The sequence below is a fragment of the Lissotriton vulgaris genome, chromosome 1_1 (assembly GCF_964263255.1).
Source record: "Lissotriton vulgaris chromosome 1_1, aLisVul1.2, whole genome shotgun sequence".
NCBI classification, from domain to species: Eukaryota; Metazoa; Chordata; class Amphibia; order Caudata; family Salamandridae; genus Lissotriton; species Lissotriton vulgaris.
In genome coordinates this window covers 569,960,535-570,943,623 of record NC_141685.1, presented here as the reverse complement: position 1 = coordinate 570,943,623, position 983,089 = coordinate 569,960,535, and the positions used below count along the sequence as shown (strand labels likewise).

Below are 983,089 nucleotides of genomic sequence, written 5' to 3'. Positions count from 1 at the left end.
TATATACCCATAGGTCTCCCCGGGGGTTCTACCTCACTGTATTACTTTGTCGGAGTTAGGATGACGTCGAGAATGAACTTTGTACATAGATGTTATACAGAAGATGTTAGCCCTGCTGTGCTTCCAAGAATCCTCATGCATAATGTATGAGGTTTTTACCAGGGAAAATCCAGAGTACTGAATGCAGTGCCGTATCTACGTAAAAGGTCAGTCCCTAAGAACCGTTATCTATGTAATTTAGGGAAGAATATAGGTGAAGCATTACGATGTAACCTGAGCCTATATTAAGGTACCTATATGGACTAGAACAAAAGGTCCTCCACATGTTTTGGCTTGAACCTCTGTTCTAATATGCCTCAATGGACTTTAAAATAATTCAACAGACATAGCTATTATTACACTATATTTTTTGTTCTTTCCTCATGCTATTGGTCTCCGATAACCACGCTTTAATGTTGTATTTTGGGTCATCCTCGTGTATAACCCTTGAGGTTACATAGAACTATGTCACTATGTTCTGGCTAGGAGGCGTATTAGACTTCTAACCATGTTATAGCTGGCTAAAAGAGGTAATTCACCGCTGGTAACACCCGCCCCTTTGTGTTACTCACTTTATAATAATGAAACTGGTGTTTGCAGTTGTTTTAATTTAGGAAATGCTTAGCCACAAGAGGGTGGGTAATGTACCAACTATACTAAGTTGGGGGCTGCATAGTGTGGGTGGGAGGGATTATTTTAGCAAGCTTATAGTTAATATGAGAAATGTACAAATTTCCCAGAGCTGGCTGGCGGTGCAGTTGGGGTGGTGGGTGAATATTGCGCCATAAGCGAATGTATGGCTTCTAACTAAGCAACACATGATACTCATAACAGAGTCAGATTTTAAAATATAAGGGGCTTTCATGATTTTAGGAAACTAGGCACCAGGTGGATGTTGCATTAATACAGAAAACAAATAGAACTCCCAATAGCAGCATGCTTACCAGCAGACGATTCCAAGGCCATTATTGTGCTGCGGGTTCACCTCAAATGCCAGAGGGGTCCTCACGTGGGTAAACACAAGGTCTGGCATTACCATGGAAGAATTAGACACAAACCCGAATGGTAGATTTGCTTTTTCCAGGTGCCACATGGAAGGATTGAATGCAAATCTAGCCAACGTTTATGGCCGAAACCATGGCAACCCGCTTTTTTACCAGACATTATCCTCCCGACCGTTTAAAGGATCTGACCTGCCACAAATATGGGGAGGCGATTTGAATTGTGTCCCATCCCAGGACCGCTCTAATGGAAACCCTAGATGACCCTCAGCTGTTGCTAGGGAAATAGTGGACATTATTGAGCAACTCGGTCTGCTAGATGTTTGGCGCATGCGATCACCTAACCCTGCAGTGTTCACCCACTATTCTGCCCCTCATGACATTCACACCAGAATTGACTACTTGTTGATCCCCAGGTCACTTTTTCTCGAGTGGTTGCTAGTGATCTGCTTCTCTGCACGTGCTCTGACCACTTCCCTGTGCTTTTGGACATTGGACTACCTCCTAAGAAGAGCGCACCTTTACAAGGAGATTTCCTCCATTTTCCCTATTAGACACAGTCTTTAATGCAGTGTTCGCCTCCTCAATTGAAGAGTTTTTCAGTGATCACATTTGCTTAGTGAACCACTTTTCTACAGTTTGGGAGATGTTCAAGGTGTTAGAGGGGTCGCCATTTCAAAGTACGCTGGAGTACTCCGGTTTCTAAGAGATGGTTGTCGACCCTTGAGAGGGGGCTGGTTCATATGGAGCGGACTCCTCAACAAGGGGTGACATACAAGTACTTGAGGACTTTAAAAAGGCTCTCTAAGAATATCAGGAAGTCGCAGATAGTGAAGTGAATAGCTAGAACGTATGGTGAGGGTGAACGTCCCAGCTCAGTTCTCGCTGCACTGCAGCACCACACAAGGGAGACTAACTCGATAGTGGAGATACGTGACGAGGCTGACAGCTTGTTACATGAGACTTCACTGATTGCTGATAGATTTAGCAGATATTCCACAGAGCTGTATAGCTCCAGGTTGGTCCCAAACAAAGCTGCCATGAAGGACTACTTGGAGCATATCCAAATGACATGGCTCACCAACGCTCACAGGGAGCACCTTATGACCCCTCTCGACCCTAACGAGATTCGCAGTGCACTTAATGTTATGCAGGATGGCAGCGCTCCTAGCACAGATGGGCTTCTGGTGACCTTCTACAAAGTATTTAAGGAGTTACTCATACCACATTTAGTCACTGTTCAAAGAGATGGTTGAAGCAGATGTCATGCCTCCCTCCATGAGAGAGGCTCTGATAGTTACTCAGCTGAAGCCGGGGAAGCCTCCAAATGAATGCTCTTCCTACAGACCCTTGTCCCTTCTGAATGTGGACACAAAAATTTTTGCAAAAATTTTAGCTAACCGACTAGCCCTGTTAGTTCCATTGCTAGTGGGACCTGGAGCATTTTTTTTTTTAAACAAATTTTATTGACAGATCGCAAACATATTGCAGAGCTCTGGATCCCCGAGGTATCTGCCAGTCAAATGTGTACAGGTATAACATCACAATCCACCTTGTCTTTTTCCAGAGGTAACAAGGGAACATAATCAATGCAATAAACAGCCCCCCCCCCCCAAACGCCCCTCCCCCGATCCCTCTCTCCCACCCCCCCCCTCCCCCCCCCCCCACCCGCACGGTTACAAACTTTTCGGCAATCAGTACGCACACATCCATCAACACAGCGCCCTCATATGTCCCGTACAGGGTCCTGTTCGGACGGAGGATCAAGCCATAGTCCCCTGAAGTCGGCCCACCGCTTCCAAATTTTGTAGTGCTTACATGGGCATCCCCAGAACCGGGAGCATTTTGGGTGTGTGTGTGGGGGGGGTGCAAATGCAATAGGTCTCACATTTGCAAGAGATTAAGCTATTGGCATTGTAAATGACAATGCCATTTATTTATATGTTTTAAAAACAAAAATAATGTCATTTGCAATGCCAATAGCTCTAACTTTAACAAAGACTAGACCATTGCATTGTAAATGCCTGTTCTCAAAGTATCCAGAGCAAATGGTTTCCGGTTGCCTCTCAGAAAGGAGAGCTCCCTATTCATACTTCATCAAGGGACTTTGTCCTCTGTTACATCTACTTGGATCCCCACACTCCTACAATGCAGGCCATGTCTGCACATTTTATGAGAGATTCAAGAGGAAACTGCTGGGTGTCACATGACTGTCACATAATTGGCAGTCGAATTGAATTGGCTTTGATGCGTTTTGAGGCTGAAAGGGCTTAATTAATACATAGTTTGACTAGGGGGTCCGGGATTGTGGTCCCGCTGTCCCCTTGTGTAATAAAAGAATACTTCAAGGTCCACTGTTGACCACGTCCGCTATCTAGAGGCGGTATCAGGGAGCGGGAGGCTTAAAATGTAGTCCTGCCTCCCGCTCATGCTCCAATTCTATTGGGAATGAAGAATCAGGTACAGTCCCTGCTCTCCTATTGTTTATAGGAGAGTCACAAGGGCTAGGGAACTGTAGTTCCACCTCCTGTTTGGAATATAGCTATTTATGAAGGCATGCTGCAGGGACTGGGGTTTCTAGTTTTGTATATTTTAGGAAACCTTCAACCTGGAGTGTCTAAATTAAGTGCTCAAATGTGCTGAAGGAGTGAAACCTCTTTGTGAGGTTGGTGCAGTGAAGACTATAAACAGGATTTAGGATCCTGAAGGTCATTTTAATTTGCACTTGCTAGCCCTTAGACAAAGAGCTCTGCTTACAAACTGCTTTGAGCCCACCCACTCACACTAAGTGAAGTGGGTGAGGATCCGATGATGAAGCATGCCACTGGTGGTACTTGTAGGTGAGGATCCAACTAATATATCCATGCGATGACAGGGACGCACTAATTTACCTGGGTGCAGATCCCCCACCATCTCCAGATATATTAAGAACAGTCAACTGAGCTCTAAGACTTTAAAAGTTCATCACAAGACAGGCTAACCCTCTCTTGTATAATTTTTTTGAATGTATTCAGGGAGGCTGAGGGCTGCCCCTATCTAGCTTCTCTCTCCCTCGTGGTTATCTACTTACTAAGCTCTGATGGTCTTCACTGTTTATGGAAATTAATGTAAATGTTAGCTTCTTACTCACAACCCATGTCGACTAGAAAAGGTCCATAGTGTAGTGTCCTGTGAGTTGGAGATGACGGAACCCTTTTGGTTCCTGACAGACTCCATAGAACGCTGACATAAGTGTGTGGGTGATAGAATTCATGATGTAGAATGTTCAGTTAAGGGTTTAATGTTGAGGAATGAAGACATGTAATACAAAGCTCCGTGTGTGGCATGATCATGTGCATGTACCTGGGCGGTAATTATTCTACAACTGGCAATGAGATAGGGGCTTACGTAAACCCAGCAACCCAAAGAACCAAGAGTGCTCTCCTGGAGAGTTTGCTGTGGTCCAGCAAACTGCTTGTGAGGGCCACGTGTGCCTCAATTGAAGTGAAAATAGACAGTTGGCATATGTGGAGTCAAAGCACCGCTCCAACCAGTGCAAGGCCTGTGAAGAAAATGAAGGCCTTACAGAAAGTTCATTTATCCTCAGCTAGAAGTTTTCTAGTAAAGTCGAGACAAGCGATACCGTGCCACAGCCAAACACAGAGCTGTCATTCATAGAGTACAACAACATTAAAGGCTGTGACAACCATGTACAGAGAAGCGCTAAAGTCAGCAATATCAGAGTGCAAGAAAGCGCTAAAAGAGGAAACATTACTGACGCAAAGAAATGCTAAAGGCAGTAGAAATCAGATACAATGCATACAGGTGAGAAGGGTGAACAACCTGTGCAAGAAACAAAGCTGCTACTCACCACCAAAGAAGAAGACCCCACCTCCCAGCCAGAGAGCGGGTATGACGTCCCAAATGTTAGCACGTGGCTAGTGCTTGACAATGATGCTAGTCTGATGGGGCAGCAGACACTGCCGGAGCCAGATCTGCTCCTGACAGCAGAAAGTTCCACAGGTTATTATGCTGCTGCTTTCCTAAAACCACTGTCTCCCTCAGTACCGCCAAAAATAAGAATACTGGCCACAGATAGACTACCTGGATCAAAAATGTCAATGATTCAGTAATGCGCTGACAGAAGTAAATGACAAAAAAGAAAATTAAATACCTGAAGAATTTGGCGGGTGAAGGAGTAAAAGAAGTGATAAAGAAAATATCACTCCGTGGTGAAGTGACCTACAGTCGAATCAAAGAGGTACTCAACACCAAGCTCAATTCAATGCCAAATATCAACTATGAAAGGTACATTTTCAACCACAAAAGGCAGAAAGCTAGTGAAACAATGGATGAGTTTGTAAAAAAAAGACTTGAATCGCTCATCAAGCATTGCAAGTTCAAAGAGTTCAATGATAAAGAGGTCATGCTTCTCAGAGTAATAGGTGGTGGTCTCGACGACAAATGCTGAATGAGACACTCGGCTTGGAGTGAGTACTCATGGCTGCCAGAGCGGAAGAAAGGGCTTACATACAAGCAGCTAACATAGAGGCCGGAACAGCCCAAAATGAATCAGTGCTCAGTGTAAAAAGTAAGTTGAAGCACAAAGGGAAAAGGCCATAAAGTAGTACCTCCAAAGAAAAATAAGCTATGTTTCTGTTACGTTTTGGGCGGGATGCGGCGCAGAAGATATGGGCAAGAGTCGTGCTCGTGGTAACTGAGGTTTTATTGAAGCAAAGAGTTGGTCTGTACAGCTCTTTCGGTTCGGGTATCTCCGTGGGGACCTGCTTCTGCTCCTTCTACGATGGTGGACTTTCTCCTTCTTCCGGGTCCCTTCCGGTCCTCTGGATGGAGCTTCTTCCTCCTCGGAGTCCGTCCCGGCGTGCGGAGTAGCTCTCCAGCAATCCCCAAAGAGAAGAGAGGGAAAGTATCAGGTGTCTGTCCAATAAACAATCCGTACAGGGTAGGGAGTGAGGGAATCACCGGTGCTCTACTTATACTGTGCTCTAACATGAGAGGGGGGATACGTGCACAGGAAGGGTACCGGGGATGTTAGACGTCCCGTGGAGTTGTACCTAGTGTACGCTGACCTCCCACCCAGCCCCGTAACCGGTCACGCACCTGAATGAGCCACGCACCTCCCCTGGGTGAGTGGCTGGGCGGCTCACGGGAACGGTGGCCTCCTGGCTTAACTCCGTCCGTTGCAGGTGCCGAGTCTGCCTCGATCCGGTCTCTCGTTTCCTCTCCTCGAGTAGGGTCTGACGTCAGACGCCGAGCTCCTTCTCCCGCACTCCTAGTCCAGCTCTCGGATTCTCCGATGGCGTGTCCCGCTCTCTCCTCCTGAAGGTCAATCCTCACGTCCTCCGCTTCCTCCTCTCGTCGATCCGTACTCCGCGCACTCTCTCCTTCCGACCTCCAGGTGAACAAGCACACCTGTGATCCGGCGGGTTCTCCTTTTGATGGACAGGTCGGATAGGTTGGCTCCTCCCACTCGGCGTCCTCTCCTGAATTAAAGGGCCAGTCCAGGGTGTCCGCCTCGTTCAAGCTTGCCCCCGGGTCCTGCGATGCAGAGAGAGAGAGAGGGGGGGAGGGAACAAGTGTTAGGTCGAGCCTCCCCTCGGTCGGGCTTCTGGCTCGAGGGAGACCGGCACCTGAAGACTGTGAAGCCTGTGTGCCATCCGATGCCCTTCTGTACACCCCGTTACAGTTTCCGATCTGGATTTTCCTTTCCACATGAAGGTAAATGTCCTGCCATAGGAAAGATATGCAAAGGCTGCAGGAAAAAGAACCATTTTGTGATGGTTTCCAAAGCGAGGGGAAAGATGTGACAAGTTGCAAAAAACAAGTCAAATTCCTTGTCTAAAAGTATGTCATTGTCAAGCGACAGTGAGTAAGATGGGTCTGCGATGTCAATGTTGACTGCAGGATGACATGCACGTGTAGGATTAGCTCCTTGCAAGGAAGAATGCCGGTCAAAGCTAGATCGACAAGTGAAAGTGCGAAATTCATTTGGATACTGTCCCAAAATCACACTGAAAGTGAATTGTTGCTCCATACCTTTTTATTATAGACCGTGACGTAGGGAGAAAGATTATTCAAGCAGAAAAGTACAGTTAACTGACTCCAGTGCCCAGTTTGACCCTGTCAAAAACTAAAGTGTATACGTGGGCTGCTTTGACCCAACTGCAAAGTCCAGGTTTATTCATGGCCACTGTGAACCATAAAAAACAAAAGTATAAGCGCCAATTCATGTCCTGCAGGGCACTTCATCAAGTGCCTGTATTTTCAGTACTTCTGCTGACATGTGGCTGATTTCTGTTAATAACAATTTCAATGCCTATTATGAGAAAGTGAAACAGTTTCCATCCTTGTTTCAATGCCTGGGAAGACTAAATAAATGGGACATCCATCTTGTTGCTCAACGACATTATTGAATTGCATTTCATTGACAAGAGGCTGTTGAAAAAGAACTTGATACACTATTAAAGCACAACATCATTGATCTATCCAATGGTCCGTCGCCATGGGTATCACCCTTAGCGGTAGTGCTGAAAAAAATAGTGGAGGAGCTGTGCAAATCTGCAATGATATGCACCAAGAAAACAAGGTGATTGAAAGAGAACGATATCCACATTCGCACATTGCTGACATGATTACGCAGCTGAATGGAGCTATAGTCTTTTTACACCTTGATATGAACTAAGGGTGTTACCAGCTCAAACTGGAATAGAGCTGCAGGTAGATTACTACCTTTTCGACTCACTGTGGTTTATTTAGATATAAAAGACTACGTTTCGTAATATCATCAGCTGCAGAGCTCTTTCAGGATGTCATTTTTTGCATAATTTAGCCAGTCATAAATGCTTTCAATTACAGTGATGACCTACTAGTTTTGGGCCACCTGAAAGAAACAGTTAAAGCTCTTACACAAACAAGTGTGTTGTATGCTTGCCGATGCAGGTCTCACTTTAAATGTGGCAAAGTGTGAGTTTCATAAAACCAAATTTACGTTTGTTGATCATCTCTTTTCTGATGGCGGAATGACTCTGCATCCAAATAAAGTACAAGCCTTGTCATGCACTTCTCCGCTACAAGATGTAATTAGGCAGCGATCTTTCCTTGGTATGGTCAGTTCAAGGTATATATGTGACTTTGCCACCCTTAAGTGCCCCATTGAGAGACTTAACAAAACAAAATGTTCCTTTTCGAAGGTCATGTGAAGGTGAACAAAGCTTTAAGAAAATCAAGCACACTGAGAACACCACTGAAATGGCATACTTTGATCCGAAATTGCAAATGGAGATTGTTGTTGATTCAAGCCCAGTGGGGTTGGGTGCCATCCGTGCCCAGCATACTGAATTTCCCAATATCCCAAGACACATTGTGACTTATGGTAGCCAGAGTTTGTCATTCATGGAACGTGCCTATTCACAACCTGAAAAAGAAAACCTCCATGTGGTGTGGGCTCATGAGCATTATGTGTTCCAGTATGGAAAGCATTTCACGGTTGTCACAGACCACCAAGCATTACTCACCATTTTTAGCAAACCTGAAGCCAAGATGGCCGCCTCGCACCGAAAGGTAGGGGTCGAGACTGCAGAAGCTTGATTATACAATTGTGCATCACCCAGGAAAAGATCAAAACTCTGCTTATAACTTTCCATGTGCACCAATACCGTGCCAAGGCACCACTCCTAAAGTAACTGATGCTTATGTTAACTTCATTGTAAAATCAAGTATCCCTGCTGCCATATCAGTGGAACAAATCATTGCTGCCACAGAACTGACAAAGATTTGCTAATATTCGAAGACATTATTACTATCAATCTTGGAGAAAACCTATTCGACCACTTCATAATGACCTTTAATACCAGAAACTAAAAAATGTACAGGAAGAACTTTCATTTACTCCAGAATGAATTACGGGCATGTCATGTGTGCTACTGTTGGTCATCCAAAACAAGTTGACATTTATGCACATTGCTACATTTGCAATATTTGTTAAAAAGATTCCTTGGAAATACCATATTTGTATAGTTAAATTGCCTTTAAATATGAAAGCCTAGCCTAACTCGTCTACCGAACAATTTTCAAAAGAACTGTGTAGGCCGCTGTGCCCGCTGCCGTGGACTATGGGGCTCTCAGAGTCAGCCCTAACCCTTCTCTAGGTTGGGGGTCTCCTTGGAGTCCCCGTCCAGCAGCAGGCAGCGCCAACGCCTTCTCCCAGCCTCTGTATCCGGACGTCACGTGACCCGGCGGCCGCAAAGCAACTCTTTGCGACACGGTGACCGAGGAGCTGCGCGACAGCCGCGACGCCGAGCTGGGCAAAGCTCCGGACCGAGGCTGGCTGAGGGGCCGCAGCGCCGCGAGGGCAGGCTGTTTTGGAGCCGAGACGCACACACCCTGGGGAGCCCGCTCCATGAGCCGCTAGCGCTGGGCAGCCGCAGCGATCGGCGGCAAATGGCGTCCAACATGGAGAGGGAGATTGTACTCACCAATATCCAGGTGAGAGAGGCCGGGACCCAGTGCTGCCCCACCGCCTTCCCACTCAAGTGACCCCGAAACTCCACTGTGCCCCTGGGTTGGGGAAGCATGTTTAGAGTCTGGTAAGCAAGCAGGGAGCTGCTGCAGGTCAGTTCTCGCAGCCCACCATGCTATGCTCTAAGTGGCCCTACCTGACACAGGCAGACACAAGGGCATCCCTCCTGCAGATACAGCTTTCCTCGTAATCTGGGCCATTTAATTGCCAGTGCTTTCCCCAGGTTAAATACTCTCGCACTGGTCGCAGTGATGTCAAATTGTTCTTCGTCTGGTATTAGCAGTTAATTCAGAGAGTCGCTTTTATCTCCCAAGCCCATCATAACAACGGGACTAAAACTGCCAGAATGAAAAGTGAAAAACAATGTGTTTTGCACTCCTGACGAGAGGCAGGCACTTGAAGAAATGTATAACTCCCCCCCCCCCCCCCCCCCCCCCCCCCCGTCGTCTGTTCCACCAGAAAATATCAACCCTGCCAGTCATCTATTTTAGAGGAGGGAACATCGCGCCCCAAATCTGCTTCGTCCCTTCACCGTCACTGCTCACAAGCGTAGGAAAATTGACTCGAACAGGCTCACTAAAGGGCTCACTGTGAAATTCTAGCTTGTGCTTATAAAGTAGAATTTACGTCATACTTAATCACTATTATCCCGGTATCTGCTCCATTGACCTCCAGTGCCTCGTGTGACACCAGTGCCATAGGAGGTAACTCTTACATGACAGCATATGGGAATACTATTTAGAGGTATGTTTAGAAGCAAAGGTTGTTTATATTCCCACCTTGTTTCGTTGGAGTCAGGAATATTAAAAGAAAAGGGAAGTAGAATGATGTACACAAACCTATACAAGATAAATGCCGTAGAACCCAACACCCCTAAGTTGGCAGAGGAGAGTGCAAGTATGACTATTAGTTTTTTAACACGCATATAATTTCCACGATTGTTCCTAGAAGTTCTCAGCTATGTGTAATCATGGTCCTCGCCACGCCCACCGGAGTAAAAGTGCCACTGTCAGATATTTGATGTGATCATAGTCCCCTCCCGCTCGTTACTATCATCTGCTTCAGTAGATACAGCATATGTCCTGCAGGCATCGGACATCACTTGTTCGAGACATGTCACTCATATAGCACATCACATCTTTATGGTGGATACCGTGCCCCAGTTTAGACCAATCCTTTCGGTTCTCTAAGGCTCGTCGAGAAGCTGGTTGTAGGCACCCGATCCCTGTTAGCCCGGTGTAAACCGTCCTTAATTGAAGTCGTGTCGTATATCTACAGTCCAACACTCTGAGTCACTATGCGCACGCACTTTCTGTTACTAAACGTAAGGGTGAATGCAGCAACCAAACATTTCTTTTGAAGTGTAAGTGACCTCCCCCCCCCTCCCCCCTTCCTTAGTTGTTGGCAAAGTGCATAAAAGTGCCTTGAAACCTTGTTTCGGTACCTCTGTGCTAGCCATACCATAATACAGAAAACTCCCCTCTCTTAACAGAAGTCTCCCCTCTCTTAACAGAACTCTCCCCTCTCTTAACAGACCTCTAAGCCTAGTTTATTTTTCTGTGATCATCGGCATAGAAAACGCGTCTTGTTTGTTCGGTCAGCAATGTATTAAGCTTTAATGTTATGGAATGTCATGCATTATCAGTATGTCGACAGATTATTCCTTTCGACAGTATGTGTGTTGGCTTAGACACCTCCGTGCTCTATCTGATGTCCTTTCTAAACCTGCATGTGCAGTTGCCCTGGTAGACGCTCTAACAATTATGGGGTTTTGAATGGCACGAATGACTTTTCATTGAACGACTTGGTGTGAAGGGATTCTTTATTTTGATGATTATTGCTTCTGTTTTTCCACGCTGCAATCATATGTAATTTGCATTTCAAATCACTCATTGGTTCCTTCTTAAGTATTGTTTCGGTGATAAGTTCTCTGAAAGCTAGACGTTATAAAACATATTTAGTAGGTATTATGTCAATTGTTGTTAGCCTCACGTGGGAACATGTTTCCGGGTTGGTTGTTCTGTTCTCTCAAATGTTAAGAGCACAGTGATTAATTCTCGTGAAGCAAAGGCACTGCTTCCGTGCGGTTTCGTATTTTTAATACCGATTGGATAAATGTACGTTTAGAATTTGTTTCCTGCTTGGAATAACGCATATATCGTTTTGTGCATGATCATGTGTTTTGCTATATAGGCTTACTGTTCCTTTCATTTTTACTTTGCCGATTTGAGTTGGGAATATTTTAGTGGAATCTATCACTGTCATTGTTTAAAGTTATGTGGGTTGGTGACTACTGTACAGTGCAAACAAATCTCATTACACATTTAAGACCCAGCCTCTCACCTTGACACACAAATTGACCATGACAATTTTGAATGTTCTCATAACAATGACTGTCTGAACCTGTTCCGACCGTAAACACACTTGGTGAGTGCCATAAAGCAGGTGTAATCTGCTGCAATCCTTTAATCTTTAGACCTTTTTGTAGAGCACTTTAAATCCTCGGCCTGGAGTGAGTCCTGTTGGTTTGTGAGTTTTTTTCAGGGGAAGGAAGAATATCTTTTGTTTTTAATTTAGTCACATTTGTGAGGAAAAGCAGGCAAAGGTTTCTGGCCTGGTGTACATTTAGGTATAGTTGCTAATGTGGAAAGGTATCCACGTGCTAAATTCGAAACGACTAAACATTAAAAAATAGAGGTCTTGTTTAAAGGTAATTTGTTTCTACCGAAGTCAAACTCCACGTGTACAGCTAAAGACATGTCTCACCCTTTAAAGCGTCCCATGTGTGCAAAGATATGTTTTGTTTTTAAAATTGAGCACCTTAGTGGTTTTTAGGCCAGTCCTCTTCTTTAATTGGTATGTTTAAGTGCCATTCACATTTTGCTCAAAACCCTATACCCCTCAACAAGAGCCTAAAGCATTGGGCAATGAGTTTGTCCACTTCTGCCATTGGCTCTTTTCTTACTTACTCAGTAACCGTTTATTCCTGATCACATGTCTGTCCGCCTAGAAAGAAGTGTACTAAAGTGACAGATCTACTATGCCACTACTTTACTAGTGTTTTTTTCTTTCCATTGTTTACCCTTCTTTTTAGGCTTTGCCTTCAGATAGCTTTTTATTTGTGCAATAAACAAACTGGAAGAAAGCAAGGGGGTCTCACTCTCGCCCTGGACTAATGGAGTGACAGAGAGCGAGTCCCCAATCCTCCTGTCCATAGGGTCCAAAAGGGATAAGATCTGGGGTACCAGTACTAATCCCTGATACCCAGGAGTTATTGCAATATTGTTTAATCATCTGACTACTGAGCCAGTATGTCGAACTTATATACCTTTGCAAATATACCCCAAACTAAAAATTATATTCCCAAAAGTTAAGCTTCACGATTCCCTCCCTGCTTTGATCCAGCATTCGCACCCTTCGTATTGAGTCCAACCACTCCCTCCTCGAGGTGGGGTGCTGAGATACCCACTTAATGCAAATTTCGCGTCTGGCCAATAGTATCAACACAAACAGCAGATTCCTCCATTTACAACTCAGATTGGCCCTTACCCCCTCCTCATTCACAGCCCCAAACATGATTAGACTTATGCTTACCTCCAGATTCGTGCCCAAAACTGTTGAGAGGACCTCACTTACGTCATGCCAGGTCACCTGGAGGTTAGAGCAATGGCAAAACGTGCAAGCCAACTGCCTCTTCATCCCCACACTTAGGACAGCTCCTGACCATCTGCTTATTCATTCTTTTAAGCTTTTTCGGTGACCAATATGCCTTGTGTATTGTAAATAAATGATTTTTCCTGAGTTGGACGGCACTGACAACATACCACGGAGTAGACTTTGATACTTGCCAGAGATTTTGCACATCCCCCGATGGCAGATCTTTCCTCCAGATCTCTGTGTGGAGAGTAACCTCCTCTTCCCCAGCAAATATGAACAACCAGTACCAGTCTGAGACCTCCTTTTTCTGTGATGGGCTCTTTAAAAACTTTGCTTCAAGTTCACTGTTTCCCACCTCTTCCTTCTCCAAAGATTTTACCCAACTAGCCAGTTGGTAGTAATTGAATCTGAAAATACCACCATTTGCCATCAATGACAATTGTTCCCAGTCTACTAAGGTCTTTCCATCAAGTAATGGCCACATCTCGTTATTTGCTCTTCTGTTAATGGGCTTGAAAGTTCATCATTCAAGCATTCGGGGGTACTTGGGGATGCCCATATTGGAGCGTAGCTGCTGTAATACGGGCTTCCTACGGTTCTCTTGATTTGAGACCAGTTTACATGCTGCTAGTAGTATCTTCAACATCACTTAAAAAAAAAATTTAGTGAGCCCAAATTTATACAAAAATCCACCCCCCTCTTGCTGTGTCATGGCTTGTAGATACAGAGTGTACATTTGATGTTCTTGAAGCAAAGTTCTCATTATTTTAAACTGGAATGCTTTACAGTATTGAAGCAAGTCTGGACTAGCAATTCTTCCCTGTTGTTTCCCCCATCGGAGTTTTCTCCAGGCAATTCTGGTTGCCCTGGAAGCCCAAATGAAACTACTCAAAACTCCTTGTTTGTCTAACCAAACTTTCTTAAATTCTAAGGGTATTGAAGCAAACAAAAAAGTACATTTTGGTAATATAGACCTTTTCAAGATGGTTGATCTTCGCAAAAATGAAACTGGGAGCCCTGCCCAAGATTTTAGTAATTTCTTGGTCTCATTTGCTGCCTTCTTAAAATTTACGGGTGCAACATCCCTTAGTTTCATTGATACCATAATACCCAGATATCTTATTTCCTTTACCAGTGGGTTTTTACTCTGGTAGTTCCACTTCATAGTGTCCGTTTTCTGCCAATTTACTTGGTAGCCTGAAACCTCCCCAAACGTATCCAAGATGTCAGAAATTATTGGAAGTAAAAGTGACATGTTTGTTGTGTATACCATCAGGTCGTCCGCATACAGAGCTACCCTCTCCTCCCAGCCTTGAAATTCAAATGGCAGGATCAGTTGACTAGCCCTGATTTTGCTGGCAAGAGGTTTAATATACAGATCAAATAGAAGGGGGTAGATAGGGCAGCCCTGCCTTGTACATCTTGAGAGAGCTATCTTCTCCGTGAGTTGCTATATCTATTGCCCCAAGCAGCTCATGTGTTAACTCATGGATCTGTCTGCCCTTGATGAATCCTTTCTGATCCGGGTGTATCAATTTGTTCACTACCCCTCCTAATCTCCTGACCAGAATCTGCATGAAGATCTTATAATCGCTATTCAACAATTATATAGGTCTACAGGATTCACAGCACCTTGGATCCTTCCCTGCTTTTTGCAGAGGCAAATAGTTGCTTCCTCCTAGGATTTCGGTATGGCAGACCGGGCATTATTTGCTAAAGATTCCATCTTATCCTTCAGGTCTTTCTCACTCTCCTTTAGTGCCTGAATTTCACTCAGATTCTCCTCCACTTCTTTATCTAGATCTGTGAATGAGACTTCTACTACTGCCACCCAGTTCATCAGGGCGTTAATTTTTTCCTCCAGGCCTCGCATGACTCCTGGATCTTACCCTGATTGTATTCGGAGATGGCAAACTTCGCTCTCATCTCCGAAATTATGTATTCCGGCAGCTTTTCCACCCCAGAGAGTGGTAGTTTCTTTAGGATTTTGCGGCACAGCCAGAGCCCCAATACTATCAATGGGTTCGCTCTTGCTCTGAGCGTATTCTTGTCCCCCTTGTGGTTCGGAGCTCAGAGCCACCTCATGACCCCTCATTGCTAGCACTTGCAATTTGTTGCTCAGGGCAATACCTTCCCCTGCTATTCTCTCACCTTCATCCTCCATTAACATATCAGGGTTCTTTTCTGGGGTGGTGGCTTCGCTTGCAGCAGAGTCTAACAATGGCAATCTGGCTTGAACTTTGAAAAAAGATCTTAATGAGGGGGTCATTTTGAGTTTTGGGCCCGTGCCCCTTTTCCTAGATAACAGATAGTGTTGGGGCAGGGTGTTTAGATTGCCTCCGCTTCTGGCTCCGAGAGATGCAAACTGGTACATTGGGTTTTTATTTGGGGTAGGAGATGAAAGTATACCTAAGTTCCTAGTTCTTAAACCGTAACTTATCCCCTGCTTCGTGGTTGAATTCCGCAGCTGTAAGTCTGGCAAGTTTTTCCCTTTTGCCTGATCCTCCGGTGTCCTCCCCCTTCCTTTCCTTTATCTAAAGTATCAGGAGCTCGTACACATTTCCTGCTCCCCCAGGCATTTACCGGTGTCATGCGCACTTCTCCCCCAGTCCATTGCCTCTCCTGGGGCGGGAAAGATTCTCCAGCCCCATCTCCGGTTGCCTTCTCTTTCTGATGCTGGTTTAGCCCTGCTCCAGTAAAGCTTACGGCTCCCCGGAAGCAAATCCTGCCCGCGGCCCTCCTGCTGCTCTTCGAGCTTGCTGCTGCCTCCGCCCACAGCAGTGATCCTTCCAGGCTCCGACAGCCTGCAATGCTCCTTCACTGCCGTAGCATCTCCCGGGCTCCCCACATGAACGCCGTAGAGGAAGAGACATGAAGGCCAGTGATAATTTCTTAATTAAACACCTCCTCAAGCCATCCGCACACTTTCATTGCGCAATTTAGGTGGAGTCACTTTATGGAGTCTGTCTCTGCATCGCTGGACGGCCAAAGATGCTGACCGGACCTTGCTAGCCGGCCAACATTTTCTCCCCCTTCAGATAGCTTTTTACCGTCTATTGTCCAAAGAACTCTTGTGTCCCATACCAAAGCTTAATGGGCTTTGGGCCCACCTATTACTTACTATTGGTTGACTTTCTTGTCTCTCTCTCATTTTCTTGTTTCTTTTTCAGCTGCTTCCCTTCCTTTTCTCGCGTTTGCCCCTTCCCTGGAACATAGCCGCTTTCCCATACTTTTTGTTGGATGACTTGTACCTTCCAGTGCTAACATTGAGTGAACTACTTTTTATTTTGCTTTCAACACCTTAAGAATGAATTTGTTACCTGTGCTGTTTCCTCCTGCAAACTCCCACCCCTGCACTCCATCTTGCCATGTCGCCCCTCCACCACATCTCATCAAATGCTTTCCTCAATTTGTCTTTACTTTTTTACATTTCCTTGTTTGTTGCTACCCTACCCACTCCCTGTTGTCCCTCCCTCAACATTTACTTCTCCCCACATCCTCCCCCCGCCTTCTTTTCCATTGTTCGCCCTCTGCCCACACACCAATAATGGTACTTTAAATCTCTCCCCCCCCCCCCCCCCCCCCCCATTTTATTTGCTTTGGAACCATTCCTGATGGATAAAATGGCTGCCGCAACTTGCTGATTAAGCTGCGTCCAGCCAATCGCAGCATTTACAAGATTCAGCATTTTGCATTGGACCTGCTTTAATCTTTTCATAAAAACACAAATATGGGCTGGTTCATAAGTAGGCAGTAGAACCCCCCCCCGACCTAAAAGGAAGAAGTAGGGAACCTCTGCTAAATCTTTTCTAGGTGTGTAATGTGCTACAATGGTTTTTTGTATATAGTATTGATGCTGAGTGGAGGGCGACCTGATGCCTGTTTTTCCCTCCAAGACTCCTCTTTGTTAAATAATAAAAATACCATCCAAGCCAACCTGGAATGAATAAAAGCCAACTCATGACACGTTTCTCCCCATCACCATATCTCTTCAGAGAGGTTCAGCTTTATCTAGACACAAGGGAGCACCCAGTATAACTCTAAACATTACCCTTTCAGGGTTCGGGTTTACGTGGAGAGCAGCTCCTTTATAGAGCACCCTACAACACCAGTGACACATAAATTATGCAAAAAAGAAGCAGAGAACAAATGGTGAAAGACTTTGTCCTTTTCTAGCTCGGTGTGAATGTCGCTGCTAATCCTCTGCTTAAGATCGTTGCTAGAAAAACAGACATTTTAGATGAGCAAATTCAGAGTGTCGCTAGTGTTGTATGGTGCTCTATACAGGAGCTGCTCTTCACCTAAACTTAGAAACTGCCCAGAGAGCTCTCCTTCTTTTTCGCATAATTTATGCGTCACTCTAACCCTGAAAGGGTTTTGTTTTAATGTGTGGATATATATTCATGCCTCACAAGGTGAGACCTAATGAGTTTGCTAACTCTAGTTTCATTTGCAATTGGCTATGCTTCGATATGCAGTAAGTCTCAAAATCTGCGTACTGGATACCATAGTTTAGAGTACACCACTTTAGAAAGTAAAAATTCTACACCCACATGTTTTCTTCCACTTTTAGAGTAGATTTAAATACTGCTTTTGGATTGCAAACTTCCCAAGGATCAAAACAGAAAATCTACGGCAGTCATAGATTTATTTGTAGGAGTAGACTGTTGGCGAGTGTTTACTTGTGAATTTGCCACTAAGACGAACATCCACCGCAGTAAGTTGGGCAGAATTGTTCATTGACAAATGTATCTTTTTTTCCTTCTACTTGGATGATATTTTCCCTATGATGAACTCCTTCCCTCACACCCCATGCACTTTTGGCATGTTCCATTCAGAAATACAGTTAATCTCCAACTTTTGTAGTACTAACTTTGCAGATGTTTCTATTGTGGGAATGGATATGCAGAACGTTTAATACTCTCAAACTTACATACACTCAGCCCCCACTCTCCTCGACCACTCCTTACTGACAGATTGTCCAGCATTATAAGTGCGTTTAATGATTTAAAAAAAAACTTATCCTGATTTTGTGAATCAAAATGTTGAATTTAGAATCATTCTTTTTCTACACCTAAGTTACACTTGCCAAAAACCTATATGGTTTGGGTTTTGGATAATATTAGAACGGCCAAAACGGATAGCTGAGATTTATTTTTTCAAAAAATGTTATGTCCAACACTTGGAGCACCGTACCGATGTTGTATGGCTGTGTCTATAACCTCGTTTTGTAATTGTAGGAAAGTCTGAATGTGAAGCACACATCAAATTTGACCAGCCCACATGAGCCTGCCGTGATCATAAGACTGACCTCCCTAAATGACCGCTGAAGCGCCTGAGATCGAGGTATTGTTTTAAAGTGAACGACAGGCGTGCGAGCTCCCTTTGGCCGATGAGTCTGCTGCTATAAGAAGCCCTTAAAGCCCTTAAGCAGGGAAGGGTCTTTGTGAATGACAGGCGTGTGAACTTTACCATCAGCTCGGACTACAGTAAACAAATCCATGTTGCCTCAGCAACACTCCCTTTGTCATTTGCAGAAAAGCAATTGTTTTTGAGGCCGGGTGCTGTTTTACAGCAGTGTCATAACATTAATGCTCTGGGTGTGGTATTGATTAACGATTGCTTTTCGTTTTGGCCTGCCTGTGCCCCTCGACCGACCTTTTATTTCAAATGGAAAACACTTCTGAACATTGATCCTTGTGCCTAATGATAGGGTCTTTGCATTGCGCACATGGCCCCGAGGCAGCAGGAGGGGTAGAACGCATCGACCTAAGCAGGCCTTGGCCACCCACAACAAGTCGATATTGGTGTAGCATGAGATCGGACATTCGTGCCGCGGAATAAGGAGCAGGTCCCAATTGTGTTAAGGTCTTTATTTAATGTCTTGCATTGTGTCAACATGCAGACCTCTCAACAATGCACCACACTCAACATAGATGGATGCAAAGCAGTGAGAGAATTTAGAAAACGGCTGTAACAGAACACAGTAAATCGGAACTGGAGGGGCTGAGCACTATGTTAGAGGCATGCCTCGCATGCAATGATACAACAAAAAGCCTGCAAAGCTCATCAAGGCTGTCCAGGGCAACTTGTCTTTGTGCAGCACGACACCCCCTGGCCCCACGTACACATGGCAGTTTTAGGCCTTTTGTCATCACATTAGAGATTGGAGGGCATCAGGCTGGAGGGATGTACTATATTCCCTTTAAGGCCATTAGTTGCATATTGCACCGCCCCTGGTGGGACTTCATTTTCCCTCCAGCTTAAATCAATAGCTAGCTCTTCACTAGCACACAGATCTCAAAATTCCACACATCGTCACATTCTTAGAGTATTCACACTCCACATTATACAGCACTTCCACACAACAAATGCATGCATACAAAGCAAAACACTACAGCCACTCGTTGGCTGTGATCTTATTTTACTCCCTGTCTCCACTGCCTTGTTATCCCTTTCCAATAGGTGGGTATGTGGGAAACCCTAAAACTTAATTTTTAAGCTTTCTGCTGACTTATGAATACTAGGCTCTTCTGCAACCAGAGCTTATTTACCATAAAATTATACAAAACTGCAGTGTGAACCTCCCAGAAGACAAACACTAGTTCACTTTCCCTTCTTAGTCCATTATGCGAGCTCCTCCCCCAAACCATTTCATCCTTGTGGTGCTCATTCTGTATTCATCCCATAAAACTAATAACCTTTTTTAGCTTGACTATCTAGTACTCCGTTATGGTCTATTCCTTGTCGATGTCCAAACCACGGAAAATTCTGCTATATTTTTTTTCTTTCCTGACGCTTTGAACGCATCTGCACTCACACCTTTGATACTTCCTCTTTTTCATATCCTTAATCATTGTCAAAGTAACTTTTGTTTCGGAGTGTGCCCCTGGTAAAGTGCTTGAGATACAGTGAGACTCCACACAATTGGCAAGAGCTAGTCTTATATAGGCCATTCTGAAAACTGATTTTGTGAAGGAGAGAAGGCTGGGGCATCATCAGCTATTTTGTGAAGTGTACAATGAATATTACATGCTTGGTCACTGGTGGTACATCAGAAACACTAGATTTGCTAATATAGCTGCAGTCCTCGTATGCTGCATATACCGGTCGGGTTCGCTAAATCTGATTCAATCCATCATGGGGATTTCCAGTTCTGTGAAGAAGCGTACTGCTAGTGTGTATTGCATGCTTCTTAATGTGTGTTTCTCCAGATTCACAGTTAGGGCTAATCTGCTGAATGTGCTGATGAAACATTGGTTTAATGACTGGCAATCCCAAAAGCTGCAGACTTTTGTTGGGGTTGGTAGCTATTTACTAAAAACAGTAGTAGCTTGGTTGTGTTTATTTTTCGTGGTTTCACTTTGCTATATTTGGCCTTTTACAGTTTTGTTCACGGCTCGAATCTGACGATGATGAGTAGTTATAGACAGTGCATAATGTGTAAAAGTGTAAGCACTAGTCCCATATCTTTGCTTAGCTGCTGCTATCAAATGTCTGTTGGGGTGCGGTATACCAATGCTGCCTAGTTTTTTATTCCACCATATGCCTCTATCATTCACCACCAGACACACTTTGCTACTTTATCTTTTTCATATCTGCTTTTTTATCACTGTTTTTCTGTCTCTCTCTTCCTCCTCCTTTCCCTCATTTGTGTGTGTTTTTTTTCTCTCACTTGATCTGGGTCAAAGGCTGATGAGGACAAGTATGTGCTGGTCCCCAAAAATGACTGCAGGTGGACCCACCTACAACTATTTTCTCAAATTAGCACTAGTTATAGAATTAAATTGCAATCTATAATATGGTTGTTTGGCCTCGTAGGTTATTTAGTGGTGTTCCTTTACCGATAGTTCTATTTCCAGCTCATTCTAGTTCAATCTTTGACCTTCTCTCTTAGGTTTTTGTCTGTGAAGTATGACCTACCCTAGAAGACCCCCAGGAGCATGTTGTTGCCCACTGCTATACAGTGGGTAGAAGCTTACTCCGTACTCTAAATTCCATACACTTCTCTGTTTTGCAAGTGCTAAACTAGGGTATTCATTTTACTGAAGCATAGATTTATCGCTTAGACCGTAGCTGTATGAAAGTGTCACTTAGAAAAGGCATGTTTGGTGGTAAAAGGGAGGAAGTGCAATTCAAAGAACGGCAGACGCATTGAAGTGTGTTAGAGAAACTTGATTGAGGATTGTGACTTGAAATTACTTTTATCAGACTTCCATAGTAACTTGTTACTGTGGCATCATTCCCTCAAAAGAATAAGATATAAAAGCAGTGAGAAAGCAGACAAAACAGACATTGTTGTCAGTTACATGCTTTAGAGAGCAGTTAAAATGATTGAGGCACAGAATATTGTGCGAAAAAAAGATATTTATTTTTTACAGTGGCTACTTTCATGTACATGAATACATTTGAATCATTGTGGATGTCTGAAGTTAGTTTCATGCGGCTAAGGTTTTGTATTTGCTACTGGCAAACCTTCATAATCAAAGTAATCATTGTGAATATGAATCAGCTGTTTGAATACCTGCTGTCTCATAATAGACACTTGTAAGCGTCGGCTGCATGTTTTGAAATACTTCTCACTGGCAAATATGGCCTACATCATATGTCCAAACATACTGAGAATTGTTAAGAGGTGTGGCGCCGCGGCTGGGGCGACTGATGCCGGACGCTGGGGATCACGGTTCGATCCCCTGCTCCGGCGGCAGTGGTCTGCCCAGCACCATGCGGCTCTGGGCAATAGCTCGCTTAATCTTCCCAACGGCCCCCAGCACCGGGATACCCCAATTGGGTAAGTCGTGCGTTATACAAGTACTGGATATACATTTTTTGTCAAAGGTGTATTTTATTGGAAAAAAACCCAGAAAGAATCTTGCGACAATCTCACACAACATCCCTCGCAGGGGGTTAATCAAGGCAGGCAGGAGGATCTTAAAGGTATGGGCAAACCAACCATCGAGACCACCAGGGCTCTTAAGTTAAACAGCCACAGTAGGTGCAGTCCAGGCCTGGTGGGCCACCAGTCAATAGCGACACAGACCTCGGCCATGCGTTCCATGCTTAACAATCTCCACAGTCTAGCATACCACAAAGAGATCGCTGGGGCCTCCTTCTTCTTCCATGCCGCCGCCAGGGTGGTCTTGGCCGCCCCAATGCACAACCAAAGGATTTTCTTATCTGCCCGGGTCTGATGTTCCAGCAGTGGATCTCGGAGGCCCAATAACACGTGTGCCATTGAGTCTGCTACGGGGTATCCCAGGATGTCTTTAATGTGGGAAAGGATTTCCTCCCAGTAGGGGCGGATAGCGGGGCAGTCCCACCAGATGTGGCGAAAGTCACCTAACAGGCCACAGCCCTTTCAACACCTGTCGGAAGTGCCAGGATATACGCGATGTGGTACCAGTCCATCATTGTTTTTAAGATGAGCCTCACGAAGTTCAATGGAGTGATTGTGTTTCGCCAAGTCTCCACAATAGTGACCACTCTACGTCTGATATCCCGCGGTCCAGCAATTCTTCCCAGAGGCCCATGTATCTCGGTCTGGGGGAAACCGCCGTGGACAAGAGGTGACGGTAGAGAAAGGAGATGACTCCCCGCATGCCAGTGGCCCGGTAATGAAGGCCTCAAAGGGGGTAAGAGCTCTAGTGGCTGCGTCGCGAACAGCAGGGGAGAGCGCCCAGTGTAGCAGCTGGGCATGATGGTACCGCTCCGCTGGTAGGACCTCATAGTCCCGTCTGCAGTTGTCAAATGTGAGCGTAGCATCTCCATGGAACAAGTGGGTAAGGGCGAAACAGCCCCTCTCCTCCAATCATCAAAGGGCCCCTCACATAAAGCAGGTGAGAAGGCAGGATTGAAATGAATGGGCGTAAAGGGGGAGGGGAACGTTGTCCACCTCTCGTTCCCGGCGACCGAGTCCCATACCTTCAGGGTGGTGCCAGTGGGAGTGCTGATATACGCATTCTTAGGTCTGTCTCCCTTGGGCTTCCATGCTAGATCCCATATCGATCTTCCCGCCACACTCCTGTCCATATGCAGCCAGTGTTTCTCTGACAGAGGCTGAGACCACTCCACCAGTACCCTGAGCTGCGCTGCTTTATAATAGAGAAGCATATCTGGAAGGCCAACCCCTCCCTCCTCCCGCGGACGCCTAAGAGCGGTAAAGGAAAAGCGAGCCCGCCCTCCTTGCCAAATAAAGCGGAGCATAAGGGTTTTAACACAGCGAAAGAAGTCAGTATCTACGACGATGGGCAGCGTCTGGAATAAATGCAGCAGCTTGGGGAGGAGTGTCATTTTAATCGCGTGTATCCTCCCCAGCCACGAGATGTACAAGGTCAGCCATCGTCTCGGATCTGAACGGATACGTGCCAGCAGGGGGGGGAAATTGGCGGCGTACAATTTCCCCACTGTGGGGCTAAGGTGGACCCCTAGGTACAGAAGGGAAGAAAGAGTCCACGGCAAGGGAGACAGCGGGCGAAGGCGGTCCACCTCCGCTAGGGAGAGCGTGAGGTTTAAAATAAAGGACTTGTCGTAGTTGACTTTAAAGCCCGCCACCGTCTCGAAACGCACCAGTTCGGTCTGAACGTGGGGGAGGGAGTGCGCGGGGTCTGAGAGGGATAGTAGGACGTCATCTGAAAATAAAGAGATTTTATGTTGCTCGCCCATGAAAGGCAGTCCCCGGATGTCTGGGTGTTCCCGCACCGCTATCGCCAGTGGCTCTATACTCCGGGCAAAGAGCAGGGGAGAATGTGGGCACCCCTGCCTCGTGCCACGGGAGTGGGAAAAGAAGGTCGACTGGTGACGGTTGACTGAGACCCTGGAACGGGGGCAGCTATAGTTCGCTCTCACCATGGACAAGAACCTGGACGAGAAGCCAAAAGCTGTTAGGGTCTGGAACAAAAATCTCCAGTCCACCCGATCAAAGGCTTTTTCCGCATCTAGTCCCGCCAGGACCGCAGGGATACGGAAGAGATTAGCCTTTTCAATAAGGTGGACCACTCGGCGGGTGTTATCGTGGGTCTGGCGCCCCTTAATGAATCCAGATTGGTCGGGGTGGATGAGAGCGGGCATGAGGTCCTGTAACCGGGCCGCCAATATAGACGAATACAACTTGGCGTCTAAATTCAGCAGGGCTATAGGCCTATATGAGGCACACTTGGTGGGGTCCTTCCCTGGCTTGGGGATGACCGATATAACAGCCTCCGCCATGGAGCCCGTGGTCGTACCAGACTCCGCCATGGCGTTAAAGAGGAGCACCAGATAGTCACAACCCCGCAGCAAAGGTCCGATAAAAGAGAGCTGTGTAGCCGTCCGCCCCGGGTGCCTTGTTGGGTTTCAGAGTCTTAATTGCCGTCAGAACCTCCTCCCTAGTGAAGGGGGCCGCAAGCAACTCATTCCACTCGGGAGAGACGCGAGGGAGCGGAAGTGCATTTAGATATTCACGCTGGGCCTCAGGGTCCAAAGCGTCCCCCGAGTATAGTGCTGCATAGAACTCCCCAAAGAGTTCCGCCTTGTCCTCGTCGCAGAGCTTCAGTTCTCCACCGGGGTCTTGAATACCGCCGATATACTCCTTCTCCCATTTGTCCCTCAGCTGGCGCGCGAGGTGCTTCCCAATGTTGTTCTCTGCGAGTAAGAGATACGGCGCAATTTCAGGAGAGTGAATTCCGCTCGGTTACTATAATGGGTCCTGAGTTTACCCCGGACCGCAGTCAATGAGCGGAGCGTTTGTCTGGTGGGGTTCTGTTGTTCTGTTTATGGGTCTGCTCCAACCTGGCCAACTCCTCCCGCCGCAGCCTATTAAGAGCCATGTTGAGGGCCAAGCAACTACCCCTGATCGATGCCTTAAAGGCATCCCAAGTGACAAAGATCGAGGTGTCCTGTACAGGGTTAAGGTCAAAAAAGTCACGGATCGCTGTCCGCAGTGCCTTACAGGAGGGGTCGTCTCTGACTAAGGAGGCTGGGAAATACCACTTGCGGGTTCCCGCACTGTCCGGGGCCCAATGAAAACAGAGGGCCAGTAGGCTATGATCGGAGACTGAAAGGGGGAAGATCGTAGCTCCACATAGGGATCCCCGAAGGGACTGGCTTAGGAACCCATAATCCAGACGGGAATAAGTATGGTGGACATGGGAATAGTAGGTGTAGTCCCGTGCAAGGGGATGAAGGGCGCGCCACCCGTCAATCATTCCCAGGTCTGTAAAGCGCCTATGCGTCTCAGCCGAAAAGACCCCAGCATCAGCCCTCTGATGGCGAGAGCAGTCCAGATCACGATTCCATACTAGGTTAAAATCCCCCAGCACAAAAAATGCCCCCTCAACAAAGTCCTCCACTGTAGTCAGTAGATCCCGGAGGAACCTATTCTGTCCTGTATTGGGAGCATACAGTAATAGAAAGGTACATAGTTTGCTGCGGAGCATAACCTTGACCAAGATCCATCTACCTTCTTTATCGCTCTTAACCCCCAGTGGTTGAAATCGACTGCTGAACGGAACATAAGGGCCACCCCCCTGTGCTTAGTAAGGGCAGAGGACCTATATATAAGCGGGTATTGTCTATGCTTGAGGCGGGTTTCGTCCTTCCTCGCCAAATGTCTCCCGGAGACCCACCACATCTAAGCTATGGTCTACAATGTATTTTCACACTTTTTGCAGTTTTTGAGGGGAGTTCAACCCCTTCACATTCCATGTAGCCACAGTGACCGGCATCACAGATAAGTTCTCGCAGTCAGCTTAGCGTCCCACCTCCCCATGCCCGATACATACCACTTCAGCCAGCACCCCTGGTTCCCCAACACTCCCAGCCCTCCCTCAGCCCCCGCCCTCGGACCCCCCACGCTCCGGGATCTTCGCCCGCCCTCCTCAGTGCGCCACCTCTCACTCAACCCCTCGACTCCAACATCCCATCCAGGCCCTAGAATAGTATGCCCACTTTCCAGGAGAATAGCGAACTCTCCCAGTACAGATTGCAAGAACAGTAATACACCTCTACACACAATCACACTACCACCAACTCCCCCTCCCCCCCCCCACCAACCCCCCTCCAAACTCCTTCCCCCCTTCCCCCTCCTCAGGACTGGAGAGCCTCAACAGGAGTGCCTCCCCTACCCTTAACTGCAAAGGCCCCGAGGGGGCAAAAGAAAAAAAGAAAAAGAATCAAGAAACAGAGAACCACCATAGGGGTGGACGTAAAGATCCCTGGAGAGCGGCGGATGAGATACCAGTCAGTGTCCCACTCGTTCTCCGGACCGGGTCGTCTTCCCCCAAAGTACATAGTTACCCACGGTACCAGAGTGGAGGGGGGGGTCCCTCCGACGCCTATCAGCCTTCTCTTCTCGATCATGCTGCCCCTGAACTGTCATGTGATTGCGTCTCCGTTGCGCTCACCATGGAGGCCACCGCTCCGTCTCTCTCCTGCTGGCTGGCTGAGGGATCCGGCCTATTCTGTGTCACCGGGCGCCCCACTCTCTGCCAGGAGGGAGAGCGCCGTCGTCGTCGCGTCGGTGATTGTCCAGTCCTCGGAGGGGGCAGCGTCGTCCAAGCCCAGAAGCTCCCTGGCCCCCTGCAGAGAACGAACCTGGACCAGCCTATTCTGCCACCGGAAGATGAGGCGAAAGGGGTGGCCCCAGGAGTACGCCACATTTTGATCCCTCAGAAAGGATGTCACCGGCTTGAAGTTGCATCTCTTTTGTAGCGTTGATGCAGCCAAATCTTGGAAGAGCTGGGGGCGATGTTCTCTAAACTGCAAATCAGTGATCCCTCTCGCCTTTCGAAGGATACGCCCTTTAAGCTGAAAATCGTGAATGCAGACCCGAATGTCCGGAGGTGGGGCCCCCATGCCTCTCGGCAGCCCAACCCTATGTACCCTGTCCATTCTGACCTCATGAAGGTCTTCCTCATCCAGGATCTGCAGAAAGAGCGCTTCTACATAGCCACTCAAGTCCCCTGCCTCTCCGCCCCAGGGCACCGCGCGTGTGCGAATGTTATTTCGGCGCGAACGGTTCTCCAGGTCCTCTGCATGCGTCTGGAGATCCATGTTTTGCTTCGTCAGCCTGATCACATCCTGTTGGAGCTGATGCACATCCCCCGCCAGCCCCAGGTCGTATTCCTCCAGCGTCGCAACCCTCTCGCCAATGCCAACTACATCTCTCCTCACCTCTCTGAGATCGGAAGCGAGCTGGGAACGAAGCTCCGAGATGTCCTCTTTGATCACGGTAAGAAGTTCCAGCATGAAGGCTTTGGTGGCCAGTGCTTCATCGTCCCGCAGCCGGGGAGACGAGCTAGTGCTAGGGGTCGCTGTCGCCTGCGTCCCCTTTAGAGGCCCCTCTTTGCCGAGCTTGTCCTTGCGATTCCTTTGAGCCATCAAGACCTGCCTAGAGGCCGTTGCTAGACTACAGCAACAGGGGGCGAGCACTCCGGAACGTCTCCTCCCGATTCAGGCAATCTCTCCTCTACTTCGCCAGAAGCGCCGCTGCGGGTACGAGGCCCCAGCGTTGATTCTCCACTTCCACCGAGCGGCGCCCACAGTGCACCTCTCCCTGTCGCCATCAGCACAAGGTCACTCCCAACAGGCCGCCCTGGTCCGTCCCGGGTGAGGATGCAGCCCTCAAGTCTTGCTCCCAGGCACGGACCCCAGGCCTCTCCAGCCGTAGATCTGTGTGCCCTGCTCCACCTCAAGCGATCTCAAGAGTGCATCGCTGCCTCTTCAGGGCCTATCCGGTCGTCCGGGCCCACACGCTTGCGTGGCGGCATTCAGAAAGTCCAGGGCCCACCGCCAGAAGCCCGCCACCGAGGGCTGGTACAGTCGAGGATCACCGGCGGCTCATGACCAGGCCCAGGGAAGCCACCAGCAAAGTCCCGCAGTCCCCGGAGCAGGGATAGAGGCAGGCACTACTCCCCACCTCCGCCATGGCTCGGAACAGGCGCACTCCAGGAGGCCGGCTTGCCCTGGGCGTGGCCGGTTCTAGGCCTCTGATCCTCCGACTCGCGTGCGGCAGGTGCCCCGCCCGGCCACCAGGCTCACCTCGCTCCCGGGCTGCCTCTCGATGGGGTCTCAGTCAGCTCCTCCGTCGGCGAGCACCACTACAGCTGTGCAGCCGGATGTCACCTCTCCGGCAGCGCCGCACGCAAGTCCCCGGCTCCCACTGCCCAGCCACGCCACAGGCCTCAGTACCGTCGGGGGGGGGGGGGGGGGTTCACTCCTCCACCATCGGAGCCGCGGAGAGCTCCGGATCCTCACCGGTGACTCCGGAGGCGCCGCGTCAGAACTCGGACAGTCAGCAGGGTCCAGGGAAAGCGCTGGACAAGGCTAAGATAATCACGGCGGTGGAGGGACAGAAAGCACGTCCTACTCTGTCGCCATCTTGGACACGCCCCCCCTGGATATACATTTTAACATAACCATTGAAACTTGTGCATGTGCCTCATTCTGTTTTTACCATTGCGTGAAACTATCTGTTCACAGTTGTATATTTTGGTTGTATTATATTGTAATTGCATTTATATATACTACCCCTGGCGAGGCGTCGCAGTGATTTTTCAGCGAGTAGCACTCTACTCTGGAACCCTTAAAGGATTAGTGGTGAATTAGTACAGTGAAATATGAAAGAAATTTGAGTAGTGGATAGGTTAGTCATTTATTTGGATTGTGAAGGATAGTAGAGAGAAATAAGGTTTGCATTTATATTGTATTGTGACATTTGAGTGGTGGATATGTTAGTCAGTTATTTGGATTTAAAAAGGATAGTGGATGGAAAGAAGAGGGAAGAATTGAAATTTTTGTGTGCTCATAGCATTAGGAGGATGCTTTGGATGAGTAATAGGAAGGTGAAGGAGGAAGAGTCGGAGGGGAAGGGTTTAGAAAGGCTTGTTTGAGAGATCTGAATAGTAAAAGAGCTACGAGATGATGCAAGGAGGGGTAGAGTAGGGAAGAGTGTAGAGAGGGTTATTTTGTGGACCGTAGTAGTGGTATGGGGTTTGGGATGAATGAGAGAGTGAAGGTAGAGGATATATTGATAGAGGTATAAGATGAGAAATAGGGTAGTGCATGGGAAAGAGAAGTAGATGAGGTTTGAGATGAGTCAGAGTTGAGGTAGACGTTATATTGAGTGGTATAGTGTGAGGAATAGGGTAGTGCATTATATATTCTGAATTAGAAGAAAAGTAATATATAGATTTTGTTTTGTAATTCAATAGTGAAGCAATTGTAGATAGTTATGATAAAGATTTACTTATTTATGGAGTCACTTAAATACATGTGAAAAACATGGAACAATGCAACTATCAGTAATATGTACAGTTGTTAAGCAGAACTAACACCTATCTATATTTTTTAAAAACAAATGATTGCAAGGACAGTTATTCAAACCAGGAAGTGGGCAGGTTTTGTCCATAAAAGTCTAGAAACAACTTGGTGATGGGCCAACTTATCTGGAAAACAGAGCTCAAACAAAGAAGAAATGTTTTTGAACTTGCATCAATCCCTTTCATCAGTGTCAAGAACAGTGAAGAATTAAGGATATTGGATCTTTGCTGTCAAACCGCCCAGTTATTTGAAAGCATTATCTATGTACCAATAAAGCCCTATCTGGGAGCAAAGCATGTCCTTTGGCAAGTAACCGCTTTTATCACTGCTCTCAAAGAGTTTCTTACTTAGCTACCTTGAGATTAAGGTTCCAAAATATGTGCATGCTTATTCATCAATTGAGGGCAATTCAGAGGATTCAAATAATTAAAGTTTAAAGGTTGATATCCTAATTTTTCCCTACATTCCAGGATCGTAGTCTCTCCAAATACTTTGACTAGATAGTCTTAAATTAAACGTCAGTAGAAATTTCAAATCAGAGATAGCCCTTTTCAGGTAGGGGAGGGGTTAAGTGGACCCTGAACTTTTCAAAAAATCACTAAAACCGGTTGGCCTAATTTTTCAGGGGAGCTTGCAGACTGTAGTCAGGCTCAACTTCTTAAGATACTTAACTAGTTCTTCTGCAGCAAATTGCATTCTTGAGGGGTATTGCATTGTTATACACCACTTTTATTCAGCACCAAGATTTCCTGATTAGCAAGGTAGGTTAAATAAATGACTAAGATTGAAATTTGTACCATCATTACAGTAGAGTTTATGCTGATTCCTGCAGTTCTTTGGTGAGTGTTTTTTTTTTGGAGACCAGCTTTGCTTGAGCAGTAGAATCCCCATGCTGATATCCTTTGAGTCCATTTTTGCTTAGCTTGTTTAGTTGAGTTTCGCTGCTTGCTATTCAAAGGAACATTCCTTTCCCCATATGTTAAATAGTTTAGTAGAATTTTATTTGCTTGGAGTCGTTTTTCAAAAGTGAAATGTACTATTGTGCTGCTGCTGAAGAATTTGGACTATAGTGAAAGTTCTAGACATCTGCAACTTTGTCAGATACAGCGGTGCTGTGTAGCGCCTTACCTGTGACAGATACTGCATGTGTGTAACCCATTTGACATTCATGTAAGAATCCTTTTACCATTAATGAATTACAAAAGTTAGCACTGTTCTGTTCAGTGACTTGTTTACTATTTTTGTATTAAGTATTACATGCTTAGTTACACTGGACTGCATTAGTGGACTACACCTTGCAATGCTTAGTAAGACAAAACTCATTATTATTAGATTAGTCAAGCATATGCTTTGATATTCTTCTCATTCAGAGGGATATAGTCCTTGTTTAGGTATACTGGATTAAATCCAAAAGTCTCCGAATATCATTCCTTGGCCCTTTTATTCAAGACTGTCTGATCTCCGTTAACTGGAAACTTTGATCAGCTGGCCAAAAACACATTTTGTTTGGTGAATGTGCTGCAGTGAGGGTTTAGCCAGTGCAATTTGATTTGTTGCTTGAATTATGTGAATAAGCAAATACTTCTCTGGTTTACAGTCTTGTGCATGGACATTACTGCCTCCCACGCAGCCCTTTTCATACATCATGTTCAAGAAATGTAACTCATTTTGACCACTCTATAAATTGTTTATTGAATTTTTGTAGATACGGTGTAGGTGTCTGTAATGAAGTGTCTCGTGTGTGTGTGTGTGTGTGTGTGCAAATCTCAAACTGTGTTTTAGAATGAATCCAGGAGTTGTCGAAAAGAAACGATTTCCCAAAGGTATGCAGAACAAAAAACAATATTCTGAACAATTGTGTTTAGGGATCGGGGGAAGGAGTAGGCAAAGGAATTGATGATTCGGAAATGACTAGATAGTGAGATTAAACTATTGCTTCTTAAGTAGACTGTTACAGGCAAAACAGTGGAACTGATGGTTGATTTTCGTGGTTTTGTGCGTAATAGTGTCTAAGGACAAGTTATGATCCAGAAAGAAGTTGCACAAACCCACCAATTTCTGTAGGAGTTAAACAGGTCAGACTTGATACAGTGATTTTAAAGGGATACTAAGTAACAACATGAACTGTTCCAAACTTGATTTTGGTATTAGATAACATCTCTACTACCTAATTCCTACCTCGATGGAAGTGGCATGGAATCTGGATGTTGTCTTTGTCTCTCTCACTTAACCCACACACACAGGCGATGAGTAGATTTGTCAATTTCCTCCTATGTGCTTTTATTATGATGAGCACCACAAATTACTAATGCAGGCAGTAGTGATTTGCGGTTACAATACTGTATAGCTACGCATTTAAGCCGTGCAAAAACCTGTGCAAAAACTGAAACTAGTATTTTGTAAAATAGTTTTTGGCTTCTTCCAGTAGCATGAAACATGATTGGGTGCAGGGCAAACTTCCGAATGCTTAGGCTGCAGTTATCTACAGGCAAGAAAATCTGTCAAGGCCTCTCCAACCCCACACTCTGCCAGTGCGCCATGTTAACTCTGTCAGTATGGTGTTAAGTTCATGAAAGAAGGACTGGTTTAGAATGGTTGGTATATATTTGAAAAGAGGTCCAGCATATGTGGGTTGAGCACCATTTTCTGAAAGTGTCTCTCTACATAACATTGATATAAGCAGTTATTTTTCCAGAAGTGAACAGATACCCTAGCAGATGCTAAAGCCTTGTTCAGATTGGCAGCTATTATTATTATTTTTTTTTTAAACCTTTATTTTAATTTTGCAGTAGTACATTTGTGGGCCTACAACCACAGGGGCCGGCCGTCACTAAAACGAAACCGAAACATGTTAGTTCACAAATACACAGCTCTTCAGCCGACAGCCCGGGGGCCCGGCAGCGATTCAGCATACTGTTCGTGCGAGTCATTGGATAGTACACAGGATGAGGTCAAGGTTTCACATTTTAAATATATATAAATAAACAAAAAAGAAAAACCAAAACTAACGAGGCAAAAGAGATTATGTGGTGGGTGTCTGTCCCAGGGGGGAGAGCCTTGTCAAGAAACAATATATACAAATAATAGATGAAAAAGTGGGAAGGGGGGGCCGGGAGCAAGTGATCATAGTGTGAGCAAGAATCTATAAGTACAAGGAATGCTCGGTTATGGGGACTGCGACATTTCCGGAGTACCTATAAAAGGAGGAGTACAAATCTCCCCTCGGTATAAGTTCCATTGATTCCATATTCTCCCCCACTTCCTAGGTCTGCCACGTGCAACGTACACTGTTTTTTCCCTAAACATGCACCAGTCCATGTTTTTTTCCCAAGCTGAAATCGTAGGCGCTCTTTGGGACCCCCACAGTTGTGCTATGTCCCTTTTAGCTACCATATTACCAAGGGTAGCCCATTGAGTCTGTGCCACATTATAATCATTCGGTTCCCATACATTCAGTAGACCGCTTCGGGCTTCAGGCAACAACAAAACTCTTGTAACTTCTTCCATGACAGCAGGCACACGGTTCCAGAACACAACCACCTCCGTGCATTCCCATATGATATGGAGGAAGGTACCCATCAAACCACACCCACGCTTACACAACCCATCCACAGAATAACCCATATGCAGCAGCCGGGGACCCGTTATATAGATACGATGTAGAATCTTTAATTGCACCAGCCGGAGATGGGCCGGAATCGCGACCTCTTTAGGAGAAGATACCGCAGCTTGCCAATCCTCATCATCCAACTCCAGTCCATCACCGGTCCAAGCCTCCCGAAGCCGTAAAAGTAAATCCGTTCGATCGTTAATCAGTTTTTTATATATTAGAGAAATAGCGCTATCCGGAACATGTCCGTCGAGCACTCTATCTTCGAGGGGAGAAGATTCCGGATCACGGTCCCGGCCGGGAAAACCGAACCAAGTGCGTGACGGATCTGCATATAGCGGAAATGCTCCCTATCACGAAGTGCATATTCCGATTGCAGCTCCTGAAAAGTTTTAATCCTATCCTTGACCCAAAGATCCCCGACCCTACTGATACCAATGAGGTCCCACTTCTCAAAGCCCTTCGTTGTCCATAAGCTACCTAATTTTTCAGTTACGTAAAGCGGGGTCGCCCGGGTCAATCTGTCCAGCCACCCCATCGCTCCGTTCGCGCTACACCACACCCGCACAGCAATTCCAGTAGGTCCCAGTAGCTTCCTGCCTGTCGATTTAGAGTATAACGCCCTGTTGAAGGTTCCTCCCGGTAACTGCCATTTATCCATTTCAAAGGCGGGATTTGGCATAGGGCCGTACATAGCATGATTAATTGCACTCAATTGAGATGCCCAATAATAGCGTTTGATGTCCGGTAACGCGATGCCCCCATCGTACCAGGGCAGTGTCAATTTCGCTAGTGCAATACGAGGACGCTCGCCCCATACCAACTGCCTCTGCAGGCTCTCTATCTCATGAAAATAACTAGCTGGTACGAGATCGAGAGTATTTTGGAGGGCATATAAAAATCGAGGTAGGGACATCATCTTAAAAAGAGCAGCCCTCCTGACAGGGGAAAGTGGCAGGCCACGCCAGGCCGCTACGTCGAGTCTAAGCCGAAGAAGCGGAGGGAGCAGGTTACGTTCATATCAAACCACAGGGTCTAGTGATATGAAAATCCCCAAATATTTAAAACCGATCTGCGATATCTGTATCGGGCAGAAACGCGGCAAGAGGGGTATATCTCCAGTGAGAGCATAAACACTAGATTTAGCCCAATTAATCACGAGACCGGAGTTCCTTCCGAACGACCTAAGCACATCAAACAGCACTCCCAAGGACTTCCGAGGGGAAGTTAGGGGTCCACCTAATACCCTTAAGCGATGGTTCCCACCGCAACCAAGCGGTTCCAAAGCGATCCAAAGGGGTTCCAAAGCGATCGCGAAGAGCAAAGGAGACAATGGGCACCCTTCTCGCGTACCCCTCTTGAGAACAAAGGACTCCGAGACCCTGCCGTTAACCACCACCTGGGCCAGCGGTTCCTCATAAAGGAGTTTAACCCAGCCGATAAACCCTGGGCCAAAACCGAACTTCGCAAGAGCAACCCACAAATATGGCCATTCCACAGTGTCAAAAGCCATCGTGGCATCCAAGGAGACCAAGATGGCCGGCTCACGCAACGTCTCTGCTCTCGCCAGGACGCCATGAAGACGACGCAGGTTAAGCGCGGTATTGCGGTGAGGAATAAACCCGGACTGATCCGGGTGTATCAAGTCGCCAGTCACCATTTATTAGCCGATTTGCCTGTAGCTTTGCCAAGATTTTGAGTTCAGCTTTTAAAAGTGATATTGGTCTGTAAGACCCACATATGTCCCGGGGTTTCCCTGCTTTATGGACCACGACAATGGATGCAAGTCTCTGGTAATGGGGAAGGGACCCGACATCTCGCGACTCCAGAAACATCTCATGGAGATACGGCACCATTTTATCCGGACACAACTTGTACAGCTCAATGGGGATACCATCTGGGCCCTTAGCTTTTCCAGAGTGGATGGAGCGGATAGCGAGCGCTATTTCATCGTTGGAAAATTCCGCCTCCATAAGCTCTGTCAGAATCAGACAAGCAAGGCAGTGCGATATCTCTAAGCAACAAATGCGAGTCCTCCTCCGGTCCGTCTGAGACTGGCGCATACACCTGTTGGAAATGATGTGCGAAACCCTCCACTATCTCCACAGGGTCCACAACTCGCACTCTGTCAGCTCTCTCTATCACAGGCACAACACGATTCAATCTTTCCTTTTTATCCAACCAGGCAATCAGCTTTCCCGCTTTATCTCCGATGTCATATAGCCGTCCTTGCTGCTCACGACTCATAGCCTTGGCCGCATCGGTCACCAAAGCTCTCTAATAAAACTGTTTGAGGCTTAGTGTGTAGCTTATCATGCGTGGCACCAGACTCCAACTCTCTCTCCAATTCAGTGATTTCAGCCTCTAGCCGTACTACCTCCTCATTCTTTCTTTTCTTTGCACAAGCAATCAACGACAGGGCTTGACCACGGATTACCATCTTGAAGGCTTCCCATAGTGAAATGGAGGAGGATACCGAACCCACATTTTCGGTGAAATAATGATCAATAGATTTAACCACGCCAGCCCGGGTTTTAGGATTACGAAGATGCCAGGAATTAATCGGGGCCACTCGACCCTCTGCTCCCAGCTGAATATCAATGGAGAGCCACAGTGGGGAGTGGTCCGAAATACCCCTGGCTAGGTGTCTGACCTCCCTCACCGAGGTAGCCTGCACTGCCGGCACAAGGACATAATCAAGCCTAGCAAGGCTCCCGTGTGCACCAGAGTGAAAAGTGTATTGTGCCTGTCCAGGGTGCATCAGTCTCCAACAATCTACCAGACCCAATGTCTCCAGGAAGTTACCCAGCCAAGATTGCGATCTCGCAAGATCCCTAGTTAGGTTGCGGTCCTCCCTACCACAGACAATAGAGTTGAAGTCTCCACCCACAACTAAAATACCCTCTGGGAGCCCCAGTACCACTCTCCCCAAATCAGCAAATGTCATAGTTTGTAGGCCTGGTGGAACATACACAGAGAGTATGGAAATCGTCTTCCCCTCCCATCTGCCCGTGATAGCAGCATATCGTCCCCTATCGTCTAGGATAATATCATCTAATTCCAAGGAGAGGGAACTCCTGATTAGAACACCCGCCCCCCTCGATCCAGTAGTGAATCCCAAGTGTGCGACTAAACGATAACCTCGCCGATTCATTGCGTGGCATGTGTTCCCTATCAAGTGTGTCTCCTGCAGCAACACTACATCAGGGGAAAGAAGTTTCAAAAACTGTAGTACTACCCCCCATTTTATCCTGTCCCCCAAACCGTTGACATTCCAACTTAGTACCCTCAACCCCCTACCCCCATCCCAAGAATGAAGGCAGACTCCCTCCCACAGCGAACCAGACACCAAAATCAAAATGTACAGTGATACATTGCCTCTAAACAAAATAAAACGAAGTCCCCCCCTCCACCCCCAAAAAAGATCCCCTGAACAAACCCCCCCACCCTGCACCCTTGCGTTAGACTAAGTAGCCACCCCAACTTGCAGTGTGCCTGTCGCCCTAACATGAAACTAATCTACAAGAAGAAGAAAAACCCCAGAAGGAGGGAGAGTCCAGTCTCCCCTACCACCTCTGGGTATATACGATTGTATGTATAAACACAAAAAGTCATCAAACCACTGCTGCGAAGTCTGTATACTGCACGTGCCGGTCATCACTCCTTACTCCTGTTCCAGCGGGCCAACTCCTGCGCCACCCGAGTGCTCCGGGCGGTCTCGATGTGTCGGCAGAGTGTCGAGCCAGTCACTAATTACCTCAGGTCGATCAAAGAAGATCGTCCGGTCATTGTGTTCGACGCGTAGTCGAGCAGGAAAGAGCATAGCATACTTCAATCCCATGATCTCAATCCCCGTTTCACCCCCAGGAATCCCATCCTCTGCTTCTCTACAGATTGAGTGAAGTCAGGGTAGAAACCAATTGTCACATTCTCAAATTTCGTGGGGCCGTTGGCTTCCGACGCCTGCAGGATAGCGTCTCTGTCCCTAAAATTGAAGATCCTAGCTATTATGGGCCGTGGTGGCGCGCCAGGTTTGTTTCCCGCCCGGAACTCTCTGGGCACGTTCAACCGCAAAAAAGTTACTGAGGTCCTTGGGGGCCAGATGATTTAATATCAGGTCCTCCACGAGGAGATCTGTAGTCAACTCGGTGGACTTCTCCGGAACTCCGATGATACAAACGTTGTTGCGCCTTGCTCGACTTTCAAAGTGTTCCAGCCGGCGGGCAAACAGATCGTTAGAGGATCGAAGGTTGCGAACCTCTGTTTGGAGATCGGACATGTCGGTCGTGAGGCTGGGGTTTGATATCCAAAGACTTGACCCATTCATTGGTCTTCGCCAGGTCAGACCTGATCAGGTTAACATAGATAGCCACCGTGTCAAGCTTTAGAGCCAATGTCTCATATTACTGGCCCATGGACGTCTTCATGCTCGCAATGGCACCCATGACGTCTCGCAAAGTCAACTCCTCCGTCACTGAGGAGCCATCTCCGGTCTCGTCCGAGGTTTTACTGCCACCACTGGGGGATCCTTTAGGACGGATGTATCGATCCATAATATTTGATTGAATGGCGCCCCCTCGGTGCGTGACTTTGGTCGTCCGTTTCTTGCTTTCTGGCTTGCTCGCCATGTTGAGCGATTCGCCCCGGAGGGGCCTTTGAGACCTGGTATGAATGGCTCCTCACAAGTCGGTCTTGGGAGAGTCTAGATATGAGACGCATAGGGCAAGCGTACAGCCCGAAGTTAGACTATGGGCCACCGAAAGCAGATGGTGGCTGGTGAGGTAGACCAGATCCAAAAACGAAGCCGAAAGTACTTCAAGGACACAAGTCAACTTCCACTGGCTGTTGTTGTTCAATTACCACCTGGGTATCTCGGGGACTCTAGTCCCAGGCTGCTCCTCGGTGTAGGCCGTCAATTTTCGGAGAGGAATAAGTCCGGTTCCCGGCATCCAAATCGATTCCTGAAAAGAGCTTTTATGTCAGCAGGGTCATGTCCTTTAATAACCCGTCGTCTGAATCTGGATTAGTGACCGGATATATGCGGGAGGCGTCGAGGGTCTCGGGAGCCCTGTGCTCACGCGACCATCTTGGGTGCGCGCTAAGCTCCTCCAGATTGGCAGCTATTGTGTCAGTAGGTTGTGGATGTATTCTGATCCCTAAGTATTTAAAGTTGGTTTCTCGAGGGTTCTTTCTTGTGTGTCTGCCTGGCTGATAACCTTTTCATCTTCATTTGTCAATGGCTAAAGACAGGACTTCGTTCTAGTTGCCCTTATCGACAAGCCTTCCCTAATATCGTATATACGAATGTCATTGGTTCAATAAGATGACTTGTGAATGTCCCATCATTGTGCCCAGTCCCCTCCTACCACCATCACTTCTCATGTGGTGGACCTGTGGCTCCATGGTCAGGAACATTAATAGCGAAGGCAGGTGACACTCTGATATGTCTCCCCTCCTCACTGTCTATGGCTCCAATATGTCTTTCCCTGCTACTTGGGCCGTTGGGTTACTATTCAGTAGCTGGATCCTTGCTTGGATCCTTTACCTGAAGCCCATAGCTTCAAGGATTTTGAAAAGATTGCTACAGCTGGGCATATGGGATGCTTTCGTTAGGTCTCTGGATACTACCTCTCTTTTTGGTGTGTTTGGGTGCTATGCTATGCATTACTTGGAAGAGTCTGCAGATGTTATGTGAGGTGCTTCTCCTTGGAGGAATCCCTTTTTGATTTGGGTGGATTAGGGATAGGAGCACCTTTTGCTATACAACTTTGTCACTTTTCTAACATCTTGCGGTCCGGATTGATCATCAACTGTGATTGAGAACACATACTATTTAGGGGATCTTGTTTGGTAGAACTGTGATGATTTTGTCACGCCTTTTTGGAGGGAGAGTGCTTCTTTGTGGCTGATGTGTACATGTTGAGTAGGTGTTTCAAATGTTGTGTTGGTATGTTTTGTAAAACTCCAGTGGCCTGTTGCTACCAGGAGTTTTGCTGGTCGCTAGTAGCTGCATTGCTTTATATTTTTTCCAGCGAAATTAAGTTTTCAATATCTGCTTTGTGTTCCGGTGCCAATTGTTGCACATTGGGTGTGAATTATGTATGTATCCAAGTATAGAATATGTGCCTTTGTGGTCTGGATCAATGGCTTTTGTTTGTGCATTTGAGAAGTAAACCATCCAATATAGCTGTATTTTTTAAACAAGCATTTGCAATGCAATAGGTCTCGCATTAGGAAAGTTTGAGCTATTGGTCTTGTAAATGACAGTTTTTTATTTGTGTTGGTTTTGATAATTGCTAAATTAATAGCTTTGTCATTTACAATGCCAATAGTTATAACTTTCGCAAACGTGACACCTATAACCTGGGGTTGCACGGAGTGATGCTGTGGTGGTGCTGTGGTGAGTCTGAGTGATGCTGTGGTGAGTCTGAGTGATGCTGTGGTGAGTCTGAGTGATGCTGTGGTGAGTGAGTGATGCTGTGGTGGTGAGTGAGTGATGCTGTGGTGAGTGAGTGATGCTGTGGTGAGTGATGCTGTGGTGAGTGAGTGGCCACTATAGGTGTGGCAGGGTATACTCAGACATGAGTCCCTTTCTCACTGCACCATCAGGATTCAAGCAAGCCGGGCCGAAGAAGGCTGAAATGCCAGAAACCGGTCCCCGGTAGCTTGTCTCCTTTCTGGTGAAGAATTGGCTTGGTAGTTTAGTCTGCCCTGTTCCCATGATGCACTGGGCCAGGGACAGACTGATTTGCATATAGCCAGGTTCTGAGCTGGGATGGTGCAGTGAGATAAATAACGGTGATGGATCAAGCCCTGATCTTTGGACTGGGTAAGAGTGGTCTGCTTAATTCAGACACTCTGTTCATCACCACCCCCTTTTCTGAATCGTTTTTGGCCACTATAGGTGTGGCAGGGTATACTCAGACATGAGTCCCTTTCTCACTGCACCATCAGGATTCAAGCAAGCCGGGGCCGAAGAAGGCTGAAATGCCAGAAACCGGTCCCCGGTAGCTTGTCTCCTTTCTGGTGAAGAATTGGCTTGGTAGTTTAGTCTGCCCTGTTCCCATGATGCACTGGGCCAGGGACAGACTGATTTGCATATAGCCAGGTTCTGAGCTGGGATGGTGCAGTGAGATAAATAACGGTGATGGATCAAGCCCTGATCTTTGGACTGGGTAAGAGTGGTCTGCTTAATTCAGACACTCTGTTCATCACCACCCCCTTTTCTGAATCGTGGTGAGTGAGTGATGCTGTGGTGGTGCTGCTGAGTGTTGCTGTGGTGGTGCTGAGTGATGCAAGGGGGCTGGATGCGTCCTTAATAATTCCAGTAAGGTGAGGGGTAGGGAACTGGGCGACTCCCCCTCCAGATGCGCAGACTTGAAACACACATTAAGTGAAGTGCAAACAGCAGCCTGTTCGGCTGTGCAGGGCCCCAGCCAGTGATGGGGGGAGGGTGCAGAGTGAGTACATAGCAGCAGCTCCTCCCCTGGAAGCAGTGCGCAGTCACCTACATCACCACCTTATTATAGCTGTAAGCCGTAGTCCATCGCAACCGACTGCAGCGCCTGTGGATAGTATTGTGAGGGGAGAGGGGGTGGTGAGGGAACTGAACTCAGCAGTGGGCTCTTCCTATGTTGGCAGAAGCGCTCAACCTTATAAAAATGAAGGGCTGAGTAGGCCATGGTTTGGCACTCCGCATGGGGTAGTAGTGTACTATAATACACCGCACACGTACTGGCTCCGGACCACTACTGCTTCACTCTGTGAGGATGGCCGGACTGCGAAAGCGCTCAACCTTATAAAAAAAATCAAGGGCTAAGTAGGCCCTGTTTTGGGACGCCCCACGGACTAGTAGTGTACTATAATACACCACCCACATACTGGCTCCGGACCACTTCTGCTAATTAATAGAGTAACAATTATTGGGCTGAATAGGCCCTGTTTTCGGACGCACCACGGACCAGTAGGGTAGTATAATACACCGCCCACGTCCTGGCTCCGGATCACTACTGCTGCAGTATGTGAGAAACCCCAGACTGTTGAAACACTTCGAATGGTAGAAATTGCTGGGTTGGTAGAAACATATGTTAAAATACGCCTAACGCCTACCGTGCTCTGTTCGCCCTGTGTGCCAGTGAAAGACGTTTAGTACAGTAGGCGCAAATTTGAAACATGAAAGCACACCATTAAGGCACCATGCACTGCACTTTAATGGTATGTGTCCTGAAAATTCCCCTTTTAATTTACGTAAACCGCACCACGGCCAGGAAGAAATAACTATGTAACAAAAAATTCAAATGTACATAATGTAGAACATTAACTTACACTTCGAGGTGTGTGGTGCTTTTGAATGGTGGTAGGCTGCATAAAAACATACAACAAATTCTCCGGTTCCTAACATAACAAGCTCTTGTAATTGCTGTGGGGAGGGGGGAGGAAAAATGCGAGACACGGCCTGGCGGCTGTGAAAAGTGTGAAGCAGGGGGCGGGGGAGCGGATCCCTTTGAAGCTCTCGGAGGCAGGAGCAAATGGTAATAAAAAGCCTGTGAGGGAAAAGCGCGTGCTTGTGCTCATGTTACTCCCTGTGGCAGTTATTTCTGTGCCCCTGTTTGTACCGGTTGTATTATTACTCTTATTCCAATAAATCCCTCTTACAATACTTCACGGCATAGGATTAATCATTGCTGTGGCTTTGGGATTACTTGAGCTGCCTGCATTGTGCTTTGGGGAAGGGAGATTTGCCGACCCTTAAAATCAAAGTGTGGTCTTCTTAGAAATCTTGTGAGCAAGGCAATTTAATGTCTCATGGCAATAAGATTCGGTGCGTCTCTTCACGCATCCCGGTGTGGTGATCTGTTGCAGGGGTCCCAATATGCTCGGAAACACTGAATAGGAACTGTTTCAGGGAGCACTCTAAACTAAAATACATTAACAAGGAGAAATGAATGGACTATGGAAGATGTTTTTCTTCTTTGTAGTTCTTAAAATGCCCCATGGGTGATAAGGCCGTACAAGTCAATTGGTCGCTATGAAAATGCATCTGTTTCACCACTCTTTTGAAACGTCTATTGCTAAGGTACTGGAAAGGCAGGCAGGGATGTTAAGCATCGTGGTCGTGCGGGGTTGTGTAGGGTGGGAGGGCGATATGCAACCCGACCCGTGTCCAGACAACGATTGTAAATACGGAAAGCAAGGGGGCTGGATGCGTCCTTGATGATTCCAATAAGGTGAGGGGTAGGGAACTGGGCGACTCCCCCTCCAGATGCGCAGACTTGAAACACACATTAAGTGCAGTGCAAACAGCAGCCTGTACGGCTGTGCAGGGCCCCAGCCAGTGCTAGGGGGTGGGGGGGTGCAGAGTGAGTACTTTGCACACTGCTTCCAGGGGAGGAGCTGCTGCTGTCACCTACATCACCACCTTATTATAGCTGTATGCTGATGTCCAGTATTTGCTGTCCATCGCAACCGACTGCAGCGTCTCTGGATAGTATTGTGAATGGGGGGGGCGGTGAGGGAACTGAACTCAGCACTGGGCTCTTCCTATGTTCCTAGGTTGGCAGAAGCGCTCCACCTTATAAATATGAAGGGCTGAGTAGGCCCTGGTTTGGCACACCGCACGGGGTAGTAGTGTACTATAATACACCGCACACGTACTGGCTCCGGACAACTACTGCTTCACTCTGTGAGGATGGCTGGACTACGAAAGCGCTCAACCTTCTAAAAAAACCGAAGGGCTAAGTAGGCTCTGTTTTGGGACGCCCCACGGACTAGTAGTGTACTATAATACACCACCCACATACTGGCTCCGGACCACTTCTGCTAATTAATAGAGTAACAATTATTTGACCAAATATTAACAAGCGACCACCAGTGCTGAAGTCTGTGTTCCATTATTTTGCACTCCAGTTGTTCTGGCGCTCTTTCACTTTAAGAATGTCATGTGTTTAAAGCAAATTTTAAACAAAGACCCCGTATCAGGAAGAAGAGGAGGGTGCCCCGAACCAATGGGAATGACTGACTGTGCTCCTAATCCAAGGGGAGGGGACATGTAGGGCAGGCCCGCCGTCTTCTCATTGCTGTGACTGCTGCAATGCCGGGGGAGGCCTGCGCCGCGTGTAACTTCCATTTTTCCGCTTGTTAAATGTCAGCGTGCCATCACTCCATTCATTTTTCAGCAGCTTTGGGTAAAGTAAACGTGCTGATGAAATGGCTTGTATCCTGCCTACCTATGCACATGAGTGAGGAAGGGAGGATCTGGCGTGTGCCTTGCTGCTCTCCACCACCAGTGACCTTGCAGCGGTACATGGCCGCCGTGCAGTGCACCCCAGATGCATAGGTCTTTGAGTCTCAACAGCTTGTTGAGGAATGCCCCGGTCTCCCGCAGACAGAGCAGCCCACATCTGCAAGTAGCTAACGGAAAGTTACCGGTTGGCTCCATGTCACAAAGGGCACTGCTACAGTCCAGGGATTTAGTTTCACGCCCTACTGCACCTTGGGAGTGGTAGTCCGGTTTCACTTTAGATAATCTGGTCGAATAAAAACACTTGAAAACGATTGACTTGTAAAAGAAAAGTAATGGCATTTAGCCCTTCAGATCAGTAGGGCTCTGTTTTTTCTATAAAAAAGAAGTTTGGGATAAAGTCTAGTGACAAAAATCAAAGCTGCAGGCAAAGCAAACATGTGACGACGACAACAAAATGACACGCTCTGTGGTGGGGGAGAGGGAGGGGCAGGGCTTGTTGTGAGAGTTGCGACAACAAAGGAAAGGCAGAAGCAGGCAGGAAAGGCAGATGGACGCGTGTGCACGTGCACTCAAGCCCCTAGGGAACCACCAGGACTCGTTTCCAGAGTTTACTGAAGTCCCAAGGATGTCATGTTTAGTGACATCCTTCAGTAAAATAAAACAAGGAGGCCTTCAGTTTGGGCACTGCTGCCTTGGGGGACTCTACTGGTCAGGGATCAAAGGCCGAACGAGGGATGGAGATGACTGAAAGGGCAGATCGCAGTATACACAGATGTCTCCTTTCACTGCAGCTGACATGAAACATCCACACTCTTTTTGTTCAATACATCAAAAGGCAGACACACACGGAGCAGGAAAAATAGCAGGCAGCACTGTGGAAAGGTGGAGAGAAGGGTGTTGCAAGAAGGCAAACGAGGATAGATCATTGAGTGACTGAGGTAAAGGGAAAGATAGAGAAACCTAGAGAAATGATTGCCAAAGAGGGAAACCGGTACGGGCTACATTCAGCATGATTTAAAGATTAAATACCTTTTGCCTTGAAGCACGGCCTCGCGGCCGTGAACAATAAAAAAGATGCGCAGAGAGAGGCAAAGCAGTTCTACATTACTGACTTTCAAGGTTGTATTTCATCGCGTTTAAAAACAAAGAACAAGTCGGATGGGGTGGGGGGCGAGGGAGAAGGGGAGTGAGCGAGTGGGAGGGAAGCGCTGGCTCTCGGTATTGCTTGGGCGGGGGTCGCATTCCTTTGAAGTGTGAAGCAGGCAGGCAGCTCGGGAAGCAAATGGAAAGCGCGTGCACGGACGCACATGCACTCGGCAAAATCTGCCTGGTTTAGCTTTCTGGTTTCACCCAAATTGGTCTCTGTGAGACCTAAAAAGCATTGTGCTTGCTCAGCTCAATCTGAGACATGCTCCCTTGTAGTATTAGGGAAAAGCATAACAATCTGCTGTCAACCGTTTCTGCAGTTATAGTGGAAATCTGATAGGCCAGGTAAAACCCGGTTGTATATTTGGTCCATGTCATCTTATGAGTCTATCGTCAGAGTTTTGATTGGGTCAATGGACTGACCTACGGTTGCTGAGTTCTCATGCAAAAAAATACTGTTGTCCCTTCGACCATGATCCTTTACATATTCACAAAAATAATTTATCCTACTCCTATAATCCGGGGTAAAAAGCATGCTGAATCTTCACCCACACTAGGTAGCATGCTTCATCATATGATTCACTCGTCACCTGGTTCGGATGTCAGAGTTGAGCTTGTCTGAGGTTTTTTAGGACAGTATAAATGCCTCCACATCCTACACTGCCAGAGGTGGATTATCCATTTAGATTGTCTTGGGAAATGCTGTTTAAAATTGTGTGATGGTAGAACACAAAATGTTCATTAGCACCTCCTAACCCAAGGTTAAATACACAAGTGGTTGTTTGAACTCCTAGTTTCCTAAAGTGCTGATATGTTTCTGCCTTATGGTTTTGCTAGACATTCATCAGGGTACAGACCTTGTATTGTAATGGTGATCCCTAACTCTTTGTAATCTATAGGGTTAAAGGAGAATGTGATCAGATGAAAAAATCATGTAACTGATAAGCAGATTTTCAAACAAGTTTTCTTTTCTGGCTTGTCACTTTACTTAGGCTCCAGGCAGTTTGAATATCTACATGGAATTAAAGTAATGATGGAGACAAGCAGAGTGTCTTGCAGTTAGTGGACTTTTCCAGATAATATCCAATATGGCTTGGTTCTGAGATTGGTTTCCAATCAGAGGTTGGCGTCACATGAGAATGGAGGTGGTTGTCTTCCTTGACGTCAGCCCATTTACAGATGCCAGGAGACGAGCATTTCTCAGTTTCTGGAAATAGTTTGTTGCCTTGGGCGTCCAGGCCAGCATGTTCTATCCATACAAAGTGAAAGTGGCTGTTTGGACTAAAACGTTGATATTTGGATAGATCTAAAGAGCCACACGTTCTTGGATTCTATTTTGAAGAGAGAGGTGTCTGCAGCCTTATATTGCTTTAGTGTCTGTCGCTTCCTCCCGTCTTGCTATTTTGTTCTCTTATTGTGTAAAAGTCTTGGGGTGTTATGGCTAAGTATTTTGGCTTCTGAGCTCAGTTGGTTTAGCGCTATAAAACTTTTGAAAATGTGAAAAGTTCCGTTGCTTATATATCTACAGTCCCACTGCGGTTAATCCCCCTCGACCTCTCAATTGGTACTGCCAGTGTTGTATTGCTGTTTTGCGGCCACCTGGCTTTTGTCATTTTTAGGTCGAAGATTCGAGACTGCTTGTATATACTTTAGTATATACTTATTTGTGTATGTACTTTGTGGACTCTGGAGATCAGCCCTAGGACTTGTATGCTTCCGCTTAGGGACTTTTGTTTCTGTTGAACTGCCTCTATTTAACGGTATTGATTAAAAACGACCAGTAGAGATCAGTTAAATACCAGAATTGCTTTTTGTTGAGGGGCTTTATTTTTTACATTTTTTTGGCAACTGCCTCTATTTAACTTTCTTGACAGAAACGACCAGCAGAGGTCAGTAAAATACCAGAATTGCTTTCTGTTGAGGGGCTTTATTTTTTAAAATTTTCTGGCAACTGCCTCTATTTAACTTTCTTGATAGAAACGACCAGCAGAGGTCAGTAAAATACCAGAATCACTTCAGCATGCTCTAAATTCCAGTCCATAGAAATAGTTTTCCACGAGCACCCGTAGACCATGTTTTTCAAATCTTGTATTTTAAGTGATTTGACCACCGAAGGCCCTGATTTTATATTCAAAACAGACCTTTGGACTATACCATTTCGCACTGAAAGGCAATATTTCCCTCCATGTGTTCCCATACGTCGCGTGTCAAGCAATTTGGTGCTTACTTTCCCTCCATGTTAAAGAACAGTAGATGTTTCAGCACCCAGACTAATGTGCTACATAGCTAAATACATATATGGTCCCAAAGGCAAGACCAATTGCATTGCAAATGCTTGTTTAATTATATATTAACCTAAGCTGGCATGCTATAGCGATTGGCTGCTTCTTTCTTTCTGTGTTATAGCTGAGCAAAATATATCCGTTTACAAAAAACTATTATCCACTCTGTAAATTTTGAAAGCTTCTGAAAGAAACTAACAAGCATGTACAATGCAATGGTCTCGGCAGCATTAACCGCTTCAGCGGCGTGAATTTTCGCGCTGTGCTGAAGATTCCAAAATGGGCGTGGTCGTGACGGAACGGTTCCGTCACCAGCACAGCCCAACCGATGCTCGTGACGGAACCGTTCCGTCACAAGCATCGAAGGGGTTAAAGGTAGAGCTATTGGCATTGCTCATGATTTTTTTTATTTCTTTTTCTTTTTTAAATCCTATATAGATGGCATTGTCATTTACATTGCAAATAGCTTAATCGCTTGCATATGCGAGACCTATTGTATTAGCACCCACACACAGAGTAAGTAGTAGAGTGAGTAGTTGATAGTGAGTAGGATAGAGTTATTAGTAAAGAGAGTATTAGAGAGCGAGTAGTAAAAAGTGAAAGAGTGAGTATAATATAGTGAGAGGTGTGACTGGATGTGTTCTGGTCACTTCAACAGCACTCTTTTCCACACAGATGCCTGCATATGTTCAGTGTTTGCCATTTTATTTAGAGAAATGCAGGGGGCTCAAAATGTTTTCTTTGAAGCAGGTAAATAAAGATTCTCTCTCCCCTGACTGGGGGATTCCCCCATAATCTGTACAGTGCAGCCCTTGTCAAAATGGTAATTATTCATGGAAAACTGCCTACTTCTCGTGTCCTCTGAAATAAATTCTGGAACAAAGGTCAGAATAAAGCAAGGAGGAAAACGTCACTTGTACTTAAAAGCGAATTCCCAACGAACAGTCCACTATGAAAACCTTCTCATTGGAATTACTTGAGCTGCATCATCTCCTGAACCTGATTCCAAAGTCACCGAAACTTCAAGGAACGTAGTTTCTAGATCTAATAACTGGCATAACAGCTTGGTGGGTTAAGTACATGCTTTAGACACAGCCTATTACCTCTCTAAGGTGGATAATACCTGGCTTTAAGTGGGATGAAAGAAGTGAGAGGTTTCTAAAAGTGGCAAACACCTACATAATTAAGTGCAGTGCTTAAAGATAAACTACATATCTGTGATTTCCAGTGTGCCACCTGACCGGTATTTAAAAATGACTGAGGCCTGTGGAAGGGGGCAGTGGTCGTCAACGTCTGTCACTCCTGTTATGATCACAATTAGACATGTACTCCCTTTTTCTCCCCACATCTCGCCCATCAACAGATCTTACATCTCATTCCACTCTCTCCTTCCTGAATGTACCTCCCATCGTCTTCACTTCCCCCACTCAAACACACAACGCACCCACTCACCTGCAAGCACTGCATTTTCGTTCACTTCCGCATTGTCAATATTTCAACAGTGGCTCTTCACCCACATTTCCACAGAATCACAGTAACTAGAATACTTGACCATAGCTACGTGCGCTCTGCAGAGCGGCCAAGGATTGGATGGCCTGAAATTTGAACACTTTTATGACCCACGCACAAGCAGTGAGAAATGTGCACTGCCTTCATCCTCAACTCCAAAGCTAACAGTGTCAATGTTACAAATACCTGGAGGTGATTCAGTTCATCACTTTAAGTGTACCCTATACTGTACGAGAGTAATCTGCTGCGTGAAACAAATACAAAATCACAGCATCGTGGAAACAGCTAACACTCTTTGGAAATGCAAGATCAAGCAGAACGAGGAACAGGGGGGTGGGGGGGCAGACGAGCGGGATGATGGATAGGGGGTAGGGGGGCTGAAAAACGAGCACAACGAGGAACAGGGGGGTGGGGGGCCAGACAAGCGAGCGGGACGAGGGACAGGGGGTGGGGGGACGAAAAACGAGTACAACGAGGAACAGAGGGGTGGGGGGACAGACAAGCGAGCAGAACGAGTAACAGGGGGTTGGGGGGCAGACAAGCGAGCGGGACGAGGGACAGGGGGTGGGGGGATGAAAAACTAGCACAACGAGGAACTGGGGGGTGGGGGGCAGACAAGCGAGCGGGACGAGGGACAGGAGGGGTGGGGGGGCAGACAAGCGAGCGGGACAAGGGCAACAGGGAGGGGGGTGGGGGGGATGAAAAACAAGCAGAACAAGGAACATGGGGTGGGGGGCAGACAAGCTGCGGGACGAGGGACAGGGGGGTGGGGGGACAAAAAACGAGCACAGCGAGGAATAGGGCGTGGGAGGCAGACAAGCTAGCGGGACGAGGGACAGGGGGGTGGGGGGGATGAAAAACGAGCACAACGAGGAACAGGGGGGCAGACAAGCGAGCGGGATGAGGGACAGGGGGTGGGGGGCAGACAAGCGAGCGGGACAAGGGCAACAGGGGGATGGGGGGACAAAAAACTAGCAGAACGAGGAACAGGGGGGTGGGGGGGGGGCAGAAAAGCGAGTGGGACGAGCGACAGGGTGTTAGGGGGGGGACGAAAACGAGCACAACACAGCCCAGTAAATGAGATTTTACATGCTGCTCTGATTTATCTGCCCCAGATTTGATTTAAAAAAAGTTGTTTATGACTGCATATAGAAACAGCATGGCATAAACCACATATTTAGATTTGCTGACAGAGCTATACATTTTACTACTACTTTTAAAGGACGAGAGAGACATTATAACTCATTTAGGACTCTCTGATGTGCCACTGCTTCTCCCTTCACTCCACAACGGTAATGAATAATAAATGACCTCTGGCGCCCCAGACTGGATTTCTAGGAGTGTGTGATCACTGTAGACCAATGTGAATAATGCTTACAGTATAGTATCCGTTGTTCAAGGCAGGTTCATCCAATTTCATATTAGTTTCCCCTGCTTAAAAAACATTCCCCAGCTGCAGTAATCAACAAGTGAATGCAGTTTCTATTACGAGGGACAGGGGGGTGGGGGGGGAAACGAGCACAACAAGGAACAGGCGGTGAGGGCAGATAAGCGAGCAGGACGAGGGACAGGGGGGTGGGGGGCAGACAAGCGAGCAGGACGAGGGACAGGGGTTGGGGGGATGAAAAACGAGCACAACGAGGAACAGGGGGGTGGGGGGGGGCAGACAAGCGAGCAGAACGAGGAACAGGGGGGTGGGGGGGCAGACAAGCGAGCAGAACGAGGAACAGGGGGGTGGGGGGCAGATAAGCGATCAGGACTGGGACAGGGGGGTGGGGAGCAGACAAGCGAGCGGGACGAGGGACAGGGGGGTGGGGAGCAGACAAGCGAGCGGGACGAGGGACAGGGGGGTGGGGGGCAGACAAGCGAGCGGGACGAGGGACAGGGGGGTGGAGGGCAGACAACAGAGCGGGACGAGGGACAGGGGGGTGGGGGGCAGACAACAGAGCGGGACGAGGGACAGGGGGGTGGGGGGCAGACAACCGAGCGGGACAAGGGCAACAGGGGGGTGGGGGGCAGACAACCGAGCGGGACAAGGGCAACAGGGGGGTGGGGGGACGAAAAACGAGCAGAAGAGGAACAGGGGGGGAATAAGACAAGATGGCTTACCTGCCCCAAAAGAAAGAAGAGAAAGAAAACTTAGCTGGGGCGGAAGACTCAGCGACTTTTTCTGGTGGCGGTCGGGGGGAAATGCCAGAACAAAAGCGCTGCCATTTTCGCGATTTTGGGGGCGTGTATTTGGCAGTTGAGTGACGGATGACGTCGCGGCTTAAAAACTGCAAAAAACACGTCCCCGAATCGCAATAAGACGGGCTTGAACCGAGTGACGACCCTCTTCTCCAATGGCTGGCCAGCATGTACGAGGCCAGCCAATGGAGAAGAGGGGCGGGTTCAAGCCCCCATACTGCCAAAACATAAAATCTCAGACTCCGCCCACTGCGTGGGACGCTAGTCCGAGACCTAAAAAGAGTTAGAGAGAGAGACACACATGCCTGCACTTCATTGTGGAACTGGTCCATACTTTAATATGGCCAATCAAATCCAAGTTGAAGATGGACCGTAAGCCGTTTGTATCTTGTCAGCTGGAAGTGGAACAATTTTTACATTTAGATGAGTAAGTTTGGACATTTCATCATACTTTTTTTTCAGTTTGTGATTGTGTAGGCACCCAGAAAGAAAAATGTGAAGTATATGATTTTGTCTCCTTTGTCACTTATTCGTTCAAAGATATAGTTCACCATGATTTGGAATGTGGAAAATGGTCTTTTCAAACGCTTTAAACAGTATTTTATAACAAGGGTGGCCAACTGTGAAAAACCTTTGTCGATGTGCAGCCCTTTCAAATGTTAAAGGTGAACTTTCAGTTAAGCAAGGAATTGTCAGTGAAAGCTGCAGTCATAAACAAAGTAACATTTTGATAATGTGAATAGAACCTTGTTAATCCATTTTTGTGCACTTAACTTGAAAGTGGGTGGACAAAAATCTTTGCAAATTATTCCAAGAAAATTACCAAGTGATTTGAGGGAGAAAACATGGATGTGGAATTCCTACTCCCGATGTCTAGGACATATTGTTTGGGGTCAAGGGCAACAAGTTTCAATGTGTATTTTGTCCCTGGGACAAGTAGGCCCAACCCCCTCCAGCACAAACAGTTTGGCTGCCAGTTTGTAGTACCACATTATGGATCCGGGAAGGACACTGTCTGCTGTTATGGTAATATTTTTATCAATATGTTAATGCTGTTCAAACTTGTGTTTATGGTTCATTAATTGAAAGTCTTTATTATTAGGGCGAGCGCTCTAAGTAAATGTTGTAAGCTTTGACTGCACTACTGACAATGGTTCCAGTATAAAAATGTGTACATACTTTTTCAAAGTTTAGCAATATGAGGCTATGTATAATGCTCCCAGAATGCTCTCTGATTTGATGCAATTTTTTGCAGGAGCTTCAAAGCAAGATTGACGATTTTTTGCTTTCAAAATAAAATGTTTATAAAAAAAAAGAAAGCAAGAAATCAAACCTTTCGCTAAACCACTGTAACATTTTAGGTACCATTTCTTTGTAGCATCATTTAGTAACGTGTTGTTGCATGCTAGTATTTCCCAAAAATATTCATAATGGAAAATCGGTGTAACCAGTTTCAATTAGATTATGGGAAAAACAAATAAACAAGCATTGGCAAAAGTAGTAGGTCATTTTAGTTTTGTCAATTTGTGATTTGTTGTGGCATGATTTTTGTAAAACCTTATTGGTATGGGAGCTGCCGGGCCCTCACCATTATAACAAACATTGGCAAGAGCAAAAGTTGTTTTTGGTCTCAAAAAGCACACACTACTACAGTAGTTACTGGCACTGAAAAAAACTACTTTGTGCACTGATATGCTCCTTGTGAAAGAGCAGAATGCGGTCACTCGCAGTGAAGCCAGACGATACAGAGAGAGGGAGACAAATTTAATAAATTCAAAAGGTCACGGTCAAAGCGAGACCAAATTAGGGGCCCAATTATTAGTCTCAAAAGTGCACCCACGGTATATGTCCTTGCATTAAGTGCAGCTATACGGCTTTCGTGAATTCCTAAGAATTTACAGAAGTAGGACTAGTAATAGTACTCTTAGAAATATTTGTGAACTGCATTTTAGCATGAGCAAATTTGCATGTGTAGATTTGCTTTCAAAAATCGAAGTGTTTGCAAGTTTACCTACCCACCAACCACTTTTTTCCCATCACTGGAAGAAGGTTTATGTCTGCCATTGTCAGGAGTAAACTGATAACACTTCTCAGTATGGGAACAGATTAGAAAAGAATTGTTGAAAGCCCTTAAAAAATGCAAGTTAGTAGGTTTACGCTGACTCAAAAGGGCATTCTAACCCTGGAACTATTGAACTATGAACTACCTTCAGCCCCATTATGTAGATCTGCGTAAACGTGGCAACATAAGGCGATTGCAATTATTCAAACAATAATATGGTATGAGCCCTGGCATAATCTGAGAGGCTATATCAGAGCTCTTATATAATGAGATTGCTGCCATAATTTGTCGCCTCACTACATCCATCTGTTTTCTAGGAGTTCATTGAAGCTGCATTTGCCTGAGACTTCAGGACTATTTGGATCAGAGTAATTTCGTTTCTTCCACCCAACCTAAGTTTAAGGCAAGTTTATGGCAAACCACAGAACTGAAATTGCATTTGCTTTAGTTTGGGAAGATCGATTAGCTATAGTGGATTGGCGGTAAGGACAGCAATCCTGGCCTTCATAGACTTGACCCTGCCGCATTCAAAAAAGTTGATAGTCCCTTTTTGGGAACCTTTAAGCAGATCCCATTTTGAGTTATTAATATGCTACCTAATTTCAATCATTAGAGTAACCCCTTGTTTAAGGCTTAACCCTAATCGGTGTTGTAGAAGAATCTATACTTTTCCCCATTCTCGACAATACCAGGATCCATTCATTTGTTTGGATCCAGGATTCAGCTTTCCTTATCAGTGGTTGTGTGTGATACCAAACCTTTGCATGTGCCATAGGTCTCAAAGAGTTTGGTAAAAGCCTCCTAATTACTTTGGTCAGATTAAAGATTGGATGCTCAAGCAATGGTTTTGACTCAATGTGTCCAAACGTTGGAAATAATGTAACATTTGTTAGCTACATTTTTCGAGCGGACCTCTGATAACCCTATTCAGAGTTTAAAAAAATTGAATTCTGCTGAATGTCAAAATATCTTTATTTCTTAATAACAAGGGCAATCCATTCACCAATGGGAATCTGGATACATAGTTGTTTAGAAAGCAGTGTTTAAAAGTCTCATTAAAACAATAGCAAGCTTCAGTAGTGTAGTCGCTGAGGCAACAAATGCACTGTCATAGAATATGACTAAAACAGTTGTATTCCCTGGAAACTGTTTAATAAAACATATATTTAAACAATTACCAAAATCTCAATTTCTCAGAAATAGATGTAGTGTGTCCCTAGTGAGAAGAAAGAACCACGAAGAAAAAACTGTGAAAAACAAGGAATGAATAGCAATTGCTTAATTTGTAGTAGCAGGCAAGCAAATGCCTGTGTTAGGGCTGAATCTGACCTTTTTAATATCGGTATCTCATCAGGGTGCACCCCTATGCTATTGGTTTATACTTAATCCCTGCCCAAAGTCCACTGTCAACATTTGTGACCCGAGACCCTTTGAGGTGCCCCTTTAGTCTCCCATCATTAAGAGACCCTGATATTGAGGTGTCAAAACACTATTGACAAGTATAGAAAAAAACCATTTTTGTTGGAATTCCGCTTTGCGAACCACTGTTTTTTGCATAGCAAAAATATAATTGACGTGAAGTTGCCAACATAACAAAAATTTACTTTTTTGAAACTGTTACTGATATGGAACGTTCTCCCTTTGTCAGTGAAAAGGGTACTGTGTTCAGAGCTTTAATTCATTGATCTGCTACTGACCGTTACCTGCAGGCTTCCTAGTGAAGGTATGTGACCACCTACAGTCGGTCCAGATCCTAGTGCTTGGTGGCCTTAGGAAAAGAGATTGCAAATTAGTCTTTCTGGGAAACTCCTATGCAATACTTGTAGATCTGTACACTGAAAATGACTGGCCCTTCCCCGTTTACTGTAGACCCTTTATTGAATAAAGAGGTAACAATTTATTGCTTTTGATTTAAGAAGGTGGTAACCTAAAGCCCCATCAAGAGTAAGGACCAACACTATTCTAGGACCAGATCTTCCTCTGCTTTGCTAGTTGAAAAACAGCTTTCACCATTCTCAAATATAGCATGGATGCAAGAGTTAGTCTCTTCATCTACACACATCTGACAAGTTTACACTTTAGAACTAATTGAAAGCACAGTAATCAGTTTTATGGGCTTTTTCATTTAGCAATTTAAATGTTTCAGCCACCTACCCCTAATCTAGCCTTGGAGTGGAACATCTTACCCTGGTCTCTTACAGTACTTCTTATTTTTGTTGTTCGGGAACCTGGGAGACCCTTCCTTTATAAATCTTAAGGCATTATCTTTGGTACTATGATCAGCAAGTCCAAAATTAAATTGATTAATTGTGTTTATTTACTAGACCAGTTAAAAAGGCCTATGCAAAGACAGTAGATGTGATATTTGTTTGGCATGCCGATTTTACAAACGTCAAAGCTATTGTAGAAAAACGCACACCTCAACATGTGAAAAATGAATGCTACAGGAAAAAAAGGAAATCTGTATTTTCTGTAGCCTGAAATTTTCTGATGCTTCATCAGCATGCTCTTCCCAGAGTTGCTGGGCCCCTTGCTTGTTGAATGTCAATGTGTATATTGGTATTCACAGATGAATGCTGATGAGGCTCTCTTGTTGGGCACAGTAAAATGTTGCAGTCAGTGAATTTTAGATTAGAATATGTATTTGTCTGACAGGTCGCTTGAAACCATACATAGTATTTAAGAAGCATTCAGCAGGCTTTCTCAAGTTGTATAGTTCTATGTAAAATCAATACCAGGGTGTTCATGATTTAACTGTACACATACCCTAATAGAACACTGTAACATGTTTAAGTGCAATATAAACAGACAAAGACAGGCCGTAAGGATTTGAAGGTTGCACTACCCCCAATATATACACAAGAGTCAAAGCAAAATCTTATTTGCCAAAATTGCCCACCTCTTAGGTCCACTGCCTGAGTACCTCAATTTTACAAGAAAAGAAAGAACAGAGAGGCAACAAACAATCAAGTACGGTACATCAAAAGACTTTTTTAAGAGAAATATTCGTAAGCGTTCACAAGAGTAGTAGTCCTTCATTGATGTTCTTCAGATATTTTTATTGTCATCTTCATAAAGTATCTTGAGAAATACAGCCAACGCGTTTCGCCCAAATCGGGCTTCCTCAGGGCTGTAAGTATAACCATACAGTAATATATACATTCATAATTAAAACACATTACATTAAGAAATCACAGTAGTACTGAGGAAATCTGCTAACACAAATTTCCTATATATACATGCGGCCCAGTTCACTTCATATTTGAAAATATACATGGAAGGACCAAAAAAACAACCAAACCTCATGCTCAAAACTAGAAGGGAGAAATATAACACAACGCATAAAAAGTAATATTCCATAGCTATGTGCCTAAGACATTTCTACCACCCTCAGTATTTTTTAATGGGATCATACAAAGCAATCAAACATATGTATACATATTCAAAACATCAGCAAAATTAACCAAGCCGCCATGAGAGAAAAAAGCACATAGCTAACACCAGGTTCATTTTATATTCATAAGACTAAATAAAGATAAAGGAAAAATGAAAAAAGAAGAAAAAGTTGAAAGAAGCCTACCCCTTTAAACATAGGAAACAAAAAGGAAGAAACTGATGAGAGAGCGAGAAGAATGGAAACAAAATGAGAAGCGGAGAACGTAACACCATTGAGACAACCTAAAGAAAAACGCCAGAAATTTCAATGCAAAACGGTGCATCTTAAAAAAGCACTGGTGCTGCAGTAAACGTAACCTGTGATTATTTTTAAAACCGGTGGCCGGCTATAGACCCACATATAAAAGCATACATATCTCGAACATAAACCCACGCAAACAAATCACAACTCCCCAGATTAATTATAAATGGCGAAAACACGAAGGTAAGGCACTCTTTGGAAGGTGCAAGATGATCTCTGGTTCTGAGTTTCAAACTGTAAATACAACATAGAGCACTTATTTATGCAAACAGGCTACAACACGTAAGCCAGCCAACACCATACCATTTTTAAAAGGAATTATGTACCTGTCTGCAGGTTATAGTATCCCAGAGCTTACTAATCTCAGTCACTACGAACGGCAGTTTGATTAGAGCATTCTTGGATAGTTGTTTTGTACAAGGGTTAGTGCTGGTGCTTTGTTTCTGTTGTAGGTACGGGTCCAACCTGTCTGCTTTGTCCATGTAATGATTTGCCAGTTTGTGAAATCTTGAGTAACAGGATGAGTTCCTTCTAGGCAATTTGGTTTTCGAAATTCATTGAGTATTTTATAGAATTCTTTATTTGCACATTTAGCATTTTGAATTCTGTCTGAATAGTACCTTTTCTTAGCTTTTTTGATAGCCGATTTATATAATCTGTTAATTTTTTGTAGGTGAATTTTTTTTAGGTGAAGTTTGTCTTGTTTGGCGTTTTGTTTTGAGCCAGGTACGTTGCAGCTTTCTAATTTGTTGTTTTATGTCTTTTATTTCTATGTTTCTCCAAGGCGATTTTTTCCTTTTGTTCTGTTGTGTGGTTTTGAGTGGTATCAGGATGTCAAAAGCTTCCTGTAGACACTCATATAGATTCTGCACAGAATTTATGGTTTCCAGATTTATACTGGATGTTAGTTGTGTTTCCAAGTGTTCCAAATTGAGTTTGTTCCTCGGCCGATAGGTGGATGGATGTAAGGTAGTTTTAGGTAAATCGCTTAGTGTTGTTTTATGTTGGAAAGCAAGCAAGTGGTGGTCTGACCATGTGACTGGAGTTATAGTTTGAAAGGTAACTAGTTCAGTATTAGCAAAAATGACATCTAGGATATGTCCAGCGATGTGCGTCGGATTGGGGACAATCTGATGCAGGTTCAATGCGTCTAGGCCAGTGATTATTGTTTTTGGATGGGTCATATTGGTTTTATCAAACCAAATGTTAAGGTCACCCACAATGCACAGGTTGGAGTGCATTGTTATCAGGTTTGGAACTGTGTCTAGAAGTGCGTCTGGGAATGTTGCCTTGCTAGGTGGAGGTCTGTAAAGGAGCAGGAAGTTACAGGTGGAAGACTGTGTAGGATTGCATCTTGTTAGAAGAGCCTCACAATTCTTTAAGGAGATGTTGTCAACTTTAGTGATATGTATTGTTTGCCTGAATACAACAGCTAGACCACCTCCTTTTTTGGCTATACGATTTTGGGTGATTATTTGATAGCCTAGAGGAATGGCTTCATGCAGGACTGGAGCCATATCCTCCCCCCAACCATGATTCGGTTATGAATAGTATGTGTGGTTTTGCATCGGTGAGAAGGTCGTAGATGTGATGCTTGTTTTTAGAGAGGGATCGAGCATTTATTAGTAGACAGTGTAGATAGTGGCCTTTGGTGATAGTGGGACTTTGTTTTGTAGAATAGTGACCAGTATTGTGTGGGTGTGTAGCAGGTGTGTTTTTAGTGCTGGTATTAGCTGTATTAGGATAGCAATCGTGTAGCTGTTCTGTATCGTGTTCCTCATCCAGCATGCTAAGAAGCATTTGATGGGTCTGCATGTGTATGTGTTGGAGATGGTGTTTGAGAGTGAGTTGGAGTGCTGTGTTGCTTTTGTGTTGTAACATTGTTGTGCGGTAGACTTGGGGAAGCAAAGTTGTGAGGTGTGGCATGTTGCTTATATTTTTTGCGTGTGTTAAAGGCGGAAGGTGTATGAGTCAGGGTGGGTGTTGTAGCATGTGGGTCATGTCGTAATGTTCTAAATTGTCCAATGGATGAGAGGCGAAGAGAGGAGAAGAGAGGTGCTGTATTGCTGTATCTGTGTTAGGTGTGGTGGAAGAGTGAAAACTTGGCATTGGAGTTTGTTCCTTTGTGTGCTTTGAAAGGTGGGTATATGTATGTATTTTGTGATGGTGAGTATTATGAGGTGTTGCGGTCTGAAGATCTTGTTGTGCTGGTGTGTGATATATGTTTTGCTTTTGAGGTGTGGTGAAAAGGGGTGCTGATGTATATGTTTCATGCACCTGATTTGGTTGTGTAGTATGGTTTGTGAGAGGAGGTTGTGACATAGAGGGGGTGGGGATGTGTTTATGTGTAAAGTGTATGTTGTTTGTCTCCCGCTCCACTCCTCAAGTACAGCGAGACGGAGCCTTCCACCGGCCGATTTCTGTTAAGAGTTGTTTCGCGCCGTGTGTATCTCAAGAATCGGGATCTCATCCCTTCCGCCTTCACTAAGCTTGTCAAAATGCTTGTTACTGTTCATGCCAAAAGGTGAAACACCAGCTGTTATGCCGCGCTCACATTTATTCCAATACCCTTCTATTTCCTATCACAGACCATCTGATCTGTCTGTTGGTACAGCTGTCGACCAGCCAAGCCTATCCTCCTCCCTGTCCGTCGGTACTCCAGACGTCCTTCTGGGCTGTCTGTGGGAGGTACCTGGCGGACAGGAGGAGGTCTTTTAGGCGAAATCCCGGATTGGCTGACACTGTGATGTCATATCAGCGTGCCTCCCGAGGTCTGGAGGGAAATGTAGTATATTGGCGTATTTTCGCCGATCCCACTTCGCATATGTAGGTTGTAAGTCTGATCAAAAAACACTCATCTGAATGTCTCATAATTCAGCTCATGCCTCAAATTGAATCCGTTTTCTATCCAGTGTTTCATTCTATAAGATAAAGCCCCCAGCGCTCATCTCGCACTACAGAAGGTACTACAAAACCCCTGGGAAACTAGGGAAATGTAGTCGTACCCACCCTCTTTATGTGGTGTTAGCAATCTTGTCTAACAAAACTCTCCTCTAGGACCCACCTATAATATGCTCATGGCAAGGAGCGGATGTAAAAGGGGAGTCTATATAGAATGTGCGTTATGGATATAGATGCACCCCGCTTTAAAGGCGCATTATGCTTAAGACTCGGATGAGTTAAAAGCGCTTAAAGAAAATTACGCTCTGTAGATGACTTCATTGAACTCAGAAGTGAATACAATCAAAGCTAGCCAATCCGCCCCATTTGGAGAAAGATGTTAGAGAGAAGTGTACCGACATAGCTGTTTCGCTTAGTTGGTCTATTGTCTTTTATCCTCTATTCTCAGAGGCTCTCGTGAATTGTCTGAATCATGTATTCCCTGCTTTCTCTCAAAAGAACACCTGGTGCCACAGGTACTTAGATGCGTTATGCACTGAATCTAGGTATGTTACAGCGACATCCAAGGGATCTCCTCGTTCAAACCCAGTTTGTCAGTCTGTAATTTGTAGACCCATCTCTGCTCACGTCTAAAGAGGAAGCCACTGACATCTATGACGTGTGTTGGTATCAATGGCTGTTCTAAGACAGTCCACCTTAATTCCAAAGGACTGTGTTTAGTCTCTAAAAAATGACTCGTCAACCTCGTCGCTTGCTTCGAGCATCTAATCGAGCTCTTATGCTCCGAGATGCGTATTTTAACCTTTCAAGTGGTCATCCCTACATATCGTTTTTTACACAGACAACTGATCAGATATATCAAATTACTGCTATTACAATTTGTAAATCTGCGTTGTTCCCAGGGTCGGTCTGTGCCAATGTCTATGGTTAGGGACTGCACTGTCTGAGGACAGGCTGCACAGTTGCCACAGGGATGGTGGCCCGTGGCTGCCGGCATATCCCATAAGGTGCCTATTGCTCTTGGAAGCTCACCTTTGGGTCGGGTATGTACCAATCTGTCCTTGAGGTTTGGGCCTCTTTTGAACACAAATAGTGGGGCAGGTAAGGTGTCAGCTCCTGTATTGAGGATTTTCCAATGCTTCCTCACTATTTTTTTAATCTGATTTGATTCCGTGCAGAATGTTTGTACACATGTAATACGATCTTGTTTAGGTTTGGGCGGCAAGATCTCCAGTAGGCTATCTCTGTTATTATTTGAAGCTCTTTTTTTGGACTTCCGAACCAAATGCCTAGGATAGTTCTTCAGTGAGAGGTCTACTTCAAGGCTTTTTGCATGGTGTTCAAAGGCCTGTTTGGTTGAGCAATTTCGTTGAATCCGAAGGAATTGCCCATAGGGCAGGTTATCCCGGAGTGCTTTGGGATGACAGCTGTTGTAGCTCAGAAGAGAGTTCTTTGCCAGTGGTTTACGGTACAGCTCTGATTCTAAACCAGTGGAGGTAGAAGTGATTAAGAGGTCAAGGAATGCCAGATGTGATCTGCTGTGTTCCATAGTGAATTTTAAGTACTGATTTCTTCCATTAAGCCAGGCGTGGAAATTCTGTAGTTCCTCCTCCGTACCCCTCCAAATTACCAAGACATCATCGATGTAACGCTTCCACAGGCGTAAGCTGGCTGTGAAAGGGTTTGTTTCTGGAAAGATGTGGTCTTGCTCAAATCTGTGCACGTAAAGATTCGCCAGACTAGGGGCAAAAATACTGCCCATGCTGGTCCCGCTGATCTGTAAGTAGAGAGATTCTTCAAACTGAAAGAAATTCTCAGTCATAGCCAGATTCGCCAGAGTCATAATCACTCTGACTGGAGTGATGGTGTTGAGATCCTTCGCAGTCAGAAGGGCCTCCACTACCTCTAAGGTCTCTAGTTGAGGTATTGAGGTGGGCATCTATGGTGAGGGAGATGCCCACCTACCTGAAGGACACCAAAGATGTTCTAAGACTTCTACCTGAGATAGATTATGACAACAACCAAGACATTCTGGTGTCGTTTGATGTAGAGAGCGGACGGGCGCAGACAGGCTTGCCTTAGGCGGTCCTTCGGCAGGCCTTCGGCGCGCCAGCGGCGCGCCCGTGGCGCACCCGCGGCGCGGCCAGTGTGACATGTGGGCTTTGTAGTCCCCAACCGTGACGCCTCTGGTAAGGCTCCGCCCCGTCAATAAGATGGTGGAAGATCAGGGGACTCGTTTCAACACAAGCCCTCCGCTCGAACGGGAAACCCGGCGTTGGATCGGGCTGTGTCGGAGAGGCACCAGCAATGGGGGGAAGCTAAGCTAAGAGGAGATGAGGTAATAGTCAGGCGGGTTTAGCAGGGCATGCAGAGCGAGGAAAGGAAGTTCGAACTAGAGCCTGTAAGTTAAAAGCCCAGACGGTGGGAGCAGCTGAGCGGGTGAAGAATCCCAGGCTTAAGCTCCACGCAGGTGAGAGAACAAGCTCAATTTAAAAACACAACAAGGTTAAAAGACCCAGACCGCACCGCTAGGCGGAATATCCAAGTAGCGCCTACTCGCGCTAAAACGCCAATTAAATGCGGTGTGTGGATACAGGTCAATCACTCGCTCAGCGCCTGAAGTCTGCGCACGTCTGCACTCTAAACCACTCTAGTCTGCATCACTTCACACCACTCTCTGCCACTGCACTCAATGCCACTCTACTCTGCGCTACACTGCACTCTACTAAGCACCACTCGATTGTACACCACTGCATTCTACGACGCTGGATTGTATGATGCTGGTCTCTATGCCACTGCACTGTACACCATTATACTCCAAGCTAATGCTCTCTACACTAGTCCACTCTATGCCATTCTACACCACCACACCCTGCAACACTACACTGCATTCTATGCGAATGCACTTTGGACCACTCTACTCTTCATAACTTTACTCTACGCCACTGCATCCTGAGGCACTCCACGTTACTGAAGTCTATGCCACTCTAATTTTTGCACTACGTTATTCCATGCCAATGAGCTCTACGCCACTCTACTCTGCATCACTCTACTCTACGACTCTGTGTCACTCCACTCTACGTCACCGCACTTTACAGCATGATATTCTACTGTGTTGCACACTGCGCCACTACACTCTGGGCCACTGCACTCTGCTTTGCAAACCTCGAATCTATACCACTGTTTTCCACTACGTTGCATTGTACGTAGCTGCGCTCTGTGCCACTGCGCACCACTGCGCTCTGTGCCACTGCGCACCACTGCGCTCTGCCACTGCGCCACCGCGCTCTGCACCACTGCACTCTGTGCCACTCTGCGCCACTCTGCACCACTGCTCTCTGCGCCACTCTGCACCACTGCTCTCTGCGCCACTCTGCACCACTGCTCTCTGCGCTACTCGGCACCACTCTAGTCCACACTACTCTACACCATTCAGCTCCACTCTAGTCTGCTCTTTTCTACACCACTCTTTTCTACATCACTGCACTCTATGCCACTGCACTCTACTATTCAACTCTAATCCACACCACTGAATTCTACGACGCTGCATTGTTCGTTGCTGCACTCTACGCCACTATACACTGCAGCATTGTACACCAATTCACTCTAAACCAGTCCACTCTACTTCACTCCTCTGTACGCTACTCTATGCCACTTCAAAACACTCCACTCTGCCACTCAGTGTCACAATTGGATTACGGAAACTCCCTGTACATTGGCCTCTCAGAAAAGCTGCTTGCCAAATTGCAGGTGATTATGAATGATGCCACAAGACTGATCTTTAGACTTCCTAGGAAGGCCCACATAACCTCCCCCCCCCCCCCCCCCCCCACCTTCCTATGACAACTGCACTGGTTTCTGGTCAGGCAGAGAACCAGGTTCAATGGCCTTTGCATCACGCATAAAGCCATTTATAGACGGGCCTCAACCTACATCAAAGACCGTCTGGTAAGCTACATGCCCAGCAGGTCTCGCCGCTCCTCTGATGCAGGCTTGCTGGCCTGTCTTTGTTTTAGCACTTTAGGTAGAGCCTTCTCAACCCTAATTCCTCAACTATGGAATAAGCTACTGGCAAATCTTCCTAAGGAACCTGCCTCCTCCCATTTAAGAAGAAGCTAAAAACACTCCTCTTTGTGGAAGCCTGGGGCACATCTTAAACAATCATAACCATACCACGTACCACGGTAGAGCTCCTTCTCATAGCGTTTGGAGACCTGGTGGTAATAGTGCGCTTTAGAAGTCCCAATTACAATTACTCTACACTACAGTGCTCTTCTCTATTCCACAAAACTCCATGCCACTGTCCTCTATGCTGCTAACTTTTACCAATGCTGAACAGCAGCCATGCTCGTTTACAACATGGCTACAACACATTGGCAAAGCCAATAGCTCTTGCATATGGGAGACCTATTGGCTTTGCTAATGCTTGTTTTTAATTTTGGCTTGCAATCAAACCCATTTTAAAAGAACAGAGATTGGGTTTAAAAAGTTGTGCAACAGTTTAGTAAAACACTTTAAGCAAAGAAGTGTGCATTTTATTTTTAAAGCAAAATAAAGACATTCATGCTTTTGCATATAATAAGGTAGAATTCCCCATGCGATATTCTAACCCATTACACATAGATCATTTCAGTGAGCCCCTGAGGGTTGAATTAGGTGGGACTTTCAACGACTTGGTCTGCAATTTTCTATTTTTAACGCGCCCAGTGTATAATACAGCGTAGGTCAATTCAGTTGGCATGGAATCTGCTGTCTGAACCACTGGGTATTTCAATGATGCCATACAGACATTGGGATGCAATAGCTTGGTGTTCCCCTTATCTCTAAATTCACGTGCATCCATCAAAAAAAATAGGACACTAATCCGAACCTCGTTTCTGGGAAGTGTCCCAGAATGATTCGGAAGGTGGACTGAGCCCTACTTAGGGACACAGCTCTGTGTTTTTCTGGACTTCTTTTCATTGCTCACTCTGCTTAATGCAGTGTTAAACATGGAAAAAATACCAGGCTATTACTTGACTTTAGACCTCAGTAGGTCTTACCGTGGCTGCCCTTCCTCCATGCCTTGCTGTTGCCGGGTATGGTTTATTTGGACATACTCGAACATCTGTTAACGCAGGTAGCCTTTGTGTCCAATCACTCTCTGTATCAAGCAATCCAAAAGATAACGCCAGAAAGAACAATGCTTCGGTGGGTCTAAACAAACAAGCAAGGAAGAATGGTGTCTCCAACTTGCTTCAGCAGTCCCTCGAGCTGTTAAGATTTGTTCATTTTATTTGTATTGTTTCTACAGCTTGGGCGGGGCCTCAAGATGGCTGGGACGCTGTACAAAAATGTTATTACAGTTAATTGTTCATTCACCAGGCAGTTGTATATAGCAAAATAGCAAGAGTAAAGCAGCATCAGAAGGATTGTCGTTTATTTTCAGCGCAGGGGCAAGAAGTGACAGTACATTTTACGTGAAACCTAAAGGATTAAGGCCATAGTTAAACAATAGGACAGACGGAATTAGGCCAGGAGGCACCTATGTGGCGCACAGCGGATCTCTAGTAACTCTGATACAACCACAGTTAATAGATGGCTGGAAACGGGACCCACATTCTAATGGATAATGGGAAATTCAGGCAGCCCACAACCTGAGATGTACACGCAGGGCGCTCCCTGCAGTACAGTCAGGATTACTCTGTCTATGGTTGTTTGCATTCCCCTCTTCTCCACTCCATCCCAGGGATGAGGGGTCCTTAGCTAAAGTCCAATCACTGGGTCTGCGAGCTGGGCACGGCTCCCCACCTCCGAGTCCCAGTGGCTTCAGAAGCTGTGTCTGGAAATAGCTCCTCTATTAATAGCTTGCTGCTTTGTCTGACGGGATCGAGGTAGGGCTGCTTGGTTCCCCTCCCTCTTGCAGTCATCCATTTTCCAGTGCTTTTACACATCTCTTCAACGCTACTCATGTTTTCGGTGCAGTTGGAGGAGGGAGGGGTGGCAATAACTTGCTGACAGTTCTGGGATTGTTTGCTTCAACTCCTGTGAAATTCGTCGGTGTTCGGTTATGGCACACTCAGAGCATATGCAGCTGGTATTTAACTATAGTCTCTTGATGGTTGGGTGTAGTGGCATCTCCGGTTTGTTTCATTCTTCTTTTTATTTAAGTTTATTGTTGACTTTCACAATCACACAAGCGTACAAAAAATGAATCGCATTACTACCACAATTGGTATATATCATAATACAGTCATCGAGCACATTACCTTTAATCTTAAAGATATTGTGCTTGGAATTTTCCTTCAAGGTTTATATATTGAGATTCTAAAGACACGCTCATATTTCAGGCCGTGTTGGACACCCAAACAATACATGTTGACTGGTTAAAATTTCGATTTTGCAGCTTTGGCAAGTACTTTAATTTAATGTTATGACATTTCCAGCCAATGCCCCGTCATCTACAACTAAAAGGTGACCCAGGTTTGAGCCTGACATTATTCCTTTCCTCAAAACCCGGAAGAAACTGAAATACAATGTATTTACTAACATTTTTAAAAAAAATCAGTTGATGCTATTGGAGGGTGGTGGCTGCTAGCATCAGCTGGCAAATTATCTGTATGGAAACATTTTTTTTTTTTTTTGTAAAAAGATCGATACACAGCCAGAAGCCTACAACCCGGAGGCCGGCTGCGGTAGCATAAAGGCATATTATAAAAGTGATGTTACACAGCCTTGAGGCCGACAACAAACTGTCCGGCGGCGTATTGTACATAAATTAGGTCTTGTTTTTTTTATATATTTTGTTGGTGTATTAAAACATACACAAAGAGGAACAATACATAACCCCAACAATGAGGCCTTCACATTTCAGTAGTCAATACCGGAAAATTCAAAGCAAATACCTTATCATATCTATACAGAACACCTCACTAGTTACCCTCCCACAGTGTTTTAAACCTCGGCACTCAGAGTTACAAAAAACCAACCTCTTCAGTCCGTATCACTCTCCAGCGTGTTCACATATGCTGTGAGGTATAACCAGAAGTCTTTTGGCCTAGAGCGTAATGGGAGGTCCTCTTCATATGTTAGGAGTTTGTCCCTACAGCTGGACATGTCCTGCAGCCATCTGGTTGTGGTGGGTACCTGGGTGCTTTGCCAGCACTGTGATATTTGTCGTTTGGCCAGTAATAATGCAACCGCACAAAATTTACGTTTAGTCGATTTAAGTTGCGGTACAATGCCAATAAGCAAATGCGGATCGTGCAGTCTATGGTAACCCCTATCATGGCAGAAATTTTTGTGGTGACTTCCTCCCAGTACTCATGGATTTTGGGGCACCGCCAGGACAAATGTACAAAGTCGGCTCCCTCCATACCGCATCTCGTACACCTACTATCATCTTGCATGCCGTACCTGCACATGCGTGCCGGGGTGTAGTATGCCTGGTAAAGAAATTTATAATGTATGATTCTAAGATTACCATTAGGGGTAAGAATATGTTTTAGTGCGCATGTCTGTTGCCATTCCTTTTCTGTCAAAGAGTTCTCCAAAACCGAGTCCCATCTGGATTTGGACTTCTCTGTAGAGTGCGGTATCTCGGCTTGTGCGGTGGTGTACAATCGTGAGACCAAATGTGATAGATCTTGGGTAGTAATAATGAGTTGTAATGTGTCTAGGCTGTCCGGCTCATTAGGGAAAGTAGGGTACAGCTCCATCATGGCCCTCTTCAACCTATAGTGCGTGAAACAAAACATCTGTGATTTGTTCTGAATATATGTGAGATCTGCGTTGTCTATAAATCTGCCGTCCCTAAACAGATCCCCCATTTGTTCAATGCCTACCTGTTGTAATAATGACATGCCCACTTTCTCGCACGTGACTGACAATGCAGAGTGATCATGTAGGGGCATATTCTGTGCATAAAAAGGGGTCTTATGTGCCAGCCGACCAAGGTCGCGCCATGCCCTAATTGTAATGTCAATTGTGTTGATGTCATGATCGTGCAGTGGCGGTCCTTTGTATGAGAGGATGGCAGAGAGAGGTACAGGTTTCGCGTCACCTTCTTCAATCGCTGTGTGAGTGAGGTATTGCCCTAGATGATACCAATAGGCAGCGTATTGAGCCTGTGCACACAGATAGTACAGTTTAAAATCCGGCACCCCGAACCCTCCTCTGGGATATGGGAGTGTCAGCGTTTGGAGGTCAATGCGCGCTTGTTTGCCCGCCCATATGAGCTGTAGTACTAACGATTTGATGCGACGGAATACTTCACAAGGAGGGGTGATTGGGATGTTGTTAAAGAGGTACAGAAGTTTAGGCAGTACATTCATCTTTACAATCGCGATGCGATCTGCTAAGGACAGCGTTAGTTGTATCCAACGTTTAACTTTATCTTCCAGCTTGGAAATCGTGGAGCCATAATTCGTGCGGATCACTATTTCGGGATCTTTATGATATAATACTCCCAAGTATCTTATCGGGTCTGTCTGCCATTCCAATGGGTACTCTGTGTTTAGAGGTGTTGTCGTGTCCGTAAGGGGTATAATGTAGGACTTTGACCAATTTATAGTTCACCCGGAGTGACCACCAAATTTTATGTATTCTCTCAGTAGCTGATTAATTTGCACGGCGGGGTCACGAACGTAGAGAACCATATCATCCGCGTACAGTGATATGTGTAATTGTCTGGAGGGAAACTGTAGGGCAGATGATTTGTAGCTCTGGCGGATTACGCAGGCCAGAGGTTCTAACGCTAGGGCGAAAAGAAGGGGGGAAAGTGGGCAACCTTGTCTGGTACATGGTTCTATTGCAAAGCTGTCAGATAAGTACCCATTCACTCGGACCCTGGCACACTGCTTTGTGTAGATTAAGGAAACCCATTGGACAAATCTCTTGGGGAAGCCCATACGGTGTAGGACTGCAATCAGGTAGCTCCACTCAATAGAATCAAACGCCTTGGCGGCATCCAATAGTACCGCCACAGCCTTCGTGTTGGGTTGAAGATAGTGGGACAAGGCGAACAATGTCCGGGTATTGTGGGACGTGGAACTTGTTGGGACAAACCCTGCTTGGTCAGGTAGCACCAAGTTGGTCATCAATGGTGTCAGTCTCACCGCCATGATTTTCGCTAGTATTTTAGAATCGACATTTATTAGCGAGAGTGGTCTATAGGAGTCACATAGGGCGGGGTCTTTAGAGGGCTTTAAGAGAGCTATTATTACCGCTTCTCGGTGCTTTGGGGGGAGTTCACCCTGGTCAAACGCGGCTCCGTACATTCCCGCCAAATGAGGGGCCAGTATATCTACATAGTGTTGTAAAATTCGTTTGTGTACCCATCCGGGCCCGGCGCCTTGCCATTCAATAGTGATTTAATCACATCTGTGACTTCCTCCACTGTGATGGGTGCCGCCAAATATTCCCTTTGACTATCCGACAGCCATGCTATCGCCACCTCCCTGAAGTAGCTGTTAATGTAGTCTGTAGATGCTATTGGTTGTGATTTGTATAGCGCACTATAGGAGTCTACAAAGCTGTGTAGTATGTCCGTGGCTTGTGTCTGCATTGTGCCATCCCCCGATTTGATGCATAGAATCGCTGTATGGCTTCTACCTTCGCAAATTTTGGCAGCTAGCACTCCACCCAGTCTGCCACTTTCCCCATACGATCTAGCGGAATGTTTTTTGTCCAGGTATTTTATTTCATCCTCAACCAGAGTTTGGTGTTTCGTGTGCAATTCACGTAGTGCACCCAGTATAGAGATATCATGTTTAACCTCGTAAGCCCTCTCCATGTCCCTCATACGTGTTTCGCAATGTTTAATTTGTTGGCGTAAGTCGCGAAGTATACCTACTGTAGTGCTCATGCAAACACCGCGTATCGTGGCCTTAAAGGCTTCCCACAACAGACATGGATCATCCACCGTGGGTTCGTTGATTTGGAAGTAGTCTTTGATCGCTGTGTGGACGGTGTCTGCGTAAAGTATATCTGTAAGAGCACGTGAGTTGAATCTCCATTGAAAGGGAGGTGGAGCGTAAATGTGGTACGGTGAGTTTGAGCAGTACCGGGTTGTGGTCTGACAGTGTCCTGGGGAGGACGTGCACATCCTGTGTCCAATGTATGATATTATTTGTGCCTAACCAGTAGTCCAAACACGACCAACTGTTATGACAAGCGGAGACGTGTGTAGCACCTGGTATGGTAGGGTATTTGTGTCTCCATATGTCCGTTAGGGACAAGTCCGTCCGCATATGTAGGAGTTTGGTTCTGGCTTGTTTGTGTGGTTCAAGGGACTGCGCGGAGCGGTCTTTGTCATCCGCCAGTGTCACATTCCAGTCGCCCCCGCACACAATCTGAGTATCTGTGAACTGCTGTAAGTGCCCCTACAGTTCCTGGTAGAGGTCTGGGGCATCTACATTTGGGCCATATATATTAAGAAATGTTAGTCTTTGACCACGCAGGGTGCCTGACATAATAACATATCTGCCATTCGGGTCCTGTATTACCTGCTGAGTTTTTAAATTCAACCCTTTACGTACCAACGTCATCACCCCCCTGGAATAAGAGGAATACGTGGCAGAATGAACAGATTCAGCCCATTTTTTACCTATGGATTGGTATGGATTGGTGTGTATTCGGTGCAATGTGTGTCTCCTGCAAGAGCGCGATATCTATATGGCATCTGGTCAGGTATGCAAATACCCTCCGAATTTTCTTAGGTTGCGTCAGGCTACGCACGTTCCATGTGAGGAGGTTTATGTGCGCATTACGTGTGTTATCTTCCCTCTGGGTCATCTGGGAGGCAGAGGTATCCATATTTGCTGAGTTGTGTAATCATGTCTGGGGTCTGCCGGTATGTGCATATATTCAGCTGTGTGTAACCATGTGATCATTTGTTCCATTACATGCAACGGATTGACTTTCTCTGAGTGATTCGGTCTCAAAACATTAACATACCCCCGGCCCACCCTCCCCCCACCCACTCCAGCAACCCAATCATGCCGAAGCCATTCACCCTCCCCGATTAACCCCGACAACAGTTCGGGTCTTGACAACAAGAACATCTCTATAAAACTTGTGTGGGGAACACCCTCTTGGAGGTCCGCCGGGGGCACAACACTCCATCCAACTAAATGGATGTGGACGGCATCAGTAGCGTTAGTTAAATTAGGCGTGTCATAAGTTCATGCCCCAGATCCACCCCCACCCTGGGCTTGCTTAAGCTTGGCCGTCAAGTAGGTGTCAGATCATATTAATACAACACTTTGTTACCTGCGTATAATAGCAAACATGGGCATCATAGCCAACCAGCCGCAGTTGACTTGAAAGACAGTCTCACGTTCAACGCCAAATGCGAGCCATAGTGCCCTAACACACATCTCGACCTGCGCAACCTGTTGCTCGCCTTTTAAAATAACTGGCAATACAATGTTCTACCAAAGACATAAAGGTGCATGCGCGTTAGGTGGCGAACACTTATCCTCACGCGGTAGCCCTGTAACAGTCTAAATATTGGCACACCATGTTCATCAAATGAGGACACGTAGGGTTCAGTGCACCAGCCTTGGTGCAGGTCACTGCAACAGCACGGGTCTTGAATAAGAGAAAAAGAACAGATAGGGGGGCACTCATCGCATATGGTTTGCAGCCCATTAAGGTAGTGCTGTAGCTAATATATTTGCGTCCATGAGTTGGTGCAATTAGTTCAGCCTGCATATCCTGGTACGAGCTTTAAATCCCCATGAAGTATCAGTGCATCCATTCTTATGGATGCGTTGCAGAGTATAACTGACCCACTGGTGTGACACTCATGTTAGCCCCATTATCTTGGCGCTATTCCCAACAAGACATCCCCGGCGATGCCTGCATCGTGGCTCCGATTTGGCCCATGTATCTCACTGCTTAGGAACCATTGTTGAAACAGGGTGCAAATGAGCTTAGGAAGCAAAGAGCAACAGCAAGTCTGGTACACACAGGTGCTAGGTCTAAAAAATGGACAGTGTGAGTAAGCATCACTGTTCGGTAGTGTCTCATCCAACATGGGTACAGATAGGCGCCCGTAGGGCGCTACAGCTCATCATACTCGCATATATCCTTGTGTAAGCACCGCTCCGGTGTGTTCAATCCGAGTCCAAGTGCTGATCCTCTTGTGCGTTGGACTTGTTTTGTTTAATTATTTTTTTCACAAACTCCTGCGCAGCTTTAGGAGACGCCAGTAGCACAGCCTTGCCCTCCCACATCACTCGTAGCCTGGCCGGGTATAGCATTGAGTAATTCATTTGTAGATCCTGGAGCTTGGATTTCACCGCCGTGAATTCCCTTCGTGCTTGCTGCACAGCAACAGTGTGGTCCGGGTAAAATTCGAGTTTGTTGCCTTGGTGAGTTATAGGCCCCTTCTCACGTGCAAGTCTCAAAATGGTGTCCCTGTCGCGATAGTTCAGAATCCTTGTCACAATAGGGCGCGGTGACGCTCCTGGCGGTGGACGGGGGCGCTAGTGATCTGTGTGCTCTCTCCACTACAAAAATCTGCGATAGCGCGTCATCACCAAATATGTCCTTGCACAAATTTTTGACATAGTGCTCCATACACCCGGTGTTGGTCGACTCCGGCAGGCCCGTAATGCGTATATTATTGCGCCTGGAGCGGGATTCCAATTCCTACTCCTTTGCCTTTATCACCTCCAATACCCGCTCCATATTCGTACATTTGGTTGTGGTAGCATGTGATTCGTCCTCGACTGCTGAGATTCGTGTCTCCGCCGTCTCCAGCCTCTCTCCATGCTTTTCATGCTTGGCCGCCATGCCATCCATCCTGCATGTTAAGTTGTCCAGTTTACCATTGATGTCCTGCAAGTTAGCCTGGTTGGCTAGCAATATCTTCTCCATATTACTCCCGGAAGATGGTTCCCCCGGTGATCCACTCACTGCCAGGCCAGGCATTGCTTCAGTGGTCTTGGGTGTCTTTTTAGTTTCAACGGATATCTTCTGTTGTTGCTTTTCGGGCCTTACCATTGTCTAGGATGGTGGGGTGAACAGCGCCTCGTCCCGAGGTGTGGACCTTGTTCGTCTGTTGCCGCCGCCGTTTTGGCGCTCTGTACAGCGTGCGCGCCCGGGAATGGAGGCAGTCACCCGGTGCAGTTTCATCGCACTGATAGATGTCGGCAAGAGGCCGAGATCGTTCCGTGTCCAAGGGTGTGCGTCCGATGGAACGTCGGCAGCAACCAATGTGGAGCACAGGAGTACGTGTGCCTGGAATAGCTTCCAGCGGAGAACCACTCACATCATCCGCAGCGCACCGTGCGTGATCTAACTCAGGAGGATGCGATGTAAAGTTTGAGGCTCTGTAGCGTTATTGGGGGCCCAGCTATGTCCGTTATTGACGCGATATCATGGGTCACAGCGGTGCTTTTGCGGCAGCACGTCGCTGCACTAAGCCAAGCATCTGAGAGCAGGGCTCCTCCGAGAGTTGTGGTAGTGGCGAGGTATATTTCCCTAGACGCCGGCGTCAGCCCGGTTAACGGCCAGGACGCTGGGCGCCGCCATTTTGTCCATCGCAAGTCTCCATCAAGCAATCATACGGTAAAGCTTCCATAGAGTGCACAAGCATTAGTCCAGATCACACGTTGTCTTGAAAGTACCTATGATTCCCTGGGTCCGCTCACAGCGCTGGTCAGAACAACGCAGGTGGTGCGTTCACTCCGCCGGTAGCTCCGGATATGTGAAGAGGAGCGCAGTGGCCGCCATCTTGGACGCCTCGAGACCTCAGAGCTGTTTTTGTCATTTTCTCTCGCTGTTGCTGGAACTCAATCCTCAATTTTTAGGTCATCGTGATCCCGGTGTGTTCATACATCAGGGACGACGTTTGGACAGCAGTTTTGTGGGCATTGGGGCGACCTTAGGGCAGCAAGTTGTTAGCCGTCCGGCGGAGCTGCTATCTCACCCAGCCATTCCGCTGTGCGCCCCCTAGCACCTCCCCATCTGTATTGAAACATTGCATCCATTCGCAACCTTAGGTGTGTGGGTTTGGTTTCTTTTTGATCGGGATCTTTTGAATCTTTATCACGGAAGGACTCCTACAGCTACTGCCTTCCCAAGTGGTTTTTGCACAGTAGTACAAAGTCCTACATAATGTCCGTAGCTGATGTCTTATGATCTTTCCTAGCAGTGCTAAAAAGGGGTACAACATGTAGCTCGAGAGCTAAAAATTCCACGTTCACAAAGACATTCAGAAGGACATGATTAGTACTATTTCCCTGCTGGACTCAGGTCTGATTCAATTGTATGGACTCCCTTATTGTTGAGATTTTCAAACCCAATATAGCTCTCCATAGCAAAATTGAATCTACTGTTTTAAAAAATAATAAATTTTGAAGCAGTTTAGTAAATCACAAGTCTGTTTTTTAATTGCATGCTTTCTTGAGCTGAAAGGGAAGTGGAGAAGTGTGGCTCAGTGGTTAGAGCGGCAGACCCCGATGCAGAGGTCTGGCCCGGGACCAGGGTTCAATTGCCGCCTCGGTGGGTCTTGGGCTCAATTTCCTCGGACCTGATAATTCTCACCTCCGTGCCTATTCTAATCATGGGTCCCACTCTGCAACTCTGGGCAATAGCTTGCTTAATCTCCACAACAGCCCCAACAGCGCTGGGATGCCTGGCTTCACCTTGGGGGTGCCCAGGAGTGGACATTTCACAGGGAAAAGCCAAGAAGGGTTCCACAGCGGTAGGCGCTTTACAAGTACAAATTAATTTCATTTCATATCCCCCACAACTTCCTTTTTTTCAAACTTCTTTTTATTGAGAATGTGCAACAAACCGAGACACAATACAGTGTGTAGTTAAGTTCCCCCCCATGCTACAGGCTACACAGTGTCTTAATGCTCAGGAGTATCAACATTATATCAAATGCCACTCTCCGTCCCATCCGTCTACACAGTATTTTCATAACGTTTATAACTTCCTCCCCCTGCCACCCTCCCTATGGTGGAGAAGCCCTGTCTATCGCTTTAGATGACTTTGCGCCATGAGTAAGTTGGGTGGTGGTGCAGATGCCTCATCGAAAGAATATAGTTACGAGAGGAGCTGTTAGGAGAAGCTCGTAGACTAGCCTACAAGAACTCTAAATCTGGAACAGATGCAGGTCTCATCGTGGGTGGGCACACCACCAGCGGTAGGCCTTTTGTACTCCTCCCACTGCACCCCATCTGTATTCAAAGTTCTTGTAGTTTTCTCTAAAGATGCATGCCATCCTTTCCATGGTGAGTATTTTCCACAGACGAGAGTGCCATTCTGCCATGACTGGTGCTGCTTTCTTCTTTCAGGAGGCTGCAATAGCCTTTTTAGCCACCTCCAGGCATGCCCACATGATCGCTTATGTGCTCTAGTTTGGGGCTCCAAAGCCGGATCCCTAAGGCCAGGAAGCACAGTGTCTGCCGAAGTCAGGATGGGGTATCCCAACGTCTCTTATTTGGGCCTGTATCTCTTCCTAGAACGGTATAATGATTGGGCAGTCCCACCAAATGTGACACAAGTCTCCTAGTAAAGCACAACCCCTCCAGCACAGGTCCGAAGTCTGTGAAAAAATCTAAGTTTCGTGGGGAAAGGGTACCTGTCGAAAATTGTCTTACAGTGGGCTTCCCTTAGTTCTAGTGAATGATTATTCTTGGCGATATCAGACACCAGATCTTTCCATTCTCTCTGCCACCTCCCTCCCCAAAGTGTTCCCAAAAAGTGTTCATATGTGAGAATGGCATGGTTATGGAAAAGATCTGAAAGTATGAGGCATCCCCCCTCCCTTCAAACGTCAAATGGGTTTGTCCTCAGAGCTGGGGTATTCAGGATTAAAGTCTATTGGCGTATATGGGGAGGGGAATGTCGTCCCTCCTGTACCCTTAGTGACTTCGTCCAATACTTTGAGGGTAGTCTGTGCGGGTGAGCTCAAGTAAGCATTGAGCGGTCTGTCTTTCTTAGGCTTCCAGAGGACATCCCAAATCATTCTTCCCCCTATCGCCCGATCCATGTGGAGCCAGTGCTTGTCTGACTCCCTCATGGACCACTCCGCCACCACCCTCAATTGTGCTACCTTGTATTATAGGCCAAAGTCCTACTGCACCACTCCCCCCTTGTTTCTTGGTCGTCTTAACACATGAAACGGCAGGCGAGCTCTGCCATTTTGCCATACATAGCAAGTGATGAGTGAACGCAGCCCCAGATGGAAGTCTCTCTCCAAGTCAATCGGGAGTGCCTGGAACACATAAAGGAGTTTGGGCAGGACTGTCATTTTGATTGTGTGTATACGTCTCAGCCTCAAAATTAATAGTGATTTCCACCGCTCGAGATCTTGTTGGATCTGGAGGATCGTTCGCCTTAAATAGTCCCTCCTAAATGCAGCGTAATCTGGATCCCTAGTCACGTGAGTTTATGTTTAGCTCATAGAAACATAGAATCCCCTTGTATGAGAGTCTTCTCCCTCCGACAGCCAAGTCAAGTTTAGTAAGGAAGACTTGGCCAGGTTTACTCGGAAACTCATCACCTTTTCAAATTCCTTCAGCTCATCCCAAGGGCCCGTAGAGAGGAACGGGGAGAGGAGAGTCATCAGAACTTCATCTGCGAAAAGCGACAACTTGTGGTCCTCACCCACAAATCTGATCCCCTTGATTTTTGGAGTTACCCGAATCCAAGCCGCCAGGGGCTCAGTACTCAGGGTGAGCAGCAGGGGAGACAATGGACACTCTTGTTGCGTTCCCCGGCCTAGGGAGAATGACATAGAGATTGCCCCATTAACCTTTATTCTCAAGCAAGGGTTTGTGTAATTGGCTCTAATCCTATTGATAAAAGGATCCCCAAATCCAAAGCCTTTCAGTGTAAGAAAGAGAACGGACCAGTCCACCCTGTCAAAGGCTTTATCCGCATCTAGCCCCACCAAGAGTGCTGGCTTCTTGCATTTGGAAACCTTTTCAATAAGATGTAACGTCCTCTGAATATTGTCATGAGTTTGCCTCCCCTTTATGAAACCCGATTGGTCGGGTGGATTATATCTGGCATCAGGTTCTCCAATCTTGCCGCCAAGATTGCGGAGTATAATTTGGCATCTAGATTCAAGAATGCAATTGGCCTATAGGAGGCACATTGCTGTGGGTTCTTCCCTGCCTTCAGAATCACCGTAATCACGGCCTCCGCTATTGAGGGAGACACCTTCTGGCCCTTCGCTATCTCACTGAAAAGTGAGGTCCGGTGGGGAACAATCTCTGGAGCGTATGTTCTGTAAAAGTGGGCTGTTATCACGTCAGGCCCTGGGGATTTATGCAGTTTTAATGTCTTGAGCGAATCCAGATAGCTGAGCTAGGCTTTAGAGTCTACAGGATTTGCCCGGTAGTTACTTCTAGAAGTCCCTAAAGATGTTTGCTTTGTAAGAGTCTGAATATTCTACCCCCCCTTCTCCCTGTACATTCCTCCTAGATATTCCCTTTTTTCCCGGACCTGCTGAGCCAAATGTATTTCCACTTTGTTCCCATGAGCATACGTGCTACGGCTCATTCTCAGGAGAGTAAATTCCGCTCTATTAGTGTAAATTGCGTTCAGGTTCCTCTTTAAAGTGCTGAACTGGCGCTGTAAAATCCGGATGGGCATTTTTATGTGTTCTGTTTCTATTCGAACAAGCTCTGCCCGTTCCGCTGCTCTTCGTTTTTTCAGTGCAGCAATGAGTTGGATGCATTTGCCCCACAATACCGCCTCAAAGGCGTCCCAATTGGTCAGTGGCGAGGTTGCGAGCAGCTCATTCAATTGGAAAAATTCCTTAATTGCCGAGAGTAGTTTGTCTCGGAGCAATCTGTCCCGTGTTATAGAAATGGGGAAGAACCATCTCAGCGGACCGTGAGCAATGCCTCCCCAATTTAGGCACACTGAGACTGGGCTGTGGTCTGAAAGTGTAATAGGGTGATTCTTTGCATCCTGGAGGATCCCCAGTAGCCCCTGGTTGACGAATATATAATCTAATTTGGAGTACGTTTGATGGAGGTGTGAAAAATAAGTGTAATCCCTTGTGTCAGGGTTGAGGGTCCGCCATGCATCATTGAGGCCCAGCGATTGAAACGTGTTTTAGGGGTTTGGAGAAACTTCCCCCGGTTGATCTGTGGGGGTGTGTGCTGTCCTCTTCAGGGTGCCATGTAAGATTGAAGTCCCCCATGAGCATATCTGACCTTCCACAAAGCCCCCCAGCATATCAAGCAGAGAGGTCTCAAACGCATCTTGGTCTGTATTAAGTGTATAGACCGAAACAAAAGTAGCCAGCCCCCCCTCTCAGCTTCCTTATCACCCTCACTACCTGTCCCTCTCTGTCCCTCTCTGTCCCTCTTTACACCCTCTGGTTGAAAATTGGTGTTGTGAGACAATAACGCTACCCCATTATGTGTGGTGCAGGCAGAGGATCTATATATAAGGGAGCAATTTTTGTGCTGTAGCCTGTGTCCCTCCGATCTCTTTAAATGTTTTTCCTGGAGCACCACCACATCAAATTGATGATCAACCAGAAATGTGTATATTTTGTGGCGCTTGAGTGGGGAGTTCAGGTCCTTTGCGTTCCATAAGGTTACAATGATCATTCCTCCATATTAAGCATATCCCCCCTCAGGTTACAGCACAACTAGTTTGCCCACCTTCTCCTCCCTCATTCTGCCCTCCGGGTTCTCTATCCCCACCCCACAGTCTGCCCTTACATAGTTGCAAAGTTGTGTTATAAGCTGATTGCTTCCCTTGCTTCCCCTCCATCCCCCCCCCCCTGTGTATAACTCGCCCACCTTGAAACTATAAAAACATGCAACATAAAAAACACCAGGACTGCAGGCCCATGGGTCCCCCACAGTGGTGGCTCGATCCTTGGCAAAGGCCCGCTGCCTGGCTGCCTATTACTGCAAATAAACATAGCATTCCCATTTGTTAAGTTCGGTATGGCTGTGGTCTTTTGCTACCTGTAGAGCCCTTGGGATCAGAGCCTTTCTCCTCCTCGGACGTTGCTACTTTCCATTTCAATCTGTGACTTCAATTTCATTTGTTCACCAGGCTTCCAACGTCTTTCCAAATGATCCATACTGGAACTGGAGCCTGTCTCCCTCTCAAACTATGTTTTGGTTTGACGGCCCTTGGATACCACCTTAGTGCGCACTGACCCTTTCCCTTTCGCAAGTACAGAAGTATGCTGCTCCTCCGGGACTGGTAGACCTAGAACTTCTAGTCCCTTCCGTAGCTCTGTGATATGCAGAGTCTTGTTGTGAAGTTTGAAGGCCAGCCCAAACGGATACTTCAATCAATATTTGATGTTGTTGGATTGTAACTTTTCTGTAAGCATTCTGAAGCTTTGCCTACATTGGAGGGTAGATTGCACCAAGTCCTGGAACAATACGCAGGAGAAGCCTTGGAAAGATATTGAATCCTTTTTCTGTGCAGCCTGTAAGATGGCTTCCTTAGCTTTGAATGAGTGGAGCTTGACCTGGATGTCACAGGTGCATCTTCTCTCTCCGGGTACTGAGGGTCCCACACAATGACCCCTCTGTATTTAACATTTTCAGTTGACGTGGCCCTGGAACCTCTGTGAAGAAACCCTCCACAAAGGCTTCTAGATCTGGACCCTCTGCTCCCTCCTCCAGGTCTCTAATTCCGATATTGTCTCTCCTCAACCAGTTTTAAGTCTTTGTTTTTAAGGAGGACCAGCTGCAGTTGTTTGTCAAGCTCCTGCATTCTATCTTGGGTGTCAGCCATTCGCTTGTCCAGGTCTTGTGTTTGGCCTTCCACCTCTGTTACTCTTGTTCCTATGGAATCCATGTCATGTTGGAGGGAGGTCATACGTTCCTTCATGTCCTCTTGAAGTTTATTCATTTAGGCTTGCAAGTTGCTCTTTATAATCTCTGCGCAGTTCGGCCTTGAATTCCCTCAGATATGCCATCAGGTCTTTAGTGAACGACATGTCTAGCTTGGTATTCCTCCGATACTGAGGTTGCTTTTTCTCCGTGGGTGCACAAAAATGTGAAACTTTAGGTACAGCTTTTTTTGGTGGCATAGATGCGTCCCTAACTCCTGCGTGAACTCTGTTTCTCCAGGCCCGCCAGTGACTCCAGATCCTCTGTTGCACCCTTTAATTCCCTTCCGAGAGGGTTATTGACTTAGGACCTTAAGAGATCGATTGGATCCAGCCAGGAGGTCACCCCCCCCCTCCCCCACCCCCCCTAACTAGATGGGATCAGTATCAGTGGTTGCCATTTAAGGGTCCGGCGCGATGTGTTGCTCAGGCCATTTGTTGTTGGAGGCAAACCAACCGCCTGGGTTGTCTCTGGGCGTCTCAGTCTCCCTGGTGGTCCAGGGGGCAGCTCACTGTCTGAAATGGGCCGTTACTATCCCTCCTGTAGCTACAGCATTATGGTCGCCATGTTGGAGTCAGTCGTGGCCGGGAATCAGCAGTCATCCCTTGATGGAGTCACCCTTTTGATTACATTGGAAGGTCCTGTCCGTCTCCGAAATTCAGTATGGGACGTCCAATTTCCTTGTGGTCCCCACACTCACCGCCATTGTGCTGTTTCTCATCTTTCAAAATAACGGGAGAGGTCTTTTCAAGATCCCCGGCCCCTCCAGGAGTTGCCAGTTATGGGTATCGAGCTGGGCCTTCCCTCACTGTTGCCCGCGGGTTGCACCTTGCCTCAGACCTCCACTCCGACCTGGCTCACGTCTCCAGAGCGGTGACCAGAGTCCTGCTGCACAATCTTGCCCAGCACGGCTGCTCCTGGGTCTCTGCTCTGTATGTCCGTTTCTTTGCCCAGGTATGTGCTCATTCTGCGCGCCTGTGTGGGACTATCATTTCCGGATCTCGCTGCCGCTTGTCTTGGCTACATCTGAGCTCTCGTTCCGGTAGTGACAGCTACATGGCGTTGGAGCTGATACAGATCACGTCCGATCAGCCATCTTGCTTAGCCACCCACAACTTCCTTTTGAATCAGTTTAAGAAATTTATTTTAGTGCAACCAAATTTTTGTGTGCTTTGAGCCTATCCGTTATTCTTTTTTTTAGTTTGACATTTATCCTGCAATTACAGTGAACTGGGCCAGAGATTGTAGCTCTCAGCTACTCGCAACTAATCCGATAGGTTAGTGATGGTAACGTGATGATTTTGGTTTTTTTGAGGGGCCTCAACACTGGACTGGCTGGCAATGCATTTGTTTGTATTTTTGGGGGGTGAATTGGACTCAGAGATATTTCGTATGCTCATGCCACTTCATTTAGTGGACTCCAGAGACATGAGTATTGGAATGTTAAATCTTAACCTGTTGCGTGCTTCTGTCGGCTAACGGCCGTTGCGAGCACTACGCCAGTGCAATTGAACTTTCGCACCGCAGCGGATTTTGCGACGCGCTTAAGTGGTTAAATGACTGACCGCTGGTCTGTCTCAATGTATCACATAGATGAGATCATTGGATCAGTTCTGGTGCTTTCAGGCGGATCCACATTGCGCCAAGGAGTGTCAGAGACTGCTGTTCCTCCCTGACTACCTCTCTTACTTTGCCCTTCACCTTTCGCGACACCCGCTGCGCGGGTGCCGCTCAGCTGTTTCACGGGCCGGTCCCCCGCTGGTGTGAGCGGCTCTGCAGTCGGCAGAGAGCACACGCACTCCCAGCAAAGGACAGGCCGGGTGAGTGACCACAACTGCCAGCAACGCGTTGAGCCTACCGGGGGACTGCGAGGTCCAGCAGCCTCTGCTGTCCACAGCTGGTGCCTCTTCCCCCGGCGGCCACGCCCCCAGCCTCCAGCACATTAAATCGCTGTTTTACCGGCTCTGTTGGGTGCTTTCAGGCGGATCCACATTGCGCCAAGGAGTGTCAGAGACTGCTGTTCCTCCCTGACTACCTCTCTTACTTTGCCCTTCACCTTTCGCGACACCCGCTGCGCGCGTGCCGCTCAGCTGTTTCACGGGCCGGTCCCCCGCTGGTGTGAGCGGCTCTGCAGTCGGCAGAGAGCACACCTGCTCCCAGCAAAGGACAGGCCGGGTGAGTGACCACAACTGGCAGCAATGCGTTGGGCCTACCGGGGGACTGCGAGGTCCAGCAGCCTCTGCTGTCCACAGCTGGTGCCTCTTCCCCCGGCGGCCACGCCCCCAGCCTCCTCGTATATCCTGTCTCGGGCATTCCCGCATCGCGGGACGCAGGCCGGGGCGAAGACCGGGCAAAGAGCGGGCCGTTTGAGGCCGTTCGAGTACGGGAGAGTCCGGTCCGGGCCCTGTCTCTTGCCTGCCATACCGAGGTGACTGAAACATTACCAATATGACCACAAGGGAAACTAGGAGTAAAACATCTTCCCTGGCGGCGGCGGGAGTTGTCAAAGGCCCTATCGACACCTACTTTGCCAAAGCGGGATCTCTCCTGATTGAAGAAATTGAGGTCCTCGAGCGAAGAATCTCCCAAGAAATAGACTGGGTAAGGAGATCTTCAATGGGCCCGATGGCTCAAGCTAGAACACCTGAAGATAGATCGGGTTTACCTACTAGTAACAGCACTGACCAGGTAACCCGCTCACTATCTAATTCCACAACTAATAACCCAGAGTTTACCATCGAGGCTCCGAGCGATCTTGAGGATATGAGCCTTATGGCTCTACCTAATTCCCAAACCATCCAACCGCTCCCAACAGAGAACACAGATGCAGCTAAAGTCACAGAACCTAATAAAGATAGAAATAGGGGGACTAGAGAGGGGGCCATACCAAAAAAAAGGAAGCAGGGTACACCAAACATAGATGATGACAAGATCAAAGCACCCACACCAAAAAAACCTAGAGGTAAAGGGGGAAAGGGGGCCACCTCTGCACCAATGCTAGAAAGATCAGCAATGCTAACCTCCCCCAGCACTGTCAACCAAACCACACTACCACAGTCCACTAACAATGTGCAACTAGATATTACCTCTGATGACATTACACTAGAGGATATAGGCACTCTCCTTAGGTCCTTGCTAAGTCCCCTCGAGGCTAGACTGATCAAAATTGAAGCAAGATTAGTCACCATCGAAAAGGCCACAGTGCAATTGGCCGATTCTAGGAAAATTGATAACAATGGGACAAAGATAGCGAAAGAGGGGTTGTGTCCTAAACCCCCTAGGGGCAATGGACCCCCCACAGTAATAAACAATAAGCCCCCCCTTACAAACCCCAAACCAACTCAATCCATATCTAACAATACTTTGCAACCACCTGAGGCCAACAAGGCCCCTATCCCAACATCACAAACTGTGACTGCCACTCCAAAAATAAACTCGGCAGTAAAAGATAAGGCCTTGCCACCGACTAACACCAAAGGTAATCCACCACAGACTAGAGAGAAACTGAACCCCAAAGCCTATAAATCTCCCTCCTGAGGTAGCACCTTACACCCTTGTTCTGGCAGGGGTACCGGAATTAAACCACTCCACTTTCGAATCTATGACTTCATTGAAGAACAAAGTCCTTAATTGGCTCTCGGAAAACAGACCACTTCCGAGAGGAACAACTAGTGACATTTCTATGGCTAGGAGGGTACCGTGGGTGGGCTACACAGAGAAATCAATCGGAGGAGACTGTATTCTGGTCACTTTTAGAGACCCGAACACTGCCGCGTACATCTGTACTTGGGCTCCCGATGAGGACTCTGGTACCGTCGTTCAACCACTCCCTCTTTCATTCTTCTACCCCTCCAATCTCTACAACACAGAGGACTACAGATGGGGGTATCACCAAGAGCTGTTGGAGGGTAGGGAAAACTGTTACAGGGAGAGATTGGACCACCAGCAACACAGGGGAAGACCATTAGAACAGTTTTCTTCATACTGGAACGAGGCTGGCTGGGAAACTGTCCCGAGAAGGAGTGATGTAAATAATTAATTTACTCTCTTAATTTCTATGCAGGTAAGTACTTAATCAATAATAACTCAATCGAAATGAAGGAAAACAGAGTCCGTGGTGTAAGAGTTTCTAAGGGTTTTATTCCTCATAAAGGAATCAGGATATCATGTTCTGACCACCACACAGGATGTCAGAAGGGATAGATGAGCGCGCCGTCGTTTATTGACAATACATAGCTTATATACTTGATTTACATCATAATGTTCAATGTAAGAGGCGTAACAGCTGAGAGAAGACAAGATAACAGTATACACGTGGTGCTAGTACATCATCAAGAGGCGTAAACTAGGCGTGTGTGCTAGAAACGTCACTGATAGGTGACGCAAGTGGGTGGCACCAAGGGGTGGTGCTAACAGAATGTTGCAATGTCAGCGGAAATCGGAAGCTTGGATGCGCGCGCAGCTGCATGACGTGTGATAGACGGGGTGCAGGGGACTTGACATTTACACTGGCGGAAAGAGACAGAAGTCTGGCATGTCAGATCAACTTGTGCTTCTATCATATCCGATATCTGATGTTTAGGAACTAAGCTATCTGGGCAGAAAGGTCTCTAGAGCAGAAGCTATTCTATACTTGCTGTGAGTGCGTGTATAAGCGCCTGAGTGTCTGTATGAGAAGCGTGGGGGCATGGGGCCTTCCATGGAAGCATGGCAACAGAGGCTATGAATTACTTGCATAAAGACAGGTCGGCCCTTTAGCCCTGTAGCTGAGGAAGGATGTTTACTGAAGCTAGCAGGCCGGAATGTATCTTCGGGGAGGAAAACAGATAACTCGAAGGTTATAGTCAATCTTGGCAGGCAGCAGGCTGAGCTGAGCACGGAGGGCCGCGCTAGAAGTAAGTCAGAGTTCACGGGTACGGGGGCTGCTTGGGCAGAGGCCCTCGCAGTCAGAAGCCAGAAAAGAGGCTCGGTGGCAGAGATTCAGGGCCTACTTTCAGCCAGGCTGAAAAACGTAGGAGTACACTTCAAAAAGACGTTGGCATAGCATACTTAGGAACGGACCATCAAACCCATTCATGGTGGGTCTGAAAGAGGACAAGTTAACGTTGGACGCAAATGTATTTGCGTCTTCATAGCTGGTACAGGAGGGAAGTTACATGCACTTTTAACTCGTACATGGAGTCGGTGGGGTACTCGCTAGGGAACACAACATGACCATAAAATTTATATTACCTCATTCCCTCCTTGTTCCCTACGGACCCTTCATGATATATCGATCCTCATAAATCGATCAGTTTGTTCTTGTAACATTATATGTTCGTCTTTCTTTCTTTGACTGTTTGAGAGGCAACTGGAATGCTCAATGCAGGATGTGGCACACAGTCCACATATCGCTGGCCCACACTGCAGGCACAGGCAACAACTGAATACTATAACAAGGCCAATGCCTAGGAACGATAAGATCTTCCATCCCCAAGCTGTCAACGTAGTCCAGAACCAACCGGACCAAGTCCAGGTGCCTGGATTCTGATGTATCTGATTTGCAATTTTATGTAAACGGGTGATAGCTTGATAGACAGATGGTGCGTTTTGTGGAATGAAAACACAGCAACTTGACCCGATGACCTTACAAGCTCCACCTCTATCTGCCAAGATGACGTCAATCACAAGACGATTTTGAAGGACAACAGTCCGTATAGCAGACTGCTCCTCTGTTAAGTTACCTAGAGCGGAGGCAGTTTCGTTCACTACTGCTTCGAGTGTTCTCGTTAATCTGCGTATTAATTTACTGTTTTGGACAGGTCCTAGGAAGAAAAAGAATCCTTTATTGAAATCAGTGTACTGTTCCCATGCCGTTTCTGTGTAGTCGACAAGGGGAATATCTCTTTTGGGTCTATTCGGTGCTAGATTCGTATTTCTATGGTAATCAGGAGGAGCTAGGAAAACAGGTGGCAGAAGGAAGGCAATGTAACAGGTACCATCCCAATCTGGAGGCAAACGTATGTATGCGGTATGACCACAAACAAAGTAGGAATGACTGATAGCTTTAAAGGACGATTTACCATGGTCACTGAACTCGACCACAGTAGTGCATTTACTATGACCTACGTGTACTGAACCTTTCTTGCTAACACATAATTCACCTGTGACTGGTAGTACTAACATATGGGGCAGAACTGGAGCAGTTTCAGATTCAACAGTGAGGATCATAAGGCTGATTGTGTAATTACCTAATCCATATACTTCATTTTCTAGATCAGTTCCTATTCGAGTGGGAAGTCCCTCTTTATCCGGATAACAGACGTTGAGCAGGACTAAGTTCAAGTTTCCCCAAACCCAGCCCCCATCGAAAACAGCAATATCAGGATCTAAAGAATTAATTATTTTAAACCATGCTCCACAGGAGCCATTGTGAGTGAATGGGTACGGAAAGAGAGGCAGAGCTCCCTTGTAATTCTGGTAGGGAGGGAGTCGGCCACATATCCAACAGTCTGTAGCATTATTTGTCTGATGGGAATGGTGTAACATACTAATGAATGTATTGTTGCGCAGCGCAAGTCTGTAAGAGAGTTCATGTGCAGGAAGTTCACTAAAAGTGTGTTCAGCAGAGACATTGTAAGCAGATTGTTCACGCCTGAAAATAGGCCAGTACATAGGAAGCAGAATGCTGGCAATAATAATTAGAATACTCAGAATAAACATGATTATTAGTGTCACTATGCAGTGACTACGAAGTGATTTGCAATATGTTCTTCTCTTTTCCTCTCTCTCTCTAACTCGATCTAGGGGATACATGTCAGAAACTATTTAACCGATTCACCTAAGGGAGGACTTAAACAATTAAACTGTCTGACTTGCTAGATCGAAGCTTCATTCGGTAAAGTTCTTGAGGAGTCTTTTCTCTTTTAGGCACAGTAACGTCTTGTGCTTCAACACAGTCTTTGGTGGGGGTGGACGAGTCAGAGTCCTGTTTCAGTCCGTTTTTTAGTTCATTGCATAGTTTGATGTGACTCGTGTGGACCCACCCCTTTCTCCCCTCGATTTTCACGGCGGTCCTAGTGGTAAGCAGAACGGTCTTTGGAGACTTCCAGCGGGGCTCCAGCGGACTTTTCCGGTCGAAATTCCGGACGACTACCAGGTCACCTGGGCGGACCTCATGCGCCTTTACATCGGTGTTGTCAGGGAAGGCTGCGGCAACCTGTGAACGACATGATTGGAGTGCAGACATCAAGGAGGCAAGGTAATCTGTCAACATGTTACAATCAATATCAGTGATCTTTTTCGGAACGGGCGTCCCCCACATATTCGGTGGTCTGCCAAAGACCACTTCGTACGGGGATAGCCCTGATCTCGAGTGGGCGACCATCCTCATGTAGAATAGTGCCACGGGCAGGGCGACTATCCAGTCGACCCCTTTTTCCTGACAGATCTTGGCAAGACGGATTTTTAGTGTCTGATTATGCCTTTCTACAAGGCCAGCTGCTTCGGGATGTCGGACACAGTGGAACCTCCACTGATATCCTAGCAAGAGGGAAACTTGTCTCATCAGCTCGGACGAGAACGGCTGTCCGTTGTCTGAATACACGACACGGGGCAAACCGTACCGTGGGAAGAATTCACGAACCAACTGTCTGGCAGTGGTCGGAGCAGTGTAGTCTGGGACTGGGTATGCTTCGGTCCAGCGGGACAGAGCACAAACAATTACAAGGACGTACTTAAATCCTCTACAGCTATTCATCTGGATATAATCCATCGGGAGGACTTCAAAAGGGTGATCGGGAGGATGAAATCCACCTTGCTCAACAGGGACGCTTTTACCTGGATTGAACTGACAACAGATCATGCAAGTACGCACTTTCTGTTTTGCTGCTGCTCGTAAGTGTTTGTTGTACCAGAGATTCTGTAAACTGTCTAACATGGCTTTCTCTCCAAGATGGGCAGGACTATGTGCTGTATTTATCATGACTTGAACCATTGAGTCGGGGAGAAACCATATAGATTTTCCCTTCGTCACCCAACCTTGATCTGTCTGAATCCCTCCTAGTTCAGTCCATTTCTTTATCTCCTCTGGAGTAGCATGTGTCTGGATATCAATTACATCTAGGGCGGGATCTCTAACTGCCATACACTGGGTCTGGACTATTGTCTTTGTCACATCAGTAGTCTGGGTGTAAGTAAATGCTGTATGTTTTGCTGTCTGGTCTGCCAGGTCGTTACCCTGGGAAACAGAATCTGTGACTTTAGTATGTGCCTTACACTTCATGACTGATATGCCCGAGGGCAAATGTATTGCTTCTAACAGTGCTTGAATGAGGGGGCCATGTTGTATCTTGGCCCCATGGGAAGTCAGAAAACCTCGTTCTTGCCAGAGGACTCCGAAGTCGTGTACAACTCCGAAGGCATAGCGGGAATCTGTGTATATGTTAACATTTCTGTTCTTGGCTAGAATACAGGCTCGAGTCAGAGCGATGAGCTCTGCTGCTTGAGCAGACAGGGTGTCAATACGATGTGTTTCTTTAATTTCAGTTTCAGTGGTCACGGCGTACGCGGCCACTAATTCTCCTGTACTTGTTCTCATGCATGAACCGTCCACATAAAGTGTCAGGTCTGGATTTGTCAATGGGACATCTGTTAAGTCTCGTCTAGGCTTAGTTACTGCATTAATTATTTCTATACAATCATGCGGAGCTGGATCTGTCATAACTGTAGGTAACAGTGTTGCGGGGTTCAGGATGCTGCAACGTCTGATTTCTATGTGTGGCTGGAATAGTGTTAATTCATAACCTGTCAGTCGTGCTATAGTTAAGTGTTGAGTCTGGGTTCTGTTTAACAAAACCTCTACAGAATGTGGTACTTGAACTGTTAACTGATGACCTAAAACAATTGAATCACTTTGTCTTATTGCTAACGCTGTTGCTGCTACTGACTTTAAGCACGCAGGGAGTGCTTGAGCTACTGAATCCAATGTACTAGAAAAATAAGCACAAGGCTTATGTGAACCTGCTTGGTCTTGAGTGAGGACAGATAACGCTGTGCCATCACGTTCTGTAACAAAAAGTGTAAACGGTTTGCTGTAACATGGTGTCGCTAAAACTGGTGCTTGGCATAAAACTTTCTTTAATTCTTCAAAAGCTTGTGTGTGTTCCTGAGTCCAAGGGAGGACAGTCGAAGTCGCTGCCTCCTGTGTCGTTAACTGGATGAGTGGTTTAGCTAGAAATGCATACTGGGGAATCCATTGTCTGCAGTACGAGGTGAGGCCTATGAAGGCCCGCACTTCCTTTTGTGTCTTGGGTTGCGGCATGTTCACAATTAACTGAATGCGATCGGGAGTGAGCTGTCTCCCCACTTTGGACAGCAAGTGACCCAAGTACACAACTTGCTGAACACAGAATTGTAGCTTCGAAGGAGACACCTTGTGTCCCTTGTCGGCCAGGAAATGTAAAACTGTCAGTGATGCTTTTTCACATTCGGGCTCACTTCGTGCGGTGATCAGCAGATCATCGACGTATTGTAGTAAAGCGGTGTTAACTGGCATTTGAATACAATCTAGTTGTCTTTTCAGTGCTTGACTATAGATGCTGGGGCTTTCTGTGAATCCTTGAGGTGCGCGCGAAAATTTGAAACTGCGTCCATTTAAACAGAATCCGAAGAGATATTGGCTCTCTGGATCAATAGGCACGCTGAAGAAGGCGTTCTTGAGATCAATTACAGTAAAGAACGTTGCTTCTGAATCAATAGCAGTCAAGAGAGATGATATATCGGGGACCACAGGATACTGTGGGATAATGCATTTATTCAATTCTCGAAGATCAATCACCAGCCGATATACTGGCGGTGCATTGGGATCAGTACGTTTAAGAATCGGAATGATGGGTGAGTTACAGATATTGGAGTCGGTCTCGACGACCACTCCTTGGGCAATGAGCTCTTCAATGATTTTCAGTAAAGCCGCTACAGCATCGGGTGGTAACTTGTATTGTCTGATTCTGGGTAATACAACACCTGCCTTGAGGGTAACGCGGTATGGTGTAATGTGCATACATCCTACATCAGTTGGGCCTTTTGCCCACAAGTAATCAGGTACATTTTTCAATCTGACGTCAAACTCACGAAGGACGTAATGACCCTTGAAATCCCGCAGAAAGAGTCTAACTCCCTCCGGGGAGCAGCATATTATAGCCCCTAGAGCCTTCAGTGTTTTAATTCCTAACAGATTTTCCGGACATGATTTTGTTAGTAACAGGTCTGTAACGCGTGATAATGGACCCACAGCCAGGGGAACTGGTTCTGAGACTTCATTTACAATAGGTTGTCCTGAAAAACCAAGGGAAACATTTTGTGAGCCTGAGAGGGGTGCCCCTGGAACTTCGTCATGACTTATTGTAGTGCGACTTGCCCCTGTGTCAATTAAAAACTTTCTATCTTTCCCCAATACTTGACTGTGTACATAAGGACCTTCTTGATCTACAGGAATCTCGATAAGAGGCAAGCCACCTTCCCTCTCTAGGCTGTTTCATGTATATCGGGAATATTCGGGGTAAGCAGACTGGGCATACTGGTACATCTGTTGTGAGACTTGCTGAGTTGCAGCAATGGGCTGTGGCTGTGGTACTGCTACGGTCTGTGCTGTCTGTGCGGATGCATGCATGGGCTGTGTATTCTGTGTAGACTGATGCTGGTTATGGTCTTGTCTAGGCGGATGCGGTCTCTCTTTAGTTTTACCTGTCGCTATGTTATGTTTCAGAACTGCACATTCGTGTACGTAGTGACCTGGCTGCTTGCAATAATTGCATGTCCCTTTAACAGGAGCTGCAGTGTGACTTGTCTGGGTCGTACCTTTTCTGTGACTGTCGGATGGAACCGTCTGGGCTACTAACATTTTCATTTTCGTGTCTTTCATACGTTTCTGTTCCTGATCTTGTTCTTCCCTAATTCTATTCTGGTGATATTGTAACATTTGTAACATCTGGGATGGCGTATTTGCTTGCCATGTACTCTCGACTTTATACACTCTATTTTTAACTAACGGTAGGGAATTCTCGACTAACTTTGATACAAAAAGATGTGGGTACGACTCGCTACTTGGCTGGAGGCCACTATTGATAATAAAACATTTCTCGAATCTTGAATAAAAGTCGCTAGTATCTTCATCATGTTTCTGTTTACAGGACGAGATTGCATCCCAATCCTCCTTTCTAGTTGTCAATAATCTGGGCAGGACCTGTACTATTAAACCTGGTAATGCTTTAGTTTTGTCCCCAAGGCCTAACCCTGGAACCCGTTTCTTTTCTTCATCCTCTATTTCTGCCCAGGCAATCTTTGCGTCTCCCACCTCCCAGTCCTTTTCCTTTAATTTCTCGAATATACCCGTAGGCAATAATACTTTCAACATTTTCATGATATCATCATATGTGTAGTCCCCCATCAGTAACATGTCTTTGAGCTCTCTATGAAAACCTGCAGGGTCTTTATCATGGCACGGTACTAATTTCTTCATTTCTAACAGTTCTAATTTAGTTAGAGGCGTGTGTACATACACGCGTTTCAAAATTTTATCCTCACCCATAACAGGGTGCACTTCTCGCAAGGGGTTCTGACTTTCAATACCACCCCCGCACTGCATATGGTACATTTTCCTTTCTGGAGGTGGGGCGGGAACATATTCAGGACTTACAAAGGTGTCATATCTGCGTCGTTGTTCTAGAATTATTTGAACTAATTTAGTGCTTAGGCCTCTCCATCTATCCATCAGTAGTGCTTCTAGTGTCTCATGTAAGGGACCTGGATCGGAATAATGTTTTCTGTACTTAATGAGAAGGTGCTGAATCATATATATACCTGCTAATTTCTGTTCGTCGGGGGAGAGGTTCAGAAATGTCTGTGCTACGGTGTCATCATTATATATGTCTGCATTTTCGGCCCATGATACCGCTGATCGGGCTAATTCTTGTTCATCCATAGAATTGAGTACATGGTACCCAACTCGATCTCGAAGCCGTTTATCAGTTTCCTGGAACTGATGTTCAGCAGAATTCGGATTCGTTAAGGCAGAGAAGAAAACTCTCTTGCTTTCTGGACGGATACCCTTCCTAAGATAAGTTCCCTTACCTACATATGCTATAGTGCTTGTAGTCGGTTCTAGTTCTTCAGATTCTTCTTCCTCCTCGGAGGGAGCCTTTTCTTTCTCTTTCTCGTGTACTGCTATCACTGCTTTCTTAATCTTTTTATACATGGCCTCTATGCAATTTTGTCTGTCATGTTTTCCATCGGCTATATTTTGACCCCACTTGTTCAATGCATCCAATTCACTCTGCTCTGTTCCGGGCCTGTCTCGTTCTCTTATTAGACAATTTATGAAAAATCGTAGTATCAGTGCTTGCATGGTAACTTTCTGTTTCTCCAGGGCATCCTTAATACTGTCGGGGTCCTTTCCCGTTTGAACGAACTCATATATTCTATCTAGGTGCTCCTTCATTCCTGCATAACATAACAAACTATCAGTAGCAGATCTTAACCGTAAAGACGCTAATATCATTAAGTCGTCCTGTCCAGGTTCTGGATCATATCTACAAACTGACATATTTTCTTTTAGTGCATCAAGACGGGATGAATTAGAAGAACGGGGGGATCTGTGCGTAAAAGGACTCTGCATACCTCTGAGATTTAATCTGTGAGTCGGTGGCGGGGTCTGGAGACCCGCGGTCGCACCTCCTGAAGCGGAAACTTGGGCATTATCTCTGTGTGTAGTCAGTATCTGAATTTGTCTTTTAGTAGGATCTGATTGAAGTGGTTTCGGCAGATCAGTTTTAGGTGAGGGAAGTGGCGGAGCTGGCGGAACGGGACTAGTCTTTTTCGGTGTCGGCTGAGAGTGATCTTGGGGGGCAGTACCACCCCCGGCCCTGTCAGTAGGCAGGGCACGAACAGGCAGATTGGTGTAAGCTGGCGCTACATCTTCGAGATATGAATTTAGGAATATGTCTTTAGTAGTCTTATGCATTACTTTAGTTGGAACTAATGGTGACGGCAAATTTTTCGGTATTTCTGAAATGGCGTCAGGGGTACCATCGGCCAAAAGATACATGTTGTTCACTTTGCCATTTAGGATACGATCTATTTGTTCTACTTTTACTCGAATTCCCTCAGTAACTAATTCGTTTTCTTGGGCCTTTTCTGATTCTTTAAGCCTGTCTTCTCTACGGAGTGCTCTATCAGCACGCTTACGTGATTCCTTACGCCAAAATTCTATGGCGTCTTTCTGAGATTGTCTAGCTTTCTTTTTCCGTAATATTTCTTCTACCTTTATGATGCACTCGGCATCCCATGTTCCGTTAACTGGCCATCGGTATCTTTCCTCTAGGTGCTTGGTATAATCTGTCCATAACTCTAGATACAAGATGGCGTCTATGCCATGCTTATTATACATGAAATTACCTGGAGTGTCCCTAGGGGGGATTGGAATCTCTTCCTCTAACATCCCTTTCCTAGTTCCTATCAGCTTTAATTTGTTAAAAAACGGCATTGTGCCTACTTGATACTGAAATGCTTGATCCTTAATACTTAATTTCGCCTGTAACTATTTAAACAAAAAACACAATAATACACAAGAACAATCACATTCATACCACGACATTAATCACATGAAACATTTAAAGACATAGCTAACTTCCCCCTACTCTGAATGTACCGCTCAACGATACAGATACACTGCTGTAACAGTGCAGAAATTCGGAATACTTTATATACTGCTAAACAGTACAGATACACTGCCTAAAAACAGTGCAGACCGGACTTGCGTACCCAAACCCGTCTAGATACGACCCAGCAATGGTACTCACCGGGAAGCACGGAAAACAGAAGGCCTCGGAAAACTCGACTGGACTCGACTCGGAACTTCGGAAAACTTCGGAAAACTTCGGAAAACTTCGGAAAACTTCGGAAAACTGGTGGGCCTCTTCACACCTCGGACCTTGCTTCCTTCGGCTGGGCTCTGGTCGGGATCCTCCGCACTCCTCACCGCCTCGTCTGGGCACTGATCGCAGTCTTCGTCACCTCCGTGTGTCAGAGGGGGATGCAGGAAATCCTGCCAGTACACGTGTTGTCCGTCTAACTGATGGCAGGGGACACGGATTGCAACGCACCTTCCGGCGCGTGAGGTGGGGGAGGGGTCCCTATTCGGGCGCCAAAATGATGTAAATAATTAATTTACTCTCTTAATTTCTATGCAGGTAAGTACTTAATCAATAATAACTCAATCGAAATGAAGGAAAACAGAGTCCGTGGTGTAAGAGTTTCTAAGGGTTTTATTCCTCATAAAGGAATCAGGATATCATGTTCTGACCACCACACAGGATGTCAGAAGGGATAGATGAGCGCGCCGTCGTTTATTGACAATACATAGCTTATATACTTGATTTACATCATAATGTTCAATGTAAGAGGCGTAACAGCTGAGAGAAGACAAGATAACAGTATACACGTGGTGCTAGTACATCATCAAGAGGCGTAAACTAGGCGTGTGTGCTAGAAACGTCACTGATAGGTGACGCAAGTGGGTGGCACCAAGGGGTGGTGCTAACAGAATGTTGCAATGTCAGCGGAAATCGGAAGCTTGGATGCGCGCGCAGCTGCATGACGTGTGATAGACGGGGTGCAGGGGACTTGACATTTACACTGGCGGAAAGAGACAGAAGTCTGGCATGTCAGATCAACTTGTGCTTCTATCATATCCGATATCTGATGTTTAGGAACTAAGCTATCTGGGCAGAAAGGTCTCTAGAGCAGAAGCTATTCTATACTTGCTGTGAGTGCGTGTATAAGCGCCTGAGTGTCTGTATGAGAAGCGTGGGGGCATGGGGCCTTCCATGGAAGCATGGCAACAGAGGCTATGAATTACTTGCATAAAGACAGGTCGGCCCTTTAGCCCTGTAGCTGAGGAAGGATGTTTACTGAAGCTAGCAGGCCGGAATGTATCTTCGGGGAGGAAAACAGATAACTCGAAGGTTATAGTCAATCTTGGCAGGCAGCAGGCTGAGCTGAGCACGGAGGGCCGCGCTAGAAGTAAGTCAGAGTTCACGGGTACGGGGGCTGCTTGGGCAGAGGCCCTCGCAGTCAGAAGCCAGAAAAGAGGCTCGGTGGCAGAGATTCAGGGCCTACTTTCAGCCAGGCTGAAAAACGTAGGAGTACACTTCAAAAAGACGTTGGCATAGCATACTTAGGAACGGACCATCAAACCCATTCATGGTGGGTCTGAAAGAGGACAAGTTAACGTTGGACGCAAATGTATTTGCGTCTTCATAGCTGGTACAGGAGGGAAGTTACATGCACTTTTAACTCGTACATGGAGTCGGTGGGGTACTCGCTAGGGAACACAACATGACCATAAAATTTATATTACCTCAGGAGGGGGGGGGGGTGGTGCCCACATGAGAGGAATCCCTGGGCCTTACAGAATACACTACCCTGCCTATCTCGCTACGCACAACAGATATAGTAGCCTAGAAATAGTGGACTGACAGGAGGTTGAGGAGCGGAATGCTCTAATGGCAGTTCCCACGAACGAGAGTAGGATACCTCCCGATTCACCCAGTACAGTTGATCTCAGTCAAGTTCGCGGTACGACGAATCTAATTACACCCACTGTCAATAAGCCTACGGGCATGAATCATCCCCCTAAAATCCAACAGGCGCCCATTGAGCTTACCTCCAATAACTCCGCCATTCCTGGTCAAGCAACTACTGCTCTAGCACAAATAATAGTGACCTCTTGGAATGTGGCAGGCCTTGCTAGTAAAATTGACTGCACAGAGTGGGGCTCATATATTAGCTCTAAAAACATACTTCTCTTTCAAGAGACCTGGGCGCGTGAGGAAATATCCTTCCCGGGCTTTGCCTCCTTCTTTAAAGCTGCCAAATGGGGGGGGGGAAGGGGCAGGCCATCAGGGGGGCTCACGGCATGGGTAGCTACGGACCTAGGATGTCAGGCCTCTTATCTAGAAACCGCCTCGGACGACCTATTGGCTGTTCTACTTGAGTGGCCTGACTCCACAAAGCTGCTAGTTATCAATATCTACTCAAGGCCAGTACCAATGCACAAAGAATCAGGTACTATAGATGAGCTAGCAGGGCTTTTAGAAGACATCCCATGTGAACTCGCATGCCTGGTAGGAGGGGATTTTAACTGTCACTACGAACCCCTGCCTGGACTGCGTGATGGTCCCTCCCATGAGGAAGACTCATGCTGGTTCATCCCAGAGACGGTGGCACCACCTCCGAGGGCTTGGACTCCCCTGGCCCTGCAGATAACTGCCCTTACCCTCAATCTAGGCCTAAGGGCCTGCAATGGCCGTTGTAAATCAGATATACCCAGCCTTTATACCTACAACAAAACTGGCAGTGAATCTAGACTGGACTACATAATGATTAAACTATTTATGTGGCCAGCAATAGTCGACTTCCAAGTCACTGAAAGAATGGACAGTGACCATAACGCACTGGAATTGACTCTTTCCCTGCCCGGGGGTGAGGTTACACCCCATGGATCAGGCAAAGACAAGGAGGGCCTCCTACTAGAAAACAATCGGAGGAAAGTCAGGTGGGAGAATCTGGCTAACAGTCTAGACAGGATACCCCGGTTATATGGACGGATCATCCCCTTCTTGGAGATTGCCTTCCAGGTAGGGAATGAGGTCCAAGACAATGCTAGCAGAGATAAGCTTGCACAAACACATGCCAACATGATTAATTCCTTAGAAGAGGACTTATTCTCTTCCTCAGGGAAAAGGAAAGGTCCCACGCCCAAGATGTCTTGGTACAACGCCACCTGCAGGGAAGCTAAAACCCTCTTGCTACACGCCATAAAAGAACGCCTTAGCAGAGAAGAAATCCGTGCCAGGAGAAAAGCGTATAAAACTCTCCTGGAGAACGCCCGGGCTGAATGGGACCATGACTATTGGGAAAATCTCACCAGAGCACTAACAACAAGAGATTCCCGCAAATTTTGGCGTATAGTCGCGAATGGCACGGAGGACCTATCCTCCGCAATAGAGCCCAATATATCCCCTCTGGTGTGGCACAGTCATTTTGAAGCCTTGTATGCGGAGGGTGGGGGGGATCAAAACACTGATATAATAACATACACATCCAGCGCCACTGGAGCTCCCTTTAATGAAAAAGAAGTGAGGGATGCCATAAAAGGTTTAGCTGCAGGGAAAGCCCCGGGACTAGACGGGGTGCCAGGGGACTTGTTCAAACAAGAACGTGGGATATGGGCACCTTACCTCACACTGATATTCAATGCCATCTTGGGGGGAATGGAGGTGCCCGATACTTGGAGGGGAGCTGAGGTGGTTCCAATTTATAAAAAGGGATCCCCTCTGCTTCCCTCGAACTATCGACCTATTAGTCTCATCGACATATCCCAGAAACTCTTTGGTAGACTGATCTTGAATCGTCTACAGGCCTGGATAGAAGAGATGGACATCCTGTCCCCCTACCAGGCAGGTTTCAGGCAGGGTGTCTCGACCATAGACCAAATCTTCAGGTTAAACCTACTCTACTGGAGAACAGCTGTAATCGAGGGCGGCACTCTATATACCATCTTTGTAGACTTACGTGCCGCCTTCGATTTGGTACCCAGAGCAAGGCTGTGGAGGGTCATGGAAGAGCTAAACGTCCCCGGAGATATTTTGGCAATCCTGATGAGACTCCATTGCAACAACTATGCCCGCGTAAGGTGTGGCAAAGGTGGCAAGCTAACCGAAAGGTTCCCCGTTCGCAGAGGGGTGAGACAGGGCTGCGTGCTCGCACCGACCCTGTTTTGCCTCTTTGTGAACGGGGTTGTTGCCCACCTAAACAGGATTGCCAACACCGATGCCCCAAAGTTGACAGGCAGCAGGGTGCCTGCAATTATGTTTGCAGATGACACCCTGCTGCTGTCTAAATCCCCTATGGGAATACAACGCATCTTAGATGGCTTTCTGGAGTTTTGCTCCGAACGTGGATTGGAGATCAACCCACAAAAAACTAAATTTATGATCTTAAATCCAAACCCCTATAATCGAGACCCTCCCAGGCTAGGCACTGTCCAATTAGAACGTGTGCATAATATTGAATACTTGGGGATTACTCTAAACGAACATCTAACTTGGACGACTCACCAGACCAAAGTGACCATCAAACTGGCTCAGTTGGCGGGTGGCACGATGCGTCTGGCGAATAAATCTTCCTATCGCCCACTAACCCCAATTATGCATTTTTACAAAACCCAGGCCCGGGCGGGTGTCACATATGGGGGTGAATTGTGGGGGCATTCCAAACTTCCAAAACTACAGCTAATTGAAAATAAATTCCTGAGACAGGTTGTCGCTCTACCTCAGAGCACCCCCCTACTCCCCCTCAGACTAGACCTGGGAATTCGATCTATAACAGAAGAGCTGGGACTCAAACCGCTAACTTTTTGGAGGCGCCTGTGGTGTAGCCCAGACCTTACAAGCTACAGAGAGGAATTACAGGAATTTCTAGAGCTAAGGAACGCCAAACGAATTCCGTGGATGATTTATGTCAGGGCAATGCTTGAGGAGATGGGTTTCCCGGAACTATGGAGGGATCCCCTAAACTTTTGTGTAAAGACTCCAAAGAAAGTACTCGTGAGAGCATATTATGAATTGATGTTGACAAAAGCTATAGATGCTTATTGTTAAGCAAAGATTGTCCCCACCTGTTCGCGTGGGTTATTCAGAGGAGGGTCCGCCAGGGGTAGGTAAAGGCAGCCCTTTGTATATTTACATTTTCAGGGAGACTTTTCCTAGTTTCTTCTCACTGTTCGAACAAGCCATGTTTTAGTGTTTATAGGAAACCCCGTTAGTTTAAAAATCCAACAGACAGGCATAAAAAAAGAAGTATCAGGAAATCTTCTTTTTTCTTTTATTTGGTTAATTAATTTGTTAAACGAATAAAGAAAATTCGGTTAGTGGCTTGCATTATAAATAGTTATTTGAATACAACGCTGTGCACATTTTAATTTACTTGTTTTTTCTTTCGATTTCATAACGCTCCTAAATTCAAGCAGTTTCTTTTGTTTAAGAAATCAAGTGTAATTGTTACAACTCTTGATGAACTGGGTTTTATTTTGTGAATCTTTTAGTTCTGCTTGGAACTGATGCACCTTATTTGATAAAATGTTCTGCGTGAGTATTTATCCAAATGTATTTACTTTTGGTCGGTTTGATATTAATAGAAGAAAGTTATTTGGTGGGCGGGGTATTTTTCTGTGTAGTGAATCGCTTTTGCACATTATCTCTCAAGGCCAGGCCTGTTTCTTGTAACATTAAGCCGCCGACGTTTTCTTCTTTTATGGTGCTATTTTTAGCAACCTGTTTAAGTTTGGGCAACACCAACTCCTGTGGCTTTTTTTCGTGTATGACTTTTACGTGTGTGTGTGTGTGGATCAGGAGCCGACTTGTTCAGCAGCCCCACCCCTGGCAGTGCACGTCTCATCCACACGTTTTACCAGCTTTCCCTGAATGCAAATTGTACCTCATGCGAAATTTGTTTTTCACTACTCAACCCAATGCGATGCATTTCTGGCAAAATATTCCCCAGGCGCTTAACGCATTACTGACTGGCTTGCAACGGTGATGTATCCGTGCCCCCTGCATACAACCAGCACGTGTGTGAGCCTGGCCCTGTCAGCGCTCATAGATGTTCACACCTGCACCCAGTAACTTAGGCAGATGTGACCTCACCCCTTCATCCGGTATGACACGCACCCATTAAGCTGGGCAGGACGCTTTGCAATAGAACTTTTTTTATTCTAATATTTCTGTTATTGCTACTGTGCCCTGCGCCTAGGCAGCTGCATGCACAATCTAACACTCCCCCCCCCCCCCCCCCCACCTCCAATTGGCACAGTCCTCTCACACCCCCAAGTGGCAATTTCCTGTTTGGCTGGGGAAAGGAAAGAGCAGTCGAGCTTCCAGTGATGGCTGACGTGCTCGCACACTCACGGATGGAGTAGAGTAGTGTGCACTTGACTGCAGCATTTCCGGCGTCTGCTTCTCCTGTACTGCTTATGCAAGGTATGTATTGTGCTCAAAGATGCATGAGTGGGTTTACAAGACATGGCATAGATGTTATGTCTGCGCTTGCCCTTGCTGGTGTACCTCTGTAATATTTTCCGGACTGTTGATGCTGGATTGTCTTTCTTTTGCTTGTTTGTTTTTACCTTTGATGGTTTTTGTACAAGTGCAGAATGAGGTGTTGTCCTTCCAACTCTAACATAATTAGTCCTGCCTCTCCCTCCGTTGCTAGTTTGTTTTTCTTGTGCTTGACTTTCTTTTTAGCTTCTGATCGTCTCCCCCTTGTCCTTGCGTTTTTCACTATGAAATAGTATCACATTGTGTATATAATAATCTCTTGAAAAAGGCTTGTTATCGCCAAGTGATACCAGCCTGAACGGGTACAGACGGATCCTTCAATAGGAAATTTCACTTGAAATACAGTTTCCAGTCTCGGGTTTATCAAAGGTCCTACCTTGTCCATGGGACTTGAGGAAAAGATCACGTGCAAATTAAACAGTAGAGGTTGGGTACTCTGGCCAGAAACCTAGAGCAGACTAATTCATTCATTTATAGTTAAACTGAAAGTGCTGCACCTAGAAGCCATATATAGCATTGGGAAGGAGGGGAAAAGCAAGAGGGAGTTAGATCGATTGGCAAGGGGCCTAACAATAGTTTGATGTTTTCCTTAGGAAGGACTTTTGCAAAATTGAGACATCATGTACTGTCCATTGATTTAGTTGACGAAACCTTAGAGAAGTACACTGTTTGCACCCATCCATAATCTTGTAAGGGTTGTGAATAGATTACTGAATGCCAGAGGGCTTTACTAAAGAAGCATGGGGCATGAGCTTCCTTAAATAAGTCAATTTCGCTTTATATATGCGGAAGCAATGAATACCTTTCTGTAATCCATTGACGAGAGTGATGCTCTCTTAAAATGTCTAAAGAGATCCTTGGGACTTGTCACAGGAACAGTTCCTCTCATGTGTTGTCGTCTAGTTCTTGTTGTTCTATGGAGCACTTGGTGTTTATATTCATTTTGGTTCCTTCACTGGCATCCCAGGACAGCACATTTGATGCCACAATTTTTTTTTTGGGGGGGGTGGGCGTGACTTTGATTTTCTTGTACCTTTGCGGTCTACTGTAGTTGAAGACTTGACTGCTTTACTTCCATTTATCAACACCATGCCACACATTCTAAGTAAGTGAAGTGGCTCTCAGAAAGATTTAAAGAAATGGGCACCACATTTTTATTAGAATATTTTCCTGAATTAGCAGGCAATTGTTGCATATGCAAAATATACAACGTTTTCTATATATTTCTATAATGGCTTTTATGGGTACAGGTGGTCAATACTCTTGCAATGGGATGCGACTTACAAATAATGCCATTTTTGGATTCCATATCCCACTTCTGTTTTTAGGTCAAGCGACCTATCTCAATGCGCATGCGCATTGAGAGCGGGAGCTCGATATAAAGGGGCTTAAATAAGCTTTACCTAGACTGGCGATTTGATGCTGTGCCCGTGCGCTTTTAGGTTAATGCGCAAGCATTGACCTAAAATGCTCGTGCACATCATCAAATCGCCAGTCAATCGCCAGCAGCACTCCTCCCCTGCTGCTTCACACCCTCGTGCCGCTCCACCCCCTCCCCTGCCCGCCGTGTCGCATTTCTCCTCCCCCCTTCCCACAGCAATGCCCTTCGCCGGCCGTACTTTCACTTTGACGCCCGCAGGCCGTCTCTCGTGTTTCTCCAAGAACATCCACATTATATCAGAGACTAGGCATCTTACTTCCTTTTGAGTTTGTTATTTTCTCTAGAAATAGTGACATTTCTAGGGTTCTGTCTTTTTGGAAAACATCTTTTCTGCTTTCTTGCTTGTATGGTGAATCATTTCACTGCTGGTAACTGAGAATCGAAAGACAGCCGGCATCTGACTGCACATTATAGAAGGATTTCCAGTTTGACATTGGTGCACGTTCAGGATCAAGCTCTGCCTCTCTGTGTTCTAAAGGTTTATCCAGGTCACAGCTCCCCCTTCACACTCGTGGAGCCCAAACATACCTCAATCTCACTCAATGTTCGTCTGCTCTACTCCTCACTTAGGGGTACAGAGGCTGTTATGCTACATGGCTATCAGACGTGACACGGGTTTGGAGCTACATTTCGGCGTCGCTCAGTCATTACCAGTTAAACCACAGAGGCAGAATAAGGCAGAACGTGTAAATGTAACAACGTTCTGTGACAAAGTCTAGAAAACACAGAAGCCACAATTCAGCAAACCTCCCACGTGGACTCAGAAGGGTCGCAGAGTGGGACCGTCCTGTCTCACAGACCAATGGCAGAGAGGCAGATCAAATTCCACATTTAGATAGCTGTCTTGCAAATACTGACAAGTAGCTTATAAATCTGTTTATTACTGGACTACATCTGAATTGCCAGGTGGTGTTTATTCTAGCATTCATGGATTTTGTAATTCAGATGAGTTATGACTTTAAATTGCTGTACAACTACGGGGAATGTATGTTGTTTTTATTTATTTTCTTTAAAAAAATTAAATTAAGCATTGACAAAGTCAACATGTCTGTCTTTCACAAACTTGTGTGATTTTTTTAATTGCAAGTTTAACCCACAAGATAAAGAGGAAATAAGAAAACATGCAGCCACCTAACCACAACCACCACATGCTTACAATAAAAACACATTTAAAAACTTGTCTACATCTGAATTGCCAGGTGGTGTTTATTCTAGCATTCGTGGATTTTGTAATTCAGATGAGTTATGACTTTAAATTGCTGTACAACTACGGGGAATGTATGTTAATTTAATTTTTTTAAAGAAAATAAATAAAAACAAGTATTGACAAAGTCAACATGTCTGTCTTTCACAAACTTGTGTGATTTTTTTAATTGCACGTTTAACCCACAAGATAAAGAGGAAATAAGAAAACATGCAGCCACCTAACCACAACCACCACATGCTTACAATAAAAACACATTTAAAAACTAACTGCTGTGGCCCTTTTAATAGTGATTTTCTTTAAAATAACAAGTCTCTCAGGTGCGCCATGCATTTTAAAATCCTTATTTGTGAAGGCGAGAAGAACAAATCACTGCTTGATCAAGCACTCAAACTGTGGGCAGGTACAATGTGACATTGTTACTTATATACTTTATAATAGCAAAGTTCAGAAGAAGGTGAAAAATAAATCACCATATAGCTTGGCACCCAAAGTGCAGGTGAAAATAAATTCTTGTATTTAAAGTTAATATAAAAAAACTAACTACAACACACTTTGAGCCAGATGTGTCGGTGAAGACAAATTAATTGCTTTAAGTGGATGTGAACAATGTGCACACGCGTTATGCAATAACTCAAAGTGATGGGAGTAACTGGTTAGAATGGACTGACCCATGTTGTAGGTGGAACCAAAATGTCTCTCTCTCCCTCTCTCCCTCGCCTCTCTCTCCCCTCCGTCCTTCGCTCTCGTCCTCCCCCTCTCTTCTTCCCCTCCCTCTCTCCCTCTACCCTCTCTCCTTTTCCCTCTCTCCCTTTCCCTCACTTCCCTCTCACTCTCCCTTTCCCACTCTTCCCTCTCCTCTCTCCCCGTCTCCGTCTCTCTCCACCTCTCTCTCTCCTCTCTCCTCTCTCCCCCTCTCTCTCCTCTCTCCATCTCTTTACCCTCTCCCTCTCCCTGCTCTCCCTGCTCTCCTTTTTCTCCCTCTCCCCATCTCCCCCTCTGCCTGCTCTCCTCTCGCTCTCCCTCCCCTCTCTCTCCCCTCCGTCCTTCGCTCTCTTCCTCCTCCTCTCTTCTCCCCCTCCCTCTCTCCCTCTACCCTCTCTCCTTTTCCCTCTCTCCCTTTCCCTCACTTACCTCTCTCCCTTTCCCTCTCTTCCCTCTCCTCTCTCTCTGTCTCTCTCTCCCCCTCTCTCTCTCCTCTCTCCCCTTCTCTCTCTCCTCTCTCCCCTTCTCTCTCTCCTCTCTCCCCCTCTCTCTCTCCTCTCTCCCCCTCTCCTCTCTCCATCTCTTTACCCTCTCCCTCTCCCTGCTCTCCTTTTTTTCCCTCTCCCCATCTCCCACTCAGCTCTACCTCAGCACTACCACAGCACCACCACAGCACCACTCTGCACCACCACAGCACCACTCTGCACCACCACAGCACCACTCTGCACCACCACAGCACCACTCTGCACCACCACAGCACCACTCTGCACCACCACTGCACCACCTCAGGGCAACCACAGCATCACTCAGCGCAACCACAGCATCACTCAGCGCAACCACAGCATCACTCAGCGCAACCACAGCATCACTCAGCGCAACCACAGCATCACTCAGCGCAACCACAGCATCACTCAGCGCAACCACAGCATCACTCAGCGCAACCACAGCATCACTCAGCGCAACCACAGCATCACTCAGCGCAACCACAGCATCACTCAGCGCAACCACAGCATCACTCAGCGCAACCACAGCATCACTCAGCGCAACCACAGCATCACTCAGCGCAACCACAGCATCACTCAGCGCAACCACAGCATCACTCAGCGCAACCACAGCATCACTCAGCGCAACCACAGCATCACTCAGCGCAACCACAGCATCACTCAGCGCAACCACAGCATCACTCAGCGCAACCACAGCATCACTCAGCGCAACCACAGCATCACTCAGCGCAACCACAGCATCACTCAGCGCAACCACAGCATCACTCAGCGCAACCACAGCATCACTCAGCGCAACCACAGCATCACTCCGCATCACCACAGCATCACAGGTTCAAATATGTTCTCTCAATGTTTCAAGCTTTATTACAAATGTCAAAAAAGATGTTAATATTTCACTTCTGTTCTTGGATTTTCTTCACAATAAAATACACTGAACATAATCTTCACTAAAGTTATTTACAAAAGTTTAAGCTATTGCCATTATAAATTACAATCACTTTTATTTAAGTAATAATTATTTAAAAAAGTTAAAAGCCATTGTTATTTGTAATATCAATACATCTAAGTCACGTAAATACAAAACATGTTGCATTACAAATGCTATAGGTGTCACATTTGCGAAAGTTATAACTATTGGCATTTAAATGACAAAGCTATTTAGATATTTTAAAAACAACACATAAATAAAAAAAAAGTTATTTATAAGACCAATAGCTCAAACTTTCCTAATGCGAGACCTATTGCATTTCCAATGCTTGTTTAACCTTCCTGTCTTATGGTTTTTTTTCTAAATGGCCACATCATTTTTATTGAACTTAATATGAATCAACATAAGTGCAAAATGAAAACTAACGCAAGGGAAATAGACTGTCATAATAAACACAATGTAAACCCAAGTCATGTCATATGAATAGTTGCCTAAATAAAGCCATATTGACTTCTACTGTATCATGACGTGTTAATTATCTATAATTTTGTATGGATATTCTCTCCCCCCAATATGTAAGCTTTTTTCGTTAGCACACTATACTTTAAAAACTTCTTTCTGATTCCACGTTGTATTATTAATCAACTTCAAAATCTGATCCCTTTGCCTTCATCAGTCCTATGATTATAAATGCCATGTTTTGAGATCTAAAGTGATTTCTGATCTACGAATGGTAGGATTATCCACTTTTGACAGACCCAGGTATCCTCTTTTGGACTCAGCAGTAGAATAGATCAAGAGCTCTCCATCTAGGTGGGCACATGAACAATCAATGGGAGGCTCTCATGGATGTAAGCCACTAAGGGACCCTACACTAAATCAGATTTCCTGGAATACTTGTTTTATGTACGTTTTTCCATTGCCAGCAACATGCCAGCAGGTTTGTGAGTAACGGATGGTGGGTCCTACTGTTAACAGTGAACTTGTCAAGTCTTATTTGTATTGTGGGGCAGGAGCAGAGGGAATGCTCCTATACTCCTATCTTACCCATCTCATATTTTGAGTGCTGGTGTCTTGGTGTTGCAATAGGGCAGTAAGACAAGAGGGGAGCCCGGCACGGGTGAAATCGCTGATGCCAAAAAGTCAGCATACCCGTCTGAAAAACATCTCCTAGCAAGATTAGTATGCTATTCTGGAGTCTCTATGGAACCTTTTAATGATTTGGGAAGACCTGCGAAAATGTTCTAACAGCCTAATTATCTTGAGCTTAAAAAAAAGTAAGGCAACATTTAAAACCGCAATATAAGTTTGTATACAAGGTTGTTTTCATTTCCGCAAATTATTGCGTCTATAGAAAAGTAAAATATAATAAACATTGACAGCTGATTAGTTTTGTTTGTGTGTGTCAGATAAACTCTAGCATAAAAGGAGTACTTCAAAAGTATGATATCGCTTTTGCACAATTTGATTGTGAATTTATGAAAATATGTAAAAGGTAAAGCTCAGTTTATGCATATGAAGCTGTACTCTTGAAATGCAGTTTCAGTTCAAGAAATAAGAACTACCTAGACGTTTGCTATTTATACATTGAAATTCTGTTTGCACATCATTCTTATTTTTCTGTACACAATATTGCTACATATGTTGCATATTAGTGGAGTAGTCTGACTCCTCCAATTAAGACCTTGTAAAATTTCCTATAGGATCTGAAAATTTCCTAAAAGTGGGTTTTGTGTGTAGCACTTACACACTTAATGGTTTAACACCGACTCCTATTACAGAAGCACAATGAGAAATCATTAAGATTTTCATTGTAATTGGAAGAATGTACAGCTGAGTTGGCCTTATATAGATTCAGGTAGTTGCTTCACATTGTTTTATCTATCTTATTGGCTTGTAGGATATTCACCATCAACTTTGGTAGTACAGGAATGTTTGTTAAATACTGGTTATTATTTTTTGCTGCTCTGAGAAAAATAACAAATCCTATACCATACTTTTTCTAATTACACTGTTGTAGTTTAATACACTCTTGAGTTGTCAAGCAAATTGACCGTTCCCATTAAGTAATGATTGGAATGACCATTATGTAATATTAATAAATTGCCTTTTCAGTACTGTTATTTATGTTTACGCATGATATAATTCAAGATCTTTGAGTAGAATAGTTTTGCTAATAGGATCCGAGCTCATAGATTGCTAGTAGTGCTTTTTTAGAACTTTGATTACTGCTTTTTATTTTTAGGTCTCGCGACCTATCAATGCGCGCAAGCGCATTGAGCGGAGCGAGAATTCATGTCGGCAAAATCGTCTTCAAACCAAGGGCTTTCAGCCCCGCGGTTTTCTTGCAGTTCACGTGAGCAAACATGCACACGCATTCACGGCCTGGGCTTCTCCTCCCCTAATTATTCATGGCCGGCCGCAGGCCGGCCGTACTTTCAGTTTCCCGCTTCTCCTCCCCTAATCATTCATGGCCGGCTGCAGGCCGGCCGCTCACAGCACATCAAAGGGCTTCGCCCAGCATGCGCTCTGCGGCTTCTCCTCCCCTATGCCCCCAGGCTGTGTTCCCTCCCCTGCTACCCCATCCTCACTCATACCTCGCACCCCCTCCTCCTTCAGGTCCCCACCATTTGCTTTTGCTTTAAACTTCCCTTTCATAACCCTTTACGAATAATGAAAATTATAGTTCTTTTGCACCTGGTGACTTTCACTTTTGCAACGAAACCGAACGGCAGAATTCATATTGATTGGCAGCCGTGAACCTGCACAACTCACAGCATGCACGATTAATGTGGTAAAGTAATAAACGTGAAAAACAAAGCACACGGGATTCTGGACACAGCTCGTGTGACAAGGCTCCGACCTCGAGCACCATCAGAGTTAGGAATATTAAATGATCACCTGCCAGCGGCCTCACTTCATGTGTAAAGCTTATCACTGCTCCCTTCTCACTGCTCCCTTCTCACTGCTCCCTTCTCACTGTTCACCTCTCACTGTTCACCTCTCACTGTTCACCTCTCACTGTTCACCTCTCACTGTTCACCTCTCACTGTTCACCTCTCACTGTTCACCTCTCACTGTTCACCTCTCACTGTTCACCTCTCACTGTTCACCTCTCACTGTTCACCTCTCACTGTTCACCTCTCACTGTTTACCTCTCACTGTTCACCTCTCACTGTTCACCTCTCACTGTTCACCTCACTGCTCACCTCTCACTGCTCACCTATCACTGCTCACCTCTCACTGCTCATGTGTAACACCTCTCACTGCTCACCTCACTGCTCACGTGCAACACCTCTCACTGCTCACCTCACTGCTCACGTGCAACACCTCTCACTGCTCACGTGCAACACCTCCCACTGCTCTCGTGCAACACCTCCCACTGGTCACGTGCAACACCTCCCACTGGTCATGTGCAACACCTCCCACTGGTCACGTGCCACACCTCTCACTGCTCACGTGCCACACCTCTCACTGCTCATGTTCCACACCTCTCACTGCTCACGTGCCACACCTCTCACTGCTCACGTGCCACACCTCTCACTGCTCTCGTGCCACACCTCTCACTGCTCTCGTGCCACACCTCTCACTGCTCTCGTGCCACACCTCTCACTGCTCACGTGCCACACCTCTCACTGCTCACGTGCCACACCTCTCACTGCTCACGTGCCACACCTCTCACTGCTCACGTGCCACACCTCTCACTGCTCACGTGCCACACCTCTCACTGCTCACGTGCAACACCTCTCACATGCAAGTAGTTCTCACTCAAAACCAGTGGCACAAATGTGGGAAGCAGCAACAAAACAAGCACTGGCGTTGCCAATAGGTCTCGCAGTAGGAACGTTGGAGCTATTACAATTGCAAATAACAATGCCTTTTATTTTTGTTTTCATTTTAAAAACATAAAGGGCTTTGTCATTTACAAAACCAATAGCTCCAACTTTCCTACTGCGAGACCTATTGGCAACGCCAGTGCTTGTTCTTGTTTTGGGATTTCTCTCTACAGTTTTCCAAAACCTTTGAAGTCCTGACTCTCGGGTCTGGGTTAATGGAATGGAAGGCCAATTTGTTTTTTTATATTGATTTTGCTTATTTCCTGGCAATCTAGTACCTCTGCTTTACACCTTCTAGAAATCATGCACTGGCCCACTTGTAATGCACACTCTTTTAAATGCTGTTAACTTTTTGATTGAGTTCTGGGGCAGGGAAAGTCTGTATTTATAAAAAAAAAGAAAAAGAAACCTGCACTTACAAGAGCTAAGCTCCATGCTAGTCTATGGGAAGTAGTGAGGTAAAACCTTTAACCGCTTATTCGATGTAGAATACTCAGTTCATAAATAAAAATAAAATGTAAATTGATACTTGTATAGCGCACTACTCACCCGCAAGGGTCTCAAGGCGCTTGTACGAATACCGCTGTGGAACCCATCCTGGCTTTCCCTGTGAGGCGTCCACTCCTGGGCACCCCCAAGGTGGAGTCCAGGCATCCTTAGCGTTGTGGGGGCCGTTGTGGAGATTAAGCAAGCTATTGCCCAGAGTTGCAGAGTGGGACTCCATGATTGGAATAGGCACCGAGGCGAGAATTATCAGGTCCGTGGAATTTTGAGCCCAAGACCCGCCGAGGCGGGGAATTGAACCCTGGTCCCGGGCTAGACCTCTGTATCAGGGTCTGCCGCTCTAATCATTGAGCCACACTTCTCCACAGTTTAAAAATGTTAGTCACTTTTAATGCTAAACGTAGGCTCAGAATTAATTTACGTAGTGCTGAATGATAATACAATTGCCTGCTTTACTCTTCTCGTAGAGTAAGTGAAGTATATAGATGAGGGGATCATTAGTCTGTCTGCGGGTCCATTGCCTTTTGTATTTATTGTTATACCAAACAGGACGGTACTATTTTAGTGGTTGAGGATGGCACTAAACAAATACGTGTAATTGGCAGACTAAAGACCTTGTTAAATGCCACAAAGACAAAATGCGAAGTCAAACAAATCTTAAATTAAGTTCACCAGTGCTGTGGTTCATAGAGTTGGAGCACTTGACTGCATCTGGTTTGGAGGTCTATGCAGCATCCCTCCCTGTAGAGAGAGATTTTAAATTAGATGTATTCTTTTGAATGATTTTAAGTAAATGTTAAGTTTGAATTTCAGTGAAATGTGCTGGTGCTTCAGTAAGTGCTTCTCATTTTGCAAAAAAGACAAATTTGGTTTATTACTAAAATGAAGATATTTTTTCTTGAGGGAGCATTTTCCATTCAAAGAAGTATTTCTTTTTCTCCCACCACTTAGGCAGGAAAAAGAAGAAAAAAAAGAAGAAAGCAAGGAAAATGGAGCAAAGGGCCCAAAAGAAAAGGGAATTATTTGGAATGGTGGATAGGCAAAAGAATGGATGATTAGAAATGTTAAGAGTAAACATGGAGCAGAGTTTTCTGAAAATTAATAAAAAAAATATATACAAAGGAGGTGGAACAGTGAAGAGGTGTGTAAAGATAGGGTGTAGAAGAGACTTGGAAGAATGGAGACAGGCGCGAAGTATGAGGCAATTTCTAAGCCAAGGGATCCTAGTTAATGTCACATTTTCAGGATATCCACCAAAGGCAACTGTAACTACAGTTGCTATTTGTAAATCATTTATACAGTGGACCTGCCTTGGATATTACCTATTTAAATAAGTAACATAAGATGGAGTTCAGGAGCGGAATGTAAAAGTAATTTACTAATTTAAGAAATAACTAAAGAAGCTTATAAGTTCATCTTTGCCACTGTGTCTGAGGTTATGTGGTACAACCAAACTAAACTACAGAGCTCAATTAAATATTCTATTTGCCCCTTATGGCTTTTATGCGTCTCATTAAAAATAAATGTAGCTGGTATGTCAGTGTTACGTTTGCCATCAAAAAAATAACAATGCCTTGGGAGAGATAAATGTGCTAAACAGTAAAGAGAAACCTAGTTTAACTCTTCCTGTAGATGTGAATCTTCTAAACAACTACCATACATTTCCAATATCCATAGTTCATGAACAAACAATATGTGTACAACTATTCATGAGTCAAGTCTTTGTCCTGTATTTATTCCATACGTTCTATGCAAAAAGTCATCTTTTTTTATATTTTCAAAATGAGTATACACAAATACATTACCACACATATAAATACACATATTTACATTTATACATACAACACAAAAACAAGTGTAATTGTACTTTCTTGCTCTCTTAGCCCTTATTATATCAATAGGGATGCACCTCACAACTATTAAACATTATGCATTCCCTTCCTTGTTGGGTCACCATTTTGGAGCCACCTCAAGGTTTTGTAAATTCAAACACCTTTATTTTAGGTACTACCAATATATTCTGTTTTATATTTTGATTTTATATGGTGTGTCAAAATGTCTGTCAACCCGTTTCAGCCACTCTACTTGTTGGCCTCATCAGCACTAGGGCAGTCGAGTGCATTATTTTCAATACCACCTATGAAATCAAGGAATACCTTATTTAACTCTACGTTTCAAAGGAAACTTTTCTGTACAAATATATACATCGGAACAGGCACATTCAATGTAGATACATTTTGTATACTATGTCAATCGGTTCCTGGAGTGGCGCGGAAAACTAAAATCTAAATACACCCAAACCAAAATGTAGGTGCCACCTTGTATGTGCGAAAAAACAAGGGCCCCCTGATATGGATAAAGTTCCTGGGTCAGGGTAAACAATGTATGTAAAGAAACGCACCCAGGCAAACAATATGACTACTGGCACAAGTTAGATGGCATACAGAACAAAATTAATAGTACACAACCGAATTAGCATATAAAGTACATTTTTATAAATTTCATAAAATACGTCATGAATGAAATACCAGCTCCTTTGTCGCTGCTTTTAACAATGGATTTATAATTTTTCACGTTGTTTAGAGATGTGTGTTCTTCTTTGGAGATGTTGTATCTCGGTTTGGGTACAAACCGCAGAGCTTGTTCCAATTTGGTGAGAACAACTTTTTCAAATTTTGCCATCTCAGGACCTATTTGGTCCAACGAGGGAGTAAATGTAGATGGTAGGGCTACAATGTTATTTGTTCTAGTATCTTGATCTATATCATCTTTATTCATAAAAAACTTCTGTAGTCTAATTTTTCTAAAGAAAGAATGTATGTCCTGATGTAGTTCAAATAAATTTACATTTGAGTGGGGAACAAATGTTAATCCTTTCGTTAATAAAGACACATCTGATGCTTCTAACTTGTGATTTGAAAGATTAAAAATGGGTATTACATCCATTGTCTTTGATATTGTTTGTTGCGTGTCTCTAAGTAATGTTGAGGTTCCGTGGGGTACTGGTGAGTCTGGTAGTGGCCTCTCGATTGGGGTTGAAATCTCACTCTTTGTCGTCCCCGTTTCGCACCGCGATAGCCTAAAAAAGGCTGGCGTATGTTTCTACGTCCATTATGTGGATTATACGGACCTTCCACATGATAATTAGAGTCACTGTCCGAATCGGGGTCTGAAGAATCTGAGAAGGTATTTATCTTTTGTGGGTTGTAGTTAGTTTCCCCTTGATGGTAATCTGTTTTATAAAAATTGTCTCCAAGATATGGGTATGTTCGCTCCACAGTATAGAATCTGTTGTCCTTTGTGAATTTCTCTTGTTTCCTTTTGCGGTATATCATAAAAATTGAACATATTACTGGCCTCTAGAAAATCGGCAAACTGTATTTAGCGTTATTAACTGTTTAGCATAAAGACAAAATTTTAAAATTATTTATTTATTTACAGCATCATGATGGTAAAGTCCTGAGGAAGACACCTTCAACGTGTCGAAACGCGTAGACAGGAAACCATCCCTCACCTATATCATAATTCTTATAAAATCAATGTATATGTGATAATTAACTTATCTTTTTATCAAATCTTATCAGTATGTCAATGATTTCATTCATGACTTCTTTTATGAAATTTATTAAAATGTACTTTATATGCTAATTCGGTTGTGTACTATTAATTTTGTTCTGTATGCCATCTAACTTGTGCCAGTAGTCATATTGTTTGCCTGGGTGCGTTTCTTTATATACACGGTGCCACCTTATATCCCATGATGTGATGTATCTAAAAACTATTTAAAATAGAGCCAATGTCCAAGAAAAACCTTATGTCCCAATCATATATGCAAGTTTGTAGTCCAACATATAGTCCGAATATTCAAGCCGTATAAACCCAAGTAAGTGTAATGTTGAAGCTCACCAGTCCTGAAAATTTCAACTCGACACCCGGGAGCCTATAAACAGAGAAACCTCTCATGAATCTCTGTAAAAGCGTTTGGCAGCTTAGCTCACAACTGACTATAAAGCCTGGAAATTACACAGTCGCTCGAATGTCTTACGTGCGCCTTACGCAAATGTTCTCCACACCAGTATACTTTGCTCCTAATAATTCTCTACAAGTAATGATTCTCTGACAGGTCGTCTCCTTTGAGTGAGCGTCCCCTCTGTAACCAAGAAAGGCCGTTAAGCTTTCAGTCTGACACGTTGCTTAGAGAAGAACTCATAATCGCTCTAGATAAACACCCGGTGGAAACTAACGGGAGTCTACCTTAATGTGGGAATATCTCCTCCTCGCAATGCCGATCCATCAACGGTGTCGCTTTCCGGACGCGATGCTATTACGTGACCCGAAAGGCAGACCTTTATGAAGAACATGCAAAACTAACGCGGTGCTTCCCACTTGGAAACAAGGGAGCTAGAAAGTGGACTATCTCTAAGTACTATCGTTTTTCAAGGCCGACATGGTTTGAAATGGGAAATCATCCCAAATTCAAATAGAAATGCAAATAAAAAAATCGAGTTGGATGCCAAAGAAACAAAGCATCCCAATATAGTCTGTAGTGCCTAAGTCTAAAATGCAGACTAAAACGAGTAGGCAAACCATATACCTACCGTCTTCTACAATTATATCTTCCAAATAGTGCACTACTAATTAAAAGCCAGAAAGAAACGAATAAATCAAAAAATAAATAAAAAACAGACAAAAAATGTGTATAGACCCAACACCAAAATTAACGCCGCCAATCCTTACAGTCTTCAATAACAATGTTACACCGAAGTTCGTTAATAGACGCACATGTGTGAATGCAAGTTACACAAAATGGATGCGGTATGCATAACAATATTTTCTTACATGAGAAAATAGTATTCGACACAAAGAATTATTGCGACAGTGCCCAAATTTCATCTTTATCGTTAAGACCCACTGTGGCCGTTTGATATTTAGCAATCAATCTTGCTTCCAGTCTGTTAAGTTTAGTCTGGACATCCACTCCACCTGTATTGCCAATAACACACAATACCGACCACTGGAAGTCGTTTTCTTAATGGTTCTGACTTCGAAATTGTTGTACTAAAGGAGCCACTTGTACATTACATTTGATCCTGGATTTGTGTTGAAGAATCCTCTTTTTTATAGGTTGTCGTCTGACCTATATAGAATTTATTACATGCACATTTAATGCAATATAGCTCATTTTTAGAGTTACAGTTGGAGAATCCCTTTTGGTAGTGTCTCTGTCCATCGATGTCTACATATTTAGAGTCCTCTGTGAGTGCACGCTACACAGTTTTGACAGCGAAAATGTCCTGTTACAGGACGTAAAATAAATAGACCTCTAAGCTCTTTTTTGGCAAATCTGATTCCCTCGCTGCTCTAACCAACTGTTGACGAATATTTTTACCCTTTCTAAATGCGAACAGTGGTTTGGAGATTTCTAATCGTTCGATAAGTTTCCAGTTGTTTTGCACAATTTTCTTCACTCAATTTGCTCTGGGATCATATGTAAGGACACATGTCAATGGCGTATTTTTATCACCTTCTCGTGGGCTCAATAAAGTTTCTCTTGGTGTATACCAAGCTCTCTTTAGTGCCACCTTCACTAATTTCTTCATTTCTGATGTTTAACCAATTATGGAAGTCAATGAGTTCATGTTCTTGTCCTTCCCAAATCATAAAAATGTCGTCTATATAGCGACACCAAAAAACACTCGGTTTTTAAAGGGGTTGGTGTCGCTACAGGGCTCGACAAATCTGAAAAATGGTACTAGTTCTGCAGGTCTAGTACTTTAAAAAAACTCCTCGACCTAACAGTAACCTACTTGACCTCCGTCTCTGAAAGCGGAGCAAATGTGACAAGATAACAAGATTTAAAGGCCTCTTTATTGCTGATTTGCTTTGCTCTGTTTTCAAAGACAGAGGACAAAAGTTAGTATGTTTTCCTTCTCGCCAGAAAGGGCGAGTAGGTCCTAAAAATAGCTCAACCTCATAAAATTTACCTCACAAATGCGAGTGGTCGAGTGGATTTGTCGAGCCCTGCCCTATATATCCATTTATTTTCTAATTCAGCCATGACAAGATTGGCAATTTCCGGAGAGAAACTACACCCCATCGCTACACCTGATATTTGTAGATACAGGGAATCTTTACATTTAAAAAAAAATTTTTTCAGGCACAGGGTGGCTAAGGCTGTTTTAAGTTCCGTGGGAACTTGATGTAGGTGTTCTCTTTGGTCTAGTGTATATCGCAACACTGCCACCGCCTCATCTTGAGGTATAACTGTGTACAAAGATTTGATATCAAAAGATAACAATTATTTTTCGGTATTGTACGGTAAACCTTCCACTTTTGATATCAAGTCTATAGTGTCCCTAACGTATGATCTAGTTTCTTTATTTATTTATTTATAAAATTTCTAGAGCGCACAAATACCTTCCGGTGTCTCGGCGCTAGAGTTCGTTAAGATTGCAGAGAGCTCCTACATAACTTACTGGTTGAAAAGCCACGTTTTAATGTGCTTCCGAAATATAAGTAGGGAAGAGCTTGATCTAATATTAAGAGGGAGCTCCGTGGGGGTCTTCTTTCACCATAGGCAGTAAGAAATTAATATACTTTGCAAGTGGCTCCAGAATGGAGCCGCATGCCGATACTATGGGCCTACCCGGTGGACTTATCATACATTTGTGTACCTTGGGTAACACATAGATATTGGGTATTTTGTTTGGTCGCTATTCAAAAAAACTAACTCTTTTTTTCAAAGCCATCCCTCATCCTGTCCTTCATTAGTGATCTCTAGGATCTTAAATTTCAATTCAGGGGTGGGGTTAGATTCTAAGGGTCTGTAGTGTACGGGATTCCCCAACTGACAAATTACTTCCTGGTCATATTTCTCAGTGTCCCACAGTACAATTCCTCCCCCTTTGTCCGGGGGTTTTACTGGTATAGCCGCATTTTATGACACATCCTTTAAAGCTTTCATTTCATATTTGTTACAATTAGTGTTAAAGAAGATCTTCTTCTTTTGTAACATATCTAATTCTCGTAGCACCTGATCTTCAAATAACAAGACTTCCGCTTGTAACAATACACTGTCGGGATGAATTTAGATTTGTTACGTAATCCACTTACATTGACCTCTTCTACCTTATCTTTCTTTAAGAAGGCCTGTAATCTCACCTTCCTTAACAACTTTAACACTTCAGTTTTGGTGTCTACGGGATTCCGTAACATCGTAGGTACAAACGAGAGTCCTTTGTACAGAACCGATAACTCGACTTCTGTTGGGCAATATTTCGATAAATTATATATCGGTGTGGTTTCAACATTCTCAGTAACCCCATCATTCATTGGAATCCGCATCTGTAAGTTTTCTACCGAGTACAGAAGGGTTCTGAATCTTGGTTCTGGTATTGTTCTGTTGTTTGATATGTAGTGTGGTATTGGCCTTGTTGTGGAAATTGACCTGGTTGGGGGTTGTAACCTCTCTATCCTGTGCCGCCTCCTCTGCCTCGATACCTGCCTCTGCTGTAAAAAGGAGGTTGGGATCTTGGGTACTGGGGGTAAGGATTATAACCGCTATATGAGCCCTGATCCGAGTCTGAGGAAGTGTCGGAAAAAGTGATTAATTTGTTACGTGATCTTCCTCTGTATTGTTAATCGAGTGCACTTGGGTTATTGTTCTGATAGAAATCTTCCTTCAAGTAAGGATAGATTTCTTCTAACTTGAAGTTTTTTATGTCCCTTGCCACCTTTAAAGTGCACACCACGAATCAGAAAACCACAAAGTCAGCAATTTTTTTTTCAGTGTTACGTTTGCCAGCACAACATTTATTGAAACATTGGTTTGTTCTGTATGTCAGATTCCTTGTCTGCCTATTTGACTGTATGACCGATTCCAGGAACCTGTTCATAGGTAAAAGTAGCAAGATCCCCCAGCTGTCAAGATCAGAATGCCTTTTTAGGTCTTGCCTCGGCAGCGTGAATGCGCTGCATAGGAAAGGGGCCTCTAGCCATCGGTAGAGCTTTCCAGTCAAAAACATTGCTTCCAATGGCAACGTGTGCACGTCTGGCTATTCACTCACGGGAGCAAGCTGCTGGCGCCAAATGTTATCAATTATTGGGGCGCCAGCCCTTCGCTCCCGCGAGGGAATCACGCCGCCCCCCTCCTCTCTCCCCCCTGATGCCATCGAAGGCGGCCCACGAAAACATCAATTGCAAGATGAGATCCAAACATAGTGAAACACGCAGGTCTAGTAAAAAACAATGTATCTAACACGACCACCACCGACGTGTCCGCCTGAAAAATGCATAGGTTACTTCAAATCACCAGTAGCATAAGAGCCCCTCTGTTCTCCCTGCCATTCAGGGCTTGCTGTACAGCAGCGCTTTTTCCCCACCTCAGAAGTGGTGCTGTTTCTTTTCTAACCCTGCTCCCAGCTGACATTTAGGGGTGGATATGCATTTGTTCCAACACACGCGTTTCCGTGCAGTGGTTGGATGAATGATGATTTAGAATGAAGGCGGAAGTACCGTGGGGGTCTACTAAGTGCACTGTGCATGCGACACAGATGCTCATCCAATCCCTGAACACAGAAGGAGGGGCTCTTTCAGTGGAGTTCCTCCGGTACACAGAAGAGAAAGGTGTTTTTCAGTGTACCCAATCGCACCTTTCTATGTGCTCAGAACACTGTCTTCCCTTCTGGTAACTAAGACCTACCGGCGTAGTGGTTCCCTACAGTGTGTGACACGTTCATCCGGCAGTAGCACCTTACCTCAAGGAAGTGTAATTCTAGGACCTGCAGTTTCATATGCAACTTTGCGATTGGACTTAAAACCCCAGTATGCAAATTGTGACGTGGGGCCACTTGTGTCTGTTTCTTTTAGACTTTTTTATTTTTACAGCAATTACAGTTGGGTTGTGTCATGTTGCTGACTGCATCAGGTTTTGTTTTTCTCTTAACTCATTCCTATTGCAGGTCATGTTGTTTTAAGATATCATCGATGGAATGGGCCTACAAGTCCCATCATGCACCTGGCGGAAAGACTAGGATGAACTGATAACCAAAATCGTGTTGTTGGATCAGAGGAGAAATAGAGCTTGGGTTTGTGGCATCACTGCAGCGTGGTTAACAAGATTTGTGTGCAGGATGTTTTATAGTAATCTGTGGCATATCTGGGTACTGGCTCCCTGTCACCAGGTCTATTTTTAATCCCAAAACATTAAGCATACTAGCATTTTCACTCTCCCACTATAAAGATGGCTTAGTGGTATTGGATTAAATCAAAGCTGGGTGAAAGTAACCCCGTCGGGGTACGCCACCTCCCACTTGATACCTACCCTTAGTGCAGCAGGAGTTGCTATATTTGACTCCCTACCTTGGGGAGGGGGGGGGAGAGAATGTAATGGTGTGCATCACGGACCACACAGCTTTCCTGAGATGTGCTCATGATAATTTGCGGAATCCCAAAAGCACAGAGGCACAGCAAATAATTTTCCGAGACTCTTTAGGAGCTTGTAAGTGAAAGCAACAAAAAAAGCATTGGTTGAAACCAAACGTAGCTTTTATCTTTCATTTCAGTAAATCAAATCCTGGTCTTCAGCCAGCTACAGCAAGCATGCTGAGACTTGCAGTTTCACCTTTTCTGCTATAAGTAAGTACCTGCATACTAGTCCCGGTACGCTTAGTGCTAGAGACTGAAAAAGTAGGGTCGCTAATAGTTGACAGCAATTCATTAGTGAACCAAGGCACAAGATGACCCAAACTGTCTAAGGGCGAGGTTTGGAGTAAGGATAGTTAAATATTTGCTCCAAAGAATACATATATTTTTTTATAAAAAACGTTTTTTGTGTAATAAAATAGCATATTCAACAGGTTGCTGCCCTTGTGCTAATTCCTGTGTATCACCTATTATGTGATTTATCTCTTGTATGTAGGTTGTCTACACAAGCATGGATCCCTCTTGCATTCTCTTTTTAAGACTCATTTTACATGATACATGCTTGACTGTTGATACAGAGCATATACCACTTTTAAGAGGATTTGCATGCTCCACTGTGAGGTTTGTTCGGTTGAGGGCTATAGAGCGCACCACGGATGCCCGTTGGCGTCTCATCTGACACTGTCACGTTCGTGGGGGGTGGGAGGGTAGTAGTATTATGCCACTCTGTCAGAAGGGGGCAGTGCTTTATTGTGATCTGGTGGCATCTGCACACTTTTTATTCTCCCTCAAATACTTCTTATTCACGCCTGCCCTTTTGTGAGTTTTTAAAAATCACTGTTTTAGCAAAGTTTTCAGCTTATTAGTACCACTTTCAAATTCAAATACAAAAATAAGTTCTGAAAAGTAACCAGTGAACTAGAACCAATTTTATTTGGATAAAATCTGCAAATTATACAGATATGAGGATTATGTGACAAATGCAGCAGATCCATACCTAGGCGAAAAATGCAGCAGCTGCAGAATCTCATAATTCCAGTGGTTCTGCTCATAATCAAGCTCGTTTTGGGGTCGCAGAGCTACAGATAAAGGTATGGCCAAGCTTGTGACGTTACAGTCCTGCCTGAACCCCTGATCACAGAGCACACTGCAGTGACATCACAAGCCCCACCGACTGACCGCACATTATTCTATTATGACATCACAGATCTTACCTACTAACAGCACACTGCATTGACATCACATGCCCACCTCCTGACACCTCTTGGCGTTTTTATCACAAGCTCCATTCTCTGACAACTCTTCACACTGTAATGTTATCTCACATAAAACATTGTAAAACAGCCCTTTCTTCATAGAGCATTTTATCCAAAGGCTTCGATATATTATTTGTTTTGGGGTAAGATGGGGCAAAAGCAATGGAAACTCCCCCCTTCAGAGGATATGTTCCGCTAGGGTAGCAGTAGTGCAAGGTTTCTTAATCTCAGGTCACATACAAATCAGGCAGCAGGAAAGCAAGCTTTGCTCTCTTACAGTAACAAAGCAAGCTTCACTTTCCCTCATAGCCAATAGGTCTCGCTTTTGGGACCTTATAAGTGTTTAGCCATGCAACAGTTGATGTTGTTGCACCAAGTGTATTGTGCTGCATTACTGAATACTTATAAGGTCCCAAAAGCGAGACCTATTGGCTATGCCAGTGCTTGTTGTAAGTGGCAAGGGCCGTGGACCCATTCCATTTTTGAACGCCAGTTTTCTACATTCCCTTATTTCATGCAGCCTGTCCCAAATCAAAATAATATCTATGATGGTGCCAATAAATAGTGAGGATAGACATGTGAACAAAGTACATAACAGACTAAACTTAGGTATTTGTCCAAAATGTCTGTAAAGACGTTGTACAGACTGGGAAGCTGCCTTTTTGAGCCTTGGTTTGGAGGAATACCACAGATGCAAGCCTTCTAGTGACACAGTAGCTGCTACATAGGTTTCTGGTGGCTACCTGTATGCATTACCTATATTGACTGAACCCGGAATTGAATCTAAGGTGCGCACCATGGATCTTCGGGAACACTTAAGAAGGCAGACCGACATTGAGGACTGTTGGACCGAGAAGGTGTCCATTGGTGATTTGGAGCTTGTAAAGGGGGGCACGAATGTCTAGATGACAACCTACTGTATTGTGAGATCTGATGTGCGAGTGTTATTTTAACACTCCAAAAGTTTCTGAGCAGAGTAACCCGAAATTGTTTATGATAAAGGGTCTATGATGCCTTTGAGGTCTGGGTAACCTAAGCTCACTGTTGTCTTTGTGCTGTCCTCGCTGCTTTGTCCTTTGCTGTGGCTCGAGCTGCTAGAATTTTGAAGACTGACTCATATGATGACGGTGCTCTTTCTAACCTGTGAAGATGCCGCTGCCGGGCTCTGTATGTTGCTTAAATAAAATAAAAACAATTCCCTCAGTGTAGAGTTTTAACACTGGTGGCAAGGCACGTGTGTAGCCAGGGAACCCCACCTGCAATAAATGTCAGATTTCCTATCTGATCCCTTTGAAGTTCGATTGCACCGACTGCTTTCTCCCGCTGCAGGTCCCTTCATGAGCCGTGCACTGTAGGTGTGGGTGACCCGTGTCCTAACGACACCCATCTGCTTGCTTTGCAGGCTGGTAATTAGGCCGCGTTGGGCGTCTGCACTTTAATTGAAGGTATACTAGATGCATGTAGTGGAAGTTGAAACGTCTCTGCACTCTGCTGTCACGACACCTTCAGCCTATTGAATCAAGATGTGGTACTTGCCCAATTTTTCTTTCAAGAACCATTTTATGGTGGTACAACATCCCACCCCCAGGTAGAAAGTTTGTGTTCACTTGGACTGGTCACTGATATGCACCCACCTTACGTGAGTAATCGACTACATTTTCAGTAGTCCTTTCCTGAATGTACTGTGCATCCCGGGGATGCGCGCACTTTAAAATTATTGGATTTAGAGGTGAAGCGCACACCTCCTTTAAAGCTACTGTGCGTTAGGAGAGGTGCACACCTGATTGACTTACTCTATCTACGTTTCACCTTCTTAGTGAGCAAGCCTGGGCAGAGTGTGTATTTTTTATAGCTCTAACTGCTAATGCACATAGTGATAGCATTATGTACAGGTGCCTCGGGGGGCAGGGGGCAAATACTACCAGCCAGGGCTGGCCCTAGCACTGGTCAAACACAGTGCACGTCTTTTTTGGCAACCCCCCCCCCCCCTTCCTCCTTCTCCATGTATTTCCTCACTACCACTCACCAACCATGCACATCATCTCTCTATAGCACTTTTCTGACAAACATTTAATTTTTTCTATAGCACTATCTATAGTTTACTCGCACTGTTCTGTGATCTGCATGGTACATGTTCTTTGTATTAGGCAGATTAACCCTCTGCGCTGTGGGGGTTGGCAGGAGTGCCCATGTGAGTGCACGGTTAGTGATGCAACAGTGTGAGAGTAGGGTAAGAGGAGTGACTGCAGGGTGAGTGAGGTGACCATATGAATTTGGGTGCAGCTGTAAGTGCAGAGTGGGACGAAAGAATGAATGCATGGTTATTGAGGGGCTTGTTTGAGTGATATTGCAGATTCAGCAATGAAGGATACAGGTGAATGAAGTGTCACATGAGTGCAGGGTGTGTAGTGTGCTTGTTTGACTGCAGGTTGAGGTAAAGGGTGAACAGCGCAAGTGCAATGTGAGAGCAGAGTGATCACTGAGTGCAGAGTGAGTGGGTGAATGGCGTGAGTGCATGGTGATCACTGTGAGCAGGGTAAGCGTAAAAGTGAAGGGCGAGAATGAGGAGTGAGTTGTCTAAATGCAAGTATATTCCTAGAGTTGTCTAAATGCAGGTATACTCCTAGACGTGGGTCTCTTTCGCAATTTGCCACTGGATTCAAGCTAGCCTGGCTGATTACGGCTGTTATACAGAAACCGGTCCCAGGATGCTTGTTTCCGGTCCAGTGAAGACATGGCTTGGCAGTTCGGGCTGGACTGTTCCCATGAGGCACAGGGCCAAGACTTATTTGCATATGGCTGTGTCTGAACTGGGGTGGCAAAGTGAGCTAAAGAACGATGATGGATTTAACCCAGATCTGTGACTGGGGATCAGTGTTTGCAATGTTCAGCACTCCGTCCATCTCCTATTGTTTGCTTTGTTTGCTCTAAGATGGCAGGGTATGCCCGGACGTGGGTCCCTTGCTCACTTTCCCACTGGATTCAAGCTAGCATGGCTGATTACGGCTGTTAGCCAGAAACCGGTCCCAGGATCCTTGTTTCCGGTCTAGTGAAGACATGACTTGGCAGTTCAGGCTGGACTGTTCCCATGAGGCACAGGGTCAAGACTGATTTGCATATGGCTGTGTCTGAACTTGGGTGGCAACGTGAGCTAAAGAATGATGATGGATTCAACCCAGATCTGTGACTGGGGGTGAGTGTTTGCAATGTTCAGCACTCCGTCCATCATTCCTTGTGTTTGCTTTGTTTATATTTAATGCCAGTTACGCTTCTCCCCCCCCTCCCCCCCCTTAAAGAGCCCATGGCGCTTTCTGCTAATCACACATTAATGAACTGGCGCACCCTCGCGCCTTTGAGTGTGAGGGAGTTCTAGGACCCCCACAACATGGCTGCAGAGACAAAAGGAAGGAGCTTTTAGCTTCCTCCCTTGCCACGAGGGAGCGCGAGACCTCGGACACGTACATGGCCCGTCTACGGGACGTCGTGAAGAGGCTCCGCCGAACACCGAACTGTGAATAATGGCCTTGTGTCTTCAACAGACCCCTGCAAAAACAGTCTTTCCATCAGTAGGATGGAGGTCTGTGAGATATATATATATATATCATGTATCATGTTTTGAAACTCACATGAAGAGGTTGTAACTCTGAGGGCAGAGATATAGATATATATATATATATATATATATATATATATATATATATATATATATCGACACCAAACCAAACTTTCCATCAAAATAAGGAGCTGACTCCGTGAATCATAATCCAAACGATATTTAATGGCTCATTTGCTGCATAGACGCGTTTCGGCGGCTTGCCCCCGCCTTGTTCACTACATCTGCATTGACATTTTGTTATACTTTAAATACACATGAATGTTACATGGTTGCTCAGGTGTTGGATGTGTTACAAGTTTCAATTGGCCCAGGGTTGTTATGGTTACATGTTTGACCCTCATGTGTGGACATAGAAAAGTTTCATGACTTGCATATGTTACATCCTATCAGTCTTTCACCTATGTTTATGCAACTTGGTAACGCTCAATTGAACCACATTGCAAAGCGGTCCCATGCATTCATTGTTACATGTGTTAACCTCACACTTGTATAATTCATGAATTTGAGAACACTTTAAAATAAATTACATAAATAAATAAAACGTGCGTCCACACTATTTTCAAGTCTTGTACACTCGTGTATTGTCTGCCATTAGTTAAATGATAACTGCTGGTTGCGCTAGCGGCCAGTAGTGGTGATGCTAGAAACATCCCTCCGTGACCAACAGTGTGAGGACATGCTTGTAGGACTAATGCGAGGAGTACAGATCCAGGTAGATTATGTGGCTCCCTAACGCATGTGCCATAATTCTGATAGTATACGCTTTTTTTTTTATATTCTTATAAAGCGCCAGACTAGACTCCCGAAGGGGTATCTCTGCGCTATTGCTGTGCCACGAGATTGTGCAGGTTACGAGAGCATGATAGTTAAGGAGTGCCGAAACTGAAGGTAATTTATTTATCGGGATATAGGTAAGTCTTTAAATTCTTCCGGAAACACAGATGACTGGAGATTGATCTGAGTTCTGGGGGCAAAGAATTCCAGAGTATTGGGCCGGCATAAGCTAATGCACGGCCACCTTGTCTGGTTTTTTTTATTCTTGGTGTCTGTAAGAGCTGCTGATGAGTAGAGCGCAAAGAACGCCCCGGGATGTAGGGCTGAAAGATCTTTGTCATGTACTTCGGGCCCTCTCCTATCCTGCTCTTATGGATTGTGCATAGAGTCTTAAATTGGACTCGCTTCCTCACTGGAAGCCAGTGGAGTCTCTTCAGCAGGTGGTTTGAAGGAGTCCTAGCTGGAACATTCAGGACAATCCTTGCTGCTGTGTTTTGGATTACTTGCAATTTACTGAGCTGCTCCTCGTTTGCTCCGAGGAGCAGCCCATTGCAGTAATCCACCCTGCTGATAACCAGAGCCTGCACGAGCGTTTTTCTATGATGGTCTGGTATATAGGGGAAGACTCGTCTCAGCATCCCGATAGCCCGGAAACAGGTACCAGCCACCTGATTGACATGTCCCTTGAAGGTAAGTTGCTGGTCAAAAAGTACTCCCAGGTTCCTGACGGAACTCTTGGGGGTGGGGACAGGGCCAAGCTCCGCGGGCCACCAGTCAGATGACCAATATGTCGCTGCTTGCCCGAAACACATTACCTCCGTTTTCCCCACGTTAAACTGCAGACAGTTAGTTGACATCCAGTCTGCAATGGCTCTCATGCCATCTGCAAAAGTTTTTTTTATTGCAGCTGTGAGAGTTTTAAACGGGAAAAGGAGTTGGGTGTCGTCAGCGTACGACACCGGGGTGAACCCGAAAGATCTAGCCAAGTTGGCTAGGGGTGCCACATACACGTTGAAGAGTGTAGAACTAAGGCATGAGCCTTGTGGCACTCCCTTATTGAGCTCCCTTAGTGTGGATTTGTGGGAGCCCAGCCTAACTTCTTGGACACGACCAGTCAGAAAGCTCTTCATCCAGGTCAGAGCCTCTCCCTCCACACCCACCTCACCTAGGCGGTCAAGGAGCACCGTGTGAGACACCGTATCGAAAGCGGCGGAAAGATCCAACAGCACCAGAATCAGGGAGCTGCCCTCATCCAGTGCCATTCTGATGTTGTTGGTCACTGTCTGAAGGGCTGATTCTGTGCTGTGGTTAGGCCTGAAACCAGATTGTGAGTGGTCCAGGCCTTCCGTCGCTTCCAGATGTTGAGAAAGAAAGGTGTTCACATGTCTCTCTGTAACCTTACCCAGGTGAGGCAGGAGGGAGATCGGTCGTAAATTGGAGAGGTCAGTCCAAGGAGAGGATGCCTTTTTTCTGATCGGGTTCACCACTGCCCTTTTCCAATCTGCAGGGACCTGGCCTTTAGTTAGGGAGATGTTAATCACATCCAACATGTGCGGACCCAAAATAGGGATCATGGGGCCGACCCTTTTGGTTGGAATAAGGTCATTAGGCGACCCGGATTTAATGTGGCTGCAGAGTGAGAGGAGCTCTGTGTTAGTGATCGGTGGAAAGGATGAAAGGGTGGATTTGTTACCAGATACAGATATTTGAGGATAAGGGTGGCCAGTGTTGGAGGATTTTATAGCAGCATTGGCAACCACTATTTTTTCGTAGATGTTATTTATTTTATCCTCAAAGTATCTCGAGACTTCATCACATAGGTCTTGTGAAAATTCCTCTGAGCTGTCACAGGCAGTCGGCTTAATGAAATTCTGCAGGATGTTGAAAAGCTCCTTAGAGCAGTTGCCGGCCTGTGCAATCTGCTGTGTTAGGTGTTGCTTCCTGGCTTGCTTTATATTTTTGTAGTACTTAGATTGAGTATCTTGGAAGGCTACTCTACTGCTCTCGGTCTTCCCTTTCCTCCAAGCTTTCTCAGCCCGTCTACAATTCTGCTTAGCTACCCTCAACTCATGGGTATACCAGCTGTCTTGCTTGGACACTGGGTATTGTTTGTGCTTTTTTAATGGGGCTATAAAGTCAATAGCTTGCTTGATTGAGACATTAAGCTTAGTTAAGGCCATATCAGCAGTGTCGTTTGCTGAGATTTCTGGATTAATCCAGAATTCCTGGATTTTATTGGCCGTGACTTTGTGCCACTCTCGTCGCCAGGTAGGGGGAAGAGGTACACTCTTAACCTTTTTTATAGGGGTAGCCAAAAAGAATTCAAGCATGGAATGATCTGTCCATGCTATTTCTTTTGCCGGGAAACAACTAACTTTAGCACAGTTACAGAAAAGCAGATCTAGCGTGTGTCCACCTTTGTGGGTGGGTCCATGATTCTGTAGCTGCAGACCTAAGTTAGCAAGGTCTGTAATCAGGGCAGTGGCATCACAGTGTGTGGGTAGATCAACATGTGTATTGAAATCTCCCAGAAGAAGAAAGTCTTCTTTGGATTTGATATGAGGGGCCAGAATTTCTTGAAGCAGAAGAGCAAAATTTGTGTTAGTGCCTGGGGGTCGGTATACCAAAGCACCTTTCCAGGTAATATGGTTGGTGAGAGTGAATTTAAAAATCATTATTTCTAACAGGGGGAGCATGTGCTGCTCACTTATAGTGACTTTTATACAATCCTTATGTATTATAGCAAGACCGCCTCCGGTTTTTATTTCTCGGTCTAGATGTTTAATTTTATACCCAGCAGGGATCCCCATGGCAATGGCAGTGACTGTATGTGGCTTTAGCCATGTTTCGACCAAGAAGCAGATGTCTGGTTGCATAGAGTAGATTAGATCCCATACTTGATGTTGATGCTTAGGTAATGACCGTACATTAAGGAGGAAACTCCTAAGACCCGAAGGAGGAGATTTTGGAACTGTGGGGGGATTTTTTAATTTAAAAGGAGGCAGTTCGGTTTGGCATCTGCTGCCACTGCGTTTCTGAGTGCCCTTGAACGATTTCTAAGCAGTGGAAAAGTGGAGTTGACATTTCAAGATGACCTCTAGGTTATAGGCGAGGACTGGCAAGAACATAAGGACAGGAGCCAAGAGTTGTTGTGTCTGCTACATAACATTTGTCTGTGGTTGAGTGTTGTGTGTTCTGGAACTGAGACGGCTAGAATATCTGGGACGTATTAATAGTGCTCAGGCATCAGTAACAGGTTAGGATTGGTGAGAGCAATTGATGATGCCCCGGCTCCCAAGACTTGGTCATGTCCTTTGTCGGTCATGTGAATTTTGCTAAACGTTGCCTCTGTGGCAGAACCATTGATTGGCCTGTTTAAGAAGACAACACATTTTGTGTAGAGGGTGTTGGAACGTGCATTTTTGCTAATTAAAGCTGATTTACTTAGTGCTCATCTTTTGCAACAGTTTTTTCGAAGATTAGAGTTCATTAGAGTTGATGAGTGAACATGGACTGGGTGCGGTAGTTGTACAAAACAGTAGGAATGGCAAACATACTGAGGCATTTGCGTCTCAAGCTTTTAGTAACACAGAGAATCAGTACCTTGTGATTAAAAAAATAATGCTTGCATGCTGATGGGCAGTGCAAAAGTTAAGGAGGTAGCTAGGGGCACCCATTCCACTCAGAACGGATCATAAACCATTACGCAACAAGTTAGGTAAGCCTTGTGTATGACTGCAAAGGATGACCAATCAGACTTTATAGTATTTAGATTATTACGGCCACAATTACAGCACCTGAACCTGTCCCAAAAAGCATCTGCTAACATAGCAAGAATTTGATTGAAAACTCAACAGCCCATACCCGAAGTATGAGACCTCCCATTCACCAAAGACTTCTTCACCATGTGGGACATAAGCTGAATGTAAGGCATGCTTCTGCTATTTATAAACAATAATGGAAGGTCCCTAAAATGCCTGAACAGTGCCCATCAAGCAAATCTCAGGCGGTGCCCTACAAGTAGAGAAAGAAAAGGGACTGAAGTTTAAGGCACACCTCCAGAAAAGCAACCACAAATAATTTCAGTTCGAAGCTCTTCTAACTTTGCAAAATGAGTCAACAAACTCCCCATGACCCCCAGTAAATTTAAAGATTCACCTCCTGTGAGTAGTTCTTAAAGCACAACTCCCACAGAAATGATAGAAGGCCAGAGTCACATTACCTCACCTAGCTTTGAAAAAAGGTTAATAAGATGTTTATTTCATTTGAAAATAAGCATACGAAGTAAAATTAAATGTCCTGCAAGCTAGATGGGCGCTATCCAGAATATAAGCCAAAGGTTGACCAAGTAGCAGGGTCAGTCAGTGATTAGACTTGTCACAACTGATCTGCAAGGCAAAATCAGACACATCGATCATCAGTTTGACCTCTGACTTGTAGAAAATAAGACGGGCCCCAGATATGAGAAAATACAAAAAGCTAGATAGCTGACTTAATATATCTGAAGGATGAGCATAACATGCCAACACACTGCGAGACCCCGCATGGGTTATTGTTGTGATATACAAGCTTAAATAAAAGCATTTACACGTAGTTGTCGGAAATCCCAGAGCTGGCTGAAAATGCGCCAATGCTCGGTTTGCCATGCCATCAGAGCGACAGTAGCCCTCTTGTAAAACATTCAGCAAAAACTTTGAATCTACAAGGACGTTTGCAACACTTGGACACCATGTGTCACTGCAGTAAAACATTGTATTCTGTTGCCTTACACTTCGACATATCGGCAGTATTTCTTGAAATAAAAACCGAAAGCAGATGCCGTGGTCGTGGTTTGAAGGAAGTAAATATTGAAGGAAGTAAATATTGAAAATGCTGAGGTATTTTTTCTCTGTTCCTCCTTATTTGCAGGCTGTTAGCTAAAGTTGATTGTTTAAGAATTTTTTTTGTTTTGTTCTTAAACTAAATCCGGGTGGATGTGTGCTGAGGTGCTTAAAATCTGTCCAAGTGTGAGTTGTTGTATTTACCGGATGGATCGTTGCTCAATCGAGGACTTGGGTCTGAACAGTGAATAGCAGCATAAATCTAATTGTCATTGATTCTGTAAGTGTTTTTGGACGAAACCTGTGAGGCTTTGAAGATGGTCTTCCCTTCTCCTCGTAATGTTACTTGCTTGTTTCCCTTATTCTTATTGTGCGAAGCGTGTGGGAAGATGTCGTTAGCGAGGTTTGCTGTGCCGCATCCGACTATTTGGAATGTTTACCTTATGCGCTTAGATTAGGCTGAAAAATGTAGGTTCATCATTAGATAGTTGTTTATTAGCCCGTTTGAGGGATTTGTGCATTTGTGAATGACTTCTACTTGATACGTTTCTGGACTGGGCCAAACTACATTCGTCCAAAAATGAGTCCCATTTATAATGGATTTGCTTATTTGAAAATGGGTTCAGATACTCTGGTGAGTCCAGCAGCCTGTTCACACTTTTGTTTAATCAGCCTCTGTGAACTAAACTGCATCTAGAAACGACTAGGCTCATGTCACGAGGACACAAAAAAACCTGAGCATTGACCAGGAAAAGCTAGCTCCTTCTCTCGTCCCGTCTATAACTCCTCCATTTGAAGTCCCCTAGGCAGTGCTGCAGCTGTGTCTGTTCCCAGCGGTAATTCCCCATCATAGTCCTCTAGTCAGTGCTGCGTCTCTGTTCCCAGTGGTAATGCCTCATACTTGGTTCTCTAGCCAGTTCTTCTAACGGCTTCAATGGTCCCAGTGGTAATTTCTCATTCTTAGTCCTCTAGACTGCTGCAGCTGCTTTTCTTGTCCCAGCGGTAATTATTCATTCATGGAGAAGTGTGGCTCAATGATTAGAGCGGCAGACCCTGATGCAGAGGTCTAGCCTGGGACCAGGGTTCCCCGCCTTGGTGGGTCTTGGGCTCAAAATTCCACGGACCTGATAATTCTCGGTGCCTATTCCAATCATGGAGTCCCACTCTGCAACTCTGGGCAATAGCTTGCTTAATCTCCACAACGCTAAGGATGCCTGGCCTCCACCTTGGGGGTGCCCAGGAGTGGACGCCTCACAGGGAAAGCCAGGATGGGTTCCACAGCGGTATTCGTACAAGCGCCTTGAGACCCTTGCGGTGAGTAGTGTGCTATACAAGTATCAATTTACAATTCTAAGTCCTCTAGACAGTGCTGCAGCTGTGTCTCTGATCCAGTGGTAACTACTCATTCTTAGTCCTCTAGTCCGTGCTGCTTGCTGCTTCTCTTGTCGCACTACCCGGATGCCCTCGTTCACAGACGCACGTATCGTGTGCGCTCCTCCTTTGTTTCAGGCACAGTTTCGAAGACCAGGACGCTACTCTCCCTGTAACCCCTCACCCCTCTCCTGATAGTCTAGCAGCTCCCTGGCGTTCATCGCCTCCAGTTCACACACGGACGGGGTTAGGTGTCCACCGCTCCGTGCCTTACCGATCTCGCCACTTCTGTAGCCCTACAGCCCTGATGAGTTACAACTCCTTCACAGTGTGACGAAACGCATGTCGGCTGGCTACTATCTTACTGTACTGACCACCATGTAACTTATAAAAAAACTTTATTCACACGAACCTCGATATCCTACGTTCTTTTTTGAAGCAACTACTTTCTCTCAGTAGAATCTTTAGTCCTCACACCCGGACTATATACCACACGTGCGTGTGCACAGGATCTGTTCTTCCATTTGGTCTAGGCCTCCCTACACCATTTCAGAGGTGTTTTTCCCGTAGGGTTTGTGTTCCGCTGTCCTGCTTTGCAACGCATGCCTACTGCACACCTATCTCAGTCACAAGATCACACTGCTCAGAGCGCCACTACTTCCTACTCTCCCAACGCAAACCCAGTCTCTCACCAAAACTACTCATTCTTAGTCCTCTAGTTCGTACTGATTGCTGCTTCTCTTGTCGCATCGGTAATTCCTCATTCACAGTCTTCTACTCAGTGCTGCTGCTGTTTTTGAGGTCTCGACTATTCTATTCCGCAAGGAATAAATAGACGAGAGTATTGTGGGCCAAATAAGCTCTGAAACCATCGCGGATTTCGCACAGTTCATGTGAACACAATCATGCGCATTCTCGCGACGGGCATTTTTTTTACGAGCTTACAAGAGCTTCCATTGCCTCTTCAATTTGTGCATGTTACATTCAGCTGCTCTGTCCTCCCACCCTCTCCCTGTAAGCCTGCACCATTTGCTTATCACACCCCCTCCAACCCTGAATCCGAAAACAAGAGATTCAGATTTCAAGGTTTCCCAATAGCACATAGCACGGAGATAGCAATCAATTGGGTAGAAGTAGTAAATGAAAAAAATACATATACAAAGAGAGCAGTGAGGTTGGCCAGGTGGTGAATGCATTGGAGAAAACAAAAAAAGAGAACGTAACTAGGAGCTGCCCTGTATGGGACCAAGCTCTGGGGGCACAACGATATTTCTGCTTTGCTACTTAGTGAGAACCACTTCCTAAGTCAGCTATTGGAGCTACCAAATAGCACACCACTACTATCACTTAGACTTTGAAAATAACAATTCAATTCCCCCAATTCAAGTCCGTAATGTAGAAACCAAATGTCTGGCATATGCTGACGATATAGCTATTATCACTGGTGACCCCAATAAAGCCATTAAGTGGATAGAACGAGAAGCCCATGCTTTTGGCAAAGTCTCAGGTTATAAACAAAATCGTAGTAAAACCCAGATCATCATAAATAATAAAATTACGATGCAAGATCCACGTATAATTAATAAAGCAATTTATCTAGCGTGAGTATAGACGCTAATATCGCAAACATGGTTGACGATAATCTTAACCCTCTCATAAGTCGCACCAAGAAGGAACTACTGCCCCTACATAATTTACAGCTCACTATTGGGGAGAGAGTTAATGTCGTCAAAATGTTATTTTTCCCGAAGTTTCTCTATTTTTTTCGCACAATAAACCTAGAATTCTCCCTAACAATTTTTAAAAATATAGATAATTTGTTTTCACGTTTTATATGGGGATATCACAAGCCACGAAGAGCACTCAGGTGGATCACTTTACCTAGAGATCGGGGGGGATGGGCACTGCCGAACTTTAAACTGTATTATTGGGCAACAGTGTTGAGATACAGTGCATACCTTTTAAAAGAAGACACCGACGTCCATAATATTCCCACTCCGCCAGAACTTATTCTCGGAGATGGCTGTGCAGGTTGCTTATGGCCCCACTCAAACGATGATTACTTTAAAAAGGTAAAATTCAAGACTTTTTCTAGCGCTGTTAAAGTATGGCGGAATGTTAAACTGGTTGTTTAGGCCGGTACTCTTTTTATACACCTATAATACAGAATTTGGATCTCCCGGAAATATTTCAAGATTTAGTATCGAATAGATGGGCCGAATTAGGGATAAAACAACTGGGGTGCCTTTTTTCTGTGAATGATATAAAGTCGTTTGAGGAACTAAAAATCGAGTTCAAACTATCTAATAGAGATTTCTTCAAATACCTCCAAGTGCGGGATTTTATTTTAAAGAAAGGGGGAGGTCACATTAAATTTCAATCGTGGCAAACTATGGACAAATTATTATCCATAAAACCCCCTAAAATTGGCGAGATATATGAAGGGCTTAATTTACTTTTGCCAGACGACATGGAGAAACATACGGAGGCATGACAAAGTAGACTTGGCATCTCTCCACGAACCTCCTTGGAAGCCTTGGAGATGTCAATATCAACCCTAATGTCCATGAAACTCCAAGCACAATTTTATAAAATATTTTTTTCACTTTATTATACCCCAGACAAATTGGCAAAATGGGGGAACGGAAACGGGACACTCTGTCCGAGGTGTTCCCTTCCATCAGCAGATTTAACTCACATGTTTGGTACATGTCCTATATTGGGGAATACTATATCGACAATCTCTGACTTTTTCCAACCCCGCACATTGCCGTATTAACATATTAACCGAAGAAATTCTATTAGGTACGTCCAACATACCCCGACCACATTCAATGCACGGGCTCATCTTCGTAGCTATGGCTGTTCTCAGACTGTGCATCTCGTCAGCCTGTATAGATCCATTAGCACCATCATTTGTAGAATGGAGAACTAGGCTGTTTGCAATCTGCAACCTGGAAGTGGCGATTTATAGAAACAAAGGGAGGACAAAGCGGAATAAGGGCATGATGATCTGGGCACCTCTGTTAGACTGGATGCAAGAGGAATGAAATGTTTGAATCGCTTAGGTTTTATATTCACTGTCTCTTTTCCTTTCTTAGTATGTTAGCTTTATGTTCACTGAACAAATGTATATATTTTTCTTCATATGTTATTATCAATAAAATGTAAGATTTTGTTACCTGTTCTGCGGGGGTGGGGGGGTAATGTTGTTTATAAAATGTAAATGCAAATAATTGTTAAAAAAAAAAAATAGACTTGACGTGGGAGTAAGGTCTGTCACTGAGGGGGTGGGAATTACTTTTTCAGAGACTGATCTGCGCCACGCCAGACCTTTTTCCTATTGAGATGGCCTTAAAGAAGTGTTAGAGATCCCAGGGACAGGAATCATACCTTGGACAAAATATTTCAAAGATACTTTGACCAAGGTATGGTGTGTGGAACTGTAGACAGATCGGTGGCTGCACTGACGGTTAGTAAATCACTGTTAAAGAGGAGGTACTGGCAATACAAATTGGATCAACTGCTGGTAAACTTCTCATACGACACCCTGACAAACTCTTTCCTTATGATCAAGGTAGACTACAGCTTGGAACAGTTTTTATATGAAATAGAGCCTCCTCTGGCCCGAAAGTTGTACATGCAGTTTAGAAACCGCACCCTATCAATAGCCTCTTTTACTGGCTTATGGACAAGTAAACAGAGCCCTATTAACTATACCCGCCCTAGCTATGGGCTAGATAATGAGTCGGAAGTGCATGTTATGTTCTTTTACCCAGCTTAAAAGCAGGAAAAAGTGGAATATTCCAGTTTGTCTGTTTTTGGTGCCGGGATTATCAAATTGCTTTTCAAGTTTTAGAAACCGAGGTTAGACAAAGTCTGGTTTTTGCTGTATCCTACTTTTTATTTGCAATATCGAGGATTAGGCAAAAGATGTGCCTCTAAATGTTTGCCTATTTGAACTAATGCGCTTATTATCTATAACCACTTTTAGCCAGTCATATTTATACTGTATTTATTTGCTTTAATATTTTATGGCAGGGGTCTTCAACCAGTAGCTCGTGAACAACTGTAGCTCCAGCTACCTCTGAGTAGCTCACCTGTGTGCAGCCCAGTTTAACCCCGTTGGTGCGCATGACGGTCCTGGCCGTCATGCGTCATGATGGGCATGTGCAGTTGACGGCTAACCGTCCAAATCCCACCCACTATTTAAATCGCCTGCACAGGGCGAAAATGTGCACAGCGACGAATGGGTTAATAAATTGGGAAGCTTTTGCTGGTTGAATCAATATACATATAAATAATTGAGATTATACAACACTAATAATATTAGCTCTCAATGCGTTTCATTAAAGCTCTCAGTACAGAAAAGGTTGGAGACCCCTGTTTTATGGTGTTTAATTCATGACGTCATGTAATTTTATCTGTTTCACTTTCATGGCATACAGCCGATATAAAGATAATAAAATAAAGAAAGTAATGAAAAATGGAATGTAGACATCAAAGGAAATGCAAATTATTTTCAGACTGAGAATAAAACTTAATGCTACTTATGCGTAAATACTAACCACTTTGCTTTGAAAGCATTACATATTTTGTCATTAGCTAAGTGTAGAAATTGTAATGGATTACGGCACTTTGGTTGACAATGTAGGTCAGTGAGCAATGGGCATCACTATAGTCTATTAATTGAGTGCAAGGAGATAGGAACATTTGTTGCAGTTCTCCTTCTACACTAATTTCTAAAGTAAATGTGGTAACATTATTCTTGTTTTTCCTAAGCTAAGAGCAGTGTTTGAGTGTGTAAGCCTGTCGCTACATAAACTACATAAAATGCTGATGATTCTGGCGCAGCTCCTAGATTGGCAAACTGCTCAAGGACAATAACTGGCATGTTTCTAACCAACCGTATGTTTCTGATGTGGACTGTTTACAGTATTAAGACCGAAAAGTTTCTAAGCAAAATGAATTCAGCGAGGCTAGAGCTGGTCCCCTGATTCAAACTTGGGTACCACGGAGATTTCCTGAATGGGCTGTAGTGTTAAAACGCGCAGCAACACATCCATCAAACAAAGTTTCACCATGAAAGCAGGATAAATTCTCTTCCCGTTGGTGGAAAGAGTTGTCTGGATAGTATCGGTTGTCAACATTTTAAAACAAGCATTTGCAATGCAATAGGTCTCGCATTAGGAAAGTTTGAGCTGTTGGTATTGTAAATGAAAAATTTTATATTTATCTGTTGGTTTTGAAAATAGCGAAATTAATAGCTTTGTCATTTACAATGCCAATATTTTTAACTTTCGCAAATGTGACACCTATAGCATTTGTAATGTAATATGTGTTGTATTTACGTGACTTAGATGTATTGATATTACTAATAACAATGTAGCATAATTATGTGGCAATGAGTGGTATTGTGTGGAGTGTGTTGCATTCAGTAGAGTGTAATTATGTGGCGTGTAATTATGTGGCACTGAGTGGTATTTGGAGTGTATGTTGCATTGAGTGTAGTGTAATTATGTGGCACTGAGTGCGCTCAATGCAACATACACTCCAATAACCAGTCTAATTATTTAGCATATAATTATGTGACACTGAGTGGTATTGTCTGGAGTGTATTTTGTATTCAGTAGAGTCTAAATATGTGGCATGTAATTATGTGGCACTGAGTGGTATTGTTTGGAGTGTATGTTGCATTGAGTGCAGTGTAGTTATGAAGCATAATTATGTGGCACTGAGTGGCACTGAGTGGTATTGTGTGGAGTGTGTTGCATTCAGTAGAGTGTAATTATGTGGCGTGTAATTATGTGGCACTGAGTGGTATTTGGAGTGTATTTTGCATTGAGTGCAATGTAATTATGTGGCATGAAATTATGTGGCACTGAGTGGTATTTGGAGTGTATGTTGCATTGAGTGTATGCAGTGTAATTATGTGGCACTGAGTGGTATTCGGAGTGTATGTTGCATTGAGTGCAATGTAGTTATGAAGCATAATTATGTGGAACTGAGTGGTATTGTGTGGAGTGTGTTGCATTCAGTAGAGTGTAATTATGTGGCGTGTAATTATGTGACAGTGGTATTTGGAGTGTATGTTGCGTTGAGTGCAGTGTAATTATGTGGCGTGTAATTATGTGGCACTGATTAGTATTTGGAGTGTATGTTGCATTGAGTGCAGTGTAATTATGTGGCTTGTAATGTGGCACAGAGTGGTATTTGGAGTGTACGTTGCATTGAAATTATGTGGCGTGTAATTATGTGGCACTGAGTGGTATTTGGAGTGTATGTTGCGTTGAGCGCAGTGTAATTATGTAGCATATAATTATGTGGAGTGTATGTTGCATTTAGTAGAGTGTAATTGTGTGGCGTGCAATTATGTGGCACTGAGTGGTATTGTTTGGAGTGCATGTTGCATTGAGTGCAGTGTAATTATGTGGCTTGTAATGTGGCACAGAGTGGTATTTGGAGTGTACGTTGCATTGAAATTATGTGGCGTTTAATTATGTGGCACTGAGTGGTATTTGGAGTGTATGTTGCATTGAGCGCAGTGTAATTATGTAGCATATAATTATGTGGAGTGTATGTTGTATTTAGTAGAGTGTAATTGTGTGGCATGCAATTATGTGGCACTGAGTGGTATTGTTTGGAGTGCATGTTGCATTGAGTGCAGTGTAATTATGTAGCATATAATTGTGGCACTGAGTGGTATTGTGTGGAGTGTGTGTTGCATTCATTGCATTGGTGTTTACAAACTCCTCTCACTGTGCAGCCAGAAAAAGTAAAGTAAAGTGAATTATGTGACAGTCTAGCAGGGGTACAGAGACTGTGAAAGGCCGTAGGCTGCTATTTTTGTAACACACCACAAAATGTAAATAACTGTAAATGAACTGTACACATTCAGCAGTTATGACAGCAACTATGAAGCACATGTTTTGTAAATCTGAAGTGTGATTAAAACAAAGATTTTAATAGGATCAAACCAAACAAATCAAGTTAACTTTTTTGGAGATGTTCAATAATAGTTATTTACTGACACTCAATAGCCACATATTACCATTTGTATGAAATATAGTTTTATCAGTAAAACTGTATGTATGTAGATGACAGGGCGTTACCACACAATGCATTAATGAAGTTTTGCCTTCCTCATGTCCATTAAAGCTTGGTAGGTCGTGAAAGTTTATCATGAAAAAAATTAGTCGTAGTTCTAAAAAGTTTGGGAAGCACCAGCCTTGAGTATTACTATGAATGGACAGGGCTTTCTGGTACTTCGCACCGGCAGTTCTAAAAAGCAGGTGCTGAGACTGGTCCCTATCGGGCTCTCCATTTATGCCTTCACCCTCAGGGTGAAAAAAAATCTGAACTTTGGAGCAGTGCCTGCCACCCTGCACTGCCTGTGATGTGACTTCGAAGAGACTTGTTATAGTACTGTCAGTCTCATTATTTCAGAACTGAAGCATTTTCGATATTATCATGGTGTCATCATATATCACAGTACTACCGTATATAACTTGGCATCACCATATATCACCGTATATCAAGCAGTGCCACCGTATATCACGTGTCACCGTATACAACATATTGTCACCATATAGCACAGAGTATATAACTTGGTGTCACCTTATATCACTGTATACCACACAGTGGCACCGTGTATCACACAGCGCCACCGTATATCACTTCCCATGGTGCTACCGTATATCACATGGTGTCATCACTAAACTCTCGGCCATCTGGTGAAACCAGGGTGGGCTGCCAGCCCTGACAGAGTAGGTGTTCCCGCCCGTGTAAGGAGGCGCCGTGCTGTGTTGTGATCCATTGCACGCTTTGCAGCCACTCCTAAGCGTGGCAGGTGCCCCGGGGGCGTGCGTCTGTGCTGAAGGAAGGGAAGGTGCGCAAGGCCACGAGCCCAGATGCAGAAAAATTCCTAGGACGTCTAGGTATATCAGTGTACATATAAGTCGGACCAGTTATCAAGAGAGAACAATGGAGGGGATTAGACAGACTTATATAAAAAGTATATTTTTATTAGGTATATTTAAAAATCATATTGGGAATGACCAAAGGTCAAACAATATGATGGATATGTAAAAATATCCTTGACAACATTACATGCAATAATCATAAAAGATTAACATAAAATTCATAATACACAAAAAATAAAGCAATATATTGACAAAAATATACAGGTAATCATGAAGGTAAAACAAGCATAAGAACTCGACGCGCGTTTCGGCTGGGGACCGCCTTCTTCAGGAGACACAATTTAATTCCTGAAACACAGTTATAAAAGAATATCTCTGTTATATACGCATACATAGAATTTGTAAAGACAACATTAACATTCATTATTTCTAACATCTTTAAAACCTCATTCCTAACTTAAAAGCTGACCATGACTATTGTTATGTACACTGAAGGCCTTTGATAAGCCGCATAATGTTTGACAATTGTACAGTATCTGACTTAACTTGGAATCACACCCCATGGTCTACGTGAGTACCATTTTACATTGTAGAGGAATACAATTAGACTCCTATTTAGGGACTGAAGTAGAATCACTTCTAAATTCATAAGATTCAAACTCAATCTTAGAAGCTGTTAGCACACAAAATGTATTCAAAGGAATGCTTCAGTTACAGATTATCTGTTAGGAAAACTGTTCATTAAAAGAATATCCTACCGGGCTTTTGGCATAAGTGCTCAATTAACACGGGTATACTCACAACGGTAGAACTCTATCCATGCAGCAACACCCATCCAAGGGGAATCTTCATGCAACAATGATGTGTTTACTCAATAGTTATTGATAGAGGGATTCCTATTGATAGAGTTCCATATTAGTAACGGAAGGACATAGCGATTTATTCATCTATATACAAACACATTGGCTCAACATTTTGCTCTTAACATGTGGATGGCGCTGCAGAGGTTATAATTACGGAAGGATGGAATATAAAATATACATATTCCTGCAGGATGTAACCTTTATATGACTATGTCTAAAGGTATTAGGCATGCTACATATGTATGGTAACATTCAGGCCCTCAGGGATCTCAGGTGCTTGAGGATTTCCAGATATAGTCTACTGACTTTTAAGTAAATGAACACAATGGGAGACCGATACGAAAGGGATATAGTATACCAAAGGACTAAGAATTAGTATTGCCAACCTTGTACCTTATACTTCCACATGCGATGTGTGAATATTCTAGATGGAGTTTTATTCTCAGTAAAGGCATACGATGACCATATAGATGATATCTCATATCAGTGGAGACGGAAAATACACTATGGATAAGAATGCAAAAAGAATAAGCTTAATCATCATGAGTTATGTCCATTGTCATAGCTTGGATCTTAAAGTAATATTTCTCTTGAAGGACGGTAAATATAGTAATTACCTTCATCAAGATGATACATAGGCTGGTAGAGTTGATACTTGAAGCAAAGTAGCTAATGATGGCACCTTTGCTCTTCTAATAACTGATAAAATGGGCTCTGAAATGAGGAAAACGTCAAATTATCTAAAGATAGTCTCACTATTAGTTGCATATTGAGACAATTTAACAAGTCCGGGCTGTTTAGATATACTAGCTTGCCTCAAACAATCCCTACTAGAGATTACCTTAATATTAAATGAAGCGGCGCTCTTCCGGTAAGTCGACTCGAAAAAGTGCCTTGTGGTGTAGATTTAAAAAGTAAGCTCTGAAAAAATGAAATCAGAGTGCCCAGTTAGTTAGATTTAATTAAAGTTACAGAGTTGCAAAGTTGCAACACATCAAACCGCCTGTTGCGATCTAAGCGTGCTCCCGACTTATACTATAGTGAGGGTCTTACCGAAAATCGAGTAGTTGCTCACGGACAGCAAGATGTAGCTGCTCCGTGTTCCGACGTGTGGGGGCTCGCCTCCTCAAAGATACAACGTAACCTACGTTTGTACCCTTCCGTATTTAAAGGGACTATCCAACACGGGAAAAAAGACGTAGTGATGACGGTAATATGGTCGAAGTAGGACTAAAGTCATACAAGCCGATCCCGTTTCAAAATGGCGCTCATAAGTGCGCAAACAAAGTAAAATAACAGGGGACTCTCCGCCTATTATGTTGTAAGTATCGCAAGTGATGTATCCATCATCACGTATATTAACATCCCATTCTGCTTCGGGAATTAGAGCTGCTTCGAAAGAAATATATATATATTTTTTAAAAAAATAAACAGTAGCCGAAGCATATGCTGTTCAATGAGACCTACATGGATGCTAAGTTGTGGCCCCAAATAAAAGGGCACGTAAATACATTGCGGAGATGGTAAAATGCGCTATACATATTACATAAAGGGTAACACGCGGTGTAATAAAAATTAATATCAGTTATCCAAGAAAATATATATCTATAGATGCAACTAATATAACCTTAATTGAAGCTATTGGGTATACGGACGGACAGCTAGGTAACTGCAAGGCCACGAGCCCTCCACTCCCCTGCGTCGTCTCACGCACAGCACCACAAGATGGAAATGAGTACGAGTTCGGCAGGCCTGCTACCCATGCAACACTAGTGCTTTTGCACGATTCTACTGATACAAATGTGGCTTTCCCACTAGTGAAATGACCATGCGAGAGCAAGTTAGAAATAATCATCGCCACAACATTAGGATATAATGATAGTAGTGATACTTTTTAAAAGCCCCTCGCCCCAAGATATAGAAGGGCTTATTGGGAGGAGGGCGGCGGGCGGAAAGGGGTTGGAAACCTTACCGATTGGGTTGTGGGACGGAACTGACAGCTATGTGTCTGACTTTACCCCAGCCCTGCAGGACTTTCAAGATTTCCCAATAAAGTACAGCCCAGCTACCTGTCCCCTGGCACTAAGCACAGTTTACTGCAGCATACATTAAACAACAACACAGCAAGCATCGATTTACATTTTTCGAATCACTTTAAGCATAGTCAACAACATAAACAAACAGCAGTTACTTGGCACGTAAAAAACAACGACCGTACTTCCACTACACGTGCAGAGCTTTTCTCTTTGCTCAAGTAATAACGCTGTAACGCCCAAATGACACCAAGTACGAAAACTTGTCACAATCATAATTTGTGCTCCTCCCTGTCTCATATGTTCTCTTTGCAGATAAATGAGCACACATTCAGAGCTTCGATGTTTAAGTTTTTGGCTTGAATTAAATAAGAAACGCGTGTTCACCGTCAATCAAAGCCTCACTTTTTACCACGTAAAAAAACAAGCAAACTCACCGCCGCAGCCCGGCTTCAACAGGAAGCCAGGCAACCTTTGTTGGGACGGGGGCGGGGCCGGACACGCGACCGGAGCTTTCCAGGAGGCAGGCTGCAGTGGCTGGCGCATGGCTCCGGTGCAGAGAGAGGAGAGCCCTGCGTGCAGCCGACGTCTGCCCCGGGAAGCCAAGGAGCGGAGTGCCGGTGTCCCTGTGCCCGTTGACGTCGGAGTGAGCAGCCCGGAGCGGGACGAGTAGAAGTCCGGGTGAGTGGGGCTCCGTGCTTGTGTGTCTGTGTGTATGCAGGGGGGTGGGGTTGGTGGGCGGCAGCGTGTGTATGTGTGTGTGTGTGTGTGTGTGTGTGTGTGTGTGTGTGCGCGCGCCTGTGTATTGTGTGCGTGCATGCAGAGGGGTGGGGGCTGGCTGTGTCTGTGTGTGAGCAGGGGCTTTGCACCGCGCATGCGCAGCTATCAGACGCTCGCTTCCGAGGTGAAATCCGACCTCGTCAAAGCGCGCGTCTGGTACCTGTCCACTCTCCTAAATACGGGCAGCATAAGTTGTCGAGCTGATGCATTCATGCTTCGCATGAATGCCACTTCAGCTCGACCTTAAAAATATCAGTTGTTGGTGACAATCATTTTGACAAGTTTTTCCATACAAGATGGCAAAAATGACCCATTATTAGTCCAGGTGCGCTCATACCATGTTTAAAAAAAAATATTTTTTAAAGAACTGGATCATCACAAATTGCCTCTGAGATGGTGAACGATCTCCAAAGTCAGAATCACAATTGCTCAAGGATCCTCTCTTGATTCTTTTCACAGCATCATGACGACCATGGGAAAGGACGTAACCTACCTAAAGCAGACGTGATCCCAGCAGGAACTTTAGTACAGCTATTGATCACAGTATGTGCGCTTTGTAATCATTTTGTCGCTATGTTAGCACTACTGTTACACTTTTGAGAAGTGCTTTCGTGGGAAATCGGTTTGGAGATTTGCCCTGCAATTATCCGTTGCCATGGACATTGGATTATTTTGGCTCAGCTATGGTGTTTTCTTAGTCCACTTTAATCGTTTCTTCTTTCAGCATACACACAGGTTTTACTTCTGGGCATGGGCTGTCTGGTACTTCCTGAAAAATGAAATATTAAACCTCAGTCATTTTCACATTTCTTTTTATTCTACCTGAATGATTTGGCTAAGGGTATCCTACTTTTGAATTTGTTTCCAACATTCTTTTATATTGTTAACGATAAGTGCTTGTGCACTTTTTACTAAGTTATGTCTTTTGTGACGTTTCTTTTGTATTTAATGTGTATGCCTCTTTTATATTTATGCTTTATCTACAGTCAGGCTGTTTATGCTCTTCGCAGCGTTGCAGGGACAGTCTAACCAGCTCTGTTGAAGTTTAATTCACTCCCTGCCTGTGGAGGGGTCTAATGAAGACCATTCTGCTGCTGTTAATTTTAGGTAATTTTCCAGTTTGGGCCGAGTACTTATTATGATAGAAGTCTCTAAATCGGTTTATGGAGGCGTTTCTTTTTAAAGTGTTCTAAATGTCTTAAACTTGTTATCAGTGAAATACAGTTTACTTTGAAAGAATAAAGCAGTTTCTAGAGGTTAATGGAGTGATGCAGAAGTTCGTGAATCTCGATCTGCCTCGAAGCAACCAGGCTAGTTTAAAGCTCATTTTTAGCAGCTGCAAGTGGGGAGTGCTAGATGACTATTACATGACATAACTTCACGTAAAAGCTAGGACAAAACCTATTGGATTGTTGCAGAGATGTTTATTGATCTCCAAGAAGTCCTGGATGCTTTGATGGAATTGTCCTTTGTGGCGACCATATTGCCAAAGTGCTAATAACTAACAAGAGAAAAGAAAGTGTCGAGTGTTTTTATTCAAACAAAGATAAGCGTTGAGGTTCGTGGAGAATGAACAAAATTGCTTTGGTTTTCATCAACTTTGACATCAAAGTGTGTTATTGCTCAATGTCTTTCCAGCTTATCATAATAAAAAAGGTTTTTCAGTGCTATAGCACCCTTCTGTTTTTACTAGATATTTTTATTTCACCAACCAGACCCTTGAATGATGTCTTTGCTTCATATGCATTTTCCAAAGGACCACCTTCTACATTATAAAGGAGAACACGTGGTTGCTGTTTTTCATTTGCAAGTACACTTGTTGCACTTGCAAAAGTTAAGCCCATTGAACAACTCAAAGTCTCAGTCTAAAATCGAAAGTCTTTTATTCTACCTTTCTCTCTGCCTGGTTTCCACCGTGATTTGCAATACCATTATTTTAATATCAGCTATGCTGTGTGTGACTGTCCATCGCACACCCGCCACTCATCTAGTACACTGCCAAACTTGACATCGAAGGGGGGGGGGCCTATGGGGGGATAAAAAAAAAGAAATTGAGCTGGCAGGTGCAAACTGCACATTTCATGCGTAGTATCATTTTGATTAAAACTTTTTCCGCAATCAATATCCTTTCCTTGAAAGCAGGTTTTGCTGTTTTTTATTTGGCTAATGAGGGTATGTTCAAAAGCTAACGGGGATTTCCTGACACTACCCCACATCGATCCTGACTCCTCGAAGTTGACTCACCATGTTTACTGTTAGTTCTGCACTAAAGATGCTTCGAGAACTTTCAGAACTGGCTAGTACCTCACCAGATTCTGGACGTCAGATAGATGCAGCACAGACATTTTTACGAAGAAATGTGTCCATAACAGAATACACTTGTCGGTGTTGCTTATCTCTGCTGGTTTGAACATTGCATTTTCTGTTCCTAGCTTTTAGACCCTTTATGGGAGGACGGGATGAGCGTTAAGTAGTGAGTGGGGGAGGGGGCTACATTCTGAACAAGTACTGAGAACTGATTGCTCTGTTGTGTACCCCTCTCCCCCCTCAAAGTTCTTTTATGAAATTACCCCCACACCCCGGAGTACACCGAAGACTCTTATTGGAAAGGCAACCATTTTTCAACGTTAGAGTTCCGTTTCCTAAAGGTGTATAACCTTTATCTGTTCAGACTCCACCTTCAGCTTTTTAGATTGCACCCCGCTTTGCTATTTAAGGATGTGTAATTTTAAATTGTAAGTCGCGCATCACACACACACACATCCCAGCCACTGCGCATTTTCCACAAATTTATTGTTTTGAACATCCCTTTTTAGTTGGACCTTCCTTCGTGGCTCGCTGAGTGTTGTCCAGTCCATTTCACGCCTGAAGACAATGCAAAGTTCTTATTAAGATTAACTCCTTCCTGGACTTGAAGTTAAGGTAGAGGTTCAGTTAGTCAAAACTTCAAGTAGTTTACCTTTTCGGAGATATCCTTTCTTTTCAATCCATTAACTGGATCCAACTCTGTTTTTGGTGCAAGCCCACCTTGCACCAAAAACAGATAGTGCTACCGGGCCACTCTAAGTACCAATACTTCTAAATGTGACAAAAAGCACTCCTAAATGTTTGAGGCAGGTGTCTTTTCAATTTCTTTATTTAGAATGAACTCACTTCCATGAAACAGCAATGCAGATTTCAGGTTACATTTTGTTAGGATTTTTTTCATTGATTGTGTGCTGGACTTCTAGTTCTGCATTTGTTATGGGCTGCACTAGTATATTCTGTAAATGCGTCCCAATCTTTTCAGAACAAAGGAACGCAGGAAGAGATAGGAATTGAATTTGCCTTTGCTGTTAGTGTGATCATCTTTATTCTACTGTCCTTTTAGGTTTCACTTGTAAGAGATATCATACACTTTTCATTCATTCAAAAGTCTTTATTTCGATTGAATTTTTTACAATCATAAAAAGTGCATAGTAAAAAAACGTTACATCGGAACTTGTAAAAAACAGATTGTCACATACACATTTCTGACAAATGGGTTAAAAACGTTTCGATTTAGGAAAAGACAAATTGATATCTATTAGATGAAAATTACACAGTTAACTCAGGTAGTTGTAAACGGATTTTCAAGCATGCTTTTAAAAAACAGGCTATAGATTTAGCAACAAATTGAGTTTCTAAAAACTGTAAAGCCAAAAGCGCAGGCCTACATCTTCTCAGGCCCATTTGCCGGAGGAGAGGAATGATCCAACGTTTGCGTGGGGTCTCATAGTAGCTACAAAACAATGTTACATGTAGGGTTGACTGATGAGCAATTCCATCACAGGGACATCTAATCAATTCGTGCGACCAGTTTGAAACCCCGGGAAAAGAAACGAGACGAAAGAAGGTGTCAAAACGAAATCTAGTTAAGACAAACTTTTCGTGATTTGACAGAAAGAAAGACAAATATAACTGAATGCCAGGTGAGGTTTGTATCATCAGAAGGTGAGTGTTTGTACGTTTTCCTATCTCTGAGCATAAGCGTAGATCTCTAAGATGATTTACACATAAGTTCTTCAAGGCCTTCCTGGATATATCAGAAAGTGAAGAGGGATTGTTGGACAGGCCTCGTGGAGGGGCCGCTCCCTCCCCGCATATTAAGGCCCGAGCACCGGCCCTCCCGGTGTCCCCAGAAGAACCACCCCGGCAACCCACAGAAGCAACCCGCAACCCGTCCCCAACGGGACGCCTGCTCCCGAACACCTCGACATCGGCTGGCCCGGGCCTCCCTCAGCAGCATTGCAAGCCGCCATCTTGGACACTGCACCACGAGGCCGCGTGGCCCCAGCTCGACCCCAACCCTGGGCCTGGCCAGGCCCCGACATCGAGGCACCACCATCCACCCAGGAGGTGAAGAGACCACTTGGCGGGTCAATGGGAGAAAGGAGTGTCGATGGCTCTCCCCCGCCAGGTGCCGATCGCCCCCGGTCTCCCCGGGCGCTGGCTCCACTCCCCTGCTGGGTGTCTGGACTCCCTCATCCCGGACCTCCCGACCTCCCAGCGCGAGGGTCCGGACATCAAAGGAGGCCAGACCTATAACTGGGGCAGCTCCAGAGCAGGAAGGCAGTTGTATCCTGGAGTCGAGAGACACCTTGAAGAACTCATCCTTGACGGACTGCTGGCGCTGCCGCAGCCCTGCCTTGTGAACTACCTCCGAAGCCTGCTGGTGCTGCCGCGGCCCTCTGCAACCTACACCTTCATCGGGACCTGCTGGCGCTGCCGCGGCCCATCCTTGTGAACCATCGCTCTTGCCTGCTGGCGCTGCCGCGGCCCTCTCCAACCTACACCTTCGTCGGGACCTGCTGGCGCTGCCGCGGCCCATCCTTGTGAACCATCGCTCTTGCCTGCTGGCGCTGCCGCGGCCCTCCTCACCGAGACTTATCATCCTAGCCTGCTGGCGCTGCCGCGGCCCGACTTTCCAGACCTCCGAGCTCGAGGATTGTGAGCTCCCCTCCTGCCACACCTGTACCGGACCGGTACCAAGACTGTCCCGCTACCCTTTCCCCTACAAAGACTAGAATTGAGAGGACCCTCGTGTCCCGACCTCACTGTATCGCTGATAACCTTGCTTCAAGAATCGTATATAAAGAGTGTTGACCTCATCCTTGTGTGGTGTCCATCTGTGGGGGGGGAAGTTACTAGTCTGTACGATCGCTGGAGACGGCCCTCACTGGAGGCCTCGGCCGACCCTCCGGGTCTCCGTCTAACAGTGATCAGTAAAAAATATTAAACAATTTAGATCTTTCAGAGAGTTAAAAACATACAATAACCATGGAATCTTTTTCCAATGAGCCAAAGATAAGCAATCCGTTATTAAAGACTGTGTAAGGTGGCATTGCTCTTTGGTCCAAATACAGTGCCATAAAAGGATCGGCTGGTATCTGATGGTATCCGATAGATAATCCAAGCCGAGCTCGATATGACAACCGTAGATTGGGGCGCTTTGAGGGAGCGCGAGAATGTATTTTAAAAACCCATTTTGAATTTTTTTGGAGCTCGTCAGAAGGAACGTAGCCCCAAACTCCCGCACCATAAGTTGCTACGCTGTGGCATTTAGCGTGGTAAATTTTGAGCAGCTCGGCGGGAGCGGGTTTGCCCAGTTTTCTCGAGAAAGAAGTCAGCGCAGCAGTTGTTCGCTGGAATAACAACTTTTTACTCACTATGGTGGGTTTCCAGGTTATTCGGTCATCAATGAGAATACCCAGGTAAGGATATTCCCTAGCATAATCTAGTCTAACATTTTCTACAAAAAGAGGTTTTGGTTTCTTCACTTTCGGACCGATATGCATCACGAAAGTCTTGCTCTTATTAACTTTTAATCCCAAGGAGAGCATAAACTGGCAGTACTTGTCCAGTTGTAATTAAAGCTGTTTTAATGTTCTCGCTAGGATGACGGAGTCATCGGCGTACAATAGGGCTAGGATAGGCCGAGTGTTTATGCATGGAAGGTCCTGGCTACCTTCCAGCAATGCCTGTTCTAACCCGTTAGTGTAGATATTAAATAAAAACGGGGCGAGGACGCACACCTGTCTAACACCTTTTGTTACGCTAAATGACTGAGATAGTTCACCGTTTATACCGACGCCAATGCATGCGTGAGGTACGGTACAAAGTTCTCGGAGGAATTTTAGGAGGGGTGGATCAACCCCCAGGTCCCTCAAAATTTCCCACAATTTGGAGTGTATCACGCAATCAAATGCGGCACTGAGGTCAACGTAAACTAAATACAAATTGCCTCCTTTTGACCCTGCGTACTTGCCCTAAGAGAGTCCGGTTGAGGGCCTGTTCTACGGTGCCCAATCCCTCTTGGAACCCATACTGGAGATCGGTTAGGATGTTCTTCTCCGAGGCCCAATACTGGAGGCGCTCCAGGATTAATCGCCCGGCAACCTTCCCCAGTGAGTCCAAGAGGGAAATGGGCCTGTAGCAGGCTGGGTTATCTTGTTCACCCTTTTTAAAAATTGGTAGTGGTACTGATGAGGACCAGGATTCTATTAGGCCAGCCTGTAAGACTGCAAACATAACCTGTGTGACTATTGGGGACCAAAGATCGAGCTTACTCACAAAAATATCAAGTGGTACTCCGTCGGGGCCAGGCGCTTTACCTGTCTTTGAAGAGGTTAGTGCAGTTGTGACCTCTTTAGGATCGAAGAAGAGGTCGATTGGATAAAAATTATCCTCAGTGGGGGCTTCTTCGTGGGACTGTGCGTTTGAGGCTTCAGCGGAGGAATCACCAAATATTAGCGAATAGTGAGCCACCCATTTGTCAGCTGGCACCGCCACGTCTAAGTGACGGACGGCTGAGGGATCTAATAGAAAGGGGGACTTCACTGTCCGCCAGAACAGCGAGCAGTCTTTACTCCTTGTGCTCTCATGTAATTGGGCCCATAAGTTTTTCTTTATTTCTCGTTTCTGGCTTTGTTGGGCCAGTTTATACTTCTTTCTGAGCACAGCTATTTCTGCTACATCTCTGTCTTGTTTATGCAATGCTCTTTTTAACGCAGAGAGAGCTTTCCGGCAGGGGGCGTCGAACCACCCCAGCGAATCCTTATCATGAGATTTATGGTGTCTGGTTAACTCGTGTCGGATAGCTTTTAATATTTCCGAAAAGCTGGAAAGGATCAGCTGGGGTGACGAGGTCTCCGTTAAACAGGTATTTATAAAAGGGAGGGTTTTTTGAATTACCTTCCTAGTAACGTCTACGGGGTTTATTTTAGACCATTTTACGGTGAAGCCGTTTTGTTTGGCTAGGGCCTGTGATTGCTGGTTTAACAAACTAGTCCTGTGGTGAGGTTGTGATGCAGAGTTAAGTATAATGCTAATGCTGTTCGGATAGTGATCGCTGGAAATATCTGTGCCTGTTATGAAGGACTTCAGGTGACCTTTCAAAATTTGTGAGCACAAAATATAGTCAATAGTGCTGGAGAAGCCTCTGCCATGAAAGGTCGGCTTAAAGTCAACGGGGGGATTCACTACTTCGTTGGCATACTCAAGTTCCAGTGAGAAAAGACATTCATTTAGAATATTACCAGTACTGGTATGAGTAAAATGCGTCATAGGAGAATCGCATTCGTCTTGAAGGCCACATATACCTTTCTTATACTTATTGCACAAAGGAATGTTAAAATCGCTCCCCCACACAACATAACATAGCAACTGGGAATGCTTTGCCCGCTGGTCATGAATAAATAAAGAAATTTCAGTCAAAGTCGTTACACAATCAGCAGGTGAAAGGTTATTGTACATGTTGATAACATAGTAGATAGAACTTTTTTCGAAGACTTACCTTAAAATGTGGAAAATGGGAGACATAAGGGATACATTTACAGACAATGGCGATATTTTGGTTGAGAGATAAACAACTAAACCTCCCTTTGACCTCCCGTGCCTAGTCGCACTAGCAGGGACATGGAATATTTTGTAGCCCTGAATGTGGACAGGGTCAATGGCCCAAGTTTCCTGCAGGCAAAGTATGTGGTGAACGTTAATCGCATCAAGCCACGACTGAAGGTCTACCTTGGAGCGGAGACCCGCTACATTCCAGTAAAGAACAGAAAGCTCCCAACTTGAAGATATCATACACAAGAAGGGGCTTCCCTCCCATACTTTGCTTAACATTTGTTGGCTTCATTGTCACACGTATTTTCTGCCTTCTAATTGGCCAGCTATACTGCCTCTTTCAACTGGAGCATGGATCAAGTACTGATTGCTTCAGCTTGATTGCTGTCCTTACTCTGATTGTGCACTACCTTTATTTTTCCTTCATCCCTATCAAGCCTCTTGCAATTTGTAGTTTTACTATGCTAGATGCACTTCATAAAAGCCATTTTCTCATTTGTAATGGATGTTTATTATGACAGCAGATTTTATCTGTTTTTTTTTTACCACAGATGTGTTCTGCCTCAAATGTCCTTTCACTGAGACATGGACATCGGTGCATTTGTTTTTTATGTATTGGGATTTTTTGCCAAATGTAACTTTATTTTCTTTCTTTTTCACCCATGCAGAGACCTAAGAAGCAAAGCCAATAGGTCTCCTCTTTCAGACTATTGACTCTACCATTGCCTTTGGTTTGCCAACTTTGGCAATGATTTGTAGCCATGTGTTCTATCACTGTGGCTGCCTTGCAGCATGGCTAAAATAATATTAAAACCAGCATTGACCAAGCCAGTAGGTCGCACCTCTGCAAAAGCTATTGGCTTTGCCAATGTGTTTAAGCCATGTTGTACACCAATGTGGCTGCTGTTCAGCATGACTAAAAGTCAGTGGTATAAAGTGGAGTGTCATGTAGTGCAGTGGTTAAAGTAGAGTGACGTAAAGTGCAGTGGTTAGAGTAGAGTGCTGCAGAGGAGACTGATGTAGATTGGTACAGAGTAGAGTGGTGTAGACTTCAGTGGTTCGGAGTAGAGGGGCATAGTGTGGAGAGGTGTAGCATAGATTAATTACTGTGACGCGGAGTAGAATGGCATAGATTGTTTCAGAGGGGATTAGTGCACGGTAGAGCGGAGTGGAGCAGCGCAGAGTGCAGTGGTGCAGATTACATTATAGTGGATTGGTGTAGAGGGGAGTGGTATAGAGAAAAGTGCAGTGTTTTGGAGTGGCATGGAGTTGTTCAGAGTCGATTTGCCTAGATTGGTGTAGAGTGCAGTGGTGTAAAATCCACATTTGTAAAGCGCACAATCACCCGCAAGGGTCTCTAGGCGCTGGGGGCCGTCGGGAAGATTAAGCAAGCTATTGCCCAGAGTCACATGGTGCTGGGCTAATCTGCTGCCGGTGCCGGGGACCGAACCATGATCCCCAGATTCCGGAGTCAGTCGCCCTATATTATCTCTTTATAGACACCATGTCTTGTAATACAAATATTATCTCTTTATAGACACCATGCCTATAAAGAGATAACATTTGTATTATAATAAAATAATCACTTGTAAACCTGAGTATTATTGTTATCTTTATACTTAAGATCCTCTTAATGGACAAGCTGAGGTGAATAAACAAGATAAGGATTATTCCACTCCAGGATCAAGACTGGCACGGCAAATTGAAAATGCTTTAAGAGTAAGACAATTTGACCACTAGTAGCTATGACCCTGTATGATTTTTTTTTTTAAATCCTCATGTACTATTTACTAATGTTTTGCCACATATGCTTTTCTAGATTTATGAAGTTTTTAACCATAGTCCTGAAGAAGGTGTTCTACCCAACTAAGCACCGAAACGCGTCGACAACACTGGCTTTTTATATGTTTTTATATTGTAATGTTTGGAAGAAAGAGAATATGTATGTATTTCTATGATTAGAAAATGTTTATGTGAAATTTGAATCATTTGATATAAAAACCTTTTTCTTCCTTTTTTTAATAAATGTGATATTTTGATACAATCTATGGTTTGTTGGCATATGTGTTACTGAGGAGATTTAAGTTTGTTCATAATAGGTGTCTTGCTCTACTGGTCTGATTTATTGAATAATGATAATGAAATAACCACAGAAAGGAACCCCCCTTTTTTTGCTATACCTTCTCCCAGTCCTTTCTGGGTTTATTAGGGAAAACTCTTTTGTTTTTCGTTAAAATATGTTTCCGCCACACTTCAGAATTACCTATGTGCTTAATTTCCACCCTTATAATTCTGATATATTCTGAAATATCTGCACAGTTCATTTGCAGCCATTTAAATTTTGTTATGGGCTAGAAAAAAATAACATAGTTCAGCCTTCCTCCAGCACACTTCACGTAGCTAGCATGATTGTCCTAAATCCTTGAAGTCAGAGAAAGAAAAGTAAGCACTAAACTCCCTGAAAGACGGAGTCTGACTTTTGACCTCTGTCTTTAAATGCACCAAAAATGTGACCTGGTATTAACAAGATTTAAAGGCCTGTTTACAGAAATCGAGAATAGATGGAAAATAAAGTAAATAGGATATGCTCCACAGGATGGACGAACTCAAGCTGGATACCCTAAAACAAATAAAGCCAACAAGTGTGTTACACACCACAAAGCCAACAGTAATGAATGGGTGGAATGCATTTCCAGGAAAGCTTTCCGATTGCCCCCAATATGTATATAGCAAACCAGACATCTTTGCTGTTTGGTAAGCTTTGACCGAAAAAGCTCTTTGATGCACACAGCACTAATGCACTTTATATTTTTTTAAAGTGTATTAACCATGACTGCGTCATAGCGCTTTAAACAAACAGTTTTAGCTTTTCTGAGGCTTCAACCATGGCTACAAAACGCTGCTAAGGCCAATAGCTGTCAAAGGCAAGACTTATTGACTTCCTGAATGCTTGTTGCAAAATACTCACCCATTCCGTTCCATTACCAGTTACTATTACCACCATATCATGATGGAGAACTCTAGTTGTACAGAGGTGTGGGAGGAAGACAAGGCAGGGAGCGCCGTTGCGTTCCCCGTGAAGATGGCCCGTGCGTGGCTGGAAGGAGGGGGACCGCCGCTGTACTCCCCCCTGAGGCCTCGCTGGGCCAGCAGTAGTCTCCGGGTCCCCCCGCCGGAGCGGGGAGACCAGAAGAGGAGAGCCAGCTCCCACGGCAGCCCGCGAGGGTGCTAGGCGGGCGGGGAGCTGGCGGGAGCCACTGGGGGTGGGCTCCTTGGATGGTTCTCCACCGAGCCTGCAACAAGAGGCCCGGGTGGGACTGGGCTCCTGAAAATAGGCAAGAGCGGCCGGGGTGGGCTCCCCGAGCTGCGGACAATCACCTGGGGTTCCGGGTGGGACCGGGACCCACACTGGTAAGAGGAAATGGCCGGAGGCCCACATCGCGGCTCTCCCTGAAGCAGCGGGAGAGCCGCTGCTATAATATTCACAGAAAGAAGCCTGAAGTGCCCCATAATGCCTTTCAAGGCATGGGGAAATCCATTGTTTTTGGTGCTCAGTGGTGTAAATGAGGCTTGTGTTTAAAAAGTACACCTTTCAGTGAACGATTAAGATTATAAAAATCCTCTAAATTGCCTTAGAACAAAACTTTTAAGTTTGATTTTTGGACTTTGGACTAAACCGTTTTTAATACCTTGTTTTGATTTTTCCAAATTGTTCGAAGTCTGTTGTGCCTAGTTTTTGTGACCCAAAACTAGGGAACCATGGAGCTGGACCTGGCTAAACTGTCCCAGTTTAAGATAGCTGATCTTGGGGAACAGGGTAGGCTTAGGGGGCTGCATGCTTCCAAGAAGATGAAGGCAGGGTTGCATGAGTCCCTAAAGGCCTGGTCCAGGGTAGCTGAGAAGAACCCAGGGGGGTAGGAGGATGTCCTTCCCTCCCCCACCCCCCCACCTCACCCAAGATAGGGGTGAGGATGAGACCTCTTCCATTGTGACTAGTGTTATCCAGGCGAATCAAGGTGGTGGTGGGAGTGGGGAAGGGTCCCTTACTCCGGAACCACTACCGTCCCTTGCAGAGAGATAGCTTCAGGCTCAATTAGCTTTGATAGCTTTAAAGCAAAGGAAACTGGACGTGGCTGAGAAGAGATGGGAAAGGTAGGAGGAAAAAAGGAATGGTGGCAGCGAAAGTGAAGAGGATGCTGAGTTGTCCAGGGGTGGTAGATTTGAACCTAAACTTCCCAAGGGCATAGTACCCAAGTACACTGAGGGGGATGACATTGACAGGTGGCTGGCAGCTTTTGAGAGGGTCCTTAAAATGAGTAGAGTCCACTCTAGGTATTGGGGTGCACTCCTGTGGGAGTTGATCTCAGTAGCTGGGAGGGATAGGCTCCAGACCCTGAAGGGAGAGGATGGGTTTCCATTCAGCACCAGTGGTGTGATCAGAAGAAAAGAGGACAGGTCCCTTCCCAAGGTAAAGCCCAGGGAAATGAAGGTCAAAAACCTAAGGAGTCCTCCAGAAACCCACAAAAACCTGCACAAGGAGGGGGGCCCGAGCCAACCCAAATTCAAAGGGGGGGGTTTCAGGGAAAGCCTGAAAGGTTCTTTGATCCCTCAAAGGTGGGTAAGTGCTTTGACTGTAACCAGCCAGGGCATAAGCAGGGAGATGCTGTCTGCACCAAGAAGCCCCCCCCTCCCTTAAGGAGCCAATCCACAGGGATTGCCAGGTGGTGGAAGCAACCTTAGTGTCCCTGGGAGGGGTGAATATTGCCACCCTTGCTGTCCTACCTCCAAACATGGAAAAGTACATGCAGAGGCCTAAAGTAAATGGGACTGAGGTTGAGGCTATCGGAGACACTGGGGCTAGTGTAACTATGGTCCTGGATGAACTGGTGCCTCCAGAGAGGTTGTTACCTGGTGAGTTTCACCAGGTGACATATGCAGACAGCACTATCAAACTATATCCTATGGCTGTGGTGGATTTGGAATGGGGAGGTGTGACAGGCCCTATGACTGTAGCTGTGTCAAAGGTGCTCCCAGTCCAGTGTTTACTGGGCAATGATCTTGAATCCTCTGTGTGGTCAGAGGTGGAGAGATGACTCCATATGAAAATATTGGAGCTCCCTGATTCGGTATGTGCTGTGACTAGGTCACAGACTAGCCAGAAGGGAGGGGCTGGAAACTTAAACCCTGGAAAAAGGGCCAAGCATCCAAGGACAAGGGCACTGAGCTTGGTGAGCCAGCCCAGGGAACTCCAGAGGTGCAGGAAGAATCCCTGACAGAGCTGTCAGATTTGGCAGAACTGACAGGAGCAGATGGACCCTCCAGAGAAGAGTTCAGTCAGGGACAGCATGACTGTCCCACTCTTGAGAGCTTGAGGCAGATTGCTTTTATACAAGAGGAGGGGGATGACAGTGGGTTTCACAAACTCCACTGGGCAGATGGACTACTTTATACTGAGGCCAGAAACCTCAAGGAGGGAGCCACCAGGAGGTTGGTGGTGCCCCAGAAGTACCGAGAGTTCATCCTGACTTTTGGTCATGATATCCCCTTGGCAGGACATTTGGGACAGACAAAGACATGGAACCGGTTGGTGAACCAATTCTGCTGGCCCCTTATGTCTTAAAAGGTAAAGGAGTTTTGCAGCTCCGGTGTCACCTGTCAGGCCAGTGACAAGGCAGGGGCAAACAAAGGCTCCCCTAATACCACTGCCAGTGTTTGGGGTTCCTTTTGAAAGGGTGGGGATGACCATGCCACTAGATACCCTGAAGCCATACCTCTTAGAACCATTGACGCTCCTGCGGTGGCTAGAGCACTGCTTGGTGTGCTCACCAGAGTGTGTTTTCCAAAAGAGGTGGTGTCCGATAGGGGCACGAACTTCCTGTCCAGCTATCTGACTGCTATGTGGGATGAGTGTTGTGAACTACAAGTTCACCACCCCCTATTACCCGCAAGCAAATGGTCTTGTTGAGAGATTCAACAAAACCCTGAAGGGCATGATAAATGGGTTGTCAGAGAAACTCAGGAGGAGATGGGGTGTTATTCTCCCATGCTTAATGTTTGCCTACAGGGAGGTGCCACAGAAAGGGGTTGGTTTCAGTCCCCTTGAGTTGTTGTTTGGACACCCTGTGAGGGGACATTAAGCCTGCTGAGAGAGTCTTTAGAGAAGCCTCTTAAATAAACAAAGGACAATGTGCTTGACTATGTGCTAGGCCTGAGATATAGAATGGCAGAGTACATGTACAAGGCAAACAGGAAACTGAAGGCCAGCCAGGAGATCATGAAGCACTGATATGATCAAAAGGATACTATGGCTGAGTATACTCCAGGACAATTGGTGTGGGTGTTGGAGCCTGTGGCTCCCAGGGCCCCCCATGACAAGTGGAGTGGCCCCTATCCAATCTTAGAGAAGAAGAGTGACGTTACCTATTTGGTGGACCTTGGCACCCCCAGGAACCCTCATATGGTCCAGCATGTGAATAGATTGAAACCCCACCATGACAGGGCAGACATGACAATGTTACTGGTCACTGATGAGTGTGGAGAAGGAAACTGAGCCTGTGCCCGACCTCCTCTCTACTAATGTGCAAGATGGGTCAGTGGAGGGAGTGGTACTCTTTCCCAAGTTGACAGATTAGCAGCACTGAGACTGTAAGCAAGTGCTGGAGCAGTTTGCTGGCCTGTTCTCTTTGACCCCAGGCATCACTGAGTGGTGTGTGCACCACATTGACACTGGTGACAGTCTACTTGCCAAACATAATCTGTACAGGTTGTCTGACTAGGTCAGAGCCAGCATTAAATCTGATGGTGCTAAGATGCTGGACCAGGGGGTAATTGAACCATCTGAGAGTCCATGGGCCAATCCTGTGGTGCTGTTACCTAAACCTAATCCTTAGGGGGGACCCAATGAGTTAAGATTCTGTGTGGACTACAGAGGATTGAATGCAGTCACAAAGAGTGACGCTTACCCTATTCCTAGAGCTGGTGAGCTCATTGGTAGGTTGGTAGGTTAGGGGCTGCTGAGTACCTGAGTACTAGTGATTTGACTTCAGGTTACTGGCAGATTTCCCTCACTGATGGAGCAAAGGAGAGGTCAGCATTCTCCACAGCAGAGGGACATTATCAGTTCAAGGTAATGCCCTTTGGATTAAAGAATGCACCTGCCACCTATCAAAGGTTGGTGAACAGGGTCTTGTCTATATTGGATCAGTTCAGTGCAGATTACCTGGATCATATAGCTGTTTACAGTTCTACCTGGGGGGATCACTTAAACCACCTAAAAGAAGTGTTTCAGGCCATGCAGCAAGCAGGCCTGACTATTAAGGCAAGCAAGTGCCAAATAGGGCAGAGTTCTGTGGTGTACCTGGGCCACCTGGTAGGTGGGGTTCATGTACAGCCTCTCCAAGCTAAAATCCAAACTGTTTTGGATTGGACAGCTCCTGTTACCCAGACTCTGGTCAGGGCCTTCCTTGGACTGACAGGGTACTATAGAAGCTTTGTTCAAAATTATAGGACCATTGTGGGGCCCCTAACAGAACGGATTTCTAAAGCTGCTATGTGTTCATCACCAGTGTTACTGGCCCTTGACTACACAAAATAGTTTGTAGTTCAGACAGATGCTTCAGAGTGAGGGATTAGGGCAGTGTTTTCACAGCTAAATGAAGAGGGCCTTGATCAGCCAGTTGCCTTTATTAGCAGGAGGCTTCTTCCGAGAGAGCAGAGGTGGAGTGCCAGTGAGGGGGAGGCTTTTGCTGTTGTGTGGCCCCTGAAAAAGTTGAGTCCATATTTGTTTGGGACTCACTTCCGTGTTCCTACTGACCACAGGTGGCTCATGCAGATGAGAGGGGAGAATCCCAAGCTGTTAATGTGGTCCATTACCCTAGAGGGAATGGACTTTACAGTGGGACACAGACCTGGTGTTGCCCATGCAAATGCAGATGGACCTTCCAGGTGTTTCCACTTTGCTGATGGGGACTGCCAGGGTGTAGGTTAGTAACCCATCACCTTTCGTTATGTTACGTTGCAAAATCATCTTGTGCCCTGGGCGCCCCCCAACGTTTTGCTGACTGATGCTGGTGGTAATTGATTTTGACTGACCCTGGCTCTGTATAACCAGGCCCAGGGCCAGTGCTAAGCTGAAAGAAACACATTAGAATACAGTTAAAACACCTACCATACACTAGGGTACACTATGGTATGGTGTGGTACCCCTGTAATTGGCATGACCTACCCCATAAACTCCTAGTATATATGAGGGCAGGGGATTGAAACTGCCTAGAAGTCCCCAGTACCTTGGGCATGGCAGTTTAGAGGTCAGCGGCTTTTTCTGCACTTGCATGTGTGCACCGCTGAAGCCTGAGGTCCGTTTAAAAACAGTCCTGGGTGCCACGACTGCTTTTAAAAAGTAAATTGTGCCCAAAACTCGACTTTGGTGCTAAGGACACGTAAACATGGAAAACCTACCATGTTTTGGCATATTAGGGACCCCCAGGGTCTCTCTTAGGTATCCCAGAGGTGGGGGGTCAATTATCTATAAGGGACAACCTTATAAAATGTGTTTTTATATGCCTCGGTAAAGTGAAATTTTGCATTTCATTTCCCACATTGTGGTAAAGTGCTGCTCAAATCCGACTTTAATGCCAGGGAGCACAGTAAAAGGAGAATCTGCAATATTTCTACAGACTCAGAACCCTAGGCTCTCCCCTAGTTGCACATGGGGTGGGGTTTCTGTAGATATAAGGCAAGTACTTATAAAATATGTTTTTTATAAGTCCTGGTGCTGGACAAATAGCCCCAGTCATTTTTCTCATTGCAAATCCATTGTTACATACGATAACATGGTAGGAAGTTATTGATGAATAATTATTGATAGGAGAGGACTAGACTGCCCATTCAAAGACTTCCCTGAATGGTGGTAGTAAATCCAACAATATCATATTGTTGAATTTCTCCTAAAGTGTACATACAAGAAGTTATAAGACTTTCTTGTTTATAAGTCCAAATTCAGCCTGCCAGTGGTCTGCCCTGATTGGTCAGTGTTAAGTGGTTTAGCCAGGCTGCTTTGAATAGGTGATAAAGAGCCCCTGGGTTACCAGCCCTACTCGAAGGGCAGTGTGCTGGTCCATAAGAATGCCAGGCTAGGGGGTGGAGACGTAAACCATGCTCTTCAAAGGCAGAGGGGAGGCCTGGGTGTCAGTTACACTTTTAACCCAGAGTCAGGGCTAGGCTTAAGGAAGGTATTTGCAGATGGTAGTGGAAGAGTCTAGGGTAAAAAGCAGTCCCTGAGGGTGTGTTTAGCAAGGACTGGACTCTCTGCTGGAAAATCAGCCATTGTGAATTTGGAAGATTGGATGCACTCTGGGACAAAATAATACCACACTCTACAGGATGTGGTCATCGCCTTGAGGAGTTACCCTGCTCTCATTGGTCAGGAGTGACCTGCTGCTTAACCCAGAGAATTTTGAATAAGTATCTGAGAGGGGCAGAGCCCTCCAGATCTGCTGCTTGAAACGTATTGAAGCAAGAAGTGCCCCGCTGAGAAGATTTTGCTGTATATAGAATTCTAAGGCCTGACCTCTGAAGACTGCACCATCTGACACTACAGCCCTGTGGATTATCATGCGGGAAAAGAACTAGAGTGGACTCCCTGAAAGCTACAGGTTAAAAGAGCTCAACTGGAACATCACCAACTAAATATACACCATGGAGACCCATCAGTGGATTTGTAGGGGTTTTGTACCAGTGGATTGTGGGAACTGAAATCCTCAACTTTCAAGGACCATCTTGGAGCTTCCAGGCCTGTGGAGTGAGTTTGAGACACTTTGGGACCCCTTGAGAAACTTCAGGAAGAAGTTTGGTGAACTTTGGAACAACTTTGGAAAAAAAGCTCCATAGAGGGACCGAGTCAACCTGGCCAGCCAGGCCGCCTGCCTTTAACCGCAAGTCGACCAAGCTAACCAGGTTCGTCCCACTAAAAGCTCCATAGCTCCAACTTCTAGAGATTGATCGCGACTAGAGGAAATCTGAAGCCAGCGAACCCTCACCCGATCTGGCTACATGAGGAGCATCGAGAGACCCCACGAGAAAAAGCTCCAGAAAAGTTTCTAAGTCTGCTCGTAGAAAAGGTGACCGGGAGCAACAGCGAGAGCCAAGCCGCCTCCCTTCCATCGCGTGGCGGCCTGGATTCCTGGGTTGTCCCACTGAAGCAATCCTGAAATATTTTTTAAGTTTGCTGAAGCGAAGTTGACCGAGAACTCATCACAAATCAAGCCGGTGAACCCTCACCGCATCTGGACAGGCTGGGAGCTTCGAGGGGCCTCTGGAAGAAAAGCTCCAGAAAAGTTTCTAAGTGTAAAGGTAGAAATTGAGACCGGGACCTGCTACGTGCTGTAGCCGCTCAGGGCTCCATCGCACCCAGCCTGAAACTTTGACTTTGCCTCGGTCTATCACGAGCAGGTATCACAATATGGTGCTATAATGTTCTAAGTGCTATATTTTATCAACTCTTTTTTTTATTATTTTATTTTTATTGGGAATATAAGTGCAGTTACAGTTAAAAAAAAAACAAAAACATTGTTCATATAAAATCCGGAGGAAAAGCAGCAATTCTTACAATGTACACTAACAGACAAAACATCACACAACTAGACAAAACAATGAATAAATTATGTGGCAATAAATATATACACATGTTATCCAATAAGGCTAAAACAATTTCGATATAATTACATCCTGTTATTAATTTCATCATCCTTCTACACTAATCAATCAAAAACTAAAAGCAGAATCTAAAAGACATTTTCACATTTCGGCTTTTTACATTTGTGATTTCCTCCAATCTGTGATTGGGGCCCAAAGTCTTCTTCCAAAGTCCCGAGTTCTAGTTCCTTTCAGTTCATAGAGTGCTGACTCAATATTGTGAATTCCCTGCAGTCTAGTAAGCCACATTTGAAAGGAGGGGGCCACGCTATCCTTCCAGCCGGCTGAGATCAGTAATCTAAGCACCGCCACGGATATAAAGATAAGAGCTTCCCCCTCTTTCCCAAGTTTTAGTTCAGAATCCGTGCCTAAAATCATTAGGGTAGGGGATAGGATGATCTTATGTCCTAGCAGCCCCTCCCAGAATTTTTCGATCTCTTTTTTAACTGGAATTAGAAGATTGCAGTTACAAAACATGTGGAGTAGGTCTGCTTGTCTGTTCCCACATCTTGGACATGTATCGTCCGCCCTAACTCCCCAAGAGAAAAGCTTTACCGGTGTGTAATAAAGATTAAACACCGTCTTGTAGTGTTGGGCCCTTAAATTTGTAGCTCTGAAGATCTTCTTATTCAGAAATAGGGCTTTGTCAACATCTACATCAGGATTCCCCAATTTACTTGCCCAGGCTACCTCGGTCTTATCAACATCATCTTTAACCTCTGATATTAAAAGATTATATACAATATTAATTTTGCTGCGCCCTCTGGTAAGCGTTTCCATTAAGGGGCAGACGTCTGGAGGTAGCAAGTTAGGTCTCTGAGCCTTCATTATGCGAGTTATTTGTGTATAAACAAACCAGTGTGTATCTGGAATACCATATCTGCTTTGTATATCACCAAAGCTTATTACTCCCTCTCCGTCCATCAATTGCCGCAGAGTTTTAATGCCCAGCTCTCTCCATACTTCAAGAGTTCTATTGGCATCAATTGCGGAAAAAAGGCTGGACTTATAAATATGTATGTATGAGTTATTTTTTGGGATATTACAATGTTTTCTGCAAGCCGTCCAAACTCACAAAGCGCCATCTACAATCTTAAGTCTAGTCTTCTTAAAGAAATTACGGTTTGTTTCACATACCATTAACCCATGGGCCTTTCTGCCTAACAGTAATTCAAATATGGACGGAGGGGAGCACTCTACTCCTCCCCTTGGGTCATTATCATTAGGCTCTACCTGAAAAAGCACTGACATTTGTGTCAACAGGCACGTCCAGTGATAGATCCTTAAATTAGGGAGAGCTAAGCCTCCCATATCTTTGGGGAGAGACAGCAAGTTGGTGGATAGTCTTCTCTTTCCAAATTGCCAGATAAACTTAATAAAAGTTGACTCCAGATTTGCGATAATTTTTTCCTCCAGAAACAAAGGAATAGCTCGAAATAGGTACAGAATCTTAGGGAACATTGTCATTTTGACTGCGTTTACCCTCCCAATCAGGGACAAATGTATCCCGTCCCACCTTTTTAGCTCAGATTTAATAGATTTAATAAGTGGGGTATAATTTTCCTCCACGATTTTCTCAACTGACGCGTTGATTGTCACCCCCAGATAAACTGCTGCTTCTACAAATCTGGAATCAGCCTTCACAATCTTTTTCGTACAAATAATCTGGGTCTTGGATTCATTTAATAAATATCCTGACCTAGCGCCAAATTTTTTTGTTAAGTCGGACAAAACCTCTATTGCCTGCTGTGGCACTGGAGAAAACACCGCAATATCGTCCGCATACGCTAAAACTTTATTTTCATGCCCATTAAACATTACCGGTCTTAACCTCGTGCTTCCTAATATAGCCTGTATTAACGGATCGATATATAGGGAAAAAAGGATCGGAGAGCACGGACATCCCTGACGGGTTCCCCTCTTTATAGGAAACAAATTCGATTTCTCCCCCATAACGGTCACACTGGCAACTGGATCTAGATACATCGCCTTTAGTGCCTTAATGATTTTCTGTCCGAACCCTCTACCGACTAAAATATCCCATAAGTAACTCCACACCACCCGGTCAAATGCCTTTTCTGCATCGAGCAGGATCATGGCCATCTCTCCCCCCCGTAGCAGCATGAGCATCAAACAGGGCTATAGCTCTGCTAGTATTGTCCGTCGTGCCACGACCCGGGACAAACCCATGCTGCCAGGGGGAAACTAGACCACCTATGACCCTGCCCAACCTCCTAGCCCATATCTTCGAATAGAGTTTGGTATCCGAATTAATTAGTGAGATAGGTCTGTAAGATCCCGGATTCTCGGTAGGTTTTCCTTTCTTATGGAAAATTATAATATTCGTCTCTTTCCATGAATCCGGGGTTTGACCTGTGTAAACTATCCCATTAAAAAGATCTACCAGTAAAATGATAATTTCAGCTTCAATACTTTTGTAGACCTCTAAGGGAATGCCGTCGGGTCCTGCTGCCTTCCCCGAGGCCAGCTCATGCAAAGCAGCTTTAACCTCCGATTGAGTAATATCTTTATCTAACTCTTCTTGTAAGCCCTTTTCTAGGATCGGGCCTTGGTCTTCAATACCATCTTGTTGCTCATAGTCTCCACTCTCATCATCATAGAGCTTTTGATAGAAACCTCTGAAGACATGTAAAATATCCCCGGTTTCAGAATATTCAATATCGTTATCCACAATCTTTGAGATAGCATTTTTAGACCTCTCTTGTCTTAAGCGGAGAGCAAGAGCTCTACCACCATGTTCGCCTGTCTCGTAGCGATTGACCCTAGTTGCTTTATACTCCCCTGCTGCTTTTTGTGTGATCACTTTCTTTAATTCTGCTTTAATAGCGGTCAGAGTATTGTAGCAATGACTTCCATCGCCACCAGAAGCTATTACTTTAACATGTTCCCCTTCGATCTCTAATAGTCTCTCAATTATTTTGGATTCTTCTACTCTATCGTCTTTTTTCAATTTAGCTGAGAAGCTAATAGTCTCACCTCTTAAAGCTGCTTTAAAAGATTCCCAAACTATATTTCGGGAGGCACTAAATCTGTTGGCATCAAAGAATGCTTCGGACCACTGCTTTAAGTGGGCTACAAACCTAGAGTCCGTCAATAATCTTTCAAACGTCCACGTGGACTTTGCTCTTCTGAGCCCATTCATTTTATACTGAATAATCAGAGGATTATGATCAGACAACACCATTGGTAAACTAGTAATGGTGACTCTATTAATTTCTGATAAGGAGATAAATATATAGTCCAATTTAGAGTGTTTCTGGGCTGGGTTCGAAAAGTATGTAAAACCAGAATTCAATGGGTTTTTAGTGCCCCAAACATCAACTAGTGCCAATGATCTCATCACTGCTTTAATCGCCCTAAACACTCTAGGTTTTCGACCTCCATATTTTGAATTATCATGCCAATTGGCCGAAATATTAAGATCACCACAGACTATTAACGGTCCTGGCCATCCTGCTAACTCTATCTCCAGGAAGTCAAAAATCTCCGGGTCATCACCATTCGAACCGTAAATTGAACATAATGTAAGACCCATCTCTAGTTCCATGATAACCCACCTCCCATGACTATCAACCTTCGTTCTTTTGGCCTTGCCTAGCGATTTCCTAACCAGTACAGCAACCCCCCTAATCATTGTAGTTTGTGACGAACATGCAACCAACTCGAAACCGTTTAAAAACATAAGATTCCTCTTCGCCCAAGGGAGATGGGTCTCCTGGAGGCAGAGTATATCAATCTTATTAAATTTGACAAAACGAGCCAGTCTTTGCCTCTTTCTCCAATCGTTTAGACCTCCCACATTTAATGTACAATTATTACAGTTTGCCATCATATATTTTGCATTGACTACCATGTAGGCCCAGTTGCTTCATATTTATAGTTATCTGCTTTTCTCTTCCGGATATTCTCAACAACAAAACAGTAGTGCATTTTATATTCCCTTTTTTGATTTTTTGCCTGCTACACCTACCCCTCCACCTACCCCGGCCCGCTCATCCCACCCCCCTACGACCCAACCCAACCCCCTCCACCCCCCACCCCCCAAGCTATATTTTATCAACTCTTTGAAAATTCATATCTCCGGTTCCCTACATTGAATTTTTGTCATTTTGGTGTCTTTTTAAAGATAAAAATGTCCTATTTTTATAAATTGGAGTTGGATTTTATTATGTGTTGTCTTAATTATTTACTGAAATGCTTTACATACCTGTCTTTGAAGTTAAGCCTGTCTGCTCGCAGCCACGTTACCAAGGGTTGAGCATAGGAATAATTTTCTAAGACCTATGCTGGGTCCTACCACGTGTTCGTGGCCTTATTGCCAGTGGCAGGCCTTCATTTGCCCCTACCAATAACCCACTTTTCAACAATGAACCATTAGTAATGCCTAATGCACGAATGAACACATGAACAAGTCAGAGCTTCAAAATATTTAAAGCGACCTGCCATCATCAGATTTTCCCAGCTGGTGTTTGAATGAGTGAGATCGCGATTCGAGTTACCTGCGTTACTAAGAAAGTCTTTTCTTTTTCTTCCTAAAGAAGTACTCTGCAGCCAAGAGGAGAACTGGCCGTTGATATTTAAATACAGATTTACCTCATCAGTGCGTTAGGTTTTTGCTTCTAACTTGCTGGTGTCAGCTGTTCATGATTTCAAAAGGCAAAATGCTCGAAGGTTGAGCAGTGTGGTATTTGCTCCTGTATTTCCCGTAATCCAGGCTACTGGGCATAGCTCCTTGATGAGCAGGAAGGGCTGCAGTCACTCCAGAAGCATGTAATGGAATTCCTCTCTCAAATAGTCTATATTTGTTTAGCAGAGGGAGTGAATTAGGAAAATATCAAGTGCCAATACTTTCTAAAAGCTCCTGTGTTACTGTGTTCAGCTTTGTGTACAGTTATTTGTTGCCGCACACGTGTAAGGTATCTAAGGGAATTATTCATACGATTTTTTTGTGAGGTGACGGGAACATCGCAAAAGTTCTGTTTTTGCTCCATATGCTTTCAACACATCCGGTACGGTCCATTCCACATTAAAGTTATCCACAAATGGGTCTTTTTCCCCCCTTGTCTTATGCTTTTTTGAAGCATTTTCCACTTCCCTACATTTGTAACCAGATTACATTAGTGTGGTTTAACCAAGTACAGACCTGCAGTTGTTCAAAACTGTCACATGTATTAAATGAAAAAATAAAATCTAAACCAAAATGAAGAATGAAATTTGAATTAAGACTGCATTTAAACTTAAATGTGTATACATTACACTTTTAGTAGGGATACTCATCCTGAAAATGTATATGAGCCGGGAGGAGAGGAAGGAGAAGTGGAGAATTGTTTTTTAGAATCATATAAAATGCTACTTACAGCTATAATTTGAAGCAGCACTCCAAGTAGCATACAACTAGTTGTTTTCTTAAAATAAAAATAATTATATATATATATATATATATATATATAGATATATATATATATATATATATATCAAAAAGCAATCCCAACCCGTCAGTGGATGACAGGCAACATCAGGGTGCAGACCTCACTACGCCTCAGCAAACAGCCAAAACGAAGCTCACAAAGGATCCAACTCGAGTGAGTAGCAGGAATAAACGTTTATTAGAAAAATGACGCGTTTCGCTCCACTGGGGAGCTTGTTCACATATAAGCACTCAACAAAAAAATAGGGGTATATATACATAACACTGGGAGGGGCTTGATTGGGGGAACACGCCCAAAAGAAGGAAAATGAAGAAACAGTGCAAAAAATAAAGAATGTTTTTTCACATATGCAGAAACATGCACCTTATATTGGGTTTTCAGGTTATAAATTAGCCATGGCAATTGTGAACAAATTTATATACAGTGTGTTGGGTAAACATACTACAATGATTCCATAATGAAGGCTGCTAAAATATAAGCATAGGCCAAAGGCAAATAGATTTCAAAAAGACTGGCTGGAAAATAAATTGTAATCAAGGAAGCACAGAAACAAGCAAAATTGCAAGTATAGTGGCATAGTGCCAAAGTCTATATAATGTGATTTCCAACACCGAGAAAAGGAAATTTATACAAGCCAGCAGCGTAATAAAAAATCTAAGGCGCCAGCAACTCAAGACATAGTGTCTGAATACCGCAACAACGCCACTGTTGCTAAACAAAAAACTGCCATATTAACAGAAAAAAACAGAAATGGTACAAGTCATGTACTGCATAAACAGTGCAAAGCATAAAATAACTGTGTATAGAGAAAAGATAATAGATTTGAAGGTGAAAAAAATAATAAAAGACACAGAAGCCCAACCGGAAATGTGTAATAAAAAGAAATCCAGACAGAAGCAAAAGAAAAAGAAAAGTAGTAGCAAATGAGGCGAGATAAAGAAAATAGTGAGTTTTAAAGTGACATTGATGCCTAGTCAGAACAATTACATAAGGTGACTATGAAACGGCATCTAAACAAATGAGTAGCTTTGACCAATAAGTGGCGCATTGACCGAACAAGAGAAAATGAAAGAAACAAGGTAATAACAGTTATAGAAAGAGATCGACAGAGACCAAGAACAAAATAATCCACAGTACAGATATTTAGAGGAAACTTTTCAAATCTTCACTCAGATTAAGCCCATTCGGGGCCTTAGTATCAAGGGACATAATGAGTTGAGATTCACGCTGCCTTAGTAGTTTCTCACGGTCCCCACCGCGACTGGGTTGAGGTACTGAGCAGAGGACCGTGTATTGCAAGTCCTTCAGCTTTTTATCATGGACTGCTTCAAAATGCCTTGCCACAGGGTAATTACTATCACTGTTAACGATGGCTCTGATATGCTGAAGTATTCTTTGGTGAACAGGCAGCTTGGTGCTGCCTATATACTCCAGATTGCATGTACATCTGAGCTTGTAGACAACAAACTCCGATCTACATGTCAAATATTCCCTGATTGGAATGGGTATATCGCTAAATGCAGTGACATATTCAGTGGTGTTGGTGGCAAAGTTGCAGGCACGACAGGAAAACCCATTTTGTTGATCTTAGTGAGTTTGGGTGGATTCTCAGGTGCTGTTCTATCAAGAGCATCACGCATGGATGGCGCACGTCTGAATGTAATTGTGGGTGTTTCAGGTAACATGGGAAATATATATATATGTATATGTATATGTATATATATATGTGTGTGTACATATATATATGTGTTTACCAAGTCCGCTCTGGCGTGCTGCCTGCGGCCCCGAGGGAGGTGGCACCAATGCCGGCCGAGCACGCCGGTAATCGTGATTCCAAAAGTTCCAAGTAACAGTGCTCTCAGACCACAAACAACACAACTCCAACTGCAACTCCGAAGGTGTTTATTCACCTAGCAGTTGGAGTCGCGTTGTTTGTGGTCTGAGAGCACTGTTACTTGGAACTTTTGGAATATATATATGTGTATATATATGTGTGTGTATATATATATATATATATATATATGTGTGTGTATATATATATATATATATATATATATATATATGTGTGTGGAAACAGTCCCTCTCACAGAAAGGACTCAGAGGCCGAAGGGGTTTTCAGAGAAGCCAGCTCGCTTTATTTCATCTTTAGGCAGTGGCAGCGGGCGAATGCATTTCGGCGTAGTCAGCCTTCTTCAGCGCCCAGCACTGAACACACCTGATAGTCCACCTGTTAAAAATGCCTCCCAGCACTCGCTGCTCCTCCCCCTAATGGTGTCGTCACACCCACAGTAGTTCAGTGTTAATGAGTAAACTACAGCTCCCAGAAGGCACTGTACTGTCCAGCCTGGGCGGGTGGTGTGGAGGAGTGAGGCAGAACGGTAGGTCCGCGCTGGTGCAGTTAGGCTGTGTGTTCCATCCAGACGAACAGCCACGGCCGACTTCCTTGGTCCCCTTACACTGCAACAACCAGCCTCATGGAACAACAGACAGGGCAGGGGCTGTCAATGCAGACTTTGCTCCAAGCAGGTAGAATACCTTAATCTCCCCATATTGTTCCGTGGTGACTGGCGGTCTTGAGGAAATGTCGATCCCTCGACGCCTAACAGCTGCAAGCAGTCTGGTGCCAGAATTTTTTCCTCGACCTTTTGGTGTTGCAGAGCCTTATGTTCTGTGTCCCTGGCAGGCGCAGCAATTGCTTGTGGAAACAGTCCCTCTCACAGAAAGAAGGACTCAGAGGCCTTATATATTCGGTAAGCACAGACGTCCAAATTCAAATCAGAATCTTGAAAGACGAGGCAGGACCCATGGATAGTGCAGATTTTCAATTTATTGCGAGACCCAACACCAGTCCGACATATATATATATATATATATATATATATATATATATATATATATATATATATATATATATATGTGTGTGTGTGTGTGTATATATGTATATATATATATATATCTATCTATCTCCAGTGAAATCCTTCCGAAAAAAGATCAGAGGCCACAAGGGGAGTTCAGTGCAGGAAACCCATTTATTTCAATCATCCCAGCAGCGGCAGATGCATTTCGGCACAATCTCCTTCTTCAGTGCCCTGCCCTGTGCTTTGCTGACATGGCTTGGCAGTTCGGGCTGGACTGTTCCCATGAAGCACAGGGTCAGACTGATTTGCATATAGCCATGTCTGAATTGGGGTGGCAGAGTGGACTAAAGAACGGTGGTGGATTAAACCCAGATCTTTTGACTGGGTGTGAGTGTTTGGTTGATTCAGATGCTCCGTCCATCACCACCCCCTTTTGTACCGGATAGACCCGGAGGCATCAGAGCACTTTACATGAGGATCAGTGAGATACAAGTTACAAATTGCATCAGTTACAAGAGCATATTAAAACATGGGAAAAGAAACACAGTGAAACACAGCAAACACATGTTTTACTAACTAGAGCATAGAATAAAGACAACACATAGAAAATAATGTTACCCGCCCACACACTTGCTGACCTGACTGTCATCTGAGTTAACACTCATCAGTATTGAATACAAATCATTAACACGGGGCTGCCTGTACAATAGACATTCTAACAGCGGTATTCGAGCTAAACTAGTAAGCTGCAAAACAACCGGTTTAATTGTCTCCCTGATTTGTACATACTTAAAGAATGTCCTAGGATCTACACCATATTGTTCCTGGAGTTCTCCAAATGACATAATCCTGTTCAAGATAAAAATATCCCCATGATTAATAATTTCAGCCTGTTCCCAGGTTCTACCTATTTTTTCGTAGAATGGAGCCGGGAATATTGATGATCGCCATAGCAATACATATCTCTGGACCTTTGGGATTTTCAAGATCTTACCGGCCTTACACCAAGCATTCCAGGCTGCTCTTTGGGGCTTGAAGCATGTTCTCTTATAATAGCTACCCTCCAGCTGCCTCAATATAATTCCTGGTGCTGCGTCACCTATGGCTAACTCCTAAATGGAAGGGGAGGTTTCCCTATCCTGACCTCCCAACATTGCTTCCGACCATATTTTAGGTTTCAATAAAATGGTCATTTGCTGCAACGTTATAGGCCAATAATAATATAATACATTAGGAACTGCCAATCCCCCACGATTTTGTGGTAGTGTCATTAATTTGTCGTCTCCTAATCTTATAGGGAACATGGTCATCTTTAAGGGGTTACCTTTACCTATTATAGACAAATGCATATTATCCATTCTTTTTAAATCCTCACCTATCTTCTGATCGGATAAACTTCAGAATCAGGATGTTGATCTGTGTAGGTCTTTAAAGCTGTCTAAAATGATATTTCTATCTGCTAATCTCAAAGCCCAACACTTTAAAACCGTATTCAGATTATATTTTACGCCAGCAAAATTGTTCGCTTGTGGGAAAAGGGAAAACAACTATTGCCCAAGATGTGGACAGGGTCCTGCAGATATGGTTCACATGTTTTCTGATTACAGCAAATTGCATGTTTTGAAGCAGTGGATTGAAACTTTCTTGTATCAAATCACAGAGCTGGCAGTCCCATTAACTCCAACGATGATATTATTTGGCTTTGATGAGAGCTTACAGCTGGAACGGACTCGAGTATATTTGTTTCATGGTAACAGCAATTTTCCGTATAATGATTGCCTCAAAATGGAAAGATGTAGGCCCTCCGACATATCAGGAGTGGTATCCTAGACTTTTTCATTTGTACAACTTGGAGATGGCGTTGTATAAATATAAAGGTAGCAGAGCGAAGAAAAGGGGTTGTCAAGTATGGGGGCCTTTGATGGAGTAAGTGGGGAAATGGGAATATTGAATTAATTTATCTGGCTGAAAGGTGTTTACTTCTACGACTCAGTTTCGTTCATCTCCTTTTCTTTAAAATAGTCCCTACCTCTTTTAATATATATATTTTTGCTATCTCTCTGTTACTTTGTTCCTTTTCTTTTTGCCTCCCTGATCTTTGAAGAAGTAGATAGGGTAAATTAATAGGAAGTTAATTGTGGTCGGAATAATTTATATATGTATAATGTATAGATGGTAAAATGATGAATTGTATTTGGTCATTATGTTTTGATTTCTGGATAAATTGAAAGTACTGCTTTTCTGAATTACACGGTCGCATGAGTAAATAGAGCATAGGATTACAGAGACACATGTCCTTTGGGGTATATCAGGTAAGGGGGAAAGAAAAAGGGATAAGGAATGCTGCTCTGGTCAGGCAGACCAGCGAGGGGAGAGCAACTGGGATGGGTGGCAGCCACAGGATCAAGGAGGGAGGAGGGCAGGAGATCGCCAATCACAATCTGGTCTTCTATGTTCAAAGGTTCAGGGGTGAGATTGGCTCCGTTGTCGGCAGATTATCGGTAATTCGTCGGAAGGCGGGGAGGAGGGAGACACAGTGGAGAGACAAGGAGAACTGTCTAATGTCCAGCTTGGTAGGTGACGGCCAAGGGGTGAACCAGAGCCGATCTCTTCCATAGCTGTCTGGGCAGCTCCACCGGGCATCAGCTACGTTGCTCGGTCTCATACATAGATATGTGTTTGTATTGTTTCATTTATAGATTCTTTTGATGAGATGAGGCTTTCTTTTTTTGTCTGTAATTTTGCAACTCACTTGGCGCTTAGGAGTTTGTGTAAAATTTCAAACCTTGTGCTTCCTTCCAATGCTACCTGTGATTAGCGCTATTGGATCGCCTTGTGTGCTTCTGGTTGCCAGAGCAGGGTGCTTCGAATTGTCATTTTTGTGCCAGTGAGTCTTCCAAGCAGAGCAGCGCTAATCCTTCAATCCATGACTCGGCCTCAGCCTGAGTCAGGTAAAAAAAATGATCGAGTAGAGGGGGCCGCACTCTGCCAGACAAATGGGCAACAGTAGCCTTCCCTCGGGACTGCGCCATTGAGAGGCGCAATCAGCGGGAGGATCGTCGGCAGGGCACGGCAGCAGCCAGAGAGACCAGATAAGGCTGCTGGCTGCAAGGTGCAGACCCAAGGTCCAGAGATTGGGCTGCAGCTCCAACAGCGGGAGCCCAACACGGCCAGGCACACGCTAGTTAGAAGCCTCCCTGAGGAAATCCAGGCATCGCCATTTTGGGGCGCACTCAGCAGGAGGCTCATAGTCGGCGGCAAAGAGGCAACCAAGAGGACCTGAGTGAGCAGCGGGCTGCGCGGTGGCGAGGCGCAGACCAATATCGAAGATCCATCCGCAGCTCAAAGGGGGGGGGGGGAGAAAGTCCCACACAGCCAGACCACGTCTGTCGATAGACTAACAGGGGAGCCAGGGATTCGCCATTTTAGGCACAGTCAGTGACGCCATTGAGGAAGGCGACGGAGCGAGGTGCGCTTACCCCAGGGAGGATCAGTTCAGCAGGAGAGCAGCGGGTTTAGTGGCGCAAACCGCACTGATTCGTCAGAGGCAGATGAGGCGCTGCACGCCAAGCACACACCTAGAGCTCGGTCCTGGAGGTGGTCAGCGCGGGATGTGTGTCGAGGCACGTCAGTCTCCCGGCAATCGTCAAGCAGGTGAACAAAGCATGGACTCGTCTCATGTTATATAGACCCCAGCAAATATAAGGTTGAATTTTTTTTGTGTAATTGTTTTATTTTTATTTTCTTAAAGTATTTCTGCGGGCTGCTGTACTTCCTGCAACCTCCCACAATATTTAGGAAAATGCTGGTGTTGTGCTTGGCCATTAGGACACCACCATTTATGCTAATATATTTATTTTAGCCCACAAAGGGCATTATGGGGTGCTCTTTGCAGAGCTGTGAATTATAAATGAGCGGCTCTGGATGCTCATTTATTCTTCTTTATCCTCTCCCAGTCTCTATTTTTTTAGGTCGAGCCTGGGCAGCCCCGCCCACTCTCCACCCATATTTGTCATTGGCTTGTGTCATTGTCCTTCATAAATGCCGGCTTCTGATTCATTAATAGGCTTGTTAATCTCTCTTTTGTAACTCCTTGTCTTCATTTGTAACCTCCTATAAGGACGGGCTCTTTTACTTCGGTTGTTACACGGTACGTCCTATTTAGTCTGTGATCACTATTTTCTTTAATGAGTTTCTCTTACTGCAGGCATGACATGCTTTCTTGCAACATTCAGCTCGCCATTCGCGCTTTCATGGGGGCACTTTTGCAAAACAAACAAAAAAAGCATTTGTTTGTCTACTTGACTGCACTTTCACTTTAATAGCGGCTGCAGACCTTTCTTTAGACACAGCTCATTTAAAGAAAGGGGCGTGGCCCCTATTAATGTGAAAGCGAAGCATGGGGCGCTTGTATACAACGATCATTTGCAATACAATAGGTCTCGCATTTGAAAAACTTTGACCAATTGGTATTGTAATTGATGATGCCTTTTATTATTACAGTTGTTTTTTTTAAACACATCTGTTGGACTTGGGCCTTCTGGCAGGTTCACCCCTAAACTTTTTGCTTTTATATGTGACCTGGTGTTAGTTGTTTTTGGCTTCTGCGCACTTTAACACTGTGTCCCAGTGTAAAGTGCGTGCGCAATCTGAGTGCGTGTGGTGAGATTGGCCTGCCCTCCCATAGGAATGCATGGGGAATATGTGTTCATGGTAGTTCCAGATGTGTGGGGAGTGCAGGGCCGAGTTTGGTATGTGTGAACTCGTGAGATTAAATGCTGTGCGATGGTGTGCGCAGATTTAATGTGTCTAGTGTAGAAGTGCCACTTCTAGAAGTTGGCATGTCTGTGTAGTAAATGTGAATTGACTGTCTGTCTTGTGATTGGCTGGAGCTGGCTGGTGTGCCTGGCTCCAGGAGTCAGGATGGGCTTGCCCCGGTGGTGAATGGAGAGATCTGCATGTTGATGGGAGGGAGGAGTACACCTGGGACCTGACTAGGGCTGGGACTTCCCTCCACAATGCTGGCTCCGCCCCCTGTGGTGCGTCAGATGTCCCTAGCCTGTCCTGTGAATGGGGAGAGGGGCTGAGCACAACAAATTGCTCTCCCCCTACCTTGCAGCCTAAGACAAAGGAAAAATGTGTATAAAAAGGGGCTGTGACCACTTGTAAAGTTGTTCTCTCTGTGGATCCTATCTTGAGGGGGGCCTACTGCTGCTGTGTGCCAGGAGGTACCGCCACTGGGGACTGCCTCCCTGCCTGGAGGGCCCTGTGAGCTGGCCCCTGGGCCCAGCCTTTGCCCCCTTTGACAGTTCACCCCGAAACCTTCCAGGAAGAAACTGGGGTGCATGAAAAATTGTTGGGTTTTTTTGGGTGTTTTGGGGGGGGGGGGAAGGGAAAGTTTCTTGATGATTCGTCAAACAGTTCCAAAGTTATTAGCAAACAAAATAATGCTTTTCCAATGGAAATGTTGTTATAACTACCAAGTAACAACTGCCACTGGCTCAATAAAAAATCACTCACACTCACACACACACACACACACACACACTCACACACACACACTCACACGCTCATTCTCTCTCACACATACCTTTACACCCAGCCTTTCTAACCCATTGGTCAATTGTTGTATCATTTACATTTTCTTTCTACTGGAGCATAGGGCAGTGGATCAGCCCATTTCAGCCATTGGTTAACTTTACTGAGAGGCACCACATTATGCTTTTTCACATGGAGCACCTGTGTACAAAGTAGTCTTTAGTTGTTGCAATGTGGAATTACTGTGGCATTTGGCATTGTGCTTTTTAGGTTTAAAGTATTTTATTGAAGCAGGGTGGGGTAGGACACAAAGGGGCAAGGAACAAGTAAACCACAGGAACCGCACAGCAATGCGCATTGTACAGCAAGTACAGTAATGCAATTACAATTCCGTAAGAGGCCCCATCCGACTCGGGAGCATAGCTTTCCCAACTGTGGTCACATACAAACAACGAGGGGGGGGGGGGGGAGAAAGGGAGGGAGGGACGGGATGGGGGGGAGGAAAGAAAATCAGGGGGGGGGGGAACCAAGAAAGAACAGGAGAAAAAAGGAAAAGAAAAAAAAAAGGGGGGGGGGGAGGGGAAGAGGGGAAGGGGAAAAAGGGGGGGGGGTGAAGGGAGGGGAAGCAACCCCGCTCCAAGAACCTACCCAACCAAACAGAACCCCCAACTACCGAACCCTGACCCACCCCCTGTACTGTGCCAATATCTACAGTCTCCGCTACATGCAACTCTCCGAAAATCCCCGCTACACAGTACCGACCCCACCCAATCAAGCAGGCGGATCCGGTGGCGGTGTCAGCCTTAACAACCTAAGGTATCTAGGGCAGGTGATCTCCCGAAACTCGGAACATAACAGGCTGTGAAAGGGCTCCCACAGTTCCTCAAAAGTATCAGTATCCCCCAGGGCTACTAAGGACATCTTCTCCATTCCAAGGACATGCCATAATCTGTGCAGCCAACCAACTATAGAGGGAAGTGTGGTAGTGCGCCAGTGTATGAGAATGTTCTGCACCGCTGACCCCAGCGCAATTGCGATCTGTCTGCCTCTCTTAGATCTAAGGGGATACATCAGCCCATTCGGCAACTTGCAGAACATAGGCCGGGAATCTAGGCAGTTCTATCCCAAAGCATTTGTCTACCTCGCCCAAAACCTCTTCCCAGTAAGGAGCCAGCAGGGGACATTCCCATAGTATGTGCGTTAGTGTACCAGTATTGCCACAGTTGCCCCAGCACGTCCCTGGTATTGCCCTGTCCATCTCGTGCAGTTTCTCCGGAGTACGGTACCAGTAGGTCGAGATTTTAGTGAAGGTCTCCGTAAGACCCATGTGGTAGGCCGAGTGACGTGCGCGGAAGGAGATGTGTTCCCATTCTTTATGGCTCAACACGCGCCCGAGCTCACGCTCCCAACGTTCCCGACCGGGGTTGTGAATATGAAAGGAGGGGGGCTGCAGCATTTTATACAGGTCTGAGATCAGTTTAGCGTCCGACGTGCGAGTAATTAACCAACGCTCATACGCTGTGATTTCCCGGTGTGCCGCGTCGCGCACTTGGGGTTGTAATGCCCAGTGGCGCGCCTGCATGTATCGCATGCGCTCCGTTTCCGGGAGGCCATAATCCCTCCTCAGGTCCGGGAAGGGGACAACCCCCTCAGGGCAATACAAGTGATACAGAGTGCAGCAGCGGGCCACCCTCCATCGCTCATAAGCGCCCCGCTCCATCCCGGGGCCGAAGTCCGGGTTGCCAATGAGCGGCGTAAAGGGAGAGGGGAAGGTGGTAAGCTCGCACCTGGCAGCCACCGAGTCCCACGTCCGGAGCGGGACCCGCGTTACCAGAGACGCATAGAGATTGGGGGGTCGATGGGCCCGCTTCAAGAATGGTACTTCCTGCAGCGTCCTTCCCGCCACCGCCTGGTCCTGGAACAGCCAGTGCTTATCAGACTCCCACCGGCTCCATTCCACTAGATAGCGGAGCTGAGCGGCCTGGAAATATTTCCGCAAGTCCGGTATCCCCAGCCCCCCGGATTCCGGTGACAGCATAGCGATGCTTCTCTTGATCCTCGGCCTGCGGCCCTGCCACACGAACCGCGCGATGGCAGCCTGTGTCTCCGCAAGCCACCCCGCGGGGGGCTGGAGCGGCAACGCTCTGAAGAGGTACAGCACCTGAGGCAGGAGAGTCATCTTCACCGCGGCTACCCTACCCAGCAACGACAGCGTGCCCTTATCCCACCGGCCCAATTCCTCCCTGATTTTCGCGCCCAGCGCCTCGTAATTGGCCGTGACCATCTCCGGGAGGGAGGGCGCCAATAGGATCCCCAAGTACGGGATCCGGTCCCTGGACCAGCTCAGAGGGTAAAGCCTCTGTAGTTCCGCTCTAGTGGCGTTAGTAAGCGAAATGTCAAGGGCGGCCGACTTCCCCAGGTTCACCTTGAAGCCCGCCACGTCGGCGAATAAGTTCAGTTCCTCTACACAGGCCGGCAGTGATCTCCGCGGGTCATCCAGCGTCAGAATGACATCATCCGCGTACAGGCTGATCGCATGATGGAATTCACCCATCTTGACACCGACAATGTCGGGGTTCTGCCTGACCCTCTGAGCAAAGGGCTCCATGTACAGGGCAAAGAGCAGAGGGGAGAGAGGGCACCCCTGTCTCGTACCCCGCTCAATGGGGAAGGGTCGTGAGCTGCCGCCGTTCACCCGGACTACCGCAGAGGGGAACCGGTAACAATTGAAGATCAGATGACGGAACTTCTCCCCAATCCCGAATTTGCTCAGGACCTTCTCTAGGTAGGGCCAGTGCACCCTGTCGAAAGCCTTCTCCGCGTCTATGGACAGGAGCATCCTCTCCCCAGGGATCCTGGAAGCCTTCTCGAGGATGTGCGTCACCCTCTTTGTGTTATCTACTGTTTGCCTACCGGGCACGAAGCCCGCTTGGTCCGAGTCAACCATGCCCGGGAGGTGCAACGCCAGGCGTGCGGCTAATATACTGGTGAACACTTTCAAATCTGTGTTCAGTAGCGAAATGGGACGGTAGGACCCACAGGCGGTCCTGTCCTTACCCGGCTTCGGAATCACGGAAACCGTGGCCTGGAGAAATTCGGAGGGGATGGCTCCCGGTTCTGCGAAGGAGTTAAAAAGGCGGGTCAGTAGAGGCGCCAGCTCCTGACAGAAGGTTTTATAGAACAGCGGGATAAAGCCATCCGGACCCGGGGCCTTGCCCAATTTAAGCCGGGATATCGCCGTGATCACCTCCTCGATACGGATGTCACGCTCCAGATACTGAGCCTGCTCCTGAGACAACAACGGGAGCGGGACCGAGTCCAGATAGGCCATCTCAGCCCGGGCCGAGGGGGCCTCCCCGGTGTAGAGGTCAGCATAAAAGCTGCGAAAGACGTCTGCTATTTGCTCATCAGCCGTGACCCTACCACCGGTCGGGTCCTCCAGTTCCTTCACACGGTGCTGCTGGTGTTGCACCCTAAGTTTATTAGCCAGGAGCCGCCCACACCGATCGCCCCCTGTATAATATTTGTGTTTCAGGCGAAGCATCGCATACTCCGCCCGGTCCGTGTCAAGGGCCGCCAGGAGTTTCCGTGCCGCCTTCAGCTGCCTCCACACCCTGGGGGCCCCTGTCCTGTGATGAACCTGCTCCAGCTCCCTCACCTGCTGGGTGAGCTCATCTCTCTTGAGCTGTCGGTCCCTATTCTCGGCCGAGGAAATCGCTATAAATTCGCCTCGGAGCACCGCCTTCAGGGCTGCCCACTGTGTCGCACGAGAAGTATCCCCAGTATCATTTATGGTCTGAAAATCCAAAATGGCCGCCCGGATCTGGTCCACCACCGACCGCCTGTGCAAAAGCGTGTCCCGGAGCCGCCAGACCCCCCTTGGCCGAACCACCGGGGGCAGAGTGAAAGCGCCCTCCACCGGGGCGTGGTCAGAAAGAGAGAGGACCCCCATGTCCACACTCGAAGCCAAAGGGAGCATTGGGCCCGACACAAGGAGATGATCTAATCGCGCATAAGATCTATGGGCATGTGAGAAGTAAGAGTATGCGCGGGTGGTGGGGTGGAGGTGGCGCCACATGTCATGCAGATCCAGCTCCTCAAGTCGAGCTCGAATCGAGCCCGAAAGCTCACCCAACTGGTGGCGCCGCTGCACAGACCTGTCCATCGCCGCATCGAAAACCAAGTTCAAATCACCCCCCAGCACTATGTGCCTATCAGAGGTGGATGCTACGTCCTCCAAAGCCCTGTGTAAGAATTGGTCCTGGTGATCATTGGGGCAGTAGATGGTGCCAACAGTCAGTGCTAAACCCCCCATCCTGATCCTGTACACTAGAAGTCTCCCTTTCTGTTCTGCTACCTTGCACAAGACCTCTCCCCTGAACCCCCTAGAAAACAAGATCGCCACCCCTGCCGTCTTGGAGGCGCTAGAGGAGAACAGCTGCGTGGGGAACTTAGGGGTACGCATCCTCGAGCAGTCCTTAGCCAGCAAATGGGTCTCCTGCAACAGACAGATATCCGCTTGTGAGTTTTCTAACAAGGATAACACTGCCCGCCTCTTAACCGGATTATTCAGCCCTTTCACATTGAGAGTAAGCACCTTAAGAGCCATCAAGGAGGGGGATCAATGGAGCACATGTCAAGAGGCAAAGCCCCGCAGGCAGACACAGAAGGCACCACTTGAGGCCTCAAAACAGAGCAACTTTGAACCGTCCACTGGCACAGTACAGTCCCCGAACCCCAACACCCCACAACTAGAAAAACCCCCCTTGTCCCAACACAACCAAATCCACACCACCCCCCGCAACTGGCCCCCCTTCTAGTCCCCAAAATCAAAACATCTGCCCGCCTGTCCCAACCCCAGTCCCTGCTACTCAAACTTTTCAAAAAAGACATTGTCCCAGTCCGGCCCGTAACGGGCAGGGCCGTGGTAAATCAGTCTAGTGGACGTCGAGCCACCTACTCCAGCACTCGCCATTCCTCCCAGCCCACCCCCCGGATCCCCGCACCTGCAAGAGGAATAAGCTAAAGTAGACTCCCCCCTGAGTGAGTTCAGGCCGTCAGGGCCACTTCGCCGTTCGCCGCCACTCTGGAGGCCTCCTGGATGGCGGCCGCCATGTCCGCCCTGATCACGGGCGAGCCCGGACGCTCTGACGGAGGAGAGGTCCCCCCTCCAGCTTGCTGCCATCCGTCACGAGTGCTTCGCCTCCGCCGCGGAGCCGGGGTATCTGTATCCGATGCTGTGAGGCCCAACACCGCGCAGACATCCTGGAGGGACCGAAGCTGATGCAAAACACCGTTCCATGGGAATATCAGACGGAAGGGGTGCCCCCAAGAGTACTGTGTTCCTTGTTCCCGGAGAAAGTCAGTGGCGATCTTGAATGATTTCCTCTTCTGCAGCGTGACTGTAGATAAGTCCTGAAACAGGGTCACAGGGTGGTCCCGGAATCGGAAAGATTGCTGCCCTCGTGCTTCTCGGAGGATTCGCTCCTTCAAGGGAAAGTCCGGGAGGAAGGCCAGAATGTCCGGGGCGGGCGCCGTAGCTCTGCGGGGGCGGCCCACCCGATGTGCTCGGTCTATGCGGATCCGAAAGTCCTCCGACTCTCCCAGGATCGCACGAAAGAGGGCCACCAGATAAGCAGTCACGTCTTCACCCTCCTCACCGGACGGCACACCGCGGACCCGTATGTTGTTCCGCCTGGACCGATTTTCAAGGTCCTCGGCGTGGGCCTGTAGCTCAATCTGTTGCTCCCGCAGTCGCAGGACCTCCTGCTGCAGATGGGTGATCTCTTCATCCCTGGAGTGACCCGCTTCCTCCACTGTGTTCACACGTTCCCCCAGGGAGTCCATCTCTCTCCTTACTTCGCGGACCTCCCCGGCCACCTCACGTTTGAGCGTTTGAAAGTCCTCCCGAAGGGAGCTAAAGAGCGATTCGAGAAATGATCTCGTCACCGGGGGTTCTCCGCCATCTGCACCCCTGGTCGGGGCCGGGGAGGTCGTGGCGGGTTGGGTTCCACCGCTGCGTAGGGCGCCGCGTCCCAGCATGTCCGGCAAGGTTCGGTCGCCCCGTCGTTGTCCTCTAGCGTTCGACATTGCAGCTGAGTAGAGGACGTTGAGGGCAAAGAAAGCAGCTATATGCCAGCCGGGGGCAGCGCTACATAAAGAGCACCAGGAAGGCCGAGTTGCCCGGCCGGAGACCACAAAATGGCCGCTCTGTGATGTCGAGGGGCCAACGCCCAATATGGAGAACCCCTCTCCGTCTCTGATCCGGGACCCAAAATCCGGCCAGTGGGCAAAGTCACGGTGCGATGGTCGCCGGGGGCCGTAGCCTCAGGGGGAGATCTGCCCCGGGAGCCCCGTTCCGCTGCTCCGCTCAGACAACCGGCCGGAGCGGCCTCTCCCTGCGGGCCTCTTCAATCCACGGGCTGGCGTAGTGAGGCGATGTCGACTCCGCCTCCGCTCTTCACCTCCGCTCTGCTCCGTTCCGCACAACCGCCGTCGGACAACTCCGGCCCGTTCGCGAAGCCGCTGCTGACTCCCACTCCGACAGTTCATGCACCGCTGCGGGCTTCACACACAGGCGGCTGGGCGCTCCGTCACGCTCCGAGGGTCGGGAGACTCGCGGCTTCCAACTCGCACACAGGCCATTCAGCGGGCCCCGACCCGAGCTTCACCGGTCAGGATCTCACCCCCGACGGCGCAAACCGGGCTCAGCAGTCGCTCCACACCTCCACCGTGGGCACCAGGCTCAGTCGCCGCGTGATCCGGGGGGGAATCAGCGGTTACAAGCGGTGCAGGGATTCAGGGGTCCGGGAGCTCTCGGCAAGTGCGACCTCTCAGCCCGCCATCTTGGCCACGCCCCCCGCATTGTGCTTTTTGAGACCAAAAACACATTTGTTTTTAGAAGTTTCTTTTTAAATCGGTGCAGACCCAGCAGCTCCTCCAACAATAAAAGTTTACAGAAACAACTTTGACAAATTTGAAAGGTTGACATGTATGCCAGACATAAACTTTGCCATTGCTTGTTTGAATATTGGGCACACTGAAGGTCCTTGATCCCGGTTTCTGAATTACCTGTGAACTGACTGTCCATATCTCAAATTTGATTGGCAGGTCAGCTCAATTTGAGACCTTCAAAATCCAGTTTCAATAATAATTTCTTTAAAATTACTGTATGAATTTATATCAACCCAAGCAACGGCATGTGAGTAAAGTTTTAATGTAATGCCAAGTTTTATGTAATTAATTTCAGATGATGTTTGGATCTCTGCTAAATTTTGTTGTTTTTCTGTGAGCTGGCTTCTTTAAATTCTGTTTTACTTTGGTGTGCTGGTGGACACGACTTGGTAGCAATCTTGTGAGTCCATTGCTGAGGGTCATCATTTTCCATATTTATAACTCCGACCAACAGACATGTAGTGATGCCCCCAAAAGGGAGACTATCTGACAATCTTTATCATCTATTTAAAAAAGTGTTTCAACGCTAGTTAGGAGTTGATTCCAAGTGTAAGTGCTGTCAAGGTGCTCTTGAGTTAGTATTGTATTCTTCCCATTGAAACAGGAAAATGTGCTCATATTCATGCGTGTGTGCTGCCTACTTTTGCCTTATTCTCAGTCAGCATGTAGTTCTTAAAACCAAAAGAATGACAACAGAACTCTGTGGCTGCAACACTACTCCTGAAACAGCAAGGTCGTCAGTGGTGTCCTAAAAGGCAGATGTTCCACATTGCCTCCTATTGTGTCCTAGAGCATGTGGTTGGGAGCCTTCACGCTGTTCAGTGGTATGAAAAACTTGTTATTGAAGAATCTTAAGAGTCCTTCCAACATTGTAAGGCACAAATTGTGGGTGCATTTCCATGACCAGAACAAAGGTTTTAAATTTTGTCATCCGTAGCAATTGGCAGCAATTGTAATTTGTTTATTAGAACATACCCCTGCCACAGAAGGGGTAATAGTGTATTTCTCCCCCCCTTTGGGCAGATTGGAGGCTTGTCCCAATTCAGGAGGTAAAATAAAGTGGACTGAGTGTTGTTCTCTGGCACTGGCTACACCCGCCTCGAAATAGGACAAACCGCATCAGTCAGCACCACCCCAGCATCAGTCAGCACCACCCCAGCATCACTCTGGGACACCCCAGCATCACTCTGGGACACCCCAGCATCACTCTGGGACACCACAGCATCACTCTGGGACACCACAGCATCACTCTGGGACACCACAGCATCACTCTGGGACACCACAGCATCACTCTGGGACACCACAGCATCACTCTGGGACACACAGCATCACTCTGGGACACCACAGCATCACTCTGGGACACCACAGCATCACTCTGCACCACCACAGCATCACTCTGCACCACCACAGCATCAATCAGGGACCCAACCATATCACTCAGCACCACCCCTGCATCAGTCAGCACCACCCCTGCATCACTCAGGGACACCACAGCATCACTCAGGGACACCACAGCATCACTCAGCACCACCACAGCATTGCTGTATGCTACCACAGCATCTCTCTGCTGTGCCACAGTATCAATCAGCATCACCACAGCATTAGTCACAACCACCGTGGGGTCACACAAGGCCAACAGAGCATCACTCAACTACACCACAGCATATCTCGGGTCCAGCACACCATCACTAAACTACACCACAGCATCACTCGGTGCTTCTTACACGTTTTAATTACAATTTCTCAGCATGCTGCACATCAGCCACACTTCTCTACTCCACAGCTTACAAACATTGGCAAAGTCAATAGCTCTACCTAAACTCTTATAAGGTCCCCCAATGCATAGCTGATAGGTCTCGCCTTTAGGACATTATAAGTGTTTAGTTATCCATCACAATATCCTTAATTAAATACCATCAAGTGTTTCATAGCTAAACACTTATAAGTTCCTGAGTATATCACGCAAGCAGTTGGCTAATCTGTATTATGAAAAAAATCTATCGGCCCGCCTATCCAATGCTCAATTAGGAATCTTGTCTAACGCATTCATAATTACGAAAGATTATTATAAATTCGAAACTATCTTGAATGATATTTGCCCTCCTGGTTATAGGAAGCTTTATCTCCAATGGAGGTATGGCTCTTTACCAATCAGAGCCCTCACAAATAAATGGTCCCCAAATACCCCTAAAAACTGCCTTGGCTGCTCGGAAGAAATAGAAAATGAATTGCATGTTATTTTTTTCTGCACTGGATACCAGATCCCAAGGAAAAAGTGGATAGTTCCAATTTTTAAGAATTTGGGGATTAGACAATGCTCCGATTCTTTTCGGATATTAAAAACTGATCTTTCTCCGTTAATCGTCTTTGCAGTAACAAAATTCTTAGCAGCAATGTGGATTAAGAGACTAAATTTTCTGAATGTCTAGTACAGCGGGAGAAGGCACATTTATGTATCCAGTTTTTAGAGAAGTCTTGAGTAATGCCTGGCCTTTTTTGACGATCTTGTTTTTAATTGTTATTATGGATTTTTATACTGTATAGCAATGTTATTATCCAAAGTAGATGCACTGATTGTTTTTAACTCATTGAATTGAAGTCTGTTAAAGCATATTGTGATTGTAATGTGACTCTTTTATGACATTGTCGAAATAAAGATGACAAAGTAAAGTAATAAGGTCCTAAAAGCGAGATCTGTTGGCTATGCCAATGCTTGTTTGAGGGCGGGGCATGGCTATGCTCATGGTGGGCAGCTCTCACCCATCTACATTAACAACAACAAAATTACCTTGTGGCTAGTGGGTGGGGTGTGGGGGGAAATTGGTGGTATACACCCACATCAGCCTCCTCCTCCCCTAGGAGGGCACAGAGACTGGTGCTGCTTTTTGGTGATGGTGGGGGCATGATCATGACCATAGTGGGCAGACCCCCATCCCTGTGCATTTTCATTTTTTCCTAAACTTTCCCTGAGGTTCTAGTGGGCTTTCTGCCCCCCCTCGCCTCCCTCTGGGGAGTGCGGTTTGGTGTAATCACCCCCCATCGGCCCACCCAGGCGAGGGGTGGGGGGGGCAGAAAGACTGATTTGGCAGTTTGGGTGTGGGAATGGCTATCGTAGGGGAAGATTTGGGGGTAATTTCTGCCATTCGCCCCCAGGAGGGGTAGAAAGCATGACATTTTGGAGTAGTGGGGGAGCACAAGCCTTTGTCTTAGGGGCCACTCCCCTTTTTCCCTGGTGTCTAGTGGTTAGATCTCTGATTGGGGATAGGGGGCATAAGATGTACCACTTAGCACTGATGCAGAGACAGTAAAACAAGCCAATAGGCTGGTTTTACTTATTTATTTATGTGTTTGCGAAGTTTCATACTGCGCTGGCTAGACCCGGGGGTATCAGAGCGCATTACATAAGGATCTTAAGGATCAGCGAGTTACAGGTTACATAGCCAAGTATTGACATAGGAAAAGATACATGAGATTACACAATAATATGAGTTATTAGCTCGTACACACGTCTTCAGGGGAGTGAAAGTTAGTGGGGGAATGGTAAACAGGGGTAAGGAATGCTTTCCTGTAATGACATCTGCGCTCCCTGCATGCTGATAGTCATTGCAGCAAATAAAAAAAACACACTTAAGCTGTTCGAAATCTCTTTCCGAACAGCGGGAGTTTAAAATATAATAGCCCAATAAATTAATCCCACTGGTCGAGGGGCCTTTACATGCCTCCCCATTGTTGGCTAGTGGCTGACGGACGCACTGGGGGGCACTGGGGAGGTAATGAGACGGCAATGGGATACCCGGTCCGAAAGGGTGAAGATGCTGCTCTTACAAGCGCCAAAAATAAAAACAAGCATTTACAATGCAGCGGTCTCGCCTTTGCTAAAGTTAGAGCTATTGGCATTGTAAATGACAAAATTGTTATTTATGTGTTGGTTTTGAAAACAGATAAATAAATGGCATTGTCATTTACAATGCCAATAGCTCATAGTGCAGGCCACAGTGGCCCACATACACCCAAGGACTGTGCCGGCCGGGGAACATCGGCACCACAGGGCGGCGGCAACCTTACCCCATGGCCAGCGTTGACAATGCGCTGAATGCTGGCACCGTGTGACCCCAAAACCTTCAGAAACGTCACAGCTCTAAAAAGGGATGCAGATCACGAGCAACAGGGTGCATGGACTGGTGTGGTTTACATAGTGCCAAGACGCCGCCTTTCAGATACTTCAGGGCACTTCGAGAGTGTGGCGTAGCGTGTCCTATAAGCCTCATAAAATTCTCCCAAGCATTGTAAAAGAAAATGAAGGCCTGGCCGACTTTTTTTTAATGGTACCTGATGTCACATATTCCCAAAGTCTGTCTCGGCCACCAGACCTGTCACTAGGCAAGGCACAGAGGGTAGACAGAGGCATGACACTTGGGGGTGGCACTGGGAGGAGACAGAGGGATGAGACCGGGGATGGCACTGGGGGAGAGAGGGGGGGGGGGATACCGGGGGTGTCACTGGGGGGAGACAGAGGGGTGAGACTGGGGTGTCATTGGGGGGGAGACAGAGGGGTGAGACCGGGGTTGGCACTGGGGAGAGAGGGGGGTGAGACCTGCGGGTGGCACTGGGGGAGACAGAGGGGTCAATCAATCAATCATTCAGGAGTTTGTTAAAGCCCAACTACTCACCCTTAAGGGTCTCAAGGCTCTAGGGGTGGGGGGTGGGTGCAGGTTCCATTCCATCAAGGAGGGGGGTCTGTCGTAGAGCCAGGTTTTGAGGTTTCTTGCGAAGATGGGGAGCGATGTTGTCTGTCTGAGGTGGAGCGGAAGGGCGTTCCATGCTTTGGCCGCGAGGAAGGAGAAGGAGCGGCCTCCCGATCTGGTCTTTCTGGTGCAGGGGACCTTGGCGTAGGAGAGCTGGGCTGATCGTAGGGTCCTTTGGGGTGCGTGGAATTTGAGCCGGCTGTTCAGGTATGCTGGTCCTGTGCCGTGGAGGGCTTTGTGTGCGTGGGTGAGCATTTTAAGGGTGATTCTCGCCCTGACGGTGAGCCAGTGGAGTGTGTGCACGTGCTTGGAGATGTGGTAGTGTTTTTGCAGGTTGAGGACCAATCTTGCGGCGATATTCTGGATGTTCTGTAGCTTGCGGATGAGATTTATTCCGGCGTGGAGTGTGTTGGCGTAGTCGAGTCTGCTGGTGACCAGGGCGTGAGTGACTGTCTTTTGGTGTTCGAGGGGTATCTATTTAAAGGTGTTACGAATTAGGCGGAAGGTGTGGAAGTAGGAAGATGAGACAGAGTTGATCTGGCGGTCCATTTTGAGCTCGGAGTCCAGGATGATTCCCAGGTTGCGTGCGTGGTCTGTGGGGGTTGGCGGGTTTCCGAGGGTGGTGGGCAACCAGGTGTCGCTCCAGGCGTCGGGGTTTGGGCCCATGATGAGTACTTCTGTTTTGTTGGTGTTTAGTTGTAGGCAGCTGTTTTTCATCCATTTGGTGACAGCTTCCATGCCTTCTCGATAGTTGCATCTGGCGGTGTTGGGCTCGTTGGATAGGGAGAGGATGAGCTGGGTGTCGTCTGCGTATGACACGATGTTGAGTCCGTAGGTTCTGACGATGGGGGCAAGTGGAGCCATGTAGATGTTGAAGAGCGTCGGGCTGAGGGAGGAGCCCTGGGGGACTCCGCAGGTGGTAGGTGTGGGGTCTGAGAGGAAAGGGGGGAGTCTGACCCGTTGCGTCCTGCCGGAGAGGAAGGAGCAGATCCAGTCGAGGGCCTTGTCCTGGATTCCTGCGTCGAAGAGTCTGCGTATTAGGGTGCGGTGGGAGACTGTGTTGAACGCCGCTGATAGGTCTAGGAGGATGAGGGCTACTGTTTCTCCTATGTCCAGTAGGGTGCGGATGTCGTCTGTTGCGGCGAGGAGGGCGGTTTCCGTACTGTGGTTTTTTCTGAAGCCGGATTGGGAGGAGTCGAGGATGTTGTGTTCTGCAATGAATGTGGCGAGTTGGCTGTTGATGGCTTTCTCAATGACTTTCGCTGGGAAAGAGAGCAGGGAGATGGGTCTGTAGTTTTTGAGGTCGGTGGGGTCCGCTGAGGGTTTCTTCAGGAGGGGGTTGACCTCGGCGTGTTTCCAGTCGTCTGGGAACGAGGCGGTCGCCAGGGAGCGGTTGATGGTGTGGCAGAGCATAGGTGCGATGGTGTCAGCGGCTCTGTTGAAGATGTGGTGGGGGCAGGGGTCCGTGGGGGCCCCTGAGTGGATTGACTTCATTGTCTTCAGTGTGTCTTTGGTGGTGAGGGCTGTCCAGTCATCAATCGCTGGTTTCCGGGTGTCGGGGGTGGTTGGTGAGGGTTCAGTGTGTTGGTTGTATTCGTCGAAGTTATCGTAGATGCTCTTGATTTTGTACAGGGGTGAGACCGAGGGTGGCAATGAGTGGAGACAGAGGGGTGAGACCCTGGAATGACAGTGAGGGGTGACAGGGCCTTAGGCAGAAGACACGGCGCGCTAGGAGCCAGGCCCGAAGGAGACCTCCCACCCTCCCCCGAAGGTGCCTGAATCACCTTCTCTTGACAGTGCCTGCACCACTACCCCTCCACCCCAACGGTGCCTGCACCACCTTCATCTGTGTTGCCTGCACCCCTTCCCCCCTCTGACGGTGCTTGTACCCTCTCACCCAGACTGGTGAGGAACCCCCTCACCCGGACTGTGCCTGCACCCCCCTCTCCATGACGGTGCCAACACCCCCCCTTTCCCTTGACGGTGCAAGCAGCCCCTCCCGGTAATGTTTATCTGGATTGTCTACTCTACAGAAACATTTCTTCCCGATAAACTGCAGGACATTCTGAGTTTTCTGATACAGGTTTAGTCCTCACACAGCAGAGTTATCGCTCAGGTTACAGAGTTCGAACCGGCTCGGGCGCCGGAAACAGTTATTAAATAGGTGACACCGGCCGCATCTCAACAGAGAGACCCATCACATTACACAGTGTGTGTAAGCGAGGCCTCGGACTAGCAGAGCTATCCCTCAGGTTACACAGGTCGAACACCCCCGGGCTCCAGTCCGCAGCAGAACTTTAGTTGAGTCCACAGACCTCCGATTACAGAGGCCTTAAAGGGCCAGAGCTCGCCCAGGGAGCATTCTTTCAGGGGGCACAAAGGCCACTGGGGCCGTGATGGGGATGCATACATGTTTACACAGCGTCTCGACCGCAACTCTAAATCTTATAGATTTATAAGAAACAGGAGTTACTATTATGCAATTCATTGACTAATAAACGAGGAAAGGCCAAGTCACCTGTGCGGCCTGGCACTAACCCACTGAGCACTGTTAGTGGGGTCAAGACCAGTGGTCTGATGGCCGTGCACCGGTCTGGGGTCCAATCAAGAACCAGTTTTGCTGGGTTACCTGCATTGGAAGCTGTGATGAGCAAACTACACTCAGATCTCCCAAGCATGCACTTTAACCCGCTGAGCTAATTTACAGGGATTGGGCTCTGTACATGCAGACTGAAGCCAGATCTATGGAGCGGGTGTAGCATCACCAAGAGGTGCTTATTATACTAGCGTCTTTGCAGAGAGCACACTACCTCAATGAGCTACGCTATGGGCATAGAAATCCGCTACAGGTCTGCACAAGGCGCTGACCCTACCAAGCGTTCAGACCAGCTTAAGCAGAAAAAAATATATTTTATTTAAAATAGTCCACTAGTACCTCAACACTCCGTCAGCATGCCGCCATCACCGTTCTATCCATAGAAGTGCATTATTTTATTAAAAAACAGCTAAATACAATTAAGGGCACCTGTGTTCATGGCGACAGAAGGAACAGCGGTGGAGGTGGTATTAGCACCAAGGTGGAGAATACTAAAATGAAAGGGGGAGGGGGCAACTGAAGGATTCCGATGCATTGCATGAGTAGGCACCACTGGATTCATGGGGCGCGCCCCCCCCCCCGTTCATTGGGATCTGCGCCGATGGTGGGGTGACCTGACACACAGAGCTGGCCTGGCGCTTTTTGAAAAACAAACAAGGGCACGGCCGGAAGCTGTCACAACCAGGAAAGGGAACGTGTGGGTGGCGTTGCTTTGCAGAAGTAGCGTCCGAGGAGGGTGTCAGAGTGAAATGACAGGGACGATGGTCCTGGACATCCCCTATGTAGGGAGCACAGCAAGCATGGAAGTGTCGGCCTACGAAGTCTGCAGACATGCATAGAGGTCAATTTGCACGCAGTGATGTGCGCCTCCCGTGTTTTGTAGATGTGCATACAAAGAATCCTATGAGTCCTATAGGTCACACTGTGCACGCACAGTGCATTGGCGAGACTGACTGCTCCAATATTCTGCGGGAGAAAGTACTGAACCATCGTTCCATTTAAACTGATGATTCTTTTGTTATAACTCAGTAGCATTCGTGTTCGACCTAGGGAGGATGAAAGACTAGCTGGGCCCTTAGGGGTTAGAAATAGTGACCAAGCGGCCAGGGACATTTCCATAGTGGATTGCATTAACTCACTGAGCCATCGGACCCTCTCATCAGCCATTTGTTGCTCAGAAAGGGAATCTGTGCGCGCGGCGGCTGTGGGAATTGATTACGGTCTGATCACAGCCTCCGCGCGCAGGGGCTCTAGAGCAATGCTCGCTCTCTCTCTGATATTTACTTGATGTGGAAATCGCTGGACAGACGGAGCTGCTTCGAAAGCCTGCTGCACACCCAAGTGTCAGATCAACAAACCACGCTCGGAAAAGCGGTTGTTTTCGCCGCCAACTGCGGCGTCACCTTTCTAATGGCGATTGCGCGGAGGGAGGCGGGCGATTACACGAAATAAGAAACTCGGAGAACTGCTAACCAGCTCCCCGTGGGTGGAACAACGCACAGGCAGCTGCGGACGTCAGGAGTTAGGAGGAAGCAGCGAGAGCCCGGAGGAGAGTCCAGGAGCCCACAGAAGGGGTTTCACAACCTAAGATATGGGAAAATGCTGAGTTGCTGCAGGCAGAAGTGCTGGAAAGCAGTGACCTATATGGGGGTATACATGAATCTTGAGCTGAAGGCAGAGGTGAGGGAAAGGCATCCGTGCAAGAAGCCAGCTGTATACAAGCATTTACAAGTGGAGCCGGGGCCGGAGACATGGACAGCAGGAGGGGGGCGGGGGGCGGGAACGGGCACACGGACAGCGGGAGGGGGGGCGGGAACGGGCACACGGACAGCGGGAGGGGGGGCGAGAACGGGCACACGGACAGCGGGAGGGGAGGGGAGCACTCACCAGGACTACTTCTGGCGGCGGTCGGCCTGGAGGAATGACCCAAAAAAACCTAATAAAAATTAAAAATAAACCACCGCCCACCACCGCAATGACGTTCGCAAAGGGGGGAGTGACGCATCTCTGTTCCAATGGCTAGCCTCCATTTATGGAGCTAGCCAATCGAACAGAGAGGCGGGACAAAGCCCCAGACTGCTTCTCAAAAGTTTTCGCCTGCGCAAACGTTGCTGCGCAGTGGACGCCAGGCGAAACCTAAAAATAACTTTAAGAGTTTTGGATGATCTTGAAATTGTCACACAGTCAGGTAGATCAGCTTTCAAATAAAGAATTGGCTTTCTAGTGAATGTGACTTGCATGTAAAAATCAATATCTTCATTACAAGTAGCTATTGCTTTAGCTTACTGTCTGCTATGGCACACAACAGACCACCATTTGTTTACCTCTGTCATTGCACACACCTACGTTTCTGGTTCTGATAGGATGGTTATTTGCGAATGAAAACGTAACCTGTGCAGGCATAGCTAAGGGTAGCTAAGGGTAGAATTTCGTTGCCTCAAACAATACTGTTGAACCTTCCTTGCTCTCCGATTGCGAACAAACGGTTTTGTTGTTTGTTTCTATGGGATGTCAGGATTGAATATCTGAAAGTGGTAATTGTGGTGTGCTCAGGAAAATCTCTGCTGGTAGGTAGAGCTAATGTTACAATGGATTCAGGGTGCATCTTCATAACAATCCTTCAAGGGCGCTCTATTTTGCTTTAAACAGCCTTGTTAGATAGGCGTTGCCTCATATTTCAAAATGACAATTTAAATATTTGAATGAATGAGAATTAAAAAGAAACCTACAATTCAACATCCATTTACACAGTATGTTCTTTTCTTTGCAGGGGGATGGCCATGAACATTTTAGTATTGGTTGCAAACTAGATACGTCGGACACAATGGTGCAACCAAAGTTGGACGAGATTAAGGACCAAATTAAACGGGAAATAAGGAAAGAGCTTAAAATCAAAGAAGGAGCTGAAAATCTAAGGAAGGTCACGACAGACAAAAAGAACTTGGCATATGTGGACAATATTTTGAAAAAATCGAACAAAAAGTTGGAAGAATTGCATCATAAATTACAGGAATTAAATGCACACATTCTTGTCGATGATCCAGATGATGTGCCAGGTACAGTACCAAATTTGTCACGCTTCAAACGAGAGCACATAGTAGTAAATGCACAGAATGTATTAAACTCAGTCTTGGGGGAAACAGTTTTTTGTTCTGAAAAACAACTTGGGCCACATTAGGCATACCGGGGTCGGAAAAAAGTGTGATCCACGCTTTCTGATTCTGGAGAGTTTTTTTGCAGGTTCTCAAGAGGCGAAGTTAGAGAGGCAGGGAAGATAGTCCCAAGACCTGCTTTTCCAAATGTTATATCTTAAAGGAATGGATTAGAAAAGGCTAGCGAAGAACTCACTGGACTGATCAACATCAAGCTTGGCACGATGGCAGAGGCCACTATTGTCTATTTATTATTGTCCTTTAACTGAAGTGTCAAAAGTGAAAAAGGGAGCTCGAAATATGTAAAGATATATGGGTGCAAATATTCTTAGTCTATTGATATCTGTGCACTTTTGATTTGAAATTGCATCACTTTATTTTATTCTGCACATTAAGAGGACTTGGGCTTTAAAAAAAATGCCCTAACAGAAAATAAAGATGTAGGAAAAAGGTTATTTTAGAAATTTGAGGCGGATACTCACATCAAGATGGTGAAGATTTACAATAAGTGGTGATCAGAACATGTACAAAACAGTATCTCAGCAGATGGTACATTTAGGCGATAATTACATTTAAGTAGGCAGTAACTCTCTGCATCTAGTCAAAGAAGGGGATTTTACTGCGGTACTGCTTGATTTGGATATTCTCAAACAAGAGCGTGGGTATTCTGTCAAGATTTGAGTTCTCCTGGAGAATGGTATAGGCTAGCCCTGAGATACAAAAGAAGTGCATTTCAGTGATTAAGTCGGAGCATTGGCATGTGTAAATGCAAGATTGCTCAATGAATAATATTAACTACTTCTGTTAATGCACACCATATTTTAGATCATCTTAATTTGTGGTGTGTTCAGTTTCAATCCTTTAGGGCATGCTGCAATGTTGCAGACTTGGTCAAACAGAGGTTTAGTAACTGAGAAGTTGGAATCGAGAGGATTATTGGCATTCCTTGCGTGTTTTGTATTTAGAATTGTGTGAAATTCAAAGTGGGCTCTATCTACCGACAGCCCAGACTGTCTACAGTGAAGGGAGGCGTGCTGCTAAAAGGAGAGAAAATCTTTGACAAACTTGAAACAATTAGTCTAATTGCCAAAGTTTAAGTAGGAGTGTACCAGTTGTCCAATGTGCGCATGGCTAGGGATTGATATACTTTTCAGCATTAAAAGGCCGTGTGTGTGTGTGTGTGTGAGTGTGTCTGTCGGTCTTTAGTAGCGAATGTATGGCTGCTGTAACTATGGTGTTTAAAGCAGTACAGGTGCCTGTGTGAGTCACCCAGCACTCCAATATTTCTAGTATTAGGGGTTGTTGAGAGGATAATGGCGAAATTACCTTAGCATAGTTGATAGAGAGGGGTTGTAGGTCACAATATGTAATTGATTTTGGTGATGGGGCAGTTGAATGTGAGAGAATGTAATGGCATTGTGTGCATGATGGCTGTAATGCATTGGGGCACATGAGCGAGAAAATGCTGTGACAGACAAGTGAAGGAAAATAAAGATTTGGGTATGGTATGAAAAGCCAAAGCTTGAAAAGAAATCCCTCTGTGAGGTGGGGTAGAAACCGAAAAGAATAAAGGTTCTAAAGGGATCCATGGGGAACTGCTATTAGGGTTGGGTGAGGGATATGAGCAATCTGTTAGCAGAAAATGAGCAGCTTAAGTAGGACAATATTCATCCATTTATGGCTGTGCTAGCAATTCCAGTAGAAGCAATGGAATTTATCAGAAGTGCTCAACTGTATCAAAAGTAGCGGACGGGTCCATTAGAGTTAATATTGAGGATTGGTAATTGCTTTGCATTGAGCTGAAGATGTTGGGTGAATGTAATAGAACAGTCTGTTGAGCACTAGAAAGCTAGACCGTAAACGATCCAAGACATCAATTGCTGTGAACAACTGATCGTTTTGCTTTGGTGCTCTGAGAATTTTGCAGACCTGGTTGTAACAAATTTTTCCATCAGGCAACCTAGACTCACAACACCTCTCTGGAGAGCTCAGGTGATTCACCCGTTCAAAGAAAATATTTGTCACTGGGAAAATGGCTGTATTTTATCACAAAGTCTGCAAACTTGACTTCTGCTCTGTGGGCAATATGCAGACCCATAAGAAGGTTTCTGATGAGCAAGAAATCAGAAAAACCCTGGTAAAAACCTTGTGCTCTGGTGCAAGGATACTTACTAGGCACTTGATGTGGCCGAACGCTATGCCCAATTTGCACTGGTGGTTTTGGAAACCGGCACAGAATGTACCACGTTTTTTGTCTGGTACTTGCTAGGAATGCCCACATCTCTAACCCACGAGAGGGGGGTAGCAGCCTGGGCATGTCTGAATAGTAGTGGGCTAGGATAGGCCTTTGGCAGGCTGTACCCAGTTAGCACAAGTTAAAGTTGTAGTGGGTAGCTGACACTGAAGAAACGTGTGAGTGACTGATGGAAATGCTGCGTTGTTTCAGAGAGCTGTAGCAAGTTCAGAGCAAGGATACAGATCACAGTTTTCATCTCAAACCAAACCCTGCAACATGGAGTCCGCTAGACATACCAAAGACTTTGATATCTCCCAGTAAGCTCGGGGGCAAAGACAGGCGGGGCAGGGTTTAACAAAGGCCACCCCATGCCTAGTTCATGCTCTGCCACAGGCATTTCCCTGGAGTTTCTGCTGACCAATTGGACTGCACACATGGTGTTGTTGCCAGTAACCAGAATGAAAGTTAGGCCAGTACCACGGGTCCACTCGTTAAATGCTCTGACAAGTCACATGGAAGAGCGCTCTATTTAAACACACAAAAGCCAAACCGAAATCTTTATTAACTGTACTTAAAGTCGTTGAATGTAAAATTGTCGCAAAGTATCTGAGAATTCTGCTTCTTGTTGGGTAGAGCAGGTGGTGTGAGAGGAGGGCAGGCTGGGTGAATGAGAATGAAATGACATTAATATTCCTATAACGCTAACCTGAACTCTGCACTTAACTTCTCATGCACTGAGTGCAGATTTGCTTATTTTCTGCTGTCAGTATCAGTTAGTGTTTCTAGATACTGGGTCTGTGTTCACCTATAGAAAATGTCTTTAATGATCTGTTCAAAATGTTACAGAAATAACATGTATCCTCCTAAGCTTCCTCTTGGAATGTTGGGGCGGAGTGGTCAAGGGAGAATCTAAAGCAGACCTTAAAAATCTGATCACATTGCTGACTGGTGGGGCATCAGTAAATGCGCCACCTCATGGCAGTTCATAGGGGTAATAGGAAATGCCAACAACATAAGCCAAATATTAGGTAATTTATCCAAGCACGATTGAACTTTTAGTGGTGGTTTTTGGTGGATATTGAACATATTGTTTTTATATCTTGGATGCTACTATACCTGTTTTTTTTTAGCTAATAGGGAGTCAGGCATTTGTGATTGCTTCTTCAAATAGCAGGCTTTCTGATTCTATGGAATTGGAGGCCATGTAGAGTCCCAACGCACCAAGCGCAGTATAGCAAAATGCTTCGAACCAAAAATCTCGAAGAAGCTGTTGCAAAAAGGGTCTGGGGCATGTAATTAATTTTGTTTTTAAAAGGGAAAAGAAATTAAAGCACAATTGCACTTTCAGTCGTTGAGGGGCTTTGATGTGAATTGTATATATTTAATATTGCTTTTACATTTTTGATGCTGCTATTACATTTATTTATAACTCTTGGCTTGATAGCCAAAACAGGATTTGATGTCTTGAGTATGCTGGCGATGTATTGAAGCTTTTTTGATTTTTAGTGAAAGGAATGAAAAATTTCCTAGCTATCGTTACGGAAAGTTTCAATTCTATTAAGGACTCGGAGGCGAGGATTAGGCTTTATTTTTCTTTACTTTAATGACAGCAGCCATTTTAAAGTCACCAAAACAAACAACTATTCCCATGAAACATCTAGAATATCACAAGAAAACGATAGTGTCCATGGATAGAATGTCCCTTTCTCTTTGCACCAATCACAGGGCCCCGAGGTGATGGCAGTCCTCTTTCGCTGCCCAATCTCCCTCTATTGTCGCAGTAGGCCAGCCAGTCCAGAGACTTCACGAATCTTGTTAACCAGAATCGCCTGAAACGCAAAACAGAATATAACCGACAGTCGTGGTTAAGGTTTAGCCTGCAAAGAAAAACCGCAGAGCAAAATGTACAGTAACATCAGGTGATATCATAATCATAAAACCATGCTAATAACATCAGTACGTGGGCAGGAAGGCATTAAAGAGACTTTGTACCCTGGGTGGGATAATCCTCGCCTCAGAGTCCTTAATAGAATTGAAACTTTTTCCTTTACGTAGCTAGGAAATTTTTCATGCTATGTCAGGACCGGAGGCGAGGATTATGCACGTTTGAAGCTTGCTCACCACCAAGTGAGCCATGTCAATAACTGGCTTAAAATAAAACTGCTTAAAAGTAGAGTCTGAAGACCAATCCGCTGCATTCAGAATGCCTTCCAGATGAGCTCCCAAGGTAAATGCTTTAGAGGCTATCGCTCCTCTGGCCGAGTGAGCACAGAAGACTCGAAGACTCGAAGGTTCATTCCGGCTTCTTGCATGACCCACCTTACCCATCGGGCAATGGTGGGGTAAGAAACCGCCTTATGGGGTTTTTTAAGCGCAATGGGCAATTGCTTCTCCCCCGGAGGACGGAACTCCTCTGACATTAACTCATATGCTTTAAGGCAAGCAACCACACATAGCTTCGGGGAGTCCGGGAACGCCGGATAAGAAATGGATCTTGTTCCAGACTTTGTTCGCCTGCGAATCGTAAAAGTTACCCCCGTGGGGGAAAAAATTCTAATATAAAGCGCTCTGACATCTGAAACCCCTTCTGCATGAGATAAGGCAGAGAAGCATTGCCAACTTCGCTGATGGTTCTTTCCTAGAGAGCAACCTATTCGGCTGCCAAGACAGAAACCGATTTAACACCTGGTTAACATCCCAAAGCTGCGAATAACGAGGTTCAGGCGGAAGCGAGAGACCGATGCCTCGAAGGAGACGACAGACCAAGGGATGTTCGCCCACCAGGGAACCGTCACCATGGTATGACCCGCCTAAATGGCAGAACGGAACGTTTTGATAGTCTTATAAGCCAAGCCCTCCTCCACCAGAGGATAAAAAATTCAGAATAAAGGTCACATCCGTTGCCACGGGATTGAGACTGTCGCACGCACCAACGATCCCACCTTCTCCAGGTGGAGCAGTAGCCCTTGACGGTGCTGTCGGCCCAAGCCTTTGACATGAACTCTTCAGCTGCTGCCGAAAGGTATGGGACCGCCCAGCGTACCCTGTAATCCTCCATGTCTTGAGGGCGAGAGAGCCCTGCTCTATCAATGGGTGAGGGACTCCGTCAGGGTTGAGAAGAAGAGTCGGAAACTGGGGCTGTGGGATTGGAAAATATCAAAGTTCTAGAAGAACAGGAAACCACACTTGAGACCTCCATATTGGAGAAATGAGAAGCACGTCTGCATTCTGGCGTCGCACCTGGGCTGAGACCCTCGTTATCATGGCAAACAGGGGAAAGGCATAGCCCTACTTGTCCCGCCAATTCTGAAGAAATGCTTCGGTCTGCGCTGCCATGGGATCTGGTCTCCAACTGAAGAACCTGGGCAGCTGGTGATTCAAGCGAGAGGTAAAGAGGTCCACTGAAAACGGACCCCTGAGAGACTGGAGATCTGCGAAAAACCCCGGGTGCAATCTCCAAAGACTGCCGTCATGGAGATGGCGAGACTGAAAGTCCGCTATCTGATTGTCCTGACCCAGAAGGTATTCCGCAGTCACGGACACATGATGGTCCACACAATACTTCCATAAGTTTGCCTCCATGTCCGAGAGAGCCCTCGAGCGTGTGCCCCCAAGATGGTTGATGTTCTGGACGGCTGATATGTTGTCCATCTTGAGCAGAACACAAGATCAAACCGAGTCCTTGGGCTAACATTAAATCGTAAACGACCTGCTAATAGTTCCAGACAGTTGATATGCAACTGTTGTTCCAGAGGAGACCACCCACCCCATGTTGTGAACTCGCCACATCGCACACCCCAGCCTGATCAGCTGGCGTCTGACTCAATAACGATATCTGGCTCGGAACCGAAAATCGCCCGTCCATTCCAGGCTTCCATGTTGGAAAGCCACCATTGTATCTCCTCCCTGGCTTCCGCAGAGAGGTACACTTTCTGAGAGTAGGAGAACCCTTTTCGAAGGTGCTGGGCCTTAAGGCATTGCAAGGCCCTGTAATGAAATGGGCCTGCAAAAATAGCTTGAATGGACGCCAACAGAAGACCTACGATGCGGGCTATCTGTCTAAGGGAGAGCTGGTGCTGGGTGAGAGCTCTCCTCCGTTTGTGATGAATTTTTGTCATCTTCCGGGAAGAAAGGCTGAGAGTAGCAGCGATGGAGTCAATGGAAAACCCCAGGAAAACCACTTTCTGGGATAGAACGAGCATGGATTTCGCCTTGTTCATCACAAACCCAGGCTTTGGAGCAGATTGACTGCTGTGCGAAGCTGTTGAGACAGAGCTGTGAAACTTTGCGCCATGAGAAAAATGTCTTCCAAATAAACGGAGTCGCGTCCCGCACGCACGCAGACATTCGATCACCGCACGCAGTACCTTGGTGAAGCACCAAGGAGCGGAGGATAGACCGGAAGGGAGTGTGGTGAATTCGTACATTTTGTCTCGCCAAAGAAACTGCATGAACCTCCGATGTGGGGGAAGAATTGGGATGGTCAGATATGCGTCTTTTAGGTCTAGACGCACCATCCAGTCATTTGGTCTGAGAAGGGCGCAAAGAAGATGGATTCCCTCCATATTGAACTGGCGGTAAACCAGCCACTCTTTGAACTCGTGCAAATTGATGACGGGCCTTTGGCCCCCATCCGCCTTGTCCACCACAAAAAGATTGCTGATGAAGCCCAGAGCAGAGGAAGTGGTTTGTACGACTGCCCCATTGTGCAAAAGAGACTGGACCTTCTGGTCGACCAAAGCGTCGTCCACTGTCGAGAACCCCAGCAGGTGCGGCGGAGCAGGCTGGTAGGGCTCCCCGAGAAACTCTATATGAAAACCTTGGACAGTTTGGAGTACCCATGCGTTGCCTGTGACAAGTCAAAGCCTGGAAAAAATGCGCCAGCCGGCCCCCTATTTTTAGTTGGAAAGAAGGGAGAACATTCACTGGAAGAACTGGAGGTGCCGCCACCTCTACCACCACAGTTCCTTCCTCGCCGTCCCCTGGTAGGGTAGAAGTTGCCAAATCTGGTCTGATACTGGTAAGCTGCTTGGTTGGAGCCTCTTCTCTGGCGGTTCGGACCGCCGGACGTGCGGCCCCTGCCTCGACCGGCCCCCCGGAAAACCCGCGGGCGAAAGACCTCCCGTGTAGAAGTTTGCGCCCTGTACAAGGATGTGAATGTATTCACGAAGCGTCCCAGTTCCTTCATAAAGGGCTCGCCAAAAAGGCCTCCTTGGGAAATGGGCCCGCCTGGGAATCCGCCAGATCCCCAAACTTGGGATCCACCTTTATCAAGAGGGATCTTCGGCGTTCGTTCGATCTGGTGCAGTTGACATTCCCCAGAAATACCACTACGCGCTGAGCCCAAGATGAGGTCGTCCGGAGAGGTCAGAGCTCCAGATGATTTGGCGTCATCAGCCATATCGAGGATTTCCGTTAAGGGCCCAAGAATGTCAAGAAGCTTTTCTTGGCAAGCCCGCCAAGACCTATCTATTTTCTTTTTGGCGTCCTTTACAAATTTTTGTAAAAACGTCGCCATGCGAGGGTCAATTTCAGGGGTTGCTACCACCTTACCTCTAAAGACGTGAGGACACTCCGCCCTAAGACAGTTACGCACTGAGGCCTCTAACGGCCGGCGGATGCGGCTGGCGACGTACTAGCAGACCTTGTCACAGGGCGTCCAGTCTGCGGATCTAGGGTGCAAAATGTCGTCTGGATCTTGCATATCTGCGTAGAGATTCTGCTCATCTGTGCCAGGAACAGGAGTGGCAGGACCTGGCTGTGAAGGACTCCAGGGACATGAAGGACCGGCTTCCTCGTCGTCCCTTTGAGCAGAGTACCCAGGGGTATTGTCATAGGGGGGGCTTGCTAGCTAGGAAAGTCCACCTGAGATGAGCAAAGCCCTCGATGTCAGCCCCCGTGTCCTTGGCACGAGTAGGTTGAGTATCAGCTGCGGCATCGCTGGTAGGGAGAGAGGATCGAATGTCCTGAGCTGCCCTGGCCAATTTATCACAGGCTAGCTCGATTTTGCGGGAAAGGCGGTCTTCTAAGGGGGCCATCGCCTGCTGCACCACTTTATATATGGAGGAAACTACTGCGTCGTAGAAATCCTCATCCCACTGCAATGCTGCGAGTGGGTCTTCCACCCACTGGTCATCCAGGTAAGTTTCATCCTGATGAGACTCCATGAGGAGACTAGAAAAACACTTTCTAGGTAAGTGGGAAGTGATAGTCTGAGGTGAACCCCGCAATATGGGAGGCTGGGTGTCAGCCGACTTTTCAACAAGCAGAGCTCGCGTTCGGGAGCCAAGCCTTGGGACCCAACAGCCCTGGTGCAATAATGAAAAAGGCAGCCTGACAATAAATGGGCACCAGCAGGACACAGCCTGCAATACAGACTCCGAGGAGCGTTGAAGTAGGCCTAAAAAATGACTGACCACCGAGGCTGGGCGCACACATGAGCTCGCAGCCTCACATATAACTTGTACTGACCTTTGTCTAAGGCATTCAGGGTCGTTCAAGAAACCAGCTGCCTAATGGCAGAAACAGACTGCAAGTGGTGTAGTGGCAGGCAGAGGCTCGCTCGCTGCAGTGCGTTTCGAGATTCAAATGCACGGAATCTCAGGAACGCACTCAGCGAGGAGGACGCACACAAGCACCCTCTAGCGGTGAAAACAACGCACCGCGAGCCGCATCAAATGCACAGCCTCTAGGGAGGAACACTCCCACGGCTGGAAACGAGTCAGCCGAGTAGCAGCTGACTGGCGCCTCACAAATGCCCGGAAAAGCACACAACAGCAGTATGCGGCGAACCGCTAAACAATGAACAGGAATACAATAAAAATAGACGGCGCGTGACGGTTAGCTGCTGGCGCGCACCGTATTTACCCCAGCAGAGTGCGAAGGCACGAGAACATCGCCTGAGGGGGGAAAAAGCAGGAAAACCCCTTGAAACAGGCAAAATGAAACCAAATCAATACGAAACTGAGTATATAGGCAATGTAGAACAAATTATTTCAACAAGCAATGCTATATTAATAAATCACCAGAGAAAAGAGAACATGACTTATCTGGCTGCAAGCAGGAACGAAAGAGGGAGATTGGGCAGTGAAAGAGGACTACCATCACCTCAGGGCCCTGGGATTGGTGCAGAGAGCATGGGACATTCTATCCATGGACACACTATCGTTTTCTTGTGATATTCCCGATGTTTCATGGGAATAGTTGTTTGTTTTGGTGACTGTTTATAGGCTTGTTAGTCCCTACTTATTATGGTCATATCGTCATTTGTACCCTCCCATGGCTACTGGCCCCTTTACTTCGAGTGTTGCACTCTACTCACGTGTTATTTAGAGTGTGAGCACCATTTACTTTTATGAGGTTCTCCTACTGCCTTCTCGCCCCCTGCCCGCACTCCTGTTGTCTGTGCCTTCCTGCCCCTCCGCACTCCCTTTGTCCGTGCCTTTCCCCATCCCCCTCCCTATTGCAATGCAAAAGTCTCGCGTAAATGTGAGTCCTATTGCATTGCAAATGCTGGTTTTAATAAGAATCTTGACTCCAACTCATTAAAAATGTTGGATATCATAAAAGAAGCTTTCAAGAGGATATGTTTCTGTGTCCAACGTGATTGGTGGAGGTGGTTAGAAACTGAATACGTTTCTTTGATTGAAAATTGTTCTGGCCCTTCTATTTTTACTTATCCATCGGTGACAAATTAATTTTTTTGCGAAGTCACAAATGTGCCAAGTTACTGTACTGTAACCTTGACTGGACAAAGGATTTGTAAAACATTTTTTTAAGTTAAGGAGGTGAATGGCAAATGAGTCTCAAGGTTCTAATCACCTGAAAATTGTATTTAGTGGCTCTGGTGATCTCTTTATCAAGATTTAACTCTGAGTGAGTCAAGTATCACTCCTAAATCTCGCACTGATTTACAGGCTGAGGGTATTCTCCATTTGAGAAGGCCATAGTGAGGCATTAAATAGATGACATTTGTTAAAGGCAGAAAGGATTTCAGATTTTGTTGGGTTCAGTTTAAGGAAGTGGTCCATTCAGGGAAATATAGAATTTATGGTGGCTGGTAACTAAATAGACATTTGTGTAATCATCATTATTCTGATCACGGGTTGTATGACATCAGTGTAAATACATGCCTGCCTTGAAATTGACTAACAAAATGTCATTGTTGGATATAGAATTTGGATGGCAAGAGAAGGGGAATGTATAAACTGGACTCCTGCATATCTCCCCAATGTAGATCCATATGAGAGGATGAAAAGTAGCCCTGATGGAATTTCTATTCCTGTTAGAGATAATGGATTATATCCATTAACCCCTTCCGTGCTCACGTCGGCCAACAAGCACTACCTACTGGGTGCTGCGCACAACTGTTGGCCGACGCAGCCCCACCCACTCCGTCGAACCCCACCGCAGCGGAATTGCCGCTGCGGTAAACGGGTTAAAATACCTTATCCTTTGTGTGGACGTTAGGACGTAGAAGCTGATTGTTGTGGTCAGTTATATCAATGCTGCACCAAGTACATTAGTATCGTTACCCTTAAACCCCTGCTATCCCCAAACATTCCTAGGCTCATGGGATGACAGATTTGTTTTTAAAGCCAGGTCTAAAGTTTTCTTGTGTAGAAGCCTACATTTTTTGTTTTCTTACTTAAGATTTGAGTTGTGCATTCACTACTTCTTTACTTTGCAATTAATGGAAGCAAGATGCAAGAGAGCGAGATGTCTAAAGTTAGCTGGGTCATCCACATTAAGGCTGCATTTATTTATTAGAATGGACGTGACCAAAGGCTTTGCTGTCTGCCTCGTACTTTCTAGGCTCAGGATAAGGGGTAGTGGGTACAGAGTGTATCAAAAGGTCTAATTCCATTGGCCTATTGTTTATGGCCCGCAAGAGTTGTCTGCCAGAACGTGGCTTTCACTAGGTTGTACCCAAAACAAAGAGAGATGCAGGAAGTGGCTCATGCGTGACTGATAGAGGGCATGGCCAGAGTCTTCTGGCCAGAGCCATATGCACTCCTGTGGCAGGGAGACTTGCTGCTGGACATGGCCAAAACCCATGCCCTGTTCTCAGATCCCACTGGGCACAGCTAAAGCCTTTTGACATGCATAACAGGTTCTGTGGCCAGGCACATGGGTGCGACTAAAACTGTACCCTGTGCTCGGCTAAAGCCTGTGTATTGGGCAGAGATGAGCAAGTGCACCGAGTACCGGGTGTGGCCTGAGTCCAAAATAACATGCTTGTGCTTGCGTTAGATGGATTTAAAATTGCAACAAGAATATTTCAGAAATACAGTGACGAAAAGCAACTTTCATAGGTGCGGTAGCTTCAGTGATGTATTAAAGTGTGTTTAGGGAAATGTATGTGCGATTGTGTATATTTGTCTGTCTCTGTATATAGATAGAACTCAAAATAACCTGCAGAAAATCGAGGTATTCTTCTGGCTCAAAACGTACAACACACTTGAATTTCAGCAGTTACGGTTTGTTGGGCAAACCATACCTTCTGACATCCCCTTGCACCGTGCATGACATTGTTGACATAACTTTCGAAATTACTGATTTCTCTGCTCGTCCATTTTGTGTCATGAGTTAGTGCAGGTAATTGTGTTTTTATGTTTAAGTATTTTGTTTATTTTATTTTTTTAAGATTTTTTTTCTGCTTCTATATATATATATTTTTTGCAACTTCTTTCTTCTGAACCAATCATGGTTTTTTGTGTTGTGATTTATTTTTTGGGCAACTACCACATTGTTTATTGTGTTTTAGTTTGTGTCTTGTGAAGTGTACAATTAAGTTTAAGTACAGTTTTTTGTGGCATGATAATTTAGTCAACCCTTTGTGTGCTTTCTGTTTCGCTTTTGATGATGATGATGATCATGATTTTACCCTGTTGTTTTTTTTGTGTGTTGAATCTGCAACTTTTGTTTGCTACTATCAGCCTGTTTCTCAGTGAAATTCTTTACCAGCCCCAGCTGCACTTAACCTTTGGCTACCCGTTGTGTTGTGTGAGGGCAGGGCACTACCCTCCCAACTTGGCACAAAACTCCACTGCACATAGCATCAGCCATGCAAAGTCGGCTTGTGGGTAAGGCTTGAATTGTGACCAAACCCTGTGTCTACCACCCTACAGACCACCAACTACTGCTGCGTACAGCCTTTAACCTGTGGCCAGGCGTGCACCATAACCATCTGCCCGAGGTTAACCCCTGTTATGGACATTCAGTTAACTAGAACTCGTCACCTGAAGTAACTGTGCCCCACACCCTCGCAAATCCAAGTTTTGTCATCAATGATGTAATTTCACGTGTTGTTGTGATATTATCAATAGTTCCTAGAACATTTCATGAGTGATGTAATATGTGAGGGCATAAGCATTGTATGACGAGGGTGCGACTTAATCACTTTAGGTACAGAGTTCTAGTTATGTGAGAGATATAACTGGTGAATTTCAGTGGTTTTGTTTGTTTAAAGTGATATGTTCTGACTGACATTTTCATCTAATTATAACTGCATTAACCTTTGTTTTTTCAGTGAATATCTACTTATTTTAAATGCAAAGTAAGATATTACGATATCTAACTACAGTATCACTTTAACCTTTTTTCAGTGAATTTCTAGTTTAAAAAAAAAAAACCATAGTAATATTACGATACATTAAGCCAACCCCAGACCACATATGGCCTTCACAGTTTTCTTTTGCTCACTCCGTTGGGAGCAATTCTGTGTTTCCCTACCCGCGAGAAGGCATGCAGGGAAACATTTGTGCTCACTATTGGTGAGGGAACGTAACAGTTCCTGTTTTACGGAGCACACTGTGCAAGCCCTGGACACTGGGATGGATCCCTGGAGCCAGACAATGTCTTGGAGAGGGACGCTGTTTGGCCCCCACCCTTTTTAGATATTGACTCATGGGAATGAGGTCGCCCGGGCCTCAGAGGCCAAAGGAGGAGTGCGACGCTCCCTCTCCCCTTTAATTAAATATCCTGCCTGGGGGATGGGTTCCCATGGCCTTAATGAGGACTTGCCACCTCCCCTAATAAACAGATTGTGCTACCCACCACCCCAGAGATTGTTTTTTTATCACCAGAATCTGCACTTTTTAAAATTAACAGATTTGCGTAGCCACTGCAAATTTGTGGTAAAATATAAATTATAAATTTTTCAAGGACTGGAACTCCGTCCCCAAGTCTTAAGATGGCTATTTCAACATTTTTGTTCACAACCAGTTGGACTCAATTAAGTTTTCGAGCTTTACTTTCTCAGAAACTACTGAACTGGTTTACAACAAATCACAAAAAGCATTCTTTCTAGATCAAGATCTAGCTTTCTGCCAAATTTGATGTAATTCTGTTAATCAGTTTTTGTGGTATCGCAGGCCAATTTTCCTATGGAAAAATTAATGGGGAAAGCATAGTTTGCAAACTCCCCCCCCATTCCACCTCCCTTGACCCTTTTTTTCTCAGCCCCCTGAAATTTTCTATGAAGGAGCAGAGATGCATAGGTAAACCACAAAATGCTTTTCCTATGGAAACACAGACCTACCTATAACTACCCGGTGGTGACCGCCACTGGGCTATGTGTGTAGGTGAAATGTTTAGTAGCAATGTAATGTTCTAAACTCTAAAAAACAGACATTTACTAGTTATAGTTTTCTGAAGTAACTATAACCGGCGCCCCCACCATGCACAGTTTTTTCATCAATAATTTAATTGCAAATGCTGTAGTGATATTATCAATGATATCATAGTTGACATAAGTAATAAAATATGCGGGGGTAAATAGCAGTGCATGGCGAGGACACAAGTTACACTTTTTCAGGATCCTCCATGGGCTCACAGCAAAATAAAAAAAACATCTTGTCCCCACCACCCTTGCAAAGTAAGAGCCAGTGCTTGCTTATACTTCTGAGCGTCATGGACCTAGGGAGAGAAGTTTTCAAAGAGCCACCTGCAGGTCAATGACACCCAGGGTACAAAAGAAATATGAAGACTCTCCAAGGGCACTAACACTTTCTTTAATAGCCATCCGAGCGCACTTATTTGATTGATGGTGGGGGGCACCCCAGGATTGGCTGGAGTACCCTAATATTGCCCTACGAACGCAGAGGATTCAGATTTCCAGATCTCTACCTTTACTATCTAGTAGCGCTATTACATTTTACCCATCACTGGTACCATCTTGACGCACGGCTCCAATTCCTTAAACCTGGGAGCTCGCAGATTCACCCCTATCTGCTAGAAACACTTCTACCACATGGGCTACCCAGAAATGTCTTGGATATTCAAACGATTGCAGCACCCGGCTGGGCATGGATAAAACTTGAATGATATCTTGGTTTCGAACACCTTTATTCACCACACTTTCCTAAATTGAATAATCCATGGTTATCCGTCACAACTGAAACACTCACCAAAAAAACACTTCTTACCTGCTGCATACAAAAAATTAGAGAAATGTTTAATGAGACTGGGTTACACCTCTGTCTCATCTCTCCTTGAGGGATGCAATGTCATGCAGATGGATACATTCATCCTACATAGGATGCTCCGAGCTGCGTTCCCCACTGCTCCCCTTGAACCGCCAGAGTTTCCCCTACTGTCACAGGTAATCACGACCCATAATGGCACCCATCTGGTATCTATACTTTACCATGCAGCATCCAGGATGAAGTCAATCACTGACAGGGGTTCGAGGGGCGGCCTGGGAAAGAAACTTGGGCTTCCCTTTGCCTGACCAAATGTGGTTGTACTGTTGTGAGCAGACCAAATTAGTTTCAAATAACGACCGGCACAAATTATTACATTTTAAGTAATTGCATCATTCATATTCCACCCCACATCTTCTATCCAAATTCGATCCCACCAAATCCCATAACTGTCCTAGATGCACCTCAGACATACAGATTTTTAACATTCAGCCGGGAATTGTGAGCATATACTGGCATATTGGGAGGAGGTATTCCACATCCCATCACAGATGATAGAAATAGAGCTAGACCCTTCTCCACCTACAGCCCTTTTACCAACGGGAATTTGGCGGTATGCTGAAATTGTGTTACTACTAGCTACGCGGCGGATATCTTGCATTGGTGAGCATCATCCCACCCTACAGTCAAACGCTGGATGCAGGACCTGGTTAACTGTGACAATGCCAGTGACATATATGCCTCGCTCCAACCCCCTTCATCCACACCTAAAAACATCTGGCAGCCCCTAAGAAGGTACTTACAGATGTTTCCACTTGAGAGCAGAAACCATTCCCCCAGTTTGACACCAATGACGTAACCGGATGATCATCCAAATTCACTATGATTACGTACCCATTAACAAATAGACGTGACAACACAGACATGGGTTACCTTTACCCTGCCCATGCAAATGACAAGCATGCTGTCATTATTTAGTTTAATACATTACAGTACGGCCATCTTGTATCCCACATTGTATATTAAGAAGATGCCGGTGATGAACTGTGTAGCAAATTACAGGCATATATTAGTCAAAAGCTTTGTGATTTAAGTGCTGCTCTGTTCCCTTTTTAGGTCTTGTGACCTACAATGCGCGCAAGCGCATTGAGGGAGCGAGAATTCAAGTGCTCAAAATCCTGGTGAAACCACAGGCTTTTTGCTGCGGTTTTCATTAAGTTCATGTGGCCACAGGCACGCGCTTTTGGGCCATAAACTTGCATTTCTCCTCCCCCTCCCCAGCCAGCTTCCCCCAGGCCGTAGCAGCACTCCTCCCACACCTTTGAAGTGAAGCTTAGCTTCACTTCAAAGGCCCCTGCTGCTTCACACCGTGTCGCATTTCTCCTCCCCCTTCTCTGCCTTCCCTCCGTCTTGTTATATAGTTCCACCTCAGTTTTGTTTTCCCACAGAACTGTAAAGAATTGCTGTTCATATTAACCAAGTTAAATGTACTCGCTTTTCCGACCTAGGAATAATGAAAGTTCAAGTGAGCCCTGCTACGCTGGAACCTGCAAAGGGCAAGACAAGTGCAGGCAAAGCCCTTAACTCATTGAACGATTTTACCTCAGTGTTCGCTCGAGGTCATGGGGATCGATCAATGTTTCATTGGAAAGAACAGCTTGTTATTCATTCCACCGGTCATATTAATGTTACTGCGTCAGTGCGCATTTAAAAAAAAAAAAAGTTTGCACTTCACGTTCCCGAGCGTTCCTTCTCACTATGAACCTTTTTCTTTCCGGTTCAGATCCCTGCAGGGCCTGCTCTGGTCTGACGTTTCACTGTTCGATGGATCATGCATTGGTTTGGGATCAGTACGACCCGCTAAACGCCCGAGGTTCCTTTTATATGTATTATAGTAGCATGTTTATGCAGATTGTGCGGGTGCCTAGAAACAATATATACATCAAAGTTTCAGGCAGCTGCGAGGGGTTATCTTTTGAGAATTGTGCGTATCGTTTGCCGGAATTTCAAGTGTCGCTGGCTGGATAATTTTGTCGAGCATGCTCTCCATCTAAACTGGGGGCCTCCCACAGCCCCAGCATTTCTGTTTTGCATTTGTGCATGATTTACACGTCACTCAGTGCTTTTGAGTGTTCAAGTTACTTGGCTGATAATAACTGATTGTGTCACTCACAGTTTTCGTGATAACCCATGGAAGTGCCGATTCAGCAAAGCTGCAGGTTATATTTAAAGACGTGTTTTTCTTACGCTGAGGGGTCGCTGTCCTGCAGGAACCGCCTCCAAATCCCAGCTGTACAGACTCCGTATTTTGTTGCTGTTTTCTCTTCTGTTGCTATTCTTTTTGTCCTACACACGCCTCCTTTCCCCTTTTCCATGCTAAACGTTCTCTTTTTGTCGGGTCTATGCGAACGTCCCCCCTTGGTTGACCATTTGCATTGGTCAACATGCCCTGTTGCTGAGAAACGTGGGGCCTAGTTCACACCTTCTTTACCTTGCACAGCTGCACTTATTAGAATTGTTTACCTCATTTCGAAACCAAAGAACGTGGGTGAATATGCGCGGGTCACCACTGAGTGCAGTGCTGGAAAAGAAACCAGCATTGTCAAAGCCAATTGCGCGCACCTATCCATGATGGATTCGCTTTGTCATTTTTTTTCTTATGATGTATGATATGACCTGTTATTGTATAATATGGTGTGGTATGGTATGGGTTATTATTGTATGGTGTGCCCAGAAAAAGCACCAAAGCACACCTATACATGGTTACTTTTATCCTCTGTGTATCTGTAACAACAGGCATCAAATGATATAGAATCGTTGGCAGATTTCCAAATAATATTCCACAGTGATTAGTAAATCAGGTCACTCCATTTCTATTCCTTCCATAGAAAAAGAAGACAGCAGCAGATGTGCATTTCGTCCTCCTGGACATTCTCAAGGCTGCAAAATTACATATACAAAGCAAATTGTAACATATCAATACGTTTGTTACAAAGAAGTTAAAAACTGTGCCTCAATCCCAAACATTGAAAGAGTGCACAAGATCAACTAAATGTTGATACAATTAAAAAAGAAAAAAGAAAGTCGAGACACACACCTCTGGTGATATATAGTGCCCTCCAAAATGCCCATGCAAGTAACACCACGTTTGCAAAGTGATGAGAAGAAGGTATGATTAGAAATCCGATGCATCCTCCGTGCATACAAATATAAAATTCATAAAAGGGGAATTGGTATTTGAGTGCAGGCTGTGTCATTTCACCCATTGGTTCAAGGGAAATGGTATTGCCATGTAGGTGTACAACACATACATATGTGCCTCACCTATTTTCTAGAATTCAAGGGCAGTCCTTTCTGAACTGTATCTTGAAATAGGTAATTTCCAAACAGAAGACTTCCTGTCTGCCTCTCTCGATTCTATATATAACAAGCACTGGCGTTGCCAATAGGTCTTGCAGTAGGAAAGTTGGAGCTATTGGTTTTGTAAATGACAAAGCCCTTTATGTTTTTAAAACGAAACCAAAAATAAAAGGCATTGTTATTTGCATATGTAATAGGTCCAACTTTCCTACTGCGAGACCTATTGGCAACGCCAGTGCTTGTTTTTCAGTGAGACCGTTTCTATCTTATTCACTCCTGTATATAACATGTTTTATTCCTGTGCATAGTCTACGTGCCAGTTGCTGTGAACCATACGCCCAAGTAGTTGTGTTGAACTATATCCTATCTTTAACTGTCCTATGTTCCAGTATTGCGTGGGCTTGTTTTTTGATTTTCGAAAAATCATCACTTTGGTTTTAACTGCATTTGCATGTAGTTTGTTGTCTAGGTTATGTTTATACAGTTTATCCAAGGTGTGATGCATGCAGATTTTAGTGTGATCAATGATAACCAAATCGTCCACATACTCTCAAATTCAAAACACTCACGATAACCCACGGAGCCCTCTACGGTTTGGGCCCAAAATACCTACAGAAACGACTAGCTTTCTACTCGCCTGGGAGACAACTACACTCTTCCAGCCTGCAGCTGATGCCGACTCCCAGGTTCTCCCGCCATCGGTTGGGCGGGAACTCCTTTTTACGCCGCGCCAGTCTGCCGTGGAACAAGTTACCCTTGGCACTGCGTAACACGCAAGATCCCTTGGTGTTTAAGAAGAAACTAAAAAAAAATCCTTTTCTAGTGTCTTGCTTTACAGCATTGTCTCTGTCAGTCTTCTTTCTGGATGCAAGCGCCGAGACACTCATGAGTAGCTGAGCGCTATATAAGTTCAAATAACATAACATAACATAACATACTGAAAAAGTTGAATCACGTGAATACCAAGTCTCTGTGCAAACCCATTGGCTGTCATTAGTCAACTCCCCATATCGTCAGTAGAGAGGTTACGTAGAGTCCGGGCCAAGATGCAGCCCTGTAACTTTCTCGCTGATTCCTAACTTAACTTGTACTCCGTTGTCTGAGTACAAAGAGTTTATTGCTTTGAGTAAAGATTGTGAGGTACTCCAACTCTTATGCTTTGACCATCGTAGATTGTGAATCTACTCTACCAAAAGCTGCAGAATAGGCCACACAGCAGGCAAACAGCAGGAGGGCAGCATTAAGCAATCTATCTTGTGTGATAAGGCTATAACGTTGTCCAAAGTGGAAGATTTTCTCTAAATCCTGTCTGGTAAAATGGTATTAGTTTTTCCTATTTAGCCCGTTCCTCAAGTTCAACTAGTAGTATCTTGGTGCAGGCTTTTCCTTCCTCGGCCAGCAGAGCAATCAGACAATAGTTGGCTGGATCAGTGTTGTCACCTTTCTTACATACTGGATGGAGAATGGACCCTCTCCATGATTCTGGTACCACTGATTAAGTATAAAGTGGAGTTACCACTTAGTCCAAAACTCAAAACCTGGGAGACCATTTGACCCTGGTACTCTATCTTCTCTCATTGAATGCAAAGCCTTTTTTTCACTTCAGCCTTGGTAATAGTTGTTTTGTCCACTGTTATTTTACTTAATGTTTTCTTATTGAGTGTCTTGCATCATGTTATCTGCATGCAGGCCCGGCACATAATCCACTGCGCCTCTGTAACCTCACTTATTTAAATGGTTTATTTATCATATTGACATAGCCCCAAAACCTTACCTAGTTATTTTGCCTCAACAAAGAGAAGAGATGCGTTTATTGTGCCTCTATGTGTTCTGTTTTTTTCTGCCCAAAGCATGGTTCGGTATTGTTTACTTGTTTAGCACTAATTCCAACCTTTCGATCTTTCTGTGTTTAAGTCTCCTTGATGCTGCCCTCGTGGCTTTTTAGGTCTCGCCTGTCGATGCGCATGCGCATCGAGCAAGGCGAGAGTATTGCGACTTATCCACTCTTTATCCACACTGCATGGAATCGTGGCGATTCCTTGCAGTGCCCGTGACTTTTAAGGTCAATGCGCATGCGCATTGAGCTTATGCGCATGCGCATTGACCTTAAAAGCGCGTGCACGTCCGTCTTTGTTTACCCGCTCCGCCCCCTCCCCTTCCCGCCGTGTCGCATTTCTCCTCCCCCCTCCCCTCTCTTCCCTCCAGCTTGTTTTTTGTTTATTTGACCCGCTCCGCCCCCTCCCCTTCCCGCCGTGTCGCATTTCTCCTCCCCCCCTCCCCTCTCTTCCCTCCGGCTTCTTTTTTCTTAACCTCCGAGTAGCGACTTTTTTTACCTCATATTTTGGATAAACAAATCATGTGAGTTACTGGCAGAGGATTGCTTCTAGAAAAAATTTATCTCGTTTTCCCGATTATGACAAGTTTTCAAAGTCATCATCGGCGTAGAGGGCCCACTTTCCTTCGTTGCATAATGGCCCACAACACTGTTGCTAAACCACTATCTGTCTTGTCTCACCTCCGAGTAGCGACTTTTTTTACCTCATATTTTGGATAAACAAATCATGTGAGTTACTGGCAGAGGATTGCTTCTAGAAAAAATGTATCTCGTTTTCCCGATTATGACAAGTTTTCAAAGTCATCATCGGCGTAGAGGGTCCACTTTCCTTCGTTGCATAATGGCCCACAACACTGTTGCTAAACCACTATCTGTCTTGTCTCACTCAGTCACCATTCCACAACGTTACTTACTAGCTTCCTTTCTTCTGACTACACCATATCATTCCTCGCACTAATGCCGCCAACTCATTATTTTACGTCCCCAAAGCCTCTTTCATTCCCGCTACACTATACATCAATTAGATGGACACCTTTTGCACTAACAGTCCCAGATGTACCACACATAGGACTCTGCAGAGAACCCCATACTTTGATTTTCAATAGCTACATGTATAACATCTCATGAACCATTTACCAATGCTGGTCAGCACACCCAGGCGTTCCCACCGATCTATACCTGACATTCCCCCAGCTCTGCGTCCGTCCATGGCTCCCTGTATCTTCTTTCCCCGCCGCTCTTTCCGCCACGATTCGAATCTGTTGATGTACACGCAATTCGCGCAACCAAACCTACTGTTAATGTTGCATGAGGCGAACGACAGTCTATGCAACCAACAAAACGCCGAGTTCGCACTACGACCTCTGCCGAACCAGATTTTAACCAATCAGAGATGTAATAGGACATGCCGGTTTGGAACAGTTTTTTTGTAAAGCTTGGTTGATAAAACAGGTTGTCACGGAAACGGCTTCTCTCGGTATTCCAATGGTTTGTTTATGAGGTGGGTATAACCACGTGACACGCACAATGTATTTGTGCAATGAGCATCCAGAGGTTTTATGATTGACGCTTCACCTGCCGCCTGCGATTGGAGACCGCTGAAGGGGAGGATCGTTGTGCTAGACTTCTTTGCAGTTGGGTTGGCGGGCTGAAGGGAGCGTCTGCCGTTGCCATGAGGATTGCGGTGTTAGCAGTTACAGTCTCAGAAAAAAACTTGTGAACATGCGCTTTGTTTTTAAACTCGTAAACCGTAGCCCCCACCCCCATTTCCCTGTTAAATGAGATCAACCCACCCCGTATTTGTCTCCAAAACGCCTTGCACCCTCACTCACCCTCACCCTCACTCACCCTCACCCTCACTCACCCTCAACCCCTCACCCTCACTCACCCTCACCCTCACTCACCCTCACTCACCCTCACCATCACTCACCCTCACCCTCACCCTCTTTCACCCTCACCCTCACTCACCCTCAACCCCTCACCCTCACTCACTCACCCTCACTCACCCTCACTCACTCACCCTCAACCCCTCACCCTCACTCACCCTCACTCACCCTAAACCCCTCCCCCTCACTCACCCTCAACCCCTCACCCTCACTCACCCTCACTCACCCTCAACCCCTCACCCTCACTCACCCTCACTCACCCTCAACCCCTCACCCTCACTCACCCTCACTCACCCTCACTCACTCACTCACCCTCAACCCCTCACCCTCACTCACCCTCAACCCCTCACCCTCACTCACCCTCAAACCCTCACTCATCCTCAATCCCTCACCCTCACTCACCCTCAACCCCTCACCCTCACTCACCCTCAATCCCTCACCCTCACTCACCCTCAACCCCTCACCCTCACTCACCCTCAACCCCTCAGCATCACCCTCACTCACCCTCACTCACCCTCAACCCCTCACCTACCCTCACCCTCAACCCCTCACCCTCACCCTCACTCACCCTCAACCCCTCACTCACCCTCAACCCCTCACCCTCACTCATCCTCAATCCCTCACCCTCACTCACCCTCAACCCCTCACCCTCACTCACCCTCAATCCCTCACCCTCACTCACCCTCAACCCCTCACCCTCACTCACCCTCAACCCCTCAGCATCACCCTCACTCACCCTCACTCACCCTCAACCCCTCACCTACCCTCACCCTCAACCCCTCACCCTCACCCTCACTCACCCTCAACACCTCACTCGCCCTCACCCTCACTCACCCTCAACCCCTCACCCTCACTCACCCTCACTCACCCACCCTCACTCTCACTCACCCTCAACCCCTCACCCTCACTCACCCTCACTCACCCTCAACCCCTCACCCTCACCCACCCTCAACCCCTCACCCTAACTCACCCTCACCCTCACCCTCACCCTCACTCACCCTCACTCACCCTCACTCACCCTCACTCACCCTCACTCACCCTCACTCACCCTCACTCACCCTCACTCACCCTCACTCACCCTCACTCACCCTCACTCACCCTCACTCACCCTCACTCACCCTCACTCACCCTCACTCACCCTCACTCACCCTCACTCACCCTCACTCACCCTCACTCACCCTCACTCACCCTCACTCTCACTCACTCTCCCTCACCCTCACTCACTCTCCCTCACCCTCACTCACCCTCACTCACTCACTCACCCTCACTCACTCACTCACCCTCACTCACTCACCCTCACTCACCCTCACTCACCCTCACTCACCCTCACTCACCCTCACTCACCCTCACCCACCTTCACCCTCACTCACCCTCAACCCCTCACCCTCACACAGTGCAATAGGTCTCGGAGCATTTGAGTTAGAGCTTTTAGATTTGTTTATGGCTTTTTTATTTGTAATTCTTTAGCATTGGCTACAGGAAACAAAAATGCTAAATATTTACAAAAAAAACCCATAAACAATTCTAAAAGCACTAACTCTAATGCTGCGAGACCTATTGCATTTCCAATGCTTGTTTGCATCTTTTTACTCTTATGGTATACCAAGGATTTGTTTTTTTCTATTAAATCTGTTTGTGTTTCGACTTCCTTTATGCTCTAATTTTGAACACTTGTGTAGTGAGGATATTATGTTGGACCATGTTCCTGGGAATTGGTGTTCTTTAGTTGTGTTAATCCTGTTCCATGTGTAAATTGGGTTGAATACAATACTGGATGCATTTGAGTTTTAATAATGATGTCTTCGTTTTCTATCGTTTGCTTCCAAGCATTTAACCTCTGTTTGTTTTCAAAGGCATTTTTTTTACCAGAAAAGAAAATATTTTCTGATATTGCTGTTTAAGCTTTATTATTACTTTATATTTAGATTGCCCAAAAACTCCAGATACTCCACATAGTGACACTGGATCGTCTACGAACAAAGGGCGGTTGATGGCATTGAAAAAACAGTTGGATATAGAGTTGAAGGTCAAACAGGGAGCCGAGAACATGATTCAGACATATTCCAATGGACCCTCAAAGGTAAGACTTGACTGATGTGTTGAAATACGTATTTTCTAGTTTGTGTTATCAACATATTAATAGTTGTGTGTTTATGTCGTCATTTAGTAAATGAAATGGGCAGTAGAAATTGTTTATAATTTCCATAAAGGAAAAAAGCACTTTTCATAATCAGATAACAAAATCACGTATGGGAGTGGTGGATATGAATCCTTTCATACAGCAAAGAATGTTTGACAAAGAAAAATAAAGTGTGAATACAATAGGACAAAGTATTGGGATTGGTGTTTACTGGGAAACAGCAAATCGAGCACTATTCTGTAACAAGCATTTACAATGCAATGGTTCTCGGCATTATTAAAGGTAGAGCTAGTGGCATTGCTCATGACATTTTTTTTTTTTTAAATCCTAAATAAATGGCATTGTCGTTTACATTGCCAAAAGCTTAATCGCTCGCATATGTGAGACCTATTGCATTTGCACCCACACACAGAGAAAGTAGTAGAGTAGTATAGTGAGTAGGAGAGAGGGATTAGTAAAGAGAGTATTAGAGGGCGAATAGTAAAAATTGAAAGTGAGTATTAAAGAGTGAGAGAGAGTAGTAAAGAGTCTGAGAGCCACACACATTTACATGCACAGCCACACCCTTACATATACAAAGTGTATTTTTAGTTTCAGTAGTAAAGAGTGAGTAGTAGAGAGTGACTAATTATGAGTGAGTAATGTTGAGTAGTAGAGAGTGTAGCAGTGTGTAGTACAGTATTACAGTACTATACATTACATGCTATTTAGTACAGTGAGTAGTAGCGAGTAGTTGATAGTGAGTATTACAGTTAGTAGACAGTGGTAAGGAGTTGTAGAGTAAGTAGTTGAGCAAGTAGTGATAATATTTGAGAGTGAGTGTTATTGTGAGTACTGTAGAGTAGTTTATGTGTGTATTAAAGTGAGTAGGGAGTATTAGAGAGTTGTAGAGTAAGTAGTAGAGTAGTACAGTGAGTAGTTGATATTGAGTAGTACAGTGAGTATAGAGTATTAGATATTTGTAGAGTAAGTAGTAGAGTGAGTAGTGAGAATATTAGAGAGTTAGTAGTAAAGAGTGAGTAGTAGTGTGTAGTAAATTGTGTGTAGTAGGCTGTCTTGTGTAGAGTATTAGAGTGAGTACCGTAGAGCATTTTCTTTTATTACTAAATCTATTAGGGAGTATTTGAGAGTTGAAGAGTAAGTAGTAGAGTATTAGATAGTTAGCGCCTCACACACACAGCGCCCCCCATACACACACAGAGCGCCCCCCACACACACACACACAGCGCCCCACACACACACACACACACACACACAACCCCCCCACATACATACATACATACAAACACACACACACACATACACACACATACACATACACATACACACACACACACGGAACGAGGAACAGGGGGTGGGGGGGGTCAGAAAAGCGAGCGGAACGAGGAACAGGGGGTGGGGGGGTCAGAAAAGCGAGCGTAACAAGGAACAGGGGGGTGGGGGGTCAGAAAAGCGAGCGGAACGAGGAACAGGGGGATGGGGGGGTCAGAAAAGGGAGCGGAGCGAGGAACAGGAGGGGCAGCTTCACGGGGACACACCCAGAGTCTAGACATGCCCTCACCTTTCGTCGCCAGTCCCCCAGCATCCTGAGCTCATCCACTTCCCAGCACCATCCTGTGACTGTCTGCCCCACTACAGAACCCAAAGACTATGTGCACCTCTTTCCCGGCAGCATCCTAAGTCTGTACAACCTTCTGTCATTTTAGCCCGAGCCCATCATTCCAGCATCCTGGGCTCATGCAGCCCCAGAAACACCCTGAATCTTGACCCTCCACAACCTGTGTACCACCCGAACTAGCACCCCCCAACAGCCCAAGCTCCGCTACTCCCCCGGCATATTCTCCCTGGACAGCCTTACACAAACATGCGTTTGACCCCCTACCCTTCCCACTAGTTTATTTATTTACGCAGTTTTATATAGTGCCGACATTACCAGTTGGTGTTAAGGCGCTTACAACATTAGCAGCGCCTTACAAACGAATATCAAGTTACACCAGCACTATAGAAAGAGTGAAAAGATGTGATCATGTATGAAGTTACATAAAGTATAAATCAAAGTCATGGGTAAGCAGCAATTTAAGGCCAAATCTGAACTTACTCCAGCACGGAATCCACATCACACGGGTCACAGGGGAGGGCGTGGAGTAATGAAGCAACTAGTACAGAGAAAGAGGGAGCGAGAGGAGGGATCTGGATCGAGAGGAAAGCCCGACAGGCAGTAAAAACGTGAACAGAAACGAGCTGAGCGGTACTGAAGGGATACTGAGCATGTAAACCTCCTGCCAGCAGCCAGTGAGTGCATGTGGGGTGGCATCCACCGCAGCATCCTGTGGCTGTACATTCCACCCCAGCCATCACCGCTAGTGTGCACCCCGCATTATCCCGACCGTGCACACCCTGCACCCCGGACCACTCCAGCACCCTAAGACTACCCCCCCCCCCTCACCCCCCTCTCTTGTCAGCCTACAGGACCCACTTGTCCAAACACCCCAACTGCTATAACAGGCCTGTCTTCCCCCCCAGAACCACCGCGAGCTGGACACCCTCCAGTACCATGGGCCTGACAACCCACACAGCACCCGAGCTGGACACCTCACCAGCCTGATATCTCTCTCAGCACCCAAGGGCCTCCCCGCACCCTGGCTGGACACACTCCAGTTCCGCGAGTGTAGTAGACCCGCTCTAGCGGCAAGCATCTTTAGCCTGGACACTTATCGCAAACACCCAAGTGTCCCCTGCATGGACTGCCCACCATCATTTCAAACTGGGCACGTGGCTGCAGCACCCAGGGCAGCCTCCTCGGCACAGGCACCATCTCAGCCCCCTCCATCGCCCTGAGCCTCAGTGACTGGACACCCAGGGCCGGCCTTCCAGCTCAGCCCCCTCCATCGCCCTGAGCCTCCGTGCCTGGACACCCAGGGCCAGCCTTAGCGCTGGAGGTGCCCGGTGTGACAACCATGCGCCCCACACTCCATGACCTCACTACCACCGGGCACAAGTGTCCCTCACATCTCCAATCATAAGATATTGGTAAATACAGCGCTCCTTCCATAGGTCAGTGCCCTGTGCGGCCGCACCACCCTAAAGCTGGCCCCATGAACACCGAACCAGCCCTCTAAATCAGCCCTCCACCACTACAACCAGCATGGACCACCCTCCAGCACCCCGAGCAGCCTCCCCATCCTCTCCCAAATAGCAGCCCCCTTGGAATCCACACCATATGCATCAGAGCTAATGAATAAAGCAAACAAACAATAAACCTAAACCAACCTCTTCGCCCGTCAGTGATTACAGAGAGCAACGTTTTAGCGCCGGGACACCCCCGCTGGGGGTAGCCGCGCGCTCTACAAAATTTGTAAATAAAATAAATAAATAAACGTGTAGCTTCGGCGTAGGGAACTCAACCTGCAGCATTCAATGCAGCCTGCAGGACTCCCGGCTCCACGTCTCAGTGACGTTAAGATGAGCCAGACAAAGGGACAACAGGCAGCCTCGGTGAGAACAGGGCAGCCCAGGTGCGCCTCTGCCCCCTGCGGCGCTGCATGATAGAGCAGAACTGGTCTTATGCAAAATGTCGGCTCCCCATCAGGATCGGCTTCCCCGTGCACACACTGCGGATGTTGCAGCACAGTGATATTCACGGGAGCGACTGCTTGAGCTCCCGTCAAAGACCACAGTGCAGCGCATGCGCCCGCCCCACAGGAGAACGCAGGCTACTGAGTGCCAAAGATCCCTTTGCAGCGGGTGCAGGACATGGGTTGCGCGTGGCCGTGCGACGGTGCACAGGAGGGGGTTCTGTTGTCTGGACGTGGGCTGGGCGAGAGGGTTAGTATAAAGCATGAACGCCGGAAAGATCAACGTAGGAGAAACGAGATGAAGGGAAAGACACAGTACAAACGGTGAAGGGTGAGCTAAAACGAGACTGCTAAAAAAGAAAAGCAGCAAAAGACGAGATTGATATAAAGACAACTGCCAAAATAGAAGGAGTAGATCTTTTACAAGGAAAGAGCATATGCAAAACGTAGCCGGCAAACCCAACTGAGTCAGAAAGGAGGAGAGGACAAGCTGAGGATCAACGGCCGGGTAACAGCGTGGTGGGCGCGCACGAGACACAGCGTGAGCGTGCACATCAGCTGAAGATCGCCGGAGAAGACACCGAGTCTGCCTGCTGCCGTGACTGACCTGCTGCGGAGGGAAAGAGCCCGGTGTGTGGGGGTAGAGGGAGGGAGGGTGTGTGTGTGTCTTTGTGTGTGTGTGTGTGTGTCTTTGTGTGTGTCTTTGTGTGTGTGTGTGTGTGTGTGTGTGTCTTTGTGTGTGTCTTTGTGTGTGTGTGTGTGTCTTTGTGTGTGTGTTTGTGTCTCTGTATGTGTGCTGCCTTCGGCCGGCCTGCGTAAGCGCGTTCACAGACCCTGGTAGGCTCGTGCACCGCTCTATCTCCCTTGAGAGCGAACTCTGCGACAATAGAAAACCGGCAATAGAGTGAAAATCCTAACACTGGAGGATTGGAAATGAGTAGGAACATGTGAAAAGAAATCCCCATTAGAAATTAAACCACTTATAGGATACATCGGTAACAGGAACACAGCAGGTTATAGTGCAGGAAAAATATGGTATTTCAATGTCAGCACAGTGTTTTAACCCTTTCGCTGCGGCGGCTATTCCGCCGCAGCGCTAACAGGGCGGGGTGGCTGCATTCTGGTGACAGAACCGCTCCGTCACCAGCCGCGGTCGAGCTGTGCTTGTGACGGAGCTGTTCCGTTATGGCCCGCCCCGCTCATTAGAACACGCCGCGCAGGCGCGAAATCAGCGCCGAACAGGCGTGGCGGCCGTGCCATGACGGAACCGCTCCATCATCAGCACAGCGCCACCGCAGCTGATGACGGAGCGGTTCCGTCATCAGCAGGGGAGGGGTTAAAATGGCCATTACATTAGACATTTGCAATGCTGTTTCTTAGTGTAATTTCCGAATACCTCGGAGTACAAACTTGCTCAGTCTCCCAATACACAGAGTGCTAATAAATGAAGGTCATTTGAGGAGGATTGTATGACCATTAGGGCAAGATTGGGTACTAAGGGAACCTGTCAGGAGTATGAGGTCCTCTGCATCAAACACCTTAAGTGCATACAAAAGCTTTCCAATAATTGTAGCGTTACAAAATGAGTTTCAGCTTTTCAATAGGATGGGACACATCCAGTTGAGTAAAATTAGTAGTGCTAACGTAAAGCTGAAAACTAAGTAGAGCCTGTCAGTGGGGTTATTAATTTGGGAGTATACAGTACCTCTGTCAGCACAGTAAACCAAATGGAGTTAGGTCTAAATACAGTTCGAAGAGGATCTCTCCTCAACCCTTGGTTCTATAGCATGCAGTCCCCAAAGAAGTGTGTGTTCAGTTCAAACAGTAACTGCAAGTTCAAAGTAAAGAACACAACACAAAATTCTGAAACTGATTTATAAAAATAGGAAACAATAATGAGCAAAAAGACACTAAGATCACCAACATAGGCTAAGTGGAACCAGAAATACGTTTTTTGAAGCTTTAAGGCCAAAAATGCCTAGAAAGCAGTCGAGAACTATGGAAAACAAATCTGTTTGTTATGGGCCAAGACCTAACTGCAATTTCATGCCGACCACGACAGATCAGAGGTTGGATACATCAAGCTGTTTGTCCCAGTCAAAGTTTTCACCTACAGATAATCCTCTAACTACTGGAAAAATTGTGGAGTCTTGCAGTCCCTTGCTACTCAGTGGAGTGGCTTCCATGTCCCTCTCCAGCTAGGTCTCCTGGAGTGTCTGGTCCCCTTTATTCAGCTGTGCCCTCTTGGTGTCAAAAGTTTTTCTGCTTTTTTATTTCTTGAATAAGGTTAACAGGAGGCCAACCACTTGGAGAGCGGTTCTGTCCCTGGGTGCCTGCAGAATCAGGGGTCCTTGAGTCCTCATGTGAGTTCTTCCAACATGAGCCGGGAGTCAGAAGTCTTTATTCTTCCATGGAGTCTTCCCAAAACATTTTTGAGGAGATGTTGGTGGAGGTGCTAAATTCTTCCTGTTCACTAGCCAGTAATGGAGGAATATAACAACCCAATCCCAACAGTGTTGTTGTAAGCCCCCCCCCCCGCCCCCACTTCCTTTGAAGCACTTCCTCTATACCTTACTGTATAATTTCCCAAGAACCCATAATTCAAATGACGGGACCTAACTGCCACCATGCAGGCCTGACTTAAGCCATCCTCTGGGTGTGATGGGTTTGAAGGTCAGACAAGCTTTTTTGGCCAACGTCTGAATGAGTGGTATTTTTCCTTTTACCAGATGCTAGTGCCAGATTTTGACTTGTTTAACTTGAGGTAATTCTTTAGAGATGATTCCTTAACATCTGTTAGTCAGTAACTAGGAGGCATTGTCGATGATGCAGGAATCACGAACACTGGGGTTCTAAAGTTTGAATGTGTTAACGGCATAATTGTAGCTGCTGAGACTAAAGATGGGTGTAGGATCTTGTAGTAAGATAATTACTCTTTAAAGGCAGGGGTCAGTGGTTGATCCTTGAGGAACTCCAACCTTCCAGAGAAAAGGTGCAAAGAAGAAAAGGGAAATAAATATTTTGAGGGATCTGCTAGAGAGAAAGGAAGCAGAGCACTGAAGGATAATGCCTTTTATTTTCATAGTATTGGTTCTTCTGAGTAAAAACGGATGATGTACTGTATCAAAAAGGGCAGAGAGATCCAACAGCAGATGAACTCGTACTCCTCTCAATCCACCACAGTCTTGATGTCGTTCCATGTTGCAATCAATGTAGCTTAAAGGGAAGATTGTTTTCCTGTATGACGGTTGGTAATTGTAGGGAGGCATAGACACATACAGTGAACTATTCGTTTTCCACCTGCTTTTCTTTCCCAAGGGTTTCGACGTACGTAGGCAGTTTTAAGTTCAGGAGTAACATAATACCAGGGTGTGTGTGATGTTAGCCCTGGACGGGATGACTGATGGAAGTCTGTTTCAAGTTTTACTGTCATTTAGTGTAGAAACAGTCTCCAAGCAGTAATATATTCTGCAAGAACAGCTTATTTCTTATTTGGCAGATACCGGCAACGATACACAGGATCATGTCATAACTGTTCGGATTTCTTTGGCCCCATTTGTTTTATCAGTTGAACATTTGGAATATGGCTAAATTATAGGAACTTGGAAGGTTTCTGCCACCCTCAGTTCGGAACAAGATACATTTTAACAGCTGAATGGTTACTGAATAAAGTTACTCAGCCATCTGATCGTTGTGGTTTATTTTACATAGATTTTAGCAAAGTGAACATTTTTCGGCTTCTGTGGCTATAATCTAATTTGTATATCAAGGTTTCGTTTTATTTGTCAATATCACATGATATATGGATATATCGCTGGCTGATCACAGCACTTTTGAGATGGGCTGAAATTGCTAAATTTGATTTTTGAATAGTAGTGTTAATGTTACCCTCACTTTAAAAAAAAAATGTATGAACAGAATAATAGCGTTCACAGAGATGTTCCTGTAAAGTATACTCAATCCATAAGGAATCGACACGGATTCCAGAAACTTCATTCAGTGAATAGCCGATTGAAGGAAATCTACCCCGATTGTTGGACGCAGGCTATGCTCTTGAGGAAAACATGTTTTTCTTGAGCCTGGCAGAGAAGCTGCTCAGCAAGAGAGCTGGTCTCGTCCTCGGAAAGGGCGAGGGATATTACTCACTATTTCCTTGCAAGAAAAAATGGGTGGAAGGCTTTGCCCTGGATTTCCATGACCTGTAGCATTCCTTTCCCTGCAGAAGGTTCAACTTATTTCAGTCCTGGTCTTGCTTGGGAAGAGCTAATAACTGCACCTGCTGGACTCGTACTATTAGGCTTGGCTCCTTGTGAACTCAAAATCACACCGGTGCCTTCAACAAGTTCTTCTGGAGTATCTGTTCCTTGGTACTCGCAAAGCCGTCTTTCCACTGTAAAGAGTATCTGCCATCTGACAGATAATGCTTTTTTTCCTGTGAAGGCTGGCTTTCAAGAATCTGGATGTGTTCCCGACAGGGACATCAGTTTCACCAGTAACGTTCCAGTTGTCAATCCCCTAATAGATGTTGATTCCCCTCATCTTTTCTGTGGGTGGACACCCAGTGCACCTCCCCTTTCGTTTTTTAAAAACTGTATTAATCCACCTCTGCCATGTGGGGGAGTTTACCCACCCTTCACCCCTTTCTTGTCCTGGCTTCGTCCATATTTTACATGACAAATTGCTAATCAATATCAGCTTGTATGGTCGCTCCTGTTTCCCCTCGCTGTGTCCATGTTGATATGTAAATCAAACATATAAACATGGGCAGAGCAGTGAATGATTCCCTTAACAGTGAAAGGGCGGGTGGCTTCTGCAGACTGGTAGGTGGGCTGCCATGAACCGACATTGACACTGCAGCCCCCCAACTCATCTGTGCAACATGGTTCCTATTGTGCGCCCTGACCCGGTACATTTTTCAATTTTTGTTGTTTGGATAGGCATATTTGTTCCTGCTTCTCATGCTGCTCTGCTGCATCCCTCCCAAGGCAGTGGCTCTGGCTGCTGCCCTCTTGTGGTGAAATTCACTTAGGCCATAATTCCCTCGGAGATTCAGTACAATCTTGGATTGTAAATTTAGAGCATTGTCCCTAATAATGCATCTGAACTGACCATTATTAGACATGTCATTTTTCCTGTAATTGTTTTAAATAGGAGTATTTTCCATACATTGTTTTTATAATGCAATATTTTTGATGAAGCATTTTAGTAATCGTGATCTATTCTTTATTTTAATAGGATCGGAAGCTTCTGGCCACAGCTCAGCAAATGCTTCAAGACAGCAAAACAAAGATCGAAGTTATAAGAATGCAAATTCTGCAGGCGGTCCAGACAAATGAAATGGCGTACGATAATGGTGATCAAACTTGTACATTTAAAACTAAATATGTGCTAATGAAAGTGCTTGATTCTGCGGGATGTTTTATACTTTAATTGCTTAGTAACTAAACTAATCCGAGAGTACTTATTAAAACGGCAGGCTTAGCAAATCGATCCATAAGTATGGCTTGCTATCAGTGTATGGCATTGAAGGAAAAATTACAAGCCCTATTGATTGCAGACAAGCTGCATATAGGGAGCGGAACCTGCTGCACATAATCTGCATTTCAAAATGTTATCAATAAAAACAAATCTTTTCCACTGTATGTATGTTGCTACTCAGCCATCCGAATGGTGAGTCATAAAAGTTTAATGCAATACATACAAATAGGGCAGAACAAAAACTTATGTAAATATGCTGTAGATCAGGGGCCTCCAATCTTTTTGTGTCATAAGAGCTACTGCGGTTCAATGACAATCGTCCCAAGCTAGTGAGCATATCGGACACAATTACGTTGCTGGCAACCCAGTGCAAGATTACCAGCAGTAAACAGCTTGGTGCACCAGGCAGGTTTGCCAGCAGTAATGTTATCCAGCACTGGCAAAGCCAATAGGTCTAGCTTATGCAAGAGCTATTGACAAAACCAGTAAGTGTTATCAATGTTGTACATCAGAGTGGCTGCTGTTCAGCTTGGCTAAAAGTTAGTAGGGTAAAGCATAGTGGATTGGTTGTGTCGTAAAGTAGAGTAGAGTGGAGTGTTATGGAGTGATCGACTGTAGAGTGGAGTTGCATAGTGAGGAGTGGAGTGTCATGGAGTAGCATACAGTGCTGCGGAGAGAGTAGAGTGTCATAAAGTGGAAGGGTGAGGAATTGAGTGGCGTTAAGTGGAGCACAGTGTCAGAGTTGAGTGGAGTGAGACAGTGTTGTGGAGTGGTGTACAGTGGAGTGGCATAGAGGGTGTTAAGTAGAGTGGCGTAGAGCAGAGCAGATTGGCATGGAGTGGAGTAGTGTGTCGTAGAGTGGAGTAAACTGGCTTAGAGGGAGTTGCTTAGAACATCATAGAGTGGAGTAGTGTCGCAGAATGGCATAGAGTGGAGTAGAGTGCTGTAGAGTGAAGTGGCAGAAAGTGTAGTAGAGTTTCAGTGGAGCATAGTTTAATGGAGTAGACCATCATTGAGTGGAGTATCATGGATTGTCATCGAATGGAGTGTAGTAGAGTGACCTAGAGTTAAGTGGTCCAATGTATACTGGTGCAGAGTAGATTTGCGTAGAGTGCATTTGTTTTGAGTAAAGTGGTGTAGAGTGCAGTGATGTAGAGTAGTGTTGAGTTCAGTGGCATAGGTAAGAGCAGCGCAAAGTATATGTATGTATGTATGTATGTATAGCACATTTGTACAGAGCAACTGTCACCCAGAGGGTATGCTGGCGCTTTAAATCTACTAAACCAGATACACAATCACACCGTTACACTGTTCTAGGGAAGAGGTATATTACAGGGGTTTAGAGTGCAATGGCATAGTGAAGTGCTGGACAGTGGCATAGAGTATAGTGGCACAGAGTCGAGGGGTGCAGGCTAGAGTGCAGAGGTGTAAAGTGCAGTGGCGTTGAGTGTAGTGATAGAGTGCCGTGATGTAGAACATAGTAGATTGGCGTAGAGGGGATCGGTGTAGAGTACTGTGCAGTCTCATGCAGTGGAGTAATGTAGAGTAGAGTTGGTGCAGCATCGTAGAGGGTCACAGAGAGCAGTGACGCTGAGTAGAATGGGATGGTGTAGAGTGCAGTGACGTAGCGTGTTGTGGAATTGATCTAATGTTGCAGAATATAGTGTCGTAAAGTGCAGTGATGCAAAGTAGTTGACATAGGTGCAGTGCGGTGTGTTGGTTTTGACTAAAGTGGTGTAGAGGTCATTTGCATTGTGTGCAGAGGTTTAGAGTACAGTCGCATAGCGTAGACTACAGTGGCGTAGAGTGTAGTGCAGTGGCGTAGAGTGGAGTTCAGTAGCGTAGAGTGATTTGGTGTAGGGTGGCATACAATGCAGTGACGTAAAGCAGATTGGTTTTGAGTCAAGTCGTATGGAGTGCAGTGGTATAGAGTGCAGCAGTATAACATTGAGTGGCATAGAGGGGAATAGAGTGCAGTTGGCTGTAGTAGAGTGAAGTGGCCTAGAGTGCAGTGGTGCAGAGTGGATTGGCGTAGAGTACTGTGGCATATGGTAGAGTGATGTAGAGTGGCGTAAAGTACAGTGGCTAAGAGACCAGTGCTGCAGAGTAGAATTACTTGGAGTGAAGTGGCATAGAGTGGAGTGGTGTAGAATGCAGTATAGTGGCGTCAAGTGTAGTGGAGTAGAGTGATGCAGAGTGCAGTTAAATAGAGTGTAGTGGTGCGGAGTAGAATAGTGATGTACAGTGTAGTGACATAGAGTACAATGGTGTAGAGTGACAGCGTGCAGTGGCATGGAGTAGAATGTTGTAGAGTATAGTGGCGTAAATTGCAATGGTGCAACATAGTTGGCATAGGTACTGTGGTTTTGAGAAAAGTGGTGTAGAGTTAATTTTGCGTAGAGTGGCGTGGCACTGAGGGGCATAGAGTGAAGTGGTGCAGGCTAGAGTATAGTGGTGCAGGGTAGAGTGCAGTTGCATACAGTGGAACAGCGTTGATTGCAGTGGTGTAGAATGGAGTGGCGCAGGCTGGAGTTGTGACATAAAGTGCAGTGGCGTTGAGTGCAATGTTGTGGAGTGGCATAGACTGGTGTAGAGTGCTTTAGCAAAGAGTGCAGTGTAGCATAGTAGTGGTATAGAGTGGAGTTGCGCAGGGCAGAGTAGAGTGGCATAGAGTGCAGTGGCAGTAGATTGTTTCAGAGTAGGGTGAATTTGTGCTGGGTAGAGTGGAGTCATATAGAGGAGTGGCATAAAGTGCATTGATGTAGAGTGTAGTGTTGCGGAGTGGCGCAAAGTAGAGAGGCTTGGAGTACAGTGGTGCAGGCTAGAATAGAGTGGCGCAGAGTGTAGTGAAGTAGATAATAATGACGCAGAGTAGATTGGTGTAGAATGCATTAGTTTTGAGTAATTCAGTGGAGTACATTGGCATAGGGTGGAGCAGCGCGGAGTGGTGAAGAGTGCAGCGGTGCATAGTAGTGTGGGTTAGAGTGCATTTGCGTGGAGTGGTGTAGAGTATAGAGGTGTTGAGGGGTGCAGAGAAGAGTGCAGTGACGCAGTGTGGAGTAGCAAAGTGTGGAATGATGCAGAGTAGAGTGCAGTGGCGGTGAGTGATACAAAGTAGAGCGGGGTAACGTAGAGTATGCATGGTACGGTAACGTACTGCCATTACAGACAACCCAACTTAAATTGAAATGACCATTACATTTTCACTCTCAATCATTTTTTTTGTATGTCCACAAGATGTCTTTAGTAAAACAGGCTGATGCGCTGTCTGGTAGGCTGCGACCTAAAAACGGCTTAATCAATGTGGAATGCCTCTACTTGGCTAATACATGAAATAAATCGCTGCAGTACCCCCTGGCAACAAGATAATATTAGTAATATGTCTCTACATCATCACTTAAACATCGGCTTTAAATATATTTTGAAAATTCAACATTTATTTCTGCAAACATCTGCTTATGAGGTCTGAAAATACATGCATTTATGTGTCCAATATAGGCTTTTCTATCTTGGTACACATCTTTAATTCAACAAAGCCGAACTTTCTTAGTAGTGCGTGATTCACATAGGAGTTACTTGCAGGTAGCCATGGAGCTACCAGTAGCTCACAAGCTGCTCATTGGATAAGCCTGCCCTAGATATATTCCTAATTAACAAACTGTCGTTGAGCCAGATCACTGAGTTTTCTGGAGGCTGCTGCATCGAACCTCCCACCATCACACCCCCTTGAGTCGAAAAGAACACATTGTGGGCCAGTTAACAAGAGGCACGCAGCAAACCAATCTGAAGTACTACAGCAGCTAGGTCTCATCCTATTGGCTCCACCTGCTCCCACCCTCCTTTTAGCTGATTAGCAAGGTACCACATGAAATTATTGATTTTATATCCCATCTACTGATTCAGATCTCTGTATACATATGTATAGATCCGTTCTATTTAACCAAAAGCTTTGACCCGAAACTGCAGAATGAACAGGTGATATTTTAAGAATGTGCATGACATTTTTTCGTGTCATACATGAATGGGTCACTATGCACCTTTCCTAGAAGAGCCTCATTGTATACCATTTGATATTTCAGCTGCTTCACATTGCACTTCTTTTCTGACACGAGGGCTCGGGGTCCTTAAGCAGTGGAGACGGACAGGGTGTTTGACACACCTTGAGATGGTGAACTTCCATTTTGGTCATAGCTTACTGGATGAAGAAATTTCGTTCTAAAATGTGTTGTGGACCAAATTTTTGTGCTTCAGTTGATCTGGACCTAGAGTACAAGTTGCAAAAATCTGTGACTGGCGCCTCTACATGTTGTTGAGGACCTTGTTTGAGATACAAAACAATATGAGTGCTGAGGAATCCCACACTTTGCATATCTTTGAGAGCCTGTTCTCTCTACAGGCTTTGTAGTCTCATTGGTGTTGCGGGGAATGAGATTTTGATATCAATTTATGATCAATTTAATAACTTATCTCATTCGTCAATTTTGGACCGCTAGTATCTGTCATTGAGTAAAAGACAACCCCCACATAGGTTTAGACAACCCCATAAACTGACGCCACTCGGAAGAACCACTTACAACTGATAAAGTTTGAAAGTTTTATATAAAAGTCAAATTTATATGTCGATACAATCTTCTCAGAATCAAAGTATACAAAAAATTACAAAATCAATTCCAATATCATCAATTTAAAGCTTCGTTATGAAGTGGTTCCCTTACGTCATCTACAGAAAGAGAAAAGTATCAAGTTAAATCTGTCCCTACTCTATACTAAGTGACATCCCTACTTCGCAAGTTTCTAACCTAAAAAAAAGGTGTCAGCAGTTTGACTTCCAAAGAAGATCAAACTCTCTTAGCCTCTAAAGGTAACTTAAATTTAAGAAGCAGTACCCTCTCTGCCTACCCATCCGCTCTTCTAAGGGTCCTCGGCCTACTGCTCTCTTACGCTCTGATCTTTCTCAGCGCATCTGCTCAAGTCATCTATGCTTCGCCCTTCTCTCTCTGAGCTCCCCCTGAGCTATTCGCTATCTTATCCCCGGGGTGCTGTCCCTAAAATACACAATCACAGTGTAGGTGGAACGCCCCTTGACGCCCACCACGGACTTTCCCCGATAATGTCAGCTTCTGGCTTCTTCCATTGCTTCATCTCTTTCGTCGTCCGTTAAGTTGACCTTTCTTCTTTAGATGTCATCTTCATCTTCTTATTGGTGACTTCAACTGACATTTTCAGATCTCAAGTCATATGAACTTAAACAAGACGTTAACTTACAACTGCTATTCTTTGACCTTCTAGGTCCTGTGAATGGTCATTCAAAAACAAGTCTCAAATTCTAAGCACTTCTTATCACGTTCAGGTCATAAACCTCGTCCAGCGTTGTCACCTTAAATCTAACAAGTGCTAGACTTCTTGGCTCTCATGTTCACATCAAGCTATTTACGACTCCTGTAAGCCCACTAAATTATATACAGCGGACTACACTCCTGCGAACCCTTGGTCAGTCAGGTTAAAATCACAAATGACCTAAACCTTTCTAACATTCTTAAAAAGCCTTCTACACAGTGTAACCTTTAACACACATTTATATATTCGTATTTAACAAATCCTTTACATAGAATATAAGTGAATGCATCATCATAGAATACAAACTACATAGAGTATAACTTTAAATTCTCATTCGCTATATCGTGTTATACATTCTACGCATTTCTTCACGTTACATTTCTCCGTTTCTCCGTTCAAAGTTACACACGTACATGGATTCTACTTTGCACGTTCTACATTTCGTAAGCATTTCTACATCATCTCTATATTAGCCTACTACATATCGGGCCTTCTAAATCTAATACATGTTCTAAAGTGTATACAGTTACATTTCCTATATTACTTTGAATTATATCGGTTATCTATATGCTATAAGCGTCAACTTCACGTTACGATATACATTTCATTCCTACGTTATATGATGTGCTCGTAAATATGGCCTATACATAATTTCTATTCAAATTTGCGCTCTCTCAGTCCCCCCTTTGATGACTTCTAGGAGTCATCACTAAATGCAATTTGAATAACTTCTCTAAACAGAACTAGTTACAATATTCCCTCTTTTCATCGTTTCGAGAGCTCTTAAGCTTTTGTACTGTTGATCTTGTAAAGCAGCTAATCTCCTTTCTTGCTCTCTCATTGTTCGTTGTAACCGGTTCGATCTATACCATTTATACAACTTTACTAAACCTAACAATGTGATTATACAAATTAATACTATCAATACAGGTTTTATTATGTACCATACTATGCTTTTCCCAAGGTTGGCAAACCAACTCCCAACCTTTCCTACTCCATGACCAACTTTTTCCCAAACATTTATTTTTGATAAATCTTCGATCTCTTGATGAATCTGTGTAATGTTCCGTATGACTTTCTCAAGTGGTTTTGAATTATCAGGAATATAAGTACAACATTCCTGAACCTTCAAAGCCTTACAAACTCCGCCTTCTTTTGCTAGCAGTACATCTAAAGCAAGTCGGTTCTGAAGAACCATTGCTCTAATCGACTGCATCTCACCTTCTACCAACATTAATGACCTTGCAGTACTTGCAGATAATCTATCTACAACTGTAGCCAGTCTCCTGATTTTAACATCGTTAAGTATCAAACCTAACATAGGAAACATCGCTCCAAATACATCTCCTACTACTTCTGCATCTCCTACTTCCCTTTTCGCTCTCCTCGAAGCCTTTCCTTCTATTATCGCTACATCCTTTGCATGATATATTTTGGGGAAGACAATTGCCAAGTAACACGAACCATACCAATTGTCAGGTAGTTTTACATAGGCATTTCTTCCACATACAAAATACACATTCGGAATCACTTGCATCCCTTTCATGAAATCTTTCGTATAGTACTCTAAACGAAAAGCATGTTCACAATTCACTTCACCTACAAATACACTCTCATAATATGTCTTGCTTCGAGTTAAACATAACTTCCCTTTCTGCGTTCTATCCAATGCTATTGGACCATTGCTACCTTTCTTTTTATGTGCCTTCTCTTCTTCGGTCCAATCCGTTTTCCATTGTCCTGACATTTTTAGAATCTTCTGTCTTCTGTATCTATCATCTACTTGTCCTATGAACTTTTTCTCAACCTCTGACACTTTGCAAGTTAGGTTATTTCTGCGTGCATATGATGTATCTAGTGTATCCCATGGAAGAAAGAATTTGGCTAATCTATCCTCCTTTTTGTAATAGTCCCACTTATTCATTTGCTTATAATTCGGAACTTCAGGCAGTACCGAATCATAATTTGAAAAGTAGTCCTCAAATCCTTCCCTACCATAAAATATACTAAGCAGTAAACTACATGTTATCCCATAAGTCAATGGGAGATGATGATATCTAATGCCTTCGTCTACAGAAGCCGGCAATTGCATACAAAGGTAGCAATCTTTGGCCTCCATGGCATCGATATATTCATATAACAGTTTAGCATATGCATTTGACCTAAAGTTTCCCTGTGACTCGTCCACATGCAACCTACGAGCTTCATCTGCTAGTAACGTCTTTTCACGTATAACATTGCTCTCTTCCTTCCCCACAAGAGCAGGTCTCAAAGTCGTTACAGGCTTTACATCTGCTATTTCTTTATCGGTTTCATGTCCTATTATATATGATATTGTCACTACTATAATTATAAGAAAAATTACTACTGCTATTAGTGTACCTATTATACATCTAGCTTTTCGGTTTGGGTTGCCGTTCTCCATGTTATCAAAACAGCGTAGCTCCTTCTTTTGCGAAAAAGTTTTTCTTTCCAGTCTTTGTTTGCTTTATTTGCTTTCTCAGTCTATAAAAGTGCTTTTTATCAACAAAGTCTCTTTTTCGCAACAATGTCTTTTCTTCTTTAGCAACAGACAACCCTAACCCTTCTCCGTCCTCTAAATGTAATCCCTAATTTTATTCTTCTTTCCACTCAGCGCTAGGTTATCTTCTTCTTTATAGCTTATATACAAAAGTCTTTATGCATCAACAATTATTCTCGCACCTGCAGCTTTCACAACAATTTCTAATAATTCAAAACAAATGACTTTTTCTTCTTCTTCCGGAATTTGATGACCAAATGTTGGAAATTGTAATCTATTTAGCACTAGATCTTGAATTTGACTCAAATATGGGGGTATGGGAAGTGTGAAAGTCAATAATCCCTCAGTTTCGAGTCCAGGCGTCAACATCCATATCTCCACTGCCACAAATGGATCTTGATCGATTACTTTCACTTTCTTCACTCTCCCAGATTTCTGTCCCCAAGACATCTGCTAGATAAGTCCACTCTGGGGTGGCGTACCTTCTGCAGGGCACACGTACCCTTCTCGATCTCCTTGGACTTTCAGTTCCTGAGTCTGTAGTTTCTTCCTCCTGGTCTGATTCTTCTGCAATCGGAACAAGAGTTCTTTGTTGATTTTTTTTTAAGCTTGGCCTTTTCCTTCTCTCCGGCCAACTAGCTTTGTCACTTCTTGTCCTTCCGCTCCTTGTTCTTGGACTGGTCTCTTGGTCACTTTCTGCTTGTTCAGTATCTGATTCGATCTCCCAATTACTCTCTTCTCCTGAGGCGTTTTCGGTCTCACTGGTATCCTGACCTTCGTCGACCTGTACCGTCTCAGTCTCAGCCTCTTCGCTCACCTCCACAGCTTGTCTTTCTCCCTCTATGGCCTCTCCGCTTTCCGCTGGATTCTCATCCGAGAGAGGAGCTGTTTCTTCTAGAGGTGTTGGCACTCTTCGGGTGTGTGAGGCATGTATCCAGTTTGGCAGACCTCCACACTTTACTGCAGTATTCGTCACAAGTATGACTTGAAACGGTCCTCTCCAGCGCACGTCTAAGCAGTTCTTCCTAACATGCTTCTTCACCAGGACCCAGTCTCCCGGACTCAGGTCATGGCACAAATCCTGTGCTGATGGAACCTCTGCAGCCTGGACCTGGAGGGACACAGAATTAACGGCATCAGATAGTCCCTTACAGTAGTCCAAGATCAAATCGTCTGTGATGTTCACTAAAGCTGCAGTCGGAACCGATGGCAATCTCATAGCTCTCCCCATTAGCACTTCATGTGGAGAGAGACCTGTTTTTCTGTCTGGTGTGCTACGTATGCTCATAAGAACCACTGGAAGTGCGTCTGGCCAACTCAGGGATGTTGCTGAACAAACTTTGGCAAGTCTGGACTTTATCGTGCTGTTGATCTGCTCTACAATCCCTGAAGCTTCTGGTCGATAGCTGCAATGAAGTTTCTGATCGATACTCAAAGCTGAGCATAACATCTTCACTATTTCGCTGTTAAAATGAGTTCCTCTGTCCGATTCAAAGAGGATGGCACCCCAAACCTCGGTATTAACTCTCTAAGTAACAATTTTGCTACTGTAAGTGTATCGCACCTACGTGTAGGGTAAGCCTCAACCCATCTAGAAAATATGCAAACAATCACTAAAACGTATCTGAGTCTGTTGCATTTAGTCATTTCTATGAAATCAAGCTGCATCCTATTGAAAGGCCCCCCAGACCTCCCAATGTGACTCAGTGTAACTGGTGTTCTCTTGCCCACATTTAGTTGCTGACAGATCGTACATCTCTGACACACTGCTTCTGCCGCTACTCTAAACTTGGGATTAAACCACGTTTGTCTGAATACTCTCACCATAGCATCTCTACCTATGTGTGCTGATCCATGCAATTTCCTTGCCATTGGACTAACAAGTTCATTTGGTAAAACTGCTCTCCCATCTGCAGATATCCAGAAATTCATTTCACTTCTAGAACAACCAGCTGTTTCCCAACTCTTTTTCTCATCATCTGGTGCATTCTCCTGTATACATCTCAATTCATCCCACGTATCTACAGTATCTAGCAACATTGTCAATTCAGTTCTTTCTTGGATTCCCCCCACTTTTACATCAGTGTGAGAATATCCCTGTTCTGCGCAGTAACGCGCTACTTCATCCGCATAGCGGTTTCCTAGTGAAACAAAGTCAATGTTCTTCGTATGCGCAGCGCATTTAACCACTGCAATAGCTGTTGGGCCTTGCAATGCCTCTAACAAAAGTCTCACGAATTCTCCATTCCTAATGGGAGAACCCGAGGAGGTCATGTAACCTCTTTGAGACCATAACTGCCCGTAATCGTGAACTACCCCGAAACCATACTGGCTATCGGTGTATATGGTGACTCGAAGTTTGTCGCCCGCTAAGCAAGCACGAGTCAAAGCAACAATTTCAGCTACCTGAGCGGAGTGTACTCCTTCCAGGCAAGCGGCTTCTATTACTCTCGTAATTGTGCAAACTGCATAAGCTGCTCTCAGCTGACCGACATTGTCTCTTACACATGAACCATCAACAAAGAAAATTTCATCTGGGTCAGTCAATGGCTCATCCACAATATCGGGTCTCGGTTTGGTGCATAGTTCAGTCACATCAAGGCAGTCATGATCTGTACAATTTTCATCATCTATCGCATTTGGAAGTGGCATCAAAGTTGCAGGATTCAAGACGGAGCATCTTTTCAGGGTCACATTCTCGGCAGCCAGTATGACTTGCTCGTAGCGTGTGAGCCTGCTATTTGTCAGATGCTGAGTCTTAGTCCTGGTCATTAACAATTCTACAGAATGTGGTACATACACCTCTAACTGATGACCCATGACTACGCTTTCAGATCGTTCAATGCTGACACCCGTTGCAGCTACGGATTTGAGACATCCGGGCAACGCTGCGGCTACTGGATCTAATGTAGCCGAGAAATACGCCACTGGTCTACGCGCATCTCCGTGGATCTGAGCTAAAACTGCTAAAGCGCATCCCTCTCTTTCGCAGCAGTAAAGCAAAAATGGTTTTGTGTAATCAGGCATTCCTAAGGTCGGGGCACGACATAAGTCCTCCCTCAGCTGCAAAAACGCCATCAAACAATCTTTGTCCCATGGTACCGGATCACTTACTCCTTTATGCGTCAGTTGCAACAAAGGTTTTGCCTTCAGTGAGAAGTTGGCTATCCACTGCCGACAATAACCGACCATGCCTAGAAACATCCTGACTTCTCTTTGTGTTGTAGGCGCGTTCATTTTCATGATCGCCTCTATTCTGTCTGGAGACACCTTCCGCTTTCCCTTTTCAATTCTATGGCCCAAGTATTGCACCTCAGTCATACAATATTGCAATTTACTTGGAGACACCTTGTGTCCGTTCTCGGCCAAGTGATTTAACAAGGTTATGGTGTCTTCTCTGCAAGCTTCCTCAGTTTCTGACGCAACTAGGAGGTCGTCTATGTACTGGACTAGAACCGAATTCTTAGGCAGTACTAGACTTTCAAGATTTCGTTTTAATAACTGGTTAAAGATCGATGGGCTTTCTGTATACCCCTGAGGGATACGACACCATGTTAAGACGCGATCTTCCAGCTTAAAAGCGAAAAGATACTGGCTCTCTTCATCTAAAGGTATCGAAAAGAAAGCCTGGCACAAATCTATCACTGTAAACCATTCAGCTTGGAACGGTATCTGAAATAATATCACTGATGGATTCGGTACCACTGGACAACATGAGACAACAATATTATTAATCTTCCGAAGATCCTGCACTATTCGGTATTTTCCACTAGGCTTCTGCAAACCCATAATCGGGGAGTTACATGGACTTCCCACGATCTCCTTCAGTATTCCCTGTTTAATCATGTATTCGATCACAGGCTTTATTCCTGCAATCGTCTCCGGGGTCAACTTGTATTGTGGGGTTCTTGGATACTCCGCATTGGGTCTTACCAAAATTTTTACTGGTTCTACTCCTTTGATCAGTCCTATTTCTTCCCCAGTAAAATCCCACACCTCAGCTGACACTTTCTCTCTCAAATCCTGTGGAAGTTCCTCCACTGTTAAAGTAGGATATAGTTCCACGCACTCTTGCGAGTTTACAATTTTAAAATCGGCATCCTCATCATTTGTCTGCACTTCTACTCCTTCAGGTGTACAATGTATTGTGCAATTCAGTTTGCACAATAGATCTCTTCCTAACAAACACACAGGGCTAGAATCACAGATCACAAACTGATGTTCGTCACTGTAATTCCCTATTTTTACTGACACTGGTTCGGTCAGAGGATTAGTCATCCTCTTATTTGCGACTCCTACCACCTGAATCGTCTCTCCCGATATTGGCAGACCTGGGACTACCGCTGATCTCAACGTGGATCGAGTAGCACCCGTATCTACCAAAAAGGTTGTAGGACATCCAGCTACTTCAGCCTCTACGTATGGTCCTCTCTGATCTACTTCCAGGGCTGCTCCTAGAGTACAGTCTTCCTCCCTATTCACACGTTGCCCTGTAAGAGGATCAACGTAGTAGCATTCTTCTCCTCCTACAAACAATGGCATTTGTCTATAGGTTTTCCCTCCGTTTGCAATGCGAGGTGGTTGAGGAAACGGGGCTCGAGGAGTCTGAGTCCCCCCTTTGATAAACTTTCCCTTCGGGACTGCAGCTCCCTTAACCACGTTATTCTGTACCTCTTCCTCCTCTTGTTCTAATTCCCCTGTCTCGACATTATAGGGACACTCGCGTCTCCAATGTCCCACTTCGTTACACTGATGACACCTCGTTGTCCTTTTCAGTGTCGCGATATCCATTCTCGGTCTCGGTCTTTCTTCCTCATCTCTGCTCTGATTATTCTGTTTCTTTGCTTGCGTTCCTATTCCCTGTTGCCGTTGTCCACCCTTTCCAGCTGCTTGCATTTGTACCAGCATTAACTTTTCCTTGAGTTTCTTTGCCTTCGAATCTATTTCATCGCTACAATACCTTGCATACCTCAGAATTTCGTCTAAAGGTTTATTCTGCCAACAGATCAAATGCTGTTGTATCATTAGGCTTATGTCTGGTCTCAATCCTAAAACAAACTTCGACACAAACTGTCCTATGTCCTTAGGATCCATTACGTCTAACCCACTATATTGTTTAAATGCTTTCAATAACCTCTCATAGAACTCGTGAACTGTCTCTTTGGGTTCCTGAGTTGTTCGATCTATCTTAACCCAGTCTATATCTTGCACTGGCACTTTCTCTTTTAGCCATGTTATTACTCTTTCATATTTCTCCATGACTCTATCAGATGGACCATTTGTCTGGGTATCTCTCGGAGGCTCACAAGTAGGCCATTCAACATTTAGCTTGCATGGCGTCCACAAATCTCCGGGTACTACGATATCGAACAATGTGTTCAAATCGATCCACAGCACCTTAGAGATCTTCACGAACCTCTCTACCTGCTTGTACCACTCAACGGGATTTTCTCTAAGCTTTGGGAAGGAATTGGTAAATGCCGCCAAATCCCCCCTACTCCAAGGTACATGAACGTAGTTTCCGTTCGCGATTTCTCGCAAAGGGAAAGCTTCCATTCGCATTAGGTCTGTATCTTGGGACTTCGCAATTGTACTTCTTCTAACAGATCCCCTTTTAGACCATTTTTCCTCCCATCTATCCAGATCTCTCCATATTCTAATACACATGACTAGTTCCCGTATGTGTACTCTTAGTCCAATCGTTCTACGTTCATCTAAATCTAGGTCTGTGCAATTTAGCCTATGATTGGGTTGTAAAGCTTTAGTTCGTGACAGGTCTATCATGTATCTATTTGCCAAATTAGATAAATTTTCATGAGCTGACCTCGCTTTCCGAGTAATATCCTTGGCTAAGAACAATATTTCATCTGGTGCGTACAATTCTAACCTCTCTATTGCCACTGTACCATCAATGATTTCATCTAGGTCTGACTTTAAGCTCATTACGTCAATCCGTCTGGCTTTTATTTCAGCTCTCAGTATGTCAGTCCTAGGTGGTTCGCTCATACCCCTCTCACCTCCACTATGCGTCCTACGCCTAAACACAGGTGAGTTATGAGGAGTTTTCTTTCCATCCCTTTGTTCCCACCTCTCTAGATCCCAAGCCTTTCCATCTTCCCGTGGGGTGTGGTGGAACATTACTCCATCCCCCATCCCTACGTTCCGTCTTTTTGGCTCGGTTTCTCCAGATCTGAGATAGGATCCACCGTTCTGTTCAAAATCACTGTAACTCTCTTGCTGTCTGGTGTCGCTCAATAAACGATAAGGTCCTTCATGGCTCCCCATGCTCCCGCGATCTCGATCCTGATCACCAGAAGTATGGCGAGACGTTTCGCGACTCCCTATATTCTCATGACTTCGCTCGCGTTCACCGGATGCATGGCGAGACCCTTCACGACTCTCCATGTTCCCGTGATTCCAATGTTGCACTGTTTCACCCGGGGTATGGTGAGTGCATCTGAAAGTATTTCGATACTCCTGCGTCCTTCGTTCTCCTTCACTAAAGGTGACGCGAGGCACTTCGCCACACCCTGTACTCCTATCTTCGCACATTTGCCTATTGTCGTTGATTGTAGGACAATTATTTCCTCTACTTTCCTGACTCCCTCTCTCCCACTCCGGGCTGCTTTCGCCAGCTCCACAATGAGAGAGGATCCGGTTATCCTGGTCTCTCCACTCTGCTCCTGTTTCTAAACTTTTATTCCGAGCCTCTTCGGCAGTATCCCATTCTTTCAGGTATTCTCTTAATTCTTTATGGGTTTTCGGTTTTGGTCCCCTTAAGTCCATTGGCCCTCTTTGCCGCTCTTGTTCTACCCAGGGACCTGTTGCTGCATCTAATGGAGTACTCCGATTCCTCGGTGCTAATATCTGCCTCTGAGGATTCATCATGGTATTCCTATTCTCCATCTCTGCTCTTTCCCTGTCCCATCGTGCCTGTTCCTCCTGCTGGACCCCTTCTGGGTTGTAGATTGACACGATAGGGCCTATGGTAACAGGTACCTGTAAAGCATCTGGCATTTGATAGGACCTTGCATATTGTGTCTCTGGCATTTTCTGGACCACGAATCTTCCCACTACTCTCTGTTCGGAACTAGATTGAGGCATTTCCTCCTCTTTCCTGGCATCCCACTCTGTTACTGGGATCGATTTATATTCCCCCCATCTAGCTCCGTCCTCTTGTGGTAATATAGGACTTGCAGCCCCTCCGCTGTACGGAGGTGGTCTATCCGTTAATAGCCTCTCTATCAGGTCCTCTTCTGTCTCGCTTTCCTCTTCGTCTTCTAGAGGTTTCCTTTCTCCCGTGGCTTCTATCATAGTGAACAGTTTGTCTGCTTCGATCTTTTGTACCCTCCATTTCTTAGCTTCATCGTCCCATTTAGCATCCTGCACTGCTTTTACCGATCTTCTCACTCTTTCTTGACGCCTCTTTACGCTCTTTTCGTGTGCTGTTCTAAACCATACACTAAGTGCTTCGAACTGTGTTGGCCTCGGTAGAGGTCTTGTTGCAAGCATTACCGCTTTTAGTTCATTTAACACATCTAGCTTAAACGTTCCGAATCTCGGAAACGTCAGTTCCTTACTCCCTTCAGTTAGCTTATTCCACTCGGAGATCCATAGTATCGAGTGTAAGCCTACATTCACTGCCATATAATAAGCTGGTGTGCCTTCCGGTGGAGCTTCTTCTCCGGCATATAAATTTCTTCTATTTCTCTTAAAGAGTGCTCTTAAACTCTTAAAACACTTCATTTTCGCCAATCTACAATTTTCCCTTTACTCCTCCTTGTTTACGTCCCGATGACAACCACCAACCAATCCCTACGCGGCTCTCGCTAATCGGCCTATCTCAGTGCGACTCTTCCGCTGACGTCTGACAAACTAACCAATCTCAGCGCGGTTCTATGCTGACGTCACTCGTTTCCTCTTGCAGCAATTCTCCTCGATCTTCAACTCGTCTCACGATTTCACATGCGTTTTCATTCATACACTGAAAAATGACTACTTCCGTCCAAGCGATCACTTTTCTCTGACTGTACGGCCACAGTCTAACTGTAATTGTCACCTCAACTGACGAAACGTCTTCCCTCTTACGGTCAGACGATCGCCTCAACTGATAGGTTACTTACACACAGTAAACGTACGACCAGCGTCCGTTACTCATTCACTCACTCTTACGCTCCCCCTATCATCGGTCTGTCGGGAAATCAATGGTACCTCATGACCCCCTTTCAATGGTAGACAAATTACTCTGGGTGTTCGATACACCCGAACCACTTAAGACCTTCTCTGGAGCTTAAGATTTCATCCGGTTGCGCGCGCTCACAACCTTCCCTCAATCACACTACAGGCATTCAACTCCGCTTGACATTACAACACAGGAACAACATAAAACACCGCAATCTTACAACGCATGACCCTTATACTCACTCTCGACCGACTCTGCTGCTTTTCTCTCGTCGCACCGTCAGCACCGTCTTCGGCTGCAATTCTTCTTCTGGTCGTCGATGACTAGGGACCTTGGGGTAAACTAAACCTGGCCTAGGTCGTCTTCCTCAAGAAGATAACCATCATTACTCTGCTACCAACTGCGGGGAATGAGATTTTGATATCAATTTATGATCAATTTAATAACTTATCTCATTCGTCAATTTTGGACCGCTAGTATCTGTCATTGAGTAAAAGACAACCCCCACATAGGTTTAGACAAACCCCATAAACTGACGCCACTCGGAAGAACCACTTACAACTGATAAAGTTTGAAAGTTTTATATAAGTCAAATTTATATGTCGATACAATCTTCTCAGAATCAAAGTATACAAAAAATTACAAAATCAATTCCAATATCATCAATTTAAAGCTTCGTTATGAAGTGGTTCCCTTACGTCATCTACAGAAAGAGAAAAGTATCAAGTTAAATCTGTCCCTACTCTATACTAAGTGACATCCCTACTTCGCAAGTTTCTAACCTAAAAAAAAGGTGTCAGCAGTTTGACTTCCAAAGAAGATCAAACTCTCTTAGCCTCTAAAGGTAACTTAAATTTAAGAAGCAGTACCCTCTCTGCCTACCCATCCGCTCTTCTAAGGGTCCTCGGCCTACTGCTCTCTTACGCTCTGATCTTTCTCAGCGCATCTGCTCAAGTCATCTATGCTTCGCCCTTCTCTCTCTGAGCTCCCCCTGAGCTATTCGCTATCTTATCCCCGGGGTGCTGTCCCTAAAATACACAATCACAGTGTAGGTGGAACGCCCCTTGACGCCCACCACGGACTTTCCCCGATAATATCAGCCTCTGGCTTCTTCCATTGCTTCATCTCTTTCGTCGTCCGTTAAGTTGACCTTTCTTCTTTAGATGTCATCTTCATCTTCTTATTGGTGACTTCAACTGACATTTTCAGATCTCAAGTCATATGAACTTAAACAAGACGTTAACTTACAACTGCTATTCTTTGACCTTCTAGGTCCTGTGAATGGTCATTCAAAAACAAGTCTCAAATTCTAAGCACTTCTTATCACGTTCAGGTCATAAACCTCGTCCAGCGTTGTCACCTTAAATCTAACAAGTGCTAGACTTCTTGGCTCTCATGTTCACATCAAGCTATTTACGACTCCTGTAAGCCCACTAAATTATATACAGCGGACTACACTCCTGCGAACCCTTGGTCAGTCAGGTTAAAATCACAAATGACCTAAACCTTTCTAACATTCTTAAAAAGCCTTCTACACAGTGTAACCTTTAACACACATTTATATATTCGTATTTAACAAATCCTTTACATAGAATATAAGTGAATGCATCATCATAGAATACAAACTACATAGAGTATAACTTTAAATTCTCATTCGCTATATCGTGTTATACATTCTACGCATTTCTTCACGTTACATTTCTCCGTTTCTCCGTTCAAAGTTACACACGTACATGGATTCTACTTTGCACGTTCTACATTTCGTAAGCATTTCTACATCATCTCTATATTAGCCTACTACATATCGGGCCTTCTAAATCTAATACATGTTCTAAAGTGTATACAGTTACATTTCCTATATTACTTTGAATTATATCGGTTATCTATATGCTATAAGCGTCAACTTCACGTTACGATATACATTTCATTCCTACGTTATATGATGTGCTCGTAAATATGGCCTATACATAATTTCTATTCAAATTTGTGCTCTCTCAGTGTCTAGCCTAATTGTTTAGGTCTTGCGCTGCATAAGAGACCTTTAGCTGTTTGCAGCTCTTTTTCAAAGCACATACTCGTGCTTGTGGCGGCATAGCTTGCGGGAGTGCGCAACGGCATGCTACAAGCACGAGTATGTACTTTGAAAAAGAGCAGACTGCTCTCCCCAGCGCTCGCGCACCACTCGCGGGTGCACCCACCGCCTCTCTCTCCTGCTGCAGAGTACAAACAACTTGCTCATAGTGTCAATCAAGTTACCTGCCTTTCCCACGCCACATCACGGCACCCAATGAAACAACCGTTCGTTCCCTTAGCCCGCCTACCCATCAGCCAACAGCGTCTGCTGAAAGACTACGCCTGGTGACCTTCAACCGCAGAGTCAAGGCGTCACTCATTTTCAGGATGGGACTTGCAAGTCTGAGGAGCTTCTCGTGAGTTTTCATATTTGACTGACAATTGTGGGCGGAAGTGATGCTTTACTTTGCCCCTGATATGGGCCTTGCCTCTCATACTGTTAAATCGGTGAAATACTGTTGAAACGCGCAGGGTCACAGTGTAAAGTGCAGTTTACGACAATCTGTTTACATTGCTTCAAGGGGCATGGTTCTAGTTTGCGCTCTCTACCCTATATGCAGGGCTACGGCTCACGCAGGATTCGTCAAAAGACCAATAGAATAACCTTTAATGTAGGTGACATGAAGTTGGTGTAATTTGCAGCAGCATCCCTCAGGGCCAACACAGCATCCCTCAGGGCCAACACAGCATCCCTCAGGGCCAACACAGCATCCCTCAGGGCCAACACAGCATCCCTCAGGGCCAACACAGCATCCCTCAGGGCCAACACAGCATCCCTCAGGGCCAACACAGCATCCCTCAGGGCCAACACAGCATCCCTCAGGGCCAACACAGCATCCCTCAGGGCCAACACTGCATCCCTCAGGGCCAACACTGCATCCCTCAGGGCCAACACTGCATCCCTCAGGGCCAACACTGCATCCCTCAGGGCCAACACTGCATCCCTCAGGGCCAACACTGCATCCCTCAGGGCCAACACTGCATCCCTCAGGGCCAACACTGCACAGCATCCCTCAGGGCCAACACAGCATCCCTCAGGGCCAACACAGCATCCCTCAGGGCCAACACAGCATCCCTCAGGGCCAACACTGCATCCCTCAGGGCCAACACTGCATCCCTCAGGGCCAACACTGCATCCCTCAGGGCCAACACTGCATCCCTCAGGGCCAACACTGCATCCCTCAGGGCCAACACTGCATCCCTCAGGGCCAACACTGCATCCCTCAGGGCCAACACTGCATCCCTCAGGGCCAACACTGCATCCCTCAGGGCCAACACTGCATCCCTCAGGGCCAACGCAGCATCACTCAGGGCCAACGCAGCATCACTCAGGGCCAACGCAGCATCACTCAGGGTCAACACAGCATCACTCGGGGCCAACACAGCATCACTCGGGGCCAACACAGCATCACTCAGCTACCACCACAGCATCACTCAGCCACCACCACAGCATCACTCAGCCACCACCACAGCATCACTCAGCCACCACCACAGCATCACTCAGCCACCACCACAGCATCACTCAGCCACCACCACAGCATCACTCGGCCACCAACACAGCATCACTCGGCCACCACCACAGCATCACTCGGCCACCACCACAGCATCACTCGGCCACCACCACAGCATCACTCGGCCACCACCACAGCATCACTCGGCCACCACCACAGCATCACTCGGCCACCACCACAGCATCACTCGGCCACCACCACAGCATCACTCACTACCACAGCATCGCTCGGCGCCACCACCACAGCATCGCTCGGCGCCACCACCACAGCATCACTCGACGCCACCACCACAGCATCACTCGGCGCCACCACCACAGCATCACTCGGCGCCACCACCACAGCATCACTCGGCGCCACCACCACAGCATCACTCGGCGCCACCACCACAGCATCACTCGGCGCCACCACCACAGCATCACTCGGCGCCACCACCACAGCATCACTCGGCGCCACCACCTCAGCATCACTCGGCGCCACCACCTCAGCATCACTCAGCACCACCTCACATGCTCTCGGAATCTGGCATCCGTTGATTCTCCCCTAGCGTCTGGCCGCTGCTAGTGTTATAGTACAGGTACTAGTTCCCAACCTTCACCCTCCGATTGTTTATGCCCCCTCAAAAAAAGCTTTAACAACCAACCATTGGAATAGGCAGAAACAAGTTGCCAGCATTGCAGGAATAAAAGAAAACAGAGGACATTTTTTATTGTAAATGCTTTTTTTAATATGGTCGTTCAGTTGTACATAATGTCTTCTTAGTCATATATAAGGTAAAAAAAATGCTTCTGACACTTTTTTATTATAACTTTTCAGAATGCTGCACAGCAGCCACACTTCTCTACAGCACAGCTTAAACACATTGGCAAAGTCAATGGCTCTGGCTAAACACTTGTAAGGCCCCAAAGGCGAGACCTATTGGCTATGCCAATGCTTGTTTTATCAGTAGCCGATCGTATACAAGCCAACGCACTCAGCTTTTTTTTCTAATTCTCAGTAATGTAATGGCTCCTTTGTCCAAAGTAAATGAAATGTCATGGGCCTGCTAGAATCAGCACTTAGTTGTGACCTTTTAAGAATCACTGTGCGTTCTGGTGTGAGTTATTATGGGCCTCATTCAGAGAGCCCCAGCGCTAAAGGGAGGTAATTCTGCTGCCAGTAAAATATGATACTGCAGGTATAATTATATTGCCCCCCTATTAAGTAGCACACGGTTTGAAATGGGAGAATGGAACTGTAAAATTACACATTTCCTCCTGTTGGGACTTTTGTAGATTGGTGACCACAGAAACTTCACCAGAATTCAGTGTAGGGGGAAAAAAATTGCTGGGTGTGAAACTTGCACACCTATGGTATTGCTGATTCAAGTGCAAACTCCCATTGATGCCTAATCTCTATTCCTGGAGCACTTGGAATGTGGCCCTGTGTGCTTGAGTTTAATAAACATCCCTATGATAGTTGGGACCAGACACGATCTGGTTTTCATTGAAGCAGACCAGTGGAGGTAGTTAATGTGCTTGGTAGAACTGCACTTCTGCGTGCTAAATAGCTTCAACTTTCTAACACTTGTTTAGTTACACTAAAATTATTGGAAGTCAATTATTGTTAGTTTCTGTATGTTACAAGAAATTATTAAATATTTATCTTCATATACATCAATAGTGGTATTCCTTTATTTTCAGCAAAGCCAGTGATAAGCCCGCTTGAACTTCGGATGGAAGAATTACTACATCATTTTAGGATAGAGTTTGCAGTAGCAGAAGGTGCCAAGAATGTGATGAAATTGCTTGGTTCTGGGAGAGTCACAGACCGAAAAGCACTTTCTGAGGTATTATATACCTGATGTTCCATTTCATTGTCAAAACTGCAGGTGGGCCGTTTTCATTTTAAATGCATATTTTCTTTACATTCATATAGGCTCAAGCAAGATTTAATGAATCAAGCCAGAAATTAGACCTTTTGAAATATTCTTTGGAACAGCGATTGAACGAACTACCTAAGAACCATCCGAAAAGCAGTATTATCATAGAGGAATTATCACTGGTTACCTCACCACCATTAAGTCCTCGTCAAAGTATGATATCTACGCAAAACCAGTACAGCACTTTATCAAAACCAGCAGCTTTGACGGGTAGGTATTAGTTTAAATCGTTTTTCTAAAACTCCATCTTGATTGCATGGAAAGGGAAAGCTTTATTTAATCAAACGCTTGTTTTTGAGCATAAAAGGAATTGTGTTCTTGAATTAAAGCATTGCCCCTGATTGACAAAATGTTGTACATTTTCTCCTATAGAATTGCTTTGGGGTTCTGGTGGCCCAAATAGTTTGGACATCAAATAATCTTCATGAGTTATTTACTTACAAGAAACCATGACTCAAAACTCTTCGATTGTTGTAATCATGAAGCCTAAAGAGACCTTGTATTTCCCAAAGAGGGTCAACGGTTTGAACTTGCCTAAGATCAATTAGCATTCAGGTGCTCCAGCTTACAAGGCTTACTCTTGGTATCTGATGAGTGCTGTTTCCTGGTAATTTATATGTAATGTATGTCGGCTAAGTTAAGTACATAGTATTTATATGAAATTTCGCAAATACTTTCATTGTTCTAGTCATGAAGAAAGAGCAACCACATATTCTCCCAAGAAAGTACAGTTTCATCAAGTCCAAGATCAATCGGCATTTGAGAGCTCCAAAGTCATGTCTTATCTTTGAAATCAGATCCCTACATTTATGGGGAGTATAGTTTTGGCAATGATTCTTAGTTTGGCTCATTCTTTTTCAGACTATCTCTTTAAAAAGGTCAGTCCAAACAATTGCGAAATCAATGTCCTGAATCCTTTTACTTCATTTAATAGCCACGTTTTCCTCCTTTTACTTAATTAAATAGCCCCGTTTTTCTCAAGTTAAAGGAAGCATTGGTGGCACTGCAACCTTAGAACTTCGTAAAAATATTGTGTCGAAAATAATGCCAAGAAGTTTTCAATCAGGATTTTTAGATTGACGCACATTGGCCAATTCACATGCTAAAGTGCTTGATCACTATGCTAGCACTGACTACACCCTTTTATTGTCTATTGTTTAATACTATTCATTGATTTAAAGAGTTTGTGTTACTTTCCACTTTGTAGTTTGCACCTTTTCCGTTATATTGAACGTACGTGATTGATTTTCTACACTAGGTGTACACACACATATACGTACACACAGGGGTTTAAGTGTTTAGGTGGAAGAAAAAAACGGGGGGAGGCGTCTGAAAGGGACGTGGCCTATGTAATTAAGGGTGTGACTTAATCATGTAAACTGCATTTCTGTAATTCCCAAAGTGTTACCCAATCGGTTTTTGGTGCCTTCCTGAGCTTTGTTATGCATCCAGAAATGTAACTCAAGTGGGATGCACCTAAAACCAGCCACAACTATTGGCTTTGTCAATGATTGTTAGCTGTTTGAGATAAATGAGTAAGATTAATGTTTGCTATAAATAGATATTGCTGAAAATGTTTTAATTCAGAAATGATGATTGTGAATGAACATTACTGAGGCCTGTGGAAGGGGTAGTGATCTACAGTGTTTCAACCACTCCCGTTATGGTCACTCAGACGTGTGCACTTTTTCTCTCCACATATCATCGAAGTACATATCTTAAACCTCATCTCTGTCCTCTTCAGCATCCTATTTTTGCTCTCTCTTGAGCCCCTTTCCACATCTTCAAATCACCACAGCATCACTCAAGGCTTACACACCATCACTCACAGCCACCACAGTATCACTCAGGGCCACCACAGTATCACTCAGGGCCACCACAGCATCACTCAGGGCCACCACAGCATTACTCAGGGCCACCACAGCATTACTCAGGGCCACCACAGCATCGCTCAGGGCCACCACAGCATCGCTCGGGGCCACCACAGCATCGCTCGGGGCCACCACAGCATCGCTCGGGGCCACCACAGCATCGCTCGGGGCCACCACAGCATCGCTCGGGCCCACCGCAGCATCACTCGGGTCCACCGCAGCATCACTCGGGTCCACCGCAGCATCACTCGGGTCCACCGCAGCATCACTCGGGTCCACCGCAGCATCACTCGGGTCCACCGCAGCATCACTCGGGTCCACCACAGCATCACTCGGGGCCACCACAGCATCACTCGGGGCCACCACAGCATCACTCGGGGCCACCACTGCATCACTCGGGGCCACCACTGCATCACTCGGGGCCACCACTGCATCACTCGGGGCCACCACAGCATCACTCGGGGCCACCACAGCATCACTCGGGGCCACCACAGCATCACTCGGGGCCACCACAGCATCACTCGGGGCCACCACAGCATCACTCGGGGCCACCACCGCATCACTCGGGGCCACCACAGAATCACTCGGGGCCACCACCGCATCACTCGGGGCCACCACCGCATCACTCGGGGCCACCACCGCATCACTCGGGGCCACCACCGCATCACTCGGGGCCACCACCGCATCACTCGGGGCCACCACCGCATCACTCGGGGCCACCACCGCATCACTCGGGGCCACCACCGCATCACTCGGGGCCACCACCGCATCACTCGGGGCCACCACCGCATCACTCGGGGCCACCACCGCATCACTCGGGGCCACCACCGCATCACTCGGGGCCACCACCGCATCACTCGGGGCCACCACCGCATCACTCGGGGCCACCACCGCATCACTCGGGGCCACCACCGCATCACTCGGAGCCACCACCGCATCACTCGGAGCCACCACCGCATCACTCGGGGCCACCACCGCATCACTCGGGACCACCACCGCATCACTCGGGGCCACCACCGCATCACTCGGGACCACCACCGCATCACTCGGGACCACCACATCACTGGGCACTAACACAGCATCACTCTTCGCCACCACAGCATCACCCAGCACCACAACATCACCCAGTGTAACCACAGCAACACCACAGCAGCATCACTCAGCAGCACCACAGCAGCATCACTCAGCAGCACCACAGCAGCACCACAGCAGCATCACTCAGCAGCACCACAGCAGCATCACTCAGCAGCACCACAGCAGCATCACTCAGCAAAACCACAGCAGCATCACTCAGCAAAACCACAGCAGCATCACTCAGCAAAACCACAGCAGCATCACTCTGCGTCACCACAGCTTCACTTTATCTATGGCATTGGCTGATTTTAGTGATTTTGATCGATCAGCTGCAGGGAGTGGTTATGATGTAATGCAGGTGTTATGTATTTTTATTAAAAAACATTAATATTAACACCAAGCCTAAATATGACTTTTAGAAATTGGTCAGCTCTTTTCCACACACTCGTGCATGTGGCAGCATCCACCTTGCGGGAGTGAGCAGCAGCGCGTGCAGGGACCATCTGTTTGTAATTAGAGACACGTGCGCTTGTTTACATACACCTGTTCGCCTTGCCGGCTCGACATCCTTACGCTTTCACTTTTGTTCGCGGCCGCGCTTGTTTTTGTTTGTTTCCCTTTCCGACTGACTCACTCTCACTGACTGACTCACTCTCACTGACTGACTCACTCTCACTGACTGACTGACTCACTCTCACTGACTGACTGACTCACTCTCACTGACTGACTGACTCACTCTCACTGACTGACTGACTCACTCTCACTGACTGACTGACTCACTCTCACTGACTGACTGACTCACTCTCACTGACTGACTGACTCGCTCTCACTGACTGACTGACTCACTCTCACTGACTGACTGACTCTCACTGACTGACTGACTGACTCACTCTCACTGACTGACTGACTCACTCTCACTGACTGACCGACTCACTCTCACTGACTGACCGACTCTCACTGACTGACTGACTCTCACTGACTGACTGACTCACTCACTCACTGACTCTCACTGACTGACTGACTCACTCTCACTGACTGACTCACTCTCACTGACTGACTGACTCACTCTCACTCACTGACTGACTGACTCTCACTGACTGACTGACTCTGACTCACACTGACTGACTCACACTGACTGACTCACACTGACTGACTCACACTGACTGACTCACACTGACTGACTCACACTGACTGACTCACACTGACTGACTGACTGACTCACACTGACTGACTGACTCACACTGATTGACTGACTCACACTGATTGACTGACTTACACTGACTGACTGACTCACTCTCACTGACTGACTGACTCACTCTCACTGACTGACTGACTGACTCACTCTCACTGACTAACTGACTGACTCACTCTCACTGACTGACTGACTGACTCACTCTCACTGACTGACTGACTCACTCTCACTGACTGACTGACTGACTCACTCTCACTGACTGACTGACTCACTCTCACTGACTGACTGACTCACTCTCACTGACTGACCGACTCACTCTCACTGACTGACCGACTCACTCTCACTGACTGACCGACTCACTCTCACTGACTGACCGACTCACTCTCACTGACTGACCGACTCACTCTCACTGACTGACCGACTCACTCTCACTGACTGACCGACTCACTCTCACTGACTGACCGACTCACTCTCACTGACTGACCGACTCACTCTCACTGACTGACCGACTCACTCTCACTGACTGACCGACTCACTCTCACTGACTGACCGACTCACTCTCACTGACTGACTGACTCACTCTCACTGACTGACTGACTCACTCTCACTGACTGACTGACTCACTCTCACTGACTGACTGACTCACTCTCACTGACTGACTGACTCACTCTCACTGACTGACTGACTCTCACTGACTGACTGACTGACTCACTCTCACTGACTAACTGACTGACTCACTCTCACTGACTGACTGACTGACTCACTCTCACTGACTGACTGACTCACTCTCACTGACTGACTGACTCACTCTCACTGACTGACTGACTCACTCTCACTGACTGACTGACTCACTCTCACTGACTGACCGACTCACTCTCACTGACTGACTGACTCACTCTCACTGACCGACTCTCTCCCTCTCACTGACTGACTCTCTCCCTCTCACTGACTGACTGACTCACTCTCACTGACTGACTCACTCTCACTGACTGACTCACTCTCACTGACTGACTCACTCTCACTGACTGACTCCCTCTCACTGACTGACTCCCTCTCACTGACTGACTGACTCCCTCTCACTGACTGACTGACTCACTCTCACTGACTGACTGACTCACTCTCACTGACTGACTGACTCACTCTCACTGACTGACTGACTCACTCTCACTGACTGACTCACTCTCACTGACTGACTCACTCTCACTGACTGACTCACTCTCACTGACTGACTCACTCTCACTGACTGACTGACTCACTCTCACTGACTGACTGACTCACTCTCACTGACTCACTCTCACTGACTGACTGACTCACTCTCACTGACTGACTGACTCACTCTCACTGACTGACTGACTCACTCTCACTGACTGACTGACTCACTCTCACTGACTGACTGACTCGCTCTCACTGACTGACTGACTCACTCTCACTGACTGACTGACTCTCACTGACTGACTGACTGACTCACTCTCACTGACTGACTGACTGACTCACTCTCACTGACTGACTGACTGACTCACACTGACTGACTGACTCACACTGACTGACTGACTCACACTGACTGACTGACTCACACTGACTGACTGACTCACACTGACTGACTGACTCACACTGACTGACTGACTCACTCTCACTGACTGACTCACACTGACTGACTGACTCACACTGACTGACTGACTCACTCTCACTGACTGACTCACTCTCACTGACTGACTCACTCTCACTGACTGACTCACTCTCACTGACTGACGCACTCTCACTGAGTGACCGACTCTCACTGACTGACTGACTCACTCTCACTGACTGACTGACTCACTCTCACTGACTGACTGACTCACTCTCACTGACTGACTGACTCACTCTCACTGACTGACCGACTCTCACTGACTGACTGACTGACTCTCACTGACTGACTGACTCACTCACTCACTGACTCTCACTGACTGACTGACTCACTCTCACTGACTGACGCACTCTCACTGACTGACTCACTCTCACTGACTGACTGACTGACTCACTCTCACTGACTGACTGACTCACTCTCACTGAGTGACTGACTCTCACTGACTGACTGACTCACTCACACTGACTGACTGACTCACTCTCACTGAGTGACTGACTCTCACTGACTGACTGACTCACTCACACTGACTGACTGACTGACTCACTCTCACTGACTGACTGACTCACTCTCACTGACTGACTGACTCACTCTCACTGACTGACTGACTCTCTCTCACTGACTGACTGACTCTCACTGACTGACTGACTGACTCACTCTCACTGACTGACTGACTCACTCTCACTGACTGACTGACTGACTCACTCTCACTGACTGACTGACTCACTCTCACTGACTGACTGACTGACTCACTCTCACTGACTGACTGACTCACTCTCACTGAGTGACTGACTCTCACTGACTGACTGACTCACTCACACTGACTGACTGACTCACTCTCACTGACTGACTGACTCACTCTCACTGACTGACTGACTCACTCTCACTGACTGACTGACTCACTCTCACTGACTGACTGACTCACTCTCACTGACTGACTGACTCACTCTCACTGACTGACTGACTCACTCTCACTGACTGACTGACTCACTCTCACTGACTGACCGACTCACTCTCACTGACTGACCGACTCTCACTGACTGACTGACTCTCACTGACTGACTGACTCACTCACTCACTGACTCTCACTGACTGACTGACTCACTCTCACTGACTGACGCACTCTCACTGAGTGACTGACTGACTCACACTGACTGACTGACTCACACTGACTGACTGACTCACTCTCACTGACTGACTCACACTGACTGACTGACTCACACTGACTGACTGACTCACTCTCACTGACTGACTCACTCTCACTGACTGACTCACTCTCACTGACTGACTCACTCTCACTGACTGACGCACTCTCACTGAGTGACCGACTCTCACTGACTGACTGACTCACTCTCACTGACTGACTGACTCACTCTCACTGACTGACTGACTCACTCTCACTGACTGACTGACTCACTCTCACTGACTGACCGACTCTCACTGACTGACTGACTGACTCTCACTGACTGACTGACTCACTCACTCACTGACTCTCACTGACTGACTGACTCACTCTCACTGACTGACGCACTCTCACTGACTGACTCACTCTCACTGACTGACTGACTGACTCACTCTCACTGACTGACTGACTCACTCTCACTGAGTGACTGACTCTCACTGACTGACTGACTCACTCACACTGACTGACTGACTCACTCTCACTGAGTGACTGACTCTCACTGACTGACTGACTCACTCACACTGACTGACTGACTGACTCACTCTCACTGACTGACTGACTCACTCTCACTGACTGACTGACTCACTCTCACTGACTGACTGACTCTCTCTCACTGACTGACTGACTCTCACTGACTGACTGACTGACTCACTCTCACTGACTGACTGACTCACTCTCACTGACTGACTGACTGACTCACTCTCACTGACTGACTGACTCACTCTCACTGACTGACTGACTGACTCACTCTCACTGACTGACTGACTCACTCTCACTGAGTGACTGACTCTCACTGACTGACTGACTCACTCACACTGACTGACTGACTCACTCTCACTGACTGACTGACTCACTCTCACTGACTGACTGACTCACTCTCACTGACTGACTGACTCACTCTCACTGACTGACTGACTCACTCTCACTGACTGACTGACTCACTCTCACTGACTGACTGACTCACTCTCACTGACTGACTGACTCACTCTCACTGACTGACCGACTCACTCTCACTGACTGACCGACTCTCACTGACTGACTGACTCTCACTGACTGACTGACTCACTCACTCACTGACTCTCACTGACTGACTGACTCACTCTCACTGACTGACGCACTCTCACTGAGTGACTGACTGACTCACACTGACTGACTGACTCACACTGACTGACTGACTCACACTGATTGACTGACTCACACTGATTGACTGACTCACACTGATTGACTGACTCACTCTCACTGACTGACTGACTCACTCTCACTGACTGACTGACTCACTCTCACTGACTGACTCACTCTCACTGACTGACTGACTGACTCACTCTCACTGACTGACTGACTCACTCTCACTGACTGACTGACTCACTCTCACTGACTGACTGACTCACTCTCACTGACTCACTCTCACTGACTGACTGACTCACTCTCACTGACTGACTCACTCACTCTCACTGACTGACTGACTGACTCACTCTCACTGACTGACTCACTCACTCTCACTGACTGACTCACTCACTCTCACTGACTGACCGACTCACTCTCACTGACTGACCGACTCACTCTCACTGACTGACCGACTCACTCTCACTGACTGACCGATTCACTCTCACTGACTGACCGACTCACTCTCACTGACTGACCGACTCACTCTCACTGACTGACTGACTCACACTGACTGACTGACTCACACTGACTGACTGACTCACACTGACTGACTCTCACTGACTGACTCTCACTGACTGACTGACTGACTCACTCTCACTGACTGACTGACTCACTCTCACTGACTGACTGACTCACTCTCACTGACTGACTGACTCACTCTCACTGACTGACTGACTCACTCTCACTGACTGACTGACTCACTCTCACTGACTGACTGACTCACTCTCACTGACTGACTGACTCACTCTCACTGACTGACTGACTCACTCTCACTGACTGACTGACTGACTCACTCTCACTGACTGACCGACTCTCACTGACTGACTGACTGACTCTCACTGACTGACTGACTCACTCACTGACTCTCACTGACTGACTGACTCACTCTCACTGACTGACGCACTCTCACTGACTGACTCACTCTCACTGACTGACTCACTCTCACTGACTGACTCACTCTCACTGACTGACTCACTCTCACTGACTGACTCACTCTCACTGACTGACTCCCTCTCACTGACTGACTCCCTCTCACTGACTGACTCCCTCTCACTGACTGACTGACTCACTCTCACTGACTGACTCACTCTCACTGACTGACTCACTCTCACTGACTGACTGACTCACTCTCACTGACTGACTGACTCACACTGACTGACTCACACTGACTGACTCACACTGACTGACTCACACTGACTGACTGACTCACACTGACTGACTGACTCACACTGATTGACTGACTCACACTGATTGACTGACTCACACTGATTGACTGACTCACTCTCACTGACTGACTGACTCACTCTCACTGACTGACTCACTCACTCTCACTGACTGACCGACTCACTCTCACTGACTGACCGACTCACTCTCACTGACTGACCGACTCACTCTCACTGACTGACCGACTCACTCTCACTGACTGACCGACTCACTCTCACTGACTGACTGACTCACACTGACTGACTGACTCACACTGACTGACTGACTCACACTGACTGACTCTCACTGACTGACTCTCACTGACTGACTCTCACTGACTGACTGACTCACACTGACTGACTCACACTGACTGACTCACACTGACTGACTCACACTGACTGACTGACTCACACTGATTGACTGACTCACACTGATTGACTGACTCACACTGATTGACTGACTCACACTGATTGACTGACTCACTCTCACTGACTGACTCACTCACTCTCACTGACTGACTGACTCACTCTCACTGACTGACTGACTCACTCTCACTGACTGACTGACTCACTCTCACTGACTGACTCACTCTCACTGACTGACTGACTCACTCTCACTGACTGACTGACTCACTCTCACTGACTGACTGACTCACTCTCACTGACTGACTGACTCACTCTCACTGACTGACTGACTCACTCTCACTGACTGACTGACTCACTCTCACTGACTGACTGACTCACTCTCACTGACTGACTGACTCACTCTCACTGACTGACTGACTCACTCTCACTGACTGACTGACTGACTCACTCTCACTGACTGACCGACTCTCACTGACTGACTGACTGACTCTCACTGACTGACTGACTCACTCACTGACTCTCACTGACTGACTGACTCACTCTCACTGACTGACGCACTCTCACTGACTGACTCACTCTCACTGACTGACTCACTCTCACTGACTGACTCACTCTCACTGACTGACTCACTCTCACTGACTGACTCACTCTCACTGACTGACTCCCTCTCACTGACTGACTCCCTCTCACTGACTGACTCCCTCTCACTGACTGACTGACTCACTCTCACTGACTGACTCACTCTCACTGACTGACTCACTCTCACTGACTGACTGACTCACTCTCACTGACTGACTCACTCTCACTGACTGACTCACTCTCACTGAGTGACCGACTCTCACTGACTGACTGACTCACTCTCACTGACTGACTCACTCTCACTGACTGACTGACTCACTCTCACTGACTGACTGACTCACTCTCACTGACTGACTGACTCACTCTCACTGACTGACTGACTCACTCTCACTGACTGACTGACTCACTCTCACTGACTGACCGACTCTCACTGACTGACTGACTGACTCTCACTGACTGACTGACTCACTCACTCACTGACTCTCACTGACTGACTGACTCACTCTCACTGACTGACGCACTCTCACTGACTGACTCACTCTCACTGACTGACTCACTCTCACTGACTGACTCACTCTCACTGACTGACTCCCTCTCACTGACTGACTCACTCTCACTGACTGACTCCCTCTCACTGACTGACTGACTCACTCTCACTGACTGACTCACTCTCACTGACTGACTCACTCTCACTGACTGACTCACTCTCACTGACTGACGCACTCTCACTGAGTGACTGACTCTCACTGACTGACTGACTCACTCACTCACTGACTCTCACTGACTGACTGACTCACTCTCACTGACTGACGCACTCTCACTGAGTGACTGACTGACTGACTCACTCTCACTGACTGACTGACTCACTCACACTGACTGACTGACTCTCACTGACTGACTCTCACTGACTGACTCTCACTGACTGACTCACACTGACTGACTCACACTGACTGACTCACACTGACTGACTCACACTGACTGACTCACACTGACTGACTCACACTGACTGACTCACACTGACTGACTCACACTGACTGACTGACTCTGACTGACTGACTCACACTGACTGACTGACTCACACTGACTGACTGACTCACACTGACTGACTGACTCACACTGACTGACTGACTCACACTGACTGACTGACTCACACTGACTGACTGACTCACACTCACTGACTGACTGACTGACTCACTCTCACTGACTGACTGACTCACTCTCACTGACTGACTGACTCACTCTCACTGACTGACTGACTCACTCACTCTCACTGACTGACTTGACTCACTCACTCTCACTGACTGACTGACTCACTCACTCTCACTGACTGACTGACTCACTCACTCTCACTGACTGACTGACTCACTCACTCTCACTGACTGACTGACTCACTCACTCTCACTGACTGACTGACTCACTCACTCTCACTGACTGACTGACTCACTCTCACTGACTGACTGACTCACTCTCACTGACTGACTGACTCACTCTCACTGACTGACTGACTCACTCTCACTGACTGACTCACTCTCACTGACTGACTGACTCACTCTCACTGACTGACTCACTCTCACTGACTGACTGACTCACTCTCACTGACTGACTGACTCACTCTCACTGACTGACTGACTCACTCTCACTGACTGACCGACTCACTCTCACTGACTGACCGACTCACTCTCACTGACTGACCGACTCACTCTCACTGACTGACCGACTCACTCTCACTGACTGACCGACTCACTCTCACTGACTGACTGACTCACTCTCACTGACCGACTCTCTCCCTCTCACTGACTGACTCTCTCCCTCTCACTGACTGACTGACTCACTCTCACTGACTGACTCACTCTCACTGACTGACTCACTCTCACTGACTGACTCACTCTCACTGACTGACTCACTCTCACTGACTGACTCACTCTCACTGACTGACTCCCTCTCACTGACTGACTCACTCTCACTGACTGACTGACTGACTGACTCACTCTCACTGACTGACTGACTGACTGACTCACTCTCACTGACTGACTGACTCACTCTCACTGACTGACTGACTCACTCTCACTGACTGACTGACTCACTCTCACTGACTGACTGACTCACTCTCACTGACTGACTGACTCACTCTCACTGACTGACTGACTCACTCTCACTGACTGACTGACTCACACTGACTGACTGACTCACACTAACTGACTCACACTGACTGACTGACTCACACTGACTGACTCACACTGACTGACTGACTCACTCTCACTGACTGACTCACTCTCACTGACTGACTGACTCACTCTCACTGACTGACTGACTCACACTGACTGACTCACACTGACTGACTGACTCACTCTCACTGACTGACTGACTCACACTGACTGACTCACACTGACTGACTGACTCACTCTCACTGACTGACTGACTCACTCTCACTGACTGACTGACTCACTCTCACTGACTGACTCACACTGACTGACTGACTCACACTGACTGACTGACTCACACTAACTGACTCACACTGACTGACTGACTCACTCTCACTGACTGACTCACTCTCACTGACTGACTGACTCACTCTCACTGACTGACTGACTCACTCTCACTGACTGACTGACTCACTCTCACTGACTGACTGACTCACTCTCACTGACTGACTCTCTCCCTCTCACTGACTGACTGACTCACTCTGACTGACTGACTCACTCTCACTGACTGACTCACTCTCACTGACTGACTCACTCTCACTGACTGACTCACTCTCACTGACTGACTCACTCTCACTGACTGACTCACTCTCACTGACTGACTCACTCTCACTGACTGACTCACTCTTACTGACTGACTCACTCTCACTGACTGACTGACTGACTCACTCTCACTGACTGACTGACTGACTCACTCTCACTGACTGACTGACTCACTCTCACTGACTGACTGACTCACTCTCACTGACTGACTGACTGACTCTCACTGACTGACTGACTCACTCTCACTGACTGACTGACTCACTCTCACTGACTGACTGACTCACTCTCACTGACTGACTGACTCACTCTCACTGACTGACTCACTCTCACTGACTGACTCACTCTCACTGACTGACTGACTGACTCACACTGACTGACTGACTCACACTGACTGACTGACTCACACTGACTGACTGACTCACACTGACTGACTGACTCACACTGACTGACTGACTCACACTGACTGACTCACACTGACTGACTGACTCACTCTCACTGACTGACTGACTCACTCTCACTGACTGACTCACTCTCACTGACTGACTCACTCTCACTGACTGACTCACTCTCACTGACTGACTCACTCTCACTGACTGACTCACTCTCACTGACTGACTCACTCTCACTGACTGACTCACTCTCACTGACTGACTCACTCTCACTGACTGACTCACTCTCACTGACTGACTCACTCTCACTGACTGACTCACTCTCACTGACTGACTCACTCTCACTGACTGACTGACTCACTCTCACTGACTGACTCACTCTCACTGACTGACTCACTCTCACTGACTGACTCACTCTCACTGACTGACTCACTCTCACTGACTGACCGACTCACTCTCACTGACTGACCGACTCACTCTCACTGACTGACCGACTCTCACTGACTGACTGACTCACACTGACTGACTCACACTGACTGACTGACTCACACTGACTGACTGACTCACTCTCACTGACTGACTCACTCTCACTGACTGACTCACTCTCACTGACTGACTCACTCTCACTGACTGACTCACTCTCACTGACTGACTCACTCTCACTGACTGACTCACTCTCACTGACTGACTCACTCTCACTGACTGACTGACTCACTCTCACTGACTGACTCACTCTCACTGACTGACTCACTCTCACTGACTGACTCACTCTCACTGACTGACTGACTCACTCTCACTGACTGACTGACTCACTCTCACTGACTGACTGACTCACTCTCACTGACTGACTGACTCACTCTCACTGACTGACTGACTCACTCTCACTGACTGACTGACTCACTCTCACTGACTGACTGACTCACTCTCACTGACTGACTGACTCACTCTCACTGACTGACTGACTCACTCTCACTGACTGACTGACTCTCTCTCACTGACTGACTGACTCTCACTGACTGACTGACTCACTCTCACTGACTGACTGACTGACTCACTCTCACTGACTGACTGACTGACTGACTCACTCTCACTGACTGACTGACTGACTGACTCACTCTCACTGACTGACTGACTGACTCACTCTCACTGACTGACTGACTCACTCTCACTGACTGACTGACTCACTCTCACTGACTGACTGACTCTCTCTCACTGACTGACTGACTCTCACTGACTGACTGACTGACTCACTCTCACTGACTGACTGACTGACTCACTCTCACTGACTGACTGACTGACTCACTCTCACTGACTGACTGACTGACTCACTCTCACTGACTGACTGACTGACTCACTCTCACTGACTGACTGACTGACTCACTCTCACTGACTGACTGACTCACTCTCACTGACTGACTGACTCACTCTCACTGACTGACTGACTCACTCTCACTGACTGACTGACTCACTCTCACTGACTGACTGACTCACTCTCACTGACTGACCGACTCACTCTCACTGACTGACCGACTCACTCTCACTGACTGACCGACTCACTCTCACTGACTGACCGACTCTCACTGACTGACTGACTCTCACTGACTGACTCACTCACTCACTGACTCTCACTGACTGACTCACTCTCACTGACTGACGCACTCTCACTGAGTGACTGACTGACTGACTCTCACTGACTGACTGACTGACTGACTCACTCTCACTGACTGACTGACTCACTCACACTGACTGACTGACTCACACTGACTGACTGACTCACACTGACTGACTCACACTGACTGACTGACTCACACTGACTGACTCTCACTGACTGACTCTCACTGACTGACTGACTCACTCTCACTGACTGACCGACTCACTCTCACTGACTGACCGACTCACTCTCACTGACTGACCGACTCACTCTCACTGACTGACCGACTCACTCTCACTGACTGACCGCCTCACTCTCACTGACTGACCGCCTCACTCTCACTGACTGACTCACTCTCACTGACTGACCGACTCACTCTCACTGACTGACTGACTCACTCTCACTGACCGACTCTCTCCCTCTCACTGACTGACTCTCTCCCTCTCACTGACTGACTCACTCTCACTGACTGACTCACTCTCACTGACTGACTCACTCTCACTGACTGACTCACTCTCACTGACTGACTGACTCACTCTCACTGACTGACTCACTCTCACTGACTGACTCACTCTCACTGACTGACTCACTCTCACTGACTCACTCTCACTGACTGACTCCCTCTCACTGACTGACTGACTCACTCTCACTGACTGACTCACTCTCACTGACTGACTCACTCTCACTGACTGACTCACTCTCACTGACTGACTCACTCTCACTGACTGACTCACTCTCACTGACTGACTCACTCTCACTGACTGACTCACTCTCACTGACTGACTCACTCACTCTCACTGACTGACTCACTCACTCTCACTGACTGACTGACTCACTCTCACTGACTGACTGACTCACTCTCACTGACTGACTGACTGACTGACTCACTCTCACTGACTGACTGACTCACTCTCACTGACTGACTGACTCACTCTCACTGACTGACTGACTCACTCTCACTGACTGACTGACTCACTCTCACTGACTGACTGACTGACTCACTCTCACTGACTGACTGACTCACTCTCACTGACTGACTGACTGACTCTCACTGACTGACTGACTCACTCTCACTGACTGACTGACTGACTGACTCACTCTCACTGACTGACTGACTCACTCTCACTGACTGACTGACTCACTCTCACTGACTGACTGACTCACTCTCACTGACTGACTGACTCACTCTCACTGACTGACTGACTCACTCTCACTGACTGACCGACTCACTCTCACTGACTGACCGACTCACTCTCACTGACTGACTCTCACTGACTGACTGACTCTCACTGACTGACTGACTCACTCTCACTGACTGACTCACTCTCACTGACTGACTGACTCACTCTCACTGACTGACTGACTCACACTGACTGACTCACACTGACTGACTGACTCACTCTCACTGACTGACTGACTCACACTGACTGACTCACACTGACTGACTGACTCACTCTCACTGACTGACTGACTCACTCTCACTGACTGACTGACTCACTCTCACTGACTGACTCACACTGACTGACTGACTCACACTGACTGACTGACTCACACTAACTGACTCACACTGACTGACTGACTCACTCTCACTGACTGACTCACTCTCACTGACTGACTGACTCACTCTCACTGACTGACTGACTCACTCTCACTGACTGACTGACTCACTCTCACTGACTGACTGACTCACTCTCACTGACTGACTCTCTCCCTCTCACTGACTGACTGACTCACTCTGACTGACTGACTCACTCTCACTGACTGACTCACTCTCACTGACTGACTCACTCTCACTGACTGACTCACTCTCACTGACTGACTCACTCTCACTGACTGACTCACTCTCACTGACTGACTCACTCTCACTGACTGACTCACTCTTACTGACTGACTCACTCTCACTGACTGACTGACTGACTCACTCTCACTGACTGACTGACTGACTCACTCTCACTGACTGACTGACTCACTCTCACTGACTGACTGACTCACTCTCACTGACTGACTGACTGACTCTCACTGACTGACTGACTCACTCTCACTGACTGACTGACTCACTCTCACTGACTGACTGACTCACTCTCACTGACTGACTGACTCACTCTCACTGACTGACTCACTCTCACTGACTGACTCACTCTCACTGACTGACTGACTGACTCACACTGACTGACTGACTCACACTGACTGACTGACTCACACTGACTGACTGACTCACACTGACTGACTGACTCACACTGACTGACTCACACTGACTGACTGACTCACACTGACTGACTGACTCACTCTCACTGACTGACTCACTCTCACTGACTGACTCACTCTCACTGACTGACTCACTCTCACTGACTGACTCACTCTCACTGACTGACTCACTCTCACTGACTGACTCACTCTCACTGACTGACTCACTCTCACTGACTGACTGACTCACTCTCACTGACTGACTGACTCACTCTCACTGACTGACTGACTCACTCTCACTGACTGACTGACTCACTCTCACTGACTGACTGACTCACTCTCACTGACTGACTGACTCACTCTCACTGACTGACTGACTCACTCTCACTGACTGACTGACTCACTCTCACTGACTGACTGACTCTCTCTCACTGACTGACTGACTCTCACTGACTGACTGACTCACTCTCACTGACTGACTGACTGACTCACTCTCACTGACTGACTGACTGACTGACTCACTCTCACTGACTGACTGACTGACTGACTCACTCTCACTGACTGACTGACTGACTCACTCTCACTGACTGACTGACTCACTCTCACTGACTGACTGACTCACTCTCACTGACTGACTGACTCTCTCTCACTGACTGACTGACTCTCACTGACTGACTGACTGACTCACTCTCACTGACTGACTGACTGACTCACTCTCACTGACTGACTGACTGACTCACTCTCACTGACTGACTGACTGACTCACTCTCACTGACTGACTGACTGACTCACTCTCACTGACTGACTGACTGACTCACTCTCACTGACTGACTGACTCACTCTCACTGACTGACTGACTCACTCTCACTGACTGACTGACTCACTCTCACTGACTGACTGACTCACTCTCACTGACTGACTGACTCACTCTCACTGACTGACCGACTCACTCTCACTGACTGACCGACTCACTCTCACTGACTGACCGACTCACTCTCACTGACTGACCGACTCTCACTGACTGACTGACTCTCACTGACTGACTCACTCACTCACTGACTCTCACTGACTGACTCACTCTCACTGACTGACGCACTCTCACTGAGTGACTGACTGACTGACTCACTCTCACTGACTGACTGACTCACTCTCACTGACTGACTGACTCACTCACACTGACTGACTCACACTGACTGACTCTCACTGACTGACTCTCTCTCACTGACTGACTGACTCACTCACTCTCACTGACTCTCACTGACTGACTGACTCACTCACTCTCACTGACTGACTGACTCACTCACTCTCACTGACTCTCACTGACTGACTGACTCACTCTCACTGACTGGCTCACTCTCACTGAGTGACTGACTCACTCTCACTGAGTGACTGACTGACTCACTCTCACTGACTGACTGACTCACTCACACTGACTGACTCACACTGACTGACTGACTCTCACTGACTGACTGACTCACTCACTCTCACTGACTCTCACTGACTGACTGACTCACTCACTCTCACTGACTCTCACTGACTGACTGACTCACTCACTCTCACTGACTCTCACTGACTGACTGACTCACTCACTCTCACTGACTCTCACTGACTGACTGACTCACTCACTCTCACTGACTCTCACTGACTGACTGACTCACTCTCACTGACTGACTCACTCTCACTGACTGACTCACTCTCACTGACTGACTCACTCTCACTGAGTGACTGACTCACTCTCACTGACTGACTGACTGACTGACTGACTCACACTGACTGACTGACTCACACTGACTGACTGACTCACACTGACTGACTGACTCACACTGACTGACTGACTCACACTGACTGACTGACTCACACTGACTGACTGACTCACACTGACTGACTGACTCACACTGGCTGACTCACACTGACTGACTCACACTGACTGACTCACACTGACTGACTCACACTGACTGACTGACTCACACTGACTGACTGACTCACACTGACTGACTGACTGACTCACACTGACTGACTGACTCACACTGACTGACTGACTCACACTGACTGACTGACTCACACTGACTGACTGACTCACACTGACTGACTGACTCTGACTGACTGACTGACTCACACTGACTGACTCACACTGACTGACTCACACTGACTGACTCACACTGACTGACTCACACTGACTGACTCACACTGACTGACTCACACTGACTGACTCACACTGACTGACTCACACTGACTGACTCACACTGACTGACTCACACTGACTGACTCACACTGACTGACTCACACTGACTGACTCTGACTCACACTGACTGACTCACACTGACTGACTCTGACTCACACTGACTGACTCACACTGACTGACTCTGACTCACACTGACTGACTCACACTGACTGACTCACACTGACTGACTCACACTGACTGACTCACACTGACTGACTCACACTGACTGACTCACACTGACTGACTCACACTGACTGACTCACACTGACTGACTCACACTGACTGACTCACACTGACTGACTCACACTGACTGACTCACACTGACTGACTCACACTGACTGACTCACACTGACTGACTCACACTGACTGACTCACACTGACTGACTCTGACTCACACTGACTGACTCACACTGACTGACTCTGACTCACACTGACTGACTCACACTGACTGACTCTGACTCACACTGACTGACTCACACTGACTGACTCTGACTCACACTGACTGACTCACACTGACTGACTGACTCACACTGACTGACTGACTCACACTGACTGACTGACTGACTCACACTGACTGACTGACTCACACTGACTGACTCACACTGACTGACTCACACTGACTGACTCACACTGACTGACTCTGACTCACACTGACTGACTCTGACTCACACTGACTGACTCACGCTGACTGACTCCCGCTGACTGACTCACGCTGACTGACTCACCCTGACTGACTCACCCTGACTGACTCACCCTGACTGACTCACCCTGACTGACTCACCCTGACTGACTCACCCTGACTGACTCACCCTGACTGACTCACCCTGACTGACTCACCCTGACTGACTCACCCTGACTGACTCACCCTGACTGACTCACCCTGACTGACTCACTCTGACTGACTCACCCTGACTGACTCACCCTGACTGACTCACCCTGACTGACTGACTCACCCTGACTGACTGACTCACACTGACTGACTCACACTGACTGACTGACTCACACTGACTGACTGACTCACACTGACTGACTCACCCTGACTGACTCACCCTGACTGACTCACCCTGACTGACTCACCCTGACTGACTCACCCTGACTGACTCACCCTGACTGACTCACACTGACTGACTCACACTGACTGACTCACACTGACTGACTCACACTGACTGACTCACACTGACTGACTCACACTGACTGACTCACACTGACTGACTCACACTGACTGACTCACACTGACTGACTCACACTGACTGACTCACACTGACTGACTCACACTGACTGACTCACACTGACTGACTCACACTGACTGACTCACACTGACTGACTCTGACTCACCCTGACTGACTCACCCTGACTGACTCACCCTGACTGACTCACCCTGACTGACTCACCCTGACTGACTCACCCTGACTGACTCACCCTGACTGACTCACCCTGACTGACTCACCCTGACTGACTCTGACTCACCCTGACTGACTCACCCTGACTGACTCACCCTGACTGACTCACCCTGACTGACTCACCCTGACTGACTCACCCTGACTGACTCACACTGACTGACTCACACTGACTCACACTCTCCCTCTCACTGACTGACTCTCTCCCTCTCACTGACTGACTCTCTCCCTCTCACTGACTGACTCTCTCCCTCTCACTGACTGACTCTCTCCCTCTCACTGACTGACTCTCTCCCTCTCACTGACTGACTCTCTCCCTCTCACTGACTGACTCTCTCTCCCTCTGACTGACCCTCACACTGACTCAAGTCAAATAGCTTTATTCGACAGTTTTGTCAAAAAAGCTCAACATAGATAATAAAACATACAATTTAAAATCTATAAATATCCAACTCTTAAAAACAATTTAAGAAAATATTAAACATTGGAAAACTGCCGCGTGAAGTAAATCTAAAAGTTGTTATTCAAATGTACAATTCCGTAAAATTCACCATTAGCCCCAAGCATTTCATAACTCCATTTCATTATAAGGAATGCAGGGTGACATTAAGGGAATAGATCATTTGGGTAATCCTAGGAAAGCACCCTAGCACAAATAGACCAGGCCCAACCCAAAAACTTGGCCACTGCAATTGCCGTTCGTAGCGACGGGTCCGTAGTAAGGACTCTCAGCGCCTCTTCATGCCTACTAAAGCCTAATGGCTTGCAAATTGGTATTACCCACGTGGCACGAGGTTTCTTATATAATGGGTTAAAAAAACAACAGATGACTAACCGTTTCTTGTTTATCAATGTACTTTGGACATACGTTCTCAGTGAACCCTGCCCATTTGCTGGTAAATGTTCTGACAGGTAGAGTACCAGCCCTCAGCTGGAAATACAACTTCCTGTCAAATGGTTTCTCAATGACATCCCAGTACTGTTCTAATGCAGGCCTTGTCTTGAATTCTAAAAACCGTCCTGTCAAATGCTTTACTGAGCCACTAGAGCATACTGTTACCATTACCATATCCCAGTTTATTTCCTTCAAGGTCTTCTTTGACGGAAAAGGAGCATTAAGGGGATCGGCCCATAATTCACTCAGACCTAGGTTCACCAACAACGACCTGATCTCTCTCAACCATTTAACCTTATGAAAACTATCAGTATCCATTACATCTTTGAGATCCTTCGCATAATGTGCAAGTTCTGCCGTACACCAGTCTTCGCCAATATAAAAGGGGGCGGAGTTTCCCCAAATCCATTACTGCTTTCCTACCCAGGTCTAGCAGCAATGGGCGCATTGGTGTACTTTTCGGTACACTGGTAACCTTTCGAAGAAAGGAATTTTCAGCTGCAGATAGGGTAGATAAATTTGTAAACCCCCAGAGCTCAGCTCCGTAAAGAGCGGAGCTTAGCACTTTCATGCCATAGATCTCCATCAATAGGCTGATCGGCTTGGAGAAAGAAGATCTAAATTTAGCTGCAAGGACCCCAGCCTGCTGTTTATGCTTTAATGTGGCCACATCAATATGTTTAGACCACCCCATATCTGCCTGTAGCGTGACTCCTAGGTAAGTAAATGCATCAACTTTCTCGAGGGTAGCATTATTCATATGTACCTTACCCCGAAATGATCTATGCTCATTAAAAGACATGAACTTTGTTTTTTTCGTATTACTTAAAAGGCCCCGGATGGAGCAAAAATCCTCAAACCTACTTAAGGCTTTTTGCAGACCACTGGGAGTTTTGGAGACGATTAAAGTATCGTCCGCGAACATGAGGATAGGTATATGTTCCGCCAGCATCGGGGCATCTGAGGGGACCGCAGAGAGGAAATCGGCCACCCCGTTAACGAAGAGTGAAAACAGGGTCAGAACAACTGTTTTCCAATAGATGTTAATGAAACGGAAGATCTGATCGATGGTACTTGTAATAGGTCGAAACCCACCTGCAGATTTGCTCATCTTCCATCCATGACTGCATTTTTTGCAAAATCAGTCTTCCCATGATCTTTTGAATGGAGTCTATAAGACTAATTGGCCTGTAATTTCCTGCTACGGATTTATCCCCCTTCTTAAATACTGGAATTATCTCCACCCCTTTCCAGGAAGCCGGGATTGGGGTACCGCAGGCAATTGCGTTTGCTAAATGTCTAATATACAATCGCCAGGAAGGTTTATGACTTAAAAAAACGTCCGCAGGAATACTCTCCGTTCCAGGGGCACGGCCCGGTGTAATAGAATCTAATGCCCTATCCATATCCACTAGTGTGAATATCCCACTAGTAAAAAAAGAATGGGCATAAAGGTCAGTGTCCTGTTCGTCCTCCAGGGAAGCATACTGGGGTTCAAAATATTCAACCCATAAATGATGGATAACATTGTTCTGCGGAGGATCTGGACACCCCCTCCACCCCCTATCCCCCTTATACATGTCCCAGAATACTTTAGAATTTCGGGACACACATGCTTCCTTAAGCTCCTGCCATCTTGCCTGGTCCCAGAGTCTTTTGGCTTCTTTAACTGCTTTCCTATATGAATCCCGCGCCGACCTCACTCTTACAGGGTCCCCAGCCTCTAGAGTGTCCCCAATGCCCTCCGAGAAAGGCTACATTTATCATTAAACCACCCTTCCACTTTCTTGTGCCTGTCTTTCTCAATATTAGCAGGTTTGCAGAAGAATAGTTTTGCAGCGTGAATCTTTCTGGATTCACTATGCTGTGCAATATTCCGCGGTCTTGTGGTTGGGTCCGGAATCGTAGTCTTTTCTGTTTTTTTGGGGGGTTTTTCGTAGCCCAGGTGGGCGTTGACGTCCCACCTTTTGGTATATTTCCGCTTCCTGCGGAAGTACCCACTCTTGGGCGCCATCTTCAGATTCTTTTTTCCATGGTTGGGTCTGGATCGTTCCCGAGAGGGCTCCAGACATTTTTGGAGAAAAAGACGAAAAAACGCAGTTTTTTGAACGAAAAACATTGGAGAAGACTTCAGGAGACTACATCATCGAGAAGATCGACGAAAGAGGGAGGAGAGTTCCAGAACTTCGATTTTCCATTGAGGAATACGAGCGCAGGGGCCCCCTGAACGCATGAGATGTACAAGACTCCTTTCAAGTTCTGCGCGAATTGCCACCACAAGTACGCACAGAAGGACCAGCACCCGGTTTGCAACCTCTGCCTACCGGTAGACCACGAGAGCAGCGACTGCTCCGCCTTTACGCCGAAAACTCTTCGAGTTCGAGCGAGACAGAGAGTAGCCAACATCACGATGCAGGGCAAGGGCCAGCCTCCATCCCTTCGGGACCTGGGTCTATCTTGAGACGAAGACAACAACGCCGCCGACTAAAACGACGGCTACACGGTCGTAGAGACTGATATTACGAAGACTCCAAAGAAGGTAGGAGACTCTACGGCCCCTAAAGCCCCGAGAGACCAAGAGTCTCGAAAGATCAAGGGAAAATCCTCAAAAGCGCCAGCGCCGAAAGCTTCAGCACCCGCACATGAACCCAGGCCCAGCGGATCCTCGGAGATGGAGTCCCCGGCGCCGAGAGCTGAAGAACAGGTAAAGCCATCGAAAAACGTCTCCGAAAAGGAACGTTCGACACCGAGGGAGACTGACCCAAAAAAGGCCTTAGCGCCGACGCCGAAGATAAGCTCGGCGCCGAAACCTTCGCCGAAAATTTGTTCTGCACCGAAGAGATCGGCCGACCCATTAGACGCAGATCTGGCTGCCGAAATGGAGAAGGAGGCATCTCGAAGTTGAAATGGAAAACATCCTGCAACGAAAAAAGGATTTCGACGCCAGGATGAATGACTACATCATCCCGACCAAGCCCAAGCCACAGGTGCATGAGGTGGTCGAAGAGGATGAAGTCGAGGAACAGTCGGGGAATGTCGAAACATTCGACGAACCGGACGAAGACGAGGCCTTTGACTACTATGAGGAGGACGACGACCGCAGGAGGCTCCTGGGTTCGGCGAACTCAGAAAGCCAGGAGATCGACTGGCAGGATGTCGACACAGAGTCCCGAAGAAAGCGTAGACACTTATCCTTCGAGGCCTTCGCCGCCAGATGACATTGGCGTGTACAACAGTCATCAGGAATGCAGCGGCTGTCTTCAAGGTGAAACTCGACGAAGTGCAGCAGAAGGCTGACTTTCTCCTCGAGACATTGCTCCCCATACAGACCAAGAGCCAGTACCTGCCAATGCTAGAAAGTGTCATGGCACAAGGCAAAGAAGCTTTCAGGGAGCCGGCTACTTGCAAGGCAGTCACCCCAAGGACTGAAAAGAAGTACAAACATTCATCCAAGGACCCAGCCTATATCCAGGGCACGGTCTCAGCAGACTCAATCATTGCTGCCACAGCAAGGAAGAGGGCTAATGTGTCTACTACCTCAGGACCACCTCCAGACAAGGAGAGCAAGAGGATGGACGTGGTAGGGAGAAGAATTGAAAGGAATGCTGCGATGCACTGGCGAATGGCTAATTCCAACGCACTACTAAACAGACATCAGTACCAAATCATGGAGGAACTGGGCAAGTTAATGAAAAACATGCCTCAGGAATTCAGAGAGAGAGCTGAAAACCTAGTCGAAGAGGGGAAGAATGTGGCAAACTCTTGCATCAAGATAGCTCTGGACGGAGTGGACACCTCCAGTAGGCTCATGATGATGGGCATCACTGAAAGAAGACAAGTCTGGCTCAGGGTGTCAGGCTTAAAGCCAGAGGTACAACACAGCATACTTAACACCCCGTTCAACGGACAGACCTTGTTCGGGGCCCCAGTAGACGAAAAGCTCAGCCAACTAAAGAAGGACAATGAAACAGCAAGGTCCATGGGGGCATTGCAGTTCAGAGGGACAAAAAGGGGCATCCCATCATGAAGGCCCAACGGCAGGGGTGGGAACCAGCCAGGAACATCGCACCAGGCGTTCCAACAATCCCACCAGATGGAGACCCAAACACAGCAAGGCCAGCAAAAGCAGTCCTGTCAATACCAGCAGAGGGGCCAGTCCTTTCGCGGGAGAGGCAATGGACGGGGCCAGAATAGGAGGGGAGGTCAACAACCCCCCACCAAGTGACTTGGTCAGGCAACATGTGCCCACCCAAATAAGAACTCCCAGGGTGAGGCACGAGAACAGCTCGCAGGGGTCAGGCACACTAAGTACCTGCGGGCATGTGAGACCAGTGGGAGGAAGACTAAAACATTACTTCCAGGAGAGGAAGAAAATAACTTCAGACAAATGGGTTCTAAACATCATGCAGTTCGGATACTGCATAGAACTGGAAAAGACACCAACAAGCAGAAAGCCAAAGAGAAAGCAACTAGCAAAGAAAGAGCTGCAGCTACTCCAAAAGGAAGTGGGAGAGCTCCTGCAAAAACAAGCCATAGAACCAGTACCTTACAGAGAAAGGAACAGAGGGGTGTATTCTACGTACTTCCTGGTGCCAAAGGTAGACAAAACAATGAGACCTATCCTGGACCTAAGGTTCTTAAACAAATTCATAAGAACGCAAAAGTTCAAAATGACATCCCTGTAAGAGGTGCTCCCTAAATTGCAAAAAGGAGACTTCATGGTCACCTAAAGGATGCCTACCTGCACATACCAATGAACAGAAGTCACAAACATCTGCTCAGATTCGCCATAGGGGATCACCACTATCAGTTCACAACCCTAGCGTTCGGACTAAAGTCGGCGCCAAGGGTCTTCACAAAGTGCCTAGCAACAGTCGCAGCACCCCTAAGAAGGGAGGGAATACACGTATACCCTTACCTGGACGACTGGCTAATAAAAGCAAGGTCATACCAGATATGCAAGGAGCATGCACAGAGAGTGACAAGAACACTGATGGACCTGGGATTCTCCATACACTGGGGGAAATCCTCAATGGAACCAGAACAAATAAAGATCTTCCTGGGAGCTCAGATCGACACCGTACAGACCGGGGTGTTCCCAAGCGAGAGGAGATCAGTTGCACTGGTGAAGGAGACGAAACTCTACCAGAGTGGGCAAGCTCGGACAGTGAGAACAGCGAGCAAGATCATGGGCATGATGGCATCATCCATTTACCTAGTGCCAAATGTGCGGCTGCACATGAGACCCTTGCAGGAGTGGTTACAAGGGCAATGGTCACAAGCAACAGGGCGTTGGGAGGATCTAGTGGTTGTAACACACACAGTGCAGAAAGAAATGGCGTGGTGGAACATGGAGAACCTGACCAGGGGAAAGCCTCTAACGCCGCCAACGGTGACCATCACCACAGATGCATCCCAGAAGGGATGGGGAGCTCACATGGAGAAACTCAGTGAGGGGTCTGTGGACAGCAGCAGATGCGATAAAGCACCTCAATTTCCTGGAGTTGAAGACAGTTTTCCTTGCTATAAAAGCCTTTCAGACAAAACTGTACTGTACAACCAGAGGGTGTTGATCCAGACGGACAACACTACAGCGATGTTCTACATCAACAAGCAGGGTGGAACACAATCGGCCACGCTCTCGAAGCTGGCGCAGGAGATATGGACTTGGGCCATCCCTCTCAACATAGACCTGCTAGCCATTCATCTGCCAGGAAAGGACAATGTAGAAGCAGATTGGCTCAGCAGACAGACATCGGCAACCCACGAATGGGAGCTCAATGCACAGGCTGTTTGACAGGTGGGGGACACCGTCGGTAGACCTTATTTGCAACACGCCAAAATGCCGAAGCTTCGCATCCAGGCGGCCCGGGGAGGGTTCCCTGGGGAATGCCCTATGGCTGAGGACATTTGCTTACGCCATTCCTCCGATACCACTGATTCGCAAGGACCTCAGCAAGTGCAGAGCGAGCAACATGACACTGATACTGGTCGCACCACAGTGGGCCAAAGCAGACATGGTATTCGCAGATCATGGAGATGGCACAGAGCGCACCCCACAGATTCGGAAGGAGAAAAGACCTGCTCACCATGCAAAACGGGCAGGTGCTACACCCAGAGCCAGAGAGCCTGAGCCTGGTAGCGTGGCTCCTGAGGACATAGAATTTGTGCATCTGAAACTACCAGAGAGCACCCTGAGGGTACTTCGGGAGGCACGGAGGCCCAGCACGCGAAAGTGCTATGTATCAAAATGGAAGAGATTCACTCTATGGTGCAGGAGAGAGAAGCTGCACAACAAGATGCAAAGAGACTCAACAGTGCTTAGATACCTCGCGCACCTACTAGACAAGAAACTAAGCTCATCCTCCTTGAGAGTTCACTTAGCAGCAATAGTCGCTTACACAAGAGGGAGATGTGTAAGAGTTTCTTCACCTCACAAGTGGTTAAAAGATTCCTAGAAGGAGCAAAGAGGATTGCGCCTCCAAAGAGGGTGCCACCACCTGCATGGAACCTTAACCTTGTACTAACAGAACTGATGAAACATCCTTTCGAACCAATTCACAAAGCATCCCTAGAGAGGCTAACAATGAAAACAGCTTTCCTGGTAGCAATCAACTCGCTGCACAGGGTAAGCGAACTGCAGGCATTAACGTTACAGGAACCCTACATCCAAATTCACAATGATAGGGTGGTAATGAGAACAGACCCACACTTCATGCCGAAGGTGGTGTCAGGGTTCCACATGAATCAAACTATACAAATACCAGGTTTCTTCCAGAAACCAACAACAGGTGCTGAACAAGCTCTTCACACCCTAGACGCCAGAAGGGCTGTCATGCACTACATTGAAAGGACAAAGGATCACAGGAAAACAAAGCAATTCTTTATTTCCTACGCAAAGAGATTCATGGGGAAACCAGTAACTAAAGGAACAATTTTGAGATGGATCGCACAGACGATACAATTCTGCCACAAACAGGCAGGGGAAGAACTGGCAGGGGGGACACAGGCCCACTCTACCAGGAAAAAGGGAGCTACAATATTTCCTGGCCAACACACCCATTCAGGACATATGCCTGGCGGCAACATGGGCTTCAGTGCACACGTTCACGAAGCACTACTGCGTGGATATACAGATGAACAAGGAAGCACAAGTCGGACAAAAGGTGCTTCAACACATATTAAATAACCAACGCTCATCTTCCACCCAACTGCCACAAAAATGAGAAACCGCTACTAAGTCTATGCACAGTATAGTGAATCCAGAAAGATTCACGCTGCAAAACGAATAGTTTCTTACCTGTCGGTGTAGTTTTGCAGCTTGAAGATCTTTCTGGATTCACTAGCGAACCCACCCTCCTCCGCCAGAAAGATCATGCTGCAGAGGAAGGGGGTTGAAAACATGGACAACTACTTGAACAAACAAACCTTGAATGTTAAAGCGGTGAATGACTTACTAGAACATTGCCATTACTTCGGTATCAGAACAAACACGAGAAAAAAGAATCCGAAGATGGCGCCCAAGAGTGGGTGCTTCCGCAGGAAGCGTGCCGACGTCACTGGAAATACACCAAAAGGTAGGAAGTCGACGCCATCCTGGGCTACGAAAAAAAAAAAAAGAAAAGACTACGATTCCGGACCCAACCACAAGACCGCGGAATAATGCACAGCATAGTGAATCCAGAAAGATCTCCAAGCTGCAAAACTACACCGACAGGTAAGAAACTATTCGTTTTAGCCGATCGAAGAGCGTAGTGTGCATCTCCGTAACCTGGGACAGCAAGGTCTGGCTTCCCTCACCAGTTCCCCACATTTCCAATACCCTGTCTACCTCCTTGTTCATGGCTAATAATATTTCTGGAAGTTCAGAAACGTTTCTTCATTTCAGATGTCGCATGTCATTAGTTAGTGCCAGCTACCTACCCCCTGGCCCTACCCTAGTAGGTAAGGCTTCTCCAAACAGCCCAGTCAATGTAACAATAAGTGGGTCATGATCACTTTAAGTGTCGGCCCCCCGCTTATCAGACAATGTTCGCCCATTTAGGGCTCTCGGCTGCTGGCCTACACACATCCCCTTCATTTGGATGGCCGCCTCTGACCATTTCTTAATTGGCTCAATCTCCAGGGTAGGTATGCCCCATTTTGCGGCTTCATCTTCCGTGAGGCACTCATCCTCAAGCCCTAGTGGTTCGAACGTAGTGTTAAAATCCCCCACGACTATCGTACCAGTGTTCCTCTGCATACCATCCAACAACTCCTCCAGGTCCGTTACAACCTCCGAACGTCTCCCATCAATAAGGCCTCTTGCATAGACGTTAAAAATACACAAGGTAGGACCCTGCTCTGGGATGATTTTTATCCCAAGGATATCCATTTTATTATTGGGTATTTGGGATAATTTGCACCGCAGTGTCTGCCGTACCCAAACCATTAAACCCCCCCATTGCTCGGCCCTTTGCTTGTTTTACCGCAGGAACGTGAAAAGTAAGATACCCTAGTCGAAACACGGGCTCTACTGCCCAAGTCTCTTGAAGGAGACCTATATCATGGGCTTCCATGAAGACTGACCATTCGGGAAGTACTAGCTTGGAGCCCAGCCCTGCGATGTTCCAGGATAGTAGTGTCACACTACTAACCCTATGAACCCTATAAATACCACGATCCACTACCGCGGAACAGTCATCCTTGGCAGGGGATGGATCAGAACTCAGTCAGCCCCGAAGTCGGTAACAATCCATTAGCCCCAATTCCACCAGGGGATCTTGAACTACCATCAACAGGGGCTGTGTTCACTATAATCCAGCCTGGCGGGGTATTGATTAAACCAGAAACAGCGTCAACCAGATCGCCCAAATGTTGACCAAAGTGAAGGGGGTTAACAACTTTCTGAACACATACTGGGATTTGGTGACTAGGAGTGATTTGATGTCAGTCACACTCCTCTAGGCCAGATAGAGCATCATACCTATTCCCTGTACAGACACCAAAACCACCCCCAGGCCTTTGGACAGACCCACTCCTTCCTACCTGGGCATTCAAGGGACCTAGGGAAGTGACTGGATAGAAATAGGTTAGCGGGAATGGTTTGATAAGGCAGTCCATACCATAATAATCCCAGCTACAAATGTGCTCAACAACTCTAGTATCCCTGAAATTAATGATCATACTATCCCCCTTTATAATTTTACATCTTGACCCAACCCAATCCACCCTTCTTGCAAATAGGATTTCAGCCGATACCCTAGGGGGTAGAGACGGATTTGTGTTGAGCCAATGAATACACTTATTTTTCAAGTCTGGATAATCCTCTTGTTGGCCTGGTCTTAGTGAAGGAACCCCCGTCAAGATACACACATATGAAGCAGAGGTCGGGGGAAGGTCTATACATGGAAGACAGTCTAGCGATGGGTCATCGGACACCCTTTTACTACAGCCTGGGTGTTGGGTCCCCAAATTAGATCCACCCACCCCTGATCCTTTACCACCCGGTAGCCGCACTCCATTGATACCATCCCAACTGGTCTGAGGGGTTGAATCATTAGCAGTAATGGCGGTGTTACTTCTCGGTACCGCGACCTGCGTTGACTGCATTGGAGGGTTAGAATTTGGGATAACCTCAAACTCCCACAGTCCCATGTCCACACCTTGTACTAACCACAGACCCACCAATGTCTTTGGCCTTAGCCCCTGCAGCTTCAAGGGTTGTAAGTCTCTTTTCGATAGAGTCCAGTCTGTTATAGATTGGAATGCAAGACCTATAAAAAAGCTGCTCAAGTTTGTCCCACATTTCCTGTGGCCAATCCAATGGAGTGTCCATCCTGGGTGGCATCACTGGGTCCGTCACAGCTGCCATTGGGGACAGAACCTCAGTACTATTATTTAAAGATGTGGATATAACTCCAGGAGTTTCAACTAGAGCATTTGTCTTCTTAATTTTAGCTTTTCTTCCCTTATGGACTGCACCCCCGCGCTTCCTTTTGGTCACCGGTGTTGGTTGTACAGATTTTACACCTCGCGTGGGACGGGCCCTTACAGTACTCTCCATGGGGTCAAGCAAATTACTGCGTTCTGTGGAGCTAGTTCGTACATCCTGCATATTACCTTGGGTGGGGCATAATGGACAGACTCACCATGGGCTGCATGTATGAGAACATAGTGGGTACCGTGGTTCTCCCCAGCACCTTCACTTAAGAGCGTCAGAGCCTGGAATAGTAATCTGAGACACCACCCTAGCCAGCGGTCCTATTGAGGACCTTTTATTTAAAGCAGGATCCAGTGACAGCCTTTTCTCTGTACGATCGATTTCACGGGCTACAATTGATGAAGCCCGTACGATGAATTGGTCCAACGTTCCCATAATAGTACCAGTCGGGGCCATTTTCCCTCCCTTCACAGCCTTTGAAGACATGTTCTGGCAATAGGTATAATGTTACTACAGAGAATGATCCAATGAAGAAACCCTCAGGCAGCAGACAGCCGAAGTTCAGGTAGCGAAACCGTAGAGAGGCCCCAGTAGCGGATATAAACTAACCTTGGCAAGTCGATGGAAGGGAGTGGCCCCGTTCCGTCCTCGAGCCGTTCACGAACGGGCACAAACAGGCCCGCCCTTGACCCAGGCTTCTCCCGGGATGCTCCCGCGCAGCGGAAGTAGACGAGTGTTATATAGCGTTGGTGTTTGAGGCGGTGACAAGCCCCGGTACAGGTGTGGGCCCCCGCTGTAGTCCGATAATATCCAGAGTAATTCAAGTGAGCCCAAGCAACAAATAGCACTCCTGGACGCTGCGGCACCCGCGAAGTGGGTGCGGCGAGGTTTTTTACGAGCGCCGGTGCTGGAGGCGGTGACAACCCCGATACAGGTGTGGGCAGCCCAGATCCTTCTGGGACTTTGAGTCCAGCAATCAAGATGAGGCTTCTTGTGGAGAAACAACCAGCCCTCAGTGTCCTCTTCAGTATCAGGCTATCTCCACTCTGCCCCCGCTGAAGTCCAATAATATCCAGAGTAATTCAAGTGAGCCCAAGCAACAAACAGCACTCCTGGACGCTGCGGCCTCACTCTCACTGACTATCACTCTCACTGAATCTCACTCTCACGGACTGACTCTCACTGACTTACTCTCTCACTGACTGACCTTCACCCTCCTGTTATTATGCCCCTCATAACAAAAAAAACATAAAAAGCAACCATTGGGACAGGTAGATGGAAGTTACCAGAATTAAAAGGACAAAGCAAACTCGACAATATTTATTATTAATACTTTTTTAATATGGTCGTTCAGTTGTACATAATGCTTTCTTGGTCATATATAAGTTAACAAAAATGCTTTTGACACTTCTTTACTATAACTTTTCAGCATGCTGCAGACTTCTGTACAGCACTGTTTAAAGACTTAGGCAAAGTCAATATCTATACCTAAATACTTATAAGGTCTCAAAGGCGAGACCTATTGGCTATGCCAATGCTTGTTTCTGATACCCATGTCCCTCTCTTGGAATACTTAATATCTATCTAGTTAAAAGAAAGACACAATCTGTATGCACGCCCATCCATAAATAATTGATTCTCCGTTCTATTCACTGGCGAGGTTTAGTGTTGATATAGCAATAGCGATAAACACGGGAGGCAAGACTACAAGGTAAAGGTCGAATTATTATTTTAACCCTCCCATGCTCGTGACGGAATCGTTCCGTCACGAGCCTCGGGTGGGCTGTGCTGGTGACGGAACGGTTCGCTGCTACAGACTGACCTTTTTGCCGGGGCATTCATTCGAATGCTAAATGGAATAACTTGCTAAACAGCATTACACGTTTCCCCCGTTACTGTTTTCTTTTTATTAGGTGTGTGTGTGGTCCTCCTCTGTTGGAAGTCCTTGTTTTTTTGCAAGGAATATTTATTTTCATAACTTGATATAACTACCTGGACACAGATAGGTAGGCACCTGTTTCAATGAAAATCTGTGTAACTTTGTGACGTAATTTTCAGTGGTCTATAATCATAGAGAGGGAATTTTATTTGTAAACCACACAATGCATGTCAATGTTTGACTGTTATTTAGGACTTTGTATTTTCTCTATTGCTATTTGTGTGTGAAATAGATCATGCTGTAAATCAATGACATTTTTCAAGTCTGCTCCCACACATCAATGATAGGGGATAAAAAAGCCCGAGGCAGTTGACAAGCTGTCCATAAGCTAGTAACTGCCTGTTCCGTTTGTTGTACTTGGACCACTTTTTGCGGACAGGTAGAACAACGAATACTGCTTAGAGGATGGTTCCTAAAGGCTAGGGCGGTCGACCTTGAAAATGGGTAACCGGGTTCGAGTCTTCAGGGATGCTCAACAGCCTGTGATTCTGGGCAAATCACTTTAATCTCCCCGTGCCTAACACAATATTTATGTGTCCGTCTGTAATGCAACTGGTGCTCATATAAAGCACTCTGATACCTTTGAGTCTAGTGCGCTTTATATAAAACTCATCCCTCCCTCCCTATTGCTCTGGTTTGCCTTCTGAGCAAATTCGAACTTTTTTTAGAGAATGGCTTTGCTCTTTCTGCCAATTAATCAGCATTACATTTTTAGGCCTGACGTTAGGCAAGACCTTTTGATTTTAGTAAAATATGTATAATACACTTATTTATAGGCGCTTTCAACTTCCTCTCTTCATCCAGTGCTTTGTTGTTTTCATTAACATTTTGCTTTTACCCACTGCAGCATATTACCTGGAGCAGTGGGTCAGCCTGCATAAGCCACTGTTAACTTCACTTTGAGTGACTACATTTTGCTCTCTCACAAGGAGCACATCCACATACTATCTATTTCCATCAGTGCCAGTGTTTTTTTTTTACTTTATAATTACTTTAGTGTTGTCTGAGTTTAAAGCCTGATGTAATAGGACGCTTCTGATTCTCATTCCCTTATTAGCGATTCTCATCTCTTGCCAATACTGTTGTAAATTCCTTTTGGAGTGTTTTGCTTTTCTGACTACAGCTTTTTCACAGCATACCAGAACAGATTGTGTCCATTTGAAACTGATTTGTACTAAGTTATTTTCTCTCTATTTGTTTCTCTTGCTTGTCTTTCCAAATGTCTTTCCTGCCTACCATTCTTCTTTCTTTCCTTCTTTTTCCTCCTTTCTTGCCTTCTTGCCTTCTTTCATTCTTTTTTCTTTAATTCTTTCTTTTTCTTTCCCTTTCTAACTTTCATTCTTTTTTGCCTTCATAATTTATTTTTTACCTATTTCCATTTTCTTTCTTTTTCTGTTTGTTTTTCTCTCTCCTCTCTCCTTTCTTAACTTGTTTCCTTTTCTTTATCTCCGATTCTCTCTTGCCTTCTTTAATTCTTGCATTTTCATTCCTTATTTTCTACGCTTTCTTTCTTTACTTGTCTTCTTTCCTTTTCTATATTTCCTTTTTCTTTCTATCAGTCTTTTTTCTTTCTTTCTTACCGTCCTTCCTTCTTAATTAAAGACAAGAGGCTTGCTGCCAGTGGCGGATTGACTTTTTTAGATCTGTGTTTGCGAAGACCTTTTGATTTTACTAAAAGTATGTGTATAACATTGTTCCTTGTAGGGGTTTCAGCCAGACTTAATTCATTACTCTATTGTTGGTGTCATTGAGCTTTTCTCTTTCACCCAATCCAGCGTGCACTAAGGGACAATGTATCAGTCCACTTCAGCCAATGGCTGACTTCATTACAAGTTATGGGATGATCCCAAAATGTATTTTTAATAAAATATATAAATAAATATTTTATTTGAGGGCCGAGCATATTTCAAAACAAAGTTTTGCAAAAAACCATGACAAAACAAGAATTGCAAGAAGGCTGGCGGCAAAAGCCAGACCGATTGCCTTTGCCAGTGGTTGTTCTTGTTTTGCAACCAGCAATATTTTCCCTTGTGCCTAATCTCAGTTTACATGCAGATTTTTATGGCATTCCAGTATTGTTGCTTGGTGCCAGTTTTCCCAACAATGTGTACTGTGTGTATACAGTGATAATTTATATAATACACTTGCCGAATTATGGATAATGATTTTTTTCAGGTTTCCTCTTGCCCAGCACAATTTGTTTGACAAATGAATACATGTAATGAATGACACCCTTTCCTACACAGTCCCTGACAAAGTTGTACTGAATGGTTCTCGTTCATAATTTTTTTTTGTATATTTTATGATTGGATTGTAGTGTAATTAGGCACAAGTGTGGAAAAAGCTTGTTGTTTGAATAACCAAATGTAACTAAGTGAATGTTCATTTAATTTGTATGGTCTTTTGCTGGCTGCTCTTGTCGCTCTACCAAGCAGAGGAGTATGTGCTGGGGTGCTCCCTCTTAAACTTTGTTTGGATTTTACATGGTTGCACTATGTTAAATACAATACCCAAACATATTGGAGAGGAACGCTTGTTGTTATGCCTATAACTGAGATGTTATTTACTCTTGTGTACATTACAAATTATTCCAGGCACAAATCTAACTTTAGCATAGCGAAGGCTTTGTGATTCGCATTCTCGGTGAACTTGCTAGCTTGATAATTTGTCCATTCAGTGAAGTTTTCACAGTGGAGAAATATTGAAGGAAATTTCAAATAACCCAATTGGGTATTTCTAACAAGTCCACAATGCGTGGCACTTTATGTTAGGATGTTATTTTGTTTATTAAGTTGCTGAAACTGATCTTTAAAAAGCACATTTGTATGGCGATCCTGTGCTGGCCATTTTCACAATTTTCTGATGTAGTTTAGAAAGCTTAGTAGAAGAGAATTCAAATTTGCTACGAAAAAAAAAAAAATTTCAAGACTATGTATAACTTTGGTCCTTCACTGAGAGCTTTGAATTGAGATTGCTCTTTGTCCTCAGGTGCGGAGTTCAGCCTAAGAGACCGAGCTGTAAGTTTAGACTTGTTGAAATGTTCTGTCCTCACCCCATATTCTAAATGATATGCCTGCTGCATTCTTTGTTTTATTGCGTTTGTTCATTTTTATTTCTGTAAAAGTAAATTATATTTTGTTTTTGTGCAACGTATCAAGTTCATGACTGACCGAAAGCTCCATTATTTATTTTTTATTGTGCACTATACTAAGTGTTAATGAAAATAAACTCTCTCTGGTTGATGTTTTGGTCAAATAATTTCTATACCCCATTCCTTTACATCATGTTTTCACAGGTACTCTGGAAGTTAGGCTTATGGGCTGTCGAGATATTCTGGATAATGTTCCTGGTCGATCAAAAGCCACCTCCGCTACTCTTCCCGGTTTGAGTCCAAGTGAATCTAGATCATCATTCATGAGTCGAACTAACAAGAATAAAAGTGGAAGCAGTCGAAACCTCATGAAGGCCGATGATATTTCAAGTTCAGTAATTTCAGTTAATTTTTTGAGCAATAATCCGCTGCCTTTCCTGGCTGTGCATTATTGTCATTTGATTTCTATTATAAAGTAAAAAAAAATGTTCAGCAAAATATGGGGTGGCAATTGTGAAAGGCTGGACCATCTAGCTTGTTCGAGAACAGAAATTATGAAGTGTGAGGTTTTAAATCTTTAAAAATTGAGTTCCTGAAAGAAAATTTTAAATGTTAATAAGGAATTGATGTTACTGAGGAGTGGTTTGTGCTGTACTTGTGTGTGAGGTAGGAATTTGCGACCTTATAGGATTCAGCACAGTTAATGTAACCTTGTGATCTATACTACAAGACATTACAATTATGCATAGAGAGATTTCAAATACCCTTGTACTTCTGACAACATAACTCATTCATGTAGAGTTAATGGGACAGAAATACTTTACATCAGTAGATTTGCTCAAAACCAATCCCGTGTTAAAATAACTATTTCTACTGACTCAAAGTGTTTGCTGTCACAGGGTTAAACACTAGCATTTTGTTTTCTAAATCCTCTTATGCCTTTAAGCTGAGCTGTTATATTTTCCTTACAGATGAGGTCTGTGCTGTGTTGAAACTCGACAACACTGTTGTTGGTCAGACAAACTGGAAGCCTATTTCTAACCAGTCATGGGATCAAAAGTTTACACTGGAGCTGGACAGGGTGAGAAGAATATGTGGCACTGAATCATTTTCATTATCGGACATTTTTAAAATATTACATTTCTTGTTTCTTAAAAGTGCATCAATTTTACATATTTACATGGCAAGGAAAGCCTCACCAGTAGTTTAACTTCGTTTTCTCATTTATAACGCATTTGTACTCTTAAATCAAAGTACTTGCTGCTCTGTAGTGCCTGGAGTTATTGAAATGTAATGCTGAAAGGGGATTTTTTAGAGTTTTGAAATGCTCAGCTGATTCTGCACCTGTGACCTAGTAGTAAAACATTCAGGGGTGCGTCCATTTTATATCAATAGGTCCAGCATGCCTATATTTAGAACGATTTGACTATCCTGTTTTAGATCTTATGCATACCTCTCTATTCTATTGGCTATTACACAGCTTGAAATAGGAGTTGAAAAGAAAGAACAGTAAAAATGTCTGTGCCTTTGGCTAAAGAAATCTTCACAAGTCCGTTTCATCTTAATTTATGGCTTTGTAGAAATTAAATAAAGGTTTTAGATAAGGTTACAAATGGGAACAAACTCCAAGCAGCTAATATTGTGGTTCTTAGCATGGAATAACTTGCCTCTGACAGTGTTCTTGTCTTTTCTCTTTATGCACATGGATGAATGGCCCATGGCATATTTGTTCTTAATGAGGTGGCCATGGAACCGTGTACATCCAAGATCAGAAGTGGAAAGCATAGGGACAATTTATTCACTCATTCAGGGTTGTATTAGCATGGGCTGTCAACCACAGCAATTGTGATGTAGGTATTGAAAGGTGACTCAATCTAGGAATAAATCATAAATGTTGTGCTGGGTGTGGGACTGAACCACAACAGTCAAACACAGCTAGAGCAGGCTTCCAAACACGAGTCTGCATTGGCACCCGAAGAAATCCTTGCATACATACCTATGCAGACTACTGCTTCCAACACCTTCTGACCAATTACCTTCATTGCCAGCCCCTGCTGCTACTCCCTTGAATGTTTAAAACCTACATAGCCTAATGTGTAACCTTAGGAAAACCGCATGCTATTCTGACTGCTGTAGTTGAAATGTAGACTCATTCCTCCACCAGATTGCTCGGGTCACTGCTCACGTTTTCTGTAGCAACTGTTGGGTTTGTGTTTTTGCACCAAATCTAGTGGCTTCGTAAAATTCTTGTATTCATATTTTACACCCACTTTGGCACCAAATCCTACACTGCCTACATATTTTCAAATACTGCTGTGTCGCCATGTGTGAAACCATACATACAGCATTCTTTTATCAGAGTCTTTGAAATAAATATTCCTCTGCACTTGTAGCCATTCTCTGTCTAGGTACTGATGTCCTATACCAACTGTCCGAGACACAATTGAATAAACTCAGTGACTATAATATTGCTATGGTGAACTTGGTTTTTTGTCTAAATGTATTTTCTTCTGTTCTTGTTTGGAAAATAGGGTCACCTTGTCATTCATCAAGGTCCAGAATTAAGATAAAGCATTAAAAAAATATCTGTTTGCTTGAGCAGCAAGTCCTCCTCTGCAAATTCAATTGGTGAAGATAATTAAAATTTACTGAGGTGCTCTTGCTCCAATTCAAAACCAATTAATCTAAATTATTCAAGAAGAAATATACTTATGGAATTAAAGTGGCCTAAGTATCAAATTAGAAACTTAGAATTGGACATTGAACAGAATTCAAGGGTTAGTTCTTGTCTTGTACTACCGAAACAAATGAGTTAATATACATTTGTAAACAGTGAATGGTTTGTATGTTTTTCCATTTCAAACTGAAGTTCATTTTGAAGCTGTGAGTTAGTTAATCTGAAGGGGAAAAGTAATTGGATAAATTAACTGAGACAGGTCGTCCACATGTGTCAGATCAACTGTGATTGTGTTGATGGTCTGTCTTTAAGCAGCAGAATAGACGTTTTTATAAATGAGGCAACTAAGTGTAAGCCATCAAGGCTGTTGTAGGAGTAATAGTTTTCTATTTGGGGCATCAAATCCAGAGTCTACTCTGAGTGTCATCCATTCTGGGGCAGGGATGGTTTTTTCTATAGAAATATTTGGGCATAAGACATTAAACAGTCATTCTGAAAGTTGCATCACTGAGAGCTTTCAGAGGAGCAAAGTGTGTCCTGTGACCGACGGCCTGCTTGTATATCAGTTTAAAATGGCACAAAACAAGTATTTAAAAAGAGTTTATCAAATGCATCATGATATGCACGATTCTGGGTGTCTTCCAAGAGGATTGTATCAATTGGGGAAATTCTGATCTCCAGCCTGGACAAAGTGTTTCCTCAATCATAGAGGGCAATGCCATCAGCCAAATGGGGGACCACCTATTAGAAGGCATAGAACTTATGAGGCTTTTGAGACTTCTGGCATCCTGCAAAGAGACTATTCCCCATGCCATACTCCGGGTGTGCTCTCTCTTCCTTTTCAAATAAATAAATAAATTAGTTGTAGGATTTTGTATTGTTGAATGAACCTGCCTCTGCCTCGCTAACTTGGACCCAGCCTAGTGGTGGTGGGAGCATCCTACTACCTTTTCAGGTTGAGCCTTCTTCACCCTGCCCAATCCACCATATGCAAACTTCAGAGGATCTGTTGTGTGCATACTTAAGGGATCTGTACATTAGTGGCTTATGGGATCGATTGATTCATCTCTCAGCTTAAATATCTTGTAGCTGAAACCAACCGTGCTGGCACTGAAAGCCTTCTTGGCAAAGATGAGATTCAAAGTAGCGATGATAAACATTGACAATGTGTTACTGCTTTTTACATGAGAAAACAAGGAGGACCCCAACCAGCATCACTCTTTATTCTATTTTCTAATTCTGATTGACCATAGCAGCTTCTCCCTGAGCAGAGCCCTTTTGTGCATCCAGCCCTAACCAACCTCAACATATCATTCCTTATGAGTTACATGTTGTTCACTGTGACTCTTCCACAGATACACTGGATGTCCTGGTGGTTGCAAAAAAAATTGAGATTCTGCTTTTGGCCTGTGCCAAAGGCATGGATTCCCTCACTATATCAATAGATGTCATGACCTTAGTTGGACATTTGGCGGCCTTTCAGAACAGTGCTAGAGAGTGTCTTTACACGTCGAATGAGGCCATAAAAATTGGTCACGTCTGCCCCGGTTGGCTGATATTTTCCAATGACCCTTGGGACCGGAACCTGGTATTAGAGAGGCTGATGCCCAATCATTTTGAACCACTGGCCTTTGTGACATGAAAATGCTTTACCAGAAGACTTTCATCTTAATTACCATAACCTCGCCCAAGTGGGTAATTAAGCTGTAAATGCTTCATATTTCAGGAGCATTCAGCATAGTCCACCGTACGTGGTGCTTCCGAGGACTCACCCCATCTTTGCTTCAAAGGGTGTGTCAGAAATATTTTTGAATGAGACTGCACTTGCAACAGTCCTTCCATAGCCACATGCATTGTTGGCTGAAGATATACTACACAACTTGGATATGAGGCACAATTAGGTTGAAGGTTTCTTAGTTTTTTACCGAGCACCTGCTCATACTGCCTTACTCGTGTGCTTGAAACATATTCTCCCTGAGCAATGCAAAAGTAAGTGTTTTTTTACTAGTTCAAAGTTTCCCCACTTAGTCATTGCTTCCTCCCGCTCTAATTCGTGGTTGCAATGGAGTATATCCACACATTGAGAATTAGAAAGAGCTAGAATGTTAAAATAAAATAGTTACATTTATGGTGACTTATTGTTAGTCCTTAGGTTCTTTCCCATTATCAATATCCCCCCACCAACCCATACCCCAATGGCTAGAAAAACACAGACTCTTTTAGAAAGCCTTTCATCCATCGGACGTCAATAAAATAAGTACCATTGAGTTGGGTAACGATAAACATCTGTTATTCAGCGCCAAGATGCCTACACTTCGCAAATGCGTGTTATGTTGAAAGTGGGCAATAATACATGTGTGTGATTCATTATGCATCTCTCTCATGGGGAAGTTTTTGCAACAATCTAGTACCTCAGCCTGGAGGTAGGGATACTTAAATGTGAATAATGGAAAAGAGCCTATTGATTAAGGGGCTGAATACTTGGTCTCTGCATTTTTTACCTTAACTCTGTCACCCTACCCAACCTCTTAAGTTGCTGCTTCCCGAACTGGTATCCCTGTGGGCAGAAGCCGAAATTTGTGGATGGAACTAAGAAAATCCTCTTTGTTCCTGCGTCCCTTGTCATTCTGGTGGGGCCCAGCAGCTCTTACCAGTCCTATCGGAATTACAGGGAAGTAACGAGCCCTAGGAGTGACCGAACTACCGTAAATCTTGCTTTATCCATTTACTGCCCGAGTGTGACAAAGTTTAATGAACACCTCAAACTATATTTTTTCCATCTAATGCGCTTCCTGTTCGTGGCTGAAATGTGAATCGTGTTGTGCCTATTCTTTCGGAAATGCAAATCTTGTTTAGTTGCATTTTTTGTGGGATTCCAAAATTCTGAGAAACTCGACAAAAGGGTCTTAGGGCCAGATGCATCAAGCATCCATTTTGCGATTCCTTATTAGCGAAAAATAAGGAATCGCTAATAAGGAATAGCAAAATGGAATGCATCAAGCAAACACTACAAAAATAGCGATTCCTTAGAATTCCTTAATTGCGACTCGCAAATTGCGAGTCGCAATTAACGAATACCTCCCCATTCATTCCTATGGGCCTAGAGGCCCATAGGAATGAATGGGAAGACAATCTCAATTTGCGAATCGCAATTAGCGATTCGCAAATTGAGATTGCGAGTTCAATGGTGCAGGGGTGTCCAAAGGACACCCTGTTGCACCCCTGAATTTGATCTGTGCACATATGTTGCGCACACACATGCCCTTAGGGCATGTGTGTGCGCAACATGAAACTTTGAAAAATGCACAAAAGTGCATTTTTCAAAGTTTTTGAAAATTACCATGAAGTTGTACTTTGTGGTAATTTGCGTGCCCTATTAGCGAATTCGCTATTTTTGATACTTTCATGCATTGCATTTAAGGAATCTCAATTTGAGATTCCTTAAATGCAAACAATCGCAGTTTAGCGAATTCTCTATTTGCGATTTTTGCATTTGGGATGATGCATCCCAAATGCAAAAATACCGGTCGCAAAGGGGCAGATTCTGAGAATCTGCCCCTTTGCGACCGGTTTTTAGCTTGATGCATCTGGCCCCTAGTGGAGACGTCCGTCAGATTAAATCGCAGTTAATTTCTTGAGGTGGTTTGTGAAGTTGCTAGAAATTATTCAATAAACCTTAGTGCTGTTTCAGATGCTTCAAAAACCCCTAGGAAAAGTGTTTTATAAAATTAAGGTTTTGGTTTACTATCGGCATGAGCGTTCACTAGACAATTGTCACAAATTTCTGGTCAGCAAGAGTTAGGGCACTACTAAAGTTAAAACTACTGCTGCCCCGCAACCCTCCCCCCCCCCCCCCCCCCTCCATATTTCTTCTTTTTATTGCACAATGTATTGTTGTGGTTCACTATTGCATTTCATCTGCATTAAAATCCTATTATACAATTTTATTTCAATAAAAAAATTACGACTAAAAAAACGAAATCTACTGCTGCATCTTTACGTTGGGCGAGTAAAGCAAAAGAGACCCAATTGATGGACAGAATGCAGAACAAATCTAAACATTCACCCCCAGTCAAGAGATCCGGAATAAACCATCATTCTTTTGCTCACCATGCAACCCCAGTTCAGACCTGCCCATATGCAAATCAGTCTTGACCCTGTGTCATGGGAACAGTCGAGCCTGAACTGCCAAACCAGGTCATCCCTGGACCGGAAATAAGCATCCTAGAACCGGTTTCGGGGCTCACCCGTCATCAGCCAGGATAGCTTGAATCCAGTGTACAGTGAGCCTGGGACCCACGTTTGGGCATACCTGGCTTACTTAGAGTGAGTAAGCAAAAGACACACAATTGATGGACGTTGGCGCATTCTTACAAATGGAATCTGCGAGTGTGCCATATAGACTGCTGTTCATAAAGGCATAACATGCTTAACTGTTGGTATGAATTCACAGGCCTATCTTCACACACCGCATGGTGACAAAGAAGAAAACATTACTAATCTGTAGCTCCGAATTCTGTGCAGCTTTCGTGTGGCGCTTACCAAGGTGCTCACCATAGCTTCTCTTATTAGCTTCCAGAACTATTCCTTCTTCGCTGGTTATCTGGTTCACTATTAGGAAAGGTCCATTATACCCTTGAGCAATGGTTGTGTAATGTAGTGTTGGCATATTAAAAGATACAACATACTCATCTGCTACTACGTAATACATCCAGCTTGGGAATTCATAGCTGCATTTAACTTGTTCGTTTTCAATAATTAAACAAGCTTTGGAAATGCAATAGGTCTCGCATTATTAAAGTTTGAGCAGTTGGCATTGAAAATGGCAATGTTAGTGCTAGTTATGGAATTGCAATTATACTGAAATACAATCACATGTAATGCGTAGGTGTATTAAAAAGTTAAATGATAGATAATGGTGTTGAAGAAGTAGTTAATAAATATTGATGTATGTATTTTGCATCTTTTTTTGAAAATCTTAGTTATGCAATGAGTATGTACGTGAAATATGTGTTTGTGACTTTGATTTGCAGTTTGCGAAAAAGAAAACACGTTTTGCAAGTAAAAGATGTTTATTGATATTGAAAATGCAAACTTTGTTTAATGACAGTTGTAGGTAAGAGCACACATTACTAAATTGGAAATATTGCAAACTTTGAATAAGCATACAGTTGTAGGTAAATGGCCAGATTACTACAACTGACCTTATAATAAATACAGGAAACTTTATTCATTTTTTTTTAAAACCAGCAGTCGGTGCATAAACACGCACTTTGAATGTATAGTTCTTGCTTACGATGAGCAAGGCTGGCAGTAAAAGAGACTGCCAGCCTTGCTTCTCATAAGCATGGACTATAAGTACAAAGTGCTTGTTTACGCACCGATGCAAATGAATAAAAGGAATTGTCATTTACAATGCCGATAGCTCAAACTTTAATAATGCAAGACCTATTGCATTGCAGGATGCGGTGCACCCCCAGGTTCAACTAATAACCATTGACAAAGCCAATGGTCCTGCCTTGTTGTAGGTATGATGCCACTCGTATATCTGGATGCAATGACAGAAACATCAAAATACAAGTCGGGCGGCACACCGTGCTAAACACAGATTTTTAGCTTAAGTGTTTTAAATCAAGCCCTTAATTAGAGTGGCCACGCCCCTTAACGAGTCCTCTCGTTTTTTCATCCCACTTAAAGCCCTGACTATAGAGCTTAGAGCGCAATGTGCGCGCTTGGCGCCCTCCTGCTCCACTGCTCTTCCCGAGTATAAGTGTTGAGTGCTTTGTGCCGCGTGCACTACATACAGCGCTACAGTACAGTAGCACAATGACACACACACAGGGCTGCAGCCTGCGGGATGAGGTGCACCCCCAGGTTCAACTAACAACCATTGACCAAGCCAATGGTCCTGCCTTGTTGTAGGTATGATGTCATTCGTATCTCTGGATGCAATGACAGAAACATCAAAATACAAGTTGGGCGGCACAACGTGCTAAACACAGAATTGTAGCTTAAGTGTTTTAAATCACGCCCTTAATTACAGTGGCCACGCCCCTTTACGAGCCCCCCTAGTTTTTTCATCCCACTTAAAGCTCCAATGCTCTTCCCGAGTATAAGTGATGAGCGCTTTGTGCCGCGTACACTACATACAGCGCTACAGTACAGTAGCACAATGACACACACAGGGCTGCAGCCCGCGGGATGAGGTGCACCCCCAGTTTCAACTAACAACCATTGACAAAGCCAATGGTTCTGCATTGTTGTAGGTACGATGTCCCTCGTATATCTGGATGCAATGACAGAAACATCAAAATACAAGTCGGACGGCTCAGCGTGCTAAACACAGATTTGTAGCTTAAGTGTTTTAATTCACACCCTTAATTACAGTGGCCACGCCCCTTTACAAGCCCCCCCTAGTTTTTTCATCCTACTTAAAGCTCTACTGCTCTTCCAGAGTATAAGTGATGAGCGCTTTGTGCCGCGTACACTACATACAGCGCTACAGTACAGTAGCACAATGACACACACACAGGGCTGCAGCCCGCGTGATGAGGTGCACAGTTGTGTGCCGTCGTCTCAGACCTAGATTCCATAACAACCGCCCGGGATGGGGTGCACTTCACGCGGAGCCGAAGCATCCCCTGCGCTCCACTCCATAGACGGGCGCAGGACGCAGGCGCTGCCCTGTAGAGGAGGCACCGCTTCCTACCCGCGCTGCTTTCGAGGGAGGGCTTCCTGGCACGTGAGATCACCAAGCGTGCCTTTACTTAGTTAGCGAAAGGAGGCGCCTACTTCCCAGGACAGATTAATGTTCGCCGAGAGAGGCTGAAGCTTGAAAGCACTTTCAGCTTCTTGCAGCACAGATGCCTCTACCCAAGCAGCCAGAGTCCTAGGTTCTATTGGGGGGGGGGGGTTCTCCCAGATGTACAGAGGAAGGTTGGGTCCCTATATGCTTGTCGGCCTCCTGAGCCGCACTGAGGGAAACTGAAAGCAATTGAGGAAAAAAACAAAGCCGGGAGTGGTGCGCGTGCCTTTCCTGACATGTGCTTTGAATTATCATGCACGAGTCTGGCCCGATAATTGAAAGCAATATGTCAGGAAATGCGTGTAACAGACACCAATAGGCCAGGGGCGGAGCTATGCGCCCGCCTCTGACCAATGGTATGCTCGCTTTAAAAAAAAAAAAACACGTGAAGGTCAATAGCAGACCGGAAAGGAAACGAGCGTGTGGAATTTGTGGAATTTACAGGTCCATTTTTAAAACGCCAGTAAAAGGGCTTTCCGCTCGCTTCGCTTGCGAGCCCTAAAAAGGAGTTCTTACCTTGCAAATGGACTCCTAATAATCTAGTGCCGCTGAGGAACCGCATTCAAGAGTTTACTTGCGCACACAGCCCCGAACTTGCACAATTCCCTCCATTTTTAGAATTTATCATACTTTAGATCAAACAAAACTGATGACAGAGCTCTTACTGCTGTGTGCTTTTAATGTATTTGCATATTGAACTTGATTTCATTCTGTGTCTTATATTCACCTAATTTTTAATCCACACGCTAGTAATGGTCGAACGTGATAACCGTATTTTTGTGTTTGCTTTCTTCGAGTGTAGTGTAAAGTAGTACTGGTTACATTCTCCGAGTGCATGTTCTAAAACTAATCATCGGGGATCTCCATTTATGTTTGAGAACAGTAAAAAATTGATTTTAAAAACTTCTTTCCATGATGTGTAAGCACCTTTTCAAAAAAGTTCAACTGAAACTCTAACTTTAATGTATTTTTTTTTCTTTCAGTCACGTGAGTTAGAAATTTCGGTGTATTGGAGGGACTGGAGGTCTCTGTGTGCTGTGAAATTCCTGCGGTTAGAAGACTTTTTAGATAACCAGCGACATGGGATGTGCCTTTACCTGGAACCACAGGGCACACTTTTCGCAGAGGTAAAAACACATAAGAATACACAAAAGTTGCACTTATTTACTGCCAATTTTGTTAGCTTGTAATCTCCCTGAAACCTACTACAGGCACTTTTATATAATGCATCTGAGCGTTCGTTCAGCCATTTTAAATCGGCACTAATGCTTTCCAGTTACGTCTCATCTTACCTTTCTCGCTGTTTCTATAGATTTTAACTCGTACTTACCATAGTTTGTGGCAAAGGTCTGCGGCCATCCACGTTTGTCATTATCCTGTTTTGCAGACTTGTATAAATGCGTCTGCACCATTTTTAGGGCAGAACATTTAACGCTAAAAAGTGCCAAATGGTTTAAAAAGACATGTAGAATTTCTAATGTGGATTTGGAATATCACATAAACACATGTAACCATCTATCTTTCTATATTTCCACTAAATAGCAGAACCTGGAAAACTGCTGTACAGTATATAAAGTATTCTTTCAAATATGATACATTAACAGAGGCTTTGTTTTTGTTTGCTGTCGTCTACATACCGTGGTTTTCTCAAATGGCTGTTTAGGCTTCAGTGACCTGCTTCTCAAACATAAACCTACTGCCTCATTCGACCCGGTTCTTGGACTCCTATATACAAATGCGGAGTAAATATCGGGACTATCTTTGAAATAAAATATTTCCTTCAAAAAGAGTAAAGGCTTCCTTGGCCCAGAGGACAACTCAGCCCCATAAAATCATTGGATTACACAGCTCTCTGGAGCAGGTGCACCAACCTACTCAGAAATCTAACGATTTTAGAAAGCGTTTGCTAAGGGTTGTACAAATAAACTGCTACACAAATTCCTGGGACCAGGTCGGGTAGAGAGGTCCTCGATCTGTGGTTTAGAAAGGACACGTCCTCCCTAATTCATATACTCATAACCAATAATAATGTCCCTTCAAAAAGTGGTGTTTTAATCCTCCAGTGGTAGAGGAGAAACAACAGGTGGGGGGTTCCTGGGTGTGGGATGGTGAGTGTCTCAAGTAAGATTTACTGAGAGGATCTGATGTATGGCCAAGCCGTTGTTACGGGTGGGAAGGGAAAGAGTCTCTTTTCTTTTTATGGCCCTCACTCACTCTAGTGAGACGCTTCATCATTGGGCTCTCCCCAACTCCTAAAGGTCGGGGTGGGCTCAACCATCTTCCAGGAGCACTTCAAGATAAGCTGTATGGGGGCGTACCATTAAAGATAAAATTCCTCTCCCACTCCTAAAGTATTCTTTATTAGTGGCGTGTGAGGGAAGGTTAAAAAATATACTACAATCGGGTATCAGGATGTTATGGTCCTATGACCCTAGAATAAGCACCACCATATTTCAGCCCTCCTTAGCTGCCCTAATTAAGTTCTGTACTTTCATCTGGGTGGGACGTGAAGGGGTTACTTCCCCCAGAGACGTGAGTGCACACACGCTATTTACCTAGGGCACTTCTAAGTGTAAAAATTTGGAACAAGCCTAATACTTGCCACCGGTTTTGGATGAGGGATTACATATATATCTATATATATATATCTATATATATATATATCTATATATATATCTATATATATATCTATATATATCTATATATATATATATATATCTATATATCTATATATACATACAGGGAGATGTAATACACACATTATTATGTACATTTTGACCAATGTTAACATTAAGTTACCATCTTCACACGGTCCCCCTTGGAGCCATTGTTATGACCGGGCCAGGGTATCATTCACCCCACCAAAATGTTGTTAAAATCATGCTGCTGTGGTAGTCATACGTGGTTCGCGCTTGGTATGTGCACTACTACTGTGACTTTCACAAGTGCTATGGGTTGTATATGCATGCATTATTTCATTCACAGTAAACTTACATATTTACCATCGATTCACCTTCTCACACATTCAAATCCACATCAAGAAAGATGGAGAGAATGTAATCGAGCACCTTAGCCTCCTTCAGGCATCTCAAGCGGCCTCTCGATTAAAAGGGACAGGAGTCATTTACTTCGTCAAAGGTCCTGCCCTGCTGAAACCTACTTGTTGTTGAGGTCCCCGGCTTGTGCAAATGCTTTGTGCCGGTTCTGTCGTTAAGTTCTTTTCCTTGTGCGCTTCTTGGAAACCCCGTGGAAGAGCTTGACACGCCCATTTCGCGGAATGTATCTACACATACATAATGTGGCCCTAGTGCGAGGGAAGGGGTGCATGATGGGGATTAGAGACACGGTACAAAAGGGGGTGGTGATGGACGGAGCATCTGAATCAATCAAACACTCACACCCAGTCAAAAGATCTGGCTTTAATCCATCACCGTTCTTTAGCCCACTCTGCCACCCCAGTTCAGACAAGGCCATATGCAAATCAGTCTGACCCTGTGCCTCATGGGAACAGTCCAACCCGAACTGCCAAGCCATGTCTTACCTGGCCTGGAAACAAGCTTCCGAGGACCGGTTTCTGGCATTCCAGCGTCTTCATCCTGGCTTGCTTGAATCCAGTGGCAAAGTGAGCAAGGGACTCACGTCTGAGCATACCCTGCCACACTTATGGCGGCCAAAAGCGGTACAAAAGGGGGTGGTGAAGGACAGAGCATCTGAATCAATCAAACACTCACACCCAGTCAAAAGATCTGGTTTTAATCCATCACCGTTCTTTTTCCCACTCTGCAGCAGCAGGCAGGGTGTATGCATGCTGTCTGTGCAGTGTGAGAGCAGAAACGGTCAGGAATAACTTGGTATCTATCGGATGGTGTGACACCCGCTGACCGCCCCTAACACACATCTGGAGTCCTGCGCCCTGTGTCAGATTGTGGCTTTTTCTAGCAGTTGGAAGCTGTAAAGGCACGCTGTGCAGATGTTTGTAAGGTGTGAGAGATCGCATGCAATAGTGCTTTCTGCAGGCAATGATCATGCCGATAGTCCCAGGGCTGATCTCCAGAGCCCACAAAGTACACACCCATATAAGTATATACTGAAGTATATACAAGATGTCTTAAATGCTTGACCTAAAAATGGTGGGAAGGGGTTAACAAATTAGTAAATATAGCTGATAATTTCACGATGCTTTTACACAGCAAGTATACCACAATCCCCTGAATCCTTCTCTTCATTTTCATCCAAATCTTAGTAAAACATAGTGTGCACATTTCAGAAAAGCCCCTTACTGGTTACAAGGACTGCATATTTAAATGGCCGCAAGATCAATTTTTCTCAGCTCTTTTATAGTCTGCGCTAGTTATCTGATCTGATTTATTTACTTGATGACATTAGGGAAGGAAACAAGCATTGGAAATGCAATAGGTCTCGCATTAGAAAAGTTGGAGCTATTGGTTTTTTGTAAATGACAACTTTTTTTATGTGTTGGTCTTGAAAATAGCAAAATTTATAGCTTTGTCATTTACAATGCCAATACTTTTAACTTTTTCAAATGGGACACCTATATCATTTGTAATGCAACATGTTTTGTATGTACGTGACTTACATGTATTCATATTACAAATACAAATGGCTTTTAATTTTTTAAAATAATTAATACTTAAATAAAAGTTCTTGTAATTTATAATAGCAATAGCTTAAACTATTGTAAATAACTTTTGTGAAGAATATGTTCAGTGTATTTTATTGTGACGAAAATGCAAGAACAGAGGTGAAATATTTATTTTACAAATAACAATGGCTTTTATTTTTTTTCCGAATAATTAATACTTAAATGAAAGTTATTGTAATTTATAAAGGCAGTAGCTTAAAGTAAATCCAAAAATAAAAAACCATAGTGTAATATGGAAACATTTACCGCCGAACTGAGAACAATGTAATGTGAAAGCTCTTCATATTAGTACACAGACCTTCTAATGTTGATTAAGTGCACTATAAAAAGAAAACTCAAAGGAATAAATCTGTGTCACTCGAGCCCTGCGATGGGGAGAGTGATTTCCATATTTAGAGCATTACATTAATAAATGTCACGAGCTTTGTCTCTTGTGCCCGTTTACACAAGCGATTGAGGCATGGTCTGTGGCAAGCGAAAAACAAGGGGGAGGGGCATATCTGTGCCCAAAAAGATGAACCCCAGGACCAAACGCGAGGCCACCCCTTGATAAGCTGAAGGTCTGGGATCATTGGGAGTGTGTGGGGATGATTGCTAAACAGGACGTTCTAAATCCTTGTTTTGAGGTAATGTCTCTGTGCACAAACCAGCCTGCAGGCGCTGCAGCCAGGTCCTCTCCTAAAGTGATTGTAACATGGAATCTGTGAAGCAGAGATTTGTTTTATTGTATTTACTGCCCTGGAGAACCGGGTTTACAAAAGGACAACAGAAGGAGAAGGCCATAAAACGAGCCAAGCGTGTAATGCCCAGTGGTCCGGCTTGCAGCAGGCTGTGCTTCTCTGCACCACAAAGGAGCCGGCTAATGAGAGGTGCAATGCAGCCTGGAGAAACGCGAGAGACGGCCCGGCGGCCGTCAAAGTGAAAGTAAACATGTTAAAAAAAAATAAAAGTATTTTAACTTGTTCTTAGCTTTGTGCGCAGTGCACAGATATACATTATCCCCTGAGAGGCTGTTTTCCCGAAAGCTGTCTAACACAGATAACAGAGAAACAGTAGCTTTTTGGCAGCTATAGACTGTCCTGCTAATACTGCAAGGCCATTAGAAAGAAAGATGTAAAGCACCCTGTGATGGAACTCCTGCTCAGAAAGCAGGCCAATAACCACGGAGAAAGGGATACAGTACGGCAGTCGCCCTCGAGTGTGGGGAACTGGGATGGAGTCTCGGCAATGACGCTGAACATCCTGTGATCCTGGGCAAATCAATTAATGTCCCTGCGCCTTACAAAAATAAATGTGTGTCCTCATGTAATGCAACTGGTGCTCATGTAAAGCGCTCTGATTCCGGTCAAGTTAGCGCTATATGAAACTCTATTAAAACAAGCCAATAAACTACTCCACAGATAAACATGTAGGAAATGATGTCATAGAAATTGCCATAACCAGTCGCAGATTGAGAGTCATTTATTCATTTGTGTTCTTTAATGTGTGCCACACTTCTGGGCGGTTGGGGCACAGATTACATGAGAAAGTAAACAAAGGAAAAGATGTGAGGACGGGTGAATAACCATGGCAGTAAGCTGAGCGCATCAATGCGCCTGCTACGGGGACGGGTCTGTTATTAAGGTCACAGGGTCTCCGGTAGGACAAAATTGTAATTTCTCCACCAAGTGATGCGCTACATGGATATCACAAATCAGTCATGTCATGAATTCTAAAAACTTGTGTTTTCACTCTGGGCTGACTGCGGGTGACAAGCTTTGGTTAGAAGCCCCGCACTTCCTTCTAGGGTGGAAGAGGAGAAGTGCTGCGAGTGCGGGTTGAACAAGACTCACAGGGCTGCAACCAGGGGCGCCGTGAAATTACACTGCGATAAACTTAAGCAGTAGACTCTAAATGCTAATGAGAGACTTCCTTAAACAAGAGACAGCCTGGCGCCGTCAAAGTGAAAGTACGGCTGGCAAAAACAAGACGGAGGGAGAGAAGGGGAGGGGGGAGGAGAAATGCGACACGGCGGGCAGGGGAGGGGGCGAAGCGGGGAGAGGGTGTGAAAGCAGCAGGGGCCTGAAGTGCGGCTGAGGGAACTGATGTGCACGCGCTTTTAAGCTCAATGCGCATGCGCATTGAGCTTGAATTTCACGGGCACTGCAAGGAATCGCCACGATTCCTTGCAAGTTGGTTAAAGACTGTTTAAGCCCCCATAGTCTCGCGAGCTCGATGCGCATGCGCATCGAATAGCGAGACCTAAAAAGGGCTGCACTGGTTCCCATAGATTTTGAACCTGTTGTCTGTAGGTGGCATTCATAGATCTGCAGTTCAGTGTAAGTGCCTAACCCACTCGGTTGTCTTTCTAGACAGGTGCAACAAATAACATCTCGAGTTCAAATTCTGTTACTGTCTTGGACCCAACATGTCCATATTCATGAAAGTTTAGTGTCTGCTAAGTGTGTCTAACTCCCCACCCCTAATAGACTCGGCTGCTGGATGTTGGCCAGAACGGGAAGGGAATAGGTTTTCTCCCAAACTATCCCGGATTAATTGCAAACATTGTGCCTTACTCTTTCAGGCTACCTGTTACTTGCCCTTCTCATCCTTGTGTCCCGCCATTATTTACCTGCAGACAGGAGACCACCAGGTTGGGGTGGGGGGTGTCAAATCCTTCCCAAGTGCACTCATGTTTGGCCATTTACATCATTCCACAGCACACCATGCCACATATTTCCAGTACACAACTACACTCGACACAATTCCACACCACACAATTACACAGCTAACTAGTTCAAGCCACATAAATCCACAACACACCATATACATATACTTCATTACACAAGTCTAAAAAAATTGCCATTTACAATGCAAATAGTGCCAACAAACAAGACTTATTACATAAGTAAAAAATATTGCTGTTTGCAATGCAAACAGCTCCAACAAATGCGAGACCTATCGCATTTCCAATGCTAGTTATCATATGCTGCAGATTTATGACGAAAAAAAAGAATCGGACAATTTATTTGATTTTAAACTTTGGAACAAAGTCTGTCATTCTGATTTTTAACAATGGTTTTTATGTTTCCCAATACATTTGTACACAGTAAATATTGACAGATTTATATGGCTTCGTCAAGCACATTAGAAAACATGATATTTATGTTCCAAGTTACATGTAATCTTTGTCAAATAGCACGAAAAAATGTCCTTTATCAAAGTGGCCTTACTGACACTTGATTATTATTTGTTATCTAGGTAACGATCAGGCATAGGAAACACTTCTAAATTCCAGCTGTAGTGGCCTTCAAAAGTTTATTTCTAACTGGCAGAAGTGTCAACATGTGAACTGTGCATGGTATGGGAATAATGTTTGTGATACTCGTAGGTTGAGACCTTCTTATTCCAAGTTTCAGTGAAATGCCTCAACACGTGAAGAGCAGAACAACGACCTAAAAAATGATTATTAGGAGAGTCAGAGGAATATCCATAAAGGTTTTTACACTGTAATAAGATTGTTCCATTCATGTTTTAAATTAGATGGAATGCCAACCAGTCGTATTTGGCTCTGGATCCCTCAGTGTTTGTCAATACATTTAATGTTGTCCCACCCAAACTTTGTTGCGACTAGACATCTATCCTTCATCAATGGAGACTGTGAACCCCTGCACTAACAGGAATGTTAGTAAAGAGAGCGCCATATCAATAGTGTGAGGTGAAGTGAAGTGGCTCTCCATCTAGAATATTAAAGGAACAGTTGTTGTGCTAGTGATACAGAAAATATATACATAGCAATTGCAACATTCCCGTGGTTGTTTTACAGGTCACATTTTTTAACCCAGTGATTGAAAGAAGACCGAAACTTCAGAGGCAGAAGAAAATATTTTCAAAACAACAAGGTATGGATATCATGTAAATAATTATGGCATACATGATGATTGTGTCTTAGTTTCATGAGTAGTTCTGAGTGATGTTTAAACAAGGTTGTCTAATAGAAGCTACAGTACACCATTAAGTTGAATGCTTTTGCTTTTGAAAATGTATATCTTGTGTAATATGGGACATACGAAAGGTTACATTTTCGCATTTTCTTTTTAAACCCCCAGTTTCAGTATTTTTATGCTTAATCATTTCATGTGATTTAAATCGGCACTTTCAAGTACTTCTGCGTTATCAAACTACTAAAACACAAATCATTTCTCCTTTAAGAAGGGTTTATAATGTCATTAAAGATAGTTTCAAAATGCAAATAAGTGGAGTACAACTTTTTCCTTTAAATGAGTCTTCTGGCAAATTATGTCACAGTACATCTAAAAACCCCAACTGATGTCATCAAACAATGCAATATTCTAGAATTCCTATTTTTGGTATTTGTTTGCATGCTGGACTGAGTAACGAGAACAGGTTTTTTTTGTTTTTTTTTTACACATGATGGCCCAGTTTACATTTGGATTCTATTTTGCACTGCGTATTAAAGATATATGTAAAATAAAATCCCTCAGATGCTAATCTTTTGATTTATGATCTGCCTGCAAATGTCCTTTAAATTATACTACATGAGTCAGTAATCTTGTCCTTGTTCTATTTCTGTCTCTAATTTTAGAAATACAGGGAAGATATTGATATAGCCCTTCTTGCAGAGAACGGTCTTTACAATGCAAATATGTGTTTTCCTTCAGTTATTATAGAATTACTGTTAGTATGATTTCTTTACTTACATCATTTAATCACTGAAGTAAATTAGACACCCACCAGTAGACTGACATCATTTCTTCTTCACTGCAATCCGGAGTTTGCTCTCTAACGATATTATCAGTTTTCAACGGCAACTAGGTGAAATGTCTCTTCAAAGCTCCTCAGGCTTTAGGTCTTGCAGACAATGTAGCAAGAAATTGTCACATTTGAATCCCATTGACAACTGCATGTGGTTTCTTGGGTCAAGATACACTGCAGCAGCGTGTAACTATCACCTCTAGACACCCAAAGGCCATCAGGGAGCGGAAAGCAAAGTTATTTTTGTATTTTTGTCTAGGTTCCATAGGAAAACCTTCACTGGAAAGCCATGTCAACTTGCAAGGAATGTTCTTCCCTCAAAACTAACCAAAAGCATATTTATTTATTTTATTTATTTGAACTTATAATGCGCAACAGCTACCCGCAGTGGGTTTTCCGGCGCAAGGGATAGACAAAAGTAGAAAGAAGAGACACAACAACAGTACCATGAATCAGCTAGAGCGACAGAATAGATCTATTGGAAGAGTAGAGTCTTCAGTTTTTTCCGAAAACAGAATAAGTCTGTCTCTGATTTCAAGGCGATAGGTAGCGCGTTCCCGGATTTGGGGCCTAGATGGAAGAAGGACCGACCCCCCCCATCTTTACAAGTTTGAATCTTGAAACAACAAAATCGCAGTTAGTAGAAGATCTTAGTGTGCGACTGGGCTTGTAAGGTTGGACAAGACTCTGTAGATATTGTGGGGCCGAGCCCTGCTTAATTTTAAAAAGATAACACAGGGCTTTAAATTTAATGCGGCTAGGGACCCTAAGCCAGTGTAGATCGCGAAGAGCCTGTGAGGCCAAAGATCTCCTCGGGATGTTACAGATAAGTAGGGCCGACAAATTTTGTACTACCTGGAGTTTGTTGATGGTAGCAGCGTCGGCACCGAGATAGAGGACATTTCCACAGTCCAGGCGAGAAGTTACTAACGCCTGGACAACGGTTCTCCTGGTGGCATGGGGCAGCATCCATAAAATTTTCTGGAGCCATCTCAAGGTGGCAAAACAGATGGCGGCCACCTTAGTGGCCTGCTGCCTCATAGAGAGTTTGTCGTCTATGAGAAATCCGAGGTTGCGAACCACAGAGGGCGGCTAGGGAAGGGGTCCCATGTCACTGGGCCAGTGTTGCGGGCCCCAAATATCTTTATTCTTCCCCAAAATGACGATCTCGGTCTTGTCACCGTTTAACTTGAGGAGATGCCTCTGCATCCACGTGACAATCCGACCGTCAAGATCGATACACTGTTACACTCACTGCCGGAAAGGGAGAAAACAATTTGAGTGTTGTCGGCGTATGAAAATGTAGTCAGCCCAGCGTCCTCCACCATGGTAGCCAGGGGTCTGATATAGATGTTAAATAGTAAGGGGCTGAGTATAGACCCCTGGGGAACGCCATACGCCGATGGACATGTGGCAGATACGGCTTTCATTGAGAAAACCTGGAAAGTGCGCTCACTTAGAAAGGAGGCAATCCAGGCTAACTCAGGACCATCTACTCCCAGGGACCGGAGAGAATTCAGAAGGATGGAATGGGACACGGTATTGAACGCCGCACTCAAATCCAAAAGGATGAGTGCAGATGTTTCCCCGCGGTCGATACCGTGCCGCAAACTCTCCGTCACCCCAAGGAGCGAGGTCTCGGTGGAATGATGTGCCCGAAAACCGGACTCGGAAGAATGTAAAAATCCCGAGCTTTCCACAAGATGGTTTAACTAAGTGTTAACATGCCTTTCCAGCACTTTTGAGAGAACAGGCAACAAGGATATGGGTCTAAAGTTGGCGAGGTTAGACACATCGGCTCCAGCCTTTTTTAGGAGAGGGACAACCATTGCATGCTTCCATTCCTGTAACACATGAGACTCAGTTAAAGATGCATTAAGGAGTCTCATGAGAACCCGCCGGGGGTTCAAGGTCCTGTAACTTTAGGATTTTCGCAGGTACAGGATCACAAGGTGAACCAGATCTAACACTGCTCAGGCAGGAAAGGAACGAGGTATCATCAAACAGTTGCTCGGTCGCCGCAACCTGTCCCGATCGGTGTTCATATATGCGCTCAACCTTGGCAATAAAGAATTCCGCAATAGAGTTACACTGAACTTCCTCCAAAGCTGGAGGAATCGGGACAGTATCCGCTCCTGTCAACTTCTTGACAACGGAAAAAAGAGTATGTGGGCAATTCTGTGCTTGCGTCACTGTACTCAGTGTATGCAGCTCTCGCAATTTACATTGTGAGTGGTACCCCTTCAGAGCCTCTTTGTAGGCAGTTTTCCGGGAAACCGAGTAGGAATGCCTCCATTTCCTTTCGAGAGCCTTGCAATTAGTTCGTAAGATCTTCAAATCAGCAGAGAACCAAGGTGCCGGGGAACGGTGAGACCTAAAATGTTTCGGGGTTAAAGGAAGAAGAGTGGTAACAGCATTGGTGAGCCAGTGTGATACAGCGGTGTTCAATTCCATGACTGGAACATCAATGTCCTCAGGGCGGGTGTTCAAAAGGTGCTGGTTTAACTTCGTAACATCAAGTTTACCCCACCGGTGGATTAATTCGCCCTTACCGCAGCCACTCTTTACCAAGTTCTTCGTATGGAGTAAGGAGAAGAGGACTGTGAAGTGGTCGGACCACTCCAACGGGCGGGCACTCTGTGAACAATCAAAAGGAAGATTGGAGAGAATGGGATCCAATTAATGTCCAGCAGAGTGAGTGGATCCAAAATTACGCAACGAAATTTTGAGAACCTCCAAATCAGATAGGAACTGCTTGCTAGTGGTGCATAAAGGATCTTCAAGATGCAAATTAAGATCACCTAGAATGGTGAAATTTGCTGCCCTAAGAAGTAGGGGAGCTATGGTCTCGACAAATGAAGATATCCAGGTGTGGGCATTGCCAGGGGGGGGATAAACCAGGAGGCCCGACAAGGTAAGTTGGGGGTTAATTGCTAGTTTGAATAGAGCAGCTTCACATCCGGACAAAGAAAAGGCTACAAGCTTACAGGTATAAGTAGACTTAAAAATTATAGCAATGCCCCCCCCCCCTTTTCCGGAGTCTCTGTCCTGCCTCACTATAACATAATTGTTAGGAACTGCAATGGCAATGTCAGGACCAGAGCTTTCCTGAAGCCAAGTTTCAGTGAGAAATAAAGCATATAAAAAGATAAGTCTTTGTTTTACCTGAAGAAGAGGTTCTGTTAACGGAAACTTTTAGTGTCTTAACTTGGAAATCATCCTCAATGTCAGGCCGCCTTCCAGCTCTTAAGCAGTCAAGACTGGAGTTCCCAAGTCCTTTGGCTGACCCTGCTCTTGCTGCGACCTTCTTACTAGTAATGCTGACTATTTTCATTATGGCCCCACAACTTGTGGGCCACTCTATTTGATTCAGGTCCATTCTTGTGGATTTGGAGATTGGGGCTGCTCCTGTTCTATCTCCATACCTTCACGGCCTCCGGCTTATGTCAAAGTTGAAACCAACTGTTCTTGCCCATGATTGGCACAGACAAAATAGGACCCAAACTTATTTTCTAAGGATCATCCATATATGACATTGAAGAAGCCTGATGCCCTGAGTTGCAGTATTGAGCTCTATGCATAGCTAATGCAAACTGGCTTTTGAGCTGCTCTGTCCATGTCTTATAAAGATCTTGTGAAACTCACAATTAGCCTAGAAGAAAACATGAAGAATCTGTTCTCTGCCTTGGTTAGTGATGCCCTGGATGCCTCAAAATAGATCTAAAATCTAGCTTTAACTATGTGGACTTTGTTGCCTGTATAATGTTTACGGCTGTGGTTATGGTTACTGCTGTCACGCTGCAGCAGCATACTTAGAAGTCTTCCACTGGTTTTCTGCACGATGTTCAGTCTGTACTTATGCACATGTCCTTAGATTAAGAATGGCTATTCTGATGTAAAACTGATTTTTCTGGGACATGCTCCAAGAGCAGTAGGGTTATTGCATGTGTTCTGAGCCAGACCTTCCGCCAACTGTAATTCCATCAACGATATCCAAAGTACCTTGTTGGGCTTCATGTAGCTTGTTTGAACCTCATGCCAGATGGTAGAAGAGAGCCCTCCAGCATGTCAGTCTATTGGAAACAGCAACCTTGTCTTCTTTGAAGTCGTTATATAATCGGTCACCACCATTGCATTGTCTCCTAATTTGGAGTGATCCTTTTTTTGTTTTTAGGCTTACATAATTTGTTAGTAGTAGTGATTAGGTTGAGATGGCTCATGCTGATTAGAGGAAGGCAGTGGGCTTGCCTTTTCCACTTCTGTTTTAAATTACCCTTATAAAAGCGTGCCAGGATCCGCTACTTATGTGGAGAACTACTGTTCATGATGAGTACCTATATCTTTTGCAGAAATTGCCCTTCGATTTAGTCAGTTTGTCTGCAATGCCTTTAAGTTCAGCAGCCTCTTTGACCACCCTTACTTTTCCACCAGTGCTTAGTGATTAGATGTATTCTTCTTTATGTTGGTACTGTTGTTTTTTTAGATAGTGGTAATTTGGCAAGTTGTCACAACTTCAGTTGTTGAAAGAGATTCTTTCCGGCTTCCAAAAACCGCTCAGGTCAGATGAAGGGCTGAGGTGTCTGCCTAACCACTTTTACTGTATCCAAAAGAGCCAAGCATTTTCAAGGATGAAAATGCTCTTCAGGCGGTCCTAAGCTGCACTGTTATTTGTTCTTTTGTAATTTTTAAACGACCTCTCTCTGAATACAAAGATTGCCAATTCCAAATGAGAAACGGTATTTTTTTCAGAAAGTATATTGTGTGCACATACTGTACACCATGAATTTCAAGAATCTAAAAGGATTTCGTGGGAGCTGACTGTGTGTGTTACTGCTGAGTGCCGGATTCTAGCTGTGAGCCTTTTAATTTGAACCCATGCCGTGAAGAGTATGTCCCTTTGTCAGATGACTAATTACATAGGTACTTTTTAAGCTCCTTTGCTCCACCACGTACATCCTGCTTATCCTGAAGCTGCTTTTTCTGTAAGTGGTAAAGCGCACAGACTGCCAATCTAGCTGCCGGGCTCTAAAACACCTGCATTTTCACAACCCTAGTCTGACTGATGCTGCTTTTTTTCGTAAAAAGTAACCTTTAGTCTGCTGTTTCGTTCTCTGATAGATACGTATGGTAAATCACTCTGACTCCACAAATTGGTAACACCCACAGTTGCAATAGCAAAGCCTGCTGATCAGTAGCTGAAGTTTTTTTTTTTTTATAAAGGAATTTCCAGGACCATGAACACTTTATGTATTTAATGAATGTAAGAACTATGAGCACTTTATATATACAATGAATGTAAGAACCATGAGCACTTTATTTATACAATTATTGTAAGACAACTCCTCACGGTAGGCAAGCCAATGCTCAGTGGCATCACAAAAGTAAATGAAAAGTAACTTGTTTGGTGCTGAAATGTTATGGGGCTTGCTCAGTAAGAGAGCACTTATTGTCTCAGAGAGAGGAGGAAAGTACTGGGAATCTCAGATTGTGATTGGAGTTAGTAGCTTGCCTCTTTCTACCCAAGAAATATTAGAGTTCTTGCCCAATAGTATGGAGTTAACATAGCCAGGATTTTTAATTTTATGTAGATAGCTTTTTTCCTACTATACCATGTTATAACTCACTTTTATTTCTGCACTGTCTCTCTGGTGCCTAATTAGACTCGTATTAGCAGCTAATGGCAGACCAACCAGCTTATACAGCCTGATAATGGTGAACGTGTAGCCTACCTGCAGAGATCCAGTTTAGTTTCCTGATAGTGCCTTTGCTGCCTAAGAGACTCCCTGGTAGTTGAATGATTGAGTGACTGAAGCTTTTTCATTTCACAAGGAGTTTTCGCAACCTTGAAATCTTAAAGGAACTATGGAACTCCCTCCCTGTGCAGATCCGCCGTCTCGACTGCCTTTTGTCCTTTCGTAAAGCTATTAAAACTCTCTTATTTCCCAGGGCCTAGCCTTCTCCCCATGGGTCTTGCTCCTGCTCTCTTTTGGCATGCTGAAGCGCCGGGACGCTTCTTCGCTGAAGCATCTGTTGCACTATATAAAATTTCCAAATAAATAAACAGTTAGTTATAGATTCTGAAAAACTGAACTTTTTCATCAGCAGTACCCCTGTGCGTTGGAAGGTGGCGTCGGTCAATGCCGCGTTCGTCGTGGTCGCTGAGATGACATGGCGGTAGCTACATAGATGTCGCCCTCGTGCGCTGATGTCAGTTCTGTACAGGACTTTCCACGCCAGAAGCGCAGAGCCATGCAAGACACTAACCACTGGTGCACAAAACTAGGGACCCTGAAAGGATGTCCTTAATCCTAGAAGTCAGTTCACAGAACGGGGAGGATGGATGGGGCGGCAAGGAATCTATAACTAACCTATGTTTCTTACAGATATATCGTTACCGAAGGTAAGTAACTTGTTCATCTGAAAGAAACGGTTAGTTATAGATTCCTTGCCTTAGAATAGATACCCCAGCAATACCAACGTCGGAGGTGGGTCCGCAAACTAAGCTCACACCAGAAAGTCCTGAAGAAGGCAACGGCCAAAGAAGCGGTCTCTCTAGACTTGGCTGTCCAGGCAGTAGTGTTTGTTGAACGTGTGCAACGATGCCTACGTATCTGCCGGACATGTCATTAAGTGGGACTCCCCGTCCCAAAGCAATGGCATCGTTCCTGGTGGAATGGGCACTGTCCCTCTGGAGGGGAGGCTCCTTCAGTGCCAAAGAATAGCAAGCTTTGATGCACAGAACGACCCACCTGGAGATGGTCAGTTTGTGCACGGCGCAACTTTTCTTACCGTCCACGTAACCAACAAACAGCTGGTCAGCCCCCCGGAATTGTTTGTGCGATCCAAGTAGAAGTAAAGCGCACATTTTGGATCCAGAAAGTGGAGCCCCTCTTCCTCCTTTGAAGGATGTGGAGGAGGAAAGAAGGTGGGCAAAGTGATGGTTTGGCCAATGTGGAAAGAAGTAACCACCTTGGGAAGAAAGGAAGGCCTAGTTCTTAGCACGACCTTGTCCGGATGGACAGCCAGAAAGGGAGGCTTGGAAGAAAGAGCTTGTAGCTCACTCACCCTGCGTGCAGAGGTGATGGCCACCAGAAAGGCAGTTTTCAAAGTGAGAAGTCTGAGAGGACAGTTATGTAGTGGCTTCAAAGGGAGCACACATAAGATAGATAGGAACTGAGTTCAAGTCCCACTGGGGCATTACGAAGGGAACAGGAGGAAAAAGATGAGTAAGGAATCTATTTACAACAGGGGACTTGAAAATAGAAGGTTGATCAGGAAGCTTAATAAAGGATAAAATGGCAGAGAGGTAGCCCTTTACAGTGCCCAGAGCAGAGCCCTGCTGAGCCAAAGAAAGGAGAAACAAGAGCACCTCAGAAAGAGTGGCGGAAACGGTATCCACAGCCTTTGCTGTACACCATGCCACAAATTTGTTCCATCGGCAGGCGCACACCATCCTAGTGAAGGGACGCCTGGCTGCCAAGGTAACATCGCAGACATCGGGAGGCAGGTCAAATGTCGTCAACTGCTGCCGCTAAATTTCCACTCCAGGAGGTGGAGGCTGGACAGGTTCAGGTCAAAAGCCGTCCCCTGCTGCTGCGACAGAAGATCCTCCCGAAGAGGCAGTCAGATCGGAGGATCGTGGCCATGTTGAGCAGCTCGGGATACCAGACTCTTCGTGCCCAATCCGGAGCCCCGAGAATGACTTCGGCCCGGTCACGCTTGATCTTCTTAAGCACTCTGGGCAGAAGTGATATTGGGGGAATGGCGTATAGAAGACCGCAACTCCACTTAGCGAGTGCCGCCTTGGAAATTCCAACGCGCAGAACTGCTGACATTGCGCGTTCTCTTCGGTGGCGAATAGATCTAACCAAGGCTCTTCCCACTGTTGAAAGAGACCTTGCACCACCTCAGAGTGAAGACCCCATTCGTGATCCATCACGCACCTGCGGCTGAGTTCGCCCGCCCTGGCGTGCAGGGAACCACCAGGGATTTGCCCTGATGTTCCAGCCATGTCCAGAGCCCTAGGGCCTCCTGACATAGTGAAAATTGCAAAAAACACAGGTGATGGACAGAATGCAGAACAATGTCTTACATTCACCCTAGTACAAAGATCTGGGCCTAAATCCATCGTTTTGTTGCACTCCACACCACCCTAGGTCAGACAATGGCTATATGCAAATCAGCCTTTTGGCCGCCATAAGTGGCGCAGGGTATGCTCAGACGTGAATCCCTTGCTCACTTTGCCACTGGATTCAAGCAAGCCGGGCTGAAGACGGCTGGAATGCCAGAAACTGGTCCTCGGAAGCTTGTTTCCGGTCCAGGGAAGACCTGGCTTGGCAGTTCGGGCTGGACTGTTCCCATGAGGACTGTTCCCATGAGGCACAGGGTCAGACTGATTTGCATATAGCCATGTCTGAACTGGGGTTAAGAACGGTGATGGATTAAACCCAGATCTTTTGACTGGGTGTGAGTGTTTGATTGATTCAGATGCCCCGTCCATCACCACCCCCTTTTGTACCGCTCCTGACATAGTGGTCACGACCACACCCTGCCTTGTTTGTTGCAGTACCACATGGCAGTGGTGTTGTCCGTGAACACCTGCTCTACTATTCCCCGGACAGAGGGAAGGTAATACTTGGAGTGCTACATGAATCGTCCGAAGCTCCAGAAGAGGCTCCGCCGGAGACCAGAGGCCTCTGATATTCACCCCATCCCAGAAGTGATTCATCGGACACCACTGTGAACCCTAGTTGAGGAAGGAAGAGGGATCTGCCTTCAACCCACTCCTGGTGCATTAGCCACCACTGCAATTGGTGTGCAGTGCCCTCTGAGATCTGGATGAAATCAAACAGATTCCCCTGATGTGCCCACTGGAACTTCAGGTCCCACTGCAAAGCCTGCATATGCAATCTGGCATGGTCCAGCAGCAGGAGGCCATCAGACCAAGCAGCCTGAGGAACATCCTGACCGTAACCCTTGATAGAGGCTGAAAGATCGGAATCATAGCCCGAATATCCCTGACTCGCTCTTTGGGAGGATAAACCCGAAACTGCAGCATGTCCAGAACTGCTCCGATGAAGAGGAGCTTCTGAGAGGGGGTCAGGTGTGACTTTGGCACGTTGATGGAGAACCCCAGCGAATGTAGGAGGCCGGCCATAGCCTGGAGGTGGGAGATGACAGCCTGGGGCGAGCCCGGCTTCAACAACAAGTTGTGGAGATAGGGGAAGATTGGAACCCCTTATCTGCGCAGATTATTATTATTATTATTATTATTATTATTAAAATTTTATAGAGCGCGTAGTCACCCAAAGGTATCCCAGCGCTAGAGATCCCTACTTCTGGGGGTTCGGCAACAGAGAAGGGGAAAGGGCCAGTTTCAGAATGGGAAGGTCACAATTAAGGAAAGAGATGAGCTTTGAGCCGTTTCCTGAATCGTAAATAATTGGATTATTTTCTCAAGTCTCGGGGAAGAGCATTCCAGAGGCGTGCGGTGTGGACCGAGAAGCGTCTTCCACCCGAGCGGGCTTTCTTGAATCTAGGCAGGATGATGAGGGACTCGTTGTCTGATCGGAGGGATCTAAGGGCTTTGTACGGTTTTATAAATTTCCTTAGAATAGGAGGGCCTTGGTTCTGCAGTAGCTTGTGGGCTAGGCAAAGGGCCTTGAAAATCACACGTTCCTTCACTGGGAGCCAGTGGAGGAGCTTAAGAGCAGGTTTGGCTGAAGCTCTGGCCGGGGTGTTGGTGAGGATCCGGGCCGCCGCATTCTGGATTTTCTGAAGTTTATTTAGGGTTGCTTCAGGCGCAAGCAGGTAGATTGCATTACTGTAGTCTATCCTGGAAAGTATGAGGCCTTGAATAAGGAGTCTTTGTTATATTGGTGGACGTAGGGGCAGGATCTTTCTCATGGATTTCAGTAGTCCGAAGCAGGTGCCGGCTACTTTTTTTGCCTGCGTGGTGAATGAGAGATCAGTATCTATCCATACTCCCAGGCTTTTGGCAGATGGGCTGCGACCACCGCCATTACTTCCGTTCACACCCGAGGGCCGCACTGGTAAGGCCAAAGGGGAGCACAGTAAACTGAAAGTGTTCGTGGCCTACCGTAAACTGCAGGTAACAACAGTGGGCTGGCAAGCTGTGATATGAAAGTAAGCGTCCTGCAAGTCCAATGCTACCATCCAGTCTCCAGGGTCGAGCGCAGAGGAGACATGAGTGAGCGTCAACGTTTAGAACTTCTCCTTCCGGAGGAAGCGGTTGACGTTCCAGAGATCCAAGATATGACGCAGGCCTTAGTCCTTCTCGGGCACCAGAAAGTAGTGGGAATAGCAACCACATCCTACTTCTGGGACAGGAACGTGCTCGGTGGCTCCCTTGGCCGAGAGTGCTGAAACTTCCTGTTGGAAGAGGGCCTGATGATCCTCTGACATGCAATGGTACTGAGATGGCAAGGATGAAGGGGTTGTTTCGAAGGGGAGGGAGTAGCCCCTTCGGACTATCTGCAAAACCTACCTGTCCGACGTGATGGTGCGCCAGTGGGGGAGGTTGATGGCGAATCCTGCTGTCCACTGGCATTTGGTGGCCATGAAAGGTCGGACTAGGAGAGTTTGGAGGCTGCTGCAGAGGGGGCTGTGGTGGACTGGCCCGCCCTCTGCCCCACAAAGCCACGGCGCTGGTTCCCACATCCCCGGCAGCGCAGGGGCTGAACAGCTTGCTCCGGCCTGTGGCTCTGAGTGGGACGTGACGGGGCATCCCTTCCGCAGCCATGAAAGTGGCGAAAGGCAGACTGCCCAGGGCAGGAGGTAGAGAGGCCTGAGGACCTGGCCGTAGCCTTAGAGGTCCTAAAGCGATCCACACGTTGTCTGCCTTGTCGCCGAAAAGGTTAAGTCCATCAAAGGGCATGTCCATGAGAGTGGATTGGACATCCCCCAAAAACCAGTCAACCTCAACCAGGCGTAGCGTCGATGGACTACTGACGTGAAAAACGTTTTGCCCAGTGAGTCGGCGGTATCCAGCCCACAGCAGATGGTAAACTTTGCTGCATCTCTCCCTTCTGCAACTGCCCGAGAGAGTACAGCCTCCTCCGGGCACTGAAGCAGCACTTGCGCAACCGTGTCCCACACAGAGTGGGTGTAATGGCCCAATAAACATGCAGTGTTTACCGACCGTAGTCCCAAGCTGGAGGAAGAAAACATCTTCCCAAGATGATCCAGCTTTTTAGATTCCATGTCCGGGGGAGCGGCAGGGATTGCGCCCTTGGAAGTTGAGGCTTGGACTACCAAGCTCTCAGGGGTGGGGTGTTGGAAAAGTGGGGTCGCCCGAGGCTGGGCGGTTGCGTCGGGCAATCATCCTGTCCACAGAAACCCCTGTGTTGGGCCTGCACCAGGTGCCCAAAAGGATGTCCTTAAGGGCTTTATTAAACAGCAGCAGATGCTCTGAAGAGCTCGCTGCTGGTTGAAGCACCTCTGTCAGGACAATAGTCCTGACTGCCACCGTAGGTAGCTCAAGGTGGAGAGCCTCGGCTCCCTCCTCCGTAGCCACGGTAGAAGGCGACAACATTCAAAGTTCGGGTGAGGTATCCAAACCATTGGCTTCCCCCAGTTCCTCTCTCCAGTCCTATTCACTCACCAACTTTTCGATTAAAGGGTCCCCAGACCCCTCCCAGTCCTCCTCACCCTCCTCTGGCTGCCAATCTGGTCTCAAGGAGCCAGGTTTGAACAGGGGCCCAAAAGTACCCATAGGCGTCGACCTGGGGGGTGGAGGCTCGGAGGGCGGGGGGAGAGGAGGTAGTGCGGGCCTTTCTCTGATTATAGGTCTCGCCTAGGCAGTGCATGCAATGCCTCTCAAGACATGCTGCATCTACTCTGTGGGCTTCAAGCACGCCCAACGTTTGTTATTCGTTCTTTGGTGTGGCGTTCTGTAATCCTTACTTTGCAGTGGTGCATTGCTTTAAATTGACTCTGCTTTTGGTGTTTCATTCCCGCCCATGGTGCATGGCCCTATTACATGTATTTGTTCCCTTCTGTCTATATCTGTTTGTTTCGGCGCTCTATCTTTTATTTTCTCTTGCTTCATGTTTTCATAATGTTGTGTTTTGGTGCCTTTAAATCATGTAATCTTGTCACATTTGCTCTGAGGTCAAGTCAGTCTTCCTTCATACTTGCCAGAAAGGGCGAGTAGGACCTAAAAATAATTCACCCTAATTAAATCTGGCTCGCAAATATGAGCGGATTTTTTTAGCCCTGTAGTATTTACTTTTTGGAAAACAACATGTCTCAGTCACGGCATGTCTGTGTTTTAAAAATATTTTTTATCGGTTATCACGGAAGAGCACGCAGAAACTTGAATCTGGGTCCCCAGCTTTTAGCTATAGATTTAAGTAGGTAGCTATAAATGTAATGCAACATGTATTGCTTAAGTATGTTGTGCGCTTGTGCATTTCAAATTAAGTTGCTCCGCTGACATTTGCTTAACATTTTTAAACCATGTACAGTAGTTTGTGGGTACTTGACTTTGTCTCGGAGTACTTCACCCAAGTGCTCGCGTTGCCGCCGCTTGCCATATCAGACATCCCCCCCAAATGCGCTCCCCGCTGTTTTAACCTCAGCAGTTTGCAATATTTGGTTTCTTTCATCAGAAAAACAAAGGATTCAAGAGAAGAGCAGCTAGATTAGCCCGCCACTCACATTAACACCTCCATGGCCTCCGCTCTCCTCCCCCTCCTTGTTTTTATTGCAGACGTTCCTCGTTCTCATTGCTTTCCTCTCCCGTTTTTATTCTGAACTTTATAATTGTGTTTACTGTGAAGCAATGATCTTGCTGTTGTGTTTAAGCAGTTTTATGTCAGTTTATTAAGTTGTTTTGGCTGCTGAAGTGTTGCACTTTGCCCTCTTCAGAGGGTTTGAGGCAATGTAAGCAGACGGAGTTTCAGAAAAAAAAGAAAGGTCATAGATAATAAAATGGAATCAGTGCAGTAAATTGCATGAGAAAGGTGTATCATAGCTGAGTTCAAGTGTGGTGCTGTACACTTGGGTGTGCTGGTGCTTTACAAAGATTGATGGGCAAAGAAAGAATATTCAATCCAACCAGTCTGTAGCCATTACCTTTACATTTGTAGCTCCTAGACTCTTTACTTCGTTTCTGAGAGCACACCTGGACCCCATCCCTTCAATCTACTTTCTTTTATATACTTTTTTGTATCTCAGTATCACTCGGCACCACCTCGCATCAGTACAGTACCATCTCAACGCAGCATCACCTCCCCCTCAGCGAATCATCACCTCAACATCAACACACTACCATCTGCGCATCAGCGCAGCCCCACCTCGGTAGCAACTGAGCACCAATGAAGCACCACTTGAGCATCAGCGCAGCACCACTTGAGCATCAGCGCAGCATCGCCATAGCACAGCACTAAGTCAGCATGACTCGGCGCCTTGTGACCACCAGCGCAGCATCACCACCTCATTATGACTCAGCATGAATCGGCACCACCCAGCAGCAGCATAATACCACTTTAGCACCATATCCGCATTACCGCAGCACTACCTCCGCACTAGTGCATCAGTACTGCACCACCTCAGCACCAGACTGCGTCGCTCAGCAGCAACCACTGCATCACCACCTGAGCACCAACAAAACACTGGCACAGCACCACCTCAGCATCTCTCAGCCCCTGTGCAGCACCACCTTAGCACCAGCGCAGCACCACCTCAGCACCAGTGTAGCTCTACCTCGGCATCAGTGTAGCACAGCCCCTTCCGTCTCAGCACAGCACCACGCCATCATCACTCCGAGCCACCACAGCATCACTCAGCACCAGCATAGCTTCTCCTCAGCATCACCTTTGCATCAGTGCACCACCAGCACATCCCCACCTCAGCAGGAGCGCAGCCCCACCTTGGCACGAGCGCAGCACCACCGTAGCATCATCTCCGTAGCAAATAGGCACTAACGCAGCACCACTTCAGCATTAGCACAGCACCACCTCAGCACCCACACAGCACCAACTAAGAATTACCTGAACACCAGCACAGCATCACCTGAGCATCATACAACTCCACCTTAGCACCAGCTAAGGCACCACCTCACTACCAGCGCAGCACTCCCTCAGCATTAGTGCAGCACTGCCACCTCAGCACAGCATCACCCAGTGCCATTACATGTCACTCAGCACCACCTTAGCACCAGTGTAGCATCTTCTCAGCATCACTCAACACAATCTCAGCATCAGCACAGTACCACCTCAGCATCAGTGCACCACCGCAGCATCAGTGCACCACCGCAGCATCAGCGCAGCACCGCAGCATCAGCGCAGCACCACGTCAGTATCAAATCAGCACCAACGCAACACCACTTTAGCATTAGCTCAGCACCAATGCAGCACCACTTCACCATTTGCCCCGCACCACCTCAGCACCAGGGCAGCACCACTTAAGTATCACTCAGCACCAGCTCCACACAAGCACATCACCACCTCAGCACCACTAAGCACCAGTGCAACACCAGTAAAGCATTAATGTAGCATCACTTAAGCATCAGTGCAGCACCACCTCCACACAGCACCAACTCGGCATCAGGGCAGCACCACCACCTCAGCATCAGCGCAGCACCACCACCACCACCTCAGCATCAGCGCAGCACCACCACCACCACCTCAGCATCAGGGCAGCACCACCACCTCAGCATCCGCACAGCACCACCTCTGAATCATTGCACCACCACAGCGCAGCCCTACCTCCGCCCCACCTCAGCCCTACCTCCGCCCCACCTCAGCACAAACGCAGCCCCACCTCAGCACAAACGCAGCCCCACCTCAGCACAAACGCAGCCCCACCTCAGCACAAACGCAGCCCCACCTCAGCACAAACGCAGCCCCACCTCAGCACAAACGCAGCCCCACCTCAGCACAAACGCAGCCCCACCTCAGCACAAACGCAGCCCCACCTCAGCACAAACGCAGCCCCACCTCAGCACAAACGCAGCCCCACCTCAGCACAAACGCAGCCCCACCTCAGCACAAACGCAGCCCCACCTCTGCACCAATGCAGCCCCACATCCACACCATCGCGAATCCACCTTGGCACCACCACGGCACCACTTCAGCACCACCACGGCACCACTTCAGCACCACCTCAGTATCAGTGCATTACCTCAGCATAGCATCACCTGAGCACCAGCTCAGCACCCCCTGAGCACAAACGCAGCACCAACACCTCACCATCAGTCCACACCACCTCAGTATCACCTGAGTATAAACTCTGCACCAGCACACCACCACTTCAGCACTATCTCAACATCACTTACCACCACCTCAGTATCAATCAGCATCACCTTCGCACCAGACCCCAGCACCACCTCAGTCTGCCCTCAGAATCAGGGAACTGTTGATATTCCATTAGTGTCCCTCCACTGCTCGTGTTGCAATTCTGGTGCGATTTCCCAGCCTCCACCCTCCCATCGTTTGTCTCACACCCCCCCCCCCACCCCCCCCCACACACACACACACACACACACACACACACACACACACACACAAAAGCTAGAACAAGTTAGCATTCGAACAGGCAGGAAGAAGTTGCTAGTATTGCAAGGACAAATAACCTAAGACATTTGTTATGTTATTTTTTTTTTTAATAGGGTCGGTAAGTTTTGCATAATATCTTCTTGGTTATATATAAGGTAGCAAAAATGCTTATAACGCATTTTTGATATCTTTACCACATGCTGCACAGAAGCCACACTGCTCTATATCATAGCTTAAAGACAATGGCAAAGCCAATAGCTGAGGCTAAACACTTGTAAGGTCTGAAAGGTGAGTTTTATTGGCTATGCCAATGCTTGTTTGCAATTTGGCCCTGGGATGAGGTCCCCGGGGCCTTTTAGAGCTTGGGGATGTGGACTACTTTACTCCACTCTGACATACCACTCCACACTACGCCACTCCATTCCACTTCCCTCTATGACATGCCACTCCACTCTACGACGCTCCACGCCAATCCACTGTATTACAAGCCACTTTACGACATGCCACTCCACTGTGCGCCACTCCACTCTAAGACACTCTACGGTATGCCACTCTGACACTCCACTCAGACATGCCACTCCACTCTGCGGTACCTATTGTGGTATCTGTAGGAGAGTAGGGTCTGCAATCCTATGATCACCCAGATTTTTTGCTTTTGTTTCACTGGTTTACGACTTTCTCTGGCTGTGGGCCTGCCAATCAGACCCACAGCCTAGCTGTTCTCTCGCTAAATTGATATGTGTACCTTAGGTGCATTACCCAATTGGAACTGGGCCACCTTGTCAGACCCTGTAACTCAGGGCATCGGTGTACCCAGGGCCTACCAGAGGCTGAAGCATGTATTATGCCACCCCTGGATGGCCATCTAAATCTGACACAACTGGCTGCGCGACAGCTGGGGCAACGTGGCGTACTCGCCCTTTGCTTTAGATATAGTATACCTATATCTAACCCTCAAATGGACACCCGAATTCCTATCAGCCACTCCTATGGCAGGCCTTGACAATCCTGAAGGCAGAGTGCGTGGAATCGTGTGAATTGGGCTCTGGCACGAGCCGAGCCCGGTTGCAGCTTGCGGAACCAAAACCCAATGGCTGTTCCATGATAACGCGTACCATATTGATAACTTCGGTATCGCGTTATCAAGACATGTCGAGTAAGGTGTCATACGAATCGGGATACTGACCCCTCACCAATGCTGGCGACGGGGTTAGCATTCCACCCTTCTAGAGGGACACGACATGTACGTAACTGTGAACCCCGGTTAAAGTTAACTGAAGCCTCAGCTCCACAAAATGGATGCTGCCACCACAGACACGAGTCTGACCTCCTGCTGCTGGGAGTCCTTCCAGCGAGGAGAGCTTGGACAAAGGGTTTCCTGTCCGGGGCGGTGCTCGCACCATCCCAGACAGGGTTTTGTGTATCCTGGGTAGGCAGGGCTTTACAGGAAGGTGACTGCGGAGTGGGACCCCGGTGCTCACCACGCATCTGCCGGCTAGAACCAGTTCCAGGGGCACCCCAGCCCCTGACCTGGGGAAAGTCCGGCATGGGAGAGTGGTGTAACCACCCCCCTTCCTGGTCCCACCCCTAGGGCAGGACCTAGTCACGTACCCACCCCTTTCTTTAGGATAAAGGCAGGAGCGGGGACCCTTCCAAATTAGATCATCTTTGAATCCTGAAACTACTTTCTACGAAAGGAAATCAAGACTTCTCAAGATTTCTCCCTTGTGACTAAGGAGTAGTCACCCTGCATCCGCAGGCACCATCTAAGAACTCTGCGGTTTGCTGCACGTCCTTCCTCAGGAATCCGACTGCCCAGCTCGACGAGAACCGGCTTCCCTGGCACCTCTGACCTCTACCCACATCGTCAGCTCAGCTGAGAACCGTGGGTGCGACGAGACCTCGAGGGACCGGCCATCATCAGAACCTGCACGATTTCTAAACCAGCACGACCACCGAGGGATCCTCTGGTGAGTGCTCTGGGGTCCGAGAAGCCCCGACCCTGAGCAGCTCCAGCACCGAAGTACAGCCTCCCAGCATCTCCACGATCTGCGTGGGGCCCTTCTGCTTTTTGCTGCTCATCCCGTTGTCTGGCTACTAGCCACTGGCTTGTGGCCTTCTCGACGACGCCCAACAACAACGCTGCTAGTCTGGTTGCTCCAGACTGGCCTTTGCTCCCTTCTGAGAGAGGAGCACCCCGGACCCTCCTGGTCCACTCAAGACGCCATTTTAGGTCCACCACGTGGCCCTGAATTTGCCAAGGCTTGTTGCCCCAATCCTGGGCCCAGCGACGCCGACAGCATCAACCTCCGTGGGACAGCTCGCACATCCATCCTGGTCGCCGACAACGCCTCCTGGTCCGTGAGACTGCAGAGCCTAGCGTCGCCCACTCACCTGGTCGAGGTGACGATCATCCGGTGCCCTCCTGGTACCCTCTGACTACTGGCTAGTAGTTACGAACTTGGTCCCCTCTGCGTTCAGGTGTCATCCATCTCTGATCCAGGCTTGGATCTCTACGAACTATCTCCACTGGTCGCCGGCCAGCAACTCTTTCCTTCCGGCTCCTGGTTCGTCAGCGAGGACTCCCGACGTCTATACAAGACTTATGCAGCCGCAGCCCCTGGGCTAGGTAACTTCGGCATTTTGGTGCCCGCATAGCCTCCTTATCTAAGGGTCCAGAGTCACTGTCGCTTCCGACTTACCTTATCGGGTTCGCCCGAGAACACTAAACTTTCCGTGCCCTCGGGCATTTGTGTAGATTGTGCACTTGAAGTATTTTCCTAAGAGTTTTGTTGTGTGCTTAGTACCCTGGCCTCATAAAGAGTACAGGGCTGTTGGGACTTTAAATAAATACACTGTTTATTTTCATAACACTTGTGTGGTGTCCTTTCACTTGGTGTTCAAGGGGTATGTGATGGTATAACAGCTGGCTTAACACGCCCTCTAGAGTTTAGCCCGAAGACTGCTCGTATCCACGCTACTAGGATGTTATGTTATGTTAGGTTATCAGATTCTTCTATAGCGCAACAGCTACTCCAGAAGGAGTGTCCCGGCGCTTTGGCGAAGAAGTCCTTCGGGGGTGGCAACATAACTGAAAACCGTAAGGAAAGGCGGGGGGCCTATCTGGTGAAGAGTCAAGTTTTTAACTCCTTTCTGAAAGACATAAGGCTGGAGGTCTGTCTAAGAGAAAGGGGAAGCTCGTTCCAGGCACGAGGAGCCAAGTGGTGAAAAGAGCGGCTGCCTTGTCTGGCGCGTTTAATGGCCGGAACAACCATTTTAGACAGAGGCGGACCGTAGGGTTCTGTTAGGCTTGTAAAAAACTAGACGTTTCCTGATGTAACTAGGGCCAATGTCATGAAGGGCTTTGAAAGTCAGCGACAGACTTTTAAAAAGGACCCTCTTGGCTATAGGAAGCCAGTGCAGTTCTTTTAACAAGTCTGAGGCACTAGCGCGTCTGGGGAGCCCGTGGATAGCCCGGGCCGCTGAATTTTGGACTACTTGAAGTCTCCTCACAAGGTATTTGGGGAGACCTAGATAAAGGGCATTTGCGTAGTCTAATCTAGACCCAACAAGTGCTTGAACAATGACCCTTCGATGATTGATTGAGATCAGGGGGAGAAATTTCCTGAGCATCCGAAGGATCCCGAAACATTTCCCCGAGAGGCAAGATATTTGAGGCCCAAAAGTTAAATCATTGTCAACAATGATTCCTAGATTTTTCGCTTTGGCACTTGCATTTGCAGGTGTAAACAAGTCTTGCGGCCACCAGCTTTTCCAATTTGGCTCAGTGGTGCAGCCATAAAAAAGCAGCTCCGACTTGTCGGAGTTGCATTTTAAGCCGTGCCCTCTGAACCAACCAAAGACAGCCTCTAAGCAGCTTCTGATGCGAGTCCCATCAAACACCTCATTCTTGTCATAAGTGAACAAGAGCTGGGTGTCGTCGGCGTAGGGCACGATCTGAGCGCCGAAGGACTCCGCCACCTCTGCAAGGGGGGCCAAAAAGATGTTAAAGAGCAGGGGGCTAAGAATAGACCCCTGCGGGACCCCTACTTCCAGAGGTGCCATAACGGCGGAGTGTGGGGGCGCCCAGATCGTTTGCCGACGGCCGGCTAAGAAGGATTTAAGCCAGTTCCACACCGTCCCCCGAAGACCACATTCCCAGAGTCGTTTTAGGAGGGTATCATGGGGAACGGAGTCGAACGCCGCCGACAAGTCCAACATAACCAACATGGCCTTTCCTCCAGCATCTAACACCTCTCTGATAGCGACAGTGACTTCAAGTAACGCGGTCTCTGTGCTATAGTTAGCACGAAAGCCAGATTGAGTGTTGTGCAACAGATGGTTCTCCTCGATGAAATTAGAGATTGATCTGTGCACGTGCCTTTCTGCCACTTTCGCCAGAGCGGGGCGGAGAGAGATTGGCCTATAGTTGGCATGAACGATGGGATCAAGGGCTGGTTTTTTTAGAAGTGGAAGAATGAGAGCACTCTTCCAAGCCCGAGGGACTACACCAGAAGCTAGTGAGGAGTTAAGGATGGAATTTATGAGGCCATTTAGGGCTGGGGCTATTTTGTTGAGACATGAAACTGGGCAGGGATCAAGAGGTGAGCCCGACTTCAGTCCTGTCAGATGGTCCAATGAGGAAGCAAGACTCAACGGGGGGAATTCCCAGAGAGTGGGAGCTGAGACAAGTTGTAAGGAAGAGAAGGCACCTGGTGAATCAGCCTTAGTTTGTTTAGAATAAACAGCAAGGGAGGCTTGGATGGATGTTATCTTATCTACAAAATAATGTGCCAATTCAATCAGCCAAGGTTCTGAGTGAGACTGAGCGGGGGTGCCTAGGGACGGAGAAGTGAAGTCTTTGACAATTTTAAAGATTTCCTTACATGAGTTTCCAGAATCATCAATGCGACGTTCAAGATAAGATTTTTTCTCATTCCACAACAACTTGTGGTAGGATCTAGTCAGATGTTTAAGTTTCACTTTCTCCAAAGGGTTGTAATCCTTCCTCCAGGCTCTTTCAGCTCTCTTGCAGTTTTGGCGACATTCCCTAAGCTGAGGGGTGAACCAAGGGCCAGAGGGCCGTCGATAGCTGGTCTAAGGTTGACTTACAACCAATCACCATAAGGTTCATTTGGACTGAGGCATAGTGATCACTAGAATAGTGAGCACTGCATATCAGGCCAACTTCTCACAGTATCCATCAGCAAAAATACCCAACCACCAGTAAACCGAATTAGAGACTGTATGACAGCAGTCAGCTCATGGATGAGTTCGCACTGCCTTAAGCTAAATTCCTGGAAAACCGAGGTGATTTGGTGGCCAGATGACCTGGGAAAAGCACCAACCCCTGTCCCTAAAGAAAAACATCTAAGTGTGATGATAGACCAGAGACTGGACTTTGAAGCCCAAGTTAAGACAGTTTCATCATCAGGTGTCTTCATTCTTAAAGCAATCCAGAAAATCCCACCTGCAGAAAGCAGAAAAACTGTAGTCACATTGCTAGTCCTTTCCAGACTGGATTATTGTAATGGGTTATATCTTGGCATTCCCATGAAGCAATTACGTAATCTCCAGATGATCCAAAATGCGGCTGCAAGGCTCCTTCCTCTCGGAGATTCCCAAATTTCAGTCAGTGGGAAATAACCTCCAGAGTCTGCATTGGCTGCCAATCAAATGTCGTATCAAGTTTAAAACACTGTGTATCACATACAAGGCACTACACGGGACGGTCCCTTAGATCTTGAAATGTTCACTCTATTGGTACTCTCCAAATAGATTTCTTCGATGGCAAAAGTAATACCTTCTCAAAGATTTTTTAAATCCAACTGAGGTGGCAGAAGATTTGTGGTGAGAGCTACAAGGCTCTAGAACTCCCTCCCTTTTACCATTCGAAATCTTCCCTCCCTGACATTGTTCAGGAAAGCCACTAAGACCTGGCTGTTCGTTTAATAGTGCTTCTGCTCACTTCTCGGTTTGCTAACGCTAAGACACCGTTGGTATTTGTGCGCTGTATAAATTTATAACATAACATATTGACATCTAAAAATTATATATGGCAAAACACAACTGTAAATCACACCACTTCCCTCTGTTCTAGAGGATTCCACTCTTTTGTGCGCCATTACTGTCTACAGCACTCTACTCTATGCCCCTTCACTCAACACCAGTCTACTGCACTCTGCGGCACGCCACTCCACTTGATGCCCCTTTACTGTAAGACAAGCGCCTCCACTTGAGGCCCCTTTACTGCAAGACACTCCCCTCCACTTGAGGCCCCTTTACTGTAAAACAGGTCCCTCCACATGAGGCCCCTTTACTGTAAAACAATCCCCTCCACATGTGGCCCCTTTACTGTAAGACACTCTGTGACACACCACTCGACTATACGACATGCCACTCCACTGTTCAACATGCCACTCCTCTACGCCACTCCACACTACCTATTAAAATATAATTTTATATATATACGACATTCCACGACAGTCCAGTCTACCACTCAGCCGCAATCCAGTCTACGTCACTCAACTCCACTCTGTGCCCTGCCATTCTGACATGTCACTTTACTCCACTCTGCGACACCCCACTCCACGTCAATCCACTGTATGGCACACCACTTCACTCCGTGCCATCTCTACTGTACGCCACTCCACTCTAAGACACTCTACGACATGGAATAAAGGGTAGCGGGCATGCAGTTCCCCTCCCCAGCCTGAATAGGCCCCAAGCGTCCCATTCCCTGAGCTGAATCACATTTGTAAGGGGAGAGGGGGCGCAGGGACTACTGTGTCCCAAGGATTCGCTCCCCAGGACACAGTCTATGAGCTGGCCACGGGTGATTGAGTCCTCAAGGCTGTACTAGCTCGGGTAGGGAGGGAGGAGGGGGAGGAGGGGGAAGCCCAGGGAGCAGTGCAGGCGTCAACTAACTAACTAGGTACCCAGGGCCTATGTTCTTTCCATAAAACTGCATTGAAGCCTAAACCCAATTGGCATCTCTTGCCACAGGTCAACCCCTGGTAAATGGTAACACAGGTACCCAGGGCACTGTGACCAGAGAAGCCCTCTAAATAGTGCAGCACTTATTGTGCCACCCGTAGAGGTCGGGTACCTTCACACTCTCACACTATTTGCAGCCACGTGTTTTGGTGCAGAACAAAGTGAAGATTCGACATAGCACACATCCCTGTCTGCCATGCCTACAACTCACTGCCCTGGCAAAGATCAGTCACCCGTCTAGCTGGGTGCACTATACCAGTGGTGAGGGTACAGGTGCATGAGCCCTGTACCCTTACAGTGTCTAAGTGCATTCTTAGACATTGTGCGGCCATTAGGAGTAAATGGTGCTGGGAGTTTGTCATTAAGAATACCACATCACCATAATGGCTACACTTAAAACTGAGAAGTTTGGTATCTAACCTCTCAGCACATTAAACCCACACTAATGCCAGTGTGGGATTTAATGAAAAATGCACACAGTGGGCTTGTTAGAGATGCCCCCTGAAAACTAACCTACCACTGGTGACCAGGCTGAGTGGCTGCTTTCAGCTTACACCACCAGACAAGTTTCTGGTCCCTGGGTCCTCTGGCCCCAGCCGTAGATCGCGAATCCGCACCACTAGTGCCGCCGTGGGTGCATCTTTACTGCTTCTGTGATTCCCCATTTGCCCTGAGCTAAACTTCAGGAGCTTTGCTCTCACAACCAAGTGGCCTGCTCGACAGCATCCACCAACTAGAGGCCCCCTACTCCCATTGGATAACATGGGCCTCGGCACTCTGCACCCGTCCGCCCTAGTGCCGCTGAGGTTGTAACAAGAGTGCATCCCTGAGCCTGATGGATCCATGAATCTACCCCCAGAACCTAAACTGCCACTACCGAATACTTACCCTAAAACCGATAGAACAATTTTCCTCCATAGGATAACATTGACTGTTTTTCTTGGAAACGTTTCTAAGAGTACAATTTTAAAGAATTTCTTTAGGTTTTCAAATTCAACAAACTAACAAAAACAATTTTATTTACCTGTTTACAGGAAATGTCCCAGTGTAGTATCCCGGTATACTACACTGTGTAAGAAAAGTAATCTCAAAAGTAACTTACCTGTAATTTTACTAAAAATCCCACTCTGTCACGCCGCTCCACTCTGTCACGCCGCTCCACTCTGTCACGCCGCTCCACTCTGTCACGCCGCTCCACTCTGTCACGCCGCTCCACTCTGTCACGCCGCTCCACTCTGTCACGCCGCTCCACTCTGTCACGCCGCTCCACTCTGCAACGCCGCTCCACTCTGCAACGCCGCTCCACTCTGCAACGCCGCTCCACTCTGCAACGCCGCTCCACTCTGTCACACGACACTCCACTCTGTCACACGACACTCCACTCTGTCACACGACACTCCACTCTGCTGTACGACACTCCACTCTGCTGTACGACACTCCACGCCAATTCACTGTACGACGTCACTCCACTCTGCTGTACGACACTCCACGCCAATTCACTGTACGACGTCACTCCACTCTGCTGTACGACACTCCACGCCAATTCACTGTACGACGTCACTCTGCTGTACGACACTCCACGCCAATTCACTGTACAACGTCACTCTGCTGTACGACACTCCACGCCAATTCACTGTACAACGTCACTCCACTCTGCTGTACGACACTCCACGCCAATTCACTGTACGACGTCACTCCACTCTGCTGTACGACACTCCACGCCAATTCACTGTACGACGTCACTCCACTCTCCAATAATCTACTCTACTCTACTCAGTGCCCTTCCAGTCTACGCTAGTATACAACACTAATTCACTACACCATGCCCCACTCGATGACACCCCCCTGTTTTTCACTCAATAAAACTCCACTAGACAATACTGCACTTCACCTATGATTTAAAACACATTGTTCGAGGCTTGTGGGCTGCTGAATTCATATCTGTGCATAGAGCGCCGCCTAGTGTTGGGTCCAGATGATTGCACATTGTTGTCCTGGAAGAGTCTTCGAAGTATCACGAGATAGGTGGCTCCTCCCTTGGACTACAGTGCGCATGGGCATCCTCTCCATGCTCAGATTGTTTTTTTCCGCCATTGGGTTCGGATGTACTTTCCAGCAGAATAAAGAAACTTTTCAAAAGGCCTTCGGTTTTCGTCGGTATTGTTCGCGATCAGTACCGATAACCTCCTTTAATATTAGTTTGCACTCCGGTCGTCGAATCGGGCCGTTAGGCCTTCTCGACGCCACGTGGACCGACGGTCGATGGAAAGAAGCCCTTTCAAATAATGCCCGCAGTGCAACTCAAAGTTCCCGCACACCGATAAACATCCAGTGTGCAACAAATGCTTGTCTCCAGATCACAATGAAGACAATTGCCTAGCTTGTGCCCAGTTCCGGTCCAAAAAGATGATTCGGAATCGACGGGAGGCAAGGCAAGAAATGCAGAGGTCGGCACCGGAACCGGAGAATATCTTCGGCGAAGAACTGGTTGACGCCGAAGACTCGGATCAAGAGGAAGATCAATTCTCCGAGCACGACTCTGAATATTATATCGACGACGAAGAACAGATCGTCGATGTTGAAGAATTCGAACAAGATATCGTAGCTGTCGAAGACGACTCAGATGACGACGAGGGGCGAACCATGAGTATACCGCCCCATACAGACACTACACCAATATCAGAGACTCAGGTCGAGGCATCGCCAGCAGGCCTTAGCTAAGATCAAGATACTAGTTCTACAGCCCCGCCATACCGCCCGGCTAGGAACATACAAAAAGAGCCTTCTGAGACACGTAATCCAAGGCCGGTTCCATCGAAACCGAAACTCATCGACCCAACAGTCTTCGGACCGAACGTCGTCGAACCGAAGGTGATAAAGCCAAAGGGCGCCGACCCGAAGGCCACCGTTCCCTTAACACCTTCGAAGCCAAGAGCCGTCGAATCAACCTCGAAGCCAAAGGCCGTTGAATCGACCTCGAAGCTAAAGCCCGTCGACTCGAGCAAATCTGGTTCGAGTGGCAAAAAAAGGAAAGAAGCCTGTCGACGTAGGCAAAAGGGCTACGCCCAAGGCGGTCGTCGAACCGAAACCGAAGGTAGACCACACCAAATCGGTCGAACCGAAGCCCATCGATCCAAACAGGGGCATCGAGCCAAAGACGCAAGCTCAGAAAACACCTCTACCACCTAAACAGGTTACCGAGACCACAAAACCGCTCGGTCCAAAAACAGTGGTGAAACCTGTAAAAGACGCGGACCGACAAAAACTGTCGCCAAGCCTCAAAAGCCGTTCCAGGCACCAAAAGCGGTCGAACCCAGTAAAGTCATCGAACCGAAAAAGGTCAAACCAAAAACTACGGTGCCAAGGCAAAAGACTGTGGAAGAGGAGATCATCCATCCAGACCCATCCACAGAAGATCAGTCAAAACTATACATTGACCCAAATACTGGAAAAATTACTGTTTATAAAAGAAAGAAAAGACAACTGCCTAGTGAAGACTTTTCTCAAATTCCACTCAAAAAGAAAAGATACTGTGCTACCTCTCCTATTATTTTCCAACCTATCTCTCCAGCTATGCCTGCTACTCCATACACACTATACTCACCTGCACACTCGGACTATAACCAAGATCAGGATGCAAATGTCAGTTTTGGAGATATACAAAACCCATATGTAGACCCCGATACACAACCATGGGGGGGTGGAGGTGAGCCAGACAATGAGGGGGCTCTACCTATTACAGACCCTACAGTATACCCAGCTAAGCCATCACCCACAGAGGACACAGTGGCTTTTAACTCCTTAATAGACAGAGCTGCAAGCTACCATAATGTAGACATGCATTCTAATGCTATAGAAGAGAACTTTCTATTTGATACGCTGGCAACATCAGAAAGAAGTGTCAAAACTCTTCCCATGTTAAAGGGCGTCCTAAAGCACGGAAATGACATCTTCAAAGACACTGCTAGGGCACGTGTCATCAACCCTAGAATAGAGAAGAAGTATAGGGCTGCACCAGTAGACCCTACATACATCAGGGGACAACTGCCTTTAGACTCATTGGTGGTATCCAGCGTGCGAATTCACAAACAACTGGAGAGGCTCTTCCTCCTGACACGGAGTCTAAGATTTTAGAAGCATCAGGCAAAAGAGTCGCAGCTCAGGCAGCAAACTCATGGAGAATAGCCAATACACAGGCCTTGCTGGCCAGATATGATAGAGCACACTATGATACTTTACAAGGACTTCTCCAACACTTACCCGAGCCTTACAAAGAGCAGGCAGATGAACTTATACAAGAGGGAAAGCTCATCACCAATGCCTCCATTAAGTGTGCTCTAGACGCGGCAGATACAGCTGCCAGATCTATTAACACAAGCGTACTGCTTAGAAGGCACGCATGGCTTCGCATATCTGGATTCAAAAATGAAGTACAGGCCACAATTCTTAACCAGCCTATCAATCCAGATTTCTTGTTTGGTCCAGCAGTTGACTCAATTCTGGACAAAATGAAAAAGGACACCGAAACGGCAAAGTCCATGGGAGCCCTTCAGTCCCAACAACACAGAGGCTCCTTTCGTCGCTCAAGTTATAGAGGAGGAGCGTGAGGTAACACATCGCAGCAATCCTCCACTTACAAAACTAATACGCAATTCACATACAATAAAAACACGAACAGGGGTGGATACCGAGGAAATAACATTAAGGGCAGGGGTCGTGGAGGCAATGCCAACAGATCCTCCACTAACACCAGACAGTGACTTCTTGGCACTACCCCCAGACCATATAACACCGGTTGGGGGAAGACTACAACAATTCCTGCCAGTCTGGCTAAACATCACTACGGACAGGTGGGTAAGGCAAATTATCCAGCATGGCTATTGCCTAGCACTCACGTCAACACCACCCAACATACCACCCGTGCACAGTCCCATGTCGCAGGAACATATAACATTACTGCAGCAAGAGGTCCTCAGTATGCTAAAAAAGGGGGCCTTAGAACCAGTCCCACTACAAAACCAAGGAACGGGAGTATACTCGCTATACTTCCTCATTCCAAAAAAGGACGGTTCACTCAGACCAATATTAGACCTCAGGCCCCTCAACCTCTACATTCTGTCAGAGCACTTTCATATGCTCACTCTCCAACAAGTTTTACCACTGCTTCGCCAAGGAGACTTCCTAGCAACTCTAGACCTCAAAGACGCATACTTTCATATACCAATACACCCTGCTCACAGAAAGTATCTAAGGTTTACTATTCAAGGACAGCACTACCAGTTCAAAGTCCTACCATTCGGTGTAACAACAGCTCCACGGGTGTTCACCAAATGCCTGGCAACAGTGGCGGCACATCTCAGGAGATAACACATTCATGTGTACCCATATCTGGACGATTGGCTGATACAAGCGCCATCAGTCCAGCAATGTGCCAGCCACATGTCAAAGACCATTCATCTCCTGCACAAACTAGGTTTCTCGCTAAACTACCCGAAGTCACACCTGCAACCCTCCCACGTCCAACCGTACCTGGGAGCAACAATAAATACACTAGCAGCAAAGGCTTATCCAAACGCAGCACGGGTAAACGGAATGCAAACGTTAATCCAAAAGTTCAGACCACAACACTCGTTACCAGCTCCAGTGTTTATGCAACTCATAGGCATGATGGCCTCGTGCATATTCATTGTCCCTCATGCCAGGTTACACATGCGTCCGCTTCAGGAGTGCTTAGCAAGGCACTGGAACCAGGCTCAAGGCCAATTACAGGACCTAGTGTTGGTGACCAGTCGAGCGTACAACTCTCTGCATTGGTGGAATCCACAAAACCTTTGCAAAGGACGACTGTTCCAAGAGCCTGTCCCACAAATAGTGATGACAGTTGGCGCATCCCTGCTAGGCTGGGGAGCCCATGTCCTGCATTACACAGTTCAGGGACTATGGACTATACAACAGAAAAAAATGCACATCAACCTTCTGGAGTTGACGGCGGTCTTTCTAGCCCTAAAAGCATTCACAAAACACTTACGCAACAAGACTGTGTTGATCCGGACGGACAACATGACGGCTATGTATTACATTAAAAAACAAGGAGGAACACACAACCCACAGCTGTCGCACCTAGCTCAAAGCATGTGGAAATGGGCTATCCAGAGGAACATGTTTCTCATGGCAGAACACCTACCAGGCAAGGACAATCAAATAGGCGACCTGCTCAGCAGGCACAGTCAGCAGATGCACGAATAGTAGATTCACCCCAATGTGCTCCAACCATTCTTCCGGCAGTGGGGACAACCGGAGATAGATCTGTTTGCCACAAGCAAAAACGCAAAATGCCAGTACTTTGCCGCCAGGTTCCCACATCCGCAGTCGCAAGGCAATGCGATATGGATGAACTGGTCAGGCAAATTTGCGTACGCTTTTCCCCCAGCTCCATTAATACCGCTAGTGGCACGCAAACTGCGCCAACATTCGCTGACGCTAATCCTAGTTGCTCCCACATGGGCGAGGCAACCATGGTACACGACGTTCCTAGAACTGTCAGTGGTGCCTCATCAAAGACTGCGACTAACACCCAGTCTTCTAACTCCGAACCATGGCCAAATCCAACACCCAGACCCGCAACAGCTAAACCTGGCGATCTAGCTCCTGAAATCCTAGAGTTTGGATACCTGAACTTGCCTCCAGACTGCATGAATATTATCAAAGAGGCAAGAAGACCCACTACCAGAGCATGTTATGCAGCTAAGTGGAAACGCTTTGTCATTTACTGCAGTAACAACGACATAAACCCATTAGACGCTTCAACACAAAACATCATTTTCTATCTCTTGCACCTACAACGTTGCAATGTATATTACTCATCCATCCGGATACATCTAGCTGCGTTAACAGCATATCTCCAAAACAGGCAACACCTTTCACTATTTAGAGTGCCAGCAATTAAAGCATTTATGGAGGGACTTAAACGAGTAATTCCCTCAAGGCACCCACCTTCACCAGTCTGGAATCTAAACATAGTTTTAACCAGACTTATGGGACCACCTTTTGAACCACTACACTCATGCGAACTACAATTTCTTACTTGGAAGGTGGCCTTCCTTATTGCCATTACTTCACTTAGAAGAGTTAGTGAGCTGCAAGCCCTAACTATTCAAGAGCCATTCATTCAAGTACACGCGAATAGAGTAGTTCTCAGAACAAACCCTAAATTCATGCCAAAAGTGGTATCCCATTGTCATATAAATCAAACAATAGACCTGCCAGTGTTCCTTCAAAACCCAAAGACAGTTGCTGAAAGGCCTTGCATACTCTAGATGTCAAAAGAGCTCTGAATTACTATATAGATAGAACTAAGGCATTTCGAAAGACAAAACATTTGTTTGTTGCTTTCTCACCACAACACAAAGGCAACCCTATTTCAAAATCTGGTATAGCCAGATGGATCGTTAAGAGCATTCAGATATGTTACTTAAAGGCAAAATGCACCTTAACAGTTCCCCCTAGGGCGCATTCTACACGCAAACTAGGGGCATCCATGGCTTTCCTAGGAAATATTCCTTTACACGAAATTTGTAGAGCAGCCACATGGACAACCATACATACATTTACAAAACACTACTGTGTAGATGTACATTCCAAACAGCCAGCTGCTGTAGGACAGGCTGTTCTCAAAACTCTTTTTCAGGCTGCTGCAGCTGGCACAGGCAGCCACCGCTAGGGGGGATACTGCTATACATTCTATGCACAGATATGAATTCAGCAGCCCACATTCCTCGAACAGAATATGCTACTTACCAGTATGCATCTGTTCTTGGCATGTAGGGCTGCTGACATTCATATCGCCCACCCGCCTCCCCAGTGCCTGTCGCAGCTGTAGCATTCACTCTTTGCATGAACATCTCTTACTGTACTATACTCCATCTCTGCCACAATGGCAAAAAACAATCTGAGCATGGAGAGGATGCCCATGCGCACTGTAGTCCAAGGGAGGAGCCACCTATCTCGTGATACTTCGAAGACTCTTCCAGGACAACAATGTGCAATCATCCGGACCCAACACTAGGCGGCGATCTATGCACAGATATGAAGGTCAGCAGCCCTACATGCCAAGAACAGATGCATACTGGTAAGTATCATATTCCCTATTTTTTTTTTAATTCAATGGAAAAAATCAAAGAATGAGGATTAGTTAGTTGGGAAAGCTTTATTAATTTGTATACAAAACTAACTTAAACTAGACAAATATCCTAAGTTCTAAAGTTGTGATAACTTAGCAACAATTTACGCCCCACCTAAAACTTACTATGGCTCATGCACCTCCATACATAGTGTTGTGAATTCACTAGCTAGACTACTTGATCTCTCGCCCTGCTATCATGCACAATATTCTCATAAATTATGTAGATTGAGATGTCATTAGTGTTATTATGAATAAGTGATGTAATATGAAAGAGTATGAGCTGTGCGTGGATAAAATACTAGTGCAGTGCTCTGTAAACGTATTTAAAAATATGTAATATAGGGGGGCGTGGCTTGGCGGGCGAAGATGGCGGTCGCAGCCTTGTAGAGCTCCCGCCGGCCCGGACTTAATTCGATCATTTATCCTGACCCCCGAGCCCGCTGTTGGTACCCAGTGCTTGCTTTCGATCTGGCGAAGTCTCCTGTCTACTTTGGTGTGTCGATCCTGCATTTCTTCCCTTCCTGTGATCGGAGGGAGGCGGCGGCGAAGTGCGGCCTGGTGACCGGCCGGAGACCGGGGCCCTCGAGTTTCGCGACGCCTGGTGGCAGTTGCGATCTGGCGGGTGCGGGTGGCATCCGCTACATCGCCCTTGGCTCATCTTTCTGGCCGTGATCGTCTGGAGATCGGGACGGTGCCAATTGCTCCTACTTATCGGCTCTCCCCCTGTGTGCCCAGCGAGCGGCGACGGTGAGGCGTGGCCCCGCAACAGTCTGGGGACGGGGTTCCTTGAGCCCCGAGGCGGCCGGTGACGGACTGGCGGACGGTGGTGGCATCCGATCTGCCTCTCCTGGCCCGGCCCACTGGATACGGCTGCCTACAGACCACGGAGCCACGGCTTCTTCTTCTTTCTGTACTTTGGACAGCAGCTCGTGGGGACGAGTGCGAGTGCGGCCTGTCCCGTCTGGGTGACGCCGGGACCTCGATTTTCGCGACACCCGATCTCGGCGGCCGGCCCGCATTCCTCTCTGGGGCCTCATCTGGGCCGTCCCATTCAGGACTTGGGACAGTGCCCGAAGGTTCGGGGGTGGTGTCCGCCCTGCCCAGCGTGTGCCATGACCAGGGACAGAGGAGGTGGCCCGCCTAAACATGGCCCCATCGATAAATTCACTGGGCCGAGTGGTGGTGCCGGGGCGGCCGGTGGCAGTGGTGGCCCTGGGCCGGACAATGCAGCTATACTGGCGGCCATCACCCAATCCCGAGACATGCTTGATGCCAAGATTGGGGCGGTTGGGGCGGATGTCACGCTCCTGCGCCAGGACCTCCGCAACGCAGTGGAACGGATCGCTGGGGCTGAGACCCGTATCACGGAGGCCGAGGCGGACATTGGTGGCCTGAAGAAGCGGTTGGCGGAGGTGGAGAGCATCCAAAAGACACTGGCGGCCCGCGTGGAAGATGCAGAAGGGCGCGCGCGGCGCAACAACCTCCGCTTCATTGGCTTTCCGGAGCGGTGCGAGAAGGACAACATGGAGCGGTTCTTAACCGGGTGGCTGGAAAGCTGGCTCCCCGAAGGGGCACTGTCTACGTGCTTCGTGGTTGAGAGGGCCCATAGGGCTCTGACCCAGCGGCCGCCGGAGGGCGAGCGCCCGCGGCCTGTCATCGCTCGCCTGCTGAATTATCATGACCGGGATGTTATCCTGCGGGAGGCGAGGAACAAGGGCTCACTCGCCTTCGAGAATCATACTATCATGATTTTCCTGGACTACACGAAGATGGTACAGCAACAGAGGCAATCCTTCATGGGCGCTAAGGCTAAGCTAAGGGGCCTCAAGCTCCAATACTCGCTCCTGTATCCGGCTCGCCTGCGGGTGATATATCAGTCTCGGACCCATTTCTTCGATTCACCGGAGGAGGTGTTCCGCTGGACCGATGAGGCGGTGCGACTCAGGCCCCATGCCCAACCGGGGCTGGACCCGGGCAGGTCCCAGGGATCGTCGCCAGAGCGGACGGATCGCCCGAACAGGAAGGGCCGCCATCGGAGGTCTCGCTCCAAGAAGAGATCGGCTTCCGCCAGTGCATCGCAGTCGGGTGGTGCCAGGGACTCGGAGCACTCCGATGCGGGCAGCTGAACATTGCTGGGTCTGCACGCACTTTGTATGCCGAATACTGAACTGATCTGCTTTGGCTGGTGAGACTGTTTCATTCTGTCCTTGATGTGCCAGTCGGTTCCCATGTGAAGACTCCAGTTATTGCCATGGGGACACAGTGGGGCTCGGGGGGTACCATTTGTGGGCCTCAGACCCTCACGGATGTGAGTGTTGTTGGGGGGGTGGTGTGTGTGTCATTGTGGGGTTGTTGGGATCCATTGGTATGGCGGGCCCTGGGTCCTCTGTTTTGGACCCGGGTCTCTCCATGCCGCGACAGATACTTCAACGTTTTCTGAGGTATTGGGGTGGTGGGTGTGGGGCGTGGGGGAGAGTTCTGGTGTTGCGATTGTTGGGGGGGTTCTGGGTTGGGAAGGGGGTGCTGAGTTTGCGGGCTGGGGGGGTGGGTCCACACGTGTCTGAGGCTTTGACTTTTGTTGATTTGCGGGTTGCACCAGGGTGGGAGGGGGGGCCGGATTCTGGACTGTGTATTGACTATGGCTGATACTGCGACTACGTCTCCTTCAAAGACCCTGCGGGTGGTGACATGGAATGTGCGGGGTATCCTGGATAAGATCAAGCGTGGGGCTGTGCTGCGGTGGGGGAAGAGGGAGATGGTGGATGTACTCCTGCTCCAGGAGACTCACATGCTGGGCTCCAAGGCCCTTAGCCTTCAGAGGTTTGGTTATCAACAGGTTTATCATGCTGGCTTTACGAGGGGGTCACGGGGGGTGGCCATATTGGTGCACCGTAGGGTGGCTTATGTTCATGAGAAGCAATGGATTGATCCTCAGGGTAGGTTTGTCTTTATTAAAGGCCTGCTGGGTTCCGAGCCGGTGGTCTTTGGAAGTGTGTACGCCCCTCCCCCCCTGCAGTGGGCATTGTCTGAGCGGCTGTTTGCGCTGTGGGACGAAATCCCCGAGGTCCTGACCATGGTGGGGGGTGACTGGAATGAAGTCATGGATGTGGGCCTGGACCGCCTGAGGCGAGCACATGTAGTGCCTGACCCCCCCCCCCCCCCGCGGCTGCTCCCACCCGATTGTGTGCGACTGTGCGTAGTCTGGGCTGGATTGATGTGTGGCGGCATTTTCATCCCGCAGTGCAGGCCTTCACGTATGTATCGGCGGTGCATGGGTCCTTCTCGAGGCTCGATTATTTGTTTGTACCGGGTGCCTGTCTGAGCCGTGTCAGGGATGCCGCAATACTCCCCAGGGGCCTCTCAGATCATTCCCCTGTCCTGGCCACCGTGACCCTCCCCTCTAAACGGCAACCCTTTCGCTGGCGTATGTCCGCCTGGCAGCTGCAGCGGCCGGAGTACGTGACGCATTTACGCGAAGCGATCGATCACTTCTGGCGCGAGAACTTGGTGGGGGGTGTCGATGCAATTGTTGTGTGGGAGGCGCTGAAGCCTACGCTCCGGGGCATTGATATAACTTGGTGTGCGGCCTCTCGGCGGGAACGTCGGGAAGCCATTGTGACTGCCGCGGCCCGCGTGGAGGAGCTGGAGCAGCGTGGTCGGCTCGGGGGTGACGAGGGCGTCGTGCGACAGCTCCTGCAGGCCCAGCAGACGTATGCCTCGGTACTATACGAGGAGGCCAGACAGGCGTGGCTCGCCACGCGCAGCAGGGTGTACCAGTGGGGTGATAAGTCCTGCACCATGTTGCATAGGCTTTGCCAGGCGACTTTCCAGCCCCTAGAGCTGCCCGGTCTTATGGCGGAGGACGGCTCGGTCATGACCGACCCGGGTCTGTTGGCGGTTAGCTTTGCCCGCTACTACGAGGCACAATACGCTCCTCGTGACCCCTTGGTGGAGGGCGAGATTGCCTCATACCTGGACGACTTGCTCCCACAGGCAGTCCCGGATGAGACTAGAACGGCCTTGGAGGCCCCGCTCACGTCCGAGGAACTCGGGGAGGCCCTTGGCCAGCTGAATACAGGGAAGGCGCCCGGCCCGAGCGGTTATCCTGCCGAATTTTATAAAAAGTTCCACGTCCAGCTGGGACCCCACTTTCGCAGTGCCCTGGAGGCGGCGCGGACTAGGGGCGAGCTGCCACCTGACTGGCGTCATGCCGAGATTGTGGTCTTTTTGAAGCCGGGCAGGGCGCCGGACCGGCACGACTCTTACAGGCCGATCTCCCTTCTCAACATCGAGGCCAAGATTTTGGCGAAAGCCCTGGCGAACCGCCTTCTGCCCCACATCGCCGACCTGGTCCACCCTGACCAGGCCGGGTTCATGCCGCGCAGGGCCACCCGGCATAATATCCGGCGGGCACAGGCGGCGATCGACGCCATGGGTGCTAGGGATGAACAGGCCGCACTTCTGCTTGCGGACATGGACCGAGCCTTTGACTCGGTGAGTTGGGCGTATTTGTTCGCCTTGCTGGCCCGCCTCAATCTAGGGCCTGTCTTCTTGTCCTATATTCGTCTCCTATACACCAATGTTACGGCGTCGGTCCGTGTGGCCGGCGCGGTCTCTGGGCGCTTTCAAATCGGACGTGGTACTCGACAGGGCTGCCCGCTGTCCCCCTACCTGTTCGCCCTGGCCATGGAGCCCCTGGCGTCGCGGATACGAATGGATGCCCATCTACGTGGCTTTGTCTGGAATGATAACCTAGCGGATAGAATTGCACTATATGCGGACGACGTCCTCCTGTTCCTCACCGATCTGCAGCGCTCGGGTCCCCGAGTTTTGGAGATCATGCGGGGGTTTGGCGAGGTCTCAGGGCTTCGCCTTAATCTGACTAAATCGACCCTGTGGATTCTGGAGGGCGGAGTGGTTGCCGACCCATGGGCCGCCGAATTGCGTGTGGCGACGGACGGCCTGAAGTATCTAGGTGTCTTCCTCTCGACCTCGCGGGCCGTGGCCTGGGCACGCAGTGTCTTGCCGGTGTGGGAACGGGTCCAGGCAGATGTCAAAACGTGGTCCAGGATGCCCCTCACGATCTTTGGGAGGTCAGCCATCTTTAAGATGGTGGCGCTGCCGAGGCTGTTGTACCAACTTCAAAACTTCCCGCACCCTATTGGCATGGAGTGGTTCCGCCAGGTGAACTCTGCGCTGAGCCGCTTCCTGGGGGATGGCGGTGCAGCCAGGGTGGCCCTGAGGACGTGCTTTCTGTCCACATACTGTGGTGGTTTGGCCACGTCTGACCTCCTCTCCTACTACCAAGCGTCACACCTGCTCGTCCTCAATGAATGGTGGTATGGGGACAGGAGTGACCCGGCCTATGCCCTGGAGAGACATCTCATGGGAGATCGCACGCTCCACACTATTCTCTATTCGGCCGGTATACGCCGTGGGTTGCCGTCGGTAACTAAAGTGGTATTCGCAGTGTGGCGGCAGTCTCTGCGCCGCATGGGTTGGTGGGGCAAATTAACAGCTGAAACGCCGCTGTGGCACAATGGCATGCTCCCGGAACTGGCGGCCTTGGCCGGGTTTGAGGGTTGGGAGGCTATTGGAATTACACAACTGGGCCAGGTCGTATCAGGTGCCACCCTCAAGTCCTTTGAGGAACTCCGTGCGGAGTTCCAGATGCCCCAGTCCCAGTTCTTCCGTTACCTCCAGCTGCGGCATGCCCTTGCCCCGAGCATTGCCGGTCTTGACTCCCTGCCGGAGTTCAGCCCTCTTGAGGCGAAAGTGTTTATGGGAGACTTGGGAGACAAGAAGGTCTTAAGGATCTATCAGTCACTTGTTATTCACTGCTCTTCCACTCTCAGCTCCCTTCGGGAGGCATGGGAGGTAGATGTGGGCGCCCTAGATGAGGACGATTGGAGGGAGGCGCTGGAGTCCCCGCGCGGCACCGCTGTTGCGGTTCGGCTCCGCCTGATACAATTCAAATACCTGCATCGTGCCTATTATACACGTGAACGTCTGTGGAAGGCTGGTTTGATTGCTTCGTCGGAGTGCCTGCGCTGTGGGGAAGTGCCTGGCTCCCTGCTACATACGGTGTGGTCGTGTGGTCGCCTGGCTGGATTCTGGAGGGGCGTATGGAGTTGCCTGGCTGAGGTCCTGGGCTGGGATCTTCCTCGAACCCACCGGCTGGGCCTGCTGCATATCATGGAAGGGGTTGGGGGCAACATGTATAAGCGCCATCTGTTGCTCCTGGGCCTGGTAGTGGCTAAGCGTGACCTGGCTCGGGCATGGAAATCTGTGAGGGCCCCCCCCCTGTCTGCATGGAAGGCTGGGCTAGACTACTTCATGGGCCTTGAAAAACCGGTCTTTGAGGCGCGGGGCTGCCCACGCAAGCATTTCAAGATCTGGAAGCGGTGGGCCGACTACCGTGGCCTGTCCTTGGAACCCCCGGCGGAGCAGGAGGAGGACGTTTGATCGCAGTGACACTTCTGGCCCGAATGGCAAAGCCCTGGTTGCATTATACCTGCCTCTTCTATGTACATCGTCCTTGTGTTGCTTTCTGTACACGTGTGGTGGGGGGGGGGTGTTGGGTACGGGTGGGGGTGTAGTTGGGGTTGGGGTAGGCTGCTAGGGTATCTTTAAAGCGGAGCTTCTTTGACACTTGCTTCATTGATTACTATGTATATCACTATTACAATGATACTGTTGTGGTGATCTTGGTGTGTGAAGGTGCCACGTTCTTGATACTCTTCTGCTCAATAAAATTGGTTGTGAAAAAAAATATGTAATATATATAGTTTGCTTATGGAGAACAATGGGGCACTTTAATTACCAGCAATGTGACAGCTCATACTGGACAGACATTCAAATCTGCTCTCCTGATTGGATATCAATGGTCCAATAGGATTTGAGGACACAGTATGTCAAAGCCCCGCGAAACACAATGTGTTTAAAAAAAAAAAAAAACCCCGCGAAACACAAACAGGACAAACAGGAAGCTGGCAATGAGGAAGGCACACTCCGAAACGCGTCTGCCAGGTGTTTTCCCTTTTGGTGGTGTACCATCTTCCCAGTGTTGAAAATAAATCTTACCTGGAGGTGACCCGTGCATGTGTCAGACCCGTTTCTACTGTGAGGCGGGATTGGTGTTATATGTGTATATACATATAACCACTTTAATAAAGTGGTAGTAGGCACCTTTATCTAAGGCCCTTAGACAGAACGCAGCCAAAGTTTTATAAAAATAATATGGCTGCCTTTTTAATTTTGTACAAACGGCCATTAGCCAACCATCTAATGCCTTGTCATCACCATGTACAATGATATACTGCGTTATAATTGTAGATTACTGTGTCCCGATATATAATTTCCTGCTTAGCTGTGTTATTGTATTGCATGACCCCTGCGTAACGCATGGCTTCACATGAGGAGCGCAATACTTAAATCAGATTTACGAAGTAATTCAAGTCCCCATGCGTGGCCCTGTGTTGCTTGCTAAATCTGGAGAAGTGCAAGGCAGTGCAATTCGTTGCCATAATCTACATTTCTGCCAAATTTCACATACATCCGTAAGCGACCCCACTATACACCACTCCTTTCTACAGTATTCCACTCTGCCATTCCACTATACGCTAATGCACTTTACACCACTCAATGCCACTCCACTCTATTCCATTGTACGTTATCCCACTGTATGCCACTCCAGTGTACCAGTGTATGCTACTTCACTCTACGATACTCCATTGGACACCATTCCACTGTATGCTATTAAACTCCACCTCATTCCAATGCACGCTATTCCACTATACAACACTTCACTATACGCTATTACACTGCAACAACTCCACTCTTCTCCACGCCTCTCTATGCCACTCCACTTTATGCTATTACACTGTAAGCACTCCATGCATTCCGCACTACTCTACACTATTACGCTATATGCCACTCCACTGAATGCTATTACTCAACCCCACTCCAATGTACGTGACTCCTGTCTACACCACCCCACTGTATGCTACTCCACTGTATGCTGTTCCACTCTATGCCACTCCACTGTACACTATTTCACTGCTTGCCATTTGACGAGACTCCACTGTATGCCACTCCACTCTACGGTACTCCACACCACTCCGCTCTTCCCTACTACATTGCACACCACTCCTTGTATGCTTTTACACTCTACCCCACTCTACTGTATTCTACTCCACCATATACCTCTTCACTGTACTCCACTACTGTATGCCACTACACTATATACACTTCAGACAACTCCAGTGTTTGACATTCACTGAACGCCACTCCATTTTACGCTATTTCATTGGATGTCACCCCACTGTACATCACTACATTGTATGCTATTATTCTCTAACCAACTCCACCGTATCCCAGTCCATTCCACACCACTCCACTGTAGGCTACTCCACTATAAGCCACTCAGTTGTATTCCACTGCATTCTGCACTCGTCCTTTGAACGCTACTCCACTGCATGCTTTCCCATTCTACTCTATACTACACCATTCCAGTCTGGGCCACATCACTGTATGCTATTCAACTCTATGCTACTCCACTGTACTCCAATCTACGCTATTCCACTGTGCTCCACTCTACACTTTTACACTGTAGGCAACGCCACTCTATGCTACTCTACTGTATGGTATTCCAATCTGCCATACTGCACTGTACGCTAGTCCACACTACTCCGCGCCACTGTATGTCACTCCATTCTATATCACTGTATACAACTCCACAACAATCCAGTGTACGCTATTCCACAGTATGCCACTCTACTGTATGCTACTACACTCTATGCCACTCCAGTATACTCTCCTCTGCACTATATAATGACACTATACAAAATGTTACTATTCTCCGACACTCTATTATGCTCTTCTCCACTGTCCAACTCTGCACTCCACCCTATGCCCGTGCACTCTATTGCAGAACACTCTACGACTTTTCCCAGCCACTCCACTGTACGCGACTCCACTCAACTGTATGCCACTCCACTGTATTCCACTGTACAGTATTTCACTGTACATTACTCCAGTGTACGTGACTCCATACTACCCCGTTCCACTGTACGACACTTCTCCACTCTATATAACTCCTCTCTGTAAAACACTACTAAACGTTATGGCTCTCTACGACACTACAATCCTGGAACACTCCACTGGACATTGTACAACACTGTACTCCACTTTCCAACAACCTGCTTCACAGAACTCCACTGTGCTGTACAAGACTTCACTTCAATATATATATATGTTTGCTTGACTCTACGCTACTCCATGCCATTCTGCGACACACCAATACACTTATACTTTATTTCACACTACGTTATGCAACTCCATTCCATTGTACAAGACTTTACCTCACTCTGCCCATTATACAACAATCCACTCTGCGCAGCTTCATTGTACAACGCAATACTTTACTCTATGCAACTCCAGTCTACTACACTGTATGCTTCTCTCCAACGCTTTACTTCACTCTATACCCCTACACTCTAATGTACAATGCTTTTCTACACTGTATGGTAAAGTGGCGAGCTATAAGTAATGTAGTGTGGCGAGTGAGGTGACAACCGTGTGTACAGAGGTACACGAGTTATAATAATTTGAAGGTGGTGGCTAAATTAAACATTTAAGTTATAACTATACCTTTTAGAATTTCTAATGCTTGTGTAGTTTAAGTTGTTTGTATAGAAAGAATAAAGTCTTCCTAACTGTAATTTTTCCTCACCTTTGTGTGTGTGTGAGTGGATATATATATATATATTACCTACTGGCGGTCTCCAGTAGGTATATATAGTTAGAATTTTCAGAAATCCCATAGGGAAAAAATCCTATGTCTAATAACTTTGGCGTTTGTGGACGGAATCGGCTGAAATTTTCAGGAAAATGGCACATTTTGTTTCTGAGCAGCTCCTGGAAATTTGGGGGGGGGTTCGTCAAGGGGGGGCCGAGAAAAAAGGGGGGTCCCAAAACGCGTTTTTCCCATGTTAATTTCCATAGGGCGGTTGGACTCACTTTTAGCCCGAACGGCTGAATGGATTTTCACGAAACTTGGCAAAATTGTAGGGACTGTTAGCCCGATGTGCCTTTGCTAGGTCTCAATATATGTGCTTCAGTGGATTTTGAGAAATTAACGTTTAAATCAAGATATATATCTGTAACAGCGCTCCGGGCAGCGATCCGGTTAGCGAACTTTTCGCGTATCGGAACTTTGCGATGCGATGCGAAGCTGATTGGCCCTCCGGTGTCTGTCAACATTCTAAACAGTCCGGAGCGGCCGCCATCTTGTCTCTCGGTAGGATCGAGGGACAAGAGGAGGCCAAAACAAAGGGGGAAATGAAGGAAAGGGGGCAAGGTAGACCCCTTCTGACCCCCTAGGATTGATGAGGGGGATATTATAGAGCCACGCGGGGCCCCAAAAAAAAAAAAAAAAATCCGATTTTTTTGCCGTAGAGACGCGTCTTGGTAAGCGAACCGGGCAGCTAATTGGGAAGCTAACCGGCAGTGTAACGGGAGTCTGAGGAGTAGCTGATTGGCTGTCAACATTGTAAACAGTCCGGAGCGGCCGCCATCTTGTCTCTCGGTAGGATCAAGAGACAAGAGGAGACCAAAACAAAGGGGGAAATGAAGGAAAGAGGGCAAGGTAGACCCCTTCTGACCCCATAGGATTGATGAGGGGGATATTATAAAACCACGCGGGGCCCAAAAAAAAAAAAATCCTGAGGAGTAGCTGATTGGCTGTCAACATTGTAAACAGTCCAGAGCGGCCGCCATCTTGTCTCTCGGTAGGATCGAGAGACAAGAGGTGGAAAAAAAAAAGGTGTAAATGAATGAAAGGGGTAAGGCAGACCCCTCCTGAACCCCTAGGATTGATGAGGGGGCTATTAAAGTTCCCTGTGGGGCAAAAGAAAAAATAAATTGCGATTTTTCGCGGTAAAGGTGCTTCCTGGTACGTTAACCGGGCAGCTAACCGGCAGCGTAACGGGAGTCCGACATATTGTGTTTTTTGAACGTTTGTGATATGTGCACGTGTGGATTTTGTCTAATTAAGGTTAAAAAAATATATATATATCTTTAAGCGTGTTCTGGCGCGCTTACGTTTTGGGTTTGGTTTGCGCTGCAGAGACGATACGTCACGGTTATGCGATGCATCATGAGGCGTCTCACGGGCTACGTGATACGTCACTTAATAAAGAATATATTTTACAGCTATAGATATTAGCTTTTAAAAAACCAATGAAATTCACAGAAAAAACCATAGGTTATAGACCATATATAGTTAGGAATTTGCATTTACAAAACCTTGAAAATTCACTGAAAAAACCATAGGTTATAGACCATATATAGTTAGGGATTAGCATTTAAAAAACCTTATTTTATTTGCACAAAACCATTGAAATTCCATATATAGTTAGTTGCACTAACTATATATCGCGGACCCGCAATCCACTGCTAATGATGTCACATATTACATCATTCATGACATGGTCAGTGACATCACTGATGACATCACTGATGACATCTCAAATGACATCACTGATGACATCACTGATGACAACATCCAGTGACTGTATGTTTCTGTAAAGTTAAAATATGTCTTACACATTGAAGAATGAGTGGATATATAAGTGTCTGGATGAAGGATTTAGTAGGTGCATGACTGACTGTATGAGTGAGTGATTAAATGTGTCTCACTGAGTGCATGGGTTAGTGACTAAACTGTCTTAATTTGTGCATCATTATGTCTGTTGTTCTGTAAACTGTTGCATGTGTTGATAAGTAGCTATATGAGTAACTATATGGGTTATTGATTGGTTGCCCAAGTATTTGTATGGGAGACTGAGTGTGTGTGTGGGTGGCTGGGAGGTGTATAGATGTGTGAGCAGTTGATTCACTAGATGTATGGTTTCAAAAGTGCATGTGGAAACAGCTGTATGGGCGGTTGACTGTGTGCATGAGTGCATTGGTGAGTGAATGGATATCTCAGTGCTACATGTCAAAGTAAGTACATATGTAAAACACAGTACATGTGAGAGTTGACATATATAAATAACTGTGCATAAGAGCCAGTGAATGTGTGAGTGGCTGTATGGATCATTGTGAACTTGTATCATGGATTGTATAAGAGAGTAAATATGTGTTAGTATATGTTTGAATAAGTAAAGTTTGTATAACTGTATAGTTGAGGAAATGGAGGTGTGATTGATTCTTTGCATGACTGACTAGGTGTGTGAGTAACTCCATGGATGAGTGACAGTCTGTGAGTGTCTGTTTACACTGATTGTATCTAAGGTTATATTAGAGTCTGAAGAGGTTCATCGTATTATCACATGAATGATATCATCAGTGATGTGATCAGTAATGTCAAATGAGATGTCATCAGTGATGTCATCAGTGATGTCATAACTATATATGGTCTATAACCTATGGTTTTTTCAGTGAATATATATATATATATATATATATTCAAAATTTGTGCGAACTTTGACTGTTCTTTTAGGTATGTTTTCGGGATGTTGGTCTGTAAATAGAATTTTTTAAAATAAAATCTCATTTACTAATTAAAATTCAGACTACACCTTAAAGGTACTGAATGAGGTAGTGGCACAGGGCATTACTTATCTGTCCATAATTGAGTTCTTACCATATGCAGAGTGAGGACTGGGCCAGGATGGGAAAACGCTTTAGTTTGTCTACATTGCAAGCAAGAATGTGAAATTATGATGAGGGTTGGGGAGTATTCCAATAAAAAGAAATTTAGGTAGGAAAACAATAGCTTTGTTTATATGAAGTTGTGCGATGTTTGTTTTGATTTTACATTTTAACAAATTTTAAATATATCATGACATTTCTTACAGTTTGAAAATGGATATTTGCCATATTTTATTGATCAATAACGAATGGATGAAAATACTGTCAGGTCTAGATGTACTCTAGAGGAATCATTAACCCTTATTTTTACGTTCACAATATTAACAGGCAAAACATTTCTCCGTGCACCTCAAATGAATATTAATATTGCCACTTGGGGAAGACTTGTGAGAAGAGCAATACCAGTAAATCAATCTGGTACCTTCAGCCCTGAGGGTTCGGGGCATTCTACAGTGCCAGCAGTGGATAGACGCAACTCTGAACCTTCATCTCCAGTGAGGTATGTTTTAACGAAGTGTTTAGGGTCAGGACATTAATTTAATTCGATAAACCTGATATATGGCAGCAAGAAAGCCCATGTTATGTGTATTTTTGAGTGTTTATGTATATGATATCTGGAAGGTTACATTCCTAATAGTTTTCCAACAGCAGCTGTTATCAACTCTCTATAATATTTAAATGTTTAATATTGGAAAAGATTTAATTGAAAGCTATTTAAATCGCCTATTTTTTCCCTTTGGTGTAATATGTTCAGTAAAACTGTTGATCTCCATCTTACAGTTTAAACATGATTTAAAAGCACTGCTGTTTAAAGTTGAATTTCCTTTATTTTATAAAGGACATGTTTTTCTCTGAGCACATAGTAGGCCGCGAATGCTGTATGTTTTGTCATGAAAATAGTTTTCAGAAATCTGATCCCTTCACATTTACGACTGATGGGAGAAAGACAGAAGACAGTTAATTGATACTGCAATTGCTTCCACCAAATTAGAGGCACGGTACATAGAACATGAGACACCTCTCCTATTGTTATGCACAGACATCCCTATTATATCAAGTGTATGAGACTGTACAGATTATAAGACGTTGATCTGCGACTGACCACCTTAGGTCTGACCTATTGTTTCTCCTCGCCTAGAGACTGCTTTCCATGCATTTTCTGTATTACAAATAGTCTTGTAGCACATGCTGAAACTTATTGCCATTTACTTTTCAATCCACCATAAAATGGTATTTCTAACTTTACTCACATCTAAGCCTGAACGTTCCCTGGTTCAGGCATGCCACATTGCCAGTTAATTGCAGCAGCATGATGTAACTGTAGCCGGAAGGCTGGATTTTACCCTACCTAGATCAGTGCTCAGACTTTGGGTCTAAGTGACTTGAGTTTGCTAAAGTAATTTGTTAAACTATAAGTGTCTGCTGAAAATGTACCTGCTGGTTTATTTAAACAAGCATTTACAATGCAATAGGTCTCCAGCATTAAAGTTTGAGTTATTGGCATTGTGTATGACAATGCCAATAGTTATAACTTTTGCAAATGTGACACCTATAGCATTTGTAATGCAATATGTGTTGTATTTACGAGACTTAGAGGTATTGATATTACAAATAACAATGGCTTTTAATTTTTTTAATAATTAGTACTTAAATAAAAGTTATTGTAATTGAGTCGGTGGAAGGGTGAAGTGAGTCGTGTCCCCGACTGATTTGGTGGTGTAAATGACAATGCCTAAACAGTGTCTTCACTGGGGCTTAATGCAGCGTGCCTTCATACATAAGAGGCAGTATTTGTTTCCTCAGTAATGAACCATTACCTCCAGAAGCTACTGCGGTTTGTGTGCACACCTTAGGGACAGGGAGCTCGAACCAGGGCCTTCTGTAGCCTACCCAACTCCTGACAATGGCCCAGACACCCCTCCCTCTGCACTTCCTCATTCCCTTGCAGCCACAAACTTCTCTGCCAATTGGGGGACACCAGAGTTGCGGTTCTTTGGCTTCCTGTTTTCAAAGTAGTCAGACAGACTGTCATCATCAAGTAACTCAGTGCGACTGACTAACAGGCCCCAGGATCCTAGTTGTCTCTGTGTTACCTGGTAGGGCCTGGCGAATTTTGACTCATAACTAACTTTAAAAATGTGGATAAACGCAGGTCGGGGCCATGTCACTGGGGTTAACATTGGTAAACGGGGTTATGATCATTAAAACTTAAAGTAGCCCAAATATTGCAGTTCCAACTTAGTACTGCAGCATCTTTGTATTTATTTTGTAATGCAAATGCACATGTACATATGTATTTTTCACATAGTGATAGCAATATTTTACAAAATTATTAATTTATTGTGGATAAAGGAACTGGTGCACAGGGGGGTAAAGTATGTTAATTTTGTATATTACCATTGCGCAAATGTAGAGCATCAAATTTAGTGTAATCAAATGTGCATGCTTGGGTTATAACCCGGGACTCAGCTTACAAATTTAGCAACTAAACTACTGGTATTCCTACCTCTTGCAGGCTGAAAACACCCAAAAGTGCAGGCTAGACACACTAACACCTTTGTGTTGTACAATAGCGTGGAGCCTACAAACACTAGCTAGAGTAGTATACAATTTGCACAGCATAGTAGTAGCACAAAAAAACAGAGAAGCATAATGAGAGTAGCATAATATAGCACAGCACTGCATATTATATCGGGCATTCCATAATATAATATACAGCATATCATAACAAAGCACAGCACAACACAACAGGGCGTGACGTAACATGAGCACAACGTACGATGTCTTAAGGTAGCATAGTACACGTACCATTAGGTGGCACCGCATGACATTGAATGTCATAACACTGCAAACCAAACCATAGCATATTAAAGCATAGCACAATGCAGCACATTGAAATAATATCTGGAAAGCAGAGGATACTTTGACCCAACATACTGTTGTAACGCATTACAAAGCACACCACGGCATAGCAAAATATAGCTCAGCCTAGCAATGCATAATGGCCACTCGGAGCGGCATGGCTGTCGATTCGTTCCTCCCAGTTGTGTCCTTCGGGGGTAGGCCAGCTGCACAGATACCACAGACAGCATGCACTCACTCATTCTCCCCGCCCCTCCTATCCTCTAAAAATCAATCCTGATTTGCTTTGTTGAAAGGGGTGATGGGAAGGGGGGGGGGGGGGAGAATGACCCTACATCATAGACCTCAGGATTAAAACTAGCGAAATTTGTGTCTTGCCCAGCAAAAACGAGACCTGCAAAAGTAACTGGTATATTAGGAGTCCACCCCACTACTGCATCCACTCTTGAAAAGGGCATGCATGTTATGTGTATGTGCGGTGACCACCGTGAGCATTTAATGTGCCCATTCCTCCGGAGTCGTGACTCTAAACAAGATTAGGAATGCATGTGCCACATCACACCCTCCTTCCTGCTTACCTCCGCCAACCAGAGCCCATCCATGGCATCTATCAGCACTGCCCAACAGCCCTGCCACCTGCTGGTGTTAAAGATGGAGACAGATACTAGGGCACGCACATAGACGCTGTCCGGGCAGATAAAAGGTTACATCAGATAGTAATAAGACGTGAGCAAAACTGAAACCTGTTGTGGGGCGGGACTTCCGTCTTCTGAAGCCCGCGCACGCGCCCACGGAGCCTGGCTAGAGGAGCAGTGGTGACGCGGGGCTCCCATGCCCGAGGGAGAGCCCCGCTGAGGCTGCAGAAGTCCGGAGTGGCGGTAAGTGGGGCTTAGTTGTAGGGGGGGTCTCGGTGCGCGTGTGTGTGCGCGCGTGTGTGTGTATGTGTGCGGCGATGGCGGGGGGGTCTCTGTATGTGTGCGTGCGTGTATGTGCGCTCGTGTGTGTGCCTCTGTGTGTGCGCATGCGTGTGTGAAAGCAGGGGGGTGTGTGGCTGTGTGTGTGTTGGAGCTTCCCAGGAGACAGGAGATGGCCACAGCGTGCGCGTTCTTGCACGCGCGGCCCGCTCCGATACGCTTTTGGAAAATGCCCGTGGCCATCTCTTGTCTCCTCGAAAGCTGCGTCGCTCACAATAGGTCTCTGGCGAGACCGCGCTTTCGCGCAGTTAACGCCACGAGAACTAAAAATGGGATGTGTTCATTCATGTGCATGCAGTGTGATCAATTAAAGGCAGGACATGTGGTCTCTTATTTGTGATGCGAAACATGAAGAGATGTTGAGATTTGCTGCCCAACATTCGAAGCTGTAAATCATTTCTTTCAATACTTTCATTCAGTTCAGAAATGTTGGTATGTTTATAGTATGTTCAATGAACTTAACTCTGACTTAGTGTGCTATATTATATTACAATTAAAAACTACACAAGAAAATTCACATGTCGGTAGAGAATATCCCTTTTTCTCAAATTTAGGCTCCAACCCTTAAGTAAGCAAATATGCAGTGTCTCCTCACTGCGGTTTTGCAGCACAGGAGGCTGCAGTGGCATTGGCCCCTATTTACATTTGTCTACTACTGTTAAGCCCTGTGCCTATTCCTTTGCGAATGCATCAAACTTCTGACAAGTCCATTCCTGGTCACCTACCCACTAACAATGAAGTTTGATGAGTTTACCTGTATTAACTCTTTAGATTATTCCCATAGCTACAGTTTAGGTACTTATACTACAGATGGTTTCTCTGACTTAACCCTTTGCATGCTGATGACTGCCCCCATCCGTCATGCACTACGGCGCTCGTGTGCTGATGACGGCTGGGGGCCGTCCTAAACCCGCCCACTTGTGATTTTGCCGCACAGGTACGGAATCGCGGCAGCATGCAACGGGTTAAAGACGTATTCGATAAATCTGAAAGGTCTGTTATCAGACCCTTTCATTTTCCTAATTCCCCCTTTTCGGCTGTTGCCTTTTTATTTTGACTGTCCCACTTCCTGAAAGGGTTTATTTTGGTTTTCTCAATTTCTAATTAGTTGAAATAAAACATGTGTCCCCTCTTCTACATACGTTACCAAGGGTCAAGCTCCATTCAGAGACAACTGTCTAAAGATTTAGAAATCCCTACTTCTAATCATGTGAAAGCTTCATGTTTAATTTGCAGTTGTGGCTTCCTATTTTGTCCTTGTCATGTGTAGAGAAGTTAAATCTTTAGTGTACCTGGCCAAGAAGGCATGTTGGAATACTACTCACTCCACCTGACATATGCAATCCTTCCATTGCAATGTCTTGCATGGTTCTAGACCCCAGGTTTCAGCCCTACCCAGCTTTCCTAATATTTTGCATTCTCTTCTGACGCCTATATGTTCCTAGTTTACAAACCAGTTTTTAATAACTGGTCCAGGACGTCTCAGGTCCCCACGATTGATGATGAAACCTATTTTATTTGTAATTCCAATGAATTCTTGGCAGTTTCTTCTCCAGTTTTGCCCTCATTTCCTCCACTTTTTCTCTACAAGTACTGTTCCTTGTCCCTCGAGCACCTCAGACAAATGTTGACGTATGCTCACCTGTATCTGTGTGATTGTTATCTGTAATAATAAATTCTACGCATCATCAAATCTGAAAGAGAAAGTTGTAGATTCCCTACCTTTAGAATTTCACCCAGGCGCAGTCTGGATCGGAATTTTTTTTTAGCAGTGCCCCTACGCGTCGATAGGTCGCGTTGGTCAACTCAGCGTCCGTCATCAACGGCGTGGTCGCCGATATGACGTTGCAGTGCCAACTTAGATGACACCCCTGCGTGCTGACGTCAGTTCTTTCTTATTATGCGCCAGCCTAGCGCAGATCCGGAGAGAGCAAACCCTTAGCTGTTTTTTGGCTAACCTTTTTGCAACTTTTGTCTGCATCTTTTTCGAGTCTTGGACTCCTGGTGCACGAGGAATGCCCCTACGTCGGACCAGTCCTGGCCTCGTTCGAGAGGAAGGTCTCAAGACCGTTAACGGAGCCCCCACTCCTCATCGCACTCTAAGTCGTCGAGGTCTTCGGGTAAGTCTAAACACAAGAAGAAGGCGAAGAAGCACAATTGCTCTTCACCTTCTCATGGTCGGCTGACTCAACGTGAGACTCGGAGTGTCGTTGCTCAAAGGTTCCGTATTAGATGCCTGTTTCAGGGACGACTCTACACCTCCCACCCTTTCCGGGAGTCGGAGCAAACCCTGCCCAACTTAAGTAATTCTACGAGGCCTTACACCTCAGCTTTGGACAGCCTGACTCTGCCGGCGCACCTTTGCTAGAGCGGACGGGGGTCCTGAGCCTTTGATGCCGGCTACTCTGGTGCCAGAAGGCCCCAGCAGATCCAGGCCTGGATCCGGATCGACACTAGTCGATCTTGCTCAACCTTCCCCCGGCGCTAATCCCGACGACTACGCCACCAGTGTTACCATGCCCCCGGCTGAACTTGGACCCGGAGCCGAATCGACGTCCGAACCGAAGCCGGTTAGTACTTTTGTTCCCCTGTTAATCCCTGGTGTTCCCAACCGACCATAGGGTGGTAATGAGGACTGGGAGGGGTCGCTGGACCCTTTAACTGACCAAATAGAAAAAAATGGACTGGAGAGAGGGCTTGGTTGATGCCAGTGGTCTGGACACCTCTCCAGATACTGGTTTGCTTTCTTCCTGTACCATGGCTATGGAGGAGGGAGCGTCCTATGCTGTGGTGGTGAGAAGGGCAGCGAGGTCTTGGGCCTTGAGCTCCCTTTGGTGGTAGTCAGGGCTAACCTCCTGCCAGAGATGCTTCAGCCTTAGGCGTCCTTCTGAACCCTTATTGTTGTTCAATAAGGCCCTCACTGATGTTTTATTGGGCACTTAGTCCAAGCCCAGCACATGGGCTCCTATGGAGCAAACAATTGCCCAGCGCTACCGCCCTGCCCCGGGCGACCCAGTCTTCTTGACCCAACACCCTTCCCCGGAGAGCTTGGTGGTTCAAGTCTCTTCTTCTAAAGGCGCATTCCCTCTGCCCCTCCAGATGGCAATCCAAGAATCTGGACCATCTTTGGAAGCGTACGTTCTCTTCCTCCAGCTTGGGACTGTGGTCGGTGAATACAGCGTGCCTCTTGGGCCGTTACTCCCATACTATCTGGGATACGGTCGCGCAGGTGCTGCCTCAGTGCCCGGAGGAGGCCCAGGCCATTCTCTCCCAGGCAGGGGCGGATGGGAGAGACGTAGCCAAATTCGCCATTAGATGTGGACTGGATACCATCGACTCACTGGGCAGAACGATTGCCACGTAGGTAGCCCTTAAGCGCTATGCCTGGTTGAGGACATCTGGCTTTTCGGGGGTTATCCAGTCAACTTTGATGGACGTGCCCTTTGATGGTTGTCGTCTTTTTGGGGACAAAGCAGACTCGGCGCTGGAGCGCTTTAAAGATTCTAGAGCTACTTCCAGATCTTTGAGCCTCACGGCGCCTTCTCGCCCACTCCAGTCTGCTTTTCGTCTCCTTTGTGGCTACGGTTAACGGATGCTGCCCAGCCTCTGCGAGGCCGCCAACATGGGACCTTGCAAGTCTGGGAGCCTGCAGGTGGGCCAGTCCGGCGGCCCCAGGCTGTTGTCTCCCACTTCCATACTACAGCGGACCACCTGCACTCACTGGGGTTCACTAACCATGCCAAAGTCACACCTGACTTCCTCTCAGTCGCTCCCTTTCATCTGAGCTGTTCTGGACACAGTGCTGTTTCGGGCCTATCCTCCCAAGCAGTGAGTCTGGGATATTTGGGCTACGATACTGATGTTTCAGCCTCTATCCCGGACTTCGATGAGAATGAGGCTGCTGGGCCTCATGACCTCCTGCATCCTGCTAGTGAAACATGGCAGATGGCATATGCGGGCTCTGAAGTGGGACCTGAAGTTCCAGTGGGCGCAGCATCAGCGGAATTTTTTCGACTATGTTAAGATCTCAGAGGGAACTGCACAACAACTGTAGCGTTGGCTAACTAACCAAGCTTTGGTCTGAGGCAGATCCCCCTCCCTTCCCCAACCAGATCTAACGGTGGTGACCGATGCGTCACTCCTGGGATGGGGCGGCCATCTGGGAGAGGTGGAGATCAGAGGCGTCTGGTCTCCAGTGGAGTTCGGGCTCCATATCAACCTGTTGCTGCTCCAGGGATCCGACTGGCACTGAAGGCATTTCTTCCCTCTCAGAGGGAAAGTGATGCAGGTGTTGACAGACCACACCACCACCATGTGGTACTGCAACAAAAAGGGCGGTGTGGGGCCGTGGACACTTTGTCAGGAGACTTTTCGCTTTAGGACATGGCTGGAACATCAGGGCATGACCCTGATGGTTCAACACCTGGCGGGTTCTCTGAATGCCAAGGCTTTACGAGCTCCGCTGTCAGTGCTTGGTTGATCACGAATGGTGTCTTCATTCGGAGGTGGTGCAAGGTCTCTTTCAGCGGTGGGGAGAGCCTTGGTTAGATCTGTTCACCACCGAAGAGAACGCGCAATTTCAGCAGTATTGCATGGTGGACTTTCCAAGGCAGCACTCGCTCTGTGACTCTTTTTGTCACGAGTGGAACTGCGGCCTCCTGGACGCCTGTCCGCCTGTACCACTTCTGACTCGAGTGCGCAAGAAGATCAAGCATGACCGGGCCCAAGTTATTCTTGTGGCTCTGGACTGGGCATGAAGAGTCTGGTCCCCCGAGCTTCTGAGTATGGCCATAGATCCTCCGATCTGACTGCCCCCTTGGGAGGATCTTCTGTTGCAGCACAGGGGACGGTTCTCCACCGGAACCTGTCTAGTCTCCACCTCCTTGCGTGGAGATTGAGCGGCGATAGTTGACAGCTTTCGACCTTCCGCCTGAAGTCTGTACTGTCATCTTGGCAGTCAGGCTTCCCTCCACTAAATCAGTATACGCTTTTAGATGGAAAAGTTTGTGGCATGGTGCACAGCAAAGGCTGTGAATCCCCTTTCTGCCCCTCTTTCGGCGGTCCTTTTGTATATACTTTCTTTGGCCCACCAGTGTTCTGCTCTGGGCACTCTCAGAGGTTATCTTGCAGCTATAATGGCTTTTCTTCGGCTGCCAGATCAGCCATCCTTATTCAAGTCTCCTACTGTTAATAGGTTCTTTAAGGGCATTACTCATCTTTTTCTGCTGTCTCCTTTCATAATGCCCCACTGAGACTTGAACTTTGTTGTCGCATACCTTGTGTGTGCTCTTTTGAGCCTCTTCATAACTGTTCTCTTAGGCTCCTCACTCTAAAAAACTGAAACCTTGTGGCCATCACCTCTGCTCACAAGGTGAGTGATCTTCAAGCTCTGTCTTCTAAGCCGCCTTTCTTCCCAGTGCATCCAGACAGGTGTTTAGAACAAGGCCTTTGTTTTTGCCTAAAGTGGTTACACCATTTCCTGTTGCGCAATCTATCACTTTGCCCACCTTTTTCCCACCTCCGCACCCTTCCAAGGAGGAGGAGAGACTCCACTCTCTGGACCCTAAATGTGCGCTGTCATTCTACCTTGACGGCACCAAAGATTTCCGGGTGGATGATCAACTTTTTATTGGTTATTTTGGTGCCAAGAAAGCCAGGATGATCAAAAACATGCCATCTTTCAATGGGTTGTCCTTTGTAGAAAGATTTGCTATGCTTTATCTAAGAAGGATCCTCCAGTGGAGTTGCGTGGCCCATTCCACTAGGGCTACGGCAGCTACCGCTGTGTTGACACGTCAAGTCCTACTCCTTGATCTCTGCCAGACAGCAACGTGGGCATCCCTGCACACGTTTACCAGACATATTGCCTGGAAAGCCAAGTCCTCAAGGACATCTAATTTGCCCGTTCGGTCCTCCAGGGCTTTCTCATCTGAACTTGGTGCGCAGACCCTCCTCCGGGGATGGTATTGCTGGGGTACTAATGGTAAGGAATATACAACTATCTCTCTTAGATGAACCAGTTTTGCAGCGTGAATCTTCCTGGATTCCCTATGCTGTGCATAATTCCGCCATCTAGTGGTTGGGTCCGGAATTAGTCTTTTTTTTTTCGTGGCCCAGGTGGGCTTCAACAGCCCACCATTTGGTGTCCTTCGTGACGTTGATGCGTTTCCTGCGGAAGCTCCCACCTGTGGTCGCCATCTTCAGATTAATTTTTCTGCCGCTGGGTCTGGATCGTTGCTGAGGAGTTCCAGAGTTTTGGAAAAGGAATTCAACCAAAATCTAATATATTAGACAAAGAATCAAGTGTTCGAGGCATGTGGGCTGCTGAATTCATATCTTAGCATAGATCGCCGCCTAGTGTTGGGTCCGGATGTTTGCACCTTGTTGTCTTGGAAGAGTCTTCGAAGTATCACAAGATAGGTGCCTCCTCCCCTGGTCTACAGTGCGCATGGGCATCTTCTCCATCTTCAGATTGTTTTTTTCCGCCATTATGTTCGGATGCACTTCGACAGCTCCAACTTCGGGACTGAACTTTTCCAACTTTTCAAGGCCAAAAACCTTCTACGGTATTGTTTCCGCTCTGTATCCCTCGACTTGACAACACTTTCCACTTCGCTTCGGTAGTCGACGCGGGCCGTTGGGCTTTTTCGACGCCACGCGGGCCTCCTGCTGATGGAAAGGACCCCGTTTAAAAGATGCCCACAGTGTGGATCCAAATTCCCACATAGTGATGCGCATAAAGTATGCAACAGGTGCCTGTCTCCGAAGCACAACGAAGAAAACTGTTCAGTTTGTGCTCTGTTCCTGTCAAAGAAAGCTATCCGGAACCGACGAGCTGCTCGACAAGAGATGCAGCAGCAGGCACCAGACCCGGAAAACATTTTCGACGACGTGCTCGACAAGAGATGCAGCAGCAGGCACCAGACCCGGAAAACATTTTCGACGACGACATGAACTCCCAGAGGCGGCGGACTCCGATCCGGAGATAGTCACTGTAGAGGACCAGTTGGACTCCAATGATCAGATCACACCGGGGCAAACCGTGAGTACCAAAGCCCCTACCTTGCCTCCACCTCCACAAAAGGCTCCGGTCAAAGCATCGCCCAAAAGCCTTAGCAGCGACCGAAACACCGCTTCAGAAGCCCCTCCTTCAGGCTCTGCTCCGAAGACCACACCCAAGCCTTCCGGTACCCCGGGACTGAGCAAAACACTTCCCAAAGTGCCCTCAGCATTGAGCAAAACCGCTCAACTCAAAAAAGTCGTCTAACACAAGAAGGCCGTCGACTCAAAAACGGCCGCAGAGCCAAGAACGGGCTTCGACACCAAGAAAGTCGTCGATCCAAAAAAGGGCGTCGACCCAAAGAAGGTCGTCGATCCGAAGACTGCTGTCGATCCGAGGAAGGCCGCCGAGCCGAAAAAGGCTGTCGAACCGAAAAAGGCAGTCGAACCGAAAGAAGCGGTTGAGCCGACAAAGTCCGTCCAGCCAAGGAAGGCTGCCCATCACACAAAGGACGTGTAGCCTAAAAAGGACACTCGACCAAACAAATCTGTCGAGCCGAAAAAGGCTCCACACCCAAGGGTCCTCGAGTCCGAAACTCATTGTAGAACCAACAAAGACAAGCAGGCGACCGATCAAAAAACCTCGGCGCCGAATCCACGGACAGTGGAAGAAGACCTTTTTCATCCAGATCCAGTGTACCCAGAACAACAAAGACTGTATATAGACCCTGATACAGGACATATATCAGTTTACAATAAAAACAAGAGAAGACTGGACACTGAAGCCCCTTCTCCTGTTCCTCCTAAGAAAAAAAGGACTCTGGCACATCCCCTTCAAGACCTTTCACACCTCCTCCTTTCACTCCTAACATGCCTTTTGTCCCATATTCTCCCACACCTATAGATTATGATGAGGAAGAAGACATGGGTGAAGATCCTCAGAATGACTTTATACAAACTGACGATCAAGTAAACCAGGATGACCCATGGACTGACCAGAATGATCCTGATGACACATATTATACACAACCCATAACGGATCCTTCTCCATACCCCACAAAGCCATCTCCTACTGACAACACTGTCTCTTTTAACCAGCTAGTGGACAGAGCAGCTCAGTATCATGGCGTACACATGCACACTGACCCTATTGAGGAGGATTTTTTATGCAACACCTTCCCAACATCATAGAAGAGTGTACGTGTACTCCCTATGCTAAAAGGAGTAGTAGAGCACGCACAATACATCTTTAAAGACCCAGCCAGGGCGCTTTCTCAATCCAAGAATTGAAAAAATATATAAACCGGCCCCTAAAGACCCCTCTTATATCAGGTCTCAGCTACCACTAGACTCCCTATTTGTATCTAATGCCAGGAAAAGAGCAAATTCGCAAACAGGTGATGCTCCCCCTCCTGACTGGCTCCGCATTTCTGGATTTAAAAATTAAGTGCAATCTACCATACTCAATCAACCCATAAACCAGGATTTCTTAATTGGCCCTGCGGTTGATACCATCTTAGAAAAGATGAAAAAAGACACTGACACCGTTAAATCCATGGGTGTACTTCAATGTTAACAGTCTAGGAGCTTCTTTCGTCGCTCCTCCTTTCGAGGCTCAGGCAGAGGCAACACATCCCAAACCTCTTCATCCTTCAAAAGCCCTACACAAGGCACCTTTAATAAAGACTCCAATAGAGGAGGTTATAGAGGGAACAATAACCAGGGCAGAGGACGTGGTAATAACACCCGAGCCTCCGCCGCCACCAAACAGTGATTTTTTCACACTCCCTCCAGATCACTTAACACAAGTCGGAGGCAGAATAACACAATTCCTACCAGTCTGGAACGCTATCACTACAGACAAGTGGGTGAGACAAATAATCCAGTATGGTTACTGCCTGGAACTCACTTCTACTCCACCCAACATACCCCCCAAACACTGTGCTATGTCCAAAGAACACATCACGCAGTTACAACAAGAGGTGCTGTCCATGCTAGAAAAGGGTGCCATAGAGCCAGTCCCATTACAACATCAAGGTGCAGGGTTATACTCTCGATAATTCCTCATTCCCAAAAAAGATGCCTCCATCAGACAAATATTAGACCTCAGACATTTGAACCAATACATACTCTCAGATCATTTCCATATGATCACTCTACAACAGGTACTCCCACTACTCGAGCAAGGCAACTTACTCGCCACATTAGATGCGTACTTTCACATCCCCATACAGCCAGCTCACAGGAGATACCTCAGGTTCACAATAGAGGGTCAGTACTATCAATTCAAAGTTCTGTAGTAGGGGATCTCTGTTCTAGTCATAATCGAGTGAATAATCCTGCCCATGTGCGTGGACCCCGGAGCAATCAAAAATAATCTCTTAAGTTGTCAAAAAATGCAGATCTGCATAGACACTTAAGAGATAATTTAAAGACGGACAATGCAGCCTATCCACAGGCTACACTGTCCAGTACTTCAACTAGAAATTCCACCAACAAAACCACAAACTGCACAGCCTGCCCAGTTTTCTCTACAGAAAAACTTCCCTTTTACCAGTAAAAGCCACTGGAATGATAGAGAGGGGGGAGGAGTGGACAGACAAGCCCCATAGGCTGCCATTATGTGGCTTAAACAGGATACTGTGCCTTTAAGAGAACTTTCCATAACTCTCTCAGTATCCCAGAATGCACAGCAGGTCCATTTTACTTTCAGTTCTTTTTTCCGGCTCCTGCTAGCAGGACCCTGGCGCATTGAGATCTCCCCTTTCAAGGGTTTATTGGATTTGTGTGCACTTTTGGTGTTTAAAAGTGTTTCAGTTTGTGTGCTTGGTGTTTTTCTTCTCTTCTGTGTATTTGTTCAGGCTTTTTAGGGCTCTAAAATGCCTGCTCTCTTCGACAAGTGCCCAGAATGTGCAAGGAAGAAGTCCAAGTTCGATCCACACGACGTTTGCATCCTCTGTCTCCCTGCTACACATGCTCCTGAGGAATATGACATCTGCCAGACATTTTCAGAGGGAAAGGCTGAAGAGCAGGCTGCAAGGCCTAGAGGAGAGACGACTGCAGGCTGCAGGTGGGTCTGGGCAGGCTGAGGCCTCTGGGGGGCTCCCCAAAGGCAGGAAGACCAGCAAACGCTCCCGGTCTCCGTCGGCGTCGATTGCATCGACGACGTCGAGAGGGATGGCGACGGTGTGTTCCCCATCTCCCCAGGGCTCTGAGTCGAGACGGCGTGGAGGATCGACGCTGAAGGGCCTGGGTAGGCCGCCGTCGAGATCACCATCGACGGATTCGTCGTCAGCGTTGAGCCGTCGACGTTGGAGAGAGAGCGTCAGGCGTCGGTGCTCGCCTTCGAGGCTACACCGCCGGTCGCCATCGAGGAGACGGTCAGCGTCGAGGGGATCCTCTATGTCGAGGACCTCGAGGAAGCGATCGACGCCGAGAAGGAATACTCTTGACTTTGAGGAGACTATGTTCGACGTCGCGGAGGCGGCGTTCGCCGTCTGGGAAGAAGCGTTCGACGTCGCGGAGGCGGCGTTCAACGCCGGAGAGGAGACGCTCGGCATCGCGGAGGCAGCGTTCGGCGTCGGAGAAGAGCTCGACGTCGAGAGGAAAGAGATCAGCGTGTCGGAGGCTTTCCAACTCTTATAAGCGGCGCAGAAGGAGTTCAGGTACCAGAAGTCTCGCTGGATCTGGGGGAGGACGCCGGAGACGGCGATCACCGACTGGAGGGGTTGGTTCGCAGTCCCCTCCCCCGAAGAAGTCATCGGGCTCGGTGTACTCAGAGGTTTATACACCTCCTCGGCCTAAGACTCCCCCACCTCCCCCTCCTCTACCTGAGGAGGCTCCTCCCAGCAATCCTCCTCTTCTGCCACTTCCGCCATCGCTGCCACGATTCCTACCACCTCCTCTCCCTCATGCCGTCCCTCGGCCGGACGTACCTCCTGTTATTCCACAGAGGTCGGTGTCGCTGCCTCGCTACACTACACCGCCTAAGGGGACGCCTAGGCCGAAGCCCCTGGATAGGCCACGGAAGACACCTCAGCGGAAGCCTGTGGGGCGTCTGAAAACTGGGAGGTCGCGATCTCGTTCCAGGAGGAGGGAGTGTTCGCGGAGTCACAACAGGTCATCGACGCGGTCGAGACAACACCACAGGAGGCGCAGGTCTCGTTCGCATACGGGGTCTTCAGAGACCAGGAACTATTCACCGACGTTGTCGGAGTCTCCGGGGACAAGGGTGTCACCGGTTGACTATCTTGTGTCTTTCCATGATGTCCTGTTGAGGGGTGCAGCGAAGTTGGGAATGACGTTGACGGTGCCCACGCCAAAAACATCGGTGGTCTTCGAGACGCTGCACCAGAAGCATCTGTCGCGGCCGTTACTGCCGCTGGTGCCGGGCTTGAAGGAGCCGGCCATGGAACTGTTCCTCACCCCGGCGGTTGCTAAGGCGGCCCTCTCGAGACTCCAGAAGAAGTACCGGGCTCCCGATTCGAATCCGGCTTTTCTGAGGGCAGATCCTCCGCCAGACTTTGTGATAGTGACGGCGGCTCGGAAGCAACATGCCACCACTCCGTCGTCCACAGTCCCGCCAGATAAAGAATCTAGATGGCTGGACTCGGCGGGGCGGAAGGTCTGTGGGACATCGGCGACTTCCACGAAGGTGGCGAGTCCACTGCCTTATTAGGGCGGTATGACCGAGCCCTCTGGGAGTCCCTCCAGCAGTTTTAGAGCTCCTGCCTCGTGACAAGAGAAGATTTCCAAGAGGTGTTGAATGAGGGGATGTTGGTGGCGAATCAGGTCATCAGTGCTGCAGCCTATTCTACCCTCCTGGCAGCGCATAGTTACTGCCATGGAGTTAACCACTGACAACACGCCTGGCTCCGCCTCACGTCGCTGAAGCCTGAAGCACAACAAAAGGGTTGCCAATTTACCATTCTCTGGCGAAACCCTGTTTGGCAAACATGCGGATGATGAAATGGCCGGCATGAAGGCGGAGGCAGAAAAGCTCACAGCTGTGGGTCTGGAAAAACCCAATACCACCAAGAAATCTTACCGCCCGTTCCAGAGACGGTTCAGTGGACAGGGCAGAGGGCGTTGCCAGGCTTTGACAGCAGCAACAACAGCAGCAGTTCCGAAGGCCCTTCAGAAGCGCCAGAAAAGCAGAGGCGGCCAACAGTCGTCGGCAGCGGCCAAAGGCCTGGCCGGGTCTAGGCCCTGAGCGTTTACTTCCCCTGCATCCGTTACCCACTCCAGTGGGGGGGAAGCGTTCAATTTTTTCTGGCAGAGTGGAGAAAAATTACTCGGTACAAGTGGGTTCTGAATATTGTTTGCAATGGATACAGTCTTCGATACACAAGCCCACCTCCAGCGATTCCACCGGTTGGCTCGCAGTTTCAGCTGCTCGAGCTCCAGGCGGAGGCTGATACCCTGTTAAGGAAAAGGGCGATAGAAGATGTACCTCTGTCCCAAAGAGGAAGAGGTCTGTACTCACGGTTCTTTCTGGTTCGCAAAAAGGACAAGAACGAGTTCAGGCCCATTCTGGATTTGCGACAAGCAAACAAGTGGATTCGCAGAGAGAAGTTTTGCATGCTATCGTTGCATCAGATTTATCCTCAGCTGCAGCAAGGGGATTGGCTGTGTGCCATAGACCTACAGGATGCGTACTTCCATGTGCTCATTGCACACAAGCACAGGAAGTTCCTGCGATTCCAAGTCGGCGCCAATCATTATCAGTACACAGTGCTGCCATTCGGGCTGATGTCAGCGCCCAGGACATTCTCGAAGTGCATGGCAGTTGTAGCAGCACACCTCAGGAAGAACAAGGTGTTCGTCTACCCGTACCTGGACGGCTGGTTGATCAAAGCATCCTACTTTTCAGAAGCTCAATCGCATTTCCGGAAGACGTGAGTTCTCTTGAACAAGCTGGGTTTGCACGTCAACATGTCCAAGTCTGTCCCGACTCCGGTCCAGTGCATACAGTACTTGGGAGCCTCCATCAGTACGCTGTCAGCAAGCGTGTCTCCTTCGGAGGAGCGACGACTATCGATCCTTCGGAAGGCTCAGGCTCTTATAAACGCTCCATCTACAACAGTGAGGACGGTGTCTTCTCTACTGGGGTCGATGGCCTCTTGTATCTTCCTCACGCACGGCTGCACATGAGACCTCTGCAGGAGTGCTTGGAGGACCAGTGGGATCAGAGGAAAGGATCTTGGGACGGCAAGATACGACTGTCTCTGCATGCTCTTCAGTCTCTGAAATGGTGGTGTTTAGCGGAGAATCTCCTCAGAGGGGTTCCCTTCCACAGGGACATTCCCTCAGCTATCGTGACGGATGCGTCGCTCCACGGCTGGAGGGCGCACTCCGGAGACCTACAGATACAAGGAACGTGGTCCCCGACGGAGTCCACTTATCACATCAATTTCCTGGAACTCAGAGCTGTTCACTTGGCACTGAAGGCCTTTCTTCTGTCCTTTCAGACCCACTCTCTGCTTGTACAGACGGACAATATGACCACAATGTATTACCTCAACAAGCAGGGGGGTTCGAGATTGCGTACTCTCTCGCAGGAGGCGCAGACGATCTGGCGCTGGCTTCTAGCCAGAGGACTGACGATAACGGCTACCCATCTGCCAGGTGTGCAGAATGTTCAGGCGGACGCACTGAACAGACTGATTCTGGAAAACCACGAATTGGTCATAAACGACGAAGTACTAGGAGAAGTCTTCGCAAGGTGGTGGACTCCAGACTTAGATCTGTTCGCCACCGCTGAAAACAGCAAATGCCGAGACTTCGCCTCCAGGTACTACCAGCAGAGGACGCTGGGGAATGCGCTATGGATCGATTGGTCGAACAGCTTTCTGTACGCTTTTCCACCCATTCCCCTGATTCCGGCGGTGCTCATCAAGCTATCCCAGTCCAGGGCGCGGATGATCCTGATCGCACCGGAATGGCCCAGACAGTGGTGGTTCACGGACCTGCTTCACCGGTCTCTCCTTCCTCACATTCGGCTGCCGTGCAGACTGGACCTTCTCACGAAGTTCGGGGGGCAGATGGTGCTCGTCTTTGAGTTTGGCGGCATGGCTCCTGAGATAGTGCAATATGGCCATTTGAATCTACCAGAAGATTGTATGGACATACTGAAGGAGGCGAAGCGACCTTCCACTAGGACTTCTTATGCTTACAAGTGGAAGAGATTCTGCATCTGGTGTAAGTCCAAGAACTATGATCCGATGAAATGTCAGGAAGATGTCATCCTTCCGTACCTTCTACATCTGGCGCAGTCTAGCCTTAATGTCCATTCTATTAAGGTGCATCTTGCTGTGCTTACTGCCTACAGGAAGTGCCCTTCACAGACCTCCTTCCAGATCCCTGTGATCAAGAATTTTTTGGAAGGCTTGAAGAAAGTGTTCCCTCCTGTCCGACTTCCTTCGCCTTCATGGGAATTGAATGTGGTGCTGTCCAGATTGATGAAGGAGCCTTTTGAACCTATTCATAAGGCTTCGTTGCAGCACCTGTCCTGGAAGGTGGCGTTCCTCGTGCCCATTACATCGGCCCGCAGGGTGAGTGAAATTCAGGCGTTGTGTTGCCAAGAACCTTATACTGTATTTCATGCTGCTACAGTTGTTATGCGTACTCACCCTAAGTTTCTTCCTAAGGTTATTTCTGATTTTCATGTTAACCAGACCATAACTTTACCTACGTTTTCTCAGAATCCTTCCTCTCCGGCGGAACGATCTCTGGATGTTAGGAGTGTGTTGAAATTTTATCTGGATAAAACCAAAGATATTCGTAGGTCAGACCAATTGTTTATCAATTATGGATCAGTCAGGACAGGTCTTGCTACCTCTAAACAGTCAATCTCTAGGTGGATTGTGTCCTGTATACAATTGTGTTACCAAAAAGCTAATAAGACCTTAGGAGGTAAGCCTAAGCATCATTCCACCAGGGGCAAAGCTGCCTCGACAGCTTTGCTACGTAATGTTCCCATTGCGGAAATCTGCAAGGCGGCCACATGGAAGTCTGTTCATACCTTTGCTAAGCATTCCTGTCTGGACACTGATGCCAGGTCAGATGCTCAGGTTGGGCAGGCTTTGCTGCGAAATTTGTTCGCACAGTAGTGGTTTGTTCTCTTAGTCTCCACCGCAGCTTGGTGTGGGGATGGGCTTGCCATTCTATTCACTAGATTATGACTATACACAGAGATCCCCTACTACAGAAGGAGTAGTTTTTGTCCTGTAACTCCAGTTCTGTAGTAGGGGTATCTCTGTTATAGTCATAAGCGCCCGCCCTCCTCCCCGGTGGAGAAAGATATTCATGTAAGGAATGCTACAGGTCTGGAGTGTTACGCCTTCAAAAAGAACTGAAACTAAAAGGGACCTGCTGTGCATTCTGGGATACTGAGAGTTCTGGAAAGTTCTCTTAAAGGCACAGTATCCTGTTTAAGCCACATAATGGCAGCCTATGGGGCTTGTCTGTCCACTCCTCCCTCTCTATCATTCCAGTGGCTTTTACTGGTAAAAGGGAAGTTTTTCTGTGGAGAAAACTGGGCAGGTTGTGCAGTTTGTGGTTTTGTTGGTGGAATTTCTAGTTGAAGTACTGGACAGTGTAGCCTGTGGATAGGCTGCATTATCTGTCTTAAAATTCTCTCTTAAGTGTCTATGCAGATCTGCATTTTTTGACAATTTAAGAGATTATTTTTGATTGCTCCGGGGTCCACGCACATGGGCAGGACTATTCACTAGATTATGACTATAACAGAGATACCCCTACTACAGAACTGGAGTTACAGGACAGGAAATACTCCTTCTCCCCTTCGGGGTAACTACTGCACCAAGGGTTTTTACAAAATGCCTAGCAGTAGTACCAGCACACCTCAGGAGGCAACACATACCTGTGTTCCCCTACCTCGATGATTCGCTCATAAAAGCCACCTCACAAGCACAGTGTGCCAGCCATACCTCACAAACAATCCATTTACTGCACAGTCTAGGATTTTCCATAAATTACCCAAAATCACATCTTCAATCCTCCCACATACAGCAATATCTGGGAGCAACAATAGACACCTCCGTAGCAAAGGCATATCCAAATCCAGCCAGGATAGCAAACATACAATCTCTCATTCAAAGATTTCAGCCACAACACTCCCTTCCAGCTCAAGTGTTCATGCAGCTTATAGGCATGATGGCCTCCTGCATATTCATCGTCCCTCATACTCTGCTTCAAATGCGCCACTTACAGGAATGCCTAGCACGCCAGTGGAACCAAGCTCAAGGACAACTAAAAGACCTAGTGTTGGTAGACAGTCGCACTTACCACTCTGCAGTGGTGGAACCCACAAAACGTTTCCAAGGGGCGGCTGTTCCAAGAGCCGGTTCCACAGGTAGTATTAAGAGCTGACGCATCACTGACAGGCTGGGGAGCTCATCTCCGTCAATATATAGTCCAAGGTCTTTGGACAGTCAAACAAAAGACACTACATATAAACCACTTAGAGTTGCTTGTAGTATTCCTAGCAATCGGAGCCTTTCAGAAATACTTGCGCAACAAGGCTGTGTTAATCTGGACAGACATGACAGCCATGTACTACATCCAATAACAAGGGGGGGGGGACACTCTCTGCAACCATCTCATCTAGCACAGAGCATATGGAAGTGGGCAATTCCACAAAACATTTATCTCCTGACAGAACACCTCCCAGGAATAGACAACCAGATAGCAGACCTATTGAGCCGACAGTCCGCAAGTACACAAATGGGAGATTCATCCTCAAGTTCTCCAATGATTCTTCCAAAAGTGGGGATATCCAGAGATAGATCTGTTTGCCACAAACAAACTCAAAATGCCCGTCCTTCGCCGCCAGGTTCCCACACCCGTTGTCACAAGGCAATGCGATATGGATGAACTGGTCAGGCAGATTTGCGTACGCTTTTCCACCAACCTCAATTATTCCATTAGTGGCACGAAAACTAAGGCAACAGTCACTCACAATGATCCTGGTTGCTCCCACATGGGCAAGACCGCCATGGTACACGACGCTCCTAGAACTCTCAGTGGTTCCTTACCAAAAACTGCGCCTCTCGCCACAACTGCTAATACAGAACCATGGAGAAATCAGGCACCCAGATCCCAATCAGATGAACCTAGCGATCTGGCTCCTGAGGTCTTAGAGTTCGGATATCTTAACTTGCCTCCAGACTGTATGAACATTATCAAGGAAGCAAGGCGTCCTCTACCAGAGCATGCTACGCAGCTAAATGGAAAAGATTTGTAATTTATTGTAATAATAACCAAATCAATTCTTTAGATGCCTCCATCCAAAATTTAATCTGTTACCTGCTACATCTTCAGAGATGTAACCTAACATACTCATCAATCAATCAATCAATCACTCAATCAAGAAATTTGTATAGCGCGCTACTCACCCGGAGGGTCTCAAGGCGCTTGGGGGAGGGGGTCTGCTACTGCTCGAACAGCCAGGTCTTGAGTTGCTTCCTGAAGGAGAAGTGGTCTTGGGTCAGACAGAGGTGGATGGGGAGGGACTTCCACGTCTTGGCTGCCAGGTAGGAGAAGGATCTTCCTCCCATGGATGCGTGGAACGGCGGCGAGGGCGTGGCTGGTCGATCATAGCTGGTGGGTGGGAGTGTAGAAAGTCAGGCGGTTGTTGAGGTACCTGGGGCCCAGGTCGTGGAGAGCCTTGTGTGCGTGGGTGAGGTGTCGGAACGTGATTCTCTTGCTGACGGGGAGCCAGTGCAGGTCTCTCAGGAGTCTGGAGATGTGGCTGTGACGGGGGATGTCCACGATGAGTCGTGCGGAGGCGTTCTGGATGCGTTGGAGTCTTTTCTGTAGTTTGGCTGTGGTTCCGGTGTAGAGGGTGTTTCCGTAGTCCAGTCGGCTGGTGACGAGTGCCTGTGTGACCGTCTTCCTGGTTTCGGTGGGGATCCATCGGAAGATCTTTCGGAGCATGCGTAGGATGTTGAAACATGATGATGAGACGGCGTTGACTTGTCTGGTCATCGAGAGGGAGGAGTCCAGGATGAAGCCCAGGTTACGTGCGTGGTCCGTTGGTTTGGGTGTGCTGCCCAGGGCAGGGGGCCACCAGGAGTCGTCCCAGGCAGAGGATGATGATCCAAGGATGAGGACTTCCGTCTTGTTTGAGTTCAGTTTCAGGCGGCTGTTCATCATCCTCTCGGCTTCGTCTTTCATCTTTTCTGTAGGTTAGTTCTGGCGTTGGCTGGGTCGTTGGTGAGGGAGAGGATCAGCTGGGTGTCGTCGGCGTAGGAGAGGATGTTGAGGTTGTGTTGGCGTGCGATCGCCACGAGGGGGCTCATGTAGATGTTGAAGAGGGTGGGGCTGAGTGATGATCCTTGTGGTACGCCGCAGATGACTTCGGTGGCCTCTGATCTGAACGGGCGGAGGCGGACTCTCTGGGTTCTTCCTGCGAGGAACGAGATGATCCACTCTAGTGCCTTCTCTTGGATTCCGATGTTGCTGAGGCGCTGCACTAGGGTGCGGTGGCAGACAGTGTCGAACGCTGCAGAGAGTTCCAGGAGGATGAGGGCCGCTATTTCCCCGTTGCCGAGCAGGGCTCGGATGTCGTCAGTGGCTGCGATGAGGGCAGTCTCGGTGCTGTGGTTAGCTCGGAAGCCCGACTGCGGGTGGTCGAGGGATCCGTTCTTCTCGAGGAAGGCGACAAGCTGTCTGTTGGCGGTCTTCTCGATGACTTTGGCCGGGAAAAGGAGGAGCTAGATGGGGCGGTAGTTCTTGAGGTCGGTGGGGTCTGCTGATGGTTTCTTCAGGAGGGCGCTGAGTTCGGCATGCTTCCAGCTCTCCGGGAAGGTGGCGGTGTTGAAGGAGCAGTTGATGACGTCCCGTAGTTGGGGTGCGATGACGGAATCAGCCTTGTTGAAGACGTGGTGGGGGCATGGGTTGGTTGGTGATCCGGAGTGGATGGTGTTCATCGTGTGGATGGTGTCTTCGGTGCTGAGCGGGGTCCAGGCGCAGAGGGTGGTGGTGGGGGGCGTCGGTTCGGTGGTTGGGTGCGTGATCTGTGCACCGAAGCTGTTGTGTATGTCGGCGATCTTGCTGTGGAAGAACGAGGCGAGTGAGTCGCAGAGTTCTTGTGAGGGGGTGATGTTGTTGGTTCCGGTGCTGGGGTTGGAGAGCTCTTTGACGATGCTGAAGAGTTCCTTGCTGTTGTGTGAGTTGTTGTCTAGTCGTTCCTTGAATGCTGGCTTCTTGGTGGTGTGGATCAGCTGGTGGTGTTTGCAGGTGGCGTGCTTGAGGGCGGTCATGTTGTCTGTAGTCGGGTCTTTGCGCCAGGCTTTCTCGAGGGTACGGCAGTTCTTCTTGGAGTTCTTGAGATCGTCGTTGAACCAGGAAGCTTTCTTGCTGCCGGGCCTGCTGGGATGGTTTTTCAGGGGTGCGAGGTTGTCCGCGCAGTTGGTGATCCACTGTGTGAGGTTGTTGGCTGCTTGGTTGGGGTCCGTTGAGCTGGCGGGAGGATTCTGGTTCAGGGATGAGGTGAGCTGGTCGGTGATGATCTTGTTCCAGCTCCTGCGTGGAACCTGTTGCGGGTGGTGATGAGTCGTGGTCCTTCTGAGGCTGAAGTGGACGCAGCTGTGGTCTGTCCAGTGGAGTCCGGTGGAGTGGCTGAAGGAGATGTACTTGCTGGACGAGAAGACTGGATCAAGCGTGTGGCCGGCGTAGTGGGTGCGGTGTTCACCAGTTGCTTGAGTCTGAGGTTGGCGAGGTTGTCCAGCAGGGTGGTGGTGTTGCTGTCATTGTTGTTTTCCAGGTGGAAGTTGAGGTCCCCTACGAGGATGTAGTCAGCGGAGGAGAGGGCGTGTGGGCTGATGAAGTCTGCGATGTCTTCGCTGAATTGCGTGCGAGGTCCTAGGGTCTGTAGATGAGGGTGCCTCTGAGTGTGTTCTTGGGGTCGGTGTGTATCTGAAAGTGAAGGTGTTCGGCGGCTGTGAGGGTGTCGTTGGAGTTGGTCGTGATGTGGATGGTGTTCTTGTGGACGATGGCGATGCCTCCTCCTGTCTGGTTGACGCGGTCCCTCCGGGTGATCTTGTATCCGTCCGGGATGGCGATGGCGATGTCGGGCGCTGAGGAGGCGTTCATCCATGTTTTCGTGAGGAAAGCGACGTCTGGAGATGTGGTGTCGAGCAGGTTCCAGAGTTCCAGGGCCTGTCTGTGGACGGAGCGGGTGTTGAGCAGGATGAATTTCAGGTGGTTGCTGCTGGTGCTCTGCTTGGGGGGTGGGGCACAGGTCCGGATGCAGGAGAAGTTGCAGGATTGGCAGGGGATCCGGCCGGTGTTGAGTGCGTTGAGGGTGGCGGTGTCGTACGTCCGGCGGGAGGGCTGGCATCTGCGGGGGCCAGGGGTTCTGGCGCGGACGGGCGCAGACGGGCGTGCCTTCGGTGCACAATTGGCGCACCCGCTGCGCGTAGGCGTCATAAGTAAGGAGCCGGGAGGGAGGATCAGCTGTGTGGCGGGAGCGGGGCGGCGAATGGACTGGCAGGGGGTGGGGCTGCAGGGAGGCAGCGGCGGGAAGAGTCTGGGGCGGGCGGGCGGCTCAGGCTGGGTCGCCCGAGGCAGGAACAGAAAGCGGCAACCAGGAGCGTGGAGGCTCTGGAAGGTAGCTCTGGAGGTAGCAAGCAGCAGAGGAGCGTGGGGGCGACCTAGCCTGGACACAGGCTCAGCGGTCGACCCCACACCCCAGCGGTCGCCCCCAGGGTACACCTTGCTGCTATAGCAGCATATTTTCAGAATGAAACTCTTTTTCAAACCACTGCAGCTGATACAGGCAACCACTGCTAGAGGAGAACTGCTATACAGTCTATGCTAAGATATGAATTCAGCAGCCCACATGCCTCGAACGGAAAATGCTACTCACCAGTATGCATCTGTTCTTGGCATGTATGGCTGCTGACATTTATATACCCACCCTTCTCCCTGGTGCCTGTCACAGCTGCATGGTTATCTTCCTTACATACATTTTCATGGTCATCTCTTACCTTACTATACTCCATCTTTGCCACAATGGCGAAAAACAATCTAAAGATTGGGAAGATGCCCATGTGCACTGTAGGCCAGGGGAGGAGTCCCCTATCTCGTGATACTTCGAAGACTCTTTCAAGACAACAAGGTGCAAACATCCGGACCCAACACTAGGCGGCGATCTATGCTAAGATATGAATGTCAGCAGCCCTACATGCCAAGAATAGATGCATCCTGGTAAGTAGCATTTTCCTTTCAACCACACCAGACTACAGGTCAGGTACCGGAGCGACAAGAGAGAAGTTAAAGAACAAAACCTCGACGTTTGACGGAGAATGCGCTCGCAAGGGGCTCCCTGAGTGCGGGGATGGACAAAACACCGTTCAGGTTTTGCACCTATTGCCACCACAAGTACGCCCAGAAGGATCAGCATCCTGTCTGCAACCTCTGCCTGCCGCTCGACCACAGCAGTGAAGACCAACTCGTGCTCGGCGTTTACACCCAAGACCCTCAGAGTAAGGGAGAGGCAGAGAAGGGCGAACCTCAACATGCAAAGGCAGGGTCCACCTCCATCGCTACGAGACTTGGACCTCTCCAGTAGAGAAGAGGACAACATCACAAAAGGATCGGAGGACTGCACGGTCATCTAGGTCCATAAGAAAATGTCATAGGAGGTAAAGGAGTCGTCGACCCCTAAACACCCATGCAACACTTGAAAGAGTGAAGCAAAAGCCCGAGCGACATTTGCAGAAGTGAAGCTAAGTCCTCGAAGGGAGCTCTGCCGCCAAAACATTCAACAAAAGCAACAGCCTCCAGGGACAGTCAGCCGAGCGGGTCTTTCGAAAAGAAGTACACCTCGGTGCCGACCCTCGATGCCTAACATGCCGCCGAGATGGAGAGGAAGAAAAAGGGGCTTGAGGCCGAAATGGCGAGCATCCTACAGCGGAAGAAGGACTTCGACAAGATGAGTCAATACACCATTCCGCCAAAACCCGTGGTCAAAAGGGACGTCGAAGACGCGGAACCGCCGAAAACGCCTGAACCAGTCCAAGAACACGGAGAAGAGGACTACTATTTCGAGGGAGAAGGCGACGAAGATCTGCAATCCTACCAGGACTAGACATCCTCTGAGCCACAAGATGAGGAATGGCAAGATCTCTACGTCAAATTGCCGGAAGAGGGCATAGACACTTATTCTTCAAGGCCTTCGCCGCCAGATGACGTAGGGATCTACAACATGGTAGTGCAGAAGGCTGCATAGACGTATGGAGTGAAAATGGAGGAAGAGAAACCCAAGGCATGTTTCCTTCTGGAAACTACTGCCGCAACAGACTAGGAGACGATTCCTGCCAAGTGTGCTGGAGCAGGGAAGAGAGGCCTTTAAAGAACCAGCAGTATGCAAAACTTTTGACACCTAGACAGGAGAAGTAGTACAAACATTCTTCAAGGGACCCTGCATACATCCAGGGGTCAGTGCCAGTCGACTCCATAATTGCAGCAACGGCTAGGACGAGGGCTAATGTTCCCACAAATGCCGGACCACCTCTAGACAAGGAGAGTAGGAGGATGGATCTCACAGGGAGAAAGGTGGAGAGAAATGCGGCAGTACACTGGCGCATTGCAGATTCCAATGCCCTGATCAACAAGCACTCATACCAACACTGGGATGAAGTGGGGCAGCTGCTAAAGCATCTACCAGACCAGTACCAACAAAAGGCAGCTCACCTGGTAGAAGAAGGAAAAAGCATGGCGAACACATGCCTAAAATCAGGATTGGATGCTGCAGAATCATCTAGCAGGCTAATGATGATAGGAGTAAGTGAGAGAAGACCTGCATGGATGAGAATTTCAGGATTCAAGCCAGAGGTACAAAGTAACATCTTAAATACACCCTTCAATGGAGAGCAACTGTTCGGCACGCCAGTGGACAACAAGTTGACGCAACTCAAGAAGGACAAAGAAACCGCAAGGTCCATGGGAGCACTGCAGTTCAGGTGGATGAGAAGAGGCACACCCACGAGGAGACCAGGGGGTAGAAGTGGAGGCAACGTGCCAACCACGTCGCACCAAACGTTCCAACCAGGCTACCAAGGGACCAACCAGGGCCAGCAGCAGCAAAACTGTCAGTACCAACCCCGGTGACAGTCCTTTTGAGGGCGCGGAAATGGACGAGGACAAGCACAAAGGGGAGGACAACAGCCCTCAAACAAGTGACTCCGCTATGCATCAGGCCCCCACCCTAGCAACACCTCGGGGTGGGCGGAAAGACAAAAAGAAAAAATGCAGCCAAACATTCAACAACCAGCAGTACCTATAACACTCAACACCGGTAGGGGGAAGAATAAAAGACTTCATCCAGGAAAAGAGGAAGGTCACATTGGACAAATGGATAACAAACATCATACAATACGGATACTGCATAGAGTTGGAAAGACAACCTCCAAACAAAACTGAGAAGAAAGGCACACTTAGCAAAGGAGCTCTCGCTCTTGCAGCTAGAGGCGCAAGAATTGCTAGGCAAGGAGGCAATAGAAGTGGTACCGCTAAACCAAAGGAACAAGGGGGTTTACTCAACCTACTTGCTGGTGCCAAAGGTGGACGTAACACTAAGACCTATCCTGGATCTAAGGTTCCTAAACAAATTTGTAAGGACTCAAAGATTCAAGATGACCTCACTACATGAGTTAATACCACAAATCCAACAAGGAGACTTCATGGCTACCATAGATTTAAAGGACGCATACTTGCACATCCCAATCAACCACAAACACAAGCGACTCCTAAGGTTTGGGATCAACCAAAGCCACTACCAGTTCACAGTACTGGCATTCGGCCTAAAATCCGCACCTAGGGAGTTTACAAAATGCCTAGCAGCTGTCGCAGGACACCTACGAAGGCAGGGGATACATGTATACCCCTATCTAGACGACGGGCTTGTAAAGGCAAGTTTGTACGATCAATGCAAACTGCACATCCAGCAGGACATACTAGCAGAGACGGGGCTAGGTTTCTCGATTCATTGGCAGAAATCATCAACAGAGCCAGAGCAAATCAAGATATTCTTAGGGGCACAGATAGACACTATACAGGCCAAAGTGTTCCCCAGCAGGAAGAGGACTTTGGCGATAATGAAGGAAACACGTCACTACCACAAGGGGCAAATTCTGACAGTGAGGACAGTGAGCAGACTAATGGGAATGATGGCATCTTGCATTCACCTAATCCAAAATATTCGACTAAACATGAGGCCATTCCAGGAATGGGTACAACAGCAATGGTCACAGGCAACCGGAAGTTGGGAAGATCTAGTGGTTGTCACGCACGCAGTGCATCAGGAAATAGAGTGGTGGAACAAACCGAACATATCACAGGGGAAACCATTCACACAACCAACTCAAACAGTGATCATCACAACGGACGCATCCCAGCTGGGGTGGGGCTCGCATATGCGCAAGCTCAAGGTGAGAGGGATGTGGTCGCAACAGGATTCGGTCAAGTACATCAATTACCTGAAACTGAAACAGTGTTCCATGCCCTGAAAGCCTTTCAGAAGCAGCTGTGCGGAAACAGGGTGTTAATCCAGACAGACAACACCACAACCATGTTCTACATCAACAAACAGGAAGGAACAGTCAGTAGCGCTATTGAGGCTAGCACAGGAGATATTGACATGGGCCATCCCACTAAAGATAGACCTACTAGCAATACATCGCCCAGGGAAGGACAACATGGAGGCAGACAGACTCAGCAGGCAGGCGTCCGCATGACACAAATGGGAGATCTACCAACAGGAATTTATAAAAGGTATTCCGGAAGTCGAATACACCGCAAATAGACCTATTTGCAACACACCAAAATGCAAAATGCCAACACTTGGCATCCAGGCAACCAGACCACTGGTCACAAGGGAATGCGCTATGGATAAGTTGGTCGAAAACATTTGCGTACGCTTCTCCCCCAATTGCACTGATACACAGACTACTCAGCAAATGCAGGATCAGCAACATGTCACTGGTACTAATAGCCCCTCAGTGGGCCAGAGAGTCATGGTTCTCGCAAATTGTGGAGATGGCGCAAGCACCAGCACACAAATTCCAAAAGAGAAGGGACCTGTTAGCAATGTAGAGTGAAAGGGGGCTACACCCACAGCGCCTCAGCCTGGTGGCATGGCTCCTGAAGAGTTTGCACATCTCAAGCTACCGGCGAGCACAATGTCAGTGCTCAGGGAGGCAAGAAGGCCTACCACAAGGAAATGCTGTGTAGTAAAGTGGAAGTGATTCTCAGAATGGTGCATTAAAGAGAACCTGCAAAGAAAGACCACAAAGAAGTCAACAGTGCTAAAATATTTAACACATCTACTGCAAAGTAAACTAAGCTACATGTCCCTTAGGGTACACTTAGCGGCGATTGCAGCTTAAACTAGAGGAGAGACGGGGAAAAGCTTCTTCACCTCCCAAGTCGTAAAGAGATTCCTAGAAGGGGCGAAGAGAATCGCACCTCCAAACAGAATGCCAGCTCCAGCATGGACCTCAAAGTAGTGCTGACCCAATTGTTGAAGACACCATTCGAGCCCATGCACAAAGTTACACTGCACATGCTCACACTAAAGACAGCCTTCTTAGTAGCTATCGCATCACTACGGAGAGTAAGTGAATTGCAAGCATTAACACTTCAAGAGCCCTATCTGCAGATACACAATGACAGGATTGTTATGAGAACAGACCCACATTTCATGCCAAAGGTGGTGTCTCGGTTCCACATCAACCACAAAATCCAAATACCTAGTTTTTTCCAAAAACCAACTGCAAGCACAGAGAGAGCGTTGCACACACTGGACGCCAGAAGGGCAGTGATGCACTACTTAAAGGACAAAGGAGTGCAGAAAGACAAAGCAGCTCTTTGTGTCCTTCGCAAGCAGTTTCTTGGGACGACCTGTCACTAAGAATACCATTGCACGATGGATTGCACAAACCATTCAACTATGCCACAAACCAACGGGGCAACATTTACAAGGAGCAGCTAATGCTCACTCAACAAGGAAGAAAGGAGCTACAATTGCGTTTCTAGCTAACACACCAATTCAAGACAGTTGCAAAGCTGCAACATGGTTTTGGTGCACACGTTCACTAAGCACTACTGTGTGGATATCCAAATTAACAAAGAAGCGCAAGTGGAACAGAAGGTCTTGCAACACATTTTCAGTAACCAGAGCTCATCTTCCACCCAGCCGCCACAATAAGGACAAACCGCTACAAAGTCTATGCACAGCATAGTGAATCCAGAATGATTCACGCTGCAAAACGTATGGTTTCTTACCTGTTGGTGTAGTTTTGCAGCTTGAAGACTTTCTGGATTCACTAGCGAACCCACCCTCCTCCGCCAAAAAAATGAGAAAGGAGGAAGGGGATTAAAGATGAACAAGACTTAAAAAATAAGAGAAAAAGCAAGAATAACACCAGAAAAGAAAAAAGAATCTGAAGATGGCGACCAAAGGTGGGAACTTCCGCAGAAAGCACGTCAACATCACGAAGGACACCAAATGGTGGAATGTCTACACCCACCTGGGCCACGGGGAAAAAAAAAGAGAAAAAATACTACAATTCCGGCCCCAACCACTAGATGGCGGAATAATGCACAGCATAGTGAATCCAGAAAGTAATCGAGCTGCAAAACTACACTGACAGGTAAGAAACTATGTTACTTACCTTTGGTAACGGTGGATCTGTAAGAGACCTATGTTAGTAGTAGATTCCTTACTGCCCCACCCATCCTCCCCGCTCTGCGATATGATTTCTAGGGACAGGGATTCCCATATAGGGCCCTGGTTGTGGCGCGCCAGTGGTCTGTGTCTTGCATGGCTCTGATCTTCTGCCGTGAAAAGTCATGTCAGAACTGACGTCAGCGAGCAGGGACGGCGTCAAGGTAGGCACTGTGACGTCATCCCGGTGACCACTACGACGGACGCGGATTCGACCAATGCCACCTACCGACGCACAGCGGTACTGCTATAGAAAAATCTCCAGATCCAGACTGACACCTAGGGGAAATTCTAAAGGTAAGGAATCTACAACTAACATAGGTCGGTTACAGATACATCATTACTGAAGGTAAGTAAGCTGTACCAGTCAGGATGTTGACTTTACCAAAGCCTCCCTGGAGAATCCGAAGGTGCGTGCCGACATGTCCTAATTATCTTTTTTCCACCTATTTCTGTGGTTTAGTAGTTCGCTCTGTATGTTCAGGAATGTGGCTTACATATGGAATATTGCGTTTGAGGCATGTGGGCTGCTGAATTCATATCTTGTGCATAGATTGCTGCCTAGTGTTGGGTCCGGATGATTGCACCTTGTTGTCCTGGAAGAGTCTTCGAAGTATCACGAGATAGGTGACTCCTCCCCTGGACTACAGTGCGCATGGGCATCTTCTCCATCCTCAGATTGTTTTTTTCCGCTATTGGGTTCGGATGTTATTCCTCTTCTCCAACTTCGGAACCGAAACTAAACTACTCTAAAAGGCCAGAAGGCCTTCGACTTCGACGGTATTGTTCTTGTTCGGTTCTTCTTGATTCGACTAAACTTTCCATCTTGATCCAGTCGTCGACGCGGACCGTTGGGCCTTTTGACGCCCTTTGGGTCTGCTGTAGATGGAAAGGAGCCCGTTCAAAATGTGCCCCCAATGCCACTCCAAATTTCAGCATACTGACAAACCTACAGTATGCAACAAGTGGTTATCACCGGAGCACAGCGAAGAAAATTGCCCAGCGTGTTCACAATTCCATTCGAAGAAGACCAACCGGATTCAACGGGCCGCTAGGCAAGAGATGCAGCGGCCGGTCCGGAACCGGAGAACATCTTCGATGATGAACACTACCTCCCAGAAGCGGCGGACTCAGATCTAGAAATCATCACCGTCGAGGACCATTCGGATTCAGATGACCAGATTCTGCCGGGGCAAACAGTGAGGACACAGCCCCCAACACCGCTTATCCCGAAACCGAAGGCTTTGTTCGAAGCATCGCCTAAAGGCCTTAGCCGAGCTCGACAAGCTCCTTCAGAAGCCCCGCCTTCCAGCTCAGCTCCGAAGCCCCAAACAAAGCCTTCCGATAGCCCTGGTCCAAGTAACGTTCTCCCCAAGAGGGTCGTCGAACCGAAGAAGGCCGTAGAGCCAAAGGTCGTCGAACCGAAGAAGGGCGTCGAGCTAAAGGTCGTCGAGCCGAAGAAGGTGGTCGAACCAAAGAAGGTCGCCCAACCCAAAAAGGTTATCGAGTCAAAGGCTATCGAGCCGAAGAAAAGCCTCGAACCAAAGCGGGTCGTCAATCCAAAAAGAACACATGACCCAAAGAAGGTCGTCGATCCTCAAAAGGGTGTGGATCAACAAAAACAGGATCACACCACAAAGCCCGTTGAACTGAAAAAAGTAATCGAGTCGACAAAAAACATTGAGCCCAAGAAAGCCGTCCAGCGTAAAAATGTATCGAACCAAAAGCTCTGGTCGATCCGAAACAGGTCGTCGACCCAAACAAAGTCACCGAACCGAAAAACACTGCTAAACCAACAAAAGACATTGAACCAAAAAAGGTTACTGACCCCAAAGCAGCAGTCGACCCGAAAAAGACTCCACAACCAAAGGCCCTCGAGTCAAAAGGTCACAAACAAGTCAGTAAGCCAAAAACATCGGTGCCAAAGCCACGGACAGTGGTGGAATAAATCTTCCATCCGATCCGGAATCAGAGGAACAATCTAAACTGTATATAAACCCTGAAACTGGCAAAGTTACAGTTTATTACTGGAAAAACAAACCATTGGACACGGACACTCCTTCCCCTGTTCCTCCGAAGAAAAAGGACTTTGGGACGTCTCCCTCTAAGCCTTTTACTCCTCCTCCTTTCTATCCTAATATGCCTTTTGTGCCCTACTCCCCTACACATTCAGACTATAATGATGAGGATAGCATTCGGGAAGATCCTCAGGATGATTTTAACGAACCAGAGGATCCACATGCACAGGATGACACATGGGAGGATCTGAATGATCCACATGACACACAACCCATCCCTGACACCTCCCCATACCCTACAAAGCCGTCGCCTACCGACGACACCATTGTGTTTAACCAACTGCTAGATAGGGCAGCAAAATACCACAAGGTCGACATGCACACTGACCCAATAGAAGAAGATTTTCTATTTGACACTTTTCCTACCTCTGAGAAAAATGCCAGGACACTTCCTATGCTGAAAGGGGTACTAAAACACGCGCCAGATATATTCAAAGATCCAGCCAGAGCACGTGTACTCAATCCCAGGATTGAGAAGAAATATAAGGCGGCCCCTACAGACCCTGCTTACATTAAAGGCCAGTTGCCTTTAGACTCACTGGTAGTAGCAAACGCTCGCAAAAGAGCTAACTCGCAAACAGGAGATGCTCCACCTCCTGACCAGGAGTCTAAAATATTGGAAGCCTAAGGCAAAAGAGTGGCCTCACAGGCTGCTAATTCATGGAGGATTGCCAACACACAGGCTCTTCTAGCTCGCTACGATAGAGCACACTACGACCAGCTTGAAGGTTTACTGCAACACCTGCCCGAACCTTTCAAAGCTCAGGCTAACGACCTCATACAGGAAGGCAAATTTATTACTAATGCTGCCATTAAATGTGCGCTTGCTTGACGCAGCCGACACAGCAGCCAGGTCCATTAATACTAGCGTATAACTACGCAGACACGTGTGGCTACGCATCTCTGGTTTTAAAAACGAGGTGCAATCCACCATCCTCAACCAACCAGTCAATTGAGACTTCCTGTTTGGCCCTGCAGTAGATACCATTTTAGGCAAAATGAAAAAAAGATACTGAAACTGCTAAATCTATGGGCGCACTGCAGTTTCAACAACATAGAGGTTCCTTTTGTCGCTCCTCCTACAGAGGCACCACACGAGGCAACCCTTCACAGACTTCCTCTACATATAAAAGCAGCACCCAAAGTTCCTTTGATAAAGGCTCCAACAGGGGAGGTTATAGGGGCAAAAAAAACAAGGGCAGAGGACGTGGCGGCAATAACACCAGAGCCTCCACTGCCGCCAAACAGTGACTTCATCGCACTTCCTCCAGACCATCTAACACCAGTCGGAGGCAGAGTCAAATAATTCCTACCAGTCTGGAATGTAATTACCACAGACAGGTGGGTGAGCGAAATTATCCAGTATGGTTATTGCCTGGAACTCACTTCTATTCCACCCAACATACCACCCAAACACCGTCCTATGTCCAAAGAACACATCACCCTGTTACAACAAGAGGTGAAATCAATGCTAGAAAAGGGGGCCATAGAGCCAGCCCCTTTTCAACACCAAGGGACAGGAGTATACTCACTATATTTCCTTATTCCCAAAAAGGATGGTTCCCTCAGACCAATATTGGACCTCATACACTCGGAGCACTTCCATATGATCACTCTACAACAAGTACTCCCGTTACTCCAGCAAGGCGACTTCCTAGCAACATTGGACCTCAAAGACGCATATTTTCACATACCTATACATCCAGCTCACAGGAAATACATCAGGTTCACTATAGAAGGTAAACATTATCAGTTCAAGGTTCTCCCCTTTGGGGTAACCACAGCCCCAAGAGTGTTCACGAAATGTTTAGCGGTATTAACAGCACACCTCAGAAGGCAACACATCCACGTGTTTCCATACCTGGACGATTGGCTCATAAAAGCAAACTCGTACGCGCAGTGTGCAAGCCATACGTCTCAGACACTTCAGCTGCTACACAGCCTGGGGGTTTCCATAAACTACCCAATATCACATCTACAGCCCTCCCACATACAGCAATATCTGGGGGCTACAATAGATACCTCAGTAGCAAAGGCATATCCAAATCCAGCCTGGATAGCCAACATGCAGACTCTCAATCAAAGTTTCAGCCACAACACTCTTTGCCAGCTCGAGTGTTCATGCAGCTCAGAGGCATGATGGCCTCCTGCATATTCATTGTCCCTCATGCCCGACTTCAAATGCGTCCACTGCAAGAATGCCTAGCACAGACGTGGAACCAAGCTCAGGGACAATTAAAGGACCTAGTGTTGGTAGACAGTCGCTCTTGCAACTCTCTGCAGTGGTGGAACCCACAAAACCTTTCCAAGGGCCGACTGTTCCAAGAGCCGGTTCCACAAGTAGTACTAACAGTGGACGCATCACTGACAGGTTGGGGAGCCCACTTACTTCAATACACAGTCCAAGGGCTCTGGACAGTCAAACAAAAGAAACTGCATATCAACCAACTAGAGTTGCTAGCAATATTTCTGGTACTAAAAGCATTCCAGAAATACTTGTACAACAAGGCTGTGTTGATCCCGACGGACAACATGACAGCCATGTACTATATCCAGAAACAAGGAGGGGCACTCTCCACAGCTGTCCCACATAGCACAGAGCATATGGAAGTGGACAATTCCAAGAAACATTTTTCTCCTAGCAGAACACCTGCCAGCGAAAGACAATCAAGTAGCAGATCTGCTAAGCAGAAACAGCCAACAACTACACGAATGGGAGATTCACCCTCAAGTTCTCCAACCATTCTTCCAGAAATGGGGGCATCCAGAGATAAAGCTGTTTGTCACAAACGAAAACTTTAATGCCAGTACTTTGCCACCAGGTTCCCACGTCCGTTGTCACAGGGCTCCTGATTGCATTAACATTATCAAGGAGGCAAGACGGCCAACTACTAGAGCATGCTATGCAGCTAAATGGAAAAGATTTGTAATTTATTGCAACAATAACCAAATCAATCCATTAGATGCTTCCATCCAAAACATTATCCGTTACCTCTTGCATCTTCAAAGATGCAATCTAGCATACTCTTCTATAAGGCTACATCTTGCTGCTATAGCAGCATATCTCCAGAACAGGCAACACCTTTCCCTGTTTAAGGTACCTCCAATCAAGGCTTTAATGGAGGGTCTTAAATGGATAATCCCTCCAAAGCACCCACCGTCACCAGTCTGGAACTTAAATTTGGTACTTACCAGACTTATGGGACCTCCTTTCGAACCACTCCACTTATGTGAATTGCAATTTCTAACATGGAAGGTGGCATTCTTGATTGCCATTACCTCCCTCAGGCGAGTGAGTCAGCTTCAGGCACTAACAATTCAGGAACCCTTCCTGGAAATACATGCAAATAGGGTAGTACTTAGGACCAACCCTAAGTTTATGCCAAAACTCATATCCACTTTCCATATCCATCAATAAATCAATAGAACTGACAGTTTTCTTCCAAAACCCAGTCAGTAGCCGAAAGAGCCCTACACACACTAGATGTAAGGAGAGCTCTGATATATTATGTTGACAGGACTAAATCATTTAGGAAAACAAAGCAACTGTTTGTTGCTTTTTCACCACAACATTAAGGTAATCCCATCTCAAAATCAGGAATAGCCAGATGGATAGTTATCTATCAAAAAGCTAAACGCACTCCAACAGTTTACCCAAGAGCACACTCTACGCGTAAAATGGGGGCTTCTATGGCTTTCCTAGGGAATATTCCTCTTGAAGACATATGTAGGGCAGCTACATGGTCTACCATACACACTTTCACTAAACACTATTGTGTAGAAGTGCAATCAAAGCAGCAAGCTGTCCTTAAAACTCTTTTTCAGACTGCTGCAGCTGGTACAGGTGACCATAGCTAGAGGAGATACTGCTATACAGTCTATGCACAAGATATGAATTCAGCAGCTCACATGCCTTGAACGGAATATGCTACTTACCAGTTTGCATCTGTTCTTGGCATGTAGGGCTGCTGACATTCATATCGACCACCCTCCTCCCCGGTGCCTGTTGCAGCTGCAGGATTCTATTTTGCATGGCCATCTCTTACTTTTCTATACTCCATCTCTGCCACAATGGTGAAAAACCATGAGGATGGAGAAGATGCCCACGCGCACTGTAGTCCAGGGGAGGAGTCACCTATCTCGTGATACTTCGAAGACTCTTCCAGGACAACAAGGTGCAATCATCCGGACCCAACACTAGGCGGCAATCTATGCACAAGATATGAATGTCAGCAGCCCTACATGCCAAGAACAGATGCATACTGGTAAGTAGCATATTCCTTTCTTCTCCATAGTTGTGTGTAATATTTTAAATTATAGAGTCGTCCATTGTTTTTGTGCCTGATTATACACATGGCAAAATTGCGTGCCTGAGTTGTAAGCATTTAAACATTTGTGCTTTGTTTATTTCATTTCTTTTTTTAATATCTTCATTGGTTTTTGTTTTTATTGTTCCTTACAACATTTGCCCTCCACATTACAAATTACATGATAATACAAAATAATGAACATAAAAAACAACATGGAAATCTGTGTATTACAATCATACGGCATCCATGTGTAGGTTATTGCTTGGGATTGCAAAGGCCCAGGTATTGCGTGTAGCAACGCTTATATCCTAAATACAGCAAATTCAGATTATGCAACATCATATTCTCCTGTTCAAAATGTTATAGCATTATTTCTAGCAAGCAGTGGTAATTGCTAGCACCATGTATCAGCATTGTTGATCTTAAACAGTATGTTTATGTAAATCTTTCACGCTGTCAGAAGACGTCGTGGAAATCCATGTATAGTCGTTTAGATCCCCTTTAGTAATACTCCACAATAGTAAGGCAGGAAAGAGGGTGGGGGTACACCAATAAGACATTTGCTTTCCAATAAACATCTAACAATCTACTTAAAATGAAGAAATAAAAAGGCTGTCTTTGAGTTAGAAGTGTAATATTCTTCTCTGGGCTGCGTATAGGGCTGCACTTTACTGCCTCCGCAGTGGGGGAGTGCATCAGAGCAAGACTGAAACTTGTGAAGATGACTAAGGGGTAGTAGAGTGTCGGTGTGTGTTCTGATAAGCAAAGAGGGGTATGTGGTCCACCACATCAGAGGACAACTTTGGTACAGCTCCCAACAGATGGTCAGTCTCTCCCGCTAATATTGCATCTCCCAGGAACTATGGCTGCTGGCATTTGTATTGTGTTAACCTGGTGTGTGTCATCCCCGCTGTCAGTGCTATCACCGTTAAGTGTGGAGAGTATATTATCCCAGTGCTGCGCAATAGGGAATTTGCGGAGCCCTGCCGTATCTTTCCAATGTAGTTCGTGCTCTCTGCTTGGGCCCAGTTTGCGAGTGACCGTTTCCAGCTGATCAGCGCAGGAGGGTTTGAATGTTTCCATCGCTTTGTAAGCAGGCGCTTCGCAACTATCAACCCCAAGTCCTTAAACCGTGACGTTCCTTTGTTTTACTTGGTTCTTGCGTAAATCCCCAGTATGCAAACCGCCCAGGACAGTGGCAAGGTTGTGTCTGTGCAGAGCGCTATGGATGTGGTGACCTCGCGCCAATAATCTTGAAGGTGGCAGCAGGACCACAGCATATGGAGTAGGTCTGCGTCCGACTGCCTACAGCGCGGGCACACGGCGGTAGTGATGTTGAAATATCTGTTAATATTATCAGGGGAGAGATACGCCCTATGTAGGATGTAGTTTTGTATTAACTTGAATTTGGAGTTTCTCTGTATATTTCTGGGGCAGACCAAGATATTGTCCCATTCCTTGTAGGTCCAGGGTCGACCATGGGCTGTCTCCCAGCGGGTAGGACGGATGTCATCAGCTTCAACGTGTGTGCAAGCAGGGCCGTCGCCAGCCAATGTACTGTGTGACCCCGCCCCTATGACATACAGATATTGTATTAATAAATGCATTGGGGGCTCTGTTATATCTCCCAAATGAATCGACAGGGCTCTTACTAAGAAGGTGTGTTGCAAGAATTGTCCTACAGGTAAATCTGTGTCCTCCGATAGAGCCTCGAACGTCAATAGTACACCATCCTTGTAAAGGTCTCCTAAAGTGTCTACGCCTGCCGCACGCCGGTGTGTAATGGTCTCCTTAGAACAGGGGTCTTCAAACTGTGGGGCGCGACCCCCAGGGGGGCCGTGGAGTGATAGGAAGGGGGTCGCGCATTCCCTTCACACTTCTGCCGAGGCCCATAGCTTCAGCCCCCCTCCTCCCCCATCCTGTGCCTCAGCCCTGGCTGCTGCAATGCAGTTCGCGCTGCTGGGGGCTCGGCTGGGAGGTGTCTGGAGTCTTATCTCCAGCCGCCTAAGCTTTTCACAGGTCTTTAAAGACCATTTGCATATTTACATGCCTTTTTTTACTGGTTGCCTAGGCTTAGTTTTTTTAATGGTTCCAGTACCCCCTGGGCCCCCACTCTGCCTATTCCTTACATTTGTATTTTCACACTTACTCCTGTAGTGTGAGAATGTATTTAATGAAAAGAAATATAAAGTTGGGTAGCCAAAAGAAAAATGCCTGGCATGTGTTGTTTAAAGAGCCCAGAGACCTGCTCTTGACACTAAATAGAGTTATAAATAAAAAAGTATGTATTAACTAGCTATGTGACTTTTCTGTCTTTGTTCTCTTTAATTATCAGTCATGGATCATTGAGGTAGACCTAGTAGACCTAGAACACAATTAAAAGTGCTTTCTATTTATATTTGCTGTTCTAAGTATTCACAGATAAGTGCTAAAAATACAGCTTTAGGTGACTGCTTAATTCTGGGCTATCAAAATAATGAACTGTATCAGCACATTATTTATTTTCTCCACCGACGATCCCTAATTAATGCCATTATAGCAATAGTTTAACTTATATATGAAACCCTACGCTTCAAGTTTCTGGGAATGCACCCTGCTTTCAGACTACTCACTTCTCATTCTCGCCCTTCACTTTCACTCTCACCCAGCACTCACAGCAATCACAATGCACTCACACTGATCACCATGCACTCACACTGATCACCATGCACTCACACTGATCACCATGCACTCACACTGATCACCATGCACTCACACTGATCACCATGCACTCACACTGATCACCATGCACTCACACTGATCACCATGCACTCACACTGATCACCATGCACTCACACTGATCACCATGCACTCACACTGATCACCATGCACTCACACTGATCACCGTACACTCACACTGATCACCATGCACTCACACTGATCACCATGCACTCATAGCAATCACCATGCACTCACACCAATCACCATGCACTCACAGCAATCACCATGCACTCACAGCAATCACAATGATCACCATGCACTCACAACATTCACCCACTCACCCTGCACTCACACTGATCACCCTGCACTCACACTGATCACCCTGCACTCACACTGATCACCCTGCACTCACACTGATCACCCTGCACTCACACTGATCACCCTGCACTCACACTGATCACCATGCACTCACACCATTCACACTGATCACCCTGCACTCACACCATTCACACTGATCACCCTGCACTCACACCATTCACACTGATCACCCTGCGCTCACACTGATCACCCTGCGCTCACACTGATCACCCTGCGCTCACACTGATCACCCTGCGCTCACACTGATCACCCTGCGCTCACACTGATCACCCTGCGCTCACACTGATCACCCTGCGCTCACACTGATCACCCTGCGCTCACACTGATCACCCTGCGCTCACACTGATCACCCTGCGCTCACACTGATCACCCTGCGCTCACACTGATCACCCTGCGCTCACACTGATCACCCTGCGCTCACACTGATCACCCTGCGCTCACACTGATCACCCTGCGCTCACACTGATCACCCTGCGCTCACACTGATCACCCTGCGCTCACACTGATCACCCTGCGCTCACGTCCTCCCTCTTGGCGTCCCTAGGAGTGGTATAATCAGGGCGTATGGAAGAGTCGCACGAGTTAGATATAGGCTTCTTCTGTAGCATCTCTATGCTAAGCCTAAATGTAGCTGGGACGGTCATGAGACCTTTGCCGCAGGGTGAAACAGATGACATATTTGCGTGAGAGTCCACGGTCGTTTCAAAGTTGCTGTGTCATTCAAACCTTTGGCACTTAGCCATTTTGTTACCCATTGCAGCTGGGCAGCTATATAGTACAGCTCCATGTTAGGAACTGTTAACCCTCCATGACTGGTGGGTGCGTGTAGTTTCCACAGCGCAACGCGAGGCCTGCCCTTATTCCATATAAAGTCCCTGGACATGCTCTCCAGGTCTTGGAAGATTCTGGCTGGGACGTAAACCGGGAGATTCGAGAAATAGTACAATAGCTTGGGTGGGGAGGACTATCATCTTAAATAGTGTGACACGACCCATAATATTTAGCGGGAGTGTTTTCCAAAACTGCACTTGGGCTCGCACTGCTGAGATCGCTCTCATTAAGTTTCCTTCCAGCAAACCCTCAGGCGACCAATAAATAAATAAACCTAAATATCGGAAAGTGGTAGGGTACCACAGAAACCGTGAACCATTGATGCTCACGTCGGTCTCCTCCATAGGCGCATCAAAGGGGTACACTCCAAATTTAGTCCGGTTAACCCGGAGGCCTGACATCGCCTCAAAGGTCCTCTATGGACTCGGGGAGGGCAGCAATATTAGTCAGGCATTTATTGCAGTCATGGCATGTGAGTTTGGATTCATAGAAATTTGATTTGTTCTGGATTTTTCAGCGATTGCCATATCTCCCTTGGTTAGTCTGCCTAATTGTCTGGTGATTATTGCTGTGTGTATTGTCCATTCCTCCCGTCTGCTTAGCCAGACTAACAGTTTCCAGCCTTGTCCCACATCTCATAGTCTTCTTTGCACACCCAGGTACTGAGTACAGTGCTTCTTTGGTTTTTAGTCATTTATATTTGTCTCTTTGCCTGTTCTTACCACTGAAGCCTGAGTTTCAGGTTTTTTGTGTGTCCTGTAGATGCAATATATTTCCATTTATGTCCCTGCTTTGCCACATATCATGCAGCTCCCTATAACCTTCTTGTAGACTTCCCAAAGTGTGCTGGCACTTGTCACAGACCCTTCATTTTCAGTGAAGTTGTTTTTGGGCAAGGCTAGCAGGCCCTTCACTATATTAAGACTATTCAAGTTCCATGTATCTAGTCTATCATTTGCTTTCTAGTTTGTAATATAGTTATTAAAGCAGAGGGAGATCACCTTGGCAAATATTTGTTTTCTTAAAATTGATGGGCATGTATGTGCTTGGTGAGTGAAAAAGTAACTTCTTAAGTAGTTGTCGACCCCAGAGAAATATGAATAGCATCTAACCTGGCTGTTGATTTCCTCTCCTATATCGCAGACACTCATGGATTGTGCATATCCCTCTAGTTTCGTGCAGGCATAGATCAAGGGGTCTTTTGAGATCCACTTAGTGTTAAATTCCCTTCCCAGCAGCAGTAGTGCTTGTTAAGCGTGTGCTAATAGTTAGTTGACTTATTGCAGGGAGGACTCTTGCAGACCTGGTGCAAGTATGTGTTGACCATGAGAAAGCTCTCTCCCTCAATTCTCCTAAAGCACCCATGTATGTCCCTGCTCTGTTCCTCCATATGTCCTATAGGTGAAATGTAAATGGTTTCTTGAACTATAGTTCTACTCCTCTATAGTTGGTTTACCCAGAGTGAACCAGTATCCTAAATCACCCTTGTCCAATCAATTGGAAGTGGTGCACAGAAGATGGGGTCCTTGGAGATATACTTTGTGTAAAAAATATATATATATATTGGGGGGGGGGGGGGGGGGCAGATCACAAATTTGGATATTGACTTTTATAGTGTGTGAGTTAGTCTTTCTGAACCCAGGCCAACATCAATGAGCTTTGAATAATCAACCAAGCTGTCATTGAAGAATTAAATATACATCTGAAGTCTTTTTTTTTTCTTTTGCAAAACAGTAGTACCCAAGATCCTAACACAGTAGAGTTGGAGGGTGATTTTAGGGTGGTCTTTCACCACCTTAATTTGAGCAGGGATTGGCTATCTAAAATAATAACACACGTGTGAGATGCAGGAACGGACTCAGAAGTGGCACCATTTATTCAAGAAACAATCTGGACAATAAACGTCAGAGACACAGCTTTAGTCCGAAATAACTGAGCAGTCTAGCAAGTGACAAGTGTCAGACACATTTTAGATGAAGAGCAAAAACATTCAATCTAGTAAATTTTAAAATCATGGCAAAGGAGATAGAGAGAATGAATTTCAAAGTACAATGACAATTAAGAAGGCAGAAGTGACGAAAGGTACAAAGGTTTATCAAAAGGTCAACTATTATTTCGAGCCATGTCACTGTCTTAGTTTCTAAAGCTGTGGAAAGTCCCAGTTGACCCACTTGGCCCCCACTCCTACTCTTAGCCAATTTTGTTCTTCTAAATGACAGACGCATCCTGTTGTTGCTACATCTTGATGTTCAGAAAGAAGAGGTCATAGGAGAGATACAGCTGAGTATCGAAGAGGGCATGGGGAATACTGCCGCTGTAGACACTCAAGGCAGTGTGGACAGTTTTAACACAATCCTGTCTATGGGCTGGCAGGGGCAATTAAGACTCTCATGCTTCAGATGTGGACAGAATGGGCCTGGGGCGCTATATGGTAAAACTAGGCCCTGCTTCAGTAGTGACAAACCGTATCCATCACGGATAGTGCCAAATTTGCACTATTTGCTCTAAGACCCAGAAAAAAGTTCTGACAAAAATGAACTGTTTTCGACTTACTAATGAGCATCAGTGAGACATTACAGTCCTTCATCGTCCTGTCTGAGTGAATTATTTTATTTGTTTTACTCTAATTCAAAAATTCTTATTGAGTATTGCAAGCACTGTCTTCTTGCAATAACAACCTACCTCAGAATGACAACTTCACTTTAGAGTAAGGCTGTGAAGAATCATTTTTGGAATGTGTGATTAACGTTTACCATTTAATATCCTACTCCTTTAGGGGAGTTCACTTTGGTTTTAATGTCTTAGATGATAAGCCTATCAAACCATAGGTTTCTTGCAACATCGACCTTTTAAGTGGAGAGTAATCTTTGTAGCTAAAATAACATCACCTTGAAGAACTGGAGATCCTCAGGCTTTTAATGGCATAGATATCTGATTTGTTTTATATAGGGTTAAAATGATCTATAATAGGGTTCCTTTTGTTCATTCCAGAGGTTCTTGTCGAAATACTTGATTCAAGTGATTATTTCTCTGGTTTCACAACAAGAACCATGTGCCTCCTGAGCTCAAGATCCTACCCAACGTGGTTATTTTCATTTGAACCACTTTATTAATTTTATTCTACTTGCCCTGCACAAGAAGATGGCAAACGTTAACATTGATTATTCTCTCATGTCACCAAATACTATTGAATTAGAGGAGTGCATACTGCCCCAAGACTCCACACTCAGACACCATGTCCTAGTCAATCTAGGTACATTTTTTAACTCCTAAACCTGTTGCTGAGGTTTGCACATGGGTGACTTCTTGTGCTATCGGTAAGCAAATTTTGAGCACTTCTTTTGCTTGAATTTTGATCTCAAATGTTTACGTTAATGAAATTAAGTTTAAAACCTCTTGGGACAGAAGGAGAGACGGTCAACAGAGTAAGATAGTACCTTTGTACCAATGTCAATACTCTTAGGACTTACTGTCCCTCATTCACAACATTTATCTAGACATTCCAGTGCTAGGCTCCTACAGGGAATGTTGGAAAAAGCATGTTAAGATTGGGATAGGATAGTTGTGATGCATGGGTTGGCCGCAGGGATTTTGTCAACAAAAAAACGGAAAACTCTGTGCACGATACTTTCCAAGACCTAGGAACGTGTGACCTTTTTAAAGAGGCTATTTCTATTTCTGCTCACAATACATTCAGTTCCCCAACTGGTGTGAAAAACCTTTCTTTTGTCTGAAAGTGCCTTACCACAGTGCATGATTAAGTATTTGCCCCCAGGTTGCTCATTTCGATCTCTACCCTAGTCAGTACTTCTGGATAATTTAAACCTGTGCAAAATGTAATATCATACAAACCACAGACCTTTCAGCGTGCTCTACGTGGCTGGAAAGAGGCATTGATGTTGCAACAGATATATGGTTAGAAATCCATTTCTTCGGGATGTGTAGTAAGCTTTTTGGGTTATACCCCTGAGTTGAATTTATTCACTGTTTTACTGTCAGCTGTGGCTTGTTGAGAGAGGATGCACCAAATAGAATATACTACTCTAAATGATGGGTAATGCCAGACTGGTTAAGCCTTTTTGAGTTTATCGGTTTGAGATCCTTGGTGCAGTAGTGTGATAGTCAATGCCTCTACTTTTCATCACTAAAAATTGCAATTCAAATTTGAAGGCTGCTATTTGAGAGCTTGCATATGCCCTTGAAGAAGGATAGCGCTGACAAACTTGCAGAGTTAATTCCGTGCTGAATATATCCTTTTCAATTGGATTTTCAGGAATTCAAAACAACTAGGGCTCATTACATGCTTATATACATGCATGCACTCATATGCACACAGTACATTTTCACATCACAATCTCAAACTTTCACAACTACTCACACAGTCAGAATCTATCTACTTTACCTTAAACCATGGAAGTCTGCCAGTTCAAGTGTCCTAGGTCCATGCCAATTTGTTTGTCTAAATAGTAAGGTATTGGGTACATTGAGCTTCACTATATTCATACTAATATTATGTAGAATCAGTCTTATGTAGATGTTATGCAGTATTTATAGAGTGCTCATTCACCTAAAAGTAACATGGTGCTAAATAGACCCAAGAGAGAAATCAAAACTCTGGACCTTATGCCAAAAATTAGAAGAGCAATTCAATTGCTTTCTTAAAGAGCAAGATTTTTAAAGCATTTATGAACTTTTGTAATTAGGTAATTCATTGAATATGCAAGAGGAGAAATTCGAAGCATCCAGAGCTAACATAGAGAACCTGAAACTTCCAACCCTTGACTTGCAAAATCTTGTCACCACCAAAAGATTGGCTGTAGTAAAAATGGAGTTCTCTCCTCCTAATCATATGGCATAGGTATGGGCTTCCCTGACCTAAGCTGTAAGCCACCTCTAAAACTAATTGGTGATTAGAATGAGACAGATCTTCACACATGGATCTCAGAAACCTGTGTACTGCTCAGCAGAACTTTCTACCTTGACAAAAAAAGTCAACCCAGATTATCCTTTCCAATTTAGTTACATGCCTGTAAGAGAGTTTTCCTTAAATGATTAACTGGCTGTTTTCTCTTTCTTTCACACTCAGTTGCATAGTAGAATAAGTTATCAAAATCATGTTGACAGTGACACTGGAAACCATTTGTTTTCCGTTGGCAGCACTACCATTCAACCTTTTTCTCTGTTCAATTCTCTAAACATCAGCTGGTCACTTTTATCTCTTTTCTCTATTGTGTGCGTGGAGTATCTTCACTTTGAGCCACTTCCATTCATTGGAGCTCAGTCTCTGTACGTTTTTCATAATTAGTCTCAACAATCCACTCTTAGTCACGACATTTCACATATGCTGATCTCATCAGAATAGCTACCTGGTTTCTATCAAGTGTATTTTCTGTAAGTAAGCTCTAAAGTCACTAGAATTGCAAACTCTGGGGAGCAATCCCCTTAGTGTAAAGAATCGCAAACTGGACTACAATTTAGAGTGAGGCATTTTAATATTATTATATCTTATTCCATGTTGATGCAAAACTCACCAACCATTACAAATTGGAGGTAATGAAGAGGTAATTAAGGTCAGAGAATCCGCTCCAACTCTATCACAATTCCCCAGGCTCAACGAAGAAGCTATTCTCAACCTGATAAGGTCAACCAAATCCAGAAACTCATGCCCTACTCAAAGTGACAGATGTTATACTTCCCTCACGAATGGTGCTATTCAATAACTCACTAGATACTGGTCTGGTTCCAAAACATTGAAAGCATGCTGTAATCAGACTTATACTGAAAAAACCCTATACATGGTAATCTGCGACCCATTTCATTACTTCCTTTTCCCTGCAAACTCCTGGAGAAACATGTCAATCGGACATTAGCCAACTATCTGGAGGAGAATAAAGTTCTCCACTCCACCCAGATGGGCTTTCGTGCTCAGCATAGGACAGAATTAGCTCTTCTGGTGGTGATAGAGGAGCTCAAAGCCCTTTTAGACAAAGGAGGGTCTGCCACCATCATATTGCTCAATCGAAGTGCTGCATTTGACACCGTTAATCATGCCATCCTAAAAGATATACTAAGGGTAGTAGGAAATCCAGGATAAAGCGATGGACTGGCTTATCTCTTTTCTGGAAGACCGATCTTAATAAATTATGGAAAAAGACTGCTTCTCCGACAGCCTGCCAATTAAATGTGGTGTGCCACAGGAATCGTCACTCAGCCCTACGCTGTTTAACATATACATTCAACAGCTTTCCACCTTAGTGCAGGAGGTAGGCATTTTGCCTGTCTCCTATGCAGATGACACCCAGCTGATTGCCTCGGTCTAATGGTCCCAATCAAGGAAACCAACAAGTGGTCCCCTGAATGTCGAACTGTTGCCTAAAGCTAAACGGAGATATGACAGAACTAATGATATTCGATAAACTGGCCATATTCAGATCACTGAATAGTTGGCCAACCTGTATGAATAATCCCCCTGATCCCAAGACTGTTATACAAAATCTAGGTATCTGGATGTATAGTACCCTTGCAATGGATTACCAAGCAAAGAAACTGTCTAGAATCTGCTTAGGGCTACTAAGAATGATCAGAAAGAAACTAGCACTGATCCCAGATCAGCTAAGAAACAAACGTCATTCAGTCCCTCATAGTCTTGTGCCTGGACTATGGCACCTCTTTACCTAGGTTCGCCTAAATAAGTTATAAAGAGACTTCCGGTTGTGCAGAATGCGGCAGCAAGGCTCCTGTTAAAGGTCCCTAGCTATGTCTCCGAAAGAGTCCCATAATCAGCTCCATTGGCTGCTGATCGCGGCAAGAATCAAGTTCAAATCCCTATGTGTAGCACACAGGGATTTAAATAATAAAGGTCGAGTAAAGGTCAGAAATCTGATATCTACTTATACTCTCACCAGACTTTAAAGGTCCTCTAACCTACACCTCCTCAGCACAACTAGAGTCAAAAGGACAAGATGGGGAGGAAGATAATTTGCACACCTTGTACGGAAACTGTCGAATGAGCTCCCACTTGGTCTGAGATCACTGCAAAATTAAATCTCCTTTAGGATAAAAACTCAAGACCTGGCTGCTTCCTCTATTTCACTAGTGGACTTCGCTCATACCTAAACATTTCAAATGAGTTTACTGTACAATGTTTTATTGAAGTATCTAACTCTACCGTCTGTACGACCCACTAAAGCTTTGATTTCCCGAACTGTTTAACGATCACAGCTCATGTCCAAAGTGTGTCCGGACTGCATTATTCATTCTCATAAAATGGATTGAATTGGTGCCTCCCTAACATACTGTCAGACAGAATTACATGGCATTGGTCTCTGGTCATTCTGGAAATTAGTTTCTTTCAAGTGTCCATAAAAGAGGACGTCTTCGTGAGACACTGGCAAGGCCACGATTTTTCAATCCGCTTTTTTTTTTTTTTTTTTTTAAGTTCACAAATTTTTATTGGGAATTTAATAAGTGATCAGCCATGTAATACAGTCGTTTACAAAAAGTAAAAAGTAAAATGTTGCAAAAAGAATAAAGAAAAGAATACACAATAAAGATATACATAAGAGAAAAATACATAAATAAGTATACATTAATACGTTGCATCAATACACTGAATTGAAGGTAAATCTGCGAGAAAGCACACTGTCATATATAGCATATTACCATGATAGCAGTAGACCTGAAGTAAGAGGATTATGAAACTCTGAATGGAGTAGAGTCGAGTGTTAGTCCACCAAAATTAACTTTGAGGTGATACTGGCTGATTATCCTATTAAGGTGGCGTGTAAATTCAACAGGCAAAGTCCAGAGTTTCCTATGTGGGGGGCGCCAGGGGGTAGAAGCAAGGGCTATATTATCGGCTCCTCTGAGATTGGAGATGCAGTTAAGCCAATGGGGGAAAGGGGCTTTACTCGTGTCCTTCCAATTATTCAATATGATCTTGACCGCCGCCGTCAGTAGTAGGTCAAGTAGGGCTTTGTCGTTGTCATTGAGTGTGGCGGGTTTGGCAAATCCCAACACAAGGTTTGAGAATTCCCTCAGGAGCGAGATGTGTAAGATTTTGGTGATGAGATCGAAGATTCTATCCCAGTAAGTAAAAACACATGGGCATTTAAATATTAGGTATTCAAGGTCTCCGCCTTCTTCCCTGCAGTTCCAGCAGGTATCGTCGTCCCTAATGTTATGTAGGAAGAGCCTCTTAGGTGTCCAGAAGGATTTGTGGAGTAGCCAGAACTTAGTTTGGGAGAGAGTAGTGCTGATTTTGTGACTTGTGGTGGATTCCCAAGTCCTGGCCCACTCTATTTCTGAAGTTGGTGTGGACGAATAGGAGTCCCAGAATACTCTTAGGGAGTTAGTTAAGGTGGACCTCTGTGTACGAATCAGTTTATATATTCTCGAAACTTGATGGCCAAGTCTATTTAGTGTAGTGAGGAAGCTAGGGAGGGAGGGAGGGAGGGAGGGAGATCACTCAAGTCCGCCTTTGTGACTGCTACTTTAACGTATAGGAAGTTGTAGAATTCTATGTGTTGGAGTTGATATCTATTCTGTATTTCCTTGAAGGAGAGCGGTGAAGGACCTTCAAAAAGTTGATGTGGGAAGTGAATACCTTTAGCTATTCGTGTGGTGTTGTGCAGTGGTTTCCCTTTGTATGTTAAGGTGTTATTTTGCCAGAGCGATTCCCATTTTGACTTCCGGAATTGGTGTGGTAAGTGTTTGCTCACTTGAAGTAGGGCCGTTTTGGTATTCTTAAAGATGGGGCCTGAGTCTAGGGTGGGGTGAATTCTAATGGTGAGGAGGGCGGAGGGGTCAAGGCCTTGGAGAAGGGATCTTTCCACGGACAGCCACACCGAGGTGTAGTCCGACTGTGCCGTTATCCAATATGAACCCTGTTTGGCCAAAAAGGCAGTTTGATAAAGCTTAAAGTCCGCCAGGTTGACCCCTCCCAGGCTTTTATCCAACCTTAATTTCTGCAAACAAATTCTGGCTTTTTTGCCCTGCCAGAGGAAGGAGGAAAGCATTTTGTCCAACTGGTTATGGAATTCTTTGGAGAGGGTAAGGGGTAGCATTGTGCTAAGGTAGTCGACCACCGGGGATACCATCATTTTTATGGTTTCCACCCGACCCCACCATGTGATAAAACGGGGGGACCATCCGTCAAGGAGTTTTTAAATTTTGGCAAGGGTTGCGGCTTCATTGTGTCTGAGTGTGTTCAGAAGGGTGTCCGTAAATTCTATCCCCAAGTATTTAATAACATCTGTTTGCCATGTTAGTCCTGAGTCACCTAGGACCTCCTTGGTGGTATGGACGTTTAGGGGTTTGACCTCTGATTTGTCCTTATTTAATTTATAGCCTGATAGGGGTGAGTATTTACCGATTGAGGACATGAGACCAGTGATGGATTTTGCAGGGTCCTCTGTTATTAAGATATCATCAGCGTAAGCTGCTAACTTTATCTGGGTGTCTCCGAAAGAAACACCTGCTATGTCTTGGTTATTTTTGATATCAGTTAGGAGGGGTTCAAGGGTCAGGAGGAAGAGAGCTGGGGAGAGCGGGCATCCCTGTCTAGTGCCTTGGTAGAGACGAAACGGGTTGGAAAGGGTACCATTGATTGCTATTCTAGCAGATGGGGAGGAGTATAGGGCCATCACCATTTTGATAAAGGAGCTGCCGAGGTTGAAAGAGTGCATGCATTGTTGGAGAAAGGACCATGAAACCTTATCGAAGGCCTTTTCCGCGTCTAATGTTATCGCTACCATAGGGGAGGGAGAGCTCTTAGCTTTCTCCAGTACGTGACATAGCAGTCTGGTTTTGTCGTTCGACATCCGATGTTTCAGAAAAGCAACCTGTGCTGGGCTAATCAATTTTGGGAGGAAGGAGTTTAATCTGTTCGCTAAAATGTTGGCGTAAATCTTGCAATCAAGGTTTATCAAGGAAATGGGGCGGTAATTCTTGGTGAGGAGGGGGTCTTTCCCCTCTTTAGGAATAACTATGATTGTGGCTTCACTCATCGAGGGGGAAATGCTTCCACTGGTTGCTGTGGAGTTGAAAAGGGTTAGGAGAGCGGGGTTGAGTTGGTTAGTAAAGGCTTTATAGAAGGCTGCAGAAAAGCCGTCTGGTCCGCGGGCTTTGTTGCTCTTCAGTGTTTTGATGGCTGCTGTAATTACTGCGCTTGTGATGGGAGACCCTAGTTGCGATAGTCGGTGCAGGCTGTCATGTCTAGTAGTTTATCGTTTTTATACAGGTCTTCATAGAAGGATTTGAATGTGTCTAGGATTTTGGATTGCCTGGTGTGGGTGTTATTTGTGGAATCTTTTATTGAGGATATGGTCGATAACTTTTGTTTGTGATTGAGGTAGGAAGCGAGGAGTTTTCCTGCTTTGTTCCCCTCGCACAGTTTTAGGGCATTTAAGCGGTTGATCCATACACCCGCTCTTTTACTGGTGATGGTGTTGTATTCATATTTCTTTTTGGTCAATAAGTCTAGCGTCTTTGCGTCGAAGGGATTGGACTTGTGGCGTGACTCTAGGGAACCGATTTGTTGTTCCAGTAGTTCTAGGTCTTTATTTAATGCTTTGTTAGCTTTGGCTCTGATGTTAATGATCACTCCACGGATTGTGGCCTTAAGAGCGTCCCATATGTGTTAGTGTTAGGTGCAGTGTCTTCAGTGATGTTTAATAATAAGTATTCTTCAATGGCGTTTGCTATGAGCAATTTGTTGGCGGGGTCGGATAGGGTTTCTTCATTAAATCGCCATCTTCTAGGGGGAAGGATCGATCGGGAACCAGCAAGTTTGGTGCGGATACAGGCATGATCAGATAGAGGAAACTGAAATAGCCCTTAAATTACTATCAGGTGTGTGAAGGAGCTTGAGATTAGGATAAAATCAATGCGCGAGTATTATTTGTGTGGGGCGGAATAGAAGGTGTAGTCCCTCCCATCAGGGTTTTGGAGGCGCCAGGAATCCTTTAGACAGTATCGCTCGCAAAGTCGTAATAGGGCTTCATGTGATCGGGAAGGATGGAATGTGCAGTTCGATTGTCTGTCCAATATTGGGTCCATGGGTAGGTTGAAGTTGCCCCCCACTATCAGTAGATCGTCTTGCGGAATGTGTTCCATTAAGCGAGAAACTGAGTCCCAAATTTCAGGGTCATCGGAGTTTGGGCCATAGATGTTTATCACGTGTATGGGATCATCGTCTCTTAGAAGATGAGTTACTGATAGTCTTCCCTCTTTGTCATGAGTGTGTGGGACTAGAGTCAAGTTGGATTTTTTCGCTAATAAAGTAATTACTCCGCCTTTTTTGTGAGTCGCAGGGGAGCTCAATATGTGTGATGACCAGTGTATGTTCAAAAAACACGAGTCTTCCTCCGACAGCTTGGTTTGCTGAAGTAGGATTATGTCCCCTTTTGTTTTAGCGAGGTATTCAAATATTTTCCGTCTTTTCACCGGATGGTTAAGTACCTTGACATTCAGGGAGATTATATTGAGGTCGTCTGCTAATGATTTGGTGTTAGGCATCTGTGTGGGCTATAGTCGCTAAATAGTGAGCTGGCGAAAATATGATTGAAGTGTGTGTTGTCATGGAATGCTCTTGTATGTTAGACGGTGGGTGCCTAACTCGATCTTGAGTCGGAGGGTTTAGTGAGGATAGCCTGCAAATTCCAGTGTAAGGAGGCGTAACTTTAAGCAAGGGGCGGGGAGTATAGCAGGTAAGTAAAAGTTGAGGGTGCAAAAAAGCGTGAAAGCTGTACCTGCAAGAAACAAACATAAGCAAAAGGCAGTACAAAATGTAGGTAAAATCTCTTGGTCTCTGAAACCTCTTAATTCCCTGTTTCTCCCTCCCTCCCCTTTCCACCCAATGTTTCCCCCCTCCCACCCCTCCCTCCCCTCCCCCCACATACGTACGTAGGGAGTACGACGACAGTACCTTGCTAGGTAGAACAGGAGTAACAGTAACATAGTAACAATCCCAGTTTTGGAAGCAATTGGGTATGGTTAAGACTCGCAGCAAGAACCGGAGTAACCTATACTGGGTCATCTGAAACAATGGCTAAACCTCTGGTAGGGTTAAGATTGGACTTTATCGAGTGAGTATATTGGTTCTAATTAGTCTCTAAGCAAAACAGTGAGTCTATTAGATTCCCAATACCTAGGAATTGATAAAGTGATAAGTGGGCTATAGGGCTAGGTAGACTAGGTAGGCGGAGTTCCGTCTAATGTTATAGACGTGTTAAGTATAGCAGAGATAAGTAGCTGAGAACAAGACAGCATAAGTAGGACATTAGTATGATTCCAAATCAAAAACCAAATCCTAAAGTCACTGGAGTGGTTTAGCTGTCTTATATTATAAACTCACGGTACAGGAGAACACTCAAGTAGAATGTTGGATTTCGTGGTTCGAGGGTTGGTAACAGGATAGAGTTCTTGACGTAGAGTGTCTTGAAGTCGGGCACATCTTGAGCCCGTAAGTATCAAAACTCAATCCGGCTAGAATAGGATATCAGGATGTCAGTTACTCGAGTGAGTCGCCTCTTGAGAGACTAGAGTTGTCGTTTTCCTCTTGTTGGAGAGGCCAGTAGATTGGTCCATTTCCTGTTCATGGCGTTCTTCGAGGAGACCCGCTAGGTCTCTGGGATCCGTGAAGAATCTTGGGCGACCATTTATTATGACTTTGCATTTAGCTGGGCCTACAAAGGAGAAGGTGATGTTTTTGGATCCGAGTTTGTTTCGGAGATCAAGGAAACCCTTACGAACTTCCACTGTGTCTTTGGAAAAGTCTTGTGTGAAGATGATTCTTTGGCCTTCCCATAGAATGGAGTGGTTCTTCCTTGCATGTCGGAGGATCAGCTCGACGTGTTGGAACCTGAGCGGCTTACATATCAACGGCTGGGGCCTTTAGAGTGTTTATTAGTGAAGGTGGGGATCCTGTGTGCCCTGTCCAGCTCCAGGCCGTGCGGAAAGTCTATTTTGGTGATCATGGGGATCCATGATTCCAGGAAGTCTTTTTCTGAGTACTCCGGTACGCCAAAGATTCTAATCTTCCCCCTTCTGTTCCGGTCGTCTAACTCAGCGTTGTGACGCCTGAAAGCGTCAGTGACATTTTCTAGGCGTTGGATTTTTGTCGCTGATCGTTGCGATAGGTCTTCCACGTCACTAATGCGTTGTACGGCCACCCCCAGTCCTGTATTCAATGCGCTCATGTCGGCTCTGATCGCTGTGAGCTCGAGTTGCATGGAGTCAGTGTTAGCTTTGTTAGATTTAGAGAGGTCATGGAGGTCTGCCAGTTTCTTAAGGATCATTTCCATCGTGGCTGCCATGTCTGTTCTGTTTTTAATGGGGGAATCTGAAATCACCGGGTCTGGTTTCACCTTCTTGGTGTTGTTCCTTTCTTCTCTGCCCGACATTGTGATTAAATAGAGTGGCGGTGGAGGTTACACCGGAAGAAGTTGTCGTAGTCCCAGTGGGGTTGTCTGTTAATTGCTGTGATCTCTCTCTGCGTTGAGCCAAAATGAGCTTGAATATGGTTCGGGCAAAGTTGTAGTTGGCAGGTCCCACCCCTCTTATTGGGTCACTGCTTGGTTTCGGAGTGAGTTTTCCGCAGGAGGCTGAAGGGCAGCTGAGCAGAGGTCTGGCAGGAGGACACAGATGAAGATCGGTGTTTGCTTGGTTGCGACTAGAGGCTAATGGTTAGATCTAGCGGCTGGACAGGGGTGTGTGGCCATAGATGATCGCAGGATGGTACGAGCATGCCCTTGGGTGGTAGGTTGGAGTGAGGTGCAACGCCCAGCTCTTATTGTGCAGGTCAGACGGCTTCTATCTTCGTAGATTGGTCTTGTGTTGGATAGAGGCACAACCTGTAAGGCGGTGGGCGTGATGCGCTTGGTAGCTCCTCAGATCATATGAGGCATTCCGCTCCGTGGTGTTGAAGCAGCTAGGGGCTTTCAGCGGTCAGCGTCACAGCCTGAGTGAAGAGAGCACGCTGTGAGGGCAGATCGTGAGGCATGCAAGACCGCCCGCGCCGCTCATGAGACATCTCTCTTTATGATGGGTAGGTCGAGGGGGTCTTATGTAGATAGGAGGGATTCGCTGCAAGGTGGTGGATGCGAGACGTGAGGCACTTAGTCAGGAGCAGAGCAGTGAAGTAGATCGTAGCAGCGAGGTCGCCGCCATTTTGAGGTCAGGCCTTGCGAGCCGAGTTAGGGCTGCTGCGGTAATTTAATTCGATCCTCTCACCTCGAAAATGGATCTGGTGTGCTGCTTAGGTGGTCCCCTCCTTCATCAGGTCGAGTGGAGGATGTTTGTTGGCCGTGGATGTCTTGACCGGCACACAATGTCAGGCTGGGGCTCTGTGACCGGGCGGCGCCATTTTGTCGACTTCCCTGATCCGGAGCGTGGATAGACAAAAGCTGCAGAAAAGTCTGTATATAAGCCTCTCCGATCGTAGATCAGGTTACCGGAGGGATCCACAGGATATTAGGCTTCGGAATCCATGCTTCAGATCGTGAAACTGCGGGAATCACTGGGGTAAAGGGTGTAGTCGCTCTCCTGGACTACGAAGCTCCCGGTTAGGCGGCCATTACCACTGCCGTCCAAGCCACGCCCCCCTCAATCCGCTATTCTTGATCCTTTTCCAGTTGGTATGTTCCTGGTCAAGGCCGTTTTTTCCCACATGCAGAAGGACACTAGATTTTGTTATTTTAGTTGTTGTTGGACAACACTGAGAATATCTTCTCCTTTAAGCATTGCTTTATTAAACATTTGTCATATAGTGAATGGTAGCAAAAGGCATATTCTCCTGAGATATGCACAGGTTATCTACTTTGCACAGTACAGATGAAAGCAGTAGAATCACTCATAACGTTTTGCTTGCACTGAACCTCCATTCGATTCTGACAAAAAGGAAGACCAAGCAATTTAGTATATCATCTTAGTTGAATACAGCATTTTCTTAAGACCCTAATTGCTATTACATTACACATGAATGCATTATCTGAATAGGACTGTTGGGTTCATACACAAAACGTCACATTTATTAATTATGAGGCACACAACTTTCACACACCTTGTTTGATCGCCAAATAAAAAATGCATTGCAATTCAGCAATTCATTTTGTCCCCACCAGTTGCAGATGGTATATTGAAGCAGTTCTTAACTTTTTGACTTCTGTGGACACTCACTGAATCATTACTGGAATCCGGGGTCCCCAACGAAGTCATTATTGGAAGCTGGGGACCCCGCCCAAAGCAATTTCTATGGCTTGAATTTAAAAACAATAGAGAAAAATACAAAAACAAGTATACACTAAACAAATGCTCAAATATTTAATAACGTTTTTAAAATTCCCAATCAAATATAGATTTTTTCACATATTCAATTGTTCTTTATTTTTTATATAGTTTTTTCATTTAGTCTTAATGCATTCATTTTAATATTACTTAATTCGGTAACACATTCGCTTACCCCCTGAGTAGGCCTAGGGGACCCTCAGGAGTCCTTGAACCACAGGTTAAGAACCACTGGTCTATTTGACCATAACCATCCATGTTTCTACACAATCCGTACTTGAAGAATCATATTACATATTAGCCGCTGCTTTTTACATTATGTGTTACAATGTTAGTTTAGTCATTTTGTAATGTATTTCAAATGGAAGTCTGAATGCTATTGTTCACTCATTGCATTCTGCTGTATACACTTGCAGTCATGGAATAACAAGGCCTAGAATATAATCTTTATGTATGGACTGCAGCAATGGAAAATGTGCTTCTATATCCTATTACTCTGATTGTACACGAAACAAATAAGGAACATCATATATTTTAGCCTGTATATTTCTCATAATAGGCAAAAACATCTATGAAATATTTAAGCGATTTACTTTTGAAACCTGTTTCTAATTTGAAGATAGATTTGCTTTACTAAATAATATTTAACAACCCATGAATATTTAAAATCAAAATTGTTCTCTTCAGTGGCTCGCCATTTCCCAAATTGCGTTTTGAGTTTGAACCAGATCCTCCAGCTACTCCAGCAACTCCTAGTGAGATCTGCCTACCTCCTAATGAAGTAAAGCTTCCAGACTCACCAGTAGAGGTTAGTCAGTGTGTCAACATATGCTCTAAAGTTTATTTTATATGAATACAAATACACTTGTGTGATTGATGTGAAATAGTTTAATATTGAATGGAAAGCTATAAGCATTGAAAAATAATTGAAACCATAGCAAGGTATGTTTCTGACAGCCTGCTTATGCTGTTCTTAATATCATTCCTCTAAATAATTGCAAAGTATCGCTTTGGGAAAGTAAAGATGCACTTCTGAGTTGTTGGCTAAAATGTGTCCTAAGTGTAGGCTATACCATTGTGTCTCTTTCTGATGCGATACACTTGTAGCTTACCTTTCTTCCTAATCAGAACACAAGCAAATATTAAAAGGTTCAGTATTTTTGAATTTTTATTTAATGACTAGAATAAGGCACAGCATATCTTGCCTATACACATGCAGTTTGTTAAAGTACTAAAGAGGAATAGCATTATAAGCTAAGCTATACTACACCAGCCATGTTATGCTAAATAGCATGCCCAGAAGTGTGACTTGTGGGTATTGAATTCATCCATTAGCTAGTTAGCAAAGTCTATTGCTGGTCAAGCATTCCCTGTTGAACCTTTTTCAGTGAATTGGGATTTCAACTGTAAGAAGTCACTATGGTGCTTAAAGCTACTCAGATTTTGAATATGGACACCTTGTGTTTCTTTTTTTCTAGGATTCTGAACAATCTTTTGAGTTTGAAAATGAACGAAACAGTATTATTTCAAGGCCGCAAATGGAAGTCTTGCAGGAGCCTAACATTTTACAGCCTGAACTAGAGTTCAACAATGGCCAGGAAACGGAGGATCAAAGGTATGTATTTGATTTAGGTTGTGGCCAAGGCCACCTCAGAACGAAGGTGTATTATGGCAAGGTAGCACCAGAGTACCATAAGCAGGGACCAGCAAGCTGTTCACCATAGTTAACAGTTACATTCAGCTTTGAGAGGGGAAACTTTTGTTTTTTGCCACCACTGACAATGGTGTCCGTTTGTTTTGGGGTCAGTAGTAGAATGTTCCCAATTGGTATACTCTCGAGCGCTAATTAGAGTGCTAAATATCTTCTTCAGATGTGTTCCAAACTGTCTAATTGAAAAGGCTTTAATTCATGTGTCTGTCTCAAGATGCCTCCTCATGTACAGTGTTTCTCCCTTTCCGCTGGATACTGCTAACTGCAGATTCCTCACCTTGTGAATACCACCAGGTGCCATACTGGATACAGAACATGGTTTAGCAGTTCTCTCACATGCTGGTAGGCTGTGTCAACTTCGATTTTGTCCCACCCCAGAAGTGACGTCATAGACACATATAATGGGCACCTCTGCACACTTTATCCTGCACCTTCTAACGCAGATTCAGAGTTCATTCCCTCACTCTTTTGTCTTGGCAGAAAACATTCAAATTTCTATAGTGTGCATGGGGGATAGCACCCCTGGAATGACAAGGTTTAAACTTATAGCCCTCACTAGGAATGTCTCTAGTGCCTCCACTTATCAGACTACTCCAACTCTTGTGAAGACTGATTCAGGAATGCAAGGCCAAACTTTGTTGCGGAACATAGTCAGAAAGCGAGGAAAAATTGTTCTTTATCTAAGCAAAGGACGTGGTAAAGTTCCCTCTCTCAAGACTGTTCCCTCGACAGATCGTTGTACCACTACAGGGTAAGCCCAAATCAAGAAAGATGCAAAAGTTGTCGAAGTGGGACTCATCCACATCCCATTCTGAAATGTTGCATGGTTGCTTAGCTACTTCTCAGTCACAAATTCCTATGAAATAATCGCCTCCCCAACTTGTCCTGATGCAACTCGAGTTTTCTAGGCAGTTGGCGAAATAGGAACAGAGCTGGAAGCCTTCAAGGAGGCCATGTTGCATATCATTGGCTCCCTACCAGCGCCCTCCGGAGGCCTTGGAAGAGAGAGAGAATCCATTCTTTGGACCCCAAAAGAGCCTTGAGATTTTACATCAATTCCACCAAGGACCATTGGGTGGATGATAAGCTTTTTGTGGAGTTTGCAGGAGCAAAGAAGGGTAAGGCTGAGCAGAAAAAATTAAAGATGGGTAGTCCTCTGCATCAACTCCAGCTATGCACTGGTTAAGAGGCATTCCACATAAGGCTTGATAGCTAATTGCACCAGGGCCAAGGCTGCTACAGCTGCATTGGCTTGTGGAGTGCCTGTCTTAGATGTGTCAGGCTACAGCGGGTTGGGAGTTCAGTTCATACTTTCAGGAAGCATTTCTAATCTTGATTTACAAGTCCTTAGAAACAGGCACTTTGCCAGTTCTATCCGCAGGGACATTTTGGTCTAAGCCATTTAACAGACTCAACTCCTTGGAAATACTGCTTTGGTATCTCATAAGGTGTGAAATCTTTGGTTAGATTTATCCATTAGAAGAACAAGTTATTTACCATCAGTGATGCCTTTTCTGGTGGATGCTCTATCTGACCGCAGATTCCTCACTGACCCTCTCACTTCACCATTGGGTGGAATGTTTTTTCTCCATTTTAAAAAGGTCTTAGTTTAGAGATACTCTCACTGTCATATTGGATCAGCTTGTGGCTAAGCATCCAACCGCATGGACAAGTTTCAGAAAGAATCTCACGATTGTACCCAGAAGTGGAAATTTTATGTGGCTCTGACATCACTCCTGGGGTTGGACTGAGTCAACACGGAACCACATGAATTCACCTATGAGGGAATTGCTCTAAAATTTCCCAGATCCAGGCTGGTGCCTGTGGGTATTCACAAGGTGAACAATTTGCGGTTCGAGTATCCACCGGTAAAGCGTTACCAAAGGTAAGAACTAACTTGTTTATCTCTCAGATATCAGTGAATTTGGTTTGTGTCTGGTTGGTTAAATCTGACAAAGTATCTTAAAACCAATGCAACTAAGCCAGACAAGGATGCCCAGGAATGGAAATATATGCTTTTAGGGTTAAATTTAAGGATGGGCCTCACAGCTGTCTTTACTTCTTGATGGACTGCAGCTGCAAGACAATTTTTGTGAGCCACTAGATTATGTAGAGTCAAAACCCAGACATAAAACGTCAACCCCAATCAGATGGCCTGTGCCTAATGGAGAGAGGGTTGATCTTCTATTGTTGGAGAAGATGGAAATGGTCATTTAACTAATGCATTTGGCATACGCCTTTCTGAGAGAGTCTGCCCCATTACTCCAATTTTTATTCTATTAAGTGGTCATCTAGGGTAGGTAGGCCCTCAGTTTTAGCACCTATTAGGGGACCACAGGCTCATCTGCATTTATGTTTCTTTTGTGCACTGGCTTCCGTGTACCGTTTGGCCTGGATTCATGGTTTTGCCTTCAGTCTATCACCCTCCTCCAGGCGAGCCGCAAGCTAATTTTTGTCCAGATATCCTGCAATCTAGAGCGTTATTACTTTGTCTACTTAAATGAACCCTGATTTTGGTATACACTTTTGCTGGCTGCCATATTAAAGGAAAATAATATTTGTAATTTAAAGGGTTCTCATGTTTGGGTATTTTTTTTCAGAATACAGCAGAGGTTCCAGTTCAGCCTTCAAGACTTCAGATGTTGTGCCGTATTGGGCAGGGGTCATTTTGGGAAAGTACGTATTGAGAGTCAGGAACGTTTTTCATTCATAAGATGTGAAAATCAAGCCTAATTCATTTATACATCTTTTATATGTCTCATATGTTTCAGGTATTGCTGGTTGAATACAAGAATACAAATGAGATGTTTGCTATTAAAGCTTTGAAGAAGGGAGACATTGTTGCTCGGGATGAGGTTGACAGGTCAGTTGAAGTTTAGCAGTAGAACATGGTGGTAAATATTGCAAAGTGAGAACAAATTGTTTTCCTGCAACTCAAATTGTAATGACATATGTAGGAGTGTGCTGATCAGAGAGCATCGAGCACAATGAAAAGTTGGAATACTACAAATACGTCGTTCCCCAAAATCACTTGGAGAGGCAGTATTGTTAATCCTAATTAAAGAAATAAAGGTTAGCTAATTTTCAGTTATTGTGGAATTATAGTTGATCCAGTTAACACGATTGCTTTCTTTAATGCGACTGGTGGGCTTTGAAACGAGATTGTTAAAAGGCAATGTCACAATAAATTTTGAGTTACATGGCCTCTCCAGAAGCTTTAGAAATGAGATTACTGATTGCCACCTAAAACACCAAGTGAGATGTCCCATTAAAGTAAAAAGAATGATCAGAATGTAGACAACAAAAATATGAAATATTGTCTGACATAAATATTGTGCTCTAAATATCATTTACAAAAATATTGCTCGATTTAGGCCATGATATTCTGGTCCCATACAACAATAAGAGTATGTATACAAATAAGGCACTGTAGGTAAGGGTTCAAGGCTAGAAAGCTGCATAAAGAGGAACTTGTGGTGCCTCCTTACATTTGAGAAGAGAATAAGGACTGCAAGGCAGGTTTGGTCCATTTCTGGCAACAGAAAAACAAAAGCTTTACTTTTACTTCAATGCAATCTTAAGTCATTTGTTTCCTCCTGGAGGCCCTTTTCTTTAACCCCACTTTTAATAAGAAGGCTCTGCTGTCCTAGAGAAAAGGCTGGAAACGGGCGACTAATCTGCTGCATGATTTAAGCTGCAGGTTTTTTAATTAGTTGTTAAAAAATCCATTTGTTTAAGGTAGTAGAAAGGAGCAAAAGGGGAATGGACGTGCCAATTTCTTTTGCTATGCTTTTCTATATTTCCCTTATATTAAGTCCTTCGCCAGTGTTGTTAGATGTAAAAAGCCAGTATATTTTGTATTATCCTCGACGTTTTATATGTGAAGTTCTCTATTGCCTACTGGCTAGATCTACACAATATAAATACCTTATATAGTGAAATGCATAAGACAAGTGTTCCTTTAACTGAAGGTCATGAAAGGTGTCATGATTGGAGATGGTTAAATGAAACGCTTCCCAGCAAACACGGTGGAAATAGAGGAAATAAAAATGATTGAGTAAACTAAGGACCGTTATGAGGATAGTGTGCTGTCGGGAAGAACCTGGCAGTTTTATCTACAGAATGATCCTATGTATATAGTTATTTAAGGCCATATATTGAAATATGTTTTCTCTCTAACCTGTGAGGTAGAGGTTATGGCACAATTTGTCTTGTTTTTACCTGTTAACAGAAAATTTAGAGGCATTACGTATATTTTTCAGTGATATCTATATTCATTTTTGCTTACAAGTCTGATCAAAAGTAGTTGAACCCATAATATTCCTTCATGTGCTTTCTATATGTTTTTTGTGCATAGTTCAACATACTTTCTCTTTAGGGCGTGTTCACCTTAGATTATCTTCAGAAACCATCACCCAGTAATTTGTGAAGCCTCCACCATTGGCTACCTCCAGCTGACGTTTTATCTGCTATGTGGCCTATTTTTTTTAAAAGGCATTCTCTTCACTGGTGCTATAATGAAGTTGATTCACTTTACAAAGGAAGACCGCTCCTTCACTACATTAATTCAAGAATGTATTCCCACAATGTTATGATCTTCAGAAAGGGAGTGAGGTTACTGCCCATTTTTGTATTGGATTGTAGAAAATAGTGATGGATGGAATGCTTGAATTTGTCTCAGCTACTGGTAATTACGTGGACACATCCCAGTCCATTGTTATTTTGTACTTCATGCCCCCTCAGTTTGTACCCAGCTATGTGCAAAACAGTCTTCTTCCTCCAGTAGGAACCGTCCAGCCTGAACAGCCAGGCCAGGTCCTTCATAAACCCGAATACGCCCAAGACCGTTTTCCCTCTGATTGGGCCTCTTCAGTCAGGCATAGTTTGGTTCCAGTGGCACAGTGAGCATGGGACCCACGTATGGACATAACCATCGCACTTAAGATATGTAGGAAGCTGGGTACCTGTTGCAGTACTCCCTGTAGGAGGGTGGATACCAGACTATGGTTGCCCCCAACTTTTTGCCTGGTGTTTTGCTGGTTTTCCAACTTAGTTGACCTGGGACCCTGCTATTCAGGGCCCCAGGCCTACTGCTCTCTCTGTAAAATGGATTCCATGTACCTTAGGTACATATCTAATTGGATACTGAGTCACCTTATCAGTCCCTGTACAGTGTACCTTAGGTACCCAGGGCATAGGTGTACCCAGGGCCTACCAGGGGCTCCAGCATGTATTATGCCCCCCTGGCTGGCCATCTAAATCTGACACAACTGGCTGCATGACAGCTGGGGCAAGGTGGTGTAATCACCCTTCGCTTTAGATATAGTATACCTATATCTAACCCTAAAATGGACACATAGATTCCTATCAGTCACTCCTATGGCAGGCCTTAACAATCCTGAAGGCAGAGTGCTTGGAATCATGTGAGATGGTGCTCTGGCATGAGCTGAGCCCGTTTGCAGCTTGCAGAACCAAGTCCTAATAGCTGTTCCATGATAACGCATACCCTATACTTTTAAGTGCATTATAATCCTTGCGGTTATATGCCAACTCTGGTATCGCTTTATCAAAACATGTCGAGTAAGGTGTCATACGAATTGGAATACTAACCCCTCGCCAATTCTGGCGACGGGGTTAGCATTCCACCCTTCTATAGGGACACGACATGTGTGTAACTGTGAACCCCGGTTAAAGTTAACTCGAGCCTCAGCATCACAAAATGGATGCTGCCACCACAGACACAAGTTTGACCTCCTGCTGCTGGGAGTCCTTCCAGCTAGGAGAGCTTGGACAAAGGGTTTCCTGTCCGGGGCGATGCTAGCACCATCCCAGACAGGGTTTTGTGTATCCTGGGTAGGCAGGGCTGAATAGGAAGGTGACTGCAAGTGGCACCCCGTTGCTCACTATGCATAGGCCGGCTTGAACCAGTTAAAGGGGCACACCAGCCCCTGAGCTGGGGAAAGTCCGGCATGGGAGAGGGGTGTAACCACCCCCCTCCCTGGTCCCACCCATGGGCAGGACCTAGTCCTGTACCAGCCCCTTTCTTTAGAATAAAGGTGGGAGCGGGGACCCTTCCAAATTAGATCATCTTTGAATCCTGAAACTACTTTCTACGAAAGGAACTCAAGACTTCTTCCTAAGATTTCTCCCTTGTGACTAAGGAGTAGTCACCCTGCATCTGCGTGCACCAACTAAGTAACCTGCGGTTTGCTGCACGTTCTTCCTCCGGAACCAGACCGACCAGCACGACGAGACCCGGCTTCCCTGGCACCTCTGACCTCTACCTGCATCATCAGCCCAACTGAGATTCGTGGGTGTGACGACACCTCGAGGGACCGGCCATCTTCAGAACTGCACTACACTTATCCAGCACGACCGCCGAGGGATCCTCGAGTGAGTGCTTTGGGGTTCGAGAAGCCCTGACCCTGAGCAACTCCAGCACCGAAGTCCAGCCCCCCAGCATCCACGAGATCTGCGTGGGGCCCTTCTGCTCTTTGCTGCTCACCGCGTTGTCCGGCTACTTGCCTTCTGGCTTGTAGCCCTCTTGACGACGAACTACGACACTTCCATCGCTGGTCTGGTTGCTCCAGACTGGCCCTTGCTCCCCTCCAACAGAGGAGCACCCCGGACCCTCCTGGTCCATTCCAGACGCCATTTTGAGTCCACCGCGTGGGCTTGCATTTGCCAAGAGTTGTTGCCCCAATCCTGGGTCCAGCATCGCCGACAGCAGATACCTTCGTGGGACAGCTCGCACCTCCATCCTGGTCGCCGACAACGCCTCCTGGTCCGAGAGACTGCAGAGCCCAGCGTCGCCCACTCACCTGGTCGAGGTGACTTCACCCGGTGCCATCCTGGTGCCCATCCAATCACTGGCTAGTGATTCAGAACTTGGTCCCCTCTGCTTACAGGTCGTCTCCATCACCGATCCAGGCTTGGATCACATCAACCATCTTCACTGGTCGCCTGCCAGCAACTTCTTCTTTCAGGCTCCTGGTTCGTCAACGAAGAAACCCGACGACACTTGAACCCTATGCAGCCGCAGCCCCTGGGCTAGGTAAACAGAGTACCACGGTGCTCAAGCGTAGACCAACTCTCTAAGTGTCTAGATCCACTTTCGTTTTTGGCCTACCTAGTCGGGTTCGCCCGAGAACACTAACTTTGTAATTTCTAGCAACCATAGACTTTGTCCCGCATTACGCGTGAGAGTTCCCACTCTGCACACGACGTCCCTAGGCCTCCTGCTTCTAATCCAAGGGTTCAGCATTGTAGGTCCAGCGTTTCTAAAGTCTATGAGAGTAGTACTTACCTGCTAGTAATTTCGCATTCCACTTCCATAGAATATGGTTTTCCGTGCCCCTCGGGCATTTGTGTAAATTGTGCTTAGCGCCCTGTCCTCATAAAGAGTCCAGGGCTGTTGTGTTCTAAATAAATATCCTTTTATTTTCATAACAGCTTGTGTGGTGTCCTTTCACTTGGTGTTCAAAGGGTATATGTGATGGTATAACAGCTGGCTTAACACGCCCTCTAGAGTTTAGCCTAAAGACTGCTCTTGTCCATGCTACTAGGATAGCTGGTCTATCAGGTTGACTTACAACCAATCATCAATAAGGGTTGTTTGGACTGATACATAGTGATCACTAGAATAGTGAGCACTGCATATCAGGCCAACTTCTCACACCCCCCTCCCCCCACACACACTCATTGTGTCTGGTATTTGATGCACCTTTGACTAAAGTGTACTACAAGTGTTCCTTCCCCCAAAATGTGCAATTGTTTATCTTATTGGCAAAACCTTTAGGCACTCTCTAAGACCCTAGTAATTGGTATCTCTGGTACCTAGGACCTGAGGTGCTAAAGAGGGTCCCTAATGGCAGCAGCATGAATTGTGCCACCCTAAGAGACCACTCACCAAGCACATGCAAGACTGTTGTTGCAGGCTGCGTGTCTTGGTGCAGACAAAAGTGAAAACCCGTCACACATCCCTTTGCGCCATGTCTCCTACCACTGCATGTCATATTTGTAAGTCACCCCTACAGCAGACCTAACTGCCCCAAAGGCAGGGTGCTGAATATCACATGTAAGGGCATACCCTCATGAGCAGATATGGCCCAGTGCTGGTCAGTCCTATTACTGCCAGTACAAGTGACCAGGTAAGCCATTTTAAAGCATGTGCTGGACACAGGTGAAAACGAAGTCTCCAGCTACATGATGGCTACACTGAAACTAGGGATGTTTGGTATCAAGCATCTCATATTGGTAAACCCACACTGAAGCCAGTGTCGGATGCACCAATACATGCACTCACAGGGCACCCCAGAGATGCCCCCTGAAAACCTACCAGCTTCTGATGTCCTTTCTGACTGGTTCTAAACCAGCCTGCTACCTGAGACGCTGCCCTGACTTCCTAGGGTGAGAGACGTTGTTCTTAGGAGACCTAGAACAGTACCTGTCCTTGAAGAGGGTGTAACACCCCCTCCCATAGGAAGACCTGCTGATTAGGCTCCTAGGGCTGCAAGCTTCAAAGAGGCTGCCGTCTTTAGAATGCAAATCTGGCTCCCCTCACAGGAGAGGAGGGCACCCTCCCCCACTCCACCCCCCCCCCCCCCAGTCCACAGCCCCCTTGGTACCTGGACAGATGGGAACATTAGCTAATCCGGTAGGTGTGGTACCTCCAGGCTAGTACCACCCCTAAGGTGGGCTACTCTGAGCTGGACATGATTTTTCAGAAGTAGCCATCTTTGTGACAACATACTTAGCAATTCTAGGACACGGTTATTTTACTTTCCACAGAAAGTGGTCATATAGGAGCATAGTGACTCCAACGATCAGTAACCCATTGGCTCCTACCCTACACTCCCCTAACACCCCTAAATTCGGTATTTAGGGTAGCCCCTGGCACCAGAGAAGCAGATCCTTGTAACCCAAAAAGAGAGAGGACCCAGAAGAGCTGCAAAAGCTAAGAAGAAGCAGCTGACCTAATACCAACCCTGCCGCCCTATCTGCACCCCTCATGAAAAGAGCGCCAAAGTCAACTAGTTCTGCAGCTGTGGCTCCAGAAACCTGGGAGGACTGCTTGCCTTTGAAGACCTCCTGTGAACAGCTGACCTGTTCTAAAGAATCTCCAAAAGAGAATCCACCACAGCATCTATCGCCTCCAGGCCGAGTTGGAGTGGGCCAACGGTGCCAGCAAGGTTCCCCAGCCCTCGAGTCCATTGTGGTTTCATCCCTCCTGGACTCCCAGACATCACCTGCTGCCTCTGCACGCAGGCCCCCTCAACGGCGACTGCTCCGGTAAGGAAAAGCCTGACTCCTAAGGATAACCCTGCACCTGTCGCCCCTGGGCCATGGAGAAGAGGACCAAATGTGTCCCCCCACCCCTCCCATCCCTGAGAATCGCAAGGCCTGAGCCCACTACCTGGTCCAGTCCGGCTGCCTTCCTAGCCGAAGACTGCAGCCTCTTTTTACGGTGACTGATCCCCATTGAAACACATTGGGCTCCCGATGCTGATATGCACCCTGTACCCGGTCACTGGTGGTGTACTACTGCTGCTTTCTTGGACCATGTCCACAACTCAACCTAACTCCTGGAGACTGGTCCTGTAAGTCAATGTACTGTGCCTGTTTACAGAACTTGTTCTTCCTTCCCTAGGATAACATTGCAGAACTCAGATTGTACTGTGTCCACTTTTTAAAGTGAAAAGAATTTCTATTTAAAAACGTACTTATACCAAATCGTATATAAACGTACTTGCTTTTTTTATAAATTGGTGTGGATCACCTTCTTGAGTCGTGTCATTTATTAATCATTGTGTGTATTTGCAAATGTCTTTTTCTCCTCTGTGTTAAGTTTGAGGCTGCTGGACCACACCACACCCTGATAGAGCACTTTGGGATTGCATAGCCAGCCCCTGTCCACTCATGAAGGAACACCTGGACCCTGGACCCTTTACACGGTTTATCAACTTATTGATACGTCACATAAAGAGTCAGCTTCCTACAGTGCATCGCACTGAAATATATACCTTGTTGTTGTTGCAGTTGATAGCTTAAATGCAACTGTTATTTTCAGACCTTGGTCCTGTGCTCACTGTGCCACAGGACTTACTTTACACCCTACTGACAAGCCCCAAGTAGGGTGAAACTGGTCTGGGGTTCCTTCTGGATGGGGCCTCGCCTGGCAGTTCAGTGGAGTAGGGTTAGTACTTATTTGCATAGGTTGAGCATTTGTCTAAAGTGGCATGCTTACCAAAAAACAATAGACTGGAATGTGGCACTGGTGGTTGTCAGTAGGTCAGATTAATTCAGGCATTCAAGCCTTCACGTTGTTCTTGCATTTTGTATTGGAGGCATCTTATGTGGCTTGTGGAAAAGCAGATGTTCTGGAGATCTGTACCCTTCCATCTGGTCAGCACGAGAGTGCTATGGCCCCTGACCCTGCCACAATACCCAAGCAGGCCTCAATACATTCTCATACAGAGGTTGCTGGACCACAACTTTATCTGGGTCATGGTCTGATCCAAAAGACACTCCGCCCTGCCCTTGCACCCAGCACTGAAAACTAATACAAAGGTCCAAACCTTCAGCATCGGCCTCTTCAGTCTGAGACGGACCTTCAGTATCGACCCAGCAACCAACCCCATCTATCTGGGTGCCAGGCAAGAATCTCTATTTCCACACCAAAAGCCTCTGCCCCGAAAATTAAAGCAACAAAATCGTCAATATCTTCATCAGTTTCTATGTCTCCATTCAAGCCCATGCTTGATAAAATGGACTTTCGACAATGGAAAATTCACATCCAGCAAGGTGCAGGATGGATACTTGCTTCGCCGCCACTAGGAGAAAGCTGTCCTTCCAAGAGGCACTAGACAGCCCTCTCCCTCAAAAAAGGAAAATTAAGGACAAAGCCACTAGTCTCACACACCAGCCTCCTCCTCCTCCACCACCATCACCACCTTCTCCTTCCCCTCCTTCTCCTTCCCCTCCTTCTCCTTCCCCTCCTTCTCCTTCCCTTCCTTCTCCTTCCCCTCCTACATCGCCACTGCCTGACCCAATTGATGTTTTGCCTGCTGGGTCGCCAGGTACAGATGACGGGGGTGGTTACAAGGGTCATTAGGGGATCCTGACCCATGGGATGCATACAATTAAGATCCCCTTACTCTGAATGATCGGGTCTATATCCCACTTGCCTCTCCCTCCGCAAGATGCCACTTCTTTTCGACATGTAATTGCTAGGGCAGCTGCTTTGCACAGTGTTGAGCTGCTCAAAGAGTCCCCAGAACAGGTCTTTTTGTTTGACACCCTCTTTTCCAAACATAGACCCCTTGTATTTACCCATGCTTCCGTTCATGATTACCCTTACAAACTAATGGGGTAACCCAATGTATGTCAAAGGGCCTGGGTATAGTGCAGTACAAGCAAGTGGTCCTAACGTTACTCCTAGGAGAGACCAAAGAGGTTATGACTCCAGATATTCAATTAGCTGAGTCAGAAGCTTTTCTCAATTGATATTTGAAAAGCGAGAGCTCCATATTCTACAATACACACCAGATGGAAAGACACAACAGCTGTATTCAGAGGAAGAAAATCTTTTAATTTTTATTTACAGTGGTTCCTCGCAGGGAGTATGCTGAGAACAGCATTCCAGAGTGAGTGGGCCTGTCCACAAGACAATTCTTGTTGATTTTTAGACACCGTAGTCCAGGCTCTGGGTTGAAGGATGTAATACGTAGAGGGTAACTTAAGACCTTAACTTAAATGATATAAAAACTAAGTTAAAACTGGTCTCCCTGGTGTGTTGATTCAATGAGAAATGCAAAATAATTTGTGGACTACTGACCAGTAGCTGGCGTCCGATGTGACTGGGTAGTCTGTAACATAGAAAGAGGGGGGTGGGGCAACATAAAAAATCAAATCACCGTTGGAGAAACAACGATTTGGAAAGCGCGACTTTCAGAATAAAAAGAATGAACTTAGCCCCACATTCATGAGGAGTGCGTGGTGTTAACTGTAACATCCAACGCAGCGTGGCTTTTAATTTCTTCACAAGTACACCGCTTATATGCGTGGTGAATTGGAAGAATCCATATGAGCAGAAGAGAGTGGGACACTCAGTGCGGCATATTCAGAAGGGGAACAAATTGCCTGGAAAAACTGAAAAAGTATGCAGAATAAGGGTGAAGTCATTTTTCCCCTGTATGGCCCCGTGGTCGATCATAATTAAAGGAATCCCCGTTGTCTGCATACCTTACTTAGTGCTGCTCTGTCACAAAGAAACTGCTCCTCTCATGTCCGTGGCTGCCAAAGACTGGCAGAGGCGAGGCCCAGGGTTAACAAGACGTCTGTGTGCATGTTGAATATGTACGACCTGCGTCGCCCAGTCTAACTGTGAGCTAGACACCGTGAGTTTCCTAGCTTCGGTTTAGTTTAGAAGAAAGACTACACTCCATTATCACACAGGAAAACCATTCAAACCGCTGTGGAAACGGAAATGCACTGTATTTCTGACTAATACTATCTAGTGAAAGGAAACTGGAAAGATCCAAAGAAGCATAGGATGAGACAAACCCGTTTGGGAATGTACCCAGTATACCAACACAAAAGCCACAAAGGGCAGCCCGACATGATGAGGCATGCTGACAACATTTTAAAAGAGGCTGTCCAAGCCAGAGTTATCACCACATGGATAGATAAAAGATACAATATTTATCAGTGATCAAGTTCCACCTGACTTCATAGTTGCCACAACAGCTCATAAGAGTGCTAACAGCCAGGCTACTGGAGAAACTTCGCCTCCTGAAAAGGAGAGCAAGTGAATAGATTCAGCTAGAAAGTGAGTTGCAGCACAGGCTGTTAATCTTTGGCATATTGCCAGTTCTCAAGCCCTACTGGTCGGCTATGACTGAGCCCATTGGGATGGGATGGCGGAACTCCTACAGTACCTCCTGGAAGAACACTGCAAAAGAGTACAAGTTGTCACAAAAGGGCATGCCATCACCAACTACTCATTAGATGCTATTGATACAGCTGCTAGGGATGTTAATACCAGCGTGCTTCATAGACAACACACATGGCTTAGGTTTTCTGATTTCAAACAAGAGGTCTAGCAGGCAGTACTAAATGTGCCTTTTGACAAAGAGCAACTTTTTGGTGCACAAGTAGACACTACTCTTGATACGATGGAAAAGGACAGTGACACTTCTAAAGTCATGGGAGCATTACAGACGACTACCCCTAAGGGGTCCTTTAATCGCACAGGTTACAGGGGTTTATATAAATCCTCCACCATAGACGTCTCCACTTCCCAACAAAAACAAGGCCAGTCCGCCTACAGTATGGTCTATTTTAGAGGTTCCTTCAGAGGGAAAAACAACAAAGGAAGGGACAGGGGTGCCTCCGCGCGCAGAGCAACACCGACTGCAAAGCAGTGACTACCCAATCCTCTCCTCCCTAAAAACTCCACACCTGTCAGGAGCAGACTACAATCTTTCCACCCAGTCTGGGAAACCATCACCACAGACCAATGGGTACCAGCCATTATCCAACATGGCTATTGTCCGAAGCTTATCACCACACCACCTAGCATAACACCTCGCACTCCCAGGTATCACATAATCATCTAACACTTCTCAAACAAGAAGTTAAAGCCCTCCTTCTCAAAGGCGCTATTGAACCTGCCCGCGCCAACAGCAGGGATCAGGGATATATTGTCTATACTTTTTCATTCCCAAAAAAGTGGGTCACTAAAACCAATCTTAGATCTCCGACCCCCAACCAATATATCCTATGAGAAAAGTTCCACATGGTTACTCTACAGGAAATTATTCCACTTCTCCAACAGGGTGACTTTATGGCAACACTGGACCTAAAGGATGCCTATTTCCATATACCAATACACCCTGCAAACTGCAAATTCCTCAGATTTGTCATAGCAGGCAAACATTGACAAATTAAAATTCTACCATTTGGGATGAGCACATCACCTCGAGTTTTTAGGTCTCGGCTAGTGTAGAGATTTAATGTAAATGAGGACTTTTAGAAAAGGGCTTTAAGCCCGCCCCTCTTTTCCATTGACTGGCGTCACCGTTTATGCTAAACGGTGGCAAGCCATTGGAAAAGAGCTTTGCATGTTGCCTCCCTTTGGCTTTTTTGGGAGGCCCACTTGGAGGGGCTCTCCTGCTTTCCGTGCGTCGTAAACAGTTTATATCTTAGTGGGCATGTGCATGCGCCAGTCCCTCTGTGATTGGGCATGTATTAGAAATCACGCTGCCTTCACGCCGCATTCCCGGGCTTGTTATTGCTTCCTTCATTGACGCGCCAGTCCGGCTCTGTGATTGGGCATGTATTAGAAATCAAGCTGCCGTCATTCCCGTGCTGGTTATTGCTTTCTCCATTGACTCTGAATGGCAAGGACTCATGTTGCACAGACACAATTCTGACATTACGGCACAAATTGCTCTGTTACCTAGACGCGGCTGTGTTATGCGGTACTTATTATAGTACTTCAATATTTTGTCATATGTGGAAAATGCGGCAAACCATAGTTATGTGAAAAAAACGAGGTTGTTACTTTGAAGTGGGCATAGCTCCTCAATAGTTTAGGCAAGCTATAAAACATGCCTTGGTGTTTTTCTGTTTGATGTACTGCACTCCTCAGTAAGTGCCTGGTGAGGTAGCTCAGAGGGTTGATGCACCAGCTGCAGAGCTCAAAGGACAACATTGACAACTTTTCACGATTCGGCTGTAAGAAAGGTAAGCACGCACTGAGATGTATACCTGGTGCACTGTGCACTCACTCAGGTAAACACACACGGAGATGTATACTTGTGTGCACACACTCAAAAGCAAACACACACAGAGATGTATACACATGTGCACTGTGCACACACTCAAAGGTAAGCACACACGGAGATGTATACGTGTGTGCACTGTTCACGCACTTAAAGGTAAACACACACAATGATGTAAGTATACTCAGGTGCTCTGCACACGCACTCTTATGAACAGTCGGAAAGATACACAGAGGCAGGGCACACATGCACAGCCTCAAAGGTAAACACAGATGCAGACAGGGGGGGGGGGGGGGCCTGGCACAGGAACGACACATGCACTGGGGCCTCACTGGTGAAGTCTTGAGAGGGGGGGCCTCTAGATGGAGAGTGCGGCGGCAGAGGGGGCACCCACCCCACCCGGCCCTCTCATCCCTACCCTTTCTCCAGCTGTATCAGGCCTCGTTGCTATGGTGCCTGTGAGTGGCCCTTCACTGCGCTCTCAGCGCCTCTGTGCACCTCGGTCAGCTGACTCTAGGAGGGGGAGGGGTGCACCTGGCTTATCTCCTCTTCTCCTCCTCTGGCACCACCACACTGCTGAGACCCCAGTCCCACGAACGCACATGTTCAGCAGATTCGTCCAGGTCTCTGGACTCTATGTGAATGTCTACTCTGCCCTCGTCTGTGTGTGCGCTTCCGTGAATGGGGGAGGGAGGGGGGATCAGTGTGTGGGGGGGCAGGGGTTGCGTGTGTGTGTGTGCGTTTGTGTGGGTAGATGTGCTCATGTGTGTGCTTGGAAGGCCCTAATCACATGTGTGGATGGGTGTGTGCGCCTGTCTGTGTGTGCATGAAGTAGAAGTGCAAGTTTCCTTCTACATGTGTCAGTGTTTGCTTCGAGTGTGTGTGCGCATGTGTTTGCTTGCACAAGTATGGGTTTTCTTGCACGAGTGTGTGCCTGTCTGTGTGCGCCTAGATATATGTGTTTGTTTCCTTCTGTATGTGTCAGTGTTGGCTTGTGTGATTACTTGCACGAGTATGTTTGTGTGTGTTCAAAGAAACCGACCAATGTGCTTCCATCACAAGTGCAGATTAGCACACCACGTTACCCCCATTCCCGGGAGCAGTCCTCTTCCCAGAGGTCCCTGTGGTGTAGTAACTTTATCCCCTGCTGCCAGGTGTTGGTAAACACCTCGATCTGATGTTCAGACCTCGCTGCTCACTGCCCACCTCCCACAGCAGACAACCTAGCAGACACACATCACGGACGCGCACCACCAGCTCTCTCCGCGCGCCTCTGTGTGTCTGTGTGTCCGTGTGTCTCTGTGCGGCATCGGCCCTCTGGGCTGTGGCTGTTTATATAGGGGGGTAGCGTCCATGCATCGGTAGTAGTGCAATCATTATGTATTTATAACAAGCATTACAAATGCCATAGGTCTCGCCTTTCATTAAGTTAAAGCCATTTGCTTTGCTATACAATACCATTAGCAAAACAAATGGCTTTAACTTAATCAAAGGCGAGACCAGGAGAGGAGAACATAGCTGAGTAATTAACCTGGAATCTGAGTGGTGAGGTGAAGAATGAGTGCGGGCTTACAGAAACAGAGCTATGTGAAAGGGGCAATTCTTAACCCTATTGTTTTATCTAATTAAAATAATCAAGGGAAGTTAACCGGGAGTGAAGGCAGTTGCACATCCATTAAGCGGCAGAAGCCACCCAGTTGAAAGGAAACTCCCTTGCATCCTCGCATACGCAGCGGAGAAGAATTCAAAAGTAAAGGCAATGGCCTCATGAAATCCAAACCACGTAAGGTCCTGAAAAACTCTAAAAAATCAGGAAATAAATCCGGGACGGTGGATGTGATTGATGTATCGAAAAGCCGGGATGACGCAAATAAAGATAAGGCAACACCACCCGGTAGTAGAGTAATGGCTAATGGAGCAATCTCACCCCCGAGCTCAACTCCACAGCCAGCGCCTGCATCTTCTAAGTCAGCTGGCGCAAAAGGGGGGTCGGCGGTATCAAAATCCATTAAGGACTTCATTGGCAAACATTTTAAAGGGAAAGAGACAGCAAGTAAGGAGACAAGTGTATTAGAGACCCCGCAAACCATCGAAGACTCTGCAGCATCTAGCACGGAAGCTTTGAACCAGTCTGACTTCAATATCGCCAGCCTCTGGCCCCAGCCTCTGGCCCCGACCCCCACATTAGTCGGAGATGTAACGTCCGACTCCCGCAATTTCCACATCTGGATTGACCAAATTGTCTCCATCTGAAAGAGACACGTTAGTGATAGATTCCTTACCTTAGAATATCCCCAGGCGTCAGACTGGATCCGGAAACTTTTGCGTAGCAATACCCCTGCGCGCCGGTAGGCGTCGTCTGCGGTTCCGCGTCCGTCGTCGGCGTTGTGAGCGCCGGGATGACGTCGTCGGAGTACTTAGACGGCGCCCATGCGCGCTGACGTCAGTTCTTCTTTTTTCCGCGCCAGCTAGCGCAGATCCGGAAGAAGCTCTACCCCCAGTCAATTTTTGACTGAAATTTTTGATCCTTTTGATCTCTCTTTTTGTCGAATTCTCGACTATCGGTGCCAGGGATGCCCGGGTTCAAGCCTTGCTCGAAGTGCGGTCGACTCATGTCGGTCACGGACCCCCATCGCCGGTGCCTGAAGTGCTTAGGCCTCGATCACGACGACCGATCCTGCTCCGACTGCCGGGCCCTGACGTCGAAGGCTAGGCGGGAGCGGTCCCGCAAGCGTCTCGAGCTGAGGCAGTCGGCCCCGCGCCACTCCCGGTCCCGGTCCCACGGGAGGTCGAGGGACAGGTCGCGAGGTCGGAGTCATTGACGCTCCGGAAGTGGACACCGATCGTCTGGTTCCAAGTCCTCAGGTAAGAGGCATGAGAGGTCGGAGCGACGTCATCGTTCCTCCGACCCGCCCCGACGCTCGCACGATGCGGCCGGGGACTCGGGCGACACCGCCCATGCGGCTCCGCGGGAGTCGCGAGCGTCGCCACCTGCCCCACACCTTCGGGTCCCTGGGCACGGCGCGACGCCGGAGGAGGTCGAGAGGTACCTCATGGCCATGAGGGCCCTCCCTCCTCAGTCGGTTCCCGTGGCGCCTTCGGGCCGATCGGTTCCGGCTGGAGGTCCTTCCGGGTCGGGCGCTTCGGCCCCGACGCCGTCGGGTGCTTCGGCCCCGACGCCGCTGGCGACTTCGGTCTCGGCGCCGCAAGACCTCGCTGGATCCGGTTCCGGATCCGGGACCTCGCTGTTCGACCTTACGACCTCGCCGGCGCCGTCCCTTCAGGTGTCGTCCCCGGCAGCCGATGTGGTTGCCGCCCCCAATGTCTCCTGCGGTCCTCCTCAGGCGTCGGGAGGGCGCCGCTGGGCGCCGATTCCGTCGGCCTTTGGGAATTTTTACCTCCACGAGGAGGCCCTGTCTGCTAATCCTGGTTTCCAGGACACAGGTGACGAGGTGCATTGGGAGGGGTCCGAGGACCCTCTGGCACATGATTGCCAGTCACAGCAGGACTGGACATATGAGCTTGGGGAGGCCAGTGGTATTGACACATCGCCAGACACTGGATTTACATCGCCTCCGACTGTGGCTTCGGAGGCGGGTTCTGCTTACAACGTAGTGTTGACGAAGGCAGCTAAGGCCTTAAACCTTTAGCTCCCCGTCGCGGCCGTGAGGACTAATCTCCTCACTGAGGTCCTCAAACCGCAGTCAGGCTCCGCGGAGCCCCTGCTGCCGTTCAATGAGGCCTTATGTGACTTCTTCTGGGCACTTGGTCCAAGCCCGCCACAGGCCCCCCTGTGGATAGGAACGTGGCCAGACGCTACCGCTCGGCCCCGGGCGACCCATGCTTTTTGTCCACCCATCCCACCCCCGAGAGTCTGGTCATCCAGGCCTCAAACTCCCAAACCGATATGAACAGTTCGGGAAGAAGGTTTTCTCGTCTGTTAGCTTAGGGCTGCGGTCTGTGAATACCGCCTGTCTCTTGGGCCGCTACACCCACACTCTGTGGGACACGGTTGCGGAGGTGCTGCCTAGTTGCCCGGAGGAGGTCCAGGCGACACTCGGCCAAGCCCTTGCGGACGGCCGAGATGCAGCGCGATATTCCACCCGGTGTGGACTGGATACCACGGACTCACTGGGCAGGGCGATGGCAACGACGGTGGCGGTTCGACGCCACGCCTGGTTGAGGTCCGCCAACTTCTCGGCCGATGTCCAGGCCACCCTCCTGGACATGCCGTTTGATGGCCGTCGCCTCTTCGGCGACAAGGCAGACCATGCGCTGGAACGTTTCAAGGACTCCAGGGCTACGGCCAAGTCCTTGGGCCTCACGGCCCCACGCCAGCAAACGGGTGCCTTTTGCTCCTTTCGTGGCCACGGAAGGGGAGCCCCACCACGTACCGTCAGCCACACACCGCAAAATGTCCAGCAGCGCGGTGGCGGACGTGGGAACCGTCGTGGCGGCGGTCGGGGCCAGCGGCGAGGCCAGTCCACACCTCCCTCAGCAGCACCTGCCTCAAAACCTTCCTAGTCCGAGTTTTCAGGTCCATGTGACGCCTGTGGGAGACAGGGTTCGCCATCACCTCTCCCACTGGCATACAGTCACTTCGGACAGGTGGGTGCTGCAAATTGTCCGAAGGGGCTACTCCCTCCCCTTCGAGGCACCCCCTCCATCCAGGCCACCACAATCACTTGCAACTTCTGCAAGAGGAGGTCACGGCCCTCTTGGCCAAGAGGGCCATCGAGCGCGTTCCTGGGCCAGAAGTAGGGTGTGGATGTTACTCCCACTACTTTCTGGTGCCCAAGAAGGGCAAAGGGGGCCTACGCCCTATCTTGGACTTACGGAACGTCAACGGCTACCTCCGGACGGAGAAGTTCAAGATGCTCACTTTGGCTCAGGTCCTGGCTGCCCTGGACCCGGGAGACTGGATGGTAGCGTTGGACCTGCAGGACGCCTATTTCCACATCCCCGTCCTGCCGGCCCACCGGCGTTACCTGCGGTTCACGGTAGGCCAAGAGCACTTTCAGTTTACCGTGCTCCCCTCCGGCCTTACCAGCGCCCCACGGGTGTTCACGAAGGTGATGGCGGTGGTCGCAGCTCATCTGCGCAGGCAGGGGGTATCAGTCTTCCCCTACCTCGACGACTGGTTGTTGAAGGCGGGCTCGCCCCAGACAGTCGTCAGCCACCTCCAGACTACGGCCGACCTCCTGCACCTGCTGGGGTTCTCCATCAATGTGTCGAAGTCACACCTGTGTCCCTCTCAGAAGCTCCTCTTCATCGGAGCGGTTCTCGACTCGGCGCAGTTTCGGGTTTATCCACCCGAGCAGCGGGTTCGGGATATTCAGGCTCTGGTTCCAATCTTCCAGCCGTTATCCCGAGTCTCGGTCAGGTTGACGCTACGGCTTCTGGGACTGATGGCCTCCTGCATCCTTCTGGTGCGTCACGCCAGGTGGCGGATGCGGGCTCTGCAGTGGGACCTGAAGTTTCAGTGGGCCCAGCATCAGGGCAACCTGTCCGATCATGTCCTGATCTCGGAGGGCACTGCGAGACAACTGCAGTGGTGGCTCACGGACCGCGACTGGGTCAGTGGCAGATCCCTCTCCCTACTCCACCCGGAGCTCGTAGTTGTGACGGACGCGTCCCTCCAGGGCTGGGGGGGGCCACATGGGAGAGGCGGAGATCAGAGGCCTCTGGTCTCCGGCGGAGTCCCGGCTCCATATCAACTTGCTGGAGCTTCGGGCTATTCGTCTAGCACTGAAAGCATTCCTCCCCTCTGTCCGGGGACGTGTAGTGCAAGTGTTCACCGACAACACCACCGCCATGTGGTACTGCAACAAACAGGCCTTGGTGGGGTCGTGGACCCTTTGCCAGGAGGCTCTGCGCCTATGGCAATGGCTGGAACATCAGGGCGTGACCCTGGTGGTTCAACACCTGGCAGCCTCTCTGAATGCCAGGGCGGACGAACTCAGCCGTCGATGCATGATGGATCACGAATGGCGTCTGAACTCGGACGTGGCGCAAGGTCTCTTTCAGCAGTGGGGAGAGCCTTGGTTAGATCTATTCGCCACAGAAGAGAACGCGCAATGTCATCAGTTCTGCGCGTTGGAATTTCCAAGGCGGCACTCGCTCGGAGACGCTTTTCGTCGCGAGTGGAGCTACGGTCTGTTGTACGCCTTTCCGCCTATACCACTTCTGCCCAGAGTGCTGAAGAAGATCAGGCACGACCGGGCCCAGGTTATCCTTGTGGCTCCGGACTGGGCACGAAGATACTGGTATCCCGAGCTACTCAGCATGTCAGTCGATCCCCCGATTCGTCTGCCTCTTCGGGAGGACCTTCTGTTGCAGCAGCAGGGGACGGTCCTGCACCCGAACCTGTCCAGTCTCCGCCTACAAGCTTGGAGATTGAGCGGCGGCAGTTGAGGCCATTTGACTTGCCTCCTGAAGTCTGTGATATCATTCTGGCAGCCAGGCGTCCCTCCACAAAGTCGGTATACGCCTGCAGGTGGAACAGATTTGTGGCATGGTGCACAGCTAAGGCTGTGGATCCTCTCTCTGCACCCCTTTCGGAAGTGCTGCTCTTTCTTCTTTCCCTTGCCCAGCAGGGCTCTGCTCTGGGCACTCTTAAAGGGTACATTTCTGCTCTATCCGCCTTCTTGAGGCTACCAGATCAGCCTTCTTTATTCAAGTCCCCCATTGTAAGTAGATTTCTGAAGGGCATCACACACATGTTCCCTCCTGTTCCCTTCGTGATGCCCCAGTGGGACTTGAATCTTGTTCTCACTTATCTGATGTGTGCTCCCTTTGAGCCACTCCATAACTGTCCTCTCCGTCTTCTCACGTTGAAAACTGCCTTCCTGGTTGCCATCACCTCTGCCAGGAGAGTGAGTGAGCTCCAGGCTCTTTCTTCTTCTCCACCTTTCCTGTCTGTTCATCCTGACAAGGTGGTGTTACGTACACGACCTTCCTTTCTGCCCAAGGTTGTCACGGCCTTCCACATCGGGCAGTCCATCACTTTGCCCACCTTCTTTCTGCCTCCGCATCCCTCGAAAGAGGAAGAGAGGCTCCACCGTCTGGATCCAAAACGTGCGCTCTCCTACTACTTAGATCGCACACGCCAATTCCGGGTGGATGACCAACTCTTTGTTAGTTACGTGGGCGCGAAGAAGGGAAAGGCTGTACACAAGAGGACCATTTCGAGGTGGATCATCTTGTGTATTCAAGCATGCTACTCCATGGCGAGGAAGGAGCCCCCGGCTGGGCTGCGGGCTCACTCCACTCGGGCCACGGCGACAACAACTGCCCTGGGCCGAGGAGTCCCCTTACAGGACATTTGCCAGGCAGCTACGTGGGCCTCGCTGCACACGTTTGCAAGACACTACTGCCTGGACAGTCAAGTCCGGAGGGATGGCTTCTTTGGCCGTTCCGTCCTCCAGGACTTTCTGGTGTGATATTGGTTCGCAGACCCACCACCGGGGTTGGTATTGCTGGGGTATCTATTCTAAGGTAAGGAATCTATCACTAACGTGTCTCTTTCAGATGCACAAGTTACTACTTGTGTAACGATATATCTGTAAGAGACATTAGTTAGTGATAGATTCCTTACCGACCCACCCATCCTCCCCGTTCTGCGAACCGATATCTAGGGTTAAGGTCATCCCCTTTCAGGGCCCTAGTTTCATGGCACCAGTGTTAGTTCTATCATGGCTCTGCGTATCTGGCGCGGAAAAGCTGTGTAATCAGAACTGACGTCAGCGCGCATGGGCGCCGTCTAAGTACTCCGACGACGTCATCCCGGCGCTCACGACGCCGGACGCGGAGCCGCAGACGACGCCTACCGGCGCGCAGGGGTATTGCTACGCAAAAGTTTCCGGATCCAGTCTGACGCCTGGGGATATTCTAAGGTAAGGAATCTATCACTAACTAATGTCTCTTACAGATATATCGTTACACAAGTAGTAACTTGTGCGACAACTCTAGTCCAAAGGCTCACCATCCAGACACCCGTCAAAGAAAGCCCAATGCTCCCTGGTATACCCAGTCCCTCACTAAAATCCATCTCCTTTGCAGGATTCAAGAAAGGAAATGGAGAAAAACCTATGACGAAGCCTCAAGACTACTTTACATCCAGCAGAGAAAATCATACCTCTCTAGCATCAAAGCGGCCAAAAAGGAATACTTCACCAAAGCCATAGATGAAGCCCAACAAAAACAACAAACCGTCTTCTCCATAGTTAAGTCCTTTACCCATCCCAAAGCTCTCCTACCCGAAATTCCCCCATCCCAAATCTTATGCAATCAAATTGCCGATTTTTTCATAGATAAAATTGCCAACATCCAGAATGATTTCCCCCAACCTCTAATCACCACCCATGAAGCCGTTACAAATCCATTCACCTTGGGCAGTTTTTCACCAGTCTCCCTTCAACAAACTCAGAAGGCAATCCTGGCCTGTAAATCGGGAGCTCCTACGGACTCATGCCCCCCTAGCATTCTTCACCATCTCATCGAGGCTGTAAATCCCACAATTAATGCCATCATTAATGAATCTCTCGGCTCAGGTATTGTACCCGATGACTGGAAAAAGGCCATTGTAAAGCCCCTAATGAAGAAGCAGAACAAATCCCCCACTGATCTCACTAATATGCGTCCGATTTCTTTATTACCCGCTCTAGGTAAAATCACGGAGCAATTAGTGTATGGGGGAGTTAAAAACCTTTGTAGAGAACAACCATATTCTGCACCCACAACAATCAGGGTTCTGCCCCGGCCACTCCACCGAAACTGCCTTGATAGAATTATCAGACTCTATTAAGTTCTTGCAGGATGAGGGGAGACAGGTTGTACTCATCCTGCTCGACCTAACAGCAGCGTTCGACACCATCTCACACGCCATTCTTATTAACAGAATGCGCGAGATCGGTGTGGCAAACACTGTGTTGACATGGATAACTTTGTTCCTATCCAACAGATCCCAAACTATATCATTAGGCCCTTACCTATCCAGCGAAAGATCAATTACATCAGGAGTCCCCCAGGGGTCCATACTTAGTCCTCTCTTTTTTAACATTTACATTGCCCCCCTCCTTGCAGTGATAGAATCTCACGGAATCCTCGTCACATCGTACGCTGACAACACTCAGCTTGTCGTCACCATTGATAAAAAATGCACGGATGCAGACCTTAGATACCAGAACTGTCTCTCTGAGGTTTTTCTATGGCTGAACAAAAATCATCTCAAATGCAACAGTGCTAAGACTGAAATAATACCCCTAGGGAAAGATTTGTCCTTTTGCCCAAAAGACTGGTGGCCTAAAAATTCAGAAGCCCCTCCGAGCGCTGTCTCCTCGGCACGTAACCTTGGCGTTCAATTTGGCGCATCCCTTACCTTCGATGATCATGTCCGCATCACTGCCGGGTGCTGTTTTAGCCTTATTAGATCACTGAAGAAATTCTTTGACTTCCTCCCCATTGCAGCCAGAAAATCAGTCGCGGTTGCTTTAATTCTCCCCCGACTTGATTATTGCAATGGACTAATGGCAGGAGTGAAGAAGTCTACCCTCAGGAAACTACAAAGCGTTCAACACGCCGCGGCCAGACTCGTTCTTAAACTCCCCAGAAGGTCTTCTGCCTCAGCAGCCCTTAACGCTCTTCACTGGTTACCACTCCACAAAAGAATTTTGTTTAAACTTCTGCTCACTGTATTCAAAGCCACTAGAAAAACAAGCCCCCTCTACTTTACCAAGCGTTTTACGTATTACAATCCCACACGCTGTCTAAGATCCCCAGGAACTAATCTTGTCATAATTCCAAGATTCAAGTTAAAAACCAGGGGGGGGGGGAACCTTCTCCTTCCTAGCTGCTAGAGCCTGGAACAGCCTCCCTGTCAATCTCAAGTTAGTTGAAACTGAGAGCCATTTCAGGAAACTTCTGAAAACCTGGGTGTTCCAGCAATCTGAAACCTCGGTCCTAGCAGCCATATGATCCATCTTATCACCACTTTTCTCTCTTCTGTACGCTCAGCGCCAAGACGCTCCTTCCGGAGCGATAGCCGCGCTTTACAAATTCCCATAAATATCAAATATCAATATCGCTGAGATACCATTGGAACCTAGACTGTCTTCCTCGCCAAGGATGTGTCAGTCGCTATTCACCCAGGACATAGGAGCAGATGCGGTGAATGAAGATAGAATAGACAGTAGCAACCCCTTGGGTGAAGGGAATTCTGCTGTGAGGGAATCCAGTTTTAATGGACACCAAAGAGTAGTGAACTCAAATGTTGTCGGACTTGATGTATCAGGAGTGCCTCTATGCAGTTTGGAGGTGACTGGATCCACCAGCTTATCCATGCTTGAGGTTATGCTAATGCTCCAGAAAACCCTGCAGGGCATTTTAGAGGTTTCAGTCCTAAATAATGACATTATAAAAAGACAAGGTGACCAATTTAAGGATATAATTGGAGAGTTGGCACAGATTAAAAACTTGATGCCGGCATTAGTCAGACCAGTAGAAGCCCATGTAGAGAACATAGTGGATAGGGGGGAAGTAGCGAGAAGGGCGAGTCAGAGGATGTACCCACAGAATACATATCCTACTGCCCAATGATAATAAAAGGGTATGGGGGAAGGAGGTATAGAATGCAAAAAACAACAAAGCGAAGGAAAGGGAAAAAGGTCCTAGTTAACTGCCACCCCATAAAGCAACAGGAGTATGGGTGGGGAGGGGAGGGGGGGGGGGGGGCACTCCAGCACAAAGCCTGGTCTGGATCCGGAGGTCTTGGCCAATTCTAGACCTATTTCTCTCCTTCCTGCATTGGCTAAGACCCTGGAGAAGCACGTGCATAATGTGCTTTCTAATTTTCTGGAGTCACAGGACCTGCTCCATTCCACTCAATCGGGCTTTCGTCCTAATCTCAGCACTGAGACTGTGCTACTGGAGGTGTCTGAGGCCATCAAGGAGACGCTGGATTCGGGTGGCAGAGCCATGCTGATCATGCTCGACTTGTCGGCGGCCTTCGACACCGTCCCTCATGAGGATCTGCTCATCAGACTTCTTGAGATCGGTCTCAGGGGGACGGTGCTCAGCTGGTTTACATCTTTTCTGGCTGGCCACCGACAAACGGTCTGGGCCTCCTCTTGCTCTGCTCAGATGCCGCCACTGGGAGTCGGAATCCCGCAGGGCTCGGTATTGAGCCTGACTCTTTTTAACATCTTTATGACCCCTCTGGCGGCTCTGGCCGAGTCCTTCGGGGCCCAGATCGTCTCCTACGCGGATGACACTCAGCTGCTCTTTACCTGTCGGAAAGGAAAGGATTTTGATGGAGAGCGCATCAGTGAGTGCCTTGGAGCTGTTTTTAACTGGCTCCAACTGAACAGCCTCAAGTGCAACTCAGACAAATCGGAGGTGCTCTTCTTCGGTTGTCAATCCGATCCGGACTGGCAGGTATGGTGGCCTGGTGACATGTCGTCTCGGGTAGCTAAGAATTTGGGGATCAAAATCGACAATGGCCTGACTCTAAGATCTCAGATCCTCGCCCTCACTGGCACCTGCTTTGGTCTTCTGCGTATGCTGCGGAAGTTTTTCTATCTGCTCTCTGAGGACCACAGGAGAACCACGGTACAGGCCTTGATCGGTTCAAGACTGGACTACTCCAACGTCCTATATCTTGGCCTGCCGGAATATCTCCTGCAACGGATGCAGGTGGTCCAGAACGCGGCAGCGCATGCCATTTTTGGCCTGCATAGGCATGTCAGAGTTTCGGGCTTGTTGCAGTCGCTCCATTGGCTGCCTATCCGACAGCGGATAGTTTTCAAAGCCTTAACTCTTGCACACAAGGCCTTCTATGCCACAGGGGCTAAATACCTTCAGAAGAGGCTCGTCTCCTATCGTCCTTCCCGATCTCTGAGGTCAGAGTTGCTGTCCCTTGCCATCGTTCCTCGTGTGAGGAAGGCTCGTATGGGAGGTCGTTCTTTTATGCTTCGGGCCCCACAGCTCTGGAACTCCTTGCCCCTGGCACTACGTAGCACCCCAAATTTGTTGGCTTTCAGGAAGGGCCTGAAAACTTGGCTTTTTGCTTCCTAGATCTTTGTATTCTGTTAACTCTGTTTCTTTTAATCTAAGTGTTGTGTTTGTCTTTCTTAGGTTGTCAATAAAGCGCCGGGACACTCTTTTGAGTAGCCGAGCGCTATTAAAGACACAAAATAACATAACATAACAAGACAACGGATAAGGAGCTAAGGCAAGGAATTAAAAAACTAAACTTTGCAGAAATAGGAGCAAGTATCAATAGACCCGACGACCACAACAGCAGGACAACAAGGAATAGAATGGGAAAAGGTGAAAAGGCTATCAGGAGGACTCAATCTGGGGTAAAGGAGAGCACAGCAGCAGAATGAGGGATGGACACGTCTCCAGATGTGGGGCCTACTAACCCAATCCAGGTGAAGGGGGTTAGAACCGGAGGCAGAGAAGAATCAAGCAGGCACATAAGGGGAGAAATGCCAGATAGAACATTACAACATCGGCAGCCAGAATTGCCTGCAGACAATTGGGTATTCGTCGAGCCATTAGGACAGGAAAAGGGGGGGGAAAGAACTAAGAAACTAAACCCCTTAAATCGCTCCCAGCTCGTCTTTTGCAATGTGTCCCAGCCTAAGATATGTTAGTACTGCTGATTTAAAAGAAGTTGGGTTTAAGGCGAATAGCAAGGGGGAGGAAATAACTACGGTCCTACTCCATTCAGCCCTAATAAAAGACGCAATAGAAAAGGCAGAGACTGAGATGCTTTGGGAAGGAATTAGAATAGTAAAAAGGAGGAGGTGTTACTGGACAAAATAGGGAACTCCTTCCTTAGGAACCATACAGCCCTGGGTGAAAGACAAATATTAGCCTGGGGAGAGGCAAGAAAGACGCCCTTGAAATTACGATAAAACCAAAAGATCAGAGGTGGAATGTTGAAGATGTCCTTGCTGGGAATAGATATAGAGATCTGGCATACATGAACGGTGAGGAAGATGGTTATATGAGTAACATTGATTAGGAAGTAGGGCCGTCGCACAGCCTATCCATTCTGTCCTGGCATGTAAACGGATACAATAGAATAGTGTCACAGGAAGATTTTAAAAACATCTTGAGGAAAAATTATATTGTATGCTTCCAGGAAACCTGGCTGTGCGACTAAACCCCTGTAACGGAAGGCTTCACTCACCACGTAAAACCTGCAAAAAAGAACATATCAGGTAGACCTCCTGGCGGCCAGATGACGCTGGTCTCAACAAGGATAGCCAAAGACATGAAACCCCTCGAACTCAAGTGTAATTGGGCTTTGGGTAGTAGAGTGTGAACCCTAAACAATATGTCAGGGGTCGAAAACCTATGTATTATAAATGTGTATATACAGAAAGGGAAAACAAACAAGTATAAGATTGACCTGGAACGTTTAAAATCAGACCTGGAATACCTATGTGATTGTTATCCAAGAGATGTGCTCATGATACTGGGGGACTTTAATCATAGATTAAATCCCATTAAAACGGACCCCTGGCTGAGGGATCTGCTAGGAGTATATAAAATAGAGCTTGCACAATTTCCCCGTTGTGACATCTCGACACAAGATGATGAGCTTGGGCAACTGTTGGGGGCCTTGGGTCTGGTCTCCGTGAATGGAAGAAAGGAAGCAGACCGGCCCGCGAATCGTACTTTTAAAGTAGGGCGACAAATGTGCCCAATAGATTACGCATTCATACAGGCCTGGAATTTTTATCTAATTAAACAATTTGAAATTCTCAGGGTGGAAGGTAGTGATCATTATCCACTGCAGGTAGAACTCCAGGTAAATAGCTCCCCGCATAGACAAAAAGTGCTTCCAGTAGAGGTGGAATACCCCTAATGACTCACTACGAGAATTACCGATGAATACATAAAAAAACTGAGTGCACACCAGTTAACCGTGAATTTAGATAACCTAGCACCAGAAGAGGGCATAACCTGGTATGAGGATACAATAAGGCAACTGGTGGAATGCCTCACGATAAAATTAAAGCACGTTAAACATAAATCAGTAAATAATGTGAAACCATACTCCAATAATACCAAACATTGGTTTGATGATGAATGCCGGAAAGTAAGGGCCGGTATTAGAAAACAGGAGAGACGCCTAAGAGGTAATTATAGTGATGAAGCGGTAATAGAACTTAGGAAATTAAAAATAAAATATAAGGCTAATTGGAGATAAAAAAGGGATTTTTAAGGACAAATGTTGGGGGAATCTACTTGAGGCAATTGATGAAAAAAATGTGAGAGGCTTTTGGAAGTTAATACAGGAATGCACAGGGAAAGTCTTAGGAACTCTACACTGCTCGGTGCCAGTATACAAGTGGGTGACCTAGCTAGAAGAAATCTATGGTAAATGGCCAAACAGGGAGGGAAGAACGGCCAATGTCTGGCCTGGAATAAGGGAAGAATCAAAAGTACACTTCTCACCAGATGCCATTAGAGGTATAATAAACAGATTAAACCTAACACGGGCAGCAGGCCCAGATAATTTACCAGCTATCATAATAAAAACGAACATAGAATGGTGGGCGGAGTTTTTCTCTAATATGTTCCAAGGGATTTTAAATACTGGCAATTTCCCAGATAATTGGAAAGGGGCGATTGTCAGGCCAATACATAAAAAAGCGATGTAAACTCCCCAAAAAATTAGCACCTAATAAACCTTTTGGACATAGGCGAAAAGGTTTTCTCTAAAGCAATTTTAGGTTTACTAAAGGAATAGGTGTATGACAAACAGATAGTTACACCAGAACAAGGGGGTTCAAAGAAGGCCACTCAACGGTTGACCACTGCTTTGCTCTCTGGTCCATTGCACGGAAGTCGATCGATCAGAGGGGTAATCTATTCTGCTGTTTCGTGGACTTCCGTGCAGCTTTCGATCTGGTGGACAGGGAGCAACTGTGGTCAACATTGGTAGGGTATGAAATACAGGGTGACCTGCTAGCCCTAATCCAAGCACTGCATACAGAAAATTGGGCACAGATAATTCTGGATAAGGAGGGAGGATTGACGAAGAGAATCCCAATTGGGAACGGTCCAAGGCAAGGGTGTGTACTCGCCCCCTTACTATTCTCTCTGTTCTAGCAGACCTACCCCAAAAATTGAGAGGTCAGAGGGGCGAACCCAAAACTGGGAGGAAACCAGATATCGTGCCTCCTATATGCTGATGATCTGGTAATCATGGATCAGACGGAGATAGGCCTCCAAAGAAATTTAAATCAATTAAAATAATACTGCACAAGTAAAAAATTTGTAGTAAACGTGGAGAAGACAAAAATTGTATGCTTTGGCAGGAGGAAAACAAAGTTCTCTTGGTACCTGGGCACAGTATTGCTTGAGAGGGTAGCTGATTATAGATATTTGGGAATGTGGTTTTCTGGTACCCTGAAATGGTATACTCATTTACAAGCATTAAAAATGAGGGCATTGGCGTCTGTGAAAGGCTTAAAAAGATTCAATAATACCTATGGAGAAATGTCGGATGGACCGGTCCTAAAAGCCTACCAAACAATGGTGCCCCCTCAATTTTTGTTTGGAGCCGAAGTTATTTACTTAAGTGGTAAGACCTCCTGGGATAGAGAGGAGGGAAATCTACTAAAAAGCTTTTTCGTGCTGCCTAAATCATCTATGGTACAGGCGGCAAGACTTGAGCTGGGAATCACATTGTGGGCAATAACTGCTTGTATGGCCCTTGTACGATTCTGGCAGCGATTGGGAGCAGAGGAGTTTTTCAAAATCTCCCAGTGGGCCAAAGAGGAAATTGCCACGAGCGAGCCGCCCTGGGCAAAAGAGACTAGAGCATCAATAAGTAATGCATATAGGGTGCTCGCTCTGAAGGTTTGTTCGCTGCAAGACCACATAATAATAGGTAAGAAAGAACTAAGGCTTCAAGGGACTGATATGTCCTGTACTTATGATCGGGAGTACCTTTTACAAAAAAGCTCGGTAGCCCACATGACATCGGCCTGGGAGCTAGACCAACATTTTCCCTACGTGGACCGGCTACCAAGTCATAGCTTAAGGCGGGAAGTCCTAAAAATGCGAATTGGAATAAACCCATGTTACGCTAATAATGGAGCTCGAAATGATAGGATGTAATGGTAATTGCACTTGCACTTTAGGTACTACTTGCAATATTATACATATTTTACTAGAATGTATGTGGTTTTTAGATATACGAAAGGAGTTTTTATGTCCGATTTATAATATTACGAACAGGATGCAAGCTGTTAATCTGTTGGTGGAAATGGGGAATTTAGATATAGCCTGTGCCTTGGGGAAATATATGAATAAAGTCAAGGTGTTCCTCAAATGCACAGAGTAAGCACTAATAATGCAATTCCTTGGAATTATATAAGGGTGGAACAATTAGTGTTTACAGTAGTAAGTGCTGCAGGATTAAGGAGGTGTTGTATAGGCATGAATTAAGTGATTTTAATAATTTAACTGTTATAATACTCCGATTTTAAAAATGATAGTCCAACTATATGTATATCGAGAATAATATGTTTTGTGATACCGCTGTGTTATATATCTGTTGCTGTTTTTTTTTCTTCTTTTTTTAGTAGGATAAGAGGTAAATTGTACTTTTATGGTTGTAACAAACCAAATAAAGTTTGTTTTGACTGACTGTGGATCTACTTCACAGACTATGGTTTACAATAAATGCACCCAAGTCTCACCCTCAACCTCTCCAAATTCAACCTTACTTAGGAGCAATTCTAAACACACAGTTAGGACTAGCTTATCCTAATCCTTCCAGAGTTCAGAACTTTCAGGTAACTACCACAGTTCCAACCAAACAAAATTCTCATAGTTCGGACCGTGATGCGTCAACTAGGAATGATGGTCTCTTGCATTGCCATTTTTCCTCACACAAGGTTGCACATGTCTTCCATGCAACAATCTCTAGCTCGCCAGTGGTGTCAATCATAGGATAATCTTAAGGATCTAGTGTTGATAGACTGCCGCACTCACTGTTCTCTGCAATGGTGGAACACCTACAACCTGCTTTAGGGGCAGCCTTTTCGGGACCCTGTTCCCTACCTCACTCTCACTACAGATACATCGGAGATTGGTTGGGCTGCCGATCTACAGGACCTCTCAGGTCCATGGGTTGCTAAACATCAATCTGTACACATCAACTACTTGGCATTTTGATCTCCAGGTTCATGACTGTTTTAACAGGGAGGAGAGATTTTACACTTCGAAAATTTGGCAGGCTGATAAATGGATGTTCAGATTATGGTTATCTTAAATTCCATTATTGAGAGGAAATTCAAAAAGTGAAACTGCTACAACATGTTATGCTTGCTTTTGAGGGATCCTCTTCATGACTTGTGCAGAGGAATGACCAGCTTTTTACTTGTAAGATTAGTTCTGAGGCTCTATTCTGATCTGTGAATTGGAATTCTGGAAATGGGAAGAAATGTTATGTAAGTTTATACACTGCAAAAATGGATCAAAGATGATCACTATTAATGGGCATAGTGACTCAATGAGATTTGTAAACTACAATAGAGCCCAGAGTGCTTCCTCATCATGCACTTGAAAAGCATGAAAGGAAGTAGGAAATGTTCTTTACAGTGCAGCTGAGGGAAGCCTCTAACACTTGAGTATGTTGTGCTCTTCTAGTAAGATCAGGTTCCTGATGCGTAAAATCTTCTTACCAAATCTAAACCACATAATTGAAATCAATGTGTAAAATCCAAAAATCACTCAACATATCGTTTACCACTTTAGTACATTGTATTCAACTGCAGCAAAGTGTGTTTTCAAGTAACTACCTATGTCAACATACTTGCCTAAGATAATTACATTTTCACTATTAAACAAAACTAAGTGTATGACTTGAGTAATATTGTCTGTTTAGTCACTTTGAACTTGATTTTCTGAATCAGTATTACAATTAAAACATTTTGCATTCATAGCCTTATGTGTGAGAAGCGAATATTTGAAACTGTGAATAGTGTCCGGCACCCCTTCTTGGTCAACCTGTTTGCCTGCTTCCAAACCAAAGACCATGTTTGCTTCGTAATGGAATATGCTGCTGGTGGAGACCTCATGATGCATATTCACACTGATGTATTTCCAGAACCAAGAGCAGTGTAAGTGTTTTCACTTGTCGATTTCTAATTTGCTACCCTACGTTTGTTACTCCTTTTTCATATACTTTTCTTTTTTACCCTGTAAAATCATCGTACCACAGACCCGTTAGACGAGGTATTCTATGCACCATTTGTAGTTGCAACAATGTATTACCTTGAATGCACTAATACTTGTCTGTGTCTCATCTCCTTTATGTATTTTAAAAAAATGGAAAAAGGTTGTCTCCTGTGTGTGTTAAGGTAACTTCTCAATCAAATCAGGCCCTCTTTACATTGATTCAAGCCTGCCATGTTTGCTGCATATCTGATAAAAGCAAAGGGGACTTAGGTTTTGGCCTCCTGCCTGTTTTATATTTCATGCATCACTATCAGACGAAATGGGAGTGTGTTTTTTATGCATGTACTAAAAGGTGTTTATCTGCTCTTACATGTAGGATAACTGCCGAAGACGTCAACCTGTCCTTTAATAGCAATCTAGGTTTGATATCATTTTCCAGGTTAATATTTATTCATTGCTTGCCTTCCAATAGGTTTTTAGTAGGCAGTGTTAATAGCCTTCTTGATTAGCAATTTTATTAAAAAGCCAGGTTTGTACATTTATGAAATAGTGTGTGGAACCTAGGCAGAGCGATTTGCTTCCACTAGGCAGCATCTTCTATTGAAAAGCTATTACCCTACTTACTCCTCTCTTTCCCAACCACCACATCCCAAAGTGAGCCAGTCTGAAGGGCGATTTTAATACCACGTAGGGTTTGCAGAATGGGGAGAGATGCATTTGTAAATTAAAAGGGGAATGCTAATACAATGGGGGATGGGTGGATAGTGCAAAGTATCTTAAAATAAATTTGCTGTTTAATTGGAAACCTGTGTGGAACAACAAAGAGGCCGAGCTTCAGAAAACAATTTCCCCCCTCCATTACTAAACTGGCTCTGTCAAGCACACCAACATAAATCTATTTTTAGGTCTCGGGACCTATCGATGTGCGCAAGCGCATCGAGCGGAGCGAGAATTCAAGTGGCGAAAACATCGTCAAACTAAGGGCTTTCAGCCCCGCGGTTTTCATGCAGTTCACGTGTACATGCACGCGCATCGCATGCAAGCCCAGCCTCTCGCAAGCCCAGCCTCTCGCATTCCCAGGCTCTCCCGCCCCCATCCGGCATCAGGCTTCTCCTCCCCTAGCAGCACTCCTCCCACACCAGAAACTCCCCCCCCACACCAGCACCTCCCCTCTCTCTCCACGCAATCACAGCCTTTCCCTAGCAGCACTCCTCCCACACCAGCACCTCCCCCCTCCCAGACCAGCACCTCCCCCCTCCCACACCAGCACTTCCCCTCTCTCCCCACTCAATCACAGCCTTGCCGCACTGCCGAGCCTGTCCCAACAACACAACCCAGCTCCGTCACATGGCTTCTGCTTTGCTCTTCTTCCACCACCTCTCCTAACCACTGCTTCTTGGCGCTCGATACATCTTGCCACCCGACCCCCTCTCCTACCATTCCTAGCTACCCCACTTTCCCTCTCCTCGCACACCCCAACACTACTCCAAACTCTGCCCCAAAACCACCGCTCCCACTTTCCACTAACCCCGCTCTCGTCTTCTCCTGCCCCCAGCGTCTCCCCACCACCGAAGCCCAAGTTCTCCCCTCACCCTCCAACGCTACTACTCACAGCCTACCCACGACCACCACAGCCATCTCAACAGCGCCACAGTCTCTGCCCCCAATCTGCAAAGGTCCTCGCACCTCAACTCGCACCTCCACCCACGGCACGCCGGCGCCATGTCAAGTGCCATACTCATGCCCGATTTATCAAAAGTCTCAAATTATCGACCGGGCATATCACTTTCCCCAGCAAAAGCACCCCCCCCCCCAGCCTTCATCACGCTCCAGGCTCCCCCCAACATAGCCAAAACCCAGGAGGTTAAACTAGGCCCGGGGGTGAGGCCGGCCAAGGAAGGGGCAAACAGTAAGGAGCCCCCACGCAGCACACGCGCAATTAACACTGTGAGAAACGGAAGACTCAGTGGCCCCTCATCATAGTCAGCAGTGGGAGCAACGTTGTGCGTCATGCCACAGCCCTGCTTAATGCCGCCAGAATGTCTCTCGCCATCGCCACAGTGTTTGTCATCACAGCCTCCCTCGCCGACGCCCTACCTCCTCCACCCACAGTCTCTCGGGGTCACTTTCAACAGCACCTCCCCCCTTCCACACCAGCACCTCCCCTCTCCACGCAATCACAGCCTTGCCCTAGCAGCACTCCTCCCACACCAGCACCTCCCCCCTCCCACACCAGCACCTCCCCTCTCTCTCCACGCAATCACAGCCTTGCCGTCTGGTTTACTTCCATTTTATTTGCTTCGCAAACACAGCCTTGCCCTATCAGCACTCCTCCCACACCAGCACCTCCCCCCTCCCACACCAGCACCTCCCCTCTCTCCCCGCAAACACAGCCTTGTTTTCATTCTGTGCTATTCAAACAATGCACTGCAGCAGCCTCTCCCACTCCAACCCCGACCTCTCCCCTCATACACTGCCGAGCCTGTCCCAACAACACAACCCAGCTCCGTCACATGGCTTCTGCTTTGCTCTTCTTCCACCACCTCTCCTAACCACTGCTTCTTGGCGCTCGATACATCTCGCCACCCGACCCCCTCCCCTACCATTCCTAGCTACCCCACTTTCGCTCTCCTCGCACACCCCACCACTTCTCCAACCCCTGCCCCAAAACCACCGCTCCCACTTTCCACTAACCCCGCTCTCGTCTTCTCCTGCCCCCAGCGTCTCCCCACCACCGAAGCCCAAGTTCTCCCCTCACCCTCCAAAGCTACTACTCACAGCCTACCCACGACCACCACAGCCATCTCAACAGCGCCACAGTCTCTGCCCCCAATCTCCAAAGGTCCTCGCACCTCAACTCGCACCTCCACCCATGCCGCCAGAATGTCTCTCGCCATCGCCACAGTGTTTGTCATCACAGCCTCCCTCGCCGACGCCCTACCTCCTCCACCCACAGTCTCTCGGGGTCACTTTCGAAAGCCTCTGTTCCACCAGCAATTTTGCAGCGCAATACAGCGCCCTGAATGGGACCTCTTGGTGCTATGGACCCCAACTAAGAAACAGGAGGGCAAACAAGAGTTGATTTAAGGTTGTTCGAAAATCTGAATTTTCACTTTCCTTCTTACATTTTGACAACCTCTCACCTTTTTAAATCCCGAGAGCCCCTCCCCGTCTGTGGCTGCTTTCAGCTAGAGTTGCCATTTACTCCAGCGTCAGTCAGACATCACTCACACCATCCATCTTTTCAAAGGCCACGCCCTCTCCGCACCATGCTTCCCCTCGCCCTCTTTTGTAGAAGAACTGCCGGATTCCCACGACCCTCATCACGATGCACCACTGCCCCTGCAGTCACAGGGCTGAACCGCACCCACTGCGGACAGACGCACCCTTCCCAAACGCCCTCACGCCCCTTCCTAACCAGCTGTCTCCTTGCACAATCAGCAACCCGCTGAAAAAAACACAACCGGAGAAAAATCACACATTCCGTTCAAACGCGACTGTCCCCTTGAGATATAACGCACTATACACACAAACCTACACCATCTCTGCACTACAGTGGCGTATCAAAGGTGCTATGGGCCCTGGTGCAAGGAAAGAAGGTATACAACTATCGCCATGGTTCAGCTAGGGTATAGCTATGGTTCAGTGGTCCCTTGGGTACCGGTGCCACAGCACCTGCTGCACTATTTGTAGCTACACCCCTGCTTCCCTATGCACAATAAATCCGTCTGTTCAAAAGCGATTAGAATGAAAAAAGGTTACCAGATGGGTAATATCACCATGGATGCCCGCTTCAAGTCCCGCGCCACCAGTAGTTTCAAATGGTTCCGTTGAAATTAACCAGCATTACAATGCCCAAAAACGCATTAGGTTGCTGGAGAAAAGCCCACACCCTGCAAATTGTGTCTTGATGACTAAGGACACACAACGCCACTCACACCCACGCAAGCCCACTCTCACACACGCAACTCCACTCTCACACACGCAACTCCACTCTCACACACGCAACGCCACTCTCACCCACGCAATGCCACTCACCCACGCAACGCACCCACGCAACGCCACTCACACATGCAACGCCACTCACCCACGCAACGCTACTCACTCAAAGCCACTCACACACACGCAGTGTCACTTTCACCCACAATGTGCAGTGCACAATAGGTCTCGCAGTAGGAAAGTTGGAGCTATTGGTTTTGTAAATGACAAAGCCCTTTATGTTTTTAAAATGAAAAAAATAATAAAAGGCATTGTTATTTGCAATTGTAATAGCTCCAACTTTCCTACTGGGAGACCTATTGGCAACGCCAGTGCTTGTTTGTTGTTCCATTGCAAGCCAGTAATGAATGCAACTGCAAGTCTTTTGCCGTTTTGAGAAAAGAGAAAGTCTTTCTTACTTTCCTTATATGAAATCATGATGAGCTCGGTGCTATTGACAAACAAGTAGAAATCCATTACAAATACCGAGCAGATACATTTAGTGGTTATGGGATAAGTTAGATCATTGAGGAGGCCATAAAGGATAAACTGATCGGAAACATCAGTAAGGTGCTCTAGCTCTCAATTAGTCCAGCAGAATGGCATGATCAACATTGCCAAATAAAGATGACACATCTCTATAATATCAGAACATTGACACTACCTGAATCAGCTTGCCATCCTGTCTTTTCAAACCGTGTAAGAGATAACAAAATCCATGTACATTCCTGATTCATATAGTAAATGACTAAATGTGCACCCCTTTACTCTTCTGTCTGCTATGATTTCGGAGGTATTTTATAATCTGAATTTAAGTCATTATGCAGATCTTTATATTTACCGTTTACCTCGGTTTGGAAATCTGTCTAATTAATTGATGTTCAATTGCACCCCCCAAAAAAAAACTTGCATGTTTTTGTGGAAAGAAGAGGTAAACATTTCATTAGATAATTTCAGTATCTGAGAACGCTGTCCCCTGTTTAGCTGTGTACTGATAGTATGTAAAGAGAAATTAAAATTCATTCCATGAACTAAATGTTGTTTTTTCTATGCATATAAACAGGTTTTATGCTGCATGTGTAGTTCTCGGACTTCAGTATTTACATGAGCACAAGATCGTATACCGGTAAGTAGTTTTCATGACCACTTCTATTTTTATAACGTTATTTTTTACAACAAAAATTCTTACATTGAGTTACATCTTCTCTTTAAAATAAGGTTTTAAGGTTCATTACAACAGTGAATCAATCTCACCGGCCCTTAGACAGCTATAATTTCTATGTAGCCTCCACACATTTACTGGAACACATCTTCTATTCCCCTACCATGTATAGTAACTGTTGCCAGTGTAGCTAACATTCCCATCTCTTAGAACCAGCCCTCAATTTTGAGCTGCCTTTTTGATTTCTAGTTTTAAAGTGTTAATCTCTACTAGGTTAATATTATGATCTGAGTTTCAGGAGTGCCAGGCCCCACAGTTAACTTAGACTTTGTATAGCATTTTCCACTGGCTGTTCTATTTGTGAGCAGTGAAGTAACATGCTTGCCCTTGTAAGGGCCTTTTTCTTTATTGTAGGTCCAGTACTTTCCAGTACTTATCTGAAAAAGTTAGCTTTCAGTTTTAATATTTTATTTAGAGTACAGTCTAATATAAGGCTTTTTTTTGTTGTTTCACTAGCTCACACAGCATGTTGATATCTGTTTGGGGTATATCAGATAATGCTCTCACACCCAATTTCAGAGATATTGACTCATATCCTCATTCTGCGGAAATCTGTGTTTATGTTGGGAGTTTCAAGTTGACTAATTAAATTCTTTTCTGATTCAATATTCGTGCCTGATATTATGAAGTACATCTTGGACTTGGTCGTAGCATTCAATCGTCCTATTATCTGATAAGATAGCAAGGCCGATGTTCAAATGAAATCTCATTGTAACTTGCGGTTCACAAGTTTGATTCTTCATAGGTCAACTAAATGTTTTGCCCATCTGATGTGGAACATACTTCTGATCCAGTCATACTACACCACCCTCTTGTTCTATATCGATACATATATTTTAGGGCGAGCTGGTGTAAGCAGCGCGAAGCGCTGCTGTCCAGCGAAGCCTCTATTGTTATCCACTTGTTTTGGACTGGGACACGCGCAGGGCCATCGCGATTTCAGCATGTGTGCGCGCACGTACACCCACGCGCTGTGCCCATCTCCTGTCCCGCTTCTAAAGCAAGTCAGTCTCCTTCAATAGAGCACGCGTGCATGCACACACGCGCATACACACAACACGCATACACACATGCATACACACAACACGCATACACACACACACACACACACACACACACACCCACACCCTCAATCGGCACAACCCTTAGACTAATGGAGATTCCCCCACTCAACCAGTCTGCGGGGGGGAACTGCTCAGCAGCTGGCTGCGGCGCTTTTCCAGAGCACTCCAGCTCCTCTGCCAGCACGACGCGGGGCTCTCTCCTTAGGCATGGGACCCCCGCAGTGTTATCCGCTGGTTTTCACCCGGGCCCCCTCTTAGGACCCGGGACTTCAGCTCCAGCACTTCGCTTTGGCGCCGGGGCGCCCTCTTCATAACGAAAGTTAGAAATGGCGTGCATGTGCGGGCAGCCCCTGCCCTCCCAGGTCTCCTCACAGCCCAGATACTAAGCTGCATTCTGTTTCGCTTATCTCCCTGCCTCAGCTTGTTGTCAATAGTGGTCTTCCGTGCTCGCTGTGGTGGCTGCTGTCTCTTTTTTCTTATTTATGTATTTAATGCGTTTTTATGTAGCGCAGACTTTACCCGAAGGTGTCAGAGCGCTTGTTTATTGCTGTGATTATATAATGCTGTTTATTTTACTTTTATATACTTTGAAGTTTTCTTTGCCATAAATGGGTGCTGGCATAGGGTGGGGAGAGTAAGGGAGACATGGGTTTTGTCGCTGATAATGGTTGCTTATTTTGCATGTGCTAGTTCACTCGTGGGTTTAGTTTGGTTTAAACGAACAAAGAATAGCAAGAGGTCAACTCATATGCAAAAGCGGCTAGTTTCTATGTGAAGGAGAAACTAGCCGCTTTTGCATATGAGTTGACCTCTTGCTATTCTTTGTTAGTTTGACTGTTCATAGGGATGGTAGCATTGTTAGGTCATTAAACTGTCCCTCGGACTTCCTTTCTCTCTGTTGTGTATATGCTTTAGTTTGTTTTAACCATGGATTGATTTTGCATTATGGGAGCTGATGTTTTAGTTATCGTACTGTTCATCGAGGCACAGCTGAGGAGAGTTGAGCCACGGTGGGAGGATTGAGAATGATTGGTTACACGGAGGTCAGAGCTCAGTTTAAAATACGGGAACGAACAGCAGCATGACAGTATGATTACCAAAATTACTGAAAGAGGTGAACGCGGAAGTTAGGCTGCTGGCAGTGGCTTCAACATGGTAACACACTTTAAATTGTTGGACGTGGGGGAAGATGGGATTTTGTTTAGAGATACACAGGAGGTTTTGATGTTTAGAGAGGGGAGTGATTTTGCAAGGATGTAGTGGTTTATGAGCATTCACAGTTTTTTGTTCCTTTTGGGTTTTGACAAACGTGTGTATTATAGCATGATGCGGCGGGAGGCAGTGTGTATATATATTTCGCAAATTCGATATGCAAGTCTATTGCTGTGAGCAAGCTGAGCTCATATAAATCTCTATTGTAGTGCAGAATTGCTGTCGATGTGTATTATGATGTAAGCACGCAGTGTAGGTTGAAGTGTTCCAGTGCAGCTGATATGTATGCGATGCAAGCAGGTAGTGTAAAAGGCAGGCCCCCGTATAGTGGACATTTACTGTGCTGTAAGCTGACAGTGTAAGATGCACTGTCCGTGTTCAGTCGTGAAGTCTCCAGTTGTGAACAGTGTGTTCACTATAAAGATTCAGAGCTTCTGTGCATGTCTCATGATGCAAGAAGTACCACGTTGCATCAAGACTTTGGAAGATACAGTGCAGTGCCCCAGCGCAGTGTCCGGGTCTCAGTCCATGACCACGCAGCGTACAAAGCAGCGCTCTTTCAGTGTGCATGTGTTGTTCTGCTCACAAGTATGTGCTGAATCCGGCGTTTTAGCGCTCTTTCAGTGTGCATGTGTTGTTCTGCTCACAAGTATGTGCTGAATCCGGCGTTTTCCCGACCGTGTTTAAGTCTCAAGCTGTGCACTGGCAGCGTGTTCACTGACAATATTTAACCCTTTCTGCCTCACAGGTCAGTCTCATGTTGTGGGCTTTGTGCAGTGACCCAGTGTAGAGCTATTGATTTTGTTTGATATGTATTTACCCGATATAGCTTCCAAACGGCCATTATTTAGAAAGTGAGCGTCCGATGCAGTGCGTAGGCAGTGGCAGGTGCACACCCTGCCTGGTGAGACAGTGGGGTGAGCGCATAACTAGTGAATGACATCTTACACTGCCATCTTAACGCGCAAGGCTTGCACAGCTGTGGGCACTGCATCTTACACTGCATCTTACACTGCATCTTACACTGCATCACACCACCTTGCCCTGTGCAGCCTCCAGTGCAGTGCGCTTAACTCATGCTGTCACTAGAGAGTAGTTTAAATGGCGAGTTGCAGTGTGACCCTCACTGTAGCGTGACCATCTCAAGCATGTGGTCTTGCATCTAAAAATGCAGTGCCATGTGCAGTTTGCACATGTGTTCTCGTGACCATGCAGCGTAGGGCGCGATGCCTCTTCAGAAGTATGCTGTAAGTTTGCACTGTAAGATGCATTGCCTGTGTCCAAGGGATTGCACAGCTTTCCAGCGGTGAGCATGCACAGCAAGATAGAGTGCCAACAGTGCAATTTGCTCCTCTTGTGTGCTACGCATGCAGTGTAAGATGCTGCCTTTGCACCCCTCACTCACTGTGATCAGGGCAGGCAGTGCAAGATGCAGCGTAAACACCCCTCAGTGTGAGCAGGAAGTGTTCGAGGCAATGCCTATTACCTATCGTATGAGTAGGCAGCGTAAAACAAGCGTTCGAGGCATGTGGGCTGCTGAATTCATATCTGTGCATAGATCGCCGCCTAGTGTTGGGTCCGGATGATTGCACTTTGTTGTCTTGGAAGAGTCTTCGAAGTATCACGAGATAGGTGACTCCTCCCCTGGACTACAGTGCGCATGGGCATCTTCTCCATCCTCAGATTGTTTTTTTCCACCATTGGGTTTGGATGCTAACTCCTATACTCCAACTTTGGAGTCAAAAACAAAAATTTTCTAAAGGCCTTCGACTTCAATGGTATTGTTCTCGTTCGGTACCTCTCTACTCGATCCAGCCTTCCATCTCGAATCGGTCGTCGACGTGGGCCGTTGGGCCTTTTCGACGCCACGTGAGCCGACCGTCGATGGAAAGAAGCCTGTTTAAAAGGTGCCCACAATGCCACTCCAAGTTCCCACATACTGACAAACACTCAGTATGCAACAAGTGCCTTTCCCCAGACCATAGGGAAGAAACCTGCCCAGCCTGCGCCCTGTTTCGATCGAAGAAAACTATACGAAACCGGCGGGCTGCTAGGCAAGAAATGCAGCGACAGGCACCGGAACCGGACAACATCTTCGATGATGACCAGGAACTACCGGAAGCTCCAGACTCGGACCTAGAAATCGTCACCATCGAGGACTACTTGGACTCCGATGACGTGATCCCACCGGGGCAAATCATGAGTACCCTGCCCCCGACACCAATTAGTCCGTTACCAAAGGTTCCGGTCGAGACATCGCCTAAAGGCCTTAGCCAAGATCATAAAGTTTCGCCAGCCCCGCCATCCGGCTCGGCTCCGAAACTGAAACCTTCAGAGACCCCAGGGCTCAGTACCATCTTCCCGAAGAAGGTTCCAGAGGCAAAAAAGGTTGTCGACCCGAAAAGCGTAGAACCGAAAAAGGCGTACAGCCAAAGAGCGTCGAGCCAAAAAAGACTGTCGACCACAAAGACAGCTCAGCCAAAAACTGTCGACCCAAAAAAGGTAGTCAAACCGAAAAAAGGCACGCAGCCGAAGGACGCCGAACCAAAGAAGGTGGCCGACCCGAACAAGCCTACTGTTCCGAAATCCGTCGACCCGGCAAAGTGTGCCGTACCGAAGCCCGAAGGACGGCCGGAAAAACCTATTGACCCAAACATAACTGCTCCAAAGACACCAGTCGATCCAAAAAAGAACATAGACTCGGAAAAGGACACTAATCCAAAAAAGCCTATGGAGCACAAAAAACGTGTCAAACCGAAAGTTCCGGTCGACCAAAAGACACTCATCGACCCGAAAAAAGGGCCTGAGCCGAAGAAAACCAATAAACCACCAAAAGTCGCGAAAAACCAGGTGTTACTTATCCAAAGAAGTCTAACACTCAACCCAGGACTGTAGAGGAAGAACTCTTCCACTCAGATCCATCAGACGACCAGGCAAAGATATGTATTAATCCAGAGACTGGTAAAGTTACCATCCTGCACAGAAAGAAGAGGCCTTTGGACTTTGGCTCTCATTCCCCTATTCCATTAAAGAAAAAGGACTTTGGGACTTCTCCCTCTAGACCCTTCATCCCTTTTTAGCCTATCATGCCTACTACACCTTTTGCTTCTTACTCTCCTTCTCACCACGGGGGCAATGAGGGTAACCTGGGGGATGAGCCACAGCCTCAATTTGATTTCCCACAAGATCCTCAACCACAAGAGGAACCATGGGAGGAGCCAACAGACCCTTACAACACCCATCCCATCCCTGATGTACCCTCTTATCCTACTAAGCCGTCACCTACTGATGACACCACAGTCTTCAATCAACTCATAGTAGACCGGGCAGCACAATTCCACAATGTAGACATGCATAATGACCCTGTTGAGGAAGACTTCTTATTTGACACCTTCCCTACTTCAGAAAAAAGTGTCAGAACACTTTCCATGTTAAAGGGAGTTCTACAACATGCACCTGACATATTTAAGGATACAGCCAGGGCACGAGTAATCAATCCCAGAATAAAAAAGAAGTATGGGGCAGCTCCTACAGACCCTACTTACATCAAAGGGCAGTTACCAATAGACTCACTGGTAGTGGCTAACGCATGTAAAAGGGCTAACTGCCAAACAGGGGCAGCACCTCCCCCTGATAAAAAGTCAAAAATACTGGAGGCATCAGGCAAAAGGGTAACAGCACAAGCCTCCAACTCATGGAGAATTGCTAATACACAAGCCATACTGGCTCGTTACGACAGGGCGCACTATGATCAGTTCGAAAACCTAATGCAACACCTACCTGAGCCTTTTAAAGCACAAGCTGATGACCTCATACGGGAGGGAAAATTCATAACAAACGCCTCCACCGCAGCTAGGTCAATTAACACTAGTGTCTTACTACGCAGACCTGCATGGCTGCGTATTTCCGGTTTTAAGAGTGAAGTGCAGTCCACCATTCTAAACCAACCGGTCAATCAGGATTTTCTATTATCGCCCTGCTGTCTACACCATTTTGGATAAAATGAAAAAAGACACAGAAACCGCAAAATCAATGGGGGCATTGCAATTTCAGCAACATAGAGGCTCCTTTCGACGCTCCTCATACAGAGCAACTACACGAGGAAATACCTCGCAAACATCTGCCTCATACAAAAGTAACACACCAGGTTCCTTCAACAAAAACACAAACAGAGGAGGTTATAGGGGCAACAATAATAAGGGAAGAGGACGTGGAGGCAATAACACCAGAGCCTCCACTGCCACAAAACACTGACTTTATTACGCTACCTCCAGACCACCTAACACCAGTCGGAGGCAGACTCCAACAGTTCCTACCTGTCTGACACGCAATTACCACGGACAGGTGGGTGAGAGAAATTATCCAGTTTGGTTATTGCCTAGAACTGACTTCTATACCACCAAACATACCACCCAGACATCGTCCTATGTCCACGGAACACATCACCCTGCTACAACAAGAGGTGAAAAGCATGCTGGAAAAGGGGGCCATAGAGCAAGTCCCTTTCCACCAGCAAGGGACAGGAGTATCTCCATATACTTCCTTATTCCCGAGAAGGACTGTTCCCTCAGACCAATATTGGACCTCAGGCCCCTAAATCAATATATATTATCGGAGCACTTCCATATGATCACACTACAACAAGTGCTCCCGTTGCTACAACAAGGAGATTTCCTAGCAACACTGGGCCTCAAAGATGTGTATTTTCACATACCCATCCATCCAGCCCACAGAAAATACCTCAGGTTCACAATAGAAGGTCAACACTACCAATTCAAGGTTTTGCCCTTCAGGGTTACCACGGCTCCAAGAGTGTTTACAAAATGCTTTGCGACAGTGGCAGCACATCTCAGAAGGCAACACATCCATGTGTACCCTTATCTGGACGATTGGCTAATACAAGTATAATCGTACCAACAGTGTGCAGCACACACGTCTCAAACACTTCAATTGCTACACAGCCTAGGGTTTTCTATCAACTACACAATCGCATCTGCAGCCATCCCACGCACAGAAATACCTGGCAGCCACTATAAACACCTCAGTGGCGGGGGCGTGGCTAGCGAGCCACGATGGCGGACGGAGTCTGTTAGAGCTCCGGTGCCGCCGGGGATTTTACATTCTGCTAGGGCCTCTGGGGGGCCAACACTCCGACTGAAACCTGTAGCCCCTGTGCCGTGGGAACCTGCGGTGGCTCCGGAGCGCTTCCGAGGATAGGGGAACACCGGCGGCCGGAGATGGCGACTGCGACGAGGGTGGCCTTCCCCTGCGTGGTCAGCCGGGGCCTGGCGTAGGAGGAGGCACTGAGGGGCGGCGGACCGGAAGTGCCGCGGAGGGTCCGCGAGGCGCGGCCGAGGCGCCCGGAATCCTGCTGGCCTGCCTGGCGGCCCACCCATCGGCAGGACCTATTGGTGGCCTGGCGGTCCTGATTGTGCAGCGACCCGGAGACGGCGGAGGCCGCAACCTGAATGGTGGACGGCCGACGGACCTCGTGAGGGAGAGAGTGAGGCGACGACTGGAGCAGGTTCCTGGGGCGGCGACTTTGGGAGCGGGGGTGTGGAGCTGGTGACTACCGAGGGGCATAGTGAGCTGGGCCTTCCGTGGGGCGGCCCCCCCCCCACTGAGTTGTCTCCCTACATCCCCCTCTCCTCTCGCCATTGCCGACGGGGGCAGTTACTGCCTTTGGGAGACACCGGATCCCCCCTGCCAGCGCCCTCTGGGACTGGGCGGCGCGGACCGAGACACCGCCGGGCTGCCGGCCCACCGGGCGGCATTGTGTCCCACTGGCCGGCGTGGAGGCCCGACGTCCGGCTTCCCCCCTGACCTTGGCGATCGGGGCGAGAGGATCCGAAGGACGCGAAGTTGGCCGACCTACCCCCCTGTACCGCAACGTGTGGCAGGGCGCTGGGGAAGAAGGTGCTGACCCTGCTCGCTTGACCGGCGGGGGGTGTGGAGACGAGAGGAGGCCACTTCCTGAGGGCGATCCCAGATTCTACCTCTCTGTTCCCTCGGCCCCCCTCCGCCCCGCGCGCGCGACCTGACCTCCCTCCCCGTGACTTCGAGGTCCTCTGGGGGCAGCCGGGGCCACTGACGACGCTGCTGTGACCTGTAGGTTGACCTTTGAGACGGTGCACGCCGCTGGGAGGCGCCGGGGGGGCCCCGGAGCCGCCTGGACTTTCGTGTTGCGGCCTTGTGGGGGCCTGCGGAGTGCGGTGCCGCGGAGTGTGGGAGAAGGAGAGAGGTGATTATAACGCCTAGCGATCCGGCAAGAGTGGGACGCCTAGAGTGGACAAGGAATTGCCAGGAGTGTCCCCCGCACAGACGACTGCGCCCGGTGGCTGGCCGAGCCGGACTGAGGCAACCATGGTCCGAAAGGGAGCTCAGGCGCTGGATGGGAGGGATGGCCCGGCGAACACGGGCTCGGCCCCGCGGGCTGCACAGGACGGCTCCGTACTATCCCCCCTTGACCAAGCCACCGGCGGGGATCAGCAGACTGACAAGCTGGACTTGATCCTCCAAGAGATCAGAGACTCTCGCCTGGCCATGGAAACCCAGCTGGGCGCCCTCACCACGAATCTCTCTCTGTTAAAGGCTGACCACGGTAAGTTGGCTGACAGGGTGAAGGACCAGGGGATAACGTTTGCGGAGCTGTCTCCGATGGTGGCAGAGCACACCACCTCTATCAAGCAACTGCAGGAGCAAGTGACGACTCTCATGGACCGTGTGGAGGATGCCGAAGGGCGTAATCGACGCAACAACATCCGCGTCATTGGGCTTCCGGAACGCAGTGAGGGGTCCCGCGCAACGCAGTTCATGGAGCAGTGGTTCCGCGATCATGTCGCCCCGGAAGGACTGTCGCCGTTCTTCTGCGTGGAGCGGGCACACCAGATCCCTACGGGGAGGCCTAGAGCAGGACAGCCACCGCGACCGTTGATAGTCAAGATCCTGAACTACCGGGATAGAGACATTCTCCTGCAGAAGGCCCGGGAGAAATCGCTCATTGAATATGAGAACCAACGAATCTCACTATACCCGGACTACACAAATCCAGTGCAACGACAAAGGTCGTCCTACTTTGCGGTCAAGAAAAGGCTCCAGAAGGCTAACCTCCGGTACGCCCTGTTATTCCCGGCCCGCCTCAAGATCATCCACGACAACAAGGCCCACTTCTTCGAGAGCCCTACTGACGCAGAGAAATGGCTGGAGGTGACGGGCGTTGAGGCGACTCAGGAGGGGGCGTCTGGCAGGTCCGGGAGCGGGAAGATCAGATCACAGCGGTCACCATGGTGGGCTCTTTTCGCGACGAACAAGAACTAATTAACACGGATACGGAAGACAACACACCACACTCAGACTCGAAACACAGCGTGATACTGTTCCCGACGGTGACGCCGAGAGCGGCGGACGAAATGCTGGACAATGGTCTGGAGTGAGGGCCCAACCCGGAGTGCCCTGAAAAAACCTTTGTCTCCTACTGATATCCTTTTGATGATGCTTGATGTGGGGGGGGGGTGCGGGAAGGGGGATGCGGGCCCCTATTGCCTTGGGAGGCGCTACCTCCTACGATACTGGGAGAGGGACTACAAGCTTAGACATTGTGGGCTCGGCCCTTAATGACTGGACTCTATGGTTTAGCGTTTTCTGGCATTTTCGAACTAAGACCCTCAAGTATGTATGGAATGTGAGGGATGCGCGAGCAAGGGAACCCCCCCTCCCTCTTTTTCCCTTTCCCTCCCCCTTTCCCCCCCTTGATCTCCCCCCCCCCCTTATTCCCTACTCCTCTAAGGAGGTTGTTGAGAGACATATAGCCCGTGCACAGACTTCCCCGGCGGCGCTGTTGAGCCGACAGCGTAACACTGTTAGACTTGATGGACAAGGTACAAGCTATGCCACCCCCCAATGGCGCATGCACCGTTGTTTGGTTTGTTATGTTTTACATTACATGGTTCGGCACAGCACTGTTCTTTAGCTGTGCCACAAAAGTTCGGGGTTGGGGTGGGTCAAAGTGCGTCTCCTGGCTTATAACTGTTAGAATTTGTGCTCTGGCTACGGGCACAGTCTCTTACGATATGTATAATCGACCTTGGCAGACACTGTAGGAAAGTATAGGCTGGCCACCTGGAATGTGCGGGGACTTGGTGCCATACAAAAGCGACACAGAGTGCATGCATACTTGCTCCGACAGCACACTCACATCGTATTCCTCCAGGAATCCCACCTAACGCACACAGACACTCACACTGCAGAAAAAGTGGAGGGGGACTGTGTTCTCTACGACATATTCCGCCTTCTCCAGGGGGGCTACCATTTGGGTGAGGTACGGTACCCCCTTTGTTGAACTGGACAGGAGGGTCGACGACCAGGGTAGGTATATCCTAGTGAAAGGTGAATTGGAGGGCTAACTCGTAGTTCTGGGTAGCGTATATGCCCCGAAATTTGATCACGACACATTCCTTGCGAGGGTGGGGCGAGCATTGGCTGACTGGGGGGATATCCTTTGGATTCTAGGGGGAGATTGGAACATGGTACTGGACTTTGACCTTGATAGCCCCCCCCCCCCCCCCCCCCCCTTCCAGGCGACAGGTGTCCATAGAATAGCAGACTCATTTAGGACATGGATGCAGGGTTGGGGTCTGACAGATACATGGCACACACTCTACCCGACACACAGGGAATACTCCTACTACTCCCCGGTTCATGACTTGCATACCCGGTTAGACAGATTCTTGTGTTCTAAGTCCTTGGTGTCTAAATGCACGTCCTCTGACTATTTGGCTAAAACCTTCTCCGACCACAGGCCTCTGACACTCGACTTACACTGGGGGAGGGTACCATCTCCGGTGCCCACCTGGAGACTTAATCCGGCACTGCTGGAGGATGCCCTTTTCCGTATTCCCTGTCGGACACCCTCAACAATTACTTTCGGGACAACTGGGACTCGGCGACCTCTAACTTGATTGTGTGGGACGCCATCAAGGCTGTGATAAGGGGGGAGGTCATTGGTCAGGTGGTAGGTGCCCGGCAGGAGATCCACAGGAAGCTGTGTGATGTAGAGACTCGCCTACAGGTGCTAGAATCGGCAATGGGTGAGAACCCGGATCGCGCTGGAGAGTTACGACTGTGTAATATTGAGCACGCCGAACTCTTGGAAACTTTGCGAGTTGTTGATTACAAAGACTACCTGAGACGACAACAGGCCGACTCAGACAGATCGGGTGCTTTACTGGCCCGGCTGGTACGAGACTGCCCCGAGACACCAATGATCACACGGATTAGGGATAGCGCGGGTGAGCTAATAGCTAAACAATTGGCCAATAATTACGCTTTTAGAGATCACCTTAGCACGCTTTATGCTCCCCCCCCCCCCCCCCCCCATGGAGGACCGTGCAGCGATGATGGACTTCCTGGGAGACTTGCCTTTACCGGTGTTGTCCCGAGCGGAGCAGACGGGGATAGACGGACCCATCACGCAGCAGGAAATAAAATTAGCCATCCGATCCCTTAACTGGGGTAAAACTCCCGGACAGGACGGTCTGCCGGTAGAGTTTTATCAGTCATATTCTGAGACCCTGGTCCCTAAACTGGAGAACATCTATAAAGAATCATATGAACTTGGTCACCTGCCTGGAACGACAATGCAGGCCTCCGTTATCTCGATCCCCAAGCCTGGCCGGGATGCCCTTGACCTCACCAATTACAGACCCCTATCAATGCTCTCTACGGAGTATAAAATACTTAGTAAAGCCTTAGCTCTGCGGATACAGCCCCACCTTCCGGCCTTGATTCATTCGGATCAGTGCGGATTCCTGCCGGGGAGAAGTACGTCCCAGAACACAAGGAGACTCCATGCTCTCATGGCCGCGACGCCGCCGACTTTACCCCGGGCCGGCTGTGTCGCTCTGGACCTCCGCCAGGCTTTCGACTCACTGTCCTGGGGGTTTATGTTTGAGGTCTTGCAACATGTTGGCCTCCCCGACTAGCTGATACGATGGATCCGGCTGTTGTGCACACGCCCGACAGCTCGAGCGCGCACGGGTCGACACGTCTCCCCTAGTTATAACATATATCGCGGCACTCGACAGGGCTGCCCACTGTTGTTTGTCTTGACCCTCGAACCTCTGGCGATCGCCCTCCGTACCGGGTTGGCTGAGAGGGGCATCTTCGTCGGTGGCACATGCAATTTGATATCCATTTACGCCGACGATATCCTTTTGTATTTCCGGGATCTGGAGGAGGATCACTCTAACTTAGCGACCATTTTTACCTGGTTCGCAGACGTGTCGGGACTGGCGATCAACCCGGCGAAGTCGGTGGGGTTTTACTTCCAGGAGGGACAACGGCCAACTCACTTACAATTTGGCACTTCCCAAATCCCGATTGCGCAGGATACGTTTAAATATTTAGGCATACGGGTCTATAGACGGCCGGAGGACCAGATCGATGGCAACATTAGGCGGGCCATTGCTGGCCTACGGAGTAGTGTGCAATTCTGGACATCTCTGCCGCTGTCCGTCATGGGTAGGATTGCCATATCTAAAATGGTCATGCTTCCCCGATTACTTTATTATTTTGTAAATCTACCGGTTCTCCTCCCACAGACGATATTTGATAACTTGAATAAACTCTTGACCACCCTAGTCCGGGGCTCTGGCAGGCGGAGAATAAGCCTCAAAAAACTTCAACTGGGAACCAGGCGTGGAGGCCTGGGTGTACCAGACTTTCGTGGTTATTATTACGCGAGCCAATTACAATGGCTATCAAGATGGGTGGCCGGTAGACATCTGCACGAAATCGGCTTCAATGATGAACGGCTGGCGCGTGGGGAATTGCACTCATTACTACTTCCCAAGGCCAAAGTGCCCGAGACTGCCACCCTCTTCTGCATACCGACCTGATATGTTGGCGGAAAGCTTTGGCATACACGTCATCGGCCCCATCGTACGCCGACAACATCCCCCTCTTGGGGATCCCAACACCACAAGGTCGGTTGACGCACTGTAGATTACGGCCTTGGACGGATGCGGGGGTAGACAGAGTAGGCGATTTGTTTGGAGACGGCGCGTTGTTAGACCCCGCCTCCTTTGTGCAGGCCACCAGAGCCCCTCCACGACTATACCTTCTACATGCCACGGTCACACACTACATACGTACTACATGGGCCCCAAAGCGTAGCAGACCGGAGCAACATGAGCTAGTGCACCTACTACATTACATGAGAACTGGGGGTCATCTTGTGAGGTGGTTATACACTGGCATTAGAGAACACGCTGCTATGTCCCTTACTCCCCTCAGGACCACCTGGACGTTAGACACGGGGGAGGACGTGACAGATGGGGCATGGAAGGTTGTTATGGAACACGCTATAAGGGTGTTCAGGAATGTGAAGTTTAAATTTATCCAAGCCATGTTACTACATCGGGCATACCTTACCCCACAAAGGCTGCACAGGATGTTTCCTGCCTCTTCCCATTGCTGTCCCCGGTCATGCGGAGGAGGCTGGCCTTCTCTACATGTTATGGTCCTGCCCACGTATAGACGGCTATTGGGGTCAGGTACGACACATCCTCTACACTGTCACGGGCATGCAGATACCAGAGGGGGCGCTGCCGTGCTTGCTGGGACACAGGTAGAGACCTAAAGGTCGTAGGGCCCCACTGAAGTTCATGGACTTAGCATTACTACTGGCGGTCAGGACACGGACTATGAGGTGGAAATCTGCACGACCTCCGACTGTAGAGGTATGGCGGTCCGAAGTACTGAAGTGGGGTGGGGCTGAAGGTACAATACTCAGGAGGGAGGAGGAACGAGGGCTGCGGAAACACCCAATAGCACAGGAATGGGAGCAGATTCTGTTGGAGCTGGAGGACATGGTCTTGATGCCCTCCCAGATTGGGACTGCGTAATAGGGATGGCTGGGCGAGGGAGGTGGGTCCACGAATGGAAAATGGCCCAGGATGCGCACAAGATGGCCAGAGGATGATGATCACACTTATTTAGATAAGTCAGTTCTCCGAGACCACTAGACCCGGGGAGATGCCATGGCCTGTGCAGAGATGTCAGGAAACGTACGAAACTGGGTAGGGGGGTTGAGAGGGATAGAGACTGGCGACGCCTTTACTTATGAAGTCATGGATGTATACACGCTGAGAACTGATTGAGCATCAACAGCTTGCTTTTACTTGTAAAGAATTACCACCTGTATATAGAGCTGTTCGGGCTGATGCGGACGATTTGTATAGACTAAGTATTATGAGGACACTGAGCCAGATGTTTCAAGTTGACGGGGGGGGGGGCAGAAAAACAGAAAAGACTGTATAAGTGGTGTAGAAACTGTATGCCTGACGCAATATTTGGAAGTAGTCATCAATAAAAAGTTAAAAAAAAAAAAAAAACACCTCAGTGGCAAAGGCATATCCAAACTCAGCAAGGATAGCCAAGATGCAGATACTCATTCGCAAATTCCTGCCACAACACTCTCTGCCAGCTCGAGTCTTTATGCAGCTCATAGGCATGATGGCCTCCTGCTTATTCATTGTCCCCCATGCCAGAATTGAAATGCACCCATTACAGGAATGCCTAGCACGGCAATGGAACCAGGCTCAAGGACAACTAAAAGACCTAGTGTTGGTAGACAGTCGCGCTCACAACTCTCTGCAGTGGTGGAACCCACAAAACCTTTCCAAAGGGCGACTGTTCCAAGAGCTGGTTCCACAACTAGCACTAACAGCGGATGCATCACTGACAGGCTGGGGAGCCCATCTCCTTCAATACACAGTACAAGGGCTCTGGACAACCAAACAGAAAAAGCTGCATATCAACCAACTAGAATTACTAGCGATATTCCTAGCCCTGAAGGCATTTCAGAAATACTTGTACAGCAAGACGGTGTTGATCCGGACGGACAAGATGTCCGCAATGTACTATATCCAGAAACAGGGAGGAACGCACTCTCCACAGCTATCCCATCTGGCACAAAGCATATGGAAGTGGGCGATTCCCAAAAACTTTTTTCTCCTAGCAGAACACCTTCCAGGGAAGGACAATCAGATGGCCGACCTGCTCAGCAGCACAGCCAACAACTACACAAATGGGAGATTCACCGCCAAGTTCTCCAGCCATTCTTCAAAGAGTTGGGTCACCCAGAAATAGACCTGTTTGCCGCAAAAGAAAACTCCAAATGCCAGTACTTTTCCGCCAGATTCCCACATCCGTTGTCACAGGGCAATGCGATATGGATGAACTGGTCAGGCAGATATGCGTACGCTTTTCCCCCAGCACCGCTGATCCTGCTGGTGGCACGCAAACTGCTTACACTCACTCACGCTAATCCTAGTTGCTCCCACATGGGCGAGACAAACGTGGTACACAACGTTCCTGGAACTTTCAGTAGTTCCTCATCAAACACTGTGTCTTTCACCCCATCTTCTAACTCAGAACCATGGAGAAATCAGACACCCAGATCCCAGTCAGATGAACCTAGCGATCTGGCTCCTGAGGTCTTAGTTTGGATACCTTAACTTGCCCCCAGATTGCATGAACATCATTAGGTAGGCAAGACGACCAACCACACGAGCGTGCTCTGCAGCTAAATGGAAGAGATTTGTTATTTACTGCAACAATAACCAAATCAACCCTTTAGACGCTTCCATACAAAACATTATATGTTACCTGCTGCATCTACAAAGATGTAACTTAGCATACTCTTCTATACGACTACACCTCGCTGCTATAGCAGCATACCTTCAAAACAGGCAGCACCTTTCACTGTTTGAAGTACCAGCAATCAAAGCCTTCATGGAGGGTTTGAAACGGGTGATCCCCCCCCAAAACACCCCCCTTCCCCAGTCTGGAATCTAAATATAGTACTTACCAGACTTATGGGCCCTCCTTTCGAACCTCTACACTCATGCGAACTACAATTCTTAACGTGGAAGGTTGCATTCTTGGTTGCCATTACCTCATTCAGAAGGGTGAGCGAATTACAAGCACTAACAATTCAAGAACCTTTCATGCAGGTACATGCCAACAGGGTGGTTCTTAGAACCAACCCTAAGTTCATGCCTAAGGTTGTATCCAATTTCCATATCAATCAATCAATAGAACTGCCAGTTTTCTTTCAAAATCCACAGTCAGTAGCTGAGAGAGCCCTACACACATTAGATGTAAAAAGAGCTCTTCTTTATTATGTGGACAGAACCAAATCATTTAGAAAAACAAAACAACTATTTGTTGCTTTTGCACCACAACACAAAGGAAATCCTATTTCAAAGTCAGGAATAGCCAGATGAATATTTAAATGCATTCAAATGTTATCAAAAGGCAAAACGCACTTTAACCGTCTCCCCAAGAGCACACTCTACAAGGAAAATGGGGGCATCCATGGCTTTCCTAGGAAATATTCCTCTTGAAGACATCTGTAAGGCAGCCACATGGACCACCATACACACTTTCACAAAACACTACTGTGTAGACGTGCAAGCAAAACAGCAAGCTGCTGTAGGCTAGGCTGTCCTCAAAACTCTTTTCAAACTGCTGCAGCTGGCACAGGTAGCCACCGCTAGAGGAGATACTGCCATATAGTCTATGCACAGATATGAATTCAGCAGCCCACATGCCTCTAACGGAATATGCTACTTACCAGTATGCATCTGTTCTTGGCATGTAGGGCTGCTGACATTAATATCGCCCGCCCTCCTCCCCGCTGCCTGTCGCAGCTGCAGCATTATCTCTGGCATGGCCATCTCTTACTTTACTATCTCCATCTCTGCCACAATGGCGAAAAACAATCTGAGGATGGAGAAGATGCCCATGCGCACTGTAGTCCAGGGGAGGAGTCACCTATCTCGTGATACTTCGAAGACTCTTCCAAGACAACAAAGGGCAATCATCCGGATTTAACACTAGGCGGCGATCTATGCACAGGTATGAATGTCAGCAGCCCTACATACCAAGAACAGATGCATACTGGTAAGTAGCATATTCCATTTGCAATGCAATAGGTCTCGCATTTTCGCGTGTTTGACCTATTGGCATTGTAAATGACAATGGCTTTTATTTATGTTTCAAAAACCAAAACATAAATAAAAGGCAATGTCATTTACAATAAAAATAGCTCAAACTCTCGCAAATGCGAGACCTATTGCATTGCAAATGTTTGTTTTCACTGTGGTAACTTTTTGCTTGAAGTGATACAAGCAGCCAAGTGCTGCTACTTCCATCGCTGTACTCCTTATGAGAGAGCAGACCTCTTTTTCCTCTTGTTGGTTTGTAGTACATTTCTTCTCCCGGGTTGGTTAAATTAAGCCTCCATTATCTAATCCCTTCCTTGCTTCTGGTGAACTCCTGCTGCTTGAAACACATGGCTGATCCTTCTAGCCCCAGCTTGGCTACACATGTTCTAAGAACTTTCCTCCAAATAATTGGTTTTGAAGACTCTAACAGATTTACCTTTGAAAGAGTCTCATAATGGATGGCAAACAATGCAATAGGGTAATGCAGAGGCCCTATGATCCTTTGCCATTTTGTGCCTTGGACTTTCTTATTTAGAAGGGACTGATAAGACACAGACATTAAGCTACTAAACTCATCCACCCACCTACATTTAAATGATTAACAATCAAATCAATTATATTACAAAGGTGGCAAAGAAGCTAACTTGGATTGCAAGCAGCAGCGTAAAGCTAACCATAATCAATTTGGCTGCTCGCACCGACCACATTCATTGTTTTTTGTAATGTTCAAATGCTGATTGATTCTTTTTTTAGGTCTCGCTGAGCCAATGCGCTTGCGCATTGCTCCGGCGAGAATTATGTAGGGGCTCCAGGAAAGCCTGCCAGAGGGCTTTGGAATGCGGATTATGGCCAGTGCATGTGCGCCGGGCGCGCGCTCTCCATTTGCTCCCCCCCGCCCCCAAATCAGATTTGAAAGGAAGCCGCTCGCACACCACCATTTGTCTGAGCCTCGGCATCAGACTTCAATGGAAGCTGCTCCCCTGCCCCCCACCCCATCAGCCTTCAAAGAAATGTGCTCCCGAACTTGCTGACCTCGCTCTCGTGAGCCTTTATTTACTTGTTTCCTATTTCTCCTCATTCCCTTCTAGGTTCTTCCTACTGTCTTCACTTCCCCCGCGCTCTCTTGCTTCCTTCCCCCACCTTTCCTCCTAACATTTCATGTTGTGCTGTTTGTTATATTATACAATGTTATGTAATTTTGTGACACACTTGTATGTAATGTTGATTTTTGCAGCGCTGCCAGTATTTCTGCTCCTACACAATGTTTGCTCCTGTTCCCTCTTTCACCTTCCGCCCAATCACCCCTCTCTCTTTTCCATAGGTCCCCTGCCTACTTTCTCTAACTTCTCCGTTCTCTCCCTTGCACTTTTATTTTCAGTCCGTCACTCACTCCTTTCATCTCTTTACCTCTAGCCTCATTCTTTCCTCCTTATTCATTTATTTTTGTCTTCCTCATCCCACTTTTCTGCTCTTCGACTCTCCTTTCTCACTTAATCTTGCAGATCCTCTCGGTTTATTTCCTCTGCGCTCTCATGCCGCAGTCCTTCTTTGCGGTCGTTCCTTGCATTGACTACCCACGTAGTCTCTCCTTGCTTTCCCTCATCTGTTACTCCACTGCTTGTCTGCTGTCTTTCATTCTATTTCCAGCTGTTTTGTCTGTCCCTGTCCTCTGTCTTTTGTGGCGCCCCGCCTGTTCACTCCTTTCTCTCTCCTCGTAAAGTTATCCCTCTCTGGTTTTTTTTCTCCTCTGCGATCCCTCCGTTCTTCCCTGCTGTCTCCTCCCCCCTGTCTTCTACAGGTATGCCTCTCCCAGCTCTGGGTCCTTAGCTGAGCTCCAGTCCTTCTCTGCAGTCTTTCTTCTCTCAACCGCCCTCCTTGCCTCTCCTCCCCTTCTTTCCAGTGTGCTCCACTCTGTCTTCCCTTCTCTCTTCTACGGATCTGTTCTCTCCCTGCTCTATGTTCTTCGAGGTGATTTAACTCCCTCCCTGTTGTCTTCATGTTTCTCTCTCCTTTATATTGTCTTTCCCTGCTCCCTTTCCTCTGTTGTGCTCTGCACCTCCTCGGTTGTCTTTCCTTCTCTGTATCCTCTTAAGCCTTCTTCAGTGCTGTCTCGTCCTTTTTTAGGTTTCACCTAAAGAGAGCCTGCGCTGTCAGCGAAAACAATTATCCTAACAAGCATTAGAAATGCAATAGGTCTCGGATTTATTTGAGTAAGAGGAAATGGCATTGTAAATGGCAATGTTTTTTCGCCATGTGTTATGGAGTGTATGTATGTAGTGTGTAATGGAATTATGTGGTTTGGATTGGAATTGTAGCAATGGTAGCATGCTGCGCTTTAGATGAATATGTTTAAAAGTAAAGTTTGCGGGGGCGTGGCTAGCAGCCGATCATGGCGGCAGCATAAGGGACGAGCTCCGTGGCTGAAGCGGCCTCTTCGTCGATCCGACACAAAATCCGTTACTTTTGCAAGCCCCACAGGCAGGTACCGGATCCCAGGACCGGGCGGAGTAAGCAGCGACAAGATCCGACATACGCTGCCAGAGATACGTCGAAGCCTCGAACCGGCCTGCTCACACCTCCAGAGCCGGGACCTCCCCTGGTTGTTAACCCAGCAGGAAGTGCATCCTGACCGGAGAACTTGGACCGGAAGTGCCCGTGTGGCGGTGGACTCAACAGATCGACTGCAATTCGGAGAGTCGGAGACGGCGATCCACGCGGATCGAGGAAGTGGTGCTTGACGGAGGGGTCGCCGGAGTCCAGAAAGTCTCGAAGGTCGTCACCAGCCGCGCCGAGAGCCTGGGTATCGACAACGGAGTGGGCGACCGCCATCTTTTGATCGGAACAGTCGCTACGCACTTGGCGACAACAGACGCACCTCCCACCCTGGAGAAAGTCGCTGGACCTGATCCTTACTGAACCGGACTGGCCGGGGGGTCCACACCGATCCTCACATCCTGGAGCGTAGGGGCACGAGGAGCACGACACTTGGCGGCATGGCGGGGAAAGGCCCTAAGGGAGGCGTCACACAGACTCGAATAGACAGATTTACCTCCGACAAACCCACCGGATCCCCGTCAGGAAGGGAGCAGGGTGGCAAGGCGGCCGACTCCCCAGGGGGAAAAAAGGCCACACTGGACGATGTCATGCTCGCACTGGCCCAGCTGCAAACGACCGTTGGCGGAATCTCCACGGACATCACCCTACTTAGAGCGGACCTCCACAAAATGTCGGAGAAGGTAAAGAACATGGAGGTGGTCACGAAATCTCTGGTGGAGGACGTCGCAGAACTCCAACGTGAAATGGGAAAGATGGCGCAGGACAATAGAATGCTCCGGGAGAAGCTGGATGAGCAGGAGGGGCGTTCTAGGCGCAATAACATCCGCATTATAGGGGTACCGGAATCAGAAGGCGTGAAAGCGATGGATCTCTTCGTAGAGAACCTGATAACGAACGAACTAAAGCCGAAGGGACTGTCCAACTTCTTTTCGGTGGAAAGGGCCCATCGAGTCCCGGGTGGCCAACCGAAACCGGGGGCTACCCCGCGACCCATAGTGGCACGCTTGTTTAACTTCCGTGACCGGGACGCAATCCTGCAGGCAGCCAGATCCTCCCCTCCCCTCAAGATCCAGAATGCCACCGTTGCCATCTTCCCTGACTACACAGCGGAAGTCGCCCGTCGGCGACGAACATTTTTCGAAGTGAAAAAAGAGCTGAGGTCCAGAGAACTGCCGTACTCAATGCTATTCCCCCGCAAGATTACGGGTGGTAGCGGAGAACAAGACCTGGTTCTTCGACAACCCGGAAAACGTACAGGAGTGGCTCGAGGGATGGAGACCGGGTCAGAACCACAGACGGACACATCGCTCCAAGAAAGATCGGACTGAAGGCCAACGCCGGGACTCCCAGGCCTCGGGAGGGGGACCGGACAACAGTGACTCTTTGGGAGCTGAAGGCGGCAGGGAAGAGTTCGAGGAACAATGACCACTTGGACAACATTCATATTCGCTTTTGTGATGAGACTTTTACGCTGCGAAGCGCTTCCCGCCATTGGACACTGGGTAAAGGGCCTCCAGGGGTGTGAATGAGAGACTGCCGGCTGCGGAGAGTCCCTCACCCCAACGCGCAAGTACACTGTTTGGGGGATGGGGTATGCACTCTGCTAAGTTGGGGGGGCGGGCAGTTTTGAGTCTGTGTAGCAGGGGGGCAGGGAGGGGGGGGGAGTTGGGTGAGTTTGCACTATGGGACTTTTCGGTCCTACAGGTTTATGTTATAAGCACACTTTTGTATCTAGGCATGTCTTATGTAACTGAGAACTTCTGGTCCACTCGGGGCACAGGGAGGTCTGATTGGGAGTTTCAACCACGCCTGCCCTACGCCTGCCACTATGTGCAACATCGCCTGGGGCGAGGGGGCTCCATGGCGACTCACTGGCTTTTCTATGGCTGCAACGGATAGTCAAACCACGACGAACCCACTGGTTGTCATGTCCTGGAACGTAAGGGGCCTAGGGGATAAGATTAAGCGAGGGCTGGTGCTGCAGGGGATAAGGAGACGGGGGCCGGCTCTCATTCTCCTACAGGAGACACACTTGACGGGAGCGGCCACGAAGGCCCTAGATAGGAGAGGCTATCATATGATAGTGCATGCTGAGTTCACTTCGGGGTCCCGTGGCACGGGCATCCTCCAGAAAAAATCGTCCAAATTTATTGTCAAATCTACTGCAACGGATGACCATGGCAGATTTGCGGCAGTTCATGGCCAGTGGGAGGGGAAGCTTTTAAACATAGTTTCTGTTTACATACCACCAGCCCTACACTCTGAGGCCTTGCCGGATCTGGGCAAATTCCTGCTGACCCTCCCTGATGGAGAACTGCTCATAGGTGGGGACTTCAACATGACACTCACGACCACCATAGACCGTTTCCCCCCACGTACACACGTAGAAGGGCCCAACAGGCTCCAGACATTTCTGAATGCGCAGGGGTTGGTGGACATATGGCGCGCTCTACACCCTACTCAGCAGCAATAGACGTACTACTCGGCCACACACAACAGTCTTTCTAGGATAGATTATTTTTTTGCTTTGATCAATGGTCATCTTACTGTAGCGGAGACGGATATACAGCCACGGGGGTCTCAGATCACTCGCCACTCACTACTACGGCCATGAAACGACACCGGTTATTCCCGATCTTCCCTGGCTATCTTAAAGTGCCTCAGATCAACAAGGACCTGAAGAGGGCAACACGGCTCTACTTCGAGGAAAACCGGTCCTCGGTGGACTCCCCCTCTATATTATGGGAGGCGTACAAGACAGTATTCAGGGGTCAGGCCATAGCCGTGATCGCGAATCACAAAAAGGCGCACAGACAAGAGGCCCTAGATATAGAGTTGGGCCTCGAGAGGGCCAACACAGCCCATATGGCTAATCCCTCGGAAGACACGCTCCATGATCTCCAAGTCCACCAGCGCCGCCTTACAGATCACATGCGCAAGATCACGGTGTCGGACATTGCGGCTACACAGCATAGGGTGTATGACATTGGGGACAAGGCCAGTAAGTTGCTGGCATGGTTGGACAAGAGACAGGGGGGGGGGGGGGAAGAATATCCTACAGCTTACGGGCTCACATGGCAACAACCACACCTGCCCCGACGAGATAGTGGAAGTCCTCGCCGATTATTTTACCGAAGTATATAACCCAGAGACAGTGGTGAGAGAGGGTGAGGTCCGGACTGCTCTTGCACACGTTCCCTTATCAGAGCTGACAACAGAGGTATCCAAGGAAATAGACGCACCTCTTACGGTGGAGGAGATTCAGCTGGCTATCGGCGCCCTCCATCCGGGTAAGGCGATGGGCCCCAACGGGATCCCCATTGAATGGCTGAAAATTATGACCGAATCCCTAAGCACACCCCTACTCAATATGTACGAGTAATCTAGAGTGAAGGGTACGCTGCCGCCAGATCAACGGATGGCAACTATTGTGGCGATACCGAAACCTGGTAAGCCCCCCCAACGAATGCTCGTCTTATAGACCAATCTCCCTTTTGAACCCGGAGGCCAAAATTATTGCTAAGGTGTTGGCGAGCAGGATCCTACCGTGTCTGTCCCACCTGATCCACCCGGACCAATCCGGCTTCATGCCACATCGTAGCACTGCTTTAAATCTCCGCAGGGTGCATGGAGTACTGGCGCGAGTTCCACTACTGCAGGAACCGGCTGCCATCCTTTCCTTGGACGCCAAGATGGCGTTCGACATGGTGGAATGGAGCTATCTTTTTGCAGTGCTTGCACGTATGGGTTTTGGCCCGGTGTTCCTTTCATGGATACTCATGCTGTACAGAGACCCCGTAGCCAAGGTGACGGCCAATGGCCACATTTCGAGGACCATCTCCCTAGGCCGAGGTACACGACAGGGATGCCCGCTCTCGCCTCTTCTCTTCGCTTTAGTTTTAGAACCGCTAGCGGTTACGATACGTACCACCCAACTCCTGAAAGGAATACAATGGACCCCGTTATGGGAGGACAGAGTATCCCTCTACGCAGACAACATGCTGATTTATCTTACGGACCTAGATGAGAGTCTCCCTAACCTCCTGGCTCTCTGTACAGCTCATGGGCGAATCTCGGGTTACACCATCAACTGGGCCAAATCCATCCTTTTTGAACTGCGGGGGCCGCTTCCGCCTCTCCCAGACTCCTGTCCACTAGAAATGGCGCATTTGTCCTTCAAATATCTGGGGATTCATATCACCCGAGACGAGGCGGACTTCGCACGACTGAACTTACAGCCCCCCTTGGTCCGTCTCCATGGAGATGTACGCCATTGGAAGGACCTCCCCCTAACGCTACTAGGACGGGCAGCGCTATTTAAAATGATGGCTCTGCCACGTTTCTTATATGTACTGGAAAACGCTCCGTATTTGGTGCCAGATAGCTTCCTCCAGAAAATAACGGCACAGATCTCAGGCCTGTTGTGGGGCAATCAGCCAGCCCGAATTTCCCACGCCAAATTAAACAGGGGGTGGTACGACGGGGGAATTGCACTCCCAAACATACAGCTGTACTACTGGGCGGCTCAGCTCAAAATCCTTAACCAGTGGATACATGCCCCGCAGGATGATCCAGCGTTCAAGGCAGACAGGGCACAACTGGGTACGAACAGTTTACTGGCCCCTCTGTACCACCGTGGAGTGGCGGCAAAACTCACTGGGCCTACGAAACATACAGTTCGCATATAGTACAAGGCTCAGGCAAAGTTGAAGTGGGATGGCATCATCACGAAACTTACACCTCTATGGGACGCGAAGGCGCTGGGCCATTTGCGGCGCTCCAAGGGCTTCACACAATGGGACAACATCGGCATCTCCACGGTGGGGGACATGTGGACGAGGGAAGGAGTGATCTCCTTTGCCATTCTGAAAGAACAATACGAGTTAGGGAACACAGAGCTCTACAGATACATTCAGGTCCGACACGCGCTACAAGCAGCGATCCCGCCCGACACCTCCCCACCCGAATCCTCCCCTCTGGAGGACCGTCTACTTACTGACTACTTGCAGGAAGGGGCGACATCGTTAACATACCGTAAATTGGTTAACAATATGCCTGATCCACTGGGGAAACTGGAGGACAAATGGATGTTGGAGGTGGGTGATCTAGACGAAACTGATTGGAACGCAGCCATGGCATCCCCACGTGAAGCAGGCATATCTTCCAAATTTCGCCTAGTGCAGCTAAAAATCCTACACAGAATCTACTACACCCGCACGATGCTTCATAAACTGCACAGGGCTGATCATCCGTACTGCCTTAGAGGCTGCGGAGCAGAAGGAACCTTCATACACACGGTGTGGGAATGTCCACTGGTTGTCAGTTACTGGCAACGGGTAATACGCACAATGGCTCAGGCACTTCACACCACCCTCACTCTAGACTCACGGCTCTGCCTGCTGAACATCTGGGAGCCGACTGACCTCACCTTTTACGCAAGGACCTGGGTTACAGTGGGGATGGTAACAGCGAAACGGGACATATCTCAGAAGTGGGGGTCGGCTGATCTCCCCACCCTGGCCCAATGGATCCGCAACATGGACATGCTTATGTTGACTGAAAGGGCGGTGTACAAACTGAGAGGTAATCCACGTAAATGGAATGGGGTGTGGAAACCCTGGAACTCCTATAGAGGGAATATCTGTGAACCACTGGAAGAGGACGACCTCGAAGGATCTGAGAGTGACGAAGAACCTTGATTGGGTGTGTGCGTGCATGTAGGGTGTGTGATAGGGATTTGGGCGGGACCTAATTTCGGAAGGTGGTAGGGGGGGGTGTGAGAGATGGGGGGCTTCGATACAACTGATTGCTCTCTTTACAGATGGACTGTGCTGCGAGTTACGAAAGATATTACTTCAAGTACGTGCCGGACTAAGTGTGCTATTTTTACTGTTTCATGTTTGTTGCAAGAAAAAGGCAAAACTCGGACGAATAGTAATCAACAAAACACAAAATTGCAAACTGTATTTCTACGACACATGTATATTCCTATTCATCACGTCGCCGATGAGGCCAGAAGCGCATTGGAACTAATGTGGGTGGTCTACGTTTTATCATTTTCTGTATATTGTATGACCTCATTCACCCAGTAATTATATATAACTACGTGACTGATGATGATGTAAATGCTATCTTTGTTTTGCACCAAAAATAAAAATTTAAAAAAAAAAAAAAGTAAAGTTTGCAATACTGCTATTGGTACAACAGTTAATTCTGGATTCGTTAACAATTGATGTGTGTAGTGATGGCTGTTGGTGTGCACTGACGGGTGGCGGTGTGTGCCTGGTGAAAGCGTGCGCTGACCGCTGGTGGTGTGTGTGTGCGCCTGGTGTAAGTGTGCACTGATGGTTGGTGGTGTGTGTGTGCGCCTGGTGAAAGCGTGCAGTGACGGCTGGTGGTGTGTGTGAGCTTGGTGAAAAGCTGATTACCCTGCATACTCACATACCGATTACCCTGCATATTGAAACACTGCGCACCCTGCACACTCACACACTGCTGGCCCAGGACACCTACGTACTGCTCACCCTGCATACTCACACACTGCTCACCCTGCACACTCACACACTGCTGGCCCTGGACACTCACACACTGCTGGCCCTGGACACCCACATACTGATCACCCTGCATACTCACATACTGCTTAGCCTGCACACTCACATACTGCTGGCCCTGGACACCCATATACTGATCACCCTGCATACTCACATACTGATCACCCTGCATAGTCACACACTGCTCATCCTGCATACTCACACTCTGCTCACCCTGCACACTCACACACTGCGTGCTTCTGTACTGCTGGAACCAGTGCTCCTGTACTGTGTGTTCCATGCTTCTGTACTGCTGGGACCAGAGTTCCTGTACTGCTGGGACCAGAGTTCCTGTACTGCTGGGACCAGAGTTCCTGTACTGGTGGGACCAGAGTTCCTGTACTGCTGGGACCAGAGTTCCTGTACTGCTGGGACCAGAGTTCCTGTACTGCTGGGACCAGAGTTCCTGTACTGCTGGGACCAGAGTTCCTGTACTGCTGGGACCAGAGTTCCTGTACTGCTGGGACCAGAGTTCCTGTACTGCTGGGACCGGAGTTCCTGTACTGCTGGGACCGGAGTTCCTGTACTGCTGGGACCGGAGTTCCTGTACTGCTGGGACCGGAGTTCCTGTACTGCTGGGACCGGAGTTCCTGTACTGCTGGGACCGGAGTTCCTGTACTGCTGGGACCGGAGTTCCTGTACTGCTGGGACCGGAGTTCCTGTACTGCTGGGACCGGAGTTCCTGTACTGCTGGGACCGGAGTTCCTGTACTGCTGGGACCGGAGTTCCTGTACTGCTGGGACCGGAGTTCCTGTACTGCTGGGACCGGAGTTCCTGTACTGCTGGGACCGGAATTCCTGTACTGCTGGGACCGGAATTCCTGTACTGCTGGGACCGAAGTTCCTGTACTGCTGGGACCAGTGTTCCTGTACTGCTGGGACCAGTGTTCCTGTACTGCTGGGACCAGTGTTCCTGTACTGCTGGGACCAGTGTTCCTGTACTGCTGGGACCAGTGCTCTTGTAATGCTGGGACCAGTGTTCCTGTACTGGGATTTCCGTGCTTCTGTACTGCTGGGACCAATGCTCCTGTTCTGCTGGAACCAGTGCTCCTGTACTGTTCTATGCTCCTGTACTGCTGGGACCAGTGCTCCTGTACTGTGGGTTCCGTGCTCCTGTACTGCTGGGACCAGTGCTCCTGTACTGCTGGGACCAGTGTTCATGTACTGTGTGTTCCGTGCTTCTGTACTGCTGGGACCAGTGTTCCTGTACTGTGTGTTCCGCGCTTCTGTACTGCTGGGACCAGTGCTCCTGTACTGCTGTCACTTGCTCTGCTGTCACTCACACTGCACTCACTCACACTCTGCACTCACTCACTCACACTCTGCACTCACTCACTCACACTCTGCACTCACTCACTCACACTCTGCACTCACTCACACTCTGCACTCACTCACACTCTGCACTCACTCACACTCTGCACTCACTCACACTCTGCACTCACTCACACTCTGCACTCACTCACACTCTCACTCTGCACTCTCACTCTGCACTCTCACTCTGCACTCTCACTCTGCACTCTCACTCTGCACTCTCACTCTGCACTCTCACTCTGCACTCTCACTCTGCACTCTGCACTCTCACTCTGCACTCTCACTCTGCACTCTCACTCTGCACTCTCACTCTGCACTCTCACTCTGCACTCTCACTCTGCACTCTCACTCTGCACTCTCACTCTGCACTCTCACTCTGCACTCTGCACTCTCACTCTGCACTCTCACTCTGCACTCTCACTCTGCACTCTCACTCTGCACTCTCACTCTGCACTCTGCGCTCTCACTCTGCACTCTCACTCTGCGCTCTCACGCTGCACTCTCACTCTGCACTCTCACTCTGCACTCTCACTCTGCACTCTCACTCTGCACTCTCACTCTGCACTCTCACTCTGCACTCTCACTCTGCACTCTCACTCTGCACTCGCACTCTGCACTCGCACTCTGCACTCGCACTCTGCACTCGCACTCTCACCCTGCTCCCACTCCCACTCTCACTCTGCACTCACTCTGCACTCACTCTGCACTCACTCTGCACTCACTCTGCACTCACTCTGCACTCACTCTGCACTCACTCTGCACTCACTCTGCACTCACTCACACTCTGCACTCACTCACACTCTGCACTCACTCACACTCTGCACTCACTCACACTCTGCACTCACTCACACTCTGCACTCACTCACACTCTGCACTCACTCACACTCTGCACTCACTCACACTCTCACTCTGCACTCTCACTCTCACTCTGCACTCTCACTCTCACTCTGCACTCTCACTCTGCGCTCTCACTCTGCGCTCTCACTCTGCGCTCTCACTCTGCGCTCTCACTCTGCGCTCTCACTCTGCATTCTCACTCTGCACTCTCACTCTGCGCCACTTTCTGTAATATACATAATATGGCAGTGCTAGAGTGCGAGCTAAAATCAGCCCTGGGAAATGTTTAGCGTTGGTCCCTTACTGCAGCAGGTGAGCCCAACACATGAGTAAAACCCTCTGCAGGATGTCTTGAGCGAATCTGGAGCTGAATTACTGGGGAGCGGGGGCCAAAAACCGATTGGGGTCACTAACGGACCGCCACCTACCAGTGAGGATTGCTGGCTGCCACGCTCTCTTGCCTCGCTTTCCCCCGCCACCGCACCTGCCATAGCGGCCGCCGAGAGGGGAGAGCGATTACCGCTTCAGTCTGCCTACAATTGCCAGCGTCCCCTGCGAGGTCCCGGGGACGCCGCCTGCAGCGTCACTTGCCAGCGCCCGGAGGCGCATAAAGAAGAGCCGCTCCTGCTGGGGAGCGGGGGCCAAAAACCGATTGGGGGCACTAACGAACCGTCACCTACCAGTGAGGATTGCTGGCTGCCACGCTCTCTTGCCTCGCTCTCCTCCGCCGCCGCACCTGCCATAGCGGCCGCCGAGAGGGGGGAGCGATGGAGACATGGGCACGAGACCCCGATTCCTGTCAACTGGAGGGCTATAAATGTTTCTTTAGGCCAGCGCAGGAAGGCAGATCTGGGAGGGCAAAGGGAGGGCTAGTCATATATGTTGACCTAGATTTAAAAGGCATATGGTCACAACCCACATGGGTATGGGATACCATACAAGCAGTGGCATTCCAGGGACAGGGACAGAGGCTCCTAATATTACATTTTTATAATTCAGGCCCAATTGAGGGAAACTACCCTGTGTTACAAGAGCTAGAGAGTAGACTAAGTGAAGAAACAGACCTAAGGCAGGGGGGCCCTGAACCAACTATTTTGTTGATGGGGGACTTTAATTGTCACCTGTGCCCAAAACTACTCCCCATGTCCCCTGATTGGTCATCCTGCCCTGAAGAAAGTGGACCACACTTTGAACACAACAAAGAGGGTACACTGCTTATGAAGCTACTTGATAGGTTCACCCTCACCCACACAATGGACCTGTTGGCATTGAAAAACAGGGGACACTCTTACACCAACATTTAAGGGAAGAGGCTGCTCTTCCATCATAGATTTTATTTTAATTTCTGCCTTTGCCAAAGAGCAGATCAAAGAGGTAAGAACGGAGTGGAGCCCCTTCAGTGATCACAACCCCCTAAATACCATATAACGGCCTGCCTGTAGGACATGCCGGGGAAGACGCTGTAATTCACCCAATGGACATGGGGAGGCGCCTAAGATGGGCAAAGATTGATGCACAAGACTTCTACAGCACCCTAGGGGAAAGAGGGAAAGAACACATAGAGGCTTGCCTCGATCTTACAATAGAGGGCATAGATGTGGTCCTGGCATTCGAGTCCTTAACTAGGGTGGTCGATGGATTATTCAAAACCAAGCGGCCCATAAAGGATTCGCCAACCCCAAGATGGTTTGACTCTAACTGCTCACGGGCTCTGAGAGAGCTAAAACTGAGCCTTAAGAAGTCCCCGAGAGAGAAGAATGAAATTGCCCTATGTAGACGTAACTACAAAATACAGGTTAAGCAGAGAAAGATCACACTACAAAAGGAAGTCTGGGCAGACCTGAGGGAAGCAGGTGAAAACAGGGACTATACCCAATTCTGGAGAATCATAAACAGACCCCGCTATCAAGACTCTAGCTCCCCGGTAATTAGTACCAACATACATCTCGAACAATGGATTAACCATTTCAAAAGTCTTTATAACCAACAGGGGGAGAAAGTCAGGGACGGAGTGTGGGAGGGGGTAGAGCAACCGAACTAGAATTTTCTTTATTGGAAATCTCTAAGGTAATTCAGGGCCTGACTCTGAATAAGGCACCAGGCCCGGATGGCACCCCCCCAGACCTCTATTTAAGCAACATTGAATTATGGGCACCGATTATGACCAGAGTACTTAACGCAGCAATAAAATCTGGGCTCCCGCGATCTTGGTCAACTGCGTTGATTGTCCCTATCTATAAGAAAGGGTGTAGGGATAACCCACAATGCTACAGACCAATCTCGCTGATTGATGTGTCAGCTAAACTACTAGGCAGGGCAATTCTAAATCGCCTTGAGTGGACCGAAGCACACCACATCCTAGCAGACACCCAGTAGGGGTTTAGAGCAGGCAAATCAACTAGTGACCAATGCCTCAATCTTGATCTACTAGTTCCCAAATACACTAAATCCGATAATGGAACAATGTATATGGGGTTCATGGACCTGGCAGCTGCTTTCGATAACGTAAATAGAACCAAACTCTGGGCACTTATGTTTAAATTGGGAATTGACCCAGATCTCATTAACATCCTAAAGGAACTCCACTGGAACACCACTGCCAAAGTCTGCTATAGCGCGGGAGGGGTGAGTACCGATCCCTTCCCGTGCACTGGCGGGGTGAGGCAGGGGTGTGTCTGGCCCCCTTTCTATTCTCCGTTTACAAAAATGACTTTGAGAGCTCACTGACGGGTTTGGAGACTGACTGCCCAAGAGTAGGATCGCGTCACATACCTGTACTGCTGTACGCGGATGACGCGGTCCTGCTTCTATGAACAGCAGTGAGTCTGCCACATTTAGTCAGCGGCTTCGTTAGGTTCATGGAGAATCTGAATCTCTCGGTAAACCTGACCAAGTCATTTGTCATGGTGGCAGGGAAAAAAAAAACCAAGAGATTTGTGTTTAAAATAGGAACACATGCCTTAGAAACTGTGAACACATTTTCGTATCTGGGTCTCTTGTTTGATGGAGATATCAGGTTTGCCCCACTGATGGAGGAAAGGTGCAGGAAACTGGTTTCAGCAAATGGTGCTATTTTATACTTCGCACGCAGGTTGGGCCGCTGGTCACCAGAGCAAGTAATGACGCTGTATAGAGCAGTTAGCACTGCCAAAGCCACGTACGGGGCAGAGGTGTGGGGCTTTAGGGATGTACACCAGATACAAGTAGAGGAAGACACATTCCTAAGAAAACTGCTGAAGTTACCAAAGAGCATCCCAGCAGCAATTGCACACAAGGAGCTTGGTATCCCGTATATCTCTGACCTGATTAAAGTGAGACCGATTCTGACCTGGCTCCGTATCTGGTTAAACCCAGATGCTGAACTCAGTAGACAAATAATTAAAGATTGCCTCCAGAGAGATAGGTGCCTACAAATCCCCTGGCTTAAATACGTTAAAGAAACTTTAGAGTGTATAGACCATCAAACACTATTTACTGACCCGTCCATGATTGACACCTCTTGTAAATACCGTATTCATAAGCAGCTACTTGACAAATACGATTGTAGTAGGAAACAACGTGACTCTATTAAAATATCTGTAGCAGCGCACTCTTTAGTGAGCAACGGAGAGGGAATGGAACCATATCTATTTTTAATGCACAGTCAACAAGAGAGGTTTTTAATGTGTCGTTTTAGGCTCAATCTGTTACCTAATATTTTAGCTTATCCGTCTGGTTTTACTTTAACAATTGAGCAGAAGGGTGCCTGCGGCTGCGACAATAGGTCTCCGCAGGACACCCTTCATTTTGTATTATTATGTTCCTTTTATAGAATCCCTCGCCGTAGATTTCTGGTAGATATTTTAAAGGAGTCAAAAATATATCACGCTAAATCTGCTTTAATATTTTTGGAAAGAGCAACTGATATGCGTACTCTGTGCTCTATCATGAGTTTTTTAAAAATTGCTGTCAAATTAAGAAACACTAGGGGCTGATTTACGATGAAATGAACTAAATGCTTTCTTTTAACTTATAATAATCTCAATTTTAACACTGTAAAGTTCAGAAATATAATGTATTTGATGATTGTTGATTTGTACTTTGTATTTTTATGATGGTTAATCATCAAAATAAAGATTTACTGAACTGACTCCCACGTCATTCTTTCTTCTTTGCTTACCATTCGTCAGCTGCTCCTCCTGGCACCTTCACATCCCCTCACCCTCACATCCCCTCACCCTCACATCCCCTCACCCTCACATCCCCTCACCCTCACATCCCCTAACCCTCACATCCCCTCACCCTCCCTCACACCCCCTCACCCACTCTCACCCTCACACCCCCTCACCCTCACACACACCCTCACTCACCCCCTCACCCACCCCCTCACCCACCATCTGACCCTCACCCACCCTCTGACCATCACACACCCTCTGACCCTCACACACCCTCTGACCCTCACACACCCTCTGACCCTCACACACCCTCTGACCCTCACACACCCTGTGAACACACCCTCTGACCCTCACACACCCTCTGACCCTCACACACACTCTCACCCCCTCACCCTCACACCCCCTCACCCTCACACCGCCTCACCCTCACACTCCCTCACCAGCATAGCATAACAAAACATAGCATAGCAAAACATAACACAGCATAGCAAAACAAAACCTAGTTTAACAAAGCATAGCATAGCACAACAAAACATAGCAGAACAAAACATAACATAACATAGCATAACATAACAAAGCATAGCAAAACAAAACATAGCATAGTATTACAAAACCTAGCATAACACAACAAAACATAGCAGAACAAAACATAGCATAACATAACAAAACAAAACATAGCATAACAAAGCCTAGCATAGCAAAACAAAGCAAAACACAACAAACCATAGCATAGCACAACAAAACGTAGCGTTGCAAAGCATAGCAAAACAGCATAGCATAACAAAACATAGCATAACACAACATAGCATAGCAGAACAAAACACAACACATAGCATAACAAAACATAGCAAAACACAACATAGCATAGCTTAACAAAACACAACACACCATAGCATAGCAAACCAAAACCTATAATAGCATAGCAAAACATAGCATACCAAACACAACAAAGCATTGCATAGCATAAGAAAACATAGCATAGCAAAACAAAGCATAGCATAATAAAACACAACAAAACCTACCTTAACCTCATAGATGCTATTAAACATCTCTCCCCAGTGCTGCGCTGTCCATTGGAACTAGTGCTGAATGGGCGTCCAATGGTCGTGCGCAGCACTGGGGAGGTAGTGCTGCCGTCGGCCAATGCACCGAGGCAGCACTTAAGGGGATAACAAAGCATAGCAAAACAAAGCATAGCATAACAAAACACAGAATAGCATAACAAAGCATAGTATAGCAAAATATAGCATAGCATAACAAAACAAAAGATAGGATAGCAAAACAAAACATAGCATAGCATACAGCATCATTCCGCACCACCACAGCATCACTCAGGGGCACCACAACAGCACTATGTGCTACCACAGCATCACTGAATGCCACAGCATCACTCGTTCGCCATCACAACATCAATCTGTGCAACCATTCAACAACACCTGTTTCAAATATGTTCTCTCAATGTTTCAAGCTTTATTACAAATGAAACAAAAATATGTTAATATTTCACTTCTGTTCTTGAATTTTCGTCACAATAAAATAAACTAAACATAATCTTCACAAAGGTTATTTACAAAACTTTAAGCTATTGCCATTATAAATTACAATAACTTTTATTTAAGTATTAATTATTGAAAAACAATTAAAAGCCATTGTTGTTTGTAAAATCAATACATGTAACTTACGTAAATACGACACATATTGCATTACAAATGCTATAGGTGTCACATTTGCGAAAGTTATCATTATTGGCATTGTAAATGACAAAGATATTTATTTCGCTATTTTCAAAAACAAAACATAAATAAAAAATGTCATTTATAATACCAATAGCTCAAACTTTCCTAAGGCGAGACCTATTGCATTTCAAATGCTTGTTAATCATTTTGATTAGGTTTTAAACATGTTTGTACTTACCATGTAACTATGATATCATTTCTAAGAAATGTCTACACAGCAGTTATGTATTAAGACCGTAGAAATGGTAATGGAAATAAGTGAATAGAAGAATCTTTTGAAAATCCAAACAGCAACTCCATACCATATGTAAAAAAAAGTTCATAATGGGGGTACATTCTGCTGATTATCGTTCTTTTTACAAGGTAGGTGGTGGTTCCCAGCGCAAGTTTTGAATATAACAGGAGCAAAGTTACTATGAAGGCCTCAAATGGAAATAAAATTGTATTGTATTGTTTTTATGCCGTTAAGAGAATTGAGAGGCAAATTGATGAAACTGCTTTCAATCATTTTATTAAATTGGATTCCATTTATCTGTATTATTGTAGAGATTTGAAATTGGATAACTTGTTGCTGGACACAGAAGGTTTTGTGAAAATAGCTGACTTTGGTCTTTGCAAAGAAGGTAAATATTAGTTTTAGAAAAGAATTGCCTCTTATTAACTGTACACAGATAAATCTTATTATGTATTCGTTTGATGGCTTATGAAACTCTAAAGGTCCCAAGCTTTGGCATTTGATAAGATACCAAATGTGAGAGACACACATAGCAAAATGTAATATTTATAATTTTTCAAGATTGTCATTTTGATCATAAATACATTGTAAAAACTATTTTTTTAAAGTCTCTTACAATATTATTTAAATATTGAGACACAATATGTTTAGAATTTAATGTTGTGGTATATACTGTTTTATGAATTTTGTCTCCTAATCATTTGTAGTTACATTTTTCTTGAAATGTACCAATAATTATTGCCCAAGTTTGTCACTTATTTCTTACTGTAAGGCCAAACATCAGAAGTGCGATATTAAAATAAATTAAATTCAAATAACTTGTGACAGAAGAGTCTAAGATGTAAATCTGTATTAAAAATAAGTATGTGATTGAATAAATTAATAGAAATGATTAGAAAGGAGCAAGCGTCACTCATTCTGATTCAGGTTTGTAAATGTAAAACTGTTCTTCAAAGGTGTCCCCACACACTAACAGAAATCTAACAAAGCACATCTGCCTCCAGGAATGAATAAAATTTTTAGGTCTCGCCTGAGGCAGCGCGCATGCTCTGCTCTGTGAGGCATTTAGTAAGGGCTTTTGAGCTCTGAACACACGTGTGTGTGCTTTTTTTTTTTTTATTAGCCCGCAATTGGCCTGTGCATGTGTCTCCTTTAAAAACACAGCACGCAATTGGTCCAAGGCGGGTGATTGTCCTGCCTTGTTTTTACCATGGCCTAGGGTCCTCGAGAGCGAGCATTAATGCCATCTGTTTCTAATTATTGTGTTCGCGTTATTTGGAAACAGATGGTGCCAGCGCGAAACAGGGCTGTAATGTAAACGCCTGCAGGGAGGTTAATTTATGCCAGTGTTTGCTGGTACGCTTATCGGTTCCTTCAATTAAAATCAATAAATGTTGAAATTATGTTTTATACTTAGCGCAAAAACTAAAATACAAATATTTTTATGCAACATTAAGCATCCAGGATGTTGTTTTTCACAAGGCACAAGTTTAAAAAAATGTAATTACTTTGCTGATTAACTTCTCTCCCCTGAAAAATGTAGGCACATTTGTTTGGCCACATTTCCATTTTGTTGGTTTGGTAACATGCACTCCCTATCTTTTTACAATGAGACACCCTTCGTTCCTATTTACCCTCAGTCTCTCCCTTTCATCAAAAAGAGTTTCTCTATTACCCCGGTGTCTGGTGGAACGGTGATCGGCAAATCCTTACAAACACAAGAAAATGTAGAGAAATGAAGAACCTTTGCGCAAAAACGTAAACAAATACATTATAACACTGATCATCCAAGATGTTTATTTTCATTAGGCAGGGGCGCTACCACGAATATAAATTACAATGTTGTGTTCACAACTGTTCGGTGGAAAAAGAACAGGCAGACAGCACACCTTCCCCACTTCCCCCAGAAAAACATCTCTGTTGCAAACTTCTCTTCCTTTGTTTGATTCTCACCCACCTCCTTCCAATAAGCCCCTATCTCCCCACACATCGTAAAAAGATTTCTCTACCATCCTCCTCTGCCTCTCCTCTCTTCAGTGACCCCATGTATTGTAACTTATTTCACAGTGTTTACATCTTCATTACACAAAGCTGTTGGTCCTCAGTCAAAACAGGGGCATACTGTTAACCCCTTCAGGGGAATTAATTAAAGCCAGTGTATACAACGGCGCGCATGGGCAAATTTACATAAAACCAAAAACATTACAGTAAATCTACACTACAATAAATAAGTCAACCACTTTTCACCTAACCCCATATTTTCCAACTTATTTTTTTGTGTGTTTTGTGGTGAACTACCCAAAAATGTTGGGTCTTGCTCACACCAGGGGCGTAATGTTATCGACTGCAGGGTACTTAAAATACACCATTGTCTGGCGGGACGGTCATCGGCAAATCCTTATAAAAACAAAAAGATTGCAGGAAAAAGGAGAACCTTTGTGCACAAACTTAATAAAAATAAATTATAACACAGATCATCCGGATGTTTATTTTTACAAGGCTCAAGTTTAAATCATAATTAATTACTTTGGATATCAGCTTCTCTCCCCTAAACATCGTAGGTACGTTTGTTTAAACACACTTTTTAAAACATGTACTCCCTGTCTTTTCGATCTGAGCCACCCTCTGTTCATATTTACTCTCAACCTCTCACTTTCTCTAAAACGAGTTTCTCTGTGTTCCTCCTTTTCCCTCTGCATGTTCTCTTTCCCCCAACGCCCTTGTATTTTAACAGCTTTCTGTGGGTTTTAGAATGTACCACGCCAAGCTGTAACATGTTGCACAATACAGGGCCATAATGTAAACGCCTGCAGGGGGCTTAAATGTTGCCGGTGTCTGCCGGTACTCTTATCGGCTACTTCTATTAAAATCAAGAAAAGTGGAAATAATATTTGATACTTAGAGCAAAAACTAAAAAAAATGCTTTTAATTGATCCTAAGTATCCAGGATGTTGTTTTTCAATGGGCCGAAGTTTAAAAAGCAACTTCTCTCCCCTGAACACCGTAGGCACACTTGTTTGGCTACATTTACAAATTGCTGTTTTGGGAACATGCACTCCCTATCTTTTGACTGAGACACCCTCCGTACCTATTTACCCTCACGCCACATAATTACACTCTATTCAATGCAACATAAATACACTCCACATAATACCACTGAGCCACATAATTACACTCTACTCAATGCAACATAAATACACTCCACAAAATACCACTCAGTGCAAAATAGTTACACCCCACATAATTACTCTACTCAATGCAACATAAATACACTCCACATATTACCAATCAATGCCACATTATTACACCTTACTCAATGTAATATAAATACACTCCATATAATACCTCTCAGCACCACACAATTACACACCACGTAATTACACTCTACTCAATGCAACATAAATACACTCCACATAATACAACTCAGTACCACATTTACACACCACGTAATTACACTCTACTCAATGCAACATAAATGCATTCCACGAAAAAAATACTCAGTACATCATAAACACCCCATAATGACACTACTTAATGCAACATAAATACACTCCACATACCACTCAGTACCACTTAATTACATGCCACATAATTACACTCCACTCAATGCAACATAAATACACTCCACATAATACAACTCAGTACCACATTTACACACCACGTAATTACACTGTACTCAATGCAACATAAATACATTCCACAAAAAAACTACTCGGTACAACATAAACACCCCATAATTACACTGTACTTAATGCAACATAAATACACTCCACATACCACTCAGTACCACATAATTACACACCACGTAATTACTCTACTCAATGCAACATAAATACACTCCACAAAACACTACTCAGTACAACACAATTACACGCCACATAATGACATCCTACTCAATGCAACATACACTCCACATACCACTCAGTGCCACATAATTACATGTCACATGATTACACTCTACTGAATGCAAAATACAGTCCACATAACACTACTCAGTGCCACATAATCACATGCCACATAATTACATTCTACTCAATGCAACATAAATAGACTCGACATACCACTCAGTGCCACATAATTACACACCACGTGATTACGCTCTACTCAATGCAACATAAATACACTCCACATAATACCACTCAGTGCCACATAATTATAAGCTACCTAATTACACTGCACTCAATGCAACATACACTCCAAATACCATTCAGTGCCACATAATTACACGCCACGTGATTACGCACTACTCAATGCAACATAAATACACTCCACATAATACCACTCAGTGCCACATAATTATATGCTACCTAATAACACTGCACTCAATGCAACATACACTCCAAATAATACCACAGTGCAACATAATTACATGTCACATAATTACACTCTATTCAATGCAATATAAATACACTCCACATAATACCAATCAGTACCACATAATCGCACGTCAGAATTAGTCTATTCAATGCAACATAAATACAATCCACATACCACTCAGTGCCACATAATTACACGCCACATAATTACACTCTACTCAATGCAACATAACTGCACTCAACATTATACCACTCAGTACCATATAATTACACGTCACATAATTACACTGTATTCAATGCAACATAAATAAACTCCACATACCACTCAGTACCACATAATCACACATCACAATTACTCTATTCAATGCAACATAAATACACTCCTTAAAATACCACTCAGTGCGACAGTTACACGCCACATAATTACTCTACTCAATGCTACATACACTCCACAAAATACCACTCAGTGCCACATAACATGCCACATAATTACACTCTACTCAATGTAACATAAATACACTCCACATAATACCACGTAATAACACGCCACATAATTACTCTACACAATGCAACTCAAATACACTCCACATAATACCACTCAGTACCACATAATCACACGTCACAATTACTCTATTCAATGCAACATAAATACACTCCTTAAAATACCACTCAGTGCGACAGTTACACACCGCATAATTACTCTACTCAATGCAATATAAATACACTCCACATAATACCACTGTGCCACATAATTACATGCCTCAAAATTACACTCTACTCAATGCAATATAAACTCCACAAAATACCCCTCTGTGGATCATAGTTACACGCCACATAATTACACTATACTCAATGCAACGTAAATACACTACACATACCACTCAGTACCACTTAATTACACACCACATAATTACTCTACTTAATGCAATATAAATACACTATACATAATGCCACTGAGTACTACATAATTACACTCTACTCAATGCAACATAAATACTCTACTCAATGCAACATAAATACACTCCAAATAATACCACTCAATAGCACATAATTACATATCGCATAATTACACTCTAGTCAATGCTACGTACACCCCACATAATACCACTCAGTGCCACATAACACGCCATATAAGCACACTTTACTCAAGGCAACATAAATGCACCCCACTTACCACTCAGTGCCACATAATTACACTCTACTCAATGCAACCTACATACACTCCACATAATACCACTCAGTGCCACATAAGTACATGCCACATAATTACCCTGTACTCAATTCAACATAAATACACTTCATATAATACAACTCAGTGCCACATAATTACATACCACATATGTACACTCTACTCAATGCAACATAACTACACTCAACATAATACCCCTCAGTACCACATAATTACACGTCACATAATTACACTGTATTCAATGCATCATGAATACACTCCACATACCACTCAGCTCCACATAATTGCACGCCACAATTACACTCTACTCAGTGCAACAGAAATACACTACACAGAATACTACTCAGTGCTACATAACACACCACATAATTGCACTGTACTCAATGCAACATAAATACACTACACATATATGCACTCTATGCCACATACCACCAATCAACATAAATGCACTCCACAACATGACAAAATTTCACTAAGCATAATTTCACTCAACACCACAATTCCAGGCCACACAATTCAAATCCACACATTTCCAATACACACCACATAATTACAAACTAAACCACATATTTCAACTCCACAATCCACAACATACGTCCATTCCACATGATATAGTGGCACCACCTGAGCACCAAACATCACTCACCACCACCATTTTGCATCAGCGCACCTCCTAAACATCACCTAAGCATCATGTCAGTCTTGTCCTTGGAATCTGGCATCTGTTGATTCTCCCCTAGTGTCCGTCCGCTGCTCGTGTCTTAATTAAATTACTGTTTTCAATGCTTCACTCCCCCATTATTTCTGTCCCGCTCCCTCATAACCAAAAAAAATAACAAACGAGCATGAGAACAGGCAGGAAAAATTGCCAGCAGTGCAAGTACAAATAAACTAGAATTTTTTTTATGTTAATCTTTATTTAATCAGGTTGTTCAGTTGTATATAATGTCGTCTTGGTTTATATAAAGGTAACAAAAATGCCTAACACTTTTTATTATAACTTTTCAACATGATGCACAGCAGCCACAATGCTCTACAACATAGCTAAAAATTCTGGCTAAACATAAGGTCTCAAAAGCGAGACCTATTGGCTATACCAATGCTTGTTTAGGTTTGAGCCTAGAGTTGTGCGCTGCAGGATGATCCGTTGTTTTTACTTTGTGGAGTGTGACTCCTCCCACCTCTTTGGATTGGTTTGGCTTTTGTCTGAGTCATTTAGAAATCAGATCCTCCAAATGACTAAAGGTTGGTGCATGTCTCACCTTTTAAAAAAAAGTTAACTCCCATGGAGTATTGCCTTGGGAGCTAGCAGCTGCACGCTGCTTGCGTGCCTGTATCTTCTTGCTTTCATTATTTCCACATTGCCTTCTGTGCACCGATCTTAGACATAGTAGTTATATGTAGTCCTCCTTCAGGCCAACTGCTATGTTCGGTTTGCTCTCCTTGCTGCTGACCCCGCTCTCCAACCCTTCCTGGACTAATTTTCGAAAGGGTATACATTTTGACGGCTATCTTCTTCGGCTTCCCTGAGCTTGGGCTCGCCTAGGTACCTCCTCGTGCTCTTCTTGTGCACGCGCGAGTTCCTCAAGTCGGCTGGCAGTGGCGAAGGAGCTCAAGCTGGCAGTACAACGCTGAAGCATGCACTCTAGTCTGTCAGCTGCAGAGAGAAATGTGAACTCATCCTGCTATTTGTTGCTCTTGCGGCACGTGACTTTGAGTTAGAAAACTTCAGAGGGAGCGAGCAGTGGCTTGTATTGAAGCCAATTTAGACACTGGGGGGACGAGGTTTGCAAGAGTTATACGTAGTAGAGGCAGTGGTAGTCCGTTGTGGATAGTCCGCAATGTCTGTTCCTTTTACCGCTCTTGAGGTAAAAGAGCAATGAAGTGGCCAATTGTGTTATATTGAACTTTGTATGGTGCACCTCATCTGTGAGGTCCTTCACGCTACCTTGAGTGCAGAGAATACCAAGTGCCCTATTAGTCACCACACATTTCATTTAATCAGTGACCCGGTTCTTTTGGGGAATTACATTGAGATGCCTCCTCTCACTAAGGGCATCGGGTGAATCCATTCTGTCACTAAGTCATAGATGCAAAAGTGACAGCATGGTATTTGGAGGTGCCTTCAGCTAGTGTTGTGCATTTTAACTCTGATTAACTAAAATTTAAAATTGGAATGACTAAAATCCGTTCTCCAGAGCACTTTTGAAACGTTAGGGTTAGTTGGGTGGGCCCAGCCCCAGAATTTTTCGTCTACGGTGGGGGCATAAAGTTGCATGGAGGAGCACAGAAAATGCATCAATGCGCAAAGAAAATGTGTCAAATGTTGAATATGCGTAAAAAGGAGAACATTCCATCTGTTTCATAATGTCTGTACTTGCTCTATAGATTATTGTTTTGAATATCATTTCTGTGAGGTTGACCCCACAGTTGTTTTTAAGCTCTGAAGAGCTACAGAGTAGGACCTATTTATTTTATTCTACCCTACTGGTATAAAAACAGCAGTACTGGGCATGCATAGGTAGGACTACAATGGAATTTGAAGCAGTGGATGATCAAACTATGTGGCAAGCATTACTCATTCAAGCTGAAAGGCAAAGTCTGAGGCATGGAAATTGACAACTATTATAAAATTTGAATTATAAAGTTATTGTAAAAATTATTTTAAAATTGAGACAGGAAAATTATGCTACACATTGCAGTGTTTTATGTCCATGTTAAACACTGAAGGAAAATGCAAAGGTTGCATAAGAAAAAAATAAATAATTGCTGTTTTTTTACACACACACACACACACACACCCTCCCACCGCACTTCAGGCTAAGACTGTTGCATATATTATGCAAAAAGGAAGTAGGGAACCAGGGTAGTACCCAAGTTTTAGCTGGAGAGCAGCAACTTTATATAGACTGCATTACAACACCACCAACAATAAATATGCTCATCTCAAATGTCTGTTTAAAAGCGGTCAACCTCGAAGGTGGGGAACCGGGTTCGAGGCTCAGCAAGGACTCTCAAAATCCTGTGATTCCTGACAAAATACTTAATCTTCCTGTGCCTAACAAAAAATAATGTGTCCATCTGTAACACAACTGGTGCTCATATAAAGTGCTCTGATACCTTCGGATCGAGTTTGCGCTGTATAAAACTAAAACAAAAACAAAAAATGCGCATGCACTGTGCTGTAAGATGTATTGTTTACTAATCAACTGATTTACAACCCGTCCGCAGCATACCATTGGTTATTTTCTGTGTCACTCTTTGCAATCTTTCCATTGCCTAGCTCCCGTAGGCTTCTCTTCCTTTCGTGTGTTAACCGCTCCTTGAAGTATAGATCAAGTACATGTGTTCTGCCTCATCTTTGTTTTTCTCATCTTTTTGCAGCACACTTTTTTAGGTCGAGCCTGGACAGCGCATGCGTTGCTCTGCAAGGCATGCTGTATTGATATACGGTATAGAAGCTCCGCCCATTTCCTGCCCATCTTTTCAATTGGCTCCTTTTACTTTCCTTTTGAAATCGTTGTTTTTGATTGACTAAATAGACTAGTAAGTCTCTCCTTGGTACGGCCTGCATTATTGATTATATTTGGAAAGAGGCACTGAGAATCATGCAAAACCCGCTACTGTTCCCTCTGTGTTGCCAAGGCTTGACAAAAAATATAAAGCTCTGGATGACGCTCTTGCTTGCTTAATATGTCATCCAAAACCAGATTTGGTGATCTCGCAAGCAGCGCAGCGACGATCTAAGAATCCTTCAGCTCCTCTGACTGCACCTCCTGGTAAAGAAGGTAAAAGACTTGATAATATCAGGAAGCAATGTTTGACTATGTCAGCCTTGACAGTACAAGCTGCGAATTCTCTGGCTTTACTGGGCCTTAATAATAGGCATATGTGGTCGGAATTGGCACCATTCTTGGATGGACATCCACCCGAAGACAAGTAGGAAGCTAAGAAAATCCTTCTCGAGGGCGAGCAGTCTGCCTCCAAAGTAATGGACTGAGCTATGGATGTGGCATCCACTGGTTTCCGGCAGCTAGCTGGGGTGGCCGTCTTGAGGCGTCAAGGTTGGCTGAAAGCCACTTAATTCAGGCCGGAAGTGCAAACAAATATACTACATCTGCCTTATAATGGAGAAGATTGTTTGGTAGCCATGTTGATGAGCTTTACAAGCTATTAAAAACTACACGGATTCGGCTAAGTCTTTAGGTACTTTACAGTACAGATAAATGCCTTTTTGGGGCTTATCACTAATCAATATAGGCCTCAGTTTACCCACCGCCAACCACCTTCGGTGGCTTACAACAAGACTTCCTTCTGAGGCAAATCCAATTACTTCTCCCAGCTGTCTGCCTCCATTCTGCCTATTCCACCCTCGGTGGGCGGCAAAATATTGCATTATTTTCAGCAGGTGCAGGACATAACATCTGACCAACAATTGCAAAATCTAATCCAATTTGGCCAGTTTTTGGGATTTATAAAGATACCAACACCTCCTCTGCCTGCTTTCAAAAGCACCTACATCTCTTAAAGATGGAAGTTACCAACATGTTGCAAAAAGGAGCAATAGAACGAGTTCCCCTCAACCAAAGAGAAAAACGTTTCTACTCCAGTTTCTTTTCGGTTCGATAGAAGTTAAAGAAGTGGAGACCGATCTTGGATTTAAGGAACCTAAACAAATTCCTCAAAACACAATAGTTCCGCCTGATTTCTATTCAAGATGTGTTACACCTCCTCAGCGGAAACAATTACATGGCGTCTCTGGACCTCCAGGACTCCTATTTTCATATACCCATACACTGAAAGCACAAGAAATGTTTAAGATTTACGGTGGCCGGTAGGCACGATCAATTCCGGGTCCTACCTTTCAAACTAAAATCTTCTCCCGCATTTTCATTTTCTGCACCAACATAGTCATCAAATGTTTCCTAACCTCGACGACTAGCTCCTCAAGGCCCCCACTTACAAAGCAGCAAGGACAATCACCAAAGCATGTCTGCAACTGTTCAGGAAATTAGGCCTCACTTTGAATGTAGAAAAATCGATCCTGCAACCATCCCGTCAACTGGTTTTTCTAGGTGCTATTCTGGACTCCACAGAAAAAAGGCGTATCCCACACTGGAGAGACAACAAAAAGCTAATATCCTTGGCAAAACAGATTTTAAAAAAAGGTTTCTTTCTGTACGCCTTTTCAAATCTCCCTTAGGGATGATGTCTTCCTGTATTCCCCTCATACTTCACTGTTGTCTCCAAATGTGTCCTCTTCAGGAAGCTTTAAACTAACAATGGGTGCAGATAGAGGGCACATTCAACGATCTGCTTTAAACTAACAATGGGTGCAGATAGAGGGCACATTCAACGATCTGATCCGAATCACTCCTCCCATGATAGTGGCTTTGGACTAGTGGATGCAACCTCGCCAGTTATCACAGGGTCTGCCATTTCTCTCTTAGGCTGCTCCTCTCGTGATCACAAGGGATGCATCTCTAGAGGGCTGGGGGACCTTACTTCAAGACTTGCAGTTCAGCAGAAGATGGCACCCTCCAACCGAAACCTTCACATCAATCTTCTCGAGTTGAGAGCAGTTTTTCTGGCGCTCCAAGCGTTCCTGCCAAGAATACAAAACGCATTGGTGCTTATCAGAACAGACAATACCACAACAGTGCACAACCTTAAGAAACCAGGGGGAACAAGGCCTCTCCTGCTCTCTCAGGAAGCCCAGCTTATCTGGCGCTGGGCGATTCATTCGAAGGTGCATATTTCAGCAGAGTACGTCCCAGGAAAGCAGAGCATCATAGCAGATACATTGAGCAGACTAAAGAAAACCTGCCACGTGTGGTAATTGGGCCAACACACACTCGACAGCATCTTCTCCCAATGGGGCAAGCCGAACAGATCTGTTCACATCCGCAGACAATGCGAAATGCTGGTACTTCGCAAGTTGGCGTCACCATCAGGGTTCATAGGGGAATGCCTTATCAATAGCTTGGTCTGGCATTTTTGCTTACGCCTTTCCCCCATTCCTCTCCTTCCACGAGTAATTAATAAGTTAGGCAGAACCCTGCAAGATCATTCTAATAGCACCAGCCTGGCCTCTCCAATATTGGAACAAAGAACTTCACCTACTCTAAGTCAAGCCACTGATCCATCTCAGATCATTTCCGTCCCTTTGGACAATGAACCAGGGACAAGTATGTCATCCGAACCTCAGATCTCTGAAATTGTCAGCCTGGCTCCTGAGTTACAGGAATTTCAACATTTAAAGATCCCCCAGAAGTGTAGGCAGGTGCTGGCAAGGACAAGAGCAGACAGCACTAACAGGACTTACTCGCTCAAATGGAAAAGATTCTGCATGTGGTGTGCATCTTCTAAAGTCAGTCCTCTCCACTCCCCTCCAGAGGAAGTTATACCTTATCTCCTTCACCTGGCTCGCTCTGGCTTAGCTCACGCATCAATCAAGATACATTTAGCTGTCATCTCCAGTTTACGCAGATCAGCTAATGTTCCATCTCTATGGTCCTGCAGGCTGGTCAAATAGTTTCTCCATGGCCTGTTCAGGATGTTCCCTCCAGTAAAGGCACCTCTTCCTATATGCCGCTGAATACAGTGCTGTCAATTAATGAAACATCCTTTCGAAACTATTCACAAGGTGGATATGAAGTTCCTATCCTGGAACGTGGCTCTCCTCCTATCTCTTAATTCAGCGAGAAGGGTTAGTGAACTCCAGGCTTCTACTACCCAAGAACCTTTCTTACAATTGAAACATGACAAAGTTATTCTACGAACGAACCCTAAGTTCATCTCCAAGGTTCCTTCATACTTTCACCTTAATGAGCCAATTGTTTTGAAATCATTCTTTCCAACCCCACAGACTGCAGCGGAGCGTGCTCTGCACTCTCTAGATGTTAAACGGTGCCTAAAAGTTTACCTGAACAGGACAAAATCATTTTGCAAGTCAAATCAACTTTTTATAGCGTACAGTGCACCTTGAAAATGTTTCCCTATCACTCAACGGAGCAATATCCACATCTACAGCGCTGTTTGCAGGTGTGTCCCTTCCTGACATTTGCAGAGCAAGGTGAGCCTTCTTTTCCTTATGTTCCTTCCCACCATCCTTTACAGTCTTACATTTTCAATGATTTCTGATCCATCTGGATACTTTGATTGAATTTACTTATTTTATATATATATATATATATATATATATATATATATATATATATATATATATATATATAATATATATATTCCGCAGAAAACAAGTTACCCTTCGTAACATGAGCAGGCCACTCCAACGTGTTGGTGCATTTTTTTATTTCTTTAATGGAGACGAGAACAGCATGACGCGTTTCCCCTCCCTCGAGGCTTAATCATATGCAAAGTTTCTATGGGTGAGTTTGTTGGCATATTTAAACTTAACTACTAACATTGAAGAAGGACTGATGTCCACCAGTTCGATTTAAAGCGGCAGTAGGTGTTCCAAAATTAATGTCTTACTTTACTTTCATGTAGTGGCAGTAAGTACCTTATGATTTTATCAGGAAAATCCATTGAAAAAAAAGTATTCATTATAACTGTGTCCCATCACTGCATTATTTCCCAACTGTCTTCAATTGTAGTATTCGGACCACAATACCCAGAATACACCTTTACTGCCATTCTTTTACCTACTTGGTACTTCAATGCAGTTCTTGGCAAAATTAAAACCTTGTTGTCATTGCAAGTGTCGTACATATATTTGCCTTTAACAGGAACAGTTCCATATTGCGGCTTATATTTAAACGGTTGCAGCATCTCTCTAGGTCAATTTCGCCACCACCCAGGTGTTCTAAACTTTTAGTTGTCTTCCAAACAGAATGAATCCGCATGAAGTGCACGAGGCAATCCCCTACGCAAACTCTAACTGTGTCCATGTTTATCTCCCAAGTCAAGGCGGGCCTCTCAACGTGACCCTTCTATCATTCATTCCTTGATAATCCATTTGTTACAACCGGCGGGCACTTCTAATGATGGATTCAATCCAAGCAAAAAGACCTGACAATCGGAGCTCCTCAGCCAAGCGAGTCGGGCCCATCAACGGTGTGCCAAACACCTTTACTTATTCCACAGAAAACAAGTTACCCTTCGTAACAGGAGACAGGCCACTCCAACGTGCAGTTGCATTTTTTCATTTCTTTATTGGAGACAAGAACATCATGACGCGTTTCGCCTCCCTCAAGGCTTAATCATATGCAAAGTTTCTATGGATGGGTTCGTTAGCATATTTAAACGCAACTGTAGGGTTTTATGGTATTAGCAATAAATATGATTATCAAGTAAAGGTCTCTGCATGTAGGATTTTGAAAATATGGAAGATATATACGATAGAACAAGCTTTGTTGTATGGTTAGCACTTCTTGAATAGGGATGATAAATGCTGATACACTGAGGATTAATGGTGTTGCTGCCAATTTGCACAGTATTTGATCAAATTAATCATAATAGTTGTACTAGAACTTTATGTGAACAGGTAGATTGAATCTGAGTAGAAGAACATCTCATGGTTTTACCTCTGAGAGTCTACAGTTATGAGTTTTTTTTTTAAATATTCACTGGTGATAGATCAGAAGTAGATTGAATTGTTTAATTTTTTTTGGACACTTGCACTTTATAGCTCACTTGAGATTTATTATATACATTTTTATGTAATTTATGGCCTGATCGTATGTTGATTTCAATAAGGTTCAATGTATGCATTGGAAGGATATAGTATGTTTCTCCATGAATTTGAAAAAAGGCGGGCAATAGACACCAGTTTTTTTAATGCTTGACACTATTTATTGTTGATTGGCCCTTGGCGCGTCATGTGAACAAGACAGTGTTGCACTGTTGAAACGCGTCATGCAGAGCACTTGCTGGACAATGAGAACGCTAAGAACGAAGCAATAAAAAACGCACGCTGTGGTCCGTACCTGATTGATATATGCAAAAAAGGAGAGAACTCTGGGTAGTTCTCAAGTTTATGTGGAAAGCAGTTCCTGTTAGAGCACTCAACACCAGCGACACTCTAGATCTGCTCACCTCAAATGTCTGTTTTTCTATCAAAGTTTTTAAGTTTAGGATTAGCAAAGTGCCATCCACGCTGAGATAGAATAGGACAAAGTGTTTTGCCATTTCTACAGCAAAGTCTTTAAGCATAGAAGTAGCTTCGCCGCTTTTGTCTGCTTGTAATCTCACCTGCTGAACTTGACCCTGTGCTGCATCTTACTGGCTGTAGAGACCCTCAGCTCAAAACCGCATGCCTCCCGCCGCCCAGCTGCTCTTTGAAGACCCAGAGCGGGGCCACCGAGTGGAGTATGGCGAGGGGCTGCCTACAACTCCCGGCAGCCCTTGAGGTCTCCAGCGTCACTCCAGCGTCAATACCCAGCGCCAGGAGGCGCATAAAAGTATTACTAGTTTCGAAGAGCGGGGCTTCGCCGCTTTTGTCTGCTTGTAATCTCACCTGCTGAACTTGACCCTGTGCTGCATCTTACTGGCTGTAGAGACCCTCAGCTCCCCCGCCTGCCGCCCAGCTGCTCTTTGAAGACCCAGAGCGGGGCCGCCGAGTGGAGTGTGGCGAGGGGCTGCCTAAAACTCCCGGCAGCCCTTGAGGCCTCCAGCGTCAATACCCAGCGCCAGGAGGCACATAAAAATATCACCAGCTCCGTCTCGCGGGACGCCAGGCGAAGCCCGGGCCAAGGGCGGGCCCGTTGTTGCCCGTTAGTGACCGGAAAGGACCGGACCAGGCCACCCCCCTGTAGTTCGTCACACGGATACTTCGGATTACTGTCCGATCCTTTGATCAGTTCATCATGACCCGAGGAACCAGGAGTAAAACCAAATCTGCATTAAGTGTTACCCAGCTCACTGGACCGATAGACCAATTCATTTCACGAACAAACAAGGTCATCGACCAGAGTATTTCCCTGCTGGAGCACAGGGTATCCTTAGACCTCGTGAACGCCAAATGCTCTTCTATGGGTCTTTTGGCCACTGCGGCTTCTCCTATCCAGCAAGGCCCCACTACCCCTATATTGCTACCACCTATAACTGCTGCAGAAATCCACACAGTCCCCTGTTTAGTGGATCTCTCAGCATCTCAATCTTTGTCGGGCTCCCTCTCGTCAGTGGACCTCGAAACCACCCCAGACTTAGAGCTGTGTCAAACGCAGGAGACATCTCCAGATAAGCAGTCTCGTGGGGTTAGGGAGGGCGCCGTTCCAAAACGGGGGAACGGAAAGTTTCACTGTAACCCAGCTGGATCTGATGCCCCCATGGAGACCGGGGGACGGGGGAGACTTTCAGCCCACTCATCTTAGCTTAAATACACCAAAGGCCAATAATCCCCCAGCGATTAACATAGATAACTTACTTGATAATCTTTCCATGACGACTCACCCGGGGTTTTTTTGCAGAGCCTGTAATACCACCCCGTTTTTATTATCTAGCATCAGGTAGCTCCTTATCCAACACTTAAAACCTCTGGAATCTAGTCTGAGACATCTCGAAAAATAGATAGCATCGCTATCTATTACACCACCTACCCAGACCAGCTTAGATCAAACAAAACAGGGGAAGGGGAAACCCAAACATCCAATAAAAGCTCCTCAAATGGCCCAATCAGGTCCTGGTAGTAAACCGACCACAGCGGCTAATCCATCCCACACGCAACCTAAGCACATTGCACCACCAGCCCCTTTGCAGCTAAACTCACGACCAGAACGGTCAAGGCGCCCCGTACACCTCCCACCCGAGGCATCCCCTTACACGGTCATTCTCACCGGTGTTCCTGAATTATCTAATGGCACTGACGAACCTTCTTGGTCTCTTAAAAATAAGGTTTTGCAGTGGCTTAGCCTAAATAGGCCATTACAGCCCCGTCATTCAAGCAGAATCTCTACAGTTCGTAGAGTAACCTGGATAGGGGATGAACGCAAATCAATACAGGGCGATTGCATTATATTAAACTGTGATGATCCAACCACAGTTGACTATATTTGCTCCTGGCCAACACTGGAAAAAAAAGGGTGGAATCGACGCTCAACATCTCTCCTTTTTCTACCCTCCAGTGAATACCTATCAATACTTCCCTACTTCAAATTGACAACAACCATTTGAAGGGCACTGGAACCAGGTGGGTCATAGTTACAGAAATAGGAGAAGAGACTGGCAGTCACAGGAGTGGCAGTCACAGTTCTGGCATCCAGGCAGGTCCAACTTTTCCACGGAGGGTTGGCAGGGTTTTCCAACCAGAAATCATTGACTGCTTGGAAATGGTAGACTGACCGTTAGCAAACGCAATGAGTGTGATTCAGGCCCCTAGAGCCCCTGGTGTTCTTATTAGCCCCGGTTCACAATTAAGTTTGTCTAAACGTCATACCTTTTTACAATTAACTCCGTCCATCTCAAATGTAAACGAAATTAGACCCATGTTAGAACTCTCATGTCATCCCTAATGTAACGATGGATAGACCCCCGGAGGCTCCTACTGGAACAAACGTTCCAAACTTCCACCCGATTAAAGACTCTGATAAAAACAAGTCAGGGATTGTGGTCCCAAAAGTGTGTTCGCTTAAGCGAACTTCCGATCTTTTGTTACCTGAAACCTTACCATCTCAGCCAAACGACCATCTCCATATCGTAAACTTGAGCTTTTCAATCTTGTATTGGAACGTTGCAGGTTTGCGTGCTAAAAAGTCGCTACAACCGTGGCTGGATACGGTAATTGAACACCAGATAGTCTGCCTTCATGAAACATGGTCAACCATCTCATACCATTTAGTGGGCTACAAAACATTCCATATCCCAGCTAGCCAGGAAGTCATGGGTAGACCAAAGGGAGGATTGGCAGTTTATGTTGCCAATACTCTGTCTCCCATAACTATACGCAGGTCCAAAGAAGACCCGAGTTATCAAATTCTGCAAATAAATTTTAATAAAAATAGTACATATATACTGGTTAATTACTATAATAATTCTGAAACAATGGATTGTATAAAATTGCTTAGTGAAATTACCACTTTTTTTAGAATCCTTTTATAATGAACTACAGACAACCCCAGTATATGTGATCTGGGGTGGTGATTTTAATCTTCCACTATGCACTAACTACAAAAATGGAAACTGTGGCCTGCGTGATGAACACGGTAGTCCATTGTCCCATTTTGCACACTCTATCTGCGGTAATAAATTAAATGAGTCCCTCTTTTCATTAGAGCTTGATTTTGTAAATGATCTAGTAGAACCTCCAATTGACTTTTCACCAACGTTTCACGGCAGGGGGTCTTAAACTACTATTGATTACATCATGTCCTCCCAGAGCCTAAAGGGTCAAGTGGCAAATTTCTATACTGGGACTGACGTTAGCAGCGACCATTTTCCCATCAGCGTAACAGTAGTGCCAAAAAATGTTTCTTTGCACTCTATCACCAGCCAGCTAACACAAAGCTCTCTAACCATGAACAAGGTGAACGGTTACACAGTTAAATGGGCCAAGGTGGATCCAGTCGTAATTACTGAGAGGGTTCTTGTAAAAGCTAGACCTTGGGTTCTTGATTGCCTATCTATAGATTCCTCTCCTCAAACCATCATGGCCAGTTTCCAGAAAATTCTGGAGGTAATTAGAGAGGAGTTCACAGGCAAGCATAGAAATAAAAAGTCTACCTCTGAGAGATGGTTCAATGCAAAGTGTCGCAAGGCTCTTTCAAACTTAAAGGCAGCCCTCCCTAGTCCCACGAGGGACATTTCGGAAATTTCCAGTTTAAGGAAACTTTATAATATAGCCAGACTGGAACGCAGGAGAGAAATTAAGAAAAATCTCTGGGCACAGTTACACGCCAGTTGCCATAATAAAGACAGCGCTCTCTTCTGGCAAGTTATTAGATCCCCCTTCCTGGCCGACCCATCGACGGGACAGCACTTAGATGTTGCAGTCACAGCAGATGAATTGGTCACTTATATCTCCAAAATCTTCGGGAACTCCCAACTAGATCCTCCTGGGGAAGATCAGAGTGGAGGCAACAAGCCGGGGAGTAACAGCTACCCGATTAACATCTATTTCAACCACGCAGAGGTTGCTAAAGCTCTCAAGGCGTCTAAACCCGGAAAAGCTCCTGGGCCTGATGGTGTTCCGCTGGACTTTTTTCTCCATAACTTCAAACTTTGGTCACCACTTCTTACCCAGGTCTTGGCTGCAGCAACATCAATTGGGCTGATAGATTCATGGTCTACATCTATTTTGCTCCCTATCTTTAAAAAGGCAACCGAAACGACTCCGCCTGCTACAGGCCTATCTCCCTTCTGGACTCCATGGGTAAAGTTGCGGGTCGGGTGGTATTGGATCGACTGCAAGTATGGGCCCAAACCAATAACGTCATGACCGACCTGCAATATGGTTTCCAGAAGGGTCTTGGGACTGTGGAGCAGGCCTTGAATCTTGCCCTCTTGATCGGGAAGTATGCGGGTGCCAAAGGAGTTAACATCTTTCTTGTGTACGTTGATCTCAGTGCAGCGTTTGACTGCGTCCTGCACTCCAAACTCTGGGCTATTCTTAGAGACCTTGGGGTGGACCCAGCCCTTATAGTCTTCCTCCGAGAACTCTATTCCGACGCAACGGCGTGTGTCAGATTTGGAGTCAATGGTGAACTTTCTCCATCTTTTTCCATTGGAAAAGGGGTAAGACAGGGATGCGTACTGGCTCCCTTCCTGTTCAATCTTTACACCAATGGACTTGAGTTGGCCATGCTAGAAGGGAGCCAGGATTTACCCCAGATTAATCACCGCCCTATACCAACATTGCTTTATGCTGATGACTTGGTCATTATCGCTAGAACATTGAATCAATTACAAAAAAAACGTAATAAATATTGCTCTTTTATGGGCTCTCTCGGCCTTAAAATCAACAAAAAAAAAAGACGTTCACTATGCACATCGGTCCCAAGGTCAAGAATCCTAAAATGTCGAAAAAACAAGGCTGGAAAAAACCTCTGCCTATCCATACTTAGGCATACTGGTGGACGACTCTTTAAGCTGGCGACAGGCCACGGCTAGCAGAAAACTTATTTTCCAGCGAGCAACAACGGCCCTGGTCTCTTTTTCCAGGAAACTTGGCAAACCTGCACCCACCGAACTCCTCAAGAGCTATTACGCAAAATGCCATAGCGTGGCCGCCTATGGCGCGGGTGTTTGGGGTTATGGCCCAATAGATCCAATTCAGACAATAGAGAATGGGTTCGTTAAATATCTGCTGGCTCTTCCACAAAGTGCCCCGACCTATGCTTCCCACAATGAGCTAGGTATGGATTACATTACTGATACCATACGTTCCCAACCAATCCTTTTATGGCAACGCATATGGACAAAAGCTGAGTGCCATTTAACACGTTCTCTGATTAAGGACTGTATGGCTCTAACAAATTGGCGAAGGATTCCCTGGTTAGTTTACGTGGGGAATTTCTTTAAAGACCTTGGACGAAGCTCCTACTTCGATGACCCACCAAGTGTGGAGGACATCTCGAGAAAGGAGCTAAAAAAGATCTGTTTGGATCACCTGAGAGAACTTAGCAGCTCAACTTAGACTTTAAAACTTTCCAACTCTCAAATTTGTGCGACTCAAACTGATAAAGGTATGCAACCATACCTATCGTATTATCTGTCCAATCATGAGAAATATCTCTTGACAAGATTCCGTTTTAATTCTTTTTTCCGTTTAGTTTCCTTTCCTCAAACACAGAACTGGTCGAGTGTCATGACGAACTGTCCATGTGACGGAGCATCCACCCAATCAACAATCCATATTATTTTCTATTGTAAATTCTACAAATTACCACGAAAATTCTGGATTCTACCACTCCTCTCAATTGGCCAAAGGTCATGCTATCCAGCATTTTTCTCTTTACAGCTCTTGGACTCAGTACATTTCGCAAAGTGCATAGCTACTTTTTTTAAAGCCAGTATCAAGATACGCCATGCTCTTGATTGATTAATTTTTCTCGATGATTGCGTATCCTATTTTTATGCAAAAATAATTGTATTCATTATTTTTTTAAGTTCCAAATTTTGCTTTTATGTTACAGATAATATTTTACGAATATAACCTGTATTTTTCCATTTTCTTTTAATGCTCCTTCTTTAGTAATTATTGTTTCTGCCCTTCCTAAATTTATTGTTTTATCTCTGTACTTTTTATGGTTGCAAACAAGTGGTAACCGAATAAAAGATTATGAAACAAGAAGTAGCACAGTGCTGTCCTTGCCGAGCTGTAAAATGACAAAAGCCATTTATCAATCCAGGCACAGTATTACAGCTTTGAATTGGTAAAATACCAACTCAAGCCAACCTGAAATGATTAAAAGCAACCCCTGACAGTGTTTCGCTCTATTTAGAGCTCTTCAGAGAGGTAAAATACCAACTCAAGCCAACCTGAAATGAGTAAAAGCAACCCCTGACAGTGTTTTTTCTATTTAGAGCTCTTCAGAGAAGTATAGCCTTGTCCAGACACAGGGGAGCACCCAGTTTAAGTAAAACAAAACCCTTTCAGGCATAATCAAAGGAAAACGGCAAGCGTTACAACAGCTAAAGAGTGATCCTGACCTGGTATGTAAACCCTCGGATAAGGGAGGAAACGTTGTTTTGATGTCCCATGAATTTTACACTAGAGAAGCGCTTCGGCAGTTATCTGATACTGAATGCTACCTAAAAATAACCAAGGAGGAATATATCACACGTATTCACAAGTATCATGAACTTGTCCAGAAATGGGCGGATAAAAATATGATTAATGATAATGAGTTTAAATTTTTCACACACCCACATCCAGTAACAGCGACTTTTTACCACCTGCCGAAGATAAATAAAGAAAGTGGAAATAGGTCCCGGTGGTATTTGTTAAAAAAATATTAGCGGGGGCTCGGTGGAGCCCCCGCAGTCCCTTGGCTTCTCTCATGTTGGGAGGGGGGGTGCAGTAGGCTGTGGAAATTATATCAGGGAAACAACAATGCGCCGTATTGCAGCCTTTCTTTAATATAATGCGGAATAATGTTTATTTATTATGCAGTGTTCACTTTTGTTGCAGGAAATGTATTAAACTGTGGGAGGGCGTGTTCTGTATGTGTGCGCGGAACAAAATTAACGTTTAATTGGCTGAGATGTTCCAACAACAAGCTTAATGTTCATTGGGTGTGAACCATCGAAAGTAGAAGTGTTCCCTGCCATTCCCTTCTCCTCCGCAGAGTAGCAAGGACATCTAATCTGCTCACATGTTGTAAGGAGGACCTTCCTGAGCTTAATGTTGATTGGTTGCGAACTATTGAAAGTAGAAGTGGTATTAGTTATTCCCATCTCCGCGGATTAGGAGGGACATCTGATTGGCTGACAAGGAGCTTCCAGAGCTTATTGTTGATTGGTTGCGAACTATTGAAAGTAGAAGTTTTGCCGCCATTCACTTCCGCTCCGCTGAGCAGGAGGGACATCTGATTGGCTGACGTGTTCCAAAGAGGACTTTCTCAAGCTTAATGTTCATTGGCTGTGAAGCATTAAAAGTAGAAGTGTTGGCAGCCATTCCCTCCTCCTCTGCGGAACAACATGGACATTTTATTGGCTAAAGTGTTCCGAGCACAAGTTTTCTCCTTATTGGGTGGGAACGGTTCACTGTTAGTCATTTTGTGACGAACTTCCAAACGAGTACGGGAAAACAATGAAGTAGAGGGGAGGGTAGGAACACTATTAACACTGTACAGTGGTCAAAAGGTAGTGAACAGGGATTGTGAAGGTAAAAATATATTTTTATACATTTTAAGGGTCATTTATATAATTTCCGTGAGGCGTACAAATCACGGCGGAAAAATAACAGTGTCTTGTGGTCTTCTTTTATCAAGTTTGCGGGTGGGATACTTCCCAGGAGCACTATTTACTTATAATGTGGTGTTTACTTTTCTGACGGGGAGGTGTGGTTGCGCAGCAAAACATTTCAGTCTAGGTTTCAATCAGTTTTTATTTAGCAATTACAAATAAACGTTCTTCGGAAACTGACTCTGTATATATCAAAGGGGTGGCAAATAAAAATGGAATTTCATAAAATATCAGTTAAGCATGGCGACACCCTCCTTTTTTCTGCTATAGTTTGTATAAGTGTTACCCCATATTCTTGATCATATAAGAGGGCATCAGTTACTTTTAGATAAAGTAGAAAAGAAGTGCTACAGCAAAAACTCCTGCATTACATTATCTGAGGTCAGAAGAACAAGTAAAAAACAGTTAAACACAAATAACTTCATGTTAGATAGAAATGTATGCATTATCATTTTTCAAATTTGTATTTTGTCGAATTCGGGAATGTTCTGTTGTAGTGCTTAGAGTTCGCACATGTTCCGCTAACAAATCACATTCTCATTTAAGAATATATAGGATAGTACTGTTATAATATACAGTACTGGTCCTATATATTCTATAGCGAGAAAGTGAATAGGAACCGCAACATAGAAGAATAGAAATTAGAAAATAACATTCAGAAATGTAGGGCTTATCAAATATTTAAAGTAACAAAGTATGTATGAAAGCTATATTTTTTATACTGCAATTTCGTAAAATGTGCTCACTGAAAAAATATCTGATCAAGAACCTTATAATGTTTCGTAAGCTGTATTACAGATGGCGCATACAAATTTCCAATTCCTCTACTGTAACAATAGGACAATCTATTACAATATAACGAATTACACCATTGTTACAGAAAAAAAGAGAAGGAAAATAATGTTATCTATAGAACTGAAGGTCCATAACAAAATACTTTTGAGCGGTAATTATTTTCTAAGCTTCTTTTCTCCGGGACTTCGAAAAGTTTGATCTTCGTGGCGACAGGTCATAAACTCCTCTGAGATCATTATACTGTGAAAATTATAATATACATATTCACAGTATATGATCAAAAGGGGGGGGGAGCAGACTGAAAACTAGAAGCTGGTGACATTGCTTGTATATCTTTACTCTCTGCGCCGACGGGTCATGAACTCCTCTGAGATCAGACTGTTAATATTATAATATACATATGGACAGTATATGATCCCCAGGTGAAAACAGACTAACAATTGGAAGATGGTGACTTTAATTGTAAATATTTAGGGTGTGCGCCGACGGGTCACCAACACCTCTGAGGTCCAGTACAGTGTCAATATTATAATGTTCGAGGCATGTGGGCTGCTGAATTCATTTCTGTGCATAGATCGCCGCCTAGTGTTGGGTCCGGATGATTGCACATTGTTGTCCTGGAAGAGTCTTCGAAGTATCACGAGATAGGTGGCTCCTCCCCTGGACTACAGTGCGCATGGGCATCCTCTCCATCCTCAGATTGTTTTTTTCCACCATTGGGTTCGGATGTTACTATCTTAGCTCAAGTTAGGAAAACTTTCTACAAAGCCAAAAGGCTTTCGATAGCGTCGGTATCGTTTTGTTCGGTATCAGTGCCTTTGCTTCTAGAGGATATCGAGGACTCAACAGGTTTTTTCTTTCCACACTCTATCCGATCTTCGATCTGAAATGGAAAGAAGTCCATTCAAGAGGTGTCCCCTTTGCAATGCAAAATACCCGGACATCGATGTCCACCCGGTGTGCAACAAGTGCCTGTCCCCAGACCATAACGAAGCCAACTGTATGGCCTTTACCCGGTTCAGGTCGAAGAAAACCCTCAAGATTCGACGCGCGGCTCGATTGGAGTCGAAGAAGTCACCTCCTGTTCCCGTGAACATCTTCGGGACCGAAGACGAGGAGGTCGTTGATCTGGAGGATCAGGAACACTGCTCCGATCCGGCTTCGGGCCATGACTCAGAGTATGACTCCGAAGACGAGGAGGTACAAGACGAAGACTAGAAAGTCGTCGATGAGGTAGGAGACGACGTGGAGGCCCTTGGGGCCGTAGAAGATAGCTCGGGCGAAGAGCTAGGCCAACCCGGCTACACGGGGGCCGAAGATAACGCACTCAATAAGGCTCAGGTCGAGGGATCGCCACTAGGCCTTACCCAAGATCCACAGTCTCGTTCTACAGCCCCGCATAAAGGCCCGGCTTCGAACATTTCAAAGAGCCTGCGGTTTCGAAACCGCCATCGGTCGATACAAAGAAATCGAAACCGACAGCATCTTTGTAGAAACAGAGACCAAAAGTGCTTGTGCCTCTCGTCGGCTCCAAGGCCTCAAACCCCTCAGAGCCGAAGAAAAAGAAAATGGCCGTCGATGCCAGAAAACTCAAAAAGGTCGTCGAGCCAATGGTTGGGGCGCCGAAGACCAAGGTCAAGGCCGTCGACCCACCGAAGCCGACGCCGAAGGGTGTCGATTCGCACAAAAAGCTCAAACCGAAAGACGGGATCGATCCTGGGTCGAAGCCTACTGACAAGTCGAAGACTGGCTCCAAGGACCCTGTCGAGTCGACGCGACCCAGTCCGTTCATAGCCAAAGAAGTGTCGGAGTCGCTCCAACGCATCAAGGATAAGGCTACTTCGGTCTGACCGAAGAAGGCCCCGACGCCGACGCTGGTCGGACAAGTTCAAACCGCGTCGACGCCTATCAAATTTGGGTTACCACCCTCGGTGCGTCCGAAGATGTTCGAGCCGAAACAATCTATCGGCTCCACTAAACATGTGTCAACGGAAATGGAGGCTGCAGAAGAGCCTGAAGCCCAAGAGCCGGGACAATTCATCGACTCGGAAACTGAGAGACTGTCCATATACAAAAGAAAGTTAATGCCAGAGACTCCCATGGAATCATATAGGATTCCCTTGAAGAAAAGAGACTTTCTACAACTTCTCCAGCTCTTGTGGAACACCTCCATCACTATGGACAGGAACCTCAAAATTTTTCCCCAACATACTCAGATGTGGAGACTGGGGATAATGGCAATGAGGATGACCTCTATCATGTGGACACTGATCCTGATGATCAAGACCAACAATGGACGGACCCTGCTGGCTCAAGGGATCCGCAGACTGGCCCGGACACTCATGTGTACAGTGTGAAAACGTCTCCTACTGAGGACACAACTGCTTTTAACACCCTTATTGAGAGGGCAGCCAGTAATCATGACGTCGAGCTACATGCTGACCCTGTGGACGAAGACTTTCTGGTCGACACTTTTTCAACTTCAGAAAGGGCAGTCAAAACCCTACCCATGCTCAAAGGGGTCCTCAAGCATGCTGCTGACATTTTTAAAGATACCACTAGGGCCAGGATGTTAAACCCAAGGATTGAGAAGAAATTTAGGCCGGCCCCTGTGGACCCTCCTTATATAAGGGGACAGTTGCCATTGGATTCATTGGTTGTTTCTAATGCACGTAAGAGAGCAAACTCCCAGACTACAGGTGATGCTCCTCCTTCTGACAAAGAGTCAAAGGTTATGGAAACTTCAGGAAAAACAGTAGCTGTGCAGGCGGCTAACATCTGGCGTATTGCCAACACTCAGGCACTCTTGGCCAGATATGACAGGGCACATTATGATACCCTTGAGACACTATTGCAACACCTACCTGATCAGTACAAGGAGGGGGCAGAGCTACTCATCCAGGAGGGGAAACTCATAACCAATGCTTCTATCAAGTGTGCTCTAGACGCAGCTGACACTGCAGCCAGGGCCATCAACACTAGTGTTATGCTAAGACGACACGCCTGGTTGAGTATTTCAGGATTCAAACCTGAAGTTCAAACTTCTATCCTCAATCAGCCAGTTAACCCAGACTTCTTATTCGGACCTGAGGTTTTCACCACCCTTGAGAAACTTAAAAAGGAAACCAATTATTCTTTATTTTAGTGAGACAGAGGGTATAATTAAGCCTTCTGTCTGCATATACTGCACTCTGTTACAGGTTAAATCGACGCACGCGCCTATATATGTGTGTCTAAGTGGTCCACCACCGATCTAACACCTCCCTGTGTCCTCCAACTGTGAAAATGGGGGAGGGGAGGTTGACAGTGCCGCACGGAAGCAACACCAAGGGGAGGATCTGACAGACTGGTACTCGCCTGATTCCTCACTTATCAGCTACTGTCAACCCAAAATAAAAGGGGAGATAAAGATAGTGCAATCAAACCAAAAAACATCATGTGTTACACGTGTTACATAACCCATTGTGGTGTTCCCATACCCCTAACAAAAATGGAATACAGACATACCACCATTAAAAAGACCTGGAGGATGTAAACGGTACGCCGCTGAGGCAAAGATACACGAGGGGTGAGCAGAGACAACACCAGTGCGCGGTCACGATACCGACCAATTGGCGGTCGACGGGACCCACTACAGAGATAGGAGCACCCAACAGCTACACATTCTTCCACGGGGGCCGGGTAGGCACGCCAGTGGAGGCCACCTGGTACAATAAGGGAAGATTTCATAACGTGCAATTTATATGCTGACCCAAAACCCTGAAGAAATCACTGGTAAAGTAAATAACAGTGATGAAACATGTCAGTGGATTTTTAATAGAGTGAGCCAACAGCACAGAATAAAGTTGTAGTTGCCAGTTTTGCTCAGCTCTTTTTAATGGTGGTATGTCTGCATTCTATTTTTGTTAGGGGTATGGGAACACCACAATGGGTTATGTAACACGTGTAACACATGATGGTTTTTTGGTTTGATTGCACTATCTTTATCTCCCCTTTTATTTTGGGTTGACAGTAGCTGATAAGTGAGGAATCAGGCGAGTACCAGTCTGTCAGATCCTCCCCTTGGTGTTGCTTCCGTGAGGCACTGTCAACCTCCCCTCCCCCATTTTCACAGTTGGAGGACACAGGGAGGTGTTAGATCGGTGGTGGACCACTTAGACACACATATATAGGCGCGTGCGTCGATTTAACCTGTAAGAGTGCAGTATATGCAGACAGAAGGCTTAATTATACCCTCTGTCTCACTAAAAGAAAGAATAATTGGTTTTCTAAACCAAAGCGTACAAGAGGTAGGCCATTATTGTTGATTGTACTTTGAGTGGGGGGCGGCCTGCTTCCTATCCCCCTGAGGCTCCTGAGAGTTGAGAAACTTAAAAAGGACACAGAGACTGCAAAGTCTATGGGGGCTCTGCAGTCACAGCAGTTTCTGGGTGGCTCCTTTCGTCGCTCCAGTACTAGAGGCCCCTCAAGAGGCCAGTCAACGCAACAGACACAATACAATAAGGGAGGTACACAATCCACCTACAATAAGAACAACCGGGGTGGATATCGGGGCAACAACATCAAGGGCAGAGGCAGAGGAAAGAACAGTTCCAGATCCTCTGCCAATACCAAACAGTGACGCCCTGTCATTGCCCCCCGACCATATAACACCTGTCGGGGAGGAGACTACAACAGTTCCTGCCAGTCTGGAAGTCCATCACCACAGACAGGTGGGTGAGAGACATTGTACAGTTCAGGTATTGTCTGGAATTAACGTCCACTCCACCCAACATCCCACCAAGACACCGTCCTATGTCCGCAGAGCACTTACACTTATTGCAGCAGGAGGTCGTCAGCATGCTGCAAAAAGGGGCCATAGAGCTCGTGCCTGTAGAAGACCAAGGGTCAGGGGTGTACTCTCTCTACTTTCTTATACCCAAAAATGACGGGTCTCTCAGACCTATACTGGACCTCAGGCCTCTAAACAGTTACATTCTGTCAGAGCATTTTCATATGCTCACCTTGCAACAGGTTCTGCCGTTACTCAGTCAGGGAGACTTCCTTGCAACGCTGGATCTAAAAGATGCCTATTTCCATATACCCATACACCCATCACACAGACAGTATCTCAGGTTAACTATTCAACATCAACATTATCAGTTCAAAGTCCTCCCTTTCGGAGTAACGACAGCACCCAGGGTGTTCACAAAGTGCCTGGCAACAGTAGCAGCACACCTCAGGAGACAGCACATACATATCTACCCTTATCTGGACGACTGGCTTATTCAAGCAAAGTCCGCCCAGCAGTGTGCCAGCCACATGTCCCACACCATTCATCTTCTTCACGGTCTGGGATTCTCACTGAATTATCCGAAGTCACACCTTCAGCCCGCCCACGTGCGACAGTACCTGGGTGCAACAATAGACACTCTGGCAGCCAAAGCACAGCCAAATTCAGTGAGAATAAACAGCATGCAATTGCTGATACAGAAATTCAGACCTCAACGCTCGCTTCCAGCGAAGGTGTTCATGCAGTTGATAGGTATGATGGCCTCCTGCATTTTCATAGTCCTGCACGCGAGACTACATATGCGTCCGCTTCAGGAGTGCTTAGCACGTCAGTGGAATCAGGCTCAAGGACAGTTAAAAGACCTAGTGTTGGTGAGCGGTCGGGCATTCAACGCTCTGCATTGGTGGAACCCACGAAACCTTTGCAAGGGCCGACCGTTCCAAGAGCCTGTTCCACAAATTGTACTGACGGCGGACGCGTCTCTCCAGGGATGGGGAGCTCATGTACTCCACTACATGGTGCAGGGACTATGGACGGCACAGCAAAAGAAGATGCACATCAACCTTCTGGAACTGATGGTAATCTTCATGGCGATGAAAGCTTTCAAGGTACACTTGTGCAACAAGGTCGTGTTGATCCGGACGGACAACATGACTGCCATGTACTACATACAGAAGCAGGGAGGAACGCACTCTCCACAGTTGTCTGATCTGGCTCAGAGCATGTGGAAGTGGGCCATTCAGAGAAACATCTTCCTCATGGCGGAACCTCTCCTGGGCAAAGACAACCAGATGGCGGATCTGCTCAGCAGACACAGCCACCAGATGCACGAGTGGGAGATACATCCATCAGTACTCCAACCGTACTTCCAGCAGTGGGGTCATCCACAGATAGACCTGCTCGCCACAAGGGAAAACACAAAATGCCAAAGCTTCGCAAGCAGGTTCCCACACCCACAGTCGCAGGGCAATGCGATATGGATGAACTGGTCAGGCAAATTTGCGTACGCTTTTCCCCCAGCACCTTTGATACCGCTGGTGGCACGCAAACTACGGCAACACTCGATGACCCTCATCCTGGTTGTTCCAATGTGGGCACGCCAACCATGGTACACCACGTTTCTAGAACTATCCATGGTACCGCATCAAAGGCTACGCCTCATGCCCAGGCTTTTGACGCAGAGCCATGGAGACATTCAGCATCCAGATCTGCAACAGCTCAACCTGGCGATCTGGCTCCTGAAGTCCTAGAATTTGGCTACCTCAACTTGCCGCCAGAATGTATGAATATCATCAAGGAGGCAAGACGGCCCACAACCAGAGCATGCTATGCGGCTAAATGGAAAAAGGTTTTTCATATATTGTACCAACAATGACATTAACCCACCGGATGCATCTATTCAAAACATTATCTGTTATTTGTTGCATTTATACAGATGTAATCTAGCGTACAGTTCCATTTGTATACATTTATCCGCCATAGCAGCCTATCTTCAGAACAGGCAGCACCTCTCATTATTCAGAGTGCCTGCCATTAAAGCTTTTCTGGAAGGACTTAAAAGAGTGATCCCTCCCAGACACCCACCGTCACCAGTCTGGAACCTGAATGTGGTCCTCACCAGATTGATGGGACCACCCTTTGAACCTCTACACTCTTGTGAGATTCAATTTCTGACCTGGAAAGTTGCTTTCCTAGTGGCCATTACCTCACTGAGGAGAGTTAGTGAACTCCAGGCACTAACCATTCAAGAGCCATTCATCCAGGTCCACGCAAATAGGGTGGTATTACGCACCAACCCTACATTTATGCCTAAGGTGATTTCGCAGTTCCACATGAACCAGACCATAGAACTGCCAGTTTTCTTTCCTAATCCAGAAAATGTCGCGGAGAGATCCCTACACACGTTAGATGTCAAAAGGGCTCTAATGTACTATATAGACAGAGCAAAGGATTTCAGAAAAACAAAACCGCTTTTTGTTGCCTTTTCTCCAGAACACAAAGGCAACCCCATTTCCAAAACAGGGATAGCCCGGTGGATCGTTAAGTGTGTACAGATTTGCTATGCTAAGGCTAAACGCACACTAACCATTGCACCACGAGCACACTCCACACGTAAGTTAGGAGCGTCCATGGCTTTCCTGGGGAATATTCCTTTAGAAGATATATGTAAGGCAGCCACTTGGTCCACCACACATACATTGACGAAACACTACTGCGTAGATGTGCATTCAAAACAGCAGGCAGCTGTAGGACAGGATGTTCTCAACACTCTTTTTCAGACTGCTGCAGCTGGCACGGGCAGCCGCCGCTAACAGGAGGGACTGCTATGTAATCTATGCACAGATATGAAATCAGCAGCCTACATGCCTCGAACCGAATATGCTACATACCAGTATGCATCTGTTCTTGGCATGTAGGGCTGCTGACATTCATATCGCCCTCCCTCCTCCCCGGCGCCTGTAGCAGCTGTAGCATTCAGAATTACTATCTTGCATGGACATCACTCACTGTATTACACTCCATCTCTGCCACAATGGCGAAAAACAATCTGAGGACGGAGAGGATGCCCATGCGCACTGTAGTCCAGGGGAGGAGCCACCTATCTCGTGATACTTCGAAGACTCTTCCAGGACAACAATGTGCAATCATCCGGACCCAACACTAGGCGGCGATCTATGCACAGATATGAATGTCAGCAGCCCTACATGCCAAGAACAAATGCATACTGGTAAGTAGCATATTCGATACAAAGTCACAGTATCAGCTCAAAGGAGCCAGGAAAAAAAGCAGTGTTTGCTGTAATCTGTCTGTTTCTGAAAACAAGCTGATGACGTTACAGAAGAAAAGGCAAAAACACTTTTTTTCTACATATAAATGCTTAAATATTGACAAATAGCTACGTATTATAAATATCTACTATGCAGTAATCAAACAACTTACAACCCGGAATACATTTTGTTGACGCAAAACATGAATCCGACGCTAGAAAAGGGAACCTGCATCAATGAATGGGCACGGAGAAATAACTAGTGAAAACGAAACTAATGGCACAACGGGTTTGGTTTATATAGTTTTTGGGTATTGGGTAGTCTACGGAAGGAAGATGCCGCTCTGCCCATTTTGATGTCACGTTTTATAGTTTGCACGTGTTCACGTTTTAACTGTTTAACTTGGGCACGTGTCTCAAAGTTACAAATTGTGAAGCTGTAAAGATTTCGATTACCATTGTAACACGTATAAGCTGCTTAAAATGTACATACGTTGGAGAGTATAAAAACTGTTACCAGGCAAACTGTCATTTGCATTCTCGCGATTAAAAACATCTAAATAGAAGAAATTAAAATAAATATTGTTCACAATAGAAAAAGAAAAAACTTGCTAATATTTGTCATCACTGTTCTGTTAAATAAAAAAAAATGACAGAATTTGTAAGCGTAAAGCTACACCCGGAAAAGTGCGCCGGCGCTCGGGGGGTTGGGAAGATTAAGCAAGGTGTTACCCACAGTGAGATAATGGTGGACTAAGATGCTGCTGGAGTCGGGAATCGAACTTTGATCACTGTTGTTCGAAGTCCAGTATTATAGGTGCTGCATCATACTTTTACAACACTTATATGTTAATTACTGCCAATTAAGTTGAAAACATTGTTAATTGTAAGTAGGGCTCCTTGTTTTCCATTTTAGCTGATTTTTACAGATAAATACAGACAGAAAAGTATTTAATTTACTCTGTATTTATTTAAAAATGTGGTATAAACGGATTTTTTTTTTTTTTTTTTTTTGCGATTCTAAATGCTGTCAATGATGAGTACCAGGCCAATAGGTCTGTCGTTCTAAAAGTAAAAGGGTTAAAACAATAAAATAATTTTAGTAAAGAGCCTTAAAGAGCAATATATATGCTTGTATAAGAAAACATGCACATTTTAATATCAAGGTTGTGTATAGTTTATCATCTAAGAGTGTTTATATGACTGAAAATGGTCAGTCCTTCAGCCATGAGTGCATATTTATCAGGCAAATAAATATACTAATTTCAGATTCATTTTTTCACAAAACCCAAAATATATATGGGTAAATACAGATACAATTATTTTAAAAAAAATGTGGATAAATACAGACTGAAATGCCCAAAAAATAAATACCATAAAACCAGGAGCCATAATTATAAGTTATAAAAGACTACTGTTAAGTTTGTTTTCACTATAAAAAGTATGCACGTCTTTTTAAAATTTACTTGAACATTATAGGGATATTGTAGTTAGAAATGATCGTTTGAAAAACCTTTGAAATGCACTGAAAAAACCATAGGTTTGAGGCCCGTTATAGTTAGTAATTAGCATTTATAAAACATTAGAAATTCACTTGAAAAAACCATAGGTTTCAGGGGTTTTATAGTTAGCTGGACATTTCACTCGTAAAAAAAACATAGAAATTCCACCGTTATAGTTAGTTCAGCTAACTATAACTCGTGCCCCGGCAGTGCACTGCATCTTTCTCAAATGATTGGCATCATTCAAGAAGGTTGTTATCATCCTGAATTTATTGCTGAGCTCAGATTGATCCATTTTTTCTTCTTTAGCATTTAATAGACTCCGTCTGGGTATTTTACGAACTTTCTCAAATGTTTTCTCAAGGAGGGTAGAATTATAGCCTCTAGTTTTAAATCTGGCAATAGATTCCTTGGCGGCACTGATAAAATCAGAGTCCCTTGAGCAGTTCTGTCGGAGTCTCAATAACTCGCCATAAGGTATACTGCGAATTAAGTTTCCAGGATGACTGCTTTGGCATGTAATATGCTATTGCCCGAAGTGGGCTTTCTATATAGTGATGTTTCAAGTTTTCCTTCATTTACAAAGACCTTGAGATCCAAGTAGTGCACCTCCTCCCTGCTTAGATCACTAGTGAAATTCAAATTCAAGTTGTTTCTATTCAGATCCCTAATGAAATCCTCTGCCTGTCTGAAGGAGCCCCTCCATACAAGAAACAGGTCTATATAACGACGCCACACAACAACATATTCCGCCCATTTAGCGTTATCACCTCCTAGGGCCACCTGCTCCTCCCACCAGCCCACAAATAAATTTGCGTAGCTGGGGGCGAAGCAGGCGCCCATCGCTGTCCCTGAGATCTGTTTTTATAGATCATTTTGGAATAGAAAAATGTTGTGTGTCAGGCAGAATTCCAGTAGTTCAATCAACATCACCCCATGTTCAGTATACCAGCTTGAGCGGCTGATATGCCGATACACGGCAAGAGTGGTTACAGTATTATTATACTGCAGTGGGAATTGCATGATTTTATGCTTTCTAAGATGGCCGCCACATTCGCATAGGCGCACATGCGATTTCGATACCGTCTTGTAATGCTTAGAGGCGTGTCTCAATGACATATTTAAGTAGCCGCTTGACGGCGTTTTGAGTAAACACTGATGAAGGACTTGCGTCCGAAACACGTCTGTCTACGGCTAATGGCGAAATAAAGAAATACTTGCCTGTACCCCGGGAGTGCTGAACTTTGTTTCATGGTGAAAGAAATGGAGTATGAGCTACAATTTTAAACGCGTGTACCGTCGCGTCTGAAGCACCCGCTCGTGAGTGACCCGTGATTTATGGTACAACAGGAGCGCTGATATATATTTATATATATATATATATATATATATATATATATATATATATATATATATATATATATATATATATATATATATATATATATATATATATATATATAGATATATAGATATATATCGAAACAAATGCCCAAGATCTCAGGAAGGCACACTACTGTTCGCTTTCCATTCGGATTGTACTTTTCACTTGCCCCATCTTCCGATCATATTTAAGTTTGCCGACGCGTTTCAAGTCCTCACGACTTCTCTTCATGGGCAATTTAAAGATGTGACAAACACTCGTTACATAATCCAATTTCCGCTTTTATTAACCACTTGGCCCCCTATTGGGCCTCACGCTTTGCAAATTGCGGCATTGCTTTGTGGGAGATGTAGTTTCAGAACAAGGCTGTTGCATCAAAATTATTTAAATGTCATTATTTCCTTTAAGTAAGGTGCGGAGAATGAAAGGCAAGTACATTTAGAACTTAGCTCGCAGTGCCGCATTCGAAAAAGACCAGTTCCTTCTCGCCTTCCTGAGATCTTGGGCATTTGTTTCGATATAATGTGTGTGTGTGTGTGAGTGCTGGCAATACTACTTCGTGTGTCTATCTGCAATTATTATATGACACGAAAATGTGTTATTCACTGCTTGCTACTCTGATTCAAGCATGGGAATCTATGAAAGTTCCAATACTGGAATAAGAAATAAGTTACTTATCTGTAACTGTAGTTCCCCAGTATTAGAATCTTCATAGATTCACATGCGGCCCGCCCATCTCAGTTTTTTCTTTCTGTACCCACTTCTGCTTGGAAAATCTGAGGGACTGGAGCTCAGATTCAAGAAGGTTCTACAGGGTGGTTTCTACTGATTGTCTGTTTCTTAGTTTAGTCCTTTCTTACAAGAGGACAGGGATATGTTACAAAATGTTTAGGACCTTATGTTCTATGTCTACTATGACGTTACTTTTAGTAATACCGGGGTCTTCTGTCCCTACGATGGGGAATGATTCAAGCATGTCAGTCTATGAAAGATTCCAATACAGGAGAAGTACAGTTACAGGTAAGTAACTTATTTCTTCATCCCCATTGCTCTAGCTATGGCGCAAATATTCTGATGGATACATTGCATCACAGATTACTTACAGTATTGCCTAGGAACCAGAGACTATCCAAAGGTTTTCACAACAGGGCTCCCGCACATCGCTAGTTAGCTTTATGCAGCTCTGCTTTGGATTCATTACGGAGCTCCATAACCCTAAGTAATGGAGCAGAGCCTTATAGAAGCGCCACCCCTGCAATCCTAGGTCAGTTCCTTTGTTCACGCGCTTAACCCCTTCGATGCTCATGACGAGCTCAGCTCGTCATGAGGCACGGTTGAGCTGTGCTGATGACGAGCTCAGCTCGTCATGAACAATGGGAATAGACATCATGCAGCACAGGAGGGGAATTGCTGCAGCAGCGATGGTGTTAAGAACGCAGATCTGGAGCTTTGCTTTCTTTTTTTGTCAGTTGATGAATCCTTTCAGATTTTATTTTTCAAGTGTGCAAGGGAATGATGTCCACACCAAAGACTACATGGTTCAAACTGTTCCACGGCTGTCGGAAACAGATATCAGTGATGGATCCACATGAGATCTGCCCTGGTTGTTTGGGCTCGGGGCAGGACTCTTAAGGAGTGCCCTCATGCACCCAAAGGTGTTCTGGGACTGTGAAGTATAGACGGATGTTGCAAAACATCTGAATAAGTCATGAACCTTGCGCATGTTGCACTCCTAATTCAAATCGATGTCCAGGATCTATTCCCATGACAGCTTTTCTTCGCGCTGACAGTGATCCGGTAAGTCAAAGTGAAAACAGAAGTGGCAGTATAAGAAATCAGAGGAGGACTCAACTTCTTCTTGCCCCTCTCTGACCAAAGAGGAGTCCAATTCAAATTCAATAAAGCTTTATTCGGTTGTAAAAAAAAAACAGCCATAAAAGCACAGTATATTTACAAATGCATAAGAAATATGGTTAAAAAGGTGTAGTCTGCATGATAAAAATGTCGTAATAATGACCAATTCAGTTTAGCACCATAGAAGTCTCTCGAACTTCCATCAATAAAAGACAGACAAATAATTTTCTTAAGATACGACTCCTAACAAGAGAACTTCAACGTGAGTTATATAAAGTGCTAGGTGCGTACACAGAGAAATGGCAATAATCTTAAAAACGACAAGTTAAGAACAAATATAAAAATTTAATGCACCAAAATTAGTGCAAAACGCAGCCAACAGTTACTGAGAAAATCATGTTGAGAAAGATGTAGCCCATGTTACTCTATATTCTGCCTATGCTTAACAACCAGTTTCAAGAATTTTACTATCAGTTTGGCAAAAGGTTCAGCATCTAAAAATTGAAGGGCAAGAAATACGGGGCGGCACCTGCGTAGGCCCAGAACTTTTAAAATTGGTATAAGCCACTGTTTCCTCGGATCCTGATAAAATTTACAAAACAGTGTTGTATGGATTGTAGTTTAAGGAGAAATTTCATCACAAGGGCAAGGTTGGAGGGATTTTTCCCAAATGTTCATTTGATGGGAAATATTTAGTCTGAACCTAGTTGGCAGGAATCTTTCGTAGCCCGAGAGATTAAAAGTTAGATAAGGCTGGACCGCCATAGTTTAGATCTGTAGCGAGTGTTGCACTGTAACTTTGGAGACCTCGCTAGACAGCCTTAGAGATTCTAGATGAGCCAAACAAACCTTTTTAAACTGTTTTCTCGGTATTACAGCAATTAGGGTGGGGGAGTGATAGTATTGTAACTTACCCAGGTCGCGAAGGAATTTCTTGACATAGCAATCCATCCGATCTTATGTGCATTATTTAGGGAAATACAGTCCTCTATGAACCCTTGGCAGAGGATGGTTTCGCTAGACGACCAAATGCGATGCCATAAGAGAAGGGGTTGGATCCTGATCGAATCTGTTAAATAAGACAGACCCACTTCCAGAAGACATGCATAGGTCGATGTGCCCCGTGGGACTGCCAGTAGGAATCTCACAAAACTATTTTCCACTCTTTGCACCTCCTCGACCTTGGCATATCCCCAGACACCAGCCCCATATATTACGCTGGGTATACATTTTGCCCTGTAGATTTCTAAGAGTTCCACCGTGGGTCGTCTGCCTAATTTATTGGCAAAGTTGGCCAAGGCAGCTGTTATTCTCGTGAAAGTAAGTTTCCTGGATTCGATGCCATACTTCCAGGACCATTTGTGATCGAATACAATGCCCAGATAAGGATACGTTATTGTGCTCTCTAGTTTTTGGTTTTCAATGAACATTGGCTTAATGTTCTTAATCCTCGACCCAGCGGACATAACAAACGTTTTTTAATGTTAACCTTCAGGTCGAGGTTGGCCATAAAAGTGTGGTATTTCACGAGGGCACGCTGTAATTCCCTGGGGGTACGGGCTAAGATTACAGCGTCGTCCGCATAGAGTATAACCGGTATTGTCGATTGTTTATGGTGGGGGGGGGGGGGGGGTCCTGGGACCCTGTTACCATGGCTTTTTCCAGGCCGTTGATGTATAGATTGAATAAAAACGGGGCCAGGACACAGCCCTGCCTTACCCCACGCTGTACTCTGAACGACTTTGTTAACTTGCCCCCCCCAGGCCGTATCTAACTCTAGCTGTGGCATCTGAATATAGTTCGCGCAAAAAAGTTATAAGGGGCTTCTCTATTCCCATACCCGCTAAGATAGTCCACAGCTTATTATGGTTAATGCAGTCAAATGCTGCTGAGAGATCAACGTATGCCATATATAGAGCTCCCCCTATAGCGTTTACATATTTGCCTATTAATAGAGATAGGTTAAGGGCTTGCTCTGTTGTTCCCAGGCCCTCACGAAACCCAAATTGCAGGTCAGATAGGGCGTTGTTATCTGATGCCCACTGCTGGAGGCGCTCTAAAATAACGCGACCAGCCACTTTCCCCTGTGAATCCAACAGGGAAATAGGCCGGTAGCAAGATGGTAATTGGCGGTCCCCTTTTTTTAGAAATGTGCACGAAAATTGATTGGGACCACGAGTCGATAAGTCCCGGGGCACAGGATGCTTGAAGGACCCTAGTTAAAATTGGCGACCATAGATCCATGTTGAATTTAAAGAGATCAATTGGAACCCGCCCCGTCGGGGCCTTTTTACTCGCCATCAGGGCGAGCTCCACCTCCTCGTGTGATATATAGATAGTCAACGGAAATGGTGTTGAAATTGACCCGGCTGGAATCGATTGCGTTGCGGTTGAGGGAAGGCTGAATATCCGCTCAAAATAGTCAACCCAAAGCTGTTAGTCAATCGCAACATCTATGCTAGGATTAGCCGTTGTATCTGATAGGAATGGGCACTTCACAACCTTCCAGAAGGCGCCGCTGTCCCTCAGGGTGCATGCTCTATGCAGTTGATCCCAAAGATCTTTTTTCAGGTTATTCTTCCTTCATTTTAGGGCCTGATTGTAGTTCTCCCTGAAAGCTGCAATTTCCCTGGTGTTTCTATCCTTTTTAGGGCTCGCACTGCGACGCAATCGCGAAGCGATTGTCGCTGTGGAGCCCTATTATAATCAGTTTGGCTTTCAAGGACTAACAAGACTTGGGACAAGAGACTGGCACGCGCACGCAGCCTGCCGGAATCGGATCAGGTTGCGCGTGTGAACACGCGCTCCGATTCCGGCAGGCTGTTCACAACACATGCACACACAGGCAGGCACACACACACAGACAGACGCACACACACAGACGCACACGCGCACACATCCTTCCCCCTTATCCCCCCCCCCCCCCCCCCCCCCCCCCCCCACAGCTCTCTTCACCCGGGCCCCCTCCTGGGACCGGGGACTTCAGATGCCGCACTGAGGCGTCACTAGGGGGGTGCGGACCGCACCGGACCGGTTGTCACCCCATCTGGAGGTGACACCAATCTACACTGACTACCTGCTTTAGTAGTTTAGTGCAAGAGCGGCGCCACCACCAGGGTCACCGCACCCCGGCCCGTAGCTCAGCTGATCGCACGTGCGGGCGGACCATCTGCACCGTTCTGCATGGATGGCATTGGCATGGGTCACAGAAGTGTCACACAGACACAACCAGCCAGGGAAGGGTTTTGTTCTGTGAGTGTGACGAAACGAAACCGAAGCCACAAACCCACCCCCAGTTATGCATATACCCCAGTTATGCATATACCAGCCCAGGCAATGGGGATGAGGCGATGAGCAGCAGCAGTGTTGTTCAGAGTCAGACTTTCAGTTTCAGTTGCCCAGCAGTGCTGGTCCTAGGGCCGTCAATCTTAGCCCTACTACCAATGACATGACGGCCCTGGGACAGCCCCCTCGCGCTGTGCGCAGTGCGCAACTGCACCTGCTGCTCTTAGCCTCTGATGACGGGTCACGCGCCTGCCAGCGCCAGGGAGAGTGCGACTTCACTATGCGTCATGAGAATAAACTTAATACCGATGCGCGCCTGACGACGACATCAGAGACCACCGTTCAGTCCGACTCCGGCACTATCTTTTGCTGTGTCTCTCCCCTTCAAATTTGGAAGGGTGAGAGACTGCTGGTGTCACTAGTAGAGAGAAAATAGTATAACATTTTAATTTATAATATACTGTATCATATGAATACTGACTGCATGTCCTGTCCATGAAGTAAGTAGTAAAGCAGTGCAGTGGCACACAAATGAAAACACGGCCCTGAGGGCCCTCTTTGGGCGGGTGCAAGCTGGCTTTCTTCCTATGCCCCACACATGCCCTTTTCGTTTTCGAGGTAGCCCAGGCCAGCCGCCCATCCCCCATCCTCTCCACCGCTTCCAGAGCCTTTATTGCCAAATTTGCCAATTGCCAAACATTGCAAAATTGCATTTAAAGCGTGCAGCCGGTTTCGAGGATTTCTAAGTTCTAACCCTCAAAGGCAGGGATGGATTTTTAATGAGTTGCTGCGTGGAATGTTCGTCCCTTGGCTCCATCTCAAAAACACGGATCCGTCCAACCCCGGCTGTACTAAGTCGAGACTCGAGAACAAAGGCCAAGGAGCAAGGTGACTGTGGCGGAGTGCAGATAACTGGCATTTCCTCATCCTCAGCACGTGCTGCCATAATTCCCACATGCATCACTCTCACATATCCGTTTTCGGTCCCCAGGGGCTTTGGTGACAGTGGAGGATATTCTCAGTAGGTCTGACAGCCCACGTCTTCCACGCAGCTTCTAAGGGTCGTGTTGTGTGCTGCAGTGACCAAAACAGATAATGCATGCTGGCTAAAGCTGTTGCTGGAGCATGCCAATATTGTGTGGACAACTGGACATAGTCATACAACAGAGCGGCACCCTTACCTACGTGACGGTAAGGTAACTTGAAAACGATTTCTGTGCCATGCGCAGGCATATTGCGATCGGCCAGGCAGTGCCTTATAATTGCTATTGGTACAGTCAGCAGCGCGTTTGAGGCCGCTTTCTCTTACTTCCCCATTACTCCACTCACACGTGGAACTTGGGGAGTTTTTTGGCAACTCCGTGAAGTGAAAGTCAATGAACTCCGCGCCCACACCTACGGTGAACATCCTCCACTATGAGTGTTCCTCTGAGCTTATAATGTTCATGTCTTGGATTGGGTTTACAAGGAACGGTGCTTCTTGTAGGAATGGTCATGTTGGTAAAAGATACACAGACCCAATAATGCATCTTTAGAAAGTATTGGATTGGACTGGCTTCCTCAGTTGAATATTTCACAGCTTGAACCCCTGCATGCTTCCATTACCCTTAGGAGCTCATTTATGCCAACAGCAAAAATAAAGATACAACGAAAGGTCTTCATGATTCCTCTGTACACATGTGCTCTGGTCCTAAATGGTGCCCTGAAGGGTGGCTCCAATTTCACGCGCTGACGGTCAGAAGACTGCTTTTTTTCTGAAGTGTAATTGTGTGCTGTTAGTCGGTTGTTGATCTTCGACGTCACGGTCACTGCACGTTTGTCAGTAAACTGCACCACCAGTCACATCTGTGGCGATGTATTCCAAACAGCAAATGGACATATGCTAGAAATTGTGACAGACGACCTCCATAGGAAAATACCCCTTGTTCAGGCCTCAGTGCGTGAATTGGAAATATTGAATTGCAGGCACTCACTTATTAGAGTACCTGCTTGCTCCTGAGAAGTGCCGGTGCTCTCACATTAAATGTTACAGCAGTGCTGAGAGGTGCAGATACTCTACCCTTCACATCCAGGTAGTGCAGGCACGCAGTACCAGCCAGTATCTACCCATTTAAAGCACTTCCCTTTTCTCTAACCACTTCACCGAGCCCCTAGAGAAGACTCCACCCCCCCCCCCGCCTTCTATTTATTCCCTACGTAGCATGACCCCTGCCTTCAACTCTCGGCACAGCACTGCCCAGAAAAGAAGACGGCATGACTTCTACTGCCTGCATATAGTCCCCCTCAGAGATGACCCCTTGCCATCAATGCCTTGCATGGCATGGTGATGGTGTGCCCAATGGGGGTGATGATCATGCTCTACAGAAAGACTATCAGATTTTGTGCTGATCCTCTTCAGATTATCGCAGTGGGCGTGTGTGGACAAATCTACCTGGCTGCGTGGGAATATAACGATGCTCTCCAGTTGACAAAAAGGGCACCTTGGCAGATCTTTCGAGTGAGTGTTGCCGGGGACTGCGCGGTAATGGCATTTTATTTGCTTTGATACTTGCCTACGAACGTAACGTTTGTTCTTGTGCTCGAGTGTTTACCATATATTGCAGTATTATACATTACCTCTTCTAATTATACTTTGTTTTCTCTCCAGCAGACTTCACTTTAAAATAGTTTATTGGGATTAGTCTGTAGACACCTGGTGCAGAGAGATCTTTGTTTACCCAACAAATTCCAAAGCATTGTAGCTGTAAGATAACTTTGGTTGTGAATACACTTGCTGGCGAGATCTGTGTGCAGTCTAGGTACAAGCCGGCCTCACTCATACAAAGTATAAAGAGACAGTTAAATGTGATGTCCCAGCTGCAAAGTGAAGCATTCACCATGGAGGTCACAGATTTGTATTTTACGTAGGAAGCTCAGCGAGTTACTGCTTTCATTGCAGACATTCTTGAGTGAGATAGGTCTCAGGTTACCACCTGTAATATACCTGCTCAATGAATTATGAACCATCTTTAAGGAATTGCATGGATGGTAACTGCAAGGAATAACTTTAAAAAACAGTATTTCATTATTCAAATTTTTCACAAAAGTGTTCCTTTAGTAATAAAGACGCATTAGTAGTAATTGCTTTTATACACTGTTATTAGTTTAATTACTCTTGTAGATAATGCATCTAGCATTCAGACAGTGGATGTGAAGCTCTTACATTCAGGGATTGGAAAATTCAAACCCTGCCTTCAGTCATCTTTTAAGGACTTGTGTGCACACATGTCACTTTTTCCTCCTGTGATGCACCGTGTGCAACCTCATGTATTTTGTTTGCTCACAATTGTCACTTTTGCCTCTTGTAACTTAACGTTTGTTTTTCTAATTTGTTCACTTGTAATTTTCTCCTCATGTTTCACTACTGTTCCTATTGTGAAGCGCTCTGACACCTTTGGGTAAAGTCTGCGCTGTATAAAAACGCATAAATAAATAGAAGACCAGAAGACCCTGTCCGGCCCCACCATTCCAGCCTCCTAGGCTAGTCCTGACCTGGGCGGTGCATTGTGCTTGCAGTTGCACACTGCCGGCTGCATGATTCATTGCTCAAGGCAGGGAGCAGGCCAGGACTTTCCTTGAACTCGTCACTTCACTTGCAGATGGTTTACTTCATAGTTAGTTCACTTCATACGTATACTATGAAGTGAACTGCTTTGGCTGAAATATGCCTGCTTTGCTGGCCGGTCTTCATCCTGCTGCCTTATTGTCCATCCTGGCAGTGGCAGCTTTTATGTCCCTGCGCTTTTGGCTGTGGATTTGTGTTTCTGCTGACTTGTGATTTGTTATTTTGGTAATTCCCTCGGTTGGGGCCCTGCTTCTTTGGGTACACTGGCTGTGCCATTTCTCTTTTGGGTTTTTGGTCTGTTGGAGGTAAAATCAGCTTTATGGGGATACCAGTTAGAAAATAGAGCATTCATGCTGCGCCTTTCAAGTCCCCACAAAGAGAAGAGAGGAACCAGATTTTAAAGTGAAAGAGAGTCATTCACGAGATGAAAATATGGTTCTTGGATTTCATCACATGCCGCAGTAAAGAGAAACTGTATGAACATATATATATATTTGCCATCTGTGTCCACTGGCGGACTCGGAGCGGAGGAGATCCATGCGGTAAGTCGTGAGGGGGTGACACCATGAGTTACCCGCACCGGGTGACACCAACCCTAGTGACGCTTTGGCGCCGGGGTTCAGAGCGCGCATGCGCGGGCAGCCCCCGCCCTCTCACTCTTAGCCCGGGCTGCTTTCGGTTTCGCTGGCTGTCTTCCATGTTGCTGTTTGGAAATCCACGCACCCACATCATACGCAGGAATCCGCAGCAGTCCGTGAAATTCAGCCCTTCCGATGATGACACAACCCCCCCAACCAGAGAGGAGGAAAACAGACGGTCCCGTTGGAGGCCTGGTTGCCCGCTGAATCGTAGCGGTGAGGCTAGGGGGAAATACTGCAGCTCCGAAACTACTGCTGCGGCGGACAAAGGAAAGTGCTGTGGTGGAGACGGCTAGAACCTCCCCCCACCAAGATGACATCCCAGTGAGGTGGTGCCCGACCAGCACAGGCCACGACATAGCTGGCATGGTGTGGCCCTCAGAACAGCGGGTTGAGGATGGGTGGTGTCCAGCTGAAGACCTTAGGCCGTGGGCAGAGGCAAATGCACCCGGCGGCCCACAGCGCCACCCCGCACAGGGAAAGCGGCTGTAGACACCTGAGAGCCGTGTGCAAGTCATCCGTGAGCGCTTGTTTTATGTGTGTTTGGGGGGTGCGTGTGTGGCTGTATTACACACACATCTATATATGAGTGTAAAGGTTAAGTACATTAAAAATGTAAATTGTAGGACCTTTATATATACTTGGCTGCGAAGTAAAAGCTCATGAAAAGTTTTGTCTCCCATTGTAATTGCAGGAAAACTCACCAGCTATGTATAGACTGTAGATGTATTGCCTGTGATGTAAAGTTAGGGCACCCGAGAACCATTCTACTTTAAAAAGGGGCGGGCTTCATACCTGCTGCACCCGGCCACGTGACCAAATCGACTGCTCATTGGCTCGGCGTGAACTCGCAACATACATTCTAAAACTCGAACAGCTGTGCTTCCTGTTCACGATCAAGTCAAACAAAAACACTAATCCCCATGGTAAACTAGGGACCCACTCATATTGGAAAGCTCAGTGCGGCGTGCCCACCCTAAAATATCAGAAGCTCCAAGGCGCTCTGGTCTGTGCAAAAAAAAAACTAAAACCAAGTACCTCAAGCCCTTTACTATACATATATGTTACCTTTGTCTGTTTTCACCAGATCGAGCATGGGGTAGTCATACTGCCTTAGACGAGAGTTTCCTTACAGTAAGGCTGGTCTTTCGTCCGTCTAATTCCCATTCGAGACTCAGACTGCATCACAGATGTGTGCAGACAAAGCTCTGAGCACCAGTCCGCTGTTTATGACTCCTTTGGCAGGGAGAGTTTCCTTACAGGTTTGTGCAACAATGGCCTCCGCTCGATAAAACCAATCAGTTCGAGGCATGTGGGCTGCTGAATTCATATCTGTGCATAGATCGCCACCTAGTGTTGGGTCCGGATGATTGCACATTGTTGTCCTGGAAGAGTCTTCAAAGTATCACGAGATAGGTGGCTCCTCCCCTGGACTACAGTGCGCATGGGCATCCTCTCCATCTTCAGATTGTTTTTTTCTGCCATTGGGTTCGGATGTACTTTCTTGACTCAAGTTCGGAATCGATATAAAACATTTTTTGCAAGGTCAAAAGGCCTTCGGGGTGTCGGTATTGTCTTTCGTTCGGTGCCTCATACTTGATCCAGTTCTTCGAACAGGACGTCGAAGGCCGTTTGCCTTTTTCGACACCGAAGGGCCCGAACACTATCGACGATGGAACGGAGCACGTTCAAGCGATGCCCCGTCTGCAACTCCAAATACTCTCACATTGACGTGCACCCAGTGTGCAATAAATGCCTATCCCCGGACCACGACGAGGCCAGCTTCATGGCCTGTTCCAAGTTCCGGTCAAAGAAGACGCTTCGACGCGCCGCAAGACAGTCGGCGCAGAAAACGGCGCCGGACCTGGAGAACATCTTCGAGGCTGATGACGAGGGCGTCGATGAAGAGGATCCTGACCAGCAGTCGGACCCTGCGTCGGAGCACGACTCTAACTATGATGTGGACGAAGAAGAAGACTACGTCCATGAGGAAGACGTCGTCTAGGTAGGAGACGACGCAGAGGCCATCGGAGCCGTCGATGACGACTCGAGCGATGAGCAAGGCCCTCCCGCAGTCGCGGGCCCAATACTGACACTGTAATCTCTAAGGCTCAGGTCGAGGCATCGCCGGAAAGCCTTAGCTAAGATCTCAATCCACATTCTATAGCCCCGCGTCAAGGCCCGGCTAAGAATACTTCTAAGGAGCCATCGGTCGATCAACCACAATCAGCGGTGAAATCGAAACCGACAGATGCTAAATCGAAACCGAAACTGCTTAAGACAGTCCTCGGATCGACGGTCTCGGACTCGTCGGCTCCAATCAAATTTAAGAGTGTCATCGACCCTTCGGGGTCACAAAGGGGCGTCGGCCCAAAGACCGGGGCGCCGACGCATGTCTCTACAGTCAAGCACGTCGCATTGACGCAGTCGACGTCCAAAGATGGCGACTCTGGCAAAGGACACAAGGCTAAAAAGACTCTCGATCCGAAGCTTTCAGCCTCCAAGCCAATAGTGGGAAAGGCCGCTGAGTCGAAGAGCAAACTCGACCCGAAAGAGCATGTCGCGTCGAAGCTAAAGAGCGTGCCATCTGCGCACCGAGAGCTTTAGTCGATGCAAGGCCGCAAGCAGACTAGGGATCAGACGAAGTCGGTCGGATCGAAGACCGCGCCACCCTCGAAGAAGGTCGGTTCGTCTCCAATGCTTACGCCACCAATTAAGTACGGACTGCCCGACCGCTCGACCCAAAGCGTTCGAGCCACAAAAAAGCACCGACACGGCCAAAAAGGTGTCTGTAGTTTCAAGGACTCAGCCCATTGAGGAGGATGTGGTGTTCCAAGCACCCTCATATGACAATCAGTCAAAACTGTTCATAGACTCGGTTTCTGGCAGACTCACTATTTACAAACGGAAAATATTCCCAGAAAATCCGTTGGAGTCATACAAAATCCCTCTCAAAAGGAATAGGGATTCTGCCACCTCACCTGTTCTTTTTGAACCTGTGGTTCCTATGGATGAGAATATGCCTATTCTCCCACACGCACCAATGAGGGTGTGGGGGAGGGATACAATGAGGATGGATTTACTTATCCTGCTGACACAGATCAAGAGGAACTTCAACCCTGGACTGACCCTGTTGACCCTGGTAAGCCACACACCACGCCTGACACTGTCCTATACCGTCAAGAACTCGCATACTGAAGATACTGCTGTGTTTAACGCATTGATTGAAAGGGCAGCCAATAACCATGATGTGGAAATGCACGCTGACCCAGTGGAGGAAGACTTTTTGTTTGATACTTTCTCAACTTCAGAAAGATCAGTAAAGACATTGCCTATGCTAAAGGCTGTCCTTAAATACGCTACTGACATTTTCAAGGAGACCACAAGGGCAAGGGTTGTAAACCCAAGGATTGAAAGGAAATACCGGCCTGCGCCTGTGGACCCTACGTACATCAAGGGCCAGCTCCCATTGGACTCCCTAGTGGTGGCTAATGCTCGTAAGAGAGCGAACTCTCAGACAAGTGGTGATGCTCCTCCTCCGGACAAAGAATCCAAAATCTTAGAAGCTTCTGGCAAACGAGTAGCGGCTCAAGCGGCTAATATTTGGAGGATCTCAAATACACGGGCCCTATTAGCCAGATATGATCATTACGACACGTTAGAGCAGCTACTACAACACCTGCCTGATGCTTATAAGGATGGAGCAGAAATGCTGATACAGGAGGGAAAGTTAATTTCCAATGCATCCATCAAGTGTGCGCTCGATGCAGCAGACACAGCAGCTAGGGCCAACAACACAAGTGTGATGCTTAGAAGGCATGCCTGGCTACGCATCTCTGGCTTTAAGCCAGAGATCCAAACAACTTTACTCAATCAGCCGGTTAACCCTGACTTTCTCTTTGGTTCCTTGAAAAAATTAAAAACGACACTGACAACAAAATCCATGGGGGCTCTGCAGTCGCAACAGTTCAGGGGCGGTTCCTTTCGTCACTCCGGTAACAGGGGAGCCTTTAGAGGTCAAGCATCACAGCAAGCCCAATACAGCAAGGGGAGCACGCAGGCCACCTATCACAAGACCAATAGGGGTGGATATCGTGGGAACAGCACCAAAGGCAGAGGACGAGGAAATAATAATGCCAGATCCTCCGCCACCAATAAGCAGTGACGTCTTGTCACTGCCCCCAGACCATATAACACCGGTCGGGGGAAGACTTCAGCAGTTCCTGCCGGTCTGGGAATGCATTACCGCAGACAGGTGGGTGAGACAACTTATCCAATACGGCTATTGTCTGGAACTAACCTCCACTCCACCCAACATACCCCCAAGGCACCGTCCTATGTCCGCAGAGCACATGCACTTATTTCAGCAAGAAGTAATCTGCATGCTGCAAAAAGAGGCCATAGAACTCGTGCCTTTAGAACAGCAAGGTACAGGGGTGTACTCACTGTACTTCTTAATCCCAAAGAAGGACGGGTCTCTCCGGCCCATTCTAGACCTCAGACCCCTGAACCAGTACATCTTGTCAGAACATTTTCACATCCTGACTTTACAGCAGGTTCTACCATTGCTCAGTCAGGGGGACTTCCTAGCAACCCTAGACCTGAAGGACGCATATTTCCACATTCCTATTCACCCAGGACACAGGAAATATCTCAGGTTCACCATAAACAATCCGCATTACCAGTTCAAGGTCCTGCCTTTCGGGGTCACTACTGTCCCCAGAGTGTTCACCAAGTGCTTGGCGACAGTGGCTGCGCACCTTCGGAGACAACACATCCATGTCTATCCTTATCTGGACGACTGGCTTGTCCAGGCAAAGTCAGCCCAGCAATGTGCCAGCCACATGTCCCGCACGATTCACCTCCTGCACAGCCTAGGAATTTCACTGAATTACCCAAAATCACACCTTCAACCCGCACATGTACAACAGTACCTAGGTGTAACAATGAACACTCTGACAGCAACAGCGCAACCAAACTCTGCCAGAGTCAACAGCATGCAATTGCTAATTCAGAAATTCAGGCCCCAACACTCACTCCCGGTACAAAAGGGGGTGGTGATGGACTGAGCATCTGAATCAATCAAACACTCACACCCAGTCCAAAGATCTGGGTTTAATCCATCACCGTTCTTTAGCCCACTCTGCCACCCCAGTTCAGACATGGCTATATGCAAACCAGTCTGACCCTGTGCCTCATGGGAACAGTCCAGCCCGAACTGCCAAGCCATGTCTTCCCTGGACCGGAAACAAGCTTCCGAGGACCGGTTTCTGGCATTCCAGCCGTCTTCAGCCCGGCTTGCTTTAATCCAGTGGCAAAGTGAGCAAGGGACTCACGTCTGAGCATACCCTGCCACACAAAGAACGGTGATGGATTAAACCCAGATCTTTTGACTGGGTGTGAGTGTTTGTTTGATTCAGATACTCTGTCCATCACCACCCCCTTTTGTAACGCTTTTGGCCGCCATAAGTGTGGCAGGGTATGCTCAGACGTGAGTCCCTTGCTCACTTTGTCACTGGATTCAAGCAAGCCGGGCTGAAGACGGCTGGAATGCCAGAAACCGGTCCTCGGAAGCTTGTTTCCGGTCCAGGGAAGACATGTCTTGGCAGTTCGGGCTGGACTGTTCCCATGAGGCACAGGGTCAGACTGATTTGCATATAGCCATGTCTGAACTGGGGTGGCAGAGTGGGCTAAAGAACGGTGATGGATTAAACCCAGATCTTTTGACTGGGTGTGAGTGTTTGATTGATTCAGATGCTCTGTCCATCACCACACCCTTTTGTACCGCCAACACTCACTCCCAGCGCAGGTATTCATGCAGCTGATGGGTATGATGGCCTCCTGCATCTTCATAGTCCCTCACGCAAGGCTGCACATGCGTCCGCTTCAGGAGTGCTTGGCACGACAGTGGAACCAGGCTCAAGGATATCTGAAAGACCTAGTGTTGGTGACCGGTCGAGCATTGGTGGAACACACAAAACCTTTGCAGGGGACGACCGTTCCAAGAGCCTGTACCACAGATAGTGCTGACGACGGACTCCTCTCTCCAGGGTTGGGGAGCGCATGTCCTCCATTATACAGTGCAGGGACTATGGACGACGCAGTAGCGAAAGATGCATGTTCGAGGCATGTGGGCTGCTGAATTCATATCTGTGCATAGATTGCCGCCTAGTTTTGGGTCCGGATGATTGCACATTGTTGTCCTGGAAGAGTCTTCGAAGTATCACGAGATAGGTGGCTCCTCCCCTGGACTACAGTGCGCATGGGCATCGACTCCATCCCCAGATTGGTTTTTTCCGCCATTGGGTTCGGATGTGTTTCGGTTCCCTCTGTCGGAATCGATAGTTGCTTAACTTCTTTTACTTGAGACCAAAAGGTCTTTAGGACTCGCGTCGGTATTGTCTATCGTTCGGGTTCGTTTGTTTCATCGACTCCGAGCCAACTCCACCCTTCCGCGTGCTTTCGGCGCGGACGGGCCTACGCGATGCTCCAAACTACTTCATCATGGAACGAAGTCCATTTAAGAGGTGCCCGGTGTGTGCCTCGAAATACCCACATATCGATGTGCACCCGGTGTGCAGTAAGTGCTTGTCGCCGGACCACGACGAGGCCGAGTGTATGGCCTGCTCCAAGTTCCGGTCGAAGAAGACGCTTAAGCTCCGCCGAGCTGCAAGACTGCAGGCCCAGCGATCAGCACCCCCTCCGACGGACATCTTCGACTCGGAGGATGTCGGCGACGACACTATCCAAGATATCACGGAATCTAACCCGACGTCGGAGGTCGAGGAAGACTACGACGCGGAAGACGAGGATTTCGATGAAGTCGTCGAGGAGGTAGAGGACGACGACGGGACCATTGCCACCGTAGAGGATAGCTCGGAGGAGGAGCTTCCTCACACTGACTCCGGGGCCAGCCAACATTACAAGGCCCAGGCTGAGGGATCGCCTTCGGGCCTTACCCAAAGTCTTGATTCCCGTCCCACGGCTCCGCCTTCCGGCCCGGCCACGGACATTGATACGGCGCCACTCCCGGAACCGAAAGTGAAACCATCGGTCTCGACGCCAGACGTCTCGAAACCGAAAGCGCAAGTCGCACTGGTCGGATCGGAGGCCTCGGCGCCGAAGAAATCCAAAATGGCCGTCGAGCTCAAGGGACACGCCAAAATGGCCGACCCGAAGACTACAGTGTCGAAGCCGAAGGTGAAAACGGGCGACGCGGCGGCGTCGGCGCCGTAGTTGGTCGACGCGCTTAAAAGTCGCATCGATGCCAAAAAGGTCGACGACCATAAGAATACCACGAAGAAGCGGCAGGACGACCCCAAGTCTATCGCTGACCCGCTTCCACTCGACAAGGCCAAGGGGGCTGCTGCGTCGGCTCCGAAGACTGCGGCCTCGGTCGCCGGGCCAAAATCTGCTTCAGAAGACTCTCTCGAGTCGGTCCGTCCCTCCGCCTCGCTCACTAGAAAGGTCAACGAGTCCCTTCAGAGTATTAGGGAGGGGACCGCGGCAGTCGAGCCGCAGGACACTGTGCCCAAGCCTCTCCAGAAACCGGCGAAGGGGCCAACGCCCATTCTCTTCACGTTACCGCCAAAAACGGCGCCGAAGGCTTTCGCAGCAAAGCCTGGGGCCGGGGGGCCCTTGAAGTTATCCTCGACGCCGAAGGCATCGTTGGTGGTTCCGAGCCCCCGCCACCAACCACTGGCAGAAGAAGAGCGTCGAGAAGTAATCATCGACGCCAACACAGGCAAGCTCTCTCTCCTTAAACGGAAGATCACCCCTGAACCAGCTTTGGAGCATTTCCAAATCCCACTTAAAAGAAAGATAAACCCTGCTGGTGCCTCTGCCCCTTTAGAGCCAGCATCACCTCAAGGCCATGAACTTTCACCCACTCATTCTAATGTTGAGGAGGGTGATGGTGACGACGAGGATGAGTATGCCTACCCAGTCTACTCAGACCCAGAGGATGTGACTGAGCCTTGGTCTGCTGGTGGCGACCCTGGGGAATCGCATTCAGGACAGGAGCCTCAGCTCTTTTCAGCAAAAACTTCTCCAACTGAGGACTCTGCAGCTTTCAATGCTCTTATTGAAAGGGCGGCAGCCAACCATGACGTCGATCTCCATGCTGACCCAGTAGACGTCGATTTTCTTTTTGACACCTTTTCAGTCGCTGAAAAACCTGTAAAGACTTTGCCAATGCTAAAAGGGGTGTTGAAACATGCGCCGGAGGTCTTCAAGGAGCCCACCCGAGCAAAAGTCGTCAACCCACGTATTGACAAAAAGTACAGGGCAGCGCCCACTGATCCAACATACATCAAAGGACAGTTGCCTCTGGATTCCTTGGTTGTCTCCAATGCTCGCAAAAGAGCCAACTCACAGACTACGGGTGATGCTCATCCCCCAGACAAGGAATCTAAAGTATTTGAGGCTTCGGGGAAGCGTGTTGCTGCGCAGGCTGCAAACATATGGCGCATATCCAACACACAGGCGCTGCTTGCGCGTTACGACAGGGCACACTACGACGCTCTAGAGACCCTTCTACAACACCTGCCAGAGCAGTATAAGGAAGCAGCTGAGATGCTGATACAGGAGGGGAAGCTTATCACCAATGCTTCAATTAAGTGCGCTCTGGATGTGGCTGACACCGCCTCAAGAGCGATAAACACTAGCGTTCTACTGCGTAGGCACGCATGGCTCAGAATATCCGGTTTCAAACCAGACATTCAGACTACCATCCTCAACCAAACTGTCAACCCAGACCACCTGTTTGGCCCAGAAGTCGATACCACCCTCGAAAAGATGAAGAAGGACACCAACACTGCTAAGTCTATGGGTGCCTTGCAGTCACAGCAGTTTCGGGGTGGTTCCTTTCGCCGCTCCAATAATAGAGGCACCTCAAGGGGTCAAGCGTCACAGTCAACGCAGTTCTATAAGAGTAACACCCAACCCTCCTATACCAACAAGGGTCGGGGTGGATACCGTGGCAACAACGTCAAGGGCAGAGGACGTGGTAATAACAGCTCCAGGTCCTCCACCGCCAACAAACAGTGACGCCTTGTCACTGCCCCCCGACCACGCAACACCGGTCGGGGGGAGACTCCAGCAGTTCCTGCCCGTGTGGAAGTCCATCACCACGGACAGGTGGGTCAGATCTCTTATCCAATATGGTTATTGTCTGGAGCTCACATCCACTCCACCCAACATACCCCCAAAAAGCCGTCCTATGTCCGGCGAGCACTTGCACTTGTTGCAGCAAGAAGTCAACGTCATGCTGCAAAAAGGAGCAATAGAGCTTGTGCCCCTGCAAGAACAAGGTACAGGAGTTTACTCCCTGTACTTTCTGATTCCAAAGAAGGACGGATCCCTCAGGCCCATCCTAGACCTCAGACCTCTGAACTTTTACATTCTGTCGGAACATTTCCATATGCTCACGCTGCAGCAGGTTCTCCCACTGCTTCGGCAAGGGGACTTCCTGGCAACTCTAGACCTCAAGGATGCGTACTTTCACATTCCACTGCATCCTTCACACAGAAAGTACCTCAGGTTCACCATTCAAAACCAGCACTACCAGTTCAAGGTTTTGCCTTTTGGGGTCACCACAGCGCCGAGGGTCTTCACAAAGTGCCTAGCGACGGTGGCGGCGCATCTGAGACGTCAAAACATCCACGTCTACCCCTATCTGGACGACTGGCTCATTCATGCGCAGTCGGCCCAGCAGTACGCCGACCACGTGTCCCACACCATTCACCTTCTGCATGATCTGGGTTTCTCACTCAATTATCCAAAATCACATCTCCAGCCCGCCCACATACGGCAGTATCTGGGTGCGACTATAAACACTCTGGCGGCCACTGCGCAGCCGAATTCAGTGAGAATCAACAGCATTCAGTCGCTGATCCAAAGATTCAGACCTCAACACTCCCTTCCAGCCAGAGTGTTCATGCAGTTGATAGGCATGATGGCCTCCTGCATCTCCATAGTCCCGCACGCGAGACTACATATGCGTCCGCTTCAGGAGTGCTTAGCACGTCAGTGGACTCAGGCTCACGGGCAGTTAAAAGACCTAGTGTTGGTGAGCGGTCGGGCATACAACTCTCTGCATTGGTGGAATCCACGAAACCTTTGCAAGGGCCGACCGTTTCAAGAGCCTGTGCCGCAGATCATCCTGACAACGGACGCTTCTCTCCAGCGTTGGGGAGCGCATGTACTACAATACACGGTGCAGGGACTATGGACACTACAGCAAAGGAAGATGCACATCAATGTACTGGAACTGATGGCAATCTTCATGGCCTTAAAGGCATTCAAAGTACATCTGTGCAACAAGGTCGTGTTGATCCGGACGGGCAGCATGACAGCCATGTACTACATTCGGAAACAGGGGGGCACACACTCTCCGCAGCTGTCTCATCTGGCTCAGAGCATGTGGAAGTGGGCCATTCAGAGGAACATTTTCCTCATGGCAGAACATCTCCCAGGCAAGGACAATCCAATGGCGGACCTGCTCAGTAGGCACATCCATCAAATGCACGAGTGGGAGATGCATCCATCAGTACTCCAACCGTACTTCCAAAGGTGGGGTCATCCAGAGATCGACCTGTTCGCCACAAGGGAGAACGCAAAATGCCAAAGCTTCGGCGCCAGGTTCCCACACCCGCAATCACAGGGCAATGCGATGGGGATGAACTGGTCAGGCAGATTTGCGTACGCTTTCTCCCCAGCACCCCTGATACCGCTGGTGGCGCGCAAGCTCAGGCAGCACTCAATGACTCTCATCCTAGTTGCTCCGACATGGGCTCGCCAACGATGGTACACCACGTTTCTGGAGCTCTCCTTGGTACTGCATCAAAGGCTTTGTCTCACACCCAGCCTTCTGACGCAGAGCCATGGTGACATTCAGCACCCAGATCCGCAACAGCTCAACCTGGCGATCTGGCTCCTGAAGTCCTAGAGTTTGGCTACCTCAACCTTCCTCCCAATTGCATGGACATCATTCGGGAGGCTAGGAAGCCCACTACTCGAGCCTGTTATGCGACGAAATGGAAGCGGTTTGTCATCTATTGCGCAACCCACAACATTGATCCACTAGATGCTTCTATTCAGAACATCATCTGTTACCTGTTCCATCTGTACAATTGTAATCTGGCTTATACTTCCATTCGCATTCACCTGTCTGCGATGGCCGCATACCTCCAAAATAGACAGCACCTTTCGCTTTTCAAGGTGCCTGCCAGCAAAGCATTTCTGGAAGGCCTCAAAAGAGTCATTCCGCCACGGACTCCACCAGCTCCTGAATGGAACCTCAATGTGGTTCTTACAAGACTGATGGGTCCTCCCTTTGAGCCACTACATTCCTGCGAGGTTCAATTCTTGACATGGAAAGTGGCTTTCCTTGTAGCAATTACATCGCTACGGAGGGTTAGTGAACTGCAAGCCCTCACAATCCAAGAGCCTTTCTTCCAAGTTCATGCTAATAGGGTAGTGCTCCGCACAAACCCCAAATTTTTACCCAAGGTTGTGTCTCAGTTCCACATCAACCAAACCATTGAGTTGCCGGTTTTCTTTCAGAATCCAGAGTCACTGGCGGAGCGGATGCTCCACACCCTTGACGTTAAACGGGCCCTAATGTATTACATTGATAGGACCAAGGATTTTAGGAAAACTAAACAGCTTTTTGTTGCCTTTGCACCACATCACAAAGGTAACCCTATTTCCAAGGCTGGTATTGATAGGTGGATCGTGAAATGTATTCAAATCTGCTATGCAAAGGCAAAGCGCACTCTTAGCATTCCACCAAGAGCCCACTCCACCAGAAAGTTGGGGGCCTCTATGGCTTTCCTTGGAAACATTCCCTTAGAGGACATATGTAGAGCAGCCATATGGTCTACCACACATACATTTACTAAGCATTACTGTGTAGACGTGCACTCCAAACAGCAGGCAGCTGTAGGGCAGGCTGTTCTCAAAACACTTTTCCAAACTGCTGCAGCTGGCACGGGCGGCCGCCGCTAATGGAGGGACTGCTGTGTATTCTATGCACAGATATGAATTCAGCAGCCCACATGCCTCGAACTGCAAATGCTACTTACCAGTATGCATCTGTTCTTGGCATGTAGGGCTGCTGACATTCATATTGCCCGCCCTCCTCCCCGGCGCCTGTAGCAGCTGCAGTATTCACATAACATTTCATGGCATGGTCATCTTTCACTGAGTTTCACTCCATCTTGGCCACAATGGCTAAAACCAATCTGGGGATGGAGTCGATGCCCATGCGCACTGTAGTCCAGGGGAGGAGCCACCTATCTCGTGATACTTCGAAGACTCTTCCAGGACAACAATGTGCAATCATCCGGACCCAACACTAGGCGGCGATCTATGCACAGATATGAATGTCAGCAGCCCTACATGCCAAGAACAGATGCATACTGGTAAGTAGCATTTGCAATCAACCTGTTGGTGCTGATGGCGATCTTCATGGCGATGAAGGCCTTCAGACTGCATTTGTGCAACAAAGTCGTGCTGATCTGGACGGACAACATGACTGCCATGTATTACATCCAGAAGCAGGGAGGCACACACTCTCCACAATTGTCTCATCTAGCCCAGAGCTTGTGGAAGTGGGCCATTCAAAGAAACATGTTCCTCAAGGCGGACCATCTCCCAGGCAAGGACAACCAGATGGCGGACCTGCTCAGCAGGCACAGCCATCAGATGCACGAGTGGGAGATACACCCCTCGGTGCTCCAACCATATTTCCAGCAGTGGGGTCATCCAGAGATAGACCTATTCGCCACAAAGGAAAACGCAAAATGCCAAACCTTCGCCGCCAGGTTCCCACACCCGCAGTCTCAGGGCAATGCGATATGGATAAACTGGTCAGGCAGATTTGCATACGCTTTTCCTCCACCACCGCTCATACCGCTAGTGGCAAGCAAACTGCGGCAGCACTCCATGACGCTCATCCTAGTTGCTCCAACGTGGGCAAGGCAGGCGTGATACACCACATTCTTAGAACTTTCAGTGGTGCCTCACCAACGGCTGCGCCTCACGCCCAGTCTCCTCACTCAGAGCCGTGGAGACATTCAGCACCCAGATCCGCAACAGTTGAGCCTTGCAATATGGCTCCTGAGGTCATAGAGTTTGGCTATCTCAACTTGCCCCCTGACTGTATGAACATCATCAAGGAGGCAAGAAGACCTACAACCAGGGCATGCTATGCGGCCAAATGGAAGCGATTTGTAATTTACTGTTCCAATAATGACATAAATCCGCTTGATGCATCCACGCAAAACATTATATGTTATTTGTTGCATCTATACAGATGCAATCTGGCATATAGTTCCATCAGGATACATTTGGCTGCAATGGCAGCTTATCTTCAATACAGGCAGAATCTTTCTCTTTTCAGGGTGCCAGCCATTAAAGCTTTTATGGAAGCACTCAAAAGAGTGATTCCTCCCAGACACCCTCCTTCACCTGTCTGGAATCTGAACATAGTTCTCGCCAGACTAATGGGACCACCCTTTGAACCTCTTCACTCTTGTGAGATACAGTTTCTGACATGGAAAGTGGCTTTTCTAGTGGCGATCATATCGCTAAGAAGAGTTAGTGAGCTTCAAACCCTAACTATTCAAGAGCCTTTCATACAGATTCATGCTAATAGGGTGGTGCTGCGTACCAACCCTAAATTCATGCCTAAGGTGGTGTTGCAGTTCCACATTAATTCAACCATTGAACTGCCCGTTTTCTTCCCAAATCCAGATTCAGTGGCAGACCGAGCACTGCACACATTAGATGTTAAAAGAGCTCTCCTGTATTACATAGACAGGACAAAGGATTTCAGGAAAACTAAGCAACTGTTTGTTGCCTTCTCTCCACAACACAAAGGCAACCCCATTTCCAAATCAGGTATAGCCAGATCTATTGTTAAGTGCATACAGATATGTTATCAAAAGGCTAAACGCACATTAACAGTTCCCCCAAGAACGCATTCCACACGCTAGTTAGGGGCATCCATGGCTTTCCTAGGTAACATTCCTCTAGAGGATATATGTAGAGCAGCCACATGGACCACCATACATACACTTACCAAACACTACTGCGTAGATGTACACTCCAAACAGCAAGCTACTGTAGGACAGGCTGTTCTTAAAACTCTTTTTCAGACTCCTGCAGCTGGCACGGGCAACCACCGCTAAGGAGGTAACTGCTATTTATTCTATGCACAGATATGAATTCAGCAGCCCACATGCCTCGAACGGAATATGCTACTTACCAGTATGCATCTGTTCTTGGCATGTAGGGCTGCTGACATTCATATCGCCCGCCCTCCTCCCCGGTGCCTGTCGCAGCTGTAGCACTCAGAATCATTCTCAGGCATGGTCATCACTTACTGTATTACACTCCATCTCTGCCACAATGGCGAAAAACAATCTGAAGATGGAGAGGATGCCCATGCGCACTGTAGTCCAGGGGAGGAGCCACCTATCTCGTGATACTTCGAAGACTCTTCCAGGACAACAATGTGCAATCATCCGGACCCAACACTAGGCGGCGATCTATGCACAGATATGAATGTCAGCAGCCCTACATGCCAAGAACAGAAGCATACTGGTAAGTAGCATATTCCTTATGTTTAATTGCTTGACTTAGCCATAGCCCTCAGGGGCCAAAGCAATTCCGCAGACCAGGTCTTACACCCAGTGCTTTAAACGGGGAAAAAAGTGCAGGTACTCTTAAATTGATTGATAGCAAGTGGGTGGGGCTAGGGGCGGGACTAAAGATAAGATATATATGAGACTTCTAGTATGTGGCTGAATATTTATATATTCTTCAATGCGCACTCACCTAAACATCAATGCTCACACAAGCATTCCAAGAATGTCCTTTAAAATACCCGCCTAGTGCCTGGATTCTCTCCCTCTTTCACTCACTTTTCTCTCTCACACACACACAAACATGCGCACACAAGCAGGAAAACACCCAGACAGAAACAGACAGACATTCACACAAAAGACTCAGTTGGGATAAAGGCCATTTTACACCCTTATCTCTTTCTTAATTGCTGCAGTCAGCGGGATGCCTGGAATAGAGTGTGTGCACATATGCACACCATTTATTTCGTGTATCTTGTATAGCGCACGGCTACCCCAACGGGGTGTCCCGGCGCTCGTTGTATGTGAGTATATTGATTTACTGGCTCTTGATGGAGTTTAACAGAATAAGAATGATTTTACAGCTTTTCGGAATGGTAGTTCTTCTTGGATAAGTCGAATGGGTAGGGGAAGGTTGTTCCAGAGAGTGGTGGCACCTACTTGAAACGTTCTTCCACCTGAACGTACCTTTTTAAATTTAGGGATGACAAGAACATTTTTTGAACTGGAGCGGAGGAGTCTGGTGTTGCTGTAGTGGCGGAGGGAGGAGGAGAAATATGCAGAGCCCTTGCCCCTTACAGCTCGGTGGGTCAAAGTCAAGGCCTTGAATTCTGCTCTTTGTTTGATCGGAAGCCAGTGGAGGCGTTGTCTGTGGGGGGAGATGTGGTCATGCAAGGAAATGCCACAGACCAGGCGGACTGCGGCATTTTGAACCATCTGAAGGCGATGACAAAGGCCAGAGGAATGTCCGATATAAAGGCCATTGGCATAATCCAAATGGGATGTGATCAATGCCTGAATGATTGTTCTTCTGGTGGTGTTGGGTAAAAAATGAATACATTTTTTGATCATTCTGATTTTCGAAAAACATGCAGCCGATACCATTTGGATTTGTTTATCAAATGAGAGACTGGTATCCCATCTGACTCCAAGATTCTTCAGATTCTTTGGGTAAGGGGGGTGTGTTTAATTCGTGGGGGCAGCAAAGATTGGAGTCAAGGGGGGAGGATTGGTGAAAGAAGAGGACCTCAGTTTTACCGGCATTAAGCCGAAGGATATTGTCGTCCACCCAACTGGCTATGTTGTTGAGGCAGTTCTTTAATGGGTCGAAGGTGGACTGATTAGGGTTATTGTAAACAAACAGTAGCTGAATGTCATCAGCAAAGGAGGTAGATTTTATACCTGATTGGGCGATGATCTCTGCTAATGGGGAAAAGTAAACATTAAATAGGAGAGGGCTAAGTGAGGAGCCCTGTGGGACTCCCCACTTCAGAGGACGATTAGCCGAGGTGTAAGGAGGGGTGAAAACCGCTTGAGTTCGGTTTTTTAAAAAGGAGGTAAGCCATTCCAGTGCCTTACCTTGAATGCCCTTAGATTGAAGTCGGTCAAGGAGGACTGGGTGGGAGACAGTGTCGAATGCTGCCGACAAGTCGAGCAGCACCAACACCGCTCTAGATCCTTCATCGAGTCTCCATCTTACAGAGTCAGCCATTTCTATTAATGCCGACTCGGTGCTATGACCGGTTCTGAACCCATGTTGGGAGTTGTGAAAGGAGCCGTTGGATTCAAGGAAGTCCGCTAGTTGTTGATGGGCTAGTTTTTCAAGTACCTTTGCAGGTGCAGGTAACAGCGAGATTGATCTATAATTAGATGGTTCGTTGGGATCGGCGTTGGGTTTTTTAAGAATAGGAACCAGACGGGCATGCTTCCAGGAATCAGGGAAGATACCTGTCCGGAATGAATCATTCCAAATCTCATTAAGAAATGGATTAAGAAGCGGGGCCAGGGATTTGTAATGTTTGGCCAGCCAAGGGTCTGTGGGAGACCCTGACTTACATTTTGATAGTTCTGTCAGAGAACGTTCAAGGGAGATTTCTGCAAAATTAGTAAAAACAGGGGAGGAAACTGAATTGACTGGGCAATTATCGATGGGCTGTGGGGATTTTTTGTCTGGAGAGATGTCAGGGGTGAAAACTAAGTTGACTGGGCTGTTATCAGTGGGCAGTGGGGTTTTTTTGTCTGGCAAGGAGGCATAAATGGTGGCAATCTTGTCCTCGAAGTAGTCCGAAAGGCGGTCACAGAGAGATTGGGACGCTGGGGATTGACCTTTAATGGTGTGAATGTGATTGACAGTGCAGGGCCTGAATGGACCCTGCTCTGTCAAACACAGCTTGGGGTTGAACACCGGACATCATGCAGATGTGCCCTGTGTGAGAAGGTGGCCTGATATGCAGTGCTCACTATTCTAGTGAACACTATGTATCAGTCCAGCAACCCTTATTGATGATTGGTTGTAAGTCAACCTTATAGACCAGCTATCCTAGTAGCGTGGATACGAGCAGTCTAAGGCTAAAGACTCGAGAGGGCGTGTTAAGCCAGCTGTTATACCACATATACCCCTTGAACACCAAGTGAAAGGACACCACACAAGTGTTATGAAAATAAACAGTTATTTATTAAGAATCACAACAGCCCTGTACTCTTTATGAGGACAGGGTACTAAGCACAAACCAAAACTCTTACAAAAATACTTAAGTTAGCACAGTATATACAAATGCCCGAGGGGCACGGAAAACCATATACTTGAAAAGTGGAATGCGAAATTACTAGCATGTAAGTACAGTACTAATAGGCTTAGGAATCGCTAGGACTTGACTATAGAACCTTCAGATTACTTATAGGAGGCCTAGGGGACTCGGGTGCAGAGTGTGCACTCTCACGCGTGATGCGGGACAAAGTCTATGGTAGCTAGTAATTGCAGAGTTAGTGTTCTCGGGCGAACCCGACCTGGTAGGGAGAAAACGAAAGTGGATTCTGACCCTTGGATAGTGAGGCTATGCTGGGGCACCGAAATGCCGAAGTTACCTAGCCCAGGGGCTGCAGCTGCATAGGATTCAAAAGACGTCGGGAATCCTCGTTGCCGGACCAGGAGCCTGGAAGAAAGAAGTTGCTGGCAGGCGACCAGTGAAGAAAGTTCGGGTGATCCAAGCCTGGATCGATGGAAGATGACACCTGAAAGCAGAGGGGACCAAGTTCGAGACTACTAGCCAGTAGGCACCAGGAGGGCACCGGATGGTAGCCACCTCGACTAGGCGAGTGGGTGACGCTGTGCTCGGAGATCTCACGGACCAGGAGGCGTTGTCGGCGACCAGGATGGAGGAGCGAGCTGTCCCACGAAGATAGAAGCTGTCGGCGTCGCTGGACCCAGGATTGGGCAACAAAGCCTTGGCAAATTCAAGCCCACGCGGTGGACCTAAAATGGCGTCTGGAGTGGACCAGGAGGGTCCGGGGTGCCTCTCTTGAAGAAGGAAGCAAGGGCCCGTCTGGAGCAACCAGACCAGCAGCAGTGATGTCGTCGGGCGTCGTTCAGAAGGCCACAAGCCAGCCGGCTAGTAGCCAAACAACGCGGTGCACAGCAAACAGCAGAAGGGCCCCACGCAGATCGTGGAGATGCAGGGAGGCTGATCTTGGGTGCTGGAGCTGCGCAGGGTTGGGGCTTCTCGGACCCCAAAGCACTCACCAGTGGAAGACTCGGTGGGCTTGTTACAAAGAAGTCGTGCAGTCTTGGCGATCGTCGGTCCCTCGAGGTCTCGTCGCACTCACGGTTCTCAGCTTTGCTGTAGAGGTGAGTAGAGGTCAGAGGTGCCAGGGAAGCCGGGTCTCGTCGAGCTGGGTCGTCGGATTCGTGAAGAAGGACTTGCAGCAGACCGCAGTGTTCTTAGGATGGTGCCCGCTTGATGCAGGGTGACTACTCCTTAGCCACAAGGGAGAATCTTGAAGAAGAAATCGTGAAGTCCTTTCAAAGAAAGTCGTGTCTTGATTCCAAAGATGATCTAATTTGAACAGGGGGCCCGCTCCCATCTTTATACTAAAAAAGGGGGCTGACCCGGTGACTAGGTCCTGCCTATGGGTAGGACTAGGAGGGAAGTGGTTACACCCCTCTGCCATGCCGGACTTTCCCCAGGCCAGGGGCTGGTGTGCCCCTGGAACTGGTTCTGACCGGCCTATGCGTAGTGAGCACCGGGGTGCCACTCAGCAGTCACCTTCCTGAAAAGCCCTGCCTACCCAGGATACACAAAACCATGTCTGGGACGGTGCTAGCATCGATATATTGGTAGATTGCAAAGGGGGAAGAGAGCCAGCAGGAAGCGAGAGGCGGCGTTCTGTATTTTCTATGACAACCACCACCCCGATGGTTTTCTGCAACATACGGTCAATTGCTGTCAGACTAGGTAGCGGAGGCTTTAGAACTGCTTTTTGTTTTGGGGCAGGAACAGATAGCACAGGATTATTCTTCCCCATACTTTACCACTATGTATACAGGGGTAAGTGTTGTGGGCACACGTGCTGTGCTGACAACAAACTCCAACAAGTACAACTCTATAAATTGCACAGTAAGAGGTACTAGAAGGTGCTAGGAGGTAATACTCAATTATCCTGTAGTCGACGATTGCTAAGTATATTAATCAACTTTTTTTTTTACACTGATTACTAGTTCAAAGAGAGCCTGTTAAACATAACAGACTATGGAGGCACCAGTTCACAAGACCAAGAGGGGTGGCCCGACCCGGCCTCTCCCGGCCACTAACGGTCACAAACGGTCCCGCCCTTGTCCCGGGCTTCTCCCGGGATGCTCCCGTGATGCAGAGATACTGGAATCGTTATATAGTAATGTCCTTAGGGGGGCGTTACTCGTTCCCAGCCCAGGTGTGCTCAGTGAGGGAATCCTGGGACTTGGAGTCCGCCTCCGCTGTGCAGGCGTCGCTCGACAAGCCCCCAGAGTCCAAAATGTAGATGGGAGCCCCACGTCAGTCTCCCAGAGCCCAGAGTCAGAAGGACAGCACAAGGATTCGAAAATACGACCAGCAAACCTCCATGCTGCTGCACCCCAAAGAGGAGTCATGAGAGCATGGAGGTCCCTATTGATCCTGCTCCAGATCCCCAATCAAGGAGTCCAGTGCAAAACTGGTCCCACTGCACCCCAAATTTACCAGGCCAGTGAGGATGGCCAGCATTTTTGCAGCTCCCTCGGGATGCACTTTTGGGTCTCAGCGATCCACAGAGGCCTTCATTTGGGTGAATGCCATTGGGTCTGTCCTCCTCACCCTCTAATCCCATTGAACCCCCCGTGGTTCCACACTGAATCGGGTACTGACTTCTACTCTGACTCCAAGACCCTCACTGGTTCTGTCTTCATTGGAGCCAGTTCCAAGATTGACGGTGCTGGAGGTCGAGCTACTTCCAACTCCTTTGTTTGACCCTAAAGCAAAACCTGGATGACATCTGGCAAGCCAACCAGAGTGAGGCATATGCCCCCCTCCCACTGGAGGGTGGCATAATAGGGGGCCTATTCACCCTAGGGAAGGGACCCACTGGTTCCATTCTTTTACCTACCTGTAACGCCTCCTAAATCTAGTATTTAGGGGCACCCCTGAACCTTGCCTCCTCAGACAAGAAACTACAAGGAGAAAAGAAGCACCAAACAGCTGTGCCAAAGCTAAGAGGGGGATGCCTACTGACTTACCAGCCTGTCCCCACCTCGAACCTGCAGAAGCGAAACTCAGGTCAGCAACCTCAAGAACCCCAAGGACCTGCCCTGCCTTCCAAACCAAAGACTTTGTCTCCCATGAACACCGGATTTGTTCACCAACATACTCCAGCTCTGGTGAAATTCTCGAGTCCCCACCCGACGCCCACGGCCCAAGTTCGAGTGGCCCAACACCATGAGGAGGTCTCCCTGGTAATCGTGACCAGAGATTCGGTGATCCCTGACCTGCCTCAAGCCTCCAGCCGACGCCTGCAGCCTCGATCCGGAAGATCCCCCCCCCCCCCCCCCCCCCCCCCCCCCAACTGCGACCAGGAGCTGGTAAGAAGATCCGACCTTAAAAGACATCCCTGCCTCCGACGACTCACGGTCTTGGGTGGCCCAATCGATGGTGTTTAACCAACCCCCAGCATCCCTACTTAACTCTCCAAGTGGTGGTCGCACCCAGAAGACCTTCCTCCCCGAGCCTGCAGTGTGTTTGCAAAACAATTGAAAGTAACAGGGCACCTTATGACAAACCAGCACCCAGCCGCCCTAGTGCAGCTTAGGGTGTACCTTTGGTGCTATCTTAAACCCCCATGTGCCCTGAGCTTAAGTCCAGGAACTTTGCTCCCACAACCTTGTGACCTGCTCATGCGCAGCCACCAACCTGAGGCCCCCTATCCCCCATTAGATCACATTGGGCCTCAGCACTCTGCAGCCTACTGCCCTAGTGCCGCTGAGGGTGTAACAAAAGTGCATTCTTGACCCTGGATGACCCCTGAGTCTAACCCCAGAAATCCAACTCCCACAATAAAGTACTTACCGGTAACACTATTTTTATGCATGGGATAACATTGACTGTTTTCTATGAAAACGTTTCTAAGTGTGGAGTTGGAAAATCTATAAAAGTCTTTAAACCTGTAACCAAATAACAAAAACGCTTTTACTTACCTGTTTACAGGAAATGTCCCAATGCAGTATCCAGTTATACTACACCGTGTAAGAAAAGTAATCTACTTGACATTCTATTGAAAAGCCAATACAAAGTATATATACTATATTTCGAAACATTGCATTACTAGTAGCTCTACTCTAATCAAACCAAAGTATATATACAACTGCAAATCAAACTGTATATTACTACAAATCAAACTGTCTTATTACTGCAAAGCATAAATCACTTACCTGTGCCAGGCTTGCTTGGTTCTAGGAAATAAAATAACTAAAAGAATATTTTTACACAAAACCAATTGGTCTGAATTCAGTCTTTGAGTGTGTGACAATCTTTTACCTCCGCCTACCTTTGGGGTTCCGCTGGTCTCTGTGCACACTATAACTCACTTGGTTTAGAATATAAGAGCCAGCTTCCTACAAGCACTCCTTCTGAAAGGAGCGGTGGAGTTAGTGCTAGAACAGGAAAGGGATCTAGGATGGTATGCATGCTACTTACTGATGCCCAAGAAGTATGGCAGTCTGCATCCGACTCTGGTCCTCAGGAAACTTAACTTAATCAAAAAGGAAAAGTTAAAGATGCTGACCCTTGCTCAAGTACTGCTGGCTTTGAAACTTGGAGACTGGATGGTGTCCCTCGATCTGCAGGATGAGGACCGCCACATCCCCACCCTACGATTGCACAAGAAGTACTTGCGATGTGTGGTGGATTCTAAGTGCTACCTATCTGTGGTACTTCCCTTTAGCTTAACATAGTCACCTCACTTCTTCATAAAGGTGATGGTACTTCCTGTGGCCCATTATAGAAGTTTGGGCATCCCCATCTTTCTGTACCTGGACAACAGACTAATAAAGGCAGTTTGCCAGAGGTGTAGGTGCACCATCTGCAGCCAACAGAATCCGTGCTGTTTGACCTGGACTTTTCCATCAACAAGCCCAAATCTCACATGTGGTACTCCAGTTCATTGGTCCAGTACTGGACACCACCCTTCTTCCCACCTTTCCGCCAAGTCAGAGGATTGCTGAAATCCAAGAAATGGTCCTATCCTTTCAGTTCTGAGATTCCTTGGTCTGCTGGCTTCGTGCATTCATGCATTCTCCTAGTTGGAACATGAGGGCCCTGCAGTTGTGCCTCTGCAGGCACTGCATATGGTACAGGGGAGACGTGTTGGACTCCATCTTGATCTCTCCCAGATCTGCGGCAGAATTGGGAATTAGCTTGATGGGGGGGGTAAGAGGTAAGCCTAAGCTCTAGGACGGCCTTCATTCCCCCTCCAACCATGAGTATGGTAGTACCAGATGCCTCCACCCTAGGTTGAGGAGCCCATCTGGAGATCAGAGACTGATCTCCAGAACAGCAGGTCCATCAGATCAACCTGTTGAAACTCCTGGTGCTGAATGTGTTCTTCCTTTCCTCCCCTAAATGTCTTCCTCCCCTCCAGCCAAGGTTGGACCGTCCAGACCTTGAGGGACAACACACCAGAGATGTGCTAGGTCCACAAGCTAGAGCGAGTTGGGTCTCAACTCCATTGCCTGTAAGTGTTGAGACTCTGGTCTTGGGCACACTGTTAAGGGGTCTGGCTCATGGCCAGTCACCTAGCTTGGTCCCTGCATGTTAGAGGAAACAGCCTTACCTGGCATTATCTTGCTGATCACGTGTTGTGTTTTCTACCAGATGTAGTCCAGCAGATCTTCGCCCAGTGGGGCGCTCCTCAGGTGCTCAATGTCAATAGTTCTGTGCCCTCCAATATCCATTGATGGGAGCCTTGGGGGTCGTTTTTCAGTTGAGGTGAAATGTTCAGATGCATTATACATCTCCCCTGCACCCTTGATTCCTCAGGTTCTGAGGAAGATTAACGAAGACTGGGCACAAGTCATTCTCATTGCCCCATATAGGCTAAGAAGAGTGTGGTATGCAGACCTTCATCCCTTCTCCATGTGTCCCTCGCTTCGACTTCCCTTAAGGCCGGACATTCTCTCCCAGACGAAAAGGGTAGTTGTCGTCCTCCATGTATGGAGATTGAGCTGCGAAATCTGAGCTCTTTTAAGCTGCCAACGGAGGTGGTAGATGTCACCTTGTCAGCGCATCACCTCTCCGCCAATTTGATTTACTTAGGCAGATGGTGCAACTTTATTGCATGGGGTGCAGACAGTAATGTGCACCCCTTGGAGGCAAAGCTGTCTCTGTTCCTGCAATATTCACGTTCTCTCTATCAGGGGGTTAGTGGATTAGGCACTGTCAGGAGGCACTTAGCAGCATTGTCTGCATTTCTATATCTGCCAGACAAGCAACCCCTTTTCATGTCCCCCTTTGTCATGCGTATTCTGAAGGGGTTGACAAATCTGTATACTCCAACCCTCTTTGTTTTCCCGCAATGGGACGTTAATTTTGTCTTGACTTTTCCCATGGGAACTCAGTTTGAGCCCCTACATAGGTGTCCCTTTAAACTGATTTTGGTGGGTATCACATCTTCCCGACTGGTGAGTGAGTTGCAAGCTTGTTATATTTCTATAAATTGGTGTTGCCAACCATGGTTGCTTTCCTGCCAAAAGTGATGACTCCTTTCCACATGGATCATTCCATCACCCTCCCAAAAATGTATCCCCCCTGTCCCCCAACCCTATCCTTCGGAGGAGGTGGAGTGGCTGCATCACTTTGGATCTTAGGCGGACAGTCAACTTCTATCTGGACCGTACCAAGGACATATATGTGGAGGACCAGCTCTTCGTCGGAAACTGGGTTTCTACGAAGGGCAGAGCAGTGCAGAAAAGAATTTTCTCGAGGTGCATTATCCCTTGAATCAAATGCTGCTATTCTTTTGCCAAAAAAAGACTCAAGAATGCATAAGGGCTCCTTCCAACAGAGTCAAATCTATGTCTTACGCCTTTGTCATAAAGGCGTCCCGATCTCAGAGATCTGCTTGACTATGACATGGGCATCCTTGCACACTTTCGCCAAGCATTACTGTCTGGAATCGGAGGTGCATAGGGACTGACAATTTGCCAGGTCCCTTCTGCAGAATTTCTTTGTCTAAGCATTCGCCAACTCTCCTCCCTCGGTAGAGTATTGTTCTAAAATCTGTTTTGCAGGTGAGGAATCTGCAGGTTGAAGTATCTATCAGAAGAAAAAGTTACTTATCTGCCGTAACAATCTTTCTGATAGATACTCTGTCTAACTGTCACTTTACTCTCCGACTCATCTGCCTCCCCATTTGATGGATGTCTTATAGTCTGTTCACTCGCCTTGAATGCTTGGGAAAAATAAATGGAAACTGACATCATTGCACCAGGGCGGGCGATATATGGCTTCTGGGTCGTCATCTAAAGTCCTTTCCGGCGTCAGCCATAGCCAGTGCCCCCTACCAGCAACAAGAGGGTTTTTAAGTTTCCGGATCCAGTCTGATGCCTGGGATTGTTCTACAGGTGAGGAATCTGCAGGTATCGCGTTTGTTGCTCATGTTTCAATCTCCATTGCAAGGCTATGTAATGCTTTTAGTCAAGGAAGCTGCAGAAGTGAGTATCCATGAGAAGTTACTTAGCTTCAGTACTGTTCTTTCTGATGGCTACAGGAACTACTGCATATTCCTTGTAAGTCTGTGTTAGAACTGGCTATTTCTAGTAGGCTAAGGCTGACGCCAAAGCCAGGCAGAAACCACCATTCTAGTCAGGGCAAGGAAGTCACACGCCAAGATAACCCCTGCTCACCCCCTTGGTAGCTTTGCCCAAGCAGTAAGGCTAAACTCGGAGGCAATGTGTAAAGCATTTGCGCTAGCGCATAACAGCAACAACATACTAGGCACACCACAAAAGAGACTCCACACAAGGTTATTATAAAAATAACTTTTGTATTGTAAAAACACATCAGATAAAATCACACATTTCCAGGGTGCCAACTGGCACGGGTAATATTCACATGGGATTATTTACAAGACAGGGCCACATGGGCCACTGTCATAATCAACACTTTCAGAAATAGAAATACTTGTCAAATTTGAATAAAAGAATATAACATCACTGTAGCACAAAGTAACCGTTATAAATCACATCCAGTATCTACTGGGAACAGGTACCAGGACCTCACTAGGACCACCTGTACTAAAAAGGACAACCACCTAAGAATAAAATACATTTAGGGGTATACCAAAACACATTACCCATTATGCCTGAAACACATTCAGAGGAGTAATAAATAGAACACATGATGCCTAAAACATTCAGAGGTGTTAAGAATAAAGCACATGATGCAATAAAATACATTCAGGGGTGCAGCGCAAGAAGACACATGATGCCTAAAACATTCAGAGGTGCAGCGCATGAGAAGAAAGGCACATGATGCCTAAAAACATTCAGAGGTGCCAAAATAACACAATAGCGCAAAACCACACAGTAGGCAATTACTATTAAAAACATAGGAATCACGTTGCGCATAACTTACATAAGCCACCACCTGTGGCAGTCCCTAGGCCAACTGGCCTTGTTGGGGCTCAGACGCCCTGAGTCAATGTCAGGGTGCGCTGCCATGCAGCGCCAGTCTCAAAGTACAAAAAGCCTAAACGTGGCCTAAACGTGGCAGCTGCCCACAAAGTGCTGGGCAGCTGGGGAATCATCAAAGAATGAAATGAAATGAAATGAAATGAAATGAAAATATGACTTGTAGAGCGCTACAGTTGCCCTGAGGCGTCCAGGCGCTAAAAAACTGCGACAGGGTCCTCACTGACCCTTGGGCGCAAACTGCACCCACTGTGGGAGCCATACAGGCTCTATAAACACATTCCTCGCAGGAAGGAGAGGGCCGGCACCGGCAATGTGCCCAGATGCCCCCTCTAACAACAAATGGCCCCCGGAGCCTTCTCATGGCTCTGGGCAACGTTTGGGCGACCCGCTGCCAACCGGGGCCGCCCTGACTCTGTGCCTCGAAGCGGCACCAACATGCAGCAATGCGGGCCCTCAAGAGCCCTTCGCGGCTCTGTAATCATGGTGGGGCGACCCACTGCCATTCGGGGCCGCCCTTACTCGGTGCCTCGACCGGCACCGCACGGAGCTTCATAACATGCCCCCAGAGCCTCTCAGCTTTAAATCACGTTGGGGCGGCCCACTGCCATACGGGGCCGCCCAATCTTCAGGCCCACAGCTGGTGCCTCGCATCGGCACCACAACAGCCTCGCGGAGCCCCCCCTAGCTGCTTGCACTCACCGGCCGTCATCGGCGGGGGCTCCTCTCTGCAGGCGGCGGCGCAGGACTTCTCGTAGCTGCCGGTATGGATTTGCGGTGGAGGCGGGCACCGACAATGTGCCCCGCGCCCCCTCCGCTCCTCCCTCGTCAGGCTCCTCTCCTTCCCCCCGGACTTCGGGGGCGGTACCTTCCGGCCGGCCGCGCTCGGATTGCCCGGCCGGCCAGTCACTTCCGGGTCGCCGCGGGCAGCGCAGCAGCCCCTCTCTAGCTCAGGTAGGCAGGCAGACAAAAAAAAATATCGGCAATCACGGCGTGGGCAGCCGAAGATAAAGTAAAGTTGAAAATAAGCGAGGTGGGCACTCATAAAGTAAATAATCAAATAAGCGGGGTGGCACCCGCCAATCCTCACGCAAAATGCGTGCAACGAAATGCAGCCAGGAGCGCTCTCAAGCGCTAGGATCACAGCACAGCGCTCCCAGGCGCCAAAGGTCCCCAGAGCAGACCCCTACAGCAAGAAGGGTCCACAGAAAGCGCTCTCTGCAGGAAAATGCAGCTTCTCCATGCTGAAAAGGTCCCAGAGATTCCCAGGAGGCAAATCAAAGTCCCCCCCATCAGCCCAGCCAAGGCAGAGGGGTCCCCCCGGAGTCCAGGAAAGTCCATCAGAGGTCCAGGGGATGGGCAGGGCCCAGGGATTCCCCTGAGCCCCAGCAGCAGCATGCCCCTGGCAGATTCAAGTTAGAAACAAGAACATTTTGGAAGGGGACACAGCCCCTTTTTATACAGTGAAAAGTCTTTGAAGTCCTTTGAAGTCCTTTGAAGCAGACAGTGTGAGAACCAGCTAGAACTGGTTATAGGGAAGTCCCTTCAGTATCAGGGACAGAGGTGACAGTCGCCCAGCGGGAGGTGGAGCCAGCTTTGTAGTTAGGCAGGCACAGCCCTTCACTATCAGGTGCCATCTCCTCCCACTTCCCTGGCAGCAGATGCTGCCTTTCATCCATGGGCTGACTTCAGACAACCTCCTGGGCTCTCCAGCCCCTGTCATCCTCAAACCAGACAGTCAATCCACAAGCAGGCCCAGGCACTCTGGGCCAGGCTCACCAGCCAATCACACGCCAGCACCAACTTACACAAATATGCCAACTTCCAAAAGTAGTACTTCTAGACTAGACACAGTCATGCCGCATATATCATTTTGCAGCATTCATTGTCACGAGTTCGTACATACCAAACTCGCCCCTGCACTCCCCACACATCAGGAACTACCATGGGCATACATATTCCCCATTCATTCCTATGGGAGGGCAGGTCACTCTCCACATTCACAGAGAGCTCAAGCACTTTACACTGTACCACAGCGAAAAAGTGCGCAGAGGCCTAAAATCACCACCACCAGGTTCCAAAAACAGGCTAGGAAAAAGCAAAAAGTCTAGGGGTGAACCTGCCTAAAGGGCCGGGTCCAACAGTCTGTCTCCTATGTGGTTGCGGAATAGATTGACTTTGTTCTTTTCATACTTTTGTCTCCATCCTCTACATGATTTGCTTTGATGGGTACATAGAAATATCTTGGGACATGACTGGCGCTACCAGCCCATCCTTTTCTGCGTTAGTCGTAGCACAAAAGCTGTGAGCTTTAGCATTTGCTAACTTAATATCTGGTTTAAGTGTTTCAGTGCTTGGTCTCCAAAAGGTGGAGTTTTTGGAAACTAGAAATGTGAAAAATTGTGACTTGAGGTCAGTGGAAATGTTATTTCCCTCAACTATAAGCTCACAGCCAGAATTTCGGGGAAAACAATTACATTTAATCAGTTAAGGGTCAAGACAATTTGTTCAAGAATAGTTCAAGCTAGTACCTATAAGTATTATGAATGTATCTATACTTTGTAGCTGATTTAGAGGGTTTGATTGGAAATATTAAACCCTGAGTCACAGATTGACAAATATTTGACCAAGATATATCAAACACTGGGTCTTAGAGCATGCCCTCTTAATAGGCATACCTATGGTGTTTAAATAGATTTCTCTAGCTTGTAGTAGCATGATTCTGTTACCAATCTGTACGTATGTTATTGGAACCAATCCTAGAAACTCAAGTGACTGCATTTACAGCCACACTAACGGTCGGAGGAAAATAACTAGTTCCCACCATCCAAACTAGTTTCCTTTCAAACCACTCAATACTTAATTGCCTGTCTTTCGCTCATCTTACCAACAAAAATATTGGAATGGAAATTCTTTGTATTGATGATCTGTGAATTTTACTTCTGCCTTTCATTCAGTTAATAAGGCTGTTTTTGTGGAGCAAGTTAATTTCTATGCAAGGTAATCAATTGCTGACTTCAATTCAAAGGCGCTATTGTTTTATCTGGCGCTTGTTAATAACCTGATAATGAGTTCTCTAATAGCCTCCCAAACCAAGGATGTGGATCAAATGTGTAAAACAGAGTTTCAGATTAGCACCACTACTCTTCAACCTACAGATTTTGATGTTCAACTATACACGCTCAATAGCCAAATAGTAGGATAGTTCCTTTACTAGTGCCAGCATTTGTCTGTACTGACAAGGTTAACTCACTCTCCCATAGTTTTACTAAGTTTGAACTCTTTATAGTTATGGAAAAATGAACTATTTGCTTTTATAATTTGTCTAGGTCTTACATGTACAGCTTTTTAGGGTTTTAGGAAGTAACAAAGGCAGTTGTCTTGATCGTTACTGTTTAGAATTTGAGACAATTTAAAAATGATCCTGAATTAGATTGATCAAGTGCCTAATTGTTATGATGCAAACAGCTTTACAAATAAATTGAAATATAATTTTACAATGAAGGTAAAAAAATACTCGGAGCAGATAAATTGATTGTACACATCTACGAAGAATGAACGAGAACTAGGAATCGGTTTTGTGAGTAATTATTTCTACTATTTTTCTCCAGTGGAAGACAAGACACTTTTTTTTCGTTATTGTTTAGGATTGGTTATCTTCCTTTTCAAGAACTAATCAATAGTTGGAATCCTCTCTATAGCAACAATACTAACTGCAGGTTATGGTGAAAATAAGGAACCCTCCACCCCCCCCCCCCCCCCCATATTCTGTTTTTCTCAATCATTAATATTTTAAAACAACAATCAAATTTACATCTTGTTAGAATATTTTAGTAGGTATATAAATGTTTTTTTTGCCTTAAGATTTTATGGAGGTTTTATACTTTAACCAATACAGACTAAAACGAAATAAATAGGCCATGCACTTCACAAGCAAAAAAAAATCAAGTATAACTTTAATTTTACTCCATTTGATGATTAGTTTAGACCACAGTGTGACATCCTGGGTGTATTTTATCCCAAAGGGCTAGGTCTTTGATTCCCAATATTTTTTTTTTTTCAGGAATGGGATTTGGAGACCGAACAAGCACTTTCTGTGGCACACCAGAATTCCTAGCACCGGAAGTGTTGACTGAAACATCCTATACAAGAGCTGTTGACTGGTGGGGTCTTGGAGTGCTAATTTATGAAATGCTTGTTGGTGAGGTATGCATAAACACTTTACAAGTAGCATGATTGGAAAATCGTATTAATGATCTGGTAATATTTTCACTTTGCTTAAAAACTGCATTTATAGCCCTCTGAATTCTACAGTGGTCAGAAACTAATGTATCCGCATTAGTTGTTAGCTACCAAGTGCAATCTACATTTTGATTAACGATTCATAAAAACATTCTTCAGCCGGAAATAGAAGGTGGGGGCTTCATCAGTCATGCACGTATTTTAGCAACTATTCGTTTTTTAATGTGCAAGTTTAAAACATTTTCAAAAAAATATCCACTTACAGCTATCTACAGGAAAAAGACATAACCTACGCAAAGCACTTTTGAAGAAGAGGATTACTAAGCAGTATTAGATGTGCATGTATATAATCTACTTTTGAACTATTTGAGCGCAAATGTTCTACTGAATCTTTAGAACCTTTTTTTATTGTTTAAAGTCTTCTTGGATAAGGGTGATTATGGAACTCTCATTTTTCCTGGCTTCATTAGGGTCCATGGTCATAATGTGTTTGTTTATTTTAGGACATTCCTTAAATTCATTTGGGAAACCCTTGTTTTCGGATCATTTATATAGACCAACTGCCATGCTGAATAGATTTGTCAAATTATGTCCTAGTTAAAGGATCCAACCTTTTGTACAAGTTATAAGTCTGCTGGGCATAACAGGCCTGAAAAGGTAGTGTTCGTCCAAACTCTTTGGCATGCTTCACTTGACATCATGGTTACTTTCGCCAGTGTTCCTGCAAAGCAATATGAATTTCCCTTTGTTTAACCCTGGTGTATTTGGTAGTCATTAGGCAATATCTCCCGGATATTGAAAGATATAAAAACCATGATTGTTTTCTTTTCTTGGCCAAGACCATCCCTCAAACAGAACAGTTCTGTCCTAATCTCCAATTTATAGTCACACTTAGTTCCTGCTCTGAGCACCCTGACTAGGCCAGCATTGTCTCAAGCCTTTGTTGGTAGTCAAGTAGGGACACATGCTCCATCTACAGTTCTTTGCCAGGAACATCCTACATTCTTGATTTCCTGGGTACTTTCTAGTGCTATAGCAATTGTCACTAACTACAATACTAAATAAGAGTGAGGCCTGATCATGGGTTCATCCCTATCCGTGGGACTACCCTTCACCTATATAATTGCAGGGTTGGAAATTGGGCTGGTTTTAGCTGTATGAATGTTCCCATTAGCCATAACTCATCCGATTTCCCGCCTTGTTATAGTAAATTTATACATTCAGTCCACAAGCATGTTGCCTCTTTTGAAGCCCTGTTTTGTGTGGCATAAATAATTTTACACCTCAAAGACATGGATTTGTTAACTATAGCCTGTTATTCTAATAATGAATGGTGGAGGTGTAGTATTCAGAGGGGCACTTCAAAATACAGTAATCAGAAATGAGGAAAATGGAATGAACGCAATGGTTTTAGACAGGTCAGCAATTGAAACAATTTTCTTAGATAAACTCAAAGCAGCACCACCAGTCAGGACATCATTGGGCATTCAAGATCCTTATTGGAAACTATAACACAGTTGCTATGTAGGCATAATCTGAAGGCTAGAAAAACTGAAGAAAATACAGTCTGTTTCATTTCCTCTTTGAGTGTTTGGAATTGAAGAGAGAAATTAGTATTTTTTCTCCATATGAAAAGGAAAAGAATACTTATTCAGTATCATGGTCATAGATGTTAAAGTATTTCCCTTCTGCATGCATGGACCCTCGAACATTACATATTCAATATTTGTACATATAGTTAAATACACAGGATACCATTGTACATATGAGATGCAACACCCTTAAGAAAAGCCTATCCAAGACAGTATTTTTCTTTAAAACGCAGACTGCTGTATCTTTAAAATAATCCCTGCGAACTACATTGCAGCATTTGAAATGTAAACATGCAAAATCTGTCATTGGGGGAAGAGTGTCAATATAACTGCCAGGGAAATGTGTAACATGGCATCAGTTGTACTAAAACATCAGTCGACCACCTCCAGGCAAAGGCTAGTCTGTTAACATTATTGGGTGTTTTCATCAATATGCCAAAGTCACACCTGACTCCTTCACAACGGTTTCCCTTTAACAAGCGACTTGGATACTGTGCTTTTTCGAGCTAATCCTCAGTCTCATCGAGTCTTGGACATTTTGGCTATGAACTTGATGTTTCAACCATTTATCTGGGTCTCAGTGAGAGTGGCTATGAGACATCTGGGCCTCTAGGCCGCCTGTCATGCTTGTGGACTTTGCCAGGTGGCACAAACTTGCTCTGGAGTGAGATCTGAAGTCTCAGTGGGCTCAGCCCCAAGGCAACCTGTCAGAGTTCACCCACGTGTTTAAAAAGACTGCAAAAGATCTGCAGTGGTGGTTGCTTGACTGTAATTGGACCAGTGGCATCTCCATCTCCCTTCCCAACCCAGTGCTAACTGTCCCGACTAATACATCGATTGATGGGTTTGGCGGGGGAGGGTGTAGCATATGGGTCATGCTCCGGCAGTAGCTCGACTGCACATCAACTTGTTGGAGTTGCAAGCAATTCACTTAGCACTAAAGACAACCCGACAGCCATGGGGTACAGGCTTTGTCCCTCTGGAAGTGGCTGAATGATCAGTGCATGTCCTTTACCAACCAGCACCTGGCAGCATCTTTAAAAGCCAGGGCGGACAAAGTCAACTGCTGATCCCTAGCAAATCACAACTGGTAGTTATGCTCTGAGTGAACCAGGGTATCTTCCTACAATGGAGTAAACTCTGGTTCATCTATTCTCCACCTCAGCACAGTGGCCAGACAATTCCGCGTGGTCGTTCACAAGCAGTTTCCCTGAGATGCTCCTATCTACATTGGGATTCCTGTATGCCTTCCAGCCCTTCCCTTTCCTGCTAAGGATGCAGAAAAAGATCAGGCCCAAGTCATTCTAGTGGTCTTGAACTGGGCAAGCAGTGTGGGGTACCTGGAACATCTGACCATGAGCATTTGTCCTTCAGAATGGCGCCCCTTCAGGAGAACCTGGTGTCACAACAGCATAGCTGAGTCTTGGGCCTGCGCCTAGACAAACAACTCCATGCGTGTTCCTTGAGTGATGACAGTTGATGGCTTTTGATATTCCTCACGGCGTAGTTCGTGTATTTCTGGCAACCAGGCTCTGTTCCGCTCAGTCGATTATATTCGGGGTGCTGGAAAAAGTTTGTTGCTTGGTGTTAACCCCCGTCATGCTAAACCTTTTCTAGCAAGTTTGTCAGACAGCCTTCTGTTTTATCTTTCATTAACCCAGTAAGAGCTTGCTGTGGCAACAGTTAAAGGTTATTTGTAGCCCCTTTCCACTTTTTATTGTTACAGGATCAGCCAGCCCTCTTTAAGCTGCCTGTTGTGATGTGTTTTTTGGAGGGACTTACCAACCTTTTGTGGTGCTTCAGTGGGTTTTCCTTTGGTTCTCTCTTCTGATGTGCACATAATTTGAACATATGCACAGTTGTCCCTTACGCCTCTTAACCATCAAGACAGTGTTCCTTGTTGCAAGCACGTCTGCTTGGCGTGTGAGTGAACTCCAGGCATTTTGTGCCCAACAACCATAACGTTCATTTTTCCTGGATAAAGGGAGATTTTCTACTAACTGGTTACTCCCTTCCACAAAGGGCAATCCATTACTCTGCTGGCCTTATATTCTCCACCTCACCCATCTAAGGAGGCGAAGTGGCTTCACCTAAACCAACCCTAAGAAGACTCTTAATTTTTACATCAATCGAAACCAGAAAATGCCGGCATGATGGTTAGCTTTTCTTTGTCTTCTCTGGAGCAAAATCGGCACAGAAGAGGACCATCTTCCAGTGGATTTTCCTGTTCTTAAAGGTTTGCTATGGTGTAGCTCTGAAGTAGCCCCCAGTAGGATTTAATTACATGCTCACTTCACCAGAGCAAAAGCTGCTACCACTCGTATGGCGTGCGGTGTGCCAGTCGTAGACATTTACTAGGCCATTACGTGGATGTAGCTACACATGTTCAGAAGCTCCTTGGACTGCCAAGATCTACCCGGCAGGATTTCTTGATCTGAGTCATTCCACTGACGCAACACTTACGGTGGTACTGCTTTATTATCTATTCACAAGGTGAGGAATCTTCAGTTAGCAGTCTCTGTCAGAAGAACAGTTTACCTTTGCTAACTCCTTTTCTGGGAGAGATTTTATATAACCGCAGATTACTCCAGTATTGGAACTTTCATAGGTTCACCAGCTTGAATCATACACTGTTGTTGAGATGGGAGTCTCTGTATATAAAAATAGCAATTAAACATAACATAAACTAGAAAAAAGGCCTAGGCCAAAAATTTGCTTTGTAACATATCTCAATTGTTTTGTAAAAAAGATCAAGCATAGGTTTCAGCCAATCAGAGCACCCTACCCCTAGAACACTCCTGAAAGATCCTCAGACCTTCGGATCTTTTACCGCATATCAGGCTAGGTAGTCTCCACTGAGCTCTGCTCCATTTTGTCTTCAATTCGACTACTTCGGGTGTTTTTATAAACTGTTTCTTGATTCTTCTTTGCCCATTTTAGTACTGGTTGTACCATCTTCTTCAGTGTACAGTTCCTTTCTCCTGACTTTATGATGTCTGACTCGGAGAAAGTCTCTTCAGAGCCTGTGCCACCTGCTCCAATAAAAGGCTTCATACGGACGACCCTCACAGAGACTGCATTTATTGCCTATATTCCAACCACAAGGCGAAAGATTGCAAGGTATGTCATACCTTTTCTATCAAGTCTTTAAGATCGACACTGTCGGCGAAAACATTCTTCCCGGTTGACACACAGTGATGTCCACCAATCTTCAACATCTAAAGCCAGGGGTCCTCCATCGAAGAGTTCCGCTCCACCTCTGCCACCATCATCATCGAGGGCTTCACAATTATCGCCGACCCTTATCCCCCCGACGTCATCGTCAATGGTAACAGAAAATATGAAGACAGCGGCGAGTACATCATCTGAATTGCCGCCGGTATCGACAACACAGATTGTGGCTCAGTCAAGGTCGACCACCTCGTGGATGAGGGAAAAATCACCTAAAAAGGGGAAACAAAAGCGAATTAGACACTTTACACCAGAGGTCTTCAAACTTTTGGATGCCGAGACCCCCCTGTCAACATTTTCAAGCGTAAGGACCCCCTCCTGACAATTTCTGTGCAGAGTTATGCAGTTTACCCATGCCCCTTACCTCTCACCCCCTTCCTTCCATCCCTCTCTTCTCTCCTCTCCCAAACCCGGATCCCTCTCTCACATTTCAGGCAGATGGTTATTAGCCCCAGGACACCTTTTGGTAACAGTAGCACACTACAAATGTAAATAATAGGCAGAATCAGGGGATCCACTAGACCTGAACTTCAGGGGGTGGGGGGGTTAACACTCCCAGCCAGGGCTTGTCCAAGCACTGGTCGCACACAGTGCAACAGTCTTTCCACCTTTACCATGAATTCCCTCATTACCACTCACCAACAATACACCTCATCTCTCTATAGCACCTGTCTGACCAACATTTCGTTTTTTTATAGCGCTACTCATAGTTTACTCACACTCAGTTCTGTGATGTGCATGGTACATCTTCTTTGTACACAGCACTTTAACCTTCCGCACTGTGTGGGTGACAAGAGTGCCTATGTGACTGCACGGTGAGCAATGCAACAGTGTGAGAGTATGGTAAAAGGAGTGACTGGAGGGTGAGTGAGATGACCATATGAATTTGGGTTCGGCTGTAAGTGCAGAGTGGGACGAATTAGTGCATGGTTAGTGATGGCCTTGTTTGAGTGAGCTACAGATTGAGCAGTAAGGGGGGGACAGGTGAGTGGAGTGTCACATGAGTGCAGGGTGAGAAGTGTGCTCGTGTGACTGCAGGGTGAGGTACAGAGTGAACAATGCAAGCCAATTTTTAGTGCAGAGTGATCACTGTGAGAGCAGGGTGAGCGGGTGAATGTTGTGAGTTAATGGTGATCAGTGTGAGTGCATGGTGATCAGTGTGAGTGCATGATGATCAGTGTGAGTGCAGGGTGAGCGGGTGAATAGTGTGAGTGCATGGTGATCAGGTTGAGTGCATGGTGATTAACCATGGGCGAATTTTGCGAATCCGCGAATTTGCGGATTTGCGAATTCGCGAATTTGTGCAGATTTGCGGATTTTTGGTTTTTTGCGTGTTCGCGGGTTTTTTGCGTGTTCGCAGGGTTTTTTGCGTGTTCGCGGGGATTTTTGCCTCTTCGCGAGCCGCTTGCATAGCGAAGTTACCCATGCAGTCGTTTATGGGAGAGGGAGAGAGAGATAGATAGATAGATAGATAGATAGATAGATAGATAGATAGATAGATAGATAGAGAGGGAAAGAGAGAGGGAGAGAGAGAACGAGAGAAAGAAAGAGAGGCCAGATTTCTGAAGGGCCAGATTCCTGAGTTGCCCCTACAGAACATACAGCTTTTTATTTTTAGCAAAATGCATATGAACATTGTGCTGTAAAGGTCTTTTAGTTTAACCCCTCCTGACAACTCAAAATGGGTGTATTTGCCATCATCTCCCTTCTTCCTGTTTTTTATATCTGTAAGTGCTTCCTGTTGAGGTTTAATTCCTTGGACAGGTGCCTCGTTGCCTACTTGTAACTATTCTCTGACCCTGCTTCAAGGGTCAGAGCAGGGTCAGAGAATAGTTGCAAGTAGGCAACGAGGCGCCAGGAAGCAATTAGCAGCAGGTGTCCAAGTTGAAGTTAATTTGTTTTTAACCCTTTTGTAAAAGGTTACAAAGAAATTAGGTTCAACTTTTGCACCTGCTGCTGTAACCCTTGCTTGGCTGAAAATTCGTCCCCGCTGATTCGCGGATTTTACCGCGATTTCGCGAGATTCGCGGATCGCGAAATCGCGGAAAATCCGCAAATTCGCCCGCGAAACGGATTTTACGCCCACCCTTAATTGGTGATCAGTGTGAGTGCATGGTGATCAGTGTGAGTGCATGGTGATCAGTGTAAAAAAAATGTAAAATTGATACTTGTATAGCGCACTACTCACCCGCAAGGGTCTCAAGGCGCTTGTACGAATACCGCTGTGGAACCCATCCTGGCTTTCCCTGTGAAGCGTCCACTCCTGGGCACCCCCAAGGTGGAGGCCAGGCATCCTTAGCGTTGTGGGGGCCGGTGTGGAGATTAAGCAAGCTATTGCCCAGAGTTGCAGAGTGGGACTCCATGATTAGAATAGGCACCGAGGCGAGAATTATCAGGTCCGTGGAATTTTTATCCCAAGATCCGCCGAGGCGGGGAATTGAACCCTGGTCCCGGGCTAGACCTCTGCATCAGGGTCTGCCGCTCTAATCTTTGAGCCACACTTCTCCAGTGTGAGTGCATGGTGATCAGTGTGAGTGCATGGTGATCAATGTGAGTGCATGGTGATCAGTGTGAGTGCATGGTGATCAGTGTGAGTGCATGGTGATCAGTGTGAGTGCATGGTGATCAGTGTGAGTGCATGGTGATCAGTGTGAGTGCATGGTGATCAGTGTGAGTGCATGGTGATCAGTGTGAGTGCATGGTGATCAGTGTGAGTGCATGGTGATCGCTATGAGTGCATGGTGATCGCTATGAGTGCATGGTGATCGCTATGAGTGCATGGTGATCGGTATGAGTGCATGGTGATCGGTATGAGTGCATGGTGATCGCTATGAGTGCATGGTGATCGGTATGAGTGCATGGTGATCGGTATGAGTGCATGGTGATCGGTATGAGTGCATGGTGATCGCTATGAGTGCATGGTGATCGCTATGAGTGCATGGTGATCGCTATGAGTGCATGGTGATCGCTATGAGTGCATGGTGATCGCTATGAGTGCATTGTGATCGCTGTGAGTGCGATCAATGAGTGCATTGTGATCGCTGTGAGTGCATTGTGATCGCTGTGAGTGCATGGTGATCGCTGTGAGTGCATGGTGATCGCTGTGAGTGCATGGTGATCGCTGTGAGTGCATGGTGATCGCTGTGAGTGCATGGTGATCGCTGTGAGTGCATGGTGATCTCTGTGAGTGCATGGTGATCGCTGTGAGTGCATGGTGATCGCTGTGAGTGCATGGTGATCGCTGTGAGTGCATGGTGATCGCTGTGAGTGCATGGTGATCGCGTGAGTGCATGGTGATCGCTGTGAGTGCATGGTGATCGCTGTGAGTGCATGGTGAGTGCATGGTGATCTCTGTGAGTGCATGGTGATCGCTGTGAGTGCATGGTGATCGCTGTGAGTGCATGGTGATCGCTGTGAGTGCATGGTGATCGCGTGAGTGCATGGTGATCGCTGTGAGTGCATGGTGATCGCTGTGAGTGCATGGTGATCGCTGTGAGTGCATGGTGATCGCTGTGAGTGCATGGTGATCGCTGTGAGTGCATGGTGATCGCTGTGAGTGCATGGTGATCGCGTGAGTGCATGGTGATCGCGTGAGTGCATGGTGATAGTGTGAGTGCATTGTGATAGTGTGAGTGCATTGTGATCACTGGGAGTGCAGGGTGAACGTGAAAGTGAAGGCGAGAATGAGAAGTGAGTAGTTTTAAAGCAGGGTGCATTCCCAGAAACTTGAAGCGTAGGGTTTCAGATATAAGTTAAACTATTGCTATAATGGCATTAATCAGGGTTCGAGGGTGGAGGAAATAATGTGCTGATCCTGCAACAAACTTCCAGTCTAATGATTAGGGTTACCAGCTCATTATTTTGATGGCCCAGAAATAAGCAGTCAACTACAGCTGTATTTTTTGCACTTATCTGTGAATACTTAGAACAGCAAAAATAAATAGAAAGCACGTTTAATTGTGTTCTAGGGATGCCTCAATGGTCCATGACTAATAATTAAAGAAAATAAAGACAGAAAAGTCACATCACTAATTAATACATACTTTTTTATGTATAACTCAATTTAGTGTCAAGAGCAGGTCTCTGCAGCATCTTTAAACAACACATAGCAGGCATGTTTCTTTTGGCAACCCAACTTTATATTTCTTTTCATTAAATGCATTCTCACATTACAGCAGTAAGTGTAAAAATACAAATGTAAGGAATAGGCAGAATGGGGGCCCAGTGGGTATTGGAACCATAAAAAAACGAAGCTTTGGTAATCAGTTAACAAAGGCATGTAAATATGCTAATGGTCTTTAAAGACCTGTGAAAAACTCGAGCCGGAGATGAGACTCCAGACACTGCCCAGCCGAGGCCCCAGGAGCGCGAGCTGCACTGCAGCAGCCCGGGCTGAGACACAGGATGGGGGAGGAGGGGGGCCGAAGCCCTGGAGGCCATGGCAGAAGTGACACTGTGAAGGCGCGACCCCCTTTGCATTGCTCCGCGGCCCCCCTGGGGGTCGCGCCCCACAGTTTGAAGACCCCTGCTTTACACCATAGGTCACCTCACATAGTAAAGTGGCATTTTTACTTCCCTCACATCTCCTGGAGGAACAGGATTTCGATGACTATGAAGGACCTTTTGGCTATGCACACAGCCCATCACAATTGCATTTGCAGTGTCAGTAGGATGATGATTATGAGATGGACTACTAGGACCAACACTATTATATTCCACAACATGAGTATCACCAGCAGTATCAAGAAGAGATGATCTGCATGCCATCTTCAGTACTTACAGACTTACACTTTATACCATCTGAGTATAAGAGAAGGTTTCCTTCAGCATCTACTTCTCAAAATTCTGCTTTGCCACCTTAGCAGATGTCTGTCTCTTCCACTCTGCTACAAGGTTACATTTTGCAATCTACAGTTACTCCACAATCACCACCGCCTGCTGCTCAGCAGGATCCAGTAATTACGGCTGATGACCACGAGGAGGGAGAGCTTAGAGGTCTGCACCAGGAATGGCATCACTATCTCATACCCACACCATCTTCTGCCTCTCCAGTTCCCATCAATTCTCAACAAGAGGACATCAGTGAATTCAATATGTTGCTGGAAAGGGCTGCCAAACATTTTGATTTGCTAATGCCTACACCTCAAATGGAATCCTTTCTTTATGACTTCAAAGAACCATTTACGAAGCCTGTATGAGCCATTCCATTTGTTAGCTACATATGGGAAGAAGCCCTCGAAGTCATGAAGACCCCACTCAGGTTGGAGAAAAAATATCCATCTCTGGAGAATGCTCCCACTTGTCTTGTGGGCCATCCGAAGCCTGACTCTGTGATCTCTCAGGCTGCACAGAGAAGGTCTAAGACGCTGTTGGCTCGATTACGACACCTCCAGATAAAGAAGGCAGATGACTTGGTAATGCTGGCAAACGATTCTCCTTAATTTCAGGTCTCATAGTGAGGGCAGCCAATGGTCTAGCGATCTTGGGACATTATGTTAGTCCGATGTGTTGCGATCTAGCTCGATACATAGACCTCCATACATGCAGCTCCCAGATGAAAATAAGAAGGAAGCAAAAAAGATCATCCAGGAAGGGGAACAGACTTCTCAGATATTATAAACTGTTCAATGGACATTGCTACCACAGCTTTTAGATCGCTGGGAGGCGAAGTAGTCTGGCTCAGGGCTACATCTTTCCAACCTGAGGTGCAGAACAAAATCCTTGATCTTACCTTTGTTGGAGAGGCCCTGTTCGGTAAACCTATTGATGAAGCACTTCAGGACGTAAAGAAATGCACTGAACCTGAAAGTTGCTGGCGAAACTTCAGTACCATAAGGTACGCTTCCGAGGAGCGCATGGAAGAAGTTTTCCATCATATAGAGGTGGATACCAACAATATGTGTATCCCTCGGACACCTCTTTTCTCAGCAATATGGACCACAATAAACCCAGCGTCAACCACAATCTGCAGCATACTCCAGATCTGCCCCTAGAGGTAGAAAAGGGTGACTGTAATGGATTCCTCACATCGCCAATGACAATTTTCAGACTCCGGCTATCTCTCACCCCCTTTCTTCTCAGATCACCTTAAGGGGAAAATGTCTACGCAACTCATTGACAAAAAAAATAACAACGGACCAGTTGGTTCTCAACCCAATTCATTTCAGCCACACTCTGGAATTTCTTCACTCTGCCCCACTTACGAGTGATAAAACATCTACATCTTCTGCGTTTGGAAGTCCTTTTGATATTCCAAAAAGGAGTAATAAAACCTGCTTTTGCGTCCAAAAGGGAAAGAGTTCTACTCATGTTTCTTTTTGGTATTGGAACATTTCAAGCAGTGACAACTGATTCTAGACTTGAGGACTTACAACACCTACCTCAAAAACAGTCCTTCCGCATGGTCTCATTGCAGGACATACTATTGCTTCTAAACCCAGGAGATTGCATGACCTCTCTTGACCTACCGGACGCATACTTCCACATCCCCATCTATCCCTCTCACAGAAGTATATGTGATTTGCTATAGCTAGAGCTGGGAGCCACTATCAAAACAAGGTCCTGCCATTGGGCCTGAAATCAGTGCCAAGAATATTGACCAAACGTTTGGCTCCAGTGGCAGCCTTTCTGAAGAAAAACCAAAGGGGATGATGGACAGAGTGTTGAACATTACAAGCACTCACCCCCAGTCAACTGATCTGGGTTTCATCCATCATCATTCTTTAGTTCACTTCTCCACCCCAGTTCACACATGGCTATATGCAAGTCAGTCTGACCTTGTGCCTCATGGGAACAGTCCAGCCCGAACTGCCAAGCCAGGTCGCATGGTCAATTCACCTTTGCCTAAACTTTTCTGCCAATTCCCCTCCTGCCAAGGCTGCTGACTAAGGCAAACCCCTGCAGAATCATCCTCATAGCCCCATCATTTCTGTTTCAGCATTGGTACAGGGAGCTCCTCCTCCTTTCAGAGAGTCAGAACATCCTCTTTGATCCCATTCCTGACGATGTCCCAGAGACAAGTGCTACGTCCAGATCCTAAATTGCTTTGATTAGAAACATGGCTCCTGAACACCTTGAGTTTGGCCATCTGAACCTCTCATCTAAATGCAAGAAGATTCTCTCTAATCCCTGGGTACAGAGCACAAACAAAACATAAAATGAAGTGGAAGCGATTTTGCCTATGGTGTCAAGAATCGAACATACATCCATTCTCTTCCTCATTACATTAAATCCTTCCTTACATCCTTTTGGCAAAATCGGATAAGCTCACACCTCCATAAAGGTCCATCTAGCTGCAATATCTCGTTTTAAAAGGACCTCTTCTGGGCCCTCTTTATGGCCAGCAATGATCATTACACAATTCAGTAAAGGGTTATTGAGGGCCTTTCCACCAGTCAGATCTCCACTGCTCTGGCATCTTAGCGTAGGCATGTCGCATCTCACGAGGCACCATTTTGAGCCTATTCATACAGCTGATCTCAACTTTGTTTAATCGAAAGTTGCCCTGCTTCAGGCGTTGACATCTGCTAGAATAGTCTGTGAAATTGAGGCTCTCACTATTCAGGCGCTTATACAGGCACCATTTCTTCAATTAAGGGATGACCGGGTCCTGCGTACCAACCCTCGATTAATTTCCAAAGTTCCTTCAGACTTTCACTTGAACGAGCCTCTCATCCTCAAAACCTTCTTTCCCACACCAGGGGTGTTGAATTTAATAAAATATCTACTTCTCCATGGGACCTGTTGCTTCATAAAACTACTTGTCCTGTAACAAAATCTATTTGTCCCTTTGGTGTCATGTAATGCAGTGTTAGAAAAGGGGGTCTATAGTTGACAAGGGCTTGCACCTTTGTCCAAGTAGGGACCCTTCTTCCTAGTCAGGACAAGGGATTTACACTCTTAAAATAACCCCTGCTCACCCCCTTGGTAGCTTGGCACGAGCAGTCAGGCTTATCTTAGAGGCAGTGTGTAAAGCATTTGCGCATAACCAACAGTAATACAGTGTAAGCATTACAAAAGGACACCACACCAGTTTAGAAAAATATCCAATATTTTTATTTACTTAAAAGAAGACCAAATACGACTAAAATCGACCATACAGTACGTATATGAATTCAGTTGTCAAAATAATGTTGAAAAACACAGTTCCTTGATGTCGATAGCTCCGTCTGGGGCTACCGCGGCGTCATGACCAAACAGTTCTGGCTGACCACGGCGTTGCGGGTCTGCTACGGTGTCGGGAAGACCCGCAAACAGTACCTTTCAGAAATGCAGGGCGTCAATGACCTCTTGTTAAGCTTCCGAAAACACGGTGTCCGCAGGTGTATGTTGTAGAGGTCGTGCAGGAGTCGTTGGGGCCCTCGAAGTCACACGCGTTGCAGATCGAACTTCTCTCTGGTGAAGTCAGGAGCACTTGTGTCGGCAATCGTCTGGTGCTGCGGTGTAGAGTGCAGCGCTGCGGCATGCGGTGCCCTCAGGTCGCGGTGCGAGCTGCGGCTCGTTGGCCGCTTCAGATGGCTTAGTCTATGAGACCAGGGTCGCGGGTGAGATGAAGGCTGTGCTAGTCACGGTGCTTTCAGGTCACGGTGCAAGCAGCGGCGTCATCGTTGCTGAAGCGCTGTCGTCGGCTGACGAACTGGAGTCGATGGCACCGGCGTTTGTAGGCCAAGGCTGCGGTGTGGGATGAGGCCTGTGTGTCGTGTAACTTTACGAGCGGTGCCCTCAAACCACGGTGCAAGCAGCAGCGTCTATTCCAGCATGGAGCAGCGGCGGGGATACCACGGCGTCGTCGTGAAGCGAGGCAGTGCCCACAGGTCGCCATGCGAGCAGTGGCTCGGTGTCTGCATCAGCAGGCGTTGACGGTGAGAGCAGTGTTGCGTTGCGGAAGTGCCCTCTGCAGTGCCGTCAGGACATGGAGTCGGCAGCGGCATTGTAGAAGTCGTCTATCTTGAAGTCTTTGCTGTTCTTGAGACTTCTTGAACAGGGGGCAAGCTCTACCTCAAGCCTTTGAAGAAATTCACAAAGTAGATTGCAGAGTCTCCCCCGCTCACGTCACTCACAAACCAGACAACCAATACACAAGCTAGCAGAGGCAGGCTGGATGGTTAGGTCAGAAAATACCCACTTTCTTAAGGTGTTATTTTCAAACACAGAATGTAAAAACCAACTTCACTAAAAGATACATTTTGTCATTCTGAGTTCAGGCATACTAAACTCTAATTTCTATCATGTTCCCTGAGTCAGTTAGGATTATAGGAAGTTCTAATCAAACTGCCCACTCTGGCCTATGGGGAACAGGTAGCCTTGCAATAGTGAAAAATAATGTAGGCTGTAATTCAATATCAGGACATGCCATACGCCAGGGCGTGTCCTACTTTTCACATACAATGCACCCTGCCCATGGGGGTACCTTGGGCCTACCTTAGGGGCGACTCACATGTAGAAAAGGGAAGGTTTAAGGGACTTGCAAGAGTGTGCACTTGCCAAGTCGACATGGCAGCCCCAGACTGAGCACAGGCTCTGCAATGGCAGGCCAGAGTTCCACTTTACGGGCTGTTTGCGTGGGTGGCACAATCCAGTGCTGCAGCCTTCCAACAGCATTTGATTTATAGGCCCTGGCACTCGCAGTGCACTTTACTAGGGACTGACCCATACATCAAATAGGCCGATCATGGAAACACCAATCCATAACACATTTTATACAGGAGCACTTGCACTTTACCACTGGACAGCAGTCAGGAAAGTGCGCAGAATCATTACACCAGCAAAAACAGAGTCAAAATCGGGAGGTCAAAAAGCAAAAAGTCAGGGGAAACACGTCAAAAGATGCCAAGTCTAACATGCAGCGACAAATTATAGCAGCAATCTCATTACATAAGAGCGCTGATAACAAATCCTCGGATTATGCCAGGGCTCATACCATAGTAGGGTTTGAATACTAACAATACACTTGTTTTGCCACCTTTCCACAGATTTACTCACTGGGGCTGGAGGTAACAGTACACAATAGTTCCCAATGGGTGGAGTGCCCTTTTGAGTAGGTGCAGACCTACTGACTTGCAGGTATCATGGGTTTTCATCATCTTGTCTCTAATATTTTCCCATATAGAGAGAGGCTGGAAATTTACTCCTGACAAGGGCTTAAGTAAAACTTCTTCCAGGGTTTGGGGGGGAATAAAGTGGTTTGTGGGAAAGTTAACTTGTTTCCGAGCAACAGATTTTCGCATGAGGAAATCTAAACACGATTACTTGGCAATGCTAAAATGCAGTTGTCAAATATTTTCATGGGGTGCAATTTCCTGACCTACTTCAGTAAATTCTTTTGAATTCATGAAAGCCGTAAATCTACACAACTGCACGGACATATACCATGGGTGCACTTTTGTGACTTTCTTTAAGCATTGGGCCCCTATTTAGGTCTGTCGCTTTGTTTTTATTAAAATACTCTCCCTCTCTCCATCTACCGGCTGGGTTGTCTGTGAGTGACAGCTTTCTGCTCTTTCACAAGGAGCAAATTGGCATGCAAAGTCGTTTTGTTTAGTGACTAGAACAACTATGGCAATGTCTGTTTTTTAGACCAAATTTTTTTTTGCTTTTACCAGTGTTTGTTATAATGATGTGCGCCTGGCAGCTCCCACAAATCCCCCTCAGGGCGGAAAGCCCACGAGAAGCCAGGGAATTTATTTTTAGGTCTCGCATGCGTTGCAGCGCAAAGCTCTGCTCGCTCGGCGAGCAATTTTGTGGATGAGGGGTTTTCAGAAAGGGGCTCGAAGTCCCGCCCCTCATTTCCATTGGCTCGCGTCACTGTTTATGCTAAACTGTGGCCTGCCATTGGAAATGAGGGTTTTTGTGGATGCTCTTTGGCCTCCGATCCGGACTGGGTCGCCTGCTTTGTTGCTATCGCAAAGTACTTTATCTTTATGGGGCCATGTGTTTCTAATTAGAAACACATGGCCCCATAAAGCTAAGAGATCAATGCTTGTTTTTTTGATTTCTATTTCTCAAGTGGCATTTTGGTAGGTACGGCTGTGTAGAATTCTGCCTCCAGTCCTGTCTGTGGTGTCCTTAAGAATCCTGATTTCATTTTACAATCGCTCACTCAACACTTTATAGGGTAGTTACCGAGCGGCCATGTTACTACGGGAGGAGGGGGTTAGGCATGTCCCTACTGTCTTAATGCCCGCTCACATGTTAACAACTTCCATGACTAGTTCATTGCGCCCTAACAATATTAATTCACGTATATGCCCCTGCAAACTGGCATCTAATGTATCCTTCACGTATCAGATCGTAATGGTAGTGTTATGGAAATGAGTATTGACCCCAACAGAGCACTCTTTAGTCTGACACAAGTAGATCAGAGTCAGGCGGGGACACAGTTGCACTTCACACTTTGCTATTCACTAGGAGTCGATCTGGCTGTATTCCACATTACAACTTGTTGTATTCTGGGGGGAGGCATCCGCATGAGATTTGTTCAATCTTACGTGCAGTGTCTATGCCATTATAGAATCTCTCGAACCTGGTGAGCCCAGTGCGCTGCGCTTTCCACAGGTTATTGTCACACGGATTTACATATGCTGAGGCCTGTCCCTATATCAAGTTTTGTGGCTCTTTGCACTTTACCGTATGATATATTTTTGTCTGTCTTCTAGATTTTAAAACTCGCTGCCACTGTGAAGGATAAAACCTATAGGAGCTTGTAAAATATTCGTTTGTCCATATGTGACGTTTTAAAAATATGCTGCAATGGCTATATTGATTTTATATTTGCTTACATCCGTGCATCTGTCATCCTTCGAGGCTCCATGCATTAGGCGCTTTATAGAACGATTTCAGTATGGTGCTATTCTAGGATCTCCAACCGGGTCATGGTGAACTTGATTTTGTGTCCTAAAGTTTGTGTTTGTTATTACCTTTATATGGACATGATAGTGTGATTGATTGTATGGTGTACGATAATGGTTTTTATTAATTAATAAACTACATTTTAAGTGTGTGTCGTGTAATGGACGTCATACAATCAACTAGACATGCCACAGTAGTGTGTTCAGACATGACTGATTTCATTTCAGTCAATCATATTTGTTTGGAACTACCACAAAATTAACCGGCACATGGCTTGAACAGGTGAAGCCATCATACTTCTGACTTTAGAATCTTGAACGTACGTCAGTGGTTTGAGCTGCTGATGTCCAGGGCAGGCCAGTCAGATCACTCGACGCAGGACACTGTTACAATGGTGCTCACCTGGCATCGCCATTTGCAGTATTTTGAGAGTCAAACATGTAGTGTATATTTCAAATGGGGAGCGATTGAAATCCACTGTCACTGTATCAGATGACAAGCATTTCCAATGCAATAGGTCTCGCATTGAAGCAAGTTTGAGCAATTGACATTACAAATAACAATGTCTTTTATTTTTGTTTTCTTTTTAAAAACATAAATAAAAGGCATTGTTATTTACAATGCCAATAGCTTAAACTTGTGTGACTTTTAAACCTATTGCATTGCAAATGCTTATAATGACTAGTGATGGGTGGAACGGCGAGAGGGAACGGGGAGGGAGCGTGAGCAGTGGCATAAGGAAACTTGAGCCCTCACCCCACCCCCTGCAACGTACATAGTGCCGACCCCCACGCTTCGCCTCCGGGCCCAGTCAGGAGCGCCCAGCCGCCACCAATGCACAGTGCCAGGGGGTAGGGGACTGGAGCTCTGGGCCCCCAGCACCGCTGGGGCTATTTCCATGCCACTGTGTGTGAGGGGGCAACTGGACAACAGCGGTGTGGGCTGGAAAAAAAAACAGCCAGCGCTAAGCAAGCCGGGCCACTTGAGTTTCTATGCCCGATGGGGTAGTCCAATGGACAATGGCGATTTTGTTGTCAGCGATGTCCAGGTCATAGCACTTTTTTGTTGTTGTGGGGGAATAACACACAATGGAAGGAAGGCAGGTGAGGGGGAGTTGTGCACAACTGGAGGAGGGCGGCATAGCGGCTTTGGGGTAATCACGGACATAGAAAGAAGGACAGGTTGGTGTGTGGGGGAACCACAAACAACAGAAGGTGCGAGAGGTTATCGAGAACACCACAAGGAAGGCGGGTGGGGGCACAGCACAGGCTCAAGAATCACCGAAAACAGCAGGAGGGAGGGCGCGTGGGGGCAAGCATCTCGGTGGGCGGAGGGGGGGCATCATGCGCGAGCAGGTGTGAGCAAGCATCGGGAAAAAGGAAGGTCAGAAGGTCGGGAAGAACATGAGGAGCCAGTTTGGAAAAGAACAGAAAACCACACACAATGGTAGAGTTAGTTCTTAAACACAAAGAACAAGCATTGAACATGCAATAGGTCTCACCTTTAATTAAGTTAAAGCCATTTGCTTTGATAATGGTATTGTATAGTAAAGCAAATGGCTTTAACTTAATAAAAGGCGAGACCTATTGCATTTCTAATGCTTGTTTTGTATTTGATTTACGGGTGGGGGCTGCCCAAGATAGGCAAGCCAATGCACCACCCTCCAGCAAAATTCTAGTGTTTCTGCTCTACCGGGGGGGGGGGCAGTTGTGGCAGTAGCCCCCTAGCTGCCCCCTTTTACCCCCCTCCCCAGGGTACAGAAAGCCCACTAGATGCCAGAGACTTTTTTATAGTTGGATTTAGTGGTGGGGGCTGCCTGAGATGTGCATGTGTGGGAAGCTGGGTTTCTATTGCAGTAACACCACCTCTCCCCCCCCATACACACTTTTTGCAAACTTCTGCAGCACTTTAACTTCACGTGCCCTGGGTTCCTGCCAATCATGTTCCCAAAACTACCTTGTACCCCCAATTGACATCTCTATGGCCACATGTCAGTCTCTTGTTAAAGGCACCCTGGGTACTAGGGCACTGTGCCCAGGGAAGGCCTCCAAGGCCTGCAGCACTTATTGTGCCACCCTTAGAGGCCCTGTACCTATACACACACTGCCATTACAGGCTGCATGTTTTGGTGCAGAACAAAGTGAAGAGTAAACATGGCACACTTCCCTGTGTGCCGTGCCTACAACCCACTGCCCTAGCATAGGTAAGCCACCCCTCTAGCTAGGTGCACTGTACCAGTGCTAAGGGTACACTTGAATGAGCCCTTTAACACCACAGTGTCTAGACCAGCTCTTAGACGTAAGTGCAGTAATGCCATTAAGGGTATATGGTGCTGGGAGTTTGTGATTACGAACTCCACAGCACCATAATGGCTTTTACTGAAAATTGGGAAGTTTGGTATCAAAAGTCTCAGCACATTAAACCCACACTGATGCCAGTGTGGGATTTAATGAAAAATCCACTTGGAGGGCATCTTAGAGTTGCCCCTTGAAAAACGACCAGCCTGTGGTGGGTACGCTGACTGGTACACACCAGCCTGCCACAAAGAGACAGGTTTCTGAACTCCTGGGGTGGGAGCTTTCACTCCCTGAGCCCAGAAACAAAGCCTTTCCCGGGTGGAGGTGGTCACACCTCCCCCAGGCCAGGAAGAGCCATATGTGGCAGGGGAGCTTCAAAGGCCTTTTTGCCTTTGTAACCTGACCCCCAACCTCTCCTGCTATCAGGAGCAGGCCCCCTACCTGTTTACCCTCCTTTTCAGTGGGAAGACTGTGGGAAAAACCACCACAGCCCAGGGGGTGTGCCCACCTCTGCCAACCCCACCCCTCAGGTGGGGGCGGCGAGGTGAAGCCCACTCTTCACTGCCCACCATCTTGCAGATGGCAGGCATTCTCCAATCAGGGATTGTGCCCACCCCCCCACGTGGGGTGAGCACACAAAGGGTGTAGTCACCGTAAGGTCAGTAGGCCACTGGCTACTGACTTCAAGACCCCTAAAACTCCCCCTAAATACAGTATTTAGGAGGCAGCCCTGAACAAAGTAGACAGATTCCCGCAACTTATGAAGGAGGACAAAAGAAGACGCCCAGCAGAAGAGACTGCAGAGAACAGACTTGGACCCAGCCCTACCGGCTTGTCTGCAGTTTCCAGGGATCCTGCACCAAAAGTCGCCTTGTCCTGCAGCCATCGACATCCAGAAACCCTGGGAGGCCTGACTGCCTTCAACAAAGACCGGATCTCCTGTGAACAGCAGCTCTATTCAAAATATTTTCCAAAGCAAGACTCTAAGCCTGCTGAAGACAAAGAACCAGACTCTTCGAACTACCACTGTGCCCGTCGCCTACGGCCCGAACCCAGGTGGCCCACCGGTCCCAGCACTCCAGAGTCTGACTCCACCGTGGGCTCACCCCTCCGGGACTCCCCGGCGCCACCTGCAGCCTCTGCACGGAGACCCCTCCAACCTAGAGTTCCCGGTAAGGTGAAATCCAACCTCAAAAGACACCCCTGCACCAGCCGCCCTGCGCCCTGGAGAAAAGAACACTACATCCCGAACCCTTCAACTTACCTGTCCAGCTGTTGGTTCCTCCTGGTAGGCTTCCTGGACCGAGCCTGCAGCCAAAATCCAAAACTCGCAACTTCCATTTAAATCATCAGGGCACCCGACGCCAAAACAGCATCCTGCACCCAGCTGCCCCTGCGCCACTGCATGTGTACGTTGGGTGCTAACTCTGATCCCTCCTTACCCTGAACCTAAGACCAGAAGCTTTGCTCCCACAACCTTGTGGCCTGCCGGTGAGCAGCCACCAACTGAAGGACCCCTATCCCCCATTGGATAACATAGGGCCTCAGCACTCTGCACCCGGTCTTTCAAGAGTGCATCCTTGACCCCAACTCCCACAAAACAGTTCTTAGCTGCAAACCCTTAACTTAATTTTTCTCCATAGGAATATATTGACTGTTTTTCCTTGAAAATTGTTCTGTGTTTGGAGTTGGTATATGGAACATTGAAAAACTGTCTATGCACTAAAAGTGTATTACTTACCTTTTGTCTAGGAGATGTATCAGTGTGGTAGCTAAGCATATAACACTGATTAGCTAAAGTAATCTGAAAAGTAATCTCAAAAGTAACGTTCATTGTAATCCGTCAAGTAATTTCGAAACATTGACTTACTTGTAATTCAATCAAGTGCATTTGAACCTGCATTCAGTTGTAAAACATTGCATAAGATTTTGCAAAGCATTTATTTTACTTACCTGCACCAGGTTTGGCTTGGTTCTCAGAAATATAATTACATAATAATAATGATAGAAACAAATTGGTCTGAGTTCAGTCTTTGAGTGCGTGATATCATTTGCTGCCTGAATGTGTATAACAAATACTTAGCACCATCCTCTGATAAAGCCTTACTGCTAGCCCACACTACCACAAATCGAGAAAAAGGTGCTATCTACTTTCACCTCTGCCTTCCTTGGAGTTCCTCTGGACTCTGTGCCCACTATACCTTATTTCTCATTTTGGTATAGTAGCGCACTAGGCACCAGGGATTGTTTTTTGTTGATATATGTAGTAGTGGGGGCTGCCTGAGAGGAACATGCCAATGCCCCTGTAAAATTCGTCTTGCTACCCCCGGGAGGCAGATGGGGGCAGAAAGGCAGAAAGTCCACTACATGGCAGTGATTATTTGTCTTATTGGCCCCTGGCAGAAAGCCCACTATGCACCAGGGATTGGGGCTTTTTATATGTAGGGGTTGGGGCTGCCAAAACTGGGCATGCAACCCCTCCCCCTAAATAAGTCTTTCTGCCCTCCCAGGAGGAAGATTGGGGCAATAGTCCCACATTTGCCCTCGGGGGGGGGGGGCGGGGGGGGGGGGGGGGAGTAAGCCCACTAGGCACCAGGGATAATTTTTTTTATATACGTATGGGTGGGGGCTGCAGAGAATGGGCTTGCTAATGCCCCCACTGCCAAAAAAGTCTTTCTACCCCAAACCCCCCCCCCAGGCAAATCTGGCAATAGCCCCTTATCCGCCCAAAAGCCCACTAGGCACCATGGATATGCTTATGGGCATGCCAGTGAGAAGCCCTACAGGCAAGGGTAGCTCCCTTTTTTTTTAGGCACACATTTTGGCTGTTTCAGTGATATTTGTATTCTCATCTGCACCCAAGTGGGGGCAGAATACTACTAGAAAGCAGGCAGAGTTTGTGTGTGTGGGTTAAGTGGAGTTTGGCTGATGGTCTGCGTTTACTGACCTTTGGCTGGCATTTTGCTGGAGGTGTGTGTGTGTGGACCTGCACTTGGCTAATGGTGTGATTGGACTTGTGCTTGATGACTGTGTGTGCAGATTGGCGATTGCCTGGTGGTGTGCGTGGAGTGGTGCTTGGCTGGCTGTGTGCATGGATGATGCTTGGCTGGTCCGGACTGTCCGTAGCGGGCACCGGACGTTTACCTGTGGGCCAGAAGGGTTGGGAACGGTTTTCTGGCCTTAGGGAGCACTTTTGTCACTGGGGGCCGGTTTTGCAGCAATATCAGTCCCCAATAACTAAAGCTGGAGCAGTTCTTTTTACTAGCACCATACCCCCCCCCCCCCGCCCAACTCCCCCCTCCTGCCAGGGCCAGCCGAGCAGCAATCTGCCAGGGCTGGTTGCTGTTCCCAGTCTGGCCCTGCTTGGCTGGGGATGTGCTGGGATGGTGCTTGGCTGGCGGAGTGCGTGGGTGGCGCTTGGCTGGCGATGTGCTTGGCTATTGCTTGGCTGACTGTGCATTGATAGCATTTGGCTGGAGGTGTACGTGGATGGCGCTTGGCTGGCGTTGTGCATGTATTGTGCTTGACTGGTGGTGGGTGTGGATGGCGCTTGGCTGGTGGGGTGCATGGATGGCGCTTGCCTGGTGGTTTGTGTGTACTCTCTCTTGCATGGATCCCTCAGTGTTTTCTTACCCAGAATCACCAGCAAACCTCAAATTTAGTTACAAAGTTACATTTTCCTCACATTTCTGTGTGGGTAAATTGTAGCATCACCGTGAAGGCACAGATTTCCTGCTACGCAGCATTCCCCTTGGTCTCCCGAGAAAAAAGATACATCACTTGTATGGGTGCCCAAAGTAGCGTCAGCCTAAAAACGTATAACTGCCCTTTTGGACCCACTTTGTGGCCCCCTCTATCTCTACACATTTTTGGCCCTTCCATGTCATAGGCACTTGGCTCATCAACACAAGTAAGGTATAATATTTATTGGGAGGATGAGGGGAACGCTGAATGGTTGGAAATCTGTGCTGCGTAGTGATCCCACAACTTTCCCCACAGATAATCGAGGAAAATGTGACTTTTTAGTTAAATTTGAGGTTTGCAGCAAATTTTTTTAAGGAAAATGTTGGGGGATCAACGTAAGCCACAATACCCTGGACTCCCACAGGTGTCTAGTTTTTAGAAATGTCTGGGGGTTTTAGGTTCCCCTGGATGTCTGCAAACGTGTAACCAAAAAGAAAACAACCTGTTTTTTTGAGTGGCTCCCCTGCGTTTTTGGTCCCAGGCTAGCGGCCATCTATGGAAACCTACCAAACCCACACATTTCTGAAAACTGGACACCCTGGGGCGTTCAGAGAGGTATGGCTTGCGTGGATCCCCCCAAGGTTTTCCTATCCAGAATACGCTGCAAACCTCAAATTTAGCTGAAAAAATGATTTTTCTCAAATTTCTGTGTGGAAATATTGTGGGATCACGGGCTGACCCCCAGTCTCCTGATAAAAATGGCACCTCACTTGTGAGGCTTGGCCAAGTACCCGCCACCGGCAAGGGCCAAAACGTATTGTGGGGACATCAAAATGACCTAGCACGAAACAACCTGGTTTTGCGTGGGGGGCACCTGGGTTTTTGGCCCAGGCTTGGCAGCCATCTAGAGAAACCTACCAAACCCACACATTTCTGAAAACCCTCAACGTTTTCTACCCAGAATCCCCTGCAAACCTCAAATTTAGCTGAAAATATCACTTTTTCGACATTTTGCGTGCCGGCTCAAATGTCCTACCACCCAGCTTTCTCCTTGGTCTCCCGAGTAAAATGATACCTCACTTGTGTGGGTGGGCTAAGGGCCTGTGTCTTGGAAGGGGCAAAAACAGGGTACGGGTATAGCACAGCGAATTCGAAGCACTCGATTTAAAAAAAAATTTTTTTAGACAATCCTGCATTGGACAGCCACACAAGTGAGGTATCATTTTACTCAGGAAACCAGGATGGACAATAGCTGGTAGGACATTTGTACTGGCGCTGTGTTCCCACGCAAAAATCTGTGAAAAAAGTGATTTTTTCCAGCTACGTTTGAAATTTGCAGGGGACTCTGGGTAGGAAAACGAGGGGGTCTACGCAAGCCATATCTACGTGGACTCCCCCAGGTGTCTAGTTTTCAGACATGCGTGAGTTCGGTAGGATTCCCTAGATGGCTGCTGAGCCCGGGGCCAAACCAGGTCCCCCCCCCATCCCACCCTTGCAAAACCAGGTCGCGTTTTGTGCTAGGTAATTTTGATGTCTCCACAATACCTTTTTGGCCCTTGCCCTTGCCTGTCGCGGACACTAGGTCTACCCACACAAGTGAGATTCCATTTTTATCGGGAGGCTCCGGAGAATGCGGGGTGGGTGGAAGTTTGTGGACCCACGCAGATTCCAGAACTTTCCATCACAGAAATGTGAGGATAATGTGTTTATTTTTACAAAGTCTGAGGTTTGCACTGGATTCTGGGTAACAGAACCTCGTGAGAGCCACACAAGTCACCCCATCCTGGATTCACCTTGGTGTCTGATTTATAAAAATGTATAGGTTTGCCTAGGTGCCAGCTGAGCTAGGGTTCAAAATCCGTAGGTAGGCACTTTGCCAAAAAAGTGTCAGTGTTCACTGTAAAAATGTGGTGTGTTCACGTTGCGTTTTGGTCCATTTCCTGTTACAGACACTAGGCCTAGCTACACAAGTGAGGTACCATTTTTATCAGGAAAATTTGGGAAACAGAATTGTAGAACAACTGTTATTTCCTATTGACTTTCTATGCATTTCTGCCTTCCAATTGTAAGACAATGTGTAAAAGAGAAGTCACTTTGAAAACCTGCTAGTATGGTTAACCACAATTTCAGAGATGTGCAAATATCTACTGCTTCTAAACACTAGATTTTGTTCCCATTTCGGAAATACATAGGTGTCTTTGATACCTATCATCCACTCTTTGTTTGTTAACAAATGATTTGCTATATACCCGGTACAAAATGAAAAACCATTGCAAGATGCAGCTCAGTTATTGGCTCTGGGTTCCTCAGGTTCTTAGTGAACCTTCAATTCCTATATATCCCCACGACCAGAAGTGTCCTGCAGATGTAATGGATATGCTTTAAAAAAATCTGTCAAACTTAGAAGAAGTTACAGGCGAAAACGTTGGCACAAATGGTTGTGTCTTTTATAACTCCTTTCACTTTTTCTTATTTTCAACTGTTTCCATTAAAAAATAAAAACTTGCAGGATCTGCACAAATGACCCCTTGCTGAGGTCAAAATGTTGTTTACTTTTCAGAAATGTATAGCTTTTCGGGATCCATTATTGCTTTCACACCCATTTCTACCACTAACTGGAAGGAGGTTGAAAGCACAAAAAGTAGCAAAAGTAGGCTATGTCCCAGTAAAATCCTAAAACTGAGTACAAAATGTGGTTTTCTGATAAAGGTCTGCCTGTACCTGAAAGCTCGGAAGATGGTGATTTCGGCACCACAAACCCCTAGTTGATACCATTTGGAGGGAACATCCAGATGCTTTCTACTGCAGCACTTTTCCATAAAAAAAAAAGATTTAGCTGTATTTTGGCTAATATCTGGGTCCCCTCCAGGGGAATCCTCAAACCCTGGGCACCTTTAAAATCCCCATGATGCTGGAAGAAAAGAACACAAATTTGGCGTGGAAACCTTATGTGGACAAAAAGTCACGGGCCTAATCGCAAACTACCCCAAATAGCCAAAAAAAGGCTTAGCACTTGTGGGGGGGAAAGGCCTAACAGTGTAAGGGTTTTAAAAAAAAAGCTATATTTTTTGTCAAAAGATATAACCTGACATTTGACCTCTGTCTTTGATGTGCAGCAATTGTGACAGGATAAATGCAACATTTAAAGGCATCTTTATTTATTGAAGACTTTTGCAATCCACCAGAAATCAGCTCATTACCCACCAGTGGGTCGTGAGCTACAGTTTGGGAGACGCTGCTCTGAAGGCTTCATCCCCACTCCTAGGGTTCCATTCCTTGCAGTTCTCACTGTGGAAAAGAGACAGGGGCAACTGCCAGTAGAGTGCATATTGGGTGATGGAAACTACTGCTCTCTTAAAGGAGTACAGGCTATTTTCCTTCTTCATCCAGGCACCCTAGCCCCCAAGCCAGTATCTTTCCAATTTAAGAATCAGTAACTTTGTTATTTTCAACATCCGAGCGGGGCTCGGGGGGGGGGGGGGATTGAGGGGTGTATTCTGGGTTGTGTACCTGATGTGGGACCTGGCCTGAACCTCACTTGCGATGATTTTTAATTGCGATGTGATGATGACCCGTGACTTTTTTTTTTATTTATCTCCTTTATGATTCAGAGACTGTCTTAATCCGAAATGTGCCATAATGAGTCTGTCGCCCTGTAATCAATTGTTGTTTTTACAAGATGCCTGGGGGGAAGGGGGCGGGGGGACTTATTGTTGTATTCTGTGCAATTGCAATTGAACAAAAATAAAGTTTTCACAAAAAAAAGAATCAGTAACTTTTCATTTGTTTGTCATCTAAATGCCAGTCGTGTTTTGCCACCGCAATTCCTGTCGCAAATTGTTGATACATATGGTGCCAATCTAAAAGGGATGCCTATAACATTCCCCTTCCAAAATAGAATTGGTATCCATTTAAAATCACATTTTAGGATACCGTACAAGTTAACCTACTCCTAAAAGGGGATCATACGTAGCAAAAAGCTATTTTGCTGTTGCCAACCCTCCTACTTTGCCAGTCATAAAGCTTGTTACCTCAACATTGGTTAATACTTCTTGCCCTATGTTTATTATAATTAGCATCGGTCTGGCACCTTCTCAGGTTTTGAACAAATTATATAAAGATAGCAATATACAGTTGGACATTGTGCATCGCTTTATAAAAGGTAAACCCAGTTTGCAATGAGAATTGCATGAAAACTCAAAATTTAGGCAAAAGCTCATATATAAATGTCAGGAACTAGAAGCAAAACCTGCTTTTTTCAAAACAGTAACTTTCCCCATTATATACAAATAACCTGAAATGGAAGTCTATCTAGCGCATGCATCCTACATAATAATCCTAGATTGCAATCACAAACTATTGCTGAATAAAAACACAGATCTTGATAAATGGGAAGTAAAGGCAAGTGTTTTGCCTTGGAACCAATTAGGATTGGGAGAGACGTTTTTACAGTGGGCAAATGTAAGTTGGCTGTGAGTATATGATTCTGGTGAGTATTATATTTTGTTCTAGGGCTGCATTTGAGTACCCATCTTTAGTCTTATAAAGAGCTATACAATTAACGCAATGTTCGACACTGGTGTGGGTTTCACCATTAAATTAGGATTGAAAGGGTTTCACTTTGAAGCACATTGCAAAAGTCATGTTTTATCTCCGGTTTTAGGGAATTCCTTTGAATGTAAGATTCTAATTGAGCATTATGACGTGGCTTACATCTGAGTTTTTAAGATCTCTGTCCGGGCAACAGCAGAGTGCTTTGACTAAGTAAGCTGTGGAAAGCCATGAAGGCATCTACTGGCTGAGCAGTTTAAAATGAAACCTGTACACCTGTTTGATCCATCTAGAAAAAAAATGAAATCCTAGAAATTGTGCATGTTTATTTGTTTTGCTTGGAAATAACTCTCCCATTTTATTTTTAAATGTGTGTGAAGTATTTTTTAATTTTCACTTAATTGTAAATAGGCTAGGAAAATGAGAGAAAGAACCCATGTACCACTTTAAGTTAATTGTTTGTTAAAAATTCCACACAAGCGTGGCTAGAAGCCGACAATGGCGGCAGCAAGCTAGAGAGGCTCCCGGCGTAAGGTGGCATCCCGCAACAATCCGCATGCCAATCCGCCCAACAACTTACTCAGAAGGGGTGCCCCGGGTCCAGTGACCGAGCGGCAACCGGAGGAGACGTTTCAAAGCAGCGACACACCGGGAAATGGTGGAGAGACGGCACACCTGACTGGGCCTAGCGACAGACGGCGAGCAGCGGGCTGTAGTAGGAGCGGTGGCCGGGCGGAAGTGAGGCCTCAGCAGAGATCGCCTACCGGAAGTGATCGAGGCGAAGGACAAAACAAGCAAACCGGCGGTTGAAAGCCTGGCGACCCCCGCAGACCATCCACGAGCAGTAAGTGACATCACGCAACGGCGCAACACTGCGGGAAGCGGTGACAAACGACAGAAAAGGATGACGGAAAACGTATAGCGATGCCGCCATTTTACAAGGCTACACCATCCCGGGCACAAAATCTTTTGAAAAACAGACACAGCACACCCGCACTAAAGACTCAGCAAGTATAAAAGAGAGTACAGCATCAGCACGGCGGCTGAGGAAGCGGTGCGGTCTCCCTGCTGAGCACCGGAACTAAACGCCCAGTCAATATACCTGGACCAAAAGAACAATCAAAAAACTGAGGCGCAATCTGAGTTCGGGCGACCCCCGATCAATATAGTTGGCAGAGTACTACTCCTCTAGTTAGGTCTCATAGTGCCTACGGCGGATATACGGATCAGCGCAACGCAGCGTGCCTGTACACGCCAGCAACCGTAGGAGTAGGCGCACGACAATCATATAATAAAACGGGACTCAAATGAGAGAAGTGTATGTACAACCCCCACTCCATAACGTACGACACACCACTCAGCGGTGAGCAGACTTCTGGTTCGTAACCATGGCGGGTAGAGGATCTAAACATAATTTCACACAAGCCAAACTTGACAAATTTGCCTACGAAAAGCAGAATCCCCCTCCTGACGGAACAACGCAAGTCACTGGGGAAAATGGTGGAGGGCGAAGGAACAAAGAAGGCCACGCTGGACGATGTGCTGAACGCCCTGGTCCAGGTGCAAGCGACAGTGGGGGCAACAGCGACGGAGGTAACCCTTATACGCGCAGATCTCCAAAAAATGAACGAAAGGGTGAAACAAGTGGAAGTTGTGACTAAATCATTAGTGGAGGACGTGTCTGAGCTGCAAGTGGAAATGGAGAAAATGCAAGCTGATAACAAATCGCTCAGAGAGAAGCTGGACGACCAGGAAGGACGCTCCCGGAGGAACAACGTCCGTATACTAGGAGTTCCGGAATCGGAAGCTACGGGTGCTATGGACCTCTATGTGGAAGACTTGATTAAAAACCAGCTTAATCCAAAGGGACTCTTGCGCTTCTTCTCTGTGGAAAGGGCCCACAGAGTACCAGGAGGGAAGCCGAAACCAGGAGCCCCACCGAGGCCAATACTAGCGAGACTCTTCAACTTTCGCGTCCGACACACCATCTTGCAAGTGGCCAAAGTGGCGCCGGCCATCCAAATCCAAAACTCCAAAATATCCTTTTTCCCGTACTACACGGCGGAGGTCTCACGGAGAAGGAGGACATTCCTGGAAGTGAAAAGGACGTTGCGAGAACAAGAGCTGCCATACTCCATGTTCCCGGCCCGGCTTCGGGTGGTCGCTGACAAAAAGGTCTAGTTCTTTGATTCCCCGGAGGCAGCCAGGGACTGGCTCGAGGGTTGGCGCACCGCGGGACCTCCACGAATAACGCATAGAACGAACCACGGACACCGCGACGATAATCGAACTGGGTCACAAACATCATGGAGGAGGAGGCGCGCTGACAGGTCACCGACACAAGAACTCACCGAGGCTGAAGGAGGAGAATAACTCAGACTGCCTAGTGCAACAATGGACGCTTACTTCTTTTATTTGAATTAATTGCTTAAGAGTTGCGGTCGGACGCTGGCCTGGGTAGCTCTGAAGAGTGCAGGGATGCCGCCTGCCTGGGGAGACGCTCTCCCCCAACACGCAAGTACTCTGGTTTTGGGATGGGTTAAGCACTCTGCTCAGCTGGGGAGGTGGGCAGTTGAAGGTCCGTTAAGCAGGGAGGGGGAAGAGGGGGGTTTGTTTAGTAATTGTTAGAAATTCACAAGTAAGGTCGGGATATGATGTTTTACATCTGCGTTGCTTAGCTGACAGGAAGAAGCAAAGAGTCGGGGTCACAAGCCATGATAGGCGCACACACGACTACATGACTAGCTATGGCGGACGGTCTGATACGTAGTGCGGAGGGGGACGAGTCAGAATCACAAGGCGCCCCCCTACGAATGCTGACATGGAATGTGAGAGGTCTGGGAGATAAGGTGAAACGCGGCCTGGTATTAACCGCACTGAAGAGGCAGAAGCCTGTCCTAGCACTCCTGCAAGAGACACACTTAACGGGGGGGCGTCCAAGGCCCTGGACAGGAGAGGATACAAAATGATAGTGCATTCAGAGTTTACATCAGGCTCTCGGGGTACCGGCATTTTAATCAAGAAGTCCTCACAATTCATTCCACTAGGCACCAAGACTGATGGACAGGGATGCTTTGCGGCCCTGCAAGGACAATGGGAGGGGCGGCTCATCAACATAGTCTCGGTGTACATCCCCCCAGCGCTTCACTCAGTGAGGCTTCCAGCATTAGGTGACTTTCTCCTGACCCTTCCACACAGCTCGATAAATTCCCGGCGACGGCACCGACTGGGGGACCTTCCCGCTTCCAACGATTCTTGACAGCTATGGGTCTAAAAGATATATGGCGTCATGCTCACCCCCAGGAGAGACAATACACCTTCCACTCCACTATCCATAACAGTCTATCGAGAATCGACTACTTCCTAGCGCTGGGCGATGGTATACAACACGTAGACACCATAGACATCCACCCTAGAGGTATATCAGACCACTCTCCAATCACCCTAACAGTCTCCACCAAAGAGAAGTCTCGTAAAAGAATCTATCGCATACAAGCCGCATACTTTAAGGTCCCTAAGGTCAGGAAGGCTCTCAAAACGGAGACAACACAGTACTTCACTGAAAATGTCTCCTCGGTGCGTTCCTCGGAGATTCTATGGGAAGCATATAAGGCGGTATTAAGGGGGCAAGCCATAAATTCGATCACTGGCTACAAAAGGGAAAAAGCAGCCGAGCTGGCTAAGCTAGAATTGGCTCTGCGAGATGAGACAACAGCACACAAGACACACCCCACGCCTGACACGTCCCACGCATTGCACCTCCAACAACAACTGTACACAGACCATGTTCGTCATCAAGTGAAGGGGCAGATAACCGACACACAGAACAGGATTTATGATGTAGGGGATAAGGCGGGTAGGGTGTTGGCTTGGCTGGATAAGAGGGGGGGGAGCTCCAGAGCTATCCAGAAAGTGAGGGACTGACTAGGAGTGGTTCACACAAGCCCTGAACAAATAGTGGAGGCACTGGCAGTACACTTCGAAGAGGTTTACACCCCAGAACGGGAATTATCAGCTGAAATGGCTAGGGCGGCTCTAGAACCGATCAGGACTCTGACGCTACAGCCAGAGGCATCAGCTGAGTTAGAAGCTGATATAACTACGGAAGAGATACACATGGCTATACGAGCACTGAAGCCCGGCAAGGCGCTCGGACCAAATGGCATCCCAATAGAGTGGTACCAGACCACGCCGGAGAGGTTGAGTAAACACCTACTAGCTATGTATAAGGAATGTTTGGAGAAGGGCGAACTTCCACTGGATCAAAGAATAGCTACCATAGTAGCAATCCCCAAACCTGGGGAACCGCCAGAGGATTGCTCCTCACACACCGCCCTATCTCCTTGCTTGATGCAGGAGTTAAAATCCTGGCCAAAATCCTAGCTACCCGACTTATGACACATCTACCCGACCTCATACATCCAGATCAATACGGGATTATGCCTCACAAACACGGCGCTGAGCCTACGCCTAGTACACGGGGTGTTAGCAAAGGCGGAATCGATCCCTGAACAAGCGGTAATACTGGCTCTGGATGCGAAGATGGCTTTCGACCTAGTGGAATGGAACTATCTGTTCAAGGTCCTCTCATGTCTGGGTTTCGGCTCCAAGTTTATAGCATGGGTCAGGCTACTGTACACTAAACCGGTTGCACATGTGGTGGCAATGGTCACATTTCGCAAACATTCCCTTTGGGGAGAGGCACCCGTCAAGGATGCCCCCTCTCGCCGTTACTCTTTTCAATCGCGTTAGAACCATTGGCAACTTTGATACGAACGACACCACTGCTGAAGGGAATACACTGGACGGAGGGCTGGGAGGACCGACTCTCCCTATACGCGGACGATATGCTGGTGTACCTAACGGACCCAGAACGTGGGGTGCCTTCGCAAGATCTCGAGATACACGCTAAATTGGAATAAATCTGAGATGTATGTTCTGAAGGGCCCGGTCCCGGCATTGAGCGCAGAATGCCCCTTGAGGGCAGCTGGCTCTTCCTTTAAGTATTTGGGCATCCATGTTACAATGGACCCAAAGGAATTTATGCAGAAAAATCTGGCGCCACCCATGGAGCGGCTTAAGCAGGACGTTAAGTTCTGGGCGGGGCTGCCTCTAACGATGCTGGGTAAAGCGGCACTTTATAAAATTATGTCCCTGCCCCGTTTCTTGTACATACTTGAGAACACACCATACCCGGTGGCACCAGGATACTTCAGGAAAGTAGCGGCATTGGTGTCTAGTCTTTTATGGGGTAACCGCCCGGCACGCATCGCACAGGCCAAAATGTACAGGGGCTGGTTCGACGGGGGAATAGCGCTGCCGAATCTGAAATTGTATTATTGGGCAGCACAACTGAAGCCCATAAATTAATGGATTCATGTTCCGCAAAATGACCCGGCATTCCAGGCAGACACGGCGCAACTTGGCACAAATAGCCTGCTGGCCCCACTCTATGACCAGCGACGAGTGCGCAAATTGGTGGGACCCACGAGACTTACCCCAGCGCTGTGGCATACAGCGCTAGCGGCGCTAGGTTGGAAAGGAAAAATCACCAAACTTACATCACTGTGGGACTCTCGGGCCCTGGGAAACTTGAGACACAGTAAGGGCTTCTCTCATTGGGACACTATAGGGATATCCAAGGTGGGAGACCTATGGGAAAAAGGAGAGGTAATTCCATTTGACCGATTGAGGGAACTGTACGACCTGGGAGCACGGGAGTCTTACCGCTATGTTAAGATACGCCATGCACTGCTCACTGCCATTCCCCCTGGAGCGGGGGTGCCAGAATCCTCCCCGCTTGAGGATCGCCTCCTCGCAGATTTTATGATTGAACGAGCGACATCACTTACATACCGCAAGTTGCTTAACAACCTGCCGGGCCCAATGCTTCAATTAAAAGATAAATGGGAGGGTGACATAAATGCTATGGATGAACACAAATGGAATGAAGCGCTGGCGTCGCCAAAAGAAGTTGGCATCTCTGCAAGATTAAGGCTCGTACAACTTAAAGTTTTACATAGAGTATACTACACAAGATCGACGCTGCATCGCATACACAGAGCACAGCACCCCTACTGCCTTCGTGGTTGCTGGGAGGAGGGCACGTTCCTCCACACAGTATGGGACTGCCCACGTATCCAGGAATACTGGAGGCAAATAATATGCACTATATCACAGACCTTGGAGACCTCCCTGGTCCCCGAGCCACGAAAATGCCTACTGAATGTGTGGGGACCCAACGATCTGTCCAGGCATGGCCAACTCTGGGTTACTTTAGGCATGATAATAGCCAAACGAGACATTGCGCAGCGCTGGGGGGCTGCGGAAGTACCAACGAAAACACAATGGTGTATTAACATGGACAGGGTGATGGTAACGGAAAGGGCGGTATACTCTAGCCGGGCCTGCCCAGGGAAATGGAATAAAATCTGGACCCCATGGAATGTGTACAGAGGAGAGATCTGTGAGCCCCTGTCGGAGGACGACCCAACATCAGATGAGGAGGGAGAGGAAGACTAAAGTACTCTAAAGGTGTAATAAGGGAGAGGGAGACCACGGGACACGGGGAAGAATCTAGGACCTAGATGACAAGGATTTGAGGGACTACAAGGGCGGGACCCCTGAGGAGCCACATACACAAGAGCACTCTCATTCCCAGTATTACATTTTGTGCCCGGCTCTGTGGGGATAAGTATAGGTATACACAGTGGGAACGCTTGCAGACTCAGCTAATGCAAAACTAATTAATCATTGATGACCGCAATGTGATTTCTTTGTTTGATGTTGTTTTTGTTTAAAAAATAGAAAACCAAACCTATATAGATCAGCAAACTATTGCAAATTATGTACCTTCTAATTTATTGCGAAACTATCAATTCCAGAACATGACAACCAGTTTGAGGCTTCAACCTGTTGATATGCAACTGCCGAAACAAGATTGCGGTCGGCCCCATGGGTTGTAGGCCAAAAGCTGTGAGAAACTGTAAGGTACAATAAAGGTTTTTAACCCCTTCCATGCTCATGACGAGCTCAGCTCGTCATGAGGCACAGTGGAGCTGTGCTTATGACGAGCTGAGCTCGTCATGAACAATGGGGTTCGATTAGGATCAGCACAGGAGGGGAAAACCATTAGCAGCCAAAGTGTTAAATAAATAAATAAATAAATTCCACACAAAATAAGTTGGAGGTTTCACATAGCCTAACATCTGACTCAATTTATTTTGATAATAGAATTCCAGCAAAATGTGTTTACAAAAAAATTATTGAATTGACTTACACAACATAATTATTTTACAACTTTATCAAGTTCACAATTATGTAAGCCACCCAATTACACTGGCAAAATGCAAATTGTGCCCGCCTATATTGTCTTATCTCTTGACATTAGACTTTGTCTTATTGAATACAATGCTTAGATTGTAAAAGAGTGCTGGTACCTGAAACTCTTCTCAGAAGCAGGCACCCGGTACAGTTAAACCAGCCAAATACCAAGGCCGGGAGTCTTTAATCCACTACCAAACAGTACCTGTTTCTCGCTCTTGCAGGTTCATATTGTCTCCCTTTAATCGATTTTGCCGTCTTCTCTGTTTTTTTATCTGTGTATTTGTCCCTCTCTTGAGCTCAGTAAATAATCTGATGCGGGAAAATAGGCATTGGTCCCCAAAAAGAAGTACCTGTAGCAACCACCAGCTCATAGTATGTTCTAAGTGAACATTAGTGCCTCTTTGAGAATATTAATCATAATCATTTTAAATCCTTTAGTGGAGTATTTCTCTTGGCCTATTTCAATGTAAACTGTAAATATGAAAACTGTTCATTCAAATGGTTTTAGTGAACATTTCAATAGTTCAGTTTTTGCTCATTAGATCATATTATATTAAATGTGTGTATCTGACATGCAAGCTGTGACTGGCATTTAGTTGAATGCACAATAGGATATTAGATTATGAACAACAAGCTTTTCTAAAAATACATGTTTTCAATTTAAATCTAGTCTCCCTTTCCTGGAGATGATGAAGAGGAGGTGTTTGATAGTATTGTTAATGATGAAGTCCGTTACCCTCGTTTCTTATCTACAGAAGCAATCTCCATTATGAGAAGGGTAAGATTTTTGGACCAAATTTTCCAGACTCTAAAAGTGTTGAATGTTTTTGTATATTAGAAGTATGCTAAAAGCTCAGGTTTTCATCTGATGATCATTGTTAACTTTTGATGTTGACTAGCCTTTGTATGTTTAAAATGATAACTTGTTTTGTAAAGTATAAACTGTTATCTATCAACTGTTGGTAAGATTTCACACATCCCTTTTCTGTTAATTTTCAAATGTTAAAATGTTTGTCATGTGTACTTATGTACTAGACCATTTTATCCAGGACTACAGATAGGATATTAGGTGGGAGTATTTCACTCCTCACTTCTACCCTTAGTAAATCCAGAGGCTTGAAAAAATAAGTTATCTACTTTACAAGAGATTAGAAACGATGTGAAATGCCAGATGCTTACATGAAACTGTACATAAAACTCAGAAAACATGGATGTGGCTGTTGAGTCATCTTCTTTTGCTGTGAGCAACTAAAAAACTAGTCAACAGCTGGCAATAGAGATGTCTTTTACAGAATCAAGACAGGTATAACTATTTCTGTACTTTAAACTCTGTTCTGCAGAAAGATGGTGTATCTTTGTCTAATCATTCTTAGGGCTCACCTACCAGAGAAAAACAATCTGTCTGTTTGCTAAAGACCTATTGTCTGCTTACAGTGGGCTTGGAATCTTCCCATTGCTTACCATTGAAAGACTTTGTCACTCTCATTTGCTTGATTTATAGTTGATGGTTTGCCTTGTACATCTTATCTGTCCTAGAGCATAGCCTCTTTTCTTGCGTCTTTCCACTTTTTAGCTTTAGGGAACTACATTTTTCATTTGCCTAAGCCCTCCTTGACAGCACATGTATTTTTCAATTGTCTCCCTTAAGTGCTTCTCTCCCCACCACCCGTGCCTTCCTTCCCCACCACCAATGACTTTCTACCCGCCACCACCCATGCCTTTCTTCCGCCCACCACTTGTGCATATCTTCCCCCAACACCCGTGCCTTTCTTCCCCCACCACCCGTGCCTTTCTTCCCCCACCACCCGAGCCTTTCTTCCCCCACCACCCGAGCCTTTCTTCCCCCACCGCCCGTGCCTTTCTTCCCCCACCGCCCGTGCCTTTCTTCCCCCACCGCCCGTGCCTTTCTTCCCCCACCGCCCGTGCCTTTCTTCCCCCACCGCCCGTGCCTTTCTTCCCCCACCGCCCGTGCCTTTCTTCCCCCACCGCCCGTGCCTTTCTTCCCCCACCGCCCGTGCCTTTCTTCCCCCACCGCCCGTGCCTTTCTTCCCCCACCGCCCGTGCCTTTCTTCCCCCACCGCCCGTGCCTTTCTTCCCCCACCGCCCGTGCCTTTCTTCCCCCACCGCCCGTGCCTTTCTTCCCCCACCGCCCGTGCCTTTCTTCCCCCACCGCCGTGCCTTTCTTCCCCCACCACCCGTGCCTTTCTTCCCCCACCACCCGTGCCTTTCTTCCCCCACCACCCGTGCCTTTCTTCCCCCACCACCCGTGCCTTTCTTCCCCCACCACCCGTGCCTTTCTTCCCCCACCACCCGTGCCTTTCTTCCCCCACCACCCGTGCCTTTCTTCCCCCACCACCCGTGCCTTTCTTCCCCCACCACCCGTGCCTTTCTTCCCCCACCACCCGTGCCTTTCTATCCCCACCACCCGTGCCTTTCTATCCCCACCACCCGTGCCTTTCTATCCGCACCACCCGTGCCTTTCTATCCCCACCACCCGTGCCTTTCTATCCCCACCACCCGTGCCTTTCTATCCCCACCACCCGTGCCTTTCTATCCCCACCACCCGTGCCTTTCTTCCCCCACCACCCGCGCCTTTCTTCCCCCACCACCCGCGCCTTTCTTCCCCCACCACCCGTGCCTTTCTTCCCCCACCACCCGTGCCTTTCTTCCCCCACCACCCGTGCCTTTCTTCCCCCACCACCCGTGCCTTTCTTCCCCCACCACCCGTGCCTTTCTTCCCCCACCACCCGTGCCTTTCTTCCCCCACCACCCGTGCCTTTCTTCCCCCACCACCCGTGCCTTTCTTCCCCCACCACCCGTGCCTTTCTTCCCCCACCACCCGTGCCCTCCTTTGCCCCACCTCCTGTGCCCTCCTTTGCCCCACCTCCTGTGTCCTCCTTTGCCCCACCACCTGTGTCCTCCTTTGCCCCACCACCTGTGTCCTCCTTTGCCCCACCACCTGTGTCCTCCTTTGCCCCACCACCTGTGTCCTCCTTTGCCCCACCACCTGTGTCCTCCTTTGCCCCACCACCTGTGTCCTCCTTTGCCCCACCACCTGTGTCCTCCTTTGCCCCACCACCTGTGTCCTCCTTTGCCCCACCACCTGTGTCCTCCTTTGCCCCACCACCTGTGTCCTCCTTTGCCCCATCTCCTGTGTCCTCCTTTGCCCCACCTCCTGTGTCCTCCTTTGCCCCACCTCCTGTGTCCTCCTTTCCCCCACCACCTGTGTCCTCCTTTCCCCCACCACCTGGGTCCTCCTTTCCCCCACCACCTGGGTCCCCATTTCCCCCACCATATGTGTCCCACCATGCCAGCCTTCCTCCCCTGCCACGCCAGCCTTCCTCCCCTGCCACGCCAGCCTTCCTCCCGCCCACCACTCTTCCTCGCCACGCCAGCCTTCCTCCCCGCCACGCCAGCCTTCCTCCCCCGCCACACCAGCCTTCCTCCCCGCCACGTCAGCCTTCCTACTCCCCAACGCCAGCCTTCGTCCCCCGCCAGCCTTCCTCCCCACGCCCCGCCAGCCTTCCTCCCCACGCCCCGCCAGCCTTCCTCCCCACGCCCCGCCAGCCTTCCTCCCCACGCCCCGCCAGCCTTCCTCCCCCCGCCCACGCCAGCCTTCCTCCCCCGCCCATCGCCCCGCCCATGCCAGCCTTCCTCACCCCGCCCATGCCAGCCTTCCTCCTCCCACCCATGCCAGCCTTCCTCCCCCCGCCCATGCCAGCCTTCCTCCCCCCGCCCACGCCAGCCTTCCTCCCCCCGCCCACGCCAGCCTTCCTCCCCCGCCCATCGCCCCGCCCATGCCAGCCTTCCTCACCCCGCCCATGCCAGCCTTCCTCCTCCCACCCATGCCAGCCTTCCTCCCCCCGCCCATGCCAGCCTTCCTCCCCCCGCCCACGCCAGCCTTCCTCCCCCCCACCACGCCAGCCTTCCTCCCCCACCACGCCAGCCTTCCTCCTCCCCCCCCCACCACTACCCCACCACGCCAGCCTTCCTCCCACCAGCTCCCAGTTGCACTCAAATCTGTGTGCTTCTCTTCCCCCACCTGCGCTCTACACTGCTGTCTCAGCCATGTCCTGTGTCTCCCCTTGTTTTTAGTGTTGCTTCCCCCACTATCCCTAGTTGTTGCTTCCCCCACACACAATGTGTTGCTTCCTCCCACCCGCTTAAAAAATGCTTTCATGCTTGTTTTTAATTTGACTGATTCGACTCTGGTCTGTAAATAAAATATAAAAAATAGCCAGGTCAATTTGTGGGCGTTTACATGACAGTTGCACGCGCCTACAAAATGACGCAGCAACAAAGTCATAGTAACTTCCCCAACCCCACCCTTTAGCCATGCTGCTCAGCATCCCTAAAATGTTTGCAATAGTCAGTAGGCCCCAAAGGTGAGGTCTATGAGCTTTACAAATGTTTGTCTAAAATTGTACTGATGTCATGCATTTCTATATGCCGGAAGCTGAATTCCTCAGAAACATGATATTTATTCCATTCCAAGGAACCAGTCTATTTTGTTTCGGGTTACTGAACTTCTACTTGGCTCTCCCCTTTCTGCTGAAGTGTTAATTTACTCCATCAAGGAATGAGTAAAGTGTGCCGGTGGCAGTTTTCTTTAGGAAAAGTTGTTCAAAAGGGAAGTCTAGTCCTTTATATTTGCCATTTCACAGTGGCCCACCTGTGAGCTAAGCAACACTTTTTTTCATGGAGCTAGGGAGTCTTACATGCTAGTAAAAGATGTCTACTTGTTTTGAAGTCGGGTACAGTTTGGCTCAGTGGTTTGACTGGGACATGACTCATTTTGCCTATTTAAGGCAAAATTCTGCTAATGTTGTATACTGCACTATGATATTGACCTCAATCCTCCAATCAGACTCGCTGGGATATTGCAGCATAGCTGAGCACATTTTCCAGCATCGAAAACGAAACTTTTCTGGCACACCTTTTCATTTTTTGTAGGCCTTCATTTTATTCATAATTCTTTGTTTTTAGTCTTAAACAAATCAAAACTATTCCAACAGCCTTTCTAATAAGCATGTTTGGTATACATTACTCCTTTCAACCAGCTGCTGTTTATTCTGCCCAGGGCTAGCCTCCTTATGGTTTTAAGGAAGGCCTTCCATAGAGGCGAGCCCCTTTTTAGGTCTCGCACCTGCGCACATCGCGAAGCGATGTCGCAGCGAGACCTTTAGCCGTCGGCTCTGCTTCCCAGGACACAGGAGATGGGCACGCGCAGCCTCAGGAAACGGATCAGGTCGTGCACAGACAGCATGCCTTAAACACACACACGCGCACACCCATCTCCTGTCCCCCCTGCAAGCCTCCTGCTTACTTTCACTTTCCCTCCCCCCTCCGCCTTCGGCTCCATGGGCCATCACCGCGCACAGAAGTGCTCCTTTCACACCAACACAACTGCGTTTTCCTCGCGCCACTAAGAGCGGCTGCCCCCCGACCAAGCCCCCCAGCCCCCCTGCCCCCCTCCGCCCCCCCAAAGAGGAAACTTGTTTACTTTGTGCAGTTGAGCGATCGCCCCTCCTTGTTTCCAGAATAACAAAAGACCTTAAACTGTAGGCTGAGGCACACATTTTAGATGACACCTAGATTTGTAGGATTATCAAATGATTTATGTGGGACACCATTTTCTAGAATTGGGCTTTCTTTAACAACAGATGCATTCTGGGCGGTGTAGTCTCTGTACATTTCAACTTGAATTTGGGTTGTCCTAGCACACCTGAAGACAGTGATTGGTGAAGGCAAAGCCCAGAAATGTAACCCGTGTCATGGTGACCTGAACGTACCTGGTAACCTTATGCATGTGACTGTTTACTAGTGGCAAAGGTTTGGTACCAGCAGTTCGTGGTCCAGGTGCAACCTCGCGTATTGAGAATGTAAACTGCTGGGCACTAATACAGCTAAAGGACACTGTGGTCAAAAATGGTCGCCGTGTGAAGGACATACGAGGGCAAGCACTGTTTATTAAAAACAATTAGGTGCTTGGATAACAGAAAGGAATGTATATAGAGACACAGTTGGCATCACACTGCAAGCACTTGTACAGACAAGATTTGTGGTCCTTTTACGAGCTGTCTGATTCGGAAGATGTGAAAACAGCAAGGTGCGGTCAGAATCTGCAATAATAGTTATTATTTAATCGCGTGTATTACTCTTCACAGCCCATATAGACACTAAGGATCACGAATGCCCCCTTTTGGATTTCAGATTAGCGCAGCTTTCATGAGAAGATATTTGGGATAAGTTTCTTCTTTCACACATCCTCTCCACTGCCTTTTGAAATCGAAACCTTATAGAGGGACCTGTCAATAGTGCAGCAGGTGTAGTGTAGTGGTTTGAGGACCCCACTGCACCTCGATTATGGCTGATTTTACAACTACAGCAGGGGTGTGGGGCACATTTCCCTCCGTTGATTCAGGGCCCAGGAAACCCTGCACATGCAACAGTTTCCTTTGTCATCGAAGGTGTTTTCACCTTCAACAACCTTGCACCTAGCTAGCCCAATGCAAACAGCAGAACTAACAGCCAAGGCGAAATACAGCATCTGCCCAAGAGCCTGATAAAGTCCTACTTGACCTGAATGTGTGTGCTTTTTTATTGCTGGACTGGTAGAACCACTCCACCCTTTCTGGGAATCTTTAGCAGCAGCAGCAGCAGCGGCGCCGAGGCCCTCCTGATGACACCTCTGTTCCCTCGAGGCAGGTTAGGGCCTTGGCGGCAGAGGGGCAGGGCCGCAGTCGGGAGGCACACCCTAACATTTCAAGTTTCCTTAGGAACTCGACAATGAGGCGGAAGGCTGGCCGTGTGTACACTTCGATAACAGGACGCACGCGAGACATGCACGCCCGGGCTGCACGGAGCGGGGCGCGGGCGGCCCGTCCACTCCGGTGAAAGAAAGGGCAGGGTCAAGGGTCACAGGGACCCGGCGCTGCTGGGGTCGGTGGGGCTTCATGTCGCTTTGTGTATGGTGCCAAATAGGATGGGTATGAGGTCGGCGTTCACTACAAGCTTGGGAGGATGTGAGGCAGTCATTGAAAATACTACTTATGAGGAGGGGCCGTGACTCACGAGAGGCGCAGCCTTCTGTGGGTGGGTCTGGTCATGATAAATCCCCTTCCCTCCCTCAACAATGGTAGTACTAAGCATATTACACTCTGTACATCTGGTTTGCGCCTTTCTGTGGTTTTCTGTGCATTAGATATAAACACAGAGCACAATTGGTTAAATCTCTGCAGCGATGTAAAATCGCCAATGTTTTGTTTTCTAAAGTGATTCCATAACAGAATCTTTGAGGCATTAAGTGTGCTGGAGTAATAACAAGTGCTTGCCATTTGGCCTGCAGTAATACACGTCTGAATCTGCTTTTATTAGAACATGTGTTCAATATAACGTGATATTAGTATCACTGAGGCTGGGAATGCGGTCACTGCCGGTGGCTCTCCAGATCCTGTGGCACTACACCCACGCAGCTCACCTCATGCCAACCACCGAGCAGCTGTGGTGTCTTTCCCCGAACTTGCCGGCGGCAGGTGAAAGCCCTGGAGCGGAGGCTGATGGACCTGGAACTGCGCTCGGACCCCGGGCAGAGGCTGGCCCTGGTGCCCCCCAGGCTGGGCTGCACGAAGACTGTGGACCTGGGCGGGCACGACATGGAGAGCTGCGTGCGGCAGTACGGGGCGGCCCCGTACTGCTACCGGCTGGCCTCCTACAAGATCCTCAAGGAGATGGTGCTGCTTCAGCGGCTGAGGCACCCCAACGTGCTGCAGGTAACGGGGGCTCCCAGGCAAGCAGCGAGTGTGTGCGGTGCATGGCTGGACGGACCGATGAGCTCTCCAGTCACGCTAGAGAGCGCAGCATGGCAACTGTGGGAAAGCCTCCTTCAAGCTGCAGCTTGAGGCAGGGGAACCGCGGGACATCCAACTCCTGATTTATAAAGCGTCCCAACGAAAAGCGTCGGTGACCGCCAGCCAACAGTCAATAAACCAGCAAGGACTCTCATGGACCTCTTTACTTTTTCCTTTGTCCTTGCAGCCATTTTGCTGCTGTTCTCGGATGCTTTTCTCTGGACCCTGACCCGCCATCTTGTCCATTCGATCCTCAAATGTTTCTTCCCTTTTCTGCCTTTTCTCCATACCCTTGTATCCCTCCCACCCTCTCTTGGTGCAGTGACTGCGTACCCCCTCCGACTCCACTTAATGGAACTCTGCTTTCCTGTTTTTTTGGGGTCTTGACCTGAGAAAGTCTAATATATATATATATATATATATATATATATATATATATATATATATATATATATGAATATATATGAGAGAGAGAGAGATAACTCTAATCACTAGTATATGCAGTAGACGTTTGTACTCTCTACCATTCCTATGTGACTCTTAGAGTATATCCATTTGTATCTGTAAGCCCTGGGATACCCGAGGGTAACTGCGCGCTATATAAAATTTTAAATAAATAAAATCTCTTCCTTGAGTGACTTTACTACTTGTACATTTGCAATTTTTCTTTCTGTTTGTATCTCCTCCTTGTGTGACTTTAAATCTTGCACAATAAAACATAGCATAGCAGAACAAAACGTAGCATAGCATACCAAAGCATAGCATACCAAAACATACCATAACAAAACATACCATAACAAAGCATAGCATAACATCAAAGCATAGGATAGCAAAACATAGCATAGCATAACAAAACATAGGATGGCTAAAAAAATCATCATAGCATACAGCATCACTCAGCACCACTACAGCATCACTCAGGGGCACCACAACATCACTATGCGCTACCACAGCATCACTCGTTCGCCATCACAGTATCACTCAGCACCACCACAGCATCAATCTGTGCAACTATTCAACAACAACTGGTTCAAAGATGTTCTCTCAATGTTTCAAGTTTTATTACAAATGTAACAAAAAGATGTTAATATTTCACTTCTGTTCTTGGATTTTCGTCACAATAAAATACACTGAACATAATCTTCACAAGTTATTTACAAAAGTTTAAGCTATTGCCATTATAAATTACAATAACTTTTATTTAAGTATTAATTATTTAAAAAAATTAGAAGCCATTGTTATTTGTAGTCACGTAATTACAACACATATTGCATTACTAATGCTATTGGTGTCACATTTGCGAAAGTTATAACTATTGGCATTGTAAATGACAAAGCTATTAATTTCGCTATTTTCAAAAACAAAACCTAAATAAAACATTTGTCATTTACAATACCAATAGCTCAAACTTTCCTAATGCGAGACCTATTGCATTGCAAATGATTTTTCTGTTTTTGTTCCAAGAAATCTTAATTGAGATTTTTTTATATAAACCGTGGTCAGTAGTATGTCTACAAGAAGTCCATAATTCTGTGAGTGGATTTGAGGGTCTAAGAAACCCTGAATTGGGGAGAGAAATTACTTTTTTAAGACTTATCCCACACTGAGAGTGAATGAAGTAGAGAACACTATCTCAGAAAGGGTAGACTTCCTTGCAGAGAAAGAGTAATTGGCAAAAGTCACTGGTATCTGTGTGACAATTCCAACAAGTTTGGTCATCTCTAAGAGCGATTTTATAAGCCGCGCCGGTGTCCAAAATGTCCTATGGAGGAGCCAGTACTTTGGGTGAGGAAAGGAGATATCTTGTGTATACAACAGACTTCAAGATTAACTGCCACTTGACCCTTGGCTATCTCATTTTTTTAAGCCTGTTCCCAAAATGGATGTGTGTGTTTGGCTTTAAGATGTGATACGGTTGCTTTGCGCATCCTAAAGTCTGATACAAGAGTTCTCTTTGTGTGTGGTGTGGCTGAGTTCCTTAGCCATGGCTGGCTAATCAGATGCAAAGCATTGCCAGGTGTGACCAAATAGCGTATCCCTGAAGTTGTGAAGAAATACTTAAGCGCTTGATGGCTGTTCAACCCCCTACTGGCTTTATATTCTGCCACTTTATATTAGTTTAGATCACTGTTTTTGTTATTTGAAAGTAGGCCCAACATAGGTGTTTTATTGGGCAGGCACTGGGGGTCCCATACTGCATGTATTATGAGGCTTATGCCAGGGAGGAATATTTTGCTTGTATCTTTTTAATAATAGTTTTATTGTAAATTTTTACTTACACATTTTTAATAGTACCTATTGTACAGCTCTTGACAACTGTATTATTTATTAGATCTATTAGTGCACTTTCATGTATGTTCGTGTTCACTTCTCTGGACTATTTTATTGTATCATATGCCAATTTGCATCTTTCTACATCATTTTTAATGTCTTTTGAAGCTTTTATGATACAAGTTGTCGAAATAAAGCATATACAATACGATAAAGTTTGGAGGACTAGTGACCTGAGGGAGAGAATTGTCTTAATGATGGAAGGGTATTTGTCCTGGTAACTCATCTTAGACAAACTGACTTTGAGCTTAAAGTCTTAAAAGTCTATGTCAAGTAGGTTGTATTGTTGTTGGAGTACTCTGAATGGTATTGGTGTATCTGGGGTGCCCAGTTGCTTTAAGAAGTGGATGCCTTTTGATGCCCATGATTCCCAGAAAATCGTTTTCCCCTGAACTTTTATCCTTGGATTGTGCCAGATCGATATCATGTTCGAGTGATTAAGAGGATTATCTAAGATCCTATCGATTCTTCTCAGCGCTCTTTTAGTATTGTTAAAAACGATTTCACCAGAGGATGTGGGTATTCTGTCACCTGTTAAAAATGCAATAGGATTAAGTGCACCGAGGATTTCTTTTTCGATTATTAGCCATGAGGGAGTGTAGTCAGGAGGCTGGGACAACCACAAGGAGCCTTGTTCTAGCCAGAAAGGCAGATTCATATTTTTTTTAAGTCAGCCTGGTTCACTCCACCAAGGTGAATGGATAAGCTCAGTTTTTTTTAAGAGCGATCTTATGCTCATTTATTTTGCCAAATGAATTTTGATAATAGCTTATCTAGTTTTTGGTGAAAATCCTCCAATAGTACAAGGGGTAGCATGCTAATAAGATAATTAACTATCGGAGTGACCATCATTTTGATGGTCTCAATGCGTCCCACCACGTGAGAAATGTAGGTTTTCATTATGTCGGAGTGAATCCAATAAATCTGCATGAAACCCAGATATTTAATGAAGAAAGGTTGCCAGGTTAAACCTGTAGACTTAAAAAGGTCTCTCAAACAAAGGTTGTTCAATCCTAAGATTTCAGACTTGTCTTTATTGAGTTTGTATCCGGACACCCTAGCATAGTTTTCGATTTTCTCTAGTATAGAGGGAATTGAGCGTGTTGCGTCTTTCGACATTATCAATTCAAAGTCAAAGATAGCTTTATTAGAGTCCAATAAAAAAATCATAAAAGCACATAAAATAGAAACATACAATAAAATCCAATGATACTTTCATCTTTACAGTTCAGTTATAATAAGTACTTAAGGGATAGTAGATCTGCATCTAATAGTACTTTTTAAAAACATTGATACTGCGGTAATAGTCCTTTCATCTTGCAATAGTTGGATTTTGAAAAGGGCGGGTCTACACTGTCTCAGACCCCATACCTTTAGCAGGGGAAGCAAGTATCTCTTCCGCCCCCACGAATAAAATTTGCAGAATAAGATACAATGTATTTGTGATTGCAAAGAGGAATCATCACATGGACACCGAATTAGGTTTTTCGACCAGTCATTTATAACTGGAACGGTAATCAACCTAAAAAAGCTACCAGTTCTAAATCGTTCTTATAACATCCTGCTATAACTGCTCATTAGTGGACAAGTAAAACTGCATACCAGGACCCTGTAATAATAAATGGTGCTGGACAACAGATACCTTCTCCCCCTCTAATCGCCAGCGTTTATCTTCCAAAAACATGAGGCAAACATCCTTCAATTCTTTTCTGGTGATAGAGGACAGTGAGGATGGCGTGTTATAAACATCTGAAAGAAACACGTTAGTGTTAGATTCCTTACCTTAGAATATCCCCAGGCGTCAGTCTGGATCCGGAAACTTTTGCGTAGCAGTACCCCTGCGCGTCGGTAGGCGTCGTCTGCAGGCGTCCCCTGCGGCTCCGCGTCCGTCGTCGGCGTCGTGCGCCGTGATGACGTCGCTGGAGTACATAGACGCCGCCTCCGCGCGCTGACGTCAGTTCTTCTTTTTTCCGCGCCAGTGGACGCAGATCTGAAGAGCAGTACTCCGGTCTTTGACCAAGTTTTTTTCGATTGTCTTTTTCTACTATTGTGCCTGATAGGATGCCAGGATTTAAGAATTGCGATGGCTGTGAGCGCACGATGTCGGTCACAGACCATCACCGCCTCTGCCTCCGGTGTCTGGGCCCCGACCACGACGTGGAATCCTGCGTCGACTGCCGGGCCCTTACCAACAAGGCTAGACGGGAGCGGTCCCGCAAGCTGCTGGAGCTCCGGGTGTCGGCCCCACGTCGGGACCGGGAGCGGTCCCGGTCCGGCCGGAGGTCGAGAGAGCGTTCGAGGGAGCGGTCGCGGAGCCGCGCCGGGCGCTCCGGAAGTCGACGCCACTCGTCATCCTCGTCAGGTAAGAAGCACAAGAAGTCGGGGCGTCGTCATCGTACCCCCGACTCCCCCCGACGCTCGCGCGATGCGGCCGGGGGCTCGGGTGACCCCATCCCCGCGGCTCCGCGAGAGTCGCCGGCGCGGCCTGCCTCATACCCTCCGGTCCCTGGGCATGGTGCGACGCCTGAGGAGATCGAGGCGTTCCTCATGGCCATGAGGGCGCTCGCTTCTCCGACGGGGCCTACGGTGCCTGCGGGCCCAGTGCTACCGTCTGGGGGCCCTGGCGGTTCGGGTGTCCCTGCCTCGGCGCCGTCGGGTGCTCCGGCCCCGGCGCCGCCGACGGCTCCGACCCCGGCGCCGCAGGGGCCTTCGGGATCGGCGCCGGCTGGTCTTCCGGCCTCCCCGGCGCCGTTGCCCTCGGGGTTACCCCCGACGCCGCCCCCGCGCGGCGCCGGTTCTCCGCTGCCGGTTCCGGCCGGCGGTGGGGTTCCGACGCCGGCTCCGGGCGGCGCCGTCCCCTTACCTTCGCCGACGCCGGACGCGGCGCCGGACGGGCGTCGATCGACGCCGGTCCCGGCGCCGATGGGGCCCATGAACCCCGAGGAGCCGGTCTTCATCATTGACTCCGAATACGGAGAGGATGAGGAGTACGGTGAAGGTTGGGAGGGGTCCGAGGACCCTCTGGCTCGCGAGTGCCAGTATGACCCGGACTGGACAGGTGACTTGGGGGATGCCAGTGGTTTGGACGACTCCCCTAACCCTGGTTTGATCTCTCCTCCAACCGTGGCATCGGTGGAGGGAGCTGCCTATTCTGTGGTGCTGATGAGGGCTGCCAAGGCCTTAAACCTTGAGCTCCCCGTCGCGGCCGTGAGGCCTAACATCCTCACCGAGGTCTTCAAACCGCAGTCATGCCCTTTGGAGCCTCTGCTGCCGTTTAATGAAGCCTTGTCTGACGTTCTGTTGGGCACGTGGTCCAGGCCCGCTTCAGGTGCGCCTGTTGATCGGAACGTGGCCAGGCGCCACCGTCCTTGTCCGGACGACCCCAAGTACCTGTCTACCCACCCCACTCCTGAGAGTCTGGTGATCCAGGCCTCGACCTCCCAGTCCGCATTCCCGTCGGCCCCGCCCGACCGGGAATCCAAGAGGTATGACCAGTTTGGCAAAAAGGTCTTCTCGTCCATTAGTTTGGGCCTGCGGTCTTGCAACACCGCCTGCCTCTTGGGCCGCTACACCCACTCTGTGTGGGATACGGTCGCGGAGCTGCTGCCAGAATGCCCCATGGAGGTGCGGGCAAAGCTCGGTCAAGCTGTAGCTGAGGGCCGGGATGCAGCGAAATATTCCATTCGGTGTGGTCTTGATACGACCGACTCGCTGGGCAGGGCTATGTCTACGACGGTGGCGATTCGTCGTCACGCCTGGCTGAGATCCGCCAATTTTTCGGCTGATGTCCAAAATACCCTGATGGACATGCCGTTTGATGGCTGTCACCTGTTCGGTGACAAGGCGGACCACGCGCTGGAACGCTTCAAGGACTCCAGGGTCACGGCCAAGTCCTTGGGTCTCTCGACCCAGCGTCAGCAACCGGGTTCGTTTCGTCCCTTTCGTGGCCAAGGAAGGGGCGCCCCCACACGTGCTGCCAGCCACGCGCCGCAACAATCCTTCCAACGCGGTGGCGGCCGTGGAAACCGCCGTGGTGGCGGTCGGGGACAACGGCGGGGTCAGACCACACCTTCCCCCGCAGCATCTACCCCAAAATCCTCCTAGTCCGTGCTTTCGGCCCCATGTGACGCCAGTGGGTGGCAGGGTTCGCCATCACCACGCTCACTGGCGCACGATCACTTCGGACAGGTGGGTGCTGCAAATTGTCCGAAGGGGCTACTCCCTCCCCTTCGAGACCTCTCCTCCAGCCATGCCACCGCAGAACCACCGTGTGTCGGGGGACCACTTGACACTTCTGCAGGAGGAAGTTACGGCCCTCTTGGCCAAGGGGGCCATCGAGCGCGTTCCTGGGCCAGAAGTAGGGCGTGGTTGTTATTCCCACTACTTTCTGGTGCCCAAGAAGGACAAGGGGGGCCTACGTCCTATCTTGGATCTAAGGAACGTCAACGGCTTCCTCCGGAAGGAGAAGTTCAAGATGTTGACGTTAGCTCAGGTCTTGGCTGCTCTAGACCCGCAAGACTGGATGGTAGCGTTGGACTTGCAGGACGCCTATTTTCACATCCCCGTCCTGCCGGCCCACCGGCGTTACCTGCGGTTCACGGTAGGCCAGGAGCACTTTCAGTTTATCGTGCTCCCCTTCGGCCTTACCAGCGCCCCACGGGTGTTCACAAAGGTGATGGCGGTGGTCGCAGCCCATCTGCGCAGGTTGGGGGTTTCAGTCTTCCCCTACCTAGACGACTGGTTGTTGAAGGCGGGCTCGCCCCAGACAGTCGTCCACCACCTTCAGATGACGGCAGACCTCTTGCACGACCTGGGGTTCTCCATCAACGTGCCGAAATCACACCTGTGTCCCTCTCAAAAGCTCCTTTTCATCGGAGCGGTTCTGGACTCGGCGCAGTTTCGGGTTTATCCTCCGGAACGGCGGGTTCGGGATATTCAGGCTTTGATTCCCATCTTTCAGCCGCTATCCCGAGTCTCGGTCAGGTTGACGCTGCGGCTGCTGGGACTGATGGCTTCCTGCATCCTTCTGGTGCATCACGCCAGGTGGCGGATGCGGGCTCTGCAGTGGGACCTGAAGTTTCAGTGGGCCCAGCATCAGGGCAACTTGTCCGACCACGTCTTGATCTCGGAGGGCACTGCGAGACAACTGCAGTGGTGGCTTACGGACCGCGATTGGGTCAGGGGCAAGTCCCTCTCCCTTCCCCAACCGGAGCACGTTGTCGTGACGGACGCGTCCCTCCAGGGCTGGGGTGGCCACTTGGGAGAGGCAGAGATCAGAGGCATCTGGTCTTCGGCGGAGTCCCGGCTCCATATCAATCTGTTGGAGCTGCGGGCGATTCGTCTGGCACTGAAGGCATTCCTCCCCTTTGTCAACGGGAGTGTAGTGCAGGTGTTCACCGACAACACCACCGCCATGTGGTACTGCAACAAACAGGGCGGAGTGGGGTCGTGGACCCTTTGCCAGGAGGCTCTGCGCCTCTGGCAATGGCTGGAACGTCAGGGCGTGACTCTGACGGTTCAACACCTGGCAGGTTCTCTGAACGCCAGGGCGGACGAACTCAGCCGTCGGTGCTCGATGGATCACGAATGGCGTCTGAACTCGGACGTGGCGCAAGGCATCTTTCTGCAATGGGGAGAGCCTTGGTTAGATCTATTCGCCACAGAAGAGAACGCGCAATGTCATCAGTTCTGCGCGTTGGAGTTTCCAAGACGGCACTCGCACGGCGACGCCTTTCGGCGCGAGTGGAGTTGCGGTCTGTTATACGCCTTTCCGCCTATACCACTTCTGCCCAGAGTGCTGAAGAAGATCAGGCGCGACCGGGCCCAAGTTATCCTTGTGGCTCCGGACTGGGCTCGAAGGTACTGGTATCCCGAGCTACTCAGCATGTCAGTCGGTCCCCCGATCCGCCTGCCCCTTCAGGAGGACCTTCTGTCGCAGCAGCAGGGGACGGTCCTCCACCCGAACCTGTCCAGTCTCCACCTCCATGCTTGGAGATTGAGCGGCGGCAGTTGAGGCCATTTGACTTGCCTCCTGAAGTCTGTGATGTTATTCTGGCAGCCAGGCGTCCCTCCACTAAGTCGGTATACGCCTGTCGGTGGAACAGATTTGTGGCATGGTGCACAGCAAAGGCTGTGGATCCTCTTTCTGCCCCTCTTTCGGAGGTTCTTCTGTTTCTTCTTTCTCTTGCCCAGCAGGGCTCTGCTCTGGGCACTATCAAGGGCTACCTTTCTGCCCTTTCGGCCTTTTTGAGGCTTCCTGATCAGCCTTCTTTGTTCAAATCCCCGATTGTAACTCGATTCTTGAAAGGCATCACTCACATGTTTCCACCTGTTCCGTTTGTGATGCCTCAGTGGGATTTGAACCTGGTTCTAACTTTCCTGATGTGTGCTCCCTTTGAGCCCCTTCATTCTTGCCCTCTCCGTCTCCTGACTTTAAAGACGGCTTTCCTGGTTGCCATCACCTCTGCCAGGAGGGTGAGTGAGCTCCAGGCTCTTTCTGTCCAACCTCCTTTCCTGTCCATTCATCCTGACAAGGTGGTTCTGAGGACTAGACCTTCTTTCCTGCCCAAGGTTGTTTCGGCCTTTCACATCGGGCAGTCCATCACCCTCCCTTCCTTCTTCCCGCCTCCGCATCCTTCAAAGGATGAAGAGCGGCTCCATCGTCTGGACCCAAAACGTGCGCTTTCATTTTACATGGATCGCACACGCCAGTTCCGGGTGGATGACCAACTGTTTGTTGGCTACGTGGGTGCGAAGAAGGGACGGGCGGTTTGTAAACGAACCATCTCTCGATGGGTCGTCCTCTGCATCAAAGCGTGCTACTCTTTGGCTCGGAAGGAGCCTCCTGTTGGGCTGAGGGCCCATTCCACTCGGGCCACGGCGGCTACTACTGCCCTGGGCCGGGGAGTCCCCTTGCAGGACATTTGCCAGGCGGCTACGTGGGCCTCGCTGCACACCTTTGCGAGGCACTACTGCCTGGACAGTCAAGTCCGGAGGGATGGCTTCTTTGGCCGTTCTGTCCTCCAGGACTTTCTGGTGTAGTTTTGTATTGGTTCGCAGACCCACCACCGGGGTTGGTATTGCTGGGGTATGTATTCTAAGGTAAGGAATCTAACACTAACGTGTTTCTTTCAGATGAACAAGTTACTTACCTTCGGTAACGATATATCTGTAAGAAACATTAGTTAGTGTTAGATTCCTTACCGAACCCACCCATCCTCCCCGTTCTGCGAACTGATACCTAGGGTTAAGATCATCCCTTTCAGGGCCCTAGTTTGTACGTGGCACCAGTGTTGGTTCTCTCATGGCTCTGCGTCTCCTGGCGCGGAAAAGCTGTGTGCAAAGAACTGACGTCAGCGCGCGGAGGCGGCGTCTATGTACTCCAGCGACGTCATCACGGCGCACGACGCCGACGACGGACGCGGAGCCGCAGGGGACGCCTGCAGACGACGCCTACCGACGCGCAGGGGTACTGCTACGCAAAAGTTTCCGGATCCAGACTGACGCCTGGGGATATTCTAAGGTAAGGAATCTAACACTAACTAATGTTTCTTACAGATATATCGTTACCGAAGGTAAGTAACTTGTTCTTCAGGGTAACCTATTTCTAATAGAAATGCCTTTTACATATGAAAGCCAGTGAATGTGTTTAGCCCCCTGGTGTTTAATACAGTCCTGGATGGTGGCCCCATTAAACTCGGTTGCAGGAGAAGTCCACACCTTGTGCCATAGCAATACCGGGCTTACCTTAATTAAATCTGAAATATGGGCCAAGGCAAGCTCCTTATGAAATACAAAGGTGGAAGTAGATTTGTGAACAGCTAGCAGGTATTGCAGAAAGGCGTTTTCGCTTATTTGAATTTCCTGACAGTCTGTGACCCCCCAAATACCAGCCCCGTATATGGCATTCGACACGCATTTAGCCTTGTATATATCGAGCAAAATACCCACCGGCCTGGCCCCTAACTTGTTGGCAAACTGTTTTACCGCGCCAATAGCGCGAGAAAATGCTAACTTTCTTGAAGTAGCTGCTGTTGTCCAGGTACCTTTTTTATTAAAAACAATCCCTAGATATGAGAAAGTACTAGTTAATCCTATCTTTGACTGTTCTAAAAAAGTATTACATGGTACATTATTTTTAGATGAGCAGCACATGGTAAAAGTTTTCCCAATATTAATCTTTAGGCCCCTAGATCCCATGTATTCAGAAAAACTGGTTAACGCTTTCTGGAGGCCTACTTGTTTTCTTGCCATTATAACCGCTTCATCTGCATACAACAGTATGGGCACAGCGACACCTTTAATTTGGGGATAATCCACGTCTTTGTCGGTTAAATAAGCTGCCACACTGTTAATGTACAAATTAAATAGAAAGGGTGCCAGGATGCAACCCTGACGAACACCTTTCATTATTGGGAATTTAGTTGTACATTCGCCATTCTTCCCAAATCGTACCTTTGCCCCTGCCCCTCTATATAGTTCTTTAATAAAATTAAGGATATTAAGATCAATGCCGAAGCCTATTAGGGTATCCCACATGACTTCATGACTCAAACAGTCGAACTCTGAACTCAGGTCGACAAAGGTCATGAATAAATTGCCCTTTTTTGCCACCACATACTTTTCCGTTATCATAGACAAATTTAGGCCTTGTTCAACGGTGCCTAGACCTGATTTAAAGCCATACTGGAATTTAGAAAGAATACCGGCTTCGTCATCCCATGTCTGTAATCTATTTAATATAAATCTGCCAGCAACTTTTATCAAGGAGTCTAGAAGTGATATGGGCCTATAAGATTTGGGATCATTTCGATCTCCCTTTTTGAAAATTGGCACCACAATCGCCTCCTGCCAAGTCAATGGGAATCCTTTATTGTTACAACTATTAAGCACATTGGTCAAGAGGGGTGCCCATAAGGTAATATTAGCCTTGTAAATATCTATTGGAATCCCATCCGGTCCAGGTGCTTTACTAGAAGAACTTTTTGAAATTGCTAGTTCCACTTCCGGTAAGGAAAAGACTAATTCCAAAGGAAACAATCCCGAAGTATCAGGCTCCACATTAATTATATAACCTAGGCACTCTGAGCTCACTAAATCATCCTTCTTATATAGCTCAGTAAAATAATCTACCCATACATTCTCCTCTATGGCAATCTCTATCTAGTCCGATTTCCTTTCTACTAAAAAGGGGGCATTTACGGCCTTCCAAAAGGCAGTGTTATCTCTCAAAGAGCAGGCCTTATGTAGGGCTTCCCACGCAGCCTCTTTCAGTTCTTTTTTCCTCTTTTTCAATGCAGATTTATAACGTGCCCTGGCAGACCTTGTATCATGAGTATTTTTAGGTACTTTTTTAAGAGTTTGCTTTAAAAAAGAGTGCGCTTTACTGCACTCAGAGTCAAACCAGCCCTCGGCCTTATGTCTCTCGCCTTCCCGTATCGTGCCTGTTAATTTACTACAGAGCTTATCAGTAATCTTTTGGAAAGCTACTATGATCAAAAATGGGTCAGAGTTTTCCGCAAGACCGGTCATAAAATCATTTAACTGACCTACTATTAAAGTATGCAGGAAGTTGGTAGGGCTTAAATTTTTGAGAGAGACCCCTTATGTACCAGGGGATTGGAGTACTTGAAACAGTAAAAAGAGTTTTCCCTTGGCTGACACACTTATATTCTCATGCCCACTCACATTTCTATACAGATAATAGGCCACATACATTGCAATCTATCCACACAATTATTGTACAATTTAAAACATATATTCTTTTTTTTTTTTAAAGTAATTTTTTTTTGCTTTAGTACAAATTTGTTACACAGTGTTAAAATGAGTATTTCATAGCCGCAAAGCACATTCACAATATGACATTTTACAATATGGCTTTAAAAAAACATTTCATTAACACAATATCATACACTTCAATGATTAAAAGGCGCAATAGTAAATATTTTGCACTGGGTTATAAACAGAAGAAAATCACATCAAGGGAGAGACATACAAAAGACATAAACAGTTAGTCATAAAGGTTACACATCTGAGAACCTAATATTGTCAAGATCTAAACCTAGGCCCGTTATTTTCTGGACTCCAGGGTAGATTGGTTCTCTTGATTGTGTGAATGCTGCGTCAACGCGTTTCGATGGCTATTTATTGATACTCTGCCATCTTTTTCAAGACTGTATGATTAGTCTCTCCTGGGGGCTGGGCACTGGATGGTTGCCACTGTCAGGAATTCTCCTGGGAAAAAACAATATACTATCAGTTTTGTACATGGAGATCCAAGTCTCTTCATAAATTCTTAATTTACATGTTCACTGCATTCATAAGGATAGTATTGTGTTTAGGGTTGCAAGTCGCCTGAATTTAATCATTCAAATATGTATTTTTCATCCTTCACTCATGTTAGTTTCTATGGGGTCCCTTGTTCTTACTATGCTTACATATCTTTAGATAACTGTCAAGATAGTCTGTGGCTCCGTGATAAATAAGGACCATTCTCTTATAAACCAAACTTTCTTTTTGATATGACATTGGTCCATATATAATTGTTGAGATGGGAGAGATTATAACCAAAGTTGTAGCTTACAACGTGTGCATGGGGAACATAGTTCTTTTCTGTTACACTACACTTTTCTATGGGCTTCTTTGGCCTACTGACAATCTATCTTATCTCTGATATTGGTTCCTACATCATTTGTTATATAGGCAAACCATTTTTTCTATTTTTACCTGTTCACATGACAGTTATTGTCCTGAGCGTTTTTTTCGCGACTTCAACACTGCAGGCGTATATTTCCTCTCAAAGCTGCATTCTTTATAAGGAAAGGTGAACATATTAGTTCCCTGGTATTGCTTAGCTGGATAAATGTACGTCGTGAGATGTAATTAAACAGATACCTTATGATAGATATGTTGATTCCTCGATTCCGCCTTTCTTTTGATTTCTTTCGTTTCATACACCTTATTGCCTGAAACATATATTTTATGTTTTACTGTCTAGGGTATCGCTCTATTACGTAGTTTACGATCTAAATTATTATTTGCTTCTTGCCAATTATCTTTATATGATGTTATTATTAATTGGTCTGTTGTCTGACGAACACTGGTTCTTTACTCTGGGTTGCCCGTCCTGATAAGATACCCACGGCTTCTCTCTGGAAAATACATTAAAGGGACGCTGTTATATATGCCTGTCCTTCAGTTGAACTGAAATTATGGTCAAGGTAGCTCCCAAGTCTAACCCCCGGATCTTACCGTGTTAAATCTGGTGGATATCTTGATAGGGAGTGATTCAGCTGTCTGACTCCTTGGGATAGTATTTTGTCTCTAGATAACCTTCTTGGGCAGTCTTTAATCTGAAAAAGTTTAAATACAATACAGGGACTTTTTAGTAGTCATACTTCCCGCATTTTGAATGTTTAAGGCTGTCGGGGTGGGAAAGTTATCTTACCGGCTATCTCCTACAAAATAGCGTCTCACTCCCTTCTCCAACAGCAGTCCTGACGTCTCGACTCGCGGTCCCTGCAAAAAAGATCATTTACTGCTGTTCCCGTTGGAATTCATACCCTTTGTTGCGGCTATATCATTTGCTGCGTTTTGATACCCAACAGCTGGTTATACTAATTAGTATTCCCAGCGTTTAAATTTTGCCTCTTGTTTCTTGATTTTTCTGACTGCGGCGCGGGTTCCAAGCCTCATTTTGGTTCTTGCGTTTCAAGCCTCGTTTTGAATCCCGGCCGCGATCTTAGCCTCGATGTAATACCTTCCAGAGCGCGTCCCACGGCTCTCTCGGTCACGGCCATGTTTGTTTATTAAGGAACCTATCGGTTCTAATCCGGGCGCATTCGCATAATTGTATATAAGCCACTGTGTAGAAGACTATTGTATTGCATTCAGGGTTATTCTATTCCGATTGTGGATTTCATTATGTTAGGAGCAGGATTTTTATTTGTTTATGTCCATCAGTCCTTTTACATTTACTACGTCCCGAATTATAGACTCTTATTTCCGGGGTTATATACTTGGACATTTAGGGTTTACATTGTACGGTTACCTCAAACTTCTTTTTTTTGTTTTTCATACGTTTATATAATGTCCAATGACAATGATTGCAGATTCATGTCATCATTAGGTCGTTGTCATTGGACATGATGGTACTTTTTCACATACAGTATCCAAGAATTCTTTGTCTAATATTCCAATGGATTTTTACCTATCCCATTCATAATTAATACACTGTGATAAATTTACCTTCTATTTCATTAGGTGGCTGAAATTCTCATTGGCTGTTGACTAAGTACAGTTCGAGTGGTGCTTTTCATATATATTTATTCAGGCACATTCTCACTGCTGGTTGTTAGTTACTATTGTCATCCAGTCCTCTCTTGAGTTAAGACCTCTCTTCATTGTATCCATGAGGCATATAAACCACTGCTCGCGTTTCTTTCTGAGGGCTTCTAAATTACCTCCCCTCCTGCTGATACTGACTTTCTCCAAGATAAACCATGAACATTGGTTACAGTCATGGTTATTTGTTACAAAATGATCCGTGAGTGGAGCATTTTCCTTTTTATTCTTAATTGCTGATCTGTGTTCTAGTAATCTTGTGCGTAGTTCTCTCCCTGTTTCACCTACATAGTCCAGCCCGCATGGGCAGATTATGAGGTAGATTAAACTTTTACTTCTACAATTGGTCAGGCTTTTTGGGGTCATTGTTTTGCCATTTAAGTTTAGGGTCTTGCTTTCCATACAATTTGGACAAATTGAGCAGGACCCACATCTGTAATTGCCCACTGCCCGTCCTTCTCCTGTGAGGGTGGTTTGGAAAGTGGTATCTTGGTTGTTATACGTGTGCACCAGAGCAGTACGCAATGTTTTGTTGCGTCTGAAAGAAAACAGTGGCTTGGGCATGGGTGTTTCTAGCTCACTGTTTAAGATCTTCCAATTTCGGTTTACAATGTTCTTCATTTTATTACTGAGGCCCGAATACTAACTCACGAAAACTATTCTATTGTCTGTTTTATTTGTTTTTTGTCTGTTAGTGTCTAACAGGGCATCTCTATTGTAAAATCTGGCTCTTTTTAAGGATTGATTTACCAATTTTTGGGGGTAACCTCTTGTGAGGTTTGCTAATGGTGGGATAGCAAGAAACCAGAGAAGAAAGTATAGTGGTACTGAAGGGTTTATTCAAAGTCCACACGTTTACAAAGTTGTAGGTTAAACAAAAAAATAGATTCCTCCGTCAGGCCAGGGATCCCGGATGGTACGTCTGAAAGGCGTCTTCTTACTCCCAGGTGGCGTGGCGCGGAAGGGAAAAGAAAGAGAGAAAACGCCACATTACTGGACTGTTTTATTTATCCGATATGTGGAAAGGGTAGGGCAAGGGCGTGAGGGAACACCAGGGACCACCACTGTCTGTCGTGTTTCTAAACCAAGGCGACACCGTATCCAACCCCGTCCCTTAGTCACTCTCAGCCGCCCCTTTAGCTGTTCCTCCCTCTGTGTGAAACAGTCCCCGTATACGAGCTCGTACCTTGCGGTGCCACACTTCTCCAGGTGAAGTGTGGCTGGGCGAAGCGAGGTATCGTTGGCCTCCTGGCTTTCCTGCGGTCGGTCTTTCCCCGTCTCCTGCTTCCGTCTCTTCGGGCAATTCGGTTCCGGGTTCCTTCCGTCCAGCGGCGAAGACGTCCGATGCTTCCTGGGTTGCTCCAGCGTTCGCGCCCTCCTGTTCGAAACCTCGCGTTATCAGCGCCGTCGTGGAAGATGATTGGACATCAGGGTACGACGTCACCGCCGAAGGCCCCGCCTCGGGGTAAGCCCAGGCGGCTGTGGAAGGAGCACGAACATCCTGTGTCCACCGAGGCGGAAACGAAGAGGGACAAACATCAGTAGCAGAGTCGTGGCAGGTAGGAACCCCCTGACACTTCCTCCCCCCAGGATTTCCCCGATCGGGGGAAAGAGGAAACCGGGACAAGAAGTCAGCGTTGCCCTGATCACGACCCTTGCGATGACGGACCTCAATCTGAAAGGGTTGGAGAGCAAGAAACCACCGAAGGATGCGGTCATTGTGGCCACGGTTACGCTGTAGCCAAGTCAAAGGAGCATGGTCCGTATGCAAGACAAAAGGACGACCCTCCAGATAGTACAGAAGCTTTTCCACACTCCAGCGGACAGCCAAACACTCTTTTTCAATGGTGGAGTAAGCCTGCTCCCTGGGGAAGAGTTTACGGCTGATGAAAAGAACCGGCCTCTCGAGTCCATCAGAATCCTCCTGTGAAAGGACAGCCCCTATACCCACCCCAGAGGCATCCTTTTGAAGAACGAAAGGCTTCCTATAGTCAGGCGAAATCAGTACAGGGGAAATCGTAAGGACAGTTTGTAAGGCCTGAAAGGCGGTCGATTCTTTAGGACCAGGGGCTGGTAGCCTTGGGGACGACTGCGTCTTCCTCAATAAGTCCGTGAGAGGTCCGGCCAATTCAGCGAACTGCGGAATGTAGCGCCTGTAGTATCCCACTAAACCCAAGAAAGCCCTCAACTCCCTCTTGGTTTTGGGATAGGAAAGGTCTTGAATAGCCTTAACTTTCTCAGTCTGAGGTTCAATTAGTCCATTTCCGAGCACTAAGCGGAAGAATACTGCTGATGTGAGGATAGTACAGTGTCCATTGCTCTTTGGAATGTGGCCGGAGCTCCATGGAGGCCAAAAGGAAGAACAGTGAAGTGAAAATGACCGGAGGGGGTGGAGAAGGCCGTTTTCTCCTGATCTGCAGGGTGTAGGGGAATCTGCCAGTAGCCCTTGGTGAGGTCAATAGTCGTAATATATTGGGCCTCACCAAGACGCTCCAACAGTTCATCCACGCGGGGGAGTGGATAAGCATCCTGCTTGGAAACCCTATTTACAGCTCGAAAGTCAATGCAAAAACGGATACTTCCATCCGGTTTTGGAACTAGGACCACTGGAGAGCACCAGTTGCTTTTCGAGGGTACAATGATTCCAGAACGTAACATCTGGTTGATTTCATCCTGAAAGGCCTGTCTACGGGCCTCCGGAATTCTGTAGGGTTTTTGTTTCACTACAGCCCCTTGGGGAGTAGGAATCGTGTGCACTGCTATGTTGGTCTTTCCGGGTTGGTCAGAAAAGACATCCTTATAACGGAGAAGTAGGGCCAGAATCTCTTCTCTTTGGGTCTCCGTTATTTCGGGGTTGACAGGGGTGTTGTGCACTGTGTGAGGGATGGCTTCAACAGTTTGTACTGACTGGGGAGGTTTTCCCAACCATTTTTTTTAGGAGGTTGATGTGGTACATCTGGGTCTTGTTTCCTTTGAGACGCAACACATAGGTGGTCTTCCCTATTTTCCGGAGAATCTCAAAAGGACCTTGCCACTCTTTCTTGAGTTTGTGAGTGGAAGATGGCAACAATACTAAAGCCCAGTCACCTACATCCAATTCCCTCCACTTCTTTCCCCTATCGTAAAAGGTCTTTTGTTTCTTTTGGGCTACTGCTAGATGGTCATGGGCCAGCGTTCTCAGTTTGTGGAGTCTCGACTGTAGTTGTCGTGTATAGTCCAATAGAGCCTCGGCTTCTTGAACCCCCTCTTTTTCCCAACTATCCTTCGTAATCTCCAGTAATGTTCTGGGAGCACGACCAAACAGTAACTCGAACGGGGATGTACCCAGACTAGCATGTTTTTGGCTTCGAAGTACAAAAAGGGCTAAAGGCAACAACTGGTCCCAGTTCTTACCATCCCCGGACAGAACTTTCTTTAGGGTAAGTTTTAGACTACCGTTATATCGCTCGACTAGGCCATCAGTCTGGGGATGGTATACGGAGGTTTTGATATGCTTGACTCCTAGTTGCTTACAAACTTGGGCCATGAGTCGTGATACAAAGGGGGTTCCCTGGTCAGTAATGATTTCCCGAGGAAAACCCATTCTGGAAAAGACTTCTACCAACTTCTGAGCGATGGCTGTAGAAGTGGCTGCTCTGAGAGGGAAGGCCTCAGGATACCGTGTGGCATAGTCAACCAAGACTAAGGCATACAAATGTCCCCTGGTTGATTTCGGTAATGGCCCAATAAGGTGCATCCCTCCCCTATCGAATGGTTTTCCGATGATGGGTAGGGGGTTCAATGGAACCGGTGGGGGAACATAAGGATTCCTGCGCTGACATATTTGACACTCCTGGCAGTAACGTTGTATCTGTGCATATACTCCTGGCCAAAAGAAGTGTTTTAAAATAGCCTGTCCTGTCTTTTCTGCCCCTGAGTGGCCTGCCAATAAATGTGCATGTGCAAAGAACAGTATTTGGTCTCTGAAGTCAACAGGAACTAGGAGTTGGGGCGTGTCACCGGATTTGGCTAACCTATACAACAACCCGTTTTCCTCAATAAAGGTGGGAAAGGTTCTCTGTGAAGGGTCTTGAGCGGAACGGGAGATTTGCCAGGCATTAGAAAGCGTAGCGTCATTCAACTGCGCCGTTCTAAAATGTGTGTCTCTAGCCCAGGGTTCGGGAACTAGGAGCGCATTCCTGGGATCGGTTTGCAAGGCATCCTTCAACAAGACAGAAAACCCCGGATTGTCAGTGCCTATAATCACAGGTTCCGGCAAAGAAGGCATCACTCCCACCACTACCTCGGTTACAGTTCCTGCCGCAGTACACAAACTAACAGTGGCTAGGGGATATTCCTTAACGTCCCCGTGAACACAACGTATATGTACAGTTTTCCCTGCCATTAAACATGAACGAGGAACTAATTCTTGGCGTACCACCGAGTGTTTACACCCAGAGTCTAGTAGGGCCCTTACTACTTTCCCATGTATGGTGACACTTACGTAAAACACTGGTCCGGTCTCTTCTGCAAAGAGAAGAGAATATGGTGCATAACTGACGTTCATGGGCTCTTCCTCCCTTTCTTTCGGCTTCTTTCTACAAAACCTCGCTATGTGTCCCCACTCTCCACAATCGTAGCATTGAGGTCCCTGATTAGGTTGTACTTCCGGCTTGGGAAAGCGTGGCCGTTGAGGTTCAAACAGGGGTTTTACAAACTTTTTCTCAACTCTCACTGGTACTGGTTTCAAAGGTTTTTCCGGTTCTTTTACCGGGGGTCGACCCTGAGCACGGGCATAAGAGGTGGCCATTTCAATGGCATGCTCGAGAGTCAATCCTGCGTGTTGTTTCAACCAGCGTTGTGTACCATAAGGAAGGGCCTCTAAAAATTGTTCGAGGTAGATTTTATTCATCACATCGTCTATGTTACCTTCATGTGGTTTCATCCAAAGGTCGGCAGCTGCTTTTAGTTTGTAAAACAGAGTTTTAGGAAGATCCCCGGGGGTACCTCGTTCCTGTCGGAATTTAAGTCTGTGCGTTTCTTCATCAACACCCAGTCGATCCAAGATATATTTCTTTACGACAGCATACCCTGCAGTGCCGTCTCTGTTAACTGTTTGATAAGCGGACTGGGCGTCACCGGTCAGTAACGGTGCAAGATAGAATGGCCACCTATCCCCCGGCCAGGCACTGGCTCTGGCAGCTCTTTCAAAATTCAGGAAGAAAGCCAAAGGATCGTCACCTGGAGTGAACTTTTGTAACGGAACAACGGGACCGGGGGCGTGTGTTCTGCCTTGTCCTAACACCGCCAAAAGTTGATTCTGTCCCTCAGCCAACTTTACGAGATTATCAACTTGAGCCTGCATGGCGTTGGAAAAGGTGGTACGGTCTGTGTCAGCCTGAGTAGCGGTCTGACCTATGGCCCACTCGAGTTTTGTCTGAGCTTCCTTCATTTGTTGAATTAAAGCTTCCATCTTGTATCAGAGGACGGTTCAAAGGAAGATCCGAGTCATGGCACCACTTGTGAGGTTTGCTAATGCTGGGATAGCAAGAAACCAGAGAAGAAAGTATAGTGGCACTGAAGGGTTTATTCAAAGTCCACACGTTTACAAAGTTGTAGGTTAAACAAAAAAATAGATTCCTCCGTCAGGCCAGGGATCCCGGTTGGTACGTCTGAAAGGCGTCTTCTTACTCCCAGGTGGCGTGGCGCGGAAGGGAAAAGAAAGAGAGAAAACGCCACATTACTGAACTGTTTTATTTATCCGATATGTGGAAAGGGTAGGGCAAGGGCGTGAGGGAACACCAGGGACCACCACCGTCTGTCGTGTTTCTAAACCAAGGCGACACCGTATCCAACCCCGTCCCTTAGTCACTCTCAGCCGCCCCTTTAGCTGTTCCTCCCTCTGTGTGAGTCCAGTCCCCGTATACGAGCTCGTACCTTGCGGTGCCACACTTCTCCAGGTGAAGTGTGGCTGGGCGAAGCGAGGTATCGTTGGCCTCCTGGCTTTCCTGCGGTCGGTCTTTCCCCGTCTCCTGCTTCCGTCTCTTCGGGCAATTCGGTTCCGGGTTCCTTCCGTCCAGCGGCGAAGACGTCCGATGCTTCCTGGGTTGCTCCAGCGTTCGCGCCCTCCTGTTCGAAACCTCGCGTTATCAGCGCCGTCGTGGAAGATGATTGGACATCAGGGTACGACGTCACCGCCGAAGGCCCCGCCTCGGGGTAAGCCCAGGCGGCTGTGGAAGGAGCACGAACATCCTGTGTCCGCCGAGGCGGAAACGAAGAGGGACAAACATCAGTAGCAGAGTCGTGGCAGGTAGGAACCCCCTGACACCTCTTTTACATAATTTTTTGTCCATTATATCCGCATGATAATAAAAATCATCCAATGTTGTGCAATTGCGCCTAAGTCTTAAAAATTCACCAAAAGGAATATTGTCCTTTTGTGATCGGGGGCGATTGCTACGATATTCAAGCAGGCTATTTTTGTCTGTTGATTTCGTAAAAAGTTCTACGTTCAATTTCCCATCTAATTCTTTTATTTTTATATCTAGGAAATCAACACTACTATCAGTGTAGTGGGCAGTGAATTTCAGATTTTTGTCCCCTAAGTTCAACCACTCCAAAAAGGAGACCAGATCCTCACTGGCACCGTTCCAGACAAAAATTATATTGTCTATTCAGCCACTTTGGTATTCTGACTACAACTCTGACCAAAGTTAAAGGTTGACCTAATCGGAAGATGATCGCTCAGTGCAATGTCCTCTGTATTAAAACACAGGACACTACGATGATAGCTTGTAGAGATCAATGTAAAGTCAATCACCGACCGGAGACCCCGACCATTAAAGGGGGATTGAAAAACAACCTGAGGGTTGCAAAGCTCATTTGCAAATCCCAGGTCCCACTCATATAGTAAATTATTGAGTAAATTCCCAGTCATGCTGTGCTCAAAGTGGGTGCAGGGATCCCCCTTAAGATTAACCAACCCGCACGTATTGGAGTCACTATGGGGACATAGGTGACAAATAAAGTCACCCGTCAGTAGAACACACTTCTCCAATTGCCCAGATTCTGTTTGATTATGTAAAGTGTTATTTAGTTCTTCAAGAACCTTATTTAAATCGACCTTTGGGATGTTGTTGTAGAAATTAATCATAATAATATGCTGGTTTCCTCCCACTTTGAGTGAAAGTAGCTGGTAATAATTCCCCCCTGTATTTAGTATCTTAACCGTTGTGTTAGCAGTGTTTGATATAAAAGTACAAAGCCCACCTGAGCTCCTATCCCTACTAGTCTGCTTGGCTGCAGAAAAAAAGGTGCAATAGCCATTTATGTGTGTCTCAAACTGATCCCAACATTCCTGCAGGCAGATGACATTAAAATTATCTATAAATGCCAGAAATGTAGGGTCCCTAGATTTATTTGACAAACCCGCTATATTCCAAGATAACAGTGCGAATGTTCCCCTTGATTCAGCCATTACGCTCAATGGGTCAGCTGAATTACAGTTAGAGGTGCCATTATCCTGTAATACGGGGTCTGAGCACTCTCCTTATTCCCCCAACGCATCACTAATGGCCTTAAATAGATCAGCCCCACTTTCTACCCTTTCTACAACTCCATGGGTGGATTTGATCTCAGTACCATCATTTTCGTCTCTCCCCTTTTTCGATGTGCAATCGATGATGGAATTATCAACACCATGGGTACCCCTTTTCGCAGATGTTATGTTTGTAATACGATGGACAATCGGGTTAAGTTTGCTTTGCCCCTCCCTATGCTCTTTCAAGTTCTCAGTGGTCAATGCCAGTCAATCTACCATCTCTAGACAGCTGTACCTATTAGCAGTAGGGATCCCTCTCCAGCTATCCATATATCCTTGGTCCATATTAAAGTTTCCTCCCCAGTCTTGTTGTCCTACTCTGGCCCAATTTCCTCCACAATCAGCATCAAAACGAATCCTTGGTGGATAAAAATGTGAGAGCCGTCTAGTTTCTATACCTGCTCTACTGTTTTGTGTTCTCCATAAACAAATATAGTCGACCGTGCGTGGGTCCTCAAAGTTGACCAGCGCACAGTCCCCTTGGGTTGTTTTCCTGTCGTGCCCTACCCAGGGCACCCTACGTACCATTCAAATCTTGCTAGACATGTGTGGTGGTAGAGGTCGATTAGTATTAAGCCAATGAGAAACTTTGTTCTTCAATGACCAACTCGGCTCCTCTATGAGTTCTTCAAGTTCCTGAACCCCAGTCATAACAACTACGTAAGGACTCGCCTCATGGGACAAGTTTACAGCAGATCTACCTTCTGCAGCCCCCCCTTGTCCAATTTCTTTTAGGATGTAAGGCAAGGGGCCTTGGGTAAATTCTCCTCCCACCTAGGTTGCTGAATTGGGCCTGGGAGTCTATCTGCGGATATCTTCACTGGCACGGTTATGGGGTTTGGGATTACTTGTTGCGCTTTTGTCGGGGGCTTTTTAGTTGGTAAGCCTACTTGTCCAGTGTTTGATGGTTTATTACATACTACATTTTTTGGCCTGTGGTTGGGTAAGTTTCTAGTAAATTGATCAAGTTCAGCAAGGTGCTTTTCAATATGCATTAATCTTGTATCTAATGGAGAAAGAAAAATTTTAAGTAGCTTCCCCATTTTTACTAGGAGTTGGCTTTCAGCATTGTCAATACTTTCCCCATCCATACTTACGGGAGCCTCTACACTGTTGGAATCCAAAACCTCCTTTACTGAATCTATTTGTAATTGTTCACACCCTTTCTGTGAAACTTGCTCATGTACCTCCCCCTGCTTACTAATTATGTCACAAGTACCTCTGGCTTTGGCTACTTTAGGTTTTCTACCTGCTGGGATGGTCGTATTAACACGTTTCCTTGTCGGTATAGCACCCTCCCTCCTTTTCCTCAACTGCCTTATAGTTATTTCATCCTGCGTACTGTCCAGAATAAGTTCCAGAGACCTCTATAATGACAAAATTGATTGTGAATCTGATGGAAATTGTAAGTTTGACTGGTCTACCACAATCGGCAAACTATGCGCATCCGCATGAACCTCTATTGTAACTATTCCCTTAGAATGCTCAGGAGTACGGGCAGACGCAAAGTGACCCATAGATGACCTTTTCGACAACGCTAGATCTTGGGACACTCTGCGTTCCATTGGGCTAATTCCATGATCTATGACCGAGTTAGCCCTTATTGTAAATATGTCTAAAGAACCTGTTAGCTGTGCCCCCACCGCAGCGGTTTTACTCCTACTTTCTTGTGTGGTCATGATAAAAGATGCAAGGTGTATATCCACAATTCAAGTCTATTTCCAATGAAGAATAATAATAAAAAAGAAGTAAACATACATATAAGTCACACTACAGCAGAAGTAAGAGGGGGGGGGCCCGGTCCGGTCTTAACCGGGCCCGCCCTTGGCCCGCGCGCATCCCGCGAACGCGTGAGTGGGCGTGACTGATTAGGGGGGTGGGGGGGGGGGAGGACCCAGGTGCAGCCGGTCACTCGCCGCTAGGAACCCTGGTCCTCGCAGTCCTGCCGGTCCGGTGTTCAGCCCCAAATCGGCGTGGAAAACCGTGTTCCGAAGGTGACAGGTGAGCAAGAGTTGTGGCAGCAACGCGCCTTCAAGTCCGAGCGGTCCCCGCGAAGCGCTTTCAAGTGCAGGGAGGTGTGCGGGGAAGAGGACCCAGGTGCGGCCGGTCACTCGCCGCTACGAACCCTGGTCCTCGCAGTCCCGCCGGTCCGGTGTTCAGCCCCAAATCGGCGTGGAAAACCGCGTTCTGAAGGTGGCAGGTGAGCAAGAGTTGTGGCAGCAAAGCGTCTAAAAGTCCCAGCGGCTCCCGCGAAGCGGGGGCCGCGAGGGTCTTTCAAGTGCGAGAAGAGGACCCAGGTGCGGACCATCACTCGCCGCTAGGAACCCTGGTCCTCGCAGTCCCGCCGGTCCGGTGTTCTGCCCCAAATCGGCGTGAAAAACCGCGTTCTGAAGGTGGCAGGTGAGCAAGAGTTGTGGCAGCAAAGCGTCTTCAAGTCCGAGCGGCACCTTGTTAAAAATGCAATAGGATTAAGTGCACCGAGGATTTCTTTTTCGATTATTAGCCATGAGGGAGTGTAGTCAGGAGGCTGGGACAAACACAAGGAGCCTTGTTCTAGCCAGGAAGGCAGATTGATATTTTTTTTAAGTCAGCCTGGTTCACTCCACCAAGGTGAATGGATGAGCTCAGTTTTTTTTTAGAGCGATCTTATGCTCATTTATTTTGCAATTTGAATTTTGATAATAGCTTATCTAGTTTTTGGTGAAAATCCTCAAAGTACAAGGGGTAGCATGCTAATAAGATAATTAACTATCGGAGTGACCATCATTTTGATGGTCTCAATGCGTCCCACCACGTGAGAAATGTAGGTTTTCATTATGTCGGAGTGATTCTAATAAATCTGCATGAAGCCCAGATATTTAATGAAGAAAGGTTGCCAGGTTAAACCTGTAGACTTAAAAAGGTCTCTCAAAACAACGGTTGTTCAATCCTAAGATTTCAGACTTGTCTATATTGAGTTTGTATCTGGACACCCTAGCATAGTTTTCTATTTTCTCTAGTATAGAGGGAATTGAGCGTGTTGCGGCTGTCGACATTATCAAAATATCATTGGCGTATGCGGCCACCTTTATTGTCTTTTGGTTGAAAGTAACTCCTGAGATGGAGGGGTTTAAGCGAATCCTGTGGAGGAGTGACTCCAGAGTCAGGATGAAGAGGGATGGAGACAGTGGGCAGTCTCGACTGGTGCCCCTCTCCAAATTGAAGGATGATAATAGACTGTCTCAACGTACTCTGGTGGAAGGGGAGCTATATAGGGGCATGACCATCCTTGTGATGTTCTCACCCAGGTTGTAATTCAACGGGGTCTCTGGAAGGAAGGACCAAGAGACCCAGTCAGATGCTTTCTCTGCATCGAGGGGGACAGCTACAGTATCAGAGTTAGAGAGTTTGGCTTTCTCAATGATGTGACAAAGGAGGTGTGTGTTGTCGCCAGACATTCCGCTTTTAATGGATCTCACCTGTGACTGGTTAATTATGGATGGCAAAAATGGTTCTAGTCTTTTACAGATGATTTAGGCATAGAATTTTGTGTCTAGATTAATTAGAGAAATTGGCCTATAATGTTTTACCAGCAAGGGATCTTTACCCTTTTTTGGAATATCCACTATGGTGGCTTCAGTGGTAGAACCTGAGATGGAACCTGAGTCTGAGAAGTTTTGGAATAAGTCCAGTAGAGCAGAATTAAGTGCTGGGGCAAATGTTTGATAACATTTCGCAGTCTGGGCCTAGAGCCTTGTTAGATTTGTGGGAGCCAACTGCTTTGGACACTTCTTCAAGTGTTATACTGGTCCATGATAGATAGGAGTGTGGACTTCTCCAGATACTTTTTGCACTCCTCCACTGGGGAGGGGGATTCTTCCTTGTGTAGGGATAGGTAGAAGTCTCTAAGAATCTCTCTAATTTTATCGGGATTCCAATGTGAAACATTGAAATTGTCTTAAAACAAGTTAATCCCCCAACAGTTTTATGTTTTAAATATGAGGCCAGACTTTTCCCTGCCTTATTGGCTTCACAAAGTTTTAGGGACTGTTATTTATTAATCCTGATCCCCACCCTATCACTCAGAATTTTGTTGTACTCTTATTTTTTGCTGGATATGGAGGAGAGGGTTTGGGTGTCCAGGTGGAAGTTGTATGTTAATTACAGTGCTTTAATCTTTTTCTCCAAGGAATTAATATCCCTGTTGTGGGCTTTGTTTATATAGATTGAATTTCAATTAGGGTACCCCTAACAGTGGCCTTCAGAGCATTCCAGTGGATAGCCTGGGAAGTATCAGAAACCCTATTTTCTTTCAGATAGTTCTTAATGGATGGATGAGGCATCTTTGAGTGACTCCTCGTTGAATCTCCAGGTCTTTTTGGTGGTTTTCGTGTTGGTGCCCATGAGCGACAGGGTAAGCCTGGGTAAGATGTCTGACTGGTATATTAGGTGTGTATGATACTTGGAAATCAGAAGATGGTCAATCCTGGAGTAAGAGTTATGGGGATTGGAGTAGAAAGTATAGTCCCTAGTATCTGGGTGCTGCATTCTCCATGGGTCAAATAGGCTGATTCTTCTGCAAAGTTTGAGAAGCAATGTGTATGATCTGGTGGAGTGAAGTGCTGCTTTGGATTGATGGTCTATGGTTAGGTCAATGGGAAGATTGAGTTCACCCACAAAGATGATAAGACTGTCAGTAGAGATCTTATTCAGCGGGGTGGCTAAGGAGTCACAAAAATCAGAATCCTCACCATTTGGACCATACACATCGAGGGCATAAAGGCAATTGTTTTTTTGGACAGTTTTGTAAGGATCCATCTTCCGGTGTCATCTGTGGCGTGAGAATCAACAGTGAGGCCGGAGTGTTTAGAGATTAACTTGAGTAACACACCTTTTTTATTGTTGACCTGGGAGCAGAGGGTGTCAGAGAGCCAGCTAATCCCTAAGGAGGGCTTAATTTGTAAAATATGAAGTGCAGGTGCTCACATTTTTGTGGGAGGCCACACCCACTTCCCCTGTCTCCACCCACTTCTTTCCCTGGCTCCACCCACATCTTCAACTGGCTCGGCTGAAAGTCACATGCAATACCCGATTTGAATTCCTACCTTAGTAATCTAAATTCTGTCACTACTGGCAAGAAAGTAGTTCAGGGTGGACTAAGGTAATCAGTGAACTGGACAAAACCATTTCCAACACGGCACCAAAGCTCTGGAACTATGGAATAAGACGGGGAAACTGTTCAGCACAGCACTTGGACTTGATTGCGGTGCAAGGAGAAGCTGTTCTAAAGCTGTATATGTAGAGCTGAAACAGGATGCTCTTTCATCTTGGATGGAAAACTGAAGAAAGGTTCTAGACCTTTCTGGAAGGTTAAAGATGTTTCTAGAATATTTTGGAACAAAGATTAAACCAAGGTAACAGAACTTTCTGGATGGTGTTTAAAAATGATTTTCCATTATAATCATAGCTGCCAAGGTTTCAGATTGCTATGTGTGACATTTTCATAATTTCAGTGTAATTATGAGTGAAATTTCCACAAATATGAGTGACACTTTCTTGCAAGCAATGAAGACAAGGGGAATATATAAATATCAGAAATTACACCCATTAAAGCACAGCTGCTAATGTTTGAGATTGCTTATGCGTGGCAATTTAATTGATTCAGTGAATTTTTTAGACATTCAGTGACTAACTGCGTGACACTTAAAGTGACACTTTCTTGCAACCAAAATCCTGCAATGGAGTCCATGGAAACAGTCAAATATCAGAAAACACACTCATTTGTACAACATGAAAGTAACACTCTGCAGCAAGTGCTTTTAAAGCTATTTTTTTATTTCTAAATAATCAGCACCCTCCACCACAACCTCACCTCCAAGTGAGGCTGAACCACAAGTATCAAAGGGAAATCTGTGACAAAAGCAGTAACCCGCTTGGCAAACCACATACAATACAGTTCTGTAATATGCTGGTAGACTTTCTTTAAAGCAAGCATATTAACCATTTGCACTTGTTAGAGTGAAAACTGCAAGTAGAGAAAGTATGACCTCTATCCAGCGGAAACTTTAATCACCCTACTTATCTGTGACTTTCACTTAGTAAGTCTTAGTGTTGCGAAAATAAAACCAGATGCTTCCTACTGTCAAGCAAGGATATTAAACCGTTCGAACTAATAAATCAGCATAACAACTGCAAGTTTGATTAGACAAAACTCCCGCCTTAGATGACCCAGTATTTACGGCACAGACAACTTGAGTGTGCCATTTGCAAGGCGCTATGCTATGCTGGAGGCCTCTTGCCATTCTCGTAACAAGCATTTTAAATGACAGGAGTAAATGATATTAAAATATGACTTACTAAGTCTCTTGATAGAAGGAGCCACCGAGAGAAGCTGCTGTGCGCCGTGGAGATTGCTTGCATGTCTCTTCTTCAGAGACAGAGCGTGCCGTGCTGCACTGCCTCAGCCTGTGCACCTGCTCCCACTGTGAGACTCATCCTGTTAGTGGCGAGTCCGGGGCAGAAGTTGGGCTCTACCTGGACAGGACACAGCAACAGCACATGGCAAGGTCAAGAGGAGGTGAGCAGAGTTGATATGTTCTCGAACACCGGCTTCCTCCTTTTCTCGGCCATGCAGCAGGGCACACAGCAGAACCGGATCCTCCCCAACCAACAGTGCTTAACGTGGAACCTAATGGGACCCGATAATGAAAGCAGGTTTGGTGCTAGTTTATACAGCTACTTTGTAAAGCCTTCTTGAAACTCAATATTTAATTTGGAATAGGAAGGTAGCCGGTGGCGGTGCCTCTGCAGAAAGGAATTAGAGACAAGTGTCTCCTCTCGATCTCATCCTCCAGGCACGGCACCGATCGGACTCCCGCCGCTTCTGACCGACGACTTCCTTCCTGTTAACTGTTCCACAACGTGAGGTGACCAGGTCACATGCCCCCCACGGCGCCACAGCCATTAATGCAATGACCTGCTCAGGCCAAGGACCGACCCGGGGTCTCGGTATTGGGCAGTGAGTCAGTGAATCACAGGCGCGAATTTCACCGCAGGCAAGCCCCAGGGCAGATATAATTGTAACATTGTAGCACTCGATTCACCCAGAGCTGAGGATCTTTAACTGTTTGTGAGCCGCATGCTGGCAACTTAAGTCTGTGGGGAGCACAGCAGCTGCAGAGCCGGCGCACACACAGGTGTCAGAGGCACCGAGCGTGAGCTAGCACCCTGGCGTAGGCAGTTTCAACGCAATCAGCAGAGTGCAGTCACAGTACAGTACATTTAAAAAAACACCAAATGTGTGACGTGCAACAGATGCATAGACCCGGCCCTGATAATTAAGTGCCGGTGCTAAGCACCGGAAAGCACCGGCACAAATTAAGCACTATGTGATACTTTTGTTTCCTGTAGGAGAATCACGTCTGCTTTAAGCTTGTAGAGGTAATTCTCAAATTTTTTTTTTGTTTACCGGGTAATTAAGACACCTGACGTTTAGTGACACAATTTTCAGATTCATATCAATGTGATGCTTATTCATGTTGAAGGGGACAGTCTGCGCAGTAGTGATGCTTGGGAGGGTTGCTAAGCATGTGGATTAAATGCTGGTCGGGGACGCTAAGATCAGCATAGAAAGAGTAATGTGGGACCCAAGCGCACACATCCGCTAGCGAACGGAGAGAGTTTAAGATCAACACTTGACTCTCTTTTCGCAGATCAGTACAGTTTTGCATGTCAAAACAGGACAACAGGTCAACCCAGGGAGTCTGCAAGACCCAGGCACTGTTTGGCTGATAGGTCGAGTTTGAATCAAATGATAGCTCAAGATTAGAATAGAACAAAAATCCGAACAGTAACAGAAAAGAACACAAATCTAGACCCAAACTCAATCACCCTCCCTCCCCATACGCACCCCCTCCCCCCACCACCCCACCCCATCCCAAACATTGACTGTGAGGGTGACTACAGCGGAGTGGAGCTGCTCCGTGGTGTACCGCAGTGCTTACAAATGTTGTGTTGTTAATTGGATCCTAATTGAAGTTTGAGATAGAATCTCAGAACCTAAATACTGGTGTACCTACTTGTTCTTCAATGACAAGTTAGCCTGATTTATAGCATAGGCCCCCTAATATAAAAAGAGACCCAATGAACCAACAAGCCAAGGAGGAAGAGGACCCTTCCTGAACCAATTGATTCACGTGGGCCTAGTGAGTGGGGTTTAGTCAAACCTTCTTTAAGCCCTTCAAGACGTCAAGGTGTTGGCATACTGGAAGGTATGTAGAAGGTTAAGTGTCACATAAGTAATGTTAAGTAGGTAAAGTGTCAAGCATATGGATTTAATACGGGCCTGACCGAGCTGATGGTAAAGTTTTGTAGTGTATAAAATCGAGAAGCTGAGTAGTAGTGGAATGGCCATGTCTGGTCAGCATAGTGTTAAGCAAGTGAAAAGTTGAGAACTAAACTAGAGGACCCAACCGGATAACAGTTGCCTGACCATGTGTAGCCAGTGTAGTGTATGTAAAACTGTGGAACCCAGCATGACATTGCTGCAAGTGGACAACAAAGACTAGAAGGCCCAAGAGGCACAGTTTGTATAACAACAAGATAACAAGGTGGAACACGAGAAGGTATCATCCCAACCTGCCCCAAAGCAGAGGTATAAACCAGAGAATTAAAAAATGATCCTGAGAAAATTGAAGGTCAGCGAAGGCCTTTTGAATCGAGATTTGGGATGGATAGTGGAGCTGGCTGGTCCGAGAAAACATGTTGCCTACCATCAACTTGAATTCTTAACTTGGAAGGTGCAATGAACAAGTCCTTTACACCTACTTAAAGTGAATTTTTCTGCCCATCCAAGTGCAGTGATCTCATACAGACACTTTTGACTGTTCCGATGGCTTGTCTCCTTTCTGGTTACTTTGTTCTGCCCCTTCCTTCTACTTTTGGCATCTTTCTGCCCTTTCATTCTACAGGAAGACTGCTCATGCACTGAATACAGGTGGTGTCCCTCTCTGCTCTTATCAGCACAAGTGTTTCTCTGCAGGTTGCTTCACCCTGTCCTTTTTATCTGCATGTGTGCTGCCTCTACCCCTTACATTTGCAGTTGGCCTTCTGTGTCCTTTCCCTGAAAAGGTGGCATATCTACCTTTCCCTGCCCACATCTGTCTACCTTCCCTTTAGACACTATTCCTCGACACTTTAGATGTTGGCAGCTTATTTTTGTGTTCCTTGTGCAGCTTGTTCATTGTGCAGTTAACGTCCTATTTTCTTCCATGAGCCCCTTCCCTGCCCAGGATGCTTCTCCGTGCATCCTGGCTATTCATATGTGATGCATCTATCAGAAATGTGGGAGACATTTGCAGTGCTGTTACTTGTACTTTACCATTTCTGTGTGTATTAGAGAAACCTGCACTACTGCTCTTTTTGCAATACTTCTACTGTGTGTGAAGAAGCTTGCACTATTACGGTCTGTGTCATACCTTTTTGTGTGTACTTAGGAAGCTTGCACTGGGACGTATTTGCTGTGCTTTATCTCTACACAAAGCAACCTTGCACTGCTGCATGTTCTGGGTGATTAGCCTGATTGTTGCACATGCAGTGTGTGAAGGAAGTTTGCACTTGCTGTGGTGCTTTTGTGCTACCAGTTTCACAGGCTGGTCTCACTGAACAGGAAATATTGGGCAGAACAGAGCATTTTGTGGTAAATGGGATTCATCCCCAATTTCTTCAGTCTAGGGTTTGCTAGCTGAGGCATGAATGTGATGATGTGGGCAGCAGGTAGGAAGTAGGCAACTTAAGAGTGGAGTGAGGTGCATTAATTCCTGGGAACGTCAGTAATAAAGGCATAAATCAACAAGAATGATAATAGTTGAAATGGGATACATTTATGGTACCAAACACTTTTTGCCAATAAATTGTAATCAACAGTCTACATTTTACAGAGGTTATATTCATTAGCATCCTTTTTAATATAGTGCTTTAATTGCCTGAAACAAAAAGCATCTGATTGCCATCTGTAGCATTTTAGGACAGTCTGTTTACATTTTGAGCAGAATATGACTTATTCATAGATTTGTGTAGGAGGATGGGAAGGTGTCAATGTAGGCCAGAGTATGAATAATGTTGAAGTGAAGAGGATGGTACAGCACAGTTCATTACTGGCAAGTGCACAAAGAGACTGTCAGGCGGAGTGGAAGCCAGAAGAATGGTCGCTTGACACATCACGCCACTGTTGGGTATGAGGTACTACCCCATGTGTCCTGTGAAAGAGAAGCTCCTGGGGCAACACATATGACCCAGATACAGCACCAGCCCTTCTCAATACCGCTAAGATCACTCTCCAGCTAATACAGAAAAATTGCTTTCCTTTTCAGAGGTTTTTTTTTTGTGACCAGCTTAATGAAGATATCTTGCCCTGCTCCTTTAAAAAAAAGGCCCTTTTGGAATGCTTTCTTATCCCTGATTTCCATTGTCAATGCCTCCATTACTCAAGGCATCTTCACAGAAGTTCTTAAGACTGGTCAGATCCTCCCACTCTTACAGACACCCTAAACTAGACCCTAATGATCTTGCCAGCAACTGGCTGATCACTCACCTAATGTTAATCCACAAGATCATTGAAAAAGCAGTATGTTCACCTCCAACACTACATCAATGCTAACCATCTTCTGCACGGCTGCCAATCTGGCTTCAGATCATGCTGTAGCATGGAGACCACCACCTTAAACATTGTACATGATGCCCTCTTGACCACAGATGAAGAGGACCACTGCCACCAGGTGCCTTCAACCAAGTTTACTATTTCTCCTTCATAAGCACCCTTGAGTCACAAATAGGATTCACAGGCAATGCCCTTCCCTTTACAACAGAAACCAGTTTGTTCACCTAGGCACCTCCAGGTAACAAAATATCTCTATCACATTTGAAGTCCACCAGGGTTCCGTACTATCTCCGGTCATCTTCAGCCTTTACATGTAGCCACTTAGTGCTCTATTCACTGATAACCTCATCAAAATTCACCAATATGCCAACGATTCACAACTTTGCGTGAAAAGCTCCTCCGCTTCAGACATTCAACCCCTCAAACACTGCAGCTCATCATCCAGACGTGGATGTCCAGCGCCTACCTGAAACTTAACCCAACCAAGACACAATTCCTATTTGCCAATAACTACAAACGAGATAGTATAAACCAAGATCAATTACATGAACTTTGACTGCATTGAACCCCAACTCTCACCAAATACAAAGTCACTTGGATTCACCCTGGAGACCAACCTCTCTCTCTCTCAGAACACACAAGACCGCCTGGAGCCAGTTTTTACTTTAATTGAACTGGTTCCATTTCTTCCAGAAAGCAACTTCAGAACTGCTGTTGAAGCCTTTATACTCTCACATCTGGTTGGTGGTAATTCCCTATTCCAGGGCTTCCCTGATGCCACACTGGCATCCTATAGGGGCATCCTACATGCCACAGCACATCTCATCCAGGGCCTGAAGAAATATGATCACATCACCCCAAACTCGCTGGAACTCCATTGGCTCAATTTGCCAGCCTGCACCAGCTGTATCATTTGCAAAGCTATCACAACCTGCACCCCTGCTTAACTTGCCCACACGCTTGCGATCTCTGGTGTTTCTTGACACACCTGGAGCTAGGATACCATCAAACTACAGACTAAGGAGTGTTAAAAAGAAAAAAGAAGACAATAGGCCTTTTACATCTATGCCCCCAGGATCTCGAACAACATTTCTGTAACCATCAGGACACCCTCCCCCCCCCCAAATGCTGCTTATTTAGGAAAGGATTGGAGACCTTTCGCTGGACCCTATATTTTTTTGCTGCCTTTCAAAACTGCACTTAACCCCTGTTAACCAGTTGTAAAAGGCTGGTGCTCCCCTTTCAACATGATTGAATTGGTGTTTTGGAAATTTGCCCTCAGTTTCGGGTCATTCTCTATTTTGCTGAACCCTATTTTTTCAGTCTGTGGAACTCTGTGCACTTTACCCATGCTAATCAGTGTTGATGTGCTTGTGCTCCTGCTTTAAAAATTATGAAATTAGTGTATACCCGAGTGGCATATTTATCTTGCCTAAAAGTCCTTACTATATGGTACCTATTTCTCCCCAGGGCCTGTAAGTTAAATGTCAGAAGTGGGACTGCAGCACCCATTGTGCCATCCACTACAGTGACAATGTGAACATGACTGCAAGCCTGCCTCCAGTTGCCTGGCTGCACAGGTTTTAACTGCCAATGTGACCTACCAAAAGACCCCTTTTGACAGGCCTTAGCCTTCCTTTTAAAAATGTGTCACTCCTTAGATGGCTGTGCATGGTATGTAATAGTAGGCCATGTAATAGTTTAACATTAAATATTTAATTTCATTGCCTGCCCCTCAAATCTGTTTTCACTGTAGGAAGGGTGGACGTTATATAGGAAAACTAGGATGTCATATTAAATGCTAAAACTATCTCGGGAACGGGACTAGCTAGAAAATTTAATTAAACGTTTAATAGTTATTAAAAATCCAACTCAATGGTGAAGTTGGATTGTTTGTAAATATTACAGAAAAGTACTTTAGAAAGTTACCTTTCCGCTGCCTTTCTGTATTTTGCTCTCCCACTTCGGTAGCCAGTAATTATGAAACAGGCCTGCTGGGGTTTTTCATAGGGCACTTGGTGCGCACTTCTAGGAGGCCTCACCTTTCACAGACAGATGTTAGCTAGCACAAAGGCAGTTTCCTTCTTTTGCCCCCCCCCCCCCCCCCCCCGACCCCTTCCCCCAGTTAGTCAAGCTCCAGTCACTGTGGGCTTCTTTTCAAAAATAGTGTCACATGCCTGTTGTACGAGTTACTTACCTTCGGTAACGATGTATCTGGTAGAGACGATTCTAGCTGCAGATTCCTTAACGTAGAATTATCTCCAGGCATGAGACTGGATCTGGAACATCCCTGCACGCCGGGGGGACGGCACCATGTGACTCCGCCCTGATGTCGTCTGCATCCGTGACATCAACAAAGACACATAAGTCTCACCCCGGCGCGCCCAAGTCAGTTTTCTTCGGAGAACTTTTCCGCCCCACAATGCAGAGCCATCACAAACAAAAAACTGTGAGAATACGGGAACATTGTGTGAAAAAATCAGCTAAACCGAAAGGAAAGGAACGAATGGTGAGGAACAGCACCATCCAGAATAGTGCCAGGTATTATGCACCAAAAGCTGGAAGGAAAGAACAGAGCACAGCTACAGCAAGCAAGCCCGCAAACTAGTACAGCAGCCTCTCCGAGGTCAGAAAGCATGTGAAAAATTGCACCGCAGACCAATAAACCTGCCACCCCAGAACAGAGAAGTGCGCCAATGCCAGAATGAAAGAGCAACGACAAGTCACCCCCAGACAACACCAGCAAGGAGAGACATCTCCCAAAGAGCTAAGAGTCGAGACCCGACCAAGGGACCTCAACCCAAACGACTGCAAATGGGTCAGAAGTGCAAACAACGAAAGGAAGGAGGACACGTGCAACCCCACCCTGGAGACCAGGGCGCAGGAGTACTCATGACACCATCAACCAAACACCAGAAAGGAAGGATGGAGCAACAACAAGACGAGCATCCCCCTAGGGAGGGAGTAAGAGAAAGGCACTCGCAGGAGACAACCACCCGGAGGCAGGCGAGTACAGAAGGCCAAGGAAGGGCCCTCTCAGAACGGGGAGGAAGGCTGGGTCGTAAAGGAATCTGCAGCTAGAATCGTCTCTACCAGATAAATCGTTACCGAAGGTAAGTAACTGGTACATCTGATAAAGACTTCTAGCCGCAGATTCCTTAACGTAGAATAGATACCCTAGCCATACCCAAGGGGAAGGAGGGTCTGCGAGAGGGCCTCCCCAGCCTGAACAACACAGAGCCCCAAAAGGGGATGAGTCACAGGGACAGAGAGAATGGCCCAGTCCCCCCTCCCCCGAGCAGAAGAGACTTCGCCATCATGGAGGGACACCAACCCCACAGGGGATGTGTTATGAAGACAAGAGAGGCCGCCCAGCCCCACCAAGCAGGAGGAAGCATGGACAAGGCAGAAAGGGGCCAGTGCACCCCAAGCCCAGTCAAGTAACTAGAAACCCCTGCCGGAAGATCCAGAGGTACAGGTAGCACCGAGGAGAACCGGGTAAGAGGACTACCCCAAGACTCCAAGTAGAAGAGGTAGAAACAAAGACAAAGGCCTCCATCGGAAAACACATACAGTGAAGGGGGCAGCCGGCCCTATCAACGCTTAAAGTAGACAGCCAAGCCAGAAAGGCGCCTCAATCAATAGGGGCAGGCGCGAAAGAGAAACTTAGTTTCACAAGGCTCCAGCAGAACAAGCAGCAGGAGCGCCAGGGCCCACACCAAGGCTCCCGGCCACAGACCAGAAGAGCAGGTAGACGCAGCAGGCCGCTGACAAGTGCCACCAAACAGAACACCCAGACTACGCCAGGTGCAAAACAAGGGCAAGGCCAGAAAATAAATTCCGAACGACCCCCTAGAAGGAGACCGCTCCGGAAAGAGCCGATACAAGCAGAAGGACGACCAGCCGGAAAATAAGAGGAGCAACAAGTAAGGACCAAGCGGTCAGCACTGGAAACAATCTCTTCTGGAACACCAGACAGAGGGCCAAGCCAAACGGCGGACAAAAGGGCAAAAACACCGCAGCACAATGCCGTAAATGGCAAAGCCACGACCAAGAAGCCGCACCAGCGGGATACAGCAACATCCGGAAGGGCGAAGAAAGCGCAAGGGGAAGTCCACACCTTCCCAGCAAAAACAGAGCTATACAATAGCTACGAGTACCCCACTTAGGGTATGACACGTCCCAAATAAGTATGGGAACCACTCTTAGGGAAAAATCCAGCATCAAAGAACAAGAACATAAGACCTGCGGCAGAGACCACAGACGGCTTAGTAATCAGCCAAAAAGTACAGACTGGCCAAAAAATGGCTGAACCAGCAGCCAATCAAAGAGAGGGGACAAACAAAGGACCCCGAGGGCACAGCGAACCTCGCAGAAAGTGTAACGGTCACTCCAAACACCAGGTTCCAGGAACAGGTAGGATAACACCTTCCATCAAGTCCCGGAAGATCAAGAAACGAGCCTAGGGAGAGGAAGGAGCCCCGCAAGGAAACGTTGAATGGCTGAGTCTGCATGAGTGTTAAATAGAAGGACCCGGTCAAAGGGCAGGTCAACCAGACGCTCCCTAATATTTCAGGAAAAACAGCATCACTTAGCCAAGCATGGCGTCTGGGGGCGACAGAAGTGGCCATAACACGGCCGAGAGCATCAGCAACATCCAAGGCCGCACGAAGAATAAACTTGGCCAACTCCCTACCATCCAACACATGGCCAAGCAGATCAGCACGGGCACCCTCATTGGACATGAGAAAGAAGGGAAGTGATGAGCAACACTGGAAGAAGCAAAGACGTTACGCCCCCCGGAATCCAGCCTCCCGGAGGACACTAGAGAACACTAGACCACAGGCAAGGACAGAAAGGAAGTCCGCAGAAGAGCCTTGCGTAGAAGGGTGGAAGGAAAGGCAGACAGCGTCGTGCGGAGCCAGACGGTGGTGATGCAGGAGCGGCTGGGACGACATCGACCTGGAAAAGCGGGCAGACAGCAATTTCATCCGGCGCTCCCGCCGCAACTTATGTTTGAGGTGCTGACAGGCTTCGCAAACCGTCGAGTCGTGGTGCTCACCAAAGCACCACATGCAATCAGGTGAGGTTCTGTCGCCGACATGGGACGTGCACAGGAGGTACACTTCTTGAAGCCCCAAGGCATTCGCACATTGTTCCTCTAACGCCAAAGCGTGAAAAACAAGGGAAGAAGGCCTGAAAACAGGCCATGGCACAATCCGGATCAGAGTTGCACGTGGAAAAGAGAAAATTCTGACGTGGGGGCACCGGGGTGGAACATATGTGTCTTTGCTGACGTCACGGACGACGTCAGTGCGGAGTCACGTGATGCCTTCCCCCCCGACACGCAGGGACGCTTGGGGATAATTCTACATTATAGGAATCTGCGGCTAACAGTCTATCGGATTGATAGGTCTGCCGGATTTACATATAACATTTAGGGCCCGATGTAGGTAATTACATTTTACCACTTCTTAAATACCGAATGATACCGAATCGGTATTTAAGAAGTGGTAAAATAGAGGGGGGGGGGGGTGTAGGTATTACAGATTCGGTAAATACCGAATCATTAAGATTCGGTATTTACCGATTCTGTAAATACCGATTCGGTAATGCCCATTGATTCCTATGGGCATTGAAGCCCATAGGAATCAATGGGCATTACCGAATCGGTATTTACCGATTCGGTAAATACCGATTTCAGCAAGGGTGCAGGGGGTGTCACTTTGACACCCTCTGGCACCCCAATTCCGGACTTGTGTGCCATGTGGCACACATACATGCCCTAAGGGCATGTCTGTGTGTCACATTGCACAGGTGTGCATGCACAGATGTGCATGCACACCTGAATTCGGTATTTTACCACCCAATAGGATTGGGTGGTAAAATACCGATTCTTAAGGGCCTGTGGCACTCTTAGGAGGGCCACCTACATGTGGATTTACCGAATCGGTAAATATACCGATTCGGTATTTTACCGATTCTGTAATTTACCGATTCAGTAAATTTATAGAATTGCTAAAATATAGGTCCCCTACATCTGAAAACCCATTTACCGGTCGGTAACGGCCGAATTCGGCCGTTAACGGCCGGTAAATGGCCACTTACATCGGGCCCTTAGAGCGCACTTCAGAGGGCGGAGGCCAAAACAGTTCTTATGTATCCCATGTGGGGTTTCTGAAAATGCAGCTTTGTTTGACCATACTAATATCTCTGAGGTTGCTATGGCTACACGGACTGCCACAAACTAGATTTTGGTTTTTGATGTGGAAGGATACTAGGATTACCATAGTACATCCATCTCCCATGCACACCCCCACTTGGAGCCCAATTTTTGTGTGGCTGAAGACTTTAGCCATCTTGAAAATGTTTAAAATGTATAAGGTTAACCCTGGAAACCTTTACACTATTGGTTTGGATGTCCCCCCAGGGCTCATTCCCACCCAATACCACATGACCGGCATAAATGTGGCAGAAGATCAAAGGAAGACTGAGCATGCTGTTAGTGACCTGGGTAAATCCCTGGACTGGTCCCTACTCGTACCCAGGACAAAGTGGAATCTAAAGGCTGGCCTCCTGTTCAGGCGATGGGGTACACTAAGCTACAAGAGGCCTTTTCCTGGAAGTACCACGATGACCAGTGCAAACTGGACCTGGACTTAACTTGCTGTTGGCCTCTGGCAGACATCCTGTGAGTCTTTAAGTGCCTACCCTGAGTTCTTTGGGGCTTTAGAATTGAACTCCTGTGGTGAATTAGGTCTTAAAGGACTAAGTTGGAAGATAAAATCTTTGATCCGGACGAACCTGGTTGGTGTACTCCATCGTGGTCAGCCACAAATTACACTTAAGTCCTGGTCTACCATGACCATTGACTATCATTGGCGCTTTGAGCTTTTTAGAGGCATTTCTTCTTTAAAAGTTAAGCATTTATATCTTCAGGTCCTCTTATTGGATTTTTGTCATTTGGGTTTAATCTTGTATAATTAAATACTACTCTATTCTTCTAATTTGAGTTTTTCATTGTTTTGCATTTTGACTTTATTACTGTCTTGGTACTGCATAAATACTTTAAATATTGCCTCTCAGCTAGGCTTGTCTGCTCTGTGCTATACCTTATTAAGCACAGGTTCATTTAGTGACTTTAAGGGTTCACCCTGACACGGTTTGTGATCTTTCCTTGAGGTGGGAAGTCACCCACTCCAAATAATACCGTTTCTAACACCTTCCACAACTTTGCTTCCTCTCCTATTACTTGCCAACTTTAGGCTTGCCTTTCACAATTTAAAGTGGTCCGCCACCTTTTGGCGAGGTTTGTGCTATAGAAATTCCATACACATACATATATACGTATTAAGAATCGCACTCCATATCTGACTGATTTTGCAGGAAAATAGCAAAGAGCTGGGGGGCCTGTAAAATACTTTGCACAAAAACACCATATTCAATTTCTTTTCTGCTGTAGTGTCGAACCCACAGGACTGATGTAGAGGCTGGACAAGACAGCGAGAACAAATGCGCCATGATTCATGGCACTAACAGTCTAAAGACTGGCGATGATATGTGGATTTAAAAAAAAACTAAATTTTAACTTTGTTCTAAGATACAAAAAAAGATGCTCCAGTAACATTTAAATGTTTTTTCTCTGTTTTGATCACCTTTTCTTAGCCGTACCTTTACTTTGTCTCCTATACTTAGCCTGTTAAAAAAGAAGTGTGTGTGTGTTAGTGTTAGTGTTGGTGTGTGTGTTAGTGTGTGTGTGTGTGTGTGTGTGTGTGGGTGGGTGTGTGTGTGTGTGTGTGTGTGTGTTTAGTGTTAGCGTTACAGCTCCAAACGTTGTCCACAGGACGAAAAGCACTCTGGCGTCAGAAAACATCAGTAGGTATGAGAGCTAGTAACATGCCAGTCATTAATCAGCTGTTCCGTATTTAAATGCCTGGCACGTTTCGAAGACTTTTACCTTCTTCTTCAGAGGTCAACGTTTGGAGCTGTAATATATACACACACACACACACACACACACACACACACACACACACACACACACACATATATAGATAGATATAGATATATATACATACACACACATTGCATTGTAACTATGTTTACCTGCATTACACCACAGCTCTGTTCTATGTGAGTAAACAGGAGCTACTCTCTCTACACAGATATTAAGGTTGATCATCGCGTAAAAATTAGAATAAGTGTATGGGACCAAAGCTTCCTTCTCTCTGCCATGATGCAGGCTGTGTAGGTCGACAGATTTAGCACAATTGGATGATTAGAAGTGATTACTGCCCTCTTCTTCTTTTTTTTTTTTTTTTTTTTTTATAGCTAGGAATAAAAATAGACCTACGCGAGAAAAAGAAAAAAAGTGGACTAAGGAACTACTAGGAACAAGCATTGGCATTGCCAATAGGTCTCACCTTTGGGACCCTATAACTTTTTAGTTATCCATCACAATATGCTTGGTGCAACATTAACTGTTGCATGGCTAAACACTTATAAGGTCCTAAAGGCGAGACCTATTGGCTATGCCAATGCTTTTTTTGGGGGGAGGGAGGGGGGGTTCCCTATTCATTCTGTGTTGATGCTGTTCCCCGATGCTGACTGACAGCGTCATTCACAAAAATCACAACACTACGTGCGAGCACGCAACCGCAGACCCGAAAATAATTTGACGAAAATATTTCAACAATATGAATTTCCAGATCGGGCTTGGGGTTCCCCGTGGCCCCTCAGAGGCGCATCTTGTTTCAGGCTGGATGAAAACTCATTGTCACAAAGTTATAGCGCACGGAGCGTCGAAAGTAAAAAAGAAAAAACTCTTGCAGCTGAAAAGCAGTACGGATACGGTGGGGAAGGGGGGGGGGGGGGGGGGACGGCCTGTGTTCCCTAATGCATGTACTTACCCGACAGGCGAGTTGTCAATGGCAATTTTGTGTAGCGCGTAAAAGTGGTGTTTGCGCTATGTCAAAGATTTGTATTTTTGAGAAATAGGGGCTATGACAAAGAGGCAACAAGAGTTTTGCCCAAGATCACACCATAAGCCCACATAGGGAAGCTGCGTTTATGTCCGGTAAGAGCCCAAAGCACAGAAAAAAATTCATTTGCTATATCCCCTCATACTTCACACATGTAATTTCTAAGCTCTGTACAGGTGTAGCTGTTAATGTATGGCGCTAGATTACCGACCTGGGGGGGATGAAAGGCCCAATCTGACTTACAGGGATTTAAAGACGTGGCTTAAAGATTGTAGCATTTTTCAGCAGCAAACGTACCTCCTGAATGCTTAGTGATTTTACCAACTTCACTCCATTTGTTCAGGCGAAGAATGCGCAAATGTTGACGATATAGACTTTCAAAGCGTGTTTTAGCCATTGCACCATATTTTCTTCCCAAGGAAAACAGTAGAGTGCATTTTATAGTGTTTTCTGCCATTTCAAGGCGCTGAACACAACAGGTGTTACTCTCACCTAATGCAATAGCCCGCAGTCTATCCACCAAGAACAGACTGTAGCCGGCACGGACCGGCTTGAGTCTGTATTCGTGGGCTGCAGATCACTCACACCAGATGTCTGCGGCGACCGATTATTCACGGAGCCTTCTAGACGCTAGAAGGATTGCCACTGGTTTGCTCTAAACATCGATCTTTCCAGGTCCTCCTTGTACGTTGAGGTTGTGTTGCCGTGCGATGACTGCGAGGGGGCTCATGTAGACGTTGAAGAGGGTGGGGCTGAGTGATGATCCTTGTGGTACGCCGCAGATAACTTCGGTGGCCTCGGATCTGAACGGGGGGAGGCGGACTCTCTGGGTTCTTCCTGCGAGGAACGAGAGGATCCACTCCAGTGCCTTCTCTCGGATTCCGATGTTGCTGTCATTTATTCAGTTCATTCTTAAGGTTGTGCATTACTTAGATGGAAAACATGTTGAACTTTACATTGGTTGCATATTTTACTGACCCTAATTTGGAAAACGTTTTGAGCTTTACATTGGTTGTATTCTTTACTGACCTATGGGTTTCCAGCCAAATGAACTGGGACAGTATCTTAACAGTTTGCTTTCCTAAAAGCTAGTTTGGCAGTTGTTTTAGCGATTGGGCTCCCTTCCCCATATATTCCTTAAAGCAGTGATTCCCAAACTGTGCGCCGCGGCTCCCTGGTGCGCCGTTAGGAGTAGCCAGAGGCGCCGCTGGCGCACGACGTGGGAAAGAGCTTGTGCCGAGGAAGAATGTAATCAGGTGAGAATGTAAGCAATTAATAAAAAATGATGCGTCTTTTGACACCCTAGGTTACCATCGGCCTGGAGGCAGCAACCAAAGCTTATTTAAATTACACACAAGGGTGTTACAAATGCCACCTGTATGATCATGATGAATGGTTTGATTCCAGAGCGCACAGCCGCGGTTACGTGCTTTCACGTTGCCTCTGCCTATATTTGCAGAAATGAATGTTGATCGTTACTGCTGCCGGTGTTCAATCGTGCCTCTGGGGACTCTCTTCTCAAGAGACAAATAGGTTGGTTTCAAAATACTCCTTGCATTAAGTTACTTGTTACTTTAATCATTAATGTCAAGAAGGGGAACATGTCAAACTCGTGACCCCCCAAGCAGCCAGTGTATTTCCATGCTGGCTGCTTTTCCTGCACTTTGTTCGTGTGAGGAAAAACTGTACCGAATTTTACAAGTCAGCAATTTCAGTGGGCAAACTCGCTGTGGAAGTAGGCCGCATTGCAGACAGAATTAGTTTCCCAGCCCCAGTCTGCCCCTCAGCATGGCCTGGCAGGAACCATGTTATAACCCTGTCACTGTAATAACCTTTCCTTCTCAGCCTCCGTGAAAGTTTCTCATTCTTCCCTCTGAATATTTCTCCACGTTCGTAACAAGAAGAGTAAGGCCTCTCAAATTAAACGAGTAAGTATAATAAAACCTTTAATAAAGTCTCTTGAATTGTATTGCAATTACATGGATAAAACGCTTACTACCTCAGGCAAAACACCGCAGCTCAGACTGAAACAACCTGGGCATAGGAGAGGGTGTTAAATCACCCGGGACTGGGCCGCCCACGTGTGTTTTATTTCTGGGATGGGAGAACTAAAAGTGACACCAAGACTTTCAGCCTGAGAAAATAAGGGCAAGCAGCAGGTGGAAGAAGGAATGCACAAGGGTAGAACAAAGTGTGAAAGAATCAAAGGGAAACAGAAGGAAAGCGGGACCAGGCAGAGAAAGGGGAGAAAAGAATGTCTGAAGAGGAAAGGCAGCAACAAGAGGTTGAGAAACGAAAAGGCTGAGAGGATAGATGTTTTAGCTTTTTCATAAATGAAAGTTTCTCAAAGCATTATTAACGGACCATAAACAGATACAGCTGCGTTTGCAACAATGCAAGCTTCCTTTAATGCACAGAACAGGCACGCCTACAGCTGCTCTTTGGCTCTTTTTAGCGTTTAAGACAGTGCATTCTGGGGCTTGTAGTTTGTCTTTTTTTACACTATGATTAATATAATCTCACAACTCATTGTAAGGCTTAAAGAGATGTACACTTTATCTATTTTGGAAAGCAAGGCTTTTGTTTTTTTTACCCACTGGTTCCGTGCAAAATAACTGGTGACTTGGCAGTCTGCTTTCCTCATAGCTAGTTTGGCAGTTTAATTAGTGCTTGATCTCTGTTTCTTGTTAAAGGAGCCATACACTGTGTTGGATAGGGAGAAAGCCATGCTCTGTCAGCGGGTTTTCTTTCCAGACCGATGACATTTCTTGTGTGAAATAGTTTTGGAAAAGAGATCGTAAAACGGTTAAAAAAAACTTGTCATGTGACATAAATCAATTTGCTGGATACATTACGATTACCACTGAAACACGCAGAACACAAGTATGAATCTCAGAAAGGCCAAATTATTCTTCAATCTTTCAACAGTTGGTAAATTGAGTACCTTTAAACCTGGTAACAGTTAAATCACAGTGCTTAGTAGCAGCAAAAGTGCGGTTTGAACCACTACGTAAAAATCCTATCATTTGTTTTAAGATACGAATATTCATACTAATCTACACTAAATATTGTGTACGGAGTTGAGAAGACCTCAAGACTAGTGTCTCCAGTTGCCCACTACCAAATAACGATATGGATGAAACGGTGGCAGGTTTGTGCCTGAGATTCAAGATGGAGCCTCCAAAGTTGCAATGCATATTGCTGCTCAAAATAGATTGGTAATAGTGACTGAATATTTACCTAATGATTATGAAATTATGTGTAAGAAAATCCAAGATCTCCAATATTTAAATAGTAGTAAACCGTTTTAAAATGGGTTTAATCCTCAACAATAGAGTATACTTAGTAGCACATCAACCTCATTTGAAAGAATTGGAACTTAAGCCATTGAGTTGAAACTGCTATGCTCATCTACTCCCCTTAGAGGCCACACTAGCTCAGATTTCTACTGCACGTTGTGTGAGGGAATCCCTAAGAAGATCTTTGCTCTTTATTTTCACTGACCTTTTTCTAATCCTTTTCTGGACTGCTCTGAAGCTTAGCCAGCCACATTGTCTGTGTTCAGTGTCCTGTAAATTTTCTTTGAGGTGATTTTCAGGGAAATATCAATATTTCTGCAGTAGAGACCGTTTCTCTGTCACCAGCTGTCATCGTGACTGACCAAGAGAAAAAAAAACTATTTTCAAATCTTGCTCTACCTATGGTAGGAAAAGGATCTACATTGAGGACCCACATGAAAAGTGCATTTATTGCCTTTATTCATTGCTCAAGGCTTCATGATGCAACTTTGTAAAACCTTTCCTTCAGAGACCCTAAAGGATTGGGAGAGGTGTCAGCCTTCCATGTACAAACAAGAAAGAAATAACCTCATAAGGGGGATGTGCCCTCTTCTGGGGATGATTCCATAAGAAATGCTCCACCAAGCACTTTCAAGAAGGTAGCGCAATAGCGGGAACATGTGGCCTTTGCGGGGCTAGACTTGCATCATAAAGCACCTGCAGCCACTTCCTCACAGAAATGACTGGAGTTTCTTCAAAAAATGCTCAAAGGAGATGAACATCAGCCTGCACAAAAACGTGCGAAAATCTGTCTGATGATGTCCTGACTGAAATCCAGTCCCCGCCAGTGACAGCGCCTTTGACAATACCAAGGATGTCTCTTGTGCTGTCAAAGCTGACCGCGTCAACCACAACCCTTCCTTTATGATCATCCGCTATGTTTTCTACACCAATCCCTTTGTTTAACCTATAAAGATGACAGCAGGCCTTCCCACCCAAATTCTGGATTCTGAATTGGAAGGGAATTTAAGCAGCCAGAATGCTTCTGAGGCAGAAAACAGCCTTTACAACAAGGTTTTTACCATGTGCCCTACACACGCATTTTTTATCACATTTATGCCTGTACAACACTTGGCTGTAGCACTCATTTAAGGTAAGTTGGAGGGTATTGGGGGGGTCTCCACTATCCCACAAATGCATTTTTTATATATAATTATATATAAACAATGCATGATAATGGGATGCATTGTAAAAGCATATGAGTTCTAAAAAAATGTGGGTTCACAAAAGCGTTATAAAGGCATGCAGTGTATTTTCCTGCTTTTTTCCATCTTGGAACCTTCTGAGGCTGCCTATTGGCCTACGCAGTTAGATATGCATTGCATCCCAGGGTTTGAGGAAGATTCCTTGGATGAAGAGGTTCCTTACCAGGAATAGGACTATCAGTTGGGTATTTAAGTAACTGATAACCCTCCTTAATCCTATGCGCCTCATCATTGCTATACAGTCTGAGGTAATGCAAGTTTTTTTTGTATTTTTGTGAACCTTATAGTATATGATGGACTAAAATGATCTTTAAGACTATTACCTCAGCAGCCTGTCAGACAACCAATGCTCGCCCACCTCCATCTTGGCTACCAATGCCTCCTCTGCCACTTCAAGGCAGGAAATGCTTAGGCAAGTTTTGTTATGATCGCCACATGTGGCATGACATCTTACCACTAATCTAGCTAATACTGGAGGAGAAGAGGGAGACTGCAAATACTATTATCAAAGAGTGTGCAGCAACATCAGCAGCAACCGGAACCAGCCATGCCAATACGCTGACACCGAACGTTTAACAATACAGTATCGCAACAACCTTGCACTAATACGGCCAGGGATGGACAAAAGGTGGACCACCTGAATCGACTTATGGGCAAGAAATATCAAGTTTTTGAAAACGTGAAATAATAAGGGAAGACAGAAACTGCATGAACTGAAGAATTATACAGGAGTGAACAAACGACTGGAATAATAAAAAAACTAGCTTGAAAACAGGGGAAGTACCTGAACGCAATACACCAGAAAGAATTGCAGTGCCCTGAAGAAACTCCTTGGTAGGGAGTGAAACGCGTTGGCTGAACTCGCTGCATATTTTACTGATGATGTGTATTTTAAACGGACAAAGATAAATAAAGAACATTTTTCTACTTACTTTCTCTTGGACTTCTAATTTGGTGCGCCCCCATGAGCATTGAAAAAATTGTTTAACTGATCTGGAGAGCACAGCGACGCCAAACAGCAGCTGGTGTCGGGGTTGGCAGCACAGAAAAATAGATTTAAATATTGACTTATTTAGGAACTGGAGTTTAGGTGCGGCACTTTAAGGTCCGCTGCTGCTTTTTCGTACAAACATCAGCAGCAATTGTTGACTCTTTGATGGGCGTTTCAAGCGCATGGTTTCACCAAATGGTCAGAGTGGCTGTATTCAGAAGTCTGAATAGCTGAGATATAGAACTTTCCATCCGGAAGTCTAAGCAAAAATACTGGATATGCTGTTTGATGGAATCATTCTGTTTTGAAAGTACCTTGCAGGATAATAAAACAGATACCACAAAAAAAAGTGGCTCCAGTGTGGTCACCCTTGCTTAACAACTTTCCATGGCTCAATAAGATTACAGGCCTATAGGGAGGCTGCAATCAGTATGAAGGTGAACCCTGACTGTATTATCCCCCAAGGAAACCCAGATATGACCAGGGCTATGCAAGGATTCCGGACAAAAGATGAGCACCCCATAAGTGTGCTTCCTGACAATCAAAAAACAAGCATCACATTTCACAGCTGCCCCTTTCTGCCCCAAAACCCCTTACAACCCTAAATGATGCCCCCCAACACCGAGCTTGTTTGACAGCAAGAGCAAGAGATAATGCCATTGTCCAGGGCCCATGCTTTTTTGATCAAGTAGGTCAGCATCTGTGCATATGCCAACATTTACCCTGATCCCCAGGGTCCTAAGAAAAAGCTAAGGCAGAACGTTGTACTCTGAATGTTATTGCCCTGGCCTGGCCACACCAGTATTGGTTCACCAAACCTCTGAATCTATCCTAGCAATTACATTAAAGATGCACTCCAGGCTCCTTTCCATGCGCAATGAAGAGATACTCCACCACAACCTCCCGTAATTGAGCCTAACAGCGTGGTACCTGATGACTAGGGTTTGGTCGTTTGGATCTGACAGCAGAGTGTAGAAACATCTGCAAGCCCTAGCACCAGCAGCCACAAATACACAGAATGCGGAGTGAAAGCATATCTGTCCATCCAGTGACTATAACACCCCATCAAATACCTCCATTTGCATAGCCTCGCCAAGAGTGGTCTAAAATACTCATCTGATAGAGACATCTAGCCACAGATTCCTTACCTTAGAATTTTTCCCAAGCACCAGAATGAACTCGGAAGTTTTTCTAGCAGAACCTCTGCGTGTCGGTTGAAGGCGTCGTGCGACTATGTAGCGATGCCTTACACCGGATGTTACGTTGTTGGAGTCCATATAAACACTCGCTGACGTCCGTGTCTTCTTTTCCGCAACGGCTGATCAGGAGAAGCGGTTCCTCTGGCCGTTTTTTGGCATTTTATGACTTTTTTTGTCTGGAGCAGAGTGTGCCTTTTTTCTATGCCTTCTGGTTTTAAACGTTGTGAGTTGTGTGCTCGACAGATGTTGGGAATGGACCCTCATTTTTCTATATGTGAATGCTTCGGCGAGCACCGCGACTCCAAGGAGTACACTGCCTCTCAACAAATGAAGCTGAAGGCATTGCGGAAGCGGCGGATGAGGCTCCTGACAACGTGGTGGTCAATCCTCTGAATCTCGCCGATCTCTGTCTCCTTCCTGATCAGTGGTCCCTATTCAGAGCCATCCAGGAGCTGTTCCCATAGACTTTCCTCTCCATCGATGTTACACAGTAAATCCCTTTGCAAACGGTCGAAGTCACAACATCTCCCGGCTTAGTCTCCTTATGATGTGGTTTCCTACAGCTCGTCGCGCTTTCAAGCTGAGGACCCTGTGCATGAGTCTCTCCCGTGCCTCCCTGCCTTTACTGGAGCCGTGGCGACTTTAACCAAATGAGATATTATTATTGTGCTCGCTACGCCATCTTTCGGTTTTCACCTTCTCCTAGCCCGCCTTTGGGCCCTAAGGAGGTGACGGGTGCTTTGACTGTACCCAATGCCGGGGGGTTTGCCCTAAGCTGCAGTTAGGCCCTTATACACATCGAAGATGTTCACACCTGCGGCGCGGATTGACTGTCTCGGTGCACGACCCTCCGGGGCTCACTCCTGTGACGTCTGCCTCCCCTTATTCTGTCCACAGTGCCATCGGCACGGTCAGAGGACCTTCCACTGTCTTCTCCCCACATTAGTATGATGCCTGATCGGCATCGATCGATGTCGAGTGCAGCGCCAATGCATCCGGGTTCAGTGAAACAATTTTAGGAAGAAAATGAGGAAGGGGTTGGGCTTGTGCAGCCAATGACTTCGGATCCTCCTTTGGTGGATAGTTAGATTGCTGATTTGTGCGAAGCAAGCGGGTTAGACTCTTCCCCTGCTTCTGGCCTTCTTTCTCCTCCTGGACTGGCCACGGAAGACAGCTCTTTTTTGGCGGACATTTTGGAAAGGGGGGGCTGTAGATTTATATTTGGCTCTTCCTTCGGTGGCAAAGTTTACAGACCCCCTTATTAAAGTTCTTCACCCTCAGCCAATCATTTGTTAAGCCGGTATTGCCCTTTAGTGAGGCGCTGCCTGATGTTTTGTTAGGGGCCTGGTCTAAACCAAATACTGGTGCTCCTGTGGACTGTTTTATTGCCCACAAGCACTGCCCTCCTTCCACCAACCCGGATTGTCGCCTGCCAACCGACACGCCGCAGTTTCGTGCTGCAGGTCGCTACGGTTTCTCATGATCTGAATTGACTGCCTCATTCTCTGCTTGACGGAGATTCCTGGACACAGGACTCTTGTGGAAAGCATATTTTCTCTTCCACCGGTGCTGCTATACGTTCCATTAACACATCTCGCGTCCTCAGGCATTTTTCTCATGCCTTATGGGATTCGTTGGTACAGCTTTTGCTATCGCTCCCAGATGCTAATTGGAACTATCTGGTCTAGCTGATCTTGGATGGGCAGCAGTCTGCTTAGTTAATCATTCAGTGTGTGATGGACACCACCGATTCGGTTCACCATGCCATAGCTTCTTCTGTGGTGTTGTGCCAGCAGGCTTGGCTTTGTACCACTGGGTTTTCGGAGGCAGTCCAATCCACTTTAGTTGACATGCCTTTTGATGGCCTCCAATGTATTTGCGCCCATGCTGACACTGCTCTGCGCCGTTTTCGAGTCAGTCACGGTAATGCAGACACATAGCTCAGTTTCCCTTCTCTCAACCTTCATTGTTATTCTACAGCTGAGTTATTCATCTTGTTATTCTGTGAGTTCTGTGAGGTTTTTGAAGGGCCCTGACGTGCATGTGCTCCTTATAGCTCGAGGGGTCGTCCTTCTTCTGCAGGTCTTATTCTTCTTTGCATTTACTCTGTCGACGACAGGTTGTCTTTCTTTGTGACCTATGTTAGTCTACTATCTATTGAATATGTTTTTCTGTGATCTCTGCTGAAGGGCTCCGTGCTCAAGAGATCTTTTTTCAATGCTATTTCCTTTTCGATCAAGATTGTTTATCTCTGTTACCTGCTCTTATGGGCATTTGCGGTGGGCATATTGCCATTGTTTTTACTAATATGCTATCCTTTATGTGATCCTGTGGCTTGCTTTCTCCTTGGGGAAGGTTGTGTACAGTTTGTAGTGATGCCATTACCGGTGCATCGTTGGTCTCTCCTGATTTTCTCAGGGAGCACCCTTTAGGTTAAAGGATGTTTCACTGGAGCAGTGGAATATCTGGTGTGGTCTCTACTCTGCAATCCATGTTCTGGGCCTGACAAGTGATTTCCCTTAGGACATCTTTTTCTCTAGTATCTCCATTTGTTTTCACTGACTTTTTTAGCCTTTCTAAAGCAGGTTACTGAGTGGTATTTCCTCTATTATGTTTTCGTCCTGCTAACCTCCTTTATTGGTGGTCTATTCCACATTCTTTGTGTGTGGTCATGCATTAGAGTATCAGTTTCTCTATCTTTCTTTTTACAACCACCCTTGTGTTCTTGTTCCGACTCTGTCAGGTCCTTAGTACTATTGTTGCATATATGCATCATCGTTTTCTTGCTGCCTCAATTTTACATAGCATCAAGGTGTTTACCATTCTCTTCTCTCGCCATAATGGGTAATGGCTTCATACATCTGCATATGGGTTTTCTGCTACTGGTTGCTAACCAACGGTTTTGTCTTTGGGCTTCCTTTTCTTTAAGGTTGATTGTTCTTTAACAGACGGTTCCCTTCAGTTGTGCTATACGGTGTTTAGCCTTGTCTTCAGGAAACTGTTATTTTCACCGGTGTCACTTTTGGATTTCCTTTCTTCATTCGGTATTTTTCGCTTCTTTTTACTTCAGTTGCGATAATTCTTTGGATACACTGCGATTGGCAGATTATGCACAGGACTTGCTCGTGGCACTTGTTTTCTCTTTTAATCAGGGCCAACAAGTGTTTGCCCACCTCTCTCCTTCAATTTTGATGATTCCTGCTTTTTGCGGATCTTCTGTTCCTCTAGTGAATGTTTTTTTTATTTCACTTGCCTCTCCATTCGATTGTTTTTTTCATTGTTGGTTCAATATTTTAGACCTTATGCTTTATGCAGCTTACCTGTGGGACTATGTTTTTTTCTTTTTCATTGGCTTTGTCTGACAGCTTTCACCGGTCTGACAGTCTCTGCCAGTGGCGTCACTAGGGGGGTGCGGACCGCACCGGGCGACACCCTCACATGGGGTGATACCATCCATCTGGTTACGCTGTGTGTATATAACACAGCTCAGTCACGCAGCAACAACGGTACGTACGCGCACGTCCACGGCAGACGTGAGGGTTCATGGCAGTAATATCTCGAGCCAGTCACGCAGCAACGACGGTACGTACGCGCACGTCCACGGCAGACGTGAGGGTTCATGGCAGTAATATTTCGAGCCGAGGGAAGGTAGCGGACGGCTCTGCTGTTACAGTAAACACATTTTAGGTCTTTTAGGGTTACAGCGAGAGTGACCCGTAAGGGGCTGAACAAACCAGACAAGGTGAGTGTTTTAAAGATTCATGACACGCCTGCCCTTTGTTCGGTGGCACAAAATAGGAGTCTGATATTCGTGTAAAACTGAAAACCAGATCACCGGCCTTAGCTTGGTAACTTTGGCAGCGTGGCACACATTTTCTATAGCTGTCACGAGCCTTGCTTTCTTTTCTGTGGCAGCACAGCATGCTTTAACTATAGCGGCTGTGCGTCTTTCATTTCCTCAGAACTTGCCCTGTGCACGAACCTTGGTATTTGTGGGTCACAAAATGGCTTAGTAAGTTGAACACTTGCTGCTGAGATTTGTGTAATCTTTGAGTTTCAAAACGTAGCTCCCAAACTCCACATGGCGGAGGGCGCGGGACTGTTTCTGGCTAACCCTCGACCCTTCCTTCCATTCCATGCCCCACACAGACTGCGCACCATTTTTAGGTTTCGCCTGGGGCCGGAGCTCCTAGCTCCGCCCAGGAGAAAACTTATGTCCCTACAGTGTGTGGCTTAGTCCCGCCCTCTGTTCCATTGGCTAGCTCCATAAATGGAGGCTAGCCATTGGAACAGAGATCTGTCCGTCATGGCCGGACCATATTCGTGGGCGTTCCTGCATTTTTTTTCCCTCTCCACCCTTTTTGCATCGTCATCGGGCGGTGGGCGGAGTTTCGTTTTTTTTTTTGTTTTTTTTTGGTGTTTGTTTTCGTCACTATGCCGACCACGGCCGCCGGAAATAGTCCAGGTGAGTGCCCGTTCCCGCCCCCTCCCGCTTTCCGTGTCCGCCCCCCCTCCCGCTGTCCGTGAGCCCGTAGGTGTTTGTTTTTTGGTTATGCTCATTTCTTTAGAGAGGTAGGGGAGGCGCCCAATCTGTGCTTTCCGAGATCTTCCGACGCGCCTGTTTTAAACACGTACGCGAGGGAAAGCTGCTCTGCACCGTCCGTAATTGCTCTTTATCCACTTCCCTGGTTCACGCGCTGATGGCGGGGTGGGGTCGGGACAGGGAAACCAACCCGTAGATCATAGCACAGGCCGCCTGCTTCCCCGATCCGATGTCTGCGTCCAGAACCTCCTGTGTAGCCGCCTGCCCCCACTCCCGCTGTCCGTGTAGCCGCCCGCCCCCCCTCCCGCTGTCCGTGTAGCCGCCCCCCCTCCCGCTGTCCGTGTAGCCGCCCGCCCCCCTCCCGCTGTCCGTGTGTGTCCGTGCAGGCGGCTCCGGTCCCAGCGTCCATGTCCCAGTGTATCTGGCCTTAGCACACCTAGTTTTAGCTGTTGTAGTCTTGCGTTTGCTACGTTTATTTCCATGAAGCTTTAATACATTTTGCATACAACAGGTATGCAAGAGCCACAACGCCTTCTGCCTCCCGCTGTCCGTGTAGCCGCCCACCCCCCTCCCGCTGTCCGTGTAGCCGCCCGCCCTCCCTCCCGCTGTCCGTGTGTGTCCGTTCTTTAACTCTTTGCATGAGCGGCGGAAGAAGGGAGGATATTGCCAGAAGGCTGTAAAGTCCCTTGTCACGTTATGTTCTTGAGCCACTAAGCAGCAGACCACATGAGGTCATAAGAAGGGCCTGAGGTAACAATGGAAACTAGGCTTTAAAAGGACAGCTTGTAATTTCAGTCCTGCCTCTCAATGTGTCACTCATCACAAGATAGCATCTATATCTGTGAACTAAAAAAAGTTTAAGATCGAATCCAAACTTAAAATCAATGCTCTAATCCAATATAGATTGAAGAAATCGAGGCAGTAATGGACACTGTTAGCATGACCGTGCATTTGGATCAGCTGTACAGACATTACTGGTGAGTATCTTTTCCCGACCCCATCATCTTTTTTCACCTCCAACTTGTGGAACAGGTTATCAGACAGCAAGGTTAGTTAATGAGGTAACAACAGCGTGCACTTCATTCAGACTTCACGCAAAGCCTGGCTGAAATGCTCTCAAGCCCATACGTCTCATGCATCCTTCAGAAAAGTCAGATGTAGTTCATTTCTGGTAGAAGACAAACTACTCCCTTTGGTAAGTAAACCCATTACATTTGGGAGTTGCAGGTTGGCCTCAAGCATATAGCCAGTGAGTGGTAGTATGCTTCGAAGACTTCCCACCCTGAAAGATGTTCGCCAAAGGATTAGAAGCATCAACAAGGCCTTTCATTTTGTCTCTCCGAAGTAAAACATTTCTGAAGCTTTGAGACACAGATAAGTGGTAATAAATAGGCACTAGCAGCACAACCTTGTCTCACACACACACAACAGGTGTTAACAATAGGAAATCTTGTAGTATAAACTTCCCTCGCACAAAAGGACAAAAAGGGACATATGTTTTAGGTAAGAGGTGATGGATGGTCCAACACCGCTTGACATGGGTGGATGGTGGGATAGTAATGTCCCCTGACTCGTGTACAGCTGTGTCCTCTCTCTGCATGGAGTACCCATCTGCAAGCATCTGGTATCCTGGTTTTTGAACTTTGCTCCAGCTTCACGCTAATTTAATGTGTGCTCGAGGGCCTAGGCCTGTTCCTCAGACAGAAGTGCAGTCCTGGACCACTAGGGGCGCACCAAGTGCGTTCTTTTTAATGACAGCAGACTACCGTCTTTGTCTTAGGTGCTAGCATGGAAGGTGACGTGGCAGCATGTCAACTTTCATTGGTCATAGTCCTGACCAGCCCTTATCTGCATAACAGGAGCGGTGTCCTGCTGACCCACTTAAGTAAAGGCCTACTGCCTCAAGCTAGACTCAGATCTTTGTGCTAACATCCCAGTATGCATGCGCCTGTGTGTGTAATCAGTGTGATAAATGCATTGTGACAGCTAAGTGAACCAGAGTGGAGTCAGTATACAGGTTCCATCTTGCGCAAGACAGTGGCTTCACGCCAGAGACTCGGAGTACCTTAGTTTTGTAGTGTGTAGTATTACATTTGAAGCGTATTAAAGTACTTTGGGCTCAATCGAGTTATTACATTTGCAGGTGTTTGATGAATGCTTAGCTTGTCGTACCACTACACTAGCCGGATTGAGATGCCTGCGCCTGCCCGTTAGAACTACCACTGACAGTAAAGCGTTGAAGGGGTTGTGCTTGGCCCAGTTTGCAGATCCACAGTACAACATTTCCAGGACATCAGAGGCAAATGACCACTGGACTATCGGCTGGGGCCCAGGAGCCCAAGCTTGCCCCAATGCAGGCAAGCACAGACATAAAGAGCCGTACGGCGATCCAAGCAGAGGGGAAATGAATAGAAACAGGGGGCATGGATTAGGAGGCAAAAGGAAAGTGAGTGCAGGTAGATACATGAAAAAAGAGGTTTAAGGGCTGTCCGCAGGATCATCAGGAACAGAGGAAGCACAAAAGGTGAAATATGTGGGCTGTGAGAGCTGTGTGGGCTGTGAGCTGTGAGGGCTGTGAGGGCTGTGTGGGCTGTGAGGGCTGTGTGGGCTGTGTGGGCTGTGAGAGCTGTGTGGGCTGTGAGAGCTGTGTGGGCTGAGAGAGCTGTTGGCAATGTAAATAACAATGCCATTTATTTATAAGTAAAAAAGCAGCGAAGCCAGCGGGGCGGGAGGAAGTTCAGCCTGCCTCCGAGCTGAGGGCCCTCTGTCTGTGGCTACTCCTCGCAGCTGCCCTGGCCGAAGACTAGCTCTAAACTCTGCAGCGAACTGCAGATATCAGTGAGCTCCTTCTCGTCGCCCTGGTTTTGCTTTCAGTGTTCTGTTCCCCCCACAAGCTCCTCCAGCACACCCTCTCTGCTTTTCCTCCCCCTTCCTTCCAATCGGTCATGGGGCCCCAGCTTTCGCCTGCCTCACAGCGGGAACTAGCTGGACGGAGGTGGAGGGCTGTGGTGCAGTCTAAGATCAGGGGCACGGGGAAATCTTCAAAAATGGAATAGGGTGGAGTGGTTTAGTTGTTGGAGTAATATTGCCATATAGTGTGTTTTTTTTAGTCGCACTTTGTCTTCACAGAGCAGGATTTGATTGAGTGTATGGGCATTGCTAGGGGGTTTGCATGTCTAAGTATCAATATTGGAAGGGTAATCTGTTCCGTCAACCCTAAATCATTGGTTTTTTACTGTGTAAAAAGGACATTGCATGCTCTGGCGAACAGGTGGCATAAGTGGATCTAACCAGCAAGGTCCGGGTGACAAGTGTGTTGTTATTTTGGGGGCAGAAGAGTTGTAGGCACTGCCATGTAATATGGCACATTAATTTTTATTTTTTTATTTTACAAAGTTTTATATAGCGCGAACTAGACCCGAATCGGGTATCAGAGGGCTTTACATATCACCAGTTGCATTACATTGATGCTACAGTAACGCCCCACTACAGATAATGGTGTCAAGGAAAAACATGCATTGAGCACATGGCCATCACCCACTGCTAGCTAGAGAGCAATCTCACCATTTCGTTTTTAATTTAGCTCATGCATTCTAGTTTTATTTTCTTTCTTCTTGCATTGCAATACTCGCCGCCTGTAGTCCTGCTCGCTGGTCAGATTCAGATAGTCTAATCCTGGGCAGTTGTGGTTCTTTTGAATATATTTGGTAATTCCTGTAAACATCAGAGTGCACATCGGCCTCCCTACCACCACTGCAATCGTTTGAATATATGAAGAAATCACTTCTCTGTTCTTAGCTGCACGGGTCTTCCATGCTTTGTAAGTGCTCCAAGTTCACACAGCTTTTTATTTTGTTGGCCTGCTTTCTAGCAAGAAGTGTCCCTGTTTTGTTTACTCTGTGCAGACTCTTTCATCACGGCGCTCACGATAGTAGATCTAACCCCTACCGAACATTTTCTCAGCGTTGTTTCTCCCACTGCTTTAATGTGACTTATACAGAAAACGTATCTGCTTACCAATCAGCTAGGTTGTGGCTGTAGCCATTGTCTGGGCTTATTCACAAATCTGCACTGTACACAATAAGCAGGGTCGGATTGGGATCACAATTCGGCCCGGGCACTGACGAAAAAAGTGGCCCACATTCAAGAGGCGTGGCCCATATTTAAGGGGCGTGGCCCACATTCAAGGGGCGTGCCCTTTCATGAAACACCATTTGCACAGACAAGGAATGAAAGTGGGAGGATACTGTTCTTGCACACGACACAGGGCCAAGGTGACAATGGCCTACATGCTGAGTAACTAAAAAAATAGCAAGGCCCCTTTTTGTCACAAAATTATTCCAGCCCTCCAGCACAGGAGCACCTGAAAAGCAGCAAAGCCCCTGCTATTACTAACCTACTCAGCCCTCCCCAGACCTTCAGCTCAGGAGCACATGAACAGAGGTAAGGCCCCTGCAATTAGTAAATTAATCAACCCTCCAGGCCTTGGGAAAATGTCCTGGCAGGGGAGCACAAAACACAGCTTTCTGGGTCATCCAAGGTAGCCAGGTAGCCAGGGTAGAGGCTGAGGTGAAGCTGGTGCATGGGAAGTGCCTTCCCAGTGTGTTCTGGCAGTTTGAGTATTTACCATTTACTGTAGTATTACCCTTGTACCTGTGTATGGTACCCTTTTGTAACTTGCACAAGTCACTTTTCTCTCGTAACACACTGTTTGCTACCTCTCACCTTTGTTTGCTTTAGATACTTGCACAAGTGCCACCATTGCCTACGTGATGTTTGTTCTTGTGCTGGAGTGTCTGCCATTTATTGCAGTATTATACCTCTACTTGTACTTTGTACGCTTTTGTAACCTGCACACATATCACTTTTTCCTCCTGTAATGTACCGATTGCTACCTCATGTATTTTGGTTGCTCACTATTGTCACTTTTGATTCACGTAACTTAACGTTTGCTTTTGTAATTTGTCCACTTGTAATTTTTCTCCTCATGTATTATTGCTGTTCCTTGTGTGAAGCGCTGAGACCTTCGGGTAAAGTCCGCGCTATATAAAATTGCATAAATAAATAAATAAAATAAAAAAATTCCAAACATCACCTGGCCCCCACAGCAAGACCCATTCTTTCTCGTCCACTATGCCCTGAATGTGAAGGGCTGTGGGCGAGGTGTTAAGACTAACACCGTTTCTGGGCTGCATGGGCGCCAGGGGGCCGAGGTGCAAATGGCTCAAAGGCCTGAGAAACACCTGGCCCTCAGGGAGGCCGATTATTGCAAACAATCACCACTGCCCAGCCTCAGCTTGATTGCTTGGCAGGGGTGAAGGAGAGCCCACAGCTGACAATCGCTGTCTGGCCGCTCAGCGAGGCTGCTTTCATTTTCTCAGTCTCTGTCTCCATGCACTCTGTAGGCCGTTTTTTTTCTCCCCTTTCCTAGTCCACTCTATGTGGACTTGGACAGGGGAGAAAAAAAACGGCCCACAGAGGGCATTGAGGCACCGGCCCTTCGGCCCATTCCCGAATGCCCGCCTTGCCAATCCGCCCCTGACAATAAGGAGCAAGATAGTATTTTCAAAGATATTTTGTGACTCATCAGTCGCAATGCCGCTAATATCTCGAGCTGCTCAGTTGTATATGCATTATGTGCTTTATTTTATGCATTGTTTCTGTAGATAAACCTTAACTGGTTTCCAATTTGCTCGGCTGCTGCTACCTCTTCTTTCCCTCTACTTGTCAGGCTTTTACTTCCCTGTTCCCAGCTCTGCACTGATGATCCCCGGCGGCCATATACCACATGTGCATTACTATCACAAAACATGGCATTTGTAGCTTTCAGATCTTGCACACATTTTCAGATATGCTTTTGGAAAGGGGGTAAAATATTGTCATCCTTTATTTTCTCTGAAGAACAAACAATATGCTGCTTAGGATATATTTAAAACCCGCCAGTGCTGCCTTTCTGGCACCCTTTGGAGGAGTGTTGCAGAAATTGCTTTTGGCTTAAGCGCCAACACAATCACTTGCAAGACGTGTTCTGTGTGAAACGACGTTATTATCTGCAGTGTAGCAGGTACATGGCACTGGTGCTTCTGGGTGCGAGGGGCCCACTGCACCCCAGCATTAGCTTCTTTTGCAACCAAACCGAGGCACGAGGCCCATTTTCCTGGCTTGCATAATGCCAATCTCCCAGAAGCCCATCATTATTAGAGGTCTATCTGAAGTAGGCGACAATGATATCTTATCTCAAGTCATTACTAAAGGTCGTATGATAGCCATAAAAAAGGTGCAGTGGTCTGCACCCCAGGTCCTGCCTCCCACATTGGAAAATGTGAAAGGCAGCTCTGTGTCAAGATACCGGTTTTGTGCGAAAAAATAACTTGTGTGTTCTGTTTTATGTGCACATTGCCTTCCTTAAGACATGTAATGAAAGATTGTGCAATGTTTCTACGGGATGGAGTTGGCTATGGAGCTACCAAGGTCCAGAATGACTGGTCGGAGCTCTGCAGCCTCGCCTCTGCTCTGTTTCTATTTACACTTATGTGCAGGCAGAGGGGGAGATGGTGCAGGCAGAGGGGGAGATGGTGCAGGCAGAGGGGGAGATGGTGCAGGCAGAGGGGGAGATGGTGCAGGCAGAGGGAGGAGATGGTGCAGGCAGAGGGGGGAGATGGTGCAGGCAGAGGGGGGAAGATGATGCAGGCAGAGATAGAGATGATGCAGGCAGAGAGAGAGATGATGCAGGCAGAGAGAGAGATGATGCAGGCGGAGGGGAGATGGTGTGGACACAGGGAGAGCTGGTGCAACCAGAGGGGAGATGGTGCAGGCAGAGGGTGAGATGGTGCAGGCAGAGGGTGAGATGGTGCAGGGTGAGGGAAAGATGGTGCAGGCAGGGGGTAAAATGGTGCAAGCGGAGGGGAGATGGTGCAGACAGATGGGATATGGTGCAGGCAGAGGGTGAGTTGGTCCGTCCGGTAAGGTATGAGGGGTGACCCCATGAGTTACCCGCACAGGGTGACACCAACCCTAGTGAAGCCACTGGTCTCTGCCTTTCAATAATTGGCCGTTACTTACCTTGTCATATTTTAGGCCAGTTCTCCCTTGTATTCTTTATTACGCTTTTACTTTTCCTGTTGCTTTCTTTCAGGATTTTGCTCTTGCCAGCCTTTTTCATGCTTCTAAACGGTTAGTATAATTTCTTAATGCCTTGGCAGTTTTTTTTTTTTTTTGGGTGCGATTCCCTCTCTCTCTTTCCTTCTATTTTTAGGTACTATGTTGCTAACTGCTCAGGCACATACTTCTTGTATTCATGAAGGTCAGCGTGATGCTGCTTTCGTTCTTTCATCAATATATTTTTATATATCACTGTATTATCTACTATCGGTATGGCAATGCTCTATTGACATGTGTATGATATATATATCCATCCAAAAAAGCAACCCACAATGTAAGACTCACTCAGAACAGGCGTATCCAGCCTCCGGCAGTATTTATTGAAGCTTCACTGGGAGACCCCACCAGGTATTACAACAATGAAGCCCAACGCGTTTCGAAGTTACCTTCTTGTTCACGGGCATTAAGCAAATCGGCACATTCGATCGAAAACAGTCACTGAATGCCATATATATCGCCCTCTGGTGGGCTTTATCCTTGGCCTCTTGGGACTTGTAGTTCTTTCGTTGAAATATTACCTTAATAGGTTGTGCCTCATAGCAATTTTGTTTTTAATACCTCTCCATAACCGCAGTCTCTCCTCCGGACCTGTTTGACAACATGGACCCCATTTCGGCTCCTAACATGGAAGGGATGCCTCAGCTGTCCAGCTTTCCTGTCCCCTCGTTAGAGGAATTTGTTACCCTGGCAAGCAGTGTATCGTCAGGATCACCGCTGGATCCCATGCCTCACAAGATCTGGAAGGCCTTCCAAGATGAGCTCTTCCCTCCGCTGCATTCCATCTGCTGTCAATCATTGACTACAGCGTCAGTTCCAGACTGCTGGAAGTTGGCCATTGTAATACCTTTGTTGAAAAAGGCTTCTCTGGACCCTCTTTGTGCGGCCAACTATAGGCCAATCTCGCTATTACCATTTGCGATTAAAGTCCTTGAAAGATGGGTCACAAGAGCCTTATCCAACTTCCTAGAAACAAATCGGTGTCTGGATGCTGTACAATATGGCTTTAGGCCAGCGCACGGCACTGAGACAGCCTTGGTCACCGTGTTGGACGATCTGCGAATGCGAGTCGACAGGGGCAAGTCTGCATTTTTGGTGCTACTTGACATGTCGGCCGCGCTCGACACGGTAGACCATGAAGTTTTACTTGGCCGTCTTCAGAGCGCGGGAGTGTGTGGCCTGGCCCTAGACTGGCTCACGTCCTACTTAGACAACCGACAACAAGCCGTGGCATTACCACCTTTTCGATCAGCCACTAGGCCGGTGAAACAGGGAGTCCCTCAAGGATCGGCAATCAGCCCGATCCTATTTAATATATATCTCCGTCCCTTGATAGCACTGATAAAGTCATTCGGCATATCCGTTGTCAACTACGCCGATGACACTCAGTTGATTTTCTCACTTGAGGGCTCAGAGACTATTTCAAGGGATGTCTTTCACCGTTGTATGGCAGCCACAGCAGCATGGCTGCGAGCCAATGCGTTACAATTCAACGGATCGAAAACGGAGGTACTTCACTGCTCTTTGGACCGAACTCCCCGTACACTACCGGCCGATTTCTGGCCTATGTCCATTCCGGGATTGGTGGAGGCGTCAGAGTCAGCTCGCAACCTGGGAGTTCTATTCGAACCCAACTTGCAGCTTGATGCCTCCGTAAATAAAACGGCAGCAACATGCATGGGTCTGCTCCGTGCCTTACGGAAAATCTTGCCACTTCTTCCACAGGGCTCCAGAGCTGAGGTAGTGCGTAGTTCCATTCTCAGTAGGATTGACTACTGTAACGCACTACTTTTGGCTGCCCCGAAGACTCTGATCCTAAAGCTCCAAAGGATACAGAATATGGCCGCTAAATTGGCCTTGTCTCGACCACGGTCCGCCTCTTCATCGGTAGCCTTAGCCGATCTACATTGGCTTCCAGTCCAGCAGAGAATTGCGTTTAAGGCTCTCTGCCTTGTCTATAGGGCCCTGCATGGACTGGGACCAATACCTCTTCAGACCCTCTTCCTCTGGTATCAGGCAGCCAGACCTTTAAGATCATCCTCGGCGTTCTTGGTAAAAGTCCCTAAAATTAACAGAACGAGAATGGGTGGTCGCGCTTTCAGTTTTGCGGCTGCCACGATGTGGAACACCCTCCCCCTGGCATTAAGGAGCTGCCCTGATCTGCTTACCTTTAAAAAGAGCCTCAAAACCTATCTGTTTCCCAGAGTAATGTAGCTGTTTTAATAGATGCATGGTTCGGTCTCAGCGCCAGGATACCCTTGGGGGTGACAGTTGCGCTTAATAAGCAATAAATACATACATACATAAATACATACATAGAGCTCCATAGTCGTGCAGCCAGTGTCTTTGAAGCACCTGTTCTCTGCTAATTCAGCAGTGTATCTGTAACAGCAGTCCGCTTGGTATCCTACATTGGTGCAGTCTTGCCGACCTGGGCGCAGGCCGGTATTAATTCATCCAAATGAGCAACCCACAATTTAAGACTCACTCAGATCAGGCTAATCCAGCCTCCGGCAGTATTCTTTATTGACTCGCCTGTTCTGAGTGCGTCTTAAATTGTGGGTTGCCTGTTTGGATAAAAAAAATTATATGTATATATCACGAAAAGGTGACACGGAGGCCGGATTACAAATAAATAAATAAATATATCTTTTTGTAATCCTGCCTCCGTGTCACCTTTTCGGGATAGTTTTCAAAACAGTTTTGTATGCACTGCCTTTCTTTTCCACCTCAGCATGGTTCTCCCTGTTTGCTGTTTCTAGGGGTGTTCTTCTGTCTGGAGTTCCCCCAGCACAAGACTTGGTTGGTTTTGTCCTCACAGATTTGGAGTGGAAGTACGCCTTGCACATGTGTTTGAGATGTCTTCTCTGTGTTTTCACCCCAGATAGTCTAAATTGCTGTTGCTACACAGAGCTTTGCTCGGTTATGGTTCTTGTGGCCCCTATCTTCTTAGCTTCAGCTATTCATGGTTCCAATTCCCTCCTTGGGTCTGGGTAATATGTTGCATCATATTGTTTAGTGTATTTTGACATGGTTTTCCATTGCTATGGGTTATGTTTACCCATGATTCTCATCTCTCTTATTTCCACGTTGCTTATGGTGAGGTGTATTGTCCTTCTCACCTGTTTTTCTCCCTCCACTGTTCTTATCTGTATTTCAGCAGACCGGTTGGTTCTATGTGCGAATTTGTTTGGTATGGTCAGTTTGCAGACTTACCTGCAGTGGTGGTGTTGCTGTGGTATCTATTGTATGTATGTATGTATGTATAAATTGTTTTGTAACGCGCACTGTTACCTGGGAGTATCTTGGCGCGGTGGGAAAAGGCAAAGAAGGGCTAACGAGGATCGTCTTATGTCCTGCTGCTAAATAGGTGGGTTTTTAGATTTTTCTTAAATTGGGCTACAGATTGACTGGAACGCAGATGGAAGGGGAGAGCATTCCAGGCTTGGGCCGCTACCACTGCGATGGACTGTCCCCCTAGTCTGGTTCGCTTGAACCGGGGAAGGGTCATTTTAAATAACGAGGATGATCTAAGTACTCTTGTTGGGGCATAGAGAGTAAATCTCTTCTTTAGATAGACCGGACCTTGGTCATGAATGGCTCTGAACGCAAGTACTAGAGTTTTGAAAAGAATGCGTTGAGGTACTGGGAGCCAGTGGAGGCTGGACATATGAGACCGAACGCTCTTCCATCTCGGAACGTTAAAAAGGAGGCGAACAGCGGCATTCTGAATGACCAGCAGACGTTTGATCAAATAAGCAGGAATGCCGCTGAACAGGGAATTCGCATAGTCCAGTCTCGCTAAAATGAGTGCTCGGGCAACAGTCTCCCTCGCCTCTCTAGGGAGCAATGGAAAAAATTTCCCTAGCATTCTCAAAGTAGCGAAACAAGTCCCCGTTAATTTTTTCATATGGTCCTCAAATTTTAAATCCTCCCCAAACCAAATCCCAAGATTCTTCGCAGGGCCGCCCATCTCATTGGGACAGGGGATATTCGGGGGCCACAGTGAATTTTGAAAACTGGGAGGGAAGGAACCATAAAAGAGGACCTCCGATTTATCCTCATTACATTTAACTGGGCAAGGGTTAGCCATCGAAAACTGAGGATAAGCAGAGATGGACCTTTGCTGTGTCCAGATGATGGTCAGGCCAGGTGAAGAGTAGCTGGGTGTCATCCGCATATCCTATAATCTTAGCCCCATACTGTTCCGCAAGATACATCAGGGGGGTAATGTAAATGTTGAACAGCAGGGGGCTAAGAGTAGATCCCTGTGGGACCCCCGTATGGAGTGGTTTTGGTTCAGAGGCATGAGGTGGCATCCAGACTTGTTGTGTCCTGCCCGAAAGAAATGAGGACAACCAGGCAAGGGCATTGCCACCAATGCCGATAGTAGATAGCCTGGCGGTGAGGAGATCATGGGGAACGGTATCGAAGGCGGCAGAGAGATCCAATAAATTCTAATTCTAAGGTAGGTTATCTGCGGCTAGATGCCTCTATCAGATGGACAAGTTACTAACCTTGGGTAACGCCTTGTCTGGTAGAGACATAGTCTAGCTGCAGATTCCTTACTGACCCACCCATCCTCCCTTTTCTGGGAACTGTTTTCTTCTTACCTACAACATCCTTTTTGTGGAATTATTTCATAGTAAATTACGACTTGTTGTGGTCGATTTATTATATAGAACTTTACCACTTATAGCGGTTAATTTAATGATGCATTTGTCTTTTTGGTGCACTGTTTCCTTAGCCAGTTTCTGTGGTGGCTCGCCGTTTTGGCACTTAACTTAGTCACGGAAGAAACTGACATCAGCCCTTCTGAGAAGGGCTTTTAAGGACTCCGTGGACATCAAATCTGGTGGGCCACGTCGCTACAGCGTCTCACGGCTCCCTCAACTGACTCCCAGACGTACTGCTGGAAAACCTTTCCATTTCCAGTCTGGCACCTGGGGAGAATTCTCTGGTGAGGAAACTGCGGCTAGACTATGTCTTTACCAGATAAGGCATTACCGAAGGTAAGTAACTTGTCCATCAGTAAGACTTCATTTGGCAGCGATCTAATATTTTCGAAGAACAGAAGATAATTCAATCCCTTTTCATCACAATTTTTTTCTAATCAATTGATGAGGGACTTTTTAGAGCATTTCCTCTTGTATTGCACCCACCAATATTATTCGAGTGTATTATTTTCCTGAACCAGCTCATGCTACCTCCATTCGAACTGATCCACAGGCATCATCTCATTAATTTCCTGGAAAACAGTGCTCCTCTTGGCGCTTACATCAGCATGCAGGGCGGGAGAGATGTACGCATTTATGGTAAAAGAACCCCTTCTACGAAGGGCGAAATGAAGCTACAGTCCAATCCTAAATTCATACCTGAAGTCCCTACTGACTACACCTGAATGACCCTGCCATTCTGCGCTCCTTGTACCCAAATCCCACAATATCAGCAGGAAGTCATTATACTCGCTTTGTGTGCAGGTGCATCAAGTTTTTTTACATGGACACGCAATTTGACTGTTACATCGGTCACGCCATTGATCTCTTCGATCCATTAGGCCTATCTGGCTGGGTATGCGGGTGTCCCCTTCCTCTCACCACTCTGTGGGTCCCTCCCAAAGCTGTGTACTCCGTCGCAGAGGATGGCTCCACTCCGATAGAAGTAGAACTGGTCTCCAGTCTGTCTCCTGTGGTTACAAGTTACTCGACCCCACTGCTAAAACCTTCAAATAAGTCTCATGTTTTATTATTATTATTATTATTAAAACAGTTTTGTATAGCGCGTGGTTACCCTAGAGCATCCCAGCGCTTCACCAAACAGAGTAACAGATTAAGAGAGAGAGAGGTACAGCAGTTTAACAAAAGAGAAAAGTTTTCAGTTGTTTACGAAAACGCAAAAGGCATGGCTCCGAGCGCAAACCCAGGGAGAGTGAGTTCCAGAGGGTTGCAACCTTTACGGAGAATCTCCTCCCTCCTGAGCGGGCCTTTTTGACCCTGGGGATCATGAGTAAGTGTTGTTGGTCTGAGCGTAGTGTTCTACTTGCCTTATATGGGGTCACCAGCTTTTGAAGGGCAGGAGGGCCTTTGCCTTGCAAGATTTTATGTGCAAGGCAGAGAGATTTAAATTTCACCCTTTCTCGCACTGGCAACCAATGCAGCGCCCTTAGTGCGGGTTTGGCCGATCGTGACATAGGGATGTTGTGGAGCATTCGTGCCGCCGCATTCTGAACTTGCTGTAGTTTGTTCAGAGTGATCTCGGGGGCACCCAGATAGATTGCATTACTGAAATCTAATCTAGATATAATCAGGCCCTGGATCAAAAGCTTCCGAGATAGAAATGGAAGCAGAGGCAGCACTTTGCGCACCGATCGGAGAAGGCCGAAACAGACACCAGCCAGTTTGGTAGCCTGGGTCCTGAAGGAAAGATCTTGCTCCAACCAAATACCAAGGCTCTTGATCTCAGCCTTGGGTTTGGGCGGGGATCCCAGGCAGCTAGGCCAGGCGGATCGATAAGATGAAAGACGCTCTCCATTCTGACCAACTGTTTAGTTCCTCTGCCATTAAGGAGTAAGTCGACTCCTTTCCGAACAAGGAATAGCACGTTGGCTATGTCTGCATCACCTATTGCCAACAAAAGACAAATTGTCTACTCCATGGAAGAGTGAGTGCCCATTTCACCAGGAACATGATAACGACTGCAGCATTCCATGCTGGTGCGCCTTTGCCAGGAATCTATGTGCCTACCTGGAAGAGCAGGCAAACGTTCACAAAGCCCTCTGCCTAGACGTGAAGGTAACCACTATTTCAGCAAAGGGACAGGCAGTCCTTCGCAACCCGTTTCAGTAAAGGCAAGCCTGCTTCCTGCTTTGTTATAATTTATATGTACTGCTTAATATTCTGATTCAAGCTCATAAATATATGAAAGGCTGATGAATAAATCATTTACTCACCTGTAGCGGAGTTCTCTAGCATTGATACCTTTAATATATTCACAGATGACCCTCCATCCTCCCTGCTCCGATGCTCATTTTTATTTACTCTACTCAAACTTTGTTCTGTGAAATCTGAGCTATGGTGAGCCCTGGGGCAGTATTGGAGTTTAGCACTTCCACCACATTTGCCGAAGTTCCTATTGTTTCAAATTAGGTGGATGTGCTTCTAAACAGCCACTTTTGTTGAGGCCTGTGGCAATTTTAACATTTTGTCTGGTTATTTAAAATTGCCAGGCATTCCCAGCCTGATGACGGGGAGAGTTTCAGGCATGTGAAACATGTGAATGTATAGTAAAGATACCAACACTGGAGTTAAAGATAAGTACCTCGTTTCTCCCTAATGTGTAATGTTAACTATGTATTTTACATGATCTATATTTGATGAGAATAATGAACTGCTACTTGCTTCTTGTAACATAGCAGTATACACACTAAAATAGATGATGGTGACTGGAATGAATTGATAGAGGTGATTTGTTGTGCCGAGTAGAATATGTGGCACTTAATGGCTATTTATACGCCTGTATATGCAAAGTATGAGCAATGAGGTGCAAAGGACTCAAAGTGCAGACCATGTGGGTTGCTAGTATTGTGGATTTCGATCTATTTGGGTGTAAAGTGAGAAATGTGAGTAACTTCAAATAATCTGTCTTTCCAAGGGATTTATGGGGAATCTTGTTTTAACTAACGGTTATAATTCGCAGAGAAAAAAATGCTAGCAGTGTTCTCGAGACCTTGCATAACTTCCTATATAGATTATATTGTATTATGATGGTTTATGTTAATACTTATTCATTGTTACCATTTATAAAGCGCATGGTTACACCCACTGGTGTATCCCCGTGCTAAGATCACTTCTAAAGGGTATTATCAACATAAGATCTCTAGATGCAGTTCCAGATGCTAGTGACAAGAACAACCCACTCCTTCTAGCCAGATTTAGCAAATGCTTACCTGAATAGATGTGTCTGTAAATGGCAACAAAACTGGAATAGGGCCATTTCAACACGCAGGTTTACAGGGAAAGAGTTTCAAAGTCTGGCTGCCTTAAATAAAAAGCAACTTCCTCCAGATCTAGATTTGCTGAATTTAGATTCCATACTAAATCAGCATTGGTGGCTCTCAATTCCCTCCTCTGTATATACTCCAGTAGATTCTTCTGAATACAGATAGGAAGTATCTTAGAGCTACGTTTGAATACAGTGCTTAGGGACAGGTACAGGCTAACCTACAGGCAGTCAGTGTAACGTTTGAAGAATTGGTGTTACACGAGCAAAACATTGGCATTGCAAATCTAACTGCCATGTTCTAAACAGTCTGGAGCTTATTCATCAAAAACATAGGAAGTTCAAGATAAGGAGCATTTGCATTGTTTATGCAGGAATGAAGAACTGCAAACTCTGCATGAACTCTACTTTCGAAGTGAGGGTTAGGAAGATCTTCCTCAGTATTTTGATATGAAAAAACCGGAAGAAACCACTGCCGACACTTAGGAGGATAATTACAGCTAATTGTCAAGTATGAACCCTAGGCTCTTTGTGTTTGTTGCTAGTAGCGGTTTGGTATCCATCTCGGGTGACCAGTAGGTGTCCAGCTAAAGCTAATTCTGACCGTTGGCCATCCATACCTCAGTTTTCTGTTTGGTTTTCACTAATTACTATCCACCAATGTTCTGTGTAATGCCTGATTTGTTTGAATGCATCTTGTGTGGATGGGTAATTCTCTAATTGCAAGAGAATCTGGTTACCTCTGTATACTTAAAAGTTGTGACCCCACTCTCTCTGTGCTTTGGCAAGTAGGTAGTCTTGGATATTAAACAGAGAAATGGGCGATCCCCGAGAGGCGCCACTGAGGATCTCGAATTTTCCAGTTGAGAAACCTCCCGGTTTTGTAGTTAATGAGCATGTGATCAGGACATATTTACAGCATTTTAATGTCAGTCCTCCTATGCCAAGTGATTCAACACCGTTTTATACAAAAGAATGATCAACCATGTCAAAAGTGGCAGAAAGATCGGGTAAAAATAGGGCATTAGTCTATCCCTTGTCTTGTTCCCACCTAAGTTCATCCATCAATCTCTGTACTCAATTCAGAGTGAAATCCTACATAATTCTCTATAAGACAGTTATTCATTTGGAAACTGACAGTTTTTTGGCCACAAAGCTTTCCAGAAGCTTTGCCCAAAAGGGAAGTAGTGTGATTGGGTGAAAAATTCTCAAATTAGTGGGATCTGCCCCAGATAGTTTTTTGAAGACGGGTCACTAGTGCCTCCTTGAATGCCGCTGGTACAGTGCCTTGTGGTAATAGTGCATTCAGTAAGGCTCACAACATAGGACTAATTGCTTTCTTGAATTGATTGTAGATCGCAACAGGACATTGGTCACTTGGAGACTCTGATCTAGCTCTTTCTAGAATGGATATAAACTGCTCTTCAGGAAAAAAAGGAAAATTCAATTAACCTAGATACAGTATGAGTAACCAAAGCCCATCATGGCCGCTCGGAGCTGATGCTCCGTGTTGAACCTTCCCCTCGACTTCCCGAGCGGGCATCCCGCTGCGCTGTTTTCACGCCTAGAGCGGCGTTTATGCGAACCGGAATGCTGGCTGATAATAGGATGATCCTTCGTTACCCTTCTCCAATCCGACATCGCGGAAAGGTGAGCCTCGATTGTACCCCTGATGAAGGGGCTGGAATGGCGCCTGCCGAGCGAGGAGGTCTTGCCTGGTGCCATGGGAGCTGCACCATGAGGCCGCCGGCTTCCATTTTCGCCCAGATGGCAGTTCCCCCTTCCTGGGTCTACCTCCTGAGCTGTGGGCTACTCGCTGCGGTGACTAGCAGTGGAGCGAGCGGGGCACCTGGAGTGAACACTGGGACCAACAAAAGTAGGAGCGCTACCACGCCATTCGTCGTGTTGAGTGAGAATTGCAAAGAGCAGCTTGCCCTCTCCTGTGGTGCTGCACGTTGGAGTTTAGGCGATTTTCCTAGTTGCGCGGATGCTGTCAGTTGGTTATGAGGAGCGCTTCATTGTGAGGTCGTTTTCCTCTCCACAGCGATCTCCTCGTGGGTGGTGCCTGACCTTAGAATGGCAGCTAGGTGGGGACATGTGAAGTGTCTTTTCTTCTCCTGGAGTGCTGCGCGAATGAGACCTAGGCATCTTTGACGATCGTTGCTGAGCCTGTACACGCAGATTAAGAGGAGTGTTTTAGTGAGGAGCTGTTTTTGTCACCACAACGTTCTTTGCATTAACAAGTGGCTCAAATGTCTCTGCCCCAGCTTTTTAGACCTGATTGCAAGATGGCCGCCCTCCCACTACCCATCTGGGCTATAGAGATTCATGGGGGCTGAATGGAATTCGACCTTTCAAGGACTTGTCCCCCTTGCCTGACTTCTGGATGGCTGCCTCAGTGAGACCCTCCATGATGCTCTTTCCTCCCCTGGTCTATAATCAATGATCATCATCTGGACCTCGACCAGCCCTCACCCGACCCCGTTTCCCGTCCCCCCCACCAGGACCTTCACTCTGAGAACTTTCCTCGACAGCTGAGACCTAGCTATTTTGACTGATGCCTGGTGGAGCTACCTTGGCGAGCTAAAGGGGGGATGGACCTTTGATTCCCTCCTTGACCATCACCTACCCTGCCGGACTTTGGGCAAACTCTCCGGCGTCTCCCCTGACCTTATCTCTGCCCTCCTCCTACCCCCCACCCCACTCCGGTTTACTCTTCTCCTCTTTCCAGCTACTGACCTTTGCTCGTACCTGTGCTTGCCCTTAGTCCCCACCCTGTTTATCTGGGAACTTTCCCTCGCCACTTGAGACCTACCTATTTTGACTGATGCCCGATGGAGTTACCTTGTTTAGCTAAAGGGGAGACGGGCGTGGATTCCCTCTTTGGACGTCACCTACCAGTCTGTCTTTAGACAGACTTCCTTTCATCTCTCCTGTTGTCTCTTCCCTCATCCTCCCTCTTCTTACCTCCCCTTTCCCCTCCTCTATTTTTTCTCTCCTTTCTCTCCTCTGTCAATGTATTGCTTATTTTTTTGACATAATGTGTAATTGTGATCATTTTCTGTTACATTGTGGAACCTAATGTAAAGCGCTCTGATAGCTTCGGGTCCAGCCAGCGCTATATAAAAATCTTTAAATAAACTCCTTCTCATCCCTATTTTCTGGGGGATTCTAGTAAACTTATCAGTAGTTTTTCCTACTGGACAACTTTTATATTAGGTTGGATAGGGGAGGACATCTTCTCTTGAAGATGACGTTTGATACAGGCTCGCTTTGATGTCAACAGTCTGTTGATATATGGTCTGACACTAATAAATTGAAAATTTCTGCATGATAAGCCAGCCAATAACATGTTCAGTAATTTGATTAGGGGTTGCTTTATAGGCTGTGTGTTATTAAATATGGCCTCATGGTGGGGGTAATACTGATCTTCAAGGTAGAGACTAAGTCCGTGATAATGGCCGGATTCTAATTTTAAGAGAGATGGATAATAAAGGAGCAGTACTAGAGATGGAGGGACCTGTGTGTTTGGTGTCAATATTCATAAAAAAAATATGGATCAAGAAAAATTTATTCCTAATTAAGTAACTTTATCGTTGGCATCAAATAAAAATACTTACCCGAGGAGGCAAATCCTCCGATAATTATTGAAAAGTATGAACAGATGATGGGCAGGTTGAAAAAAGTATTGCCGAGAGTAGAATGTAATGTCAAATCCCCTATGGTGTTTGCCTAAGAACAGTGGTTTCACAAGGGTAAAAGAACTAGATAAGAAGGCTCAGTTAATTGAGATAATAAGCTCAAGTGACGAAGGGGCTGAAACAAGTTGTAATGTAATGTAATGTAAAAATTACTTATAAAGCGCAGCATACACCGGACGGTTTCTTGGCGCTGTTCAATTATTTGGTGAGAGGCAGAGGGGGAAGGGAAAAAAGCTTAAGTGTAAACACTACGGAAAAGATGGTGTGAGAAGTTGGCCTGATACAAAGTGCTCACTAGAATAGTGAACATTATATATCAGTCCAAACAACCCTTATGGTGATTGGTTGTAAGTCAACCTTATAGACCAGCTATCCTAGTAGCGTGGATACGAGCAGTCTTCGGGCTAAACTCTAGAGGGCCTGTTAAGCCAGCTGTTATACCATCACATATACCCCTTGAACACCAAGTGAAAGGACACCACACAAGTGTTATGAAAATAAACAGTGTATTTATTTAGATCACAACAGCCCTGTACTCTTTATGAGGACAGGGTACTAAGCACACAACAAAACTCTTACAAAAATACTTCAAGTTGCACAATTTACACAAATGCCCGAGGGGCACGAAAAACCATATACTCTGAAAGGGAAATGCGAAATTACTAGCAGGTAAGTACTGTACTAATAGGCTTTGGAATCGCTAGGACTACGTTACTGAACCTTCAGATTACTAGTAGGAGGCCTAGGGGACTCGGGTGCAGAGTGTGCACTCTCACGCGGGATGCGGGACAAAGTCTATGGAGGCTAGTAAAAGCAAAGTTAGTGTTCTCGGGCGAACCCGACTAGGTAGATCGAAAGTGGATCTGGACCCTTGGATAGTGAGGCTATGCTGGGGCACCGAAATGCCGAAGTTACCTAGCCCAGGGGCTGCAGCTGCATAGGTCTGTAAAGACGTTGGGAATCCTCGTTGACGAACCAGGAGCCTGAAGAAAGAAGTTGCTGGCAGGCGACCAGTGAAGATAGTTCGAGTGATCCAAACCAGGATCGAAGATGGATGACACCTGAAAGCAGAGGGGACCAAGTTCTTGACCACTAGCCAGTGATCAGATGGACCAGGAGGGCACCGGATGGTAGTCACCTCGACTAGGTGAGTGGGCGACGCTGGGCTCTGCAGTCTCACGGACCAGGAGGCGTTGTCTGCGACCAGGATGGAGGTGCGAGCTGTCCCACGATGGTTGATGCTGTCGACGTCGCTGGACCCAGGATTGGGGCAACAAGTCTTGGCAAATTCAAGCCCACGCGGTGGACCTAAAATGGCGTCTGGAGTGGACCAGGAGGGTCCGGGGTGCTCCTCTTTTGGAAGGGAGCAAGGGCCAGTCTGGAGCAACCAGACCAGCAGTGGTGATGTCGTCGGTCGTCGTCGGGAAGGCCACAAGCCAGCGGGCTAGTAGCCAGACAATGTGGTGAGCAGCAAAAAGCAGAAGGGCCCCACGCAGATCGTGGAGATGCTGGGAGGCTGGACTTCGGTGCTGGAGCTGCTCATGGTCGGGGCTTCTCGGACCCCAAAGCACTCACCAGAGGATCCCTCGGCGGTCGTGCTGGATAGAAGTCGTGCAGTTCTGATGATGGCCGGTCCCTCGAGGTCTCGTCGCACCTACGGTTCTCAGCTTAGCTGTAGAGGTAGGTAGAGGTCAGAGGTGCCAGGGAAGCCGGGTCGTGTCGTGCTGGTCGGTCGGATTCCTGAGGAAGGACGTGCAGCAAACCGCAGAGTTCTTAGATGGTGCCTGCGGATGCAGGGTGACTACTCCTTAGCCACAAGGGAGAAATCTTGAGAAGAAGTCGAGAGTTCCTTTCGTAGAAAGTAGTTTCTTGATTCAAAGATGATCTAATTTGGAAGGGTCCCTGCTCCTGCCTTTATCCTAAAGAAAGGGGTGGGTGCGCGACTAGGTCCTGCCCTAGGGGTGGAACCAGGAAGGGGGGTGGTTACCTCCCTCTCCCATGCCGGACTTTCCCCAGGCCAGGGGCTGGTGTGCCCCTGGAACTGGTTCTAGCCGGCAGATGCGTAGTGAGCACCGGGGTGCCACTTGCAGTCACCTTCCTGTAAAGCCCTGCCTACCCAGGATACACAAAACCCTGTCTGGGATGGTGCTAGCACCGCACCTGACAGGAAACCCTTTTTTCCAAGCTCTCCTCGCTGGAAGGACTCCCAGCAGCAGGAGGTCAGACTCGTGTCTGTGGTGGCAGCATCCATTTTGTGGAGCTGAGGCTTCAGTTAACTTTAACCGGGGTTCACAGTTACATACATGTCGTGTCCCTCTAGAAGGGTGGAATGCTAACCCCGTCGCCAGAATTGGCGAGGGGTTAGTATTCCAATTCATATGACACCTTACCGACATGTTTTGATAAAGCAATACCAAAGATAGCATTTAACCGCGAGGATTATAATGCACTTAAGAGTATATGGTATGCGTTATCATGGAACAGCTATTAGGACTTGGTTCCGCAAGCTGCAAACTGGCTCAGCTCATACCAGAGCACCATTTCATACGATTCCAAGCACTCTGCCTTCAGGATTGTCAAGGCCTGCCATAGGAGTGACTGATAGGAATCTGTGTGTCCATTTTTAGGGTTAGATATAGGTATACTATATCTAAAGCAAAGGGTGATTACACCACCTTGCCCCAGCTGTCGTGCAGCCAGTTGTGTCAGATTTAGATGGCCATCCAGGGGTGGCACAATACATGCTTCAGCCCTGGTAGGCCCTGGGTACACCTATGCCCTGAGTTACAGGGTCTGATAAGGTGGCCCAGTACCAATTGGAAATGTACCTAAGGTACATGGAATCCATTTTAGAGAGAGCAGTAGGCCTGGGGTCCTGATTGGCAGGGCCCCAGATCAACTGAGTCGGAAAACCACCAAAACACCAGGCAAAAAGTTGGGGGCAACCATAGTCGGGTATCCAGCTTCCTACAGATGGGTTTTGAGGACAGACCTAAATTGAGAATAAGAGGAAGAGAGTCTGAGTTCCAGTGGGAGAGAGTTCCAAAATGAGGGGGCCAGAAAAGAAAATCTGAGACCTCCATATTTTTTGCGCCTGAATCTGGGTGCCTGGAGGAGTGTATGGTCAGAGGTTCGGAGGTGCCTGGAAGGGAATTAACGATGTAGAAGGGAAGAGATGAAGGAAGGGCCGATACGGGCCAGAGACTTGTGAATAAGGCAACCTAGTTTGAACTTGCAACGTTCTGATACAGGAAGCCAATGAAGGGCTTTAAGCAGAGGGTGGACATGATGATGTTTGGGTTGACGATAGATCAGGCGAGCTGCCTGATTCTGTATCAACTGCAGTCGTTTGATTTGATATTGAGGGATGCCTGCGTACAAAGCGTTAGCATAGTCGATCCGAGAGATGACTAGAGCCAGCAGTGCCAGGGTGAGGGCTTCGGTGGTCAAGAAGTGGGCTATTTTTCGGATCTTCCTAAGTTGGAAAAAGCAAGAGGATACAGTAGCACTGACCTGATGCTTCATAGAGAGATCGTGGGAGATATAAACCCCCAGGCTTTTCACTTTATCAGCAGGGCGGGGAGGGGGGCCGAGTGAAAGGGGCCAGAAGGTGGAGTTCCAAGGGTTGGATGGGCCTCCGACAAGAACAAGCTCCGTCTTGTCGAGATTAAGCTTGAGATGGTGGGCGCCCATCCAATTGCTGATATGGCAGAGGGTGGCTTGGAAATTGTGGGCCGCTTCATCAGAGGAGTCAAGGTTGAAGACAAGTTGAATGTTGTCGGCATAATTAAATGCAGAGACATTCCTTCCCCGGAGGGAGCGGATCAGAGGGGTGAGGTACAGGTTAAAAAGAAGTGGTGACAAGGACGAACCCTGCGGGACACCGCAGGTAAGCATCCTTCTGTCAGCTGAAAACTGGGAGAGTCGGACGGACTGGTGGCGGTTGGTCAGGAAGGAACGAACCCAATTAAGGGCCATCCCGCCGATACCTGCTTCTTTGACACGGTCGACCAAGATGGTGTGGTCGACCGTGTCAAAGGCCGCCGATAAGTCCAGGAGGACCAAGGCTTGGCTGATGTTGGAATCAGCGCCTCTACTGAGTTCCTCCATGACTGAGAGGATAACCGCCTCTGTCGAATGGGCAGGTCTAAACCCGGCTTGCTGGGAGTCCAGGAAGTTAGAGTCTTCGATAAAGGAGCTGAGGACGCTGGTCATGTGAGTCTCAAGTACCTTACTCAAGTAAGGGAGAAGGGAGATGGGGCGAAAATTACCCATAACCCCGGGATCAGCGTTGGTTTTTTTTAATATAGGAACCACCTCAGCGTTCTTGAACTGGCTGGGGACCTCGCCGAGCAGTAAAGAGTTGTTCAGGAGGGCCAGCGGAGGGGCGGGGCAGGCCGAGAAGGCAGCCCGGAGAATCGCAGGAGGGCAGCAGTCTGTGGGGGAACCAGATGAAACTTTATTGAGTGGGGAGGAAAAAACGTCCTCTAGTATGGGGGGGAGTTGAGTGAGGGAATGCGGGTTAAAAGAGGGGGTGACCTCAGAGAAGGGCATCGCCGGCGGTCCGGAGGAAATACTGTTTTTAATTTTGCTGATTTTATCTATAAAAAAGCAGTTGAGGGAATCGCAAAGAGCTTGGGACGGAAGGGGCTTAATGGTCACCCTATCCGGATGGGAGAGCTCCTCCACAATGGCAAAAATTTCTTTGGATTTTTGCGCAGAGTTAAGAATTTTTGAGGAGAAGTAGGCGGTTTTAGCTGCTGAGATAGCCTGTTTGTATTCTCCAGAAAGTTTTAGGAAATGAAGTTAAGAAGGGTATATAATTAGTCAGTAAAATGTAAGAAAATAGATAACTACAAACACTGATAAAAAATACTAGCCTTGATATAGGTTGAACTATGCCAGATTTCATGGTGGTCATCTGTAAAGAGTTGATGAAAGCAGAAGTGCTGATTTTATCTATAAAAAAGCAGTTGAGGGAATCGCAAAGAGCTTGGGACGGAAGGGGCTTAATGGTCACCCTATCCGGATGGGAGAGCTCCTCCACAATGGCAAAAATTTCTTTGGATTTTTGCGCAGAGTTAAGAATTTTTGAGGAGAAGTAAGCGGTTTTAGCTGCTGAGATAGCCTGTTTGTATTCTCCAGAAAGTTTTAGGAAATGAAGTTAAGAAGGGTATATAATTAGTCAGTAAAATGTAAGAAAATAGATAACTACAAACACTGATAAAAAATACTAGCCTTGATATAGGTTGAACTATGCCAGATTTCATGGTGGTCATCTGTAAAGAGTTGATGAAAGCAGAAGTGTGGTTGCAAAATTTCAAAGCAGCCTCTTTGTGATGGATATGTTTAACCGCAAATTCTTCATTTGAAACTATTCCCCGGAGCCACACTGGATCCGGACAGATCTGAAAGAAACAGGTTAGTATTAGATTCCTTACCTTAGAATATCCCCAGGCGTCAGTCTGGATCCGGAAACTTTTGCGTAGCAGTACCCCTGCGCGTCGGTAGGCGTCGTCTGCAGGCGTCCCCTGCGGCTCCGCGTGCGCCGTGATGACGTCGCTGGAGTATATAGACGCCGCCTCCGCGCGCTGACGTCAGTTCTTCTTTTTTCCTCGCCAGTTAGCGCAGATCTGAGAAGTGCAGTACTCCGGTCTTTTGACCAAGTTTTTGATCTTTGATCTTTTTTGACTATTCTTACGGTGCCGGTAGGATGCCCGGTTTTAAGAACTGTGACGACTGTGACCGTACGATGTTGGTCACGGACCATCACCGACTCTGCCTCCGGTGCCTGGGACCCGACCACGACGTGGACGCCTGCGTCGATTGCCGGGCCTTGACGAATAAAGCTAGACGGGAGCGGTCCCGCAAGCTGCTCGAGCTCCGGGTGTCGGCCCCGCGTCGGGAGCGGTCCCGGTCCGGCCGGAGGTCAAGGGAGCGATCGAGGGAGCGGTCGCGGAGCCGTCACGAGCGCTCCGGGAGTTGTCACCATTCATCTGGTTCCTCAGGTAGGAAGCACAAGAAGTCGGGGCGTCGTCATCGTACCCCCGACTCCCCCCGACGCGGCCGGGGGTTCGGGTGGCCCCACCCCCGCGGCTCCGCGTGAGTCGCCGACGCGGCCTGCTCCATACCCTGCGGTCCCTGGGCAAGGCGCGTCACCCGAGGAGATAGAGGCGTTCCTCATGGCCATGAGGGCTCTGTCTCCTCCGGCGGGTTCTGCGGTGCCTTCGGGCCCTGTGGTCCCGTCCTGGGGCCCTAGCAGTTCGGGTGCTCCTGCCTCGACGCCGGCTCCGACCCCGGCGCCGCAGGGGCCCTCAGGGTCGACGCCGGCTGGTCAACCGGCCTCTCCGGCGCCGATTCCATCGGGGCAACCCCTGGCGCCGCCCCCGCGCGGCGCCGGTTCTCCGGCGCCGGCTCCGGGCGGCGCTGCCCCCATTCCCTCTCCGACTCCGGACGCGGAGTCGGACCGGCGTCGTCCAACGCCGGGTCAGACGCCGATGGGGCCTGTGAACCCCGAGGAGCCGGTCTACATTGTTGATTCCGAATATGGTGAAGATGAAGATTACGGAGAGGAGTGGGAGGGGTCTGAGGACCCTCTGACACATGAGTGTCAGTATGACGTGGACTGGACGGGTGACTTGGGTGACGCCAGTGGTCTGGACGACTCCCCCAACCCTGGCTTTGTCTCGCCTCCTACCGTGGCTTCGGAGGAGGGGGCAGCTTATTCAGTGCTGTTGATGAGGGCTGCCAAGGCCCTAAACCTTGTGCTCCCCGTCGCGGCCGTGAGGACTAACATACTCACTGAGGTCCTCAAACCGCAGTCATGCCCACAGGAGCCACTGCTGCCTTTCAACGAGGCCTTAACTGACGTTCTTTTGGGCACGTGGTCCAAGCCCGCTTCAGGTTCGCCGGTTGATAGGAACGTGGCCAGACGCCACCGTCCGTGTTCGGACGACCCCAAGTTTCTGTCCACCCATCCCACCCCTGAGAGTCTGGTGATCCAGGCCTCCACTTCCCAAAGCGCATTCCTGTCGGCCCCGCCCGACAGGGAATCCAAGAGGTACGACCAGTATGGCAAAAAGGTCTTCTCGTCCCTGAGTCTGGGACTGCGGTCTTGCAACACCGCGTGCCTCTTGGGCCGCTACACCCACTCTCTGTGGGATACAGTCGCGGACCTGCTGCCCGAATGCCTGCCGGAGGTACGGGCTAAGCTCGGCAAGGCTATGATTGAAGGCCGAGACGCAGCAAAATACTCCATCAGGTGTGGTCTTGATACGACCGACTCGCTGGGCAGAGCGATGTCCACGACGGTGGCGATTCGTCGCCACGCCTGGCTGAGATCCGCCAACTTCTCGGCAGATATCCAGGCTGCTTTAATGGACATGCTGTTTGATGGCAGTCGCCTGTTTGGCGACAAAGCGGACCACGCGCTGGAGCGCTTCAAGGACTCCAGGGTCACGGCCAAGTTCTTGGGTCTCTCGACCCAGCGCCAGCAAACGGGTTCGTTTTGCTCCTTTCGTGGCCAAGGTAGGGGCGGTCCCACACGTGCTGCCAGTCACGCGCCGCAACAGACTTATCAACGCGGTGGCGGCCGTGGAAACCGCCGTGGTGGCGGTCGGGGACAGCGGCGAGGTCAGGCCACACCACCCCCCGCAGCATCTGCCACTAAATCCTCCTAGTCCGTGCTTTCAGGCCCATGTGACGCCGGTGGGAGGCAGGGTTCGCCATCACCTCTCCCACTGGCGCACAATAACATCGGACAGGTGGGTGTTGCAGCTCGTCCGAAGGGGCTATTCCCTCCCCTTCGAGACCACTCCTCCAGCCATGCCACCGCAGAACCACCGTGTGTCGGGGGACCACTTGGCACTTCTGAGGGTGGAAGTTACAGCCCTCTTGGCCAAGGGGACCATTGAGCGCGTTCCTGGGCCAGAAGTAGGACGTGGTTGCTATTCCCACTACTTTCTGGTACCCAAGAAGGCCAAAGGGGGCCTACGTCCTATCTTGGACCTAAGGACCGTCAACGGCTTCCTCCGAAAGGAGAAGTTCAAGATGTTGACATTGGCTCAGGTCTTGGCTGCTCTAGACCCGCAAGACTGGATGGTAGCGTTGGACAGGATGGTAGCGTTGGACAGGATGCGTATTTTCACATCCCCGTCCTGCCGGCCCACCGGCGTTACCTGCGGTTCAAGGTAGGCCATGAGCACTTTCAGTTTATCGTGCTCCCCTTCGGCCTTACCAGCGCCCCACGGGTGTTCACAAAGGTGATGGCGGTGGTCGCAGCCCATCTGCGCAGATTGGGGGTTTCAGTCTTCCCCTATCTAGACGACTGGTTGTTGAAGGCGTGCTCGCCCCAGACAGTCGTCCACCACCTTCAGATGACAGCAGACCTCCTGCACGAGCTGGGGTTCTCCATCAATGTGCCAAAATCACACCTGTGTCCCTCTCAAAAGCTCCTTTTCATCGGAGCGGTTCTTGACTCGGCGCAGTTTCGGGTCTACCCTCCGGAACGGCGAGTCCAGGTTATACAGGCTTTGATCCCCACCTTTCAGCCGTTATCCCAGGTTTCGGTCAGGTTGACGCTGCGGCTGCTGGGGCTGATGGCTTCCTGCATCCTTCTGGTGCATCACGCCCGGTGGCGGATGCGGGCTCTGCAGTGGGACCTGAAGTTTCAGTGGGCCCAGTATCAGGGCAACCTGTCCGACCATGTCTTGATCTCAGAGGGCACTTCAAGACAACTGCAGTGGTGGCTTACGGATCGCGATTGGGTCAGAGGCAGATCCCTCTCCCTTCCCCAACCGGAGCACGTTGTTGTGACGGACGCGTCCCTCCAGGGCTGGGGAGGCCACTTGGGAGAGGCAGAGATCAGAGGCATCTGGTCTCCGGCGGAGTCCCGGCTCCATATAAACCTGTTGGAGCTCCGGGCGATTCGTTTGGCACTGAAAGCATTCCTCCTCTTTGTCATCGGGAGTGTAGTGCAGGTGTTCACAGACAACACCACCGCCATGTGGTACTGCAACAAGCAGGGCGGGGTGGGGTCGTGGACCCTTTGCCAGGAGGCTCTGCGCCTCTGGCAATGGCTGGAACGTCAGGGCGTGACTCTGACGGTTCAACACCTGGCAGGTTCTCTGAACGCCAGGGCGGACGAACTCAGCCGCCGGTGCTCGATGGATCACGAATGGCGTCTGAACTCGGACGTGGCGCAAGGCCTCTTTCGGCAATGGGGAGAGCCTTGGTTAGATCTATTCGCCACAGAAGAGAACGCGCAATGTCATCAGTTCTGCGCATTGGAGTTTCCAAGACGGCACTCGCACGGCGACGCCTTTCGGCGCGAGTGGAGTTGCGGTCTGTTATACGCCTTTCCGCCTATACCACTTCTGCCCAGAGTGCTGAAGAAGATCAGGCGCGACCGGGCCCAAGTCATCCTTGTGGCTCCGGACTGGGCTCGAAGGTACTGGTATCCCGAGCTACTCAGCATGTCAGTCGGTCCCCCGATCCGCCTGCCCCTTCAGGAGGACCTTCTGTCTCAGCAGCAGGGGACGGTCCTCCACCCGAACCTGTCCAACCTCCACCTCCATGCGTGGAGATTGAGCGGCGACAGTTGAGGCCATTTGACTTGCCTCCTGAAGTCTGTGATGTGATTCTGGCAGCCAGGCGTTCCTCCACGAAATCGGTATACGCCTGTCGGTGGAACAAGTTTGTGGCATGGTGCACAGCAAAGGCTGTGGATCCTCTCTCTGCCCCTCTTTCTGAGGTTCTTCTCTTCCTTCTTTCTCTTGCCCAGCAGGGCTCTGCTCTGGGCACTATCAAGGGCTACCTTTCTGCCCTTTCGGCCTTTGAGGCTACCTGATCAACCTTCTTTGTTCAAGTCCCCCATTGTAACAAGATTCTTGAAGGGCATCACACACATGTATCCACCTGTCCCGTTTGTGATGCCTCAGTGGGACTTGAACCTGGTTCTAACCTTCTTGATGTGTGCTCCCTTTGAGCAACTTCATTCCTGTCCTCTCCGTCTCCTGACGTTAAAGACGTCCTTCCTGGTTGCCATCACCTCTGCCAGGAGAGTGAGTGAGCTCCAGGCTCTTTCTGTCAAACCTCCTTTCATGTCCATTCATCCAGACAAGGTGGTTCTGAGAACTAGACCTTCTTTCCTGCCCAAAGTTGTCTCTGCTTTTCACATCGGGCAGTCCATCACCCTCCCTTCCTTCTTCCCGCCTCCGCATCTTTCAAAGGATGAAGAGCGGCTCCATCGTCTGGACCCAAAACGTGCGCTTTCATTTTATATGGATCGCACACGCCAGTTCTGGGTGGATGACCAACTGTTTGTTGGCTACGTGAGTGCGAAGAAGGGACGTGCGGTACATAAACGGACCATCTCTCGTGGGTCGTTCTGTGCATCAAAGCGTGCTACTCTTTGGCTCGGAAGGAGCCTTCTGTTGGGCTGAGAGCCCATTCCACTCGGGCCACGGCGGCTACTACTGCCCTGGGCCGGGGAGTCCCCTTACAGGACATTTGCCAGGCGGCTACGTGGGCCTCGCTGCACACCTTTGCGAGGCACTACTGCCTGGACAGTCAAGTCCGGAGGGATGGCTTCTTTGGCCGTTCGGTCCTCCAGGACTTTCTGGTGTAGGATTGTATTGGTTCGCAGACCCACCACCGGGGTTGGTATTGCTGGGGTATCTATTCTAAGGTAAGGAATTTAATACTAACCTGTTTCTTTCAGATGAACAAGTTACTTACCTTCGGTAACGATATATCTGTAAGAAACAGTAGTTAGTATTATATTCCTTACCGCCCCACCCATCCTCCCTGTCTGCGTACTGATACCTAGGGTTAAGGACATCCCTTTCAGGGCCCTAGTTTCAAATGGCACCAGTGTTGGTTCTCACATGGCTCTGCGTGTTCTGGCGCGGAAAAGCTGTGTGCAAAGAACTGACGTCAGCGCGCGGAGGCGGCGTCTATATACTCCAGCGACGTCATCACGGCGCACGACGCCAACGACGGACGCGGAGCCGCAGGGGACGCCTGCAGACGACGCCTACCGACGCGCAGGGGTACTGCTACGCAAAGGTTTCCGGATCCAGACTGACGCCTGGGGATATTCTAAGGTAAGGAATCTAATACTAACTACTGTTTCTTACAGATATATCGTTACCGAAGGTAAGTAACTTGTTCTTTTAGAGCAGTGTTCCCGTATGCTGCTAAGAAGCATTGTGCTGCTCCCCATATACTTTGTTTGCCCCAGAAGTGACCGGGCGGAGCCTCACATAAATGCCACCCCTTTACACCTTTCCTGTCATTCTGCTTCTTTAAACATATATCTGGAGCTCCACTCCCTCTTTTAATGACTCCCAAGATTAAATACAGTGTGCATGGGTAGGACGGCCCCTCGTAAAACTACAGGCTTTAAACCTTGCTGTGACTGCAAAAAACAGATGATGGTCATGGACCTGCACAGCATGTTTCTTTTTTATGTGTAGGCGTGTGGCATGACTCAGTCGCTCGATGATTACACCCTCATGCATCTGTAGGCGAACTGAGACAACAAAACAGTATGGCACCAAACACAGGAAGAAGTGAGTGGTCTTCCCTAAGTCCTACTCTTGCTTCAAATTGAGTGCACGGACCTGCTCCTGAGGCCGCAGCTGTGAGAAGTCGCCTGAACGGTCAAAGTCCTCCAGTAAGTCGAAATCTAAGCGAAAACATAAGAGCTAAGCAGATCTTGAGTCTATTCCTCCACTATCCAAGCAGAATTTGGGATGACAAAAGGTGGCAATCGATCTCACTCACAATCTCCAATCGAGGAGCTGATCCCAAAGTTGATCCTGATGCTCCCCCAGATCAAGACCTTTAAAAAGGTCATCTGTTATGTTATGTTAATTGAATTTGTTGAGCGCAGCGGTTACCCTGGGGTGTCCTGGCGCTATATACTGCCTAGCCGTAGTGGGGAGAGGATCATTGGGTAAACAGCCATGTCTTCAGCCCTTCGTGAAAAGGAGATCCGGAGCATTCCTCAGATGGAATGGCAGATCATTCCAAGCCTTAGATGTACATACAATAAAACTCCTGCCTCCCCAAGAGGTCTTTTTAACACTGGGGGTTAGGACCTTTTTTGCTTCCGTCGATCGAAGAGTCCTAACTGGAGCATACCACTTGAACTTGTTCTTCAGGTGGTCAGGGCCTATACCATTAAGAGCGTTAAAAGCCATACATAAAGCCTTAAAGGGAACCCTTTGCTTCACCCGAAGCCAGTGTGGCCTGGTTAGCTCTTTTTTTACTGAAACGAATTTGGGAGTACGCTATCTGAAGCCTATTGATGACTTGTTTTGGGGCATTCAGATAGAGACAGTCTATCTGTGCATTGTTTGGCACTGTTCTTGCTTCCTTTGGTGCACTTTCAGGCCCAAAGGATCTGCAGGGGCCCTCAGTGGGATTACCTTTGGTGAATCCATCCTTGAACTCTTTGAACCCCTTGTACCCGCCCGGGTTCCACACCAACTCCACTGCAGACTTACACTCCGACTCCAAGACCTGTGTCTGTCTGTTCTTCAACTATCTTGTTGCTGACACTACATACCCCAGAGGACAATCCAATACAGACTGAAATGTCCACCCTACCACTGGAGGTTATGGATGTCATTGTTTCCTCCTTTAACTTGGTTTTGACATTTCTCATGTGTACTCCTTTGGAGCTGATGTCCAGCTGCTTGTTGCATCTTCTGACCTTGAATAACATAACGGATTTGGGCAGGAAAAACAATTTGCGTCCACCCTGGACTTTTTAAAAGAATACAACATCCTTCTTTTACAGGAAACATGGGAGGAGAAAGTATCCCAATAGTGGGCTTCCTGGAGTTTGACACCCGCCACCATGCAGTCCAAGTTTGGTAGACCAAGTGGCGGTCTCTCGATCTACGTATCAACAAAATTATCCAAATGCATTAAACAGATCAACTTTGAGGAGGATTGGTTCTCTGGAATAACTGTGGGTAGGTCGCTTACGGATCCTCAGCTGCTCGTCCTCAACGTCTATATCTCCCCCTGCACCACCAAGAAAAAAGCCAAAATGGACAGCTTGATCAACTCCATCTGTGACTTAATTGGCCTGTATGGCAGCACACCAAGTATCATTTCAGGTGATTTCAATACCAATCTCTACTGCAATCTTGCCGATGACACAGGACCAGACCCCCCAAGAGTCCCTCCACACTTTGCATCCCAGTCAATTCCTGTTGGAAACAAATCTTCGACATTAGGCGAATATTTGGCAGTGCAGTTTAGCAGCTTAGGATTTACCTTATTGAATGGTTGCCTCCCCACCGACATCCCACCCGCATGGACCCGGTAAGATGGCAGATCCTTCTAGTTTTTGGACTTCACTCTAGGGGGTAGAGAAATACTGCCCTGGATAAAGAGTTATCAAATCGCACCACAAGGAGAGAGTGACCGCCTGGCACAAATAATATTATCCACCAGCACTCCACACCATCAAGAACTTGCCCATACTCACTCAGGCAGCCACACAGAGGATCTAAAGCGGATTAAGTGGTCAAACTCCACGTCCCCCTCTCCTAATGGGAAAAAGCAGAGCCCTATTACATCAATCTCTAGAGCTAAATACAGATGTCATTAGTGGCTGGACCTCTCTTACAAACCTCCTTCTCAACGAATTGCTAATCAGGAGGGGCCTGAGAAACCATATCTCTCAATTCTACATCTCAAAAGCCACAAGGAAATTAAGAACTGAGGGGAACCGAGCACTCCCGTCTATCAAGAAAGAACCCCAGCAATAAAATCAAAATCATTAACTATAAGCAAGCCCAAGCAGCTTTTAGAATTTCTACACGAAAGGAAGAACTTGCGGCCTCGGATCAATTCTGGCCGAAGCTCATCCACGAAAGTAAAAATCCTAACCCAAAGCAATTCTGGTCTCTTGTAAATAGGAGCAAACGAAGTACAAGTGGGTACAGCAGTGCAAATATTAGTGAAGCTGTTTGGAGTAAGTTTTTATCTCTTCACTTTGGGGACACCAATATAAACGAAGCTTGCACCAATTCCTCCAGCCCGGTTAACCCTATGGTGCACTCCCCCCCCCCCCCACCCCCCCCACCCCTCCCCCCACCCCCTGGGACTGGAGTGTCAGAGGCGAGCTTACCCTGTAAAGAAGTCCATCGGAAGATCCGACACACAAGAAATCAACGAAAAGGAACGATACCTCACTAGAGCCCTCGGTGACGCCTGATGCCTTAAAAAACAAGATCTTGCGCCTCATAACGAGAGCCAGAGCCGAAGGAGCCCCAGACCCGAATGGCCTCCCTCAAGCCATGTTCAAATCCGATGTTAGCCTATGGTACGAATACCTGACCCCCTTGTTTCTCTTTTGCAGTCTAAACAACAAGGTCCCAGAGTCCCGGCGAGGTGCAATCATTCACCCAATCTACAAAAGTGGGAAGAGAAATGAGCCAAAAAATTACCAAATGGTTGCACTTCCCGACGTGGAGTCTAAGTACTATGCAAATATTCTATTGGAGGAGGTACAGGCCTGGGCCGAAATAACTGCGCACTTTCCTTTTAATCTGACGGGCTTTGTGACTAACACCGGTACTACAACCAATCTGTTAACGCTAACAGTAGTGATGGAGAAAGCGACAGTCCAACAAATCCAGCTGCACTGTTGCTTTGTAGACTTCAAAGCGGCCTTCGACCGCGTGCCCAGTGGTCTGTTATGGAAGAAACTAAAATCGTAGGGCATACCCCAGCCTCTTCTTCAAGCAAAAGTCCAACTCTACACGGAAACATGGATAAGAATTGAGCTGGGTGAAGGCTCCCATGTCTCCAGGAAGATCTGAACCGAAACAGGCGTCAAGCAAGGTTGTGTATTGGCCCCACTCCTTTTTAATTTGTTTATATCTGACCTTTGTACTCAACAGTGTAAACTGCCACCCTCCTCAACTAGACTGGACCCGCATCACCAATTTGCTTTACGCTGATGAATTGGTGTTGAGCCACACAAAAGTGGGTCTCCAGAGGCTACTGGATGAACTGCTACCTGATACGATAAGAAACCATCTAGAGCTTAACCTGTCAAAAAACAAAACTATGTCTTTTGGAAAGCAAAAAAGGTCAATAGTAAGGTGGTTCTTCAACAAAACAAAGCTAGAATCAACCCCCAGTTATAAATACTTGGGCATCTTTCTTGACACAAGAGGTACCGTTATCAAGCATAAAGAAGCATTGAAAACGAAAGCCCTGTCATTAGAAGTGGCCGCCGTAAAATTAGCAAAACTGCTACTAGGTCCCAGCCTAACCCCCATGATGAAACTAATGAAGGCTAAAGTAAACAATTCCCTGACGTCTGGGCACAAGATCACTAAGGGCACAACCAGTACATTAATAAACAAGTTAACCACAAAAAATGTTAAAAGAACCTTTCGGTTGTCAAAATCGCCTCGCCAGCCCAAGTGAGACTCGAACTGGGACTTCAAGATCATCATGGAGTGGAGGCAGGTGCATTTATTAAACTGTCACAGACTGCACCGTGCCCCAGGAGGGTTCCTTGGAGGCCCAACTATGGGAGGAAATACAGAAAAATCAGTAACTCCTGGATCGCAGTTTACAGCTACTAGGTGTAAAAGACTTCTGGGAAACAAACCCCTCTCATCCGGTGTTAATGACTGCCATTAAAAAACTGTTAGATTGTGGTCCTTTCACTCGGACAGGGCAATACTGTCAAAGAGGAGACACGCTTGGGCTGTAATTGCTAATTTTAAAGTGGGTGTTCAGCCGCTCTACCTATCAAGCACATATGCACTTTATTGGAAACATACGTTTTTAGCCTTGAGGATGGGTGACTGGCCCTTTCTGAAGAACCGTCCCGAATGGCGCCGGCCAGGTAGTAGCACTGAATGCAGGTTGTGTGGCTATCATTCTGAAACAATGGAACAAATAGTCTGTGCATGCCCTGCACTGCTCACAGCCAGATGGTCACTGCTGCGAGGCCAATGTATTACGTTGGGTGTTTGATCTTGCCCCCAAGCAATAATGGCCGCTCCTAACCCTTACAATACCAAGCTAAACATTGTGCTTATGAAATTCGTCCACAAAGCGTCAAAACCATTGGAAGCCACAATCGCACCCAAATCCTCCTCATCACAATATGGCAGCTGAGTTAATAGACAACAATTAAATCAGAGACTACAAGAAATCCAGAGCAATGACCTTCATCAGAATATTATTAGCCCATAATGGTCCCCCTAATTTTAAGTAATTTTAAATCCACAATTATCACTGTCATTTATATCGTTCAAATTAGTCATGTTTCAAATTGTATTTTTTTTTAACCAATCAATAAAGAGTGTATTATTATTACCAACCCTGGGCATAATATAACGGAGCATGCTAAGTTTGTGCTAATTCTCACTTTGCAAATTGCACGTAGTACAGTACCAAAACTGTGGCGTAGCAGCTAAATCAACATCCTCCTCAGATGCTTCAAAAAAGCAATTTTACCATGTTTAAAAGCATATACCCAACTCACAAAAGTGAACTTTTACACTGAAACAATCGGGCAATGTGAGAGCGGATGATTTTGGCCCCCCTCCCTAACCTAGGGGGAGGACCAAGCAGATGCCTTGAACACAAAGAGCATAAACAAAAGGCACATTTTGTTGAACTTCAGTGGTGGTCCCATCCTCTTAGGACCACCCCAAGCACAGTTATTGGCAAAAAAACAATCCCAACTAAAGGCCCTGCAAAGCATTATGGGACGAGATTAGCATTGGGCAGTGAATATTATAGTATCCAATATCAAAATAATTCTACAAAGAGCTGCAGTTCACCTAGTCGTTACTAGATGTACCTCACGAGTCAAATGCAAAACCATTGAAACCCTTTCATCAAGCATTTTCATTTGACTTGTGAGGGACATCTAGTAACCACTAGTTGAACTGCAGCTCTTTGTAGAATTATTTTGATATAATAGTCACTGCCCACTGCTAATCTCATCACATAATGCTTTGCAATGCCTTTGGTTGCGAATGTTTTTTTGCCAATAACTGTGCTTGGGGTGGTCCTAAGAGGAAGGGTCCACCACCAAATCGTTCAAAAAGATGTGCTTTTTTGTTTTCAAGACATCTGTTTGGTGCTCCACCTAGGTTAGGGAGGATCCCAAAATCATCACCTCTCTCACTACTTGCTAATTTTTCAGTTTCACTTTTGTGAAAGTACTATATGCATTTAGCATGTAAAGATAGAGATGCTTATTTTATCATAACTGGCATTGTGCAGAATGCCATTTGCAATTATTTTGCAATTTTTTCACAGTGCAGACAAATACACAGTGTCATCAGCTACGCTACGCAGATCAAAGTATACTTTTGAAGTGCTTGCTACACAAACTACGCCCAGGGTTAATTATTACCCTTCCATACATGGATATCAAAGAGCAGCAGTTGACTGCATTTTATCCTCCACTGGAGGTTGTGGATGTCATTGTTTCCTCCTTTAACTTGGTTTTGACATTTTACATGTGTAATCCCTTGGAGCTGATGCCCAGCTACTTGTTGCATCTTCTGACCTTAAATACCGTCTTCCTCCCTGCCATCACTTCAGCTTGTTGTGTGAATGAACTCCGGACTCTATCAGTACTACCATCCATTCCACCTTTTTCTGGACAAACTGGTGCTGAGGACTTGCCCGACTGCTTGCCAAAAGTCATGACTCCTTTCCACGCTTGGCAATCAGTTAATCTCTTAGCATCTAGCAGTCACCATCTAGCCGTTGGCGGGAGCACTGCTATGAATCCAGTCTGGTGCCTGGTGAGTATTCTGAAGTGAGGAATCTGCGGTTAGAGTATCCACCAGAAACAGCATTACTGAAGGTAAGTAACCTGTTGGGTATGTTCGTTTTGTCAGTATGTACAATGGAATGGAATTCATGAGAATGGAATGACTCCATCGTGTGCTAATAATATGAATGATACTACTCCAGTTAGAGTATCCACTGTTAAAGCTGTATTATCGATACAGTTGTATCTTTACTTTCCATTTATGTGTTTCCATTTGTGTTTTCTCTCACAATACAGGAGGCTGCATCTGTTTTTCTTGGTGAATCACGTTTCCCATTTAAAAAAATCACACTGTTTTTTTTTATTTTGTCAGCTACTGAGAAGAAATCCAGAACGTCGTCTTGGAGCCAGTGATAAGGATGCAGAAGATGTGAAAAAACATCATTTTTTTCGGGTAAGGTGGTGTTTTAGCTAACATGGAAAATTAAGCCTATTGTTTGAAAACTGTAATAACCGCTTAACTATATTTTACAGCAAATCGATTGGAACGCATTGTTGGCTAAGAAGGTGAAGCCCCCTTTTGTACCCACCATTAAAGGACGGGAAGATGTTAGTAATTTTGATGACGAATTTACCTCAGAAGCACCCATTTTAACCCCACCACGGGAACCAAGGTTTCTTTCCGAAGAGGAACAGGAAGCTTTCCGAGATTTTGACTATATTGCTGATTGGTGTTAAATTTCAGACGTTCTCACTAAATTGGCCAGCTAATCAGACCAACAAAAGAATGGCAATCTTTTGAATTGCTGTTTGTGCCATCATACATCACCTGATTTGAATCACATGAGGATTTATTTTAAAGCATCATTTTAATACTTTGTCAAGGAGTGGCCAATTTGACTGCATACATTGTTATGTGAACACTGGACAGCAGTTTTGAGGAGTTCTGTCAAGCGGAATTGTGAATAGTTTGACCCAATCCCTTCTATTCACAGGAATATATTTGGATCTTCGTTGTACCTTCGGTCGCATTTCTGCAAAGTACTTGCCTTATTGGGATTAATGCCCTGATTTTCCACTAAAGTAACTTAATAAGACCTTGTTGAAAATAGATGTACAGTGCTATTCACATGGAATGCAGTTTCATTTAGTGAAAGGCAGATACTGTTCATTTTTAGTGAAGTTTATACAATTACTGTCTACAATGTGCAGTGTTACATTAATATGCTCACTTGTCCATAGTTTTCAAATCATGAAAATTGAAAACTTGCCTGGATTTGTAATTCTTTTATGGTATTTAAGAGGGAAATGATTTATGCCTTAACCTTTTTAGATAATGGTGCATGTGCTTCCGAAAGAAAAACAATGGGTTACCAAAGTCATAGGTTAATTAGTCTTTGCCTTATCAAGTTTCCAAGCCGTGCTACAGAACGAGGAACATACAAAACTGCAAGTATTGAGATGTGAGGAAGGAAAGCAATATTTCTTCAGTCTGTCATGACTATCAGCATGTGCTAGTTCCTGCTCAACGGATTTCCTTTTTCAATCAACAACATATCTTTAACCACATACAACCTTTGAGTATATGGAGACTTTTCCATCTGATCAATGAACAGTACTTGTATGTGGCCTACTTGTAATAACTGTATGCTGTATTTAGCATTTTATTTTGTGTTGTATTTGTTATGTAAAATAATGGTGTGATGTAGAGGTTTCACTGTATACATGCTGTGAACATGTATATTTGGAAGTTGTAATCTATTTTGATATTCAGGCGTGTAAGTAAGCATACCACTTCATTTGTTTTGATCAGTAGTTACAGGAACACAGTCAAGCTCAACAGTTTAACCAGAGTCACTTGTATACATTTTTGGCCACAGGTTTCCAAATGTATTGGCAATAACTGAGGGTAAAAGCAATATGTTGTAACAGAAAGTATAAATATTTTTGATAAAACAGTGTATATTTTATAAATCTATTGTAACACTAATCATCTGTACCTCGAAAGTTAAATGCCTTCATCAGATATTCTGTATGATTTTATATTAAGTTCTTATTTGTACCCATCTATTGTATTTCCAAAGGAAAAAATACTTGGCGGCAAGTAAGACCAATTTTTCCTTGATTGTGATATCTGTCTGTCTGTACCTAGGGTTTCCAGGGAAAATGAAGTCCGAACTTTAAAATGTGCTTATTTATTGAATATATCACAACAGAACTGTGTATTTAAGTGACAGATGCCAAGATAGAAAATTTTAAATGTATATTTCCAAAAGAGACTATTTCTAGAAACAGTTTACCTTATTATGAATAACACTTCAGAGTGGGTGGCCATTGACTTAAATTGTCAGTAAAGGATAAATCCTGTGCGTCCAGGCATGCAAAATTATTTTGCTAGCTGAAAGAATGAAGTACAGTATTGAAATTTTACTATGTTACCAGTGCTTGAATTATCCATTTCCCATCAAAGAAATGTGTTTCAGCATTTTAGTAAAAGTGTGCAGTGATGAAAAAACTTGTTTTAAGGTTTGAATTACTAGTTCGAGGAAATTGTTGCTGCACTGTGCACCCTTTAAATAAAAACAGGATTGAGGTTTTACTACATATATATGTACATATATATAAATATGTATAGATCACTTTTGAGGTACAGTTTGAAGGCTCTTTATATTCTGAGATCTGTAGACAATGTATAAAAGAGCATTTTAGCATTAGAAACTGACATATCCATTTGCTACTACATAACTGTACATAAATCTATTTTTATTATAAGTGAATCACTAAAAGTAGAGGGCAGGGTATGTTCACAAAATTAAGTTGAAGAAAGCACTAATTTTATCTTTGTAGTTTTTTTAAAGGTATCAAGTATTTTTAGTCTAGTAAGATTTTAAACTCTTGGTTGTAAATATATTTTTCTATAGCTGTAAGTGGCTGCTCAAGCACTTTGTAAGGAATGTAGGACATTTTAGAATGGTACACTATGCATTAAAATCAAATGTGCCTTTAACATATGTCATTCTAAAAAGAACCAAGTGTTTTGCAGTCAAGTAATATCTTAAATGCACAAAATTAAAACATCAAATAGATACCGCTTCATGTTTGAAGTATGCTTTACTTTCTACAATGTGTTGTGGTGTTAGTTGAAATAGCAGATTTTTTGCAAGCTGTGATTTAAGATGTGTGCAATGTTGCGAGAAGAGTGGAATTAAATAGTTTTTGTCCAAGAACAAAATTGTACCTAAACGAATGCAATGTTGGTGTTACTATCTGGAATAATTATGAGTCTAGTAAGGACACAGACAGGTAAGGATTCAGCTTATCTACATTTCATTACTCCTATTTTGCATAATCATTTCATCAAACCATATTAATTAGACAATGGAAACTATGATTCCAAAACTGTAGTAAGGTTAACGTTAAAATAACCAGTTGAATTACAACATTCTACTTCTTACCTGCCCCTGGAAAAACAAGAACAGATAATCAAATCACATAGCTTGAGTGGGACAATTGTCTCCATAAATTCTCAAGTCCAGAATGCATCTTAATATGTAACCTCTCAGGAGGGAATAGCTTCCCTCACACCTCCCCCAGTTAATGCTAGAATCATCACCCTATTTTTGTAACATCTTGGAAAAATCAGCATTCTAGGCCATTGTTCGGAAGCTGGTAATATGTTTATTCTAAAGCTTACTTGCCACCAACAACATTATCTTACTAATAGGCTTCACATACTTTCTTTTGAAAGTCGACTCGCCATACCAATTTGCTGACTCTCTAACTTAAACTTTGCTTTATATGACATTGCTTCTCCATCAAATCTGCAGCAAACGGAAAGGTATCGGTGCTTGTTTGTTGCATAGCTCATCTCACCCACTTTGCTTAAGTGTTAGGGAAAAGGGCTAACAGTTACACTCAACATTCGAGGACACAAGTGAGATCTCTTGTGATATACACCTACTCTTTTTATGCAGCTCACCACTCTAAGCCTAGCTTGATTTGGAAACTAAGGCTATCATAGAGTGCTTGATTTTTTTTTAATTCTCATATATCACATTAAAATCCTTTTAAATGGTACTAGACGTGACCGATCTTCAAGAAAACTGCATTCAAGAAAGGTCCTCATGTTAGGGCATTCCATACATAACTGTAAAGTCTTAATAACATTGCATTCATGTGTATACTTTCTTCTAGTTGGTCTCTCATGTCGCTCTTTTATTAAGGAGTCCATAGGCATCGGAATGCATTTTAAGCACTATATCGTCCAAGTTAGTATGTTCTACTAGGATAGATGACTGGGATGCACTGATTGTCCTGCCATTTCTTTGGTCGGTTATCTGTGGGAGTCGCAAATTCAAGATGTTACATCAGAAATATCCAGGAAAGTGACCTCCAGCATAATGCTGTCTGCACTCCAGTCTGGGAATCACTGAGAATCATTGAGAATGCCAGGAATTGCATAAATATGCCCCACTTTCTAGTCTTATAGGAAAGCCTTTGCTTCAGTCACTTCTCAGTGTAGTCTACAGCTGAAGAAGACTCGAGCCTTCTAATTGAGCTACGATGTGAAAATATCCTTCTTGAAGAGTCCTCAGTGGTTGTCATTTGATTTCACTACTAGCTGATTCAGAATTCTATTGCTAGCATCCCTGAAGTGATGCAACTGCCAGTTGGGGTAATGTATTCGTTTATCACAGTAAATAATCTGCAGGATATTTGTATTCAGGATTTTGTAGACCCTGACTTTTTCCCCAAGGGTATCTTCGTGCTATGACCAGGTTGTATTTTGCCACAAATTCTGATCTATTAAAATAGAGCGAAGTGTTCTGAATATCAATAGATCAGACTCCAGCTGTAAATTGTAACATTTTTCCATAATCTGGCTGCAGCTTAACACCAAACTCTTTCGCCTTGCCAATTCTCCCTGACAAATAGAACATACAGGAAAGCTTGAGCACCCCTGACTGATAGAGGTTGTACTTATGGAAGCGTGACTGAAGTGGAGAGTTTTGACCTAGTCAGATTTGTGGACTAGGCACAATGATTTTAAATTGAATCCTATCCACTACTGGCATCCGATGTAATGCCGCCAGGTCTGATGAAATATGGACTGCTTACAGAAGAACTCGGATTGCTGCATTGAGGATCAAGAGGAGCTTAACAATAGTCTATTTTTGGAGTCCTGAGTACACTGCTATACCATAAAAAAAGAAAACATCTCACTGCTACCAACATTTTCATCATCTTCACTTGAAGTGCTACATAAATAATGCAACTTGACCACCCATAGAGACCTTTAAGCTTTGAAAACAGTATGGATAATTGCTGTTTAAATATCAATGTAAATTGAAACCATGAACAATACAACCTTCAGATCCATACTGTGTGGCAAACCCTTTTCCGTGAAAAGGTGCTTTATAGAATGGATACTCTTTATCTAGCAACACTGCTACACTACAACTATTTACTTCATGTGGATGATGGCCAGTCCCACTAGAATAATGTGATTTTGGGGCTATGGCTTTTTCAGCATAGTTATCCTGTTATCACATAGTCCATCTTCCGCTGAATAATCTTCAGATTTTAACAAAAAAAAGAGTTTTCTAGCTCAACCACATGAAAAGTTCCTAAAATTGCAGAGGCTGGTGTTGCTGCGCAATGGAAGACCCTTTTGCAAAGGTTGACTGGTTCCTTTTCTGTTGCTTATTGCTGTATTTGGGTGTTAAATGGGTAGTATTGAGGTGAAAACCTTTGCTCATACTGTGATTAACTGTAACAAATAAGGACCATCTCACAAAATCTGCCATATTACACATAATTAGTCAACCCGACTTCATAATTTGGTTCTCTCCTGCTGCCTAATTCCAGTGGCCCTGATCATGGCCTGGGACTTTCCCTTATTCTGGACTGAAAAGAGACTGCTTACACAAAATGCTGAGCGTGTAGAAATGTCCAATTTGTTGTCTTCCAGTTCTCTGCATGCATATCCTCTTTTTCCTGTTGGGATTAATTGACAAAGGTTTTGTAAACAGTTATGTTTTGACATACAATTGATTCTGCTACACTCACATTATTTGGATCAGTCTGTCTGAGCTTCCCAACCATGCACCCCAAGTGTACTTTTGGTTTGGGGGTCAGAGTGGACGGGCAAGAGGAAGGCTTACCAGATGGCCCTTTGATCTCTGCATGGTCTCCCTTTGATACCACAAGCTCTGGATGGGAAGAATTTGAATGTCTTCTGTAACAAGGAGACCTTTTAGCCCCAGCAAATCATTCCAGCATTCTTTCCAGGATTTATCTATATATTTAATAGACTCCTTGGTGTATTCCCCATGAAGTTGAATCTAAAGCAACCACACCACCATACACAGATGGCCTAGGCCTATGCATTTATTTCTTTGTTGAGATGCGTATGCATAGGGAAGAGGTGTGGCGCTGCGACCAGAGCGACTGGAGCTGGAAATTGGGGCCCACGGTTCGATCCCTGAAACCAACTGCAGATCAACCCAACACCATGTGACTCTGGGCAATAGCTTGCTTAATCTTCCCGACGGTCCCAAGCGCCGGGATGCCTCCGGGTAACTGATCGCGCTTTACAAATACTGGATTTCTGTCTTTTATGTATTGCTGAAAGGGGTGTTTGCTCTTACCACTGACAGAGTATTATTTCCTCCTCAAATGACAGATTTCATCTGAGGTCTGTCTTTGTGTTGCTCTCCCAAGGAAATCTGAAGAGGTTCTCTCTATATTTTTTATTCTCAAAAGCACAGGATACTCCCCATTTCCCCATAGGCACAGGATAAATGAGTTTCTTTTCTACAGTTTATTTGTCTATATTTTTTGCAACACCTCAGTATTACGTTTCACAGATGGACTACAATTAGAAACCTTATTCGTCAAAGTTACTCTGTAAAAGGCGATAAGAATTTACTTTGGCTACAGAAAAAGGATTCTACATATGTGGAATTTGCTAATGTGTAAATTTGCAATGGACACTACACAATTTTTTGAGTATATTACAAGAAACAAGCACCGAATTAGAATGTACATTACCCGTTCCACTAAGTATGCTTTGATAAGCAAATGTGGTGAAGGGGGTCACCGCAATATGTGCATATGAGTATGTTATGAGATCTGTATGTATCTTTTCTAGCCCTGAACACGCATGTGATGAAACATACGTTGGCCAGGCTGGAGTATGTTTTAAAAGATTGAAGCTTGGAGTAAAGGCGGACTGGACTGATGAATCTCTCTGAACTATTCTTCATTTAAGGACTGGTTTCAAGTCCCAAGATAGAGTACCCAGTGTATTTTATATAAACTGCTCGCTTTATTGTTAAGTTTTTTTTATAAAGACCTGCAACATTCTAGGCTGGGGGCAAAAGACGCTGGCACAGGTGGAAAATCAAAGTTATGATTTCTGCTATAACTTTAAATGTTTTAAAATCATTTTTAAAACAATATCTATGTATTCCTTAACGAGCTTCCTATTGTAGGCTCACTCTGGAAACATTCCGTGACTGTCTGTACCCCTTTACCTCTGGTGTACTGGTGTCTTCTACAACATATTCTTGAGTTTCAATCACCGCTCCTTTCTCTTTTTTTAATCTTTCCGGAAGGGAGAGGTGAATAGGTTTCATAATTTAAAGAGGCAGCTGCTTCCATGCTCTATCTCCCAATACAATCTGCAAAAGAAAAGCATCTCACCCAGTGAAGTAACGCCTCTTTTTATTATTCTTGTTTTTAATCTTTTCTGCTCCAGGGCACTCAGGCGTTTGTTTTTTTAAACCAGAGTGGAGTGAGGACTTACTCTGACATACTACAAAGATTGAACTGCTATTTTTTTCCAGCTTATCAGGAGTCAAAGCTGGTGTGCCCCACAGAACAGCAGCAGTTTTCAATTAATAGGTACCTTGTCTGCAAAGCTTCTTGTTAGGCAGAGCGTGGGTGCCAAAAGATCGATTGTGGACTTACCACGAGCTTAAAGAGTCTTTTAGCCAACCCTTTGCTTACCATTGGTTTGCTTATTGGTCTGCTCATTTGCTTGCTTCTTATTCAATGGTTTTCCTTGTCTCAGCTTGTCCATCTTTGTCCCTCCGCTGGAGCATAGCCTCTTTACCATATATTTCAGATTGGCTGACTTTTATCCACCCACGTATTACTTTTACGAAACAACTTTTTTTTTCCAGAGTCCATGTGTTTTCCACATATCTCCGGCTTGTGCTTCTTTCCCCCTCAAATAATTACCCCCAGGGTGCTACAAGTTGCTGTCTCCCTCATGTGCTGTCACCTCTGTTGCTTTTCCCCTGTGTGCAGCTTTCCCCCCTCTACAGCCTCCTCGTTGCTTCTGCTCTCTCCCCACTGCCCCAACCAGCTCAGTCGTTGTTTAAAAATAAATATATATATACATATATCTTTTTTGAAAGGCTATGCAACACATTGCTTTTGGCCCTGCTGCCTTAGAAAGCGCTTTCACACCTCTTTCATTTATTTTTTATTTATTTACCCACCCATCTCGGATTGGTACATTAAACAAAATGACACTGGTGTCGGTCTTATGATGCACCCATTCATACATACAACATTCATATGTGCATAAGTGAATTATTATTACCGCTTTGCCTTGTTTTTTTGTTGTTTTTTTACAATGGAGCCCACATCGCCAAAGCAATTGGCAAGCCAATAAGTCCCAAAGACAAGACCTATTTGCTTTGCCAATGTTTGTTTCAGTGTTGTGCTCAATGTGGTGCTTGGCCCTTGGATCAGGTCGATACCTGCAAGTAATGGGGAGAGTGGTAGTTGATCAAATCGACATGCACTCAAGGGATGGATTCTGTGTGATGACTGCTCGCGCCCATCTGTCCTCGCTATAGCACTCAGCAGGAAGGAAGGTTGTACCCCTCACCCAAGACATCCCCCCCTGCCCCCCTCACCCATCAATAACATTTGGGATTTTATCCACACCTCTTAGGGACCCTGGCTCATGGGTTGAGTCAGTAATTGCAAGGATTGGCAAAATTCTTTTGCCATTCATCTGGTTGATCTGGGCGATGGAAATGTGAAGACGCATCAATCACCTTATTTAATTTCACCCTTTCATACCCATTTTGGCTACCATGTAGTTGACATCTGCATATCGGGTATCTGGTGGAACCTAGATTGCAAATATATGTTACTTGACTTCGAAATCCTTTAAAAAACAGAAGATTGAGGGGGAGGAGCTTCTCGGGCACCTAAGATGGCCGCGTGAGCCCGGAGCTCCGAAGACCCTCCGATCCTCCACATCAATCCTGTCACTTATCCTTGTCCACGTTTGTGGAATATTGACCGTGAACCGATGCTGACACGGGACCCGTTGTCCGAATTAAAATCCGACGTTCCTTGGCGCAGCTACACCGTGTGGAAGTTTGAAGGCGGTAGTGGGTCCAGGGCCCAGGCTGGGACTGGCGTATGAGACACCGTCGGACAGAGGTGACGAGGTGCACAGTTGGCTGATCCGTCTCCTAGCGGAGTTGCGGAGTGCTCGTGTACCAGATGGAGTGCAGCGGCTGAGGCGGCAGCTTCCGAGCATCGGTGGGCCGGTGAGGCCCGTTGTGTGGACCGAAGAAGTGTCCTGGTGCCTGACCATGGCTGGCAGAGGAGACCCTGATAGATCGAAGCCTCGGAATAGCAAAAAATCCAAGTATTCGCAGTCCAACAATATGGAGCGGTACGCCCAGCCGAAGGGCTCGCCTGGAGTCTCCGCGAGACCCAAAGACTTGCATCGAGAAGTGTCGCCTGAGGCTCAGGACCCTACGCTCGTGATGGGCGCCATTGAAGGCATGAAGGCCGATATGCACCAACAACATGAGGTGATAGCACTCAAGGTGGACACCCTGGCAATCGAAGTGAATTTGATTAGAGTGGACTTGGGCAAAACGAATGAGCGAGTCAAGTCGCTTGACATCAAGACCTCGAGCCTCACCACGGACGTCTCGGACCTGCAGACCGAGGTCCGGAACCTGAAGTCGGCTACCGACCTCTTTGCACGGAGGCTTGAGGACTTTGAGGGCCGTGCCAGGCGGCAAAACGTCCGCATTATTGGTGTGCCGGATCGGGCCGAAGAGACGGCCACGGACCTCTTCGTAGAGGATCTAGTCCAGAACCATCTAGCCCCCAAGGGGCTTAGCAAGTTCTTCTCTGTGGAACGCGCGCACAGGCTGCCTGGGGGCCGACCGAAGGAGGGGGCCCCTCCGAGGCCCATCATCGCCCCGGTGTTCAATTTCAGGGACCGTGATTCCATTTTGAAGGCCTCGAGGAGTGGTGGGCCGTTGAAGTTCCAGAACCCTGACATTAACTTTTACCCGGACTTTACTCAGACCGTGCAGAGACGGAGACAAAGCTTCATGGGGGTGAAACGGCGTTTGCGAGACATGGGCATGAAATATGCTATGCTGTTTCCTGCAAAACTGAGAATCGAACATAACGGCCGGGCACTGTTTTTCGACCTGCCGGGGGTGGCGGGGGACTGGCTCGACACCTTGCCTCAACGGCGTGACGAACACGAGGCGCGGTCGGAAGGGGCTACAGGCGGCCGCGACCAGCAGGAGTGATGGGTGACTACAGAACTCTTTGGACAATGGGTCTACCTTAAGCAGCTCGGTTTGGTAATCCTGTGACTTGTTGGGGCTTTCCCCGATAACTTTCTATCTGGAGGTTGGGGGGGGGGGGGGGGGGTAGGGTCACCTCCTTTCTCCTCAGGGGCTTCTTGTAGGTTAGTTTTTTCTTCTAGGGGCGACAGGCACACTGCGAGTTGGGGGGGCTTCTTAGTCTAATGCAGGGGTGCAGGGTGGGGGGTGGGTGGCTTCTTTGTTCCTGTTTTTCGTTGGATTCCTTTTTCTCTTTTTTCCTTTTTTGGCAAGGCAATTGGTGGTTGGACACTTCTAATGTAGCGACTGTGCCCGCTGGGGACGGACTAGGTTTGGATTTCGATGATGGGGGGTAGGAAACTGAATGTTTTAAGCTGGAATGTCAATGGGCTGGGGAATCGTATTAAGAGGGGTATTGTATTGCAAATGTTCAAGAGGTGTGTAACTGATGTGATACTGTTACAAGAAACGCATTTGGTTGGAAACACGTGTCACGCACTCAATAGGAAGGGCTTCAAAATGGTGGCACACTCGGGGTTCTCTTCGGGCTCCCGGGGGGTGGGGATTATGGTGCGTTCAACCCTCCCCTTGGAGATAGATTCAAGAGTGGTCGATGAGAGAGGACGCTACGTCGCCGTCACGGGAAGGTGAGAGGGGCGTACCCTGGTTTTAGTTTCGATCTATGTCCCCCCTGGGCTGCAGACGGCCACTTTCAAGGACCTTGGGGGCACCATTTTAGGTCTTCCCGAGGGGCTGCTTATCATGGGAGGAGACTTAAATGCTGTAGGTTCAGGGATGTTAGATAGGTATCCATCCAGAGATCTTCGAGGCTCGCAGACCTGGCTTCCTGACTTTTTGGACACAATGGGACTTATTGACTGCTGGAGGCTCTTGCATCCTGCCCAGCGCCAATACTCATTTCACTCAGGGGCTCACGGTAGTCTCTCCAGAATTGATTATGTTCTGGCTCTGGCGGCCCACGCATCGGCGGTTTTTGAGGCCAGACTGATGGCGAGGGGCATCTCGGACCATTCTCCGGTCTGGGTGTCCTTCGACTTCGATATCGTGGTAGCCGAGAGGGTGGCGCCGATTAACCAGTGGTACTTCCGTGATCCCAAGACTCGTGGACTCTTGGCCAAAGCCATTGAGCTTTACTTTTCTGAAAACTCGGGCTCGGTCACATCCGCTGTCTCCTTATGGGAGGCCTTTAAAACTGTCCTGAGGGGGGAGGCGTTCTCCTTAATAGCTGAAGTACGGAGGCGCAGGGACGCGGATGTGTTGATGATTAAGTCAGATATAACGGAGATAGACTCTCAGTTGGAGGTCGGCCCGACGCCGGACCTACTACATGCTCTCTCCCTTAAACAGTCGAATACCGGGCCATTGTCACGGACGCGGCGAGGGCTATGGGTAGAGAACAGCAAGGGTGAATCTACGACGTCGGAGACAAGGCAGGCAAGCTTATTGCCTGGCTTGATAAGGAGAGAGCCAGCCGCGTGGTCCCGGAGGTGCTGGGGGAGGACGGCGTTGCTGTTACCGACCCCAGTGCTATCGTCGTGGTCTTTGCTGAATACTTTGAGTCCGGCTGTGCCTCGGTCTCCGAGATATCGGAGGAAGACTCTAGCGTCTTGCTTCGAGACATAGAGGTACCGTGCTTGTCGGAGACTGAAAGAGAGGACATGAATCGGGACATCACGGTGGACGAGATCGCTGTAGCGATATGCTCCCTCTGATCTGGCAAGGCTCCAGGCCCCAACGGCATCCCTGTGGAGCTGTATAAGATTAAGCCGGATGTCGTTGCCCCGCCCTTGCGGGATATGTTCCTTGAGGCGCGGGAGACGGGTATACTACCCCCAGACCAGAGGCTGGCCACCATTGTGGTTATTCACAAGGAAGGGAAGCCCAGAGACTTGTGTCGATCGTATCGTCCTATCTCCTTGCTGAACACTAAGCCCAAGATCTTGGCTAAATTGCTCGCTAACCGGCTGGATGGAGCGATTAGCGACTTAGTGCACCCGGATCAGTCCGGCTTTATCCCGCATCGTAATACCGCCCTCAACCTGAGAAGACTTCACGGAGCCCTTGCGAGGGTCCGCACCCTCCAAGAGCCGGCCGTCTTGGCGTCCTTGGATGCCACAGTGGCCTTCGATTCCCTTGAGTGTCATACTTGTGGGCGGTGCTGGCGAAGTTTGGATTTGGTCCGGGTTTCATAGGGTGGGTCAAGCTGTTATATGCCAGCCCGCTTGCCAACGTGGCGGTTAACAGCCGCGCATCGGCCTTGTTTACTCTCGGTAGAGTTACCAGGCAGGGATGCCCCCTGTCGCCCCTATTGTTTGCACTGGCATTGGAACCACTGGCGGCATGGCTAAGAGGGCATCCAGACATCAGTGGGATCAAATGGTCCCCGGGTTTCGAGGATAGAGTGTCTCTGTACGCGGATGACATTCTCCTCTACCTCACCTCGCCGTGTAAGTCCCTTATTGTTGTTTGCGACGTACTGCGCACTTTCGGCAGACATTCTGGCCTTGTCATCAATTGGTCGAAGTCCCACCTGTACGTCCTGAGGGGTGAGGTCCCGAGGCTCCCGCGGGACTGTAATATACAGGTTGCGAGGCAGGGGTTTAAATACCTGGGTATCTACATTTCGATCGATTCCAAAATATGTTACGCAAACAATTTGCTTCCCCCTCTTGCGCGCCTTCGGCGTGATGTGGAGGGGTGGCGGAAGCTGCCGCTTTCCCTGCTTGGACGTGCAGCTTTGTTCAAAATGATGTCCCTGCCCCGGTTCCTGTACGCGCTTCAGAACACCCAGGATCCGGTCCCGTCTGGGTATTTTAGAGAGGTCGAGGGCCTACAGCGGACCCTGCTCTGGGATGGCAGGCCGCGCATAGCCATTACTAAACTGACCCTTCCGTGGTACGACGGAGGGATTGCGCTGCCCGACATTCAGAGGTATTATTGGGCGTCGCAGCTGGCTGCCCTTAACCACGGCCTCTATGGTCCAGCCATAAGTCCAGGATATGCCATGGATCGGTGGCTCCTGGACGACGGGAAATACTACAGGGCTCTGTATTCGAGGTATCTGGATGGAGGAATGACAGGTCCCACTAAGACAGCGGTTCACATCTGGAGAGCAGTAATAATAATAATAATATGAAATTTATAATGCGCTCAGCTTACCCAGGGGCGTCCCGGCGCAACAGACCAGAAGGGGAGACTCAGCTAATCACTACTGTGGAAACAAGTAGGTCTTAAGAAGTTTCCTAAATGGTAGGATCTTGGGCTCTGAGCGAATCCTGAGGGGCAGAGAGTTCCAAAGAGACGCCACCTGCACCGAGAAACGCCTACCCCCAGAACGAGCTTTTCTTACTCTGGCTGACTGCAGAAGGTGTTTTTGGTCCGAGCGCAGCAGACGTGGGGGTTTATAGGGACGGGCCATATTAGCAAGAATAGGAGGGCCTTTGCCATGTAGAATTTTATGCGCAGTACATAGCGCCTTAAATTTCACCCGCTCCTTCACGGGGAGCCAGTGAAGCGCTCTGAGGGCAGGAGCAGCAGACTGCCTTCTGGGAACATCCATAAGGATTCTCGCAGCTGCATTTTGCACCTGTTGGAGAGTTTTGAAGGTCGCTTCGGGGGCACCGAGAAACAGCGCATTCCCATAATCGAGCCTCGATAGAATGAGGCCACGTATCAACAGCTTCCTTGCTGGATCAGGAAGCAAAGGTAGCACCTTTCGGGCTGATTTCAGTAAGCCAAAGCAAACCCCTGCGGTCTTCCTGGCATGAGTCCTGAAGGACAGATCTTCTTCCAACCATACTCCCAAGGACTTGATCTCCTTCTTGGGGGATGGTGGGTCACCAAGAGACCGAGGCCAACAGGTCGCAATAATGGAGGGACTGGGATTGCCCAGGAGCATCAGCTCGGTTTTACCTCCATTAAGCTTTAGGGCGGAGATAGACATCCAACGATAAACATTGGCGAGGCAGTCATGTAAAACCTCAGGTTGTTCCGCCAGCTGAGTGAGGCCGACCACCAGCTGAGTATCATCAGCATAGCTGATGATCTTCACCCCCGAGGGGGCGACCACTCTTTCAAGTGGAGTCATATATATATTAAATAGAGTAGGGCTCAGCGATGAGCCCTGCGGGACTCCACATTGAAGAGGGATTAGGGCAGATTGCTCTGACCCCTCCCAGACTTGGTAGAAACGGTCAGATAGAAAAGATCCCAACCATTTCAGGGCCGTCCCTGAGACACCTACCTCTGACAGACGTTGGAGGAGCACTTGATGACTCACAGTGTCAAAGGCAGCACTCAAGTCCAGGAGGATCACTGCCACTGACCCTCCTGTATCTAGAGTGCTCCTTGCCTCCTCCACTACTGCCAGCAAGGCAGTGTCTGTTCCATGGCCGGGACGGAAACCAGTCTGGGAGTCTCCTAGCAGGTGGTTAGACTCAAGATGGTGAGAGAGCTGACGGTTAACCAACTTCTCTGCAATTTTTGAGAACCCAGGCAGAAGTGAAATTGGCCTAAAGTTGGTCAAGTTGGATGAGTCCATTCCTGGCTTTTTCAATAAGGCCTTCACCACAGCCTTTTTCCATCTCTGGGGCACTATGCCCTGTGTAAGTGACAGGTTCAAGAGGTCAGTCAGAGGAGTTGACAAGATGTTAGCCACGAGTTTAAGATGTTTTATGGGGACTGGGTCACTCGGGGAGCCACTCTTCATCTCTAACAGGACTTTTATGACCTCCTCTTCCGAAAAGGGGCCAAAAGATGCTAGCTCAATCAGGCAACTTGTGGGACTAGCAACCGATTCATCGCTTTGAGGGATAGTAGGTAAGGAGGATAATATTTTCTCTATTTTAGAGTGGAAGAAGCTGGCCAATTCCTCACATTTTTCTTTGGGATTATCGTGCAACACTGGAGGGACCGGGGCTTTCAGAAGTTCCTTGAAGATTTTAAACGATTCTCCTGAAGAATTGCTTGCTCTCTCAATCCGGGCGCTAAAGAAAGTCTTTTTAGCGTCAGTGACGAAGGCACAGGGGTGGAAAGGCAGACTCACGATGGCAACTCCACTTTATGACTCTGAATTGTTGGGCAAACTGTGGCATACCAAAGGGTTTGACCGCTGGGACTTGATAGGCATCTCCAGGGTGGACGACATGATAGCTAAGGGGCAGGTCAAATCCTTTGAAGTGTTACAAAGGGAGTTTGTTGGGGGGAACGGAATTTTTCAGATATGCCCAGTTGAAACATGCCCTCCTGGCAGTAATGCCGGAGGGTGGAAAGATCCCTGAATCTTCCCCGCTGGAGGATAGGTTGTTGAACGGCCATATGCCCGACAGTGCTATCTCATTGACCTATAAAAAATTGATTAATGTCCGCGCTGACCTTCTTCTGGGGGTGCGAGATCAGTGGATCCGTGATGGAGTTGAGTTGGATGACGAGGATTGGCAGTGCGCGGTCTCGTCTCCAAAGGAGGTGGCAATCCCGGCCAGACTGAGGCTGGTGCAATTGAAAATCCTGCATAGGGTGTATGTCACTGGCCACAGACTGATACACATGGGCCATTCGGTGGATGACCTCTGTAGGGGAGGGTGCGGTTCCTTAGCGACTTTCATGCACATTATATGGGAGTGCAGGTCGGTGGCTACATATTGGAGGCGAATGCATGCAGTGATTATAACAGTTCACAGACTCAATGGGTCACTCTAGGTAACATGGTAGCTAAGAGGGACATTGCTCAGAAATGGGGAGCGGCTTTGCCCCCAACAGTTGAGATGTGGAAGGCTAACATGGACTGGTGCTTGTTCCGGGAGAAGACATTGTATGTTGCCAGAGGTAGGCCCAAGGAATGGAATAAGATTTGGGGGCCCTGGAATGAGTATAGGGGTGACATCTGCCTTCCGCCTGATACAACGCCATTGGAGGAGCGCTTATCCCCTTAGCTCTTGACTCCGGCCGAATGATTGAGGTACAACTGTCCTTCCTTCCTTCCCCCCGTTATCTATTTACATGGTTTGCTCGTGTGGTCTACTACTCAAGATACTGACCCAGCCTTCCCCTGGAACGGGGCGATGTCGCACTCATGTTCTTTTGCCTTGCCTTCTTGCACTAGCTAGGTGCCTTCTTTTTATTACATTGTTTTTTCTTTTATATAAAATAAAATAAACCTTATACGAATTTGCATTCTATTCTGTGTGCACCATTCAAGCTGCATAATGCCTTGCTGCCTAGCCTCCGGGATGTATGGCTGAATAGCTGTGTACTACTGTGTTGTAAATAAAGGTTTTCCCCAAAAAAAAAAAAAAGAAGATTAGGGTTTTAGCAAAACAGGAACAGTTTATTTTATTAAACATTATGGCTGGGAGAGCAGTTACAGGCACGAGGTCTGAGGACTGTCTCAATTTACAATTAGTATGTGTCCTTCTTTTATACAAAACACATCTGCTAGAGACATCTAGCTGCAGATTCCTTACCCTTGAACTTTCAGGCTGGATCCGGAAGATTTTTCTTAGCAGTACCGCTGCTCTGGTAGGTGGCGTTGGTCGACTCCGCATGGCGTCGTCGTGTTTGTCGTTGTGATTTCCGGGCCATCGATATAACCGCCACTCCAGCGCACTGATGTCAGTTCTTTTCTTTCCACTCCAGCCAGCGCAGATCCGTTGAAGAGAGCCACCCCTGTCATTTTTTGACAGACTTTTTTCAACTTTTGTCTACTTCTTTTGGTGTGTAGGATGTCAAGTAAAAAGTCTTCGGGGTTCAAGCCAAACTGCGCCTGTCAATGCACCATGTCAGTCATGAAACCCCACTTATTGTGTCTCTGGTGCCTGGAGTGTGACCACGACTCGGAGTTGTGCCCGGACTGCCTGGCCCTGACGGCGAAGGCCATGAGGGTGCAGTCCCTAAAGCTGCTTGCGGCCCGGAGTCTGGCACCACGGCTGTCGCCTCATCGGTCTCGATGCCAGTCCGGGTCTCAGTCAAGAGAAAGTTCAGAGCACTGCTCCGGTGAATCGAAGTCCTCTTTGTGGAATTTGCTGAAGTCTGGTAAGAGGCACCACAAAAAACACTAGAAGTCAAAGCGTGGAAGAACCTCTACGTTTGAGGCCCTGCTCCGTGGAGTGGCTGCTTGGCTCAACTCAGTGTTTCCCTGGCTTCCCGGGCCTGGGAGCAACTCCCGCCTAACTTAAGGAGTTCTATGAAGCCATGTGCGCCATAGTTTGGCCACCTGACCCTGCCGGCGCACCTTTGGGCCCACAAGCTCAGATGATGGAGGAGTCCAGGGGGTCCTGCGGCTCCGGTGTCATGGCCTCCGATTGGACCCGGTTCCACCTCCGCAGCGACCTTTCCCGGCAGTGCGTTCAGCGCCAATGTCCTCAGCATCACTAGCGCCCACCGGTGGTGCCACTCTAATCCTCATTCCCTACAACACAGAACAGTCAGGTGTACCACCATGCCGAGACCAGCGCCAACAAAGCTGTACGGCTCTATGCTGTTCAACCTGTCCTATTCTGAAGGGTTATGGATGGATGAAGAGGATTGGGAGCAGGAGCAGGATCCCTTACAAATTTTGCACCCACAAGATATGGATTGGTAGGAGGAACTGGGTGATGCCAGTGGTTTGGACACCTCCCCAGACTCTGGTTTGCTGTCTCCACCTGCCCTGGTTAAGGAGGAGAGGGCATCATTTGCTATGGCGGTGTGTAGGGCTGCGGAGATCATGGACCTGCAGCTCCCTACGGTGGCAGTCAAGACTAACGTCTTGACAGAGGTCCTGCAGCCTTGGATCTCCAGCTCGGAACCCTACTACCTTTTAATGAGGCCTTAACGGACATCCTTCTGGGCACATGGTCCAAACCCAGCACAGGGGTTCCAACAGGATGATTGCCCGATGCCATCACTCTGCATCAGGCAACAGTTTTCCTCACCCCCCGCTCCACCAAGATTGGTGGTCCAGGCTTCCGCTTCCCGTTGTACGTTTCCTTCCGCACCCGTACAGGGAATCCAAGAGACTGGAGAGTTATGGAAAGGAAATGTTTTCTTCCGCCAGTCTGGCATTGCTGTTGGTGAACACTGTGTGCCTTTGGGCCATTATTCCCCTTCAATATGGGGCAGGTGCTCCCCAGGGTCTCGGATGAGGCCCGGGCAGTACTCCCCCAAGCTATTTCAGACAAGAGAGATGCAGAAAAATCTGCCGCCATCTGATGTGGCTTGGACACATCAGACTCTCTAAGCAGAGCGATTTCCACGATGGTGGCAGTACGTCTTCATGCATGGCTGAGGACATCCGGTTTTTCGGGGGATGCTCTTGAGTGTTTCAAAGACTCTCTGGCCAAAGCCAAGTCCTTTGACCTCACCACAATTTCCTGGGCCGCATCTGCTTTTTGCTCCTTTCATGGCTATGGAAGGAGCTACCAACCACCCCAAACCTATTCCGGCCAGTGGGCCCGCAAGTTAAGCAACTGCTGCAGAGGACGCGGTTCACCCCACCCCATGGATGGGCAGGCCAGAAGTCAAGCTAAGTCATGATCCTCTCCTCCGCCGCGAAACCTCCCTAGTCCCATACCCCAAGAACATTCACAGCCAGTTGGAGGCAGAGTATGCCATCATCTCCTCCACTGGAGGAACATCACATCGGACAGGTGGGTGTTGCAGATAGTCCAAAGGGGCTATTCCCTCCCCTTCCAGACTGCCCTTCCATCTATGACTCCAGTGTAGAATCGGCTGACGGAGGATCACCTTGCTCTGCATCGCGAGGAAATCCAGACTCTCTTGGCCAAGGGAGCTATAGAGAGGGACCCGGGCCAGAAATAGGCTGTGGTTGTAATTCCTGCTATTTTCTTGTCCCAAAGAAGGATGGAGGCCTTTGTCCTATCCTAGACCTCAAAGCCCTCAACTACTTCCTCAAAAAGGAGAAGTTCGAGATGCTCACCCTCGCTCAGGTCCTGTCTGCCCTGGACCCGGGAGACTGGATGGTAGCGCTGGACTTGCAGGATACCTATTTTCAAATCCCTGTCCTGCCTGCCCATCGTCGCTACCTGCGGTTTACGGATGGCTATAAGGACTTTCAATTTGCAGAGCTTGCCTTCAGCCTCCCCGGTGCCCCAAAAGTGTTCACAAAGGTGATGGCAGTGGTCGCAGCCCATCTGCGGGGATCAGGGGTTCCAGTCTTCCCCTATCTCTTCAACTGGTTGTTGAAGGCATGCTTGTCCCAAACAGCTGTCTTCCACCTCCAGACTGGTGAACCTTCTGCATTAGCTGGGGTTTCACTATCAACGTGCCGAAGTCACACCTGACCCCCTCTCAGAACCTCCCTATAATTGGGGCGGTTCTGGACACAGTGCAGTTTCGGGCTTATTCTCCTGGATGGCGAGCCCGTGATTTTCAGCCTATGATACCGATGTTTCAGCCTCTATCCTGGATTTGGTGAGAGTGGCTCTGAGGCTGTTGGGCCTCATGCCCTCCTGCATCCTTCTAGTGAATCATTCAATGTGGCACATGCGGGCTCTGCAGTGGGACCTAAAGTTCCAATGGGCACAACATCAAGGAAATCTATTCAACCTGGTTCAGATTTCGGAGGGCACTGCAAAGGACCTGCAGTGGTTGCTAACAGACTGCGGTTGGCTCAAATGCAGACACCTCTCCCTTCCCCACTCAGATCTCAAAGTAGTGACAGATGCATCTCTTCTGGGATAGGAGGGCCACCTGGGAGAGGTGGAGATCAGAGGACTCTGGTTTCTGGCAGAAGCCAATCTCCATATCAGTCTGTTGGAGCTTCAGGCGATGGCACTGAAATCCTTTTTACCATCCATGAAGGGAAGTCTTATACAGTTGTTCAAGGACAACACAACTGCCATGTGGTACTGCAACGAACAGGGCGGAGTGAGGTCGTGGACTCTGTCAAAAGGACTGGCGTCTCTGGACTTGGCAGGAACAACAGGGTATTTTCCTGATGGTTCCATACCTGCCAGTTCTCTGAACGTAAGGGCGGATGAGCTCAGCCGAAGGTGCCTTGCAGATCACAAGTGGCACCTACATTCAGAGGTGGCATAAGGTCTTTTTCAGTGGTGGGGAGAGCCTTGGTTAGATCTGTTCACCTCCGAAGAGAACGTGCAATGTCAGCAGTTTTACGCCTTGGGAGTTTCCATGGCGGCTCTCGCACGGCAACGCTTTTCACCGCAAGTAGAGCTCAGACCTCCTATACGCTTTTCTGCCCATACACTCTCCGCCTCCTTGCATGGAGATTGAACAGTGACATTTGACAGCTTTTGTCCTCCCTCCCTAAGTCTGTGTTTATTCTGGCAGCCAGGCATCATTCCACGAAATCTGTGTACACCTACATAGGGAACACATTTTGTAACTATTGTACAGAAAGGTCCATTTACCCCTTGTCTGCCTCCATTGCCTCCTTTCCCTTTCGTGTATTCTTTCCTTAGCCCAACAGGGCTCTGCCTTGGGCACTGTGAAAGGCTATCTTTTGGCCTTTTCAGCTCATCTTCGGCTACCAGATCAGCCATCACATTTCAAGTTCCCTCTGGTGCCGAGGTTTTTGAAAGGGTTGACCCATTTGTTCCTGCCCTCTCCTTTTCTCATTCCTCAATGGGACCTTAATTTGGTCCTCACCTTCTTGATGTGTGCAACGTTTGCGCTGATGCAGAACTGCCCTTTACGGTTGCTCACAATCAAAACCGCATACTTAGTTGCAATTGCCTCTGCTAGGAGGGTGAGCAAACTGTGAGCACTGACACCACAGCCTCCCTACCTGACAGTCTTTCCTGAAAAAGTGGTACTAAGAAATAGGGTGTCCTTTTTACCCAAGGTCGTAACTCTTTTTCATCTGGGACAGACAGTTACTCTGCCCACTTTCTATGCATCTCCGCACCCTTCCAAGGGAGAGAAGTGTCTTCACCTTTTGGACCCAGTCAGTCAAAATATCTTTATTCGGCTTATTAAAAACCATACAAAGAGATGAACAATAAAATACATTTCATACAAGATTTGCCATAATACGCATAATACAGAAATTTAGCCACAGATTTAAGATTAATAATAAACAGATTAAGAAAAAAACGTGTTAAGCAATAATAGCTAATCTTGGCAGGCAGCTTTCGCCCTTGAGGCGGCTACCAGGAATTTGGCAACGCAAAAAGTAATGTGAGGGTTAGGTAGTAATTGTAAGTAGAGCAAAGCCGGTCTCACCTGTGTGAAGCCGGCCTTCTTGAGAATTGGCAACAAGAATTTTCTCCTAGGCTCTAAATATAAACCACAAAACATAACAAAATGCATTGTGTCTTGCACTGAGAACTGGTCACAGCTACAGGGCGGGGCTAATTCTGGTTTCTGCCAATTGTTAAAAGAACCTTTTGGACCCAAAAAGGGAATTATCATTCTATCTTGATTGCACTAAAGAGTTCCGAGTGGATGACCAACTTTTATAGGATACGTGGGAGCAAAGAAGGGGTGTGCTGTTCAAAAGAGGACCATCTCTCATTGGGTCATCCTCTGCATAAAAATATATTATGCCTTTGCAAAGAAGCAGCATCCTGAAGGTCTTAGAGTCCATTCTACCAGGGCGAAGGCAGCCACCACATCCCTCCAGCTTGGGGTTCCAATTTCTGATATCTGTCAAGCTGCCACGTCCGCATCTCTGCACATGTTTGCCAGACACTATTGCGTGGATTCTCATGGAGGGCTGTATGGCTGCTCTGTTCTGCAGGATTTTCTGGTCTGACACTTTTTTGCAGTCCCTCCTCCGGGGGAAGGTATTGCCTGGGTATATGTTCAAAGATAAGGAATCTGCAACTATATGTCTCTATCAGATGGACAAGTTACTTACCTTCGGTATAGCCTTATCTGGTAGAGACATGATCTAGCTGCAGATTCCTTACAGACTCACTATCCTTCCCGCACTGTGGAATTGTTTTTAGTGTCAGGGATGTTCCCCCTTCTGGGCCCTACCTGTTCTTTTTTTTTTTTAACACACCATGGTTGGTCACTTCATGGCTCACCGCTTCTGGTGTAGAAAGTCGTGAAAAGTACTGACGTCAGTTTCATCGGAGTGACTGTTATATTGACGATGCAGATATCACGAAGACGACTAACACAACTCCGACGTCATGCAGAGTCGACCGACGTCATCTACCGGCTCGCAGAGGTAATGCTAAGAAATGTTCCGGATCCAGCCTGAAGCCTGGAAGTTCAAAGGTCAGGAATCTGTGGCTAGATCACGTCTATACCAGATAAGGCGTTACCGAAGGGATGTAGCTTGTCCAACAGGTTATGAAAGTTTCTGGCGTACCACATATGGTGAGGAATTTTGATCGTGGCCTTTGGAGTCCTAAATTAATTGACTAATGGTTACCTCAGGTGGGTCTCAACCTCATGTGGACACAATGTGGCTGGTGGATAAAGTGTCCGGGATGGAGACCCCGTGATCACTGCGTGTGCTAGGTCCTGATTTCTATGTGTTCCTAACTTATGTGGCATCTGACTCCTTTTAGTGTTTTTGGGAGCATGCGTACCCCTTCCAGGCATGTGTGCTTTTTTGGGACAATCTCCCTTGACCTCTGTAATGTTGCTACGCCTATCTGTGGGATTGATCAAGAGTTACCTGCCAGAGTGTTTGCCTGCCATCTACGCACCCTCCCACCTGTTACCTATCAATCCGCAATCCCGGTCTAGGTCTCGGGCTTGCTTGACTACATATTTGCCAGTCGAGGCTGATGTGGAGTTTACAATGGGAGGTTCTTTCAATAAGGACGAGATTTCATTTTTATCAATTCCCATATTAACATTCCCCCTTTTGTTGATTCTTGAACTACACTACCTAACTCATGCATTTTGACAATTGCTTTATTTCTGACGTGTTGTTCTTCATGCTCGCTTTTGATAACAATTATCTTCCTAAATACCTGCATTCTTTCCAGTTTAAAGACTGTTTTCACAGCAGTTGATCCCAAATTATATAACCCCGCATACCAACAGCAACATATTGATAAGTGGCAACAGTGATGTACATAAACCTGATATACATCGTGGGAGCCAGAAGAGCCAACTCAAAAGCTACTGCTGCCCAGGGGCACCTCACTCGCCGTGCATGCTTTTTTGTAGATTGCGCAATGCTTGAATGGCAAGCTTCAGTGTCCCATTGTTCATGGCATTCCCTGTAATGAATGTGCAGCAGGCTGCTCTGATCATGGCACAGAGCCCTCCCTCTATTGCGGTCATTCACTCCAATACATATTGATGTAGCATTACCGCGAGGCGGACTGCTTGCATTTGTGTTTGATTGAATTGAAGTCGAGCTCAGTGCTGTTCACTATTTTGAGCATCTCCCACCAGGTTATTTGTAGCCAGCAGGCATTAGCTTTTGTTTGCAGGGTGAAGAAGGATATGAACCACCCCCAGATGTGCTTCTGGGAGCAGTCTAAAGTCTTCTGGAATGTCTTTGATTTGTGCCCAGCCAAAATAGTCTGTCGATGCAAGTCTGATAGCTCTTCTCCAGGAATGACCAGGGTCGGGTATGCATGGTGACCAGGGAACACAGTCCTCTCCATCCAGGAACAAGCTGAGTGTAGGTGTGCTCCCCTAATTGCCAGTAGTAATCCATCAGTGTGGTGGTGCCCCATTGCATATCTGGAATATATAACATCAGTTTGCATTCATGCCCATCAAAAGCGTTCCATTTTCACAGAAACATAAGGAATGCAGCGTAAGTTTCTGTATGATATGGGGTTGTCCTTTCCCTTCTAACCAAGTGTATCCACCCACTTTGGTGTCCCAAATTTCCTGACATGGGGTAGTAATACTTTCATTTAACTCCCCCATGCAACCCATTCCCCTTTTTATCCCCAAATTGGACGGTCCTACATAGCAATTCCATGTTGGGAAACCATGTGTTGTTTTGAAGTCTGCACCGGTTACACTAAGAGCCACTCTTGGTGCACAGATGGATGCTGGTGCAACTGTGTTTGTGCACTGAGTTGGAGTTTTTTGCTACTTCCAAAAATCACTTTTCTGGTAAATCTTTGGCCATGTGATCTCTTCCCCTATGAGGCCATTCCTGTACATCCTGATGAGCTCGGTTTGGGTATCAGTGGGTTCTGTTAGGCTGCATAACGCTGTTGGGTTGGTGTCTTATCTAGTTTTGTTTACATCTACCCTGTGTAGTTCTATCTTGTTGGGTTGGACCGTGGTCTTTATTCTGCACATGTGGAGGTGTTTAAGGCAATTTCTTGGGGCAATTAAACCCTGTCTGTGCCTACTGCATGTGGGATAAATGAAGACATAACATGACCTGGCTGATGCTTGGGGGCCGACTAAGGTCATGTGCTGGTACCAAGCGTTATGCAAAAATGTTCTGTACAGTGTTCTGTTTGGTGTAATTATAGGTAACTTATGAGAGATCCCTAAAGAGCCACTGTTGTTCGCCTTTAGTACACTTATTTTGACTAGGCAGTGTCACTACCCATAGGGAGCAGATCATACATAACCATGTAAGTATACCTAACATTTATTGCGACACTGCAGTTCTAGGTATGGGTCTCCTGGGAGTCATCTGCTCTCCTCTGGTGGCTGTGTTCCTTTTTTCCATTCACGGTTATAAACCCCTAATTGATTGATTGATTGCAGTTTTTAGTTCTAGGGTGACATCGCAATGGAGTGGCTCGGCTGCACATTGGAAAGGCACTCCCCCCACACTTTTCCCCTACTACTTGAAGGCCGGGGGTATTGATCAGACCCCTCAGTGAGGGCCTGTGGGGTTTTCCTCTTTCCATATGTGCAGGTTCAATAATGTTCCTTTTCCCTTTGGGTCATGGTGATTGCTGATGACCAGTCCGTGTTGGTGCAATTCGTTGTCCGCGTGGCTACCTGTTTTTAAAAAGAACTTTGTTGACTGTTTATTCAGCTTAGTTACATACGCTCCATTTTCAATTGTTTTTGTGGAACCTGTATTTTACCCCAGGGTAGTGATCCCATCAACCTACCAGGCGCGATCTGGTGAAGTATCAAAAGGTGACCCCTGCTGGATTGGTCTTTTGATGATTATGGGAGTATGGGTGATTACTATAACAGTATTTACGAGACCGGTCTCAGACAGGTCTCATTTATATAAGCCGTTGAGCCCCTCTCTATCATACCAGGTTTGTTTTGGATATTCTGCGACATTGTAGTTTTGGGTGGTCAGATCAGTGTTAGGTATGTTGTGGCGTGGTCCCATGGGTTCAGGGAGGTATAGGATTGGTTTTAGCAGGGGTTCTATGGGTGCCTATGGGTGTCACTAGTTTTCCTAAAATCGCCTTGCCAGGTGCGTGCATAATAGCGTGGCTGCTGTGGGGCACACTCCTGCTGGGGGCTACCTGTATTGATATTACACTATTTGAGGTTCCTGTGAATTGTGTTTTTCAGTCTACATGTGCATGGAAATGAGGGAAGAGGAGGCATGCTACCATTTGTTTTTTCTGGTGCTTGCAATGTGCCCCAGGAACATGATTTTATGTTTGTGCATCGCCTTGTTCCAGGGCAGATGGTGTACAATATGGCCCTCCCTTGTGGCCTCAGATACCCGACTTTGGCTGATCCGACCCCGCTTTTTTTTCTGGAATCTTGTTTTTGTGCTAATTTTGGGCGTTATTCTTTGTTTTGGCGTTTTCTTTCGTTGCAAAATGCATTGTTTTCCCTTACCCAACTGGGAGAGGATCACTGGCGACTCTGGCCCTCTTCCCCCTCTATACTGGCCCCATACGGTCGGAAGTCCGGCCTGACTGTTTTCCTGGATTGTGCCTACAAGGTGGGGGGGGCATTGTGAGTGGACTATGCTTGGAAGAGAGATGAGCCTGGAAGGGCTGCCCTGTCACCGTTATATCCCTGAGTTAGCCAAGCACCTATTTCCTACATTGCCTTAGGAAATAACATTTCAGCTGTGAACATTTGCACACATTTACATGCACAACAATGTTGGATTCGTTTTTCTGAAACTACTTTGTTTACGCATCCAGCTTTGCACAACATTATCACGATGCCTTAAACATCATGTACTAGGCCTCACTATGCACAAAAGTCATCCTGTTTTCATCCACGAGGCGACAGCGCTATCTACATATCCGTAACCTCACTAATCTGACACGCACATTGCGAAGGCTGCATTTTATTATACATAATAGGCATTCCGATGGATTGTTAGAGGAGGCAGTTACGCGGACACGGAAAGTCCATGCATGCTGAGAATCCACGACGCACCGGTCTTACATTTCTTGAGGGGTGTCCAACTCAAGACCAAGACGGGGTCTTTCACTCTATCTCATCAGGTAATCGGGTTGGATCGTTGGTTGTGTGGATTCTACACCCATAACACTCTAGCTACACTCAGAGTAGTGTCCGCATCGTAGGAGTACGTTAGATTAACATATTCTGCATATATTCATTGCTTCAGCACCATGGTAGAAATGTATCTATTGTTCAATCTTTCGGTGCTTGTAATCTCCTTTATTTGCGTCTGCTTCCTATTCTTTGCAGCACATGTATTTTATACAAGAATAACGTTGGTTCAATAAATATATTGAAAATGTCCTACTATGTATTGTGTATACTTCTCTGAGAATATGTGCGCATGAGTGGCTAAGCGAAAGGATCTGAAAGAAACACGTAGTGATAGATTCCTTACCCTAGAATTAACCCCAGGCGTCAGACTGGATCCGGAAAGTTTTCGTCAGCAGTACCACTGCGCGTAGGTTGTCGTGCGGCTCTGCGTGCATCGCTGTCACCGGGATGATGTTGCTGGAGCTACTTAGACGCGCCCTTGCGCGCTGACGTCAGTTCTTTCTTTTTCTGTGCCAGCAAGCGCAGATCCGGGAAGAGCTAGTACCCCCAGTCACTTTTTGACTGAGTTTTTTCGATGCCTTTTGTCTCATTTCTGGAGTCAATTGACTCCTGGTGTCGTAGGGATGCCTGGCTTCAAGAACTGTGGGGACTATCGCCACATGATGTCGGTGATGGACCCACACCATGTGTCTCTCTACTGCCTGGGGCGCAACCACGACTCCAAGTTGTGCCCCGACTGCCGGGCCATGGCGGCAAAGACTTTGTGGAGCGGTCCCTGGATCTAAGTCTTTGCACTCGAGGTCAGGTAAGTCGAAGCATTCCAAAAAGAAGTCGAAGAAGCGTAGTCACTCCTCGACTTCCCCTCACCTGTCGCGACTGAGGGTGCGGGTGGTGCCACCCCCGCTGCTCCGGCGAAGCCTGCAATGTCGCTGCCGGCTTACCCACCTTTTCTGGGTCAGTCAGCAATGCCTGCACAGGTGCAAGAGTTTCTTGCTGCCATGGCCTGGCTCTAGGCCGTCTGGCCCCGCCGGTGCGCCTACGGGCCCCACGGGCCCGACTTGGGGTCTTGACTTCCATCGCCGACGACTCTAGCCCCGGTGTCACCGGAAGCTCCGGCACCACAGGACCCCCTGGAATCGGTCGATGCCGGTTGACCTAATCACACCTCCACTGACATCGACCCCACTGGCACCACCACCAACGTAGCCCGCTCCTCAGGACGACATCGTTCCCAGGTTCAACCCGGACACTGTGCCAGATCAGCGCCAATTCCGACGCCGATGGGGCCCTTTTTGCCCTATGTCAGTCCGCCTTATTTTCAGCCTGTTCCACAGACTTCAGAGGAAGGGGAGGACTCATGCACAAGTGTGTTTATGATGTGGACTGGGCAGAGGATTTGGGGATGCCAGTGGTCTTGACACCTCACCTGACCTTGGCATGCTGTCTCCTCCTAGCGTGGCTACGGAGGAGGGAGCCAATTACGCAGTGGTGTTGTGTAGGGCAGCCGAGCCCCTCCACCTCGAACTCCCTCTAGTGGCCGTCAGGACTAACCTGACCGAAGTGCTCCAGCTGGCGACAAGCTCTTCAGAGCCCTTGCTGCCCTTTAATGAAGCACTGTCTGACGTTCTTTTGGGCACCTGGTCGTGGACAGGAACGTGGCCTGACTCCATCGCCCAGCTCCGGGCGACCCCCTCTTTCTCTCCCAACACCCCAACCCTGAGAGGTTGGTTGTCCAAGCCTCTACTTCCCAGAGCTCGTTCCCTTCCGCCCTCTGGATAGGGAATCCAAGAAGCTGGAACAGCTTGGCAAGAAGCTGTTTTCATCTGCAAGCTTAGGGCTGCGGTTGGTGAACACTGCATGCCTCTTGGGCCGTTATTCCCGCTCTGTGTGGGACGCGGTTGCGCAGGTGCTGCCTAACTTACCGGAGGAGGCCCAGACAGTACTCTCCCAGGCTACTGCAGCTGGGAGAGACGCAGCTGGGAGAGACGCAGCTAAGTTCACAATCTGTTGTTCGCTTGATACCCCTGACTCGCTGGGCAGAGCGATTTCCACGACGGTGTCTCTTCAGCGCCACTCCTGGCTGAGGACAACTGGCTTCTCGAGGGATGTCCAGAACACTCTGATGGACATGCCCTTTGATGGCATTCACCTCTTTGGCAAAAGACAGGTAGTGTGTTGGAGCTCTTTAAGGACTCCCGGGCTACGGCCAAGTCCTTGGGCCTGTCGGTCACTCTGCTTCCTCAGCCTTCTGCTTTTTGCTCCTTTCGTGGCCACGGAAGGGGTGCCTCACCACATTCGCAGAGCCACAGGCTGCCGCAACATAAGCGCGGACGTGGGAAATGCCAAGGCAGTTCCGGGGGCCTGCGGGTGGGTCAGTCCACCTCCACCCCCGTAGCATCCACTGCAAAGCCTTCCTAGTTCAGAATTTCAGGCCCATTGAACGCCAGTGGGCGGCAGAATTCACCATCATCTCCCCCATCACCTTGGACAAGTGGGTGCTGCAAATTGTCAGAATGGGCTACTCCTTCCCTTTTGAGACCAACGCTCCAGCCATGCCACCTCAGTACCACCGCATGTTGGGGGATCACTTGGCACTTCTCCAGCAGGAAGTTGCGGCCCTCTTGGCCAAGGGGGCCATTAATGGCGTTCCGACGCCATAACTAGGTCGTAGTTGTTACTCCCACTACTTTCTGGTTCCAAAGAAGGACAAGGGCCTGTGTCCTATCTTAGACCTTCGGAACGTCAATCGCTTCCTCCGGAAGGAGAGGTTCAAGATGCTCACACTTGCTGAGGTCTTGTCTGTCCTAGACCCGCAAGACTGCATGGTATCTTTGGACTTGCAGGACGCTTATTTTCATATCCCCGTCCTGCCGGCCCCCCGGCGTTACCTGCGGGTCATGGTACACCACGAGCATTTTCAGTTTACCGTGCTCCCTTTTGGACTTACCAGTGCCCCTCGGGTGTTAACAAAAGTGATAGCGGTGGTCACGGCTCATATGCGCAGATCAGGGGTTTCAGTCTTCCCCTATATGGACGACTGGTTGTTGAAGACGGGCTCGCCCCAGGCAGTCATCTCCCACCTCCAGACTACGGCTGACCTCCTGCATTTGCAAGGTTTTTCCATCAACGTGTCAAGTCGCATCTGATTCCCTCTCAGAAGCTCCTGTCATCAGAGCGGTTCTGGACTCGGCGCAGTTTCGAGTTTATCCTCCCGAGCAGTGAGTCCGGGATATTAAGGCTATGATCTTTCAGCATCTATCCCAGGTTTCGGTCAGGATGATGCTCCGGCTCCTGGGCCTGATGGCCTCCTGCATCCTGCTAGTGGATTAAGCCAGGTGGCATATGCAGGTTCTGGAGTCGGACCTGAAGTTCCAGTGGGCACAGCATCAGGGCAACCTGTCCGATCACGTTCAAATCTCGGAGGGCACTGCACGACACTTGCAGTGGTGGCTCACGAACCACAATTGGGTCAATAGCAGATTCCTCTCCCTTTCCCAACAGGAACACACAGTTGTTCCTGTTGGGAAAGGGAACAACTGTGTGGAATGGGGCACCCACATGGGAGAGGTGGAGTCGGGCCTCTGGTCTCTGGCGGAGTCCCGGCTCCATATCAACCTTCTGGAGCTTTGGGCGATCCAACTTGCCCTGAAGGCATTCCTCCCCTCTGTTGTGGGGAGAGTAGTGCAGGTGTTCACAGACAACACCCCTGCCATGTGGTACTGCAACAAACAGGGTGGGGTTGTGGACCCTATGTCAGGCGGCTCTGCGCCTCTGGACATGGAGGGAACATGGGGACATTTTTCTGGTGGTTCAACACCTGGCAGGTTCTCTGAATGCCAGGGCGGACGAACTCAACCGCTGGTGCATGATGGATCACGAATGGTGTTTGAACTCGGACGTGGCGCAAGGTCTCTTTCAGCAGTGGGGAGAGCCCTGGTTAGATCTGTTTGTCAGAACGGGCAATGTCATCAGTTCTGCGCATTGGAATTTCCAAGGCAGCACTGGCTGGGCGAATCTTTTCGGCGCGAGTGGCGTTGCGGTCTACTATACACCTTTCCGCCTATACCACTTCTACCCAGAGTGCTGAAGAAGATCAAGCGCAACCATGCCCAATTTATTCTTGTGGCTCCGGACTGGGCCCGAAGAATATGGTATCCCAAGCTACTCGGCATGGCGATCGATCCCCCCTCCGACTGCCTCTTCGGGAGGCTCTTCAGTCGCAGCAACAGGGGAAGGTTCTCCACCCAAACCTGTCCAACCTCCACCTCCTTGCGTGGAGATTGAGTGGCAGCAGTTGACTTCTTTCGACCTGCCTCCCGAAGTCTGCAATGTTTTCTTGGCAGCTAGGCGTCCCTCCCCTAAAACGGTATACGCCTGCAGGTGGAATACATTTGTGGCATGGTGCACAGCAAAGGCTGTGGATCTTCTTTTAGAGGTCCTTCTATTTCTCCTCTCTTTGGCCCAGCAGGGCACTGCTCTGGGCACTATTAAGGGCTATCTCTTGGCCATTTCAGCCTTTTTACGACTTCCAGATCAGCCTTCCCTTTTCAAGTCTCCCGTTGTAAATAGATTCTTAAAAGGCAATATTCATCTTTTCCCTCCTGTTCCTTTCGTAATGCCTCAGTGGGACGTACACCTAGTTCTGACTTATCTGACTTGTGCTCCTTTTGAGCCACTTTACAACTGTCCACTTCGTCTTCTCACTTTAAAGACTGCTTTCCTGATTGCCATCACCTCTGCCAGAAGAGTGAGTGAGCTCCAGTCTCTTTTTTCTAAACCTCCTTTTCTCTCTGTCCATCCAAAGTTGTTCTAAGGACTCGTCCATCTTTTCTGCCAAAGGTTGTCACTGCCTTTCACATCGGGCAGACCATCACTTTGCTCACCTTCTTCCTCCCTCCCTCTAAAGAGGAAGAGAGGCTCCACCGGCTGGACCCAAAACGTGCGCTATCATTCTACCTTAACCCCACACACAACAGTTCTGGGTGGATGACCAGCTTTTTGTTGGCTACATGGGCGCCAAGAAAGGTCGGGCCATGCACAAGCGGGCCATCTCTCGGGTCATTCTGTGCATTAAGGCTTGTTTTTCTTTGGCTAAAAAGGAGCCTCCTTGGGGCTGCACACCCATTCTACCAGGGCGACGGCAGCCACTACTACTTTGGGACAGGGAGTACCCTTGCATGACATCTGTCAGGCAGCTACGTGGGCCTCGCTGCACACATTTACCAAGCATTACTGTCTGGACAGCCAAGTCCAGAGAGAATGCTTCTATGGCCATTCTGTTCTCCAGGACTTTCTGGTGTGATCTTGGTTCGCAGTCCCACCACTGGGGTTGGTATTGCTGGGGTATCTGTTCTAATGAAAAGGAATCTATTACTATGTGTTTCTTTCAAATGCACAAGTTACTTACCTTCAGTAACAATATATCTGTAAGAAGCATTAGTAGTGATAGATTCCTTACTGCCCCACCCATCCTCCCCGTTCTGCGAACTGATTTCTAGGGTTAAGGTCATCCCTGTCAGGGCCCTAGTTTCATGGCACCAGTGGTCAGTTTCTTGCAGGGCTCTGAGTTCCTGGCACGGAAAGTCGTGTACAGAACTGACATCTGCATGTGTGGGCGCGTCTAAGTAGCTCCAGTGATGTCATCCCGGCGTCAACGATGCACTCGGGCCCGCACAACGCCTACCGATGCGCAGGGGTACTTCTGATGAAAACTTTCCAAATCCAGTCTGACGCCTTGGGGTAATTCTAAGGCAAGGATCTACCACTACTAATGTTTCTTACAGATATATCATTACTGAAGGTAAGTAACTTGTGCTTCTGTATTGTTTCCACGATTCCTGAGGAATCAGGGTTGTCATGTTCAGTGGTTGCCAGAGTTCATTTGGTCCCTGGTAAGGTTGGGGGGGGGGGAGGGGAGGGGGGGGGCGTGTGGTGGAACTCTGAGCTAGCTGGGCTATAGACCAACCTATCCTGTGGGGCTGTCCGGAAACAGTCTAGAAACCAAGCCCTTAGTTCATTTTGTCAAAAAAATGTGCAGATTCTTTCGGATTGATAGGAACTTCACAACAGCAGCCCTGCATTCCATCTGAAGCAGGGGTTAAGGCTTGGAAGCTTCTGTCCCTTGCACCCCCCCCTCTCCCTTGGGTCATACCCAGCGCTCTATCAGCGTTTCTAGTAGGCCTACTGCCCTTTGCTTATGGCCAGACTCTTAAGCTCCTCAAGTTTTGGGATCCTTCCATCTCAGGCCCAAGAACAACATTGTTCCTGTCACCAAGAATGGCTTTGTTTATAACTGACCTCCATGTATCCAGAGGCTTCAAGAGCATTGTGGGTGCTATTGGGACTACACGCCTTGAAGGAATGTTAACCTTGGGCCTGATGACCGGAAATGGCATCCTTTTGGGTTGGTGATTGAAATGTGTCTCATCGGACTGTGGCTGCGGGTCCTGGGTGTCTACTTTTCAAACAGTTTTCTCTTCCGCACCCTTGTCAGACTACCCTGGGATGTGGCTAGTGAACCCCACCATGGGGTATCAGCAGCAGCGTGTGGCCTAGTTTCTTAGGCGCTTTAGGCAAGCTGCTTATTCTGTGCGCCCGTGAATTCACCAATGCTATCCCTTAGGCCTTTCTTATGTGAAACAATTTTTAGGGAAAAGGGGTAGGGGTATGCTGGTCATCTTTATCATCGTAGATGAACTACTGGGGATAGATCTTTGGGATTATTACTACCTTTCTTCATCTGCTGGGGGTCTATTTTACTGTGAATTTTGGCTCTGTGGTTGAGTGAAGATGCTATTTCCGCACACGGTCACCCCTCCTTGTGGTTCTGGTCCTTGTTGTACGGCGTTCCCTATCTGTGGTTGCCTGAATCACTTGATCCCTGCTTCGTTTGGGTGGCATATTTACAACAAGGAGTGGTGAGGGACAGAGTCTCTGAATTAAGCAGAAAGCTCTCACCCAGTCAAGAGATCAGGGCTAGATCCAACACCGTTTTTTAGCTCACTGCACCATCCCAGTTTCAGAACCTGGCTGTATGCAAATTAGTCTGTTCCTGTCCCAGTGCATGATGGGAACAGGGCAAACCAAACTACAAAAGCCAATTCTTACACTGGGAAGGAAACAAGCTCCCGGGGACCGGTTTCTGGCATTACAGCCGTCTTCGGCCCGGTTTGCTTGAATCCTGATGGTGCAATGAGCAAGGGTCTCACATCTGAGAATACCCTTCCACGCTTAGGGTGGACAAAAATATTTACAACAAGGAGTGGTGAGGGACAGAGTCTCTGAATTAAGCAGAAAGCTCTCACCCAGTCAAGAGATCAGGGCTAGATCCAACACCGTTTTTTAGCTCACTGCACCATCCCAGTTTCAGAACCTGGCTGTATGCAAATTAGTCTGTTCCTGTCCCAGTGCATGATGGGAACAGGGCAAACCAAACTACAAAAGCCAATTCTTACACTGGGAAGGAAACAAGCTCCCGGGGACCGGTTTCTGGCATTACAGCCGTCTTCGGCCCGGTTTGCTTGAATCCTGATGGTGCAATGAGCAAGGGTCTCACATCTGAGAATACCCTTCCACGCTTAGGGTGGACAAAAATATTTACAACAAGGAGTGGTGAGGGACAGAGTCTCTAAATTAAGCAGAAAGCTCTCACCCAGTCAAGAGATCAGGGCTAGATCCAACACCGTTTTTTAGCTCACTGCACCATCCCAGTTTCAGAACCTGGCTGTATGCAAATTAGTCTGTTCCTGTTCAGCATCAGGGCAACCTGTCCGATCACGTTCAAATCTCGGAGGGCACTGCACGACACTTGCAGTGGTGGCTCACGAACCACAATTGGGTCAATAGCAGATTCCTCTCCCTTTCCCAACAGGAACACACAGTTGTTCCTGTTGGGAAAGGGAACAACTGTGTGGAATGGGGCACCCACATGGGAGAGGTGGAGTCGGGCCTCTGGTCTCTGGCGGAGTCCCGGCTCCATATCAACCTTCTGGAGCTTTGGGCGATCCAACTTGCCCTGAAGGCATTCCTCCCCTCTGTTGTGGGGAGAGTAGTGCAGGTGTTCACAGACAACACCCCTGCCATGTGGTACTGCAACAAACAGGGTGGGGTTGTGGACCCTATGTCAGGCGGCTCTGCGCCTCTGGACATGGAGGGAACATGGGGACATTTTTCTGGTGGTTCAACACCTGGCAGGTTCTCTGAATGCCAGGGCGGACGAACTCAACCGCTGGTGCATGATGGATCACGAATGGTGTTTGAACTCGGACGTGGCGCAAGGTCTCTTTCAGCAGTGGGGAGAGCTCTGGTTAGATCTGTTTGTCAGAACGGGCAATGTCATCAGTTCTGCGCATTGGAATTTCCAAGGCAGCACTGGCTGGGCGAATCTTTTCGGCGCGAGTGGCGTTGCGGTCTACTATACACCTTTCCGCCTATACCACTTCTACCCAGAGTGCTGAAGAAGATCAAGCGCAACCATGCCCAATTTATTCTTGTGGCTCCGGACTGGGCCCGAAGAATATGGTATCCCGAGCTACTCGGCATGGCGATCGATCCCCCCTCCGACTGCCTCTTCGGGAGGCTCTTCAGTCGCAGCAACAGGGGAAGGTTCTCCACCCAAACCTGTCCAACCTCCACCTCCTTGCGTGGAGATTGAGTGGCAGCAGTTGACTTCTTTCGACCTGCCTCCCGAAGTCTGCAATGTTATCTTGGCAGCTAGGCGTCCCTCCCCTAAAACGGTATACGCCTGCAGGTGGAATACATTTGTGGCATGGTGCACAGCAAAGGCTGTGGATCTTCTTTTAGAGGTCCTTCTATTTCTCCTCTCTTTGGCCCAGCAGGGCACTGCTCTGGGCACTATTAAGGGCTATCTCTTGGCCATTTCAGCCTTTTTACGACTTCCAGATCAGCCTTCCCTTTTCAAGTCTCCCGTTGTAAATAGATTCTTAAAAGGCAATATTCATCTTTTCCCTCCTGTTCCTTTCGTAATGCCTCAGTGGGACGTACACCTAGTTCTGACTTATCTGACTTGTGCTCCTTTTGAGCCACTTTACAACTGTCCACTTCGTCTTCTCACTTTAAAGACTGCTTTCCTGATTGCCATCACCTCTGCCAGAAGAGTGAGTGAGCTCCAGTCTCTTTTTTCTAAACCTCCTTTTCTCTCTGTCCATCCAAAGTTGTTCTAAGGACTCGTCCATCTTTTCTGCCAAAGGTTGTCACTGCCTTTCACATCGGGCAGACCATCACTTTGCTCACCTTCTTCCTCCCTCCCTCTAAAGAGGAAGAGAGGCTCCACCGGCTGGACCCAAAACGTGCGCTATCATTCTACCTTAACCCCACACACAACAGTTCTGGGTGGATGACCAGCTTTTTGTTGGCTACATGGGCGCCAAGAAAGGTCGGGCCATGCACAAGCGGGCCATCTCTCGGGTCATTCTGTGCATTAAGGCTTGTTTTTCTTTGGCTAAAAAGGAGCCTCCTTGGGGCTGCACACCCATTCTACCAGGGCGACGGCAGCCACTACTACTTTGGGACAGGGAGTACCCTTGCATGACATCTGTCAGGCAGCTACGTGGGCCTCGCTGCACACATTTACCAAGCATTACTGTCTGGACAGCCAAGTCCAGAGAGAATGCTTCTATGGCCATTCTGTTCTCCAGGACTTTCTGGTGTGATCTTGGTTCGCAGTCCCACCACTGGGGTTGGTATTGCTGGGGTATCTGTTCTAATGAAAAGGAATCTATTACTATGTGTTTCTTTCAAATGCACAAGTTACTTACCTTCAGTAACAATATATCTGTAAGAAGCATTAGTAGTGATAGATTCCTTACTGCCCCACCCATCCTCCCCGTTCTGCGAACTGATTTCTAGGGTTAAGGTCATCCCTGTCAGGGCCCTAGTTTCATGGCACCAGTGGTCAGTTTCTTGCAGGGCTCTGAGTTCCTGGCACGGAAAGTCGTGTACAGAACTGACATCTGCATGTGTGGGCGCGTCTAAGTAGCTCCAGTGATGTCATCCCGGCGTCAACGATGCACTCGGGCCCGCACAACGCCTACCGATGCGCAGGGGTACTTCTGATGAAAACTTTCCGAATCCAGTCTGACGCCTTGGGGTAATTCTAAGGCAAGGATCTACCACTACTAATGTTTCTTACAGATATATCATTACTGAAGGTAAGTAACTTGTGCTTCTGTATTGTTTCCACGATTCCTGAGGAATCAGGGTTGTCATGTTCAGTGGTTGCCAGAGTTCATTTGGTCCCTGGTAAGGTTGGGGGGGGGGGGGGGGGTGTGGTGGAACTCTGAGCTAGCTGGGCTATAGACCAACCTATCCTGTGGGGCTGTCCGGAAACAGTCTAGAAACCAAGCCCTTAGTTCATGTTGTCAAAAAAATGTGCAGATTCTTTCGGATTGATAGGAACTTCACAACAGCAGCCCTGCATTCCATCTGGAGCAGGGGTTAAGGCTTGGAAGCTTCTGTCCCTTGCACCCCCCCTCTCCCTTGGGTCATACCCAGCGCTCTATCAGCGTTTCTAGTAGGCCTACTGCCCTTTGCTTATGGCCAGACTCTTAAGCTCCTCAAGTTTTGGGATCCTTCCATCTCAGGCCCAAGAACAACATTGTTCCTGTCACCAAGAATGGCTTTGTTTATAACTGACCTCCATGTATCCAGAGGCTTCAAGAGCATTGTGGGTGCTATTGGGACTACACGCCTTGAAGGAATGTTAACCTTGGGCCTGATGACCGGAAATGGCATCCTTTTGGGTTGGTGATTGAAATGTGTCTCATCGGACTGTGGCTGCGGGTCCTGGGTGTCTACTTTTCAAACAGTTTTCTCTTCCGCACCCTTGTCAGACTACCCTGGGATGTGGCTAGTGAACCCCACCATGGGGTATCAGCAGCAGCGTGTTGCCTAGTTTCTTAGGCGCTTTAGGCAAGCTGCTTATTCTGTGCGCCCGTGAATTCACCAATGCTATCCCTTAGGCCTTTCTTATGTGAAACAATTTTTAGGGAAAAGGGGTAGGGGTATGCTGGTCATCTTTATCATCGTAGATGAACTACTGGGGATAGATCTTTGGGATTATTACTACCTTTCTTCATCTGCTGGGGGTCTATTTTACTGTGAATTTTGGCTCTGTGGTTGAGTGAAGATGCTATTTCCGCACACGGTCACCCCTCCTTGTGGTTCTGGTCCTTGTTGTACGGCGTTCCCTATCTGTGGTTGCCTGAATCACTTGATCCCTGCTTCGTTTGGGTGGCAAACAGCAGACCGTGCTGCAACTAAGAGGATGATATGTTCCTGTTATCCTGTTAACCATATTCTGTTGAGTGGGGTTTCATGGTGGCTGGCCTCTGCTGCTTTTGCTGTTCATGGCATCTCTTTGTCCGGCATGCTTCTACCAGGAGACCCCAGCTACGGCAATAGTAGCACTATTTAATGTCTGTTTGCAGCCAGCCTCCCTGGCCTCTACTACTATAACCTGTTCGTGCTCCTGGACTACATGTTTGGAACCCTCTAATGTTTTGCACTGGAGCCTCCATTGCGACTTGTGCCATCTGCACAGCTGCAGCCATCACTGCCCCCTCGAGGGCAGTCTTTTTTAACTTAAGCTGCAATATATTTGCTGTCTCTCTTTGGGTATGCTCCTGCTTCTTTCTATTTTTTTCTTGCTTTCTTCTTATGGTAGTGGAGTATATGAGCTTGTATTTTGTGGCAGAGTTTGTATCTAACCCAACCACACTGTCCAGCCCACTCTGTATCTCGGTGGGTAACCCTTTGTTCAAAATACTATAGAAAAATGTGACTTATGGGCCTGTGTTGGTCCAAGGCTGTACTGGTTCTTGTCCCCATCTTTCCCTCATAGCATTTTGGAAATGATTATGCTTTTTTCTGGCTTCATGGTCCTACCATTAGCCTTCCTACATCTGGGAGGTCAGAATATTTCTCTCAAGGCGGTCCAGATCTGGTGCCTGTGTGTATTAAATGTGGGTCCGTCATGCTGAGTATTTGTTAACGTGATGTCTGGAATGCGAGCTTGAGCGAACACCATGTTAGTTTGCTCCCCAATTAAGCTGCTCAGCAGACTCTTAATGTGTCCTATCTCTAGGTTGATATCTGTTGTGTTTTTCTCGAACCATGTAATTCATTTCCCTGCCCCATCCAGCAATGACTAACATTGTTCTCAGCCCTTCTATATCCATTTGGGCACATGGCATGTATACAATCTCTGCCGTGCCCTTCTGCAGTAGCCGGTACGTTCTCATTCTAGATGACTATTAGTTTCTTCTCAACATAGCGCGCCCATCTAGCAAGGCATTGCTGCATGTATCCACTGCCCCTGCTGTGTGCTCTGGTTCGAACGATCCTCCCTCATATTGGTCCCTCTCCTCAGTCCAATCTGCTAATCGGTCGCAAATTGGGTACGCAAAGGTCCTGCCTTTCTTTTTGGCTATTAATTTCCTTCTAGGCTAGTGTATCTTTGTTGTGCACCAGTGCGGAGCAGCGTGTATCCTCGTCACTGCTTCCCTTGTGTGCACACACAGGTGCCATTTAGTTTTTCCTGCTTCACTTATTGCTAAGTTCTAGGCTGTCTTGTTCCTCTATCTATTGGTCAGCCCCTCTCCTTTGTCAACTGGACGGTGTGACCAGGAGACCCCACCTACGGCAATAGTAGCACTCTTTAATATCTGTTTGCAGCCAGCCTCCCTGGCCCTACTACTATAACCTGTTCGTGCTCCTGGACTACCTGTTTGGAACCCTCTAATGTTTTGCGCTGGAGCCTCCATTGCGACTTGTGCCATCTGCACAGCTGCAGCCATCACTGCCCCCTCGAGGGCAGTCTTTTTTTAACTTAAGCTGCACTATATTTGCTGTCTCTTTTTGGGTATGCTCCTGCTTCTTTCTATTCTTTTCCTTATGGTAGTGGAGTATATGAGCTTGTATTTTGTGGCAGAGTTTGTATCTAACCCAACCACACTGTCCAGCCCGCTCTGTATCTCGGTGGGTAACCCTTTGTTCAAAATACTATAGAAAAATGTGACTTATGGGCCTGTGTTGGTCCTAAGCTGTACTGTTTCTTGTCCCCATCTTTCCCTCATTGCATTTTGGAAATGATTATGCTTTTTTCTGGCTTCATGGTCCTGCCATTAGCCTTACTACATCTGGGAGGTCAGAATATTTCTCTCAAGGCGGTCCAGATCTGGTGCCTGTGTGTATTAAATGTGGGTCCGTCATGCTGAGTATTTGTTAACGTGATGTCTGGAATGCGAGCTTGAGTGAACACCATGTTAGTTTGCTCCCCAATTAAGCTGCTCAGCAGACTCTTAATTTGTCCTATCGCTAGGTTGATATCTGCTGTGTTTTTCTCGAACCATGTAATTCATTTCCCTGCCCCATCCAGCAATGACTAACATTGTTCTCAGCCCTTCTATATCCATTTGGGCACATGGCATGTATACAATCTCTGCCGTGCCCTTATGCAGTAGCCGGTACGTTCTCATTCTAGATGACTATAAGTTTCTTCTCAACATAGCGCTCCCATCTAGCAAGGCATTGCTGCATGTATGTGAAGAAAACAATTTTTTTTTCCCGGTCTTCCGCTGAATGGAAAAGAAGGCGTTAAAGTAACCCAAGCAATCTAGAGTGAAGTGCATAGGACAGTTGCCAAGTCAAATATGACACCCGTGATTTGTGAATCGAGTAACATGCAAACGCATCGCTCCTTATTATCCACAAATGCAAATAGAGACTGTGGTGATAGAAACCTAAATATACGACCCATGTGACTATCCATACTCGAAATACGTGATGTCCTACCTTCCGTATTTCGATAGCAGACAAAAGTCGTTGTAACCTTCCAAGTAATGTAATGAACCTAGTTATAATAATCCTTATCCAAACTAGTCTTACCCACAGTTCCTGTGAAGTCGCCGTGATAAACCGGTATAGATCTAGTACATCATGCTGATTGCCAGCTGCGTCTGGAATCTAAATGGACAAAACTAATGAATACTCGATCCCACTCGGGGACGAAAAAGGTTTAATTCCATGTAATTAAGGTTTAAAACTCACCCTAAGTTTGTTCTCTGTCCCGCCACCAAGTATTCAATCCCCGTAGTCACGTGCACATGATTCGCCAATCTACTGTGTTTTAAAAAAAGCTTCAAGGTAGACAACGGGCTATTGCATTTCAGCCGGTCTCTGCGGTAAAGAGGTAGAAAACGGACTATACTCTACGTGCAGGCTCTAAAAAGAGTTTTGATTGTCACTGGCGAAACTTTATTGTTCCCCTCTATATGAAGACGGCCGCATGTGCCAAATAATGTATAAAATGGGGTTGTGCAGAAATAATAAGAAAAGAGAAGTAAAGTGGAAAAAATGAAACCAGAAAAGTGATGTGCAAAATAGGCTCTCTTACAATCTAATGATGATATAAACATTTTTTGCTTGATACTTCCTGATAAATCATTCAGTCCTATTTACAAGAAACATAATAATTCATAATGATCATTGAGTCCCCCCGGGATAAGAGTCCCCAGGTGTTTTATCCAAAATGTTTCCCTACGCGCTAGCATGGTGTTTGTCTGTGTCAACGCGCTTCTCAATGTGCTCTAGAATTGTGAAAAGCAATTGTGGTATGGTATGTGGATTGGTTGTCCAGTGTGCAGCTAGGGAAGAACTCATATTTATGTCAAGGACACCAAAGACTGTTTGCTCAAATTGGAAACCATCAAGGAGTACTTGTTGGAAGACTGTCAGTTATGTACTATAGACGTTATAGCGTTATATACGTCAATTTCTCATAACGAAGGACTTGAGGCAGTAGAATGGAGACTCTTACAGTCAGATATACCCCAGGATAAGAGTGTATTTCTTTTAGAACTACTACATTATGCACTTTACCACAGTTACATCCAGTGGTAATATGATTTTTTTGTTCAGAAGACTGGCACGTCCATGGGATTTCCCGGGGCGCCTGCCTATGCAAACACTTTCATGGCCCACTTCGAGGAGCAGTTCATTTTAAACAACAAGGATTGGAAACAGAATGCAGTGAGGTTTGTTCGGTATATCGATGACATCCTAGCGGTGTGGAGAGGAACAAGGGAGCTACTGGAATCTAGCATAATTGACCTTAACAAATGTAACCAACGCATACAGTTTACCTATGAAATTGATGCGCGTCAAATTCATTTTTTGGGTATTGAAATAATTAAAACCAATGAAGGTTTAATGACAAAAGTATACACGAAGCCCACAGATGTGAATAATGTGTTACATTACTCAAGTGCTCACCCCATTTCCTTGAAAAAACATTTACCAATCTCTCCGTTTATGAGGATTAAAAGGATAACATCCAATGCGGAAACTTGCGAGGAATCAATAAAGATACAATCTTCTAAATACCAACAAAGAGGATATCCTAACTCTACCTTGGAGGAAGCAGAACATTTAGTTTCAACAAAAAACATAGAGTATTTATTAAAAAAACAGATTAGACAAACAACAAAAAGGGAAGTATTTGTGTTAAAGCAATCTGCACAATCTTCAAAAATAAAGGCTATAATTCGAAAAAGATGGGAATTGGTGGAAAATGAGCAGGATTTCAAAGGCTTTTTGACTGGCCCACCATTATTTGCATATACTCATTCAGAGAATTTAAGAGAGCTGTTGAAATCGTCAAAAAAATCCATGAAGACTAAACACAAGGGGATGAGAAAATGCTACAATTGTGGACAATGTGGAAATGTTATGACTGGAAATGAATTCAGACATCCACATACGGCCAAAGCAATCTCTTTAAGACATACGTCGGATTGTACAACAGAAAGAGTGATATATGCAATCAAATGCCCATCTGGTTTAATATATGTAGGGAGAACGAGTAGAATGATCAAGACAAGAATTGTCGAACACAAGAGTTGGATCCGGAATAAAAATGAGTTGTTGCCTAGCTGCACACTGGACAACCACTCCACATACCATACCACAATTGCGTTTCACAATTCTAGAGCACATTGAGAAGCGCATTGACACAGACATAAACACCACGCTAGCGCGTAGGGAAACATTTTGGATAAAACACCTGGGGACTTTTATCCCGGGGGGACTCAATGATCATTATGAATTATTATGTTTCTTGTAAATAGGACTGAATGATTTATCAGGAAGTATCAAGCAAAAGTGTTTATATCATCATTAGATTGTAAGGGAGCCTATTTTGCACATCACTTTTCTGGTTTCATTTTTTCCACTTTACTTCTCTTTTCTTATTTCTTTTTTTATTATTTCTGCACACCCCCATTTTATACATTAGTTGGCACATGCTGCCATCTTCATATAGAGGGGAACAATAAAGTTTCGCCAGTGACAATCAAAACTCTTTTTAGAGCCTGCCCTTAGAGTATAGTCCGTTTTCTACCTCTTTACCGCGGAGACCTGCTGAAATGCAATAGCCGTTGTCTACCTTGAAGCTGTTTTTTTAAAACACAGTAGATTGGCGAATCATGTGCACGTGACTACGGGATTGAATACTTGGTGGCGGGATAGAACGCCACAGAGAACAAACTTAGGGTGAGTTTTAAACCTTAATTACATGGAATTAAACCTTTTGCGTCCCCGAGTAGGATCGAGTATTCATTAGTTTTGTCCATTTCGATTCCAGACGTAGCTGGCAATCAGCGTGATGTACTAGATCTATACCGGTTTATCACGGCGACTTCACAGGAACTGTGGGTAAGACTAGTTTGGATAAGGATTAATATAACTAGGTTCATTACATTACTTGGCAGGTTACGACGACTTTTGTCTACTATCTAAATACGGAAGGTAGGACATCACGTATTTCGAGTATGGGTAGTCACATGGGTCGTATATTTAGGTTTCTATCACCACAGTCTCTATTTGCATTTGAGGATAATAAGGAGCGACGCGTTTGCATGTTACTCGATTCACAAATCATGGGTGTCATATTTGACTTGGCGACTGTCCTAGGCACTTCACTACAGATTGCTTGGGTTACTTTAACGCCTTCTTTTCCATTCAGAGGAAGACAGGGATCAAACACATTTTGTTTTGTTCACATTTGCTTTGCTTTGGGCTTTCACATCTTTACATCAAAGCTCTCAGTATTATTCATAACAACAGAATGTGCAGAATCATGTAATACTAAGCACATTACTTGGTGTTGTAGATTTGGACGAGAATGACTTAGGAATCTTCTTCATCAAATCATGCTTTATTTAGTAATTTGTTAATCCCCTGACGAAGGGTTCATTCTTGAACCCGAAATGCAATGGGAAAAGAAAAGTCATTGTTTGCAGTTTATTAAATACGCTGTTATTTGAAGAAAACAGTTTGGAATGTTTACCCGATTGGATATTTGGATAAAAGAATGATTATTCCAACCTGCAAGAGTGATAATATATTGCAATTCGTATAAATATAAAAAATATGAAGCAATCTTATTTTGAGTATGTCTGTTTATATTTCATGATGTAATGGAAGCGAATTGAGTTAAATATTCATTAGGCCTGAGTCAAGGCCTGTGTAGCTGTGCGACACATAGTCTTTGCTTGGCAAAAACTCATTATATTGATCTTATTACTCTTTGGGAGGAGGGTACTCTCCTAAATACACGCGTCTGCACGCAAGAAACTCTTTACATTCACCCATAATATAACGTTACAGAAGTTTACCACAATTAATTTAGGAGTGCGAATCTATCTATTCCTTTACTTGTCTACGCTCGCCTGAACCAGTGGGAGTGTGTATTTTACCTGCCTTTGACGTGTCACGTGTTGAGCATTGTGTACGACGAGTCAAGCCTTTGGGGACCTTCCCTATGGCCTTGAGCTGCGATGGAGGTGTCTGGACTTGCTTCTTTTGGATTTCTCAGGTTTAGACCTAACTGTTCTCCTTTCGGTGGGGGGGAGGGACTACACCAGGGGTCCCCAAACCGGTCCTGGAGGGCCGGATCCCTGCCAGATTTTTGGGATATCCCCATTGAGATACATGTAGTAATTTAAAAAATCTGGCATGGATCCGGCTCTCCAGGACCGGTTTGGAGACCCCTGGACTACACCATATTGTCTCGCCAGAACTTATGGAATATATTGTGTGGTCCTGATGAAGGTGGGTCTCTACTTTTGATACCACCAAAATGACCATCAACTGTATGTTAGAAAACCCTAGCTCAAAACAATAAAATATCCCTGGATTCAGTCTAAGGTGTATGTGAGATCAGGCTGGGCTATGAATAGGGCGAGCTAGAGGGCGCGCTGCTTAATGGCTGCCTTCTAAGACAGCTCTGCTGGTCGGGACCTTTATCCGACAAAAAGAACGTAATGCGGATGCAGAACTGAGCACAAAACAGCCCTCGAGACATCAGAATTACCGGGCAGCTGAAGGAAATGATTGCAAGCGCTGAAAGACGCCCAGCGCCCAAGCAAATCGTGAGAGAAGTGTTGGCGCGAGGAGGCGATATGGTGTCTCCAAAATGGCTGCGCCCTGTGCGATACTCGGACAGAGCGGCTGAAACTTGCGGTGAGGCTTGTCTTTGTGCCCGGCACCGAGGACTGTGCTGCTGAACACGGCTGGCGCTATGAATTACTGGATGTGGTGACTCTTGGGACGCTGTGGAGGCTCTATATCGCGGAACAGGCTCTGCTCTTAACACGGCCGGGGACACGATGCGGGACGGTGCAAAATGGCGGACCAGTACAGCAGTGATGAAATAGGGGGTCTAACAACATAAGGGAAGTGGACAGAAGGCATGAACGCCAGTGGGGTGAGGCAGAGGATTACACACAATAACAGATCTCCCTACATAATGCAATGTGCTGTGCTGGACTGATACAGTGCCCCTCCTCCCTTATTAATGCCCATGGTGACTGGAACGTGCCGTAGTGGCTGCTCGCCTGACGCCGACCTGTGCTGTTGACTCCCAAGTAAGCTGACTACCCACAGTTTGTGAATAAATACAGCTCCATCGCACGGGGACGCCGCAGCTAGATGATCACATGTTGCAATACAGCAAGGAGTACCTGGCTGTACTACACATGTGCACTGTTTTGGATATCATATGAAGCAGATACTGCCTCCGACAATCGGCGCCACTGGTAACTGCCAGGTACTGTACCGCAGAAATCCCTTCCCAGGTTAGTCGCAATGGCGCATTATGTGACCACGTTACAAGCACTGGCACTGCTCCCTCAAAAATAGTGCCTAAGGTACTGCATAGGGGGAATAACTCATGATTGGCTTTGGGGCATCTCCAATACTCTGGTGTGTAACACGCAAACCCTGCCTCAACACTGGCAGCGTCACCAGCTGGGGGAGCCATCCCGCTGCAAGGCCCGTAACCACAACCACTGTGTTTATTTGTGTATCACCCTGCTACACCAACTCCTCACGACTGACCGCAGCTGAAGAGCCTAATTGCGACACATACAATTGGCAGCGGGTGCCACACAACTGATCAGTGGTATCCCAGGACCCAAAACCGAGGAACTACAAATATGCCACCTGTTGACACCGTCTACTACTTTACTCCGTCACAATGGGTAAGCCGGATAGACAGCAGCCGAAACTAACATTTGAAACCAAGCGCAATGCTAAAGGGGCAACCGCACATTCAGATACAGAATTGGAAGTGGAGACCACAACAAGCAAGGCCATGGAGAACGTCCTCCAAGCTATACAGCAAAGCCTACGAGATATAAATGGGAAACTAGACTCACTCACCCAATGGGTAGATGGCACATCTACGAAGCTGGATAAGCAGGGCGATCGTCTGGACACAGCCAAAGATCGCATAACCGCAGTAGAGGATGAATCACACGCTACGACCCTCAAATGCACGGCTATGGAGAAGCTCCTAGAGGTCATAAAAAACCAAAGCCGAGGATTTGGAAGCAGGATCATGTCGCAATAACGTTAGGATTGCGGGAGTTCCTGAGACTACGAACACGGGGAAGATGGAAACATATGTGGAAGACATGCTGCGTGATATCTTCGGTGGCAACAATTTTTCAAGGGTACTAATTATAGAGCTTGCACACAGATCATTGGCCCCCCAGACCACCCCCGGGTGCTCCTTCACGGCCCATCATCGCCCGGGTCCTAAACTACAGGGACCAGGACGCAATTCTGAGGATGGCCAGGGAAAAGCACCAAATCACCTACAAAGGCAACAACCTGGCCTTTTACCCAGACTTTACGATGCAAAAAAGAAACTTCGAGACCTGGGTATCGAGCATGCAATGCTGTATCCAGCTAGGCTGAGGGTGACACATGATGGTCGAGCAACGGTACTCCAGACGCCAAAAGCAGCACCGGACTTTATAAAAAAGGTAATCAATAAACATAAGGAGCAGAACCGCACTGTACAGGACCAGGACTCTGAATAAACCATGATCCACTTTACCACTCTTCTCAGACTCAATTTGCCACGGATAGCTGGAGAGATCGGTGTAAGTCACAGAAGCGGATTTCTCCCACATGATGGCAGATCTCAGGTACTATATAGAACAAGACTGATACCATACTCGGACGATTGTATGATATCGCTGACGACTCGGGGATATAGGTGAACCTCCTGTGCACCATACCCTGGTGTTAGAAGAAATGTGCATTGCGAACTAGACGTTGTGCCGAAGAATGTGCTGATCTCTACTGGTGGTAATGTATGAACTGTGCATATGTTAACATACTCAAGGCAGAAGAAATAAACGCTAGACACGCAGCCAGCATTGACTGTTCACTATGGCCGTGGTCCTTTAGCTATGTTTGATAATCATATACTAGAATATAATATTGTATCTATCAAGACACTAGTCACAGGTAGAATTGTAAGAGGAATAACAATATTACGGTTTTTATGTAACAAAGTTGCTGTAACTAGACATGTGCCCTGCAGATTGTTATACTCAAATTCCTTGATCCCAGATGGAAGTAAATAAGTGGGGTGATTTGTGATGTTTATGGGATCAGAATAGTGAAATATCATGCAAGAAAGCCAAGACTAAATGGTAACTGTACCCCACACAACGGATGTACTTCAGGGTAGATTAAATATCTGCACTTCTAACGTTACACCCAACCACATCCACTTAGTTGGATGGAGTTGCGTGCACTTGGCGGGTCCCCCCAGGTGGGTGCTCCCCATCACAGGTTTAGTTATGTTGATATTTCTGTTAGGGGTATGTCTTTGGCATAGTTGGAATGCCAAAGTGGGAGGGGGGTAGGTGAGATGGGATTGTTATGCAGATTTTTCCATTGGTTTTGGCCACAACGCAGTGCTGATGCTCAAAATGTCATCAGGGATTTGCGTGTCTTTGTCGGGATGTTTGCCTGTGGCACCTTCCATTCCGACCAAGGTCCAGCGGTTGCCTCTAAGGCGTACAAGTATGCGATGAAGTCGATGGGAGTGCTGGTGCTGTTTTCGTCTCCGTATAGGCCTTAGGGCAATTCAGTTGTGGAGCGAATGAACCGTGATTTAAAGCGATCCTTGACAGCTAGAGTATTAGGTACTGGCAGGTCTATTTGTATGGGGTTCAACCCGCACTTAATAATCTCTCTAGAAGATCTCTGGGTGGGCGGACTCCATAGGAAATGCTCTTTGGCATTGAAATGTTTGTGCCAGACCTTGATGGTCTAGACGTTGTGGCAGCTACTGCAACCTTTGACGTAGATAATCATTCTACTGTGTAACAGGATCAGCTTTCCAACTGAACATTTACCCTCTTCCACTGATGCAGCGGTGGTGATTCCACTTGCCGCCTGGCTACCTAAAATCAGAGCTCTGGTACGAGAAAAGCTGGAGAATAAAAAACAATTTGGTCCCTCTTATCGTGCACCGGTTCCAGTGATTGGACTGAAGGGTACTTGTACAGTAATTTTACCACCTTTACTGGGTCACAAAGACAACAAATACATCTCAGTGGACAATGTCAATTCACACCGTGTGACCGCCTGCTGTTTCGTGCAAAGCAATTTCATTGGATGCGCTGACTTCATCCTCTTCCACTAGTCCAGGGACGGATTCGCACTGCGGGCAGTCAGGCATCTGCCGAAGGGCCAGTTTCTCAGTCCCCTCTGTGGGCCATTTTTTTCTTTCCCAGCTCACAGAAGGCACTGGACAGGGAGAGTAAAGCAGCTTCCCTGGGGGGGGCCGTGTGATATGACCGCCTTGAGCCACGATCATCTGTGGCCTCTCCCTGACCTTTCGCCCTGATGGAGGGCTGGGGAGCAGGTGATGGGAGGAACATCCTTGAAATATTTTCACTCCGGCCCCCCTGGAGCCCACACAGCCCTGAAACAATGTCTGTTTTTGACCTTGCCCACAGTACTTCTTTTTCAGGGCTTGGCGGGCGGGTATGGTGGGTTTATGATGTGGCCTCGCTGTGGGGGCCAGGTGATGTTGTGACTTGGGCCATCTTCGCCTCATCCCCCTCCACTATGGATGGCCCAGCAACTGTGTTTTATGCTCTATCCCTCCGCTGCCATGCCATTGTCCTGAGGCAGTGGGGGGCTGTGGGAGGGTTTGAGAAATTAAGTAATTCAATGGGGCCTGGCACTTGTTCTGTTGCTCAGCTAATGGAGATCTGGGGAGGGGTTGAGTAGTAAGTAAATTAAGGGCCCTCACTATTCTACTGCTCATGGTGTAGGCCATTGTCACCTTGGCGCCAGAGCCCTACCCAAGAACAGTATCTTCACACTTTCATGCCTTGCGTGCATAGGCATATGTGGCCTGAAAGTTAGAGTTGCCGAAATGGGGGATCAGGTTCTAGTCCCGGCATCAGCTCTCAACATCCTGTGATTCTGTACAAATCACTCCATCTCCCTGGCCCTTATATAAAAAAACGAATCTTTTGCACTGTAATTGGTGCTCGTGCATAGCACTCAAAAAGCCTAGAGCTAAGTTCACATGATATAAAACTGTAAAAAGGAAGAAAAGTAGAAAATACGCATTGACAATGCCAATATGTCTCGCATTTGTGAGAGTTAGAGCTATTGGTGTTGTAAATGACAATGTGTTTTACCCATGGAGTGGAGGTACGTGGTGTGGAATTATGTGGTTTGGATTGGAATTGTTAGTTGTGGAATCATGTGCTGTACAATTATGTGGCATGGTGTGTAGTGGAATTATGTGGATAGTAATTATGTGATTTTGAGTTTACTGAAATTATGAAGAGTGGGATTGTGTCATACAGTTTAATTATGTGGAATGATATTTTGGGTTGCATGGAACTGTGTGGCGCTGAGTGAAATTATGCTGATTAGAGGTATGTGGTATGATGTGGAGTGTTTTTATGTGTAATGTTGATATGTGACATCAAATGAACTTAAAAGCCACGTTATCTTTCTGATACCAGCAAAGCAGTTGCCTTTCATCCCTCAGAAATGCATGCTTAATTACATATTGTAAATTGTATTTATATAGCTCTTTCTACCACTGATGAGTTAAAGCACTTTGTTATGAGAAGCAAGCTACTCTGAAACCCAAGATTATTGGTTAATAGTAGATTTATTTATTTATTTATTTTAAACATTTCTAAAGCGCGACAAATACCCGTGGGTGTCTCGGCGCTGCGACTTGAGCTGGCAATCTCAGTTAATCAAGCAGTCTATCTTATAAAGAGAGATATTGGACAGTTATTGGTCAAATAACCATGTTTTTACAAGTTTTCTGAATTGGATCAGTGAAGGTGCCAATTTTAGTTCCATTGGAAGCGTGTTCCAGAGTTTAGCTGCGGAGTTTATGAAGCATGGATCGCCCCATTTAACAGTCCTGGTGCGAGGCACCACCAGAAGAAGTCTCTGTTCCGATCGAAGCGCTCTTTTCGGGAGATAGTGACATAGTTTCTGTTTAAGAAACGCTGGGCCTTGACCTTTGAGGGCTTTATACGTGAGACACAAGGTCTTGAATCTGATGCGATTCCTCACAGTTAACCAATGCAAGTTTCTTATTGCCTGTTTGGTCGACTGGAATCTGGGGATGCGTGCTAGCAGCCTTGCCGCAGCATTTTGAATGAGCTGCAGTTTGGCTACCACCTTTGCCTGCGCATTTACAAAGAGTCCATTACAATAGTCGAGGGACGAGAGTACCAAAGAAGTCACCACTGTTTTCCTTGTACTCTCGGGTAAAAATGGCAATATTTTCCTGATGATCTTAAGCTTGTAAAAAGCAGAGGAGGCTACCTGGTTGGCATGGTTAATGAAACTGAGGTTGTCGTCAAAGACAACTCCCAGATTTCTGACTTTATGTACCGGTTCTGGGGGGGCTCCAAGCGAGGTTGGCCACCACTTATTAGACCAGTGAGGGGATAATTTTCCGAAGATCATAACCTCCGTTTTGTCGGAATTGAGGCGCAAACAGTTCTCGGCCATCCAATCCTTAATGGCTATCATACCTTCCTGGAAGCTGGCAGATACTTCTTCGCCGTCGTTCTTGATCGCGATCACCAGTTGGGTGTCGTCGGCGTAAGATGTAAGGCTTCTTTTTTTCTTTGTGCATTAGTTGCACATCTTTGCTGAAGTACTGTACAACGCTGATGTCTTCTCGTACAGACCAATACCAGCAATATCAAAGATGTGCACATCATGACCAGTGGCATTGCTGTACTGTCCTACAAAATCTGCATCTATAAAAGGTGCTTTTGGGAGTTCCAATACACTCCAAGTATTGTGGGGTGCAGAGATGCCCTTCAGGTGCACCCCATAAGAGCACTATTCTGGGCTGCTGTGCCCTCTGTATGGATATAAAATTCCATGTATTGTGAAGCGCGTTTCATAAGATTGAGCAGCTTTTGGCAATTGTGGCTCACAAACGTGCTCCTGATTTAGGGCTACAGCATGTGTTTCCCACCACGAGGGCATGTGAAGAATTGTGAGGGATTGTTAGTCAGATAGAGTATTTAAACCAATATCACTAGTTGTCTGCAGGTAACCTGTACTATGATTCTGAGAACAGAGGGTATTGAACAAGTTACTTATCTTCGGTAACAATATATCTGTAAGAAACATTAGTTAGTTATAGATTCCTTACCTTAGAATTACCCCCAGAATTACCCCCAGGCGCCAGACTGGATCCAAAAGGTTTTTTTTATCAGCAGTACCTCTGCACGTCCGGAAGTGGCGTTGGTCGGCTCCGCGTTCGTCATTGGCGTTGTGTCACCGGGATGACGTTGCGGCAGCTACTTAGACGCCGCCCTCGCGCGCTGACGTCAGTTCTGTACACGACTTTCCGTGCCAGAAACATAGTGCCATGCAAGACACTGACCACTGGTGCACCAAACTAGGGCCCTGAAAGGATAACCCTAACCCTAGAAATCAGTTCGCAGAACGAGGAGAATAGATGGGGCAGTAAAGAATCTATAACTAACTAATGTTTCTTTCAGCTATATTGTTACCGAAGGTAAGTAACTTGTTCATCTAAAAGAAACATGTTATTTATAGATTTCTTACCTTCGAATAGATATCCCAGCAATACCAACCCCAGAGGTAGGGCTGCAAAAGAAGATCACACCAGGAAGTCCTGGAGAACAGAACGGCCAAAGAAGTAGTCTCTCCGGACTTGACTGTCCAGGCAGTAGTGCTTGGTGAACGTGTGCAACGATGCCCATGTAGCTGACTGATAGATGTCATTCAGAGGAACGCCTCGTCCCAGAGCAGTAGTGGCTGCTGTCGCCCTGGTGAAATGGGTGAGCAGCCCCACTGGAGGCTCCTTCTTCGCCAGAGAATAGCAGGCTTTGATACACAAAACGACCCATCTGGAGATAGTTCGCTTGTGTACAGCTGACATTTCGTGGTGCCTATGTACCCCACAAAGAGCTGGTCATCCACCCCGAACTGTTTGGTGCGATCCAGATAAAAGAAAAGCACATGTTTTGAGTCCGGATGGTGGATCCTCTCTTCCTCCTTCGAAGGATGTTGAGGCAGAAAGAAGGTGGGCAAAGTGATGGTCTGCCCGATGTGAAAGGCAGTGACAACCTTGGGCAGGAAGGATTGACGGGTCCTAAGGACACCTTTGTCCGGATGCACAGATAGAAAAGGAAGCTTTGAAGAAAGCACCTGGAGCTTAATTACTCGTCTGGCAGACGTGATGGCTACCAGGAATGCTGTTTTGAGAGTTAAAAGTCTCAAAGGACAGATGTGAAGTAGCTCAAAGGGAGCACACATTAAGTTAAAACCAGGTTCAAGTCCCACTGAGGCATAATGAAGGAGGAAAGAGATGACTTATGACTTTCAAGAAACGATTTACCACCGGGGACTTGAAAAGAGAAGGCTGATCTGGATGCCGAAGAAAGTCATAGATGGCTGACAGATAGCCCTTGATATTGCCCAGAGCAGAGCCCTGCTGGGCTAAAGAAAGGAGAAAAAAGAGAACCTCAGAAAGCAAAGAGGGGATCCACAGCCTTTGCTGTGCACCATGCCACAAATGTGTTCCACCGTCAGGCATATACCGTCTTAGTGGAGGGACGCCTGGCTGCCAATAGTACATTGCAGACTGAGGAGACAGGTTGAATTATGTCAACTGCCGCCGCTCAATCTCCATGCAAGGAGGTGGAGGCTGGACAGGTTTGGGTGGAGGACCGTCCCCTGTTGCTGCGACAGAAGATCCTCCTGAAGAGGCAGATGGGTCGGAGGATCGATGGCCATGTTGAGCACCTCGGGATACCAGACTCTTCCTGCCCAATCCGAAGCCACAAGGATGACTTGGGCTGATTGCGCCTGATCTTCTTCAGCATCATGAGCAGTAGTGGTATATGCGGAAAGGCATACAGTGGACCGCAAGACGACTTGCAGCGAAAAGCGTCGCCCAGCGAGTGCCATCTTGGAAATTCCAACATGCAGAATTGCTGACATTGCGTGTTCCCTTCGCTGGTGAATAGATCTAACCAAGGCTCTATCCACTGTCAAAAGAGACCTTGCACCACCTCCGAGTGAGGACGCCATTTATGATCCATCATGCACCTGCGCCTAGTTCGTCCGCCCTGGCGTTCATGGAACCTGCCAGGTGTTGAACCACCAAGGATATGCCCTGATGTTCCAGCCATGTCCAGAGGCGGAGGGCCTCCTGACATAGGGTCCAGGACCCCACCCCGCCCTGTTTGCTGCATTACCACATGGCGTTGGTGGTGTCCGTGAACACCTGCACTACTCTTCCCCGGACAGAAGAAAGGAATGCCTTCAGTGCAAGACATATCGCCCGGAGCTCCAGAAGGTTGATATGGAACCCGGACTCCGCCGGAGACCAGAGGTCTCTGATCTCCGCCTCCCTCATGTGGCTGCCCCATCCCAGAAGGGATGCGTCCCTCACCACTGTGTGCTCTGGTTGTAGAAGCTAGAGGGATCTGCCATTGAACCAATCCTGGTACTTGAGCCACCACTGCAGTTGTCGCGCAGTGCCCTCTGAGATCTGAATGCAATTGGACAGATTCCCCCGATGCTGAACCCACTGGAACTTCAGGTTCCACTGCAGAGCCTGCATATGCCACCTGGCATGATCGAGCAGCAGGATGCAGGAGGCCATGAGGCCCAGCAGCCTCAGGGTCATCCTGACCTAAACCCAGGATAGAGGCTGAAAGATCGGAATCATAGCCCGAATATCCCGGACTCGATGTTCGGGAGGATAGACCCGAAACAGCATCATGTCCAGAAATGCTACGATGAAGAGGAGCTTCTGAGAGGGACTCAGGTGTGACTTCCGCACATTGATGGAGAACCCCAGCGAATGCAGGAGTTTGGCCGTAGTCTGGAGGTGGGAGACGACTGCCTGGGGCGAGCCGCCTTTAACAACCAGTCATTGAGATAGGGGAAGACTGAAACCCGTGATCTGCGCAGATGAGCTGCAACCACAGCCATCACTTTCGTGAACACTCGAGGGGCGCTGGTAAGGCCAAAGGGGAGCACAGTGAACCGAAAATGCTCGTAGTCTACCATGTAGCTCAGGTAATGGCGGTGGGCCGGCAGGACGGAGATGTGGAAATAGGCGTCCTGTAAGTCCAACGCTACCATCCAGTCTTCCGGGTTCAGGGCAGACAAGACCTGAGCAAGCGTCAACATCTTGAGCTTCTCCTTCCGGAGGAAGCAGTTGACATTCCTGAGATCCAAGATAGGACGCAGGCCCTTGTCCTTCTTGGGAACCAGAAAGTATTGGGAATAACAACCACGACCTACTTCTGGGACAGGAACGCGTTCAATGGCTGCCTTGGCCAAGAAAGCCATGACTTCCTGCTGGAGAAGGGCGGACTGCGCAGGGTGGATGGAGAGGCCCAAGGAATTGCCCGTAGCCCATGAGTCCTTAAAAAAATGCTCTAAAGCGTGTACGTTTTGTCGCCGAAGAGGCGACGGCCATCAAGGGGCATGTCCATGAGGGTATTTTGAACATCCCCCGAAAAGCCAGTGGATCTCATCCAGGCATAGCGCCGAAGAGCTACTGATGTAGAAATTGTTCTACCCAGGTAGTCTGCAGTATCCAGCCCACAAAGGATGGTAAACTTGGCTGCATCCCTCCGGAAGTAATAGCCTGGGAGAGCACTGTCCAGGCCTCCTTCGGACACTTAGGCAGCACCTGCACAACCGAGTCCCACACAGAGTGGGTATAATGGCCCAATAGACATGCAGTGTTTACTGAATGCAGTTCCAACCTGGTGGCAGAAGAGGAAATCTTCTTTCCAAGATGATCTAGCTTCTTGAATTCCCTTTCCAGTCCTGCTCAGATTCCATCTGATCAGTTAAAGGGTCCACTGACCCCTCTCAGTCCTCATTCTCAGGATGCCAATCTGGTCGAAAAGGAACACCAGGAGTGAACAGGGGCCCAACAACCCTCTCGGCGCCGGATCCTACGTCAAATGTGTTAATGATGCCGGAGGAGGCGGTGCCGGTGGAGGTGTATTCAGGTCAACTGGTGCCACTCCAGAGCCAGGCCTGGATCCAAGGCGGCCCTGCAGTGCCGGGGCTAGAGTCATTGGCGGAGAAGGCCTAGGCCCCCCAACCGAATCTGCGAGGCCCAAAGGCGCACCAGAGGGTTTGGGCCGCTCAAAGATAGCATGCATCGCTTCGTAGAACGTACAAAGCTGGGCGGTAGTTGCTCCTGGTGCCAGGAAGGGAGGGAAATGCAGAGGGGCACAACCCGCATCCCTTGTCATGGTCGGTCGACTGACGAGGAGAAGTCGAAGAGCGACAATGTTTCTTCGACTTCTTCTTATGCTTTGACTTACCCGACCCCAAAGACTTCGATGACTTGGACGAATGGTTGTGACTCCGTGACCGGTCCCTCGACCTCCCTCGTGACCGGGACCTCGAATGGCGCGGACCGACTGCCGGCGCTCAAGCAGCTTTCGGGACCGCTCCCACAAAGCCTTTGGCACCATCGACCTGCAGTTGGAGCAAAACTTGGGGTTGTGGTCGTGCTCCAGGCAAAAGAGGCACACGCGTGCGGATTTATCACCGACATCAATCGGTTACAGGAACCCCATGCCCATGCCTTGAGGCCAGGTATCCCTCGTGCACCAGTAATCGATGAGAAAAGAAGTCGACAAAAATCGAAAAAAAGTCAGTCAAAAACTTATTGTAGGTACCGCACTTCCCGGATCTGCGCTGGCTGGCGCGGAAAAAGACAGAACCGACGTCAGTGCCCGAGAGCGGCATCTAAGTAGCTGCTGTGACGTCATTCTGGCAACACAACGACAAACGTGGAGCCGACCGACGCGCAGAGGTACTAGTGATGAAAAAACTTTACGATCCAGTGTGACGCCAGGGGCAGTTCTAAGGTAAGGAATCTATAACTAAAGTGTTTCTTTCAGATTATTGCTTCTTTTGAATTCTGTGTGGCATTTGATACATATTCTCTTTGGAAAAGTGAAGAAGGTTCACTTTGCAAGTTATCATGTGTTTGTCTATGACCATAAAGTATGACCTATATCTCTTACACTCATTATCTACCTACCTCTTCCTCCTTCTATAACTATGTCACTTTTCTTCTGGCTACCTGATCTTTCTATCTTTACCTTATGTCTCTCCTCATCACACCTATCATTACCTGATTTCTGGTTCCACTTCACCTCTCTCATTATACTGCCTCTTTACTGCTCTGTTCACCTCCTCTTTCCCCCTAGCCCCCAGTTGGTATTGCCCAGCAGAACTGAGGATCACTGTCCAAATAGAGTAGTGCACACAAAGAAATACGAGATGGGAGACAAGCCTGCAAAAGGTACTTACGTTCAGGGAAAAGTGCAACATTTGTAAGGGAGCTAGATTTAATTTCTTTTTAGTGTTTTGCAAAATGTTTTTATGGCTGATATGCAAAATTTATTTCTTTACTGTTTCATTAGAGGTTCTATTCTCCAAGGCAGAGGTTCAGAGCTGCTCTTCCGTTTACTGTTCTATCCAGAGATTCCAGCCTTACCCCGTCCCCTCGAGATTATACTAGATTTCTGATTCATGTGATGATCGGAGTCAAGGACATAGCTCGTTGGGAAAGAGCTTCTGACTACATTGTGCAGGGCATTAAGACTTGCACGTAAGTATTCAGATTTCAGTTTTCAGAACTGCAGTGGTCCTAGTCTTCATCAATGTTGCTGGCTCTATAAGCTTTAAAATGCTTAATTTACCAAACATCTCTCTGCAAATGAGACCTCTGAGAATAACCAAATGGTGTTTCATGAAAGTTGCCACCCCGCAAAAGTGGGCCACTTTTGTTTTGGCAGTGCCCGAGGCAAATTGTGATATCAATCCAACCCTGCACTGGTCCTGTTGCGGCTAAGGAAATGATGGACCCTGTATTTGAATTTTCACCAGTCCGACCTCTATCTTCCACTATGGATGTCGAGTATACTTATTCTACAGATGAGTCCATTAGTGAGGGGCCGCAGAGTCCTCGACTACATCAAATTGACCCCGCACTACCACCTCTGATTGACAGAACTGCGAGCGTTTACTTTGGAGATCATCCCAGCTTGTCTTCTGACTCATCCTCCTTGACTTCCAGCTTGGCAGACCCACCAACTAAATTCACTATTTTCTTCTCTTGGTTCAAAAAGGCTTACCTGGTCCCTCCATGGACCTGCATTTGGTTGGTGCTTATCCTGATTGTCCTCTTCAATTGGATTTGTGACCGTGTTCTTCTTACTCATCAATGGTCATTGTTTGCCAGAACGCTCTGCTGTGAATCTGGCCCCTCACACAACGTCCCACATCTTGAAACGTGATCAGAGACTTGTAAACATTTCAGCATTCCCAATTCAAGATGGCATCGTTTGAGATAAAGTAGCCTTCGAAATTCACGGTCTGACCGAGGTACTCAGACTGCCATATGTGTTTCGCATCTCATTAGGAGAGATGTTGTAACAATGTACATACATACTGACGATTAAGAGGTGCATCATTTTCCGATTTGAAATATTATGCTGCTTTTGATGCTGAAGATTTGTATTAAAATGTTGCCAATTATGGTGAGCTCTTTTGCTATCAAAATATGGGTATCATTTTTTACACAAAACAAACACGTTATGACATGTTTTTAATTACACACAATGGGAGCATTGTCCTACTCCCATACAGGGGAGTTCCAAAACTCTTAGAAATAAATGTACTTATTTCACAGATTATGACACGTCTAATCCAGAATCCTATTTCTTTAACCTACAATTGTCTTCTCAATCGAAATTTATCTTGACCCATACTAAATTGATTTACGCCAACTCATTTAGGACTGAATTCGCTACACAGGGTTATGATCACTGGAAAGAGACAGTTGATTTAAAATCAATCTGGGACATGAAGCCTTGGCAGGTTCAGAGAACTGAGGCTTTACATCGTGCCTGCCTAATCCCAGCTCAACTTTTGTTTTTGAATGATACAGTGTACCAAACCACTTGTTTTGGCCTGGCGACTGTAAAAAAGTAAATGCCCTATCTATTCCGTTCTTAGAGGAAAATGACGATTGGCGCACTCAGACAAATTATACTATTGATGCTCTGCAAGCATTGTTTTGAAATAAAACTTTCAATGTCTCTGAAATTGATTTGTCCTGGTGGTTGGTGTGGCAAAAAAATGCAAATGCATGCCGATTGCGTTTTAATAATGTAACATCTGGTTTCAGACAGGATCCTCGTTATCCACTTACACATTCGGTCACCACATACTCGGTGGGTAAATTATGCCAACAATGGTTGGAACATTCCACATTAGCATCAGTGAAACAACACCTTACACTTTTGTCGAATGACATCAATCTGGCTCATTTCATCTTAGAACCTAGGAATCCTAGATCCAAGAGGTTTATTTATGCTGCTTATAGTGAAATTTGGAAACTTTCGTAGATTGAGGCAGCTCTTCGTCTGCGCCAAATTGATCAAGCCAATTTAGAAAAAGTTCTTGCAGTGGTAGACAATAGCATCAATACACTTTACTCACGCATTTACACGTTGGATAATATTGTTTCATTTGTTATTGATATTGTTCAAAGTGATGTATCAGTGTTATATCATGGTCAAAATCAGTTAAGATCTGTTATGCAATTTGCTTGGACATTGCAAACTCTTAAAGTGGATAAGGTACCTTGAGGTTATTTAAACGCCACTGCTTTATTTTTACTATTTAATCTAACTGATAAACAAAGATTTACGTCCATGAAAGACACTGCATATACACTCTTGCATATTGAACAATTGGATCCCTTGCCGTTCTCTGTAGCGGAAACAGACTCTGCTGTTTGGTTAATTCATGGAGTTATCGCTCTCCCTTTTTCTCTGTTTCAATTTAAATCATGCATGCAACATTTTCCGCTTGGCCGTTTTGAACCACTTGGTAGTGCATTTCTACATGAATTGCGGTCCATTCCTTACACTTACAGATGTCAGCGGGTGGATAGGGACGTTTTTCTTACAGGGGAGGATTGCGATTCCACTGTAGGACATTCCCTGCTTTGTAAACACGTCAAGGTGCACGGGATTTGTAACTTATCAACGCCCAATCTCGCTTGTTTTTTAAAGGAACCCCAGTACAATCAATAATTCCCGCTTTTACATTGCTTACTAATGACAGTTATCTTATTTTGAACAACCAAGATTGCTGTGGTTTAAGGGAAGGAATCCCATATTTAGTAACGGTTTCCCAGCGTGTAAATTGTTGTAGTCTAGATAGTTCCATTTGGCCTTCCATTCTGACTTTGAAAACAGATTTCATCAAATTGAGCAGGCTCAAAGCCCTTTTATTTCAACACGAGGTGTGTTGGGATCTATGCTTATTGGAATTGTGGGGATGTTGCTAGGAGGTTAGAATGTTATGATGTGAATAGCAAACAGTACAGAGGAAGCTGTGGAAGGAGCTGGAGGTCTCTTCACTTCTGACTAATAAAGACTTCTTCAACTATTTAACCTGGATTGAAGATATCTTCTTTACATTGGCGACGAGGGAATCCTATACTCTGGCAGGGGCAGAGATTGGAATTGACCTCCACCCCTGGATGATACTACAACTGAATTGGACTGTGGTATACAATTTACTCCTCCAACTTTGTTTCTTGCTTTTCTTCTCAAGGCAGCAGCAACCCTGTGGTATGTACATTTCAGCTTATATACTGCTCTCTATCTAAATCCTGGAAGTGGATAGATAGATTGAATTCAGGTTTCGAATTCTTTGACTGGCAACTGTGCGACAAGATTTTCATTTCATTATCTTGCCACCTTTGCACTTTAGTAGAAACCTTCTACTCTTGTTTAAAAAGCCTTCTTACTATTGCTGCAAGAGCCTACAACTATTTTTATTGTGCCATCTCAAGCTATCTGCTTAAGCGTCATTGTCTGGATCTTCTGACAATTGCCCGTGACTGTGCCTGTGGATTTGTTTGGATTTACCCTTAACTTGCCAACTTTTATGAATTTTGCTAGTGATTTTCCTTTATTTTGAAAAAATCGTCAAACTTTCTTTCCAACGCGATCAGCGCTTCTGGTGCATTATTTGAACTCTTCAACTGCCTACCTGTGTGCGCTGTTTACCGTCGTTGTCTGCATCGCGCTGTTGTTGCCAAGCATCGGATGCTGCTCGCGTCCGACATTCCTCCTTCTGCTGCGTTTCCCTTCTGTCATCACGCTGCGTAGTGTCACGCAGCGTCAAGAGCACTCGGCGGCCATCTTGGATTGGATTGGATTGGTTTAACCTTCACGCAGCGTCAAGCAAATACGGCGGCTATTTTTGTTCAGTCTTACTGTCACGCAAACCCAAATAAACGTGGCGGCCATCTTAAATTCTCGGCAAAGAGTCGGCAACGTCGGAAAGACTTGAATTGATGAGCAAAATTCGAGTTACCATGGAAGAATAGTAAGAAGGGCCAGGGACCAAGGATATTTCATGACAACAAAAGTATTTTGTCATCTTGGTGATGTAAGGGTGGAGACATCGTTTTTGATGCTCTATGTTCAAATACTGTAGTGAATATTGTGTGGTGACATCGTTTTTGATGCTCTATCTTCAAATACTGTAGTGAATATTGTGTACATTATTCCTTTTTTGACATACTATTAATAGTTTACAAAGGTGCTATTGATTATTGACAAAGGTGCTATTAATTATTTACCATGGGTGATCAAACCTTTTCTACCCCCCCTTCCTTCCTCCCTACTCCTGGTGAACCCCCAATACCTTGGAAAGAATGGAAGAAATTGTTCCTCACATATGTTTTAGCATCTGGTGCGGACAAATATGGTCCTGTTCGCAAACAAGCCATTCTTCTTCATAATTTGGGGGTGGAAGGTAGAAGATTATACGAAGATTTGCCTGAGATATCTTTAGGTGTGGGAGATGGTCATGCTGCTAATGTCTATGACATGAGTATTTTGATGCTAGAAAAAAGGTTCATCACAAAAATTAATACTCTTTTAGAAAGGCATAAGTTCTTTTGTAGGGTTCAAAAAGCAGATGAAGATGTTGCAACTTATGTGGCAGCCTTGCGGGGATTGTCACTTAATTGTCAGTTTAAAGATTTGACAGATTCTCTGATCCGTGATCAAATCGTCAGGTGCACTAATAATAAAAGGGTGCGAGAGAAGTTACTTAGTAAAGATTGTAACTTAGAAGAAGCTATTGAGATCGTTAAAGCTATAGAAAATACTAACTTATGGATAAAAGAAATGGATAAATGTTCTGGTTCTATATCTAAAGATAGTGTGGCAAAGGAACCAGAATCTAGTGCAAAATCTCAAACACAAGCATCTGTTGATGAAACTAAAGTTGTTAAGAAGTTTGATTCTAAAAACAATAAGTTATCTAACTACCATTCTCCAATTTATCATCCTCCAAATTTTGTGCAACAAGGGAATTCACGTCTTGTGAAATGTTATAGATGCGGATCTCCAGGACACATTGCATCGAGTCCTCGTTGTACAGCTAGAAATGCTATTTGCAGAGGATGTGGAAAGAGGGGAAGGAGAAAATTCGTTCTAGAAAGGTTGTTCCTTCAATGGTCATGAATTTCACTTAGCAATATACATAGAATTATTTAGACAAGGTGACAGAATTATGTGACAGTGTTTACTTTATCATTGTTTTCATTTAATGTAATTTTTCTCTTTTTTGTAAGAAAGGCATAGTTCATCATAAATACATTTTTAAAGTGAGTATTTTTTACTTTTAAGAACAAACACAATTATTAACACACCAATGATTGAAAATATATACAAAGTTATAGTACACAATTAATTTTAAGAAAACCACCTGATATCGAACACTCAACTCAATTCACTAGCATACACACATACATACCACAATCAGCCCACACTACCAAAAAGGAAAAAGGGGGGAAAAAACTGAGTATTAGATTGACAGGATCAAAAAATGTCAATACTAGGGTCTCAGAAGAGATTCGAGACCCCTGCACAAGGTCGGTCGACGCGCGTTTCGGTGGGTAAACCACCTTCCTCAGGACCTTTTTTCTTTTTTGATTCAGGGATATCAGGGGCCGATAAAAAACAACAAGAAGGTTTCTATTTCTTTGATACTCTTTTCCTACCAGCTGAGAGATTTTGAAACAGGATACATGTCAAGAGGCACCAGTACGCGATACAAGACAGGGTGCGATGGTAGCGATTACTCCAGTCTGTTAAGAGGTACTTGTCTGATCTCCAGTAAATCAAATTGGCTTTTAATGGTTAATAATACCCTCAGCGATGCGACACAAGTAGATATACGATTAATTCTTGAAGGTCTCGACAATTGCAGTCCGAGCGTCTTTGATCGCGGAGTCTACTTTCATCTTCCTTGGCAATCGGCGGCAAGCCGATTGCCAAGGAAGATGAGTTGAGTGTTCGATATCAGGTGGTTTTCTTAAAATTAATTGTGTACTATAACTTTGTATATATTTTCAATCATTGGTGTGTTAATAATTGTGTTTGTTCTTAAAAGTAAAAAATACTCACTTTAAAAATGTATTTATGATGAACTATGCCTTTCTTACAAAAAAGAGAAATGAAAAATTACATTAAATGAAAATAAAAACAATGATGAAGTAAACACTGTCACATAATTCTGTCACCTTGTCTAAATAATTCTATGTATATTGCTAAGTGAAATTCATGACCATTGAAGGAACAACCTTTCTAGAACGAATTTTCTCCTTCCCCTCTGTTCCTTGGTCACAATTTATTCCTTGAGGGGGTCCCATCTTTCATGCTGTGGAAAGAGGGGTCACGTAGTTAAAGCTTGCAATGCTAAGACTCAACATGTTAATGAAATTGATGACTCTTGTGAAAATATTGATAATTTGATGCTCTGTGTAGATGGACTAGTTTTAAGTAAAAATTGTCCTTGCGTACAAGACCCTATCTGTCTTGTTGATGTGGCTACTGAGAGTACTGATAAGCTTGAGAAGCCACACTGTCTGATCAATTTTGATTCTAGAGATCCTATGCATGCTCAAACCAGAAATGTTAACATGCTGGTAGATTCTGGAAGCCTTTATACCCTGTTGTCCAAAGATATGTATGTTGAGATTTGGGATGGTGATGTGGATCTCAATTCTTGGACCTCTCCGGATATAAGAGCTGTGGGATATGGTGGAAAGACCATTGACATCTTAGGTCTCAAATGGATGGTAATCACATTTCAAAGTAAAAAAGTATTTGGGAGAGTGTACCTCACTAAGCAGGGGTCTAACCTGCTTGGTTGGCGTCACCAGAAAGATCTAGGAATTGTACTGAATCCCAATGCTTCTGAACCTGTTTCTTCATTCTCTGTTCTTAGTATAGATACTTTTGAAACAGATGTGATGAAGAAGTTTCCTAATGTTTTTACAGAAAAGTTAGGAAAATTGAAGGGATTTTCTCATAAAATCATTCTTAAGAAAAATGCGGTGGCTGTGGTTCATAAAGTAAGAAATTTACCACACTTGATGAGAGAACCCCTGAAAATAGAATTGGACAAATTGTTAGACCTAAAGATTATAGAGCCTATTGAGGCATCTGAATGGCTCGCCCCCATTGTAGTCGCGCCCAAGGATGGTGGAACCAAAATTCGTCTCTGTGTAGACTTACGCGATTTAAATAAGAATATATGGGTTGATAGGCAACCACTGCCTAATATTTCTGAAATGTTAAGTGCCATGGGTGGTGGTGTGATATTCAGTGTAATTGACATGTCTGCAGCCTACCACCAAATTGACTTAGACGAAGAATCAAGGCACCTTACCTCGTTTGTAACACCAGTGGGGGCATTTCGATATTGCAGGATGCCATTTGGGTTGGCTTCAGCATCAGCAGTGTTTCAGAGAATAATGGAGAGAGTTTTAAAGGGGATTGAGAATGTATTATGTTTTCAGGACGACGTGTTGGTAGTTGGAAAGGATTGTCAACATCATGATAGGATTTTAACACAAGTTTTGGAGCGTATGGAAGTTAATGGTCTGACCATAAAAAAGGAAAAATGTCAACTGAAGAGAGATTGTGTGACGTATCTTGGTCATGAAATTTCAGGTTTAGGTATTAAGCCAAAAAAAAGTATAATTTCTGCAACTAATGATGCTCCTACGCCAACGACTAAAGATCAGCTAAGGTCCTTTTTAGGGTTAGCTGAGTATTGTTCAAAATTCATTAGAAATTTTTCAGATGTTGTCGAGCCTTTAAGACGCTTGAGGAAGAATTGTGTGGTTTTTGAATGGGATCAAGTGTGTGAGGATGCTTTTAAGCGTGTGAAAGTAGGAATTATTCATGCACCTACCTTTGGCCATTTTGACGTTAAGGCCAAGACTTTTGTTACCACTGATGCTAGTGCTGTGGGACTTGGGGCTGTGCTCTCTCAGATATCTGGTGGTGTGGAAAGGATTATAGGTTTCGCCTCTAGAAGATTGCAGGGTGCAGAAGTATCTTACTCGGTTATTGAGAGGGAGGCTCTCGCTTGCACGTGGGGGATTAAACACTTTAGATATTTTCTTTGGGGCTTGCCCTTCAGAATGCGCACAGACCATAAGCCTCTCGTGCATTTATTTAAAGGAGGTAGAGGTTTGGAGGGTAATGTCACCCCTAGAATATCGAAATGGATTTTATCAGTGCTTGAGTACAATTTTTAGATGGAATATGTGAAAGGAGAGAAAAATGTTATTGCGGATTGTTTATCTAGAATGCCTATAGACTTAGTAGATCTGATAGATGTGGAAGATCCTGTAATTAGTTGCAATGAGATTCTTGCTTTTGATAAAAGTGATTGGGAATCTGGCATGGCAGATGATCAAATAATTCCTTTGGTTATGAAACATGTTTCTGAGGGATGGTCTAGGGAATCCCTCAATGACACTCGCTTGAAGAGTTTTTCTAATGTAGAAGCTGAATTGAGTATATCTGAAGGGAAGTTGTGGAGGAGAAACCGATTGGTGCCACTGTGCAATCTTAGATCAAAGATTATGAATATAGCACATGAAGGCCATTTGGGAAGGAACATGACCAAGAGGAGGATTCGCGAATCCTATTGGTGGCCAGGGATGGATGGTGAGATTGATGAGTTGGTTAGGCATTGTCATGCGTGTGCTGCTAGCGATAAAACGAAAGTTGTTAGGCAGCCTTCTCTTTCCTGTGTTGAATTTCCGGTACGGCCCTGGGAGAAATTAGCGATTGATTTCTTGGGACCTATTTCCAAATTGGGTACTCGGAATAGCTTCATAATGGTTCTTGTGGACTATCATTCTAAGTGGTTCGTAATGGAGTCCACTGAAAGTATTGACACAAAGAGAGTGATAAATTTTTTGGAGAGAACATTTTTAAATGAAGGTATTCCAAAAACTTTGGTTTCAGATAATGGTGTGCAGCTGGTGTCAAGACAAATGAAGGAATTTTTAGATGGCATGGGAATTTGTCATGAGAAGGTTGCGTTGTTTAGGCCACAGGCCAATGGCCTTGTGGAAAGGATCAATAGATTGTTGATGGAGAACATACAGTTGTCATTGGCGAATGGTTTGATGTGGTCTGAGGAGCTTAAGAAAATGGTCTGGTCTTACAGGATTACTCCACATTCGGTCACCGGTATTTCTCCATTTGTCTCTCTAAAGGGGCGTGAGCCAGGTTTGAAGGAAGTTCCGGGTTGGCTCAAGAACAAGGAATGTGTGTGGGTTGACCGATCAAGCGTGAAGGATTGTGTTGCCAGTAGGCAGCGTGATTCTACACATTCATACAATCTCAGAATGAGGGTGAAAGATCCGAATATATGTGTTGGTGATTGGGTTGTGACAAAGAAATGTGGCATTGTAGCTAAAGGGGAAAGTAAATATTCTCAACCTAAACAAGTAAAGGTTGTGAAGAAAAATGTTCTCATTCTAAATGATGGTTCTGCTTGGAGCTGTGGGAATGTTGCAAAGTGTAATGCTCCATAGACTTTTATTTGTTCCTGTATGCTTTGTTTTTCTTTAGATATTTCATTTGTACATTTTCTTCTGATATTGTAATGGGGGGAGATGTGTTGGGATCTATGCTTATTGGAATTGTGGGGATGTTGCAAGGAGGTTAGAATGTTATGATGTGAATAGCAGACAGTACAGAGGAAGCTGTGGAAGGAGCTGGAGGTCTCTTCCCTTCTGACTAATAAAGACTTCTTCAACTATTTAACCTGGATTGAAGATATCTTCTTTACATGGTGGCTCTCACTTTGGCCTGGGAGATCTTCGAGTTACAGGTGGCTAGGACTTCTAGTGAGATACAGTCCCTTCTGAGCACTAACCTCCCACCAGTGGCGTCACTAGGGGGGAGCGGGGGTGCGGACCGCACCAGGTGACACCCGACACCCTCACATGGGGTGACACCATCCATCAGGTTACGCTGTGTGTATGTAACACAGCTCAGTCATGCAGCAACGACGGTACATACGCGCACATCCACGGCAGACGTGAGGGTTCATGGCAGTAATATCTCGAGCCGAGGGAAGGTAGCGGACGGTTTTTACAACAGCTAAGGTGCACCACAAACAAGAATATATACAAATGAGTTTTACAAAAAGTCGCAAGCGATGATTTTCATTTTATTTATTTCCAATCTTTATTCAGCAAAATGGAGTACCACACCGCCGATGCGTTTCGTCCCACGCAGGGGACTTCTTCAGGGCTTGTTATGATTAGAGCTGACCTCCAGATGGATATGACCGGTGTTCTGTAAAAAGGTATTCATAAGACCTCAATTTTCTAGTGGTATCTTAAAGATTTCTTTATATGTATAGCCCGAACTATTATTCAGGGATTTCTCTTGGCTTGAGAGGAGGTCACAGGCTAGCTTATAACACCAGTCACAAGGGTGAGATCGAAAAATAGTGGTCTCTTTAAAACTTATTTCTGGTCCTTGGTGGTTATTGATGCTTATAGAAGATTATAGAAACGTGGTATATCACCAGATTCGAGCTGATTCTATATTATATATTCTTAAACCAGTCTTAGTAGAGCTGCTCTGTAAGTATCAAAAGGGAATCTTCCGTCTGAAACATGATAAGTCCTCCGGAGGCCTGTTACAGACAGAAAAGGTAAACACATTTTAGGTCTTCTAGGGTTACAGCGAGAGTGAAAAAAACAGACAAGGTGAGTGTTGTTTTAAAGATGTGGGCACGGATTCATGACACGCCTGCCCTTTGTTCGGTGGCACAAAATAGGAGTCTGATATTCGTGTAAAACTGAAAACCAGATCACCAGCCTTAGCTTGGTAACTTTGGCTGCGTGGCACACATTTTCTATAGCTGTCACGAGCCTTGCTTTCTTTTCTGTGGCAGCACAGCATGCTTTAACTATAGTAGCTGTGCGTCTTTCATTTCCTCAGAACTTGCCCTGTGCACGCACCTTGGTTGGTATTTGTGGGTCACAAAATGGCTTAGTATGTTGAACACTTGCTGCTGAGATTTGTTTAATCTTTGAGTTTCAAAACGTAACTCCCAAACTCCACAGGGCGGAGGGCGCGGGACTGTTTCTGGCTAACCCTCGACCCTTCCTTTCATTCCATGCCCCACACAGACTGCGCACCATTTTTTTTTAAATAACGCGAACTAAAACCCAAAAGTACCGGAGCGCTTTAAGCAGCGAAGCCAGCGGGGCGGGAGGAAGTGCTGCGCTTCAGCCTGCCTCCGAGCTGAGGGCACTCTGTCTGTGGCTACTCCTCGCAGCTGCCCTGGCCGAAGACTAGCTCTAAACTCTGCAGCGAACTGCAGATATCAGTGAGCTCTTTCTCGTCGCCCTGGTTTTGCTTTCAGTGTTCTGTTCCCCCCACAAGCTCCTCCAGCACACCCTCTCTGCTTTTCCTCCCCCTTCCTTCCAATCGGTCATGGGGCCCCAGCTTTCGCCTGCCTCACAGCGGGAACTAGCTGGACGGAGGTGGAGGGCTGTGGTGCAGTCTAAGATCAGGGGCACGGGGAAATCTTCAAAAATGGAATAGGGTGGAGTGGTTTAGTTGTTGGAGTAATATTGCCATATAGTGTGTTTTTTTTAGTCGCACTTTGTCTTCACAGAGCAGGATTTGATTGAGTGTATGGGCATTGCTAGGGGGTTTGCATGTCTAAGTATCAATATTGGAAGGGTAATCTGTCCCGTCAACCCTCAATCATTGGTTTTTTACTGTGTAAAAAGGACATTGCATGCTCTGGCGAACAGGTGGCATAAGTGGATCTAACCAGCAAGGTCCGGGTGACAAGTGTGTTGTTATTTTGGGGGCAGAAGAGTTGTAGGCACTGCCATGTAATATGGCACATTAATTTTTATTTTTTTATTTTACAAAGTTTTATATAGCGCGAACTAGACCCGAATCGGGTATCAGAGGGCTTTACATATCACCAGTTGCATTACATTGATGCTACAGTAACGCCCCACTACAGATAATGGTGTCAAGGAAAAACATGCATTGAGCACATGGCCATCACCCACTGCTAGCTAGAGAGCAATCTCACCATTTCGTTTTTAATTTAGCTCATGCATTCTAGTTTTATTTTCTTTCTTCTTGCATTGCAATACTCGCCGCCTGTAGTCCTGCTCGCTGGTCAGATTCAGATAGTCTAATCTTGGGCAGTTGTGGTTCTTTTGAATATATTTGGTAATTCCTGTAAACATCAGAGTGCACATCGGCCTCCCTACCACCACTGCAATCGTTTGAATATATGAAGAAATCACTTCTCTGTTCTTAGCTGCACGGGTCTTCCATGCTTTGTAAGTGCTCCAAGTTCACACAGCTTTTTATTTTGTTGGCCTGCTTTCTAGCAAGAAGTGTCCCTGTTTTGTTTACTCTGTGCAGACTCTTTCATCACGGCGCTCACGATAGTAGATCTAACCCCTACCGAACATTTTCTCAGCGTTGTTTCTCCCACTGCTTTAATGTGACTTATACAGAAAACGTATCTGCTTACCAATCAGCCAGGTTGTGGCTGTAGCCATTGTCTGGGCTTATTCACAAATCTGCACTGTACACAATAAGGAGCAAGATAGTATTTTCAAAGATATTTTGTGACTCATCAGTCGCAGTGCCGCTAATATCTCGAGCTGCTCAGTTGTATATGCATTATGTGCTTTATTTTATGCATTGTTTCTGTAGATAAACCTTAACTGGTTTCCAATTTGCTCGGCTGCTGCTACCTCTTCTTTCCCTCTACTTGTCAGGCTTTTACTTCCCTGTTCCCAGCTCTGCACTGATGATCCCCGGCGGCCATATACCACATGTGCATTACTATCACAAAACATGGCATTTGTAGCTTTCAGATCTTGCACACATTTTCAGATATGCTTTTGGGAAGGGGGTAAAATATTGTCATCCTTTATTTTCTCTGAAGAACAAACAATATGCTGCTTAGGATATATTTAAAACCCGCCAGTGCTGCCTTTCTGGCACCCTTTGGAGGAGTGTTGCAGAAAGTGCTTTTGGCTTAAGCGCCAACACAATCACTTGCAAGACGTGTTCTGTGGGGAAGGACGTTATTATCTGCAGTGTAGCAGGTACATGGCACTGGTGCTTCTGGGTGCGAGGGGCCCACTGCACCCCAGCATTAGCTTCTTTTGCAACCAAACCGAGGCACGAGGCCCATTTTCCTGGCTTGCATAATGCCAATCTCCCAGAAGCCCATCATTATTAGAGGTCTATCTGAAGTAGGCGACAATGATATCTTATCTCAAGTCATTACTAAAGGTCGTATGATAGCCATAAAAAAGGTGCAGTGGTCTGCACCCCAGGTCCTGCCTCCCACATTGGAAAATGTGAAAGGCAGCTCTGTGTCAAGATACCGGTTTTGTGCGAAAAAATAACTTGTGTGTTCTGTTTTATGTGCACATTGCCTTCCTTAAGACATGTAATGAAAGATCGTGCAATGTTTCTACGGGATGGAGTTGGCTATGGAGCTACCAAGGTCCAGAATGACTGGTCTGAGCTCTGCAGCCTCGCCTCTGCTCTGTTTCTATTTACACTTATGTGCAGGCAGAGGGGGAGATGGTGCAGGCAGAGGGTGAGATGGTGCAGGCAGAGGGTGAGATGGTGCAGGCTGAGGGGGAGATGGTGCAGGCAGAGGGAAGATGGTGCAGGCAGAGGAAGAGATGGTGCAGGCAGAGGGGAGATGGTGCAGGCAGAGGGAGAGATGATGCAGGCGGAGGGGAGATGGTGTGGACACAGGGAGAGCTGGTGCAACCAGAGGGGAGATGGTGCAGGCAGAGGGGAGATGGTGCAGGCAGAGGGTGAGATGGTGCAGGCAGAGGGTGAGATGGTGTAGGCTGAGGGAAAGATGGTGCAGGCAGGGGGTAAAATGGTGCAGGCGGAGGGGAGATGGTGCAGACAGAGGGAGAGATTGTGCAGGCAGAGGGGACATGGTGCTGGCAGAGGGTGAGTTGGTCCGTCCGGTAAGTTATGAGGGGGTGACACCATGATTTATCCGCACCGGGTGACACCAACCCTAGTGACGCCACTGCCTCCCACTTCACTTTGGGGAGCTTATACACCAAATATTTAATGCGTCTGACATTAAAGGCCTTGCCATTTTTTTTAAACATGTGGGATCTGGCCTTTTGACTTCTTTTTAGACGATATTTGGAGTAATACCGGCTTTTATTCATTCTATTTTTTCCAGCGCTTCGGAGGGTTTCCCTTTGTATTGGCGTTGGATGGTGGAATCCTGCTTCTTCTGTTCCACCTGCGCAATGGCTGCTCATCTTGTGATAATGCACAGACCAGGCCAATTGCAGCTGTACCATGATCAAATTCAACAGGTTTTTGGATGCTTGCCATTAGCAACACTTGACGTGAGTTATGGATTACATTTTTCGCTTTGCCTACTTTTCTATCGTGCAACCAGTGTTCTACTGTCGCGATGCCCCTTCTATTGGGCTATGGGCTTATGCCTCTCCAATACGTCATATCCAGTCCCGAATTTTAACTAGTTGATGCTTCCCCTAGAGACTCATGACCAGGGTTGCTCTGGTGATGGCCATATGGCGTGTGCAGCAGGACTTGGAGTATTAGCTGAATGGGATGTCTGTGCAGCTGCGCAGACCATCGTGCTTTGGAGTTTCATCGACTATCACTCAAGTTGCCCAGATAGGCTTTTGGAGGCATTTGATTACGAAGAGCACGTTTGTTCCTTAGACCTCCTAAATTGGATGGCATCCCTTTTTTCTACCAACGATAGGGATGATCTTTTAGAGGGCATTGCATTCTCAGGTTCGCATATTTTGATGGATTCACCACCTCCTTCATAATAACTTTGTTATACCGGAGACAGCACGCTTTCAATGACTTTGTTTTTGCAAGACTCCGTTTGTGCCTTTCACATGAGAACAGGCTGCTTTTCGTGTTCTCTGCTTTTTCTGGAGTTTAGTCTGAACAAGATGTGCAAGGTAAATAAACAATGGCCCTTTTTGTTCTGTTCTGGTCAGTCCCTAGCACCTAGACATAACATGCTAAACACAGCTGCAATGCTGAAGACTCGTGCTTGCAAGTTGTTTTAACACACTTGGAGAAAGCCTTTCCATGGAGAAGACCCCAGCTGTTCCTATGATTTTAACCTTACATCCAGGCTTAAAGGTATGGGGTCTGCTGTCAAAGCCCAGAGATCTTCTTTTATATAAATAAACTTCTTCCAGTCAAGGGGAGGGTGGTTAGGCCTTATTGTCCTTTTTCCACTGTCTTTATATAATGACTTCCCCCTTTGTACTCTGTGGAATTGTAACAATGCTAACTAAGTTGAGTTTATGCATTTTGCTGCTGGTAGTCGCTCGTATACTGTATTTTAGAGCACAGTGGTTAAAATAAGCATTTTGAACAATTTCAGTGACTCTGCCAATTCTTATTGTGGACAAGTACGAGTGAGTGAGTAAAAGAGTATGTCTTGCGCCCGGATTTCTGAGAGAGTCAGGAGTGTTGGGGTCTGGGTTGTCTAAACATTTGTAGTTTTGTGATATTTGGAGGAGAACGAATGAGACACTATAGCTAGTCGGTTTTGGCATTTTGGGTACTAATGTGGTTGGTTGGTCCCCCCCTATACACTGAGGTCATGTTTTCCTGCACATAGTTCTGTGTATGTGCAGAATCCCTGGAACAAGATCCCTTATTTTTTGCAATAATGTCAAAGACTGCTTTCACATGAAAACTCATCCCTGTGATCACACACTGCATGTTCCTGGGATTTTGACTGAACCTTATGTGCAAGGTCGAACAACAATGCCCCCTGATATTTTGTTCAGGATAGTCCTTAGCCCTTAGACAAAACATACTGACGCAGCTGTTGTTTGGACAGTGTACTTGGGTTTTTAGTGGGGTGCACGAATAGGCGACACACACTTGGAGAGGGATTTTCCAGGGAGAGGAGCACCTATGATGTAGAACTACCATCTACAGGATAAGGTATGAGATCTGCTGACAAAGCACAGAGATCTTCTAATATATAATAATACTTCTTCTGGGGGAGGGAGGTTAGGCACTATAGTCCTTTCTCCATTGTCTTTCTATGATGACATCTACCTTCATGATTTATGAACTGACTGCTATGGTGACAATATTTGTATTATTCATTTTCCTGCTTGTTGTGGCATGTATACTGCATGTTAGGGCACGTTAGTTAAAATAAATGTTTTAAACTGTTTCATGTCTCCGTCAAATCTTATTGTGGACAAGTACAAGAGAGTGAGCAAAAGGGTGTGTCTTGTTACCCGATTCCTGAGAGATCTGGGAGTGTTGTGTTCTGGGGTGTCTAATCATTTGTTTCTCTTTGAGGGAGTTGGAGAGCAAGTGTGACACTATTGCTAGTCGGTCCTGGGTTCGTGGGTACTAAGGTGGTAGGAAGACTTAGGGGCATATTACCAAGGGCCTTATCGCCGCTTTAGCGGGAATTTTTCCAGCTAAAGCGGCGATAATTTTATCGCCCTATTACCTAGCTGTGGCTAGCAACTGTTAGCGACAGTTCCCATGCGTTAGCAACCAAAAATATTATCGCAATGCATGGAAGCGATAAATATCGCTAATGATATGCGAGGTAGGCGTTCCCTCGCTAAATTTCCCCAAAAATGTCGCTAAAACGTTATCTCACTATTACCAACTATCACCTGGACATGCTTAGCGACTACAAAATTCCTGCTAAGACGCCTTAGCTGGAGATAAATAAGAACTGCTAAAACCAGTTCTAAAAATGCAAAACTGGAGATAAAAATACTATATAAAAGGAGGCCAGCCCAGCCCAGCCCCACCACAAATCTGAGGACCTGCAGACGCCATGGAGGCAGTAATCATACAGGTTGGAGTCCCACAAAGGCCACAGCCCCCACAGCCACCACCACCGCCTCCTGGACCACCACCAAGGCAGCGCCAAAGACGACAACGGACAATGCTCACTCGACTTGTCCTTGGAGCCCTACAACCACAGGATATCATAGCCCACTACAGGCTCAAACGGACATCTATTGACTATCTACTGAACCACATAGGCCACAGGCTCACACCACCAACCCAGCGGATAACCAATATCCCACCAGAAACCAAGCTACTGGCTGGGCTGCTTTTCGTGGCCTCAGGGACATTTCAACCCACAACATCCATAGTGGGTGGAGTCTCACAGGCAGCCTTTTCAAGATTCCTCCCAATTGTGTTGGATGGCATAATCAGCCTGATACCCCAGGAACTACACTTCCCCAACACTGTGCGTGAACAGCTCCTGGTCAAACAGGGTTTCCACGCCATAGCTGGATTTCCACAAGTACTGGGTGCAATAGACTGCACACATATCTGATTAGTGCCACCTGCGGACAGTGCACACATATGTAGAAACCGAAAGCACACTCACTCAATGAATGTGCATGCAATAGTGGACCACCGTGGAATGTTCACAAATGTTATTGCAAAGTTCCCAGGGAGTGTGCATGATTCGTATATTTTCCAGCAGTCAGTCATCAACCAGTGCTTCCAGGATGGGACATATGGGAATGCAGTCCTAGTTGGTAAGTAGCAATCCAACATACCACTTGCATCAGCAGCACATACATGCAAAACACAAATGTTCCAATCTCTATGTGACTATATCACATACAAGATGTCAAACAACATCACCCCACACCAGACACATTAACACCATGAACTGTGGGCACTGGACCCAGATATATAGACCAAAATCACTGCAAGTTGTACACCCCTGTCCCCCTCCCCAAAGTTGCAAGATGTGTGAAACATGCATGTGTGACGGACAAACATTACTCACAAACAAACTTGCAACACAACTCCCACTGTGCATGTCCTGTGCTGGACAGGCAGGATGAATACCACAGGAGAGACTGACATGTTGCCATTTGGTGTGCAAGTGTAGTACTGCTCCATGTCACTTACCGTAAGTGACCCAGTAGCACACTACAATGTGTGCTAAATTGCAAAGGCTGTATGGAGGACGCCTACACATGCGAGGCAGATGCAGACTACCTGTTACACCTCTAGGTATATGGAGACTGACCCTCAAATATGGAGCTGATACAGGACTGTTACCTCATTACATAGTTTTTTTCCTTGTTCACAACATAACACAGTAATACTGCAATCTGCAGCAGTACATTCTTAAAAAAAAGAGACGTCAGTGGATAGTACAGCACAGGCATGCACAAAAACTAAACGTTCATACCTCATATTATATTTTTGCATTCTAACATAGGTGTCACATCAACCACGGTTTCAAATTAACAATGGAAAGTACATACTTATGGAAGAATGTTTGTTGTCACTTACAGGTGATGGAGGAGAAAGGAAACTCACCAGTGGAGCCCAGATCTACTTGGGTATAGACGTCATCAGCAGTTCTACTGCATAAGTTGACAGGGTCCCTACAGTAATCCAACTCTTCCAGCCAGCACTCCATACCTGGCTTCGCCCTACTATCCCATGTAAATAAGATGTGGCGTCTATCCAGTATGAGAGCAATTCTGACCAACCTGCTCACCGTCTGCTCAATGTGCAGAGTATGATGAAGTACACAAACCAGAGGCATGCACGGCAACTGCAAACCCATCATGGTGTGCAAAATCTCAATACTTCCTCCCAGTATTGATGAACAGGATTACAGCCCCAGGACAAATTTATAAAGACTAGCCAGGATCGTTCACAGCGCTTGCAAAGATCATCTCCCCTGAGACACATTCTATGGAGCTCAATGGGTGTGTGGCATGTCTGGTGCACGAATTGTAAATGAATGATCTGAAAGTTGCCATTGGGGGTGAGGCAGCTCGTCAGCTGCCACACTTTGCCGTTGCTAGTGCCTCCGGCCTCGTTTTTCCCCCCGCTGCCTCCTGTGCGGCCCACACCCCGGATCCCATTGGCTGTCCTCGCCTCCCAGCTGACCCCTCTCACTCCCTCCTCTCCTTATTTGGCGGCTGCTTCGAGGCAGAGACTCCGACCCTTGACCCTTGGGTAGGTCGGTTACCCACTGGTGCAGCTCCGCCTGCCCTGTCCGCTCTTCCAGCTTTGCCCCTTCCTCAGATCGACGCTGATTCACCTGCGTTAACGCCGCCTGGCCCCCTTGACTGCCTGTGCCCCTTGCCTTCTGTGTCCCTGTGTTCCTGCCCTCATCCATTCTTATTTGTAACCCGTGTGAGTGTTGACTGGTTTCACTTTTCATACACTTTTGCTCATTTGCCGTCGCAAGCACCTCTGCGCAGCGGACGCACCGCTGGCCTGCCGAAGGCGCCACAAAGGTAAGCCCGTCTGCGCCCGTCCGTGCCTGGACCGCGCACAGCACCAGGAACCCAAGCCCTCAACGACACCAGCCCACCTGCCTGAACTATGATGCTGCCACCCTCCACGCACTCAATGCCGGCTGGAACTCCACCTGCCACCAAGCGAGCCCAAAACCAACCCACGGACCCTTCACCTGCAAAGCCTGCAAGTTCACCTTCCTCCGGACCAGGACCGCACCCGCTAGGCCAGGCACCACCAACAACCACCTCAAGTGCTTCCTGCTCAACACCCGCTTTGTCCACAGGCACACCATCGAACTCTGGAACCTCCTTGACACAACATCACCAGATATCGCCTTCTTCACAGAAACCTGGATGAACGCCTCCTCAGCCCCCGACATCGCCATTGGCATTCCGGATGGCTACAATATCACCCGGAGGGACCGCATTAACAAAACCGGAGGAGCCATCGCCATCGTCCACATAAAAACCATCCTCATCACCACCAACTCAGAAGACACCCTCACCGCTGCTGAGCACCTTCACTTCCAGATACACACCGACCCCAAGACCACCCTCAGAAGCACTCACATCTACAGACCCCTGGGACCACACACACAATTCAGTGTACCCATCGCAGACTTCGTCAGCCTGCACGGCCGCACTCCCTCAGACTACATCCTCTTGGTGACCTCAACTTCCACCGGTAGAACAACAATGAAAACAACACCACCACCCTGCTGGACAACCTCGCCAACCTTGGACTCAAGCAACTAGTGAACAGCCCCACCCACTACGCAGCCCACATGCTTGACCCCGTCTTCTCCTCCAGCAAGCACATCTCCTTCAGCCACTCCACCAGACTACACTGGACAGATCACAGCTGCGTCCACTTCAACTTCAGGAGAACCACGACCCACCACCACCTGCAACAGGTACCCCATGGAAGCTGGAGCAAGATCACCACCGACCAGCTCACCACCTCCCTTAGCCAGAACCCTCCCACCAACACGATGGACCCCAACGAACCTGGCCGCAACCTCACACAGTGGCTCACCAACTGCGCCAATGACCTTGCACTGTTGAAGTATCCTCCCAGCAGACCCGGCAGCAAGAAAGCCTGGTGTTTCACCAACGACCTCAAAAACTCTAAGATAAACTGCTGCACCCTCGAGAAAGCCTGGCGCCACGACCAGTCAACAGGAAATATGACAGCCCTCAAGAACGCCGTCCGCAAACAGCACCAGCTGATCCGAACCAACAAAAGGACAACATTCAAAGAACGACTAGACAACAACACCCACAACAGCAAGGAACTCTTCAGCATCGCTAAAGAGCTCTCCTAACCACAGCGCATGCAACAACGACATCACACCCTTGCAAGACCTCTGTGACTTACTCGCCTTGTACTTCCACCTAAAGATTGCCGACATACACAACAGCTACAGCACACAGACCACGCAGCCAAACACTGAACCTGCGCCACCCACCACCACCATCTGCACCTGGACCTCGGTCAGCACCGAAAACACCACCCGCATGATGAACACCATCCACTCCGGCTCTCCAACCAACCCCTGTCCCCAACACATCTTTAACAAAGCTGACTCCATCATCGCACCCCAACTCCTGGACATCATTAACAGCTCCTTTGCATCCACCACCTTCCTGGAGAGCTGGAAACATGCCGAGCTCAGCGCCCACTTGAAGAAACAAATCGCGGAGCCCACGGACCTCAAGAACTTCCACCCCATTTTGCTCCTCCCTTTCCCTGCCAAAGTCATCGAGAAGACTGTCAACAAAACTCTCCGCCTTCCCCGAGACAAACGGCTCCCTTGACCCCTCGCAGTCCGGTTACCGAGCAAACCACCGCACAGACACCACCCTCATTGCAGCTACCGACGACATCAGGTCCCTGCTCGACAATGGGGAAACAGATGCCCTCATCCTCCTGGCCCTCTCAGCAGCCTTCGACACCGTATGCCACCGCACACTGATACAGCGCATCAGCAACACCGGAATCCAAGGGACGGCCTTGGAGTGGATCATCTTGTTCCTCGCCGGAAGAACCCCAAGAGTCCGCCTCCCCCCCTCCCTATCTATGGCCACCAAAGTCATCTGCGTCATTACTCAAGGATCCTCACTCAACCACACCCTCTTCAACGTCTACATGAGCCCCCTCGCAGCCATTGCACGCCAACACAACCTAAACATCATCTCCTACGCCGATGACACCCAGCTGATCCTCTCCCTCACCAACGACCACACCACTGCCAGAGCCAGCCTCCAGGAAGGAAAGAAAGACATCGCGGAATGGATGAAGCTCAGCCATCTGAAACTGAACTCAGACAAGACGGTAGTCCTCATCCTGGGACCATCCCCCTCTGCCTGGGATGACTCCTGGTGGCCCCCTGCACTGGGCACTCCCCCCAAGCCCACGGATCATGCACGCAACCTGGGCTTCACCCTGGACTCCTCCCTCACGATGACCAAGCAAGTCAACGCCGTCTTGTCATCCTGTTTTAACACCCTGCGCATGCTCCAAAAGATCTTTCAGTGGATCCCCACCAAAACCAGGAAGACGGTCACCCAGGCCCTCCTCACCAGCCGACTGGACTACGGGAACACCCTATACGCTGGAACCACAGCCAAACTCCAGAAAAAACTCCAGCGCATACAGAATGCTTCGGCCCGACTCATCCTGGACATCCCCTTTTACAGCCACATCTCTGGCCATCTGAGAGGCCTGCACTGTCTACCCATCAGCAAGAGGCTCACGTTCAGACTCCTCATCCACACAAACAAGGCTCTCCACCACATGGGCCCCAAATACCTCAACAGCCGTCTCACATTCTACACACCCACCCGCCAGCTCCGATCTGCCAGCCTCGCCTTTGCCACCGTCCCACTAAATCGCAGAGTCACCACCGGAGGAAGATCCTTCTCCTACCTGGCGGACAAGACATGGAACTCCCTCCCCACCCACCTACGGCTGACACAGGACTATCCCTCATTCCGGAAAATAACTCAAGACCTGGCTGTTCGAGCAGTAGCGGCTCCCCCTCCTCCCAGCGCCTTGAGACCCTAACGGGGGAGTAGCGTGCTCTACAAATTTGTTTGATTGACTTTCACCCACTCCTCCCCAAATATAGGAGGATACATTACTGTATTCCATTTGTGTAAGCCTTTGTCTGGCCCCCTGCCCGTCTCCTACTGCACCGCCTTGTAAAGGTAGGTGATTAATTACTTAATTGTAGGTAAGACTAGGAGCAACTGCAGGGCCTGTAGTGTTAGTGGTTCTGCGGGGAAGTCTGGGTATTGATCATGTATAGGCCGCTGTAGTCAAGAGCAGGAATAGTAAAAAAGGGGAGAGGGCGTATGTATATAGCCTAAGTCATTGTCTGTCATGTAGTGACCTTCAGGATATAAGTCCCCCATCTGCACAATGCAAACCTCCCGGAGAGACCGCAAAGGACCCTTCTCCTGTGTAACGGACATTGCTGCGTGACATGGCAGGGGGAGTGCAGGTGCATATGATGTTACTTTGTCATTCCGCTTACCAATTGCTTGACACGCTGCTATAGTGGTGTATATTGTGTTCATATCTGTTTTTCGCGTATGTCTGTTCACATGTGTAAGTACGCACACTAGTGGGGTAGGACATGCATCCCTCTCTACTACGGCTACATGAGGCGTAAAGGCATGTGGTTGTACCCTGTAGTATGCATAGTGTGTCTGGCCACTAAGGTAGTAGACATACAAAAGTAGCGAACGTGAAACCACCCTTCTCATATGGCGATGTCAGTGTTTGCCAGATAACTTTTTGGCTCTCCTGTGCCCCAGATCAGCCTCAGCAGCAAAGTTAGGAGAAATTGAACATATTGTTGAGTCCATTTAATGGGTATATTTGTCACCAAATAGAGAAAGCGGGGGAGTACCACCATCTTAATCACAGAAATACGATCTGCCAGGGAGAGAGGCAGCCGCCTCCACCTGTCCACCTGTCTCTGTAATACATCATGTGCGCATCCAAATATTTACATGACCACAATCTCAGGGTCACAATGCACCCACACACCCAGATATTTTCCCGGCTCAGTTGTCCATTCTAGCGAGTACCCCAAGGATGACTGGGATGTCATCGTAGTTAGTGGTATAATAAATGATTTGTCCCAGGCAATCGTGAGACTGGAGAAGAAGCCAAACTTGACATATTCACAAAGGACAGGGGACAAGTACTGCTGGGTTTCCCTAACAAAGAGGACCAGATTGGCAGCGTACATTGATATGCCAACCCGTTGGTGGTTACAGTTAAGGGCAGCTGCACTGTGTGTCAGACTAATTTTACATGCTAGCGGTTCAAGGACAATGGCAAGAAGAAGGGGGGGAGAGGGGACAGCCCTGTCAAGTGCCCCTCTGGACCTGGAGCGGCTCAGAAGTGTGCCCTCCGACTTGCACCCTATGTGCCTACGGTTACTCCTTAGACTGCCATGTCCACTGTGGTCATGCACACCATGCCCTGGTGATGCACCTGATGCAAGTTGACAGTAACCTCTTCCACCGCATCAGTCCACAAATTTTATAATCCATTACAGGACCCCTCTGATATATGAGTGTACTTACTCTATCTCAAATCACATTGTGAGACTCGCAGTCAATTAAATATGTTTGCACATGGGTATCCTGACATATGGATTTACGTGTCATACAACTTGTGTGTGATGTGTTGAACAGTTTCTAAGTTCTGGAATGTCATTGCATGTACGCCAGGGTAGCTATGATACAATAGTCATTAGGCCGTTTGCATGTCAGCTGTTTGCACCATTGCCACAAACACTGTGAGTACATGTTCTTTTTGTGTGTAGACATCATAGCTGCCCTGGCATTGTCAGTGAACCATGGTGCAAACTCATTGTGTGCCAATGTGAAGCAGGTGTATACTCGTCTGTAGGCAATGTCAATGTCCTGAACCAACATGCATTCACAATCATGTAAACTGCAACCAAATGTGCTTGTCATAATTCATCCCACAGCCTGTGGGTCACTGTTTGATTGGTAGTGCATGGTGTGACAAGTAGACATGGCATGTGAAAAGGGTTACTATGTTGGTAGGACCATGGAAATGGCCACAATCAAAAATTATTCCATTGTAGTCATGTCAGTGAAGAATGCAACCTGGAAGTGGACTGCTTGGTGTGAGTGAGCAATGTCCAATTTGTTTCAGGTGCTGCACCGTGAGCCCATCACACAATAATGGTACCCCTGTTTTCACCAATTCTACAAAGTGTATGTACAGATAATCTTGGATGATGAACATTTTGCGATGTGTCCCTCGATGTAGATAAATGAATACCTACAGCAAATAAAGTCATGTGAGATCCTGGCCCAGTGGTGTTGAAAGTCAGGAAGCTTCTGTGTAATTGCCAGCAATGATGTTGAGTGTGGATACACATCCTCAACATTTTTACATGGCAGCCTATGACATTTGGCATGTGCAATTACGTTTTGAAGACATTGCCTGACCATCCCTCCTTGTCGCACATGATACTAACTTGAGATCCCATAGCCTCCAGGTACAGCATTGAGGATGTCAGGGGTGGAATAATGACAAGAAACTTCTTGGCAATGTGCATCTCACTTGGCCTTGTGGTCCCTTGTGTATGGTGTGGCATACAGAATCATGGAAGCTGATGTTTAGAATATTCAGCTTGCGGAAGGACAGGTCCCTACCCAGTTGTGCGACCATAATCAAGTGTGTCCTGTCATTGTTGCAGTGTCCACCATTTAAAGTTTAATTGCCTACATTTCACCAATGCTGACATACATGTACAAACGTTGCAGCCCTGCTCTGCAGTTCATTGGCTGTGTACCCAATGCTCTGATGGTGTGTATGACTTGCATGTTTAATTAGAACTGGCCCGGGCTGTGCGTAGACAGGTGCCAAGGTGATGGCCCGAGATGGGCATCATGCCATCTCTAAGGTGTTATACAAAACAATTGCCTATGCCTCCAATTTACATTAATACAAGCACTGAATGATTGAAGATAAACCATAAGTTTATTAGTTTATCCCGACAAAACTTTTTGTCACTGAATCAATACGTGAGTTAAACAATTTGCTTTGTAAAGAACAGACAAAGAATTACCATCGACTTCATTTCTAGCCATACGCAATTCAGTAAAACGGTATGTGCATATTTACAGTGAAAGAATTTAAAGCAAAAACATTGCAATGAATCATACATACATGGACATAAATAAATCAGAAGTGAAATGAAAAAACAGATAAACAATTCACAGTTTGAGAATTATAAATACAATAACGTGCAAGAGCGGGAGTGAATATTTTCAAAGGAACAACTCCTAGCTCATAAACTGGATTCGTTTGTATCAAATAATCAGAGAAAGCCCATTTTATATATGACTGACAAAAGCCATTAGTGTCAAGTCAAATGCCGACGCGTTTCAAATCCTGTTGCTTTGTTTACAGGATTCTCATCAGGGCGGTGATTCTAGTCCATTGGAACTGTTTTACGAAGAAAATAAATAAATAAAAAGTTTGATTAACAAACTTCGTACTATTATTAATGTAAATTGGAGGCATAGGCAATTTTTTTGGATTACGTTAGTGTGGCCCTGCCTACCCTCTCTCCCATTGGGCCCAGCCACCATTGTGGGTTTAATCTCTAAGGTGTTGGCTGCATTGTGGATCAATGTGGTGATGACCGTGGTCAGCCTAATGTCAGAGATGTGATATGGCAACCGGGCCGTGGTTTAGGTGGCAATGGGGAAGGCTGTGTGAGCACAGAGCTCCGCGCCTAATCCCCCGTAGTTATCCTATAATTGATGCCTCCTGACCCCCCCAACCAGAGCCACAGGAACGGGGGGCGTCCTGGCGCAGAGGGGCACGAGACTTGCCCAGAGAGGAGCGAATGGGGGCCGCACTAACCGCGGGACGGAGCAGGGGTACCAACCGCCACCCACATTGATATGGCGCTGTCCCCAAGTTTCGGTTACGGCTGTGCCCAGCTGTGATGCCGCTAAATGAGAGCGCGGACCTGCGGCTTTGCTCCCGGCTGCCTGGGCAGCGCTGGCACCCTCTCACCACAGGGGGGGGCAGTGTGATGCTGCCGACAGCAGGAACGGCGCCTCGATTGCGAAAATATGAGCGCCCGCACCCAGGGCCACGTGTGCTGCTCCTCCGGCCTCTGGAAATAGAGGTGGGCCCTGAAGTGGATTGCAGCTCGGCGACTGCTGACTGTGGAGCCTTAATCGCACGTCTGGTGCGCAGCACCAGCAAGAAGGGCACTGAGAGAGGACGGGGGCTCCGAGAGACACCCTCCCTCACTGACAGTGACTGGAACCCCGGCACGGCAGAGATACGGGCAGGGCCTGAGGTGGCTGGTGCAGCTGCCCGCAAAATGGGGATGCGCTGGTGAAGGGAGAGGCAGGTGGGTGCACTAAAGAGCGGAGCAAGCCCACTGCGGCCTACACTGCTCGGCCCTCCATGTGATATGCCCCGCGGACGGTGCTGAGGCTCCCCCGGTGAGTGCAGCGGGGCGCATCTGAAGCTTTGTACTGACGGCCCCTGCCCTGAAACTGCAGATCACGACTGTGGAGGCGGAGCAGGTGGGGTTTGGACTTCATGTTGGGCAAAGCCAGCTGGCCAGTAGACTGGCGCCTGTGCGGGAGCCCCCCCTGCCCCAACGTAACTGAGTGAAAGCTGCGCAGGTTGGAGGGTGACGGACCCTCGAGAAGCTGGAGACCCTACCCCCACCTCTAGCAATATTGGAGCTGTGTGAACACACTGTGGACTGAGGGAGGGATAGGCTGGAGATGGCACAGGACTGCCCTGTGGATTGGTGCACGGAATGAGCGCAAATTGCTAAAGGGCGCAAAGGAGGCAGAGCCTGTGACAGCCCCGGATAGAGGTGTGGGAACTTTCTGGAGGAAGTGAGATCTCCCAGTGGTGGCGGGCTGCTGCAATCTGCACTGCAGAGAGGAAGGGTGTCGACCCGGAACAGCCCACTGAGCGAGGGACTACCGGTGGTAGAGGTGCGGAGTGGGCCCCACTGCTGTGGACACAAGCGGAGGGGCCAGTGCAGAGTGACCTTGCTCCTGAGGAGGCCGGGATGGCTGAATGAGATGCATGGGAGGTGCACCTTAACAGGACTGCACAGTGGGTGTGAGTACAGGGGGTGCAGGATTGGAGTACATCGCCAGCTGCAACCATGGGCAAGCCCCGAGGACGGAAGGCGGGAGACCCACCGCCATCGTATGCTGAATCCCTACCGGTGGAAGACAGGATTGAACAGGAATTGCTGCAGAGTGCCGGTATTCAGCAGCAATTGGACAAGATCTTGGTGGTCATCACGGACACTCGCACTGCACTTCAGCAGTACATTGCACAAGTTACGACTGGATTAGGCTTACTGCGTGCAGACCACTCAAAACTTGCTGACCCAGTAAAACAGACTGAAGCTACACTTCAGGAGGTTGGCCCAGCGCAGACGGCACTATCTGCATCATTTGGAAGGGCTCTTGGACCGTCTCACAGTATTGGAGCGGCGAGCTGAGGAAGCAGAAGGCAGAAACATGCGCAATAACATCCGCATGGTGGGCCTGCCTGAGAAAATTGAGGGGTCTGTCGTGGCCCATGAGGGACTTTCACATTTTCACATCCTGGAACGGGCGCATCAGGTCCCGGCTAGACCGCCGGCACAGGGCCATACTCCAAGACCGTTGGTGGCGCGGTTGCTGCACTTTCAAGATCCTTACCTGCTCCTCCGGAAAGCACGCTACGATGGCCCCTTCCAAGTGGACAACAGCAACGTCAGACTCTTTCCAGACTACTCATTTGACATGCAGCGCCACCGTATGTCCTTCGATGCTGTGAAGAAAGAACTGCGTGCGGAAGGGATTCTATATTCTCTATTTATCCCAGCCAATTTACGCATAGTATTGGACGGTAAGACCCACTTTTATGATACACCCGAGGAGGCCTAGGAATGGTTGGAGTCCTATAAAGCAGGGAAGGATGGACAGGAGGCAGAGGCGAGTGAGAAGGTTGGCGACCCGCAGCCTCGCCATTCGTGAAGTCTACGGCGCCGAAGGAGCGGCCATGTGTAAACCATTGGCTTTGCAGACCGCCATGGAATGCAAGTGAGCCCTGGCTGCGGTGGTAGCGATCTCTGGGGAATTGCTAAAGACTGCGTTGGAAGAGTTTTGGCATGGGAGTGAAAAGGAACACTCGGAGGGCGGATCCTCGGTATCGGACAACCAGGGACTGCCATTGTTCACCCCTGGGATAGCTGACGGATTGTTGGATGAGTAGCTATAGGAGTGTCTGTGGAGATGGGACTTTGGTTTTCAGTAATAAGGTTGACGTGTTGGTATTAGTTGTTTGAAGATGGCAGAGATTATTCACATGGGGGCGGTGAATGCCTGTTTTGTGAGCTGATGGGGGTGAAGTGGGTTCGGGGAATGGTGATGGGCTCCGGGAGGTCATGGGAGGCAGGATTATTCGGGGAATTTCGGGGGCGGCATTGGATGTTGTGTTTCTTTGATTAGTATCAGATTGTGACCTAGGCACTATCCAACCCCCATCGGATGTCAATGGTTGGTTTGCCTTGATTTTGCATGAGGTGTGCAGTTGGGGCAGTTTGGATGGAATTCACTATGTTGGTGCCTGTTGTGGGGGGGGGGTTCAGTGTGAGGTGTGGGTTGGTTGGGGGTTGGGATTTGTTTGGTTGAGGGACATTCCCTGCAGATGCGCCTATTGGTCAAATTGGTATTATTAAGCATTGTCTTTTTGTACATTGTGCTTGGTAGCGGGGGGAGGTGGGCCGCTTTAAGCGGGTTCTCGTATTGCTATTATGTGTACGGCTCCTGACGTGAAATGTAAAACCTGAAATGTTCGGCTGTTCTGGGGGAAGATGGCGGCCGAGTAAGAGGCTCGGTCGGAGAGCTCCCGGCACTCCCGTGATAACCTCAAAGAAAGTTGGAGAGGTGCTCAAGCATGCAGTAATACGAATCTGCAATGATTCACACTAGATCTATTCTAGATGAATAAGCGAAAAAGAACTTAAAAAAAGACGATCTTTTCTACCTGTGAACATGGCGTGCTGAAACGAGCTGTCCGTGGCGTGGTCCGCGGCATGGTGCAATTCTTTAAACTCTCTCCCGTCCCGTTGAATACTGGAGAGAAGGGTTGCGTTGCATTGGAGGCGGAAGGCTCGCTCTTCGATTTGGACTCAGAGCCAGACCCTGTTGCCGAGAGGATTTTCGTGGTAAAAGACAGAGACAGTGGAGCGTGTAGCGGAGCAAACAAGGTGGCGAAAAGCCATTGCGGTGCATTGGAAGTGGAAGGCTCGCTCTTCGACCTGGACCCAGAGCCGGACCCGGTCGCCGTGATAATCGTGGAAGTGGAAGTGGGAGAAGACGGGGACAGTGGAGTGTGCAAGGCGGCGAAAAGCGAGAGTCCCGGAGCTCGCTCCACAGCGGAACCAGGTACAGGGAAGTGGTGCGCTGCGAGGAGGGCGAGGCTGCACTGTTGCCGTGTCTCCGGAAGACTGAGGTTTCAGTTCCGGGGCACGAGCAACAGAGGGGGGAGGCGGCAGGTCGAGGGAAGCTACAGGAGTGACACTGACTCAATCCCAATAGCGGGTGAACTGGAAAACAAAGAGGCAACCACAACGGAGGATAGAAATGACGGCAGAAACACAATAAGAAAAATAAAACTCTGCAGAAAGAGAGGGTTTGAAAGTTTAAAGCGCGAGTATAAAGGAGAGGAGACTAACAACATTTTTGGTTTAGAGAGCAATTGGATTTTGGAAAGCCTGCACTACAAAACCTATCAAGAAAACTCATGCTATAATACAGGCTATAACTTTAACAGTATTAGCAGTATTAATAACCAGCTATATCAATCTCTCCTGCTCTGTCAGACGTATAAACATTTTCATCCCTGTCAAACTATACATACCAACACAAACACTAACACAAAAGAGAAAACCTCAACAAACAAGCAGCTTATGAGTGAAATAGCAGCTTTAAAAGAGGAGGGAACAGAGGAGAAACCGCCTCAAGATTTAAAAAATCTTCCCAAAAATCGTGCCAAACCTAATCTCGAAGAGGAACCCTTGCAATTGGAAACTCAGCTCAGCACAGCAAGATCTTTCTACAGTCTGCGAAATAGAAAGTTTCTAAGTCAGGAGCAGTTCCCGAAAGGCATTACCCCAAGAGTGAGTAGAAAAAAACAAAAAACCTCACTCAAAGGCAACTTAAAGAGTAATTTAGAGAAGGGTGAAAACACCTTGGAGTCTACTCAGAAATCTAAAGTTAAAATAAAAGTTACTCCCTCTCTTCGGTCGTACTTTAAAATCCAGCAACAAGACCAGAGCTTAAGATCTTCTAGCTCCTTAGAAGCACAAACAACATTGGAAGTTTTGGAAAGTGAGAAAGAGGTAACAACAGCCAAACTTACAGTCAAACTACCAGATACTCACACTCTAAGAAAAGAGAAGCACCGAGCAGCTCCCATTCTAGCCGGAAAACTGAGTTCAGGGAGCGTAAAGAAAGGGAGAAAGCCACAAACTAAGAAAAAGATTTCGATAGAGAACATAAGTCTGGAAGAAATCTGGAAAATTAAAGAAAGTAGCTCGGAAGAGAAGGCGGAAACACATATGGCAGAGGGGGGTACAGACCTCTCCGCTGTTGCAGCAGCAAGTATAAATGCAAATATAACGGAAGAGGTTGAGGACAAGGAAGATGAGGATTCAAGGTCTGTAGAGTTCAATAAAGATATAACAAAAACTCATACAGATGAACTTCTTGAAAAAATATGGGTAGAAATGAAAGAGAAATTCTCTATTTCCGAATCAAAACAAAACAAAATACAAGAGGTGTGTGATAAACTGGATGGTAAGCTGAACGCACTAGGTGATAGAGTTACAGCGGTAGAAAATGAAGTCTCCAGTTTAGACAAAAGAGTGGAGAAAAACAGAAAGGAGATAAACTCTCTGAGATTGGAAAATAAAACCATGAACGAAAAACTGGAATCCTTAGAAAACCAAGCAAGGAAAAATAACATAAGGATCCTAAATGTGCCGGAGAATCAAGAAGGCAAGGATGTAAAAGCATTTGTAGTGGCACTACTGATGGAACATTTCCCATGGGCGGACAAAGAGACTCTAGATGATGATATTCAGAGGGTACATAGAGATCCTTATGGAAAGAGCAAAGAAAGGAAAAACCCTAGAAAGATCCTAGTAAACTTCAAAACTTATATACTGAAGGATAGGATCTTGGGAGAGGCATTAAAAAAAGGAACGTACAACAAAGATAGTTGGAACTTTAAAATAAGATCAGATATGTCAAAAGCCTCTCAGACAAGACAATGGGAATTGGGTAATCTGATGTCCGAACTGCATCAACTAGGTGCCACAGTGCAAATGAAATTTCCACCCTCATTAAGGATTATGTGGAGAAATAAAATGCGTAATTTAAGAGAACCTGAAGAGGGGAAAAACTTGATAGAGCTAATCAAAGATCAAAAACGCGCAGAAGAACCTCTGAGCTAAATGTAGCCTGTAACACATATAATCCTGTATAAACTTCGAAATACAAAAAAAAAAAAAAAAAAATACAAAGCAAATGCATATGTATATATATATAACAGGAGTATAAGAGAAATAGATCTAAATTACACTTAAGAACAAAACATAAAAATAAGTATGAAAAAGCTATAATCTAGCCAACTAATTTCATTATTTTAACTGTACATAGATAAAAATCACGGGGGGGGGATCGGGAAGCCAAAAGGGTTACAAAGATAACCGAAGGAGAAGAAGATGGAGGCTTCCCCGGGGAGGGTAACTTTAAAGCACGACTTATCAAGTATAAAAATACACGAAAAAGGGTGGGGAGCAAAATAGGGAAAAAAGACCCAAAAATTCCTCATCTGCGAATACACGGAAAATCAGAACAACTAGGAGTGAAACATAATCTACAACAGGACAATAGAATAAATGGGGAGTGTATGTAGGGATGTAAATATTCTATCCTGGAATGTAAATGGTTTGAGAACAAAAAGTAGAAGGAATACAATTTTAGAGTATATCAGAACTGGGAAAAGCGAGATAATAATATTACAAGAAACCCACCTGTTAAAAGAAGAATGGGATCAAATAACTAAGAACCTATGGTGGGTAGACACTCTAATATGCACAACGCAAAAATGTAATATAAAGGGAATAGCGATAATCTTTAAAAAGTCGTTAAAAGCCACTATAACCAGTTCAGAAGTAGACAGTAAAGGACGATGGGCTATAGCCAATGTTAGAATAGGAAACTCTCCCATTACTATCACAGGGTACTATGGTCCGAATTTGGATGATGCTGATCCGCTGCGAAAATTGTACTCACATCTATTACTAGCTACCTCTCCCATAATATTGGGAGGTGATTTCAACTTAGTGATGGACCTAAAACTAGATAGATCACCACCGGGTAGATATACCAACTTAAAGAAAATGAGACAATGGATCGGGACTTATAAAAGAGATCTAAATTTGGTAGACATCTGGAAAAACAAAGGAGAAAAGTCACAACCGTTCACTTTACATAACAAAAAACTGGGACACAAATCCAGGATCGACTTCTTTTTGGTCAGTAACGAACTGTCAAAGAAAGTGAAAAGAGTATCTCACTTACCAGCTCACCTCTCAGACCACTCAGCAGTACAGCTAGAACTACAAATTATAGACAACATATCGGAAAGAAGATTCACGGTCGAAAGTGTTTTGCTGGAAGATGAAGAGATCATAAAGGAGCTGGAAACTGAAACAAACATTTTCTTTGAGCTAAATGCACTAGGTACCACAGAACAAATAACCTGGGACACTTATAAAGCTGTCATAAGGGGTAAACTCCTGAGCTTAGGGGCACATAAAAACAAACAAGCAAAACAAGAGATCTTAGATTTGGAATCAGAGATCAGATTCTTAGACATCGATATATCCACAGAACAAGAGGAGGAAAAGAAACAAGATCTTCTTAACAAAAGACAGACTCAAAAAGAAAAAATAGATCAAATTTTGGAAGAGAGGTTACAGAAAAAATGGGACTCTAGCAAACTGGCGAAACATGAGTTTGGTGAAGGTTGCGGAAAATGGCTAGCGTGGAAGCTAAAATCGGATCTAGCTAAAAACAAAGTGGAAAGTATTATCCCGGACGATCAAACAATTCCTTCCTCTGATGAAGACATTATCAAGTATGAATTTTGGAAATTTTTTAAAGACCTTTACACGGAAGATATAAATCCCTCAGCTCAAATGATAGATTCTTACTTGAAAGATGCAGCACTTCTAAAACTTGAAGAGAACGAAAGAGAAGCTCTGAATAAGGAAGTTCAAGAAGAAGAAGTGGCAGAAGCCATTAAAAACTTGAAAAGGGGAAAAGCCGCAGGGCCAGACGCATTACCAAACGAACTATACATAAAGCTGAAAAATTCTATACTCCCTCATATAACCAAGCTAATTAACCTAATCCTAACACAACGGAAAACCATTCCAGACTCCTGGAATGATGCTATAATTACAATTATCTTGAAACCCGGCAAGAACCCCCTTAAATGCGAGTCATATCGCCCAATTTCGTTATTAAACACAGACTATAAAATATTTACTAAAATAATGGCAGCACGACTAGGGAGAGTACTATCAAAATTATTACATCAAGATCAAAAAGGTTTCATAAAAGGAAGATATCTTCATGAAGTAACTCAAGAACTTTTAACTTCAATAGATATCGCAACAAATGAGAAATCTCCACTTACCATACTCGCCATAGATGCCGCAAAGGCTTTTGATAGGGTCAATTGGGCTTTTCTTGAGAATGTTTTGGTCAAGAACAATCTCGGACCTCACTTTATTAATATGGTAAACCAGATCTATAAAAATCCAAGATCAAAAGTTCTAATTAATGGTAGCTTAACAGAAAATATTAAAATAACCAGAGGAACGAGACAGGGATGTCCACTCTCCCCTTTACTATTTAATTTATATATCGAACCGCTGGCAAATAAGCTAAGAAATAATAATAATATCATTCCATTCAAATACGGCTTATGGGAGAAAAAAATCGCTCTTTACGCGGATGACCTAATGATTTTCACTGAAGATTATCCAAAAGCCAAGGCAAGTATCGAGAAAACCTTAAAGGCATTCGGGAAAATATCAGGATACCTGGTAAATCAAACTAAGACAGAACTCATGACATGGAACCCGACCTTTCAAAGCAATTTTATAAAAAGCGAAATAAGGTACTTAGGAATCTTAATAAATCATGAGATAGAGAAGATTGCAAATAGAAACCTAAACAAAGTTGCCGGAGAGGTAAGAAAACTGCTTGAGACATGGACCTCTTTACCGTTGAGCTTGATCGGGAGATCGAATATAATCAAGATGACCGTCCTGCCAAAGTTTACTTTCCTATTCAACACGATACCCATGGAATTCGGAAAGACGGAATTAGTTCGAGCACAAAGAAACATAACTAGCTTCATATGGGCAGCAAAAGGATCAAGAATTGCATGGAAAAAGATCAGGAGGAGCAAGAAAGATGGAGGACTAGCCAGCCCAGACCTGGTGGAATATTGTAGAGCTTTCCAATTCAAAAATATCAAAGTACTACTAAAAGACCACAAACACTACCCTGACTATTTTAAAGCAATCACAAAATCAGAGGACCATGTGTTGTTTACGTTTGGACACCCCAAATACTTTAAAAAAATAAAGCTTAAGATATTAAGGGATGCAGCAAAGATGTGGACACAAATCAGAGGCGTTCTAAAAATACCGTACTATAGCAAGTGGGCCCCAATCTGGGAATCTCCTGGAACCCCAGAATGCTTAAAAGATACTCTCGCATTAGCACTGAAAAAAGTCAACATCAAAAATTGGGGACAAATACTAAATGGCTCAAACCTAAAAACATGGTTAGAACTGCAAGAAATGACAAACAATACTATATCCAGATTCAAATACTATCAAATGTTAAGCTGGTCCAGAACTTTGCCCAGTATAAACGGCAATGAAAAACTGGAAGATGACATGATTAAATCAGCGCGACAACCAAAAGAAGTGGCAAAGTGGTACTGGGCTCTGATTATGGTCAATAACATTAACGTTAACATGGAAACCCAAATATGGGGGAAAGACTTTGCAATAACAGATTTAGATTTAATTTGGGAAAAATCAGTGGACAAATGCTGGTCCAACTTGAAATCCGCAGCCCTAAAGAGAAATCATTTATATACAATTCATAGGGCGTATTGGACACCAAAAAAACTCTCCAAATTTAAAAATGCCGGAATAAAGAAATGCCCCAAATGTGGAGAGGAAAAATCAGACGACATCCACATGTTTAAAAACTGCCCTCAATTGAAAGAGTTTTGGGACCAAGTCGGTAAGACCCTGTGCACTATCCTGTCCAAACAACTAACTGTGAGTATTACTCTTGTTCTTTTTGGGATATTAGACTCAGGTAATGAAGGGGGGCTTACCAAGGAGCAGGAAAATCTCCTCTTTGTGTTAATAGTTCTTGCTAGGAGAGAGATTTGTATCAAGTGGATAGGATCCACCTGTCCGACTCACGCAGAATGGCTGAACTCGGCAATAAGAATCAATAAACTGGATAAGTTAAGTAATGTAAGCAAAAGATTTAAGTTCTGGGATAGTTTTGAAACCTTTTTAAACCCCAAATAAGTACCACACTTACGTCCTATGATTAAAGCGATACATCTTCTGGTGGACAAGTATGGTACTTGCCGAGTAGTCAAGTTGGCTAGCTCCCCTCGATCCAAGCCAGAAGCATTGTTATGTAACGAGTAAAGGAAACTCCTCAAAATCAACAAGAGGTCATAACTCCCCAGTCAAGAGAAATCAAGGGGCAGTGTCGGAAAAGATCAAAGAGGCAGATACCTGATACTCCGTAAGCATACAGTAATCGCAAGATGAGGGAAAATAAATAAATAAATAAATAAATAAAAACCTGAAATGTTCTGGGATTGTACTCCATGCAGAGCAGATATAGGATACACTCATATTTAGTCCGTAGGGGAATACAGGTGGCCCTCCTACAGGAGACGCATCTTACTAAATCTGAGGGCCAGGCCCTGCAGCGTAGGTGGCATGGGCAGCTTGATTATACCACTTATTTGGCCTTTGCGCAGGGGGCTCGGAACTGTGTTCGAGCTGGGGTCCCATTTCAAATGATAGATCAATTGTCAGATCCGGGTGGCCGCTATGTGGCGGTGAGAGCCCGTTTATATTGCTGTGAGGTGACCCTTTGCAGTGTGAATACCCCTAATGTTGAACAGGCCTCCTTTCTAGAGACATTGTCCTCTGTCCTCGCCGATTATTTCACGGGACTGATCTTTATGGGGGGCCACGTCAACTCCTTAGCTGATGTAAATATGGATAGATCCCATCCTCCATTGCCCACGGCCCTGGCTAATAAACTTGCGGGAATCCCCACTCACTGTCAGGACAATTGGGGACTCATTCACGTGTGGTGGGCGCAGCATCCGACGGACATGGATTATTCCTATCATTCAGCCTTGCATGATCTTGATGTTCGGCTAGATGTAGTTTCATGTAGTTCTGGTCTGGCTTCCCTGGCGGCCAGCTGCGAGTACCTACCATATTGGACCATAATTAGCTGTTGGAAAACTTTTGTTGGATGGAGGAACGCCCTAGAATACCTCAATGGAGGCTGCGGCCGAAAATGTTGGAGGATCCGATCTTCCGTGCGGAGATTATCGAAGGGATAGAGCATTATTTGCTAGAAAATACGGGCACCCCTTCGAAGGTGGCCCTAGAGTGGGATGCTTTAAGGGGGTGGTCCACGAGATCTGTCCCGCCAAGTAGGTGGGGTTTAGGAAACTGCTCCTGCAGGAAATGGAGAAGGCTGACTTGGGCCTGCGCACAGCTCAAAGGCCCCATGAGGACAGCTCTGGGATACGTGAGGACGTGCTAGCTCAGAAGGAGGTGGTAGCGGAAGGGGTGGAGTGGCTCCAGTGCTTTGACCACAAGGCCATCTGGTACGTGCACATGCGGAATGGGACATGGTTGGCACTTCATTGGCTTGGCATGTGGACCCCGTCCCTAGATGCGTTCCTATTCTGGCATTGGCCTCCCCTGCCGGCCGACTGGAATATGACAAAGTTGTATCAATTAGTTGTTCCGCAACTTTTAAGCAGACCTATACACCAGCCAATTGCAGACTGGTGACGTGTAAATGCAGGCGTTCCTGGAGGCCTTAGATTTGCCAGTGATAGAGGAGGACGAGGCAGATGCACTTGGCCAAGATATTGCACTGGCTGAGATCCGGTGCGCTATTAGGCAATTAGCGCGTAATAAAACGCCTGGGAGCTACGGCCTACCTATTGAATTCTACCTGGACTACATAGCCATACTGGCTCAGAGATTACTGCTGCTGTACCGGAAGGCTAAAGAGACGGGGATGTTACCGGAGTCTACTAGGGAGGCCATCATTGTACCGCTTCTTAAACCTTGGAAGCCGCAGACTGACCCGCCAGCGTATAGGCCTCTCTCCATGCTTACCACAGTTAATTAAATACTGAGCTGTGTGCTCGCTACTAGGCTCCTTCCACTAATGACGAGTCTGGTGCATACGTACCAGGCTGGTTACATCCCCACACCCAATATTGCCAGTAGTGTTCATTGGCTGCTGGGGGTCTTGGATGCGGGGCTTGGAGGGCAGGGCCAGTTGGTGGTGCTCTCAGTGGATATTGTTAAGGCATTTGATAGCTTAGAGTGGCCATATCTGTTCTCTGTTATGACGGAGTTTGGGCTTGGGGCGAGTTATGTACAGTGGATTAAAATCCCTAACTCATCAGTGACCGCTAGAGTTCGGGTGGGGAGGGCTGTTTCCTCCTCCTACCCTGTGTGGTGGGGTACTAGGCAGGGTTGCCCACTATCGCCACTGTCGTTCGTGCTTGTGATAGAGCCCCTGCCGGCGCTTGTGAGGATGGGTGGAGCATACCGGGGCCTGCAGCTCAGAGGCCACGAACACCATATCTCTCTTTACGCGGATGACCTCATTATGTTCTGGAATGACGCGGGGGACGCCCTCAGCGGGGCGCGTAACCTCCTCGGCCATATTGGGGACATTTCTGGCCTCCGGTCTTGGCCTCCGGGTCGACTGGGCCAAGACTTGTTTTCCCCCAGTAACAAGTGCATGTGCCCCGCCGGTCTTACCACCCGACCTGTAGTGGAAGTCGTGTTGCCTGCCTTATTTACGAACGCTGGTGTATCATACACAGGAGGATCTGTTTGAGGGTAATATTGAGAGAGCGATGAGGGGTATAAGAAGCAGCATGCGATTCTGTGGGTCTCAGCCGTTGTCGGTGATGGGGCGGGTCATGCTCCTGAAGATGGCAGCGCTTATGCGCCTTTTGTATTTAATTTGGACATTACCGATACGAATACCGGCAGCATTCCTGCGTCAACTCTGTTCAGCGGTAAGAGGATTTATTTTGGGCGAGGGTGGGCGTAGAGTAGCATTGGAGATGCTGATGAGGCCGCGAGAGGAGGAAGGCCTGGCTACTCCAGACTTCGTACTATTTAGCTCCAGTCGATAGTGCTGGAGTTCAGAGGCCCGGAGAGGGAGACTGCGCCAAATGTACTGCGACATGTGTTACATGACACACATTAGTATTGATTTAGCAACATTTATATTTTACACAACGGCACCAGCGGCAGGGGTGGGGGGATAGGAGTTGATGGTCAATGTGCGGGCCCACCGATGGAGCGCTGTTTAAGAATCATTAACCTGTATTCAGGCACGATTGTGGTTCATTGATGGGCTGGGCATGATAGCATCAGCACTGATGGGGGTTTATATGCTTTATTACTTATTGCATAATTGTCCAGTATTATCATAACTCCGAATGTGGATTGCCTTTATTCATGATGGCCCCTTTGTTTTGTTTTGTATGTATTTAAGAATAATAAAAAGTTTCACTAAAATTGAGGTAAAAAATTTTGATATGTGAAATGGCAACATTGATTATGTATGCTGAGCACTCATGGCATTTGATTTTGAGTCCAAGACAGGAAGGAGCACACAGTACAGGTAGTGGATGGTGTTGCACATGCTGAAGTTGATGTCGTTGGTGAAACTAAAAGGCCCCAATGATCCATGCATGTAACTGGTAGCTAACTGGTGATTTGGTTCAGACCATGACCGTGAAAATCAATCAATCAATCATCGCAATTTATATAGCGCGCTACTCACCCGGGAGGGTCTCAAGGCGCTGGGGGGGAGGGGTTCGCTACTGCTCGAAAAGCCAGGTCTTGAGTTGCTTCCTGAAGGAGAGATGGTCCTGGGTTCGCCGGAGGTGGGTGGGGAGGGAGTTCCATGTCTTGGCTGCCAGGTAGGAGAAGGATCTTCCTCTGTCGGTGGTTCTGCGGATGCGTGGGACGGCAGCGAGGGCGAGGATGGTCGATCGTAGCTGGCGGGTGGGAGTGTAGAAGGTCAGTCGGCTGTTGAGGTATTTGGGGCCCAGGTCGTGGAGAGCCTTGTGTGCGTGGGTGAGGAGTCTGAATGTGATCCTCTTGCTGACGGGGAGCAAGTGCAGGTCTCTCAGGTGGCTGTAGATGTGGCTGTGTTGGGGGATGTCCAGGATGAGTCGTGCGGAGGCGTTCTGGATACGTTGGAGTTTTCTCTGAAGTATGGCTGTGGTACCGGCATAAAGGGTGTTTCCTTAGTCCAGTCGGCTGGTGACGAGTGCCTGGGTGACCTTCTTCCTGGTTTCAATAGGGATCCATCGGAAGATCTTGCGGAGCATGCGCAGGGTGTTGAAGCATGATGATGAGACGGCGTTGACTTGCCTGGTCATTGATAAGGAGGAGTCCAGGATGAAGCCCAGGTTGCGTGCTTGGTCCGTCGGCTTCGGAGTGGTGCCCAGGGCAGGGGGCTACCAGGAGTCATCCCAGGCAGAGGGTGATGTTCCAGGATGAGGACTTCCGTCTTGTCTGAGTTCAGTTTCAGGCGGCTGTTCTTCATCCACTCGGCGACGTCTTTCATCCCTTCGTGTAGGTTGGTTCTGGCAGTGGTGGGGTCGTTGGTGAAGGAGAGGATCAGCTGGGTGTCGTCAGCGTAGGAGATGATGTTGAGGTTGTGTTGGCGGGCGATGGCTGCGAGGGGGCTCATGTAGACATTGAAGAGGGTGGGGCTGAGTGATGATCCTTGTGGTACGCCGCAGATGACTTTGGTGGCCTCTGAACTGAACGGGGGGAGACGGACTCTCTGGGTTCTTCCGGTGAGGAACGAGGTGATCCATTCCAGAGCCTTCTCTTGGATTCCGACATTGCTGAGGAGCTGCACTAGGGTGCGGTGGCAGACAGTGTCGAACGCTGCGGAGAGGTCCAGGAGGATGAGGGCCGCTGTTTCCCCGTTATCGAGCAGGGATCTGATTGCCGTCAGTAGCTGCGATGAGGGCGGTTTCGGTGCTGTGGTTGTCTCTGAAACCAGACTGCGAGTGGTCGAGGAATCCAGTTGTCTCGAGGAAGGCGGCAAGCTGTCTGTTGACAGTCTTCTCGATGACCTTGGCCGGAAAAGGGAGGAGCGAGATGGGGCAGTGGGTTCTGCTTTTGTTTTTTTCAGGAGGGCGCTGATTTTGGCATGCTTCCAGCTCTCCGGGAAGGTGACAGTGTTGAAAGAGGTGTTGATGATGTCCCGGAGTTGGGGTGCGATGATGGAGTCGGCCTTGTTGAAGACGTGGTGGGGGCAGGGGTCGGTTGGGGATCCGGAGTGGATGGTGTTCATCGTGCGGGTGGTGTCTTCGGTGCTGACTGGGGTCCAGGCGCAGAGGGTGATGGTGGGGGGCGTTGGTTTGGTGGTTGGGTGCATGGTTGGTGCGCCGAGGCTGTTGTGTATTTCGGCGATCTTGCGGTGGAAGAACGAGGTGTTGTGTTCTGCAGCAGGCTTGCTGAATGGTGCCACACAGAAGGTCAAGTGTGTGTTGTGTGTTATCATGCCACCTACATAGCTAAGGTAAATGACAGTGCAGTAGGTGGATCACTGTCAGTGGCAGATGGGAGAGGAGCCACACATGCAACTCATCTGCACACAAAAATGATGTTGGATGGAGTCACAGCAGAGAGACATTATTACATGCAATCAATTTATAAGCTTTATTCAACATTTTGTCATAAAAGCATTCACCTAACCCTATACAATAAATACTACTTATAAAAATACTTCTAAAAATACATATTAAACGTTTGATGTCGAATAAGACATAATAAAAGGTCATAAAATTACAATCACATTATTACAATTTAAGAAACACATTTCATAGGTTAAAAAACGTACAGTTTGTCGCAATAAAACAGTTTATGGATATACATAATTCCATTATAATACAGTAGCCAATAATGATCGGGTACGAATTAGCCACGACCATGCCAGATACTTTGCTACACCAACCACATATAATGTTGTACAATCTGATTCAAGTATCCTGAGGGCTTCTGCTTGGCTTCGGGTTCCCAACTTTAAGCATAGCGGTTTTAACCACTTACGTCTGGGGGCCAAATACAGTGGGCAACAAAACAAAAAATGGGAGATGTGTTCAATTTCCTCTTTACAATGGTGACAATGTTCATCCCATGTCTGGGACCAGTGCTTCTTAAATGCATTTAAGGGTAATGTGCCAATGCGAAATTGAAAATAAAGTTTTCTATCATACGGTTTTTCAATTAGGTCCCAAAAACATTCGTATGATGGATACATTTTTAAGTTTAAAAAGCGAGAAGTTAGCTTTACACTTGTACTGTCACTAAACATTGCAAGATATATCATCTCCCAATAAAGATCTTTTAGCTTTTCCTTAGAGGGGAAGCAAGTTGGGTCTTTATTGTCCCATAGATGGTCCAATTTCAATTCTGTAAGTAGACCCCGCAACTCCCTTAGCCATGGGATAGTGTGGAAACGATCGAATTTGATGACATCCATCAATGCTGCTGCATAGTGGGCTAGCTCTGGGGTTACCATAATTCGCCTCCAGTACAGGAGGGGCCGAAGCCTCGCTATATCCACAACTGATTTTCTGCCCAGGTCTAGTTTTAACGGAATTATTGGGGTACTTTGGGGGACCATTGTGACCCCTCTTAGGAACCTGTTTTCCGCTCGGCCCAGATTAGTCAAGTTTGAAAAACCCCATAATTCAGAACCATATAAACAAGCCCCCAGGACTTTCATAGAATAAATTTCCATGACACAATTCAGAGGCTTTGTCAAAGAGGTACGGTGTCTTAGCGAAATAGCACCTGATAACTGTCTAAATTTTAGAAGGGTTGTGGTTATGTGGTGATTCCAGCTCATGTTTTCTTGCAGAGTGATACCTAGGTATGAAAAAGAGTCCACTCTTTCTAGGGGTGTTCCTTTGTATTTTATTACACCCTTAAAGGAGGACTGTTGATTAAGGCACATGAATTTCGTTTTGGTAGTATTTAATTCTAGGCCCTTATCATCACAATATACACCAAAGGCATCAACTACTTTTTGTAACCCACTAGGGGTGCGGGAGAGTAATAATGTATCGTCCGCAAACATGAGGACTGGTACACGGGAGCCGGCTATTACGGGGGCGTCGCTAGCAATCTTCTCTAGATGTTCAACAATACCATTTATATAAATGGAGAAGAGGGTTGGCGCTAGGACACACCCTTGTCGCACCCCACGTTCAACCGGAAAGGAATCGGTTACCTCTCCTTGTTTGCCCCATCGTATCTTTGCGAAATTGTTTTCATGTAGGCGAACAAGGAGTGTAAGCAACTCCTGTTTTATTCCTGCATCCGCCAAGGTCTGCCAAAGTTTTTCCCTGGGGACTAAGTCAAAAGCGGCTTTTAGATCTACAAAAACTGCATACAATGTCCCCTTCTTCAAGGTGACATTTCTCCAATAAATCGTTAGAAAATGGAGAACTTGGTCGATGCTACTGGTTAGGGGCCTAAACCCAGCTTGGTAATGTGACAGGATGTTATTTGCGTCGATCCATTGCTGCAGTTTATTTTGAACTAGTCGACCCATTAACTTCTGAGCTGTGTCGATTAGACTAATGGGTCTATAGTTTTTAGCCAGGGAACGGTCACCTTTTTTGTATATGGGAATTATTTCTGCTCCCTTCCATGAGGCAGGCACTTCCCCTCCCATAGCCACTGCATTGGCCAACATTGTAAAATAGGTACACCAGGACTTCCGGTCAGACAGAAAAATGTCAGCCGGAATGCCATCCATGCCTGGTGCTTTCCCCCCTGCTATGCAGTCTAATACAACACTCACATCCCTCTCAATAAATGGTGGTGCTTTGTAGTAGACTTGTGGAGGAAGGCTAACGTTATTAAACATAAGATTACGGGCATACTGTGGTTGAAAGTATTCTATCCAACTGTTTTTTGCGACATTATTAACAGGCTGGGGTGCTATGCCACCCTTTGCCCATTTTACTGAGGCCCAGAAGCGCTTTGAATCCTTGGAGGCACAAATCTCCTTAAGTTCTTGCCAACAATCCTCGTCCCAACGCTTTTTAGCCAATTTTTGAACCTGCCTATACTGGTTTCTCGCCAGCCTTACTGCTTCAGGTCTTCCTAGTCTTAATTCCTTCCCAAGGTTGTCTCGAGCTGCCCTGCAGTTCTTATCATACCACCCCCTTGTTTCTTGTGGTTTCTTCATTTTACTTGTGGAGGTTTTTTTACGGAAAAAACTTTGGATTTTGGTAAAAAGTATCTCATGGGCAGCCATCATGTAGTCGATAAAATTAGTCTGTCCAAAATGGGACTTAATCTTAGCGACTTCACCCACTACTACTTCCTTTAGGGTCTCTATTTTGGCGAGATCTTCTAGGAGCATGTTCCACTTCAAGTAACGGGAGTTATTAGAACATACTAGGTCCTGTGTGACCATATGGTCCTCTCTAGGATGCTCAAATATGTCATGGAAGGTATGTAGTGTCAGGCACAGTGGATTGTGGTCGCTTTCAATCTTGGCCTTCACTTCCATATCTTCCAGTTTATCCCAGAGCCTTACATCTAGGAGTATATAATCTATCCTGCTGGCCGATCTACCATTATCAAAGGTATTTTTCCCCATAAAATCTGACACTGTCCGGCCATTCGCTGCTCTAAGTCCTCTTGAGAGACAAAAGCTTTTCAGTTGTATTGCTACCGTGCTCCAAGTCTTGATTACGGGGATATCTAGTTGGGGTATGCCCCACTTGGTGTCCTCATCTTCAGCCAGGACTTTATCCTCCTCGCCCAAGGGCTCGAAGGTAGTATTAAAATCCCCGCCTATTATTACGTAAGAGGGGTCTGGTAGCTGTTCAATATTCGTCTCAAGGCACGATAGGGTCTCTGATGGTTTACCCCTGGCTACTCCCCTTGCATACAAATTAAACAGGGCTAGTTGATGACCATTTTGCCAGGTAAAATCAAGTGCCAAAATATCGTTAGAGGGTATAGACCTTTGCTTTACCGAACAATTCAAAGTTTGACGTACCCAAATTAACAGCCCCCCCGAGGGACGTCCCACTCTATTACTAATTGCCGGGACAAAGAAATTTAAATACCCTTGCCTAAAAATTGGTATAGTCGACCAAGTTTCTTGGAACATGATGATATCGTACTGATTAATAAAATCAGCCCAATCGGGAATATTTAACTTATTAACTATTCCAGCTATGTTCCATGAAATGATTGACAATTTTGGTTTAGCCTGCTGAGAGTACGTCTGAACAGTGTCGGGGATGATTAATGTTTCTGCAGGATCTACTCCTAATATTACATTTTTGTTCAATCCCGATAGCAACTCAACTTCTTCCAATGGTTTTTCCTGTTCCACCTGGGCTCTATTTTGTTCTTCCGAGCCGGAAGTACAAGGTTCATCTGGGGCTGGTATAGATTCATCTAACATCGAGGTCTTGTCAAGGCCTTGGTCCGACCACATATTCAGGGTAACAGGAGAAACATATGCGAGTCAATCACACTCATTCAGATCCGTTAGCACAGAATATTGATTATCCAAAGTTAGCCCCCACTCACATGCTGGATTGGTTCTAGCCCTTCTATTTCCCACTACTGTCCATTTAGTTCTTAATATACTCGGTTTTGCTACTAGACCCCTTCTACTATAGAAGAAATCCAGTGTCAGTGGAACTATTTCAGCTGTCCTACGTTGTGGAGGGAGAATGTTCCGTAGGACATCGGGCAGAACATCGGGGCCCTTAAAATTCAGAACCACACAATCCCCTTGAAATTTCTTTGGCTTAGTACCTATCCACCTAACTCTTCTTGCTGTAAGCAGATCGTCTGATAGTTTTTCCTTGCCCCAGGGGGATATATGCATGTTACTACTCAACCACTGGAGAGCCTTATTTCTTAAGGAATCAGGGGACTCGATCTGACCAGTTTTCAGCAGGGGTGTGTTAGCTAGTACTAAAATAAGGGGCGAGGCTTCGACAATCAATTCAACTGGGGCAGATTCTGGGTTTGGTGTCTCAGTAATGCTATTGCCCATTAATTGGGCTGCCTCAGAGGGTAGATTCATATCGAGAGCAATATCATTCCTAAGACTGGCGTGTTGGACATGGTCTGAAGAGGCTTGTAAGCCAGCATTCATGGTCACCCCTGATGATAATTTTCCCACAGACTCCATTTGGTCAATTTTTGAAGCAACTAGATTTGGTAATTCACCCACCCCCTCGTTGGTTTTCCTTAAGAGGGACTCTAACTTGTTGACCTTGGTAACTAATTGGTCAACCTTCGATATGAGGGGTTTCATTAAACCTAGTAGTTTGGACTCTAATGTGCCCATAAGCTTAATTAAAAGGGTGTCCTCCCCTTCTTCATTTTCATAGTCCTCCTCCCTTATCCCATCCTCTTTCTTTCTTTTTGCTCGTCTAGGTGGGGTTACGGGTTTGTTTTTAGAGGAGCGTAAGCCACCTCTTCTAGGTGGCGCCTTAGTGATCCCTTTTTTTGCTCTTGGAGCGGGGACAGGTGTTGGGGTGGTATTGGTTTCTATGACTTCCTCCTCAATTGTCACAGATTTATCTTGATCTTCTAAGTTGATCAGATCTGTAAAGGGATCAGATTGATGGTCCATAGAAGTCATTGAACCATTAATTTCTAGGTGCTCAATTAGGACTTCACTATGGTCGGAGACAATAAGATCATCAGTTACAGGCTGGGACACCCCTGGTTGATTGATTTGGGCACAAGGTGGCGAGTCCCCCATACCTAGGGAGGTCCTCCGGTTATTATTGATTTTAGTCACTACCTGAACTAAGTAGTTATGCATGGTATTAGCCGGAGTGACAGGCGTTTTTTGTTTAGACATGATGAGCAAACGACGTTTGACAACAAGGCCCTAGCACTGGTTAACTAACAATAAGCCAGCCACACAGTAGATGTACAATTGGTTTACCTTGCCACTAGTCAATTTTAGAGGGTGGAAGTAAGAGGGTAGGTCCAGTCCAGTCTCTCTCGGTCTCGAACGGGCTAAAACGGGCCCGCCCTTGGCCCGGGCTTCGCCCGGCGTCCCGCGAGACGGGGGTGATGCGCTATTTGAGCGCCTCCTGGCGCGCTGGCGACGCTGATGACGCGGCGTGCGCCGCTAGGCCTCCTGGGAAATGGAGTTCCCTCGACCGCGCTCCTCTCGGTCACCTCGTTCTCCCAGGTGGCAGTGGAGACGGGCAACGCGAGGCGGGAGGCGGGAGGGCAAAGCAGCAAACAGCGAGGACTTTCTTCTTGGCTCCGAGGTACGTGGACACAACGGCGTTTCTGGCTGTGAAGGTTCCCCCCCTCGACCGGGGTGATGCGCTATTTGAGCGCCTCCTGGCGCGCTGGCGACGCTGATGACGCGGCGTGCGCCGCTAGGCCTCCTGGGAAATGGAGTTCCCTCGACCGCGCTCCTCTCGGTCACCTCGTTCTCCCAGGTGGCAGTGGAGACGGGCAACGCGAGGCGGGAGGCGGGAGGGCAAAGCAGCAAACAGCGAGGACTTTCTTCTTGGCTCCGAGGTACGTGGACACAACGGCGTTTCTGGCTGTGAAGGTTCCCCCCCTCGACCGGGGTGATGCGCTATTTGATTATTACATGCTAACATGCACTACAGAATTGTGCGGCAACACATGGCCAACTTGATAAACAACTTGACATACATCCCAACACACAAATCCATGCTCATCTACAACACATCCAGCACAACCAATGACTAATTCCGCTTTCCCTTATATGTCACAGGGGACAAAGGATATGCACTGGGACCATGGATGATGACACCAGTACGAAACCCCACCACCACAGGCCAGAGGCAGTACAATGCGGCGCACATACTCACACGGTCCATTGTTGAGCAGACATTTAGTGTCTTAAAGTCCAGGTTCCGGTGCTTGGATATCTCAGGTGGCAGCCTGCTGTGCAGACCAGAAATGGTGAACAAAATTATCCTGGCATGTTGTGTGTTGCACAACATATGTGTCAGTACCAAAGCACCATGGATCCAAGTGCCAGAACCACCTGATGAAGATGAGGAAGAAGAAGAGGTTGGTGCTGTACACCCCACACCAAATGCTGCAGGACTTGCATGGAGGAACCACATCATCAACAATTATTTTGACTGAGTCAGTCACGTGGTGTCAGTACCATAAAATGTACAAACCACATACCATGTCTATGTGTTACTGTCTGCCACGGGCACTGTACCCATTGAACAGTTACGTGTCACAAAGAGTGGTTAGAGAAAACAATTATCCATGGAGGTTGGGAATGTGTACCGAGTATAGAAATGCCCTGCACTGTCAAATGTATGACTCCCTACTTGTCAAGGTGCTACGTAGGCTACACTATGTCAAACGGTTGTGTCACATGTTTCAAATACTAGCACACTAGGGTGCTGTTTGTGATGAGGATGACATTCCTATTCTGACGACATTGCCCCAATCCATGTATAATGGATTGCGTATGTTGTGTGAATCCCACAAATTAGGAGTGTGTGAAATGGTGTATATGATGCCAATAGTCATTGCAACATCCCAATACACAATGGTGCCAATTATCCAGGCACTTGTCCCAAACATGTCCGTTGTAGCAGCGGTAAACTGACCCTAGAGATGTGAACAATGTTCCTGATTATCAGCCAATTTCATTTCCTATGGAAGCACACACAAGATGTGCCAGATGCATAACCAGGGCCCGTAAACGATACATATCCTGCATATTACCAAGCTCATTGCTGCTGTATAATGTAAAGTACATATCTGCACAGATGGACATACTGTCAATGAGGTTTTCTGAACATATGCCTCAAAGATGCTTGTATGGAGTGGGTTTAGAGCTGCAAATAGGGCATGTAATGGCCAGAAATGTTCATATGGCCAGTGAACAGCGCCGCCATATGAATAGGGAAAAGGGATGATAAATTAGACCTCTTTAAAAGTTATGGGACAAATTTTAATAGCACGTTGATGTTGCGTCTAATGTGGGTACAACTATTATCTGTCTGTCCCAGGACATCAACCCGGAAACAACTACCACCTACAGATCAACAAGGCCAAACATCACTATGCTGACCAGCTACTTTGCAGAACCAATGGACCACAACCATCACCAAGATATGCATAACAGGAACATCGTAAAAAATAAACATGGCTGGGTGAAGACACCTCCGACAGCTGGACAGACAAGTAAATGTGGATACACATTGACCCCTGGCTCATTCAAAGATAACAGTTAGACACATCTGTCATTGCATTTCAACCACTACGTGACATCTTAACATCAACATCTTACTTAACACATGCTGGTGCACACACCTTGAAGTTTACAGAAAGTGATGGCCCTATGTCACGTGTCCACCATGGGTGAGTAGCACATGTAAGACGAGGCTATCATCACATTGAGTGAGTTTGTGGAAAGAAATGGTGTCTCGGCTCCGAGGCAGGCTGGTTTCCGCCCTGCACATTCAACTGAGTCAGTAATTATATCTGTCCTGGATAACCTCCGAGAAGGAATGGATACTAGTCAGCCTCAGGCCCTGGTCCTCCTTGATCTTTCCACCGCATTCGACACGGTGGACCATACCATCTTACTTTCACGTGTCAAGGCGGCGGGAATCGGAGGGACTGCCCTGTTATGGCTATCCTCCTTCTTGAGTGGTCGCACTCAGGCGGTTCGCCTGGGTGAGTACTCAGCTGACTTTCGGCCCATCCAGTGCGGGGTCCCCCAAGGATCCTCTTTGTCCCCTCTTTTATTCAACCTTTACATCGCCCCCCCTTGTTTTTGCTTTACAGCAGCTGGAGGTCTCTGTGTTCAACTACGCAGACGATCTCCAGCTCATCTTTTCCCTCTCTTCCTCCCCCGAGTCAATATCTAATTTTCAGTTCATCATGACTTTTATCCAGGACTGGATGAACTTCAACCACCTGAAACTCAATCCCGATAAAACGGAATTGGTGTTGACAGGTGGTTGCTCCAGTCCCTGGTCCTCTTCTTTTTGGCCCCCTTCCTTAGGTTCCCCACCCACTCCTGTTCCCTCCGTCAAAACTCTTGGGTTTAAAATCAATAATCAACTTTCCCTACACTCTCAAGTCAGTGCCGTCGTATCCTCAGCCTTCCTCTCCCTCAGGACAATACGTAAAGTTTCACGATTCTTTTCCTCAGCTGCGCTCAAACTAATACTTCTGGCCATGGTAACATCTCGCCTGGACTATGGCAATGCCCTTTATCACGGCATGCCTCCGTACCTCATGAGGCGGCTCCAACTGGTCCAAAACCAAGCCGCTCGGCTGGTCTTTAATCTACCAAAATCACACCACGTTACACCCCTCCTCGTTTCCCTGCACTGGCTCCCTGTCCGGCAGCGCGCCCTATTCAAGCTTGGCTGTACCATCTTTAAAGCCCGGACAGGCTCTGCCCCTTCTTTCATTAACACAGCCATTCAAGACTACACTCCATCGAGAGAACTCTGTTCTTCTTCCCACCACCTCCTTGTGGTCCCCCGCTTCAAACGGAAGAAGTGGGGGGGCTCCAAATTCTCTACCAAGGCCCCAGCATTCTGGAACTCTCTCCCACTCCACTTGAGAACTTGTTCCCAATACCCCCTGTTCCGTAAAGGCCTCAAAACCTTTCTCTTTACCCAAGCCTTCCCCTCTTAAACTGCCACATCCCCAAATTTTCCTGCCCCCTGAGTAGCAGTAGTCATATAGCGCCAAGAAACCGCTAGGTGTATGAGCGCTCTACAAAACCCTTAAACTCAAACTCAAACTCAAACTCATATGGACCACTTGTGAGCAATGGCAACATGAGGTGGCATGTGTGGTGGCTAAGTGTACAAATAGTACAGACGCGCTTGCCGCTGCCTGGAGCTACCTTCCTACTTGTACCTACACATGTAGAATGCAGAGCTGCTGTCCATGTTGGTGAGTGGTGGCCCAACTACACACCTGCTGCAGACCTTTGCCCAATTTAATGTTGATTAAAGGAATGCTCATTGCAACTCAGAGCCACAGACTCATGATTCACAGACTACACACATAACAGTGTGAGGGCAGGGAATACTCAGTGTATGCAGGAGTGGAACAAACATTGATTCAGACTGTGTGTACCCTTTCAAATTGTAGATGACAATATGGAGGTCTACCAGTGGTATGTACCAATGCATGGCATACTAGACATGAGGACAAACATGCTTCCAAACATGGACCAGGGCGCATTCTCAGATCACATTTAGAAAATTAATGCACACTGGCATGTCCCAATAGATGACCTTACCTGATGGCCCATTGAAATTGTGACAAGGTCATAGCATTGCATTGGTGCAAAGGTGGCAACACATGTTTACACATATCTACATTATTTGCCACCATCTCTGGATCTGTCTCCACAGGGACACTGCTCATATTGACATTGTTGTATATTCATCAGGTATCAGTGTCCGGACCCTAAATAGCAAGTTAGTACCTTTGCAACGTTTGACCAAAACACATATGCAACAGAAAAATATAATTTTATTTACACTATATACACGTTGTGAGCATGTAGGGCTAGTGCAGAGGGTGCCCGTTGGATGGCCAGACAGAGACTATTGATGTTATCAGGTCCAAGGGAAGAGGTATAGTTCACTCCATAGGCTAGTTGAAGTGGCAAGCAATGGGGTCATATGGCAGTCCATGGGGGGGGGGGGGAGGGGGGGGGCAAGGAAGTTCCAGGGGACAGTGAAAGTGAGTGCAAGAAGTTCATGGGTGGCACGATTCAGAGTGCAGCAAAACAAAAGAAACTGGGGCTTTGGCACAGAGGGATACTACCGCTTCTTCCTCAGCAGAAATGCGCTGTCATCCTCATCTCCATCATCCTCGGTGTCATGTGCCTCACAGGTGTCAGTGGGTGTTGTGGCAGTAGCCATGTGAGGCACTGACACCCCTGGTGTTGGAGCTGAGGATGTGGAGGCCGCTGCAGCATCCATCTGCCCCAAACCCTGTGGCAGCAAGGAGGCAACAAGAAGGTGCAGGGCATTGTAAATCCCAGTAACCTGGCGCATGTGTTCCGCCCTGGCAGCCAAATGTTGGGCCTGCATCCGCTCCATGCTCTCCAGGATCTTTCTGATGTTGTCCAGATCCTTGCTGACATTGCTGGAACCACCCTGAGCAGACAAAGCATGTTGCCTCTGGATCATGACTCCAGCAATGTCAGCCATGGACTGCTGGAGAGCATGGAAGGGGCCGTGGGTGTCAGTAAGACACCCACGTAGGCCTGCAATTTCGGCTGCCATGAGCTGGAAGCCCACCTCCACCCTATCCCCCAACCGTTCCTGGAACTCAATGATCCGCTGTTGGAATGTGCGTGTTATTGGATCTGGCCCCAGGGAAATGGCTGGGGTGGTGGATGCCTGCTCCTCGGTGGTGTGAGCAGGGGGTAGGCTCTGCCGAGGGCTACTGGGTTGCCCTGCACCGGAAGCTGGAGAGGCAATGTCATTAAGCAGGATTTGCAGATCGTCGATGTCGATGGTAGCATAGACGTCCATATCATCAGTGGGTGCCAGGCCCCACTAATTCATCTCCCATGTCACATTGCAGAGGGCGAGACTGCACCTCCTGAAGAGCAACCTGGCCCTCTGCAATGTGACATGGGAGATGAATTACATCACTGTTTGTCACCAACAATCATGCATTTGTTCATTACACCTTGATACAGCAGGACATTGTCTGAGGAAAGGACTTGTGGTTGACTAATGGCAAATGATCTGAGGACATTTCACATGAGAAGTAGTAGTAGTACATGGTGGACTCACAGTGCCCTATTTTAAATGTGACATAACAAAATGGCTCTGCTTTAGCACAAGGAAATAGCCTTATGAGTGGGGAGTGTATGTTAATACAATGCTTGATTATTTGGCCACTGATGCATATTTACACTGGCAATCTGGCAGCCCTTGAGAGACTTCATCTCATATGCTCATCATTCCACACAATTCTGTCACTAACCTCACCTCCCCCTTAGTGGGTGGCTCATCTTAGTTCTGCTTTCGGTTCATGCTGTATGGCATTTGGATTACAGATACCTATCTCGACGCACCAGCCACATCCTTAGTGTGGACTGAGTAATGGAAGGCTGATACATGTCCTGGTGTAATAATGCCTTACTGCAGGCCTACCAACCATTCTGAAATCAGTATTCCACTAGGGAGTTGCTATGTGTCCAGCTAGCCACAATGCCCATGCCATGGCTGCCTGCATTACGTTATGGCGTACTACATGTCTCCTATGACCCACAGTGTCCGACAATAAGGTGCAGGATTCGGATAACTGTTGGCTCCCTGCATGTCTGCAGGGATGCCACAGTAATTGTGCACAACGCCGCAGCCAGCATGGATGTGATGTGTATACAATTTTGTGCAACCTGGGCCGGAAATTGACATTATGTGTGTGCCATCTATGCCGTAAATGTGTGGCATTGCTGGAGTGTATTTGAAAGTGCAAGTCAGCCAGGCGCTGGCGCAAGTGGCAGTACCTGCAAGGTGTTGACATATGCAGGTTGGGGAGTAGTATTGTCCGTTTACTCAATGCTAATGAACATCACTCCGAGTAATAGCCCTCCATGTACCACTCCTTACAATTGTGCAGAAAGCCAAACAAGATTTGGATTCCCACAGTAGCTAAACAGACTAAAGCAGCACAAGCAGCAAGTTACACAACCCAAGCATAAAACACACTGCGTACCCAAAGCCAGGAGACACAGTTCCACACATCACCCAATGACCACATGACATAAAAGTGTGCTGAGAACACACAGTGACATCCATGCACAACATGGCCAGGGATTCCCTCCAGGAGCAAGCACAATGATCTGCCACACCCAACACAAGCAATCTCCAAACAACCGATGTGCCAACACACCACAAGCCCAAACACAGGCCCCATAGCCACTGATGAAGAGTAGCCACAGAAGACCACAGATAATGACCAGCCAGGCCAATGGGAACCAAAAGGGATAACCACCCTACAACAAAGACACAGCATGAAGGAGACACACCTCCAGAGGCTTCACAAACGCCAAACAGAGTAGCTGCACATATACATCAGAATGAGGTACACAACAGACCAATAGTAGAACAATATACTCTGTCAATGAGCAAAGGAAGTAAAGACCTGCCCCAGGAGGAATTAACTCAAGGTCCATCTGGACAACAAGGGGCTCACATGCTCTACCCACAAACCGCCAAAGGGCCATACTCCCACACACGGAGCTTGCAGGGAGGACAGTGCCTGACCCTAGTGTAAGCCAAACACCACGTAATCCTAAACACACCCTGGCTTCCAATGCGGATACACCCCGTGTCGGACAGCAATCCAGGTAAAAATACTAAATGACTGGCATGGGACCCGAGAGGCGAAGGGCTACTGAACCCAGATACAAACTCACCCACAATAGGAGGACAGGCCAACGCTAGGAGGTCCAGACACACCACAGCCACCCCACAAGCAGACAAGACACCCCGAGACAGATGTGAAACAAGGGAACTCCGGCAATCAGCAGCAAGGCCACACTGCCAAACACATTGGCTGGAGCCAAACCCACCCCGACCAAACTGGATGCATCCCCACGAAGGAGGCTCGAGCCAGTCCTACCTGCAGCAGGATCCACAAATCCAGTGCAATTGGGGGGAAAGCACACAGATGGCATTACACACCACCATCACACAGTGTGACCGGAACATCAACATCCTCAGGAGGACCAAAGGCAGTAAGAGGCCAGGCAAAACGAAGCAACCATGGGATATACAGAATGCATAGGCAGCATTCAAACACTAGCCCAGTGCAAGCCACCACCACCGAGGCACAAGACATGTACAATAGCACCCGGGTATCAATGAAAGCACCACGTGACCCCACAACCGCCCTGCATGAAGCCTCACGCATGCTGAAAGCAAGTGCAGGGATAGGACGCAGCATTGGTCCTTGAGTGAGTGGCTGGTATCTATCAAAATTACATCAGCCAATGGAATGACGCGTAGCACCACCAGGACACTACCTCCTGTGCATGTCTGCCACCCCCGGTGGCAGCCCTTAGTGACGGTACATATCTTTATGAGGCAAGAGCTTGAGGGTAGGCCCCAGCATTGGGCATCCTTTGCACCACATCTCCTGCACATGGTTTGCGCCACAGCTGCCGCACAAAATGTTACGCTGATGCTGACTTTAAGACGCGCAAGGAACTTGTAAATCAGCTCCATGATGTATGGTTTGTGGTGTCATGATCTCCCCTATTGTGTGTTTCCTTTCAACGTCTGCATGCTGGTATTTGATGTAACACGCAATGCATGACATGTAGAGGCAAAACAAAGATATTGACCAGTAACGTCTATTAAAATGCATTTGGAAGTGATTCATTGAACGTCCTGGCATACTTAGCAACATTGCCATGATTATACAGAATTGTAGCATTCAGTTGTAACATTGGTCCCGTATGAAATCTGTGCATGATCACGTTCCCTGACCCCCTATCTCTTGTGTACACTTTTTTTTAATAATAATTATTCTTGTAATTATTGTTTCCACCTATTGATGTGATTTTTAAAAGTGTTTTTTTGGTTTAATATTGTCCTTATTTTTTCCTACTTTTTTATGTATTTATTACTTTTCATTGATGCAAACCCATGAATTGATTACTTTGGAAATACAAAATTAATATTTTGTCGCTTTGCGACCTTTTGCGAGTATTTTTTCGTCGCTAATCAGAAAAACGGGCCGTATTCCCATCACAATCGTACGTCTCAAATTGCGACGTATTTCTGTCCCGATTTTCGGCGCTAAGGCTATAAATTTTGTTGCTAAGTCGGAATTTTTTGCAGCAAACACAGGAAGGGCTGTATTACTGCTTCCTGTCACATGGGTGTTGTTTCTACTTTCACTTTCTCTTTTCAGCACATTTCAGGTGCATGTGCTGAGAGGAGGAGGTGTATGGTGGTTGCTGTGTTGGGAGTTGGATTTTGAGAGTGGTGCTGCGTGCTGTGTCCTGTCTGAAGTGTCTGTTTGTTGTATTTTTTTTTATTTTAAACAGTTTGTGCGTCTACTGTCCTCTGTTTTGTCTGAAGTGTCTGTTAGTTGTATTTGTTGCATTTTTAACAGTTTGTGTGTCTACTGTCCTCTGTTTTGTAGAGTTTGTTTTGGGGTTAGTTGTTATTTTTATATAGATAGTAAGTTAAGTGGGTTATTATTTATTCGTTTTAAGTGGGTTACGGGGGTCAGGGAGATGCCTGCTGATGGGAGGTCAGGGAGGATGAGTGAGGAGGCATTGGGGGTGGGTTTTTATGGTTGATAAAATGGTATCTTCCATCTATGTTGGAGGCGGGGGGGCGGATCCTGCAGGGGTATGCTGTGGGGGTACGGAATGTGCGCTGGGAGCGGGTGAAGCTCCAAATGGAACACTACTTTAAAATTTCACGCACCGTGCACCAGTGGAAGCACCGCTGGCAGGACATGACTGCACGGGAGACGACCTTCTAGATTACACCGGCGTGATGACAGGCATACAGGGTGGTAAGTACAAAAGCCATTATTTCACTTCAATGTTCAAATGTTATGTAAGTGAGTTGCATGTGTGACATGTGTGTATGACATGTACATGCTGATTTGTTACTGTGATACTGTGACAAAGTGTTGCTGACAATGTCATTTGCCTATGTGATTTGCACATGTTTCACATCAGTTAAGATTAATTAGAACTCCCACTTCCAGGCAAATTTTTGCAGATTTACAATCCCCTTGGGGTTCTTTAGCGGCGCAGTTGCATAACTTATGGGACATAGCGCCAGCGCTAAAGATGCGCCATGGTGCAAGGTATGTACTATGCGTCATATTGTAAAGCTCTGCACCTTTAGGGGGTGTTCTGGCGCAGGGGAGGGCATTCATACACAGGAAAACGGATGTACGACGTTACAACGCGTACTTTTATAACGCATCACGTTACTACACAACTTTTACAAGGCAAGTCGTTACAACGACTTGCATTGGGGGTGCTGGATAGTAAATATTTTAATTTACTATTCCAACTCCAGTCCCCGTGGATAGTAGGGAAGGAGTTGGATAGTAAATTAAACAATTTACTATCCTGGAGCGCCCCCCAGCGCAAGTCGTTGTAATGACTTGCGTTGTAAAAGTTGCGTGGTAACAGTACCACGTTGTAAAACCTTTGTTGTAAAGGTTGTTCCCCCAGGAACACCTCTGTGACAGATTGAATCTATCTAGTTTCCCCTCATTCACTTTCATGCTTGAAGCAGGCATGAGGTTTGACGCAGCATTGACATGATCGCGCCAACCATTGCATTGCTGGAGCAGCGCCGCACATGCTACACAACTCCTGCAATGCACCGCCTTTACAGCACAGATGCCTGACGCATCTGTGCCATTTTAGCAGCATGGTGCGCAGCATGGGAAATGCAGCTCATCATGTGAGTTGGGCCATGGAGCACATTTACTCTTGCCTCCCTGCTGATTTTGTGGGATGCACCATTACCTGTAATACTGTCCCGTTGTGCGCTACAGTGGAGTAGGTGTGTGAGTAGTCAAAGCAAATGGCCCTATTTGTATATCTCCATGAAGTGACAGTTGGAGTGAGTAGTCACGTTATCATTGAGGTGTGACCACATATTTGCAGTGTGAAGACCAGATATGGGACTGAGGTCTCCTGTGTGTCACTTGCATTAACATTACTATGTGATTGTGAATGACGACATGCCAGTAAGGGTGGCAAGGCACAGAGGATGTTAGCATGTATGAGCCCATCACGGGTGTAGTCAGTCAAAGAGATGTGAGCAGCGACAGTGTGCAGGATGGTGTGTGTAAGTCCTGTATGTGTAACTGTACATATCTGAGCAGAGCCAGTGTGTGTGTTACCTATGTGCAGGACAGTACACAGTGTGACAGATGCTGAAATCCATGAGCAGCAGGACTGTATCTACACGGCCCCTGTACATGGGTCAAGTGTAGATCTATCCTTGGCAGGTGATTATGCAATACGGGAGTTTGCCAGCTCCAGAGTGTTTTACATCCCAAAGGACTGCGTATCAGCATCTTAATAAATGCATAGTTACCATCATACGCAGTACAACTTACACATGATGCCTGTGTGGACATGGTGCTTATAAATTGCATGACACAACTGTTATGTGCATGTATGACTGCGGTAATGTTATGTTTGTCCACCACTGCATTAGCAAGCCCATGTGTGCATGGCAATCAAAGTGCACAGAGTAATTTGAACAATGTGTCAATTCCCTACAAAGTGATGTTGTATTTACTATGACTGAAATGTTGTTCCTCATGTTTTTGTAACGTTTCTGGATGCCATACAATGACACATATTTATTTTTGTTCACTCACAGATGGTCGGCGACCCATCACGCAGGGTGACGTGGATCGTTTCAAGTACCCAAAAGCCACTGGTGAGTTTTTGTAATTGAAATTGCCACGTTGCTATGTCATGGATGCCATTAACTCATGCTACACAAAGTAGTTTTGCAATACTGGTGTGTTCTGCATGTCACTCAGCCACAAGGTGCTGAAGATATTAATGTCATTATTCAGACAACATGTATTAGAGTGTGGTTAGACGCATATCTATCTAAGTTGTGACTTTGTCCATGAAGGGACAATGCAACAGCTCAGATTTCCTGTCCATTTGCACAAATATGTGACCACATATGCCTGTCACTTTTCCAGCGCACCATAAGGCAACCAGGTTCCTTGAGTGAACTGGCCTTTATCGTGGAGAGGGCCGGGAAGATGTTTCATACCGCTAGTATGGGGTGGAGGGGGCCAAACGGGCAGAGCTTCTATGGGAGTTCACATGCATCTTGTTGAGAAAGGGTCAGAGACCAAGCAGAGCAGCATGTGAGGAGAATGCAGGCTCCTTGTCACAGGAGCCTCACGGGGATGGTGCTTGGGAAGGTAATGGATGCTAATATACTTTTGGCTCTGGACGAGTTTGTGTTGATAGATGGATAATGGGTGAGGGGGCAGTTCATTACACTGCCAAGGGGAAGGATAAGTTACCTAGCGTAGCCATGTTGAGAGGGACAAACACAAGGCTGGATCATGAATGGTTTATACCAGGATCTAAGTGGTCTATTTTTGCCATACCAGTTCTTCTCCTTTATGAGGTATTTAGGACCAGGGTTAGACAGGATGTAATGCTTTTAACTCTGATTGTTAACCTGCCTTTCCTGCAGCATGATGAGCCAGTGGTGTATTTTCTATGTAGGTGTGGATGGGGTTCTAGGCGGAAGGTCGTGAGTCAGTGTGGCTGCCAGAATCTGCAGGCTTTGCTGTTTTACAAACTTTTTACCATATAGTAATGAAATATAAGGATTGCTGTCATCGGGCTGGCTGATGGGCAGACCCTGCAGGAAAGGGTTCCTTGCTTCGATAGGATGGCATTTGAACATATACCATAATTTACACAGGAACCCGTAGCAGATGACAATTACCTGGCTGACGAGCTTTGTCCGGGACAGGGCATGTTGTTTTGTTAGTCGTAGCTCTCAGATCGCATGTTTGCAAGGGGGACAGGGGCACAGTTCCAGCTGCCACCTTTCATGTGACCAAGATACCTCAGGGCTGCCAGACTGAGAGATGTCCATTTTACTGCTGATTACTTTGAGTTTGTTGCTGCTCTTCTAGTTAGTCATGTAAATCTTGCTGTTTGTACAACGGAGACGTGTGTCAGAGTAGTCTGTCCCACACGTACTCAGTTACTGGTTTTTGTCAGCATACAATACTCTTTGAATAGCCGTACAATTTCCTGACGTTGCCCAGCAGGGTCAAGTATAGATTGTACAGCATAGGACTTAGGATAGATCCTTAACCCCATGACCAGAACAGCTATGTGATTTCTCAAGTGCATATTGTCAATCCCTTTATAGCGGGTTTTGCAGCACTTTTCTGCCGATGTATGTGGCAATATTGTGGAGAACTTTCTTGATATTATTGCCACCAGTTGTTGAATGGGGTGTCCCGGTCTTCTTCCCGTGCATGTAGGCTGAGCTTATAATCGGTTGCCATTGACATATACATACAGCCACACTGGCACCCATTTAAAAGAGTGCCAGTCTTATCAGTGACTACATGAACTATACACATTTTGTGGTAGACACACATGTCTGCACATGTGCATCGTACAGCAGTAGCAGCAGTGTGTCACAGGGTCAGATGTGCGTGGTGCTGGGCATGGAGAGGTAATACCACTATACTAATGTGAATTGGACTACTTGCACACACTCAGGGTGCACAATGGTGGCATGTTATCACAGTCTCATTTAGCGTCTAATTTGTCAGTACATAACACCTGCCATGTACTGTCATGTCACTATCCATGGCCTGTATTTTTGGATGAAGGGCTTGTCAATTATGTGGTCAGGTCACTTAGAGACGTTACAGGATGTCACATGTGTGTTGCCTCCCATGTGGTATGTGATTTGTGGCTAAAAATATGATGATTGGCAAATGACCCAGTGTCCTTGGGTGTGAATTGACATTTCCATTTTTTTCAGACAACATGAATGCAGAGGAGAGCCATGCTTTCAATGTGGCAAAGGAACGGTGGCTTCATATCCGCCGGGTAAAGAAGGGCTACCGGAACATGGCCACGAAATACTTGGCTGATAGGAAGGCGGGGAAATGGCACTCGATGCCAGAGGCTGTTGGCCAGAAGGACACAAATACCACCACCAGGGCTTCTGGCAAGGCTGGCCAAGTTACAAAAGTCTAAGACACAGGTCTCAACAGTGATTGGGGCAGTGGATGTGCTGTCCACTCCAAGTGCCGTACCAACTAGTAGCAGTGCAGCAGCCATTCCGAGTACCAGCAGCCAGGGGCCGGTTCAAGCTGCACCGAGCCAGGGACCAGCCCAGACCCCAACACAGCAGGATCTCGGGACACCCACCACAACGCCTCCAATCGGTGATACACTGCTGAAGATCCTGAATGAGCAGCACCGGAACAATAACTTGCTCCTTGATGTTAAAAATGAGTTGGTGACCCTAAACCGGAGGATGGACGAAATAGCAGTCAAACTTGGTATTCCCTGAACATTGACTTTTTTCTGACCCACACCCCTCTTCTGCCTTCCCTCATTGTTATTTGTTATTATATTATTGATAGTTGTTTTATAGTATTTTGATGTAGATTATTTTTAGATTAGGTATAGTTAGTTTAGTATAGTGAGATATGATTATGAGAGGTTAAGATAGTGTTGGGGCTAAGTTTCTTTTCTCATTGGGTGGGGGGTTGATGTCCTTTTTTAGTTTGTGTAGTAGTGTATAGTTAGTATTACATGTGTAGTTTAGTTTTATATGTGTGTAGGGATATTTGATATAGTGTTAGTTTTAGTGATTAGTGTAGTTTTAGATAGGTTAGATTTTATTGAATAAATACTTTTGAATTTATTACTACTTGCAATGGTGTCAGGTAGGTTGCAGAGTGTGGGTCTTGACACATTGTATGCTTCTCAGGTCATCAGTGGAGTGATCCCTGTATGTGGGACTATGGATGCAACCTGTTACTGGGATGCATGTATAGTGTTAAGTAAGCCTTTGCTGTGGTATCTGTTGACTTGCATGGTTGACATGTTACATTTGATTTATGGTGTATGGGCGAAATCAGCTAATTAGCGTTCTGCTATTTTGCACTCAATGGCAAGACAGTCCACAAGTTTGCAAATTTGCCGGCGTACTTGCGGATTTTGTTGCCATTTGCACAAATATGTGACCACATGTGCCTGTCACTTCGCCAGCGCACCATAAGGCAACGAGGTCCCTTGAGTGAACTGGCCTTTATCGTGGAGAGGGCCGGGAAGATGTTTCATACCGCTAGTATGGGGTGGAGGGGGCCAAACGGGCAGAGCTTCTATGGGAGTTCACATGCATCTTGTTGAGAAAGGGTCAGAGACCAAGCAGAGCAGCATGTGAGGAGAATGCAGGCTCCTTGTCACAGGAGCCTCACGGGGATGGTGCTTGGGAAGGTAACGGATGCTAATATACTTTTGGCTCTGGACCACAGAATCCTTCAGATGTCCAAGATTGCTCTGCTGCCCGTGTTGGTACATGGCCATTCAGATCCTGCTCAGTGTGTTCATGCACATGCAGCTGCTGGACTATGTCACATCTCATACTTAACTACCCCATACAGGACTATGCTGGCGCTGGGCAGTAGGGTGCAGTGGCATGCAGGTGCTGCACGCCTGGTACATGCACATACCTGTGCCAAGGGGGACACTTGTTCATTGGTGCTGTGTAGGTAGTTATGACTTTATATTTTGAATGTATTGACGGTGTTACCGCCTACACAGATATGGAGCATCCAGGCACAAGACTTCATGGTGCAAGAGCATGATTGTGCTGTGCGTTACGGGTATATATGTACTGGGGGCAGGGGGTCACTTGGCACAATGTGTGCTCACACCCAGAGGGCTCCCAGGCATTTGAGCACAAAATATTTTCACACTGGGAGTGCTCCGGGGCAGTTCTGCAAACAAAACAGGTGATGGACAGAATGTGGATCAATGTCACACATTCACCCCAGTCCAAAGATCTGGGCCCAAATCCATCGTTTTTTTGCACTCCACACCACCCTGGGTTAGACAATGGCGATATGCAAATCAGCTCTGACCCTGTGCCCCATGGGAACAGTCCAGTCCGAACTACAAAAGCCATGTCCTTCCCAGAACGGAATCAAGCATCCGAGGACCGGACCGGTTTCGAGGTAACACCTCTCATCAGCCCGGCTAGCTTGACTCCAGTGGTGTGGAGTGCCTGGGACCCACGTCTGAGCATCCCCAGCGCACTTATGGTGGTAATTGCAAACAAAACAGGGGACAGAATGTGGATCAATGTCACACATTCACCCCAGTCCAAAGATCTGGGCCCAAATCCATCGTTTTTTTGCACTCCACACCACCCTGGGTTAGACAATGGCGATATGCAAATCAGCTCTGACCCTGTGCCCCATGGGAACAGTCCAGTCCGAACTACAAAAGCCATGTCCTTCCCAGAACGGAATCAAGCATCCGAGGACCGGACCGGTTTCGAGGTAACACCTCTCATCAGCCCGGCTAGCTTGACTCCAGTGGTGTGGAGTGCCTGGGACCCACGTCTGAGCATCCCCAGCGCACTTATGGTGGTAATTGCAAACAAAACAGGGGACAGAATGTGGATCAATGTCACACATTCACCCCAGTCCAAAGATCTGGGCCCAAATCCATCGTTTTTTTGCACTCCACACCACCCTGGGTTAGACAATGGCGATATGCAAATCAGCTCTGACCCTGTGCCCCATGGGAACAGTCCAGTCCGAACTACAAAAGCCATGTCCTTCCCAGAACGGAATCAAGCATCCGAGGACCGGACCGGTTTCGAGGTAACACCTCTCATCAGCCCGGCTAGCTTGACTCCAGTGGTGTGGAGTGCCTGGGACCCACGTCTGAGCATCCCCAGCGCACTTATGGCGGTAATTGCAAACAAAACAGGTGATGGACAGAATGTGGATCAATGTCACACATTCACCCCAGTCCAAAGATCTGGGCCCAAATCCATCGTTTTTTTGCACTCCACACCACCCTGGGTTAGACAATGGCGATATGCAAATCAGCTCTGACCCTGTGCCCCATGGGAACAGTCCAGTCCGAACTACAAAAGCCATGTCCTTCCCAGAACGGAATCAAGCATCCGAGGACCGGACCGGTTTCGAGGTAACACCTCTCATCAGCCCGGCTAGCTTGACTCCAGTGGTGTGGAGTGCCTGGGACCCACGTCTGAGCATCCCCAGCGCACTTATGGCGGTAATTGCAAACAAAACAGGTGATGGACAGAATGTGGATCAATGTCACACATTCACCCCAGTCCAAAGATCTGGGCCCACATCCATCGTTTTTTTTGCACTCCACACCACCCTGGGTTAGACAATGGCGATATGCAAATCAGCTCTGACCCTGTGCCCCATGGGAACAGTCCAGTCCGAACTACAAAAGCCATGTCCTTCCCAGAACTGAATCAAGCATCCGAGGACCGGACCGGTTTCGAGGTAACACCTCTCATCAGCCCGGCTAGCTTGACTCCAGTGGTGTGGAGTGCCTGGGACCCACGTCTGAGCATCCCCAGCGCACTTATGGCGGTAATTGCAAACAAAACAGGTGATGGACAGAATGTGGATCAATGTCACACATTCACCCCAGTCCAAAGATCTGGGCCCAAATCCATCGTTTTTTTGCACTCCACACCACCCTGGGTTAGACAATGGCGATATGCAAATCAGCTCTGGCCCTGTGCCCCATGGGAACAGTCCAGTCCGAACTACAAAAGCCATGTCCTTCCCAGAACGGAATCAAGCATCCGAGGACCGGACCGGTTTCGAGGTAACACCTCTCATCAGCCCGGCTAGTTCTGCAGCACAGGGCTCACAACCACAGGTCTCCCAGGCAGTTTAGCTGCTCCACCCTTTGGTTCCTCACAGCACCCTCTGGTTCACACCTGCCACCCTCTGGTTCACCACTGCCACCCTCTGGTTCACCACAGCCACCCTCTGGTTCATCACTGCCACCCTCTGGTTCATTACTGCCACCCTCTGGTTCACCACTGCCACCCTCTGGTTCACCACTACCACCCTCTGGTTCACCACTGCCACCCTCTGGTTCACCACTGCCACCCTCTGGTTCACCACTGCCACCCTCTGGTTCACCACTGCTACCCTCTGGTTCACCACTGCCACCCTCTGGTTCATCACTGCCACCCTCAAGTTCTGCACCCACGCATAAATTCCTCAACACTACCTGACACCTCCACTTCCAGATCCACACCGACCCCAACACCGCCCTCAGAGGTACACTCATCTACAGCCCCCAGACAACATTGTCAATTCAGCATGTCCCTCGCCAACCTCGCCTGCAACCATGCACTCACCTCCACAGACTACATCCTCCTCGTGGAGCTGACATTCCAGCTCAGGAACAAGAACAACACCGTCTCCAGCACCCTGGCCAACCTCAGCCTCAGCCAACTCGTCACCCCACCCACCCACACGGCTGGTCACACACTGGACACCACCTTCTACACAGGCACCAACGTTGCTTTAGGACACACCACCTGTTTCCACAGGACTGTACCCTGCTGCTTCCATTTCCCCTTAAATGTACAGTCCACAGACCACCGCACACAACAGGTACCTCACCACTGCTGGAGGAGAGTGACTGTAGACAAGCTGATCACCACCCTGACCCACAGGCCACACAACAACTCCACCAACTTCAATGCTGCAGGCCACCACCTCAGGCAGTGTATGTACAACTTTGACAACACACTTGTGCCACTCAAGGAACCCTGTAAAACCCACACCAGCAAGCCAGCAACCGCGTTCACCAATGTGCTGGTGCCCCTCCAGAGTTGGATGCCGGAAACTGGAGTGGATATTGCTCACCATACGCACTCCAGACAACCACGCAGACCACAAGGATGCCATACACATACATCACCACCTCTTGTGATTGGCCAAGGGGTACTCCTTCAAAGCCCAGCTGGATGACAACGCGCATGGGAGCAAGGGGCTCTTCTGCATCGTAAGGGAACTCTCCAACTCCAGCACCAACAACATGACTCCCTCAGAATAACTGTGCAACTCACTAGCCATCTTCCTCCACTGCAAGCTTGCTGATATCAATGATGGCTTCAACACAACACCCACCCAAACTATGCCAGGGCCCACCTATCCTGTGAACACCACCAGCGCGTGCCACCTGACCTCCTGGTCCAATGTCAACAGCAACGAGATACACAAGGTTATGTACTCCATCCACTCACGCTCCCCGTCACACCTATGCCCACACCACGTATATAACATGGCAGATGCTGTAATCTAACCCGACTACAGAACAGCAACATTTCCATGGAGCTTGGGACACAACAAAATGTACACCCTCCTCAAGTAGCCAAAGCCAGGCCACTAGGACCTCAAGTGCTTCTAGAATATCTCCCTGCTCCTGTTCCCAGGGCGGATCACTGGGAATTGCTCAACATGCAACAGGCCCACCACCTGCTAGACAGCAACATCCTGTACCCATCCCAGGCCAGATTCATACAAGTCTCTAGCACCCTGTCAGAACTCATGTCCGCCACTGACGACATCATGAGCCAACTGTGCAACAGCTACACTTCTGCCCTCATCCTCCTGGTGATGTGTCCCTATGCCAGCATGCCCAGGGCTCTCCATGACTTGTTGTACAGTACATGTGTGTATGCAATGTCATTACTTGCATGGTACATGAGTGCCACTGTGGCCATTCACCCACTTCCACCCGTCCCTGTTTGACACTCACCCTGGTGTTGTTGTGTGACTTACAGTATCCTGGCCTGCGACTCCAACCACAGACTCCTCACTGATGACATTGGCCACCTGCTCGTCCAGCTCATCCAGCTCCTCCTGTGGAGCTGGTCCACCGCCTCCCGTCGCACTTTCTGCCCTTAGGTTGGCTCCCAGTTTCTTTTTTGTTTTGCTCTTCGTATCGTGCCTCCGCTTCTTGCACTCGTCCACTGTCCTCTTTCGCTCCCCCATGGCATTGACCTTAGTCATGATGTCCTGCCATAGTTCCCTTTTCCTCTCCATGGTGACGGTGGAACTCACAAAGAGTTCCTGCTGGTGTCGCGTCACCTCTTCAACCAGTACCTGGTTCTCCTCCGGAGTGAACTTTGGGTTCCTCTTCCTCTTGGCCTTTCCCTGGGTGTCTGCCTGGCCTTCCTGGGTGTTGTTTCTACCCTCTGCACTAGTCCCTGGCTGCTCACCATCATTTGCAGTATTGTCCATGGTTAGCTACGATTTTCGGTTTAACGGGCATTTATGTAAATGTAAATGTAAATGTACAGGAATTTATATAGCGCAAATCATCCCGCTAACGCGTTATATGATAGCCTCGGGCCTATGTTTATGTTTCTGTGTTTATGTTTATTAGTTTATATAGCGCTGAATCACCCATGAGGGTATCTCGGCGCTTGGACTGAACATTGTGACAGAACCTGAATAAAATTAAAAGAGATATGTTTTTAGCATTTTTCTAAAATGGGTCAGATTTGGACAGGCTCTTAAATGTATCGGCAGGGTATTCCAAAACATCGGGGCCTGAAAAGAGAAGGCCTTAGCTCCACTGCGCGCTTTTTTGATCCTAGGAGTTGTGATCAACAGATCAGAACTAGATCTGAGTAAGCGCTTGGGACAATAGGGGGTCAATTTACGGGTCAGGTACATAGGTCCTTGCCCTCTAAGAGCTTTGTGAATAATGCACCCTATTTTAAACTTAATTCTTTTAGAAATAGGGAGCCAATGTAGTTGATTTAGAATAGGAGCAGAGGGTGTTCTAGCCGGAGCGTCGACCCTGAGGCGGGCGGCGGTATTCTGGACAACCTGTAATTTCTTTATGGCTGCCGTATTGGCTGAGAACAAAAGGGCATTACAATAGTCTATCCTGCTAAGTACTGAGGCCTGCATCAGAGCTTTCTTAGTAAAAGTAGGCAGGAGTGGAAATATCCTGCCGAGGAGGCCTAAAATGTAATAGCAGGACCCTGCCGTGGTGTTGGCGTGTGTCTCCAAAGTCAGTTTACGATCTATTCTGACTCCCAGATTTTTGACAACCTCCTTAGGAGTGGGAGCAGTGCCAAATTCCTCTGGCCACCAGGAAGGAGTCCAGCAGATGTCAGCTCCTCCGAACAACATTATCTCTGACTTACCTGCGTTAAGTTGCAGGAAGTTGGACTGCATCCAAGCGGCAATCGCTTTCATGCCTTCCGAGAATGTCTGTTGGATATGCAAATTATTTTTGTCGAAAGTCAGGAGGAGCTGAGTATCGTCTGCATACGAGATCGGGATAAAACTGAGTTCTCTCATCAGTCTGGCTAGGGGGGAAACATAAATATTAAAAAGGGTCGGACTGAGGAGGAGCCCTGGGGGACCCCTTACTAACCTTAGTCGTGGTTGACTTAAAAGTACCCAAAGTGACAGTCTGTGTCCTGTCTGATAAAAAGCTAGTGAGCCATTGTAAGGCCAGACCTCTGACACCTATACCGCCCAGTCTCTCCAATAAGATCTGATGGGAGATCGTATCGAACGCCGCGGAGAGATCAAGCAGCACCAACAGTGCCGCTTGATCTCTATCCAGGGCCATCCGAATGTTATCTGTAGCTTCAATGAGGGCGGATTCGGTACTATGTTTAGCTCTAAATCCTGATTGGGAGACATCTAACTGTTGTGAGTTTTCCAGATATTCTGAGAGGTGTCTATTTACATGTCTTTCAATTAATTTGGTCTGTAAAGGGAAGAGGGATAGGGGACGGTAATTGCTAAGATCGGTGTTCAGAGCTTTGGGATTCTTTCGTAGGGGTATAATCTGTGCATCTTTCCAGGCAGGTGGAAGATAGCCATTATTGAGAGAATTGTTAAGAATATCACAGATGGGAGAGGCAAGCTCAACAGCAAATTTAGAGGCAATTTTGGCAGGTATTATATCAAATGGGGTGCCTGATTTGGTTTTCTCTAATAGAGATGTAACTTCAGGAGGACTAAGCAAAGGGAAGACATGAAGCGAATGAGAAGAGCTACATGTAAATGCTGTGTTAGGTTTAACCGGTAAGGGAATAGGATTGACAGCAATGATTTTTAAGTAAATGGAATCAATTTTCTGGGTGAGGTATGTAGCAACATTATTGTACAGTGCTTGGGAAGGGGATTCCCCTGTCTCACAGGCTTTAGGATTCGCATAGGATTTGACTAAATTAAATAAGATCCTAGAATTAAAGCCTGCTTCCTCCAATTGAAGGGAAATGTGTATCTTTTGTGCTTTTTTGATATTTGTGTGATATAGTGCTAATGCTTTTTTGTAGATATCTCTATCTGCGTCCTTGTGATGTAGACGCTAGATACGTTCTAATTTCTTGCATCCCTTCTTTTCTGCCCGAAGAGTCGGAGAGTACCAGTCGGAGGATGTCAAAGTATGAGCATGTTTGATAGGTTTCAATGGGGCATATTCATCTAGGATATTAAGGATGGTGTTATTAAAATGTTGCAGTTGTTGGTCCAAAGTAAAGTGACGTGTGTCTACGTCCCATGTCATAAAGGAGGATACTAAAAGATTAGAGTTAATTTTGTGCCATGGTCGGTACCATCTGTCTGAGGCCGGTGCAGGACAGGATGGGGTATGAGGACTGGATAAGTAAAAACGTAACAAAAAATGGTCAGACCAAATCAGTGGAGAAGTATTCTCATAGGTAATATGCTGGGAGTTGGAGAGGATAAGATCGAGTGTATGTCCAGCTATATGGGTAGGGGCATCATTCATTTTGGCAAAGCCTACAGAGGCCATATCTTCCAGCCATGTTACCGCATCAAGATTTTGGAGGTCCTCACTGTGTATATTAAAGTCTCCTAGCAAAAGGAAATTTTGTGTAGCAATTATGTGCGGGGAGATAAATTCCTATTGGTTTAGCGATAATCATCGCTGATAGGCCCAACGTGCATTTTTTCACGTTAGCGTGCGACCGTTTAGCGTCATCACGCTACTTCTATTGCGTGATTTTATCACAATTCCGGGGTAATATCGCAGCTTAGCGGTGTATTGGTAATTCCTCGCTACAGAGGAGATATTTCCAGGCGATGCATGGCGATAACATTTTTCACGCTAACTATCGTTAGCGATATTTATCGCCTGTTGTTGGTAATATCCCCCTTAGTCCCTATACACCAAAGTCCCATTTCCTGCGCTTTGTTCTGTATTTGTGCAGAATCCATGCAATAGGATCCTTCTCCTTTTTAGCTGCGCAAGACTTGAAATCTCTCCGTCTTGTGCTATGTGACATTTTAAATCTTATTAAAAAAAAACTTAAAACTGTCCTTTCCATACATTAGCATAGTCTGGACCTACCCTTTGGAATTCCCTTAGCGCCAGGATAACTTTGTGGTGCGATATTTTCATTTATCTTTCAATAGAACAATAACTAAAAGAATATTCATTATATGCACCATTTGGTGTAATTTAACAAAACACCCTGAGGACATGGAGTTTTCAGCTAACCATTGAGCCTAGATGAGTGGTGGCCAGTAGTTTTAGGAAGGCAAATCATGTATTGGTGACTGGAAGGACCAAAAGCGTTTGATTAGGAAGCCTGGAGCATAACTGGAGTAATTTATGGTTGAGGGTCTTTCAAGGGTCTTATTCAATTATCTGTTTATCCAAGATCCAGTGGATTTACCTGAGGGTAGGTTCAATTTGGTTATTAGTTCTTATGCTAAATTTAACTTGTCTGGACCCTTCACAATTTGGCGTGTGTCTTCCCAGATATTAAGGACATGCGACTTAAAATCTTTAAAACGGCAAATGTCAGGGATTATAGGAGCTTTATTTTCAAAGTCGAACACCACCTCCCACAACCTATTCCACATTGCTGGATTTAATTTCCTTGTAAGGGAAAACTGCACTGAGTCTATTATAATAAATCCCTCTTGTTTTGTTTCTTTAATTTACTACTTGTCTGTTTAGTGACTGGCTCTCAGTGTAGTTTTTGGCAGTTTTCTCCCTGGATACACATTCTTGTCCCCTTTTTTAGCCATCTCATCTTTGTATCTTTAAGTTAGTCTAGCTCTTTTCATCTTTCTAAAATGGAGTTTGAGAGTAGTTGCTTGGTGTAGGAATTTAATTTGTAGGAATGGTACAGCTTTTAGTGCTCTTCTATATTAGCCACCCCACCTGTGTGTCATCTGTGCCATCTCAACCTTTTATTTTCTGCACTCTGTGCTTTCTGTTGTTTACTGGAGCATTTGCAGGTCACTCACCTGAATCAGCATGCATCCCTTTGTCTTGATGCCCATGCCTGCTAAGCCCAAGGACCAGATGTACGACCATTTAGTTTTGCGAGTCTCTAATTGCGATTTTTTGCGACTCGCAATAAGAGACTCGCAAAGTCAAATGTACTAATGTGTCTGGGACACCTTTAGCGATTCCCAAATGGAACTTCCCCATCAGTATTCATGAGGCAGGTCGCGATTTGCGACCCATTGGGAATGGCTACAGTCAAGCGATGGTGGCCTGGTGGGGTCAGCAGACCAACATGTCTGATTACTTTTTAAATAAAACCATATTTTTTTTCTTTTTGCAATGCAGCCCGTTTTAGTCAAAGGAAATGCGCTGCATTACAAAAATAAAAATGAAAAGTTCTCTCCATTTTTCAAGAGTAGGCAGTGGTCTGTAGGACCACTGCCTGCTCTTAAAAAAAGGTTTTCACCCACCTTCACAAAGGGGAAGAGGTCCTTCGTGCACCCCTTCCTGTTTGCAAATGGGTTACAGCCTCCTCAAAGGAGTCTGTAAATAATGAATGTTTTGTGGCCATATTCCGGTGAATAAACCTTCATACATACCAGTGCTATTTGGTATTAGGAAGGGATGCCCTAAATATACACCGTTCTAATACCGAATCGCAAAGCTGAGTGTGATTCAGAGTCACATCTTTTCCTTTTGTGCATGGCAAAATCCCTTTCACTGGCTGTTTGCAACAGGTAAAATGCTTCATACATCTGGTTCCAAATGCTCTAACCTTGATCTTCACTGGTGCAATGGGAGTATCCAGTAGTCACCTGAAGACCCACTGTTTAGCTACGGAACAATCTGTCTTAGAAATTTAATCATGCACAAATCTGGAAATATTAGTTGTGGAGAGAGATAGGCATTGCTTTTCAACCCCTTTGATGTGTTGACTTTTCAGACAATAGAACTTTAAAATATTTGTACTTATTTTACTAGGGCTATTATTTGCATTTGTAGCCATCTCAGTGATATCGACATTAGATAAGTAGCTTTTTCCAAAGCTACTTCAATGGAACTAGAAAACTAATGGTCAGTTAACACTTCCTATGATGCTACTTTCTGTGATATTACATCTTATGAAAATAGAGGGGCCTTTTCATGTCCATTTCCAATGGGGCCCTACAAATCCTAGTACTGCCCCAATGCAGAACAGTGTGGGCTGTGCAGAGTGCCAGGTGTAATTCCTAGCCAGTTTAGAGAATAATGCCAGCCTTGGGCATGGTTGAGCTGGGCCCAGGCCTGTGGTGGCATTTTTCCAAGGTGTGCCGCAGGTGATGCCTGACTTAATGTCATGCAAACAGCAGCTCACCCATCTCACTTGGTCTCAATCGGTTCCTGTTAAAGACTTTGTAATCAGCCCTTAATGTACCTCAGCATAATTGTTTGCACCCCATCAACCCCTTGCCCTATTCCAGCTTCCTCACACCTCCTGCAGTCACACCGTAACGACCCCTGTCTCCACATTAAACACAAAACTTTTCTTTCCACCCAGGGTTAAGTCCATTTATGGCCAGCCCTGATTGGGAGAGTGACAGGCACGTCCAGAACATGCGTAGGAAGGCTGCATATGGGTGCTATGCTGTGTCTGACATTAGACTAAATAGTACATTTTGATGTTTCTCTTTGCTGATAGATAAGAGTGAGAGAGGTAATAGAGCAAAGCAGAAAAGATGCAGACTGATAGAGCAAATGCACCAGAAGACCCAATTAGGTCTTCCCTAAGATAGGGCAAGCACTGTCTGTTGTGAAAACATTGTAATCTTACAGTGGGCTTGGAGCACACTGATTGCTTACCTTCATTGTCCCTCTTATTTGCATGCTTCCTTTTCTTTAGGGTGTTGTTGCAGCTTGAAGCAGTGCTTAAAATGTTATCTATACGCTTACTCTCCTAACTACTCTACCATACTGAGCCTTTTACAATTGGACAGTCTGAAGCATTTCCATTACCACAGAGGCAATGATCCTCAAATGAATCTTTCTCTGCCGATAGGAGGAGTGGAAATTATGGTGACCAAACTCTATGTTAGCTGTCGAATGAGGAACATTAATTGACAGCCAACTCACAAGTTAGAAATCATGTTCAGATACACCACTCTCAATACCATGCTGTAGAAATAAAGAATTGTAACGGGAAAACTCAACCTCCAGAAGAAGTTAAGTTGAGTCAGAATTATGGAAACCAAAAGCTCTACATTTGCAGCACAGAACAAAAGAAGTACATTCTGATGTTCTGACAGAGCTTGTTGATTCTCCCTACAATGCATTTAAACAGAAGCACAGTTTGAATGGAAGTAACAAAAAGTACTCAATAATAGACTCAGACAAGATGTAGATTAATTTGGCCATTGTTTTAAAAAATCTAAATTCATTACAATAAGCAATTTCTTAAGGTCTTTGTTCAAGAATGTCACAGTTTGCATCAACATTAGAAATACCCTACTACCACAGAATGTTATGATATTCATATAAATGCACGTTTTTTAAATTTCATTTTACTAAAATTATTTCTAATATTTCATAAACTATAAAGTCTCTAGTATCAGATTGCAAAATCTCAAACCTGTACTTCATTGCTACTCATTTTTGCACCAACTTTTCTAACGGGTGCATTCTCAGCAGAAACATAACAAGCTTTGGCATAGCCAATAGGTCTCGCCTTTGGGACCTTGTAAGTGTTTAGCGATGTAGCACACTATCCAAGGTTCTGTGCCACCAGGAATTGAACAGCTATACAATTACTAAACACTGAGTCATGCAGTCTGATTCAGGAATACATGTTTACGTGAAACATGGAATGGAAAGTGTATCAATTAAAATGCACAGTTTAAAATATTTTGCAAAGACGCCCTACTGCTCCTTAACCTTTAAACGAGGTGGGCCCCGGGATGGAGCAGTAAGACCTTGGTGGGTGGCAGGGGTGGTTTGAGATCATTTAAGAGTTTTAAACACCTATGTGAGAGCAGTACATTATGCATAACACTACAAATGCATTAGTTGCTCACTCAAGGATTCCCCACGCAACAGAACATACAGCAGTCACTGGCAAACCAAACCTCCTTGTATGGGCGAACAACGAAAGTGGAAGCTGCATCAAAATAATACCATCTGCACTTATCATTAGCTACCCATTTCTGCAAAGCCAGGAATGCTGTGTTAAAACCTATTCACAAGGATAATGCCCGTTTTTCCCTGTAATGTGCGGTGGCGCCAACAGCAACTCAAAGGGCAAACCCTTTATTAGTTCAGCTGCAGATGGAAAAAGGTAAAACCTTTGTGAACATCAGAAAGTTATAAACTATTGAACCCACTCACATGTGCCTAACAAGAATGTCAGAGTGGCCAGCAAATCACTTGCCTGCGGCAGCTACCTCCTCAGATGGCACCTCCAATTCCTTATCACAAACATTAATGTAAAAGAAAGCGACAGCAACAGAAACCATACTGCTTTGGAGGCTGTAAACAAACAGCAATTAGGAGGTTTTAGGACTCCCTTAATAGCACTTGGATTTTAAGTCCGACAGCGCAGGAAACGGGCAGCCGAGCATTAAATTTAGCATGTGGTATTCAAGATCATTAAAGAGACAATCTCAGCGTGTACATATGGACTAAACATTTTAGAGACAATAGAAAACATGAGCACACAGGATCCTATAAACCCTTACTAGCCGCGTTGGTCCTGAAGTAGACGTGAAAGCTAAGTTAGCGGAAATAGTTTGCTTCATCACCAAAACTAAGAAGTCCCAGAACAGGCCTACTGTGGCTTAACGTAACCCCCAACAAGTGTGTCCATAATGTGCATGTTTCCACATGGCGTTTAAAAAGGAGAGGGGCCCCTTAAAACCACCCAGTGGGACTGGGGCACTATCACAGTGTATAAGTAGAGAAATGCCTTTGACTTCCCAGCGCTTGTAAGCGCTTCGCCTGCTCCCTCACCCTTGTTTGGGGTTTTAGACCGCCCTCGGCTGAGTGTTGACGCCGAGGGCAGGGATCGCATTTCAGCCGCCATCTTGGGGGTAGGACTCTCCGCCCTCGCGCTCTAGTAGCGCTATATAAAGCTCCCCTTTCCCTCCGCGCAGCGGACGCGGTCAGCGGACGCGCCGGAGTCGCGCCAGAGTCCTGCCCGTCTGCGCCCGTCAGCGTCCCGGAGGCGTTCGGCGTGGCAGGTACTTCTGGCCATAATGCTTTCCTACTCCGCTCAGGAGCTCTACTCCCTGCGCGCTGCGGATGCTGCCTGTCATTCAGTATTCCCTGGCCGTTATAGGGGGAAACATAAGTGCCCTGTATGTAAGTGGCATCCTACCAGCAACCTCCCTTCTACCCGTCCTAGCACGGATTGTAGCATTAAACATCTTTGCCTACTCCTTAATACGAGGTCGCTGCATAGACACACTCAGGAGATTTTTGATCTCCTTTCTACGACCAGTCCTACTTGTCTGATGCTCACTGAGACATGGCTTAACGAGTCCTCCCACCCGGACATAATGGCAGCCATTCCCTCTGATTATATCATCCATCGACAAGATAGAGACAAGGGAAGAGGGGGAGGAGTCGCCCTAGTTGTGAAAAAATCTTTTTCGTGCACGGTCACGTACACAAACACCATCGCAGGGGCCGACTCTCTAGCTTTCACCCTCTCCCTATCGCCCCAGCAAGCGCTGAAGGGTCTTGTCGTTTATAGACCTCCGGGCCCTGTGGGTTCGTTTTTTGACGATCTCCAGCAGGTCCTGTCGGTTCTGGTTTTAAGATCTGAGCAGTGTATATTGGCTGGTGATTTTAATTTGAAAAAGATGCTATCAAGCTATTGGATATTACATCTACCACGGGCCTGTCCCCCTATCTCTTCGGCCCGACCCATGATAAAGGCCATACACTTGACCAGGTCTTTTCCACTTCACCTATCATGGCTGTCACACTTTTACCGGTCTTATGGTCTGATCATTGTCTCGTTCACTTTGAAATATCCTCCACTGTGAAACCAATGGTCAGTGCTACGAGATTACAGGGTAGCAGCCATAGGGCGTTCCATCGGGTGACACCAGATCTGTTAGCTCAGGCTCTGGTGGATCATCCTCTGTCTTATTTGGGTGATCTGGAGAATGACCTTGAGAGCCTGCAATCCTGGCTTCTAGCTAGATTAAATGAGCTCGCCTCACTACAGCCTGCCAGGTCTGCCACCCATCGGATCTCGACCCCTTGGTTTACGGAGGAATTGGCCCATCACCGTAGGCAATGTAAAGTCGCAGAACGGGCTTGGAGAGCCCAGTACGATTCTGAGGCTAAACAAAATTATAAATCCATGATGAAAACCTATCATGATTTAATTCTTCAGGGCAAGAAATGCTATTTTGCCAAAAGAATTGAGGATGCGGCAAACTCCTGCTCAGCTCAGGACGCCCCGGCAGAGACCTGGGCCAACACCATTGCTAATTTTTTTACCACCAAAATTAGGCAAATACAGGATCCGAGATCAATGGATGACCCGCTGACTCTGCCGATCGAGACAGCTCTTCCGTCGACCTCAGGCCCAGTCCTGTTACACTTCCCGCCCCTTACGGTTTCCGCATCCTTAGCTTTGATGAGGAACCTTAAATCGGGCTCACCGCTAGATCCTTGCCCGGCAAAATTCTTAGCGAGAATGGTAGATGTTGTCAACCCTATAGCCAATCCCATTCTTAACCTCTCCCTGAGTCAGGGATTTCTGCCTCAATCTTGGAAACAGGCCATGGTGTTACCTCTTATTAAGAAGCCCAATCTGGACCCAGAAGTGCCATCCAATTACAGGCCAATCTCGCTCCTTCCAGCACTTACCAAAATCTTAGAGAAACACGTTCACAGCGTGTTATCTAACTTCCTGGAGTCAAACGACCTACTCCATGAGTCCCAATCGGGCTTTCGTTCTAACCTAAGCACCGAGACAGCGCTCTTGGAAGTCTCTGAGATTGTGAAGGAGGTGCTGGACACCGGAGGCAGGGTGATGTTAGTTATGCTAGACCTGTCGGCGGCGTTTGACACCGTCCCCCATGAGGATCTCCTCACTAGGCTTCATGACATCGGTCTAGGGGGGACGGTTTCGTTCCTTCTTAGCCAACCGCCGACAGACTGTCTGGGTCCCACCTGGATCTGACGAAATGCCGCCATTGGGAGTCGGAGTCCCTCAGGGCTCCGTACTGAGCCCCACTCTATTTAACATCCTCATGACCCCTCTGGCGACATTGGCAGAGTCCTATGGGGCCCGGATCGTCTCTTATGCTGACGACACCCAGCTTCTGTTCACCTGCCGCAAGAGCGAAGATTTCGATGGAGCAAGTATCCGCGAGTGCCTTGGGGCTGTTTTTAATTGGTTCCAACTTAACAGCCTCAAGTGCAACTCGGATAAATCCGAGATACTATTCTTCGGATGCCCATCGGAACCAGTCTGGCATGGCTGGTGGCCCGCTGACATGTTCCCCCCAGCTCAGTCATCTAAATGGGCCAAGAACCTGGGAGTTAAAATTGACAACGAGCTCTCGCTCAAATCCCAGGTCTCCACTCTTACGGGAACGTGCTTCGGGATCCTCAGGATGCTTCGTAAATTCTTTGCTCTTCTATCCGAGGAACATCGGAGGATAACTGTCCAGGCACTTATAGGATCCAGATTGGATTATGCAAATGTTCTATATCTGGGTCTGCCAGAATATCTCCTACAGCGCATGCAGGTGACCCAGAACGCTGCAGCTTGAGCGATTTTTGGCCTGCATCGCCGCACTAGTGCCTCAAACCTTCTTCTATCCCTCCATTGGCTTCCTATACGGAAGAGGATAATGTTTAAGGCCATGACTTTAGCCCATAAAGCCCTGCATGCCAACGGTGCAAAATATCTTCAGAAAAGACTGGATTTTTATCGGCCTACACGATCCCTAAGATCGGAATCATTGGCTCTGGCAGTGGTGCCACGGATAAAAAGGGCCCGACTGGGCGGCCGGTCCTTTAGACTCCTTGCCCCAGCTATGGAACTCCCTACCGCTGTCCTTGCGGACCACATCGAATCTGCTGGCCTTTAGGAAAGGTTTAAAAACTTGGTTGTTTTCTGGTTAGTGTGTTTCTTCTTTTCTAGGTTTCTGTTTTTATTTACTGTTATGTTTTCCAGTTCTTCTTAAGGTCTGGAGCACAAAGCGCCGGGACACTCCTTTGGAGTAGCCGTTGCGCTATAAAAGTCCCTTTTAACATAACATAACATAACATAACTCATCCAACACTTACAGTTCTCCAAATATTGTAAGGCTTTCACTCATTCCATTCACTCAACAAGGATGTACTATAACAATAGCTCAGTGTACAGCAGGGGCCAGAGACCTATTTTTACTTGTCTTATTCTTTATTCAGTTGACAAATATACAAGAGAGTTCCTACCATTAAAAAGCTGAACACCAGCTAAACAAATTAAAACAACATTCCTAAATTAAAAAAAACACAGTTAAAAACGGTTACAAATGTTTGGACAAGCAGACGGAGAGTATTGCACCAGTATAGTACATCCTTGTTGAGTGAATGGAATGAGTGAAAGCCTTACAATAATTGGAGAACTGTAAGTGCTGGATGAGTGATTTACCCATTGGGATTTCTCTACTTATACACTGTTTCCATATGGCAACGTAATTAGACTGACCTCAAGTGCATATACTGGCAATACCATTAAAGTAAGGTGCAACCATTCAAAGTCCCTTTTCTTACAAGAAAGCTTCGGACCCAGACATGGTCATTTGCAGCCGCTGTACGCTTGCATGGATCAGGAAGCAAAAACCCCTAAACACCATCTGCAGGAATGATTACTACGAAATATTGCTGAGCCTGCTACATCCGAAGCTAAAGTGCTGAACCGACCACGTATGTAAAGTCTAAGATGGCCTGTGACCACAGTTCCCTGTAAGCTGCGTCTCTGGGCGGCCGCACAGGTTGCATTTTCTCTCAGAGTAAAGTAAGCACATGGCCAATCTGGAGCGAGCCTAACAAAAAATGTGAAGCACTAGAACTCACAGAGTTGTCAGCACTGTTAGAGACTGAGGTGCTCCACGAACATCGCATGCTGGAGTGTTTGAAGTGAGGACTCAGGACCGACAGTTGCGCACTTGGAGCGCAGCAGCCTTCAGCCAAGAAACAAATCACTTTAAATTCCTGTCACCGCAGTCAGTTGTTGGCAGAACTGACATGGTTGTGTAATCTTGTTCGTGAAGGAAGCAAACCTCGGGGAAGGGAAAGTGTGTTAAAACAAGCAAAAGCACAGAGCGCCGTATTGGGACTGCACCAGGTCAAAGAAGAGAACTAGGCAGGCGTGGAGAAAGGCACCATGCGATACCTCAGCTGGCGCTCCGTGCTCACGGAAAAAAAGAGGTACCGGATCCATTTCCATTGAGCCCAGCTAGAACTGCGCGAGGGCACCGCTGGCGCTCCAGGCACAAGATGTAAGGCGCGCGCGCCGGAGTGCTCACGGTGAACAGACAGAGTGGGGGAGGGCGGCCGAGAGCACACAAAGCGTTTCCCTTGCGGGAACGAGCAGGGGCACCATCGGTTTAAAAGCTAATTTCAAACAGATATCACCAAAGCTCACACCCGCAAGGGAATTGCCAAAGTGTACGCGTTGGCATTGAAAGCAATGCAAAGCGTGAACGTGTTGGGCGAAAAAGCGAATCGATTTCAAGAGGTCTCGTCCTATGCAACGCATGCGCGCTGCATAGGTGAGACATAAAAAGCACTAGGCTACTTCACATAGCATCACAATTTTTCATCAATGTACATCAATAAGCAGCATATGCAATTGAAATTCTTTAGCACAACTTGTTTATATGTATTTGTGTTACCGTATAAATGTTTTTTCTACATCTCACGTTCTAAAGCATTCTTTTATGATGCTTCTACTACTCTGTTGCATGTGTCACTGTGTCTAACATGTGCAACGTGCAATTTCAACCTTTTGTGTCTTCTGTGTATAAATGTGTCATGTATAAGGATTTTTTTAAATCATGTTGGATCAGTGCGTGCTGGCGTTTTTTTTCTTTTTTTCCCTCTTTTTGTGTTAGTCCCTCCGCTCATGCATGATGCATTACTGTATCCTTCCACTCCTTGCTTTTTCAGACACTACTGTTTTCTTTTTATTTAAGCACTCTACAACAGTGTGAGTATTTTCCAACTGTCTCTCTTGTGTTCTTCTGAAAGTAAAATGTAGGTTTGTAAGCATTCTGCCTTGCATTTTGTCCTGAGGCTGTCATCCCAGTGATTGCACATACAGCCCCAAGGTGAACAAGAAGGCGACCAGGCCACTGGTCATAATTCCAGGAGGTCAGAAAAAGTACATATGTTCATTTTTAAATATATATTTAGTTCCAGAGCAAGGTCTTCTGCATGTGCAGCCCAAGAGGCAAGTTGGCCAAGGTGATGAGCTTCCACATATGTTGTAAACAAAGTATCGCCCCCGAGCAAAGGGAAAATTAACATTCAAAACGGAGCCATATCAAATTGTCAGTCCAATAAAGTTTCCAGATTCGAGGTGTTCTCAGATAGTTATCTTCTTTATTTCCTTGTTTCCTTTTTTCTTAGCACAAATATGGATGTTATATACATAAATTCATGATGGTGAGTTGGTATAGATGACATCACCAAAGATAGCCAATAGCCGACACGTGTTTAGTCTCTGGGAAAATCACCCGACGATTTCCTCAGGGCAAGCTCAAATCTATGAAAGCAAGTTCACCACACTCCAGGTAAAGCCTGTGTGTGGTCCCATAAAACATGAGTCTAAAAATTATGGGCAATATTATCAAGAAAGGGCGGTACATTATCGCCGCTTTTATCGGCAGGAAACTGCTGCTAAAGCGGCGCTACTGGGCTTGATAATATGCCCTTGTGAATTCCCATAGAAGCCCAGGTTAACACCAGAACCTGGGCTTCTATGGGAATTCACAAGGGCATATTATCAAGCCCATTATTACCGATTTAGCGGCAGTTTCCTGCCGATAAAAGCGGCGATAATGTAGTGCCCTTTCTTTATAATATGGCCTTATATTTCATATACGGTACGTATCCTTCAGCGTTCTGGGGTATTTTGCTAATAAATATCTCTGACTGACTCATATTCTGGTCTGGGTAGATGTAAATAGAATTAGTTCATATAGCGGAGAGTACTCCTGCCGTCATCGTCGATTCAGTCAGTTAAGAATAATTAAGAATAAACAAAACAAGGAAATAAAGAAGATAACTATCTGAGAACAATTTGAATCTGGAAACTTTATTGGACTGACAATTTGATATGGCTCAATTTTTTATGTTTATTTGCCCGTTGTTTATTTGCCCGTTGTTTACTGCTTATCCACTGTGTATTTTTAGACACAGAGGATTATTGGGGCGTGGGTGGCTGCTTCCATTTTGTTCCCTGGAGCAACCTTGAAGATATTTGGTCATATTGTTACTCAAATACAGGTTTGCATCTAAATAGTAAGGAGTCACAGTCTGGCAGGCAGGGGCAAGTCGTCAGTTTTGAAGGTACAAGCAATTATTTAAATATTGTTGCCAAGTCGCCTCCGGCTCTCCACTTTTGCATTTGGGATTGATATCGTATCAACAACAGTCATCGCCAACCACCGCTGGTTTTTAAAAAAATATATATATTTTTATTGGTATTTACAGGATACACAATACATCTACATATAGTCGCGTTTCAATCTGTTATTTATTGGGTGAAAGATATTTTGTCTATTTGTGCCTAACTGATCAGCAGGCAGCCTACATTGGAAGGTTGAAAAGTGGTGAGGTAGGCGGAGGCAGGTCCTGACCCAGCCGTGAGTTATAATGGGCTTCGTTCGGAATGATGAAGTGATGTCAGCCGCTCCTGAGTGATGTGTGATAAGTCAGTAGGTGGGAGGTGTGGCTAAATGTGAGACAGGGAAATGGATTTGAGAGCAGCCAGCAGTGTCTTCATTGTGCCTTTCTCCTCAATAAGACGGGTACAAAGTGTAAGTAGTTTATCTGAGCACTGTGAGTGTTCGATGCGTGTGATTGAGTTTGGGCAGTTGTGGTTTTTAGATTAGAAGAAACAGAGAGAAGGATAGCAGTGAGGAAGGTGAGGTGTCAAAGAGAGTCAGTTGTTGGTGTGTGCAGTAGAGAAAGTGTGACTAGGTTAGATTGTGGCTTTGGAGCGCGAAAAACTTTGATGGTTGTAAGTAGTGTGCTTGCCTTTGCACTTTTAGTGTGTTTTGGCCGTGGTGTAATTTACTTGCTGAGGATGATGAGCTTGTGGTAGCAAGCAGGTGAGATGTCAACAAGCGAATATTGGCTTTGGAGCAGTATGCCGATGGTGGTGGTGGTTGGGGGTGGGGGGGTGGTGGTTGGTGGGGGGAATTTTTAGTGCCAGGGTGAAAATAAGCGTTGTGTGAGAAGTAAGGAGGGATTTGGGAAGACAGAAAGGAGGACAAAGTTGGTTGGATATGCGATATAAGCTGGTTGGTAGGGAAGGTATTCCATAGGAAATAATTGGAGTAGATTGGAGTCTGTGTGACGTGAGGAAATCAGGACTCTGAGGGTGTGGTGGTGCATTGGGATAAGGATAATTTAAACCAGGAGGAAGAAACTGATTCTTCAGTAGGCGTGAGGGGGAGGAAAATAAAGATGGGCTGGAAGATAAACCCAGTTGGGAAATTTATTAGATGGATTTGTAAAAGGTGAGGTGAGCACATACCAGTATCGATGCCCAGGCTGCTGGCGCAAGACGCCTCTTAGTTTCCATTCTGAATAATTGCCAAATAAAGAGACGGGCGCTGGAAGCAGGAATCAAGAACAGAGTTTATTTCTCATGAGGAGAGCCTGTCATTTCGGACACGAAACACAGTGTCTTTCAGGAGGTGCTCTAACAAGTGAGCTGAGACTCCGTCTTTTATACTTTACAAAACACTTGGCATTACAATCACGATATTGTGAAACAGGGAAAAGACATCCCCATAATCCTCGTGTCAATCCTACCCCACATGTGTTCACAATAGGGACCCTTGACCTGCTGATAAGAGGGGAGGGCAATCACGCAGCTGAGTGTTCCGTCAACTGTTTAGGATGTGTGCGCCTGATCATGGCCCAGGGGGTGGGGTGGCCAGGATCAATAGTGGGTCCTTTGAAGAGGAGTGACTCCATACGATAAGCAGTAAACAGCATCTCCTGGCTTAGGCGATGACCTCAGACATGTGTGGACAGTCAATCGCGGAGGGAGGGTTTACTAACAGAGGGGTTATTCATGAAAGGAGAGGAGGTGCTGGTCAGGCGCGGCCGTGACTCCCAAGGACAGGGTCTTTGCAGAAGAAGAAGGTTTATGGCTTGCCCATGTGAGGAGAAGGGAGGGGAGCCAGGGTGGACACAGGGACAGAGTCGCATAGAGAGAGAGATCTTATGACCCGTACATGAGAGAGCGGGGGCAGTCAGGTGCAGCTGGGGAGGGCTATGTCAGTTAAGGCGAAGGATGCCTCTTCAAGAGGGAATGGGGGGGGTTTGCGTGGGTCAAGCAGAAGGGCTGCCTTTCAGGGCAGGGTCGCGCAGAGGGAGAGGGTTTCATGGTTTATGCAGGTGAGAGAGAGGGGGGGGGGGGTTTCAAATACACGCAGAAGGGAAGCCGGTGATTCTAATCTTAGGCGGGCAAAAGGCCAGGGTGCCTAAAATGGCTGTCATGTACACACGGGTACAGGCCTTTGCTGGCAGAGGGATGCAGTCAATGCTTTACGGTATTCATGGTGCGTGCAGGGAGAGGAGCGGGAAAAGGGAAATGAACGTTGCTTATGTACATCAATATTTCTAATTTTCTACAGTCGCCCCTTTTTACATAGCAAAGTTCATTTTCGTAATCGATGAGGGTACATATAAAACAGGTGCGGTCGAAGAATTAGCATTTGTCAATACTAACATATGGCATATAATCATGGACAGTTGATGTGTTTGGCAGAATGCAGCACATAGGAGATTGCATTTGTCAAGTTCCTATCGTTTCAAAACACTACATAGCATAAATGTTTCTGACTTAAAAATGTGACCAATGAGCATCTTAACCAAGTAGTTGAGGGCGAAATTCAGTTCAGTACACAAGATCTCTTCGTCACAGTGTCTTTTTAGTAGTGAGCCATCACTGGTAGGCTCTAGTCCGTGCACTTTCGTTGGCGCTGTTGAGCACCGGCGGTGGAGCTATAGGTCCAGCTCAGTTCTATCCTCACGCGTTGCAGGGTGCGGTCAGTCCTCTGCTGTTAGACCACAGTCCTGTTCCCTAGACAATCCGTTTGGCGGCGCCTTATGCTCGGCACCTATATTTCCGTGGCAACACCCTATTCCCATTTGAATGTAGTTCTTCCTTTTGGCAAAAAGTCACGTGGAAAAGAGGATGTGTGTGGTTCAAATAGTCGATAGGAGAGAGGGCGGAGTTGGGTCAGAGTTCCTGGGACACACAAAAGGGACCAAGGGAGCAAAGGATAACAAGCAGGCAGGCCCATCAATCGGGCCCAAAGAAGGGGGACGGAGACTCCAGGCACAAGTGGGTTAGCAGGCGGAGGGCTTCAGGGCGGCCCGTCATTTCTCATTTTCCACGTTGAAATTGCTGTCTCGTCCCGTATCTTGTTGCTCTGCAGCTCCACCTTTGGTCGAGGTCACACGTGTCCCAAGATCTGCAGCCAGGCTGTACGTCACGTCCGACCCTTCTCCTCCGGTGATCGTGAATCTTTGAATAGGTACAAAACAAGTTTTTTAGAGAACTGGCAGAAGAAGACATCTATGCATGTGAATTCCTCCCTCAATCCTACGCATTTGGGAGATACGCTCATCGGTCACAGTCAGAGGTCTATTACCAAGCAGTGCATATGTCGGCATTCCTACTGAGTTCATGCCAAGTTTATTCATCGTCCTATTTATAACTCAAGTGAGGATAAATAAGATTCCCATCAACTGTGCATTTCATCATATTCAACATTTCGGAGCATTTCCCTTCAAGGCTGGCTAACCTTTTCAAACAGGGCGGGGGTGCCATCATCAAGAGTCAGGTAAAACAGGGTTTTCTCGAGGGACAACAGTTACCCATGGTCATCATGTTTATATCCGGGACAGCAGCTGGGGTCTATCAAATGGGGCGGGGATGCTTCGGGCGCTCGCGCTTGGGTGCAAAAGGGGGTGGGGCAATCTGGGCATTTGGGGGTCAATCTAGACGTTGGCGTTCGTCTCTGATGAACAGAAATAAGGTGCCATTGATATACAGTTCCCCTATAAATGGCCAGATTGGGGGACCTTAGTCGTCTTACCTGTCCTTTCCTTCTCAGCCAATTCGAGTTCATTCATTTTGCAGAAAGGAGAGGTAGTAATATGGCAAGATACAATCATTTTAGTTTTGGTCAATTTCGCTGAACACCTTCGCGTTCAATAAGTACCCAATCAGACTGGTGCCAGCGAGGCACGGTTGTACCATATGAAGGAAGAGGAAATAGGGAGACTCTCATAGAGAGTGAGAGTCGTCCGCAATCTAAACGAGCCATTTGGTACACGTATGACATGTAGAGAGAGAGATAGAGACAGACAGATAGAGACAGAGACAGACAGATATAGGAAAAAGGGAGAAAGATAGAGAAAGAGAGAGGCGTGTACAAAAATGGGTCATTTAGTGCGTTCACCACACAGAACAACAGGGGGTCAGGTAACGGAGAGACGCAACAGAGGGAGAACATAAACCCCTATAGTACACACACACACACTCAGACGAAGGAAGACAGTACATGTATTACATATATATAAGACATTCACGACAAAACAGAAAACAATTGTTGGCCAACAAGATCTATTTTTATATCCTACGTATCTTTACTATCCTATTTATCTACGTGCTTAGCTCTTTTTACCCTTTCCCTCCTTTTCCCTCTCGCTTGTTGTTTCTGCGAGCGTTCTCAATTTGCCAATACTTACACCTCGGTCAGTCGATCAGAAATTAACCTGGTCGGGCCATTGCCCATAGGTGGATCTTAAACCATTTTTGAGTTTCTTCTTTTGGTTGGAAGTTCTCCAGGCTGAGGCAACGGCAAGTATTGATCGGGAGAACAGTCGGACAGCTTGGCTATATCTATAAGAGTGTGAGAAGGGGGCAGTGCATTGAACGTCAGCAACATTTCTAACTTCCCAGACGGGTGGTGCCGTGGTAACCCTTACCCACACACTTTTCTTTGTCCTTTCCCTACCTAGTCAAACGTCTAGTTACATTATCTAACGTGTTATTTCTAGTCAATTTTCGTCATACAGTACCCGTCAAGTTTCTATGTCAGTCCATCCTCCCAGTCGCTATGTTCTAAGGAGCAACAGTCATGTTTAAGTCTACGTCTTTTTTTTTAAACTTATCGTCATAAGGACTATGCACATATTCCCTCCTTCCCTTTTCGTCGGTGGTTCGACCATCGCTCTCCCACACTTCAGCCGACGTTCTGACGTGACCTGCAGAAGGGAGGAGAAAGAAGGGGTGGGGGGCAGCATTCAAAGCACATCAGCATGCAGTAGTCCGAAAATGTTTTTACCTACCACATACTCGACCTATCTCCACGTACTGCATTTCTTTACCATCTCGGCGTTTAAGCCCAGAGGGACCAGTAATGTCAGATAGATAATCATTGACGATCTGCGTATCTACATGAGTTACTTGGTCGCAACCCCTTTTGTTGGGTGCGAGGGTGGCGGTCAGGTGGCATTTCTGTGGTGTCGTTTTAAGGGTGTCTAAAACACTTTTCCGGCTGCCTGTGACACATAATGTAGCTGCTAAATATCTGGTCCTTTTTAACCTTCAGCTTTCATCATACTTATTCTTCGCTCACAGTAGCAAAACATCCAAAACTCATTAATGCAACCGCTACAACTATGCTTTCTTTTTCAAAAATACTTTTAATAGAAAAAGTGTTGGTGTATAAATACAGGCCTACAACCCAGTGGACCGGCCACGGAGAAGATTGAAACTGTACATAAGAAGAGCGAAGTTGGTAGCAGTTCATTGCATAAAGTGCAGCAGTGCAACAATATCGTATTAAACTTCCCTACAGAGCAAGCATGATGCATGTCAAGAATTCAGTTTTTCAATTGATTCATTAATTCATTATCCAAATGCTCATTCACTGTCTAAATTACACCAATTCATTTTCCAACTCATAATTAGTACCCACCCTAAGTCAGTTCATTGTCCAAACATATGATCAATATCTGTATTGCTTTCTTCTCTAAGCACATAATCACTATCCATCTTATCAACTTTCATTGTCCAAAAATGCACACGTATCTCAGAGCATCAAGATTTGAGCAATCCGGGTGAACAGGGAGTTTGAAAGTTTTGTTTCGTGTATCGGCGCCATTTTGGGCGAGGTCAGGCAGGTTCCAGCATAGTCAGAATGTCTCCAACGACTCGTGGTTGGACCAGAACCTTCCGTTGGTAATTCAAAAAGTTTTGCGCAATATGGTAACAGTCTAACAATATGGACCATCAATCAAAGAGTGGGGAGGGCGGCAACAATTTTCCTACCGGGTCACTCTGCTATTCCACCGGAACTGAACAAGTCTGTACCTTTGGCTGTATTTTAGCCATTTCCAAACTGAGGCTGGCGCCGGCAGGAGTGCGCCGATGTTGCTGTTCCCAGTGAGGGGGGCGGGGGCGCCCATGCGGAGGGATCGGGGTGCCCCCCGGCTCTCATAGAATCTTCAAAGTTGAGGAGAGAAGGCATGGGACGTGTGCCCGTCCTGGGCAAAAGACCGCTTTTCGATGTTGACCCTCTTTAAGTAAGAGCATTGGGGTGTCGCCGGAAGCCTCCACCTGGAGGGAGGTGGGGGAGGCTCGTTCGCGCCGCCTCCCCCTTCCAGCGCCCCCGCGCCATTCTCCGGCTCCAGGGTTTCGGTAAGGCCGTGCCAGGCGATGAAGATGGGGGGGGGGGGTCGGTGGCTGAGGCAAGACAGCCCCCTCTCTCCCCGTGGCCTGCAGGGCGGCAGAAGAGGGGAAGGGGAGACCTCCATGATTCCTCGGGCCGTCCGCCCTACAGCCTCCCCCTTCGACTGCGGCTAGCCGAGCCCTGCACGCATCGAGGCTTCGCCTTCCGGATGGGCGTAACCGCGGACCTGTTGCACTTCGGGAGCTTCCGGAATGGGGGTAGGTACCTATTCAATTGTATCTATTTCATGTGACCGTTATTTGGGCGTGGTGGGTAATGAGGCAGACATGTTGGGAGCAGGAATAGGCAGTGGAGCCTAGCTACCTCGTGGCTATCTTGCTGTCGATTTTTTCGCCATTTTATATTTCTTATTACGAACTATTTCTAATGTTTCTTATTTTTAGTGAAGTCGAAAGCTCATCAGGGAGTTACTGACTTAGCCCGATTTCTTTTTATTTTTCCTTCTTTTCCTTAGCGTGTTTCGAGCTAAAGTTTTCTGTTAGTAGGGAACGGTGATCACTTCATATTTTTATGTGTCCTTTTCACTAGGGGGTACTTCTGGACGGACCAGACGAGTTCCCTCCAATAAATGGTCCGGGGTGGAACTAGATTATCGATCAAAAGGGGAACATATATTCCTTCATTAGGGTATCATCCTGGACAGACCAAAGGATGTACTTCCACTTACTAGGGTAGCCTCCTGGACGGACCAGATGATCTACTTCCACTAAATGGCCTATGAGTGGGGAGCATATGTCCTCCATAAGGGTAGTCTCCTGGGCGGACCATGCGAGCTACCCCCCAAATAACCAATCAGTGGGGAGTGGGTAGGACTGACGAATTCACAAAGGGGCATAACCTACCCTTTACTACTTGCAAAGACTAGATAGAATATTTCTACTCCTCGTTGTTTGCAGGTAGAAAATACCTCAAATGAAACAATTCCTGGAACAACAATGTCCAGGCAACCAATCAATCAGTGGGGAGAAAAACAGGCATGACGGATTACAACGGGGACAAATGTCTGCATTACCTGCCCTTCGCTATCTGCAAAGGGAAACAGAATATTCCTATTCGTCTCTGTTTGCGGACAGGGAAGATCTCAAAGAGCAACAATCGATTATTAATCGATTCCAAACAATCAGTGGGGAGAAAGGTAGGCATGACGGATTACAACGGGGACAAAAGTCTGCATTACCTACCCTTCTCTATCTGCAAAGAGGGACGAACGTTCCTATTCACCGCCGTTTGCAAACAGAGAATGTCTCGTTCTCAAGAAGAGAACCAATATTTCAAGTAGCATCCAAAGCTAAATGAACCAATACCAACAATATCAGTATACAAATACTGATTCCAATACAATCAATCAATCAATCAGGTGGATAGAACCACCCTACCAATCAGGCGTAAAAACACCCTACTTAATCTTACCCGGACCGGACCATACGGATAGTTCTTCGTGTTCCTCCTCCAGCGCCCGATCGTTCTCTTACTCCGTGTAGCATTCCTGTGGAATTCCAGTCAGGACAATAGGTCACTCGAGAGAGGTCCGTTCAGAATTGGTGAAGTTCTTTCAATCGGCAGCCGGGCGAGGGCCCTCTCAAGGCAGGTATACTCCGATCATTTTAGATGTTCACTTCTTCGTCTGGATCTCTCTTACCGGACCTTATGTCACTGATGGACCCCGCGTTGGGACGCCAATTGTAAAAGGTGAGCACATACCAGTATCGATGGGCGCTGGAGGAGGAAGACAAAGAACTGTTCGTATGGTCCGGTCCGGGTAAGATTAAGTAGGGCGTTTTACGCCTGATTGGTAGGATGGTTTTATCCATCTGATTGTTTGATTGATTGTATTGGAATCGGTATTTGGATACTGATATTGTTGTTATTGGTTCATTTAGCTTTGGATGCTACTTGAAATATTGGTTCTCTTCTTGAGAACGAGACATTCTCTGTTTGCAAACAGTGGCGAATAGGAACGTTCGTCTCTCTTTGCAGATAGAGAAGGGTAGGTAATGCAGACTTTTGTCCCCGTTGTAATCCGTCATGCCTGTTTTTCTCCCCACTGATTGATTGATTGACTGGACATTGTTGTCCAAGGAATTATTCGTTTGAGGTATTTTCTGTTTGCAAACAACGTGGAATAGAAATATTCTGTCTAGTCTTTGCAGATAGAGAAGGGTAGGTGATGCAGACTTTTGTCCCCGTTGTAATCCGCCAGGCCTACCCACTCCCCACTGATTGACTATTTATTGGGGGTAGCTCACCTGGTCCGCCCAGGAGGCTGCCCTAATGGAGGGACATATGCTCCCCACTCATTGATCCTTTATTGGAAGTAGGCCATCTGGTCCGTCCAGGAGACTACCCCAGTGATTGGAGGTATATCATTCGGTCCGTCCAGGATGATACCATAATGAAGGGACATGTGTTCCCCACTGATTGATAATCTAGTTCCACCCGGACCATTTATTAGAGGTAACTCGTCTGGTCCGTCCAGGAGTACCCCTAGTGAAAGGACATATAAAAATGAAGTGATCACCGTACCCTATTAACAGAAAACTTTAGCTCGAAACACGCTAAGGAAAGGAAGGAAGAATAAAAGAAATCGGGCTAAGTCAGTAACCCCCTGATGAGCTTTCGACTTCACTAAAAATAAGAAACATTAGAAACAGTTCGTAATAAGAAATATAAAATGGCGAAAAGTTTGACAGCAAAAATAGCCACGAGGTAGCTAGGCTCCACTGCCTATTCCTGCTCCCAACATGTCTGCCTCATTGTCCGCCACACTCAAATAACGGTAACATGAAATAGATACAAATCAATAAGACACCTACCCCCATTCCGGAAAACTCCCGAAGTGCAACAGGTCCGCGGTTACGCCCATCCGGAAGGCGAGGCCTCAGCGTGTGCAGAGCAGGGCCTGGCTGGCCGCCATCGGAAGGGGAGGCTGTAGGGCGGACGGCCCGAGGAATCGTGGAGGTCTCTCCTTTTCCCCTCTTCTGCTGCCCTGCAGGCCACGGGGGGGGGTGTCTTGCCTCAGCCACCGACCCCCCCCCCCCTCTCTTGCCTGATCTGCCCATCATCGAAGACCGGAGCCAAGGCGAGGTCGGACAACCCTGAGAGTTGCAGGTAGTCCCGCCACATGAAGGGGGGGATGTCTTGCCTCAGCCACCGACCCCCCCCCATCTTCATCAGCTGGCACGGCCAATACCGAAGCGCTGGAGCCGAGGAACGGCGCAGGGTCGCTGGAAGGGGGAGGCGGCGCGAACGAGCCTACCCCACCTCCCTCCAGGTGGAGGCTTCCAGCGACACCCCAACGCTCCTGCTTAAAGAGGGTCCACATCGAAAAGCGTTTTGTTGCCGCCCTCCCCACTCTTTGACTGATGGTCCATATTGCTAGCCTGTTACCACATTGCAAAAAACTTTTGAACTACCAACGGAAGGTTCTGGTCCTACTACGAGTCAGTGGAGGCAATCTGACTATACTGGGACTTGCCTGACCTCGCCCAAAATGGCGCCGACACAAAATGAAACTTTAAAAAAATAAATAAAAAAAAAAACCTTGTTGCACCCTGATTGCTCAGCTTTGATGCCCCGAGATATGTATGCAGTTTTTGGACAATGAAAGTAGATAAGAAGGATATTGAGTATGTGCTTGGAAAAGAAAGCGATATAAGATGGATATTGATTATGTGCTGGGACGATGAACTGATTTAGAGTGGGTACTAATTATGTGTTGGAGGCAATGAATTGGTATGAAATAGGCACTGATTGAGCATTTGAACAATGAATTGATAAACGTTAGGTATTGAGTAAATAGTAGGATAATGAGATGATATTATTGAACGCTTGACACGCATTATACTTGCCGCTTAAGAAAGTTCGATATGATTTTCATTGCACTGCTGCACTTTATGAAATAAATGGCCACCGATTTCGTTCCTCTTATGCACAGTTCCAGTTTGCTCCGTAGCCGGCCCACTGGGTTGTAGGCCCGTATTTGTGCGCCAACCTTTTCATTAAAGTTTTGAACACGCAAATATCATCGTAGCGTTTGTATTTATGAATGTTATTGAAATGTATGGCTACTGTCGCCGACATAAGCAAAATACGTGCAGTATGACTAAGGTTGAAGGTTAAAAGGGCCCGATACTTAGCAGCTACATTTTGTGTCACAGACAGCCGGAAAAGTGTTTCAGACGCCCTTAGAACGATACCGAAGAAATGCCACTTGACCACCACCCTTGCACATGACCTAAAAAGCCACGATCAGGTGATTCATGTAGATACGCAGACCATCAATGATTATCTATCTAACACTACTGGTCCCTCTGGGCTTAAACGCCGAGATGGTAAAGAATGCACCCCGTGGAGATAGGTCGAGTATGTGGTAGGTAACAACATTTTCGGATCTATGCTCGTTGGTGTGTTTTGAATGCTGCCCCCACCCCCTTCTTCTTCTCCTTCTGCAGGTCGCGTCGGAACGTCGGCTGAAGTATGGAAGAGCGATGATCGAACGACCGACGATAAGGGAAGGAGGGGATTTGAGCATAGTACTTATGCTAGACTTAGATATGACTGTTCCTCCTTAGAACATAGCGACTGGGAGGATGGACTGACATAGAATCTCGACGGGTACCGTATGACGGAAATTGACTCGAAATTAGCACGTTAGATCGACTGGGAGGATGGACTGACATAGAAACTTGACGGGTACTGTATGATGGAAATTGACTCGAAATTAGCACGTTAGATAATGCAACCATGACGTTTAACTAGATAGGGAAAGGACAAGGAAAAGTCCTGAGGTAAGGGTTACCCAGGCACCACCCGTCTGGGAAGGTAGAAATGCTGTTGATGTTCGAAATGTACCACCTCCTTCTCACACTCTTATAGATATAACCAAGCTGTCCGACTACACTCCTGATCAATACCCTCTGTTGCCTCAGCCTGGAGAACTTCCCACCAAAAGAAGAAACTCAAAAGCGTTTTAAGATCCAACCGTGGGCAATAGCTTGACCAGGTTAATTTCTGACCGGCTGACCGAGGTGTAAGTATCAGTAATTGAGAACGCTCGCAAAAATAGCAAGCGAGAGGAAAAAGGAGGAATAGGTAAAAAGAACTCAACCCGTAGATAAATAGGATATTAAAGATGAAAAGAGATCTTTTTGGCCAATAACTGTTCTATGTCTTGTCATGAATTTCTTTGTATGTAATATATGTACTGTCTTCCTTCGTCTGAAGTTTTGTGTGTATGTACTGTATGAGTTTATGTCTCCCCTCTGTTCGTGTCTCTGTGCTACCTAACCCCTGCTGTCCTGTGTTGTGAACACACTAACTGACCTATTTTCGTACACGTCTCTCTCTCTCTCTCTCCTTCTCCCCCTCTATCTATCTGCCTATCTCTCTCTCTCTCTCTCTCTCTCTCTCTCTCTACATGTCATACGTGTACTGAATAGCTCGTTTAGGTTGCGGATGACTCTCACTCTCTACGAGAGTCCCCCTGTTCCATCTTCCTTTTTTTGATAAAATTGTGTCCCGCTGACACCGGTCTGATTGGATACTTATCGAACACGAAGGTGTTCAGCGAAATTGACAGAAAATAAGATGATTGTAATTTGCCATATTACTACCTCTCCTTTCTGCAAAATGAATGAACTCGAATTGGCTCTGAAAGAAAGGACAGGTGAGACGACTAAGGTCCCCTAATCTGGCCTTCTTAAAAAGGGGAACTATATGTCAATGGCACCCTATTTTTTCGTTCGTTAGAAACAAGCGCCAATGTCCAGATTGACCCCAATGCCCAAATTGCCCGCCCCCCTTTTTTTCATTTAAAGCGCGAATGCCCGAAGCGTCCCCGCCCCACCTGATTGACCCCAGTTGCTGTCCCCGATACATAATTAATGACCATGACCAACTGTCGCCCCACGAGAAAAATGCGTTATCACTGCCCTACGATTATTGCACCCCCGCTCTGCTTAAAAATGGTTAGCCGGCTCTAATAAGGGAAATGTAAGACTGCTAAGGCTCGGGTTGGAAGGACGAGTCTCCCCTGAATGTTTATTTTTTTGATGAAATACGCAAGTGATAGGAATCTGACCTCTGTCCATATGTATCATGAATGAACGCCGATTAGACTTGGCACAAACACAGTAGAAATACCCACATACTTACTTCACGGTAATAGACTTCTGACCATGACCAATGAGCATGACCCCCAGGTGCTAGGATTGCGAGTGGAATTCAAATGTTAAAAATCTCTTCTCCTGCCAGTTCTCTAAAACTTGTTTTTACCCATTCCAAGATATACGATCATCGGAGGAGAAGGGTCGGACGTGGCGCACAGCCTGGCTGGAGATCATGAGACACATGCGACCTCGACCAAAGGTGGAGCTGCAGCACAACAAGATACGGGACGAGGCAGCACTCTCCAATGTGGTAAACGAAAGGATGAAAGGCTGTCCTGAAGCCCTCTGTCCGCCTACCCACGCGTGCCTGAAGCCTCCGCCCCCCTTTTTCAAGCCCGGTTGATGGGCCTGCCCGCTTGTTATCCATTGCTCCCTTGGTCCCTTTGGTGTGTCCCAGGAAATCTGACCCACTCCGCTCTCTCTCTCCCCCATCGACTACCGAACCATACCCCCTTTTCCACGTGACTTTTTGTCGAAAGGAAGAACAGCATCTAGGTGGAAATGGGGTTACACCACAGGAATATGGGTGCCGAGCATAAGGCGCCACTAAAAGGATTGGTTAGGGAACAGGACTGTGGTCTAACAGCAGAGGACTGACCGCACCCTGCAACGCATAAGGATGGATCCGAGCTGGACCTATAGCTCCACCGCCGGTGCTCAACAGCGCCAACGAAAGGACACGGACTAGAGCCTACCAGTGATGGCTCACTGCTAAAAAGACACTGTGACGAAGAGATCTTATTTGGACTGAATTCCTCCCTCGATTACTTGGTCAAAATGTTCATTGGTCACATTTTTGAGAAAGTCGGAAGCATTTATGCTATGAAGTTCGTTTGCAAATGCTATTTCCTATGTGCTGTATTCTGCCAATCACACCCACTGTTCATGATTATATGCGATAGGTTAGTATTGACAAATGCCGTTTCGTCAACCACACTTGTTTATATGTACGCCCATTTACTAGGAAGAATAGGGAAAATGAACTTTGTTATGTAAAAAGCGGCGACTGTGGAAAATAACGAAATTGATGTACATAAGCAGCGTTCATTTGCCCTTTCCCATTCCCTTCCCTGTACGTTAACCACACCACTCCGCCAGTAAAAGCCCGTGCCCACATGTACCTGATAGCCATTTTAGGCACCATGGCCTTTTTGCCCGCTCACCGGAATCCCCGGCTTCCCTCCTGCGCGTATTTTGAACCCCCCCCCCCCTCTCTCACATACATAGACCATGAAACCCTCTCCCTCTACGCGACCCTGCTACGAAACGCAACCCTCCTGCTTGACCCACGCAAAGTCCCCCATTTCCTCTTGAAGAAGCATCCCTCGCCTCAGCTGACATAACCCCCAGCTGTATCTGACTGCCCCCGTTCTCTCATGTGCGGGTCATAAGACCTCTCTCTCTGTGCGACTCTGTCCCTGTGCGCACCCTGGCTCTCCCCTCCTCCCTCACATGGACAAGTCATAAACCTTCTTCTTCTGCAAGACCCTGTCCTTGGGAGTCACGGCCGCGCCTGACCAACACCTCCTTTCCTTTCATGAATAACCCCTCTGTCAGTAACCCTCCCTCCGCAGTGGACTATCCACACATGTCCGAGGCCATCACCTAAGCCGGGAGACACTGTTTACTGCCCCTTATTGTATGAAATCGCTCCTCCTCAAAGGACCCACTATTGATTCTGGCCTCCCCACCCCCTGGGCTATGATCAGGCGCACATGTCCCAAGAATCGGCGGAACACTCAGCTGCTTGATTACCCCCTCCTCTTATCAGCAGGTCAAGGGTTTCTATTATGGATACATGTGGGGTGGGATTGACACGAGGATTAGGGGGATGTCGTTTTCTTGTTTCACAATGCTGTTGTTGCAATAAGGAATGTTCTGTAAAGGTATAAAAGGCGATGCCTCCGAGAACTTGTCAGAGCACCTCCCGAAAGACACTGTGTTTCGTGTCCGAAATGACAGGCTCTCCTCATGAGTAATAAATCCTGTTCTGGTATTCCTGTTGCCAGCGCCCGTCTCTTTATTTGGTAACTACTCAGAATGGGAACTAAGAGGCGACTTGCGCCAGCAGCCCGGGCATCGATACTAATATGGGCTCACTTTCCACATGGCTGGCACTATGCGGCAACCAATGGAGGCTGGCATGGAAAAGGGAGTGAGGGTGGACGGAAGGGCAATAAAATGCAATGAGGAATAGGTGGGTGGACATTAAGCTGCAGCAGCGGGAGATGTGTGGCACCAAGCGCTAACAGATACGAAGCAGAAATGGTGGGAGGGGAGGTTGGAGGACACTCAGCAACAGCAGTAATGGAAGGATGGTAGGCAGGGAAAAAGCAACAGCAGTAACAGAGGAAGGGTAGGTGGGGAAAAAAGCAACAACAGCAATTGCGGAAACAGGAGGTTGGATGTTCAGCAACAGCTACAATAAATAGAGAGTGGATATGGAAAAGGGAACAGAGGGGGTCTGGGCAGGGAAACAGGAACAACAGCAATGGAAGGAATTAAAGTAGGGTGGTCAGCTACTAAGCCACAACAGAGGGAGGATGGGTGGGGAAAATCAACAGCAGCAGCAAATGGTTGGTGGGTAAAATAAAAACCTCCACCAATGGATCGCAGACTGCGCCATTACCCTTGCCCCCCTCAAGAAAGCCACTACTGTAAAGCGCTCTAATATCCTTTGGGATCTAGTTTGCCCTATATAAAACTTTATAAATAAATAAACAACACTTCAAGGAAGCAAGCTGGTTCGGCCCCGGGCTTCAAGAGTCCAGACCCCCCTGTAGACAGCTCGAGAAGAAATGGAGGAACAACAAATCCTCGGAAGCTCAAGCCGTCAAAGCAGCCACCACTGCACACCACCAGCTCATCTGTCCCTCGAGGAAGAAGGCCCTCCATGGCAGCATCACCAATAATGCACACAATAGCAAAGAATTCTTCAGCATCAGCATGGAGTTCCCCAAGCCCAACAGTGAGGCCACAGATGTCACACCCTCCCAAGACCTCTGCAACAGACTCAGCACCTTCTTCTACCACAAGATTAAAACTATCTATGACAACTTCGACACCCAGGACCACCCCACCGCGCCAGTAACCACCACAACTGACGCCGACCCCCCAAACGACTCTGCACAGCTGGTCCTGACTCACCACCAATGACGACACCATAAAGACCATGAAAAGCATTCACTCCTGAGCACCTTTGGACCCCTGCCCCCAACGCATCTTCCACAGACCTGCTTCCATCATCACACCCGAGCTATGACTAACCATCAAATGCTCCCTCGAGACAGCCACCTTCCCCAACAACTGGACACACGCCGAGATCCACCCACTCCTGAAGAAGTCATCTGCGGACCAGGCGGATCTCAAGAACTTCAGGCCGATCTCACTGCTCCCTCCCCTTCCCAGCCAAATTCATTGAAAAAGCTATCAACACCCAGCCCGCTGACTTTATTGACACCAATAGCATCCTGGACATCTCCCAGTCTGGATAACGAAGCAATCATAGCGCTGAGATCGCCCTCCACGCTGCCACCGACGACATCCACTCCCTCCTCAACCAGGGCAAAACCACAGCCCTCTCGGCGGCCTTCGACACCGTCTCCCACCACACCCTAGCCACAAGACTCCACGACGCTGGTATCCGAGACAAGGTCCTCAACTGGATCTGCACCTTCCTCACCGGCAGAACACAATGGGTAAGACTCCCACCATATCCTCGAAACTGACAGAGATCAGCTGCGGAGTACCCTAAAGCCCTTCCCTCAGCCTCATCCTCATCTTCTTCAACATCTACATGGCCCCCCTCACAGCAATCATCAGGAATCACAGGCTCAACATAGTCTCCTACGCCGATGACACCCAGCTGATCCTCTCCCTCACCAAAGAACCCACTATCGCCAGGAACAACTTTCACGAAGGAATGAAAGCCTTTGCCGTTGGATGAAGGACAGCTGCCTGAAGCTCAAATTGGACAAAACAGAAGTCCTCATCCTGGGAGCCTCGCCCTCCGCTTGGAATGATTCCTAGTGACCCTCTGCTCTAGGAAGCCCAACTACCCCAACAAACCACACACAAAACCTCTGCATCATACTGGACTCCTCGCTCACAATGGACCGCCAGATAAACACTGTCTCCTCGGCCTGCTTCAACACACTCCACCTGCACAGTAAGACCTTCAGATGGATCCCCACCGAATTAAGGAAGACAGTCACCCATGCCCTCATCAGCAACAGACTTGACTATGGCAACGCACTCTACACCAACGTCACCCAGAGCCTCCGCCGAAGACTTCAGAATGTCCGGAAAGCTGCAGCAAGACTAACCTCAACATCCCCCATCGCAGCCACATCACTCAATACCTCTGCAACCTCCACTGGCTCCCAGTCAACAGACGAATAACCTCAAACTCCTCACACAGGAATACAAGGCTCTATCATATCATATAATTTTTTGAAGAAGGCGGTTTAGTCCAAGCCCTTCCATTGAACATGAACTATAAAAATTGCTGGCATAGATTTGTAAATTATTCATTGATGGCCGGCAACTTAAGTCTGCATTAGCGAAGGAAAAAAATGTGATTTGCAAGTTAATCATTTTAGGTTGCGAGTTAAAAGCAACAAATAGTGCAAAACTGTTAAAAACAAACTGGCTGAAAAATTTATAATTTTTTTTCAGTACAATAAAAGTGATCAAACATTTTTTTTAAGTTCAAGTTTATTGAAACCAAGCATAATAAACAGGTAATAACAGTGCATCAAGAGAGTAAAAAATTATATGAAAAACAATAAAAATATAATGCAAATGTGCAACGAAATGGAATCAATAAACATGTATCTCTGAACTAAGAAAAAGGAAGGAAGGAGAAAACGAAAACACATGAAAAATAATTAAGTAAAGCAGCATATGCGAGTACAACATTGTATGCAGGAAGTGAGACAATAATAAAGGTAAAGCATGAGCAATAAGTATCAAATAGGAAAAATATAAACGAAAAGCAATGCAAAAAAGACAACCAGTGATCATGGGGGTTTACGGACTTCATCAGATGAGGTGGTATGAGTACTGATAGTGGAGGTACTTGGGGTAGAGAGAGTGGATAAATAAGAAGTAAGAGGAATCCACAATAAATCCCTCTTAATAGCAAGGGAGATAGGGGTAACGTAATTGGTATCAAGTCTGTGATTGAAACAAATAGCATTCCACCATGCAGAGTAATTGACTTTTGTGGAATCTTTCCAGTTGGAGGTGATCAAGTGGAAAGCTACAGCCAGGAATAAGTCCAGTAATCTAAAGTGAGAGGGGGATTGGGACAGGTCTGGAGATAAGGAACCCAAGAGGACATTAGAAGGGGGAAAAGGAAACTGTATGTTGAAAGTAGTGTTTATTCCGGATGTATACGTTGTTCCTTAGTAGGGCTGTGCGTAGTGTGGGAGTCATCATCAGCTGCTATGGTATCTGTCAGGGGGTGCGGGCACATGCAAATCTGAGGTCGGAGGTGCAGATGGGCTCCCGCCTGATAGTTCAAACAAAGTAGCTTTCATCCCTAATGTTAGTTTGTCATCTGCTTGCATTCAGGAAATGTAATGTGGGTTGTTGGGGGTGTGGTTTGGGATGTGTGCGACTTTGGGATTCATGTTTGAAATGTCTTGCCTGTGGCATATGAGCGGCATCACTGTGTGTTACGTTGCCTCACAGCTGCTCCTCCCTCCGCCGAACCCATTTGCTTATGTGCACTGCGCGATTGCATCATTTGCACTCCAGCAGCACAGGATTGTCATGCCTGTCTACGCATGTCCACAAGCCTGACAACGACACTGCGATGTTGGCCATTGAAGGTGGTGGGCCAGGTGAGTGTAGGCCTATGGTAAGGATAGGGCGGACACAGTTGTGAATTCATGCCTGGCTGAACTGCCGCTTCTAATGTGGCTAGGCATTTGGCTCCTGCTGCGGCAATACAGATGCACACCACTCTTTGTTTTTTTTTTTTTAATTTTTAAAACCTTTATTATAAAAGAGCACACAGCTATTCAGCCTAACATCCCGGAGGCAAGGCAGCATAGAACCAGGAGAACAAAAGTGCAAGGTAATTCACATCAGAGCACTGTAGGTTGTTTTTTATTTTTTATGAAAGAGAACTAACAACCAAGAAAAGAAACGCCCAGAGGCGTGTGAGAGTGGCAATGGAATCATCAGAGCTGTCAGGGAGTCGGCAGAAGGCAGAGGAGGACAGATAGAGAATCGATAAAGGAGGATAAATGATAGGATGGAAGGGGGGAGGAGGAAAAAGCAGGAGCAGTACAAACAGCATAAAACAGTTGGTGTCACAGGTTACGGTGATAAGTGTTCGTCCAGAGGGACAGGTTCTGGCGGCAGGCACACATCGCCCCTGTATGCATTCCATGCTCCCCACACTTTATTCCATGTCTGGGGCCTCCCCTTGGCTACATAGACCGTCTTTTCCCGGAACATGCACCAGTCCATGTTGGCTTTCCATTGTACCACCAGGGGGGCTGCAGCAGCACCCCACTTTTGAGCAATATCTCGCTTGGCAACCATATTGCCCAGGGTCACCCAACGAGTCTGCGCCGTGTTGTGATCATACGGTTCCCAAACGTTGAGGAGACACCTCCGAGCCTCTGCAGCCAACACTACCCCAGTCACCTCCCCCATAATCCGGTGCACTCTCGCCCAGTAGGGGGCAATGACGGGGCATTCCCACAGAATGTGTAAAAAGGTTGCGAGGGCACCACAACCTCGACGACAAAGTCCGTCGGGCGAGAATCCCATATGCAAAAGTCGAGGGCCGGTGACATACACCCGGTGCAGAACCTTGAATTGCACCAGCCGGAGACGGGAGGAGATAGCGACCTCCTTAGGGGAGGACACTGCACTCTGCCAATCCTCATCGTCAAGTTCCAGGCCGTCTGCCACCCATTGGTCCCGCAAGCCTAGGAGGAGATCAGTGCGAACATTAATCAGTTGTTTATAGGACAGGGAAATAGCACTGTCAGGTATATGGCCATCCAGTATCCTGTCCTCTAAGGGGGAGCTTTCGGGGATCTCTCCCTCCGTCGGCCTGGCAGAGAGCAACGCGTGTCTCAGCTGGGCGTAGCGGAAAAACTCTGAATCGCCCAAACGGTATTCGGCCTGCAGCTGAGGAAAGGTCTTGACTTCGCCCTTAGTAACCATATCGTCCACCCTGGAGATGCCTATGAGGTCCCATTTGTTGAAGCCCTTTGTGTCACAGCTTACCCAAGATATCAGAGTCATACAGTGGGGTAAACCTGGTCAGTCTGCCCTGCCAGCCCTGTGCTTTAGTGATCGTCCGCCAAATGTGAACCGCTGCCTTGGTCGGGCCTGACAGCCGCCGATCGAAGGACCTGGAGTACAGGGCCTGATAGTAGTTGCCACCGCTTAATAGCCACCTGTCCATTGCGTAGCCGGGACTATCAATAGGGCCATAAAAGCCGTGATTGAGAGCAGTGAGCTGAGAAGACCGGATCACTGAAATAATATAGACTGCCAAAATATCGACCTGCAAAAATATCGTTGCCAAAATATCGACAGACAAAATATCGACTTTCTACAAACAGGTAAGTACAAAATATCGAGTACAAAATATCGTTAACAATAATATAGATGTAAAAAATATCGACTTTATTAAAAACAGTGTTAAATTAAATTAATATTAAATTTTAATTACTAAAATATACTTAAAAATACTTAAATTAAATTATAATAATTAAATAATAAATGAAAATAATAAAAATAATTTTTTACAATCTTATTTATTGACCCTGAACCCTAAAATATACCCCTTTACCCAAAAACCCAAAACTGACCCTGAACCCTAAAAATACCCCTTTACCCAAAAACTAAAAACTGACCCTGAACCCTAAAAATGCCCCTTTACCCAAAAACTGAAAACTGACCTTGAACCCTAAAAATGCCCCTTTACCCAAAAAACTGAAAACTGACCCTGAACCCTAAAAATGCCCCTTTACCCAAAAACTGAAAACTGACCCTGAACCCTAAAAATGCCCCTTTACCCAAAAACTGAAAACTGACCCTGAACCCTAAAAATGCCCCTTTACCAAAAAACTGAAAACTGACCCTGAACCCTAAAAATACTCCTTTACCCAAAATTTATCAATATTATTTAATTACCAAATAATTATTAATTAACAATAACAATAAAGTAAATATATTAGCACATTAGCTGTAATTATTTTAATAATTAATATTATTTTTTCCCAATTAATTACTTAACAATAACACAAAATTATATATATTTAAATGTACTCTAATTAATGTAATTAACTAATTACAATTAATCAATTACCAATTAATTACTAATTCAAAATATGTACAAAATTATATTAATTAACTAATTATTATTAATTATCAATTAATTATTAATTATAAATATTTACAAACATATATTAATTAATTAATTATTATTAAATTACTTCCCACCCTATTCCCCTATAAACCCACAACCCGCTACAGAATTACATAACGCAATTATTAAAAAAACAAAATCCATTTAATAAAATATTTTATAACATTAATACACACTTTTCACACATATTATTACATAAATAGACACTATAAAATATTATTTATTATTAAAAATTCGATATTTATGCTATCTATATTTTATACAGTCGATATTACTTCACTTACCTGAAAAACGATATTTTTGCAGTCGATTTTATGTCCAGTCGATATTTTGTCCAGTCTATATTTAAAACTCGATATTATGTCCAGTCGATATTTTGGAGACGATATTTTGTCTGTTCACCGAGAAGACCAGTAGTAACGACGCACATCCGGCAGGGCTATGCCTCCATCGTACCACGGTAACGTAAGCTTCTGGATGGCGACGCGGGGTCGACCATCCCAAAGCAAGGACCGTTGCAGACTCTCAATCTCCCGAAAATAGCGAGCCGGAACCGGGTCCTGAGTGTTCTGTAAGGCATACAGGAACCTGGGCAAGGACATCATTTTGAACAATACTGCCCGGCCAAGGAGAGAGAGCGGGAGTCTGCGCCAGCTATCCACGTCTCTCCGCAGCCGCTGGAGAGGGGGGAGCAGGTTGTGGTCGTATCGCGCTTTAGGACTCCCGGAAATGTATATTCCCAAGTACTTAAAGCCCTGTCCGGCCATCTGGATATTGCAGCCTCTGGGGAGGCGCGGTGTGCCCCCTTTTAGGATGTAAAGAGAAGACTTGGCCCAGTTGATGACCAGGCCAGAGTGACGGCCAAAAAGCCGGAGTACGTCGCAGGCCACAATGAGCGACTTGCAGGGGGAAGTGAGATAGAGCAGAATATCATCTGCGTACAGGGAAACTCTATCTTCAAAGCCCGGGGCCCAGGTAATGCCATGTAAGTCTGGGTGTGTACGCAGCATGGCCGCAAGCGGCTCGAGAGCCAGGGCAAACAGGAGAGGCGACAGGGGGCAACCCTGCCTGGTGCCTCGGTGAAGGGCAAAGGACGCGGACACGCGGCCATTGACTGTGACATTAGCCAACGGACAAGCGTAAAGGAGTTTCACCCAACTCACAAAGACCGGTCCAAACCCAAGCTTCGCCAGCACAGCCCAAAGGTAACTCCACTCAAGAGAGTCAAAAGCCATCGTGGCGTCAAGAGATGCAAGCACTGCCGGTTCCTCGAGGGTGTGGGCTCTGGCCATAACACCATGGAGCCGACGCAGGTTAAGGGCAGTGTTTCGGCGGGGAATGAAACCCGACTGGTCCGGGTGCACTAAATCACCAATGACTCCAACCAGTCGATTAGCAAGCAGTTTGGCAAGGATCTTAGGCTCCACATTGAGGAGAGAGATAGGGCGATAGGATCGACACACGTCCCTTGGTTTTCCCTCTTTGTGAATAACCACAATGGTGGCCAGCCTCTGGTCCAGAGGAAGTAGGCCTTCTTCCAATGCCGATTTACAAAAGGGGGTGGTGATGAACAGAGTGTCTGAATTGAGCAGACCACTCTTACCCAGTCCAAAGATCAGGGCTTGATCCATCACCGTTATTTATCTCACTGCCCCATCCCAGCTCAGAACCTGGATGCCTTCAAAAACATAGTCCGCAGGTACGGGGATACCACATCCGGTCGAATTTTATATAACTCGACCGGGATGCCATTGGGACCAGTCGCTTTACCCGACCGTAGTGCACGGATCGCTAAGGCGATCTCGTCAGCGGATATGTCTCGATCTAAGTCGGCACGGTCCTCCTCAGGAAGACAGGGAAGGTCAATCTTCGAGAGGAACGCCGCTGAGTCAGCCTCGGAGCGGTCTGAGTTAGAAGTGTAGACACCCCGGAAGTAATCAGCAAAGGACTCAGCAACAGCACTCGGGTCCGTGACGGTAACCCCGTCTTCGCCCAAGATCTCAGGCACAACGCGGCTAGCCATCTCGCGCCTGTCCAGCCAAGCCAGCAGTTTCCCAGCTTTGTCGCCAACGTCGTAAATACGACCTTGCTGCTCCTTGGCCAGGGTAAGGGCAGCATTCGTGGCGAGATCATGGTATTCCGCCTGCTTAAGGGAAAGGGCATGCAAAAGAGAGGGGTCGGGCTCAGGCCCCAATCGAGACTCGAGGCGCAAGACCTCCTCTTCAATACACGTGAGGTCGGCATCTCTGACTCTTTTGGCCTCCGCTATGAGAGCAAGAGCCTCCCCCCTTAACACAGTCTTTAATGCCTCCCACAAGGTAACAGCCGAGCCAACCGAGCCCACATTCTCCGAGAAGTAGAGGTCGATGGCCTTAGCAAGGAGGGTACGAGTTTTGAGATTGCGGAAATACCATGGGTTAACCGCCACCGGCTGGTCAGACAGGACGACGTTAAAATCAAACGAGACCCACAACGGGGAGTGATCGGAAATGCCCTGTGCCAAAAAACGGGCCTCAGACACGGCAGGCGCGTGTGCAGCTAAGGTAAAGACGTAGTCTATACGAGAAAGACTACCATGGGCACTCGAAAGGAAGGAGAAATGGCAGAGCGCGGGATGCAGAAGTCGCCAGCTGTCAACTAAACCCATGGAGTCAAGAAAGGAAGGCAGCCACATTTGGGAACTGCGGAGATCCCTCGGCGGATGGCGGTCCAGGGAGCCAGAGCAGACTGAGTTAAAGTCACCCCCCATTATCAATAGACCATCAGGCAAGGACAAAATGGGCCACCAAGGTCCTGGAAAGTACCAGATTGTAGGCCTGGGGGAACATAAACCGAAAGTAGCGCGAGGGAACGCCCTTCCCATCTCCCCGCCACTGCAGCGAAGCGCCCCCTCTCATCAATCACAGCGACGTCTATCTCAAGGGGAAGGGACGCACGCACTAGGATTCACGCCCCCCGGGGGCCCGAAGAGAACCCAGAGTGGGCCACCATCTTGTATCCCCTACGGTTAAGAGCTTTGCACGAGTTTCCAATCAAATGCGTCTCTTGTAAGAGCACAACATCGGGCATATGTCTCTTAAGCAGTTGAATCACCACCCCTCTCTTAACACGGTCACCCAACCCATTAACATTCCAACTGAGCACTTTCAATTTCCTACCCCCCATCGTCCCGTAGTCTGCCCCACCCAACCCCAACAAACCCAAACAGCAAGTGAAGAACAGCAGTAAACATGACCCATTGCCTAGAGGAAAGAAGAGAGAAAGAATGAACAAACAAAGAAACTTCCATAATTGCACCCCCCACCCTGCACCCCTGCATCAGACTAAAAAGCCCCCCCAACCAGCAGTGTGCCTGTCGCCCCATAAACTACTCTACGAAAAGTCCCAGAGGAGTAAGGAATCTCCACGACCACCTCCCGCCACCCTCCATGTAACGACAGGAAAGTCGGCAAAGTCACTTAAGAACAGTACCGACAGTCTCATGAAGCGGGGTCACCAAACGCCGAAGTTATACAGTAGAGCCAAGTCTCATAGATCCGAGCCACCAGCCGCACCTCCATCTTGTCCATCTTGAGCGTCCCGACGCGGCGACAAAGTGTCCAACCATTCACTCACATTCTCGGCGAAGTCAAAGAACAGGGCACGGCCCTCATGTTCAATCCGGAGTTTGGCAGGGAACATCATAGAGTACTTATATCCCATGTCTCGCAGTCGCCGTTTTACACCCGCGTAGCTCTGACGCTGTCGCTGAACAGCCCTAGTAAAGTCTGGATAGAAATGTATTTCAGCGTTCTGGTACTTAAGCGGTCCATGCCCTCTGGACGCCTGCAGGACCGCATCTCGGTCTCGGAAGTTAAGAAGCCGTGCCACTATGGGTCTAGGCGCCACACCCGACTTCGGCGGGCCGCCCGGCACCCGGTGGGCACGCTCCACAGAGAAAAAGTTACTAAGACCAGACGGCGCCAAATGGATCTTTATCAGGTCCTCCACAAAGAGGTCCGTCGCCGCTTCCTCCGAGCCCTCCGGAACACCGACAATGCAGACGTTCTGCCGCCTGGCGCGTCCCTCAAAGTCCTCCAGCCGCCTTGAGAAATGTTCCGTAGTCATCCGCAGGTTCCGGACCTCGGTTTGCAGGTCCGAGACGTCGGCTGTTAGGCTGGAGGTCTTAATGTCTAGTGTCTTCACTCGATCATTAGTCTTGCCCAAGTCGGCTCTGATGAGAGTCAGATCAACAGCCATAGTGTCCACCTTGTGGGTCAAGATCTCATGTTGTTGCTGCATGTCGGCCCGAAAACTGGTAATGGCCCCCATAATGTCGCTTAGGGTAGGCTCGGAGCCGTCAGGCGAGCCCGTCGGTGGAAGGCTTTTAGCAGAAGACCCCGTGGCAGGTGGTGTCTTCGGCTGGACATACCGCTCAATCCTATTCTGTTGCGTCTGTGCTTTTCCGCGAACGCCTTTGTTCGACGTCTTGTCGGGGTCCCCTCTGCCCGCCATGACGGTTCCGATGAGGACAAAGGGCTGCACCAGCCAAGCCCGAACCCAGCGAGCCAGGGAGGGAGTCCGAGCTAGACAGGGAGACCAGGCCGATGGAAGTGAGCACTGTAGACACCAGCACTCCTCCAGTAGGGACAGCAGGCAGTCACTACGCAGTCTAATCGTGCGGAGTGGCGGAGACCGGAGAGACAATGGCACAGCCCTGGCACGGAGCTCAAATCGACGTAGCTCAGCGTAGGAACCACCGATTCAAAGGCGGAAGGCAGCTCCCGCCTCAGTAGACCGCCAGCAGTAAGAATCCACCCGCGTGGATCAGGATTTCAGACAGGATATATGAGGAGGATCGGAAGGTCCGCGGAGCTCCGAGCTTACGCGGCCATCTTGGTTGCCCGCGAAGCTCCTCCTCCGATGCACACCACTCTTGGCTGTCTTGCACTCCTTCATTACTCCGTTTGTGTGAGCCAGCCCTCCGGGTGCATGCTACATTGCAACATTGTCGCTTACTGGGGGGGAACGACTTAGCTACATGTCCAAGCTCTTACCCACTGCCTGAGGGGACATCGTTGATTCCGCTTTCCACAGCACAATGCAATGTGGTAGGGCCTGGGACCATCATCCATACATAATGATCACACGGACACACTTGGATAGGTAGTGGAACTGGCTACGGGCATATGCGCCTGGCCCCTTTTTATTACCAGGAACACATATCTAGTGACGCCTGTGCTGATGGGTTTGGGTTGAGTGTGAGCCTGCCCTCAGGGAGTGGTTGGGCTGGCAACAACTTGAACAGTGATCACTATTAAAGCGGAAACAGAAAACATCAATATAACACAAAAAACTTTACCATCATGGAGTTAGCAGGAGCAAGTACAGAGGTCACCCAATATTCAATCAGAAGGGGCCATGGCTTGTAGTGCACTGAGGTAGGGGCACCAGAGCGGAGTGTGCTCATGTGAAGAAATTGTCAATGGTTGTGTCCCTTAGGGATATTTCTGCTGCACCTGCAGTGGGGTGTGTTAAACCTGCCTCATCTTCATCATCATTGTCCCAAGTCTCCCACACTGCCTGAGGTGACATTGTTGAGTCCGCAGTACGTAACTCAATCATAAAGGGCCCATGGGTTGTGGTGTACAGAGTTAGTGGCACCTGTGGCACTCAGTCTGTGCGCAGCCTGCGATTACGCGTCGTCCGTGAAGGTCAGGAATGGATTGGATGTGTGTGAGCCCTGCGGACCGCAGGGTAGGCCGGAGGCAGAGGTCAGCAGGGGCCCACAACCATGTGGCGTTGACTTGTGGTGCACAGCGTTAGTGGCACCTCAAGCGCTAAGGGGGTGCGCCGCCAGCGATGATGCGTCATCCGGGCAGGCTGCTCTGGGAACAATGTCTTTTGCCTAATGAATTCTGCCTCAATAAGGCCACGTAGCGTTGACTTGTGGTGCACAGAGTTAGTGGCACCTGAAGCGCTCAGAGGATGCGCAGCCTGCGATGATGCGTGATCCTGGCAGGCCTCACTGGTGGCAATGTCTGTTACATACTGGACTGCGTCATCTGCAATCATTTGAATTGTGATCCCTGCTGACCGCAGTGTAGGTTGAAGGCAGTAGTCAGCACAGACATAACTCCTCAGTGCTGTGCTGCTGGGTTCGCTGGGGGCCTGTGTCTAGGGAGACGGCCGTCACAGTGGTGGCCTCGTGACAGGGTGAGAGCTGCTGCCCTGGCAAATGCTTTGGCCTTCCTGGAAGTGAACCACGCCCAGGGCATGGGGTTGGTGGCGGTGGGTGTTGTGGCCATCTTGGATCTTCGAGCTGCATGATCAGTGTCTCCATGACATGTGTTGGTCTTCAGATGTGGGTCTGGGCTGGGCTCCCTTTCATTCTGCAGGTAGTCGTCCTGCTTAACACCAGTAAACGCGCCTTATCGCCTGTTTTTGGATCGCATCGCAGATCTGGCTGGTCGTTGAGAATATCGCGAAGTGGTGTTTTCGTGTTTTTTTGCACGGGAACGCCTACTCTGCATATCATTAGAATTAGTTGTCGCTCTCATTCATGGAGATGTTTTTTGCGGAAGATATCGCTGGAAAACTGGCGATATCGGCAGTTTGCACCAGCTTCGGAATGGGGCGATAATTCTTTCGCCACTTTTGCTGTGTTAAAGTGCTGATAACTCGGCGATAAGTCCGTGAGAATATGTCCCTTAGTGTGCAGTGCAAGTGCGTATAACATTCAAAATCTCACAGTTCCGCTGTTGTAATTTGACAGCGATTAGATTAAGCATTAGCAGAAGACATCTTGTAGTGTAGTTCCTATATTCCCAATAGGCTCTGCGCATTGGAATAACATAAACGATAGTTTAGACGTAGGACTGAAGTGGACTAGGTCTCTATTGCGTATCTTAGGGCCATATGCATCAACACATTTTCCCATAGACACAGAATTGGCAAAACCCTTTGATGCATCTGGCACTTAGACTTAATTGTGAATGCCAGCTAGGTCAGAGGTCACTGGAAACTTTCTCGAATACACAAGAAGGGATTAGTTTCTGACAACCATATAACATGACAACTTTGTTCCCCAAGAATAAGGAATATATCTCCAGAGTCGCGGAAACAATAGATGGCTATTTCACTCAGTCAATCGTGCATGCTTCGTTTCACCAGGGTTTTTGCAGAGAAATAGAGAGACGTGCGTTTTTAATAAAAAGGTTATTTATTGAGCAGTCTTCTTTCTCATGCAAGAGAAGTTAATTGCAACAATCGTAATACTTGCTATGAAGTAAAGTGCGTACAGTAAAATGAGTATTATAAAATAATACTGTAAAAGCATTTGTATGGTTTCTAAGCCATAAGATACTTAAAATAGATAAAATACATACAATGATGAATAATGACTAAAAGTACTCAACTGGTGCATCTAAAATACGCCTACCCCGGTGTACCTAACCTAAGTCTAGGACAAGGGAAGAAGTAAGTGAGCTGTAGCTTGAGTTAAATAGTTTCTTCCAAGAATCTATCCAAGAATTCTCTAAGGGTCTAATGAGCTCCGTACCTTGTTTATAGAATGAAGGAGGTCTTGTATCTCTCGCTCAGGACTCGATCTCCCAGGATCCCCCAAGGGTAGCAGGGAAACACTGGAGCTGGATTTCTTGGCAGGAGAAAAGACAGCATCTCTCTCAGTGCGTCAGCTGGAGGGTTAGCTTCCTTTGGCACTCACTACAGCAGGGCGTCGGGCAAGTAGTTCGTCGATCTGCTCCAAACCACTGTGTCTTTGCTAGGGCATATGTGGGTATATTTATACCTGGAAGGTGCCGAGTTTGACGTGAGGTTGGACATAATAACGTCACTAAGAACTCAAAGTTCTTTACACGCTCCAGGAGTTCTGGGACAAATTAATACTGAAGCAGGGGGAAATCCCGTACTGCTGAAGGCTGGTTGTCTTCAAGAACTCGTTGTACTCTAGGAGCTTAGTGGAAGTAGCCATGCCGTATTTGGACTGCATTGGCTTATGCCTATATAAGGATATGATAAGTTATATCTATATAAGGGCATGAATCGGGAAAATTACACTAGAGCCCTAGATACGTTACAACACCCACTCCAAGTAGAATGTCCATCTTCACTAAATACTAAGCAGTTATAACATTTCTAAGCATGTGTTTACAATCCCACCCCAAAAATACATGAAATGCATTTGAAATGGTTTGTACACGAAAAATGAGTATTGTACTGTACGTTTTCTAAGCAGTGGTATCATTCAAATGCATATAGTTTTACATTTAAAATGCTGGCTGAATGATTCATGAAATTACATTTATGAAATGGCTCTTAATACAGAAGAGAAGGTCGAGACCATTTCATCACAGATTTATATAATACTGTACATGTGGTAGAGGCTAAGTTTAAATATTGTCTCTAGGTATCACAAAATAGAAATCTTGTTCTCTAAGAATAGTTCTACATTAAGCAGATTACTCTATGCCAAAAAAAGGTAAAGATTTTGGTATTGAGAAAAATAATTTCGTTGTAGTAAAAAATAGTTAAAAATTTTAGAGGTTCTGTTTATCAAAACTGAAGGCCAAAATCAAAGTTCAGGGAACGCTGTGTGCTTGTTTCTCAAGAGTTATTCTCGTTATTAGGAGAAAACATTAACTCAGATAGGCTGGCAAAGAATTGGTCTACCACAATAGGTGAAAGTTGGGCCATTTCCAAAAAAGTAGAAATAGTGCATATGTGAGATGCATTGCTGTCAGAGTGATCTGGATCAGTAATGTTCACAGAAAGTTGTACCTGTGTGCTGCTTTCATCTTGTACCTCACTGCCACCTAGTTGTAATGGTGAGGTCTCAACGAATGCCGTCATCAGAATTGGTAGCCGCTGGGGACAACACGTTGCATGAGCTGTTACCGAACCAAGCAAAGTATAGACATCCATAGGTACTGCTGATGGAAGTGAGAGACTTATGTCTAACACGCATTCTTCTCCGCAGAGCAGGCATCGTAGAACAGGTAAGATGCAATCTTGCCAGATTGGTCTGAATGATAGAAACCATGTGGTATTCAGATCTCTTAGACGAGCCAAGCCGAGGACCTGTGTTATCTTATTTCGGTACCGCATTGCCTGGATCGTTTGTTCCACGGTAATCTGGGTATCGCTGGCGACTGGACTTGCCATATCGGAGCAGAAGGAACAAAAATAGAATTCCTGCTACGAGTCCCAAAATGAGAGGCAGACCGCCGAACACAGAGTGCACGAAATTCAGGAAGATGCTCAGGACTGCTTCAAAGGGTGCTAACAGTCCCAAAAAAAGTGTCTTAAATGCATGTGCGATGCCACTGGTATCTGACATGTTTAAAATTTGACCTAACATTTCTAAGAAATGTACGGGGCAGTTTGTTGATAATAATATATGTATCTCTGCTGAGGTCTTGCAACTTGCAGATCATACGTTTCTCTAGACGAGGTCAAAAGCACAGTTTTTTGTAAAAGAATGGCTTTCATTCTGCTTAATGTATCAATTCGAATAGAAGAGATATTCAATGAAGGCCCAATTGTTGCCAACTTGTCTGGCTTGCTATTTGGATACAATACTTGCATACAACAAGTGACCCTGGATGTAAAACTGATGAGATAGGCCGTTCATGGCAACATGCCACAACAGCTGTGGTCACTTAACATAATGTAGCTGCCGTTGGAAAGCTGCCTGAAAACAGGTTCTATTTGTGTGGCAGGGGTGCCGTGCAAGTGGCAAGAAAGGTCATTAGATGAACCCTCACAGGCTCCATGTATATTAATTTCTTGACACAGAAGTGTACCACTTAGCGAGTTTTCACAATTTTTCCCACTAAGAAATACTTCTTTGTTATGCCCACTCCAACATCTATGTGTGTAAGGTAAATTCCTTTACCCAACCTTTCATACAGGTCCGCTGGTATATGCTGTAGGCAGTATTGAAACTGGAATGTCGTTATTGGTATTGTTATGGTACCATATGTATTATCCATTCAATGACAGGCCTCTCGGAAACTGCTAATGGTAATCTTTCTAGTTTTTCAATGCTCAGCATCGTATAGTCTGCTCCTTTTTTTGCCAAAGAGATTTGTTTATCTGTAAGGTTAAAGATAGAAAATAATGACGTTGTGTTGATTAGACGCCAAGGCACGTAGCCTGAACGCAGATTTTGTAACGTCCAGCCTAACTGTACAATAGAACGTAATTGGGACTGGCCATGTTGTAACATTAGCATATCCTGTTCTATTATATCAATAGCAGATGATACAATGCTGTCCAAAGAATAAATTCTGGAGGACAGAGTTGTTAACCTATTGTCCACTACAGACTGTGATTTCTCCAAATTAATACGATCAATTTCTCGTATTTTTTCAGCAGTTTCAATTTGCGTTATTTTCCAAGCTTCGTTGTAAGCAGCATATATACCGGCGTATATAAAACGTTTTTGACACGGTTTGCGAGGTCCCAATAAGAAATCCCGCAAGTCAGCGCCTTCTTTAAGTAACGTCAAGTGTTGCTTAATTTCAGGCAGTGTGGATTTCTGTAGCCATTCGAGGCATAGTTTTCCTACTCTGTATTTTGTTATTATCCCTGGATGTTGTCTCTGGGAAAATCTTAGGTCTGGCCTGTTCTGTTTGAACCCCTGTGTTTTGTCCAGGAATCTATCTTGACAGTTATTAGTATCTGTGGGCCAGATCAACCATTTTTTCCATTCAGGATTAGTTCTGTTTTGGTGTAAAATATGAGACACGTCTAACCCCTCATCTGTAGTGCTATTTCTATCAGGCATAGGCTTTGGTATAGACGGGTTGTTTAAATATTTTATCTTGGCTAGGCCAAGACAGGTTGTTTGTTGAATGGTGTCATTCAGGAACATTATTTGTTCTGGGATCATGCAGGCTCTGAATAATGATTCTAATCCCTCTACTTGCCAATCTTTTGAACCCCAGATTGTTTTTGTTTCAATGTTATCTTTCCAGAATTCAAAACCAAATGTAGACAATTGTTCATAACATTTTGCAGAATATATCTGTTTTGTATTGGTCAACATATTTTTCATTCCTGTCTTATTCACATTTTTTAAATAAAACGTTTCTGGATCTGTGACATTAACCCCTGAGAAGTATGGAAATTTCTCATAAAATGTTTTCGAGCTGCCTTTTGGCGGTGTTGGACAATGTTCCCATTGATTATAAGTTCAAACATTTCTAGGTTTTGCAGATTTATGCAAATAGTGGTGCCCAAAATTATTAAAGCAATACATTTCTTCATAATCAGATGAACCTTCTAAATAATCATGATCTGTAAATTTTGCTGAAATTTCTAAATCAGACATCATATTATTAATAGTCTCAAAGTACTAATCATCAGAGAAAGTGCTCAGTGAGACAAAGTCACTTAATGAAACCTTGAACTGGTGTGGATACTTCAAGAGTTCAACCGGGCCATAGATGTCGTAATCAGTAGCGTCCCATGCTACACCACCAGGTATAGGAATGGCTGTGATGTTTACTGATGATAGGTCTCTTTTTTCAACATGAGATGACTTGTGAGGTTTTAGGACCAAGTTGATGTTCTGACTTGATGTGTCCATTGTACTGTATTTTCCATCAGTCATTCTTCCCAAGCTTAAAACTAAAATGAGCCAGAGTAGGAGGAAAAGTACACCTAACACAATCCAATCCATGGTGAAATCAGATATATTTCTCCAAGTTGATGAAAGAGTTCTGTTATTTTTTCTTTGAATGTTTGTTTGCTGGCTTTTCTTCATGTTCAATAGGATCTTCAGAAAAGTCATCGAAATTGATGAAATAGCCAGAGGCAGTTCTGTCAATTGTTGGAATTGCATCAGGATTGTTATTAATCTTTGCAGTTGCTTCTTCCTTTGTCATATTAGTATAGTCAGAGGCTACATCATTGTAGACAGGTGTTTCTTAACGAACTGTTGCAATTTGAGTTTCAAGAGGCACAAGTTCCATGGCTTTGTTGCATAGTCCTTTTTTATTCACTACAGGTTTATCAAATGTTATTAGTCTCTCACTTTGAACCTCTTGAATTGTAGCAAGGTTTGGTCTTCTGCTACATCTTGGGAGTCCACTGGGCCTACTACTTATTATTTGCCGCATGGTTGTGGTTTTACCAGGTCGATTGATACAACTCTGTTCTCCTTTTCACCAGCAAGCGGCAGTAGTACTACTGACCTTGTTCCGTTGATTGCTAAGACAGGAACTGCTTTTCTGTAAGAAGGCCTAAATTCCTTCTTCACCGCGATCTTTTCTCTGACCAGATCCCCAATCTTTGGAATCCAGACAGGTTTTGCTGGGACAGGTGGTTTTTCTTCAGTGGCCGTTTGGCTTTAGCTTTGTGTTACTCAGACTTCTTCTTGTTTCATTTAAGCCCTGTAAAACAGCCAAACGATCTTTGATATCAAAGGTTTTTTATTCCACCACTGAAGTCTGACTATCAAGGTCTTCGATTATCATTCTAGTACCAAACAAAAATTCATATGGAGTTATTCCACCCAGGGAATTTCTTGGCAGATTATTAAGACTACGTTGGACACTTATTAGATGTTTGACCCACCCATCACCCGAACCTAATACCCTCGCTGTTATAGATTGCTTTATATAACGTTTTTTTTTCTTTCCACTACCGCATTACCCTCAGGATGGAAAGGACTAGAGTACCGCAATGCAACGCACAAGCTGGCCATGGCTTCCTTGTAAGCCTGAGAGCTAAACGCAGGACCCTGGTCAGAATGTAGAGTGCCGATTGCATATGTGCATAAAGACTCGCAAATCTTTTATAACAGTTCTGGCGTCAGCCGAGCGCTGTGGCCACATCCAAATGAATCCTTGTCCTAGTAGTTGTGGGGCCGCATCCATCCGTAGGGATGCCTGCATGTAGACAATCTAATGCTATCTAAAAGAGGTGTCTGGGCTGGACTGACTGTGCTATTGTCAGTTGCCTGGTCCGGTTCATGGTGTTGATCTCTGTTGCAGTTCTGACAATCCATTGCAAAGTTATAAATTTGAACGCTCATTCCCAGCCACTAGTACTTTAGTTGTAATTCTATTAGAGAATTTAAGATCCCTTGGTGCCTCAGATCCTCTCCCATGTGTGCTTCCTGTATCAAGAAAACTCTCTGTTTCCTGTTTGGGATTACTCTGTCCCCCACCCTAGGGATTTGAGCAAAAGGAACGGAGTTTGCATCAATTATGTATGTATTTCCGAGTGGATAGTTTAGAGGTAATGCCGCAAAGTTGCCTTCCATTGAGGCTTTTACTGCTAGTAGCGTTTCATCCTCTATTCTTTTTTTTAAACGCTTAATTGTAGCTACGGAAGCCGTGTGGACGGCTGCCTTTGCGGCTTCATCCGCCAATGAATTCCCTGCAAAGTGAACGCCATCACGTTGATGACTCAGTGTATGGATCACGTGAGTCTTTCGCAGTTCTTTCTGTAAAAGAACTACTTGTTCCCAAAGCATTTTATGCTTTATTGTGCCACCTTTCTCATCTTTGAAACCGTTTTGAACCCAGTTCTGCAAGTATTCATTGTAAGACTGGACGCAGTAATACGAATCGCACACTATTAGTGTGGGGAATTCGCGATCAGTATTCTCAAGCGCCATCTTGAAAGCCTGTAGTTCAGCTCGCTGAGCTCTACAGTCTCCGAGTGATCGAGTTTTTGTGACCATAGGTCTGAATTTACCTTCGCGCCAGCGACCTTTTACAATTGTGCACGCAGCACAATAGGCTTGTTTACCCCCAATAGCGGGCTGTGCTGATTTGTCTCTATATATTATACAGCCGTAATGTTCAAGAGGCAGAGTTTCGGTCGGCAGAGGACATTCGTACTCGTATTGGAGAAATTCTTGTGTTTTCAAGCTAGGGTCAAAAACGTATTCAACTTCTATTGCAGCAAGAGAATTAACCCATTGTATCCATCTTGGATGTAAAGCTTTAGCATTTGGAATGCTCGCTCTTGTCACTCACTGCCTCTAAGGCAAGTACAGGTGTAACGACCGATATGCTTTTTGCCTGTGCGAGGGCTCTTTCTTTTGCTATAGCAGTTTGAACCGCTGTCAGAATTTTCTCAGTTGAAGTGAATTTTATTTCAGCTTGTGTGTACAAGTGTGATTTGTACGCTATTGGTACCGTTTCACCTTCGTTATAGGTCAGGTACGTGAATCCGCATCTTCCTGGGATGACTCGGATTACAAGGTTGCGTACGTTTACGCGTGTTTGCAGCTTTGTTTTAGCTAACATGTCTGTTTGTATTGAACGTAAAATTTCTGTGTGTTTCTGAGTCCAATTAGTTTGTTTGAAATCAGGTTTTATTAATTAGTAGAGAGGTTTAACCCTCTCTGCGTAATTCAGAACGTAAGTTCTTCCAAAATTCAGGAAACCTAGAATTGATTGTAAGTTTTTCAGCGTTTTTGGTGCTTGGAGCAGCGCACATTTCTCTAAGAAATTGGCTGCTAGGCTTTTCCCTTGACTTGATAATTCATATCGTAGAAATAGGACAGTAAAGTGATCAATCCGTGATTTTTTAAAGTTGAATTTGTATCCTTTAGATGCGAACCCAAGTATAATGGTTTTCACTCTTTTCAAGTGCCTGTCCAAATCATCGTCTGTTAGATAGATGTCATCGACATAAGATAATGCCTCATCATCATACATTTGTAGTAACTCTGTTACTCTGGCTGAAAATAATCCTGGGCAATTCTTGAATCCCTGGGGGAGATGGCAAAATTGCCTCTGGGCCCCCAGAGGCAATTTTGTAACTAGTTTGTAAGTTACACTCTTTCTTATATTTACCGGGATGATTATTGCATCCGGGTCATTTTGCAGAAAGCGGTCAAATACCTGCTTTCTGGTGCAATGTTTTGACAGAAGAAACCATATGAAATATCTAATGTCATTTTATATTTTTTGCACACAATATTATTCATCAGTGCTGCACTGTGTGAATTTTGTACTGCAAATGTTTTGCAACAAGAGTTTAAGTGTCTGTAGTCCAATACTAGGCAATATGAATTGTCTGGTTTGGAGACAGGAAACAAAGGATTGTTCATTTGTGAGGTGCATGTTTCAATCACCCCCTGGTACTCAAGTTGATCTAAGATCTCCCTGACTTGTTTTTTAGCTTCTTGCTTAACAGGATACTGCCTTTGTGAAGTAGGTTGATTTTTTAACTGGATATCCTACATGATTTTTATATAATGCAGGGGCTTGGGCCACTGCCCATTTTCTTGCATATGTGTATTTTTATTAATTGGAATATGATTTGAGAAGGCAGGCATAATCATTTCTTTGCCATGTGGGCACTCCCTAACAAATTCTGGTGGCCAGTCTTTCTCAGCTAGAAGAATATCATAGCCTTTAGATAGCTTCTTCCAAAAGAGAGTTCTTATTTTCCTAGTTATGTCCCATTCTATACGCAATGTTATTTCATATAATTTATGGGGTACACTAACTCTGATGTCTGCAGTTTCCACCTGAATGTACTCATTTGTGTCCACTGTCTCCAGAAGATTCATCAGGATCTTGCGAGCTATGGTCACTTCTGCTGCGCTGTCTAGCTTTGTTTGGGCCCACTTTCCGTTTTTGAGTTGTGTCCTCAGGATCCTCGGCATGTTTTATCTATATGCTTGCTACCTTCTTTTTGGGAAATTTAGATTTTTTACTTTTGGTGAGCGGGTTCATTGTCTTTGGACTTGACGCGCTCTTCTTCATATTCTGACCGTCCTCTTCTTTCCGATTTCTGTGAGGAAGTCTGAAAAGATCGAGAGTGACGTGTATCATTATCTTGATATCTGTCAGGTTTTTCCAAATGATCCCTATTTCTGAGGTTATATCTTTTCTCAGAGGGCTCCCGTTGTGGAGACCTTCCCCCCCGTTCTGGAAATCTATCTCTCCGTTGGGAAACCTTCCTCTGGACTGAAACTGTTTCTCTTTAGGAAGAGTCTGTCTGGTATTTTCCCATTACTTTTTAGGAGTAATTAAACTATTTTTAATGAAAGTTTTTTCAGGATTTTCTGTTAGTTGTGGTTAGAGTGGTTTCCTACCCAAACTATCTCTACCTAATTTTTCATAGGATTTTTCAATTATTCTGGCAAGTTCAAAAGGTTGTTCCGTTATATCTGTTTCCTTTAATTTTTGGCGGATCGCCACTGATACTTTTTCTCCTTTTATGTTGGCTAGTAGTATAGCTGAGACTTGTTTAAAATCTTTGAGTAATTTCATACCTAGATTTAAAGCAGGCTCTGGACCGTATTCATTTTGAATCTGTCTTAGTACGTCTGGTATAACCGCCATAGATGGAACACCATGTGTTTTTGTGTAGATTGAAGCAAAGACTGTTCCCCAATTGTCACAGTCCTCCACATGTGGTGCGATCCCCATTGGTAAACAGATTGCCAGAATTCTGTGTTTTTCATCAGGTGTACTATCAGGGAATACTGCCTCTATTTGAGTAATTTTCTGAGCCAATCAGAACTGAATTTGTTCCCGTTTTTCAGGTAATTTACCAAATGACTGATTGTATAGCCAGTGGTGTAATTTTGTTTGTATTCCCCTGGTGAGGGGTTTGATGTGGAATTGTTATACCCGGTTGGACTGTTAAAGTCCACATGACATATAGGACTAATTGTCTATGTATTTTAATTAATTGTTTTAGTTGAACTAACAGTTTTCTGTCTGACATTTCTTCAATGTCAGGATGTGGTGTATAGCTGGCTAGAACCGGCCATGTGGTTCCTGGTTTACCTAGTGGACCGAGCCTGGTAATGTGATTTTTATGTTTTAGGGCGCCATAAAAACAGATCTGATGCTCCTGGTAAGTTAGTGGAATTTCAACGTCCTCGAAAGGAACGTATTCCGCTGGAGGTTCCTCTGCTTTGTAGTAGTGGAACTCGCGTGTCACAGCATTTGCTGCTGGAAAAGTTATCCATGAATAGAATACCTCTGTCTGCCGATACTCATGTGCCTTTACCACAAATATGACTGTACCACCTCTCGATGATACTCTATTATTTATTAGTTTGTAAGTTACACTCTTTCTTATATTTACCGGGATGATTATTGCATCCGGGTCATTTTGCTGAAGTCTTGTGTCTCCTGCGAATAGTTGAGTTGCTATTTTAGGTCTCTCCCTTTCGTCGTCACTCTCCGTCATTTTGCTGACAGAAAGTTTGCAGAGCAAGTTTCAAGGAAACAAAGATTAGGTGCACAATATTTTGGAACACTGTATCCTTCAACGTTGAATAAACCAAAAAACTAATACATAGGATTCTCGTCCTACTTAGTTCTGGCTGATACTAACCTTTTATCCACTCCAGACGCCTATTGGAGTTTTTCCGGAAAAAGGGGTCTGTGTGAAAAGCACGACTGAGTTACTCTAGTATCTAGCGTTAAATTATCGCCTTGCCAAACGTTGGGCGCCATGTAGTGTAGTTCCTATATTCCCAATAGGCTCTGCGCATTGGAATAACATAAACGATAGTTTAGGTGTAGGACTGAAGTCGACTAGGTTTCTATTGCGTATGTTAGACTTAATTGTGAACGCCAGCTAGCTCAGAGGTCACTAGAAACTTTCTCGAATACACAAGAAGGGATTAGTTTCTGACAACCATATAACATGACAACTTTGTTCCCCAAGAATAAGGAATATATCTCCAGAGTCGCGGAAACAATATATGGCTATTTCACTCAGTCAATTGTGCATGCTTCGTTTCACCAGGGTTTTTGCAGAGAAATAGAGAGACAGGCGTTTTTAATAAAAAGTTTATTTATTGAGCAGTCTTCTTTCTCATGCAAGAAAAGTTAATTGCAACAATCGTAATACTTGCTATGAAGTAAAGTGCGTACAGTAAAAGGAGTATTATGAAATAATACTTTAAAAGCATTTGTATGGTTTCTAAGCCATAAGATACTTAAAATAGATAAAATACATACAATGATAAATAATGACTAAAAGTACTCAACTGGTGCATCTAAAATACGCCTACCCCTGTGCACCTAACCTAAGTCTAGGACAAGGGAAGAAGTAAGTGAGGTGTAGCTTGAGTTAAATAGTTTCTGCCAAGAATCTATCCAAGAATTCTCTAAGGGTCTAATCAGCTCCGTACCTTGGTTATAGAATGAAGGAGGTCTTGTATCTCTCTCTCTCAGGACTCGATCTCGCAGTAACCCACAAGGGTAGCAGGGAAACACTGGAGCTGTATTTCTCAGCAGGAGAAAAGACAGCGTCTCTCTCAGTGTGTCAGCTGGAGTGTCGGCTTCCTTCGGCACTCGCTACAGCAGGACGTCGGGCAAGTAGTTAGTCGATCTGCTCCAAACCACCATGTGTTTGCTAGGGCAGATGTGGGTATATTTATACCTGGAAGGTGCTGAGTTTATGACGTAAGGGTGGACATAATAACGTCACTAAGAACTCAAAGTTCTTTACACGCTCCAGGAGTTCGGGGACAAATCAATACTGAAGCAGGGGGAAGTCCCGTACTGCTGAAAGCTGGTTGTCTTCAAGAACTCGTTGTACTCTAGGAGCTTAGTGGAAGTAGCCATGCCGTATTTGGACTGCATTGGTTATGATTCTTATGCCTATATATAGGATATGATAAGTTATATCTATATAAGGGCATGAAGCAGGAAATTTACACTAGAGCCCTAGATACGTTACAACAATCTTAGTTCTAGTCGTTATCTTGACATTTAGCGGACTTGTTGAAAAGAAGCATCTCTTACCTCGACCAGGCGGCGTGCCCGCCCCACATCCCTAGACCACGGACCCGGCCATGGCGCGTCCCTAACAACCCGGACTCCTCCCCTCTCTCTTTCCCTACAGGAACCAAACGCCGGAGTGCGCAGGACCGGAAGCAGTACACCTTGACCCCGGAAGTCCATCCCCGGACAAAAGAAAAGACGGAAGACAGGAAGAGAAGGCATTCCGAGCAGCAGACCCGTGGCAGGAGGAAGCAAGCGAAGAACCCGAGACTGAGAGCGGAGGCAAGGAGAAAATTCGTGGCGAGGACGAGGAAGAAGACGTCTGGTCTGAAGACTGGTGGAGTCCTCAGGAGGTGGCTGGAGAGCGGCCGTAACTCACAAGAGAGTTACGGCGGGGCACGTGAGTACACAGTTACATCTTCTCCGTGTCCCTTCTGTCCATACTTGTACATAGCGTGTAGGTTAGAGCACCGTAGTTTGCACCTCCTTACTGTAAATAGTTACACCTTGGGCTGTAGAAAGACCCTGTCCCCCTCCTCACCATATCACCCTCTGCCCTCTCCTCCTTCTGACTCTCTCCTTCACACCCCTTCCCTCCGTCCTACCCTCAGAGTCAGTACTCCGGTCCTACACATCCCCGGTGTCGGTGGCAGAGTTCAACCGTCCGAAGCGAAAGGACTAACAGCCCTGTACCTTCTCTCTTTTCATACCTCCGAGGGACACCAGAGGACGGCACAGGACCTGAACACCCTCATCCAGCCGGGAACACCTTCCGAAGACGTCCCTCCGGGAGGAAGACTACAACTCCACCTACTGACCCTCACTCCTTACAACTTGATACCCTGTGTGTCCAAATCAATAAATACTGTGAACAATTGCCCACTACATCCGGCCTCCTCGCCTGATTTTCTGGTCCGCCCGAACCCCTTCACCACAGTTGGTGTCAGAAGTGGGATCATCCAGAGGCATGGAGGAGGCTGTTAAAAAGTTGGCGGAAAGCCAGGAGGCCCTAGGAAGAATGATGGAACAGTTCCTGAAGACAGCCGAGGATGATCTTGGACAGCTACAGGACGTCCTAAAGGGCCAGGGCACAGCACAGGATCAAGCCATAGGACGTCTCACTGATGTTATGGGACAACAAAGACCTGTTACTTTGCTACCCTCAGTCGTATTGCAGAAGTATGTTCCGGGCGAAGACCCTGATTTCTTTTTCACAAACTTTGAAAGGCTAGCACAAGCTGCCGCCTGGCCTGCAGATCGGTGGGGCCACTATCTGGGTCCGCTGTTAACCGGGGAACTCTAAGCGGCCTATCAACAGGCAAACGTCCAGGGGCAAACCCCTTATCAGGACATTAAAACATGCATCCTGGAGCGACTCGGGATAGATGACGAAGCATACAGGGTTCGCCTAAGACAGGTACGGGAAGGGCCCCAAGAGATACCGCGGGCTTTGTCGTTCCGTATTCAGGATCTAACTAATCGGTGGCTGAAGCCTGCAACTGCCTCGAAGGAGGATATACTTTCGAAGATCTACCTAGAGCAGTTCTTAGCCTCTCTTCACCCGGCTACCCAAAAATGGGTGCGACAGCACGCCCGCCTAACGCTAGAGAGTGCCGTCGAGATAGCCAGCGCCTACAGCAGGGCACAAGATCTCAGCAAGAGTAAGGAGGACCACTCCTCCCAGACACCACTAGGTAGTCACCTCCGGCCCCAAAGACCTTCCCTGCCCAAGAAACCTGATCCTGTTCCGTTGCTTCATTATCCCGTGCCCCAAAGACCGATACATCCAGGACCTCAGTGCTACCATTGTGGTGGGTACGGACATATAGCCCGCACATGCCCACAGAAGGAGGAACCCATGGACATTGGATTTGCACGGAACTATGTATGTCTTACCAATGAAGCCGCTCCTCCCCCTTACAGGTGTCCGGTGAGAATAGACGGTCACCAAGTGTTGGCCCTTGCTGACTCTGTATGTCGCCAGAGTGTCTTACGGCCCCAGGAATTACCCACCCCTGTCGGCTCCGCGACAGGCACGGTGGCCATTAAATGTGTGCACGGCGATACGAAGAGTTATCCCACGGTCAGAGTGCGAGTACAAGATCCCGCCAATGAAGGAAATTCGCTAACAGTCGGCCTAGTGCCCAATCTCCCAGAACAAGTCATCCTGGGCAGTGACTATAGTGGGCTTCCCCGCCTTCTTCATAAAACCTCGGACTCTCTGGAAAAGTGGTGGGCCGAAGCCCCGTTCTCCCGCATTCCTGCCTAGTTGGGGCCCCCTCCTAAAGCCCCTAAAACCAAGAGCCAAAAGAGGAAAGAGAAAAAGGACTACACCATGGCCTATCCTGTTCAAGTGGAACCCCATCCCTGGGAAACCGACAGAGAGTTCCGCGCGGCCCAGCAAGAGGACCCTATGTTACAGGACGCCTGGGGGCGCGCCCTAGACAACGAGGACCCGCTACAAGTAGGTCCATATTTCTTCAAAAAGAATGGGCTCCTATACAGGAAGGGAGGACCCCAGCAAAACTCCCAATTGATCATTCCAGGTCTTTTCCGGGACAAGGTACTGTTCCTAGCTCACAGTCACTTACTGGGTGGTCATTTTAGTGATGAAAAACGGGACAAACCATCCTGGAGAAGTTCTATTGGCCTGGGGTGTACGGAAAAAAAAAACAATATTGCAGGTAGTGTCCGGTATGCCAGAAGAACAGTCGTTATCGACCTCCTAGAGTTCCTTTACAACCGCTCCCTCTCATCGATATACCCTTTAGTAGAGTAGGGATGGACCTTATAGGACCCCTGCTCCCCTCTAGAGGTGGTCATAGGTATGCTCTGGTCTTGGTGGACTACGCCACCCGCTTCCCTGAAGCAGTCCCACTACGCCAACCCACCACGCAGAACATCGCTAAAGCCCTTATTTCAATTTTTTCCCGGGTAGGGTTTCCCCAGGAGATCCTAACGGATCAGGGAACCCCTTTTGTCTCCTCCCTCATGAGGCAAGTCTGTTCTCGTCTAGGAATTAAACAAATAAGAACCTCGGCCTACCACCCCCAAACTTATGGCCTAGTGGAACGCTACAACGCTACCCTGAAAACCACCCTTAAGAAACTGTTGGGTCTAGAGAGTAAGAGATGGGAAGAGATGCTCCCCCTTGCGCTGTTTGCGATCAGGTGTAAAGTCCAAAGCAGCACCGGGTACTCCCCTTATGAGCTCCTGTATGGCCGGGCACCACGCACCCTGTTAGACATGGCTCGGGAGGCGTGGGAAGCAGAACCAGACCGAACTAGACCCTTACCCGAATACGTAGACAACCTGAAGACCCACCTTGGACAGATACGGGAGATAGTGAGGCAGAATATGGTAATCGCACAAACCAACCAAAAACCCCTAAACCGTAACGATACCGCAGTGCCGTGGAGCCTCGGTTGGCCTGGGATAGCCGGCCTCTCTCGGGGGGCCAGTGCGTAGAGCCCCTCGCTTGGGGACCGGAGCGTGGACGGAAGGGGGCCGCCTCCATCGCCCTTAGTGCACCGCATGTTCGTGGGGCACCCGGTGCTAAATCATTCGTAAATGACCTGATTCTGAACCAAACCCCGTTCCTTTGTCCCCGGGGACTTGGTACTCCTACTTATACCATCTTCCAATCACAAACTACTTGGGCAGTGGCAGGGCCCCTTCTCCGTCCTACGACAAGTAACCCCTGTCACGTACGAGATCGAAACTGACGCTACTCGAGACATATCCCAGATCTACCATGTGAACCTCCTGAAGAAATGGGAGGGACCCCGTCCTGTCCTCTCATCGACCCAAACACAAAAACCACTCTCATTCGAGGTTTACATTCACTCGGATTTGCCGTAAAGAAACAAAGAGGACCTTAGACGGTCCTTAAGCAGCCTACAAGAGTGTTTCTCCCCTCTTCCAGGTCACGCCACCATCGTTGAGCATGCCATACCCACGGAGCCAGGCAAAACAGTAAGGCAAAGGCCCTATCGGATCCCTGAAGCTCGCCGACTTGTCATTGAAGAAGAAACAGATATGATGTTAAGGATGGGCATCATTGAACCGTCCATCAGCAGCTGGAATTCGCCAATCGTCCTGGTTCCCAAACCCGACGGCTCAACCAGGTTCTGCATAGACTTCAGGGAGGTGAACATGGTCTCGAGCTTTGATACCTATCCCCTATCCCGAGTAGACAAAATGGTCGAGCGCATCGGTAAGGCCAAATATATAAGCACCCTTGACTTGTGCAAGGGTTATTGGCAAATCCCACTTAAAGAGGAAGATAAAAAGAAAACCGCATTTTCAACCCCTGAAGGCCTGTTCCAGTTTAAGGTTATGCCCTTCGGGCTCCACGGAGCCCCGGCTACATTTCAGAGGGCAATGAACCTGGTTCTACAGCCCCATTTTCATTACGCAGGCGCCTACCTGGATGACATCGTCATCTACAGTTGCCAGTACTGGACAATATTATGAATATTTGCACTGACCTGAACGTAAATAAAACATAGAGGTCCATAAACTGATTTATGTCACTAGTTTATTCGTCACTTTAGTCACTAGTGGAGTAATTTTTTCAATACTTCTGTTTTTTTTGAATTTGCATATGTACAGATATAATACATTTAAACCAAGTGAATACAAAATACAATATACAAATATACATATTTACATCACATCCAACTCTCAAACTCATACACCCACAGTCATACAAAAAGAAGAAAAGTGCACTTAGAACCTAAATGTCAATAATAAATTCTCAAAACATGTCACTGATAACAATTTTTTTCAAACCCAATTATTTTTGCGAATAACAAAAGTTCTTTTTTCGAAGTGATCAGAAGTTCATGTCACTAAGAGTCGGTATTTTCAATTGACATAAAGGAAAACATGGTCGACGCGTTTCGAACCCCCCACTGCGGGGTTCTCTTCAGGACCAATACGTTCTTAGTCACTTATGTAGTAATCCAGGTCCGGATAAATCGAGAGATAGAGTGCTCTAAGTTGCTGAGGCACAGCTGCAACCTTTATCGTGGGTAAACCTAGCTTTATATTGCATCCTGTGTCACCATTTGGATCCGGGAGGGATAATGTGCCGTTTCGGTCACTGGCTTCTCGCAGCTAGATCCGCGTCTCAAACAGTCTCGGAATCTGAGATTCCGAGACTGTTTGAGACGCGGATCTAGCTGCGAGAAGCCAGTGACCCACGATAAAGGTTGCAGCTGTGACATGAACTTCTGATCACTTCGAAAAAAGAACTTTTGTTATTCGCAAAAATAATTGGGTTTGAAAAAAATTGTTATCAGTGACATGTTTTGAGAATTTATTATTGACATTTAGGTTCTAAGTGCACTTTTCTTCTTTTTGTATGACTGTGGGTGTATGAGTTTGAGAGTTGGATGTGATGTAAATATGTATATTTGTATATTGTATTTTGTATTCACTTGGTGTAAATGTATTATATCTGTACATATGCAAATTCAAAAAAAACAGAAGTATTGAAAAAATTACTCCACTAGTGACTAAAGTGACGAATAAACTAGTGACATAAATCAGTTTATGGACCTCTATGTTTTATTTACGTTCAGGTCAGTGCAAATATTCATAATATTGTCCAGTACTGGCAATTGTGTTGTTCCTTTATTTGATTTGGCTTAGCCTTGCTGGCTTTCTGAGCCACGACCCTGTGTCGTTTTGAGATCGTCATCTACAGTGACAGCTGGGGACAGCACCTAGAGGCGAGTAGTATCCACACAATATAACATCAGTTATGTTTGATAGAAGTTTTTGGCTGACTTATGAGATCACTTACTGATTCTAATTGGTCCTTGTCTGACTATAGTATTGATGATGTATCACCTGAAGGAACGGATCCTCCCAATAGGGGATTACACGAAGTAAGGTAGCATTCCGCTACGTTCCTTATAATTAAATGGTTCTTTCCTTTGTTAGACATCACCACCTAGATAGAAGGATAGCGAAAACGGGTCAGCCGTTGCATTTATATGGCGCTGAGTGCTCAAAGTGAACCATTTATGTTCCCCTTTTTTTCCCTATATATTCCTTTTCCCCGTAAGTTATTTTTATATTATTATTTTTTATCAGGCATTAGCCTCTATCAAGTGGCTCTGACTACCCACATGTATGAAGACGTTGTTTCAGCTTCCATGAACTGTATCAATGTAAGTGTTTATTGATATCAAAGGGGTTCTTATGTTCCACGTAGAAATTAGACCATGTGTCCCTATTTTCAATGTTTTATAGGTTCTGTAATCCATATCTAAAGGGAGTATTACCTCTATACAGAAAAGTAGTTTGTATAACTAAGTACTGTACAATGGAGTTATGAATATCTGTCAATCATATGACAAGAAATGACCAAATTTAACGTCCTCTGTTGGTAGCCTGTAGAGAATGACACTGTTTTTAGATATAAAGATGAATTGTTTGTTCATATTGATTCATATGCCATTTTGAGAACTCATAGGTGCTATTTGTAAATGATGTATGTTATACTAGATTAACAAAACTCCGTCTTTATATGTATTCTCTTTTTTGTATATTTTCTTTTAGAATATCAGCAGAGACTCCTGAAGAAGGCGGTTTTCTGCCGAAACGCGCGTCGAGTGTTTTATGATTATTAATTTCAAACTCTTTTTGTAATTAAATACTGGGATTAGGTTGTGCCTTGTGATATTTTTGTATGATTTATAGGAACCACATTAAATTGAAGTCTGTGTATTTGCATTTTTATGACCTGTATTTTTAGCTCATCATATAGTCTGTGTTACTATATGATTTTTATTTAAACTAATTAAATATGTATATATGTATACAGTTTATTTTTTGTCATTTCTTTACACTACTGATTTAGGTATAATTGGTCATTTACTTAGTTGACGTCCTAGGTTTGTTTCTCTACATAGATCGTCATCTACAGTGACAGCTGGGGACAGCACCTAGACCATGTGCATGCTGTCATATCATCACTGAAACAACATGTATTCACCATAAACCCCACTAAGACTACCCTTGCTGCCCAAAGCGTGAAATATCTGGGATACCTGTTGGGGGAGGGGGTTATCAGACCCCAGGACAACAAGATAAAGGCCATCCAGGCCATAGCCTTTCCTCGCACCAAGAAAGAACTCCGTGCCTTCCTCGGTCTGTTGGGCTACTATAGGAGATTCATCCCCAATTTTTCCCAGACTGCAGCCCCGTTGACGGACCTGTTAAAAAAAGCCACCAGAACCGAGGAGTCTCTACAACATCCCACTTCCCAAGTCCAAAGGCGTTTCACCAGCTCAAACACTCCTTAATCTCCGAACCGGTACTCATGAGCTCTGACTTCACACAGCCCTTCATCCTACAGACGGACGCCTCAGATCAGGGTTTGGGTGCAGTCCTTTCACAGAAGGACCCACAAGGGGCCGAGCGGCCCATCCTCCACCTCAGCCGAAAACTCTTCCCTCGCGAGATTAATTACGCAGTAGTTGAGAAAGAGGCCCTAGCGATCAAGTGGGCAGGAGAGAGCCTCCGGTACTGTCTGGAAGGGCGGGAATTCATCCTGTACACTGACCATGCCCCCCTGGAATGGATGGCACGCAACAGGGGCCACAACGACAGAGTGCTCTGTTGGTTTCTGTCCTTGCAACCCTTCCGGTTTAAGACACTCCATCGGAAAGGGACAGAACAGGGTAACGCGGACTACCTCTCCCGTTATCCGCATCTCTCCACCCCTACAAGAAAGACTGCTAGGGAAAGGGAATGTAGAAAAGAAGCGGCCCTTACCTCGACCGGGCGGCGTGCCCGCCCCACATCCCTAGACCACGGACCCGGCCATGGCGCGTCCCTAACAACCCGGACTCCTCCCCTCTCTCTTTCCCTACAGGAACCAACGCCGGAGTGCGCAGGACCGGAAGCAGTACACCTTGACCCCGGAAGTCCATCCCCGGACGAAAGAAAAGACGGAAGGCAGGAAGAGAAGGCGTTCTGAGCAGCAGACCCGTGGCAGGAGGAAGCAAGCGAAGAACCCGAGACTGAGAGCGGAGGCAAGGAGAAAATTCATGGCGAGGACGAGGAAGAAGACGTCTGGTCTGAAGACTGGTGGAGTCCTCAGGAGGTGGCTGGAGAGCGGCCGTAACTCACAGGAGAGTTACGGCGGGGCACGTGAGTACACAGTTACATCTTCTCCGTGTCCCTTCTATCCATACTTGTACATAGCGAGTAGGTTAGAGCACCGTAGTTTGCACCTCCTCACTGTAAATAGTTACACCTTGTGCTGTAGAAAGACCCTGTCCCCCTCCTCACCATATCACCCTCTGCCCTCTCCTCCTTCTGACTCTCTCCTTCACACCCCTTCCCTCCGTCCTACCCTCACAGTCAGTACTCAGGTCCTACACATCCCCGGTGTCGGTGGCAGAGTTCAACCGTCCGAAGCGAAAGGACTAACAGCCCTGTACCTTCTCTCTTTTCATACCTCCGAGGGACACCAGAGGACGGCACAGGACCTGAACACCCTCATCCAGCCAGGAGCACCTTCGGAAGACGTCCCTCCGGGAGGAAGACTATAACTCCACCTACTGACCCTCACTCCTTACAACTTGATACCCTGTGTGTCCAAATCAATAAATACTGTGAACAATTGCCCACTACATCCGGCCTCCTCGCCTGATTTTCCGGTCCGCCCGAACCCCTTCCCCACAGGACTCCATTTTGTATTTACAGCAGCCATCTTGTCTGCTACATGCTGCCTCGTGCGGACCATGTGGCTTGTCCTATCTTCCTGTTCACGGTGCTTGAAATCAGCCCAATGTTATGTTCTATGTGCATTACTGCTTGCATACCAACCAGGAAGGATTTTGTAGAAATGAAAGCACAAAACATGTTAGACAAAGAAGCAGCTGATATGATGCGTATAGATATACAGGATGAATATTTAGACTATCCCAGAAGAGCGAAAGCCTTAAGCTATGGCTGAAAGGGTCATCTGTTGTAATTTGACAGAGATGATTAGATTAAGCATTAGCAGAAGACATCTTAGTTCTAGTCATTATCTTGACATTTAGCGGACTCCATTTTGTATTTACGGCAGCCATCTTGTCTGTTACATGCTGCCTCGTGCCGACCATGTGCCTTGTCCTATCTTCCTGTTCACGGTGCTTGAAATCTGCCCAGCAACAAATTATATTTAGCATCCCCCACTTTCGCGCATGTCAAGTAGGGTCCACATCTGTTAGTGATTAGTTCCAGATAGGAATGTGTTTGTCGACCCCCAAAACTGTTAGCTCCTCCCACTGATTGATTGTACCCTTCGACATTACCTTATATGTACATAAATTGTGGTCTTGTGTTTGTACCGCCTTCTTTTGAGCCCCTGTGCGGGTATAAATAAACCATGCTTTTTTAGCTCGTGGTGCTACTTCTTGCAATGCCGAAGGGTACTGTTTGAACCGTAGCACCACCTCATGAGGTGTAATAAATGTTACTTTTCTATTCCAGCTTTTGTGCCAACTTCTTCCTATTGGTATGAGGACTTTTGTGCAGAGAAGGGCGAACCCCTTGCACTAGCGGGTCTGGCTGAGGCCTGCTACGACACGTGGGGCTCATCGGCGACTCCGATGCCCGAAGGACTGGTCGTGATGAAGGTTTGGAATCTCACCGCGGACTTGATCACTGCCAGAAGAGACCCGAGTCTTGGCATCCAAGACGGTTTTTCCCTTCTTTCCGATCTGACAATCCAGGTGACGCCGGTCCTCGACTGAGATCTCTTCTGTCGATTTGCTGTGCAGTGGCCGTTTGGTCGAATCTAGGACTTGGCAATTGGAATCTGGCCACCCTATGATTGGTAAGTGCCATTTTACGGCACATACTACGGGTTTTGGATGCCCTTGTATTGTAAGGTAGTTTTAGGAACACTTACCTTGGCATATTTGTATTTGGAAAAGACTAGTCTAATTTGTATTTGAATTTGTATTTAGTTATATATGTGTTGAAACCCATATCGGCAGGCAATGTGGAGATTTTTCTTTAATGAGTCGAATTAGAACGGCGCAACGTACTAAAGTACTTTAAGTGCTACTTTGTGTATAATACTGCATATTTTGCATTATTTTTGGCATGCCTGTTTTTAGCGCTCTTCGAAGGATGTGCTGCTTTTGTAATGGTACCATACTGAGACTCGAAAAATTTGCAACCGGCTCCCCCAGAGGGGACGCCTAATAGGCATATGTACGTAACATTTGGTCTTTCTTCCATAATGTACAGCACGTTATGGCATAAATACACTCGGAAGGATTCTGAATTACGCTGGCCTATGCGTGGGTCATTTGATATACGAAAGATTGAGTATGTGGAGCGATGTATGTTTGAGCGGAAGTCTAGACTTGATATGTTTGAATGTATGCGTATGTGGGAGAAAGAAGTGCGTGAACGAGCAAAGCGTGATCAAGCATTGATTGAGAAAGAGCAACGGAAGAATGTGTATGAGAAAGCTCTGGAGTTGAGAAAGAAAGAAGTGAAAGAGCTGAAAGAGAGAGAGGATAAAGAACACAGATTGCATGTATCTGGCCAATGCCCTGTCCGACAACCTCTCTATCCTGTCCTTAATAAACCACAAGATGATTTTTTGTTATTAGATCGACCTCCACCTCCGTATGCCGTTCCGTCCGCTCCGTCCGAAGGTGGTGAGGATTCCGATTCAGATCAACGAAAGGCGCGGGACACTCGCTCTATGCTGCCTGTTCAACGTGCGGCCGATATCAGACAAGCTGCTCGTAAAGCATTACGTAGCACTGATCCTGCTTCCGATCTCTTAGCTAGTATACAGGGGTGGTCAGAAATAGAGCAGAAATATTTCACTGAGACGTTTGCCTCTGAAGTTGTTGACTTATTTCGGAAATTCTCTCCAGATTTAGAACCTGACGATGTAGCAACTGATTGTAAGAACATGCGTGATGGTCTTTTTGTTTTCTCTCAGGTGGCTGACATGATTAGACGGTAGGTTACATTACGAACTGATGCGGTTCATTTGAAGGAGAAGAAAAAGCTTGCAGATGAAGCTGCGCAGAAATCTCAGTCCTCTATCTTCGGAACAGATAAGATAATGACAGTCGATATGAAGCCTATGCGGCAAGCCGCACCCTTGTCTGTTCCTCCTAAAGGAGCAGGTGACAATGACGGTAAAAATTCTGTTGATGCTAAAGGTTATTTCATTTTTAATTGGGTGTCTACTCGTTGGAATAGGGCAGATGTAATGGCGCTTAAAGCAGCATTACCCGATCCACGTAAAAATCCAGCCGCTTTCTATGAGGAAGTTAAAATCGCTATAAATTCCTGTACCATGACTCTGTGCGATATTGATTTATTTTTCGGATTAATATTACCACCGGAGATGTGGAGGACTGTTTCGTAAAATTAATGATTGTACCGCTTTTGGCGCGGAATGGAAGGATCTAGAACAATTGGATGTGGAAAGGGAACCCGCTCGAAAGCCACATAAGTTAATATTAGATCTCGCTGCAGCTATATTAACTAAACTTAAAACAGTTATTCCCCTTAAAAAAGATAGATTGGACTGTTTTAGCATCATGCAAACAAAAGGTAGATAAATCGGTTTCTGATTTCTTCACGCGTTTTGAGGAAGTTTTTCCTGATTTTAGCGGTCAGTCTTTGACAGATGATACAGGCAGACATCTTTTTGTCAATAAATATGTTACAAATCTGTTACCAGGGATAGCTAGCCGTTTAAAAGCCAGTGAAAGCTCTTGGACTACATCTTCTCCAGCATCTGTTTTAACGATGGCTCAATATTATGAGTGTCAAGAATTAGAAGTGAAAGGTAAAGAAGATAAGAAATCTAAAGATTTGAAAACGAAGGCTATGTTAGCTCAAGTTTATGGTCCACCCTCTAGAGGCTATGATAGAGGCGGACGTGGATCTTTTAATCCCCCCTATACTCGTTCGAATCTGTCTATTAATCAATGTGCGTATTGTAAGCAATTTGGCCATTGGATGGCCGATTGTCCAGTGTTGCGTGCTCAACAGAATTCACGAGGTCGGGGACAAATGAGAAATCGTTCAGGTTATTCAGGGCCTAGAGGAAATGTGAATGATTGTGCTCGATTTGACACCAATGTACGAACACACGATAGGTTTAACACCTTTGATAGACAAAATCAGGATCAAATGTCTGTTTATGTGCAGCCTGACCTTTATGATTCTGTTCAGGCATAGTATTGCCTATGAAGGGGTAAGGAATCAGTTGAAGTTCCAGTAGATCAGACGGGTCCCTATGTTAAAGCACATGTTTTGGGATCTACTGATCGGTTTCTGGTCGATACAGGAGCTACTCGTAGCGCTTTGTCTAAACAATTGGTTCCAAGGGCTCCCCTGTCTGGCGTAACTATTACTTCAATAGGTTTCGATGGAACACCTTCCCTTAGCCCACTGTCACAACCACTTGCATTCCATGTTGATAAATTTAGTGCTCCATGTCCGTTTTTGCTTTCTCCAAACACACCAGACAAAATTGTGGGTCACGATATGCTCAAGTATTTCAGACCCACAATACGATGCTCTCCTGAAGGAGTGCGTGTCATTTTGAATGATAATCACTCTGTGCCTGAAAGAGTTTGTCTTGTTAAAGAGGATATTGCATTGGCTTCACTCCCTAAAACTTTGTGGTCTACTCAGACACTGATGTGGGCCAAATGGTTATCCCACTGGTACACATTAGCGTCAAGGAGGGAGCTGTGTTACCACGCTTGCCTCAATACAGAATTTCACAGGAGGGTGAAGAAGCACTCATACGAATTGTACATGATCTTATTCAAGTTGGGGTTGTTGAGGAAGTTCCATTTAATGTTTGTAACAGCCCGATTCTTCCGATTTTGAAAAAAGACACTGACACTAGAGTTTACAGGTTCATTATAGTCCTCAGAGAGGTGAACAAGATCGAAGTACCACAATACCCTGTGGTTTCTGATATTAAGACACTCCTCACTTTGGTTCCTCCAACAACAACCAGGTTCTCTGTTATAGACTTGAAGAACACTTTCTTTTCGATCCCTATTCATCCTGATAGCCGGTATTTGTTCAGTTTCACTTTGAATAATCGATCGTACAGATTTTGCAGAGTTCCTCAAGGCTATACTGAGAGTCCGAGTATTTACAGTCAAGCATTGAAAAGACAACTTGATTCCTTTGTTTTGCCTGAAGGTGTGGCTCTCATACAATATGTTGATGACTTCTTGTTGGCAGCCGATACCCCTGAACAATGCGAAAAATGCACTCTGTCTTTGCTTTCTTTTCTTGCTTTACATCATCATAAAGTGTCACGAAAGAAATTGCAATATTATAGACCAAAGGTAACCTATTTAGGTCACCTTTCGTCTAAGGAGGGACGTGCAATGACATCAGATCACATACAAGCAATTTTAGATACTCCAGTACCTTCAACACAGAAGAAAGTACATGCATTTTTTGGTCTTACTTCTTTTTGTAGGCAATGGATTTTGGGGTTTTCGTACATTGTTAAGCCTTTGTTAGCACTATTGACACAAGATACTCCAATACCTCTTCCATGGACAGATGAATGTGAAACTGCTTTTCGACAGTTACAGCAAGCCCTTTGTTCAGCACCAGTGTTAGGTACACCAGATTACATGAAACCTTTTACACTTTACGTGCATGAGAAAGATGGATGTGCATTGTCAGTTTTAGTCCAGTTACATGGAGATAAGCAACGTCCCTGTGCTTATTTTTCAGCAGTTCTTGATCCTGTTGCCCGAGCTTTTGCCTGGGTGTTTTTGCTCAATTGCAGCAACGGCTGTGTCAATACGACAGAGTGGAGAAGCGTGACTCAGTGGTTAGAGGCGGCAGACCCGGAAGCTGAGATCGACCGTGGACCAGGGTTCGATTCCCCGCCTTGGCGGGTCTCGGGCTCAAAATTCCACGGACCCGACAATTCTCGCTCTGGTGCCTACTCAACTCACGGGGTCACACTCTGCGACTCTGGGCAATAGCTTGCTTAATCTCCACTACGGCCCCTCGCGGCGGGATGCCTGGCTTTCACCTTGTGGACACCCTGCCGTGGTTTCTCACAGGGGAATACCAGGACGGGTTCCCTAAGCAAGCGCCGGGACGCTTACGGGCAGCTGTGCGCTTTACAAGTCCAGCACATTTACATTTACATTTGAAGGGATAGTTTTGTCACATAAGCTGTTAGTGTTGGTACCCCATGTGATTGATGTCCTTTTAAATCAGACAAAGATGCAGCACTTAACTAGCGCTCGTCTGGCATTATATGAATTGACATTGCTAGCTCCTCACATTACATTGAAGAGATGTGCAACCTTAAACCTAGCTACTTTGTGGCCATATCCGACGACTCAGCCTCAGTCACAAGAAACACATGATTGTATAATTCTGACTGAGGAACAGACAAAGGGTCGCATTGATTTGCAAGATACGTCCCTTCCAGATGTGGATGGTGAATTGTGGGTTGATGGGTCTTGTTTGAAATTGCCGGATGGCACGACCTCAGCCGCGTATGCAATCACCATGCTTGAGACAATAGTGGAGACAGCTCACATACCACAGAAATCGGCTCAAGCAGCTGAATTGATGGCCTTGACACGAGCATGAGAGCTTAGTACTGATTTATGTGTGAATATCTATAGATAGCCGCTATGCTTTCGGAGTGGCGCATGATTTTGGCCTGCTCTGGAAAGAAAGAGGCTTTCTTACATCTCACGGGATGCAAATAATGCACAGAGATTTAGTACATAATCTTTTGACTGCTTTGACATACCCGAAGAAAATAGCTATTGTGAAGTGTAGTGCGCACAAGAAAGTGATAGATAAGGTTGGACAAGGTAATGCCTTTGCAGATCACGTGGCACGTGAGACTGCGACGCAAAGAAGCACTACTTCTATGTATATAGTGAAGTCACAAGCTCAGTGTTGGCATGATGCTAGGCAAGAAGTACGAGAGATACAGAAATCTGCTTCTGTAAACGAACGTGAACAATGATCTGAAGAAGGAGAGTTGGATGATGAAGGTTGTTGGTGGAATAAGCAGATGGATAGATGGAAGCTGCCTATAGCCTTTGTACAACCTATGGTTCAGATGGCGCATGGGCTAGCACATGTTGAAGCTTCAGCAAAAACGAGATTGCTTACGCAAGTTTGGGAGCATCCAGAAATTGCTAGCACAGCTAAGAGAGTAGTACAGTCCTGTTTGGTCTGTTTACAATATAATCCTGGAAAAAGGACGCCAACTCCAGCTGGAGGATTTGCTACACCAACTGCACCATTCGAAGTCCTGCAAATGGATGACATCCAACTTGAGCGTTGTAAAAATGTGAAGTACGTCTTAGTGGTGGTCTGTGCCTTCAGTAAATGGATTGAGGCGTACCCCACGAAAGGACAATACTGCTATCACCACTGCAAAGGTGTTGTTGAAGGAATTCTTCCCCCAGTTTGGTGTTTGCATACACTTATGGAATGATAACGGACCTCATTTTGTTGGGGAAATTATCAAACATGTCCTGAAGGGATTAGGAATTAAACAGAAGTTCCATACAGTGTTCCATCCACTATCAGCAGGATTGGTGGAAAGGTATAATGGTACTCTGAAGTTGAAAATAGCGAAAATTCAAACTTCTACATCTTTGACTTGGCCAGATGCGTTGCCTCTGGCATTGCTTTCAATTAGATCAGTACCACACTCTCGAACAGGTCTTACTCCCTATGAAGTTGTGTTCGAGAGGCCGATGAACATTTGGGGAGTTCCGAAACAGAGTTCTGTGTATGATGTACCTTGTGTCTTGATGAATGACTATTTGGCACAATTAACTGACAGCTTGGTTTCTATTCATCAACAGGTTTGAGAAGCACTTCCCGACAGATCTACAGGTAATGGCCATGTACTCCGACCTGGCAATCATGTCATGATCAAGGTATTTGAGAGGTCAAGCAGCTTGGAGCGGAGGTGGCGTGGACCAGAACAGGTGCTCCTGCCACGAGAACAGCGGCTTGAGTCACAAACAAGATAAATTGGGTACATAGTACTCATTGTCGGAAGGTATTGTCGACCTTGGTGGAACCTGCTGTTCTGACCGATCATCGAGAGATCCTGACTTCGTAGAAAGGCCACGATGTATCACCTGACGAATCTGCAGAGTTCTTCCCGGATGAGACGATTCATGGAGCATCACGATACAACTTGAGACCGAGAAAAGAATCTACAGTTTTGAAAGAGACAGGTTGAGCAACCACCCTGGGTAGTGGAAACGGAATGCCGATATGACAAGGGCGGGGATCAGCCTTGCATAGTGTAGTGACACCCATCTTGATCTTCGGTGAAGAAACCAACGTCTACCCACGGGAGAAGAGCTCCTATGATTATTTTTTTTTTTTTTTTTTTTTTAGAGAGTTGATTTTGTTGGTAAAATGAATAGGCAAAGGAAGATATTAGGTGTTATATGGGTTTTTGCTGTTTTGACAATTATAGCAGTGATCACCTGGTCTGTTGAAATGATGACTCCTGATAGTGAGTTTTTTGTTGTTGCTACTCCAGTCCCAAAGGAGCACCAGCATTTCACTCTTCCATATCATGAGCAGAAACACCGTCAATCTTATCTCAAAAACACATTTGTTCAGATGCTTCATCATACCCATAACGCTACGAACACCACTAACTGTTGGGTATGTGGGATGATTCCAGCACATCAAAAGAAAGGAGGAACGCCTTTTATTCCACTTTCCTTCTCGCACAATGGCTCTTGTCGAGCCTGGTACACTCTTTTATTTGCAACTAGAATGGAACTAAATGGGAATGGGAGGAATACCGACCGGACAATTTTTCTACGCCATATGTCTTCACCCACATAAGAGACTTTGCCAAAAGTGAACAATTTGTGATTACTGTTACAAAGACTAAAGCAGACCTATATGTACAAAGTATTGGACGAATCCAAGTTGGAATGAGTGATTGCATTACAGTTTTGAATATTGATGGAATAAATCATAGTTCTTTCTTAGCTTCGCATAACACATATCTAGTATGTGGCAGTCATGGATATCAACGACTAACTTTTGGGTGGTCAGGTGTATGTTATGTATCTTTTTTGTTGCCCCCTGTTTTCTTGGCACCTGCATCATATCATCAAGATTTTAAACTGTTCAAGAACATTTCATTAAATAGAAACAAGAGGACGACAAGCACTGATGAAGTAGACCCGACAGATACTAGTCTACAGCAATATGTTGATTTTAATTTGGGTCTGTTCTCTTTTGTGGGCGCTACATTAAATAGCAGGAAAGTGAGACGGTTAACTAGAGTTGTAGAAGCTGTTACTAATCAGACTGCTATAGCGCTAGGAAACATTACTGAAGAATTGCAAGTTGCCAGAATTGTAGTGCTCCAGAATAGAATGGTTCTGTACGTGATGCTAGCCGATAGAGGTGGTGCATGTAAAATTATCGGTAGTAGTTGTTGTGTTTTTATCCCCGATAATTCGCCCTCAATATATGATGCAATTTTTAAACTACATAAGATAGCTACAGATATTCACACAAAGAATGGTACTTGGTCTTTTGCTGGATGGTTTTGGGCTCTAGTTTCTGCCTGGGGTTGGAAACTACTGACTAATCTATGTATTGCAATTGCAGTGATTTTCACTTGTTGTATGTGTATTCATTGTGGTCCAATGTTATGTTCTATGTGTATTACTGCTTGGATACCAACCAGGAAGGAGGTTGTAGAAATGAAAGCACAACACGTGTTAGACAAAGAAGCAGCTGACATGATGCGTATAGATATACAGGATGAATATTTAGACTATCCCAGAAGAGCAAAAGTCTTCAGCTATGGCTGAAAGGGTTGTCTGTTGTAATTTGACAGAGATTAGATGAAGCATTAGCAGAAGACATCTTAGTTCTAGTCATTATCTTGACATTTAGCGGACTCCATTTTGTATTTACGGCAGCCATCTTGTCTGTTACATGCTGCCTCGTGCCGACCATGTGCCTTGTCCTATCTTCCTGTTCACGGTGCTTGAAATCTGCCCAGGAACAAGTTATATTTAGCATCCCCCACTTTTGCACATGTCAAGTAGGGTCCACATCTGATAGTGATTAGTTCCAGATCGGAATGTGTTTGCCGACTCCCAAAACTGTTAGCTCCTCCCACTGATCGATTGTGCCTTTCGACATTACCTTATATGTACATAAATTGTGCTCTTGTGTTTGTATCGCCTTCTTTTGAGCCCCTGTGCAGGTATAAATAAACCATGCTTTCTTAGCCCGTGGTGCTACTTCTTGCAATGCCGAAGGGTACTGTTTGAACCGTAGCACCACCTTATGAGGTGTAATAAATGTTACTTTTCTATTCCAGTTTCTGTGCCAACTTCTTCCTATTGGTCTGAGGACTTTTGTGCAGAGAAGGGCGAACCTCTTGCACTAGCGGGTCTGACTGAGACCTGCTACGACACCGCGGGGTAGCTGCTATTCATATATATATTATTTATATGTCCCGGTTACTGAAGTAATGTATTTGAAACTGTCTGGACCGTTAAATATGTCATTGATGGTAAACACTACTGTATCTCACATTATTGCATGTCTTATTCAGTTTGTATGTATACCAGTATATAAGTTGATACAAGAATTATGTCTGAACTGATGAATATAACATTGGTGGTGTGGTGTGGAAGCACCTTGAGACCTAACAGTGATTTGTGCGCTATATAAGACTGTTTGACTTTACTGACATAAATCACAAAATAACTGGCCGAAGAAACAGATCTTGAGCGATAAGCAAGATACTGCACATTAAAGATTCGATGTATCTATGCAAACTGTCCTCATGGCTTGAGGAATGCCACTAAATTTAAACACCTGTCTTCTGGTGGTCGAATATGTTCTTAATGCTTCTCTGTTGTGACACTTGTGTCTAACCAGAGAACTCCACAATATAGCTTGTGACACGAGGTGGCAGTAGAAAAATAACTACAGGTGTAAAACTCTGAGGTTAAAGCAAATGATTTTTGTTTTAGGAATAAAGAAAATTAAAAATGGAGTAACAGTCAGTTTGTGATTTTTCTGTGTATCTAAATTATAGTACATCACAAATAACACCATTTCCACTTTATCATTTAATCACAGAGGTATTAAAGTATTAAACTTCTTAATCCAGAAAGCTTCTGTTTGGGATAAAATTCTTTGGGTGAGATTTACCAAATCTCCATGCAATGCAGCTCAGCCTCCCAGGAGGCGGTGTGGTGTTTTCGCAACCGAGAAAGAGCAGGAGAGCACCATATTTTCAAAGATATGGCTCTCTCCTCCCCTTTCCCATGTGCTGGTGCTGATTTCAGCGGACGTGTGCCACGCACCACCTTAGTGCCATAGCTCCAGGGTGTGTGTGTGCGAGCCTAGCATAGGTTTCGTAAAGGAAGGGTACATTTCCCGTACAAAATACTATGCCTAGACACGAGGAAAAGCTTTTCCCAATTTGAATGGGTGCTGCACAGTTCAGCATGCATGCAAAGTAAGAAAAGGAAGGAGAAATAAAAGAAATTCCCCTTCCTTGCTGCTAGTTTAAAAGGACGCAGTTTTCTCACGCTGAGCCCAATCTACTGTGTTTAGTAAATTGGATTTAGGGTGGGAAACCGTGGGTGGTTGCATGGGAACGCCCATGCACCACCCTTGGCACACCCCCATGCGCAAAGTAATGCGAAGCAGCGCTATGCTCTGCTCCGCAATACTTTTATGTATTTAGGAAAAAAAGATGTTGCGCCATTTTGCGTCACTTTTGTGAGGCAAACACAGCGCAAAATCTTAGTAAATCTCCCACTGAGTGCGTTAATTTCAGGATTTGGTTAGATCGCCTCCATTACTTGAAAACGCAATTGTGCTATATTGTGTTTATGTTCTCACCAATGTGTGGCTAAAGAAGATTTGTTATTCTTGTTTAAACATGCTCTTATGTTCAGTTATAGGTACTTTGATCTTCCTCTTTGTTTTAACAACATACCACATGGACATTTGATGCTGTATATGACGTGCTGTGTATTACAGTCAGAGGAATGTCTTAGTTTGATGGATTGACCTGTTTGTGGGTGAGCAAAGGTCCCCCCCCCTCAATCACATTGTTACAATGTATGCAATTGTAACATTTTTCTGGTTCCTACATGTTTTGTTGTCAAAGGTCTCCCAGAAGCCAGAATCTCCTTGAGATCTCTAGTTCTTTGGTGTGCAAAAATTGGTTTGTGTTGGAACAACCCCTTAAAATCTGCCTCAGATTGAAATAATTCCCACCATTGATTGGTAATGTGTTTTTTACGCTTGAGATTTGGGGAGCATTTTGATACAAACACTGCAGGGATGTGTTTTTTGCAAGAGATGCATCCAGTCCATTGAAGTAAAACCTCAAGATGTCCTCTGTTGATGAACTGCAGTTTGTATTCCTCCTTGCATTTAGCACGAACCTCATTTTCTAAGGTGAATCTCTTAATGCAGAGAAACTGCAATAAAGGTAAGCGTGGTGTCAATTACTGTGAATTGAAACTATGAAATAATAAGGAATTATTCCGATCTGTGTTTTTTTGTGTGTTCTTGTATTGATCCCAACCAGAGGCAATTCACCAAAACATCCAGGAATGAGATGATTTATTTACTGATGGTATGTGTAAACTGTATCTGTGGATTCCTCAAGTTCAGTTCGGCAAAGTTGTTTTCCATTACCTTTTTTTGACCTTTTCAAATCAGGAAAATGTTGTTTATGTATCTGTAATAAGTTACAAGATTCTCCTGCCATGCCTGCATAGACAAAATAGACTGATCTTCAAATTTGCTCATGAAAGTATTAGGCTAGCTGAGTTCTTTCGAAAAGCCTATTGAGGTGCCATTCTTTTTCAAATAAAACTGACCATCCCAAGAAAAATAACTGATGTAAGCAAAAGTGAAGCAATTCCAATATGTGTATTCTATTTGCACGCATATTCTTTTGTTGCAACACTGTCCACTCCACTGCCTCTATGCCTTCATTGTGGGGAATTAAAGTATATAATGCAGTTAGATCAATGGTGCACAACCACCATGCATTAGATTCGGTAGTCAGATTCTTTTTTAAAACAGTTGCCAAAAATACTGTGGTATCCTGAATTTGTGACTTCCAATTTTGTACAAATGGCTGTTAAAAGGGTCCAGATACTTGCCCAATGATCCATGCAGGGATCCTCAACCCAATACTATCGGTCTGAATAGTGGGTCTATAGTGTGTTTAGGAATTTTTTGTAACATGAACAATCTGGGCCTGCGCGTGAATTCCGTAGTCAAGAAGCTTTTGGTGTTTTCACCAATCCATTTTAAGGATGCCTTCTTCGAGATCTCCATAAGAATGGCAGCAATTTCAATAATATAGATTTGTAGAGTAAAGGGCAGATTTATTTCATTTAAAAAAAATAGAATGCAGCGAGCAACCAAATTTGCTGCATTACATTGCACTGCGGGAAGAGAGCAGCCCAAAGCCATTTCTCTAGTATTAAATCTTTCATAGATTCACATGCTTAAATCTTTACTGCCCTCATGGTGGGAGTCCCATAGTAATACTAATAAGCAGTACTCGACATAAGTGTTGAGAGACTGAGAAGTCAAGAGTCATTGGCAACCAATTCACATTGTTTTATTAGAACCAAAATGCTACCAATCAGATCCCAGACCCTGAAGCACTCTTCCCCTGCAGGACCACCATAAATCCGATTTCTAACCTTGTGTAGTGTGTGAAGGAGTCTCCCTGGGCTCTGCTCAGTTACAGTGCTTCAGGAACCTTTTAACTCTTTGCTTCTCTCAGAAGTGAGACTTTTTTTTTCATTCCTGTCTTATTAACATTTCTTTTATTTTTTATTTTTATAAAACAGTTTTTATTGCGAAGGGTATAGCATACATAGCTGGTTATTGCCTGCAACTCTGGGGCCGGCAGCGTGCAGTAGTCTTAAAAAACAGAATCGTACACAGCCCGTGTGCCAACATCCCGGAGGCTCGGCGGCGATCATAGGTCATGGTGCAATGCTAAGACCAAGAATACGATCATAGGACAATAAAATAAACTGTTTGGTGTTTTTTATATAAGAACCTAAACATGTAAAAAGCAGAGTCAAATAATAGTCGCAATGGGTGCATCAAATAGGAGTCAATATTACAATGCGGACGTCTCTTTAATTAACGCAGGATTCGTCCCACAGGTCCAGCACGTGACATAGCTTGTTCAGTAGTTGGAGAGTCACACAGTTCACCCCTGTACGCATTCCAGTGGCCTCACTTCTTGTCCCACACCCCAGGGCAACCCCGTACCTTGTATACCGTCTTCTCTGTAATCATGCATCGGTCCATTTCAGCCACCCATCCCACCGCCAGCGGTATGTCTCGGGAGCCCCATTTCATTGCAATGGAGCGTTTAGCCAATAGAAATCCCAGAGCTGCCCATTGTAGTTCCTGAACATTAAGGTCGTTGGCACCCCAGATATCTAGAATACATGGCTTTGGCAATAGTAACAGCGGCTTACCCAAAGAATCGCTCATTTTCTTGAGGACACGGCCCCAAAACTGTTGCACCCTCGGGCAATCCCACAATATGTGAAAAAAGGTGCCAGGTAAATTACAGCCTCGGAGGCACATTGGGTCGGGGCGCCGTCCAATTTTCGCCAGAGTAAGAGCGGACATATAGGTCCTATGTAATATCTTTAACTGAATCAGGCGGAACCTATGGCAGATAGCTGATTGTCTGGGGGACATGAGGGCTGAACGCCAATCTTCCTTGTCTAAGGGGCCCAGGTCTGCTTCCCATTTGGTCCGTAGCGACGGAAAGGAGTTAGGGAGGTTATTACATAATTTACGGTAGGTGTAGGAGATTGCCTTCTCCGGTAGCGGCTCAGACAGTAATCTGTCCTCTAGGGGGGAAACAGGAGGGATTGAGGAGAGGTCTGGAAAGGCGGCCTGGATAGCATGTGAAATTTGTAAATATCGAAAGAATTCAGTGGATGCTAGGGAGAACTTTGTCTGGAGAGCACTAAAGGACAGGATGGAACCCTTTTGAACAAGGTCTCCCACCTCTGAAATCCCTATCATGTCCCACTTGTCGAATCCCTGGGAAAGCAGAGGGAGCCCAGGCGTTGCGACGACCACAAAGGGGTAGCTCTAGAGAGCGTGTCCGCCCATCCCAGACTCTTGTTGGCTCTGTGCCACTGTAGAACCGTCTGTGCCATGGGGCCAACGTATCTGTTTTTTGCGGGTTTGCTGTACAGGGCCCCAAGATAACCCTCCCGACCAGTTTGGATTCTATCAAGAAGGAAGGCCGGGTTGAGGGGCGGGCCATGCATCCAGTGGTTAACAGCTACTAACTGTGACGCCCAGTAGTAGAGGCGGAGGTTGGGCAGAGCAATGCCTCCATCGTACCAGCCTTGAAAAAGCTTAGGCAGAGCAATCCGAGCGGCCCCACCGTCCCACAACAGAAGACGAAGTTCACTTTCCACCATGCGAAAGTAAGAGTCAGGGATCAAGAAGGGGCAGTTCTGTAGGGCATATAGAAAGCACGGGAGAGCTAGCATTTTGAACAGTGCCGCCCTACCCAGGAGGGATAGCGGGAGGGATCGCCAATGGGCAACGTTGCAGCGTAGCCTGCGGAGGGGGCCCAATAAATTACGAACATGAAAAACCTTCGAGTCGGGCGTAATATAAATGCCGAGATACTGGAAGCCGTCCACGGCCACCTCAATGGAGAATACTCGGGGCAGTCGGGGAGGGGGACCATGCAACATATATAGTGTAGATTTAGTCCAATTGATCGAATAGCCAGAGTACTTCCCAAAGTTAGTAAGGACATGGAATAAGCTGTTGATGGAAGACCGGGGAGAGGATACATAAATCAGGATATCGTCGGCATATAGGGAGATTTTATCCGTAACTTCGTCGTTCCACTGGAGAACTCTGATAGAGACGTCAGTATGGACCCAGTGGGCTAGGGGTTCGAGGGTAAGGGCGAAGAGCAACGGGGATAGGGGGCAGCCCTGACTGGTGCCTCTGTGGAGGCGAAACTAGCGCGAAGTGTGGTTGTTAACTCTAACCTGGGCAAAAAGGTCTGTATACAGGAGGCGTACCCAACTAAAAAAATTGGGGCCCAAATCCAAAACGGGCCAGGACCTCGAAGAGGTAGGGCCATTCGATCGAGTCAAGGGATAAAATGGCCGCATCTTGCTGGATAATGGATTGACGACTCATGACGTTGTTGACCCTGCACAGATTTAGCGCTGTATTGCGACCTGGGAGAAAACCGGACTGGTCATCATGTATGAGGGAGGGAAGCACGAGAAGTAGACAATTAGCCAACAGCTTGGCCAAGATCTTCGCCTCCGCGCTGATCAGGGAGATCGGCCGAGAGGAGCCGCAGCTGGTGGGTGGTTTGGTCGGCTTGAGGATTACCGCAATAGAAGCCAATCACTGGGCTAGGGGGAGTATACCGTCCTCTCGACTTCGTATAAACATATTTAATAGATATGGGGTAATTTCTCCGGTCATTCCCTTGAGGAATTCAACAGGGACTCCATCTGGGCCCATAGCTTTGCCAGAGTTGAAGGCAAATAGGGCTGTAGTGAGTTCCTCCACCGTAATGTCAGCATCGAGGGCCGCCCTATCAACATCAGATTTGACAGGAAGACGCATCTCCGCCAGGAGTTGTCTAGACTCTTCAGGCGTATAGCAGGGACCCGCGGTATAAACACTCTCTAAGTGGTCAGCAAAGGCTTCTGCAATATCTTGCGGGTCTACAACCATAACTCCGTCTGGTCTAAGGATGGAGGAAACCCATCTAGAGCCTTGGTCTCGGCGCTCTAACCACGCGAGCATTTTACCCGCAGTGTCTCCGATGGAGCGAGTGGAGCAGACTGGCCGGTGCCTTCTCCTGAGTCAGTGCTTGGTATGCCAGTTGTTGAGTATGGAGACGGGCAGCGGTGTCGTCGGTGGGGGCGGTGTTATGTGCCGTTTCGAGACTGACAAGGTCAGATTCTACCTGGAGGATCTGTTCCCTATGTTTACGTAGATAACCCGTTTTTAGTGGCAGTGCCTCTCCCTTCACCACCGCCAAGTACGCCCCCCAAAGTGTCACCGCTGAGTCAACCGAGCCGACGTTTTCAGCTAAATAAAATTTGGTGCGCTCAAGAAGAACGTCTTTGATATCTGGGATCTGCATAAGCCAGGGGCTAATCACGATAGGGCCGCGAGTGTAGGGGCGATGGTAGGTCAGGTCTACAGTAAGGGGTGAGTGATCGGATATGCCCCGTGGAATTCCTTGCGGTCGGACGAAGAAGCCGAGATCAGCTGCAGGGCAGAATAGGTAATCAATGTGGGACATACTCTTATGCGCATTTGAATAGTGTGTAAAGTATGACGTAGTCGGGTATGAGAGGCGCCATATGTCCACAAGCCCCAGGGCCTGCGTGAAATCGGAGAGATCTGAGCGCAATCGATGAGAGCTGCATTTAGGACTGCGGTCCAGGTCATCGCACATCGTACTGTTAAAGTCTCCGCCAATCAGTAGTGTTCCGACCGGGAGACCCAACTTGCGTGCGCCCAGCTCCCTGAGGGAGTCTTGTACAAGCGTCGGTGGAATATAGACGGAGATCAGATTCAGCGGGCGGCCCTCCCAAGTAGCCTCCACAAGTGCAATGCGGCCCAGGGGGTCAGCCCACGTCGTGGAGTAAGTAAGTGCTAAGGATTTCTTAATTAGGATCCCAGTACCGCGGGATCGAGTAGTGAAGCCCGCATGAACTAATAATGTATACCCCCCTCGTTGAAGAGCCTTACAGGTGTTACCCACCAGATGCGTCTCCTGCAGTAGGACAATGTCCCGGGAGTGGCGTCGAAGATACTGGAGGACCATGCTTCTCTTAATTTTATGCCCCAACCCGTTAACATTCCAGGACAGGATTGTGAGGGTTCTAGAGCGGGGATGCGGCATAGCTGTGGACTAAGGGGATCAGCCGAAAGGAGAAATGGGAGTAAGTCTGGCGGAAGCACCAGGGCGGCAAGTCGGAGCAACGCTGTGGAAAAAGAGGCCAACAAGGCATCAGGGGACCAGGCATCGTTTGGGGTGCATAGCCGGTCAGCTTGAGATCCGTAGTGGGCCGAGAGACAAGACCAATGCGACAAAGGAGGACTCTGCAGGAAAGTAAAAAGGAAAAACAAAGAAAAGCAATGACAATGCAACAACAACATGAGAAAGAATCCCAAACCTCCCCACCTCCCCATCCATCCCCCCTCCCTGCTTCCCTGCCCGCGGACTTATAACTATCCACACCCCAACTAGGCAGAGTGCCTGTCGCCCTCCCAACCATGGTAGGGGTACTTGGTGAGCCGGTGGCCCCCCCGCCTGATAATAGCAGTGAAGTGACCATTAAATATGAGTAAAAGTAAAATGTCAAACAGTTCCCAGTGCCATTTTCACATAAGAGAAAGAGTACCTGGTACGCAGTCAGAGAGGCCCGACTGGGGCCGAAGAGCACATCGTCAGGAATCAAAAGCAAACAAGGCGTGGAGCTCCGCCACTCAGAACATCTCCAGCAAGTGAGTTTCTATGAAAGTAGCAGGTCTGCTGCATAGCAGTCAAGATCCGTATACGATAAACTCCTCCTGGCAGAGGAACATCAGTCTCCATCACCGTTGAGACCAGTAAAGAGTTCTTGGCTACCTGACATCTTTTCAGCATGTGCGTGAGTGTCCTGGTCATCATGGGTGTCGCGGTGTTTCGGAGAAGTCCCTGCGCGGCGCCAGCCTTCTATCCAGTCCCACACCTCCTCTGGCGACAGGAAGAACCACACCTTGCCCTCATGCTCCACCGCAGTTTTGCTGGGAAAAGCACGGAATATTTAATATGTTAATCACGTAAAGCTTTCTTGACTTCCAGGAAGCTGCGGCGCCTAGCTTGGACCTTCATGGTGAAGTCCGGGAACAGCGTTATGCGGCCATTTTCCAGGAGAAGGGGCGGTCCCGCCCGGGCCGCTTGGAGGATGGCGTCACGATCTCGGAAATTGAAGACCCTCACGATGATGGGTCGGGGGGTGCCCCCTGCTTGGGTCTGCCCCCCCGGGACCCTGTGTGCCTGTCAATGGAAAAGTAGTTTGAGAGCTGTTTCGGGCGGAGGTGGGTCACAATCAGTTTCTCTACAAAGAGGTCCGCTGCTGGCTCTTCCATTCGTTCTGGAACGCCAAGGATGCGAATAATGTTGCTTCGCGCCCTTCCTTCATAATCATCCAGGAGTTCGCCCATCTGTTTCTGGAGTTGTTCCACTTGTTGCTGGAGGGTAGAAGTGTCATCAATCAAGAGCCACAGTCTTAACTTCGATATCCTTGACCTTGGAGTTTATTTTCCTCAGGTCAGCCCGCAGCAGCTTTTCCTCTATATTGACTGAATCAATTTGCGTCTCCAGGGAGGATCTGACGCCAGCTATAGCCTGCATAATGTCCTCTATGGTAGGGGCCTTTGCTCCTGGCGAGGGGGATGTAGAGCTCAAGGTCTCTGGGGAGGCCTCGGATTTATCGCCACCCTTAGTGCCCCAGGAGTTCTTGTTAAGCTGCCTCTGGTTGAGGGGTCTGGTTCCCTTGTTCGACGCAATGAGGAACAGAGGTGTAAGAGGAACGGCGTGCAAGGTACAGAGGGAGGCAGAGAACAGCAATAGAAGTGTCCAAGAGCGTAGAAGTAGGCAGCACACACTCAGCTCGACAGGCCAAACTCTGCAGGCCGGGTGGTAACCAGGGAGCGGCAAGCAGGAAAGCACTCACCAATGGTGGCGACACTCGGGCCCAGGAGTGGCGCTGTGGTACAAAAGGCGATAGTGGGGTCCAGGCAGGCGTTAGAGATCCCCGCAGGGTAGGAACGGTTCCACTTCACCACGTCTGCAGGTGGCACGGCAGCAGAAGAGCGGATCCGGGTCAGCAAGTGTGGCGAGAGCTCCCCAGAGGCCCTAGGAGGGCCAGGCCACCATCGGGCTGCAAGTAGAGTGAAACCAGCCAAAGCCCCTCCACGTGCAACAGTCTGTGTAGGTCAGTACGTGGGCACTTCCACAGCACCAGCGCAGCCTGTAAATACAGCATCAGTGTAGCTTCTCTTCAGGTGCACGGCCGGTCAGGGGGTCGCAGCGTTCAGGCCGTCACAACAGTGAGGAGCGCAAACATTCGCCGGGGTAGGTCAAATTTAGGAGGCAGGGTGGCGTTCCGGGAACAGCAGGTGGCAGAGGGCAGAGCATGTGAGAATTCTCCGTGGGGCGCAGGAGCGTCACTTAGGAGCGAGGATAGCCTGGGAGGTCAAATCGGGTACAAGGACTCACCACGTGGTAGCGATGTCGGAGGATCTCCATGCACTAGGTAAGATCGTTGGCAGAAGGGCTGGTCCGGTGTCAGCCAGGGCAGTGGGGAGCTCTTGGGATGTCCAGGAGAACCAGGCTGCAGTTCGGGCTCACAGTGGAGGTATATCGGTAAAGGCCGCTTAGGATGTGAGCCTCAGTGCAGGACGTCACGAAGGCGCTGTTAATAGTGCTAGCGCGGCCCGGAGCTATAGCGTAGATGCAGTTTAGGCTAGCCTCACAGGATGAAGAGGGGGCCGGGACTGTGATGCTCGGGCCTCAATCGCAAACTGGAGCGGGCCGCGGCGGGACCAAGTTGCTTAGGTCCGGGGCCCGGCGGCTGGATGCAGGCCAAATGATGCAGTACAGACCCGGCTCCGCCGTCAATCCACACGGCAGATAGTAACAGGGTTGCGGCAGAGTGGAGAGCCGCGGCCAAGTGGAGAGGCGAGCAGGGAGAGAGTTGTGGAGCACCAGGAGCCGTAGGCCCAGAAGCCGGGGTGTTGCGTAGGCGGCACTCCGGCAGTACAGCGGACGTGGCCAGTCCTCTCAGGGCAGAGCAGCTTGGGAATCCAGCCAGCCAAGAAGGTATCGACAGCCAGGGAGGTTACCAGCTGGGCTCCGGTTGGGCAATGCAGGGTCTGCTCCGCTATCCCGGCTCCGGACAGGTCACTAACAGCAGGGACATTCAGTGACAGAGCCGGAGCTCCGATGTAGGCGCCATCTTAGCCGCAGTGGGACCTCTGCCTCACAGGACGTTTTCTCCCCGTAGGGCAGCAGGAGCCAGGGCAAAGTCAGCACCAGGGCAGGCACTGGGGTCTGCAACGGGGCCCCCAGATATTTAGGGGGTCCTAGGTCTAGAAAACGGATGGAATTAGGCGGATGAGCAGGCGGGGGTCGGGAGCCGCTTTAGTGAGCGACCATCTCCGCCGGCTGCTAGCCACGCCCCAGTAGTGAGACATTTGACGTTCAAGAAACTCAGAGGTACAACTGATGAGTTCTTTCACTAATAACACCATATCAGAGGGATCTATAAGGAGGCTTTTCAGGCCTTATAAATCCTGTGGGAAGCCAATATTATTGTCTGAGTTTCCCCATAACGAATGGCTTTATTGCTTACATCCTCATAAACCTAAGGAGTGTAGCATTGCATAACCTTTTCTGCTAAGACTTTGAAAGATCGTGAAACCAGGCTACCTCTATGGCTCCAAAAGAAGAGGACTCCTTCGGACTCCTTTTCTGAAGACTAGGAGCAGAGTTATTCACCATCAGGAAGGATGTGTAAAAATGAGAGCTCAACCACATATGACGAAGATTAGAAGAAAATAAAATCTCATAGTCTATCAGAAAAGAAGTGATCCCAGAAGAAGGGATTCTAGTGACCTTACACCCGAATCAGACATCTCCAAGCAAAGTATATCCTCCACTTCTCCTAGAGTTGGAAAAGTCTGGTGATGAGGGACTTTATGGGACAGCTTACAGTTCCACACAATTAAATATAAAATGCCAAGACACCAATGACAACGACCCTGTAAAAGACACTTTCACATATTAGGAAGGAGATGTCTCTTTTCAAGATAGACTACAATCTACAGCTCAATGCTAGGACTCTTTCCAGGAGCATTATCCATGTGATGAGCCATATGAGGACAATATGGTTCAAATGAAAAAATGAAAATATTATTTCTGTACCTATTTCTTTGGTAACAGATTTACGCCATATGTTAAATGACAATTACAAGAGGTTTCTCGAAGTGAATGTTCCACTACAACATACTCCAGGGCGTTCTGGTATACCAGATGCAGTGTCTTTTCCTAAAAGACCTTGAGGCCTACAAAAAGAAGAAAGAAAGGCGTATTTTACCACCAATTACTATCAGAGTCGACCATATTGAGAGTGATGTGACGAACAACCAGAGGAAGGAGAAACTACTCATGTTCTGGTCAGGAGTTGGATGATTATATTGCTCCTTTGTCTGCCTCGCCCACACCATCACTGGCCGGGCCATTCATCCCACTATCCAGGACACGTTGTCCAGGATAGCAGTGCGGCTACTCCCGGCCCGGAGTTGTTGTGGGGGTGGTAGTCTCATGGTTCGGAGATATGAAGGCGTCAGGGTGGGTGAGGGCCATCACCCCGTCCCTGTTAACTCGGCGGGTCCAACCCGAGGGCTGCCCAAGGCAGGGGCTGTTACCTGGCTTGCATGCCTTGGCCCAGTCAGTGCTGCGTCAAGGGGCAGGTTGCCAGTTTGAGCCCACTTAATGACCACCATTAAGTACGTATTGGGTCGTTGTGTGCATGGGCCAGCGGGCCGAGACCATCGGGTAATCGTGTGGATTTATTGCTCACTCGCCATGGGGGCCGGAGCCCAGACCTCGTATGGCGGTTTCGTCTCCCACGGGCGCGGGTGGGGGGTTGGGGCGGCAGCAGCCGAGCCAGCCACGCCGATGGACGCTCCCGGCCCTCCACCCCGGTGACGAACTGTATCCTGCGGCTAGCTGAGCAGACGGGGGAGGTAGAGTACAACCAGGGAGGGCATGCGCATTGTGGTTACCCGGAGCGAAGAGTGACAACTCAACAATGGGGGGCTTTTGGGGACTCTTTAGGAACATAGAGAGTTTAACCCCCAGTGCATGGTTGTATGTGGTGCATGGTGATTGTACTACCACCCTAACCACAGTTGTGCGGCGCCTCGCAGAAACAGGCCGGGTAGAACCTATAGGCAGACCGCCAGCGCCGGTGGCATCAGGGCAACTGCGGCCGAGGGGTGGCTCTTGGATGAGCGTTCTCGCCAGGCCCGGCCCTCAGGCTGAAGCACGCCTGGATGTTTCAGCTAGATGCTATCTGGCATCAGATGGCCTCACAACGGAGGCAGGATCATAAGTGTACGGCGTGTCTGTTTCACTGTCACGTTCATTTCACTTGGGGGACATGTACTAACTCCAGTGTAAGAATGCGTGGAGGAGCCTTGAAAATGGGCGACACTTTCACCTTTTCAACACGGGCACGCAGGAATTTTAGGAGCCCGGGTGTAGGTTTGCTCGATGGGACGAGTCCGCCCAGGGTTAGGAAAGGTGGTCCGGTGTAGGTGTGGCGACTCCAGATGTGCATTTGGTTTGGCTTGCTGCCGGCAGTTTAGTGCCGGTAGAATGGTCTAATCGCTTTGCTCCACTTTACCCATTTGAGCGCAATTATGAAGGATTTTACCTACATGGTTTGTAAGCCTCAAATACCATTACAAACCACACCAAAAGTTTCCTTGTTTAGTTACGGGTGGCTTGAGCTACCAGGTTCGCCGGGGCTATGAGGATACGTGTCTTCGACCGCCCCCAACCCTTTTTTGTCGTAACAGTCTTCAGTCCAAGGTTTAGAAATAAAGCACATGAGGACTCATCGTGACCATTTATATACCCAGACCTGGCCTACCCTGGTTGGGAACGTTAGGAGGGGCCACTGGGGATTCTTATACCTGGGCAGGGTTTATAGACAACTGCCACTTGGAACTCGTTCGTCCAGGTGCAGTGTCATTACTACTGCCTCTGGTGGTTTCCAGGTACTACTTGCCAACAGCAATGGTTTCCGCTCACATACCCAGCACGGATCTTTACCCTGTATAATCATCGCAGTACAGGGTGAGGCATCACAAGGCCCGGTCATTGAAAGTACGCCTCCCTCGTCACCTCCAACACAGTACTACAGCAGTTTGGCTATGCGCCTGGGGTTAGTAGGGTCACGGCTGTATGAGTGATGGTTGATTTGTGATGTCAAGGACCGCCCTACCAGTACCCACTGGGTGGCTAACTTATAGGTAGGAAGGTGGCCCGACGGACCAGCTAGTTATGAACCCTGCAGACATGATGAGGTCTGGTATCACAGTTCAGTATGAACAGTGGAGCTAAGTAGCTCTTATGGAGGAGACAAAGGAGATGTTAAACAACAGCCCATGGAGTCTATACAGTGGTGGGCATTGCTTGCCAACATAGGGGGCGGTGGCACGTCCAGCTGACACTGCTTCGGAGACAAGCTCAAATGCTCTGCCTAGCTCCATAGGGAATGAGAAAGCATTAGGTTAGTGTGTACGCCCTTCACCTGACAAGAGTGGTGAACTCGGCCAGGCATAGGTGCACATCGCAGCCAAAACCGAACACCATTTACATTACGGGTGGGCATGCCTAGGAGTGGTTTGCAGCCCTGGTGCAACCACTCCACGGGCGTAGGTTTTAGGCCCCCTGGTTAGCAGTGGGGCTCTTGTGGGGGAGCTGGGTAGAGGAGCTTACATCAGTCAAGGATGTCCTGTGCTCCCTGTGCACGGGGAGGTCTCGGGCACGAGCAAATTTGTATCAGGGGGTAGAGAGCACCAATGCATCAGAAGCAACGAGCAGCTTTCAGCCAGGTTGGTATGGTCGATATCCGATTCAAGGGGCATCAGTTAGAGTAGAGGCGTGCTCAGAGTTACCACCTGCGGTAATTGGAGTTCTGACGGCATCGCCTTTTCAAGGGAAGCCAGTGCCACCAGGCATATCGCTAGAACTAGTTCACGGGCCCCTGTAGTAAGTGCGCAAAAGTTTGAGGTAACCTGGCAAGGGAATTGTGCCACATGCGGTAGGTAGCTTGGGTCGCTCGCTTTGGGCATGAGCACGTTCTGTCAGTGTAGTGGGTGGCCTGTGCTCCCAGCAGTCACGGTTGGTGCGCTCATGTTAGGTCTCCATGGTTTGGTGATCATTCTAACCTGCTATTGCAGTCAGAGGAAATAGATCCTGGTTGGATGTAGCAGTACAGGACCTGGAACGCTTAACCAGGACTCTATCCAGAACGATGCACAAAGTTCCCCTAGGGAGTCGTGTTAGTATAGTGGGGATATATGTGACAGTCAGGGAAAGGTATCCCTTGTCGGAACTGGGGATGCCTCACACAACAGGCTGGTTTAACGGCTGCTGTCATATCACCAGCCCATTGTCTCGTGTCATCATCGGCTTCCTGCTCCAACGTCAAGCCGGCGCTGCAATGCCTGACGGGTAGCACGTAGTGCTACACTTTGGTGGAGATCTTTTGTTCCTGGCCGATGGTCGAGTGAGTGTGAGGGGCCCAAGTGATAAAGTAGTGAGCGTAAGGTGAAGTGTGTTAAAAAAGGTTAGTGTAGTCTACTCTGGTCAGTTTATTCATGTAGCTAACTACCTTATTAAAATAAGAGGGGTATAGGGACTCAACCAAGTTATGGCTGGGGAACCCGTTCAACCCTCGTCTGTGATCAGGTCAACATGTTTCATGCCATCACGGCAATTCGTCAGGACCTAGATTGTGCTCATAAACTAAAAGTGAGCCCGGTATGGGCTAAGGAGTGTAGCGGATACAACCTGGAGGGTCAAAGACTGGAACAGGGAGAGTTCCTGTGTTGCAATCCGCCCTATAGGAAGAAGAGAGAGAAAGACACATAATAATGAATGTTCTCAACAGAATTTTCATAGAGACCTAGATCCCAAGTGGAGAGCGCTGATTAACGTCCACCCGGGATGTGTAGTAACCGGTTGACTGGAGAGAGGTAAGAGAATACTAACATCAGAAGTAGGTTTTAATTAGGTATAATTTACCGTGTTAGGTTACCACCAAACATATGCTGACTCAGCAGTGTGGTCGAATGTATTGGTTGGTACTGTGAGGAAAATCGTGCCGAAAATAAGAATCTTGGGAAGAAAAGCTAGCGGAATAAATGATCCGCTTCTTAGGACTTACCCTCAATAGCTGCTGATGGTCCCCATAGGCTGCTCTCGTGGGACCTGCGCTATCAAATAATTATCTGAAAAGATATATAAAGGAAGGGGATTCTAAATTAATGCAGGAAGTAATTTAGAGGGGAGTGGTGGGCTTCCCTCAAGGATAGATCATTCAGCGCTGCAGGGGAAACCAACGGTTAGTCTCACTGTGGTGTCGCCTACCCTCCGTAGGTGCCAGCAGGATCATACCACTCAGGTCAAGCTGCAGTATGAATGGGAAACCGGTAATGGAACCCGGGTCACCACAGCCTTCACAGCGCGCCCCCACGCGCCATCCGCAGTGCTCCCAAAGCGAGTAGCCTGACATAACTAACTCACCCCCAAACAATGTCGGATTGTCAGCATGCAGCGGCCCACTGGGGAAGACACTGCAGCAACCAGGGACCCGAGCACTCCACCGGCCACGCATCTACGCTAACAACTCAGTAGAGGGCAGCTCCCCGATACCCCTTGGTGGCAGGAAAACAGGGAACAGCGGACGTTGCCTGAAGACTCACTGCGCCCAGATAATATCCGGAGGTAGTGTCCAGCCCATCGACCCCCTTACCTGAGAGGCGCGAGGAGGTTACCTCTGCACCTAATCCCACACTCCGACGTGGCTTAGCACGTAAAGCAGCTGGTGGTGTAGATTTGTTTCCAGCGCCATTATATGCCCGAGATCATTGCCGTAGTCTGTGGGCGTGTCCCGTGGTTAGTTGCTAAGCGACAAGTCTACACTAGTTCGAGAGCCCGGTGCGTGGGGATGACGACAAGTATGCGTCATAATAGCAGCACAAGCGCCATCTTGGAGTGGGATTCAAAAGTATTAAGACTGAAGGCGGTTTAGGATATATCTTTATAGCCAGGCATGTGGTCCGTAGTAATGACAGGATCGGTGACCTCTCAGTGTGTCAAAAGCTGCAATGTAAGAGTAAAGGGTAGGGCAATATTGCCCACTGTATCTGCCCCATGGGGTATGAACATGTCGGTATGCACTATCAGTGTGTAGGGTACCCTACACCGACTGAGAGGAATGCTTACTGCTCCACAGCTCCACATCATCCTCTTGTTTCATATCCATTCCATACAAAATTGCAAACCACGTCATGAGTTGCTGACCTCCCTCCCAACCTGACGCAATAGCTAGAGATGAACATGCCACTTCCCCCGTTATTCACCACCACTTCCTGCACGCTCGCCGACAGGGACATGAAAACATAACCAAGGACACTCCAGATGGCCCCTCAGCCCATTCCAAAATGGCGCACCATTTGGATAGCACTAATGTTCATATGACACCACCTAGTCCAGTTCAAGATGGCTATACGACATCCATCCTATGTCTTAGCCACCCATCTACGAACTCTCTTTAAAGGCATGGTCACCGATCCTGTCATTACTGCGGACCACATGCCTGGCTATAAAGGTATATCCTAAACCGCCTTCAGTCTTAATACTTTTGAATCCCACTCCAAGATGGCGCTTGTGCTGCTATTATGACGCATACTTGTCATCATCCCCACGCACCGGGCTCTCGAACTAGTGTAGACTTGTCGCTTAGCAACTAACCACGGAACACGCCCGCAGACTACGGCAATGATCTCGGGCATATCATGGCGCTGGAAACAAATCTACACCACCAGCTGCTTTACGTGCTAAGCCACGTCGGAGTGTGGGATTAGGTGCAGAGGTAACCTCCTCGCGCCTCTCAGGTAAGGGGGTCGATGGGCTGGACACTACCTCCGGATATTATCTGGGCGCAGTGAGTCTTCAGGCAACGTCCGCTGTTCCCTGTTTTCCTGCCACCGAGGGGTATCGGGGAGCTGCCCTCTACTGAGTTGTTAGCGTAGATGCGTGGCCGGTGGAGCGCTCGGGTCCCTGGTTGCTGCAGTGACTTCCCCAGTGGGCCGCTGCATGCTGACAATCCGACATTGTTTGGGGGTGAGTTAGTTATGTCAGGCTACTCGCTTTGGGAGCACTGCGGACGGCGCGTGGGGGCGCGCTGTGAAGGCTGTGGTGACCCGGGTTCCATTACCGGTTTCCCATTCATACTGCAGTTTGACCTGAGTGGTATGATCCTGCTGGCACCTACGGAGGGTAGGCGACACCACAGTGAGACTAACCATTGGTTTCCCCTGCAGCGCTGAATGATCTATCCTTGAGGGAAGTCCACCACTCCCCTCTAAATTACTTCCTGCATTAATTTAGAATCCCCTTCCTTTATATATCTTTTCAGATAATTATTTGATAGCGCAGGTCCCACGAGAGCAGCCTATGGGGACCATCAGCAGCTATTGAGGGTAAGTCCTAAGAAGCGGATCATTTATTCCGCTAGCTCTTCTTCCCAAGATTCTTATTTTCGGCACGATTTTCCTCACAGTACCAACCAATACATTCGACCACACTGCTGAGTCAGCATATGTTTGGTGGTAACCTAACACGGTAAATTATACCTAATTAAAACCTACTTCTGATGTTAGTATTCTCTTACCTCTCTCCAGTCAACCGGTTACTACACATCCTGGGTGGACGTTAATCAGCGCTCTCCACTTGGGATCTAGGTCTCTATGAAAATTCTGTTGAGAACATTCATTATTATGTGTCTTTCTCTCTCTTCTTCCTATAGGGCGGATTGCAACACAGGAACTCTCCCTGTTCCAGTCTTTGACCCTCCAGGTTGTATCCGCTACACTCCTTAGCCCATACCGGGCTCACTTTTAGTTTATGAGCACAATCTAGGTCCTGACGAATTGCCGTGATGGCATGAAACATGTTAACCTGATCACAGACGAGGGTTGAACGGGTTCCCCACCCATAACTTGGTTGAGTCCCTATACCCCTCTTATTTTAATAAGGTAGTGAGCTACATGAGTAAACTGACCAGAGTAGACTACACTAACCTTTTTTAACACACTTCACCTTACGCTCACTACTTTATCACTTGGGCCCCTCACACTCACTCGACCATCGGCCAGGAACAAAAGATCTCCACCAAAGTGTAGCACTACGTGCTACCCGTCAGGCATTGCAGCGCCGGCTTGACGTTGGAGCAGGAAGCCGATGATGACACGAGACAATGGGCTGGTGATATGACAGCAGCCGTTAAACCAGCCTGTTGTGTGAGGCATCCCCAGTTCCGACAAGGGATACCTTTCCCTGACTGTCACATATATCCACACTCAGAGAGAGGAAGAAAAACCACCCCACTATACTAACACGACTCCCTAGGGGAACTTTGTGCATCTTTCTGGATAGAGTTTGATGGGACGTGCACACTGGACCCCTCTAAATATTGTCCCTTCATTGTCCCTCCCTGTTGTTTACACACTTAACCAGGAAGCAGGCACTACATGCAGCACATACATCTTCTACCGGGTCAGGCAGGTCCACCCCCGTAAGCAAAGGGAAGCAAACACTACAGGGGTTAGCATGCCCTTGCCGACGATGGTTAGCTCGCACACATGGGTGTCCTGTGAGGTCCAGGGGATGGTTGCATGCTCCAGCTTGCCGCGACCTGGTCAAAGCCAGCTTACCCCTAGGGTGACAGCGGATCCAAATACACGTCAGGTTGGAGGCAGGTCCAGGAGGTAAGATTGCGCTGGGTGCGGCTCACATCCAATTTGGTTGTGGTTTTCTCCCAAGGGCCACATCTGGTTGGACAGGACGGGATTTCAAGGGTGTCCCTTCTTCACTCCCCAGGATCTCTCCCTGGTGGGGCTTAGCTAGCGATCAGCCTCGGGCTGTAAATTCCCAGCCCTCCCTGGCCATTGCATTCTGTGAATAGATTAGCTAGGGCCTTCAATAAGGTTGCAATGGCCCTTAATACGATTTACAGCATCTATTTTCCTGGTACTATTTACCAGCATTTGCACCAGCTGCGGGGCATGGGTGGCAGTTTGCTTCCCTTGCATTTCGCATCTGTCTGTAGCTGGCAAGGTCATTACACCTTGCAGCCAGAATCTGATTAGGTAAATACGTACATGTGATGGCGCAATGGGTACCCGGCGGTAGCGCCAGCTAGGTTTCTCCAGCATCCCAGTATACCGTCATTGATAAATGTAAGGTTGTGGGCTATACACGAATAGGCACTCCCTGCAGTGGGGCGCGAGGGTGCCCTTCACAGGTGAGTGTGGGTTGCCTGGCTAGCGTTGATAGGGAGGGGCTGGAGCGCTTACAGGGAGACCTACCGGAGCACACATTGCAGTCCTAGTTAAGATTACATTGATTATATTGCTGGCATGTTACCAGCGCTTCAGTTAAGCAAACTTACCTTGGGAGCCTCAGCGAACATCTGGTCTGTAAGTTGGCGGTTTTGCCGGTTGGCCGGCTCCTGGATGTGGGTCGTTAGCCCAAGCAGGTCAAAAGAGGGGTATAGTGCCTGAAGTCTGCCCTAGGATACAAGTTCACAGGCTGGTAGTGCAGCGAAACCGAAAGGGGTTTGGGTTTGAGTGCTGGCCACAGGTCAGAGCCTGGTAGGTCCACTGGGCAGTGCATCCCCTGAGGGCAATGAATAGAGTACCACAGAGTTGATTATTATTAACATTGGCACTTTCACACGCTCAATGCCTTGGCTGGGAGCCATCCAGGTTGGGGAAGTTGTCAGCCAGCGAGTGTGCGATGGTCCACCAGGTTGGGGAAAGCCCTGGTTTAAACCCAATTGGGCTACATAATATTAAAGACAATTGACTTCTCAGTAGTCAATAAAAGTGCAGGTATCTACACTTAGGGTTCCTCTCGGGTTCCCATGGTCCTGACTGCTCCCCGGTATACTGGCAGAAGTTTAGGAGGGCATGGCGTTGCCCAGGGTGGTGACTGTCTGAATGCGATGGCATACCCCGGCTAGTGCCATTTGCAGATTACGGGGTAATGGAGGAAGTAAGGGGGGCCTCCTCACTCCTACTTTCTCCTGGGTACCGCGGACATTGGGTCTTCCTCCCAGTTGCAGACTCAGCAGGACATTCGGTCAGGTGGGGCACAGCAATCCCACACATTTAAGGGGACAGGCGGCCTTAGGCCACCATAAGCCCACCTATGGACTTTCCTGAGTGCCTTGAGTTAGCATTTAAAGGGACTGTGCGAGGGGAAGTTTAAGTCCTTCTCGCCTTAGTAGGTAGTTTCTCTAGCCTCGTTCGGAGCCCCCCCCAACCATCTGGTCATTCACCTGGGGGGCAACGACCTCACGAATTTAGGATAGACTGTGTTACTCCACAAGATAAAAAATAACCTGGGTGAAGTCGTAAACGCAAGGGGCTCTCTGTGAGGTATGGTGGTCAGAGATTGTGCCACGCAGGGTGTGGCAGGGTGCTAAATCCTGGGAAGCAGTAGAGAGGTCTAGGAGAAGAGTCAACAGCGCCAATGCGCACATTCACAGAGCAGAGGGGACTGGAATTTGTCAGGCTTGAACTGATTCAGGAAAGGATCAAGGGCTACTCTACTATGAGGTGGACGGGGTTCACCTCTCACCTGTGGGGATGGACCTTTTTCTCCTAGACCTGCAGGAACCACTGCAGTTAAAATGTTGCAGGTAAGACAGGAAGCTAGGTAGTGGGGGGCCCAGGCGGAGACGGTTGCCGCCGGCCGGGCTCTGGCGGAGTTACAGGGTGATCCGGAAGCGGAGAGGTGCAGCACTTTACCCCAGCAGGCACATAGGGGTGCCAGAGCCTAAGACCTGGGGCCTCAGGGGAGGTTCCGGGAACGCGTGTCGGCACCCCAGTAGTCCTTCAGGTGGTTGTGGGCCTGTGCAACCGGGGGCTTGCCTAGCTACTCTCCGCCCCGCATGGGGCGTGAGTATAATCATTACCATAAGGGGCAGCACATAGGTGGTTCGCCATGGTGCTGCCTGGCTCATCAGGCGGGCAGGTGGCGAGAATGCGGCCTGCCCTTGGATCACCCGTAAGATAACCCACTATGATTACATAACGTTGTATGTTATAAACCTGCAGCAGCTTTTCCCAAACTAACACTTGTGTCCAGTGTGTTATTTGCGGGATGCATGCTGATGTTGTGGGGCGGGGTGCCTGTCGCCATAATGTGACTATACGGCTGCCCGAGGCCACCCGGTGGCCACTCAGGAGGGCGGCCATCTAGTCACAGAGGGCTTCGCCCCGCCCCCCATGCCTCTGGCTCCCACTCCTCCCCCGGGCAGGAGGAGTCCCAGAGGGTGCGTGGGAGGGGACTGTTAGGTCACGTCCGGTGCAGCAGGCAGGGCGAGGGGTACTTAAGTCCCCCTCGCTATTTTTCCTGCCTCTTTACCGCACCTGACGCATCGTGGTGACATTGCCGTGGGGACACACAATTTCCCTCCCGACCTCTCACCCTGTGTGTCAGCTTGGGGGGGGACAGTTTGAACTTATTAATGTGTTAATTTTCGTTGCAGGTGGAGTTACAGGGCGTTCCGGAAGCGGAGAGGTGCAGCACTGTACCTCAGCGGGCACATAGGGGTGCCAGAGCCTAAGACCTGGGGCCTCAGGGGAGGTTCTGGGAACCTGTGTCGGCGCCCCAGTAGTCCTTCGGCGGTTGTGGGCCTGTGCAACCGGGGGCTTGCCTAGCTACGCTCCACCCCGCATGGGGCATGAGTATAATCATTACCATAAGGGGCAGCACATAGGAGGTTCGCCAAGGTGCTGCCTGGCTCATCAGGCGGGCAGGTGGCGAGAATGCGGCCTGCCCGTGGATCGCCCGTAAAATAACCCACTATGATTACATAACGTTGTATGTAATAAACCTGCAGCAGTTTTTCCCAAACTAACACTTGTGTCCAGAGTGTTATTTGCGGGATGCATGCTTATGTCGCCATGATGTGACTAAGTATGAGGTGCCCAAAAATTTGCCTACCTATCTGATGGGTCCTCCATGGCTGGATTCTGGGGTCATGCAGGCAGCCCAAAGGTGGTCCGGGAAACCTTCCGCCCCATCCAGGACACCTTCCGCCCCATGTTCAGCACCACCAGACAAAGAAGGATCAGGGCTGGGTAACATTGGCAAACATTTTCCAGCTATGGCAGATCATCTATCATCTATCATTTATCAGATCATCTAATGCGCTAGCCACTTTATAAACATATGGCAGGCAGATATGGCTGGAAATATCAGCCTTCATAGAATATTTACTGAAGGATAAGAGAAAGGAAGATAGATATATACTTCCGGAAGATGAAAGAGTTTCCTCTGAAATCATAGACACAGCTATGCATCTGTCCTCGTCGGCTTTCAGTTAAGTGGCAGGTGCAGCACTGCTACACTGGCAAGGCTGGTTGAAGGCTGCGACCTTTCGCCCAGAAGTGCAGGCAAAGATTTTAGACATGCCTTTTGATGAGGAATTTCTTTTGGGAAGCATGTTGATGATGCCCTTTGTTAGAACCGGCTGTCTCCAGTTGGCAGAGGTATACACTTCTGACAAATAGGGACACTCCTTTTCTAGTCAGGGCAAGGGGATCACACCCTTCGATAACCCCTGCTCACCCCCTTGGTAGCTTGGCAGAGCAGAACAGGCTTATCTCAAAGGCTGTGTGTTAAGCAATTATGACCACATACAGTAATACAGTGAATACACTACAAATGGACACGACACCGTAGTATTATAAAAATAAGTATTTTTATATAAGGCTTAGCACAAGACCAAAATAACGGCAAAACTGTACACAATCGGAATAAATACGTTCGGGAAGGAAAAAGGATAGTTCAAAGGTAGTTTCTTCTTTAGCACAAGAGTCTTTTATATCAAGCAAATCTTCTTCTTGGAAACACAGTTCTTTAGCAACAGGGTAACTCACACGGGAGCTACACAACGCTGGGCAGAGATAATCCACAGGTTCGGCGTCGACCGCGAGGAGCGCTGCGTCGGGCCTGGAGTCACACGGACCTCCAACAACACAGTACCTTAGGAAAATGAAGCACACGATGATCAGCGGCGTCGAGCAATCCGGCGTCGCGTCTCCGGTGTCGATCAGGCCACAGCAGGCGTTGTCGATGATGCAGTTGCACAGAGTGAGCAGCGCTCACGGCGTCGAAGGGCACACGGTTGATGCGATCAGCAGCGGGGCAGACACGAGGTCCTCTGGAGTTAGAGCCGTACTCCTACTCACTGGCGTTGCTGCTGGCGTCGGTTGGGCCCAGCGTCCGATCGTCGTGGTTGCTGGTTCTTTCAGAGATGCTGGATTCACACTTCCAGCAGATAGCACTTTGTAGCAGGTGAAGTCCTTTAGCCCTGTGACTTCGGCAGGAGACTGGCACTCTTCCAGTCCTTGGAGATTTTCTTAGCAAGCGTGAGAGTACACACACAGTTCCTCTCTCCTGGTTCCTTGGCAAAAATAAAGAAGCACTGCAGGATTCCCCCAACAACAGCACACTGGCAGAAGGGGTAGGCAGTCCTTTAGATCAACAGGCTTCTTGTCCTTGGTTACAGGGTTCCTTGTCAGAAGTGATCTGATTTCCTAGTTCAGGGGTCCTTCTCTTATACCCCTTTTCGTCTTTGATCCCTTTGTCTATGCCGGGGATTTCCCAACATCCTGGGTCTGTGGTGGGTGGAGCTAGGCAGTAGCACCTGGCCTATTCATTGAGCCGGGCCGGGTCCTCAGACGCCCCGCAGGAGGTGGAGCCAGCATTGACACTGGCAGGAGCAGAGCTATCGCCCTCCTGGCAGGAGGTGGGGCTAGGATCGTCCATGGCAGGTACAGAGCCATCAGTCGCTCGGCAGGAGGTGGAGCCAGCATTGTATCAGGCAAGGCAGGCTATCAACAACTACTCTCCCCCTACTCTCAACGTAATGTCCCACTCATCCCACACTGACTCATCCAGACCTCTTGGAGCCACCCAGCTCCTGTCACACACACGCAAGACCAGCAGAGACCAGATATGGTTAGACAAGAAAATAGACACTTTCTAAAAGTGCTATTTTCGAACCCCGAGTCCAAAGACCATCCACACCAACGGATGCGTAATTAAACCCCGAGTTCAGGGATACCAAACTCGACATTGCACCATGCTCCCCGAGCCAGCTAGGATTATAGCGTTACTAATCCCGGCGGCCCATTCTATCCTACGGAGAGCAGGCTACCTCGCCATAGTGAAGCCCTAAGATGGCGGCACTTCACTATCAGGACATGCCAACTTGGTCAGGCTTGTCCTACCTTACACTTACAATGCACCCTGCCCATGGGCCTACCATAGGGGTGACTAACATGAAGTTAAGGGAAGGTTGGAGGGGCTGGCAAGTAGGTATACCTGCGCAGCCGACGTGACAGTGCAGGACTGCACGTGGGTCTCGCAATGACCGACCCGTAGACATTCGTTTACAAGGCCGCTCCTGTGGGTGGCACAACACGTGCTGCAAGCCCACGAGCGGCACTTGTATTTACAAGCCCTGGCACTCCTGGTGCACTAGACTAGGGACTGACAGTAAACCAAATAAGCCAAACATGGATACAATAGATACATCATTTTAACAGAGGGAGCACTTGCGCTATGGCACTGATCAGCAGTGACACGGCGCCCAAAGCATATACCAGCAAAACATCGTAAAACAGTAGAGGCAAACAGAAAAAATGGAGGAGAGACTCAAGCCAATGATGTCAGGTCTAACACGTGTCCCCTCCAGCTGAAATGTGGGGAGAACTACCCTTAACCTAGGGAGTCCTCATCACTAAGGCGGAAAAATCTGGACAGACCATCAGCATTGGCGTGATCTGTACCAGGGCGGTGTTCCACCGTAAAGTCCATCCCCTGTAGAGCAATGGACCACCTCAACAGTTTTGGATTCTCACCCCTCATTTGCATTAACCATCTGAGGGGCCTGTGGTCTGTCTGAACCCAGAAGTGAGTCCCAAACAGGTAGGGTCTTAGCTTCTTCAGCGCCCAGACCACAGCAAATGCTTCTCTCTCTATCGCACTCCACCTCGTTTCCCTGGGAAGTAACCTCCTACTGATGAAGGCTACAGGCAAGTCTCGGCCCTCTTCATTCACCTGAGCTAGAACAGCCCCCACGCCATGCTCTGAAGCGTCCGTCTGAACAATGAATTCTTTCGAAAAATCGGGTGCTTGGAGTATAGGTGCTGTGCACATTGCAGTTTTCAGGGTGTCAAAGGCCGTTTGACAGGCATCAGTCCAGATCACGTTTCGTGGCTGCTTCCTGGAAGTCAGCGAAGTCAAGGGGTGCACAATGTTACCGTAATCCTTGACAAACCTCCTGTAATAACCCGTGAGTCCTAAGAAGGCTCTCACCTGTGTTTGGGTTTTGGGCGGTGCCCAAGCCAGGATGGTATCAATCTTGGGTTGCAGGGGGGCCACCTTGCCGCTCCCTACTTGGTGCCCCAATTACACCACAGAACCCTGCCCAATCTGGCACTTACTGGCCTTGATTGTGAGGCCTGCTCCGCGCAGGGCCAACAACACTTCCTGGAGGTGGCGCAAGTGTTCCTCCCAGCTGGCGCTGAACACTGCGATGTCGTCCAGGTAGGCGGCACTGAATTCCTCCAGTCCCGCCAACACCTGGTTGACCAACCTCTGGAAGGTGGCAGGGGCATTCTTCATCCCAAAGGGCATCACCCGGAACTGGTATAGCCCATCTGGTGTGGAGAATGCGGACCTCTCTTTTGCCCCATCAGTCAAGGCGATCTGCCAGTACCCAGACGTTAAGTCAAACGTACTAAGGTACCGGGCAGCCCCCAACCGATCGATGAGCTCATCAGCTCTGGGGATGGGGTGCGCGTCAGTCTTCGTGACTGAATTGAGCCCTCGGTAGTCCACGCAGAACCGGAGTTCCGGTGAAGCACCAGGCGCTGCAGCCTTCGGGACCAAGACCACTGGGCTGGCCCAAGGACTGCTAGAGGACTCAATCACCCCTAACGCGAACATTTTGGAGACCTCCTCCTTAATGTACGCTCGGACCTTGTTAGTCACCCTGTAAGCCTTGTGCTTCACAGGAGGGCTGTCTCCGGTGTCAACGTCATGGACACACCGATGCGTGACACCCGGAACCAAGGAAAACAGATCCGGGAATTGTCCCAACAGTTGGCGACAATCCTGTTTCTGCTCAAGGGTCAGTGTGTCAGAGAGGACCACACCATCCACTGACCCGTCTTGCTCTTTAGCATACAGGAGGTCAGGAAGAGGCTCACTCTCCTCCTCCGTCCCATCATCTGTAGCTAGGAGCATGCCCACTTCGGACCTTTCTAAGTGGGGCTTCAAACGGTTGACATGCAGGACCCGCAAGGGGTTCCTGGGAGATTTCAAGTCCACCAAGTAGGTGACATCGCTCTTCTTCTCCACAACCTTAAACGGTCCCGTCCACCTGTCCTTGAGCGCACAAGGTTCCACAGGGGACATGACCCACACTTCCTGACCAGGCTGAAGCTCTACCAGAGTGGCATTCCGGTCGTACCATCGCTTCATCTCCTCCTGGCTGGCCTCCAGATTTGCCTGAGCAAGTTCTCTGAAGCGCCGAGTCTGGTTCCGAAAGGCCAGCATGTAGCTGTATACATCCTGGGGAGGTTTCCTGGGAGATTGCTCCCAGCCTTCCTTGACCAGACTCAAAGGTCCTCTTACCGGGTGACCGTATAAGAGCTCAAAGGGGCTGAACCCTAGAGCCTTCTGCGGCACCTCACGGTAAGCAAACAACAGGCATGGCAAGAGGACGTCCCATTTCCGCCCCATTGGTTCTTCAAGACCCATAATCATGCCTTTCAGGGTCCGGTTGAATCTCTCAACCAGCCCGTTTCCTTGAGGGTGGTAAGGAGTGGTGAACTTGTAGGTTACCCCACACTCCTTCCACAGAGACTTCATATAGTTCGAAATGAAGTTGGTGCCTCGGTCGGACACCACCTCTCTGGGGAACCCCATCCGGGAGAAAACACCCATCAGTGCCCGTCCCACCACGGGGGCCGTCACTGTCCTGAGAGGGATGGCTTCCGGGTACCTTGTGGCATGGTCCACCAAGACCAGGATGAACCTGTTGCCCAGGGCTGTCTTGGGGTCCAGGGGCCCAACAATGTCAATACCCACCCGGTCAAAGGGGGTGCTGACCACCGGAAAAGGTTGGAGGGGAGCCTTCTGCTTCCTTCCGCTTTTCCCACTTGCCTGGCAAGTGCGACAAGTCTTGCAATGGATGTCTACATCCCTACGCATCTGAGGCCAATAAAAATGGGTGACAAGCCTGTCATAGGTCTTGTCCTGCCCCAGATGTCCAGCTAACGGTACGTCATGAGCCAAACCCAGTAGGAAGGCTCTGAAGCGCTGGGGTACCACCAGCACACGGGCTGACCCTGGCTCAGCAGCCTTAGGCTCGCTATACAGGAGGTCGTTCTCCCAGTACACAAAATGTGACCCTGACTGATCACCTGAGGATTGGGCTGAGGCCTGCTGCCTCATGCCCACAAGAGAAGGGCACTCTTTCTGTTCCGCACAGAATTCCTCCCTGGAGGGACCACCATCCTGCTGCCAGTGGGTCAGCTCGGGCAGATCTCCCAGTTCGGCAATTTGTTCCCCGGTGGGCTCCAGGGCATCCCCCTCAGGGTCTACCTCCTTCTGGACCACGGGAACAACGGGGGCCGGTTTCCCGCGCCTCCTGCCTCTTCTCTTCACAGCTGGGTCCTGGGCCGTACTTTCAGGCTCCGGGACCCCATCAACACCCTTACTCGCTGTCATGGATCGAGTGGTTGCACACACCCACTCTGGCACACCCAACATTTTCAAGTGCGCCGCTCTCTCCACCTTAGCCCAAGGGGAGTCTTCCAAATCATTGCCCAGGAGACAGTCGACAGGCATGGCGGGCCTCACAGCAACTTGAAGAGTACCTGAAACTCCCCCCATTCAAAGGAAACCTGAGCCACCTCACACTCTTTCTGGGAGTTATCGGCAGCTATCACGGGGTAGAATGCGTGGGGAACCACCTGCTCTCTGGACACCAAGTGACACTTGACAGCTGTCACACTCGCTCCGGTGTCTCTGAGAGCTTCCACTCTATGGCCATTAATGGTCACCCACTGCCTATATTTACTAGTGTTACTAGGCAGAGGGGGTGGAGGGACCATTTGCATGTCTCCTAGCGAGACCAGGGACATTTCTGCGGGACCCCTCCCACCATGGACAACCATCTCCTCCCCTCCCAAGGCTACACTTGCCAACTGACGAGGGGGTGCACGCGGCGGTGCATTCGAATCCTTCTTGGGACACTGGGGGTCATAAAACCGGTATCCCACCTGCCCACAACCGTAGCAGGTTAGGGGGCCCCTATGAACAGGTTTACCCGTCGGGGCCCCTGACTTCTTCTCAGGGGGAGGCTGGGAACCCTTCCCTTGGTTCCCTTGGGGATTACTTTGGGGCCCTTTCTGAGACTCCTTCTGTTTACCCTTGTCCCCCCCACTCTTCTGCTGGGGACCCTGCCCACCTTTGGCTGAGTCTCCCACTGGACCCTTGTGGACCCTGGTACTGACCCAGCGGTCCGCCTCCTCAGCAAGTTTTCTAGGGTTAGATATCTTGCTATCAATCAGGTGCTGGCGCAGCTCTGGAAAACAGTTATTAGACAAGTGCTCCCACGCAAACAAATCATAGAGAGCTTCATAACTTTCCACTTTGCTGCCCTTTACCCAACCATCCATGGCTCTGCAAAAATAAGACACATATTCAACCCACGTCGTACCAGGCAACTTCTTACATTCTCTAAAAGCTTGTCTGTACTGCTCGGGGGTTAAACCATATCGCAACATTAAAGCATCTTTCATATGAGCATACGACATCCTATCCGCAACAGGCATGTCTAACAGGGTATCTCTTCCCTCATTCACAAAGCGACCCCACAACCCCGCTCCCCAATTCTTCTCAGGGACCTGGTGGGCCAACAATGCTAACTCATATGCTTTAAACCATTGACCAATATCTTCATTCTTATTGTAATCTTTGATCACATCTTTCGGGAAGTAAAACTTACTTTCTGCAGGCTCGGATGGAATGCTGCCACCAGAGGGATTCAACTCTAATTTTTTAGCTTGGATATCCAGTTCCCTCAACCTGGCTTCACGCTCCAAAGCTAACTTCTCTCGTTCAAACTCCAACTTTTTGATCTCTAAATCAGCTTCCCTTCTACCTCTTGCATTTTCTAACTCCAACTGCCCATTTATCTTTAGCCTTGCCATCTCCATGTTGTAAGCTCGTTCTTTCGCCCTTTCTTCTCTTTCTTCAGGGGAAAGACCTTTAGAGGAAACACTGCTTCCGGGAGAGGGCACAGGTCCATTCACTGGCACCTCCTCATCCCCTTCCTCTGTGGGTACCACCACCACATCAGAGGGATTTCTGGACTCCCACCAGGCCTGCAATGCTTTATAAAAATCATCTTTTCTCGAGAGGCCGGTGGTAGGAACTCCAAACTGGTTGCAAAAGTGTTTCAGCTCATCTTTCTTGTATTTCTTTAGCTTACTCCTCTCGAACTCCTCCACAACAACGATAGCAGGGGCAGTGACTCCGTTGTCACTCATGGTTAAACTGGCAGTGTTCAAAAAATCAAGTTTCAGAAAAGCGGAGAACAAAAATAGGATCCTTCCGAATCAGATTGTGACTGCGTTATGGTCTGCTTTCACTACGTAGCGCACACTAATCACTGTACATGGGTCATAAATGCAAGGTCCAAATCCTCACCGCTGCATCCAATGTTAGAACCGGCTGTCTCCAGTTGGCAGAGGTATACACTTCTGACAAATAGGGACACTCCTTTTCTAGTCAGGGCAAGGGGATCACACCCTTCGATAACCCCTGCTCACCCCCTTGGTAGCTTGGCAGAGCAGAACAGGCTGTGTGTTAAGCAATTATGACCACATACAGTAATACAGTGAATACACTACAAATGGACACGACACCGTAGTATTATAAAAATAAGTATTTTTATATAAGGCTTAGCACAAGACCAAAATAACGGCAAAACTGTACACAATCGGAATCAATACGTTCGGGAAGGAAAAAGGATAGTTCAAAGGTAGTTTCTTCTTTAGCACAAGAGTCTTTTATATCAAGCAAATCTTCTTCTTGGAAACACAGTTCTTTAGCAACAGGGTAACTCACACGGGAGCTACACAACGCTGGGCAGAGATAATCCACAGGTTCGGCGTCGACCGCGAGGAGCGCTGCGTCGGGCCTGGAGTCACACGGACCTCCAACAACACAGTACCTTAGGAAAATGAAGCACACGATGATCAGCGGCGTCGAGCAATCCGGCGTCGCGTCTCCGGTGTCGATCAGGCCACAGCAGGCGTTGTCGATGATGCAGTTGCACAGAGTGAGCAGCGCTCACGGCGTCGAAGGGCACACGGTTGATGCGATCAGCAGCGGGGCAGACACGAGGTCCTCTGGAGTTAGAGCCGTACTCCTACTCACTGGCGTTGCTGCTGGCGTCGGTTGGGCCCAGCGTCCGATCGTCGTGGTTGCTGGTTCTTTCAGAGATGCTGGATTCACACTTCCAGCAGATAGCACTTTGTAGCAGGTGAAGTCCTTTAGCCCTGTGACTTCGGCAGGAGACTGGCACTCTTCCAGTCCTTGGAGATTTTCTTAGCAAGCGTGAGAGTACACACACAGTTCCTCTCTCCTGGTTCCTTGGCAAAAATAAAGAAGCACTGCAGGATTCCCCCAACAACAGCACACTGGCAGAAGGGGTAGGCAGTCCTTTAGATCAACAGGCTTCTTGTCCTTGGTTACAGGGTTCCTTGTCAGAAGTGATCTGATTTCCTAGTTCAGGGGTCCTTCTCTTATACCCCTTTTCGTCTTTAAACCCTTTGTCTATGCCGGGGATTTCCCAACATCCTGGGTCTGTGGTGGGTGGAGCTAGGCAGTAGCACCTGGCCTATTCATTGAGCCGGGCCGGGTCCTCAGACGCCCCGCAGGAGGTGGAGCCAGCATTGACACTGGCAGGAGCAGAGCTATCGCCCTCCTGGCAGGAGGTGGGGCTAGGATCGTCCATGGCAGGTACAGAGCCATCAGTCGCTCGGCAGGAGGTGGAGCCAGCATTGTATCAGGCAAGGCAGGCTATCAACAACTACTCTCCCCCTACTCTCAACGTAATGTCCCACTCATCCCACTCATCCCACACTGACTCATCCAGACCTCTTGGAGCCACCCAGCTCCTGTCACACACACGCAAGACCAGCAGAGACCAGATATGGTTAGACAAGAAAATAGACACTTTCTAAAAGTGCTATTTTCGAACCCCGAGTCCAAAGACCATCCACACCAACGGATGCGTAATTAAACCCCGAGTTCAGGGATACCAAACTCGACATTGCACCATGCTCCCCGAGCCAGCTAGGATTATAGCGTTACTAATCCCGGTGGCCCATTCTATCCTACGGAGAGCAGGCTACCTCGCCATAGTGAAGCCCTAAGATGGCGGCACTTCACTATCAGGACATGCCAACTTGGTCAGGCTTGTCCTACCTTACACTTACAATGCACCCTGCCCATGGGCCTACCATAGGGGTGACTAACATGAAGTTAAGGGAAGGTTGGAGGGGCTGGCAAGTAGGTATACCTGCGCAGCCGACGTGACAGTGCAGGACTGCACGTGGGTCTCGCAATGACCGACCCGTAGACATTCGTTTACAAGGCCGCTCCTGTGGGTGGCACAACACGTGCTGCAAGCCCACGAGCGGCATTTGTATTTACAAGCCCTGGCACTCCTGGTGCACTAGACTAGGGACTGACAGTAAACCAAATAAGCCAAACATGGATACAATAGATACATCATTTTAACAGAGGGAGCACTTGCGCTATGGCACTGATCAGCAGTGACACGGCGCCCAAAGCATATACCAGCAAAACATCGTAAAACAGTAGAGGCAAACAGAAAAAATGGAGGAGAGACTCAAGCCAATGATGTCAGGTCTAACACCCTTCAATCTATTAAGACGGACACTGACAGCACGTTCTCTGGGAACGTTACAGCTATGTAATTTTCAGCCCCTTTGAGGAACCAGAAGGAGAGGTCAATTGGTACCCAGATCTTCCTACCAAGCTTATAGGTATCAACCCTATTCTCAATAGGGATATTGTTGTATTTCTTCATTATTCATTCCGTGTCCGTCTTGTGCTGTTTCCGTGGGAGGCATCGAATGCGTGGTTTGCCATGTTCAAGGGGATCGCGGGGGCAGAGAGACGGTTACAGACGGAGGTGAAGAAAGGAAGCAGGCGGGGATCCTCCGTCTGTGATGTTCAATAAATCAACTTTAATTCATCTGCATAGTATTCTGTGAATTCTTCTACTACAATTCGGTGACAGTATCCTTTGCCTTAACTGCAAACCAGCACAGCGAAATAGAACCTACGTGTGTATCCGTTGTGGTGGAGACATCGGTGTCAGCAACGCCTGTTGCCAGTTTGGATTTTGCTGTTGTACTTTCTGTCAGGGAAGGAGATGGAAATGGCTGTGAATTTAAGCTTCATAAAGTTCCAGTTAGCACACTACTTAGCTGTTTGAGGCACTTCTCCACTGGTATATGTATCAAAAGAGGGGAACTAGAAGCGTTTGAAGGTCCAGCATACATGCTCCGAACAACTAATAAACTCCAAAAAGGTATGCAGTTCCTAATCACGAGAGTGTGTCTATTTAGGTCAGATGAATTCCACAGGGAATGCTGGGAGCGTCACTTTGTATGAACAAATGACTTACACAACTGGATAGGTGTCATGCTTCATCATTGGGCGTTTGCTCCACGTTGGGCCAGCACTGCAGTGCCCAATGGGCACCCTCAATAGGGGCTCTTTACCCGAGATCTTTTCAAAAGCAAAGTGGTGGAGTGCAGGTGTGTGGGTATCAGTGTAGACTGGTGTTTTAAGTGAATGTGTGCAAAAGCTAAAAATAGGACAGGGGGTCCTCTTCAAAACAATTTTAATGATCGAGTCCTTCGGCCTATATAAAAATCAGTGGTACTATATATTAGAAGTAATTTATCTATAATAGGTGTAGGTCATCATGTTTTGAGCCTAAGTAGCCAAATAAATGATCTGATGGCTCTTCCTCAGGACCAGTATAGCCTAATCTACACAGTGGCTGGAGTTTCAAAACATGAGTCTCTATATCTACATCCAGTCACGTATACTTCTCTGAGTACTCTGAGTATTATAGATGCAAAGGGATTTTTTTCAAAAGAGTCCAGCATTTTATGGCTAGCAGGAAGCATGAAATTGCTCTTTGGTTTCAGTGCTCTACGAGTACCACCTTCAGTGTGAGGTTGTTTGTCAACAATGTCAGTGAAAAAATATTTCAAACGAAGAGTGCGCATAAATTTGAAAAAGCTGACCTCCAATTCAAGTGGTATAGAATGATAACGTTGGGACAAATGAGGTACCCTTTTGAAGGGTGTTGATTTCCAGGGCACTCAATGGATGGGAGGAGAAAGAATTGTTCTTGTCACTAAATTTTATAAACAGAGTCCTAAATTCAAGCGAATCATATTGAAACATTAGCCCATGATACAGCATGAGCCAGACTGTAAGGGAATTTTCACGGAACTTCCTCTTTTCGCATAAGAAAGGAGGAGAAACATCTAAGAGAAACTTTCTGAGCCAAAATGGACTCCACTATCCATCAACATAAGGGGACCATTCCTTGTTACAACAGCAACAATTGCAACAATGTAATTAACCCCTTCAGTGCTGCAAACGTCCAACGGTCGTCGCGTGCACTACCTCCCCAGTGCTGCGCACGACCATTGGACGTCCATTCAGCACTAGTTCCAATGGACAGCGCAGCACTGGGGAGGGATATTTGCGCCGCATCAGAGGGGTTAAAGGCAATTTCATCACCCATCCCCAGAAAGGCAACACAATCAAGTTCATTGTCATTGCAACTTGTGACACTAATAACGTGAGATATTTACTTAAATGCCTATGCAGACGGGCAAACATTTGCAAAACTGAACGAAAATAAAAATTAGACTCAATGAACACAAAATCAACATCAGAACCATAAACTAAAGGCATCCGTTACTTTGCAATTTTTGGAACTCAAATATAACATCAGCCAACTTCGGTTTATGGTATTGGAGAAATTTGATATCCATGAAGGCCGCAATAATCGCAAATTTCTACTCCAGAGAGAAACATATTGGATTAGATTACTGGACACCATCATACCGCATAATCTCAATGACAGCATTGAATTTTGTTGTTTCATTTGACTCTGCCTGAACAATTGTCTCTTTCACTAATGTCTTCTATTTTCCTCAAGTTTCCTTTTTTTTCTGGTTTCTTCTCTCTTTTTTTCATTTTTCCAATCCAGCATCTTTTCAATTCCAGCTCATTTTTGTTTCCACCTATATATCCGTTGTTACTTTATTATTTATTTATTGTTACTTTTATATCAAGCAAATCTTCTTCTTGGAAACACAGTTCTTTAGCAACAGGGTAACTCACACGGGAGCTACACAACGCTGGGCAGAGATAATCCACAGGTTCGGCGTCGACCGCGAGGAGCGCTGCGTCGGGCCTGGAGTCACACGGACCTCCAACAACACAGTACCTTAGGAAAATGAAGCACACGATGATCAGCGGCGTCGAGCAATCCGGCGTCGCGTCTCCGGTGTCGATCAGGCCACAGCAGGCGTTGTCGATGATGCAGTTGCACAGAGTGAGCAGCGCTCACGGCGTCGAAGGGCACACGGTTGATGCGATCAGCAGCGGGGCAGACACGAGGTCCTCTGGAGTTAGAGCCGTACTCCTACTCACTGGCGTTGCTGCTGGCGTCGGTTGGGCCCAGCGTCCGATCGTCGTGGTTGCTGGTTCTTTCAGAGATGCTGGATTCACACTTCCAGCAGATAGCACTTTGTAGCAGGTGAAGTCCTTTAGCCCTGTGACTTCGGCAGGAGACTGGCACTCTTCCAGTCCTTGGAGATTTTCTTAGCAAGCGTGAGAGTACACACACAGTTCCTCTCTCCTGGTTCCTTGGCAAAAATAAAGAAGCACTGCAGGATTCCCCCAACAACAGCACACTGGCAGAAGGGGTAGGCAGTCCTTTAGATCAACAGGCTTCTTGTCCTTGGTTACAGGGTTCCTTGTCAGAAGTGATCTGATTTCCTAGTTCAGGGGTCCTTCTCTTATACCCCTTTTCGTCTTTGATCCCTTTGTCTATGCCGGGGATTTCCCAACATCCTGGGTCTGTGGTGGGTGGAGCTAGGCAGTAGCACCTGGCCTATTCATTGAGCCGGGCCGGGTCCTCAGACGCCCCGCAGGAGGTGGAGCCAGCATTGACACTGGCAGGAGCAGAGCTATCGCCCTCCTGGCAGGAGGTGGGGCTAGGATCGTCCATGGCAGGTACAGAGCCATCAGTCGCTCGGCAGGAGGTGGAGCCAGCATTGTATCAGGCAAGGCAGGCTATCAACAACTACTCTCCCCCTACTCTCAACGTAATGTCCCACTCATCCCACACTGACTCATCCAGACCTCTTGGAGCCACCCAGCTCCTGTCACACACACGCAAGACCAGCAGAGACCAGATATGGTTAGACAAGAAAATAGACACTTTCTAAAAGTGCTATTTTCGAACCCCGAGTCCAAAGACCATCCACACCAACGGATGCGTAATTAAACCCCGAGTTCAGGGATACCAAACTCGACATTGCACCATGCTCCCCGAGCCAGCTAGGATTATAGCGTTACTAATCCCGGCGGCCCATTCTATCCTACGGAGAGCAGGCTACCTCGCCATAGTGAAGCCCTAAGATGGCGGCACTTCACTATCAGGACATGCCAACTTGGTCAGGCTTGTCCTACCTTACACTTACAATGCACCCTGCCCATGGGCCTACCATAGGGGTGACTAACATGAAGTTAAGGGAAGGTTGGAGGGGCTGGCAAGTAGGTATACCTGCGCAGCCGACGTGACAGTGCAGGACTGCACGTGGGTCTCGCAATGACCGACCCGTAGACATTCGTTTACAAGGCCGCTCCTGTGGGTGGCACAACACGTGCTGCAAGCCCACGAGCGGCACTTGTATTTACAAGCCCTGGCACTCCTGGTGCACTAGACTAGGGACTGACAGTAAACCAAATAAGCCAAACATGGATACAATAGATACATCATTTTAACAGAGGGAGCACTTGCGCTATGGCACTGATCAGCAGTGACACGGCGCCCAAAGCATATACCAGCAAAACATCGTAAAACAGTAGAGGCAAACAGAAAAAATGGAGGAGAGACTCAAGCCAATGATGTCAGGTCTAACACGTGTCCCCTCCAGCTGAAATGTGGGGAGAACTACCCTTAACCTAGGGAGTCCTCATCACTAAGGCGGAAAAATCTGGACAGACCATCAGCATTGGCGTGATCTGTACCAGGGCGGTGTTCCACCGTAAAGTCCATCCCCTGTAGAGCAATGGACCACCTCAACAGTTTTGGATTCTCACCCCTCATTTGCATTAACCATCTGAGGGGCCTGTGGTCTGTCTGAACCCAGAAGTGAGTCCCAAACAGGTAGGGTCTTAGCTTCTTCAGCGCCCAGACCACAGCAAATGCTTCTCTCTCTATCGCACTCCACCTCGTTTCCCTGGGAAGTAACCTCCTACTGATGAAGGCTACAGGCAAGTCTCGGCCCTCTTCATTCACCTGAGCTAGAACAGCCCCCACGCCATGCTCTGAAGCGTCCGTCTGAACAATGAATTCTTTCGAAAAATCGGGTGCTTGGAGTATAGGTGCTGTGCACATTGCAGTTTTCAGGGTGTCAAAGGCCGTTTGACAGGCATCAGTCCAGATCACGTTTCGTGGCTGCTTCCTGGAAGTCAGCGAAGTCAAGGGGTGCACAATGTTACCGTAATCCTTGACAAACCTCCTGTAATAACCCGTGAGTCCTAAGAAGGCTCTCACCTGTGTTTGGGTTTTGGGCGGTGCCCAAGCCAGGATGGTATCAATCTTGGGTTGCAGGGGGGCCACCTTGCCGCTCCCTACTTGGTGCCCCAATTACACCACAGAACCCTGCCCAATCTGGCACTTACTGGCCTTGATTGTGAGGCCTGCTCCGCGCAGGGCCAACAACACTTCCTGGAGGTGGCGCAAGTGTTCCTCCCAGCTGGCGCTGAACACTGCGATGTCGTCCAGGTAGGCGGCACTGAATTCCTCCAGTCCCGCCAACACCTGGTTGACCAACCTCTGGAAGGTGGCAGGGGCATTCTTCATCCCAAAGGGCATCACCCGGAACTGGTATAGCCCATCTGGTGTGGAGAATGCGGACCTCTCTTTTGCCCCATCAGTCAAGGCGATCTGCCAGTACCCAGACGTTAAGTCAAACGTACTAAGGTACCGGGCAGCCCCCAACCGATCGATGAGCTCATCAGCTCTGGGGATGGGGTGCGCGTCAGTCTTCGTGACTGAATTGAGCCCTCGGTAGTCCACGCAGAACCGGAGTTCCGGTGAAGCACCAGGCGCTGCAGCCTTCGGGACCAAGACCACTGGGCTGGCCCAAGGACTGCTAGAGGACTCAATCACCCCTAACGCGAACATTTTGGAGACCTCCTCCTTAATGTACGCTCGGACCTTGTTAGTCACCCTGTAAGCCTTGTGCTTCACAGGAGGGCTGTCTCCGGTGTCAACGTCATGGACACACCGATGCGTGACACCCGGAACCAAGGAAAACAGATCCGGGAATTGTCCCAACAGTTGGCGACAATCCTGTTTCTGCTCAAGGGTCAGTGTGTCAGAGAGGACCACACCATCCACTGACCCGTCTTGCTCTTTAGCATACAGGAGGTCAGGAAGAGGCTCACTCTCCTCCTCCGTCCCATCATCTGTAGCTAGGAGCATGCCCACTTCGGACCTTTCTAAGTGGGGCTTCAAACGGTTGACATGCAGGACCCGCAAGGGGTTCCTGGGAGATTTCAAGTCCACCAAGTAGGTGACATCGCTCTTCTTCTCCACAACCTTAAACGGTCCCGTCCACCTGTCCTTGAGCGCACAAGGTTCCACAGGGGACATGACCCACACTTCCTGACCAGGCTGAAGCTCTACCAGAGTGGCATTCCGGTCGTACCATCGCTTCATCTCCTCCTGGCTGGCCTCCAGATTTGCCTGAGCAAGTTCTCTGAAGCGCCGAGTCTGGTTCCGAAAGGCCAGCATGTAGCTGTATACATCCTGGGGAGGTTTCCTGGGAGATTGCTCCCAGCCTTCCTTGACCAGACTCAAAGGTCCTCTTACCGGGTGACCGTATAAGAGCTCAAAGGGGCTGAACCCTAGAGCCTTCTGCGGCACCTCACGGTAAGCAAACAACAGGCATGGCAAGAGGACGTCCCATTTCCGCCCCATTGGTTCTTCAAGACCCATAATCATGCCTTTCAGGGTCCGGTTGAATCTCTCAACCAGCCCGTTTCCTTGAGGGTGGTAAGGAGTGGTGAACTTGTAGGTTACCCCACACTCCTTCCACAGAGACTTCATATAGTTCGAAATGAAGTTGGTGCCTCGGTCGGACACCACCTCTCTGGGGAACCCCATCCGGGAGAAAACACCCATCAGTGCCCGTCCCACCACGGGGGCCGTCACTGTCCTGAGAGGGATGGCTTCCGGGTACCTTGTGGCATGGTCCACCAAGACCAGGATGAACCTGTTGCCCAGGGCTGTCTTGGGGTCCAGGGGCCCAACAATGTCAATACCCACCCGGTCAAAGGGGGTGCTGACCACCGGAAAAGGTTGGAGGGGAGCCTTCTGCTTCCTTCCGCTTTTCCCACTTGCCTGGCAAGTGCGACAAGTCTTGCAATGGATGTCTACATCCCTACGCATCTGAGGCCAATAAAAATGGGTGACAAGCCTGTCATAGGTCTTGTCCTGCCCCAGATGTCCAGCTAACGGTACGTCATGAGCCAAACCCAGTAGGAAGGCTCTGAAGCGCTGGGGTACCACCAGCACACGGGCTGACCCTGGCTCAGCAGCCTTAGGCTCGCTATACAGGAGGTCGTTCTCCCAGTACACAAAATGTGACCCTGACTGATCACCTGAGGATTGGGCTGAGGCCTGCTGCCTCATGCCCACAAGAGAAGGGCACTCTTTCTGTTCCGCACAGAATTCCTCCCTGGAGGGACCACCATCCTGCTGCCAGTGGGTCAGCTCGGGCAGATCTCCCAGTTCGGCAATTTGTTCCCCGGTGGGCTCCAGGGCATCCCCCTCAGGGTCTACCTCCTTCTGGACCACGGGAACAACGGGGGCCGGTTTCCCGCGCCTCCTGCCTCTTCTCTTCACAGCTGGGTCCTGGGCCGTACTTTCAGGCTCCGGGACCCCATCAACACCCTTACTCGCTGTCATGGATCGAGTGGTTGCACACACCCACTCTGGCACACCCAACATTTTCAAGTGCGCCGCTCTCTCCACCTTAGCCCAAGGGGAGTCTTCCAAATCATTGCCCAGGAGACAGTCGACAGGCATGGCGGGCCTCACAGCAACTTGAAGAGTACCTGAAACTCCCCCCATTCAAAGGAAACCTGAGCCACCTCACACTCTTTCTGGGAGTTATCGGCAGCTATCACGGGGTAGAATGCGTGGGGAACCACCTGCTCTCTGGACACCAAGTGACACTTGACAGCTGTCACACTCGCTCCGGTGTCTCTGAGAGCTTCCACTCTATGGCCATTAATGGTCACCCACTGCCTATATTTACTAGTGTTACTAGGCAGAGGGGGTGGAGGGACCATTTGCATGTCTCCTAGCGAGACCAGGGACATTTCTGCGGGACCCCTCCCACCATGGACAACCATCTCCTCCCCTCCCAAGGCTACACTTGCCAACTGACGAGGGGGTGCACGCGGCGGTGCATTCGAATCCTTCTTGGGACACTGGGGGTCATAAAACCGGTATCCCACCTGCCCACAACCGTAGCAGGTTAGGGGGCCCCTATGAACAGGTTTACCCGTCGGGGCCCCTGACTTCTTCTCAGGGGGAGGCTGGGAACCCTTCCCTTGGTTCCCTTGGGGATTACTTTGGGGCCCTTTCTGAGACTCCTTCTGTTTACCCTTGTCCCCCCCACTCTTCTGCTGGGGACCCTGCCCACCTTTGGCTGAGTCTCCCACTGGACCCTTGTGGACCCTGGTACTGACCCAGCGGTCCGCCTCCTCAGCAAGTTTTCTAGGGTTAGATATCTTGCTATCAATCAGGTGCTGGCGCAGCTCTGGAAAACAGTTATTAGACAAGTGCTCCCACGCAAACAAATCATAGAGAGCTTCATAACTTTCCACTTTGCTGCCCTTTACCCAACCATCCATGGCTCTGCAAAAATAAGACACATATTCAACCCACGTCGTACCAGGCAACTTCTTACATTCTCTAAAAGCTTGTCTGTACTGCTCGGGGGTTAAACCATATCGCAACATTAAAGCATCTTTCATATGAGCATACGACATCCTATCCGCAACAGGCATGTCTAACAGGGTATCTCTTCCCTCATTCACAAAGCGACCCCACAACCCCGCTCCCCAATTCTTCTCAGGGACCTGGTGGGCCAACAATGCTAACTCATATGCTTTAAACCATTGACCAATATCTTCATTCTTATTGTAATCTTTGATCACATCTTTCGGGAAGTAAAACTTACTTTCTGCAGGCTCGGATGGAATGCTGCCACCAGAGGGATTCAACTCTAATTTTTTAGCTTGGATATCCAGTTCCCTCAACCTGGCTTCACGCTCCAAAGCTAACTTCTCTCGTTCAAACTCCAACTTTTTGATCTCTAAATCAGCTTCCCTTCTACCTCTTGCATTTTCTAACTCCAACTGCCCATTTATCTTTAGCCTTGCCATCTCCATGTTGTAAGCTCGTTCTTTCGCCCTTTCTTCTCTTTCTTCAGGGGAAAGACCTTTAGAGGAAACACTGCTTCCGGGAGAGGGCACAGGTCCATTCACTGGCACCTCCTCATCCCCTTCCTCTGTGGGTACCACCACCACATCAGAGGGATTTCTGGACTCCCACCAGGCCTGCAATGCTTTATAAAAATCATCTTTTCTCGAGAGGCCGGTGGTAGGAACTCCAAACTGGTTGCAAAAGTGTTTCAGCTCATCTTTCTTGTATTTCTTTAGCTTACTCCTCTCGAACTCCTCCACAACAACGATAGCAGGGGCAGTGACTCCGTTGTCACTCATGGTTAAACTGGCAGTGTTCAAAAAATCAAGTTTCAGAAAAGCGGAGAACAAAAATAGGATCCTTCCGAATCAGATTGTGACTGCGTTATGGTCTGCTTTCACTACGTAGCGCACACTAATCACTGTACATGGGTCATAAATGCAAGGTCCAAATCCTCACCGCTGCATCCAATGTTAGAACCGGCTGTCTCCAGTTGGCAGAGGTATACACTTCTGACAAATAGGGACACTCCTTTTCTAGTCAGGGCAAGGGGATCACACCCTTCGATAACCCCTGCTCACCCCCTTGGTAGCTTGGCAGAGCAGAACAGGCTGTGTGTTAAGCAATTATGACCACATACAGTAATACAGTGAATACACTACAAATGGACACGACACCGTAGTATTATAAAAATAAGTATTTTTATATAAGGCTTAGCACAAGACCAAAATAACGGCAAAACTGTACACAATCGGAATCAATACGTTCGGGAAGGAAAAAGGATAGTTCAAAGGTAGTTTCTTCTTTAGCACAAGAGTCTTTTATATCAAGCAAATCTTCTTCTTGGAAACACAGTTCTTTAGCAACAGGGTAACTCACACGGGAGCTACACAACGCTGGGCAGAGATAATCCACAGGTTCGGCGTCGACCGCGAGGAGCGCTGCGTCGGGCCTGGAGTCACACGGACCTCCAACAACACAGTACCTTAGGAAAATGAAGCACACGATGATCAGCGGCGTCGAGCAATCCGGCGTCGCGTCTCCGGTGTCGATCAGGCCACAGCAGGCGTTGTCGATGATGCAGTTGCACAGAGTGAGCAGCGCTCACGGCGTCGAAGGGCACACGGTTGATGCGATCAGCAGCGGGGCAGACACGAGGTCCTCTGGAGTTAGAGCCGTACTCCTACTCACTGGCGTTGCTGCTGGCGTCGGTTGGGCCCAGCGTCCGATCGTCGTGGTTGCTGGTTCTTTCAGAGATGCTGGATTCACACTTCCAGCAGATAGCACTTTGTAGCAGGTGAAGTCCTTTAGCCCTGTGACTTCGGCAGGAGACTGGCACTCTTCCAGTCCTTGGAGATTTTCTTAGCAAGCGTGAGAGTACACACACAGTTCCTCTCTCCTGGTTCCTTGGCAAAAATAAAGAAGCACTGCAGGATTCCCCCAACAACAGCACACTGGCAGAAGGGGTAGGCAGTCCTTTAGATCAACAGGCTTCTTGTCCTTGGTTACAGGGTTCCTTGTCAGAAGTGATCTGATTTCCTAGTTCAGGGGTCCTTCTCTTATACCCCTTTTCGTCTTTGATCCCTTTGTCTATGCCGGGGATTTCCCAACATCCTGGGTCTGTGGTGGGTGGAGCTAGGCAGTAGCACCTGGCCTATTCATTGAGCCGGGCCGGGTCCTCAGACGCCCCGCAGGAGGTGGAGCCAGCATTGACACTGGCAGGAGCAGAGCTATCGCCCTCCTGGCAGGAGGTGGGGCTAGGATCGTCCATGGCAGGTACAGAGCCATCAGTCGCTCGGCAGGAGGTGGAGCCAGCATTGTATCAGGCAAGGCAGGCTATCAACAACTACTCTCCCCCTACTCTCAACGTAATGTCCCACTCATCCCACTCATCCCACACTGACTCATCCAGACCTCTTGGAGCCACCCAGCTCCTGTCACACACACGCAAGACCAGCAGAGACCAGATATGGTTAGACAAGAAAATAGACACTTTCTAAAAGTGCTATTTTCGAACCCCGAGTCCAAAGACCATCCACACCAACGGATGCGTAATTAAACCCCGAGTTCAGGGATACCAAACTCGACATTGCACCATGCTCCCCGAGCCAGCTAGGATTATAGCGTTACTAATCCCGGTGGCCCATTCTATCCTACGGAGAGCAGGCTACCTCGCCATAGTGAAGCCCTAAGATGGCGGCACTTCACTATCAGGACATGCCAACTTGGTCAGGCTTGTCCTACCTTACACTTACAATGCACCCTGCCCATGGGCCTACCATAGGGGTGACTAACATGAAGTTAAGGGAAGGTTGGAGGGGCTGGCAAGTAGGTATACCTGCGCAGCCGACGTGACAGTGCAGGACTGCACGTGGGTCTCGCAATGACCGACCCGTAGACATTCGTTTACAAGGCCGCTCCTGTGGGTGGCACAACACGTGCTGCAAGCCCACGAGCGGCATTTGTATTTACAAGCCCTGGCACTCCTGGTGCACTAGACTAGGGACTGACAGTAAACCAAATAAGCCAAACATGGATACAATAGATACATCATTTTAACAGAGGGAGCACTTGCGCTATGGCACTGATCAGCAGTGACACGGCGCCCAAAGCATATACCAGCAAAACATCGTAAAACAGTAGAGGCAAACAGAAAAAATGGAGGAGAGACTCAAGCCAATGATGTCAGGTCTAACACCCTTCAATCTATTAAGACGGACACTGACAGCACGTTCTCTGGGAACGTTACAGCTATGTAATTTTCAGCCCCTTTGAGGAACCAGAAGGAGAGGTCAATTGGTACCCAGATCTTCCTACCAAGCTTATAGGTATCAACCCTATTCTCAATAGGGATATTGTTGTATTTCTTCATTATTCATTCCGTGTCCGTCTTGTGCTGTTTCCGTGGGAGGCATCGAATGCGTGGTTTGCCATGTTCAAGGGGATCGCGGGGGCAGAGAGACGGTTACAGACGGAGGTGAAGAAAGGAAGCAGGCGGGGATCCTCCGTCTGTGATGTTCAATAAATCAACTTTAATTCATCTGCATAGTATTCTGTGAATTCTTCTACTACAATTCGGTGACAGTATCCTTTGCCTTAACTGCAAACCAGCACAGCGAAATAGAACCTACGTGTGTATCCGTTGTGGTGGAGACATCGGTGTCAGCAACGCCTGTTGCCAGTTTGGATTTTGCTGTTGTACTTTCTGTCAGGGAAGGAGATGGAAATGGCTGTGAATTTAAGCTTCATAAAGTTCCAGTTAGCACACTACTTAGCTGTTTGAGGCACTTCTCCACTGGTATATGTATCAAAAGAGGGGAACTAGAAGCGTTTGAAGGTCCAGCATACATGCTCCGAACAACTAATAAACTCCAAAAAGGTATGCAGTTCCTAATCACGAGAGTGTGTCTATTTAGGTCAGATGAATTCCACAGGGAATGCTGGGAGCGTCACTTTGTATGAACAAATGACTTACACAACTGGATAGGTGTCATGCTTCATCATTGGGCGTTTGCTCCACGTTGGGCCAGCACTGCAGTGCCCAATGGGCACCCTCAATAGGGGCTCTTTACCCGAGATCTTTTCAAAAGCAAAGTGGTGGAGTGCAGGTGTGTGGGTATCAGTGTAGACTGGTGTTTTAAGTGAATGTGTGCAAAAGCTAAAAATAGGACAGGGGGTCCTCTTCAAAACAATTTTAATGATCGAGTCCTTCGGCCTATATAAAAATCAGTGGTACTATATATTAGAAGTAATTTATCTATAATAGGTGTAGGTCATCATGTTTTGAGCCTAAGTAGCCAAATAAATGATCTGATGGCTCTTCCTCAGGACCAGTATAGCCTAATCTACACAGTGGCTGGAGTTTCAAAACATGAGTCTCTATATCTACATCCAGTCACGTATACTTCTCTGAGTACTCTGAGTATTATAGATGCAAAGGGATTTTTTTCAAAAGAGTCCAGCATTTTATGGCTAGCAGGAAGCATGAAATTGCTCTTTGGTTTCAGTGCTCTACGAGTACCACCTTCAGTGTGAGGTTGTTTGTCAACAATGTCAGTGAAAAAATATTTCAAACGAAGAGTGCGCATAAATTTGAAAAAGCTGACCTCCAATTCAAGTGGTATAGAATGATAACGTTGGGACAAATGAGGTACCCTTTTGAAGGGTGTTGATTTCCAGGGCACTCAATGGATGGGAGGAGAAAGAATTGTTCTTGTCACTAAATTTTATAAACAGAGTCCTAAATTCAAGCGAATCATATTGAAACATTAGCCCATGATACAGCATGAGCCAGACTGTAAGGGAATTTTCACGGAACTTCCTCTTTTCGCATAAGAAAGGAGGAGAAACATCTAAGAGAAACTTTCTGAGCCAAAATGGACTCCACTATCCATCAACATAAGGGGACCATTCCTTGTTACAACAGCAACAATTGCAACAATGTAATTAACCCCTTCAGTGCTGCAAACGTCCAACGGTCGTCGCGTGCACTACCTCCCCAGTGCTGCGCACGACCATTGGACGTCCATTCAGCACTAGTTCCAATGGACAGCGCAGCACTGGGGAGGGATATTTGCGCCGCATCAGAGGGGTTAAAGGCAATTTCATCACCCATCCCCAGAAAGGCAACACAATCAAGTTCATTGTCATTGCAACTTGTGACACTAATAACGTGAGATATTTACTTAAATGCCTATGCAGACGGGCAAACATTTGCAAAACTGAACGAAAATAAAAATTAGACTCAATGAACACAAAATCAACATCAGAACCATAAACTAAAGGCATCCGTTACTTTGCAATTTTTGGAACTCAAATATAACATCAGCCAACTTCGGTTTATGGTATTGGAGAAATTTGATATCCATGAAGGCCGCAATAATCGCAAATTTCTACTCCAGAGAGAAACATATTGGATTAGATTACTGGACACCATCATACCGCATAATCTCAATGACAGCATTGAATTTTGTTGTTTCATTTGACTCTGCCTGAACAATTGTCTCTTTCACTAATGTCTTCTATTTTCCTCAAGTTTCCTTTTTTTTCTGGTTTCTTCTCTCTTTTTTTCATTTTTCCAATCCAGCATCTTTTCAATTCCAGCTCATTTTTGTTTCCACCTATATATCCGTTGTTACTTTATTAGTTATCACCAACTGTTCCCCACTGTTATTTGTTATTCTCTGTCTTGGAGATATTTTGTTAACCTCTTAATCATGGCCCCCAGAGCCGGGTTACCTTTTGATACTTTTTTGGTCTCGCCTACGCAGGGCGCATGGGCTGCATAGGAGAGACCTAATGCCATCGGCACTGCTTTTTTAGCAAAGAAGTGAACGCGTTTCATTGCTTGCAATGCAAACACGTGCACGTCTGGAGATTTCCTTGCTGGAGCGCGTGGCGCCATCTGGTGGCACCATATGGTCCACGCTCCCGCAAGGACTTTGCACATGTCCCCTCCCCTGCTGAAGAGGTGCGGGCTTGTTCTCCACTACGGTCGGGCTGTCAGTTCCCCCGGGGCACAAGCAGGCATCCATTTCTGTCTTTTTGCTGCGATCAGCTGTCCTGACAGAAGTGGATGCCTGCTTGTGCCCCGAGGGACCTGCAGGACTGCTCATCGGCACCGAGTCTCTTGTTTAGTTTGTTTTTGCGCAAGTATTAGCAAGATTTGTTACTTTCCCTCTAGAAGGCAATTTCTTTTTTAAGTGTTCTTCACACACATCCCACTGTCATTCCAACAACTTCCAAATGTTTTCATTTTAACCCCCACATACTTGCTGTATTATTACACTATGTATGCCTTTAGAGGTATGGTTATAAGGTACTATGGGACTGAAACTGGTATTAGATTCCCACTGTACCGTATAGTCAGTACTGAAAGCCTCTTAATGGGACATGGAATTGTATGTCGATTTTAGATACTCCATTGCCATACAAGCTTCAACATGTGTCTCTTGAAATAGGGGGCTTCTAAATGTGATGCACATTGCTAATTATTACACATTTCAGATTATGAAATATAGACAAATATTTAGTTAAAATGTTTCCTGTGGCAAGAAGATAAGCTGCCAGCTCTGCATTTGCGGAGTTCTCATTGACGTTGCTAAAACGTGTGTTTTATGCAGGATAAGGTCTGTTCATCCTCTTTCAAACTTGCATGAGGCTTCAAGGTACTTCTTTAAGCAATTGGTTTGAAGGTGCTAGCGCTTGCCTTAGGTTTAACAGTTGGGAGGCTCTCGCCTGGTATGTAATGGCAGAAATGTACGCCAGTGGCATGCCCTTTGTCCACAGGTCAAAGGGTGATACAGGAAAAGAATAATTAGCTAAATCATTGCTTTGTTTAAGCCCAGATTTTTTTAACTGAATTAGTTTATGATTAAGTCTGTAAATAGAGGCGGCAGACCCAGAAGCAGAGGTCGGTCCGGGACCAGTGTTCAATTCCCGATGCGGCAGGGTGTTGGGCCAATGTCAGTGGGCTAGATAAATCTTGCCTTCGGTGTCACTCTAACCATGGGTCCCACTCAGCAACTCTGGGCAATAGCTTGCTTAATCTCCACAAACGGCCCCATCAACGCCGGGGATGCCTGGTTTCACCCTGGGGGTGCCCAATATAAGTATGGGCGAATTTTGCGGATCTTGCGTTCGCGAATTTTTTTTTTTTGTGTGTTCGCAATTGTTTCTGCCAGTTCACGAGGATTTGGTACTAGTTCGCAATTGCGAACTTACTTGTCGGCTCACAACGGTCGCGACTATGTTGTTTCTACGTCTGGTTCATCATCACAGCCTCCCAGCACCCTCTGTTTTACCACTGGCACCCTCTCTTTGACCCATGCCACCCTCTGTTACATCAATGCCACCCTCTGGTTCATCATCACTGTAGAAGATGGGGGGGGAAAGCAAGCCCACCTGCCCTGCTTGAACTGACATGAATTAATTTGGGGTTAGTTTATTAACAACACCTGCCCTGCCCCAACTCACAATAATGAATTAGGGGCTAATTAATGTGTCACTGAAAGAATTTAAAGTTCCAGCCTGGCACCTGCTTGTCTGCTCCTTTAGCTGTAAATCAGGACCTTTGTGGCATACAGTTAAGGTCAGAGCAGGGTCACACAATAGTTGCAAGCAGGCAACCGAATTCTGGAGGGCCCCCTCAGGAAGCACTACAAAGAATCGTTACAAATCATGAGGTTGACCTTTTGCACCTGCTCATTGCTTTTGCTTTTGCTGAAATCGTTTTTCGGTTTTTTTCGTGCTATTCGCGGGGCGCGGCGTCGTGCGAAACCGACCGCGGAAGCCGCCAATTCGTGCGAATGAGCATTTTATTTTTTTGCGGCTTGTTGTTTCGCGAGTTTTTTTGCAGTATTCGCGAGCCGCTTGCAGCGCAACACGCGAATTTACCCCAAGGTCGAGTACGGGCGCGGCCATTTTGTTTGCGTGACGTATTTCCGTTTCCGCCCGCTATGTATAATCTCGCGCAGTAAGCGCATTGCGAGTAGAGGTTCGCACGAGATCGCGCGGGAAATCTAGAGGTTCGCACGAGATCGCGAGGAAAATCTCGCGCGAACTTACTTTCGCGCTCGTGAACGGGCGCCGGCCATCTTGTTTTTCATTCATTTCCTGTGTCTGGGCATGGTGTTTAATCCTCTTGGTATCTTTGCCATCCTTTGCTTGTTTTCAGGTTTTTTTTTACGATTTTGCTTCTTATCTATCCCTCTCTTTTCCTAGCTGTATATTTTTGTCTTTTCTGCTATTTTTCTTTACTTTTAAACTACTTTTTTAAACTCTTTTCTTTTCTTCTTCCCTATCCTATTCTTTCTTAATTTTCTACTTCTTCCTACCTTACCTGCCCAGACCATGGTCAAGCCAGGCGCCGTGAAGCTGCCCAGGCACTTGAGGGCCGCAGCGGCGGCGGGGAGTAGTGCTGGACCCAGTGGCAGGACAGCATGCGGGAGATTGAGGGGGGAGCAGGTGACGCGACGGGAGATATTCAGCCCGGAGGAAGTGGGCGCGCTGGTCTACTTCGTCCAGCGCCGCCTGCCCAGGACCATCGCGGGAGGCGGCAGGATCGCGGCCGGCGGCTACAACATGCGGGAGCGCCGGAAGCGGTGGGAGAAGGTGTGCTGGGCCATATCCCACCTCTACGGGGTCCAGCGCACCTACAGCCAAGTCACCCATCGCTGGACGGACCTCCTGGACCGCGAGCGCGACCTGCTGGACCAGCTCGGCTTGGAGATCCCCGGGCTTGGTGAGTAGTAGTAGCCATTTAATCACTCACTACTATGATGTTTTCTCCTGCTCTGTGTTGTTGTATTGCAAATATTTGTTTTTTACATGGAGCAAGCCAATAATGCCGCTGATGACGATTACATTGTAGTTAAATTATATTTCAAAATCTTCTGTGCATTTCAGGTGCACTGCTCTCCTCAGTGGCGTTGCTACTATGCTTATTTGTTTTCTATTTCGTGGTCTCATTGGCCTGAGTAACTATTATGTATGAGTGTACTTTACAGAACTGCGTAATGCTAGACACTAGGGGGCAGATTACATTTACAAGCCCCTTGCGCCACGTTTACGTTGCCTTGCGTGACGCAACAGCGGCGTAAACGTGCCGCATCCCTGCGAGTCATTTACAGTATGACGCATCTAGGGAGATGCGTCACGTTATAAAGCCATGGGCCTGCACCACAATGGGTGCGTTCCTAGTACGCAGGGTGGGCGGTCCAGCGGCTGTGCGCCTCGCAAAATTGCCTGCGTGAAATCTACAAGATTTAACGCAGGCACTTCTGCGACGCTGCTACGTCAATTCAATTCCTTATGTCTGCTCGAAGCAGGCGAAAGGACTGACACAGCATGTTAAGTATTGGGTGGCCCTGAGCATTACTGGAGTTGCATTGCGTTGGCGACGTGACTCCAGCGATGCGCCGCTCTTACGTGACGAGATGCGTCACGCAAGTGCCTACCCTTGCGCCAGGGCGCGCCGCATTGTAAATGAGGCACGTCTGCCGTGTCGCAAGGGTAGTTTTGCGTGACGCATTTGATCTGGCGCATCTCTGGAGATGCGCCAGAACGCGTAAGTAAGTATGCCCCTAAGGGGCAGAATTGCAATTACCGTCGCATCCCTGCAAAGTAGCAGGGATGCGCCATTAATTGTGCGGCCCGCTACCACCACCAAACATGGTGCGCCGTATTTGCAATGCGGCGCACCATGGGCCCAAAACGTCACCGAAGCTTTACTGCTGGAGTTGCGTCGCAACGATGGCGCAGCTCCATCAATGCTCTGGGGTACCCTATCTCCCCAATGCTGGGTCAAGCCGTACGTCTGCTTCAAGCAGGTGCAGGGTTTGTGTGACGCATCATTGTCCTAAAGGTGACTGATTGATATTTTGTAGATTTCCCTCAGCCACTATTAGGATGTGTTCCAGCGCAGGAATGCCCTCCCTTGCGCCGGAACGCCCCCTGATGGCGCAGGGCTTTATAATGGGATGCATCTCCCAAATGCGTCACGTTGTTATAATATTATACGCCGCACCATGGCGCCCTTTTTTGTTTAGCTGCTGCGTCACAAAAGTCACGCAAGAACGGCGCAAAAGAGGCGCAAGGGCTTAAATCTGCCCCTTCCTTTGTACCCCTGACAATAAGAAAAATAGTGGCGGTGGATTGATAGTTTGACTATTTAAATGACTGGTAATGTAGCAGGCAACTGTTAGTGTTGTCACTGATCTGACTGAAATCACAATGGAGTTTGTCTGTCACTTTGCGTCTTGCCTGCGGACTGCTGCCTGCCAGTCCTAGGTGAACGTTTCAGTACTTTGTTTAGTGAGTTACGTGACTTTCGAAGTCACAGGTCCGCAAATAAATGAAAAGTAACCATAATCAATATAATTTCGCTGAAATATTTTGTTATTGTTCTTTTGAAATGTTTGATTTGGTTGACATTGACAAGCAACAATCATCCATGTTTTCTGTTCTTTCTTTCATGTTGTACGTCAGCTCCCCCCAGGGGCGAGAGGAGGACACAGGAGCAGCAGGCGGCGGATGCTGTTCAACAGGGCCAGGATCGGGCAGGCGAGGGCTCCTCTGCTGGCCCCAGTAAGTTTTCATTTTAGACTAGTACCTATTTTTCCTAGCGTTCCTCATTTGACTTTTTTCAAAATTGTCTTTGCTCTTCTTGTAGACTGTATCTAAATTCTTATCCTGCCTCTACTATGACTCCCTGTGGTATTACTAGATTATTCTTATTAGTCTGTCTGTGTAGCTAACTAAGATTGCACGGTTGGCGAAACTCCCATGATTCTAGTCAGCAATAGCTCTATCAACTTAGTGCAGTCCTCTGGGATTGTCCATAATGTCTTTTGAAGTGTTCTATCTGGACTCATGCTTGCAAAAATTGCAAAACCTTTCGCTCAGTCACTCTAGTCTGGACCAAAAAACACAGATTGTATTTAAGTTTAAAAGCTTTATTAAAAGTAAACACATTTATTAAAATGAAGTCATAATAAAACTAAACGTTTAACTGATAATGGAAAAGTGGTTAGTGCTGACGATTAATTGAAGACATTTCTTGTGGTCGAGCCGAGCTCTCACCTGGTTTCAACTTGATCTTGTTGTTAGAAGTCCATCTTCTGTCTGTGTGGAGAAAAATGGTGCGTGTTAAAAAAACAGCCTTCATCAGTTGTGCCAAAAAGTGCAGCAAGACAACCTTCCCTGGAAAAAGGGACATTTTTTTTAACTTTAACGTAGACAGTCACAAATTACATTGTTTTCACATGTCTTCATTCCTAGACCAAAGACTAGTGAGTGCTTTATTCTAACATTCTTAAATGTACTTTGTAGGTGGAACATCTGGTGGCGGGGCCAGTGTGGAGGTGGTGGTGCTCGACACGGAGGCAGAGGGCGATTCTTCAGGGGAGGAGGCGGCGGCTGTGAGAGTTGAGCCGGTGGTGGTGGCGGCCAGAGGTAAGCTCTTATATATTCCTTACTTATTGAGATTGAAGACTAGCTGGGAAGGCAAGAATATGAGATGCATGGCTGGGTGAATGATGAAGCAATGATGGGTGGAAGGACAACAGCCTGGGTGGGTGACACAGAAACTGTATGTGTCCATATACCTGGATCATGCTACTATCTGACTCTTAGATAGCATATGTGTATCTAGAGCAGGGGTACTCATAGTACGGCCCGCGGGCCGGTGGTGGCCCGGCAAGCCTTCCTTGGCGGTGCGCAGACCTTGCAGACAATCACTGCTCCCCCGGCCCCCACAGAGCAGAGGCTTTTTTGTATTTCACCTGTTAGCGCCCCTGCATCTCCACTCTGACAATCACTGCTCCCCCGGCCCCCACAGAGCAGAGTGGAGATGCAAGGCCACAAAGAGGTGAAATAGAACAAAGCCTCTGCTCTGTGGGGCCGGGCAAGCAGTGATTGTCAGGGTGGAGAAGCAGGGGCGCTACAACAAACAAAGCCTCAATAATATGTTAATGGTCTTTTAAAGACCTGTTAAGTACTTTGGTGTTGTTGTCTGTGTGTGCGCGTTGAGGAAGCGGTCTCAACCCGGGCTGAAGGCTGACACAGATAGACACACACACAGTGAGATGACAGAGGGGGAGGGAGAGGGAGGGCAGGAGGGAGAGAGAGATGGAGGGAGGGCAGGAGGGAGAGCAGGAGGGAGAGAGATGTATGTAAATGCTGGGTCTGGTGGCTCAGTGGATGAGGGCATCTGCTGCAGGGACCTGTGTGCAACCTCATGGTCACAAGTTATCGTTTTGCTTTAGCCCCGCCCCCTCTGACTCCGCCCCCACCAGTGCGGCCCTCGGCCCCAAACTACACTGTAAATGTAGCCCCTGAGAGAAAGTTTGTGAGTACCCATGATCTAGAGAGAGTAGACGGTCAGTGGATGAACTAAGTGTAACTTTGAAGAGCATGTAACACTGCACCCGCACGTCCGTTCCAGTGTAGGAAAGGCAAGGAAAAGAACTTTTAATTTTGTCCAAATACTACCATAAATAGTAGCAGTAGTTTGTATTGCAAGCACTGCATAGATCCGGTTATTACGGTGGCCACTCCCTACCTCTCTTAATAAGTTTAGTAGTACTCAGTCATTCATGTGTGGATGTATCACTGGTCACTCAATAAAAAGCAAAGCACCTAAAGTCATCCCATATATAAGCAAAAACATCCCATGTGAAGTGATAGATAATCAGATTATTTATCTTCTTCAATTTTCCATTTCTAGTACTCATTTCCACTGTAGGGTGAAAGTTAAATTAATTAAGCAGTAGCCCTTGAGTTGTAACAGAGTATTCTCAGTGCCACCCGTAATAGAAAAGTAAGAGCTTCACCACCTGCATGTACTGGACGGGTACAGTAACGCAACGCAAGTCTAGGTCACTCCTCATGGCGTGCGTCTCTTTTTCTCGGGTGCAAGTTTACTGCGCTGGCATTATGCCGGCTTGCAGAAAATAACGTACCAATTTTCCAAAACAAGAGATAAGAAGAAGAATAAGACTGGTGTACTTTCATAGTCGACTCCAATGGAAGTCCACAGTGCTCGTAGAATTTGTTCCTTAAACTCCCACTAATGTTAGAGCAAGGATGAAGAAGTGTGAGGTTAGATAGATACTGGCCTCAATAGTTATGTAATGCGCTTGCAAGTTGCTAGTTGTACTGCAACACAAATTTCTGCTGAATGATTGAGTTAATCTTAAAGAGCATTGGTTACAGACTATGTCTTTCTTTCTTCATATAGATGCTCCTTCCAAACGAACAAGGAGGAAGGAGCTGGCTAGAGCGGCCCGGCAACGGAGGATCGAGGCCACTGTTGCGGAATATCGGCGGCTGGTGGCCCTGGAGGACGAGGAAAGTGTGCAGTCGACAACAACAACAACGTCGTCTGCATCGGCCTCCGTGGCCCCACGGGCTGCCACCCAGCACAGTGGTCCACCCAGACTGAGCCGGGCTGCCAAAGGCAAACGCCACCGCCGAGCAGCAAGGCCAACAGCTGCCTCTCACAGGCATTGCACCTGCAAGGCAGTGAAGGCACGCCTGCGCCGCACTACCCTGATGGTGTCCCGCCTTCAGCAGGAGCTCGCCTTGCTCCGCGAGGAGCATGATGCCCTGGCCCAAAAAGTTAACAGCATCCACCCATAGTGTCCCTTGCCCCTTTTTTAGAGACTTTTGGGGGGTGGGAATTGGGAGTTGGGTTTTTGGGGACTTTTGAAGGACAATCGTTGGGGTTAGGGAGGGTCTTGCGCGAGATTATTTTGTTAGAGATAAAAATATACTTTTTCAAACTTTATCTGAGCATACCTGTTTTTTACTGCTTGCCTGGTGGGTGGGGGTTTAACGTTGACTGTTTTCCTGAAAGTTTAGTTCCATTTTCTTCCTTTAAGTGTAAATGCCCAAATGTTTTCAACACTAAGTGCCTCTCACAGACTAAGTGAAGTGAATCCAAGAGTCCTAGGACTTTAGTAGTACTACCTTCAGTCTCTCGTCTCTCGTACTAATACTCCATTATACCCCCAAACCACCAAACGCTTATCTTACCTGTAATTTGTGTTTGAAAGTAGGGCTAGACCCAGGGCTGGCTCCACGGGAAACACCGAATAAGGTTGGCAATCTTGGTCGGATAAAATTTCCTCATAGCGGTGGTACTAGTGGTGTGACACAGTGGCAGTTGCATGCCTATGAAAAAAAAGAAAATGAAATCTGGTTTGTCCTCCTGAGCAATTCAACGGTACAACTGAGAATATAGCAGGTGACAGAAGTACAGTAGAGCAGTGCCACATTGTAGCCTAACAAATGGTAAAGTATAACTACTAATTCGGTTGAAGTTCTTTCACATTAGCAATGGTTCTTTGTCAAGCAGAGTAAGAATATATCCTCGGATTTCTTCACCAGCCTGTTGCTATCACCTTATCCTCCCCAGCAAGTGTGTGGATTTATTGCTGTAATAATAATTTAGTCACACATCAATCAAAACCACACAGCCCGGGGGAAGAGGGTTAGGGTTTGAAAAATGGATGGGTACGGGGGTTTTTGGGAAAGGTTTTGGGAGACAAGAAAAAATAGCACAGCATAGACAAACAATTGTGAACATAAACAAATCTTTGGGTACAAACCTATCCATCAATCTTTGAAAGTGCATGCACTACTGCATGCATGTCAGTGAAAAGTAAGTAGTACATTCGACAACTGTGGAAAGAAAGAATGCGACAGTACAGGGCCTGTGTGGAATTATTGATAACGATATTCAACATAAGGTCTCTGTAGCCAGATACCCGAGAGCCTTGCTGGTCACTATAAATCCATTCACAACAACACTCAATGGGGTTGGTCTGGAAGGTGTCAGGTTTACTCCCGTGATCCAGTCGATGCAAATATGGTTCCACCTCCAAATGTCACCAACACCCAGAAGTGTAAACACAGGGTGTTCGAGCCATTAGGCGGGGGAGAAAAATAACAAACTAAAATAAAAAATGTGGGATGGGTAAAGGTAGGGTCAGCAGGGAAAGGATACCTGTAACAGAAGACAAGACAGGCATCAGTGAAGTGCTGTCCTAACATACAAGGCTACTCTCATATAGTCTCACTAAATAACCAAGGAAGTAGACAAGTACCTGAGCACCAAGAAAACATGACCTTGGATAGGAAATACTATAGCCCTTCTGCCACAATCTGTGAGGAAGGCCTAAGAAACACATAAACATATAGTTAACGAACACACTCCTGTCGCACCAAACACACTCGCGTTATACTAAGACATCAAACCCACTACTCACAACATACCACAAACATGGTAGAGGACTCAATGTACAAAGGGGGTTCCAAATAGTCAAAGCAAAGATGTATGGTCCAACAAAAAGGAAGAGGGAAACGGTAGTGTGTAGGAAGCAAGAACTACAACACTGCGCTCTCTAAGTAATGACCCAGTAGAGAATCTTTGGTGAAGGTCAAACAGAAAAACGTAGTTGCGACCACCACTGAATTCTGCCAACAACACACCCCACGGTGCACTACACAAAGAGAACTGGGGTAGCCTGTAGTTACCTCACTACATGCCCAGTTATGGAGGTCCTTTGAAATACACAGTTATACAACGGAGACGCGTAGTTGTCCTTACTACCGCGCTCCGTTTTAATAGTACAAAAAAGATCCCCGATGTGAACGGTAACACGTGGTATAGACCGCCACTGTGCTCCGCCACACACAATTCAACCAAACAGGAATTCAGCAAAGGTAGAATTCTGTTAGAAAACAGTCACAGAACCTCCCTTAACAATCCGTTCAGGCAGTAATCAGCTGACCGCACGGGCGGCCGAAGAGTTTAGAGCGGCTTTACCTGAAGACGCGTGAAGTCCGTCTACCGCCAAGGACAGAACACGGAAGCGCTCCCCACTGAGCCTCAGGGGGGGGGGGGACAAGGTGATAGTCCACAGGAGACACGATAGAAAAGCATGCAGAGCGTCCGCTCTCATGCCGGTGCAGAACAGAAACCAGAATAACGCGCAACAGGAAGCGCGTCTGTTCCCCAGATAAACTTCCTGCAAGTCTCCCGCCTACTCATGGGAAATGTAGTTTCATAGTACGGTAGGCGCTTAGGGGCTGCGTAACCTGACAGAAGGTATAGTAGATAGAAAAGGAGAAATTGCTTTTTTTCTAGGTGTCCCCTCACTCACCAGGGTTGCCCCTTGGTGACATGCTTCATCATTGGGGCCATCCCAGTCCTCTACGGCCTGGGGCGTGCTGCGACTTGCGAATTACGTAGGAGCACTTACAAATGACTATGTGTGGTGCAGATGTGATAGTGGAGTGGACTAAGTGATGTGTTAAGGGATCAATTTAGAAGCCGAGAGAGAGCCAAGAAATGCAGTCACAGTCAGAGAAAAAGGCAAGGGATACTGTATCTATGTGGTTGTAGTGGTCCTGTTGGAAGTGGTAAGTAAGTTGCCTGCAGAAAAAAAATCCTCCTATTAGCGGCACTCCTCCATTGCAGCCGACGCTTCGTCCATCGATGTTGGTCACCAGAAGACACCCTGTCCACTGCCTGCCTGATGCTGAATTGTGGCTCGCTACTGTGAAGCCTGACTCCATCCTTTTTTCCCCATTGCAGAGACTGAAACCCGGCCTGTAATTATTCAACGAAAAACAGGAAGTGATATAATATTACAACACCACTGATAAATAAATATAAGGTATGTAGGCTGTGGAGTGCAAAAAGTCACAATTTGATTTTCCTAGTAGACAGTACAATATTTTTGAAAGTGCGTACTCTGAGTCACCTTTTGAAGGATAAATAAGTATGGGCAAATTAATGTAGCGGATCTTGCCCCTCAAGCTAGGTGTACTGTAAACTGTGTTTTAGAACAAAATTAGATCTTCCTAGCAGTGCTCCCACCCAGACCCTTACTAAAGCCAGTCGCAAAAATGTAGAAGACCCCCAATCAAATCTCAAAAAACGAGGCCTAGCAGAAAACTGGTGACAAAACTTACTTTGAAAGTAAAAGTAGGCCGAAGTACCCCCTTCCTAATTACCCATTACCCACCGTGGATTGCATTCAAACCACTTGCAAGCAACCAAGCAAAAGTAGCCATAGCCAGCATCGCTCCAAGACTCGAAATCCCCCCCACTCAAACACATGCAATAGAAATACTGCTAACCCTAACGAACCCTAAGTTAAGAATAGTGGCAAAGGCTTTCTTTAACTATGCCAAATCCCCCCTTTCCCACCATGGATTTTCTTCAAATGACTTGCAACCAAAATTACACATTCTCACGAGTGCTCTAAGACCCCAGAACTCAGTTGGAAAAATCTAGAACACCCCGAAACACATGCAATCCTGCTGCTAGGGCTAACCCTAACGAACCCTAATTTACAAAAAGTGCCAAAACTAAAGGCTTTTCCGCGCGGATTTTGTCCCAACCACTTCTACCCGGTATTAGACCTTCCCAGGAATGCCCCAAGACCCGGCAACCCACCCGCCAAGAAGCATAACACCCCCAACCAGGCCAAATGCAAAATCTCATACTTGCAATATTTCTGGGCCTTCGGTCCAAACGCGCTGCGTAGCTAGGCCATAAGTCGGGTTGGCACGACGGATTTCCTGAAAAGCAAATGCAATCAAGATTAGAGTGTCCCAGCAATGCTCCCAGACCACGAAACTCACCCACAAACAGACGGAACCCCCCCTAAGAGCACCTCAAAGGCAAGCAAGTCATCAAAAACACAAAAAAAATTCCGCCTGGGATTTGGTCCAAAACACTTTTATCCGGTATTAGAGCTTCCCAGCAATGGCCCCAGAGCCGTCAACCCAGGAGAAAACGAGTAGAAGACCCCCAAACAGCCAAAGAGCAAAAGTACAAAAATGGGGACTTAGTCAATTTTTCACAAATTTCCCAAATCACTCCGCGCGTGCTCTGCAGCTAGGCCCTAAGTCCCCTCTGCCACCATGGATTTGCTTCAAACCTCTTGCAAAGTAAAGTATATATAGCCAGCAGTGCTCCCAGACCACGAAACTCACCCACAAACACCAGGAAGCCCCCCAAACAGGCCCCCGAAAACGCTACATAGAGCAAAATGTCAGAAATAGCCAAAAAAAAATCGGCCTGGATTTTGTCCCAACCACTTCTACCCGGTATTAGACCTTCCCAGGAATGCCCCAAGACCCGGCAACCCACCCGCCAAGAAGCATAACACCCCCAAACAGGCCAAAAGCAAAATCTCATACTTGCAATATTTCTGGGCCTTCGGTCCAAACGCGCTGCGTAGCTAGGCCATAAGTCGGGGTTGGCACGACGGATTTCCTGAAAAGCAAATGCAATCAAGATTAGAGTGTCCCAGCAATGCTCCCAGACCACGAAACTCACCCACAAACAGACAGAACCCCCCCTAAGAGCACCTCAAAGGCAAGCAAGTCATCAAAAACACAAAAAAAATTCCGCCTGGGATTTGGTCCAAAACACTTTTATCCGGTATTAGAGCTTCCCAGCAATGGCCCCAGAGCCGTCAACCCAGGAGAAAACGAGTAGAAGACCCCCAAACAGCCAAAGAGCAAAAGTACAAAAATGGGGACTTAGTCAATTTTTCACAAATTTCCCAAATCACTCCGCGCGCGCTCTGCAGCTAGGCCCTAAGTCCCCTCTGCCACCATGGATTTGCTTCAAACCTCTTGCAAAGTAAAGTATATATAGCCAGCAGTGCTCCCAGACCACGAAACTCACCCACAAACACCAGGAAGCCCCCCAAACAGGCCCCCGAAAACGCTACATAGAGCAAAATGTCAGAAATAGCCACAAAAAAAATCGGCCTGGATTTTGTCCCAACCACTTCTACCCGGTATTAGACCTTCCCAGGAATGCCCCAAGACCCGTCAACCCACCCGCCAAGAAGCATAACACCCCCAAACAGGCCAAAAGCAAAATCTCATACTTGCAATATTTCTGGGCCTTCGGTCCAAACGCACTGCGTAGCTAGGCCATAAGTCGGGGTTGCCACGACGGATTTCCTGAAAAGCAAATGCAATCAAGATTAGAGTGTCCCAGCAGTGCTCCCAGACCACGAAACTCACCCACAAACACCAGGAAGCCCCCCAAACAGGCCCCCGAAAACGCTACATAGAGCAAAATGTCAGAAATAGCCCAAAAAAAAATCGGCCTGGATTTTGTCCCAACCACTTCTACCCGGTATTAGACCTTCCCAGGAATGCCCCAAGACCCGTCAACCCACCCGCCAAGAAGCATAACACCCCCAAACAGGCCAAAAGCAAAATCTCATACTTGCAATATTTCTGGGCCTTCGGTCCAAACGCACTGCGTAGCTAGGCCATAAGTCGGGGTTGCCACGACGGATTTCCTGAAAAGCAAATGCAATCAAGATTAGAGTGTCCCAGCAGTGCTCCCAGACCACGAAACTCACCCACAAACACCAGGAAGCCCCCCAAACAGGCCCCCGAAAACGCTACATAGAGCAAAATGTCAGAAATAGCCCAAAAAAAAATCGGCCTGGATTTTGTCCCAACCACTTCTACCCGGTATTAGACCTTCCCAGGAATGCCCCAAGACCCGTCAACCCACCCGCCAAGAAGCATAACACCCCCAAACAGGCCAAAAGCAAAATCTCATACTTGCAATATTTCTGGGCCTTCGGTCCAAACGCACTGCGTAGCTAGGCCATAAGTCGGGGTTGCCACGACGGATTTCCTGAAAAGCAAATGCAATCAAGATTAGAGTGTCCCAGCAGTGCTCCCAGACCACGAAACTCACCCACAAACACCAGGAAGCCCCCCAAACAGGCCCCCGAAAACGCTACATAGAGCAAAATGTCAGAAATAGCTAAAAAAAAAATCGGCCTGGATTTTGTCCCAACCACTTCTACCCGGTATTAGACCTTCCCAGGAATGCCCCAAGACCCGGCAACCCACCAGCCAAGAAGCATAACACCCCCAAACAGGCCAAAAGCAAAATCTCATACTTGCAATATTTCTGGGCCTTCGGTCCAAACGCACTGCGTAGCTAGGCCATAAGTCGGGGTTGCCACGACGGATTTCCTGAAAAGCAAATGCAATCAAGATTAGAGTGTCCCAGCAGTGCTCCCAGACCACGAAACTCACCCACAAACACCAGGAAGCCCCCCAAACAGGAACCCCGAAAACGCTACATAGAGCAAAATGTCAGAAATAGCCAAAAAAAAAATCGGCCTGGATTTTGTCCCAACCACTTCTACCCGGTATTAGACCTTCCCAGGAATGCCCCAAGACCCGGCAACCCACCCGCCAAGAAGCATAACACCCCCAAACAGGCCAAAAGCAAAATCTCATACTTGCAATATTTCTGGGCCTTCGGTCCAAACGCGCTGCGTAGCTAGGCCATAAGTCGGGGTTGGCACGACGGATTTCCTGAAAAGCAAATGCAATCAAGATTAGAGTGTCCCAGCAATGCTCCCAGACCACGAAACTCACCCACAAACAGACGGAACCCCCCCTAAGAGCACCTCAAAGGCAAGCAAGTCATCAAAAACACAAAAAATTTTCCGCCTCGGATTTGGTCCAAACCACTTTTAGTGCTTCCCAGCAATGGCCCCAGACCTGTCAACTCACCTGCAAAGAGGTAGAACAACACCCCCACAAGTGCTGAGTCTTTCTTCATTGGGCGTAAACCAGCCCTCTGCTTTGATGGAAATAGGAGTCTGGAGGAGGAGGATAGAGGAGCATGTTCTTCTGAACTTGTGAACCTGAGGAATGCAGACTGCGGCACCTTCAAATCAATTAGCAAACAAGTGAAGACAGTTCTGCTGATGGGTTTGTTTTTGTGATTATCTGATTAAAGTTTGAATTATATTAACTGTGCACAACAAAGAAAGACAGACACACAGGAATAAAAGTGAATAAGGATGAAAAAGAAAGTTATTGATTCGTTGTCTCATTTTCAGGGCTCGAAGTCGGTATCACGGTCCAGGAATAAGAATAAGGCTTCGTCATCATACTCTGCGAATTCAGGCAGGGTGAGCTCAGTGTCACCTGACAGAGTAGAAATTCCCTCATCTATGTTGCTGGCCACCTCCTCTTCATCCGGCACGCTCTCTCGTACTCTGAAATCTGGTGGTATGAGGTGCTGATTCATCTTGATCATTGTTAACCTCTCCACATTTTTGGGCGAGAGGCGGCTCCGTTTGGGAGTTACAATCCCACCAGCCGCACTGAAAACCCGTTCAGAAGACACGCTTGCGAGTGGGCAAGACAAGTAGTTTAAAGCCAGGTTGGTGAGCTGTGGCCACAATTCTTTTTTCCCATGCCAATACGCCAATGGGTCAGAATTAACATAGACCTCTGTTGAGTCATTCAGATAGTCCTTCACCATCGACTCAAGGTCCTCATCCAAGGTTCCTCCACTTTGCTTAGCTCTTGCTGTGCCTCTGACCTTTTGAGAACCAAACCCACGCAGAGCTAGCCAATCCTCTTCAGCCTCCAATGTTTCTGTTGTCTTTCGTGCAGATGATCCGGTTGCCGGTGTCTTTAACGGCTGAGAGGTCACTTGTGCCACAGCCACAGGTGCAGAAGTGGATTGTTTTGACTGGGGATGGCCTGCTGATGTACTGCCATTTCCTTCAATTTCCAGCCGTTCTGTTTCAAACTTCTTGGCTGACAAGGCTAGCCAACGTTTGTACTTTGGAACATGTTCATCATCAAAAGGAAAGAATGCTTGGGCTGCCAGCGCCTTTTTGTAGCGTGGATCCAGAATAGTAGCACAAATGTAATGCTGTTCTGAGTGGATCTTTTTAAGACGTTCATCACCTTGTAGGAGCTCTAATAATTGCTCAGCCAGAAGCAAAGAGTCTTGGTTTTTGTCATCTTTTCCAAACACAGAACACACCTCCTTCAGTTGGTCCTCCAGCATGTACAACAATGGGATAGCTTTTCCCAAATTAGAGTCCTCCTTGCTGACTGCACGCGTGAAGAACTCAAAAGGACGAAGCATGCGTGTCAGGCTTTCAACTATGTTCCATTGCGGCCCACCCATCCTCAGCTCCTCTATACCCTCTTTCAAGAAATATTGATCGAGTTCCGTATACTGCTCATACAGACGCTCAAGCATGTAGAAGGTTGAGTTCCAACGTGTTACCACCTCCTGGATGAGTGCTTTCACTGGCATTTGACGTTGATATAGCAGGCTCCTCAGCTGCTTCCGGGCCTTAAAAGAATGCCTGAAATGCTTGCACATTTTTCGGCAGGTCTCCAATACACTGTACGCTGCACTGCCTTTATTACCCAAGAATTTTTGGACAACCAGGTTTATAAAGTGCGCCAAACACGGCACTCTGAAATAGTAACCGTCCCTCATGGCCTTAACTATATTGGCGCCATTGTCCGTGGAAACATAACCAACCTTGCGTTTTAGTGGGGACAGCCAGTTAAGGACCTTTGTGTTAAAGACATCCAAAATGTTTTCTGCTGTGTGACGTTTCTCCAAACCAAACATGGCTAGTGTTGCATGTTTCCGAGCACCTTTAAAAACAATGTTAGTGTCAACACCTGAGTTTAGCTTTGCTTTAGCCCCTGAAAAAGAGACCCAGTGTGCAGTGATGCACATGTAATCAGCGCCTGCGCCACTGGTCCACATGTCTGTTGTCAGATGTATAGTGTGAACAGCACTCTTCTGCAAAGCTGCCCCAATCACCTTCAGAACATCTTCATGTAGTGCTGGAACCGCAACTCGGGCAAAATAGAACCGGCTAGGAACCTTCCATTTAGGGCAGAGCGCTGTCACTAATTCTAGAAAACCAACCCCTTCTACAAAAGAAAAAGGGAGAAGGTCCAGAGCTAGCATTTTAGCCAGCTTAGTGTTATACAGACGGGTCATTGGGTGGTTGCGTTCATATTGCGCTTCTGTAAACAACATCTTTTTAATGTTGCCCTGGACCAAGGATTTACGGATGATGATGATCTCTTCGACCCAGTTACGCTCGCTGATGAACTTTTCCGCATTGATGTCTCACTCTCTCCCACACTCTTAGTGTGGCTCCCATGGGGTGTGCTGCTGACAGGGGAACTGGGTGTAAGTGAAGTGTTTGAATCGTCTTCTACCTCCTCGTCATCACCAGATGAAAAAACAACGTTTTCATTGCGTGCAATTGCGGCTTCCTTGATCGTGTGTAGGTGCGCAAACCATTGGACATCGTGCGTTCTCCTAAGATGACCTCTCTGGCCTCCGGTACCATAGTTGGAACCCAACTTACCACGACTAACTCGAAGCTTACAAATGCTACAAATGGCTACGTTTTCATTTTTTGGGCAAACACTAAAGAAGTCCCAAACTGGAGACTTGAAATGTCTTCGGGGGCCGGAGGAGGCGGCGATACTGGTGGTGGTGGTCCTGCTGCTAATGCCAGATGAAGTGGAGGATGTGGATTGCCGAACTTCAGTACGTTTTGCACTTTCACCACCACGAATTGAGGTCGAGGACGAGGTGGGTACCTTCTTGCGAGGAAGAAATATGGAAGCGGTAGGTTTTGGTGTACTACTTAACTCCAAATCTAATGATTCCATTTCCATTGCCTCCTCGCCGACATCATCATCACGCTCAGCAGCTTCTCGGGATAGGGTCAAAATGTCTCTTTGCTGCATGCCCGGTGGGGCTGCAGTGACCTTTGTGATGACTGGCTCGTCGTCATCGTGAGAGGCTTCATCACCAGCAGTATCTGTCACTTCTTGTTGAGCCTCATCACACTCCATAGGTTTGAGTTTTTGGACGACCTTCCTTTTACGCTTAGGTACCGGTGTCAGATCATGGTGTGCCTCACTGTCAGACCGCAGTTGTGGTTCCCAAGACAGATCACTTGCATCAGAACGAGGTGGGCTTGAAGAAGATGTAGACACCCCCCTTGATCTTTTCCTTGCTAGGGATGTGGAAGACAATGAATGATCATCAGGAGGAGTGGCTTCCAATGATACCTCGGCTTCATTGTCGATTTCCAAATGTGCCCCTACTTCGGGAGGAACAACTATTGTGGGCACTTGTGAACCTCCATGCACCTTTGCTTGCGCATCTCCTTTTGCTGCCTCTCCTTCCACATGTACTTGGGCGTGTACTTGCACATGGTGTTGTTGTTGCGGCTGTGGTTGTTCAACACTTGTCAGATGAGTTACAACAACCTGTGTTGATTCAGGGACATTGCTGCTACTTTCTTGCGATGAGCCAACATCACTGGTCGATGGTGATTGGAGAAGTACACTGACTGCCTCTGAAGCACTCAAGGGCTTTGACTTAAGTTGGCGTGGTGGTGGAGGCACTGAACCCAATGGAGCAGGGGTGCTGCTCCCAGCTTGGTCCCCAGCAGATCCTGCTGCTGCAGGCGTACTTTTTTTTTTGCTCCCAAAAAACGTGGCGGGTGGCACACCAGCCTCCTTGGTAACTTGCTTCTTCTGCTCCTTACTAGCAACTTTCTTGCTAGAGGAGCTACGGAGAACTTTCTTTGGGGGCGGGGCCATCTTCTTCAGAGCAGGTCAGACAGCAGGCCGCAGTTGCACGAATTGTAGAGTTGTCTGAGGCCAGACGTGACGTCGCGTGACGTTATGCTGCACACACACACCGCTGCAGGACTTCTTCCTGGCACTGGTGGTTCTCTTGAGTCTTGTGCACCTAAAAAAAATGGAAGACAGAGGAACATCAGTTCAGTTATAGAGCACAAAAAAATCGAAAAACACTGCAAAATCAGCACAATCCCAATCCATCCATGCCCTCCATAATGTTTAAATTCAAGACAACCCACAGAAAGACTAGGCCCATGCAAGACTCACTACCCCTGGGCATAAATAAAGGTTGAAAAGTAGGCAAAATGGTTGGAGGCCTAACAACAAAGCCTGCATTCAAAATGGCCACTTGCCTGCCAGCACATGGCCAGTGCCTGTAGCTGCACTCAAAATGGCCACCAGCCACATGGCATGTCCCTCCCCATGAACACCCCCAAAAATCGAAAAACACTGCAAAATCAGCACAATCCCATTCCATCCATGGCCTCCATGATGTTTAAATTCAAGACAACCCACAGAAAGACTAGGCCCATGCAAGACTCACTACCCCTGGGCATAAATAAAGGTTGAAAAGTAGGCAAAATGGTTGGAGGCCTAACAACAAAGCCTGCATTCAAAATGGCCACTTGCCTGCCAGCACATGGCCAGTGCCTGTAGCTGCACTCAAAATGGCCACCAGCCACATGGCATGTCCCTCCCCATGAACACCCCCAAAAATCGAAAAACACTGCAAAATCAGCACAATCCCATTCCATCCATGGCCTCCATGATGTTTAAATTCAAGACAACCCACAGAAAGACTAGGCCCATGCAAGACTCACTACCCCTGGGCATAAATAAAGGTTGAAAAGTAGGCAAAATGGTTGGAGGCCTAACAACAAAGCCTGCATTCAAAATGGCCACTTGCCTGCCAGCACATGGCCAGTGCCTGTAGCTGCACTCAAAATGGCCACCAGCCACATGGCATGTCCCTCCCCATGAACACCCCCAAAAATCGAAAAACACTGCAAAATCAGCACAATCCCATTCCATCCATGGCCTCCATGATGTTTAAATTCAAGACAACCCACAGAAAGACTAGGCCCATGCAAGACTCACTACCCCTGGGCATAAATAAAGGTTGAAAAGTAGGCAAAATGGTTGGAGGCCTAACAACAAAGCCTGCATTCAAAATGGCCACTTGCCTGCCAGCACATGGCCAGTGCCTGTAGCTGCACTCAAAATGGCCACCAGCCACATGGCATGTCCCTCCCCATGAACACCCCCAAAAATCGAAAAACACTGCAAAATCAGCACAATCCCATTCCATCCATGGCCTCCATGATGTTTAAATTCAAGACAGCCCACAGAAAGACTAGGCCCATGCTAGACTCAAATACCCCTGGTGAAAAGGCCACAAGTACAGGCCCAAAAAACGAAAATCACTGAAAAATCTGCACAATCCCATTCCATCCATGGCCTCCATGATGTTTAAATTCAAGACAACCCACAAAGGCTAGGCCCATGCAAGACTCACTACCCCTGGGCATAAATAAAGGTTGAAAAGTAGGCAAAATGGTTGGAGGCCTAACAACAAAGCCTGCATTCAAAATGGCCACTTGCCTGCCAGCACATGGCCAGTGCCTGTAGCTGCACTCAAAATGGCCACCAGCCACATGGCATGTCCCTCCCCATGAACACCCCCAAAAATCGAAAAACACTGCAAAATCAGCACAATCCCATTCCATCCATGCCCTCCATGATGTTTAAATTCAAGACACCCCACAGAAAGACTAGGCCCATGCACCACTCACTACCCCTGGTCAAGGCCCCAACAACAGGTCAAAAATCGAAAAACACTGCAAAATCAGCACAATCCCATTCCATCCATGGCCTCCATGATGTTTAAATTCAAGACAACCCACAGAAAGACTAGGCCCATGCAAGACTCACTACCCCTGGGCATAAATAAAGGTTGAAAAGTAGGCAAAATGGTTGGAGGCCTAACAACAAAGCCTGCATTCAAAATGGCCACTTGCCTGCCAGCACATGGCCAGTGCCTGTAGCTGCACTCAAAATGGCCACCAGCCACATGGCATGTCCCTCCCCATGAACACCCCCAAAAATCGAAAAACACTGCAAAATCAGCACAATCCCATTCCATCCATGGCCTCCATGATGTTTAAATTCAAGACAACCCACAGAAAGACTAGGCCCATGCAAGACTCACTACCCCTGGGCATAAATAAAGGTTGAAAAGTAGGCAAAATGGTTGGAGGCCTAACAACAAAGCCTGCATTCAAAATGGCCACTTGCCTGCCAGCACATGGCCAGTGCCTGTAGCTGCACTCAAAATGGCCACCAGCCACATGGCATGTCCCTCCCCATGAACACCCCCAAAAATCGAAAAACACTGCAAAATCAGCACAATCCCATTCCATCCATGGCCTCCATGATGTTTAAATTCAAGACAACCCACAGAAAGACTAGGCCCATGCAAGACTCACTACCCCTGGGCATAAATAAAGGTTGAAAAGTAGGCAAAATGGTTGGAGGCCTAACAACAAAGCCTGCATTCAAAATGGCCACTTGCCTGCCAGCACATGGCCAGTGCCTGTAGCTGCACTCAAAATGGCCACCAGCCACATGGCATGTCCCTCCCCATGAACACCCCCAAAAATCGAAAAACACTGCAAAATCAGCACAATCCCATTCCATCCATGGCCTCCATGATGTTTAAATTCAAGACAGCCCACAGAAAGACTAGGCCCATGCTAGACTCAAATACCCCTGGTGAAAAGGCCACAAGTACAGGCCCAAAAAACGAAAATCACTGAAAAATCTGCACAATCCCATTCCATCCATGGCCTCCATGATGTTTAAATTCAAGACAACCCACAGAAAGGCTAGGCCCATGCAAGACTCACTACCCCTGGGCATAAATAAAGGTTGAAAAGTAGGCAAAATGGTTGGAGGCCTAACAACAAAGCCTGCATTCAAAATGGCCACTTGCCTGCCAGCACATGGCCAGTGCCTGTAGCTGCACTCAAAATGGCCACCAGCCACATGGCATGTCCCTCCCCATGAACACCCCCAAAAATCGAAAAACACTGCAAAATCAGCACAATCCCATTCCATCCATGCCCTCCATGATGTTTAAATTCAAGACACCCCACAGAAAGACTAGGCCCATGCACCACTCACTACCCCTGGTCAAGGCCCCAACAACAGGTCAAAAATCGAAAAACAGAAAAATCAGCACAATCCCATTCCATCTATGCCCTCCATGATGTTTAAGTTCAAGACAGCCCACAGAAAGACTAGGCCCATGCACCACTCACTACCCCTGGTCAAGGCCCCAACAACAGGTCAAAAATCGAAAAACACAGAAAAATCAGCACAATCCTAATTCATCCATGGCCTCCATGATGTTTAAGTTCAAGACAACCCACGGAAAGACTCAGTCCACCCACCACTGAGTACCCCTGGGCAAAAGGCCCCAAAACAGCCCAAAAATCGAAAATTCCAAAATTTTAATTGCAGCAACTGTAATGCCCCAAACAAACTTACTTGTAAAATTTCTAATCCAACAGTGATCCAAAGAAAGTCAAAAAGGCCTCAAATCCAAATATCCAGCAGCATCCACAAAAAGTAATCCTTCCAGCTCCAGACCCAAATGAAAAGTGACCAGGAGATGGACAAAGCACTGGGAGGAGCCTGCTGAACAGGAACAGGAAGTTGAAGACTGTGGGGCACTTCCTTCCTCCCACCCCCCTGCCCCCCTCCCCAAAATGGACTCCTCGCTAAAAAAGTGCAAGCAAATGTCAAACTAAGGAGTTATTCACATACAAATCATCATTTCTAGAAGGTTTATGCTGCTTGCTGGTGGATTTCTTGTGCAGAATTGCAAATTTATATTTTCGCTCGCCGCATCTCAAATCTCGCAATTGCGAAGTACCGCGAGACGTGATCTCGCCGTACTCGCGTTGACAAACTATCGCTGGCAAGCCGCGATGACGTAATCGCGCTCGCCAATTCCCGCGGGATCACACAGCAAGATCCAAAATGGCGCAGCACTCGCAAACTATCGAAAAAAACAACTCGGCAAACGATGATAAACGCCGCGCGCCGCAAAAATTGTATCACCAACGCCGCGCGCCGCCAAAAAAATCCGCTGCGTGCGAATTTGCGGATTTTGCGGGAAATTCGCAAATCTCGCGGATTGCGAATTTCCCAAAAATCCGCAAAATCCGCGAGCGTAACGGATTTTCCGCCCACACCTAGCCCAATAGGGACCATCTTACAGGGAAAGCCAGGACGGGTTCCCTAGCGTTATACAGCGCCAGGAAACCTACGGGTAGCAGTGCGCTTTACAAGCTCAAAAATTAATTAATTTAATTAATATTATCAAAGCATTTTTAGAAATATTGAAACCTGTCCTTATTTGTCTTTACATATTCCTCAGTGTGTCTCTGAACTGGCATTCTGCAGACCTTCTGATAATTAAACTACATAATAGAGAGAGCACCACCCCGCTAAAATCTAGGGGAATTTCTCTTGTGCAAAAGTAAGTTGCCCTTCTGCATTTGTGCGATCACTCCTGTCTAGCTGAGGATACCCAACTGTAACTTGGATTCCCCGAAACCGTTACCTCACCCCACCACCTAAATACCTCTGGTAGACAGATTTGGCCTGGCAGACAAGGTTGTGGTTGCTGCTGGACTTCCCTTCTCCACTGGGAAAAGCCTTGCAAAGGTCATCCTTCGTCCTTGACATCACTGCAGTAAATCCATTCCGGTTTTCTAGCATTGAATCAATTTCTAGTCAGTTTACTACAGTGAATTCACCAGAACCCCCAATGGTAGGTTCATGGACTTCTTCAGAGGTTATTAAGAAACCAGCATTGGCAAAGAGGATAGGCCTAGCTTTTGACCCGGTTGGGTTTGCCAGTGTGGTTTGCCGATGCGGAGGAGCATCAGGAAAAAAAAATAGACACAGTGACACAAATGCTGGTATCTGTCGCATCATTCTGTAGGAGCATGCATGCATCACCACACATGTACAAGTCTCCTTAAGCTTGCTTAGCTTATATCACCTGACCTTAAAACACTTAAATGCTCACCTTCATCCTGGTCGTGTTTGAACAGCTCCAATAGCCCTGAGGAGCTACGTACAGGGAGCCAGAAAGTGGTTTTGATCCTTACTAGCTGAAGCATTTTATCAGACAATAAAGAATATGTTAGCGTACCAGCTAAAAAAAGGAATTCCTCATTCATATGAATGGGAGCTTTATTATCTTGTTCAACTAAAGGTCATTTGACGTTTGGCCCATCATCATAGCATTTAGCTTGCTAAAGAAACTCCCTGGACAGAAAGAGAGACACGAATTTATTTACTCCACAGATTCAGTACTGCTTGTAGAGTTAGTGTTTGCACATTTCACTCCGTCTCACGCCATAGTGATTATATTTATGCAGTAAGGACTCTATAAGATTGAAGTACAAAGCATATGTCAGGATTTTTAGATGATCCACATTATATTAGAACATCAGCCTCTTGTTAAGTGGACAGAGGCATGCTCTTTATAATAGCCCTAGCCAAGATGAGTATGCCAGTGCATTTCTTTTTGCATTTACATATCCTTGATTAGCTTACACAGAATTTGTTTTTAGTTTAATGAATATTTTTTGCACTCAATGCAACATACACTCCACACAATACCACTCAGTGCCACATTATTATATGCTACATAATTACACTGCACTCAATGCAACATACACTCCAAACAATACCACTCAGTGCCACATAATTACACTGCACTCAATGCAACATACACTCCAAATACCACTCAGTGCACATAGTTACATGCCACATAATTACACTGCACTCAATGCAACATACATTTAAATACCACTCAGTGCCACATAATTACACACCACATAATTACACTGCACTCAATGCAACATACACTCCAAATACCACTCAGTGCCACATAATTACACGCCACATAATTACACTCTACTGAATGCAACACACACTCCACACAAGACCACTCAGTGCCACATAATTATATGCTACATAATTACACTGCACTCAATGCAACATACACTCCAAACAATACCACTCAGTGCAGGATAATTACACGCCACACAATTACACTCTACTGAATGCAACATACACTCCACACAATACCACTGTGTGCCACATAATTAAATCCTAAATAATTACACTGCGCTCAATGCAACATTCACTCCAAATACCACTCAGTGCCACATAATTACACACCACATAAATACACTGCACTCAATCCAACATACACTCCAAATACCACTCAGTACCACATAATTACATGCCACGTAATTACACTGCACTCAATGCAACCACTCTGTGCCACATAATTACACTCTACAGAATGCAACACACTCCACACAATACCACTCAGTGCCACATAATTATATGTTACATAATTACACTACACTCAATGCAACATACATGCCAAACAATACCACTCAGTGCCACATAATTACAAGCCACACAACTACACTCTACTGAATACAACATACACTCCACAAAATACCACTCAGCGCCACATAATTATATGCTACATAATTACACTGCACTCAATCCAACATACACTCCAAATTCCACTCAGTACCACATAAATATACGCCACATAATTACACTGCTCTCAATGCAACATACACTCCAAATCAGAATATGAGGGATATCACGGATATGCGCTGGAAGGGAGTTCCACAGTTTGCCGCAAGGAGGCAGAACGAACGGCCCCCAGCCCTCGCTCTCCAGACTCGGGGGACACAAACAAGCCCACGATTGGCAGATCTCAGAGCACGCCTGGGCATATAGTGCCTCAAAAGACCAGATAGCCCTGTAGGTGCTTGGTGCATCCAGATTTTATGAGAGATGCACAGCAACTGAATGCGTTCTTCAATGGGCAGCCAGTGTAGCCTAGGAAGCACATGTGCCACCGACTGAGATCTTGGTAGAGCCACTAACATACATCTAGCCGCAATCTGAACCTTCTGGAGGCGTTAAATACAGGCTTGGTTGGCACCCAAATATAAGGAATTACCATAATCGAGCCTAGCAAGAAAAGAGGCCTGCACAATCGTTTGGCGCACCCTGGGTAGAAAAAAGTCAAGCAAGGGCCTCAATCCTCTCAAGAGCCCAAAGCAGGCAGCGGCAAACAACTCTGGTCTGTTTCTCGAAAGTCAGCCCAGTCTCCAACCAAACACCCAAGTTTTTTACAGCCTCCTTGGGTGACCGGGCGGGTTTAAGATGGTCAGGCCACCATTGTTCGGACCAGAGCTCCTGGTCCTTGCCGAACAATAGGATCTCGGACTTGCTGGCATTTAATTGAAGACAATTAGCCTTCATCCAATTCGAGATGACCGACAGATCCTCCTTAAACTTCTCCAAAGTGGTACAACAGTTTTTGGAGAAAGCAATCACCAGCTGGGTGTCGTCTGCATACGACACCAAGGACAACCCCCTGCCTTTAGCCAACTCCACCAAGGGACTCACATAAAGATTGAATAACAGCGGGCTCAGGATAGAGCCCTGATGCACACCATGGCGCAGGGCATGGTCCTGAGAATGGAAAGTTGGCACTGAGACTTGGAAGGATCACCCTGCCAAGAAGGAGCATACGCAGTCCAAAGCAACGCCCCGATTCCAGCCGCCCAGAGGCGATTGAGGAGGATCACATGAGACACCGTATCAAAAGCGGCGCTTAGGTCCAGTAGGACCGAGGTCGCAGAGTCTCCCATATCCAGCCTGCTCCGGATGAACTCCGTTACAACCAGGTGTGCTGACTCAGTGCTGTGACGAGGGCGAAACCCATGTTGGGAAGAGTCAAAGAAGTTACGCTCGTCGATGTATTTAGACAGGATGGAATTCACATGCGCCTCCACCAACTTAGCTATTAAAGGCAGCTGGGATATGGGGCGATAATTGCGAGGCTCTTCCGGATCTAGCAAAGGATTTTTTGGCTGTGGGATGACTTTTGCATGCTTCCACGCCCTAGGGACGGAGGCTGGTTTCAGAGATAAATTGGCCAATTCTAGACCCACTGGGGCCATAAGTGGCTGGAGCTGGCAAAAGTGGGTTGATGACAACGGGTCACCTGGGGAACCCGACTTAATTTTAAGGCATAAGGCCTCAAATTCTTGGGGCGACAGCAGGGGGAAGACTGACAAACAGTTGTCCTCCATGATGTCCGTCCCTACAGGCACAACGTTCTCAGCAGGGGTAGTCCCTTTGGAGAGGTCCTGATAGATAAACTCCACTTTATTCACAAAGTGGAGTGCTTAGGCCTCGCATTGATGGTTCGAGGCTACGGGGGAGGCACTAATCACGCCAGCGCTCTTCATATTTTTAAGCAAAGAGAAAATGGTCTAGGCGGGATTAGAGCTGGCCAAGATTTTATTGGCTACAAACTCCGCCCGCGTTTTGCGAATGAGCTTATGATATTCCTTGACTGCCGCTCTATATACTACTTTGGCAGAAGCCTCGTAGGAGCGGCGCCAGGCACGCTCAAGTTGCTTGCACCCCTTCTTTGCCTGAGTTAGTGAGTCAGTGAACCATGGATTTGAAGACCCACGTACCTTCCCTCTCCGCTTGGCCGGGATACAGCTATCTAGACCAGCCACCAGCTAATCGTGAAAGTGCAACTGCATACCCTCGACATCTGGGGGAAGCTGGGGTCTGTGCTCCGCTAACCAAGTTGCAAGCATCTCCTGGTCTAGCTTGTGCCAGGGCCGTTTTTCCACAAGGACTAAATGGGCCACATCCACTCTACCCTGCCACTGTAGTTAGAATGATATTAGTGAGTGATCCGTCCATGTCTGAGGGACATGGGAGAGTGTTTTTAAACAACTCAAGTTGGAAAAGATGGGGTCGAGCAAATGTCCAGCCGCGTGTGTACTCTCAAGAACAAATTGCAGAATCTGGAAGGCTTCCAGATCCGGGTGATCACGGCCTGTCCTTCCAGCTCGAAATGCAGACTGAGATCCCCCACAATGGTAAAATTTGCCGCCTTACTGGCCATTTGTCCAATTTTGTTCACTTGGTCCTCTCAAAATTTTCTGGAAGGCCCAGGGGGTCTGTATATTAAAAGACCGGACATAGTCAGGTTGCAGCTGAGCTTAATTTTAAACAAAGCACTTTCACAACCCGCTATTCCTTCCTTGGTCAAGCCAACGGTATAAGCTTCTTTAGCTATCACAGCAATGCCACCTCCTCTCCCTCCCTCTCTATTGATACTATTTAAAGTATATTCCTCAGGGAGGGCTAACCATGGCACTGCCACTGTTTCCAGGGAAAGCCAGGTTGCTGTTAGAAAGAGGGCATCTGGGTCCTCGTCCATCAAAAGGTCAAATACTTCAGCGTGATGTCTCACCAGAGAGCGACAGTTGAGGCTAAGAAACTTGAATTCAGTGCACTCAGGTGGATTGGGAGGCAACTCCCCAGAATCCACTTTAAAAGCGCAAGATTCACACCCAAAAGTCGGCTCCAGAAAGGCCCAAGGCGTCAAAAGGCACTTGGAGTCCAAAGCCAGGAGCTCATCGCGTGTGTACCTGCGTAATTCGCTAGTCAAAGATGCAGGGGTCGTGGCGACAGGCGACGACCCGGCGCAGACGGGCTTGCCTATGACGTGCCCGCGCTGGTGCCTAGGTGACTGCATTTATAGAAACAAACGAGGTGAGGCTCCAACCACTGGTCAGCTAACCCCGTAGTTCCTCCCCAAGATGGCCACCACACTCCCACCCTTGCACCAACAGCGTTTTTCCTGAGGCAGCAGCAGAGCGGTAGGTTTAGTTTTTAAAAAGCGGCGCAATGAAGAGAAAGTGTAAAATAAAGTGTCAACAGCAGTTTAAAAGCGGTAACAATAATTACAAGAAAATCGCTAGTAGGGCTTCCGCCTCAGGAGTCTGGTAGCAGCGCGGGCACCTAGGTGACTGCTTTTATAGAAACAAACGAGGTGACCAGGCAGGCGAGGCTCCAACCACTAGCCAGCTAACCCTGTAGTTCCTCCCCAAGATGGCCACCACACTCCCACCCTTGCACCAACAGCGTTTTCCCTGAAGCAGCAGCAGAGCGGTAGGTTTAGTTTTTAAAAAGCGGCGCGATGAAGAGAAAGTGTAAAATAAAGTGTCAACAGCAGTTTAAAAGCGGTAACAATAATTACAAGAAAATGGCTAGTAGGGCTCCCGGCTCACGCCTCACTCTACTGAATGCAACACACACTCCACACAATGCCACTCAGTGCCACATAATTATATGCTACATAATTATACTGCACTCAATGCAAAATACACGCCAAACAATACCACTCAATGCCACATATTTACACGCCACACAATTACACTCTATGGAATACAACATACAGTCCACACAATACCACTCAGCACCACATAATTACTGCGCTCAATGCAACATACACTCCAAATACCACTCAATGCCACATAATTACACTGCACTCAATGCAACATACACTCCAAATACCACTGAGTGCCACATCATTACACACCACATAATTACACTGCACTCAATGCAACATACACTCCAAATACCACTCAGTGCCACATAATTACATGCCACATAATTACACTGCACTCAATGCAACATACATTCCAAATACCACTCAGTGCCACATAATTACACTGCACTCAATGCAACATACACTCCAAGTACCACTCAGTGCCACATAATTACACCCAACATAATTACACTGCACTCAATGCAACACACACTCCACACAATACCACTCAGTGCCACATAATTATATGCTACATAATTACACTGCACTCAATGCAACATACACGCCAAACAATACCACTTAGTGCCACATAATTACATGCCACACAATTACACTCTATTGAATACAACAAACACTCTACACAATACCGCTCAGCTCCACATAATTATATGCTACATAATAACACTGCGCTCAACGCAACATACCCTCCAAATACCACTCAGTGCCACATAATTACACACCACATAATTACACTGCACTCAATGCAACATACACTCTAAATACCATTAAGTGCCAAATAATTACACGCCACATACTTGCACTGCACTTAATGCAACATACACTCCAAATACCACTCAGTGTCACATAATTACACGCCACATAATTACACTGCACTGAATGCAACATACACTCCAAATACCACTCAGTGCCACATAGTTACACGCCACATAATTACACTGCACTAAATGCAACATACACTCCAAATACCACTCAGTGCCAAATAGTTACAGCCACATAACTACATTGCACTCAATGCAACATACACTCCAAATACCACACAGTGCCACATATTTATATGCTACATAATTACACTGCACTCCATGCAACATACACTCCAAATACCACTCAGTGCCACATATTTACACGCCACACAATTACACTATACTCAATACAACATACACTCCCCATAATACCACTCAGTGCCACATAATTATACTCTACTCAATGCAACATAAATACACTCCACATAATACCACTCAGTGCCATGTAATTACACGCCTCATACTTACACTCTATTCAATGCAACATAAATACATTCCACATAATACCGCACAGTGCCACATACTTATATGCAACATAATTACACTGCACTCAATGTAAGATACACTCCAAGTACCACTCAGAACCACACAATTACACACCACATAATTACACTGCACTCAATTCAACACACACTCTAAATACCACTCAGTGCCACATAATTACATGGCACATAATTACACTGCACTCAACGCAACATACACTCCAAATACCACTCAGTGACACATAATTACACTGCACTCAATTCAACACACACTCCAAATACCACTCAGTGCCACATAATTACATGCCACATAATTACACTGCTCTCAATGCAACCACTCAGTGCCACATATTTATACACCACATAATTACACTCTACTGAATGCAACACACACTCCACACAATACCACTCAGTGCCACATAATTATATAATACATAATTACACTGCGCTCAATGCAAAATACACTCCAAACAATACCACTCAGTGCCACATAATTACACGCCACACAATTACACTCTACTGAATACAATATACACTCCACACAATACCACTCCGTGCCACATAATTACATGCTACATAATTACACTGCGCTCAACGCAACATACACTCCAAATACCACTCAGTGCCACATAATTACACACCCCATAAGTACACTGCACTCAATCCAACATACACTCCAAATACCACTGAGTACCACATAATTACACGCCACTTAATTACACTGCACTCAATGCAACATACACTCCAAATACCACTCAGTGCCACATAATTACACGCCACATAACTACACTGCACTCAATACAACATACACTCCAAATACCACTCAGTGCCACATATTTACATGCCACATAATTACACTCCACTCAATGCAACATACACTCCAAATACCACTCAGTTCCACATAGTTACACGCCACATAATTTCACTGCACTCAATGCAACATACATTCCAAACACCACTCAGTGCCACATAGTTACATGCTACATAATTACACTGCACTCAATGCAACATACACTCCAAATACCACACAGTGCCACATAATTATATGCTACATAATTACACTGCACTTCATGCAACATACACTCCAAATAATACCACTCAGTGCCACATAATTACACACCACACAATTACACTATACTGAATACAACATACACTCCCCATAATACCACTCAGTGCCACATAATTATACTCTACTCACTGCAACATAAATACACTCCACATAATACCACTCAGTGCCATATAATTACATGCCTCATACTTACACTCTACTCAATGCAACACAAATACATTCCACATAATACCAGAGAGTGCCACATATTTATATGCTACATAATTACACTGCACTCAATGTAAGATACACTCCAAGTAACAGTATAGTGCTTTCAAAAATCTAGTATAGTTAGAAGAGACAGGTGAAAATGTAGGCACAAATTGCAGATTCTTTCAACTCAATTTCAATTATTTTTATTTCAACTGTTCATTTCTATAGTAAAACCTTGAAGGATCAACACAACTGACCCCTTGATGAATTCAGAATGTGGTATACTTTCCAGAAATGTATAGCTTTCTGGAATCCATTATTGGTTTCCCTTCCATTACTACCACTAACTGTAGAAGGTTGAAAGCACAAATGTAGGCAGCTGGCTCGGTATATACTATACCAAAATGAGGTATAGTGTGCACAGTCCAGTGGAAGCCCAAAGGTAGGCAGAGGTTTAAGTAGATAGCACCTTACACTCTATTTGTGGTAGTGTGGGAGAGCAGTAAGGCTTCATCAGAGGGTAGTGTTAAGCATTTGTTGTACACACTCAATCAGCAAATGATTGTCACTCAAAGACTGAACTCAGACCAATTTGATTTGCATAAAAATACTATTTAGTTGTATTTATTTCCTAGAAACAAGCAAGCCTAGCAGAGGTAAGTACATTTGATAATTTTCAAAGCAGGTTGAGCAATACAAGCAAGCTGAATGAAAATGACGTTGTTACAGGTTTGTAAATGCTTTCAATACTGTGGAAATTACTGTTTGAATACTTTGAATTACTTTTCAGATCACTTTCTGGATTACTTTTTCTATTGTGTGATACACCTAGATATCACACTGGGACATTTCCTAGAGAAAAGATAAGTAAGCCATTTTTAGTTCTTTTGCAGTTTTTCAAAGTTCGATACGAAACCAACTCCACACAAAATTTTTCATATTCCTATGGAGAGAAATGAAGTTATTGGTTAACAGGTAATTACTTTGCTGTGGGAGTTGGTATCCTGGGGTTAGAACCAGGGTTCCCCGAGGGTTCAAGAATGCACTCTCAAAACACCCTCAGCAGCACTAGGGCGGCCTGGTGCAGAGTGCTGAGGCCCAATGTTATCCAATGGGGGATAGGGGGCCTCCGGTTGGTGGGTGTTCACGAGCAGGCCACAAGGTTGTGGGAGCAAAGCTCTGGGGTTTACCTCATGGCAATGGGGGATCCGATTTAGCACCCAAAGTGACGAAGGTCTTCTGGAGGTGACCACCGGTTGGAGAGGTAAGTTGGGATGCCTGGGGATGCTGGGACACCATTGGTTGGGCCACCCAAGGCTGTGGGGTTTTTCTTACCGGCTCCGGTCGAGGTTGAGGGGGGATCTTCCAGAAAGAGGCTGCAGGCTTTGCTGGGATCACCAAATCCCATTTCAAGATCGCCAGGAAGACCTCTTCGTGGTGTTGGGCAACTCGAAGTTGGGCAGTGGACATCGGATGCAGACTTGTGGATTTGGCTGGAGCCAATGTCTGTGGGTGAGCAAACCCAGTGCTCACAGAAGACAAAGTCTTTGGTTTGGAAGGCAGGGACATTAGGTAAATGTTGGGACCAATGGGTCCCTTACTTGGGGTGGGTACATCCCCTGTTATGGCACTCTCCAGTGGAAGAGGGCATATGCCTCACTCTGGTTGGCTGGGTACCCCTATCTGCAAGGAGCCGGCGACTGAGAGTTGTGCTTCACCTCGCCTCCCCCACCTGAGAGGTGGGGTTGGCAAAGGTGGACACATCTCACTTCCAAACTTGGTTTTCCCGCCGATGGAAGCAGCAAAAGGCCTGGGGAAACTCCAAAAGGCAGCAAGCCCTTGAAGTTTCCCTTTCGCAGACCCTGCCCATCCCAGGGGGAGGAGGCTTGGCATCTCCTCTCAGTATGTGCATTGTTTCAGACCCCCAAGAGCAGCAGGCTCTCGACCCAGGGGTCCAGAAACATGTCTTGTGGTGGTAACTGGCGAGCAACCACTCAGCCTGGACACTAGTGTTAGGTCATTTTTTAGGGGGCTTCTCTAATATGCCCTCTGTGTGTTTTTTCATTAATTCCCACACTGGCGTCAGTGTGGGTTTAATGTGCTGAGCAGTTTGATACCAAACTCCCCAGCTTTCAGAAAAAGTCATTATGGTGCTTTGGAGTTCGTGATGACAAACTCCTAGTACCATATATTCTTAATGGCATTACTGCACTTACTTATGTTTTAGATTGTGACATCTGTCAACAAATTAAAAGGTCTACAGTGTCTTGTCCATCGGAGGCACATTTGTTTACTTCCAATCAGCCTTTTGGTTGTGTTTACTTAGATCATTGTTCTCCTTTACTTTCAGATACTGCTCTCAAGGTTATTTGGTTGCAGTTGATTCTTGCTTTAAGTTCCTCTGGGCCACAGCGCTCGGCTGATGCTTGAACTATTATTAAAGATTTAGCAAGTCCAAAAATAAAAAAGATTTAGCAAGTCTTTGTAGGGACTTATGCCTACCACGCATTTCACTAGGACCAAGGTCCTGCTTTTGCATACAGTGATTCGATGAAGACCATGGGTGTACAAGTGCATTGTTTTTCTCTGTTTAGGCCGAAGTGCAATTCTGTTGTGGAGAGAATGAACCGAGACTTAAAGCAATCCTTCCCGGCTAGAGTATTAGGTACAGGGCTTGCTTGCTTGAATCATCTCTATGGTGTTCAATGGGCATTAAGTAGTCTCCCTAAAGATCTCTGAGTGGGCAAACCCCGTACAAAATGCTCTTTGGCATAAAGATATATGTTCCAGATGGCGGCATCCGCGATATTCGATGTGGATAGCAACTGTACAGTTTTACAGGATCTATAAAAGTGCTGCAATACCCTGGCTTGCACAAATTTGTCTGCATCTCTCTGACTCCAGACACTCAAATTCCTGTTTCTTGTTGGCTTCCTAAAGTTAGAGACCTTGTTTGCGAAAAAGTGGCCCACAAGAAGGAATTTGGCCCAACGTACTGTGCTTCTGTTCCAGTTCTTGGTATCCAAGGTGCATAAACTGTGATCCTGCCACCATTTCCAGTTCATAAAGACAATCAATCTATCTCCACTGAACAGGTCAAGCTACATCATATGGCCAATTCTCCATAATATGCCCAGGAGTGGTCCTTCACAAGACTTTCCTTTGCAGCCCCTGAACACCCACCACTGCGGTTCTCTCCTGCTGGCGAGGGTGGGGAGCAGGGGGGAAAGAAGGTCAATACTTCTGTCAATTTGGTTCCTGTTGCTATATGGATGAAGACCATTTCTCATCTGATAGTTCATCAGTCTGTTCGGCTCTGGATGCACCTCCAGCGTGGATTTGTGTTGTCAATTCTTGGTCTAAGAATTTAACTAGTCCTTCCTTGGAGGGGGAGATTATATATATATATATATATATATATATATATATATATATATATATATATTGGATCATACTCTTTGGTTCTTTTATTCATGTGGATTGGATTTATACTGTTTTTTTTTTCCTTCTGATCAAAGGTCATTACTTTCCGGAACGTTCTACTACAGAACTGGTTGACCGGGTACTGGCTCAACATTCCTCCTCTCATAAAATTTAAAGAGACTTGTCCCTTGTCAACATTTCAGTTGCTCCAGTGACTGATGGAATAGTTTTGGATAAGATTCCAATCGATATATATAGTCCTATGGAGTGAGGTAGTAGTACCAGGGTTACAGTCAGATGATTGGGATGTTAATACTGTGAATTCAATGCTTTCTGAATTACAATATTATACTGTGAATGAATCTGAAGATTTCTATCTTTATTACGCTACTTACGCGGAGATGTTCTGCTACCACCATTATGGACATAACTGTTTGCATAGGGCAAGTGGGCAACGTCCCCATTATAATTATACGCAGTGTGAACATTGTCCAACTCCACCACAAGGATGCTCAAAAACACTTATTTCACAGGTTTTGACCTTTCAGACCTAACACTATTTTAAATTAGTTTTAACCCAGTCAAAAAAGTATATGATTTGTCAGACCATGCTCATATATATGGGACTTCATTTGTCGAACAACGGCCTCTAAGTGTTATGATTATTGAAAAACAATATTGATCTGAAATCAATTAGGAGTACAAAATCCAGGCAGGTCCAGGGCCCAGAATCTTGAGCTTTTCTGATTCCCACGCAAAATATTTTTCTAAACGAAACGGTGCAACAAACTACTTTTCTGGGATTGGCTAGAATTAAAGAACTGAATACCCCAACTATTCCTTCAATTGCCCGCTTTAATAATTGGCAATCCTATACAAATTATACAGAAGACCAGTTAAATAGTATGATACGAAATGGTCCATTTAACTTACCTTTTTCAAATGCTGGTGGGTGGTTATTGGGCAAGTCATACATGTTTTCCCAATTCCACCTCCAGTTTCAAATCAAATAGACCAGATCTAAGGTACCCTCAGTCAACCCATTTGAACAGTACAACACCCTATTCAATGGGTAAACTATGCCAGCAATGGTTAGAACATTCCACACTATCTGCAGTGAAACAACATTGTTCTCTTCTGTCCAAGGACATAAATCTAGCTGATTTATTATTAGGTCCCAAATCCCCTTGTTCTAAAATATTCCTATATGCAGCCTAAAATGAAATATGGAAATGATCACAGGTTGAAGCTGCTATGCCTTTGAGACAAATTGATCAAGATAATTTGGGCAAAGTACTTGCTGTGGTAGACAACGATATTAATACGCTATCATTTCATATTCATAATTTTAACAGCATTGTCTCATCTGTTACTGACATAGTACAGAATGATGTGACAACATTGTATCATGGTCAGTCTCAGATGCATAATACAGTTTAATTGAAAACTTCAAACACTCAAAAATGGGCATGTTCCTTGGCATTATTTGAACTATACTGCTTTGTTTTTGCCTTTTAATTTAACAAACAAAAATTAATGACTATGAAAGACGCAGCTTACACCATGCTACAGTTAGAGAGATTAGAAAAAATCCAATTCACTGTAGCAGAAATGCCTTCAGCGGTATGGTTAATACATTGAGTTATTTTCTTGCCAATATAGACATTTCAGTTTACAGCGTGCATGAAAAGTTTTCCAATAGGTAGATATGAACCCCTTTGGAGAAGCTACATCCATGAGTAATGGTCCCTGTCATTCAACCATCGGTGTAAATGTGCGAATATAGAAGTCTTTCTTACGGGAAAGGATTGCGACTCCACTGCTGGTCATTCACTTGTCAACATGTTAAAATCTACGGCGCTTGTAATATTTTGGCGCCTAATTTGGTTTTGTTATTTAAAAGGAACTCCGTTTCCCGCAATTCTTCCCTTCATTACTGTACTTTCAAATGGAAACTATCTCATGCTTAATAACCAGGACTGTTGTGGTATGCAGGCTTGAGTCCCATATATTGTGTCAGTTTCCCAGTTAGTCACTTGTTGCAACAACGTCCTGTTTTCCCCTTCTACACGGAGTAGATAGCTTGCTATGGCCTTCCATTCCGACTTTGAAGGCAGGTTTCAATAAGCTAAGCAGACTCAAAGCATTATTGTTTCAACAATAAGTGGCTCTTACATCTGCCCGCGAGACGTTCGAATTGCAGGTGGCCAGAACTACTGTTGAAATACAGTCATTATTAAATACAAATCTTTCCCTGCATTTCAGGGAACTGATACATCAAATATTTAATGCCTTTGATAACGCGTGTGTAGCTAGCTTTTTTAAACGTGTAGGCTCTGGTCTCGTCACTTCTTTCCAAACTATCTTTGGAGTAATACCGGCTTTTATACACTTCATTTTTTCAGCGTGTTAAGTGGGTTTCCGTTACTGCTGTTCCTCATTTGCGGCATTCTCATCCTGTTATTGCTGTTCCATATGGATGCCCCTAATGACCCCCCGCGACCTAGCATTGCTCCAGCACTACTGTGAACGCATGCTTCAGCTCTTTGGCACAATTCCGCAGCAGGAGTTGGATGTGGACTGGTGTCTAACCTTCTGCAGTGGTTACTTCACCTGAGAGAAACCTGTATTTACCTGCATCTGGTTCCAATGGGCACTAGATATATGCCTGGCTCTACAGACACCTGCTGCCTTGGATCTCAAACTGCTGACGAGTCCCTTAGTGGCCCATTATCTGGACTGTACCTTGGGTTTGCGACGTCTACAAAATCTGAGTCTGGTGCAAATAGCCAACTTGAGTTCCTGTGCATTGGCACAGCGATTGCTAGATCAGAGTTTTGTTGAAGTCAATACAGGTTGCCCGGTGATAGTATCTGCATCTGTTGTAGTGGCTGATCATTTATGTTCTTTGGAACTCATTACCTGGGCCATAGACCTGTCCATTTAACGGGCGCCATCATGGAGTACTTTGCCTTAACAATGGTTGCTTTCATACTGGATTCCTCAGACTCGCATTAATTAGATATTTTTCTTTTCAAATAGCTGTTATTTTTGGTAGGTAATTCTTTATTGTTGGTTAATTAAAACCATTACAATGTATAAAATTCCACAATGTTTAAAACAAGCTTTTAATGCTACATAAAAAATAAAGTATGAAAATCTGTGTGGTCGAGAGTCTGTCGTGAGTTTCAGTAAACTTATTCAGAACACAGATTGTCTTTGAAAACGGGGTTCTTAGGTCAAGATGAAGATCGGGCCTATAACGATAGGCCGCGTTTTTTCACGAAACTGTCCAGAAATTTAACTGATCTGCAAATCAGTTGTGGGTCCGCTGTGCATAAAATTTGGACTATCGCAGTCCAGCAGGTGCGTACTCCTTGCTCATTGAGCTTGTCCTTTAACCAATGCCGCCAAACTTGGTACATAGCTAGACAAATGCAAACTATGTGAATAATATCTTGTTTGCCTGCACCGCAAAGGTCGCATTCTGTTGTATCTTGTGGTTTCCATTTTGGTTGGTCAAATCTTGTCGGAAGGTTGCCCAGACTTAATTGGAGAAATTTACGTTTGATGAAGAATGAGAATGCAATGTCTAGATAAGCTGCTGGTATAGGCTTTATGTATGATTTGATAGTCATCCAGGCGTGAGTCCGGGCGCTGAAGGTTATTTTGTCGTTGAGGAACGAGTGTTTCTTGGCGGTCCTCATAACCACTTGTTTGAACGAAGAAACCAATAGCTGTTATTTTGTTCTGGTTGGGCACTTGCACCTAGACTTAATATAGAAATGCAGGTGCTTATGAACATGCAAAACTTGTCATATAGGTATGCACAGTAATGTAACAGACAGATTTTTGCTGAAAGAAGGACATGGCTGTATCAGAGATGTAGAACGTTCATGTGTGTATGCTAAGGTATGGGGTCCACTGCAAAACCCATAGATCTTTGCTGTATAATCAGTTTACATCAGGGGAAGGGGGTTAGGCTATTATGTCTTAAAATATGACAGGGTTTTTCCTGATATACAGTTTGACAAAGCGGATGGTATTTTTGCTAGCAAGTTGCTTTCCAATTGTGGCACATATACTGCATTCTAGAGCACAATGGTTTAAATACACATTTTGAACTTCCTCTGTGTCTCTTTTATAGCTTATTGTGGATGAGCACAAGTGTGTGAGTGAAAGGGACGTTATGTCACCACAATCACGAGAGGGACGGGAGTGTTGTGTTCTGTTATGTTAAATTAATTTTATACAACGCACAGCTACCCAACAAGGGTTTCCCAGCACTAGACCTGACGGAGGACAGAGGTAGAGGAAAAAAAAGATGCAGTAAGATAAATTATTGGTTAAATAACCAGGTTTTTAAAAGTTTACGAAAATCCATATATGAATTTTTATTACGAATTGCAGTGGGAAGAGAATTCCATATTGATGGACCAAGGCAGGCAAATGAACGACCTCCCATTGTTTTCGCTCTGGGCACCGAAACATTTCCCTGCGTGGCTGAACGAAGTGAACGAGAGGGCTGGTAAGAGTGAAAAGTTTGCAAATACTTAGGAGCAGAGCCGGCTTTGATGTTATGCATATAACTCATGGCCTTAAACTTTACACGGCTTTCAACTTTAAGCCAATGAAGACTGCGCAAGGCACTGGAATGGGCTGAGGTTTTTGAGAGCTGGCGGAGCAGCCTGGCAGCAGAGTTTTGTACCACCTGTAGTTTCCGTGTAACATCCTTATTTGATCCCAAATAAAGGATGTTTCCATAGTCCATTCTAGATGTCACAAGTGCCTGGACTACGGTTTTCTGAGTGGAAACCGGAAGCATCCAAATCATTTTTCCAGCCATTTTAAGATGGTGAAACAGGTGGCTGACACCTTTACTGCCTGTTGCTTCATAGAGAGTTTGTCATCAATAAGAACTCCCAGATTGCGGACATACTCAGAGGGTTGCAGAAGTTCACCCATTTCACACGGCCAATGCTGGGGACCCCAAAGATCTTTATTTTTACCCAGAATGAGGACCTCCGTTTTTTCGCCATTTAATTTAAGAAGATTGGCTTGCTTCCAAGATGCAATGTTCCTTAGACCAGTCTGAAGAACAGAGGATCCAGACATCTTTTCTGTGGAAAGGGAAAAAATTATCTGGGTATCATCAGCATAAGAGAAAAGACACAGCCCGCCTCCTCTGCTATTGTCGCCAGAGGTTTAACATATAGGTTGAACAGAAGAGGACTTAAGATGGAGCCCTGGGGTACTCCATAAGAAGAGGAATGGGTTTTAGAAGTGGCTATGGCTGAAACAACTTGAAAAGTCAGTTTGACTAAGAAAGATGAAAACCAGCCAAGTGCAGAGCCAATAATGTCAATAGATTGCAGAGAATCAATTAACACAGTATGGGATAGAATAGTCATAGAATCTAGTCGCTGTCGTATCATTTCTGATACTCCAAGCAAAGTTGTCTCTGTGGAATAGCGAACTCTAAAGCCGGACTGCGAGGAATGTAAAAAGTTTGTAGATTCAATAAATTGAGTTAGTTGCTGGTTAACATGCTTTTCAAGAATTTGGTGGGAAGCAAAGAAATAGGCCTAAAGTTGGATGGCTGAGACGAATCAGCATTGGCCTTCTTTAAAAGAGGAAGGACCATTGCATGTTTCCAGTCAGTAGGTACAGTAGCTTCTTGAATAGAAGCATTTAGCAACTGCATAATTAACATCAAAGAAGATGAATCCAACTACTGCAACACGGATACAGAAATAGGGTCACAAGGGGACCCAGATTAAATACTATTTAAAATCTTTTGAAAAGAGTTACTGTCAAAAGGTATCCAGGATTCTAGTCTAATAGAGTCTTTCACCCTGTAATCAGACACGGACGTCGAGAGCAAAGTAGCTGATGCCACTGGCTGAGTACTTTGTAGTACAGAGTGTATTTGCTCTACTTTATCCACAAAATAGTTAGCGAGACTATCGCATTGTTGTTCATTTAAAATAGGGGGCAATGACTATCAGAAGTAGCACGTATTTTTTACCATAGTGAACAAAGTACGTGGACAGTTCTTGGCGTTAGAGATAGTGGAGGAAACATAGTCCATCCTTGCTAGTTTACAAAGAGTATGATAATATTTTAGAGCTTGTTTATATACAGATTTAGAGTCCTGCATATAGGTCCTCCTCCATCTCCTTTCTAGAGACTTACAATTGTTTTTTTCTGCTTTTAATTGTTCTGTAAACCACGGGGCGGGGGGACGATGATTATGGTTTTTTTATGGATGGAGGAAGAAAGTACTCAACTGCGTCAAGAATCCAATCTTGTATTATACTCAATAGGGTGGTAGACATATGCTCAATGATAGGGTCACTATCAGCGAGAGTCTTATTAAAGACATCTATATCCAATTTATTCCAGTTCCAAAATCTATGTTGACTCCTATCAAGGGCAGCCGTTGTAGTTGACAAAAAACTACAGTGAAACTTAACTGCAAAATGGTCTGACCAACATAAAGGAAGAGCAGGATCACATCGAAGGCAGGGTAAGTTGGAAAAAATGGGATCCAGCAAATGCCCAGTGATGTGTAGGACCAGTATTACAAAGTAAAAGATTAAGTGCCGCAAAATCAGCAATCAATGCAGTACTAACTGTGCATTTAGTTTTATCAATATGTAAATTAAAATCACCCAATATAGTGAAATTCGACGCTTTGAGAACATATGGTGTAACCAGATCTGGTAAAGAGGAGGCCCAGGAACTAGAAGCCTAGTGGGCGATAAACAAGAATGCCTGAAAAAGTGGTTTGTGGGATCAATGTGATTTTAAATAAGGCTGCTTCACAATTTGAAAGAGATAAATCCTCCAACTTACATTGGTAGGATTTATCATAAATTATATCAATTCCTCCACCGTTTCTACAAACTCTGTCCCTTCTAACTATAGCATAAATAGGAGTTAAGTCTAGAGCTACATCTGGACCCGAACTAATATGAAGCCATGTTTTGGTTAGAAAGATAGCGTCTGGGTGTTCACTACTTAAAAGGTCAAATATGTCCATCTGATGTTTGGGAAGGGAATGACAATTTACATTAAAACATGTAAAAGCCTTACTAGCAGCGTTATTCACCCGCAATAAGGCATTGTTTTTTAAAAAGGTGGGGGTGGAACTAATCAATGTTTCCCTCAACGTATCTTTAGAAGATATAGTTCAGAACGTAAAGTTACAAACGAGGCAGCAAAAAGCATCATTGTATACAGAATTAACAGTGCAATCAGGATCCATACAAGGGCGATATTTCATTAGTTGTTTACAGGAGTATCTTATAAAGTATTTAAAGTATCAGAGTGGCTAACTATTAGACCAGGGTTTGTGGCCCCTGGTCCCGGAAGGGCGCAGACGGGCTTGCCTTTGGCGCACCGACCGCGTGACCGCTGTGCGTCCGTCTACTGCTCATTTAAATAATGAAGGAAGCAGTGCGGCGTGCAACAACTAGTGCGCAAACAGGAAAAACACGTGGCTCACTCAAAATGGCCGCCATGGAACAATCGGCTTTCTTTAAGGATGAGCAACTGAGTATAACACACTCAGTACAGTACAAAAGTGAAACATTCAATTAAAAACATCTAAAATCAATTCACAAAGCAGCAGAGTTTAAACAGTAAATAAGGAGTCCTCTGAATTCAAATTGAGTGCAAAATTCGGCAAGTTTAGGGAAAAAGAAGCAAAGGAGAACCTGTCAGGCCTGGGGTGTCCTGGGGTTTCAATTCACTTGTTCCTCTGGTTATAAGCAGGAGGGCAAGTGGGAGACTATAGCTAGTCGGGCTTGGGCTCATGGTACAGGCCCTTCCCTTCCACTCTTAGAAGGTAAGATACGTGTTGATGAGACGATAGCGCACATCTGCTGAGCTGGTAACATACGACACTTTTAAACAATTCACTGACTACATGGCAGCAATATTTAGAGTCCTTTGAACGGAAGGGTTCCTCGAAGTGCATTCTTTATGACTTCCTAAAATCACTGGAAGCCTTGGATTTATCTAACATTAGATATCTACCCATCTTTCAAGATTTGTTTCTTCGTACCAGAAAGGATTGTCTGTAACAGTGAAAGATGCCTTATTTGTATGCTTCCCCCAGTTAGCAGTCCGTACATATTCCCACCTTACTTCTTCAAAACAAATTCATGAGGCTCTGGCTGTCACCCTGGTACTTTTTATTTTTAGCGCCCCGAGGAAGGTGCGACCAGGATCGTGGGTCTTTACCGAAACACGCAGCTACGCAAAATCTGAAAACAGGATGCAAGGACCATTTCATCTAGTTCATGGTGTTTATATTTTTCAATAGAGTTGTCTTAACTTTGCACTACATACATTTTATATAGTATAAAAAAAATAAAAAAATATGATGTTAAAGTCACAAGTTCAAATGGTTTGATTTTCTCTGTGTATTTATTCCTATAAATGCGAATATATTGTGGGTCCATACGGACTGTGTAGCTATTTTCAGGTATGGCGAGATATTCCGCCCATCAAAGTAACTAGGTAGGATTTCTGTTTTGTCGTGGTTCTGAGGTGGTATGGTGACTCCGTCCCTATCTACTGATTTTCTATGGTCCCAAGCATAGTTCTGTTCCTGAGCAGAATCCCTGCAACAAAATAAGCAGTCACAAGTGCAGTTACATTGCAGGCCCTAGGGTCATGATTTCAATGGTGCAGCAGGTGCAGTGAAACCATGGCCCAAAGTTATGGGAACCCCTCTAAACACCAAATATTACAATATTGAACAGCTGAACACGCAGTCACAAAGCAGTGATCTTGCAGGCACAGGGTCATGATTTGAATGGTGCAGCAGGTGCATTGGCACTAGACCCAAAGGTTGCCAGAACTCCTCCAATTGCATAATATTGCTATTAAACTTTTATCCCTCCGCTATCCTTCTCACTCCAAGTAACTGACTAATATCCAACACTGAAATTACTTCATATTTCACCATATTAATTCACCACTAATCCTTTGTAGGCTTCCTGAATAGTGTGCGTCATCAAGCGCTAAATAAATACAAACCTTTGTCCTCCTCTATCCTTCTGCTATCATTCCAAATAACTGACTAACCTATCCACCACTTAAAATGTACTTGCATGTTTCACTATACTAATTCAACGCTAATCCTCTATGGGTCCCGGAGTAGCGTGCTACTCGCCAAAAAAGCGCTTCAACGCCTCGTTAGGGGTAGTAGGAGCTATATAAATGCAATTACAATACAACCAGGGCTCGAAAAATTCACTTGACCACTCGCTTTTGCGATTTAGATTAATTCAGGACGAGCTATTTTTAGGTCCTACTCGCCCTTTCTGGCGAGTAGGAAGAAAAAAATGACATTTGACCTCTGCCTCTGAAAGCAGAGGAAATGTGACAAGATAGCAAGATTTAACAGCATCTTTACAGCTCACAAAGTGAATGAGCAAGAAAAATGCTTTTAAATATTGTTAACTTGTCACATTTCCGCTGCTTTTAGAGTCAGAGGTCAAGTGCATTGCACTTAGGTCGAGATGACTGTGTAGGTTACTAGACCTGCAAGTCTAGTGCATTTTTAATGATTTTACGAGCCCTGACAATACAATATGTGAGACTCTCGAGTAGTGCTTATAACAGTCCACGACGCCCTCACTATTGTTTCCGGTTAACGGTGGTGACGGTTTAACCTTCCTATATATATATACATAGGTTTGTTCAAGCTTGATAATTTAAAAAGGTTCGTACTTTGAATGACTACCCATTTGTGCTACAATTCTTTTGCGTGTCCTTATGGCGGACGTTGAGATCCCACAGCATATTAGGGTGGCTGTCTGCAATCATTTGCAGACGTATGGTGTCATCATGGAAGGCATGGCATTTGTTTTTGTGGCGAGTGCTGAAGCTGCGTACCCATTTGAACTCTTCTACTCATGGGTTACCTTTCCTGCAGGTAATGCATCTTCTCAGAGGTTTCACATTTATACTCCCACAGCCGTGCCTCTGAATTACACCCCAAATAGGACACTGAAGATTCCTATTACTGCCTGTCAGCATCGAGTTTGGTTTAATGGCGCCCTTCCCCAATCGGTAACAGCAGGACGGTTGGGCCCTTTGTCTATTCCTGGGCCCACGTGGCCGGTTCTGGCCGGTTACACGCCGCATCCACGTTACCTGCAAGTCACTATTTATGAGTTGCGTGTGATCTATACCTCTTTGGTTGGGGTGCACCGGGCTCTAGTGCAATACGTATCCCGCAAAATCCAGGTGGGGCCACCTGGTGTTGCGACGCAACCAGCTGGACCAGCCGGGATGAAAATGAATCCTGTCATGGTTAATTCGGTTATGGGCAAGCGGCCCCAAGATAAGGATGATATGCTTTTTTAGCTTGCTGAGAAATTTGACCTGCTGGAAGCAGTATTTCCTAATAAGACTCCTGTTGAGAAACACAGGATTCTAATGAGAAGTTTGCAGAAAGGCTTCATACCAGAGGTTCCTGCTTGTGAGACCTGGGGTAAGATTTTTGCAACAGTCTATACTAAGTGCTTCGGCACTCCGTCCATGGCTGTCCTACCCTCCGTCATGAAGTGTATCCAAGATGAACACGGTGCGGAGGAGACTGTTGAATTGGGAATGAGATTCGTTGGAGTGTTTTGTTGCACTTTCCGATCTCGTCCTTTCGAATGTTAAGGGAGATGCAGTGAACTTCCAGGTGTCTAATGTTTTACACAATGTCCCCAATATGCCCGGGCAATTACCGGAAATCATTGCGGAGGCTAATAAGACCATTGGCCGCAATCGTTTGGGTGTTAAGCCTTTTGCTAAGACAGTAGCACAAAAGCAAACAAAGGTGGCGATTTCTGATAAAGATGAATGCCCCAATTTTCCAAAGCAGAATTGGAATAAGAATGAAAAACAGGGAAAGAAGCAACAGAAACAGGGGGGCACGTCCTGCTTCGCCAATTCCAGAGTCTACTGAGCGCACATATGATTTGCGCGACTGCGCTAATATTAAGTCACCTGATCATTTTTAGGTTCCTGATCACCGTTCTCCTCGCTCTTTGCAGGATTCATCGGTTTCACCCACCGGTGGAGGTGACCGCGGCAGAGGTCAGGGTGCCCAGTAAAGCAGAAAGCAGCACCGCAAGACCGACGGTAAAGGGAAGCAAGACGCCTCTCCGCGTCAAAGACCCCAGTTTCAGAAGAAGAAAGTTGCTGCTTTAACAGCGAGGTATGCCAAGAATAGTGAGAACACAGCTTCGGAACTGGACACGGGCGTTGACGCTGTTAGACAGGGCGGCCGAAATTACAGTAGTGCGTCCATTTCTGCAGGTGACAGCAACTGTCGTTGCTGACACTAGAATTGCTCCGCCTGAAAGACTTTATGAAATAGTCCTTTTAATTGAAGGTGACATACAATGTACAATAAAGGGGTATTTTTGGAAAATCTGACTACTACCTATGAAATTGTGTTAGCGGAGGCCGATTGCCCCCCCCCCCTCGTTCTGGCCACTCCGAGAGAGGAGGAGGTGATCCTCCCTAGTTTCGCACACACTCTGTGCGAAACTAGGGAGCTATGGGCTATAAGAACAGTTGAGGTGTGTTGGCCGCCCACAGAGTCTTTCTTTTGGATAGACTCGACCCTGATGCATGCTCGTATGTTGATGACATTTATCTCACTGACGACGTATTATGGCTGCATCTGTGTCGCGTTGACCGCATCATTTGTATGTTTGCGGACTTCGGTTACAAATTTAACTTTGCAAAGTCACACATTGCAGAGTACCCAGTGTTGTTCCTGGGCTATGAGCTCAATAATGAAGGTTGAAGTTTAGGACCTCTCTTCCTGGAGTAATGCGCACTGCTGCGCGCTCAGACAACTCTGAAAAACTACAAGCTTTACTGTTTTTTTAAAATTTTGGGCGTAGTTTTATTCCCGATTATGCCCAGCATGTCAAGCCTCTTTACGCTTTGGTACAATCTACTTTAACCAAGTCTTGCTGGCTGCCTGAACATTCTGCAATATTGCAATCTTTGCAGTCTGATCTTCTTGAATCTAAATACTTACTGACTCATGGCAACCACACCAACCTGGTAATCAGAATTGTGCCTAGGGTGGTGGGTTTCACGTACCTGACTTTTAATGAGGGTGACACAGTCCCTATTGCTTACAAGTCACACTTGTACACTTCGGCTGAAATGCGTTTTTCTCCTGTGGAAAAAGTTTTGACGGCAGTGCAGATGGCGATTCTTAAAGAACAAGTGCTGTCGCAGGGGAAATGCATGTTGGTTGTTACACCGTATCCTGCCTTGGAGGTAGTGACAAAAGCTAGTGTACCAAATTCAAAAGCTTTGCATCTACGTTGGATACAATGGGCCACATCCTTGATGTCTCCGGATGTCACTTTGTCTTTGATTCCTCTTTGCAAACTCAGGAGTACTTGCAGTATGAATTTGTTCATCCGGCTCGTTTGTCCTTGCGCCCGCTGGAGGATTTCCATTGTATCCTTTACACGGACTGTTCGGCGCAACCGACGACAGGTTCAAAGCATGCGTATTCAGCAGCCTGCGCAATAGTGGTTGGTACTATGATGAATGGAGAGTTCAAGTCTGATGTTGTGCATCCACAGATATTAGGGGACTGTATCGCCCAATTGGCAGAGCTCTGTGCTCTGGTGCTTGCACTGGAGTACGCTGACCCTTGTGTGACTACTCTTATTGTGAGTGACTCTTACTACTCCGTTCTGTCTTACATTGACAATTCATTCTTTTGGACTCAGAATGACTATCATGATTCCCAAGGTAGCTCGATTAAACACAAAATGCTATGGGTTTGAGTGGCCGAGCTTAAAGAACAGCTGCCACTCGTGTTTGTGATTCATACTCTTGCTCACCAACATGTGGGGGTACACGCTGTTGGTAACTGTCTTGCTGATGAAGCAGCCAAGATCGCAGTTGCAACATATGTAGTAGCAGCAATTACACGTTCCAAAAGTAAGATTGATGATGACATCTTGGCAGCTATTGCCGCAACAGAGAAAGGAGGTAATTACCCTAGAGGTTTCCCTTCTAAATACTTTTATCTTTTAAGTGCTGATAAAGTTCCCCATATGAGAATTAACGACGTTGGTGACAGGTTGATTCCCAACGTGGACCGCAGGCAAGCCTTGATAACAGCAGCTCAGCAGGGCATGGCCTCTGCTCACGCCGGCGTGTCAGCTACTGTATCTCTCTAACAACAGCATTACTGGTGGTGTGGATTGTACAAATAGACGCAGGATTATGTCCTTCATTGTGATATATGCCAGCAGATTAAACCTTCAACTGCTGCACGCCCGCCCCGCCCAGACACAATTGTACATATCTAATAAACCGCTTGGGTGTGTTTATTTAGATCACTGCGGTCCTTTGTCCTCAGATACTGCTTATGAGTACATCTTAGTTGCAGTGGATTCATGCCCACGCTTTTTTTGGGTGTGGCCACATCATTGTGCTGATGCCCGCACTGTCATCAGGGATTTGCATGTCTTTGTGGGAATTTTTGCATGTGTCACCTTTCATTCGGACCAGGTTCCAGCATTCGCCTCGAAGGCATACAAGGATGCCATGGGTTCATTGGGGGTCCAAGTCAAAATGTTGTCTCCATACAGACCTAAGGGCAATAGTGTTGTGGAGCGGATGAACCGTGACTTAAAGCAATCCTTGACAGCTAGGATTTTAGGTACTGGCAGGAACTGGCTGCCCATCTCTATCGCGTTCAACGTGCACTTAATAATCTCCCTAGAAGGTCTCTGGGTGGGCGGACCCCATACGAAATGCTCTTTGGCATCAAAATGTTTGTTCTGGACCTTGAGGGTCTAGACATGGAGGCATCTGCCTCATCCTTTGACGTAGATGAACATTCTGCTGTTTTACAGAACCTACAAAAGACCAGAGACAGTCTTGCAAAGGAACACTTGCCCTCCACATCTGATGCTACTCTTCAGATCCCGTTAATTGGCTGGCTACCCAGAGTCGGTGACTTGGTCCGTGAGAAGGTGGAGAACAAGGAGGAGTTCGGCCCCACATATTGTGCACCAGTTCCTGTGCAGGGTACAAGAACAGTCATTTTACCTCTACTTCCTGGTCGCAAGGAAAACAGGTACATCTCAATTAACAATATCAAATTACAGCGAGTGGCCGATGATTTTTCTTAGTATGACTCCAGCGGTCTCTTGTCTAGCAATGCTGAGAAGGAAAATGTTACTTACCAGTATGCATCTGTTCTTGGCATGTAGAGCTGCAGAGTTACTCACTATGCATAGATGGCAACCTAGTGTTGGGCCCGGATGTTTGCAGTTTGTTTTGTTGTAGAAAAGTATTTCGGAGTCACAGGATAGGTGACTCCTCCTTAGGATGATACTGCGCATGGGCATCGGCTCTATCCCCAGATTGTTTTTCGCCATTAGGGAAGTAATGGAGCTGTACAAGAAGTAGTGATATCCATGTGATTTATTTGTATCTAATTAAGATAATACTGGAACAAAAAATAAAGGCAGCCGGGGAGGCGGTTGGGCGTGTGTAACTCTGCAGCTCTACATGTCAAGAACAGATGCATACTGGTAAATAGCATTTTGCGTTCGAGGCATATGAGCTGCAGATTACACACTATGCATAGATTGTATAGCAGTACCCACACCTAGCGGCGACTACCCGTATCTGTTGCAGTTGTTTGAAACCGTATTTTTAATACAGCTTGGCCCCCAGTAGCTTGTTGTTTAGTTTGCACATCTACACAATAATGCTTTGTGAATGTGTGCGGTGTAAGCCATGTAGCTGCTCGGCATATGTCATCAAAGGGGATGTTCCCTAAGAATGCCATTGAAGCCCCTATCTTTCTTGTAGAGTGGGCTTTTGGAGGAATTGTTAACGTGTGTTTTGCTTTTTGGTAACAAATTTGTATGCATTTAACTATGCATCTGACAATCCCTGATTTTGATATAGTGTTGGCTTTATGTGGCGGCGAAAAAGACACAAAAAGTTGTTTTGTTTTACGAAACGATTGTGTTCTTTCGATATAGTACAGAAGAGCTCTTTTAACATCTAAAGTGTGTAGAGCCCTTTCTGCGACTGTTTGAGGCTGCGAGAAGAATACGGGTAGCTCAACGGATTGATTTAGATGGAATGGTGAAATGACTTTAGGCAGGAATTTTGGATTAGTACGAAAAACCACTTTGTTATGATGCATTTGCAAAAAGGGTTCTTGAATGGTAATTGCTTGTAGTTCACTAACCCTTCTAAGAGAAGTAATTGCTACTAGGAAAGCTACTTTCCAAGTTAGGAATTGCAATTCACATTTATGTAATGGTTCAAAGGGAGGACCCATTAACCTTGTAAGAATAATGTTCAGGTTCCACACTGGTGCTGGTGGCGTTCTGGGAGGAATTATTATTTTGAGTCCTTCCATGAAAGCTTTAATAGCTGGTACTCTAAAAAGAGACAGATGTTGTCTGTTTTGTAAGTATGCTGCAATGGCAGCAAGGTGCAGTCTGACAGACGTATAGGCTAAGTTACACTTTTGAAGGTGTAATAGATATCCTATAATGTGTTGGATAGACACGTCTAAGGGATCTATTTGGTTGTTTTGGCAGTATATGACAAAGCGTTTCCACTTAGCAGCATAACATGCTCTGGTAGTGGGACGTCTAGCTTCTTTAATGATGTTCAGGCATTCTGGAGCAAGGTTGAGGTAACCAAACTCTATGACCTCAGGAGCCAGATTGCTAGGTTGAGCTGAGCTGGGTCTGGGTGTCTGATCTCTCCATAGTTCTGCATGAATAGGCGTGGAGATGGATTTAGTTTTTGATGCGGCATCAGAGACATTTGCAGCTGCGTGGTGTACCACGGTTGTCTGGCACAAGTTGGAGCGACTAGAATGAGTGTCAGGGAATGTTGTTGCAGTTTGCGCACCACTAATGGAAGTAGTGGGAGAGGAGGAAAAGCATTCGCAAATAGTTTTGACCAGTTCATCCACATCGCATTGCCCTTGGACAATGGGTGTGGGTATCTGGTGGCAAAGTTTAGGCATTTTGCGTTTTCGTGGGTGGCAAAGAGGTCTATCTGAGGTTGTCCCCACATTTGGAAGAACGGATGAAGAACTTGTGGGTGAAGTTCCCACTCATGGATCTGCTGTGTTTGTTTTGAACTCCTGGGACGTGTTGGGCTAAGAGGAAGATTTTTAGCGGTATAGCCCATCTCCATATCTGCTGTGCTAACAGAGCTGCAGAGAGTGTGTCCCCCTTTGATTGTTTATGTAGTACATAGCTGTCATATTGTCTGTGCGGACTAAGACAGCTTTGCCTGACACTTGAGTTTAAAATGCTTTCAGAGCTAGAAACACAGCTAGCAACTCCAAATGATTGATATGTAGTAATTTTTGTTGCGGTGTCCACCTGCCCTGCATGGTGTGATGCAGTAGATGGGCTCCCCAGCCGGAGAGCGATGCGTCCGCTGTCATGACTACTTGGGGAACTGGCTCTAGAAACAGTCGTCCCTTGGAAAGGTTTTTGGTGTTCCACCATTGCAGAGAACGAGGAGTCCAACTGTCTACCAACACTAGGTCTGTTAAGTGACCTTGAGCCTGGTTCCATTGGCGTGCTAGGCACTCTTGAAGTGGACACATTTGCAATCTTGCGTGAGGTACTACAGATATGCAAGATGCCATCATTCCTATGAGTTGCATGAACACACGAGCTGGTAGCGAGTGTTGTGGTTTGAATTTTGTTAGGAGAGTTTGTACACTTGTTATCTTGGCTTTAGAGGGATAGGCTAGTGTTAATTGGGTGTTTACTGTAGCGCTGAGCTATTGTATGTGCGAGGGGTGCAGGTGCGATTTGACGTGATTTACCGTGAATCCTAAGTTGTGAAGCAGTTGAATAGTAGCTTGAGTGTTTTGCACACACTGTTTGTATGAGCTAGCTTTTATGAGCCAGTCGTCCAGATATGGGAAGACGTGAATGTGCTGTCTTCTTAAGTGTTCTGCTACTACTGCTACGCATTTTACCCCTTGGCGCTGTTGTAACTCCGAATGGGAGCACTTTGAACTGGTACTGTTGTCCGTCTAGCACAAATCTGAGATATTTTCTGTCTGCTGTGTGGATGGGAATATGGAAGTAGGCGTCCTTGAGATCTAGAGTGACAAGGAAGTCGTTTAGTACCAGTAATAGGAGGACCTGTTGTAGTGTGACCATATGAAAAAGATCCGACTGTATGTAAATGTTTAGATGTCTGAGGTCTAGGATGGGTCTTAGAGATCCGTCCTTCTTTGGTATTAGGAAATATAGGGAATATACTCCTTTGTTTTTCTGATGCTCTGGAACTATTTCTATTGGATTTTTCTGCAGGAGGGATATTACCTCCTGTCTGAGCAATGTTACATGTTTCTGTGTCGTCGGACGTTGCTTGGGTGGTATGTTTGGGGGGTAGATGTTAGTTCCAAACAATAACCTGATTGGAGCACTCACCTGTCTGATATGATGTTTTCCCAGGCTGGCAGGTACTGTTGAAGTCTTCCCCCGACAGGAGTGGAATGAGGCGGGGGAAGGGAGTCAATGGGCAGGGGGTAGAGGCAGAGCGTGAGTTATTATTTTTGCCTCTGCCTTTATTGTTACCCCTGTACCCACCCCTTTGGTAGCCTTTACTGTAGGTAGACTGTGTAGGGGCTTTGTACGAGGTAGAAGTTGTGTCTGAAGTATATACCCTGGTGGCACCTCTATAGTTTGAGCAACAAAATGAACGTCTGGGAGCCTGCGACTGCAGGGCTCCCATAGATTTGGCGGTGTCTGTATCTTTTTTCATTTTCTCTAATGATACATCTACCTCGGGTCTAAATAGGTGTTCGTCAAATGGTTGGTTAAGAATGGCGCTTTGTACCTCGGGTTTGAACCCGGATATGCGCAGCAAGGCGTGTCTGCTTAGCAAGACGCTGGTGTTAACTGCCCTAGAGGCCGTGTCTGCTGCATCAAGGGCATACCTAATAGAGGTGTTTGTGATGTTTTTCCCCTCCTGGATGAGCTTGTTTGCTCTATCCTTGTACTCGTCAGGGAGATGCCTCATTAGTGACTCTAGCTCATCGTAATGTGCCCCGTCATATCTGGCTAGCAGTGCCTGTGTATTGGAGATACGCACAGGCTTGCTGCTTGCGACGCTGTTCTTTTGCCTGATGCGTCAAGTAGCTTAGACTCTTTATCTGGTGGTGCAGCCTCACCGGATGTTTGGGAGTTTGCTCTCTTGCGTGCGTTGGACACTACAAGTGAGTCTAGTGGTACTGGGCCTTTAATATATGCTGGGTCTGAAGGGGCAGCTTTATATTTTTTCTCTATCCGAGGGTTAATGACCCGAGTCCTGACTGGATCTTTGAAGACTTCAGGAGCATGCTTGATCACTCCTTTGAGCATGGGCAAGATGGATGAAGACCTTTGTGCATTATCAAATGTATCCATCAGGAAGTATTCCTCAACAGGGTCTGTATAAATATCTACCCCATGATAATGTGCAGCCCTGTGAATTAAACCCTATAGTGTCTTCTGGTGTAGAAGGCCTTGAGAGGTATATATCATCCTGAGGGACATTTGGGACATCTGGGGTGGTATAATTGTCCCACGGGTCTGGGGATCCTGTGGGTGTTGTTGGATCAGGTGTGTTACCCCCCTCATATCATCAGAGCTATAATCCCTGTGTGGTGTGATAGGGGATGCTGGAGAATGCGGTGGTGATGGTACACTCGAGAGAGAAGGGGAAGGCAGTCTTAAGGGAGAGGTAGCCATGTCCTTCTTTGAATGCGAAGCTGGTGTGTCCAGTGGTCGCTTTTTTGGAGCCAAAACTAGGTGTCCAGTGACTGGGTCCTTAGCCAGAGTCTTTTGAGCAGGGTCTCGGTAGGATAAATCCACTGCAGGAGATTGATCTTTTGGGGCGGAGGAAGTCTTGTGCACCAAGATGACCTGTTTTGGTTTCTTGGCAATGTCTTTCACTGGGGAGGCATCAGTCTTTTTTGGCTCCAAAGCTTTTTTCGGTTCAGAGTGTTTTTTCGGTTCCGGTCCGATTTTTGGATCCGATGACCTTTTCGAATCCAATGATTTTTTCGGTTCCGGTGGCGTCTTGGAATGCGAAGCGGGCTTGCTTGGTTCCGGCCTGGGTTTCGGTGCCGAAGGAGTAGTGGTGTGCTTCGGTGCAGATGGCTTGGATGCCGGGCCGTTGTCTTTTTCGGGGCCCGTGTGTGCGCCGGCACCATGTGAAGGTCTACTCGAGCTCGAGTCGTCTGAAGGCTTAGTTAGCTTCTTAGCCGGGCCCGAAGGTGGGGCAATAGAAGCAGTTTGACAGTGTGCACCTGAGCTGGAGGGCGAGGGTGTGACTGGGGTTTTCTGTGTCAAGGAGGGGTCGAGGGTCTTACTTATGACCCGCTGCGCTGGAGTTATGTCCTCGACTTCGGAATTGTCTGCTGCGGCGCTGCTGTCGGCGTCGTGCTGTTCAGGGATGTTGACACCTTCCTCAAAGATGTCGTACGGAATCGGAGCTGAAGATCTTTGAGCCATTGTTCTCCTCACTCTTCGGTCCCGGATAGTCTTTTTGGAGCGGAAAGAGGCACAAGCTGAACAGTCCTTCGCCTCGTGCTCCGGAAAGAGACAGAGGTTACACACCTCATGCAGGTCGGTGTGGGGAAACTTCCACCCACATTGAGGACACTTCTTAAATGGCGTCCTTCCATGAGCTGGAGTGGAGGCCTAGGTAGGTTCGAAGGCAGTCGACGACGACCGGAATCGAGATCCTCGATGTTTGAAGATTAGCGTTGACTGGAAAGCGTTTGAAACTTAGTTTTGTAGTTTGGTGAGGATTGCGCGCCAAAGGAAATCGGTTCCAACACGGAGCGCTGGAAACACATCCGAGCCCGGTGGCGGAAAAAAACAATCTGGGGATGGAGCCGATGCCCATGCGCAGTATCATCCTAAGGAGGAGTCACCTATCCCGTGACTCCGAAAGACTTTTCTACAACAAAACAAACTGCAAACAACCAGGACCAACACTAGGTGGCCATCTATGCATAGTGTGTAATCTGCAGCTCATATGCCTCGAACATTCTGTTTTGGCTCCGGCGAGTTCCACCAGGCCTGACGTTGCCATTGAGATGCATACAGTAACAAATCCTTTATTGAATCCATTGGCTGGTGATCCCCTTGATGATACGGAGTATACCTATCCCACAGATTTGTCGATGCCTGTTTGCAAACATCTGCAGTTAACCAGTCGAGCTTTTCATTTGACAGACTACTACAGCAAAGTCCCCATTGAAAATTTCGATTTTTGCGGTTTGGTTTAAAAAAAACTTTGTGTGATACCCCCATGGACTCATTTGGCTGGTGCTTTTTTACTTTTTTTTTCATTCATGTCAATTGGATTTGTGGTGTATTTTTTCAGTTTTGCAAATGGACACTATGTTAAAGAAAGAACTTCAATTAGACTAATTGATGGAACTTTGGCACCCCAATCCACATCTCACATCATTAAGAGGGACCAGACTTTTGTTAACATTACAGCTTGGTCCGTTTTAGATGGCATTGTATGGGATGCTGTTAAATTTCAGATACACGGCCCCACAGAGGTCATAAATGTTCCTAATGTACTACGCGTTTCAATGGGGGATGTGGTTAAACAAAATATACGCTCAGATTGGGATGTCCAGGCCGTAGAGGCTCGGTTTTCTGATTCAAAATATTATGCTGCTTTTGATGCTGAAGACTTGTATTTGGACTCAGCCAATTATGCAGATTTATTTTGCTACCATTATTATGGCAATCATTTTCTGCACAATGCAAACACATTCAGAAATGTGGTTAATTAGACACAATGGGATAATTGTCCAGCTCCCATTGAGGGCAGCTCAAAATCACTTTTGAAAAAGTTTACATATTTTACCGCTTTTAATCTATCAAATCCTGACTAATTTTATTGTAAGATGACTGCTAAGTCCTCTTCCAAAGTTAGACTAACCCACACTAAATTACTATATTCTAAGTCCATTCTTGACCAATTAGCAATAAGGGGCTATGAACTGTGGAAAGATAATGTTGATCTACAAGTTGGCAGGTACAGGGCACTGAAGCTTTGCATCGTGCATGCCTCATCCCGAACCAGATGTTTTTGAATTAGACTATTTCACAAACCACTAGCTTTGGATTGGCTAAGTCTAAAAAATTAAATGCTCCTCTTCCTGATTTGGGATAATACCCTACATGATACAATCAAACCGATTTGTCCCTTAGTTAATTACACTCACTGCTGCTAAATTCGTCATTTCCAGTTTTGGTTCCCAAAAATGGTTGTTATGGCAAAAAAGTTCTGATTTATGCCAAGATTGTTTTGGTGAGGGTAGATCCCCATTAAGAAAGTGGCCATACTGTTACTACCTATTCGGTAGGCAAAATATGTCAAAATTGGCTCAAACATTCCACCTTAGTGTCAGTTAAACTCTATTTGTCCAAATTAAATGAAGATGTTGATTTGAATGATTTTGTTAAAGGAACTGCAGCAGGCATGTCAAAAAGATGGCTTTTTGGGTTATATGCGGTTTACAACAAAGTTTGGAAACTATCTCAAATAGAAGCAGCTTCTATATTACATGCAATCGACCAGGCTAAATTTGGAAAAAGTGCTTGCAGTGTTAACAGCATTAACACCCTTTCTTCCCGAATTTACACATTGGATAATATTTTTTCATCTGTTGTTGATAACGTACAGGATGAAGTGTCTGTTTTGTATCATGGTCAAAATCAATTACGTTCCATTATGCAATTTGCTTGGACATTACAAATGTTAAAGGTTGGTAAAGTGCCTTGGGACTACATGAATAATGTGAAACAACAATTCATGTCTATGAAGGATGCTGCGTATTCACTTTTGCATATTGACAAGTTAGAACCATTACCTTTTTCTGTTGCCGAATAGAATTCACTGTAAGGCTCATTTAAGGGTTAATAACATTGCCTTTTCCATAATTTAATTTCGATTCATGTATGAAACACTATGCCATAGGCAGATATGAACCTTTGGGTAGCACTTAGCTCCATGAAGTTTGGTCTCTGCCATTCACCTATAGGTTCCTGAGGGAGGGTAAGGTAAATGCTACTTACCAGTATGCATCTGTTCTTGGCATGTTGGGACCAGATCCACACACTGGGCCATAGATCGCCATCTGGTGGTGGGCCCGGATGATTACACGTTGTTGTCTTGGAAGAGCCTTTGTTTGGTAGATGACTCCTCCCGTAGAGCATAATGCGCATGGGCATCGACTCCATCTTCAGATTGTTTTTCGCCATTGGGAAAATAATGGAGTTGTGTGAGAACAGAAAAAGATGTCCATGTATAGTGTATCTAATGAAGATATTACTGGAATAGATATAGGTAGCCGGGGAGGCGGGTGGGCGTGTGTGGATCTGCAGCCCTACATGCCAACAACAGATGCATACTGGTAAGTAGCATTTTCGGTTTGAGGCATATGGGCTGCAGATCACACACTAGTGCATTGATTGCATAGCAGTTCTCTCCCTTAGCGGCGACCACCAGTATCTGTTGCAGTACTTTGAAATAGTATTTTGAGTACAGCCTGGCCCACACCAGCTTGTTGTTTTGCTTGCACATCTACACAGTAATGCTTTGTGAATGTGTACAGTGTATACCATGTAGCTGCTTTGCAGATATCAATATTTCCTAAAAATGCCATAGATGCCCCTAGTTTACGGGTGGAATGAGCCCTAGGGGGAATGGATAGAGTGTGTTTTGCCTTTTGGTAACAAATTTGAATGCATTTGACAATCCACCATGCAATCCCAGTTTTTGAAATGGGATTACCTTTATGTGGAGGCGAAAAGGACACAAACTTTTGTTTTACAAAATGGCTTTGTCCTATCAATATAGTAAGAGTAGAGCTCTTTTGACATGTAATGTATGGAGAGCTCTTTCAGTAACTGTCTGTGGTAGAGAGAAGAATACTGGCAACTCAATAGACTGATTGAGATGGAACCGTGGAATGACTTTTTGAAGGAATGCCAGGATCTATCTCACTTTTCTGAGTGCGAGGATAGCAATTAAAAAGGCAACTTTCCATGAAAGGAACTGTAATTCACACTTATGCAATGGTTCAAACGGAGGACCCATAAGTCTAGTGAGAATAATGTTTAGATTCCATATAGGGGCTGGTGGTACCCTGGGAGGAATTATTCTTTTGAGTCCTTCCATGAATGCTTTGATGGCAGATACTCCGACTAATGACAGATGTTGTCTGTTTTGAAGAAAAGCTGCTATAGCAGCAAGATGTAACCTGATTGAGGAGTATGCTAAACTACATCTTTGTAGATGGAGCAGGTAACCTTATTTTTTGGATGGAAACATCTAGTGGGTTAATGTCATTTGTGCAATACACAACAAACCTTTTCCACTTGGCTGCATAGCGTTCCCTGGTGGTGGGACGCCTAGCTTCTTTTATAACATTCATGCAATCAGGAAACAGATTGAGATATCCAAATTCTAAGACCTCAGGAGCCAAATCACTAGGTTGAGCTGCATGGGGTCGGGATGCATGATCTCTCTATGGTTCTGTGTTAGTAGGTGTGAAGAGAGTTTTAATTTTTGATGTGGTACTTCTGAGAGCACCAGTAGCGTGGTGTACCACGGCTGCCTTGCCCACGTTGGTGCAATGAGAATCAATGTGAGGGAGTGTTGCTGTCCC

At 46.8% G+C, this 983,089-nt stretch overlaps 2 protein-coding genes across 3 annotated transcripts; one reads left to right on the top strand and one right to left on the bottom strand.

Moving 5' to 3' along the window:
- The first annotated feature begins 9,288 nt into the window (after positions 1-9,288).
- On the top strand, positions 9,289-683,959 carry PKN2 (protein kinase N2). 2 transcript variants are annotated; one of them, XM_086953970.1, is made up of 22 exons: positions 9,289-9,524; positions 190,573-190,858; positions 214,621-214,775; positions 223,646-223,763; positions 245,192-245,337; positions 245,427-245,640; positions 282,320-282,505; positions 283,087-283,196; positions 292,581-292,724; positions 300,066-300,141; positions 344,699-344,870; positions 401,232-401,352; positions 402,023-402,159; positions 404,856-404,931; positions 405,027-405,118; positions 435,017-435,193; positions 440,293-440,355; positions 475,468-475,544; positions 548,528-548,670; positions 583,905-584,012; positions 681,242-681,322; positions 681,403-683,959. In XM_086953970.1, exons 1-22 carry the CDS (start codon positions 9,480-9,482, stop codon positions 681,604-681,606), a joined length of 2,931 nt encoding a protein of 976 aa, XP_086810096.1. In that variant the 5' UTR covers positions 9,289-9,479; the 3' UTR covers positions 681,607-683,959. The 2 variants fall into 2 exon arrangements, with proteins under 2 accessions (XP_086810096.1, XP_086810097.1); XM_086953971.1 differs by lacking the exon at positions 9,289-9,524 and adding an exon at positions 98,924-99,046.
- On the bottom strand, positions 246,935-267,331 carry LOC147747499 (uncharacterized). Its single transcript, XM_086929007.1, has 3 exons — positions 267,104-267,331; positions 247,571-248,387; positions 246,935-246,948 (listed from the first exon to the last, which is right to left on the bottom strand). The coding sequence occupies exons 1-3, from the start codon at positions 267,329-267,331 to the stop codon at positions 246,935-246,937; spliced, it is 1,059 nt and encodes a 352-aa protein (XP_086785133.1).
- Positions 683,960-983,089: the final 299,130 nt, after the last annotated feature.

What these genes read in the sequence shown, in the direction of transcription:
- PKN2 (XM_086953970.1), top strand. Translation starts at nt 9,480, where the DNA reads ATGGCGTCCAACATGGAGAGGGAGATTGTACTCACCAATATCCAG. An exon ending in TTGTACTCACCAATATCCAG is followed by an intron (nt 9,525 to 190,572) that starts GTGAGAGAGGCC and finishes TTTTCTTTGCAG; the next exon opens with GGGGATGGCCATGAACATTT. An exon ending in CAGGAAACGGAGGATCAAAG is followed by an intron (nt 402,160 to 404,855) that starts GTATGTATTTGA and finishes ATTTTTTTTCAG; the next exon opens with AATACAGCAGAGGTTCCAGT.
- LOC147747499 (XM_086929007.1), bottom strand. Translation starts at nt 267,331, where the DNA reads ATGGTAACAGTATGCTCTAGTGGCTCAGTAAAGCATTTGACAGGACGG. An exon ending in ACATTGATAAACAAGAAACG is followed by an intron (nt 248,388 to 267,103) that starts GTTAGTCATCTG and finishes GTGGTGGCGAAG; the next exon opens with AGTGATGCTGTGTTAGTGCC.